The following is a 1,112,932-nucleotide window of genomic DNA, read 5'->3' on the forward strand; positions in this document are numbered from 1 at the left end:
GTATGGTTCCTGAAGAGGGGCAGCAGCCTTTTCAGTAGTTGCTGGGGCAACAGTCTGGACGATTGACTGATCTGGCCTTGTAACACTAACCAAAACGGCCTTGCTGTGCTGGTACTGCGAACGGCTGAAAGCAAGGGGAAACTACAGCCGTAATTTTTTCCCGAGGACATGCAGCTTTACTGTATGGATAAATGATGATGGCGTTCTCTTGGGTAAAATATTCCGGAGGTAAAATAGTCCCCCATTCGGATCTCCGGGCGGGGACTACTCAGGAGGACGTCGTTATCAGGAGAAAGAAAACTGGCGTTCTACGGATCGCAACGTGGAATGTCGGATTCCTTAATCAGGCAGGTAGGTTAGAAAATTTAAAAAGGGAAATGGATAGGTTAAAGTTGGATATAGTAGGAATTAGTGAAGTTCGGAGGCAGGAGGAACAAGACTTTTGGTCAGGTGAATACAGGGTTATAAATACAAAATCAAATAGGGGTAATGCAGGAGTAGGTTTAATAATGAATAAAACAATAGGAATGCGGGTAAGCTACTACAAACAGCACAGCGAACGCATTGTTGTGGCCAAAATAGACACGAAGCCCACGCCTACGACAGTAGTACAAGTCTATATGCCAACTAGCTCTGCAGATGATGAAGAAATTGAAGAAATGTATGATGAAATAAAAGAAATTATTCAGATAGTGAAGGGAGACGAAAATTTAATAGTCATGGGTGACTGGAATTCGGTAGTAGGAAAAGGGAGAGAAGGAAACGTAGTAGGTGAATATGGATTGGGGGTAAGAAATGAAAGAGGAAGCCGTCTGGTGGAATTTTGCACAGAGCACAACTTAATCATAGCTAACACTTGGTTCAAGAATCATAAAAGAAGGTTGTATACATGGAAGAAGCCTGGAGATACTAAAAGGTATCAGATAGATTATATAATGGTAAGACAGAGATTAAGGAACCAGGTTTTAAATTGTAAGACATTTCCAGGGACAGATGTGGACTCTGACCACAATCTATTGGTTATGAACTGTAGGTTAAAACTGAAGAAACCGCAAAAAGGTGGGAATTTAAGTAAATGGTGTAACTAACCTGTTACTACAGGTTATTCCTTATTATTGGGAATGGAAATACTTATTGCTTATGAAATTAACGTGAGAAGAGTAGGGTCGCCACCGACTCTAACCATACAACTAATCAAAGATTTGGTCGAGTCGGAAAATAAATTAATTTGATCACAGACCAAAAACTCACAAAAATGCATACGTTGTGATGTCGCTCATAGGGGATACGATGTAATTAATAGTGTTCCCCGTGCACTGTTCACGACAATCAAACATTTAAAATAAAATAGAAAATGCATGAGCACTGCATAAGATCAGCTCCCAGCAACATACCTGAAAATAAGACTTAATCTAAGGCATTTGTTATAAAATACAAGGGGAGACTAATCACTGGATCAGTGAATAAGGAAACGCATTGGATATGCTAACGGGAAAGCTACGAGGTGAATGGCTTAGGTGTAAAAACGTAATCTCGAAACACAAGAGAAAATTGTAGATAAAATCATTTATTCCTAAGATAAGGATGTGAGGCATGTACACGATTCCTGATAACACGTGGTTTGTGGAGACACAATTTCCAGGTATAGTGCCCAAATTGCAACAATATCACATCACACAATCATGTTAACATTATCTAAAACAAACATGCGATCGGACAGTTGGTGATGCCGGTAGCCCAACAACTATAATGTTCTGCCACGTGGTTGGCTCGCCACGGACGAAAGACACATAAAGCAAGGAAAATTTACGAGAAGGCAAAGCTCTAAATATTTAGAAAGGTGAAAGCTTATGCAGGCACAGCTGAAGGCAAACAGACATTCATACAGAAGCGACAGTCTAACTCACCTTTCTTCGACTGGAGCACAGCTGTGGACGCTTCCTGTACCGGCGGCAGACTACCTCCCGCTTCTCCAGCCTCTTCCACGCTCCGCGTGGCCCGGAAAACCCAAAGGTGCCATTTCCGCCTCCAACCTAACGCAGGTGGATTTCTCACAAGCAGCGAAAACCTTTTTGCCTACTTGACCACTACGCGAGTTGGCTATTCTGTACAACTGCTGCTGAATCTGTACGACTATCGCAGACTTTCTGCAGCAGACTACGCCACCGTCTAGCAACGTGACACACAACCACATTCATTCAATCACACCACTATGATAATTTTGAGAAAAGAGAAACAAGGAAGGAAAGAGAAATACTAGTGAAAATGGGCTACCGGATTAATGAAAGGTGGCTACAGGACCCTTTCAATGGGACCTGGATAAACTGACTAAACCAGAGGTTGTACAGAGTTTCAGGGAGAGCATACGGGAACAATTGACAAGAATGGGGGAAAGAAATACAGTAGAAGAAGAATGGGTAGCTTTGAGGAATGAAGTAGTGAAGGCAGCACAGGATCAAGTAAGTAAAAAGACAAGGGCTACTAGAAATCTTTGGGTGACAGAAGAAATATTGAATTTAATTGATGAAAGGAGAAAATATAAAAATGCAGTAAATGAGGCAGGTTTAAAGGAATACAAACGTCTCAAAAATGAGATCGACAGGAAGTACAAAATGGCTAAGCAGGCATGGCTAGAGGACAAATGTAAGGATGTAGAGGCTTATCTCACTAGGGGTAAGATAGATACTGCCATCAGGAAAATTAAAGAGACCTTTGTAGATAAGGGAACCACTTGTATGAACATCAAGAGCTCAGATGGGAACCCAGTTCTAACCAAAGAAAGGAAAGTAGAAAAGTGGAAGGAGTATATAGAGGGTCTATACAAGGGCGATGTACTTGAGGGCAATGTTATAGAAATGGAAGAGGATGTAGATGAAGATGAAATTGGAGATATGATACTGCGTGAAGAGTTTGATAGAGCACTGAAAGACCTGAGTCGAAACAAGGCCCCAGGAGTAGACAACATTCCATCAGAACTGCTGACAGCCTCGGGAGAGCCAGTCCTGACAAAACTCTACCATCTGGTGAGCAAAATGTATGAGACAGGGGAAATACCCTCAGACTTCAAGAAGAATATAATAATTCCAATCCCAAAGAAAGCAGGCGTTGGCAGATGTGAAAATTACCGAACTATCAGTTTAATAAGCCACGGCTGCAAAATACTAACGCGAATTCTTTACAGTCGAATGGAAAAACTGGTAGAAGCCGACCTTGGGGCAGATCAGTTTGGATTCCGTAGAAATATGGGAACACGTGAGGCAATACTGACCCTACGACTTATTTTAGAAGCTAGATTAAGAAAAGGCAAACCTACGTTTCTAGCATTTGTAGACTTAGAGAAAGCTTTTGACAATGTTAACTAGAATACTCTCTTTCAAATTCTGAAGGTGGCAGGGGTAAAATACAGGGAGCTAAAGGCTATTTACAATTTCTACAGAAACCAAATGGCAGTTATAAGAGTCGAGGGACATGAAGGGGAGTCAGTGGTTGGGAAGGGAGTGAGAAAGGGTTGTAGCCTCTCCCCGATGTTGTTCAATCTGTATATTGAGCAAGCAGTAAAGGAAACAAAAGAAAAATTCGGTGTAGGTATTAAAATCCATGGGGAAGAAATAAAAACTTTGAGGTTCGCCGATGACATTTTAATTCTGTCAGAGACAGCAAAGGACTTGGAAGAGCAGTTGAACGGAATGGACAGTGTCTTGAAAGGAGGATATAAGATGAACATCAACTAAAGCAAAACGAGGATAATGGAATGTAGTCGAATTAAGTCGGGTGATGCTGAGGGAATTAGATTAGGAAATGAGACACTTAAAGTAATAAAGGAGTTTTGCTATTTGGGGAGCAAAATAAGTGTTGATGGTCAAAGTGGAGAGGATATAAAATGTAGACTGGCAATGGCAAGGAAAGCGTTTCTGAAGAAGAGAAATTTGTTAACATCGAGTATAGATTTAAGTGTCAGGAAGTCGTTTCTGAAAGTATTTGTATGGAGTGTAGCCATGTATTGAAGTGAAACGTGGACGATAACTAGTTTGGACAAGAAGAGAATAGAAGCTTTCGAAATGTGGTGCTACAGAAGAATGCTGAAGATTAGATGGGTAGATCACATAACTATGAGGAGGTACTGAATAGGATTGGGGAGAAGATGAGTTTGTGGCACAACTTGACTAGAAGAAGGGATCGGTTGCTAGGACATGTTATGAGGCATCAAGCGATCAGCAATTTAGTATTGGAGGGCAGCGTGGAGGCTAAAAATCGTAGAGGGAAACCAAGAGATGAATACACTAAGCAGATTCAGAGGGATGTAGGCTGCAGTACGTACTGGGAGATGAAGAAGCTTGCACAGGATAGAGTACCGTGGAGAGCTGCATCAAACCAGTCTCAGGACTGAAGACCACAACAACAACAACATTAAACAGCGTTCGTCCGTCAACAGAATCGTAAGCTTTTTTTTTTTAAATCAATTATTATATTCTGTAAATTTTGATGTGTTATGTTTTTGTGAACCAATTTGCATAATTCTGCAATAATTCCATCTTTCCCAGATGCTCTATTGGTTTTTAATGATTTGATTAGTTTCACTACTTCTTCGTGTGAAAGTAGAAACGAATCAGGATTTTGTGCTGTTTTTGCTAATAGGAGTTGTTCAGATGGCTCTTCGCAGCTGAGATGTTAGTGAAATATTTAGCAAGAAAGTCACAATTATTTTTTATGATAGTTTCCACGGGTGAATCAGTTAGTTGGTAGCCAGGGCAATTTTCCCTGAAGATCTTGTAAAAAATTGCGAGTGTTGTATTTCGGTATGTTGATAATTTTTACTTTTGTATTTGCTATTACAACTGAATGAAACACAAATTTCGTGCCATACGCTTTGCCTTTATTTTTTGCAAGGCATCTTCAGTGGCCTAGAGTATGTACATATTTCTAGTATTTAGTTTACATTTTGGAACCATGTTTATATAGATTATAAACAGTTCCAGTGGTTGACTTTTCTGTGACGTAGTAATATCTTAAATTCTAGTTAAAGGTTCCGTGGATGATGTTCTACATATTGGGTTTTTGTTCCATTTTTGGCGCTGTTCTTCTTCTTATAATTGCCATCTGAGTTTCTGTTTTCCGGACTGCACAGCAGTAGGAATTGAACACTTGTTTTGAAGCTAAGTTTTGGTTTGTGTTGACGACTGTCGAATGTTATCGCCAGCTTTGGAGTGTAATTTTTGAAGTATCGGTGTTGTGTGTGTGTGAAATGGTATTTGTTTACGTATGCATTTTTATTTATTTAAATATAATTGTGTGTGTGTGTGTTTACCTTTTCGTAGGAAGGACCATATTAAGATCTGCCGCGGTGAAACAATTTCGGCCTTCCTCTGTCATTTTCCGTTTCGGTGACATTACAGTCACTGTGTGACTGAATAGACTGCTACAACCGGTTACTGATTATGTGTAAGACCAAAACCTCTTAGGGTCTTTAGTCAAATCGATTAAGAAAATTTTAGTCTCAAAGTTATTGAACACTCTCCTCATTTCTGTACAAAACGGTAAAGAGAGGGTAGCTACAGATATCTGTGGCAACTGTCCTTATAAGAAAGCTGGACAGGAGCAGAAATGATTAGCAAACAAGTTAAAACAACAAACATAAGATTTACTTGTAGTTCTCGAAGCACGCGAAGACTCATTACAAATAATGCAGCCAGCAATAGAGTCCAGCCCACAATATCGACAACCAGAAGTCTCCCTGAACTAAGCTCGAACGATAATGTCGTAGCGAAGAGGCTCCAAATGCAAGTGGGGCGTCTCGCTGCCACCAGCCGTCCTATACCACGGCGAGAGAGGGCGCCCGTAGTACAGAGCTGCTGAAGGCGTTGCTCAGTGGAGGTACACCGCTGGATCCGCCAAATTCCACGCAACCGCTATCGCCGCCTGGTGGAAATCGCTTAACGATTATGTGTCTGAATAATTTTCGTCTAATAATAGTTCACAGATTTCTTTTTCAGTGAGGCCCCGCTGCATTGTGGCAATAAAGTGCCTGAAACACCACAAAATAAATCGGTATTCACTGACTTCAAAAATCCCGTATCTGGAATCGCGGGTCAAATTGGACCCAGCGATTTCACTTACCGCCACTTCTAGTAAATTTCAAGCAGCGAGCTCCTGGCACCTGGTGCACCTCACAATGCCCTGAGATTACCCTGGCGTGCGAAACAGAAACTCCGCGCGTTTCCATTGTTAGACGGTTGTATTGTTGTCGGTGGCTCCAAAATGACCCACGATTCCGGTTAAGGGTTACCTACCACAGTGGATCTTTCCCATCCCTTAAGATCTAGCTCGGAACGTACTTGTCTAAGGGATATTGAACGATACCTTTGAATTTTTTCGATTCGTGCTCCACATCTTCATCGTCAGCACTCGATATTTGATGTTGACTATTCAGATACTCAGCAATTTGTATCCTGTCACGTTCGTGAACGTATGATCTTTCATTTTTGTAGCCTTTCATTGCTTTTTACCGAAGCGAACTTGTCGTCTTCTGCTAAAACTGACAATAGTAGATAAAGTATTTGCTTCGAAATAAATTGCAACTGTTTTCTTACTGATTCGTTGTGACATTGATAACTAAAATCTCGACCAACAACAGCGTGAAAAACTGGCTAAGGAAAGTACAGTGTTACTACAAAAAAGTTGGAATTCAGTTTGGAACAGTTACATCATCGAATTTAAGGACAAAATGAGGAGTTAATCATGTCAACTATACAAATTTACGGAAACTGCATTTACGTCTCTCTCTTAAGTACTTATTGTCAACGGCATTATGCACTTGAAATCTTCACTTCTAGTAACGAACAGGCTACATAAAGTCACATTGTTTGTCCGATTATACCAAAACAACTCGAAGAAAAAGACAACTTTCTCGAAAAACCACGGTTGCCTGTTTCTTAAATAATGCACTGGAACAGTATTCGAATAGATCGCCTGCTACACGTATCGGGTTTCGAAGACCACAGAGACTAACTCGAATAAGCCGCTTACGCAACTTCCGTGACACACAATTCACTCATCTTCCTCTCTCCTCTCCCACCAACCGTCAATCACTTCACGTTAGATATTACGGAACTGAAACATATGGCCCATTATATAATATTGTTGCCTGTTCTGATTTAAGAAATAAGTATAAGTGCATCCACTTTTCGTTGATGAAGCTGTCCTTGTAACCTCGCTTAAATTTATAGTCCCGATGGTAAATATCGTTTCAACGAAATGATATCTTAAAATTATCATTCACAGACATAGAGGCAATCCCCTGACCACAAAAATAGTAATTATACTTGTGGAAGTCTATGACGACAACTGCAAACCGTGTATATTACTGTTTAGCAAACGGAACCGCAAGAAATAATTACCTACATTCGCTGAACTCGGCGTCGTAATGAAGTTGCTGTTGGAGTATTTCAGATATCGTTCAGAGAAACGAATGTAGGTTATTTAAGTTTGATTGATGGAACAATTCGTGAAATGAATGTTTTATTACATGTATTAGTATTTTTTTTTTCAAGCGTTGATCACAACGGCACTTTCTCGAAGTAGCGCTACGCATTCCTCCTCGGAGGTAAGTACGAGGTATTGAATGTTCTTGGCAAGTGACAACGTTTTGCAAGTGCAGTCTCTCTCATTTACTACGTTTATGTGGGGCTCCTAAATCCGGTAGCCGTACACCGATTTCCCATGACAGCTTTTGGATTGTCGTGTAAACACTCCAAAGTCGGTTTTGGAAATCCAGTTATGGCGGCCAGATTTGCACTTCGAAACCCGATGTGCGCTCACATGTAAACTCTCAACTGTCTTTGAACCATTTTTACATTGTAATGTTCAGTCTTCTTTTACAAAATGTATGTTAATCTGAGCGGAGTGGCTTCCTGTATAGCGAAAGGAGGAAGAAATTTCAGACTAAGAAAGAAATTACCCACCTCCTAAATTTAATTAAAGAGAAACAGCCGTCGTACTCGCTAAATCGAAAAACAAGATAGCTGATTTTTAGGGTCTTTCCGTTCAGAACAGCTGACGATATGAAAACCGATATTTGCCCAGGCTAGCAAAAACTATCCAAGCTTTACACGTAAACTCGCCATTAAAATCAGTATCCGCCATTCGGTTTTCGTCTTCCGGAAGTTGTGTTTAAAAGTAGCAATTGGAAGACAGTGGAACAGTATTTTATGATGACTAACGTAAGATAGCAAGTGTACGATTGTTTTCTCTTCTCTTTTCTCGTTGAAATGGATACGCTGTTGACTGTTTGTGGGCCCGAATACAAAAGAGCATTATATTGATCCTGCGCATATCTGCTCCAAATTCTTTAGAATCAACTACAGCAGTGTACGTGTCGGAAATAACAGCTCGTTACGGCAGACATTAAACGCTATTCCCGTCCCGCACGTGTGGAACACGAATAGGCAGGGACGTTGCATATCTAGATGGAGGGCTAGCAGCCCGCACCACAATTTAAAAGAATGTCTGTAAAGAATGTCTGTGGTGCAGATCCTATTATAATCATAAAAATATAGACGTAATTATTTTGTAGAGAGAATTCGGTTGAATTTCTCGGTGAACAGCTGATGTGAATTAAGTCGGCATTCACCTCTCAAAGGCAGTGCTCCTACAACTCAATTTTCGAGTGGCACTAGAATTGGTCAGATCGCTAAGACACGAAAAAGAAAGGTTGACGGGATTTTGGTAGTTTGAAGTGACTATGATTTCACGGAAAGTCGGTTTCTGCTACACTTCATTTCATCTAAACGAGAATTATACAGGCTGTAAAGTCTATAAGTGCAGATATATTTATATGTGGTACCTCAATATGTGCACACAACGCTATATTAAAACTTCCTGGCAGATTAAAACTGTGTGCCGGACCGAGACTCGCAGGAAAGCTTCTGTAAAGTTTGGGAGGTAGGAGACGAGGTACTGGCAGAAGTAAAGCTGTGAGGACAGTGCTTGAGTCGTGCTTGGGTAGCTCAATGGTAGAGCACTTGCCTGCGAAAGGCAAAGGATCCGAGTTCGAGTTTCGGTCCGGCATGCAGTTCTAATGTACCAGGAAGTTTCATATCACCGTACACTCTGCTGCAGAGTGAAAATCTTATTCTGGGAACGCTATATTGATTGTTTTTTCCCTGCGTCGAACAGTCTTCCCACAAACACGTCACGAATTTTACGACCTGATGTTTTCTGCATGGTCGTAACTATACCGTTAAGAGCTCTTCGCCTGTCAGTATAGACTGCCCATTTTGCGTCCACGTGTCCACACCGCAACACTTGACCTGCTGCCCAGGGGAAAATAAATATTAATGGCTCTCATGTCTAGAGTTGTAAAACTACCGTAGACTATCATAAGTCAGTGTAGACTTCAGTAGCTTTCCTAGTAGTTTTGGTCAGTTAAACTCATAACTGCGTTACTTGTATGTTCGGTTTTTGCGTACCATTTCGATCGCTTTGCTTGCGTACGTGATCAGTCTCTTACTAGGTTCCGCTAGAAACGGGTAGTGGTGAACCATTTAGAAACTGAGTAAGAATGTATAAAATGGCTGTGTAGCTTACAGCGCATTTTTCTTCTACGTAATTATCTTCGAAACTGTCAGTGTTTAATTCTAGTTTTATTCGAAAATTATTGATTTGTAAAGTGAAACAAAGGAATGCTGTAGTAAAAGTAAAAAACACAGATTTATCATCTTGTGATCTTCAGTCCGAAGATTGATTTGAAGCACCTCTCCATGCTACTCTATCCAGTCAGAACAACTACTGCAACCTACATCCTTCTGAATCTGCTTATTATATTCATCTCTTGGTTTCCCTCTAAGATTTTTAACCCCTTCCCACTTTCCTCCAATGCTAAATTGGTGATCCCTTGATGGCTCAGCATGTGTCCTATCAACCGATCCCTTGCTATGGTCAAGTTGTGTCACAAATTTTTTGTCCCCTCAATTCTATTCAGTACCACCTCATTAGTTACGTGATCAACCCATCTTCAACATTCTTCTGTAGCACCACATGTCAAAAGTTTCTATTCCATTTTCGTCTAGCTGTTTATCGTCCGTCTTTCACTTCCATACATGGCTACACTCCATACAAATACCTTCAGTACGGATTTCCTAACACTTAAATCTATATTCGATGTTAACAAATGTCTCTTCTTCAGAAGTTCTTTTCTTGCCGTTGCTAGTCTCTCTTATATTCTCTTACTTTGGCCGTCATCGGTTATTCTGCTGCCCAAACAGCCAAACTCATCTACTACTTTAAGTGCCTCGTTTCCTAATCTAATTCCCTCAGCATCCCCTGTTTTAGTTTGACTACATTCCATTATCCTTGTTTTGATTTTGTTGTTGTGCACCTTATATTTTCCTTTCAAGACATAGTCCATTCTGTTCAACTGCTCTTCCAAGTCCTTTGCTGTTTCTAAGAGAATTACGAGGGCGGTTCAGAAAGTAACCTCCGATTGGTCACAGTGCGGGTTGTGGGGGGAGTAGCGACGCCATCTGTGCGTTCACGCACTCAACAGGTCAGTCGGCATCAAGCCGTGGTCGAGTGAACGTCGTACCTGCGCTAGTTTAGTTTTTGTGGCAGTTTGAAATGTGTGCTGCAATAGAAAACCCCACCAAATGTGAAGTGCGTGCTGGCATAAGGTTTTTTACAGCCAAAGGATATTCTGCAGCAGCTATTCATCGTGAGCTTTGTGCCGTGTACGGACCAAGAGTTATGAGTGAAGGAGTTGTCCGTGAATGGGTACGTTTATTTAAAAGTGGACGAGAAAACGTTCATGATGAAGAGAGGAGTGGTAGACCATCATTGGTGACTGACGAACTCGTTCAGACAGTTGATGCAAAAGTTCGTGAAAATCGACGTTTCTCAATGTCGGAGTTGTCTACTGGTTTTCCACAGATTTCTAAGACTCTCTTGTACGAGATAGTGACAGCAAGATTGGGTTACCGTAAGTTCTGTGCACGATGGGTGCCCAAAATTCTTACCGACCACCACAAAACTCAAAGAATGGCCTCTGCATTAGACTTTCTGTCACGTTATGAGGACGAAGGAGAACCATTGTTAAACAGAATCGTGACCGGTGACGAAACCTGGATTAAGTACGTGAACCCTGAGACAAAAGAACAATCAAAGATGTGGGCACATTCAAATTCGCCTACCAAACCAAGAAAAGCCTCGCAAGATTTTTCTGCCAGAAAACTGATGGCAACGGTGTTTTGGGATGCCAAAGGGGTGTTGTTGGTTGAATTCATGGAACGTGGTACGACCATTAATCAAGACGAGTACTGTGAAACAATAAAAAAGTTACGACGGGCTATACAGAACAAACGCCGTGGTATGCTGACTTCCAGTATCGTTTTTTTGCACGATAACGCCCGTCCTCACTCTGCTCGCAGAACAACGGCCCTTCTTGAGTCCTTCAAGTGGGACGTTATCATCCATCCACCTTACAGCCCAGACCTGGCGCCAAGTGATTATCACCTCTTCATGCATTTGAAGAAATGGCTCGGGTCACAGCGGTTTGATGACGACGAAGAGCTCAAAGATGCGGTCACAGGCTGGCTCCAGGCACAAGCGGGTGATTTTTATGCAGAAGGAATTTCAAAGCTTGTGAAGAGATACGATAAGTGCCTCAATCGCTATGGAGACTATGTAGAAAAATAGTGCAAAGATGTAGTTGTAAGATGTATATATTAAAATATTTTTATTTAACTTGGTGTATTTTTTTAAATCAACCGGAGGTTACTTTCTGAACGGCCCTCGTACAATGTCATCGGCAAACCTCAAAGTTTTAATTTGTTCTCCCTCGACTTTAATTCCTAATCCAAATTTTTCTTTGGTTTCTTTTTCTGCTTGTTCAATGCTTCCCTTTCATACCCCTCTACTCTTACAACTGCCGTCTGGTTTCTGTATAGGTTCTGAATAGCCCTCTGCTTCCTGGATTTTACCCCTATTACCCTCAGAATTTCAGAGAGAGTATTCCAATTAACATTGTCAAAAGCTTTCTGTAAGTCTACAAATGCTATAAACTACACTGCTGGCCACCGTAAATGCAACACCCTGAAGGAAGCATCCGAATCAAGTGAAATTTACACCATGGGTTTGCAGCGATGAGATATGCAACTGATTAGAATTTCAGCGCAGACGCACATCACGCGCGCCTGTGGCGCCACCTCATAGCGCCATTTAAGGCTTGGCGATTTCGACGAGTGTACGTTCGGCACGTGTGTTTACCTTGTGGTTGTTTCACAAGACGATCAGTTATGCCTCGTAGACAACAGCGAACATCTTTTGATCAAGTATCCGAGTTCGACAGAGGAAGGATAGTGGCTTACCGAGATTGTGAATTATCATACAGAGAAATCGCTAGTCGTGTTGGACGAAACCAAATAACTGTAATGCGGATATGTGACCGTTGGATGCAGGAGGGTACGACGGACCGACGTGGTCGATCGCATTCACCTCGGTGCACCCCTGCACGTGCTGATAGGCAAATTGTGCGCATGGCAGTGACGGATCGCTCAGTGACATCCGGAACCATAGCACAGCATATTGCGTCTGTAACGCATCATCCAGTGTCTGCGCGTACCATTCGACGCCGTTTACAGCAGAGTGGTCTGTCCGCAAGACGTCCATTGCTTCGTCTACCATTGACGCAGAACCACAGACGTCTCCGTCGCCAATGGTGTGATGACAGACGGATGTGCACGGCAGAATGGAATGACGTTGTCTTTACTGACGAGGCACGCTTCTGTCTGCAGCACCACGATGGTCGGATTCGAGTGTGGAGACACCGTGGAGAGAGGATGCTGGACAGCTGCATTATGCACCGCCACACTGGTCTTGCACCGGGTATTATGGTATGGGGCGGTATTGGATATTACTCTCGCACGCCTCTAGTACGCATTGCCGGTACTTTAAATAGCCGGCGCTACATATCCGAGGTGCTGGAGCCAGTTGTCCTTCCTTACCTTCAGGGCTCGGCCACAGCCATATTTCAACAGGATAATGCGCGACCACACGTGGCACGCATTGTCCAAAGGTTCTTCGTCAATAACCAGATTGAATTGCTTCCCTGGCCGGCTCGCTCTCCGGATCTTTCGCCGATAGAAAACATGTGGTCCACGGTTGCTCAACGAGTGACCCAGATTACATCCCCAGCTGCCACACCAGATGATCTTTGGCAACGTGTGGAAGCTGCTTGGGCTGCTGTACCCCAGGAACACATCCAACGTCTCTTTGACTCAATGCCGAGACGTGTGGCAGCGGTGATCTCCAACAATGGCGGCTACTCTGGCTACTGATTCTGGCAGGAACCACATGTCACAGACGTCTGTAAACGTAATCATTTGATACTTGGTCAACATGTTATCTACAAAATAAATCTTGTTGTGCTACCTCTTGTCTTTCTTGGTGTTGAATTTACGGTGGCCAGCAGTGTAGGTTTGTCTTTCCTTAACTTATCTTCTAAGATAAGTCGTAATGTCAGTATTGCCTTGCGTGTTCCTACATTTCTCCGGAATAGAAACTGATCCCTGAGGTCGGCTTCCTCAAGTTTTTCCATTCATCTGTGAAGAATTCGTGTTAGTATTTTGCAACCATGACTTATTAAACTAATAATTCGAGAATTTCACACCTGTCAGCAACTGCTTCCTTTGGAATTGGATTTACCACATTGTTCTTGAAGACTGAGGGTATTTCGCCTGTCTCATACATCTTGCACACCAGATGGAGCGTTTTGTCACGGCTGGCTCTCCCGAGGCAATCAATGGTTCTGACAGAATATCTTCTCGCCCCGGGGCCTTGTTTCGACTTATATCTTTCAGAGCTCTGTCAAATTCTTCTCGCAATATCACATCTCCCATCTCCTCTTCATGTACGTCCACTTCCCCTTCTATAATATTGCCTTCAAGAACACTTCCTCCATCTTTCAGCTTTACCTTCTTTGCTTAGGACATGTTTTCCATCTGAGTCATTGATATACATACAGCTGCTTCTCTTTTCCCCAAAGGCCTCTTTAATTTTCCCATAGGCAGTATCTATCTTTCCTCTTTTTGAATGTGCTTCTAAAGCCTTGCATTTGTCCCTAGTCATTCCTGCTTAGCCACTTTGCATTTCCTGTTAATCTCATTTTTTAAACGTTAGTATTCTCTTTCGCCTGCTTCATTTGCTGCATTTGTAAATTTTCTTTTTCATCAGTTAAATTCTATATCTGATGTGTTATCCAAGAATTTCTACTCAAAAAATGTTCAAATGTGTGTGAAATCTTATGGGACTTAACTGCTTAGGTCATCAGTCCCTAAGCTTACACACTACTTAACCTAAATTATCCTAAGGACAAACACACACACCCATGCCCGAGGGAGGACTCGAACCTCCGCCGGGACCAGCCGCACAGTCCATGATGCAGCTCCTTAGACCGCTCGGCTAATCCCGCGCGGCATTTCTACTAGGCCTTGTCTTTTTACCTATTTGATCTTCTGCTGCTTTCACTGTTTCAGCTCGTAAAGCTACCCATTCGTCTTCTACTGTACTCCTTTCCCTTGTTCTATTCAGCTGCTGCCTAATGCTCCTTCTGAAACTCTCAACAACCTATGATTCTTTCAACTTATCCAGGTTCCATCTCCTTAATTTCCTGCCTTTTTTCAATTTTTTCAGTTTTAATGTACAGCTCGTAACCAATAAATGGTGGTTAGAGTTCACATCTGCCCTTGGAATGTCTAACGATTTATAATATAGCTCTAGAAAACGCAGTTTCCTCCAAAAAAGGTAAAATAAAAAGGCGCAAGACACAAACATATCAAACAGCACTTCAGTACTTCGTCGATCTATGTAAGACATGCTTCTGTTATTCATGATCAAGTTTCGCATTGACCAGTAATAACAGGAAGTTCTTGCTTTCGATCACGAAGATGGAAGTTGTATTGAGTACAAAATAACAACAATAATTATGTATATTTTTTTATGTTTGTGCATGTAAATTGCACCTACATCAAAGATTTGTTTTGGTTAAATAAAAGAGCAGAAGTTACGCAATTTTTGTTATTTATGAAATGCAACTAATTATTTTTAAGGATATAAACAACTCACTGGACTAACACTGAACGACATGCAGTTTTTATTAAGTTAAAAAAAAAAAGAGAGAGATCGTCGGCTCCCAGTTTCTATCCCACACATTCAATGCTGCCAGTGCAATAAATACTACCGGTAATTGTACCATTTACTACGTCATTTATGTAGTGTACCAAAACTAAAATGGTTCAAATGGCTCTGAGCACTATGGCACTTAACATCTGTGGTCATCAGTCCTCTAGAACTTAGAACTACTTAAACCTAACTAACCTAAGGACATCACACACATCCATGCCCGAGGCAGGATTCGAACCTGCGACCGTAGCGGTCACGCGGTCCCAGACTGAAGTGCCTAGAGCGGCACGGCCACACCGGCCGGCGTACCAAAACTACTGAACCATTGTTTTGGTAGAGCGCAACTCTACACTTCCCACACATACTTGGAAGTTCAAAATGTTCAAATGTGTGTTAATTCCTAAGGGACCAAACTGCTTAGGTCATCGGTCCCTAGACTTACACACTACTTAAACTACCTTATGCTAAGAACAACACGCACACCCATGCCCGAGGGAGGACTCGAAGCTCCGGCGGGAGGGGCCGCGCAGTGCGTGACATGGCGCCTCAAACCCCACTGCCACTCCGCGCGGCATACTTGGAAGTACTAACCAAGCTAGAAACATAAGACTTGTAATAGATACAACTGTGAGTCTGCAAATGACTTAAATACTGATGTAATGTTGTTCAGTACACCGCCCTCTGTGACGAACAGAAATATGTGCTTTTATACCCATTTCATCCTGTATACGTACAGTACTGCCTGACAAAAACGCTGATAACCCAGTACGCATGGTCGGATGTCAAAGTAACTACTTACACACACACACACACACACACACACACACACACACACACACTATCCGTGAGTATGTAAATGATTGGAGTTACAATTCCGTGTGGCAGGCAAAACGGCCACCAAAGTGCCTTAGTGTTGTTCATGTTTAATGTGTGGCAGGGTGTATAATGGCGTGAACAGTATCAGATGCTGCATACTTGCGTGAGACAGCCTTATCAGGACGTAGCATAGTTTGAAAGGGGTCTCCATTTGCCCGGCTGGTTGATTCGTCCAATATGCAGACCTGTCGGGCATTTCCTCAAGGTTCCAGTCGACCACGCCTGACCACCACATGGTAGGATCGCCTTATTGTGTGCCATGCTCGTCGTAGCCCCTTCACGTCAGCGCCTGCCACCCGAGAACAAGTTATGGACTCCCTACAACATTGGTAGGAGACTGGCAGCAGCCGGATTAAGGAATTACCGTCCAATGCGTAGGCTTCCGTTAGCACCACAACACAAACGGCTGTGTTTGGAGTGATGCCGTGGCCGGGAAGTGTGAACTGCTAATGAATGGCGTCGCATTCTACACTCCTGGAAATGGAAAAAAGAACACACTGACACCGGTGTGTCAGACCCACCATACTTGCTCCGGACACTGCGAGAGGGCTGTACAAGCAATGATCACACGCACGGCACAGCGGACACACCAGGAACCGCGGTGTTGGCCGTCGAATGGCGCTAGCTGCGCAGCATTTGTGCACCGCCGCCGTCAGTGTCAGCCAGTTTGCCGTGGCATACGGAGCTCCATCGCAGTCTTTAACACTGGTAGCATGCCGCGACAGCGTGGACGTGAACCGTATGTGCAGTTGACGGACTTTGAGCGAGGGTGTATAGTGGGCATGCGGGAGGCCGGGTGGACGTACCGCCGAATTGCTCAACACGTGGGGCGTGAGGTCTCCACAGTACATCGATGTTGTCGCCAGTGGTCGGCGGAAGGTGCACGTGCCCGTCGACCTGGGACCGGACCGCAGCGACGCACGGATGCACGCCAAGACCGTAGGATCCTACGCAGTGCCGTAGGGGACCGCACCGCCACTTCCCAGCAAATTAGGGACACTGTTGCTCCTGGGGTATCGGCGAGGACCATTCGCAACCGTCTCCATGAAGCTGGGCTACGGTCCCGCACACCGTTAGGCCGTCTTCCGCTCACGCCCCAACATCGTGCAGCCCGCCTCCAGTGGTGTCGCGACAGGCGTGAATGGAGGGACGAATGGAGACGTGTCGTCTTCAGCGATGAGAGTCGCTTCTGCCTTGGTGCCAATGATGGTCGTATGCGTGTTTGGCGCCGTGCAGGTGAGCGCCACAATCAGGACTGCATACGACCGAGGCACACAGGGCCAACACCCGGCATCATGGTGTGGGGAGCGATCTCCTACACTGGCCGTACACCACTGGTGATCGTCGAGGGGACACTGAATAGTGCACGGTACATCCAAACCGTCATCGAACGCATCGTTCTACCATTCCTAGACCGGCAAGGGAACTTGCTGTTCCAACAGGACAATGCACGTCCGCATGTATCCCGTGCCACCCAACGTGCTCTAGAAGGTGTAAGTCAACTACCCTGGCCAGCAAGATCTCCGGATCTGTCCCCCATTGAGCATGTTTGGGACTGGATGAAGCGTCGTCTCACGCGGTCTGCACGTCCAGCACGGACGCTGGTCCAACTGCGGCGCCAGGTGGAAATGGCATGGCAAGCCGTTCCACAGGACTACATCCAGCATCTCTACGATCGTCTCCATGGGAGAATAGCAGCCTGCATTGCTGCGAAAGGTGGATATACACTGTACTAGTGCCGACATTGTGCATGCTCTGTTGCCTGTGTCTATGTGCCTGTGGTTCTGTCAGTGTGATCATGTGATGTATCTGACCCCAGGAATGTGTCAATAAAGTTTCCCCTTCCTGGGACAATGAATTCACGGTGTTCTTATTTCAATTTCCAGGAGTGTATTTACCGATGGATCACGTTCGTGCACTACTCACATGACTTTCGTCGGAGTGTATGGTGGCGATCTAGAAGAGTTACTATTCTTCTAGCCTTCTGGAGAGGCAGTGTGGCGTTACTCCAGGCCTCATGGTGTGGGGAACCAGCTGGTATCACTTCACGTCACGGCTGGCAGTGGTTGAGGGAACTCTCACAGCACAAAGCAACGGCACGGACTTCTTGCGTCCTCATATATTACGTCTCATGCGATAGTATCGTGGTGCCATTTTTCAGCAGGATAATGCTCGTCTACACACGGCACCTCTCGCTATGAACTGTCTTCGCGACGTTGAGGCACTCCCATGGCCAGCAAGGTCCCCCGGTTTGTCCCCAACGTAGTATGTGTGGGAGAAGCTTGAACGTCAACCTTGTTCCAGAGCCAGTATCCATGAAATCCAGGATTGCGGGGCAGATTGCCTTAAGGGAGTATACAATGGCCAAATTCAGCATATGCATCCAGGCCAGAGGGGGTGCCAAGACATACTGATCAGTGGGCTCATGCTGTCAAGTTCTGTGTAGATTTCACTAGATTTTATAATCATTGAAGTAACATCATGTATCCCGTCAACCCCTGAAGTTCCATTCCGTTCCTCCTCCTCTTCTGTGCGCTTCAATTTTTTTTTTTTTTTTTTTTTTTTTGTTAGGTGGAGGATATACATGGTGGACCATTTTAATCCATAATGAGGAATAACTGGGGATAGAGATGAGATACGGCAAAATGTTTTAATTAAAGGTTGTAGGTGACAAAGAGAGTCACACATTGCTACTAATGGCCGTGACTTTGAATGTGATTTTTCAAGGCGATTTAGGGGTTAAAGTGATTTTTTAGAATGGGATTCAAGATTTGAAAAGAGCGGCAAATATTATTTATAAAATGATACATCATTCGATGTCGCGGCTAGATCGCGAAATTCCTGTCGTAATTTACAAGATATTAATTATATTGTATCAAGTATTGTTAGTCACATTTCTCAAGCGGAATTTCGGTACTACATCTGAAAAGCAATTTTAGAAATCACATTTGTTGTAATCGGCTATACATTATCTTCAAAATTGTAAATGTGATTTCTTATGAAACAACCAATTTTAATTGTAGCTCAATTAATGTGACTTTGTTGAACAATACTTTCAAAGAACTTGTATTGTTAAGAAACTATACAAGCAGTGAGCCTTAAGAGCTCTGGTAGTAGCAGTAGGGGGCAGTAGAATGGCAGTTGTTTTCATTTAATTCGAGCACATAATCTGTAGAGTCAGTTTCTTTGAGCTGTGCATTGTATGAATGTTCTGGCACAATATGCAAACTATTAGTTGGTGTAAATTATTTAATATCATCGGCTTTTCACGTTGGCTCCTGGGATTTCTGCAGTGAAGCAATTAACATTATGCACCCCAATTAACATTGAACTGGTGGACAAAAGTCGTCGAAACCAACAAGTGCACATTCAAAGCATTTCATTGAACATAACACAGACTCGTAATCTACGAGTATGTTAATCGAACATTTTTAGCTATAACCTGAGAAAACGCGAGTTCCAACCTGAATTACTATTCAGACAGAATCTACTCTCACCTGAGAAGAGCTCGCGACCCCATTCGTCGATAGTTCAGTTACTACATTTTGGCACCACCGATGTGCGGGTATCAATGAACACTGGGTGTCTAATCGCGCACCGGCTGTCTCGACTTAGGTACTCTGTGGTCCACCTAAATCACTTGAGAATACCAAGATAGTTTCGTAAATAAGGTGATCCCCACTTGTCCGCCTGGCCTGCTGCTGCCTCCCTAATGGCCACCGTTGGCAACGTACCGGCCGTCGGTCAGAGAGATCGCCCACATTCAGTCGCCGTGCCACTGCGGTGCTTGAGACTGCGTGCTTTGCTGTCCTGTTAAATGTCGCCGCAGCTGCAGCCGCTGTTCGGTGTGGGTCCCTCGCAGCGGCCAAATGCTGCTGTAGTTTACCTTGACTGACCACCTCCTCGCCTTCGGGAAACATGTGAAACAATGCTGTGTGCAATACCAAACTCGTAGGCTACAACCGTCACACGTAGTCCTTCCAGTTTCCAGATGAGTTTTCCACGAGTGAATTCATCCAGATGTCGTCTCCGGGGAATATTGCAATGAAGATCACCAACAGTGCACTGTAACTGCTCACTGATTGACACACCCTGTCTTTTCCCGTTCCTTCAACTGCCTCGTGTTGGGGGGACGGCCCCATTTGGCGCTACAGTCGCGCTCACCTCACGCCACGCCATGTACAGCTTTTGGCATGATTCGTACGTCGATCAGTTGTAGAATTTTGGAACACGTGTTATGACTTTTCTGGAGACTAGAAATCTACTCTGTAGGAATCAGCATGGGTTTCGAAAAAAACGATCGTGTGAAACCCATCTCGCGCTATTCGTCCACGAGACTCAGAGGGCCATAGACATGGGTTCCCAAGTAGATGCCGTTTTTCTTGACTTCCGCAAGGCGTTCGATACAGTTCCCCACAGTCGTTTTATGAACAAAGTAAGAGCATATGGATTATCAGACCAATTGTGTGATTGGATTGAAGAGTTCCTAGATAACAGAACGCAGCATGTCATTCTGAATGGAGAAAAGTCTTCCGAAGTAAGAGTGATTCAGCTGTGCCGCAGGGGAGTGTCGTAGGACCGTTCCTATTCACAATATATATAAATGACCTTGTGGATAACATCGGAAATTCACTGAGGCTTTTTGCGGATAATGCTGTGGTATATCGAGAAGTTGTTACAATGGAAAATAATACTGAAATGCAGGAGGATCTGCAACGAATTGACGCATGGTGCAGGGAATGGCAATTGAATCTCAATGTAGACAAGTGTAATGTGCTGCGAATACATAGAAAGAAAGATCCCTTATCATTTAGCTACAATGTAGCAGGTCAGCAACTGGAAGCAGTTAATTCCATAAACTACCTGGGAGTAGGCATTAGGAGTGATTTAAAATGGAATAACCATACAAAATTAATCGTCGGTAAAGCAGATACCAGACTGAGATTCATTGGAACAATCCTAAGGAAATGCAGTCCGAAAACAAAGGAAGTAGGTTACAATACACTTGTTCGCCCACTGCTTGAATACTGCTGACCAGTGTGGGATCCGTACCAGATAGGGTTGATAGAGATACAGAAGATCCAACGGAGAGCAGCGCGCTTCGTTACAGGATCATTTAGTAATCGCGAAAGCGTTACGGAGATGGTAGATAAACTCCAGTGGAAGACTCTGCAGGAGAGACGCTCAGTAACTCGGTACGGGCTTCTGTTGAAGTTTCGAGAACATACCTTCACCGAGGAATGAAGCAGTATATTGCTCCCTCCTACGTATATCTCGCGAAGATACCATGAGGATAAAATCAGAGAGATTAGAGCCCACGCAGAGGCATACTGACAATCTTTCTTTCCACGAACCATACGATACTGGAAGAGAAGGGAGAACCGATAGAGGTACTCAAGGTACCCTCCGTCGCACACCGTCAGGTGGCTTGCGGAGTATGGTGTAGATGTAGATGTAGATGTAGATGATACGGTGACCTCTGGCAACGTATTTCTTTCATTCATTTCCACAGAACAGTCAATTATATTGTGTTTCTTCAGCTAACTCGTCCTTAATTTTGCAGAGCAGTGTGTATTATCTGTCTAGTATTAAATGTTTTGGAATAGCTTCTATGAAGTAACTTGTCGAATCTGTTCTCTTATGCCGAAGACTGTAGTCAAGGGAGCCCATGCGATAGCTTGTATGGGGGCCTATACCTGTGGGTATGGAGTGTTTTTAATGTTTGAGCAGACGAATGTTGACTCGTAAGTACTTGTAAAAAAAGTTCCAGATCCGGCCCTATTGAAAACCTGCATAATACCAACATTTAAATAATTTTCTTGAGAGAAACACCTGACTACGCTAAATTTTTTCATTTCTACGAGAGCAAGGGGAAGTGGTCCACGTGGTTTACCGAGTTCGGCTGCACTTGGAGTGAATGTTAAATTAATATCTTGCCTGGTCTTAAATTTTGCCAGATGGTTAAAATACACGTTACAAAAAACGCGCACAATTGGCCTCATCTGTGCTTGGTACTTCCACAACAAACATAAGAGAAAACAATTTAGCACTGAATTCTTTAAATACGAGAACTCAGTATTCAGATGAATAGCCTATGAAGAAACATACTTCTATGTGAGAAAAAGCACCCAAAGCTAAAACAGGAAAAACCTACCCTCAAAGAATAATTTGCTTGGAGAAAGAGGAACCACAGTATACTTGACACTTGAGTTTCAGAACTCAGACAGTATATATGAAACAAGCACCGATGTTCACTATAATTCCAGAGGGCATCAAAATTACTTTGCTCTAGCTAGATCGATGCAAGCTGTTTTTGCGTGTTATTCACTGAATAGTTTTGCTGAAAAGTTTTAGGGGTGGAAGAAGAACTAGCACAGCATGAAGGGCGTTTTGCAGCCGTGAAACACTGCAGCATTTATTTCCTCCATAACTGCTCTGTGGCATACACATCATCATTATTATTTTAAAAAAATGGTTTGAATCACATTTACGAAATTAATAAATCTTTTGGTTAAAAACAGACAGGACAAAGAATATCGACAGATTATTTTCCTGGGACGTTTGCAACAGCATATAGGACACTAATCTCACAGAAATAGCCACAATTGTTTATAACCTCGTTTATAATGCGCAGGTATAGCATTGGAAGAATTTACAAGTTAAAATTTACCCATGCAAATACTAACGAAATATGTTATATAAGCAGATATCTTACTGCTTTCATTAGGCATTTCTGCTTTATGGCATTATTATATTCTTTAATTTTCGTGAGCTACTGTGAGGGCCTACATAAACAAAACAACTTTGACTTATTTCTATACAACGTTGATTTTAGACAACAGAGTTATTCGACTGCACCCGTGCCTTTACTACCGACATGGCAGATTCAAGACCATTGTTTTTGCATTGTATGTTTGCTCTGCTGTTTCCCTCAAATAAACGTATTATAATAAGTGAATTAGTTAATGTAAATTTGTCCTTATTGCCCTTAAATAACATGACGTTATTTTTTGTTATCTATTGTTGGCGATACTTTCAATTTTCTATAAATATTTTTATTTCTTTAATAATGTACATTCATATTATATTAGTATCCAGAAGCAATATTTCTTATCACTGCTGAATTTCATCACAGTGTAACATGTGTTGGACTGTGACGATAATAACTTTGATGTAGCTTCCAGTCTGTGGAACTGGCGGCTGTTTAGGGGAGGGCCTGTTGAGTGGTACTTAAGTAAATAAATTAGTGAAATCAAAGTGAACTAGAAATTAGGATATAAATGAAAAACTTGGTTTAGTTTAGGGAGTTACATACTCGCAAACAGCGGGCCGAACAGCAGAACAGAAGAGACAATGACCCTGAAGTCAGCAAATTCCACATAAGCGGGCGCTGTCGATTCAGCCGTCAGGGCATCGCCCGACCGGCTCACGTGTTTCTCAGTTGTCGTATGTGAGCAAAGGCCCTCGCCTACATCCCAAGAGCCAATGACCGACGTTAAGAAGATTCTTCGAGAAGCTTTTCAACGTGACAGAAGAGGCAATGACCGGCTCACGTGTTTCTCAGTCGTCACATGTGATCAAAGGCCCTCACCTACATTCCAAGAGCCGACGACCGACGTTAAGAAGATTCTTCGAGAAGCTTTTCAACGTGACAGACGAGGCAGTGACCGTGAAGTCGTTCACCTCCAGTAAACTGAAGTGAATAAATACGCAAGACGCAGTGGGCCAGACAGATGAAGCCGGAGACGGAGTCGAAGACAGAGACAGACGAAGACGGAGACGAGGGCGGAGACGAAGACGAAGACGAGAGACGAAGGAAGAAAAGAAGAGTAGCAGTAGTTTTCAGTCAGTTTCGGTGCTGAAGACCGTCATGCAAGAAGAGTCTGCATCATGCACAGACGAACCAAGTCCGCCGCTGTAATGGAATAGCAAGCAGCCGCCGTAGCGCCAGAAGACAGAAGTTAAAAGGTATTTCAAGTCTGGTTTTTACATACCCGGGTGGCTCGTGAGGACGGGAAGGAGACGGCCTCACGTCAGTAGTCACCTGTGAGCTGGGATGAAGACCTGACAGCCGAAGACTGGCAAGCAGGAGTCCGTGGTTCGAGTCCGCCACACTGGCCTTCCCCCGCCGCGCCGCTCCACTGGTCGACGCACAACACACGCGGCCGCATAGAGAAGAGAAACACTGGGACGCCACTCCCAAGGTATCATCCGACGCACGACTTCGCTCGCAATAATTAAACCGGCCACCTCGCGCTGTGCGTCTCCCGTCAGCTGGGCGAGACAGCGACACGAGATACACACCGCTACGCGTAATCAGACGCCGCCGCCGCCGCCGCCGCCGCCGCTGCCGCAGCAGAAGACTTCACAAACGACACAGCTGCCGCTCTCCGAACCAGAACATCCCGTAAGATACAGTTGTACAAATCTTCAATAAAAGTTATTCTTATGTAAAAATGATGTTTCATTCGACCTCATACCCGAGCCAAGGAAGAACCCACCCTGCCCACATGTTGTTAAGAGAGAAAAGTTAATTTATTTAATATTTTCACCCTGACAGAATGCTTTAGAATGCTCATCCTGACAATTGACTTGCATCAAAAGAGAAAACCCAGTTACATTTAGTGACAGAAGTGTCACATTTAGTAACACAATTGTTACATTTGATGTCAGAAGCCGTTATAGTTATTACAGGCCTTACACTATGGATAGGCATGCAGGGGGGGGGGGGGGGGAATGGGCGGGACTTGTTCCGGGTGAAATCCTAGCGCTTAGGCCACGTGCCCTTGACTGCAGTTGGAGAGATTTCCGGACGGCGCGCGCTGAGGCTGCAGGCGCGACGGGTTGCAGGATGCATGCCGGGCCGCCGCGACAGTTGGCAGCAGTGGGCGAGATGTTCCAGGCGACGCCGAGATCAGCTGAAGGAAGGACGCAGCTGCGCGCGCAAGTGTGGCTCCGCCAGATTCGCGTGACAATAGCAGCACTGTGGATTCACCAAAGACAGTAGACGGCTGAAAACTGTTATGTGCTGAAAGATGCTATTACAGTCTTTCATTCGTAGATCACGTACCTTTCTCTAATAGACACGAGTATGAAATTAATTCCCTTGACATCAGTTGCAGAGTAAAGAAATTACCGTGTTGGTCCGAATATAAATGGCACCCTCCATTTTGATGGGCGGAGGGGGGGGGGGAGAGGGAGGGAGAGAGAGGCAGTGAGAGAGAGAGTGAGAGAAAGAGGGGGGGGGGGGAGAGAAAGAGAGAGAATCCACTCACGCAAATGGGCGTTCGTAGAAATTTATCCATGAGGGGGCAAAATACCAAAATTACGATTTGTTTATGTTGTTCGACAAGTCAGAGAAACTGCCGTGCCCCAGAACTAAATTTGTCAGGAAGTATAAGAAACTTACTGTATTCCAAAAGTTGTCTAGTTACCTCACAATTGATTTAAGGTAGATTACTTTGGTACCTTTATGGTAAGCATATTTCACCAGCAAATGCAAAGTACCGCTTTTATGTTACTAATATAAATATGGACCCAACCTTTTTGAATTGTTCTTGTTGTGGTCTTCAGTCCTGAGACTGGTTTGATGCAGCTCTCCACGCTACTCTATCCTGTGTAAGCTTCTTCATCTCCCACTACTTACTGCAACCTACATCCTTCTGAATCTGCTTAGTGTATTCATCTCTTTGTCTCCCTCTACGATTTTTACCCTCCACGCCGCCCTCCAGTGCTAAATTTGTGATCCCTTGATGCCTCAGAACATGTCCTACCAACCGGTCCCTTCTTCTTGTCAAGTTGTGCCACAAACTCTTCTTCTCCCCAATTCTATTCAATACCTCCTCATTAGTTATGTGATCTACCCATCTAATCTTCAGCATTGTTCTGTAGCACCACATGTTGAAAGGTTCTATTCTCTTCTTGTCCAAACTATTTATCGTCCATGTTTCACCTCCATACTTATCTACACTCCATACAAATACTTTCAGAAACGACTTCCTGACACTTAAATCTATACTCGATGTTAACAAATTTCTCTTCTTCAGAGACGCTTTCCTTGCCATTGCCAGTCTACAGTCTTTTTGAATTAACAATCTGAAATTACAGCTTTATATGATTAAAACCAGCGTATCCAACCATTTAGTTAATAGAAACTATTCACAATAGCTATTTTTATATGAAAGGATGGTCAGAAATAGCCTGAAAAGCTAGTAAGTGTGTTGCAGGGCAGGCTGTGCTGAGATATAATTGCTAAGAAAAAAGTCGATACGTTGCTCCGTTTCTGAGTTATATAATAGTTGAAATTAGCCAATGAGGTCGTTGCACGCGCAAATTGAAGCAATTACGCGCTCTAAAAATGCGGTAGAGCACAGGCATCTGTGAGCCCGTGAGTTACCACTTGTTCAAATGCTCATTATCAGTTAAAATGTGCCTGTTTCGGAAGTGATAAGTGTAAGTTAGGTGAGCAAAAGCTACGTTTCTTCGGCTTGAGGAAACCAAACTAAAACAGGTTTGACGATACTATCTCTGACAGGGGGCTTGAATTTACGCGCGCGGCGTCATGATTGGCTAACTTCAGAGCTAAAGAACTCGGAAACTGCGCAACATATCGAATTTTTTTTAATAATTATTTCTCAGCACAAGCTCTCTTGCAACATCCTTACAAGCTTTTCAGACTGTTTCTGACCACCCTAAATATGTACCAACAGCACTAGGTTGATTTAGAAAATTAAAAATTTGAAACAGAAAAATTGGTCGACTGATGAAATATCCACAAAAATGACACTGGTTAATACTCCTCAGACTGTAAAACAGGAAGCTTTAAATTACTTTGGTGCCATTTATAGCACTTTTTTCTTCCAACAAAACTTAACATTTTATCATTTCGATCGACAGATACATTATTTTGATGCCTTCTGTTTGTTAATGCTGACAGACAATAAAAACTTCGTCAAATAAGTTTTGAAAGTTAAATTTTTTGGGGTTGTTTCGCTGAAGTTTAACCCATTCGGAGAGATGGGTATGGCAATCCTTCCAATGCAGTCTTCAGATTTGCTGGTAAGACCGATCTTTAACAGCCTAGGCCCGAACGTAGATTGTCCTCACCCGTCCAGGTTGACATTTTATTATCAAGCCATGCCAGATGGATCGCAGAATTTTTAATAGAATGATTGCATCTTGTGCTGTGTTGCACCCCATACAGTTGGGAATTGTTTCAACTCCTAGAGACGTCACGCTTTGAGCCTTGAAGTTTCACAGATTTTTTTCCTCTATTCCACTGAATAAAAATGCATTTTTGATTGCTTCATTTCGGTCCATACATGAAGTACACATGAACGCAGCTACAGTACAGCACGGCGGTGTCCTCCACAGACTACTACGGTCAGTCTGCTTCGAATGTAATCTCAGTACACCTAGATGGTCTTCTTTGTCCGCAGAGAAATGGTAAACTACATTTTTGATTAAATTATACGGCAAGGGATGGGTAAATTGGACCATGTTTACTGAGTCATGGATGTTGAACTGTCCCTTTCTGTAACTTGATGAGGGGTGTACGAGGAATCGACTGATATGACACTGGGGACTCTGTTTCGGCAAATTTCTATAAAGGATTACGACCATCAAGACTGAAAAATAAAGTGAAAACGGCTGCCGTGACAAGAAAACGAATTACTCTAACGTAAACAGCCTGACAGCTACCTACACAAACCCATGTTGTGTAGTGCTTGCTAAAGCCACAGTGTTTTCCTTAGCATTCGGTTATGCTAAAAGTTGTAGCCAAATCAGAGACAATCGTTTATAGAAATGCGTCAAAATTATGCCATGAGTAAAGTCTGTACCACAGACAGGAGAAGGGGGCAAGTGCCCCCACTCCCTCCTCTTGCCCTCCCCTCCCCCGCCCCTCCGTCCCTCCCTTGCGGACACCTGTGCTCACACACAGACTTGTTGACGGCATTTATATCTTTCCAGATAGAGTGAATGCGTGATCCCCTTCTAAAAGCCTGTCGAAATAGTGTTATTTGGGGATGGTCTTAAATGGCTTGTTTAAGATGACATCAAGCACCTGCAGCTTAGAAATATCTCCAGGCGTAACGACTAGGCTGGCATAATTAGAGTTGCCATACATCCCGATATATTGGGGCCATCAACGTGCAGGACCTCCTTGTCCCGACATCCCGACAAGACCCAATTTTATCCGTATTTTCCAAACTACTGTTGTGACCATTGGTCAAGTACTGAAGTAACACCATCTGTTAACACAACATGCAAATGCAGCTTCAGTTAGTTTTATTTATGTCAAAAAGTTCATGTTGACAGGGACGTCTCTCAATGGCGTTGCATATTGAGTATCCTGTGTATCAGCGATGGGAGCACCATCTAGAACTAGCGCCGTCGTTCGAGAAAATACCAGGCTTCTCCAGTAGTGTGGGAATGGAGCTATTTAAGCACCACCACACTGAAGAATCGGGCAGCTCCCGTTTGAATAGCGATCTGATAAGACAGTTCTTTTCCTCTGTTATGCCAGTGCCACCTGGATATTCACCCCCCCCCCCCCAAACTCTATAAGTCCCTCTATATCCTCGAGCACCATGCACTCCGCCTCGCCTTCCGTATACGCCTCCCATCCCCCACGCGGATCCTCTACGACCTGATTCCTTTCCCCCATCTGCTTCTATTCCTCGAACAAATCTGCATACTCTACACCTCCCGCCGCCTTGATCCCCCTCACCCCCTGGTTTCTCCTCTCCTCGCCAACCCCCGCCCTCGGCCTCACCTTCACTGTTGTTTCGCCCCTACCCTCCATCTCTACACCCTTCATCTCCTATCCCAAGATGGCTTCTGTCAGCTCTCCCTACACGATGATGCCCTCTGTCCCTCCATTTATCCCTCCTATCAACTCTAATCCTCACTTCCCCCTCCCTTCCTCTGTCCTTTTCATGGGCTCCCTCTCCCTCCCCTTCCTTCCTGTTTTTTCCCTGCCTACCCTCTCTCTGCCACCCTTCTCTCCCCTGAGTCCTTTTGCATTTCCCTCCTCTGTCTTTCCCCATTCCCTCTCGCGTCTGCCCTCTCCCCCCCCCCCCCCCCACTATGAATCCTCTCTCTCCGTCGATTCCTCCCCTTTCGTTTTTCCTCTCCTCCCCCCTTTTCTTCCCCTCATCTGTCCAGGTCCCCCCCCCCTCCCCCATCTGCCCTTGGCTGTGGTGTGTCATCTTCGTGCCGACTTTTTAGTGCAGTGTTTCCAGTGATTGTTATGTTTGTGCGTCTTTTCCGAAGTGTTGCGAACGGACATCATACTGTCGCTGGGTGTGATTTCTATATATCTCTTGTGAACAGTAACCAGGCTGTCGCCGTGTTTTTTAATTGTCTGTCTACTATTTTATCTGTCTACTTCCTGTGTATTTTATTAGCATTGCCCACCCTTTGTTTTATGTTTTAACTTTCCACAATTTTGCGACCTTTCACAATTTAAGTCACCGTTTTATGGCCTTCTTTCATTGTTTCTTATCTTACGTTTTAAAAATTCTGTAGGCTGAAGAGCAGCGTACTAAGCTGCTACCAGCCCGCCCCCTTCGGGGGGAATCGAAATTCAATAAAGGAAAAAAAAGGGACAGTTCAATCGAAAGGTAATGCGAACGAGTGCAAGTCAGTAATGTTTGAAGTGTTTACTGCTGGTATATAAGGCGTGAAGTGTATAGTGACGTGTACTTCGATGACTAAAGTGTTATTGTCGACTGTTTCCGGTCTAATAAACTTATCGTAGCTTACGAAAATGCCTAAGGATGGAAAGAGAAACTGTCTCTTTTCGGATGATTGCACAGAAGATTGGTCTTCTGTCAAGAAAAGACGTATGGATCAGGAATCATTGTCTGAGATTTGCGGCTGTTTCATCTCAGTAACCCACGAAGGTAAGGTAGATATGAGGCATCATGTTTTTACGAAGAATCATACAAACAGATTCGCGGTAGCATCGACATCAAAGCCAAATTCTACATTCATGATTACAGAACATACCCAGGAAGTTGCTCGTTGTTGCTGCAGAACTAACTACAGCTTATAAAGTTGTCAAGCATCATCAGTCCTACAGTTCTCTCGACTATACTGTAAAACTGAATGCCGCAATATATCCTGACTCCAAAATCGCCGCAAAGCAGTCTACAGCCAGATCCAAAGCTACATCGATTGTCAAAAATATTCTCGCCCCACATGCCGTGTCAGAATGCGTAAAACAATTGCAAGAAGTTCCATTTTACGGTGTAGGCTCCGACGCAACGAACCACAAGGCTGAAAGGTTATTTCGTATAGTTGTTCAATGCTTTACTGAGACTGACGGAATCCAACAGAAGCTGTTGAAGTTTGCTTCAATGAGTAACAAAACATAGGAGACAGCTGCAAAGCTTTGTCTAGACAAGTGCAAATTCCATTAGATAAATTAATAGCTTTTTGTGGAGATAATACCAACACCAACTTCGGAGAGCTTCATCAACGCTGCCAGCGGAGTGTGTTTCAACAAATTAAAGCTGAACTAGGAAAAAAAGTAGAAGAAATTAGATGCCCTGCCCATATTCTCCACAATACTGTATCAAGCGCTACTGGAGTCTTAACTGTCCACATTGAAATAATCGTCATGAAAATATTTAATTACTTTTCAAAATACACGATAAGGACAGAGACGCTGAAAGAATTCTACTTGTACGTTGATGTCAATCATCTGACTCTTCTACCTCACTCAAAGACAAGATGGCTGTCGTTAATGCCCGTAGTTGAGAGAATTCTTAATCTTTGGATTCTATTAAACAATTTACTGACGGCGATCCCAGGCCAAGTACAATAATTTCAGATTTTTTCTGTAGTCCGATCAGTGAACTTTACTTCGTGTTTCTGCAGTCAAATTTGTCTCTGCTTGAAAAAAATATATAAAAAGCATGGAGAAGAATAAAGCCTCGATAACTGAAATAAGAAATATAACAATCGACACTCAAAAATGCCTGAATGAATGGAAGACTGCCAATTTCACTGGCATGCAAACCAAGATGAATTTGAACCAATTAAAGGATGAGAATCCTAACCAAGAAATAATTAATTTGATTTCGAGATTTCAGAAAGAGACAATGCCTTGCCATACTATAGTATTTGATTACTTAGATAAATGGGCTATTTCTATAAAATAATATTTTATTGGATGACGCTGTCTGAAAACTCGGATTGGGTGAAAACACTATTATGTACCTGACTAAAAATGGTGTGCAGGTTTCAGGCGACTATTGTTTTCAGGAATATATGTTTCTGATGAGCTTTCTACTAATTAAGCGTGACTCAGAAGAATGGAAGTCTAAACACTCTGTGGAAGAAAGGTAGATTTACTTTCTTAAGGAAACAGAAAATCCTGAACGCAAATCCAACTGCTAAAAATTAAGCGAGTATTTGTTTTCTATTCCCGCACACAACGCCACTGTGGAAAGATTATTTTCGCTAATCTCGAACCAGTGGACTGATGAAAGAAATCGACTGCTGCCAGGGACTGTGGAATCAATCTTACAGTAACAGGTTAACTACAAGCTGTCTTACATGGAGTTTTATGCATACGTGAAAGGGAAAAAAGACTTGCTGAAAAAGGTGAAATCTTCCGAAAAATATGGTGTACCAACTACTTCTTCCGGAACAAGTTCCATGTAATTGTGATCTAAATAAAAAGTAATTATATTAAATAAATTTTTTACTTCATTTCTACAATTCCATCTCAGAGTGTCCCGACAAGATCCCAGCTAGATATGGCTACTCTAGGTAGGTATAATGGAACAAAGGATACTTTAATATTGAATGCGATGGCTCAGTTTCCTCCCTAATGAAGTGCGTTATTATGTTGGGATCCCTGACCGGCTATCTTGGTGTAGGTAACCTGCGGTCCACCTAAATCACTTTGGGATACCGAGGTAGTTCCGTAAATAAGATGGTACCCAATTGTCCGTCTTGGCTAGTGCTCCCTCGCCAATGACCTTAAAGCCGAAGGGACGTTACCATTTTACAGAGCTTCCTCTCAACATATTCCTACGCAGTGCACTGCTTGGCTGTTCCAGCTGTGGTATGTTTACAATGTATATAATCTAATGACGGAATTAATTCTGCAGCGGTCTCGATTAATATTTCAAGACAGTACATCTGGCAGGTACATTTAAAAGATGTTTTCAAAACATTCTCAGCAGATGAACCTACGAGCCCACCCATACCACAAGTGCAAAAACTGTCGTAACTGATACACAGTCGGATAAAATGTCTCGGTTCTGGAGCCACGTCAGATGGAATAAAACTATCGAGCTTTCGACAGCCGTCGCTGCCATCATCGTGGAGACAAAAAGCGCAGTTTGCGGTTGTTAGAGAAACAACGCAACTGCCATTCTTACAGCTTTCGAAAGCTTGAGAATTTTACCTCAGTCGACGCATTTTGAAAACTGAAAACATTTTACGCAGTTATGCCACGCCACAAAATTCAGAAGGTGCATGATGTAAAACTGAACAGAAAGCAGAATGGTAGCTTTGGTGCGACTGTAATGTTTAGAATAGGAATTTATCGGAACTTTGTAGTGGCCTCGTCGCTTTCACAGAAACAATTGCAAGTAACAGAGACGCCGTAGAAGTGCACTGTGTAACGACTGAGACACAGAACATTTGTATTCTAATTTTATTCAGCGTGCTGTGGAATATTTCAGGGCCCCTGTTGTCCCGTAATAGTCTTTTGTTCTCCGTGGGATGGTCCCCCAGCTGTCTTTGTTTCCATTGTGTGGCCACGAATGTACCATACCAAAATTTCTCCTTTCGTTGGGCCTTGAAAAACGTGTGCCATTCATTTGAGATCTTTCTTATTCTGGGAAGGAAGCGTAAGTTAAGAAATTTTTATAATGTTTATGTTTTATTTATCTACCCATGCAGTAGTGTTATTGACGCGGGATTTATACATACATAAAGAGAGTAACTATATGACGAAACGTAATGGATTAAATAAAGAAGCAAAAGACACCAGAGTACATAAGATTGAAATTGCGTACCAGCTCTCCAAGGATATATACAATAAAATAATCCATCGCCATAAATGCAAAAATGACGCATTACACAACTAAAAGGTTTTCAAGCACTATTCACAGCAGAATCATTGCTTTGCTCGAAGTAGAAGAAATATTGGTTTGACGTACACTCCATTGCGCTCTATACGGTGTTGGATAGACCGTCCACCGGGTGCAAGTCTTTCGATTGGACGCCACTTCGGTGACTTGCACGTCGATGGGGATGAAATGATTATGATTAGGACAACAGAACACCCAGTCCCTCAGCGGAGAAAAACCTCCGACCCAGTCGGGAATCGAACCCGGGCCCTTAGGATAGACATTCTGTCGCGCTGACCACTCAGCTAGCGGGGGCGGACTATACGGTGGTTTGCGGGGTATTTATGTACAAGTCGATGTAAAAATACAGAAAATAGAGAAAAAGAGAGAAAAGTCCTTCGAGAAATTCTGGAGCCGAAAACACAATGCAGATGGGTAACATACAGTAAGAATCAGCTCATATGGCTCAAATGGCTCTAAGCACTATGGGACTTAACATCAGAGGTCATCAGTCCCCTAAACTTAGAACTACTTAAACCAAACTAACCTGAGGACATCACACACATCCATGCCAGAGGCAGGATTCGAACCTGCGACCGTAGCAGCGTGTCGGTCCCGGACTGAAGCGCCTAGAACTGCTCGGTCACAGCGGCCGGCTAAGAATCAGCAAAGATCTCCTATCACTCCAAAAACTTTCAGACACATTTCGAAAAACGAATACCACTTTCTTTGGCCGTATGAAAATGTGGAGCAAAACAGGTTAACTAAACAAATATTCCTCTGCTTTAACAACAAGAAAAACGAAAATAACTGAATTTGTGAAACTTACAAACAACCAAAAATGAAGAAAGACGAATAGCACTGGAAATCCGTGCAGTTCGCACATTTATTTACGTATGTAAACCGGCTTCCAAATTTTCCGTTGTGTGAGAGCACGTGAGTCATATAGATCCGATTGAAAATTCTAGATTCTAATATTACTTTAGTGTCTTGCATATTATGTTTCATTGGTTGTATCAATACTCGTGAGTACCCTGAAGCATTGTTTATTTTCGAACATTTGCGAATGTCGCGAAAATCTCGTACTATATCGTAAAATGTAAACGTAATTTGCGATTTCGTTCCATAATTTCAATGAATATTTAAGTGAAAAAACGGCATATTTTTGAAAATTATCGGTGCTTGCAAACGTATAGTTGTGAGAATGTTATTAAGTTGCAAATGTTGTCCGTAACTTATTCATCAACTGTAATTTACTATTACTGTAAATAACCAACATATTACATCTTTAAACGGGAGTGTAAATTATCTGCATTAATCGTACATTGACGCTGTTGTTGAATTAATTAGCGGCCATAACCGTGCAAATTAATGCAGATGAGTAGGGAAAACAAACCCGTAATATAGTAGTAGTATTCTGCTTGACACAGTCACATCGTTTAAATATCTGGGCGTAACCCTGCGAAGCGATATGAATTGGAACGAGCATGTGATGGTTGTGATACAGAAGGCGAATGGTCGACTCGGTTTATGGGGACAATTGTAGGAAAGTGTGGTCCATCTGTAGAGGAGGCGGCATATAGGGCGGTAGTGCGACTTATTCATGAGTACGGCTCAATTGTCTTGCCACATTTCAGGACGTTTCCTTATTACAGTAACATTGCTTAACAAAAGAAGAGTTGGGGTCCTCCACCGAAAAACTGCTAAAATTTGGTTTTACTGAACGTTTTTTTGGTAACTCTTTTAGAGTTCAGGGTAAAAAATGTACATTAATAAATAATAAGACGCCCATTTTGAGTTAAATGATATTTATTAGTTTAGATAGTAAGCTACACTACTGGACATTAATATTGCTACACCACGAAGATGACGTGCTACAGACGCGGAATTTAACCGACAGGAAGAAGATGCTGTGATATGCAAATGATTAGCTTTTCAGAGCATTCACACAAGGTTGAGGCTGGTAGCGCCACCTACAACGTGCTGACATGAGGAAAGTTTCCAACCGATTTCTCATACACAAACAGCAGTCGACCGGTGTTGCCTGGTGAAACGTTGTTGTGATGCCTCGTGTAAGGAGGACAAATGCGTACCATCACGTTTCCGACTTTGATAAAGGTCGGATTGTAGCCTATCGCGACTGCGGTTTATCGTATCGCGACATTGCTGCTCGCGTTAGTCGAGATCCAATGACTGTCAGCTGAATATGTAATCGGTGGGTTCAGGAGGGTAATACGGAACGCCGTGCTGGATCCCAATGCCTTCGTATCACTAGCAGTCGAGATGACAGGCATCTTATCCGCATGGCTGTAACGGATCGTGCAGCCACGTCTCGATCCCTGAGTCAACAGATGGGGACGTTTCCAAGACAACAACCATCTTCACGAACAGTTCGACGACGTTTGCAGCAGCACGGACTATCAGCTCGGAGACCGTGGCTACGGTTACCCTTGATGCTGCACCACAGACAGGAGTGCCTGCGATGGTGTACTCAACGACGAACCTGGGTGCACGAATGGAAAAACGTCATTTTATCGAATGAATCCAGGTTCTGTTTACAGCATCATGACGGTCGCATCCGTGTTTAGCGACATCGCGGTGAACGCACATTGGAAGCGTGTATTCGTCATCGTCATACTGACGTATCACCCGGCGTGATGGTATGGGGTGCTATTGGTTACACGTCTCGGTCACCTCTCGCTCGCATTGACAGCACTTTGAACAGTGGACGTTACATTTCAGATGTGTTACGACCCGTGGCTCTACCCTTCATTCGATCCCTGCGAAACCCTACATTTCAGCAGGATAATGAACGACCGCATGTCGCAGATCCTGTACGGGCCCTTCTGGATACAGAAAATGTTCGACTGCTGCCCTGGCCAGCACATTCTCCAGATCTCTCACCAATTGAAAACGTCTGGTCAATGGTGGCCGAGCAACTGGTTCGTCACAATACGCCAGTCACTACTCTTGATGAACTGTGGTATCGTGTTGTAGCTGCATGGGCAGCTGTACCTGTACACGCCATCCAAGCTCTGTTTGACTCAATGCCCAAGCGTATGAAGGCCGTTATTACGGCCAGAAGTGCTTGTTCTGGTACTGATTTCTCAGCATCTATGCACCCAAATTCCGTGTAAATGTAATCACATGTCAGTTCTAGTATAATATATTTGTCCAATGAATACCCGTTTATCATCTGCAGTTCTTCATGGTGTAGCAATTTTAATGGCCAGTAGTGTTTTTGCCGCTCTTATTCTTTTGTTAATATGTGTTTGAAATACATTGCAACCTATTTTGCTATATTATAAAAAAAATGATTGAATTTGTTGCCGTAATATATTCGCTGATTTCTGAAGCCATTTTATCCATTGTAATATGATACTCCATTTGGGGAGGGGACTATAGCCCCCATAGACCCTGATTTCTTTGACATTCCTGACATGAGCGTAGACGGTGGACGTAGGAGGGCGTTCGGAACGAGGGTCATGTTTATTCCGTCTGCCCATTTTTAAGCCGTGTGAACCATTAATAACACCGAATACGACTTAATTACTCATCACCGCAGGCTTCTTGCATCATTTGGTGTGTATCTGTAAAGGTTTACTTGAGTTTCACGCAAAATTTAATGCAAACTCGTTGCTCCTCTAACTCTGCCATCTCGAAATTCGCAGACTGTGAGATACAGCGTTCTATTCAATAAAGCACTGACAATAACTAACGCACATACAACAATGAAACTTCTGGCAGCTACACATTAAACACAGGCGTGTGCAGGGATGCCAGCCGCATTTTGCTCTAGCACACCATTGGCGCGAAATTACGAATGTTCCAGAATTTTCTGAATAGACTTCGTATACGAAGATCCCTCGAACAAAAAACTGTGCCCAAAGAATGGAAGAAAACACGTCATACACACCCATCCACAAGGAGGGCAGCAGAAGTGATTCACAAAGTACCGTCCTGTATCCTTGACATTCCTTTGTTATAGAATCTTAGAACATTTTCTTTACTCAGACATAATGAGGTATTTCGAACAGAACAACCTCCTCCGCGCCAACTTGCATGGATTCCAAGAACACCGACTTTACGAAACCGAATTCGAGTGTTTCTCTCATGACATCCTGAAACCTATAGATCAGTTCAGTCAGATAAATGCAGCGTACTTGACTTCCAAAAAGCATTTGACTTAGTACCAGACATACTCTTATTATTGGTAGGACACTCATATAGGATATCAAGCGAGATTTGTGACTACACTGAGGATTTCTTGGTGGATACGAAGCAGAAAGTTATCTTGGATGGAGAGCCATAGATAAATGTAGAAGTAACTAAAGGTGTACCCCATGGAAGAGTGAGTGTGTGTGCACGTGTGGGTGGGTGGGAGGGGGGGAGAAGGAGGGGGGGAGCTAGCATTTCATGTTGTATACTAATGACCTTGCAGACAATAACAACAGTAACCTTCGACTTTTCGCAGACGATGAAGTTATCTACAACGAAGTGCTGTCTGAGAAAAGCTGCACAAATATTTGGTCAGATCTTAATAAAAAAAATCAGAAGGGCGCAAAGATCGGCAGGTAACTTTAAATGTTCAAAATGTAAGAATTTGTAGGTATACGAAATGGAACGATGATGTAGCCTTAGTCGTAAGTTAAGCAGGTAGCAGACTTCAATTTATTGGTGGATTACTAGGGAAATGCAATAGGTCTACAAAGGAGATTACACACAAAACACTCGTGCGACCCATTCAAGAATATTGCTCAAGTATGTGGGACCCGTGCCAGATAGGACTAACAGGGGATAATGAAGAATACAAAGAAGGGCAGCACCAATGGTCACAGGGGTGTTTAACCCGTGGGAAAGTGTCACGAAGATGCTGAAAAAACTGAGTTGCCCAGACGATGATAGACACTAATTATTCCATGAAAACTTACTTACAAAGTTTGTAGAATCAACTTTAAGTGATGAATCTAGGAATCCACTACAGCCGACTACGCATTGCTCGCATAGGGATTGGTAAGACAAGATTGAGATCAATTACAGCGCGTACAGAGGCGTCTAAGAAACCATTCTTCACTCGTTCGATAAGTGAATGGAACGGGAAAAAGCCCTAATAACTGGTACATTTGGGCGTACCCTCCGCCATGCACTTCAAAGTGCTTTACAGAGTATAGATGTGTATGTAGGAATTGGAAAGTGTGAATAACTGTTGCCCGTGGTCCCTAGTTATTGAATGCAACACAGAAATTTTACATGATGATAAAATTTCGACTAGAAATTGCAACACAGTTACAGTTTAATTTCACCGCTCTCGTATCGTAATTTTAGTATGCCGTGATACCACAACCATACCATCCACTTGGACCAACTCAGATGCTGAAGACCGAAGTAACGTGAATAGGAGCGTTAAAACCTCGAAACGGGTCGTGTGATATTGATAAATTCATTTGCGACTGGTTACGTATCTCGATTTATCTTTGACTCTCTCGTATTACGCATTCACTGTCGGCCTAGCCTCAACATTTCTCTGCAAAATATTAGCATCCCGTAGCTCGTGAAGAACATAGTTCAACTATGTAAACCGTGGGATGGCGATATGCACATATACAGATAGGGGTAGTACACGTACCAAGGTATAAAAGGGTTTGCGCATTGGCGGAGAAGTCGTTTGTACAGGTGATTCATGTGAAAATGTTTCCAACGTGATTATGGACGCATGACGGGAAATAACAGACTTTAAACGTGGAATGGTAGCTAGAGCTAGACGCTTGGGATATTCCGTTTCGGAAATCGCTACGGAATTCAATATTCCTTGATCCAAAGTGTCAAGAGTGTGCCGAGAATACCAGATTTCAGGCATTACCTCTCTCCATGGACAATGCAGTGGCAGACAGCCTTCACTAAACGACCGAGAGCAGCGGCGTTTGCGCAGAATTGTCAGTGCTAACAGACAAGCAACATTTCCTGAAATAAGTGCAGAAACCAATCTGGGACGTATAACGAACGTATCCATCAGCACAGAGCGACGGAACTTGTTTTTAACGGGCTATGGAAGCAGACGACCGACGCGAGTGCCTTCGCTACCAGCACGACATCGCCCTCCAGCGCCTCTCCTGGACACGTTACCATACGAGGGCTATGCCGAAAGTTTTTAGCAGAATGTGTGAAAAAAAATTATCTGCAAAAAAACTATATAATAACAGATCAGGAATTCAGGAAGGCTGTGAAGGACACACGTGTATTCAGGGGATTCTTTGATGACACTGATCATTATTTAATCTGCAGTGAAATTGGGATTGTGAGGCCGAAAGTGCACGAGGTCAGGTCCATATGTAGGAGGGTAAGAGTGGAAAAACTTCAGGATAAGGAAATCAGGCACAAGTACATAACAGCGATCTCAGAAAGGTACCAGGTAGTTGAATGTAGTCAATTACAGTCATTGGAAAAGGAATGGACAAGGTACAGGGACACAGTACTAGAAGTGGCCAAAGAATGTCTTGGAACAGTAGTGTGTAAAAGTAGGATGAAGCAAACAGCTTGGTGGATTGATACAGTCAAGGCAGCCTGTAAAAGGAAAAAGAAGGCGTATCAAAAATGGCTACATACCAGAACCCAGGTAGACAGAGAAAGTTACGTTGAAGAAAGAAACAAAGCCAAACAGATAATTGCAGCATCCAAGAAGAAATCGTGGGAAGACTTTGGAAACAGGTTGGAGACTATGGGTCAAGCTGCTGGAAAACCATTCTGGAGTGTAATTAGCAGTCTTCGAAAGGGAGGTAAGAAGGAAATGACAAGTATTTTGGACAGGTCAGGAAAACTGCTGGTGAATCCTGTGGATGCCTTGGGCAGATGGAGGGAATATTTTGAAGAGTTGCTCAATGTAGGTGAAAATGCGATCAGTAATGTTTCAGATTTCGAGGTAGAATGGGATAGGAATGATGATGGAAATAGGATCACATTTGAGGAAGTGGAAAAAATGGTCAATAGATTGCAGTGCAATAAAGCGGCTGGTGTGGATGAAATTAAGTCGGAACTCATCAAATACAGTGGAATGTCAGGTCTTAAATGGCTACACAGGATAATTGAAATGGCCTGGGAGTTGGGACAGGTTATATCAGACTGGACAAAAGCAGTAATCACACCAATCTTTAAACATGGAAACAGAAAAGATTGTAACAACTACAGAGGTATCTCTTTAATCAGCGTTGTGGGTAAAATCTTCTCAGGTATTGTTGAAAGGAAAGTGTGAGTATTAGTTGAGGACCAATTGGATGAAAATCAGTGTGGGTTTAGGCCTCTTAGAGGTTGTCAGGACCAGATCTTTAGCTTACGGCATATAATGGAGAAGTGTTATGAGTGGAACAGGGAATTGTATCTATGCTTTATAGATCTAGAAAAGGCATATGACCGGGTTCCTAGGAGGAAGTTATTGTCTGTTCTACAAGATTATGGAATAGGAGGCAAACTTTTGCAAGCAATTAAAGGTCTTTACATGGATAGTCAGGCAGCAGTTAGAGTCGACGGTAAATTGAGTTCATGGTTCAGAGTAGTTTCAGGGGTAAGACAAGGCTGCAACCTGTCTCCACTGTTGTTCATATTATTTATGGATCATATGTTGAAAACAATAGACTGGCTGGGTGAGATTAAGATATGTGAACACAAAATAAGCAGTCTTGCATATGCGGATGACTTAGTTGTGATGGCAGATTCGATTGAAAGTTTGCCAAGTAATATTTCAGAGCTAGATCAGAAATGTAAGGACTAAGGTATGAAGATTAGCATCTCCAAAACGAAAGTAATGTCAGTGGGAAAGAAATATAAACGGATTGAGTGCCAAATAGGAGGAACAAAGTTAGAACAGGTGGACGGTTTCAAGTACTTAGGATGCATATTTTCACAGGATGGCAACATAGTGAAAGAACTGGAAGCGAGGTGTAGCAAAGCTAATGCAGTGAGCGCTCAGCTACGATCTACTCTCTTCTGCAAGAAGGAAGTCAGTACCAAGACTAAGTTATCTGTGCACCGTTCAATCTTTCGACCAACTTTGTTGTATGGGAGCGAAAGCTGGGTGGATTCAGGTTACCTTATCAACAAGGTTGAGGTTACGGATATGAAAGTAGCTAGGATGATTGCAGGTACTAGTAGATGGGAACAATGGCTGGAGGGTGTCAACAATGAGGAAATCAAAGAAAAACTGGGAATGAACTCTATAGATGTAGCAGTCAGGGCGAACAGGCTTAGATGGTGGGGTCATGTTACACGCATGGGAGAAGCAAGGTTACCCAAGAGACTCACGGATTCAGCAGTAGAGGGTAGGAGGAGTCGGGGCAGACCGAGGAGAAGGTACCTGGATTCGGTTAAGAATGATTTTGAAGTAATAGGTTTAACATCAGAAGAGGCACCCATGTTAGCACTGAATAGGGGATCATGGAGGAACTGTATAAGGGGGGCTATGCTCCAGACTGAACGCTGAAAGGCATAATCAGTCTTAAATGATGATGATGATGATGATGTTGCAAAAAAACGTTTACAACTTTTCAAAATACTCTCCATTAGTATACATATTTCCATTCTCTGAAACCACTTAGAAAATGTGTCAGTCCAAGCTTCTTTTGGGATTTTGAAAGGGTCCTGCAGCCACCTTTCATTAGTCCGGTAGCCCATTTTCACTAGCATTTCTCTTTCTTTTCCTTGTTTCTCTTTTCTCATATCTCTAATAGTGGTGTGATTGAATGAATGTGGTTGTGTCTCACGTTGCTAGACGGTGGCGTAGTCTGCTGCAGAAAGTCTGCGATAGTCGTACAGACTCAGAAGCAGTTGCACAGAATAGCCAACTCTCGTAGTGGTCTAGTAGGCAAAGAGGTTTTCGCTACTTGTGAGAAATCCACCTGCGTTAGGTTGGTGGCGGAAATGGCATCTTTGGGTTTTTCGGGCCACGCGGAGCGTGGAAGAGGCTGGAGAAGCGGGAGGCAGTCTGCCGCCGGTACAGGAAGCGTCCACAGCTGTGCTCCAGTCGAAGAAAGGTGAGTTAGACTGTCCGCGTGGCGCGTTGTTACTTGGCGAGGGGAGAGCTGTTAGCTTTTGGTCTCGCTTTTCAAATCTGGAAGATTGCTTTGCCTTGTCGCAGCAAGGAATGCAAAACTTTGGCGGATTTTCCTTTTAGTAAATTTCTATAGCAGACTTGGATCCACCGGAAGAGCGCCACACAAAGGTGTCGATAAGAAGTGAGCACTCGCTTCTGTATGAATATCTGTTTGCCTTCAGCTGTGCCTGCATAAGCTTTCACCTTTCTAAATATTTAGAGCTTTGCCTTCTCGTAAATTTTCCTTGCTTTATGTGTCTTTCGTCCGTGGGGAGCCAACCGCGTGGTAGAACATTATAGTTGTTGGGCTACCGGCGTCACCAACTGTCCGATTGCATGTTTGTTTTAGATAATGTTAACATAATTGTGTGATGTGATATTGTTGCAATTTGGGCACTATACCTGGAAATTGTGTCTCCATTAAACCACGTGTTATCAGGAATCGTGTACATGCCTCACATCCTTATCTTAGGAATAAATGATTTTATCTACAATTTTCTCTTGTGTTCCGAGATTACGTTTTTGCACCTAAGCCACTCACCTCGTAGCTTTCCCGTTAGCACATCCAATTTGTTTCCTTATGCACAGGTCCAGTGATTAGTCTCCCCTTGTATTTTATAACAAATGCTTTAGATTAAGTCTTATTTTCAGGTATGTTGCTGGGAGCTGATCTTATGCAGTGCTCATGCATTTTCTATTTTATTTTAAATGTTTGATTGTCGTGAACAGTGCACGGGCAATACTATTAATTACATCATATCCGCTATGAGTGACCTCACAACGTATGCATTTTTGTGAGTTTTTGGTCTGTGATCAAATTAATTTATTTTCCGACTCGACCAAATCTTCGATTAGTTGTATGGTTAGAGTCGGTGGCGACCCTAATCTTCTCAAGTTAACTTCACAAGCAATAAGTATTTACATTCCCAATAATAACGTAATAACCCGTAGTAACAGGTTAGTTACAATGTCACTCAGTGCACTCTCATATGCTGTAATGGCCTATTCATCTGATGAAAACCGCTGCCCTCGAATTTTTCCCTTAGTCTTAGGGAACAGAAAGAAGTCACAGGGGGCCAGGTTAGGTGAATAGGGGGGGGGGGATGGGGTAACACTCGCACTTTTTCCTTCTCCAGAAAGTCCATCGTTCCGGCAGCCCTGTGCGCAGATGCATTGTCGTGATGCAGCAGAAGGTGCCCACTCTTGGACTTTGGATGCTGTGACTTCCACGTGGCGATGACTTTTAGAAGGCAATCGTTCACGTACCATTCAACATTGACTGTACGCCGTGTGTCCAAGGTCACAGAGGTACCATGCCCTATCTTTGTGAAAAAAGTTGCCACCATCTTTTTTCGAGAGCTCCGACTTCGTCGAACTTTTGTGGGTGGTCCCTCCACTGGAAAGCACCGCACAGAAGACTGTCTCTTCGTTTCAGGGTCATAATGGTAGACCCACGTTTAATCACCTGTGACGATATTGTAGGTGCCTTGGGACTTCCCTCCATTGAATTTTTCGAGCATGAAACGACACCAGTCCACACTCGCCTCCTTTTGGCTTTCTGTCAGGGAATGTGGCACCAAACGGGCACATCTCTTAGTAAGGCTTAAGTGACTGTGAACGATGGTCTGTGCTGCTGTTGATCCAATATTTAGGGTCCCTTCAATGTCGCAGAATGTAAGATGTGGACCTTCTTTGATCATTTTCCTCACAGCATCAATGTTTTCAGGAGTCACAGCTGTTGCTGTCCGACCAGAACGAAGTTCATCTTCAATTGACTGCCGACCCCTCGAAAACTCGCGAAACCAATTTCCCACTGTGGCCCTAGAAGGGGAAGCTTCACCAAAAACACGCAGCAAAGAAGAATGGCATTCTTCGGCACTTAAACCCTTTTTATAATCGTAAAAAATCGTGGCGCGAAAATCGCGGCGCGACAGCTCCATCCTGCACCGTCTCTGACTCAGCACTGCCTGTGCTTTCTTACCGCGCCAGGGGCTGCGCGCGCACGTCCCAATGTCGAAAAACACCGCTCTTTCGAATGAAAACAACCCCATTGTCCTCCGCCCTACGGTTTACGGGCTGCTAAACCTTTCGGCATAGCCCTCGTATCAGTTGGTCCCTGGACAGCTGTGACCTGGTCAGATGAGCACATGTTTCAGTTGGTAAGAGTTGATGGTAGGTTTAGAGTGTGGCGCAAACTGCACGAAGCCATGGACGCGAGTTGTCGACAAGGCAGTGTGCGAGCTGGTGGTGGTCCCGTAATGGTGTGGGCTGTGTTTACTTGGAATGGAATGGGTCTCCTGCTCCAACTCAACTGATCATTGACAACATTTCGTGATCCACAGTGTCAAGAGCTTACCGAGAACATTTTTCGGCTGCTAGAGACGATTTGCGGGCATTCATGGACATCATATTTCCAGGCAGTGTTGGGGTTTTTATGGATGGCTGTGCGCCATGTCACCGGACCACAGTTGTTTGCAGACCGTTCTGGACAGTTCTAACAAATGATTTGGCCTCCCACATTGCCAGACATGAATGGCATCAAACATGTACGGGACATACTCGAGAGGTCGTTTCGGTCACAAAATCCTGCACCGGCAACACTTTCGCAATTATGGATGGCTCCTGTTTCTGCAGGGGACTTGCTACGGCTTGTTGAGTCCGTGCCACGTGGACCTGCTGCACTACGCCGGGCAAAGGAGTCCGACAGAATATTAGGAGGTATCCCAGTGTTGTTACGTCTGTGTCGCTGCAGCATATCGTATATGGAACACAAAACACAGTGTCATATACTGAATTAGCTTGGTGAGGAAACAGTACAGAAGGAATTTAAAAAAAATGTTATCTGTGCACTTAACGTCTGTCGGTGCTATACATGATCGTACACTATGACCGGAGCGAGTTCTACAAGTTAAAACCAAAAGAGCAAAACCAATCTTTAATAACAAACTTGCTGGAAGATTAAAACTGTTTGTCAGACCCGGACACAAACCCGCAACTTTACCCTTCAGTGGCTATTTTACTGTCGACTGAGCTATTCAGATACGCCACCTCCACAGCTTCACTTCTGTGAAGACTCTCTCCTACTTTCCGAAGTTCACACAAGTTCTGTCAGATTCCTTCCGGGACTCTCACTCTTGCAAGAAAGGTTATAGTCGAGAAATGGCTTAACCACTGCCTACGGGATGGTTTCCAAAATAAACCATTCACTCGGCAGTGAAGTGGATGCTGTTTTAAAACTTTCTGGGAGATTAAAACTGTGCACATTTTCCCTGTTTTGGTGTAGAGCATCCCTGTGCACATTACGTTTGATTATAAAGCTTATTAGTCAATGGTCAATAATTTTTTTTGGCTACATCACTTTCTACTCTTACATCATTTTCAGTCGTCCACAATGCTTCTGAGGCGATGGATGTGTAGAAGTGAACATTTCCTCAACCTTCCTACTAGAGATGGCCACGTCAGAACGGAGCAGAAGTGAGTATTTCCTAGTAGAGACAGCTGCATGAGAACAGAGTTAGAGTGAGCATTTCCTCAACGCTCCTACCACTAGGGATGCCTCCGCCTGAATGGAGTAGAAGTGAGCGTTTCCTTAAGGCTCGTCCAGAAGATGGTTGCATCGCAGTGCAGTAGAACTGAGCATTTCCTCAAGACTCCTACAAGAGATGCCTGTGTCACAACGGAGTAGGAATGAGCATCTCCCCAGGGCTCGTACTATAGATGAATGCCTCAGACTGGAGTAGAAGTAACCATTTCCTCAAGGCTCTCACCTGAGACAGATGTCCGTGTCAGAATGGAGTAGAAGTGAACATTTTCTCAAGGCCCCTACTAGAGATGGTTGCATAACAGATAGGTAGGAGTGACCATCTCCTCAATGTACCTACTAGAGATGGCTGCATCTGAAAGAAGTAGAAATGAAGGCTCCTACAAGAGGTGGGTGTGTCTGCAGCAGAACTGAGCATTTCCTCAGGGTTCCTACTTAGAGATGGCTGTGTCAGAACAGAGTAAGAGTGAGCATCTCCTCAAGGCTCCTAGCAGAGATATATGCATCAGAATGGAGTAGAAGTGAACATTCATCAAGGTTCCTACAAGAGATGGCTGTGTTACAACGCAGTAGAACTGAGCATTTCCTGTAGCGAGGTTCCTACTAGAGATGGATCTGTCAGAATGGAGTAGGAGTGAACATCTCCTATGGGTCACACTAGAGATGTCTGGATCAGAATGAAGTGAGCATTTCCTCACGTCTCATCCCAGAAATATATGTGTTGGAATGAACCATGGCCCTTGCCGTTGGTGGGGAGGCTTGCGTGCCTCAGCGATACATATGGCCGTACCGTAGGTGCAACCACAACGGAGGGGTATCTGTTGAGAGGCCAGACAAACATGTGGTTCCTGAAGAGGGGCAGCAGCCTTTTCAGTAGTTGCAGGGGCAACAGTCTGGATGATTGACTGATCTGGCCTTGTAACATTAACCAAAACGGCCTTGCTGTGCTGGTACTGCGAACGGCTGAAAGCAAGGGGAAACTACAGCCGTAATTTTTCCCGAGGACATGCAGCTTTACTGTATGATTAAATGATGATGGCGTCCTCTTGGGTAAAATATTCCGGAGGTAAAATAGTCCCCATTCGGATCTCCGGGCGGGGACTACTCAAGAGGACGTCGTTACCAGGAGAAAGAAAACTGGCATTCTACGGATCGGAGTGTGGAATGTCAGATCCCTTAATCGGGCAGGTAGGTTAGAAAATTTCAAAAGGGAAATGGATAGGTTAAACTTAGATATAGTGGGAATTAGTGAAGTTCGGTGGCAGGAGGAACAAGACTTTTGGTCAGGTGATTACAGGGTTATAAATACAAAATCAAATAGGGGTAATGCAGGAGTAGGTTTAATAATGAATAAAAAAATTGGAGTGCGGGTTAGCTACTACAAACAGCATAGTGAACGCATTATTGTGGCCAAGATAGACACAAAGCCCATGCCTACTACAGTAGTACAAGTTTATATGCCAACTAGCTCTGCAGATGATGAAGAAATTGATGAAATGTATGACGAGATAAAAGAAATTATTCAGATAGTGAAGGGAGACGAAAATTTAATAGTCATGGGTGACTGGAATTCGTCAGTAGGAAAAGGGAGAGAAGGAAACATAGTAGGTGAATATGGATTGGGGGGAAGAAATGAAAGAGGAAGCCGCCTTGTAGAATTTTGCACAGAGCATAACTTAATCATAGCTAACACTTGGTTCAAGAATCATAAAAGAAGGTTGTATACCTGGAAGAATCCTGGAGATACTAAAAGGTATCAGATAGATTATATAATGGTAAGACAGAGATTTAGGAACCAGGTTTTAAATTGTAAGACATTTCCAGGGGCAGATGTGGATTCTGACCACAATCTATTGGTTATGAACTGCAGATTGAAACTGAAGAAACTGCAAAAAGGTGGGAATTTAAGGAGATGGGACCTGGATAAACTGAAAGAACCAGAGGTTGTAGAGAGTTTCAGGGAGAGCATAAGGGAACAATTGACAGGAATGGGGGAAAGAAATACAGTAGAAGAAGAATGGGTAGCTCTGAGGGATGAAGTAGTGAAGGCAGCAGAGGATCAAGTAGGTAAAAAGACGAGGGCTAGTAGAAATCCTTGGGTAACAGAAGAAATACTGAATTTAATTGATGAAAGGAGAAAATATAAAAATGCAGTAAATGAAGCAGGCAAAAGGGAATACAAACGTCTCAAAAATGAGATCGACAGAAAGTGCAAAATGGCTAAGCAGGGATGGCTAGAGGACAAATGTAAGGAGGTAGAGGCTTATCTCACTAGGGGTAAGATAGATACTGCCTACAGGAAAATTAAAGAGACCTTTGGAGAGAAGAGAACCACTTGTATGAATATCAAGAGCTCAGATGGCAACCCAGCTCTAAGCAAAGAAGGGAAGGCAGAAAGGTGGAAGGAGTATATAGAGGGTTTATACAAGGGCGATGTACTTGAGGACAGTATTATGGAAATGGAAGAGGATGTAGATGAAGATGAAATGGGAGATAAGATACTGCGTGAAGAGTTTGACAGAGCACTGAAAGACCTGAGTCGAAACAAGGCCCCGGGAGTAGACAACATTCCATTAGAACTACTGATGGCCTTGGGAGAGCCAGTCGTGACAAAACTCTACCATCTGGTGAGCAAGATGTATGAGACAGGCGAAATACTCGCAGACTTCAAGAAGAATATAATAATTCCAATACCAAAGAAAGCAGGTGTTGACAGATGTTAAAATTACCGAACTATCAGTTTAATAAGTCACAGCTGCAAAATACTAATGCGAATTCTTTACAGACGAATGGAAAAACTGGTAGAAGCGGACCTCGGGGAAGATCAGTTTGGATTCCGTAGAAATGTTGGAACACGTGAGGCAATACTAACCTTACGACTTATCTTAGAAGAAAGATTAAGAAAAGGCAAACCTACGTTTCTAGCATTTGTAGACTTAGAGAAAGCTTTTGACAACGTTAACTGGAATACTCTCTTTCAAATTCTGAAGGTGGCAGGGGTAAAATACAGGGAGCGAAAGGCTATTTACAATTTGTACAGAAACCAGATGGCAGTTATAAGAGGGGCATGAAAGGGAAGCAGTGGTTGGGAAAGGAGTGAGACAGGGTTGTAGCCTCTCCCCGATGTTATTCAATCTGTATATTGAGCAAGCAGTAAAGGAAACAAAAGAAAAATTCGGAGTAGGTATTAAAATTCATGGAGAAGAAGTAAAAACTTTGAGGTTCGCCGATGACATTGTAATTCTGTCAGAGACAGCAAAGGACTTGGAAGAGCAGTTGAACGGAATGGACAGTGTCTTGAAAGGAGGATATAAGATGAACATCAACAAAATCAAAACGAGGATAATGGAATGTAGTCAAATTAAATCGGGTGATGCTGAGGGGATTAGATTAGGAAATGAGACACTTAAAGTAGTAAATCAGTTTTGCTATTTGGGGAGTAAAATAACTGATGATGGTCGAAGTAGAGAGGATATAAAATGTAGACTGGCAATGGCAAGGAAATCGTTTCTGAAGAAGAGAAATTTGTTAACATCGAGTATAGATTTAAGTGTCAGGAAGTCGTTTCTGAAAGTATTTGTATGGAGTGTAGCCATGTATGGAAGTGAAACATGGACGATAACCAGTTTGGACAAGAAGAGAATAGAAGCTTTCGAAATGTGGTGCTACAGAAGAATGCTGAAGATAAGGTGGGTAGATCACGTAACTAATGAGGAGGTATTGAATAGGATTTGGGAGAAGAGAAGTTTGTGGCACAACTTGACTAGAAGAAGGGATCGTTTGGTAGGACATGTTTTGAGGCATCAAGGGATCACAAATTTAGCATTGGAGGGCAGCGTGGAGGGTAAAAATCGTAGAGGGAGACCAAGAGATCAATACACTAAGCAGATTCAGAAGGATGTAGGTTGCAGTAGGTACTGGGGGATGAAGAAGCTTGCACAGGATAGAGTAGCATGGAGAGCTGCATCAAACCAGTCTCAGGACTGAAGACCACAACAACAACAACATGAATTACAAGTGAGGATCTCCTCAAAACTCGTATCAGAGATACTGCATCAGAGCTGAGTAAGAGTCAGCAGTTTCTCAAAGCTCCTACTAAAGATGGCTATGTCAGAATAGAGTACGACTGAGCATTCCCTCAAATTGAAGCTATGAATGTGGCGGGGGTAGGACGTACGACGAACGTATCGGCTAGGACAGTGCGGCGAAAATATCGTTACTGGGCTATGGCAGCAGACGACCGACGCAAATGCCTTTGCTAGCACGACATCGACGGCAGTGCTCTCCTGTGGTAGTGACCATGTTCGGGGTCAAATCGGGTGGACCCTAAACGTCTGGAAAACCGTGGGGTGATCAAATGAGTCCCAATTTCACTTGGTAAGAGCTCATGATAGGATTAGAATATGGCGCATACCCACGAAGCCATGGGCCCAAGTTATCAACAAGGCACTGCGCAAGCTGGTGGTGGCTCCATAAGGGTGTGGGCTGTGTTCGTTTGGAATGGAATGGAATGGGTCCTCTGGTCCAACTGAATCGATCATTGACTGGACATGGTTATGTTCGGCTACTCTGACATCATTTGCGGCCACTCATGGACTTCATGTTCCCAAACAACGATGGGATTTTTATGGATGAAAATGCGCCATGTCAAGACACAATTGTTCGTGACTGGTATGAAGATTTGGACTTGGAGCGAATGATTTGGCGACCTGGATCGGCATAATCGAGAAGTCAGTTCGTGCACGTAATCCTGCACCGGCAGCACTATCGCATTTATCGACGGCAATAGAGGCAGCATTGCTCAGTATTTGCGAAGGGGATTTCCAGCGACTTGTTGAGTCCATCCATGTCGAGTTGCTGCATTACCCGGGAGGTGTGAAACGATATTAGGAGGTATTCCATGACTTTTATCACCTCAGTATAATGCTTCCATGTCCTTCATGGCAATGATTCGTACCTTGTCAAAAGCCGAAAGATGGCGATAAGATGGACGTGGACGTCCTCTGGGCGCGCTGTGTTGAAAATAATTCGTATCTGGGTAATCTCACATTTGAAAAGAAAAATACACGTTTTCGGTATCCAACCTAATCCGTTGGCTCAAATTTCAAGTGTACGGCTGGAAAAAGGAGACTAAGAATCTCCAGTGCTGAATCCCTAACAATGTTCAGACGTTTTAAGCTTTGGAGTTGAAAGAAAGAATTTTAGTGTGACAGCCCCGATATGGTCTCATATTATTGTGTTGGTGCTGAAGTTAGTAGTGTTTTTGTTTTGCATGTTACAATTCCAGTTGCTGTGGTGCTTTTTAACGACTTCCACTTTTTATTCGTAGTTCACAGTCGTTATTTGAGTTTACGTACTGTCATTTTGTCATTTGGAGGTAGTGAGTGGAGCTGCGGACGCTAGAAAATGGGCTTCCAAATGGAGACATCGGAATATTTCCGACATTTTCTTCTGATTGAGTGAGTTCAATACAGGACTGACAGCAGCGTCGGCGGCCAGGAACATTTGCACCGTGTGTGGGGAAATTTCACAGGACGAATTACGGCAAGAAAATGATTTTCTCGTTTTAAGGAGGCTCGTTTTGACTTTACCTCTCGATATTTAGTGAGACCTTCGGGGTCTCATGAAGATCATCTAAACGCATTGATTCTCAATGACCCACGTCACTATGTGAGGGGCCGAGGCAAGCACTGTATTTAACACTAAATTCTTCTAGAATCTTCATATCTAAATGATGCTCTAACCCCCCCCCCCCTTTCTAACTCCGACTTTTGCTGTTGCACATGGATTAAGAAGAAACGCGAACTGACTGTAATCGACCCTGCAAGTGGAATAGAAAAGAGTTTGGCACCTGCAATAATTTAATTTGATAAAGGAAAGTTTCATTAACTTAGTGAGAAATGAAAGGGTTTCTCTACCGATCTACAGAATGAAAGTTCTGTCCAAAATAACAATTTGATTTATTATGACTAAACTCAAAATTATAAACAAAACACATGAAATATTTGTAATATGTCAAATTGGATACTCAAATAAATGCTGTGAAGGTGAAGTTGTCCGTAAACTAGCTTGTGACATTTATGACCAATTGGTATGTGGAGCCAATTCCTTGCAACTCAAATCTTAAGAGAAACACCCAGCCAACCCAACATTAATTGCAGCTACAGTAGTGAGAACTCAGACAATGAACACCCAAGACAGAACCACGTTAGAAAAGACGGGAAGAGCGCGCTCTGCAGAGCTCTGATTATCACATAGCCAGTGCTGCGGACATACATTATCAAACTGTCTTCTTAACTGCAAGGACACGATCTGATGTACCGGAGGCGATGGCTAGTTGCTTCGATGTCCCGTCGAGGTGATGATAATGTCGTGAGTATAGCCCGAAAGAAATTAACCTGGTCTGGTTATTCCAGATTGAAGACTTCCTAGCAATACAAATGCGCCTGTGAGGGAGACGAAGAAGGCTCGCCACACAATCATTGATGGTTCAGTGATTTATTTTAACAAGCGAAGTCACACAGTAGCTCCGATACAGTCAACTTTAGCCAAAACTGCTCAAGATGGACAACATAGGCCGCTTGTATGCAGAACGCTCAATTGCCAACTGTACTCGGAAAGTTACGTTGAAGTCGAAACTTCAGCAACTTTGTTAAACAGTTACCATTAAATGAAAGTATATTAGACAACCAACGGAAGGCAGGTTGTCCAGAGCAGTGAGAGCTCAGTCTTGTAACCTACTCCGACCAAAAGGCGACACTCCACCCACCAAGAGCACCCGTACAAGCTGAACACAGAACATTACTGCCCCCACCACAGTGGCCGTGGTTAAACGTGCCAATCAGCAACTCGAAAACCGTCGGAAAATTCCACTCTATTGCCGAATCACTACTATTCCACCAATACAGATACTTGGTGCCAATTTCTGCGCCAGTTTTGCTACGTCACGGAGCTATCCCCTGATCAAGCCAATCACAGTTATGATTTTGCAGAAAACTCGGTGGGAATTTGTCCGCCAAGACTGCCTGGGAACACAAGTCATCCCCACACCTCGCTCATAGCCCGTCAGAAAGCGTTTTCACTAAGTTTCTGCGAAGTAATGGAATCTCTAACCCGAGCTGCTCCTTCAGGCCCCGTGGGCGTGTCGCCCCCGCTCTTATGACAATGTCGGCGTCTGGACAGCATGCGCTCAGCTCCCTCACACCTGTCGGCATAACCCTTTCAAGATGAGCAGAACCTGCATGTCACCAGACCACACGGGTGACGAGAGATGCCGTGTGGGAAGCCGGCGTGTGAAGGAATAGCAACTTTTCACCGCATGCAATTAGAGAGGAAAATATTCATATCTTCTGAGTTCTCAATACTAGCCTTGTAATGACCATACTCGACTATACTTCCCCAAATCGAATTACTCAGAGTAAGATATAAATATGAGAGGGGCCAAGTCACTGTGTGCATCGTAATGGCATGCCACCTCTCAACTGTACTAGAGAACTGGCAAAAGTGTTAACTGTGATCATTCCACCTTCGTGCAACATATTCATGCAATGGGGAAGGTTTAAAAATCGGGTGTGTGGGTACTGCATGCTTTAAGCCAAAATCACAAAACCCAGCAGGTGCCCATATGTGCACATCCGCTTGCTCGTCAGCAATTTGCTCGTGAAAAACACCGACCTTTCCTATCCTGTATCGTTACTGGCGACGAGAAATGGTGTCTTTATGCTAACATAAGGAAAAGAAAGGGATGGCTGACCGCAAACAAAGCAGCAACTAGACCTGCGCGCATCCAAAAAAATAATGTTATGCATCTGATGGGACAGCGACGTGTTGGTGTACTACAAGTTGCTTTCCCGAGATGTATCAATCACTGCTGACATTTATTGTCAGCAACTGAGACGTCTTGCTGACGCAATCCAAGAACAACGATCACTAAGGCTGTGTGGAACGATGCTACTCCACAGTACACCCGCTCGCATTCTGCTAGAGTGAAAAAAAAACCTCAGTAGTTGGATTTGGAAGTTATTCCGCGCCCACCTTATTCATCTGATCTTGCGCCCTCAGGTTTTTCACCTTTGCCGCCCTCTGTCGAGCAACCTTCAAGAAACATCCCTTCCGGATGAGAATACGCTCCGAATATGGCTTGACGAGTTCTTCACCTCAAAACCACGTGATATCTACAGCCACTGGATCGAAAAGTGAAACCAGCGTTGACAGGCTGTTGCAAACAGTGAAGGAGATAATATTATTGATAACCGAAGTCTCTGTTGTGTCTATTTACTGTTGGAAAGACGCTACAAACGTATGCATCAACCCAGTACATGCCAGTTCCCACAAGCGAAGGAATCAATTAGAATCATTCTCGAGTTCTCAGAAAGATTCTACTCTGAAGCATTGTTTGGATGGGTCCATCGGTGTTACAACTGGAAATGTTACATCTTTTTAGCAAAATTTTCTGGTGATCCTCGCGAAGAGCGTATGTCTGAATGTGAAGCCGGCAACAAACGATTGTTAAAGTGTGATTCCAGTGTGACTGCAGATTGAAGCTGGTGTCCCACTCTGAAATCCCATCGTGTCAGGCGAGCAGGGAAACGCCTGCGCCAGCCACAGGGAACGCCAAGGTCACTTGCTATCTGGCTAGCGGCGCCTTTGAACTGCTTCTGCGTCGCTAGGGTTTAAAGTTTATAAACACGGCACCAACTCATTGTTCATCTGCTGCTGCATTTGTTTTGCTTTTCGCGTAACATCTGGTGGTCTGTGTGCTGCATCGCATATTAGCTCTTCGTCAACGGAGGCGCCCCCCCCCCTCCCCCCCCCTTCCCCCGAGAAAATTAGTCATACTGTGTAACAGTTTGCTACATCGTAGTCTAGCCGCCTACTGTCGGAAGCTCTTCGCGACGGTTTCGTACCTTCCGGTCATTTATCTAATGGAAAACAATACGTACATGCCAAAGAAAAAAATTAGGAAGTTACTAAATAAGGTTAGCTCTGATATGATGTGATTACAACATGTAGTGTCATCATCAGGACCTGTCAATATTTCTGATACAATACTGATAAAGCCGGCCGTGGTGGCCAAGTGGTTAAAGGCGCTACAGGCTGGAACCGCGCGGCCGCTACGGTCGCAGGTTCGAATCCTGCCTTGGGCATGGATGTGTGTGATGTCCTTAGGTTAGTTAGGTTTAAGTAGTTCTAAGTTCTAGGGGACTCATGACCTTAGAAGTTAAGCCCCATAGTGCTCAGAGCCATTTGAACCAATACTGATAAATATACTGTTGGAAAACAAATAGAAAACCTTGCATGACGATTTTGATACAATTATAGAACATGTCACCTGAGGGACAGTAGATGATGAGATAACGGTTTCAACGTCATCCGCCAGCAGATGGGACATGGCATAGCCACTAAAGGGCTATCTGTGTGCACCCTTTAAAAGGGAATGCTTGTGGCCATAAGGCTCAGTGTTACTCTCTCATTAATGAGAACTCAAGTGTCTCTGTGGAATGCGGGTTTGCGGACCTACAGATGTTATATTCTAGCTATAATGGATTCTGCTACTCCGTAGGGGGTCTGGCAGCGAAAAATCGAGAGACTTTATTAGCAACGAAATGTTTCACTCAGAAGTATCTTTCATGTACCCAGGGATTTCCTGTCCAAGTATCTTCATGAAGCTGCCTGTGACGACACAACACAAATGTTACACTAATTTTTTCACTAGTTTTATCAAAAATTAGTAAAGTAAGAATGTTGATTTTTTCTATAACTCGGGAATTTCATCTGAAATTGAAACCCAAGTATGTCATTCTAACGTGAAATACGTATTTTAAAAGACATTGTAACAATATCGCAATTTATGTAAATGATTGCTACAATGGGTCAACGTTGTTAGGGAAACAGTAAAAGTTCAGTGAAAGTAGGTATTTTTGCACCTGACAGAGAGTAAACTGTAGTGGTATCAGCGTATCTGGGCACTGCGTCTGTGACGTCGGTGAGTGCGTGTGAGAAGTTGATCCGTGTAAGGCCGAAACGCAATTTAAGAAACACAGTGAGAGAAACGCAAGTGGGCAGATGAATTAAGCACCAGATGACTTCAAGATCCCGCCTCATAATCGAGTGAGCTCGTAATAACTGGAGAGAATGGATCACTGTCACCAATGCCAGCAGCATCATCTCAACACAGTCGACAGTCTGTAATACTGTTCGCATTCAGATTGGCTTAGAACTTTTTTAAAGGCGTACGCAGTGACATTGCAGTGATCTTCTTTTGAATTTAAATAATAATGTTACTTGTGTAAAATTCTGCCTCGCTGGTCTTGTCATTAACCCCAGTCATTGTTACCTAGACTACAATGCTGTATCTTTTCTACTTTAATGCAACCGAGTGTCGTTAATTTGTGAAAGGAAGAAAAATCACTAAGCAGAACCTATGCCAATTTTGCTTCTGTTGAAAATGATGACACCACAGTGAATCAGTTAGTTGGTTCTCCTCAACAGCCAGGAACAGTACATATAATCAGACTTTGAATCAAAGTAAATAGTAAAGTTAAATAAAATAGTAATAGCAAGACTAAGATTAAAACTAAACCTGTAGTTTAATGAAATTTGCTTTTCAAGATTACTTTGTGAAAGTATTTCTGTTTGGATTGATATGCAAATATTTTCAGATTTCTCCTCCACATGAACTACTGTACCACCTTGACGTTGGTGGGGAGGTTTGTGTGCCTCAATGATCCACTTACCTATGCTGGCGGGAGCAACGCTTTCTTGCAGGGCCACCCATGCCAGACAGGTCAGTTAGTGAGATGTCAGACAAAGTGTGGCGGGTACCAGCTTCCGAGGCCTGAGGATATCTTCCATTTTCCTTTTCCACCTGTAATGGTCAAAGAGTGGTAAGGGATCTCAGAGTCTGTTCAAGCTACTCTGAGAAACATCCACTGAAATTTGATGAATGACTCAGACTTTGAAGAATTAAAGTCAGCTCTGCCAACAAATCTTATTCCCACGTCCAGGAAAACAAGAGTGACAGGATCTCTGCTCGTTGTGTAGACAACTGGAGAAGACGAAAGGCGAGTTTTCCGGCGATTTCAATAACCAGAACGTGTCGGCTAAGCGAGATAAACCCGAAAGAAAATCCTGGTCCTCCTAGAAAGGAGGTTAGCAGATGGCTGGTAACCAGCTGTCGGAAAACACTCACTACTGCTAGTGCCCCAAGGAGCCTCGGAAACAGGAGGGTTTCAAAGGTCGATGCCTAAGCTATGAAAAAGGACAAACGAAAGTGGGTCAACGGATGTATCAAAGTAGCAGCAGGGGATTTCAGAGGAATTACCCAAAAAGAGATAGAACTAGCAAATATACCAAGAGACGCGAATATCGATACTGTAGCAATCACAGAAACGAAAATATGCTATCGATTATATTATGTTCTACAGTGGAGTCGAACAAAATGAGAGAGCAACGAAGCTGTGGCATTACTCCTGCATAAAAGATGGGAAATGGATATCAAGGACTGTACGTACATGAGCGAAAGAACACTTACTGTCAGACTGAAATTGAGAAAAGGCAACACCACCATTATAAGCGTATATGCACCAGAGAAAGGAAAAAAAAAGGATGAGTCTAGAACGTTCTATGAAGAACTAAAAAAGTTTTGAGTAAATACAGTGCTAGTGATCAGGTTAATATAATGGGTGATTTTAATGCCACAATTGGAAATAACCCAGTAACGAATATTACAGGGTCTTTTAGAGAACCGATATGTAATGAAAATGGAAAAAAATACTAAGAGATTTTGCCACTTACAATAATCTAAAGATAATGAGATATAAATAAGTATACTTGGACCAGTAGAGTTCTTAGATCAATAATTGGCTAACGTTTAGTAAATGGTAAGCCAGTGGTTGAAGAAGGGATACAAGAGTTTATGGAGGACAATATATAGTATCAGCTCATTTTCTACTATTCTAGTGGTGCGGTTAGCAGAAAGCAAGAAAGCCGTATACAGGCACAAAGAAATGACATTCCTGAGACGAGTTAAAGATTGCACAATAGAAGACAGATTAAGGATTCAAGATATTAGAGAAGAACTAATTTTTTTTTTTTGTGCAAGCGATAAAATTGTAGAGTATAATACGACACAGAAGGCATATCTAGAAAGAATGGAGAGTGACACACTCCCCTCAAAGGCTGGAAAATGTAAGTGTCAAGGAAGAAGATAGAGAGGAAGACCCTGACAACGATGGATTCCGTAACAGGCCGTGTCGCCTAATACCTGAGGAGAAGAAGAAGAAGATGATGATGATTTTCAGATTCTGAAAGTTTTATTTGAGAAGTGAGGCCACCATAAGCAGTTTCCACCATTCTCTACAGATTTTGTTGTTTGACACGAGGTTTTGTTTTATGACCCGTTTGTAAATATTTCGCTTTTTACACATTTAAGTGCTATCTGGAACAATATATTGTTAATTCTTCAGTTACAGAACTTTATGTTGATTAAAATGCTATGTATTTTTAGAGCTATTTGTGTAACAGCTGAACAGTTAAGCCAAACTGCGTCGGTCGTGCTCCACCTTGAGACCTTGAAACAGAAGAAGGAATTTTTTTACCGTGGAATGTGTGGTGCTTGCCAATGAAGCGAGGTTCTTTTATGTCTTAGGACTTTTTGCTGTCTTAAAAATGGAAATTTGAGTTAGTTTTCAATAGGTTCCGTTTCAAAATGTGTTTAACTTCTAACTGATGAATGCTAATACTTGTGCTAGTTTTATTTCACTTACTGATTATTGGTGTGTAGTAGAGTAATAATATAAAAGACTGACGATTGGAACGCTTATAAATTTCAGTATAATAAATTTTGTTCATGGGTGCATGACCAGCACGGAGTCAGAAAATGTTGTTCTTGCGAAACACAATTCACTCTTTATTCTCACGTAGTAATGGGTGCTGCCGACGGGGGATCTCAAATTGATTCTATATTTCTTTACTTCCAGAAGGCCGTTGACACCACTCCTCACAAGAGACTTCCAATCGAATTACATGCCTATGAAGTATTGTTTCAATTGTGCGACTGGATTCGTGATTTCCTGTCAGAGACGTCACAGTACGTAGTAAACGAGGAAAATCATCGAGTAAAACAGAGATGCCCCAGAGTGGCTGGTGCTAATCTATATGTACGATTTAGGAGTCAATCTAAGCAGTCCCCGTCGATTGTTTGCAGATGATGGCTGTTGTTTATCGCCTGGTAAGATCAAAATCAATTGCTAAACGATTTAGGTAAGATATCTGTATGGTGCGAAAATTGGCAACTGGCCCTGAATAATGAAAAGTGTGAGGTGATGCACATGAGTACGAAGAGAAATCCGTTAAATTTTGGTTACACGATAAATCGCGCAAATTTAAATATAGAGGAATCACAATTGTGGACAAGTTAAATTGTAACTATCACACAGAGAATGTTGTAGGGAAGGCAAACCAAAGACTGAGTTTTATTGGTAGAACACTCAGAAGATGCAAGAAATCTACAGTACGCTTACCCGTCGCCTGCTAGAGTGCTGCTGTGCGGTGTGGGATCCTTACCAGACAGGACTGACGGAGGACACCGAAACAGTCCATAGAAGGGGAGATCGTTTGGTACTATCGCGAAACAGGGGACAGAGTGTCACAGATATGATAAGCGAACTGGGGTGGCAGTCATTAAAAGAAAGTCGTTTTCCGATACGGTGAGAACTTTTCACGAAATTTCAGTCATTAACTTTCTCCTCTCAATGTGAAAATATTTTGCTCTCACTAGTCTACATGTGGACAAGTGATAATCGTAATAAAATAAGAGAAATCAAAGCTCATACGCAAACATTTAAGTGTTCATTTTTCCGACGCTCTATTAAGAGAGAGGAACGGCAGAAAAATATTCTGAAGCTTGTTCGCAGAGTCCTCTGTCAGGTGTGAACTGCAGAGAAGTCATGTAGCTGTAGATGTTGTACCTTGGAACATTTTCTCACATTCGGAAAGAGTTTAATTTTTCTGATTTCAAAAGAAGATTGCAGCACATAAAAACTGAATGCCATGATTTTCAAATAGAATAAGAACATTTTTATTGTTGTCTGACACGTGTGCAGAGGTACAACACTCCCTCCTACTGTTGTGGTAAACAACTTGTTAATGGCGACCGTGTTCAGGAGTAACTTCATTGATTGCTGTAGGTTACTAAAATTTCGTTCTACCTTTTCGTTGTATGTGTTGTGTGTGATTTTCACTGCTTTATTAAGTTTATTCAGAATAAACGTAAATAGAGAGTGGAGTAAATTATCTGTAGAAATAATGTGTAGACTTTTCCCCATTAATCAGCTGTTTACCTCGGCAACGATTGCCGTAAGTTTTCTGATACGATTAGGCTCACGCTATCATGGACATATTCGCATAGCCGATTAGAGTGGAGGAAGGTTACTGGTGACGGAAAGAATTAAAGACTGTGGCAGTAAGACACCAAGAAAAGTTTACCAGGCGAGTAGCAGGCAATAGCGTAAGGCATTACAAACACACGGCGCAACCCGCCCTGGCACAAGGATCGGACAGCAGCGTTAGACTGAGTTTGATGCAGATGTGTGGAGTAAGCAGCTACCTTACTACGGAGACGCGCTCGTGCTTCCTGCAGCCAGTTCAGCGAGCTTGACAGGGGTCAAATTGTGGCCTTTTGAGAGGCGGGATGGTCGTTTTGGAGAAATGCCATACTTTGGACGTGCCACGTGATTTTTGCAGTGACTCTGGCATCCGTGGACATGTGAGCATTCCAAAACTCGTACACGAGGTTCTCGACGTCCACGCCGCACAGACGGCCGCCATGACTGTGGTATTGTAAGGGTAGCGGCGGCAGATCGTACAGTTTGCACAATGCAGATAAGATCAAATGTTGTGACCCCGCAAGTGGAACACGTACTGTGTGAACCGGTCACTAGCAGTGGAACTACAGGTACGCACACCTGTAGCCGTCCTCCACCCACGCCACAGCATCGACGTGCACGTCTCGACTGGTCCCGACAGAGACTCACTTGCTGGATTGAATGGAGCGCCGTCGTCTTCAGCTATGAAGAAAGATGTTCTACTGTGAAATGTCTTACTCGTCATATCCCCGGAACTTTGAGTCAACCGTCACGACTCTAACGTATTTGTGAATAAACGTCATATAAAGCGATAACTTGTATTGTTGTCACAGACCAGTTTATCAGCATCAGATACTGTATAATTATCACATTTCATGGATAAACGCAAGTTAATTTTGACGTAGCATACATTACAATTCTAGTTGAAATCAATGTTAGAATCAATGTTAAGATGCTAAAATTGTAGCTCACAGTGTCTATTTTTTTTTTCAAGTTGAGCGTTGAAATAATAATTTTAAAAAGACGTTCTTGATCACATACGGAAATTGAAGAACTGTAATGAAATACTCAGATACTCAGTTTGAGACTGAATCATTTTATCCATTATAAAGGAATTTTTTCTTGAAGGCCTGCAATTGTGAAAACACTGGTTTGTTTATAAATAACTTTTCTGCTACCATTCACGATTTTCTATTATTCATATTTTGCACGACGCGTTTCGGGAAATGATTCCCATTGTGAAATGTATATTTCTTTGTACTATGCCATTTTATGTAACGTTTTCAAGATGTGCTGCTTTGTTTTGCTGATTTTACTGCAGTATATAAAAAAGAAAAAATTATAGATATGAAACAACAAATTCTACAACAACAGCACGATGCTAGCTGAACAACTAAAAGGCAAACAGCTCCCCCGAGATGCTCAGTTCTTATCACGTAACATTACTAACCTCTACTCAAACATACCCATACAAGAAGCTGTAACAGTAATCCAAAAGAAACTTATGAAACGTATGAAACTTGCATACACAGAGATAATTGAAGTTATGGAACTCCTCCAGCTAACTCTAAGTTACAACTACTTTACCTTCAATGGCAACATTCATAAGCAATCAGATGGCCTAGCAATGGTATCGTGTATATCATGTTCCAGGTACCTTGACTGACAGATACATAAATTACTTGGAACAAAAGTTATTTAACAGCCAAGAACTCTGTCTAAAGAAAGTTGAATTTTATAGGAGATATGTAGATGACAATTTCTGTTAGTGAGACGTAACAGACATTGTGAATCGCTTGAATAATCTACAAGAGAAAATTTGCATTTACAGTGGAACATGAACAAAACAAAACTATCAATTACCTGGACCTAAATATTACAAGAAACAACAACACATGTACATTCAAAATTTACAGGAAAAATACAATGACCGACACCGCAATCCCTGCAACCTTATGTCACCTGGCCATCCATAAGGAGGCAGCATACAAATCAGAGCTACATCGGGCAATTAAAATACCTATGAATCAAGAAAACATGCAACAAGAAATAAATATAGTGAAACAGATTCAGTTGCTAATGATTATACTGCTTCCATGGTTGACACAGTCCTAAACAAAGTGAAGAAAGACGCAAACACAAAGTACACCAGAGAAGGAAAAGATAAAAACAAACTTATATCTAGCATCCTATACATTGGCAATATATCACAGAGGATCGCAAGTATTTTAAAAAATCACAGAGTAAAAGTTGGATTTTCTACATCAAATAAACTACAACAAGAAATAATACATAACATAAAGTGTAGTCAGACTCTGGCATATACAAAGTAAGAATCCATGCTCCATGCTCCATGCTCTATGTAGGACAAACGGGCCGAAATTTCAGTACCGGGTACACAGAGCACATTAAAGCCTACACACACATAACAGAAACACAACATCAGCAATAGCTGCACATATACATAGCACAAGACACCCACTTGGAAAAGTAGAGCAAAATGTCAAAGTACTCCACCGACTAAATAAAGGGCATAAAATGGATTTTTTAGAAGGACTGGAGGTACATACACGTTACAGAAAATATGAAGACAAAATGCGAAACGAAAAACTTGAAATTGAATCGGCGAACTTCTTCAGAAGCTTCGACAATATACTTAAATATACGCAGTAACACGTAGAAATAAGCATCATTTTAAAATAGATGTAAGCAAATTATAGTCCACCTCGTTAAGATAAATACCTTGTGTACAAAAGCATATCTGTGGAGGACCTAAAGCATCATCTCTGTCAAATACGTTTAAAAACATCTTTGAAACTGTTTGTTTATCTAAGTTATTCTCGATGTGTACTGTACACTGAAAGTTGTGAGTGATGTTTAACATGTGTGACACTCGGCACAAATGGACCAAAAGGAAATTTAAATACAAGTGCTTCCAAATTTCGCCACTAACTACATATAAAAATCGATAACTAACTAAAAATTGCGCGTTTTTTTATATATTGCAGTAAAATCAACAAAACAAAGCAGAACCTCGCACCTCGAAAACATTACATAAAAATGGCATAGTACACAGAAATACGTACTTGAAAATGGGATTCAGTTCCCGACAGGTTTCGTGTAAAATCTGAATACAAGAAAATCGTGACTGGTAGTAGAAAAGTTATTTATAAACAAATGTAGTTTTTCTTGCTTAATTTTATAGACAAAATACTATTTGTATGGAGACCTCCCGAAAACAAATTATATACATAAAATTAAGAAATAAATAAATCGTTTTCAGAATAAATAAAATCATGAGCCTCTAAAGGTACTCTTTTAACAAATCGGATTTCCGTCCCCTTTGAACAAGATCCTGGCTATGTCCTTGTGACCAGGCGAACCAGTCAGTTATTTCCTCGAGACGTTTGTGATGTAAACTGTAGTGCGGCATCCCTCACTACTTTGCTGAAATATGCCATTTGGTACCCTTATTATGAAAAGAATGACAGTTGGTTTATCATTCGGGTCACAACGGGCGAGCATTGAGTTTTTCTTCACCACTTACCAAAACAGACCTGCTATAGTGCCGTCATACCCAATAACTTTCCACGCGATGATTCCAGGAATGGGAAATGTACGGCGCTCAGTAGCATCTGTTACCTTTGACATTTCAGCAGGACGTTTACGGACATCGATCTGATCGCCCACGAACAGAGGCCAGACTCACCGCTGAACACTCGTGCAAAACTGTTCGTCTATGGTTAGGTAGGCGACACAGAGCAACTCGAGATCTCAACCAGCTATCAGTAATTTGTTCGCGACAGTTCGTGGTGACACTCTGCCTGTAACCTCTGTACGGATTTCAGCTGTCGTCATCCGTCCATCCGTCAGGAACCAATCAGACGAACTTATTTTCTTCTCGACTCCTTCTGGAAGGATGTGTCGCAACTCTTCTTGCGTCACTTTTGTTCCGAGTCCAACTCGTCACTACTCGTTCTGCATTCATTGCATCACAGCCAGCTGTCTCTATGATCTGTCGATATGATGCCTCAATATAAATCATGCCACTGATTATAAGTCCGATGGATGGCTACAGACTGGACTTGTGCGTCCTCTGGACATCACTGGCTCACACCAATTGTCACCTGTAGCAATGGCTTCTATTTTTTTTTCTAAAAATAAAAATGATTTTTAATCAAAATGTCAACCTGGAACGGAAATATTAGAGTATGAATTTGGACAAGGTGTTATTGATGTAACATTTTTCATTTCGTCACAAAGATTTTTCTTTCGAAAATTACCTTGAGCAAGGTTTTCGAGTTAGATTTCCGCCCGGCACAGAGTTACAGTCTGCCAGGAGGAGTCAGATAAGCACACATTGCTGCATAATAAAGATAGGTTGTACTTTGAGCATCTGCTTAGGCAGCCAACGTGAGAAGCAAGAGTACTAAACGCACTACGCTCAAACACGCCAAAAACTTTAAATCAATGAACGTAAAAATAAGGATAATAACTACAAGGCTGTTGTAGCGTTATTAATCACTATTATGAACGAAAAATTAAGAAAGGTACTGAAATCTTCCTGCTTAATAAAGATGACAAAAAAAGTAGAATGTACTTCAGCATCCAGCAGCAAACGTTCAGTTTTGGCTCAAATTTACGTTCACTGTAGGCCATGTGCTAAATGAGTTTGTGCTGAGGAAGACAGTGAGCCATTGGAAGAACGCACCATACTTAAGCAACAGTATTAGAAATTTGCTGTGAAAGCAGAAAGTGCTGTATAGCATATTCAAACAGAGCCAAATTATCACTGACAAACAAAACTCGAAAATCACCAAGATAAGCCTAGGGACATGTGAGCGAGAAGTAGGTATTGAATGAATTCGAAACGAATATATTAGATGCTGGCGTACAAATAACGCTAAAAAAAACTTTGAGTTTAAGTAAAATTAGTTAATGGATTTACGTCTTATGTGAAGACACTCATTCTGCGAGATGAAACCGTAACAAAATTTGATAAAATCGAGGCTAAAATGCTAAATTCCTTCTTCTGAAACAGTTTCATCGGAGAATATCACAACACAGTTTCTACATTCTATGATGCCACCACGAATTATTAGAGAATCTTGAACAGGCGACAAAATATAATTTTTCATTTTCTTACGCCTTAGCATGATATGGTGCCAGTTTTACAGGATATTTTACAGCGAACCACACTGATCAAAACTGTTGAAAAATCTCAAAACATACAAGGGTCCGACGAAAACATGGAAACACCACGAGAGATGCGTGATTGAACATAAATGTAGATGCTAGCCAAGCGAGCAGGTTGCGCTGTTGTATTTGACCGCAAACGGCAGCTGTACAATGTCCTCAATCCATAATCAAAGTAGCTGAAGTGGTTTGTGTTGCAAGAGGCACCATATTGAAGTTTTATACTAGATACAGGGAAAGAGGGAAAAACCATAATCCGCGCTAAGTCACATCGCAGATGGAAGTGTGTGTTGAGTGATCGTGACAGACGGTCGTTGAAGAGGATTGTGATGAAAAATAAAGGGTCGTCAGCTGCAAAAGTCACTGCAGAACTGAACGTTGCACTCGCGAATCCTGTCAGCAAGAAGAATCACGAAGGGAGCCCCATAAACTGGGAAATGCAGGGTCAGCTGGAATCCCAAAGCCACTCATGAGGGTGCAAATGCCAAGAACAGGAACTGCCAAGAATAGGAAAACGTGGTTCCTAAGCCATAAAACGTGGACTATGGGGGAGAGGCAGAAAGTCATTTGGTCAGATGAGTCTTGTTTCATACTGTTCCCGACCTCCAGCCGAGTTTACATCCCAAGGGTGAAAAATGGTGAGGCTCGGTGACGATTTGGGCAGCCATATCATGGTATTCCATCTGGGTCCGATGGGTGTTGTGCAAAGTCTCATTAATGGCAAGGATTATGTGTCCATTTTGGCTGATCAGCTCCATCCCGTGGTACAGCATCTGCTCTGCAATGGCAATTCAGTGTTCCAAGAGGACAGGTGTACTGTTCACACAGTTCAAATACTGCAGAACAGGTTTTGTAAGCAAGAGGATCGAATATTGCATCTCCCCTGACCACCACTGTCACCAGATTTCAGTCTTATTGAGCCTTTGTAGTCTGCTCTGGAGAGAAGAGTGTGTGATGACTATCCACTCCCATAATTGTTACCTGAACTTGCTGGTATTTTGCAGGAGGAATGGTGTAAGATGCCCTTGAAAATCGCGCAGGACCTGTATTTATCCGTTTGGAAGCCGTTCCGAATGCCAACGATTTTCCTATGTTATATCGGCTGATCAAAACATCAGTATAAATTTGAGAACTGAATAAATCACGGAATAATGTAGATAGAGAGGTACAAATTGACACACATGCTTGGAATGACATGGGGTTTTATTAGAACCAAAAAAATACCAAAGTTCAAAAAATGTCCGACAGATGGTGCTTCATCTGATCAGAATAGCAATAATTAGCATAACAAAGTAAGACAAAGCAAAGATGATGTTCTTTACACGAAATGATCAATATGTCCACCATCATTCCTAACTACGCGCGCAAGAGATCTTTCACGCGTCTAGCGATATGGGGTGGAGCGCCATCCTGAATAAACATCGTACGTTCCAGCAGGTGTTTATCAGCCAGGCTGGGGATGATGCGATTCTGTAACACATCGGCGTACCTCTCACCGTCACAGGTAGCAGTTACAAAACCAGAATCACGCATTTCCTCGAAGAAAAAAGGCCCGATAACGGTAGATGTGTGTAAATCAAACCCATACCGTGACTTTCTCGTCGTGCAATGGAGTTTCCATGACAGTTCTAGGATTTTCGGTAGCCCAAATTCTGCAGTTGTGGGCGTTGAAAGACCCTTGGAGCGTGAAATGAGCTTCGTCGGTCCACAACACGTTACTCAACCAATCGTCATCTTCCGCCATCTTTTGAAACGCCCACACTGCAAATGCCCTCCGCTTCACTGAATCGCCAGTTAACAGTTCATGATGCCGATGGATTTTGTACGAATAGCATCGGAGGGTACGCCTCACTGCCAACCAAACAGTAGTGTATGGAATGCCAGTGCGACGTGCGATTGCACGAGCGCTGACTTCCCCGTGCGTAGACGAACCCGCTACGGTCTCCATTTCTTCCTGAACTGTCTAAGCAGCATTACGCCTTGTGCTCGGTCGGCCACTACGAGGTCTATCGTCTAAACAACCCGTGGCTTCGAACTTCGAAATCATTCTCGCCACAGCTGCATTTGTCAACGGACCTTTACCCGTTCGAATCCCCTTTCTATGGCGATAGGATCGAAACGCTGAACTAGCACATTCCCCATTCTGATAATACAGCTTCACTAAAACCGCCTTTTCAGGTAACGTCAACATGCTGCGACTGCGGGCGCATCTGATTCTCTCTATCATTACAGCTCCTTTTATACACGACTTTCATGCGCAGTCACTGACGTTTTCCTGTCCAGCGCCATCTGTCGGACATGTTCTAATAAAGCCCCATGTCATTCCAAGCATGTGTGTCAATTTTTACCTCTCTATCTACATTATTCCGTGGTTTATTAAGTTTTCACATTTATACTGACTTTTTGATCACCCGGTATTAGATGTGATAAAGTATTGTGTTTGCGCTGTTGCCATATTTTTGTCCACCCACTCTCTGTCCAGAAACAAAACCTTGTTGTGATATTGCTCAAATTTTATTTGTGTCAAGAGAAGTCAGTATTAAGTTATAGAGCTCGTGCAAAACAAGGTGGCACCTGTGCAGAAGCGCATTCTCATACTGAGCGCTGGGCGAGTCCATCCCTACGTTCTGGAGGGGTGGCCGTCTCAGCTGACTGACGCCTGCCAACTGGCGCACTCCACAGCGTTCTCATTGCTCTCTCTTAACTAACTGGCACAGCGTCGCAGTCTTTGCGCATCATAGCTGCAGAGGAAGCTCTTCATATTCAGGTGTCTGTAATTATATGCAGCGTCATTAAATTTTTGTTGGACGAGGCAACCCAAGAAGCAAAAGTCTCCTTACAAACTGTGCTCGAGGGGGCCAGGAAACACTAACTATTCCAGTCACACAACAGAACATAGCTTAAGTACTTCCCAAGGTTTATTACTTCAAAGAGTCTCAGAAGAAGATGGAAAAAATTATTTTAGATAATATTCCCAAAAAGATTGTCAGTGGACTGACATAACTTCTGTGTGACACATATTCTTTACATTACTTTATCAGTATTGTAGTAGGCAATGCTGTTTGCTATGCTACATTTTTAACTTGTTTTTAGGGTTCCGTTGCCCAAACGGTAAAAACGGAAACTATATAGGATCGCTTTGTTGTCCGTCTATCTGTCTGTCTGTACGACAGTAAAAACTCCTTATCTCAGGAATTGGTAGGTGTATCAAGCTGCAATTTGTATCACATATTAAGGTCTATGATCCCTTGACGCTTTAAAAAATTAAAAGCTTCTAAGTCAGTGACATCAAAAGATACAGCTATTTATGTCATATATTTTGATTCTCACAAACTTCCCATTGACCTAGGATCATGAAATGTAGCAAGAAGCAAGGTTTCACAGTACAAACAAAGGAAAAAATCTGAAAAGAGTTGCCGGCCGCGGTGGCCGAGCGGTTCTAGGCGCTTCAGTCTGGAACCACGCGGCTGCTACGATCGCAGGTTCGAATCCTGCCTCGGGCATGGATGTGTGTGATGTCCTTAGGTTAGTTAGGTTTAAGTACTTCTAAGTCTAGGGGACTGATGACCTCAGATGTTATGTCCCATAGTGCTTAGAGCCATTTCAACAATTTTTTTTAAAAGAATTAATCTGTAATTATGTCACGATTTTTTTCTCGATAGTCTGTCTGTTCGCCTTTCTCGCAGGAATGGTTGAACGCATCAACGTCAAATTTATGTTACATACTAAGGTCTACGGTCCCTTGGCGGTGTAAGAAATTTAATCTTCTTTGTAAGTCAATGAAATCGAAAGATACAGATATTTATGTCACATATTCTGATACTCGAAAACTCACTCGTCAAAACCTAAACAGTACCTCCGATGACCTAAAATCATGAAATTTGGCAAGAAGCAAGATGTCACTGTACAAGAAACAGATTCAAATGGTTCAAATGGCTCTGAGCGCTATGCGACTTAACTCCTGAGGTCATCAGTCGCCTAGAACTTAGAACTAATTAAACCTAACTAACCTAAGGACATCACACACATCCATGCCCAAGGCAGGATTCGAACCTGCGACCGGAGCGGTCGCTCGGCTCCAGACTGTAGCGCCTAGAACCGCACGGCCACTCGGGCCGGCCAAGAAACAGAAAAAAATCCTAAAACTGTTAAATTGTAATTATATGACATGAAAAGAAATATTTTTTGATATTTGTTTGCCGACTCTTTTTCCATCCTTGTATTAAGACCGCTTTTTCCCAGGAATGGGTAGATGTATACATTGCCTGTATCGATATTAACAACAGGCAAAAATCGTCTAGATGCTCGATTGCTGAAGTGGATGACCTGTCTGTATACATAATTACGTTTGTACAGAATCCTCAGGGCACGAGTTCTACTCGTCTTTATACGGGTTTTTGTTTTTTGTTTTATGAGATTTCTTTCTGGCAGAGGGTGTCAGACTTGTTTCGCTTTGGTTGATCCTTTGTAAAGGCGACTGGCGTTTATTTGTTTTTTTTTTTTATTACTCCAGTGTTACGCTGCTTACTTCGAACGTGTATATTTGTCGAATTTCATGGTCATACTGACATACAACTTCTACTGCAGGCGATTTTCCGATTTTTCTGAATAAAATCGAAGACCAGTTTCATTCGATGATTAGAATAGTTAAAATCATTGCATTAAACTAACGTAACGAGAAAACCAAAAACTGAACTAGAAGTGATTTTTAATTGACATTTAAAAAGTTTGAATCCAGAAAATTACCTGCATAGTTGTAAGATGGCAAGAACTATGCCCCTTACATGAAGTCATTAAAGATACCGAATTCACGTTGAGCGAACAGTAGGGCTGAACAAAAATGACTGACAAGGCGCAATGCATCTTGTAGCGGGTATAGTATGGACATATGGGAATAATTAATGTTAGGTGATGGTTTTGAAGTAATTCACACGACATGAAAACTTTGTGGAAACGTGTCAATTTACTGGAGGCTAGTTTATCACAGGGAAGTATTCAGAGTTGACCGTGGCCGGGTGGCGGCTCACGGCTGGGGAGTGGCGAAGGGAAGCGATAATAGACAGCTTAGGGGGGCTCAGACTCTGAGAAAGCGGTAACGGGACGCGGCCTCCAGCTGACTTAAGATGAGTGACAGTCAGTGGGTGGTTGACCCCATGCTGGTGTACCGGGAAGCAGACAGAGAACTTGTACGCCTGTTAATAAATGTCTGTCGTCTCATTTTCAGTGAATCGTGTGAGAAAGCCGCGCAAAGCTATGGTGGAGCAGTCAACAGTGGCCGAAATATGCGTGTTTGTGACTATAGCAACTTCACGCTGAATTCACAGTCCGCAGAGTCTGAAGTAAATCAAGTTAAGAGCGACAGAATGAATACGCCGGCCTCCGGTGGGAACGTAGGACCAAGGAATTTGGAGTACTCTCCTGGGAGTCAGAATTCCGGAAAAATTAGTGTTTTGTGCAGATGCTAACCTTGATGGGTGGCCTGGGAGGAGCTAAATAGCAGAAGTTGAGAGGAAGGGAAATCTTGTGGGAATTTTTTCTCTTCCCAGAGCCGGCATTGGTCGGCACTGGGAAGCGATGCATAATTAACGCGACTTGCGCTGCAATTGGCTTAAGTGATTTTGCTGGAGGGGAAACCGACGCGAAGAGCGGACTGACAGAAGTCTCCGTAGGGGTCTTCCGTTCCCAGCTTGCCTAGAGTGCGGACGTGGCGTTCTTTACTCAGCTTGCCTGAGAGAGAGTGAGCATCTCTGCAGTTTAGGACTTAGCAAATGGAACGATTCAGCTTGGAGATAGAAAGTTTTCGTTCAGCTATGTACTGAACAAGATAGCTAGGAGTGAATAGACGGGCGCAGCCTTGCAGCACCACAAGGCTGGCCGACGTCCGCACAATGACGCCGCCCCGCCACACTGAATTCAGTGATATTGTACGCGTCTTGGCTTCAGTTAGGCCACTGATTAATTTGTTAGATCATATCGGCAAAGTTTCCACGAGGGTTTCATGGGCCGTGTATTATAGAATTCTTCTCGCACTTCGGATTATGCCTGGGTCAGTCGATAGGAGTTAATTTTGATTTATCGCGCTTTACTCCACGTAAACGCAATTTATTCCCACTGCCTGTTAGGAGAGTCATATAATGTGATGATTGAAGGTCGTGAGTAAAAATAATTTTGTGCTGCATCTGTTTTCAATCAAGTAGTTGAAATCCCGAGTCACTTTCTTAATTAATTTTATGTTCAACATTTCCATCTGGTGTTCAATAGCTGAATATAATATCAATGTGCACCACTTTTTAATAAAAGGGATCAATTCTGAATCAGTTAATGTCAACACTGCCACTGCAGTTCAGTCAGGAGTCACAGGGCCTTATTACTTTCTTTGCGTTAGCCGATATTGCGGCAGTTTTGTAGTCAATTAGCTCGGTGAACACACGCCAAAACCAGATAAGTGACTGGTGGGGTGTTACATAGTTGCGAGTACGTTGTGTTCTCTGTAGAGCAGCCTCTATGCTGATGATACAAAGTTTAGTGTGGAGAATCCTCCACAGAATCTTTTGTTTAAAGTCGTGAAGCTACACAGTCTGATGATACATAGTAGTTGTTGTGAGGTCAGTTGCTTGCCTTGTCTGATAGATTCGTGTAACACAAAAGCTATGTTTTCTGGTGGAAGCACGGAAGAAATATTGTTAGAATTTTCGCAATAAATCAACGTTAGTTTGCCAATATGTTAGGTCAGCGTGCGTTGCTATTTTTATCTTGTGAATATACGGATACCGAAAGTAGTAAAGAAGTTTTGCTCTTTGGGGAGCAAAATAACTGATGATGGTCGAAGTAGAGAGGATATAAAATGTAGACTGGCAATGGCAAGGAAAGCGTTTCTGAACAAGAGAAATTTGTTAACATCGAGTATAGATATAAGTGTCAGGAAGTCGTTTCTGGAAGTGTTTGTATGGAGTGTAGCCATGTGTGGACGTGAAACATGGACGATAAATAGTTTGGACAAGAAGAGAATATAAGCTTTCGAAATGTGGTGCTACAGAAGAATGCTGAGGATTAGATGGGTAGATCACATAACTAATGAGGAAGTACTGAATAGGATTGGGGAGAAGAGAAGTTTGTGGCACAACTTGACTAGAAGAAGGGATCGGTTGGTAGGACATGTTCTGAGGCATCAAGGGATCAGCAATTTAGTATTGGAGGGCAGCGTGGAGGGTAAAAATCGTAGAGGGAGACCAAGAGATGAATACACTAAGCAGATTCAGAAGGATGTAGGTTGCAGTAGGTACTGGGAGATGACAAAGCTTGCACAGGATAGAGTAGCATGGAGAGCTGCATCAAACCAGTCTCAGGACTGAAGACCACAACAACAACATTATTTCGACAGCTTTCACTCTTCAATTCTGGCGCTGGCTGCAGATCGACAAATGTATGGAAGCAGTACTTGGCTGTTGGAGTCATGGAGATCGACAGAAGCTTCTGGAGCACGAACGGTAATGAAAACCGAGCTCAGAACATAGCTATTGTGTAGTGTAAGTGTGTGATAGTGCAGTGAGAAGGTGTACTAAAATTTTAGATAATACAACAAGGTAAACACTTGAGGGCAAAACTTGAATGATACTAAAATGTAGACTTTCACGGCCGGAAATATCATGTCCATTATAATTACCTGGGCTGTTATGCCGTGGTCGGTTGATGAATTTTGTCTCAATTCCCAACGTTTCGTCTCCGACTGCGGGAGACATCTTCAAGGGGGTCCGTAGGTCGATGGAAGGCCAACACACCCACTGGCTCGCTACTGACTGCCGCTAAATTCCGTGTCCGCGCGCTCCCGCGCCGCGGTGTGACGTCACGTGTTTTGATAACGTCAGTGCAATTGGCCGCTGTCCGTCGATCGCCGTCGCCATCACCCAGTGGTGGACGGGTGGTACACATCTTAACACCGGCATCCATATACCGTTTAATTTCACGCCCTCCTCCTTTCGGTTGAAATTATTTGGGTGTTTAGCTATTTCGATTGCCTCCCTGTAGAGCCTTTCGTAGTGCTCTGAGCACTATGGGACTCAACTTCTGTGGTCATTAGTCCCCTAGAACTTAGAACTAGTTAAACCTAACTAACCTAAGGACATCACACACATCCATGCCCGAGGCAGGATTCGAACCTGCGACCGTAGCAGTCGCACGGTTCCGGACTGAGCGCCTTTCGTAGTATCCGCTTGTGGCCGCTAGTACTTGCGTCTCCTCGAAACGAATATTGTGGTTCCATGGCTGGAAAGCATGCTCCGCAACAGCTGACCGTTCCGTTTCTCCTCTTCTACAATTTCCCTTGTGCTCTTCCAAACGTTTAGAAACAGTTCTTTTAGTTGTACCCACATAAACATCACCACAGCTGCATGGGATCCTATACACTACAGCTTTTTCCAAAGGTTTGCTAGCGTCCTTGGCAGGCTTAAGGTAATCCTGTATCTTCCTGGTGGGCTTGTAAATTACGGTAATATTCCGCTTCGTCAAGATCCTCTCTCTTCTTTCCGTTACATTTTTAACAAACGTCAGGAAAACCTTAGATTTTGCAGTAGCCTGTACGTCAGTATGATTTCTGCGTGGCTGCCTCAACGCACGTTTTATTTCGGCGGACGAATATCCGTTCTTCATTAGTGCATTGTGGAGATGTTCCATCTCAGCGTCGAGCGCGGGTCCGGACTGAAGCGCCTAGAACCGCTCGGCCATAAGACCGGCTTTTTATTACACAGTACTGTGTTTAGTCTCAATGTAAACGAAGATAAAGATCCTGTATTTACGTCATATATCTAATTTGTATATTTGTTATTGAAATGGTGGTCCAGTTTTGTATTTTAAATAAGTTTGTGCATTTTGGTGAGGGAACACAAGATCTCGTTGGGGCAAGCGGACAGATGCTTATGCATTCTCGGTCGTGGAGTGGCTCTTTTGGGGGGAGCGAGGAAAGATTCAGGAGATAGTCGATCTTGGAGACACTTCCGTGACTATTACTATATCGCGTCTCAGAGAGTATTAGTAGAAAGTAATAAGTGCAGGTAAGTCACAAGCGGATCTGGCATTGTGCCATTCTCCTCCAAGGTTGCCTGATCCCGATATTGGTTCTTTTTTTTTTTTTTTGTTAGTATTTATGTAAGTCTCGGTTGTCAAATTTGATGCACGTAAGTCTCCAGATAAGATGCCGAGGGCCTGATAGAGCAGTAAATTGTTGGTTGTTGGGTGACAAGCGACCGCACAAATACTCTAATATTCACTGATGTTTAGTTAGTAGTGGGATTTCAACTCTGTGTGTTAGCGAGAATTTTAACAGTTCACGATCATCATAATATGTACACTGCAGAACTTCGTTACTTACTTCCTGTTCTGCGATTATTTGTGCCTAATTCAAGGTATGTAACTCCGTTGTTTTCACCAATCAGCGATGAGTCAATCATATCTGGGGTCTCTGGCACCATTCAGATTATGTATTCACGCAAGCCTAACTGCAATTGAAGGTTTTATTAATTTATTTCTTGTTAAAGTGAATTAGTGTACAACTGTCATTACTACATTTTCTTTCAATTGATTAACTGAATAAATTATCTGTTAGTTTAATGTAAGTCTTGCGGTGTCGTCTGCACCATTTATGTTACTATTATTATGTTTCATTGTCATTTGCTATTATTTAAAATTCGCTTAACTTGCCAGTACTTAAAGTATTAGACAGCAGGATCGCAAACTATAACTCTTTCTCCGGCTATATTAGCTACTGGGCATCAAATCGGATGTGTAGAGCTCGATCCTCTGACTGTACTGAGTCACTGTTTCAAATAGAGCTGTACATGGCCCATCCATGTCTATTGCTTAATCGCGTCCCAGAGAGTATTAGTAGAAAGAAATAAGTGCTGGTTAGCCACAAGCGTTGCGGATCTCGCATTGTGCCGTTAGACTCGAAGGTCGTCCCATCCCAATAACTTTTTTTTTCTTTACGTCAGTGTTTATGGAAGACTCCTTAGCTTCCGCTTTCAAAAACTTGGTGAAGTGTACGCCGCATAGCAACAGCACTAAATGTTCACAAAAGTACTGGACGAGTTTAATTACCGTTTGGATGTTTTTTGTGCGTCCGGTGGAGGTCATATTGAATATTTGCAAAAGATAAAGGAAAAAATTGATCCTAAACGTATCTCAAGGTTTAATGTGCACGCACATTAAATACTTTCCCTTGTAAAATCGGACGATTGTATTGAGAAAAAAAATAGTCCTTCCCGTAAATTAAAATTCGCTGCAAGTGCCTGTCTTCATTTATGTACTTACTTACCTACGCAGCGGTCACCGTCTTTGCAGACAATGCGCTGCGTCAAGACTCACTGTATTCTGTCCGTTGCTACTTGCACACTGTCTTCTCGTTGTAAACTGGGCACTGAAAATTTGCTTAGGAAGTCGGGTCTCTGGCTTGCAGATTACGTGACCTGCCCACTGGAATCGTCTGCTCTTTTCATGTTGTAAAAAGGTTGGGCTGGTTCACGATCTCATATATTTCATTATTATTTCTTGTTCTTCAGTCATCACCATCTCCCACTGGGCCCCCATTCTTCTCGTAGACTTTATTCCAAAAATTAAAAGCTTTTGTATCTTCCGTTTAATCGGTGTGCAGAGTTTTAAACCATAGAGGACATTGGGGCGTACAACGGCACTGTAGGTCTTCATTTTCGCAGAATGTGATACGACTTTAGACTTGAACGTATTTCTGAGGGTGTATAGACATCTGAAGCCTGCAGAAATTCCTCCATTGACAACACTGTGTACTCCGTTATAACAATTATATCATCTTCTCAGATACCTGAACCGATCAACGCACTTGAACACGTCATCATCAGTTGTGAAGTGCCGTTGTGCATCTTTAGTTTGCTTTCTTGCATATGTTCTGTTTTTTGTTTACCAATGAGTATTCCTCCTTTACTTGCTGCAGTGGCAACCCTTCTGTATATCACCCCGAGATTTTGTGCGCCCTCGCTCTCTAACAGTGAGAAAATACCCGAAACTTGTCTCGTTCCATACATCGCCTACCATACTATTAAACTTTTCTGTCTTGTGACTTTCTCGAGTGAGATTAAATAGTAAACATGACAGCACAGTTCTATGGGGAAAGGTTGTAAGTATGCCCCTCCCATTCGTACCATCGCCCTTGATTCACTCAGATATACTCTAATCATTTACAGTCACTGAAACGATTAGAATTTGCAAAAAAAAAAAAAAAAAAAAAAAAATGTAACCTTGTGAAACTGGATGAAATTTTTTGGAAACACCTGTACTGTAGTTGAACTACCATTAAACAGCATATTCATGAATCATCCCTTCTGGTTTTTATAGGTACCTAACATCCCTTACAGTGTTAACTACAAGCAGGTATTGATGTCACTGACTCCTGTTTCATACGACAGCCTGAGGCCAACCTCCATAAGAGGAAGGATATAAAAAATTTACACTGTTGGAAAGAAAATCACCGTTCAACTTGGCGTACCCAGATCTTAGTAGGAGCCTGATATCTTAGACTCCTGATCATCTGACTTCATTACCTGGTCACACTATTGATAAACGGCGTGACCAAAGACGCGCAATGGCAAACTGTAATTGTACGACAGAGAGTGAGAATAAATTCTGATATGTACAGACCAGGCATCCGGCTGTTGGGGAAAACAGTGAATGTTTTGTAGACTGACAAATAAACTGAGGCATCCAGAAGGGAAAAAGCAAATGAAATGAAACTTTATGGGTGGAGATGAAAAAAAAAATGGTTCAAATGGCTCTGAGCACTATGGGACTTAACTGCTGAGGTCATCAGTCCCCTAGAACTTAGAACTACTTAAACCTAATTAACCTAAGGACATCACAAACATCCATGCCCGAGGCAGGATTCGAACCTGCGACCGTAGCAGTCGCGCGGTTCCGGACTGCGCGCCTAGAACCGCTAGACCACCGCGGCCGGCGGAGATGAAATGTGATGTTATTTCAGTGATTTCAAAATCGAGTCAAATATACAAAGAACTTGGCAGCATGAGTCCACTTATTAGTATCATGTTGCATCGTCTCTGGCCCGGATGCAGGCACTGATTCGGCTGAGAAAAGTGTTGTAGAATCGTTGTAACATATCCTGAGGGAAGCTGATCCACATCCGTTGCAACTAGTCCTTGTTTTCCTGGCTACTGGCTCTGCAACAGAGTCGATGTCCAAGCTGATGACAAGCATGTTGCGTTGAGGACAGATATGAGGATCTTAGAGCTGCATCAAACCAGTCTCAGGACTGAAGACCACAACAACAACATGAGGATCTTATTGGCTATGGGAGTGACACGTCATCCCTCATAAAAACACATTACACATGTTGACAGGTGCTGTCCTTTTGAAAAATGGCACCACAATACTGTCGCACGAGAGGTAAGACATGAGGACACAGGACCCCTGTGACTTACTGTGGTGCCATCGAAGTCTCATCACTTTCAGCAGTGACCTTAAGTCATAGCAGATTGCGCCCTACACTGTGACGCCAGAATGAACAACGCTGTGCGTCTCCAAAACATTGGAAGAATGGGCTATCTCCCGAGGTCACTGCCATACTCCCTGACGATTTTCGTCTGGGATAGTGCGAACCGAGAGTCATTGCTGAACAAAATGCAGCGCCATTCTCCGGACGTCCGTGGCTGCCTGATCACGGCATCACTCGAAATGCAGCTGATTGAGTTGTGTTGTTAATGGCAGCCTATGCATGGTGTGGCGGAACCAGTTTATAGTATTAAGTGACTTTAATTACTTATAAATGATATTTCAGGTAGATCAAAAAAATATAAAACCAGTTGCCTATTGTCAGCGTAACAATTCGTTTGATTTCAAAAATGATTATCCCGGCTAATATTTGTCAATCTGCTAAAGAAATCTCCACTTGATGTTGTGTAGAAATGTTGTCTGCAAAGTCGTGTGAGTGGCACTAAACTGCATATAAATTATCAGATTTTACACAACTGTTACTTAAGATGGAAGCACTTTTCTCTAGCAAAGGAAACATTTAGTCACAAAATACTACCCGCGCACAACACTGACGTATGTCTCCTATTAAAATATTTCATGTAAATAGTCAGAAACAATTAGACTTCATACATCAACAAATAAGAAATTGATACTACGTAACGTGCTGTGAACACTATTTTCAAAGATTCAATCTATGTTGAATTCTGTCCTTTAAAGCAGATTCGGGACCACCGATGCACATTTATTTCCATTCATTTATTTCTAACACCATTTATGCTTGTTAAAATTCTCGATTCAAAACTGCCGCGGAGATATTTTTGCTAAGATGGCGGCAGACAGACAATAGTCAATTAGTCTATTGTTATTCTCGAGTTATGTTATCAATGTAATATATTTAGATAAAACTCTTTAAGCCTTTTATCTCTATTCTTTAGCATTTAAAATCATTTTCAATGATAAATACCGACAATTTTTTATACCAGCTACTAGTAAACGCCGCTGTAAGTTACTAACGCTAATGGCTCCGCTCCTAATTGCGGAGCTGAAAATTAATACTTAAAAACATGAATTAGATTCGATTACAATTGAAATAAATACAAATCCGCGTCTAGACAATAGCGACTCTATTTTTCAAATAATTAACAATATATAGTTACAGGTTTTCTCTTTACAGACCTCAAACGTGTCACGTCCGATCAGTTCATACGTTAGCACAGGAAGAACAACTGAACCACAATTATCACAGATAACAAAAACAGATTATAATTGTCGTTGTCTATGAATCTAGTTCTCTGATAATGGTTTTAATTCACACAGAAATTAAATTATTACAGAAATAATGAAATAATTATTGTCATTTTACACGATACAGTCTTTTTATACGTAGTATCGATAAAATACAGGGAGCGAGAGGCTATTTACAATATGTACAGAAAGCAGATGGCAGTTATAAGAGTCGAGGGGTATGAAAGGAAAGCAGTTGTTGGGAAGGGAGTGAGACAGGGTTGTAGCCTATCCCCGATGTTATTCAATCTGTATATTGAGCAGGCAATAAAGGAAATAAAAGATAAGTTCGGAGTAGGTATTAAAATCCATGGAGAAGAAATAAAAACTTGGAGGTTCGCCGATGACATTGTAATTCTGTCAGAGACAGTAAAGGACTTGGAAGAGCAGTTGAACGGAATGGACAGTGTCTTGAAAGAAGGGTATAAGATGACCATCAACAAAAGCAAAACGAGGATAATGGAATGTAGTCGAATTAAGTCTGATGATGCTGAGGGGATTAGATTAGGAAATGAGACACTTAAAGTAGTAAAAGAGTTGTGCTATTTGGGGAGCAAAATAACTGATGATGGTCGAAGTGGAGAGGATATAAAATGTAGACTGGCAATGGCAAGGAAAGCGTTTCTGAAGAAGAAAAATTTGTTCATATCGAGTATAGATTTAAATGTCAGGAAGTCGTTTCGGAAAGTATTTGTATGGAGTGTAGCCATGTATGGAAGTGAAACGTGGACGATAAATAGTTTAGACAAGAAGAGAATAAAAGCTTTCGAAATGTGGTGCTACAGACGAATGCTGAATATTAGATGGGTAGATCACATAACTAATGAGGAGGTATTGAATAGAATTGGGGAGAAGAGGAGCTTATGGCACAACTTGACTAGAAGAAGGGATCGGTTGGTAGGACATTTTCTGAGACATCGAGGGATCAGCAATTTAGTATTGGAGGTCAGCGTGGAGGGTAAAAATCGTAGAGGGAGATCAAGAGATAAATACACTAAGCAGATTCAGAAGGATATAGGTTGCAGTAGGTACTGGGAGATGAAGAAGCTTGCACAGGATAGAGTAGCATGGAGAGCTGCATCAAACCAGTCTCAGGACTGAAGACCACAACAACAACAACAACAACAATTGATAATATTGCTTGAAGTTTGTACACTTAGTTCACTTTAACATCTCGTGGCTAGAACAGATTGTCGTGGATATTACAATGGAATGGTAATTCTCTAGTCCAGCTGCTACTAGTCTCTGACAAATGGTCTGGAATGATGCTCAGTGTGCAGTACAATGATCCTCCCTTGTGGTGGTGAGACATGGTGGACCGGAACCTCGATGACGAGGACACCCGCCCTCACGACCCATGCAGTCCAGCATCAGGCCAACGTTACATCTGAATTCCCGACCAGAATGGATACTGCAAAATATGACCAACTCACCAAAAGGTGACCCACAATGAGGCCCCATTGAAAACCATTTCAGTTCGTGATAACACTGCCTCATCTAGCGCTGTTCACGCCACTTGTGTACCCAACGAGGCCTGGTAACAACAATAAACACGAACACTACTAAATCACTCTGGCAGGCGCCCTGCATGTCACGCAGAACTGAAACTCCAATCATTTACAAACTCGCTGATGGTGTGTACAGGTATGAAGTTACATTAACATTTTACCTCATCCTCTGGGTGTTTCACTTTTTTTTTTCTCTGGCAGTGCAGAAAAATTATCCCAGTAGGTGAAGTGAGAGCAAGTATTTTTCTCATTGCAGAACGATCAGGAGTTGTTGAACCATTACAGCCGTGGCCGGCAAATGTTCTGATGCGTTTCTGCGGTCGGCCAGGCCGCCTGTGGTTGCGCCACCTCCTTTGTTCTCACTGCTGGACCCGCCTGAGCTGACATATTTCCGCCTGGTCGGCTAGTGGTCAACCGCAGGCAGTCGCCAACCTCATTATCGTTCCACTGGCCTTGACACTCGCATGAAGAAGTTTGTGTCCGACAACTGACCCTCCCGTCTCCGTAGGCGAGGTCGCAAATGCACTCTTGCGTGGTGGAGTTAGACTCGTGGATAGCGAGTTCAAATCCTGGTGTGGTATTTGGCCGGCAAAGGAAGTACATAGCGCCAGACCAGGTGCCAAAGTCCTGGGTTAAATAAAAATCTCTCCATAGTGTCGCTACACTGCACATGGAATACAGAGGCCAAACAACAAAGGACGACACACAGCAACATACGCAACTCCATTAGCAATCCAGGCAAGTGGGGAGACCCAGACAGAACAGAGGACGCTATTTCAGAAATATTACAAGAAGAATATTCTCGAGAGAGGCCGTACAGAGCCACACCCAGATACCATAAACTGGGGTTACTTTTTATATTTGGCCGCTAAGCAAAGGATAGAGGCAGAGAGAAAAATTTCAAATACATATTGTTAAAGACTCGGACCGTGACATCACATCTGTTGCTGGAGTACCATTAAAAAGAGTTGACCAGTGTTACCTGCACTCAGGGCTACTTTGACCCATTCAAGTAATTTCTTCATGAAAAATGGTGATGTAAAGATGGGACAAAGTAAACGAATATCTCTAGAGGAGAAATTCAGGGGCGCAAAGGAACAAATAAAACACTAAATTTTGAAGACAACAACAGGGAATACTGAACTTAATTCAGAGAGTGACACCCGCAAATATACAAATGTAGTATGTTATACCATTACTAATTCATTTTCAAGTTACATGTTACACTGTGGTAACTATTTGCGAAGAGAATATATCATGTGTTATGGATACTGTACGGTACGAATACGAGCCTCATTATACAAATTACTGAAGCTCTGGTACTTGAAAACAACCACGTTTCGTTAGTCGTGTTGGACTGACAATTCTTATCAGATCCTCCCAAGGATAAAATAGTTTACCTGTTCTGACCATTTGCAGTAGGACTTCATCTTTCCCATACAGTTCACTTTAGCACCCTCAGTCCGAATTCAGGAGTATTCGGACATCATCTTGCGCATCAGAGAAACTTTCAAATTACCATCATATTCTACCATCACTTCTTATTTTGGGATTACTTTGGCCCTTGGCTTAAGCAATCCAAAATTGTGCAGAAATGTGTACAATTTTATAGAAGCGTGAAACATCCCCTTAGAAAAATTTATGAATTACTGTGCTGATAAAACTCTACGTTATTTGATTTTCAAACAGCTGAGCAAAACTGAACGTACTCAGACATTACTCTCTTTACTTATTTTGATCATCACTAAACTGACACACAATATTTTTAGCGCAACGCAATCTGACTTTCAAAAATCCCTACAAAAGAATGGCCCTGATTAACAATAACCTATACCTTTCATGAATCACTTACCTCACAAAAATCTTCGTTACTCGAACTACTGCAATACAGCGAGCGCCACTACTGCCAGCTAAATAAAAGATTCTAACTACTGAAGGCACTAACTACTGATAGGCATAGTTAGCAAATGAAAGATTTTGATAGAGAACAAACAATGTATTTACCTTAATAGTGTTCAAAAGTCATATATATATATATATATATATATATATTCATGATATCCAGTATTAAAAATTTACTCTTTCTAGCGGACACACGTCCAGATCGTCCGCTCTTAAAATTCTGCCATCGCTCTCCCCACATCCACCACTGCTGGTGCTCACCTCCAACTGCGCAACGCTATGCGCTGTTCATATCCAACTGCCCACCACTACAACAGCGAATATTTCAACAATGCCAACCAGCCACAGACTGCACACAGCACAGTCAGTGATTTTCATTACAGAGCGCTACGTGGTGTTACCAACATAAAAACCTAAACAGCCTCTCACAAGTGTTAAATATATTATGCAAATTATATTTCACACAAACGACAGTTTCTCATCTTGTTACCTAATACTGACGGAATGCAAAATTACACTCAGCGTATTTTCAGTCTACCTATTGTGGACCCTCCAGCCAGACGTTATTGGGGTGTAACAGCTGTTAAAACATTTACGATCAACACTGCGTCCAGTGCTGCCAACATATTATTACTTCATGGAACTCACAGCCCTCTAGATGATCGTAAATGCATAACTCGATGACTCCTCTCCGAATCCTGGCTTTTTGTCAAGTCTCACAAAGAACTGGCAGCAATAACTGCTATAATAATTGTTTTTAAATATATTTCGTAATAGTCTGTAAGCAGAGACTAGTTTTAGTTGCCTAAAGGTCACTTTAAGACTCAAACTAATTGAGGTCATTCACCATACTCTGTATGTAACTTCTAGAGAGAGACCAGCTCCTTTTCTGCAAGGGTCACTTAAAAAGTAACATTACAGTTCAGCTTAGTACCCCACCATCATCATCGTCCTCGTCATCACCACCTTCTTGGCTTTGTCTTCTCACTGCAACCATTTTGTTGCCTTCTGCTGAGCGTTTCAGTTCTGCGTACTGTTTGAATTTAAGTCCACCCGTCACAGAATCCAGACGATTTTTCCACAATCTGCCTCTTCCTTTCTTCCCTAAATACTTTATTTTTAACATGGTGCTCAAAAATGCGTTGTGACGTATTATGTGGCCAGTGAATTTCATTTTCCCCTTTTCTACGATAGTGATAAATTCGTATGTTTCGTCTGCTTCCTTGAAGGACCACTATCTGAACTTTTCCTCTCTCCACATTTTGTTCTGCATCCTATTCCACAACCACATTGCCATGCTTCCAAGATTTTTATCTGCTGTTTTATTAGGACTCATGTTTCACAGATATATAAAAAAGCACGCCAGATAAATGTTCTGATGAATTAGTTCCTGGTTTTATGCTTGTCAGAAGCTGTTTCTTGTTACTGTTACTCACGAGAGGGACACGGCAAACGCCATCACCCCATTTCGCAGGAACTTCACTTCGTGGGAAAGGGGTCAAAATAGGCCAACACATGTCCCGACTTATCCGTAGATACTCGACCGTTTCTGATAAAATGTACACTACTGGCCATTAAAATTGCTACACCACGAAGATGACGTGCTACAGACGCGAAATTAAACCGACAGGGAGAAGATGCTCTGATATGCAAATGATTAGCTTTTCAGAGCATTCACACAAGCTTGGCTGTGGTAGCACCACCTACAACGTGCTGACATGAGGAAAGTTTCCAACCGATTTCTCATACACAAACAGCAGTTGACCGGCGTTGCCTGGTGAAACGTTGTTGTGATGCCTCGTGTAAGGAGGACAAATGCGTACCATCACGGTTCCAACTTTGATAAAGGTCGGATTGTAGCCTATCGCGATTGCGGTTTATCGTATAGCGACATTGCTGCTCGCGTTGGTCGAGATCCAATGACTGTTAGCAGAATATGGAATCGGTGGGTTCAGGAGGGTAATACGGAACGCCGTGCTGGATCCCAACGGCCTCGTATCACTAGCAGTCGAGATGACAGGCATCTTATCCGCATGGCTGTAACGTATCGTGCAGCTGCGTCTCGATCCCTGAGTCAACAGATGGGGACGTTTGCAAGACAACAACCATCTGCACGAACAGTTCAACGTCGTTTACAGCAGCGTGGACTATCAGCTCGGAGACCACGGCTGCGGTTACCCTTGACGCTGCATCACAGACAGGAGAGCCTGCGATGGTATAGTCAACGACGAAACTGTGTGCACGAATGACAAAACGTCATTTTTTCGGATGATTCCAGGTTCTGTTTACAGCATCATGATGGTCGCATCCGTGTTTGGCGACATCGCGGTGAACGCACATCGGAAGCGTGTATTCGTCATCGCCATACTGGCGTATAACCTGGCGTAATGGTATGGGGTGTCATTGGTTACACGTCTCGGTCACCTCTTGTTCGCATTGATGGCACTTTGAACAGCGGACGTTACATTTCAGATGTGTTACGACCCGTGGCTCTACCCTTCATTCGATCCCTGCGACACCCTACATTTCAGCAGGATAATGCACCACCGCATGTTGCAGGTCCTGTACGAGCCTTTCTGGATACAGAAAATGTTCGATTGCTGCCCTGGCCAGCACATTCTCCAGATCTCTCACCAATTGAAAACGTCTGGTCAATGGTGGCCGAGCAACTGGCTCGTCACAATACGCCAGTCACTACTCTTGATAAACTGTGGTATCCGTTGAAGCTGCATGGGCAGCTGTACCTGTACACGCCATCCACGCTCTGTTTGACTCAATGCCCAGGCGTATGAAGGCCGTTATTACGGCCAGAGGTGGTTGTTCTGGGTACTGATTTCTCAGGATCTATGCAGCCAAATTGCGTGAAAATGTAATCACACGTCAGTTCTAGTGTAATATATATGTCCAATGAATACCTGTTTATCATCTGCATTTCTTCTTGGTGTAGCAATTTTAATGGCCAGTAGTTTAGGTGGGGCAAGTATTAATCTTGAGTATCAATAACCGCTTCAGCTGTATTTGGTCCTTTATTACTGTACCACAGTCGGTAGACCTTTTCCGCTCTAATGTATTAATTGTATGTCACCTGAAGGTGTGGCTTTTAGTGCCACGTAATCGGCAGTGGTACAATAATAAAGGACCAAATACCCAAGATCTGTGGTGGATTGACGACGGAGTACAACACCAGTACAGGCACAAGTGTTTCGGAAAATATCGTTCAATGGCCATTGTTGAACAAGGAGCTCCACATCATACCACCCCTACGAGTTCCTGTGCTGAATCAACAACATAGTCAGTTACGACTGCAGTGGGCAAAACATCCTTAAACGCCGTCACCCAGGCGAATGGCTGCACGAAGTATGTAGTGCATCACAGGTGCAGGCCGGTGAGGGCAGAATTATGCTATGGGGCACATTGAGTTGGACTTCCGTGGGACCTGTGGTGATGATCGAAGGCATCAAGTCAGCAGTGAACTAAGTGAACATTATTGCGGACCACCTGCGTCGTTTCATGCTTGAAGTCTCGCCCTACAGTGATGGCATCTTCCAGCAGGGTATCTGTCCGTGATGCAAGGTCAGAATCGCGCTACAGTGGTTTGGGGGCATAATAGTGCACTCACATTATGTCTTGGTCAGCAGATGTGCCTGATCTGTACACACTGGAATACACATTGGGCGCCAGCTGCGTGACCGTACATCACCATCCCGCAATTTGTGGGGATTGCTTGACCTCTGCGAGAGCATCTGACGAAGTAAGTGGAAAGACATTCTGTTTTAAACATTCGGAGATGACTGACGCGGTTGTAATTAATCGTTTGTTTGATTTCCTATTACGGTAATGCCACAATGAGGGCTGAGAATATAACACCACAGATCTAAATAATGGTGTTGTAACATGTGAATACTTTGAGTGATTAACATCGAATTTTGAATGGTTACAATACGATTAGGGAGTTCCTATTTTTTAGTGTTAACATACCAAATGCACTTTGTGCTCATATTTGTCTTTTCTTTTGAAAAGGTGGCATTGAATATTCTTCATTCATTTGCAAACAGATCCCACGAGACTGATACGATTACATGTGTGTGAATGGGCAACCCCTCATCTGCCATGGAACAGATAAGAACTATGTATGTTACGCCTGGCAGTGGTATTGATTACAGTAAATTAAAATGCTCGCATTGCGAAGAGTGTCCAAAACTACTGCCATGGAATGGTAAGCTCTCGATGAAGAGTTCATAGTCACCTACCGTCACGTCTTCTTTTTTTTCGGCCAACTAGGGACCATCTGCACACAGCTGCTTCCTTTTCCGAGTTTTAACTGCCTCCCAATGCTCTTGCATTCGCTTCTGGTGTTCTTCTTTGCTGTCTTCATTCCACGCCTTCTGAGCTGTGCACGCTTTCGATATCTAGTCGAAAGCACAGTGTATCCTCTCTCCCGGTCGCCAAGCAACGTCTTGCTCGGCGTGCCATGAGGCGGCGCGCGTGCCGTCTGGTACGTTCAGCTGATGCCTCTCTGGACTGGCTCGGCCTCAATGGTTGCTTACCACTACCGGGAGGAAGGCAGTCGAGCAGTTCCAACTGGTAAGCTATGTGGGATACGATGGCAAGAAGCAGCTGCTGGAATTGGATCGTATTCGGAATGGAAGTCTCAACTGCCAAATTTACTTGGAAAGAAAACATGGCGCTCGAATTACAAGATGACCTTGGATTGACCCTTCGGTTCCTTACCAATGGAGCAGATGGAGCATATGGACTTTTTTCGAAAGAATCTTATCCTCTCTTCGAGGGTGTTCGTACACTACTGTCCATTAAAATTGCTACACCACGAAGATGACGTGCTACAGACGCGAAATTTAACTCACAGGAAGAAGACGCTGTGATATGCAAATCATTATCTTTTCAGAGCATTAACACAAAGTTGGCGCCGTTGGTGACACCTACAACGTGCTGACATGAAGAAAGTTTCTAACCGATTTCTCATACATAAACAGCGGTTGACCGGCGTTGCCTGGTGAAACGTTGTTGTGATGCCTCGTGTAAGGAGGACAAATACGTACCATCACGTTTCCGACTTTGATAAAGATCGGATTGTAGCCTATCGCGATTGCGATTTATCGTATAGCGACATTGCTGCTCGCGTTGGTCGAGATCCAATGACTGTTAGCAGAATATGGAATCGGTGGGTTCAGGAGGGTAATACGGAACGCCGTGCTGGATCCCAACGGCCTCGTATCACTAGCAGTCGAGATGACAGGCATCTTATCCGCATGGCTGTAACGTATCGTGCAGCTGCGTCTCGATCCCTGAGTCAACAGATGGAGACGTTTGCAAGACAACAACCATCTGCACGAACAGTTCGTTTGCAGCAGCACGGACTATCAGCTCGGAGACCATGGCTGCGGTTACCCATGACACTGCATCACAGACAGGACCGCCTGCGATGGTGTACTCAACGACGAACCTGGGTGCACAAATGGCAAAACGTCATTTTTTCGGATGAATCCATGTTCCGTTTACAGCATCATGATGGTCGCATCCGTGTTTGGCGACATCGCGGTGAGCGCATATTGGAAGCGTGTATTCGTCATCGCCATACTGGCGTGATGGTATGGGGTGCCATTGGTTACACGTCTCGGTCACCTCTTGTTCGCATTGACGGCACTTTGAACAGTGGACGTTACATTTCAGATGTGTTACGACCCGTGGCTCTACCCTTCATTCGATCCCTCCGAAACCCTACATTTCACCAGGACAATTGAAAGGTGGCTACACTGAGCCACAGCGCCAGAGATCGCGCTAGAGAGTATTGTTCCGCCGCCTCCACTGGCAGTGATTATTGAGAACTCGTAGTGGGCAGTGCTTGGGGAGAGCTCGTGGTAGTCAGTGCTTGTTAAGAACTCGTAGCAGAGAGTGTTTGTTGAGATGTGCTAGTGGAGAGTGCTTGCTGAGATGTGATACTGAAAAGTTCTTGTTGAGATGTGGTAATAGCGAGTCGGTGTGGAGATATATTTTAATGATTAGAGTGATTTTGGTCAATATATGAAGGTAACGAAACTTGATTTATTTTTCATTATTTAATGTCGTAAATAATGCTTCATTACAGGTTCAGTCAACAAAGCATCTGGCTTGTGTTCTTGTATTAGAGTGTAATTCTGGTTTTCTTGAGTAATTATGGTATTTCTATTTTCTTTAATTAATTCAGTATAAATGATATTTAAAATTTCTTGTGTTGTTGAAGAAGAACCGTGCCAGATGCGTACGTTGAGTCATACTTCCACACACAGAACAGTTACACATGTGCTTTGGTTTCGTAGGTTTTATAGTTGCTGGGGACTTAATTAATTAATTGTGTTAATGAAAATTTCCATTTCATTCTTTGTTGTTGTTCTTTGCAGTCAGATAGCGTAATAATACTAGTCAGGGCCAACCGTTACGAGACTTTGTAATCGAACAGTCAGCTACTAAACCAAAAAATTAAAATTATTTTCATTTCATTTAATTAAGCCCCCATGCACAATGCACGACCGCAATTTGCAGGTCCTGTACGGGCCTTTCTGGATACAGAAAATGTTCGACTGCTGCCCTGGCCAGCACATTCTCCAGATCTCTCACCAATTGAAAACGTCTGGTCAATGGTGGCCGAGCAACTGGCTCGTCACAGTACGCCAGTCACTACTCTTGATGAACTGTGTTGAAGCTGCATGGGCAGCTGTACCTCTACACGCCATCCACGCTCTGTTTGACTCAATGCCCAGGCGTATGAAGTCCGTTATTACGGCCAGAGGTGGTTGTTCTGGGTACTGATTTCTCAGGATCTATGCACCCAAATTGTGTGAAAATGTAATCACACTTCAGTTCTAGTGTAATATATATGTCCAATGAATACCCGTTTATCATCTGCATTTCTTCTTGGTGTAGCAATTTTAATGGCCGGTAGTGTATGTGGGGTATTGAATAAGTAATGCAACACATTTTTTTCTAGGCCAATTTACGTTGAAAAAACGCGGAATTTGTTGTGGGACATCGTAGAATATTCCCTCTTCAGTTCCAATAGTTTGATGGAATTCCGATAGGCGGCGGCGCTATACTCAGCCTTCAAAATGGCGTCCCTAATGGAGGTGCGTTCCAAGCAGACAGCTGTTATTGAGTTTCTTTTGGCGGAAAACCAGAAGATCGCAGATACTTATAGGCGATTGCAGACTGTCTACGGAGAATGGCATGGACATCAGCACGGTGAGCCGTTGGGCGAGGCTTCTGTCATCATCGCAACAAGGTCGCGCAGAACTGTCCAATCTCCTGAGTGCCGGCCGGCCACACACAGTTGTGACTCCTGCAATATTGGAAAGCGAGGACACACTCATTCGAGGTGATCGACAGATCACATTGAAACATCTCGCTGCTCAGTTGGACGCCTCTGTTGGTAGTGCCTACTCACTCGTCCGCCAGCTGGGTACTCATAGGTGTGTGCCCGCTGTGTTCTTCACCGCATACCACAAAGGGCAAGGAAGGACCATCTGTGCGCAATTGCTTGCACATTATGGGATTGATCCTGAGGATTCTTTTCGAATATCGTCGCAGCCAATGAAACATAGGTTCATCACTTCGAACCGGAAATGAAACGGCAATCCGTGGAGTGACCTCACACCACCTCTCCTCCGAAGAAAAAGTTCAAAGGCGCGTTCTCAGTCGGTTAAGCCGTGGCGATCGTCTTGTGGGACTCTGCATGGGTTATTCTGTTTGATGTCCTCCCTCATGGTGCAACGCTCAACCATAAAATGTATCGTGCTTCCCTCAGGAAACTGAAGAAATGACTTCAGCCGTTCAGCGTGTTCGTAGCCACAAAAATGCAAACGAACTTCTCCTTCTCCATGACAATGCACGCAAGGCCTGCGCATCCGAGAAGAGCTCACAAAACTTCATTGCACTGTTCTTCCTCATCCACCCGTAGAGCGGATCTCGCACCTTCCGATTTCTATGTGCTTAGGCCCAATGAAGGATGCGATCCACTGGATGCAGTACGTGGATGACAGAGAGGATATTGATGCAGCAAGGCGTTGACTCCGACGGCCGTCGCGCTGAATGGAGATTAACGTATTTTACCCACAATAAGACGCGACGGACAGTAAGACTCACCTTAATTTTAAGCAGTTTTTTTAAATTAATTTTTTCCGTGTCTCAATTTTTCTTTCACAGAATTTTTCAAATGGCTACTAAACTGTTCTAGTATAGGAGACTCTTCTTCAATAAAGCACCTTTCCTTCTCTCCCACACTCTGTTAATCCATAATTTCGAACCAGCTCCGTCCATCCATCCCCTTGTCATCTACGTGAACAACAAGACATGGCGGTATTTCAGAAGGTTCTGGCATTGTTTTGCGCTAGAGAATGGTCACTGGATTAAGATTAGTACCGTCAGCACAACATTAAAGTGCAGTTTAGTGCCTTTCTTCACGTCCACTTGTTTTTATGGTTAAAGTTTTAGCACTTTTCATGGCAACAGTTCTGTTACTCGGCACATCAAATGTCAGAGCAGTTTCGTCCATATTCACTATTTGACGTAGTTCCACACTGGTTTTCCTTCGATAAAGCGATGGAAAGATAACATTTTCTCTTCATTCTCTTGTGGCATTTTCTGAGATATTTCCATTTTGGTTCGTATCCTAAGTCCATGAAGCTTCATAAACTCGTAGCCCCAACCAACCCCACCCTTAAAGTCTGTTAAGTTCCACTGTAGCGCTAGCTTACGAACGTGTATTTTAATCATTTTTTGTATTTATTCCACTGCCATTTTGATGGTGTCATTGAATTCTTTTCAATATTTCTAGTTTTGGCCATTTTTCATTCTGTCCTCTATTTCCAAATTTAGTTTTCCTCGCTTTTTTTCAATTCTTCTTTACTAGCTCGGTTTTCTTCTGTTGCTGGAGTGCCGACATGCCAACAGGCTCTGTTTCTATGTTCTTCTGCATATGCTGTTACTTTCAATTTATAGACCGCATCATATGAATACCTTTTATCTTTTTCCGTTACTAGCTACTAGCAAAAATATTGTACTGTTACCGATAGCACAAATCACTGTCAACTCAATTCCTTAACACCGTACACTACAGTGACGCATCATAGGGTAGACAGACGTTCAAGGTTTGTGATGCCGGGGCACTTTTTCACCTACCTCGCAATAATACAAAACGAGATGTCCTTCTTTGAAATTTTTCGATACCCTCCGTCAATTCTATCTTATGCGAATCCCAGACTGCACAGCAATACTCCAGAAGAGGGCGAAAAAGTCTAGTGTAAACAGTCTCTTTAGTACACCTTTAAATACATTTTCTAGGTGTTCTGCCAATAAATCGCAGTCTTTTGTTTGCTTTCCCCACAATATTATGTACGTGATCGTTGCAAGTTAAGTTATTCTTAACTGCAATCCATAAGTATTTACTTGAGTTTACGGCCTTTAGATTTGTGTGCTTCATCGTGTAACCGAAATTTCGCGATTCCTTTTAACACTCATGCGGACGACTTCACACTTTTCATTATTTAGAGCACGCTGTCACTTTTTACCCACACAGATTTCTTTTCTAAATCTTTTTGCAGTTCGTTTTGATCACGTGATGACTTTATAAGACTGTAAAAAATATCTAAGAGGGCTGTTCAGATTGTCTCCTACATCGTTTATGTAGATCAGGAACAACAGAGTAGATTAGATTAGATTAGATTAGATTAGATTAGATTAATACTAGTTCCATGGATCATGAATACGATATTTCGTAATGATGTGGAACGAGTCGAATTTTCCAATACATGACATAATTAGGTTAATTTAACAACATACTTAAGTTAATATAACAACTTTATTTTATTGTGTTTTTTGTTTTTATTTTTTATTTTTATTTTTTTAATTTTTTAAAATATTTTTTTTCTTAATTTATATCTAAAATTTCCTCTATGGAGTAGAAGGAGTTGTCATTCAGAAATTCTTTTAATTTCTTCTTAAATACTTGTTGGTTATCTGTCAGACTTTTGATACTATTTGGTAAGTGACCAAAGACTTTAGTGCCAGTATAATTCACCCCTTTCTGTGCCAAAGTTAGATTTAATCTTGAATAGTGAAGATCATCCTTTCTCCTAGTATTGTAGTTATGCACACTGCTATTACTTTTGAATTGGGTTTGGTTGTTAATAACAAATTTCATAAGAGAGTATATATACTGAGAAGCTACTGTGAATATCCCTAGATCCTTAAATAAATGTCTGCAGGATGATCTTGGGTGGACTCCAGCTATTATTCTGATTACACGCTTTTGTGCAATAAATACTTTATTTCTCAGTGATGAATTACCCCAAAATATGATGCCATATGAAAGCAATTAGTGAAAATAGGCGTAGTAAGCTAATTTACTAAGATGTTTATCACCAAAATTTGCAATGACCCTTATTGCATAAGTAGCTGAACTCAAACGTTTCAGCAGATCATCAATGTGTTTCTTCCAATTTAATCTCTCATCAATGGACACACCTAAAAATTTGCAACATTCAACCTTAGCTATATGCTTCTGATTAAGGTCTATATTTATTAATGGCATCATACCATTCACTGTACGGAACTGTATGTACTGTGTCTTATCAAAATTCAGTGAGAGTCCGTTTACAAGGAACCACATAGTAATTTTCTGAAAGACAGTATTGACAATTTCATCAGTTAACTAACTTTGCCTCTTCATGAATATAGAATGGCAAGTCATTAATATATAATAAGAACAACAAAGGACCCAAGACTGACCCTTGTGGAACCCCATTCTTGATAGTTCCCCAGTTTGAGGAATGTGCTGATCTTTGCATGTTACGAGAACTACTTATTTCAACTTTCTGCACTCTTCCAGTTAGGTATGAATTAAACCATTTGTGCACTGTCCCACTCATACCACAATACTTGAGCTTGTCTAGCAGAATTTCATGATTTACACAATCAAAAGCCTGTGAGAGATCACAAAAAATCCCAATGGGTGGTGTTCGGTTATTCAGATCATTCAAAATTTGACTGGTGAAAGCATATATGGCATTTTCTGTTGAAAAACCTTTCTGGAAACCAAACTGACATTTTGTTAGTACTTCATTTTTACAGATATGTGAAGCTACTCTTGAATACATTACTTTCTCAAAAATTTTGGATAAAGCTGTTAGGTATAACAATAGCATATTTCAGTCTATCAGGGAAAATGCCCTGTTCCAGAGAGCTATTACACAGGTGGCTGAGAATCTTACTTATCTGTTGAGAACAAGCTTTTAGTATTTTGCTGGAAATGCCATCAATTCCATGTGAGTTTTTGCTTTTAAGCAAGTTTATTATTTTCCTAATTTCAGAGGGAGAAGTGGGTGAGATTTCAATTGTATCAAATTGCATAGGTATGGCCTCTTCCATTAACAGCCTAGCATCTTCTAATGAACACCTGGATCCTACTATATCCACAACATTTAGAAAATGATTATTAAAAATATTTTCAACTTCTGACTTTTTGTTCGTAAAGTTTTCATTCAATTTGATGGTAATACTGTCTTCCTCTGTTCTTGGTTGACCTGTTTCTCTTTTAATAATATTCCAAATTGTTTTAATTTTATTATCAGAGTTGCTGATTTCAGACATGATACACATACTCCTGGATTTTTTAATAACTTTTCTTAATATAACACAGTAGTTTTTATAATTTTTGATAGTTTCTGGGTCACTACTCTTTCTTGCTGTCAGATACATTTCCCTTTTCCGGTTACAAGATATTTTTATACCCCTAGTAAGCCATGGTTTGTTACAAGGTTTCTTACGAGTATATTTAACTATTTTCTTGGGGAAGCAGTTTTCAAATGCATTTACAAAAATGTCATGAAATAAATTATATTTTAAATTGGCATCAGGTTCACGGTACACCTCATCCCAGTCTAACTGCTGTAGGCTTTCCCTGAAATTTGCAATTGTTAAATCGTTGACTGGACGTACTACTTTGGAGGACTGATTAGTATTGCTGAATGGAGCTATGTCATATATTGTAACTAGCTGTGCACCATGATCAGAAAGACCATTCTCAACAGGCTGAGCATTTATCTGGTTAAACTTATCTTGGTCTATAAAGAAGTTATCTATCAGTGAGCTGCTATCCTTTACCGCCCGAGTAGGAAAATCAATAACGGGTGTCAAATTGAAAGAACCGAGTAATACTTCAAGGTCATTTTTCCTATTACCCTCTTTCAGAGAATCTACATTGAAGTCCCCACAAATAATAATTTGCTTCCCCCTGTCTGACAGATAGCACAACAAGGAGTCCAAATTTTTCAGAAATAGATGAAGATTTCCTGATGGGGACCTATATACAGTTACAATTATAAATGTGCCTTTATTTAATTTAAGCTCACAGGCACATGCTTCTATATGTTTCTCTACACAAAACTTTTTTGTTTCTATACTTTTTGCACAATGATAACTTTTGACATATATGGCAACTCCTCCTTTCTCCATATTTTCTCTCATTACATGTGCAGAGAGCTTATATCCACTTACATTTACCTTATCCATATCAGTAACAATGTGATGCTCAGACAGGCATAGTATATCTATTTCATTCTCAGCTTCTAAATCTTCTAAACAAACCAGAAGCTCATCTACTTTATTCTTTAAACTCCCAATATTTTGATGAAATATACTTACATTATTTTTAATTATACTTTTATGAGAACCTTTCCTTATTCTAACATTTGCAGTACTCTCCTGTCTGAGTTTCTCATTGTGCTTAGGCCTAGTTCCTATACCAGTGGTCACACGGTGTTCAGAGAGGCAGATTATGTCAACTGGGTTGAGTGACTTTAATTCATCAATGCAATTACCTAGGACTGAGATACAACTTGGTGGAGATAAAATTTCTGGTGATTGGTGAAAATTTATAATTGATAGCTGTGATTGGTGATCCAATGTGCTAGAATTGTGCTGTTTAATTTCTTTCCTAAACTGAAGATTTGTTTCAATCCTGATCTCTCGTAGAACTTGACATCTTTCTGTCTTACCTATCCTAAAAAAGGTGCTGCTCCAACACCTGTAACCACTGGTATTTTACCATTCATGGCAGTGCCTCCCCCCCTTAAATTTCCTGCTATTACCCCAGCCAGTTTCCCCTTCCCTTTCCTGTTGAGATGTAGGCCGTGCCTGGTATAGTCCCACCTACTGAGATAATCAACAGGAACCACACCAATATGAGCCCCCGCACCCGACCCAAGCAGCCGTTCCAACTCCAAATTAACTCTCCCAACAGAAGAGTTCAAATGAGGCCGGTCATGGCGTCTCAGGACAGATACAAATTCAACATTGGTGTGTCTCGATGCCGACGCAATCTTTACCAGGTCACACTCTATACTGTACCCAGGATCTCTGTCGATGCTGTTCCCTGGCCCTCCCACAATAACCACGGTGTCTTCCCTGGTAAATCCTTTACAGAGTGAACCTAAATCCTCTGTCACCTGATCCAGACTAGCACTTGGTTTGAAAAAAATTTGTGACCTGGTATTCTGGTCCTAATTCCTCCTGCAGAAGTTGGCCTACACCTCTGGCATGAGAACTGCCTAACAACAAAACTTTCTTCCTTTTCGATGACTTTCCTACATCTTTTTCAATTTCCTATTGAAAGTTTGTTGTGTCCTGTCTACACCTACCTCTGCTTGAGGCTCATCAGTTTCTAACTGAAGCAACAGGTCAAACTTATTTTTGACATTCACCACAAAACTGTCAGACTTAGTTCTAGGCCTGTTCCTTCTGCTACCTGTTGCCACTTCCCACCTCTCTTTGCCCTTCTCCCTCCTTAACCTGTCCAGATCTTCCCTAGCCTGATCTAGCTCAGCCTGAAGGGCAGCAATTTTCCCCTCCTGTTCCACTATCTTCCTATCTCTGCTGCAAATCCTACATAACCACTGATGAGCCCGATCCACTTTCCCAACACCCACGCCACTGCAATCCCCCCAGTGAAAAAAACTACTACATCCATCACACCAAACCCCGGAACTAACAATTCTACGGCAAGTCAGGCACTTCTCACTCATGGCAAAAATAATACTTTAGCTAGAATAAATCAATTAAATTACCGAAAATCAAAAAAGGCGTTACAAGAATTAAGCCTATTCACAAATGTATATAAGCAAGTTTCTGATTTAAAATTCCGCTGTTTTTCTGAGATCTGTATTAAAACAATGAAGGTATACGCTATTTATTATATATTTCACTCGATTGAATGAAAAAAAGGACAATTAAACGAGGTACTTTAACTTTGATTCTCCAAAAACGTTACGAGAATTAGGCCTATAAACAAATGTATATAGGCAAGTTTCTGATATAAAGTTAGGCTGTTTTTCTGAAATCTGTATTAAAACAATGAAGTTATACGCTATTTACGGTAGTTTACTTATTTGTTACCGAGAAACTAGTTAAATTACCGTGAAACAATAAACAAACACGTTTACAAATTTTAAGCCGAAGCGCGACTTCGCGAAGTTACGATCTTTTCGTGTTTTCTGAAAAAATACGCAAAGAAAAGTCAAACCTTTAATGGCAAGACTAAACGATACACTAATGCACGTATTTAATTTGTTGTCGGCGTTAAACTAAATTATATTCCTGTCTAAATCACTTAACTTTCTGGAAATGGTTTCTGGCGTCACTTACTCGGCGGCCATCTTGGTACAAGAGTGCCGATGACACTTCCTTGGAAAACGCCAGATTTTACTCGATGACTTTCCGTCAATTGCTACGAACTGTGACCTTTCTGACAGTAACTCACGAATCCAGTCACACAACTGAGACGATACTCCATAGGCATTCAGTTAGAAGTCGCTTGTGAGGAGCGGTGTCAAATACCTTCTGGAAATCTTTTTAATGAGGAATCAATTTGAGATCCTCTATCGGCGGCACTCATTACTTGGTTAGAATAAAGAGCCAGTTGTGTTTCGCAAGAACGATATTTTCTAAATCAGTGTTGACCATTTGTCAATGAATCGTTTTCTTCGGGGGTAATTAATAACGTTCGAGCACAGTACATGTTCTAAAATCCTACTGCATATCGACGTTAGCCGGCCGTAGTGGCCGAGCGGTTCTAGGCGCTACAGTGTGGAACCGTCTCGGGCATGGATGTGTGTGATCCTTAGGTTAGTTAGGTTTAAGTAGTTCTAAGTTCTAGGGGACTGATGACCTCAGAAGTTGAGTCCAATAGTGCTCAGAGCCATTTAAACCATATCGACGTTAGAGATATGGGTCTGTAATTCAGATATTTACTCCTATTTCATTTCTTAGGTAGCTGTGTGACTTGTGCAACTTTCCTTTGTTTGGGTACGAATCTTTCTACGAGCGAGCGGTTGTGTATGATTGCATTATATGGAGCTATTGTTCAGCATACTATGAAAGGAACCCGATTGGCCTACAATATTGGACCGATGGCCATACCTTTCTTAAGTGTTTTAACCTGCTTCTCCGTACACCGAGGATATCTACGTCTTGGTTACTCATGTTGGCAGTTGTTCCTGACTGTAATTCTGGGATATTTACTTCGCCTTCTTTTGTGAAGGAGTGTCGTAAAACCGTCTCTGCTAACTCTGCTTTCAGTGGCAGTCATCAGTAACATCGTCATTGTTATCGCGCAGTGAAGGAATTGATTGCGTCTTGCCATTCGTATACTTTACATGTGACCAGAATCTCTTTGGATTTTATGCCAAATTTCGAGAGAGAATTTTATTGTGGAAACTATTAAAAGCATCTCGCATTGAAGTTCGCGCAAAATTTCGAGCTTCTGTAATACTTCGCCAGTCGTGGGGATTTTGAGTTCTTTTAAATTTGACATGATCATTTCACGACTGTCCACTGTTTGTCTGAGATACTCAATCACTAAGATTAATGTAGTTGATATGTTTGGACGTTTTCAGAAACCGGGTTGACATTTATCAGAGATGTTTTAAGGGTTATGGTAGTGTTTCAGCTGTTTGAGAATTTCTCAGGGTCTCTTGTTACTGAAGGTACTCGTAGTAAGCTGATTAGGCTGTAATCGCACAGTAATTTTGAGTTATAGATCGTGAGTGCTAGTCGAAATAAACTTTGTTTTAACTCAGTGGGATATTGTTGTTGTGGTCTTCAGTACGAAGACGGGTTTGATGCAGCTCTCCATAGCGGTCTATCCTGTGCAACTCTATTCATTTCTGCATAACTATTGCAACTTACATCTATTTGAACTTGCTTACTGTATGGAAACCTCGGTCGCGCTCCACAACTTTTACCGCCCACGTTCCCCTCCATTTTCAAATTGTCGATCCTTTGATGCCTCATGATGTGCCTTATCAGTTGATTACTTCTTTTAGCCAAGTTGCGCCATAAACTTCTTTTCTATTCTTTTCTACCCAATACAATTCAGTGACTATTTCACATGTTAAGCATGGTTTCTTAACTGTTACCTTCCTTAAAGTTATATTTGTCTGTCCAACTTCCGTCACTGCTCTTTTTAGAAATGTCCATTCCTCGTCAACTGAACTGCCTTCTTTGGTATTCATTACCGAAATGTGTACAGCCTAGAGAACATCAGACTTCTTTCCCCATTGCTTTTTCCGAACCATTCTCTTAAACTTCGGTCTACTCTTCATCATTAGTAAATAGTGACTCTACTGTTTATCTGCTCCTGGATACACCCTTACAATCCAATATCTGATTTCGGAATCACTATCTGACCGTCATGTAATCCAGCTGGAATCCTCCTGTGTCTAAGTATACTGTCTCCTCTGGTGACTTTTGAACAATGAATTCACTGTTATATAACCCTTTCAGACCTGAACTTTTTATGGAGGACGGATTATTTTTCTTTATATGGTAGTGCTCTTAGGTGATTTTTTAATGATTTTAGATCCAAGAATTATACAAAATATGCACCCGTTTTCTACTTTGTGCATTTGGCTTCATTTTATGGACTAAAGCAACTAATTACGAAATATCTTCCATTGTAATAAATAGTAAAAAATCATTCAATAATTACCATGCAAAATATCAACAGTATTCATTTATACAGTGGAACATAGCGAACCAACCACATCCATGTATACTGGTGGTCACGAGCTGCTGCGCGCTGCTACATTGACTTGCTGGTATTTTCGTAGTGATGCCCAATAGTTGGTAACACTTGCGAATGATAAAAAGGTTGAACATTCCTAAATGTGTACCTCAGGTTTCCATTGCAGAAAAATACTTCTGTTGCAGCTAAGACGCAGTAATTGTTAATGTACACAATTGTAGTCAGATGGTCTGAAAGGATAAAAGAAGGTGAAGCTTATTGAAGAACTCAATTAGTCCTTCTTCTCTCTCATTTAACCAAGCCCATATTCTCACACAACTCTGTCTTCTATTCCTTCCCCTACTTCGTATTTTTACTGTCTTCATAATGACGAAACAAGTGACGAAAATATGTGTGAAAAACAAGACTTTGTACATACATTACCGAAATAGAAAACCACAAGCTTTCTTTACGTTGTTTTCTGCTATCAGCGGAAAATTTTGTGTAGATGATGTTTCTCCAAATAGATATACTGCGAGCTCAAGTGATGATCTACCTACAAATACCTGTCAGTGCAGGAGTCTCTGAGGTCAGGATGATCAGCTGTGCTAGTTTTCTCTGTTGAGGATCCTTGGCACAAACAGCCCGATCGAGAAGGTCCCGCAGATTCTTGGCTGGGTTTTAGTTCAGGGAGTTTGGTGACTAGGGGAGTATGGAAAACTTGAGAGATTGCAGGGCACTCTCACTTCTGATTCGGTGTAGGGAATACGATCTACTGCGATTTGAATTCATACATTGTGATGAAATGGTGGGCAGCAGTTTATGGTCTTGTTTGCGTGCTCTAGGGAAAGAAATACGGTAAGCTTTACCTGCGTTCAAAGGAACAGGGTGCCGACTTAAACAACCGTAGTAAAAGCACGGCATTGGTGGGCCGACAAAGCGCGTTTTTTCTGGGGAACGATGAGGAGACATTTCCAGACGGCGGCGTGCAGCGGTTGCATTGTGCAAAACACATTAGCTTGGCGCCAGACTGGAGGCAGATGTCCAGGTATACGGCCTAGCGCCGAAAAGTCGCCGACAGCGCATTGTAGGCCGAGAATAAGGCAGAGGATGGGCCCTTGTTTGCGAGCAAGCCGCCAAAAGAAATGTAAACGTTCTGCAAATGTCCGTGGGACAGGGAATGTGGCATCCAGACGTCCAGACTCTGTTTCAAAAGATGTTTGTGAGAGCATGAAATTTTTACTAGTTTATGGCCGTTCTTTGCAAACTTTGAAATGGACGCAACAGTGGAGATAACAAGCTGCTTATGGAGGGCTGTGCTTTTTCCCTGTATTGTGTTAGCAAAAGACATGGCAAATGCGTGGGAAAGAGGCCGCGAAGCTGAATTTTTTTTCTGTTTTCTGCCAATTAACTTTAAAGTCTCTGATTGGCCGCCGCGCAGGATTAGCCGAGTGTTCTAGGTGCTGCAGTCATGGACTGTGTGGCTGGTCCCGAGGAGGTTCGAGTCCTCCTTCGGGCATGGGTGTGTGTGTTTGTCTTTAGGATAATTTAGGTTAAGTAGTGTGTAAGCTTAGGGACTGATGACCTTAGCAGTTAAGTCCCATAAGATTTCACACACGTTTGAACATTTTTTCAGATTGGCCAAATCGGTTTGCAGTGCAAAGACCATTCTCTGAGCTTAGAATGCCAGGTGCCAGCTTGTGATTGGCTTGTGTGAAAGTGGGAGAAGTCAAAAAAGAGAAACGTGCTTTTGGAACCGAGCTGAGGAGGAAGTGGTGAGAAAGGAAGAAAGAGCACTCTTGTACAAGTCTCTTGTACTGGCGCTTCACTAGTAAAGAAGTGCAGGTCTCTACCTAAACGGTGAGACTTGTGTCCTTTGCTAGGGTGCTACTTAGAGCCTGTGGCAGTCACCTTCTGAACCATCAGAGGGACTGCTCATATCATCACGGTCACAACTTGTACAATTGTCTTTTTTTTAGAGTCCATACTCAAAGATTCACATCTACTATCGTTGCACGGATTGCGCGCTAAAGAGTTTCTTGCTGTCCAGCAGCGCTTCACTTCACTTCAAGTACTTTTTGAATCACATTTACATTTACGGTATTTACATACATTATTGAGCTTCTCAGAATAAAATCAGGTACAAATTAGTTTAAAAAAAAGCATTGAGGCACACATAACACTACAGGTTGACAGTGTTAAATTTCTGGGATTACAATTCGATAATAAATTCAATTGGAAATGGCATACCACAGAATTGCTGAAGTGCCTACACAAGTCTGTATTTGCAGCGAGAATGATGTCAGATGTAGGAGACATAAATATAAAAAAAAACTTGCATACTTTGCTTACTTTCATTCTATTATGTCATACGGGATGGTATTTTGGGGTAACATATCAAACCGAGCAAAAGTTTTTAGCATGTAAAACCGTGCAATAAGAACATCATGTAGAAACCTGTTCAAGGAACTTTGTATACTAACCACTCCTTCTCAGTATATTTATCCCTTAATGAAATTTGTTGCAAGTAATATATCTCTATTTCCAACCAATAGCTCAATACATAATACCAGTGCTAGGAATAAGAACACTCTACATAAAGACCTGAAATCACTTACCTTGGTCCAAAAAGGGGTCCAATATCCAGGAACACACAATTTCGATAAATTGCCAGTAACCATTAAAAACTTGGTTTCAGATAAAGCACGGTTTAAGCAGAGTCTGAAAGACATTTTGATATGCAACTCCTTCTACTCTATAGATGAATATCTTAACAGGGACTGTTAGATTTCAGTTTTGACAGCACTTGGTCACAGCAGTCAAGATTAGGTATTTTGCGTTCGATAAATTTATTAAAATGCAAAACAGTGTTTCATTCTGATAGCGTATTACTTCTGTCAATATTAGCAGTTCCAGTTTACTGTAATGTATTCACCTATTTTGACAATCTCCTGACAAATGATCAGGGTAGTATTATGTTTTTTGTGTTGTACTTTCTGGCATGTTCCACATCCGTGAAAATCATCTCATTTTTTGGATCTATGGAACGAAAACTAATGTAACCCAGTTTGGCTCGCTACCAGTTTTAGATATCGTCATTTTGCCATGCACAGTGTTCTTTAACAATGGCAGGACGTTAGCAGTTTACAAACTTAACCGTTTCGGAGATGCTTCCACCGCTGGCTCCAAAACCAATGTTCATGCCTTTCGCACGCAACATAAATCTCTCCGTTTCCACATTATGACAACGACTGCATTATTTTCCGCATACCCCCGATACGCTTTATACAAGGTGTAAACGGTATAAGCTGCCAAAAATATCCAGTTAGTAGAACATTAGTGATTGATTATTTGGCAACATACCTGCCAATTTCCTACGATTGTCCCAGAAAAAAAAGGTTCATCTCGGGACAATGTTTTGGAAAAGTAGACAGTGGATAGCGCACACGGATCAAACGCGACTTGTGGAAACATTAGGCATAGTGGACTAGGGGGCAATCATTAAACAGGATCAGAACACTACAAGTTGCCTGATCCACCCCTCCCCCAGCAAAGATTCACTTCTGTAAGCAATCGGGTAGTGTTACACTACAGGCCATTAAAATTGCTACACCAAGAAGAAATGGCCGGCCGCGGTGGCGTAGCGGTTCTGGGCGCTTCAGTCTGGAACCGCGTGACTGCTACGGTCGCAGGTTCCAATCTTGCCTCGGGCATGGATGTGTGTAATGTCCTTAGGTTAGTTAGGTTTAAGTAGTTCTAAGTTCTAGGGGACTGATGACCTAAGCCACTTGAACCAAGAAGAAATGCAGATGATAAACGGGTGTTCATTGGACAATTATATTATACTAGAACTGACATGTGATTACATTTTCACGCAATTTGGGTGCATATATCCTGAGAAAAGAGTACCCAGAACAATCACCTCTGGCCGTAATAACGGCCTTCATACGCCTGGGCATTGAGTCAAACAGAGCATGGATGGCGTGTACAGGTACAGCAGCCCATGCGGCTTCAACACGATACCACAGTTCATCAACAGTAGTGACTGGCGTATTGTGACGAGCCAGTTGCTCAGCCATCATTGACCAGACGATGTTCGTGAGAGATCTGGAGAATGTGCTGGCCAGGGCAGCAGTAGAACATTTTCTGTATCCAGAAAGGTCCGTATAGGACCTGCAACATGTGGTCGTGCATTATCCTGCTGAAATGTAGGGTTTCGCAGGGATCGAATGAAGGGTAGAGCCACGGGTCGTAACACATCTGAAATGTAACGTCCACTGTTCAAAGTGCCGTCAATGCGAACAAGAGGTGACCGAGACGTGTAACCAATGGCACCCCATACCATCACGCCGGGTGCTACGCCAGTATGGCGATGACGAATACACGCTTCCAATGTGCGTTCACCGCGATGTCGCCAAACACGAATGCGACCATCATGATGCTGTAAACGGAACATAGATTCATCGGAAAAAAATAACTTTTGCCATTCGTGCACCCAGGTTCGTCGTTGAGTACACCATCGCAGGCGCTCCTGTCTGTGATGCAGCGTTAAGGGTAACCGCAGCCATGGTCTCCGAGCTGATAGTCCGTGCTGCTGCAAACGTCATCGAACTGTTCGTGCAGATGGTTGTTGTCTTGCAAACGTCCCCATCTGTTGACTCAGGGATCGAGACGTGGTTGCACGATCGGTTACAGCCATGCGGATAAGATGCCTGTCATCTGGACTGCACGGCGTTCCGTATTACCCTCCTGAACCCACCGATTACATATTCTGCTAACAGTCATTGGATCTCGACCAACGCGAGCAGCGATGTCGCTATACGATAAACCGCAATCGCGATTGGCTACAATCCGACCTTTATTAAAGTCGGAAACGTGATGGTACGCATTTCTCCTCCTTACACGAGGCATCACAACAACGTTTCACCAGGCAACGCCGGTCAACTGCTGTTTGTGTATGAGAAATCGGTTGGTAACTTTCCTCATGTCAGCACGTTGTACGTGTTGCCACCGGCGTCAACCTTGTGTGAATGCTCTGAAAAGCTAATCATTTGCATATCACAGCTTCTCCTTCCTGTCGGTTCAATTTCGCGTCTGTAGCACATCATCTTCGTGGTGTAGCAATTTTAATGGGCAGTAGTGTATTTATCGCTGCGCGTACTGACATCGCGAGCGGGGGTCAGAAACACGTAGGCAACAACGGCCTGCGTGACTGAGTCACTGTAATACGCCGGTCATCGGCAGTCGTCGAGTTATCTGTGAAGACGTTATTGCAACTCTGTTAAACGTTAGGATGGAAGGGAGATTTACTATCGCTGCACTACGCGATATTCATTCGGTTGATGGCGAGGCAAACAAAAGGTGCTGCGAGAGCAGCTGTACGAATTTATCGAGAACGCTTCCCACAACGAAGAATTCCTGCACTATCGACATTTGTCGCTGTTCACGAAAGGATTTTATCATCATAATTCTCTAATTTTACTCGATTATTTTGCAATTCGATCGTAACAAAGTACAGTAGTTATCTTTAACCTTTTACATTCAATTCCGTGTGCTAAACGTATTGTCTATTCTGATATGCTTCCGTTTCATTATTAAATAAAAAATGACAGAATACCGCTTACGAGAACGTATTTAATTTCCATAGATCGAGAGATACTGGCTCGTTACGACCCCGCGCTGAAGGCAGAGGCCCACAACGCGAAGAGCGTACATTGGAAGCTGAGGATCAAATTCTGGACGGCATCCACGAAGATCCTACTCAGAGCACTAGAAGCATCGCCCGCCTAGTGGGTGTATCGCATACTGTCGCTCATCCCACTTTGAAAGAGGAACGTCTGCGGCCTTACCACATTCGACGCGTACACGAGTTGGAAGAGCATGATTTCTCTCCGCGACGAGAATTCTCAGAGTGATTTTTGTTACAAAGTGTGCCGCATGATTTTGTAAACAAAATACTCGTCACAGACGACACGTGTTTCACTCGCGACGGAATAACTAATTTCCATAACATGCATACACTGAGTCCAAAAAGTATTCGTCTAGCTGCATATCTTTTAGAAAACAGAGTCTGTGTAACATGAAAAGAAATGTATACGAAACCTAAAGAGCCAGTCATGTAAGAAGTACCTCGGTAAGTCATTTTTGTTGAAAAGCAGGGAAAGAAATACATCCAAATCGACAGCAACGTTAACAAAATATAAAATGTAATACAAGAGCTAGTTCATAAAGTATTCGTCCACCATCTGAACATGCCGACATTCAGCGTGCAGTGATTAAACTATAACGCTGACCCACAGCACACACTAGAGTCAACCGTGCGCGCCTGTTGTGGTTCTGAACGCCGCCGATACAGTGCAATTAGCGCCATGGGCCATAAGGGTAGTGAGACGACGCTGATCGAAAGGAAACTTATTCTGCGCTTACATAATGAGTGCAAATCTTCTTACTAGATTGCTAAAGGAGTCGGCAGACCTGTATCGACGGCTCAGTCGATAATAGATCGATTTTGGGCAACAAAATCATTAAGAAACCACTCACGTACCGAACGCCCTCACACGTGAGATTTATCGTGAGGAAACCTAAAATCAGCGTTCCTAAGTTGGCTGGGGAGTTAGAGTCTAGCGGAAAGAAGATATGTGCCAACACAATCAGGAATACCTTCAAAACGTATGGATGTCAAGGGCGGGTAGCGCGCAAGAAATTTTGGAAGAGTGAACACAATCTAAAGAAACATTTTCATTTTGCGATGGAACATAGATTCAAAAAGGAAGACCTCTGGAATAGAGTAATACACTACTGGCCATTAAAATTGCTACACCACGAAGATGGCGTGCTACAGGCGCAAAATTTAGCCGACAGGAAGAAGATGCTCTGATATGCAAATGATTAGCTTTTCAGAGCATTCACACAAGGTTGGCGCCGGTGGCGACACCTACAACGTGCTGACATGAGGAAAGTTTCTAACCGATTTCTCATACACAAACAGCAGTTGACCGGCGTTGCCTGGTGAAACGTTGTTGTGATGCCTCGCGTAAGGAGGAGAAATGCGTACCATCACGTTTCCGACTTTGATAAAGGACGGACTGTAGCCAATCGCGATTGCGGTTTATCGTATCGCGACATTGCTGCTCGCGTTGGTCGAGATCCAATGACTGTTAGCACAATATGGAATCGGTGGGTTCAGGAAGGTAATACGGAACGCCGTGCTGGATCCCAACGGCCTCGATCACTAGCAGTCCAGATGACAGGCATCTTATCCGCATGGATGTAACGTATCGTGCAGCCACGTCTCGATCCCTGAGTCAACAGATGGGGACGTTTTCAAGACAACAACCATCTGCACGAGCAGTTCGACGACGTTTGCAGCAGCACGGACTATCAGCTCGGAGACCATGGCTGCGGTTACCCTTGACGCTGCATCACAGACAGGAGCGCGTGCGATGGTGTACTCAACGACGAACCTGGGTGCACGAATGGCAAAACGTTATTTTTTCGGATGAATCCAGGTTCCGTTTACAGCATCATGATGGTCGCATCCGTGTTTGGCGACATCGCGGTGAGCGCATATTGGAAGCGTGTATTCGTCATCGCCATACTGGCGTGATGGTATGGGGTGCCATTGGTTACACGTCTCGGTCACCTCTTGTTCGCATTGACGGCACTTTGAACAGTGGACGTTACATTTCAGTGCGAAACTCTACATTTCAGCAGGATAATGCACGACTGCATGTTGCAGGTCCTGTACGGGCCTTTCTGGATACAGAAAATGTTCGACTGCCGCCCTGGCCAGCACATTCTCCAGATCTCTCACCAATTGAAAACGTCTGGTCAATGGTGGCCGAGCAACTGGCTCGTCACAATACGCCAGTCACTACTCTTGATGAACTGTGGTATTATGTTGAAGCTGCATGGGCAGCTGTACCTGTACAGGCCATCCAAGCTCTGTTTGACTGAATGTCCAGGGCGTATGAAGGCCGTTATTAAGGCCAGACGTGGTTATTCTGGGTACTGATTTCTCAGGATCTATGCAGCCAAATTGCGTGAAAATGTAATCACATGTGAGTTCTAATATAATATGTTTGTCCAATGAATACCGGTTTATCATCTGCATTTCTTCTTACAAGGGAACCTCCCCATCGCACCCCCTCAGATTTAGTTATAAGTTGGCACAGTGGATAGGCCTTGAAAAACAGAACACAGATCAATAGAGAAAACAGGAAGAAGTTGTGTGGAACTATGAAAAAAATTAGCAAAATATACAAACTGAGTAGTTCATGCGCAATATAGGCAACAGCAAGGATAGATTGTGATCATGAGCGCCGTGGTCCCATGGTTAGCGTGAGCAGCTGCAGAACGAGAGGTCCTTAGTTCAAGTCTTCCCTCGAGTGAAAATTTTACTTTCTTTATTTTCGCAAAGTTATGATCTGTACGTTCGTTCATTGGCGCCTCTGTTCATTGTAATAAGTTTAGTGTCTGTGACCACACCGCAAAACCGTGCAATTAGTAGACGAAAGGACGTGCCTCTCCAATGGGAACCGAAAACATTTGATCGCAAGGTCATAGGTTAACTGATTCCTCCACAGGAAAACACGTCTGATATATTCTATACGACACTGGTGACGGCATGTGCGTCACGACAGGAATACGTTGTCGACCCACCTAACTTGTGCACTTGGCGAATGGTTAAAAAGATTCTTCTACCTTGCCCGAATTAGCTTTTCTTGTGGATGTGATAATCACTCCTAAAAAGTGATGAAAACGTAAGTTTGTCACATAAACTGCAACAAATGAATGCAACAGTTTCACAGTCGCACAGTTTTCCCTGTGCTCTGTCAAAACATATGTTTTTAACGTTTTCAAATTTTTCCTTGTGTAGAGCGTTAAATCCTGCATATGTCCAAGAAAATTGAACATGTCCTGGAACTTTGGAGAGAGAAGTTGATTATGTGTGAGTGCCTAAACTTTGATAATCGTCTGAAAATGGAAAATTAAACTTTTCACTCGAGGTGCGACTTGAACCAAGGACCTTTCATTCCGCAGTTGCTCACGCTAACCACGGGACCACGGCGCTCAAGAGCTCGAACTATCCTTGATGTTGCATATATTGCGCATGAACTACTCAGTTTGTATATTTTGCTTATTTTTTTCATAGTTCCACACAACTTCTTCCTATTTTCTCGATTGACCTGTGTTGGGTTTTTCAAGGCCTATCCACTGTGCCAACTTATAACTAAATCTGAGGGGGGTGCGATGGGGAGGTTCCCTTGTTAGTGTAGCAATTTTAATGGCCAGTAGTGTATTTTTTAGTGAGAGTAAATATAACGTATTCGGGTCGAATGGCAGGCGAATGGCGTGGCGTAAGAAGAATGCGGAGACGCCACGCAATCTTGTGCCAGCGGTTAAACACAGTGGTAGCTCTCTGATGGTGTGGGGCTGTATGAGTGCTGCAGGTGTTGCAAAATTACATTTCATAGAAGGTACAATGGATCACCATAGCCTCGAAAAATTAGCCCTGCAAGGAAATTACATTTTTCAACAAGATAACGACCCAAAGCATACGGCTCTAAATACAAGGCTGCAGCTCCTGTACAATACCCAAAACTAATTAACACCCCTCCTTAGAGCCCAGACATTGATCCTATTGAGCACCTTTGGAAAGTACTGGAAGATAGCATCAGAAGAAGACACATTTCTAACAAGAGAGACCTAAAAGAAGCACTTCAAGACAAATGGGACAAAATTCCAGCCTCTCTGAGGGCAAAATTGGTCAAGTCAATGCCCAGACGACTATAAGCAATAATAGCTGCAAAGGGAAACCCCTCTGAATATTAATTTTTGCAATTGAAATCATATTTTCAGATTGAAAATTTTAAAAAAATATGAGTGGACGAATACTTTTTGAAGTAGCCCTTGAATAAATTCTACATTTTGTCAAATTTGTTATCGTTATGGATGTATTTATTTCCTTGTCCATCAATAAAAATGACTTACCAAGGTTCGTTTCATATGACTGGATGTTCACATTTTATATTCCCTTCCTTTCACGTGACATATTTTTTTTTTAATTGCAACTAGACGAATACTTTTTTGACTCACTGTACGTGGAGTGTACACAATCCGCGCCACATTGGTAACAGATTACGAAGGTTTTTGGACAGACAATTTCAAGGACGACGGATGGGACGTTTTGATCCACGTCGATGGCCAGTACACTGTCCTGATTTAATTCCACTGGATTTTTACTTTTGGGGCCGTATGAAGGACTTATTTATGCTCAGCAAGTAAATAATGTGGACGAACTTACACAGAGGATTTTTCGATGCAGCCAATACCATAAACGCAAACGTGCTTGTATGTGAACGAGTGCGGCTCAGATGGATAGAGCGTCTACCATGTAAGCAGGAGATCCCAGGTTCGAGTCCCGGTCGGGGCACACATTTTCAGCTGTCCACATCGAGGTATAACAACAACACCTGTCGGCAGCTGAGGTTGTCAGTTAGACATCATTTATTTCGGGGAAAAGCTGCACGGTCATCAACAGTAACTGTTCTTTCGAGAACAAGTTACTGTCTTCGTATAAATTACGTGGTGATTGGTTGATTTTGTAGTAATGGAAACACATTTTATTTGATGTTAGCTTTTCTTAAGCCACGAACTTCGTTATGATAACGTTGTAAGAGAAAACGTCTGGTTGTAATTACTTCACTGTTTACGTAAAATGAGCCGGCCAGGGTGGCCGAACGGTTCTGGGCGCTACAGTCTGGAACCGCGCGACCGCTACGGTCGCAGTTTCGAATCCTGCCTCGGGCATGGGTGTGTGTGATGTCCTTAGGTTAGTTAGGTTTAAGTAGTTCTAAGTTCTAGGGGATTGATGACCTCAGAAGTTAAGCCCCATAGTGCTCAGAGCCATTTACGTAAAATGAATCACACGTTCTTAACAATCCAATGACTGCTTGTTTCGGCAATACCTAGCCACCGCGCCGCGATGTTGTACATGTCCATTGTTTACATTGCTCTGGTTCGCCCTACCTTTCTTTGACCGCCGCATCGATGTCGGTAGTATGTAAGCAATGTCGTATGCCGTCAGTTGACAATGTAAACAGAAATGCGTCTAGTATCAAACGTACAAATATCTTCCTTTAGCAATATAAAAATAAAGAACGTTGTACTAACAAGGGAACCTCCCCATCGCACCCCCCTCAGATTTAGTTATAAGTTGGGACAGTGGATAGGCCTTGATAAACTGAACACAGATCAATTGAGAAAACAGGAAGAAGTTGTGTGGAACTGTGAAAAAATAAGCAAAATATACAAACTGAGTAGTGCATGTCCCACATAGGCAACACAAGGAGAACGCGAGCTCAAGAGCGCCGTGGTCCCGTGGTAGCGTGAGCAGCCGCAGAAGGAGAGGTCCTTGGTTCAAGTCTTCCCACGAGTGAAAATTTTACTTTCTTTATTTTTGCATAGTTATTATCTGTCCGTTCGTTCATTGACGTCTCTGTTCACTGTAATAAGTTTAGTGTCTGTGCTTTGCGACCGCATCGCAAAACCGTGCGATTAGTAGACGAAAGGACGTGCCTCTCCAATCGGAACCGAAAACATTTGATCGCAAGTTCATAGGTCAACCGATTCCTCCACAGGAAAACACGTCTGATATATTCTATACGACACTGGTGACGGCATGTGCGTCACATGACAGGAATATGTTCAAATTCAAATGGCTCTGAGCACTATGGGACTCAACTGCTGTGGTCATAAGTCCCCTAGAACTTTGAACAACTTAAACCTAACTAACCTAAGGACATCACACACATCCATGCCCGAGGCAGGATTCGAACCGGCGACCGTAGCAGTCGCACGGTTCCGGACTGCGCGCCTAGAACCGCGAGACCACCGCGGCCGGCACAGGAATATGTTGTCGACCCACCTAACTTGCACACTTGGCGAATGGGTAAAAACATTCTTCTACCTTGCCCGATTTAGGTTTTCTTGTGGATGTGATAATCCCTCCCAAAAAAGTGATGAAAACATAAGAGTTTGTCACATAAACTGAAAATAAAAAATTAAATTTTTTATTCAATGGAAGATTTGAACCAAGGACCTTTCGTTCCGCAGCTGCTCACGTTACCACGAGACCACGGCGCTCCTGCGGTCCCCATGTTCATGAAATTGCCTATCTTCCCATGAACTACTCAGTTTGTACACTCCTGGAAATTGAAATAAGAACACCATGAATTCATTGTCCCAGGAAGGGGAAACTTTATTGACACATTCCTGGGGTCAGATACATCACATGATCACACTGACAGAACCACAGGCACATAGACACAGGCAACAGAGCATGCACAATGTCGGCACTAGTACAGTGTATATCCACCTTTCGCAGCAATGCAGGCTGCTATTCTCCCATGGAGACGATCGTAGAGATGCTGGATGTAGTCCTGTGGAACGGCTTGCCATGCCATTTCCACCTGGCGCCTCAGTTGGACCAGCGTTCGTGCTGGACGTGCAGACCGCGTGAGACGACGCTTCATCCAGTCCCAAACATGCTCAATGGGGGACAGATCCGGAGATCTTGCTGGCCAGGGTAGTTGACTTACACCTTCTAGAGCACGTTGGGTGGCACGGGATACATGCGGACGTGCATTGTCCTGTTGGAACAGCAAGTTCCCTTGCCGGTCTAGGAATGGTAGAACGATGGGTTCGATGACGGTTTGGATGTACCGTGCACTATTCAGTGTCCCCTCGACGATCACCAGTGGTGTACGGCCAGTGTAGGAGATCGCTCCCCACACCATGATGCCGGGTGTTGGCCCTGTGTGCCTCGGTCGTATGCAGTCCTGATTGTGGCGCTCACCTGCACGGCGCCAAACACGCATACGACCATCATTGGCACCAAGGCAGAAGCGACTCTCATCGCTGAAGACGACACGTCTCCATTCGTCCCTCCATTCACGCCTGTCGCGACACCACTGGAGGCGGGCTGCACGATGTTGGGGCGTTAGCAGAAGACGGCCTAACGGTGTGCGGGACCGTAGCCCAGCTTCATGGAGACGGTTGCGAATGGTCCTCGCCGATACCCCAGGAGCAACAGTGTCCCTAATTTGCTGGGAAGTGGCGGTGCGGTCCCCTACGGCACTGCGTAGGATCCTACGGTCTTGGCGTGCATCCGTGCGTCGCTGCGGTCCGGTCCCAGGTCGACGGGCACGTGCACCTTCCGCCGACCACTGGCGACAACATCGATGTACTGTGGAGACCTCACGCCCCACGTGTTGAGCAATTCGGCGGTACGTCCACCCGGCCTCCCGCATGCCCACTATACGCCCTCGCTCAAAGTCCGTCAACTGCACATACGGTTCACGTCCACGCTGTCGCGGCATGCTACCAGTGTTAAAGACTGCGATGGAGCTCCGTATGCCACGGCAAACTGGCTGACACTGACGGCGGCGGTGCACAAATGCTGCGCAGCTAGCGCCATTCGACGGCCAACACCGCGGTTCCTGGTGTGTCCGCTGTGCCGTGCGTGTGATCATTGCTTGTACAGCCCTCTCGCAGTGTCCGGAGCAAGTATGGTGGGTCTGACACACCGGTGTCAATGTGTTCTTTTTTCCATTTCCAGGAGTGTATATTTAGCTTATTTTTTCACAGTTCCACACAACTTCTTCCTGTTTTCTCAGTTGATCTGTGTTCAGTTTTTCAAGGCCTATCCACTGTGCCAACTTATAACTAAATGTGAGGGGGGTGCGATGGGGAGGTTCTCTTGTAAGGTATTTCATTAGCTTTTTTGTCAAGCACGCCGAGATGCACGGTCTTTATAATTTTAGCAGCTTATACCGTTTACACCCTGTATACCCTACACTGCTGGTGCTGTCACCTGCATACTTTGATTGGTTATTGCACGTTGACGTCGAACATGGGTGGTGGTCACATTACTGTGACTGGACTGTGAAGAACTTTCTCTTCACGAGCTGAACAGTTGCTGCTGCAGGGAAGTGTTTTATTTATTTGTAGCTTTTTATTGTTCGTTTCTTGTTCCTAAAAAAAATACGAATTTTACATGAAAAACTGAGTTGTTTTAGTGTAATCCTTTGTTATTATGATCAGCATATAAATTTGTAATTAAAGAACTGAAAGTAATACAATCGTCAAGAGACGACGAATACGGTGGAGTCTTGACTATCTTCCTCCAGACTATGCAGCCTTCCATACAACAGAACCTTTACAAAAATACAGTTCTATGAGTGCATAGCGAGCAGGTGTCTGCCTCTACCCCAATAAGCTGTCACCATCATCTTCTACAGTATCCAGCTGCACGTGCAAATTTCTGTTTCATCATGAAAAGTGCGGATTTTCTTGTTTATTATCCGCATAAATTCTTGTTTCGCGTAATTAAGTTAAACATTAGCACTTTTACCTTGAGATAGTGTGTCCGCAGTTCGTGATTTGGTGGTTAGCATTGGGATCCCGCGTTCGATTCCCGGCCACTCGGAGAGTGGGTGTTTGTGTTTTCCTCGTCATTTCATCTAAACATCATCGACGTGCAAGTCACCGAAGTGGGTAATTTGCTATACGACCAATTCATTTCACTTCTTAGAATGGTCTTATGAAGAGCCCAAAGAAAGGCAACTAATGTCTGCGGGTGAGTGGGAGAGGCGCCAAAATAATGCTGTATCGCTTGTTTGAAAATGTATTTCGAACCGACCCTGCGTGCAGTTTTGCAGTAGTCATCATAAACCCACCTTTTTCGTCCTCTAGTAACAAAATTGCACCGCGTCGTCGATAATTAGCGAAGCATCGTTGGATTAATAACACAGCAGTAACAAAAATGAAAATCGAGATAAGATAAAAAATATTTCACGCGAGTTCCGTGATCCATTCCCGATTCCGAAACACTGCGTTGCCATCTTACTCTGTCTCGTGCAGAAAGCAATAAAACTAAACAAGCTCGATTGAGTTGCAACCGTCAGAAGAGCGTGATTTTCTCACATGAGACTATATATCTCAATACGGCCAACAGTAGACCAAGGGGAATGATTTATCTGCAATGGATAAATGTTGAAAGTGAAAGTGATTAATTTTTCACAGAGTTTAAATTGTTGCTAATTACAGAAAAGTAATGATTGAAACAGCCAACCACTCTCAGTGTACCTTCCTGTTTGAGTGTTGCGGTTGAGTAGTAGATTTTGAGAGCTTAAGCAAGTTATCGATGACTGAGGATACATCTGTCGTTAATGGATGTTAGTTAACAGTTGAACTACACACTTATGATAAGAAAGTGGTTTTCATAAACAACAGGAGGTGCGTTAGAAGGATAACAGTTTAACTAAATTGAAGTTTCCTATTTTTTTTATTCTTGGTGTGCAGAATTCATAATTTATCTTTGTAGAAAATCACTTAATTGGGTTGACGTTATTATTACGACGATAAGCTGCACTTGTTTTCTTTATCAAGCAGTACCTGAAAGAATATTTCGAATGTGTGGTGTATTTGCCACCCCATACTTTCGCTCACTCATATATTAATTATATCGATGTACATACTGGGTGTTACACTTATCTGATGACCGCAACCGCAGGGTTGTGTTTGCCTTCTATGGCAAAGGCGCAGCCCGGTCGAATGGGTTAATGCCGTGTTAAGCGCCTTTTCTCCGAGTATCAGTCGAATAGCGAAACAAACATCACGAGTGTAACAGTGAAGTCCGAGAAAGCAACGGTGGCAAGACTGAGTTAAATTACTCCATTTCACAACGAAAGTATATTTACGATTCATGTGCGCATACTGAGTCCACTCCTATCGTCCGTAGATTGTTTGAACGAAAGTTTGCAGGTGTTCGAATTTCGAGTTGTCATAAAATTCATAAATTAGTGAATAAATTTTGTGAGACGTGAAGTGTTCGTGACAAGAGGCTTAAACGACGACCTACAGTACTCACAGAAGCTCATCTCGATGACATTCGTATACCGCCCAGAAAATTTCCCTAAAAAGTCTCTTAGACGTATTTCACAGAAAAACCTTTCTTGCACCTCTGTGCAAAGAACTGCTGAGTTACTTGGGCGAAGGCGCTATAAAGTAACAGTAACGCAAGAACTTAAACCTGGCGATCACGCATACAGGGTTAGCTCTTTCAAATGGTTTTTGAAACACGCGCGCGACGGTGAAATGGATCCTTAACTCATTCTTTTTTCAAGTAAGGCTTGGTTCCACTTACACGGGTGTGTTAATTCCCAAAACTGCCGACATTGGGGCGCCGACAGATCTGTTCTGCTTCATGACGAACCCCTTCGCGATGAGAGGATATAAAGATGTGGTGACAGAATAATAGGCCCAATTTTTTTAATAACACAGCGGACAGATACGTGCGAAATATTTTGCAACCGTTTCTTACTGAACTGAGTGAAAAAGAACGAAGCTTAGCGTTGATTTTTTTTCCCAAGCACGACTCGTCAAGGGCTTATGTGGTCAATGTTTCTTTGCACACCATTCACGATAAGTTCTACGACAGAGTCGCTACGAAAATATCTGGCCCGCTCGAAATTCCTATTGAACCCCGTGTGATTTCTGTTTGTGGGGAGCACTAAAGGAAAAAGTGTACAGAACACAACAGCACTCGTTTCAAAAACTCAAGGATAATATCCGCGAGGCAATGAATTCAGTTTCTCAAAGAGAATTACATCGTCTGATGCACAGTTTCTTGAGCAGATGGCAGAAATGCGAGGAAAAGAGTAGCAGACGGTTCCAGCATCTCCGTGCGTGACATGGACAAGAACAAAATACATTTGCACATTATACTTTAAATTTAGTACTGCGATAGTAGACGGGCGATACGGCATCTGGTACGCCGGGCAGTAGACCGCTCACTGCAGCCATTTTCTGCGCCGGGCGGCGGTCATCAGATAAATGGAACACCTTGTAGATTGGCTGTATGGTGCATCAGCTCCGAAGGACATATCATTTAAACACAAACAGACATAGCATTGTTTACCAGTGAATACATTATTAAGGTCGGCCGCTGTGGCCGAGCGGTTCTAGGCGCTTCAGTCCGGAACCGCGCTGCTGCTACGGTCACAGGTTCGAATCCTGCCTCGGGCGTGGATGTGTGTGATGTCCTCAGCTTAGTTAGGTTTAATTAGTTCTAAGTCTAGGGGACTGATGACCTCAGATGTTAAGTCCCATAGTGCTTAGAGCCATTTCAGCTACAGTTTTAATGCAAATTCACGGGAGGCTGTGAAAATAAAATCACAATTTCTGCAATGCAGTGCGAGTCACGCGGAATTTCACGAGTTAGGATGTTTTTTCTCGCGGACAGGTGGAGTAAAGGTTTAATCAAATACTGCAATTGGAATAAAACACTTAAAAGTTAAAATTGTGAAATTTTTCAGATGTTCATGTTTGGGGCGTAACTGATCAGTCGTTCACATCAGCTGTAGTTGCATATAAGAGCAATTCACATCGCCTATTGAATCAATAGGGCTACATTTAAAATCATTCACATAATCCTAAACATTAAATTTTACCCCCGGTTCAACCATAGCTGGTGTAAAAAGGGAACCATCGAGTGCACTGCCAATGAGTGCTCAGATCATTAAGCTGACACAGTATTTATGTTGTGGGATACCCGGTCTTATGCAGTGCCTCGTACTGTCGCAGTACGAAAAAAATGGTTCAAATGGCTCTGAGCACTATGGGACTTAACATCTCAGGTCATCAGTCCCCTAGAACTTAGAACTACTTAAACCTAACTAACCTAAGGACATCACACACATCCATGCCCGAGGCAGGATTCGAACCTGCGACCGTAGCGGTCGCGCGGTTCCAAACTGAAGCGTCTAGAACCGCTCGGCCACCACGGCCGGCCTCGCAGTACGAAACCAGCAACTAGTTCCTTTGTACTCAGTGAGAAAGAGCTGTGTCAAAATATTTGCCTTGGTCGACGTCAGATTTTCATATGAAATAAACACTATTTCGTTTTATTAGCGATTAGCTAATTTCACCAACATTATCAAGTGTTCTGATGGGGCAACACCAAAAAAATTTATGGATGGCTTCAAGAAACTCAGGAATTAATAAAAAATAGAAAAACAAATACACTAAGCGTCATATGTTTATCAGACACAGAAGTATGTCACAATGCTTTCAGTACGTACTTCATGTTCCGCACAGCGGCATGGAAAGAACACCTAAAGGTGCCCGTGTATCAACATATAACATAATTTGCACTAAAGAATAGAAAAAATAAAGTTCATCTGACACCATATTACCTTCAAATAAATAATTTCTGTGTGATGTAAGGAAGTGAGGAATATTTTTTATTAATACCGGTACTTGTTTCCATTGAATCTGCCCGTAACGTCCGTTATTGTTATTACCAGTAGGACACTAGACAATGCTCAAGGGGGCGAAATTGACTTCGTTCGATAAATTTGTAGTGGCTGACGAACCAGGCATAAAAAAAAAAGAAAATCTCACGGCGTGTTTACTGTACCTGTTGAAAGCAACAGCAACCTCTCCACATAACATTTGGTATTATCAGGTATTCATTCAGAACCAGCGGACAAAAGGCAAATACAGGGACAAATGAAAGTTTTTTTAAGGAAATTTTATTAAGACAAAATACAAGTCAAAATAAAGATCCTTTTAGATATAAGTATTGGTGGCTTTCAAGAGTATGATTACTCAATGTGACCCCCTTCAGCCGCAGTGACAGCCTCCAATCTTGTCCTGAAGCGATCGCATGCACTCTTTAAAGCGAGAATACGGTCGTGTCTAAAACACCGACTGGGGTACCAGCTGCCTCTTCTACCTTCCTCAGCCCCTTTAACAATTTTCCCGAAAATTCTGGCATGCGAACATGTTTGTGCTTTAAAAAAAAATGCAGCTCACCTCTCTCTCTCTCTCTGATCCTAGTTGTCACGGTCGTAACATTATTACTGTCTCCGATCCACTTCCACTTTTTCCTTCTCCTTATTCCTGTCCCACTGGCACTGTCTCCTTCATTCTTTTCCTAGCACTTTTCTGTCACTGTCAACTATATCTCACTGCCACTGTATCCCTCTCTTTCTGTCACATTGCCATTGCCTCCTTCGCACCTCCTACAGTATACCACCACAGCCACGGTCTACTACCTTCTAGTATTGATTACCTTTCTGTCTCTTTCCCTCCGCCACTGTTTCCTTCTCTCTCAGCATAAAAAGCGCGAATATGTTGTGAAAATTTTAATGGTGCTGAGGAAGGTAGATTGAGGTAGCTGGTAGCCCACCTTTCAGTCAGAGTCTTTTAAACAGGACCATATTCGTCTTCTTGTGCTCCGACAGGAGCACTTTTCCGCTGCTTCCCTTCTTTTCCCCGCCACAGCAGAGCACGTCACTCATGTGAAAAGAATTTTATGGGTCAGTAAAAGTTTTATAGTTTACTTTTGCGAAATTGAAATAACGCGTACTAATTTTACACCCTGATAGGATTTTAAGAGCACAAAAATTTTGCATTTGGTTCAGTACTGCAACATGGCGTCCCACAACCCTTCTGTTGATAACGGTGACATGTTACAGCATATTTCTCCACGCTGCGTCATGTTACGCCTCACACTGGATTTATGTGCGTATTTTACGTGTGCAAGAGTCAGCTGTCAGTATGGGGTGAAGTAACATCACAGAGACAAAACTCATGGTCGTAAGTAAGGAAAACATTGCAGGAGTCAACTTAACAATAAACCAAAGAACTGTAGGAAGGATAAAACAATATACATACCTAGGAACCATAATGAATGAAAATTGGGGTAACCCACAAGAAATCAAGATTCGCATCGAGAAAGCAAGAAATGTGTTACAGAAAATGAGTGCTGTCGTCAATAGCCATAACCTAACTCTAAGAACAAAAATCAGACTTTTGCACTGCTACATATATTCTGCCTTCCTATGTTGTGTAGAGACATGGACCTTAAATAAAAACACGGAGAAGAAGCTGGAGGCCTTTGAATGGTGGCTTTATAGGCGGATCCTGAGAATACCTTGGACCTAGAGAGTGACAAACGTAGAAGTTCTGAGAAGGATGAACACAACACCTAAATTAATCAAGATAGCGAAATGCCGAAAGTTGCATATCTAGGATATGTCATTCGTAACACAAATAGATACAATTTGCTATTAAAAAAAAAAATCATGGGCAAATCAACACCAAAAGAGATCCTGGAAGAAGACGAATGTCTAGGTTTGACGACCTTATGTGCTAGTTCAGTATGTCACCAACAGAACTATTTCGCGCTGCTAGCAACAGATGAAAAGCCATCATGATCGCCAACGTCCGACCCGGATAGGCACTGAAAGTCGAAGGAGGAGGAGGAGGGTTACTTTCAACTTCTGTACTCGGAAATGCTTAAAGACATCAAGAAAATTTTCACGGTTGTTCGAGATCGGGATCTGAGGAATATGTCGTACAATTTTGAGTCATTTGGAGTGCATAGCCGTCTTGGAACCCTTGACTCGGTTTCGGTAAGACAAAATTATAAAAAATATATTTTTGGGATTTTCTAAGGGACCGCCCATGAGTTAATGGTCGCTCCAAAGCACCTTAAGGGCCACTGTATACATCAAATGAACACAGAACCAAACGATTTGTTCCATTTGCCTAAGGAGGAGGAAGACACACTAACTAACACGATCCTTTTGTTGGGTAGACGAATGGTCCCGAGCCCAAGGGCTATCCAAAACTCTTGACCCTACCTTTACATCACCAATAGCACCCAAGGTATGAACCCAGGAAGAACCCCATTTTTATGTGTGGCATTTTGGAACGTATTGGGAAACCCATGTTGTCTCATACATACCGATTAATTTGTAACATTGTCGGCTAGGGTTCGTGCTTGAGATTTTCTCAGAATTGAACATCCATTTGAAGCCACGACACTAAGAGCGATCTTGCAGCGAGATGGATTAACGTTACCGCACAGAAACTTTTGCCTTGAGTTATTCTCACTGAACATAGAAATTCCTCTGAGGGTTTTAAAAAGGTAATATGCGCATTATTAAGTGGATATTAGATTTTTTTTGGGTAATGTATACTGCAACCTGAGTTTACAGACTGGCAGGTGCTGACTTCGTCGTGCTTAAAAGATGGTCGTACCACATCAGACGTTTGTCGTACTACTCCACAAGGGAGTGCTGTGTTCAAAAGGGGGGTCACATTTTCTTACTGTCTGCCCACCACTCACAAATACACTCCTGGAAATTGAAATAAGAACACCATGAATTCATTGTCCCAGGAAGGGGAAACTTTATTGACACATTCCTGGGGTCAGATACATCACATGATCACACTGACAGAACCACAGGCACATAGACACAGGCAACAGAGCATGCACAATGTCGGCACTAGTACAGTGTACATCCACCTTTCGCAGCAATGCAGGCTGCTATTCTCCCATGGAGACGATCGTAGACATGCTGGATGTAGTCCTGTGGAACGGCTTGCCATGCCATTTCCACCTGGCGCCTCAGTTGGACCAGCGTTCGTGCTGGACGTGCAGACCGCGTGAGACGACGCTTCATCCAGTCCCAAACATGCTCAATGGGGGACAGATCCGGAGATCTTGCTGGCCAGGGTAGTTGACTTACACCTTCTAGAGCACGTTGGGTGGCACGGGATACATGCGGACGTGCATTGTCCTGTTGGAACAGCAAGTTCCCTTGCCGGTCTAGGAATGGTAGAACGATGGGTTCGATGACGGTTTGGATGTACCGTGCACTATTCAGTGTCCCCTCGACGATCACCAGTGGTGTACGGCCAGTGTAGGAGATCGCTCCCCACACCATGATGCCGGGTGTTGGCCCTTTGTGCCTCGGTCTATGCAGTCCTGATTGTGGCGCTCACCTGCACGGCGCCAAACACGCATACGACCATCATTGGCACCAAGGCAGAAGCGACTCTCATCGCTGAAGACGACACGTCTTCATTCGTCCCTCCATTCACGCCTGTCGCGACACCACTGGAGGCGGGCTGCACGATGTTGGGGCGTGAGCGGAAGACGGCCTAACGGTGTGCGGGACCGTAGCCCAGCTTCATGGAGACGGTTGCGAATGGTCCTCGCCGATACCCCAGGAGCAACAGTGTCCCTAATTTGCTGGGAAGTGGCGGTGCGGTCCCCTACGGCACTGCGTAGGATCCTACGGTCTTGGCGTGCATCCGTGCGTCGCTGCGGTCCGGTCCCAGGTCGACGGGCACGTGCACCTTCCGCCGACCACTGGCGACAACATCGATGTACTGTGGAGACCTCACGCCCCACGTGTTGAGCAATTCGGCGGTACGTCCACCCGGCCTCCCGCATGCCCACTATACGCCCTCGCTCAAAGTCCGTCAACTGCACAAACGGTTCACGTCCACGCTGTCGCGGCATGCTACCAGTGTTAAGACTGCGATGGAGCTCCGTATGCCACGGCAAACTGGCTGACACTGACGGCGGCGGTGCACAAATGCTGCGCAGCTAGCGCCATTCGACGGCCAACACCGCGGTTCCTGGTGTGTCCGCTGTGCCGTGCGTGTGATCATTGCTTGTACAGCCCTCTCGCAGTGTCCGGAGCAAGTATGGCGGGTCTGACACACCGGTGTCAATGTGTTCTTTTTTCCATTTCCAGGAGTGTATTATTTGCCCTCATAATTTCCTTTACGGATGGCAGTAAAAAGCCGGCGAAACCAGGAGGTGGTCATTTTCCATCTGGAAATAACGTTGATAAAGACCCAAACATTGCTGCAATGGCATCCAGCTGGAGTGTAAACAAGTGTGTCATTGAAGCAAAATTTATCACTAGAAACAAACCAAATACAGACATGAACAAGCTGATAGACGAAAACTCTCCAGGAGACATAAATACGAAGTACCAGAAATGAACAACAAGCGGGGAGGCGGAAGATATTAAATTGTGGCCAAACAAAAAATGATCTTGTCAAAAGCATTACAGACAGCAAAAGGGCATGAGCAGTCATACATAGCTATACTACAAATGGAAAAGCTGATGAACAGCATGCTTCGAAGTCTACTCTGCAAAGTTTGGAAATATTAGTCCTAAAAACAGAAGTACAGACAACAGGTACTGGTGACTAAAAAGGAATGCAGCATGGTGACAAAATAGCCTGGTTTCACCTTAGCAGATTAAGAGGTGGCACTGCAGCTGAAACTAAGTAACTTCTTATGAAAAACTTTTCAAGATCACAGAAGTTTTGCAGTTGATGAACCGGAAACAAAGGGAGGACTGAATAATAGTTTCGAAATTAGTGCTGATTTTGAACTAAACGGGACACGCAATATGTGGCACAAGAATGTTGCGATAAAACATTTTTTATTCCAGAGGATGCCCAGTGCTCCAGTACAATAAACTATGAAGCCTGAGAATATTCAAGTATAAAAGGAAATGATAACAAAGAAGAGAATTCAGGATTAGTTATAGAAACGGCAAATGTGCAATGCTTCAGGACAAAACTTGATACATTTTCATTCTTCGTTGAGCAAGTGAGACCTGATGTACATGTAAACACTATCTAGTCCAACTAGAAACAGAAAACTACAGACGTATTGAATATCTGGATATGCCTGTGTATGCACATAATATGCTCAGAGTCAAGAAAATTGATTAAATAGCTTCTGGGTGCTTTGCAGCTGCCAGCAGCTAACTTAATCATTGTTTCTGTGTACTGTTCTGCAACTAATTAAAAACTGTGTGTATTCATCTAATGCACCTATGAGCAAAAATTGTGTTATGTGGAGACGTCAACGTTCGTATTGGAGAAGAGAAGAGCTTCTACGAACTTAGTAAGCAGCTATGGACTGTTTGTGGGAAATTACTGATCAACAAGATGAGATGTTTGTCTTGCATAACTGTCACAAACATAAATAGCTGGGACAACAAAGTAAGTGGGTTGACTCTGTGCTTGCAGATCACAGTACAGATCTTATAGCAAACCCAGTGAGTGCACTACAAATTCCCAGCTGGCAGTCAAAGAAACTGTGATTATTCTTTTTGGTGATTTCAATATTAATCTTCTAGCTGAAAGTCAACAAAAAAGGCAATTTTTGGACATATTAAAGAGTTTCAACATGTCACCACACATAAACAATTCAACTAGAATAACAAACACCTCCAATAGCCTCATAGATAACATTTTCTCAAATATGTCAGAAACTGACATAGAGGTAACAAACATAGATTTAGGATTGTCTGACCACAATGCTCCCACCATTGAAATCCCTTTAAGGTCAAAGGAAGATAAAGGTATAAATAATATTTACAAAAGAAACTTCTCTGTGGACAGCTGTAATCAGTTCATAAGTATCTTAGAAAATGAAAATTGGTTAGATGTTATGAAACAGTCAATTACAGATGAGGCATATAGTGTATTTGCATCGATTTATATGATGAACTTTGAGATGTGTTTTCCAAAGAAACTGACCAGAATCAAGTCTACTGGATACGTAAAATCAAGTTCTTGGATGACTCTTGGAATTAAGAAATCATGTGAAAACATGAAAAAACTGAATTCAGAGTTGAGGGAGTGTACAAATATTGATTTTATAGAATATGTAAAGAGGTATAGGAAAATATACCGCAGAGTAATTGCAAATGCAAAGCTATTAAGTAATAATATGGAAATAAAACAGTCCAGAAATAAAACTAAAATAGCATGGGAAATTGTGAGAAAAGAAACCGGGGTACCTACCAAAGACAAGGAAATTATTCTAAAAGATGAGGAGAATAAAATGGTAGATAAATATGCCATGCCTAATTATATAAATAATTACTTTTTAAATGTACCCCAGACATTAAGCAGGAATCTTGGGGAGCAGATTAAGATGGAAGCACCCAAGGCAGCCAGCAGTATGATGGCAGTTCCAACAAACGAAAAGGAAGTTTTAAAAGTGATTAAAAGTCTGAAGTCCAAGATGTCAGCTGGAGTAGATGAGGTGCCAATAATATTAGTAAAGAAAACAGCTAATCAGATAGCGAAACCATTGCCGCACATAGCAAACTTGTCAATGGCTGAGGGCGTGTTTCCACAAAAACTGAAAATTTCTAAAGTCATTCCCCTGTTAAAAAAGGGTGATAAACTTAAAATAGAAAACTACAGACCTGTCTCACTCCTCTCAACTTTCTCTAAAGTTTTAGAAATACTAATGAAATATAGAGTCACACATTATCTTAATATGCACAACCTGATAAACGGTAATCAGCATGGATTTCAAGCTGGGAGAAGTACCGAAACAGCTGTACTAGAATACACAAAAGAAATAATCACTAAATTGGAAGAGGGAAATAGTGTAGTTGGGATAAATCTAGATTTGTCAAAAGCCTTTGACACTGTTGACCACAGCATACTTTTGAAAAAGCTTGAAGCTATAGGTATCAGAGGACCGGTAAAAAAGTGGTTTGAGTCTTATCTGGAAAAGAGGATGCAGGTGGTTGAAATTACAGCACTAAATATTAATCAAAAAATTAAACTAAGATCAGATCCGAGGGAGGTCACAGTAGGAGTACCCCAAGGAAGTGTATTAGGCCCCTTGCTGTTCCTCATTTACATTAATGATATTCAGGTGTCAGAGAGAAAAGCTAGAATCATGTTATTTGCTGATGATACTAGTTTAATAGTTAGTGATACGAAGCAGTCATTGCACAGTACTGTGAACCATGTCCTACAAGATATACAAAAATGGTTTAGTGCTAACAAGCTAACACTGAATGCAAAAAAAACTAATTATGTGCAATATGGAAAAATAAGTGAACAGGACGACCTAAATCCCACCATGGAGGGCAAACAACTTGAAAGAGTACAGTGTGCAAAATTCCTGGGTATGCACATTGATGAGAAGATTAATTGGAAGGACCATGTGGTGAACTTAGCACTAAAACTAAATTCAGCATGTTTTGTGCTTAGAATAATTTCAAGCGTTTGTAGTAATGACTGTACCAGATTAGTATATTTTGGCTATTTTCAGTCCATTGCATCCTATGGGATAGTATTCTGGGGAAAAACAAATTGTCGTCTAAATGAGATTTTCAAATTACAAAAGCGTGCTATTCAGATAATGACCCACAGCCCACCTCAAACACATTTTTAAAGCATTGAAAATTTTAACAATTCCATCATTATACATTCTGAAATGCCTGTTGGTGATCAAAAGAAATCAGGACAAAATGAAAACCAATACAGACTTCCATAATTACGATACACGGCAATGTAAAGATCTCCACATACAAGCTGTAACAAGGACCCGAAGCCAGAAACATGTATGTAATCAAGGCATCAAACTTTTTAATGCACTACCAAAACATATCAAAGAGCTGGAAAATGAGGATAAATTTAAAACTGTTCTAAAGAACCACATGCTTGACAAATGCTATTACAGCATAAGCGAATATCTCTGCGCAACTGTATAAAATATATGTTTAAGTTAATGTGACAAATGAAATTACATCAGTGCATAATAAATTATGTTATAAAAACACTTATTAGTTGTATATTGTGTTAAACATAAGATAGATTAATATGAATTCAGCACAGATACAAATTTTGTAAAGATATTATATAGTTGTTAAAATGTACCCTGACAAATCCTATATTACAAATGTGATCATTGGGATGATAAATAAATAAATAAATAAATTGTGTGGTCGGAAACAGGGTTAATACAAAGAAAAGTTTAGATGTTTTCAATGATGCAGCATCTTCTATAAATTAACACCATATATTTGAAGAATTGCCATTAAATGAAGCATTCGGTTACATTTTCCAGACACTCAAAGTCCAATGTCATGAATAAAACTAAAACCCGACTGATATCCAACTGCCAAATCAAAATTCACACAGGAAACAGCCAAAGTATGGAGGTGGTATACTCCTAATGAAGCTAAAACAAAATGCATACAATAAAGTCTGAGCAGCTACAAATAATGGCATTAAGGATAGACTGGAAGTGTGTAACAGACCAAAAGGCTCTACAGAACAGAAGTGAAAAAACAAAGGAGAGCAGTGTTGGATTTGCTGATGAAGCTAGCAATTCTTGCAAGGCAGTGTGAAATCTGGTTAACAAACACAGGAAAAGGCTCGCTTCTTGCTCTAATTCTTGCAGACAAGTTGAGTATAATGAAAATAAAGCTAGTGGAATGCACAGTGGGTGAAAGATTTCGGTGAAATTTGGACATAAATGAAGTACAGTAATACTGTGGAGGAATGTGTATCGAAAAGTTATAAAAAAAATTGTACAAAACTACAAACCTTGAACGAGTACCAATATTTACAGCATGTCATTTACTGTGTTAAAAACTATAATCTGTGAAATTGCTCAACCTCTGACAGAAGTAATATGCCCGTGCTGAGGAATTTCCAGACTTTCTAAAAGTGGCATACACAGTGCCACTTTACAAAAAGCCACAAGCTACAGGCCCATCTGTATCTGTAATACCAGTTCTAGCTAATGCATTGGCATGTACAATGACATACCAACAATTAAGTTATTTTAAAGGAAATAAAGTGCTATGATGCAAAGCACAGCTTCCAGAAGGGCAAATCAACAACCACAGCAATACTTCATTTAATTATATGTATCTAAGGCAGGATTTGAAGACAAAGAGTTAGTTGCAATGGTACTTTGTGACCTTAGTAAGACATTTGATAGTGTCCCACATTAAGATCCTGCCAGCAAGCTAAAACCATAGGGTTTTGTGGGAGCTGTTCTGCAAACTCTCGAATCTAACTTGAGTAACAGATGACAGGTTGTAACAGTATAAGCAGCAGACTCAGGTGAAAAAAGTTACAACACATTGTGCCACTGGGATCCAAAATAGGGCCTCTGTCCTGATTTTCGTTAATGACATGAGATACATAGAGCACACCTTGCAATATGTAATCTTGTTCTCGAAAGCGAAGGGAGTCATTTAGGCTGTTCAACAATCTGAGGCTCTATTCAGTGAGGCCAAGGCATAGCTTATCATGAACAAGATGTAAATTAATGAAAACAAAATGCAGAGGATGACATGCAGCCTCAGTGATACTACAGCACTCCGTGAAACAGCAGCAGCTAAACTTCTGGGATGTTTGATTGATACCAAGTTAACCTGACAACAGCACGCTAAACATGTATGTACCAAATTTTCAGAGGACCTGTCTCTCTTGATGAAACTAAAAAGTGTAAAATCAGAACAGTATCTACTAACAGTATACTATGCAGTGTTCCACCGCTACATCAACTTGGGCTGTTGTTGTGGGGCTACTCTGTAGGATGCAAGAATATGCTTTTATTGCAAAAGAAAGCAATGAAGACCCTTTCCTCAAGGGGGGCAAACAATTGCCAGCCAATATTTTCCTATCTAATCAGTTCTGACTTAAAATGAGACTTCCAGAAAGAGAAGTTAAGTTCATCCACACAACACTCACAATAAAGAAAGGATAAGTTGTTAACAGATACATGAAACAGCTTCCCAATGGTGGCCCTAAAATTATTTAGTGCACTGCATCATGATATTCAGTCATAACCACTGGAACGATTAAGGGGTAAAATTGTGGTACTGAAGTATATTTGCTAATCACAGAACAATGTCTACCTGTGCTGTAACTGAGTGCCATGACAACAGCAGCAACTCTAAACACTGTAGGTTTTATAGCTGTAAACTATGTTGTAATTAAGTTCTTAATTTTAATGTGTTTTATAGCACTCGTTTTAGTATCATAGTTTATACTGCAATACTGTATTAATTATATTGTGGTCATATCTTGACAGCGTGTGTCCAGCCATAACTGGTGAACGACACAGAATTTATAATGAAGGTAGTAATATATACACAAAATGTTTCAATATAATAATAGCCTCACAACAACAACAACAACAACAACAACAACACACTTTACTACAATAATTTGTTTATGCTTTAGAGAAAGAACGGTTCGAAAGTAAAAGTTCAAAAATTTGAGAAGTAGGCCTATGTGTGTCATGCAGTTAGTCAAGTAAGTACAACAGTAACCAATTCCAAAACTTGACACCAATATAATTTACACACTATAAAATCAAAGTGCGCTCTCACCATTATCAGTCAAGTCACCAAACATTACAACAGTAAACACAGGTCTACATACTCTGGCTAAGTGAGCACATGTGCGAGATTTTGACAACCCTTATATAAGCAACTGTAGCTTCTAATTCCTAGAATCATTACCATTTGAGACTCAATTTTCATACTTTTTTAGTCTCTAAAGTTATGTGTAATATATGATTTTTTATTAAAATCCACATGGCTACATCAACAAACACTATAAACTGTTTGCAGCTGTAGCCTCTGGGTCAAAAATCAAACTGTCCGAACTACCTCAGAGGGTACCGGTAATTACAAAAACTCCTGTATTTGTACAAGGTGGGTAGGGATATGTGTAAGATCATGCCCACAGAGACTAAATCAGTGTTGCATACTGTTCTTGCTTCCAAGATTTGTCAAACAGTAGAGCAAGAGTTGACCAACTTACTACGTCCATCATAAGCAACAATATTTGAGCCCCACTACCTACCAATACAATCATCTCTTTCATGATCTTTAGATTGCATTTATTTTTCCAACTATATATAATTTTAGAATGCTTTCTTTCATGAATTCTGAACAATGGCAGAGAATGTTCAGGAACAGGTTGGTAATTCAGTAATGAAATTCCTGACCACTGTTCAACAATTTTTATTATTTTCCTTAATTACAGTAATTCTCCTACAAAAACAAAGTGCAGTTACAAATGTAATGGAATGAAACATTTACATAAAAACGATGTTATATTTCATATTGCAAAGGTGAAGTTCTATGGCAAGCATTTATCTCTAGTAAGATACACATGAAAATCTGCATGTTGCATACATGTAAATGAGAATATACGGAATCACATTTGACCATTATCTGAATACATAACGTAACTGTTTGGTAATACAATACAAAATTCATGAAATTAATCCTTCTACAGGGAAAATAGTATCAGTCTTAAGTTTAACACGCAACAGCATTACTTTTAAGGAAGCTGTTACTACAATCCTGATGCTTAAATTTCGTTTGTCTTTTACTTGGATGATGTATCCTCTGTTGCAGCTGCTCCCTCCTGCTCAACTTTTGAAGGTTCCGAAACTTGTTTTACCGCTGGTGCAGATGATCTAACTATTGGTACTATCCTCTCATTGGCGTCCGGCATGGGCAATGGCCTCTGGAAGGTAATGTTAATAATTAGTAAAAACTTCGAAGCAAATTATTAAACTTATAAGTCTAGAGCAGGGGTTCCCAACAGGTGGTCCACGAGCTATGCCAGACGTGTCCGCAAGATGCTATTAGAATAAAAACTTTATTTCGTAAGGTAACAGATTTTTTGTTTTGGCCGCTCAATATTTTTTCCAATAATGAATATGTCAATGTTTTTTCTAAGTACTAAAAATAGAAAACGTATAAAAAGACTCTTAATCTGGCTTTTTTCTTAGGTACTTTATACTATGATATGACAAGATACCAATCACACTCTATGAGGGGGTCCTCGAGAAAATTTTTTTGGGAACCCCTCTTCTAAAGTATTTGACAAGGAAACTGAACCTTTAATGAACGTTACTCACTTTCTTCGGTGCAACAATGCTAAGTACGCCGTCCGAAGACAATGTCGATGCTATTTTATCTGCATCGGCGTCTTCCGGTATTAAATAACGACGAGTGAAACTACGAGAAATGTATCCATGCTGGTCCTGTCTCTCCTCGTGTTTAGCTTCTACGACGACAAATTTGTCAACGACCTTTACAGTAACTTCATCTGGTTTGAATTGTTGCACATCGAGATTCACCTGCAAGCGTAAATTTTATGTTAATGTTACGAAAACACTTCAACTACCAAATAGACCGTTTAGCTAACTCCCAGTCTCAACAATGTTGACAATGCTTTGAACGAACTCCAATAAGAATTGTAACAATGCCTCTTTATATAGCGTTCATTCTTACCTTTAAGCCATCATCTCCGTAGTACTGGGCTGCGCCAAGGTCTTTCTGTGCAGCTTCCAACTGACTCAGAGCATCGAGGAGCAAGTTACGTGAATACCGAGGGCTAATCCTCGGGCTCGGATACTCTATTTCACCAAAAATCAGTGGCAGCAACGACATCTGCAATACCAAACCATATGATAAGTGCAAAGAGCACATAAAGATTTTTTCTTACTTCATCACTTTATAACTGACACACATTTGCCGCTACACAATGCTATTAACACTTTCCTCTACAACAAGCACGAATCTCACGCAAGCAGAAGCGAGTGGTCCAAACTCGATAAATTATTTTAATGTCAAAGCCCACATCCACGAGACAGTTGCTCACTTACCGTGTAGCACAAATAACGCAAGCGTTCCTTAAATCCACGTACCACTTCTCTATTGCAAGTACTCAGCGCAAGTGCCCAACTCCGCTCCTGTCACGTTTATATACTGAATGTTTCGCGCTATGGAATGATCTGGGACGTTCTCAGTCGACTACGTTGACATCGATTCTATACCGTAGAACTTCTCGAATTTTCAGGAGACAGGAGTGTTCAAAATATGCAGTACCTGCCATCTACTGGTTGAAGTTTGAACGAATACAAAATTCTAACTAAAATAATTGTTATGTCACAGAATAATAGCTGCACATTTTTGGTATTTGGTTGAGTAATCTATTTCGTTTTTAAAAATAAGTATTAAAATGAGCTTAGAAATGATACAATATATTGATTAATATAAGAAATTTTTATTATTTACAGCTTTAATCCCTTATTGACAATAGTTTAAGCAGTAATAGTCAGTGCAAAAGATTTAATTATTAACACAAAAACATTTTGATATACAGATTTTTGAGTAAAGAATTGTTGGAACAAGGTATCTGTGCCTCTTGAGTCTTGACATTGTTTGGAAGAATAAAGCGAAATACAACATCTTTCTATTAAAATCTTTGAGTTGTTATTGTTTTGTGTTGTGGTTTGCGTTTGAAAAAGTTGCAAGTGCTGCAGCTTCTTTCGTTCGATATTTTCACCGTACGAAAATATGACAGATCAGTTGAAATATGGAAATCTCAGGGAGCAGACAAAACAAATATAATCGCAGTTGGAAGCTTTACATATTATTCTCAGTCGTGTTTGATTTTTCTCACGTTATAGAAGTGGCGTGCTATATAATTGTAACTAAAGCCTCAGTTGTATTGTGAAACTGGAAGAATGGCAGACGAAAATTCTGGAGAGCGTGATTCAAAAGACGTGCAACTGACAGAACAGTATTCGCAAGACGAAGCCACGTTAAAGGAACATGGGATGAATGCAGCAAACGTACATTACGAAGGTGATGTGTGCGTTTACACAGACCCAGAATCTTCCTTTCAGTATGAATGGGATGGAATAAAAAACGAATGGGCCCCAAGAACAAAAAATGCAGAAGAAACGAAAGCTTCTAATGCTGACGCTGCTGAAAGTGCCACTGGCCCTACGACTTCTAAATGCGTCGCGCCGAACTCTTTAGTATCGCCTGAAGAATACCAGTTTGACGGAGAATCGTATATCTACAAGGATTCTCAATCAGGTTAGTCTATAATTTTCCTTTCAATTAATTTCACATTTTGTCTATATTTGAGTGTGTACTTTTGTATTGGAGAAAGTGGCAATATTTTGTTTGATTTTCGCCTTATGTTATTGCGTAGTGCGTGAATCAGACATCAATATGGGCGAAGGGAACCAAATGTCGCTCGCGTCCAGTATGGAGATGCCAAGTAGAGAACTGTGGTACTCAAACCATCGTTTTTTCATAAACGGTTTGCTCTTTTGTGTATTGTATCGTACAACACCTTGGTCTGTTGAATATGTAATTGTAAATAGGCTAGATCATTTATGGAAAACATACATTTGACCAGGAGTCAGTGAATATTTTTATTAAAAGTAAAAATGACTTTGTAAGTAGGGCTAAACATCTGTAGCTATATATTTACACACAATGTAATCATAGATACAGTTTTTAGTGGCTATAGAACTGAATCTAAAATAAAAAGCACTGAAAGTATATCCGCAAATTGATGGAACACCTTCAACTTCCTCAACTGTTCTTCACATTACTCTAATCACACAGCTGCCACTGGTGGCTTAATATTTACGTAACTACATTTTTCAAAGAATGAACTTATGTACATCTGTAAATACAGAACTCTGTTAACTGCATATTTCCATGCAGCTTTACAATGTGCTCTGCTGCTTCTTGAATCTAGATATTTTTTAAAAAAATTGTAGAAACAGTGGCTGATGAGGTATGTTTTAAAATTTATTTTGTATTGGTTGGAAGCCACAATTTACTACTTTATGTTAAATGGGAGCTTGTTGAATATATTCAACAAGCTCCCATTTAACATGAAGCAATAATGTACATAACTCTACCCTGAACCCTAGAGAAGACAACGAAATCTACTGGCAAATTATTTTTGTGTCTTGTGTTGTGATTGTGTTTATCGTAGTTCAGCTGAGGTGGATTTTTGCTCAACATAGTCTGCTTTATAAATAATTGTTTATGATTCCATTATACACCACTTTTCTTCTGTGATTGGTACCTAACTGGTCAATACATTCAATTGTTGATTTTTGTCCATCATGATCAGATAAACTATTGACTTTGGATTTTACAATTAACTTATTGAAGGTTGTTGAGTCTAGAAACAACATGCTAGTGGCTGTTGCTCTATTTCCTTCAATCTTCATATGGAATTTTTTCTGTGAAAGATAGTGCAATGGTGAGGTGAAAATGTGGTATTGGACCTCCCTTGAAATCTTGGTTGGAAGACAGACTGAGCACAGTCTGAGGTCTTTGTTAAGTTGAAAGGTGACAGTTTGATTATGAGTTGGAGAAGCCTACAAATGTGAAGAAGAAAATCTGTTGACTGGTAGTAAATCCTAATGTTTACTTTTGTGCCATATTGAAAAATAAAAGGGGGCTCCAGTATGTAACTTTTCCGGAAGCAGGACATCAACAGCTCTAGGTGCCATCGGCAAGTTCTATCGGCCAAAAAATCGGCATTAGTCTTCACAAATGACAAGTCTCCATGTAAGTCAGCACAACTGTTTCTAACTACATAATGTAGTTTAAGATACATCCTGCTCATGGCCTGAAACCTGTCGGTGAGTACAAGCTTATTTCCTGATTCAGTTCTGTGGCACAGCATTCAAAGAGCTGTTCAGCACAATATAATTAATTCAGAGTGCCAGGGACTTGATTCCATTTTTTGCATATGTAGATATTCCATTTTCTTATTGATGGTCTCTCAACACTATTAGTTGAATCTGTTAAATGTCAGTGATTTTCATAGACAAGTCTGTTCCATCTATCCTTCCTTTCATTTCCCTACGTATCTGAGAACTTCAACCTTTTTATTAGTCTAATGAGGTTTGTAATGGTTTAATGGAAGACATTAAAATCATTTTCTTTAACATCTATGGCTTTGTCCAAACTGCAGTATTTTGTTTTCCAACTGAAGCTCTATCTCTTCTGCAACTCTGTCATTCAGATGAACCTACCCTAAATAGGCCTAAGGAACACACTACAGAAGTGTCTGATTGCACCCATTTTCTTTGACTCATTATTTCATCAACACAGCGTACCACCTACTTCCAGCTATCCGATATAACAACCATAGTGTCACTACATACACATAAGACTAAAAATAAAAACGGCAAGACAGTATTTCATTTCAAGAGTACAATGAAACTAATGGGACAATTTTGGGAATTAGGGTGTTTAGAGGGGGGGGGAGGCAAACTAAATATACAACAGCACAAAAAATAGCACCACCCTAAAGCAAGTATAATTAATCAAATAAAACACCAAAAATTGTCAAAATATACGACATAATGCCACAAACATGAAAACCACAGGAACCGCACATTTCACTTTACCTACATAGCTCAAACAAAGCCCTCAGTACAAAAAAACCAACACACAAAACTCCAAAAAATGACAGTACTGCTTTCAGTTAATCTATGCAGCTCAAACATAGCCATTGAGAACTGAAACCAAACACAAGTTAAAAATCCAGGTAGTGCAAATTTCACATAATCACTTCTGCCTGCAATATTCATCCAAATGAGACTGCAAATTGGAAGAGTGCCTCTTCTCCTTCCTATCAGATTTAATGGCCCCTCGAAACGTCTCTGTTGTATTTGTGCAGCCTCAGTGTCATAATCTATAAACTCAGTATTATGACGTACTACTAAGTGCTCGAACCCCCCTTTTCCCCAAATCCCTATAAGAAGAAAACGTGTCAGACATTAGGTACTCTCTTCCTCAATATATTCTTCCATCAGTCCCACCATTTCCCACTTAGTCCGACTACGCAGTAACCAAAAACCACAATCTCTCTCTCTCTCTCTCTCTCTCTCTCTCTCTCTCTCTCTCTCTCTCTCTCACACACACACACACACACACACACACACACACACACACACACAAACAAACAAAACACCAACCTAAGAACCATCCTCTCCCATACTTCCTCTTCCCAGATTGACACTCATCAATCTCCACTATCACCCTCGCCCCCAAAAAATTTCCCCCAATACTTCACATACTCATGACATAAACTTCCCTACAAAAAGAAAACCAACCTACCACACTTCTCACACTCACTCGTGTCTCGTGCACGCAAAAATGTGAAGAGAACCGATAACAAAAATAGTACATCAATAAAACAATCTCCCTAATGGCCAACATAGATCTCTCGAAGCAGGTGGTGGAGGCACCACATGGATCAACAAATATTGTCACTGCAACAGCACCACATATAGAGATTCCTGGTAAGAGTGGTCATGATTCTAGTCACCTTCATAATCTCACCACAAACATGTCACCTCACATAGTTGGCAGTCAAGTCAAGCCAAACTGCTGCAAGAACCTAAGCATCATCACCATGTCAGCGCCTATTGCAACATGGAGCGAAAAACTATTGAATTTTTCTGCTCATCTATCACTAACAGAAAACACTACTACATTCAGCTCCCCCCCCCCCCCCCCACAAAAAAAAACCCACACCATGGATGCGTAATCCCCAAACCAGTCAATTAAAGTCTGCCTCTGTAGCGGTAGCATTTCTGCATACCATGCAGGGGGGCCTGGGTTCGATTCCTGGCAGGGGCCTGGGTATTGTGTGTCCTTCATCATCTCATCATTGACCCGCAAGTTGCTGAACTGGCGTCCACTAAAAAGGACTTGCAATACGGCGGCCGAACCCCCCCCCCTCCCCCCGCATGGGGCCTCACGGCCAACAATGCCATACGATCATTTCATTCATTTCTGTAAATTAAAGTTACTTAATGGCTAAAAGGCCATAGTTCCAACAACAACTTCCCACTGCTTACACAGAGTCAGATGACTGAATACCTTATGTAAAACAAACAATTCCAAACCTCAACATCCGCCATAAGAGCAGTTCACAAATTACCACAACATGGCATCTACAAATACTGACCATCTCAAAAATGCCATGCTATGATGACATCACACAATACAACATCAATATGGCATGGGTCAAAGCCGACAGATGGAGTCAGACACTCCCCGTGGCCCAATTCGCAGGGGTGGGGTGCTTCTGGCAATGGCATGTGGAAATAGTCTCTTACTAGAGGCATTCATATGCAGATTACGCTATGTAGGATGTGACCAGACAACAGGTAGTGCTTTAGTAATATCCATTTGGGAATGTATCTGTCCCATAAGCAGTTTTCCAAACTCTGCATTAACTTATTCCACAGAACACTTCATCCATGACGTATACCACTGAGCCATTGACTCAATCTTTGCATTCTCAGCAGTGTGCCTGATGTTATTCTCGGGTGTGTAATTAAGATTAGTGTTTAAAGTATTACCTCCACATCCTCCTATTGGATCATGATAATCTTTTTGATTATCATTCCCTGAAGAGCCTAAATCACAGATTACATCATTACACAAATCCACTAGAAATACTAGTAAATCTTTACTTCGTGAGAAATTCTTCTTCAAGCAGATTGCTGAAGCAGATCTTCCCCATTGTTTGTAGCAATTTGGTATCAGTATGGTCATTGTCTATTCAAAAAGCAATCAAATAGACAAGTGCCTCTTTATGATTATTAACTGCCTGGATTACCTTAAGTTGCAGTTCCACCCATCCGCTTTCATCTGTGATGTCGTTAAGATGGCAGACACTCCTGTTTGAAGCATATAAATATGGTGACGGTGATGCCACTCATTACATCTGAGAACAAACATAAATAACATGTGCAGTATTTAACTTCAGCAATGAAATGAAACTAATGGGCCACCTGTGGGAAGTAGGGAGTTTTGGGTGGGGCAAACTAAATATGCGACAATAAAAATAATGACATCATTCCAAAACAAATATAAACCAAAAAAATCAAGCACATGAAACCCTCAACATTCAGCACAACCAAAAAGTGCAAAAACAAAAACCATTTTTATTGTAAATTTCACTTGGCCTATACAGCTCAAATGAAGCCTTTTTATACCAGGAGCCCACACACAACTTGAAATTCTGGTATCACAAATTTCACGTGACCTATATAGGTGAAACAAAGCCCTTGATACTGCCGACATGCAACTTGAAAACCCAGTATTTGCAAATTTCACTTGACCTATTAAGCTCGAATGAAGCCCCAGATATCAGAAGTTCATCCAAAATTCAAAAGCCAAGTAGAACAAGTTGCACTTGAATGCAGCAAAAATGAAGCCCACTCAAATCATCTAATCCGTCACCCATATCTTCTTTTACCTTGTTTATCTAAAGAAGGGTCTAAAACAAACCAAAACTCACTTACATAACTGACTTCAAAAACTAACCAGTGATGGTACCTACTGACTACAGTTCAACACAATCACTGAAAATCTAACAATAAAAATGCCAGAATTCATGAAAACTTGTATTGCAACCAATTTTGATGCACACGGATGAGCCAAAACGTTATAACCACCTGCTTAATAGTTTGTTTTTTAATCTTTGCAATGAAATACATAACTGATTATGCATATCAGGGATCCAACAGTTTGTTTGTAGATTTTTGGAGGTATGTGGCTTTAGATGTCTGTGCACAGGTCATATAATTGATAAAAATAATGGGCCACTGATTTGCGTACAAGGTGATGGTGTCCAGTAGTAACCCAGATGGGTTCCATAGGATTTAGATCAGATGAATTTGGTCACCGAGACATTGTAAGTTCTTTATTATGCTCCTCAAGCCACTGTAGCATGGTTATGTCTCTGAGATATGGGCAGTGATACTGCTGAAAGATGGCATCGCCATAGTGGAAGACATCAAACATGAAGGGATGCAGTTGATTTGGAGCTATCAGCATGTCTTCAATTACTGTCACAAGTCCTACGCAATTTCAGGACAATGTCTTTTATAGCTGCTCTCACCAACCTGCGTCTGTGGCATGCTGCATATTTCGAGCCGCTGTTCACCTTGATGACAGTGTTTATGGAGATGACCATTTACCTAGTGTAGCAAAAATGTGATTCGCCTTAAGAGCTGACACGTTTCCATTGATCAATGGTTGAATCCTGTTGGTCCTGTGCCCACTGTGATCATAATTGACAACGATGTGGGTTCAACATGTTAACACATAATAGTAGTCTACTGCAGAGCCTCATGTTCAGCAATATACAATGAATGGTGTGCTCTGAAACACTTTACATGCACCACCATTGTGCTCTTTTGACAGAGGTGCAACAGATCACTGTCTGTCCTACTTCACAGAGCAGACAAGCCTCTGAACCCACATTCTGTAAAGAGTTGTGTATGTCCAACCATTTAGTGCCTAGTGGTATTTTCATTGTCCTTCTACCTCTTTCCACAGTTACTGACAACAATAGCACATGAACATTGGACCAGCTTCGCCATTTTCAAGGTACTCATGCGCAGGCTCTGTGTAATAATAATCTGCCCCTTGTGAAAGTTTGCTTGTTGCTGTACTCTTCAGTCCAAAGACTGGTTTGATGCATCTCTCCATGCTATTCTATCCTGTACAAGCCTCTTCATCTTCGAGTAACTATTGCAACCTATATCCTTCTGAATCAGCTTGTTTTATTCATCTCTTGGTCTCCATCTTTGATTTTTACCACCCAACTTCCCACCAATACTAAATTGGTGATCTCTTGATGCCTCAGAATGTGTCCTACCAACCGATCCCTTCGTCTAGTGAAGTTGTGCCACAAATTCCTCTTCTCTCCAAGTCTGTTCAGTACTTCGTCATTAGTTACATGATCGACCCATCTACTCTTTAGTATTCATCTTTAACACCACATTTCAAAAGCTTCTATTCTCTTCTTGTCTATTGTCCATGTTTCACTTCCATACATGGCTTCACTCCATACATATACTTTCAGAAAGGACTTCCTTACACTTAAATCTAAGCTCAATGTTAACTAATTTCTCTTCTTCAAAAACGTTTTTCTTGCCATCGTCAGTCTACAATTTATATCCTTTCCACTTTGACTACCATTAGTTATTTTGCTCCCTAAAAAGCAAAACTCATCTACTACTTTAATTGTCTCATTTCCCAACCTAATTCCCTCAGCATCACCTGATTTAATTCTACTACATTCCATTATTCTCGTTTTTCTTTTGTTAATATTCACCTTATATCCTCCTTTCAAGACATTGTTCATTCCATTCAGCTGTTGTTCCAAGTTCTTTGCTGCCTCTGCCAGCATTACAATATCATCGGCAAATCTCAAAGTTTTTATTTGTTCTCCCTGAACTTTAATTCCTACTCCAAATTTTTCTTTTGTTTTCTTTACTGTTTGCTCAATATACAGATTGAATAACACCAGGGATAGGCTACAACCCTGTCTAACTCCCTTCTCAACCACTGCTTCCCTTTCCTGCCCCTAGCTAACTGCCATCTGCTTTCCTTACAAATTGTAAAAAGCCTTTCATTCCCTGTATTTTTACCCCAACCACCTTTAGAATTTGAAAGAGCATATCCCAGTCAATATTTTAAAGGTTTTCTCAAAGTTTATAAATGCTATAAACATTGGTTTGCCTTTCGTTAAACTATTTTCTCCGGAATCCAAACTCATCTTCCCTGAGGTCGGCGTCTATCAGTCTTTCCAATTGTCCATAAAGAATTCGTGTTAGTATTTTACATCCGTGACTTATTAAACTGATAGTTAGGTAATTTTCACATCTGTCAGTACCTGCTTCCTTTGGAATTGGTATTACTATATTCTTCTTGAAGTCTGATGGTATTTCATCTGTCTCATACGTCTTGTTCACCAGGTGGAAAAGTTTTGTCGTGGCTGGCTCTCCCAAGGCTATCAGCAGCTCTAACGGAATGTTATCTATTCCCAGAGCCTTTTTTTTTGACTTATTATCGTATCTCCAATCTCCTCTTCATCTATGTCCTCTTCCATTTCTATAATATCGCCCTCATGTACATCTCCCTTGTATAGACCCTCTGTATACTCCTCCCACCTCTCTGCTTTCTCTTCATTGCTTAGGACTGGTTTTCCATCTGAAATCTTGATATTGATACAGGTGGTTCTCTTTTCTCCAATGGTCTCTTTCATTTTCCTGTAGGTGGCAGCTATTATACATCTAGTGATATATGCTTCTGTATCCCTTACATCCCCCCATGAACCATGGACCTTGCCGTTGATGGGGAGGCTTGCGTGCCTCAGCGATACAGATGGCCGTACCGTAGGTGCAACCACAACGGAGGGGTATCTGTTGAGAGGCCAGACAAACATGTGGTTCCTGAAGAGGGTCAGCAGCCTTTTCAGTAGTTGCAGGGGCAACAGTCTGGATGATTGACTGATCTGGCCTTGTAACATTAACCAAAATGGCCATGCTGTGCTGGTACTGCGAACAGCTGAAAGCAAGGGGAAACTACAGCCGTAATTTTTCCCGAGGACATGCAGCTTTACTGTATGGATAAATGATGATGGCTTCCTCTTGGGTAAAATATTCCGGAGGTAAAATAGTCCCCCATTCGGATCTCCGGGCGGGGACTACTCAAGAGGACGTTGTTATCAGGAGAAAGAAAACTGGCATTCTACGGATCGGAGCGTGGAATGTCAGATCCCTTAATCGGGCAGGTAGCTTAGAAAATTTAAAAAGGGAAATGGATAGGTTAAAGTTAGATATAGTGGGAATTAGTGAAGTTCGGTGGCAGGAGGAACAAGACTTTTGGTCAGGTGATTACAGGGTTATAAATACAAAATCAAATAGGGGTAATGCAGGAGTAGGTTTAATAATGAATAAACAAGTAGGAGTGCGGGTTAGCTACTACAAACAGCATAGTGAACGCATTATTGTGGCCAAGATAGACACAAAGCCCATGCCTACTACAGTAGTACAAGTTTATATGCCAACTAGCTCTGCAGATGATGAAGAAATTGATGAAATGTATGACGAGATAAAAGAAATTATTCAGGTAGTGAAGGGAGACGAAAATTTTATAGTCATCTGTGACTGGAATTCGTCAGTAGGAAAAGGGAGAGAAGGGAACATAGTAGGTGAATATGGATTGGGGGGAAGAAATGAAAGAGGAAGCCGCCTTCTACAATTTTGCACAGAGAATAACTTAATCATAGCTAACACTTGGTTCAAGAATCATAAAAGAAGGTTGTATACCTGGAAGAATCCTGGAGATACTAAAAGGTATCAGATAGATTATATAATGGTAAGACAGAGATTTAGGAACCAGGTTTTAAATTGTAAGACATTTCCAGGGGCAGATGTGGATTCTGACCACAATCTATTGGTTATGAACTGCAGATTGAAACTGAAGAAACTGCAAAAAGGTGGGAATTTGAGGAGATGGGACCTGGATAAACTGAAAGAACCAGATGTTGTAGAGAGTTTCAGGGAGAGCATAAGGGAACAATTGACAGGAATGGGGGAAAGAAATACAGTAGAAGAAGAATGGGTAGCTCTGAGGGATGAAGTAGTGAAGGCAGCAGAGGATCAAGTAGGTAAAAAGACGAGGGCTAATAGAAATCCTTGGGTAACAGAAGAAATATTGAATTTAATTGATGAAAGGAGAAAATATAAAAATGCAGTAAATGAAGCAGGCAAAAAGGAATACAAACGTCTCAAAAATGAGATCGACAGGAAGTGCAAAATGGCTAAGCAGGCATGGCTAGAGGACAAATGTAAGGATGTAGAGGCTTGTCTCACTAGGGGTAAGATAGATACTGCCTACAGGAAAATTAAAGAGACCTTTGGAGAGAAGAGAACCACTTGTATGAATATCAAGAGCTCAGATGGCAACCCAGTTCTAAGCAAAGAAGGGAAGGCAGAAAGGTGGAAGGAGTATATAGAGGGTCTATACAAGGGCGATGTACTTGAGGACAATATTATGGAAATGGAAGAGGATGTAAATGAAGATGAAATGGGAGATAAGATACTGCGTGAAGAGTTTGACAGAGCACTGAAAGACCTGAGTCGAAACAAGGCCCCGGGAGTAGACAACATTCCATTAGAACTACTGATGGCCTTGGGAGAGCCAGTCATGACAAACCTCTACCATCTGGTGAGCAAGATATGGAACAGGCGAAATACCCACAGACTTCAAGAAGAATATAATAATTCCAATCCCAAAGAAAGCAGGTGTTGACAGATGTGAAAATTACCGAACTATCAGTTTAATAAGTCACAGCTGCAAAATACTAATGCGAATTCTTTACAGACGAATGGAAAAACTGGTAGAAGCGGACCTCGGGGAAGATCAGTTTGGATTCCGTAGAAATGTTGGAACACGTGAGGCAATACTAACCTTACGACTTATCTTAGAAGAAAGATTAAGAAAAGGCAAACCTACGTTTCTAGCATTTGTAGACTTAGAGAAAGCTTTTGACAACGTTAACTGGAATATCCTCTTTCAAATTCTGAAGGTGGCAGAGGTAAAATACAGGGAGCGAAAGGCTATTTACAATTTGTACAGAAACCAGATGGCAGTTATAAGAGTCAAGGGGCATGAAAGGGAAGCAGTGGTTGGGAAAGGAGTGAGACAGGGTTGTAGCCTCTCCCCGATGTTATTCAATCTGTATATTGAGCAAGCAGTAAAGGAAACAAAAGAAAAATTCAGAGTAGGTATTAAAATTCATGGAGAAGAAGTAAAAACTTTGAGGTTTGCCGATGACATTGTAATTCTGTCAGAGACAGCAAAGGACTTGGAAGAGCAGTTGAACGGAATGGACAGTGTCTTGAAAGGAGGATATAAGATGAACATCAACAAAAGCAAAACGAGGATAATGGAATGTTGTCAAATTAAATCGGGTGATGCTGAGGGGATTAGATTAGGAAATGAGACACTTAAAGTAGTAAAGGAGTTTTGCTATTTAGGGAGCAAAATAACTGATGATGGTCAAAGTAGAGAGGATATAAAATGTAGACTGGCAATGGCAAGGAAATCGTTTCTGAAGAAGAGAAATTTGTTAACATCGAGTATAGATTTAAGTGTCAGGAAGTCGTTTCTGAAAGTATTTGTATGGAGTGTAGCCATGTATGGATGTGAAACATGGACGATAACCAGTTTGGACAAGAAGAGAATAGAAGCTTTCGAAATGTGGTGCTACAGAAGAATGCTGAAGATAAGGTGGGTAGATCACGTAACTAATGAGGAGGTATTGAATAGGATTGGGGAGAAGATAAGTTTGTGGCACAACTTGACTAAAAGAAGGGATCGGTTGGTAGGACATGTTTTGAGGCATCAAGGGATCACAAATTTAGCATTGGAGGGCAGCGTGGAGGGTAAAAATCGTAGAGGGAGACCAAGAGATCAATACACTAAGCAGATTCAGAAGGATGTAGGTTGCAGTAGGTACTGGGAGATGAAGAAGCTTGCACAGGATAGAGTAGCATGGAGAGCTGCATCAAACCAGTCTCAGGACTGAAGACCACAACAACAACATCCCTTACATTTGTCTTCTAGCCATTCCTGCTTAGCCATTTTGCACTTCCTGTTGATCTCATATTTGAGGTGTTTGTACTCCCTTTTGCCTGCTTCATTTAGTGCATTTTTATATTTGCTGCTTTCATCAGTTAAATTCATTATCTCTTGTGATACCCAAGGATTTCTACTAGCTCTCATCTTTTTACCTACTTGATGTTGTGCTACCTTCGGTATGTCATCTCTCAAAGCTACCCACTCTTCTTCTACTGTGTTCCTCTCCCCTGTTCTTGCCAATCAAGCTGTAATTTGGCAGTGCTTCATGTAAGGTCTATATGTACATCATGTGAAAATTTCATCAAAGTACGAGATTGTCGAGTGGGGACCCTTAGGCCACTTGACGTGAAATGACCAAATGTGAATAATCTTCCATTGTATGTCTAAGAAGCAGAAGTAGTTCTCTTTGGAATAGGCACTGGACTCCTATTCGGAAGGATGATGGCCCAAATCCCTGTTTGGTCATCCATATTTATAAGTCTCACATTTTGTTAATTAATTAAGGCAAATGCTGGGATGGTTTCTTTTGAATGGACACAGCTGCTTTCTTTCACCTTCCCTCCATATGCAAGGTTGTGCTCCATTTCTAAAGACTTCATTGTTGATGGACATTAAACATACTTCCTTGGGAAAGCTGAAATGTAGGCCCAACCACACGTAATGAAACAGCACTAATTTAGTTCGTTTTGTAGAGACCTGTCTTCATCATTAGAAGAACCTTTGCGTAGTTCTCAGAATAGTGTCATTGTTGTATAAAGGTAAAACTGCATATAGAAATCACATGTGTATTTACCTTTTTTACCTTTACATGACACTATTGTGTTGACATTGCATAGACGAAGATTTGTAAAAGCTTTCCCTGCTATGATGATTCTTGTGTGAAAATATTTTTATGGTGAAACATATACCTTCGAATTATTTTAAAATAGTGCTTTTACATTATATGTGGTTTGACCTATGTCATAGCTTTCCCATGTTGAATATAACCATGATCTCATGTCTAATCAGGGATAAATTCAAACTAAATAGTGAGATACTGCACAGACAATACCTGACTGTTTATCTATTCTCCCTTCTTAATGTTTTAAAAATCCTCCATGTCATCACCATAGACCAGTTGTGGAAGTCATGATGTGTAATAATGGTGAACTCTGTAACAAGTCATGTGAATCTTTGGATGGAATGAAAAAGTAGTCTCAGAAACAGGACCTTTTGCTGTATTGAAAAGAACGTTTAACACAGTTGCTCATCTTTTGTAATGTTCTTCTTTAAACTAAACACAGCTCTATTTCTCTGCCTGTCTGTTTTTCATGTGTGTGTTTGATGTATCTGATGTTGGAATACTTACTTTCATTCTGTTATCTCATATGGGATCATATTCTGGGGAAACTTGTCAAACCGAGCAAAAGTATTTGGAGTGCAAAAGCATGTAGTAAAACTCATTTGTGGTGTAAATTCAAGAACATCATCTAGATGTAGATACCTTTTCAAAGAACTGGGAATTTTAATAATTGCTTCTCAATATGTTTATTCCATAATGAAATTTATTGCAAATAATATGTCTCTATTTTCAACCAATAACTCAATACATAGTATCAACACTAGGAATAAGAACAATCTACATAAAGACCTAAAATTGCTTGCCTTGGTCCAGAAAGGGATCCAGTATCCGGAACACACGTTTTCAGTAAATTGCCAGTAATCATTAAAAACTTGGTTTCAGATAAAGCACAGTCTAAGCAGGTACACTGGTACTTATCATAAAGAAGTCTCTCTTCCCACCTGTACATTACTAACTACTATCTCTTTCCCACCCTCTCCAGATTGCTGCTTGCATCATACACAATAGTTGCATTCCGGTCTGAGATGCTGGAGTTGGCTGTCATGTGTGCATGAGGTGTGCTTGCTTGTGTGTGTGAATGGTGTGTGTTACTCTTTTTCTGATGAAGGCTGTAGCCGAAAGCTTTACGTAAGTGTCATTTAAATGTGCCTGTTGGCAACATAACATATCTTGTTTATGTCAACTAGAGTCTGTCTTTTCCTACATTGTTGATGTACCTAAATGGAATTTCTATTCTTTGACAGTTTAAACAGAGTTTGAAAGACTTTTCGGTAGGCATCTCCTTCTGCTCTATAGTTGAATATCTTAACAGGGACTCTTAGACTGGCTTAAATAAAAATGTCTTGTTAGATTTCAGTTTTGACAACACTTGGTTACAGCAGTCAGTAGTAGTTATTTTGTTTATGATAAATTTCCTAAAAATGCATAACTATATTTCAGTCTGACAGTGTATTAATTCTGTGAATATTAGCAGTACCTTGACAATCCCCTGACAAATGATCAGGGAAGTGAGTATTGTATTTGAATGTTCTATTTTTTTTAATTTTATTTATTTATTATTTTTTTTTTCACATGTTCCACGCCTGCAAGAATCCTTTCATTTTTGGTTCTATGGAACGAAGAATGATCCTAATCTAATCTAATCAATTCACAGAAGCTATTGTTTGATGTGCTGGTAATGCAGTGCCATAGTATTGAGTATATATGTTAATTCCTAGAAGTGATAATACTGAAATATTTCTTCACTACTTCGAACAACCAGTGTTCATAAGTTATGAAAAATTTTGTTGATATTTTCCAGGTGTGACGTACAAGTATGATACAGGTAAAAATTCATGGGTAATTAAGGCTGACACTGATTCAGTGGTTAAAGAAGCACCAGAAGATAAAGAGGAACATGAAACAGACTCAGAAACTGAAGAAGTCCAGCCAGTTAAACAAGACATGACAAAAGGAACTTATGGCTTTGAAGGTGACACCCATACCTACACAGATCCTACTGATGGATCAGTTTACATCTGGGACCGTGAAAAGAATGCATGGTTTCCAAAGGTTTGTTAACCAGTTGCACACACTTTTCACCCACCCACAGATATTATTTGTAGATTACAGTAAGTTTCAGTATAATTGAAATCTAGCCATATAGTGCTTATGTTAATTTCTTTAACATAATTTAGAGATCGAAAGTCACATTTTTATTTATTCATTTGTCCAGGAACCATTTCACAATGACATAGGATTTGTCATCATAATACAATGAAATTGAACATATCCAGTAGTCGTGCAAGGTTTTTCAGGAGGACTTCTATGAAGTTTGGAAGGTAGGGGCTGAGGTACTGGCAGAAGTAAATCTGTGAGGATGGGTCGTGTGTCATGCTTGGTTAGGTTAGTTGGTAGGGCACTTTCCCACAAAAGGCAAAGGTCCTGAGTTTGAGTCTTGGTCTGGCACTCAGATTTAATCTGCCAGGAAATTTCATATCATTGCACACTCCTCTGCAGAGTGAGAATTTCATTCTAGATCCAGTGTACATACATGTAGAATATATATAATATTATGAAAAGCAAAGTTGCTGCTCACCATATAGCGAAGATGCTGAGCCTCAGATAGGCATAACAAAAAGACTGTCACAAATAAAGCTTTTGTCATCAGTAGTCTCAGGCAGCTGAAACCACACTGACTGAATATATACATAAGTTTATGAGAATAGGACAGGTGGCTGCCCTTGGCCATGCTGGAGGAACCACCTTGACACTTGCCTGAAATGCTTTAGGAAAACCTAAATCAAGATGGCCGAACAGAGCAAAATCCATCGTTCCGAGTACGAAGCCTGTGTCTTAAGAACTGCACTGTGTCATTCGGTAGGTCCTTACTGTGCAGTGTTCTCTTTCCCAGTCCGCAGCTCGTGGTCTCGTGGCAGCGTCTCGCTTCCCTAGCACGGGGTCCCAGGTTTGATTCCAGGCTAGGTCAGGGATTTTCACCTGTCTCAAGATGACTGGGTGTTGTTGTGTCATCTTCATCATCATCATTCATCCCCATTACGGTCGGAGGAAGGCAATGGCAAACCATGACCGTTAGGATCTTGCCTAGTACAGCGGTGCGGGTCTCTCGCGTCATTCCCTACGCTCTGTCAAGGTGTCTGGAACTTCATCATCACCACCATCTCTTTACCAAACACAATTTGCACTAAATATCTTATAATAAAGCATAGTTTGCCGCACTGCACACACTATGGATGCTTGCTGGTGACTCCAGGACCATGAACTTGTACATCTCCATGTTCTCCCTTCAGTCATCTGCAAAACTGAGTCTGTATCTCCCCTGTTGTATGAGATGTTGAGCCCAGGATAATGACATTTGTACAAGAAAATAATTACTATAATGCAGATTGTAGAAGCATTACATTGTGATTATGTATTGTGATGTGACAGTGTTATTAACTTCTGCTTCAAGTCCTCTAAGTAAACTTTAAGTATGTGGTAGCCTATGCATTACTCATGAAGCATGTTTTAGCTGCTTTTTTATTTATTTATTTTCAAATAGAGGTATTTTAGTCATCTCTTTGGGCTATTTATTTTACAGTTTTATTCCTTGGCAGAAAATACTCTTTCAAGTTTTTTTGTTTGTCCTTCTTGGCTCTTGTTCCATGATTACGTATAGAACAGTTGATGAATTACTGAAAGTATACTCAGTTTTTAAATAGTTCTTTGCAATAAGCCCGACTGCTCCTTTTAGTTATTATTTTTATGACCCTTTTGTGCACTTTGAAAATTGTGCCGACATTTTGTGCCTTTGATCCTCAGAAAAAAATACAATGGCTGTGGCTTGAGTGTATGCAAGAACTGTATGTCATCACAAGAATTGGCTGTTACAAATCTTTTCTAGAACCCTAAGAGCATAACATGCTGATGACGTTCTTTTCGCCTGTATCTTTGTGTGTTCATTCTCAGTTAATTGACAATAAATGTTCATCCCTAAAACCTTTGTACTTGTTACTCGATCTGTACGTTTATTATCTTTGCTAAATGTGACAGAGTTGTTTTCCCTCTTCGTTCTGAAGTGCATGCTGTTTGTTTTCTTTGGGTTCGGTGTTAATCTATCATATCTACCCATTTATAAACATCCTTGAGGGTTTCATTTGCTTCTTTATTAGGATTTCTGGTGTTTTCCAGTGACTATGAAGTTGGTGTGATCACCAAAAAGAACTTTTATACTGTCTGGAAAGTCATTGATATATATCAAGAACAACAGTATTGAATACAGTACACTACCTACCTTTGTTAATATGTTTCTTGTCTGACAATTGTTTTACTAAAAATTTATCACTAGCAGATGTGTGGACTTTTTGCACTCTGTTTTCCAGGTAAAACTGTTTTTTTTTTTTCTTTCCCTCTTACTCTTAATGCCTCCCTTAATGTACTCGGTGAACCAGAACTCCACCAACAAAATGTAAGAGGTTGTCCAGGGATATTTCATGAGTGTTTTTTTATTTGGGGCCCATGGTTTCTAGTGGCTCATTACAGAGTTGTTGCATTTAGTTTGAGTTCTTACACTCATTTATTGTTATATCTGTAGTACAATGAAAATGTCCGCATGACAGTATAAATGGCAACGGTATGCACTACGTGTCTTGCCACTTCGCCATAAAGCTTGCATTGAGTACCACTCTCTCTTATGTCTCAAGTCTGTTCTTCTGGCAGTGTTTGTTGCATGTTAACAGTGAGACACATCATTGTGGATAGAAAGGCTTAAATATGAGGGCTGCAATGCACCTCGTTATGGGTTGACTGAATGCAGTAGCAGAATAGCACCAATGCTATGCTGAGCTGCTCCTGCCAATGTGATAACCATATCACCGTAGTTTTTCATCTCTGAGGTTTTGTGTTACTCTGTGGTGTCTTTTATATGTTTTTATGACTGCATATCACAGGCGTTTTCACTGCTGTGAACACTGTTTCACAAAAACAAAGGTAATTGGAGCAACAAACTGAATATTCAGAAAATACCCGTGAACAACCTCTGAAATTTTGTCAAAGGAATTTTCGTTCACATGGTATAAGAAACAATCATTGCAGTAAAAAATATTTGCTGGTAATTTTTCTCATTGATTATTCTCATTCATTATGCCACTTTCCTTTTATCCACACCACTAGCAAAATATCTAAAATGTAATGAGGGCGTTTCACTTGTACTATCTTCATGGTTTAGTGATAAGATTTGCTAATAACTGACACCGGTGTTCTGGATTATCATAAAGTCCTATGTCCATTCACCCTTATGAGAAGTGACACAGACATATAAGCTGTGGAAGTAGTATTAAAATGATAGACTCAAACATGACCTTTTGCTATATAACACTGAAACTCTTCTTTTCTATAATATCTTAGAGGAAGAGCCCACCATAAGTTATGGTGGAAGACCAAGGTATTTGTCTGTGAACAAATTAATGTTTCTTGTATTTTCCTGCCAGTGCTGCTGTTGCATTTTCCAATTGCTTATTGGTAGGTATTAAATTTCTTACAGCTTGCTTGAAGTTTTTCTTTTATCTTTATAGGTGGACGATGAATTTTTAGCTCGATATCAGCTAAGTTATGGCTTTACTGAAACTGCAAAACCTCCAGAAAAATCAGTAGACGAAGAAGAGAAAGAAAAAGAGGCTGCTGATAAAGCTAAGCAGGAGGCACTGAAAAGAAAGGCAGCTCCCCAGGAACCAAGTACGTTTATGAAAAATTCAGGTTTTTCATTGATGACATTTTCATGATTTGGACTCTTGACAGGGACAACCTTTGCTCTTTCCTCCACAGCCTCAACACCTGCTTCCAACCCACTTCATCTAGTCGTACTCAGTTCAACAAGCCACTTTCTTAAATATTGATCTTCACTTTTTAGATGACTCCATAAAAACATCTGTTCATATCAAGTGTACCAACCACCAACAGTACCTCCACTTTGACAGCTGTCACTGGTTCCATGTCAAAAAATATCTTCCTTACAGCCTTGCCACCCACGGGCACTATATCTGGAGTGGAAAGTAGGAGTCATCAAAATATGCCGATAACCTTACTGTAGCCTTTCTTGGCAGACAGTGTTCTATCCAGCTCATCCTATACAAACCTCACATTCCCTCCTCCTCTAAGACAGTTTGCCTTTCAACTGACCAGCACTCCTTAGATCACCTAGTACACCCTGGCCTTGAAAAGCTCAACCACGTGCTTCACCAGGTCTTTGACTACTTCTTCTTGTGACCTGATATGGGGGAATCCTACCAAAAATCGTACCCACTTTACCCAAAGTTGTGTTATGCCATGCACCAAACCTACAGAACATCCTTGTCCAACCCTATTTCATTCCTGCACTCCTTGGGTCATTTTCTTCTGGATGACCCAGGTGCAAGACCTGTCCCCTACATGCACCCACCATCTCCTACTGCAGTCCAGTCACAGACATTCCTACCCGATAAGTCAGGAGCACGTGTGAAGGAAGCCATGTTATATATCAGCTACAATGTAATTACTGTGCAGCTTTCTGTGTGGTCATGACAAGTAACCAACTCTCTACTCATATGAATGGCTGTCGCCAGACTGGGGCAAACTGCATACTTGACCATCTGGGTTGTGTATATGGTGCACATCACAACCAAATGACTTCAGCATGTGCTTCATTATGCGAGCCATTTGGATATTCTCTTCCAGCACTAATTTCCCTGAACTACACAGGTGGGAATTGTCTTTCCAGCATATCCTGCACTCTTGTAATCCCTGACTTAAGCCTCCACCTTTTGTCTTCTTGTGCAACTGCTGAGTGATCTGGTGAAAGATCTGCCTCAAACTATCCTCCTACCTGCTCTTCGCTTGGTGCATCCTTCCCTAATGCATCTCCATCTCTATCGGCCCACGCGACTGCCATCGATAATCAACAGTCAGCCTTGCCGTGGATGTGTCCGTGAGGCTGTTTGGTGTATGTGAATGTGTGTATTTCTACTAGAGAAAGAGCCAGAGTTCAGAAGCTGGTGTAAATACTGTTTTCACTTGTATGATTTTGTATGCCACACATCAGTCAGCTGCAGGTGAGTGGTTGCCTTTCCTTTATTTTATATATTATTCCATCCAGAATTTTCCATTGTTATCATGCCAGATTAAACTGAACACAGTTTCTTCACAATTGTTTGTTGGTGTATTTTTATATGCAAATGCTGAAAGTACGCCCACAGCCCTATTCTGCTGAACGTATTTGTATTTAAAAAGTGGCACCAATGAGCTTAACACACTGTATATTAGTATGTTTTTAATATTTTGAGAAAATCTGCTGCTTTTTCCTCATTTGTACTGATTAAATGCTGTTTATTTATTACTGTTTGCGTAATGCTAACATTGTGACCCTGATTGTTGTCAAAGATTTATCTACATGATATAAAAATAGCAATCTGTATGCAGTGAATAGTCTTACTCTTTAAGCTGCCAGTACGACTTTTCGTACCTGGGTGTAACAATTTGTAGGGATATGAAATGGAATGATCACATAGGCTGAGTTGTAAGTAAGGCAGGTGGTGTACTTTGGTTCTTTGGCAGGATACTGGAAAAATGCATTCCATCTACAAGGGAAACTACATACAGATCACTTATGTGTCTTATCTTAGGCCAAATAGGACTAACAGGGGATATTGAACATGTACAAAGAGAGCACCAGAAATGGACAAAGGTTTGTTTGACTGATGGGAGAGTGTCACAATTATATTAAAAAAGGGGGGGGGGAATTGGCAGATGCTTGACGATTGATGCAAATTGGTAGATGAAAGCCTACTTGCAAAATTTCAAGAACCGTCATTAAGTGAAAAATCTAGATATGTTCTTCAGGCTCGTACGAATCACTACCTGAGGGAATGATGGAAAGTACAGGCTGGAATATCAAAAATTATGAAAAGGATATATTGCTACTCACCATAAATATAACACATTGAATTACAGACAGGCACAACGAAAAGACTGTTACATGCAGATGCAGGTACACCTCAAGCACACATAACCACTATTGCCAGGGTGCATGTTTGGCAAGAGAGGCCAGTGTTAGCAGTCATGTGTGCATGAGGTGTGTGCTTCTGTGTGTAACAGATTTTTTTTTGTACCTGTCTGCAGCTAATCATGTCCTCTTTATGGTGAGTAGCAATCTATCTTTTTCAAAAAAATGGTTCAAATGGCTCTGAGCACTATGGGACTTAACATCTGTGGTCATCAGTCTCCTCGAACTTAGAACTACTTAAACCTAACTAACCTAAGGACATCACACACATCCATGCCCGAGGCAGGATTCGAACCTGCGACCGTAGCAGTCGCGCGGTTCCAGACTGAAGCACCTAGAACCGCACGGCCACACTGGCCAGCCTATCTTTTTCATAATTTTTTATATCCATTTGGGAAACGTGGAGAAAAAATAGACTACAGTAATTACACCACACATGGACAAGCAGTCATCGTTCCTGCTCCCCATACATGAACGGAACAGGAACAAACGCTAACATGTGGTACTATGCTACGTGGCCTCTGCCATGCACTTCACAGTGGTTGACAAAGTATGTATCAGAGTGTAGAGTAAAATTTTAATGATTTTTTTCTTTCTTTCTCCTCTCTCTCTCTTTTTAATTGCCGAGATTCTCTGTTTCTAGCTTTATTTCTGCTGATAGCTTATTAAACCTGGTTACCACAGAATATATTGTTTATAAAGTCATGCTAGGATTAAATTGTGTGTTATTACAGGATAGATAAAAAAATGCATTCAGCAGCAGTGGCGGGAGTAAACTCATATAAAAGATATTGAAAACAGCGAGCTTTCAGAGCCAGTGACTACTTATTGTGGCAGAAGGAGGGGAGGGAAGAGGGATGGAGGGAAAGGGACTGGGGAGGTTTAGGAAATTGAACTATTATGTGGTATTAAAAATACAGAGTGGTGGTGGCAAAAGAGTAATTAAAAACATTTTATTTTTAGGAATGCTTGACATACTGTCAAAAGAAGTAACTCACAACTAGTGCATTATATAATAATGTCTTTTATTATAATCAACTGTCACACTTTTTTCACAATGATGAGTAGGGACAGGAAAAAATTGTTTTATTTTATATCCTGTTTCAGTGTTATTTTTGGCAAAATTCATTTGTTTTCTATGTTCGCTGTTATTTTTTACCAGATGTGGTGTTCTAAGACAGATTCTGTGTTACCTTTTTTTGCTTAATTCAAATTTACAATTTTTGCTAAATTCACAGTATATTTCTGTAAAATTCGTTTTTTGTCAATTTCGGCATTTTCTTGACTTTTCAGTGTTCTTTACCAATTTCTGATTTTTGTGCCAGTTTCGATGTTTTTTGCCAAATTTGGAACATTTTTGTTGCTTTTGTCAATTTCATATTTGTCTCTTTTTGGTTTTATTTTTTGTCAAATTTGGAGCTATTTTTTTACCAAATTCTAATTATTTTGCTAAATTTGGAGCTTCTTGCCAAACTGGAGTTATTTTATGACGAATTAGGTTTTATTTTTTGCCAAATTTGGGGATGATTTGGTTTTTTTTTCCATATTTTGTGTGTTTCTACCAGTTTTTTTGGCTAATTTGCTGCTGTATTTGGATAAATAAATTTGGTGCAATTTTTTGCTAAATTTGCTGCTATTTTTACAAAATTTGCTGCTATTTTGCTAGATTCGGTGTTTTTTAAATTTTTATTTATTATTTTTTTTGCTTGTTTGTTGCATTCAGTGTTATTTTTTCCAAGTTCTGTGCTACTTTTTTTGGGAAATTCTGTTATCTTTTTGGCCAAAAGTGGTGCTACCTTTTTTTTGCCAAATTCAGGTTTTTTTAACGAAATTTGGTGGATATTTTGTTTCAGATTCGTTATTTTTTTCTCATATCAGTGTCTTTCTCTAGTTCCAGTGTATTTTTCGTTTTTCGCTGTTATTTTTTCCAATTCCAGTGCCTTTTTTTATGTTAATTTTGACAATGCTGCATAGTTATGTGGGAAAAGATCATTCATTTTAAGATTATACACGGACCTCAGACTTGAGAAAATAAGACATCAAAATGCAATTTCAACATTCAGTAATTAGTAGTTATGAAAACTTACATACTACCATTCTCTGATATATAACAGTTTTGAAATGAAAAAATTACAAATTTCTTGGGTTTTTTAAAAATTGCCGATTTCATGATATTTCTTAAAAACCAGTGATTTTGCAATATTTTGTTAAAAATTGCCAATATTGCATTATTTTTCACATAATCATTTTTGCGAAATTTTCCTGTCTGTAATGATGACTGGTTTTGTTCAGTTACAGAACATCTTCCCATATATTAAAAGTAAACAGGAGACATTCTAAATTTGATCATATGTAACTAATGCAATACAGTGCACACACATGTTAAAGAAAACTGTGTGTATGATACCAACAGTAGTTGCAAAGCACCAGTCAGTTTCATATATTGTACACAATGTCTGTAAGTTACTAAGATACACTAACTAAAATGAATGTACTTATAAAAGGACAGAGTTTTATTTTTTCTTAAATCTTATGTTTCACATTTTGTATAAGCACGTATTCTGTGTGTTCGTAAGCTGTACGTTTATTGCTGTGTGTTCTGTAAGTAATGATACGACAGAAACAGCCAGTCAGGTGTCGAGCAACAGATAGCAGTAGTTCAGCTTTCAAGCTCAAATTCTTTGTCAGAGGACATAAATAGAAAAGTGTATTGCTGTCATGTGTCACTAGAACAGTTGCATTCATCTTCTTCATAGTGGGCACCACAGCTGTAAATTTTTTAAATGAATGCAGCATTTTTTCCATTTAGGCTGGATTTATTTAGACCTTTTCTTCATTTAACAGCTAACTTCAGCTTTTGAAACTGTTATCAAATTTTTTTAACCAAAAGAAACAGAAGCAGATCAAGTGAATGTGCTGCAGTTTTCATACATATCGCACCTTGTTCTATCCAAAATGCTCGATAATGGCATAGAAAGATAGAAGTATTATTTCTCAGCTTTGACACAATTGATTAATTGTGTGCTCCTGGGTGTTCCACCAAGTTGTTGTTTCCATTTAATGCTTGACGGAACACCCAGAAAGACACCATTAAGTAACACTAGTTGTAGAATGAAGAAAAGAACTAAATATGTACAACCTAAATGGAAAAATGATGCTGTTGTGTGATTTAATTTCTGGTAAGCATCTTTTATGTTTGAAATCAGCTTTAGCATTCAACAGCAGTGTCTCTAACTTTGCATTGCATTAGCCAGACGTTGTAAATGGATATACAGCTACTGTTTTTGGTTTAAGGCACCATGCTAATGTGCTCATTTTGTGTGAGTAATTGTTGCCATTTACCCTTAACAAGAGAGGTCTTTTTGCATTCTGTTCTATATGTTGATAAAAGAAAGTTGTGGAAGACATAAACATTTTACTTTTTTTTACAGCTTGGTTTGAACTAGATGAGCAGCACAATACCAAAGTGTATGTGAGCAATCTTCCATTAGACATCACAGAGCAAGAATTTGTAGATGTAATGCAGAAATGTGGATTGGTGATGCGTGATGTTGACACTGGCAAGATGAAAGTGAAGCTGTATACTGATCCTGTTTCTGGCGAACTTAAAGGTGATGGCCTCTGCTCCTACATAAAGGTAAGAGCACAACAGTTATATTAGTTTGAATATCCTCTTTGTCTATTATAGCTACAGGAGTCATTGTGAGAGACTGTTTGTAGACATTATCTGCTCTGGCTTCACTATGAGAAGATTTAGTGTAGTATGATACTGAAATGCTTCCACAGGGTCCACCCCCTCCCTTCTCATCTTGTGGCTTCACATTCTGTGATTTTCATCTGGTTGCTGAATAATTTATCCATCCTTCAGTCATCTTTTCATTTTCTTTCTCTTGTGTTTACCTTTTTTGTGTAACCAAAAGGGTCACAGGATGTGTAAAATATCAAATCATTTCCCATACAAATCACCATTCGTGCACAGTAGCGAAGCATCCATTAAGGCTCTAAGGCTGAGCCTACCCAAAAAAAAAAAAAAAAGAAAAAGAAAAAAGTCCAAAATAATTCATCCAAATTGAATTTAATCCAATCTGATCATATACCCTTGTAAATGTTTTCAAATATTTTATGTTTGAACTTCGTATATGCAGATGCCAGTATACTGCACCATTCCTCTAGCTTTGCAACCAATAGTAGCTCGGAATTCTGTGCTTGTTATGAGCATGTGCAGTAAGCTCGTTTCTTTCATGTGGCAGACTGGAGCTTCTACAGTGTGGATACGGTTTTTAAAAACTGGTGTTTGATTTGTTTCTACTTATCATCAGCAGGTGAACACAGGCCAAAGTGTAAGGACAAGTCTTTCAGCAGTTCCCTAACAGATAACGCTACTTCGCATTGTCTTGCATGCTAGCAGCAAGCCGGGCAGAATGAGAAACCATTAACTATTGATTTAACCATTTATTTAAAACACAAAGAACAAGAAGACATTCATAATTTATACAAAATTAGTGTGACATAAAATAAATGTGAATGCATCATCGGATGTTGTAAGACGACAGTAAATAGCTTACCTATTTTCATTCTTATTCAGATTCAAATTTATTAGCATTACTTATTTTAAACATTGGTAACTCTGTAGTGCGTCTGTAGGTTTTCATATCAACCTTACTAAATGTGCTTACGGTGAAACCTTTTGTATGTTAAAATGTAGTAATCAGTAGTAGTGATTAACTGATTAGTGAAGTATATTTCGGTGTGCCCTGTCACGTGTGAGGAGCTATAATCAGTCTGACTTGACATTGCATTGTCGAAAGGAAATCTGTAAGTTGTCTAATATTGAAATCATTATGTTGTAAAGCATGGTATTTCTGACTACTTCAAACTCCCATGGACACGTTTATTTTATCACAACACCTACTGAATTTTTTAAACTGAAAACCTTGCATTCTTCTCTCATTTTTCTTTAGAAGATAAACTTAACATCTGAGGTCATCAGTCCCCGTTTATTTACAGCAGTGGGGATAAACTTGTAGAGCCTCAGAACCTCCTTAAATCCCTTATAAACAATGGATTAAAAAAAACATGTTCTCTGAATGTGTGAAATTACTGTTCTTAGTTCTTGTGATTCCAGGAACCACTGTGTTTTACAAAAGAAGTATGAGTACATTAAAACATGTTAAAGGCCACCTTCACAACACAATAACAAACAAGAGACTGTCAACCTTGGCTATTTTGGCTATAGAGAAGGGAACTGTGAAATCTGTAACCAACCGGCAGGATTTCATATCTCATGTCATTGATGTTTACTCTCAGAAATAGGACAGGAGAGATGAAACAATTTTATAAGAAGTGTAACGGTGCATTATTGTGTGTGACATTTCTATGAATGTGTAGCTGTTTACTATTTTTATGCCCTTATTTATAACCATTTCTGTAGTAGTTTCAATTTTTAGTAGCAATATGTAACTAAGTTACTTTTGCAGTGGTTCTGTTACACAAGATTTGTTTTCTTTTTTTGAAATTCATAATTCTCACTCTACCCTACAAAATATGGCACACTTCGCAACTGTTTGTGAATGTATGTCACATGACATACTTTAGTTGATGATTATGTTGATGGCTGTCACATATAATGTGCTACATAGACAGTATGTTCTTTCACTGACACATACACCTTGTGATCAAAAGTGATTTATTTCAGAGATAGTCCAAAGAACGGTCACGGTTCAGAACTCTAGTGTTTCCGGGCACTTGGAGACTGATCAGAAAATTTAATCTGCTTTATTTCACTTATAAAATGAGGTACTAACTTAGACACACCTTTAAGTGTTATTTGATCTATTCTGGATCTTGAACTTAGTGGCCATTAAGGATTGTTGGTGAAGAATGCAACCAACCAGAAATACTTTTAAAAAGTGGTGTGTTTAGTATGTGGTGTTTTTTATACCTCAACACTTAATGCACCATCCTGAAAGGGCATGAGGACCAGATCAGGAAGGAACACCAACAATTAGAATGGACGTAAGTGTATATACTTCACATCTTATCTAATGCAGGCACATTGACATGTTTTTGTTATCCACACAACATATAAAGAGGCAGTAAATACTTAAGTATTGTTGTGGAGTGCAGGAGCAGACAGCAGGATGGTGCTGGTGAATAGAGTACTGTAATTGAAAATGCCAGCCATCTGAAGGTGGGCACAACAGCTCGCAGCTGGTAATGGCATTAAAATAAAACTTTTTAAAACTATCTGTGGCTGGTTGTGTTCTTCACCAACACCTTTAAGTGGGTGGAATATGTAAAATCAAGTGTTGTAAGTAATGGAGACGTCTCTTGCAGCAACATTGACACCTGACTAAAAATGACTTACTAGTTCGTGGCACCCTCCATTGGTAATGATGGAGTTCAATGTGGTGTTGGCCCACCCTTAGCCTTGATGACAGCTTCCACTCTCCCAGGCATATGTTTAATCAGGTGCTGGAAGGTTTCTTAGGGAATAGCAACCCATTCTTCACGGAGTGCTGCACTGAGGAGAGGTATCAATGTCGGTCGGTGAGGCCTGGCATGAAGTAGGCATTCCAAAACATCCCAAAGGTGTTCTATAGGATTCAGGTCAGGACTCTGTGCAGGCCAGTCCATTACAGGGATCTTGTTGTCGTGTAACCACTCCACCACATTCCGTGCATTTTGAACCGGTGCTCAGTCATGTTGAAAGATGCAGTTGCCATCCCAGAATTATTCTTCAACAGTGGGAAGCAAGAAGCTGCTTAAAACATCGATGTACGCCTGTGCATGGTAGGGCCACACAGGACAACAAGGGGTGCAAGCCCCCTCCATGAAAAACATGACAACACCGTAACACCACCGCCTCTGAATTTTACTGTTGGCACTACACAATCTGACAGATGACATTCACCGGGCATTAGCCATATCTACACCCTGCTATCGGATCGCCACATTGTGAACCATGATTCATCACTCCACACAATGTTTTTACATTGTCCAATCGCCAATGTTTACGCTCCTTACACCAAGCAAGGCATCATTTGGTATTTACCGGTGTGATGTGTGGCTTATGAGCAGCCGCTCGACATTGAAATGCAAGTTTTCTCACCTCCCGCCTCACTGTCATAGTACTCTGTCAATCAAAAGATGAGGTCAGCCTGTACGCTTTTGTGCAGTACATGTCCCTTCACGTTTCCACTTCACTTCACTATAACATCAGAAGCAGTGGACCTAGGGATGTTTAGGACTGTGGAAATCTCGCATACAGATGTTTGACACAAGTGACACCCAATCAGCTGACCACGTTCGAAGTACATGAGTTCCGCGGAACACCCCATTCTGCTCTCTCACAATGTCTAATGACTACTACCTTGCAGTAGGTGGCAGCACAATGCACCTAATATGAAAAATGTATGTTTTTGGGGGTGTCCAGATACTTTTGATGACATAGTGTACCTTAATTAAAACTGGGAAATGGCTTCATTATTATTATTCAACTGAGGAGCTAAAGAATGATACTGTGATGAATATAGTGAAGCATACTCCTGAGGCCCACCCGTGTCCATTTCACAACAACTGTTGAGGCTTTACTGGTGGTGATTCTCAGCATATGTTTGATAGGTATCATGATATGCTACAGGGTAGCATTATATTGATTGGTGTGTGAACAATATGATTGAATGTGTGGGATCACAGGTGCTCATATTTCTTATAAAAGACACTTAACGAGCCTGGAAGTTAGACGAATGGCAAGTCTGACTGGTATACTAGAAGCACTGTAAGGCAAGCATATCCACCAGTACAGCATATTCACAAGCATTAGGAATAGCCCCAGTATGCACATTATCCCACTTGAGATAGTGCACCTGTTAGCAGGTCACTCTCCAAACCCAACATCTGCTTCGAATAGAATGTAGGAACACACAAATCTGTGAATGGGGAGAGGATGGTTCCACTGTCACGTTGCTCTCAGTTGTCCCCATTTTCAAGTCGAGAGGGAATGCAGGCAATTAAGATTGTGATCTGCAGATAGCTGTAAATGATCAAACTTATGAACTACAGTTAATAAGATTAAACATCGGATATCTGAAAAACAGATGTTCAACTTTCAAATTAAGTGGACACTTTGAATATCAAAATGATAACAACAGATCTGAAGAGCAAAGTAGAAGACCTACAAAAAATGTTTCCTCCATAATAGAGAATGATAGGCATGGATAAAATATAATTAAGAGAAAATGTGAAATAAATAAATAAATAAAAATCGCAATATCTCCTCACACCGATACATGTAAACTCGAGCATTGCTGAGGCATGTGCATACCCGTGGGGACGGTGTAAAATAGTGTAGCAACAATAGATTTAGGTGTAGTTGTAGTTGAAGCTAGTCAGAAAATCTCTAGATCATGTGAGACTGCTGCTAACAGACCTTGTAATATAAGCTGGAAGTTTAACATTCATTGCTATCAACATAATTTATAACTATATATATAAAAAATGGAAAGCAATATATGTTACCATGGGTACTGAAAATGTATGACTCATTTTTAATTTAAAGATAAAAGATGTAAAATTCATGACAATAATGTAGCTGTAGGATTCAAAACACTTTGCTTGTACGATTTCTTAGTGAATGTTGGTTGTAAGATTAGTATGCTAAGTTCCAGTCTCACAGTAAAAGTCAGTGTGCTGACTGCCTATGTGGATAAGTGTGAGACTACAATTAGGAATGACAAGGGCACAGTCCTCTGTGAGGCCTATGAATTTTTTTCCTGTCATTTATTGCCTCTTTCAATGGCAATGATTTGTATATGTGAAAAATATCAAGTTACACTGTAGTTTGGAGTCCACATTAAACTGTAGATCAGTTAGACGGTTGGAGGAAGCCAAAGGCATACCACTCCCAATAGAACCATGCCTAGTGAAGCACTAATATGTTCAGACTAACCTTTGGGTTAATGACACCTGTACCTTAGTAAAAGTAAGTTTCTAACTGGTAGCCAGTAGAATGACTTCCCAGTTATTGTAACATAACTGAATTAAACCTGAATATTGGTTCCTGCATACTACTGTGTTTTCCTCATATTGCTCCCGAGTCGTTCTAACATTAACTACCTGGTATGTACATACATTGTATGTAATAATGATTCTAGCACACCCCCTGTGGAAGATCCGATGTGCCTTCAGGTGTCATTATGTGACTAACATACTGAATCATGTTTGTAAGATGTCTTCACGACAATTACATTTTTTTTTTTTTTCTGTACTAGGTGAAGTGCAGAACTTTTCAGCTTTAAAGAAGTGAAAAAGACAAAGAATTAACATGGCACTGTTGCCTTGTGAATGGTGAGGTGTGTTGTTGGTTCCAGCACATTCATCACTTTTCAGCAGTTAAAAAAATGATTTCTGGTGTTCATGTGCTGCAAAATTTGTGCTAAGCATTTTTGGTATTGTGTCTGAACTATCTTGCAATATTCTTAAAAATAAAATGGCCACAGGTATTTTGTTTTTCTTTCTTGACAGTAATTTTATTACAACTATTTGCATTTTGCTGACTAGAGGATGCATCTTCATCTTGAAGTAGACAGTACTGATAAAAATCATATATCACTCCTACATCTAATGTTCTTGTATAGCAAGAACATCTTCATCTCTTTGTTTCTCAGTTTCTTTTCCAAGTAGCTGATTTGTAGTATGGTAACTCAATTTCTTGAAAAGTGTGATGCGTGCTGCGACTAATAGCACTGAACCTTTCGCTGACCATTTCTATTCATACGGCAAACTTACATAAGACTACAGTATGAGAGACATGTAATTTGGAATGGAGACAACTTATGTGTGAAAGATTGTGACTAATTCTCTCACTGCAGCAGTTATTCAGTATCAGCTCCTTTCCTAATTTTTCTTCATTTGTTGTTGACAAAGAGCTTGGTCGTACTTTTTGTTGGGTAACTTCCAGAAAACGTTGCAAAATTTGCTGTTTGCCTCAAGTTTATGCTACCAAAAGTCTTATTTGTGTGTATGGGTTCACATTGAGTATTAAGTCAAACTTGAATTACTTTTCATTATGCAAACTGGACCAGGAAAGTATTGTAGGCAATCTTGTTTGGTTTGAATAAAATGTTTTTTGGTTTTGCATCACATCATATTATGAAATTGAATCAATGTTTGGCATTCTGTCACAAGGACTGTTGTCAAAAAGTTAGCTGAGGCTTTGAGAACAATTCTTGCAACAGAAGCCAAAATATCAGTTAAATCTGATAATGTGAACACCAAAGAATTTTATTCTTACTTCATATAATATTGTTTGATACATGTGGTGCAAATAACTCATAAAAATCACTTTCATACATAATCCACTGTGTTTTCTATATCATTTTATATAATTTTTATTTCTGCAGAACATTTTGGCCACTACTGACGTGTCGGATCATTTAGTCCACAATCAAAGGTGAATCTGTGATAATGCAGCAAATCCATCACTGGACAAAAGATAAGATTAATTCTGCCATCTCTGATGTGGACTGCAAGGGGGATGTGAAGCTGCTCTGATTCGGGATGTTGCAGAGTCCCCAGTGTTGCTGTGGCTGTGTGGATATATGCATTTTTTTGACACAGTAAGATTCCTGATTAGTAGTCCTGTCACTCCTGTGAATTGCTGATTTCAGTTTCCCTTGCCACAGGATGAAAAGTTACACTGTATTTTATTTTTCTAACTTCCTTTAAACAATTCACATCTTTTTGGAAGAGTGAGTCAGCATCATGTGTAGGACTGCCATTTTGATTTTAGCTTTGGATGTTGCTAATTCAAGCTTTATGTCACGGTTCTCATTTGTAATGAGATTTTCTGTCTGGAGATGGGCGTAGTTGCTCATTTAACTGGGCTATAGTCAATTTCTTCTCCCATCTTTGCTCAATTCACTAATGACCTTACGGTTAATTTGATGTTAATCTGTAACCAACATTCACTTTGTTGAGAAATGTTTGGTGTGGAAACTCATGACACATGAGATCACCTTTCAGTACTTTTTCGAATATTTCTTTTTTTAGTCCTCCTGCTCTTGAATATTATTGTTGTTCATCATTCTATATGTGGACATTCTGCATAAATAAATTTTCTTCAAGATCTGCTTGTTATTGTCCTATATTTTCATAAGAGAACCCCAAGATTTACTGGTGGAATGAGGTTAAATACCACAGTATGCACACACAGTCTGTGCATTATGATTTACATTAGCTTCCTCCATACTGTACTATTCCGAGACCGTAATTCCTTTCTGCTTCAGTCTTGTGTGTGCTGAAAATATTATCAAGATATTTATACTTTCTGTAATAATGAGCATAAATCTGCTTTTTTTGTGAAATGGGAGACAGAGATAGCAATACACAACACTTGTAGGGAAAAACAAAAATTAACAGTAAGGATGAAAAATAACGTGAAGATTAATTATGCTAATGGAAAGTCCTTGATGAAATAGAAATGATGGAAGTCTGGTGTTACGACCTGGTGAGTCTGAAAGCCCGCCAGAACGTGTGGGCCTCGATCACAGCTGCTAGACAGCACTGCTAAAATCTGCGAGTGCTGCTGTTGCCCCTACAGCACTGGCTATGGAACCACGACTATCAGCACTCCGGCTGTCCTTTAAAGCTAGCAGCACAGCCGCTCTATCAGTTGTGATTTCACTGCATTCTTGTATTGATCCCACTACACATTGTTGTTTGGTTCTGGATTCACTATATGTTAGGTTTTCAACCATGGTTTACTTCCTGGACTTGTTATTCCACTGTGCCACATCTTTTGTTTGTCTTCCTTTCATTGTTGTCCATTTTTATACCCCCAGGCAACTCGCTGTTGATGCCATCAGTCAGTTGGCTAGTTTCTGTAGGTTCTCGAGTCATTCTAGTGATGTCTGCTTCCAGCCACTATAGAAAGGAATAAAGGTGACAACAACTCATTGCATAGCTGTGGCATTGACTTGTCAATAGACACATAAACAAGATGAACAATGTTATTAGACTTTCAAATCTAACAGTGAAATCACTCACGCACACACACACACACACACACACACACACACACACACACACACACCTGTTCAGCTATATTGTCCTGGTCAGCCACTTTTTACCAGCGCTGCAGTGTGACTAGCATGAGGAGTTGTACATAGGAACCTCAGAAAGTACGTTACACCATCGTTCCATTCTAAGACCATTGTGTAGCAAGAGTGGCATGTTTTCAGAAAAGAGTACATGTTCCGGGTTTCCTGCAGAAACAATTCTGTTTTGGTACGGATAAGAAACATATCACATTGTGGGAGTGGAATAGCGTAGCAACTGGAAACATACTCCAAAATTGAAATACATTGAACAGTACAATTCTTGTGGGCAAAACATTTGAATTACTCACAAATTCACCTTTTAGATTCTGTTAGTGCATGGACCAAATGCAATGCTGTGTGCAGCCATAATGCAATGGTACCAGCTACAGTATAACCCCGCTTTTACATTCCCGGAATTAACAAAAAAATGGCTCTGAGCACTATGGGACTCAACTGCTGAGGTCATAAGTCCCCTAGAACTTAGAACTACTTAAACCTAACTAACCTAAGGACAACACACACATCCATGCCCGAGGCAGGATTCGAACCTGCGACCGTAGCGGTCGCGCGGTTCCAGACTGTAGCGCCAGAACCGCTCGGCCACCAGCGGCCGGCCTGGAATTAACATTTTCCTGCTGTTTATGACAATTTTTATCATTCCCGTCAAATTTCCTATGTCCACAATGCTGATTTGCACCCAATTTTACATCAAAATATGTATAATTTTCCCGTGATTTAAGCATTACGAAAAAGTTATCCTGGAGAAAAATAATGCTGGCAGGGTGTTGACAGTCCAGTAGTGTTTACAAATATTACGTGGTTAACTTTCTTGACACCAGGGCACTCTACTCAATGGATTTGATCTGGTAAACATATGAAAGTTGGAACAATTTGTGCCTTATCTCCAGCTGTCGCCAAGCATTATTTGACTCATGCGAGTAACCAGGTTTGTTCAAATAAAGATTCTTGACCAATCACAACCATTTCCAAACTGTCTCTACTGCGCAAATGCAGTTATGTGATTGGTGTGATCATCGTGACACCTTTGTCGAACCATATTTAGCGTGTTTCAGCGTGATGTTACACAAAAAAACAATGTGAGTGATAGTTTGTGTGCGTGTGGTTTTCCACATAACTGAGAAGGACAGTACCTGATAACCTCAAAAAGACGCCTACAGTGCAAGAGACGCAGAATAACACATAATCAAACACCGCACAAAATACTTATGTGCATATTTGCACTTGGCAACGAGAAAAGATTCTCGAAACGCGTCATGCTAAGCTTGAAAAAATACGTAACTCGTGCAGTATTTCATTATTTAAATAATGAATGACAGCTTCAGGCTTTCAAAAACATCGACTATGACATAGGAAATTGAGTCAAATGCCCCTACTTCCCAGACAGTTATCAGTTCCAGTTACATCAGCAGTTCTTATTAGATAATAAACCTTTATTAGATAATAAAATAATCCCTGACAAGTCTTTTGATACCTGTTATGTGCATATGTCTCACATAAAATGCGAAAATGCAAAGGGGTATCTTATACGTAACTTTTACAGCTTAAACAGTGATTTCCCACATTGTACATTTCCCAATATTTGACACATTTTTCTTTCTTTCTTTCTTCTTTCTCCCCCCCGCCCCTCCCCCCTTTTTTTATTTGGAAGATAGTGTCATATGTCTATGTCACATTGAAGCATAGTGCAGCATTCAGTAAAAGTTAGTTGGCGTAGCATAATAATTCATAACTTACTTTTTGAAGTCCTGTCATATCTAATGGAATGTTCGAGGGGAGAAAAGAGATATGGGATGGAGGGTTGGAAGACAAGGAGAGGCAACAAGTTCACAGGATTGTCCGTAGTGTGTTCCTCATTTTTGGGCAAGATCATAAGCAGTCAAAGTCCTGGCAAAAGATATTGTTAGGCTGGTCCATTATGGGGTGATATTGGTTAATGAGGTTTGCAGCTCGTTTCTAGGAGTGTTTTGAGCATTAGTGAAGTATATTAATATCTACTTTCCTTATCTGTTGGAATCGAGAAGTTAAGTTCCTTGGACCATTTACCAACCTTTCTCATGGTTACATGTTCCACCCACCACCTCTTTGTTTTTATTGCAATCGTAGTTACGCCTTCCTCTCCATTGCATTCTGTGATCTATTTGTTAGTTTTCATGACTCTTGCAGTAATTCCCAAGATGCATCTCTCCATTACATTTTGGGCAGCCCTCAGTTTTTTATTGTTTCTCTGCTGTAAGTCAACACTGGTAATAAATACTGTGTATATACTTTTATTTTCAGTCATATTGGAAACTTAGTTTTGAAAACCATGTTTATTTTACCAGAAGCATTCTAGACCCTATCTACGTGTCTTTGTATTTATTTCGCATTCTTTCAGTAGTTGTGTTCAACTGCCCTAAATAAAAAAAAAAAAATCTTACAGTGGTTCGATAACTACATTGTTAATTTATAGTATTTTCTTTTTATGGTTTTCATTATAGAAGTTTTTATTCTTATTCTAGTTTATATACAGGCCTACATTCAAACTTGTACTATTAATTTCTTCCATTTCTTCATGGTGTTCATGTACACTAGAGGCAAGCAGAATCATGTTATCGACAACAATGGGGTTATTCAGATGTGATTCATTAATGTGTATTCCTTCTTTTTCTTAGTTTAAAGACTTCAAAAGTTCCTGTAAGACTGCTGAGAATAGTTCAATTAAGTGGGTTCCATCTGCGTGACTTCTCTTACAGTTTTGAATTTTTCGCAGTCTTGGAAGCAGTCTGATGACAGTAGTAGTATAGGCATTTGTATTTTTGAATTTACTAATACATTTTTCTTACATTCTGTTAGTGCAGATTCTGTGATTTTGTTGACACTGAACCAAAGAATTGATAAAGAAAGACTGTTAGCAGAGTGTGGTTGCCAGCAATAAACTTCAGTTTTAATTAATTTCTTCACTGACGAAAGAACAATATGTTAGACACATTTTAGAACAACGCATACATATGTGCTCAAGATACAGAACAAGCCAAAGATAATTCATGACCAAAGATGAATATGTAGCAAACAAATAATTAGGAGCATAATATAGAATTGCTGTTCTTTCACTCTGTCTCAACTCTGTGTATTGCTAGTCTACATGTACTTAACATTTTCCCAATCCTTGTGTCAGTGTTCTAATTTTTTATTTGCACAATGATTTTGTAAAAATGTCTGTTAATTTATTTCCTGTAACAATGTATATAACATCTATTTTCATTTTCAAACATCAAGCCTTTGATAAATGCATGCTACATGTGTTTTAGTCTTTTATATTCCCATTAACAAAGACAGGCAACACAAGAATGATTGTCTTTGTAAATTACAAGTTTCTCCCTTTTCAAAATTTTTAGGCCATGGAACAGCTTAAACCACAAATGTTCTATAGCACAAGTTTCAAGCGATAGAAGTTCTGCAGTATTGTAAATTTATTAATTTTCAAATAAGTTTTCTGGCTCAAAATTATTCCATCTTTCCTCTTATCTGTATTAATTCTCAAGAACTGTCACAAATCCCCAAATTTTTTTTCATTTTAAATTAATTTCATATAGCCAATTTCAATTCTACAATTTTCAGCTTATCATTTCCTGTTTCTGTAGATGAGAGCTACAGTACTTTGTTTTTAGTTCCTCAACTTACAGTGTTATGAACTGATGTTGAGATTCCATCTGAACTCATGACCCAGTCAGCATAAGCTACTACTGTTTCATTGTTTTCCCCATTTTTATAAATCATCCCAGAATGTATTGTGCCTGTTATGCAACACAGTATTCAGTTTAAAGCTTTCCCTTGTCATTGCTTTGGATCATTTTGATAATGGCTGAAATAATTAACAGCGTAGTGTAAACCAGTGTATGTTGTTTGAGTTACATAAAGCAAACACGCTATTAATTCTCAGTAAGGCACTTCTCATGCCGTCTCTTACCATCCTCAGTTTCTGTGTAATTTAGTTATATGGATGTCTTAACTAGTTGGCATTCATTTGTAGCAAACCCTCTCATCAGATTTTCCAAATAAGTTTTCTGGCTCACAATTATTCCATCCTCCCTGATTCATTAAATGCACCACATATCCAAACTCACAGAAGACTCTTGAGAGTCATAATTTACTGAATTTGCAGCTTTTATTACAGTCGGCTATTTTGTGTCCAAATAAAACACAGTTGTGACATTTAAAAAAACTATTTTTGTGCAGCTCAGCTGTACTTCTCAGTTTTGCTGATATTCACGAATTTCTTTTCCCGTTAAGGGAGAGAAGGAAACATAGTAGGTGAATATGGATTGGGGGGAAGAAATGAAAGAGGAAGCCGCCTTGTACAATTTTGCACAGAGCATGACTTAATCATAGCTAACACTTGGTTCAAGAATCATAAAAGAAGGTTGTATACCTGGAAGAATCCTGGAGATACTAAAAGGTATCAGATAGATTATATAATGGTAAGACAGAGATTTAGGAACCAGGTTTTAAATTGTAAGACATTTCCAGGGGCAGATGTGGATTCTGACCACAATCTATTGGTTATGAACTGCAGATTGAAACTGAAGAAACTGCAAAAAGGTGGGAATTTAAGGAGATGGGACCTGGATAAACTGAAAGAACCAGAGGTTGTAGAGAGTTTCAGGGAGAGCATAAGGGAACAATTGACAGGAATGGGGGAAAGAAATACAGTAGAAGAAGAATGGGTAGCTCTGAGGGATGAAGTAGTGAAGGCAGCAGAGGATCAAGTAGGTAAAAAGACGAGGGCTAATAGAAATCCTTGGGTAACAGAAGAAATATTGAATTTAATTGATGAAAGGAGAAAATATAAAAATGCAGTAAATGAAGCAAGCAAAAAGGAATACAAACGTCTCAAAAATGAGATCGACAGGAAGTGCAAAATGGCTAAGCAGGCATGGCTAGAGGACAAATGTAAGGATGTAGAGGCTTGTCTCACTTGGGGTAAGATAGATACTGCCTACGGGAAAATTAAAGAGACCTTTGGAGAGAAGAGAACCACTTGTATGAATATCAAGAGCTCAGATGGCAACCCAGTTCTAAGCAAAGAAGGGAAGGCAGAAAGGTGGAAGGAGTATATAGAAGGTTTATACAAGGGCGATGTACTTGAGGACAATATTATGGAAATGGAAGAGGATGTAGATGAAGATGAAATGGGAGATAAGATACTGCGTGAAGAGTTTGACAGAGCACTGAAAGACCTGAGTCGAAACAAGGCCCCGGGAGTAGACAACATTCCATTAGAACTACTGATGGCCTTGGGAGAGCCAGTCATGACAAAACTCTACCATCTGGTCAGCAAGATGTATGAGACAGGCGAAATACCCACAGACTTCAAGAAGAATATAATAATACCAATCCCAAAGAAAGCAGGTGTTGACAGATGTGAAAATTACCGAACTATCAGTTTAATAAGTCACAGCTGCAAAATACTAATGCGAATTCTTTACAGACGAATGGAAAAACTGGTAGAAGCGGACCTCGGGGAAGATTAGTTTGGATTCCGTAGAAATGTTGGAACACGTGAGGCAATACTAACCTTACGACTTATCTTAGAAGAAAGATTAAGAAAAGGCAAACCTACGTTTCTAGCATTTGTAGACTTAGAGAAAGCTTTTGACAACGTTAACTGGAATACTCTCTTTCAAATTCTGAAGGTGGCAGGGGTAAAATACAAGGAGCGAAAGGCTATTTACAATTTGTACAGAAACCAGATGGCAGTTATAAGAGTCGAGGGGCATGAAAGGGAAGCAGTGGTTGGGAAAGGAGTGAGACAGGGTTGTAGCCTCTCCCCGATGTTATTCAATCTGTATATTGAGCAAGCAGTAAAGGAAACAAAAGAAAAATTCAGAGTAGGTATTAAAATTCATGGAGAAGAAGTAAAAACTTTGAGGTTCGCTGATGACATTGTAATTCTGTCAGAGACAGCAAAGGACTTGGAAGAGCAGTTGAACGGAATGGACAGTGTCTTGAAAGGAGGATATAAGATGAACATCAACAAAAGCAAAACGAGGATAATGGAATGTAGTCAAATTAAATCGGGTGATGCTGAGGGGATTAGATTAGGAAATGAGACACTTAAAGTAGTAAAGGAGTTTTGCTATTTAGGGAGTAAAATAACTGATGATGGACGAAGTAGAGAGGATATAAAATGTAGACTGGCAATGGCAAGGAAATCGTTTCTGAAGAAGAGAAATTTGTTAACATCGAGTATAGATTTAAGGGTCAGGAAGTCGTTTCTGAAAGTATTTGTATGGAGTGTAGCCATGTATGGAAGTGAAACATGGACGATAACCAGTTTGGACAAGAAGAGAATAGAAGCTTTCGAAATGTGGTGCTACAGAAGAATGCTGAAGATAAGGTGGGTAGATCACGTAACTAATGAGGAGGTATTGAATAGGATTGGGGAGAAGATAAGTTTGTGGCACAACTTGACTAAAAGAAGGGATCGGTTGGTAGGACATGTTTTGAGGCATCAAGGGATCACAAATTTAGCATTGGAGGGCAGCGTGGAGGGTAAAAATCGTAGAGGGAGACCAAGAGATGAATACACTAAGCAGATTCAGAAGGATGTAGGTTGCAGCAGGTACTGGGAGATGAAGAAGCTTGCACATGATAGAGTAGCATGGAGAGCTGCATCAAACCAGTCTCAGGACTGAGGACCACAACAACAACAACATGAGTTCTCCCATGACTGAAACTTTTTGTGGATGTATGTGTTTGGTCCTGAGTCTACAGCAGGTTTCTTCTTAGAGTTTGCCTGCTTACTTTGATGATCCATGAGGCTGACCTTCAGATTTTCTGTTGATAATGTCTCAGTTGCTGTTACTGTGTTATCATATTCCTGTGGTATTGTTAATGAAGATTATATACAGCATCAGTTTCTTTAACTGCTAAGCCTGTTGACTGAAGATCGTACATCAAGTTGTCAAAATCTAAGGACTACTCACCCGTTCTCGTTTTTGTCATACTGAACTTCAATTGCACTAATTGTTTATGAGTAAATAACTGACTAGTGATACTTTTTCTTTCAACTACATTGCACAAGTTTTTCCACGTTAAAAATGCACTGCTGCTGTCTGTCATGTATTCCAGGTGGCTGTTTGCAATTTTTTCTAGTATTTTTGAATGCCTCTTTTTATCATGTTTCATGAGATTTTTTAGTTTCTTGCCTTCCTCAGTTCATTACGTTTCGATGTCACTGTCTGAAATCTTCACAAATCCTCTGTATTTTTCTGCAGTGAGATGCAACAGACTAGTTCATTGGGCTTACCTTGCATTCAAAATTCCCAGTTTCTGAAATTGTTTCCATAGAAAAGTGGAACTCATTATTTGCTTTCATGTTGTTCTTATATCTTGATGTTCCAAGATGATGAACCAGTAATACAAAAATGCTTGTGCAGTAGTTTTGTTTTAAACTTCGAATTATTGACTTTCTGTGTCTGGGCCAAGAATCTGATGAAGAAAAGCTGATAGCAGAGCTTGTAGCAAACAAGAAACTATACTCCTTGCTGAGTGAGCTAGTTCCTGTGCCTGATTAAAACCCAGTATTTGTTGTGTTAGATTGTTGATAATTTTGGTGGTTCGTTATGGAGAGGAGACAAATAATTACATATTTTTTGTCTTGTCTGACTCCTTTCTTACAAAATTAAATAATTATCACAGCATTCCAGTTTTGAAGAATTGCCTTTCTGTGGAGACGTTCCTTCTGCATTGTTTCTCCTCCAGTTTTTTAAATAATTTCTGTTGAAACCCCATCATTGAACATCACTGGTGTTATCCCTTTCTTCATGCCTTGAATGGCTTTTACTCATCACCTAGCATTGTTGTGGAACCTCATTATTTTAACTATTATCTACACATGTTTCTGATTCATATCTTCATGTACGCAAAAACTGAAATAACTCTGTAGAAGTGCTTGTACAATTTTCATTGTAAATTGTATTAATGTAGAACCTCTGTTATTTCCAGTGCCATCCCAAAAATGCCCACAGAAATATTGTTTTCATGTTTCTGTTACCAGATTTTGATTACTTACTTACTTTTTCGTGTCCGGAAACTACAATTTGTTTGCCCAATATTGGGCAATGTCCAATGCTTCTTCTTTAGCCAGCCATAGATCGTCGAGGGTGCATCTGTGCGGGCAGGCTGGGCATTGTAGGAGATGTTCCATGTCCTGTCGAGTGCCGCAGTCGCATTTGTCGTCATTTTCGTCCAACAAACCCCATTTGATCAGATTAGATTTCACAGGAGCCACCCCAGTTCTGATGCGGTTAAGCATTCCCCAGGTTTTCCAGTCACCAGAAACGCCGCTTGGTGGGTCCTCTCTTATTGGATAGTAGATGGGGGGTTCATCTAAGGCGCAACTTAGGAAACGGCGTCTGGATTTGAGTCTGCTGGGGCCACACTCTAGGCCAAATATTGAGTGACAAGCATCAAAGGTTTGTTTTAGCTTCTCGGTATGTTCATGGGCTTTCCTACGTGAGTCAGGGTTTGTGAAACCTGCGGCCCTCTAAAGATTTTCTATGGGGGTAGGTTTCATGCAGCCTGTCACTATCCTGCATGTTTCATTCAAGCTAATATCTACCTTTTTTGCGTGGGCGGATCTGCACCATACCGGGCAGGCATATTCGGCAGTTGAGAAGCACAAAGCTTGGGCTGAAGTTCTGACCACGGTAGGTTTGGCACCCCATTTGCTGTTGGACAGCTTTCTTATTAGGGAATTTCGTGCTTCTACTTTTTTGCGTGTTTTTTCGCAATGATATTTGTATGTCAATGTTCTGTCCAGCACGACGCCAAGGTAGGTGGGAGTATGTGTGTGTTCTAGTAATGTCCCATCCCAGGCAACATTGAGCCTGTACTTTGCCTGCCTCGAGTTCAGATGGAATGCACTCACTTGAGTTTTGGAGGGATTGGGTTTTAGAGAATTCTTTTTGTAGTAGGTTGACATTATAGAAAGGGCGGTTTCTAGTTTCTCCTCGATGGCTTCAAAACTGTTGCCTTGAACTGTTATTGCCAGGTCGTCTGCATATACAAAAGTTTTGGTTTTGTGTGGAGTTGGTTGGTCATTTGTATATATGTTGAATAGGATTGGTGCCAACACGCTCCCTTGGGCGAGCCCATTTTTCTGATTCCGCCATCGACTCTTTTTCCCCTCAAGCATTACGAAGAACTGTCTATTTTGGAGCAGGGATTCGATTATCATTAGGTGGTAGTCTTTCAGGGTCTCGTAGATTTTATGCAGTAGTGTCCGGTGATGTACTGTATCATAGGCGGAACTTAGTTCGACTAGTGCCAGCCCAGTGATTAGTTTATTCTCAAACCCGTCCTCGATATGTTCCGTTAATGCCAGAATTTGACTGGTACAGGACTTTCCAGGTCTAAAACCTGCTTGGTGTGGAATTAGCTTCGAGTCAACGATCTTCTCTATTCTGTTGAGGATCAATCTTTCATAGAGCTTAAACAAATGGCAGAGAAGGGTTATGGGTCGGTAGATCTTCGGAGACTCTGGGTCTTTCCCGTGTTTAAGGAGAGCCACCACTTTTGACTTCCTCCACAGTTTCGGGATTTGAGAGGTTTCACGGCACACGTTAAAAAGTCCAAGTACCCAGTCCCTGGCGCCAAGGCCGAAGTTTTTAATCTGTTCCACGCAAATATCATCAAACCCAGCGGCTTTCCATTCTTCATGGTATTTATGCCATTGTTCAACTCTCTCATGCTAAATAGTTTCTGGAAGTTGGTGTTTTCCGTTGGCAGTAGGCGTGTGATTTTAGTTTTCTGACGTTTGGAGTTGAACTTGCCGTTTAGAAGGAGTTGGTTGGCCACCTGGTTTGGAGTTACGTTGGCCGGGTCCTTGCTTAGCCTTGGGTCACCATCCAGTTTCTTAATCAGGTTCCAGGCTATTTTGCTACTGTGGGACATATCCATTCTTTCTAGGGTTGCTATCCACTTCTTCTCGCGTGCCTCGCTGAGGGCTGACATTAAAGCTGTGCCACAGGTGATTGTTTCATCGCTGAATGGGTCTTCCGCGAACAATACTTGATACTTCTCCAGGATGTCCTTTGAGGCATTTGAGAGCCCTTGGATATAGTGTTGTCTGCGACCCCTAGGAATATATTGTCTAGATACCTTTGGCAAAGTCTCAACAAAGGTAAGGTAATTATTTGGTGTTGGGGTCAGACTGGCTATAATTCCTCATCCAGCGCTTGGGAATATTCTGACCACCTAGCCTTTTTAAAGTTGAATCTCCTACGGAAAGGTATTTTGGTTGTTTTGATTGTTGAGTAGACTCGGATTCCAATAGGTCGATGTTGTGTCTTTGGGATTGCATCATATACTCTTTTGCAACAGGTGTCGTAGATGTTCCGGCTGACGAAGCAAATATCGGGATTGTAACCTCGCTTCCAAATTTTGCTGTTGAAGGAGCAGGGGAGCTTGGGGTCGTGGAGAAGTGAGAGGTTATTTGCCTCAGCCCATTGTTCTAGCAGCTGACCATTGGTGTCTGTCTCGTCGTAGCCCCAGGTGGTGCTGTGGCTGTTAAAGTCGCCCACAACGAGGTGTGTCCTTTGGTTGTTGAAGCTTTCTGGCGTTGAAGTGTGTAAGTTCTGGCCGGGGGGTTTATATACGGAGCATATTGTAAATGATCCACTCTCTGTCGCTAACACTTCAATGTTGTTGGTGGTTGTCTTACTCGTGGAAGAGAGCAGCATCTCGGGTCTAGTAAATATTGCGCTCCCATACCTTCTGTGAGGTGCTTCTACTGCCAAGCGCATTCCTTTGATATTGGGTCTGTTTGCTGTTTCATCTCTATGCGTTTCCTGCAGGCACAGTACGTCCCACTTTTCTGATCGGCATAGTTGCGATATTACATCCTCCTTATTCTTGGTGATTCCCTCGACGTTCAGGATGACGATCGTCAGGGTTGGCCCTGAAGAGGACCTGTTTTTGTTTTTGGCTTTTGATTGCATTGGTTTCCGGTGGTGGAAGGTTTGGCCATTGTCCCATTGGGCAACGTTTCCGGGGAGCGCCGGCATTTTACTTTCTTCTATGTAGCATGTAGATAAAATGCACACGTGGAGGCACCTTCCTTGCTTTTTGATTGTATGTTATTACATCCACTCCAAGACATTTATAAACATTTTTGTGTAATTCAGTTTATCCTATCATGTTCCTATTACCATTCATGTTAAAGTATATACCTAACTATATAGCTGCATTGTTCCATTTGATATTTTCATTTCTTTTGCTTTCTCTGTTCCTAGAAACTTCTTTTCTTGTTTGCAAAACTATCTCAGACGAATAATTTCACATTTTTGTCTTTGTCGATATAACATTCATTTTATAAGATGCTACATTTATTACTTAAATTAATCTGGTAAACCTTGTTTTTAAATAAAATCTCATAATGTACATTTCTGCTTTTAAATAAAATCTCATACTGTACATTTCTGTGTTCCTACCTGATGAGTGTTTCTTTTTAACTTCACATTTGTTGGTACTCTACATGTTATGAGTCTATGATCATTTGAAATTTTAAAGTTGTTTAGGGCCATCAAATCTTTGTTCAGTTTTGTTATTGTTTCAAAGAAAAACTCATTCAAGGAAACTAAAAAATTATGGGACAGAATTCTGTCTTATATTTTACAATTTCTTTATTGTTTGATAAAATATGGCCATTTCAATTTTAGTGCCATTTGATCCTCGTCAAGTCTATTTCCTAATTTTTTTTTTCTGGAATAATTTGTTGAGGATAAACATGTTGTACTCATTAAATTCTACTATTATATGACCTCTGTTCCTAAAGATTACACTGAAGAATTGTTCTCTAGTTTTTGTCCCTTATGGTGGGATTGTCTGTCATTTGTTAGTTTCTGTAACTCTTCATAGCAGTCCTCTGCTTCCTCATCAGAGTGTGAGCATACTTGTGCATTCTGTCTGAGACTCCTTCAGTACCTGTAATATCATTTTTAATTTTTTATTTTCAGTAAAGCCAGTTCTGTTCCTCTGTAGTGAATTAAAGTTTATGATTTTAATTCTGTTTCGTCTTAATTTATTACTGCACTTCTGATTACTGTAAAGTATCTCATTCTGTAAATTTTAAGTGCTCTACCAATTTCACTTGACTATTTTCTGATCCTAAAGTTCTCCAGTTCAATGTTTCAAAAATAGAGGAGGCAATTCGGAGGCCAAGATCAATGTTATTTTCTTCTTCTTTTGTTACGTTCGGTGCATGTGGAAAAGTAGCCGAGCATGCCCCACAATCTGAAGCCAATGCCTAAGTTCCCTCAGCCCCTTACTCCCCATATTCTGTCACGTCAGCCAGAATACAGACATTCAGGAACTCACACATGGTACTAGGACATCTGACATCCCTAACTTTGTACACTATCTTACCAGATCCGAAAGAATATGGTGAGAAACAAGTTCAGTGTACAACGCTGGCAGAGCACTGCTCACAGCCGAGGCCTGCATACTTCTGTACACTATTAACAGGGCCTTGCTTTGTGGTGGTACGCATGTACTACCATTGAATACTTTCTGCTTAGTGTATATCCACTTTCTGATATTATTTGGATTTATCATTCTCAGCTTTAATTGTTGACCACTCCTTTTCGCAGGTATGTCTCAATAGGATGTGAGGTTGTTGTAGTATACTTGTTCCAGTGGGTCTGCTCTTTCCATACTTTTGTTACAATTTTCATTATATTAGCAGTTGGATAGTAAGAAATATGTACTTAATCAAATTGGGGAGAAAAGAGATTAATTGCACAGCTTATCAAAAATTAAGGATAGGTTTTTAGAACACATCCAGATCCATCAAAGATTAGTTACATTTGTAACGAAGGGGGGTTGGAGGGGGGGGGGGGTGAGATGTATAAATTGTAGGTTGATGTGCAGGTCCCAACTGGTATAGAGCTGCAGTAGTAATGCAGAAATGAAGATACTTATACTGGATAGACCAGCACAGAGAGATGCATCAAACCAGTCTTTGGGCTAATGAGTATTACAACAACAAGAATGCCTTGCCTGCTTGTCCCTACTTTACCCAAGTAACTCTACTGGGGAAAGGGGACCTACAGTTTAATGTGGAATCCAAACAATTTGACATCTACATGAGAGTTCACATTGTTTAGGCGTGAAGGTGAGTTAAAGGCAGACAGAAATATTCTCTGGTCTAACTGAGATTCGATCCCATGACTGTTAAATTTCCAGGTACACACATTACCACTAGATCAGCCCCAACATTGATAGGATGGAAGATGCTTCAACAGTATATTATGGTAAATGCCTTCAGAGGGTCTGAAAGTGTAACTTCACAGTTGTGGGTTTATTTTTGAGCAACAGTAAGTATTTGAAGAGCAGGTCAAGTCGTCATCAATGAGCAACTGCTATCAGAGACAATTAATTGTTACTTTTTGCTCACAGCATAATGAAACTGCAAGAATGCGTTTCATCTGCATTGAGCCTTGCAATAAGTAATAGGAGGCAGAATGGCTAATCAAATGTTGACAGCTGTCAGTGTGAATGTAACCTTTATTTAAATGATAACCAGCTCTTCTAGATACTAGATATGTTATTACATTTAGGGTATTGTCAAGCAATCAACTATCCAGCTCTATACGCCGGTATGTGATACAGAAAAACTACCCTTTTAAAAAGAGTTAGCCTTCATTAGGTAGCTCCTGTGCCCACCAACTACCACAGTTTGCAACCCATTGGCCAGTGCCTGGAGGAATTTCACACAGGTGGTGTTGCCATGGTGGTCCCCTATTTTAAATGAGACAACCACAGCATCCATGAACCGAATTCAAGCCATAGTGCCTAACACACCCTGTGGCCTTGAAGCCTGTGAATCACAGTTGGCCAGACATACTCATTGTCAAGCTCAGGTGCAACTGTGCCATAGATAATGAATCTAGGTAATTCACTTCCCAGACCTAAAACAACACCATGGCTTCACATGTTCTAAGCCTGCTAAGCGCAAAGCCCATCTCCTGATACTCCCAGAGGTTCAGAAGTGGGATGAAGCTCTCCTCACCCTCCCGATTTCCCTCCCCTTGTGGCAATTGTCTGCCTCCAACCTGTCCAGCACAAAGAAGTGTCAGTCCCCCTGCATTTGTGAGATTTCGAACAAGGGACATAAGCAAAGCAATTGAGCGTCAGTCTGCTGCCTCAGGGCTTGTGGCCCAGAGCCATTTATTTGGTCATAAAGAGACAACCTTATTCATTATCCTGTCCTCCAATGTGAGATGTTACGTTGTTGGGAAGTGGTTATTGATGTAAATGAATATTTTGTTGAGTTTGACAAAACCTTTTTTTCTGGTGGGATGGAAAAAAAATTGAAATTCTCTGGACCAAATATGTAGCTATGGATATACTTCTCTTTCCATACTTCCATGTACACCCTCACACCATTCTTATGGAGACGGCATTCATATGCAATGTTAGGATAAAAAATGGTCAGCAACTTCTCATATGTTCACAACAATAGTATATTATATTTCATCTTCTTTTTGTTTCATTCATTTAATATCCCTATTGAGTAGTGTTTTTGAATACATTTCTTACCAGGCTTCTCCATGTTTCCCAAGAATTAGCACTCCCAGTGTGAAAAACAGGTTGTATTGTAGAAACACTGCATCTTCAGCTGTGCCACATTTAACTTGCTGACATACCACTTTCGTGTTCCCAACCTCTGATTCATCAACAGAAATGTGTCATTTAGCATGGATTTATTAACAACATTTAAATGAAGTCTAATACAGTAACTGTACCCATGGTTCCTCTTCACTGTAATTCTTTATGTAATGCACACATGATTTCTATAACAGGATCAAAGCAATGTATTCTTTTCTCATATGTATCCTCATTTAATAACTAAAATGTGTACAAATGAGACATTAAAATTTATTTGTAAAAAAACTTTGTGGTCCGATGTTACATATATTCTAATAATAAGTGCAGTGACACTTTAGGGATACATGTTTTTTATTCCTCTTTTTGTTTTTCTTGAAATGTTACTACATTAAATAAATTTTATAGAAAATACTATAGCAATGGCAGTGATTGTTAAGTAATACTGAATTAAAAACATTACTGTTCTGATATTTTATATTAACATTTAAGAATATTTTGTTCTTGACTGAAACACCACAAATGACTTACAGTCATAGCTGATGTTCCATAACTTAAAAATATTGTACCTTGTAGTACTGCTATTTACTTTGCCTTTGCAAATTGTCAGTGAATCACCATCATTCAAAGTAGCAAAATAGTAGTATTGTTGTTTTAACATGTGATTTATTTCAGTCTTATGTCTGTGATGAAACTGATGCTTATGCATATTTTAATGTGTTTTTTGTAATGAAATGTGACTGAATTATCTTCTTTCGGCACTATGTATTATATGGTTTCAATATTAATTTCATTGTCTTTGACTGGGCAGTGATTGTTTCATTAATACTGTTGACAGAGTGCTTTGCAAGCACTGAATGGATACGTGGTAAATTCAATAACAGTTAACAGTAATGACATTCTCTGTTGACATATTTATCTGTCACATTGTTATAATTCTACAAATAAAATAAATCTTGAAAATGTTAGATGTATTAAATTCGTACTTGTAAGCTGTACACACAAAGAGAGAGAGCGAGAGAGAGATTTAAAGAACAATATAAAATGCAAAATATATAACAGCTTCATATGAAAATATTTATCAGCCTCCTTTATTATGTGCTAGTTAAAAACACCGTTGCTGGAGTTCTGAGAGCAAATATGCTATTATAGAATGTTTGTAACCTTCTTAAAAGTGTATTAGCATTTTTATTTGCCATCTATATATTTAAAAGTGTGATTTCATATAATTTAACTGTGTATGTGTCATTTGTTCTTATCACTGTAGAGCAAAAGTGATTTTGTTACGAGCTTACTAGTATATGACTTAAGAAAAGTGGAGAAATTGATTACTTGGATTTCAAACTCCATTTAAATATTTTATTATACTGAATGTTGTTTATATATAATTGCTGAATGAGTATTGTTATTCCTTCGAATATTTAGTATTAATGTATCTCAAATATAATACTCTGCAAATGTGGATCATTATTTGTCTTGAAAAAGCATCTCATTTCTCGTGTCAGCACTTTTGCATTGGATGTTGAATTTTGAACATGGTAATTTTCTTCATATGAAATGTCATGATCCTCCTCCATTGTATTGACCACTACTAATTTTTAATATTTTACATGGCAATTAGCCAACAACAATACTAAGCTGAGATTCTTTCATGAAATTTCCAATCCCGGTCGATCTTTTCATGGCGTTAAAAACAGTTATCTTTATCATCCACTGAAACCAAATGAGATTGATAATTTTGTTAATCGAACTAGAAGTTCTCTCCTACAATATTTATTTGCTTGATAGGAACTTTGCACTGCATATTAGTGACGAGGATGAGAAGTTAGAGATTACACATCATTTTCAAAAAGGGTTGACTTTGATGTTAGACGCAAATGTCTTCTCGTGGGCTATTAAATATTTTTTGCAAGTCTGTACACAGTAAATGGCTTAAAATGCCAGTAATCTTACAGATAATTACGTTGTGGCTGTGGACATCTCAGCCGTATGACCCATCAAGCAAGTTTGCTTAATTCTCATTAGTTTGCACACTTGTTGTGTATCATTAAAAGTTTTCTCGTGCCTCAAGAAAGGGTAAGGCACATGAAATATAGTGGTGTATTGATGCCCCTCTTGACTAGCACGAGCCACTGACTAGAGTAGGTCACCACATAGCACAGTCTGTCAATGACACTGGAGCAGGTCGGCCATTTAGCGCACAGTAACTGGTGTCCACTGTCGAATTAACCAGTGGACTGTAGGTGCAATGACACATGCACACTGCTACCCTGTGCCATATAACTGTGGCAGCAGCACTGCCGCTCTTTAGGCAGTCCCAGCTACAGGTTGTTGTCGAGTAGTGGTCTCACAGGGACAGGGGAGAGGGTAGTGGCCGTCTTGCGCCTCCAGCTCTGCCTCCCCTGGTAGCGACCGCGGCCGCGCCCTTGGCCCCGCCCTTGCCCCCTGCCTCTTCCGCGACCTCTCCCTCTACCCCTCCCTCGTCCCCTGCCGAACGGTTTGTCGGTGTCAGGAACTACTGTTGCTATCGGCTGAGGTGGCTTGATTTTCTTCAACGGCGTCTCGCAAATGTAGTGCTTCCGTGCGTAGCAGTTGCGTGTGCCCCATTTGTAGAACATGGTGGGATCGAGAACTATGCAGTGCCATCGATGATTTTCTCCGGGGCGTCGTCTGGAGAAGCCGTGGTATACCACACGCTGCCCAGTTGCACCCCATATCCACATGCGTGACTCCCAGTCGTAAATACCTCCTATCCATCGTTCCAGGCGTGCTGCAACATTTACATACAATAATTTACTAAATACCAAATTTTTTCACTTCTCTTAATGTAAGAGAAATTGCAGCAGTACAGCTTGGGAAATGTTGTTCTGAAGACATCTAAGATTATGACTTAGTTCCTCGCGCACAATTTACAAACTAGAGAAACTGTAGTCTTACTAAATAATTATATCCTAATTTTCTTAGCTCATGTGCTTCTGTTTCTGCTGCAAAGATGAAACTATTTATTTGTGAGGCATATTATCCATTCAAATGGGGCTGGAATTTGTAGCTGATGAGGTTGCCAGATGTACTGACTTTATGAGGGACAAATTATTGTATTACTGGATTGCTTTCCTGAGTATGGAACCCTGTTTTGATAAAGAGTTTTTTATTTTTATATTATATCTGTGTCTTTAAATTAGTAAGTGTAATAGATGTTCATTCAGTTCCACAATAAAGACTATGCTGTCTTCTGGGCTATGTCTTCACTGTGGATGTGTTGATGGGGATTTAAAGAAGTAGGCAGCTCTGCTGATTTAAGCATTCACTGGAGCACTATATCTGACAATCAGATTCATTTTCTCATGTGAGGAGGCTGTGTATCTATATATGTCGGTAGTTTCATTTCTTCGGTACACTCTCGCTATCACTAAAATATTGTTGGAGCAGCCCACCATTTCACATGCTAAGGGTTGTTTAATGATTATTCACAATTAGCTACAGATATGTGCATGCAACATATTTTCATTTAACCCACAAACAACATGAAATATATGTACATATATTTTTTTTATTCTCAAGACAAGTTTTAACACTAACACAGATGTAGTAGAAACTGATGTTAATTACAACTGAAATGCTCTTGTAAACTGAAAGACTACTCCCTTTGCCAGTATATTTGCAGACTCCAAAGGAATGCTTTTTCACTAAAACAATTAATGAAGGGGGAGTCAATGTGAGTCTGTAATAGCAAGAGCTTTATGTGCAATGCATATGTATGCACACACTCATATATGAATAACCTGAAATGTAATGAATTATTAATTCCAAAAGAGAAAGAGTGTGAAGAAAATATTTCACACGATTTGATTGCCAAGTGTAATATTATAATAATATAACAAATACTTGTTTTTATATTTTCTTTGCATTTTGACTCTTTGTAATTAGTTATTTTGAAACATCAAATTTTCCTTCTGTATTTGGCCCTTCAGTGGCTCTGTGTTTATTATTAATCACATGTATTGTTCATTCTCTTCCTAATTTATTTTTAGTGATTTTGGAATATGCGGTACACATTATTCATGATTATTTCCAATCTTAAAATGTCAAATCCAAGAGTTGCTTATTTATTATCTGTGTTCTGTGTCAATGTTTTTCTGCGCTGACAGGCAGCCTCTGGTGAAGTAAATTAGTATGCCTATACAAAGCATCTGTGATGACAAGAATCTGCACACAAATCTCCCTTCGTGTCTTCATGCAGACAGCCAACATGGCTCATATCACGAATATAAAAGGGCCCTTTAACATATAATATTTTAGTGGTCCAGGTGCATTGTAATTATTGCCTTGTTTAGTTCGTACTCTGATTTATGTAATATTAAATTCAAATAATTTGCACTCTGACCTTGTTATAAATGTCTTCTGTCCCATCAGAATCACAGCTACCCACAAAAAGAGAGGTACCTTGCACCATTTGTCCTGCAATCACTAGTGCAATCATTCTGTGATTCAAAAGCAGATTGTTTAGCATATTGTGTCAAGTTTCATTAATGGTTCTTCTTCCTCATAACCTATCTTTGATTTCATCATCAGCTCTCCACCTGTATCTGTTACAAGCTAAACCCTTCATTTTGGCATACTTATTCACTCCAGCATTGTTTAAGACTTGCTTTAAAAATGCTATCTAGGTTCTTCATTGTGCTTCCTTTCCTTGTATTGCTCCTTCTGGAATGTTTTCATGGAACTGACGTGCTCGTGTCATCTTCATTTGCTTGTTTTCCTTCATACAATTTTCTCATCAACTCTTTGAAAAACTTTCCACTTGGTGATCCTGCTATCCATTTTATCCACTTTATTCTTATCTTCATGTTATTTTGAGGTTATTATAATTATTTTTCTTTAACTTTATACATTTTCAGAATTTGTCCCTGTTAATATTATTAGTGTCATTATTGCTGTTACAAAAATCATACACCTTTATTTTCCCCTTTTCTGTACACCTCATTTTCTTGCTTGTGTCCATTTTTCGTGTATTTCACTTTACATGTTGGTCGTATTGTTTTACAATCCTTGATGTATTTCACCTTATTGTGGTGTTGTCCGTATTTGAATTTTGTCCAGCACCCATCCCATATACATTCATTACTTCCCTGTACTTCTCTCTGACCTGATCTTACTAATATGTTTCTGCTTTGCTGCTTCATTAAATTTAAAATTTCTCCCTTCTCAGTCTGAAGAACTTAGCTCTCGTTGTTCATTATGATTATTGCTTTATGGTTGAAACTCATAATGTGCAGCAATCTTAATATTTCTTTACGTTCTGAATTCAAGTTAATAAGTTAAAATGTAAAAATATGTTCAACCTTTTTAAAATGTTGTTTGGCAGTTACATATTTACTTACCCAGTTCAGTCCTGTTGAGGTAGGCTCGCATGTTGCGATCTTCCCACTTTTTCTCCAAGCGAGCTAGTTGGCTTCCCATGTCCCGGCAGTTAAAATGGGCATCGTGCCAAGTTGCCATAAATCGACTCAAGTAGTAGCAACTGTTACCATTGCGGACAAACATATCTGGGCAGACGTAGCGTCTTTGGCGAGATCCTGTCACTGAGTTGACTGATCCTGCACAACAAATAAACAAAACTATAAGTAAAAGCATTAGAAGGCATGACATTTACTCATTAAATTGTTTTAGAAATATTTCTTCATTTGATTACTGGGGTTTGATTTAAAATCGGATCTGCTGTTCACCTCTCTTGAACTAATAAAGTCTGGTACTTGTACAGGACTGCTGTGTGGTCTAGATATGTATACATACACATTAACAGCAGGCCTATGCAGGTGTGATTAGAATAGGAATTGAACTTAGACAGGAATCACAAACAGTGACTAGTATTTACTAATGCATATGAAATGCTTGCTGATAGATGATGTAATAATTATGCACTAATTGGCAGCCAAGAACTGGAAATATTGATGACTTTCATCTTTCTTCTTTGCGGGTAAATGCATTGCTTGATTTGTGGCAGTATGCAGTGGTACTACATACTGATACCTATGATGAAAAAAGAGCAGAACTCCAGATTTTGAGATATGGTACAATAGAACTTTATTTTTCACCAGTACATATGTTGTGTTTGCACTTTTAAAATTCACAGAAAAGTGTTAAAATAACATTTTAAGAAGTCTAAATTTCAAAAACATCCCCCCATTTTTTTACAAATCAAGCTCTGGATAAATGAAATTACTTACTGTGTTAACATTTAGGAGACTGGCTATTCAGAAGAATATAGGGCCTTGGAAACCGGCTGTTTATGCCCGAATTTAAAGAGTTACTGACACATATTTAACTGATGTATCTTCGAGAGTAATATATATTAAAAAAAGACCATGCTTCAAGCTTTATTTTTCATATTTACTTTAGTTCTTTGATAGAGTACAAATTTTAAAATAATTATGATAGGAACCATAATTATCTATAAAAAAAAGGTGAGGTGAGTTATTGAACAATTTCTTCCTCTTAAGTTTCCATATCATGATGTATTTGTAGCAGAATTACAGCAAACTGCAAAACCTAATAAGTACACCCACGAAATTACGTCATTGCAATCTTATTGGCTCAGCCAATGATGACATCAGCTCTTATCTTCATTAATGTTTCTTTTGAAATAAATCTAGAAATTGACAACACAAGGCAGCACCAGTCAAGGGACAGGTAGCAAATGTCTGTAAATTGTTCTCATATGCAATGAGAATGATAAATGGCTCACACATGAAGAAAATTGTGGCTCCACCTATGCATCGAACACAGTCTCTATTATAACAAAGTTGTGGCGTGAGGTACACTACGTGATCAAAAGTATCCGGACACCCCCAAAAACATGTTTTTCATATTAGGTGCATTGTGCTGCCACCTACTGTCAGGTACTCCATATCAGTGACCTCAGTAGTCATTAGACATCGTGAGAGAGCAGAATGGGGCACTCCGCGGAACTCACGGATTTCGAATGTGGTCAGTGTCATACGTCTGTATGCGAGATTTCCACACTCCTAAACATCCCTAGGTCCAGTGTTTTCGATGTGATAGTGAAGTGGAAACGTGAAGGGAAAACGTGAATGGACACGTACAGCACAAAAGCGTACAGGCCGACCTCGTCTGTTGACTAACAGAGACCGCCTACAGTTGAAGAGGGTCGTAATGTGCAATAGGCAGACATCTATCCAGACCATCACACAGGAATTCCAAACTGCATCAGAATCCACTGCAAGTACTATGACAGTGAGGTGGGAGGTGAGAAAACTTGGATTTCATGGTCGAGCAGCTGCTCATAAGCCACACGTTGTGCCGGGAAATGCCAAATGACGCCTCGCTCGGTGTAAGGATGAACAGTGAAAAAAGATTGTGTGGAGTGTCGGATCACGGTACACAATGTGGTGATCCGATAGCAGGATGTGGGTATGGCGAATGCCCAGTGAACGTCATCTGCCAGCTTCTGTAGTGCCAACAGTAAAATTCAGAGGCGGTGGTGTCATGGTGTGGTCATGTTTTTCACAGAGGAGCTTGTACGCCTTGTTGTCCTGTGTGGCACTATCACAGCACAGGCCTACATTGATGTTTTAAGCACCTTCTTGCTTCCCACTGTTGAAGAGCAATTCGAGAATGTGATTGCATCTTTCAACGTGATTGATCACCTGTTCATAATGCACGGCCTGTGGCAGAGAGGTTAGACAACAACAACATCCCTGTAATGGACTGGCCTGCACAGAGTTCTGACCTGAATCCTACAGAACACCTTAGGGATGTTTTGGAATGCCGGCTTCGTGCTAGGCCTCACTGAGCGACATCAGTACCTCATCTCAGTGCATCACTCCGTGAATAATGGGCTGCCATTCCCCAAGAAACCCTCCAGTACCTGATGGAATGTATGCCTGCGAGAGTGAAAGCTGTCATTAAGACTAAGGGTGGGCCAACACCATATTGAATTCCAGCGTTACCGATGAAGGGCGTCACAAACTTGTAAGTCATTTTGAGACACATGTCCAGATACCTTTGATGAAATAGTGTATGCTCAGGCTTGCTCTACAAAGTTTTGAAGGAATGAGGCTGAGCCCCTTACTCGGATGCAGTCCCCATAACACAAAGTTGTGATGTGAGCTGTGCTCGGGTGTGGTTTACAAAGTGTTAAAGGACTGAGACATATTGCCTGAATACAGGTGACCGTTGCAGTGTCAGTAACAACTGCTTGTAATTTATTACTGTATTTGTAAGTGGTTCTCAAGACAATCACTATTTGTTTATTGTAAGTTGTGAGCTAAAATTGTGTGTCACGTTGGTATTCATACCCAAATACTTGCTTTACAAGGGCACTCTGCTAACAGTAGTAGATTCAATGCCTGACATATTGATTCAAGGCTTCATCTTACAGTAGTTTTCACCTCGTGCATTCCAAATCACACAGAGGCTTCCCCAGCATACTGTTAGCCTAGCACTCCGAATAGAATGAATAGAATTGGGATTGGCTTCTCTCTTCAACACCTGTTCCCACGACAGTGCTATCCCCCAATATGCAGCAATGACCGTGATTAATTTGGAGATTAGGACAGAGGAACTGACAGATTGAAGCATTCTAAGTAGGGCCATGCTGTGTTCTGAAAGACTCTTAAAGAGTCTTACTCCCAGAAATTAAAGATCTCACATACACACCTAATCTAGTGCTTGATCATCATCTGTGAAGAATCCTTACAGCATACATTCTGCTGCAGAGTACAAGATCCACTCTCCAGAATGACTTATCTTGTCACGTCCTTGTATATAGATGACAAGGAATCCTGTTTTCTCTTGCATGTGACATGAATATGTAAATACACTCCTGGAAATGGAAAAAAGAACACATTGACACCGGTGTGTCAGACCCACCATACTTGCTCCGGACACTGCGAGAGGGCTGTACAAGCAATGATCACACGCACGGCACAGCGGACACACCAGGAACCGCGGTGTTGGCCGTCGAATGGCGCTAGCTGCGCAGCATTTGTGCACTGCCGCCGTCAGTGTCAGCCAGTTTGCCGTGGCATACGGAGCTCCAGCGCAGTCTTTAACACTGGTAGCATGCCGCGACAGCGTGGATGTGAACCGTATGTGCAGTTGACGGACTTTGAGCGAGGGCGTATAGTGGGCATGCGGGAGGCCGGGTGGATGTACCGCCGAATTGCTCAACACGTGGGGCGTGAGGTCTCCACAGTACATCGATGTTGTCGCCAGTGGTCGGCGGAAGGTGCACGTGCCCGTCGACCTGGGACCGGACCGCAGCGACGCACGGATGCACGCCAAGACCGTAGGATCCTACGCAGTGCCGTAGGGGACCGCACCGCCACTTCCCAGCAAATTAGGGACACTGTTGCTCCTGGGATATCGGCGAGGACCATTCGCAACCGTCTCCATGAAGCTGGGCTACAGTCCCGCACACCGTTAGGCCGTCTTCCGCTCACGCCCCTACATCGTGCAGCCCGCCTCCAGTGGTGTCGCAACAAGCGTGAATGGAGGGATGAATGGAGACGTGTCGTCTTCAGCGATGAGAGTCGCTTCTGCCTTGGTGCCAATGATGGTCGTATGCGTGTTTGGCGCCGTGCAGGTGAGCGCCACAATCAGGACTGCATACGACCGAGGCACACAGGGCCAACACCCGGCATCATGGTGTGGGGAGCGATCTCCTACACTGGCCGTACACCACTGGTGATCGTCGAGGGGACACTGAATAGTGCACGGTACATCCAAACCGTCATCGAACCCATCGTTCTACCATTCCTAGATCGGCAAGGGAACTTGCTGTTCCAACAGGACAATGCACGTCCGCATGTATCCCGTGCCACCCAACGTGCTCTAGAAGGTGTAAGTCAACTACCCTGGCCAGCAAGATCTCCGGATCTTTCCCCCATTGAGCATGTTTGGGACTGGATGAAGCGCCGTCTCACGCGGTCTGCACATCCAGCACGAACACTGGTCCAACTGAGGCGCCAGGTGGAAATGGCATGGCAAGCCATTCCACAGGACTACATCCAGCATCTCTACGATCATCTCCATGGGAGAATAGCAGCCTGCATTGCTGCGAAAGGTGGATATACACTGTACTAGTGCCGACATTGTGCATGCTCTGTTGCCTGTGTCTATGTGCCTGTGGTTCTGTCAGTGTGATCATGTGATGTATCTGACCCCAGGAATGTGTCAATAAAGTTTCCCCTTCCTGGGACAATGAATTCACGGTGTTCTTATTTCAATTTCCAGGAGTGTATGTTTGGCACAAGGACAATGTCATCTTAACACAAATGAATTTACATTAATGCACTTCGTAGGGAGCTATTATGTGGTAATGTTACAAGGACTGAAATCACAATTGTAAATAAATATTTTATATAAATTTAATTACAGTCTCAATGGACTGTGTCATTTCTGAAATACTGCATGATTGTGTACACAAGTAAACAGAAAATAACCTTCATTTTTTGATTATACAGGGTGTACATAAAGTCCGCAGACACTTTCAATTAACCACGATGCCCGGCAGACATCAATACGGTAATCAAATTCTTGCCATCCCAGCGTGGCATCATTGACTGCGAAAGTTGCTTTCCGTATTCTCTCCCGGAGCTCTGCTACATCACGTGGTAGAGGCAGCACATACACCAGATCTTTAATGTGTCCCCACAGAAAAAAGTCACACAGAGTGAGATCTGGTGGTCAGGGAGACCATTTCGTGAAACATCTGTCCCCTTCTGTAGCCTTTTCTCGAACTTCAACACACAGAAAGCTTCCTCTGCACCTGAATTCGCCATGTCTGCGACTAGTGCTGACTATCGGCAAATTACCAATCTACGCTGTGGTGGTATATGTGAAAAAAAACTTTCAGGGTTTCTCTTCAAAATGACATATGTATGATATATGTACAATGTTTGGTTCTTGTGCAATAAATAATTGAAAGTGTTCCCAGACTTTATGTACACCCTGTACATTCATGCACCTAAAAGTGTTTGGAACCACTCTGAAAATGTGTTGGCCATAGAAATACCTCATTGAACAATAAGAGAAAATTATTTTTCATATTCATGAAACAGAGAGTGCTCACCCAGGTTGGACTGTACAAAAGTGATACTGATGCGCTCTCACTGCCCCCCCCCCCCCATCCACATACAGACAGTGTGCTACATTTTTAATTTCCTCAAGGATCCCTCAGCCCTCCCCCTCCAGTGAGAAACTGCTTTCCTACATTGATTTTCTACACAGACAGAACAAATTTTATAAGTGGATTTAGTATGAATTGTGTAAACTTGAAAAATATTCCTTTTATGAAATATGTTGATGAGAATAGTGCAAACCAAACTAACAGTAAAACAAAATCTTTCTTTGCAGCTTCTCTATGCCTATACCATTCGAAGAGGCCAATCTCATCAACCCTTTGTTACAGCATTACACCCAGACTAAATAGGTAGCAAAGACCACTTTACATTCGTTTTCTTCTGGATAAAAATCAATGCCAACGATTTTGTTATAAAATCTTTATCAAATATAAAGTCTTACCAGAGAAAAATGTCTGCAGAGAGATATGGCATATGTTTGAAATTTTGTAACTGATTATTTATTTCTGTCACAGTTGCAATTCAGTACAGCCTGTTGCAGGTTTTGCCCTTTATTGGTCATCTTCAGTTCTCCAAAACTTAAAACAAAAGTTAGAAATTCTTATAAAGGGGCTAGAAATCCTCCTATTCGATTAAATGTAATGCGTCAGCTTTGTCGCCATATACAGGCTGATACCGTGATGATGTTACAAACTTTCAGGGAAGATGGAGAAGGGTTAAATGTATTACTTTGAGGTAAGGGACCCTGGTTCGGAAATTAGTGAGTCAGAAGTTATAAACAATATTGTTCCAATATCTGTGACTGGATCTCCTCTGCATGCTCTTTGCTTTCCATGTTTTGGGAGGAGGTAGTATCGACCAAAAAGAAAAAAATTGTGCAGTAAACATCAGCTCTAAAGAACATACTGTACCTTAGGAGCTATGAGCACTTATTCATCTTTGCCGTTGTGAAGTGTACCTCCTGTACAAAACGGGTGCTCATAGTTTTACAGTAGGCATTTTAGAGCCCATATTTACCAGATAATGTTTGGCTTGTTTTGGGTCATATTACGAACTTCCAGAGTATGGAAAGCAAAGAGCTTGCAGTAGAAGAGGTCCACCGTCAGAGGTATCATAATTATTTTCACATGTAACTTTCAACTCAGCCGTTTCCGGGCCAGAATCCCTTACCTCAAATTGATACATTTACCCTTCTCTACCAACCCTGAAAGTTTCTATCATCATCGAGGACTCAACCTATGTATCTGCCTCAGCAGTGAAATACTGTGGGTGAAAATACGGGCATCAGACTAATAGGCGAGTGAAAGTTATCACTTGTATTGAACCGAAACTATGACTGACATAAATAATCAGTTACAAATATAAAATTCTCGCGAGTCTGCTGAAATGACACGAGATTTCGATAAGTCTTCCATCATCTCCGGCTGGTAACCAGAGATTTTTTTACCAGTTCATCTGGCGGAGAGACAATGGAATCAAAATCTGGTTGCGTTTATAAGACTGGTAATTAGAACTGGATACCTCAGTCGTAATACTCAATCTATTTCAAGTGTAGCGAAGGTAGCATAGAGGCAGGCGGGCTGTGTTCCATTGACGGGGCGAGATATTTTCAAGGCCTAGGTTTGGTGGCAGCTTAAGTGGTGCCTGTCATAACGTAGCTGGCGGACGATATTTTTAGGCGCGAGAGGTTTTTGGAGTTGCTTTCTCCCATGAGCTGCTTTCGTAATACAAGAGGCTTCCTTTTTAAACTCAGTACTGTTTTAAAAGAAAAACACAATACATTAAACAACTTTATGTTTACGCGAAAGCCAGGACATTAATGTACTTTTCAACACAATTTCCGTCTGTATAAAGGCGTTATCGCATCACATGACCAGCTTCTGAATCCATCCTCGTAGAGATCTGCCGCCTGACTTTTTGTCTGTCTTGTACTGACGTGTTGATATCGTCGTCATCCTTGTAGACCTGAGCGGCAATGTGGTTCTATTACGTTCAATGAGTATTATTGGAACGGGCATTATGGTGCAGTAAAACAATCCCTGTACTGATCTTACCACGCCTCTTGTTTTGGATAGCGCGGCGCAGTTTCATAAAGATCTCTCAATAATTGTCAGCATTGACTGTGCTACCGCGAGGCAAAAAATTGACAAGCAAAACACCTTGCCCATCCCAAAACACTGTACACATGGGTTTTTTTCGAGTTAAAGTTGTTTGCTGGAATTTCAGTTTCTTGGGGGATCAAAGGACAGTTTTTTTTTTTTTATTCCGGTGTTACGTGAGCAGCCCATATTGCGCACCAGTGGCAGTTTGTCGTAAAAACTTATTCACTTCGACTGAGTACCTCAGGAGAAAAAGGAAAGTTATTGCTCTGCTCAGACGATTGATTTTGTACAACTCAGCATTTTTGGAAACTCCCAACTTCAGATACTGTGAGCGTTATGTCGCAGTTTCATAAACAACACTTCTTGCATCGTGAGGAAAGGCATGAGATAATTATGAAATCGTGTAGCACCTGCCGTCTGTAATAATTTTTATCGCCTTTTCCTCAGTGTCATAAGTAATTACGGATGGCCGCCCACTTCGTTTCTCATAGTACACATTTGGTTGACCATCTTTAAATGCTCTACAGTGGTCATCAAAGTGCAGCCCGCAGACCGCATGTGGCCAGATTTTATCAGTCGAGCGGCCAGCGACTCTCAGCCGTGTTTTATAATAAAATGCGTCTAGCAACTAACAGCCGAATCCAAAAACGTCACCTAGCTTTAAGAATTTCTTAAGAGTATAGTTATCCTTTTCATTAACAAAGAAAAATACTCACAGAGAAGTAATATTTAAAGATGTGCTTAATTTTAATTGGCGTTGGTGAATTCAGGCATTAGCTAAGTAAAGTTGTCCACGGGGTTAGAAGTATAAGAAGGGGGTGGGGGGGGGGTGCTTTATTGTTTGTCTTCTAGTACTGACCAATCATGGGCGTGCGTGACACGTACTGAACTGCTACTGTGGTATACTTATTTTTTGCAAGGAATATGACATGCAAAACATTTTAAAATGAAATAACACAGTTTCAAAGACTATTTGTCTCATACAGATATGTTTTTATGTATGTACACTGAAGTGGCGAGTGAAAATTTGTACCAAGGTCGGGAATCGAACTGGGGCCTCCTGCTTACTGGGCAGGCGCGTTAGCCACAAAGCCACTTTCACACAGTGGTTTACACAGTTGCACGAATTACCTTGGCGCGCCTCCCTACTCAATTCACATTCTCACTGCTACCCCAGTCTACTTCTCATATTGCACTACGCATTTAAATTCAAATACAATTACTGTAGTTAATCCTCAAGGTCTGCTCCATTTAGCCTGAAGTGGTTTGAAGAGAGAAAACACAGTATTTTGATTAATGCGCACAGTCTTTTGTCTGTGACAGAGATTACAGACAAACGAAGCAAAACAAGGGCTTTTTTCCACAAGTTTTACACGAGGCCGTTGAGCCAGCTGAAGCTATGGACGCATTCCGTGTCAGTGCATACAACTGACTTCTTTTGTTTTAAAGAACACTGTTGTCAATGCAGGTGCATATCATCTCCAAATGTAGTATGAGCAAAGTGTCTCGTACTGATCCATCATAAATAGCTACATAAATAATTCTTATTCTGAAACAGAAGTATGAAAGAATGTCCCAGTGTTCGAAAGAGAAAAGACCATATACTATGACGTACTTAATTTTGGGGGACCAGCCATTTTTGTTAGTTCCAAAACAGAAAGACCCGTTGACGATGTTGCCATTTCTGCAGCAACAGCACAAAGAGTTTTACAGTAAACGTTGCAATATCTTATCCAAAGAATGAAGTTGTGTAATAAACAGGAGTCGATATTGACCTTTTTAAAATTTAGTTTTGTTATTCCTTTTTAACAAAGATTTAAAATATATGTGAAATGTTTTTTTTTAATATAGTTCAACTAGTTAAAATATAACTGCTTTCTGTTTGTACTTGTATTATCACAAATAAAACGTAGTGCCACTGTTTTAATGGCCCTTGGAACAAAGACTTTGTCATTGGCACGTAGAACCAGTCACTTTCCTGAACATTCTTAACAAATTATATCTTTTCTAATTTGTCCAACTATTTTTTGTCGTGATGAGGTGGACAGTATAATCCTGTAGTATCAGGATACCTTCTCAATTTTTTTATACAAATTAGTTATGCACAGGAAGAGAGATGTTGTTTTATTCTCGTGGCTTGCGAGATTCTACTTCCAGTCTTCAATTAATAATACGATCGGTACATACGCGGCCCGATGTACCGTCCCACAATGTCAGCAGCAGCTTTGAGCAGAAAAGTTGGACGACCGCTGCTCTACACCTTTTTCTAACCACTCCAGTGCTAATAGCGTTTGCCCCGTGCGCTTCACTAATCTGCCGAGAAATTTCGGCAGGTTTCAGGTCTCCTGCGTTTAAGAAACAAATAACGCCGCGGAGTTAGCTTCGGCATTTTTAGTCGTCTGAGCTATTTTAAAAACGTATAAATAAACTTTCATGCCAAGCACCCTTAATGGCGTTTGTGGATAGTCAAGAGTTGAAGGTAGTTTGCGATCATGCGCAGTATGGCGACTGCAAAGCTCCAACGGCCATGTTTCAAAACGGCATTTACTTAAAATCACGTCTCCAGTTTTTAAAATTGAAGTGATTGTAGGCATTGGTCGATACGTTTACTACGTTTACATGGGTTCACAAATCGTGAACCGATATCTCAATGCCGCTTCTGGTTGGTCATGAAAACATTCCAATATCTATTTTTGAAATACGCATTTGGCAGTTGGATTTCAGCCTTCACAATCAGTTTTCACGTCAGAGCAAACGACTAGAAAGGCGTGTACCGTGTAAACGCTTTTCCGTAGTTGGACCGTCTGTCGCGTGGAGCGCTGCAGTGGACGACTTTCTTGTTCGTGTTGCACGCTCCGTGTGAAACGGGCTTTGGAGTAACCGAGCTATGAAAACATGACTAATATTTATTGAATTAAATTTATTTTTTAACTTCCTATATTGTTTCCATAATGAAATTTTCACTCTGCAGCGGAGTGTGCGCTGGTATGAAGTTTGGAAGGTAGGAGACGAGGTACTGGCAGAAGTAAAGCTTAAGGATGGGTCGTGAGTAGTGCTTGGATAGCACAGTCAGTAGAGCACTTGCCCACAAAGGGCAAAGGTCCCGAATTCGAGTCTCGGTCGAGCACATAGTTCTAATCTGCCATGAAGTTTCCTACATTGTTTTCAACCGTGTCATTATAGCGCTATATACTGCGTTAATATTTTGTAATATTTCACCATAATGCTTGGCCAATATATGTCAACAGTACATGGAGCAATTGAAGTTGATATACTGTAGTTGCGGTATTTTATACATCGTACAATCATCGTGTTTGTCATCATGGGCAGAAATGTACGGAACTGGAGCAATTTGCTCGTGCGTCGTTCACTGAGCTATCGCCAAACCGGTTGCTTTAGCGTTGTCTTAAAGGGGAGAGGCATCTTATAATTTTTTTAAGCTTAACGCGGCCCCTAGCCAGTCAATAATATTGACGATATATTCCGGATGCGCAAAAATACTAACCGTCTAACAATAAGATTGAGAGGTCGCGCAGTAATATTGAGAACACCCAAACCTTTGGAAGCACATTACGCTTCATGGAAGTATTCTGCCGTCGGTGGGCAGTATTGTCAATATTCTTGAAGTCTGTCACGTGGTCCGCAGACCGAAGTGGTTAGGTTTTGTTGTTGTTTGGAAAACGATTTCAAAACAAGACCAAAGTACCAGAATGCCGCATCATTGCCGGCCTTGTGGAATGTTGGAGCAGATGAGTACAAAAATATAAGTTGTAAATGATGAAACGTATGATTAGTAGTTCAGAAAATATAGGGTTCGGCCAAGAAGGAAGATGTTTTTAAAAATGTACCGGCCGGAGTGGCCGAGGGGTTCTAGGCGCTACAGTCTGGAACCGCGCGACTGCTACGGTCGCAGGTTCGAATCCTGGCTCGAGCATGGATGTGTGTGATGTCCTTAGGTTAGTTAGGTTTAAGTAGTTCTAAGTTCTAGGGGACTGATGACCACAGAAGTTAAGTCCCATAGTGCTCAGAGCCATTTGAACCATTTTTTAAAAAATGTAATTAGTGCAAACTAATGAATAAAAGTATATCTAGATATTTATTTCTGTGTACATTACTTACGCGAATATAATTCTTCAGTGACGTATTATTGCAGGACAGGTTTCCACAACTGTATTTCATACACTATAAGGTGAAACTGCACTCGTAAATTTAAACTCCTCTTTGAAAGAATTGCCGATAGCAAGGTGTCGTAACGTAATAGATAAGCTCTGACTTGGTAGAACTGCATTTCTCATTGTATTATTTTGTTTTTTGATTATGGGGATTTGGGCGTCCACAAGCAATTGTCCTGGAGACGGGAGGGGGGTGGGGGCGGGGGGGGGGGGGGGGGCAAATGCCAGTATATGGGGAAAACTATACCCAGACATGTATTAAATATTTGACCACAACACACAAAAGTTATGTTAATCTTTTCTGTCTTTCAAACTCAATTCTGACGGTAAGTTTTCGTGAGTAACCTGTGATGCTCCTTGAACTAATTTTACATCCATCTATTTTTCTGCCTGCAACAAAATGGAGCAGTTTTCACAGCAGCAGGGTCTTTTTCCTCCAACGTTCCGAACCATAGTATTATTGATCAATATAATTGACAATTTTATTGAGCAGTATAGAGAGAACGTCAATAATATTACACAGTAAAGGGTGTACATAAAGTCCAGGAACACTTTCAATTATTTATTGCCCAAGAACCAGACATTGTACAGATATCATACATATGTCATTTTGAAGAGAAATCTTGAAAGTTTTTGTTTCGTGTATACCGCCACTGTGTAGTTTGGTAATTTGCCGATAGTCAGCGCTAATCGCAAACATGGCGGGTTCAGGTGCGGAGCGAGCTTTCCGTGTCTTGTTTCATGAAATGGCCTCCCCGATCACCATATCTCACTCCGTCAGACTTTTTTCTGTCGGGACACATTAAAGATCTGGTGTATGTACCGTTTCTACCACGTGATGTAGCAGAGCTCCGGGAGAGAATACGGGGAGCGCCTGCCACAGTCGACGATGCCATGCTGGGACGGATATGGCAAGAATTCGATTACGTCTTCCGGGTCACTCATGGTTCGCATATCGAATGTTTGGAGGAAAAAAAAAAAAAAACACTTTTCAGAGTTTCTCTTCAAAATACAGTATGTGTGACATCTGTACACTGTTTAGTTCTTGTGCAATAAATAACTGAAAGTGTTCCCAGACTTTATGTACACCGTGAATTTATTGACCGTTTAGGGGCCGCCTAAGACACACTGAGAGAGGGTCTTGACAACGCTAAAAGTCGTGACATCTCAGAAAAATAGAGACATCTGGCAACACAACTGAAGAGGTATTAACCCTATATTACTAAAACCTCGTAAAATTTACGCTTGCAGTTGGTACCAATTCGCAGTTCCTGCCAGTCTAGTACTGTCAGTAAAGGGTGTAAAACAGGACATTTTGTACTTACTTTGTATGTGACGCACCATTGTAGACTTTATAAACGATGTTTTAGTAACAATGTAACATTTTCCCCCTTAGTGTTACAGGGTTAAAGACGGTTGCTTGTGATGGCAGTATGGAGTTTCCAATAACTGGAAGCGACGGCGGAGGGCAAAGCCGGCGTCAAGGAAAGTCGCGAAGAGTGCGTGAAACTCGGAAGGAAGCGAGCTGCGGGAAGGAGGGAAGGCTTAGGACGAAAAGTCTTTGGTGTATGGCACCGCTGTCTGTAAGCCCGGCCCTGCCCTTACATTTAATTCTACTGCTATTAATACTGTAGCGTCGTAAATTCTACTGCGTGTGATTGTGCTGCCCAAATAGAATCTTTCGAACGTTTTAGGCGTTCTTTCCTTTCTCGGTGTCTTCAATTTGTTGAAATATTTAAATAGCCTGTATGTCATTGTACAAATTGTTCGTTACTAACTGCGACATTAAGCGCTTTGTTGCAGTCGACTCGTGAGGCATTTGTCCGAGTTATGACGTTCTTAACTTAGCCGGGAAGCTGCGCTCTGTCGATGCGTTCTGTGCTATAAATAAGAGGCGCCACCATTCTAAAGGTGTCAGAACGCTGCCAAGAGGTGCCAGGCTAGAAAGTGTTTGCTGTTGATTTATTCCTGTCCACGAACTGTTTGACCGTCTGTGGCCGAATTGTCTGGCCCGCGCCCCGTGCGATTAGTAGGAAGCAGGAAGTAAGGCGAATGCCGGCATTGTTTCATTGAAAGAGCGCGGCCGATTTCCTCCCCTAATGCGAGCTCGTGCTTTGTCTCTAATCAGCTTGTCATCGACGGGACGTTAAACCCTAATCTTACTTCCTCAGCAACAGAGTGAAGTGTTCTCCCTCATGCCATCAACGGCTCGTCTCGTTTAGTCTCAAGTGCGCTACTGGAATTGGATAGTGGTTGACATTTTAAATGAAATACCTTTCTGACGTCGTTAGCAAATGGTCATTTGAGTCAATAGATAATTTTGACGGTAGTTAGTAGTGGTGGGGGACAAGTCTGAGTAAGGGCCACTTTACGTTATCTATTTTTGTAAATTGGTCGCAGGCGGCAAATTAGTAAAGTAAAAATTATTATTTTCAGTTGTCGCAACTTCTCGCTACCAATTTCCCACCTCTCTGTTCAACGAGTCTCTTTTTCTGGAGGCTTCTAGCCGTCGGTGGCTCAAAGACACCTTCTTTCCACGTTCTTGTTTGGTGTCCCCTCTTCTTTCTCCCTTGTCGAGTCCATTTCCTAACTTTTTGGCCACCTGTCGTCATCCGTCATTTCTGGACGGCTGTAACCACAGCAGCTGTTTTGTTTCTGCTGCATCCATTATCGTATCGCTGGCTCCCATAATCTCTCTCATTGTATTGTTCAGCACATGGTGCATCCTCGAAATGCCACAGCTTCCTCTCCAGGAGTGCCAATAGAATCTCGCTCAACCTCATATTCAGCTCTCATGCCTGCCCCATGTGGAGCAGTACTCCAACAATAGATTACACACCTTTGTTTCGTCCTTTCTTTTGTTATATTGCTGTTCCGGAGAAACGAGCTGAGTTGCCTTATTGCTCTTTTCCCTTGGCATATTTTGTTACTTATGTCAACTGTGCTTCTGTTATTGGATGACAGCGAGACTCCCAAGAATCCTTTGCTCTTTTTCGGGTAAATGTCTCGGTCTCCGACATTTCTGTCTTGTACTGCTAAACTTTCAGTTTTCTGCGTATTAATTGTGAGACGCCAGTCTTCGAATTCTCCCTTCAGCTTTCGCAGCTTGTAACTCCAACTACAGTAACCTAATCGTCAGCAGATAGAAAGCTGTATGAAGTTTTAAGTTCTGTGGGATTTTCCATTCTGCAGCACATCTTTTTCCCCAGATCCGAGGGATTTCCCCTAACAAGTAGATTTTGAATGAGGTTGGCGCCAGTAGAGCACCCTTGTTTGTGTAGCTAAAACATGGGTGTTCGACATGCCCGTATTTCATAGCGCTGGTCCACAACGTACGAGTATGTGTGGAATGCTCTAGTTGGCTACTTGCAGATCCACATAGGCTTAATAAATCACGACACCCTAAGCCGTTTGTTTTTCCATGAGATTTCTTAAAGGAAATACCTCATCTAAGAATGAACATCCCGTATAAATACTGCCTGCTCTGTACACTAGGCAGTTTCGCTTTTGCCTTACTTCAACCTCTGAATCTGACTACCCTAGCCAGTTATAGGGAAACATACAGTTTATCGTCGACTCTTAAGCAGAGTGAATTGTGACATGTTTTCACATTGACAGATGATTTCCAGAGATGAGTGAAATGTTGCTGAACCGAGCTTGGACCAACTGGAGTGTGAACAGTGGACTTCGAGTTTAATGTAAAACTCAGCCAGCTAACCACTCTTATCTGCTGCATGGAATTGTGTTGTTACCATCTGACACAACTTGTAGATTCAAAGCACGAGGATTTTCACTCGTAGGTGGTGTTTGGAGGAGGAGACATGCCTTGGCTTCTGTGCAAGCTATAATCTTTTTCGTGTTTCTATTTGTTTGCGTGAAATATTTTCGGTGCCCCTGGTGGAAGCTGCCAGTTTGCAACTGGATAGTGTGCCAGCTTTTCTTTTCGCGTTTAGCTGCGTTGTTTGAAATGGAGCCGGGATCGCTGAACTCAGCTCGCGAGTCGTAAAAATGCTAGTCACCCAATACAACTTCTACTCGCTTGCGCGTGCAGCCGGCAAAATGACGTCTGAATAATTGAGGCTTCACAAAAATATGTGACTTTTGATTCAATAGTTCTTTCAAGCTGGATTCGATATTGATGGTTATGGCATTAATAACAGTAAAACCAGAAGTAGCCTACATACTTCAGTCCCTGGTAGGCCCTTCGCTATTTTCTTTTTCTTTAAATTGTATGCAAGATACACTTAATTGCCAGAAGATAGCGGTGAAACTATATGATGGAAGAAGCAAGAAAGGATTCAGTAAACACGGATCCGCAAACGATCCGTTTTCCGACATTTTTGCGAATGTGTGGTTACGAGAAGCCACTGACTCCAGTATGAAACAATGTAGTTAATACAAATATATCTGTAAAGAAAATTTTTCTATTAAGTCCCCCTATAACAGGGCTGAAATTTCATCCATAGCGTACATTAACAAGAAATAGGTTACTAAATCAGCATGTTATATGTTTCACTTTACTGTACACTCGTACCTGTTAACCCTTTGAGTACCAGTGATTTCTGCCTGAAATCACCATTTTATTAATTTTTTTTAAGTACATTGTCTTTCGCCTGAAAGCACCGATGCTATTGCAAGACGTAGACATCTAGTGGTGTACTGAGGTACTTCTACGAATGTAGCGCATTGTAGCAGTAACTTAGCTTTCAAAGCAACATGGATACAAGATTTATTAAATTAAAGGCCGATTTTTGCTTGTTATTTTGGACTATAGTTTGTTTTATGCATGACGAGTTCATGAAAGTTTCGAGATGTGGGATTGTGTCTAGGAGAAATGCGAATTTAGTTTCAAATAAGGTTGAAAGTTGTATGTCCTAGCGGTTCCCAAATGATGCTGCCTCCTTAAAACAACTGACTGACGTTCCATATGTAGTCCCTGCATTTGGAAACAATACTGTTCTCTTCAGTGATTTACGAAAAAAATAAGAAAACGTAAGTTCTAAACACTTCACTTTTGAGATGACCCCAAACAAATATTATACAGGGTGACTCAAAAGTCCTTTAACATTTGAAAATTCAATACCTCACAGAATAACATAGGTAGAAAGGTAAAAATTTACACACATGCTTGAAATGATAAAGAATTTTCCTGAAACCAAAAAAGTGCACAAAATGAGCAATAAATGGTGCTTGATATGATGCAGAAGCAGTAATTAGCACAATAATTGATTTTAGCAAAGATGTTCTTTGTAGCTAATGCTCAACAAGTCGGTCGTCATTCATCAATAATACCTGCAGTCAGTGGACAGCGTAGTGAGTGAATAGCGCTGTACAACATATCAGTAGGCATTGAGAGAAACCCCCGTCGACCGTCGGATGTTGTCTTTTGACATCCCTAATAAGGTCGGACGATCGCGGAAGACATGGGGCTTAAGGTAACGACAAAATCAATATTAGACGGATTGAGGTCTGGGCACCTGGGAAGCCAAGCATGACGGATGTGGTGGTTCAGCACACGATCTTCACCAAACCATGTGCGGAAGCGATCTGTCACACGTGTAGCAGTATGGGATGGAGCGCCTTCGTGCATAAAAGCCGTAACTTCCAGCATGTGTTTATCAGCCAGGCTAGGGATGATACGATTCTGGCCGAGCGGTTCTAGGCGCTTCGGTCCGGAACCGCGCTGCTGCTACGGTCGCAGGTTCGAATCCTGCCTCGGGCATGGATGTGTGTTATGTCCTTAGGTTAGTTAGGTTTAAGTAGTTCTAAGTTCTAGGGGACTGATGACCTCAGATGTTAAGTCCCATAGTGCTCAGAGCCATTTGAACCATTTTTTGATACGATTCTGTAACATATCGGCGTACCTTGCACCCATCACGCTAACAGTTTGAAAAGCTGCTCCCAGCTGTCCAGCGCCGTCTGCTAATCGGTTTTTGACCTCCTTTTTGGTTTCAATAAAACTCCATCCCATTTCAGGCATGTGTGTCAAATTTTACTTCTCTCCCTACATTATTCCGTGAGTTAGTACATTTTCAAATATTAACGGACTTTCAGGTCATACTGTATTTTCCAGTTTTCTTGATTTTATTATCTGGCAATACTTCGAGTACCTGTAAAAGTTAAAGTTTCAGGGTGACTCGGATCCCACATTAAACTGTGATTCACAATGTACCAGGCGGGTTTGCAAAGGTTTTGAGGTAGTAGAAAGTCAGGAACAAACCAGGTTCAATAAACTCATGCATAGAAAACCACTGTGCTGCTCAAATCGACCGCGGACTTGAGGATTGCTCCAGTTACTGTTGCAAGACATGGTACCATCTAGCTTTTTCTGTCTGAAAATGTTCGTAAGTTTCACTTTCCCATCGATGACGACACAGCTGAATAGTGACTGCATTTCATTTGTTTTTTGTTTCATTATCCATCATTAAATGTTAGTGCTGATAGTTTGATAATGCATTTCCGCAGGATAGAGGGCACTTTTGTTCCACACGAGTGCGGTGGTCTCCGTAAGTCACTTTACGCGAATGACGGGACCATTACTTCAACGTGAAACCATTCTCATTCCAGATGACCTAATGCTTCGCCCCAAGCATTTTTTAGACGGTTCTTCCAACAGTAACCGTTCTTCTCTCAAGTTCTATTATTGTACAAGATTAAAGCTCTAATGACTTTACGATGCTGGATGACGCATTTTGGCGGGCGAGAGCGCGCGCAGAGAAACAGTCAAGCTGAAGGCGTTTCGCAATAGCACCGAATGAAAAGAGTGATGCAGCGGATTAATTGCCCTCACCACGCCTCCGAGTTTTGAAGAATGGCCAGACGTCTATCATTTCAGGACCAGAAAGCCGGCGACCCCATTTTGAAGCGGCCTGTTCTTAATTTGTGCCCACAGTGAGCTCTTTCATCAGCAGACATAAACTTACTTGTCCCTGTATTTGTGTTACTGACCTCAGCAGCCGAACTGGGGATTGCGTGGGAGGGTACCGGCGCCGATGTGTGCGTCAGCCGTATCGTAAAAAATAGTGAGAGGTTATCGTGCCGCACACTCTGTGAGGATCTCATTTAAATAAGCGAAGTTCCCGACGTAGGCGTAAATGCACGCCGCTGTAGACGACCTAGCATCACCTTGTGGACTGGCTTCTAGTTCGTGTTGACTATCAAAACTGGAAAAGGCTCGCCCGGATTAAGTTGAAATGTGATATCAATCAAAGAACGTTTGCACAGAAAATGAACGGAGTGAATTGGGATAAAATGCAGCGTTATTACAGACGATTCAAGAGCTCGCACCAATTTACAGCAGCTGTCTTGCCAATTCTTCAAATATCGAATCTAGTCAAGTTCATCCCTCCAACATTTTAAATGTCAGTCTGTTAGAAGACGCTGTTGAATTGAAATCGTAGATATGCTAGTAAAGATGGCACGAACACTACACCTCTCACAGCGCACGCCTAAAAAAATACCGAATAGGGTATATCGAATGAGCGTTGGAGTCCATAGAGGGATTTCTGATCGTTGGCCGCCTCTCTCCCGTGGTCGATCCATTGGTTTCCCGGTGTTATGTTTAAGAACTCCCAAACATCGAAATGGAAGTTACTTGCTACCGGATGAAGTCCACTCCATCCGCGTTACGGTAGCATGAGCCAGTTTTGCAGCATATCCAGATACAGGTGTTCTGGTCAGTGAGGACACAGGAACCATAAACTTTAAAATGTGAGTTCGCAAAGAACGCATTAACTTCTGGTGAAATGTAAAGTTGGTGTGCGAGGGTGTAGGGAATGTATTACCTCAGATTAGCACATTGTGTCCGTTCACTGTACCATTTAATTTTTTTAAAAACACCTCGCTTCTTCATTAAAGACAAGAATCTCGTAAACAAACATCCTCTTATGAATGCTGTTCCTTTCACGTAATAAGCTAAAAGCAATACATTTTATTCTCAGGCGTCAAAGGTAGGTTGGTTGATTTGGGGAGTGTACCAAACAGCGACCTCATCGGTCCCATCAGATTAAGGGAGGATGGGGAAGGAAGTCGGTCGTGCTCTTTCACAGGAACCATCCCGGCATTTACGTGAAGCAATTTAGGGAAATCACGGGAAACCTAAATCAGGATCGCCGGACGCGGGTTTGAACCCTCGTCCTCCTGAAAGCGAGGCCAGTGTGCTGACCACTGCGCCACTTCGCTCCCTCAAAGCTTGTAACAGTTGCTAGAGAGCAGAGGTTTGTACCTCGGTAGTTATGTTCCAAGATCTGTCAAACAGCCGGCTATGGTATATTCACCTGTTCTGGCCGCTGACTTCGTGTCTTGATTTCCATTTCAGAAGCAAGCTGTCTCTGAAAACATTACATCTACCGCCGAGCTGGCATACATTTATCTTTGTGGAGCTTGGTTGTGAAGTATCGTTGCAATGAATGTTGCAAGAGATAGATGCTAATGAAATTTGAGTACGGAGTAAGATATCTCAGCACAGTTCGGCACCTCCCCAACTGTCTCTGCGCTTTGTTGGGAGCAAGCAAAAACTGCTACAACAAAGAAACGTTTTTACTTTTTTCGGTATGATTGCAATGTTCCGCTTATCTTGCCCAAAAATAGTTACACGTGAGAAACCGCTTCAACCATTTGTAATGATCGTGGAGGATAAGCAAAGAAAGAAGAATTTAGCAAATTCTTTTCCGAAGAGGAAACACGTTCGTTTCACGTGTGCTGCAATAGCATGGAGATATGCATATGTAAAATGTATGGTTGAATGTACATTAATTATTCTATATTTTAAAGTTACCTCCAGTTCCATCGAAGCCAGAAGCTTAGGTTTTAAAGAATGTGTGCGAGTGATTGTCAGTCCGTGTTTTATTCACACGACGTTTACAGGAAGGCCAATGAAGTTTGTGGTGAAATCACAAATTTTAGCGAGAAAACCGATTCATGCAATTTTCTTTAGCACGTTGTCGCGAGATATACACATTCTTTTTTCGAATGCCAAAGCCTTGAGATTGTTCAATGTTTCAGTTTCTCTCTCTCTCTCTCTCTCTCTCTCTCTCTGCAAACAAACCTTTGACCACTCACTCTTTCTTTCTGATATCGTGGATTTCTTTTTTACCGAACGGCACTTACCCATGTTTAATCGCAACAGCTGTGGAAAGTTTGAGGTAGCAACCAATACTGCCCACTATGTCATTATTCACAAAATCTTCGTTCTCAAACGTGGCTAGGTATTAGACTACGGAATATGTTGTGGTTGCCTGTTACTCTGGAAATGGAATGAGTAGTCGGGACACAAAGAACAAGAAACGACAAAGAGTTTGTGTTATATATTAAGGGCGCAAGTTTGTAGAACTCGAACCAGTTGAGAGAAGATGACTATAAAAAGAATACGAGGCACCCCAGAGTAGTTATCGTATGAGAAGCAAATTTATGTGACTGCTTTTTAATCTTCTACTAATTGGGTATGCTAGCTCTATAGCTTCCCGTCGTGACATATTAAGACTTTTATTTCTCTCGTCAAGTTTTATCTTTCCTTTAAGCTTACTTAGCTTGTTAGGTAAGTTATTTTTTATTGCAGTTCATCTAGATGGACGGTATGCAATCGGAAATGCCTTCTCGGTACTTTAACGGTTTTCCAATGTTTTCGTAGTTTTATAGGATTTTATTTTCCTTTCTCGCCGCGCCTCTGCCCTCCTGCATCCTTTCTACGCTATTCTCCAACTTCAGAGCAGGAAGTTTGGCCTTAAAAATTCCGTAGACAGCGACATTTTTCTACTTTCGAATGTACCAACAGTTTCCATTTACGAGGAGCCCATTTGGAATCCTCATTGAGACAGCCTCTTTTAAGTTTTTAATGGTTTTCCTAAATTCGAATGCGAAAAAACTTCTGTTAAAGTATTTGCTGCCACTTCTTTCCTCATCTTTCTTCGGATGACTTACTGCTCTGTCTCAGGATCACTTTCTATTTGATGGTATGCTGAGGGCTGGCAGCTATCCAGAGGCTGATCTCTTCTTTGCTACTGATATAATTCCTTCATTTGTATAACGAAAACTTCCTTTTTGTAGCTACACAAACATGCCAGGGAACACGCTTTCTCGATTCGTTGCTGAAAAGCAGGTTAGTATTCACGGCGTGTGTGATAATGTTGTGTTGACGGACGCTGTGCGTTATGACGTAACCGTGATCTGTACATCCGGTAACATAAGCGTTAGCTTTCCAGTTGCCAGCTGGAGGAAGATTTCGCTTGGAGTGCTGCCGTCATTTTCATTGCAGAGCTATCACGTCATCTGTAAATTAGTTTCGATAGGTGGAAGGATCATTTGTCATTATGTTTGAGAATGTTTCTGTTGGTAAGTCGTACATCAGACAACACACCTGTGAAGACACAAGGCAAATGGTCTACTAGCTACATATTTTAATGACTTTTCTGCGTTCATGCTGTGTTATTGGGTTGTTATACTGTTATTGTGGTCTTCAGTCTAAAGAATGGTTTGATTCAGTCTCAAATCCACATTATCCTGTGCGAGCCTCTTCGTCTTCGAATAACTTTTGCCTCGTACATCGATTTGAACCTGCTGACTGTGTACATATCTTGGTTTCCCTCAACAATGTTTACCCTCCACACTTCCCTCCAGTACTAAATTGATGATTCCTATGTCTCGGAATGTTCCCTATCAACCGATCCCTTTTTTTAACTAAGTTACTTTACAAATTTCTTGTATCCCCAATTCTGTTTGGTACTTGCTACACTCCAAGCACTTTCAGAAAAGATTTCCTAACATTTAAATTTATATTCTACGTTAGCAAAGTTCTCTTCCTGTGAAGCACTTTTCTTGCCATTGGCAGTCTACATTTAATATCCTCTCTATTTCAGGCATCATCATTTTATTCGCCAAATAACAAAACTCGTGTACTATTTTAGTGTTTCATTTCCTAATTTTATTACTTCAGTATCGCCTGATTTAATTCGGCTACATTCCATTACTTTTGTTGGTGTTCGTCTTTTATCCTCATTTCAAGACTGTCCATTCTGTTCAACTGGTTTTCTAAGTACTTTGCTGTCTCAAACCACAAATTTTTTATTTCTCCTCCCTGAACACAGATATTTTTCTCCAGGTTTAGTTTGGTTTCCTGTACCCCTTGGTCAGTATACAGAGTGAATAACTTCAAGCATAGGCTACAACCCTATCTCACTCCCTTGTTAATCACGCCAGTACAATAAAAAATGCGACTGCTACGGTCGCAGGTTCGAATCCTGCCTCGGGCATGGATGTGTGTGATGTCCTTAGGTTAGTTAGGTTTAAGTAGTTCTAAGTTCTAGGGGACTTATGACCACAGATGTTGCGTCCCATAGTGCTCAGAGCCATTTGAACCATTTTTGAACAATAAAAATGTCTCTTAAGTAGAAGCCTGTAGAATCGATGACAGGGAAATCTGAAGAGATGCCCAGCCGCTTAATTATAACGGTTTGTTCGTACACAATGGCACCATTCATTTACGAAACGTTAGAGTTTTGTCTTAAGTGTACCTGGAGAGTATAGACGCCTTTGATGACTGAGTCCTGTTTGTGATACTGATGCTGACGGGAGAGAAGGGAGAGGGAAACCCGGTGCCGACACACAACCTTCTCCTCTGGAACTGTTCCAAGGTGACAGCCGAGCTTAACGTCACCATCCCACGGACAGATCACCATCAACTATAGCACATGCCTTCACATCGTGATACACTGCGACGAGTCGTAGAATTTAAACCGAGACGTTGGCACAAAGTTTGGTGATTAGGAACTGTATACCTCCATCTCTCCTTCCCTCGCCGGCTCAGTACTGACGATGAAAATGTCTTTCTCCACCAGAATTCCGAGTAGCTACCTCCGAGCTGAATGCCGACGCCAAGCGTGCTTTAAAGACCTCACCTACGGAGCCTGGTAACATTTATCGATTTACAGGGATTGGACGGACTGATATGATTATGGGGCATCTTTGGCATCACCGATCGAGGTCACACTGTGGTTAAGGCAGTCTGCATCAGAATTTATACTCCCCAAGGCACGATAAGGGTTGTGGCGGAGGGTACTTCTGGTACCACTACTTTTTCCCCCTCTTTCCATTTCCCCTCGCGAATAGTGCTGGGGAAGAATGGTTGTCGGTATCTCCGTATAGTTGTAATTCGCCTAATTTTCTCGTCGTTGTTTTTCCGCAAGACGTGTGACGAAGGAAATAATAGACCGACTCTTCTTGAAACGAAAACTCTCGGGATTTCACCAGTAAATCTCTCTCTCCGTGATGCACAACGCCTCTTTTGCAGCGTCTGCCAGTGGCGTTTCTTTAGCATCTACGTAACGCTCTCACGTTTGCTACACGATCACGCGACGAAACGCGCCGCTCTTTGTTGGGTCTTCTCATCTGTTCAATTAATCCAACTTGTTTAGGCTCCCGACCATCCAGATGAAGGTTGACTTGGTTTCCCTAAACCGTTTAAGGTGACTAACGAGTTGGTTTCTTTGAAAAGGGCACGGCGGATTTTATTCGCCATCTTTGTCCAGTCCGAACTTGTGCTCCTCGGCTAATCACCTTGTCGTCGACGGGACATTAAAACGTAATCTCTCTTCTTCTTAGAATGTTCCAAATAAGCAGAGACCATCAGTTCTCATTGGTAGTCTTGTAAGGCCCGACCTGACGGAAAATGAACTCATCATAACTGCTGCAGCCAGCATCTCTGATAATGATAGTGTCTACTTGCTCGCAGAGTATTGGCGGCGCCACATACGTGCTGCAGGCAGCGAGCACACCGTAACAGGCTGGAGACATGGCCTCCTTCGTTACGTCACTCACGCCACGTGGTCTCCTGAGCGGGATGAGGTGTCTGCACAGCGACAAGACAGCGTCGTATTCGGTTTACATTTTTACAACATGGCTGCCAGCTAATCTCTTGTCGACGAATCACACTGTGAGTTTGGACTATACATGGTTTCGCCTCTGGCTGGGTTTTTCATAGCAGTACAATGGTCTTGGGCTTCATTCGCGACCTTGCAATATTTACAGTGTTTATTTTATGCTAATTTGCAGCCAAGCAGAAGTTTGTGTTGCGCCGAACTGTCAATCTGTACCGAACTTGTAACTAGTGTATTTGCTCAAATAAAAAGAACGGAAGCACTGTTAGAATGATCACCACGACTACCGACATACTAGCAGCTCAAATCACTTCCAAAGATGCTGTTGTACTAGATGGTAAAAAGGGACGTCAGTGTGCTATTGAATCCATACATAGTATAAAAATGCATGTGTGTATGTATGCTCCACATCTCCTCCTAAACCACTGGATCTGTTTCAACCAAACATAATACACGTATCACTTACTGTCTGGAAAGAACCACCTACCTCTCAAAGGGGTTTGGGGGCAAAGGTGAAGAAGCAGCATAGCTCGCGACGCGCAGATAGCCATACTATATTCACCGAATATATGAAAACGAGAGCCCGTATTGACTTCACATACAATTTCAGACCTTTACGAGACATTTCTTCAGTGAAAGCCCCCACAAAAGGAGAAAAAGTTATCTCGTACTCCATTTTCGCTGCTCAAGCTGTAAAACCGCATCAGGCATGACGTTTTAATTTATTACTCACTTACTACTAACTCTATTTTCTATGTATTTTGCAGACAGTACTCACATATACCACTGGGTGTATTTGCTAAAATATGTCATTGTACGACACATATTTAGGAGATGAGACGTCATAAACGTTAAGCTACTTGAAAACCAAACTGCAGGTCAAAATTCACTAGAGATACGTGTTACGTACGTGTACAGATATGAATGAAATAAGTGAAATATATGTGATATATGTGTGACACGTGCACACGAAGGCAAAGCTAAGGGTAAAAATCTTGTCCAAAACGCCTGGATCGATTTCAGCCAAACTTGGCATATATATTACTTACTGCCCGGAAAGACGTACTAGGGAATAAAACCAGCAAACTCCTATCGGGGAGGGAGTAACAAAGTGGAGAGAAAAAGGCAGAGATTGGCAGACAGAGAGGGACGAAGGAGGAAATGCATAGAGAAAGGAAAGAGGAGGAGGAGGAAATGAACACAGGCAGGGGGTAGGAGGAAATGAACTAATGGAAGATTGGAATGAATACATACCTGGATAACACATGGTGCTAGCTATACTTTCTTTAAGAAGCTCTATTATGAGGCTGTTTATACAAGGATATATTATTATGTCTAATCCGTGTAGATGTGAACATAAATCTTTCACTTTCCAGTAAACTGTGCTATATTCTGAAACTTCCTGGGGAAATTAAAATTGGGAAAAGGACTCTCGCCTTTCGTGGCCAGTGCTCTTACCGAGTGAGCAATTCAGGCACTATTCACAACCCGTCCTCGCCGCTTTAATTTCTGCCACTAGCTCACTCCTCTCTTCCCAGTTTGACAGAAGTTCTCCGACATAATCGAGCAGCAGGGTGAAAGGCTGATTCTGGAAACTATACCGTAGGCTATAACTAAGCCATGTCTGTGCAATATCCTTTCTTCCAAGAGCCCTGGATTCGACAGGTATGCAGAACTACTGTCAAGTCTGGAAAATATTTATCTATTTACTCAAGGTAGGAGCATACACATAGGATTCTATAAATTTCTAAGCTCTGGTAATGAAACAGAAGAAATTTACACATATAAACATACACAAAATTGAAATCAGTCTGTGCCCAGAAATGAGCATCTGCTACAGCATTTTCTTGTATTTTGAACAAGTCTTCCTCTGTCCATTAAATTTCGGGCATAAGCCGCGCAAATAAAATTTCTTCCACTGATATTTCGGCCGCGTATCGTCTGGCCATCTTCAGAGTAAGTCGCAAGACTGACGACTATGTGCCAAGTGCGGCCTTATATGCTCCTCGGCGATACATCAAGTCTTCCTCGTTGCCAGAATCATGGCAAGATGAACACTGACTCAGATGTTTCGTTGTCTGTACTTCTCCACATTATTACAGCGTTGGCTCTTGTGAGTATACCCATTTCATTAGGTTGTCCTTAGATTTGTCAGCGCCCGTTCTTAACCTGTTCAGTGATCTCCATGTGGGCCAGTCCTTGTTGTGTCCGCCTTGTAAGCATTCTGCTGGCCCTAACCGTACTTGGAGATGACTTTTTTGGTTGCCCACAGTTTTTCTCTGGCGTTCTTGGCTGACGTATTTAATGCAGATGTTGAGTGTAAAAAGCTCTCCCAAGACTTCAACTTTCGTCTTGGTGGAGTATGTCCATGCGGTGCCGGTAATTCATTTTCTTCGACTTTCTTCCTGTAAGCATTAGCCGCTATTTCCCAACGTATGTCAGGTGGAGCAATGCCTGTCATGGAGTACAATTTATTAACAGGAGTTCGTTTCAGAAATGCAGTAATTAGCCTTGTAGTTTCATGTCTGATTTCGAGTGTGCCGATTTATATCACACTGACGCAAAAGAAACTGCGAGGACGGTCCGTGAGCAGTGCCTGGTAGTTTAGACGGTAAAAGGGTTGCATGCGAAAGAGCGGTTCTGGATTCCAGCCCTGGTCCGGTACACATTTTTAATGCATTAATTCGTCATAATGACAGTCTGCTATTTTGTGTGGAGAGTGAGAGGGTTTTTTTTGTAGGAGGAGGAGGGGGGAGTAAATAGCCAAAAACTGTGTTTTACTTTTATTTTGCAGCCGTTGTTTCCGGTTGGCGTGCGTTTCCTCTGACTGTAGAGGTAGTATTTCACGGAGAGTCACTTAACTCAGCACGTGTGTGTAGAACCACAGCTCTGCTTTCAGCAGGCAACGCCCAGTTTCCTTCCCCGTCCTTGTCTAACAATGCCTGTGCCACATCTGTAATTGTCTGGTTGTCATCAGTTCGCTAACACTCTGAACATCTCTCCTTTGCAGTTCCCTCCAGGGTCAGAGGTCGGGATGAGGTACTGTAACTATGTCGAAAAGAATAGACTGGCAGAAGTGAGTGATGTCACGGAACGGTGACGCTCTAGGGACGAAGATTCATAACGTGAGGCTCCGTTCGGTCTGCCAGATTTACGATTCTCGATGTATCCCGTCGTTTCGCGAAGCTTCCTTCAGCCCCTTTTATACGATCGACTTTCTAGGCTGAGTTAACTACTCGAGACAAGTGAGTCTACTGCAGCGCCGTATCATTTTCGTTTCCAGGTCAGAGCCGAAATTGCGTATGTTGTGAGAATTGTCATCTGTGAAGTTTTGAACCTGAACGATGAAAGTGAGGGTATGAGGGACCATCTTGAAAAAATAGAAATAAAGTTACAAAATTTAGGAAGAATCAATGATAATAGAGTTTATTAATGAGCAAACAGAATTCATAGTGGAAGTTCTTGTCAAAGGTCGTGTGGTAAATTCTAGACACTTCAGAGAAGAGAAAGAGTGGGAAAAATGTCATCAAAACATTTCAGAACTCGCGAAATACTTGCAAACACATGAAACAGTTTCAAGAACGCAGTGACTAGCACGTTTTTGCTTTATCCTTTGTATCTCATTTCCCTACGAAGTGCGAAATAACATCGAAAATTATTTTTTAGTCAAAACAATTCTGGCATTTAAATGTTGAAATAATTTTCATTGAAACATTTCAACCTATTTGCGTTCTTGTTTGTACGTACTGTAGGCTCTTTGTATGTAAAAAGTAAATTCTGTTTTGCTTTCATATATTTCGTCTCTCTTTTAGAAGAACACTAGCAGGAAAAAATACGAGGACCTTGTTTAAATTTTTAGTGTGTTTAGAAAATAAAACAAACATAATAAAGATTGAGTAGACATGAAAGACAAAATACATTTCTATAACAGGAGGGAGCTCGGCCAGGAAAGGTGTTAGCACACGCTGCCATACAGCTCCAGACAATCTATAGTTCATTGACGTCAAAGACACACACGCATCGCGGTTGGCTACTGGTTTTCACGCAGGCACGAAAGGCGCACTCATTTAGAGCAGTCTGTTTTCACCAGAAAGCAGCTCTTATAAAACGCGTTTTAATAAGGATAGCGGCTGATTAACGGACTTGAGTAAGCGCTTCATTTTTAACGACCTCGTCATAGGCGGGATCTCGGACACGAGTGAAATGTTGAACGTACGGCGGAGACGTACTGACGACAAAGGCGACCGCCGTTGTGCTCTGGGAGACAGCTGCCCACGTTCCCGGTGCCCGGCGGCGGACAAGCTGTTTGTATGCAAACCGTGGGAGGCTGCTTTGTGGGCCGATCACGGATAACACACACACCACTGCTCCACTTCCTCCGCACATTCGGCGCTGATTCAGCCCGGCTGCTGCTGGCCAGTTTCCTTGTGCTGTCGCCAAAAGCAAAGAACACAACACGCGGATCAGAGATTTTTTACGTCCCCCATCCCCACGTAGACTTTATTCTCATCCTTCTTCTAAATCACCATTAGTCTCCGAGCGTCTTCGTATCTGGTAACATGTTGATGTTAAATTCCACCACTCAGATACACTTATACTATGTGATCAAAAGTATCCGGACACCTGGCCGAAAATGCCGTAAAATTCGTGGCGCCCTCCATCGCTAATGCTGGAATTCAATAAGGTCTTGGCCCAACCTTAGTCTTGATGACAGCTTTCACTCTCGTAGGCATACGTTCAATCTGGTGCTGGAAGGGTTTTTGGGGGGGTGGCAGCTCATTCTTCACGTAGTGCTGCACTGAGGAGAGGTGTTGGTGTCGGTCGCTGAGGCCTGGCACGAAGTCGGCGTTCCGAAACATCCCAAAGATGTTCTATAGGATTCAGGTCACGACTCTGTGCAGGCCAGTCCACTACAGGAATGTTATTGTCGTATAACCACTTCTTCATAGGCCTTGCATTATGAACAGGTGCTCGATCGTGATGAAAGATGCAATCGCCATCCCCGAATTGCTCTTCAACAGTGGGAACCAAGAATGTGCTTGAAATATCAATGTAGGCCTGTGCTGTGATAGTGCCACGCAAAACAAGGGGTACAAGCTCCCTCCATGAAAAACACGACCACACCATTGCCTCCAAATTTTACTGTTGGCACTACACAAGCTGTAGATGACGTTCACAGGGCATTCGCCATACCCACACCCTCCATCGAGTCGGCACATTGTGTACCGTGATTCGCCACTCCACGCAATCTTTTTCCACTGTTCAATCGTCCGATGTTTACGCTCCTTACACCAAACGATATGTCGTTTGGCATTTACCGGCGTGATATGTGGCTTACGAGCAGCCGCTCGACCATGAAATCCAAGTTTTCTCACCTCCCGCCTGTCATAGTACTTGTAGTGGATCCTGATCCAGTTTGGAATTCCTGTGTGATAGTCTGTATATATATATCTGCCTATTACACATTACGACACTCTTCAACTGTCGGCGGTCTCTGTCAATCAACAGACGAGGTCGACCTGTAGGCTTTTAAGCTGTGCATGTCCCTTCACGTTTCTACTTCACTATCACATCGGAAGCTGTGGACCTATGGATGTTTAGGAGTGTGGAAATCTCGCGTTCAGACGTATGACACAAGTGACACCCAATCACCTGACCACGTTCGAAGTCCATGAGTACCGCGGACCGCCCCATTCTGCTCTCTCAGGATGTCTAATGACTACTGAGGTCGCTGATATGGAGTACCTGACAGTAGGTGGCAGCAGACTACACCTAATATGAAAAAACCATATGTTTTTGGGGGTGTCCGGATACTTTTGATCACATAGTGTGTGTTGAGAAAAAACAGAATGCCGTGAACGGCTAGAGATAGGACGTTCATATGCACAGGACATGTACATTAGTATGTTCGACAGGCGTTATTAGCATTTCGGTTACTTCGGTTCAGCATGTATCCTGTAGCCTACTAGGCACAGTGCCCGCTATGGGCCCTGATTATTTGTTCCATGCGTGTTGGCACCGACGCTTGTAAGACGCGAATGGCGTCCTGTGGTATAACCATGATGCCGCATTCACCTGGTTCCAAAGTTCATCTGTACTTTTTGGCATTGGCAGTGCTGCACCCATCATTTCATGATATCCCACATGTTTTCGATTGACGACTTGTACGGTGATCTAGCGAGCGTGGGCAAAAGGCTGACATCCTGCGACATCAAGAAGACAGGTGTTCATGCAGCAACATGTGGTCGTGCATTGTCTTGCTGAAAAGTGGCATATGTGGTGTAGTGTAGAAAAGTTATGGCTACGGGTCGTAGGACGTCATTGTCGTAGGTCACATTGGTCACTGTACAAGCACCAACTGTGATTTGTGGTCGTACCCAATAGCACCCCACACCACAATGCCTCGAGTTGTCGCTATATGTCTTGTGCGAATGCAGTCGCTGTGTTGCCGCTCCCCATGTCTGCGGCAAACCAAAGTGCGGCCAACATTTTCAAACAAACAGAAAGTAGATTCATCCGAAAACACTGTTTGATGCCATTCCTGACCCCAGTGACGTCGTTTCATACACCATAGCCGTCTATCATGTTTCTGCACATTCGTCAAAGTCAGACGGAGAAGTGGATGACGCGCACGTATCCCATGCCGCAATAAACGGCGCCGGACTGTCACTCCCGATAGTGCACGATCGTTTTACACTGGTCCACCGTTTTGCCAAAGCAGAGGTGGATGCAGATCTGTCCTGAAATGCCATTCGGATGAGGTGTCGATCTTCTCGGGGGATGGTTGAATGGTGGGACCTGACCCATCTCGTCGTGTTGTACAACCTTCTGTGAACCATTCTTCACACACCTGTTGCACTGCTGAAACGCTTCGTCCCACATGAGTGGCAGTTTCACGGATGGATGTATCACATTGTCTCATGCCAATCATCGATTTGGCGGTAGGGTTCGCGCATACGTCCGCGAAGCATCCTGCACGTCTGCTCAAGTCATACTGATCCATTATCTTCGGTTTATAGCGACAGTGAGAGCCGCAGGGCCATTTTATCGGTAGGTGGTGTTGCGCCGCGATATTGAGGTTGAAGGTTGACCTTGAACCCGTGGGCCAACATGGTTCAAATGGTAGTCATTTCTGCAGAACATACTAATGTAAACATAGTAATGTACGTGTCCTGTGAATATGAACGTTCTGTCTCTAGTCGTTCAAAGTGTCCTGTTTTTTTTCTGAACATGGGTGTACTAGGAATTAAGAGTTCTAGTCCTCCACACTTCACTGTTTCAAAATTTCTTGCGGAGTTAGTCATTGGGTTCGAGCGCAGGGCTGCAACGGGCATACCCGAAAAGTTTCCACCCGAGATTCAGAATCTTATAGATAATAGATGAAAAGCACCAGTTTGCTTTTGTGCTTATAGATAGTACGGGCGACAGTTTGTGGAAGTATATTCTTGTGAACGGAACTTTTCACGTCGTCTTTTCATATGGCATAGTGATTGTCCAAACTGCCCTCCAAGTATTATTGTTTTTTCCGGCTCCCTTCAATAAAACGAGAACATAGTTTCGTGGTTTGGTTGCATGTGTTTGAACGTTCTCGCCTGTGGTTAATTTGAATGAGTGCTGCATTAATTACTCTTTAGCTTCACATTGACGTAAGAAATCTGTCTCATCATCAGTGACCCTGCAAGGAAAAGCTTCTCTTCAGTCGTTCGTTTCGCCAAAATATACAGGAGCAGATGTTATTCTTTGTGTTTTATGAGTGTGTTTCGACATTCGTGACGTTCATGCCGCACACAATTTTCGATAGTTCAGGTTCTTGGAAATAATTGCGCGCAGTGTTGGCAGAGGCAGCCGCAGAAATCTCGTAGCAGGTTGAAAACTGCAGAGCGACGATTTTTCAGCACAGCAGTATATTCTATCGGCCACTCATTCCCTCATAGCGCACATTTGTGTTGTCTTCCTAAGTGCACAACACAGTTCTCTCATTGCTGATGCCCACAGATTTCGCGCAGCTCACGTTGATTTACAGCCAATTGTGTTCCTTGGCGCAGGCCGTTATTCGGATGCAGCTGGATTATGTATTAACCTAACGAAAAGAAAAAAAAGAGAAGAAAGGGAAGGTTGTGGACGTTTCCGGAGAATTTGTACATCCTACTATGCAAGCGCAAGCTAATTATTAGTCTGTCATATTTTGTAGTCGATTAGCACTTGCCTTTGGTATGCCCTTGATAAGAAAAAATCATTCCTGGTGCATTGGCATACGGCTTGGTACATAATGCTTTTGCTTGGAGTCAAACTTCCTTCAATGGATCACTATGGTGCAGCCTAAGTTTTAGCATGGCTACCTTCGTTACGTTGACAATTTACCGAAACACACACAGCAGAGAAGATCGCTCTATATCTTTAAAATAATCGTAGAAGTAGCAAATGGTTCAAATGGCTCTGAGCACTATGGGACTCAACTGCTGTGGTCATAAGTCCCCTAGAACTTAGAACTACTTAAACCTAACTAACCTAAGGACATCACACACATCCATGCCGGAGGCAGGATTCGAATCTGCGACCGTAGCGGTCGCGCGGTTCCAGACTGTAGCGCCTAGAAACGCTCGGCCACTCCGGCCGGCGTAGAAGTAGCCACGATTCTCTGCGTCTCCGTCACGTTTATTATTTCCTGGTTGCATTTTTAGCGTGATGCAAGCTTCCTTTTGAACGCTTTCCGGATATGAAACACGTCTGGCGCGGAAATTCTCTGTTTGCAGATTGTTGTGCCACTAGACAGTGACCCTGCAGTGGGAACGGGTTGGTTCAAACGAAAATACACTGAAGCGCCAAAAAAACTGATACAGGCACGCGTATTCAAAAACAGAGATATGTAAACATGCAGAATAAGTGCTGTGGTCGGCAACGCCTATATTGGACAACAAGTGTCTGGCGCAGTTGTTAAATCGGTTACTGCTGCTACAATGGTAGGTTATCAAGATTTAAGTGAGTTTGAACGTGGTGTTATAGTCGGCGCACGAGCGATGGAACACAGCATCTCTGAGGTAGCGATGAAGTGAGGATTTTCCGTACGACCATTCCACGAGTGTACCATGAATATCAGAAATCCGGTAAAACATCAAATCTCCGACATCGCTGCTGCTGGAAAAAGGTCCTGCAAGAACGGGAGCAACGACGACTGAAGAGGATCGTTCAAAATGACACAAATTGCTGCATATTTCAATGCTGGGCCATATACGGGTGGCAGCGTGCGAACCATTCACCGAAACATCATCGATATGGGGTTTCAGAGCCGAAGGCCCACTCGTGTACCCGACTGCACGACACAAAGCTTTACGCCTCGCTTGGGCCCGTCAACACCGACGTTAGACTGTTGGTAACTGGGAACATTTGCCTGGTCGGACGAGTCTCGTTTCAAATTGTACCGAGCAGATGGACGTGTACGGGTATGGGGACAACCCCCGTATGGGGACAAGCTCACGAATCAATGGACCCTGCATGTCAGCAGGGGACTGTTTAAGCTGGTGGAGGCTCTGTAATGGTGCGGGACACGTGCAGTTGGAGTGATATGGAACGCCTGATACGTCGAGGTACGACTCTGACAGGGTGACGCAAACGTAAGCATCCTGTCTGATCAGCTGCATCCACTCATGTTCATTGGGAATTCCGACGGACTTGGGCAATTCCAGCAGGACAGTGCTACACCCCAGACGTCCAGAATTGCTAGAGATTGGCTCCAGGAACACTCTTCTGAGTTTAAACACTTCCACTGGCCACCAAACTCCCCAGATTGAGCATAATCTGGGATGCTTTGCAACGTGGTGTTCAGAAGAGATCTCCACTCCCTCGTACTCATACGGATTTATGGACGGCCCTGCAGGATTCATGGTGTCGATTCCCCCCCAGCTCTACATCAGGCATTAGTCGAATCCATACCACGCCCTGTTGCGGCACTTGTGCGTGTTCGCGGGGGGCCTACACGATATTAGGCAGTTGTACCAGTTTCTTTGGCTCTTCAGTGTATTGTGATCATCTTATTGGTCTTGATGGAATCATTATTTCGTAGTTCTCTGGATTCATTATGTACATAGTAATAGCAGCTGTTATCGACTGAAGTTGTCAGGCATTTGGTTGAATCGAATGGTAGGAAGTGAATTGTAAACTACCTTAGTACGACGCCACACCTTTCGCATTTGCATCTTCCGAAAGTAGAGGAGCAGCATGTTATGAGACGCTCTAGCCCTGTTGTCCATTAAGCAACGAAGCTGTGGTGAAACCTGTTTGAGGGTTACTGGGCGAGGTCAACGGAACAGGCGCGAATCTCGCGCATGACGTCACCTGCAGTGCTCTCGCCTGTGAGTAATAACTGCCGGGAAGCGGCAGGTGGTAGCAGGGAAGTATCCTCAGCCTTGACCGATCGCGCGCTGCGCTAATCGCCGCAAGGCAGCGAGACTGCAGTGCAGGCGGCAACACCGCTGTATTTCACAGTCACCCCGACCTGTTCACAGTCTGAGTGTCCCGCAGCCTAATGGAAATCATAGGAGTGGAGTACTACCTGTTCTATTTCCTGACCTCTCCTCAGCCGTGAATTCCGACCGAAAAAGCCGTCCCACTCTGACAGCAAATGTTTATTTTCATCACAGTTAATGGCGCAGTGCTGTAAGATACTGGATTCGCATTCTCGAAGAGGACGTTTCAGTTTCTTATCCAGATTTAAGATTTTCCGCAATAGGCTAAATCGAATGTCGGGATGCTTCCTTTGATAAGAATATGGTCATTTTTTTTCGTAATCTTTGGTTGTGTTCCGTCTCTAATGACCTTATCGTCGATGGGCCGTTAAACCCAAATCTTTCCTTCCTTCCTTTCTTGCTTGCAAAGCGGGCCCTGGACGGTCAGTATTATTATTCAGTAATATTGTTCGATATTATTGATGGTCTCACCTGACTGCTCAAATAAAAGTATATATAGTATCAATAGCAATAGTATCGTGCGGTATTTAGTCAGGTTCGAAATATTAGAAATCACGAGGGTGTTAGCTGTGATAATTCCTCTGATTTGTTGCAAGCAGAAGAAAAAAAAAGCGAATGAAAAATTGAGAGTGAAAAATTCTTGAATTTTGTTCTTAGGGAAGTACATTTTTTGAAACATATTCTCTTCCTACTGTAGAGTTGCTGCGCCCAGCATTTAGTTAACAACAGTTCATAAGTAGGCATGTGTGTGTTTTAGTTCTAGATGATTAACCAACCCGGCATTCACCTAAACGGGCGTGGGAAGGTACTTACGATCCAGCCGATCGACGTAATGAAGTCGGCGAGAGATGATTCCTGCCACCTGCAACGCTGTTGTTGCTAGCATTCAACTGCGAAGCTCAAGCGGTTGTGGTGAAAACAATAGTCATCTATAGAGCTGCGACAGCACGGAGACATTGCCATAGAGAACTAAACAAAGTCTCGTTGCATGATACAGGTACTTGCACGAAGCAAACTGCAACTGTCAGAGGTCCATCACTGCCTCTTTCTTTTTTACAAACAACGGTTTCGAGGCGCGTGGGCACATTTTCCAGTGGGCAACGCTCTGCACACTACGCTGTGCGAACCCACCCACTGTTTCCGTGCACAGCGAGAGGAAAAGCGAAACTCACTGTCTTTACAGTTTCTCTTCTGTGGCATTAAGTGATTTGGTTACGTTTATAACACTGGATCGACAGCAGATGTATAACATTCTATACTCGCACTTTCGAGGATAACCTAGCAAATAGCGAATCCGCTCCACACTGCATCGACTAGTGACCTGTACAGTATTAGATAAGCAAACGAGAGATTTTTTTCGCACATGATGCCGCCATCCAAGAAACCTGTCAGCAGTTAGAATCTGGAACACGAAACGGAAGAGGATCAAGTCGCCTTACTGAAACCCGTCTTTCGGCAGTAGACGCATCCGATCTTTCGGATCGCTTAATAGCAGCAAAGATTGACACGGCGAAGCCCCCCCCCCCCGCCCCCTTATGTGTGTGTGTGTGTGTGTGTGTGTGTGTGTGTAATGCGAGAGTCAGGTGAAGAAGTGTGAGGCATGCGTAAACACGTTTCTTTTGACACTGACGACCTGTTGAAACGCCCGCCCATACATTGGATATTTACGTATTCTGACACACGTTTCGTGGCAGTTGTCTTGCGAAGCCACACGCATAGTGGTTGGCCATCTGTTACATCTGGACCACAACTTGTAACACTTCTGAGGCACACGTCGCGTTCAATGAGGTGTTCCTTCGTTGAATTTTTTCTTGAGCTTTAAAAAAAAACATGTATTTAGAGCATTTATTTAAAATTAGTGGTGTTTAGTCTGCTACTGCGTATTACTTATACATTGCTTCCTAGTACCGGAACTTACGAGCGTACATACTGGAGATTTTAGACATTGCTCGAATTTAAGCTATGTCCTCCGTAAAACTAAACATCGGTATTCTTTCTCTGTTTAGTTTGATACCTGTACACCGTTTTTTAAACGTCCTTATTGTATATGCTATACAGAAGTTGAACAGGGATTATGATAAATTACATTCTCAGTAATTCCGTGGTTTCCTGATATTGCCTCTAAACATTTATATGATGTGACCTACTCTACAGGTTTATCAGTCATCTTGCAGTCAGTTACTATCAGTTTTTTGCCATAATTATAGTTATTATCTCGTATTTATCCACGTTTAAAAATAGTGCCATTCATTACACCAAGTAGAAAGTATGTGCAGTCCAAGTCTTTCTGAGCCGGCCGCGGTGGTCTCGCGGTTCTAGGCGCGCAGTCCGGAACCGTGCGACTGCTACGGTCGCAGGTTCGAATCCTGCCTCGGGCATGGATGTGTGTGATGTCCTTAGGTTAGTTAGGTTTAAGTAGTTCTAAGTTCTAGGGGACTAATGACCACAACAGTTGAGTCCCATAGTGCTCAGAGCCAATTTAAACAAGTCTTTCTGAATTTCCTTACGATCGGCCAAACACCGATACTTTGCTGTACACAGCAGCACCGTCAGGGAACAATCTGAGATTGCTGCTAAATTTCTCTGAGACATCTTGTACGTACACTGATGCTCAAAACCTAAGGACGAAAGTAACTGTCGCATGATACGTCACTGCCGACTAACATAGTTCGATGAACTTTGCCTCATATGTAGAAATAACTGCTACAGTGTAGTACAGAAAGTAATTGGAAATAATACACAATAAGACAAACAGAAATGACACTTTTATTGCAATGACTACAATTATACTGGAGTCACCGCGATTTATGATGGTCCCCTGGAGTTACAAAAGGCGGAGCATGGTTCTTAATAGCGTGTATGAGCATCACGGGCGGCAGTGCATGCGCTGCAATGTACCTCCCGTGCTAGCCAATAGCTGGATAAGTTCTTGGGGCAGGCCGTTCGAGTCCTCCACCAGCGTGGTTGACAACTGTGGACGTGCTGCTATGTCTCCCCGACGCATCCCACACGTGGACCTGAAGTCGGAACGGCAGGCCAGTCCAATCGCCGAATAATCCTCTCGTTCCAAGAGCCCCTCCACCTGCGCAGTTCGATGCGGTCGCGCATTGTCATCCATAAAAATGAAGTCAAGGCCGAAAGCATCCCTGAAGAGACGAACTTGGAGAAGGGATGCAGTGCCATAATAACGTCGTCGGACGGTGAGCGTACAATTTTCAAGATTTGGAGGTCAGTGCGCCAATGCAACATTATGCCCCCCTGCACCATAACACTGAACCACCAAAACGATCATGTTCGACTTTGTTCCTGGGTGCATTACGTGTTTCCATTTTTTGCCAGATGCAACACCTACAGCGCCTCTCGGTGTTGAAAAAACAAAAATAGCCCCCAAATTAGGTCCCATGTCTTTAAAATATCAATTCACAAAATGACCCAAGTCCCTCCACAAGTAGTAATACGAGAAAAAAAAACATGGGGAGGGGTAAAAACAGTAGAAAATATTAAAATATTACTTATTCCAATACGCAATAAAATCCATATTATAGTCATAGAACGTAGGTCTGGGACACCAAAGATAGTGTTTATTAAAGTATAAATAGCCATACGTTGTAATTACGATACTCCAGTCTCTAGTCTGTTCTAGTTCGGAAGTTATTTAGGACGTACAGCTTTAGAGAACAACAATTGGGACTTTATTAAACGGGTATCCAGAATAGATCGTGACGAGATTGTTTTTGAGGATTGTCAATTCAAGACTTTAATTTGGACATTTATCAGTTTAGATAAACGGGAAGGTGAATAGTAATCTCTTTGGCTTTAATGTCAATTCGTGTGAATATTTAAACGCTTTACTGAATTGAGAATTTTAACCGGATTCGGACTTTGAATTGTGATAGTGGGAAACTTTAACTTCACGCGACTAGTGATCATAGTTAATGACAGTTTGCGCATATTAAATAGAAATAGCTTATTTACCGAAAGTGACAGGATATTATCTAACATCTCTGATGCTAGCGGGAATCCTACTTAGGCATCTAATTAAATAACTTCTTTGAATGAGGTCGTATGAGTGAACCTATTTATTAATAATTCTTGTCAATAAACTGAAGTTGTTAATTTGAAACATAATACAAGTCATGAACATTAATTTAACTTAGATTAATAAACGTTAAGGTTACGTGATCTATGCCAAGAACAAACTAGCGATTCGTAACTAAAGCAATTGAACGAAAGGTTGAAGTATCGTCGTCTGTAAACATTGGTAGTAAAGCTACTAAAGATTTTTTCTCTCAGAGTTGGGAAGACTATACGTTTAGTGGCCCACGTTTAACATTGGGTTTTAAAAGTAATCAAACTGATACTTAGCCGGGACAATATTAAATAAAAGTAAAACCCTTCAATGACAGTCAATGTGTAAAAAATGAAATCGGACTTTCACCTATTAGACGAAAAAGCGAAAACAAAAAAGGGCTGCTACACATAATATAAAGGTACGTCGTCGAACGTAATCGTTTTCGTGGTCAGGATGTTATTGTGTGGCCAGGCATATGTTTCAGGGCCGTACTGACCTCCAGCTCTTTGAACACGGTACACTCAGCGTTCAACGTTATTGTGACACTTTATTCCTTCCGCGTCTGCATCTTTTCAGGTGTGCTTTCGGCCCTGACCTCATTTTTATGGATGACAATGCGCGATCGCACCGAACAGCGCCGGTGGAGTAGCTCTTGCAACCGGCTGTCCTTTCTCCCGACCTAAATCACATCGAGCGCATGTGGGGTGCGTTGGAGAAATGTATTGTGGCAAGTCCACTTGTACCAACGACGATCCAGGAATTGTGAACGCCCTGACACCAGAACTCCTTAGCAGCCCTGTGGCCGTGGTGATCACTCACGCGATTAAGAGCCATTCCCGCATTTTTTATATCCAAAGGACCATCATGAATCGCGAAGAATTTATTGTAATTATTGTCTTTGAATACAACTGTCATTTCCGCTCGTCTCATTGCGGATTTCTTTCAGTCACCTTCTCTGCTCTACCGTAGTGATTCTTTCTATGTATGGTCCAAGTTTCATCGAGCTATATCGCTTGGCAGTGACGCATCATGCGAAAGCTACTTTCGTCCTTCAGTTTTGCACACCAGTGTCTATTGACAACAGTGGGGGTTCTGTTAGACTTCTGCAGATACTGCGCGATGTTTCTCGTATCTGTTAAATATTTCCCGTTCAACTTATCGTAGTGAATTCCGTTAATCAAAACTTCATCGACCTAATCAGAAATTTGGAAAGGTACCCCGAATGATCCTATCGTGCTTATTAGCTGCCGATTCTATGCTATGTAGAGCGCCCAAGGAAAATCTAGAAAGGGAAGATGTACCAGTTCATCTGCTTTTACTATTCTGTATCGCCGTTACGAGGATCCGCGATGTGGTGCCGTTGGCGAGCGGAGCGGTTCGTGCGGTCTTGACCCGGCGTCTGTGTTGGGCGACGTGCAGGTATAGCGGGCAGGTATCTGGGTCGGACACGCCTGTCGTGTTGCACGCTTCGCTGACGTCCTGTCCCCAGAACAGGGCATATCCCTTCACCTCTGGACTTCGTTGCCCGTCACTTCGAGGTCAACTCCAGTTTAGGAATGATGTGTGCGTCCCGGCTGATATTCGGCACGGTGCTTGCATCACGGAAGTCGTGCAAATGTAAACTCCTGTAATGCTGCCATGCCATTGACGCGCAGACGAGGAAAAGAGTGACAGCACGGACAAGGAAAAAATTGATACGTAATTTGCGGCTACGACATCATGGGAAACTGTAGACGACAATGCGGCAGGGATCGTAGACGTGTGCGCGACTTCGCAGAAGAGACAGATAGGAGACAAAAATTTTTTGTTCCGATGGATTGTAACAGAGGCCAGAGAATAGTGTGTTATTTCGGTTGGTTCTGCTATAGACTTTTACGATTTCCCACCTCGGCCAGGCGCGATTTACTTGAGTTGTGACATAGTTGCAGCAAAATTCGCAGTGCTCCAGGGCAGGAATTTTATATTTATTGTTATTATGTACCATATGATTTTGTACTAAGTGATTAATTGCCATCTATGATGATCATCTTCAAGAACTGAGTACAAACAGTTTTTCATTCACATCGAGTCAACATATTTAAATATGGCACACTGTGAAACTAGTAGACTAAAAAAGCTTTGTCCTCAGGGCTTGAAGATGGTTATAATAGATCGAAATCAATTATCTGGTGTAAAATATTGTAGTCAGTAACTGGAATAAATAGACATATAAAAAGGCATGATTTAAGTCGATTCAGCACGAGCCGGTCAGCAATGATGCGAATTTGAAACAGCTTAGCCACTTGTTAATAACTGTTGAGAGTAATTTGGTCTCTCTACATACATACCTAACTTACATAATATTTCGATAAAAATCACCATTAGCGTCACTAACTAACACTGTTGTTTCTGTTCCTTATGGAAGAGAGGTTAAAACTTCAATGTACCGTCGAAAAGGCGTCCTATAAAATGCGATTTACCGTGTTAAGAAAAACCATTCCGGCATTCACTCCAAATTAAGCGGAAATCTAAATCAGGATAGCCAGATAGCCTTCTTAATTCAATGTAGTGTATTGGCAGTTGGACATCAGCAGTTGGACATCTTCGACCGGTTCCCAACAAGTCATTTATCTTTAGCTGATACCAAATCGCCTCTGATGAATTCACTGTCTGTCGAATGCCAGATTAGTAGAAAGGAAACAATACGGATAGTCTCTTTTATTTATGTGAGCAGAAACAAAAACCAGATTGGATTTCAGACATTAAAAAAGGCTTAAATACAGACAGAAGGGAGCAGCAGAAAGAAATGTTTCCCAGGCAGCTGCGAATCCAAGGAGGGCGAATAGTCTAATATGAAGTTCCAGTGCCAGATGTGGTTAGCTATCTCATACTGAGTAATTTTCTGTAACAGGGGTCAGTGTCGCACTGAGCTGGAAGCTTTTAGGCGTCCGAGGAACACCTGCTCCACGTAATAACCCCCGCCCATGATCCGTAGGCTATTATTTGTGACGAGTGTGAGTTTAGTTTGACGTGATCGGTGTTTTGCGTATCCATACTGGTTATAGTTGAACTTAGAATGTGCTCTCGAATTCTGCTCCAGATTGTGGTGAGTTATGTTGAGGGGTTAGGGATCCTGATAGTTTTTTGTTTCGGTGTGGGAGTCGTGTCACGGGCGGCCACACTCTCTGATCTGATCTCGGTTTAGTTTCGGGCGTGTCGGAATTTGTTGAGCAGGCGTAAGATCTATAGACTTGTTGGCCGTGTCGTGAAGTTTACGCAACGGGTGCGATTCCACCGTGAGTGCCTTGCGCCTGTCGTCGCGGGTCGTAGACTACCCGCACAGCATTCTAGCTAGCCGTCTGTGTGTTGGTAAAGCGGGCAGCCCGAGACGCCGTAATAGCCGGCCTGTCGGCGAGAGACGAAGCCGCAGGAAGAGCGAGGAATGCGGCCACGCGGACCTCCCACGTGGTCCCGTCGCCACACCCGCCTCTACAGCCGCCCAAAACAAATTTGGGGTAGTGCATTACCAGGCCGATTTCCCCAGAGGTTTCGCCAATAGATTGAAATAGCGTTCAGATCTTTAATCGCGAGCTGGCGAGAGTGTTCTGCTTAAGCAAGAGCTGTCCCAGTCCGAAAAGTATGCAGCATGGTGTTTGTTTACGTTACTGAGGTCGCTAAGTCACGTGTTGTCTTTGGCTCCAGTCTCGGAATCAGCCATTTGAATCTAGTGAGGAAAGAAGACTTTGGCATGTGACCCGGTGGATAGCAGATATTCTAGGATACAGGCTGTAATACGACAGCTCAGAATTTAAGACAACAGCTCCATAATCTCTTGCCCGCATCTCGTGGTCGTGCGGTAGCGTTCTCGCTTCCCACGCCCGGGTTCCCGGGTTCGATTCCCGGCGGGGTCAGGGATTTTCTCTGCCTCGTGATGGCTGGGTGTTGTGTGATGTCCTTAGGTTAGTTAGGTTTAAGTAGTTCTAAGTTCTAGGGGACTGATGACCATAGATGTTAAGTCCCATAGTGCTCAGAGCCATTTGAACCATCCATAATCTCTTAACCGAATGTTTGTGGCATGTACCACTGTTGGTAGTGTGTGCTACCATTTATACATTACGTGCTATCTTTTGCCACATCCTAGGTTAGGTACATGAACGAACTTGAAATCATAAGGATTACAGACCAGTATTAACTGAATGTGGAAGTAGAAGAGAAGATTCGAGTTAAACGCCGACTACAGTGTGATTAGAGGCGTAGCACAAGCTCAGATTTGAGTGGTTGGGGAAGGAAATTGGCCGCGTTATTCTCAAAGGAACCATTCCAGCTTTCACCTCCAGCGACATAGGGAAACCACGAAAACCTAAATACGGATTGACGGTGCAAATTATAACCCCTGTCCATCCCTGTCCAATTCAAATGGCTTTACCACTTCGCCACCTCACTCGCTAGCTGCCTTTTAGAATTAGACTGTGAAACGTCGAGATGCGTGTGTTCTCCAGAAATGTCGTTGCGTGCGGATCGTATATGAAGTCCAAAAAGCGAGACTCGTCCGAGAATGCCAGCAGCGGCGTTTGTTTATCTATAGTTGTGTGAGGATTTGTGATTTTTGGACAGTGGAAATCGACGCAATGACACACGTGCCCCCAGTCCAATGTAGACGGCGTAGAGTCGTCGAAGCAGGTAGATTCACATCGACTGCAGTGCTCCAGCGCCGAGCCAACACAGCGTATGAAGCCATACAGTTGGGACAACATGGTCGCCATTCATTACTGTTGAGATATTGCTTGGTCCAGTTACCGATCGTCTCTGCCTACTGCCCTTTCTGTCGACTGGATCTTTACGCGCATCATTGCCGTAGCAGCGTGCCCTGTATGAACAGTAATGTCACTGTATTACAAACCCATTTCATGGACACTAGCGAGTCGGATGTCCCGTGTTTTAGAGTTTCCATTAATGCTGCCAGATCTAATTTGCAGACAAACGGGACTTAGGAACTGGTGATTTAAAGAGTGTGAATTCCTAAGGGACAAAACTGCTGAGGTCATCGGTCCCTAGACTTACACACTACTTAAACTAACTTATGCTAAGAACAACACACACACCCATGCCCGAGGAAGGACTCGAACCTCCGGCGGGAGGGGCAGCGCAATCCGTGACATGGCGCCTCAAACCGCGTGGTTACTCCTCGCGGCTGATTTAAAGAATCAGTCGTACTGTGACCTATATGTCAGATCATAAAAAAGTCGTAAAATGTCAGTTATTTGATAAATATTTCTTTATAGTATATTATGAACAAAGGTACACTGCTGCAACTGTACTCAAAAGTACTGTTCTGATCTTCTGAAGTACCAACTTCAGGCTAACTAAATGTACGCCATATCTCTTCTGCCCCGACGGTATCGCTGGTGCACTCTTATACACTCCTACCAAATTTGGATTCATTCGCGTCATTTTTACTTTTTGTTGAGCTTTTCACAAACGATATTGTTCTGATTGAGCTCATTGGTGGTACTTCACAAGAGTATGTTCTCGCCACCTCACGATCTTCTCAAAATTTCATTCTCATTTACAACAGAACAAACAAATGTTTAATGTTAACGTTTCCATATCTGGAATATAATATGCACGCCAGTGACACAGTTATTAATGTGCTGGATTCACATTCGAGAAGAGGTGGATTTAATTTCATGTCCTGCCATCCAGATTTAGACAATCTAGTGTGTCTAAATCACTTCAGACAAATGCCTGGATGGAGAAATTCTTCATCCATCATTCTCGATGTTGCATTTTCAGGAACATTACGCTCATTAAGCTCCTTTTACGAACTTTTTTTTTCTCCAATTCTTATAGTTTTTACCACCTTATGCTCATAGGTCGACATCAGTGCACTGTGGCGTTTGATTACAAGGCAGGCGAACATGCTATTGTGTATACCCAGTGTCGTGAAGTCGTTATCCGGCCAGCGCAGACCTCGGTCTGTGACACAACAAAGAACTACGTAAATCATTCCGGCCTTGAACCGAAACCGTATTTGTCCCACATGACCGTAACAAGGTGTGGAGAATAGGCGCAAGGTTTGGAGAATATAAATTAGGAACGTGGACGGCGTCACGCCTCCGTATCGGAGCGTTACAATTGGGTCCTACAGACGATCATTAGAGGCATTGTATGTGAGCCGTTGTGCGTAGCGCGGCTACGGTTATTTAAGATCAGCACACTCCTAAAGGCGAACACGGAACAATGGCCTATTATTCCTTTAGCAGCAGATTGTTGCAATTATAAACAGTATGACGAACGCGCCATGTGCTACTTCTCGTAGTAGCGTGACGAACGTTTTCCTACACAAGTCATTACAGTCGCTGTGTTGTCGCCTACACGTCACGCGAAATTACGTTGCTGTACGACCACGAAACTCAATTGTTGAGACATATGTCTGATTCACTGCTCTGATCTGATTCTTGTGAAGATGGTATTCATAAGTGATACTTAAACAGAATGTAGAGACGTGCATTTTAGTAAACTGCTGAACATTTCTTTCGTGGTTCGGTACGTAAATGCTACATTGCTTATCGAGATGTTCACAGTTCGATGCCCTCTTAGTTATAAGACTTTTTCTGGTCGTTAAGATGATTTTCACGTATGTCGGTGGGTCGCCTATGAGAAACCTACTTCCATAGTGATTGAGATTACATGTAAAACTGCAAATACAACGGAAGAAAAACAACCATGAATATGCATTAGAAATCATACTGGTATTTTCATGCAGTAAATTGGTCAGTTTACTTCAGAAACGGCATTCGGTGAAGAGTCTTTTTATTTTGAATTAACGTCCCATCGTCAACTGACCTAGAGACGGAACACAAGCATGGACGGATTGGTAAGGGAAATACGCGGTGTCCTTTTCGAAGGGACCAAACTGACGTCTGCCTAAATCGATTTAGGGAAATCACGGAGAACCTAAAACTGGATGGCCAGACGGAGAATTGAACCGCCGTCATGCCGAATTCGAGTCCAAGTGTGCTAATCGCAACGCCACCGCGTTCGATAAAACTTTTTTGAAATTTTGCTTCCTTAGCACCGATTCTCTTAACTCACTGAGTCACCGGAGACCGGGGAAACTGCTTGATATGGATTTCACGGATGAGTCCTTTAGTAATCTGCGCCCATTTCATTAAATTATGTTGTTTACAAGGAAATATACTGCTCATTTAGTTTATTTTCCTGACAAATTGTATTCTATGAAGCTGATATGTTGGCAAGAGATACCAATCATCTTGCGCAGATGTGAATTTACAAGAAGGCACAGTATGCCGGTGGCATTGCATCTGCTGAATGCTGTTTCCACCTAGACGAATTACTCGTACCAGTAAAATTGCTACCTCAGTTTTCCCAAGCAGTCAAAAGATGCAGAAAAAGTAGCTCTATCTAATGCAGCGACATCGAATACGAAAGTCCTATTGAACTTTGAGAAAAGAATGGTTAAGCAGAGCGCTTAAATTTCTCATAACGGTTATCGAACTGCTAAAATAAAAGTTATACGTAACCACCTTGCGAAGTAGTTAAAACTAAAGACATTCGACTTATCGTTCCGTATGGAGGGAACTTCGATGAAATTCTTCGCGGTACTATAGACCCAAGGGATTCAACTAAATGGATGTGCGGACCTCCTAAATAAAGACGCAGTACTCAATGGGCACATATTTAAGAAGATTTCAATGTATTTAATCACATCGCTGAACTTTTAGTAAGTGGAGATAACTCGTGGGATGATAGTCTGAAGAAATACGACTACACAGAGACCACGAGTGCTATAATTTACAATCTCTTTTCCCAGAAGATGGCAGTTTACGCATTGGATGTACATAATACGTAACTGCCACCATGAAGATGCACTCCTATCACGACAACACGTCAAATCACCTCCACAGGACAGGCGCCAGAGATTCTGCAACTTGCAACTTGTTCATAAGACTCCAATCAGAAGATGATTTAGATCTCACATTATTTTAATGTGGGTGATATCGCAGTTAGCAAGTATCTTTGTGCAAAAAGTGTCTGTGTTCTTGCAGACAGGATGGAATTCAATGACTGCACTAAACAGTACACATACGGCAAATGGGGAAGAACTTTGAAGTCAGTTTCAGGGAGCACACATACTCTTCAAGCAAAACAGCGTTTGCGGCATATATGGCAACTTTGAAGCACTCAATCATGAACATCGAGCGAAGTTTGGATATCGCACACAACAACTCGAAACGGACGATACCTTAACATCTCGGAGCAATTTGAAATTCATACTCACAAAAAGCAAGATCCTAATCTAATTCTGAATGAATGAGGAGAACGAATTTAATCGTAACGCTTATTTCAACATTTATGACGACTTTACTGAGGTGGTGATTGTTGCATTTGGTGTGCAAGGTGATAGGTTAGAGGAACTACGCGGCAGGACAGGTGGAACATGTATACTGCAGCTGACATCTGTGGAGGGCCCTACTGCGTGGCTCTGTGTCCACGGCAGCAATCAGCAGACGATGGATCTGCTCGCGGCACACCACCTATACAGCGATCACGCCACGAGAAAGACAGGCCTACAGCAACGCCATCGATACGGACACCGTCCATATTTCAAATTACTAAATGATTTTAGACAAAACACAGAGTTTAACTGTGTATCTCCAAGAACAGTAATCCTACCATAGAAACAATTATGATTAATAATTCAAAGTAGGTGTATAACGACGCGCCCTGTTGACATTAGTCCTATGAAGTATATTAATAACATGGATTCTACCAAACGCCTAACTTATTATGTGACGTGGCATGTAAATTTTGCTGATAGCTGGGCGGGTTACTCCAGTAATCGATACAGTCAACTGTGCCATGCTACATGTTATGTTTGAATCTACAGCTATACTCTGCAAACCTCTGTGAGCTGCATGGCAGAGAGTACATCTCATTGTACCAGTTATTAGGGTTTCTTCCCGTTCTATTCACGTATGGAACTCGCGAGGAATGATTGTTTGAATGCATCTGTTCGCGCAATAATTATTCTAATCTTATCCTCACAGTCCCTGTGTGAGCGATACGTAGGTGGTTGTTGTATATTCCTAGAGTCGTCATTTAAAGCCGGTTCTTGAACCTTTGTTAATAGACTTTGTCGGGGTGGTTTACGTATAGCTTCAAGAGTCTTCCAGTTCAGTATCTGTGACACTCTCCCACGGACTAAACAAACCTGTGACCATTCGTGCTGCCCTTCTCTGAACACGATAAATATCCCCTGCTAGTTCTATCTGGTACGGTTCCCACACACTTGAGCAGCATTCTAGAACCAGTCGCGCGAGGGATTTATAAACAATCTCCCTTTTAGACTGATTGCACTTCCCCAGTTTTCTATCAATAAACCAGAGTCTACCACCTGCTTTACCCACGACTCTGCCTAAGTGATCATTCTATTTCATATGCCCACAAAGTGTTACACCCAGGTATTTGTATGAGTTAGCCGAATACGACTGTGACTCGTTGATATTATAGTCTAGAATACTACGTTTTTTCGTTTTGTGAAATGCACAATTTTACATTTCTGGCATGATGTGATAACATTTTCTATTGTCGTAGAATATTTGGTGATTAGTTGTTTTTTTTCTGTTGTCTAAAGATCTGAGGATGGTTAATGGCCGGCCGTGGTGGCCAAGCGGTTAAAGGCGCTACAGTCTGGAACCGCGCGACCGCTACGGTCGCAGGTTCGAATCCTGCCTCGGGCATGGATGTGTGTGATGTCCTTAGGTTAGTTAGGTTTAAGTAGTTCTTTAGTTCTAGGGGACTGATGACCTTAGAAGTTAAGTCCCATAGTGCTCAGAGCCATTTGAACCATTTTTGATGGTTAATGTTGAACCGAAACCGGTCATTTTAAAATATTGATACAGTCAAGAAACATAAAAAAAAATTTAAAGTAACTTTGTGCGAAATACTGATCAAGTACTTGTGCGGTCCGCGGTTCTCAACCATATTCAGTGATCATAGGTGCCTAGCAACAGCCAAATTCAAAAACGACAACTGTCGTTAGGAGCTTCTTAAGAGTGTAGTTTTCTTGCCGAGTAACAGAAAAAAAGTTACAGATACGGTAATTTTGTAACATGCGGAATTTTAACTGTCGTTAGTGAATTTGCCTTTGATCTTAGTAAAGTTGGCCGCTTGCCGTGGGGCAGAGGGACTAATAGCACGGGCACTGCAGTGTTAAAAGATGTGAGAGAGGAATGTTTTATTGCTTGTCTTCCAGAACTGGCAGCACAAGCGCGTGCGCGACTTGTACCCATTAGCTGCTACGGTATAAATTTTGACACCTAAGTAACATGGATTCATGAACGCGCATTTAGAGAACGTCACCCACATATGCGGTGCATATTTGTAACAAGGAATGTGAACTTAAATTACCGCTGTAGTAAAACAAAGCAATCAAACATTTGTGACCGTGTCTGAAACAGCATAGTGAATTTGAATACAATTTCTATTATTAATCAGTTAATCATCCGCTTCCGCAACCAACACGACACTTTGTCAAGCAGTTACAGTGTTACAGTTTTCAGGTCACGGAGGTTTCCAGCCGTCTGAAATAAAGGACAGTCGACGCAAAGTGTTCTGAATCGTGCTGAACTTTAACAGTCAGTACTTACTACAGCTAGTCTACTGGCGTCTCGTAAATTACTAATTTTTATAGGTTATCAGTAAATTAGAAGATCGTTACGTATGCGCCCGAGCTGCCGCTCCACAATGTCAATATCGGCTCGTGAGCAAAAAAGTCGGACGAGCAATGCTGAAGAGCTTGTGAGCTACTGTAATTCTCACGGTGCGTGGCTGTCAGGCAACAGCGTCATACCCTCAGTACCTTGTGAGCGCCATCGTATAGCCGGAAGATATTATAGCAGTTTACTTTCGGTACGAAGTTATCTACAATGTTTTTTTTACCATTCTGCCGTCAAAAATCTAAAAAAAAAGTATTTCCTTACGTGGGCGTAATTATTATTTTTGAAACGTCGGATGTTGGTCATAATTATGTAATAAGGTGCTGGCTGCATGGTATCTGAATCTAACGTCCGTAATAAAAGGAATTATAATCGTAGACAGCCGGCCGACGTGGCCGAGCTGTTCTAGGCGCTCAGTCCGGAACCGCGCTGCTGCTACGGTCGCAGGTTCGAATCCTGCCTCGGGCATGGATGTGTGTGATGTCTTTAGGTTAGTTAGGTTTAAGTAGTTCTAAGTCTAGGGGATTGATGATCTCAGATGTCCCATAGTGCTTAGAGCCATTTGAACCGTTTTTATAATCGTAGACAACGGATGTGAAGTGTTTATGTAGGAATATGTCAGACTTTGTGTTCCGCCTGGAACTCAGCTCTTGCGCATCTGGATGAGAAGCGAAATGACAGTAGTGATTCGTATGACATGTGTTGCGCAACCTCTTCAGTGTGGCGCTGCTCATACGAAAATTACTGTTCTGTTTGATAGGTGTGGTTTCACAAGTAAAATAGTAGCAACGACTTATCCTAAACCTGGTTAGAAATTTCTCCTGACAAAGCTGATGCTGGTCTCTTGTAACGCACGTCGATTGTTATTCAGAGATTTCATGTCCTGTGTTTAGCAGCCAGCCGGCCGTTGTAGCCGAGCGGTTCTGGGCGCTATAGTCTGGAACCGCGCGACCGCTACGGTCGCAGGTTCGAACCCTGCCTCGGGCATGGATGTGTGTGATGTCCTTAGGTTAATTAGGTTTAAGTAGTTCTAAGTTCTAGGGGACTGATGACCTTAGCAGTTAAGTCCCATAGTGCTCAGAGCCATTTGAACCATTTTAGCAGCCAAAGAAGATATTCATTCCTTGACGTATTAGGGTCAGCGTCCTTTCGAAGCAGGCGTTGCGTCCATTCACTGCAGACCGTGAGCGGAGGCGGCAGAAGTGGCACCTGTTGCCTGCCAGTCGTGCAACGCAGTGTCGAAAGACTCCAGCGAATGCCGACAGGTGGGGGCCAAGGTCTCGAGGCTACCCGCGTGCTGCAAGCGCTCCTTCGTACAAACGTGAAGCAGAGTGCGAATAGCCTCGGCTAACGCATTGTGAGTACACTCGCTGCTCTGCTCCAGTCTTCCGCTCGAGACGTTTAAGCCGTATTCGTACAGGGCGTGAACTCGAACGTCAACGTGCTACGTGATATAGTTCTGACGTCACAGCGAGCAAAACGCGTGTTACCGGGCGTTTCCGGACGAGGAGAACAATATACACTGAGGGAACAAGTCGTGAGGTAGCGATATGCACATAACACAGACGGCGGTGCGATCGCTTACCCAAGGTATAAAACGGCAGTGCATTGGCGGAGCAGTCATTTGTACTCACAAGGGAACCTCCCCATCGCACCCCCCTCAGATTTAGTTAAAGTTGGCGCAGTGGATAGGCCTTGAAAAACTGAACACAGATCAATCGAGAAAACGGGAAGAAGTTGTGTGCAACTATGAAAAAAATTAGCAGAATTTACAAACTGACTAGTCCATGCGCAAGATAGGCAACATCAAGGATAGTGTAAGCTCAGGAGCGCCGTGGTCCCGTGGTTAGCGTGAGCAGCTGCGGAACGAGAGGTCCTTGGTTCAAGTCTTCCCTCGAGTGAAAAGTTTACTTTCTTTATTTTCGCAAAGTCATGATCTGTCCGTTCGTTCATTGACGTCTCTGTTCACTGTAATAAGTTTAGTGTCTGTGTTTTGCGCCCGCACCGCAAAACAGTGCGATTAGTAGACGAAATGACGTGCCTCTCCAATGGGAACCGAAAACATTTGATCGCAAGGTCATACGTCAACCGATTCCTCCACAGGAAAACACGTCTGTATATTCTATACGTTCGATCCCTTAAGGAACTTTCCGATTCCTTACAGTTCGGAAAATATTCATTGACCTTGTTATTGAAGTCGCGAGCTATATTTGCTGGATTCATATTGCCCACGGAATACATCTCACGTATATAATGCACTCTCGTCCAAAGTAGCGAACAGTCAACTGCCAGCCAGGGAGCCCCGTTAGCAGGAATACTCTCTCTTCCGTGCGCTGTAGTCGACTGGCGTCGTGTGTTTCGATGTTTGTTTGGATGTAGCGTCCGCATACTACGGCGCAGTTACCTCGCATCGGACGGACGGACAGATAATAAAAAATGGTTCAAATGGCTCTGAGCACTATGGGACTCAACTGCTGAGGTCATTAGTCCCCTAGAACTTAGAACTACTTAAACCTAACTAACTTAAGGACATCACAAACATCCATGCCCGAGGCAGGAATCGAACCTGCGACCGTAGCGGTCTTGCGGTTCCAGACTGCAGCGCCTTTAACCGCACAGATAATAATTGTCTGAAAATAAAAAATTAAACTTTTCACTCGAGGGAAGACTTGAACCAAGGACCTCTCGTTCTGCAGCTGCTCACGCTAACCACGGCGCTCCTGAGCTTACACTATCCTTGATGTTGCCTATCTTGCGCAAGGACTACTCAGTTTGTATATTTTGCTTATTTTTTTCATAGTTCCACACAACTTCTTCCTGTTTTCTCGATTGTTCTGTGTTCAGTTTTTCAAGGCCTATCCACTGTGCCAACTTATAACTAAATCTGAGGGGGGTGCGATGGGGAGGTTCCCTTGTCAGGTGACTCATGTAAAAAATTTCCGATGTGTTTATCTACATCTACCTCTATATGTATATGGATAGTCCGCAAATCACACTTTAAATGCCTGGCAGAGGCACAGCGCAAATTAAGACTTTGAACGCGGAATGGTTGTTGGAGCTAGACGAATAGGCCATTCCATTTCGGAAATCGTTAGGGAATTCAGTATTCCGAGACTGACATTCTGATAGTGTGCTGAGAATACCATATTTCAGGCATTACTGTCACAATGGACAACCCAGGGGCCGACGGCCTTAACTTGACGACCGAGAGCTGCGGCGTTTGCGTAGTTGTCAGTGCTAACAGACAAGCAACACTGCGTGAAATAATCAATATGGGACGTAAGACGAACGTATCCGTTAGGCTAGTCCGGCGAAATTCGGCGTTAATGGGCTATGGCGTCGGAAGACCGACGCGAGTGCCTTTGCTAACAGCACGACATCGCCTGCAACGCCTTACCAGGGGTCGTGACCATATCGGTTGGACGCTAGACGACTGTAAAACCGTGGCCTGATCAGATAGATGACGATTTCAGTTGGCAAGCCGGCCGAAGTGGCCGTGCGGTTAAAGGCGCTGCAGTCTGGAACCGCAAGACCGCTACGGTCGCAGGTTCGAATCCTGCCTCGGGCATGGATGTTTGTGATGTCCTTAGGTTAGTTAGGTTTAACTAGTTCTAAGTTCTAGGGGACTAATGACCTCAGCAGTTGAGTCCCATAGTGCTCAGAGCCATTTTTTTCAGTTGGCAAGAGCTGATGGTATTGTTCGGGTGTGGCGCAGGCCCCACGAAGGCATGGACCCAGACTGTCAACGAGGCACTGTGCAAGCTGGTGGTGGCTCGATAATGGTGTGGCCTTTGTTTACATGCAGTGGACTGGGTCCTCTGGTCCAACTGAACCGATCATTCACTGGAAATGGCTGTGTTCGGATACTTGGAGACCACTTGCAGCCATTCATGGAGCTCAAGTTCCCAAACAACGATGGAATTTTTTATGGATGACAGTGCGTCATATCACAGGGCCACAGCTAGTCGCAACTGCTTTGAAGGACGTGCTAGAGAATTCTAGCGAATAATTCGGCCGCACAGGTCGCCCGATATGAATATCATCGAACATTTATGGGACATAATCGACAGGTCATTTGGTGCACAAAATCCAGCACCGGCAACACTTTCGCAATTATGGACGCCTATAGAGGCAGCATGGCTCAATATTTCTGCAGAGGACTTCCAACGACTTGTTGAGTCCTTGCCACGTCGGGTTTCTGCACTATGGCGGCTAAAACGACGTCCCGACACGATATTAGGAGGTGTCCCATGACTTTAGTCACCTCAGTGCAAAGCATGTCAGATATTCGGAACGCACAAGCGAACGTGCACCAACAAAATTCAAGTTCGCCACCCACGTCATGTTCCGGTCGCTTCTACTTGATTAATCATAGAACATCATCTCTGAATGTAATGGTAGACTCATTTTAACAATAGTGCCTTTACAACTTCAAATTAAGTCCCAAAATAAATTTTGTCGTGTGGAGGTTCAGTGTGGTGTCTTTAACAAACTGAAAAGCTAATTTACGCTTATTCGTTTCGATAACTCGTATATGGTTCGCGTGCGTCGACTGAAGCCGCCAGTTGTCGCTGCAGCGTAAGCTGGATCTTTTCTGAGCCTTGGGCAGGGAGTTACAAAATGTGCGTCTCGGCTCACAGGAGCTTCACTTTGATTTCGTAAAAATAATAATTTGGTTTATTAGCTGTCGGAGGTAACGAACAATGTGTGCGCTATTAGTGATATCCAGCGGGCCGGCGAGTACGTGTTATTACTATGACAGGGTGGTGGATGGTAGTATTGCCGAAGAAAATGCTGGATGATAAAGTGTGCCCATTCGTTACGTTTTCTCTGCCCTTCACACGGTTTTAGAAGACCGTGAGCTTAATTTGAGTGAAGAACTGAAGTCTGTTTGTGGACCATTTAACTGAAATCTGTGATTACTTCCTGCAGTATTTTCCAGAAGAAGTTGTTCAACAAAACTGGATGAAACGTCTTTCAGAACAGAACTTCCATCAGTACACCGCTTATGAACAAGAACAATTTATTGCTATTTCTCCAGACACCACACTGAAGTCGAAGGCCGACCACTGTGGCCGAGCGGTTCTAAGCGCTTCAGTCGGGAACCACGCGGCTGCTACGGTCGCAGGTTCGAATGCTGCCTCGGGCGTGGATGTGTGTGATGTCCTTAGGTTGGTTAGGTTTAAGTAGTTCTAAGTCTAGGGGACTGATGACCTCAGATGTTAAGTCCCACAGCGCTTGGAGTCATTTGAATTTGAAGTCAAAGTTCGTTTCCTCGTCACTGCTTGAGTTTCAGAGCTTTGTCAAGTAGGTAACAAGGCCCTACGAGTTTTGACAGTATTTGCAACATCCTATTTATGTGAGGTAGATTTTCCAGCTTTGGCAGTCATCAGCAAGAAATGTAGATCTCAAATGAATGTGGAAAAAAAGATGCAAGTCGCTGTTTCTTGTGCCAAGATTTGAAGAGCTGATGATTAAGAAGCAAGCTCATGCTTGCTATTGATTTCGTTGCAAGAATAAGGTGCAATAACAATAAAAGTTGAATAAATTGTGTTATGTCAGCAGTTAATAAAAGAAATTTTTGCTGTTATTCATTTTTAGGAAAGTTACGTTTATTTAACCTCATTTCGGATCGGATTTCATGTGAGAAATGAGCATCGAGTGTTTACGTTCAGGCAAGGGAGGCGTGCACCCAAAAACTTTGGAAACCACTGGTCTTGGGTGTGGTTACAATGTCACCGACAATGGTCACCCGAGATCGGCCGACACCTTGTTCACAGTGCATTCGAGTTTATTTCAGTTTTAGGTGAAATCAAGGAGATAGAATATATTATACCAATGAGGTTAGAATCTATATTAACATTCATGGTCGGCGGGGGAGATGCCACGACGCCCCTGTGATAACAGAGGAGCGGCGCATTGCGGTTGTTGCTATTAAATCTGAATGAGCGATATATGTCTGGGAAAGAATGCAGCGAGTACTGTACACTGTTTGAGCAGTTATTAGACTAACCAGACAAGTTTTACGAATATATAAGATGAAGAGAGAAACATTCTGATATATTCTCCGGTTGATTCGTGGTGGTAATGGAAAGCAAGATTACAAACACTCTGCGCAACTTCAAATAAATTTCAACAAAACAGATTTATGACAATTTTCTAAATAGAATCTTCGAATAAGGTACTTTGAACTCCTAAAGCACTGAAAAGTGGAAGCATATACAGAACGTTTACAGACCGCCTCCTGTAACAGAATCACCACCCTACTTTCGTAAAAACACGAGTAAGCATCAATAATAATTCGTAGACGGCTAATTCTCACCTAGCACAACCCGAAAAAGTCGAAGACAGCAATTTTAAGCATCATGGTTGACAAACGCTACCTTTCTTACTTAGCACTTTTTTTTGGAGGTTATAAGCAGGCGCAAAATTTCCGATACAGATTTTGCCTGTGTTGCAGAAGACATGCGGCGTCAAGTACGAGGTGCATTCAAATTCTAAGGCCTCCGATTTTTTTCCTCCGGACTGGAAAGAGATAGAAACATGCGCATTGTTTAAAAATGAGGCCGCGTTCATTGTCAATACGTCCCAGAGATGGCAGCACCATACGGCAGATGGAATTTTACCGCCAGCGGCGAGAATGAGAACTGTTTTAAATACTTAAAATGGCGACGTTTACCTTACTTGAACAGCGTGCAATCATTCGTTTTCTGAATTTGCATGGTGTGAAACCAATTGAAATTCATCGACAGTTGAAGGAGACATGTGGTGATGGAGTTAAGGATGTGTCAAAAGTGCGTTCGTGGGTGTGACAGTTTAATGAAGGCAGAACATCGTGTGACAACAAACCGAAACAACCTCGGGCTCGCACAAGCCAGTCTGACGACATGATCGAGAAAGTGGAGAGAATTGTTTTGGGGGAATCGCCGAATTACTGTTGAACAGATCGCCTCCAGAGTTGGCATTTCTGTGGGTTCGGTGCACACAATCCTGCATGACGACCTGAAAATGCGAAAAGTGTCATCCAGGTGAGTACCATGAATGCTGACAGACGACCACATGGCTGCCCGTGTGGCATGTTGCCAAGCAATCATGACGTGCAACGACAGCACGAATGGGACTTTCTTTTCGTCGGTTGTGACAATGGATGAGACGTGGATGCCATTTTTCAATCCAGAAACAAAGCGCCAGTCAGCTCAATGGAAGCACACAGATTCACCGCCACCAAAAAAAATTCGGGTAACTGCCAGTGCTGAAAAAATGATGGTGTCCATGTTCTGGGACAGCGAGGGCGCAATACTTACCCATTGCGTTCCAAAGGGCACTACGGTAACAGGTGCATCCTACGAAAATGTTTTGAAGAACAAATTCCTTCCTACACTGCAACAAAAACGTCCGGGAAGTGCTGCGCGTGTGCTGTTTCACCAAGACAACGCACCCGCACATCGAGCTAACGTTACGCAACAGTTTCTTCGTGATAACAACTTTGAAGTGATTCCTCATGCTCCCTACTCACCTGACCTGGCTCCTAGTGACTTTTGGCTTTTTCCAACAATGAAAGACACTCTCCGTGGCCGCACATTCACCAGCCGTGCTGCAATTGCCTCAGCGATTTTCCAGTGGTCAAAACAGACTCCTAAAGAAGCCTTCGCCACTGCCATGGAATCATGGCGTCAGCGTTGTGAAAAATGTGTACGTCTGCAGGGCGATTACGTCGAGAAGTAACGCCAGTTTCATCGATTGCGGGTGAGTAGTTAATTAGAAAAAAAATCGGAGGCCTGAGAACTTGAATGCACCTCGTATATTCATGAGGCTGTAATGGCTAGACAGCCATGGACCATGCATAATGTAATACAGGGTTACATTAAGTTACTTATTATTAAATTTGGAAGTTGTTCGAGACATGGTTTCCAGTAATTCAGACCATAGACTCCGAGACGTATCTTTATTATTGTACTGGCGCGAGCTCTGGCGTCACCATTGGGGTTTAGTGTTTAACGTCATTGCCTGGCGTGCTGCGGGTTGCCGGTTCAAACTGCACAACTAGCAATTATTTATTATTTCATACTTATCATTTCTGGAAGATTCTTGAGATATATCTTTGGAATGTTTGTTATCTGGAATATGCGATATTTGTATAGTAACTACATTCTCCGTCCAGGAGATTAGTTCTCTTCAGTTCTCAGAAGTTGGGAACAGTGTGAAACAAGACTTATCCGACAAAGTGATTCTTTCATTGTTCCATAGGGCAGGTTTTGTGGCTTCAGCACCATGTTTTTCTGTTTCGGACATTTGCGTCACTGATGTGTGTGTGGTTTTGGAATTACAAAAAGGAAAAAAAAGGCTCTGAGCGCTATGGGACTTAACATCTGAGGTCATCAGCCCCATAGACTTAGAACTACTTAAACCTAACTAACCTAAGGACAGCACACACGTCCATGCCCGAGGCAGGATTCGAACCTGCGACCGTAGCAGCAGCGCGGTTCCGGACTGAAGCGCCTAGAACCGCTCGGCCACAACTTGGAATTACAGTTAGCGCTACAGTTCCCAGCTAGTGGAGCTACCTCGGTGTTTTGGTGCAGACGGGGTTCACGAGTGCAACATTCAGTTCCGCAATGACTTTTGAAGTTCTCGTCACAGTCTTCAATCACTGTCTGTCACGATCAGTCAACGCACACTTTCGTCCGCGTTGTGACTCAGTGGCAAATCTTTTTCTGCTTTCCCTATTCCACAGTGCCTCTTGAAATACCAAACACTTGAACAACCTTGGTTACGGAAACATGCACCATACGAGCACCAACAATTTGCCCACGTTCGACTTCACTCAGCTCCGACATAACGCCTTCACAGCTACACAGAACGCTGTTCTGACCACGAATGACACTGGCAACGTATTGAGGACATTGCACATGTGCAGTTCGTGGTCAGATACAACACAAGTCTGCATGTTTGGCTGACGTCTGCATTTATGTTCAAGCATGCGTTTCTCGCGGTGTTTCCATATTTTTGTCCGACCCGAGCGTATCGTATAGAGTAAAGAGCGTATCTGGGTTGAATTGGGGATAAAAACTGAAGCCCATCAGACATCACCAAGAATGTTTCCATGTTTCCACACAGTTGTTTTTCTGGAACAGGCTCGACTGCCAATATAGTTCTCGAAGCTTGTCATGTAGAATACGCCACATCGCTGCCAACCTCTTATTGAAAGTGGCTTCCCAAGGCATCCTGTGTCGTAGTGTCTCCACTCTCCGTCCCTAATCTGAAAGACCACAGATTGTCGAAGAGGCCTTGTTTGTGGTGTTCATATTACTGCCTTATCGTCTGCTCGGCACGAAAGGTGTTGTCGCAATTTGCATGTGTCGCTTTGGCACGCCCGTAACGTGAGCTGTTGAGTAGGTGCAGCCGCGTCTGTTTAGCATAACGTGATCAGAAGGTCGCGTTTGTTGTTGTTAACTCAGACGCACTGAACGAGCGGTGACAGAGATAAATGTCGCGCTAAATGTCCTTTAAAAACCTGGCGTCTGTCGTGATTTGTCGCTGCCAGCTCATCACACCCTGTTTCAGCGTTTGCTGGGTGATGGAAACTGTATTTGATGACGGCAAGGTCTCTTAGGCAGAAGGGTTTGCACCACTGAAAGCGTAAGGCGTTTCAGTCTCCGGACACGGATTATGCTTTCCATATATGACACCTGTGGCGTATATTATTTCGTTTAAAAGAAAAATAATACAGCGCTCCTAGAAAAGGGAAGTTTTAATTAGAGACTCAACGCAAGCTCGGATAGGGAAGGAAATCGGTTGTATACTGACAGAGAAGGTGTCTCATGTTGTAAGCGATTTAGTGGACCCAAGGAAAACCTAAATCTAGATGGTCGTAAGAGATATGAACCGCCGCCCTCCCGAGTACTAATTTGCGTCTACATCCACACACTGCACACCACTGTGAAGTCCATGGCATGTTACTTGAGGAGTCTGCCAGTTATTAGGTCTTTTTTCCCGTTGCACTCACGTGTAGAACGTGGACGTTCGCCTGCTTGAACGCCTCTGCGCGCGCTGTAGTCTTATACTGGCCCTGCGATACCCACAGGTGTGATACGAAGGGTGTTGTAGCATATTCCTAGATTAGCTGCTTGATACCGACCTCGGAACTTTGTAACTAGGATTTCACAGTGCTTAATTTGGGTGTATCGCCAAGAACCTTATTAATTCAGGTTTTTTGACATCTCTCTGACACACTCCAGCGAGGCAAACAAAGCTGTCCTCTGTATTAGTTCAGTGTCCGCTGTCAGTCCTACTTGGTACGGGTCCCACACGCTCGAGCAAAATCCTAAGACTGGTTGCACGAGTGTTTCGTAACCAATCCCCTGTGTATACTGATTCCGTTTCCGTAGTATCCTACCAATAAAGCGCGGTAGCCACCTGGTTTACCTACGACTGAGCGTATCCCTACAAATTGTTACATCGGGGTATTTGCATGAGTCCACCAATTCTGATTGTTACGTCGTGCGATCGGGCGTCGGTAGGCTCAAAGGAACTGACCGACCGCCATGTCATGCTCTGCCGATACGCGTCACTCGATGTGGATAAGGAGGTGTCTTGTGATCAGCACACCGCTCTCCCGGCTGTCGCTACTCCTCAGCCAAGTAGCTTCTCAATTGGTCTCACAGGGACTGAGTACGCCCCGCTTGCCAGTAGCGCTCGGCAGACTTGGGCGGTCACCCATCCAAGTATTAGCCAAGCCCGACAGCGCTTCAGTGATCTGACGGGAAATGGTGTTACCACTCCGGCAGGGCCGTTGGTAATTCTAATTGTAACTAGCTGATTTTATAGTCGTAGGATACTACGTTTTTACGTCTTGTGAAGTGCAAAATATTACACTCCAGAGTATTTGAAGCAAGTTGTCAATCTTTTCACCACTTTGAAATCGTATCAAAATCTGACTGAATATTTGTGCAGCATTTATCAGACAATACTTCATTACAGATACTTTTGCAGACAGTCTGAGATTATTATTAATGTTGTTTGCAAGGATATTAATTTACAGCACGAACAGCAAGAGTCCCAACAAACTTTCCTGAGGCACACCTGAAGTTTCTTCTACAGCTGTCGAAAACCCTTCAGCCAGGATAACACGTTGCGTCCTGTCTACTAGCAAATCCTTAATTGAGTCACAAATCCTGTTTGGTACCCGTACGATCGTACTTTGGATAATGAGCGTATGTCTCTTACCACTGCGCCATCCCCCTCGATAGTGTTGCTAGTGATCACGATTTTATTTATTGTTCTAACAGAGCAGTGATTTCCTTTCAGCTACATACAACTAAACCGTTACGGTTACTGAAAACGTAAACAATAAGCAGTTGTTTCTTAGTGCTCCGCCCGCCTCCCTGCGGCTACGGATAGGTTCAAAATAGTTCAAATAGTTCTGAGCACTGTGGGACTTAACTTCTGAGGTCATCGGTCCCCTAGAAGTTAGAACTACTTAAACCTAACTAACCTAAGGACATCACACACACATCCATGCTGGATTGTAGCGCCTAGAACCGCTCGACCATACGGATAGGTGCTCGCACGCATTAACAGCGTGCAGTTTGGTGGAATACTATACTTTTTGGTACTGTAACAGCAAAAGAATTGCGAAGCACCTCAGTAAAATAAAATTATTTATTATTTAGTGAATAGTAGGGCTCTTTTTAACCGGTAGATGTAGAGTCCTACTAAGTAATTAATTGAAAAAGAATGTTCTCATAAGAATACAAATATAATGGCTCTGCGCCGGATAGGAATTCGAAGCCAGACTCTTGTCTTTCGCACGCGATGGAGCTAGCAGCTGAACTATACTGGCAAGACTCGCGATCTGTCTTTACAGTTGTGGCTATTGTAAGATCTCTGTGCCACCGTAACGGGAAGGAAGTTCTTTTTGTACCAACTGGCCTAGCACTCCATGGCAAACACGAGGAAAATCGCGTATGATAACAGCGTTCATATCGGAGTTTCCAACGATTATAAAAATAAATAAATTTCTAACTTTGACGTGCATGCAGGCATCCATTGTGTGAATGATAGTGTTCACCCTTATGTTCTAAATGCAAAGTTAGAAGAAGAAAGACCGGATGTAATCGGATGACCCGCGACATGCGTCAGTGAAGCAGTGTGTTGGACCGTCCCTTCGGGGCCAGATGCCGCATACGGCTCAGACAGAGAATTATGCGTGACGGTTGCGTAACAGGAGCGTGCGCCAGATAGCGCTCCCTTATCTGGCCGCCTCGCTGACCACTCAGCGATGTGCTGCCCACACCACACCACACTCCCTGCTACTCTCCGGGCACGTGCTCAACAGCTCCAACGACTTGCCTCTCTCAAAACTAGCAACTACCGCGTGTTACGCATTTTAGTTCTGAGCAGGTTATTCTACAGTTCTGAGCAGGTTATTCCAGAAAGAAGCAGCGTTCGAGTTTAACGCCTTCGACGACTGTGCCTTCTAATTTCCGGACCGAGTCTGTTTGCTCAGTTCAGGTGGCTGTTTTGTCCGTGAGAGGCAGTATACGGGGGAAGGGGGCGTTCTCCAGATGAGGTGATGAGCAGGTCTTTCCCTAAACCTCCTAAATGTGTTGTGTCTGGACCCCATATGGCAGGCGTAAAGTTCTGTGATTTCCCATGACGGCCGGTCTTCTCCGGCACCCGTCCAAGAAAAAGTTGTAAAAATCCAACCAGGAATCAGCACCTTACAAAGCTGTCAGCGGGAGAAGGAAACGATCAGTGAAAACGCCTACATTCTGCCCCTGATTCTAGTTGACTGAAAAGGTCTGAAAGTTAAAAGATTTCGGGGAGTGGTCTGGAGCTTGCGAAATCGAGGGATGTAGAAGTCGTATGTCGTCCGGGATAGAGGCGTAGGCAACAAGTTGTGATAGCGTGATCAGCCGCCTTATTTCCTGCGGTACAGGAAATTGAGAGTTTCCGGAATCAGGTTGAACTTTCTTGTGTTTCAGCAGAGTGTTGCCCTTTGCATGGTACGCAGGGTCCTTTCATCGCACCGCGGAAGGAGTAACTACTTGGACGGTAGTGTTTCAGTGAATGAGAAGGACTTGGCGAGGTTTAGTGGAAGCCAGTAGAGTATATTTGTTTCAGTGGACGTTTAAAAATGATATTTTCGTGTAACGCATTCCCTGTTGACTTTGAACTGTGCTCCTGTTTTGTTGACCTAGTGATTAGCGGTGGAAGTGGGTAGTACTTAGTAAAAGGCGGCGTATTGGACTGTTAACAGTGAACGTACGAGCAGTGCTCAGAAAGAAACGGAAGTTTTCCTGTAAAACATTCATTGCTTGAAAATATTCTTCTCGGGTATGCAGCCGGATCATGACGTCTTCAAGACACAATATTTCTGCGGTCCAACTGGCCGCCATCATCAGGTGAGAGCGCTGGTGCTCAATCTCGCCGGAACTGTTCCGGCGAGATTGTGCACCAGCGCTCTCACCTGATGATGGCGGCCAGTTGGACCGCAGAAATATTGTGTCTTGAAGACGTCATGATCCGGCTGCATACCCGAGAAGAATATTTTCAATTATTACGCCGGGAAAGCCTTCGTAGTCACATTCATTGCTTATTATACAACACTTTAAGTAGTGTCCCTCTCAAAATAGGCGCCTCTATAGGCAATACACCGCTCCAATCGTTTCTTCCACTTTCGGAAAAGCCTTCTGGGATGCCGCGCAGGTCTCATGTGCCATTGGGTCGTGTATATAAAACGTAGAATATACTTTATACTCGAAATTTCGGAGAACAGTCTCAGGTTCGCATCAATGAAGGGAGTCTGAGAATATACTTCATCCGAGAATGTTCTCAACGTGAGTAAAGGGGGGAGGGGGCGGGAAAATTGCTCAGAACAAAGAACATTCTCCGATTTCGTATGAATAAAACTACAGATGCTTCTCACAAGCAGAGAACATTCTCCGTTTTTTGAAATAGGCTCTTTAGCATACTTCGAGCTGAGTAAGTTCTTTTGAGGTTAAGTTTTACTGATTTTTTTTGTAGTAATTGCAGAATTTATGTTGCCAGTAAGGCAAAAAGAAAAAAAAAAACGTAGCCCGAAGAAATACTGAAGAGAAAAACTGTAGAAGTTGACATGAGTTTAACAATAGAAACATTATCTGTCTGGCGAATGTACTTCCAGGAAATCTTGAAAGAAGATAGGCCGACCTTTCAAATGGTGTGAAAATGAAATTAAAACATTTTTGTTGCTATTTATCAGACCCAAGTTTTCAGGCTGATGTACGAAAAAACTTTGGTATACACCAAACAGTTGTGTCTCTGACATATCCAGATGTTCGTCATCACTACTTCTCACAGTATAAACCTTGTATTTTGTTATGTTAGAGTTAAGTAGGCGGATCAGAAAAATTAATAATTGGTTTATTAGAAACCTAAGGATCTGTTTCTCGTAACGAACCGCACATGAGACCGCTTACGTTCTTGACACGCGAGCAGACCGTTGTGCGTTGCATTTAACCAAAATTATTACGTGTTAGAAAACTAACAGAGTTTCGGTTTGGAGTAAATGAAATTGTCATGTAATCTTAAGATTTAGTTCGCATAATAAAAAAGTATTCCACATGTTGAAAATTCAATAACATCGCAAGAAAATGTATTTTTGTAAACTGTCCGAAATCGTCTTAATAATTTTAATAATTTGTTTGCGCACATAGAAGTAAAATCGAAACGTAATGCGATTCTTCCAGAAAATATTGGTACCAGTTCAATATTTATACAGTGAATAGTTCGCCTGTTCGAGCGTGTTGAATGAAATACAGCATGACGAGTGCGTTCTGTGCCGGATGCGGCAGATGACACACACACACACACACACACACACACACACACACGAACATTTTCAAGGAGGAGGTAAGGTAGTCAGAAGGAACTTCCTCGTCAGAGAATATGCATCGAATTTTTTATTCATACGAAATTGAGAAGTGTCTCAGAGAATGTTCTTTTGCTCTGAGAATCTTCTCCGTAGAATGTTCTCTTTCTGATTCATACATCCTATTGTCCCGAATCTGAATGGTTTGGAAACGACGTCCTTTCAACGTGGTTTTAAGTCTGGGAAACAGGTAAAAGTCTGCAGGGGCTAGACGGTGGATGTGGCACAACAGGAATGTGATTTTTGCTGGATAGCTGCGGACAAGGAGTGACACGTGAGCCGGCGCATTGTCATGATGCAACAAGTCTGGTTTTTCCACAATTCAGGCATCTTTCTGCGTGCAGCATCCGTCACGCGTTCTAGATGACGTCAGCAACTACTCCAACAGTTAAACGACGATTTCTGCGAATCACGGCACAAACCCTCTCGACGTGGTCATCATCTGTGGATTTGGCAGGTTGTCCAGGCGTCGAGTCATCACCGAGCGACATTCTGCCCTGTTGTAAACGCTTAAAGCCAGTCATAGGACTGCGTGCGACCTACACAGTCCTCCCCGAATGCTTTGCTAACCAATTTTTGCCAGGTTTGTAGCAGAATTCTACACACACACACACACACACACACACACACACAGACAAACGCGCGCTCGCGCTCTCATCAGGCTCTTTCATTGTCTCTTTGACACTAATCTGACGAGCAGCAACGAATCTGCCGCTACGTGGGCTCTGAAGTCGCAGTGCGCTCCCACTGCCAGTTGCCGCGTTATTTCAAAAGCTCGTTGTTTTTTTTTTTTTTTTTTTTTTTTTTTTTTTTTTTTTTTTTTGGTGTTCGAGTCCAGTGGTCGGATGTCGGAAACTTTCCTGAAAATAGTTCAATAGCTGCAGGGTTTTAAATTTTTTATTTCGGAGTTGTGGCAAGTTTAACAATGTCTCACGGATCAAAAGGAGTCTGGCGATCCGTATCTAGAATGGTTGGTAGTGTAGCAGAGCAGGAAGTTAATCCAGGTCCGCGAATACACGTTTCCGATTAAACCTGCGGAGCGTAATTTGTCTCGCGCGTTGCATATCACCAGGAATGCGTGAATACGGGCCGCCGCCACCACGGTGTGATTTCGCACGAAGGCTCTGATGTACGGACGAGAAGAACGTTACACGACGAGTTCATTTAAAGCGGAGACCGAGTGCGGTTAAGGCGAAGATGGGGGAAAAAAATCACACGATTCCTTTTCGCGATAATTTGGAAATCCACGGAGAATATATAAGGGGGCGATCAAAAAGTTTCGTTCGAAGGCCGTACAGCCCAGAGTTGCTATGCCAATCAGGCAAAATCGCCGTCAGCATTGAGGCAATCATCTTACCGACGCACCATATTAAAGCTACCCGTTTCGTAATGCACCGTGTCCTGCTGCGTGAAGAAGTCCGTAACTCCCTCCTGCACATCCGACAGGAATCGCGACCTTTCAAGTCTTTTTGAAGGGACCGAAGGCGTGAGATCAGGACTACAGGGCGGGTGCTCGAGTGCCTTCCACTTGTCCGTAGAGGATGAGGCTGGCCTTCCATAACGACCGACGCCTTGTGTTGAACCGCGACGAGGACGGAACTTGGCGCAACATTCCACAACGGCGACTTTCGACAGACATGCTGCCCCCTACACATCATCATTCTCGGGTGGATGTCTATCAGTGTTTTTCTTTCGCCAGCCAAGAAAAGAATAACAGCACTTTGGTCCTGTTTGTCGGCACAGTTCACGTTTCCGCATTTACCGGACGCACGTCGGAAAGATGTGAATGCCACACCAGTACCTTGTCTGCATGTCGATGCGTGTATAACCGCATCAGAGTCGTGCTGCGTTGCATCTACGCTACTGCAAAGCCCTCATACGAAAACCTTTTGATCACTTCTTATTAGTGTAGATGATTAGACGTGTACTTGAAGCCGGATTGACCCAGTCCACTGCGTGAAGCACGGCACTACCTAGACCGCTGGTTATTCAAGAGGGAAGGTGTTGCGGAAGTTGTGCGTTCTCATTTAGATCACCTGGTATAAGTGTTGCGTTGTTCCTCAAGAAGCCGCTTATTTTCAATACAAGTGTTGCAGTGTGTATGTTAAAGAATTACTAGCACATGCGGTGATACATTTAATGTAATTCATCACTGCATTATTCATCTGTGGATGGAATTCGAGTCAAAAATTGCAGTTTAACGTAGGGATTACTTTTTCTAAATGTGCACCTTATAGACTTTTACAAGCAGTACACGAAGAGACCAATGTACAAATTAGATTAGCAAGAACAGTCTCAACCCATTTCGTACAAAAAGAGAAAAGAGTCAGCCGTTGAACAGACGACGGAGTGACGCACTGGTCGGCAATATTTAACAGTCGGATCTTTCGTAATTGTATAGTCGGAAATTTTTCGTTAGACGGACAAACAGTAGTTTTAGACAAACACTTAAAATGGAATTACTTCTTACTTTAAAAAAAAGTAGGAAGTGACGGAAGCAATCGCAAAGGATGTCTTGATGGCCGGCCGGTGTGGCCGAGCGGTTCTAGGCGCTTCAGTCTGGAACCGCGCGACTGCTACGGTCGCAGGTTCGAATCCTGCCTCGGGCATGGGTGTGTGTGATGTCCTTAGGCTAGTTAGGTTTAAGTAGTTCTAAGTTCTAGGGGACTAATGACCTCAAATGTTATGTCCCATAGTGCTCAGAGCCATTTGAACCGTTTTTGATGCCTTGATGTGTGTTAATAACTGGTAGCAATAAAATATACTGAGCAAGGAAAAGAGGATACACGGAGAATGAGGACTAAGTGAGAATGGGAGCAGCGTTTGTCACAGGGAACTCCCTGAAGTTACGCTTTCATACCAGAAGTTCGTTGCGGATAATTCCTCAAGGACGCATCTCCCTCTGACTTGTGAGGATGGCATCCAGTTGACGCACGCGCCTTGCTCGGCTTCGGCGTCTTTTTTTTTTTCCTCCAATCGTATTTCCTAACACACTTCGTCGGCACTATTGCTCTTTTATCCTTCTTGTCGCCGTAAATCGAATGGCGTTGACAGCAAGCCGTCGTACATTTCCGCTATCACTTTGCTAGCGCTGTGAGGGAAGTGTGATACGATCGCTTCCGTTCTCCAGGCACATAAACGATCTGTCGCATAGGGTCAGTAAGAATCTGACACCGTTTGCTACTGACGCTGTTGTATACGGGAAAGTGTCGTTGTTGAGTGTGCGCAGCAGGATGCAGGATGACTTGGACAGGATTACCGCTAGTGAGATGAATAGCAGCTTGCTTAAAATGTGGACGAATGTAAGGTAATGCAAATGACCAGTAGAAACATTACTGTAATGTTCGAATAGGCTGTTAATGATATGCTTCTCGACTCAGTCACAGCTGTTAAATACCTAGGCGTTACGTTGTGAAAGATGTGAAATATAACGTGCACTTAAGGTCGTTTGTAGTGAAAGGGATTGCGTAGCCCGGTTCAATGGAAAAGTATGGCGCAACTTTAAAGACTGCATTCAGAAAGTTTGCAAGACTTGTTCATTTGTGCAACTAGTGTTTGGGATCTCCATTACGTCATATTAAAAGAGAACGTCGAAGTAATTCAGAGGCTTGCACAGATTTGTCAAAGATCAAATGGCTCTGAGCACTATGGGACTCAACTGCTGTGGTCATTAGTCCCCTAGAACTTAGAACTACTTAAACCTAACTAACCTAAGGACATCACACACATCCATGCCCGAGGCAGGATTCGAACCTGCGACCGTAGCAGTCGCACGGTTCCTGTCTGTGCGCCTAGAACAGCGAGACCACCGCGGCCGGCTGTCAAAGATCGCTTGGACCGGCATGAAAGTGTGAGGGTATTTTTGCTCCGTCGTCACAATTACAAGAAAATGTGTGTATTTCTCTCTTCATGCGATTCGCTGTATTGAAGTAAAGCATCATCAGTGGTCTGTAATTAAAGATGTTTACAATTTGATTTCTACGTCGAAAGACAATTTTTTAGCAAATTGTTGGTTCCTTTCTTCTTTAGACTCAGATAATTGTGGTCTAATTGTACGCTGCGATGCAGAAAGTTTAACGCGCCGCAATTTCATACACCTCTGTTGACTGTTTATTTGTGTACTTCTAAGTTTGTATCGTGTTTTGTAGTGTTACCAAAGAAAAACTAGTGGCAACGTTGGCAACACTGTAAAACACGATACACGCTTAGAAGTTCACAAATAAACAGTCAACAGTGATGTACGGAAGTGTGCTGTGCTAAACGTCAAAAATCCATAGTTCTGCATAGCAGCGTAAAATTAGACCACAATTATCAGTGTCTAACGAAGAAACGTGCTAGCAGGAGAAAAATCGAGCAGAAATTACCGTGAATAAAAACCAACAATTTGTTAACGAACTGTTCTTGGATCTAGAAAACATATCGAATTACAGACCACTGATTATGCTTTACTTCAATAAAGCGAAGCGCATATGGTGAGAAGAACACACATTTTCTTGTAGTTGCAACAGCGGAATAAAAACACCGATCAGAAATTGTAAAGCAACTGCGGACAATATAGCCATACAAATGAATTTAATTTACAGCATGAAAGTGTTACGAAAATATTTCATGAAGCTATGTGGACATCCGTGGAAGGAAAGGAAAATAATTTTTCACAAAATGCTATTGAGGAGATTTAGGGAAACAGCTTACCGACATAATGCAGAGCTATTCTACGGCCTTCCGTCATTTATCTATCGTGAGGACGGAATAAATGGGATTTGGGGCTCCTGCGGAGGAACGGAGGCAATAATTTTTCCTTCGCTGTATGTGCGAATGGAACAGGGAAGGGAAGACATGCTGCAGCAAACGATCCCTGACGAGATAGGGTGTCGTGTGGACATTTGATCATAAATGCGCTCCAAACGCACTTGGAGATAAAAGACCTCTGACAGTATCGGTTTCAGTGACTGAAAGCACGCACGAGAACAAGTGGACATGTTCTGTCTGTACTTGTGTTTTAGCTCAACACTTAAGAGGACAGTGAGCTAAATCACCATCATTTAGTAGCCACATCATCATCTGTACCACCAAAGGCACTTCTTCCACCAACGGGAGCAGGGTCATCCGCAAGAAGGGCTGGTATTCCTCCCCTGTAAGGCGTGGTGGAAGGATGACTGGACCCACGATGCCGTTGCCGATAATCCCCGCCCACACATTTGTAGCAGAGCTGATGGTTCGCTGCCATCAGATCGTGGGGATTCTCTGTAGCCAACGGGTGGGTGTCGTGGAAATTGATAATATCGCTCATAAAGGTAGTTTCATCCGTGAATATGCTGGATGACAGAAATCCCAGTGTCAAATCAACGACAAAACTGTCAGATGAAACTATATCGCTCCAGAGAAGTTTTCAAGTCCCAAACATCTGTGATGTGTGTATGCAGACTGTCGTGACGAATAAAAATTTGTATCAAGGCCAGGATTTGATCCCAGGTCTCCTGCTCACTAAGCAGATGCGCTGGCCACAAGGCTCTCGTACTGTGTTGGAGAAGCATCTCAACATTGCATGAAACCCAGGCATAGGTGGTTTAACTAAATGAAACTGTATGGTTCCAGGGGTGAAACTGTCGCCGCGGAGGCAGTTCCGTAGGTGAAATGGCCTCAACGTGTTGTTAGCGATGCAGATAGTGGGCAGTTGTGGAGAATGTTCCGCGCGGTCGTCTGTTTTACCCCATGCTGACTGGCTCGTGCACGGTGCTCATACCGGGGTCATGTTCTACAGTGTTCTGCACCTCGGATCTGCTCCCTGAAGTGGGTGTACTTCCCTGGGAACACATTTCCGGCCACGTGGCTGTATGACTTTTTGTGCATATTATCGCCACATGGGCCCTTTCCTGCAGTTCGCGCACCGCTTTTAAGTAATAGACCGTTGAGCCAGCGTGGCGTGACATCTCCGCAGCTGAAACTGTCACCAGACGTATTCTAACCTATCTTTAGCAAATTATGCAACGAAAAATGATTACCATCCTCCCTTCCGCGTGAAAAGGCCATTAGTCTCGCATATTGTCGCGTAATTTCCGCGGGTAATGAGTGGTTTATTCGGCGTTAAGTGAGACGCTGTGCCGTCGCGGCCTACGAGTTAATTAATAGCGCAGCGTGGAGCTGGGGCGTCACGCCGCGTGAGTCACAGGACACGCACCGCCAACCACCCCTGTCCCGTGTACAAAACCAGCAGGCCGCGGGCACACCCAGCTGACAGCGCACGTGTCTCAATGTAGCCGTTTCCACGTCTGGTGCGCGGGCTAGGGGTGCAACAAAGAAACTCAAGGGGACGTTACGAGGGTGGTTTGATGAAAGCAAGAAAAAATATTTTTTTTTCGTAAACAGCTTACTGTACTTTTTCGACATAGTCCCCTTTGAGGGATATATACTTAGTTCAGCGGTCCTACAGCTTTTTCATCCCACCAGAAAAATAGGTTCCGCCAAACTCTGGACAGTACTCGTTGACTGCATGACTTACTCATTTGATGGAAATTTCTTCCCAGCAAGCCAAAGTTTCAAGTTAGGCAAATGGAAGAAGTCACTTGGGCCAAATCTGGTGAATAGGGCGGATGGGGAACCAATTCAAATCCCAGTTCATGCACTTTCGCCATTGTTATCGCTGATGTGTGGAATGGTTCATTATACTGGTGAAAGAGAACTTTTTTTGTGTGCCAACCTTGGTGTGTTTCAGCCAGCCTAAGTTTCAAACGATCCAGCAACTAGCATAATAGGGTCCAGTTACGGTTCTGCCTTTTAACAAGTCATCTATGAGGATTATTCCTTGGGAATCCCAAAAAACAGCAACCATCATCTTACCAGTTGACAAATTAATCTTTCCCGTCTTCGGTGCACTTTTCAGCAGCTTCTGTCCATTGTTTTGACTGTCGTTTTGACTCCGGTGTGTAATGATGGATCCAGGTTTCATCAGCAGTCACATATCGGCCCAAAAATTATCGCGGATTGCGGTTAAACATCTCCAGACACTGTGTTGAAATGTTGTGTCGGATGTGCTTTTGGTGGCTTGTGGGCAATCGCGGCACGCATCTCGCACACGGCTTCTTCATAGCCAATTCCCTGTGCAGGATACTACACACTCGGTCGTGTGAGATGACTACAATCTCAGCTCTTCTCGAATTTGTATTCGGCGGTCTTGCATTACAATATCACGAATTTTGTTAATGGTTCCCTAGTGTGGACCTCAGTTGGACGTCTACAGCGCGCTTTATCTTCGGTGCTTGTCTGGCCACATTTAAATTCATTAATCCATAAGTAAATTGTCTTAAATCATGTTGCAGATTTCGCGTCAACTTCATCCAACCGTGTTTCGATTGTTGCAGCATTTTAACTCTTCATATTAAAATGTTTAATACCATCACGAAACTGTTTTCTTCATTTTCAATCGGAGTCTACAAACTGACCAATTCAGACGGCAGTCAGCAATGAACTGTTCGCTGCACATTGTCGAAATTTCGTGTACAGTCCTCGGAATAATCGGGCTTAGCAACCATGAAAGCGCAAAAAATATGTTCCATGGAAATTCATCATTCGTGTCAAACTACCCTCGTAATATAGACAGCGTTTCCGACGACAGAGAGAAAAAAAGTCGTAGTGAGAAAACATGCAGTGCTAAAACTGGGTGAGAACAGCCATATTAAAACTGCCCTCCCGAATCAGCTCTAAAGGCTCCGTAGAGTTTTTAGGACCACCGTTTACTGTCCATGGCGAGGGGGAAGCAGGGAATCACAGTCACAATCAGTTCGTGAGCCACGCATTTGGTTTCTGATTTGGAGGCGAGAACAGTTTCCACTCGTCCAGATAGCCGCGCACCTTAGCACGCCGCTTCCGGGATTCAGGGAGGCGCGCCGGCCCCGAATTGATCCCACGCGGTGGAGTACCGACGAAGCTCGGTATGTCGGCCAGCCTGGATATGGGTTTTATGCGGTTTCCCACAGCCGATTAGGTGAACACTGTGTTGAGACGTACCCACGTCCTCAATTACACGATACGGGAACACTTAGGAAACGTTCGCACACTTTCTCGTGGAACAGCACTAGACGCAGTCAGTTGGGGTACACAAATTCCGGCACTGCGGTGAGGAAGGGGGGCAGAGTGGCGTCAGGTGGGGCTTTTTGCCACCCTCTACCACTAACGTAGCTAAATCCAAAAATTAACATGCCAACTACTTGAAAAAATATCAGATGTGTGTGAAATCCTATGGGACTTATCTGCTAAGGTCATCTGTCCCTAAGCGTACACACTACTTAACCTAAATTATCCTAAGGACAAAAACACACATCCATGCCCGAGAGAGGACTCCAACCTCCGCCGGGACCAGCCACACAGCCCATGACTGCAGCGCCCTAGACCGCTCGGCCAACTACTTGAAGATAGGCATAAACGCCAGGAAAAAGGAGGCGGGGCCATGTTCAAGTAGTCTCATATTCCGAATCCTCATTCAAACAGCATTTCACCACGATATGGTCTGCCTTTGTTGTTAAGAAAAACGGTGCAATGTTCCGTCGGACATTGACACAGACACAGAAATATTGTATTTGCACTGAAATATGGTATTTATCAGCCGATATCGGGCACCTACTTTCAGTGACGTAATGTGTGTACGAGTGCAGGTTGTGACGCAGGAACGAAGATCTATGGAAGTTTGGCTCTGGCCGCGAAACGTACACGGGTAGCCTAAGCGTAAATTCGGGTTCGACTACCGGTCCGGCACAAATTTTTCACTGTCGTCATTCCTTTATACAATTGATGGTTGTTCGTATTGGCAACTGCGAATACATTTCATGTTTTACAAAAATATCTCTTAACGTCGGGAACTCCGTGAGGCTTATCGCGGTAGATTCTGTTGCATGTAGGAAGGTTTCCAGAAGACGGAGAAATACCTGCAGAGGACCGTAGATTGGGGCAGGCACTGGCTCTTGAACCTGGACGTCAATAAATGTGCTAGCAGGTGAAAATTGTAATTATTGACACTGCTTTTGTTGTAAGCTATTGACATGTTCCACATCATAACGAATTGTAATGTGTATTGCGCATTAAACGAGCAATAAACTATCCAAACGAACATACTGTACATGGGTCCCATTGTGTATACGGTGAGCGTGACGCATAGCCATCGAAAGACAAAGTGCAGCACCAGGTAGCAAAATAAGCTAGCCATTATAGAACCCATATGAGGTTACATTAACAGCGGTCGTCGAGCGCAAAGAAGGGCGGAGCGAATGGACACACGCATGTTTGACTGGCGAAGGAAATGTGGACAAGCTGAACTGGTAGTCACCCGAAAAAAGACACAACTTATCGCGAGAACCTGCTTAGAAAACGTTAATAACCACCCTTCAGGGCAGAAGCTACAAATATACCCGCCATAGCAATAACAGCTTGCACAGAGGCTTCCAAACAGTCGTTTTCCTAAGTTCCATCACTGAATGGAACGGAAAGAAACTTTAATATATAATAATAATAATAATAATCATCATCATCATCATCAATCTGTCCTTCCACATGGTGAGCGATTTTCGTACATTACGTCGATCTGTTGCCTTATACTTCAGCAGTTCTGTCACTATCGTCGTCGTCCTTTTTCTTGTCTCTGTCCCGGACCGGAACTGTTATGAACGGATGCTGCATGGTAGTTTGAGGGGTGGCCAGATGCCCTTCTTGTCGCCATCCCGCTAACCCCCACCCCCATACAGAATGTGTGTACCCCATCTGTCAGCGTGTAGAGTTACTCATGTGAATATGAGCAAAAGTTTTCTAATTGTTTGTGAATCACGTAACTGAGGCGGGATTTCGGTACCAGCCCAGTATTCACCTACTCGAGTGTAGGAAACGGCCTAAAAACCACATCCAGACTGCTCAGCAAACCGACCATCTTCGTTAATCCGCCGTGGGATTTTGTCCGGGATCGGCGTAACCCCCCCCCCCCCTCCCCCCGCCCCGCCCTGGAATCGGTGCTTTGACTCGCACGGCTATCCGGACGGGTATTCTCATTTTAGTTTACTTTTTTATTTTTTATCTATATTAAAAAATTGTAGTTTCTTCCGTATGTCAATAATTCGTTTTCATGCAAGAGTGTCTAACCTACCATGTACCACAAAAAATATCTTTTCTGGAGTTTCTGATTTCTTCTAGTCTTATCTGCCTATTATCCGGCCTTGGCCGCCGTATGTTAACAAGCGGACTATTGTTACCCTAGATAACTTTATTTCTGTTTGTTAGCGTATGGTACGAATTCAATAAAAAAAAGTACGCTTTGTCCCGCAATTCACCGGATTTCGCAAAGTATAGATGTAAGTGTAGATGAAGTTAAGAAGATAACGAGCTCTTACGAGTTCGCGCAGCTGACGAAGGCGAGTAGAAGAATTTTCTAAATATTGTAGAACAAATGTACAGTACGTAAAGTGGGTCCGGTGAACATTATTATGCAGGGTTATTGGAGTGATTCCTTAGCTTCTCCGGGCGTATTTGTTGGAAGAGCAGTCCATGGGGTTACTTTTCTTCGGATGTTAGTGAAGTTCTCCTTAGAGTGCTGAATAAAAAGGTGCAACAATATTGATCAGTATTTAATCTGGTTCGAACTGTCGGACGATCAAGACGCTACTGTTGTTGTTAATACTGTGCTCGTACTTTGTTTCAAGCAGAAATAAGACAGTGGTTGCGACTGTTGCGAGGAGCATAAAAAATTTCACGCACGAAAATTTGTGATCAGTGTTGAAATCGAACTAAATAAATAATTATTAGAACTTTTGTGCCTCGACGGTAGTGGGACATTGATTTATTACTGTAAGTGGTTATCCTTCGAATAAAAAACGAAACAATGCAACGAGTGATGTAACTGCAGAAAGTCAGCACGTAGGTATTACGCTACGATACCTTGGTACGGGCAGTTCTTTGAAAGCTTTGAAGTTTACAAGTAAAATTTCAGTCAGAGTATTTTTATATGTACACACACACGGGAGAGGGATATATAAAAACTTAACATTTATTTGAATTACAAAGCGTGCCAATAAAACTCGAAATCATAATGCGAGTGACAACCCAGAAAAATCATTCTTAACTTTCCATTTCATCTGCACTAACCTCCTGTAACGCGGCAGCGATTAGTACATTTCGATGAACTTTAATGTGAACGATCCTCTTCCTTGTTTTGAATTCATTTTAGTAGATGAACATGATAAACATGACAGCGACACGCAAAGAAGGCCCGAGCCCGTACTTGAGCAAAGCACGTGAACGACTGGCAAAGCTGCCCTCAGACGGCAAAATAATCCACAGTTAGCGCGAATTATTTCAGAAGTATTTGGTCTGCTCATTATCCATACTACTAAACGGCTAAACAGGTGCACAGTCCCTGTTCCAGGCTGCTGAAGGGCTTCGAGGGGCAACAAAAATTTGATTTTCAATTTCACACGATTACTGAGCGAATTTAAAAATTTAAAATGCTACCGTAATCTACTCGTTAAGAGTTTGACGCAGGAAGACAAGCATTACGGTTAGAAACTTTGTGTCTGCCTTGAGGAAGCTGACTCGCGGCGCGCAAACTACCCAGACTATGTTCATGCAATGTTCGTGAAGGAGAGCACTTAGTGGCTTCCAAGAAACTTGAGACACAGTTTCAAACCCTTAAGAAACTTTTCCACGGTGACATCCTCATAAAATGATGAAAGTAAGAAAGTTTATCGCGTACTAAATTTTGGCTGTGCATGCAGTAAAACTGTCGCAACAGGCATGACGTTTTAATGTATTAGTTCTTTACTACTATATTCGCAGCACGTTTTGCGGGCAGTGTCCAAATAGAGCACTGAAGAGACCTGCGAAATTATGTCGTTGTACGTGACATAGTTTGGGAGATGAGTTTTTATACGTGGGAGTTAGATTCTTTAAAAAAATCGAAAGTGGGGCTTCACTGGTTTTTGCATGGCCTCTTAACCTAACCCACGCACGTGGAATATTATTGCAGATTCGGACATTCTGAGGAATAATAGCGACTGCCCTGGGGCCGCTTAAGGCGATTAACTTATGAGGAACTGACAGAGTGCTGGGTGCCGGTTACGCACAGTGTGTGAGGGGTAGTGGTGTTTACTATCTCGCGACGGGAAGTGTTTGCTACGGGCCGGGCCTTTGTTAGGGAGGCGCGACACGGGCGCCGTGGCTTGTGTGGTCGCGCTTGTCGGCGAGTCGGGCCGCGTGCCTGCGTGCGCGACAGACGAATGGAGTGGAGAGGAGAGGAGAGGAGAGAGGGAGGAGACGCGGAAGAGGCGGCCACAGCGCGCCACCTGCAGGGGGCGTCGCCCGGCGCGGCCCACGCCGCCGGCGCCTCCCTTGTTTTCCTCCTCCCCCACGAGCACCGCGCTGAAAGCTGCTGTACGAGCAGAACAACCGTTCCGCTATTGTCCGCAGCTCGTGGTCGTGCGGTAGCGTTCTCGCTTCCCACGCCCGGGTTCCCGGGTTCGATTCCCGGCGGGGTCAGGGATTTTCTCTGCCTCGTGATGACTGGGTGTTGTGTGATGTCCTTAGGTTAGTTAGATTTAAGTAGTTCTAAGTTCTAGGGGACTGATGACCTTATACAGTGGCGGTCGAAATAATAGAGCCACCTCTATTGACGAGATTAAGAACTAGGATATCTATTAGTTCGCGAAATCGCCACGAGTGCCGTGTTGTCAGTCCCTTGTAGACAACATCAGGGAAGACGTTGCTGCTATCTTTAGTCGTCCGAAAGGAAGCGTTTGAGCTAGACGTGTGAGAAGAGGCATAAAGGTAAGAATCTTATGGGTCAAAATAATAGAGCCGCTTTACACATGTGCCTTTAAATTGATTTTTATGCAGTTGTTTTGTATGTAAATTGACGTGTGGTTTTGTTTACATTCGTCTAGATGGGCAGAGCAAAGCATACCAGTGAAGATGAGCGTATAGTAATGTTCCGGATGTTCAAAAGTGGGATGTCCATGAATAAAATAGCCAATGTCTTGCACGTTTCGCGAAAACGAGTCCAGAACGCCATGAGACGGTCAAAACAAACAAAGCCGCAGGTGGAGAACAGGGGGCGACCTCGTGTAACTACTCCTCGCGTAGACAGACTCATCACTAGGGAAGTGAAGAAAGACCCATTTTTGTCAACACCACGACTGAAAGCCATTTTGTTTAGCGACGACCATGATGTTCAACCATCAACCTCAACGATTCAAAGACGACTGAGATCTGCAAAATTGAATGGGCGCATTGCAAGAAAGAAGCCACATGTTTCACAAGCTAATGTTCGGAAAAGGTTAGCCTTTGCCCGGAGAAATGAACAAAAACCTAATACTTGGTGGAGGAACATCCTTTGGTCCGATGAATCCAAGTTTAATAGGTTTGCCTCAGACGGAAAAGTCTATGTGCGCCGCCCACCAAACCAGGAATTTAATCCCAAGTACACTTTAAAAACTGTGAAATACGGTGGCGGAAGTGTTATGGTATGGGGATGTTTTTCGTGGTACGGCATTGGTCCAATACACCGTATCAACGGCATAATGAACGCAGAAATGTACAAAGACATCTTGGCAAATGTGATGCTGCCTTATGCTGAAGAGGAAATGCCGCTGAAATGGAAATTTCAGCACGATAACGATCCAAAGCATACTGCAAGGATCATAAGGCAGTTTGTTCAAGAGCACAATATCGAAGTATTAGAGTGGCCACCTCAGTCCCCTGACGCATCACCCATTGAGAACTTATGGGAGATCTTAGACAAGAGAATTGACCGCTCAAAAGCTACATCTTCAGAAAAACTGTGGGAAGAAATCCAGAGAGCCTGGTATGCGATCAGTAGTGACGAATGCAGGCGTTTAGTAGACTCTATGGGTAAGAGGTGCAGGGCAATCCTCAAAAATAAGGGTTACCCCACGAAGTACTAATGCAGTCCTATGCAAAAAAGACTGTTCCTGTACGTTTCATAAGACTGAGATCAAGTACAATATATTTGTTTCAATTGGCTCTATTTTTTTGACCCTGTGGTCTGGTATTCTTTTGAATATTATTGATTATTACTGATTATTTTGTGTTGTGTTATCTATATAACTGACTATAGTACAATGTGACTCGGTTGTAATGGTTTCCATCATAGTTCAAACATGTCTAGTAATAAATGTGCACTTTATTCCAAACCTTTGCCAGGTGGCTCTATTATTTTGACCGCCACTGTATGTAAAGTCCCATAGTGCTCAGAGCCATTTGAACCATTTTTTCGATCCGCTATTGGCTGTTCAATAAGGTTCAGAAGTCGGGTTAAAATTCTGGGTCAAAAAAATCGACGGTAGGATTCCCCGATTCCTCTTGAACTGAACAGTGTACCGGGAATAAATTGAAAGTTAACTGAATAAAAACGAACGTGTTGGCAAAAGCAGAAATATGAAGCGGCAGTGAAGTGAAAACTAGACAGAATGAAAGAAGAGTAAGTAAACAGTTTAGTATTTCAAAAGTTATCTCCACAACTTTTTATATATTTATCTCGCTGTAAGACAAGACTGTTTAGTGCCTTCATGGAGAAAAAAAGTTTGCGGTTGCCTACGGAACCATGACTGTACCCAGGAGTGCAACTCTGCGCCAGATGCAAATCGACGGCCACGAATGTCTTTCTTCAGGGCTCTAAAAATATGGGATTTGCAATGGGGGGGGGGGGGGGGGAGTGGCCGAGCGGTTCTAGGCGCTACAGTCAGGAACCGCGCGACCGCTACGGTCGCAGGTTCGAATCCTGCCTCGGGCGTGGATGTGTGTGCTGTCCTTAGTTTAGTTAGGTTTAAGTAGTTCTAAGTTCTAGGCGACTGATGACTTCAGAAGTTAAGTCCCATAGTGCTGAGAGCCATTTGAACCATTTTTGCATTGGGGGGGGGGGGGGGGGGGGAGGACATCGGAACTATATGGAGGGCTTCGCGGCGAAATTTCTGTGCCGAAGTAGAAACAACCTTGGCAAGATGTGGGCGGGCCCAGCTGCAGAAGTTTCGCTGCGAAACCCTTACACGACCCCCATACACTCTTGATCCCTCCCAAAGCGATTTCTATATTTTTGGGGCCCTGAAGAAAGACATTTGTGGCCATCGGTTTGCTTGGGACGAAGAGGTGCAACCCTCGGTACAATCATGATTCCGTAGGCAACCGCAAACATTTATCTCCATGAATGTACTGACCCTCTTGTCTCATATTGGCATAAATGTATTAACAGTTATGGTCATTACGCTTGAAATAAAAAACAGTGTACTTACTTTTTGCCCTCAGTCTCGTTTTCATTTGACTGGCCCTGTAATATAGGTGGAAACGTTAGCATTAGAATTGGGGATCTTGTAGTGGACAAAGTTATGGAATTCTGTTACTTTGGAAGCAAAACAACACGTGACGGATGAAGCAAGGACGACATAAGAAGACTAACACAGGCGGAGAGTATTCTTAGCCAAAAGTCTACTAATGTCAAAGGTAGACCTTAACTTGAGAAAAGAAATTTGTGAGCACAGCGTTCTGTGGTAGTCATACGTGTACTGTCACAAATCCGGAAAGGAAATAAATCAAAGCGTTTGAGGTGTGGTGCTACAGAAGAATCCTGAGCAGTAAGTGGACCGATAAATTTTTTTTAAAAAAAACGAGATTTTCTACAGAACTGACGAGGAAAGGAATATGTGGAACACACTAAAAATCAAGAAGTAGCAACAGAACGTTAACACTTCTCAAGACATCAGGGAGTAATGTCCATAGTACGGGAGGAATTAGAGAGCGCAGAAATTGTCGAAGACAGGCTGCAGTATGTCCAGCAAATAACTGAGAGCTTCGGCTGGGAGTTCTACTATAAGTTGAATAGCATGACGCAAGAGAAGAAATCGTGACGACCGACATCAAGCCAGGCAATCGACTGGAAAAAAAAAAGCCTACGGTATATTAAGGCCTGCCTCATACTGGCAAAACATAATCTTATTGATCAGTCGCGGAATGGGTGATTTGCTCGTGACGCTTAGACTGTTACCTCCTGATACAGGTATACTATCTGATCAGAAGTACTTGAACATCTCTTTGTAATGCGGAATTGACCCGTAGATGTGAAGAGACGGCAGACTCACCAGTATAAAAGGAGACGGAGAGTTTGTGTTAGTAGAGAAGCAGTAACAGCAGATTGGTCGGTCGGCAGACATAAGTGACTACCAGCGTGGACTAATCATTGGACATCACCCGAATAACAGATCCGTCGGGGAAATGTCAAGCCTTCTGAAGCTGCCCTAGTCGACAGTTGGTGATGTGACCGTGAAGTGGAAACGGAAAGAAACAACCACACCTAAACCAAGGTCAGGGGGGCAGGAGACGGTGCTTGTAAAAAAAAAAATTGTATGAAATCAGAGGAGCCGGCCGAAGTGGCCGTGCGGTTAAAGGCGCTGCAGTCTGGAACCGCAAGACCGCTACGGTCGCAGGTTCGAATCCTGCCTCGGGCATGGATGTTTGTGATGTCCTTAGGTTAGTTAGGTTTAACTAGTTCTAAGTTCTAGGGGTCTAATGACCTCAGCAGTTGCGTCCCATAGTGCTCAGAGCCATTTGAAATCAGAGGAAGCAATCACTCGTGAGTTCCAAAGAGCTACCAGCAGTCCAGGTAACACAGCGACTGTGCGTAGCGAGTTAAAAAGAACGGGGTACAGTGGTCGGGCAGGTCGTCATAAGCCATATATTTCTGTAGTGAATCGTAAACATCGCTTGAGGTGGTGCAAACAGCGACGCCACAGGAGAGTGGATGCAGAGTTAAAGTAGTCATAAAGACGATGGGTGGACACACCCCGTCTTAATTTGCACTATTGGGTGTGCGGAAGCTTTCGATAAGATTGTGTAAGTGATCAAGACCGGTATACACAATGGAATTAAACTCAGAGACGTGAAATCAGTGGAATAAATGCGGAAAAATGTGTGAATTTGCAGTGTGATCAAATGATACCAGTGAAAAACGTTATGTGACGCTGAACCTGCTATGTTATGAATATGCCACGACACGTTAAGATTACGCTGCAGGTTCAGCGTTGCTGAACACATTATCACTGATATTATTTCGTTTCATTGCATATTCCTGTGATAAATTCCCATTGATCCCATTCATTACATTTCTTTGAGTTAAAACTCAACTTATACATGGCAGGGTAAGCCACAGCTCTCAAGCAAAACTGTGTTGCTATTCCCACGTACCGCGTAATGCAAAAGGAGCGAAGCAAAATTAATGCACTAAGATTTCGTACTTTTCATTGCAGGATGAGTGCAATTCGAGAAAGCTTGATGACCAATAGCTGCATTCAGAAAAGACATTACAAGCGGACCCGAAAGGAAAGCAATTAGTGCTCGGTACTATTTACTTTGGTGCTTCAAGACAGTTGTTGTTGTTGTGGTCTTCAGTCCAGAGACTGGTTTGATGCAGCTCTCCGTGCTACTCTATCCTGTGCAAGCTTCTTCATCTCTCAGTACCTACGGCAACCTACATCCTTCTGAATCTGTTTAGTGTATTCATCTCTTGGTCTCCATCTACGATGTTTACCCTCCACGCTGCCCTCCAGTACTAAATTGGTGATCCCTTGATGCCTCAGAATATGTCCTACCAACCGATCGCTTCTTCTAGTCAAGTTGTGCCACAAATGTCTCTCCAATTCTATTCAATACCTCCTCATTAGTTACGTGATCTACCCATCTAATCTTCAGCATTCTTCTGTAGCACCACATTTCGAAAGCTTCTATTCTCATCTTGTCCAAACTATTTATCGTCCACGTTTCACTTCCATACATGGCTACACTCCATACAAATACTTTCAGAAACGACTTCCTGACGCTTAAATCTATACTCGATGTTAACAAATTTCTCTTCTTCAGAAAAGCTTTCCTTGCCATTGCCAGTCTAGATTTTATATCCTCTCTACTTCGACCATCATCAGTTATTTTGCTCCCCAAATAGCAAAACTCCTTTACTACTTGAAGTGTCTCATTTCCTAATCTAATACCCTCAGCATCACCCGACTTAATTCGACTACATTCCATTATCCTCGTTTTGCTTTTGTTGAGACTGATAAGCTGCATATTTAACACTGACAAAAACGGCTTTATTTGTAGCTTGTATGTTACGCCATTTGAGACGGAACTGACGAACCTCCGAACTGTGTCACGCTGATCGGGTTGGGCATCACAGATAAGAAACGTTCGCGTTGGCCCGCGTCCCCGCCGCCGTGTTGATCCAGACTGTTTGCTGAGTTGACACGGACGAGAGCGACGCAGGACGCGTCGAAGGACCACACTGTTCGCAGATTTCGCCCGCGGCCGCTTCTGAAACGAGGCCGCTTTCATCTGCCGGCGCAGCCACAGGCAGCAAGTGGCTCCACCGCGCCGGACAGCGGAGCATACCGGCTGACCGCCGCGACCTCGCCCGCAGCTTGTGCCTCGCGCTGAATGGCTGCTCACTCGAGAGCAACTCTCTTGGCACAAAGAATACAGGCGTCGGTACACCGACGTCATTTCAACTCGCGTTCTCCGAAAATACAGTGTGTGCCACTAGCTCTATGCCATGTGATAGCGTTGTATCACGACGAAAAAAGCAAGTACACTACATATCGTATGTACAGTCAGCACTTAAAACTTGATGTGATTCTCCATTGTGGCAGAGGGAGAACCTGGCTGTCCTTCATGCTGCCTAGTTCTGGTAAGGAATGTTTGAAGTAGTTCTCTCTGTCCATTTGCCAAATTTACGGTTAAGAAATTTCCGTTTGGCATTATTGTTAGTTCGTCGAAGACACACATTAATTAGCGAGCCACCTTTCTTGGGGTAATACGGGGGTAACAATATAGTTCGAAAATAACACTTTCGAAATTAGAAGCTGCGTTGTATCCATAACAGTTTCAGCTAATGTGACATGTCTTCGTTAATCACGCAATCGATTCTGTACAGCTATTCTTTTTCCGGAAAGAAAGCAGTACATCTTCTACTACTTTTGGGTCTTCTGTCACAATCGTATCGTAATGCGATCGTCGTAATTACTGGCATTATGCCAGTAGCAGAACTGCAGCGGTCGAAAGATAAGCTGACAAACTGTATTTGTGTTGGGTTCGCAGTCTCGTTGAATTTTCGAACGACATTTTCGCCATGGAGTGCAGTATTTATAATAATGTCCACAATCGGAATTTCGACTTAAAAAAATTCAAGTGGTTAAGATGCTGAAAGCACAGCAGTTGTCGACATTAATAAAATAAGCAAAAGGAATTTGAGATTTCGTGGCTAATGCCAGCATTCGCTAATATACTGTCGATACGTTTTCGATCATTACGGTGTTCGGCACTGACATGTGTATGAGTCACGAGTCCTCTTTCACGAGCTTTGCTGACAAGAGCCATTTAAGCTCACATTTTTTTATTTTTTATTTTACTGATGTTGACAAGAGCTATGTTTTCAGCATCTTAAGCACTTGAAAAGGGATTAAAGGTCGAAACTCAAGTTGTGGAAAAATAATACGTAGCGCAGTCCATGGCGAAAGTGTTGTCGTGCAAGTAAATGACGATGCTTATTCAGTCTTCACACATTTTTTCGGTCTAGATTTAATCAGATATGTCGATTAATGAAATTACTTCATTCGATTTACGAAGAAGAACTGGTATTTTCTTGAAACACGCATTTTTGTTAGAAACTGTGACATCTGTCAAGTCTTAGTACACGCCCATTGTGTTGAGGCAGTATCGCTTGTTAATATTATCCCCCAATTTCGTTTCTGTCCAGTACCTGAGTGTCATTAAACGTGCGGCAGTCCTCTGGCGGTTGTTTCGTGAAATTGCATGCGCTGAGAGAACCGACTACGGTCAAAAGAGGTGTTTACCTCCATGTGCACATGCCTTGTACAGAGTACAGGGCGCCTTGAAGACTGAAATATCGAAAAAATACTCTTGCGCAGATTATACTTACGGTTTCGTAAATTGTCACGTGTGAATTCCAGGACATTTCGTTAACGGATTGCAGGACGTTAACCAATTGTAGGACTGACCCTTTCTGTAAGTGAATGACGTATCTGGTACTTCATTTACGGCTGTCATCTGCTTGATACCGGCGTCGGTCCACGTCGTTTGATCTAGTGTCGTTAAGGCAATTGTGGAGGTGGTCGAGTAATTCAGTGAGGAACTGTGTGCCCTAATATATCTGAAGTTTGTAAATATGCAGTAAGTTACAATGGGACCAAACTGCTAAGGTCCTCGGTCCCTAGGTTTACACACTACTTAATCTAACTTAAACTAAGTTACGGTAAGGACAACACACGAACTCATGCCCGAGGGAGGAGTCGAGCCTTCGACGGGGGTTCTCTGAAGTTTGACGCAGCAGACTGAACACGTGTGATTCGGCTGCATTGTGGTTTGCATCAGACAGGCAACTGTGCTAATGCTATTTGATTTGGACGTCACTGTATTTAGAAAAGGGTTTACCTGTCGTAGAAGCAGGCCTAGTGTTGCTCCTTTAATAAACAGGAGTCACGGGTTGGAGGAGTGTTTACGCCTCGAGTGCGAGTTTAAATGTGCTTTTACTGTGTTAGTTCTCTAAATAAACAACACCATAATTCATAGCACACACTTACTCGAGTATCTTATTTAATGTTCTCCGTGGCTGCAATGTTTATGATGTCACACCAATCGCAATGAAACCGGCCTTCTGTCACAAAATGTGTAATACTGCTGGGTGCATTTCAAAACCCTTTGGGTTCCTCTTCAGATGCCATTTAATGTTCTTACATTAGTACTTCATCACAACTATATCTGCTACACAAACGTTCTCAAATTACTGCATTTTCTTCTACCTTCATAAAGCAATGTAAAATGTACTGTTAAAGTCTCTTGTGTAAAATTTAAATTAGACTCACCCCGAATACTTATAGCGACACTTTTATGTAAATACACTGATGTTAGACTTTCAAACATCACATGAAGGTGGAAGCACAGAGTTTGAAATGCATGGTAAAGTAATAAACATTTTGTCAGTGAAGGTGGATTCAGTTCAGTACTGCGATTTCGTACCCTCTTTTCTCGAAATACCTTTGAGTGTAATTCGTTAGAAGCGAGCTCCAAACGCTGGAGCTGACAGCGGGTAGTTTTCAGAATAAATCTCTCTGCGGCGGACTGTTCGCTGTTTTGAAGCTTCACGGCAGATAAAAAGTGTACCTCGGGCTGGGACTCAAACCCGGAACATTGGCTGCCAAGGGAGCTCCGTCGGTAAGGGCATTGCCCGCGGAAGGCAAGGTTCCTAATTCGGGTCCAAGGTCGGTACACGGTTTTAATCCGACAGGAAGTTTGAATGGACAATGAAAAGGTAATAAAGATAAACACGCCCGACAAGCACGTTGGGGGCGTGGGGAAGCCTTAACCTGAAGGAACACTGAAGCACACTTCTGTGTAAGAGAGAGGTGGCTGTGTTGTTAACGCTAGTCACGCAACTAGGCCTAACCCCCCTCCGATGATTTCCGGTTTAGGTGTCTCCATGTTCTCTGATATCACTTTGGCCGAGTCCCAGGATGGTGGCGAGAGAAGACTTCGACAGATGTACGATACGAGTTTGCAGTGCCTGTTGTGTTCAGAAGTACGAGCGTTCCTTCGGACATCCATACACGTCCGAAGGCATACACTGAAGCAACTACATCCGTTACGAAATACATGAAATGTATTCACAAATGCGAATATGGACAACTTTCAGTTGTATAATGGAATGACGACAATGAAAATTTGTGCCGGACTGGGACTCGAACGTGGATTTCCCGCTTATCGGGAGCGGTCGCCTTACTGGTAGGCGGTCAGACCGAAACTTCCGTATGTCGTCAGCCACGTGTCTACAGCCTGTACTCGTACATCCATGATGTATATTTCCGTATAAGCGAGACATTGTACTTGAAAGTCGCTTGCGCGGTGTCGACGGATAAAGGCAGTATTGCAGTGATTTCGTTCAGAAATACGATGCAACAGACACCTGGCAAGCGACTTTCAATTAAAATGTCTCCCGTGAACGGGGATGAATGGAGGTACAAATACAGGTTGTAGACACATGGTGGACTACACTTGGAAGTTTGTGTCTGGATGCGCTGGATAGCCTAATAGCAAGGAAATCCGGGTTCGAGTCCCGGCCGGACACAAATTTTCACTGTCATCATTCCTTTACACAGCTGAATGTTGTCCATGTTGACAACTGCGAATATACTTCATGTAGTGGACAGGTGTTTTCGCACCACCGCCCCCGCCCGTCCCCCTCCCTATCCTTACTCGAAGCCCAACTTCTCTATCGTCGGGTCATTAAACTGTGACGACAACAACAACAAAAACGAATACCATTCTGCGTACACTTGTAGAGATGCAGGATGGTTACTGAGGTGAGCTGCTGGTATTCTTTCACAAATAGCTACGCTTTTTTAAAAACATTTCGACGAAATCTTTGCGACACTGACGAAACAAGCTAGACACACCGCCCGCCTCCACGAGGCGGAGTCAAGCCGTGGGCGCTGGACGGACGTGCCCGTCAGACGATAGAGGAGCGCACACGTTGAGGACACGTGTCGGCGCGCACACACGCGCTGCCGTGTCGGTTACCTGCGGCGCGCGTGGCCAGCAGCAGCGCCGAGACGAACAGCGACGACGGCCACATGTTCGCGGCGAGGCGTCGGCGGCGACTGCGGCGGCGGCCGTGGCTGCGGCTTCTGCTACGTTACCGCCCCCTCTCCCCCCCCCCGCCTCTTGCTGTGTGTCTTGTGGTGGGGATGCGGGCGCGAGCTGGCCTGCCGCCAGCACTATTTACAGCACGAGCAAAACTGCAGGCACAGCCGCGCCACCACCGTGGGGTTCCGCCGCGAGCACCCGAGGCCTGTGCGAAAACGGGCCACGCGTTTCTCCGATAGGGATCTTACATTTTGTCCATTTCACTGGTTGTTGACCGTCGTAACTGTCGATTATACTATTTTAACTCCTTGATTACCAATTTCATTTCAAAAACATTAATGTGCGGTTATTTTAATTAATGTATTAATCAGAAGTAACAATATGAATAGTATACACTCAGTCGCAAAAGTATTCGGACAGCACGTAACGGCGCACAATTCTGCAGTTTGCCGCATGAACAAATACAGAAATTGCACTTTGTAATGTACACTCCTGGAAATGGAAAAAAGAACACATTGACACCGGTGTATTAGACCCACCATACTTGCTCCGGACACTGCGAGAGGGCTGTACAAGCAATGATCACACGCACGGCACAGCGGACACACCAGGACCCGCGGTGTTGGCCGTCGAATGGCGCTAGCTGCGCAGCATTTGTGCACCGCCGCCGTCAGTGTCAGCCAGTTTGCCGTGGCATACGGAGCTCCATCGCGGTCTTTAACACTGGTAGCATGCCGCGACAGCGTGGACGTGAACCGTATGTGCAGTTGACGGACTTTGAGCGAGGGCGTATAATGGGCATGCGGGAGGCCGGGTGGACGTACCGCCGAATTGCTCAACACGTGGGGCGTGAGGTCTCCACAGTACATCGATGTTGTCGCCAGTGGTCGGCGGAAGGTGCACGTGCCCGTCGACCTGGGACCGGACCGCAGCGACGCACGGATGCACGCCAAGACCGTAGGATCCTACGCAGTGCCGTAGGGGACCGCACCGCCACTTCCCAGCAAATTAGGGACACTGTTGCTCCTGGGGTATCAGCGAGGACCATTCGCAACCGTCTCCATGAAGCTGGGCTACGGTCCCGCACACCGTTAGGCCGTCTTCCGCTCACGCCCCAACATCGTGCAGCCCGCCTCCAGTGGTGTCGCGACAGGCGTGAATGGAGGGACGAATGGAGACGTGTCGTCTTCAGCGATGAGAGTCGCTTCTGCCTTGGTGCCAATGAAGGTCGTATGCGTGTTTGGCGCCGTGCAGGTGAGCGCCACAATCAGGACTGCATACGACCGAGGCACACAGGACCAGCACCCGGCATCATGGTGTGGGGAGCGATCTCCTACACTGGCCGTACACCACTGGTGATCGTCGAGGGGACACTGAATAGTGCACGGTACATCCAAACCGTCATCGAACCCATCGTTCTACCATTCCTAGACCGGCAAGGGAACTTGCTGTTCCAACAGGACAATGCACGTCCGCATGTATCCCGTGCCACCCAACGTGCTCTAGAAGGTGTAAGTCAACTACCCTGGCCAGCAAGATCTCCGGATCTGTCCCCCATTGAGCATGTTTGGGACTGGATGAAGCGTCGTCTCACGCGGTCTGCACGTCCAGCACGAACGCTGGTCCAACTGAGGCGCCAGGTGGAAATGGCATGGCAAGCCGTTCCACAGGACTACATCCAGCATCTCTACGATCGTCTCCATGGGAGAATAGCAGCCTGCATTGCTGCGAAAGGTGGATATACACTGTACTAGTGCCGACATTGTGCATGCTCTGTTGCCTGTGTCTATGTGCCTGTGGTTCTGTCAGTGTGATCATGTGATGTATCTGACCCCAGGAATGTGTCAATAAAGTTTCCCCTTCCTGGGACAATGAATTCACGGTGTTCTTATTTCAATTTCCAGGAGTGTATTTGGGACTCTGGGTACGATGTCGCAACGTGAAACACGCGTCAAATACGAAGAATTGTTGGACATGTGTCTGTTACGTAATATTTCCTGAAAACGGCATGGGAAGGTGCAACAAAAGTATTCGGACAAAGGCGGACAACGTGAGAGAATAGTTCATTCCGAGACGCACAGAGGGTTAAGCGACTGCAGTGTGTCCGACATTTCCGCGAGACGATAGCGACGATTAGTAAACACGTATCGCGAGCCTGTGCAGGTCGACGACGGGACGCAGAGGGAAGTGTTCTACATTCGAGCAAAGGCAACTTGTCGTTCATCATCACGCGAAGGGGAAAACCTGCAGGGAAATTGCCGCAAAAGTGAACATGAAGAAAAGTACAGTTCACGACATTAATAAACGGCTCGAGAAAGAAGACCGATTGGATTCCGTTGCAGTACAGGACGACCACGAACATTTTCACAGAGAAATGAACGTGCGAAAGGTACAACAGAATCCGAAAATATCTGCCACACGAATTGCAAGTGAGGTGGAGGGAGACCTTGGTATAAAAGTTCATCCCGAAACCGTGTGTCCGCAGCTCGTGGTCGTGCGGTAGCGTTCTCGCTTCCCACGCCCGGGTTCCCGGGTTCGATTCCCGGCGGGATCAGGGATTTTCTCTGCCTCGTGATGACTGGGTGTTGTGTGCTGTCCTTAGGTTAGTTAGGTTTAAGTAGTTCTAAGTTCTAGGGGACTAATGACTATAGATGTTAAGTCCCATAGTGTTCAGAGCCATTTGAACTATTTTGAACCCGAAACCGTGCGGAGAGTACGACGACGATCGTAGTGCCATGGTCGAGTGGCACGGCGAAAGCCATTCATAAATGCAGTGAACCAGAAGAAACGTATGCAGTTTGCGAGGGAATACGCCGAATACGATCAGGCTTGGTGGAATCGGGTGATATTTTGCGACGAATGTAAATTTACATTATGGCATAGCGATGGAAAGGCAAACGTGTGGCGAAAGACCAATGAAGAGCTGAATCCCAGGGACCTCAAACCAACAGTAAAGTTTGGAGGTGGGAGCATCATGGTGTGGGGATGCATGTCCGGCAATGGTGTGGGTGATTTAGTGTTCATTGATGATACGATGAACAAGGAAGCGTATTTGAATATACTGCGAGGACATTTGAAGCAGAGTGCACGACATCTAGGTATTGCGAACAACTTTCATTTTTATCAGGATAATGATCCCAAGCATACCGCGCATATTGTAGAAATGTGGTTGCTCTTCAATTGCCCGAAAGTATTGCACCCCCCCCCCCCCCCCAATCACCAGACCTTAACCCAATCGAACATTTGTGGGATAAATTGAAACGGACCCTCCGCACGGACAACATCTATATGAAGGAGACCTTGAAAGAGAAACTGCGCCAAGAATGGGCAAATACAGGCTCAGATTTCACGAAAAAACTCGTGGAAAGTGTGCTTAGTAGATCGGAGGAGGTATTGAAAATGAAAGATGGACCCACAAGGTATTGACATTTTCGTCGTACAACTTATGAACATTTATTGAACAGTGTCCGAATACTTTTGTAGCAGCAGGGTGTGCAGGATGTTTCATTTTTGTTGTTAATGTTTCTGTTATTTATGTTTTGGAAGCGAAATAATACAATAATTCTTTTGTAATTAATGTTGTTACGCATTTATATTGCTAATAAATATGTCTGGGTTTCATAGTCAGTGTTTCTCGAGTACTCATTGTGAAACTTCCCATTGTCCCAATACTTTTGCGACTGAGTGTATTTCTCGCTGTTTCGTGTTCTGAGTGGGTTGGAAAGGGGGGGGGGGGAGGAGATACAGGGTTATCCATAAGTATCTCCAGGCCTTCAAAAGACGGCGGCGTAAGAACTAAAAGACAAACTGAAAACAGATACACCTCAGGGGACAGAGCATACCTCCAAGTTTGTAACTCACTCTGCAGGTCCTCGATAGGGGCTTCGTTTGTGATGTGGCAAGCTTTAATTCGTGGGTGCGAGTCGTCGTCACTATGTGTCCGGGACGGCGCGAAGGCAGCACGCTTTGCGAATCGGGTAATTGGTTAACCTATCTGCAAGTGCGATTCAGTTCGATGTGTCAATAAGCAGAAAAGGGTTAACGGTGAAGCTGGAGGGCAATAACACCTACAGATGTAATCTGCTGACCGTTAGTAGACTTGTATCAGTGTCCTTGCTATAAGGACATTGATAAATAGCAATAACATGCTACAAATTCTAATTGCTGCTCTGATAACCTATCGTGGGAGACATACCTCCCGGTGGTAGTCAGAGGGTTAAGAAGTACACAACCAGCCGCATGTGTAGTTTTGTTCATGCTTGTAGACGTTTGAGGCTTTCACCCATCTTCACTTAGCGTAGTACGTGTACCAAATGGAGATTAAATATGTATTACGCCAATTGAAGATGGGCAAAAGCCCGAAACACGCATTGGCATGAATAGAACTACATAAAAAGTGCCTGGTTTCTGCATTTCTTAAAATAAGCGAGATGTTACGGATAGTGACATGGTTGTTGTTGTTGTTGTTTTTGTGGTCTTCAGTCCTGAGACTGGTTTGATGCAGCTCTCTATGCTACCCTATCCTGTGCAAGCTTCTTCATCTCCCAGTATATACTGCAACCTACGTCCTTCTGAATATGCTTAGTGTATTCATCTCTTGGTCTCCCTCTACGATTTTTACCCTCCACGCTGCCCTCCAATGCTAAATTTGTGATCCCTTGATGTCTCAGAACATGTCCTAGTAACCGGTCCCTTCTTTTTGTCAAGTTGTGCCACAAACTCCTCTTCTCCCCAATTCTATTCAATATTTCATCATTAGTTATGTGATCTACCCATCTAATCTTCAGCTTTCTTCTTTAGCATCACATTTCGAAAGCTTCTATTCTCTTCTTGTCCAAACTATTTATCGTCCATGTTTCACTTCCATACGTGGCTACACTCCATACAAATACTTTCAGTGACATGGTATAGAACGAAAACTATCGATACTTTACTCGTAAGTAGTATCGTAAGAAAAGTATCGAAAGAAAAGCATCGTTACCTTGGATAATGGTATCTAACGTTGATGAAAATTTTATCTCAAAACTACATTTTTGATTTAGTCGCTTCTTCCATCCAAGTTGTTATGCATTTATATTAAGAGAGATGTTAACGCTCTACTTATTCACTTGTGATCTTGTTAAATAGATACGCTGCCCGACAAGAAAAGTGAAGCACCCAGAAGGGGATTGAGAGGGAATGTGAAGTTATTTGAACGATTAGAAAATCGAATCAAATTTTCAAAGAACTTGGACAGTATAAGCCCACTCATCACTATGACGTTGCAAGGATGAGGAGATTAGTGTTTGACGTCCCGTCGACAAGAGGTCATTAGAGACCAAGCACAAGCTCGGATTAGGGAAGGGTGCGGAGGGAAGTCGGCACTGCTCTTTCACAGGAACCATCCGGCAATTTGCCTGAAGCAATTTAGGGAAATCACGGGAAAACCTAAACCAGGATGGCCGGACGCGGGTTTGAACCGTCGTTCTTCCGAATGCGAGTCCAGTGTGCTAACCACTGCGTCATCTCGCTCCGCATGTGTCGTTGCATCCTCTCTGTCCAGCGTGGATGAACTGATTCGGTTGGGAAGGATGTCGTAAAGTCTTTGTGTCCTCACCTGGGGCAAGCTGGTCCAAAACAGTCCTTGATGTCGTGGGTGCTGGCACTGGAATGGAGTTGACGTGCGACCTGTTCCCATACATGTTGCACCTGGAACAGATCTGGGATCTTTCTGGCCGGGGCAGTACCTCAGCATCACGCAGGTAGTTCATAGTGACACGTGTCGTGTGTGGGCGATCATCCTACTGTTGACAAATGGCACCACGATATTGCCGCATGAAGGGTAACTCAAGAGGACGCAGGATGTCCGCGCCATAGTTCCCTGTCACTACCGGTCGTCAGATGAAGTCATACCCGATGGCTCCCCACACCATTACGCCAGAAGTGACCCTGCTGTGCTTCTCCAAACGTTGGAAGACCGGAACCTCTTCCCAGGTCGTAGCCGTGCTCTCCGATGTTGCTCGTCCAGGGTAGCACAGAACCGCGGCACAATGCGACGCCATTCGTCAACAGTCCATACTTCCTGGTCACAGCGCTAATCCAGACGCAGTGTCATGGTGTCAACGACAGCCCACGCATGGGACGGTAATTCCCTATTCCGGCTGCTGCTGGTCTCCGACGAGAGAAACGGAATGACGCGGGATGTTTCCAGGAATCCATTACTTGTTCTGGGATGGCAGGGGCTCATGTGAATGGATTACGATGTGCTTTGCGCACAGTACGATGTTCCTCCCTTTTGGTGATCAGATGTGGCTGGCCGAAACCCTGACGACAAGTATGCCTGCCCCCACGTTCCCGTACACTCCAGCAGGGGACCACAGTCACATCCGAATGTTTCACAAATTTGGGTACTGGACGATTTGACCAGCTGGCCAATTGGAGACCCACAAGTAAGTCTAATGGTGAAAACAGGGGGATTCAAAGTGAGCGAACTGCGATCGAAACGTTACCAAGGTTGACGAAGGGCCTCGAATGTTTTCGTGCATTTTGTCGCTCTTCTTGAAAGGTTTGGAACTGAGTCATGCGGGCAGAGGTTTGGGTAAATAATCAAAATTTAGTAAATCATTCATACTCGTTTCTAGGGTCATTCGATACGATAGCTGCTTTAAAATATTGACATTAGCAAAAGTATCAGTTGAAAAGTATCGAATAAAATGGTATCAGTAATGAGGTTAATGCAATCGATACCAAGAATCATCGAAAATTTTTTCCGTTTCTCTAGTCAGAACAGAGAAACGCTATACGCATCCGCAAGTCGCCTAGATTCCACGTGTAATCAACACTTATTTGTCTTCCTTTCAGCAAAGTACTATTTCGTTCACAATGAATGAGGGTGTTTCCGTGCTCCGTCCATGTGTGTTTTGTTCTTCTCACGTTCCTCGAAACCCCATGTTTACGTTACTTTCATGATTGCCCTCGATCCTGTAAATTTGGCGATCCTAATTGTTTAGCTCTTTTTTCTGTTTCTTTTTTTAATTATTTTATTTTTCAAGACGTGTATGTTTAATGGGTCACCTTGTTTGGGTCCATTCTTTGTACATGCTGCATTAGTTGGATTCTTCACAAACACATTGTAACTAAGATTTTAGAGATTAGCCTGTAGATTTCCGCATTGGGTGTTGGAAGGTATAGTCCATGTTTGTTATTCGTCAAAAGATTTTTTTATGGTTTTCCGTAATTTTACTTCTAGTTGCTGTTTTAATGTTTTATGTTGAAAAGCAAGTCCCTCTGATGTGCACAACGCGTCGGCTTCGTTGTTATAACTTTCTTTAAAACTGAAACGCGTTTCTCTCTTCTGTAATGTGGATTTTATAGATATCTTTTCGTTACAGTTTTCAGTGCTCAGTCCAACCTGAGTATTTAAATACTTTCACACGAAATACTTTGCTATTGGAGATCCTTTTGTATGTCATTAGTTTTGGTTTTTCATACGAAATTTGTAGCCCGCATCTCGTGGTCATGCGGTAGCGTTCTCGCTTCCCACGCCCTTGTTCCCGGGTTCGATTCCCGGCGGGGTCAGGGATTTTCTCTGCCTCGTGGTGGCTGGGTGTTGTGTGCTGTCCTTAGGTTAGTTAGGTTTAAGTAGTTCTAAGTTCTAGGGGACTTATGACCACAGCAGTTGAGTCCCATAGTGCTCAGAGCCATTTGAACCATTTTTTTGAAATTTGTATTCTAATTTTACTGCTTATTCCTGCAACATTTCGAGTTGCTCTTGAGCATCAGTGATGTGTTTGCATAGTTAGTGCTATGTCATTTGCCAAAGCTAGACAGTCTAATACTACACCTTTTAGTTTAGGTTCTAGTTGGTGCGCTGATGCACCTGCTGTTCTCCGTGCCCTTACAGTTTTTTAAGGGTACAGTTCAATAGCAAAGGAGATACGCAATTCCTTGTACTCATGCTTCTGTGTTTAATTCTCTGCTTTTTCATTCCTTGTTAAATTCTCTTTTAAATTTTACTTCCGATTTTGTCTTCGTATTTCATCATTGATGTTTGCTGTATTTTGAAGTAATCCAGTTTCAGCTACCGGATGTTAAAACACTGTAAACAACTGTAATCAATCCATTACGCGAAGCTGTGTCTCTGGGCTTGCTCTCGGCCAGAATTTTCGTCGGCAGAAGTCGAATTTAAGTAGCTCTAAGTTCTAGGGGACTAATGACCACAGATGTTTGCTCAGAGCCATTTGATTTGATTTTCAAAATTGCTAAACGGGTCTAAAGCTTCCGTCCAGTGACTCGTTGATTAGTCTGGTGTGGCAGATGAAGGTAGCAAAACGAAAGTCGAAGTTTTAAATTCTGCGTTTAAGAAAGCGTTCACGCAAATCGTTCAAACATACCGTCGATTGATCGTCGCACAGAGTCCCATATGGATGACATAGTAATAAGGATCCCTGGCGTAGAAAAACAACTGCAAGAGTTGAAAACATAGGTCGCCAGGTCCGGATGAAATTGCAGGCCGGTTTTACAAAGAGTACTCTACGGCATTGGTCCATTACTTACCCTGCATTTATCGCAAATATTAGCGCCAAGTCCCATACGGAATAGATTACCAGATATGTAAGTGGCTCGAAGACTTTTAAATAATAGAACCCAGTATATTGTCCTCCAGGGGAGTGTTCATCAGAGACAACGGTGTCATCAGGAGTACCCCGGGGAAGTGTGATAAGACCGCTATTATTTTCTATATACATAAATGATCTGGCGGACAGGGTGGGCGGCCATCTGCGGTTGTTTGCTGATGCTGCTGCGTTGTACAGTAAGGTATAGAAGTTGAGTGAATTTAGGATACAAGATGACGTAGACAAAATACGAGGGTCGGAACTTTAATAGTGGTAACTATTTATTTACAGCTCGTACAAAATAGATACGTGTTTAAAAGTTTTACTGACCTTCAAAGTAGTCACCAGCATTGTGTATAATCCGTTTCCAGCGATGTGGAAGTCGTAGGATACTGTTAGCACTGCCAGCTGTGTTGTCAGTTCGAGGGGCGCTGTTTATTGCCCGACGAATTTGTAGCAGTTCTGAAGCGACCGCCGTGAAGTGTTTCCTTCAGTTTAGAAATCGAGTTGAACTCGCGAGGGCTTAAGTCAGGGCAGTGCAGTAGGTGGTATGGCACTTAGCAGCCCCATCAGTCAAACAAATCAGTTACAGCTTGCACTGTACGTACTTGAGCATTGTCCTGCAAAATGATGGTCTGGTCCTGCAGAAAGTATCATCACTTGTGTCTCTAAGCTGGTCGTAGGTTGTGTTCCAAAAATAAACAGCATAGAGACAGAAGTGATGACACTTTCTGCAGGACCTGACCATCGTTTTGCAGGACAATGCACAATGCTCAAGCACGTACAGTGCCAGCTGTTACTGATTTGTTTGACTGATGGGGCTGCTGAGTGCTATACCACCTACTGCACTCCCCTGACTTAAGCTCTCGTGAGTTCAACTCGATTTCTAAACTGAAGCAAACACTTCACGGAATTCGCTTCAGAACTGCTACAAATTCGTCGGGCAGTAGACCGCGTCGCTCGAACTGTGAACACAACTGTCACTGCTAAGAGTATCCTGCGACTTCCACATCGCTGTCAACGGGTTATACATAATGCTGTTGACTACTTTGAAGGTCAGTAAAACTTTGTAACACGTATCTATTTTGTACGAGCTGTAAATAAATAGCTGTCACTATTAAAGTTCCAACCCTCGTACTTCAGTTGCTATAACGAATTGCAGCTAGCTCTAAATGTAAGTTAATGCGGATGAGTAGGAAAAACAAACTCGTAATGTACGGATACAGTGTTAGTAGCCTCCTGCTTGACATAAGCACTTCGTTTAAATATCTGGGCGTAACGTTGCAAAGCAATATGAGATGGAACGAGCATGTGAGGATGGTGATAGGAAAGGAAGGAGAATGGTCGACTTTGATTTATTGGGAGAATTTTGGGAAAGTGTGGTCCATCTATAAAGAAGACCGCTGGTGGGACCTATTCTTTAGTACTGATGAAGTGTTTGGGATCCTCACTAAGTCGGATTAATGGAAGACGTCAAATTAGTTCATAGACGGGTTGCTAGATTTGTTACCTGTTGGTTCGAACAACACCGAAGTGTTACTGAGATGTTTCGGGAACTCAAATAGGAATCCCAGGAGGGAAGGCGACGGTCTTTTCGAGGAACACTGGTGGGAAAATTGAGAGAACCGTCATTTGAAGGTGACTGCAGAGCGGTCCTTCTACCGCCAACATACGTTTCACGTAAGGGTTACGAAGATAAGATACAAGGAATTAGGACTCATACAGAGGTACACAAACAGTCGTTGTTCCCTCGCTCTATCTGCGAGTGGTACAGGGTACCCTCCGCCACGCACCCTACGGTGGCTTGCGGAGTACGCGTTTAGATGTAGACGTAGAATTGGGTTGTAAATCGTTTCTTTAAATCACCAGTGACAAATGCGAGGATAGTTTCTTTGAAAACGATACGGTTGATTTCCTTCTCTTTGCTTTCTCAACCGAATCTTGTCTCTAATGAACTCTTCGTGGACGGGGCGTTGAACCCTAATCTTCCTTTGTACTGAATCCACTGACTCTTCCGTGTAATTCCTCTCTGTAACACTCAGTGCACGTATTTAATTTTCACCTGTCTCTCTTTGTGGCGCGGTCTAATAATTTTTGATTGCAGCTCCTTTATCAGTGATGCGGCACAAAAGGACCGTGATGGACGTTGCGCGTAGACCGGATCTCGATAAGTCGGCAGGCCACTTGGCTCATGTTTATGAAAGAGGAAGCAGCGAAGGCCGTAAAATTTATGCTCTTCCCGGTGGCGCAGCCACGGCTGGATTTACACGCTTGTAGAGCCAACTTCCGTGCCCGCTGCGCTCACGCAAGGCACCCCAGACTGTCCTAGCGGGCGAGGTGCGTGTCCTGGCCCCTTCTCGGTATTTACTTCAATCACGTGGCCGCGCTTAGCTGCACTTAATTTGAGCGCTTTGTACTCGTCTCTCCTCGCCGCTTTGTATTCCGGACAGCACATCACATGCTTTATTACTGGCCTGGCGCGCATGAATAGCTGAACGCATCTAGATGTATTATGAATAGCTGCGTCCGACGAGACTCGGGACGCAAAGTCAACTGCACTTTGACAGGAAATATGCGGTTTCTTTCTTATTCATTAATCTAGAAAGGAAATAATTATTACAGTAACTTACACTGAGCTGGCAAAGGTTATGGGATAGCAGTATGCACATATGCAGATGGCGGTAGTATCGCATACTCAAGGTATTAAAGGGCACTGCGCTGGTGGAACTGCATTTGTACTCAGGCGATTAGTGTGACAAGGTTTGTGGCATGATGATGGCCGCACGACGGAAATTAATAAACTTTGAATTCGGAATAATAGTTGGAGCTACACCCGGGGGACATTCCATTTCGGAAATTGTTAGGGAATTCAGTATTATGAGATCCACAGTGTCAAGAGTGTGCCGAGAATACCGCATTTCAGGGATGACCTCTCACAGTGGCAGACGCCCTTCACTGTACGACCTAGAGCAGTGGCTTTTACGTAGAGTTGTCAGTGCTAACAGACAAGCAGCACTGCGTGGAATAACCGCAGGAATCAATGTGGGACGTACGGCGAACGTATCCGTTAGGACAGAGCGGCGAAATTTGATGTTAATGTGCTATGGCAGCAGACGACCGACGCGAGTGCCTTTGCTAACAGCACGACATCGCCTGCAGCGCCTCTCCTGGGCTCCTGACCATATTGGTTGGATTCTTAGCGACTTGAAAACTGTGTGCCGTGGACAGATTTCAGTTGGTTAGAGCCGATGCTAGGGTTAGAGTGTGGCGCACACCGCATGAAGCTATGGATCCTCCTGTGGTCCAGCTGAACCGATCATTGACTGGAAACGGTTATATTCGGCTATTTGCAGACCATTTGCAGCCATTCATGGACTTCATGTTCCCAAACAACGATGGAATTGTCGCCGGACCACCATTGTTCGCGATTGGTTGGACAAGTGGAGCGAATGATGTAGCCACACAGATCGCCCGACGTGAATCCCATCGAACATGTACGGGGCGTAATCAAGAGGTCAGTTCGTGCACAAAATCCTTCAGCGCCAACAGTTTCGCCGTTATGGGCGGTTATACAGGCAGCATGGCTCAATGTTTCTGCAGGGGACTTCCAACGACGTGTTGAGTCTACGCCACGTTGAACTGCTGCACTTCACTGAGCAAAAGGAGGTCTGCCAAAGGAGGCATCTCATGAGGTTTGTGACCTCAGTGTCTTTGCTTCATCGTAAATATTTTAAGAATTGAATTAGATTTGATTGATGAAATGACTGCATAATGGATATGATATTAGTGACGATGTTTTCACATAACATACCAGGAAAGTCGCTAAGAAACGCTGAACCTGCGAAGGGATTCATGAACATTTGTGACGGCCTGGAAGTCGAAGCGGGATTTCCAGTTTTCCGCGCGCAGTCGCCTTAACAATAGGGTATCTGAATACGCAGCCCGCTCTGGAAATAGGTTTCGTTAGTGACGATATTTTCATTACAATGCAGCCTCTACATTTCGACAAGTTTTCGCTGGGATCATTTCACATCATTGCATTTTCATTGATGTCATCGCCACTGATTCCATTCATTTGTGTTTGGCGAATCTAATTAAACTGGAATGTATCCTTAAAGAATGGTAACCGCCTGTCCTCCATTGACTCCGTTCTCCCGGTGGAGCTGCACATGCACCCAGTGACAGAACCTCTGGTTTTAGTGCCCGCCAAGTCACAGGTGGAAACATCAGTGACGACGCAAGTTTGAATCTGGCTTGTGAGCGTGCTTAGAAAGCTTCAGTGGATAAGGCGACTGCTGGCGTCGACCGAGAAATCCGGGCTCGAGTCGACATAGTTTTCATTGATGATGAGGTCCCGTACTCCGAGGAGCGTAGGGGACGATGCGGGAGACCCGTTTCGCCGTACTAGGCAAGGTCCTAGCGGAGGTGGTTTGCCATTGCCTTCCTCAGACCGTAATGGGGATGAATGATGATGATGACGACTACGACGACGACACAACAACACTCAGTTACCTCGAGGCAGGGAAAATCCCAGACCCCGCCGGGAATCGAACCTGGGACCCCGTGCGCGGGAAGTGAGAACGCTACCACAAGACCACGAGTTGCGGACTATAGTTTTCATTAATCACGATATATCTTGTTATAAATAATTTGTACTGGTTAATTTTCATTTAGATACGGGGTGTTTCGTAGCAGCACTTTTAGTTTAACTCATTGTAACTGAATTGCAGATTCATAAAATTTACGTCGATTTGAAACAGGATTCTGGAATATAGTCTGTGTTCAAACATTGTAAAATACCTCGAAGAAAACGAATCTGTTGATACATAACCAGCATGGATTCATAACATAACGTTCTTGTGAAACACAACTGGCTCTTTTACACGAAGTTGTGAGTGCTATCGACAGAGGATATCAAGATTCCATATTTCCAGAATGTTTTTGACAGTATTCCTCTCAAGCAGCTATTAATCAAATTGGGTGTCTGTGGAGCCTCGTTCCAGTTGTGCGACAGAATTCGTGATTTCCTGACAGAAGGACAAGTTCGTAATAAATGACGGAAAGTCATTTAGTGAAATCAGAGTGATATATGAGTTTCTCGAAGGAGCTGTTATAAATTTTCTGCTGTTCTTAGTCTGTATAAATGATTAAGCATATTATATGAGCACCCGTCTTAGATTGCTTGTGTTGTGAATTGGCAGGAGCCAATTCACGGGGTTTGGAGGAAGCCGAAAGGCACGCGTTTAAGCTCACGCAGGCTGGCGTGAGGTCTGGAACAGGTAAAGTAATTATACTATCAAGAAAAGTACGTAGCTGCTGGAATACTTAACTTTAATCCATAATTGGTGAACATCGGTCTGACTGTACATGCATCACAATATAAATAGCAAATGATAATGGCACCTTGCTAGGTCGTAGCAAATGACGTAGCTGAAGGCTATGCTAACTATCGTCTCGGCTAATGAGAGCGTAATTTGTCAGTGAACCATCGCTAGCAAAGTCGGCTGTACAACTGGGACGAGTGCTAGGACGTCTCTCTAGACCTGCCGTGTGGCGGCGCTCGGTATGCAATCACTGACAGTGGCGACACGCGGGTCCGACGTATACTAACGGACCGCGGCCGATTTAAAGGCTACCACCTAGCAAGTGTGGTGTCTGGCGGTGACACCACAGCTTGCATTTACCGTCTAGATCCTTCTGCATCCATATCCAACCTGAGCTTGTGCTTCATCTTTACCATACATGCACTCCAAGAAAACTCTTGGCACAATGGATGGCTGAATCGATAGAAATTGAATGACAGTGACCACTGAGTTTTCCACCAACAGTAACGAACAAGTAATACTGTTTTCAAAGCACCTATATCTAGGGAAGAGAAGCGACTTGTAAACAGTCAGTTGATTGTTACGTATAATTGAATTTGAGAGTAGTTTATTTATCGATATGTTAGCTGAATAAACTCTGTGTGCTAATTGATGTTTGTAGTGATTAAAATGCATTCAGCACTGGTCAGTGTCATTTGATTTCTGTTTATTCTTGCACTAGCTGCTTCGACGAGCGTCTTCATGGAGTAGTCATATTGTAATGACCTCTTTGTTAATGGGACGCTAAGTGATAATTTCTTGAAATAGGAGACCCTTGTGAAGACGAAATTTATCAGAAAAAAAATTTGTAATATTAATACGTAATTAGATTTGATGCTCTTTCCGCAGATTGCGATTGAAGTAACTGATCCTCATGGGCAGAGTAAAGATAAAACTATTGGAACACCCTTTCATTTACAAAGTAATAAAATAATTGAAACTTTCTGGCAGATTAACATGTTCTACTTGCAAGGCATACAGGAGATCTTCTGTTGAATTTGAGAATATCAAAACTAATTGCAAAATCGTTTGGAGAAGATACATGCATGGCGCGAAAAGTGGGAGGTCCTTCATGTGAATGCTGTAAGAATCATTAAATTTCCGTTACACGACAAATCACACAAATTTAAAGGGTCTCGATTCAACTAACTACCTAGGAATTACATTTACAACAACTTAAATTATAACATCACGTAGAAAATGTTGTGCGTAGGCGAACTGAAGACAGTGTTTTATTGGCAGAACATGCAACTGGTCTGCTAAAGAGAATGCCTACGCTACATTTGTCCGTCGTCTCGAGGGTATTGCTGCGTATTATGGGATCCGAACCAAATAGTATTGACGTAGGACATAAAAAAGTTCAAGAAAGGGCAGATCGTTTTGTATTATCGTGAAATAGGGGACAGAATTTACAGATATGTGAAGTGAGTTCGGATGGGACTTATTGAAATAAAGGCGTCTTTCGTTCCGGCGAGATCTTTTTTTGTTGTCCCCCGCCTACGTGCTGAGAAATGATAATCGTAATAAAATAAGAAAAATCTGAGCTCGCACGGAAAGATTTAGATGTTCATTATTCCCACGTGATGTTCGATAGGGGAACGGCTGCTCAATAGTCAGAAAGTGGCTCTGTGAACCTCCTCACAAACATTTAAGTATGAATTGCAGAGTAGTCATGTAGATGTAAATACATTTTCTTTAGTGATAAGTAAAAATTCTAGAGTGAACACGTATTATCTCTCAAATTTTTTATGTTTCTTTTTTCGTTTCAGGTAAGTGACGAATAACAAACTGGTGGTAGTTCATCGGTGAGTACTTAACATGGTTTTTTATGTTAAACTGTGGACTGTTTTGTTATTTTAGTTTTCATACATTTGCCGAATGAATGTGTTTTCATTTCCTATTTACAGATCCAGCAACTTTAATTGCGGTTGTAGTACTACAACTTGTATTTGCTCGTAAAATCATCGAGGAACTTAATGCTTGGAGTGAAAACGCTGGAGTAACAAATTAAATAACATTTCCTTCTTAAGCTATAAACACGAAAAGAGTCGTATTAAAGTGACCATTTGAGCAAAGAACCATGCATGGTCCTTGATATTTCGGGTTGCCTCCCGTGCCTGAGCGATTGCTTCAACGATAGAAGTAGCTGCACCTTAGAAGTAACCAAAACAGAGGGGTATCTTTACAGATGCCAGACAAATCTGTAGTTGGCGAAGAGGGGGCAACAGCCTTTTCAGAAGTTGCAAGAGCAACGTATTGGATGATTGACTGATGTGGCCTTCTAACATAAACCAACAGCTGAAAGCAAGGGGAAACTACAGCAGTTTTTTCTCCGGGGACATGCAACTCTGCTGTGTGACTTGTTAAGTAGTCTCCGATTCGGATCTTCGAGCGGGGACTATTGAGGCGGAGAAAAATCTAAAAATGATAAATGGTTATGTTAAGGCTAGATGTAGTGGGAATTAGTGAGCTGCGGTAGCGGAAGAGTAGGACTTCTGGTCGGGATAGTACAGGGTTGTGAACACATAACCAAGTGGAGGTAATGCAGGCATAAGTCTCTTAATAGCCGAGAATGCTGGTAAGCCTACAATAAACAACATAGTGAGCACATTACCATAATCAAGACAGATACAAAACTAACATCCATCACAGTTGTAGAAGTTTATGTACTTGTTAGTTCCCCGATGAACACACGTCCCTGGGGCACACCCAAAGTTCCCTCGACATCTGTCGATGACTCTCCGTCCAAGATAACTCGCTGAGTCCCTCCTACCAAAAAATCCTTAGTCCAGTCAGAAATTTTGCTTGATGTCCCATACTATGGCACTTTTGATAACAAGCGTAGATGTCGTACGGAGTCAAATGCTTGGCGGAAACGAAGAAATACTGCATCTACCTGACTGCTATGGCTTTCAGTATGTCATGTGAGAAAAGGACGAGTTGCGTTTCACGTGTTGTGTGTTTTCGGAATCCATGCTGGTTGGCATGGCAAAGGTTATTTTGTTCAAGATACGTCATTACATTTGAGCTCAGAATACGTTATAAGATTTTGCACAAATAGCTGTCAAGGGAGGATACTGGGTGATAGTTTCGTGGATCACATCTGCTACCTCACTTACGGACTGGTGTGACCTGCACTTTCTTCCAACTTATGGACATGATTTTTTGTTGGAGGGTTCTACAGTAGTTTACAGTTAAAAGAGGAGCTAACTCCGCACTAAATTCAGTACAGATTCTGATAGGGACTCCATCCGGCCCTGCAGCTTAGCTTCCTTTTTTTCCCCTCTTAAAACTGTTTCTCAACACCACTGACACTAATCTCTATTTCACTTCTCTTTTCAGTGCTACAAGAATTAAATTGGGGCAATATTTCAGGGTTTTTCGTTGTAAAGGAAATTTGAAAACGGAGTTAAGCATTTCTGCTTATGCTTTGCTACCCTTAATTTCAGTTCCTGTCTCGTCCATGAGTGACTGTACACTAAATTCAGGACCACCAAGAGCCGTGACATACGACATAATTTCTTTGGGTTTTTGAAAGGTCTTTCGATAATTTTCTGCGACGGTAGTCAATGAAGGCTTCGCGCATTGCTTTCTTGACAGCTCAAAATAGCTATGAGCACTATGGCACTTAACATCTGAGGTCATGTCTCCTAGACGTAGAACTACTTAAACCTAACTAATCTAAGAACATCACACACATCCATGCCCGAGGCAGGATTCGAAGCTGCAACCGTAGCGGTCGCCAAGTTCCAAACTGAAGTGCCTAGAACCGCTCTGTCGCAGCAACCGTCCTTCTTGACAGCCATTCAGCATCTTTCTAAGTATGGCCCTATACGTCGGTTTTCACGTATTATGTAATAATCTCTCTCTAAAGAAGTTTCATTGCAGTGACAGTGTACCATGGAGTGTCCCTCCAGTCACGAACTGTTCTACTGGGTACGTTTCTATCCAGCGCATGCTCAGCCATTCTTCTAAACTTGTTCAAGTTCCGCACCGAGGTATGACACTACAGCTTGTTTAGTTTACTGAATATATAAATCTTACTGCCTGTGTTAGTTGCCCTTTGTGCTTTGGTAATGGTCACTGGTAACAGTTTTGACGTGGACTTCCTCAAGTGTGTTTGTTGGCTTTAGATCTAAAATATTTCCATCATGAATCGAGTTCCGAACCTTCTGTTGTAGTAAGTTTTCAGGGGAGGCGTTTAGTAATGTATCAGAGGATGTCTTTTCACACCACCACTAACGAAAGTATAATTCTCCAGTTGATAACTGGGTGAGGAAATCACCATATGATTGGGAACTTACGTACTGGTGAACTGAGGTTTTCTCTAAAGTTTTCAGTTACATTGGCAGATTATTCTCGTTGGCGATAGAAGGATCCAATTTTTATTTTATGACCACTCCTGATACCGAGCCTTGTCCAGACAATTTCCCACGCAGCTTCAATTTCTGTCTCGGTGGATTTGAGTTTCTTGTCTACTGCGACAAATACACCACTTCCATTTCTCATTTGACTATCCTTTCGATATGCACTTAAATTTTCCCCAAAAATCTCACTGGTATCAATTTCACGTGCCAACCAGCTTTCTTTAGCTAGTATAATGTGAGCTTCAGTTCCTTTCAGGAGCACTTCAAATTCTGGCTCTTTGTTGCGAATGCTTCGTCAGTTTACATTAGGATTTTAACACTGTCACCTGTTGGACGCATTTCTATCGATCTTACACTGATACTTCTGGGTTTCGTACAGCTATCGTTATCTTGATTGGATGGAGAGTCGCCTAATGTAAAAAGCCCTCGTCTGCACCCCTCACACACAGTCAGCTACCTGAGCAGCTGCCTCCCTTGTGTGGTGATCACCTGATCCATTTAGGGTGACTCTACAGTTCGTAACCCTATGGCTCAAATCCAGGAAGTCGCAGCCTAGCTTATCACAGGATGTCGAAGTCGCTGGTTCAAGCCTTCCACTCGACTCAGAATCAAAGGGTCACGATCAGTTCTGGGGACATTGCTGCAGTTTGTGAGTTTCCTTGAAACTCGATGCGCAAGACTGGTCTTCTCAATCTTCTCTGCCAATCAGTGGAGTGAGTGAAGTATGACTCAGAGCCCAGTCAATAGTCATTATTTTTTCTAACGTGCGCTAAAATCTGCAGTTGGGTGCACCCTGTTCCCTCAAAGGCTATCAGAACAGCCTGTTCAGCATGTTGAACGAGACCCCCAGGCATACACACTGAGTGCACCTGGTGCCTTTTCCTGTTAGTTGCTGCCTTTTCCCTACGTGATACCGTCGTTCGCCGCACGATTGAACTGCCGACGATTAATGAGTCCTGCCATTTTGTGTTTGCGTCCCCTTTATACGGGACTCACCACGTTTCCCAGCAGGTGAAATGAGTCTCACTTGGCTCAGTTTCGCTTTCAGTGGACAGCACCTCGAAATGAGTTATCCGTGGTCCCTGCCTCCCCTATACAGGACGCCTAGACCTACCATTGGCAGGTCATTCGCAGTCAAGTGGACGAGTGGCAACAGACCGTGTATTTCCTGTAGAAGAGACTGTATCCGCTGGAGAGAACTGTACTTACGGCTCTCGGTAGCCCTTCCAGCACAGCCATTTGCAGCAGCTTCCAATCGCTTGACAGTAGTCAGGGCGATTTCCAGATGCTTGCGAACAGCAACTATCTCATACCGTGCTTGAGAACAGCATTCACAGTGAGACTGTATTTATTCTGGCACAGTATTTTACAGAACAGTAAACTAACAGCTTTAAGCTAAGCTTGATGATTACCTTGTTTCATTTATGGTTCTAATAGGCTATAAATATTAGCAGTAGGCTTTTAAACTTGAAGTGATTGTTATCTGTTGCGACAACGGAAAAACTTGGTGCAAAACTTTCTGCTTCTTTGAAACGTTTTTCAGGCTGTGGTCGCTAACAAATACAACAGTTGCGTTAATTTGCGATAATTGCAAGCAGTGTAAGCTCATGTTAAACGAGAGAACTAATGTGACAAAATATGTTAATTATTTACGGTAACTGTAAATCACAAACGCCGATTGACTAAGAAATAGCTTATGCGCAACACACGCAACTTAAGATCGAAAATACACGTTCGCAAGAGTCAGAAAATTCTTAAGTATATACCTTTTTTCAGGTAAATGTCTAGTGAAATCAGGGAGTTAATGCTTTTCAATGAGAATACTGTGGCTAAAAGTTTCTAAAACGCACAAATTAAGGTTACAATTGACAGTATAATATGAGTTTTTCGCTGCGGTATCAAAGTTCGGAAAACACAATATACACGAACGCAGACACAGACAGTGAACGTTTATGCGAAAACGACACGAACAGTAGCATGTTTGAATATAGAATTCCGAATCGGACCTGTTAGGCGCACGTGGTCTCAAACAAAGGAAAATTCAGAAGTTGGATTCGGTGAGTAAATAGATGTGCGAATTGCACGATTTTTAGTTACGAATTTGTGACACCCTCTACAGTGGCATCCCAAAGATGAACACTGCTGCGTCAGTTTATCACAGTCATATTTTCGATAATTTAGAGCACCAACGAAGCATGCTACCCATTGGCGGCGGCTAACAAGTGCTGTGCAAGACCACAGCAATAACAAGTTTTGTTTGTTCCTATTCGTTCTTCTGTAAGAGCTATTTGACAGAAACATAGTTTTATAAAAGATTACACAGCGTTGCATTTAAAATCACGAACTCACTCCAGTAATAACAAGCCATGGATATACTTTGTGTGAAATACGATTCGTCGAAATACAGAAGTGATAACAAGATAAACTGTGGATGTACACAATTCATGGGAGAGATGAAAGTGAATGCTCAGTCCACATCTTTTACTTATAACTAGTAAAAATAAAGAGTAAGCTTAAAATTGCTGCTGTGAAATACTACATATCTAGATCCTAACAAATAATTGTTGAGTCTTGTACCATAGGAATCAAGGGAGAGGATGTTGTTTGCTAGCCGGTATCCTTTTTCTATAACAAAATTGCACCCACGTATTAACATGGTTCTTTATTTATATAAACAGGAAGCTACTTAACTTTAAAGAGTCCATGTGTTGTGGTACAAGCTCTTCACTAACAGTCCACGTTAGCCTCAGTGCTGGCGAAGTACAAGTCCTGCTAAGCGACGATTGACAGATGCCAAACTAGGATACCCAGCGAGGTGGCGCAGTGGTTAGCACACTGGACTCGCATTCGGGAGGACGACGGTTCAATCCCGTCTCCAGCCATCCTGATTTAGGTTTTCCGTGATTTCCCTAAATCGTTTCAGGCAAATGCCGGGATGGTTCCTTTGAAAGGGCACGACCGATTTCCTTCCCAATCCTTCCCTTGCGCTCCGTCTCTAATGACCTCGTTGTCGACGGGACGTTAAACACTAACCACCACCACCACCACCACCAAACTAGGATGTGAGTTCAGTGCGCCAGTGACTGAGCGACTGCGCCATTGTCTTGAGACTGGGACCTCCGGTCAGCGGCGGCTATCTAAATACTTGTGGTCCAGAGGGCGTTGGTGGCGTATTGCTTGCGAGGGTCTCTTTGACCTCTCTCCTGATAGGCGCGCTTGTTCCAGCGCCTACTATCGATCTTCTTGCTATATTTGCCGACCGGTGTGCTGCCGCCAGCTTATGCCAGCACAATGACGACAATAAAAAATCATCTTCTGTGAACCTAAATTGGTTGAAATTTGATAAAAACCAAAAAGATTAGATGGATGAGTAATAGTTTTTATTATCAACAACATGCACATCATCCAGCTATCATATGAAGTAGTCTGGTTGCAAATGTTAACAATATGTGTCAGCAAATACTTGACAGTCATGTTACCTCTGCCCAATATTTTCCTGTAGTACCCACTTAGAGATGAAGAATCTGAAAAGTGGCGTCTTTCGGTAAAGAATGGCCTCTCTACTGCTTTAGTTTATTAATGTGCTGACCCTGAGATAGTGAAATGCTTTCCTTGGTCACAGTTCGTGCTTCATTTCATCGGATCACTGGCTGCGTTTTCGTCTTTGTGACAAATTTTCCTGTCTTTTTTTTTTTTGCGGTAATTCACGTTTTCAAGTTACTTTTCACGCTTTTAAATACTGTCTGACACACACATACCTGACGACATAAATGTCACAGCATGTTTAAACGTTTCCAAGAACACTTGGAAAATGTTTAATGCTACAAATAGAAAATGGATACCAAATACGAAACTACTTGTACAGTTAGCTGGCTGACAACATTTTAAGACACGAGGAACACGTATGAGCATACATTACTAACGAAATTTTTGCTATATTAATGAAACATTTGTGGTTTTGAAAAAAGGCATTTAAGTTACAGGAACAGTACATGCATTAATACAGTATTTATACAAAAACAACAAAAATGTGCCACCAGAAATGAAGGTACCTATGACTGTACAACGTATTTTCACTCGAGTAGGCACAGGGATGAGAGCGAATACGTTCCATTATGTGATTAACGCATTAGGACGACAGCGTAGTGAGTAATTTGTGCATCTAATAGCTGGCTTCCGAGAACGTCGACCCGAAACATAAAAGTGGCCTTTTCTCTGTACAGCAATCATTCCAGCGTGATGTAAAACGATATTGTGTTCGTGAGGTATAAAACACTCGATGGGCGAACGTTACGAGCTGGGTGATTCATTGCACCACGAAGTGACACTAATAAGCGCACACTAGACTTTCCTGAGGATCATAAAGTAATAATCACAACCGCTGAGAACTGGTTGCAGACGTAATGATATGCACTGGAAGCCAGAACCGAATAAAACGTCAGCTTTGCAGTTTCTTTCCCGGTTACGTTTCCTGGGGAACATAGCTCTTCTACCCTTCCCTCCAGGCTAGGCAACTGAATTTTGAGTCGGAAGAAGGAAATTAGGGTTTAACGGTCCGTCGGCAACGAGGTCATTGGAGATCCAGCACAAGCTTTATGAAGACGAAGATGAAAGCACTCGGTTGTGTGCTTTTCATGCGAACCTGTCCGGCATTCGCCAAGATCGATTTAGGGAAAACGAAATTTGATTGATTGACTGTGGATTTGAAAACAGACACAAGAGTATTGTCAGGAGTGCTCCAGGGAAGTGAGACAGGAGCGGTCGTATTCTCTGTGTGATCTGACGGGCAGCGTGAGCAGCAATCTGAGGTTGTTTGCTGATGATGCTGTGGTGTACGGGGAGGTATCATAGTTGTGTGACTGTAAAATGACACAGGAAGACGTGGATAGAATTTCTATTTAGTGGGGTGAATGGCAGCTTCCTCTGAATGTAGAAAAATGTCAGTTAATGCAGATGGGCAGGAAAAGCAATCCTGTAATTTCCGAATACATTATTAGACTGTGCTGCGTGACGCAACCACATCGATAAAATATCTAGGCGCAACGTTGCGTAACATATTGAAAGGAACGAGCATGTATGGTCGGAAGGCGACTCGGAAGGTCGACTAGGTTTATTGGGAGAATTCTAGAAAAGTGATTGTGTATAGGATACTAGTGCGATTTATTCTTGAGTTCTGCTCGAGCGTTTCATATATATATATATATATATATATATATATATATATATATATATATATATATACGTAGATGAACCCTGCTGCTCTTGAATGCGACCACAGTGCTTTAAACAGTACGGCACGCACCCCTTTCGATTTAACGTGTTATTTTAAGCAATACTTTCATCGTTACAGTTAAATCATAAAATTTTCCGAATGTAATCATTCAAGCTAAACCGGCGTGTGAAATAACATGCACCGTTTCAGGAGTCCAAAGGAGCAGGGTTAGTTAAGTGGACTCGTATTCGGGAGGAGAACGCGGTTCAGATCCGCATCTGACCATCCTGGTTTGGGATTCCCGCTGTTTCTCTAATTCTATTAAGGTGACTGCAAGGATAGCCCATTTGTAAAGGACACGTCAGATTTCCTTCCCCTGCTTTGTATCTGTTCGTGTGGCCGTCACTAATGATTTCATCGTCGACGGGACGTTAAGTCCTAATCTTCCGTCCTTCGTTCCTTCTTTCCTTCCTTCGTTCCTTCTTTCCTTCCTTCGTCCACCCTGTTTTCTTTTGAAAGCGCTGCTAACATTGATTTTGGCAGAACTGGCTGTCTGCTTCCAGTCCAGACCGCGCGCAAGAAACCTTATGGGTAGCACCTGTGGAAACCCACTTATTGTTTGGGTGCTGGGAACAGTGTCTTCTTCGAAATGCTCGACTGTGGGCTTCATTGGTCGCAGTTGTTACGGGAATTACGGCAAGGGCTTACATTTTTTGCTGCATGGTATGTTTCCCTGAATTTCCTGCGCTTTACTGCGGGAAAGTTATACAGAATCCACTTAGTTATGCGTCTGCAGTAACAGATCTATAGTTCATGCCTTTTGAATGTATCTCTTTAGCAGTGGTCAAAACGCTGATTCAGATTTTGGAAGAGCGGAGCTCCCATTCCCTCTCTGGCCGTCCCGGCTTACGATTTTCGTCGTTTTCTTAGTCACATCCTGGGACGCTTCTTTCGATAAGATAGTGGCCCATCAGTTCCCACCCGTTCTGCAACTGCTCCCATTTTCCGTCTCGGGAGATCTCGTCCTCGACTATTTCTTGCAGAATTACTTAGTTAAGTCCAGCGCGCCCTACTTGTTAACCGACGGCCTCGAGGTGCAGTGCAGACCAGCGACTCGGCGCTAATCTCGCTCTCTCGCAGTGGAGTTGGGTTGCAGCAGGGCTTCCCGTGGCAGCTGCTGCTCTTGTGTTCCGTGCACCTCTCAACTGCGTGAGGCGTAGCAGCGCCTTCCAGGCGGGAAGGCCGTGCTTTCAGTATTGCTTACGCTAGAACTGATGGGCGTTTTCTTCGTTCCCCAGACACTCCAAGCTTGTTCTTTAGATTAAACTTCTTGGAAGATTAAAACTGTGTGCCAAGCGGGGGCGAAACCGGAACCTTGCATTCCCGGGCAGTGCTATTACCGACTAAACTATCCAGGCGCAACTTACGAACTGCCCTCACAGTTTTAATTCCGCCTGTGTCTCTCCTACATTCCAGACTTCCCAGGAGTTCTGCTAGATACCTTACGGGACTGACACATTTGAAAGAAAGAGAACTGCGGAGAAATGGCTTAGCCACATCCTAGGGGGATTGTTTCCAGAATGAGTCTTTCATTAAGCAGCTGGATGTATGCAAGGTTCTGGTTGTACTGTAGTTGATAAATGTGTAGTATTTATTTTTCTTTTTGTAATGAGATACATTTGATCCAAAGTATCTGGACACCCCTATGTAATGCGGATTTGACCACAAGATGTCAGGAGAGGCGGACCCGACAATGTAGAGGGGGGGGGGGGGGCGGGCGATTATTGCGTCGTCAGTAAAGAAGCAGGAACAGCAGGATGGGTTGGCCGGGAGAACTAAGTGACTTCGAACATGGGCTAGTCATTGGATGTCGACTGCTGGTGAGGTGATAGTGAAGTGGGAACGCGAAGGGACAACCACAACTAAACAAAGAACAGGCGGAACTCGTGGGACCACCTCGGCGACACCGGCCGTTGTGACCGAGCGGTTCTAGGCGCTTCAGTCTGGAACCGCGCTGCTGCTACGTTCGCAGGTTGGAATTCTGCCTCGGGCATGGATGTGTGTGATGTCCTTAGGTTAGTTAGAGGACTGTTGACCTCAGATGTTAAGTCCCATAGTCGGCTGACCGATTGTTCCATGTAAAAAGGGTCAATAATGCGTCTACTGCATACCGCTGCGCAAACAGTACTTATAGGAAAATGCAGTGATTACACAAAGTCACGAAAAGTTTTCAGCTATCCAGAAAAATATTTGCTTTATTATAATTCCAGTCTTGGATCACATTGTACGTTTGTAATCAAGTTATTAATTTCGATCAGTAACGACAATCTTCGTTCAAATGGTTCAAATGACTCTGAGCACTATGGGACTTAACATCTGTGGTCATCAGTCCCCTAGAACTTAGAACTACTTAAACGTAACTAACCTAAGGACAGCATACACATCCATGCCCGAGGCAGGATTAGAACCTGCGACCGTAGCGGTCACGCGGTTCCAGACTGAAGCGCCTAGAACCGCACGGCAACTCCGGCCGGCACGACCATCTTCATACCTGAGTAGAAACGTGCTGCGTTATACGTACCACACCAGTACATGTGATGATGCTGCCAAAATCATTAGCCGCTTCGGCTTCGTCAAAGAAATAAAGTGCTGGTACGTAAAGAGCACCATTGAAGCGTACATTGTGATCCAAGACTGGAATTATAATAAAGCAAACGGTGATTTCGTTTCACGCAAATGGGGATTTTCGGAATTCCAAAGTCGCTAGTTTTGTTTGTGCATGACTCCATTCAGGTGGAAGTGTGCTTCAGCTGTGAACTAGATGCAGATAACGTCAAATCCTTCATTATCAGTCATTTTGGGAAACTGGTTCGCAAAGTCAGCTCTCTGTCGCACAGCTCATATAGGTATGGCCTGGTGGCTTTGGATTTTTAACGGAAACATGTGTAGGCCCTTTGTCAGTATTTTCTACGTGCTGAAACCCTTCGAACCCGTCACTGCAGCAATTCTTCGGACGGAATTCGTTTGATTTTGCTGAGTAATTTCAGAAACCGTAGCGATATTTTCAGCCAGCATTCCCCGTTAGATCATCATCCAGTGTGCCTGTTTGTTGGAATGTAGCGAAGAGCTTGCGAATCGTTTTCGCATCGGGTACTTTCGGAACATTAGATCGTGTTTGAAAAGTGCACCTTGTTGCCGTAGGACCGTGTTCTAACCTTTGGTATTCCAGTAACAGAAAAGAACACGTTGTTCAGTGGAATACATCGTTTCATCCTCCTCCCACGTTTTAATGATGGAACTGATCCCTCTGAGATGCGGCGCTCTACAGCTCCATCTGTTAGTAGCTGTTCGAACTATTTGGGAACTCCTATATTACTTCTGTATAAAATTCTCCCAGCCCTCACGATAAACATACCGATTGTTGCACTCGTCTGTCAACCTTACTTTACGAGATATTTAATTTTGAAAAGCTGGGCACCCTGTACATTCGCTTCCTAGCGGGTATTTTCTCTCGCGAAGTTCCTGCGATCGCCGTCCTATCTTGAAGATGTGCGTCTTCCCTCGGCATGATTCGTCCTATGCAGATAAAACTACAATCCTACGCAATATCTGTGCCCGTACCTGCCGTACCTCATTTTATAGTTTTCATTCGCGAGTATCATTTGTGAGTAAGGTTAGAGGGACCCCCCCTTGGGCGAAACGATAAAATACCTGACGGCTTACCAGAGAGGACATTATCATCGTTGATAAAGAACGTCCGTCCTCAGAGACCAAAAACAGGAAAAGTCAACGTAATATTGGTAAACTGCAGGAGTATCCAGGGCAAGGTTCCTGAATTAGTATCTCTTATTGAAGGAAATAGTGCGCATATAGTATTAGGAACGGAAAGTTGGTTAAAACCGGAAGTGAACAGTAACGAAATCCTAGACACAGAATGGAATATATACCGCAAGGATAGGATAAACGCCAATGGTGGAGGAGTATTTATAGCAGTAAAGAATTCAATAATATCCAGTGAAGTTATTAGCGAATGCGAATGTGAAATAATCTGGGTTAAGTTAAGTATCAAAGGTGGGTCAGATATGATAGTCGGATGCTTCTATAGACCACCTGCATCAGCAACCGTAGTAGTTGAGCGCCTCAGAGAGAACCTGCAGAACGTCGTGAAGAAGTTTCGTGATCATACTATTGTAATAGGGGGAGACTTCAATCTACCAGGTATAGAATGGGATAGTCACACAATCAGAACTGGAGCCAGGGACAGAGACTCTTGTGACATTATCCTGACTGCCTTGTCCGAGAATTACTTCGAGCAGATAGTTAGAGAACCAACTCGTGAAGCTAACGTTTTAGACCTCATAGCAACAAATAGACCGGAACTTTTCGACTCCGTGAATGTAGAAGAGGGTATCAGTGATCATAAGTCAGTGGTTGCATCAATGACTACAAGTGTAATAAGAAATGCCAAGAAAGGAAGGAAAATATATTTGCTTAACAAGAGTGATAGGGCACAAATCGCAGAATATCTGAGTGACCACCATCAAACGTTCATTTCTGAGGAAGAGGATGTGGAACAAAAATGGAAAAAATTCAGAAACATCGTCCAGTACGCCTTAGATAAGTTCGTACCGACTAAGGTCCAAAGCGAGGGGAAAGATCCACCGTGGTATAACAATCATGTACGAAAGGTACTACGGAAACAAAGAAAGCTTCATCATAGGTTTAAGAGTAGTCGAATCATAGCTGATAAGGAAAAGCTGAACGAAGCGAAAAAGAGCGTAAAGAGAGCAATGAGAGAAGCATTCAACGAATTCGAGCATAAAACATTGGCAAACAATCTAAACAAGAACCCTAAAAAGTTTTGGTCATATGTAAAATCGGTAAGCGGATCTAAATCCCCTATTCAGTCACTCGTTGACCACGATGGCACCGAAACAGAGGACGACCGAAGAAAGGCAGAAATACTGAATTCAGTGTTCCGAAACTGTTTCACTGCGGAAAATCGTAACACGGTCCCTGACTTCAGCCGTCGCACGGACGCCAAAATGGAAAATATTGAAATAAACGATATCGGAATTGAAAAACAACTGCTATCACTTAGTAGCGGAAAAGCATCCGGACCAGACGAGATACCCTTAAGATTCTACAGTGATTATGCTAAAGAACTTGCCCCCTTTCTATCAGCAATTTATCGTAGATCGCTGGAAGAACGTAAAGTACCTAGCGACTGGAAGAAAGCGCAGGTCGTTCCCATTTTCAAGAGGGGTCATAAATCAGATGCGAATAATTATAGGCCTATTTCGCTTACGTCAATCTGTTGTAGAATAATGGAACATGTTTTGTGTTCTCGTATTATGACGTTCTTAGATAATACAAATCTCCTTCATCATAACCAACATGGATTCCGCAAACAGAGATCATGTGAAACTCAGCTCGCCCTATTTGCCCAAGAAATTCACAGTGCCGTAGACACTGGCGAGCAGATTGATGCCGTATTCCTGGACTTCAGGAAGGCATTTGATACGGTTCCGCACTTACGTTTAGTGAAAAAAATACGAGCTTACGGAATATCGGACCAGGTTTGTGATTGGATTCAGGATTTCCTAGAAGAAAGAACACAACATGTCATTCTTAACGGTTCAAAATCTGCAGATGTAGAGGTAATTTCGGGAGTACCGCAGGGAAGCGTGATAGGACCTTTATTGTTTACAATTTACATAAATGACTTAGTTGACAACATCGGTAGCTCCGTGAGGCTATTTGCAGATGACACGGTTGTCTACAAGAAAGTAGCAACATCAGAAGACTCGTACGTACTCCAGGAGGACCTGCAGAGGATTAATGCATGGTGCGACAGCTGGCAGCTTTCCCTAAACGTAGATAAATGTAATATAATGCGCATACATAGGGGCAGAAATCCATTCCAGTACGATTATGCCATAGGTGGTAAATCATTGGAAGCGGTAACGACCGTAAAATACTTAGGAGTTACTATCCGGAGCGATCTGAAGTGGAATGATCACATAAAACAAATAGTGGGAAAAGCAGGCGCCAGGTTGAGATTCATAGGAAGAATTCTAAGAAAATGTGACTCATCGACGAAAGAAGTAGCTTACAAAACACTTGTTCGTCCGATTCTTGAGTATTGCTCATCAGTATGGGACCCTTACCAGGTTGGATTAATAGAAGAGATAGACATGATCCAGCGAAAAGCAGCGCGATTCGTCATGGGGACATTTAGTCAGCGCGAGAGCGTTACGGAGATGCTGAACAAGCTCCAGTGGCGGACACTTCAAGAAAGGCGTTACGCAATACGGAGAGGTTTATTATCGAAATTACGAGAGAGCACATTCCGGGAAGAGATGGGCAACATATTACTACCGCCCACATATATCTCGCGTAGTGATCACAACGAAAAGATCCGAGAAATTAGAGCAAATACGGAGACTTACAAGCAGTCGTTCTTCCCACGCACAATTCGTGAATGGAACAGGGAAGGGGGGATCAGATAGTGGTACAATAAGTACCCTCCGCCACACACCGTAAGGTGGCTCGCGGAGTATAGATGTAGATGTAGATGTAGATGTAAGAAGACGTAGCGACACACGTCACTGCTCTGGAATGGTATGTATCACCAAACATTACGCCCTTCCATGTCCCATTCCTGTCGTTTTTATTTTGGGAACCAGGCCAACATTCCTCGTACAGGCGTATTTTTGACTTAATTTATGTTAGTCATCGGCTTCCTGGGAATGTGAGAGTGTAGTGAGGTATTCGTACTCTCACTTAAAAGAGAACAACCGTGGATAGTAAAGTGGTCCGCATCCGTAACTGAGCGGTCAGTTGGCTGATTGCCATGTGGGAGACCTGGGTTCGGTCCCCGGTACTGACAGGACTGACGGTGGTAGGACTCGATCGGTTGTCACTCAGACTGATTTTGCCGATTGAGGAGCCACTTGACAGACCAGTAAACCTATCCAAGGGATACACTTCGACTTTGGTCGGCTTTGAATATAAGAGACAGACTAATTACAAACAATGGGTGCGATGGCCATTGATGTAAATCAATGGGGAAAGTCGAAAATTTGTGCCGGACCGGGATTCGAAACCATGTCTCCTGCTTACTAGACAGTTGCTCTGACCACTGGGCCATCCGTACACAGTGGTCATTGCAACTGCGGACTACTGTAACGCGCCTCCCGTCAGACACCAACTCTCAACTCATCCACACACCACGTATGTAGTGTCTCTTGCCCATTATCCTCGCCGGCCGCGGTGGTCTCGCGGTTCTAGGCGCGCAGTCCGGAACCGTGCGATTGCTACGGTCGCAGGTTCGAATCCTACCTCGGGCATGGATGTGTGTGATGTCCTTAGGTTAGTTAGGTTTAAGTAGTTCTAAGTTCTAGGGGACTGATGACCACAGCAGTTGAGTCCCATAGTGCTCAGAGCCATTTGAACCATTGAACCCATTATCCTCATTACTCGCGGTATTTCGCAGATTCCCTTAAAAGTTCCAGCCTAGTCTGCATCCGCACTGGAAAGATCATTGGCCGAAAGAACAGATGCCACATTTACATAATAAAAGCTTTGAATATGTCGTAGTGTAGAGCAAAAGAAGAGACATATTGTTTTATACGTGCCTATGCGGTCGTTAAGGGAGTGAAACACCCCCTTGAAAAAAAAAAAATAGAGCTTAATATTTCTGAAACGTTAACAGATACAAAAAAAATCAAATAGAACTTCTATGGTTTCCAGTGTACGTTACAACGATGCACCCAGATCTGTCGGTTTTTTTTTTTTTAATTGCGAAAACCCTCCCCCCGCTGTTTTGTTTTTCATTGCGACATTTGAGTTATAGCAAAATGTATAGCATCATTAATACCGAATTCAGTCATAAATGATGAAGTAGTACACCAAAGAGTAACTCCTGTCGCGAAACTGCAGTTACCTGCAAAATTAAAGTCATTCAGTATTTTTTTCACCTGAACAATTTTTGCGCTTTCTCATTATCGTAGACATTACAACAATAACGTACAAACAATTTCAAATAGAACATAAAATGCTACAACTTGAATTTGAAAAGAAAGCACCAAATGTGAAAAGACCAGTACAACGCCGGCCGGGGTGGCCGAGCGGTTTTAGGCGTTACAGCTACGGTCGCAGGTTCGAATCCTGACTCGGGCATGGATGTGTGTGATGTCCTTAGGTTAGTTAGGTTTAAGTAGTTCTAAGTTCTAGGGGACTGATTACCTCAGAAGTTAACTCCCATAGTGCTCAGAGCCATTTGAACCAGTACAACACACGATATTTTATATTTCATATGGGAGAGATGTTAAACAACTCAATATGACAATTGGCATAGAAACGGGCATATATAGGGCACGCGTATAGCGATATAAAGATAGTTCTGGGTTATTTCTGACAAATGTGTCTTTGGAATAGCACTTAATCATATATGAAAGAATATGGAATTAACGATACTATACGTTTTGCGTTTAGTCAAATGTATAAATGAAAAGCAAAATAATGGGAAGGGCGGGGGGACTTTAAAAAAAATGACTTTTTCGACAAATCTGAGTGCGACGTTGTAACGTACGTTAAAAACCATAGAACTTTTATTTGAAGTTTTTTTGTATCTTTTACCGTTTCAACGGTATTTATTCAGAAATATTAAACTGAAATTTTTTGAAGGAGGTATTTCAGCTCCTTAAAGGTCGTATGGGTATGTATTAAAAAAAGGTGGCTCTTATTTTGCTCTACACTACATCATATTCAACGCCGACCAAAATCGACGTGTATCCGTTGTGAGTAGTAGCGGTTCCGGTCACCAAACCTGACAGCGGCTAGGAGAGCGGTGTGCTGACTCCACGACCCCCCTCCCCCTCCCGTACCGCATCCAAATGACACCGACAGAGGACGATACGGTGGTCGGTCGGTCCCAATTGGCCCGTGTGTAGCGAGAACGGTATAGCTTATTATTAATATTATTATCGTTGTTATATTAGTTCTGCTGTTCACGTGATAGCAAATTCCCGCTTCCGTCATTTCATCATTCTTAACCTTGCTGTTGTTATACATTATCTTATAATTAATGATCAGTTATATCTTTGAATGAAAGACGACTGTTCCAATACGTCACTTTCAAACGTCAAAATACTACACAAGACGGTGCGAGCTCGAGAGAAACAGTTAATAATTCCAGCAATTCAAATGGACATTCGACAGAAGATTACTCTGGCTGAAGGAGACACGATTGTAGTGCACAGCGACTAAGTGATTCCATCCAACAATTTCAATCCAACAAACTTCACTTAATATTTCAGCTACGAACACTGTAGTGCTATATTGCGGGCCCATCGAATCTCTATGCGCTCTGTTTGCCTTAATCACTGCGGTCATTGGGAGATGTTTATGAAGGGACGACACAAACTCAGAATTTTAATGGTGGCCTATCGCCTGTTGCACGAAGGCCTTGTCGTCTTTTTCAGTTTCTTCACCTAGTCATTCCGACGTAACAATGATGTGATACAGCGTGTAAAGCGTGTTGGTCTCCTCTAGGCCTTTTTTTGTCCTTATTGGTCAGTCTTGTTATATGGTACAAGCTGGTAAGGTCAGAAAGTGACCGTCATTGCACGTAGAAGCTACTACTTTCAGATTAATTGAATGATTACAGTCGATCTATGGCGACACCCAAGACATCTTAGAAATTTATACAGCGTTATTAACTGTGAAGAATGTGCTGGTTCTCTGAGGAGTGCCGCGTCACTGTTGTACGAGAAGATCGTGCATCATTAGGAGAAAGCGAGAGAGGGAGCGAGGAACGATTAATTGCAGTTGGTGCTCCGTCTGTCCAGTCATGACGAACCTTCTGTTACTCACCGAGACGAATTCAAGTCACTTTCATTCATGTCCGTACACGGAATTCTTTTTCTCGTGCTTTTTCCCAGTAGTAACTTGTACCTTTTAAAAGATTTCGTACTGTGTAAAAACTCTTCTACACGTTATAATTACCGTTATTCGATCTGCCACTGTGATGCGTATGTTAACGCATGAGAGTAATAGTGTGTCAAACACGTTTAGTTTTTAAAATTACGGATGCAATGCGGTTTTTTTCTGACTAAACTCTATTGCCATTCCTTCAACCATGTCAGATTTGTAGCGATGTTGGAGGTAGTAATTTTGACAGCTTGATGTAAGAAACATATTTTTATAACAAAAGGGTTTAACATTTGAAGAGTGGAAATGTGAAATTCTCTAAGTGCTATAGAGTTTGCACGTACGCTTCGTGTAATTGACTTCGACGCTATACTTTGTTTCAGCAGGATTTTGTACCTTTGAAAAGAAAGGCCTTAATACTGAAACATTTAATGATTAAAGAAATGTAATAATTGTGGTCAAGACAGAAGTTTTATTGTAAGTGCAGAATATGACCGCTATGTCTCACTAAGCTTTTATGCAGTATGTATTCAGTAGTTTTTGATCAGAAATGGCCGCGAATTCGGCTCACCATTAGTGCTCTCCCTAGCTCTCTACTCGTTGCTCACTTCTCCCACTGCCACACCACGCCGTAAGAGCGTGACGAGGGGGAAATTGCAAAAATGCCGCACTTAGATGGCAATGCAGCCGCACTGCATACGACTTCATTTCATATTTCTCAGCAACATAGATCGCAGACAAAACACACTTTCAGTATTATTCAGTTATTTTTGACGCTCGCCAGCATAGACCACCTGGACAGTTTGAGCGTAAATAATTAGCCTTCTAAACCGCAATTACATTGGAGATCAGTCAGTTGCATCGGCACATATACAGGGGAACTTTCAACTGAAATGATTAACGGTCTCGAAAACAGCTGTAAGAGTAACAGTGCTCTCAAAACGTTCGGAAAACTACCTTATAATACTTTCAAGGCCACAATGAATCCATATCTACATAGGTACTCCGTAATCCACCATATGGCGTAATCCACCCATACCACTACTAATTTGCTTTCCTACTCCATTCGGAAATTGAGCTAGGGAAAAACTACTGTCTACATGCCTCCTTATAAGCCCTAATTTCTCGCATATTATCTTCGTGGTCCTTACGCGCAGTGTTTGTTAGAGGCAATAGAATCGTTCTGCAATCTGCTTCAAAAGCCGGTCCTCTAAATTTTGTCAACAGTGTTCCTCGAATAACGCCAGTTTTCCTCCAGCGGTTCGCATTTGAGTTCCCGAGCACCTTCGTAGTACTTACGTGTTGTTCGAACCTACCAGTAACAAATCTAGCATCCTGCCCTCTGAATAGTTTCGGTGTCTTCCTCTAATCCGAGAATCCCAAATATTCGAGCAGTGTCTAAGAATAGGTCGCACTAGCGTCCTACATGCGATCTCCTTTTTAGGTGAACAACACTTCCTAGAATTCTCCCAGTGAATCGTAGTCGATCACTCAAATTTCGTACCGTATTCCTCACCTACTCGTTCCATTTCATATCGCTCTGCAGCGTTACGTCCAGATACTGAATCGACGTGAGTGTGTCAAGCAGGTTATGGGTTTGTTTTTCTTACTCATCCGCATTAACTTAGATTTTTCTGCACTTAGAGCTAGCTGCCATTCATCATACAAACTAGCAATTTTGTCTATCTTGTATCCTCCAACAGTCATTCGACTTCGGTACCTTACCGTAGATTTACATCTATATCTACATCCGTACTCCGCAAGCCACCTGACGGTGTGTGGCGGAGGGTACCCTGAGTACCTCTATCGGTTCTCCCTTCTATTCCAGTATCGTATTGTTCGTGGAAAGAAAGATTGTCGGTATGCCTCTGTGTGTGCTCTAATCTCTCTGATTTTATCCTCATGGTCTCTTCGCGAGGTATACGTAGGAGGGAGCACTATACTGCTTGACTCCTCGGTGAAGGTATGTTCTCGAAACTTCTACAAAAGCCCGTACCGAGCTACTGAGCATTTCTCTTGCAGTCTTCCACTGGCGTTTATCTATCATCTCCGCAACGCTTTCGCGATTACTAAATGATCCTGTAACGAAGCGCGCTGCTCTCCGTTGGATCTTCTCTATCCCTTCTATCAACCCTATCTGGTACGGATCCAACACCGGTAAGCAGTATTCAAGCAGTGGGCGAACAAGTGTAGTGTAACCTACTTTCTTTGTTTTCGGAATGTATTTCCTTAGGATTCTTCCAATGAATCTCAGTCTGGCATCTGCTTTACCGACGATTGATTTTATATGGTCATTCCATTTCAAAGCACTCCTAATGCCTACTCCCAGATAATTTATGGAATTGTTCCACTTGATGACCTGCTATATAGTAGCTAAATGATAAAGGATCTTTCTTTCTATGTATTCGCAGCACATTACACTTGTCTACATTGAGATTCAATTGCCATTCCCTGCACCATGCGTCAATTCGTTGCAGATCCTCCTGCATTTCAGTACAATTTTCCATTGTTACAACCTCTCGATATACTACAGCATCATCCGCAAAAAGCCTTAGTGAACTTCCGATGTTGTCCACAAGGTCATTTATATATATTGTGAATAGCAACGATCCTACGACACTCCCCTGAGGCACACCTGAAATCACTCTTACTTTTGAAGACCTGTCTCCATTGAGGATGACATGCTGCGTTCTCTTCTCTAGGAACTCTTCAATCCAATCACACAATTGGTCTGATAGTCCATATGCTCTTACTTTGTTCATTAAACGACTGTGGGGAACTGTATCAAACGCCTTGCGGAAGTCAAGAAACACGGCATCTACCTGGGAACCCGTGTCTATGGCCCTCTGAGTCTCGTGGACGAATAGCACGAGCTGGGTTTCACACGATCTTCTTTTTCGAAACCCATGCCGATTCTTACAGAGTAGATTTCTAGTCTCCAGAAAAGTCATTATACTCGAACATAAAGCACCTCAGCAAGCATTGTTCGAACTTCGCGTTTTCTTTAAATCCATTGTGCTTAGGGAAATGGAAGGCGCTTTTTTGCACATTTTGTCCCTTTCGCAATGCGATTTTCTTTTTGAATGAATACCCATCAAATTAGAAATAAGTTTTTTCTTACTTTGCCACGGTTTACTGTGGGCAGTGTGGAGTGAAGTCCACCGAAAATGCGAGGCCTGGAATCCATCCCTTGTGTTCTAATTTTCGTTCCTGCTCTCCTCCTTCCCCGTTTAATTCAAAAATAGCGGTATTTAAATCGACAGATCTTTCCAGGCGTGGCCCTTGACGTAACCAATAAAGTAACGACTCACCACGTCGCTCATGGTCGACTGCTGGTTGCCATTTGCTGGGAAGGCACAGTGCGTGTGATCTGCGACCTTCTCGCATAGTATGACGTTATGCGAATGGCACGGCAGCAAGAGATTCGTTCGACACCGGCCATAAGCCTACCCTGGTACTGTGAGAACGGTTCGACAAAAAACAGTCTGACGCGCAACGAAAGTTATCGCGTGAGAACTACTACAGATCGTTACCTCGTCGACAACTTTGCCGCACGGCTGGTACTGGTCTCGCGCCACGTGTTGCGTTGGTATAAGAACAGAGTATAATGAGAGCGTGTTTACAGAGGTGGGAGCTAATTGAATCAGTACGTGCCTCGGTGGGTACCGGTAACACGTGCATTGAAGGACTTGAATGCCACGAAATGGCGGACGAGAGGATCACGCGGGCGCTGAACCAAGGATGATGGGCTATTGGGCGGATGGGAGCCAGACAGGCAATCTGGCGCCGGAAGCTTAAATGAGGGCGGATCGGGCCTCCGCTGATTGTTTCCCATCCCAGCATCCGTCCGTCCCAGAGGATAGTAGCTCCTTCTCCGTGCCCAGCACCGAAAACTAGTTTCCGCCTCTGTTTGTGGCCTCCCTCTTCTCTTTGCTGGCACTCATTTCAGACTGTGGTTCGGTAATTCCGTGCGTATGTGTCTAATCACACGATCATTAAAATGCTCGCTAAAGCGATTGGGAAATGTTTACTGTATTTAGATATGGAACGAGGTGCAGTATTTCGTACAGAGAGTAAGCTATTGTGAGATCGACTAGTAGAAGGCTATTCCTTACCGGTAGTGAATCACGGGGAAAGCAGAAAACAGTTATTAAAAAAAAACCTCGTGTTCTGTCTTACGGCAGGTCTTGTCATGAGGGAAGCCTCGTCTGAGAGGTTCACCGCTTGAGCGTCTAGGGAAGTGATTCCAGTGGTGGTTTCCCGTTGCCTTCCACTGGTGATGATGAAATGATAATGAGGACAACACCCAGTCCCAGAGCGGAGAAAATCTCCTACCCAGCCGGGAATCGAACCCGAGCCCCTTGGCTTGACAGACCGCCGCGCTGACCACTCAGCTATCGGGGCGGACTAAACAGTTATTAGGGATGGAAAAATAGGTGAACATCTGGGAGGATAAACGAAGCATGACATTTGTTGGAAAACAACTTCGTTTAGCGTGTGAATATTCGTTTTGAAATCATTTGAGAATAAACAGAGACAGTTACCAATTTGTACTGGACCTTATTGCTGATCGTGGATACCAAGCACATAGCCAGCAAACGAAGTGTGCCAAATGAAATGTTTATGGTAGTGAACAGGATCATTTCGTGCACTACTTATCTCTGAACTTCTTTTTGCTCCTGTAGCTATAGTCTTCGGCTTTGGTGTTACAAAGACATGACTTCTGCTCGTACTCTTGAATTAGAACACTTACGTGGACTTTACACCACGTTGCCATGTTTTGGTTTCCTTTTTCGTAGAAATCGCTTCGCCGGCGCTACGTGGAAGCTGTGAAGGGCGCTGGTATAGATTGTGCTCCGTTTCCGCTCTGCTTGAAAGCAAAATGTGACGAAGGCTTCGGGTTGTATTGGCAGTATTTGTATATATTTGGTTGCGCTTTGACGCAGGGATATATTCTTGCTTTCACTTCCTCCCTGTAGCCTGCCACAGGGAAGTGTGTTGGCGCCACTTCTCTTCAACATCTACACCAATGATCAACCCCTCCCTGCAGGTACAAATAGCTGTATGTACGGAGAGGGCAGGGCAATTACAGCACTAGGGTGAACATACGAGCAGTTAAAACTAGATCTGTATTACAGAAATAACCAGTTGAAGCCAAATCCGACGAAAACACAAGGGTGTGTCTTCCACCTTCGGAGCAAGCAGACCGACAGGAAACTACAGATTGGCTAGGAAATGGTACTATTAGAACTCCCCTAACCCTAAATACCTGAGCGCAACAGTAGATAGGATCCTGACATACAGTCAACACTACCATAAGACCAAAATAAAAGTTAGCAGAAGAAATAATATTATTCGCAAGCTGATAAACTTAAGCCACAGCACCCACTTTGTCGGTGACTGTGCAGACCGGTTTGGTATAGATGAGCAGAAGGGACGTCTCGGGCCTAGTATCTCATTAACTGGAGAAGAACTGTCTCCAGTGACGAGTCCCATTTCGAACTGAGCCCGAGTGACTAGCGAAGACGTGTCTGGAGACACCTCAGACAGCAGTGAGATACCAACCTGACTTCGCCCACCATATGACCCGACAGCCAGGAGTGGTAGTCTGGGGTGCCGTTTCATTTCGTAGCAGGACCCCTTCAGTTGTCATCAACGGCAGCCTAGCAGCACAGCGGTACTTCGACGGTATTCTACGCCCCGTTTTGTTGTCCTTCACGGCAAGCGGTCCTGGGCTTACATTTCAGCAACATCGTACCCGTCCTCAAGCGGTGAGAGTGTCTACTGCTTGTCTTCGTGCTTGCCAAACCCTACCTTGGCCACCAGAGTCGCCGGATCTCTCGCCAGTTGGAACCTTTGTAGCATTATGGGCAGGGCCCTCCAACCCCCTCGAGATTTTGACAATCTAACTCACCAAGTGGACAAAATTTGGCGTGATATCCCTCAGGAGGACATACAACAACTCTTATCAGTTAGTGCCAAGCCGAATAGTTGCTTGCAGAAGGGTCAGAGGTGGACCAACACGTAGCCAGCTGCTGTGGCCGAGCGGTTCTAGGCGCTTCAGTCCGGAACCGCGCTGCTGCTACGGTCGCAGGTTCGAATCCAGCCTGGGGCATGGATGTGTGTGATGTTCTTAGGTTAGTTTGGTGTTCTAAGTCAAGGGGACTGATGACCTCAGATGTTAAGTCCCATAGTGCTTAGAACCATTTGAACCGTTTTGGACCAACACGTTATTGACTTGCTCAATTTGTAAAGCTCTCTCTCTTAAATAAATCGCTCTATTTTTATGAAAGTGTAATCATTTGTTTGTCTGTACATGTACATCACATATACAGATTTCCGTCCCATTCAGATAATTGCTTTGTGGCGCGTCCTTTCTTTGGGCGTGTATGTCATTATCCTTAAGAGAGGCGATCCACCTTACATAATTTGGATGAAGTAACTCGGGTTGTCTAATCGCGAGGTGCATAAAATATTTTCCGGACCAGTTTTATTTTGTTCGGCCTGTTATTTATGTTGCCACACACTTCCGGCAACTGTCCGGTGATACATACGAGCATTCCACGTGTCCATACAGCATCAGCACATAGCGACAGCCATAAATGATTTCTTTTTCGTGGACACCAGGTCTTCGACAACTTTCTATGATCCTCCAGAGCTGTGACATGTATTTTTGTTGACATTATCTTCACGAAACACATCGTACGCCAGGGCGCGAGTCTGTTTCAGATTATCGAATTATTATCGTATGGGTACCACCTAATAATCAACCGTCGTTCAGCTGCTCCATTATCAACCCACTCTTACAGCAGTTAAATGTAACTTTAATCGGACACAAAATTGTTGAGGCTTTCGTGGCCACTTGTTGACAAACTGCCTATTGGCTTCTGTCTCGGGTTCTTCGGCCGACGTTCATCTAATGATTTTTCTGACGTTTCGCCAGCACGAGTGGCTGGCATTGTCAAAGCTTCACCCTCCATTACAGTTCACCACCGGCAATGGAGGGTGAAGCTTTGACAATGCCAGCCACTCGTGCTGGCGAAACGTCAGAAAAATCATTAGATGAACGTCGGCCGAAGAACCCGAGACAGAAGCCAATAGGCAGTTTGTTTAATCGGACAGATGTGAAAATTACCACGTGATCAACAGCGGGGTTGGGTTGGGTTCTTTGGGGAAGGAGACCAGACAGCGAGGTCATCGGTCTCATCGGGAGGACGGGGAAGGAAGTCGGCCATGCCCTTTGAAAGGAACCATCCCGGCATTTGCCTGGAGCGATTTAGGGGAATCACGGAAAACCTAAATCAGGATGGCCGGACGCGGGATTGAACCGTCGTCCTCCCGAATGTGATTTTAGTGTGTAACCACTGCGCCATCTCGCTCGGTGCTCCACAGCGGTATAGCGTTTGGTGTCTCTTGTTTATCTTCTGCTATACCTGGCGATGCCTCAGGTGGACTATTTAGTGAACTATCTGACAAAGACTGAAATACCCCAATGATGCCTTTCGTTCTGAACCTGTTGCAGACACGAAAGTGACACAGATAAACTGATACCTGCCTTGATTCTCGTAAATAAGAGCCAGTAGTCCGTCTATAAGGGGCGTTCAGAAAGAAACGAGCTGGAGTCAGGGATGCGCAGACAGAGGGTAATATCGTGGCGTGTGTAACGCTCGTCGCTGGTGCGTACGCTTGCACTAGCAGCAGCATGTATCAATCGTCCAACACTGCCAGTCGCATTGCAAACAGTGACATGGAGGCGTCAACAGAAGAGCAAAGAGGTGTTGTTCGTTTTCTGACAGCGGAAGGAGTAGGAGGAACGGACATTCATCGGCGAATGTCAGAAGAGTACGGCGAACACTGCATGTTCATTGCAAGGGTCAAGGCGTGGCACAAGCGCTTCAGGGAAGGACGGGTGTCGTTAGCCGATGATGCACGGTCTGGAGCAGCACACTGCATTACCGATGACATCGTCCAGCTGGAGGATGCACTCATTACCCAGACCGCAGTGGTCGGACTGAGCGTCGGAAGTGTTAACACCATCATAAAGTAACTACTGCAGATGCGCAAAGTGTGTGCCCAATGGCTGCCCCGCAGTCTTCAACCATTCGGGGAAGCATGTCGAACGGCCCACTGCCTTGCTCATCTGCAGCGCTATGCTCGGGAAGGGAATGCGTTCCTGGCACGAGTCGTGGCTGGAGAAGAGTCATGGTGTCATCACTCCTGCAGAAATTCAAACGGGAAGTTCTCGGCCACCTTCCATACAGTTGGGACCTCTCTTCCTGTTATTACGCCATTTTTGGTCCCTTTAAAAAGGCTCTGAGAGGCAACGTCCAGCTGTACTTGCGGAACTGGTAAACATCGCAGCCCCGGGAATTTTACGGTACTGCCATTCACTGCCTTGTGTCACAGTGGGACAAGTGTCTCAACAGCCAGGGGTCAATACTTCTAACATACAGGTACTGGTTTCTGTAATTATGCCTCCGTTCGTTTCTTTTTGAGCGCCCTTTGTACTACACAGCGCAACAGAATTACATTTCACTTTTTCGAAAACCCGTAATTGTCTCCCATTGCGGCGCATAAATTTGAAATGTGGTCCAAAAGCGCCTGCAACCTTCCTCCGTAAGGGAGCAAAAGCGCGGCACCCTGCGACGCCACTTTCGGGCTCCAAGGTGTCCACACGTGTGTAAAAACGGCCACAGCTCACGTAGGATGTAAGGTGAGTTAATAATGTCGCATTGTCACTAAATTTCACCAAACTTTTGCCCATTGACGTCACGCACATGTCACACGAAGGGAAAGTCGACACATCAGCTCTTACCCGCGTTTCACTACTTCGTTTGACGCCTCTACGATTGAGGTCAGCCGGCCAGTGTGGCCGAGCGGTTCTAGGCGCTACAGTCTGGATCCGCGCGACCGCTACGGTCTCAGGTTCGAATCCTGCCTCGGGCATGGGTGTGTGTGATGTCCTTAGGATAGTTAGGTTTAAGTAGTTCTAAGTTCTAAGGGACTGATGACCTCAGATGTTAAGTCCCATAGTGCTCAGAGCCATTTTGATTGAGGTCAGAACCGCGATACTCAGTGCTGAAATCACTCTGTTTTCTTATGGGTGACCGAGGGAAATATTTCAGACACACCGCCGCTCAGAATCAATACTGGAGGGCTGTAGCCGATGGCATAAAGGGCGTCAGTAAGACCACTCCTCTCCCAATGACGTTGATTCCCATACATTTCGCAGTCGAAACGACAGTTCGTGTTGCGATGAGCGACAAGATGATCTTCTTGACAACCTTTAACACTGCTGACATCTCCGGGCGACTAGACCGTACGCTAAGTAAATCGTAGTCTATCAACGCCATTGACCGTGATCACAGCGCTTTGGAGCACAGTTTTTACTCTGATGCTGAGAGTGTAATCACTAAGAGACCATTCAGAGCCATTCGACGAAATCTGAACGTGATCTGAAGCATCATAGGGTGCTTATGCTTTTTCAGGCCTCCTTTCTCGCGCCCTTCTGTGGCGTTATCATGGAGGCACGCGCCATTATCATATGAGTGAATAAAATATCAAAGGTTCTCTGTAAGATCACGCTGTTCGACAACATCCTCGGTACCACCCGCCCACCTTTGTCGAGCACCTGTGCGGACAGAAACCACGACGAGATGCCTAGCGTGTGCACGCAGGCCACGCTGCCGCCCTTGCGCCTGCTGGTAGGCCATCAGGAATTGGGGGATTGTCGAAGGAGCTGATTCCCCCAAGCGCCTTGGACTTGGTCACAAGCTGTCTCTTCTGAGGCACATTTTTAAAGTGCTCAACAAAGGCGAGTGGATGAATTGAGGGTGTTGTCGAATGTGGGGGGTTTCTTAGAAGGACCCTTTTCCATTTTATTCGCCCATGTTTCATGTCATCCCCGCTGATTACGCCACAGGAGGGTTGAAAAAGAGTAACCACTTTTTTTCTGCTTCGGATCACGTTCAAATTTCGTCGAATGTATCTGAACGCTCCCTAGTGGTTCTGCCATATACACCAGGGCAAAAATTACACTCCAAAAGGGTGCGATCACGCCCAGTGTGGTTGCTAGCCCATGAAGTTCTTAGAGGAGGGTTGAATTATCCGTGGGGTGTCAACAGCGTCGAAGATGGTCGAGAACGTCCTCGTGTTGCTCATCACACTGCGAACTGTCGTTCTCGACCGCGTGTCGATTGTGAGAGGCGGTGAGTGTGAAATACTTCCCTCGGCCACTCGTAATAATAGCATCGCGGTTCTGACCTGCATCGGCGAGATGTCAAAAGAAGAGGTGAAATGTGGGTAAGAGGGAGTGTGGCGACATTCCCAAGGTGTGACACGTCCGCGGTGCCGTTGTGAAGAGTTATCGTGAAATTTTACGGGAGAGCGGCGAAATTTGGCATTAAAGCGCTGTGGCAGCAGACGACCGACGCGGATGCCTTTCCTAACAGACCATCGCCTGCGACGTCTCTCCTGGGCTCGTGACCATATTGGTTGGACTCTAGACGACAGGAAAACCGTGGCCTGGTCAGATGAGTCTCGGTTTCAGTTGGTAAGAGCTGATGGTAGGATTCGCGTGCGGCGCAGACCCCACGCAGCCCTGGACGCGAGTTGTCAATAAGGCACTTTGCAAGCTAGTGGTGGCTCCGTAACGGTATGGGCTGTGTTTACGTGCAATGGACTGGGTGCTCCGGTCCAGCTGAAGCGAACATTGACTCGGAATGGTTATGATCGGCCATGTGGTGACCATTTGCAGCCATTAATGGACTTCATGTTCCAAGACAACGACGAAATTTTTATGGATGACAATGCGCCTTGTCACCGGGCCACAATTGTTCGCGATTGCCTTGAAGAACATTCTGGACAATTAGAGCGAATGATTTAGCCATCCAGATCGCCCTACATGAATCCCATCGAACATTTATGAGACGTAATCGACAGGTCAGTTCGTCCACACAATCCACCATCGGCAACATTTTCGCAGTTATGGACGGCTGTAGAGACAGCATAGCTCAATAGTTTTGCAGCTGACTTCCAGCGGGTTGTTGAGTCCGGGGCACGTCCAGTTGCTGCACTCCACCGGGCGAAAGGAAGTCCGACAAGATATTAGGTGGTTTCCCGTGACTGTTGTCACCTCAGTTTCAGCAGCACATCTGCCTGCTCCATTACAACTAATCATAAACACCTCGCAATTGCTTGGTTGACTCTGTCTCGTAATTATGACTTACATTTGCCAGTTATATTTTTAATGTAGTTGTTCTTGTTAGTAATGTTACCCACAGGTTACAAATTTTAGACGTCTTTAATCTGAGTCGTTGGTCAGTACGTGGCAGTAACAGTATCAGTAACTTATCACTATTTCATGTAAGAAGTTAACGTAACGAAATGTCTTGGCGGCGTCAGCCATTGCAGTATTTTGGGAGAACGCCGTAACAGATGTTTTATTATGTCGACTGCAGTCCACCAAGTCCCAGTCACAGAGCAAAATAGAAGATTGGCTCTCGTCTCAGGCCCCGTTAATATACGGCAGCGGGTATTACTATTGCCTAACTGTGTTACTTGCCACGTCTACTAGTGCTGGCACTGATATATGTGCGTATGGCGACGGAAACGAGTGCTGAAATGTTCCCTCTAATAAAGTCACGGCCGATTCCTTGTTCCATCCTCTGCTGAGCTAGTGCTGCAGGGCCTCGAGCATTTGTCCGTTCGTCTTGATGTACGTGATAATGGGCTCATTTATTCCATTGTCGAGTGACAGGTAGAACAGGTCTCGCCAAGAGCCTCCAAGAGAAGCCTCACTCTGTTCGAATGAATCGTACTCTTTTTTTTCTCCCTGCTGTCTCACGAGAACACTGGGAATCACTTAAAAAGTGTTAATTAGCTCGCTGGACATACATCGCTGCACTCTGTAACGGGCTACATGCAGTAACAAACACAATCTGTACCACTGCAAAAAATCACGCACACCCGAATTCCCCCCCCCCCCCCCCCTCCAAAAAAAAAAGACAAGCAACGCGAGAGTTTGCTCAGTAGCGGGATTGAATAGAGGTCGTGAGCTTAATTACAATAGCTAGTTATGCACTGATTTTCTTATTGCAGGATAAAGATGTGACGATGAGTTTGCTAGTGGAAAAAAATCTGATCCGCTGAATACTGTATCCCCGACCTTTTCACTTTGCTTGATACCTATTTACACATCTAGCGAAACGAATAGTAATTACTTGGACTTCGCAGTATAGATCATTTCTGGAGGCATAACTTTGTTCTTCGTAGACTACACATGACATGTGTTTCGATAGCTGTTGATATTCCTCTTAACTCGTGCTTTAATAAACTTCGATACAGTATAGAACATGTCTTTGGTGATGGACACGAAGGGGAAAAAAAGCTCGCTGCAAATGCAACCAGTAAATTAGACGCTATCAGAAATGCCGTTCCTATGGAAGAGATGACTGAAACACTGAACTCCGTAGCATTTGTATTTAGGTTTATATCTAGTTAATGAAAGTGACGAAGGTAAACCACTAATATCAAGGCAGTCATTGAGTGAACTGTGTTGTTGTTGCTAGTGTTCACCTGAGGATATAATACAACAGGTCAGTCTAGCCCAGAGCGAGAATAAAACTGACGTCCTATCCACGATAACGTCCAAACTGAACCTGAAATTAGAACGTTGCCGAAGAAGACGAATGTTAAGCCACATTTTGCACTTGCGGAGAGGGGAAGTGCGAGGGGGAGTTGAAAGCGTTTCTTATAAAGAATATTGAAAACCAATGAGGCTGACAGGGGTGAAATTTAAGAATTACGAACCTCGTGGAATGTTCCTCAAATTTCGGGAATTTCGTCTATGTGATTAACAAATATTTAGGTTATTAGCCGAGGTCTGAAACTTAACGCCAATAGTCAAAGCTAAACCTCAAACCTCTACCGAGCGAGGTGGCGCAGTGGTTAGCACACTGGACTCGCATTCGGGAGGACGACGGTTCAATTTCGTCTCCGGCCATCCTGATTTGGTTTTCCGTGATTTCCCTAAATCGTTTCAGGCAAATGCCGGGATGGTTCCTTTGAAAGGGCACGGCCGATTTCCTTCCGAATCCTTCCCTAACCCGAGCTTGCGCTCCGTCTCTAATGACCTCGTTGTCGACGAGACGTTAAACACTAACCACCACCACCACCACCCAAACCTCTCACCACTCTGCCTCAATAACCTGTGTGACAGTTGGTGAGCCGTCCGTCGTTGTTCCACTCTGTGATCAAGAAGAGTAGTCAAGTAGTCGTTAAACTTTACATGTAAAATAAATCACCCACAAACAGGTCATTTAATTTGGATAGTGCAATACTTTACTAGACACGGCCATGTTGGAACGAAGGAAGAAAGATAGGATGAAACTTCGTCTCAGTGACGAGGTCATTAGAGACAGAACTCAACCTCAGGTTGGGAAAGGATGTGGAAGGAAGTGGGCCATATTATTTTCAAAGGACACATCAAGGCATTTGCATTAAATAGTATAGGGAAACTACGGAAAAACTAAATCCAAATGGTCGGATGGGAATTCGAACCTTCGCCCTCCCGAATGCCATCCTAAAGCCTTATCACGGCGACACCTTGCTAGGATGGTTCTCTTTGAGGTTGGACGTTGTATGTCCTTGATTTACTGTGATGTCAGATTGACTCACCAACAACTGAAGACGGATACGATACACGATGCTGCTTTACAAGTTTCGCTTGCTAGAGTTCTCCTATAGTTAAAAGCCACATTGAATGATTCAGAATTTGAACAGATATCGAAACTCCAAACTGTGGCTTTACAATGTGACGCATACCCGCACAGAATTAACCTTCAGATACGAGAGCTACTTTTATCCAATCTTTGATGGGTTGAGAAATTAAAACTACGGTGAAAATCCGATAAAGCTTTCCGCGGAAGTGTTGGCAGTGTCTCTAGTACGCCCGTAGATCGCGTCACCTCGCACTATGCAGTTCTGAGCGCACAGCGAGCACGTAAAGGCGCCTAGCAAGCAGTGTCTCCCGCCAAGTGTGAAGTGCATGTTGAGCCGTTCCGCCTGGTTTCTTGCAGCCCACATAACGTGTCTCGGTCAAACACTGTAGGTGGCACAACGGCGCTCCTACAGCGTTTGATCACCAGCCACACAGACCGGACTCTGTACCCTCTGACTTCCATCTCTTCACTCACTTGAACTACTAACTATGAGAACAGGATTTTGGTCCAGGCAACGAACTGCAGACCAGCGTAGGGAATTGGCTGAAAGCACAGGCGGCTGCCTTCTGTGGCGTGGGTATTGGAAATTTGGTAGCACACTACCACAGATGTCCTAGTCGGAGTGGCGACTGTGTAGAGAAGTGGTTGGAATGTTGCAGATAAAACCTTTTTGACAACCCTAGTCAGCAGCAGCAGCAGAAGAAGAAGCAGCTGTGTTTCCGAATTTAAGAACCTTCAACATCGCAGCGCGTCAGCAATCGTTGGTTAATATATTTAAAAAAAAACTAGAAACCCGCCTCGATTGCGAAAAAAGCACCTAGTGTTAACCTAGGTTTCGGCGTAGATAACTACACCTTATTCAGAACAATAAAACCCACAAGTGCCTAAGAAGACTTTTGCTTTGTCAATGATTAAAAGAACACCGTAGCTATACATTTATAGACGAAAAAAAAACACACAAACAGTACATATGTACAAAGTCTAAACCGTTACTTAATGGTGTAACCTCCACCTCACACCGGCCCGTGTTCGATTAACATAGGCCGATGTGAGGTGGAGGTTACACCATTAAGTTAAGTAACGGTTTAGACTTTGTACATACGTCCCGTTTTTTTGTATAGCTATGGTGTTCTTTTAATCATTGACAAAGGTCTTCTTAGGCACTTGTGGGTTTTATTGTTCTGAAGAAAGTGTAGTTATCTACGCCGAAACCTAGGTTAACACTAGGTGCTTTTTTCGCAATCGAGGCGGGTTTCTAGTTTTTTTAATATAAGCTTAATATAAGCATTTTGCGACGGATCGGAGGCTGAAGGGAAAGAGTAGTCCTCGTACAACGCCAAAATGTGGAAATTTCGCCTTTGCAACTTCTGCCTCGGCTGCTGCTCGGGCGTAACGCGGCAGGTTACCTGCAAACGCTCTCTCCCTCCAAGAAAGCGGTGACCGGTCCAAACGGTATGGCGCAGTGACTTCAAAGCGGCCGTTGCTTGTTTGCGCCGTGGCCGGCATTACTTTTCCGCTCGCTTTCAGAGGAGCCCCGTTCACCGCTACGACATTTTCTTTTGTGCTCGGCCATCTGGAGCGAGACGCCAGCTGGCCTGCATTTCTCACGCCGCCGCCCAACCTCGGTCGTCCAGGATGTGCCAACCGGGAAACTTGCTCCACGTTTACATGCGATGCAGGACGAAAACCGAATTTTGTAAACCGATTTCGCTGTCGTGTTTACGTGTTGGACGTGAACTGATTTTACTAGCCCGATCAAATACAGCGTGGCCAGAAACAGTCTGAAAAGCTTGTGAGGTTCTTGCAGGGTAGGTTGTGCTGTGAAATAATTGCCGAGCTAGTTTTCATTGAGGTGAGCAATTCCAAAGTGCCGACCAGATACAATTAGTGTCACTTACTCTCATAGCGTAGACGATAGCCCACGAGACTGCTCACCTTTTGGCTCGGGTTCCATCCTTACACTACCATCTCACCTCCAATTTTTGTATCGCTGTCTTGTTCGGTTTTAGGAGACCAAACGAACAACACGTTTGGCGAAACCGTGTCTGACGGGCCAACTGAATTCGCGCACGGAACGGCCTGATTTTATAACTTCAATGCTGAGTAATTCAGAAACGGATCAACGTATCTCATTTTTTTTCACAACCTGCTCTGCAACATCCTTACAAGCTTTTCAGACTGTTTCCAATCACCCTGTACAGTATTTGCGAGTGCAACATTTGACGTAAGCGAAGTTTACTTGTGGAATATATTGGGACATACGGGACGGTTACGAAGAAGAAACACTTGGGGTGGCTTTTAACGTAATTCAAATTTATTCTTCAAGACAAGTGGTAGCCATTAATCCATAATGACAGTCTGTCGGGAGAAATATTCCTATTCCACACGAGAAAATATTCACAAAAAAATAAAAAGTTGCAAATTTCGTTTACTCCGGCCATCACCATGTTAAAACGAAACGAATAGACAAAAGAACTACCATGCTTCTCTAGGAAACAAACAAAAGATTCGAATTTCAAATGCACTCGGGATGGGAGAACTACATGGTGAGATAATATGAGTTGTTAACTAGCCAAGAGAGTTCCATAGATAAGTTGCAAGAGAGCAGAATACACATTAACCACCTATAATTAAATCTCTTATTTATATTCTGTCAGCCTGATGATATCATTTGTCGTCTAGTAAAGTCTTCAGAAGATCAAAACCACTTGCAAAATGATTTAGGAAAGATATCTGGCAATAAGTGACAATTCAGACAATTCACCCTAAATGATGAAAAGTTTGTCATCCACGTGAGTATTAAAACGAGTCCGTTAAATTTCGGTTACGCGATAAATTACACAAATCTAAAAGGTTGTCAGTTCAGCTAAATACCTAGCCTATAACAATGACGAACAACTTAAATTGGAACGATCACATACTTAAGGTGGTGGGGAAGCGGAACTAAAGACTGCGTTCTATTCTTATAACACCTCCCACGCAACAAATGCACTTCAGGGACAACCAAAACTGCGCTTCTCTGTTACAGTAGTGTTGAGCGGTACGGGTTCCGTACCATATAGGATTAACGGAGGACGTCGAAAAAGTTCAGAATAGGGAGTTCGTTTTGTATAATCGCCAAATAGAGGAGAGAGTGACACGGGTATAATATGCGAGTTGGGGTGGCAATCAGCCGGCGCGACTCAAGCTGCTTTTGCGCTTTCGCGCCAAGCTGTCGAGCGTCGCCAGCCGCTCCCTTGTCTTCGGTAGCGGGCGGGGCGCGAGTTTCGGCGGGTGCAGTCGACCCTCGCGCCTTATGTGTTGCAGTCTTGCTGCGGGTGACAGCAGGGGAAGTGCTAGTAGCGTCCGCCATTTCGCACTTAGGATTATTTATTTATTGGGTGGGAAGGGGGAAACGACAATTTTGCTTTTCTCGATAGGCGAGAGAAGTGTCTCGTGTTCCCTATTGAAGTGGGTGGTCCCTACTTTACGCTAACAAGCGCACCCACGGCACGGTCGTTGACCAAAACCTGTATACAAGGTTTAGCATAAGTGGTAACGAAGAGTGACACCGATGAATGTACGTGACAATAAGAGCAAAAAGTTTCTATTTAACATGTGTCTGAAAACCCCGACGAATTTGGGAGATAATTGCGAATACGTTGTTACGACCCGCCACTGACTTCAGTATCAAATATTGCCCTAGCTTGTATGAAAGTATTTGAAATGAAATCTTTCCGGTTATATCCCCATCTAACTCGTCTCAAATTTCACCCAAGGCCTATGTTAACAAGAAATACAACACTACTTCAGCACCTTACATATTACAAGTTATTGTTGAATTTTCTTGACGTGCTACATACGACTTACCAAGTTAAATAATGCCCTACGTTTGGAACGTCATTATTAAGTGATTTTATTCTATTTCGGACCTACTTTTTTACGGTGGAAGGTGAAGCAATTTGTAAATTATAGAACTCAAAAGTTCCTTTATTAACGTATTGCCTGTTTGGATTTTTCATTATTGGGTAAACTAAAAAATAACAGAAATTTTATATTTGCGTTCTGTCCAGTCATTTATGTAGGTGGCACATTTTTATCGAAGATAGAATGCGACGGTCTTTAGTTTTCACAAAGAACTTTTTAAATATCTCAATAATTATCTTAAGTGAACATGAATTGTTTCTTCTTAGTATTTAGCTCTGGAATAAGATTCAGAAATTTATTTTTGTTGCAGAGGTATATATATTTAGTACTTATTTTAAGAGGAAAAACAAACCATTTCCCTCACACTAATTATAGATTTATTTTTAAAAGCCATACAGAGAGCCAAGGGACAGACATCTAACCCGCCCCAGTCTGTTGGCTGATGACGTTTGCCCGCGCCGCCTCTTGGTATTTCGTAAGATTCAACTTTTTCCGTGTGGTGTGACGTGGCCGAAGGACTCCGGAATTCCTGTTGGTGTAGCTGACAGCCTTGTCCGGATACTGAGCGCCTCTGGCGTTGAATTATTAGAGCGGGAAGCTCCGCGAGGAATGTGAAGCGCCCCAGTGACGTCCCACATTTCTTATGCGTCGCTTTTTACACCATGCAGAGCGTAAAAGAGAAGGAAGATAATGTGTAGGACAAGAGGCAACATGTTGTCTGCATCAATGTCACGTAAGAGAGAACTGGACAGGAAAAACCGACTTTCTGGAACGACGTTTTCCTCCATTCCACTGAAATAATTTAGGAAGCAATATGTTAAGCTCATTTTTCACCACTACAAAGACGTACTAAAATTGTTGCAATCTGAAATAGATCTGCAGATAGCCAGCGATGGGTCAACACCTTTTTTCCAATCAGTCTGCTCGATGTTGTTGTGCCTTCACTCCGAAGACTACTGTGACGCAGCTCACCACTCTAGCCTATCATGTGCGAGCATCTTAATGTCTGCATAATTACTGCAACCTAATTTGTTTGAACTTATGAATTGTACTCTAGTCTTCGCCTTCCTCTACAGTTTCTACCCCCACCCCCAACTCTCCTTCCATTACAAACTTAACGATTCCTTGATGTCTCGGGAAGTGTGTCCTCTCGCCCAAGCTTTTCCTTTAGCGAAGTTGTACCATACATTTATGCTGCGAATGAATGTAGTAACTGAATGCAACTAATAAACCCAAACATCCACAGTAGCAGAAAATTGTTTTGCATCCATAGATCTTTAAAGATAGCCCTTGCACGTTTGATAAAGGCGATGCTATATCAGAAATGTCGCAACACTGTGAGGTATACTGAAGCACCAAAGAAACTGGTCTAGGCACGCGCATTCAAATACAGAGATATATAAACAGGCAGAACACAGCGCTGCTGTCGGCAACGCCTATATAAGAGAACAAGTGTCTGGCGCAGTAGATAGATCGGTTATTGATCCTACAATGGCAGGTTATCAAGATTTAAGTGAGTTTGAAGGTGGTGTTATAGTTGACGCACGAGAGATGGAAAACAGCATCTCCGAGGTAGCGATGAAGTGAGGATTTTCGCATACGACCATTTCACGAGTGTACCCTGAGTATCAGGAATCCCGTAGTACATCATCTCTGACATCGCTGCAGCCGTAAAAAGACCCTTCAAGAACGGGACCAACGACTGAAGAGAAACGTTTAGCGTGGCAGAAGTGCAATCCTACCCCATGTTGATGCAGTTTTCAATGCCGGGCCATCAACAAGTGTCAGCGTACGAACCATTCAACGAAACGTCATAGATAAGGGCTTTCGGAGGCGAAGTCCCACTCGTGTACCCTTGATGACAGCACGACACAAAGCTTTACGGCTCGCGTGGGCCCGTTAACACTGACATTAGACTGCTGATGACTGGAAAAATGTACGGATGGACGTGTACGGGTATGGAGACAACCTCATGAATCCATGAACCCTGCACGTCAGCAGGGGACGGTTCAAGTTGGTGGAGGCTCTGTAATGCTGTGGGGCGTGTGCAGTTGGAGTGATGTGGGGCCCCTGATGCGGTAGATACGACTCTGACAGGTGACACGTACGTAAGCATCCTGTCTGATCTCCTGCATCCATTCGTGCCCATTGTGTATTCCGACAGACTTGGGCAATTCCAGCAGGACAATGCGATACTCCACACGTGCAGAATTGCTACAGAGTGGCACCAGGAACACACTTCCGAGTTGAAACACTTCCGCTGGCCATCAAACTCCCCAGGCGTGAGCATTATTGAGTATATCTGGGATGCCTTGCTACGTTTAGGCAGCTGTACCCGTTTCTTTGGCTCTTCAGTGTATAAAAGTAACATATATTGAAAATACGTTACTAATGATACTTAACTTTGGTAAAGTTTGATGCCTGGCACTTGATATCCTACAGATAATACGATGATATCTAAATAACTTTACTGTCTCATAGCAGTCCGTCATAATGTCGCTATAATGCATAGGACAGTACTAAGGAGACACTCTGTTAATGATCCTAGTTCTGTGAAAATTGTGACTGCTAAGTCGAAAGGTAGTCTTCAGAGCACTGTACTCCACAACAGGCTGCAGGCACTGAATTGAACTGTCTAACTAGTAGTTTGTTGGAGGTGTGTGAGAAAAGTAGTGAGGTTTTAATGATGTTTTAATTCTTTTTCAAACAACAGTATTGTCTCCTTCAAAGTTGGTCCTTCTGGCAGCTGCGCCGCGCGGGATTAGCCGAGCGGTCTATGGCGCTGCAGTCATGGACTGTGCGGCTGGTCCCGGCGGAGGTTCGAGTCCTACTTCGGGCATGGGTGTGTGTGTTTGTCCTTAGGATAATTTAGGTTAAGTAGTGTGTAAGCTTCGAGACTGATGACCTCAGCAGTTAAGCCCCATAAGATTTCACACACATTTGAACATTTTTTTGGCAGCTGCGCACAGGCGGGGTCGTTGTTCCTAGTTTTGGTAGCAGCGTTGAAAGGCGTCATCTGGTTGGGGCTTTAACATGTTGGTCACATTCTTTTGAATCTTTCCGTCATAAATTGACCTCCTTGTAAGACATTTTTCAGTTTCGGGAAAGGAAAAAGAAATCAGAAGGACACAGATCAGATGGGTAGGGGGGCTGTGGTACAACAGGAATGCCTTTTAAAGTCGAAAATTCCGTGACGAAAATGGCAGTGTGACATGCGGCGTTGTGGTGCAGAATCTAATTGTCTGTAATGACCGGTCCCACTTGATTCTCCCCTTTCCCGAACCTTTCAAGGACATCTTTGTAAAACACTCGGTTGGCAGTTTGCCCAGGAGGAACAAATTCTCTATGCGCGATATCCCTGCCGTCAAAAAAAGCAGATCAGCATTGTTTTGATCTTTGATTTGCTTATTCCAGCTTCTTTCGGTCGAGGAGATGTCTCAATGTGCCACTCTTCACTTTGCCACTTCGTCTCAGGGTCGCACTAAAAAATCCGGGATTGCTCACGTTTGATCTCACGACCAGACCATTCGTGGTTATCGACAATCCTCTCAAGGTCAACACATACATTTCTTCGATTGTTCTTCTCCTCAGTCGTGAGGTTTTTCGACATCATTTTGGCACAAGCTTCCGCATGTGCAAAACTTTGGCCAAAATTTGATCCTTATTGTTAAACGTCGGCTGATCCCACAAGAGCGCGCACACGTTTGACGTGGTTTTTGAAGTTGAAAGTCTCACCTTAAAAAATGATTTGTGCTAGCGGAAACTTGTGCTTTTGATATGTTCGCCATGGGCCTGTTTCTACTTTTCGAAGATCAAACTCACCAATTCCCGAAGTTTAACGCAAAAATTGACGGCGTAACGTTGCTCTAAATTCCGCTGTTCCATTTTCGTAACACACAACAAAAACACAACTTCACTGATGGCACTCTCAAAAAATCAGGTGATCGCTGTATGGAGCTGAAACTCGGACTGAGCATCTGGAAGGGATGAACACGCTGACCTACACAAGTAGAACGACATAGCGTTGCCAGAGCGCTCGCATTGTTCTAAGTCTAATTAATTTTCTCGCAAGCCTCGTAACTGTCTTGAGTGTCCACGGCGCATAGTGTTCTGCTGCTGTCGGCGGAAGGATATCCAGATCTGCCAGTACAAGGCGGAAGCCAGGTAGTCCGGAGTTGACAGCGCTCCGTATGGTGGATGTCCACGCTATCGGCGGTCGTATAGGACGCGATGGAGGAATTGCCGCGGATGAAGGAAGACATCACTTAGGTCTGGGTTTGTGAGAGCCATCTGGAGGCGGCTGCACTGAACTGAGAGACACCAGACAGTGGTTAGTGTGTGTGTGTGTGTGTGTGTGTGTGTGTGTGTGTGTGTGTGTGTGTGCCGGCCGGAGTGGCCGAGCGGTTCTAGGCGCTACAGTCTGGGACCGCGAGACCGCTACGGTCGCAGGTTCGAATCCTGCCTCGGGCATGGATGTGTGTGATGTCCTTAGGTTAGTTAGTTTTAAGTAGTTCTAAGTTCTAGGGGACTGATGACTCAGAAGTTGAGTCCCATAGTGCTCAGAGCCATTTGAACCATTTTATGTGTGTGTGTGTGTGTGTGTGTGTGTGTGTGTGTGGTGGCAACGACCTCTCGCGGTGTTCGTTGTGTTACCTCTTGCTTGGTACAATTTCTTTCTTCCTCAGTCCGTTTCAGTATTTCCCCATTAGTTATTCGATCTACCTATCTAATCATTTTCATTCTCCTGTAGTGCCGCATTTCAAAAGCTTCTATTCTCTTTTTCTTGTCTGAAATGTTTATTGTCCATGTTTCACTCTGTTTATAGTGTTTCATTTCCTAATCTAATCGTATCAGCATCACCTGTTTAAATTCGACTACGCCGGCCGAAGTGGCCGTGCGGTTAAAGGCGCTGCAGTCTTGAACCGCAAGACCGCTACGGTCGCAGGTTCGAATCCTGCCTCGGGCATGGATGTTTGTGATGTCCGTAGGTTAGTTAGGTTTAACTAGTTCTAAGTTCTAGGGGACTAATGACCTCAGAAGTTGAGTCCCATAGTGCTCAGAGCCATTTGAACCATTAAATTCCACTACATTCCGTTACCCTTGTTTTACTTTTGTTGTTGTTCATCTTATTACACTACTGGGCATTAAAATTGTTACACCAAGAAGAAATGCAGATCATAAACGGATATTCATTGGACAGATATATTATACTAGAACTGACATGTGATTACATTTTCACGCAATTTGGGTGCATAGATCCAGAGAAATTAGTACCCGCAACAACCACCTTTGGCCGTAATAATGGCCTTGATACGCCTGGGCATTGAGTCAAACAGAGCTCGGATGGCGTGTACAGGTACAGCTGCCCATGCAGCTTCAACACGATACCACAGTTCATCGAGAGTAGTGGCTGGCATTTTGTGACGAGCCAGTTGCTCGGCCACCATTGACCAGACGTTTTCAGTTGGTGAGAGATCTGGAGAATGTGCTGGCCAGGGCAGCAGTCGAACATTTTCTGTATCACGAAAGGCCCGTACAGGACCTGCAACATGCGGTCGTGCATTATCCTGCTGAAATGTAGGGTTTCGCAGGGATCGAATGAAGGGTAGAGCCACGGGTCGTAACACATCTGAAATGTAACGTCCACTGTCCAGAGTGGCGTCAATGCGAACAAGAGGTGACCGAGACGTGTAACCAATGGCACCCCATACCATCACGCCGGGTGATACGCCAGTATGGCGATGACGAATACACGCTTCCAATGTGCGTTCTCCGTGATGTCGCCAAACACGGATGCGACCATCATCATGCTGTAAACAGAACCTGGATTCATCCGAAAAAATGACGTTTTGCCATTCGTGCACCCAGGTTCGTCGTTGAGTACACCATCGCAGGCGCTCCTGTCTGTGATGCAGCATCAAGGGTAATCGCAGTCATGGTCTCCGAGCTTATAGTCCATGCTGCTGCAAACGTCATCGAACTGTTCGTGCAGATGGTTGTTGTCTTGCAAACGTCCCCATTTGTTGACTCAGGGATCGAGACGTGGCTGCACGATCCGTTACAGCCATGCGGATAAGATGCCTGTCATTTCGACTGCTAGTGATACGAGGCCGTTGGGATCCAGCACGGCGTTCCGTATTACCCTCCTGAACCTACCGATTCCATATTCTGCTTACTGTCATTGGATCTCGACCAACGCGAGCAGCAATGTCGCGATACGATAAACCGCAATCTCGAAGGCTACAATCCGACCTTTATCAAAGTCGGAAACGTGATGGTACGCATTTCTCCTCCTTACACGAGGCATCACAACAACGTTTCTGAAAAGCTAATCATTTGCATATTACAGCATCTTCAGCCTGTCGGTTAAATTTCGCGTCTGTAGCACATCTTCGTGGTGTAGGAATTTTAATGGCCAGTAGTGTAGCTCCTTCAAGACACTATCCTATGTGAAACTTTGTGGCAGATTAAAACTGTATGCCGCGACATCTGTCTTCCGCGGGCAAGTGCTCTATCGACTGAGCTACCCAAGCACGACTCGTGACCCGCCCTCAAAGTCTGTAATTCCGTCAGTACCTCGTCTCCTGCCTTCCAAACTTCACAGAAGCTCTTATGCGAACCTGTGGAGGCTATGAGGGCGGTCGTGAGTCGTTCTTGGGTAGCTCAATCGGTAGAGCACTTACCTGCGAAAGGCAAAGGTCCCGAGTTTGAGTCTCGGTCCTACACACAATTTTAATCTGCCAGAAAGTTTCATATCAGCGCACACTCCGCTGCAGAGCGAAAATCTCATTCTGGCCTATCGAGTCTGTTCAGTTTACCTTCAAAGTCCTTTGTCGTTTCCGACAGAAACACAGCTGTTGCCTGGGGTCGCTTAGTGTGTTCCGATCTTACCTCTTTTCTAATGATGCAAGGCGTCCAGTGCACGGATGTCCCAGAGAGGCGCTAAACGGCAGTGTGTTGAAAAGGGTGTAGTTCATGCTGGACGTGCCTGTTGAATGTTGTGGGGGTGTTTTTCGCGCCACGACTTGGCCCCACTCATTCGTGCTACAGTGATCTGTTGACCAGTCCGCTGCACGCGCATGGCATTGGAGCAGCGGCAGCCACGATACGGCGGCTACGACTGCCGGCAGAGCGGCCGCCCCCGCGCTTCGCGGCCTCGACCTTTGGTGCTGGCGCGCGGTCCGCTGACGCAGCGAGACGAGACGCTGACCCACTTCGCTGCACCCGCTGCCCTGTTTCTTGCACTGGCGGCGGCGGCGGCAGCAACAGACACATCTCAGTTCCTCCGAGGAAGCGCCGATGTCTGGCTGCATCGTTTACCCTGTCATTGCAGGTTGCTCGATTGAGAATGCCTTTTATATTGGATTGGTCCACAGACTCGTAGCGTTTTTCCATAACTTTCATAAATACAACAGATCCACATAACAAAGACTTGGCCACGACATCTTGGTAGATGATTGTTGCAGTGTCTGTGTGTTTATGGGTTGCATTTTTTCATATGACTTGTCAAGCCAATGGCAGCACGGCATCTCTTGCCGCAATTGTCACAAGTGTATCTGGCTGCTGAGGCAGGAGCAGTGGTAGCATTGCGAAGCTTTTTCTGCCTTAATCTGTCTAACAAGCCTTCATCATGCTTCGACATTCCAGATGATATATCATCACGCCACTCTGGTCTCATGCTAGCCCGTGCGTCCCATCTGTTTGTGTCGATTCCAAAGCTCTTCATATCTCGTTTACAGGAGTCCTTGAATCTCAGTGCAGGACGTCCTACAGGTCTTTTGGCTATAGAGATCTCTCCAAGCATCACCTCACGTGGTAATCTGTCAGGATCCGTACGGTGGACATGTCCCAGCCAGCGGAGTCGTCTCTGCTTCAAGATAGCTGAAATACTGTTGCAGTTAGTTTTAGATAGCACTGCTTCGTTGGTCACTCGGTCCTTCCACGTTACTCCGAGGACGGATCTCAGGCACCGCATGTGGAAAGCATTAAGGCGATGTTCTTGTTTGGCATAGGTAGTCCATGTTTCCGATGCATACAAAAGGATGCTGAGGAAGCAAGTTTGATATACAGGAATTTTGGTGGTCAAAGAGAGTTTGTTGTTTTACCAAACACGTGTAGAGAGTTTGCCAAAAGTTGTCGCAGCTCTTCCAACTTCGAGCATCTATTTCCTTGTCAACAGACATGTTTGATTTTATAGTAGATCCAAGATAGCAGAAGTTATGTACGACTTGCAGAGTAGTGACATCTAGTTTGATATTCGGATTTGTGTTAGCACCCTGAATCATAATTACGTCATCAGTAATAGTGGCTGTATCAAGAAGAATCATCCGATTTGGCACGTCTGTATTTCTCAAACTAATAAGCGCATGCGATGATTTTTTTTTCTTTATTATTATGAACGGGTAATCTCAAAAGTTTATTTTCTTCATAGTTATTCAATATGCCTCCCTTCAGATTCACGGCGTATGTCAATGTGGTATCAAATTGTTGCCACACTATAGCGAGCATGTCTTGAATTACAGCTTCCACAGCTGCTGTTATGCGACGTGTCACTGCTCTCACATTAACAGAGTCTTTTATAAACCCCCACAAGAAATAATCACATACAGTCAGGTCTGGTGACCTCGGAGTCCACTAATGTAAGGCTGAATCATTTAACCCAGTGCGACCGATCCATCTTTCAGTAATCCTTTGATTTAGAAATTCTCGCATTTCCAGATGCCAGTGGGGCGGTGCCCTATTCTGTTGGTAAATGAAGTCGTTCGACTCAGTCTCCCACTGTGGGAAAAGAAAATTCTCAAGCATATCGCGATATGTTCTTCCAGTAACAGTGTTCTCGGCTAAGAAAAATGGACCATACTGTGGTATGGATAGCTACGATGCCACGGCGTAAGTTGGCACTACTACGAGATACCGACGACAGCGCCCTCCAGCAGGCGCTGTTGAGATCTACGAGTCCGCTGCAGATTCAGCCCGTTTGATCAAGAGCAGATGGCCGGGACACTTCGCTTCAGTTTCGCACCTCAGGGCAAAGTTATGTATTACTCTTGTTGGTAAAGGTGGCCGCACGGGATTAGCCGAGCGGTCTAGGCGCTGCAGTCATGGACTGTGCGGCTGGTCCCGGCTGAGGTTCGAGTCCTCCCTCGGGCATGGGTGTGTGTGTGTGTTTGCCCTTAGGATAATTTAGGTTAAGTAGTGTGTAAGCTTAGGGACTGATGACTTTAGCAGTTAAGTCCCATAAGATTTCACACACACTAAGTACAGGTGATTTTAATTGACACTGCAGTAGCGAGAAAGTTTCACCTTTTCCTTCTGCTATCCACGCGCCACCTTCCGGGCGGGATACAAAACATACAGCTTTTCCCCTGAAACTGCACAAAACACATTTAATTATGGAGAGTCCCTCTGATGTTGCACAACTTCATGTGGTTGTTCCGTACCCCATATTCTCACATTATGGCGGTTCACCTTTCCATTTAAATGGAACGCTGCCTCGTCACTAAACACTAAGCGTCGAAGAAATCTGTCACTCTCCAACTTGCCAAGAACAAAATTACAGAACACCACACGTTGTTTGACACCTTCACGAAGAGCTTGCAGTAGCTGAATTTTGTATTGTTTCGTGTGTAAACGTCGACGCAGCACACGCCAAGCCGACATCGTGGGCATGTTGAGCAGTCGAGCTGCACGGCGAACGGTTATCTGCAGATTCCTTGTGAACTATGGCGGATGCGTTCGACGTCTGACACTCGTGGACTGCCCGGCGACTTGTCTTTACACAAACAACCTGTTTCTCGGATTTGTTTGTGCCGTAGGCCAGTGCTGTGTGCTGAAGGAGGATCCACCCATACCTCTTACGACAATCACGCTAAACAGTTATTACTGACGCGCACTGCGCAAAACGTAGAACACAAAACTCTTTCTGTTGTCCTGACACCATTTTTATTAGAAATGAAGTGGGCGCACACAGCTTTTACCTAGCGGGAACCACGTAAAACTCGAGAATTTGCTCTTTCCAACGGGTCGTTGTTCACGCACATATCTCAGATAACATAATAGTTCTGATTTTTTTTTTAATCGGATGATTCTTTTTGATACGCCCTGTACTGTCTTCACTATTTGCAACAGTCTGCCAACGCTGGGGTAACTTTCGATTCCGCGCCTGACGAAGTCACACGGTTTTGATGCGAAGAACCCGTCGAGCCATTTTCGAAGCGCGATTTCATCCGGAAAGGAGGTTCCTTGAAAGTTGTTCGACAGAGAGCGGACAAGGTGAAAATCCGCGGGTGCAAGATCGAGTGAATAAGTTGCTGTATACGGTATTGCAGTGCCTGTGCTATTCTGAATTGCGGTGCAAAGTGGCTTTGGAAATGCATGCATGTCTGAAGGAACTTCGTATCGTAATTCTGAATAACAGAGGCACAGCAATATCGTATTTATCCGCCGACACCGGACAAGCGTCTTTCAAGTAAAATGTCTCCCCTGTACGGGAATATGAATAATCTATGTACGAGTACAGGTTGCAGACACCTGGTTGACGACATCTGGAAGTTTGGATCTGGCCTTGAATCGTGCTCGGATGGCCAAGTGGTAAGGTGACCGCTCGCGATAAGAGGGAAATCCAGGTTCGAGTCCCGGTCCGGGAAAAATTTTTCATTGTCGTCATTTCACTATACATCTGTTGGTTGTCTATACTCGCAACTGCAAATACATTTACTGTACAACTGCTGTATAGTGTTTTTTGTCAATCTAGCAGAACGCTTATAGTGGAGTAGCATCACTTCACGCAGTCTTCCTGGTCGTTGTTGTTGGATAGCGTTTGCAAGACGTCTCAGTTGTTGAGAATAAGTGTCAGCAGTCATGGTTACACCTCGGGGAAGCAATTCGTAGTACACAACTCTGTTGCTATTGCACCAGATGCAGAACATTATCTTTTGTGGATGCGCGCAGGTGTTTGTACGGGGTGTTACAAGTTTGTTTGGCCCCAGCCATTCCATTCTTCTCCTTACGTTAGCATGGAGACACAGGTTCTCGTCACCAGTAACGGTACAGGATAGGATTGGTCGGTGTTGCTCACGAGCCAATTGATGGCGAGCAAGGAGAGATGCACATATGGCTACACGCACAATTTTGTGATTTTGGCTTAGAGCATGCAGTACCCATACACGCGATTTTTGGACCTTCCCCATTCCGTGCAAATGACGCACGGTGGTGGAATATCACGGTTCATAACATTTTCCAGTTTCCGAGTACATTGACATGGGTCATTGTGCATTAATCCGTTTAAACGATCTTCATCAAACGCGAAGTACTTACTCAAGGTGAACGTGGAGACTCACTAACGTCAAAATGATCCCCCTTAAAACGAGGAAACCATTTTCTCGCCGCGCTCTGTCCAATGGCATTTTTCCGACGCACGGCACAAATGTTTCAGGCTATCTCCGCTGCTGTCACCTGAACACAATCAGAAGAATATGTCGATATGTTCCGATATTCCCACTTGGGGAACTACATTAAAAAATGAAAATCGATAAATAAAACCCTTAGCAACCGAAATACCAACTTGCAAAACAAAAACGCTACGAATTTATTCTCCAACCTGGTACTAACACCCACTAAATAAGTCTTAAATAATAAAATATCGCTAGCTGGCTGAGTCATATTTAAGAAACAACGCAAAAAGCTGTGGTGAATAATTCAATCTACGTTGGAAGGAGAGAAAATTTTAATGGTTCAAAATGGTTCTGAGCACAATTGGACTTAACATCTTAGGTCATCAGTCCCCTAGAACTTAGAACAACTTAAACCTAACTAACCTAAGGACATCACACACATCCATGCCCGAGGCAGGATTCGAACCTGCGACCGTAGCAGTCGCGCGGAAAATTTTAATGACTGGGGAGAAATCAGAAAGAGAGCCGCGAGGTTCAATTTTAGGTAAACTCCTATTCTTCACATACTGTATGTGAATGACTTTCCATATAACATTCACCGTACAGATTTGATATTTTTTGCAGATGATACAGTTGTTATTATAAAACCCATTGGAGAAAGGGAGAATTATTCAATGGTTGTCTGATAATGGACTTTCCGTAAATTTTGAGAAAAGTTTGTTGCCACAAATAGTCATACGAACAATGAACAGTAGTCAGTAAAAAGTGTACTATACTCCAAATTTTTGGGAATACATGTTGACGGAAACTGTAATTAGAAGAAGTGTGTTACTGAATAATTAAGTGTGTTACTGAACAATTAAATTCAGCTTGTTTGCTCTCCGTATAATAACTAGTCTTGGAAACAAACCAATCAGCCTCCTGACATATTTTACATATTACCACTTAGTAATGTCTTACGTAATATTTTTCTGGGTAACACATCACTTAAAAAGAAAATATTGATTGAACAAAAGTGAGCAATAAGATATGTGTTCACCCGCGATTATCTCGTGTGCACCTATTTTAACTGCACCACCACAATACACATGTTCACTATGAAATTCGCTATAAGTAATCCAGCACAATTTGAGAACAATCCATACCTACAACACTAGAAGAAAAAAATGATCTTTGTTACCCATTTTTGAAATTCCCAGTGGTTCAGAAATTAGTTAAATATGCAGCAAGAAAATGTTTTGATCATTTTCCAATAATATATAATGTCTGAAAGGAAACAAAGTAAGTTTTAAATCTAATTGAAAATCATTTCTCTTGGACAACTCCTTGTATTCCATAGACGAATTTTTATGTGAAAAATGGTAGCCTGTAAATAAAAAAGCTAACCTAGGTTTTAAGTGTAGTTTCATGAGAAGTGGGTCACGTATACATATCCTGTAAACTTACTAGTTTCATATCATATCGATAAAACAATCGTTCAAATGATCTATGGACCTTGTAACTAACTAACTAACTAACTAACTAACTAACTGTAACACTACCTCATATTCTTTACACACATACAGATACTTGTTACTTAATTATCCTTGTGAATGAAACTTGCAAAGTAATTTTGTAAAAGAATATTTTGTATTAATTAATGGAAATTATTTATTATTTCTGTATGTCTTTTTTACCATTAATGCGATGCTGCTGGTCCATGTATAAAGTTTGTAGGCAGTAGAAGCAATGGAACATTGGGAAAGGAATAACAGAGGCATGCCCCTATGCTTTTAGTAGACGCAAATGCGCCAAAAGAGAAGGTGGAGAGCAGCAAGTGAGTGAGTGTGCACCAAACCAGTAGAATCGGCTGAAGAATCACACACGTGAAACCCGCACGAAGCCCGCTCGCATTTCGGGAACGCTTTTCGAAACATGAACCACTGTCATTCAAGATCGCTGTCTGCATCAAAAGTTGGGACGAGCAGATGCCATATTGGAACACAGTTGGCAACTCAGTTGCCGTATTTCGTTGTTTTTTATATTAAAAAATCGCACTACGAAAATGGAGGACATATTAAAAAAGTGCCATTTTTGGTACGATTTCTTACACTAAAATATTGGTAAATAGTATGTCAGTGAAGTACTGCCTTACCTCAAAGTACAAACGTACAGGATAGGGATGCAAACGTGTAGAGATCATTTTCTCAACCGATATCTGTGTGCGTTTTCATTGATTAGGTAGAAATATGTTCTTAGTTTTAAATTAACTTGGAAAATATGGACGCAGTCAAATTATAAATACAATTTTTGATGACGTGTGGTGTACACGCACCTTGGGTATTTGTTAGATTTGTAATTTCTCAATGTTGGGGTACTGTGTTCAGTACCGGCACGGATACAACATTTGAATTTCTCGCAAATGGTCAAAACTTACTTGTTCAAATATAATTATCAATAATATATTGTTAGGGAGTAAATAGAATAGTTTTGAAGATCTGTTTTCAGTATGTTACACGCATTTACATCCATTGACACCTGCACACTTGTTGGGAAAACTCTACGCGTTTCTTTGAGACTCGCTAATTAAGATACCGCAGCGATTTCAAACGCGTCCACGTCTTTGTTAGCATTGATGTCCCGTACGAGGTCCGCTTAAGCGTGCTCTGTGGTCTCCGGAGGGTATTGGGTGCCAAAGTCGTAGTGGAGATTCTATGCGGTTGGCTTCTCCCGTACGTGGATTATACACCAAATGAGTAACTATATGGTGCGAAAGACTGTCAAGGTTGCTTATTGTGTTTTTTGTGTTACTTTGTAAGAGTGTGGAAAGAGAGGAAGGCAGAGGTTGAAACTTGGTGCCGACTGCCCACTGACCATTAGAAGTCAACCAAAACCGTATATAACATGTTCGTCATCCATGACGGTGTAATTAGATATTTTATGTAACAGTTTTTGTTACATACATTTACAAGCAGTGCGTTTTCTGCGTTGATCGTTATCGGGTTATGCGTACCTCATATTTAAAACTGAGACAAAAAGAGTTATATGTGCTATGACGATAATTTGATTGAACGAACGTGTGTGATTTAGATTAATCCACATGGCGCTGTCAGTGCTTAGCAATGTGAATCAGAGTATTTAAGTATTACGTACCTTTTTAATCAGTTTAGTTGACGATTCCTGTGCGTTAAATTTTTTTTTTTTAAGTACGAAGTTTCATTCATGAATCTAGGTCTTTTTAGTTGTTAGTAAATCCTCCGAGTTGTACGCTCGTCATCCATGAAACTTTTATCATTCCTGATGTTTCGTTCATAGCTGCACCTCTTCAGAGGTGCTCCTGCTTCCTTTGAGTCGTGACAATTGACGGATCGGACGTCTAAGAGAGAGACAAATACCGTGTAAAAGATGCAAGATAGAATATGACACGTAATTAGCGGAGATCACCTTCGTCAAAAATAAAACTTAACTATTGAACTGTCGCCTGTAAAAGATTAAAAAACTTATATATCGATTCTGTAGAGCTACTGTCTGCATAGCATTAAATTTCATGGCTTCTTCTTTTCTGTTAAAACCGACCCCATATTTATGTAAGGGGCGATCAAAAGTTTCCGTTTGAGGTCGTTTTTGCAGCGTATATACAACATACAGAGACTCCGGTGTGGCATTCGTGTCTTTTCGACGTGCGTACTGTTAATACGGATATGTCAACCGTGGCGACGTTGTTACTAAATACTTCCAAACAGGAGCGACGTGCTGTTATCCTTTCTTGGTTGGCGAAGGACAAACACTGGTAGACATCAATCGGAGAAAAATACAAATTTACAGTAGGCACGCACATCATATATACAGGGTGTTACAAAAAGGTACGGCCAAACTTTCAGGGAACATTCCTCACACACAAAGAAAGAAAATATGTTATGTGGACATGTGTCCGGAAACGCTTACTTTCCATGTTAGAGCTCATTTTATTACTTCTGTTCAAATCACATTAATCATGGAATGGAAACACACAGAAACAGAACGTACCAGCGTGACTTCAAACACTTTGTTACAGGAAATGTTCAAAATGTCCTCCGTTAGCGAGGATACATGCATCCACCCTCCGTCGCATGGAATCCCTGATGCGCCGATGCAGCCCTGGAGAATGGCGTATTGTATCACAGGCGTCCACAATACGAGCACGTAGAGTCTCTACATTTGGTACCGGGGTTGCGTAGACAAGAGCTTTCAAATGCCCCCATAAATGAAAGTCAAGAAGATTGAGGTCAGGAGAGCGTGGAGGCCATGGAATTGGTCCGCCTCTACCAATCCATCGGTCACCGAATCTGTTGTTGAGAAGCGTACGAACACTTCTACTGAAATGTGCAGGAGCTCCATCGTGCATGAACCACATGTTGTGTCGTGCTTGTAAAGGCACATGTTCTAGCAGCACAGGTAGAGTATCCCGTATGAAATCATGGCGGTGAATCGAGGAAGTATAGTACATACTGACGAAAATAAAATTAGCTCTAACATGGAAATTAAGCGTTTCCGGACACATGTCCACGTAACATCTTTTCTTTATTTGTGTGTGAGGAATGTTTCCTGAAAGTTTGGCCGTACCTTTTTGTAACACCATATATATATAAATTGTATTTATGTTAAATGTACCCAATACGTTGCAACCTCCAAGGCGCACGGTGTGGCTTACAGGAGATCATTCTTCGTGCAGGAGCCGGCCGCTGTGGCCGAGCGGTTCTAGGCGCTTCAGTCGGGAACCGCGCTGCTGCTACGGTCGCAGGTTCGAATCCTGCCTCGGGCATGGATGTGTGTGATGTCCTTAGATTAGATAGGTTTAAGTAGTTCTAAGTTCTAGGGGACTTATGACCACAGACGTTGAGTCCCATAGTGCTCAGGGCCATTTGAACCATTTTGAGCCCCACTGTGTCCCCGCTAGTTACGAATTGAGTTGTTTCGAGTGGAGATATTCATTTCGGTGTTCTTGCAGTGGGTTTTGAATATCAAAGTTCTACAGGGAGTGACTCCCAAATATTTAGGGGCGTGATGATGCTGCAATTGGGTACCTGACCATTCAACATGTCGGTCACGTTTAGCTTCCCTGTTCCTTAGGTGAAAGGCACATACTTGGGCCTTCGAAGGAGAATGAAGAACGTGTATTGGGGCGGGATATCTACCGAAAACCGCCGTTGTGGAATGGTACGCCAACTCCCGTGGGCGGTTCGACACAGGACGCCGGTCAGCAGAAGTTAACGACAACTCAGTTGGGAAGCAATCGAGCACGCACCCTTCAATCCTGATCTCTCCGGATGCAGTTATCACGCTTTCGGCCTCTTAAAAAGAGGCATTGCAGAGTGGGCGTTTCCTGTCGGGGGAGCAGCATGCAGTTACGGACTTCTTCAAGCTGCAGGACACGGGTATCGTCTACCTCGTGCATCTGTGCAGGCGTACAGCAAGTTTGCCTGATTGGCATACCGAGTCTGGACTTAACGGCCTTCGAACGGAAACTTTTCGATCGCGCCATATACAGTACATCTACATCTACATTTATACTCCGCAAGCCACCCAACGGTGTGTGGCGGAGGGCACTTTACGTGCCACTGTCATTACCTCCCTTTTCTGTTCCAGTCGCGTATGGTTCGCGGGAAGAACGATTGTCTGCAAGCCTCCGTGCGCGCTCGAATCTCTCTAATTTTACATTCGTTATCTCCTCGGGAGGTATAAGTAGGGGGAAGCAATATATTCGATACCTCATCCAGAAACGCACCCTCTCGAAACCTGGACAGCAAGCTACACCGCGATGCAGAGCGAATCTATTGCAGAGTCTGCCACTTGAGTTTGCTAAACATCTCCGTAACGCTATCACGGTTGCCAAATAACCATGTGACGAAACGCGCCGCTCTTCTTTGGATCTTCTCTATCTCCTCCGTCAACCCGATCTGGTACGGATCCCACACTGTTGAGCAATACTCAAGTATAGGTCGAACGAGTGTTTTGTAAGTCACCTCCTTTGTTGATGGACTACATTTTCTAAGGACTCTCCCAATGAATCTCAACCTGGTACCCGCCTTACCAACAATTAATTTTATATGATCATTCCACTTCAAATCGTTCCGCACGCATACTCCCAGATATTTTACAGAAGTAACTGCTACCAGTGTTTGTTCCGCTATCATATAATCATACAATAAAGGATCCTACTGTCTATGTATTCGCAATACATTACATTTGTCTATGTTAAGGGTCAGTTGCCACTCCCTGCACCAAGTACCTATCCGCTGCAGATCTTCCTGCATTTCGCTACAATTTTCTAATGCTGCAACTTCTCTGTATACTACAGCATCATCCGCGAAAAGCCGCATGGAACTTCCGACACTATCTACTAGGTCATTTATATATATTGTGAAAAGCAATGGTCCCATAACACTCCCCCGTGGCACGCCAGAGGTTACTTTAACGTCTGTAGACGTCTCTCCATTGAGAACAACATGCTGTGTTCTGTTTGCTAAAAACTCTTCAATCCAGCAACACAGCTGGTCTGATATTCCGTATGCTCTTACTTTGTTTATCAGGCGACAGTGCGGAACTGTATCGAACGCCTTCCGGAAGTCAAGGAAAATAGCATCTACCTGGGAGCCGGTATCTAATAATTTCTGGGTCTCATAAACAAATAAAGCGAGTTGGGTCTCACACGATCGCTGTTTCCGGAATCCATGTTGATTCCTACAGAGTATATTCTGGGTTTCCAAAAACGACATGATACTCGAGCAAAAAACATGTTCTAAAATTCTACAACAGATCGACGCCAGAGATATAGGTCTATAGTTTTGCGCATCTGCTCGACGACCCTTCTTGAAGACTGGGACTACCTGTGCTCTTTTCCAATCATTTGGAACCTTCCGTTCCTCTAGAGACTTGCGGTACACGGCTGTTAGAAGGGGGGCAAGTTCTTTCGCGTACTCTGTGTAGAGTCGAATTGGTACCCGTCAGGTCCAGTGGACTTTCCTCTGTTGAGTGATTCCAGTTGCTTTTCTATTCCTTGGACACTTATTTCGATGTCAGCCATTTTTTCGTTTGTGCGAGGATTTAGAGAAGGAACTGCAGTGCGGTCTTCCTCTTTGAAACAGCTTTGGAAAAAGGTGTTTAGTATTGCAGCTTTACGTGTGTCATCCTCTGTTTCAATGCCGTCATCATCCCGGAGTGTCTGGATATGCAGTAATGGAAATAAGTATTTATACACTAGAGCGTGGAAAAGTAAACCGCCACAATACAAAACCAAAAACAGTAATTGGATATGCACTAGACATATTGGCCAGTCGCCAATGCAGCTATGCTGATATATAGAACGAGAATGAAGAAGCCTTTATAAAACAAAATACAAAAACGTCGGCCAAATTCTCTACTGTGCTGGGAATTAAGTATTCATACTCCAACAGAAAATGACATTTCTAACAAAGCCAGAACATGTTTAATACTTCGTATGCATACGCTTCCGTGGCATGGAATGGACCAATTTTCTTGTAGTTTCCGACGTGATACCTTCCCATTCTCGAAGGAGAGCCTCTTTGAAAGGGGCCTTACTACGGATGTCGTGTTTTCTCACTCGTGTTTCCAGCTCACTCCACAAGTGTTCGATGGGATTCAGGTCTGGACTCTGAGCTGGTGTTTTAAGAGTGTGTGGAGTGTTGTAGAGCAACCACATCCGGACAATTTGCGGCTTATGTTTGGGATCATTGTCCTGCTGGAAGTAATAATTTCTAGGAAGACCCAAAGCGTCAACACTCTGTAGTAAGTTCTGTTTGAGAATGTTCATATACCCAAATCTGTCCATGGTACCTTCCACAAACACTAATCTTCCGACACCGGAGGCTGACATGCTGCCCCATTCCATCACTCCACCACCTCCGTGCTTCACCGTGGGTTGAATGTTGTTTCGGTCGAGGTCTGTATTCGGTCTTCTCCAGACCAAGATCCTACCATCATCGTGCACGATATTAAATTTGCTTTCATCGCTAAACAATACAGTATCCCAGAAGTTTGCTGTCTTGGATACATGCTGTTTCGCGAATTCCATCCGCCACTTCTTGTTCTTTTTGATGATGTAGGGCTTTCGTCTCGGGAACCTGGCTCTGTAGCCCGAACGGTTAAGAATGGTACGAACTGCCCTTGGAGTGATGTCCTTTCGGAAGTGGTCATGCGGATATACATATTCGGATAGTGCCGACGCTGTCGTTTTCGGATTTTTCTTGATGATTCTTAGTAGCGTTGTGGTCTCTCTTGTTGTAAGCTTCTGTGAACTACCGTGTCGTTCTCTGTTTGTTACTACATGTCTGTCCTTATATCGCTTGATGATAGATTGCACAGTCGCTCGGCTTTGTTCTATGATGTTCGCAATTTCGGCATACGACTTGTGTTGAAGATATTGGGCGACAGCGATGTTTCGTTCCTCAAAGGTCGTTTCCTTCCCCTTGCGGCCCATTCTGCTGTTCCACGGTACCCACGTACGACGTGCTGTTGTTTCACGGCCGCCACACGACTACACAAGTGTGGCATGCACTCCGGGGCTGCGTCAGCCGTTTGTTTTGTTGAAAGTAGTCCGCTGTATGAGTACATTTTGCCCTGTCGTAGACCGTGCGGAGTATAACATATTTTATTTTCCCAGAATAGATTCATGATATACGGTAAGCTTCATTACCAAGAACATGGTTATCTGACCCTACGTCATCGTACTTATTCGTATCGGCGCTGTGGGTGATTTACTATCCCAACACGCCATCGTAGTTTGTCACCACCTACTGTATGAATACTTATTCCCATGACTGTATATTTCGATATCTTTTTCTTCAATAGTGTTTGAAACAGAAATGAATGTACTCAGATTACGTTCAGACCTTACATTTGAGCTGATTTTCTCATAAATCCGTTGGGAGAGAATGGGGGGTTGCAGGTAGGCTTAGTCCATCGTTCCGTGGAATCTGTAATATTTCTTTCGGCGTTTTAAGGTACGTGCTGTTGCAAATAATGGCGGCAAGCGTATGATGCTTCTTACTGCATATAAAGATCGGCTACAAGGAAAATAACTTGACTGACGTTATACGCGGAATTCTAGTGGGATTTGCCGGCACGTCTTCGTCACGAACTGTGCGACTGAATGAAGGGATAGTACACTCTTGGCGGATGACGCGAGAACGCTTCACGTACGCAAGTTGACTCACCCCGTCCTCTTGCGTGTTTGTTTGCCGCGCGTTGTGCCAAGATCCATTCAGTTCCGTAGTCATGGAACACTCGTAAGCCTCGTACGAGCGCGTTCTGCGAACTGTGCTGATACTGCACACCCTTCCCCTTACTCAGTGACGTTTGTCATTGGCCACGCGATTTTAACAGCTTCCGCGAATCCCTTCCCGTTTTTTTTTTACGACGCTGTCGAAGGACAGAGAGAGCTTAGCTACGTTCTCCAGTTCGGGTAGGTCCGAGGCGTCGCCGGAACGCCAGTGCTGCTTGAAATTCCTCCACGTGGTGCCTATTCTGCTTTCCCGTAACGCGGAATTTCATAAATTACGAAAGTCGTTATCTGCTGCGCGCCACCCGCTGCGGAGGCTTTACAACGGTTATCTTTTGTTTATACGCGTTAGCTTTTAACCCCGCTGGAACGTCAAGATGGAAGATACGAGATAGTGGACTGTCTCAGACAACGTCACACAAGTGTGTGTGTGTGTGTGTGAGTGTGTGTGTGTGTGTGTGTGTGCGTGTGTGTGTGTGTGTGTGTGAGAGAGAGAGAGAGAGAGAGAGAGAGAGAGAGCGCTCTCGCCACGTCTGTGTATGTGAATGAGTAGATTCACGCATTTCTCAAGCCATCGTAATAAATGCAAATTACCAGAAACGAGCGATCCGAGTGTAGACGGTGGCTGCAGTATAAAGTTTCAGTGCCTCTATAATTTTCGTGACAGGACATTAACATATATTAAAATAATGCCCGTCTAACCCTAACACATTGCTAAGTTATTGAAAGTCGACGGAATTTTACTTCACGGGAAAGTGCTTGGTAAACGTAGTAAGTGGTGCCAATGGAGCCACCTAATTGGCAGATGAGACAAGTTCGTGTCAGACACGTGAGTGAGGAGTTCAACGTTCCATCACTGAAACGTACGTTCCATTGGATTTCCATTGATTTAGAAAAGCATGGCACAGAGCTGTGTTAATCTTTATTATTTCTACCGTTTTCCGTAATGTACCACATTCTCGGTGTGAAAAAAATATTAATATTACTCACATGTCATTACAGTTACTGACATGGAAAACCACATTTTTAACTGTAAACTGTTCATAACTGTATCTTTAGCAAGATTGGTAAATGTTCTAACACAGAATAAGTGATAACCCTTTAAAGAGCAGTTGTGCATCTTTAGCAAGACAGTAAGTGTTCCAAAACAGAATAAGCTATGATCCATTAAACAACGGTTGATAAGTGATCGTGATGCACAATTATAAAGAGTGTATCCTTAAAAGCCGGCCGCGGTGGCCGAGCGGTTCAAGGCGCTTCAGTCCAGAACCGCGCGACTGCTACGGTCGCAGGTTCGAATCCTGCCTCGGGCATGGATGTGTGTGATGTCCTTAGGTTAGTTAGGTTTAAGTAGTTCTAAGTTACAGGGGACTGATGACCACAGATGTTAAGTCCCATAGTGCTCAGAGCGATTTGAATTATTTTTTATCCTTAAAATGTGGTTTTCCTTGTTAGTAATTGTAATGAAATGTGAGTCATTTTAGCCTGTTTCATACTGAGAAGATCGTATACTACAGAAACCGGTGGTGATAACAAAGAAACAACTCTGTGTTGTGCATGTTCTAAAGTATGTGATTGCTGCTGGAAGCCGCCTTGGAAAACAAAACAAAAAAGAAGAGATTTCGGTTAACTGCTGTGGAAATTATAGTAGTGAAACGGTAGCGTGTTTACTTGTTTCACTAATTCATTTGAGAATGAAGTATTGCGAGAGTATAATAATGTAGACGTTGGTAAATAATTGAAACAGAAAAATTACTTGCTGAGTTGTTATAGCATTAGCAAGTCTATCAGAGTTGCATATGAAATGTGAATAAGTTGCAGTGTTTAGCAGAAAGGTCTCACTTTCAAAAAATGTAACAATACTGAATGCGCCAGCACTAACATCTGTTATCATAGAAAGACATAGACATAGTGGAAATTAGGCATCTACGCATTGTATAGTATCACTATAATTTTCCAAAATGACATATGGGAAATAGTGCGAAATCATGAAATGTTACAAGAGGGTAGGATAAAGACAATTAGGAACAAACTTAGCTAAAAAGAGTTAATATTGAGTGAAAGCTGACAAAGGTTCTACATTTATGATGTGTTCTATATAAAACGTGCTTGTTACGGTTTTTCAACCCGATTTGAAAGTACCTGTAAGCTTTTACTTTAGTAATCAGGTAATGTAAAAGTTGATTTTTCTTTTAATGAATTTATTTACGTAGTAAGAAAAACAAAATAGATTATTAAAATGTAGGTACTTTCTTCAGGAGTATAATGTTTTTGCTGTTTTATTTTACTCTAGTCGTAATATACTAATCTCATTATGGAGAACCTCAGACTGTTTTGTAGGGTAAGTTGCGACAGGCCTCTCCATCTATCAACCAATTGCAGGGTAGAGGCATGAGGTTTATGAGTAAGCCCTGATAAATCCGCGGCTGTGTAAAGAAAAAAAACTTGTTGGTTTAAAAATTGTATTTAGTCAACATATTCCCCCTTGAGTTGTACACATTTATGGTATCTTTGTTCCTGCTTCTTTAACCTGTCTACAAAAAGTTTTCGATTATGCTGCAAACCGCTCTATCGTCGCTTTCCTGGCTTCCTCATACTTGCAGAAATCGTCTTCCCTCGTGATGTTTCTAGAGGTCTGGGCCCAAGTCATGTGTGTGGGTGTTTGAGGATTTCCCAGTGAAGATCTACTAGTTATCTCTCTGTGATTGCTGCCTTGTGAGGAGGGGTATAGTCTTGTCAAAATAAGATTCCCTTTCTCAGCTTTCCTCGACGTTTCTAGACCAGTCTGTCGAGAAGTTCAGTATAATATTTCGCCGTGACAGTTTTACCAAGTTATAAGTAGGATCCCATCTTTCACGACGAATTCTCTATTTTCTTGCGCCGTGTTCGCTTCAGACCTGCACAGAAAAATAAAAACCAGTGTTACTGCTGAGCAATTACTATATCATATAGTATGAAGAACAAGGTTTAATGCCAAAACATCGTAATTGGTCTACATCAGTTTTAACTAGGAAACACCGAGGACTTGTCTGCACCCCCTCCTCAGTAGTCTGCGATAAAATGTTTGTTTCTTCTTACTCACACATCTCCCTAGTCAGTTCAGACTTAAAAATCATTTGAAACTACTTCCCAACATAGTCACTACACAAACATAAACTGAGTGCCTATTAGGAAATTATGCATTTTGTGATTTTGGAGCGTAAGTGATAATTATTTGCTGCTTTGAGCCAAATCAGTAGCCACAATAAAGGAGCATTCTCGTAATATCCAACAGACGAATATTCACTTCTCGTGTTTTGATAGCGCGTAGCTGTTGGTTGCTTACCCTGTCGCTCTGACTTCCCACGTGTTGAATATTTGTAACACTTTTTGAAGAACTTTAAAAATATTAGTTTTTCCATATATTCTTGCCTGCCGCTGTTTTGTGCGGGTCGCATACCTTGTGACTACTCGCAATATGATCTCCAGCGTTCTTCTTCTTAGGACTAAGCAGTGCAAGGCATTTGTGATGACATTGCACAAAGAAACCAAGTCTTTTGCACTAAGGAAATGAACTATTTCAGCCAAAATATTCCGAAATGCTCGCAATTTATGCGCGAGTACGAGTTTCAATTTGTGTTTAGATGGAGGGAAACTGGGAAAGTTGACAGGACATGTAAAATGAACTCTTAAGTAACCTTCCTTTTTACATAAAAATTAAGATTTGCATTTGTTTGAAACTATTATTCATATGTGTAAATCAGTGGAGCAATATTCCAGACCGCTCACTGTGCGTCACATTTAAGTAAAAGCGAAACACTGATGGAGTAATGAATATCTCAGCACAAAAAAGCAATTTCTGTACAAATTAATATTATAGTTGCTTCGAAAAATAGTCGCTGTACCAAGCATTTTTCCCTGACTTCATTGCATGATGATCACATACTTCTGTTACCTGCCTCGAAGATCATTACAACAACGATTTTTCATCTTCAGTAATCGTATGACATCCCGAACCTCTTACTAAAGCAGGTTTGAAAGCGTGTAAGAAACAAATTTTCGTCCGCACCGTGTCACCTCTTGGCTCAGACTGAGCTAATGGGATGGAGGGTAGGATGACATGATGGGGACCTACCTCTGTTCCTCAGCTCAAATTGTGTTAGCTTTCAGTACGGCTATCATACTAGGCGTAAACTCCACCTGTGTTGCGATCTCCGCGTCGTGGTCAACAGGTCGTTGCGCCAGTAACAGCACAACTTGCACCCGCTACTGCAGTGAAACAATTCCAGTGTTTATTACCCGTGTCTCGACAGTCTGTGCTTGGCGCAGTGGCAGACAGGTAGTGTGCTCCGAATGTTTGCCGGGCGCCTTTTAACGAAGGTCCCAGCGAGATATCATCCGGCCGACGGTTTTCTTCTTCTTCTTCTTCTTCTTTCCCCGGCTCATATCGCTTAGCGTGCGTACACAGGCCAGGCCAGGCATCGCGTGAGGTCTGTCGTTGCGGCCCCTCTTGTGCTGTCCTCCCTCTCCCGTGGGGGACGGGGCGTGTTACATTACGAGGGTACCGCCTCACATGTGCCCGTCGCGTTCGTTTTGTTGCTGCGCCCGACGTTTCTTCTAAATTATCTCTAATCAGTGCTATTAACGCAGCCGTCCTGTCGCGCCACCAGAGTGAGCTTTTTTTTAAAGCCTGCCACCCGTGTGGCGCACAGCCAGTTGCAGCAATAAATCCCGCCTTATTTCCGACTCGATGTATTCTGTGTCTTTTTTTTAATGATATACGTTCCTACTTCTGCCGCAAATCTTTTATCTCAATTGTCTATGTTCTAGTAGCTGATAGCGTTTTGCTGCCCAATGTACTTTCACTAATACGGGGAGACTGACGCTTTTGTAGCTTCAGAGGTCTCGGAAAAATCCGACCGAGTGTCTTTAGTGACAGAAAATTGTAGTGTTCGGCTAAGTCCTGCCGAGTAAAGCAGCTCAGTGCTTGACATATTTTTCACGTATACGAGGAATGTACAACACACTCTTCAGACCGAAGTATTCTTTTCACCGTGCCTTTTCAGTATGTATTTTTTACGCCTGTTACTGATTTTTCGTGTATTTGTAGCGAAATAGGGCTGATGCATATCGTACTTACTCGTTACTGTGTTACAAGTGTTCTACGAGACTCGTATTACCGATACTATAGTCCCAAATATGTTTTATTACTTGCGTGATGTATTCGTTTTCGCTGTTGACAACACTCTTCTAGGCTAGTAGATTGTGTTGCATATGGCTGCCACAGAAATGCCTTTATTTTATACGCGCCAGAGTAAGAAGACTGTTTTCTGAATTTACGGGGGATGTGAACAAATGCTTCGCGAAAAGCTATTAATAGCATGCCTTTTTTTAAGATTTTAACAAAATAAAAGATTTTTAAAATATTTATTACGATTCCGGGTGTGTTATTAGCTATGATTTAAAATTAAAGTTACCACTGAAAAACCAAGTAATTCTCGTTTTTTAAAAATTTTATTAGCCTTCAAAATAAACAAGACTTTCTATCAAAGTACCAGGACTCTCGAAGTCTTGCGTCAGGGGAAGACTTTCTGAGCACCTGCGATAGAGGAATTTTACTGTGTATTCCTTACGTAAATTCAATCAGGCAGGCAGCTCATTAAGGTTACGACTGGCCTCTACAGCTGACACTGAACGATACAGTATCTGCCTGACCTGTAACCACTAACGACTCCACCAATAGAGCACCTTCAACCTCAGTGGTATATAAAAATTCGCAATAGAATTATGCGACTAAATTTTGTTAAGGATCGCGGCTTTTATCTTTTTTTTCCCGTAACACATCGCGCGTGTCGGTAAACATTATCTTCGAAATAACTGTAAAACCGAACAAGTATATGAGGTCAGTGTGCTCAAAGCAGTCACTTGATGAAAGTTTTTGAATATGTGAGCCAACTCGGCACTCGGTACCCATACAGCTCAGTATTCAATAATCCTCATCAAGCGATTGCTTTGAGCTTATTGAGCTCCTGTAATTCTTCGATTTGATAGTTATTCTGAGCCGGCCGCTGTGGCCGAGCGGTTCTAGGCGCTTCAGTCCGGAACCGCGCGATTGCTACGGTCGCAGGTTCGAATCGTGCCTCGGGCATGGATGTGTGTGATGTCCTTAGGTTAGTTACGTGTGAGTAGTTCTAATTTCTAGGTGACTGATGACCTCAGATGTTAAGTCCCATAGTGCTCAGAGCCATTTGAACCAAAGTTATTCTGAAGATAATGTTTATTGAAGCGTCACATGTCTAAAGAAAAAAAATCGGCGATCATTACTATCCAAAGTATCACTGAATCGTCAACGCTATGTATACAACCTAATCGTGATCCACAGTCGCCGCAATTCATACGAGGGCGTTTTGAAAAGTAACACCTCCGAATTTTTCATGTGAAAACTTGAAGCTTTTTAAATAAAATGAACTTAAACATTCTACGTCATTATTCTTCATGTTTACGTATTTATTTCGCAACGTAGCCACCCTGGCGAAGAACATATTTCTCCCAACGAGAGACCAGTTTGTTGAACCTTCACTGTAGAATGTTTGACTTCGTTGACGGAGCTACAATCTCACCCCTTCTTGCAAGGATTTATCATTATCAGAGTGGAGTCCTCTAATGTGGTCTTTAAGTTTTGGAAAAAACATGAAAATCGGATAGTGCTAAGTGGGGAGTGTGTGGAGGATGATCGATGACAATGAAGGCAAGGCGTCGGATTGTTGCAGATGTCGCAGCGCTCGTGTGTGGTCCCGCATTGTCATGCTGAAAGAAAGGGGGGCTCCATATGTGGAGAGACTCTTCGAATTAGAAACTCGATTACAGCACGCTGTTTGTCACGCCCCGATATAGTTACGTTACACGCTACAATTCGGAGCCCTCTAGTGCAGAGAGCTGCTGATACATTGCCGGAAAAAAAAGAAATTTGTACACCCTTTTAGGCGTCTCCAATTCCTTCTAGATTTATTATTGCAACAGTGCATACGGAGTACATCAAATGATTACTTTTACAGATCAATAGCACAAACGGTTCCGAGGTACAAGGCATCAGCCCATGCTCAAACACCCATACTAGTGCGTGGTGTAGCCACTACGGACAGTAATGCAGGTGCTGCCTGGCAGCCAGTCGATCGTACTGGTGACGGATACTGTCCTGGGATGCGTTATGCCACGCCTGATCGACCTATTCACGTAGTTCTGTAAAAGTTGTTGGCTGACGAGTCGCACGAGTCACTTCTCATCCCATCACATTCCGTACGTGCTCAACTGGAGACAAGTCTGGGAAAATTGCTGCGCGCCTCGCGAGCACGTTGGGTTTCACAGGTAGTGTTTGGGCGAACATTATCCTGTTGGAACTATACATCACCTTCCTCTTGCAAGAACGGTGAAAGAAATGGTCTAACAACATACTGCACACGCTAGTTAGCGACTCTTATAGAAACACCAAAGGCGATCGAGAGTTCTAGCTTATCATACCCTAGACCAGAGCATAAAGCCTGGGGTGCAGGCAGTGCGTCTTGGATGAATGCATTCTACAAGACAGCGCTCGCCAGATCTATGTCGTACACGAAAACGACCATTACTTACGTGCTGGAAGAATCTGCTTTATTGCTAAAGACCACGGCACAACGTTCTTCCAAGTGATCCTCTGATTACACCAGTCGAGCCCCCGAGTCGTGCACGTCGAAGCTGTCCAGAGGTGTGCGTTTCCGTAGTCCCACTGTTAATAACAGGTTCGCAACAGTTCGTGTTAACACGTCTTGTTTCTCAAGCCCTCTTATCTGTTCTGTGGTAGGTGTACGATCTACCACTGCTGCCCTTACAATACGACAGTCCTGGCGGGCGCCTGTGATGTGTGGACGTTCAGAACCTCGGCTATAGGTGTGAGATTGTTCACGTGACCACTGGCGCCAGGATCGGTGCACAACTGACGCTGCACGTGAAACTTGTGTGGCAATTCTTCGAAAGGACCATCCCGCCACTCGTAAGGCCACAATGTAACCGCTTTCAAACTCAAACTCGCTCAGTTGGCTGTAGGAAGCACGAGTGCGTCTCCGTGGCATGATTGCCTGCTTACTTCACACGTTTGCATCATACTGAATCTTCTTGCTGTGGGAGTTCCCTATTAAAGAGTAGACACAGATGGCGCTTAGTAGCCATGCCTCTACACTATCTGTTGTCGGACGGCGCTGTTATCATCAAAATGGTTCAAATGGCTCTGAGCACTATGGGACTTCTTCTGAGGTCATCAGTCCCCTAGAACTTAGAACTATTCAAACCTAACTAACCTAAGGACATCACACACATCCATGCCCGAGGCAGGATTCGAACCAGCGGTCGCGCGGTTCTAGACTGTAGCGCCTAGAACCGCTCAGCCACTCCGGCCGGCCACTTATCAGTACATCTACCATCCCCCAGGTGGCATATGCCGACGTTGGATCAAATCGACCTCGTCTTTCCAGGTGTACTAATTTTTTTTTTCCTGCAGTGTATGTCGACATGAAGAATAAGATGTAGACTGTTAGTAATCTTTGTTTTATTTAAAAAGCTATAACAATTTTCACATAAAAAATACGGAGGCGTTACTTTTCAGCGCGCATTCGCGTTTGGCACACCAAATGTGCGGTACCTCGACATCTTCCCAAGTGTCCCTTGCTATGGCAAATAATCCGAGCTATGTTAATATAAGTAATAACGGAACTTCCTAACCAGACATCGAGCTGCTCGTGCTGAGGAAGCTCAGTTTCGGAACGCCAGAAACCGCCTTCCTGTAAGCTGCATTCCAGTTATGGAGGTCGTCAGTGGCTGCGACGTGGAGAGCAGGGCGTGCCATTGGCGTCGTTACTTCCATTAGTCACGCTCATCTGGCGTTACGCAACTCATTTGGGCAGCTGCCTCTGTCCCTGATGCTCGTTGATTGCTTATAGAAATGTCGGATTGTCTCTGTTATGCGAGGTTAATACGTTTGACGGGCGCTGCATTGTCAAGTTCCATGGGAGCAGTGCCGCCCGCCTTCTGACTTGGCTGGGAGACAAAAACTCACTGCTGCGGTTGTTAAAATGTACTTAACACTACGACTCTAGCCTGGCTCGCCATTTGACGAGACGCGTAGCTGTGCTTTCACTAGAGGCCGCTAGCAGAAAAAGAAACTTCGAATAATTAATAAATACTAGGGGCATTCAGTAACTAATGCAACACTTTTTTTTTCTGAAAGCCGGTTGGTTTTAATCAGGATTCCAAAACGCCATACTATTCCCCGCCCTTTTGGCTAAAAAACTCTGGTTTTCAACATAATCTCCGTTCAGTGCGACTGCCTTACGCCACCTTACTGGGAGGGCTTTTATGTCCGCGTCGTACAACTCTACTGGTCTACGTCGGAACCAACGATTTGCTGCATCAATAACCTCTCCATCGCGCACGCACTGCTAACCGCGGATTGCATCGTTCATTGGGCCAAACAGAAGTCCGAAGGTGCGAGATCCAGCTTGTAGGGTGGATGACGAAGAATAGCCAAGTGAAGTTTTCTGAAGTCCTCTCAGGTGGGCAGACTTGTGTGAGACTTTTTTTTTTTTAAGCGACGAAAACGCTGAAGCAGTTTCTTCAATTTCCTCAGGTTAGCACAGTTGTGGGCGGCCGGCCAATACGCGGAAAATCGGACAGGTTTGCGCGATCTTCTCGGGATGATGACAAACATCTCGCCCAACGACTCAACGTGCTTTTTACCATTGCCAGCTCTCCGCAAGCGCCTATGAATATCTGCGAAGCGCCTGTATTTGCTATGCTCTGTATTTTCGCAAAAAAAAAAAAAACTCAGCGTCTGCTCTTTGCTTGAAACGCACCTTCGTTGCTGACGCCATTTTGAAGGCAACGTAGAGCGCCGCCACCTATCGGAACTTCATGAAATTAAAGGGAACGAAATGGAATGTTCCACGACAGATTCCACATTTTTTCAACCGAAATCGGCCGAGAAAAAAAATATGTTGCGTTATTTACTGAACGACCTTGCATCACTGCAGATTCCGGGCCCATCCGTAATGAGTGTCTCGCTCGTAAAGTTGTTAGCGGGTTATCAGTTTATTTCGAGGATCCTGAAACGTTAAACACAAAGTAACCCCCTTATTAAAAATACAGGATAGACCATAATGCTGACATACTTCGGAGCAGTATTGCCGAATCCGATTTCGAATACAGTCGTTTTGAGAAGATTTAATTATTTGCTCAAGATGGCGGCAACCGTTATATCTAAATAAAAATTCTAGCTGCTTTACGCCTTCCTCGAGGAGGTACAGTGCTGCAGAGTCAATGTGTTTTGACGATTGAAGTCAATGCAGGATGTGAAACGTCCATGGACAGAAGACGACGTCGGTTCCTGTCCCAGCAGATAGTCGTTGGTCACTGCCCTTCCTAGCAGTAGATAGTACCCCTATTTGTTGGTGTCATAAGCGCACCTGGGTGCGGTCACTCTGAGGTGTTGAAACATCAGAGCACTGCCGCTACGGCACAGTCAGATCAACGGTAGCAGCAAGACAACTCCAACTTGAATGCCCTATGCTCCTGCCACGGCACTTGCTGCCTTCAGTCAGATTACAGTTTGCCTGTTAGTAACCTTTAACAGAAGACATACCCCGATTAAAATTACTTGGTAGTAGACACTTTTACGCGTTGAAGCTGTTTTCCTCAAATTAGAACTCTCAGCGTCCCGCCCGAACCGTTCGCCGTTGCCATATTGCCACCGTTTGTCAGTTCACTTCCAGTTACCTTGTCTGGCCTTTTTTCCTTGATTTGTTTGGATCCTAAATAATCATACTGGCACTTTTATTTCGTTTTTCATCACAGATGATAACAACACCAAAAACAACTCACACACAAGACGATCCTAATGAAAGATACGCATTTCATACACAACACTAACCAAACGACGCTACTGGATACTTCCGCACAAGACGCGATATAGCGTCGTATATACAGTTATCATAATCACAGAGATCGGGTTATATAAGATAAGCTTCGCACGACATTGCGTGAAGCTGAATTTTTGAAAACCGTAATTCACAGTTGCGGCTGGATGACCGCAGTTATATTGTAGTGGCATACCATAGTGGTTAGGGTATAAATCTGACGTGCAGAAAGTTGCAGGTTCGAAACTCGTCAAATGTTCCAAAAATTTTTATCCGTAAATGTAATCGAAAGAGTTTGATTATTATTTGTATTCAGTTAATTGGGTAAATGTAATTTCTTATTTCTAACACAGTACTGCGTCATTTTCGCCATCGTCTTGACTTTTTATTTACTCATTTTGCTTCTTGTCAGTCTTTTTTCGTTTTGAACCTGCCTGTGTCGTCTGTAATCTGCAACAAAGTGCCAACGCGGACTGCTCATCGGTTGGTAACGCGGCAGCTCGTGTCACCAGTGAGAGGATGGTTTTTAGGTAACCAATGACAGCAAGAAATTAGTTTCCTTTCAGCTATAAAACTGAATTTTTTCTGCCTTGAGCTTGCTCTTAGAGGTTAGCTTTAATCGCCGTGAACAATGCGATTGTGATTTTAGTTCTGGCGGAGATTGTTGAGCGCAGTTTTCTCGGATACATTACGCATCACGAGGTTGTTGTTAAACTTAGAACATGAATTTAAATTCAGGGCCAGGAAAGGCGTCATCTGCCGCAATTCACTCATCGGCCAGTTAAAATTAGCGGTCGACAAGAGCATCTCGCAATTCTGTCATACCTCGCGACTGCCCCTTCCGATATTGCTCCGCGTCACACGTTAAGAGTGTGTGTGTGTGTGTGTGTGTGTGTGTGTGTGTGTTGTGATCTACGACCGAGCAGTAGCTGGCAGCTGATGTGGCAACACGCTAGCGACATGTGACAGTCGTCAGCTGTCAAGTAATTTTAATCAGGTTGTTGTTGTTGTTGTTGTTGTATCACTCTCATAGAGGCAGTACTGTTTTCACACGGCGTATTAGAAAACCACGTCTTCCGCCATTTTGTAAGCAATGCTGGCAGCCACCCCTGTTGGTCATCACAGACACTTCTTTCTCTCTCTAGAATATTTAGATTTCCCACAATCATTAAACTCTCCAGCACATTAACAATCCAAGTGGCTTTAAGGTTTTTGGTAATTATATGTGTTAATTCCAATATTCATTGTTTCCCTCGTGTGTAACTAGCATTAGAACGCCACTGTACGCTGCACTCGGCTATACAGGGTGCTCCTCCCAAAAAGACGTCAGGTGCATTTTCTATGATGTTTTCGTTTTTGCAATCCGTAGCTGGACTCACATCATCACGTCTTCCACGCGGCGACCAGTGTCGACAGAAATCGTCGGTATGTGTCCTATTGCAAACAACGGGCCCTTTCGATAGAAAGTTCCCAGATTAGTGTAGTGCGATATTTCTTTTATAGTTTTACATTAGCAGGGACAATAAAACACGAAGAATAAACAGCAATCCGGCAGCTATTCAGTGGCACTGCGTGCTTGGCTGTATAACAGTCAGCGCGTAACAGGGCAGTGCAGTCTCTGGAGTACAGGTTAGTCTGTGAGTTTTAATGCCCACTGTTAACGTACAGCGATAAAAGAAGTATCGCCGAACTGACCTTTCATTGGTGGCGGCAGGAATCCATGGAAGCGCCAAGGCCCAGGTTCAACATCACTTGCGGTTCACAACATCTAGATTTATTTTGTGAAAAAAATTTAAAATGTTCTGTTACAATGGAAGGAAGCGAAAAGCCAGTTAACAATAGCCAATAGCCATAGAGCGCCAGAAGGGCTTAAAAATTTGCTTTGAATTTTATCCCTAAAAAAAATAGATAAACATCAATAATCACGAGGCGCCAGAAGACTTAGAAATTGCCTTGAGATTGTTGAGTATTACAACAAGGTCAAGATGAATACAGAGCCGCAGAAGGCTTAGAAACGGGCCCTTTTTAAAAAATAAAAACACTTCAACAAGAATGGATCAAGATATTTTATAACTTTCTGAAAACAATTTAAGAGTAAATGCCCCACTTCAATACAACTAGGCATCGGCGGTAACTACCAGGAATACAACAAATGTAGAAACAGTGACAGCAAGCAGGCCAGTAGGGGTTTACACGTTTGGTAAATAGGCAACAATCCAAACTATGTAGGCCTATCTGTGGTGAACTAAACTTGAAATTTCTGATGGCTTGAAACCTTTCTATTTGCACAATTTTGAGGCTTGATTTCGGGAGGGGAAAGCAGGCAGTGGCAGATTTAACGGGGAACGGAAAACTAAGATTATCTCCGGGAAAGAATGTCGCAGTGAGCATAAGAACTTAAGTGACCGGCGACTCGCAACTGCAACTCTGTACGGAATAGCACTCCCAATGAGGCCCAAGCATCGTTCAAAACTGTAGCTGGAAACGTATGAAGAGAGAGCTCACCGTCAAGTTGGCCGGCTAGGGAGGCAAATCAGAGCAATTTGTTGGTCGGTTGGACAACCACGGGCTGGGTCAGCATGCAATATAGCTACCTAGCCCAGCCTGCAAAACTGACGACCTGATTTTAGTGTTAGATCGACTTAGACGGTGACCATGTAAAACACAAGAACAATTCACCACTTGAACATTCTGCAAATTTGTTCCCTGAGACGATTCACCAACCAACCGACCAACCAACGGTCGTTCCCGCTGTCATCAAAGGCAACGGAAAAGGTTGCAAGTGAATCGCCAAGTGACAGCTTGTTACCAAGAGGTCAGTTCGACGGACGGCAACACGCTTTCGATGGAAAACCAATAGCCATGAGCCGCTCGCGCGACGAGGCCTTTGCTCAATTCCCGCACAATCGGCCGACCGCTTCAGCTGGGAGCCCCAACTTCCTCCGAGCGCTGTCCAAACGAGACTCACACGCCGCGAGGATTCGGCTGACCGCCCGCTGCGCGGCGGCAGCGCTACCGGGCAACCGAAGGAGAAACCAAGCAGAGGAAATCGACTGGAAGAGAAATCGATACGAGTCGAGACGGCGATATCGCACTAGGCTCATTTGGTACCATTCTGTCGAATTGGCACGTAAAATTCCCGTTCAAAAAGTAATTTTCTTTGTAATGGGAAACAAACCGACGCTTTCCGTCGGCCCTGGGCGTGGCGTGCAAGACATAATGAGCATTGTTTGTCTGGGTTGACTCCAGCTACCCACTGCAAAAACTAGATTGTAAAAATCTACTGAAACACCAGCGAACATGTGCCTGGCGATTCTTAGGAGGGACACCCGGTATGTGGATTCTTGTAGTACATATCTCATTACTGAATTTTAATTCTTTTTTTACTTTACTATTTTCGTAGCTCTATTTTTAGAATCCTCGACAGGCAAGGGAGGAAAATTAAAGTTTGCCACGTCTACGAAGAGGTTATTAGAGACAGAGCAAGTGTTCCGGAAGTAAAAGATTAGAAAGTGAAAAAAGACCATTACCTTGCCAAAGGAATCATACTGACATTTGCCGTAATAGTGTTACAGAACCCACAACACGGAAATTCCTTGAAAAACATTTGTGGCAACGGATGTAATTAATAAAAGAACAAATTTTTGAAATTATTGGTTGTAGCTCCGCTGTAAGTTGCATTAAGATCTTTTTCATTTCTTGATGGTGACTAGTTTCGGGCACGTATTTCCGTTTTCAAACCACCCGTGTCGTAAGTGTGACAGTACACGCGTAAGCGTACAAAAATTGCCCCTGCAGTGACAATCAAAGCGCTATTATGGCCGACTCAACAACAGTAAACAGACCACGTAGAACAGACACTGGAGAACTCCAGTCAGGAGAATTACAGGCGATACGGGGGTTTCCCAATAGTCGTCGTCTCCAAGTACCATTCATAGCTGGAACGAGAACGGTATGAAGAGAGAGCGCTATCATAAAATACCGTCCGTCACTCGCTGTGAAGTGGCTTGTGTAGTATCGAACTTAGTCTTAGAAACTATGTACTCCATTATATCGCCTGCTTGGTCCTTCCTGTGACACGTTGTGGTGTGCGTACTGTAAGACCTTCGGTACACACACCATCAGATTATTTGACTTGTCGCTCTAACGAAATAGGCGAGTGTCAGCAATATGTCTCGTGGTCTTATCGTGGCGTGTTTATCTTCTGCCGTTAGGTCAGACGATAGAAATGCCACTTGCACGCTAAGAGTAGCAGATTGACGGTGACCAACTTTAAACAGAACTTGATTAATTTTCACACACATTTATTAAAATAATAAAAGTCATAGATATTAAGTAACTTGATTCTGGATGCTGTTTACAATTGACAATCTGAAGTTCCTTTGGTCTTGGTACGTTAATCTTATTCTCACATATCTCTGATACTTGACAAAGTGTCTATACATTTCTCTTCGTGGCTATGTACAGGAATACGATAATCTTATTAGGCGCAGACTGAAACTTGACTACAGACTAATGCAAACTGACTAATCGGAGGTCTGTACACTCGTTATAATACCTCGCGCGTTCAGGTATCACTGCGCGAGTGTGATCCGCGAGGAGAAAAGGTTCTACGTTAGCAGCAATCTCATTGGCTGCGTTACATATTAATACGCAGATCGGCGGAAGCAGAATTTGGTCCATCTCTAAGACAGCGCCATCTCGCAGAGTGGAGACGGACGAGCGCTGCGCCTGCGCTGTTGTGCTTAGCGGGGCGCGCTCTAGTGGGAAAGTTGTGTACGCGCTGACTACGCGGAACTATGTATACAACACACGTAAAGTTATCTTGCAAAGCATTGTTCCAAGTTGCTTCGCATATTCTCAAAATCTGACATTATCCATTCGTCTTTTCATTCTGAGAAATGCTTCTAAATGTGTGCATTCCACTTTATAAAATGGCAAACAGATAACCACCACCTCTGCGCTCGCAGCTATAGTTAACTGCCTGCAAGCGGGGTATTCATTGTATGCGCCGTATCGCTGGGGTGTCCAGCCAATCTCCTGCCAGCATCCAGTCCACTCCACCGACTGATCTCCATTAATGCCGCCGGTGGCATTAGCGGCCCTCGCGCAGATTGCGATCTCCCGTTAGCCTTGCTCCTGGCTAAATCACCGTCCTAATGGCAGAAAATCGGGCGAACGAATCTCCATTCATAATTCCAGCCGGCGGCAATGTTTCAGCGCTGAATCGGCGAATATAAAAAGACCCTGGCATGTGCGGTCCGTGTTTTCCATTGATCCCTCTCATGGTGGCAAGATATTACCTTTCATTAAATGTACCCCGTAACAGTACAGTAATCCATCATCTGCCAAGGACAAAGCAGGAGTTCGAAGACCCTCACGTTTTCTACGGAACACGTGTAACGTGAAGTGCAGTCGCCTTACTGAACAGCGAATCGTTTCGGACATTATTGACACGTTACGTTACGCAAGCTATGCGTGTTATATTGTCAGAGAGTCTTCATTTCATGCGATCACTATACAGTTAACAGTATATTCCGTAAGAAAAACTGCCTACTCGCATTTGTAGTTTGCTATGCACACGTAGAAATAGTGCAATGTAGCGTTGCTTGTTAGATCCTCCGTGTCTCAACTGCTGTCCGGCGCTGGTTCAGACTAAAATGGCATCACGCTGGTGTAGCGAGGTTCGAATCATAACATGTCGTGCGCTGGGTGTTAATGCGCGCACCTGAACATCAGTCTCATCGGTGTATCCTGAAGTAGTAAATTTATTACTTAACACAACAGAAGGAACCTCCATGCACATTTTCGTAACGTCGCCTGTCCATGTATCTGTGTTTTCTGTGGACAAAGTATGACCAAGTAGCTAGAAACCTAAAAACCGCAGTGGTTGAGAAACTGGACTCGCATTCAGAAGGACGGCGGTTCAGATTCCCGTCCAACATTTCATGTTTAGGTGTTTCGTGGTTTCCATATATCGCATAAGATGAGCGCTAGGGTGGTTCTTTCCCAATCCGAGTTTGTGTTCCGTCTATAATCTTTCTTGTGTGTATTTGGGTGGTGTCTGTTCTCTCGTACATCCGACAGGACAGTCACCATTCAAAATCTGTGAGAGAGCGACGGCTCTTTGAGATTTGTTTTAGTGCGGATGCACTAATATCTTCCGAACCCCTACGGGAATCAATAATTTGCGAGTAGCGGTTAATGGACGAGAGACGCTGCATTGCAGCGTGCGATAAATTCGAAATTTGAGTGGGTCCGGAACCGTGTCCGGATGGACAAAGCGGTTAAGGCAACCGCTCATCAGAACCGGCAAATCCGGGTTCGAGTGCTGATACAGCACAAATTTTCAGCTTTCGCCGTTGTATCACCTCAGTGCCCTTTACTTTCGCCGTTGTATTACCACAATGCCCTTTGCGGCTGGAAGTCACGAATTCCCACCCATCCCTTTCCTTTATTCCCATATTCTGTATTTCATATAAATATAATCACTCGTCTTGAAGAACATCAACAATTTTCAGCCAGGAGGCAACCTGTTTGGTTTCTTGCGGAGAGAGTGAAAGTTGGATGATCTTCGTTACGGATCGATTGTTGCACTTGGATATTTGATTCTAGGGTCTCTAGTAAAATTGGTCGGTAAAATCTCTGACGAAAAATGGAAATGAAAAGTCATCGCGCGCTGCTTCGACAGAGGACGGTCAAGGCAGTGTCTGAAAGTGTTGTGCCCTGCAAAAGTGGAAACCACGTATTAATCATGGTGTTACTAAGGTCATAACAACTGTATGTGACTCCCGGATTGAGTAGACTCGTATGTTGTCCGCAGCTCGTGGTCGTGCGGTAGCGTTCTCGCTTCCCGCGCCCGGGTTCCCGGGTTCGATTGCCGGCGGGGTCAGGGATTTTCTCTGCCTTATGATGACTGGGTGTTGTGTGATGTCCTTAGGTTAGGTAGGTTTAAGTAGTTCTAAGTTCTAGGGGCTGATGACCATAGATGTTAAGTCCCATAGTGCTCGGAGCCATTTGAACCAAGACTCGTATGTTGAACACCGTATTGGGTTGTATTAAAATCGTAGACATACCGGGACGACACCGACGACGACAATTCGTGCACTTAACTAAATTTCAGCGAGGTTATTTGTGTGCCTGAAAAATGTTGGAAAGTCCTTGTGAAGAACTGCTGTAATGCGGTCGGCTTGACCTGGAACTGTTGGTACTTGCAATCGAAATACGGAACACGTGTTCGTAGTTTCGTAATTTCGATTCCAGGCGACAACGTTAGTATAATCACCGGTGGGCCGTCTCAGTAGACCAGCAATAATTGCTAATCACAAGGCCAGCTCAGCATGAATTTGGTCTGACGCTGCCGAGCGTCAACTGGAACAATCAGCAACTGCTTGCTGGAAACTGGAAAATTGGCCTCTCAGTATATATATATATATTCTTTACTGTCGATTCTTGTTAACAATATCAGCTTATTCCCAAGAATTAGCAGCCTTGACTCAGTAAATACTAGGAAAAAATCCAATCTACATTTGGATCGTACTTCCTTGACTCTTGTGCAGAAAGGTGTGCAGTATACTGCTGCATCCATTTTCAATAAGCTACCAAAAGAATTAAAAAATCTTAGCAGTAATCCGCGCGCTTTCAAATCGAAACTGAAGAGTTTCCTCGTTGGTCACTCCTTCTATTCTATAGAGGAATTCTTTGAAAAATTAAGCTGATTCCTGTGTTATATTGTTGATTGTGTTTACATAAACTTATGGCTTGTCTTTTATTGGGTTCATAAACATTTTATTTTATCTGTTATTACTTGTATGTTGTAATTTCATGTACTGGCACGTTTCATGACCTTGGAGATTTACTCCTCAATTGCGCTCTACGGAACTAGACGTGACGGGTGGGGGGTGGGGGGAGGTACTGCCCAACAGACATTTGAACAACGACCAGCTCTCGTCAAAATGTGTACCGAAACAAACGGTCGGAAGAATGACAGACGCAAACTTGTATTTAGTGATAGAGCAGCTTCTTCCTTGGCGTCATCGGTCGTCGTTTGCTTGTGCAGTGTTAGCCAGAGGCGTGGCAGCAGTAGCAGTGTACCAGGTAGCAACATCCATGGACAGCTCGAATGAGTGGGAACACCAGTCTACAGTGACCATACTAGTATGGTGTTTGAGGGAAGATTAAACAATGTACGAGAGGCATTCCATTCTAGTTTACCCATGATTACCGGTGCGTCATTTGACTCGTCATAACAGTTGCAGGTATGTTATACTTTGGTCTAATCGTTGGTGGCAGGAGGGTCACTGTAAGTCTATTTTCCCAACTTCTGTCTTTACGTAAGCGAACAACATAGAATGTAGTCATCAGGGACAGCGCTAAACGATGTCGTTTCTGTGGAAGGCGGATGTAAACTCTGCGGATATTCCCAACGATTGGTGACAGTGTGTGGAGAGTGCGAACCGCCCCAAAAAGTGCTCTTACATGACAACGCTCGTCCTCATACGACTCGGTAAACTACCGCCATAGTGGCGTTGCAGGTACTAACACAACCACATATTCCCTTGACTAGTCCTCTTTAGGTCCTCCTCGAACCACTTTTTTCGAGTCTGTCGCATCCACCGCAGGTCAGCTGCTCGCCGCTCCTGGAAGTTCGTGAAATGATGCCTACGCAAAGGTTTCTTTATAGCCCCGAATAGGTGGCAGCAGTGGTTTTCCGACTCTTATGGAGACGATCGTTGCGTTGCAAGAGCATTTTTCGTCAGAGTGCACATTCATTACAATCTGCCACCAATAAAATGGCTCTGAGCACTATGGGACTTAACATCTGAAGTCATCAGTCCCCTAGACTTAGAACTACCTAAACCTAACTAACCTGAGGACATCACACACATCCATGCCCGAGGCAGGATTCGAACCTGCGACCGTAGCGGTCGCTCGGCTCCAGACTGAAGGGCCTATAACCGCTCTGTCACCACGGTCGGCTGCCACCAATATCCTCTGAATATCCGCAGTGTTTACACCCTCCTTCCACTGAAACCACGTCGCCCAGCAGTGTCTTTGACAATCACGCTCTACGCTAATGACAGCAGCTAGGAAAATGGGCTATACTATGCAGGCATTACATTTCTAGTGATTGTCCTGCCATCTTCGGTTAGACCAAAGTACTACATACTCGCAACTGTGATGATGAGTGATTGGCACACCATTAGTGACGGGAAAAAATGAAGTGTAAATCAATGTGGAAAGCCCCTCGTAACATACGTCCAAAACCACCACCCATCAAACTTTCATACCGTTCATACAACGTCAAGGAGATGTACCTTCAGAAACACCTCTGTGCACATATCTAGCGTTACCAAAAGCAGTGTCCGAGATGCTCAAAAGTCGTGACCAGTGTGATCAACAGGTAAGTTTCTTTTTGAGCAGATGTGGGACATGACAGATAGGACGGTACCTGGAGTGTTCCGCACATTTCTCGAGCTGTTGCGGAATCAAATGGACGTAACGTGAAACTTTATTCTCCATGGTGACTCCTTTGTGATGTTTTTAGTGCACAGTGCCGGTATGTATTATACCTGGAGGAGGACGTACCCGATACGGAAAGTTTCACCGCCTCTAGCCTTGATAATGCCCTCAATATATAGCTCAGATGACAGGAAGGAGAAGTCATTATTGCGGTACGCTGCCCCCACCACTGATTTCCGTTAATTTATCAGGAGCTTCCTGACACCATCTTTCTCCTTACATCTGAAATTCTTGGGGGATTTTTTTGCAAGTTTGAGCAACCACCCTGGTTAACTATGGCTTAACCAGTTGAACCCGTTTATTGATAATTAAAACCCGTAGAGCTACCGTATTGAGGGTCGTTGTTTGCTAAGTTCCACCCTCTGTTCAAAAAAGTTCCAGACATTTTCTGTGGCTTTAAGATTTGATGAATCTGCGGCCCAGTCGAAGTGCGGCAGGATACCTGAGTATTGGTCAAACCAGAAATGTAACTGTGCAGCCCTATGAAGCCGGCAGTTGTGGTGGAAGAGTGTTGACAGCTGACACATCATGAATTTATAGAATAAAAGGTAACACTTGTTGAAGTAAACATCCTAGTTGATGAAACTTCCTGGCAGATTAAAACTGTGTGCCGGACCGAGACTCGAACGCACTTCTGCCAGTACCTCGTCGACGGGGCGTGAGTCGTGCTTGGGTAGCTCAGTTGGTAGAGCACTTGCCCGCGAAAGGCAAATGTCCCGAGTTCGAGTTTCGGTCCGGCACACAGTTTTAATCTGCCAGGAAGTTTCATATCAGCGCACATTCCGCTGCAGAGTGAAAATCTCATTCTGGAAATCCTAGTTGATGTTCACGGCAACGTGGGTAAATGTGTCCAATTCGCAATGCTATTAACGCCTCGAAACATCACTTCTATTACCTCTAGCCGGAACTACACCATACACACACTACGAATTAAACGACTCCTTGAGCTGACGCTGCACTCGATACATTGCATCATTCGAAAAGAGGCAATATCGCGAATCATCGTACCACACTACACTCCTCTAGTCAACTGCTGTCCAGTTTCTGCGTTGTTAGATCCAATGCAGACGTGCAGCTTACATGCCACTGTGAGCCCGTGGCATCTTGCCAGGTATCCCACTCCAAATGTCCACCGCCTGCAGTTCCAATGGTTCAAATGGCTCTGAGCACTATGGGACTTAACTTCTAAGGTCATCAGTCCCCTAGAACTTAGAACTACTTAAACCTAACTAACCTAAGGACATCACGCACATCCATGCCCGAGGCAGGATTCGAACCTGCGACCGTAGCGGTCGCGCAGCTCCAGACTGTAGCGCCTAGAACCTCTCCGCCACTCCGGCCGGCCCTGCAGTTCTCTTCGCAGTGTTCTCTCGACACTGGTTGGGTGAAGCTGCATTCACTGACAACAGCGCTCGCTTCCTGTCTGCTCTGAAACCGACTGTCGCTACCGAGGCGGCGCACTCTTTACACTCATGAAACTTCAGTCATGGTGTGGTCACGGGCACGTCCAAACACGGTGGCTTCTTTTCAGCCATTTTGCCACGTCTGCAGGTCGACCCACCGGTGTACCCTTTTAAGGTGGTGACTATTGTTCTGCCCCGTAATCTTGTAAATATCTCTGGAAAGCCTCAAACAAATTCCAACGAATTTGGTACGTGTATGAAGTACTGTGAGGAAAGCATACTTTTGCAGTAACAAATCTGTACCACCCTTAGGGGCACGGAGCGAGTATGTAGGGGGTAAAATGTAAAAATAATCGAAAACTTACTAATATTAGTTTTGAGAATGAAAATGTGGTCGAAGTAGGCTATAATCTGTTTATTATCCGTGCAGTTGGCCAATTTCAAGTGTCCGTCATTTTCAGGCTCATACTTTAAACTTCACGGTTCATGATCGAAGGTTGAAATTGGCCGGTTGTACGGGAAGTAAACACATTACAGCCTGAAACTTACTGGCAGATTAAAACTGTGTGCCCGACCGAGACTCGAACTCGGGACCTTTGCCTTTCGCGCGCAAGTGCTCTACCATCTGAGCTACCGAAGCACGACTCACGCCCTGTCCTCACAGCTTTACTTCTGCCAGTACCTCGTCTCCTACCTTCTAAACTATACAGAAGCTCTCCTGGTAGAGCGGTTGCCCGCGAAAGGCAAAGGTCCCGAGTTCGAGTCTCGGTCCGGCACACAGTTTTAATCTGCCAGGAAGTTTCATATCAGCGCACACTCCGCTGCAGAGTGAAAATCTCATTCTGGAAACATCCCCCAGGCTGTGGCTAAGCCATGTCTCCGCAATATTCTTTCTCCTGCAAGTTTCGCAGGAGAGCTGTAAAGTTTGGAAGGTAGGAGACGAGATACTGGCAGAAGTAAAGCTGTGAGGAGCGGGCGTGAGTCGTGCTTCGGTAGCTCAGATGGTACAGCACTTGCCTGCGAAAGGCAAAGGTCCAGAGTTCGAGTCTCGGTCGGGCACACAGTTTTAATCTGCCAGGAAGTTTCATATCAGCGCACACTCCGCTGCAGAGTGAAAATCTCATTCTGGAAACATCCCCCAGGCTGTGGCTAAGCCATGTCTCCGCAATATTCTTTCTCCTGCAAGTTTCGCAGGAGAGCTGTAAAGTTTGGAAGGTAGGAGACGAGATACTGGCAGAAGTAAAGCTGTGAGGAGCGGGCGTGAGTCGTGCTTCGGTAGCTCAGATGGTACAGCACTTGCCTGCGAAAGGCAAAGGTCCAGAGTTCGAGTCTCGGTCGGGCACACAGTTTTAATCCGCCAGGAAGTTTCATATCAGCACACACTCCGCTGTAGAGTGAAAGTCTCATTCTGGAAACATTCCCCAGGCTGTGGCTAAGCCATGTCTCCACAATATCCTTTCTTTCAGGAGTGCTAGTTCTGCATGGTTTGCAGGAGAGCTTGTGTAAAGTTTGGAAGGTAGGAGACGAGATACTGGCAGAAGTAAAGCTGTGAAGACCGGGCGTGAGTCGCGCTTCGTGCTTCGGTAGCTCAGATGGTAGAGCACTTGCCCGCGAAAGGCAAGGATCTCGAGTTCGAGTCTCGGTCGGGCACACAGTTTTAATCTGCCAGGAAGTTTCATATCAGCGCACACTCCGCTGCAGAGTGAAAATCTCATTCTGGAAACATTACAACCTGCTTAGACCATGTTTTTATTCTAAGAACACATTGAGGCTAATATTAGTGTCGAAAGTATGGCATTCGGGTTTGCTAGGAAGATTGAGGTATTACTGATGACAACTGAAGCATAGCGCTACCCTCCCTGCAACGCCATGTAATCATCTACTATGTGAATAAAAAGCGATTAAAGTTACCCTTACTCCAGTGTGTTCATTCTCTGGTAATGTGTATTCCTCATCGGCCAATCTCTGCAGGGATAATAAAATACGTTTTTAGATAGAATCTCACTTTTTGAAGCAATGGATTTTTTAGTGTAAAATATTCTTGGCTACAAAAGACAGGGAAAGACATTTCTCCAATGAACAAAGTCTTCACGCGTAGTGCCCCGCCCCTGGGACCCGTGCTGCCGCGCTCTTTGTGTGGGAATGGACCAGGGGACGAGACGGCCATCTGTCGATCAGCCATCAAATTAGCATAATGAAAGAGGCGGCGACGCGTGGCCCGTTAGGCGTGAGTGAGCTGTCCTCAGACGCCGCCCACGTACTTGTGATGCGTCGCGTCGAGCCGGCGATCGCACGCTATGTAGTCGTCCGTCCTTTCCCCCTGCCGTCCCCTGGGTTTGGCCCTTCCCCCCCCCCCCCCTTAAAACCCGTGAACTCTTACCGTGCTTACCACTCTGGACTCGCATTCGGAAGGACGCCGTTTTACAGCGGCTTCCCTAGATCACTTAAGGGAGGGGGAGGGGAGACGAGACGACGTTCATGAAATCGACAGAAAATGTCAGTTTTCAATTTATTTTTTTAGTTATTAGTACAACTCATAAGACGGTAAATTCCTAAGGTTTCAATGGTGAAATTGCCTTCCAAGTGCCTGAAAAAAATTAAATGTATCACACGAATTTCCTGCAGTGCCCACTTTTTTAAGCAAAATTTCAATACTAGCTCAGTGAACAACTTTCAAGCAAACTTGCACGGGATACATGTAGAAGGCTGTGATGTATACTCTTTGGTTTTATAAATCATCGTGTCTCTATTCCGTATATTGTCAGTGATATGAAGGGCAAAAAGTTGGAAGGCTGTCGGATAGAACCTATCCACTGTAACTGCCATGGAAAGTGCAGTATGGGCTACGTATTTCCACGTGTTGTCAGCAGGTGAACGTCCCATTCATCGTCTGTGCCACATTAGCTGACATAAATATCTAGATGCCCAGAAGGACAACGGATAGGCTTCCAAATTGTATCCTGGGTGTTGTCAAGCCCACTTGCAGATTTCTGACCGATCCCGAACATCTAAACTATGTTTGTGGCAAAACCCAGAATCGAAATCAATCTCTAAATTCACTCATATGGAAACGGTGTCCTAAAAACACATTTTCATCTGCTATAGTTGTCAGAATTGCAACTTATGATGCAGTTCTTCTATTTAATGATGGAACGTAGGAAAGATGAAGGTGTTAAACGGAATATACTTCAAGGCAGATATTTTCACTCAAGACATATTCAGAAAAATAGATTTGCAGCACTTCTCTGCAGCTGAAAATTCAGTTGAAGACCTGGTAAAGTAAAGATGGTAAAAAACACGAAACCAGAAGAGAAGTCTTGAAGGCAAGGAGGACTGTAAGTACAAATCTGGGACCTTCTGAAGGGGTGACATAAGAAAAAAAAAGTTGGGTTTAACTTTGAACTGCATTTCCTGAAAATTATGTTTTTTAAAGTTTATGTACCTTTTTCTCAAAATCTATGAAGGCTATAATTATAAAATTTGGTACATTTGTTTCTATAAACCAAGTAAATATTGTCTCAGAAGTAATTTTTCAAATTCTGGCTGTAAGCTGAGATATGAGGCAAAGTGTTTGGAATTTTGCATGAATTTTATATTGTCTTTCAGAATTATAATTAAAAAATTATTAAAATTCTTCTATCGATATATTCACGAAACCTCATGAGAGGGGGTTACTATAAGCAAAGCGATTAAACAGAGAAAATCTCTTGAATAGTTTATGAGAAAAAGGTACATATACTATATTTGAAAATAAAGTTTTAAGTTCCATAAGATAAGCTAAATACATATAATCCAAGGAACTTAACGGCAAGTGTGTTGATGTCATGGTACAAAATTTCATTGCCGTATATACGTTCTAAATTGTGGAGTTGGTGCGTCTTTTAAATAGTGTGTGTTTTTCATGAACGTGTCCCCCCCCCCCCCTCCCCATTTCAAGGCAAATGCCGGGATAGTTACTTTCAAAGTAGCATGGCCGACTTCCTTCTCCAGTCCAAGCTTGTGCTGCGCCTCTGTTGACCTCGTCATCGACAGGACGCAATCTGTTAATATTCCTGTCTTTGCTTCCTTACTTGGTTCCGATGGGCAAATAGTAAGTTATGCTGCGACACACCCTATACAGGAAACACCGAAGTGCTCCTTTTACCTACAGTGCACGATTCGATGAAGGATAGTTTCTTGTACGAGGATGTAGTGCATAATTTACTTTTAATGTTGGTTTTTTCGATATTATATGAAAAGAAAAAACGAGAACTTCCTGTTCTGCACACACTGAGCCAATGAGGACCGACAGACCGCCGTGTCACCCTGTGCCAACAGCGTCATTATATACGGTCTGGAAGGCGTGGGGCCATCACACCGCTCTCCCTGCTGTTGTCGACTTTCTTGGCCTTGGAGCCGCAACTTCTCACTCAAGTAGCTCCTCACTTGACCTCAAGAGGCTGAGTCCACCCCGTTCTAGTATTCACACCGAAGAAAAAAATCCCTGGCAGTACCAGGACTCGAAGCCAGGACCTCCGCATGTCAGCCAGAAACGCTGACCACTGAGCTACGGATGGTGACTGAAGTTATATGAAGGTGCGCTTCAGTTTCCCCAGCAAGTAGTTTTGGATTTCACTACACATCAGAACAATTACCCTATGAGACCAGAATCCTCCCAACACACTACAATCTGTGACAGTTCAAGTTAAGCAACGGAGTAAGGCATTGTTTGCTACACCCTCTTGTCGTATAATTTGGTCTTAATTAAATTACATTCAGAGATGAGTGCTCCTATTACAGACGCCCGCATGTAAGAGGGTTTAAGGGGATACGGAATCACCTATCCCCGCAATGTTAATATATGCCTACTATAGGGAACATTTTCTCACAAACTACTGGAGACAGAGAGGTAAAAATTTTACTGTATGTGCATTCATATGTTACAACAATACTGAAACAACAGTTTATTGTCAAAGTATTTTCTTACAGAGATATTGTACATTTATTTTTAAGTAAATTTTTTCCATCGCTTTTTACTAGACTATCACCCCTAAGTCTTTTGTAAATCAAGTAATTAAAAAATCGTTGTTTCAGTATGTAATAGGGACCTATGTCACTACGTCATAAAAATTTCAGACTTCTAGGTTGACCAGTACCTGAGATAATGTTCCTAGATGAAGTAAAAAGTAAACTTACGGGAAACGGAGAAAGAAGATTAAAACATTCCTGATCCGTAGCTAATACCCCCTTCACAGTCTTCATAATCATCTTCAAGTCTTCTTTTGGCACCCCTCTGCACCTGTCTTGCTTTTTTCACTAATGTCTTGATTATATTATCAGCATGCCTTAGTCTGTGCTGATCTAAAAAGAACATAGCACGTACCGTACGGGAACCAACACACATACCCAACTTTTGAAGGACCTGGCATTTAGTTATATTTCCAAGATTGAAGGTTGCCACAGCATCATACACACCAAAATGTAGTGTATTAATTCCGACAAACACTGTTTTTGGGAGACGATGCCATATCACACTATTCAAGCACTCGTTGGGGTTCTGCGTTTTTCCGTGAAGACATTTCATCAGAAGACTTCTGTCAGCCAGATCTCTGAAAATGGGCTTTATTTCTGCCATGATGGCTGATGGTAGACTGTGGTGGTGAATGTATTTCTCTCCTGTTGTTAGTCGCCTATTGTATTTACACCAGCTGTTTTCACCTTTGGGGCACAAACCATGTTGTGGATGCTCATCCGTGGATGCGGTGTGGAAATATAAAGCCCATATAGCTCTCCTCATTTCTTCAAGATTGCCTGTATTTTGCCTGATTGCAAGGCCATAGCAGTTCTGAATGTGGTCTATTATGGAATCAGTCAATCTTCCTCTGCCATCCAAGGTTTTCCCATCATCTAGTTTTTTCCATTTCATAACTGATTTTAACCTTCTCAGCCTGGCACCCATTCTCTTCTGCACATGTCCTATACATTCAAGTTTGCTTATATTTACACTGTTCCCATATGGTTTGCTTTCCAAAACTTCTTTGAATGCTTTAGAGTCACCATCTCCCAGATATTTGACATAGCGAACATTATACCACTGTGAAGAGCGATGAAAAATTTTCTTCACCCCAGCAACCTCCATGCCACCACTACTACCATAATAATTAGCAATACAGTCATCACTGTGTTCATTTTTCAGCCTGCCTGTGCACCTACAGTATTTAGACATTATTGCAACATCAATAACCTTGCCAGTATCAACACTAGTTGCTGTTACAACACCATTGTTGGAGGTGTGGCCCCTTTTCTGCCACGTGCCATCAAACGCCACTGTGAGGTCACGACTGCCGTCATTTTCTTCCACTGCTTCTTCCACAGCAACCTGCATTGACTTCTGTGCTACATCTTCAACTGCAGATCCTAGTACATAATTGTAAGCTTCAAACTTTGAAGGTGCACTTGGAAGATTTAGAACACCACATAGCATATCACCAGCTGCTTTGCCCTTACCAATTGCTCGCAATCCATAAACTAACCTAATATTTACACTATAAAGTTCAGTTTTCTTGTATCCATTATTTACAGTTACTGAAACCGAACTTGGAAACTTACAGCTGTATTTACAAACACTGCATATTAAATTAAACTGGGCAGCCAGGCCAACATGGGATTCTACTTTCAGAGAAACGTTTCCATGACATTTTTTGCAGCACAAACTGTTTTCAAGAGCTTCACACAATATATTCGTATCAATGAGTTCAAAAACTTCATTCCCCCTATCAAGTAAATTATATTTCTCTTCCAAATCTCTTAGTTTTTTATGAGAAGCACTGTTTTCATTTGGTGTAAGTTCGTTCGGCAAATCAGTAATAAGTGGATTCACATTTTCCAACAGTGATGATGATGAACTGCTTTGCTTTGCTAATGAATCATTATTTCTTTTCTTTTGCCAGTTCACACGCTTTTTAAATACTTTTGCTTTAGCTCTAGGCATTTTCACTGCGAAAAATGAAGCACTAAATACGAAATAACTCAACAACAACTACTTTCTTATATCACACTGTTTACAAAACAGTCCCGCCACAAAGTCAAAGAGTAACTTGAGGAAACCAGAGAGAAACATTTTCGGGCAACTAGTGTATAAATAGTCGCTGGAAACCGGGATATTTGAATTCATGTCACTTTAAAGGTACTGCCAAGAAGTTCATGGTCAGCCACGAGAGACGTGTATAACTAAAGCGCAATACCCGATCTCACAAATATATAAAAATAAAATAGTTATAATTGTAGTAGAGCTATGTATGATACGTCATTTTAAAGAGGAAACATGGCAGAATATAATACGCCAATAAAAAAAATTCGATTTTTTAACCCAAAATCCGATTCCGTATCCCCTTAAGTGGGTGTTGTTTGCATGGGGCTATGAGTAACGGCAGACTGGGGCTTCCACGTGGTGTAACTAGCAATGTGGCCCGAAGCACAGCCGGAGAGTCATTTGCACAAAGTTACCACGTTCAAATGACATGAATGGCATGCCACTTTCCTACTTATCCGCCGTAAAAACAGGATAGACTAATATTGTCGTATGGCATTGTTGGCTTGGCGACCCCAACTGGGTTGTCAGTTGCTTTCCCTTCGTAACCTGTAAACAGTGTGTCTATAGTGTATCTGATCAGTTAAAACTTTCTTTCTGAGAGACCGTGCTAGATTTATAAAGCTATTCACTGGCGTGTGTAAGTGAAATGTAATGAATGCTCTGATCATACGCAGACTAATTTCGTCGCGCAGTATATTTTCTGGTTTAACGTGATTTGGAAAGAATTTGTGTGTGTCTGTGTGCGTACGCGTGTGACTTGTTGACCGAAGTTGGTGCACTTCGTTTTAAAAAATTCCTATAATAAAGCAGAAATTCAACCGGTAACATTATTATTGATGACGTGATAGTCAAGCAACTGGATTACCGAGTGTGTGTCAGGGTGTTTAGCACGGCGTCCTGCTTCGGGAACGTCGCCGACTGTGCAGCTATAGTGAGACTAGCCAGCATCCGTGCTTCTTGTTTCAGAGAGCCAACAGCGGTCCTGTAGTCATTCCAGCGGAGCGGAGCTCCCCAGAAAGGACATATTTGAATTTCAGTTTAGGACTTACATGATGTTAAGACAGATCCGGTGCCCTTTGATTATCTTCTAGACCGTACCTGGTCGCTTTCTTCGTGTAATTCTCACATTTAAGTATTAGTACACAGTTGTCGTCAGAATTAATCCTTGTCGTTGTTGTTGTTGTTGTTGTTTGTGTTGTTGTTGTCGTCTGCAGTGCAAAGACGGGATGTAGATCTCAACGCTAACCAGTAAAGTAGATAGAAGCTGCATCTTCTCTGGAAATGTAACGGCACGGTTGTTCTCAGTGCCAACATAGCCGGCCGGAGTGGCCGTGCGGTTCTAGGCGCTACAGTCTGGAACCGAGCGACCGCTACGGTCGCAGGTTCGAATCTTGCGTCGGGCATGAATGTGTATGATGTCCTTAGGTTAGTTAGGTTTAATTAGTTCTAAGTTCTAGCGGACTGATGACCACAGAAGTTAAGTCGCATAGTGCTCAGAGCCATTTGAACCAACATAGCAAGAATATGTTGGCTCATGTTACCAGGCCGGGTTATTCATTCATCTGCCCCTGCATTACAGCTGCTGCCGCTGAAACCATAATGCGCTTGCGCGTAGTGGCGAACTGATAACATCCCCCCCCCTTCCGTGCTTAACTAATTGCTAATTAGTTCTATCTTATTCGGACCCAGACAGAGTGGGTGTAAAGACTGGCATCGAATACAGACGTATCTCTCAATATTTGCTTATGACATCCTCGAAGAACAACAAACTACATAGACATGTACAGCACGAAAAGTAGCAGGTGTGGTTTTCCCATGATAGAGTGTCACGGAAGTGCTAAAGGAACTGAAGTGGTACTCACTTGGGTGGCAGACACAAACCATCCAGAGAAAACCTACGTACAAATTTCAAGAGATAGCTTTAAATTATGAATCTATGATTGTACTACAACCTCCTAAGTATCTCTCCCGTAGGAATCGCGAGGATAAGATTAGATTAATTACAACGTTCTCCGTACTCCACACGTGAACGTAGCAGGAAGAAGTCGTAATAACTGGTACCATGGAAAGTACCGTCCGCCATGAACTTCACAGTGATTTGTAGAGTATGTATGTAGATGTAAATGTAAGGTTAAATTCATTTGTCGATCGAAGTGTTTCCATACTTAATTCAACAATGCCTATGGATTTTCACTATATTACTGAAATTTCAAGTTCACCACTTCAAAACTAAATATGTAGTAGCTGTTGAATCGTACTCGTTCGTCAACTGATAACAGAGCGTGTCTCGCTACCCGCAGCTGTGTTCGCACTAGTGTGGCGTAAAGAGTCATTTCGGCGGAAATGACATCACAATACGGGTTTTTAAAGCAACGGATCACATGTGGAGTCCGTTACACAGAAATTTGCATACTCATTTGAAGACAACAATAGGGATGTACGGGGGGAGTAAAACAAACAAAAGGTAACGGAACAAAACAGTTGTTACGTGCGTGGAACAATGCATATTGTGGGCACAGTTCTGTTCCGCACCTTGTACGAAATACGTCAGCTCAGTGAAGCCTGAAGTGAGAGCTAAGAACTGAAAAACAAGACTTTCAGCCAGGAACATTTTTTTAAATCACTTGTAACAAATGGACGATTAACTACGGGACTGTGTAGATCCCCGTTTTCATAGCAAAGACTGCAGCACGGGTAGTGTGTTTATTTTCCTAAGAAGCACGGTAAACTGCTAAAACTGGAAGTCTCAACTGTTTACATCTAACGCGTCTGCTTTTCGGGGCTGATGTACGAATTTGCAGCCACCGAAATCGTGCTCGGCTGAGTTTAAAAAATAATTCTTGGAACTGTGACGTATCAGCAGGAGTGGGAGAGGAAAGTTTGATGGTTTGATAGTAAGGAGGCTCTCCTTTGTCACGGCTGGAGAGTGAGGCATTGTACAGACAGAGAGCATACTGGCGGCGCCACAAAGTACATTACTGTTTGTTAAAAGGAGGAGCCATGCGCACGCCCGAAGCAACAAACATACATTTGCATATATGGTGCCTGACGGCATCTCGATCTTTCAGTTCAGATGCACAGTGATGTCCTACCTCTCGCGGGGATACAGTAGGCTACGAGCGAACGGGAATAATGGACAGGGGACAGTACTCTGTAGTGTGCGACATGTGGAGATTCGACTCGGACGGGGGACGTGCTCGGATAGCCGAAGCGCTGAAGGCGACTGCTCGCGTAAAGCAGGAAATCAGGGTTCGAATTCTGGTCCGGCACAGGTTTGTATCTATCGCCTTTGAATTCTCTCAGTGCCCCATTGTACCAAAAGTCGGAAATATCCTTCGTCAAGTGAATACACAAAGGATTTGGAATGCAGAACTGTACGTTCACTTTGACCGTGAGAATTGAGTGTGAAGCCGCCAAGTGCTGCAATCAGAGCTCCTTGACATCTTGGCTTGGACTGAAAGAGGGCCTGAATTTGCTGCTGGTGAACACAATGCCATACGGTTTGTAGGCGCGTACACAAAACATCGGGAATGGTTGCAGGAGAGGACCAGAACGTTCAGACCAGAGGAGCAGTAGTAACCGTTGTACTTCGAAAAAGGCTTGCACGTTCCTCACATGTGGCGGGACGTTGTGCTGCTGAAATATGACATTTGGAGCTGCCTGCTGGAGGAGCATTACCTCGGGCTGATGTAGCGTTTGCTGTCACGTTGCCTTCAGCATGCAGAAGGAGAAATCGTGTTTTATAGCCAGTTATGGTCCAAACCACCACTTTTGGCGTGTATACGCTATGCCGTTCAACTGTGCAGTCTACGATGGCGTTCACAACGGACTAACACATAAGCGGCCATGTTGCTTGGACAAGGTCAGCAGACGGCTGTTGTGGTGCTCCACCATCGAGCCAAAACTGTGGACGCAGCTGTTCTGTCGGTCACTACCATGTGGGCAAGATGGCGGTCATCCCACGCTGTGATGACGTTGTCAGGTACAGTACGTGCTGGTCGCTGTGTACGACCGTCTCCTATTCGCTGGTTCCGCACAGCCATCACTGTGTAGCAGCCTGCCCTGTGCGAAACGCAATGTCACAATGCGAGAAACCGGTTTCCTGGAGAACAGTCATTCTGTCCCTTTGGAACTGACTAACATGCTGATACACTTTGAGGTCTACGTGGAATACGCTTGCACGTTTCCAATTCTTTCGCCAGCTCTGCGCCCACTGAGCATGTTATAAGACTGCCCTCTCCGAATACTGAAAAGAGGTCGCTGCTGGGCATTAAGTATGTCATCTCCATACAATCTTAATCACTTTTTAAGGTTCCACTGTTCCACATAGGCTCCGATATCGGAGTGATTCATACTGTTCGTTACGGATGTCGCAATTTTCACTGACAGTAGTGTGTTTTGCGTCGCTCTATGCAGACCGGATCAGGCTGCCGCCTGTGGATTCTGGCCACGACCACTAGTGATTGCACGATGTCGTGGGAGTTTCGAGGTGGACGAAAGGACAGTTTCAGTTTTTCTTTCACTTCTGTGCTTCAGTGCTATTCGGGAATGTAAGCGTCCATTCATACACCTCCTTAGTCTCGAGAGGTATATATATATATATATATATATATATATATATATATATATACCGGGTGATCAAAACGTCAGCATAAATTTGAAAAACTGAATAAATCACGGAATAATGTAGATAGATAGGTACAAATTGACACACATGCTTGGAATGACATGGGGTTTTATTAGAACCAAAAAAAATAGAAAAGTTCTAAAAAATGTCCGACAGATGGCGCTTCATCTGATCGGAATAGCAATAATTTGCATAACAAAGTAAGACAAAGCAAAGATGATGTTCTTTACAGGACATGCTCAATATGTCCACCATCATTCCTCAAGAATAGCTGTAGTCGAGGAATAATGTTGTGAACAGCACTGTAAAGCATGTCCGGAGTTATGGTGAGGTATTGGCGTCGGATATTGTCTTTCAGCATCCCTAGAGATGTCGGTCGATCACGATACACTTGCGACTTCAGCTAACCCCAAAGCCAATAATCGCACGGACTGAGGTCTGGGGACCTGGGAGGCCACACATGACGAAAGTGGCGGCTGAGCACACGATCACCACCAAGCGAAGCGCGCAAGAGATCTTTCACGCGTCTAGCAATATGGGGGTGGAGCGCCATCCTGAATAAACATCGTACGTTCCAGCAGGTGTTTATCAGCCAGGCTGGGGATGATGCGATTCTGTAACATATCGGCGTACCTCTCACCCGTCACGGTAGCAATTACAAAAACAGAATCACGCATTTCCTCGAAGAAAAAAGGACCGATAACGGTAGATGTGGTAAATCCAACTCATACCGTGACTTTCTCGTCGTGCAATGGAGTTTCCACTACAGTTCTAGGATCTTCGGTAGCCCAAATTCTGCAGTTGTGGGCGTTGACAGACCCTCGGAGCATGAAATGAGCTTCGTCGGTCCACAACACGTTACTCAACCAATCGTCATCTTCCACCATCTTTTGAAACGCCCACATCTCAAATGCCCTCCGCTTCACTAAATCGCCAGGTAACAGTTCATGATGCCGATGGATTTTGCACGGATAGCATCGGAGGGTACGCCAAGTGCCAACCAAACAGTAGTGTATGGAATGCCCGTGCGACTGCACGAGCGCTGACTTCTGTGCATAGACGAATCCGCTACAGTCTCCATTTCTTCCTGAACTGTCTCAGCAGCATTACGCCTTGTGCTCGGACGGCCAATACGTGGTGTATCGTCTAAACAACCCGTGGCTTCGAACTTCGAAATCATTCTCGCCGCAGCTGTATTTGTCAACGGGCCTTTACCCGTTCGAATCCCCTTCCTATGGCGATAGGATCGTAACGCTGAACTAACACATTCCCCATTCTGATAATACAGCTTCACTAAAAGCGCCTTTTCAGGTAAAGTCAACATGCTGCGACTGCTGGCGCATCTGATCCTCTCTCTCATTACAGCTCCTTTTATACACGATTGTCATGCGCAGTCACTGGCGTTTTGCTGTCCAGCGCCATCTGTCGGACATTTTGTGAACTTTTTTTTTTTGTTCTAATAAAATCCCATGTCATTCCAAGCATGTGTGTCAATTTTTACCTCTCTATCTACATTATTCCGTGGTTTATTAAGTTTTCAAATTTATACTGACTCTTTGATCACCCGGTATATAAGAGAGGATTTCGTATGCTAACACGCTGACTGACGGATATCGCGGTCTTGCTCTCCCGACCTTTCATTTACGCCCCAGAACTTGTATCCATAGCGCGGCCTTGGAGAGCATGAATTCGGCCAGGAATGCGGTCAACGAGATTCGGAGTGGAAAGTGTGCCGCTGCGGCCGGCCTGTGTTTATCCGATACAGTGCGGTCGCGGGTGTCCCAGCACCGGCACCAGCATTAGGCCGGCCGGAAACACCGCGGGAGTGCCGGTCGCTGACATAGTAGAGTGCTGCAACGCTCAGTGTTTGACCGGTCTCGGCTCGCCTGTTGACGGCGGACCGAGCCGCTCATGTCTGGCCCCACACGACTCGGCTCCGTCACGTACTCGCCCCATGCCTGTTTTCCGGATTCCGGACACGCGGATAACCGAGCATGACCGGTCACCGCTGACGTCTCACCTCGCCTCGTCCCGGCTCGCTGCACTGTACTGTACAAATCCAACGCCTCTCTCTCTCTCTCTCTCTCTCTCTCTCTCTCTCTCTCCCTCTCTCTCACACACACACACAAACAATATATTTATCTCTGTCTCTCTCTCTCTCTTTTAATACAAAAGTAACGTTTCCAAGAACGGGTGCGTAACACAGCTAAATTCATAGAGCACTTTCTTTTATAATATTTACTCCCGTCTTCCTAACGTCCGGCCATCCTGATTTAGGTTTTCCGTGATTTCCTTAAATCGCTCCAGGCAAATGCCGGGATGGTTCCTTTCAAAGGGCACGGCCGACTTCCTTCCCCGTCCGTCCCTAATCCGATGAGACCGATGACCTCGCTGTCTGGTCTCCTTCCCTAAAACAACCCACCAACCTAACGTCCGGGAATTTTGTTGTAAATAAAACATTGATCACAAGAGACCATTTTGTGTTAATGTAATGTGTTGTAAGCGTCATATAGTGCATCTGATTATGCGAATCAGTCAACGTATCAACTCTCGCAGCAAATGTTTTATTAATAACTTCCGCCAGCCATGTGGCCGAGCGGTTCTAGGCGCTACAGTCTGGAACCGTGCGACCGTTACGGTCGCAGGTTCGAATCCTGCCCCGGGCATGGATGTGTGTGATGTCCTTAGTTTAGTTAGGTTTAAGTAGTTCTAAGTTCTAGGGGACTGATGACCTTAGAAGTTAAGTCCCATAGTGGTTGGTTGGTTGGTTTGGGGAAGCAGACCAGACGGCGTGGTCATCGGTCTCATCGGATTAGGGAAGGAAGTCGGCCGTGCCCTTTCAGAGGAACCATCCCGGCATTTACCTGGAGTGATTTAGGGAAATCACGGAAAACCTAAATCTGGATGGCCGGACGCGGGATTGAACCGTCGTCCTCCCGAATGCGAGTCCAGTGTAAGTCCCATAGTGCTCAGAGCCATTTGAACCATTTAATAACTTCCGCAATAACAGAAGGCATTATGTTGTTTCGTATTGCATCAGCTTGTTCTTTGACATGTCTGCTTATAGTAGAGGGATGTGGCATGACATCTGCCACGTTAACTTCTCCATAATGGGCACCTAGATGTATTAATTCTTGGCCTAGTTCTCTGAAACCACCAAAAACAGCATTAAAAGGTCTCATATCTTTAGCACACATTGCAACACACTTTGCTGTAATACTATTTTTTATTATTGCCGGTATTCCTGAAGGAGCTGTACCTTTGTGAGGTTTCTTGCAACTGTGTTTCTTTAAATGAGTGGTTCCCGATTGGAAACACAATAATGTGGAGCAGTTTATGCACGATACGTACCCAGTAGACGCACTGTTTTCGTCTACAACCAACAAAAATATGCTCCATACTTGGCTTTTTAGACCTTCCCGTCTCTTCAATGTGTAAACATTGGTTTCAATCTTACGTCGTACTGCACTGGCTTCCCCGCACTGCATGATTACAGAGAGAGAGAGAGACACCACAAATGAGAAGCCCGTACTGGCTGCGGTCTCACACGGGTAATGACACGTGTAACGTGTTTGAAGTTACGTGCTACGTATTCGGTCACGGCTTCTATGCTCGCTCACTAGAACTAGTGCGGGCAGCCTATCCAGTTAGGGTGTGCTCGCCCCATCTCGTATTTTGTGCTCGCTTACTCGGTCATGCAGGACTCTATGACATACGCGATGGCGTCACGCCTGCTCGTGTTGGCACAGCAGGTTTCGTCCGCTCACTGTCGCTCTGGCGCTGCCAAGGTCGCTACGGGGAATAGTATCTGTGTCCTCCGGCTGCTGGCGTGTTTGGTTATTTCTTCGTTTGCTTATGCTAGACCGCGCAGGTCTTAGCGCTTAAGTCAACTAACGTATTGCGACATCACCCTTCCCGCCCCTCCCCATCTGCCCATCAGTGTTAAAACGGCCGCTACTCGCACTACAACCTTAGCGATAAATCTGCGACAGTCACGAATACGGGAAGGGTCACTATTTGCATGTGAAAACTAATCAGTATGATCTCACTGTTTTACGACGTGTCGCAGTCGCTGTCTTTTTCGTGTTGAAACACCTCAAAGCACTGTAATGCCTTGCTCTTCAGCTTCCTTGCGCAAATTGTGACCCATACCATATTTCAGATTTCAGCACTTGTGGGTTTGCTGCTAAAAGCTGATATTTTAAGGGAAAACTGCGCCAATATCGTTCAGATGGTTCAAATGGTTCTGAGCACTGTGAGACTTAACTGCTAAGGCCATCAGTCCCCTAGAACTTAGAACTACTTAAACCTAACTAACCTAAGGACATCACACACGTCCATGCCCGAGGCAAGATTCGAACCTGCGACCGTAGCGGTCGCGCGGTTCCAGACTGTAGCGCCTAGAACCGCTCGGCCACCCCGGCCGGCGCCAATATCGTATTTTGTGCTACGTGGAACAAAAATTTTCGCAAGGAATCCTAAGATACGCACTGGCTCAATGATACTCAGTTACATGGAACAGATGTTCAGTTAATCCATGAGATGGTCGTCATTTAATTCTGCTTCTGCTGTGCAGTCAGCGTGAGCTCTATTAATTAGCCAGTACGGTAGTTCAGCGTGTTCGGTCAGAAGGTTAGCTCCCCTCTGTAATAAAAAAAACTGAGTTAATCGATCAACAACGAACTTAAACGGATACGAAATCCGCCCCGAGCAGATGCAACGAACGAAAGCGAACAAAATGAGACTAAAAAAAAAGAAAAAAAGAAAAAAAAGAAAAAAAACTGACCCACTCACGTCACTAGGCTCAACGTCTGGTTGTAGAGACAACGTCACATATTTACGTTTAGTTCTTACCATAATGTAGTTTTATGCACTTTAATATGTAAGAGAAACAGTGTCACTAATTTATAAAACAAATGTGTGGACAGTAACACTTATTGTTCGAGTTGGAAACAACTAATTGCGTTCTAAAAGTGTTCGAAATATAGCATCTGGCAACGGTCAACTGCGCAGTGATCCTTATCGCTTACGATGAGTCACCGACAACCCCAGACCTGACTGTAGCACCGGCGCGCGTAGATAAACAAACACCGGAAATGGGACGGTCATACTAAGCCGGGAGTCGGACCACCCGAGGCCGGATTAGCGAGCTTCTAGTGTTTCAGATAAGGCCACACTGTGGGTTCGCTTTGTGTATGTATAAAAGTGTGTATGTGTCATGAAAAAGTATTGTACATAGATTACACCTGGTGTAATGGTGACTATCGCCAAAACCGAGTAAATCAACGCATTTATGGTATTCCGCGTTTGGATGTAGAAATCACTGACTGTGTAAGTTTCGACATACGCAGATCAGCCAGAACCTAATAGACGGTATGTTGACCTTTGGCACTGATAACAGCGGCCACGATCGTTACATGGAAGCAATGAGGCCTTGGTAGGTCGCTGAAGGGAGTTGGCGCCAAGTCTACACACGTAAGTTACGTAATTCCCGTAAATTCCGGGGGGGGGGGGGAGGGGGGGGAGGCGGCTCGCTGTGCGTACTGATGCCACGTCCAATCACATCCCACATGTTTTCGATCGGGTTCAGATCTGGTCAGCTGGGGAGCTGGCACATCAACTGGAACTCGCCACTGTGTTCCTAGAATCACTCCATTACTCTCCTGACCTTGTGACATGGGCATTGTCTTGAAATATCACTCCCGTCGGAAAACATGATCGTCATGAAGGAGTGTACGTGGTCTGGAACCAAAGTACGATACGCCTTTGACGTCATGGTGCCGTGCACGACCTGCATTGGACCCATGGATGGCGACATGAATGTTGCCCAGAGCATAATGGAGCCTCCCGCAGTACAGGTGGTAAGGAGCTGCGCCCCTGTCAAATGACGGATTCTTGCCCTCTCATCAACATGATGAATGTTTCGGGATACAACAGACCATGCAAGGTCTGCCACTGCGCCAACGTCCAGTGCCGATGATCTCGTGTCCATTTCACTCGCAGTTGCCGATGACGTGGTGTTAATTTTGGCACTTGCATGAGTCGTCGGCTGCCGACGCCCAACGTTAGGAGTGTTCGGTGCTCTGTATGTTGAGACACGCTTATACTCTTCCCATCGTTAGTCTGATGTTAGTTCCTGCACAGTAAGCCGCCTGCCCGGCCTACGATGTCCGACGTCGGTAATGAGGAGTGGCCGCCGAACCCCACGAAGCACGGATGTGGTTTCACCTCGGTTTTGCCACGAGCTGAAGGCACTCACCACAGCGCTCCTCGAACACTCCACAATTCGTGCAGCTTCCGAAATGCTCGTGCCGAGCGTCCGGACTATCGCAATCTGCCCTCGGTCAAACTCATATAGCGCGCCTTCCCTATTCCACACACGGACAGCCCACTCACTGATACTACTTGCACCGTGCGTATGACTGGCAGTCATTCCTCGCCAGGTCACGCTGCTATCACGTGGACCGGTTTGTATCAATAGTAGGTTGGTGGTCATAACCTTCTGGCTGAACGATGTACTCGCATGTCGTCACAAACGCTTCCATATTACTAGAGGGGCGAGGACATGGCGTCTCGGACGATAGACGGAGTGGGAAGGCAGACGAGTGTTCGTGCACTACAGGTTCAGTGTTCTCGTGAGCGGCGACCCTGTAGTAGGGCAGTGCTTTCGCGGTCGCTGGTCCCAGGGAGACGACCGGTCTTCTCAGAAGAGGAAACTTGCAGCAAGTGCGCACAGCCGGTTCCAAACAATGCCGCCTCACATGTCCCGCACCAGACGTACTGCCAGCGCGAGCGGTTGCTCCATGCCGCTTGCCTCCGCAGTGCTTCTGAAGCTATTCAGGACGACTTATGCTTTTATACAGGCTGCTCCAAAATTCCCCTTACAAGCTTCTAGGACTTTTAGACGGGATTGTGTAGATAATATTTTGAATACCGTTTCCGTGCCAAAACCATGTTACAACATGTTGGTAACGCGGCCGCTTTTAGAAGTAAGGTATTAGACGTGACTCAGTACATCACTTATTTTACAGTTCCATCGTTAATAACCAAAGAACTGCTACTCGTTTACGTGTCCTCTTCAACGTGATGCAGTACGGCCTCTTCCAATTCTGGTCTGCGGCGTCGCCTTGGACCACCACATTCACGCCTGCTGACTGTGAATTTACCTCTTTCTCGAAGTCGTTGAGTAATTGTGGCGAAAAGGCTATGCGGTGGAGGCGGACGTTGTGGACAACGATCTTAACGAAGGCGACTAGCAGCTCTTCTATTACCTTGAGCTTCGCCGTACAGAAAGATCATGTCGGTGTATACTGCAAACGTGTACTCGGCCATGGTGCTCTAAGGTCACAGACACGTGAATGAGGCTCGAATCTGGTCCGAGAGTTAGAATAGACGTCAAATGGCGTCAGTCGATCCGAGGTAAGCAACCACACCATGACTACCCTGTTGCAAACCTACCTAGCAAACATGTTTGACATGGGTTACAATTCAAAACATTGTTACTAGGTCTGTCTACAAGTCATAGAACTACGTAAGGGAATTTAGAGCATCTTGCATGCAGTGAAATTATTGGTATTACAGGTATATTAGAGATTTAACTCCATATCAGGCCGACCGCAACGGTCGCAGGTTCGAATCCTGCCTCGCGCATGGATGTGTGTGATGTCCTTAGGTTAGTTAGGTTTAAGTAGTTCTAAGTTCTAGGGGACTAATGACCTCAGAAGTTAAGTTCCATAGTGCTCAGAGCCATTTGAACCATATCAGGCGAATAAATATGGGGCGGAAATCGAATGCAGACTCGTTGGAGTGTCCATCCTACGCCTCATTTGAAATGACCTAGGAAAGGTATTAAAATCCGAAATTGAGATGGCAGGACGATAATATGAGCATGAAGTCTCCTGAAAACAAACGAAATGTTTTAACGATCACAGTACTCTTCTCTTCTCTGTAATATTGGTTTCGGCGCTGCCATTGAAACATTTGGAAGGAGATGCAACGGCGCGGTGTAAATGTTGTTAGTGCTACAGAAAACTGTCCAATCACCTTTCAGTGATATCTTCCTCAGCAGTTCGGTGCACACGCCTGAGCTCTTAGAAAATAAATAATGTTTTTCGGCTAGAGGAAGCTGTAGTGGAAACTAGCCGCACTGCACGCCTCTATAGGTAGCGTCAAAATGTTTTCTTAGTATCAGGTTAACTCTGCGATTAATTGAAAGGTAGTTTGTGAGTGAAACCTTGTATATATTTTCACTTGTTTGATACAGAAGCATTGCCAAACGCGTTATAATCTTAAGTTACAGAATCGATGTTCACACGCAATGTCAGTCACTCGTAATAGCCTGCTTACGGCAGGTAACCAGGTCTGTTACCTAAAAGATTACAAAACGAATTATCCGTGACCGAATGCTCGCTCAGATATTACACAAGTTGACCGCCACGAATGTTCATTTTGCGGTCACGACATGTATAACACGCCACGCTTGGTTAATTCAAAAGTCACCGTTTAGAAATAAAAATAGGAATTTGGCGCGTTCCTCTTTCTCACACGTTCACATTCACTTTGCGGCACTCCACGGTCAAGCTTTTCTTATTATTCCGCAAAATTATTACATATATTCAGAGCTCCGTTTACCTGCGCCCAAACATAATGATGGTTCAGTGCCGAACTTAACTTCAGACGTCACAAAGAAATTCTTTAGCCCACAAAACAAGCACGAACGTACGGTTCTCTGATTGACTGAAACACGTCACAATCAGTCCCATATTAGTATAAAACCGCGGAAACACGCGTCTTTTACATCTGAAAAACCACAACTTAATAGCCTTTATGAGCAATTCATTTAAAAAAATGTATAAAAGCCACAAATATCGAAATAACTCCGTCTTTAAATAACTGAATAATCGTAAAGTGTTCCTTGTTTTCCCAATTCCATAAACTGGCTGTTGCACGTTACAAATTTCCCCCGAGAGTATGATTCAGTCTCTCTGTACAGCCAGCTCTCACTGTAACGTATACTCAGTCAATGTACCTAACAACATCCATATCCAGTTAATGTACCTAACAATATCCATATATTATATTACTTCCCATTCGCTACATCATTCACACTAATAATTTAACTTATTAAATCAACAATAATTTATAGTAAACGTAAGATTCACGGAAAATACATTTTTGTTTCCAAAATATACTGGTTTAACTATGTGTGATTCAAGTCCGTAACACGTTTCTGCCACGGCGGAAACTACTTTTAACTGCTGCTGGATCGCACGTCTGTCATGCTAGAACCATGACTACTCTACGAAGCTGTTTGCTCGCTACCGTCCGACTTACATGAGCTCGATACAAAGCGATAAACCTCAGACACAGGCGTCACAAACACTGAGCAGGTTGTGGAACGAAATTGCTGAAACCTGAGCAACGTGCGAGGTGAATCGGTGATAAGGCAACTGAAGTCGCATTCCGGAGGACGGTGTGGCGATTCAAATCCGCGTTCTGCCATACAGATTTAAGGACAAACTTAGCTTGTGATCCCTCTCTAATGAACTTCATCGTCCAAGGTACGTTAGTCCCTAACTTCCTTCTTTGGAACTTGTGCCTGCCACATGTACGAGGTACACTGAGGTGACGAAAGTAATGGGATAGCAATGTGCACATATACAGATGGCGGTAGTGTCGTGTAGATGAGATATAAAAGGACAGTGCATTGGCGGAGCTGTCATTTGTTCTCAGGTAATTCATGCGAAAAGGTGTCCGACATTAGTACGGCCAGACGACGGGAATTAACAGACGTTGAACGCGGAATGGTGGTTGCAGCTAGACACATAGTATATTCCATTTTCAAAATCGTTAGGGAATTCCATATGCAGTGATCCACTTTGTCAAGACTGTGGCGTTACCTCTCACCTCACTTAACGATCGAGAGCAGCGGCGTTTTCGTAGAGTTGTCAGTGCTGACAGACAAGCAGCACTGCGAGTAATAACTGTAGAAATCAATGTGGGACGTACAACGAACGCTTCCATTAGGACAGTGCGGCCAAATTCGGCGTTAATGGGCCGTGGCAGCACGCGATTAACGCGAGTGCCTTTGCCAACAGCACGACATCGCCTACGGCGCCTCTCTGGGCTCGTGACCATATGAATTGGACCCTAGACGACTGGACAACCATGACCTGGTCAGATGAGCCCTTATTCAGTCAGTAAGAGCTGATGGTAGCATTGTGACGCAGACCCCAGGAAGCCATGGACCCAACTTGGGCACTGTGCAAAGTGATGGTGGCTCCTCAGTGGTGTTTACATAGAATGGACTGGGTCCTCTGGTCCAACTATGCCGAATTGACTGGAAATGATTGTGATCCGCTACTTGGAGACCATTTGCAGCCATTCATGTACTTCGTGTTCCTAAAGAACGATGCGCCATGTCACCAGACCAAAGTTATTCCCGACTGGTTTGAAAAACATTTTGGAAAATTCGAGCGAATGATTTGCCCACCCAGATTGCCCGACATGAATCCCATCGAACGTTTATGGGACATAATTGAGAGCTCAGTTCGTGCACAAAATCCTGCACCGGCAACACTTTCTTAATTATGGACGAAGATAGAGGCAACATGGCTCAATATTTTTGCAGGCGACTTCCAACGAGTTATTGAATCGATACCACGTCGAGTTGCTGGACTACGCTGAGCAAAATGAGTATTCCATGACTTTTTCGACGTCAGTGTTTTGCGTAAATATAAAGGCTTAGTGCAGTGAAGAAGTGCTTTGTCTTAATTGTTTGCCTTTTATGAAGATTTTGAAAAGTTGAACTGCAGAACTTTTCGCATTCGCAATACCATCTGACAGCATGCACCTTCACATATAACACCGGAATGTCAGTGTGTGGAGACTGAATACTGTTCGGTCAGTACTTAATGAAATAATATACTGGAGCCGTGGTTGCATTGGTAAATGTCAGACTACAAATTGGAAAGGGGTTCGACCTCCTGTAGGCCATGTCCTCTGAACTCCATATTCACATTATGTCGTTTGTATATTTTCAGCTTGCTGTTATAATCTCCGCACTAGTGTAAGCACAAACAGGAACCGCAAATCTACACTGGTTGTACGTTCGACCACATGATGCCTGTGACCGATCCTCAGAAGACATCTTTTGAAACATTTCGAAAATCAACTACGCTTCCCTCTTTCATATCGTTCTTCGTGCTTCTCCTCTGTCATTTGTGAAGGAAACCCGCTGTGAGTTGTACAAGTACTACACCAACACTGTAATATGCTAAAAACAGGAATTTTTTGCTATACTTCATATGTGTAACATCAGCGCGGAGATTTGATACTACTCGGAACGCACCGTGCCGGCATGCTCACGAAATCCCTCCCCCCCCCCTCTCTATCTCTCTCTCTCTCGAAATAGCATCACGCAGCAGCTAGGTATTGTTTCCGATACCACGTGCAGAAGGCGTATCATCTCGGCCAACGCTGGCTTGCTGCCAGACCGTGACTGTATGAATACAGTGGTAGGAGAAGCAACTTTTGTAGCCAAAGGCCTTAGGATTCTGCTGTGATGCTCTCGGCAGTACATGGGGCTCTCTAATTGACCCTAATATACCTTGCTACATTTCTGCTGCTACATTACTTCAGCTCTTTGTAGCCGTTGTGGACTGGTAAAGTCGCAACTGTGTAATTGCATGATATTGCCTCTAATACGGATGGTTCGAACGTTTGTATGGTTAAGTACTTCATAAGGTCAGTTGAAAGAGTTGGGTTTCTTAGGATCTTTGGTGGCGGGGGAGGGGGGGGGCTGATTCTGATTCGTGTAGGTCCCCCAACAATTATCTGGGTCATTTATCCTGTAAGAGACATAAAAAGTGTAAGGCATTACTAAAGTAATTAAAAACATTCGGCAAGAAAGGCATTAATATTGAGCTTCAGTTAATTATTAGCTGCAAGTACTGACAGAATTTGTGGGAATAGAGTATGTGTTAAAATGAAAAATACAACTTCTTCGTGTGTTCTGCGGCATCACAAACTAGAAATTTTTCAAATGGGAATCCTTGTCGTCGAAGTTTAAGAACGGTGGCGTCAATGTATCTTCATATTGTGTTTAGTGTCATTATTAGCTATGCAGCCCGTGAGGCATGAGTGTAAACTGAGCACACAGACTGTGCCGAAGAAACCTCTCGTATGTTGAGCAGAACTGGTCGTTTTTGAACACGGAACTGATGTCCGAAATTCATTGTTTGGGTCCTGTGAGGCGCTGATGTTCGTACATCCACCTTATACTGGCGGCTAATGGACTGCTAACTAATCAGGATTTCAGATACAATCCGAAGAGGCCACAGCTCTCAAACTTTAGATTTCTGAGCAGAGGATTTCTGAGTAGAGGATTTCTGAGTAGAGGATTTCTGAGCAGAGGTTTCGTCTTTAAAAATGACAATTTTGCGTCCTGAGCAACATATTAAGAGTTGTCGATTTTTTATACACCTTGTTTGTGGATATTCGGTTGCAAGTGCCTACGGTACTTCGAAAATGGCTCACGCACTCTTTGGTGCAAGTTGGTAAACATTGATTTCAGTTCATTGCGTAATTGTAATCTTCACTCTGACACAGTGTGTCATGGCATAGGCTTCTTTAAAGAGCTGGGATCTTCTCTTCACGCCGGCCGGAGTGGCCGAGCGGTTCTAGGCGCTACAGTCCGGAACCGCGCGACCGCTACGGTCGCAGGTTCGAATCTTGCCTCGGGTATCGATGTGTGTGATGTCCTTACGTTAGTTAGGTTTAAGTAGTTCTAAGTTCTAGGGGACTGATGACCTCAGAAGTTAAGTCCCATAATGCTCAGAGCCATTTGAACCATTTTTTCTTTTCTTCACCGCCCCACTACGAAATCGGTTCGTCGCTCTTCATGTGGTGCACTCTTGTTGTGAGAAGGGCGATTTCATCTTGGAGGCCTCCAGAAGACGTCTCTCAAACTTCACGCTCTTCATTGGGAATTGGTGGCCACTTTGTGAATGTTGCTTGTTCGCATTTGTATTTGGTGACAGACAGTTTGTCTGTAACGTCGCTGCACGCTAATGGTATTGTTAATCGAAATAATAGAAGCCTTAGCACTTCCATTGGTTTCAGGTATACGATAAAGATTAGATACGTTTCAGTCCTGTGTATTGCGAACGCAGAGCATACTGTGCAGCTGTGAAAGAGAGCGCAGGATCTTGTGTGTGTAACCTTGTAGCACAGGCACATAATTTCGAACGTACTGGTTTGTACAAAAGATTATTATAAACTGTGGCTTTCGTTTTGGCGTTTCTTGAAGAAAATAGTTCTGTCCAAAGCTCATCATTATCATCAGGCATTTTACATTCACTGGCACTTAAAGGTTATTGCAGTCTTCACTTATCTTCTTCTTCTTCAGGGATTAAGCTTTTAAGCCTTTTCTCTCTTCATAAATTCCTTCCATCTGTTCTTAGGTCTTCCGATATTTCTCCTACGGTATGGTTTGTAATCTAAGCTAATTTGGAAGGTCCCTTAGTGCCCATACTTTACACGTTTATATCTGTTGCAGCGACGCTTATTTTCACCTGCACTGCTTCCGCCTGTAGCTCTTGCCGTATTGTCATATTCCTGACACTTTGTGTTTTGGACTGATCTCTTGTTCTAAGAAATTTGAATTAGGCACTTTGTATTCGACTTCTTGTTTCAGCCAGGTTTCAGTGCCATGTAAAAAGGAATGGGGAGGCCCAAGTTTTTGTTATTTAACTTCTTCTGAGTAGTGTCACTTTCATATGCAAGCCTTTCCCTCCTACATACCTTCCAATGTAGTCAACCCACCTTTCATTAGGTGGTCACTTCGGTCTCCTGGAATCGAGTAAAGTACTTCCTTGGTCCATCTGTCTTCCTTCTGCCCTATTACATGTCTGCCCAGCTCCATTTCAGTTTCGTTTCATCTATTTCGTCTACTGATCATCATTGCTGGTTCGCTTAAGACTGTTAACTGTATAATACCTAGACTCATATGCACGACTCGACACCTGTTTGAGAAACGAAATATATACAGGGTGGTCCATTGATAGTGACCGGGCCAAATATCTCACGAAATAAGCATCAAAGGAAAAAACTACAAAGGTCGAAACTCGTCTAGCTTGAAGGGGGAAACCAGATGGCGCTATGGTTGGCTCGCTAGATGGCGCTGCCTTAAGTCAAACGGATATCAACTGCGTTTTTTTTTAAATAGGAACCACCATTTTTTATTACATATTCGTGGAGTACGTAAAGAAATATGAATGTTTTAGTTGGACCACTTTTTTCGCTTTGTGATAGATGGCGCTGTAATAGTCACAAACATATGGCTCAGAATTTTAGACGTACAGTTGGTAACAGGTAGGTTTTTTAAATTAAAGTACACACCTTAGGTACGTAGCCATACATCAACACGGTATCGACCTTTTCCGCAATTGGTAAACGGTCCATTTTAACACGGGTAACGTATCACGAAGCAAATACCGTCCGCACTGGCGGAATGTTACGTGATACCATGTACTTACACGTTTGTGACTATTACAGCGCCATCTATCACAAAGCGAAAAAAGTGCTCCAACTGAAACATTCATATTTATTTATGTACTACACGAGTATTTAATAAAAAATGGGGGTTCCTATTTAAAAAAAAAAAAACGCAGTTGATATCCGTTTGACCTATGCCAGCGCCATCTAGCGGGCCAACCATAGCGCCATCAGGTTTCCCCCTTCAAGCTAGACAAGTTTCGTTCTTTGTAGTTTTTTTTTGTTTGACGCTTATTTCGTGCGATATTTGGCCCTGTCACGATCAATGGACCACCCTGTATAACTAGGCAAAAGAAAGAGGAGACAGGAAGACTAATGTCGTAGGTTATAACGTGGCTGACACGAGAACCGGTGAAAAAACATGGTATGTCGCCATGGTCTCGTGATACGTCGTTGTCATCAGGTGCCGCCCGACGTATGTAGCAGTTCACAGGACAATTCCGCATCTCAGGAACCGCTCGGAGAAGACAACGAGGAACGGCGTCGGAACTCGGCAGAAGAAAGCGCCTACAACCCTAGGGAAACTTGGTGCAACATCGCTGGCAGGCTGTAGTTGCGGCCTAGAAAAGAACTCGGCAAGAGCAGTGCGTGTGGATTTGGCGCGCGTTGCCAGGTGCGTGGTGAGTGGGTCTGGCGGCGAGCCACGCCGGACGCCGCCGTCTGCTCGTCGCCCGGTGGACGCACGCTGACGCCAGCCCTCAAACTGTCGCCCGTCGAGCAACGCCCGCACGCCAGCCTATTACACCGGCTCCTACCGGATGTAGGCACAAAGTGTAACAACTGGTGATCCCCGGGAGACTTCACGCTAATACTAACGACGACTCTAGCCTCGATAATAGCCTGGAAGGCGATGAAGCCAGTCGTCCTGTTTCTTCTTCTGTGCCACGTCAAGCTGAAACTATTCATTGAACATTAACTGCTGGAGAGTTCTCAGATGTTGACTGCTGCATTTCAACCGATGTTTTAAATACTCGAGTGCATCTTCTGTGAGATTTAGATAAGGTGGCGTAGCAGGTCAGTCGAGGTGTGGCAGAGTGCCTGGGTGTTACTCAAATCAGAAACGTATGCGTGGACCCTACAAACATCACCTTGGAAATCAGGAGTGTCCACAGCATAATCGTTAAGAATATGTAGAAGAAATGGCAACATTTTGTTACCGACAGCGTTAAAATAAACACCCCATTTCATATTTACAGTAACTGAGTGACTGGGCTTTTAGTCATGGTACGAAAAACACATCCAGAGCATCACAAAGTACATCTAGCGTGCCTTGTAACCTCTACATGTTGTGTACGACTTTGTACACAACGATAACGGAAGGTGGGCTACAAAAGAGTGCAGCACCTGTTATAGGAAAGCTGCACGTGAGCAGAAATGATTAGCGAACAAGTTAGTCCTAGGAAACAGAAGGTTTACTTAACTTTTATTTCTCCAAGCGAACGAAGACATTCCAAGTATTGCAATAAGAAACAGAGTCGAGCTCATAAAATTGCAACAACGATGATGTTAGGAGCCGCCGTGTACGAGGTGCGGCAATAAAGTAATGAGACTGGTGTGGAAAAAAATGTTGCTTACCGTTTTAGTCAAGTTTAGTGTTGTCTCCTTCAAAGTAGTTCCCTTCTGATTGGACACACTTTTTCCAGCGCTTCTGCCACTGACGGTAACATTTCTGGAACTCGTCTTCTGTAATATCATCCAAGAGCCTCATCATAGCTTTTTGGACATCATGTGTTGTTTGAAAATGGTGTCCCTTGACCGCCGTTTTGACTCTTGGAAATAGAAAAAAGTCGCACGGAGCGATATTTGGTGAATAAGGTGGCTGTGGTAGTACTGTAATTTGTTTTGAGGTTAAAAATTCCTGCACTGACAGAGCAGTATGGGATGGCGCATTATCGTGATGCAGAATCCAATTATCAGCAATGTCGGCAAGGACACGAAGAACTCTTTTACGAAGTCTTTCTAAAATTTCTTTGTAATAATATTGGTTAACTGTTTGTCCAGGAGGCACCCACTCTTTATGAACAATTCCCTTGCAATCAAAGGAGCACACAAGCATGCATGGTCGTCAACTGCGGTCTTCATCTTCAACATTTGTTCCGCCTTCACTAAACATTTTATGCCAACGAAAACCGTGAGCTCTCGACAGAACCTGCTCTCTAAAAGCCTTCTGAAGCTTACTGTAAGTTGTCGTCGCGTTTTCACACAATTTAACGCTAAAAGAAATGGCATACCGTTGCGCAATATTATGCGGTTCCATTTCTGTGACGAGAAAGACAAACACGTGTTAACTTATTAAGGGCACAACTCACGACTGAGCAGTTGCATCGAAGTGCCGCTTGGACTAAAAGCAGCTTAAAGACCAAGGTCAAAGAGATTGTGCCTACGCAAGCCTGCAGGGTTGCCACATGTTGCTAAAAAAATCAGTCTCATTACTTTATTGTCGCACCTCGTAGACAGCGTTTACATGAATGAGTGTCATGTAGTGAAGTGGATCAGAGCGCGAGTGGGCTGCGTCACTGCCGCCGGCCGTCCTGCTCGTATATTGTGGCAGGAGAGCACGCTCGGTGCACAGAGCTGCTGGACGTGTGGCGCAGCGGGCGCGCGCCATTGGGTCCGCCAAATCCCACGAGACCGGGATCGCCGTCAGAAGGAATCTTGCGGTTCCGTTACTAGGACGCCCGTGTGGCGGTATCGATACGCGATACCACACTACACACTGCGAGTTAACCGTCTGCTTGGGAGGCCTCGCATCATTTAAAAAGAGACAAAATCGGATCTCGTCGGACTACTCTCAACGCCCCTAATCGACTATAGGCCGACTAAAATTGCTCGAAAGTTGACGACTGTCACTTGCCTCTACAGTGTCGCTGTATCGGCTGCCAGCTACCGCTCGATTAAAGATGACACACACACAAGCGTGGCGAGTGACTTCACAGATGCTGTTAATGTGTGACGCGGAGCTATGTTGGGAAGTGGCCGCCGTGAGGTATGTCGGAAATGTGAGATGCTCCGTCGACGGCTGATTTTGACTGAACAACGAGTGAACTGCGACAGACGACGCATTTTGCAACCCTGAATTTAAACCCATGTCCTAAGCTAACCACGACCCCGCGATTTCCGGTGTATCCGAGAAAACGGCGGTCAGCAATTCGTGGCAAAACTAAAATCACGATCGCTTTGTTCATTGCAGTTAAAGCTAACCTCTAGAGAAAAATTCAGATTTAGCTCTAAAACCAAACTGTAATTTCTGCATTTAATTGGTACCTGAAACTATCCTACTGGCTGTGCGAGCTGCCGCGTTACCAACCGATGAACAGTGCTCACTCATGAAGATGCCGTAGCAAAGAATTAGAAACAAAAAAATTACGTTTGAACCAAGTAAGTGAATAAAAATAATAACTCTTTTGATTAGACTTAGAAATAAAAATAGTCGCTAAATTTGACGGGATTCGAGCCTAAAACCTTCTACATGTCAGGTTAATACGCTAACGATTGCGCTGTTCCACGACATTGGATTACGTAGTAATATTTATGACTGCGGTTGCACACTCGCAACGATGAATCAAAAATTCTGCTTCACTCAGAGTCGTGCGAAGCTTGTCTAGAGGTAAGACGAACTCTGTGATTATGATAACTGTATATATGACCTTGAATCGCGTCTTAAACGGAAGTATCCTGTAATGTTTGGTTAGTGCTGTGTACGAAAAGTGTGTATTTCAGTAGCATCGCTTTGTGTGTGTGTGTGTGTGTGTGTGTGTGTGTGTGTGTGTGTGTGTGTGTGTGCGTGCGTGCGTGCGTGCGTGCGTGCGTGCGTGCGTCTTGTTAAGTGTGATTATCGTATATGATCAAATACGAAATAAAATTGCCAGACCCATGATTCGAGATCCAAACACCTCAACAAAAATTACCAGACAGACAGTTGAAAGCAAACTGACCAATTATTTGGCAGTTTGGCTACGGTGAACGGTTCGAGTGTGGCGTTGAACGCTCTGATTGGGGGAAACCAGTTCCAACGCATAAAGTGCCAGCTATCAAGTGATCTTAATAGGATTGCAAGTCCATTTTCTGTAGTTTGCAGCCATTGAAGACGTGCTACTTTTGTGACACTGTGAGCGATCGACATGAGGAACTCGAATAAAAATTTCCACTACAGGCTTATTACCTCCACAATATTCGCTTGGATATTAGTGGACGTGGAGTTGCATTTACTGACAGCAACAGTTCCATCGGATGTGAAAGCGATTGTCATTGCCTCCGGCCCCTGCCAGTTAGGGTCTTTTCACAGTCACTGTTCTCGTACCATGTTACAAGGCAGCGAGTAGTACACCATTCTTTTGTACACAATTTGGACAGTTCGCTTTCGTATGCCACAAATCAGGCAATTTTATTCACCATGTCGTCTCCGGTTCGTCCTGTGATGATTCCGTACAACCGACCGGCACATACACATCACATCAGTGCCATGACTTTCATCAGCGTTTCAGGATCATAAAACCGTCCCGTACCAGTGGGTAAGTGGGGTAAAAGTATGCGCGGGGTAAGAGTACACCCCACGTCTTCAGGTCCCTAAAGTAGAACTTGGAGCTCCATCGCAGTCTTTAACACTGGTAGCATGCCGCGACAGCGTGGACGTGAACCGTATGTGCAGTTGCGGGAGGCCGGGTGGACGTACCGCCGAATTGCTCAACACGTGGGGCGTGAGGTCTCCACAGTACATCGATGTTGTCGCCAGTGGTCGGCGGAAGGTGCACGTGCCCGTCGACCTGGGACCGGACCGCAGCGACGCACGGATGCACGCCAAGACCGTAGGATCCTACGCAGTGCCGTAGGGGACCGCACCGCCACTTCCCAGCAAATTAGGGACACTGTTGCTCCTGGGGTATCGGCGAGGACCATTCGCAACCGTCTCCATGAAGCTGGGCTACGGTCCCGCACACCGTTAGGCCGTCTTCCGCTCACGCCCCAACATCGTGCAGCCCGCCTCCAGTGGTGTCGCGACAGGCGTGAATGGAGGGACGAATGGAGACGTGTCGTCTTCAGCGATGAGAGTCGCTTCTGCCTTGGTGCCAATGATGGTCGTATGCGTGTTTGGCGCCGTGCAGGTGAGCGCCACAATCAGGACTGCATACGACCGAGGCACACAGGGCCAACACCCGGCATCATGGTGTGGGGAGCGATCTCCTACACTGGCCGTACACCACTGGTGATCGTCGAGGGGACACTGAATAGTGCACGGTACATCCAAACCGTCATCGAACCCATCGTTCTACCATTCCTAGACCGGCAAGGGAACTTGCTGTTCCAACAGGACAATGCACGTCCGCATGTATCCCGTGCCACCCAACGTGCTCTAGAAGGTGTAAGTCAACTACCCTGGCCAGCAAGATCTCCGGATCTGTCCCCCATTGAGCATGTTTGGGACTGGATGAAGCGTCGTCTCACGCGGTCTGCACGTCCAGCACGAACGCTGGTCCAACTGAGGCGCCAGGTGGAAATGGCATGGCAAGCCGTTCCACAGGACTACATCCAGCATCTCTACGATCGTCTCCATGGGAGAATAGCAGCCTGCATTGCTGCGAAAGGTGGATATACACTGTACTAGTGCCGACATTGTGCATGCTCTGTTGCCTGTGTCTATGTGCCTGTGGTTCTGTCAGTGTGATCATGTGATGTATCTGACCCCAGGAATGTGTCAATAAAGTTTCCCCTTCCTGGGACAATGAATTCACGGTGTTCTTATTTCAATTTCCAGGAGTGTATTTGCTAACTTCTATCCCATAACCTACACTTTGACGTATGTAGTCCTTTTATAAAGTATTCAAGTATTTTTGTTGTTGTTTACTCACCTTAGAAGCCTCATTATTCACAGTAGAAAAATTAATTTATCTTTTCTGTGACTTTTCTTCCGTTGGATAGTGGTGTTTTTTCAAACATACCTACCTCTCAAATGCATTTCGAATATAATCACGTCTCCCATAGCGGCATTTTTTTTTCAAGAATCAACCGAGAACATCAGCTCGACAGCCATTATTGAAAACGTGATCTCAATACGGCAAGCATACAAAGCTACCGGGTTTTCGTAGGCTGTCTTAAAACTGGCAAAGGTAGTGAGGAACTCGGTCGAGCCTCAAAAACTATCACTGGAGCAAGAACAAGCAATAATTAAATGGACACCCTAGCAGCAAACAGGCGTTGATGTACTTCGTTGAGGACTTGTTGAAAGTGTGTGCCCCGACTGGGACTCGAACCCGGGATCTCCTGCTTATATGGCAGACGCTCTATCCATCTGAGCCACCGAGGGCACAGAGGATAGAGCGCCTGCAGGGACTTATCCCTTGCACGCTCCCCGTGGGATCCACATTCCCAACATGTCCATACCACTACATTCGTAGTGCGCCTAATAGATGTTTGCCCATCATACTCATTACTCGTGGCAGATTAATCCACCAAGTCCCGTCTTTGGTCAACATTTAGACAGTCCGTCTTGGTAGCTGCGACGTCAGCACGGTGGATTTAAACCGAAGAGGCCCGGGTTCGATTCCCGCCCAGGTCGGAGATTTTCTCTGGTCGCCGCCGACTGCGTGTTATGTTGTCCTTACCTTGGTATCGTCATAATGACATTGCACTGTTGAGATGGCTGTATGGACACGTCCCGGACGCCAAGGGAACGAAAACAAAAAAACATGAAAGCAAATAGCACTGCACTAAAGTGACATGACAGTTCTGATTTGATGGCGCCGATAACCTTAGCACAGCAATGAGCACTGTGACAATTTCAAACATCCCAAGTTACTTTTCTGGCGAGATCTCGGTTGAAGTTGTGGCGTACCGTTACCCTGTGAGAGTGGGGAGTGGGGGGAGTAGTCATCCGATGCGGACAGTAATTTTACGTACTTATATCGATGTAAATAATAATAACAGCAGCAGCAGTTGTTGTGACATCGCTATCTGGACCATAAAATCCATCACTGTAAGCTAAGGCAGAGTAAACGTAAGCTAACAAAGAAATCGAATTACCAATACACAAAACGATCTCCCAAAATAAATAAGTACTGAAAGGTAGCTTATAGTTGCTGAAACGATGTTGGGTGGCCAGAAGAGGACAATGCGAGCCGGTGATAGCGTCTGGAGGCGAGCGGTAAGCCGAGAGCTGTGCTGCATAATGTTGCCTTGCCCAAACAATGTATTCGAGTCACGGTGCCCGGAAGTCGGCGGTATCTCGACAGCTCTTTGGACTGCGAGCGATCACGGCCGCTCTCCTTGCGGCAACTTTCGGACACGAGAGATGTGAGATAGCGACCGCGGCGGCGACGTTAAACGTCCCTAAACCGCGAGCCGTGTAGATGGGGCCGCAGATGCGGCGTGCAGCGGGCAGGTTCGGCGGCCCGGGGAGCGCCAGAGCCAGCTCGTGGCCGGGTTTACGAGCGCCGGCCGCTTTAACGAGCCGCGAGCGGCCGCCGTGAATTCCAGGCGGGCGCGAGCGAACCTGTGTCGCGCCTGCGCTTTCTCCGTCCGCTTCCGTCTCCTCTCACTGCCCGCCCAGCAAATTATATCCCAGCACTGCAACAAACATGGCCGAGGCAACTATCGCGTAATAGTCAGACAATACTGCCGCGAGGTAGCGCAGTGGCCGAGTAAGACCACAGGTATTATACACGGTGGTCCTAGATTATACCGGGTGATCAAAAAGTCAGTATAAATTTGAAAACTGAATAAATCACGGAATAATGTAGATAGAGAGGTACAAACTGACAAACATGCTTGGAATGACATGGGGTTTTATTAGAACCAAAAAAATACAAAAGTTCTAAAAAATATCCGACAGATGGCGTTTCATCTGATCAGAATAGCAATAATTTGCTTAACAAAGTAAGACAAAGCAAAGATGATGTTCTTTACAGGAAATGCTCAATATGTCCACCATCATTCCTCAGCAATAGCTGTAGTCGAGGAATAATGTTGTGAACAGCACTGTAAAGTATGTCCGGAGTTGTGGTGAGCCATTGCCGTCGGATGTTGTCTTTCAGCATCCCTAGAGATGTCGGTCGATCACGATACACTTGCGACTTCAGGTAACCGACAAACCAATAATCGCACGGACTGAGGTCTGAGGACCTGGGAGGCCAAGCATGACGAAAGTGGCGGCTGAGCACACGATCATCACTAAATGACGCGCGCAAGAGATCTTTCACGCGTCTAGCAATATGGGTGGTTCTAATAAAACCCTATGTCATTCCTAGCATGCGTGTAAATTTTTACCTCTCTATCTACATTATTCCTTGGTTTATTAAGTTTTCAAATTTATACTGACTTTTTGATCACCCTGTATGTCAAAAATGTAACGGAAGCTAGAGGGGACCGAAATAAGCAGATGCCATATAGGAAAGTGTGTGCGGTAATGCCGCCTTGAACCGGTAGAGTGCTGGTGACTGCGCCGTGTTAAAGCGCTTGGCTAGCTGGATTCATTTCTGCACGGATCTTGAGCAGCGTGCATCGTTTCACCAATGCGGAACTGGCCGACATGCACTGAATTAGGTGTTCAAAGGATGTGCAGGGAGCGATTCCCGGATAGGAATCAGCCGGATCGCCGAACATTCGAGTCTCCATCGGGAGTTTACGCACGATTGGATCGTTTTATGCTTCCAGGCGTGAAAATGGCACTGGGAGATACCGCAGAACTTCAGCAATGGAAGGAAGAATACTAAACACGGCAGAGGATCATCCTTCGACAAGTTCGAGAGCTGTAGGACGTGCGTTCCTTGTTGGCGTTCAAAGTCTACATCTACATCCATACTCCGCAAGCCACCTGATGGTGTGTGGCGGAGGGTACTTTCAGTACCTCTGTCGGTTCTCCCTTCTATTCCAGTCTCTTATTGTTCGTGGAAAGAAAGATTGTCGGTATGCCTCTGTGTGGGCTCTAATCTCTCTGATTTTATCCTCATGGTCTCTTCGCGAGATATACGTAGGGGGGAGCAATATACTGCCTGACTCCTCGGTGAAGGTATGTTCTCGAAACTTCAACAAAAGCCTGTACCGAGCTACTGAGCGTCTCTCCTGCAGAGTCTCCCACTGGAGTTTATCTATCATCTCCGTAACGCTTTCGCGATTACTAAATGATCCTGTAACGAAGTGCGCTGCTCTCCGTTGGATTTTCTCTATCTCTCCTATCAACCCTATCTGGTACGGATCCCACACTGGTGAGTAGTATTTAAGCAGTGGGCGAACAAGTGTACTGTAACCTAGTTCCTTTGTTTTCGGATTGAATTTCCTTAGAATTCTTTCAATGACTCTCATTCTGGCATCTGCTTTACCGACGATCAACTTTATATGATCATTCCATTTTAAATCACTCCTAATGCCTACTCCCAGATAATTTATGGAATTCTTCCACTTGCTGACCTGCTATATTGTAGCTAAATGATAAATGATCTTTCTTTCTATGTATTCGCAGCACATTACACTTGTCTACATTGAGATTCAATTGCCATTCCCTGCACCATGTGTCAATTCGTTGCAGATCCTCCTGCATTTCAGTACAATTTTCCGTTGTTACCACCTCTCGATATACCACACCATCATCCGCAAAAAGCCTCAGTGAACTTCCGATGTTATCCTCAAGGTCATTTATGTATATTGTGAATAGCAACGGTCCTACGACACTCCCATGCGGCACACCTGAAATCACTCTTACTTCGGAAGACTTCTCTCCATTGAGAATGACACGCTGCGTTCTGTTATGTAGGAACTGTTCAATCCAATCACACAATTGGTATGATAGTCCATCTGCTCTTACTTTGTTCATTAAACGACTGTGGGGAACTGTATCGAACGGCTTGCGGAAGTCAAGAAACACGGCATCTACCTGGGAACCCCTGTCTATGGCCCTCTGAGTCTCGTGGACGAATAGCGCGAGCCGGGTTTCACACGATCGTCTTTTTCGAAACCCATGCTGATTCCTTCAGAGTAGATTTCTAGTCTCCAGGAAAGTCATTATACTCGAACATAATACTTGTTCCAAAATTCTACAACTGATCGACGTCAGAGATATAGGTCTATAGTTTTGCACTTCTGTTCGACGTCCCTTCTTGAAAACGAGGATGACCTGTGCCCTTTTCCAATCCTTTGGAACGCTACGCTCTTCTAGAGACCTACGGTACACCGCTGCAAGAAGGGGAGCAAGTTCCCTCGCGTACTCTGTGTAAAATCGAACAGTGTTTTGCGGGTTTTACACGAAGTGGTAATGCATCCGTATCATGTACAGAGAGTGCAAGCAATGACCCCCAACGATTATCTTCACTTCTCAGCTTTGCTCATCGGTACAGGTACCTACAGCAGTGAAACCTTCCCTGCGGATGTTTTATTTACTGACGAGGTTACCTTGACGCGGTCGGATGTGTTGAACATTCATAATCCTCGCCTGTGGGCTCATGGTAACCCACACGGCACAAAAACACACTCGCACCATGAAAGGTTTTCCATTAATGTTTGGGCAGGCATTGCGCACAGCACCTTAGTGGGGCCGTACATTTTACCTAGCCGTTTAACCGGCTACACATACATCTTCGTACAGAAGGTCTTACCTGAACTTCTGGGCGTTGTTCCTCTAGCTGTCGGAAGACGAATGTGGTTCCAGCACAATGGACCCCGAGCTGACTTCAGCCGAAACGTCAGGAATCACCTGGACGCCGCCTTCGGCCAGCAGTGGATGGGACGGAGCGGTCCAGTTCCCTGGCCAGAACGTTCTCCCGATTTAACCTGCGTGGAGTTTATCTTGTGGGGTCATACGAAAAGCCTGGTGTACGAGAATCCCGTCACATCTGAAGAAGATGTAGTTGCCCGCGTGTCTGTAGCTGCTGGATGTGTGATCGACATGCCAAACGTCTTTTCTAATGAACGCCGATCCATGCGCCGTAGCTGTTAATCGTGTACCGCTGTGAGTGGTCGCTCTTTCGAGCACCACTTGTAAACTATTAAATTTCCGATGTCATTTGACTGTACATGCCCTTTAGTTTTCTGTGATTCATGCTGCTGTACATACTAGCGCCCTTATGTGTCAGGCCGGCCGCGGTGGCCGAGCGGCTCTAGGCGCTTCAGTCCGGAACCGCGAGACTGCTACGGTCGCAGGTTCGAATCCTGCCTCGGGCATGGATGTGTGTGATGTCCTTAGGTTAGTTAGGTTTAAGTAGTTCTACGTCTAGGGGACTGATGACCTCAGCTGTTAAGTCCCTTACTGCTCAGAGCCATTTGAACTATTTTGAACCTTATGTGTCACTACCCCACACACATTCCTATATGAATCTGCATGTTCAGGTCCCCTCTACATGCCTTTACTTTTTTGACATATAATTTAGGACCACCCTGTATATCCTGTCACCGTCCAGCCGCTCCCCGAACAACCATTAAATGGTGTTTCAGGCGTCACCACGCCAAAATGATGGGGCGTAAATGAGCGACGCTAATCACATGTTATTTATGTGTCCTCGACATTACTCAAGTCAGCGGGCCGAGCGGTTCTAGGCGCTACAGTCTGGAACCGCGCGACCGCTACGGTCGCAGGTTTGAATCCTGCCTCGGGCATTGATGTGCGTGATGTCCTTAGGTTAGTTAGATTTAAGTAGTTCTAAGTCTAGGGGACTGATGACCTCAGCTGTTAAGTCCCATAATGCTCAGAGCCATTTGAACCATCAAGTCAGCGAGCGCGTTGACGTATTCGGGCCATAAAAATTTAGTTTTCCACGATTTGCCTAAATCGCCTGGCAAATGCCGCAGTGGTTCCATCGAAAGGACACCCCGGTTCTCCTGAGCTTGCGCTCTGCTTCTAATGACCTCGTCGTCGAAAGAACGTTAAACTCCGATCTTCATCGGTATGATCCATTCAATCTTACAAGGATGTTTGGTAATGTGAAAAATAGCACGTGTGATTGTGGTTCGCGGTCCACGTTAAACTGTACGTTCGCCTTTATAACTGGCTGGATAAGTCACTTCAGAGATCAGAATAAGGCAGTGACATACCACCTCCAATCGGGCACTGCCTAGTAAAACACTGTGGTTTTCAAAAAAACCTTCCGGTTGATGACAGCTTTAAGACTTTTTACGCATATTTTACGTACATGCACGTCAAACCTTGGGGTTCGTTCTACAGTTACGTCTAGGGTTCAGTTTTCATTTACCTTTCACAAATGTTCATTGTGCGCTACACGGGACTCACGACAAACATCCAGACGATGTGTAACTTCTTGGCAGATCAAAACTGTGTGCCGGACGGAGATTTGAACTCGGGACCTTCGCCTTTCTCTGGCATGAGCTCTACCTACTGATCTACCCAAGCACGACTCGTGATCTCTCTTCACGCCTTTACTTCCTCCAACACGTCGTCTTCTATCTTCCGAACTTCGCAGAAGCGCTCCTGCGAAACTTGCAGGACTAGGACTGAAGTTTCGGATGTAAGAGATGAGGTACTGGCGGAAGTAAAAATGTGAGGACGGCTCGTGAGTCGTACTTCGGTAGTTCAGTCGTCATTGCTCTTGATGCGCTTTGTGTTCGTTATCACCTTCAGTACAACTTCTTATAGAAGTAATAAATTGACCTTTTGATCACTGAGACCCAGTTTCTTTATTTTCCTCTAATTGCTCTAAAGTAGAGAAGCGACTGTCTGTGAGGCCAATACCCAGTTTCTTCATCGTACCAAAAATAATTTGAGACTTTTCAAACATATATCGGTCTCAGATGAGCTGAAACTGAAGCGTAACGCCTTATAGTTTCCACATGCTGGCGCATAGAAGTAGTTCACTGAAAGAGGCAAGTAAACTCCGACATTTATGTATTTAGTCTCGCAGAGCATGTCTGTGAGATTTGCCGCTGCGGTTTTGTTGGGGCAGAAAAGGCATGGGGGGAAGAAGATTCACTAGGAATTTCTTCTTAGAATCCTGTTTGTAGCCACGTCTACCCGTTGGACCGGTCCTAGTAGCACCTAATGGAAACAGGGGAATTGTGCAACCTGCGTGGGTCAAAGCTCTGGTGATGCGAATGACGAAGGTCTCAAGTGTGGCGGTCACGGAAGGAGGCGCCGTACTTCGCTGAAACAAGACGCAAAAGCGAGAGTTTATGAAGCGAGGATTCATTCCTGTCTGAGCTGTCATCAACATGAGTCGTACGGCTGCTGGAGGAAATCGAATGTCTTGGCTGTAATTTATTTCCACTTTATTCCAACCGGTTTAGCGACCGGAAAGTCCTTTCTCCGACCGCCCTCGGCTTATTCTGCAGTATGATTGAACACTTATCTTGGGAACGCAATAAAACAGACTGGACCGTTTGGAAGATATCTTTCTCACTAATCAAATACCTGCTACCTTTCCTGTCAGATGCCCTACTGAAGATGTTCTCTTCATTGACTGCTTTCTCATAAAGTTCAGAACTGTCGCGTTCCTTTTCTTCTACCGCACTCAAATGTGTGGGAATCGTAATAGATAGTTCTGAATAATACAGGAAATAGCATGCATTGTTTCACATGTTTCTATATATGACACTTAAGTGAATGAAGACTGTTAAGTGTCCACGCAGTTGTACTGGCAAACAACAACGACTAACAACTGTAACCCCGTTTTCATTGTGTTGTCTTTCACAAGACTGAAGTTTCTGGGAACATCAGCTCAATTATTTGTGGTACAATGTCTTGACCAGCAACCAGTTTTTCCTTAGATTCAGTAGCCCTATAGAACGTTACAGTGTCTATAACGCTATAAAGAAAACTCTACAATAAAGAGCAACAACATTTTGTTATTTTTTGTGCTATTTATACTATTACTTTTTATTTTTCTGGACAAGGTCCTACGTTTATAACAGATGTTCAAAATGCTGTGATCTTAGCTTTTATAGTCACACCAAGTTGAGTTGTATAACCCGGTGGACTAACCCCGATGTTTTCGAACGACGTTACAGGTGCCAAGAGGTCGAACTAGGTTATCTTCTTCAGACTCGACACGTGCCTCGTACGTTACTTCTCACTTGAGTCCACAAGAAGAACTCAGGTGTGATCCGATCAGATGAACGAGGTGGACGCGAAAGAGGACCACCTCTTCCTATTGAGCCATCATGGAACGTCTGGATGCACTCGATGTGCAAAGTTAGCTAGGCCTCCGCCATGCACGAAGATTAAAGTTTCTGGGGTGCGTCATAGCGGAGTTTCTTGTCGCCACACGTCATGACATGAGCCCACATTTTGTACGTGTTTACTTACACTTTAGTGTTTGTCCCACATCGGCGCAAAGTCAAGTACCGTGTCGCCGTCGCCACCCCCCCCCCCCCCCCCCCCGGAAGGAAAGTGTACCCCACTTGTCTGCGTGTAGCGCCATTCGAGTGACAGTGAGCGGAAGTTTTTTTAAATGTTTGCGAATCATATAACTGAGGCGGGACTTGGGTACCTAGTGGGATGTAGTAAACCGCTTAAAAATGACGTGCATGCTGACCGACTCACCGCCCCCTCGCCGTTAAGACACCGGGCGGATTTGATCCGGGGCCGGCGCACCTAGCCGCCCCGAAAGCTGCGTTTTAAAGTGCACGGCTATCCGGGCGCGTTAACAACCATGTATGTAATAAATCAGTTTATTACATTGTACGAGCAACGATTCGTCGGTTCTAGTTTTCCAGTAGCAGGGTTATCTAGCCAAACGTTTGGCTCCGTAACGTTCGATTCTTTCGTTACTGGACTATGGTTCCCTTTGTCAGATTACCACATTCCTCACTCTGCATTATCTCTGGTGGGTTGTACTACCGTAACGGTAACACCTTATATATTACGAGAAGTTTGTCCACAGTGTCATTAAACATAATTAGCCGCCGCGTACTTGAGATGTAGTCTGCTTGTAATCACACCGAGCGAGGTGGCGCAGTAGTTAGCACACTAGACACGCATTTTGGGGGACGGCGTTTCAGATCCACATTTAAGTTTTCTGTGATTTCCCGAAATCTCTTAAGCTATATGCCGTGATGGCTCCTTTGAAAGGGCACGGGCGATTTGTTTTCCCATCATTCCACTACCCGAGCTTGTATTGCGTCTGTAATGACCTTGCTGTCGACAGGACATTAGACATTAATATTCATTCCTTCCCGCTTAGTCACAGCACGATATGCGTAAATCATATTTCAGTCGTTTTGCTCCAATCGTCTTTATTGGAGCGAGAGAGGAGAATATTGAAGAAGATATTGCCGCAGGTAAATAAAAAATGTTTTGTAGCTATAACATCGTGTAGAACACGATTTAATGTTGTATTAGACGGAAGAAACTCTGAAGCAGGTGACAGGGTAACGATTTCCTTTATTATTATTATTATTATTATTATTATTATTATCATTATTGTTGTTGTTATTGTTGGAACTTCCTGGCGGATTAAAACTATGTGTCGGACCGAGACTCGAACTCGGGACCTTTGCCTTCCGCGGGCAAGTGCTCTACCATCTGAGCTACCCAAGCACGACTCACGACCCGTCCTCACAGCTTCAATTCTGCCATTACCTCGTCTCCTACCTTCCAAACTTCAGAGAAGCTCTTCTGCGAAACTTGCAAAACTAGCACTCCTGTAAGAAAGGATATTGCGGAGACATGGCTTAGCCATAGCCTAGGGGATGTTTCCAGGATGAATTTTCACTCTGTAGCGGAGTGTGTGCTGATATTATTATTATTATTATCTTCATCCATGATTGGGCCTTACTGGACCACGCGATGTACAACAAAGGACATTTTCAGAGTTGTGTTGTAGCTTTTCTTTGTACCTACATTACTTTCATTCTCTTAGAAAGCGGATTCGCTCTCTCTCTCTCTCTCTCTCTCTCTCTCTCTCCACTGTCCAGGCAGTTCCACTCTTCTTGTTTTCTTGCCAGACCAATTATCCAGTAGTGAATTTTCTGTCTACATTATGTTCTGTCAGCTGTATCATGTTGGAAAGAACAGACACGACATATGTAAAACTAAGGCGGTGATGGCCAATGATCTCTTCAGTGCTGCTGCACACGAGGCTCGAACTCTTACGGGAATCGGCGAATTGCCACGAGTAATGAGGATAATGAAAAGGGGCACTACATTCGCAATGTGTGGATAAGTTGAGAATTTGTGCCTGGTCGGGGGCGTGCTGGGGTAGTCCGTATAGTTGCGACGACCACTGTGTCCGGATGGCTTAGTTGTCAGACCATCTGCCTAGTAAGTAGGAGACACTAGTTCAAATCACAGTAGGTACATACTAAGGTACCAACGAACAAAATATCTGAACCTATACCCTTAGTACTGTACTTTTTACGTAAACATTAACGAATGCTATTTGAAATATCGTGAATAAGTTTATAAAATTTGCAGTTACCGTTCTATTTACATCGAATGTAAGTATTAATGTATAAAATGACATTTACTTAAACAGTAGTTCTGTGTCTCTTAAGGCGCTGCAGTCATGGACTGTGTGGCTGGTGCCGGCGGAGGTTCGAGTCCTCTCTCGGGCATGGGTGTGTGTGTTTCTCCGTAAGATAATTTAAGATAAGTAGTGTGTAAGCTTAGGGACTGATGACCTTAGCAGTTAAGTCCCATAAGATTTCACACACATTTGAACAGTTCTGTGTCGGCCGCTGTGGCCGAGAGGTTCTAGGCGCTTCAGTCCGGAACCGCGCAGCTGCGACGGTCGCAGGTTCGAATCATGCCTCGGGCATGGATGTGTCTGATGTCCTTAGGTTAGTTAGGTTTAAGTAGTTCTAAGTCTAGGGGACTGATGACCTCAGATGTTAAATCCCATAGTGCTTAGAGCCATTTTGAACTAGTTTTGTCTGAAGTGGTTGATTTACAAATCAAAATATCGATACCGAGCGTTATCAGAGTGTTGATAATGTGCACTAGGCTTGTTGACCCTCCAAACACAGTATAAGCCGGCTTGCGGAATATCGATGCAGATATACATTGAAGCGCCAAAGAAACTGGTGTAGGCATACGTATTCAAATACAGAGACATGTAAGCAGGCAGAATACGGCGCTGCGGTTGCCAACGCGTATATAAGACAAAAAGTGTGTGGCGCAGTTGTTAGATCGGTTACCGCTGCTACAATTGCAGGTTATCAAGATTTAAGTGAGTTTGAATGTGACAGACAGCGCACGAGCGATGGGGCACAGCACTTCCGAGGTATCGTTGAAGTGGGGATATGCCGTACGACCGTTTCACGAATGTACCGTGAATATCAGGAAGTCCGTAAAACATCAAAATTCCGACAACGCTGCGGCCGGAAAAGGGTCCTGCAAGAACGGGACCAAAGATGACTGAAGAGAATCGTTCAGCGTGACAGAAGTGCAACCCTCCCACAAATTGCTACATTTTTGCCTGCTGGATCATCAACAAGTGTCAGCGTGCGAACCATCAACGGAACATCATCGATATGGCCTTTCGGAGCCGAAGGCCATCTCGTGTACTCTTGATGACTGCACTACAGAAAGCTTTACGCCTCGCCTGGACACGTCAACACCGACATTCGACTGTTGATGACTGGAAACATGTTGCCTGGTCAGACGATTTTCGTTTCAAATTGTATCGAGCGGATATACGTGTACCGGTATGGAGACAACCTCAGGAATACATGTACCCTGCATGTCAGCAGGGGACTGTTCAAGCTGGTGGAGGCCGTGTGGATCGCTTGCAGGTGGTGTGAGACCCCTGATACGTCTACATATGACTGTAACAAGTGACAAGTACGTAAGCATCCTGTCTGATCACGTGCATCCATTCATGTCCATTGTGTATTCCGACGGACTTGTGGGGTGTCGCACTGCCCTGTTGAAATTGCCCAAGTCCAGAATTGCTACAGAGTGGCTCCAGAAGCACTCTTCTGAGTTTAAACACTTTCGCTGCCCACCAAACTCACTAGACATGAACATTATTACGCACATCTGGGATGCCTTGCAACGTGCTGTTCAGAAGGGATTTCTATTCCCTCGTACTCTTACGGATTTGTGGACAGCCCTGCATGATTTATGATGTCAGTTCCCTCCAGCACTACTTCAGACATTAGTCGAGTCCGTGCCACGTCGTGTTGCGGCACTTCTGCGTGCTCTTGGGGGCGCTCCACGATATTAGGGAGGTGTACCAGTTTCTTTGGCTCTTCAGTGTAGATGCAGATGTGGCATTACATGTGCCACCTGTTGTATGTAACTGGAATCATACTAACCCCATATTCCTACTGCAAATCATTCTATGATTGCTATCAGTACCACATGAAACGTCGTTCGTGGGTTCAAATGGCTCTGAGTACTATGGGACTTAACATCTGAGGTCATCAGTCCCCTAGAACTTAGAACTACTTATACCTAACCAACCTAAGGACATCACACACATCCATGACCGAGGCAGGATTCGAACCTGCGACCGTAGCGGTCGCGCGGTTCCAGACTGTAGCGCCTAGAACCGCTCGGCCACAAACGTCGTTCATGACACAAAATATAAAATAACGGCAAAAATATCACAAATGTAACACCAGTTCGTCTGTAGACACCCCAGTAGTTCCTGATGCAGTGAGGTGACCCTTCCAGAGTCGGTATATCACACGTACAGTAACTACAGGAGTTCTCCGCCAATGCCTAGCTTGTCACTCCATTCCTCGTGGGGGTTTCGTATCTCAGGGCGAACGCTTCCGGCGCTGAACAGTGGAACGACTGCTGGACTGGACGAGGCGCGGAGAGAGAAACGGCACGCCAAGCGTGAGAAATGAGCCGGCAGCTGCTAACGACCCCCTTAAAGCTGTGTTTAGTGGCCGCGCGCTTTAGTAGCCGCCGACAGGCTAACGCCGCAGCCACGGACAGCCGATCGGCGTCACGTGTCTCGCGCGCGAGACCGACGCGCCAATAGCAGCCGTGTCATCGCCTCTCTCCCTAGCGGCCAGCTGCTAGCGGGTGGACCGCCGGGTCGCAGTTTGTCTCTAGAGGTCCGTGCTGGCGGCATTTTAAGACGGTCACTACTTGAATTTTTTTTGATTTGTTGGATTCCGAAAACGAAACCCTTTTCGGATCGCTTTGTTATCCGTCCTTTTTCTGTCCAATCATTAACAACCCTTTTTCTCAGGGGCGTGTAGAAGTTGTTGTTGTTGTTGTGGTCCTCAGTACAAAGACTGGTTTGCTACAGCTCTCGATGCTGTGCGAGACTCTTCATCTCGGAGTTATTACGGCAGCTTTTATCCATCTGTACCTGCCTGCTGTGTTCATGCCTCAACGATTTTTTATCCGCCACACTTCCCTCCAGTACTAAATTTGTGATCCATTGATGCCTCAGAACATGTCCTACCAACCGATCCCTTCTTCTAGTCAAGTTGTGCCACAAATTACTCGTCTCCCCAATTCTATTCAAGACCTCCTCATTAGTTATGTGGTCTACCCATGTAATCTTCATCATTCTTCTGTAGCACAACATTTCGAAAGCTTCTATTCTCTTCGTGCCGAAACTATTTATCGTCCACATTTCACTTCCATATATGGCTACACTCCACACAAATACTTTCAGAAACGACTTCCTGACAATTAAATCTATACTCGATGTTAACAAATTTCTCTTCTTCTGAAACGCTTTCCTTGCCATTGCCAGTCTACATTTTATATCTTCTCTACTTCGAACATCATCAGTTATTTTGCTCTCTAAATAGCAAAACTCATTTACTACTTTAAGTGTCTCACTTCCTAATCTCATTAACTTAGCATCACCTGATTTGATTCGACTACATTCCACATTATCCTTGTTTTGCTTTTGTTGATGTTCATCTTATATTCCCCTCTCAAGACGCTGGCCGGCCTGAGTGGCCGAGCGGCTGTAGGCGCTTCAGTCTGGAACCGCGCGACCGCTACGTCGCAGGTTCGAATCCTGCCTCGGGCATGGATGTGTGTGATGTCCTTAGGTTAGTTAGGTTTAAGTAGTTCTAAGCACTAGGGGACTGATGACCTCTGAAGTAAAGTCCCATAGTGCTCAGAGCCATTTGTTTTTTTGGAGCCCTCAGCGCTCGGGTTCTACTCGCACTTGGTCAGTTTTCTTTGTTTTGTTCACTAGATGTCATGGATGTTCTGATATCCCATTCACACTTTAAAGGGATTTTACCGCCAGGAAGGTGACGTAGTACTGGAAGCTTCACACTTCCGGCCATCGGGATTGGAGCCCATCGTGATTTTCCTAAAGTAGTTCAGCAAAGACCCTACGGGATTCCTTGCTGAAGTACTTTGAATAACGTTTTGTTGTTTCTTATTTAATATTCGACACTCATTTCTGTATTAAAATGTCGTGGGACTCCCGAATGAAATTTGTCATTAAAATACTGGGCGTATCGCAATTAATGGCAAGACATGCAGTTGAAAATATACCATACTATAAGCAAAAAAGTCTCTGTAAACACAGGTTCAAAAATACGTACCTTAAAAGCTATGAGCACTTCTTCATCTTCGATACTGTGAAACACATCTCTTCTACTGAACAAGCACTCGCAGCTCACAAAGTATGCGTTTTAGACCCATGTTTGCTGGATTTTTTTTTCTCTGTTTTGGTCCATACGACACCCTCCCAACATGTGGAAAGCAAAGAAGTTGTAGTAGAAGAGATTTGTTTCACAGTATCGAAGATGAAGAAGTGTTCATAGCTCTTACGGTATTAGTTTTAGAGCTCACCTTTTGCTTCTATATCTTGTACTTTCAACTGTATGTTTTTACGCCATTAATTATGATAAAACGTGTACATCTCTTTTCCAAACCAACAGTTCAATTCGTGAAATCAATATTAGAAATAAGACTTACTTTGGTCCAGAAAGGTGGTCATTACTCAGGAATAAACATTTCCAATAACTTCCCAGTAGCCATAAAAAGCTTAACTACTCATAAAAGTTTCATATGAGTTTCTCAGCAGAACCGACGGATGTTACTAATAGTATTAAATAATGGAAGTATTAGTACAACCTGACTTCCGTACAAATTCAGTACAGTAAAGCGATCATTGTAAATACATGTTGTAATAGAATTTTTTTATTTGATGATGCGTGGTTACATTAGCTTAATAATTACATGCACCTCAGTGTACTGAACATTTACATGTTTGTTACAAGTTGGAATATTATTATTTAAGTGAAAATGTGTTTAAGATATTTTTGACTTAGTCCACATTCATGAGGACCATTTCAATTAGGACCTTTGGTAAGTACATTAGCTTACTTATTTTTCTTGGTAAATATTTGTTCTGTATTCTTGTTTTCGAGACGTGTTCTACATCATAGAGGTTATCCTCACTCTGGATCTGTTGGCATTTGTTGTTGTTCATCTGTTCTCACTGTCCATTCCGTTCAGCTTCTCTTCCAAGTTCTTTGTTGTCGCTCACAAGTCAGCTGACGAAGTCAGTGGCAAATCTCAGAATTTTTATTTCTTCCTTTTGAACTCTAATTCCCTCTTCAAATTTCTCCTCAGTTTCCTTCACAGCTTGCTCAGTGTACTAATTGAATACAAGTGGATAGGCCACAATCCTATCTCACTCCGTTCTCAACCACTGCTATCCTTTCATACCCTTCGACTCTTATACACTGACGAGTCAAAACATTATGTCCAGTGCCCATCTCGAGGCTGAATGCCACCTGGTGCTGCTGCGGGCAAGTGACGCAGTAAGGAAAGAATGTAAGCGGAAGAGAGACGAATGGACAGTCGTTAAATCGAAGATACGGGCCGTAAATGCGGAAACCCACTGACGTAATGAAGCGCCAAAGAAACAGGTATAGGCATGGGTATTCAAATACAGAGACATGTAAACAGGCAGAATACGGCGCTGCGGTCGGCAACATCTATATAAGACAACAAGTGTGTGTAGCAGTTGTTTGATCGGTTACTGCTGCTACAATGGCAGGTTATCAAGATTTAAGTGAGTCTGAACGTGGTGTTACATTCGGCGCGTGAGCGATGGGACACAGCATCTTCCGAGGTAGCGATGAAGTGACGATTTTCCCGTACGACCATTTCATGAGTGTACTGTGAATATCAGGAATTGTGGATCTCTGTAATGGTGTGAGGCGTGTGCAGTTGAAGTGATATGAGACCCCTGATACGTCTAGATACCACTCTGACTGGTGGCAAGTACGTAACCATCCTGTCTGATGACCTGCATCCATTCATATCCATTGTGCATTCCAACGGACTTGGGCAATTCCAGCAGGACAATTCGACACCCCATACGTCAAGAATTGCTACAGAGTGGCCCCAGGAACACTCTTCTGGGTTCAGACACCTCCGCTGGCCACCAAACTCCCCAGACACGTACATTATTGCGCACATCAGGGACGCCTCGCAACGTGCTGTTCAGAAGAGATCTCCACTCCCTCGCATTCTTACGGATTTAAGGACAGCCCCGCAGGATTCATAGTGTCAGGTCCCTCCAGCACTAGTTCAGACATGTCACGTCGTGTTGCGGCGCAGCACTTCTGCGTGCTCGCAGGGGCCCTACACGATATTAGGCAGGTGTACCACTTTCTTTGGATCTTCAGTGTATAAGCGGTTTTGACAAAGGGCACGTTGTTCTGGTACTGCGGCTGGAAACAAGAATCTGAGAAAAGCCGAAGCGGGTCGCCTGTTGCCGTACTACTGTCGTGAGCACCTTAGAAAAGTGGTCGAAGGGATGGATAAATAACGAGTAGGCCATGTGATATTGGACGACCACGTTTCGTCACAAAACCTGTAAGCTAGAGGATTCCCCAGGGTAGGCAACGATGTGTGGGAGATCTGACGACAGAGTACAGTGCTGGTGCAGGCACAAGTGTTTCGCAGCACGCCGTTCAAAGCCCAGTGTTGAACATGGAGCTCCACATCACGTGACCCTACGTGTTGAGCCAACGACATCGTCAGCTATGGTTGCAGTGGGCGCAGCGTCTCTGAGTTCTCACCGTGGATCGACAGAAACGTATGCGGGCCGCTTAGGGCAGAATTATGTTGAGGGGTACAGCTTCCATGGGATCTGTGGTGTACAATCGTGTGGGGCATCAGACGTAATTTGTGACTGGATTAAAGACTTCTTGGTTGGCGGAATGCAGTATTGTTATCGTGGATGGGAAATCATCGACAGATGTAGAAGTAACTTCAGCCGTCCTCCAGGGAACTGTGTTGGGTCCGTTGCTGTTCCTGTTGTTTATTAATGACCTTGCAGACAATATTAATAGCAGCCTCAGACTTTTTGTAGGTGAAGCAGTTGTCTATAATGAAGTAGAGTCTGTACGAAGCGCCCAAATATTCAGTCAGGCCTACATAAGATTTCAAAGTTGTGCAAAGATTGGCAGCTTGCTTTAAATGCTCAAAAATGTAAAATTGTGCTCGTCCCATTCATTTGTGATACATGCTAAAATAAGTATCTTATGCATAAAATACCAGCGAGTCACATTTGGAATCATTTAACTCAAACAAATACCTGTATATCACACTTTGTACGGATATGAAAAGGAACGAGCACAGGGACTCAGTAGTGGATAAAGCAGGTAGCAGACTTCGGTTTATTGGTAGAATACTAGGGAAATGCCATCGGTCTGTAGAGGAGACTGGTTACAAACTACTCGTGCGACCCATCCTTGCTTAAGCGTTTGCAGCCCGTACGAAATAGGACTATCGCGGAATATTGAACGTATACACAGAAAGGCAGCACGAATGGTCACAGGTTTGTTTCACCTACGGAAGAGCGTCACAGAGATATTGAAAGGACAGAACTGGCAGTCTTTAAGGTAGACGTAAACTATGCCGAGAATTTCTTTTTACAAAGTTTTAAGAATCGGCCTTAAATAATGACTGTAGGGATATGTTATAGTTTCATACTTATCGCTCCCACAGGGATGGTAGGGATAAGATTAGGTTAATTAGAGCACGCACAGAGAAGTTTAAACATCATTGTTTCCGCGTACCTTACGTGAATGGAACGGGAAAAAGCCCTAATAACTGGTACAGAGGGACGTACCGTCTGCTATGCATTTCACAGTAGTTCGCTGAATATAGACGTAGACTAGCAGAAGTTTCTTTAAATCGCAATCATCGTTATCATCTTCATCGTTCCGGAAGTGTGTACGGGTAAATCAGCTTGTTCGTCGCTGGTAACAGCAGTCCTGAAATATAGTTTAAGAGTAATCGCGCTGCAAGTTACGACACGAGAGAAAAGTCACAGTCTGGAGCTGCCGTGGACACAGGTAAATCACGCGTACTCGTGCATTAGTCAGCGTTCCTGTTCTCGAAGGCCGAGCAGAGGAGGCAGCAGGACCAACCGTCGGAATGCCGCCCGCTGCCGGGCCGCGCCCTGCTACCCCATTGTCATTGAGTGATCTAATGGCCTCTAAATTGTCTGTTTACAGCCGGATCGCTTCATATTGTCTGGCGCCGAGTACAGCTCAGAGCGCGACGCCCCGCCATCTGGACTGCGCGTCATTTTCTCCGTTGATTGCCGTGCAGCTGGTCTGGAAACCTATCCCACTCGAGTGGCGTGTGCCGCGCGGGAAAGCGTGCCACAATTAATTCTTGTGAGCGCGCGCTTGCCTCACTCTGTAATACGCCGATGAGATCACAGAACGGGCCGAGCAATTACTCTGGCCCCACTAATCATGCCTTATTCATACGCGGCGAATAAACGTAATGCCTGCGTCGCGCGGCGATTAGATCGTCCGTGGCCGGCGCTCGTTTATTTGTTCTCGCTGCGGCGGTTAAGACGTATCTCTTAATGTAAGCTCGTTTGAATGCCCAGCCTCTTCAGACACGTAAGTTATGCTTTCCGGTGGAGGTAACGGGGAAATAAGACGCCAAAAGCAGCAAAACAAGTTCAAAAATGGTTCAAATGGCTCTGAGCACTATGCGACTTAACTTCTGAGGTCATCAGTCGCCTAGAACTTAGAACTAATTAAACCTAACTAACCTAAGGACATCACACACATCCATGCCCGAGGCAGGATTCGAACCTGCGACCGTAGCGGTCGCTCGACTCTAGACTGTAGCGCCTAGAACCGCACGGCCACTTCGGCCGGCAGCAAAACAGGTGTTATCTCTATGAAGCTGTGGAGGAAGCTTGGCCTAATCTTTTTGCGAGGACTTGCCGTCGAAAGTCAGCAAAAGGAGAACAAAATTAGTACATGTGTAAGTTTTCGTATAACGAAAACCATGATTCAGTTATTTCATACGAGGGCACTTCGAAAAGTAAGTTACACATTATGATAGCAGGCCAAGGAACTTTTATTGAATGCTCCGCTACGTTTGAATCGGTAGTTTGAAGAGTTCTTATTTTTAATTTTGTCTTAACAAAACAGTTATATGAGATTCTGCTTTACATTAACCTCCTACCTCAGTACCCTAGAAAGATGAAATGGATTGTCCTGAAGGACGCATCTCGATATTAAAAACAGAAGATATGATCCCTTCTTCAAACTAATTATGAATTTGGCATTCAAACATCTTGTTGCATCAGGAGTAGTTACATTTCCACAGAACGTTCGTAACATAACGTATACAGAAAATATCGTTACTTCTCACGCATTTTGAAAGCATTTTATGAAATTTACTGTGAAAATCATTACTGTCCACTTGCTCCGTCATCGGCAGTAGCTGTTATTGGTCACATCAACATCACCTCGTAAACCGGTCTGTACTCGTGGGGAATATACACTCCTGGAAATTGAAATAAGAACACCGTGAATTCATTGTCCCAGGAAGGGGAAACTTTATTGACACATTCCTGGGGTCAGATACATCACATGATCACACTGACAGAACCACAGGCACATAGACACAGGCAACAGAGCGCGCACAATGTCGGCACTAGTACAGTGTATATCCACCTTTCGCAGCAATGCAGGCTGCTATTCTCCCATGGAGACGATCGTAGAGATGCTGGATGTAGTCCTGTGGAACGGCTTGCCATGCCATTTCCACCTGGCGCCTCAGTTGGACCAGCGTTCGTGCTGGACGTGCAGACCGCGTGAGACGACGCTTCATCCAGTCCCAAACATGCTCAATGGGGGACAGATCCGGAGATCTTGCTGGCCAGGGTAGTTGACGTACACCTTCTAGAGCACGTTGGGTGGCACGGGATACATGCGGACGTGCATTTTCCTGATGGAACAGCAAGTTCCCTTGCCGGTCTAGGAATGGTAGAACGATGGGTTCGATGACGGTTTGGATGTACCGTGCACTATTCAGTGTCCCCTCGACGATCACCAGTGGTGTACGGCCAGTGTAGGAGATCGCTCCCCACACCATGATGCCGGGTGTTGGCCCTGTGTGCCTCGGTCGTATGCAGCCTGATTGTGGCGCTCACCTGCACGGCGCCAAACACGCATACGACCATCATTGGCACCAAGGCAGAAGCGACTCTCATCGCTGAAGACGACACGTCTCCATTCGTCCCTCCATTCACGCCTGTCGCGACACCACTGGAGGCGGGCTGCACGATGTTGGAGCGTGAGCGGAAGACGGCCTAACGGTGTGCGGGACCGTAGCCCAGCTTCATGGAGACGGTTGCGAATGGTCCTCGCCGATACCCCAGGAGCAACAGTGTCCCTAATTTGCTGGGAAGTGGCGGTGCGGTCCCCTACGGCACTGCGTAGGATCCTACGGTCTTGGCGTGCATCCGTGCGTCGCTGCGGTCCGGTCCCAGGTCGACGGGCACGTGCACCTTCCGCCGACCACTGGCGACAACATCGATGTACTGTGGAGACCTCACGCCCCACGTGTTGAGCAATTCGGCGGTACGTCCACCCGGCCTCCCGCATGCCCACTATACGCCCTCGCTCAAAGTCCGTCAACTGCACATACGGTTCACGTCCACGCTGTCGCGGCATGCTACCAGTGTTAAAGACTGCGCTGGAGCTCCGTATGCCACGGCAAACTGGCTGACACTGACGGCGGCGGTGCACAAATGCTGCGCAGCTAGCGCCATTCGACGGCCAACACCGCGGTTCGTGGTGTGTCCGCTGTGCCGTGCGTGTGATCATTGCTTGTACAGCCCTCTCGCAGTGTCCGGAGCAAATATGGTGGGTCTGACACACCGGTGTCAATGTGTTCTTTTTTCCATTTCCAGGAGTGTATGTAACTATCTTGCGTATCTCCTGAATCTTCTTGTCTTGTATTGGAATTTTCTCAGTGCTCGCCATTTTTGTTGGATTGTGGGGCACTCCTGCGTTGTTCTTTTGCAGCAGCTCGCATTCGGCACGACGACGGTTCAAACTTGTTTCCGGCCATTCTGATTTAGGTTTTCCGTGGTTTCCCTAAATTGCTTAAGGCAAATGCCAGGATGGTTCCTTTGACAAGGACACGGCCGATTTCCTTCCCCATCATTAGGTAATCCAAGCTTGTGCTCCGACTCTAATGACCACATTGTCGACGGCAAATTAAACACTAATCTCCTCCTCCTCCTCCTCCTGTTTTGGATCAAGTAAGCTTTTTGCCACACCTTCTTTGTACTCAGATAAGGTTAAATAACCTGTAGGTAAGAAATATTCTAACTGCTTATACATAGAAATCGAAAATGACCTCCTAGGAACTTTGTTAACTTTTTTAGAACTTAGGCCACCATTTCTTGAAATTCAGGGCACTTTGAGCAGGGCACTAATATCTACTCCTGCCTTCCTTGAAAATTGAATCAAATCAGTGTATTGCTGTGGTATTTTAATTCTATGTAGTTGTTTGATTTCCTTTTCGCAGTTCCAAAACTGAAGAAAGGCGTGCCCTAGCAAACGGAAGTACTAATATATCTTTGTAAAACGCCCAGTAGTAGCCAATGAAGGCAGAAAGCGCACTAAAGTGTTGTTGCGGTTTTGACCTCCGCAGGCATCACTGAAAAAGTGAAGTTCTTTAATCTCAGGATCCATATTGTTTATTTTCAACAACATGATGCTACATAGTTCGTCAGGAAACGCAGGCTAGAGGAATGTCTAAATTCAGACGTTAGACATTAAACACAAAACAATACTCTGATGCACTACAAACACAAAGTTTTAACTAAACAGCAGATACGACCGACCACCAGCGTCGAGGGTGACCAACTCGAAACTGGGATATTTTCGCTTCATAAAACTAGTGAGTATTTCCGAGTCCGATCGAGGCGGCATGTGACTGGTTTTCATGCCCTTTTTATAGCTCACGATGTGCATCTATACGCAAAATCGATTTTTTTGGCGCTTTTTCCCTGTTTATTACTACCTATTCATTTCAGAGAGACGTTAAAATTTAGTCACTAAATCTCTGTAAAACGAACGGCCGGGACGTTCTAACGGTTGTTCCAATCCCTCTACGACAGAACTCCGCTCGTATGGAAACCGCATGGCGCAAGATGTAGGCTTGCCGATCAGCGTCACCCACGTCTCTGCGGACTTGATCAAATTGTTGGCACCGTTTCATTACTGCATGGTGCGACATTGCATTTGATCCACACAAAGCCACAATTTCACGGTGAATGTATGTGCACTTCAGACGTTTTTCAAATGTGTGTGTGAAATCTTATGGGACTTAACTGCTAAGGTCATCAGTCCTTAAGCTTACACACTACTTAACCTAAATTATCCTAAGGACAAACACACACACACATGCCCGAGGGAGGACTCGAACCTCTGCGGGACCAGCCGCACAGTCCATGACTGCAGCGCCCTAGACCGCTGGGTTAATCCCGCGCGGCCAGACGTTTTTCCTACAAAAATAGTGCTTCTTCGTCTACTTCAACTGTGGATTATGTTTCCAGTTTCCGCGACATTTCACTCGCACCATACGATACAACTGTTATACGTACCGCAGCAGAAATGTCTTTTGACGGAAACCCGGAACGTGTTCTGTCTAACGACATTCCACCACTCTTGTCGCAATGGTCCTAGCGTGGGATGACGTGTGTGACTTACTTTCTGAAGTTCCTATGTCAATACGGCTATAAAATGATGGGACTAGGAACTCTCGCACGAATCTGCTTTATTTTTTCTTGCGTTGTTATCGCCAAGCAGGAAAATATCGTCAGCAATACTGTGCTGCAATACTTACGTCGAGACTAGAACGTACAACCCAAAGAGAGAAAATCGCCCCAGTCAGAAAACAGCCTACATTACTTGATGTGTTAAAACGTTCATTTCAATTTATTACAATTACACCCTCGTGTATTTGAAGTAGAGTAGAAAAGTCAAGTCTCAGCTGGCCAGTCGTTAGTTCGAATCCGGAAATTAGGGCTCGCGTTCATGAGTTGTATCTATTGACCGACTGGGACAGCATCCATTTCTTTTGGTCGTTGTGATGTGTTGTGGACTTGTGTCGTGTGGATGACTGCGATTAGTGGAGTGGTTGTCGGCATGGTCATATATGGGTGAGTCTGGTCAAGGAAAGAAGGGAACGAATGGAAAGCACCTGCACGGTGCCGGGGGGGCGGGGGCATCCACGCGACGGAAGGATCACTGTCAGCAGTGGCATGTGTGTTCATCCCCTCCGTTGGAGGTTTGAGCCCTCCTTCGGGCGTGAGTGTGTGTGTCTTGTTCTTAGCTTTAGTTAGCTTAAGTTGCATTAAGTAGTGTGTAAGCCTAGGGACCGAGCCGGCCGCTGGTGGCCGAGCGGTTCTGGCGCTACAGTCTGGAACCGCGCGACCGCTACGGTCGCAGGTTCGAATCCTGCCTCGGGCATGGATGTGTGTGTTGTCATTAGGTTAGTTAGGTTTAAGTAGTTCTAAGTTCTAGGGGACTTATGACCTCAGCAGTTGAGTCCCATAGTGCTCAGAGCCATTTGAACCATTTTGAACCTAGGGACCGATGACCTCAGCAGTTTGGTCCCATAGGGGGAAAAGAAAGAATAATTCATCCCGTGCGGCACTGTCGATTGGTTTAAGAATAAAATTAGCCCAGGGCATCGGGGAACATTTCGGTGCTGAGAAACTGTGCACCGCCACATCTCCGTCCCTTGCGTGCCAAATATTCATCTTCATAATTACTCTGCAAGTCACGCTTAAGTCCGTGGCAGAGGATTTATTAGAACTGCTTTCAGACATTTTCTCGACCGTTCCACACTCGAATAGAACGGTGGAAAAATGAACAGCTAAATAATGTTGATGGTGGGGAGGGGCGGTAGATGCACCAGATTGTAAACCTATGTTTCTTGTCAAATTACAAACCTCACAGTAGAGCCTCGTAAAATCATGACTTTTGACACTTAAAGTGTTGACTGCTGAACTGTGTTTTTGTTACTTGAAAGAAGCATCGGGCTACATTCCCTACCACCTGTTCTCACAAAAATAAAAATATTGCACTATAAGTGCACCCATCACATTCTGGTGCAACCCTAGATATCGTGAGGGGTGTCCAGCAGCGTTACTCAGACGTGGTAATCAGTGAGAAAGCGCTTGCTTAGGACCGTTAGCTTCAGGCCCTAGAACGACGGAAAAGCGACTTGCATCCCCCCCAGGAGGGAACGGGGGAGAAGTGCTTTCGCGGAACGCGCCTCTCGAGAAGAATTGATTGCTGGGAGCCGGCCGTTGTGGCCGAGCGGTTCTAGGCGCTTCAGTCCGGAACCGCGCTGCTGCTATGGTCGCAGGTTCGAATCCTGCCTCCGGCATGGATGTGTGTGATGTCCTTAGGTTAGTTAGGTTTAAGTAGTTCTAAGTCTAGGGGACTGATGACCTCAGATGTTAAGTCCCATAGTGCTCAGAGCCATTTGAACCATTTTTTTGATTGCTGGGAGAAGGAATACACACGAGGAAGGATAAATAGATAAGCTGTGAATTCCGGAAGGCTGTGGGCAGCTGGGAGTCGGCAGTCAGAGACTAATCTTGAGGAATAAGAGCAGGGGCTCACATCCTGTTGCTGATAATTAGAAGAGAGTTGCTCCGAGTTAGACGATTGTTAGCCCTCTTTCAGGAGAAGCCACTTGATTGAGCTAGGTCTCGGAATCGACGTATGAAACTGCTTGAAACTGGCATTGTCTGTACAGTACCCTGGCTTCTTCATTGCTGTCATCTTTTGGCCATCGTTGCTGTTGTTGTTGTGGACTGAAGTACTGAGACTGGTTTGATGCAGCTCTCCATGCTACTCTATCCTGTGCAAGCTTCTTCATCTCCCAGTACCTACTGCAACCTACATCCTTCCGAATCTGTGTAGTGTATTCATCTCTTGGTCTCCCTCTGCGATTTTTCCCCTCCACGCTGCCCTCCAATGCTAAATTTGTGATCGTCCGCAGCTCGTGGTCGTGCGGTAGCGTTCTCGCTTCCCACGCCCGGGTTCCCGGGTTCGATTCCCGGCGGGGTCAGGGATTTTCTCTGCCTCGTGTTGACTGGGTGCTGTGTGCTGTCCTTAGGTTAGTTAGATTTAAGTAGTTCTAAGTTCGAGGGGTCTGATGACCATAGATGTTAAGTCCCATAGTGCTCAGAGCCATTTTTTTAAATTTGTGATCCCTTGATGCCTGAGAATATGCCCTACCAACCTATCCCTTCTTGTAGTCAAGTTGTGCACAAATTTCTCTTCGCTCCTATTCTATTCAATACCTCCTCATTAGTTATGTGATCTAGCCATCTAATCTTCAGAATTCTTCTGTGGCACCACATTTCTAAAGCTTCTATTCTCTTCTTGTCTAAACTATTCATCGTCCATGTTTCACTTCCATACATGGCTACACTCCATACAAATACTTTCAGAAACGACTTCCTGACACTTAAATCTATACTCGATGTTAACAATTTTCTCTTCTTCAGAAATGCTTTCCGTGCCATTGCCAATCTACATTTTATATCCCCTCTACTTCGACCATCATCAGTTATTTTGCTCCCCAAACAGCAATACTCATTTACTAGTTTAAGCGTTTCATTTCCTAATCTAATTCCCGCAACATCACCCTGTTTAATTCGACTACATTCCATTATTCTCGTTTTGCTTTTGTTGATGTTCATCTTATATCCTCCTTTCAAGACACTGTCCAATCCGTTCACCTGCTCTTCCAGGTCCTTTGCTGTCTCTGACAGAATTACAATGTCATCGGCGAACCACAAATTTTTTATTTCTTCTCCATGGATTTTAATTCCTACTCCAAATTTTGCTTTTGTTTCCTTTACTGCTTGCTCAACATACAGATTGAATAACATCGGGGAGAGGCTACAACCCTGTCTCACTCCCTTCCTAACCAATGCTTCCCTTTCATGTCCCTCGACTCTTATAACTGCCATCTCGATTCTGTACAAATTGTAAATAGCTTTTCGCTCCCTGTATTTTACCCCTGCCACCTTCAGAATTTGAAAGAGAGTATTCCAGTCAACATTGTCAAAAGCTTTCTCTAAGTCTACAAATGCTAGAAACGTAGGTTTGCCTTTCCTTAATCTATCTTCTAAAATAAGTCGCAGGGTCAGCAGTGCCTCACGTGTTCCAACATTTCTACGGGATCCAAACTGATCTTCCCCGAGGTCGGCTTCTACCAGTTTTTACATTCGTAATGGAACATCAATTGGCAGCATCGATATGAGCCGAAGCTCCGTAACCGACTTACTACAGCCAACACTAGTATCATGGAAGGAGTCAGTGCTAATAAAATGGAGGCAACAATATGACACACCAAGTTCGCCAGGCTGGTCATGTGGTTCGTATATCAAATTCCCTTCTCTCAGAGCATATTATGTACGCTCAACACAAGGATAGGCAACAGGGAAGGACAACGTAAAATGTATTTGAAGCCTTGAACTGCTATATGCAGAACTACAAGTCGAAAATTGGGTCACCTGCAGCATCTGATCGACTAGCATGGCGTTGGCTTGTATTTGGGGCCCACGACACATCCAGCAGGAAGGTCGAAAATATTCTGTCTGACAGAAAAAGTGAAGCACCCAGAAGACGTGATCAGACATCAATGTAACTTCGTACATGTGCACGCTAGGTGGATGATTATAGTTGCAATTTTCTTTGACGGGTAGAACGAGCACTAGAGTACATTAGTGTTGTTCCTGTTCAGTGTTGTTACGAGACCTGGTGGGGTATTCAAGAAGCATGAACGCCAGATTTTGAGTGATCACTGTAAAGGAAACAGGTATGTCGCGTACACGCGTGAGACAGCGTTATCAGCGCCTGACAGTAGTTCGAAAGGGGCCTCATTGAGGTCTTCATTTGGTCGGCTGGTCTAATAGTACAATATCGATATTTGTGGGGTATTGGGATGTGACACTGTTTGAATCTTGGGTTGCACGGAGACACTTGGGTAGGCGTACTCGTAGTCAAGGTTCCAGCCCGTCACGTCTCACCACCTCCAGGGAGGATCACCATGCTGTTCACGGAGCACATCGTAACTGCTTCATATATGCGCCTGCCACCCGACAACAGCTAATGGACTCCCTGCAACATTTTGTGTCATCCAGTACCATTGGTATGCGACTACCTTCCCATGTTGCACTTCTTAAACGCCACGACACGTATAGCTGAGTTTGGAGAGGTGCCGTGACGGGGAAGCATGAGCTGCTGGTGAATGCTTCGATTTGTGTTCAGTGATTAATCGCGGTTCTGCACTGCTCCAGATAACCATCGTCAGTCAGTTTGGGGCGACCTGCGGGATGTCCGATTCTGCCAATGTTTTGGAGAGACGTAGCGATGTTACTCCTGAGGTCATGGTATGGGGAGACAACGAGTATAACTTCAAGCTACGACTGGTTGTGACTGAGCAAACTCTGACGGCACAGCAGCACGTCACGGACATTCTGTGACCTGATGTGCCACCTCTCATGCGACAGTATCGTGGTGCCATTTTTCAACAGAACGATGGTCGTCCACGCACGGCACTGTGAAATGTCTGCGTGATGTTCAAGTACTTCTGTGGCCAACAACATCCCCAGATCTGTCCCCAATGGAATACGTGTGGGACGAGCTTGCATGCCAACTCCGTCCCAGTGCTAATCTCCAGGTTATCAAGGACCAGTTACAACAGTTGCAGACCAACTTGTCTCAGGAGAGGATACAACGACGTCAGGGAGACCCTTCCCAACTGAATCAGAGCTTGCTTCAAGGGAACAGGGTGTGCAACGTAATACTGTTAAGTGGGCTCACACTGCCAAGTTCTTTGTAAATTCGAGTCGGTTTTATAATCACCAAAATAACATCACGTGCCGTCTAAACCGGCAAAGTTTAATTTCGTTTCCTGCTCCCCTTCACATCTTTTGCCAGGTATTGTATTAAGTTGATTAGCGGCAGGCAAGATGGGAATGAATGAGAACTCGAAGAAACAACCGTCAATATGCTGCAGTTTATGCATACAAATGGAAGTGTATGGTTCCAGAAACCATTTCAGTTCTCAAATATCTGTGATGTATGTATGATGACTGAATCGACGAATGAAAACTTTTATCAAGGCCAGGATTGAAACCCGGGTCTCCTGCTCAGTAAGGCAGATGCGCCGTCTGCTACGCCGCCCTGTCGCAGTGGCTTTACACAACGGCACGGACTACCCTAGCACGTCTCCCTCCTCAATGCAAAATCCTATTCACACCTCAGTCCACTTGATATTCCCCCTAAAATCGAACAACGTTGCAGAGGGTCTCCAAATGTATCGGAACAGTATCTCAGCATCGAACGAAATGGGGGATCCTACCTGAAACCCAGACGTAGATGCTTTAGTAAAATGAAACTATACTGCTGGCCACCGTAAATGCAACACCCTGAAGGAAGCATCCGAATCAAGTGAAATTTACACCATGGGTTTGCAGCGATGAGATATGCAACTGATTAGAATTTCAGCGCAGACGCACATCACGCGCGCCTGTGGCGCCACCTCATATCGCCATTTAAGGCTTGGCGATTTCGACGAGTGTACGTTCGGCACGTGTGTTTATCTTGTGGGTGTTTCACAAGACGATCAGTTATGCCTCGTAGACAACAGCGAACATCTTTTGATCAAGTATCCGAGTTCGACAGAGGAAGGATAGTGGCTTACCGAGATTGTGGATTATCATACAGAGAAATCGCTAGTCGTGTTGGACGAAACCAAACAACTGTAATGCGGATATGTGACCGGTGGATGCAGGAGGGTACGACGGACCGACGTGGTCGATCGCATTCACCTCGGTGCACCACTGCACGTGCTGATAGGCAAATTGTGCGCATGGCAGTGACGGATCGCTCAGTGACATCCCGAACCATAGCACAGCACATTGCATCTGTAACGCATCATCCAGTGTCTGCGCGTACCATTCGACGCCGTTTACAGCAGAGTGGTCTGTCCGCAAGACGTCCATTGCTTCGTCTACCATTGACGCAGAACCACAGACGTCCCCGTCGCCAATGGTGTGATGACAGACGGATGTGGACGGCAGAATGGAATGTCGTTGTCTTTACTGACGAGGCACGCTTCTGTCTGCAGCACCACGATGGTCGGATTCGAGTGTGGAGACACCGTGGAGAGAGGATGCTGGACAGCTGCATTATGCACCGCCACACTGGTCTTGCACCGGGTATTATGGTATGGGGCGCTATTGGATATTACTCTCGCACGCCTCTAGTACGCATTGCCGGTACTTTAAATAGCCGGCGCTACATATCCGAGGTGCTGGAGCCAGTTGTCCTTCCTTACCTTCAGGGCTCGGCCGCAGCCATATTTCAACAGGATAATGCGCGACCACACGTGGCACGCATTGTCCAAAGGTTCTTCGTCAATAACCAGATTGAATTGCTTCCCTGGCCGGCTCGCTCTCCGGATCTTTCGCCGATAGAAAACATGTGGTCCATGGTTGCTCAACGAGTGACCCAGATTACATCCCCAGCTGCCACACCAGATGATCTTCGGCAACGTGTGGAAGCTGCTTGGGCTGCTGTACCCCAGGAACACATCCAACGTCTCTTTGACTCAATGCCGAGACGTGTGGCAGCGGTGATCTCCAACAATGGCGGCTACTCTGGCTACTGATTCTGGCAGGAACCACATGTCACAGACGTCTGTAAACGTAATCATTTGATACTTGGTCAACATGTTATCTACAAAATAAATCTTGTTGTGCTACCTCTTGTCTTTCTTGGTGTTGCATTTACGGTGGCCAGCAGTGTATATGGCTCCAGACACCTCTTCAAGTCTCAGAAATCTGTGATGTACAAGAGTTGGCACTTAAGTAGTGGCAACTATTTATTCACAACCGATACAAAAGAGTTACGTGTTAGCATCTGTTACTGTCCTTCAAAGTAGTCACCAGCGTTGTGTAGAACCCGTTACCAGCTATGTGGAAGGCGTAGTATACCGTTAGCAGAGCCTGTTCTGTTGATGGAGTGGTCTACTGCCTGTCGAATCTCTGGAACAGTTCTGAAGCGAATGCCACGAAGTGGCTCCTTCATCTTCGGAATCAAATCTAAGTCACAAGGACTTAAGTCAGGGGAGTATGGTGGATGGTACAGTACTTCCCAGTCCCCTCGACCGAACAGAGCAGCCACAGCTTGCGTTGTATGCGCCCGCGCATTGTGGTGCAAAATGATACGTGGGTTGCGCAGAAAGTGTCGCCGCTCCTTTCGCAAAGCTGGTCGCAGGCGATGCTCCAAAAACGAACAGTAAGAAAGCCTCTCCTTCGCGCTCAAAGCGCTCCAAGTACGTCTGAGCAGCGTCGTAGCGCATCCATTTTTCCATTTCCGTCAGTTCATGCGGAACCCATCGTGATGCAATTTTTCGCATGCCCAGGCGTTCCTTCAGGATGCGAAGCACAGTCGTATGCGCTAATCCGGTTTCGTGGGCGAGCTCACGAATCGTTTGGCGTCGATCATTGTCCACTAACGCGGCAACAGCATGCACTTCTTCTTCAGGGACGCTAGGACGACCTTCCCGCTGCATGTCTGCCACAGTTTGCCGACCTTCGCTGAAGGCTTTTACCCAACGTACCACCGTTCTGTACGGCAATGCCGATTCTCCGCACGCCTCTTGAAGATCTTGACGACACTGTCGTGCTGTACGACCTCTGGCACATTCAATCTTGATCCAACTCCGTTGTTCCTGTTTCGAAGACATAGTCACACTGTTACGTTAGACCGCTCGCTCACGAGTGACTGTCTCCCTCGATTGTGCGCACGCCGGTGACGTGGGACGGGCGAGTCCATTTGCTCTGAGGTAAGGTAGGTATGTCAAAAATGTGTGCTATTAGCGACAATAGTAGATTCCATTGCATAGTGTCTCCACAGCACTGTTGCCACTATTTGAGTTCCAACCTACGTATGTATGCAGACTGTTCGAGTTCAGGGGGTATACCGAGCAGGCTGCGGGATGAATGGGAACGTGGATTGAGGTGGGAGACTCGAAAAAATCGGTGCAACCCTATAGCTTCATTTAATTAAAGCACCTATGTGTGGGTATGCGGCAGGATCAACCGTTTAGTTTCGTTCAGTGCTGAGGTGCTGTTCCAGTAGGGTTGGAGAACCTCCGTAATGCTGTTCGAATTTAGGGGTAACACCATGTGGGCTGAGGCGTGAATGGGAATTTGTAATGAGGAGGGAGGCGTGCTAGGGTAGTCCGTGCCGTTGTGCGAAGCCATTGTGCCAGGATGGCGTAGTGGTTAGCGCATTTGCGTAATCAACAGGAAACCTAGTTTCGAATCCAGGTATTGGCACAGATTTTCATTCATCGCTTCAGTCTGAATATGTATGTTTGTAAACATTGTGGCTGGCAGTTGGTTAGTATATCCATCATCAGGCCCCACAAATAATGCACTTCTGAAATTCCAAAATATGATATCATGCTTGTTAGCGATTGGTAGCCTGTGATGATGATAATGATGATGATGATGATGATGTGATGTTGTTGTCACGTCACTAAGAAAAGATGTCATCATGCGAGAAGGAAGAAAGCTTTCCCAATTAGGCAGTCCAAAAACTTCTCAGTTTCTCTATGTTCCGTGCTGATTTTGCACCTGCATCTTCAATTAATGAAAAGCCGCTCCAGTTGCTAATAAGAACTTTTATTAAGTCCACGACCGGTTTCAGCCTTTATGTCAGGCCATTTTCGGATCCAGTCGAAAATGGCCTGACATAAAAGCTGAAACCGGTCGTGGACTTGATAAAGTTCTTATTAGCAACTGCAGCAGATTTTCATTAATTAACAGTTCAGAAACCCCTTGCGGTTTACAGCCAACGTGGCTACCTTCTCTGCAGGTAATGAAAATCGCGTACAACAGCAAGATTCGAGCCGAGCAGTTCCGTGTATTTCACGAATAAAAGTCTATTTCCTTTATCTGTCTTAAAGTGACAGTAGTGCTACGTTCTTATAGTTTTGTGTTTATACATTTTTATTTTGGTTTCATTAATGGCAGTGGTAAATATGTGGCTGTGTTGTGGCTATTTTCATCTCAAGAACATTTTTTTTATATATGTTGCCATCACTTTAACCTATAGAAGTTACCAGACTTTTTGTCACAGCATACCACTTAATTTGGGCGAACCACTATAAATTGTTCACTTCGTAACGAATCCTGAGGTGGAGGAGGGACGGGAGGGGGCGTACTCATTGTAATACGCACATTCGGGTTCCAGGCGGCAGCTTTCTTCGTATCACGATGCCATTTAACGTAACGCCCAACAAAGCGACAATAATACTAAACCGTGCGTTGTGTAATCGTAATTCTTGTGGCTACCATTGAGGGGCCATCGTTGGTTACCCATTTTTTCTCGGCATAGTGTGTTGTTTTTTGGAGAAACGTTCTTTGGTTACTTCTCCAGCACAAACGCGAGAAAATGCGACACTGTTCTCTGGCGATGTTCTAATAATAGTGGAACCGAAACATCCCTAAGAAAATCCCGGCAGAGCGGTCGAAACGTCGATTATTTTAGAAGTAAATATGACGCGGTCTAACAACCCAGACGATTTTAACTTATCTTTTTTCTTTTGACCATACCTTTTTTTGCGCCTAGGTGCATCGTTAGAAGGCAGCGAGGATTTATTGTGCAAAATTGACTTTTTTTCCTACGATATAACAGAATATTCAAGAATTTTCTGATTTACGAAAATGTCTTCATTATGTAACTGGTCTTTACATCTTACTTACGTGGAGAATGGTATTTTTGTTTATATTACTACTTAAGGTTCTGTGTCATTAATATGTGACATACTGAACGCAAATTAAAGACAAGATGGTGGACACGTGTGTGTACGTCTTACGCCAGATCAGCAGTTATGTTATACCGAACAACATGAAATAGCATATTACAGGACAATGCTCAGTGGACTGAAGATATTCCGTTGGATGTTGAAGGTAACCTACTAGAAGTTAACACAATTAAAATGACATCGGAAAAATCTGACATCATCAGTAAGCTTTACAGCAGCATTAGAAACAAATACAGTTACAAAAGTAGCCCCGTATCTACAACAGGCAACACTGTAGGATAGTTACCCCCCCCCCCCCCCTCCACTCTGCTAAATATATTTGCATGTCCTATCAAACTGCAATCTTGTTCCATGATAAAACTTGATTAGTTTCACCACAAATAATAAAATGAAAAATAAAGTAATTCATAACTTAAATTTAGAAATTGAAGCACACAACAGATCTGGTATTTATAAAATGAATATATATGGGATACGTGTAGTGTCATAGTTAGCTTAGTGAGTCAATTTGTTGAAAGAAATAGAAATATACAACCACAGTCACGACAAACATGACTGCATCTTGAATGATCAACAAGAGTTAAAAAACCAAATATACCTAAAACATTTCAACCAAATTCTGGAATTGTCGTACTGATGGAATATGTATTGTATACTACCATAGTTAGCTTAGTTAGTTAATAAAAAAAAACAATCAGTCCTGCAAATAATACTTTTATTAACGATTGCCGCTATTTTACGAGTTATATGTATACCTTCCATCATGATTTAAGCCGTCAAGAATATTAGCGATAATGTACATCATAGTTGTAAAAGTGATTTTGCTCGTTGGTACAGCCAACCAATCAGTTGCAGACTTGACGTCAGACAAGTATGCATGTCCGTAGGATTAGGCACTGCGGCGACTACTGCTGCTGTGAAAGACATGAAATGTACCCGCAGTTGCAAACATGAACCACTTCCAGATCTTTTCGTGTCTGTGTCAATAACACATGTGTTCGCAATGTTGTCTATACCTTATGTTCAGCTTGTCACCTATTAATGATGCAGACCCCTGCAGTAAAGCGTAAAACGAAATCTTAGACTCGTATACAGTAATGCGTAAAACGAAATCTTTTTTTCGGGTAAGTGAAATATAAAGACCTTGTATATAATGGATGAGATTTTCTAAGCAAGAAAATCGTGAATGTGGTTGGCAAAAATGTGAAATTTGTAAGAGAAATCCTCGCTGCCGTCTGGTGATATTATTTACGGAGAAATGAATAATTAATTCAAAAAGTGTGGCTGGTTACAGTTTTTCCTTCCGTAATATTCATGAAAAATGCGCGGACTTCTCTAACCATCATGAATAAAATTATTTTTGCATATATTTACATGTGTCTATTCTGTGGGGTATGTCCGACGCAGCCATAGTGCTCAGAGCCATGTGAACTTTTTTTTTTTTTTCCTTCCGACGCGACAGACTCCTTGGTGGTACTGTGACCATAAAGAGACTATATTACGAGAAATCTGGACTTCAGCCACCTACAGGCATTTAAATAAATAAATAAATAATTGGTGAAGGCCGAAAGTTCGTGCCGGACCAGAACTCGAACCCAGATGCTCTAGAACTGTTGCCTTGAACCGCTTCGGCCATCCGGACACGCTTCCCGTTCAACCCAAATTCTCAGCCTGACACGCGCAAGTAGCGCTCCCATCAATTAGACCCACTGCTCGTATCATTCGCCAAGTCCCGCAGGTGCATCTGCATTGAAAGTATGAGCGAGGAGGGCTGTAGGTACTTTCAGTGCAGATGCATCCTATCTTCTAAAGAAGCGGAGCACCCAGGTGTTCGTGTTCCGAACCGGCACAAATGCTCAACGTGCACTACTGATTTATTTCAACGCCTGTAGGCGGCTGAGGTCCTGATTTGTCTTAAATTAATTATTGCGTAGTTTGGTATGACAACATGTATCAAACATGTCTTATTGTATATTTTTCAGAAATATGCGTCGTATGTTCTTGAACTTGAGTGTTACAGTAACTGGTCAACCAGTTTTCAGAAATTTCAGCGATTCCGTGTAATGGACTGACTGTTTCGGTGTGTCCCGCGTGAAACCATTACAGATTCGGAAAGAAAAAAAATAGGACACCTTAGCGGCGGCGACTGTGGGGGCGAATAAAAAGTTGAGACAAAGTGGTAACATAATGGTGCCTTGCCCCCTTCCGAAGCTGACGCTCGTATACGGTCGGCAGTGCGGCAGCTTTACGGCCGCAGTGAGTTAAGGCGCTGGCCTCGCAGCAGCAACGCTGATTGCGCTTTCCCAGAAGCGGGGGCGGCGGCGGCGGCGGTCGAGTCGCGGCTTCCCGACCTGCCGTACGCGGCGGCCGCGCGGCTTTTTTGGGCCCCCTAACGAACGGTGCGCCGATGCTATCGGCTATCCACGGGCCTGGAGGCGCGTTAACACGCGGCCATCACGTCCCGCCGCTTATCTCCCCGGGGCCCGTCCCACGGAGATCTCTATCGCGGCCGCGGGAGACAAGGCTCCTCACAGACGGCTTTATAGGCGGGGACGTGATGCGCACAATAGCAGCCCGTGGAGAATCCCCCTCTTCTTCGAAACATGACTCAGGTTACGAGGTCCGTTAAAGCGCTTTCAGGGCGGAAGTCGCGTGTACGATGTTCTTTTTCACGCTCATCTTCGCCTCTCCACATTAATATTTCCAGAGTTATGCTACTGCCTTCTGTAAATAAATAAAAGACCTGGATGCTTTGTGTGTGAGATGTTGTTTTTACGGCTTTCAGTCTGAAGACTGGTTTGATGAAGTTCTGTACGCTAGTCTACCATGTACAAGGCTCTTCATTTCTGCGCAGCCATTGCAACCTACATCAGCTTAAACCTGCCACAGCAGTCATGCCTCGACATCCCTCTACAATATTTACCCCTATACCGAACCATTAATTATGGCACTTCTTCAGATAACCAAACTTTCCAATACTACCTTCTTTTCAGTGATGTTTTATCTCAATTTCAAATGGTTCAAATGGCTCTGAGCACTATGGGACTTAGAACTAGTTAAACCTAACTAACCTAAGGACATCACACACATCCATGCCCGAGGCAGGATTCGAACCTGCGACCGTAGCGGTCGCGCGGCTCCAGATTGTAGTTCCTAGAACCACTCGGCCACTCCGGCCGCCTGTCTGAATTTCAGCTATAAAATTATGTCACTTCGTTTTCAGGATCTTTAGTTATACATTAGTGTTCCCGGTAAACCTAGCATCTTTCCAGATAATAATAATATACTGACGGAACAAAAGTCACGGCATAGTGATGTGCAGATATACAGAAGGCGGTTGTATCGCTTACACGAGGTATAAAAGGGCAGAGCATTGGCGGACTCTCACTTGTACTCGGGTGATCCGCGTGAAAAGGTAGACAACACGGTTATGGTCGCACGATGAGAATTAACATGCTTTGAACGCAGAATGGTAGTTGAGCTACACGCTTGGGACATTCCACTTCGGAAATCGTAAGGGAATACAGTATTACGAGATCAACAGTGTCAAGAGTGTTCCGAAATTACCTCATTTGGGGCATTACCTCTCACCACGGACAACGCAGTGGCCGACGGCCTTCGCTTAATGACCAAGATCAGCAGCGTTTGCGCAGAGTTGTCACTGATAACAGACAAGCAACACTGCATGAAATAAACGCATAAATCAATGTGGGACGTACGGTGAACGTATCCGTTAGGACAGTACGACGAAATTTGGCGTTAATGGGCGTCTTTGCTAACAGCACGATGTCGCCTGCAACGCATCTCCTGGGCTCGTGACCGTATCGGTTGGATCCCTGATGATTGGAAAATAAAAATGTTCAAATGTGTGTGAAATCTGATGGGACTTAACTGCTAAGGTCATCAGTCCCTAAGCTTACACACTACTTAACCTAAATTATCCTAAGGACAAACACACACGCCCATGCCCGAGGGAGGACTCGAACCTCCGCCGGCACCAGCCACACAGTCCATGACTGCAGCGACTCTGACTGCTCGGCTAATCCCGCGCGGCTGGAAAACCGTGGCGTGGTCAAATGAGTCCAGATTTCGGTTGGTAAGAGCTGATGGTAGGGTTCGAGTGTTTCACAAACCCGAACGAAGTCATGTACAAGGCACAGTGCAAACTGGAAATTTGTGGTCAGTTCCTATGGGGCCAAACTGCTGCGGTCATCGGTGCCCAGTCTTACACACTACATAATCTAACTTAAACTAACTTAAACCAACGACAACACACACACACACACACACACACACACACACACACACACACACACACCCAATGGAGGACTCGAACCTCGACGGGGGGAGCCGCGCAAACCGTTGCAGGGCGACTCAGACCGAGCCGCTACCCCGCGCGGCTCTTAATTATTTGAAACGAACTATGTTACTAATTGTATCCTGGCATTTTTTGTAAACTTCAGACTATGTAGTTTTGCTTAAATTATTCACTTTCGAAAAACAGGAAATGATTACATACAAAATTCCGCGCCGTAGGTCAGTCGACCTACAGTCGTTGCTGAGACATCTAACAGGTAACTCGTGCAAGAAGGGTAGTAGGCAGTGTGTACGTGAGAATCTTGCGTCTTGCGTTTATATGAGTGCTCTGTGAATTGTTATGATGAAAAAGCAGCAAGTATAAACACGCTTTCCTTAGATATAAGAGAATCTTCTTTGCGAAGTGCAGGTATGGTAACAAGAATCAGAAATCTGAAATAAGCCATTAAAAATTCTCATCGAAGAAAAGCTTCTTTCCTGTGACGTAGAAAAACCTGCTCCTCTCTTTTTCATCCCTTGATAACGAAGAAAAGAGCCTCGGATCTGGAAGGTTCATACTCAAACAGTAGCGTTCTTAGAATTTTATGTAACGTCCATCTATCCGATAGTGTTAGAAATGTTTTCTACTAGCAGTGTCCATTGCTAGGAGGGTTCATATTTTAGTTTCATATCTGCAAAAGTGTTCATATTGTTAAAAGATTTATAGAGAGGTGACATTACAATCCACACTTCCTTCCAAAACCCACTAATCCTAATGTTCCAGGGTTTGTTCTAGCCATCTTAAACCACCTTTTAGCCAACTTCAGACCTAAACTTTTTTCCGGGATTTGGTTCAGTACCACTTCGCTTAGAAGACGACTCATTTTATTTCTATGTTCTTCTGTAGCACCGCAACCAAGAATCTTCTGTTTTCTTCTTGTGTCTCCTGTTAATTGCCCACGTTTCACTTCAGTGCAATCTTTCACAAAAGTTTTTCTACCACTCAAATTTTCATTAGTACTCACACCCTATACGGAAAATAAGTGAACACCCAAACGCGCTGTGCTGAGTGCGGAACAGATGACACTACAGCAGTATTTCTTCGACAAGTTTTCTGAAGTTTTACGAAAGTGCAGGGGAAAAAATGCAAATTCAGAAAAAGTAGTTTTCCAAAAGCCGAAAAATCCAAGACAAAAGTAAAACCAATTTTTTTTCGATTTGAACCTCCGCTAACAACTAGGGAAAAAGCAGTGAGCTTCAGAACTGGTAAAACTAATGACCGCTGAATTTCTCAAACTGCAGGAGGTTTAAGTCTGAAACAGCAATAATAATTCATAGGTACAAACATTTTTTCTTAACTTCTACCGTGGTCACTTATCTCCCCAGACATCAAAACTCATCTCGTTTGCTAACGTAATTCTTTCAACATCAAATGACTTTGTTCATCTGATAACATCGTTTCAGGATGCTAGCATTTGTTTGACTGATCATCCAAGCCCTTTTCTGTCATGTTCGATTCCGTATGGAACGGATGTTCTCAGCAACTTTGTTTATTTAAAGTTGAGAAAATGTACAGCAATCAGTCCTAATAATCTCTTTGTTGCAGATATATATTTCGACAACTGTGTGGCTGTGATCCGAGCGGTAATGCAAGTCTAATCATCGTTATTGATTGTCTATACAAATAGCCCCTACTGGCCTTTACGGGTCAGTAGGGGCTATTTATATAGACGAGCACTAATAATGATACGACCTGCATCTTACCGCACTCATGATAGTCACACAGTTGAAATCTAGACACGCAGTAAACTGATTATTAGCGGATTATTGCTGTATATTTGCTCAACATCCTTTGTTGTCACTGACAGAGCTACAATGCGTAATTTCTATTCCTAATTACTCTTCGGTTAAAAAAAAATGTTCAAATGTGTGAGAATTCCTAAGGGACCAAACTGCTGAGGTCATCGGTCCCTAGACTTACACACTACGTAAACTAACTTATGCTAAGAACAACACACACGCCCATGCCCGAGGGAAGACTCGAACCTCCGGCGGGAGGGGCCGCGCAATCAGTGACGTGGCGCCTCTACCCGCACGGCCACTCCGCGCGGCCTCGGTTTTCTGTACTACTTACTCGAGGTATTAATAGAATGACGTGAGGGATAGGCTACAACCTTGTATCAGTGTCTTATCAACTACTGTTTTCGTTTCACGTTCTTCGATTCTTGTAACTCCGGTGTAGTTTCTGTACAAGCTGCAGCTGTCTTTTACTTCGTGTATTTTATCTCTATCACTTGTGTAGACTTCCAGCGATTGTACTCCAGTCAACATTATGAGAAACCTTTTATCTTAATCTACATGTGCTTTAAATGTAGGTTTACCTTTTCAGTTCATCCTGTAAGATGCGTCGTATGGACAATATTGCCATGCATGTTCCTACATTTCTCCCGAATCGAAACTCATCTTCTCTGTGGTCTAATTAAACTATTCTTTCGCCGGCCGAAGTGGCCGTGCGGTTAAAGGCGCTGCAGTCTGGAACCGCAAGACCGCTACGGTCGCAGGTTCGAATCCTGCCTCGGGCATGGATGTTTGTGATGTCCTTAGGTTAGTTAGGTTTAACTAGTTCTAAGTTCTAGGGGACTAATGACCTCAGCAGTTGAGTCCCATAGTGCTCAGAGCCATTTGAACCAAACTATTCTTTCCATTCATCTGTAAATAATTCAATAATGTTCACACTTGTCAACACTGTTTTCATTGGAATTGTGTTTATTATTTTCTTATTCAAAATTGAAGTTATGTCACCTTTTTCATATCTTGCACACCATGTGGACTAGTTTTCTCACGGTTACTTCTCCAAGAGCATCAATAATTCCGAGGGAATGTCGTTTTCTCTAGTGCCTCATCTTCATCTACTTCCTCTCTCCTTGCTATAATATTATCTTAAAGTTTATTTCCTTTTGTGTATCCCTTATAAATATTCCTTCATGTTTAAGAGATACTACAGAAGGTTTATGCATGAATATTGATAGATTCGTGAGATCCTATGAGAAGAGACATAAATATCAGAATCTATTAATTACAAGGATAATATAGTGGAATGCTGCCGTTACGGGAACTCACAGTACACCTGGCGACTGAAAATCTGCGTTTAGTTTTCCCTCTCTCAATCGACATCCAACACCAATATGGCGCCACTAGTAGACTCGACTCACGGCTCGTTCACCACAGACGGTGTTTCATACAGAGCGATGTAGCGTACTGGAAAGACACCAGAATAAACATTTATAATGTGATTAAAATAACTTGCGACTTTTGACAGTTGGGCACAGAACCAATGGAGGGGAGCGGAGCTGCCAGCGCTCCTTGACGACACACGAGTCGCTGATGCTCGGTAACACGTGTTATGTTTACTAACGTAATGATAACAGAGTGCCCTGTACCTATTTAACTTTTGCGACGAGGAAGGGTAGCTGGCTTACCATTGGCTTTAACGGGGCATCGTCGTCATCTCCACTCCTGCGATACAGACTTCAAAAGCAAGTATTTACGTCGTGCCATCTATACACCGCCCCTGAATCTGAACAGTAAGTCTCGTTAGACTTCCTGATTTTTCTGCATATGGGTATTTCATACACATTTTCTAGAAGATATTCTTGAAGGAAGGAAGATTAGAATTTAATGCCGGCCGGAGTGCCATGGGGTTCTAGGCGCTTCAGTTTGGAACCGCGTGACCGCTAAGGTCGCAGGTTCGAATCCTGCCTCGAGCATGGATGTGTGTGATGTCCTTACGTTAGTTAGGTTTAAGTAGTTCTAAGTTCTAGGGGACTGATGACCTCAGACGTTAAGTCCCATAGTGCTCAGAGCCATTTGAACCATTTTTGAATTTAATGTCCCGTCGACAACGACGTCATTACAGACGGAGCACAAACTAGGGGAAGGAAGGGGAACGAAGAAGGGCCGTGCTCTCTTTCAAACGATCTCCGGCATTTACCTTAAGCGATTTAAAGAAGTCACCGTAAACCTAAATCTGGATGGCCGGACGGCGATTTGAAACATTGTGTCCCTGAGTTCAGTCTGCTAACCACTGCGCCACCTGGCTCTATCGTCCTTGAACTCTGTAGGACTGTCTGCAGTGATACATAAAATATGTGCACACGCAACAGGTATATCTAAATACGTGTCCGCACGTTGAATCAGAGACTTGCGTGAAAATTATTGATGCCTTCAGACTAACCTTTAAGTACATGACAAGAAAACACCAACTACTGTTTGATTTCATCGAGATCAGAACCACCTGAGTGTCCTTCTTTGAAGCTACTCTCAGACCTTTCATTCAATGGTATTACGATCATTTATACTGTTTCCAAAGGCTGGTGAGAATACCTAACGATAACACATTCCCAAGCCTTGTTCCACCATCAGATTACCAACTGGTAATTTTATACGAATACATTGTTGTGTGTCCTGTGGCGATTAAAATTCACTTGTGTTGCAGTCAATTTGCGGCCAAACTTCACAGTGTTGGTTGCGGTGGCGTTGATACTACAGAGACTTTTTGATCGAGATAATGTGCGTAATTACCAACTGACGCCGCCACATAATTTGTCTTGTTGGTTTCACATTAGAATTCTTGCCTGACCGGGTGTTGACAGCCCGAAGGAGGCAACTGCGAGTGAGCTTGGTACACAGAGATTTACGGCGTGTAATCTCTGTTCACCGTAAGACCGACGCCAGAGAACTATAATTAAACGCCAGAACTACACAACGGATTACCTTGTCTGGGGGCCTGAGGTTGCAGATTACATCCTCTTCCCTCTGCAGCGCACGGAAACAAGCTGCCCGTATCTGTGATGAACACTTGTAAAAAAAATTTAAAAAATATCGTATATCGCAATAAGCTCAGTGCCTGTGTGGATCCTGACCACCCGCTCGTACTAAGAGATAGTGTTTTGGCCTTGTGCGATGGTAATTGTAGATTGGCCTGGCGGTTTTATCAGAAAGCAGTTCTGCCGATAATGTCAAGAAAAAGTGACAGTGAAATTGAAATCTTTCTACTCCCGGCAATATATTAGAGGGGTTACCGAGTGTGACAAAACTGGATTAGGATCGGGCTCGGACTTGGCTGTGCATCTAGCGCAATTGTTCTCCTAGAAAGCCTGAAAGTTCAAATGGTTCAAATGGCGCTGACAACTATGGGACTTAACATCTGAGGTCATCAGTCCCCTTGACTTAGAACTACTTAAACCTAAGTAACCTAAGGACATCACACACATCCATGCCCGAAGCAGGATTCGAAACTGCGACCGTAGCGGTCGCGCGGTTCCAGACTGAAGCGCCTAGAACCGCGCGGCCACACTGGCCGGCGAACCTGAAAGTTTCAGCATCATCTCCTCATGCACTTGATGTCTTAGGCAGGGGTCTGTTATAAAACCCGTCTTTTCCTTGGTCTTTCTTGACTCCTCCTCCTTGTAGGATTGTGTCTTATGACTTTGAGGGGCAATAATTTGTGCCGGCCGCAGTGAACGAGCGGTTCTAGGCGCTTCAGTCCGTAACCGCGCTGCTGCTACGGTCGCAGGTTCGAATCCTGCCTCGGGCATGGATGTGTGTGATGTCCTTAGGTTAGTTAGGTTTTAGTTCTAAGTTCTAGGGGACTGATGACCTCTGAATTTAAGTCCCATAGTGCTCAGAGCCATTTGAACCATTTGAACCTTCCCATTGTGTTGATGCGTTCATTTCCTTTTTGTTGCGTATTCGTGGACTTCATTTCCTCGATTTATTCCTAATGTCATCATTCATAATCTAGTACTTCCTTTTGTGTCATTTCTGCTGTCAGGACATTACTTTCTTGTTGTTTATATGTGATGCGTGACTTACATCTATACAGTAATGAAGATAGGCCATGTTATTATAAATCTTGAGTTGTCTTTTTTTTGTGAGGCCTATTTGATTATTCCTTATACATTTGTTTCATCCTCATTTCGCCGCTTCTGTTCCAGTCCTGTCTGCTGTGACTAACTGTCCATTCATGTATTCATTCTCCAAATGAAAGCTAGCTCTGTCACGGTGTTTGCGTGGAAAAATGCGGAATCCAATCCATCTTTGATGATACGCCAGCTTCACACTGTAATGTTCTGCAACCGCTACCCCCTTCCCCACTTCTATCCCTGTTATTAAATTCAAAATATTTTCTGGCTTCATTCACAAAATTGGAGTAGATGTCCTCTCTGGGCTGTGCCAGTTTTTAGTATTTTTCCGCTATTAACGTGGAACCACACAACTTCCTTTTCTCTTTAACTGTGCACATGCAGTTAATGTTTTCAGTGTGGCATAGGAAGTCAAAGATTCCAATGATTTAAAACTGCTGGAAAATAGGGGACGCTCCTCAGTGGGCATTTCTCCTACATGATAATCACTTCGATATTATATCGACAACGTCCAAGTGTGATTAGCCTATTTACCAAGTCTAGGTCTATTTACTAACAATTCCTTGTAGATTTCCATCCATGATGCCTATCGACAGTATACGAAGTACGCTAAGATTAATAGAAGACTACAAGTGTATTCTGGAGGAATAGATCAGAAGATTTTCCGAATTAAATTTCTTTATTTTATTCCATTCCATTGTAGCCTGAATATAAACATAGGCTGTATTGAGTCTTACAGAAATATTGCAATATATATCAATACTTAATTTAATCCAATACAGTACTGCGTCCCATCACCATAAATGTTTCTGCTGTTATTAATAATAATAGTTAAACAAACTGCTTCTATGATGAATAAAATTTACACCTACTATCAAAACTATACCTACTACTGATTTGACAATGTCAGTTTTTGTCTCTCACATTCCCATTGCATCGCTCCCCCGTCCATGGGAATGACCTGCCGGTTCCTTGTGCGCTTGGAGGGCGCTGTGGTTGCTATCTGCCTCTTTCATCGTTTATTGGCTCGCTGGTTGCAGGGAAGGATTCCCCCGTTCTAAGGGGGCATCGTTGTTACCGGTGACGCCGACATACCTCACTCCGGTTCTGGTTCGTCGGGTGACGAGACGCAGCCCACTGCCGCGTTTTTCTATGGTGTTGTTACGATGGCTGCGCATATCTAAATTAAAATGTGAGAAGACTCTTTTAGCCCGCAAAGTAAAATAATTAAAATCTGCTAATGTGAGACAGGTCGCTTAAATTAAAATTCGGAAATGCCCCATTATGTATAAAGGAGTGTCGCGGTTCTTTTATGTGAAGATAATTCTTTTCGAAATGTCGAAACGTTCACACTTACAGAACAGTTTTTATTGATATATAGTTTATAACTTACGTTACTCTGTTATGTTTATACACGTGAAGAGAGCTAAATTATTTACTCACTGCAGTATTCAAACAAAATTTCAACAAAAATTTCTGGTTTCGAACAACAAGATTCATCTTCAGACCATACAGAAAAAAACACACATCATTTTCGAAAGCACTGATAGAGACGCAGGTAAATTGGCAATGTTGGCTTATTAGCGATTTCATTAGTTATGTATTGCCAGTAAATAACAAATTTTGAAAAATAATAACAGAAATCTTTTTCTTTGAAAAACGAAATAGCTCAAAGGGTCAATCCGTTTCCAGCCAGCGAAACGATATTGTCAGCCTCATCACGGTAGAAATTGCATTACGCGTGACCTTATGTAGCCAAGAGATATGCATTCCCAATTTACGATCAGAATACTTAAATGTGCCGGTCAGATTTGATATTAACTCCAAAAACACTGAGGCAACATGTGGACGCCATGGCACATACGCATTCGTTGGGTTTTCATTCTCATTCATGCCCTTTTATTCCCTTGCGTCTGCGCTAGACCACGAGTAAAAGAAGTCTCATACGGACGTTCGTATAGTCACTGCTGTCCCGTTGTTCGTAGCCGTAATTTTTGAAGAGTGGGCGCAGAGCTCCATCCACAGGCGTTTCCATAGCGCTAATCCATTATTCATGACAACTATTAAATGCTCGTCTGATGAATTACCGTTTCAGACTAAAAGTAATTATTCGGGGAGGGATGGGGACAGTTGATAAATGAAAAGAAACATTCAGGGACTTGATTAAGACAGAATGATAAGAAGTCTTGAGAGGTTCTCAAGCAAGGTTATTAACATTCCACACCGAATGTAAAAGCACTTGAGGAGCTGACTCGAGTTCCCTAGCTTCAGTAGACGAAGCCATTTTCAAAATCATTCACCGACAGAAGACAGTGCTATTTCTGGCGGATAATAACGTTTGTCCAGGGATTGAGATTTGTTTCTGCGTAGGGTCGCACACGTATGATTACTCTGGTGGCCTTTCCCTGTCGGCTTGAAGAAGCTCGAGTTTATAGAGTGACAGCACGAGAAGAAACCGGAGTTGCAAGAAAAAGTATAACAAGCGTTTATTACCTGAAGAAATACAGCATCCAGCTACATTTTATAAATTTAATCCACGGCCCGGAGTTCGACCATCATTATCGTAGATAAGTTAGCGCTTCTAATTTTTTCACTGTCATTGATATGACGTAGGAGGATACAGTACAAGCAGCTGCTGTAAGGCGTATTCTGTGGAATGTAAACAGTAAGACGAATGGCCTCTTCCGGAACTGACATCTTCTTCACAAGGCGGTGGCCGCGCTTTGTAGTGTAATTCACAAAGTCAAGCGCGGTCACTAGATTACTGTACTTTGCTTTATTGGTTGGGAGAGGAGGGGGAAGTGTGAAAGAGACGCGATGCAATAAATCCTACAATTCGTTTCCTGTTTTTAAAGTGGAGAAGTGTTGCATTCCAACCTTGGACTGATTTAACCGTGGGATGTCGCAACCGGCACGCGCTCCTCATTGAGAGATGAGGCGATAAAAGTCGGCGACGAAGCGGAAGGCAACCGTGCCACGCGTCGGGGGCCGGCACTGCTTGAGAGAGACTCACGAGGGGGCCGTAGGAATTTCCCCTCACTCATTTGATTCCTATTGACAAGGTGAGTAGGACACGGGTAGCTCATCACAACATGTGTAAGTAGGGAGACGCAACTCTCAAAAGCTTTCGAGACAATTGACTTCGAAAATTTTAGGTGTGTATGGTCACTAACATGCAGCGAGTCCGCAGCTGAGAGAGTAAGTGGTTAGTTTCGTAAGCGCGAGGCCTTTGGATCGAACCTCGCTGCCGGTACTGCTTCTTTTTGTGAGTTACGTGCACCAATTTTGGTGCTACTCTTCGATCTGCCTAGAACACCACGAAATTGTGTGGCTGTCGAGAACAGTTTATGAATATTGTAAAAACAAACTTTATTTACAAACACGTTGAAAAAGAAAACCGTGGACATACAAAAATTCGCTGTTGCTTACATCTGCTGGAAGTTATGATTTATTGTTTAAATGGCTCTGAGCACTATCGGACTTAACATCTGAGGTCATCAGTCCCCTGGAACTTAGAACTACTTAAACCTAACTAACCTAAGGACATCACACACATCAATGCCTGAGGCAGGATTCGAACCTGCGACCGTAGCAGCAGCGCGGTTCCAGACTGAAGCGCCTAGAACCGCTCTGCTACTGTGGCCGGCGATTTATTGTTTTTCGTGTTTCTGTTATTAGTATCATTCGTGCAGTGCTGTACGGGTTACACATTACATTTGCCACAAATGGAGATACTGTAATATAAATAAAATGATTACACGGAATTGATTGAAAGTTCTCATGTATCCTCCTTGATTCTCCCCCTTCCCCCTCCTTAACAAAAAAAAAATATATATCCTTTTTCATGTTAAAGATTAGGAAAAAAGTAAATGAATAAAAGTTATAATTAGATAGTGATACTTTACACTGTCATAAATTTGTTATTAGAATTACGTAAGATTGAAAAATAAATTGCCAGCAGCGATATCCGACCCAGATACCTCGCACTTATGAAACTAAGTGCTTACTCGCTCGGCTACCGATCCCGTGAATATTAGCGGACATACAAAGCATACAGCATAAGCACACCTATAATTTTCAAACTCAGTGTTCTGAGAAACGGTTGAAAGTTGCGCCTTCCCGTTTACATAAATTGAACTCTTAGTCTTGCCCTACACATGCTGTCAATATGAATCAAACCTGTGAGGAGAAGTCCTAAAGGAAAGTGTCGTTCTGCTAAGGTCTAAATTTTGTACCTCCAGACTGGAAGTGGTTGCATGTGCAGTTTGTTTAACGAGGGAACCACTCATACATGTATCATGGCAAAGTTCCCAACGAAGCGCTCTGTCATTGTCTTCTTTTGACTTAATATTTCCAGCATGAAGTACTTCGTGACCCCTACATTTACCACACTGGACTCACGTTCGGAAGGAGGACCGTTCATATCCCCTCCCGGCCATCCAGATTTAGGTATTCTGTGATCTCCCCTGTGGCACGACATTTCCAGAGCATCGATCTTACGACGATCCACCTTCTTCATCGTCCAAGTTTCTTCTGCATAGGTCACCATAGGCAAGATAATAGTGCGGACGAGGGCGCGCTTCGTCTTTGCGGTGATGGAAGTGTCCTTCCACATGCGAGCAAGTTCTGCTGTGGAATTTCTCGCAACTGAAATGGCGCCTACGGATCTCAGGCTCGCACTCTCCAGAATCGGCGACAACAGAACCTAAATACTCGAAGCGACTGACGACCTCTTAGCCAGTAATTCTTGTCATGTCAGGTCGTCATTAGACTATATTCTCAGATTCCTTCGGCCAAACGTTGCATGATGGTTTCCAGTTGATTTTCGTCTGTTGCAATTATCAGAGTGTCATGTACATACCTGAGATAGTTAATTCTTCTGTCACCTACAACGATGGCGTCATACCAGTCAAGAACCTCGGTCATAGTACGCCCACTGCATGCGTTGAATAATAGTGGAGAGAGAACGCAACGCTGTCGCAAGCCGGTATGGGTAGAAGAGATTTCTGCGAAGGTGTTATTTCTTCGTACTGTCGCTGTGTTCGAAAAGTACAGTTGCCGAAATTCGGCTGCCGGATCAGATATACCAGATGTCTCGGCGTATCTCTCTCGATGAGAATACGAGGTGCGACAATAAAGTAATGAGACTGATTTTCTTTGCAAGATGTGGCAACCCTGTAGGCTTGCGTAGGCACAATATCTTTGACCTTGGTCTATAAGCTGCTTCTAGTCCAAGCGGCGCCACATCGATGCAACTGGTAAGTCGTGAGTTGTGCTGTAATAAGTTAACACGTGTTTGTGTCTTTCGTCACGGAAATGGAACCGCATAATACTGCGCAACGGGATGCCATTTCTGTTTGCGTTAAATTGGGTGAAACGCGACGACAACTTACGGTAAGCTTCAGAAGGCTTTTAGAGAGGAGGTTATGTCAAGAACTCAAGTTTTTCGTTGTCATAAAATGTTTAGTGAAGGCAGAACGAATGTTGAAGATGAAGATCGCAGTGGGACGAGCATCAACCTCACGAACGGATGTCAACTTGGCCACGGTGAGTGAAATCCCGGACAAACAGTTAACCAATGTTACTACAAAGAAATTTTTGAAAGAATTCGTAAAAGAGTTCTTCGTGTCCCTGCCAACATTGCTGATAATTGGATTCTGCATCACGATAATCCACCATCCCATACTGCTCTGTAAGTACAGCATTTTTTAACTTCAAAACAAATTTCAGTACTACCACAACCACCTTATTCACCAGATATCGCTCCGTGATACTTTTTTCTATTTCCAAGAGTCAAATCGGCGGTCGAGGGACACCATTTTCAAACAACACAAGATGACCTAAAAGCTGTGACGAGGCTCTTGGAGGGTATTACAGAAGATGAGTTCCAGAAATGTTACCATCAATTTGAGAAGCGCTGGAAAAAGTGTGTGCAATCAGAAGGGAACTACTTTGAAGGAAACAATGCTAAACTTGACTAAAACGGTAAGGAACATTTTTTTTCACATCAGTCTCATTACTTTATTGCCGCACCTCGTAGTCCCTAGCTTAGACCATTTCACCTTGTCGAAATCTTTTTTGTAATCCACGAAGCACGTGAACGTCCTGTCCTGATATGATGTACTTCTTCAGTCAAGAGAAAGAGTTTCACAAATTGAGAAAATCAGTAACACTTTGGCCCACCTGTGGCCCTTCTGGGCAGCTATTCAACTTGGCTATGATTGAGAGAATTGTTGGATGTCCTCCAGAGGGATATCGCTCCAAATCCTGTGCAGTTGGCGCGTTAGGTCGTCACGAGATGGTGGGATACTCGAAACGTTCTCAGTTGGGGAGAGACGCTGCGGCCTCGCTGGAAGGGTTTGCCAAGTACGAAGACAAGCAGTAGAAACAATCGCCGTACGCGGGTGGGCCTTATCTTTCTGAAGTGTGAGCCCGCGATGGCTTGCTATGAAGGGCAACGAAACGGGGCGAAGAATATCGTCGACGTAGGGCTTTGCTTGAGGGTACCGCGAATGGCAACCAGAGGCTCTTGCTACGAAAGGAAATACCACCACTGGCCATCACTAATGGTTGTCGGACTCCATGGGGCGTCTCCAGACACGTCTTCGGGATGTAATGTCATTGTCTTCAGTGATGAGTCTTGTTTTGAACTGAGCCCCCCTATGACCAGTAAAAACGTGTCTACAGAGCCCCGGACAGTAGTGGGATACCAACATGACTGTCGCCTGCCATACAGCCCTGCAACCAGGAATGATGGTCTGGGGTGCCATTTCTTTTCAAAGCGAGACCCCTCTGGTTGTCATCTGCGGCACTCTTATAGCAGAGCGGCACGTAGACGATATTCAAGACCGCGTTCTGTTGCCCTTCACGGGAAGCCGCCCTGGGCTTACATTTCAGCAAGATAATGAGCGCTTGCACACAGCAAGAAATTCTACTGCTTATATCCGTGCTTACTAAACCCTACCTTGGCCAGCAAGGTCGCCGAATCTCTTCCTATTCGAGAACGTTTGGAGCATTACGGGCGGAGCGCTCCAACCAGATCGGGTTTTTGACAGTCTAATGCGCCAGCTGGATAGAATTTGGTACGATATCCCTAAGGAGGCCATCCAGCAACTCTGTCAATCAAAGCCTAGTCGAATAACTGCCCGTAAGAGCCAGAGTTGTACCAACGCGTTCTTGATTTGCTCAATTTGTGAAGCTCTTTCTCTTGAAGAAATCATTAATTTTTTTCTGAACATCACGTCTACCGATTCCCGTCCCATTCGGGTAAATCTTTCTTGGTATGTCGTTTTTCTTTTTCTTTTTGTCTTAGAGTGTATATTCTCTTGCCGTCTATATGACCTGCCAGATGTTTGGTATGGCTCCATTGCCAAGAATAAACCCAGTTTATTCGTCTGATTTTTGCGGAAGTAAGAAGGTCTTCAGCCTTTCATTTGGTATAGTGATCATTGTTTGTACTGGCAAGGGAGATAAGAACTATCGTTCGATGGTATGGCCAGTTTCCAGACATACAGACCTTGTGACATAGCCTGTGTAGCATGTCCGCACCAAGGTTACCCATTTTAGGACTTTAGCAGTAATACCACTGGCATGAAGATATTGGAGTATCAGTTTGGTAGCCCTCAGTTAAGGTGCTCACGGTTTATCACTTAACATTTTCATACGACTGTATAAGATTTGTACAGAAGACCCTTCTTATTAATGTCTGAAACGTTTAAGCTACGTTACAAAAATATAGATGAGAACAGACATTCCGGTGTGGCAACGTTTCATCTGGCGTCAGCGCCTGTGAGAGCTGTGCGGGTATCGACACGTTGCCTCATCCGCCGGTCCTTCACGCGGTAAATATTTGCTCGTGTAATTCTCGGCTGCGTGGTGGGCCTGTTTGTCTGCATTTGGTAATCCAAACAACCAAACGCGGGTGGCCGATAGCCGTTCCGCACACCACTGAGCCGGTTGGAGACCTCAACAAGTTTCGTGCCTACTCTGCCGTAGCTTTTTTAAAAATTCAAATGGCTCTGAGCACTATGGAACTTAACTGCTGAGGTCATCAGTCCCCTAGAACTCAGAACCACTTAAACCTAACTAACCTAAGGACACCATACACATCCATGCCCGAGGCAGGATTCGAACCTGCGACCGTAGCGGTCGCGCGGTTCCAGACTGTAGCGCCTAGAACCGCTCGGCCACACCGGCCGGCAACTTCTTTTTTTTTATTTATATTTTTTATGTTTAACACTAAATACTGTTGAGTGTGATGTTAATGGCTATCAGCCAGAAAATACCTTCCTGTCTTTTTGTTCAGAAACAGTGTTTTGCTACTACCCAGCCACCTACAACTTAAAATGGAACTACCAAGAAACTCGTGACACAAGGCTACATTAGAACAATTTATTTACTGCCGATTTCGGTCGAAGACCATCGTCTGATACGAAAAATTAGCCACTACAGATCACCTGTCACTCGTGTGGAAACGTAAAATTACATTAACTGTCAAGCTTACGAATAATAGCAGGCAAGACAATGATACTTCAGCATCAACAGTTATCATCTCTCTCTCTCTCTCTCTCTCTCTCACACACACACACACACACACACACACACACACACAAATTGATCCAGCAACCACTGTGAATTAATACACAAAGGAATTACAGACACTGGCTGCGAGCAGGCTTTGATTGAAATTAGTGGTGAAAGTTGAAAAATTGTGGCGGACCGGGTTTTAAACTCCGGGCCTCCCGCTCACTAGGCAGATGCTCTGACCACCAAGCCATCCGGACACAATGGTCACTGCAACCATAGGGACTGCTGTATCAGACGAAGGTCTTAGACCGAAACCGGTAGTAAATAAATGGTTCTAATGCAGCCTTGTGACATGAGTTTCCGGAAAGATATATCCGCTGTTGATCACAGCATGAAGAAAGTATTTACATTGGAACTCCCACTTCGGCGCAACTGGATGTTTTTCACGTACACAAAGTGCTACCAATAATTAAAGTGTAGACGAATCTGCTCCCCCTTAGAAACCGCAAAGTTTATGGCTCATTGGCACTGATAACTCCATACCTGCTTCCGCATTTGCCCATTGTCGTGTTCTTATAGACGTGGTTATAGAGCATGCGAGCTGTTGACCATACGTCAACAGTGTTTAAGACATCGGAAGCCTGGCTTCGTGTCAGTACAATCCTCCCAGAATATCGATGAACTGTAGAGAAATCAAGAGCAGAAGCATTTTGTACTAAATCAGCGTGCATTATAATTTCGTACTCATGTGTGAAGCGTTACTAGTTTCATTTAATCTCTGCTTGGGATATTGGTACATTACATTGCGAAAAGGGGTTTTGTAATTAACACAAAGTATTAGATACACCTCGTTTAGCGTCCACTAGTTTGGAATTTTCACATCTGTGAAACTCACACGAATTAAAAGAAGTTTGCGATTCTCCCCGGTATTCTACTTTGTATTCGCCCGATGGCTACTGTTACAACGGTCTGATGTGGGGCCAGTTACTCGAGTTGGTTCCAGTATAGGTCTTTTATGATTTTCCTGCTAGCAGTGGGCGTCTGAAAGTTAATTTGTATGACTTAATGTGAGTGTACTCAGATTGTTAGAAGTGCATTGCGGATTAAATATGCATACTGCTCTGTGACTCCACGGTAAACTGCAAAACTACGGATCCAGATGTCTTCTGTTTGATCTCAAATGGTTCAAATGGCTCTGAGCACTATGGGACTTAACATCTGTGGTCATCAGTCCCCTAGAACTTAGAACCACTTAAACCTAACCAACCTAAGGACATCACACACATCCATGCCCGAGGCAGAATTCGAACCTGCGACCGTAGCGGTCACGCGGTCCCAGACTGAAGCGCCTAGAACCGCACGGCCACGCCGGCCGGCTGTTTGATCTCAGTTCAGTACTGCGATTGTTATATGTGATTCATCACTTCTTTGACGACTAGCAATGGCTATTAATGCGAGAAATCAGAAGTTGCATTTTGGTTCGGAATCGACGTTAAACTGTAGGTTCCTCTGTGTAAGTCAGTTAAAAGTTCGGAGGAAGGAAGCAACATACAAAATTCCAAGAGGACCATGCCCAGCAAAGAACTGTGGTCTTCAAGCCAACCTTCGGGTTTATACTAGTCTTACCTTTTTTATCGTTAGTAAATCTCATGCTCAGTGAGGAGATTCGCACTTCCGTTTTCGTTGCAGCCATACATATTGTAGTTTGTGCTGTGTGTTTCTTCTTATTAGTTAGTCTGCAAATATAATCTTGTTAACTACACCAAGCTGTTTCATGGAAACCTGCAGTGTTATTTTGTACCCAAGTTGCCGCATATGCAGTTATTCCGGCACTAACTTCTCTGAATGATGATCGACGACGGTGGTTCGCATGCAAGTTAACGATGCGTCTTCAGAGGCTATTAAACGGTCTTCTAACACGTCACTTCAGCATCTTGGTGCATCCGAGATGACGCTGCGCGGTCTCGCAATTATAAAAGCGGTAATGGGAAAGAAACTGTCATTATTTGCCCTTTCACTGTGGCAGGAACTCGTCGATTGCTATTAATATGGACACGAGAGGAAGGTAATGGATTGACGTCTTGAGCAAACACTGATGAGGGCAAAAAGGCCAAGTGAGCGCTCTTATTTATGTAAGGAAATCCGTTTCCTTCTTACTGCAGTCAGACTTCCTGCTTCTTGTCCAGTACCTTTCCTGAAATGGCTGGGCGAAAATTATGCAAGAAAACCGCATCCTCTTCTATCCCAGTAAATACTTATAACGTCTTGCTTCTTAGCTCGTCATTTGCCTGGGGACGTTGACACAGTGACAGTAACAATTGGGTGTGTACTCAGCGCAGAGTTTAAATCTGAAAGAAAGAGAAGGAAGTATTTGGTTAGCTATCATGGAAACACGCAGACAAACTACAAGGGGCAGTCAAATGAAAACGAGAAGGATGTAAAAAGCAAGTAAACTATCTATTATTTCAAAGGAATCACCGTAATTCTTAATACACTTATCGCACTGTGAGGCAAGACGCTCAGTGCCTTCATGGAAAAGTGTTTACGGTTGCCCACGGAACCATTACTGTACCAAGGCATGCAGCTGTTCCTTCAGGGCTATAAAAATACGGAAATCGCATGGGGAGAGGTCTCTCACCATACTGACAGAAGGGTACACAATTAACGTTCAGGGGAGGGGGAGGGGGGCACAGGAAGAACTTGCAGCCATCATACACCACTGACATTGGCAAATTCAGTTTAACATGCTGACTCCGTGAAGATACCGGATACAGACCAGGAAAAAGAAGTAGCTCGAGTAGCGTTCAGTAAGTAATGAAACACATTTTTTTTCTGAAAGCAGATTGGTTTTAGTCAGGATTCCAGTACACCGTATTGTTCCCCATTCTTTTGGGTACAAAAACGCAGTTTTCAAAAAAATCTACGTTCAATATGGCGGTCTTACGCCACCTTACTGGGGGGTGGGGCGGTGGGGAGGGGGGGACGCCCGCATGATAACACTCTACTAGTCGACGTCGGACCCAACGTCTTGCTGCATGAATAACTTCCCTATCATCCACGTACTATATATACATCGTATGCGTTCTACAAACTATTTACAATAAATTGACGCATTATAGAATAATTTGTCCTCTATAAAATTTACAATATTACAATGCTAATTTATAAAAGAAAATACGTGGAACACTATATACAGTATAATAAAATATTATGCAGTCTTTGCTTCATATCTCATTCTTCTAGAAGTCCTCGTATGCCCTCGCTGTTTCGCTGCACGCCATCAGGTCTTGGGCTGGGAACGCTCTTGGATGGTTTACTAGCGGACATTGAAGAAGGTGGTTCATGGTGTGGATGTTCCCACACGGACACAAAGCACCTTCACTAATTCCCCACTCCTGCAGATTTTTGTTACATCTGCCCATTCCTGAAAGGTGGCACTTCCTCAGAATCGTGAGTAGATTCTTGTTGTTCCTGCCACAGTCTTTTTCTAGAAGTTTTTGGTGGATCTGTGAGTGGTTCGGTTGAGTGGAGAAAACTACTTCTCGACTTAAGGCGTTTTGGTACCATTTGGTACCCATGGAGCGGATGACGTTGATCTTGAACCTGTTTTGTTCGTTCAGTTCTGCTCTGTATTGAACGTCGGACATTTGGCGGAGCAATTCCTGATAAGGAGTATAGGTCTTCTACTCTTGTGGGCTTAGGACATCCAGTAATATGTCTACACGTCTGGTTCAGGACAGTGTCCAGTTTGTGTGGCATGACCGCTCCCAGACAGGACTTGCAAACTCAGCAGTAGAGTAACAGAGTGCCATTGCGGTGGTGCGTAAAGCTTTTCGATTAGCTCCCATTTTTGATGTTATTAGCTTGCCAAGTAAGTTATTGAGTTCAAATGTGTGTGAAAGCTTATGGGACTTAACTGCTAAGGACATCAGTCCCTAAGCTTACACACTACTTAACCTAAATTATCCTAAGGACAAACACACACACCCATGCCCGAGGGAGGACTCGAACCTCCGCCGAGACCAGCCGCACAGTCCATGACTGCAGCTCCTAAGACCGCTCGGCTAACCCCGCGCGGCAGTAAGTTATTCCGTGATTGGACTTTTGCCCTGCTCTTCTCAATGTGCCGCTTGAATGACAGTGTCCTATCAGGAGTAACTCTCAAGTACACTGGAAAAGAGCAGTGTGTTAATCTTGTCATTCCACCAAACGTTCAGTTCACGCTTCGCCTCTCTGTTGTTAAGATGGAATAGTCAAGTCTGGGTCTTACTTGGATTGGGTTTCAGGTGATTTTTATTGTAATAGTTGGTGAGATATTCCCGGTTCTCAGCTATTATTTCCTCAATATCCTTGTAGTTTGATGGCTGGACTGCTATTGCCCTATCATCAGCATAAATGAAAGATCTTGACCAGGGACTGGTCACTTGTATAAATAGTGAGTAACATGGGGGCAATAAACATTGCCCTGGGGAAGCCCATTTTTTTATTTTAGTCGCCGTCTGCTCTTGTTACCCCGGAACTCAACAAAATATCTTCTGTTAAATATATCCACGTACTGCTTCCAGCGGAGTACATCCTTCACTGGGCCAAACAGAATCATGTAGGAAGGTGCGAAATCCGGGCTATAGGGTGGATGTGGAAGAAAAGTCCAATAGAGTTTTGTGAGCTCCTCTCGAGTGCGCAGAGTTGTGTGAGGCCTTGCGTTGTGATGAAGAAGGAGAAGTTCGTTCGCATTTTTGTGGCTGCGAACCACGCTATAGTCGATTCTTCAGCTTCCCAAGGGGAGCGCAATACACTTCTGAGTTGATCGTTGCACCATGACGGAGGGCAAAATAATCCCTTCAGAGTCCTAAAAGACCGTCTCCATGACTTTACTGGATGATGGTGCGGCGTTGAACTTTTTCTTCGGAGGAGAGCAGGTGTGGTGGCACTCCACAGATTGCCTTTTTGTTTCCGGTTCGAAGTTATGAACCCATGTTTCGATGCCTGTGACGATGATCGACAGCAAATTGTGACGATCAGCCCCGTAACGCGAAGCAATTTCGCACTGGTGGTCCTTCGTTGCTCTTTATGGTCTTCTGTTACATGGCGAGGAACCGAGTACCCCAACTTTGTCGACGAGTGTGTCAGCACTATCAACAGAGGCGTGTAGTTGTGCTGCGAGGTGTTTTGATTGTGATCTGTCGATCACCTCGAATGAGAGTGTCCGCACGTTCCGACATTGCAGGGACGACAGCGGTGTGCGGCTGGCCGGCACGCGGGAGGTCGGACAGGTTTGCGCGACCTTCTTGCGATGATGACAGACGCCTCACCGAGCTTTCGTTCAGAGTCAGGTCTCAGCAGACATTCTGCAAGTGCCCATGAATATCTGCGGTACTTCGACAGCTCACTTCTTGGAACACACCTCCGTTACAGACGCCATTTTGAAGCCTACGTATGTCGCTACCATCTGTCGTAACTTCATGAAGCTGTAGGGGCTGAAGCGGGAATATGCCACAATGTCCCACGGCAGATTACGTAGTTTTTCAACCGAAATTGGCGGAGAAAAAAATGCGTGGCATTACTTTTTGAACGCCCCTCGTAATACCTGAGTGTACCGTAACCTGTCACATAAATCTCATCTACCGTTCCTTCGCAACTGGCACCTGCTCGAAGTTCAAAAAATGGTTCAAATGGCTCTGAGCAGTGTGGGACTTAACATCTAAGGTCATCAGTCCCCTAGAACTTAGAACTACTTAAACCTAACTAACCTAAGGACATCACACGCATCCGTGCCCGAGGCAGGATTCTGACCTGCGACCGTAGCAGCAGCGCGGTTCCGGACTGAAGCGCCTAGAACCGCTCGGCCACAAGGGCCGACCTGCTCGAAGTCGTCCGACAGATTTGTCCCAGGGGCACCCGTCCGGGGTACGTTTGAGACGGCCGGTAGGGGACTCGGTACTGACTGTGAGGCGTGGGGAGCGCATTACGCAACGCAACGGCTCTGCGCGCCGCCACGCCAGCTGCCGCGTTCCGCCCATTCATAGAGCGCCTGCCCTGACCTTGCGGCCGCACCCGATGTGGGTCGCGGCGCCAGCGCCGCTCCGCGGACACCGCTCGAAGCGCGCCGGGTCGCCAACCGACACGGCCCACTGCGCTTCCTAGCGCTGAAGACGTTCTCTGCGACGAAACGTGGATATTACACTACTGGCCATTACAATTGCTACACCAAGAAGAAATGCAGATGATAAACGGGTATTCATTGGACAAATATATTATACTAGAACTGACATGTGATAACATTTTCACGCAGTTTGGGTGCATAGATCCTGGGAAATCAGTACCCAGAACAACCACCTCTGGCCGCAGTAACGGCCTTGATACGCCTGGGCATTGAGTCAAGCAGAGCTTGGGTGGCGTGTACAGGTACAGCTGCCCATGCAGCTTCAACACCATACCACAGTTCATCACGAGTAGTGACTGGCGTATTGTGACGAGCCAGTTGCTCGGCCACCATTGACCAGACGTTTTCAGTTGGTGAGATATCTGGAGAATGTGCTGGCCAGGGCAGCAGTCGAAGATTTTCTGTGTCCAGAAAGGTCCGTACAGGGCCTGCAACATGCGGTCGTGCATTATCCTGCTGAAATGTAGGGTTTCGCTGGGATCGAATGAAGGGCAGAGCCACGGGTCGTAACACATCTGAAATGTAAGGTCCACTGTTCATAGTGCCGTCAATGCGAACAAGAGTTGATCGAGACGTGTAACCAATGGTACCCCATACCATCACTCCTGGTGATACGCCAGTATGGCGATGACGAATACACGCTTCCAATGTGCGTTCACCGGGACGAGGCCAAACACGGATGCGACCATCGTGTTTCTGTAAACAGAACCTGGATTCATCCGAAAAAGTGACGTTTTGTCATTCGTGCACCCAGGTTCGTCTTTGAGTACAACATCGCAGGCGCTCCTGTCTGTGATGCAGCGTCAAGGGTAACCGCAGCCACGGTCTCCGAGCTGATAGTCCATGCTGCTGCAAACGTCGTCGAACTGTTCGTGCAGATGGTTGTTGTCTTGCAAACGTCCCCATCTGTTGACTCAGGGATCGAGACGTGGCTGCACGATCTGTTACAGCCATGCGGATAAGATGCCGTTGGGATCCAGCACGGCGTTCCGTATTACCCTCCTGAACCCACCGATTCCATATTCTGCTAACAGTCATTGGATCTCTACGAACGCGAGGAGCAATGTCGCGATACGATAAACCGCAATCTCGATAGGCTACAATCCGACCTTTATCAAAGTCGGAAACGTGATGGTACGCATTTCTCTTCACACGAGGCATCACAACAACGTTTCACCAGGCAACGCCGGTCAACTGCTGTTTGTGTATGAGAAATCGGTTGGAAACTTGTCTCATGTCAGCACGTTGTAGGTGTCGCCACCGTGGCCAACTTCGTGTGAATGCTCTGAAAAGCTAATAATTTGCATATCGCAGTATCTTCTTCCTGTCGGTTAAATTTCGCGTCTGTAGCACGTCATCTTCGTGGTGTAGCAATTTTAATGGCCAGTAGTATACTTATAGACGAACCTGGTTTAAAGTTATGCGGCGCTCGTAGCTCTTATACACAGTTCAGTCGCATTAATTTGACCACCGCCCATGTTCGACGTCGGCGTGCATCAACCACTCGCAGAGGGTACGTGGCAACACCATCAGTGGAGGGTATAGAAAGCGTGTCGGGGCGACGCGGAAAACAGTGCAGTCGTTGTCGTAATGGGGGAACACAGCAATTTATCAGAAGTCGAAAAGTGGCATGATCATTGGCTTTCGGGCCAAGGGTGGAAGCATTTCCGAAACGTCCAAGTTTGTGAAATATTGGGGTTCCGCCGTAGTTGAAGTATAACGAGTGGGGCAAAATGGAGAAAAAGCCAAACGGGCGCCGACTGTGGTGCACCACGGGCCATAGACGATAGGGGCAACGACGGCTACAGAGATGTGTACGGGCGAGTAGACGTGCAACTGACCGCCCAAATGTACCGAGGGGCTACTGAGCGTCTCTCCTGCAAAGTGTTCCACTGGAGTTTATCTATCATCTCCGTAACGCTTTCGCGATTACTAAATGGTTTATGCTTCCTTGGCGTGTTCGGCGTGAAACATATGAAATCATACACCCTCCAACAATCGTCGGAAGGGTCTAGGCCGGAGGAGGGAGCGTTATGGCCTGTGGAATGTTTCCGTGACATTCCCTGGGTGATCTCCTCTTTCTGGAAGGCACAGTGGATCAATAGAAGTACCCTTGGGGACCACGTCCACCCCTAAATAGAGTTTGTTTCTCCTCGTCATACTTGCGTCTAGCGGCAGGGCAGTACAGAGCGTCACACAGCTCGCAGTGTACGCGCGTGGTGTGAACAGCACCAGGATGAATTTACCGTGCTCCCCTGGCCGCCAAACTTCCAGGATTTAAACCTAGTGTGGTCTTGCGGTAGCGTTCTCGCTTCCCGAGCACGGGGTCCCGGGTTCGATTCCCGACGGGGTCAGGGATTTTTCCTGCCTCGAGATGACTGGGTGTTGTTGTGTCGTCTTCATCATCATAATTCACCCCCATCACGGTCGGAGGAAGGCAATGGCAAACCACCTCCACCAGCACATTGCCTAGTAGAGCGGTGCGGGTTTCCCGCATCGTTCTCCTACGCTCTGTAAAGAAGCATGGGACATCATTTCCATTCCCATAGAATCTTTGCGACCACATCGATTAGCGTGTTTTCGCCATGCGTCTTCAAGCGATAAAAGTAGCGCAGCTGACCACGGCACTAGAATTGGCATGGCTCCACGCCGTGTCGGTACCTTCCACAACCTCATTAACACTCTTCCTGCATGTCTCGCAGCGGTCTGCAAAAGGTGGTTATTCAAGCTTTTAACAGATGGTACATTAATGTGACTGGATAGTGTAAATTCAGCAATATGTATCATAGTCTTTTTAAATTTAATATTGTACATTCATACATACCGAAGTTAAGCGCTGTCGGGCTTGGCTAGCACTTGCTTGGGTGACCGTCCGGTCCGCCGAGCGCTGTTGGCAAGTGGGGTGCACTCAGACCTTGTGGGGCAAACTGAGGAGCTACTTGATCGAGAAGTAGCAGCTCCGGTCACGAAAACCGGCGGCGACTGCGAGAGCAGTGTGCTGACCACGTGCCCCTCCATATCCTCATCTAGTGACGCCTATCGGCGGAGGATGACGCGGCGGTCGATCGGTTCCGTTGAACCTTCCGAGGCCAGTTCGGACCAAGTTTAGTTTAGTTAAACACTCATTTGCCTTTTTACGAATAACGTCTCTCCGTAATACAACATGAAATAGTATTTTAGAACACTGCCTGCTTAGTCCGTGTAATCGCTGAACTTGGTCATGTTTCAGCATTCTCTTTTGTTTTCACTAAGCGGTGAGGGTAAGGCCACCACTGTTCCAGGCTTCTACCGCTGCTCAAATCTCCGGCAAGCGGAACTGACAGTTGCCCGCCGATGCGTGTGCTGAGTTGCACAAGCTGTCTGGAAATTTTCTATAAATTATTACAGATCACATTAAAAAATAAAATGCTTTGTGCTGTGACGTTATAAAGTTTAGGCCCTTTGGTAGAATAAAATTTTGCGAACACACCGTAGTTCTCTGCCACACAGTAAAGCTTTGCGATACATTAGTTGGGAAGGACCGACACATCGCCCTATGCAGTGGGAGCTGAAAACCTAAGACTGCGACATTCAGTAGCTGAGAATGGGCGCAGTGGTGTATCTGCAATGGTTAAACATTGAAGCATGCATGAAACTTGACAAAAATGCATTGAAACATGGAAGAAAACTTACTTTTAGGGCATAGTAGCAGAACTTAACCCTTTAATGCATAGTGTAGCTGATCAGCTACAGACTTCATTTCTTCGATGTATCCTATAGTGAGCAACATATTGTAACAAATTCGTTATATAGTTAAGTGTATGCACTCTACTGCAGCTGCTAATGTGCTAGTAGTTCTTCATAGCGATCGTAAATGGCAGGATGAACCGAACCAGTTCGACAATCAGTTGTGTGGATGTGCTGCCACACGTGTGTTTTGGCGGAAAGTAGAGACGTTTTTTTAGTGTTTGTGCACTGATTTGTGGGTTTGAAAATTACTTTTTTATTTTGAAAACGTAAGTAGATATGGTGTAGACAGTTAATTCGAGTGTCTTTACATTAGATATGAAATTAGGTCTGTTTTGTGTTTGTAGCGATTGTCAACAATAATGCTTTGTTAATTTAATATAAAATTAGGCATTATATACTAAACGTGATAATTTTTACAGCTTGAAATAAAAAAATCATGCTTTTAAGGGTTAAAATTTGTGAATGGATCGTAAAACAGTGTCTCAAACGCCACTAAGTGAGCCCGACTGTGATAAACCGTAATTTAAATCACTTCTGGTTGTCATACTGTTTCGCGTATTGGCGTAAGTAGTTTGTTGCGAGAGTATATCAGGAGGTGATTTTTAGGCGCGCTGTGTTAACAACGTGTCGTAAACAGTGTCTCTTGACAATTTTGTATGGCAAGTTTGCAATAATGCGCACCAGAACAGAGTCCAACAGAATCTTGTGCACCAGAACAGAGTCCAACAGAATCTATCTCTATATTATACACTCCTGGAAATTGAAATAAGAACACCGTGAATTCATTGTCCCAGGAAGGGGAAACTTTATTGACACATTCCTGGGGTCAGATACATCACATGATCACACTGACAGAACCACAGGCACATAGACACAGGCAACAGAGCATGCACAATGTCGGCACTAGTACAGTGTATATCCACCTTTCGCAGCAATGCAGGCTGCTATTCTCCCATGGAGACGATCGTACAGATACTGGATGTAGTCCTGTGGAACGGCTTGCCATGCCATTTCCACCTGGCGCCTCAGTTGGACCAGCGTTCGTGCTGGACGTGCAGACCGCGTGAGACGACGCTTCATCCAGTCCCAAACATGCTCAATGGGGGACAGATCCGGAGATCTTGCTGGCCAGGGTAGTTGACTTACACCTTCTAGAGCACGTTGGGTGGCACGGGATACATGCGGACGTGCATTGTCCTGTTGGAACAGCAAGTTCCCTTGCCGGTCTAGGAATGGTACAACGATGGGTTCGATGACGGTTTGGATGTACCGTGCACTATTCAGTGTCCCCTCGACGATCACCAGTGGTGCACGGCCAGCGTAGGAGATCGCTCCCCACACCATGATGCCGGGTGTTGGCCCTGTGTGCCTCGGTCGTATGCAGTCCTGATTGTGGCGCTCACCTGCACGGCGCCAAACACGCATACGACCATCATTGGCACCAAGGCAGAAGCGACTCTCATCGCTGAAGACGACACGTCTCCATTCGTCCCTCCATTCACGCCTGTCGCGACACCACTGGAGGCGGGCTGCACGATGTTGGGGCGTGAGCGGAAGACGGCCTAACGGTGTGCGGGACCGTAGCCCAGCTTCATGGAGACGGTTGCGAATGGTCCTCGCCGATACCCCAGGAGCAACAGTGTCCCTAATTTGCTGGGAAGTGGCGGTGCGGTCCCCTACGGCACTGCGTAGGATCCTACGGTCTTGGCGTGCATCCGTGCGTCGCTGCGGTCCGGTCCCAGGTCGACGGGCACGTGCACCTTCCGCCGACCACTGGCGACAACATCGATGTACTGTGGAGACCTCACGCCCTACGTGTTGAGCAATTCGGCAGTACGTCCACCCGGCCTCCCGCATGCCCACTATATGCCCTCGCTCAAAGTCCGTCAACTGCACATACGGTTCACGTCCACGCTGTCGCGGCATGCTACCAGTGTTAAAGACTGCGATGGAGCTCCGTATGCCACGGCAAACTGGCTGACACTGACGGCGGCGGTGCACAAATGCTGCGCAGCTAGCGCCATTCGACGGCCAACACCGCGGTTCCTGGTGTGTCCGCTGTGCCGTGCGTGTGATCATTGCGTGTACAGCCCTCTCGCAGTGTCCGGAGCAAGTATGGTGGGTCTGACACACCGGTGTCAATGTGTTCTTTTTTCCATTTCCAGGAGTGTATATTATAATAATGGATGTATTTATGTGTGTTCCACATCTCCTCCTAAACTACAGGATCGATTTCAAATAAACTTGGTACACACACCACATGTTATCTCGGAAGAAGTACTATGGCGATAAGAGCCACTTCCCATTGTCGTGGGTATGAAAACCGGGTGACATAGATGGACAGACAGAGGGAGGAGGAGATGCAGAGAGAAAAGATGTATTAGGAGATGGACAGAGAGAGGGGATTGGAGGGGGGGGGGGGGGCGAGGAGATGTACGTGCAATATGTGAGACATACGCGGGCGAAGCAGCTGTTAAAAGGTAGTACGGGAAAGAAATTCTTGTAATTAGGAATGTGCAAAATATAGTTTAATAAAGTAAAATTGTAGCGAGTGTATTCTTCAAGTGTTCGAGAATGCACACCATTTTATGTTAGTGAACTAGTAGTAACAACAAATGGATTAAAAAAGGGCTACATCATTGTACTATTTCCCTGGTTAAGCACCAGCGAGACTGAAGCATTTATCATCTCTCTTAAGGAGACGACAAATTCCCTCTGCATAAAATTCTGCCGTCTGCGATTGTAGCCATTCCGTGACAGCATCTTTGAGTTCTTTATAGGAGTCAAAGCGTTCACATCAAAACCACTTTTTCATGCGCACGAAGAAGTCACTATTCTATTCAGTAAGAATTCCTCCTTCCGCGTCATAACGAAAAAGAAAATTCAGAGTAGCAGTCATCAGCAGAGTTTTGTGGCTCTCAGAAAGGAGTTTTGGAATCCAACAAGTACAGAACTTGTGATACCCTAATTCGTTTGTCGGTGTCTCATGAAGACACTCGGAAAGTATTGCGGAAAGTTGTATGGGCGTTGAGATATCGTGAAACGTCGGTTGCTGTGTCTACTTCGCTACTTATTTTATCAGATTCCCATTTCTCATCGCGACGCTGAGTGCATTCCGTTGCAGACGGAAAAATCTGAGGTGGTCACGTGTAATGGAATCCGAGCCATCCGCGTTAGCAGCCAACAACTTCAACTGCTACCAGGGAGGCGGGCTTCTTGGGAATCATTCCTGCTGTAATCGTAAAAGTAACCGGTGTGTTCAGACGTAATTGTCTGCTTCATAGCCTCCAGGAGATGGAAACGGAGGCTCCTGAAAAGGAACAGTTAGGAGAAATACATCGTAAAGGCCATCTCGAATGAAAGGTGAGAAAGCCTGAGCTACGTGAATCATATAATAAATAACGTCGAGAGATAATTGCGTTTGACTAGCGGGTGCGTAAGGAACACTTTAGTAGTCGGTTGGAGAGCCCGCCAAGGCAAACAGCTTGCTCTGGTGTGTTCTCTGTTACTGTCCACAGCTCCTATTCACGTCAGACGATGTGGCACACACAGCTTTCTTTCTTTAAATCAGATGTACCTTCAAAATATTGTTCAGACTGGGAAGAAGCTCTGACTGCGGGGGTAGTGCGTAGTCTTTAAGTTCGGTACCACCTCTCAGGAATAATGGAGACGTTCTTTCATTCAAGCAACTAGCAATTGTACTCGTATATCAATTATTATTTTTCCATTCCATCCTTGCGGTTGATACAGCAAGAAGTGTAAGATTTGAGATAAAAATACAGTCTTGCTTTTATTTTCAAATTTCAGTGACACGTTTCGCCTGTGGTAGACCTCTTCATATTATTTACAGTGGAAAAAATTAAAAACATAGGTATAAGTAAGCATAGTGACCCCATCCTCTGCAAGGACGTTCTCTACGGGAATTTGGGGTTTTCAGCTTTGATATCCTAAACGCATTTTGCCGATGTATTCGAATCGCATAATCATTTTTATGGACGGCATGCGCCGTGGCCGGTATCTGTATGTTCCCCGTAGTGTACGTTCTTTCACAAGAAGGCATCAGGACGTTTCTGTAATTTTTTGCATTGTAATTAATCTGAAGGTGCCTACCGCTGGCGAAAAGCGTCATTGAAATATGAAAATAAAACCTTCCGCAACCAAGAATATACTTTTATCTCATTTTTTCCTGTCTTAAGCGTTTTGCAATTTCAAATACTGTTGTACGAAACGGGTTTCGCTTTGATTTACAAAGCATCATCAGTAGTGGACTGCGTTTTTGACTCATTTTTACTTGTTTTCAAGGCGGCATTGTTAACAGAGATTGTAGTCTAAGAAACTTAGTCACACTTTCCCCATCCTTCGGGGTTTTTCGGATTTTAGGAACCCACTTTTTTTTTTTTGTTGCACCTCCTTTTTCCACTTTACTTTTGTAAAACTAACACATACGATACGGTGTTTCAGTGCATGCGTTGTACAGAAGTACGATACTATCTTCCTACGGAACAAGCACTGCGTCCACTACAGCCGTTATGAAATACATTAAATGTATTCGCAGTTGCGAATGAGGATGACCATCAATTAAGTAATGAAATAAATAAAATGAAAATTTTTGCCGGACTGGGACTCGAACCCGGATGCATGCTTGCATGTTCGAAGGAATATCGCATCGTACTTGTGAACAACACAGGAACTGTTTGGGTCTGGCCGTGAAGCGTTGACTGATAGCCTAATGGTAAGGCGACAATTCGCGATAAGTGGGAAATCCGCGTTCGAGTCCCGGGCCGGCACAATTTTCCATTGTAGTCATTCCATTGTACAGCCCTTAGTTGTCCACATTCGCAACTACGAATAAATTCTATGTATTTAAACAAGTTGTTTTCATCTGTTTTGCTAAGTGATTAATGCAAAACAAGTGGAGCAAAATTTGTGTGAAGATGTCTTGTGTGAAGGAGACTTCCTGGCAGAATGAAACTGTGTGTCGGATCGGGTCTCAAATCTTGGACGTTTGCCTTTGGTGGGCAAGTGCTGTACCGACTGAGCTATCCAAGCACGCACAGCCAATCCTCACATGGGATGTTGACAGGCGTGAACCAGTGAGGACACCTCGTGAGTCGTGCTTGGATAGTTCAGTCGCTAAGGCACTAGACCTCGAAAGGAAAAAGGCCCAAGGTTTGAGACCCAATCCGACGCATAGTTGTAGATTGCCAGGAAATTTGGTATCAACTTACACTCCGCTGCGGAGTGAAAAATTCATTTTGGGAACTTTTGTGAAGTCTTACAAAAGTGAAGTACAAAAAATACAAATGCAGCAAAAGAAAAACCGCGTTTCTGAAAGTTGAAGCACGACAGTGTAACCAGGTTTTTTTTCCCGACTTCGAACTTTGCTAACGACGAGGAAAAAACTGGAAATGATGACTTGCAAATAAAATCGAAACGCGTCTAGTGTAACACACTCTCAAACTAGTTGGTGCAGAAGGCAGAAAAAAACAACAAATAATAATTGATACACAACAGGTAGTGCGCAAGACGGACATCCAAACAAACATATAGCGAAATATCCAATTAGGGACACTTGAAATTCCCCGAATTGATATTGCCTTCATATAGAGCTAAGAATACGTTGCTAAAAGTACGAGGTTATTCCAAATGTGATGTACACTTATGCAGTGTAATGCGGCCCTCCAGAGATGAACAGGGGTGTCAAACGTGGCGTAAAGGGGAGGTGGCTGTCGGTATTAGTGTATGGGGACGGGCTGCCAGCTATTAGTCAGCGCGGTTGTTGGCACCAAGGCCCTGGCTGGGCAACTTGTCAGAAGCGACGCTGCGCCGGCGACTCCCCGCGCTGGCTGTTTGGCAGACACGCTCCACCGCGTCCTTGTGAAATACTCAACTGGCGCTTCAGACACCATCCTCATCTCCTCCGCGTCCCACCCCACCTATCATCAGTCCATAATTTAAATTTCACATTACAAACGACTAAAAACAGGGTGTTTGCACCACCCACATATTACGAACGGCCCGAGGTGTGTGTGTGTGTGTGTGTGTGTGTGTGTGTGTGTGTGTGTGTGTGTGTGAGGGGGGGGGGGGCAGGCAGGGAATCAGAGAATGAGCTTAAAAAAAAAAACCTTTATTTGAATTAAAAACAAAACTGTAACGTAAAGAAAAAGCAATCTGTTCGAAGACGCACATCTGTGAAATCAAAAGGGTACTGGAAAGACGACGTAGATTTTGATCTCATGACAGTATATGCCACTTGGGGTGTAATAGATGTACTGGTAATGGTTTCAGCGTCGTCCACCAACAGGTAGCGTAGTGGCATTGTTACCAGAGCGCCACCTGTGTCTACCCTTTAATAGCGAAATCTCACAGCCAGAAGGCTCATTGTGGTGCAAACGTGAGAGGCAAACAAGCAACCATGCCACAGAAATGCACTTGTGCTTCCTAAAGCCAACTGAGCGAGTTTGAAAGGGGTCAAATAGGGCCTTCCAAGTGATAGGATGGTCCTTTCGGGGAACTGCCACACGAGTTGGACGTGCTGCTTCAGTTATGCAACAATGTTGGTATCACTGGTGACGTAAACATTCTCACGCCTGTAGACGAGGTTCTGGACTTCCACCCAGTACAGACGCCCACAAGGATCGTCTTATTGTAAGGGCAGTATTGCTAGATCGTACAGCTACCACAGCACAGATAAGAGGGCTTGTGAGCCCAGACATATCAACACGAACTGTTGCGAACTGGTTATTAGCAGTGGGACAAGGGGCACGGCCGGTCGCAGTGGCCGTGCGGTTCTGGGCGCTACAGTCTGGAACCGGGCGACCGCTACGGTCGCAGGTTCGAATCCTGCCTCGGGCATGGATGTGTGTGATGTCCCTAGGTTAGTTAGGTTTAATTAGTTCTAGGCGACCTTTGAAGTTAAGTCGCATAGTGCTCAGAGCCGTCTGAACCACCAAGGGGCACGGATAACTCTACCCCGTGTTCCACTCACGCCACAGCATGGACGTGCACGGCTCGACTGGTGAAGTCAGAGACTTGGAAAATGGAATGGCGCGCCATGGTCTTCAGTGATGAAAGCTGATTCTGCCTTCACGCGGACGACGTAGACCTGGTGAGCGCTGTCTCATACAGCGGATTCGTCCAAGACACACTGTCTCCACCGCAAGCTTTATGGTCTGGGGTGCGATGAGCTACAGCTCTCCTTCACGTGTATTGTTTTTGGAGGGGACGCTAAACAGCGCTCGGTACGTGAAGAATATTCTTAGATCTATTTTTTTGCCGTTGTTGTATCAGAAAGGTGATGAGTTGCCTCAACAGAATAATGATCGCTCACACACTCTCCGATCCATCACGCTATTACTGGTTCCCAGCTGATAATAAAACACTCTCCGCCTCCTTTCATACTGGCGGATCCGCCTCCCGTGGCATCCGGTGGTCACTGCCCCTTTATGTACGGATATCCCCGCATACCTCCGATCAGACAGTGTACAGTGTTGTGAAGTTTCATTCCCTGCGTTTCACGGCCAATAAAGACGTCCCACGCTTAAGCAACTGTGATACTATCGTTTACACCCACGTAGCCGAATGCCAACGCTGCGTGTTTCGTCGCAGACGCATGGTTCACGAGCGATTTAAAATGATACAGCAGAAAGAGTTAGCCCTGCGCCAACGGATGGCAGACACCTGTTTCAACACTCCTGTGGGGTAGGAAACCTGCTTGGATGGAGTGGAACAAAACTTGGCACAGACATTGGCGGTCCTCCAGGGCCGCCACTTTAACGTGGCATTTTATGTTTCTGTGGTGGCGCCAGCTGCATATCCAGGCTGCGAAAGATGCTGGAGCGGTGAGTAGGAGCTCGTGCGTATGTTTGCCTTGTGATGTCATCCCTCGCACCAATCCCGTTTCTAAGTTTATTGTAGCGATACAGATCTTTGAAACTTCATACCTACCTAACTGAGTACTAGACACAAATGGTTCAGCGCTTCTAAATGTAACATTATGACCAATTTACCTTGACGATACTCAGGTGACTATGGCAGACACTGTTCACAGCACCAGTGGTATAGAGAACAACTGCATCTACCTCGTACATGTGCTACAAATGGCAGTGACAAGAAATATAGATCATGAAATATAAGAAAATAAATTATTGTAGAGTAATGAAATTCGGGAAGACATTTGTGTAGGTAACATGTTCAAGTGATTAACTTTGCAAGATCACAGCGTAATGCAAGCACGAGACGAGGCATTGCAAATGTCAAATGCTGATACACTAATAACCAGTGTATGTGCCAGAATGTTGAGTGCAAGCATGCAAATGTGCTTGCATTGTGTTGGAGAGGTGCTGGATGACAGTTTGTGGGACGCGGTTCCATGCCTGTTGCACTTGGTCCGTCAGTACAGGAATGGTTCGCTTTGTTTGTGGATGATGCTGAAGTTGACGTCCGATGATATTGCATACGTGCTCGATTGGAAACAGATAGGGTGATCGAGCAAGCCAAGGCACAACATGTCGGCACTTTGTACAGCACGTTGGGTTACAACAGCGGTATGTGGGCGAGCGTTGTGGTATATTGGCAAACAGTACTTGGAATGCTATTCATGAAAGGCAGCACAACGGGTCGAATCGCCAGACTCACGTACCATTTTGTAATCAGGGTGCGTGGGATAACGAAGAGAGTGGTCCTGCTGTCATACGAAATCGCATGCCAGATCATAACTCGAGGTGTAGGTCCATTGTGTGTACCACGCAGACAGGCCGGTTGCAGGCCTTCAACTGGCTTCCTTCTAACAAACAGCCGTCACTGGCACCGAGGCAGAACAAGCTTTCATCAGAAAGCATATACACTTTACCTTCCCCCTCACTGTGATGGCATCTGCTGCAGATACTGTACGATGCGCCAGAGCCGTAGGCATACGATGGCCTTCCCTCTCGGTAGTGCCGCGTCGCCGTCCTCAGCCCGGTCTTCTTGCGACCGCACATTCTTGTGACCACCGCCGCCAGCAATCGTGTACCGTGGCTACACTCCTGCCAAGTCTTTCAGCAGTATCGCAGAAGCAACATCCAGCTTCTCGTAGCCCTGTTACACGACCTCGTTCGTACTCAATCAGCTGTTGGCACTGGTGTCTTGGTCGCTTTAAAGACACCCCTGACCAACATCAACTCACCGCAACCAATCTCAAAGGTACCTAGCGGTCCTAACCGTTACAGCGTGTATTTAAAGCAAACCTGATTTGCATCCTCAGAGTGGCACTACTAGCGCCACTCTCACGCGACTGGAGCCAAATTTGAATGGACGTCATCTTTCAGATTCTAACAACCCTACCACAACAAAGGTCAGAAATTAATTATGATTGTAGTGTTGCTCACCCTGCTAAATATTGCATTTTCGGGCAACAACAAAGTTATATTATGTGGCAGGTGTCATTAGAACACAGTTAATGAAGTCATTTCGTGAAATAATGGCTAAACTAGGCACTCATCTTTTCCTGTTTCCCACGCTGGTCTCGTTGTGAACTATGGCTCAATCGTCGAAAATCTAGGTAGTGATGATTCCAAGCTCGGATGCAAAGAGGCCTAGGTGTTATTCTGCGATAATTCAAAAGTTTTATAGATCTGTTTCATAAACCATTCTTGAAGATTAAACTTTTGCAAGTTAGGACAATGGTGATGTAAAAAAGTAATCAGCACTCCGAATTTAAGTTACACTTCTTTTTTATTACTTTTGTTGCAGTATCACGTAACTCGTTCCAAAACATCACTTCACAATTTAAAACATACTTGAAAATATCTTCATCACTGTTAAAGTTCACATTTCATAAACACACTACAATTTGCGTCCTTTTAACATGACGACCAAAGCTTGACTGTCTAATAACCGCTTACGCGTCCAAACATCAGAGTTCCAAAGTACGTCAATGATCATAGTAACTAAAGAAAGAATACGCATAAGAATAATATCAGTGCAATATATCCATATCGATGTATCGAAGTACCTCCACATTAATGAAATCAAATCTGAATGTTGTCACAGAAATATGTTAACTATTTTACAGAAACGCAGTAGAATATTGCTGGTATCGAGAGGTTTAGGTGAGGTGCCGTAATGGTTACGTAATTCAAGTACCATTACAAGATGTAGAAACACACCTAACAACTTTCATTTATGTCGCACAATTCGTTCTTGGTGTAGCTTTTTTTTTTTCGACAATGTGTATCCCGTTTGCTGGGCGTTACTTTCATCGACAACGTGCTTTGGTCACCAAATGAAAAAGCCACATCCACCGAACTCTGAACTCATTATTTGTGACAAATAACAGTTTCCTACCGGACGAGGCCTCGTCCCTGGACATTCGCCTTTCGCAGAGAGTATTCTTGCGATTGATCCATCTGAGCGAAGTGAGGCTTCCAGTCGATTTTTGAGGCGCGCTCGGGTGTGACTGTCGGGAGGGAACTTTCTGCGTGTCCTATTTCGTTGAGCACATAGCTCTAACTTATCACTTATGGTGGACGTACGATGTGCTGATTTGCAGAGTAAATGTTGCTTCACACTTTCAGCTGTCTGCTCCACACGATGCGACACCTAACTCATGATTCAAGACAAATGTCAAAATTAATCTTATGATGAAATGTGCACGTAAATATGTTGTCTGAGATCTCTATGCACTCTTCTACCTATTCGCATGTTAATTTATTGCATCTGATATATATGGGGAAAAGAAGTGGGCTAAATGACATATTATTTATTTTAGTAATATACTCATCCGTCGAAAAGTTGCTCATTTTCCTAGGTAGTGTGACTTGCATTAGCTGCAGACAACACCACACGTTGTTTCATTTATTTACTTTCTGTCTTGTTAGCGGCTAATTGCGAGTTTTCACATTTCCTTTAGAAATGACATAGTTACAACAGAAAGTGACAATGAAAAAGACTTCACACTGTGCCACCAAACAATATAAAAAAATCACACCACGATACGCTGGAAATGAAGCGCGAGCGCTACTACAAACAAAATCTATTCGCGTTTATTTTCAGGGAATAAAAAGAACCACAAACTGCTTGCAGAGATATGTAAACTCTTTGTTTCTGTGGAATGCAGATTACGAACTAACTCTTGGCGCGTTTTTTACTATTATTAATAAGGTATGTATGAGCGGTAGAATATTCTGGAAACCACCATCGCCACGTTAATTAACATCTTCGATAATGATTGAAGCAGAATTAACATATGTTTTTCATAAGAGCAAAAATTAGATAAAATTGTGTGTTTGAATGAATGAAAAAATTTAAGAGCCAAAGTAGTTATAAAAGAAATGTGAAATAACCCTGCATCAAAATACGAAGTTTCCAGAATATGGCACTTGTAAAAGTTTGTTTACATTTTTAATACTCTCATTTTATATCAGATGAAATTGTTCGTGAAGTTAATTACTTTCACATGATAGTAAGATGCCTAGTTACCTAATGAACAATAAATTGCACTCTGGTAGAACTTAAAAACCCTTTGAAGATTTTATAAATACACGTGATATTTAACTTCCTGGCAGATTAAAACTGTGTGCCGGACCGAGAGTCGAGCGACGAGGTACTGGCAGACGTGAAGCTGTTAGGACGGGACGTGAGTCGTGCTTGGGTAGCTCAGTTCGTAGAGCACTTGCCCGCGAAAGGCAAAGGTCCCGAGTTCGAGTATGGGTCCGGCACACAGTTTTAATCTGTGAGGAAGTTTCATATCAGCGTACACTCCGCTGCAGAGTGAAAATCTCATTCTGAACACGTGATATTTGTTATTACTTGAGTAACCTCACTGGAAGCAAATTATATTATTTACAGATGCTTGGTCTTAAGGGAAATCGTTAGGGTGACTACCTCTATGAGGTTTCACGTTTGCAAGTTGTAATATGCAAATATGTTGTTCTCATTCATAAAAAATAACGCAAGTATAAGAACTGAAAATACTCCCCGGTACCGCGAACTTCCATAAAAATCGTGTATCGTGTATTTTAAGACTAAGGTGGTATCCAACGCTTCACAAGTGAAAGTGGTACGACGGAACGATTCATTTTGTCTAATTAGCCTAAATCTTGATTTGTTGCAATTCGCACTCGGGAGTACGGCGTTTCAAATCCCACTCCGGCAATTTATATCTAAGTTTTCCTCGGTTCCCTAAATCGCTTAAGACAGACCCTGGAATGGCATCCGTGATTAGGACACTTTTAATTTCCTTCTCCAATCCATCTCTGACGATCTCGTCGTCGACTCGTTGTTAAATAGAATTTCTCTGTTCGTGATGCTCTTAGTGAAATACGAATGTTGAGGGTGATAAATAAAGTTACTAAATGTAAAACCTAACCTCGCGCTGTACTGGATGTTGCCCTTTTGGAAGTGACAGTTTTCGCCTGTAGTGACATACAAGGACCGACAAAAATCGCAACACCAAGAAGGAGTTGTGCGACGTAGACGAAAGTTCTAGGCGTGTTTCTACATCTGAAAGATGACGTCTATTCAAATATCGCGCCAATCGCATTAGCGTGGTGCCAGTAGCGCCACTGTCAGGATGCAAATCAGGTTTGCTTTAAATACACACTGTAACGATCGTGAGCGTTAGTTACCTTTTGAGTTTGGACGTGGTGAGTTGATGTTAGTTAAGAATAGCTTTAAGGCGACAAAGAAGCCATTATCAACATATCACTGAGCTTAAGCAAGGTCGTGTAATAGGCTCCTTGAAGTGGATGTTCCTTCTGCGATATCGCAGAAAGATTTGGCAGGAATGTAGTCACTCTATATGGCAGCGGTAGTCACAAGAACGTACGGTCGCAAGAAGACTGTGCTCCGGACGGCCACGTGGCACTACGGAGAGGGAATACCATAGTAAGTCTATGGATCTGCTGCAACGTACTGCATCTGCAGCAGAAATTTGAGCAGCAGTTGGCACCACAGTGACACATCGAAAGGATGGAAGTCTGTTATTTGAAAACGAGCTCTCAGCCAGACGCCCTGTAGCGTGCTGTTCCGCTGACCTCAAACCATCGCCATCTCCGACATCAGTGGTGTCAAGCGAAAGCTCACTGGAGGGCAGGGTGGAGGTCTGTTGTGTTTTCTGATGAAGCTGGTTCTGCATTTGGACATACACTGGAGTTATGGTCTGGGGGGGGGGGGGGGGGGACTATTTCTTACGACAGTAGGAGTACTCTTGTGGCTGTCCCACGACCCTGACTGCCAATTTTATGTCAGTCTGGTGATTCGACCTGTTGTGCTGCCATTCATGAACAGTATTCTAGAAGGTGTTTTCCAACAGGATAACGCTCGCCCATGCACCCCTGTTATAACCCAACAAGCTCTGCTGAGTGACGACATGTTGCCTTGGCCTCGAGCACACATGAGGCAGTATCCGACAACTCGCGTCATCCGCAAACAGCATTAACCGTCCTTGTACTGACCGACAAAGGGCAATGAGCATGGAACGCCATCCCACAAACTGACATCCGGCACCTCTCCAACGTAATGCATGCACGTTTTGTTGGTTGGTTGGTTGATCTGGGGGGAGGACAAACAGCGAGGTCATCGGTCCCATCGGGTTAGGGAAGGATGGGGAAGGAAGTCGGCCGTGCCATTTCAAAGAAATCCATCCCGGCATTTGCCTAGTGCGATTTAGGGAAATCACGGAAAACCTAAATCACGACGGCCGACCGCGGGTTTCAACCGTCCTCGTCCCGAATGCGAGACCAGTGTGCTAACCACCGCGCCACCTCGCTCGGTATGCGCATTTGCATGTCTTCATTCAACTTTTTTGGCGCTTACACCGGTTAGTAATGTATCAGCATGCTTTAACTTGTGGTCTTGCAATATTAATCACTTAAATATGTTACCTATACAAATGTATTCCCGTAATTTCGTTGCTCTACATTAATTATTTTTTGGTGTTAGGAATTTTTCTATCGGAGTGTACCATCTTCCCATTCTAGTTACCAGTGAACGCAAAGTTTGAGGCAGTATCCGAACAAATGTGTTACTCGCTGGTTTTTCACTATGCCTTCCCTGACCTAAACATCGAATTTAATTTCAGAAAAGAATCTTAAGTGGATATGGAGTCCTGACTTCGGACACTTTGGGTCTCTGTTGTCAGACCATCTGGCAAAACAGTACGACGTAAAAGAGTAAAGCAAATGTGCTGATCATTCAGCCATTGAGGTATGAGGTGCATTCTGTTTCATGTCTCAAGTCCCCTTCACATCTTCTTTAACTATCAGAAAAAAAATACTGAAACACTACCGTAGAAACTGTGTTATGTGGGTGTGCCACTTGGAGAAGGATTTCTACATGACTGCTTCGTTTGCTAAAGGCCAGTTTGCTGTAGCTGGATATCAAAAAGATATTGAATATGGAAGGATGAAAGTTGTAGAGGAACATTTAAAGTGGGGTCTGGAAATAAACATGGGAAAAAGCAAAATATTTGGTATTTGGGGAACTGGTTTCTAACAGGCACAGAAAAACTAAAAATAGTCAGGAATTCAGATGCCTTGACGTCATTATAACTTCAGAGGAGTCATATAAAGAAGAGGTCTTCAATAAGACAAAATTAGAATGAGAGAAAATAAGAGAATTGAATTGAAAAATAATATTTTTTTGTGATGGCATACGGGAGAAGCAATTACCACAACATGGTCACAAGAGGAGATTGCCGGAGAAGAGGATGCCACAAATATCATGGAAATGGATCTGTGCTAAGAGAGAGAAAGCAGGTAGATCAAGAAAAAGGTGGATAAAGCGAATGAAACTTAACAAGGCGGGGGGGGGGGGGGAGGGGGCAACGATACCTCCCAGCATCGTTTTTTCTCCTCGTCGCCTTAAGACGGTGGGGGTTGGGAAGAGAAAGATCTTCAGAAACCGACCTATCGTCTCACCCCGTCAACCAGAGAGACGTATCAACTGGAAGAAACTGGAAAATGTAATGAGTATCGACTAGTAGACACACATACGCACACACAGAGAGCCGCGTCGCACGCACAGTACCATACACTACACACATTTTTGCCTGGGACAATGGACAATATTTTCCCACAAATAAATTAAAAAAGTCCAGTCCCTAGTACTTACCACGTTTTCGGAAGGTTTCCCTTGGCTACCAGGCGATTGGCGACACTAGAAATCCCCCTCCCAGCTATTTCCAGATGGAAAACCCTCACACTCACACCGTCTGTGCGATTTCTCGCTTAAAAGATGAAAATTCTGTTACAGCCCACCTCTCTAATAGTATGGAATGAAAACGTAAAAAAAATAGCACCTTTATCCATAGCTATTTGTCGTCAAATTTTGTCATTCATGAGGCTGACATGAGTTGTCTCTCTTCCACGCTCCACAGCTCAGATTCTGGGTACCTCTTGAAAGTTCAGATGACCTCTGACGCTTTAAAAAAGTTTCCTCATAGACAAATAGCAGACGCAGTTCGCAAAAGCTCGCGTATAAAGTGCACGATAGAAACGGGAGCATGACGTAAAACTCTGAGGGAATGCGGTTCGCTAAAAGCCGGAGATGGATCAGTGCCATAAAAAGCGGCGATATCTGCCCGGATTCGTGGAGTCTCTGTACTAGCAGACAAGGACGGACTCTCAGAGGGGAGAAACGCCGTCGCCGTGTGCCGGCAGGCACTAAAACGTCACCCGCGCACATCGGGCCACCGACGTCACGCGTTATACGACCCGCCATGACGGATGTGTCGCGCACGTGTTGCCGCTGGCCGGCGCCCACGCGCCACATTTACGTTCCGGAAGAGCGGATTTAGACGCTCCGTACCTTGACACCAATTCCAGGAAAATTCCTGTGCTCGTTAGCAGACATGACAGCACGCATTGATCTATTCCGGATTCTCTAAAAGTTGTTCATCAGCTGCTACGGAAATATCTTGGTGCCACCGGTGTGCAGCGAACTGATACCCATTCATATAATTGATTCACCTCGATGGGCAATGAACCCAGCACGTTCAGTGCGGATGCACATTATCGTCCGACCTCCTGTGGAGTCTCAAAGTAGTGAGCTTGGAGGACATGGGCGGCGACTGCAGATTGGTGGCGCTGGGTGGGCTTGTCAGTCGGCCGATGGCGTTCCGAGGTAGTCCGCGCACTTGCCATAAACACTGTGTCCGGATGGCGCAGTGGTTAACACTGCTGCCAGGAGGTACCGGGTTCGAATCCCAGTCCGGCACGCATTTTCACTCGTCGCTGCTGATGCCGCACAAAGTCCTGATACAGCTGACATCATCACTCCCTTTCCTTTCTCTTCCCCCCCCCCCCCCCCTTTCTTCAACTAACGGAATATCCTCCAGTACAACTATCGTGACCTTGCGAGAAATTGAAACACCAATTCTCCCTTACTCCTACAGCGTCATACAGCTGCGTCAGAAATAAAACTGTCTTGTATCATACATTTTGTATTAAATTAGGTGAGGCTACCGACAACCTGGAGGATGATTTCAACACCGCAACACTTTACCTGGGATGGTCCTATCGGAGGTGGTACATGCAAGCCTTTCAGCGACTTTTAAGCTGAGTTACCCAGCCAGTTTTACGTGAGCCCCGAAGCGAAAAATTCTAGGATCGAAAGAAAAACGAAATCTTTACCTTTGAATTTGTAGTCTTACTCTCTTAGCCAGCAAAGTGAGGAACTTCATTGTAAATAAGAAAATAAAAAAAAATATATTTCAGATATTGAAGAAACCTCAGACTCAGAACTTTTAAAAATAAACAAATTCTGCCGAAATCATTCAACTCTGTGCTCACATTCTTATGAAGAGGTAGAATACATTTTGAAAGTATAGGCAAATTTTTTTTGAACCTCGCCCAGATGTCAGCAGAACGTGGTGACACAGGAGGGAGTGGCCCGTACACACCTTCGCAGCCGTTGTTCACCCCTGTGATCTAGGCCCATGGTGCACCACAGGTGACTCGCTGCCGGTTTTGGATAGCACCGCCGCGCGGGATTAGCCGAGCGGTCGACGCCGGCACGGTAGCTCAGCGTGTTCGGTCAGAGGGTAATGTGCCCTCTGTAATTAAAAAAAACTGAGTTAACAGATCAACAAAGAACTTAAATGGATGTCTTACGATGTCCGCCCCGAGCAGATGCAACGAACTAGAGCAAACAAAAACAAAAACAAAAAAAAGCGGTCTAAGGCGCTGCTGTCATGGACTGTGCGGCTGGTCCCGGCGGAGGTTCGAGTCCTCCCTCGGGCATGGGTGTGTGGTTTGTCCTTACGATACTTTAGGTTTAGTAGTGTGTAAGCTTAGGCACTGATGACCTTAGCAGTTAAGTCCCATAAGATTTCACACACATTTGAACATTTTTTTTGGATAGCACCATTTTGCAAGCACGCGAACACTTTACATACCTAGCCGTTTCGGAAATGTTTCCAACCTTGGCCCGAAAGCCATTAATGTTGACCTTTCGGAAGCCAGGCAGATCGCTCCGTTTCCACTTTAAAACGAGGACTGTGTCTTGTTCCGCGTCCCCCCGCCTTGCTTTATATGCCTTCCAGTGCTCCCACCTGCCGTCGGTGAGTGGTTACTGCACGCTGACGTCGAAAATAGGCGGTGGTCACATAATGTGACTGGACCGTGCATTATTTTAAAATCAAGTATTGCCGAAGTGTTGCCTTCGCTTAAGATTCTGGGAGTATTTTTGCTGATTATTATAATCTGTATGCAGTTATTTTAATAGAAGGGAGATGATGCGGTATATGTCTTTTGCGTAGGGAAGTAACCGTATTAGCCCTCATTTACTTGAAACATGTTTCGAGCGGACATTTCCTGCTATGTATGTGAAGAACAGTTGTATTACTGCCGCAGGGAATTAAAGTCGCTGTTATTGCAGTATGGTATCCGATAGTGCTAAATGCTCGATGATGAGTAAATTGTATTCGAAACTTATTACAAAAGCATGAAATACATAATTAGTGCTTTTGACCGTGACGTGTACGAGGGAAAACCATAACAGACGCAGAACACTTTTATAAACGATAACACTCGGTAGAGCCGTATCTCTAATAGTTTTTCACCTCGCCAAACTCTTTGACATATTACCATCGAATGAAGTCACACTCTCACAGAACTCTCTGTTCTGTATTTTAAAATGTGACAAGCAGATGATGTTCTTAGCGTTACTTTTACCATTCTGTCTAATTCTCTGCCTCCAGTATGTGATAACGGTGCACATCGCCAACGAATTTACTAATTTAAAATCAGTGACGTTTGCAAAGAACATTTCATAATTTCCTGTATTATGACAATGGTAAATGAGGTGTATAAACTCAGTTTTGTAACTAGAAAAATTGTTCGTTTTTTATTGTAACTGCCTAATAAAACTAAACGACTTATCTCCGTTTTAGGTGTGTGATGAACGACTTTATCTCCTTGCTCATTTTTAAATGTTTCGTACCAGCGATAGGTAGATAAGCTAGTTAATTAAAGGCATATTGCAAAAGCCACGATGTCTTTGAAAGTAATATGTGGACGATTTGCCAACCAATCAAATAAATACTGTATAAATATGTCTTTGGACAAATGGTGTTTTCAGGACGTTGTTCTTGTTGTTGCAGGTAAGGCGATTTTGCGTTGGGCTTCTCACCACCGATCGCGGGTGTGGTAAGTTATGGTGAATTATTTTGTAGATCTGGTTAGCGAAAGATTGTACGGCTTTCGTAGCCTTTGATCGGAATTCTTACAGTGTCGACGAGCTAATTCTTTGTCCACTTTGTATCGCCTGGCATCGCAAGTCGCCGGAATAGACGACGTCGGTTGGTCGTTCTTTTCCGAAGCTTCCCCCTTTGTTCTTATATCTAGGGGCTGTCTTGATTTTCTCGTTCTTCAGCACAAAAGAAATTCTAGACATCGTAAATATTACTTGACCGAGAGAACTTTCTAAGCAAAACAATACCATTCAAGATTTATTTTACTGCAGCGCGCAGAAGAATATTTATTCTGTGGAGAGGAGTTATTTCAGTGGCCGCTGTAGGGCGTTGACTCTTACACATATTTCCTGCAAATATATTTTTACAAGACCTCAGTTTATCTCTGGTGCAGTTTCCGCCGCCTCCTATACCTGCACGCCTTGACCACTGCTGACTGTACTGACCTCAGAGGCTGTCGCGCTCCACGGAGGGTAAGGCGATATCCTAAACCTGTACCTGTCACTCCACCTGTCTTCTTCGGAAGCCCTTTAGAAAACTGGTCGGTGTAGGAGAGCCGTGTTCTTTTTGTCCCACACGTCCTTCGACCGTCATGTCCATCCAACACTGTCACTGGGCCATGGAAAAATCACAAACTGCGAAAAATTAAAAAAAAAAAAAAGGAGGTAGTGGCTTTGTGAGACGAAACACCAACCCATGCAACATTACCGCGTGGCCCGCGCGACATTATCACATGGCCCATGCAACATTATCGCTTGTCTGTAGGAGAACCACAAACAATGAAAAATTTAAAAAAAATGTTTTTTGTTGTTGTTATGATCCATCAAGGCGTCTCCGACTCCTGATGCTATGATGAACGATGTCGCGTCGCCGCCGTCGTCGTCGTCCCCTCTGCACTCATGGACGTGGTTTTTGTTCTCAGTTCTTCCACGGTCATGCCAGTGATTTCTTTGATGTCCCTTATCCATCCTCTCCCTGGTTTTCCTATACTGTTCTGACCTTCCATTCTTCGGAGAATTACAGCTTATTCTAGTGAGTCATCTCATGTACAAGTAAGCTGACCCAAAGTTGTTGTAAGGGAATGCATATAGACGGAGTCTTTCACAACATCCCCCTCTCCCACAAAAAAAGTAAATACTGTGAGAGGATGCGATCTCGAAATTTGATAAAGAGAAACAGAATCTCACAGTTATCAAATATTTACGCCTGGACATTTGAATAGATTGCAGCAACTCTTTTACTTGACGCTGTAACTGGTTTGGAGTATAGTTAGCTTATGTGTGGCAAGTATATTTCTTGATATGAGACGAGAGATACGGAAAAGCCCATGGAAATTCTAGGATGCTCTGCAGCTGAGAAGCTTGCAGTAAAAAAAGTTGTAAATCGATGTAGTAGTATGTTCCTTTTTATCCGACGCGCTGATTTGAACGGTACATCGGGCGTAATGTTTTTAGGTCAGCGACGGCCGTGAAATCTCACGTTCCGTTTGGAGGAGCCGTGTTTTGCGGGGTCACTGTACCACTAAGGAAATTGTTTGGCGCCGGTTTTAATGTTCATGACGCTTGCAAGGGGAGCTATGAGCGGGAGCAGTCTGCTATTAAAAAAAAGACCTCCTCACACCGTCGTGACCACTTTCAAAACACTGAATGTTTGTCGGCTAGACTATATGCCTATCCAGATAACGAGCACATTTGGGACTCGCTGCTCGTCACGAAGACGGCTTGATTAGTCGTAGTAGTATTGTGAAAGAAGACTGGAATTGTGAAAAGCTTATGGGGAAAAAAAGGCTCTAGTTAGTATACATCAGCGTTACAGTTTGCATTAGACTTTGTGAGCCAAGTGGAAAATTTAGAGTCAAGCAAAGGGATTCCATGTCACCGAAACTAATGTCAACGACCTTTAGAGGACAAGCTGAAGGCAGGGATGAAAATCGGTTATAATAAGACTAAAATAATGTAAAAATGAACTACATCGACTTGATTGCTTTGCAATTCACAAATGTTAAAATGTGTGTGAATTCATAAGGGACCAAACTGCTGAGGTCATCGGTCCCTAGACTTACACACTACTTAAACTAACTTTGCTAAGAACGACACACACACACCCATGCCCGAGGAAGGACTCGAACCTCTGGCGGGAGGGGCAGCGCAATCTGTGACATGGCGCCTCAAACCGCGCGCCCACTCCGCGCGGCTCAATTCACGCTTCAAGTATTTGACAGAAGGTTCGTAGAATCAGTTTCAGACTATTTCTCGCCTATTCCGCCATCGAATAACACTTGGAAGAAATGAACACGTAACACAGAGCATTAGACGTGGAGGAGACATTATCCAGCAGTCCGTCAGATGGATGAGAATGATAATATACCGGGCGGTTATAATTAAAGTGCAGTTAATCACGGACGTCCAATTTGGGCCGTAATTATCGTTTGGCAGCGAAACTTGGTAGATATGCTAATGCGTTACTGTGGAACCGCTTTACGCTGAAAGAAAAAACATTAGTTCCAGTTGTGACTACCAGGTCCAAAGCTGGCACTGTATACTGTTTGTATGACGGTATGGCATCCGCGATGTCATTTGACAGTCTATAACGTGGGAGAACAGTATGGAAATCGAGAAGAGAGATCGTGCCCTGTTAGTGAAACTGTATTACATGAACAGCACCGATTACAGTGCTGTGTGGAGATAGCATCGCCATATGAAAGTTCTGAGGAGAGGCCCAATGTTATTACATGGTTTAAAGAAGAAGATGATAATGAAATTCGAAAACACGGGTGAGCGTGGTGTGTCACCTGGAAGAGGAAGGCGTCCTATCCCGGTGGAAGGTGTTGACGAGGTTGCTGTCGCTGTAAATGACAATGCAGCACGTGACCCGGGTAGTCCTATTGTTCGTGCAGTGTCACGACAAGTGTCCATCCCATGGTCAACAGTATGCGAAGTTTTGCGGTCTATTTTTACACTGGTACCCGTACAAGATATAGTCGGTGTAGCAACAGAAACCTCATGATCCACAGCAACGTTCTGAATTAGCCTTTCGGTTTCTGGCCCGGATCAAAGTTGATGACATGTGTCCGGGCCATAGTCCACGGAGTGACGAGACACATTCTGCACCACTGGGCCTGCTTAATGCGACCGTCCACAAACGTGCTGTCTCCGGAGGTCTTCCAGAAGCAAGACCTGCAAGATCACCTGATCTGAGTGTGTGTGACTTTTGGCTCGGGGTATATCCAAAAGAACGCATTTACTGGCGGCACGTTCGGTCTCTACGTGATCTGAACGCCGATATACGGGAACACATTGCACAGATTCCACTTGAACTCCTGCGAGCAACTGTTGATTAGGCCTTTTCACGGGTGCAGCATCTGGTCGACGTCTCCGTTGCTCATATTGAACAAATTGTGTAAGCGGCGGTTAATAATGAAATCAACATTATGCCTTTCTCACGTCTTTGACATTTTCTGCCCATGTGCCTTTCCTAATCTGTTACATATGGAAACATTTTAATACGCGTTTCTTGCATTCAGAGCGCCTGATTTGCACCTGGTGGTCAAAATTTGAACTAATTTTTCTGCAGTGTAAATCGGTTCCACATTGACGCATAGGAATATCTACCAAGTTTCGCTACCATACGGTAATTAGAGCCCACACTGAACTTCTGTGAATAGCTGCACTTTAATTACTACGTGCTGTGTTGAGGAAAAAATATAATAAGCAGGAAAATCATAAAAAGTCGCCTGCTTCCGGGGAATCACATGATACATCAAACTGCGAGTCTGTTTCTCCACTTTTCTATTTTACCAATTTCTGGCTACAGGCAAGCTGTAACAACATTGTCTCATTTACAAGATATTATAATTTTCAATGAAAAGGCTGTCTTTTTAATTGATCAGTAGCTACTTATGTCATGACACAATCACTCTTCTTCATGGTATAGTTCCGACGTATAATGTGCCAAAGAAAATCATTCTATCATTGTGATGAAGAGAGATCGCGATTTGCTAGCGATGAAATAGGTGTTTACATGCGGAAACAAGCCGGCCGAAGTGGCCGTGCGGTTAAAGGCGCTGCAGTCTGGAACCGCAAGACCGCTACGGTCGCAGGTTCGAATCCTGCCTCGGGCATGGATGTTTGTGATGTCCTTAGGTTAGTTAGGTTTAACTAGTTCTAAGTTCTAGGGACTAATGACCTCAGCAGTTGAGTCCCATAGTGCTCAGAGCCATTTGAACCATTTGAACATGCGGAAACAAAATGTTTCAAGATGCGGACTGCACAATGTCTTTTGAACTGTGTTTGCACTGACTCGATAGGGCCACGGATCCTATTGTTTGTTCGTTAACAGAGGTTCCCATATCCAGATCACCGTAAAAATAATAACCCAATACCGCTTTTGATGGCTCATATAACCACTCCAATGTAGATTCTGATCATGTGAGTTTGGCTTCCGTTTGTCTGCTACCGCAGTCAGTAATCTCTCTAGATAAACGTTCTACTACATTTTAACCGGTGTGGCACTGACTAGGTTGTTATTCGTTTCCGTTATTAAGCTGAAGTAATCGCATTATACACTGAAGAGTCAAAGAAACTGGTACACCCGTTTGATAACATGTAGGGCCCCGGCGAGCACGCAGAACTGACGGAACACGACGCGGCATGGACTTGACTAATGTCTGAAGTAGGGCTGTAGGGAACTGAAACCATGAATCCTGCAGGGCTGTCCATAAATCCGTAAGAAAACGAGGGGGTGGAGATCTCTTCTGAACAGCACGTTGCAAGGCATCCCAGGTATGCTCAATAATGTTCATGTCTGGGGAGACTGGTCGCCAGCGAAAGTGTTTAAACTCAGAAGAGTTTTTCTGGAGCCACTCTGCAGCAATTCTGGACGTGTGCGGTGTCGCATTGTCCTGTTGGAATTGCCCAAGTCCGTCGGAATGCACAATTGATATGAATGGATGCATGTGATCAGTTAGGATGCTTACGTACGTGTCACCTATCAGAGTCGTATCTAGACGTATGAGGGTCCCATATCACTCCAACTGCAGACGCCCCACACCATTACAGAGATTCCACAAGCTTGAACAGTTCTCTGCTGACATGCAGGGTCCATGGATTCATGAGGTTGTCTCCATACCTGTACACGTCCATCCGCTAGATACAATTTGAAACGAGACCAGGCTATATGTTTCCAGTCATTAACAGTCCAACGTCGGTGTTGATGGGTCCAGGCGAGGCGTCAAGCTTTGTGTCGTGCAGACATCAGTGGTACACAAGTGGGCCTTCGGCTCCGAAAGCTCGTGCGCCGACGACAACACCAAGCTCAAACTCACTTAAATTTTGATAATCTGCCATTTTAGCAGTAGTAACTGATCTAACAGCTGCGCCAGACACCTGTTATCCTACATAGGCGTTGCCGACCGCAGCGCCATATTCTGCCTATTTACATATTTCTGTATTTGAATAAGCATGCCTATACTAGTTTTTTTGACGCTTCAGTGTATTTGTATTAGATGTAAAGAGACACATAAATGCAAGAGCATTAGCTAAATTATCAAAATCTGACTGTTATCAATAGTGTATTCTTCAGGACTGGCTAATTTGGTAAGCTGATTCGTATGTTTTAGATGCGAAATCTCTTTTACACAGTCGGTATCTTGCATCAAGACGTTCACTAGTTCTGTGCGCAGCAGTAGGAATGAGTCTTTCACTGACATGGAAGTTTTCTAACCATGTCGAGTCATAAAAACGTTGGAATACAGTTTAACGTTCCACGAAAGATTACATGGCGCTTGGTGGTTGGCATGGATGTCATTTTGTGTGAAGTACATCATTGCATTTGAGCGCGGAATATGTTCTGGGATTTTACTACCAGGGGCGCTCAGTAAGTAATGCAACACTTTTTTTTTCTGAAAGCGAGTTGGTTTTATTCAGGATTCCAGTACAACATATTATTCCGGACTCTTTTGGCTGAACAATCTATTTTTTTTTAACATAATCACCGTACAGTGTGACGGCCGTATGGCATCTTAGTGGGAGCGCCTGTACGCTCGCCTGCTAACACTACTGGTCGAAGCCAATGTCGTGCTGCATCAGTAACGTCCCCATCATCAAATTACTGCTTTTCGTGTAGTGCCTCTTTCTTTGAGCCATAGTTGCAGATGGAAGTCAGAAGGTGCGGGATCCGTGCTGTGGGGTGGATGAGGAAGAACAGTCCAATGAAGTTTTGTGAGCTCCTCTCGGGTGCGCAAACTTGTGTAAGGCCATGCGGTGTCGTGGAGCAGGAGAAATCCGTTTGCATTTTTGTGGCGACGAATACGCTGAACACGTGTCTACATTTTCATGAGGGTAGCCAATACACTTCAGACTTGATCGTTGCACCAAGAGGGTATCAAACTGGATAACCCCTTCAGAGTCGTAGAAGACTTTACCGGCTAAAGATGCGGTTTTGAACTTTCTTACTTCAGAGGAGAGGTGGTGTGGTGCCACTGCATGGATTGCCGCTCTGTTTCCCGTTCGAAGGGATGAACCCGTGTCTCATCGTCTTTTGCGATGTTCGGTAAAAATTGTCGCGATTAGCCTCGTAAGACGCAAGCAACTCTGCATAAATAGCTCTTCGTTGCTCTTTATGGTCTTCTGTTATACGGTGAAGAATCCAGCGGGCACGCACCTTTGAGCACCCCAACTGGTAGACGAATGTGTCAGCGTTACCAGCAGAGACGTCCAGTCGTGCACCGACGTGTCTGATTATGATCTGTCGATCACCTCGAATGAGAGTGTCCGCACGTTCCAACACTGCAAGAGTCTCAGTTGCGTGCGGCCGGCGGCGCGCGGGAGATCGGCAAAGTTTGCGCGATCTTGTTGCGATGGTGACAGACGTGTTTCCCAACGACTCGTCGTGCTTTTGTTCACTACTAGGTCTCCGTAGGCATTCTGCAAGCACCTATGAGTATCCGCGCCGAAAGAAACTGTGTGACAGCTCTCTGCTTGGAACGCGCCTCCGTTACGGATGCCATTTTGAAGGCTATGTAAAGCGATTAGCCTATTAGATTTCATGAAACTATAGGGCTGAAGTGGGAATCTTTCAGAATGCATTTTCTCAACCGAAAGTTGAGAGTTGCATTACTTATTGAATGCCCCTCGTTCATTCCCGTCAACGCCCCCCTGATGAGTACTACCTTTGTGTCGGAACGGTGGGCCTGCGGTGTTTGGAGACGGGGCTGGAGCTAGAGATCGCAGGATGCGCGATATTTGGCGTACACAGAGCGGCGTGACCGATATAGCCGCGGCTAGCCGGGCCGGACGCTGGCCAGAGGCGTGACTCACCAGCGAGCGGCCTGCCTGCCTGTGGACTGGGCAGACGCCGGCACTCGCCCCTGCCGCCTTCCCGCCGGCCACTCTCATAACCCAGTTCCTCGTCAATACGGCTACACGGCATCCGCAGCAGGTTGCTTGTTCGCAGTGGTTTTGGTCTCTGCATGACGTATGGCCGCCCGTCACGGCTTCACACCATTATGGGAGCTTTTCTTCGGTTACACGTGATATCCTCTAGTCACTGTACGAGGCTAGTCATGAAGATTAGATTAGATTAGTACTTGTTCCATAGATCATGAATACGACACTTCGTAATGATGTGGAACGTGTCAGGTTAATAAAAGGTGTCTAAACATGATATTACATTAGACAAAATATTACTTGACACTATATATATATATTCGGTGGACGTTGGGAAATTACCCACTTACTATATCCAAAAATTCATCTAATGAGTAGAAGGAGTTGCCATTAAGAAACTCTTTTAATTTCCTTTTAAATGCTGTATGGCTATCTGTCAGACTTTTGATGCTATTAGGTAAGTGACCAAAGACTTTTGTGGCAGCATAATTTACCCCCTTCAGAGCCAAAGTTAGATTTAACCTTGAGCAGTGAAGATTATCCTTTCTCCTAGTGTTGTAGCCATGTACACTGCTATTACTTTTGAATTCGTTCGGATTGTTAATAACAAATTTCACAAGAGAATATATATATTGTGAGGCTACATTGAAGATTTCTAGCTCTTTAAATAAGTGTCTGCAGGATGATCTTGGATGAGCTCCAGCAATTATTCTGATTACACGCTTTTGTGCAATGAACACTCTTTTACTCAATGATGAGTTACCCCAGAATATGATGCCATACGAAAGCAGAGAATGAAAATAGGCGCGGTAAGCTAATTTACTCAGATGTGTATCGCCAAAATTTGCAATCCTAATAGCATAAATAGCTGAACTCAAACGTTTCAGCAGATACTCAGTGTGTTTCTTTCCAGTTCAACCCCTCATCAATGCATACACCTAGAAATTTCGAATATTCTACCTTAGCTACCGATTTCTGATCCATGTCTATATTTATTAATGGGGTCATTCCATTTACTGTGGGGAGCTGTATATACTGTGTTTTGTCAAAGTTTGATCAGAGCCCATTTGCAGAGAACCACTTAATGATTTTCTGAAAAACATCGTTTACAATTTCACCAGTTAATTCTTGTCTGTCGGGTGTGATAGCTATACTTATATCATCGGCAGAAAGTACCAGCTTTGCATCTTCGTAAATACAGAATGGCAAGTCATTAATATATATTAAGAACAGTAGAGGACCCAAGACCGAACCTTGCGGCACCCCATTCTTGATTGTTCCCCAGTTTGAGAAATCACCAGTTTTTTGCTAATCATCACATAAAAAATGATTTCGCACTGCACGAGGGTGGTTCGATAAGTCTAGTAAATTTCCATGAAAGAATGGAACATTTTTGTTTTGCCTTCATGGTTGTTCAACTTGTGGATCGTGTAAAGAAGTTCAACAGCGTACAGTTCATTGTTGACAGCCGTCTATATTGGTCATTTTATCGACTGCGATTGAAAATAAAGCTGAGTTTCGTGCTCTTATTAAACATTTTCATTTGAAGAGTTGAACTGCCGCACAAATCAAAAGAGAATTGGATGAAGTTCACACGAACTCTGCACCATCATTGAAGACCGTTTACTTCTGAATTAATGAGTATAAACGTGGCTCGGACAAGCACCGAAGAAGAAGGCCGCGCCGACCGTCCTATTGAGGTCACCACTAAGGAAACCATTCACAAAATCCATGATATGGAGAGACTGCTGAGATTGTAAGCATCTCAACTGTGCGTGTGCGTAATTTTCAGGACAGACGATTGGTTACGAAGAAGCTGTGTGCGAGGTGGGTGCCACGATTGCTCACAGACTACCAGAAGCGCATCCAGCACAACATTTCAACAGAATGTCTGCCGATGTTTGATCGCAATACGCGAAGCTTTTTGCGCCGATATGCGACTGTTGATGAAACCTGGCTCCATCATACACACCAGAGTCAAAACGGCAGTCAAAACAATGGACAAAAGCTGGTGAAACCGAAGAAGACAAAGACTATTTGGTCAGCTGGTTAGGTGACGGTCACTCTTATTTGGGATTTGCAAGGAATAATCCTCATACATTACTTGGAAAAAAGGAGAACCATAACTAGACCCTATTATGCCTCATTGTTAAATCGTTTGAAACTCGCCTTAGCTGAAAAAAGACCCAGGTTGGCACGCAAAACGGGCCCTCTCACCAGGATAACGCGCCATCCTACACATCAGGGACAAAAATGGCTAAAGTGCATGAATTGGACTTTGAATTGCTTCCTCTTCCACTCCATTCACCATAGTTAGCCCCAAGTAAGGATGGTGGTTATACCTGAAACAACCGGTTTTCGGTTATGTCGATTATTTTCAACGCCAGTTTAAACTGAGTGTTAAAACCGGTTTCTGAAATAACCGAAGTGGAGGGGAACTGGGAAGTAGTGTTTGACAAGTTGGGATTTTGGGTTGGAAGGAAAGCATGCTCGGATAGCCAAAACCATTAAGGCGACCGGTTGCGTGAAGTGGAATGTCCGGTTTCGAGTCCCGCTCTGGCACAAATTTTCTCTTATCGCCAATAAATTATTTCAGTGTCATCCCGCTGAAGTCAGTATTTCTCCTTCATCGTCTATTCATTAGAAGCAAACACGACTCGCGGATGAGGCCTTAGGCTGCTCCAAGTGGCCGACTCCTGCCTACAAGGCAGCACGAGGAGCGATCTATGGTTGTAGGACATATGATTAACATGTCGCCAATCCCTCCAGCCGTTATTACCAGTAGATGAATCCTTGTGATGCCGCTGCACCGAAGGCAGCGACGCAGACCATTCGGCTACGGAGGCGGTCTACTGCATTTACTCAATGTGATAATGAAAACCTTATGACTAACCCACGTACGGTGATTGACGCAAAGTGGCCCTTACTGTGTGTTGCTAGCAGGAGCTCTGTCCTATTCCATTCGCGTTTGTTGGCTGTCTGTATGCGTCCATACATGCACTTTTTTCAGTTTTAAATCCTCTATCTTTTGACAGGTTTGGCACTGTCATCCATCTTTTCCTGTCTTGTGCTAAGTTTTTATCCCTACATAACCACTGCATCCGGTATTCTCTGTGATCTGTTTTGCCTCTTGTTAATCTTGTCCAACCCTACCATTTTCCATCTCTGCTGCTCCTTCCAGCGCTGTGTTAACTATACCTAGAGAAAATTCGAGAAATTAGATCTAACACAGAGGCTTTGTGACAATCATTATTCCCACGCGTCGTTCGCAAGTGGAACAGGGAAGGGGAGAATCAGTTAGTTGTACCAGAAGTACCCTCCACCACACGGTTAGGCGGCATGCGGAGTGTGATTTAGATGTAGGTCACAAAGTTATTCCGGCTTTCCTGACCACTTGTTGACATACTGCCTGTTGCCTTCTGCCTTGCGTTCTTCGGCTGACGTTCGTTTGACAATGCTTCTGGCGCTTCGCCAGCACGCGTGGGTGGCACGTCAAAGCTTCACCATCTTTTGCTGTTGCGGACAGATTATCTGTACCCGTCTCGGCAACTTCTGGGGGCTTTTTTTGTCGTTACGGCTGCGAATTTCTTCTTGATCCCTTCATCCGTTGTTCTTAGCAACAATGGAATCGAGACTCCGTTTACCTTGAAGCTTTCCTTCTCCTTGCCTTGTTTGTGGGTATGTGTGGCTTCCCTGAACAAGCGGGCGTGGTAGCCCTTATCTGCAGCGAGAATATCCCTGTCGGGGAATAATACTGTATGGTCGGTCTCACACAGCGCGTGTTCCGCCACGCCCTATTTCACCACACGTCCCAGCCGGCAGTTCCGTTTATATTTGGTGATCCTTGTGGTGATTGACCGTCCAGTCATTCCCACACAGACTTTTCCACATATACTAGATGTGCGGTATATTCCCAGCACTGCGAGTGGGTCCCTTTTGTCCTATACTGATTTATAAACAGGCTTTCAGGCTTTACGCGACGTTTGCGCAATATGCGACCGTTTCTGTCCGTTATCCCGGGGATTTATGGCAGAAATTCCGTACCCGACTGACATTTCTTTTTCCGACGTGTCACGTCGGGGCGAGCGTTAGATTTCGTGAAACTTCTTATGCTACTGCAGGGCCGGCCGGAGTGGCCGTGCGGTTCTAGGCGCTACAGTCTGGAACCGAGCGACCGCTACGGTCGCAGGTTCGAATCCTGCCTCGGGCATGGATGTGTGTGATGTCCTTAGGTTTGTTAGGTTTAATTAGTTCTAAGTTCTAGGCGACTGATGACCTCAGAAGTTAAGTCGCATAGTGCTCAGAGCCATTTTGAGCTGCTGCTGGAGTACCCATTACCCTTACGAGCGCTTTCCAGGTTTTACATCTCGCGTCCGAAGTGCTGCGGCTCAGGTATTCATCTTGTGCCCGTTGCGATTGTATTATACATTGCTCTTTTTTCTGAAGTGCATGATTATTTGATAGTTTGTGTAGATATCGATCTGTGTGTGTCGATTTCCGATTCACTCTGTGTCTCAGGTTCTCACCATTCCTCGTAAGTAGTATATCTGTATTTCCTCGCCTATTCCTTGTACGCATACCACCTCCAACAGGACCGTATCTATTAAAGCACTGTGATGTTCAAAACAATCTACGATAGAATAAGTTTCACTTCCTTATAGAATTATTTAACACGGCAGTGTACATAACTCAATTATTGCCTAAAATATCACAATTTGGTACGATTGCTTTGATTCATATTCAGAAGTTGGTGATATATGAAACTGCATCTTCGTTTTTGATTTTCTACTAAGAGGTGGCATAGATGTCTGTATGAGGCTGTATCGTTTGGCGCACCCAAGGATTTCACGTCCGTTGGTTGCTCGTTTCCTAACGGCACCACTTCCTGCAGTAATTTCATGGTCTTAAACTGTATCCGAGGGCAGCCGAAGAAAGCATAGTCGCAGTACGCAGATTGGTACGATGCAAGTGCTGGAGGAATCTCTCGTGATTAAATGGAAGGCATGATTTTGTCACTTTGAAGTTTGTACTGAAATTACTTCTTTCTAAACGAGAATGCTTCAGCAGTTTAGGGATGACAGCTGCTTGATCTCGTGCCTTATTTTCGTGCAACAGGTGTAGCTCGTCATCGTACTCATTAGTAATTTGGCTCCTGCTGAAACAGAAAGGCGTACGATGGTAGTTTGTCGCATTTCATTGGTGCGGATTACGCTGCTTCCTGAGCCGAAGCATCGCCATGTTCATAAGTACTGTGTTATGAAATTTTCGCGGCGCAGCGAATTTAATGTTTCCGCGGGATGTAGTTTGTCCGTCAGTGGGCTAGAGAGTGCCCGTGATTCCTACTAGGGAAGCGGAAACAAACGCAACGCTCGTAGCGAAAGACGAAGTGGGGCGACGGCTGAACCTGCCAAAGAAACACCAGTGTTTGGGAAACACTTCACTTCACGGACGTGGCACGCGTGTGTAACGGCTTAGAGCTGCAGCTTGTTTGTTTTGCTTATCGCCGGAACAGTTACACAGAGTAGGACGGCGAAAAGTCTAGCCCGTAACGAAGTGCCACGATTTAATCGAGGACCGCCAGCAACGACTGTACTTATTACTTAAAACTAACTTTACAGAACGCTGAAGTAATTGACGCGACTGCCCCACTTGTTGCCATGCTACAACAAAGACAGGTGTGTGTGTGTGTGTGTGTGTGTGTGTGTGTGTGTGTGTGTGTGTGTATGTGTTTGTATGTTTGTGCGTGTCGGTCGGGAGGGCGGGGGAAGGGGTGTTAGATTAGATTAGATTAGATTCAGTTTTCGGTCCATAGACCCAAAAAATGATATGATTCTGGTGGGTATAGGCGAGGCGAGGAATAAGTCGGGCCTACAATGTTTTGATGCTCAGTAAATACAGAACTATACACGTATACGCATGGACTCTCTTTTCATTTACCAGTACTTTGTGAAAAAATGACGAAGTGTAATCATATTTCTGGGTTGGAGGCTCCTGTTGATGTATTCTCCGTTTTTATGAATTTAGGTTTTTAAGCTCTGATTTCTGCAAAACACAATGTATTTCTTTTGTATATGTAGCCCAACACATTTTGACTTCTGTATGTCGTCTTCTGTAGGTCTCGATGTATTTCTGTAAACATATCATACAAAGTTAATGGCTGTTCTTCTATAAAGTACGCAATTTTATGTTGTTTTCATTGGTCCTTCGAAGCCACCTTAATGGTGAAAGCGGGTTTCTACAGATCGGCGTGCTTTCATGCCTTCTTATGGTTGGACTGCGTGCCATGCACAAATTAGTCGGAAGAATTTACTTACCGAGTTATTAATGTCGAAATACTTTTCCGGGAATACTACCGGTATTGGTTATGTTCTGTACGTACGTTTCCTGACCTGTTCTGGATCTTTGGTGCTTAGTTACTACCAAATAAAAAATCTTACTAATCGGAATCATTACACTCATTTTATATCTCGTACAGGTGATGATTGTTGTTGTTGTTGTTGTTGTTGTTGTGGTTTTCAGCCCGAAGACTAGTTTGATGCACCTCCCCACGCTACTTTATCTCTTGCAAACCTCTTCATATCCGAATAACTACTGGAATCTACATCAATTTGAACCTGCTTACTATATTCGTCTCTTGGTCTCCTCTACAATTTTTACCCCCAAACTTCCCTCCAATACTGAACTGATGATTCCATGATGTGTCAGAACATGTCCTACCAACCGTTACCTTGTTTTAAACAAGTTATGCCACAAATTTCTTTTCTTCCCAATTCCTCATACGCGATACACCCATTGTGCTGCTACCGCTCAGGTCCGTACACCGTCTTAAGTATACTTACGGTGTACTCAACGAATGTGACGAAAAGAGTGTAAGATTTTACCACTTAACTTTACTGATATTTACGCTCGGGTCAATAGCTTGAATAGAGCACTTATTTGGCGGAGCGGACACAAGAAAAAATCTTGATAATATGTGGGACCTGAACCTATACTTCCGCAAAATAATTCTCTGAACTCTGATTATTCAACAGCGCGCGACTCACCGCCTTGTTAATATAGGATTGCGTGAGGCACTTTTAGCATTTGTTAAAACTGAGGTCTACGTAGAGCGTTCATACTGACAAAAGAATAATAAAAACATAATCTCAGGGTGCTGCAGTATATCTTTACTGTAGCGAAATTTAATTAAAAGAAACCGTGTACTGAAAGAAAGTATTTCCCTTTTTCTTAACGTAATAATCTACGTCTTGCCGAGAAGCGGCCAATATCTGAACTTAATGGAATGTTCTTAGTTTTTACTTTCACACAACATAAAATAGTATATTCACTTTCTTTTCCTTAATAATTATGGTGTAAGTTTTTTAAAGCGTCCGTTGATGACGGAACGCAATGAAATTTATCCTACGCAAAATGTCTGCCAAGAATGGTCGATTGGTCGACCGTTCTTGTCGTTTATCCAGCGTGGTAAAAACCTTACAAATAATATTTTTATTTCTGCATGAAGGTCACTCGGCATATGAAGGAAAAATTACATAATCGGCATAAATTAGATTATTTAAAATTTACAACTTACAATGCCTAATGGCCGCCGCAGCGTGGGTTAGCTTTGAGACTAGAACAGAGAGTTAGTAATAACGCTGTTCTTTTTAGTTTCTTTGGTCAGCGAGTAAAAGAATAATCTCTTGTCATAGTGATACTATGTAGTTATCTTCTAGAGTCTGTTTGTACCATTATTAATTCATTTTGTTATAAATTACCATTATGAGAGCTAATTAAAAAAAATGGCTCTGAGCACTATGGGACTTAACTTCTGTGGTCATCAGTCCCCTAGAAATTAGAACTACTTAAACCTAACTAACCTAAGGACATCACACACATCCATGCCCGAGGCAGGATTCGAACCTGCGACCGTAGCGGTCACGCGGTTCCAGACTGTAGCGCCAAGAACCGCACGGCCACACCGGCCGGCTGAGAGCTAATTGCACGCACATTTTCAGAGTTTTTTTATTATTTTCATTTTACTTTGTTTTGTGTCTGACTTTTCGTCACACGTTTTAATACTTTGTACAGTATATCGGTACATCATGTAACTAATCTTCGGCGTTCTTCTATAACACTACGTGTAAAAAGGTTCTGTTATCGTCTTGTCTGGACTTCTTATCTTCCACTTCCTTACAAGGCTAGACACCGAACAAATATCTTGAGAAAACACCTCCTAACAATTAAATTTATGGCCGCGCGGGATTAGCCGAGCGGTCTGAGGTGCTGCAGTCATGGACTGTGCGGCTGGTCCCGGCGGAGGTTCGAGTCCTCCCTCGGGCATGGGTGTGTGTGTTTGTCCTTACGATAATTTAGGTTAAGTAGTGTGTAAGCCTTGGGACTGATGACCTTAGCAGTTAAGTCCCATGAGACTTCACACACATTCGAACATTTTTTTGAACAATTAAATTTACATTCGATGGTAACAAATTTCTCTTCGACAGAAACGCTTTTCTTGCTATTGACAGTCTGTATTTTATGTCTTCTCTACTCTGGCCGTCATCACTTACTTTGCTGCCCACACAGCTAGGCTCATCTACTGCCTTTATCGTGTCGTATCCTCCTTTTGAGACACTGTCTGTTCCGTCCATCTGCTCTTCCAAGTCTTTTGCTGCCTCTAGCAGAATTACAATGTGATCGGCAAACGTTAAAGTTTTTATGTCTTCTCTCTGAACTTGAATTTTTGCTTGGTTGCCTTTACTACTTGCTCAGTATGAAGACAGAACATCATATATGGACTACAAGACTGTCTCACTCCCTTCTCAACCGCTGCTTCTCGTTCAAGACCTTAAACTGTTAAATTTTCATTATTATCAATCTTATGTAACACAGCCCTTGCGGTCCATTCTGTTCAGTTTGACGCTAAAGTTGTGTGTATTCTGGAAATCTTGCCGCCCTCCGCTTTTAAGGAGAGTAGAGTTGCGGTGTACCAAAACTACGCCGGCCGGAGTGGCCGAGCGGTTAAAGGCGCTACAGTCTGGAACCGCACGACCACTACGGTCGCAGGTTCGAATCCTGCCTCAGGCATGGGTGTGTGTGATGTCCTTAGGTTAGTTAGGTTTAAGTAGTTCTAGGGGACTTGTGACCTAAGATGTTGAGTCCCATAGTGCTCAGAGCCATTTGAACCATTTTCAAATGGCTCTGGAAAAAAAAAATGGCTCTGAGCACTATGGGACTTAACATCTGTGGTCATCAGTCCCCTAGAACTTAGAACTACACTCCTGGAAATTGAAATAAGAACACCGTGAATTCATTGTCCCAGGAAGGGGAAACTTTATTGACACATTCCTGGGGTCAGATACATCACATGATCACACTGACAGAACCACAGGCACATAGACACAGGCAACAGAGCATGCACAATGTCGGCACTAGTACAGTGTATATCCACCTTTCGCAGCAATGCAGGCTGCTATTCTCCCATGGAGACGATGGTAGAGATGCTGGATGTAGTCCTGTGGAACGGCTTGCCATGCCATTTCCACCTGGCGCCTCAGTTGGACCAGCGTTCGTGCTGGACGTGCAGACCGCGTGAGACGACGCTTCATCCAGTCCCAAACATGCTCAATGGGGGACAGATCCGGAGATCTTGCTGGCCAGGGTAGTTGACTTACACCTTCTAGAGCACGTTGGGTGGCACGGGATACATGCGGACGTGCATTGTCCTGTTGGAACAGCAAGTTCCCTTGCCGGTCTAGGAATGGTAGAACGATGGGTTCGATGACGGTTTGGATGTACCGTGCACTATTCAGTGTCCCCTCGACGATCACCAGTGGTGTACGGCCAGTGTAGGAGATCGCTCCCCACACCATGATGGCGGGTGTTGGCCCTGTGTGCCTCGGTCGTATGCAGTCCTGATTGTGGCGCTCACCTGCACGGCGCCAAACACGCATACGACCATCATTGGCACCAAGGCAGAAGCGACTCTCATCGCTGAAGACGACACGTCACCATGCGTCCCTCCATTCACGCCTGTCGCGACACCACTGGAGGCGGGCTGCACGATGTTGGGGCGTGAGCGGAAGACGGCCTAACGGTGTGCGGGACCGTAGCCCAGCTTCATGGAGACGGTTGCGAATGGTCCTCGCCGATACCCCAGGAGCAACAGTGTCCCTAATTTGCTGGGAAGTGGCGGTGCGGTCCCCTACGGCACTGCGTAGGATCCTACGGTCTTGGCGTGCATCCGTGCGTCGCTGCGGTCCGGTCCCAGGTCGACGGGCAGGTGCACCTTCCGCCGACCACTGGCGACAACATCGATGTACTGTGGAGACCTCACGCCCCACGTGTTGAGCAATTCGGCGGTACGTCCACCCGGCCTCCCGCATGCCCACTATACGCTCTCGCTCAAAGTCCGTCAACTGCACATACGGTTCACGTCCACGCTGTCGCGGCATGCCACCAGTGTTAAAGACTGCGATGGAGCTCCGTATGCCACGGCAAACTGGCTGACACTGACGGCGGCGGTGCACAAATGCTGCGCAGCTAGCGCCATTCGACGGCCAACACCGCGGTTCCTGGTGTGTCCGCTGTGCCGTGCGTGTGATCATTGCTTGTACAGCCCTCTCGCAGTGTCTGGAGCAAGTATGGTGGGTCTGGCACACCGGTGTCAATGTGTTCTTTTTTCCATTTCCAGGAGTGTACTTAAACCTAACTAACCTAAGGATATCACACACATCCATGCCCGAGGCAGGATTCGAACCTGCGACCGTAGCAGTCCCGCGGTTCCGGACTTAGCGCCTAGAACCGCTAGACCACCGAGGCCGGCAAATGGCTCTGAGCACTATGGGACTTAACTTCTGAGGTCATCAGTCCCCTACAACTTAGAACTACTTAAACCTAACTAGCCTAAGGACATCACATACACCCATGCCCGAGGCAGGATTCGAACCTGCAACCGTAGCGGTCGCGCGGTTCCAGACTGTAGCCCCTAAGCCGGCCGCGGTGGTCTCGCGGTTCTAGGCGCGCAGTCCGGAACCGTGCGACTGCTACGGTTGCAGGTTCGAATCCTGCCTCGGACATGGATGTGTGTGATGTCCTTAGGTTAGTTAGGTTTAAGTAGTTCTAAGTTCTAGGGGATTTCACAGCAGTTGAGTCCCATAGTGCTCAGAGCCATTTGAACCATTTTTGTAGCCCCTAGAACCGCTCGGCCACTCCGGCCGGCATCATGATCAAAGGCAAAAGTATTCTGTTACTATTGATAAGAGCGAAAGTGTTTATGAATAACAGAAATACATTTTATAGAAGCTCGACGAAGTACTGAAGCGATGTTTGATATATGCTGGTTTTGCAGTTATTTTTATTTTACCTTTTTGTTGAGGAAATAGCGTTTTCTAGCGCTATGTGATAAATTTTTATTGTTTTCTTTATTTTTATTACAGCATCTCCCCCTGTCTCACATTACAAATCAACAATTATCGAATAAAGCGAAACTTAAACATTGACAATTTTAATTTTTCTATACATACTGCTATATTGAAGTAACAGACTAGAGGATAGCTATATAGAGCAAACATGTTCTGTAAGTTACACAGCCCTTTCTATACCCTCACTCAGTTTCTAGATGGTTCACCGTTTCTGGTTTCTAGGCGAACCAAGTGATCGAAATGAGGTAACGCCCGGTAGGTATGCAACACACATAACGTACAGGTAGCGCGGTTACTGGGAAAACTACCGTAGTCAACGTTTTCTTACGATAGTCAGCACCAGCCTGCGGTAGTTTTAGTAGGGTAGAGGAGAGGCGTTCGCCTAGTGGCTAGAACAGCAGAGCCCTCCGGCTGCGGCGCTTCCTTCCGCATGTGCTCGTTGCTGGCGCGCCGCCCCTCTCTCTGGGGAATGCGGGCGGCGGCCGTGCCAGCGGCTTCCGGCCAGACAGGGGCAACGGCCTTTTATACACCCAGCTGCACCGGCGCAGGTGGCGCCCGGCTTGACTGACCTACGCCGCCACGCGCTCCGCCCTGGCAGACTCCGCTGACCCAGCCCCGTTCTACACGAGCAATTTTCTGGTCTGACGACGAGAACACGGCCGATTTCCCAGAAAATTGGCTCAGTGGAAGAGGACTGAAAAAAAGCGAACACGTGTCTCGGCTTATCCGTAGATACTCCATAGTTTCTGAGAATACGACCGTCAAAATTTTCGCTTCAAGCTCAGGCCAACTATTGCCACAGCGGCTAGCGTCGCAGCCTCTCACTTTTGCGTCCCGTGTTCGAAACACGATGAAGGTCACTACGTCAGTGTTTCTTATCAAGTTAGCACTTACAACGGCGTCATTTTAATTGTAAAATTATAACTGTGTTTCACAGCAAGTGTCAGACATTTGTTACACAATACATGTTTACGATATTTTAATCTTTATAATTCTCATATTCTTATATTTCATTGTTATCTCACTTCTTAATTCTTATATTTTATTCTTATGATTATTCTTCAGGAAGATTTGGTGCATTCCCTTGGATGATGCCGGTCATAAGAACATTCCAAACATAGAAATTCGTAAAAATACGAGCATCGCGCTAAGACAGTTGTGCCACAGCGACATTTCTTCGTATGATTCTCACTCGGACAATAAACGTCGTTAACATTGCTGAAGATTTCAAGCGTTGGCAATAATTTCGTGGCAAACCACGCATAACGAATCAGTTTTCCGAAAACTGGTGCTATCAGTTGATTATGAATCAAAATACACCACAGGAATGCACCGAAAACAATTTCAAATAATTTTTTCCTTTCACTTACTGTCTCTTTTTTTTTCTTTTTAATTCATTCATGGTAAAATTAGTAGACGAATAAGGATAACGTTATTGCAGTAAACATTGAAAGACATTCGTATAGTAATCTTCTTTTGACAACGGTTGATCAGTCAAAAACGAGAATAAAAAAAATAATAATCTGGTTTCGAACACGGGGCGCAAAAGTGTGAAGCCGGGACGCTAGCCACTGTGCTACTGCTACCTACTAGCAAAAAGGCACATACACAATGTAATCAAAACTATCCGGACACTTGGCTGAAAATGACTTACAACTTCGTGACGCCCTCCATCGGTAATGCTAGAATTCAGCGTGGTGTTGGCTCACCGTGATTTGGGACCGTTACATTATCAAGTCTTCAGTAAACCGAAGGAATCCCCTCGCTGAACGAGATTTGAAGGTGATGATTCTCTCGTGACAGCTGATAAACAGTGCCTCAAACTTTCTGATCCTGACTTGTACAGTGACGGTATACACGCCTGAGTTTCGCGGTTGCGCAACGCACCTGAAAGGGGCAGAATGTGTAGGGAAATGACATTTTGTCTCCCAAGAATGTATCAGCAGACTGTAAAAATATGAGAGTATGGAAAATAAATTAAAAGAAGACATTGTGGATTTCTTTTGTAGTGGCCCTCGTGCAAATTTATCTGTTCCCGCTGCGTTCGCTGATGTTAATAGTAATGCGATTTGGTTCTTCTTAATTCGTATTGTGTTGTTTGCTTTGTTTGCATGGAGTATTGAGAAGGTTGTATGAGGACTTGATGATTTTTCCTATAAGTATTCTCTCACATGAGAGAGCAAAATTCTCAGAACAAAAAATGTTTAGTTTTTATAGTGCCTGGACAAAGAAGAAGCCTACACTGTGCATAAACACTCCGTCTTCAGGCCACGAGTGTCCTACCGGGACCATCCGACCGCCGTGTCATCCTCCGTGGACGATGAGGTTGGGAGGGGCGTGGGGTCAGCACACCGCTCTCCCGGCCGTTATGATGGTATTCTTGACCGAAGCTGCTACTATTCGGTCGAGTAGCTTCTCAGTTGGCATCACGAGGCTGAGTGCACCTAGAGAAATGGCAACAGCGCATGGCAGCCTGGATGGTCATCCATCCAAGTGCCGACCACGCCCGACAGCGCTTAACTTCAGTGATCTCAAGGGAACCGGTGTATCCACTGCGGCAAGGCCGTTGCCTACACTGTGCATAAATAAAATGCAAATATTTTGAACATGGCTGCACTGCAATAACGTTACAGGGTTACAGAACAGCAGGTATGAAAGACAGCCAACCAGTTGCAATAAACGGTGGTTTTCAAATCACCTTTACCATGGTTTCGACGGATTTAAACCCGTCTTCTGCAGGAGATCAAACAAATTTCAGATTAGCAACGGTGTGAATGTCTATATGTAAAAAGAATAAGGTTCAAAATGGCTCTGAGCACTATGGGACTTAACTGCTGAGGCCATTAGTCCCCTAGAACTTAGAACTACTTAAACCTAATTAACCTGAGGACATCACACACATCCATGCCCGAGGCAGGATTCGAACCTGCGACCGTAGAGGTCGCGCGGTTCCAGAAAAAAAGAATAAGGCCCCTAGAATCAAGGCCTTGTCACATCAGTAAAACCAATCACTTAAAATAACAGAGTATGTTAGCAGCTACGTGTCGTGTGTCGGAATATAACTACTAACATGGTCTTTTATTTCAAGTGATTGGTTTTACTATGTGACAAGTCCCTGATGCTAGGGGCGCCGTAATTTTTACATATAGACATGCAGACCGTCGCCGATAGATGTTATGTGGAGACAGCTTTTACTGAATGAATTACTGATGTAAAATATGTTTCCGTCGAAACCCTGGTACAGTTTATTTGAAAACCACCATTTATGGCAACTGGTTGGCTGTCTTTTATACCTGCTAAAATGCAAATAGATAATAAAAAAATAATAACTGTTTCAACAGTGAAAACATTGATGAGAGAAGTAGTGTCGACTGTTATTTATTACTTAACAAGAAAACAAGATAAAGAATAAGATAGAAACCCGCTATGTACTGGCTTCTAAATATTGTTTGACTAGTTCTTTATGTATACATTTTGTCGAGCATTCTTGAAACACTGGGTGATGGTTTGCATTGCGTTGGCTGTTGATGGAGAGGGGCTTCGTATTAAAATGTGAAGGTAGAGGACGTCAGATGTTTTGATTCTTTTTTCCCTTATTTCATTATTAGCAGTTACCTAATTTCGACGCCGTAGGAATCGTCAAGATACTCCAAAAATTGTTACACTTACAACATATCATGTTCCACACAACGTTGTAGAAGAAAACAACATGTGTTGGCTGCTGCGTAATGATAGCAGGCACGGGCGCAACTGTCGCAGCTCTGCAGTCGATATGTAAAATAAAGAAGTGCAACCCATTGCGGCTTTTCCCCTGTAATGCGGCAGCGCAGTTGTAGAACTGGAAACGCACAGTGGCAGCCATCGTATTACCTGACTGCTTTGTATCTTTTTCTGGAACCGGTATCTCCAGAAAGTGAAAGACGTCTTACATGGATGCAGTTGTTTCAAGCTTCATCCTCCGCCTTTTTGTCGATTTCTGCACCTCTCCCGCTTGCTGCAAAGCCTGGAGCTTTTTTTTCATCTTGTTTTAGTAGGTGCTAAATCAAGCTTGCTTCGAACGCTGAACTTGTATGGAAATTTATTGACGGTAGTTTTAGAGTTCCGGAAAATAAATTTCGATTTTTTTATTACTGCTTGCCGTGGAAATGTGTTCTTCAAGTTCTCTTTGCTCGAAACACGTTTTTTTACCTCCTTGAGTATTCACACACATACATTGCGTTATAAGCAGACTTTTCCGACACGTAACAGATATTTGATTTATGTTTTCGGAATTAAAAGTAGAGACTCGCCTTTTTACGATGCAGCATCTTTAAAGTAACACATGTGCTACTTTGTTATTTATTTGTCTTTAAATAAAGCTGCGTGTTACTTAAGCGGTATTAACTGCGAACTGAAGCTTATCCGTTCGTGATCTGTCAATGTGTGTTATTAATTGCTGTAAATAAGTCACCCGTCGTTAGTTAAAATGGACAGTTAGAACCATCTGTCATAGGAAGAGTTACGAACCACTATTTAAATGGAGCGTAGCACCAGGAATAACACATTAAAGGAAATCAGTAAATCCTCTATATCACGACAAAAAAACAATCTGGTCTTATTCTTTAAAAAATTGCATTAAATCCTTTTCTCTGTTCCTGTACCAAGAGAGTATTTCTCCGGCAGGTAGAAGCTGTTTTGCTTTCAGATTTGACCCAAGTAATTCGTTGGCATGTTTTATCATTTTCAAGCCACAAGTTAAATAATTTGTTCGTTTTGACTTAATGATTCTGTTGCAGAACCTTCTTCCGGCTTGTAATCATACTTTTCCCGGCTGCTCTCCTGTTGCAAATCTTCAAGAATGGTAGCTGGAATTGGAGCAGGGAAAGAGATTCATTACGCGTACTGGTCATAAGGCCGTAGAAAGAATATTTTATATCCTCTTACTTTTACATTAACCATGTGAAAATTACAATCGTATGATTTTGCAACTCATTCCAAACAGTAGGATTTGCAAAGGGCATTAATTTTCTCTTCCCACTTTTCCACAGTCTGAGTCCTTCAACACATGTACGGCATACCTTGTGCGGAGTCCAACTTTTGTCTTGATCACCAAGCCTTGTACCAAAGTAGGTGTAGTAGACATTCTTCATGAAAGTATTAATGTCCTGTCTTTACTTAGCAGTCACGTAGCTACCACAAACATACAGAATACATGTATGCGTGGCGTCTGTTCGTTTGGACACGTCCGAAAGAACACACACATTTTCTGCGTTTGATCCCGCAGTCGGACATAGAATATGTTCAAAAAGGAGAAATTCCGATATCTACCGCATTCGGGCAGTGAAAGAAGTCATCGGCGACAAGTGAAAATTTGTGCCAAGGCCGGGATTCGGGGCCTCCTGCATACTAGAAAGATGCGTTAACCATCTATGATACCTTGGCACAATGGTTAGACGCAACTGCACGGACTACCCAAGCACGCTTCCGCCCTCAATCCACATTACCATTTGGCGCACACTACCAGAGTAGCTTTCCCTAGCCGTTTTTTCTCGTTTTTGCTCGTCGCATCACTCGAAGTCTCGCACGAGGTCGAGTGTAGAGTGTCCTGCGTTGAATAACCACACTTGCCTTCACGGGGCATATGCATCTGTATGAGTGGTGTCTGATCTTTCGGACATGTTCGATCATTGACTGGAAATGATTATCTTCGGCTACTTGGAGACTGCGTGCGGCCATTCAAGCACTTCATGTTCCCAAACAACGAAGCACCATGTCAGGAGACCACAATTGTTCGCGATTGGTGTGAAGAACATTCTGGACAATTCGAACGAATGATTTGTCCACCCAGATCGCCCGACATGAATCAGTTGAACATTTGTTGGATATTATCGAGAGACCAGTTCGTGCACAAAATCCTACATCGGCTACACTTCCGCAATTATCGACGGTTATAGAGGGAGCATGGCTCAATATTTCTGCAGGGTGCTTTCAACCTCTCGTTGGTTCCATGTCATGTCGAATTACTGCACTACGCCGGGCAGAAGGAGGTCCGACACGATATTAGGAGGTATCGCATGATTTTTGTCACCCTAGTGTATTTTGTAAGTTACAGAGGCATACACTTTATCTGAAACTCCCCGTATATTTAGAGACATCGAAGTAGATACACTGAAGAACCGAAGAAACTGGTACACCTGCCTAATATCGTGAAGGGCCCCCGCGAGCACGGAGAAGTGCCGGAACACGACGTGGTACCGATTCGACTAATATCTGTAGTAGTACTGGAGGGAACTGACACCATGTATCCTGCAGGGCTGTACGAGAGGATGGAGCAGATCTCTTCTGAACAGCACGTTGCGAAGCATCCCAGATATGCTCAATAATGTTCATGTGTGGGGAGTGTAGCGGCCACCGGAAGAGTTTAAACTCAGAAGTGTGGTCCTGGAGACACTATGTAGCAATGCTGGACGTGTGGAGTGTCGCATTGTCCTGCTGGAATTGCTCAAGTCCGTCGAAATGCACAATGAGGAGTGGATGCAGGTGATCAGACAGGATGCTTACGTGCGTGTCACCTGTCAGAGTCGTATCTACCGCATCAGGGGCCCCACATCACTCCAACTGCACACGCCCCACACCATTACAGAGCCTCCACCAGCTCGAACAGTCTCCTGTTGAGATTCAGGGTCAACGGATTCATAAGGTTGTCTCCATAGTCGTACACGTTCATCCGCTTCATATAATTTGAAACGAGACTTGTCCGACCATGCAACATGTTTCCAGTCATCAACAGTCCATTGTCGGGGTTGACTGGACCAGCCGAAGTGTAAAGCTTTGTGCCGTGCAGTCATCAATGTTACACGAGTGGGCCTTCGGCTCCGAAAGACCATATCGATGATGTTTCGTTGAATGGTTCGGACGCTGACACTTGTTGATGGTCCATCATTGAAATCTGCAGCAATTTGCGGAAGGGTTGCACTTCTGTGACGTTGAACGATTCTCTTCAGTCGTCGTTGGTCCCGTTCTTGCAGGATCTTTTTCCGGTCGCAGCGATGTCTGAGATTTGATGTATTACCGGATTCGTGATATTCACTGTACACTCGTGAAATGGTCGTACGGAAAATCCCCACTTCATCGCTACCTCGCAGATGCTGTGTCGCATCGCTCGTGCGCCGTCAATAACACCACGTTCAAACTCACTTAAATCTTGATAACCTGCCGTTGTAGCAGCAGTAACCGATCTAACAACTGCATTTTTTCCCTTTATTGTCATTTTACACCTTACACAAGGTGGGCTAGGAGCGGCAATTTTACGCCGCTCTTCAGCCACGGGCAGTACAAAGAGAGAAAAACAATGAAGATACAGAAGTAACATAACATAACGGTGGACAAAAAAAATGGACACAGTAATTAAAAAAACACACGCGAAGAAAACAAAAGACTGTCAGCACTGTGCACGAACACTGATGATTGAGATGACACACGTGAACGATGGAGCATGTGCGGCGAAACACACTGAAGCACAAACACGACGGCACACACACAAAACTGATGGCGGGATCTCTGGCGCGCTAATGTTCACGTGACGTGTGCGAGTCCGGGGACCTGCCAAAAGGGAAAAAAAGGTGGGGGAGAAGGGAGAGTGGAGATGCCAGGGGGCAGAGGAGATGGGGGAGGAAAGAAGGTATGGGGGGTAGGGGAAGTCTGGGGGGGGGAGGAGGGGGGAGGAAAGGAGGAGGGATAAAGGGTGCCCTGAGGAAAAAGCACAGGAAGTGTAAGAGGAGGATCAAAAGTTGATAGGAGGGGTAGATGGAGGAGATGAGGGCATCATCAGGGAGGGGGAGCTGGTGGAAGCCACCTTGGTAAGGAGAGTGGAGAGATGGAGAGCAGGTGGGACGTGGGATACAGGCGCGGCAGTGGACGTGGGTGGAAGAGGATGGGAGAGACAAGCGGGTGAGGGGAATCTAGTTTACGGAAGGTGTAGAGGATCCGTATCCGTTCGAGGAAAAAGGAGGAGGTGTGGGAACGTAAAAGGTCATACAGGATCCGCGTGGGGGAGGGGAGACGGATGCGATATGCGAGGTGGAGAGCATGGCGTTCTAGGATTTGAAGGGATTTGTAAAACGTAGGAGGGGCAGGGTGGGCATAGCAGAGGATAGGGCGGATGAGGGACTTATATGTGTGGAGGACGGTGGAGGGGTCCAGACCCCATGTGCGGCCAGAGAGGAGCTTGAGGAGACGGAGTCGGGAGCGTGCCTTGGCTTGGATTGTCTGGAGATGGGGGGTCCAGGAGAGGCGACGGTCAAGGGTGACGCCAAGGTACTTAAGGGTGGGGGTGAGGGCGTTAGGACGGCCATAAATGGTGACACAGAAGTCGAGGAGACGGTAAGAAGGTGTGGTTTTGCCTACAATGATCGCCTGGGTCTTAGAAGGATTGACCTGGAGCAACCACTGGTTGCACCAAGCGGTGAACCAGTCAAGATGGGATTGGAGAAGGTGTTGTGAGCGCTACAGGGTGGGGGCGAGGGCAAGAAAGGCGGTGTCATCGGAGTAAACAACTGCGCTAGACACTTGTTGTCTTACATAGACGTTGCCGACCGCAGCGCTGTATTCTGCGTTTACATATCTCTGTATTTGAATACGCATGCCTATACCAGTTTCTCTGACGCTTCAGTGTAGAACGTAGAAGATAGATATAAGAAGAAGAAGATTTAGAGGGAAACCATTTTAGCTTTTGCTATTTATGTCATGGTTTCTGGCACTGTTTACATTTATTTTACGATCAGTCAAGTCTCTTGATATTTTACTAACGCTTGGGGACCCATAATGTAGTAACCGTTTCGTAGAAAAGTAATGAAGAACAGACAATCTTGCGGCACATGAGGACTGGCTTTGTTGCCGCCTGGGGCGCTAGTGCGTCCCCGGCTGTCAGACGACGGCGACGCTGACAGCGGTGAGCGGGGCCACCTCGGCAGCAGCACTGCGCGTCCGTCAGCCGCTCGCCGCTCCCAGAATACGCTCTCCGTCGCGCCGCCGCCGCCGCCGCCGCCGCCGGCTATTAGCGTCGTGGCCCACCGCGAGGCTGCCGCCGTATTTCAGCCGCGCCGGCGCCCGCGTGACCCGCGAATCGGCGACGGCTCCATCGCTGACGTATATTTAGCTGCGATCAAAGGCGGCGTTCGGCGCGCGGAAAGCGGCCCTCTGTCCGACCGTGCGCTAACGTCGTTTTCCGGCTAAAAGCCGGAATAACATCTGCCGCCAGTCATCGGGCGCGCTGCGGGTGTTCCGCAAAGCGCAGCTTATGAGCGGGATTTCCCACACACGGAGCCCAAGTATTTCCGTGGACCGCGCTGATCGTCAGGGATCTCTCGGTGATGAGAGCGACTCGTGTGCCCCGTTGGGTGTGGGTGAGTCGGGAACCAGTGATACTTAAAGCCTACAAAAATGTTGGAAAAAGCGTTCCCATAGGCGGGCGTGGATTTTCACTCGGGTCATTTTTACGTTCGCTTGCCGCGTGTCGCGATTTGGTGAGGGAGAACTTGCTCGATATGTAGACGCCTTTAGCAGAGCTTGGATACATTGACTTGTTGGAAGTATTGTTGGCGAAAAGTAATTGAAGCCAGTAAATTGCTTCTAGATTCGAATATACGCTGCCTCATAAGGAAAGTGAAGCACCCAGAAATTACAGATCAATATCCTCAACATCGGTTTGCTGCAGTATCCTTGAACATAATCTCAGTTTGAATATAATGAATTTCCTTGAGAGGGAGAAGCTTCTCTCCACAAATCAGCATTGTTTTAGAAAACATCGCTCGTGGGAAACTCAGCTTGCCCTTTTCTCACATGACATCCTGTGAGCCGTGGATGAAGGGTAACAGCCAGTTTCCATATTTCTAGATTTCCGGAAAGCATTTGACACGGTGCCTCATTGCAGGCTGTTAACGAAGGTACGAGCAAATCGAATAAGTTTTTCTGGCGTAACCACAAGTGCCGGAACGAAAACGAAGAACGCAAGAGAAGAGAAGAGAAGGCGGTGAGACGACGTCGGCCAGTGCTGCGCTGAGTAGGACCGCACCGCGACAGGAGCGGCCTCTACAAGAAGAGAAGATAAGCGCCGCTCCTGCCAGCCTCTGCCGGACAGTATTCGCACAGTGCTCATGTCGTTTCTGGAAACCCAGAATCTACTCTGTAGGAATCAACATGGATTCCGGAAACAGCGATCGTGTGAGACCCAACTCGCTTTATTTGTTCATGAGACCCAGGAAATATTAGATACAGGCTCCCAGGTAGATGCCATTTTCCTTGACTTCCGGAGGGCGTTCGATACAGTTCCGCACTGTCGCCTGATAAACAAAGTAAGAGCCTACGGAATATCAGACCAGCTGTGTGTCTGGATTGAAGAGTTTTTAGCAAACAGAACACAGCATGTTGTTATCAATGGAGAGACGTCTACAGAAGTTAAAGTAACCTCTGGCGTGCCACAGGGGAGTGTTAAGGGACCATTGCTTTACTCAATATATATATTAATAACTTAGTAGATAGTGTCGGAAGTTCCATGCCGCTTTTTGCGGATGACGCTGTAGTATACAGAGAAGTTGCAGCATTAGAAAATTGCGGCGAAATGTAGGAAGATCTGCAGCGGATAGGCACTTGATGCAGGGAGTGGCAACTGACCCTTAACATAGACAAATGTAATGTATTGCGAATACATAGAAAGAAGGATCCTTTATTGTATGATTATATGATAGTGGAACAAACACTGGTAGCAGTTACTTCTGTAAAATATCTGGGAGTATGCGTACGGAACGATTTGAAGTGGAATGATCATATAAAATTAATTGTTGGTAAGGCGGGTACCAGGTTGAGATTCATTGGGAGAGTCCTTAGGAAATGTAGTCCATCAACAAAGGAGATGGCTTACAAAACATTCGTTCGACCTATACTTGAGTATTGCTCATCAGTGTGGGATCCGTACCAGGTCGGGTTGACAGAGGAGATAGAGAAGATCCGAAGAACAGCGGCGCGTTTCGTCACACGGTTATTTGGTAACCGTGATAGCGTTACGGAGATGTTTAATAAACTCAAGTGGCAGACTCCGCAAGAGAGGCGCTCTGCATCGCGGTGTAGCTTGCTCGCCAGGTTTCGAGAGGGTGCGTTTCTGGATGAGGTATCGAATATATTGCTTCCCCCTACTTATACCTCCCGAGGAGATAACGAATGTAAAATTAGAGAGATTCGAGCGCGCACGGAGGCTCTCCGGCAGTTGTTCTTCCCGCGAACTATACGCGACTGGAACAGGAAAGGGAGGTAATGACAGTGGTACGTAAAGTGCCCTCCGCCACACACCGTTGGGTGGCTTGCGGAGTATAAATGAAGATGTAGATGTGCGAAAGAGATATTTCACACCTGTACCAAGGTGGGCTGGAGAACCATCCTGCATAAAAGCCGTGCCTTCCAGCAGGTGTTTATCAGCCAGGCTAGGAATGATACGAGACCTTAACATGGCGTAGCTCGCACCTGCGGCGTCTCTGACGTGTTGCTGTTCAGTGCTATCTGTTTGCCAGGTTTTTCACTCCTTTCTGGTTTCAAGAGAAGCCCATGTCATTTCAGGCTTGTGTGTCAAGTTTTAGTTCTCTACCTACATTATTCCGTGAATTAGTGCATTTTCAAATGTTAACGGACGTTTGGGTCAGCCTGTACGTTAACGGTTTTTATTGTCTTGCTCATTTTCGTTCTTATTCAACGATGCGGTAGTGGCGTACATGAAGAATAATTTAAACCGGAACATGAATCAGCTACGATTTATATCTCATTTAAGATTTGTATTTTCTGAAATGTTTATTTGCCCGTAGCTAGCTTCCGAGCCTCAGATGGTGAGATTAAAGGTAAACTGTCCTTAACCCGAAGGTTCCTTGAAAACCGCGGTGCTTTCCTGGTAGTACTAGAAGAAAGGACGACCAATTTTAACATCCCGTTGGCGACAAGGTCATTAGAGGCGGAGCACTAGCTCGGATTGGGCCAGGATGGGGAACGAAATTGGTCCGTAGGTCCCATCTCGGCAATCGTTTTAAGTAAACATGGCAAGGGTTGCAAAAGGGCAAGAAACGTCCAGTAATCACTCGAACGACAATATGCGAGGGGCCTCCTTAGTGGACGAATTGTGGTAGTGAATTTCCGTCTGCCAAGCCTACAAATAGGTGTACGTGGTTCTCCCATCTAAATCAGTGCTGGCCATTCTCCTAGATATTTTACGGCTATGACAGTTTCCATTGATTGATTACCATTGGTTTAATCAAGCAGTAAATTGTCTTGTGCAGAGTGAAAGAATCACTTTGGAAGTAATGAGCTTCTACCTATTTATGGTCAATACGCCACAAGTTTACTTTTGTGTCAGCTGCCATTCCCTACAACAAGAGTCATTCCTCCTTCACTCTAGTTGCATTAAAACACAGAAACATCGTCCTCTAACAATTTGGAATTTTCGACATTGGCCACCAGGTCATTGATATGCATCGTGAGTAGTAGAGGTTCGTATTTGAGTAGGTGGCAGACTATAGGTACAAATATTTGGGCTTCAATCATCGATCCTAGTTTTTTCTGTAATGTGTGGTTTCTTTCACCTCTGGCAACGCGTGAAAAAGAAGGAAGGAATATTAGAATCGTACCGTCGACATCGAGGTTATTATAGACGGTGCACAAGATAGGATTGTTTCAAGGATGGGAAAGAAAATCGGCCGTTCCCTTTCAAAGGAACCATCACGGCATTTGCCTGGGCCGGTGTAGGAAAATCACGGGAAACTGAAATCAGGATGACCGGACTCGGGTTTGAACCATCGTCCTCCCGGGTTTGAGTCTAGTGTATTAACCATTGCGCCACCTCGCTCGGTACGCATGCGATTGAGAGTCAGTTTTAAACTGTAAGACGCCCTATAACTGAATGAGTAAGTCAGATCAGTGATCGGAGGAAATCGAGGACAAGGGCAGTTCCAATAGGCCCATGGCTGGTAAACTCCGCGCTGTTGAAACAAACTTCCGAGATGGAGACAACTTTACCTCATAACACTTGGTTGGGCCTGAAACCTATCTCATCCATATGAAGAATGAAGTTTTGGAGTATTTTGGATATAACAGTTCAAAAATTAAATAAAAAACAAATGAGAAAAAAGAAACATCGAAGGAAAAAGAAGTCTGTGATGGCTGAGACAGTCATAATATAAATTAGTAAGCGTTTGGTTTGCTCATAGGGCAACCGATGTTACTGAGATAGTGACTTGAATTCCTCCTTGCTCGTCGCTTTTTTATCATTAAGTTTCTACTTATTTTATCTCAATCACTACAAATGAACAAAGTGGCAACAGCGAGAACAGGGTTGTTTCTTTCTTGCGGTATGTCTGAGACGAGGAATGGGCTTCAGATTTCTCATATCCGGAAGAGTTGTAAATCTGTCTTCTGACTTCAAGGAAGAAATAATGGGTGACCGTGACATTTTGCGCGCTTTTCATGGAAGTAATGTGGACAATTGGCTCCTGCTGACGCAGCAATCAGAAAGTAGTTCACTGTTAATGAGAAGGTGCTTTCAGTAAGTGATACAATTGGCCTGTGGCAAGTGGTTCAATCGACGCTACACATTACCAACCCTGCGAACACAGCTCGTGATTTCAAAATCAATCGTGGCCCTGACGATAAAATAGCGACGCCGTTGAAGTTGATACGTTGAAGTTGATAGAACAGCGCAAGTGATTGGCAGGAGGTACAAGTATCTGCCTTTTACGCTGAAAAACGCCGAAAATTATTGTTGAGTCAGTGCCGTTTCTGCAGCCATTCACTGCTCTTCCTAAAAAGGCATTGTGATGTAACACTCAGTAATATGAGAGACTGTTAATGAGCGATATGTCGGTGCGATCGAAGAACTATTGTACAGGAAAGTTATGCGGCATTTGCACGGGGGCTACACATCAGTCCATCAAAACATCAGACAGGGATGTATCGTCTAATGCAACGGAATGAAGTGGCGCTCCTGTAAGGCACTGCAGTCGTACTCAGGATGGCGGTTCATACCCTCCACCGCTCGGGCTTCCACATTTAGCTTTCCCGTGATTTTTCCTAAATCGCTTAAGGCAGATACCGAGATGGTTCTTTCGAAAAAGGCAGGACCGATTTCCTTCCCATAACTTTCTCAGTCTGTATTTGCGCTCCATCTCGAATGACTTCGTTGTCCATGAAACGTGAAACTTTAAACTGCCTTCTTTTCTTCTACGTTTGGTGAAAAGCGGTGTGCAATTTGCTCACTAAAATCTTTAGAGGTACCTGAATAACTTGGAATCCCTCCAATTCCGCACTTACGTAGTGACGATCCAAAGGTTCTACCTCACTCCTGCGACGCATAGAGTTAGTAAGCTATTACCAAAATTATAGGGTGCTTGTGCGTGATGTCGCATATGTGTCTGAGATGGTACGCACATGAACACGGCCATATGTAGGAGATAACGTGTGTGGGGAAAAAACGTAATAGTTGATAGAAAAAGTACCCTGGTGACTGACGTAACGAATGTTATGTGCAACTCGCGATATTTCTTGCTAGGTGTAAGCAATGTTATAATTTGGTCTGTCAATGAGTTAGCGATATCGTCGGCTCTTTTGGTGTCTCCTTGACAGAATCCCTCGCGCTAAATCATTCCTGTAACACGCCAGAGTCAGCATTAGGGTGGATAATTTGATAAAAAATCTTTCTATTCTTATATTAGATATGTGGAGACTGTGATGTATCAGGTTTACTCGACGTGATTAAGTAATGAAGTGCTTTCAGATGTTCAGCCAATTTGTTGATTCCATTTTCTGCACGCTAATTCGATGACCGACTTAGTCGTCGTCTCCTCGACGAGTTCGCATAGGCAAGAAGGGAAGCATGGCTGGGTCAGAGGATATGTAGAAAAGCTGCGCATGCTATCCCCACATCTCGAGCCATCAACCTCTATCTCAAAGAAATTCCGTACTGAAGCCTCTGGTCCGTAGAGCTTGAACACTGTCAGGCAAAACGTATTTTACATCATATTTTGATATCCTGGCTTTTTTTCTACGTACTCGCCGTTCAAATTTAAACATTTTTCGCAGTGCTCCACAAACTTTCCTGTAACTTCTGCATATTCAGTTACCGCCAAGTTATCGAACTCACTCATGTGCTCTTTCAGTTCGTTGTCATATCCATAGTGCTTTCCGGCCAAAAAAAAAATCCTTCAGTTTGAGAAAAAGAGGGTAATCACGTGGGGCCAAGTCCAGGTATAAGGTGGATGTTCAGAAACTTACCACTTAAACTGCCGAAGCTGATCGTTCGTCAACCAAGCAGAATGCGGGCGAGCGTTTTCGCGAAGAAGCGCAACTGACAACGATCCACACCATTAGTTTCGAACGGCGCGGCGTAGTCTGTGAACGGCCTGACAGTAGTTCCTGCTTTTACGGTCCCTCCTCTGCCCATAAAGTCGATGAGTAGGACGCCCTTTCTGTTCCAAAAGACTGTGGCCATAATTGTTTTGGTGCTCACAATTTCTCTGGCTTTTCGTGGTCTTGTTGAGGATCGTGGATGATGCCATTCAGTCGACTGGCACCTTGTTTGTAGACTTTTACGCGAAACCCAAACGCGGTCATCAATAACAATGTGCTTCAAAAACTCTTCGCCGTCCTTACCGTACCAAGTGAGAAAAGTCAGTGCAGCTCTTTTTTTTCTGTGAAAAGTGGAGGGAGCCCATTCGACACACAGTATTATGTAGCCCAAATCACCACTAACAATTTGGTAAAGAACTGATCGTGAAATTTCAGGAAAGCACATGCTGCTCAGTCCTTCGACAATGAAATGTCTGTCCTGTTGAAATTTTTCCTGAGTCGTTGATTTGAGTTCGTCAGTCAAAACTGAAGGTGATCCTGATCGTTCTTCACGTCACCCTGATCGTTCTTCATCATGAATATTCGTTCGTTCGCTGTTAAATACGGCCGGCCGGAGTGGCCGAGCGGTTCTAGGCGCTACAGTCTGGAACCGCGCAACCGCTACGGTCGCAGGCTCGAAGGCTGCCTCGGGCATGGATGTGTGTGTTGTCCTTAGGTTAGTTAGGTTTAAGTAGTTCTAAGTTCTAGGACACTGCTGACCTCAGAAGTTAAGTCCCATAGTGCTCAGAGCCATTTGAACCATTTGTTCAATGTGGAGCACTTATTTTCTAACTCAAGCTTCGTGTTATATGTCCATAAATTGCGATAGAGCGGAAATTTTTGCTGTCAGAGAAAACATTGTACTGAGAACCTCACACTTGACGGCATCTTTAATTTTGTCACACGTTTTATAATCACACAAATAAAGAGTAAACGACCATTCGTGATCGCTTTAGCCGTCATACTGTCGCCGACAATTAAGGTCTATTACACGCCGGCACGTCAGGTCAAAACGTTCCTTACATGACTGGTACAATGACAAGAATTGCTTTGTCCTGAAAACAGTTTCTATATCGACGCCAGAGAGGCTGCGAATTCCGCATTCGCTTCTTTCTCTTCCCGAAACTGCGACAGTACTTTTTATGGAACACTCCCCATCTTCTCTCTCTCTCTCTCTCTCTCTCTCTCACACACACACACACACACACAAAGCCTTTTTTTTATTCCCAAATTTGTGTGCTAAACAGCCTGTTCGCTCCATTTAACTCTTGCACTAAATCCTCCTCACTTTGAGTTATTGTATATATCGTTCTAGGGATAAAAAAACAAGTTGCCTGACGACGCCAACTCTGCAAACCGCACACTCGTGCTCAGCCGCGAGCCTCGCAGCGGGAAGTAAACAAAAACAACGGAGGTTAGCGGGGTTGCGACCCTGGACGGCCCGGGCCAGTGGTCCGGTTCTTTTTCTGGGAAGGCGGCTGCTTGAGGCGTTAGTCATGTCCGAGATGCAATTAACTCGGGGGAGGGCCGGTCAGCGCTTCTCGTTTGACGGAGCGTGGCGTGACGCAATGCGGCCGCCTCGCCTCGTCTCGTCTCGTGCTGTCACGTCGGCGGCGCGCGCCGCTCGCTACACGACTGACTGCCTGCCTGCTGCCTGCCTGTCACGGACGACTGGCGTCCCGACGCCGGCGCCGGCGCCAGCGTGGCGGCGGCCGGTCGCCGTCCCTCTGAAGTGCGGTGCGTCCCACGGCAATTGCCGACGTGAGCTCACAGCCCGCTGACAGCCGTTTGTTGCCGCCCAAAAAGTGCGCTTCTTCCTTCGCGAATTCCCACGTTACCCCAGTTTGGAAGAAGGTACGTCCCTGCCAGCTCAGACTTTTGACGAACAGTTCTTGGTAATGTGCACTGTATAGTCGCATTCTTCTCTCAGCTGTACGCAAGACATATCAGATAGCCCAAATGACCTCAGAGTTCAACAGGAATGTAATAGTTCCCATTCCAAAGAAGGCAGGTGCTGACAGGTGTTAATATTACCGAAATATCGGCTTAATAAGTCGTGGTCGCAAAAATATTGACACGAACTGTTTACAAAATAATGGAAAAACTTGTAGAAGCCTATCTCGGGGAAGATCAGTTTCGGTTCAGGAGAAATATAAACGCGCGCGAGCCATACCTTACAAGGAAAAACTTCCTGGCAGATTAAAACTGTGTGTCGGACTGAGACTCGAACTCGGCACGTTTTGCCTTTCGCGGGCAAGTGCTCTACCATCTGAGCTACCCAAGCACGACTCACGCCCCGTCCTCGCAGCTTTACTTCTGCCAGTATCTCGTCTCCTACCTTCGAGACCCGGTCCGGCACACAGTTTTAATCTGCCAGGAAGTTTCGTATCAGCGCACACTCCGCTGCAGAGTGAAAATCTCATTCTGGAAACATCCCCTAGGCTGCGGCTAAGCCATGTTCAAATGGTTCTGAGCATTATGGGACTCAACTTCTGAGGTCATCAGTCCCCTAGAACTTAGAACGACTTAAACCTAACTAACCTAAGGACATCACACACATCCATGCCCGAGGCAGGATTCGAACCTGCGACCGTAGCGGTCTCGCGGTTCCAGACTGTAGCGCCTAGAACCACTCGGCCATCCCGGCCGGCGGCTAAGCCATGTCTCCGCTATATCCTTTCTTTCAGGAGTGCTAGTTCTGCAAGGTTCGCAGGAGAGCTTCTGTAAAGTTTGGAAGGTAGGAGACGAGATACCGGCAGAAGTAAAGCTGTGAGGACGGGGCATGAGTCGTGCTTCGGTAGCTCAGATGGTAGAGCACTTGCGCGCGAAAGGCAAAAGGTCCCGAGTTCGAACCTCGGTCCGGCACACAGTTTTAATCTGCCAGGAAGTCTCAAGGAAAATTCAATTTATACCATTGATATATTCAGAAAAAGTTTTTGACATCATTGACTGAACCATACCTTACAAGGAAAACCCAATTTATACCATTTGTAGATTCAAAATACCTTTTGACATCATTGCCTGGAATACACTCTTTAAAGCTCTAAAGATATCAGGTGTAAAGTACAGGGAGCAAAAACTTATCTACAACTTGTACATAAACCAGATGACAGTTATAAGGTTGTTTGGTTGGTTGATTGATTTGGGAGAAGGGATCAAACAGCGACATCATCGGTCCCATCGCATTAGGGAAGGATGGGGAAGGGAGTCGGCCGTGCCCTTTCAAAGGAATCATCCCGGCATTTACCTGAAGCGATTTAGGGAAATCAGGGTAAACCTGAATCATAATAGCCGGGCCGGCCGTTGTGGCCGAGCGGTCCTAGGCGCTTCAGTCCATAACCGCGATGCTCCCAAGGTCGCAGGTTCGAATCCTGCCTCGGGCATGGATGTGTGTGATGTCCTTAGGTTAGTTAGGTTTAAGTAGTTCTAAGTCTAGGGGACTGATGACGTCAGATGTAAAGTCCCATAGTGCTTAGAGCCATTTGAACCAGGATAGCCGGACGGGGGTGTGAATCGTCGTCCTCCCGAATGCGAGTCCAGTGTGCTAACCACTGCGCCACCTCGATCATTCAGTTATAAGACTCGAACGACATGAAACGGAAAAAGTAGTTGAGAAGGTAGTGAGACAGCGTTGTAGCCTGTCGTCCTTGTGTTGTTTAGACTATGCGTTGAACGAAGTGTGAAGGAAACCAACGAAAGCCGGCCGGGGTGGCCGAGCGGTTGTAGGCGCTGCAGTCTGGAACCGCGCGACCGCTACGGTCGCAGGTTCGAATCCTGCCTCGGGCATGGGTGTGTGTGATGTCCTTAGGTTAGTTAGGTTTAAGTAGTGCTAAGTCATAGGGGACTGATGACCTCAGAAGTTAAGTCCCATAGTGCTCAGAGCCATTTGAACCATTTCTGAAACCAACGAGAAATTTGGTAAAGTAATTAAAGTTCAGGGAGAAGAAATAAGAACTTTGACTTTTGCCAGTACACTGTAACTCTGTAGGAGACGGCAACGGACATAGACTGAAGTGGCAAAATTCATGGGACAGCGATATTGAAAAAAATGGTTCAAATGGCTCTGAGCACTATGGGACTTAACATCTGAGGTCATCAGTCCCCTAGAACTTAGAACTACTTAAACCTAACTAACCTAAGGACATCACACACATCCATGCCCGAGGCAGGATTCGAACCTGCGACCGTAGCGGTCGCGCGGTTCCAGACTGAAGCGCCTAGAACCGCTCGGCCACTCCGGCCGGCAGCGATATGGACATGGGCAGATAACGGTAGTATCGCGTATGCAAGCTATAAAACAACAGTGCACTGGGGGAGATGTCATTTGTACTCTGGTGATTTATGTGAAAACTTTTCCGGAGTGATTATTGCCGCACGAAGGGAATTACCAGACTTTGAACGGAATGGTAGTTGGAGCTAGGCGAATAGGACATTCAGTTTCGGAAATCGTGAGAGAATTCAATATTCCGAGTTCCACAGAGTCAAGAGTTTGTCGAGAATACCAAACAGGTATTGCCTATTACCACGGACAACGCAGTGGCCGACAGCCTTCACTTAACGACCGAGGGCCGCGGCGTTTGCGTAGATGTGTCAGTGCTAACAAACAAGCAACACTGCGTGAAATTAACGCATAAATCAATGTGGGATGTACGACGAACGTATCCATTATGACAGTGCGGTGATTTTTCAGTACTGCTCGAGTTTATGGCATCTCCATAAAGTCGAATTAAAGGAAGACGTGAAAGCACTTCAGATACGTCCTAGATAGGTTTGTCACCGGTAGCTTCGATAAACACGTAAGTATTGTGAAGATACTCCGTGAACTCTAATGGAAATCTGGAACTATCGCGAAACACTGTTGATGAAGTTTAGAGAACTGGCGTTTGCGACAGACCGCAGAACGATACTACTGCCACCAGCGTACATCTCCGTGAGAACTACGAAGATAAGATAAGGGAAGTCAGGGTTAGTACGCAAGCATATAGACATTCGTTTTCCCGCGATCCATTTGCGACTGAAACAGGACAGGGAATGACTACCAGTGGTGCAAGGTACCCTCCGCCATGCTACAGGCTCCTGCCGTCCTGGCTGCCAGCAGTACCAGTACGACGGCCCGGACACTACCGCGACCGGCTGAACAAATTCGCGTCGATTTTCTGGCCCGATTCGATGTGGGCTGCCTATTATCAAAAAGCTGTGTAAGCGACGTATAGTCTGTCATACATCCCCCCCACCCCACCCCACCTTTCTCTCATAACGCCAAGGAGTGGTATTTAGGGCCAACAAAATATAAGAAATTGACGTCGTTGGTCTTATGACACCGTCAGAGACGCAGCTAACTTATTGCACGCACTGAGTAAGGGCGCTGCAACACGGCCAAAACGTCGCTTACTTCCGTACTTTAGCATTTTAAGTATTTTACGAAATGAAGCGACGGTAGATCCAGAAGGAGTGTAATGAGAAAGGACTGACTAGAACATTCGAGAGGGTATCAAAAAGTTTTGAGACTACCTCTGTAACATGCCCACAGATGCAGCTTGTGCCTGAGAATCTTATTTTATCGTCAGAGAACAATCCACAACATTGCTGCCATTGTCGGTGTGCATTTATTTATTTAGTTACATTCATTTGAACGATTCTTTTATCGAAATGACGTAGAATGAGTCAGTTTACAGAATGCATATACATTATTGATATTAACACTAATGAAAACGTTGTCATTTTATTCCCACTCAGCAACTACTCTAAAAAAAAAAGTTTTCTTTACCAGCTGCCAGTTTTTAAGCAGAAATTCGTCAGAGGAATTGTCAAGGAGAAATGATTTTAATTTACATTTAAAACTTGCTTCACTACAGGTGTTATTAGACAAATGATCAAATATTTTTATTGTTGCATATTGAACTCCTGTCTCAGCCACTGACAGCTTTGACAGTGGGTAATGAAGGTCATTTTTCCCACTAGTGTTGTAGGTAAGTACATCACTGTTCTTCTCAAATTGTGATGGGACGAATGTCGTTAGCGAAAATATTCACTGTGACGGCACGGTTAAAATGCCTAGTTAAGCGAAGAGTCACCTACATGACGTCCATGGGTCAACACATATTATTCTTAGTGTTTGCTTTTGTGCAATCAGTAATTTCTAAAAGATGAGTTATTCCATAGCACATTATTGAGTGGAAATATGCAAAATACGTCAGGACGTTGATTCGTTTGTTTTTAACACTAGCAGTTATACGAAGAGCAAAAATAGCTGAACTTGATTAGTGTCTTTTTTGAAAATTTAGGGAGAATCCATTTTCAGTGAACCACTAATTTAATTCTTTGGAAAATATGATTTACTAACTCTTCTGTGGTTTCCTCTGTTAAAGGATTTATTGTAACACTTGGTATCGTCTGCCAAAAGCACCAGTTTTGCTTGTTGAATGTTATGTGGAAGGTCATTCACATGTACAGGGAATAAGAGCGGACCCGAAATTGAACCCCAGTCACTAAAATTTTCTACCTCTCCGACGCTGAATTATTCAGCGCAATTTTTTGCATTGTATTTGTCAGGTATGATTCAAACCAGATGTGTGGAAAGTTCTATTAATTCCATAACACTTCAGTTTTTCTTAGAGAGTATGATGATCTACACAATCGAAGGCCTTGGAAAGATCACAAAAAATACCAACCGGCGGTGTGTTATTATTTAAGGCCTGTACTGTTTGATGAGTGAATGTGTAAATAGCATTCTCAGCTGTGATGTGCTACGTAAATTGTTTCCACTTAAGCTTGCGACTACTTTGGAATAGATTTTTTTTTTAATTTTGAAAAAAAGATGTCGGTAAGGAAACTGGATTGTTAATGTTTGTCTGTCTTGTCTGCTTTCGTATGAAGTTGTTTAATAATTGCATATTTTAACCTGTCTGGAAAAATTCCCTGTGCCAGTGATGCATTGCATATATCACTAAGGACATTACTTACTAAGTTGGAAAAAAGTTTCAGAATTCGGTTTGGAGGTCCACTAACCCCCACAAGAGATTTTGTTTGTTAGAATTTTTTTAATTGTATTAATTTCAGTGAAGGATGCTGGTGCTATTTCTTGTTGCTTAAAATTTTGTGGAATGGCATTTTTAATGTATTCTCTTGCTTCGTCGACTGAACAATTTAATCCTATATTTCCTGCTACGTTTAGTAAGTTGTAACGAACAGTGCGAACATTCCTTGCACGTGATTTCAACGTGGTAATTGCGACCACAGGCTGCTGGCCCAGCAGCAGAAGGAACGCCGTGGCAAAGTCTTCCATTACCTCCATCAGCGTGCCGTGGATGACCCGTCCTTCATGCCGAGGGTCATTGCAGGTGACGAAACGTCGAAGGTAGCCCTTTTGCCACCACAGTGGAGGTCAAGTAAGAACTGCGGAAAGTGCTTGACACGCTTCGAAAAGAAGACTTTTAGGACACATTTCAGCTGTGCCAGAAACGACGGGAGAGTTGCTTTGCTGTGCAGGGTGACTATTTTGAAGGCGGTAGTGTGTATATGTAGATGCGTGAAGTACTTTCTTGTAAACAGAGCTAGTCCCGAAACTTTTGGATATTCTCTCGTATAAGAAGGTAGGAATTAGGTTACGTTAAACTAGCATGTTGTAGACTGTTGTCCTACTGTTGCGTGGAGTGCATCTGCCTGCCCTTCGGTACTGGAATCCCGAGTCGCAGGTCACGGACCCGCGCGGGTAAACGTTGGGTGCGCCCCCTCTACCCCCTGCTGTCATTCTGTTGACTCGGCTGGTTACAGCTGTCACAACGTCACTTCCCGTCACTCAACCCGGAGTGCAGCAGCGCACGTGCGTCGTGCTCGATATCTCGCACGCCGACTGTTGCCGGTCTTCTCTCACCGTCCGATTCGTCGTACCATACACTGTCTGGCATTGCTGTTTTCAGTTTCACTGGGGCAGTTTGTATTATTGACTACGTAGGCATAAAACACATCATCGGAAGAGAGTATTGTGTACTACCGTTAGTGATTTCGGGGTCTCGCAGAGGTTTTTTGTGAATAATACATTCTAGCTTGCTTAGTATACCCTGTGATTCAAAAAGAAAGAACAGATTTTAGCTGTTTATTACAGACAAATTATGAAAGATAGAAACACATTGTGCGTGTCACTAGAAAGGTGTAGTCCAAAGTTTTGACACAGCCGCTCTGTTGGTAAATGTAGCGACATGGCAACTACACCACAGGAGAAATCACTTTGCGTGTTGGAGTTTGCACGAAGTGAATTCGTGTCGAGCGTATCAGGATGCCTTCACACGGAGTCCTCGGAAGTCCACAAAATGGGCAGGCCAGGAACTTCAACCACATGTGATAACGGTGTGGCGTGTTCTGAAACGACACCTGCATATGAAGCCTTACAATTTGAAGTTACAGCAGTAGTTGCGTCCCGACGACCATAACAGAAGGTACAAATTGTGCATTTCAGTTCTCCTGTGTATGGCAGAGGACAGTTTTCCAAGCGTCTCATTTTTTCAGGTGAATCGGCATTTCATCTCCCGGGCAAAGTAAACCGTCATAATGTAAGAATTTGGAGGTCACAAATTTTGGCGCCGTCGTCGAACATGAAAGACATCCACCGAAAACTGTTCACAAAGTTTATGGACCTTTTTGGGGGAGGAAACTGTGACAGGAACGCCATACCATGAACATACAGCTAAATCGGGTATTTCCGTAACTTCACTATTCCAACGATTTCATTTTTATGCATGACGGCGCCCCACCTAACTTTCACTTTGAGATGCGGTGTTATCTTAACACCTTCTCACAACATTGGATTGGATGAGGTAAACAACTAGATCTTCTCCATTGCTTTTGGACTACCAGGCACAAGACCTCACACCTTGCGATTGTTATGTGTGGGGTTACACAAAAGACAGCCTTCGTCCCGTTTGTGCAGCTGCTCTTCCAAGAGCTGAGAAATCGGATTGTTGAAGCTATGGATTCAATAAACAGGGACCTGTTGATTCGTGAGCGGACTGAAATGGCTACCATTTCCATGTTTTTCGACGAACTCATTATTTTCATGTTGAGTGTATGGAATAGTGTCTGCGTGAACTTAAAACTTAGAACCTTCCCTTTATCCAGTGACATGCGCAATGTCTTTCTACCTTTCGTAGTCTACCTCCAACAAACAACTGAAATCTGTTCTTTCTTTTTAAATCACCCTGTATATCTTTATTTATTTATCACGTCCGTTCCGCTACTTCCATTATAAGATGAAAACTTAGATGTGTCAACTGTTGGACAGTTGAGGCATAGGTTTTATTGATAGTGCCACTGAGCCTTGTTTTGCAAGTTCTAATGTCTGATCTGATGTTGGCAACAGCTGAAACGACGTGATAAATGAAGAAATATAGTAAGCGATCCAAACCGTTCTATTCAGAGGATATTCGCAGTGATCGTGGACTCGTGCAGAAAATTTACTTCCTTGATTAATAAAGGCTCGATGAGATTTTAATCGACGGACCGTGGACAAGCGCTCTAGCTGTCGGCTTTGATAGCGTTTTTCAAATTCTGCCATCTGCTGCGTATTTCAATAGCGATTTGGAAAATAAGGTGTAATGTGGTGGCTAACTGGGCAAGCGTTGCAGAACAAATTCAAGCGTCCGGGCTTCATTCCTCTGTCTGTCTTAGGATTTTTTTCTGTAATTTATCGCTTCTTTTCATCTTTGTAAACGATTTGATAATGTGAAAATTGTCAGGTTACTGCGTGGTCCACATTACACCGAGGATTCTCCTGTATCTGGTTGCGTAAGTCGTTTCATAGGTCTCAGGAAAGCAGGGGCATATCACCTCTAACAGGACAATGTTTAATAAAGCTCTGCTGTGTTCAGACCGGCTTCCAGTTCAGGACAGGTTTACTTTACTTCAGTTAACACCATTTCTTGAATGTACGTGTAGCTGAGTGTTCAGCGTGTCTGACTGACCTGCGGGGGAATTGGGTTCAACGCCCAATACTGCTAGGTGTGTTTCCTTCATCGGAGGAATAGAACGGGCTGCATCTTGGCTCTGGGTGCTAACCGAGGAGTTACGCGGCTGAGAAGTAGCGTCTCCAAGGCGAACAATGGTCTGGAGAGCGGCGTGCTGATCCCATGCCCTTCCATACTGCATCCGAATGACGTCATATGGTAGAGAATGACATGGCGAGTGGTCGGAATCGTGCGGCCCTCTGACCGTGCTCATGAAGTACTTTTTTAAAAAATATAAATAAATACTTCATTTTCTTTTAAGATACTTTGTAGATTTCTCCACGTTCAATGTTGTCAATATTTATGACCGAGAGCAGTAACAACTAGTGACTCTTACAGTGATGAGGCTTTTGAAACCAACACACACACAGAAATTGTATTCACTTGCGGGCATAGCCCAGCCCGATATCAGAGACGCGAAGTGACCGCTAATGTAGAGGCGCAAAAAATTTGTAACATCTTAGCCCATCCCCTCAGAAACATCAGCCACCATCAGCTCACCTGACGTCCAGGAAGAGTTTCTTACTGTCTTCTACTCCACTTCAGTCCGACCCAAGAAAAGCCAGGATTGAACTATATAACAGAGGTATTCTGATCATCCGGAACGTATCAAAATTGAAGAAGAATTTCCACCTGATCACGAAGAGGGACAGTGTACGAGGACGTCCTTAAACAGTCTGCGCACAGGCGTTTCAGGATCCAAGAACAGCATCTAGAAATGGAGCATCGTGCAAGATAGAGACCTACTGCGAATGTGGGGAGGAACAAACTTCTAGTCATCTCATGAACTGCCACCTTTGTCTGGATTCTTGCTCAGGGTTGGAAATGGCACTGGCTCAACGCAGTACCATCAGAGTAGCCAAATAATGGTCACAACTTGTATAAATATTCTATATAGCCTAAGTATTTCATTCGTCCTCATTTATGTTCTGTTTAGTACCTACAGCCTTCTGTTTCAATTTCTGTGTTTACGAATTGTCTTTTGATTAATTTGCCCATGTATATTTCTATGTATTTAATATCTGTTTTGTGTGGTACTTGTGAGATGAATAGAGAAGACTCTTCTTTATCCCTATCCATACATTCATATGCCCGTATCTCTTGGTTAGCTATTTATACGTGTCTAGAAGTTATCATATATAGCATATCATACATATATATTACAAGTGTTACAGAGAATATGTGCATATCTATATTCCATGTGCTGCCCAGAATTCCGCTGCACAGACTGCCTTATCATTGGCGATAATCAGATCGTCCATGGACACAGGTTCTTGCAATTGAGTAGGTGCTGATGGTCTTGGGGTTCACCTAACTCACATAGTTCGTCCCCTGAGATGTATCCCCATTTCTTCATGTTCTCCTTGCACCGAGATACTCCAGTTCTCAGTCTGGCGAGTACCTTGCATGTCGTGTATGGGAAATGATGACCTGTAGCAAGTTCTTCCGTGGGGTTGTCCCAATATTTCTCTGATGATGAGCTACGCCAGAGATGTATCCTATGGTCTGCAGGTGATGTCTGGATTCGTTGCGTTGTCCGGAGAAAACTTTTTCTCGACTTGAGTCTTGGTGTTTGATGTTCGCATCCAAACAGGGGGTATCCCTGATCCGTCTCCTGCTTCTTTCTTCCCACTTCAGCTGCTGTTCTCCTTCGGATGTCTGGGGGTGCTACGCCCATGAGGTGGTAGATTTTGTCAACAGGGGTTGCCCGCAAGCAGCCGGTTACAATTCATCCTGTTTCATTTGGGGCAATATTTACCTGTTTGGAATGGCTGGAGTTCTGCCATACAGGTGCTGCATGTTCAGCAGCGGAGAATCACAAAGCGAGGGCAGATTTGCGGAGAACCTCTGGGTGTGCTCTCCAGTTGTTGCCGGTCAGTTTCCTAATAATGTTGTTCCTCTCACTGACTTTCATTTTTGTATCTGTACAGTGGTCCTTGAAGGTGAGGGACCGGTCCAACTTCACTCCGAGGGACTTTGGGGTGTCACAGTGGGACAGCTGTTGACCTCTCCAGGTTATTCTCAGTTTCCTCCGTGCCTCTCTGTTCCGTAAGTGGAATGCACACACTTGTGTTGTGGAGGGGTTTGGCTTCAGGTAGTTGCTATCGTAGGAGTGATCTACAGATTTATAGATTTTCGCCTGCTCTGTTTATCTCCATCTCATCCCTCATTCACAGAGCGAGAATTTGTCTTTAATTGGGTTGTGTTCAACTCGTATCTGAACCAAAACTACTGATTTGACTTTTTTGGAACGTTCTTGTCTTGGATTGTGAATCTATGGCTAATGAGCTGTTTCAGACTTGTTGTTACATGTATGTCTATTCGCACATCTCGAGCTACCAGCGAAGGGCTCAACTAAATCTCTTTGCAGGAATTGCCGTACCTTGCAATACCAGTGGCATCTCCCTGTTCAAATAAATACTGACTAAGGCTATTCGAGGATTGCCTTCCTTAAAAATAAAAATTTGGCCACGACGGAAGAGTTTGCTTTGCGCGCTGCACACTGTGTTTTTACTGACAGTCTGCCAGCAGCGAGTTCTGCAGTCGTATCGTCCTCGAAGGTCGACGGCCTGGTCTTTTGAGGCGCACTTGTGGTCAAGGGATCAGGTTGTCTAAAGAGCTGTGCCGCCAGGAACCTGCTCGTATTTCAAGACTTCAGTAGTGAAGTTCCTTGCCCGCCTCACCGTTTGAATGGGTAAGGAATTCTGGAAGTATTTCTTCGCAGTACTTCTAGCCATAAATGGGCTGCTGTTGCAATCTTCGTTCTGAAGACTGCTCTGCTGCATCTCTCCACATTAACTTGTTACGTTCAGGTCTTTTCACATCTGTCTGATTATTGCACCCTACATCTATTTGATAGATTTAAGTGTCAGGAAGTCGCTTCTGAAAGTATTTGTATGGAGTGTAGCCATGTATGGAAGGGAAACGTGGACGATAAATAGTTTGGACAAGAAGAGAATAGAAGCTTTCGAAATGTGGTGCCACAGAAGAATGTTGAAGATTAGGTGGGTAGATCACATAACTAATCAGGAGGTATTGAATAGGATTGGGGAGAAGAGAAGTTTGTGGCACAACTTGACTAGAAGAAGGGATCGGTTGGTAGGACATGTCCTGAGGCATCAAGGGATCACAAATTTAGCACTGGAGGGCAGCTTGGAGGGTAAAAATCGTAGAGGGAGACCAAGAGATGAATACACTAAGCAGATTCAGAAGGATGTAGGTTGCAGTAGGTACTGGGAGATGAAGGAGCTTGCACAGGATAGAGTAGCATGGAGAGCTGCATCAAACCAGTCTCAGGACTGAAGACCACAACAACAACATCCATTTGAGCCTTACTCTCTCTCTCTCTCTCTCTCTCTCTCTCTCTCTCCCTCTCCCTCTCCCTCTCCCTCTCCCCCTCCCCCCCCTTCAATTTAACCGTCTTACCCCAGTGACACGCAACCGTCTCTTTTCCCCTCATTATCAAGTTAACGTTTCCATTATGTCTCAGGACGTGTCCTGCCCTCATCTCTCTTATTTTGGTCAAGTTGTACAATACATCTCTATTGTCCTCAGCTAGATTCAGTACCTCTTAATAAGTTACTGATCTTGAGCGTTCTTCTACACCCACATCTACATTTATACTCCGCAAGCCACCCAACGGTGTGTAGCGGAGGGCACTTTACGTGCCACTGTCATTACCTCCTTTTCCGGTTCCAGTCGCGTATGGTTCGCGGGAAGAACGACTGCCGGAAAGCCTCCGTGCGCACTCGGATCTCTCTAATTTTACATTCGTGATCGCCTCGGGTGGTATAAGTAGGGGGAAGCAATAAACCCTGTGACGAAACGCGACGCTCTTCTTTGGATCTTCTCTATCTCCTCCGTCAACCCAACTTGGTACGGATCCCACACTGATGAGCAATACTCAAGTACAGGTCGAACGAGTGTTTTGTAAGCCACCTCCTTTGTTGATGGACTACATTTTCTAAGGACTCTCGCAATGAATCTCTACCTGGTACGTCCGCAGCTCGTGGTCGTGCGGTAGCGTTCTCGCTTCCCACGCCCGGGTTCCTGGGTTCGATTCCCGGCGGGGTCAGGGATTTTCTCTGCCTCGTGATGACTGGGTGTTGTGTGATGTCCTTAGGTTAGTTAGGTTTAAGTAGTTCTAAGTTCTAGGCGACTGATGACCATAGATGTTAAGTCCCATAGTGCTCAGAAAAAAAATGGCTCTGAGCACTATGGGACTCAACTGCTGAGGTCATAAGTCCCCTAGAACTTAGAACTACTTAAACCTAACTAACCTAAGGACAACACACACATCCATGCCCGAGGCAGGATTCGAACCTGCGACCGTAGCGGTCGCGCGGTTCCAGACTGTAGCGCCAGAACCGCTCGGCCACCAGCGGCCGGCATAGTGCTCAGAGCCATTTTTTTTCTACCTGGTACCCGCCTTACCAACAATTAATTTTATACGATCATTCCACTTCAAATCGTTCCGTACGCATACTCCCAGATATTTTACAGAAGTAACTGCTACCTGTGTTTTTTCCGATATCATATAATCATACAATAAAGGATCCTTCTTTCTATGTATTCGCAATACGTTACATTTGTCTATGTTAAGGGTCAGTTGCCACTCCCTGCACCAAGTGCCTATCCGCTGCAGATCGTCCTGCATTTCGCTACAATTTTCTAATGCTTCAACTTCTCTGTATACTATAGCATCATCCGCGAAAAGCCGCATCTATATCATCACATTTCAAAAGCTTCTATTCTCTTCCTGTCTGTACTTCTAATTGTCCACGTTTTACTTCCTTATAAGGCTCAATTCCAGAAAAAACTGTCTGATATATAATTTTATGTACATGTTTATATATTTCTCTTTTTCAGCAAAACTCTTCATACTATTCTCAGTCTATATTTTAATACCTCTTTGTTTCTGCTAAAAACTAAAACTAAACTCCACCCGAACATGCCATAAAGGCCCATGGGCACCGACCGGCCGCCGTGACTTCCTCAGCGCACAGGCGTCACTGGATGCGGATATGGAGGGGCATGTGGTCAGCACACCGCTCTCCCGGCCGTACGTCAGTTTACGAGAACGTTGTTTCTGCTGCCGCCAGTATTTTGCTTCCCAAATAGTGAAAGTCTTGTGTTACTTTCAGTGTATCGTTTCTTAATGTACAGGACGGTTATAATCAAACTTTCGCTACTTGAGAGGGCTCCCATGAAAAACGAGTGATCGTAGGACAATGAAACTTGTGGAAACATTTGTAAGGACATGCGGAAGAGAAGGTACGAATAAACCATTGAAAGAAACACATTTTTACTTCCACATACGAGGGCTCGAGTAAGGAAACTTTAATTATAACCAGTCTGTAACTCAATGATTGCCATCTCGCGTAATATGACTAAAATCCTTTCCGTCGTTATAATTTTATTTATGTTCATCTTTTAACCTTTTTTCGAGACAATGTTTATTCCGTCCACCTGATCTTCCAAGTCCGTAGCCATCTCTGACAGAATTAATATATCACCGCACAAATCTTACAGTTTTATATATTTTCCATGAACTTTTCATTCCTTTTGACTGCTTGAAAATACTTCGTACATAAGAAGTCACTCATACAACCTGGTGATCTATCGAAATCTGATGGCACCATGCTGTGATTCCCTTTCGACGCTGCCAGATCTTATAACACCTCTTTTGGGATAAAGCGTCACTATAGCAGAAGTTATCGGCCCCAGCCGCAGTGATACTAGAAATATTGAAGAGGAAAATAACTTTTTCAAGAGAAACAGAGGATGTGGTTGTATGTTCGTGATCAGATTATACGCCAGTGTCTTGAGTTAAATTTCTGACCTGAATGCAGTGTCTCGTGGAATTATGGGGTGCGGATGGGATGCTGATCCGCCCACGAGCTAGAGACGGTAAATCCCGCTATTCGAGAGGATTAGACTGTGGAGCAGTATCAGGTGTCACCTTGTCAGCTTTCCTGTCGTTCCATCTACGTCCATACAAGATAAGCACGACATTACACTGCTAAGCAGGTCATTCGGGTCCGCCACGTATTACAGACACGAGCTTGAAACCTCAGAACAGAGCAGAGGAACGCGGTAGCAGTTTTATCTTTTCCCGACACACAATTCTGGGTTACCACATTGTGCTCGTGCTTACTAATGAGCACGGCTTTAGAATTTTACAGAAGTTTGCTTACGTATTATTAAGTGCTTACTTGGTTATAAAAGAGGCTTCTGGAAAAGTAAATCTTCATGATGTTATACAACCTTCTGTTTTATGCTAGAATCACAAGGAAAATACAAAGACGCGAAAGATTAATGGGAATATAGAGACAGGCAATTACTGTTCCTTCTTTTGTCCGCGAATTGATCCAGAAGTTGATCACGAAATTTTTATTAAGGACTTGGACGGGTACGATATGAGCCAAAAATTGTCTTCGAGACTAAAAGTGATACAGTCGCTGCATAAGTTTCATAGGGACGGAAAACATACGTGAGCATGCTGACCCATGATAGCTCAACTGCCGGCCGTTGTGGCCAAGCGGTTCTAGGCGCTTCAGTCCGGAACCGCGCGCCTGCTACAGTCGTAGGTTCGAATCCTGCCTCGGACATGGATGTGTGTGATGTCCTTAGGTTAGTTAGTTTAAGTAGTTCTAGGTCTCGGGAAATGATGACCACAGAAGTCCCATAGTGCTTAGAGCCATTTGAACCACTTTGATAGTTCAACTGCCGGCCGCAGCTCACGGACCGAACGAGGTTGGTGCAGTGGCTCCCTTACTGGACTGTCTTTCTGAGGGAGTAGCGTTCAAAACCAGTCTGGCCAACCTAATTTCGGATTTCCGTGGTTTCTCTAAATCAATTGAGCTATAAGCCGCTATAGTTCCTCTGAAAAGGACTTGGCCGATTTCCTTCACCATTTTCTCCCTATCCGAGCTTATCCTCTGTCCACAACTATCTGGTCCACGACCAGACATTAAAATAGATCTTCCTTTCTTTGTTACTCATCTCACGGAGATTGGTCAAAGCAAGGACACACATCTCAGACACGACTTATGAAGGCACTGGTCTCACTTTCGGGAAGACCGGAGCTCGGATTCCCTATCGGACTTCCAGGTTTAGGTTTCTGACGGTTTCCTTAAAACGATTATGGCCATTGCTTGTAATGATCCCGTGGAAAATTTCACGTCTTATTTCGTGTCCATCCTTGCCCAATCGAAGTTTGCGCTCAGTCTTTAATTACTTTATCGTCGACGGAACGTTCATACTTCCTTTTGGATGGGCCCATTGCCTTGCTGAGTGTACAGTTACGCACTGAGTTCCAAGGGACGAACAAACTGGTGGATACGACATGCAAACGTAACCGTATGACGCCCGTATGCTAGGGATGTTGACAAACGTACTGTGGGCCTCATTTCGACCATGTCAACATTCCTGCTAGGTAGTGATCCAGAAAACAGCTGAAATGAGATAAACGGATTTGCTGATTCGCTCTGTACAAGGAGCAGTGGAGGCGGCTGTATGTCTCGCTGTTGACAGTAAGCTGAGCCGAAATCCAAGCCGTGCCGTCGCTCTCGCAGTTTGACGAAACTGAAATTGGACAGTTCTCAGCAGCACATGGAGAGCGAGGAGGCGTCTGGACTACTTCCAAAGAGACGGCCTTTCTTCATATTCGCTTTCATACTTGCCCTCTTGCGAGCCCTAAATTTTAATGTCACGTACCGCAGTGGAAACACTTAGCCACATTAGACGCCTTGCTTGTATGACAGAATGCCGTCATCAGTAGAAGAATGGGACGGGTGACAACAAACACAAATCGTGCATTAACCCCGCGACATTTAAGACTGCCGCCCTGCTAACATCTGCCCACAAAAGCTCAGAGCGGCATCGCGCCATGTGTGCCAGCACAGGCAGCCGACGCGGTAGGCTGATGCGATGGGATCCAGATGAACTGGCGTACCACCAAGCACAGATTTCCCCAAGAGGAGAAACGCTGTTCTAGTTCCAGTTTACATATTCCCCACACTGGAGGCATTGGCTTAAGAGAGATCCTCGGATCAGAGTATCAAGAGGATATCGCTTATAAGACGTTATTTCTTTCAAGTTAATGCACAAAACGCATCCTAAAATGAAACTTGTTCCGTATTGACCACAATGTGGGTGCCCCGTATGGAACGACAATGGAGATGCATCTCACTATGCAAACTAACACAGAAATCTGGAATTTCTGACACGCTGACATTTACCCGAACGTAACACAGCACCTGTTGCTTAAAACAAAGCCATGTCGTAATAAACAGTTGTCAACTGGTCATGCTAGATAGGTATTCTATGGTCAGAAAAAAAATATTTGTGTCTGTCAAGGAAGAGTTATTTCATACAGTTATAGTGACACATGCTTTTCCCTTTTAATCAAGAAGTATAGGAAGAAATCATGATCAGGTAATCTTGTAACTATTAGATGCTTTGACGTTTATTTCCTGAATAACTACGCTTTGGCTTATATTTCCTGAATAACGAAAATAAAAAAAAAAGTTTGATTGTGTTACGCGAAGCTGAGTATTAATCAGTTACCTGTGTCCAGTTCCAAAGAAGTATTTCAATAAATGCCAAATTCTTTTACCGGCTGAGAGGTGTGTCATAATCACATTTTTACGTGCTGTACACACTGCGCCATTCCTATCTGCCTTTCTCTCGTAGCTAATGAATGGACAGTGCGTGGAGAAACCAACAGACGGTAACTGTACGGGAACTAGTGCAATGAAAGTAACAGCTGTTATTGAGCAGCCGGCGATGTGGCCGAGCGGTTCTAGGCGCTTCAGTTTGGAACCGCGCGACCGCTACGGTCGCAGGTTCGAATCCTGCCTCCGGCATGGATGTGTGTGATGTCCTTAGGTTAGTTAGGTTTAAGTAGTTCTAAGTTCTATGGGACTGATGACTTCAGATGTTAAGTCCCATAGTGCTCAGAGCCATTTGAACCATTTTGTTATTGAGCTTTGTAACGAATACAGACAAGGAAGAGTGAACACAAAAGACCAATAGACTTTATTCGGCGATAAACAATGTAGCAAACACATTCAGACGACAGAATGATCCAAAAGGCGGATAGTAATCGTATACGGATTATTCTGCTGTTCATGAACTGGGAATCAATGAACACGTCGAAATACATCCACTTACTTACGAATGCACTTGTTCATTTTAGGGCAATAAGGATTATTTAGGAGGCAGGAACTCGTAAGGTAGATAAACCGGGAAGAGCTTTTTGCATCCGTCACGGAACATAGAAATAACGGAGAGAACCACCAGCAAAGCGTAACTGCGGGCGTGAAATAAAATGTAACAGTGTGAAATACGAAGGGAGACAAACGGTGATGTGTAAAGGATACTTATTAGTTTATTGCAGTGGCAAACCTTGGTGTTGGTCGTAACGCTGATGTTTAAGTGCTTCTGAAATCGGAAACATTCTTCATCTGGCTTAGTTGTTTCGCACACTGATGGTAAATATGGTCCTGTGTGGGAGAAACTGGATTTAGAGTGTAACTTTGTTTCCATAACAACATAATGATGCGAAGCACACGTTGAAGGAAACTGCAATGTCGATGTCGTTGAAAGCCATTTAAGACGTGCCCGCAATTTGCTGCTTTTAATGCGGACACAATTTCCAGAATATATTAGGACTTCGCGTCAGGCATCACAACGTTTGAGATCAACTGAAGAACACATTTCAGAAAGAAGCAGATAAGACTGAGACATAAACTCATAGAACCAATAATAAAGGTGCCTACGTGTCGTGACAGTATGTATGTGGAAATGTGTCTGCTGGTTTCATATTTGGACGACGCTGAAATAGCTTTACGTTTGTTACTAATGTTTGCGCTTATATTTTGTGCAGTACAAATGCATGATTATTTATTATTGTACTTTATTATAATTGTTGTTGTAATTGTGTTTGCTGAACTAAGAAATTATCATCAGACAATCTGAACGAATCAATTCGCCATTTATACGAAGTACGTCCACAAAGTAAATTCCGTTTGGTTATATAAAACCAACGTGTACAGATACAGAAAAAGTATTTATTGTGCAAAAATCTTACAACTGTTAAACTACTTTCCCACATAGCTTCCTAAATTTTGTAAGGCCCTTGTCATAGCGTGGCACAAGTTTTTCTATGCCTTCTTTATAGAAGGTTGCCGCCTGTCTATTCAACCATGTGGTAACATGTTTTTTCAGCTCACCATCATCGTTGAAGTGTTGACCACAATGGACAGATTTTAGGTGTAAGAAGAGATGAAAGTCGCTAAGACTTGTTGTGCTTAATCTTCTCTTCAATTATGTGAACCAGTTCATCAGTAACCACAGACCGGCGTGCACTTCGTTCTTCATCGTGCACTTGATCACGTCCTTCGTTGAACAGTCTGACCCATCTTCTAACCATTGACTCACTCATAGCATTTTGTCCGTAAACCTCGCAATTGGCCTGTGAATTTCCTTTGGTTTAACGTCCTTTGCATTTAGAAAACGAATCACAGATATGATTTCACACACGGCAGCATTTTCAATTACGGCTGACATAATAAAGAAGCACTACAAAGCACACGTCGGCAGCAGCGATCTGAAAATGGCGTACATATCTTCTCCTTGAGTCAGAGTAACTGCCGCGCATGCTCGGAACTGCGATCGTACCGCTGCCGCGGATAGAAATACAAACGGAACTTACTTTGTGGACGACCCTCGTATTTATCGTAGCACAGTAATTCGTCTTCATGCAACCTTAGGAACAAAAATTTCCGTTCCCAAAACAATCTTTTTTTGTGAACGTACACGTTTCATTCACATTTGCCCAATACGTTGGCGCTAGAAAGAGTCAGACTCATAAACCTCAGCCGCTTGAATATTTCTTGGAAGTGTACGAATACTGTTTCATTAACGTTATATACATATACAAGGTTATTCGTAAGTACGTCCATTGTTTCAGAGGCCGACTTCGCGAAAACCATAGTACATACAGGAAAATGACACCTATTAGTGGATAGAGCATTTCTCCAAGATTCGGGTCGTAAAACGCGCTATTAGCGTAATCGTACTAGAGGACACGTATGTTAAAACATGTAGACAAATCATCCGCTCCGTATTGTCGCATCGAATTAGTTCGCACCTGCAGATAGGCAACCCAATGAACAGTTTTCCGAGGCACCTGTTGTAATTGCGCCTTTCCGTGTAGATGGAGCTACTTCGGTGAATTGCAAACAAGATATGGACGTTTACCATGTCAGAAAAGGCTCCCATATTGAATAGCTGGAGTTAAAAACTTGAAGGGATGCTCTGTCCACTGGTATTTGTTTATTTTCTGCATGGTTTTTAGTTTGTATACAGTCATCTTCCGAAACCGCGGACGTACTTACGGATGACTCTGTACATTGGCTGGTATTTGCTCTTTAAGGTGTTACAACAATAGTTGGGGACTATGTGGTCGATATTTGCGTGCAGTTCAGTTTACAGTCTGTTGTTATGTGGCGACGGAAGTAGCTTTGCCGACGATAGTCTTCGGCCTAATATGAGTACATTTACAGAAGTAACATCACAGTGTTAACCTTTTCCAGGGATCTCTAAGACTGAAAAAGACTTTTCAAAAAGCCGTAATTGCTTCACTATGACGATGAATAAAAAAAGGCGCAAATTAATGATGCAGCCTTTTGCGGACGTGTCTTGTCAAAAACATTGTTTGCATAATTCGAAACGTTTATGGAATATATGGGTGTCTACAACACTTTAATGTGTGTTACTTTTGTAACTTTATGTACTGCACTTAAAGCATGGAATATTAGTCTCTAAAACTGTACTCGTGTTTTTCGTTATCCCAGTGATTTCCAGATAAACTTGAAAGTCTAAACATCTAAATGTAATGTCTCTTTTGTATGCAATGTGGTAATATCATACAGATACTTAGTGTTTTAAATGTGTAAAGATCGATCCGTACGGGACGTCAAAACATTACACAACACTCTTCAGTTGTGGCATTTACGTAGGCCGTAAACAGAACGAAATATTAACATGAGGCATTATGGAGAAGAAAGTTTTAGCGTTGACAGGTGTAGTGGACAGTGGTTAACTATCGCTCACTCATGGTAATTGTTGTGCATTTTGTTCTTTTGTGACTTCTTAATCTCTATTATTGTGTTTGATTTGTTTTCCGTACACACGACGAAAATTGCTTGGGAATTGGGTTACCTTTCCAAGTATGTTCTTCCACAAAGAGATCAAATATTTCGAAGTGAAAAATGATGAAAGCCTTACAATACGTGGACGGAGGAGAAGGCTACACTGCGCATAAAGAAGAACGTAGGTAGAAGAAACAATTTTCATTGATAAACATTTTTTTAACAGCGAAAACTTGAGCTTTTGTGAAGGAGAAAATTATAGCTTTTTTCGTTGTTTGCTACTCAGAAAGAAAAGAAAACAATCGATAAAGTGAAAAAGGCGCTTTCTATTGTTTGCTAAATATGGCTCGTTGTATTTGAGTGCATGTATTTCTTGAGCGAATAAATGTCGATGTTTCTGAAATGTTTGGACTACACTTTTCCTGTTCTTTTACATCTCAGCAGTGTGGAAAGTTTATCACACCACATTTCTCCATATTAGTAAAACGTATTTTGGCATTAATGAACTGTACTGTCATTGTTAGTTTATTTAGTAATGCCCGTTACAATTCGTCCAAATCATCTGTGTAGTGGTATATTTCCGACCTCTTTACAAGACGGACGGTATGTCATACCCTCACTTGCACTGATCAGTGCAGAGTTAAGAGACTTGCCGTTATGTCGACTTCGTTTAGTCTGTAGTGTGAACGCAACGCGTTTTGAGGGTGACGTTGCCTTGTCGACATTCTTAAAGTTCCTCGGTTAGGCTCTGGAAGGAGTTATTTATTTATTTCGAGTCAAAAACATTACAACAATATTTACAATATATACAATATAACAAATCAGGTCAAATCATAAAAGAACAAACTAAACGGTATTAGCCCAAAATTGTGCAACGGCAGCAGCATTGTCTGAAACATCAACAAGCTCTTGTGTGGAACATGATACAGGACATCTAGGACAGTTAATTAAATGTTTGGTTGTCTGTTCTTCTCCGCAGTCACACAAGGTGGAAGATTCCTTCATGAAGCCCCATTTAAACAGGTTGTCCTTAGTTCGTCCGACGCCACTCCTGAGCCGATTTAGAGACTTCCACACTGTCCAGACTTGATTTCCACCAGGAGGAAGGGTCTCAGAAGGAGTCATCCAATCATTGCTGTCAGATTTTGCTGTCCACTGAGATAGTCTGGCTGCTCCAGTCCGACCGGTGAGGGGTGTAGTAGTTCTCATAAAGCTCCTCCTAGATTTCAGTCTACTAATTGGTGGCTGGTATCCATGTAGCAGGTGATCGGTGTTATGATCTGCTTTATGTCTCTCAAGTTTGGCTGCGACTTCACGCCTTATGTCTGGAGGAGCGATACCTGCTAGTTTATGGAGTTTATCAATAGGTGTAGCTTTGAGGCATCCCGTTACTGTCCTGCAGGTTTCGTTCAGTGCCACATCAACCTGCTTTGCATGAGATGACTTGTACCATACAGGACATGCGTATTCAGCTGCGGAATAGCACAAGGCCAAGGCTGATGTTCTTAGTAGTTTGGGATCTGCACCCCAAACGCTGCCAGTGAGCTTCCGCAGGATGTTGTTACGAGCAGCAACTTTCTGCTTAGTGTTAGTGCAGTGTTTTCTGTAGGTCAACGTTCGATCTAAGGTGACACCCAGATATTTGGGGTAGAAACAATGTTCAAGCTCTTGATCTTCCCAACACACTGTAAGTTTTCTGTAGGCCTCTCGATTGCGTAGGTGGAAAGCACAAACTTGAGTTTTAGTAGGGTTCGGTCTTAAGTTATTGACTCTGTAGTACTCAGATAGGTCCTTGAGAGCAACAGTAAGCTGGTTTTCTACTGTGTCAAAATCTCTGGCTTGTGTGACTAAGGCAAGATCATCTGCATAGATGAAACTCTTTGTAAGAGAAGGTTGAGGCTGGTCATTTGTAAATATGTTGAACAATATGGGGGAAAGGACACTACCCTGAGGCAAGCCATTCCTTTGACTTCTCCATCTACTCCTTCTTCCTTGGAACTCCACATAGAATCGCCGGTTTTCCAAAAGTGTCTGCACAGTTCTGGTGAAATTAATGTCTCTAGTGATGTAGTAGACTTTGTGCAATAATTGTCGATGTTGAATGGTGTCATATGCTGCTGTGAGATCCACGAAGACAGCCCCGGAAATGTATCCTTTTTCATATCCCTCTTCAATATGTTCAGTCAGATTAAGGACTTGTGCTGTACAATTCTTTCCAGGTCGGAAACCTGCTTGTTGAGGTATGAGTTGTTTTTCAACAATGGGAGTGAGTCTATTTAGTAACATTCTTTCATAGATTTTATACAAATGGCAAAGGAGCGAAATCGGTCGGTAGTTCTTGGGATCAGCTGCACCCTTTCCAGGTTTTAGTAAGGGAATAACTTTAGTTTTCCTCCAGATGGCAGGGATCTGTTTCCGCTTCAGGCAACCATTATAGAATTGTAGAAGCCATCTTTCCGTGATGGGACCAAAATGTTTAATTTGCTCAATCATTAGGTCGTCTAGACCAGGCGCTTTACCATTTTTGCATTTCTGAATTGCGGTTCTAAGTTCTTGTAAGGTGAAGTCATTGGATAGGTGGTTGTTTTCACGTTCAGGTTCTCTTTTGAGTTTTGTTCTATCTTTAGAACAATTGACCCTGCCATTCTGAATTAGATGATGAGCAATTTGATCTGGTGCAATGTTTGCATGACCATGGTTGTGGACAGGGTCGTTGTTCAGGCGTCGCAGCAACTGCCAGGCTTTCTGACTGCTTTTAGACATATCAAGGTTCTCGAGTAACTCTATCCATCGTTCTTTTTTGGATTTGGCTAAGGCTGAGGATAAATTTTGGCCAGCAGTTAAAGTTTCAATGCTGTAAGGATTATCATTGAAAAGTTGGATATAGTTATGTAGATGCTTCACGGATTCTTCTGTCAAGCCAGGTATGTAGTTAACTCCACAGCCTCTGGGAGTTGAGAGTCTTGAGCATCTTTTCACGGCTTCTACAAACTCATCATAGTTGGAAACTGAGGGTTCTATGCGTGAAACTTCTGAGTCAAGGAGATCAGCAAACTTCTGCCAGTCTGCTTTCTTGAAATTGTATCGCCTTCGGAATGATGTGATTCTAGGAGTAATGGCTGCAAACATTTGGCAGCCTATGGGGCGGTGTTGAGTATTTGGTATCGGATTTAGAACAGTTTTTCTGCATTGGTGAGCTATGTTCTCGCTAACAAAAATTAAGTCGGGGTTATACCCACGTTTCCAACGCCCACTGTTAAAAGATGGTGGGAGTTTATTATCATGGACAAGATTAAGATGGTTGGTTTCAGCCCAAGTCAAAACTGCTTCACCATTACTGTCGTCCTCAACATAACCCCAAACACTGCTATGACTATTGAAATCTCCAACAATAAAGTGAGCTTGTTGATTGGAGTAGTTGTCTGTAGGTGAAAATTGGAAATCTGTTCCTGGGGGTTTGTAAATTGACGACACAATACAACCATTCAGTTCTACAGACAGTATTTCAATATTGTTGAATTCTGTAAGTGAGGTAGAGAGAACAGCTATATCGTTCCTCACAAAGATAGCACTGCCATATTGTCTATGGGGTCGCTCAACTGCCAGTTTCATCCCAAGGATTTTTGGTCTTCTCATGGTGTCATCTCGATGGGTTTCTTGTATACATAAAATATCACACCTAGGTTCCTTGGCAATATGTTGCAGGAGTTCTTCTTTGGCAACAGACAATCCTTCTATGTTAATTGATACAATCACAAGGTGAGGTCTTGATAAAGACCTTTGGTTTCCATTCATAGTGAAACCTATAATGCAATGCTTTTGGAATGCTGACGTTCAGTTCAGTACTGGAGAATCTAGTCCAGTACCTATGCAGGGGCACCACGTGCAGGAGTCAGCTTCACCCCCTCTGGAAGGAGTAACCTCGCAGGAGACGTGAATGCTGTGGTTCTGCATAAACCGCGTTTTCCGCGGAGGGAACATTACGACCGTCTGTCACGGACAGTCTCGGCGATTCGCAGCGGCTGATGCGGTCGCTTTTTACGCCTTTCCCCCTCAGTATGCGGCCAGGGCCGCAGCAGAGCGCCGCCGTGAAATTAGGTGGCGAGTTTCTTGCGTGTCTGCGGAATTAGAGGGGTGCCGTCCGCCACAGCGAAATTCTGCTTCTGCTGTCGACAGATACTGCCCTGCCCGACGTGAACTAAGAAGGGCACAGGCCGTAGAAGAACGTGCCACTACGTAGAGCGTTGGACACTCAGCAACAAGTGACTTTATCCTGCTATTATGTTGGAATTTAGGGCACAGACAAACCGTTCATTTCAGTATGAGCCCAACTGTTGAAATCGAGCTCAGACTGGAAAAGAAATTTCTAAAAATGTAAGTACTGGACAGAGTAGTAGACTAACAAATCTGTGTTCAGCTGAATACAGTTTTTAGTATTAATATTGTTATGAAACTGTTTTCTTTTGTTCACGTGATTCATTGGTAGTATGATATGAGGACAGCGATGAGGACATGTATGTTTCAGTTTGGGCGCAAATAAGACACTGTTATCGTTTTCATACAAGAAGTTCGTATTATTGTCTTAATTCATGGCCACAGTTTACTGCGCGCACGTTTTACAGATCTTCCTGTTTCTTGTGCGCCTAGTATTTTCAGGTTTTCGGATTGTTGTTAATGATCATTGATTCCCCCCAGACATGACATAGTTTCTTCCTTTATGAGTGATTTTTCAAGTTGTTCTAAGAACACGCCTTGTCTGTTTGTGTTCCAACTGCGATCTATTGACGCCCAAAGACATACTTAGCGTATGCAGAAACGTCAAGAATGTTGTAAAAAAACTGTCATTGGTCATAGACTTTTTTTCGTTTACGGATGTAAGTACGTTACGCGTTTGTTGACTGAACGTTTAACAGTCCCTGAAGTTGTGATGTAATCATTAGATTGTTTCAGCGTTTCATTTCTTGATTTGGCCATCGTGGTGCTTCTTAGTCGTAAGTACGACATTTTTGTTTTTCTTTGAGATGTAAATTATCGTTATACTCATTCGTAGAGTCACAAAATATGAACTTTCCTCTTCACTGTTTATCGTGTAAGCTCTGTCCTCTTTTAATTATTGTTCCTGGTAGTATCACTTTAAGCACCTGCTGTCACAAATTGTAAGAAGGAGAAAACTTGTCCAAGTTAAACTATGCTCTTGTGCCATTCGTTTCTGATGTACGCTATTTCGACCATATCACTCCTGCCTAAGAACAATTGTCATAGCTACGTGCCGACAAGCGTAGAGATCATCATACCCTGTGTCTGCTATATCGTCTTCTCAGTCATTGCACTCCTTCCTATTTAGCTTCAACCCTTACAATAGTATCTGAACAACACAGCAGAAATACTCGTTGTCAACAAAGTAAAATCCTCTCTGGACCATTACACAACACTGCCAAGTCCTCTAAATCATTTATCTGTATCAGTAACCTGACTTTGGCACAGTCTTCCTCAAACTTTTAGAGAAATTCAAATCCTTTCAACCTGCAAAAGACAGCTAATGGCGCACCTTCTACCACAATATCTATCTCTTCTGCAGCTCACTCTCGCCAACCCTCCCTCCTCCCCTCATCACTTCCCTTCTCTATGGGGTTCTCTGTTAAAATTCTCTTCTTTCCTGGCACCCACTGTCACTTTCATTCCATTCTTGTCTTCTTTCATCATCACTTCTGCTTCTTCTAATACCAAACAAAACTTAGAAAATGCAAAACCAATCCATGTCATTGTTAATGCCTCCATTATTTTTTTAAAAAAATTGGTTTGGCCTACTAGGAACCACATGAAATAACTTATGTATTCTTCCTTTTCTCCTTTCTTTCTTTCTTTCTTTCTTTCTTTCTTTCTTTCCAGTAATTTTCATTCTTGCCCTATATTTTTCTCTTCTTTCTTCTGTCCATATTGCACCTGTCTTTTTCTTTGTTTCCTTCTGGAAGACTTTGAAACATTTTACTTTTGCTCAGAACCTTTCTCTTTCTCTTATTTTTCTTTATTATTCCCATTTCCCTCAGGTCTGCTTTAATTTCTTTTATCCACGTCATTGATTTTTAGGGTTTCTGTCAAAGTAGTTAAAAATTCTTCTTGTTGTCCTGTTTTCATCTAGCCCTTTTGGGTGTCCATAGAATGCAACTCTTCTCTTCGTCATCGTCTCTGATATTCGCTCTATTTTTTCATAAACTTCATTATTTCTTCTTAATTTCCATTTCCCATTCTTATATTTTGGTCCCTAGATTTTTCCCTATTATTTTCCTTTCCTTCTTTTTTATTCCACCTGATTGGTTGTGCTTAACGAAAGGCATTCTGATGCATAAAGACATCCTGGTGTAATTACACTATCGTGGTGCCGAAGTTTTGCGTTTATGGAAATATATTTCGTGTTGTACAGGCGTTTTGTTAGTTGAAAAGCCACCTGCATTTTTCTTGCCCTTGCTAGGTTAGATTCTTTGTCTAAAGCATTTGGTTGCATTATTTCAGATAAATATTTAAATTTTTTTAGCCTTTCTTATTCTGCCATTATAAGTTTCCATAAATTTCGGTGCCTCCTCCACATCTGTCATGTACACTGTATTATTATTATTTTTTTTTCAGAAGATAAGTGTAGGCTTGCTTTTTGAAACTGTCTCTTGTAGGAGATTTCTCTGCGTTGTTGCATCTACTCCAGATTCAGCAAAGATGGCAAGAGCATCTGCAAAATCAATTTTTCTAAAACGGACAGACCATCAAAACTCAGATTATCCCCTTTTCTCCCGTTTGTCATTCTACTAATGCCTTATTCTGTCCTTTTCTTCCATTCCCTGATTACCTTTTCTAGCAAACAGTTGAACAGCAGTGAGGACAATCCATCTCCTCGTCTTAATGTTATTATTATTATTATTATTATTGCCAGCCATTAACAATGCAAATTATTTTATTGAGTTCGTTATGTAATAACCAACCAGTTTGATTTTTAATTCCTTTATTATTTAACATAATTATTAGTGTTACTTTTATTATTATTATTGTTATTATTATTATTATTGTTGTTGTTATTATTATTATTGCCAATTATTATTTTTATTAATAATGCAAACTATTATTATCGTGATTGTTATGTGATATTTTTCTTTATGAGTTGTTACTGGTCTCATGTAAGAGAGGACATTATGGCCCTTATCTGGTCAGGCGAAATAAGCAACAAATAAAATAAAAATAAATAATTCTTCTATTCTATGGGAATAATTCGTGAATGAAGAGTTCGTGTATTGTCTATAGAACGGTAGCCGAAGGAGTTACCAGAATCCTTACTTTCAGAACCATTACGCATGCGATCTACACATTCAGTAATTGGTAATGGTATACTGGAGGAATCGTTACTAAAATGTAAATAATAAATGGTTAATCCCGAGCCCCTAAGGCAACATTAGTCTTTTCACTACATGCTCATGAGCTTGTGTAGCGGACGAATACTAATGCAGAATGTAAAGAGCAGCATCACGCCTTGGTAGCACAAGTGCAAGAGAAATTAGGGCGCACGAGCACCGTTGCAGTAATTTTTGTGCGGTGTTTCACACAGGACGCACTTCGGAGGAAGCGGGATCTCACATCCTGCAATAAATATAGAATTTAAATAAAAGTAAGAACGTTGGTACTAACAAGATTCGAACCTTAGACTCTTCGATCATTAGACTTGTACGCTACTGGTCACTGACTTTCAAAATCTATAAGTATGAAGAAAATTGAAGTGGGCTGGTCCTTGAGGTCCCCTTGTGAGATAAAAGCTTGTATTTACGCTCATTTGCGTAAACTCTGCAAAACTTACTGTCTGAGCAAAGCGCAAACGCATACAGAGTGCATAACAAATCCGAAAATAACGGAAATACAGTTCAGTCCTTTTCACTAGTCTTGAAAACAATGTTCCGACACCGAAAAGCACTGTGAACATACAGTAGGATTCTCAAGAGATCCACAGACGAAACTAACGAGTTAGTCACGTGCGATTTCACGTATGGCCTCTCTGTATATCGGTTTCATATCCTGCCTGCGGCCAAGTAAAGACTGGCGATAGGGAGAGCATCGGGCCCCAAGAAAAAAAAATAATAAATCTTTAATTTGACGATTCATGAAAACTGTGGTCTCCGTACGACGCGATAATGATTGGGAAAGAGAGATGTCTTGGTATAAGGTATAGAAAGCTTGCGAAATGAAAATTTAAGATGAAGTAATCTCGTAGCTGCGTGACACATCACACCACCGTACAGCTGATCTAGCGACTGAAAGGTGCATTAGAGTTGATTACTGTTCTGCAAGTTTCTCATGGAGAAAAGACGTGTTCTCGAGGAAGTGTAAAGAGCTGTATGCGTAAACAGCGACGGCGCATAGGCAGTGACTGGCGTGTATCTAGCAGCCGCTGCAGGAGAGAGAACACGTCTTGTGCTCGTAGGCGCAGATGGGAAGGTAATAGTTTCAGGGAGGGAGCCGATGCGGGCCACGTTGTATCAGATAATCGGTGGACCGCTTTTAATCAAACAGGGTTAACGGTATAATGTAATGGCGCGGCTACCACGATTACGACCGCGGCGACACGCCCGGCTGTCGATACGTATCTAAACTACGGCACAACCGGTCCGGCCCGGGGATGGCCCAGCCGCCAGCTACTACCCACCAGCCCGGTGGCCCTCTTGCCGGCGGCGGGCAACTTCTCGCCGCGGAGGTCTGCGCCCGCCGGCCGCTGCAGCGCTTTGTTATTCCACGGGATTAAGTCGCTTGTCACGGCTGTCACGCTGTAATTACTTCCGAGAAACATCTCCTAAATCAGAATTCGTGGAGCGACGCGATATTTCTCTCGGTAATAGTGTTCTAAGCCGCCTTTCCTATTAACGAGCCTTCGGCTTTTAAACCGCGTAGAAATGTTATTTAGATTCCTTAACAGAATCACTTTATTTTCGGTTGAAGATGGACCACGCCTGCGTTCCCATGAAACTTTAATTTTGCAGCAGCGTGACTACCGTTTCGATATTACGCTTATGTGGCGTGGAACATATTGCTCAAAAAATGGCTCTGAGCACTATGGGACTCAACTGCTGTGGTCATAAGTCCCCTAGAACTTAGAACTACTTAAACCTAACTAACCTAAGGACAGCACACAACACCCAGCCATCACGAGGCAGAGAAAATCCCTGACCCCGCCGGGAATCGAACCCGGGAACCCGGGCGTGGGAAGCGAGAACACTACCGCACGACCACGAGATGCGGGCGGAACATATTGCTTATCAGACAAGAGTCTGGTAAAATTACTTTACAGCTGACACTTCACGCGTTGAAGCTGGTTTTCCTCAATCAGAGTGCTCAACGCCACGCCCAGGTTGTTCGCCTTCGCCGGACTGTCACAGCAATTATTCAGTTCACTTTCAATTTCCTGCCGGCATTCTTCTGTGATGTGTTTGGATCCCGAATCATGGGTCTGGCACTTCTATTTCTTATTTGATCGTATATGATAAGCACACTACAACCAATACACAACCAATACCAAAAAATGGCTCTGAGCACTATGGGACTCAACTGCTGTGGTTATTAGTCCCCTAGAACTTAGAACTACTTAAACCTAACTAACTTAAGGGCATCACACACATCCATGCCCGAGGCAGGATTCGAACCTGCGACCGTAGCAGTCACACGGTTCCCGACTGCGCGCCTAGAACCGCGAGACCACCGCGGCCGGCACACAACCAATACCATTCTAATGAAAAATACACGTTTCATATAAACCAAACCCAACTGGATACTTCCACACAAGACGCGATTCGGCTTCACATATGCGGTTACAAATATCACAGAGATCGGCTCACACACCCGCCAGGGTAGCCGAGAGCGCTAACGCGCTGCTTCCTGGATTAGGGTAGGCGCGCCGGCCCTGGATCGAATCCGCCCGAGGATTAACGACGAGGGCGGGTGTGCCGGCCATCCTGGATGTGGTTTTTAGGCGGTTTTCCACATCCTGCTAGTTGAATACCGGGCTGGTCCCCACGTTCCGCCTCAGTTACACGGCTCGCAGACATCTGAAAACATTCGCACTCTTCCATGGTTTACACTAGACGCAGACAATTGAGGTACACTAATTCCGTCCTGGGGGGTACGGTGTGGCGACAGGAAGCGCATCCGGCCATCCCTTCAATTAACATGCCACATCCGTTTAACAATGACTCACCCTACATAACTGCGGTACAAGGCTCAAGAAAGAAAGAGAGCCGGCCGCGGTGGTCTCGCGGTTCTAGGCGCGCAGTCCGGAATCGCGCGACTGCTACGGTCGCAGGTTCGAATCCTGCCTCGGGCATGGATGTGTGTGATGTCCTTAGGTTAGTTAGGTTTAACTAGTTCTAAGTTCTAGGGGACTGATGACCTAAGATGTTAAGTCCCATAGTGCTCAGAACCATTTGAACCATTTGAAAAGAAAGAGAGAGAGAGAGAGAGAGAGAGAGAGAGAGGGATTGGGTTACACTAGATAAGCTTCGCTTGACATGGTGTGAAACCGAATTTTTGAAAGCTGCAATTCAGCAGTGCAACAGGGTGATCACAGTCAAAAATATAAATAGTTGTTTCAATGATATATTTTAGCGCGGTGGTTAGCGTATTAACCTGCCATTTTGAAGGTTATACGTTTGAATCTCGTCAGCTGTAGTGAATTTTTCTCTCTCAATCTAATCGAAAGAGTCTGTTTATGCAATTAATTGGTTTAAATGTTATTTCATCATCGTACTCATTTTTTATTTGGTTTTATTTTTCCACCTATAATTCTTTTTTCATCTGCAATCTGTCTATAATCTTAACCAAGTGCCATCGAGGATTGCTCATCAATTGTGTAACGTGGCAGCTCGTATAACAGGATAGTTTCAGGTAACCAATGATAGCAAGAAATTACAGTTTCCTTTTAGCGCTGAAACTAAACTTTTTCTTTCTTGAGTTTGCTCGTAGAGGTTAGCTCTAATAGCCGTGAACAAAGCTATCGTGATTTTACGCTGAAGGGCCAAAAAATGAACAGGTACCGTGCCTAATATCGTGTAGGCTCACCGCGAACACGCAGAAGTGCCGCAACACGACGTGGCATGGACTCGACTAATGTCTGAAGTAGTGCTGGAGGGAATTGACACCATGAATCCTGCAGGGCTGTCCGTAAATCCGCAAGAATGCGAGTGGGTGGAGATCTCTTCTGAACAGCACGTTGCACGGCATATGCTCAGTAATGTTCATGTCTGGGGAATTTGGTGGCCAGCGGAAGTGTTTAAATTCAGAAGAGTGTTCCTGGAGCAACTCTGTAGCAATTCTGGACGTGTGGGGTGTCGCATTGTCCTCCTGGAATTGCTCAAGTCCATCGGAATGCACAATGGACATGAATGGCTACAGGTGACCAGACAGAATGCTTACGTACGTGTCACCGGTCAGAGTCGTATCTAGACGCATCAGGGGTCCCATATCACTTCAACTGTACAAGCCCCACACCGTTACAGAGCCTCCAATAGCTTGAACAGTCCCCTGCTGACATGCAGGGTCCATGGATTCATGAGGTTGTCTCCATACCCACACACGTCCATCCGCTCGATAAAATTTGAAACGAGACTCGTTCGATCAGGGAACATGTTTCCAGTCATCACCAGTTCAATTTCGATTACGCGGTAAGTCACACAAACCTGAAGGCTGTAAATTCTACTAAATTCTTAGGGATTACAATTACAAATAACCTAAATTGGAACTATCACATAGATAACGTTGTGGGTAGAGCCAACCATAGACTGCGATTCATTTGCAGAACACTTAGAAGGTGCAACAGGTCTACTAAAGAGACTGCTTACACCACGCTCGTCTGCCCTATTCTGGAGTATTGCTGTGCGGTGTGGGATCCGCATCAGGTGGGACTGACGGATGACATCGGAAAAGTTCAAAGACGGGCAGCTCGTTTTGTATTATCGCGAAATAGGGGAGATAGCGCCACAGACATGATACGTGAACTGGAGTGGCAGTCATTAAAACAAAGGCGTTTTCCGTTGCGACGGGATCTTCTCATGAAATTTCAATCACCAGTTTTCTCCTCCGATTGCGAAACTATTCTGTTGGCGCCCATCTACACAGGGAGAAATGATCATCACGATAACATAAGATTAATCAGGGCTCGCACAGAAAAATTTAAGTCGTCGTTTTTCCCGCGCGCCGTTCGAGAGTGGAACGATAGAGAGACAGCTTCAAGGTGGTTCATTGAACCCTCTGCCAGGCACTTTTTGTGAATAGCAGAGTAATCACGTAGATGGAGATGTAGATGTTGGGGTACACGTATTCCATTCTGGGGTGACGACAGGAAAGGCATCTGGCCATCGCTTAAACTAACCATGCCAAATCCATTAACAACCGCGCCGAAAAGGGACAAACGCAGAAGAAGAAGAAGAAGAAGAAGAGGAAGAATAGTGTTCCAGGAGGAATGGTTAATATTCACGGGTATGAGAGGGACGATCATTCGAAGGAAAAAAGTCTAGCAAACGTGGGCTCTAAAATGCATATTTTTAGAGCTATGTGTGCGCTTGTGTGTCTTCATTACTGCCAAACACATCTTTTCTACTGAATAAGCCCTCGTAGCTTTTAAGATAAGCATTTCAGAGCCCATAATTACGAGACTTTTTTGCTTCGAATGATCATTCGTGTCATATTTCGGAATACCGACCATTCCTCCTGGGACATCCGGTAGACGCAGCGCTTGTTTTTCAACCATTCCGAAGCGATGCGTGACAGACGCTCGAATCCATCCCAGTATGTAGATGCACCGTCGGCTCTGTTACCACTGTAGAGGACGTTGTGAGAGAATCGGAAGTCTTCGTCCACTGCTGTGTGAACAACAGTCTCCGTCTGCAGTTTCCTCCCGTGCTCGTTTGTTGCGAGGGACACTTGACTGGCCCTTGGGCGCGTTGCCACATCTGATGTGCACCTTCACTGACCAGCACTTCAGCGGCGCTACAGTTGCGGTAGTAAGGGGAGAGTCTGTCGAATCAGATGTTTATGTGTCTTCAAAGGTTTTTAGCAATGTTCTCCAGTTTATGACAACTTGACTCGTGACACAGAATTTCCTTACATGTAGCGCTCGATGTGTAGTCATCTGCTGTACAACACTAGCCACGTTCATTTACTGAGGGCAGTGTGCTCTGGAGCGCCTTCTCTGCAAGGACATTCGTTTGTTTCTTTCCTTCTGATTCGATAGAAGTACGTGGCATATGAACTGTGGTCACTCTAGTGATGGGAAGAAGTTTTGGGTTCGCTTTCCTGCTCAGACGTCTTGCCAGGGAAGGATATCCCAGTTTCTTCATGTTCCCGGTCTGTGACCTGCACTCCAATGAGATTGTGAATTTGATACTAGTCATTCTTCCACAACCAGTATTGGATATTTGTAGGACAAGTGGACATGTTGCAAGTATCACTTGAAGTTCCTTCACACATATGGTACTGGAAGCTCCTGACAACCTGAAGAATACTCCTCGTTGTAATCTGTTTATTGTTGTGCAGCTCTTACCCGTAGTAGTCTAAGAGCCCTGATCCTATCACAATCACCCACAATAACAGATGAAATTAGTCGCGTGATACTGTTGTATCCTTTACGTTGTCAGTTTATAATTTCGTGTCGCCAAGTGAGACCACGTGTACATTGCCAGTAATACATAATGTAATGACCAAACAGGCACTGGGGAGGAAGCACACGGCGGTTTATAGGTTTGGAACGAGGGAGATAGCAATTACTAGATCAGAGAACAGTCATAGGAATCCTACAGTTTTTTATAGGCCTGTACATGGTAAGTAATTTCGGCGACAACCTTTACAGCCAGGTGTATCTAGCTAGCATGCTATTATCAGTCGTACGCGGATGGCTAACTTAATGATGACCACATTCTCAGTAACCAGTAACCTGTAGGAAAAAGATTCTCGTAATTGCTGTCAATAGTTGCTGCCTAATGAAGGCATCGAGTCATCTTTTCTTTTTCTCTTTTCAGGTGAGTGCTTCAGTAAACTCGTTGATGGCTGCAGCGCGACAGGTAACGTCAGCACGACGCTAACTGAAATGCTTATTGCGTGAAATCGACACACTTAAAATGACGAAACTGTTATTAGTGTTTCTTCGTATTACTTATTATGGTATGAATATCGACAATTACCACAGATGAAATTCCAGTGACGGAGTGTTACGTGATGTTTTTAAGTTTCGTCACACTCCAGTACAGATCAAACTGAACATTCATTTGCCAACAGTGTTTTCCGTATGGGACAAAATGTTTATATTTTCTTCAGAGATGTCTCCTTCGGCCACTCCAGGTTTATTATGTAAGTTACAAGCAACTTTATCTCGCAGATCATTTTCCTTTTTTCAGTGTATTTGGTGTGGATCTTGTAATGTGAAAAGTGTGAGGAGGCCAAAGTACGAGTGTAGTTAATGTTGAATTACATAAAGTACCCATATTATAGATGCAGTTGCAGAGAAATACTGCTCCACCGACAGACCTGCTTGACAATAGTAGGAAAAATACTTCGAGAAGATACAAGTAACTGAGCGTGCTGTGTTGTTAGAACCTGAGCTCTGCACAGACTCTTTTAAGCTGTCCTGCTTGTGTCACTCACTCAGCTTTTGACGTCGTAATTAGTTTAGCACGTGCAGCCCCCAGCTGGAACACACATCTTTCATGTGTCTTGAAGATTGACGCTTGACGTTACAGAAAAAGATGCCATATTGCGGAGGTTAGTAGAGATCATATATCAACATGTCACGTGTCACAGAATACGAATTGTGTGACAAAGCCGGCCGCCGTTGCCGAGCGGTTCTAGGCCCCTGAGTCCGGAACCGCGTTGCTGCTACGGTCGCAGGTTCGAATCCTGCCTCGGGCATGGATGTGTGTGATGTCCTTAGGTTAGTTACGTTTAAGTAGTTCTAATTCTAGGGGACTGATGACCTCAGATGTTAAGTCCCAAAGTGCTCAGCCATTTGAACCATTTTTGTGTGACAAAAGTAATGACACAGATTTTTTATCTACCAAAGGTTTTTTTTTTTTTTTTTCAAACAGCAATGTTGACCCTTCAAAGTAGTTCCCTTCGGCTAGTGCACACCGGTGGAGTCGTTGTTCCCAGTCTTGGCAGCAGCGCTGAAAGGCTTCAACTGGTGGGCCCTTTAACAAGTCGCTCACATTCTTTTGAATGTTTTCCAGAGTCCTAAAATGACGTTTTTTAAGACTTTTTCAATTTCGGGAGAAGAAAAAAGTCAGAAGGACTCAGATCAGGTGAATACGGGGTCTGTGGAACAACGGGAACGCCTTTTGAGGTCAAAAATTCCGTGTGACATGCGGCGTTGTCATGATGCAGCACCCATTTCTCTGCAATGTCCGGTCTCACTCGATTCACCCTTTTGCTGAGTCTTTCAAGGACGTCTTTGTAATACACTTGGTTGACAGTTTGTCCTGGAGGAACAAATTCTTTATGCACTTTACCACTATAGTGAGAAAAGCAAGTCAGCATTGTTTTAATCTTTGCTGTGCTCATTCGAGCTTTTTTCGGTCGAGGAGATGTCTCGGTGTGCCACTCCTCACTTTGCCGCTTTGTCTCAGGATCGTACTCAGAAATACATGACTTTATCACATGTTTTTTTAATACAACCACATCACATGTAATAGAAGAAGAATCACACGCAGCCGGCCGAAGTGGCCGTGCGGTTAAAGGCGCTGCAGTCTGGAACCGCAGGACCGCTACGGTCGCAGGTTCGAATCCTGCCTCGGGCATGGATGTTTGTGATGTCCTTAGGTTAGTTAGGTTTAACTAGTTCTAAGTTCTAGGGGACTAATGACCTCAGCAGTTGAGTCCCATAGTGCTCAGAGCCAATCACACGCAACGGAAGGTCATGGCGGTGAAAGCGACTGGTCACATAGTTTGAAATACTTTTACAAAAGTATGACAACTTCAATAAACGCAAAAAAAATCTACCATTTAAAGTTCGTGAGTTTAATTTCTATTTCATAATGTTTTCTTTCCTTACGATAACTGTACTTAATTGCTGCAGTTAGAATCTTTATTAACCATGTTAAAGCGTAAGACGATTTCAGTTTCGTTTACGAACAATATTTAAAGCGATTTTTACTTTCGTTTGTGACTTCTGCTTTCGCGGAAGCATGATGATGCACTGCAGGGCGTGGACGTGCCCCCCACGGTTCCGAACCTAGCATCCGCCTTGTTGGGACCGGGCTCGCTTCCTCCACTCCCCGCTACAGTCTCTAATCTCTGCTGTCGTATAGTTAATACACGGTAATAAAGATGGTGTTCTTTCTGCTTCCCTTTGTATTGACATTGCAGTACCATTTTATTAACTTGTACTTTATATCGACTTTTTTTCCTGGTTTCACCGTGATCAGTTAAACGTTAAATCGAACACGTATTATCGAGAGTCGGCCGTATCTGTATGTTTCTCTTCTCCGCAACAAGTATCAGTGTAGGTAAGCGTGTATAGTTGAGGCTGCAGCAACAGCTACACACATCGGCAGGGAAAACTGACTTGCGGAAGGAGCGTGACAGGAGTGGACTTGGGAATTGTCGCGTACGACGACTGGGGGATTCCCCCCGGAGTTGTCGGGCGATGTTTACGTTCGGTGCCGCTGTGCGCCGCTGCCGTCGCTGGCGGGCGTCCAGGCCTTTGTGGCGCCCTCGCGGCCCGCATTCCGGCGCCTCTGGCCGTGTTGTTCCTCCCTGCTTTCCGGCTCGTTTCTTCCCTTCTCCCGGCCGGAATTCTGTTGAAAATGTCGTCTGTCTGCCGCTCCAGTACTCCGGCACGTGCTACGGTGCAGGCGTTTTCCTCTTCTTTTCAACTGTCTCTCTCGCTGCCGTACACAACAATGACCGCAGGAAATACCTCTTGCCTATTCTGTCCCCGTACTAGTGCAGCGATGCATCTTTTCAGTACGTGACAACTGTCCGAGTAACTCCTCTATACTCCTATACTCTTCCGTCATAAACAAATTAAAATTATGGGAAGAGGAATGACATCGAGGATAGGATGTAAGTGCTACTCTGAGATGAAGATATTGGCACAGAAGAGAATCTCGTGGCGGCCGGATCATACCAATCAAATGATTGATTTTAAAAAATTTCTAAATTTCTCAAACAACCAAGTTCAGCAGACTTTGGTCTGTGCATTATTACTGGTTTTGAAAACAATATAATGAACGTAATTTGCATGTTTCTACTTACTAATATCTTATAGTATTATTTTCTGCAGTAAATCGTCAATTATTATTGAATGCACGGCAGTCAGAATAATGAATGTAAAACTGCAGTCGTCTTATAGAGGCCTTTTCAAGGAGTTAGGGATTTCAGCTTTACCTTGCAATAATAATAATAATAATAATAATTATTATTATTATTATTATTATTATTATTATTATTATAATTATTATACGGTGTTCCAAAAGGAATTCCGAGATTTTGAACAATTGCTACAGAAAAACTTTTGAAGGTAATAAAACGATTTAAATGTCAAATTGTAGAGGAAAAATAGTTTTTTTCCCTAACCTAATATGTTTCTATGTGAGCTCCATTTGTTGCTCTGCAGACATAAAAAATATATTAGATTTCACACAATGTGTTTTGTAGCTTCTCTTGTGTTACAGTCGTAATGGCTATCGAAATTCGCTCCCATAGATACCCGAAATTTCGAACTTTTTCTTCATATTCAGTGTTCTTTTCGTAGCCCCAGAAAAAGAAGTCCAAAGCGGTGAGTTCAGCTGGAGGCCAGGGGAGTAGGCGTAATCCTGACTGTCCAACCAGTTGGTTACAGCTGTCCAGTGTGCTGCGCACTTCGCGATGCTAATGAGGCAGGGCGCCATCTTGCGTGAAAATCACACGTTGAGCAGTTTGTTGTTAAATTTCTGTTATTTGAGGAAACACGAACAGTTGAAGCTCTTCCAAATAAATTATGCCTATCACTGTGCTTTCGGCGAAAACTGAAGGGCCTTTAAAACATGGTCGTAATGTAACCCACAGCACACGTTCACTTTCGGCTAATCACGGATATGTTTGGGCACAACGTCAGATTTTTCTGAATCCCATATCCGTCACCAGTGACGATTAACACAACCATTTGTATGGAATGTTGCTTCGTCTGAAAACACCGCCTGTTTAAAAAAAAAAAAATTGGATTGTCATCAATTTCATTTGGCTCTAAACTGGCGATGTTTGTCTAATCTGAATTTTGTGAGCATATCATGCAGTCGCATCCTCTTTTCATGACACTGAAGACTGTTGTCTTAGGCATCTTTAACTGAAGACGTCGTAGAGCAAGAGAATTTTTTCGAGCTTCTCATACGAGATTGCCGGGTTTCTTCAACTGTGTATTCACTTTTTGTGGGACAGATTGGTCATCGGGTGAATTTTATCATGGATAAGTTTTCCGAAAGCGAGGCTGCACCATAAGAATTGATTTAAACTCAGCGTACCAAAGAACGCATTGTGCATTCTGATGCACCGTCAACATCGTACTGGCACGTGAGTCAAAGCCGCGGCACTCCACCGCCTAATTCTGCACATGTCAGGGTCAACTTTTGGCCCCATACGCCACGGTAACCAAAACTTAGTTTTTTTATCTTCAGTTGAACAGGTTTTCACTAGTGCCTGTTCAAAATCCCAGCAACTTTTTGGAACACTATTTTATTATAATCTACGGCAATTAATTCCTCATACATTATCGTAGTTATGCTGTCTTCCCTGTCCTGTCGCAGTCCAAACTGAAGTTCCGTCTGCAGTAACATGCTTGTGGAAAGGGCATGAAACTCTGACATTGTTTTGCATTATATCATGTTTCATGTGTCGAGACGGAAGACCACTCACTGTAACGTAATTTTAAAAAAAAAACACAAAGCAACATGTTTACAGAATTTAGTGTTTGTGATGTGTCTGGTAACACTCCGACACCGCTCGTGAAAGCATGTGTCAATGACAGAAGAAGCTAAGCAAAAATATTTACTCTTTTTCTCGCACATAAAAAAATTGTGATGAAATTGAAGTAGGAGCCCCACTCTGAAAGTCATGGGAAACATCTTGTTATGAGTATAAATTTTCATTTTTATGTAAACCATGTATCATCCTAGCCTACAGGTTCAAATGGCTCTGAGCACTATGGGACTTAACTTCTGAGGTAATCAGTCCCCTAGAACTTACAACTACTTAAACCTAACTAACCTAATCACATCACACACATCCATGCCCGAGGCAGGATTCGAACCTGCGACCGTAGCGGTCGTGCGGTTCCAGACTGTAGCGCCTAGAACCGCTCGACCACCCTGGCCGGCTAACCTACAGGCTTTTCTCTCCCATTTCAGTATAGCTTCCATTTCTGTGCGCACATTCCTCTCGCCGCCCTGTAAGTGCGAATGTTCCCTTACGGTGGAGGTTCATTCCAGCTGCCCAGGATGGTAATGTAGCACTTAGTGGATGCGCTGTTTTGGCTTATGGCTTCTCAGCGGTTCTTTCGCTGAACGGAAAAGATAGCAACGATAGAATGACAAGCCGCGATTGTAGGGAAGGAGTGGGAGACTTCCCCATCCAAAAGCCCTGATTTTGTCCACAGTGAAACGACATGTGTGATACACACATTATCGTGCTGTAGGATGATCTTGTTCGTTTGGCGATCGTCGCGCACTGCACGAAGTGTGTGGATGTGTCGACGTCATTTGTGATCTGTCAGTGTTCAAAGTGCAACTCTCTGCATGACGCTATTCCAGCAGATCGGACTGACTGTCATTGCCTTTTTTTATGGTGACTCCAAATGGTGTCGAGATGTGTCCTATCAACTGACCCGTCCTTTTAGTAAAGTTTTACCACGGGTTTATTTAACCCTCAATTCGATACAATACTCCTCATCTACCCATCTGATCTTCAGAATATTTCTGGAACAGCACTTATAAAAAGCTTCTGTTCTCTTCCTGTCTGAACTGCTTGTCGTCCATGATTCACGTCCGTACAAGGCTACACTTTTGACGAATACCATGAGAAAAGAAACATTTAAATTTATATTCTGTCTTAAGAAATTTCATTTTTTCATAAACGCTTTCTTGCTATTGCCATTCTCTGCGTTGGCCGTTGTCACTTACTAAGTCACTTTATTTGCTGCCCAAATAACGGAACTCGTCTGTTATTTCTAGTCTTTCGTTTCACAGTTCTGTCCACGTTGTGTGATTTAATTCGATTACATTCTGTTACCCTCGTTTTACTTTTGTTGATGGTCGTCTGTTAGCCCCTTTTCAAGACACTATCCATGTCGTTCAACTGCTATTCCAAATTCTCTAACAGAATTACATTGTCATCAGCTAACCTCAAAGTTTTTGTTAATTCTACTTGAATGTGAATTCCCTTTTGAAATTTCTCCTTGATTTATTTACTGCTTGCTCAATGTACAGACGATTCACATCGAGGAGAGGCTACAACATTGTTTCACTCTATTCTCAACCAATGTTTCCCATTCATGTCCTTCGACTCTTATAACTGCAGCCTCGTTTCTTTGAAAGCAGTATACAATCTTCCGTTGCCTGTATTTATCCTTGTTATCTCCAGAATTTCAAGAAGTGTATTCTAGTCAACGAAGGTTTCTGTAAGTCTTCAAGTGCTGTAAACAGGTTTGCGTTACCTTAATCTGTCCCCAAAGGGAAGTCGTAGAGCCAATATTGGTTGACGTGTTTTTACATTTCTCCAGAATCGAAACTGATCTGTCCCGAGATGGGCTTCTAAGAGTGTCTCCGTATATGTGTGTCAGTATTTTTGCAGCCATGACTTACGAAACTGATAAACTAAGTGTGTAAGTAACTCCGCAATCAGGTTCTGAAGACCACGCGGTAGTCGACAGACCATCGTGTCATCCTCACAGCCGGCCGCTGTGGTCGATCGGTTCTAGGCGCTTCAATCCGGAACCGCGCTGCTGCTGCGGTCGCAGGTTCGAATCCTGCCTCGAGCATGGATGTATGTGATGTCCTTAGGTTAGTTAGGTTTAAGTAGTTCTAAGTTCTAGGGGACTGATGACCTCATTAGTTAAGTCCCTTAGTGCTCAGAGCCATTTGAACCACTTTTTGACCTCAGATGTTAAGTCCCATAGTGCTTAGAGCCATTTTGGACCATCCTCAGCAGGCATCATCGGATGCGGTATGGAGAAGCACTGGGCAGCAAACCGCTCTCCAGCCGTTGTCCACGTTTCGACCTTGGAGCAGCTACCACTCGATCACTTAGCTCCTCAGTTGGCATCACGAGGACAGTTAGGTTATATTCTCACCTCTCTGCTCATGCTTCCATTGGAAGTGGAATTAATGCTTTTTTGTTAAAGTCTGAGGCTATTTCGCATATCTCATACATCTTGCACACCACGAGGAATAGTTTTGCCAGCCCAATAAATCTGCCGAGTGTCTGCTACTCCAGGGGCCTGTTTAGACTTACGTCTTTCAGTGCTCTGTCCAATTATTCTCGCGGAATCGTATCTCCCATCTGATCTTCATTTAAGCCTTCAGGTTCATTGCCCTTCTGTAAATCCGTACGAACCGGCATCGGAAGGCCCACTGGTACCAACCAACCGCCGTGTGCCGTCCTCAGACGATAAGTGTCACTGCATGCGGGTATGGAAGGGCATGTGGTCAGCACATCACTCCCCTGGCCGTTATGAGTTTTCGTGACCGGAGCGGCTACTTCTCAATCAAGTATGTCCTTAATGAGATTTTTCACTCTGCAGCAGAGTGTGCGCTGAGATAAAACTTCCTGGCAGATAAAAACTGTGTGCCCGACCGAGACTCGAACTCGGGATCTTTGCCTTTCGCTGGCAAGTGCTCTACCATCTGAGCTACCGAAGCACGACTCACGCCCGGTCCTCACAGCTTTACTTCTGCCAGTATCTCGTCTCCTACCTTCCAAACTTTACAGAAGCTCTCCTGCGAACCTTGCAGAACTAGCACTCCTGAAAGAAAGGGTACTGCGGAGACATGGCTTAGCCACAGCCTGGGGGATGTTTCCAGAATGAGATTCTCACTCTTCAGCGGAGCGTGCGCTGAGATGAAACTTCCTGGCAGATTAAAACTGTGTGCCCGGCCGAGACTCGAAATCGGGACCTTTGCCTTTCGCGGGCAAGTGCTGTACCATCTGAGGTACCGAAGCACGACGTACGCCCGGTTCTCACAGCTTTACTTCTGCCAAGGTTCGCAGGAGAGCTTCCGTAAAGTTTGGAAGGTAGGAAGCGAGATACTGGCAGAAGTAAAGCTGTGAGGACCGGGCGTGAGTCGTGCTTCGGTAGCTCAGATGGTAGAGCACTTGCCCGCGAAAGGCAAAGGTCCCGAGTTCGAGTCTCGGTCGGGCACACAGTTTTAATCTGCCAGGAAGTTTCAAGTATCTCCTTAGTTGGTCTCTCAATGGCTGAGTGCACCCCGCTAGCGAAAAGCGCTCGACAGGCCCAGACGGTCACCCATCCAAGTGTTAGCCGAGCCCGACAGCGCTGAACTTCAGTAGTATTCCGTCCGCCTTTCTACAAGTCTTTGCATTTTTGTGTAAATAATTTGTGTCAGTAGCTTGGCTTTCAGAATGACCCTCGTATTGTAAAGTTATGTAGCAGCTTGCACTGTCGTTAATCAGAGAGCGCTGCGAGTTGTTTACATTCTAATTGTGAAGACTTAATTAATTAGCGAGTTATCTGAGTCAGATACGCCGGCAACGAACCTAGTCGTCGATAGCTGACCGGCAGAGGGCTGTTACGTCACAGCCTTGTCTCTGACTGCCGTGTGGGGACATCCGACGGGCATAATGGAGTGCTCCGCAGCCCAGCCTTGGCATTATTGGCGGGAGGCTTTTAAAAGCGTGCCGGCTGCTCAGATCGCGTCGGAAGCAAGTTGCTGTAGCTGCCAGATGGTCGCGTCGGGGCCCGTCTGACGCACCGCCGGTTTTTATCCTGCGCTCAAAATACGATGGCGTAATCCTGCACTCAGGGCGAGTAGAGTGGCGTAATGACGCTGCTTCCGTATTGAAGCTGAGGGCGTCGGGTCGCTCAGTGAAACTAATGCCCGCCGTAAAACTCTACGACGGCAACGGAGACGCGATACGGGCACAAGCAGTTGGCAACAGGCGCGCGCGACTGCCGTCATGTTTGGCAACACGTTTCTTAGATTCAAACATGGCTGCGAGTCACGAAGTCCTCAGTAAATAATTTCGAGTCTCTCACTTTGGTAAGAGTTTGGAAACCCATTGTGACGTCCAGAACAGTGTAGAAAGAAGAAAGTTGTAAGCCTGTGTTCTCTCATGACCTCACGACTCGGAGTAGATCAATACTGATTATATAACCCTCTTCCCTGCATCTTCCTACGACTACTGAAGTCAGGACCGCTAGTGAATACGCACGTCACGTATGCCAAACAATCTTTGCTTTCAGAATGAGATTTTCACTCTGCAGCGGAGTGTGCACTGATATGAAACTTCCTGGCAGATTAAAACTGTGTGCCGGGCCGAGACTCGAACTCGGAACCTCGGTAGAGGTCCACTCGGGACCACTCGGTAGAGCACTTGCCCGCGAAAGGCAAAGATCCCGAGTTCGAGTCTCGCCCCGGCACACAGTTTTAATCTGCCAGGAATTTAAAGTCTTTGCTTTGGCTCAAGTGGAGACCACAACCTGTAAACGTCTCCTATGTGTAACCGTTGGAGATCCTTGGTGCTGGTGGCCATTCCTCCAAAAGCCTGCTCTACAACCATCTCCTCTACATCTGCGTCTGTCAGGCCTTCCTCTTACGGTGTGTGGCAGAGGGTAATTTTTGTGCCATGATCACTCCCAACCTTTCTTTCTGTTCCAGTCGCGAATGGTTCGCAGGAAGAACGATTGCCATTAAGCCTCCACGTAGGTTCGAATCTCATGGTCTGTAGCGAGATATACGTAAGAGGAAGCGATGCATTGATTGACTCTTCTAGGATCGTAGGCTTTCAGAATTTCAACAGTAAACCACACTGTCACGCAGAACGCCTCTCTCGCAGCGTATGGTACTGGAGTTGGTTGGTCATCTCCCTGACGACGTCGTGATTCATTCGGTAAATGAACCTGTAACGAAACGCACTGCTTTTCTTTGGACGTTCTCTATTTCCTCTGTCAATCCTATCTGGTACTGATCCCACACTGACGAGTAATATTCGATCATCATCAATTATCTTGCTCCCCAAATAGCGAAACTCATCTACTGCTTTAAGTGTCTCATTTCCTAGTCTAATCCCATCAGCATCACCTGATTTAATTGGACTACATTCCATTATCCTCGTTGTGCTTTTGTTGATGTTCATTTTATATAGCCCCTTCAAGACAATATCCATTCCGTTCAACCGCTCTTCCAGGTCCTTTGCTGCCTCTGACAGTATTACAATGTCATCGGCAAACCTCAGAATTTTCCTTTCGTCTCCATGAATTTTAATTCCTACTCCAAATTTTTCTTTTTTTCCTTTACTGCCTGCTCAATATACAGATTAAATAACATCAGGAATAGGCTACAACCCTGTCTCATGCCATTCTCGGCCGCTGCTTCCCGTTCATGCCACTCAACTCTAAATAACTGCATTCTGGTTTCTGTACAAATGGGGTAAATAGCCTTTCGCTCCCTGTATTTTACCATGCCATCTTCAGAATTTGAAAGAGTTTTCCAGTAAACATTGTCAAAAGCTTTCTTCAAGTCTACAAATGCTAGAAACGTAAGTTTGCCTTTTCTTAATCTATCTTCTAAGATAAGTATTGCCGCACGTGTTCCAACATTTCTACTGAATCCAAACTGATCTTTCCCGAGGTCGGTTTCTACCAGGTTTTCCATTCGTTTGTTATGAATTCGTGTTAGTATTTTGCAACCATGAGTTATTGAACTGATAGTTCAGTAAATTTCATACCTGTCAACACCTGCTTTCTTTGGGTTTGGAATTATTATATTCTTCTTGTAGTCTGAAGGTGTTTCGCCTGTCTCATACACCTTGGTCGCCAGATGGTCGAGTTTTGGCATGGCTGGCTCTCCCAAGGCTATCAGTAGTTCTAATGGAATGTTGTCTACTCCCGGAGCCTTGTTCGACTTAGGTCTTTCAGTGCTCTGTCAAATTCTTCACGCAGTATCGTATCTCCCATCTCATCTTCAGCTACGTCCTCTTCTATTTCAATATATTGCCCTCAAGTGCATAGCCCTTGTATAGACCCTCTATATACTCCTTCCACCTTTCTGCTTTGCCTTCTTTGCTTAGGATTGATTTTCCACCTGAGCTCTTGATATTCATACAGGTGATTGTCTTTTCTCCTATAGGCAGTATCTATCTCACCCCAAGTGGTATATGCTTCTACATCTTTACTTTTGTCCTCTAGCCATCCCTGCTTAGCCGTTTTGCACTTCCTATCGATCACATTTTTGAGACGTTCATATTTCATTTTCGCCTGCTTGATGTATTGCCTTTTTATATTTTCTCCTTCCATCAATTAAAATCAATTATAATTTTATAAAGAATCATACTATCAATTTTCACAATGATCAGTTCTATACTTTATGAGTTAGACTGTACGCAAATGTGAAAAAAAGTTGTGTCGAGATAAACTCGTTTGAAAAATAAATTCTCGGAAACTAGAAATTCAGGGAAGTTAACAATAATGTAAAATGCTTACCGATTAATCTGCGACCTTAGCACCATATAGTAATCCTTCTTCTTCCTCATAGGCTTAGTTTTGCGCTTGTACCAGTGCGTTCCGAGATTTCCGACCTTCCTTCGATTCCAATGAACTACGTCGATTCTGCCGGCTCACGCATGGTCCATCCATTTCTTTGGCGTAATTAAAGCTTTGCGTGCCCACTACTATTCCTGCCTCGTTCATGACCATCAGAAGGGTAAGAATTTCCTTCATTAACTAAGCCCGCCGCTAAATAAGATGCCAATTCAACGACTTTTAGTCCGGAGTGCAAGTGTAATGGAATTAAAACTCTCATTCACATATCTCCAGCAATACATCCCTTGATAAATCTTCATGTGTTGGAAGAATTTGGCCGGCCGCGGTGGCCGAGCGGTTCTAGGCGCCGTAGTCCGGAACCGCGCGACTGTTACGGTCGCAGGTTCGAATCCTGCCTTGGGCTTGGATGTGTGTGATGTCTTTAGGTTAGTTAGGTTTAAGTAGTTCTAAGTTCTAGGGGGACTGATGACCTCAGATGTTAAGTCTCATAGACCTCTGATGTTAAGTCTCATAGACCTCAGATGTTAAGTCCCATAGTGCTCAGAGCCATATGAACCATTTGGAAGAATTTCCTTCTGTACGTCGGGATGCAATGGAGCAAGATGTGGTTCATGTTCCATTCCAAGGGCTGTTCGTTTCTGCCACTCGCACCATCTGTCTTCTCCCTTTGGGCAATACACGTGTCGAGGATTTTCATCCGTAGAAGTCATATGATAGTATCTGCGTTCAGCCGGCCGAAGTGGCCGTGCGGTTAAAGGCGCTGCAGTCTGGAACCGCAAGACCGCTACGGTCGCAGGTTCGAATCCTGCCTCGGGCATGGATGTTTGTGATGTCCTTAGGTTAGTTAGGTTTAACTAGTTCTAAGTTCTAGGGGACTAATGACCTCAGCAGTTGAGTCCCATAGTGCTCAGAGCCATCTGCGTTCAAGCCTGTACCCGATGTGCACTCGGTTCTATGCTCATAAAATCTAAACGAATGCGAATTTCACTTTGAAATTTTGACAGAGTATTCATGGATAGTTAAGCTAACGAATTAAAAAATCAGATTTTTCGAACCTCCCAATGTGGTTTCGCCCTTCAACACTTTAGTGACCAAATTATTTCCAGAAGTTGTAGACTTTTTATGAGCACTTTATTGGGCTAAGAAACCATTCATAAAATCATAGTTCAAATCTTGAAAGTGAGAGTTTAGCCTACGAGTATAAAAAAAATTTGTGTGAACTATTGTTCCCACCGAACTCTGGAGTAACTTCACTTGCTAATTTTAAAAAAAAATGTATATCCTTTATTTTTAGTACAAAAAGCATGTTAAATATTACATTTATATTTGTATTTGTTCGTATTGTCCTTTGAGTTCACTAAGGTGATGTACTATGCAACTTGTAGAAGCATGGCGCTACACACAGAGGTACACGACAGTTGTACACATTATTTTTGTTATCTTTTCTTTGTTCTTGGTGCTACATTGGCGGCATCTTCTATCTGTTTTACCTTTTGTAGGCAAATGAGTTCCAACTTTCTCCAGATGAACTTCATCTGGTACTCCAGGCTCTTTTTGGTGTTTGAAATTGAACGGGCCTTCCTCTTCGCTTATCTTCTACATCTTCTGGTAAAGCGTACAAAATTCTGAAAACCTCATCTGGCGTCAGTCCACACAATCCAAACAATAAGAAACAAACAATAACTACGTTGCCTATTGCACAGCCATATGCATTGCACTTCACACAAGTTCAGTGGGAAAAATAGTTCCCACTAACTTACCTTGTATTATTTACATAATTTTCAGTCAAATCAAGTAAATATACACGAATACTATCTCTCTCGTAAATATAAAAGTAGATAAATACAACACAAGTCATTTTACACGCAAAAGGGAAGCACACTGTACAAAAAACGCTGTAGCGGTCGAAACAGTGGCTCGTTTTCACACGGAAACTGCGCTTCTGCATTGATTGACTAACAAGGTAGTTTCGCACACCCGTTGACAATCTACATGTATTTAGCGTACTCTAATAGAGATGACAGCACAAGTTAGAAGTGGGAAAACGGGTTACCACTGAACATACAGCGAAAACAAATAAGTGGGAACTACAGTTCCCACTTGTCACTAAAGGGTTAAATGGGGAGGGACACGCCAAATGGGATGGCGCTTTTCAGTGTAGGCTTCTTTTCCAGGTAGTGTAGACGTAGTAGCGTACGAGGAGGAAAAAACGACACCGCCTTGTGCAAGCCCCGGCTGAGGTGAAGCTCCCCAGAGCGCAGCCGCTGCACCAGCGTGTACTGTTTGTTGTTTGTTGCGTCTGTCGGCGGCTGCGCCCCGCCAGCAGTTTGTGTCACGTGACGTGTCAGGTGGCGACGTATCTGCGGGACGCGCGGCGGGCTTGTCAGCTTCACAGGCGCAGCTTTCCTCTCCCTCGCGTTATCCCGCGCTCACAGATCCTCTCACGTTCACGATATTGGCAACATTTAACACTTTCACTTTGTGGCCAGAATACCTGTCTTGCCGCCACAGTGTTCAGTTAACCCGCGTGTGCTCCACTTGTTTGTGCTTTGTCTTTCTGTGTCTTGTCATACTTCAGCAGTTACCGTTTCGTGTTTGCAGAGGCGGAAGTTCCAGCGCGGCGTTTTCCATCGAGTGGCAGCCACAAAGTTTTAACTATCAACTTCAAACAATTAAGTTACGTAATCAATTATTATACGTTTGTAGGTACACAACTGCTACCCCGATCAACATAGGAATCCCCACGATGTAGTACGATAGGACACCGCCAGAGGAGCGAGAACAAAAGGGCGCAGCATATTTCCACGTCGTCAATGAGCTGCGCTATTTTGATTTCGCTCCTCTATGGGCAACCTACTTCAGTTTATTTTTTCTAGGTGGTATTTAAAACTTCATTACTACCACTCGTAAATGAACGTTCTGAACCGTCTACAATCTACATCTACACCGACATCAGCATCTAGATTTGCACTCCACAATTCATGGTGTGGCGTTTGGCGGAGTTCACGGTGTGGGGTTTGGCAGAGGAGCACAGTATTATTTTCCCCATTTTCTATTCCATCCGCGGTGGATCAGCGGAAAGAAAGACGTCGACACATTTCTAAAATGGGGCTTAACTGCAACTTGGGACTTCTGCTAAGGTCATCAGTTCCTAAGCTTACACACTGCTTAACCTAAATTATCCTAAGGACAAACACACACACCCCTGCCCGAGGGAGGACTCGAACCTCCGCCGGGACCAGCCACACAGTCCATGACTGCAGCTCCTAAGACCGCTCGGCTAATCCCGCGCGGCCGACACCTTTCTGTGTGAGCGCGAATTTGTTTTGTTTTTTCTTCTTAGTCATAACGCGAAATATAAATTATTGGAAGTAATATGTCAAATTTTTTATTGTTTTAGCCTACAGCCGCAATTTTCATTTTGACAAATGATAAACGGTTTCGATACCTATCCGTAATTTTTCGGACTATAAGACACACATTTTTCCTTCGAAAAATTGTCCGCAAGATTCAGATGAGTCTTATACTCGAAATTAATGTAAAAATGTGTGTTTGATTTACAATTCCCGCCAGTCTTAAAAATGGCGGTATATTCGATGCCGCGGGAGACCTATGTCTATGTGGCAACAGTGGATTCAGTTGGCAGCAGCAGTGCACCGATGCAGGGAATTACAGGCTTGAAAACATTATCTACCTCTACCCGCGCCATCACAAACGCTGAGCTCTCTCTAGCCTATGATGCATCCTTGCGGCCTCCGGTGCCAGTGAACTTGCGTTGAAAGTGATTTGTGTTATCGGTAACACTACAATATTTCTGTTTGTAGCTAGTTTCGTAATGGAACAAAATTAAAAGGTTTACATATGATGCGGGCTAAAAAATTGCGTTGAAAGTGATTTGTGTTACCGGTAACACTACAATATTTTTGTTTGTAGCTAGTTTCGTAATGGAACAAAAATAAAAGGTCTACATATGATGCGGGCTATAAATTGTAAGTAATAGCGCGTGCAGAAGAACATGGAAACAGAACATCTGAGCGTCGTTTCGGCCCTCCACCAACAGAAAAACCATTCGTGACTGGCGGGCTAGTAAAGAAGAACTGAAAAAAAAAGAGGAAGACTAAATTTGCAGACAGAGGACTGATTACAAAATGGCCAAAACTAGAAGATGACGATTTTCACGGATTTTAAATGTCGGTTCGGTTTTATAAACTAAGAATTTTTCTTAGTCTGGCTTTGCAGTCTAATGATAAAAATGGTAAAAATGTTATTTAAAAAATGGTTAAAAATTAAGGTGCGTCTTATGTCTGTAAAATACGGTCCATTATCAAGCCATCCTACAATCAGAAACTGGACAGAACACAATTTAAATTCCATTTAAGAAAGATTCGTAAAATAATTTTCTATTTGAAGATTTTCGAGCGTCTTTAATTCGCTAATGATAAGGCTGCATACGTGTCCTGGGCTCGATTCAGAGCAGAGGCAAATTTTTAAACAAAGGTGCATGTTGTACGAGCATTTCCCTGAAGTGTAAAATGCATAGAGGTGAAAAAAATGGTGGCATTCCTAGACGTATCACTGGTTAGGATCTCATTTGGACCATTATTTTTTCCTTCAGTTGGTATACCTATGTCATTTAAATATAAGATTCATCGAATATATGCAGGTGACAGACGTCTATGATCTTTTTATGAAAATGCACTTTTTCTTATTTCTAGTTACCCATAGCACTCAAACTTTCACTTTTCGTTGCGAATATAAATTCTTAATTTCCAGTTGTTTATAAAAGACTGTGAATAAAAATTGTTTAAATGAAAAAATACCAATTCAATTTCTGAAGAAAAAATGAAAACTCAAAAACACTCTACTTGAACTGTGTGCTTTGTTTTATGCCACAGTTGCGGTCTCACATGAGCCATAGTGATAAAGCGTCGTAAAAAAAAAAACACGGAAAAAAATAACTTTAAGGGGATCGAGCGCACCATACAAATGCTGCAATTCTAATGCCTTACCTCTCAACTCACGTGCAACTTTCATCAAAACGACAATTAGATATGTTAATTAGCATATATTTGATGAATTATACGTTTAAATGACGTAGGTATTCTAGCTGAACGAAAAAGAAACAAGAAAATAATGACCGGAACGAGAAACGAACCAGTGATACGTTATAAACGCTACCAATTTTGTTTCATCTTTATGTATTTTATGCTTAAGGGAAAACTTGCATCTTTGTTTATACACTTGCCTGTGAAGAGACTCAAGAAACCAGGCAACCCGTGCAGCAGTTAGTTTTAGTGTATTAAAGACGCTCGGAAGTCTTCAAAGACGATTTTCACGAGAATTTTAGAGATTTGCGTGGAACTGCTTTGGGTGATTGGTATTTGAGTTCTGAATCTCACATGCCATAAATATAAAAATTTGCAAAAATCCGATTGCCGTGTGGCCCGCTTATAAAGCATAAATAAACCGAGAAAGGGAAGAACGAAAAATGAGAGCTCACGTGCAAGTAGGAAAATTCTCGGAAGCGGTGTGTTTCTAGATTTGACCATTGACTCTGAGGCCAAGGCTCGTGCAGGGAGCATTTGGCACAGGCAGGCGCTACACGGGTGAGGAATAGCGATGAGCCGGTGGTCATCACAGAGGTCCATCTGGGAATGCAGGAGGGAGGTCGGGCCACCTACTACGGAGGGAAGCACGCTCGCCAAGAACCACAGAGACTATTCCAGCAAGTGCTGCAAACGGCGGGCCCACAGGACGATCAGTAAGCGAGTCCATGAGTGTTTTCATCTTTAGGCTCCCGCGCCCCAATCCGTAAAAACGGAACCTTTATAGAATCGCTTTATTCTCTCTCTCTCTCTCTCTCTCTCTCTCTCTCTCTCTCCCTCCCTCCCTCCCTCCCTCCCTCCCTCCCTCCCTCCCTCCCTCTCTCCTGTGAAGACCTGTGAAGAAACCTTTTTCTCCGGAAAAAAATCATTTCACATAGTAAAGTCTACGGTCCCCTGGCGGTGTAAAACATTGAAGCTTTTAAGTCAGTGGTTCCCAACCTTTCTTAGGCCAGTCAGACATTTGCTAGTACCTCCCCCCCCTCCCCCCCCCCCGCACTTTTTTTGTTAATATGCTGAAAGATGAATGACATTTAGTTTGTGTGTGTGTGTTTTAGAATGAATGACGAAGGAATTAGTGGTGCATCGCAAGCGCTACCCATAACTCGTTCTCAAATAAGAAAGCTACCTATCCACAGTGACGGGAGACACTTGTTACAAAACATCCTTCCCCTGCATTACTTCTCTCCATTACTGCACGTGCTTGACCTGCAGATTGCAACCACATTTAAAATCAACCAAGTCAAAATGTGCGCACTATACTGACTGTTCGTAAATCGCTTGATTGCTGCAGTTCTTGCTTCTGAACTGCGGGAAATTATAAGACTTCATGCTGTTGACGCTTTGTGTATGACCACCGCCACTAATAGTAATAATAATAATAATAATACTGTGTACAAAACTATAGTAGCCCTTATGTAGTTAGTGCTGTGTCGTGCTGTCAATTAATTCATTTGTCTGTTTCATAGGACGAGAAGCACGCTGAAAGAACGATATGGCTTTTTCGTTCTACAGGGTGGTCAGAAACTGTCTGAAAAGGCTGTAAAGGTGTTGCATGGCAGGTTGTGCCGAGAAATAGTTTTTAAGAAAAATATTCGGTACGTTGCGCCGCTTACGGGTTAACTAACACTGAAGTTAGCCAATGAGGCCGTTGCAGCCGCCAGAGATAGTGTTCATCATTTGGTGTCCTAAAACCGGACAAGAGCGCGATACAAAAATGAGACGTGGCTCGGTAGTAAGGATCGAATCCGAGCCAAAGCCTGAGCAGTCTCGCGCTACCATCTATGCTATAACAACAACTTGACAATAATTGTATCCGGCGGGCCTCTTGATTTCGCGCGCAACTGCATGATTGGCTAACTTCAACGCAAATTAACTCGGAAAAGGCGCAACGTAGCGGTTTTGTTCTGAACATTATTTCCCATAACAACCTACCCTGAAACACGCTTACAACTATTCTGACTGTTTCTGAACACGCTATATAACGTCCTGGATAGAGACGTAGCTACACTGCAGCGAACCAGAATGTTTTCTGATGAATAAGTCCTTGTTTTTCACTACTTCATTTTCGGATTACCTGTATTTGAGGAAGAGGAGCTCCCGCAGTCCTGTTTTCCACCGCTCTCTTTGATGTCTGTGTGTAACGATATGTATCTCCACCGGCACTGCCCCCTTTCATTCCGGAGCAATTGCTCATTAGTCGCTGGATCCCTTGTCTGCGTAACAACTGTTATTACGGCACGCCTCGCGTACTCTGTAATTGCGCCTGTAGGCTCTGGCATCCGTGCTAATTATATATTTCTTGCGTGATAGGTGACGCGGCAGCAAAGTGATGAGCTCAGATTGGGATCGCCTCTTAGATTTTGGGACCCCCCTTCCTCGCAACAACTCGGTGCCGGTATTCAAGACGAGATTCCACAGATGTAATTCCCTCAGCAGGGCTGCTGGTGACGCAGCTCAGAAATTTGATGAAAGGCTGTATCACGGTTTCCCCCCACATGACGCATGACGTGAAACTGTAGACTTATCACTACCCAGATACTGCACCAGTTTCTTCTGACCGTTGTCTGTGACTAACATATGGCAGTCGTCCTTGTGGGGGTATTCTCCCTTACTTCTGCAAGGGATTCCACCATTGCCTCAGTTATCGGGACGTTCCGGTAAATAAAGCAGAAACGAAACACCATCGTTATGGTCTAGATGTCAGCTGATGATGTGTGTCGCGGTTTGTGTTGAGACGAAATAACTTCTTTGCAAGAATGCATAAACAAAAGAGCATTGTACGATGGGGATAAACAGAACAAGTTCGCGCTTTCATGGACAGACTGACCATATGTTCTGGGAGGTGGACGCCCAAGTACTCACCCGACTATCGGATGATTTAGACAAATGCCGGGATGATTACTATTATAAAGTCACATTCTTTTTAACCTGGACCTGTAAGCATGTAAATCCGTGTACGAATCAATTATGTTATTTATTTTTAATCCGTAATACAGTGGCAATATTTTCGCCAGATTGTTGTTAGGGATATGATGTAGAATTCATTACGTGTTCTATTGCGGCATACAAGGTATTTCCAAGTAGGTGTGGAACCTGTTAGCACATGTCATAGTCTAAAATTACGTTCATGGTCGTACACAGGACCATCAAATGGAATTCTTCCTGTGTCCTCAACCGCTACGCTGTAAAAGATAAAAAATTTAAAAAAATCATCGTATCTGAAGTTATGAAAATATTAAAAGAACAGGATAATGTAAGTATCTAGGAGAAGTCATCGTGCCTAATGTACAGGAAAAAGAAACAATCGCAGTAAGATTACGAAAGATCGAGAACATTTCCCCTACAAAAGAGGTTCGTAATGCAAAACTTATTCTGTAGAAATGCGAAATCCATATTAGAAGACTATAAATTGGTGGAAATGCGTACATGCATCAAAAACATTAATTTTAGGGCCAGTAATAGAAAATTGAGAAATCAGAAAAAAATCAAAGAAAAAAATGTGAAAAAGATACTAAGAATAGAACAACAGTAGAAAAGTGTAAATTAAGATGTACCACAGAAGTATACAATCGTATAGAAAGAATTACAGCCGAAATTAGGAAAAGAAGACAAATATGTTGTGTGGGCACATCCTAAGAATGAGTCCCATCTGAATTGTACAACATTTCGAAAAAGTAAAAGGCAAATCTCACTAGCTTAGCAAAGTCCACGAAGACCTAGAAGCAATTGGCGTAAATAAGCAATAAACCGAAAACGTAATGAGATATAGAAACAGAATTATTAAATGAGAAGATCTCAAGACACTCCAGTTGCAAGAAGACAGTGAAGGAAATAGAGTGAAGAAGAGAGGAAATAAAAACAGTGAAGAGATGGATTATCGGAGAAAGTATGAAAGTAGCTTCGTGGCTTAAACATGCTCCTTAGCTGTCGTGTAGTGAAAGAAGAAAAAGCAGATGAAGAAAAAGAAGTAGTTTAAATTTGCCGGTGTTGTGGGGAATTTCGAAATTTATAGAATAACACTTGCTCAGTTTGTCACATTTACTAGGGTTGAATGAAAAGTGGTGCCTCCACCTTCGTTAATTGGGTTGGATGGGAATATTTTAATAAATCAAACGCAGAAATAATTCTTAGAATGTGATCTTTAATTACAATATTCACTTTTCCACACAATAATCAGTCAATTTGATACATTTTTGCCAACGATGAACAAGTTTTCTGAAGCCGTCACAGAAGAAGTCGATACTCTGTTTGCGCAACCACAGTCTCGCAGTACTCTCAGCGTCTTCATCAGAAGCATAATGATGTCCTCGCAGATCGTCTTTCATTATCGGGAACAGATGGAAGTCAGACGGTGCTAAATCTGGAGTGTATGGAGGATGCCGTACGGTGGCGAGATTCAGTCTCTGAAGTTCTGCTATTGTGGCCCGTGAAGTGTTCACAGGTCTTCCGATAGCCAAGCAAAGCAATAATGTGACCCACACGTTCTTGTGAAATGCCAATTGTGCTTGCAATTTCTCTGTGAGTGATACGACGATCGTCCTGAATCAATCAGTCAACATTTTGCTTGTGAAACTCGGTGGTTGCCTTCACAGGACGTCCAACTCTTTGTTTGTCACGCAGGTCAAATGTTCCCGCCTCAACATCTTTAAACTTACTCGCCCAACGACACACAGTACTCACATCAACACCATCACCGTAAACTGCTTTCATTCTCTGATGAATCTCCTTAAGGTGACACCTTCTGCTGTCAAGAATTCAATGACTGCACGTTGCTAAAAACGCATTGACCGACCGTCTGCGCAGGTTTCCATACTTTACACTGTAAAAACACAACCGTTCAATGCTAAGGCTTCTCGCCAACTGGAGCTGTAGAGAAGAGGCTACGGAACGAGCCAATACCTGCCGCATAGCAATGCTGCCAATTGTTGAACAGTTACGAAGGTGGACGCATTACTTTTCAGTCAACACTCGTCTTTATCAGTATTTCACGGCACGTCACATTGCGACCACCATCAGGTGCCTAACTGCCAGTTATACTTCAGTTTTTAATTACAGTTCCTATGAAATGCGAAACGAATTTTCGCTAGATGTGCCAACGAGGTTACGTTCCGAAATACTGTTAATCCTGTCAAGAACAATTAATTTATGCTGTTGTGCACAATTACGTGTGTGTTGTGTTCAGATCGAAGACTGGATTGACGCAGCTCTCCAAGTTTGTCTGTCCCGTGCAAGCCTCTTCATCTCTGCATAACTATTGGAGACAACTTCCATTTGAACCAGCTTATCGTACTGAAGCCTTCGTCTCCCACCAAAATCATTGCCCCCACATTTCTTTCCATCCTACCAAATTGACGATGCCTTGATGCCTCAGGATTTGTGCTGTAAATTGATCCCTTTTTTGTCCGCCCCCGGTAGCTGAGTGGTCAGCGCGACAGAATGTCAACCCTAAGGGCCCGGATTCGATTCCCGGCTGGGTCGGAGATTTTCTCTGCTCAGGGACTGGGTGATGTGTTGTCCTAATCATAATCATTTCATCCCCATCGACGCGCAAGTCGCCGAAGAGGTGTCAAATCGAGAGACTTGCACCCGGCGAACGGTCTACCCGACGGGAGGCCCTAGTCACACGATTTCCCTTCTTTTATTCAATTTCTCCTCTATTCGATTCAGTACCTTCTCATAAATTATTCGTTTTATCCATCTAATCTTCGACATCCTTCTGCAGCGCTGCATTTCAAAAGCTTCTACCCTGCTAGTGTCTGAACTGCTTATTATCCACATGTCCCTTCAGTACAAGGGTACACTATCTACCCGTAGCTTCAGAAAAGACTTCCTAACATGTAATTTAAATCGATATCGACAAATTTCTCTTCTTCAGAAGAGCTTTTCTTGCTAAAGGCATTCTATATTTTGTATCCTCTCTGCTTCGGTCATTGTTAGTTATTTTGCTGTGCAACTAGCAAAACACAACGACTTCTTTTAATATCCCATTTCCAAATCTGATTCCTTAGAGTCGCCTGACGTAATTCGTCTGCATTCCAATACACTAGTTTTACTTCTGTTGTTCTTCGTCTTATAATCTCTTATAAGGACACTGCTCGGTGTATGGGAGGCAGCCCGCCGGGGCGTGGCCGCCGAGGTGTCTCCCGCGCCACGGCGGCGCCGCCGGGGCTGCTGCCCGAAATTTACGCCGACAGCCTCCGTCGCTGCGAGTCTGGGCGCCGGGCCCACCGAACAAAAGGGTTCACGGCCGTAAATTACGCCGGTATCGAGGTCCGCCGCGTAAATCATACGCCAATGAGTATCAAGCCGGCGCGCCCTGTACTCGGCTGCACGTTCATTGCTTCGGGAGGGGCAGACGTCGTCTGCTGCGACTCACCGGCTCACGTCTGTGAAGTGCCGCACTGTTTGAATGCCGCGTATCTGATCTTGCCGCGTTAATTTGCAATAATTTCCTCGTAACTCACCGCTCTTCGCTGGCGATCGTAGTGGAGAATTGCGGCTGTAGCTACCTTGGTCTTTGTGCGCCGCTTGAACCTCCTCCTCTTTGGTTAAGGGTACTAATTTACGTTGTGCGCATTTGGTTGCAATGATTTATTTGTAAGGCGACATAAATGTTCTGTAATAGCGATCAAGGAAAAAATAAATGCCGAGTGATTCATAGGCTGGTGCGTGCCTTTCCATTTGAAGCCTCACAGGTGACTTGCTTATTTATTCGTCCCGCTTCTCAACTGCACCCAGTTCCAGACCTTTCCAACGCAGAAAAACTCACTTGATCACTAGGAATCGACTGCGAGACCTCTGGAACAGTTCCCGGCAACGCCAGCGAACATATCACTCAGGCTGCCTCCGAGTATCGTCATCTTATTTGCAGAAGTTAATAGCGATTGATGATCTCGGCCGATTTATTCAAAATGGTTCAAATCGCTCTGAGCACTATGCGACTTAACTTCTGAGGTCATCAGTCGCCTAGAACTTAGAACTAATTAAATCTAACTAACCTAAGGACATCACACACATCCATGCCCGAGGCAGGATTCGAACCTGCGACCGTAGCGATCGCTCGGCTCCAGACTAGCGCCCAGAACCGCACGGCCACTCCGGCCGGCCCGATTTATTCGCCTGTATCTGTACTCCGCAAGTGGCGTAGGCTACTTCGTGTGCACCACAGTTACTTCCCTCCTTCCGTGTTCCTGTAGCTAAGCTCCCTCGGAATTGTAGCAGTAACCGACATAGTGGAACACGAAGCCTTTCTTATATCGTCTGCCACGAGAGTTCGATGAGGATCTCCGTGACACTGTCTGGCTTACTATACGAACCCGTCAAGAAACGCATTTGGATTTCCTCTACTTCCTCCATCAACCCTGTCTGGTACGGATCCCAGACTGACTAACGGTACTGAATTATCGATCGAACGACGGTTTTGTGAGTTGCCTCTTTCGTTGACAGACCACACTTCCTTAGGGTTTTACCAGTGAATCTTAGTCTGGGAGTCCGTCCCCTAAGCTGAGTGGTCAGCGTGTCTGATTCCCATGCAGCGGGCGAGATTCGCGGCCGGGTCGCAGATTTTTTCCGCTCGCTGACTGGCTGTTGTGTTGTCATCACCATTTCATCACTATCGACGCGCAAGTCGCCCAATGTGGCATCAACTGAAAACACCAGCAGCTGAGCTTTCCAACGTCCCTATTTGGGGATTTGGGCCATCAGTGCCATATGATCATTTCATTGCTTTCAGCCTGGCATCTGCTGTTCCTATGACTAGTTCCAAGTGTTCGTTCCACTTTAAATTGCCTTATGCCTAATTCATGAATGTGATTCCTCCAAGTGATAGTTCGGTAATTGTGTAATGATTTGCGCGCCAAGTTGACCATACCTGCCGGCCGGAGTGGCCGTGCGGTTCTAGGCGCTAAATTCTGGAACCGCGAGACCGCTACGGTCGCAGGTTCGAATCCTGCCTCGGGAATGGATGTGTGTGATGTCCTTTGGGCCACGGGGTGGGAAATACAACTAAATTACAAAAGAACCGATTGGGAACGCCTAGCGAGGGAGTGTGACATTCCTCCATTACCGGAAGACGACATGCACTTAGACATGGACGTGGATCAGAGGGCAGAGGAACTGGTGAACGCAGTGACAAGAGCGGTGAGGGCAGCCGTACCTACTAGGAGGAGGGCCATGGTGGCCTCCCCGTCACCATGGTCTGCCGAATTAAGCGAACTGCGTCAGTCTGTCAGAAGGCTAAGGAGGCACTATCAGCGCAGTGTCGTCTGGCAGGAACGACAAAGGTGGCAGCTGCTGTATAGGGAGGAAAAGCGAAAATTCCAAAATGAACTGCGGGAAGTCAGAATGAGAAGCTGGGAAAACTTTGTGCTCAGCCAGCTAGTCACGGATCCATGGGGGCTCCCATACAAGCTAGTCAGAGAAAAAATCCGCTCTCCTCTGGAATTATCTACAGTCAGGTACGGGGATAGGATGACGGAGTCCTGGCAGGAGACTGCGGGGGTCCTCCTCCACTCCCTGCTGCCTGACGACAATGCGGATGGGGAAACAGAGAGGCAGCAGCAACTCAGAGATCAAGACCGAGAAATATACACCAATGAGACGGCTGTCTACCCCTTCTCAGAAGAGGAGGTAGCGACCCACATAAGATCTCTGCAAAGAGGAAAAGCACCTGGGCCAGACGGCATTGTGGCTGAGGTGGTGCAGTTTCTGGCGCCCCAGCTGACTGCACCACTAACACATCTATACAATGAATGCCTCAGACAGCGTAAGTTCCCTAAGATATGGAAAATGGCGCAGGTAGTCATCATAAAGAAAGGACCAGATAAGGATCCCGCAGAAGCGAAATCCTACAGGCCGATTTGCCTACTGGATATATTTGGTAAAATATTGGAAAAACTGCTGGCTGACAGACTGACAGCACACCGGGTGTTGTGCGGGATGAGTGACAGGCAGTTCGGGTTCAGGCCGGGGCGGTCGGCATCTGATGCAATCGCCCTGGCGGCCGAGGTCTGTGGCTCGACCCCGCACAAATACGTGGTTGGCATCATGGTTGACATCAGTGGCGCCTTCGACAACCTGTGGTGGCCTTCGCTCTTCTCCTGCCTGCGGGAGAAAGAGTGTCCAGGGCCGCTATATGGTTGCCTGAGGAGCTATTGTGAAGATCGGGAGGTCTGGTTATCATCCTCTAGCGAAAGAGTTGGCAAGACAATCACTAAAGGATGTACTCAAGGCTCCGTCTTAGGACCCCTCTTCTGGGACATCCATATGGAGCCTTTGTTAGATAGCTTACAACAGAGTGAAGAGGTGCTAGAGGTGATAGCTTACGCAGATGACCTCCTCCTGTTGGTCGGCGGCCGCAGCCGTGAAGACATTGAACCAAAGATAGCGACAACAATAGACAAACTCCAACGATGGTGCCACGCGACTAAAATGAAGACATCGCCCAGCAAATCGACTTACCTACTGCTAAAAGGACATCTTATTAGGAATCCGACTGTTAGAATAGACGGTTCACCAGTTCTTAGACGACGCGAGACACGCTACCTAGGAGTCATCATTGATGAGAAGTGGAGTTTTGGTAAGCACATTGATACCGTCACCCAGAGAGCCATTCAGATACTAAACAATCTCATCTCAATAGGTCATAAAAGATTCCATCTTCCTCCACACTTAATCAGACTATACCATAACAGCATTCTAACTTCAGTCGTGGGTTACGGCTCGGGAGTCTGGGCGCACAGGCTCACGAGGGTAGTGCCCGCCATGGCAGTGAGAAGGGTCCAGAGAAGCATGCTACTAAGAGCTGTGGGTGCTTACAGAACATCTCCAGGGGGGGGGCCCTATTAGTCATAATGGGGCTCTGCCCTCTGGACATTAAAATAAGGGAACAGGCGGCCTGGTATTGGGCCAAAAGGGATAATTACGAAAAGATGATAGACATTATGGGTATCAGAGTGGGGGACAAAAGAGAAATAAGGAAAAGAGGGGAGGAACTCTGGCAGGAGACCTGGGCTGTAGACGAGGCTGGACGACGAACCTTCCAGTTTCTGCCTGACGTGAGGGAACGCTTGGGTATGAAATACTTCGAGCCCACACGAGGTCTGATTCACTTTCTCACTGGCCATGGACCCTACCCGACATACCTATGTCGATTTGGGAGAAGGGCGACACCAGCGTGTGACTGTGGCGATCCAGAGGGTACACCCGAACATGTTGTTTATGAATGCCCTCTCTTCAATGATGTCGCAAACACACTACGAGACAGACTTCCTAACCATGACACGTATCAACTGCTTAGACGTGAGGAAACCTTTCAGACTCTAAACACCTTGGCAAACGAGGTATCTCGAAAAGTTTTAACTGAATATTTAAGAGAGATACAGTAAGAACAAGGATAGTAACTATTACCGATCGTGACCAAGAGCCCTAGTCCCATACCGCCTGTGCGTGGACTGGCCGACTTATTCCAAGTTGGAATCCGCCGCGTTCAGGACTAGGGGGAGTAGGGACCAACCACCGATTATGACACACCGAATATGACGTAGAATAAGTTAGTTGTAGGACTTAGTTATAGGAAATTAGATTAGGTACTGCAGCGAATTGTAACGTCGAGGCCTGCCCAGTGCCAGGGGCATGTTCTTCGGGGTTAGCTCGAAGAACAAGGCACATTAAGTAGGTTTATATTCTTACTGGTACGCATGTGACGCTGCAGAAAATACATAAGTTCAATTAGTTATAGGAATTAGATATAAATAGTAGATATAAACATTAAATGCCCATTGTTGTTAGTGTAACTGTAGCTCACTATTAAATAAAGATAGCTGCACAACTCAATATAAATGTATTAATGTTAGGACCCACTAATGAGCTTAAGGAAGTGGGTCAACTTGTATAATTAAAATGGTTGTCAATAAAGAATTTTTTTTTAAAAAAAAAAGTTCTAGGGGACTGATGACCTCAGTAGTTAAGTCCCAAAGTGCTTTGAACCATTTTTTTGACCATACCTCCAAAACTACCCACCGCCAACCGCTGGCTTTTGGGTCTGGCGATACCCATGGTTTCAGCGTTGAGCACTATAGTGGTCGCGCGGTGGCTGCCTAGACATAATTGATCGATGTGGTCGCCATCGAATCATGGTAGTCACCAATCGCATCCCCTAGCTTTTACACTTTTTTTTTTTTTCAAACGAAAAATCTAGATTGATCTATAATGTTTTCGAATTACTATCAATATGACGAAAGAAATTTTGGATTGTAATGGACTGCAACGAAAACAAAATCGTCTTAACCAGTTAGTTGATAAACGTTGAGGAAGATCTCATAGCGAATAATGTGTGCTTTTACAGAGGATCTCAAACGAAGAACAGTTTTGTGAGCGAACAAATTAGTCTTTGCTGGGTCGCATCGACAGTGGCATACCCAAGACGTAAGTCCTCTCTCGCTACATTTTCCATTTTTTGTGTAACGTTGCAAACGAGGAAATGTCACGTGATCCATTTGATGATCCAGTGTACAGCCATGAACTCTGTCTCTGGCAAATATTTTGGGAGATACGGATTCCATTTTAGATTAGAATATGCCTAAGGCGCTACAAAGGCTCTATACCGAAATCGATCTTTGAATATATTGGACTTTATACGGGGGGCGTTCAATAAGTAATGCTAACACTTTTTTTTTAAAGCTGGTTGGCTTTCTTCAGGATCCAACACACCATATAACTCCCCACTCTTTTGACTACGAAACCCAGTTTCTCAATAAAGCGAAGAACCTGGCTTCCCGTGTGGTACCACTCTACTGGCCGACGTCGGAACCAACGTGTTGCTGCATCAGTAACCTCTTCATCATCCACGTACTGATCCCCGCGGAGTGTATCCTTCATTGCGCCAAACAGATGGAAGTCGCAAGGTGCGACATCCGGACTGTAGGGCGTATGAGGGAGAACAGTCCAATGAAGTTGTTGTGAGCTCCTCTCGGATGCGCAGACTTGTGAGAGGCCTTGCATTGTCATGGAGAAGTTCGTTTGCATTTTTGTGTCGACGAACACGCTGAAGTCGTTCCTTCTATTTCCTGAGGGTAGCACAGTACACTTCAGAATTGATCGTCGCACCACGAGGGAGGACATCAAACAGTATAACTGCATCAGAGTCCCAGAAGACCGTCGCCATGACTTTACGGGCAGAGGGTGCTGCTTAACTTGTTCTTCGAGGAGAGGTGGTATGGCGCCACTCCACGGATTGCCGTTTTATTTCCGGTTCGAAGTGACGAATCTATGTTTCATCGCCTGTGACGCTTCTCGACAAAAAATTGTCACCATCAGCGTAGTAAAGCGCAAGCAATTCAACACAGATGGTCCCTCATTGCTCTTTAAGGCCTTCTGCTAGGCGGCGACGGACCGAGCGGGCACACGCCTCTGAGTACCCCAGCTGGTGGAGAAGTGTGTCAGCACTACCACCACAGGCGTCCGATTGAGCAGCGGGGTGTTTGTGATCTGTCGATTACCACCTGCAAACTATCTCGCCTTATTAATTTAAAAAGGAAGATTTATGACACATGCATCATCCCAGCAGTAACACACGGGCTCGAAACTTATACGACAAGCAGTGCATGTCGACCCCGAGTATGTAAAGAGCAATACTTGGAGTGAGTCTGAGAGACAGGATCAAGAATTAACAGATAACAAAAAGAGCAGGATAGCGACACTGTAGTGGTATTGCGCAGGCCACGTTGCGAGGAACAACTTCAAACGCACCAAAACGCTGATGCAGTGCCGTCCGAGGGAATCAAAGGGAACTGTCGGACGTCCACTAGCGAGATGACAACCGACAACAAGCAGGAGAAAAACTGGATCCAGACCGCCCAGCAGAGATCGACATGGAAATCTTTGGAACAAGTCTATGTCCAGGAGTGGATCTCTAGAGGCTGAAGAAAAAGGAGAAGAAGTAGTATCTTACCGATGAACTAAACTCTTCCACCTGCTTTAGCGTATGTGATCATTTCATTTCATAACCCTACAAATTGTTACTGCCAAATATTTGTTTGAGTTAACTGATTCCAGTTATGGCTCATTGATATTTTAGTCATATGATACTTATTTGTGCTCTATGCAGTTTTCAGTTTAACCTTTTTTATCAGTTAAACTGCCAAACTTTGCAGTAGTTTCAAATCTTTTCAAGATTTCATTGAATGTTTATGCAACTTTTTAGCTTTCATATCTCAATCGGTAAAAACGGAACCCTTATAGGATCATTTTGTTGTCCGTCTGTCTGTATGTCCGACTGTTAAAAAACATTTTACTCAGGAAGGGGTAAACGTATCAAGTTGAAATTTATGTCAACTACTGTAGTCTTTGTTCTGCTGGCGGAGTAAAACATTGAAGATTCAAAGTGAATGCAGCCAAAGATACGTTCATTTACGTCACATATTTTGATAATCGCGCCGGCCGGAGTGGCCGAGCGGTTCTAGACGCTACAGTCTGGAACCGCGCGACCGCTACGGTCGCAGGTTCGAATCCTGCCTCAGGCATGGATGTGTGTGATGTCCTTAGGTTAGTTAGGTTTAAGTAGTTCTAAGTTCTAGGGGACTGATGACCTCAGGAGTTAAGGCCCATAGTGCTCAGAGCCATTTGAACCATTTTTTGATAATCGCAAACTCACTAATAAATATCTATAGGTTACTTCCCGTTGACCTACAATCATGAAATTTGGCAAGAGGCAAGGTTTCACAGATCAACTAAAGGAAATTATATCATGACTGAAGACAACAACAACAATTATATCACTCGAAATATGTGTTTTTGTCATTTGCTACATGACGTCAAACGTGAAATTAAAACTATCGGTAGTTATGCATGCAGGCTGACGGGGTCGCAGTGGTGAAGTCAGACATAAAGCAAGGGACGATTTTATTGCTCATAAGTTTCGTTTCGGAATTTATCCATCATCAGATATCCAGGAGCGATTATTGCACGTAGACGAGCCTGCGAATGCTTGTTTCACATACAACTTCAAACGCCGTATCTACGTATAGTAATCGCTCCTTGGATATCTGGTCATGGATAAATTCCAAAACGTGTCATATGAGCAATAAAGTCAGTCTTGCCTGGTGTTTGACTTTTGCCATTGTGACCCAGGCAACCTGAATGGAGAACTACTGATTTATTTATTTACATAGTTTACGCCCACATTGGAGCACTAAAATCAAACATAATACAATAGAGTCTACAATGATTAAGTTTAGGTCTTAGCAGTCAGCAATTCCTTCGTTTCCCAAAACTTCTTCATTCGCTGTGATCTGGCTGCTCGTTCTTCTGCAGATGTGATATACTTCTTCCGTTCTGATGGTTTGGATGTCAGCCGTGTGTATTTGTTCTTCAGAAGCAGTTTCTCTTCTCTGTGTTGAATTTGGTGTGTGGTGATGTTCATTTAATCCAGATCACTTTGCACTTCTTTAAACCAGAATGTTTTGGTTTTACTCTTCCAGAAGTAGTCAAAAAGTTGCTTGAGGATTGTAGTATTTGAAGGCGAGATATGTGGCCGAAAAATGCAATCCTTATCCGCATTGTATCAATAACGGATTCACTTTCTTTATACACTACTGAAGTGGGTAAAAGTCTCCACTGCCCATTAACTTGATGTTTCTTACTGATAATCGTTCGGAGTGTTCTTCTATCAACTTTCTGCAATTTGTCAGTTGTTGCTTGAGTATTTGGCCTGAATAGTGTTTCACTTGCATATGTTGCCTCTGGTTTAACGACGGAGGAGTAATGTCGAAATTTAGCATTTATTGAGAGAGATCGTTTTTTGTAGGTCGGCCACGTGGTTCTCTGCGCTCGCTGAAGTTTTAATGCTCTACGATCTGTTGATGCTCTTTCATTAACATTCCAAGTAATAATCTCACCAAAATATTTAAACTTTTCTACTACTTTAATTTTTTTATCATTATGCAGTACGATACGGGATGTGTCAACCGGGAAGCTGGGCATCATTTCTGTTTTCTCAAACTAAATTTGCAATCCGACCTTTGCCGCTAATCGTTCTTGTTGTTCTATCTGAACCTTTGCTTCATCAGTATTGTTTGCTAACAGCGCCAAATCATCTGCAAATGCAAGGCAGTTGACTCGAATCTTTCTTCCAGTGTTAACAGATGGTGGGCATATCTTGTTCCATTCACGCATGATTTTCTCCAGCACACAATTGAGCAATAATGGAGACAATCCATCGCCTTGTCGAAGGCCGGTATGAATTTCAAAAGGTTCAGAGAATTCATTTCTGAACCTTACTCTAGCTTTAGTTTTTAGAAGGGTGACTGCAACGAGGTTGACAAGTTTCTGATGTAAACCAAATTCTTTAAGAATTGACAGTAGAGATTCACGATGGACACTATCGTAGGCTTTTTTAAAATCGACAAACGTGATCACTAGTTTCTTGTCCCTGACTCTTTGATGTTTCATTATCCATTTGAGACTAATAATTTGATCAGGACAGCTTCGTTCTGGACGAAAGCCTCCTTGATATTCGCCTAGTTCACCATCAAGCTGTTCATGAATTCTGAAATACAGAACCTTGGAAAATTTTTTATAAGTAATACCTAGCAGGGATATACCCCTATAATTATTTGGATCCAATCTGTCTCCTTTTTTGTGTGGTGGATGGATTATTGCAACATTCCATTCCTCTGGTAACTTGTCAGTATTCGAAATGTCAGTAAGATGTTTGTGTAAGTTCAGAATGATTTGTACATTTGCATATTTCCAAAGTTCTGCCACTAGTTGGTTCTCACCTGCTGCTTTATAATTCCGAAATGAGTTAATGGCTGCTTGTACTTCATCTAGATGTGGTGGTATAACTCTTTATAAATTCGTTTTGTTTCTTGGATTACTACTGATTACTATTAATAGTGGTCGCCTGCCTCCTGTATGTCTTTATTTGACATTTATATTATTGAAATCGAACATTCTCGAAAATCCCCCTGCCAGGAAGTTTCATTCTCGAAAATGTTGGAATCCTTGGGACTGATATCTTGCTAGTGTCAGTGTCGATAACGGGAAAGAATCTCGACATTCTCGATTGGCACAAATGACTCTGAGCACTATAGTACTTAACATCTGAGGTCACCAGTCCCCTAGAACGTAGAATTACTTAAACCTAACTAACCTAAGGACATCACACACATCCATGCCCGAGGCAGGATTCGAACCTGCGACCGTAGCGGTCGCGCGGTTCCAGGCTGTAGCGCCTAGAAACGCTCGGCCACGACATTCTCGATTCACAGAATGCATCATTAAGTTTGGACGGAAGCCTCAGTGCGTGAGTCCTACTCGCACGTGGCCAGTTTTGTCAGACAGTGCCTCATTATAGACAACCGCCTGCGAAAAGTGTGACGTTAATATTGTCAGTCAGGTCTTTAGTATTCAGCAGGAGCAGCAAGGGTCCCACCACAGTACTCTGGGTTACTTTACATCTCTTCATGACTCCTATGAGAGCGTAGATGAAGATGAAATGGGAGATACGATACTGCGTGAAGAGTTCGACAGAGCACTGAAAGACCTAAGTCGAAACAAGGCCCCGGGAGTAGACAACATTCCATTAGAACTGCTGATAGCCTTAGGAGAGCCAGTCCTGACAAAACTCTAGCATCTGGTGAGCAAGATGTATAAGACAGACGAAATTCCTTCAGACTTCAAGAAGAATATAATAATTCCAATCCCAAAGAAAGCATGTGTTGACAGATGTGAAAATTACCGAACTATCAGTTTAATAAGTCACAGCTGCAAAATATTAACGCGAATTCTTTACAGACGAATGGAAAAACTGGCAGAAGCCGACCTCGGGGAAGATCAGTTTGGATTCCGTAGAAATGTTGGAACACGTGAGGCAATTCTAACCTTACGACTTATCTTAGAAGAAAGATTAAGAAAAGGCAAACCTAGGTTTCTAGCATTTGTAGACTTAGAGAAAGCTAAAACAATGTTGACTGGAATACTCTTTCAAATTCTGAAGGTGGCAGGGGTAAAATACAGGGAGCGAAAGGCTATTTACAATTTGTACAGAAAGCAGATGGCAGTTATAAGAGTCGAGAGACATGAAAGGGAAGCAGTGGTTGGGAAGGGTGTGAGACAGGGTTGTAGCCTCTTCCCGATGCTATTCAATCTGTATATTGGGCAAGCAGTAAAGGAAACAAAAGAAAAGTTAGGAGTAGGTATTAAAAACCATGGAGAAGAAATAAAAACTTTGAGGTTCGCCGATGACATTGTAATTCTGTCAGAGACAGCAAAGGACTTGGGAGAGCAGTTGAACGGAAGGGACAGTGTCTTGAAAGGAGGGTATAAGATGAACATCAACAAAAGCAAAACGAGGATAATGGAATGTAGTCGAATTAAGTCGGGGGATGTTGAGAGATTTAGATTAGGAAATGAGACGCTTAAAGTAGTAAAGGAGTTTTGCTATTTGGGGAGCAAAATAACTGATGATGGTCGAAGTAGAGAGGATATAAAATGTAGACTGGCAATGGCAAGGAAAGCGTTTCTGAAGAAGAGAAATTTGTTAACATCGAGTATAGATTTAAGTGTCAGGAAGTCGTTTCTGAAAGTATTTGTATGGAGTGTAGCCATGTATGGAAGGGAAACGTGGACGATAAATAGTTTGGACAAGAAGAGAATAGAAGCTTTCGAAATGTGGTGCTACAGAAGAATGCTGAAGATTAGATGGGTAGATCACATAACTAATGAGGCAGTATTGAATAGGATTGGGGAGAAGAGAAGTTTGTGGCACAACTTGACTAGAAGAAGGGATCGGTTGGTAGGACATGTTCTGAGGCATCAAGGGATCACCAATTTAGTATTGGAGGGCAGCGTGGAGGGTAAAAATCGTAGAGGGAGACCAAGAGATGAATACACTAAGCAGATTCAGAAGGATGTAGGCTGCAGTAGGTACTGGGAGATGAAGAAGCTTGCACAGGATAGAGTAGCATGGAGAGCTGCATCAAACCAGTCTCAGGACTGAAGACCACAACAACAAAGAACAATGGAGCAGAATTACACATTCATTCATTTTGCGGTATGCGTCGTAACTGTGAGGCTGCACGCGTATTTTAACGGCAGCATCCCGTGTAGAGAGAAGGCAAGGTCGCATGCCGGCGGTGTCTCGTGTGGTAGGACTTTGGCCCCCGTGGGCCGCCTGCGTTATCAGGACAGGCGACACGCAGCACACGGCCGGCAACGCGACACGCACGGACAGCCCGCCCTCCGGCGTCACGCACCGCTGCCGCTTCCTACGGCTCAGCACTCACTCGTACACATGCAGCGCTCGTCCGCTCCGACGGGCAGCGGGGCCAGGGCCATACAGATGGCGCTCTCACCGACCACGTCCTACTCGCAGGCCGCGCCACGCAAGCTCGCGCGCAACGTAACTGAGCACGAGCCGCTGTAACAAGTGTGTCGTGACAAATGGAATCGTTTGATGTCAGCACAACAGACCAAAGATCCCCAGTCTTAAATCCAAGTAGTTTCTCGTATTCAACGCGTTTTTGTTCGGAAAAGATTTGTAAATACACTGTCTCGTAAAAGGTCTGCGGACACCCATATATGTAATGCAGAATGTGCTACCATTGTTGCGTAAGTCCGTAGCTTTCAAAAGTGCGTAGAGTTTTTAATCATAGAATGAAGGCTTTCACGACCGGATGGTACTGTTGTTGGTAATTCTTCCGGGTTATATGGCCGTAGTCTATGGAATTCTTCTATTCCTAACGTTTCGTCCAATACTACGTTGGATATCCTCAGAGGTATGGCTGGTCCTGCTGAGTCCTGCCGACTGACGAGTCGGACGTCGGAGAGCGGCCTAAATACCGAGGAAAGTGGGCGTGGTCTAGCTTGCACATAGTAGGAGAGAGAAAACTAGTCAAAGATAAAATGTAACTATCGATGATAGTCCGTCATAGATAAAAATTACTTATCGATTCTGTAACGCCACTGTCCATAACCTCACTTAATTTAAAGGCCTCTTCTTTTCTATTAAAATTATCTTACATTTTATCTTTGATTACTTTTCTCTCTGCTACTATGTGCAAGCTAGACCACGCCCACTTTCCTCGGTATTTAGGCCGCTCTCCGACGCCCGACTCGTCAGTCGGCAGGACTCAGCAGTATCAGCCATACCTCTGAGGATGTCCAGCGTAGTATTGGACGAAACGTTAGGAATAGAAGAATTCCATGGACCACGGCCATATAGCCCTGAAGAATTATCAACAACAGCGTAGAGTTGTTGTTTTGCATGTCGGTATTCCGGCTGCTATGGGTTTATTTATCCGTTGTCTTTTTTATTTGTAGTTGACTGTTGCTGTTTGAGTTTGCAATTGTCATTTGGAGATAGTGAGTGGAGCTGTGGACGCTACACAATGGAATGTCAAAGGTAGAAATCGGAACGCTTCCGACATATTCTTCTGTTTGAGTTCAGTAGAGGGGCGACAGCAGCAGAGGCAGCTAGAGACTGCGCCGTGGGATAATGCCATTGGAGAGAGCACGATCAGAAAATGATGTTCTCATTTTAAGGAGGGTCGTTTTGACATTAGTGACTCTTCACGTACAGGAAGACCGAAGACCTTCGGCGTCTGATGAAGACCGTTTAAGCGTATAATCAGGTCAATGTACTCGAGAAGTGGCAGATGTGATAAACTGTGATCATTCCACGACTTTTACGGACAATGAGGAAGGTTAAAAAAATCGGGTGTGTGTGGGTAGCGCATGCTCTAAGCCAAACTCACAAAAATCAGCCGAAAAATCAGCCGGTGTCCATATGTGCATGTCTCCTTGCTCGTCATCAGTTGCTCAGTCAATAACATTGTCCATTCTTATCCTGTTTCGTTACGGGTGACGAGAAATGGTGTATTTATGCTAACATAAGGAAAAGAAAGGAATGGTTGAACCCAAACAAAGCAGCAACTAGCCGTACAAAGACCTTCACGCATCCAGAGAAGATAATGTTCCGCATCTGGTGGAACAGCGATGGCATGGTGTACTACGAAATGCTTCCCCGAGGTGCAACCATCACTTCTGACATTTGTTGTCAACAACTGAGACGTCTTGTAGGCGCAGTCCGAGAAAAACGACCAGGAAGACTGCTACTGCACTATAAAGCCCGCCCGCATTCTGCTAGACTGACAAAAAACACGGTACAGAAGTTACGTTGGGAAGTCATTCCACACTCGCCTTATTCATCTGATATTGCGCCTTCAGTTTTCACCTTTTCCGCTCTCTATGCAACAGCCGTCAAGGAACTTCCTTACCGGATGTAAAAGCGCTCCGAACATGGCTCGACGAGTTCTTCACCTCAAAACCGCGTGATTTGTAGAGTTGCATAACTGAAAAGTTACCCCAGCTTTGGCAGACTGATGTAAATAGTAAAGGAGAATATATTATTGGAGACTAAAGTCTCTGTTATCTGTTCCTGTTGTTTGTATTTGTAAAACTTATGAAAAAAAACGCTACGAACCTATGCACGAATCCAATAGCTGACACGAGAGGCAGACCCGCCAGTGGGGAGTATCGTGTTGTCAGCAGAGAATCGCCGGCAGGTGTGGCCGAGCGGTTCTAGACGCTTCAGTTTGGACCCGTGCTGCTGCTACGGTCGCAGGTTCTAATCCTTCCTCGGGCATGGATGTGTGTGATGTCCTTAGGTTAGTCAGGTTTAGGGGACTGATGACCTCAGATGTTAAGTCCCATAGTGCTCAGAGCCATTTGAACCATCAGCAGAGAAGCAGTGACAGCAGAATGTGCCAGTCAGGAGAACTCAGTGATTTCGAATGTTGACTAGTCACTGGCTGTCGCCTAAATAGCAAATACATCCGGGACATTTCAACCTTTCTGAAGCTGACCTATTCGACTCTTGGTGACGTGGTGTTATTTACCCACGAGTTGCTTTCATCTGGCGTCACGCACCCCTCTTGGCATGCATTATATCAAACACTGACTGATTTGTCAAACGCGGGGAAGGAAACTGGCTGCGACTTATGAGGAGAAGCGATTCATTCAACACAGAAAGCTTTAATCTGGCTCACCGGACATGAGTTTAAAAACAGCTTACGAGGTGCCGGGGCTAACAGTGTATTTAACACTAAATTCTTCTAGATTCTTCATATGGAAATGATGCTCTAAGACCCCCCTTTTTTAACTCCGACTTTTGCTGTTGCACATGGATTAAGAAGAAACGCGAACTGACTCTAATCGACCCTGAAGTGGAGTAGAAAAGAGTTTGGCACCTGCAATAATTTAATTTGATAGAAATTAATTTGATAAAGTAAAGATTTATTAACGTAGTGAGAAATGAAATGGTTGCTCTACCGATCAACAGAATGAAAGTTCTGTCCAAAATAACAATTTGATTTATTATGACTAAACTCAAAACAATAAACAAAACACGTGAAACATTTACAATACGTCAAATTGGATACTCAAATAAATGCTGTGAAGGTGAAGTTGTCCATAAATTAGCTTTTGACATTTATGACCAAGTGATATGTGGAGCCAATCCTTGCAACTCAAATCTTAAGAGAAACACCCATCCAACCCAACATTAATTGCTGCTACATTAATGAGAACTCAGACAATGTGAACACCCAAGACAGAACCACGTTAGGAAAAGACGGGAACAGGCGCGCTTGCTGAGCTCTGATTATCACATAGCAAAATTCCATAATCTGCCGGTGTTGCGGACATACATTACCAAGCTATCTTCTTAACTGCAAGGACACGATCTGGCGTACCGGAGGTGATGGCTGGTTGCTTCGACGTCCCATCGTGGTGATGATAATGTCGCGAGTACAGCCCGAAACAAATTATCCTGGTCTGGTTCCAGACTAAAGACGTCCTAGCAATACAAATGTGATTCTGAGGGAGACGAAGAAGGCTCGCCACGCTATCACTGACGGTAGAATGATTGATTTTAACAAGCGATGTCACGCAGTAACTCCGATACAGTCAACTTTAGTCAAACCTGCTCAAGACGGACAACATAGGCCGCCTGTACATAGAACGCTCAATTGCCAACTGTACTCGGGAAGTTACGTTGAAGTCGAAACTTCAGCAATTTCGTCAAAGAGTTACAATTAAATGAAAGTATATTACACAGCCGACGGAAGGCACATTGTCCAGAGCAGCGAGAGCTCAGTCTTGTAACCTACTTCGTCCGAAAGGCGAGACTCCACTCTACCAAGAGCACCCGTACAAGTCGAACACAGAACATTACCGCCCCCATCACAGTGTCCGTGGTTAAACGTGCCAATCAGCAACTCGAAAACCGGTGGAAAATTCCATTCTATTGCCGAAGCACTACTATTCCACCAATGGAGATACTTGGCGCCAATTTCTGCGCCGATTTTGCTACGTCACGAAGCTATCCCCTGTTCAAGCCAATCACAGTTATGATTTTGCAGAAAACGCGGGAATTTGCCCGCCAAGACTGCCTGGGAACACAAGTCATTCCCACGCCTCGCTCGTAGCCCGTCAGAAAGCGTTTTCACTAAGTTTCTGCGAAGTAACGGAGTCTCTTAACCCCAGCCGCTCCTTCAGGCACCTGTGGGCGTGTCGCCCCCGCTCTTATGACAATGTCGGCGTCTGGACAGCATCCGCTCGGCTCCCTCACACCCGTCGGCATAACCCTTTCAAGATCAGCAGAACCCGCATGTCACCGGACCAGCCGGGTGACGAGAGACGCTGCGTGGGAAGACTGCGTGTGAAGGAATAGCAACTTTTCACCGCATGCAATTAGAGAGGAAAATATTCATATCTTCTGAGTTCTCAATACTAGCCTTGTAATGACCATACCCGGCTGTACTTCCCAAATCGAATTACTCAGTGTAAGATACAAATATGAGAGGGGGCTAGTCACTGCGTGCATTGTAAAGGCGTGCCACCTCTCAAACTTACAGTTAACAAAAACTACATTACCTAATTCACAAATATCGCGTAAAACTGGCTAGGAGAACTGATTCGTAAAGGTCACAATTGCACAGCTGAATATCGTGTGTTCTTAACCAGGGGATGAAATTGTTAGATTTTAATGGAACTGTTTTGCCTCAGCCGCCATTTATATGAGAACTGTCTTATTATTTATTTGGGATGTTACAAGAGTTCTGTCTCATTAAGAAACATTGTGGGTTGAACAATTTCACAGCTTTTTCGTCGATAAGCGAATGATGGATTACGTATGTCCTGTAGTGGAGTGTTAAAAATGTGGCAAGAGGTCGTAGATAATAGCGGCCGACATATAATCGCTGGCGCAGTGGTTAGCACACTGGACTCGCATTCGGGAGGACGACGGTTCAATCCCGTCTCCGGCCATCCTGATTTAGGTTTTCCGTGATTTCCCTAAATCGTTTCAGGCAAATGCCGGGATGGTTCCTTTGAAAGGGCACGGCCGATTTCCTTCCCAATCCTTCCCTAACCCGAGCTTGCGCTCCGTCTCTAATGACCTCGTTGTCGACGGGACGTTAAACACTACCCACCACCACCACCCACCATATAATCGCCTGGAAGCTATCTTCTGCTGTTAATAAATTGTATTTCATTGAAAACTAAAAAAGAAGGAACTGTTATTTATCGAAGGGCAGTGTGATTATGTGGAAAGAAATTAGATTTATAGAGCAGGATTTTTGTCATATTCTGTTGATACTGAAATCGCCGGAACAGGTCTAGTGAATCACGTCTGTATGGCTTGGCGACCGCCTATGCGTGATTTCTTATAGCCTTCCTGTTCTGGCACCGCAGGCGCAGTGGAGATCTTCAGCATGCATTTGGAGTTAAGTGAATATCTGTTGAAATATCGTTCACGTTTCATCGAGCACAAACGTGGCTCCCATAATAGGCCGTTGTAGCTACTGAAATGTGTAGATGACGATGTGGCTAAGCTTCGCTAGTTCTTTGTTGGGGAATAGTATGATTGCTTCCGAAGTGAGAGGCATTGAGGTGTACGGACTGACATAGTGTACGTTGTTTACGGAGGACGTTGGCCGCTCTCTGTGATCTTTCACTGTTACAGGACAGGCTCGTGCCCTCGCTTTATTGGCGACGAACGCTTTGCTTGACGGTAGCATTTGTTACACGAAGTGCTTAGCATACATGCTTACCTCACTTACGCACTTTGTTTAGTGTGTATCGCAGGCCTGAAAACCTAAAGAAATATAGTTTCACTCGTCAAAGTTGATATGCATTCCGTCATAGGTTTATCAATTACGCAATTGAGACGGATTACTTCCAGATACCATTCGAACCATTTTCTCTTATCTAGCATACAATGCTGCTATACACCACGATTTTGATACTTTCATTGGCACGTTAAACTGCATGAATTAAAACCGAAAAAGAACGAAGAAAAAGCCTTCGGCTTCGAAAGGCCTCATCAGACGCTTCTCAACTTAAATAAATACAAGTGGCCCATTGGCAGGCAACTGTACGCCGTATCCAAGAGTGTTACGAGGGACCGAAGGAAGAATCGCTTAGCATAAAGGGTTTAGTGACTTAATACTACAGCAGAGAGCAGAATGTGAGAACCGTGAAGTGAGACCGAAATGCGAATCGTGATTTTCTATGACTGAGACTGCTGTTTAGTGTGAATATGCTCAGAGCACGAGATACACGAGGTAGAAGGAGATACAGGACCGTCTGCAGGATGAACCCAAACTTCACCGGCAAAATTTCGGAGTTTGTTCAGGGAAATTTTGTAAGAATTTTTGGTACAAGGAATCCTTGGCCTCCGGTGCCTCGTTATAGAGTAATACTGTGTAACTATTACTTATTTGTTTCGTTTGTTATTCCAGTTAGTTTTGTTTCCGTTTAAATACCTTCGCAACATTGAAAAAGCCTGCAATATGCATTCACCTGTGACGTCACAGCAGAAGATACAGCGTGATGCAGCAACCCTCAGAGGCAAAAGTACTGTTAATTGGTTGCCGTTGCTGCGGGAAAAGCTCAGAATAGCGGTGTCGTTCCAAGTTTCCATCGTATACAGTGAACCCACACACAAGGTTGGTATCGTCCAGGTCTACGATACTATCGGAAAAGCAAACCCGAGACAGAACCGAACAGCACTGGATGCAAAGCCTGAGGGCGAAGAGTCAAGTGGGCGTTACTGTTGTCAGCAGCGAGTACCACCACTGAATGGGACAAGGCTGTTTCCAAACAAGGCACACAGCACATAAGTTCGCCATTTGCGCTATTGCATAGATATATTCAGTGCAAAACAGATACAAAGATAAGATAAATAGGAGTAAGAAGTCAAACGAAATGTAAATACTCCGTAACAAGCCACAGGAGGCAATGGGTGCCTTATACAGAAATACTCCATGTCTCTGAACAACCTCCGAAACTTTGTTGCTGGAGTTAGAATTGTAGATCTGTGTAGTATTAGGGGGGGGGGGAGAGAGAGAGAGAGAGAGAGAGAGAGAGAGAGAGAGAGAGAGAGAGAGAGAGAGATGCAGTGGGCGAGACGAATCCACCTACAAGAAAGAAGACAGTGGCGCAGTCAACAAATCTTACCCAAGAAACGGAGTAGCGGCAAGGCAGGCAGGCGAACGAGCCGTAAACAACGAGGCACTCAGACTTCCCGTAGGACGTCACCCAAACGTCTCTGAAGGAGCGACGACAGTAATTACCGATGGACCCAGATGCGTAGCTATTCTTGATATCCAATCTAGCTCTTGTTGTGGCGCGCCCTTCTGCCATGCTTCTAATCACCGTCTCTTTCATTGTGAGTTACGTTATCGGCACGTTTGAAAAAGTTTTTCGAGCGAAATGCCGTAGGTGTGAAGTGGTCCGGCATTTGGAAGGAGCGGTGTTCAGTTTCCTGCCAAGTCCAACTGTCTCATTTGTTTGTCACATCTACTAGATTCCGTCCCATTCGGATAATTCCTTCGTGGTGCGTCTTGTTTTGTGTCTGTGAGTGTATTTTGTTGTCTCCCACTTGTTGACTCCCACCTGCACAATGTCAGTCGTAATATAATAAGAGAAATTAGAGCTCGCACGGTTAGGTGTAAATTCATTTTTCCCACATCCTAACGAGAGTGGAACGGTAGGGAAATTGTAAGCGTAACCTGGAAATCAGCACAACACCATGAGGAAGGCCGAAAGCAACGCGACCAAAACGTTGGAGAATTTCACATATTGACAGTGCGGTCACATATCCCGAAGAATTTTATTGACGGTAGCGAAATTGTGTGAAAGTGGTTCTAAGCACCTTTTACCAAACGCTTAAATGTGAACTGAAGAGCATCATGTAGAGGTGGATGTACAAGGTGGGCAAATAAAACAGTCCGGAAAAATATTTACAGTAACGCTAATGCGCGCACCAGACATCGTGAACCAAACACCAGTCATGATTACGCTACTTCAAACTACTTACGGAGATTTTTTTGATGCGTAATTTTGCGTGTTCTATGAGTTAGGTGAACCATGCCTCAGCTGATGGAATGAAAAACTGAAGATCCAGAAGTCCTGATTCCACTTCAGTCAGAAACCACTGCCAGAACTCACGACGCCAAAATTCGTCTTGACGCTTTAACCCGTGCACACATTAAATTTCTAAAGATACAGATCTATGTCCTTTTTTTTTTTTTTTGATAATCTTTCGACGTGACGAGCTCCTTAATTTACACACGCACAGATAAACGGCGTTGAGATGTTGTAGGGCTTTTTACCAGGCTTTTTTCACTCGAGCAATGTTTTCTGGTGTTCGAACTCTTTTTCAGATATTTACCATTTTATTCGCTACAGGGCCCGTTTCACGCCAGTTTGCCGCTAAGTTTTGCATTACAGACTTTTTGGAGGTTTTGCCAAAACACCTACAGTCTTGCGCAAGGAGTTAGTCCACCTGTGCTTCCCATAACACTCGACAGTGAGCACCTGCTTTTTTAACGTGAGCACACTTTGTCTTGCATTCAACTGGTCACAAAACACACCTGCTCCTCTGACTCATTGAAAGTAGTGGCATACTGAAGTGTTCGAGGCAGAGGATACGGGCGATGTGCATGCGCATGTTTGTGACACTACGGTTTGGTGAATTCAGATCGCGGTTTCCAGTATTTTCCGTGATGGGCAATTATCTTTTTCATTAACAAGATTCAGTTTCTCGTCGGCCTTATAAATATTTTCTGGGTCAGTTTTATTTCACCTGTCGTGCGGAAGCTGTCGGAGGGCTCGCCGTAACACCTATTCTATACGAGTATTGAATGGATAGGGAAAGGTGATATCTTTCTTATCGCTTCATTACGCGGTCTGACATCTGTTATAATCGCAATTTCTGTGCGAGATGTACTGTATGATGTGGCACCGAAATTATCTCAATTTTTGTAGTTCTCTACAATCACGCAGTAAGTTTTCGCGAGACCAACGACGCCTTGCTTCTAGAGTTCTGTGCACATCTTTGTTACAAGTCAGGATCATAACAACACGTCTCCGAATTCGCTCGATGTGTGCTGCCATACTTACTAGACAAGGACACGAAACTCTGGAACGTTACTCTAGAATACGACGTGCTAGCGTCCTATATACGATCGCCTTTACAGATCCGCTCCAGCTCGCGTAATCCTTCGCCAGAAATGTAATTGTTCCATTCGTCTCCTTCACTGTTAACTTTACGTGTTCATCTACTTTCATATCGTAACATAATATTTCACGGACTCCAGAAGCTTTCCACTACTCTTGTAATCGAGTACTCTATGAGTTCTTCATCGTTGCTGATTTAATTAGAACGAATATTTTCCTTTGCAAATCTAAATTTCTGGTTAAAAAGACGTGGTTGAAGAAAACATCTACAAGGAACTGTATAGCGATGACTGTGAACTGAGATTTAAAGTGGATATACTGAACGAAATGTGTTTGGTAGAACCAGAGAGCGAAGATGGGCAATCTAGGAACCCGTTGTCACGAAGACACAGGCACTGAAATACATTGATCTCCGATTAGTGAGTGCAGGAGAAAATTTGACTATACCAATACTTTAAGTTTCTGGAAAATTTTCTTATTTTCCGTTGCCAAGAAAAAAAGTGAATGAGAAACAAACAGAAAAAGCTGAACAAATATTTCTCGAAAGTGAACTTAAGCAGATGGTACGTAACACTGTGTGTTTTAAGTGGAATTTTCTAAATACGTTTCCGGCGAGTAACGTGTGACTAATACGGTGGATTTCAAATTTGACATATAGAATATCTTGCGATAGTAGTTTCCGGTAAAAACGTGTGTGCTTTGAATTAATCATGTTCTTCGGCTATACGTGTAGCGTTGGGACCGCATTAGAACGGGTAATCAGGAGTTCGCCGTGCTTCGGTTTCTTGTCGATCTCATTGGCTTTTCAAGAGGTTCTGTAGTGATTATCTTAGAATAAGGAAGGGAAAAAGAATGTAGCACCTACTGTTGCTTCAAACGTCAAATTCATTCTGAAGTTATTTTAATATTTATGTTTATACAACCTCTGTCAAGTGAGATAGCGAAATAGTTCTTTACTGCACAGTTGTCATGCTGCGATTTTTGCAGCTTTAGATCCTCAGAAGAGGAGGACTCTGGGCAAACTCTGACGAGTGACGTCATCCGCTGGCCAGGAATAGAATTCGCCGCGAGTGTATCATTGACACGCATTTTTGTAGAGCAAACGCAGTCGATCAAAGGACGAGATTTTAAGACCGTGGTCAGCTACTTTGAGATACGAAATATCCTTGTAGCAGTTAGTCTGCCAGAACAGCCATCTGAATTTTTTCCGAGAAAACAGAAGGAAAAAGAAGGAACATCGCAAGTTTTATTCGTGACACCCTTTCAGGCCTTCTAAAATTAGAGCGACTACGTGACAACAGGCATATTCAGCTACGTCACAATTTTATAAAATTTTGCGAAAGGATCAGATATCATCAGAAGGGCGTATAGAGTGTCTGTTGTGGAGATTGGTTTCTGGAGACGTGGAGCTATATCCTGCTAGTAGATAACACTATTTGTATTTTGTGCACTAGACTAAAACAACGGTTGTTAACGAATGAAATCCTCACTCTGCGGTGGAGTGTTCTCTGAAATGAAATTTACACACAGATTAAATCATAGCATCGGACTCGGATTCGAACCGCGCATTTTACAAAAGTGGGAGAAAGGTAGGCGAGTACATAAAGCCCTAAGACTTATTGAGATGGCTTTGTTGGTTAGAGCGTTGCCCCTCGAACTTTCAGAGTTTAGTACAATTGTAGAAAAACGCGGGTTTGGTTGGTTGGTTGTTTGATTTGAGGGGAAGGGACCAAACGACGAGGTCAGGGAGGGGAATGAAGTCGGCCATGCCCTTTTCAAAGGAACCGTCGCGGCATTGACGTGAAGCGGTTTAGGGAAATAATGGAAAACCTAAATCAGGATGGCCGGACGAGGGTTTGAACCGTGGCCCTCCCGAGTGCAGTCCAGTGTGCTAACCACTGCACCACCTGACTCGGTAAGCGTGGGTTTACTTGTGAATAAATATACTTTCTATCAGTAGTGTTACAGATTTAAAATTTGACGTGCGTTTACAACTTTATTCACAAGTAAAGGCTTAAATGTTTTCGTTTGTGCTGTTACTTCAGTTCATATGACACGTCTGAAAAATTTACAATTTGTAACAAGTGTGATCGAGCCTTAATGAGTGTTACCAGAAGCAGCTGGTAGGAAGCACTTTAATCCGCGTGGAAAAGAAACTCCTGGTAGACACGGATCAACATCGTTTCGTCCGAGCAGTACATGAACAATAAACATGCCAAGCGTTACCGGACTCAGAGCACCAAAACCATTCTGAAGCTCATTTGACTTTCCACGCAGGTCGCAAAATTCTTTGTTTCTTTTTCTCTGTTTTCTCTTCTAAACTTTTATTGTTTCAAAGTCATCTTGCCTTGTTTAGAACTCCTTAAAATGCTTCGGTGTCATTCCACAGTCTAATGCAAAAAAGAAGTTGTATCATAATGGAGCTCATTCGTTCTCCTGATAATCGGATATCTGTTTCTCGAAGAAACGAAATATTTCTCGTGGATGAGCTGTGTTCACCAGCGTCGACAATGGACCTTTTGAGACTGAATGATCTGGCAGAGGAAGTGGATACATGTGTGTGGTATTCCTTAATGTTCATCTTACCCATATCATCGCGTCGTAATAAGAGAACTGTAATGAAACTGGAATCACTTACCTAAGTATTAACATATTTGCAGTACGAGTATAGGACAGTGTTCTTCGGAGGCATAATACCCCGAAAGTTTCTGTATAAATAGAGATACAGTGTGATTTAATTAACATTCAATCTGTGAGAACATCGTAAATGATGACGAAAATGACCATATTTCAGTTTCCATTCCTGAATTGTACGTAAATGTTCACATACGCCTCTCATTTTTCTTGAGTTCGCCCTAGACCCTAATACAGAAAAATAATGCCCGATAATGCAAAGATAAAAATGAATTGACAGGAGATAGTGAAATGCAATTTGCTCGACAGGAGCGAGTATCGATAGAAATTCTGCCATGAATCGCGTAATCTGCTACACAGGATGGGTGGACGTCGCAGGATCCTGCGGGAAACACCAGAGAACAGCTCACTTCAGTCGCGTGGAAGAAATTGAAGCGATGGAAGCCGAAGTTGGGAAGATGTTTTGTGGCGTTTTCAAGAACCGTAAATCTACGTAAAAGGCTTTTATACTGGTTCGAGTTTGAAATTTACTGTCTGACATAACATCCACGCGGTATTAAGTGGTTGCTTTCAGTGAAGAGGATGGAATCTTCGTGCGTGACGGGGAGTTTCTTGTACGACTGCTTGTCATTCCCTGTGCTGCTCCACTCGAAAATGGGGCCAGGGAGAAACAGCTGTCTATATGCGTCCTTACAAGCCCTGGTTTCGGCCGGCCGGGGTGGCCGAGCGGTTCTAGGCGCTACAGTTTGGGATCACGCGACCGCTAAGGTCGCAGGTTCGAATCCTGCCTGGGGCATGGATGTGTGTGATGTCCGTAGGTTAGTTAGGTTTAAGTAGTTCTAAGTTCTAGGGGACTGATGACGTCAGAAGTTAAGTCCCATAGTGCTCAGAGCCATTTGAACCATTTTTTTTTTTTTTTTTGTTAAGTCCCATACTGTTTAGAGCCATTTGAACCAATAGAAGGTCTGCATGCAATGATAACAAATCATCCCGGAACACCATACAGAGCTGCATCGCATCCACGTCACAACAGGTGTTCAAAGTGACCTCGTTGCATGTGATAGGGATAGTAGCGGTTGTCATGCAGGATACACATAATGGTACTGTGGCTTACACCCTGTTGGCGGGCCACTTGAATGGAGCTTGTGGTAGGATTTGTCTCAATATCCTGTAGAACCCAGTCCTAATCTGGTGTACGCACAGTCCGTCGCCCCCTGCCCGTTCGTGTGTGTGAAAGGATCCATGCTCACACAAACTCCCAAAAATTGCTTGAAATGTTGTGTGATGTGGTTGGCGACTGTGGGGGACTTGTTTTGGTACAACTGTGTTGCCTCTCGGCAGTTTTCATGTTCCTGGCTGTACACGAACACCATCCCGGCTTGTTCCCGAGATGAATACCGAACCATCCTGCTGCTTACAGTAGGCTGCGTCAACCACACAGCCTGCAACACACAAGGAACACATGACACGTGATCAGAGGAACTGTCATTTGTCAGCGCCATCTCCCGTGGCAACGATGTCTTTCCGGTCATATGTTCATACGACCTGTTTCCCTCCATTTCCTGTCAGGAATTCGCCCCTGCAGTTTTGTCGGTTTTGTTAATGTTTACTCTGTACAGATGAACTACTCTTTGCTAAAATTTCTATCTGTTACAGCCGACCTTACTTGCTCGTTCAGCCGCGCGGAGTGGTCGCCCTGTTTCAGGCGGATTGCGCGGCCCCTCCCGCCGGATGTTCGAGTCCTCCCTCGGGCATGGGTACGTGTGTTGGTTCAAATGGTTCTGAGCACTGTGGGACTTAACATCTGAGGTCATCAGTCCCCTAGAACTTAGAACTACTTAAACCTAACTAACCTAACGACATGACACACATACATGCCCGAGGGAGGATTCGAACCTGCGACTGTAGCAGTCGCGCGGTTCCGGACTGGAGCGCCTAGAACCGCTTGACCACACCGGCCGGCTGCGTGTGTTGTTCTTAGCATAAGTTAGTTTAAGTAGTGTGTAATGACCTCAGCAGTTCGGTCCCTTAGGAATTCATACACACTCACACTCACACACACACACACACACACACACACACACACACACTTGATCATTCCATTACATGCCGCTTTCTAAAGTTGCGCCTGGATATCTAATCGACGTGACATTTTCGAGCAGCACACCACTAACTACAGTATTCGAACCTTAAATAGTTGTTTTTTCCTTCTCATCTACTTTCACTTACGTTTTGCCACGATTTAGAGCAAGCACCGTACCGCCCGCCGGCTGCTGCCCCATTTGACGGCTTCGAGCGCGCTGCAGAGGACGTCGCTCTAGACAGCCACTACACGGGACGGCACACCGGCTGAATCAGCGACGCATCGGGCGCGTGTTTTTACGGCGGCGCGGCTACTGTTTACGGAGCGACCCGGAAATTTGGGCCCCCTGTTTGTTTTGCCGTGTTTTTAAAGGCGGCGCCCGCCTTTTAATGACGCAGCAGAAGCGGCAGCGGGCGAGAAGACCGGGGCACGCGATACGTCGGGCATCGCGTGTCGCTCTCCCCCCCCCAGGCTGCACTGTACGTTTCCGCCTCCCGGCCCGCTGTGCGCCCACACTCCCACTAATGCGGGCTGCGACGCTTTGATTCTGAGTGACGGACGTCCCCCACCCACTGTCTCCTTTCTGGAGTGCTTTCAAAGTATACACACAGAAGCACTTTCAGAATACGCCTGCGACGTCTCCTGTAGATCGTGGCCTAAGATAAATATGGACCTAAGGCACGTCAGTGTGACGTCAGCAATGTAGTGTTACTGCTGCCGGCCGGCACAAACGCTTTAATCCTGGGACCCGTATTACACTGTCGTCTCACTTCTTTCACCAAACTACTTCACTGAAACTATTACACTATCGTAAAATTTTTGATCTTAGTCGTTTGGGAATGGAAGCCAAACTGTTAATCGCCCGTACAACAGCATAATTATGTTGGCGACGAGCGTATTGCTTGAAAAGAAAGAGAAATGGAAACGATTGTAGGTGAAACCGTGGATAACGAGATGGAAAACTAGAAGTGCCCACCAGAATTTGCTTCTTGAGCTACGTTGCCAGGATATAAAGAACAACGAAAATTATTTGAGAATGGGCGAACAAACATTTCAATTCGCACAAAATTGTTAATGCTTTCGTGGCCACTTGCTGACAAGCTGCCTTTTTACTGCTCTGTCGGGTTGCGCGGCCGACGTTTGTTTGATGATTTTTCTGACGTTTCGCCAGCACGAGCGGCTGGCATTGTTAAAACTTCAGCGCCCGTTTGCTGGTGGTGGACTGGAGTCGAGTTCGCTGCCGCAGATCATATGCACCTGGCGCGCCAACGTCCAGGGACTTTTCCGTGGTCGTTACCGCTGCGTTTCTGCCCTTGCTACCTGCAGCGGTCGTTCGCTGCAGCACGGGAATCCTAGATCCGTTCATCTTGAGGTTTTATTCTTTCTTGTTGAAGCTATTGCATCTTTGTGTATTTCTATACATTCTCTGAACAATCGGGTGTGATAGCTCATCTCCACAGTAGTAACTTTCGTGTCAGCTAACATTTTTTTTAAAACAAAAGGTTCAAATGTGTGTGAAATCTTATGGGAGTTAACTGCTGAGGTCATCAGTCCCTAAGCTTACACACTACTGAACCTAAATTATCCAAAGGACAAACACACACACCAATGCCCGAGGGAGGACTCGAACCTCCGCCGGGATCAGCCGCACAGTCCATGGCTGCAGCGCCTGAGACCGCTCGGCTAATCCCGCGCGGCAGCTAATTTCACTATGTGGTCGATCTCACACAGCGCTTGCTCCGCCACGGCCGATTTCTCCCCCTGCCCCTGTCTGCAATACCACTTATGTTCTCTGTTCTGTTCGTCCAGTCATTCCAACATAAACGTTTCGTCTTTTTAGGATTCATAAACAATCCTCAATTTGTTATTACGGAACTAAATAAAAAAAAGTGTGTGCGGAGAACGCAAAATTTCAGGCATTACCTCTCACCGCGCACAAGCAGTGGCTGACAGCCTTCACTTAACGACCAAGAGCAGCGGCGTTTGCAACACAGCAGAAATCAATGTGGGACAAACGACAAACGAATTACAGTTGATAAGAACTAATGGTGGGGCTCGAGTGTGGTGCAGATCTCGCGAAGCCATGGACGCAAGTTGTCAGCAAGACACTGTACAAGCTGGCGGTGGCTCCACAATTATGTGAGCTGTGAACTGTGCTTACGTGGAATGGCCTGTGTCCTCTGGTTGGAGACCATTTGCAGCCATTCATGGGTATCAGGCTTCCCAACAACAACGAAATTTTTATGGATGACAGTGCGCCATGTCACTGGGCCACAATTGTTCGCGATTGGTTCGAAGAACATTCTGGACAGTTCGAGCGAATGATTTGGCCACCCGATTCGCTCGATAAGAATCTCATCGAACATTTGTGGGACGTAATCGAGAGGTCAGATCGTGCACAAAATCCAGCACCGACAACGTTTTCGCAATTATGGACGGCTGTACAGAGGCAGCATGGTCAGTATTTCTACAGGTAACTTCCAATGACTTGTTAGTTTCATGTAACGTCAAGTTGTACTACGCCGGGCAAAAGAAGGTCCGGAACGATAGTAGGAGGTACCCCATGACTTCTGCCACCTCAGCGGAATCCGCCATTTCGTCGTGAAGAGTTAAATGAAAAGAACTTTCTGACGGGAAGCCATCAAAACCCATTGTTTTTACAGTCACAAGCTTTCCAAAGAATGAAATGTTATGTAGCCGGAAATCTGAGAAAAAACCGGAGATCTTTTCATCCGCGAATTTTTTTAGAATTCGGGAAATTTTTTATTGTTGTTTTCAGATAAATTTTCCTGATTTTGATTGGTAAGAGTTGATACTCTGACAAAGAATTTTACTTTAGCCCGCTAATGCAGGATAATACTGCAGCAGTAAAACATAAACGAAAGAATAACTCCGAAATAAAACTTCAGTTGCAAAGAAAATGTGCCATTTACAACAACAAAACACAGTGCGCACACAAGAGTCTGCTGACAACAAAATGTGTCCAAGACTATGCAATACTTCGTAACAACAAACTGCTTGCGATGTGTCTTTATCGTGGGCGTTGTTTGGATGTCCATGATGTCACATCCGTTTACATTTCTAACTGGTCGCGGTAAAATTGCGAATGGTGATTTGAGAAACGCTGCTTTGGAAGTAAATTTCCTTTTACGCAAGATGAAGTATGTTAAGTGCCACAGTGATTAATGAAAATCTTAAACCACTAGAGCGTTAGACCCCCGTTCAAATAACACTGAGGACAAGCCACTAAGAAAAATTTGGGGCTCAGGAGTCCAGGCGTTTAATTAAAATTTTACTGTCGCCTGTGTGTTTGATATACCTTAAAGGGTAACACCCGCTAAGAAAGACCAAGTTTCAAGTTAGTTTTTCATATTTAGTTTAGTCCTTTCATAGATTGCAAATTATACAGTAACGGTGGCAAAAAGAATAATTATCCCTCCAAAAAAAAGTGAGAAGTTAGTTCTTGAGCAATTTCACACGTAATTGGCTTTTCTATGGGAAAATCGAAGTGATCGACGGAACATGTATTCAGCCAGGTAACCCACGAAATGCTTGTTGCACAGCAGTGAAATTTATAATCGTGCTTTGAGCGGTGTAAGGCTCTCCAGTCATGGACTGTGCGGCTGGTCCCGGCGGAGGTTCGAGTCCTCCCACGGGCATGGGTGTGTGTGTGTTTGTCCTTAGGATAACTTAGGTTAAGTAGTGTGTAAGTCTAGGGACCGATTACCTAAGCAGTTAAGTCCCATAAGATACCACACACATTTGAACTTTTATTTTATAATCGTGCTTTCGTGCTTGTCAGAAATATTCAGCTGCCGCAGTTTTAAGCTGTGCGCTTAGGTTCCTGTGTGACCATACCCTCGGGGGAAAAAAATGGCGACCGATATTACATTTGAAGGCCAGTTTCTTGTAGCTATATTGTGTGTTTAATAATTATCATGAACTTTTTCTGTTTGTGTGTTCGCGCTACTTAACAATGGAAATGAAATGAGCGCATGGCATTGTTGGCCAGGAGGCCCCATCTGGGGAAGTTCGGCCGTAAAGTGCAAGGTGCCGGTGATGAGGATGAAATAATGAAGAAGGTAACACAACACGCAGTCCACGAGCGGAGAACATCTCCAACCCGGCCGCGAATCGAACCCGAGCCCGCTGCATGGGAGGCAAGCACATTATCGCCAAGCTAAGCAGGCGAACTACTTACTTAACAATGATGTTGCTATATTGGGTGACTACATCACGTGTCCTAAGCCCTGAATATCTGATGTCACTGGCTGCCGAGTTTTGCAGCTCCGAGGGAAAGTACAGGGTGATTCAAAAAGAATACCACAACTTTAAAAATGTGTATTTAATGAAAGAAACATAATATAACCTTCTGTTATACATCATTACAAAGAGTATTTAAAAAGGTTTTTTTTTCACTCAAAAACAAGTTCAGAGATGTTCAATATGGCCCCCTCCAGACACTCGAGCAATATCAACCCGATACTCCAACTCGTTCCACACTCTCTGTAGCATATCAGGCGTAACAGTTTGGATAGCTGCTGTTATTTCTCGTTTCAAATCATCAATGGTGGCTGGGAGAGGTGGCCGAAACACCATATCCTTAACATACCCCCATAAGAAAAAATCGCAGGGGGTAAGATCAGGGCTTCTTGGAGGCCAGTGATGAAGTGCTCTGTCACGGGCTGCCTGGCGGCCGATCCATCGCCTCGGGTAGTCGACGTTCAGGTAGTTACGGACAGATAAGTGCCAATGTGGTGGCGCTCCATCCTGCTGAAATATGAATTGTTGTGCTTCTTGTTCGAGCTGAGGGAACAGCCAACAAATGCTTGCTGGATGCGTGCTACATTTTCATCACTCATTCTCGGCCGTCCAGAACTTTTCCCTTTGCACAAACACCCATCCTCTGTAAACTGTTTATACCAACGTTTAATACACCACCTATCAGGAGGTTTAACACCATACTTCGTTCGAAATGCACGCTGAACAACTGTCGTCGATTCACTTCTGCCGTACTCAATAACACAAAAAGCTTTCTGTTGAGCGGTCGCCATCTTAGCATCAACTGACGCTGACGCCTAGTCAACAGCGCCTCAAGCGAACAAATGTACAACTAAATGAAACTTTATAGCTCCCTTAATTCGCCGACAGATAGTGCTTAGCTCTGCCTTTTGTCGTTGCAGAGTTTTAAATTCCTAAAGTTGTGGTATTCTTTTTGAATCACCCTGTATATTGTCATTTAACACGGAAAAATATGCTTTCACTAGGGATGTAGTAGATTTTCACACGGGAAAATGTTAGTTTCACCCGAGAAAAGAGTATTTTTAATAGAGAAATCTGGAAAAACCTGGGATTTTTTTTCCTCGTCCGGGTATACACCCTGACGTTATATCAGGACCGACGTTTATTAGTGCTCAGTTTTCATCCGAGACAAATTATAATAGTTTCTCTCAAATTTACGAGATTTACTGCAATACGTGTTCGGTAGAAGTGTACCATAAATTTCTCTGTACTTAAGGAAACACTGAATGGTGTGAGAACCGGCAGGCGAGAGGACCCCCGAAGAGCAGCTCGCTGAAAAGGAGCAGTGAGAGCGTCTCGGGCGTAAAGCTGTCGCGCGGGGAGAACGGCCAGGTCACGCCGACACTTCCCCCTGGACCATCAACTCTGGTTTTTTCTGCCGCTGACGCCCGGGACCTGACGGATCGTCCTCGATCTCAGAGACGCGCTGTGGCGCTGCGCGCGTGACCGCGGGATTAATAAAAGGCCCGTCTCAGTCCACGATATTATAATGCCTGTTGGCGTTCACAACTCACTGCCTCCTCCAGAAAATGGATTAACAGTCGGCTGCGTCACACAGCTCTGACATACAGTTCAACTGCTGAATGCGTGGCTCTTCCCCGTTGATATTCCGATTCTCATCGTAATCCACTTCTTTTGGTGTCACAACGCCTTTCTTCCCATCACGACGTACAATTCGTTACATACTCTGTAACCTCGTTCCCTCCCCGACCTCTACATTTTTCTTCAATTGGAACAGCTTTCTTTGCGTCGATCAGACATGAGTGAGGGATGGTGAACCCTTCATACGAAACCTGACTGTGTTACCTAAAACTAAAACGCGTCCTTTTTTATGAATATTAAAGTGCTTCAACCTTTCAAGTGAAAAGGTTGCTTTGAAAGGACAACAGTTCATACCATTTATTTCGTTCATTGAGTTAGTAACATACTTTCTAACAGTGGTTATAACCAACCATGCTCATATTGGATGTTAAATTTAGTTCCTCTTTCACACTGAGATTTGCTGTTGCTGCGTTGCTCTTCCAAATTAGACTGTCAGCTACAATACAGTACTTTATGGAGCCTTAACAATAGTTCAAATAATAATATAGCCAGCTACTGATGTGTGTAGTTACATACACCCTCCGCGAATAAACTCTCCGTTGTCCTACAATTCGAGGAAACATTTCATTCATCTTTTATCAACATCTGCAAACTGTTGATATATGCCGCGCGGTCTAAGGCGCTGCAGTCATGGACTGTGCGGCTGGTCCCGGCGGAGGTTCGAGTCCTCCCTTGGGCATGGGTGTGTGTGATGTCCTTAGGTTAATTAGGTTTAAGTAGTTCTAAGTCTAGGGGACTGTGGACCTCAGATGTTAAGTCCCATAGTGGTTAGAGCCATTTCAACCATATTGTAGATAGTCAAGATACGAAATATGAGGATCTTTCGACAACACTCTTAGAGAACTTGTAACACCCTCTTTTTTTGTTTAACTAGTCTCTAGACTACCGGACGAATTAGAGAAGAGAATTAGTGGTTATACGCAGATAAGTAAGCGAATGTTGTATTATACTGTGATCCTAAAACAAATCTACTCATTGCTTCCAAAGATTATAGGTAGCTATACTTAACGATTTTCTTGAAATGTTAAAAATCACTCTCAGGTTACTCTCAAGGCAAGAACTATCCCGTAAGCAGTCTCCTGTGGAAGTTCACAGCTCTCACCCCGTCTAGCCACAACGTAAAAGTTAACTGTAGGCTTATCTGACTGTTTGATCCACAATATAACTTCCTCCCAGATCCGATAGTATCAGCTGTCACTTCGGTATAGTTGAAATACACACTTGGCAGTTCTTGGCGGCAACACACGCAGTATTCAAGATCTTGCAATAGATTTGACAAAACTTGTTCCACATTTATGGCTTCATTTCCTCCGTTCACTGAACTACTCAGAATCTTAATCATACGTATGATTCTTCACATTAGTATTAACCGATCAACACTAGGACCGTAATCATTGGTCGCTCGACCCAGACTGCTCGTGCTTCTCACGCAGCTGTCTGGCTCAGTGTGATGTAAGGGGGCAGAGGGGATTCTCCCGTCAGTTGGCGCGAACCGTTATGTTCTGGAAGCTTCTAGAAGGCCAGCGATATGATATCCACCGGAATCGATTATTTGGTAAGGGTATTGGCGACAGTTCTCTCGACATGTAGTTTAGAGAGATATCACTGTCACTATACACTGATCAGCCAGAACCTTATGACCACCGACGTACTGTGGATTTAAACGCGTCCAGGCGAAAGCAGCGTCAGATGGCGAGGAGTGACTGCTAGTCAGACACACGCACGGTGCATGTAATACGAGGGCTATCCACAAAGTACATTACGTTTTGTAATTAAAAATAAATAAAGAATTGGAATTTTTTTATTATTTACAGATGAAAGCCACACTTAAATACTACTTTTCTACATAGTTGCCATTTAAATTAAGGCACTTATCGTAGCGATGGACGAGCTTGGAAATTCCTTCGTCGTAAAATTCGGCCGCCTGCGCCTTTAACCACGTGGTTACCTCTTCTTGAAGCTCTGCGTCATCAAAACGCTGCATAGCCAACCACTTCTTTATTGCTGGGAATAAGTGGAAGTCGCTCGGTGCCAGGTCGGCACTGTACGGCGGATGAGGAAACAACTCCCACTTAAAAGATTCGAGAACTTCACGAGTGGCATTTGCCGTCCGGGCCCGGGCGTTGTCGTGAATCACCAAAATCTTTGAGCCCAACTTTCCCCTGAGCTTGTTTTGTATTGCTCTTCTGAGGTTGTGCAGAGTTTGGCAATACCTTTGAGAGTTTATTGTAGTGCCTCTTTCCAGGAAATCCACAAAAATCACACCTTTTGTGTCCCAAAAAAGGTAACCACGTGGTTGAAGGCGCAGGCGGCCGAATTTTACGACGAAGGAATTTCCAAGCTCGTCCATCGCTACGATAAGTGCCTTAATTTAAATAGCAACTATGTAGAAAAGTAATATTTAAGTGTGGCTTTCATCTGTAAATAATAAAAAAATTCCAATTCTTTATTTATTTTTAATTCCAAAACGTAATGTACTTTGTGGATAGCCCTCGTAATATCAGTGAGCGCGCTGTCCGTGTGTAGAATGGGGAAGGCGTGCTATCTATCTGAGTGTAACCGAGAGCAAGCTGTGGTAGCCTGGTGGCTCGGCAAGAGCATTTCGGAAACTGCAAGACTTGTCGAGTGTTCGAGGAGTGCTGTGGTGTCTCCAACACGTGGCGAAACCACATCCCAACGTCGTGGGGTTGGACGGCCACCCCTCATTACAGATATCGGACATCGTATATTGGGCAGACTGGTAAAACAAGACAGGCGGCGAACTGTGGCGGAACTAACATCGGAGTTCAATGCTGGGCAGAGTACAAGTGAGTCTGAAGACACAATGCCACCAAGCACATGTAACGGTGTGCCTGTACTGCGGGTCGGAGACAAGCTGGCGGCGGCTCCATTATGCTCTGGGGAACATTCACGTTGGCACCTTTGAGTCCAGTGGAGCTCGTGCAAGGCACAGTGAACGGCCAAGGAGTGTCGCACACAGGCTGCATTCCACGTTCACCCCTTCGTCATGAACGTTCCGACGGCAGTGGCATTTTTCAACAAGATAAGGCGCCATGTCACAAGGCCAGTGGCGCCCACCCCCCCACACCCACCCCTCCAACTCGCTATTTCTGAAACCGATCAAACACATCTGGGATGTGACTGAACATGGCGTCAGAGCTCGTCGCCCCCCTGGCCGGAATTATCGGGAATTGCGTGACTTGCGTGTGCAGATTCGGTGCGAGCTCCCTCCAGCGACCTGCCAAGGCTTCATCGCTTCCGTTCCACGACACGTCACGGCTGTTACCCGTGCCGAATGTGGACATACCGGCTATCAGTGTGATGCCGTTACTGCTTCCACTGTCAGTTGCTTTCGTGACGAAGGCAATGATTGTTACTGTCGAAAGCTCGAACTTGCGTAGAGAATTACAGGGACAAGCGCTTGAGGGAGCAGTTACTGTATGGAAGCTGACTACGTTTCTGAGTTCAGAGCTGGCAGTAAGGGGAGCGGCGGCAACTGGCCGCGCACCGCGCAACACGCAGGCCGAGCGCTGAGCCGACGCCAGTGGCTGAAAGCGTCCATTCACGGGCAGCACTTGCGACCCGGAGACCGCCGGCAGCGCTGCGTGCCGGTCTACCGCAGGCACAGCCACGGCCGGCCGACAGAGGCGCCCCTGTGTGTGTGGAGCAGGAGGAAGCTGCACGCCTTAAGGCCGCTGTTGTTTACACTGCTAGCCACCGCTGCCGCCCGCCCGCCTACAACCGCCGCTTGTGTCTGGCCGGTTGCTGGTTCTTAGCTCCCCTGCACTCATTTAAAACGGCGGCGTAAAATAATGGCAACACATGCGTGTAATATTTAAGCTTGTACCCTGTGCTGTAGGACAGTTACAGTAAATCGATCCTGCTGCCGCGTATACAAACGACGCCTCGCCTAAGAGCTACCCAAAACACCTGACCCTGCCTTCTATCACCAATAGAACTCGAGGTATGTGGCCCGGAAAAATCCCGTTTTTCTGCACTGCGTTTGGAAGATACTGCCGCATGCGAACCTGTGATCAACATTAGCGACTAACTAAACTGTAGGGATAAATAATTTTCTTTGAAGACCTTTATATTCTTTAAATGGCCAAAGACAAATGATATTTAATGTCAATAAGGGTTTTATTAAACCACGAACTAACGAGTTAATGCGACAATTAGTAATGCTTGTTTCGAATACACTTATTTATAGAATAACGAAGTAATCATATTAACACCAAAAAGCACAAAAAATAAAGAAACGCAAGACAAATTTCGAAGAAACGGTGAGTTCTTCTCGCGAACCTAAAGTGAAAGTGATCTGAAGATAACAGTAGCTGAGGCAGCATATGCATTTAATACAGTAAATCATCAGAGTTTGAACTCGATGGATAGTTCCAACCAGTTGGTTGGAAAGGCTTTCGATAGATCCAAAATTACTGGAAACTTTTCTTCTGCTAGAACGAAATGTGAAGCAACGGTCAGAAATATGTTAGCCCCTGAGTGCCTAGATTAGTTAGAAGTTACATTTGAAGGAGTTAATTATCTTAGTGTTACTACCGATGCAAGCAACCATGGAAATATTAAACTTCTTCCTGATGATGTTCATTTCTTTTCTCTAGCCTTGGGGGACATGCAAGCTAAACTTATTGGGACGCAAAATTTTCCAAACGAAATTTCAGACACAGTAGTCAATTATATACTGGAAGTGCTTCTGAAAAACACAAAATTGATGTCAATTTTGGCGAACTAGAACGATCGGGTTCCAACAGTGTGTACAGTAAACTGAAGAAAGAGTGGGGGGGGGGGGGGGACGACATCATAGGAAGTGGCTGTTCATACCATATTATATACATATTGCTGGATCAGGTATTCTGAAGATGGATGCAGAAGTTATTCTGCTGAAGTTATTCTCTCATTTTTCAGTTTGTACTGTGAAAGAACAAAACTTGGTTGAATTACGTAATTTTGTAGGGATTGAAAATAAGGTAATACTTTCTCATAGTAAGACAAAGTGGCTATCAGTTATGCGTTCAATTAAAAGAATTTTTAAAATGTGTGAGGCTGTTAAATTTTACTTCACGCCTGAAAATAATTTCCCATTTACAATTAGGCTTTCCTTGGAAAATCCTCTGGCTGAAGGATACATATGGTTCTCCACAGTGTCTCCACAAACAAATATTGCACATTGAAAGTGAAAAGTCTGATACTGTGCGAAGTCTGCAGGAGAGGGCTAAAAATACTTCGTTCCCCTAAAAGTAAAAGATGTGCTCTCTAAATATGGCGGTAACCAGCTTGTAATGTGTTCAGAAAAGATATGAATGGATTTTTACTCTGCAGTGATTGCATTAGCTAATGGATGAGACAGTACGATGAATTAACTATGTTCGGTTGTTGTGGCAAACGCTGTACTTATTTGAGAATTAGAAATGGATGACAGTGAATTGTCTGATGAAGTGACACCTGAGTTTCTCCTGGCGTATACAACTTTCAAATAACTTCCGGGAATTCAGCCAGGTAACACTTTCAGCGACCGCCGATATTTCGGCGGGAGACCACCCCGCCATTTTCAAGGCAGACTGCAACGGACAGGCGACGTGGGTGTTCTCCCGCCGAAATATCGGCGGTCGCTGAAAGTGTTACCTGGCTGAATTCCCGGAAGTTATTTGAAAGTTGTTTGATGAAGTAAATCGCCTAAAATAAGTGAAAATCTTAAGTCGGAAGCCTGATCAACATTTTTAGAGAAAACTGTATCTGATGGGTGGTGTGATTTCGTGAACAGTCGTTCAGGAGATGAATATCTTGAAAATTGTGGAATACTTTTTTTGCGTTCCCTGCCCACAGTGATATTTTCCATATTAAACACACATTGGACTGATGGAAGAAGTATACTTTCTGTATAATGTGTAAAAGATTTGTTGAGCATCGGTTATAACAGTTTAAGTAAAATCCCCCTCCCCCCCCCCCCCCGGTTTTTTCATTTGGAAATATGGCAACCCTACCCTATGTCCTCATAAACTGAAGAGCCAAGAAACTGGTACACCTGCCTAATATAGTGTAGGGCCCCTGCGAGCACGCAAAAGTGCCGCAACACGACGTGGCGTGAACTCGACTAATGTCTGAAGTACCGCTGGAGGGAGTTGACACCATTAATGCTGCAGGGCTGTCCATAAATCCGTAACAGTACAAGGGGGTGGAGATCTCTTCTGAACAGCACGTTGCAAGGCTTCCCAGATAAATTCAATAATGTATATGTCTGGGGAGTTTGATGGGCAGCGGAAGTGTTTAAACTCGAAAGAGCCACTCTGTAGCAATTTTAGACGTGTGGGGTATCGCATTGTCCTGCTGAAATTTCCAAAGTCCGTCGGAATGCACAATGGAAACGAATGGATGCAGATGATCAGACAGGATGCTTACATACGTGTCACCTGTCAGAGTTGTATCTTGACGTATCAGCGGTCCCATATCACTCCAACTGCACACGTCCCACACCATTACAGAGCATCCAATAGCTTGAACAGTCCCCTGTTGTCATGAAGGATCCATGGATTCATGAGGTTGTCTTCATACACGTAGACGACCATCCGCTCGATACAATTTGAAACGATACTTGTCCGACCAGGCAACATGTTTCCAGTCATCAACAGTCCAATGTCGGTGTTGACGGGCCCAGGCGAGGCGTGAAGCTTTGTGTCGTGCAGTCATCAACGGTACACGAGTGGGCCCTCGGTTCCGAAAGCCCATATCGATGATGTTTCGCTGATGTTTCACACGCTGACACTTGTTGATGGTCCAGAATTGAAATCTGCAGCAATTTTCGGAAGAGTTGCACTTCTGTTACATTGAACGATTCTCGCGATGTCGGAGATTTGGTGTGTTACCGGATTCCTGATATTCGCAATACACTCTGGGAATGGTCTTACGGGAAAATCCCCACTTCATCTCTACCTCAGAGGTGCTGTGTCCCATCGCTTGTGCGCCGTCAATAACACCACGCTCAACCTGCCAGCAGTAACCGATCTAACAACTGCGAGAAACACTTGTGTTATGTAGGTGTTGCCGACCGCAGCGCCGTATTCTGCCTGTTTACAGATCTCTGTATTTGAATACGCATGCCTGTACTAGTTTCTTTGGCGCTTCAGTTTTTTGTTTACTGGTACTTGTATTACTGTCCATGTTTAACACCCCTTGTAGTTGTCTCATCAAATACTGTTCGTAATTTACTTTGCTCATTTATTTAATGAAAACTGGTACACAGTCACTGCTTTGATTAAAATCTTAAAATGCAGTACCACCACACGCTCAAACTGTAGGTTCTCTCAAACACCTCCATTTTCCTGCATTTATTAATTTCTGTTTATCTTATTGATATTGCTTAAGTTCCTTATGTATTCTGTATTTACATTGATAACTGTCTCGTCTTTTAATTGGTTGTGTATCGCTCTCCATGTTTCATACCTCTTGATGCAGCCTTGTCTAGTACTAATTTTATCTTATTTCATTAGTTTTGTTTATTAATAGAAACTGTTATGTAGGCATGCTATTCCTATTTTGTGCTAAAGGTTTTCCTGTCTACTCCATTGTTATTGATGTACTGTTCAGTTTTTACTTTTTCATTGCAAAGATGTTACTGTATGTTTCTACTTCAGTCTAGTGGTGTTACTTCTCTTCCAATTTTGTCTGCTAACATTTAACTTCTTTGGTGATAATACTCAGTAAATTTTTGAAGATGGCCTTGTAAGCCGAAAACCGGTTTAACAATAAAAGTAATATTGTGGAACAAAAGCAAACTGGTGCTTTTCATTTATGGTAATACTAAAATTGTGGCCAACAATAGTATAATGCACAATGTTCGAAAGGCTCCCCAACGTTTACCAACGGTTGTTCATATAATCCTATTTCTGTGCAATTAAATGGGAGGTTAAGTAATAGTTCCACTATGGAGTACCCAGAAAATTAAAGAATTACCAGTATCAAAATATCACGTCTGCTTGAGGCCCTTATTACGACGTGTGCTCTACCCACTCGTTTTATGGATGGTAATTTTAATTTTTTATCGACGGACACTTTTGACAACTGGACGAGACCGGACGTCCTATTGACGACAACATAATAGCAGGACGGTATATGTGTTACTTTGTAGGCAGCTATGTAGTACTTTGTAGGCCGCAGACACTGCACCTGGCGTTGTCACAAAGACGGCACAGAAGCGGGCTGAGTGACATGTTTACAAATCTGATCGGCAAACATCCTGTTGTGTACCCGCTGAGAGCTACACTCCACGCACCTGGTATGCTGCGTACCCTGTCGTAGCCTTGACCGCTTTCTTCGGTCAGAGGGGCCAAAGCGGCCCGTGGCATCTGGGGAACGTATACGACGAAAGGCCACGAGAGGCCACATTATTTGGCCAGCGTTCAAGGTGGGCCTCACTACGATATGCCTACTATATTTTAGCTGCTGCTTATAAACATAAAACATAAGTAATAATCACTGTGCACTTGACATACTTCGCATATCCTTTCTACTCCTAGATTCGAGGCGCATTTGTAAGATAAGTACCATTTTAAAATGAAATAATAAAACAAAAACGATATTTCAATTACTTTATTTTTACAGCATATCCAGGACATTAATTTACTTTCAAACATAATTTACACGTGTATTAAGGCACCGTATGGTGTGACCAGCTTCTGAAATCCACCCTCACAGAAATTAGCTGCATGAGTTTTTAACCAGTCCTTTACTGACGTTTTGACATTGTCATGTTCTTCGTAACGCTAACAACATGTGTCTGTAAGTGCAAAAACAAATGATGTTCACTTGGTGCTGGACCAGGAATATGACACACATGAAGATGGGCATCGTCGTCCACTTAGCATCCACGCGTCTCTCTCTCTCTCTCTCTCTCTCTCTCTCTCTCCCTCCCTCCCTCCCTCCCTCCCTCCCCCTTCCTCCCTCCTCTCCCTCTTTTTTTGTGCATGGCGCAGTACCTTTATGACCTCACAGTAACTCCGCTACGCCGAGGAAGAAAGTCGCCGGCCGAAGTGGCCGTGCGGTTAAAGGCGCTGCAGTCTGGAACCGCAAGACCGCTACGGTCGCAGGTTCGAATCCTGCCTCGGGCATGGATGTTTGTGATGTCCTTAGGTTAGTTAGGTTTAACTAGTTCTAAGTTCTAGGGGACTAATGACCTCAGCAGTTGAGTCCCATAGTGCTCAGAGCCATTTGAACCATTTTTGAAGAAAGTCGACATGCAAAGCAGCCTGCCCAACCCCAAACACAGTGCACGTGGTTTTTCGGGCTGACATTGTCTGCCGGAGCTTCAGTTTCTCGGGGGATGGTGAATGCCTCCGTTCCGAAGACTGTTATTTTTTTCCGGTGTAACGTGAGCGAACCATGTTTCGTCACCAGTGACAGTTTGGCTTAAAAACTTATTTCCTTCTGCTCAGTACCCGTGGAGAGGAGTCACTGCACTGGGTAAATGACTGGTTTTGTGCATCTTTACTGTACGAGGTCCAGATTTCGTCTGATTTGTTCTGTGACGTTTTCTTCTTTCCCCTCTTCTTCTCCGCACTCGAGTTTCTTAATTTTCTCTTCTAAGTGGCACTCCGGTCGACTTAATTAATGTTCTCTACGGCACCGCGAACAGTGCGAGAGGAACGTTGGAACGAGTTTCTTTACGAAAAGCCGCAGCTGCTTCCTATCTCGATCCATCATACCTGACGTGAAATGATGCGTATCTAATGAAGTCAGTGTCGTCGAGGCGTTAAACATTAATTCTGTGCCGCGGTCGGAACTCGTTTCCCATGTTGTCGACGCACGTTCGTCTGTTCGCCCCGCTTTTGTCTCTTCCAGGATGAGCAGCAGGCTACGGCGTTGGGCGGCCCAGCTCTTTGAGCGGTATCGACGGCGACCGAAAACCTCCGGATCCCATAACTCACGTCCGTTCACAGCGAGCGGCTCTTTGATGGCGCGCCGCGGGTCATACCCGCAGCTGCGACCACCAATTTGACCGCGAGCCATTTGTCTCCATAAAGGTCGCCCCTTAAACCAGTCCTCTGACGCTGTCTGACGGTGCGCACAACGGCACCGTACCTGGCACAACGCTGTAACAGCTCGCTCATTTTCGGCGGTCACCCATCAGGTACTTTATCGTTTGCCTGCAGCTCCGAAATTGTTTACGTTCTGAAGCCAACACTTTTTCGTAGTTTGCCGCCATCTGTATCGGCAATACCTGTTCGCCAGGACATCCAACTGAATACCCGCCTGAAAAACCGCATGCTTCTTGGATTCGGATCGAATCAGCCCGACCAGTACTAATAGTTTTTAGGCGGTTTCCCACATCCAGCCAGGTGAATACCGGGCCAGTACCCACGTCTCGCCTCAGTTACACAATTCACAAACAATTCGAGAACTGTTCTCCCAATTTCACATGGGTTAACGCTAGATGCAAACAGTGGGCACACAGATTCTGTCCGAGGGAAATAATGGGGGCGACAGATAGGGAATCCGGGCACCATCTACTACTAACCTTGTCAAATCCAGATTTAACATGCTGACACTGTGTACGTACGGGATAGGATCAGGCAAAAGGAGAGGACAGCCAGCTGGACCGACGAATTTGCGCCTAGAAAAGAAGTAAGACTTCTGGAAGTAATAGAGTGACCTACATTTTTTATATACTTTCCATCCTCTAGGTGGAGCGGGTCGGTCGAGTAATGAGCGACTGTAGAGTGAGGGACTCCTCAGCCACATGCGGGGTCAGCTGGTGGTGGGGCGGGAGGGGGGGGGGGGTTCCCAGTTGGAAATAGTTGCAGGGAAATTTCCAGTCCCGGCGTTTGCCTTACAGTTAGTGGAATGCTGCCGCACACCTTGCTTGCAACTGGAAGATGCGAACTATTTTGTGGCGGCCTTCGTAGCGACAACACTTCGCTGTAGAAACGGCCTACGAAGTCACCGCCACACTTTTAATAGCGGGCCGACCGGTCCGCTGGAACAGTGAACAGAAAGATGAAAACCCAAACACTCGGATTAAATGAAAGTCGGTACTTATCTTTATTAACGACGATACAGAACACAGTGGTGAACATGGTCTACAGAAAACTGTCTAGTTCGAGTCGGAGCGGCTAGGTCAGCGTCGGCTGACGACAAACAACAACTCTGCTGCGATGAACACACAACTGACTAGCAACTACACAATTCGGTGGCGAGTATACAACTGAGCGGCGAATCCAGAACTGTCCTAGCGCTCGCGACTCCAGCGCTTAAGAAGCCAGAAGCCAGCGGTGGCGCGCGCAGACTTGCGACGATTTCCTGTATCGCTGGCGCTGCTTATGCGGACGGCGTCCGGACTTTGTGCTGCCAACCTTTTTGGCAGCGGGCTCGGTTGGCATTACTGGCTAGGATATAACAAACTATTTTTATTCTGTGAAGTTTAAGTCGCTAACAATTAATATGAAAGCCTATCATATATGCAAGTGTATTTGTTTATGAGTATGTAAAAAACATGGTTCAAATGGCTCTGAGCACTATGGGACTTAACATTGGAGGGCGTCAGTCCCCTAGAATTTAGAACTACTTAAACCTAACTAACCTAAGGACATCACACACATCCATGCCCGAGTAAGGATTCGAACCTGTGACCGTAGCAGTCGCGTGGTTCCGGACTGAGGCGCCTAGAGCCGCTCGGGCACCGCGGCCGGCTATGTGTATGTAAATTCGGTGACTTGCACAACGTGTGCAGTGTGCCTACTCCCCTGCCGATCGCAGGTACTAGTGTAATTATGTGCACAACATGTTTTATTTAAGCATTAAAATAACTGCGAGTATTGTGGATAAATACTGGAAACGTTGTGTTGTGGGCATGCAGTCAGTCAACGAAAGTGATTCATTATAAATCACTCGTACTATCCAACGTAGAATATTACTCAAGTGTGAACTAACAAGGGTGCTGAAAGTGTACAGAGAAGAAAACCACGAATTCGTACAGAGGTGTTTCTTGCGAAGTTTCAAGAACCAGCTGTAATCGATGACTCTAGGAGTATACAGGGTGTTTATAAATAAGTTACACAAAAGTAACCTGTAATTGCTAAAAAGTAAATAACTTACAGAAGCGTTTGATACAGCACTGAATGCAGTATATATTCCAGTTTCATTTACGAAGTTCAGTGTAGCTAGCTCCTGAACTTCTTAATTGATGCGTCAGTGTGACCTGGCCTCCTATGTGATACACAACAGTTTCAGCGAAACGATTGTACCAGTTAATAACAGTTTGTCCTTGAGGCGGTGGCTTGTGATGTTTAGTCCTGAATTGTCCCTGAACTGTAGTAGCAGATTTGGATTTATGAAACCATAAACAACACTGCCCACGCTCTGCTTGATGACCGTAGGTATAACTCATTCGCGCATGCCACGTAACGGGAACGTCGGGAACTAACAGTGTCAGGCGGGAATAAAACTTGAAGATATATTGCCTTCAGTGCTGTATCAAAACGTTTCTGCAAGTTGTTTACCTTTCTCACAATTAAATATCTATAAACACCCTGTACTACGACTCCCTAAGTATCGCTCCCATTGGATCGTGAGGATAAGATTAGATTAATCACAATGCGCACAGAGGCATTGAAACATTTTTCTCGCGCTCCTTACGTGAATGGAACAGACACTAATACATTATTTTGTAGATACACAAAAGAGATTACTTACAAATGGCTCGTACGAGCCATCCTAGAATATTATCACGGGATGTGCCGTCTGCATACTCTTCACAGTTGTTTGTAGAGTATGGATGTAGATGCAGGTGATGTCCACTGTTTCGGAACTACACTCATGAAAATTATGTAAATTTCAAGCGCATACAATTTTCCAACGTCTTGTAGCCATACACTTTCAATCCATTTCGTCTGCTAACATTAATTTGAACCAAAAAATTTTAAAAAAATTTCGCTTACAATGACACTGTATTTCAACAAATTTTCATTTACATCTACATGTAGACTCCGCAGCCTCTATACTAGATTTCTCATAGGATTCGTAATGTAACTGTATTTCCCCACCCACACCCCCTCCCACCCCCCACCTCTTCATACTCCATTCAAGAACGGTGTAGTCGTTGTTTTTGTTTTCGCTGTTGTTTTTGGTGTTGTGGTCCTCCGTCTGAACGCTCGTTTTATGCAATATTTCACTCTTGTTTATCCTGTGGAAGGTCTTCTCATCTCTGCATAACTACTCCAACCTCCGTACATTTGAGCCAACGTGGTGTAGTCTAGCCTTGGTCTCCCTGTGCAGTCTTCTCCCTCACCCATCTCCACAACTTTCTCCATTAGGAAATTAATTGTTCCTTGATGCTACAGAGTGTGTTTTGTCAGCCTATCCCTTCTCGTACTCAAGTTGTGTCATAAAGCTCTTTCCTCCTCATTACTTACTCAATCTGCCCATCCAATATTCAACATTCTTCTTTCAGCACCATGTTTCGAAATCTTGTATTCCCTTCTTGACATTCTACTTTTTGTTATCCACTTTTCGCTTCCATGTAAGCTTTAACTGCAGACGTATACTTTAGGAAATGTCTTCCTTCTGCGAGTGATGCTCTTCCGTTAATCCAACTTGATAAGGATTCCAGACCGCGGAACAGTACTCAAGAGTTACTAAAACGAGGAGGTTGTAAGCCACCGTTTTCATGCGTGAATTACATTTTTTTCCGATTCTTCCAATATATTTCAGTCTGACACGAAACAAATCAGACAGTCGCTTCTGGAGATAGAATGCAGATATTCGTAACCTGTCAAGAAGTAAGTAAGTTTATAATGACTTGTCGCCTGTTGACTGTGAAACAGAACGTAATTATGTAGGAAATCCTCTCCTCCCATTCATAGTTCTTCATACTAGGCGTGTAACTGCCGGAAAGTCCCTTGTAATTTCTGTAATGGCGAAAGAAGCTTTTCTGTTTCGTAGCATTGTTGCCACCCCCAACCCCCCCCCCCTCCTCCCTCTTACCATGGAATGGTGTACAGCTGCGCGCTGACCTGCTCGTTCAGCAACACACACAGCGTCTGAGGTTTAGAGGAAGAGTTCACGGTGGATTAACAACCGTTCGTCTGGTACACCAGACCTAGAAAACTGGTCGTAGGTCGTAAGTCAATGTGACAGTGTGGTGATGGGAAGGCTACAAAAATAAAATTATACTATGTATGTGGTGTCTTTTCTTGCGGACATGTCCGACAGAACAGACATCATTTAGATCCAGCAGCCACTGTGAATTAAAACAGGAAGGAATTACAGACAATGGATGCGAGTGGGCATTGATTACTGCCATCCGGACACAGTGGTCATCGCAACTGCACGGACTACCTTACCACGCCTTCCGTCAGACCCAAATTCTCAGCTTATCCACACAAGTTGAGAATTTGGGTCTGACGAGCATCTACCAAGTAAGCAGGAGAGCCGACTTCGAACCCTGATTCGGGACAAATTTTCAACTGTCCCCATTAATTTAAATCAATGCCCACTCGCAGCCAATGTCTGTAATTCCCTTGTGTCTTAAAAGATACTAAATTTCAGATGAGAGCAAGGCTATTAAAGCAAAAAAGGAAAGTATGAAAGACAAAGCTACGTATGTCTCCCCCGCATTACACATCTTTCACTGCTGTACTTTTTTTGTCGCACACTATGTTGGCTTTCGGTCTGCAGCCAAGTTGTATTGCGGCCGGAAAAAAAAAACTCTTTCTTTTAACAGTTGAGGTAACGTCACTTTCTGCGAGTGGAAAATAACGAAAACAAAATTTATTACCGTTCCGGTTAGTCTGCTGTTTTTTCTTCCTTTCCTTTCCTGGAATGTTTTCGTTGAAATATGAGTGCTAAATGATTTTTAGGACTCATTTCATGAAGATTGTAAGCATTTCGTGAAGATTGTGCCGGTTTCCAAGGGCTTGGGGCAGCAGCTCACTATTGCTGACCAGCTGGTTGTTCCTAGAAACATCCCCCAGGCTGTGGCTAAGCCATGTCTCCGCAATATCCTTACTTCCAGGAGTGCTAGTTCTGCAAGGTTCGCAGGAGAGCTTCTGTTAAGTTTGGAAGGTAGGAGACGAAGCAGTGGCGGAATTAAAGCTGTGAGGACGGGGTGTGAGTCGTGCTTGGGTAGCTCAGTTGGTAGAGCGCTTGCCCGGGAAAGGCAAACGTCCCGAGTTCCGAGTCTCGGTCCGGCACACAGTTTTAATCTGCCAGGAAGTTTCAGATGGTTTTTGTTACCGCTTCCAGCCGTGGGAGTGGGAAGAGCCGAGTCCCGTATGAAAGTTTGCTTGTACAGTAACGTGAGGCACATGATGTTAAGCGGGAAGAAAGCATTGTTTGTTACGTGATTTATTGTCAGCCGGAAACGTTCTCTAACGCTACCTTATGACGAGTCTCTTTTGTCCTCGCTGTACTTGCAAACACCGAACGAGGTGGCGCAGCGGGAAGCCAATGGACTCCCATTCTGGAAGGACGGGGGTTCAATACCCCTTACGGCCATGCTGACTTAAGAGTGTCTGTGATTTACGCAAATCGGATAAAGAAAATTCTGCGATGGTTCCGTCAAAACATACATCCTTCCAGTGTTTCGGTATCGTGCACAGTAATGATCGGCAGCTGCTGTAAAATTATCTCATTCCTTAACCAACAACTGGAGATGAACCGGAGTAAATAGAAATGCGTAGCCCGTTAATAAAAGGACTTCTTGATTGAAGGCGTCTTTTATTTCTTAGTGAAGTGCTTCCGTTGCACGTCCAGTGAAGATAAGAGTACAGTGCCGTACTGGAGAAGTGAATCGCGGCTGAGCGCTCTTGATCGAGTTTAGGGTAACAGTGCAGCCCGTTACAGACGGCGATAAACTGAAGGTTAAGCTCCTTTGGCGCCATATTAGTAAGCAGACATCTCCGCCTGTTTTTAAAGGACAACCGGGTTACACGCTTGCTTCACGGGACAAACGACACCCGTGCGTTCACGGACTGTTGGCATTGTTGATACAAACATTGTACACATGTCTCACTGTGTACGTACGCTTTTCAAACAAGTGGATGGTATAGAGTACTTGATTGATGTTTTGGAACTGTAGCTGGTGTGTGCGTGGATGACCAGGCCTGATAATTCTGAAGTACGCTAACTAAAAAAAGAACGACGCACCAAAAGGTATTATCCGAGTGGGTCGGAAATCTATAGATGGGATGTACATGTACAGACAGGAAAAATGATTACAAATTCAGAAACGTCTTCGCTGCCTTGTCTTCTTTTTGGTTCCTCGTTTGATCCATCCCCCTCCCCTCACCCTTTCCAGTCCTCTCCTACACACACACACACACACACACACACACACACACACACACACACACACACGATATTGCCTGTAGAGTGGGCGAGCTTCCGCGATTACTTGCCGCCGCCAGCACGCCCTGTGGAGAAAGCTGCACCGTCCGGCACGACATAAATATACATTCCGGAGTTACGAGGGCGGCTGACGTAACCACTGGCTACTAGGCCAGTGGCGACAAGGCGAGGCGAACCCACACGTGTCCGACCTTCAGCTGGGTTATGATGTTAAACTGTTTGTCATCAGCAGTTCAGCTAATATGCTGCAATCACCAGCCTTCTGCTGCTGTATCTGTACTTTTGAAAGCCTTCGTATGTCAGTTACAGTCCTGGAACTAAACATACAGTTAAAGGTTCTGCATGTCTGTGATCCCTACTGGAGAAAGGGTAATTATCTGTCGGGGCCTAATGGACTTCAAATGTTTCAAATAGCTCTGAGCACTAAGGGACTTATCATCTTAGGTCATCAGTCCCCTAGAACTTAGAACTACTTAAACCTAACTAATAAGGACATAACACACATCCATGCCCGAGGCAGGATTCGAACCTGCGACCGTAGCAGTCTACATCTAAATCTACATTTATACTCCGCGAGCTACCCAACGGTGTGTGGCGGAGGGCACTTTACGTGCCACTGTCATTACCTCCCTTTCCTGTTCCAGTCGCGTATGGTTCGCGGGAAGAACGACTGCCGGAAAGCCTCCGAGCGCCCTCGAATCTCTCTAATTTTACATTCGTGATCTCCTCGGGAGGTATAAGTAGGGGAAAGCAAGATATTCGATACCTCATCCAGAAACGCACCCTCTCGAAACCTGGGCAGCAAGCTACACCGGTTCCGGACTGAAGCGCGTAGAACCGCTCGGTCACCGCGGCCGACTGAGGGACTTCATCTTTCCACTTGCGGTACAATTCATAAGCCACCACATCAGCGCCAAATCACACCTGTATGTCACTTTAGATAGTATTCGTGATATCCCCCCAAAGTCTTTGTAATAGTGTATTTTGGAAACCTATCGAAAAATAAATTTCCGCATCAGCTCTCTGATATATTTAGACTCATCTAATGAGACAAAAAAGTAATTTTCAAACTGAAAAGAGTGAAAAGCAAATCATATTATGAAGCAGACAATTCTCGGGGCGAAAAAACCCGAGGAAGTAGAGAAAAGAACTGTGACTGGAGTGTCTGAAACGCGGCCTGTGAAACGAGTATCGTGGTCTAAAGGATACGTTATTTGATTATACCATTAATCGCTGTGTTCAGGAATCAACGAATATCTTGGGAGATCCATGTCGAGAGATTTAAGATGAAAAATCCTATCAGTTTATTTGTGGGGAAAGCAGATGTCAGATCCAAATTCTTTGTAAATGTATCAAAGCTGTCTTATTCACCTATGCTAACGATTACTTACGAAAACTCTCATCCTGTCAATTTTTGAGCATTACTCTGCGTACTGGGACTTTAACCAGACTGGATTAACGGAAGAAGGACGGAAGGAGGATTAGGGTTTAACGCCCCGGCAACGTCGAAGCAATTGGAGATGGATCTCAGAGGGGGGGGGGGGGGAGGGGTAAGGAGCAGATAATTAATCAGGACTTTTAGAAACGTGCCACTGATGTTGTCGCCTTAAGCAATTTGGAGTAAATGGCAAACCAAAATCTGGTTGGTTGGACGGAGACGTTCCTGATTGAGTATTCACGCCAGAGGGAGGGAGACACAGATAGAGAGGTGATGTCCGATTTGGCATAGGTTTAGATAGTCAGGCAGAGAACGCCATCAAAAATGCTCCACAAATTCCAGTGGGGTATGAAGAAAACGTTTTGCATCACGAGAAGGCTTGCTCTCGAAATTACGAAACTAAAGTCCGAAATCGAGCTACGTTAATGTGCAAGGTGTTTCAGTGAGCTTGACCCAATTTCGCAAGACTATCTCTTCTACAACAGTGCTTCCCACCTGGGCTAATTACCTCCTGAGGGATAAAATGTGATTTTCTGAATGGTAAAAAACAGAAGGATTCAATTGTATTTCAGTCACGAAAGTAAATTATTTGTAAAAGATCATTATCACGACAATTTCATAAGACTGTAATATCCATTACGTAAGTTACCAATAATCACATTTTTTTTAAAACACTACCCGTAGCACATGGCAATGTGATGGGAGATTACAGCTTGTGGGACGAATGTATGAACATCTTCCTCACATATTCCACTCACTACACGCATACTTTTTACTTTGTACCATGCATCTATGACAGTTGAACTGAGACATACACAGTTTGTGAACAGAGGACAGAATTCTTAAAAAGGTATTAAAGAAAACATCTTACGCTAGCACAGCTCGGAAGGCCGAGATGTTACAACTTATAGAATGCTCCCCAACCTTGCGTATTTATAACTTCCGCCGCGTTTATCTTATGCTTTCTTAAGTATGTGACCAGGGCATGTGTACTGTGGACACAGGGTTAGTCAGCCAGTTAGCGTTACCCGGGAGACACCACGAGGCGATTGGCTGCTTGTCTTCAGTATTCGCCAACAGAATTATAACTAAAACATCAGTTAACAATCACATCATTAATAAACATTAAACCATCAAACGTAAGTCGGCCGGCTTCTTCTTCAGTTCCCAAGGAAAATCACTCCTGATTTTTCATTTCTCTGCTTGCACCTCAGCAGAATCTCCACAAGGCGGTAGACGAAAGGTGTCATTAGTTAGATGTAGCTATCATTGTTACCGTTAGTGCTCGTATTTTCACATACCCGCTATCCACACGATAGCGGTGCTCCGATATACTGTCTCTTGCAGCGCTATCGGCAGCCCCTTACACACTTCTTTTATGGTTCTGTGGTGGTGCTTCCCGCGAAGGCGTGGTACTTCCGCTCCGGCGACTGGGCGGTGCTAGCCGCTGTGTCTCCCTCTAGCGGCCGCTGCTGAACTCTTCAGGCCAACTTCTGTGGCTGAACCGATTGCCTCCTTTTGTGGTATCGATGGGCAATGACATCCCCTATAAACATGATGAAGCGGGAATGTGAAACATGTACGCGAGTAATCAGTAAATAAAAGTCAATGAAACTGAGTGGACGAGCAGAACGACGTATTTCTCGTCGTGAGTAAATGACTGTCCGCAGTTCACGAGTTTCGACAGCGAGAGTCGAGGGGCGATTGTCGTATTAGTGGATAAGGTGATAAGCCGGCTCGGTCGGCAGTCCACATGGCAACAAACGAGGTGGAACACGGCGGACGCAGTTCACATGCGACCGAGGCATACACATCACATACACTGGTCAGCCAGAACATTATGACCGATGACCTATGTTTTGGTTGGCAGGAGAGCCAACACCGGGTTACTAGAGGAGGCCGAAAGGCACGCGTTTTAGCTCACGCAGGCTGGCGTGAGGTCTGGAACAGGACAAGGAAATTAGAATTTAGAAAAACGGACGTAGCTGGTGGAATACTTAACTTTAATCCATTAATGAAGAACGTCGGTCATGACGGTACATGAATCAATATCAATAGTAACTGATAATGGCGCCTTGCTAGGTCGTAGCAAATGACGTAGCCGAAGGCTATGTTAAACTATCGTCTCGGCAAATGAGAGAGTAGTTTGTCAGTGAACCATCGCTAGCAAAGTCGGTTGTACAACTGGGGCGAGTGCCAGGAAGTCTCTCTACACCTGCCGTGTGGCGGCGCTCGGTCTGCAATCACTGATAGTGGCGACACGCGGGTCTGACGTATACTACCGGACCGCGGCCGATTTAAAGGCTACCACCTAGCAAGTGTGGTGTCTGGCTGTGACACCACAACCTACTATCGACATAAACCCGTTCAGGCGATAGCAGCGTCACCTGGCGAGGAATGACTCTCGCACGGTGCGTGTAACATCAATGTCCTTGCTGTCCGTGTGCAGAATGGGGAAGGCGCGCGATCTATCTGAGTTTGGCCCAGAGGCTCGGCCCGGGCATTTCGGAAATTGAACGACTTGTTTGAGGAGTGATTTGGTGTCTTCAGTACGTGGCGAAACCGAGGAGGAACCACGTCCACAGGTCGTGGGGTTGGGCGGTCACCCCTCATTACAGATTCTGACGCCGTAGGCTAGGCAGACTGGAAAAACAGGAGAGGCGCCGAACTGTGGCGGAACTAAGACCAGACTGTAATTCTGGGCAGAGCACACGTGTGTCTGAACACACAGTGCACCGAACACTCCTAACGCTGGGCCTGTACTGCGGGACGGAGACAAGCTGGCGGGGACTCCATTATGCTCTGGGGAACGTTCACATCGGCATCTGTGGATCCGGTGAAGCTCGTGTAAGGCACCAAGACGGCCATGGAGCAGCGTATACTGGTTGCAGACAAACCCTTCTTGACGATCATGTTTTCCGACGGCAGTGGCATTTCTCAATAAGATAATGCGCCATGTCACAAGGCCGCGAGTGTGATGGAGTGGGTCGAGGAACACAGTGACGAGTTCCAATTGATGTGCTGGTGCTCCAACTCACCAGATCTGAATCCGATCAAACACCTGGGCCGGACGGCATTGTGGCGGAGGTAGTGCAGTTTCTGGCGCCTCAGTTAACTGCGCCACTAACACATCTTTTCAACGAATGTCTCCGACAGAGGAAATTTCCGAAGAGATGGAAAATGGCAAACGTAATTATTATAAAGAAAGGAATGGACAAGGACCCAGCAGAAGTAAAATCTTACAGGCCGATTTGCTTGTTGGACATATTCGGCAAAATATTGGAGAAACTGCTGGCTGACAGATTGGCGGCACACCGAGTGTTGTGCGGGGTGAGCGACAGGCAATTCGGGTTCAGGCCGGGGCGGTCAGCATCTGATGCAATCGCCCTGGCGGCCGAGGTCTGCAGCTCGACCCAGCACAAATACGTGGTTGGCATCATGGTTGATATCAGTGGCGCCTTCGACAACCTTTGGTGGCCTTCGCTCTTCTCCTGCTTGCGGGAGAAAGAGTGTCCAGGGCCGCTATATGGTTGCCTGAGGAGCTATTGTAACGATCGGGAGGTCTGGTTATCATCATCTAGCGAAAGAATCGGGAAGATAATTACCAAAGGATGTCCCCAAGGTTCCGTCTTAGGACCCCTTTTCTGGGACATACATATGGAGCCTTTATTAGATAGATTACAACAAAGCGATGAGGTGCTAGAGGTGATAGCCTACGCGGATGACCTCCTCCTGTTGGTTGGCGGCCGTAGCCGCGAAGACATTGAACCAAAAATAGTGACAGCATTAGACAAACTCCAGCAGTGGTGCCAAGCGACAAAAATGACGATATCACCCAGTAAATCCACCTACTTACTACTGAAAGGAAATCTTATTAGGAACCCGACTGTTAGAATAGACGGATCACCAGTTCTCCGACGACGAGAGACACGTTATCTGGGAGTTATCATTGATGAGAGGTGGAGCTTCGGGAAGCACATTGAAACTGTCACCCAGAGAGCCCTTCAGATTTTAAATAACCTAATTTCCATAGGCCACAAAAGATTTCACCTTCCTCCACACCTAATTAGACTTTACCACAACAGTATTTTAACCTCAGTTGTGGGCTACGGCTCGGGAGTCTGGGCGCACAGGCTCACGAGGGTTGTGCCCACCATGGCAGTGAGAAGGGTCCAGAGAAGTATGATATTAAGATCCGTAGGTGCCTATAGAACATCTCCAGGGGGAGCCCTATTAATCATAATGGGGCTCTGCCCTCTGGACATAAAGATTAGAGAACAGGCGGGTTGGTATTGGGCCAAGAAGGGAAATTATGAGAAAATTGCTGACATCATGGGTATTAGACTGAGGGATAAAAGAGAGATAAGGATAAGAGGGGAAGAGCTCTGGCAGGAGATTTGGGAGGCAGAAGAGACTGGACGAAGAATCTTCCAGTTCCTACCCAGTGTGAGGGAACGCCTTGAACTGAAGTACTTTGAGCCAACGCGAGGGTTGATCCACTTTCTCACTGGCCATGGACCCTACCCAACATATTTATGTCGATTTGGGAAAAGGGCAACACCAGCGTGTGACTGTGGCGATCCGGAGGGCACGCCTGAGCACGTAGTTTACGAATGTCCCCTCTTCAATGATATCGCCAACGGACTACGAGACAGACTACCCAACTGCGACACATACCAACTACTTAGACGAGAAGAAACTTTTCAGACATTGAACACTCTGGCAAACGAGGTATCTCGAAAAGTACTAATCGACTATTTAGGAGAGATACAGTAAAAAATGAGCGACAATAACCACCAATTGAGTCTAAGAGCCCTATTCCCATACCGCCTGCGTGAGGACTGGCCGACTACCTCTAAGTTGGGAACCGCCACGTGCAGGAATAGGAGGAGTGGGGAACAACTACCGATTGCGACACACACACCGGACATGACGTAGGATAGGTTAGTTTGTAGGACTTAGTTATAGGAAACTAAGTTAGGGACTGCAGCGAATTAACATCGAGGCCCGCCCAGTGCCAGGGGCATGCTCTTCGGGGTTAGCTCGAAGAGCAGGGCAAGTAAAAGTAGGTTTATATCTTCACTGGCACATATGTGACGCTGCAGTATACATATGTAAATTAGATTAGTAATAGGAATTAGGCATAAATAATATAAGTAGATATTAGAAGCCCATTGTTACTAATGTTAACTGTAGCTCACTCACTAATAACTATATTAATGCTGCAAAAATTTTTAATATATAAATGTATCACTGTTAGGACCCACTAATGTATTAAGGTAGTGGGTTAAATTTGTATAATTATAATGGTTTGATAATAAAGAATTAAAAAAAAAACATCTGGGATGTGATTTAACGTGACATCAGAGCTCATCGCCCCCATCCCTAGAATTTACGGAAATTAAGTGACTTGTGTGTGCAGGTTCGGTGCCAACACCCTCCAACGACCTGCCAAGGCCTCATTGCGTCCATTCCACGCGGCTGTTATCCGTGCCTAAGGTGGACATACCGGCTTTTAGGTTGCTGGTCATAATGTTCTGGCTCGTCATTGTATACTTGAACATCTCATGAAAATGGCGTATAGGATGTCTTATAGGTAGTTGCCGCTGTATACCATAAATTGCTTCATTGTTCAAACAAATTTCGGGCTTGTAGCCGGTCGTCGTTCAATACTTCGCTCGATATTTCAACTGGGCACCTGCCAGCCATCTTCAGGTGAGCCGTCGCAGACTGGCGAAAACGTCCTCCTTTCCGCAATATATAGTATACTGTAACTATTCTGCGCATGCGTCGAAAACTTGATAGATGAACCACACTGCCCGCCGGCAGCGCCCTCGCTGGTGGAATAGTGGGACTCAACTACAGCCGCCTTTTGCAGCCGAACAAGTCCGCTATTGCTGAACATTGTATTTCTACTGGACATTCAATGGAGTATGAGAAAACAATGATTTTGTCCACAGCAACGTCTTTCTGGGACTCCATTATTAAAGAATCCGTAGAAATACGACTGGCGGAAAATGTCTTAAACCGTGACAGTGGCTACCAGCTGGACAGTGCATGGAATCCCATCATCTCCACGATTTGCTCAAATCGAAGACGACAGACTGCGTCGACGGCCGTGGCAAACAGCAACGCAGAAGGCGACTGAGTTCCGCTATTCCACCAGCGAGGGCGCTGCCGGCGGGCAGTGTGGTTCATTTATCAAGTTTTCGACGCATGAGCAGAATAGTTACACTACACTATATATTGCGGAACGGAGGACGTTTTCGCCAGTCTGCGACGGCTCACCGAAGATGACTGGCAGGTGCCCTGTTGAAATATCGTGCGAAGTATTGAACGACGACCGGTTGCAAGCCCGAAATTTGTTTGAACAGTCAGTTCGCCGGGAAAATTTTAAAATTCACAATTGCTTCATTATTCACTTCGCAACAACGTGCAAAGGAAATGTAGCAAGTGTCTACCATTCACCTGGATAGTTAGCTTTCTTTTCTGAGAACGAGTAGTGAGTAGCACTTGCGATACACTGAGAAACGCTTCATCGTTCTATAAGGGAGGCGGTTAGAAATAAGCTGTAGAAATTGTCTCACTGACTCGTTAGTTCGTCGGCTAATAAAACAACTACGTAAACTAGACATGATTTATCTTTCGTCGTTATAAAAATGAAAATGTTCAAAGAAAATTATTTTTCGTTCGGACGTTTATTTAGGCACTAATGTTGGTCAGGAGGAGGGGGCCGGGTAGTAACTAATATGTGACTGTACTCTGAAAAGTACAGAGTGAAGGCAGAAACTTAGGGTGGATTTTGACTTACGCGTCCCTAAAAGTTTACCGTGGCGGCAGTTTTAAGTTAGTGGCTCGCGTGGTTGCCTAGCAGAGGTCTTGAAGCTAAAGTTTTCCGGGAACAAAAACGTGCAGTAAGAGTTATACGTGGTGTGAACTCAAGAACATCCTGCAGAAGCCTGTTTAGGGACCTAGGGATACTATCTACTGCTTCCCAATACATTTATTCCTTAATAAAATTTGTCATTAAAAATATATCACTTTTTCAAACCAACAGCTCAATTCATGGAATCAATGCTAGAAATAAGAATAATGTTCACAAGGATTTAAAGTCACTTAGTCTTGTACAAAAAGGTGTGCATTATTCAGGAACAAACATTTTCAATAACTTGCCAGCAGCCATAAAAAGCTTAACAACCAATGAAATTCAGTTTAAGAGAAGCCTAAAGGATTTATTGGTGGGCAACTCCTTCTACTCCATTGATGAATTTCTCAGTAAAAAAAATGGTTCAAATGGTTCTGAGCACTATGCGACTTAACTTCTGAGGTCATCTGTCGCCTAGAACTTAGAACTAATTAAACCTTTCTAATCTAAGGACATCACACACATCCATGCCCGAGGCAGGATTCGAACGTGCGACCATAGCGGTCGCTCGGCTCCAGACTGTAGCGCCTAGAACCGCAAGGCCACTCCGGCCGGCTTTCTCAGTAAAACCAAGTAATGTAACTTCTGCACAATTTCAGTGCAGTAATGTGTTCATTATATATATATATATATATATATATATATATATATATATATATATATATATATATTAACTTCTGCACCATTTCTGTGCAGTAACGTGTTCATTGTATTATAGTAGTTGTATTACACGTTTATTACGTTATAAATAAATAAAAAACTTTTTTATTTTAAATTCAGTGCATTAGTATTTGTAAAATGACTCTTTCATATAGTGTTCATTAAAAAATGACGATCATTCCACTTGGGACCTGTGGAATGGCACATTAGCGTATTTGTTTTAGTTGTAAATGTTTGTCATGTATTGTTGTTTTTCTGTCATGTTCTACATCCTGGAGGACCTCCTCACTATGGATCAATTGGAAGGAAAGTAAATCTAATCTAATCTAATCTTCATAGTGCACCTAGCTTGCTTGCACGATCGTTCACTTACCTGTTTCACAGTTGCGAGAACGCACCGAAAATGTTGTTTTTCGAAAGGACGGAGCACCATCACACTGATACATCTATGCAAGAGGATTTATCAGCAGTGAGGTGCCTCATTTATGGATCGGGCGTAAAAAGAGTACGGAGCTCGCGTTGTGCCACTGGCCTCCAAGGTTGTCTGATCCCAGGCTATGTGATTTTTGTTTGTATGCTTACGAAGGGCTCCGTCTGTGTGCTTCCCCTTCTAATAAGTCTGGGTGAAAAGCGTCGCCGTACATTTTCAGGAGCACGGCGCGACAAAGAGGCGCAGATGGGCGTTTGAAATGCCAGCGCACCGCGCCGGACCGCACCTCGGCAGCCAGAAATGCGGCTCAGTCGTTGGCCCTGCTTAGCAGGCAGCCGACCGGAAGCCACAGGCTGCATGCCGAGCGGGCGGTGCTCGCTAATGAGCCGCTCCTGTGCTGGCGGAGTCTTCGGCGCCCGTGCCACAGCTCGCGTTTCGGAGGGGCAGGGGCTGGGTTCAGTACCCCGTCCAGCAGTGCAGACTTACGGTGGGCGGTCATACAGTGTTAAGGGTCACCTCGAAATAATCGAGCTGCGACCGTCAAATGCGGCGGTGGCGTCAGTCTACTAATCTCACTTCAGTGTGGCACATTTTTCAACGCTGGATGACTTGATGACGAACTTCTGTATCTTCATCTACACGATTTCTCAGCAATTCACAGTTAAGTGTGTGGCAGAGGGTTCATCGAAAACCACTTTCCCTCTATTTCTCTACCGTTCCACTCTCGAACAACTTGCGGTCAAAACGAACACTTAAATGTTCTACATCTACATACATACTCCGCAAGCCACCTGACGGTGTGTGGCGGAGGGTACCCTGAGTACCTCTATCGGTTCTCCCTTCTATTCCAGTCTCGTATTGTTCGTGGAAAGAAGGATTGTCGGTATGCCTCTGTGTGGGCTCTAATCTCTCTGATTTTATCCTCATGGTCTCTTCGCGAGATATACGTAGGAGGGAGCAATATACTGCTTGACTCCTCGGTGAAGGTATGTTCTCGAAACACCTTTGTTTTAGTGGCTGTCGCCCCAATTTGCGTATCATATCCGTGGCACTGTATCACATTTTGCGTGGTAATACAAAAAGGGCAGCCCATTTTTAAACTATTTGGATGTCCTCCGTCAATCCTGTCTCGTGAGTATCCAATACTGCACAGTAGTACTCTAGCAGAAGACTAGCAAGCGTAGTGTAGACAGTCTGTTTAGTAGCCCTGCTGCGTCTTATATTTATTTAATCGTATGGTGATTTTATACAATATACAGTTGATACAAGGCAAGTCATTTTATACAGTATACATATGATATAAGACAAGTTTAAACCTTTAAGTCCGTGTTTTTCAACCAATTAATTAAGCTGGGTGTGAGAATTAACAAGTCGTCGGTAATTCCAGGGTATGAATGAAGTGGACAGCGTTGGACTAAATGTTCAATTGTCTGCTCTTCTTGACTACATTCACACATTGGTGAACTGATCCAGTCCCATTTGTGCCTGGAGTAGCTACAACAACCATGTCCAGTCCTTAACCTGTTGAGGCGGCACCAGAGGTTCCTCGGTAGGTCAAAGCCATCCACAATGTGGAATAGCCACTTATGTGAAGTCAAACCTAAACGGAGTGCGTCTTGTAACTGTTCTGACAATAAGTCGCAGTCTTTGGTTTGCCTTCCCCACAACATTCTCTAGGTCATCGTTCCAATTTAGGTTGTAATTGTAATTCGTTGCTATTTAGTTGAATTGATAGTCTTCAAATTCGTGTGATTTATTATGTAAGTGAAATTTAATGGCTTCCTTTTGGTACTCATGAAGATGACCTCACACATTTCATTACTTAGGGTCAGTTGCCACTTTTCGCATCATGCGGATATGCTGTGTAAATCATTTAGCAGTTAGTTTGATGTTCTGATGACTTAACTGGACTGTAAATAACAGTATCATCTGCAAATAGTCTAAAAGGGTTGCTCAGATTGTCTCCTAAATCGTATACGTAGATTAGGAATTTCCTCGGGGAACGCCAAGTATCAGTTCTGTTTTGCTCGATGACTTTGTCAGTTACCACCAACTGAGACCTGTCTGACAGGAAATCACAAATCCTGTCGCATGATACGCCATAGGCACGGAATTTGATTAGAATCCGCTTGTTTGGAACTGTATCAAAAGCCTTTTGGAGCACTAGAAATATGGAAACGATTTCAGATCCCCTATCGATGGCACTCATTATTTCGTGAGAATGAGGACGTACTTCGTTTTCACAACAACAATATTTTTTTTCTGAAATATATCAAATGAATTCGCAATTGCGAATATGAACAACCATCAGCTGTATAATGGAATGACGACAGTGAAAATTTGTTTCGGACCGGGACTCGAACCCGAATTTCCCGGTTATCTCGAGCGGTCGACTTACCAGTAGGCTATCCGAGCACGACTCACGGCCAAACCCAAACTTCCATATGTCGTCAGCTACGATGGAATAACACATGCACTGCAGTATCGTAATACTTCCTGAGTTCGTGCTGACTGTGTCAACAGATCATTTTCCTCGGTTGTGTAGGTCTTCATTTTGGTTATTCAGGAAACGTTCTAATCTAATCTCGTCGTCATTTTGTAAATGCCCGCCTCGCAATTGTTTCTTCATTCGAGGAAAGAGGAAGAGCCACTGGGTAGCATGTCAGCAGAATATGGGATGAGGGGAGGGGAGGGAGAGTAAATTTGACGGCCCGGAGTAGCAGCATCTGTGACAGAGCCCTGTGCACAGCGAGCTGGGGTATTGCCGTGCAGCAGAAATGCCCCTTCAGACAGATTTTCGTAACGCTTCGTCTCGATGGACTCCATTAACATCGTCAGAAGATTTCGGTAGCATTCGCCTGTGGCGGTTTTCCCTCTTAGGAGCATAATCTGTTAATTCCACATCATGGCAGTCCCAAGAAACCCTCAGCTATACCTTGCCCTAGGATGGTTGTGTCCTCACCTTTTTCGGTGGTGGTGAATCCACACGTTTCCACTGCTCGCATTGTTCCTTTGTCTCGGGGTCGTGCTGATAGATCCCGGACTCATCGATGATGATGATGATCATCATCATGATCATGATGAGGCGTTTACAGAAGTCTTCTGGAATAGCCTGACACAGTTGCAACGTTACCACTGCTGTCTCGGGTCGGCGGGCTATTTGAATGACAGTGAGCAATCGCGACCCACCGAGAGGCGACCTTTCCTTGTTCGAAATATCGTGCAAGAGGTTGAAAAATGATCCATGAAAGATTCTCACTTTTTCCACTGTTGCTTAGATCGCGTATCGGCAGTCTTTGGTGACAATCAGGCCTGATTAACGTACACTAACTTAAGCTCGCTCGCCGCCTCGTCAGGTGACAACAGCGCTCCTAGCGCACAAAGTCACAACTATAGCGTTCGCGACGTTAACGTTTATGAGGTAACGCAACAGCATGAATGGCACCCGTTTCCCGACAGAGCACGCCAAAAAATAACGCTTAAAAACACTCGCTTTTCGATTACGTTCACCGCATCTTCGGCTGTTTACATGTATTTACTCGTCGTGAAGCGAGGTTTTACAGAACCTGTATTAAAAACTTCCGTAGCAAAACTCTGCAACGCCATTAGTATACGAACAATGTTCACAACACGTAAACAAATGTAAACATCTGTAGATGGTATACCAGGCATCTTGAAATGTTATTATAGAAAAACAAACGCATGAACCGACAACAGATAATTAGTTTGTTCACCAAGTTATGGCCCCTGCTGGCGTTGATCAAATCGGCACGTTTTGCGAGTAGTCGGTAATTGTCGTGCCATTGTCGCCTACTACTAAATTTTTCAATCTATCATCGTATAGCACAGACGTATGTGAGCTCTCACCATTGATACAGAGGCGAAAATACTTCTCCGCGCATACCTTCGCGGTAGGGAGCTGTTTCCTCGCTCTTCGCACGCACTGAGCACACGGGCCATAACTTCGTGCTCAGACTGCAGACGTGTTTCCCTTCGTTGTTCAAATCCAGCGGCCGCGAAATGGCACTGTACATGCACGAAGTAAGCAAAACTTTCATTTTTTTGCGCCGTGAGCTGCAAACCCGAGGCGAGCAAGCGTCGGTGGAAACAACCGAAAATGATTCCCGGGCAGAGTACAGTGCGAACGCCTCGCACCCTCTTCCTCGGATGGCGCCCGCGGCAGGCCAGTCACGGGCCAGATGCCGTCTGCGGGCCGCCCGTTGCCCACCCGTGGCTTAGATTGTGATGACGCCATTCATCTAACACCGGCGCCTCCACTTCTCTTGAGATTCCAGGTTCTTCACAGATGATCTGCCACTTCCTTCTTCGTCATTCAGACGTATGTGACCACACAGGAAGTATCTGCTGCACCTAACCACTGCTTCACGTGATGGCGGACACACCCGACAGCTCAGCACGTATTGTTGCAACGTTGCTCCCTTTCCAATACAGAAAGCGAATTTCAGCACTATACTCACTGGGCTGAACCATTTTCTTTTGGCTTTCGAAGGGACGTGCCAGGGTACTGTAGCGCGCGGTTTTCGATGTGTACCGTGACTGTAGATATGTACCTTGTGGTGTCACCGCCAGACACCACACTTGCTAGGTGGTGGCCTTTAAATCGGCCGCTGTGCGTTAGTATACGTCGGACCCGCGTGTCGCCACTATCAGTGATTGCAGACCGATCGCCGCCACACGGCAGGCCTAGTCTAGAGAGCCTCCCTAGCACTCGCCCCAGTTGTACAGCCGACTTTGCTAGCGATGGTTCACTGTATACAGACGCTCTCATTTGCAGAGACGACAGTTTAGCATAGCCTTCAGCTACGTCATTTGCTACGACCTAGCAAGGCACCATATTCTTCAAGAATGTATTCTGAACAGATAATATTTCATGTACCGTCAAGCGCGACTTTAATCAATAATGGATTAAAGTTAAGTATCAAACTAATTACGTCCGCTTTCTGAATTCTCATTCCTTGTCATGTTCCAGACCTCACGTCAGTATAGTTCTTCCCTCCTCACGCCAGCCTGCGTGAGCTAAAACGCGTGCATTTCGGCCTCCACTCGTAACACGGTGTTGGCTCTTCTGCTAACGCAAAATACCTGATAACAAACAGGAAGTGAATTATTCAACTTTACTTTTTTGAAGTAACATTTAAAATTTTATAACTATGGACAGTGTCATGAAAGGAGGGTTTAAGATGAACATCAACAAAAGCAAAACAAGGATAATGGAATGTAGTCGAATTAAGTCGGGTGATGCTGAGGGAATTAGATTAGGAAATGAGACACTTAAAGTAGTAAAGGAGTTTTGCTATTTGGGGAGCAAAATAACTGATGATGGTCGAAGTAGAGAGGATATAAAATGTAGACTGGCAATGGCAAGGAAAGCGTTCCTGAAGAAGAGAAATTTGTTAACATCGAGTATGGATTTAAGTGTCAGGAAGTCGTTTCTGAAAGTATTTGTATGGAGCGTAGCCATGTATGGAAGTGAAACATGGACGATAAATTGTTTGGACAAGAAGAGAATAGAAGCTTTCGAAATGTGGTGCTACAGAAGAATGCTGAAGATTAGATGGGTAGATCATATAACTAATGAGGAGGCATTGAATAGAATTTGGGAGAAGAGAAGTTTGTGGCACAACTTGACTAGAAGAAGGGTTCGTTTGGTAGGACATGTTCTGAGGCATCAAGGGATCACCAATTTAGTATTGGTGGGCAGCGTGGAGGGTAAAAATCGTAGAGGGAGACCAAGAGATGAATACACTAAACAGATTCAGAAGGATGTAGGTTGCAGTAGGTACTGGGAGATGAAGAAGCTTGCACAGGATAGAGTAGCATGAAGGGCTGCTTCAAACCAGTCTCAGGACTGAAGACCACAACAACAACAACTGCCTCTCTTAGGTGTTCCGTTATTTTCCTGTTGTAGCAAATAATGAGAGTTAACGGCGCCGGCCAGGGTGGCCGAACGGTTCTAGGCGCTACAGTCTGGATCTGCGCGACCGCTACGGTCGCAGGTTCGAATCCTGCCTCGGGCATGGATGTGTGTGATGTCCTTAGGTTAGTTAGGTTTAAGTAGTTCTCAGTTCTAGGGGACTGATGACCTCAGATGTTAAGTCCGATAGTGCTCAGAGCCATTTGAACCAGTTAACTGCATCCTATTAAAGTTATTCGCTGTTTATTGGCATTTTCCCCATTGAGAGGACGCCGAGTGTAACGTTTAATGGAGGGTTACACTTGTTCAGAATATTCTCCGCCGCGTTAAATACACATCCGTGCACAGTGATTGAAAGCGTAACGGATATGCGGGTTGTTGGAGATGCCAAGTGTAATAATTAAGGCATCGAGTTTTCATACCAATTACAGCTTCATGGTAAACGAATATTGTAACCCTCGTATACTATACAGTGGGTTTCTAAATGTAAAACTTCCTATTAAGAAGATACGCCAGTCGTAGACGTCCCCGCGACTGCTTTCTTCTACGCCGCCCGCGGGCACTAACGTGCATGCAGATAAACAGTTCATAACGTTGTGACAAATCAGGAACATCTCAGTGCTACTAGAAAATAAAATTACGAAATATTGAGATGCCACTTTTTTTCTTTTTGTTGATAGAATCACAAAATCAAGAAAACTGTTTCGAGAACTACTCACCTATTAAAACTCGTAACCGAAATTTATGGATACTAATCATTTCCAGGGCACCGTAAAAAGCCACAGTAAAATGTTCCACACGACCCTAGAATTCACAAGAGATCGCACAAATACATTTCTCGACGGAATTTTAACAGATCGACCTGTATTTGTGCGAAATCGCGCGTCACACAATAAATCACTTGTTGCCTCCCCAGAAACTGATCTTAGACTGATTAGATCAACACAGGCTCGCACAAGTACGCCATCGGAGGCAACTAAATGAACTATTCCGCCTTTACTTGAGACCACATTTTATACACGGATTCTTGGATTACCTCCTCGGAAACCGATTGTAGAGCTGTATTAAGAGCTTCTGATTGGTTCTTAGTGCCTCCCAATGACCATCAAAAGTAACTGAACATTGCAGTAAATCTGTGAATGCGAATTGAGAGTTCTAGAAAATATTGTTAACTAGTTCTCAGTTCAAGTAACGTGAGCAACACGGTTGGAGTTACACATTGCCATTTAAACATTAAATGTAAATTATCAAAAATACGCTTCTGCGCGCCCTGCTTCCTAAGTGAATCACTGTCGATGCTCTGTGCTCCGACACGATATAGTTTCCACTCATTCCACCGTTTTCACGCCCTAAAACGATCTGGCGAGTGGCAGAACAGGTACGCCGAATAATCCTATCTTTTTGTCAGCTGCCAGCAACGAAAATATTTGTACACTGTACGTTAAAACTTAAGGACAAAATGTAGGCAGAGATGCACAAACGCCACACCATATCGCTTAAGACAAATGTGGGGCGGTTCCCTTGAAAAGGACTTGGCTGATTTCTTTCCCCATCCTTCTCCAGTGCGTACTTTCTCGGTCTCTAATGACATGATCATAGACGCGATGTAAAACACTATGATTCCTTCCTTTTTTACGCACCTGCCACAGACGAAACACGTTGTACTCTGCGGCTACATGAAAACTGCTCATATGTCTTTCTTGCCTCGAATGTGTTATGACGTCCTAATAGTCCTTTTCTTGTCGGTTTCAGGTAAGAGGGAGCGTTCTGTTTCAGTCCTTAGTGGTAAGTCCAGAACGAAGTCTAATGTTTTCCGTTGCACGACACCATTCCAGTGGACTAGTGGACTGTACAACTGCCTTGTGGTTTTATATGCATTTTAATTTGCATAAAATACACACACACACACACACACACACACACACACACACTCTCCCTCTCTCTCTCTCTCTCTCTCACTCACTCACACTCACACGGTATTAAAGAGAATTTTATGCCGTGCCAGGTTGTCGTGATGTAAAACGCAGCTGTCTTCTCTTCCTCGTTTCCCTCGTCTTTGTATACTATCACTGTAGTGCTTCCTGGTTACATTCTGTCCAAGGCTCGCAAGCTATCAGGTATTTTTATTTTGCTGGTAAAACATGATTCGGCAAAAATTATATTTGTATTTAATCAAAAACATGAAACCCTCACACTTAAAAACAACACATTGTCGGTGATGCTCTTCTCCGCAATCATTTTATCGTGTTCGAGTTCTGTTTGTGAGGGCAAAAAAATCATTTCGAAATAGTCCACATAAACCTTCGTTGGAAGAAAGAGCCTTGTTGCACACGGATGGAACGAACGAGATGATGAAAACTCGTAGATCACACTCCACGTCACCAGATGACACCAGTGAGGCAAGCTTCACGCTGTGGCGAGTGCCTGACATCATCGACGATGGGGCCTTGTACCTGTGGTTACCAGGCTGTATCGGAGCGATCCAGGCTGCCTGTTGCCGTTGTGTCGCTGCTAGCATCATGTCCACGTCTAATTTCTTTCGAAGATGAGTCAGCGAGCAAACTGAATAGCTACGTGCTTTCCACTGTACTCGTATTGTAGATTTCGGAGAGGCGAAAACAGTCATTCCGCCTCATCTTGCGCCATATAGGATTTTCGTATTTTAATTTAGCAGAAGGTGGGAAAAAACGTACTCAGATAAGACACGCAAGATACCAAGGTCCACTTTGAATCCACCAGAAGGGGGAGCCGACGAAGTCTCCAATGTGGGCAAACAGCCCAGTTAGTACATTGGCTGACATTCAGCCAGCAGTGACATCCTCCCTACTGAATGTAGCGCTGTTAGTACAGGAGTTGGACAAATATATGCAAACACCGCGAGAAATGCGTGCTTGAACATAAATGCAGGCGCCAGTCATGCCTGCACGTTGCGCTGTTGTATTTGACCACGAACGGCGCCTTTGCAACATTCTCGACACGTCGCAAGTGTCACCCGCGCTCAGAACAGTGTTCTGTGTAGTTGTGAGCGCATTTTGACGGAGGTAAGTGGATTCGAACGTGGACATATTGTTTGTACTAGTATAGTTGTTGCCTCCGTAATCAAGATAGTCGAAGTGTTTATTGTTTCAAGACACATTTGTACCACATACATACGGGAAAATATCATCCGCTAAGTCGCCACACGGATGGAAGTGTGCGTTGAGTGATCGTGACAGACGGTCATTGGAAAGAGTTGTGGCGAAAAATAAGGAGACGCAGGCTTCAAAAGTTATTGCAGAACCCAACATCGCACTCTCGAACACTCACCACCAAAACAACACAAAGGGAGCCGCATAAGAAGGTAACTGTAGTCGGGCTGCAATTACAAAACCATTCATCAATGATGCAAATGCCCATAACAGGAAAACGTGATACCGAAGCCTTCAAACCTGGATTATGGAGCAATGGAAGAAAGGCATTTGGTGCGATGAGTCTTGCTTTCACACTGTTTCCAACTTGCGAGCGAGTTTACGTCCCAAGAGTGAAACATGGTGGGAGTTCGGTGATGGTTTGGACAGCCATATAGTTGTGTTCCATGGGCACCATTATTACTGTGCAAAGTCGCATTGCTGCCAAGGATTATGTGACCATTTTGGCTGATCGGGTCCATCCCGTGGTACAGTGTTTGTTCGCCAATGGTGCTGCCGCATTCCGACATGTCGGGGGCGCTGTTCAAACAGCTCGCATCGTCCTCGACTGGTTTTGTGACCACAAGGATGAGTTGTCCCATGGCCCCTGGCCACCAGACCTCAATATTATGGAGCCTTTGAGTCTACTTTGGAGGGAAGGGTGCATTATCGTTATTCGCCTCCAGCATCAGTACCTGAACGGGCCACTATCTTGCAGGAAGAATGGTTAAGGTTCCGTTGACAACCATACAGGACCTCTGTTTATCCATACCGAGAGACTGGAAGCTGTTTTGAATGGCAACGGTTTTCCTACACCGTATTGGGCGTGGTAATATGTTGCGTTTTAGATGTTGCCATAGTTTTCAGGACCCCTATAGATGGCGTGCTTTGACGAGCTAGTTGTGTGTGTTCCCGTGGTTGTTAAACGATGTACTGAGGGCTAAGTATAAAACTGTAACAATCTGTTGTTTCTGCAGTATCGTAGTAGTCCATCCACAGTTCTAGGGGTGTATTGTTTTCGGTGCAGGGTGGACTATTCTCGTTCGCCGTGTGAGTAGTTGCTCCAAATGGTACTACAGGTCGTAATTAATTATTTTTTTTACTGTATATGAATCTCTAGCGTTAAGCAAGCGTCTCCACTGGTGAGATTAACACCTGTTAGTAAGAAGGAAAGAAGATTGGGATTTAACGCCTCATTGACAATAATATCATTAGAGACAGAGCACGAGCTTTGATTAGAATCAGACTGCGAAAGAAATTGGCACTTGCCGTAAGCGATTTATAGACACACTGGAAAAACTGAATATAGATGGTCGGACAGCATTGGAACCACCCTCCTCCTGAATGCGAGTCGAGTCTGCTGACGACTGCGCCAGCTCGCTCGCTAGTACCTGTTTTGCCGCCATTGACGCGTTCCTGAGCTTGACTCTTTAGTGGGACGAAGATTCCAGCATCCATAAAGAAGCCGAGCCCAGTTGTTGGTGTACAAGACGGGAAATGGCAAAAAGACGAACGCAGAGGCAGCCGCCGCAGAATACGTCAGGAATAGCAATGAGAGCAGATAGCTGCGCAAATGAAGGTCCACCTTATTTCGAAGACGTCTCTCCGTGGGGAGGTATTTGAGACGTGACGTCGGTCGCGATCCGAGAACACAATTACGCGCTTCCGATACTCCGAAGACTCTCGCGATGAATAAACCAACGATGGCCGTCGGCCGCTCTGGATGCAAATGGCGCATTTTGCATAATCTGATACGGCGGCAGTATGGAGGGCGGTAAGGCATGGCGGGAGCCGAACCAGAGCGATCCATACCTGGGGGCCAGAGGAGTGCAGTGGGGACCAGCTCTGGCGGCGTTCCTCTCCTGTGGTATTCGCCGCGATGCAGTTCTCCGGAGACAAACAGTGCTGAACTCGATCCAAGTTCGTCGGACAGAAATAATTTCATTCCGTCGTCCTGCTGTACACACGTTGTTGGCCATTAAAACAGCAAGTAGTATTTTCCTTATTGTGTTTGCGCAGTATGATTTAATTTTTAGGCGTTTTGGTGTTAGACAGGGTGCAAAAGTAGTACACACAGCTGCCATCTGTGGCAACGACAATGCTTGTAGCCGTGCCATAATCGGTTTGGACTAAACGTGGAGGACCGAGACTGGTACGCTATTCCATGCTGCTCCAACTGTATGCCACAGTTAGATGGTAAATAGAAATGAGCGTTTGGTGACAATCTGAGCAGTTCTCTTAGGTTGTTCGCAGATGATGCTGTAATTTACCGTCTAATAAGCTCATCTGAAGACCAGTATCAGTTGCAAAGCGATTTAGAAAAGATTGCTGTATGGTGTGGCAGGTGGCAGTTGACGCTAAATAACGAAAAGTGTGAGGTGATCCACATGAGTTCCAAAAGAAATCCGTTGGAATTCTATTACTCGATAAGTAGTACAATTCTCAAGGCTGTCAATTCAACTAAATACCTGGGTGTTAAAATTACGAACAACTTCAGTTGGAAAGACCACGTAGATAATATTGTGGGGAAGGTGAGCCAAAGGTTGCGTTTCATTGGCAGGACACTTAGGAGATGCAACAAGTCTACTAAAGAGACAGCTTACACTACACTCGTTCGTCCTCTGTTGGAATATTGCTGCGCGTTGTGGGATCCTTACCAGGTGGGTTTGACGGAGGTCATCGAAAGGGTGCAAAAAAGGGCAGCTCGTTTTGTATTATCACGTAATAGGGGAGGGAGTGTGGCAGATATGATACGCGAGTTGGGATGGAAGTCATTAAAGCAAAGACGTTTTTCGTCGCGGCGAGATCTATTTACGAAATTTCAGTCACCAACTTTCTCTTCCGAATGCGAAAATATTTTGTTGAGCCCAACCTACATAGGTAGGATTGATCATCAAAATAAAATAAGAGAAATCAGAGCTCGAACAGAAAGGTTTAGGTGTTCGTTTTTCCCGCGCGGTGTTCGGGAGTGGAATGGTAGAGGAGGAGGAAATTAGTGTTTAACGTCCCGTCGACAACGAGGTCATTAGAGACGGAGCACAAGCTCGGATTAGGGAAGGATGGGGAAGGAAATCGGCCGTGCCCTTTCAAAGGAACCATCCCGGCATTTGCCTGAAGTGATGTAGGGAAATCACGGAAAATCTAAATCAGGATGGGCGGACGTGGGATTGAACCGTCGTCCTCCCGAATGCGAGTCCAGTGTGCTAACCACTGCGCCACCTCGCTCGGTGGGAATGGTAGAGAGATAGTATGATTGTGGTTCGATGAACCCTCTGCTAAGCACTTAAATGTGAATTGCAGGGTAATCATGTAGATGTAGATGTAGATTGGCCGGGAGCCCCTTACAGGGCAGGTCCGGTCGTCTTGGTGCAGGTCTTATTACATTCGACGCCACATTGGGCGACCTGTGCGCCGGATGGTGGTGAAATGATGAAGAAGACAACACAACACCCAGTCCCTGGGCGGAGAAAATCCCCGACCCAGACGGGGATCGAACCCTGGCCCGTAGGACGGTAATATGTCACGCTGACCGCTCAGCTATCGGGGCGTACTCAGTTTGATGTTAGTGGCTGGCAACTGATGCCAGACGATCAGATATTTTCAAATGGTGAGACATCTGGAGAACGCACACCCTGTTTGTTGACTACTTGCGGTCATGCAAATATCTTGTTGAAATATGACATCACGGAGACCTCGAGGATGGAAGACAGCACAGTCCTTAACGCGTCATGAATGTAACAGCTGCTGTCGAAATTATCGGTTGTGCGCACCAGAGATGACCGTGCTGTGTACCCAGTGGCATTCCGTGGCACTCAAAACGATCATGCCAGGTTCTTATGACAGTGGCGAATGTAGTCCGACAGTATCCTTTCTCTTTGCTGCACACGGATGCGTCCACCGTGGTGTGGTACGCAGAACCGGTACTCATCTGAAAAGACGACATTGGGCCGCTGCACTGTGTGAAGTGTTGTTGGGACGACCAATGTCGGGCGCATCTATCTGTGCAGCCGTGTCGAGGAAAGCCGAAACAATGGTCGCGATGCTGACAAGTCTTTGGAGCGCCAGACGTCGTCGCACTGTCCGCGTGCATACTTGTCTTGTTCCAAAGAAGTTCATTTCCCAGTTCAAGCTACGTGACATGGCTATCCGATCGTGCAAGGCCGAGCGAATATTTGTCTGTCCTCTCGGGCGCTAGATGCGTGGGGTGGTTGAGATCCCATATAATCACGGAGTACACTTCATGCCAATTTGACGTTTGTTGCATGCCGCCTTTGTGATGTTGCAGAATTAAAGGCCAGTAGTGTACCACCTGTCTTCACATAATCTGCTAGGAATATACTAGACATTAATGCCTAACAGCTCCCACCACAACACAACACAACACAAGCCAGATTACGCGTTGTCGAACGCGGTCACAAATATATTCATTGGGTTTAAAATATTGAGACTATGGTGTCAGTGTTACAGAATGCTCTTCAAACCAAACACGCGCAGTTGAAAAAGAAATAACGTAGCCGTGGCTCTAAACAAAATTAGTAAGAGATAAGATTCATAGAGGCACTATTGATATCTACACCGCACGTGAATTTCAGATTTTCGATTTGATTTGTATACGATGTAGAGACTTTGAAGCGATATTCTATCACCTCGCAAAGCGGAGCTCTGTGGAGGCTGCCTGCAGACATTACTTGTAGCAACTTTGGCCCGTAACCCTTTGAGTCCCAACAACTTAAAAAAATAATTAAAACATTTTTCACAAAACTGACCTTTATCATCGCAGCAAGCTGGCAAAAAGTAAACAAGAAATTCCTTTAAGGAGGTGGCCTCACCTTGGAACATAATTTTAAAATTTTTCTCGAAATTAACGTTTATTATCACAGTAAGCAACGATTTCAAGAAGAAATTGACAATTATTTTAAAGTTGTGGTTTCACTTCGGAACCACTGAGACATACAATTTTCAACCATTCATCATTTCATCAGATATATTCGAAAGCAATTTCCCATTTTTCCTAGACACAATCCCACATCGCGAAACTTCCATGAATCCATGCTGCCTAAAACGAATTATAGTCATAAATAACAAGCAAAAATGGGCGTAAAATTTAATAAATTAATGTCTAAAATTTAATAGATTTATAACAAAAGTACAAATTACACTCGGTGGCTGATGTGAGCGACTGTAAATGGGAAATGGCTTTACGGTCGCTCCCATCAACGGCCGCACCGAGTGTCAACGTAATTTGTGCGCACGGTACTGCTCTGGTGGTTTAATTTCGAAACCACTCACAACAGCAATAGTACAAACTCAGGTTTACAATATCTTTGGATACACTTCACAATGTCGTACAATAACGTAGCAGAATCTCCGCGCCGACAGTTGCTTTGATCGCTGTTAAGTGACTGCTACAGTGCACTATAGTAATAATAGTACGTCAGTCCACTACTGTAGTTCTGTCTCTGTCCCGCCATAGCATCGATGATTTCATGCGAAAGGCACTGGTATTTAAAAATAAATTATAAAACTGTGCTTTCAGACAGAAAAATCAGACTATAGGGGCTGCAGTCAATGCAGTGCCTCTCACAAATCACACACCGTCATTCGCTGAAGTGGCTTGCCTCTGAATCCAGCACATAGTTTCTGCAATTTTTGTTTCCGCATGCCTTAAGACTCAGTCCCCTTGGGAAGTAGTAACAAAGATAGTCAACGTACCCTTGTAATAGCGTCCTTGGGTGAACCTTCTCCATCTTATTTTGAATGAAGGTGACTAAACACTACACGTGCTCTCGCGATTAGGTTTTAGAATCGTGGTTTACTTTGTCCACTGATGGGTCCTTGCATCTCAAGCGCTAATCGTTGGTGATTAAAATGTGTGCCTGGACCTTTGCACCACATATCTCTCTTACAGCTAATGCTGCATATTTATGGTTGTAGATAAGATATTTATTGGTGCTACTGATGCAGTTAATTAATTACCAATATTTATTGTCTGTCAAGGAGCGCAAAAATGTACCTTAGGATAAATGAGGCGACAAACGAGAATTATGCCCACTCGCTTCTCATTTCCGTTGTTAATTGATTGATATTACTGAGGAAGCGCAATGTGTGAATATGTGTACGTATTCTCATTTGTTTATGAGTGTATAACTCATGATTATGTTTAATTCAGAAATGTCGGCTTTATAGTATTATGTCTCAAAAACCGTGGCGGTAGGACTGAGCTTTTTGCATGTGGTAACTTCGAGGTTTTTGTTTATCTATTTATTATTTTTTGACTTCTTTAATAATTTCTTCTGATTTCCTTCGCAAGGGGATGGATAAAAGTGCTGTGGTCAGTTACATTCAACAACAGTACTCAATATGTAGCCTTCTTACTAGCCGTTACTTGTTTCATGGTTCCAAATGACGTGGATGTGGTTGTAAGTTGCTACACGTTTTCTAGTTTTGCCCAGATATTTGAGACTTGCGATCACTGTGTTAAGCAGTGAGACGCATTATAACCATAATAAATCCGTTCTGACATGCAGCTCACCCTGTTATTGTTTACTCACAACCTTGATTTGATTTGATTTGATTAATGGAGGGAGATAAAAACAACAGTGGTCTTATTCCACTGTTGTCCGCACCGAAACTGAGTTTATTGTGCAGTATAGCTGCCTATGATTCTAGTAAGGCGAACCGGCAACTTAAAAAAGTATGAGGAGACCCTTTGCTAGTTCCTTGTTACACGCGATTTCTTCATGATGAACCCAAATATTCTGTGTCTTTTACCTTCCCAGAGCTTCGCATTGAAAGATTAGGTGTGATGCGGTTTCCTCCCCCTCGCCACATAGTCGTCACATACGGGTTCTTCCCCTTCACCCATCTTGTGTATCTGTCTCTTAAAGTTCCCATGGCAAGTCATGAGTCCTACCACGAGTTTAATCTGTGTCCTCTTCAAGTTCAGCATTGCATGACTTTTCTTGAAACATGGCTTAGGCGTCACTAGTTTGCCTGTTTTTGTTTCTGTACCGAGTCCAATATTGTACATCTGCTGCCTCCTGCTCTAGCTACGTAGTTTTGATTTTACCATCGCCTAGGACAGGTTACAGCCCAATAAACGGAATCGTCACGCCTGTCCTGGCCGACTGACAACCTTAGTGAATCAAAGGATCTTGCTTTATCACTTTGCAAAGCCAGTGCTGGCGGTTTTTTGTCTCCGAGCAACACAAAAGAGTATCACTACATACGAATGGCCCACTAATCGATAAGAAGAATTCATGTATGAATCTGGACAGTATGATACACCAAAGCTGGATCCCAACGTGTAAATCCAGCGATCGAATTTCAACGCAAAGAGAACTCTGTTGTATCATGATAACCTCAGTCTCAAATATAGGAACAAATTACTAAAAATCTTGTAGTTAGTCAAAAATGTTGTATGACGCAGGAACTTTAATATTAAAATCTGCTTGTATTTAACGACATGTATATCTATGCTCCCGAAGCAACCTTACGGTGTGTGGCGGAGGGTACTTTGGTACCAGTGTCACTCGCCCGCTTTTCTGTTCCGGTCGTGAATGGCTTGCCGGAAGAACAGTTGCCGGTAAGCCTCCGTGTGGGCTCGAATATCTCTGAATTTATCTTCAATGTGATTTCGCGAGGAATGTGTAGGAGGAAGGCATGTATTTGTTGACTTTCAAGGATCGTACGCTTTCGGAATTTTAACAGTAGACCACATCGTGATGCAAAAGGACTCTCTTGCGCCCTTATGCCAAAGGAGTTGGCTGAGCACCACGGTGACGCTTTCGCGCTTACTCAGTGAACCTGCAACGAGACGCGCTGCTCTTCTTCGTATCTTCTTCTGTTTTCTCTGTCAATCCTATCTGGTATGGATCCCATACTGACGAACAATATTCTAGTATTGTCGGACGGGGGTTTTAATAAGCTACGTCCTGTGTGGATGGATTACCCTTTCTGAGGTTTCTTCCAACGAATCTCAGTCTGGCATTTGCAGTTACCTTTATGTGGTGGTTCCTCTTTAAATCGCTCCGTACACGTATTCCTAGATATTTTATGGAAGTAACTGCTTCCAGTAATTGTTCTGCAATTTTATAATCATACAATAAAAGATCTTTCTGCCTATGTATTCGCAGGACGTTCCATTTGTTTATGTTTAGGATCAGTTGCCAATCATTGCACCAAGCGTCGATTCTTGCAGGTCTTCCTGCATTTGGGTACAGTTTTCAAGCGTTGCAACTTCCCTAAGCACATCCGCATCATCCACGAAAAGCCTCATGGCACTTCGGACGTTATCCACTAGGTCATTTATATACGCTGTGAAAAATAATGATCCTAAAACACTCCGTAGGTGTACGCAAGAAGTTACTTTTATGTCTGCAGACTGCCGGCCGCAGTGGCCGTGCGGTTCTAGACGCTGCAGTCCGGAACCGCGGGACTGCTACGGTCGCAGGTTCGAATCCTGCCTCGGGCGTGGATGTGTGTGATGTCCTTAGGTTAGTTAGGTTTAAGTAGTTCTAAGTTCTAGGGGACTGATGACCTAAGATGTTAAGTCCCATAGTGCTCAGAGCCATTTGAACCATTTTTGTCTGCAGACTCCTCTCCGTCGAGAAAGACGTGCTGTGTTATGTTTGCCAGAAACTCCTCAGTTTCATCACACATTCTTATTTTGTTTATTAGAAGTCAGGGTGGAACTGTATGGAACGCCTTTCGGACATCAAAGAACACAGTGTTAACCTGGGTGTCGGTATCTACTGCTTTCTGGGTCTCGTGGGCGACATAGGGCCTCTTGCAAGTGGTCCCTCGGGAAAAGAATGGACAGGGAGTCGTATTGATGGGCCGGCCGGAGTGGCCTAGCGGTTCTAGGCGCTTCAATCTGGAACCGCCACACCACTACGGTCGCAGGTTCGAATCCTGCCTCGGGCATGGATGTGTGTGATGTCCTTAGGTTAGTTAGGTTTAAGTAGTTCTAAGTTCTAGGGGACTGATGACCTCAGATGTTAAGTCCCATAGTGCTCAGAGCCATTTGAACCATTTCGTATTGATGGGCTTTTCTCGCCGCAGCGAGCTCTATCATAGAGACCACAATATTCGGCGGTCAGGTAGGGCTCATATACAACTGGAAACGATAAATGTTGCCAAGAAACCCAACGCACACTACAGTAAAAATCTTTCTTTCTTTTTACTTTCGTGGAAATTTCAATTCACTGAACGACAGCTCGCTGTTTTTTTTTTTTTCTTGTTACTTTATTTTCTCGTATTCAGGGAATCCACGGTCGCTCGTAGAGCATGATGTCATTCTGTCATTGCGTCCTTTATACGGTAACCTGGCGACGTTCTGTGCTGGAGCGGTGAGCTGGAAGGAAAACCGATCATAGTTCGACGGAAGGCGCAGAGGCGTTGTGCAAGCTGTTTACCAGACTGCTTGTGATTCATTTCTTCCCTGCCGCTCGTACTGTAAGCCGTGACGTCAGATTTCAAGGTTAACCGATTTGCGTGTAGAGCGTGCGAGATCGTGGAAATTAATTTTGATGAAGGCGATAGCCGATAAATTACAGTATGAAACTTCGGAGCCGCCGTCTCGGTTTTAAAACGTTGTGTCCGTGCCGTAATCTCCACATCTACAAGCTTGGAGTTGATCGAGTACACTCACAAATCGCAGGGCGCTAGAATTCGGGTCACATTTGTCAGATGCTTCGAAAATCAGCCTTGAACGTCCCTGAAAACCTGTTCGGCGTCCTTACCCGTGACCTGAGTAAGCGAGCTAACGTAGTGGTTAATACACTGGACTCCTATTGTAATAGAAAGGAATTCGTATTTGTTTCCGGAACATCTTGATTTCGGCTTATTGTTTTTTCATCACATTACTTCAGGCAAATGCCGCGAGTGTTCAGGGCTCTATAAACTCATTCTCCGCTTTCAGGGTTGCGTGCCACAGTCTGTAAAAACGGAACCCTTGTAGGATCGCTTTGTTGTATGTATGTCCATAGGCTAAAAACCCTTTTTCTCGCGAACAGGTAGACGACTTCAGAAATATGTCATACGGTCAATGGTCTCTTGGAATTGTAAAAATTTGAAGCTTCTAAGTGAATTCAGCCAAAAGATACGGCCATTTATGTTTCATATTTTGATACTAGAAAACTGTCTCCAAAACCTATATGGTACTTTCCGTTGACCAGAATCATGAAATTTGCAAAGACGCACAGTTTCACACTATAAGAAAAGAAAAAAAATGTCAGTTTATAATAGCATACGAAAATAATGTTTTTTATTATTTTTTATCAATCTGTCTGGTTGTCCGTCTGTTAAGACTTGTTCACTGGAGCGGGTCGGCGTATCAAGTTCAAATTTATGGCACACACTAAGGTCTGTGGTCCCTTGGGGTTATAAAAATTTAATTTTTTAATTCAAGGCAATCAAAAGACTCGGCCATTTATGTCACTTATTTTGATACTCGCAAACTAACTCATCAAAACCGTTTAGTAGAATCGTGAAATTTGGCAAGAAGCAGGGTTTCACAGTACAAGTAAAGCAAAAAATATCTGAAAACTGTTGAATTGTAATTGTATCACGTAAAAAATATCTTATTGCCATTAGAAAGTACATTGCGTTCATCATCCCTCAAACTCATAAGAAACGAACATTACTGTATACAAAAAAGTTGTAGTTATGTTTTAGTAAGGAAGTAAAAAGTATTTTATAAATCTTCTATATCTACATACATAAACTGATGTCACCTGCTTGCTTCTTTTTGTATGTCCGGGCCAGTCTGAGCACTACTGTAGAGATTTTGATACGGTCTTGGAATTCCCGGGACCGATATCTTGCCAGTATGTACACTCCTGGAAATTGAAATAAGAACACCGTGAATTCATTGTCCCAGGAAGGGGAAACTTTATTGACACATTCCTGGGGTCAGATACATCACATGATCACACTGACAGAACCACAGGCACATAGACACAGGCAACAGAGCATGCACAATGTCGGCACTAGTACAGTGTATATCCACCTTTCGCAGCAATGCAGGCTGCTATTCTCCCATGGAGACGATCGTAGAGATGCTGGATGTAGTCCTGTGGAACGGCTTGCCATGCCATTTCCACCTGGCGCCTCAGTTGGACCAGCGTTCGTGCTGGACGTGCAGACCGCGTGAGACGACGCTTCATCCAGTCCCAAACATGCTCAATGGGGGACAGATCCGGAGATCTTACTGGCCAGGGTAGTTGACTTACACCTTCTAGAGCACGTTGGGTGGCACGGGATACATGCGGACGTGCATTGTCCTGTTGGAACAGCAAGTTCCCTTGCCGGTCTAGGAATGGTAGAACGATGGGTTCGATGACGGTTTGGATGTACCGTGCACTATTCAGTGTCCCCTCGACGATCACCAGTGGTGTACGGCCAGTGTAGGAGATGGCTCCCCACACCATGATGCCGGGTGTTGGCCCTGTGTGCCTCGGTCGTATGCAGTCCTGATTGTGGCGCTCACCTGCACGGCGCCAAACACGCATACGACCATCATTGGCACCAAGGCAGAAGCGACTCTCATCGCTGAAGACGACACGTCTCCATTCGTCCCTCCATTCACGCCTGTCGCGACACCACTGGAGGCGGGCTGCACGATGTTGGGGCGTGAGCGGAAGACGGCCTAACGGTGTGCGGGACCGTAGCCCAGCTTCATGGAGACGGTTGCGAATGGTCCTCGCCGATACCCAAGGAGCAACAGTGTCCCTAATTTGCTGGGAAGTGGCGGTGCGGTCCCCTACGGCACTGCGTAGGATCCTACGGTCTTGGCGTGCATCCGTGCGTCGCTGCGGTCCGGTCCCAGGTCGACGGGCACGTGCACCTTCCGCCGACCACTGGCGACAACATCGATGTACTGTGGAGACCTCACGCCCCACGTGTTGAGCAATTCGGCGGTACGTCCACCCGGCCTCCCGCATGCCCACTATACGCCCTCGCTCAAAGTCCGTCAACTGCACATACGGTTCACGTCCACGCTGTCGCGGCATGCTACCAGTGTTAAAGACTGCGATGGAGCTCCGTATGCCACGGCAAACTGGCTGACACTGACGGCGGCGGTGCACAAATGCTGCGCAGCTAGCGCCATTCGACGGTCAACACCGCGGTTCCTGGTGTGTCCGCTGTGCCGTGCGTGTGATCATTGCTTGTACAGCCCTCTCGCAGTGTCCGGAGCAAGTATGGTGGGTCTGACACACCGGTGTCAATGCGTTATTTTTTCCATTTCCAGGAGTGTATATGGAGGACAGACAGAAATCGTCGAGATCCTTGGCTCCCAGGATGGATGGCCCAATTTTTTCATTACGTGTTTACTATCTGTAATTGCAGCATTGTTTCTCATAATCAACATTTTAAGCAGTCGTGGGTTTTTAGGCCTTTTTGATAAAAAGACCTAACTGATTTACTGAGCGTGGCTCTTTGGGGGTAATAAAAGAAAAAAAAGTGAGAGAGATCAGCGTTGGCGGTGCACTTACACAATGAAAGAACTGTCTAGATTGCGCTGTATTTATCCACATAATTTTGGCATTTTTACATAGTAAAGTTCTTGTGTATGTTAAGATTCAGTACAAAGGCCCGCCTGGATAGCCGTGCGTGTTGAAGCGGCTGTTCCGAGTCGATGGAGGTGCACTGGTGCCCAGTTGAATCGCCCGACGATTAACGACGAGGGTCGATGTGCCGCCTAGCATGTATGTGGTTTTTAGGTAGTTTTCCAGATCTCACTAGGCGAATACCGGACTGGCACTCAGTTGTCGCCTCAGCTACACAATTCGTAAACATTTAGAAAACTTCTGCTCGCCTTCACATAAGTAACACTGCACGCAGGCAGTTGGGATACACACATTCCGTGCAGCGGGTAAGGGGTTGGTGACAGGAAAGACACCCGACCACCCTTTAAACTAACCACGCCACATCCGTTAAATACCATGCGCCGACGCGGGACAAAGTCACGAGAAAAAATAAGTTACGATTCAGGACAAAATTGGATGATGTATTGTGTATTGATTATTTCTTTCTCCTTGAATCTGATGGTTGTAGTCTGCGGAAGCTTGTAGTTCATAGTTGGTGAGGATAAATGAAGTTCTTTCATTTTATGTGCCCTTTGGATGCTATGTGAACGGATTTATCCGGACAGTTGTAGGAGAACCTACAGTTGAACGACGAGCGAGTCGGCTCATTGGTTAAGGCATTCGACTCGCATTTGGAAGGAGAGAGTTTCATATCCCCCTCTCTCATACACACATACATCCAGTTATAGGTTTTCCGTAGTTTCCATAAGCCGCTTAAGTGGAATTCCAGTAAGGTTCCTTTCAGAAGGACATGGCTGATTACTTCAGTCTCTAATGACCCTGCCGTCGGCAGGGCGTTAGTTTCTTTCGCAGTCCGTGCCTTGGTACAGCTTCTCTTTTTTCACATACATAAAGCATTGGCATATCGGTTTTTAAAAGCAGTATAGAGAATTTAAAAGAATATTAAAAACCTTCGATCCGCCCCATTTTCGCACGGGTAGGATGCTTTTTCTGGCGTGGTGATCGTTTTGTTTAAGAGTCAGTCCGTAGCGTTACGGTTAAAATTCGGAGAAAAATGGTAGGTAACTTCATGTTAACTTCTAGTATAACTTAAGCGATTTAAGCAGCGCACACCAGGAAAGTTTTTACGAGGCACGACTTAATCGGCAAACATCACCATAGTTCAGCCATTAGCGAGAATAAATTACATTCAAAAACGTTAAAACCTTCATTATGAATCAGTATATCTGTTAGTGAAAACCGTATCAAAATCCCAACAGCAGTTCCTGAGATTAGGCTTCATATATAGACAGGAAATAGTGGCGAAGGACTTTAATTTATAGTAAGTATGTAGATATGTAGTAACGTAAAGTTCACGGGCGACATAGCACCCGCGGTTTGAAGTAAGCGAGCTTTTGGGGCTTGTCGAATACAGTGGAGATTTACTTAGCGCTGGCTTTCAGTTAATGATAAACGAAATTGACACGAAAGTGATGTAGAGTGGGGGAAAGGTGAATCGCGAATTGATGAACATCGAAGCTGAAAGAAAGGTTTGATAAAAGAGATGAAAAAATTTCCTATATCGGAATCAATACTACACAGTATGGCTGCAGTATGGGGCGTTTCGTAATCAGATTGATGGATACGAACAAATCCAAATAATTCTACTGGCGTCAATTTTTCGCATGAAATTGAAGTAGCCGTTACTGAACGCGTACAATTCGCTCTCGTCCTTGTATAAAAATGAAATATAGACCGGTAGGAAACCAGAAAAGAAGATGGAAGCATTTTAAATGTGGTGACACGGAAGGATGTTAGTAGTTAAGGGCACAGACGAAGAACAAAATGAAGTTATACTAGAAAAATAACAGGTGAGGGAATACTTCTGTGGTTAACTTACACCAGAAGAAGAGACTTGTTTACTGGAAGAAGAGGCTTGTTTACTGTGCCAAGGCACCCAGAAGTAGTTAATTCGGCATAGGAAGGAATGGGAAAGGATTGGGGCAAGAGACAAAGGTAGAATATGTAAAGAGATTATCGAGAGTTTTGTACGTAGTAGATGTTACAACACTAGGAAACTTGGGAGGACATGAACACAGTCGGTAAGAAACTGTACGTCTTCAGAGTTTCCAAAATATTGGTAGCATTTCGAAATATTACAGTCTGTCTTCGCCACGGCAGTGTACACCAAGCAGTAGCATGTTGACGTAGGAGAACTGCATCGGAGAGAGTGAGGCGAGGTACATGTGTCTGGCTTTACGAAATGCGTTGCTGTGACAGCTGGGCTAAACGTAGCTTTACGACAAGATTCAGCTGTCAGTGCGGTCGTCGCTGCGAGTCAGAGCGCCCTGAGGGACGGCAGCAGCTGGCCCTCGGCGCCTGGCCAACCAGCAGCCACGTGTCCACTGGTCCATACTGAGGTCGACCAATGAAGCGAGGAACATCCGACACACGGCCAGACGCCGATCAGGCGCGAGGCAACTGAACCGAGGAGTTACCGGTGAGACCATTCCCTGTGTCGAAACTTGGACCAATGCAAACTACTTTCATCCAGGGTCGTTCTAAGGTTCTACACGTGATATAATGTACGTTTGGAATAATGAGTAGTAAATGGAGATTCCTGCAAAAAAGTATTGAAAACGATAAGCCTGATATTGGAACACGTGAGGCAATACTGACCTTACGACTTATCTTAGAAGAAAGTTTAAGGAAAGGCAAACCTACGTTTCTAGCACTTGTAGACTTAGAGAAAGCTTTTGACAATGGTGACTGGAATACTCTCTTTCAAATTCTAAAGGTGGCAGGGGTAAAATACAGGGAGCGAAAGGCTACTTACAATTTGTACAGAAACCAGATGACAATTATAAGAGTCGAGGGGCATGAAAGGGAAGCAGTGGTTGGGAAGGGAGTGAGACAGGGTCGTAGCCTCTCCCCGATGTTATTCAATCTATATATTGAGCAAGCAGTAAAGGAAACAAAGGAAAAATTCGGAGTAGGTATTAAAATCCATGGAGAAAAAATAAAAACTTTGAGGTTCGCCGATGACATTGTAATTCTATCAGAGACAGCAAAGGACTTGGAAGAGCAGTTGAACGGAGGGGACAGTGTCTTGAAAGGAGGGTATAAGATGAACATCAACAAAAGCAAAACGAGGATAATGGAATGTAGTCGAATTAAGTCGGGTGATGTTGAGGGAATTAGATTAGGAAATGAGACACTTAAAGTAGTAAAGGAGTTTTGCTATTTGGGGAGAAAAATAACTGATGATGGTCGAAGTAGAGAGGATATGAAATGTAGACTGGCAATGGCAAGGAAAGCGTTTCTGAAGAAGAGAAATTTGTTAACATCGAGTATAGATTTAAGTGTCAGGAAGTCGTTTCTGGAAGTATTTGTATGGAGTGTAACCATGTATGGAAGTGGAACATGGACGATAAATAGTTTGGACAAGAAGAGAATAGAAGCTTTCCAAATGTGGTGCTACAGAAGAATGCTGAAGATTAGATGGGTAGATCACATAACTAATCATGAAGTATTGAATAGAATTGGGGAGAAGAGGAGTTTGTGGCACAAGTTGACAAAAAGAAGGGACCGGTTAGTAGGACATGTTCTGAGGCATCAAGGGATCACAAATTTAGCATTGGAGGGCAGCGTGGAGGGTAAAAATCGTAGAGGGAGGCCAAGAGATGAATACACTGAGCAGATTCAGAAGGACGAAGGTTGCAGTATGTACTGGGAGAAGAAGCAGCTTGCACAGGATAGGGTAGCATGGAGAGCTGCATCAAACCAGTCTCAGGACTGAAGACCACAACAACAAGCCTGATGATGATGATGATGACATTATGCTCGAATGTGTATATGCTTCTTACACAACTGTATAATTGAAATAGCGGGGGAAGAATCAGCAGTTGCATTCACTTGCCAGCTAACACAATCGACAAAGAGATACGCTTCTGTCGGCGAGAACCGTTGTGTCAGTGCAGTTCATTCCATCCGAAATAAATTTATGACGCTGTTTTGCTTAGAGGGAGTGTACGAGTGAATGCGGCGAGAGTATTGTAGAGGATACCATTTTCATTGGCCGAACGTATGGTTGAAGGTGTTCTTCTCAGTTTTGACTTTAAACATAATTTCTAGAATTTGTTAAGGAGTGTTATTGAATGGAGTGCTTGCAGTCGGCCTTTGATGCACAAAAGCAGCAGAGAATTCAGTAGAAACCTATCACAATATTTGCTTTTTCCCAGATATGTACTGTTTCTGTCATCATGCCTCACTAGGATGATTTGCAGGACGTTGGCAAGACTGGATTGCGGAGCGTCTTTAGCTTCTTCCAATTCTATTTTTAAACAGAGTTTCTAGAACTTTTTAAAAAAAATAGTGTTATTGAATATACACTGTATGTCACGTGTCACACATTCAGTTAATCTGGACCTAGTGTATTATGTTTTTTTCTACATTGTCGTTAGCGTTTCCACTTTTCTTCTACACTTATGTCCTCCGCAATTTTCAGCCATAGTTTCCTCTGCGAGTGACGGTGGTGATATCTCTTGCCTTGCATATTCCGCAGTGACCTATTCTCATTCGTAAGACTTAACAAGCTTCTCTAAGTCCTTAGTTGGTAATTAAGTGCGAAACTCACCTATACGCAAGCAACAGCAGCGAATACGTCCGACCAGCCCTTTTTACCAGCAATTCGTCCGTCAACCGACCGTGTACGGCCATACGCGGCCGACTTGGTAGTGTGCAGTGGACCCTTGCCAATACCGCAAAATGTCGTGGGATTAGTCGACTGCGGTGCGGTCGTGTACGGCCGTCCGCCGGCAGCTGTGGCCGAGCGGTTCTAGGTACTTCAGTCCGGAACCGCGCGACTGCTACGGTCGCAGGTTCGAATCCTGCCTCGGGCATGGATGTGTGTGATGTCCTTAGGTTAGTTAGGTTTAAGTTGTTCTATGTTCTAGGGGACTGATGACCTCAGATGTTAAGTCCCAGAGTGCTCAGAGCCATTTGAACCACGTAACTCAAGAAGATTAAAGGCAAGGTCAGGCTCTTCGTCAGACTGTCTTTCGCTGCCAAAAACTTTATCACATCTTTACCAGTTCGTCATCGTTAAGCGGCAATTCTACCTTATCTGCCTGAATCCAAGCATTGACGTTCTACGATGAGGAATATACTGCTACTCAAGAGTTCAAATATTTTTCTTATTGATGATATACTAAAGTAGTATTCTTGACGTGATACATTATATCTGTTGTATTTATTTCAGATTCTGATGATGGCTTATCCAATGCGCTGGATAGCTAATCCAGTTTGTGTTGTTTAGCGCTTGTGTAAGTGCATGCTATCACCGATAACGTGATTCAGCAAATTGCAGAAACCAATTCCTCTTTTAGTTTGTGCTCCAAATTTGACTGCATGCTACCTATTTCTCTACCTAAGTTTGGAAAACAGTACGAGTACGTACGAAAAAATTGTGAACAGAGTTTAATAAGTTTCATCTGGTTTATACAAAAACAATTATTCCAAAGAGCTGAGCATATCACAAAACGCCGCAACAACAGCATCATATCGAAGTGAAATTGTAAGATAAAGTATGGTTTCCCTTGTTTAAAATCTTTGTTACTTCCTCATCGTCTGTTATGAGGCTGCAGTTATCAGTCCCTCCCACCGAGTGAGGCAGTGGTGCTGTCGGTAAGTGGTTGTAATCTTCGTCCGTCCGTCAGGGTAAGAGGTTCATCGTGGTGTGCCTACATCACTTGGTCAAAATACCTGGACGGTTCCTTTAACTAGGTCACGGCCGATTTCTTTGCGCAACTGATCTATGGGTTATTTTCTTCGTCACCGTCAGTGTTGATAGGACGGGAAAAGCTTATATTCCTTCTTAGAGTAAACCTTTTACTCTGCTGCAGTGTGTGGTCTGTTATAAAACATCAATACGGTTTAAAACACCGTGCCAGGCTGAAACTAGAATCCACAACCTGTTATTATGCAGGCACAAGTTGTTAAGCTTCCTTCTGCGATTACCAGAAAGGCATGCAGACGACCAGGAAACAAGGAGAGAGAGAGAGAGAGAGGTTCTGCCATAACTGAAGTTGAGCTCGGGTCGTGGCTGGTGCCTAGATAGCTCAGCTAGTAAGAGCACTGCCTGCCGGAGGCAGAGTTCTCACTTCGAGCGCCGATCGTGCATACAATTTCAATCTCAGATTCGTCTCTATCGTTCCATTCTTCCTGTCTGTGTGAGTGATCTCTCGTTATATCTTTCATGATCACCAAACTCGAAACCGCACTCCTTAACAGAGCAATAATGATGAGATCTTGATGGCATTTTAAAAAAAGTTATTGAAACAAGACAACCGTCTCGTAGTCTTTTAAACTAAGACCACGCCTCGAGAGAAGCAACGCAGTTCTTACGGTGCTTAATTTGACGCCAGTAATCACGACGAATTAATAAAGTAAGAAGGGGCAGTAAGTAGATCCAGGAAATAAAACTGAGCACACTGCAAAAGAATTTCAGAACGGTAAACCTATTTCCCGTTTCTTCGTGTCGTCTAACACTCTTGTAAATAGGACTCCATATTGCCACTAGTAAAATTAAGAAATATGTGTAGGAGAGCGCTGTTCGCTATAAAGACGTTCACTGACAGAGAACTCGCTTACAGCACCTTTGTAATTTTTATTGGCGACGATGATAACTTTTATTTGAAAGCTGTTGATTGCACACTCGCTGATCATTTTTTTTTATGTTGTGCACCGCGCAACGTACACGAAGAGAACCGCCTCTCACTTGTGTAGCAACGGATTGGCCTGGATCCAGCGAGATTGCTTTACGTGGCACGAGTGCTCTTACGACGAGCATCTTAGAGTGCCTGTTATCATGAAAGAGGGCCAGACGTCCATTGATTTCGCAGCGGTAAGGCGCACTCGGCCTGGTACTTTGCTTCCGCTGACGGTTCAAGGTTTTGGCCGTGCAGCCTTCATAACCACAGTTACTGCGCCGGGAAACATCAAAACATATAACGAAATATCAGACACTCAGGTGATCTGAAGTTACTGTTTATAGAAGACGTACTGTCCTGCGAAGGTATTGGAGCCGATTTACAGATTTCAGCTTCCGACTGTCCGAAAATTTTTGAAGGAGTGACAAGAAAAAGATGTTGAACGTTTGTATGTGTCAAGTATTGAAAATGTCTCTCGGATATTACAGCATACGTTAATTATGAATGACATAAGCCTCGTCAGAGATGTTACTTGTTGTTATGATAGTTCTCGCACAGTATCTGATCTCAATTTATCTGGACAGCTTTTGTAATGTCGAACTGATCACTAGATGTCACGAGGAGAAACGCGCCAGATTAAAAGGAGGCGGAGGGAGTACCGTGTTGTCAGTAGAGAAGCAGGAACAGCAGAGTGGTTGGGTCAGGAGAGCTCAGTGGCCAGTCATTGCACGTCACCCGAGTAACAGATCCATAAGGCACGCTTCAGACGTTCTGTAGCTGGTGCAAACGCCGGCTGTTGATGATTTGATAGTGAAGTGGAAACGCGAAGGGACAACCAGAGGTAAACAAAGACCAGGCGGACTTTATGTGCTGACGGACAGGGACCGTCGAGCATTGCGGAGGTTCATTGTAAGAAATGGCAGGGAGTTCCAGAGTGCTACCGGCAGTGCAGCTAGCACACTGATTATGCGTAGTGGGTTAAAAAGAGTCTCGTACAGTGGTCCAGTAGCTCCTCAAAATTCACACATTTCTATTGTAAGCGACACTTGAGGTGGTGAAAGAGTGATGCCGCTAGACAATAGATAACTGGAACGAGTGATTCGGAATGATGAATTAAGCTACACCCTACGGCAGTACGATGGAGGGGTTCGGGTTTGCGAATGCCTGAAGAACTTTGCCTGGCATCATATGCAGTAGAAACGAGCCATCCAAAACCACTACCTTCTCTGGTTTCGATTCTTGGGAAGAATGGGCTGCCATCCTCCGACATTGTCATGTTATTGAAAGTGTCCCCAGCAGAGTCATGAAGACTATTGGTGGACACACCCCATATTAATATCCAGTATTAGGTGTCCAGATATTTTTGATCGGATAATGTGTGTGTAACCTGTAGACCCTTGTAATGAAGCCTCGCTCTCTGATGTATTAAAGTGACCTGACGAGTTGGTAGAAAAATATATACGAGGGCAGTTCAATAAGTAATGCAACTCATTTTTTTTTCTCGGCCAATTTTGGTTGAAAAAACCGGAAATTTCTTGTGGAATATTTTCAAACATTCCCGCTTCGTCTCGTATAGTTTCATTGACTTCCGACAGGTGGCAGCGCTGTACGGAGCTTTTAAAATGGCGTCTGTAACGGATGTGCGTTGCAAACAACGGGCAGTGATCGAGTTTCTTTTGGCGGAAAACCAGGGCATCTCAGATATTCATAGGCGCTTGCAGAATGTCTACGGTGATCTGGCAGTGGACAAAAGCACGGTGAGTCGTTGGGCAAAGCGTGTGTCATCATCGCCGCAAGGTCAAGCAAGACTGTCTGATCTCCCGCGTGCGGGCCGGCCGTGCACAGCTGTGACTCCTGCAATGGCGGAGCCGGCCGCGGTGGTCTCGCGGTTCTAGGCGCGCAGTCCGGAACCGTGCGACTGCTATGGTCGCAGGTTCGAATCCTGCCTCGGGCATGGATGTGTGTGATGTCCTTAGGTTAGTTAGGTTTAAGTAGTTCTCAGTTCTAGGGAACTAATGACCACAGCAGTTGAGTCCCATAGTGCTCAGAGCCTTTTTTTCTTTTTTTTTTTTTTTGCAATGGCAGAGCGTGCGAACACACTCGTTCGAGATGATCGACGGATCACCATCAAACAATTCAGTGCTCAACTTGACATCTCTGTTGGTAGTGCTGTCACAATTGTTCACCAGTTGCGATATTCAAAGGTTTGTTCCCGCTGGGTTCCTCGTTGTCTAACCGAACACCATAAAGAGCAAAGGAGAACCATCTGTGCGGAATTGTTTGCTCGTCGTGTGGCTGAGGGTGACAATTTCTTGCCAAAGATTGTTACAGGCGATGAAACATGGATTCATCACTTCGAACCTGAAACAAAACGGCAATCAATGGAGTGGCGCCACACCCACTCCCCTACCAAGAAAAAGTTTAAAGCCATACCCTCAGCCGGTAAAGTCATGGTTACAGTCTTCTGGGACGCTGAAGGGGTTATTCTGTTCGATGTCCTTCCCCGTGGTCAAACGATCAACTCTGAAGTGTATTGTGCTACTCTTCAGAAATTGAAGAAACGACTTCAGCGTGTTCGTAGGCACAAAAATCAGAACGAACTTCTCCTTCTTCATGACAACGCAAGACCTCACACAAGTCTTCGCACCCGAGAGGAGCTCACAAAACTTCAGTGGACTGTTCTTCCTCATGCACCCTACAGCCCCGATCTCGCACCGTCGGATTTCCATATGTTTGGCCCAATGAAGGACGCAATCCGTGGGACGCACTACGCGGATGATGAAGAAGTTATTGATGCAGTACGACGTTGGCTCCGACAACGACCAGTGGAATGGTACCGCGCAGGCATACAGGCCCTCATTTCAAGGTGGCATAAGGCCGTAGCATTGAATGGAGATTACGTTGAAAAATAGTGTTGTGTAGCTAAAAGATTGGGGAATAACCTGGTGTATTTCAATGCTGAATAAAAGAACCCCTGTTTCAGAAAAAAAATGTGTTGCATTACTTATTGAACTGCCCTCGTAGTTATCATAAATCGAACAAATTTGCTGTTGTATATTACCTAACTCGCCCGCTTTGCCAAGGACGCTAGTCCTTGCTACTCTCTAAGCCATGTGGCGCTTTGCTAAGACAGTGGACTCGCATTTGGGAGGACGGCGATCAAAAGCCCCGTACAGCTATCCAAATTTATGTTTTCGGTTCTTTCCTTAAATCATTTGAGAGAAAGGCTGGCATGGTTCCTTCCGAAAAGACGGCCACTTTCGTTCCCCACCCCTACCCATTCCGAGCTTATGCTCTTTCCCCTCTCCGTCGGTATATTAAATCCTGATCATCCTCCTTTCTTCCATATTAATAGTTGGTTCGACCAGGCTGTGGCCGGTATCGGTCTTGAAGATGGGAAATATTTTCGTCTGTATTTCGACGATAACAGAAGTGGTGCTTGGAGCACTAGACAAATCATCATTGTCGTGGGTTGAATCTTAAACTTATCCGCAGTTTCTCATGGCATGTATGCACGAGACAATTTTTATCGTGATCCGTCCGTTACTAAATTTTGCAATCCCCAAGGTGTTATCCGAGAGGAATGGCCCACGTACCAATACTGTGTTTCACGCTGCCATATCCTTTAATTTGCATGAACAGCCATAGCAATAAAAATACGTTACTATATCACACAACCACGCTTCAGAGTGCGAGCAGCCTTTATCTTGCTGAAATATAAGCCCAGGATGACTTGCCATGAAGGGTAACAAAACGGAGCGTAGAATATCGCCGACGAACCGGTGTGCTGCTTGGCTGTCGCGGATGACAACCAAACGGGTCCTTCTGCGAAATGAAATGGCATCCCAGACCATTACTCCTGCTTGTCGGCTGTCTGGGGCGACTCCACACACGCCATCGCTGGTCACCGGGGCTCAGATCGAAGCGGGACCGGTCACTGAAGCCAGTTGTACTCCAGTCAGTGGGATTACAGGCCGAATGTCTCGACACCCCAGCAAACAGTCTTTTGGGTGTACAGAGTTCAGTGGTAGTAGGCGCAAGGGGCGCCGTGACCCCCCCCTCCCCCCCCCCCGCCCCCCACCCCATCCTGTGAGCCCCCTGCCTTCCTGTGAGCCGCCTGTTAATGGTCCATGTGGTCACTGAAGAACCAGTTGCATGTCGAATCGATGATGATGATGAATCTGGGGCTATGGATGCCTCTCTGACATTCTGTCGTCTCTCTAGATCAAATGGTTCAAATGGCTCTGAGCACTATGGGACTCAACTGCCAGCACATCACACACACCCATGCCCGAGGCAGGATTCGAACCTGCGACCGTAGCAGCAGCGCGGCTCCGGACTGGAGCGCCTAGAACCGCACGGCCACCGCGGTCGGCCTCTCTAGGTCGACCGCTTCCTCCTTACGAGGTGTTCGGCCATGGTTCACCCATTCCTGTCATGATCATCGAGTATTGGCACCGCTCCTATTATGTCGAGCTGTTCGGCGATTACTCCAGCCAGCTTCTTTGAGTCCAATTACATGTCCCCGCTCAAATGCTGACATCTGCGTATATTGTTCACGTGCCTGTCTGCGAGGTATAGTTTTATCCAACTGTGTACACGGAATGAAATTCGCAAAAATATTATGCCCTGGTATCTACATGTCCCCTGTTTACTATCCTTGCCAGCTGTGCCGTGAAATTTCGCTCGACGTCATACATTCATCGATTGGCCGCCATAGTTTACAATTCTGCATTTTCAGTCGATAACTGTAATTAATAGTCCGCCCCTGGTAGCTGAGTGGTCAGCGCAACGGAATGTTATTTCTAACGGCCCGGGTTCGATTCCCCGCTGAGTCGGAGATTTTCTCCGCTCAGGGACTGGATGTTGTGTCGTCCTTATCATTTCATCCCCATCGACACGCAAGTCGCCGAAGTGGTGTCAACTCGAAGACTTGCACCAGGCGAACTGTCTACCCGACGGGAGGCCCTAGCCACACGGCATTTACATTTACTGTATGAATATAAATTTATATACATTTTTGCATCTCTCCTTCGTGGTGTGACTTTTTTAGCTGGAGAAAAATCCTATAAATCGTAAAAGCTGTTCGCATAGTTAGGATTCGAATTAATCGCTAGACGATTAAATTTGAATTGTCATTTCTCATTTTTTGCTTACAAGGGGAGGCCGCCAATTGTGAAATTCAGATTCGATTCATACTGCGCATAATAAAAGCTCATGGCCAGAGGTGTAATGTGGCAAAGCACCAAGATGCACTTCTCAGCCCTTGTCGAGAAAATCGACAGTTAAAACTACATCTACATCTACATCTATACTCCGCGAGCCACCTTACGGTGTGTGGCGGAGGGTACTTATTGTACCACTATCTGATCCCCCCTTCCCTGTTCCATTCACGAATTGTGCGTGGGAAGAACGACTGCTTGTAAGTCTCCGTATTTGCTCTAATTTCTCGGATCTTTTCGTTGTGATCATTACGCGAGATATATGTGGGCGGTAGTAATATGTTGCCCATCTCTTCCCGGAATGTGCTCTCTCGTAATTTCGATAATAAACCTCTCCGTATTGCGTAACGCCTTTCTTGAAGTGTCCGCCATTGGAGCTTGTTCAGCATCTCCGTAACGCTCTCGCGCTGACTAAATGTCCCCATGACGAATCGCGCTGCTTTTCGCTGGATCATGTCTATCTCTTCTATTAATCCAACCTGGTAAGGGTCCCATACTGATGAGCAATACTCAAGAATCGGACGAACAAGCGTTTTGTAAGCTACTTCTTTCGTCGATGAGTCACATTTTCTTAGAATTCTTCCTATGAATCTCAACCTGGCGCCTGCTTTTCCCACTATTTGTTTTATGTGATCATTCCACTTCAGATCGCTCCGGATAGTAACTCCTAAGTATTTTACGGTCGTTACCGCTTCCAATGATTTACCACCTATGGCATAATCGTACTGGAATGGATTTCTGCCCCTATGTATGCGCATTATATTACATTTATCTACGTTTAGGGAAAGCTGCCAGCTGTCGCACCATTCATTAATCCTCTGCAGGTCTTCCTGGAGTACGTACGAGTCTTCTGATGTTGCTACTTTCTTGTAGACAACCGTGTCATCTGCAAATAGCCTCACGGAGCTACCGATGTTGTCAACTAAGTCATTTATGTATATTGTAAACAATAAAGGTCCTATCACGCTTCCTTGCGGTACTCCCGAAATTACCTCTACATCTGCAGATTTTGAACCGTTAAGAATGACATGTTGTGTTCTTTCTTCTAGGAAATCCTGAATCCAATCACAAACCTGGTCCGATATTCCGTAAGCTCGTATTTTTTTCACTAAACGTAAGTGCGGAACCGTATCAAATGCCTTCCTGAAGTCCAGGAATACGGCATCAATCTGCTCGCCAGTGTCTACGGCACTGTGAATTTCTTGGACAAATAGGGCGAGCTGAGTTTCACATGATCTCTGTTTGCGGAATCCATGTTGGTTATGATGAAGGAGATTTGTATTATCTAAGAACGTCATAATACGAGAACATAAAACATGTTCCATTATTCTACAACAGATTGACGTAAGCGAAATAGGCCTATAATTATTCGCATCTGATTTATGACCCTTCTTGAAAATGGGAACGACCTGCGCTTTCTTCCAGTCGCTAGGTACTTTACGTTCTTCCAGAGATCTACGATAAATTGCTGATAGAAAGGGGGCAAGTTCTTTAGCATAATCACTGTAGAATCTTACGGGTATCTCGTCTGGTCCGGATGCTTTTCCGCTACTAAGTGATAGCAGTTGTTTTTCAATTCCGATATCGTTTATTTCAATATTTTCCATTTTGGCGTCCGTGCGACGGCTGAAGTCAGGGACCGTGTTACGATTTTCCGCAGTGAAACAGTTTCGGAACACTGAATTCAGTATTTCTGCCTTTCTTCGGTCGTCCTCTGTTTCGGTGCCATCGTGGTCAACGAGTGACTGAATAGGGGATTTAGATCCGCTTACCGATTTTACATATGACCAAAACTTTTTAGGGTTCTTGTTTAGATTGTTTGCCAATGTTTTATGTTCGAATTCGTTGAATGCTTCTCTCATTGCTCTCTTTACGCTCTTTTTCGCTTCGTTCAGCTTTTCCTTATCAGCTATGATTCGACTACTCTTAAACCTATGATGAAGCTTTCTTTGTTTCCGTAGTACCTTTCGTACATGATTGTTATACCACGGTGGATCTTTCCCCTCGCTTTGGACCTTAGTCGGTACGAACTTATCTAAGGCGTACTGGACGATGTTTCTGAATTTTTTCCATTTTTGTTCCACATCCTCTTCCTCAGAAATGAACGTTTGATGGTGGTCACTCAGATATTCTGCGATTTGTGCCCTATCACTCTTGTTAAGCAAATATATTTTCCTTCCTTTCTTGGCATTTCTTATTACACTTGTAGTCATTGATGCAACCACTGACTTATGATCACTGATACCCTCTTCTACATTCACGGAGTCGAAAAGTTCCGGTCTATTTGTTGCTATGAGGTCTAAAACGTTAGCTTCACGAGTTGGTTCTCTAACTATCTGCTCGAAGTAATTCTCGGACAAGGCAGTCAGGATAATGTCACAAGAGTCTCTGTCCCTGGCTCCAGTTCTGATTGTGTGACTATCCCATTCTATACCTGGTAGATTGAAGTCTCCCCCTATTACAATAGTATGATCACGAAACTTCTTCACGACGTTCTGCAGGTTCTCTCTGAGGCGCTCAACTACTACGGTTGCTGATGCAGGTGGTCTATAGAAGCATCCGACTATCATATCTGACCCACCTTTGATACTTAACTTAACCCAGATTATTTCACATTCGCATTCGCTAATAACTTCACTGGATATTATTGAATTCTTTACTGCTATAAATACTCCTCCACCATTGGCGTTTATCCTATCCTTGCGGTAGATATTCCATTCTGTGTCTAGGATTTCGTTACTGTTCACTTCCGGTTTTAACCAACTTTCCGTTCCTAATACTATATGCGCACTATTTCCTTCAATAAGAGATACTAATTCAGGAACCTTGCCCTGGATACTCCTGCAGTTTACCAATATTACGTTGACTTTTCCTGTTTTTGGTCTCTGAGGACGGACGTTCTTTATCAACGATGATGATGTCCTCTCTGGTAAGCCGTCAGGTATTTTATCGTTTCGCCCAAGGGGGGGTCCCTCTAACCTAAAAAACCCCCGTGTGCACGCCACACGTACTCTGCTACCCTAGTAGCTGCTTCCGGTGTGTAGTGCACGCCTGACCTGTCTAGGGGGGCCCTACAGTTCTCCACCCAATAACGGAGGTCGATGAATTTGCAACCATTATAGTCGCAGAGTCGTCTGAGCCTCTGGTTTAGACCCTCCACACGGCTCCAAACCAGAGGACCGCGATCGACTCTGGGCACTATGCTGCAGATATTAAGCTCAGCTTGCACTCCGCGTGCGATGCTGGTTGTCTTCACCAAATCAGCCAGCCGCCGGAAGGAACCAAGGATGGCCTCAGAACCCAAGCGGCAGGCGTCATTCGTTCCGACATGTGCTACTATCTGCAGCCGGTCACACCCAGTGCGTTCAATAGCTGCCGGAAGGGCCTCCTCCACATTACGGACGAGACCCCCCGGCAAGCACACCGAGTGCACACTGGCATTCTTCCCCGACCTACCCGCTATTTTCCTGAGGGGCTCCATAACCCGCCTAACGTTGGAGCTCCCTATAACTAATAGGCCCGCCCTCTGTGACTGTCGGGACCTTGCCGGAGAATCGGCCACTGGCCCAACAGGCGAGGCATCCTGTGGTGGCTCGGAAACGATGTCATCACCACTAGGAAGTACCCCGTACCTGTTGGAAAGGGGTAAGGCAGCTGCCACGCGGCCAGATCCCACCTTCGCCTTTCGGCCAGGCACGCGCGAGCCCACCACTGTCCGCCATTCACCCTGGAGTGATGGCTGACCGGTAAGATGCTCACTGCCGGAAGACGCAGCGACATCAGGGGTTCCATGCGATTCCAAGGCCACCGAAGTAGGCATAGGTCTCACCACAGTTGCCCCAACGCCACTACGAGCCGACGCCTGCGCCTCGAGCTCGATGAGCCTAACAGACAAAGCCTCCACCTGCCCCCGAAGAGTGGCCAATTCTCCTTGCGTCCGCTCACAACAACCACAGTCCCTACACATGACTATGTTTACCCTACAAGCGAACGGTGTACTCGCCTTATTAGCAGCAGGAAATCGAAGTGCTCTCTCACTGACGGTCTAACCGACACTGAGCTGTTCTAACCAAACAAACAAAAGCCTGTACGATACGAGGGTCGATAGCAACGGCGATACTGTACACTACACTGTTATTAAAATAAAAGGTTGTGTCTAGTAGGCACTCAAACACGCAAGAAATTACAAAAATAAAATAGTAACTACCCAGATAACTGAAATAAGTTGTACCTGTTTGAAGCTCGTAAAAATGTGTAACAAGCGAACGGTGTACTCGCCTTATTAGCAGCAGGAAATCGAAGTACTCTCTCACTGACGGTCTAACCGACACTGCCGTGAAATACTCTCTACGATTAATAATTTTCTAAAGCGTCGTGGCGCAGCGGTAAGCGCTCGGGTTCGTAATCCGAAGGTCGCCGGATCGAATCTCGCGCCATGCAACATTTTTTTATTATTAGTTTATTGTAATTCATATATATATATATAAACTATTAATGAATTGCTTATGCATGTTGGTGAAGGCGGATGGCTCTCCAATTGTACCGCCTTCATTTTTCCGTTTGTTTAACAGGGTGTACCAAAGCTCTCACGTCCGCACTGATTTTCGACGATGTTATAAGTCGCGCTAGGGACCGCATCTACCTTCTCTCGAAGTTAGCAGGCAACTACGCTGTTATGCGGCGGCTCGTTTCGGCCCATTCAACATCTGTCCTTCAAGTGTAACGAGCGAGTAACGGAATGTATATTTCATACCTGCCACAGCGAATTTGTGTTCGTGGGGTCTCTATTCTAATTCGAACGTTTGACTTACGCTATACGTATTCGTTTCGGAATATCGTTTCTACGTCTTCCGTTAACTATACGTGGTTAACATTATGAAGACAATTAATAACATTTGTGAAATACAACTTTGTTTGCGGAAAACATAATGATGTTCGAAGTCGCCAGTTTTTCCACGGCAAACGACTTTCAACAACTTATTGTATGCATAATTGTTGCAACTGATTGCCGGGAATTTTATATATATATATATATATATATATATATATATATATATATATATATGTGTGTGTGTGTGTGTGTGTGTGTGTGTGTGTGTGTGTGTGTGTTTATATACACACATTTAAATTACAAAAAACAAATACTAAAAAAAAGGGTTGAAAATGTTGCATGGCGTGAGATTCGATCCGGCGACCTTCGGATTACGAACCCGAGCGCTTACCGCTGCGCCACGACGCTGTAGAAAATTATTAATCGTAGAGAGTATTTCACAACAACGGTTTATTTTAACTGTCGTTTTTCTCGACAACGGCTGAGAAGTGCATCTTGGTGCTTTGCCACATTACACCTCTGGCCATGAGCTTTTATTATGCGCAGTATGAATTGAATCTGAATTTCACAATTGGCGGCCTCCCCTTGTTAGTCATTACTCGTGTTGGATGATCAGTTTTTCCAGTGTTTCTCCTAAATCGTCCTTGAAGAGTGCCAGAATTTCCTTCCCTCTCATTGTGCGACTGCGCTATTACACCGTCTCTAATGACCTGACCGTTGACTCAACGTGAAATTCCATGCCGCCTTCCTGTTGGAAAGAAGCGTATTATCTCGTCGGTAGCATTACTGGGAAACGGGAAGTCACTTTGTAGCATAGAGCTGCAATGAGCACTGCTGTCAGTTTTTATGTGACGCTTCGTTGCCAGCAGGAGTTGTTGATATGTTGATAACGGGATCGCGGAAGCCGATGCGTTGGCGGATAGAAAGATAACCGATGATGAGCGAGGTATTCATGACTCAGCCGGCACCACGAGTGGTTTCATTCAGCGAGCTGCCGGCTGTCGCGACAGAGGAGAGATGTACTCTCCGCTTCGCCACACTTTTTATTTTAGGAATGAGGCTGTTTCTTGTGGCGGCTGCAATCTTCCGCCCGACGCCTCTAATAGCCCCTTGATCTTTGTCCCCATCTAAACTTTTTGCTTAATCGCGACGTACCAGCAATCACGCGAGTGGGTTCGGTTGCGATAGGATCTTGTGCGGACCCGTTACATTTGCCAGAGACAGCTTCCGCGCAGTTTGTTCTTATAGCGCCTTCGTCACAGCTTGTCAGCGATGAGAACCGTAGACCCGAAGACGTTAACGTGAGGTTATAGGACGCGTTCAGTTAAACCAATTTAGCGGCCTGGATACACGTAAGTCCAGTTTCAACTCCATTCCGTTAAATCAGTTCACACATGCAAATCTCTTTTGGAGCCCTATGATTTATTAAATTACTGAGCCTTAGCTTTCAAAATATATTTAACAGTGAAGGTAATCTTCATAACAGATTATTTCTACCCGCCCCCCCCCCCCCACCCTCCCTCACCCCCTCTCTCTCGTGTTCATCGAAGCTCTAACCGGCGAACTGGCTTTTTGTTCGATGTTTATAGAGACATCTGGACACATGTTATTCCATTCCTTGTCCTTTTCAAGTGGTATTCATAGAATTTTTTTGTACCATTACTGTAGATCATTAAGTTTCGGGGCATTGTTATGTGCTTCCAGCGAATGCACACTCAACTGTCATATTGCTTAAACATTCGTGCGCATTTTATTTTTCTACAGTTGATACAGTAGTTTTAGTCTTCACGATGTCTACAAATATTATGCATGCCTTGGTAATATTTTCTCCGGTAGCACCGTTGTTTATTGCAGTGTCTTGCACATGCCAAAAAGAAATACATGTCTACTTAAATGGTAAGACTTAACCGATTATATTGAAAACTAGCTTTTCAGCTAAAAGTTGTCAGCATAGTAGGACTACCTACTTCCACACATGAAGTCGTCTTGTTTTAATCCACAGAACTACTAGCCACTCAGTTATGTTTCATTCGCGTATGGAACGAGGGGCTCTGTATGCGCCCTACATTCGTTTATTGTAGTCACATGGTGCCCGACTCCTTACTAGCGATATGCAGTTGAGGCTGTGGAACTGCTGCACACTCGCGAATGCGGTCTCACAGCTTCATACGAAGCTGATACGTGAGAATAGTATTGCCTTTCTTTCAGTGATCCTCATTTCAGTTCTCATGTCCCCCTTTTGGTGTCCACTACACTGATCCGTTACAATCGAAACATCGTGTCTCTGAATGTACACGTCTTCCGTTAGATCGACTTAATAAGGGCTCTAAACTTTGAAGCAGTACTGTGTTTTGCATCACGCTAAAGTCTAATATGCAATTTCCGTAACATGTTCGCTGCAGTTTCCTGGTATCCTTGCAACAAACTGAAATCTTCCTTTCGTCATCTCTGTTTATAATTCTATATATCCGTTACATTTCTTACGGCTTTGTAGTGTTACATTCATGTGTATATTGTGTCACGTTTCAGAAGTTTGCCGCAAAATGCTGTCATACCCTCGAATTGGACGCTTGATTTTCCGCATTCTCTTTGCATTTAGACACATTTAACGAGACCTGACTTTTGGGTGTGCCTAAGGAAAACATTTTCTGAGTCTTCTTCTATTATCGTACACTTACGCAGTGATGTAACTTGTAAGCTTAGCGAAAAATTTGAAAATGCTGCTGACTGTGCCGCTAATACCACATCACTGCCACTGTTTATTACGTTTTGTTGCTATGTTTTAATGCACGATATAGGAAGGTATCGTTACCGGAGGCTAGCGAGTAGGTAGATCAAAAGTCAGACTCATCGAATGAGCGCCCAATGATCACACACTGTGAAAACGGCCGCCCGAACAAGAGCCGTATTGTACTGGAGCGGAGAGAGCATCCACGTACAACGCTGGGTGCCAAGTAGCCAATCTGTTATTACAATATTTATATTTTCTGTTTCAATGTTAATATACAGCTCCAACCGTGCCGATGACGTTACTGGCACTGAGAACTTGTTAATAATAATTTCAGTATTATTCAATTCGTCAGAAAATGCTTATTACAGATTTTACTTACAGTCGGTGCTTATTGATGGAAAGGATGGACCAGTCACACATGCGCCCTGAAAGGACAGGCGCCAGACTGTTGAGACAGCTACCACTCCTCTGTGACCGGTTTCCGAGGAATCTGTGTATAAAATCTGATCTCATGTAAATTCGGAACAATTTGCTGGAAAATAGCCCCGAATGACGTACTTGTTTGATGTTATCCTTAATCCAAGGCAGTCTACGATCGGTTTTGTAGGTGGCAACATGCGAACTATTGTGTGAAGTGCAACTCCGCATAAAGACATAATTAACTGTTAAAGTTGCCTCGGAAAACATATTTCTGAGATGTCATGTCGATTCTAAGATCGTGTGAAGCATTTTTATGACCTTTGCGGTGCTCGGGAACTAAGAATTATGATCGGGAATCTTGTTATGAATACTGACGATGAACTGGCTCCAGAAGTCGTTTTACTAATTTGCGATTAATGAAATAAAAGAAAATTAGTTGGCATCCTTATTGTGTTTAGCATCTAAACATACCCACTTTCACATTATTATGTACTGTTTATGGCAGAAGCGTAGGCTTCTATTAGTTTTGTATGATTGCTATAATTACGCATTGCATCTAGAGTACATAGTGTCATCAAGGGCGCCAACTGAGAAGTCTTAAATGGTGTCGGCAAAACGGGAAAGGAAGGAAAGTCTTCACAACAGCGTATGATAAAACAAGATTTTGTTCAACTGCCTTCGGGTGCTCAACTGCAATTGTATCTGGACATTTTTGACGCTCTGTATGCCATTTAAATATACCATGTTGAGTCGGCGTGCGTCGGCTAACTTACAATTTGGCAAGACTGTGAAGATCATTTGTCTTGTGGAATTTACGAGCTCATTTGAGGCCCGGTGGTGGTCTGTCGGCAATCGACTCGCTATTTTCTTCCAGTCACGCGCAGCTACTCGGTGCGAGGAGCATCCTAATGGGCGCCACACGCGTGACAAATTTATTGCCCCCTTGCACCATCAGCGGCGCAGCGTCACCCGCGGGATGACGACGCCTCAGCCCAGTTCGCTCTCCGGTCCTCGGTTGCCAGGGAGGAGACCCGAGTGCCGGGAAGGCTACCGTCATCTCCCTTTTATACCTGTCTCCACGTCATCTCCTGGTGATTGTCGTCTTTCTTTATAGGCCGCGAAGAGCTGTCTGCACTTCGCAAGATGGCATCTTAACGTTCCACTCAAGACCATAGTCAACACACATCTTATGTAATTTCGTTCTTGCTCTCCGCAACATCTAGGTGATACCTTTGCTACATTTATTGGTTCGAGGGGCGTTTAATAAGTAATGCCACAGTTTTTTTCTAGGCCAGTTTAGGTTTAAGAAAAGCGGAATTTGCGGTCGGATGTCGTGGATTATTCCGGCTTCAGCCCCCTATACCGTCATGAAGTTCCGATAGATGGCGGCGCTGTATGTAGCCTTCAGAATGACGTCTGTAACGGAGCTGCAATTCAAGTCGAGACTGTCATTAAGTTTGTTGTGGCGGAAAAACAGAGCATCGCAGAAATTCATAGGCGCTTGCAGAACGTCTCCGGAGACCTGTCAGTGAACAAAAGCACAGTGAGTCGTTGGGCGAGGCGTCTGTCATCATCGCACCAAGGTCGCGAAAACCTGTCCGATCTCGCGCGTGTCGGCCGACCACACACAGCTGTGACTCTTGTAGTTCTGGACCGTGTTGATACTCTCATTCGTGGTGATCGCCGGACCACAAAGAAACACCTCTCTGCTCAACAACACGTCTCTGTTGGTAGTGCTGACACACTCGTCCACCAGTTGGGGTACTCATGTTTGTGTGGCCGCTGGGTTCCTGGCCGCTTTACAGAAGACCATAAACAGGTTCCATCCGTTGGACCCAGCGAAGGATTCAACCCACGGTAAGCAGTATGACAATGTTCGAAAGTTATTGGTATACCAAGACGTTGGTTCCGACGTCGACTACCGGCCGGTGTGACCGAGCGGTTCTAGGTGCTTCAGTCTGGAACCGCGCGACCGCTACGGTCGCAGGTTTGAATCCTGCCTCGGGAAGGGATGTGTGTGATGTCCTTAGGTTAGTTACGTTTAAGTAGCTCCAAGTTCTAGGGGACTGATGACCTCAGCTGTTAAGTCCCATAGTGCTCAGAGCCATTTGAATTTTCTACGTCGACTAGTAGAGTGGTAATATGCGGACATACAGGCCGTCTCAGTAAGGTGGCATAAGGCCGTCTTATCGAACGCAGATTATGTTGAAAAATAGACTTTTATACCCAAAGGGTGGGAAATAATATGGTGTATTGGAATCGTAAATAAAACCAACCTAAAACTTCCTGGAAGATTGAAACTGTGTGCCGGACCGAGGCACGAACTCGAGCCCTTTGCCTTTCGCGGGCAAGTGCTGTACCAACTGCCGGCCGTTGTGGCCGAGCGGTTCTAGGCGCTTCAGTCTGGAACCGCGCTGCTGCTACAGTCGCAGGTTCGAATCCTGCCTCGGGCATAAATGTGTGTGATGTCCTTAGGTTAGTTAGATTTAAGTGGTTCTATGTCTAGGGGACTGATGACCTCAGATGTTAAGTCCCATAGTACTGAGAGCCATTTGAACCATTTTGCTCTACCAACTGTGCTACCCATGCACGACTCACGCCCCGTCCTCACAGCTCTAATCCTTTCTTCCAGGAGTGCTAATTCTCAAGTTTCGCAGGAGAGCTTCTGTGAAGTTTGGAAGGTAGGAGACGAGGTACTGGCGGAAATGGAGCTGTGAGGACGGGGCGTGAGTCGTGCTTGGCTAGCTCAGTTGGTAGAGCACTTGCCGGCGAAAGGCAAAGATCCCGAGTTCGAGTCTCGGTCCGGCACACAGTTTTAATGTGCCAGGAAGTTTCATATCAGCGCACACTCCGCTGCAGAGTGAAAATTTCATTCTGGAAAACCAACATATGTTCAGAAAAAAATTTGTTGCTTTACTTATTGAATGCCCCGTCGTATTTATCAACCGGTGTGTTCCCGACACGCTGCAGCATCGTAAACATAACTTGATGCATAGGCCGTATAATTGACTATCATTACAATGGCTTGCACGACGATGGAAATATCTTTGATGCTTTATTTGGCCTCACACTGTCTCGGAAAGTATATTCTGTCTCCGATTAACACATTGAAGTGAAATTCATAAACACTGCTGTGTCATCTGAGGCTGTTATCAGTTCTAAAGAAATGAACATACTCAGCTGAAAGCACGCACGAAATTGTTGGTACTATAAACGAGTACTGTCCAAAAATCGGAGCTCGCATCTCGTGGTCGTGCGGTAGCGTTCTCGCTTCCCACGCCCGGGTTCCCGGGTTCGATTCCCGGCGGGGTCAGGGATTTTCTCTGCCTCGTGATGGCTGGGTGTTGTGTGCTGTCCTTAGGTTAGTTAGGTTTACGTAGTTCTAAGTTCTAGGGGACTTATGACCACAGCAGTTGAGTCCCATAGTGCTCAGAGCCATTTGAACCATTTTTTTCCAAAAATCGGAAAAGAAGAGGATCATAGTTTTTGAGATGTTGTGTTACGGGTGGGCGCTGAATATTACATGAGTTGATAAGAAAACATGTCTGATTCTATAGAGTGGTCAATCTAGATGACTACCTTGCCGAGGACGCGAGTTCGTTTCCCCGATATTGCCAAGGATTTTTCCTTGATGGTAGGACCAGAGGGGGTCACTCATCCTTGTGATTCCCATAGAGGAAGTGCTTGAATGGAAAGTAGTGGTTCCAAGTTCTGGAAGGTCGGCAAAACGGCCGGGAGTGCGGTGTTCTGATCACATGCCCATCCATACCGCATCTAGTGACGCCTCAGTGCAGAGGATGATGCAGCGGTCGGTTCGACACTCCTTGGGCCTGCAGGGCATGGATGAGGAGCTCAATAAGAGGGCCTGAAAAATATGCGAACACTTTTACAGACGATAGCTTCTGTCTCTCCGTTTGTCGTAAGTGTTTCTGGGAACTGGACATTTTCGAGGGTACTCATAAAGTTTAATTGTTAACACAAAAAATAATCAAGCTGCTACCATCATATTTGGTGATGGCATTATTCCTTCTGTGTTTTCTCTCCTCAGTGTGACGCATTTCTCCCAACGATGGGTGTGCTGGCGGACGATTTGGTTGTAGAAATGTGCATTTTGGCTGTTCAGGAGACGTTCGTCCTCTAAAATCATCCTGTCATCACCCTGGAAATGTCTAACACGCGATGGTTTCTTTATTCGAGGAAAGCCACGTCAGGTGAATTCGTGAGAGGAGGAAAAATTTTGTAGTCCAAAGAAGCAGCGTGTGTAACTGTGTCCTGTACTCACTGAGCTGGGACGTTTCTCGTGGAGCAAAAACAGCCTCTTGGGACAACTTCTCGTTATGCTTCGTCATCACACACTCGTTACCTAGTCAGAAGCTTCTTCTTTCCCAATGACGGTAGTGTCTTCGCCTCCTTCGGCGCTGCTGAATCCACTGGTTTCCACTGTTTGCTTTAGTCCTTCGTCTTGCGGTCACAGTGACGCCAACACTCGTCCGTGGCGATCAGGCGGATCAGTAAGTCATCTGGATGGGCTTGGCACAGTTGCAACGTTCCTGCTACTGTCTGGGTTGGCGGGCTTTTTGGATGGGCACGTGCAGTCGCGGAACTATGCGGGCGGCGACCTACGTCGTGTTCGAAATAACGCGCAAGATGCTGAAAAGTGATCCAAGACTGATATTTACTTCTTACACTATAGCTTCGATTGTGATTTGTTCGTCTTCTGATTTCAGGGTCTTCTCTTGCAGTTGGATGTTCTTCATAGGGATACTGTCTGCCGCAATAATCTCCGTCACTCTGACTTATTTCGCCCACTGGAATCGCAATCGCCACCTAAAGACTGCGTAATATGATGGTGGATTGTCGCCGCACGTTTCCACCAACTCAGCGTGGACTGTTGCGACACTGCTCCCCTTCAAAGACAGAAAACGAAATACTGCACGAAACTCCAGTTTATCAGTGGGATACGCCATTATTGCCAGAACAGTTAGAAGGTACAGCAAGTCTACTATTTAGATTGCCTACAGTAGGTTTGCCCGTCCTCTTCTGGCGCATTGCTGCACAGTACGGAATCCGTACCTAATAGGATTGACGGAGGACATCAAAAATTTCTGAGGACGGCAGCCCGTTTTATTTTATCGCGAAAGAGGGGAGAGAGTGTCACGGGATATTATACGCGAGTCGGGTTGCCAGTCATTACAATAAAGGCGTGTTTCACTGGGACGAGATCTTTTCACGAAACTTCAATCACCAACTTTTTCCTCCGAATGCGAAAATTTTGACGCCCACCTACATAGCGAGAAACGATCATCGTAATAAAATTAGAGAAACAAGACATCGCGCGGAAAAAATTACATGTTCGTTTTTGCCGCATGCTATTGCAGGCTGGAAGGGTAGAGAAATAGTTGGAAAGTGGTTCGATGAACCCTGTGCCAAACACGAAAGAGTGAATGAAGGAATAGTCTTTTTGATGTGGATGAACCATTTGAGTCCGCAGCTCGTGGTCGTGCGGTAGCGTTCTCGCTTCCCGCACCCGGGTTGCCGGGTTCGATTCCCGGCGGGGTCAGGGATTTTCTCTGCCTCGTGATGACAGGGTGTCCTTAGGTTAGTTAGGTTTAAGTAGTTCTAAGTTCTAGGGGACTGATGACCATAGATGCTAAGTCCCATAGTGCTCAGAGCCATTTGAACCATTTTTGAGCCATTTGAGCTCACCGCACAGATGCAGAAGCGATCGCTCTCGAACCGTCCGGTCCTAGGGCAACGTCCTGGGAACCAGCGCTGTGGGTGGCCGGAAGTGGTGACCTGCAGATATCAGATGTCGACCCCGCCTCGTAGCCTACGCCCTTGGCGCCTGTGCAGCGCGCTTTCTGCAGCAAAGATCGCACTTCCGCTTTGTTTGCTCGCGCAGCAGTTTGCTCGTTTCCCACGCTTTCCAGCTCCAATATAACGACCACTTCCGGCGTAAATATAAAGGCTTTGTAGTGCGAGAGTGGCTGCTCCAAACTCCGCACCAAAAGCTGAGGAAATTTATTTTATACAGCTTTTTCTTGCTTTAAGTCCAGCCAATGATGACAGATTGTGGTCTGACTATCGATGTCGGTCCGTATGACCATCTTCAGATCAGTGCGAAAAAGGAAGACGAAAGACAACTGCTGGACATAACGCGTCTTGTAAACAAGCAATTCTTGGGGCTGTAATAACTTTAGAATGACCTATGTTATGAGTTATATCCTCAAGTGATTCCTTAAAATACTCCACTTGGGAATGTGCCGTAAAGGTCAGGAGAGTATTGGATTCAGGATTGCTATCGGGACTCTGGAGACGTTACTCAGTCTTCAGGTATTGATTCAGTGATTTCGTGATGCTTACGTCGATGTATATGCTTATTTCGTTGATTGTGAAAAAAGCTTTAAACACTGTTAAGTATGACAAAGTGCTGCATATCTTATGTGAACTGGGGCTGGATACTTGTAACATCTGATTGATGGAAAATCTGCACTGGAACCAAAGTGCTAGTTTACGTGTCGGCGGTTAGCTGTGAGAAGAAGTGTCGATTACGAAGGAGTTCGCCAGGGCTACATTCTCTCCCCACTACTTTTCAACATTTATTCTGCAAAGATTTTCCGATATGCTCTTCATGGTTAATATAAATGAGCGGTGGTTAATGGTGATGTCCGATATGGTGATATCTTACTTGCAGCCAGGCTGGAAGATCTGCAAGAACTATTAAACACTGTTACTGAAGTGAGCAACACCATGGGGTTACGTTTAAACGTTAAGAATACAAGACAGATGGTCGGCAGCAGCAGCCGAGATGAAATTCAGGGCACCCCTGCAGTGGGTAATGATACGATCGAACGCTAAATATTTGGATTGTCAAATCAACGATAACTGGGAGTGCTCTCAAGAAATTCGCAGCAAAATTGAACAAGCCAGACGTTTTTTTCCCAAAAATTAAAAATTTCTGACTAGGCACGACGTAAGTATTAAGCTTCGCAGACGACTATTTCGATTCTTCATGTTGAGCATCCTTCTCTATGGAGAGGAGTCATGGACACATAAGGCGTTATTCGGTAAGAAACTGGAGGCATTTGAAGTGCAAGCGTATCAAAGTATTTTAAGCATACCATGGACAGATAAAGTCAAAAATGTCGCAGTACTGCGGCGCATGAAGAAAGATTTAGAAATTCTTAATGCCATCAGTAGAAGAAAACTCAAATACTTTGCTCATATAATCCGCAACGACAAATACAACCCATTGCAACTAATACTGTAAGGAAATATTGGTGACATACTTGGCCCAGGATGTAGAAGATTATCCTGACTGAAGAACTAAAGCCAGATGTTTGGAGTGAAAACACAATCGCCGTTCATAAAAGACGTGGACAAACAACAGATCATGCTAGAGATCGCCAATGTTCTTAGAGGAAGAGGCATTTAAAAAAGAAGAAGAAACAATAGTTAGAAATAGTGGAATAGTCCTAACTTGTTGCTGTTGTTCTAACCACTTCATAGCCGTCTGAAGGCAGTGAAAGTCTTCCGCACTGGCAGGCCCTTAATAGCTCGGCCGCTGACTCTAGACTCTTCTTCCTAATCACAGTTGAAGGTTCAGATGTCAACACAGAACAGCAGCAGTGATGGGAGGGTGGGAGAAACCGCCCAACTGAGTAGTTCAGCACCAGCAGAACTATTACATGGCACGTGCGCAAATTTGAATTTTCCGAGTTGATCTCATTATCTAAACGAGGTTCTATTTGCTTTGTAGAATTTTATTTAGTCCACTACTGGCTGCTTCCTTTCTGTTAACCCGTGAAAAAAAAATAAAAAAAGGAATGCTGTACAGGAGCATAGTCCAGATGATGAAATTCGCAATGTGGTGGATACCCAATGATACAGTGAAAAATATTTCTCACGATATCATTGGGCACGTAATATTTTAAATCCAGCAGAATGGTATTTTTTCTCATGTGGACCTTTCTTCTCTACAAAATATTATTTTTCAAAACCACTTGAAAATCGCTTAATACGAACCACGAAGTCAGCAGTGGACAAAAAAGATCAATAGAACAGCTGGAGCAGTCTTATATTAATTAAACAAAACAGATGCGGAGCACATGGACAAAAAAATAAACCGAGGTTTCGTTTCGTCGGTATTCGAATAATCAGTACTTTAGAAGTGTTTCATTTCTTCGTGATCACTGATCCTGTACAGGAGTTAATTCGCCTCGTCACGTGTGGCAGATGCCCCGCGGACTCTTGTTAGTTGTGCGGCCGTGTCGTGTTCCCGCTGCACCGCTCGGCTGTGCCAGCCCTCAGCTGTCGGCCATTAACCAGCCTGCTACTGCAGACACAACAGCGCCGCACCTGCCGCTCTTCGTTACGTGGGATTTGTTTACGGCGCACGTCACCGCCTTTTGCGTAATTGCTGTCGCCCGGTCCAGACAAATGTACGGGCTCGCCGCCAATACACAGCGCGGCAGCAAGGTCATTGCCTCCTCCACTGTCCGTGCTGCAAACGCTGACCCATAGACTGTCGTTCACTGGGAGCGAAAATGGTGGTTACCCACGGGACCAGTTATGTTAATAGTGCGTGCTACGAAATACACTTACTCGATTCCAGGGACGGTTTTAGGTCGTGCGGGGCCGTTAGTAGTCTTGAACTGCGGGGATCACTTTCAGAAATCAAATGTGTGAATGGCATATTTGATTGGCAGTACCCATTCGGGTAGTCCAACGCCTTGACGCCTTGCGCGTCGATGATGATGATGATGATGATGATGAAAATGATAATGATGATCATGAAATGATGATAGAGCAACATACAGACCCCGTCCCTAGTGGAGAACATCTTCGACCCGCTTGGGAATCGAATCCGGGGACCCGTGATCGAGATACAGCAACGCCAACCGCAAGACCACCTGCTGACAGTTTCACACTGAGATGACAAAAGTCAGAAAATACCTCCTAATATTGTGTCGGGCCTCCTTTTGCTTAGTGTAGTGCAGCAACTCACCGTGGCATGGACTACACAAGTCGTTGGCAGTCCCCTACAGAAATATTGAGCCACGCTGCCTCTGTAGCCGCCCATAATTGCGAAATTGTGTGCAGGATTTTGTGCACGAGCCGACCTCTCGATTATGTCCCATAAATGTTTGATGGGATTCATGTCAGGCGATGCGGATGGCCAAATCGTTCGCTCGAACTGTCCACAAAGCTCTCGATACCAATCGCGAACAATTGTGGCCCGTTGACATGGCGCACTGACATTCGTAAAAATTCCATCGATTTTTGGGAACATGTAATCCACGAATGGCTGCAAATAGTATCTAAGTAGCCGAACATAACCATTTCCCGTCAATTATCCGTTCAGTTAGACCAGAGAATCCAGTCCATTCCGTGTAAACACAGCCCACGCCAGTATGCAGGCACTACTGGCTTGCACAATAGCTCCATGGCTTCGTGGGGTCTGCTCTACTCTCGAACCCCACCATCAGCTCTTATCAGCTGAATTCGATACACATCTGAACAGGATACGGTTTTCCAGTCGTCTAGGGTCCAACCGATATGGTCACGAGCCAAGGAAAGGCGTCGTAAGCCATGTCGTGCTGTTCGCCAATGCACTTGCGTCGGTCGCCTGCTGCCATAGCCCATTAACGCCTCACTGTCCTAACGGATACGTTCGTAGTACGTCTTATATTGACTACAGCGCTTATTTCACACAGTGTTGCTTGTCTGTTAGCACTGACACTACGCAAACGCCGCTGCCCTATGTCGTTAAGTGAAGGCCCTCGGCCAATGCGTTGTACGTGGTGAGAGGTAATGCCTGAGATTTGTCGCACCATGCGTGATGGGAATATATAAATCAGTATCCTCGTACATCCTCTGTACATCGGCCATCATCACTTTTTTTCTGTTCAAATAGCAAAACTGATCTACTACTGTTAATGCCTCATTTCGTAATCTAATTCCCTGAGCAGTACCTAATTTAATTCGACCACATTTCATTACCCTTTTACTATTGTTGATAGCCATCTTATACCCTCTGTTCAAGACATTGTCTACTCCTTTCAACTGCTCATCCAAATCATTACAATCTCATTGACAAACCTCAGAGTTGTACCTCTTTTCCATGAAATTTAATTACTTTTGCAAATTTCTTTTGGTTTCCTTTATTGCTTGCTCGATTGAATAACATCTAAGATAGGCATCCTTTCTCATACACTCCTCATACGCTCGTTCTTTTTTAATGTTATTCCCTTCTTATAACAGGAGACGGGTTTCTGTACTACTACTAGTAGATAACGTTTCGCTTCCTGTGTTTTATCTCTGACACCTTCAGACTTTCGAACACGCCTGTCAAAATCTTTGTCTAAATCTCCAAGTAAAACAATTGTAGGTCTGCCTTTCTTTAACAATCTTCTCACGCATGCCGTAGGTCAGGACTGCTTCGCGTGTTTCTACATTTTATCAGAACCAAAACTGATGTTCTCCGAGATCGGCTTCTACCGGTTTTTGTATTCGTCTGTGTATAATTTGTGTCAGTGTTTTGCAAGAATGACTTATTACACGATAGTAAAACATGTCCTATAATTTTTGAACGTATTATTTTACTCCCAACTGAAATGTGGAGGTAATGTCTGACGAAGAGACTTTCACTTAATTAACAGAAGTAGGAGAGACAGTGAAGGACTTAATTAATTTAGGCTCTAAGAAACCCTGTACACTTTTATTTTTGAACCGTTATTTAACGAACATAGTAGACGTTATTGAAGACACTAAAGCTGTCCGTTCCAGTCGACTTTAATTAGCTCCGTTCACATAGAAAGGATACGTCGCTGTTCAGACAAATACTTAGTTAAATGTCGCCCCTCGTTTAGCGCCCCTTCCCGACAAGAGAGTCGTTACCCGCTGAGGAGACAACGCAGTTACCTGGCAAGACCGTCAGATCGTGGAGACAGGTGCTGTCTGGATTCGATCCCAGGGTCGTTCCCAAGAGTTTCTGACGGTCAGCCTGAGTGTGTTTTACAGGTGATTACATGGCCGAGCGGTTGTAGGCGCTACAGTCTGGAACCGCGCGACCGCTACGACCGCAGGTTCGAATCCTGCCTCGGGCATGGATATGTGTGATGTCCTTAGGTTAATTAGGTTTAAATAGTTCTAAGTTCTAGGGGACTGATGACCTCACAAGTCAAGTCCCATAGTGCTCAGAGCCATTTTTTTGAACAGGTGATTACTCGCACCGACTGAAGTCTGGTGCATTTGATCTGCGTCTCCGCCTAGGTTGCGCCGTATGTAATCAGGAAGAATGCGAGGAAGCATATCCACTTTAGAACACAGAAGTCGCAGGCTGATTTCAGTCCATATATCCACCTGTAGGTTTAACCATTTGTCAAGCTATTTAACTCTTTCGATACCACTGGGACATTTGTGTCCCACGGTAGGTTATCAGAGTAACAGTGAGAATTTATGATATTGCTATGATACCGCTGTTAAAGGGAAGCCTGCTGATGTTTTGCTGTATTCTTGTAAGTACAGATTGCGCCTGTAGATTGTGCTGTCTTACAGTTTCATTGTTTATGCTCTGTCCCATATTGTCGCATCGAATTAGTTCGCGCCTACATGTAGGCAACCCAATGAACAGATTTGCAAAGCGGGTTGCTGTCGTGCATTCTCAGACAGTTCGTGTCAGTGAATTGAACGCGCGTATTGATTTTTGCTGGTTTACGAACGGTGGCTGTACTGAGCCCCTGTGTCCGCCTCCGTAGCGTAACGGTAGCATTATCGCCTACCACGCAGGGGGCCCGGATTCCATTCCCGGCAGGGGACTGGGTGTTGTGTGTCCTTCATCATCATTGACGCGCAAGTCGCCGATGTGGCGTCAACTAAAAGAACTTGCAATACGGCGGCCGAAGTTCCCTGAATGGGGCGTCCCGGCCAACAGTGCCATACGATCATTTCATTTTCACTGAGCACCTGTAATTTACAAACTTGGAGACTTGCTCTATCCACCGATGTGCGTCTGTTTTCTACATGTGGTATAGTTTTCATACAGTCAACTTCTTAGATCCTGGAAGTATCTGTGAATAACGCTGCAAGTCCCAGTTCTCATATAGTTACTTCTCACTCTGACATTAATTAAAATAAACATACATCAGTATCACTCATTCCGGAAAAAATTGGTAGTGAAAGGGCTGAACAATACACGCATGGGACGTTGATGTAAAAAAAAGGAGGAGATGTTTATTTATTTATTTGAATCAACATATCTGTAGTTTGACATTTATAAGAATTTAGTTGTTTCCCTCACGCAAAATCACATTGTTGGCAATCTCCCATAATCCTGCCTGAAATTTACGTGTAAAATTTTAAAACCATTGGCGTTGAACGAGCTCTCACGTCATTTGACATTAAGTGGAAAATTGTGACGACAGTAATTACTTTCCTTGGCGACGAGGCCTTACCTCATTATTCCTTGAAGTGAAATCAGGAGCCAGCCAAAAAGATCTTAATGTGTCAGCCACTTTTGATAAGTACGGCCAGGAAGGGAAAATTACGATGTTTGCCACATTCGGGCAATGAAAGAATTCGTTGGCGACAAATGAAAGTTTGTATTAAGACCGGGATTCGAACTCGAGTCCCCTGCTTAGTAGCCAGATGCGTTAACCATTTACGCCACGTTGGCACTGTGGGTAGACACACGTGCACGGACTACCCGAGCACGCCTCCCCTCTCTATTTGCCGCACACAACCAAAGTAGCGTTCCCTAGCCATTTTTCCTCTCTTTGCTCGTCGCATCACGCGAAGTCCCGCACGAGGCCGGGCAAAGAGTGCTCTACCCTGAGTGACCTTATTAGCCATCACGGCGGGTATATATTTGTATGAGTGGTGTCTGATCTGTAGGAAAGGCCCGAAAGAATACACACCACTCATACAGAGACGTTTCGTAAGTGTTCTTCTTTTCATAAAAAAATATACAGACAGTTTGCATCGACCCATAGTGTTAAATTGATAACTATACATGAAGCCCATTAGTAATGCGCAAATAATCATAAAAAAGTTTTTTTATTTTCAGAGTATAACTCCTAACTGTTAGTTTCACTCCGAAAAAACGAGAAATTGTGGTTGCAGGTCCACTGACAGGTCATAGCACATAGCCCGGAACCCGTGGCATCTGCTACGTATGGTGTATGTGCAAACAGCCTCTGTATATTTCACGATTGCCACCGCGTTTGTAAATAAAATTTTTCTTTAGATCAATTTACTTTCGTACTTGTACTGAACTTGTATGTAGTAACTGAATATTTTGTTGAAAACTGATGTAGCTAGACAAGTTTAGAAATGAATTCAATTGGAAAAGAACTTAGTTATTTATGTAAGGCTTACTCATACAAGTTAGAATTACAATTGCAATGGAAACGCGGTTGAAAGCAGTACTTTATGTGATACTCGCTTAAGCAAAGCTCAAATGGTAATGTAATATTGTATGTTGGACTTATATATGTCAGTTATGAAAGTTTAGGAAAATGCGTTTTTACGTAGTTGAACCGAAGAAAATGTGAGCTTGGCGATCAGGGCAGCAGTTTGCCGTATAATGAGTCGGTGAAAAAAGATGAAGTCATTCAGGGAAAATATAAAATAGGACACTGCGACTGTTTACATTTTGTGTTGTCTCCACAATCTGCGGTGGAATAAAGCAGTAAGGAAGAAAGGCCGCTTGGGCGTACTGCACCTCGAGTTGTTCAAAATGCAAATTTATCCTTATCCTTCCAGGTACAGTACCATATATACGTTACTTATTCGAACTGTAGTTCACGTTTTCTAAAAGAGAGAGAGTAGCGAAATTGCAGCAACTTTGCACTGGCTTGTGTATGAAAAGAGATTACATTCGAGATGTTAGTACTGTCACAGTTTTGATCTGCACATTAAACGGTTTGCCTACGCACGACTGGTAGTAGTCTGAGGCGCTGCGAAGATGGCGGTGACATCCACACGATATAATAAACTGACTACCGATATAAAATCGTCAGTATCTCTGACATCATACCTTTTTAAAACTGAGGTAGAGTATAATTCGTCGCCTTGGCCTGAAGACACTTGATTTCGGAGGCCTACAGCTAACTTTTTAAAGTCAGATTTCTGCCCCCTTATCTCACCTCACTGTATTTAGGTCATCAACTTCTTGGATTTGGCGAGTCAACAAGCGACTACTGTTTTGGTTATCACGTACCATCATTTTTCAACGTCTCCAGTTCGTCATTTTTGACAGTTGTTTCTGCTTTATTGGTGTACTCCCCTTGACCTTTTTTGACTCAGATTAGGCCATTTGTTTGCACTCGATCGACCTTTCAGGATTGCTGGAAAACACAATCAGTGACAGCATAAAAATTCCATTAAAAATCAGCACTTTGGTTTTGTTAGAAGCGGATATAACAGGGATTCAGGAATCCGTTTAAGTCGGTACCCCAGGTTGTGCTCACGATCCCGCTCTAAACCGCTCTTCTACGTCATCACACTCAGTTCTTGTCTTTTTTTATTTATTTATTTTGTTTCTTACATTGAATTTCAGCTGTCTCATTCTCGAGCTCATAATTATCAAGCAGCAGAAAACCATAACTATAAGCCGGTTGTAAGTGATCGTCAACTACATTTGATCCTGTGTTCACTGCCACACGTACAGCGAGGTGACAAAAATCCTGGGATAACTCCTAATATCGTGACTGGCTTCTTTTTGCCCGCTTAGTGCATCATTCGACATGGCAAGGACTTAACAAGTCGTTTGAACTCCCCTGCAGAAATATTGAGCCGTTGTGCGCATGTAGCCGTCCATAATTGCGAAAGTGTTACCAGTGGTGGATTTTGTTGACGAACTAGTCAGTTCGGCAACACTTTATGTTCCATAAATATTGGATGGGTTTCATATCGGGCGATGTGGATGGTCAGATCATTCGCTCGAACTGTCCTGAATGTTCTTCAAACCAGTCACGAACAACTGTGGCTCAGTGACAGTGCGCATTTACATCCATAAAAATTCAGTCTTTGTTTGGGAACATGAAGTCCATGAATGGCCACAAATGGTCTCCAAGTAGCCGAAGGTAACCGTTTCCAGTCACTAATCACTTCAGTTGGACCAGAGGACCTACTCCATTCAATGTGAACACAGCTCACACCATTATGGAGCCACCACCAGCTTGCAAAGTGCCTTGTTGAAAACTTCGGGCGCCGATATCCCCGGCGTTGAATGCTGGTAAGTTCCAACAGCTTGGGTCCATGGCTTCGTGGGGTCTGCGGCGCACTCGAACCCTACCATAAGCTCGTACCACACGGTTTTCCTGTCGTCTAGGGTCTAACCATTACGGACACGAGCCCAGGAGACTCGCTCCAGGCGATGTCGTGCTGTTAGCAAAGGCACTCGCGTCGGTCGTCTGCTGCCATAGCCCACTAACGCCAAATTTTGCCGCAGTTGCCTGACGGACACGTTCGCCGCACGTCCTATATTCATTTCTGTGGTTATTTCACGCAGCGTTCTTTGTCTGTTAGCACTGACAACTCTGTGGAAACGCCACTGCTTTATGCCGTTAAGTGAAGGCTGTCATCTACATATATACTCCGCTAGCCACCAAGCGGTGTGTGGCGGAGGGCACAATTCGCGCCAAAGTCATATTTCCCTCCTCTGTTCCACTCGCGGATCGCGCGAGGGAAAAACGACTGTCTGAACGCCTCAGTACGAGCTCTTATTTCCGTTATCTTTGAATGATGATCATTACGCGATTTGAAATTGGTGGTAATAATTTATGCTCTACATCCTCGGTGAAGATTGGATTTCGGAATTTAGTGAGCAGCCCTTCTATTTAGCGCGTCGTCTATCTGCAAGTGTGCCCCACTTCAAACTTTCTATGAGATTTGTAAAACGCTCTTGCGATGGCTAAATGTACCAGTCACGAATCTTGCCGCTCTTCTTTGGACCTTCTCAATCTCTTGAATCAGACCCAACAGGTAAGGGTCCCCTACAGACGAACAATACTCCAAGACTGGACGAACTAACGTATTGTAAGCTATTTCCTTTGTTGAAGGACTGCATCGCTTCAGGATTCTACCAATAAACCGCAATCTAGACTTCGCCTTAGCCGTTACTTGTGTAATCTGACCATTCCATTTGAGATCATTTCGAATAGTCACACCCAGATACTTGACTGATGTTACCGCTTCCAGAGACTGATCATTTATTTTGTACTCATACATTAATGGGGATTTTCCCTTGTTATACGCATTAGGTTACACTTACTAGTATTGAGAGATAACTGCCATTCATTACGCCACTCATTTATTTTCTGCAAATCCTCATTGATTTGTACACAACTTTCGTGTGATACTAATTTTCTGTAGACTACAGCATCAACGGCAAACAGTCTAAGGCCGCTGTCAATACCATCAACCAGATCGTTTATGTAAATCGTAAAAAGCAGAGGACCTATTACTCTGCCCTGGCGCACACCTAAAGTTACTCTTGTTTCTGTTGAAGTTACCCCGTTCAGGACGCTACTGCGTTGTCCGTGGTGAGAGATGATGCCTGAAATTTGGTATTCTAGGCATACTCATGACACTGTGGACCAAGGAAGATTGAATTTTGTAACGATTTTGAAGGTAAATTGAATTTTCTAACGATTTTGAAATGGAGTCTCCCATACGTCTAGTTCCCAGTGGTAGCCATTGGGCATTGAAAGTCTGTTAATTAGCGTCGTGCGGCCATAATCGGTCGGAACCCTTTCCACATTAATTACCTGAGCGCAGTGCCCTTTTACAGTTTGTGTACGCGATGCTACCGTTTCCTGAGTACATCCCACCACTTTGTCAGCTCAGTGCTGTAACACATGTCGATAGAACATGAATAGGCGCACGCACAGATAACGATGTTTATGATCAGAAAATACTGCGACGGGGAATCCATTTTCAGAATATGATTTGTGTTGTAACATTTCCTTTATGACGTTTGGGAGAAATATTGCGTCATTTGCATTCGTGCAACAGTTTGAAACTACACGCCCAATGTACACTCCTGGAAATTGAAATAAGAACACCGTGAATTCATTGTCCCAGGAAGGGGAAACTTTATTGACACATTCCTGGGGTCAGATACATCACATGATCACACTGACAGAACCACAGGCACATAGACACAGGCAACAGAGCATGCACAATGTCGGCACTAGTACAGTGTATATCCACCTTTCGCAGCAATGCAGGCTGCTATTCTCCCATGGAGACGATCGTAGAGATGCTGGATGTAGTCCTGTGGAACGGCTTGCCATGCCATTTCCACCTGGCGCCTCAGTTGGACCAGCGTTCGTGCTGGACGTGCAGACCGCGTGAGACGACGCTTCATCCAGTCCCAAACATGCTCAATGGGGGACAGATCCGGAGATCTTGCTGGCCAGGGTAGTTGACTTACACCTTCTAGAGCACGTTGGGTGGCACGGGATACATGCGGACGTGCATTGTCCTGTTGGAACAGCAAGTTCCCTTGCCGGTCTAGGAATGGTAGAACGATGGGTTCGATGACGGTTTGGATGTACCGTGCACTATTCAGTGTCCCCTCGACGATCACCAGTGGTGTACGGCCAGTGTAGGAGATCGCTCCCCACACCATGATGCCGAGTGTTGGCCCTGTGTGCCTCGGTCGTATGCAGTCCTGATTGTGGCGCTCACCTGCACGGCGCCAAACACGCATACGACCATCATTGGCACCAAGGCAGAAGCGACTCTCATCGCTGAAGACGACACGTCTCCATTCGTCCCTCCATTCACGCCTGTCGCGACACCACTGGAGGCGGGCTGCACGATGTTGGGGCGTGAGCGGAAGACGGCCTAACGGTGTGCGGGACCGTAGCCCAGCTTCATGGAGACGGTTGCGAATGGTCCTCGCCGATACCCCAGGAGCAACAGTGTCCCTAATTTGCTGGGAAGTGGCGGTGCGGTCCCCTACGGCACTGCGTAGGATCCTACGGTCTTGGCGTGCATCCGTGCGTCGCTGCGGTCCGGTCCCAGGTCGACGGGCACGTGCACGTGCACCTTCCGCCGACCACTGGCGACAATATCGATGTACTGTGGAGACCTCACGCCCCACGTGTTGAGCAATTCAGCGGTACGTCCACCCGGCCTCCCGCATGCCCACTATACGCCCTCGCTCAAAGTTCGTCAACTGCACATACGGTTCACGTCCACGCTGTCGCGGCATGCTACCAGTGTTAAAGACTGCGATGGAGCTCCGTATGCCACGGCAAACTGGCTGACACTGACGGCGGCGGTGCACAAATGCTGCGCAGCTAGCGCCATTCGACGGCCAACACCGCGGTTCCTGGTGTGTCCGCTGTGCCGTGCGTGTGATCATTGCTTGTACAGCCCTCTCGCAGTGTCCGGAGCAAGTATGGTGGGTCTGACACACCGGTGTCATTGTGTTCTTTTTTCCATTTCCAGGAGTGTATAAACAGTAATGCGTTGCTTCCTTCACGTGGAAGTTAAATCCTCATTTAGTGGATAGAAACTCCCCTATGAACATTTACCGAATTCTCTTTATGTGATAAACTTGCAGTAAAGCTTCATAACGTAGACTGGATAGTGTCTGATGAGTAACTCAGCAGGGGGTACGCAAATAGTTTTAGGTAAACGTGAATTAGTAGAGAGAAGCTGTGTCTTCTTACGAAGTTAATTGAACATCGGCCACCACAATTAAGTTGGAACGTGAAGTTGTTCGTATTTGTTTACGATAAAATCACACAATTCTTTTTTTTTGCTTTAAATGTCGTAAACGTCCTGTGAATTGGGCAATGAATACAAGTGTTACGAGCGACTAAAAACCGAAAGAAGTTTAAAAGGATGGAGCAGGTTGAAATAGGCATGTTCCTAGATGGTTCCCCTGGAAAGTGCACGATCGATTTCCTTCCCCATCCAACCTTGTGGTCCGTCTCTAATGACCTCGTCGTTGACGCGACCTTGATATGTAATATTCCTCCCTTCTTTAGCAAGTAGAATAATGCCGGGAGCAGTTGGAAATGTAGTTACGTGCCAGTAGGTGTATTAAATGAAAATGTACACGTTCGTCCACACGTAAGCCTTCTTCAAATCCTCCTTGAACTAAAGTATTAGTAGCAGACGGCCGTAACTGAACCGAGATGAAACGAAGCAGGTACTTTTAAGAGCGTTTTCTAATGTTAAGTGGCGTAATGGACCTGAAGGAACCAGGTCATTATTTATAAAACAGTAACATCAGTAGACGGTTTACTTTATGAGCTAAAATTCAACGACTGGTTGAATCAATGATCGGTGGTTCGTATTTCAGAGTGGCGGGTTGCTGTCACTTTAGTCGCAGTCAGATCCTTTGTTCTGCAAAATTCCGGCAATACTCGTTCACGGCCTTAGCGGCTCCACTCGCTCAGCCATTCAATTGATTTCATCCATGTCCGTCATGCGGCGTCTCTTAGAGACGAAGAGGAGTTGAAATTCGCACGCCAAATTGAATATTCATTCGCTCAGAACATCTCTTCCCCCCCAGACTACGCTGAGCAGAAAGAAAATTTCTCTGTTCTGTCAACCACAACAGTTTCCTTTCGGAGCATTTTTATTAAAACTTTCTAGCTGAGTACCCGGCATAGCCCGGCTGTGTATTTGTTACGATCTTCTATGAGTCCATCTCCTTCTTTCTTCTCTCTCTGTCCATCTGCTCCTTCACCCCATCTCTGTCTATCTTTTTCACCTCCTCTTTTGTTCACCTCCTCTACACCCCACTCGCTGTTCTGGCAACAGGCCGCATGAGCAACGCCTCTGGAAGTTGGTTTCGGCAGCGGTCCGCATAGGGCACGTGTGACAGTCGGCAGCTGGGTAGCAGTGGACGTCCGCGTATCGATGCGTCCCACTCGACCAGCAGAGAGCCAAGTCACGGCCCTGTCGATGAGCAGAATGTAGAATCTGGCCCGAGCTGGAGGTTGCTTCACAACGCTGAGTGCATAGAGATGATGTGTCGAGTAATCCAAAAGGCATCAGTAATTTTCTGGCGCAATTAAAACTTTGTTTTGATAATGATCTGTAGGTAATCAGTAGTTGCAACAGAATATTATAAATATTGTCCGCAGCTCGTGGTCTTGCGGTAGCGTTCTCGCTTCCTGCGCACGGGGTCCCGGGTTCGATTCCCGGCGGGGTCAGAGATTTTCTCTACCTCGTGATGACTGGGTGTTGTGTGTTCATCATCATCATTTCATCATCATTGACGTGCAAGTCGCCGAAGTGGCGTCAACTAAAAAGGACTTGCGATATGGCGGCCGAACTTCCCCGCAAGGGGCCTCCCGGCCAACAATGCCATACGATCATTTCATTTCATTAGAAATATTGATCTACATCTACCAACATACCCTGAAAATCCCCGTAAAATGTACGACAAAGAGTACTTCGCATACGGAGCGCGGGAAGAACACTTAAGTTCCTGAATGAAACATCCTAGGAGATTAAAACTGTGTGCCGGGCCGAGACTCGAACTAGCGTCCTTCGCCTTTCACAGGCATGTGATTACCACCTCGGCTATCCAAGCAAGACTCGCGACCCGTCCTCACAGCTTTACTTCCGCCAGTACCTCGTTTCCTACCTACCAAACTTCACGTGACCCAATTGAAATTGAGACATTAGCCGTGATCGAATCGGGCATTGAAGTAAATGCAGCAGCAATAAGTGAAAAGTTGTTTCCAGCTTCACGCGCGCTATCGCTTTAATCGCTTCGGCTATCGGGGCACGCTTCCCATCCAACCCAAATTCCCACACACTAATTACGTAGCGCTTCCCGTCCTGTACCCTGGTTGGCTCCCGGAAGAGGTCGGACGAAGAGTGCATCCGCACTGACTGATCATTAATTGCCGTCAAGGCGCATATACTTACATGTGTGGTGTCTATTCTTTCGGATATGTTATGGAAACAGTTGAAAAGTCGGGACTGTATGGAGGATGATCGATGACTGTGAACCCAGTGCGTCGGATTGTTGCAGATGCAGCGCTCGTGTGTGGCCTGGCATTGCCTTGCTGGAGGAGAGGTGCTCCATGTGTGGACAAACTCTTTGAATTCAAAACTCGGTTACAGCATGCTGTTTCTCACGCACTGACAGATTTAGGCTAGCGGCCGCGCGGTCTTAGGCGCCTTGACACAGTCCGCGCGGCTGCCCCAGTCGGAGTTTCGAGTCCTCCCTCGGGCATGGGTGTGTGTGCTGTCCTTAGAGTAAGTTAGTTTAAGTTATATTAAGTAGTCTGTAAGTCTAGCGACCGATGACCTCAGCAGTTTGGCCCCAAGGAAACTTACCACAAATTTCCAAATTTAGACAATGCAATGTTACACGCTACGATCTGGAGCCCTGTAGTGGCAGAGGGCTGCAAATTTGTAAACATGAAGAATAAATATGTAGAATGTTGATAACGCTTGTTTTATTTAAAGAACTTTATAAGAGTTTTCACAAAAGTTCGGAGATTCTACATATTGCAGCCCGTTGTCCTGCATCCACCAGGAGATCCGATTTTCGGCGTTTGCGAGCACATTTCACCTGAAGACTTCACTCTCACTGTGCGAAAAACAAAACTTTGCGTATTTTGTGTGTTTACTGTTTTTAGTGTTGTTAACAGGCACTGTGTGTTTTCGGTCGTCTTTTGATTGCCTTGCAATAACAGTATGGCTTTTCATATTCATTTGTTGTGTGTGTGTGTGTGTGTGTGTGTGTGTGTGTGTGTGTGAGAGAGAGAGAGAGAGAGAGAGAGAGAGAAAGAGAGAGAGAGAGAGATGATGCTGTGGCAAAAGGAGGAAAATGTGGTGCGAATCGCAGTTTTAACGCACTGTCAGTGGTGAGAACATTGAATAGGTTATTTTAATGTGGTTACGCCATGCGTCTCGGTTTGTTATTGTTTCTGAGGCTGACGTGATCAGAGAGTACTTACTTATATTCAACTGCTTTTTATTACTGTCTTGTTGATTGGAAGGGCACTTTTCACGTGAAAATTTTCTTGTAATGTTGAGAGCTTTCTGTGGCCATTGTTCATTGCAATAAATTTCATATCTTTTGCGTGTTAGATGGTTTAGGCCCGTGCTTTTTTAGGTGTTCACCGAAGGTTGAATGGTTGTTGTCACACTTCCTCGCCGGCCGGAGTGGCCGAGCGGTTCTAGGCGCTTCAGTCTGGAACCGCGCGACCGCTACGGTCGCAGGTTCGAATCCTGCCTCGGGCATGGATGTGTGTGATGTCCTTAGGTTAGTTAGGTTTAAGTAGTTCCTAAGTTCTAGGGGACTGATGACCACAGATGTTAAGTCCCATAGTGCTCAGAGCCATTTGAACCATTTTTTTGGAACTTGTTGTGTAAATAAAGTATTTTACCAGCAGCTCAAAGCGGTAATATAACATTTTTCAAATATACGTGGTGATATTAATAAATTGCAGTGGCGGATTCCGGACTAGAAATGGAGGAAAAATGGTCCTATGAACATGTGGCCGGAAACGGACGGTGTGCGTGCAACAACAAATCGTTTCGGCACACAGTATGAGCTGCAGCGCATTCATCTCAACAGATGTTAAAAGTGGCCTCCATGGTATTGCAGGTGATAGGGAATGTAGCGGTTGTCATGAAGGATGTAGATCATCGTACTTTGGCTTATCTCGTCTTGGCGGCCACTTAACTGGAGCTCGTAGTACAGTTCATTTCAACATCCGGTAGAACACGGTCCTCCAAATCTGGCTTACGCACAGCACGCCGATTCGCTGCACGTCTGTCTGAAAGAACCCAGGATCACACAAACGCCCAAAACAGGCTTGAAGTGTTGTGTGACGTGGGGGTACTTGTTATGGCATAGCTGTGCTGCCTCTCGACAGTTTCCATCTGCTTGGCCGTACACAAACACCATCTCGGCTTGTTCCCGACGCGAATACCGGACCATTCTGCTGCTTATAGTACGCTGCGTCAATGACAGCCTACAACACACAAGGAAACACACGGCACGTGGTCTGAGGAACTGTCATTCGGCAGCGCCATTTACTGTGGCATTTCGAGGCACGTGTCCGTAGGACATTTTCTCCTTAATTTCCAGTCAGGAATCCCCCCTGCAATTTGTCGGTTTTATTAATGTTCAGCCTTTGTAAGAACCGTGGGGCACCAGCTCTTGAAAAATGTTGTTATATACATTGCTTTTGGTTATGAGCTGCATTGTGTCTTGTAATTCTTTTTCATAGTTTTCACTGCTAATAGTTATGACGTCATATGGCGGAAAGGACGGGTGCAAGTCTACATTTACATCTACATCCATACTCCGCAAGCCACCTGACGGTGTGTGGCGGAGGGTACCTTGAGTACCTCTATCGGTTCTCTCTTCTATTCCAGTCTCGTATTGTTCGTGGAAAGAAGGATTGTCGGTATGCCTCTGTGTGGGCTCTAATCTCTCTGATTTTATCCACATGGTCTCTTCGCGAGATATACGTAGGAGGGAGCAATATACTACTTGACTCCTCGGTGAAGGTATGTTCTCGAAACTTCAACAAAAGCCCGTACCGAGCTCTGCTGAGCGTCTCTCCTGCAGAGTCTTCCACTGGAGTTTATCTATCATCTCCGTGACGCTTTCGCGATTACTAAACGATCCTGTAACGAAGCGCGCTGCTCTCTGCTGGATCTTCTCTATCTCTTCTATTAACCCTATCTGGTACGCATCCCACACTGCTGAGCAGTATTCAAGCAGTGGGCGAACAAGTGTACTGCAACCTACTTCCTTTGTTTTCGGATTGCATTTCCTTAGGATTCTTCCAATGAATTTCAGTCTGGCATCTGCTTTACCGACGATCAACTTTATATGATCATTCCATTTTAAATCACTCCTAATGCCTACTCCGAGATAATTAATGGAATTAACTGCTTCCAGTTGCTGACCTGCTATATTGTAGCTAAATAATAAAGGACCTTTCTTTCTATGTATTCGCAGCACATTACACTTGTCTACATTGAGATTCAATTGCCATTCCCTGCACCATACGTCAATTCGTTGCAGATCCTCCTGCATTTCAGTACAATTTTCCATTGTTACAACCTCTCGATATACTACAGCATCATCCGCAAAAAGCCTCAGTGAACTTCGAATGTTATCCACTAGGTCATTTATGTATATTGTGAATAGGAACGGTCCTACGACGCTCCCCTCCGGCACACCTGAAATCACTCTTACTTCGGAAGACTTCTCTCCATTGAGAATGACATGCTGCGTTCTGTTATCTAGGAACTCTTCAATCCAATCACACAATTGGTCTGATAGGCCCATATGCTCTTACTTTGTTCATTATACGACTGTGGGGAACTGTATCGAACGCCTTGCGGAAGTCAATAAACACGGCATCTACCTGGGAACCCGTGTCTATGGCCCTCTGAGTCTCGTGAACGAATAGCACGAGCTGGGTTCCACACGATAGTCTTTTTCGAAACCCATGCTGATTCCTCCAGAGTAGATTTCTAGTCTCTAGAAAAGTCATTATACTCGAACATAATACGTGTTCCAAAATTCTACAACTGATCGACGTTAGAGATATAGGTCTATAGTTCTGCACATCTCTTCGACGTCCCTTCTTGAAAACGGGGACGACCCGTGCCCCTTTCCAATCCCTTGGAACGCTACGCTCTTCTAGAGACCTACGGTACACCGCTGCAAGAAAGGGGGCAAGTTCCTTCGCGTACTCTGTGTAAAATCGAACTGGTATCCCATCAGGTCCAGCGGCCTTTCCTCTTTTGAGCGATTTTAATTGTTTCTCTATCCCTTAGTTTCTGTATCTTTCAGTTGGACGACACTTCGGCGACTTGCGTATGCCTGACCAAACGGGACCTAGTATTTCCAGGCGGTCACCTGTCCTAGTAGTAGCCGGGCCCGAAGTTGCTAAACTTCGGCGATCGAGTGAGAACCGGTGTATCCAACGTAACAATTTTCTGTGAGACGTGAACTGTTAAATGTACTGAAACGTTGAAATTCCGGCAGTAGCTGAACGTCTTAAACTGGAACTTTATACTTGGCCGGTTTCATTGCATTGCCAGACGACGACAAGTGTTGTGGGTGACGCTTCAGAGATGCGGCAGTCGGCAGGACACACAACAAGGGCGCATTCCGCAGAGCGCCGCTCCCTGCTGTGTGGGCGCCAGCGTGCTCTGGCGCGGCGCCCAGCTTCGGAAGCCTTTGACTCGGCGCCGACCGCGTGAGTTTGCGAGGGCCCGTCCTTAATTACGGCTGGTTGGCGGCACCCCGCCGGCAGTCACCTGTCCGCAGATCGTGTTCACGTAGAGGCGCGAGGCTAGGAGGGACACACGCAGGGCTGGCGTGTTCAAAAGAATGGTTCAAATGGCTCTGAGCTCTGTGGGACTCAACTGCAGTGGTCATCAGTCCCCTAGACTAAGAACTACTTAAACCTAACTAACCTAAGGACAGCACACACATCCATGCCCGAGGCAGGATTCGAACCTGCGACCGTAAAGATTGACGTGTAAAAGTACAGGATGGCGCAGTTAGAACTAGCCCGCCTCCCCTCTGAATGCGAATGCAATCTCTCGACTTCTGAAATAGAGTAAACAGCCACAACAGTTGACAATTTTATGCAGTAATCGATTGTTAGCACTCTTCTATCAGCATTTCAGTTTATTTCATCAGTGAAGTTGGACGTGTCTCTTTGCGATCTGCAAAATGACTCTTTCGATAGAAGAAAGAATTGAAATTGTAGAAGCACGTGTGAAAACGGGTTCGATTAAGGAAACTCCCGAAATGTTCGGTGTCAAGTATTCGGATAGAGGACTACCAGCAAAGACAGCAATACAGAGTCTACCGGGTGATCAAAAAGTCAGTATAAATTTGAAAACTGAACAAATCACGGAATAATGTAGATTGAGAGGTACAAATTGACACACATGCTTGGAATGACATGGGGTTTTATTAGAACCAAAAAATAAAAAATTTCAAAAAATGTCCGACTGATGACGCAGCATCTGGTCAGAATAGCAGTAATTAGCATATCAAAGTAAGACAAAGCAAAGATGACATTCTTCACAGGAAATGCTCAATATGTCCAAAATCATTCCTCAACAATAGCTGTAGAAGAGGAATAATGTTGTGAACAGCACTGTAAAGCATGTCCGGAGTTATGGTGAGGCATTGGCGTCGGATGTTGTCTTTCAGCATCCCTAGAGATGTCGGTCGATCACGATACACTTGCGACTTCAGGTAACCCCAAATCCAATAATCGCACGGACTGAGGTCTGGGGACCTGGGAGGCCAAGCACGACGAAAGTGGCGGCTGAGCATACGATCATCACCAAACGACGCGCGCAAGAGATCCTTCACGCGCCATCTGTCGGACATTTTGTGAACTTTGTTTTTTGGGGGGGTTCTAATAAAACCCCATGTCATTCCAAGCATGTATGTCAATTTTTACCTCTCTATCTACATTATTCAGTCGTTTATTAAATTTTCAAATTTATACTGACTTTTTGATCACCCTGTATATAAAAACTGGCGCACCTACGGATCTGTGCAAAATATAAAACGACAACGAATGCCGTCAGTTCGCACACCAGAAGTTATTGTAGACGTTCGTCGAAGAATTATTCAGAGCAGAAAGAAGTCTACACGTAAATGGACCCAAGAGGCGCATGTAAGTAGGACGAGTTGCCAGCGGTTAGTGAAAAGTCTTCACTTGAAGCCATATCTTGTGACAGTTACGAGAGGATGGCAGTCAGAAACGTGTAGATTACTGCACGTGGCTTTTTTGTAACATCATCGATGGTTTGTGTGCGGCTGTTACGAGAGGAAGGTAGTCAGAAACTTGTAGATTAATGCACGTGTACTTTGTATAACATCAGCGATGGTTTGTTAGACCCTTTTCATTAGATCATGGGTGACGAAGCGTGGCTTTCCAGTCATCTGAATTCACAGAACGCAAGGTACTGGGCAACGGAGAACCCTAACATTGTGTGTCAGCAAACATTCCGTGCAGAAAAAATCGGCATGTTGTGCGGTGTGACAGGAACGCGCATCATAGGACCTATATTTTTTGACACCACTCTCAACACGGTTGCATATATGAAAATTTTTGATGCATGTTGTGCTCAGCTCGCTGAATACGAAACACAATACTGTGTCTTCCAGCAAGAAGGGGCAACATGACACACGTCTAAGATGTCCCTACAACGAGTCCATGATGTCTTCACTGAGGAACGAACTGTCAGCAAACATTTATGGCCACCACGATCGCCGGATCTAACAACATTCGATTTTTTTCCTTTGGGAACACTTGAAAGGCAAGGTCTATGAAACAAATCCACACAGTACAGGAACTGAAAGACATCAACCGTCATTTATACCCGAACTTTACGCCGAGTGTATGTGAACATGCTTAGACGTGCGCAGCTGTGTACTGATGTTGCTGGGGTTCACTTTCGACATCTTCTATAAATGTATTTTTCATTCAAAATAAATGGTAGGTCCATTTCACCTCGTCTTTTCAGCACTTTCATTGCATTTCCCTTATACTTACACGGGCTACTTTTATCTGCACCGCCGGCCGCGGTGGTCTAGCGGTTCTAGGCGCTCAGTCAGGAACCGTGCGACTGCTACGGTCGCAGGTTCGAATCCTGCCTCGGGCATGGATGTGTGTGATGTCCTTAGGTTAGTTAGGTTTAAGTAGTTCTAAGTTCTAGGGGACTTATGACCACAGATGTTGAGTCCCATAGTGCTCAGAGCCATTTGAACCAAGCCCTTTATCTGCACCTCCCACTATCTTCGGGTGTATCCCAAGGAAGTGTATAAGGGACGACACAGCCTATAAAATATTTACAGACGACTCTCCATAACTGTAAGTTGAATGGTAATAACAAAAAGGTCCGAATAATTTAAGTTCGAGCTAACGAAAGTTTGAATGGTCAAGGTGGAATCAGGAAAAAGTCGAAACATACTCAAAAATAAAATAAAATAAACGCACCACAAAGGAGTTACGCAAATTGGTCACAAATTGATATTTGCACATGTATCGACGGAAATTGCAGAATTATAAACTTTGGCGTTCGATGGATGAATGTGTGGCGCTGCAGCGCGATTTCACCGTGCAGCTGCCAGAGGTAGCAAACAGGGACATGTCGATAACAGGGCATAAAGTCTTCGCGAATTTGATTCCGTGTACTCAGTTGTGCAGTAACTATGCCTCGCAGGCAGGCGTATGAATAACGTGCGCAGATTTCAGTATTTGAGAGACGGCGTGTAGTTGGACTCAGAGAAGCCGATGGGAGTAATCGGCAAATCGCTCTACATTTGAATTGGAACGATGCCACTATTCGACGATGTTGGCAGGAATGGTGAGCCATGGCTGAAGACGGCGTCAAGAAGGAAGCGGTCGACCTAGAGAGACGACAGAACTTGAGGACCGAGCATTTGTCAGAGAGGCACTCCGAACCACTGATTCATCGTTATCATCGATCCGGCGTGCAGCCGGTGCTTCGACAACCACAGGTGCCATTAATAAGCGGCTCACAGAAAGGGCGCCGAGCTCACGACGCCCCGTGCGCCGACAAGGCAGTTTGCAGTGGTGTCGGTCACATTCAGCCTTGAGTCTCATTGACTGGAGTAGAATTGTCTTCAGTAATGAGCCCCGCTTCCAGCTGAGCCCCGATGGCCATCGAATACATGTCTGGAGACGCTCTGGACAGAGATGCGATATGAAGCTGACTGTCGCCCGTCGTACGGACCGACAACCAGGAGTGATGGTCTGGTGCGCCATTTCATTTCATAGCAGGACCCCTTTGGTCCTCATCCGCGGCTCCGTTAAAGCTCAGCGGCAAGTCGACGATATTCTACGCCCCGTTTTCTGCCCCCCCCCCCATGACAAGGCATCGTGGGCTTACATTTCAGCAAGTTAGTGCCCGACCACACACGGCGAGAATTTCTACTGATTGTCTTTGTGCTTGTCAAACCCCATCTTGGCCGGATGTCTCTCCAAATGAGAACATTTGGAGAATTATGGGCAGGGCCTTCTGACTACCTCGTGATTTTGAAGTTCTAAAGCGCTAATTGGAAACTATTTGCCACGATATCTGTGAGGAGGACACCCAACAACTCTGTCAATCAATGCCGTGTTGAATAACTGCTTGCATAAGGGTGAACCAACACGTTATTGACTTGCTCTGCTTATTACGCCTAAAAAAACGCTAACTCCGGCAACATATGAACACATTTCACAGCATTGTGTACTGCATACAGTACAGAAACAGTTGGAAGACGATGACTGATTGGATTAGGATGGCAGTGCACATTGTCGGAAAGCAGCATCTGTGAGGCAATGGTTTGTTCTTGAAATGGACTGGCCTGCCAAGAGTCCCAATCTGAACCTAATGGAACGCTTCAGGAAGGAGATAGAACGTCGACTTCTCTCCAGACCGTAGCGTCTGACTACCTTCTCTGGTTTCGGCTCTTGAGGAAGTGTGTCCTGCCATTCCTCCACAGACATTCAGACAACTCGTTCAAAAAGTCCCAAGCAGAGTTGAAAACGTCATGTTGACGAGGGGTGGACATGCCCCATATTAATGTCCGCTAGTAGGTGTCCGGATACTTTTGATCAGATAGTGTATTTGCCGCCATTAGGCTTCAGCGTCTCCCCCCCCCCCTCTCTGTCTTCCTGTCCCTGTCCCTCTACCTCCTTCCGTCCCTCCCTCTCCATATCCCTCCCTCTCTCTCTCTCTCTCTCTCTCTCTCTCAACTAATCAACACACGAAAGTGATCGTTACACGCTCCCATCACAGCCACTTGTACCGGAGAGACACCTCCAAGTTTCCGCCGGACATGACTGCGATGCAGCTGAGTGCTACACGATGTGTTGTGAGGGCCTGGAACGGTGGCCAACCTCTGGGAGCGTGCCCAGGAGGCGGGTCGTAGTCGAGGCATCACTCCAAAGAGCCCTCCAGTTGGCGTATTTTCTGCACGCCGAAGTATGAGCAGCACATGTTCACTATAGCTGTTGCCACTCCTAGGTCAGTCCTCCCTGTTTCTGCGACGTCCTTCATCGTAGTCCAGCAGAAGAGTCCTCCTTTTATACACTGACGGAAAAAAATGCAACACCAAAACATAAATCTGGAGTAACGAAATTTGGAGAATACATTTGCGTAGGTAACCTGTTTAAGTGATTAACATTGCAGGATTACAAGTTAATGTGGGCACGAGTTAGCCATTGCAAATGAGAAATGTTGGTATACTAATAACCGGCGTACCCCCAGAATGTTGAATGCAAGCATGCAAACCTGCGTGCATTGTGCTATGCAAGTTCAAATGGTTCAAATGGCTCTGAGCACTATGCGACTTAACATCTATGGTCATCAGTCCCCTATAACTTAGAATTACTTAAACCTAACTAACCTAAGGACAGCACACAACACCCAGTCATCACGAGGCAGAGAAAATCCCTGACCCCGCTATGCAAGTGCTAGATGCAGTTTGTGGTGTGGAGTTCCATGCTTGTTACACTTGTTGGTTCAGTACAGGACAGTTAATGCTGTTTGTGAATGACGCTGGAGTTGTCGTCCGATGATGTCCCACAAGTTCTCGATTGGAGACAGATCTGGTGAATCGAGCAGGCCAAGGCAAATTTCGACACTCTGTAGAGCATGTTTGATTACAACAGCGACATATCGGCGTATCCAGATGGGAAACACTCCCTGGAATGCTGTTCATGGTCATGGTTTGGGGTCAGTGGAAAGCACGCTACAGGATGTCTGCCTAGGAGCTGTCATTGAAGTAACCGATTTGCAACTGTTCGGCGTGTCACTGTGGTGCCAGTTGCTGCTCAAATTGCTGCAGCAGATGCAGTCAGACCCATACGCCGAACACGAATGGTTCAAAAAATGGTTCAGATGGCTCTGAGACTACTTCCCCGCTGTTGTCATTCATCTGGTCGTTCCAGTCAGTTTTGCTGAGATGCAGGGGTCCGCCGATATTTGCACTGCTTGTGTTTCCTTAGTCTGCCGTAGGTGGTTAAGTGTCCATATTGAAGGGTGTCTTTGGGCCATGATGCTTCAAAATGGTTCAAATGGCTCTGAGCACTATGGGACTTAACTTCTATGGTCATCAGTCCCCTAGAACTTAGAACTACCTAAACCTAACTAACCTAAGGACATCACACAACACCCAGCCATCACGAGGCAGAGAAAATCCCTGACCCCGCCGGGAATCGAACCCGGGAACCCGGGCGTGGGAAGCGAGAACGCTACCGCACGACCACGAGATGCGGGCCATGATGCTTCCACTCATGGTTGTGATGTCAGGCAGTCTGAAGACACTACGCTTATTTCCACTTGGCCAGACGGATGGCCGCTCAGGAAAGCCAGCCAAGAATTCTGTGTGAGTCTTCTGCATACACATACAGGTACGTACTGCGCAGGCCACCGTACGGTGCGTGGCGGAGTGCGCCTCGTACAACGACTAGTCATTGCCTTTCCTGTTCCCCTCGCAACCAGTGCGAGGTAAAAACGACTGTCTATATAACTTCCTCCAGTGATTCCATTTGAGTTCTTAAAGCATCTCCGTAATAGGCCTTCTTGCCTCATGATCGAACTTATCGGAACAAATCTAACAGCCCACTTCTGAATCGCTTCTATACTTCATTTTATTCTCTCCGTTGTTACAGACATCTTAATTTTGAGGTGAAGGTAATTAAGTAAGAATTACAGACAGCGCACTTATGTTCCAGATGAATCTTATTTCTTGCTAATATGAGTTTATTTGACTTTTAGTAAACTAATGTATACCAAAATGAATGGAAAAGAGTAAAAGATGTATTCATAAAATAACGAAAAGACCGGTGAAAAGACTTTATGTAAATTTTAGATTGCTGTTTTTTCTTGCTTCTTTAACAGATGTAACTCAAATACGACGTAGCATTGCACTGCGGAAAACATTTCCAGCATTGCGCAAGGTAGAAAGTTATTCTTTCAGTGTCTCAATAACATGCATCTGACGGAATACGTACGTGATCAGTGACCCGGGGTGCCGGGACGCCTATCGGCGCGTATCACGGCTCGTTACGGAAATTTGTCAAAATACGTATAATAAATTGCAAGGACGGCATATAAAGACCGCAACTAAGATATTTCCGTAGAAAAGAATACGGCCAATATAAAAACATGCCCGCGTCCCGAGGCCTCATTAAACATTATCTCGGTCACACCAGCGTCGAGATGTTTACGAGTGTTGCCCTCTCGGTCAGGCGGCACTAATAATAAAATAAGGCAGCGCGCCTCTCCTTCTGCTGACCAGCTCACACACACACACACACACACACACACACACACACACACACACGCTTGTCACTGTGTCTTCACAGTCGCCCGGCTGAGGCAGCCACCATCTTTCACGGCCAGAGGTGCAGGCGACGACGCCAGAAGCGTTTCGCGCTAAGTGATCTGTCTGTGATCTTTCACCAGCAGTTCACAGACACTCGCTTATGGAACGGTCAAGGCGTCGTTCATGAAAGGCGCACCACTAGATAGCTACGACGTAAACGTTGATCCAATCATGCCAGACTCTAGCTTAACCTTTAACTGTTAATATTGGGCCCGACAGATTCCCAGCACATTTAGTTTAGAGTTGGCAACACTGCCTGCCGTCTAGCAATCCCCTCTCATATCTGTTTATTTCCGGTCACCAGTTTTTCATTCTTGTGCTGCTTATTGTTATTAGCGTTTGACAGTTACTTAGTGGCTGGGAAATTCCTGGATCCCCACAATAACACTTAAGTTACGAGGGTAAGTCAATTATTATCCGCAAAGTAGTTACAAAATTTTATTGTAATCAAATAGGAGACTTACAAGAACAACATTTTTCGACATAGTCTCCTTGCGTTTTATTGCACTTGGTCCATCGTTGTACAAGCTTCCTGATGCCCTCATAAAAGAAGGTTCTCTGTTGAGCTGCGAGCCAGGAATGCACCGCTTCTTTCACTGCTTCTTCCGAGGCAAATCGACGGCCCCTTAATGCCTGTTTGAGTGGACCAAACAGGTGTTAGAAGGGGCAAGATCGGGACAATATGGAGGATGATCCAGTACTTCAAATTTGAGTTTCTGGAGCGTTTCAGCAGTGTGGGCAGCAGTATGCGGACGGACATTGTCGTGCAACAACACAACACCTTCTAACAGCAGTCCTCGGCGTTTAATAGGCATCTCACTGTAACGTACACTGTTTATTGTTGTGCCCCTTTCCCCATAATGTTCCAGTACTGGACCCTGTGCGTCCCAAAAAACCGTAAGCATCAGTTTTCCTGCGGACGGTTGGGTCTTGAAATTTTTCTTGCACGGCGAATTTGGATGTTTCCAGTCCATACTCTGCCGTTTACTCTCCGTCTCGTAATGATGCATCCATGTTTCGTCACCAGTAATTATCCTGTCTAAGAAGTTGTCCCCTTCGTTACCATAGCGATCCAAATGTTTTTTTGCAGATGTCCAAACGCGTTTGTTTATGCAACTGTGAGTTGTTTTGGGACCCATCTTGCACAAACTTTATGAAACCCAAGTCTGTTGTGGATGATTTCGTAGGCAGAACCTTGACTAATTTGCTGACGATGTGCCACTTCGTCAATAGAGAATCTTTTCACGTGAATGCTCAATGGTTTCTTCATTTGTAGCGGTAAACGGTCGTCCGGCTCCTTCATCGTGCGTAACACATGTGCGACCATTCGGAATTTTTCAATCCATTCGTAGACACTCCGTTGTCGCAAAACACTGCTCCCGTACTGTACCGAAAGTCTTCGATGAATTTCGGCCCCTGATCAACACCGACTCAAAGGAAGGCCTCGGCGCTTGTTCGTGAGGTCACGTCAGCTAGGCACGGCGAACGCCATGTCTGTTGCAGGCATACTCATAATGGTGGTGTCTCCCTCTCTGACACAGGAAAAGGTGAAACTATTGGCGGTAGTTGACCAACACACATTGTTCTGAGAGATTTCTGCATTCAATTAATTGTGCAATTCATTACACTTTTTAACAAATAGTGTACTCCTGAACTTCAATTTCCACCTGTTTTAAGGATTGACATACAAAAACAACTTCATGGTCCAGCAGCAACAGAATTCGTGCTTCTTTACCTTATTTGTAAATCTGAGGAAGTTGCGTTTGTACTGGGTTGCTTTTACAAGAAACTGTGAACATATTGGTGCTCTTCTTTAGGTATCTTGGTTGACTGTGGGGTGAGGAGCACTGAATGTTAATGAAATATCTTGCGATTGTACACGTTGGGGGAGGGGGTGGGGGACAGAAGAAGAGACAAAAGAGAGATACTTGTTTTATCAAATAAAAATTTTTTATCTTATAAAGTTTATCATTTTAGTTGCAAGAGGGGAATGTTTATCTCTTTCTAATGTGCATGTTTAAAAAAGTTTAAGCTCAGCAGTATTTTCGATGTATGAAGCTATTTTGTTTCCTGTTTAGAATTCCTTTCGTTGAAAACGACTGTAATCTAATGACTGGCAACAGTTGGACATTTACACATGTAAATTAGTTCACATTTCCAGTGACGATGTCAAACGAAACTAAATAAAAGAAACGAGTTAATTGTAAGGGGGTTGGGGTAAGTTTCGATAACAAAATCGATCAAGTAAATACAGTTACTTGAATGTAAAATTTCCGAAGCTTGCAATGGGGCAAAGCATCTTCTCATAGTGATCTACGTTTGTTTCGACAGGATTCAATAATACAGAACTATGATTTTCATTTGTAGCTTTACGATAGTAAGAAAATCTTTCATCTAAATAAAACTGCAGAATCCAAAACAGTACCAAACATTTTGTCCAAAAGTAAGAGATTTATAGTGATAAGCACGCCCAGGCGTTTCTGCCTGCAACAGACCTGGCGTTCGCCGTGCCTAGCTGACGTGACGTCACCAACAAGCGCCGAGGCCTTCCTTTGAGTCGGTGTTGCCCTGATACGCCTTCCGACGACAAAAAACGGATCACTGAACGTTGCTCTTCTTTGGTGCAAATAGATATCGGAGCAGCCATGATTAGCAGCACGGAAGTGATAAGAAAACTAAGCTAGTAGATTGAAAATTGCAAAGATATAGCAACAAATAAACAAAGCATATACGTCATCAACGTTAAACGACAGTACTACCAAAATAAACAAAAATATTTTTCAATTAATAGTAAGACGTACATGTGGAGTTTACCTGTATATAATAAGTAACATCATATTTTCTTTATAATGGTATGTTTCTCACCTCTATTAACTTTGATTTTATGTATTTTTTTTCCTAAATACGCCAATGTGGCTGTAGAAATCTATCTGGAATTGCCAGATAACATAAAAACTGTGCATCGGGGTCGAAGTTTGATGTGCACTAAGATACGTGGGACTGTAAAACATATTTAAAAATAAAACAGTTTTAACGATAAATTAATACACTTCAGAGAGGCTACTCTGTCTTGCTGTCAGAGTTACAACTTCGGTGAGATTTTGCGGTTATTAACGGTAATTAACGTCATTATTTAGTTACTTTTTATCGTAATTACAGCCTCTAGCGATAGCAGTAGCCGAAGCATGGCATGAATTAATCTAATTACTAAAAAAAAATAACAAAACGATGTAGACAGTATTATTCGCATTATTTCCGAATACCTGTAATTTGGCCCTAACGATTGAAGCACTTTACTCGAGATGGTTGTTCTGTAAACTGTTTGTTTTCACAGATTCAGTTTGGAATCCACATGATCAAATGACTAACTCTTTCAATGTCTGGCATACGACGGGTGCTGTGCATCTTATCAAAGGGTAGCTGCATTAAGCAACTTTTGGGTCTAGTTTAGCAGGGGATACAACCACCACCACCTAAAGAGAAGGCCGCGGCGCGCTCTTGTGACGTCACACAAAGCGGGCCAGGGTTGGCTTGGCGCTGCGCTTAAAGAATCGAGACGCACGGCCTGCAAATCTTTGTCAGTTTTACAGAACCTATTCCGTAAAAAATAATTAATTTCTGAAATACTTTTAGCTTTATATGGCAGCTTCATGATGAAGTGCCAATCATTTCGATAATGGTCATAACTATTGTGGTATTTCACAGGTGAGTATCAAATTTGAGAAGGTTGCCATCAAAAATAGGGGTTGCTATGAATTTGTGTTTGATGCATATTACACAATCTATTGCTGAGTATGAAATACAGATGAGGTTTTGAAATTTTCGTAAAACTTTGGATCAATATCTGCTTCCAATCTCGAAAAAATTGAGCATCTGCAGCAACTTCACTTCCGATCGCAACGCGCGGGAATGAAATATTCATAACGCCTGTCATATCTCGTAAACCGCTGGAGATAACGAAACGAGATCTTGGCAAATGATACCACGCAAAGAGGAGAGTACTTTGCCGAATGGTTAAAATAAGTAACTTTATCGATCGCGATATAACAGAAACTATAGTTTATAATTCTTTTTTACCGGTAATGTAATTACATAAGACTTATCAATAGCCAGTGAAAACGTACGAGTGCGGGATTTAAATAATATTGCGATATACATGATAAAACAAGGTACATTTGTGAAAAATGCACTGTGATAAAGTACATTCTTTCTGGACCAGGCAACTATTATTTACACTCACTTGAAAAATTCTGCAATAATACAGTGTATAATATTAAATTCCTCTGCCTTCAGTATCCTAAATAAATATTGTGTAAATGTTTATAGAGCTTCCTCAGGAAAGCTGAGTACATTCCCCAAGCAAACAATCACTTTTAACTCACCTCACAAAAACAATTATGCGTTGTTATTGTAATGTAAATTTTCTTTCCTGTAAAAATATGGCAGATTTTGAGCATAAGTCAACAGTGAAAATCTACAAACCTTCAGCAGACATTTTCAGCAGTTGGAATGAGACAATGTGTCAAGCTAAAAACGTCAATAATAAATTTAACCTATTTCTAGATTAATTTGTTCCATTGTTTGACACATCGAAAAATAACACAGTATGCTTCATACAGAGAGATCGCTTTTTAAACATGAAAACAGCAGTTTCAACATTCGTTAGCACTCAAGCTAACTAATGCGAGAGTGAAAAACAACACCCACTCACAAATAGAGAATAAAACGTGTCGGTAATGCGTAACAAAATACGAACTGCAGAGAAATTTAAACACGAATAAAAAGTAACACGCGCCACAAATTTATATTTCGTTTTCAAAATCAAAATAAAGCCACTTGATAACGAATAGTAGGCCTATTTACTGCGAACTTTTGCTCACAATTTTAGTCAAATGTATCCAAAATGCAAGATATTCCACCAGAAAAAAATAATAATTGTACTATGTATATAGTTTTTACATACCTTCGTGTGCTCAGTGGGTTGGAAATTGTCCCGATGAATCGCTGAAAGACATTTCCAATGCAGATTCGCATCTTTCGGAAAGGAAAACAACATTACTTTCGGTCGAGTTCCGTAATTCCCACGACACATGGGAACACAACACTCGTAAACCATGTTCACAGTAGCTTCACTACACGTAAACGCTGTAATCACTAGTTTTAAGCACAAATATAGCACTCGATCCAACAAACGTGTAGATAAACAAACGCTTCGAAACACAACATGGTGGCCCGCTTGGAGTGACGTCACGACCCGCTATGAATTTCGCGCCGCGGCCTTGTCTCTAGGTGATACAACCCGTCGACTTTGACCAATGACGTCATAGATTAGTCATAGTAATGTCTTCACTTCGAGGCATAGATAATAAAACTGTTCTGTGCTCCGGATAAGCGCTATCATTGTACATTAAAATAATTATTGAGGTAATTTGGAGTATTAGTTTGTTATTGTAGAACAATATTTAGTGTCTTATTTTCATTATAGGAATGGATTTGTCTGTTTGTGGGTATGTAAGTTTCGTTACTGTCTGTCTACGCGAGCTTCGGTTATTCCTCGATATTTCCGTGTGGTAAGTTCACTTTTCCATTTGCTTCTGTCACTGTATTTCACTATTTTGACATATTTCACTGTTTTATTCCACCAATATGTGTATTTTCGTGTTGTGAAGTACGTAATAGAAATTTCTCAGCTGTCGATCTTCTTTCGTTTCCCAGCACTAGTATCAGTGACACATTTTCGAATGTGTACTTGCTATATTACAGGCGAAACCCCCGACACAACTAAAATTTGTATCCCGTCCTTCACTTCGCCTTTACACTGACACTATATATGTCAATTGGCGAGCAAGATAACAAATGTAACGAATGGGATACTATTAGCGTCCATGGAAACAAGAAAACTGTACCCCATAGTGAAGTACGGGATACAAATTGTACATGTGTCGTCTTCTTGTCGTTCAGTTGAGGTACAGGTTGCAAATGTAACGTACGTCTATTTCCACCTTTTCGTTGCCAGTGTACATATGTAGAGGTCAACGGAAGTCTGGTATACATATATTACATACGTAGGTCCTTCTGTCATCAGTAGTACTGATATGAACGTAACAAAAGACTGTTAATAATAGCGGAGACGAAATAAACACATCTACAATTTGTATCCCGTTTTCCACTTAGGGTTTGATACATCGTTCAAGTGAAGAACAGGACAGAAATGCCAGTGAAAACGAAGAAATCGACGTACGCTGAACTTGTATCCCGTACTGCACTTAAGCAATACAGTTCGAAAGAGTTTCGAGATACAACTGACACATATGTAACGTGATGTATTCTTTGGTAGTAATATATTTCATTCATTCCTTTCCATTGTATTTTGCGGAGAAATACTAAGATACAAACACGAGATATCGTTAACGTGAAAATACTACTGGCCCTTATATATGTGAAGTACAGTTTTTCTCTCTTTCATTCCTTTGTTTCTGAACATTCTTCTCAGCTCTTTCATCTTTGTAATACATGCTCTCTGGCCAATTCTGACGTCATTGGTCAAAGCCGACGGGTTGTATAAGGCCGCGGCGCGCTCTTGTGACGTCACGCAAAGCGGGCCAGGGTTGGCTTGGCGCTGCGCTTAAAGAATCGAGACGCACGGCCTGCAAATCTTTGTCAAACGGTTTTACAGAACCTATTCCGTAAAAAATAATTTCTGAAATACTTTTAGCTTTATATGGCAGCTTCATGATGAAGTGCCAATCATTTCGATAATGGTCATGACTATTGTGGTATTTCACAGATGAGTATCAAATTTGAGAACGTTGCCATCAAAAATAGGGGTCGCTATGAATTTGTGTTTGATGCATATTACACATTCTATTGCTGAGTATGAAATACAGATGAGGTTTTGAAATTTTCGTAAAACTTTGGATCAATATCTGCTTCCAATCTCGAAAAAATTGAGCGTCTGCAGCAACTTCACTTCCGATCGCAACGCGCGGGAATGAAATATTCATAACGCCTGTCATATCTCGTAAACCGCTGGAGATAACGAAACGAGATCTTGGCAAATGATACCACGCAAAGAGGAGAGTACTTTGCCGAATGGTTAAAATAAGTAACTTTATCAATCGCGATATAGCAGAAACTATAGTTCATAATTCTTTTTTACCGGTAATGTAATTACATAAGACTTATCAATAGCCAGTGAAAACGTACGAGTGCGTGATGTAAATAATATTGCGATATACATGATAAAACAAGGTACATTTGTGAAAAATGCACTGTAATAAAGTACATTCTTTCAGGACCAGACAACTATTATTTACACTCACTTGAAAAATTCTGCAATAATACAGTGTATAATATTAAATTCCTCTGCCTTCAGTATCCTAAATAAATATTGTGTAACTGTTTATAGAGCTCCCTCAGGAAAGCTGAGTACATTCCCCAAGCAAACAATCACTTTTAACTCACCTCACAAAAACAATTATGCGTTGTTATTGTAATGTAAATTTTCTTTCCTGTAAAAATATGGCAGATTTTGAGCATAAGTCAACAGTGAAAATCTACAAACCTTCAGCAGACATTTGCAGCAGTTGGAATGAGACAATGTGTCAAGCTAAAAACGTCAATAATAAATTTAACCTATTTCTAGATTAATTTGTTCCATTGTTTGACACATCGAAAAATAACACAGATATGCTTCATACAGAGAGATCGCTTTTTAAACATGAAAACAGCAGTTTCAACATTCGTTAGCACTCATGCTAACTAATGCGAGAGTGAAAAACAACACCCCCTCACAAATAGAGAATAAAACGTATCGGTAATGCGTAACAAAATACGAACTGCAGAGAAATTTAAACACGAATAAAAAGTAACACGAGCCACAAATTTATATTTCGTTTTCAAAATCAAAATAAAGCCACTTGATAACGAATACTAGGCCTATTTACTGCGAACTTTTGCTCACAATTTTAGTCAAATGTATCCAAAATGCAAGATATTCCACCAGAAAAAAATAATAATTGTACTAGGTATATAGTTTTTACATACCTTCGTGTGCTCAGTGGGTTGGAAATTGTCCCGATGAATCGCTGAAAGACATTTCCAACGCAAATTCGCATCTTTCGGAAAGGAAAAGAACATTACTTTCGGTCGAGTTCCGTAATTCCCACGACACCTTGGCACACAACACTTGTAAACCATGTTCACAGTAGCTTCACTACACGTAAACACTGTAATCGCTAGTTTCAAGCACGAATATAGCACTCGATCCAACAAACGTGTAGATAAACGCTTCGAAACACAACATGGTGGCCCGCTTGGAGTGACGTCACGACCTGCTATGAATTTCGCGCCGCGGCCTTGTCTCTAGGTGGTGGTGGTTGTATCCCCTGCTTCACTAGACCCCAACTTTTACAGTTGATCGGCGGTTGACGCCTGGAAGTTATGCTGCACTCTTCGCGCTGCATCGACATTGTCTGTGGGGAGATCGCTGCTGCAACTGTATGTTTTCTCCATTTTTTCTCGCCCACGTTATCCAACATCAGGAACACGCCATTCAGCGACATTTGTGTGTTTTCTCCGCTCTTTCTCGTCCTTGTTGTCCGTCACCAGTCAGACGCCATTCAGCAGAGGAATCTACCGAGACTTCTGCTCATAGAGTCAGAGAGTTGGACAAAAAGTAAGTTCATAAGACACAGAGCTTGGCTTTGTTCTATGTAGCAGACGCTCATTGCCGCTGCCTTCTGTAAATACTGTTGCTTGCAACTCTTTCGTGTCGATGGCAAACCTTATAACGCTAAGTCGATGCATTTATGCAAATATGGGAAATTTTGTTACTGAACAGTAAATATCATTATTGTTTGATCCATTTAGCTGAGTTGAAAACAGCATAACCGTCTTCTGACTTCACAGTTCTGGCTACAGACCGCATTTCGTGTATATATATATATATATATATATATATATATATATATATATATATATATATATATATATATATATATATATATATTCGGTATCGTGCAAACTTCACGAAATTGCGTTACACTGGGCTGACGAAAGTCATGGTATAACGATATGGACATGTACAGTTGGCAGTGGTATCGCGTACACAAGGTATAAAAGGGCAGCTCATTGGCGGAGCTGTCATTTGAACTCAGGTGGTTCATTTGAAAAGGTTTTCGACGTTATTACGGTCGCACGACGGGAATTAACAGACTTTGAATGCGGAATGGTAGTTGGAGCTAGACGCGTGAGACCTTCCATTTCGGAAATCGTTAGGGAATTCAGTATTCTGATATCCACAGTATCAAGAGTGCGCCGGGAACATCAAATTTCAGGCATTACGTTTCACGTTTCACCACGGGCAACGCGGTGGCTGGCGGCCGTCACTTAATGACCGAGAGCAGCGGCGTTTGCGTAGAGTTGTCAGTGCTAACAGCAAACAACACTGTGAAATAACAACAGAAATCAATATGAGATATACGGCAAAAATCCGTTCGGACAGTGCGGCGAAAATTTGGCGTCAACGAGCTGTGGCAGCAGACGACCGACTCGAGTGCCTTTGCTAACAGCTCGACATCGCCTGCAGTGCCTCTCCTGGCTCGTGACCATATCGGCTGGACTCGAAAACCGTGGTCTATTCAGATGTGTGTCGAGGGCAGTTGGTAAGAGATGATGGTAGGGTTCGAGTGTGGTGCAGACCCCACGAAGGCCTAGAGCTATTGTGCAAGCTGGTGGTGGCGCCATAATGGCGTGCGCTGTGTTTACATGGCATGGATTTGGTCTTCTGGTTCAACTGAACCGACCTTTGAATGGAAATGGCTGCTTGGAGACCATTTGCAGGCATTCGTGGACTTCATGTTCCAAACAACGATGGAATTCTTATGGATGACAATGCGCCATGTCACCGAGTCACAGTTGTTCGCGGTTTGTTTGAAGAATGTTATGGACAGTTGGAGTCAATGATTTGGCCACCTAGATCGCCCGACGTGAATCCCATCGAACATTTATGGGACATAATCGAGAGGTCAGTTCGTGCACAAAATTCACCACCGGCAACAATTTGGCAATTATGGACGGCTATAAAGGCAACATGGCTCAATATATCTCCAGATGACTTCGAACGAGTTGTTGAGTCCGTAACTACACTGGGCAGAAGCAGGTCCGACACGATATTAGGATCTTAATTTTTTCGTAAATACTTAATGTAGTATGTGTGCTTTTTGCAACTTTGTTGTCTTATTTGTGCATGATGACGCGTTTATTTTGGCACCTTTTAAAACCAAATTCCATGGCGAGAGCAACTTTCTCAGTTTCCATGATTGTTTTTCAGTCCAGTGCTGCGTGACAAAAGCTGTGTAGTTTTCGCACAGTTGCCATTTCTTTGTATTGTTCTCAATATCGTAGAAATTACTGCCTACTAATACATTTATCCGTATCATCAACAGGATATTTATTGTGTGCTCTTCGCTTGTTCGTTGGGGTGAGTACACTGGTGTGCAGAACTTAAGGACGAAAGTAAATTACGCTTGATGTGTCACTACCAAGCAACATACCTCGATGAAACTTGGACCATACATAGAAAGAACTATTACAGCAGGTAACTGAAACAAATACCCAGTGAGATAGACAGAAATGACACTTTTATAGGCATGCTTGATGGGATTTAAGTGAGGCGGGGGGGCCTACACGTCTATTCGGCAACTGCCCTCTCGTTCCAACAACTCCTCCACCTCGCAGTTGTTTGATGCGGGACATGGTTGTTAACAGGATGTGTGGCCACCGTGGACAGCAATGCAAGGCCACAAGGCTGGTAAGAAGATCAGTGGTAGGGCGTTCCAGTCATACACCAGCACAATTGACAACTGCTGGATGGTCATCAGTGGGTGTGGACGTGCTGCCATATATCTCCCCAACGCATCCCACACGTGGTCGATGGGGGACGAGCAGGCCAGTCCATTCGCCAAATATTCTCTTGTTCCACCTGCACTGTTCGACGCAGTTGCACATTGTCATCCATAAAAATGAAGTCAGGGCTGGATGCACTCCTGAAAAGACGCACAAGGGGAAGGACTACATTGTCAGAATAATACTGACCAGTGAGTTTACCATGTTCAAGTAAACCCATGCAACATTATGCCTTCGCATACCATAGCACCTGGACCACCATAATGATCATGTTCGACAATTTTCCAGGTGCATTACACATTTCCACCATTCGTCATTGGAGGATATGTTCAGAATCTCTGCTCAGACACAACCTGCTGTCATCTGAGAAGAGCATGCGACCCCACTCCTCATTGTCCAGTCTCTATGCTCTTGACATCATCACAAACAGTTCCACCAAAGTGCAGTCATCAACACAATGCACCATACTGGTCTCTGGCCAAAGAGACTACCCGCAGTCGCCATGCCATTGTCGAGGTTGAGATTGTGGACATTGCAGTCCCATTAAATGTGGTTGCGATTACACCCATTGATGTCGGTCCCTGCTTCCCTATTTCACAGTGTAGCAGTCATCTGACTGTGATTGACCATCTCCTCTCCTTTGGGTAGCAGTGCCCGTGCTTCAGAACACTCACCGTGCACGTGAAACGATGCTCTGAGCAATACCAAACTCCTGGCTTACACTTGTCGCACTTCGTCCGGTTTCCGAATGATTCTTGGCTGTGTGAAGTCGTCCAGATGTTGTCTCCAGGCCACGTTGTAATGAATAACACGACCACAGAGCTCGCTGATTGACACACACTATTTTATCCTGTTCCTGCAGCTGGCTTGTGTTGTGGGGCCACCACTGTTTGGCACTATAGTCGTGCTGATTTCACACTGTGTAATGTCCAGCTTTCCATGGACTACTAGCAAGCTGCCACAGTCACATTCATTTTCACCAAATAGTTAATACGTTATGTTACTGTATCTATCTCGTCCTGAAGTTTTGCTGAGCACTGTACATAGACACACAATTTGATGAGAAGCTGCTTGTGAGGAATGTGTGGGGCGGCGGGTGGAATTATTTGTTTATATAAAATGTTGTTTAAATGCAGAGTGTAATGTAGAAATTATGCATTTCCCGGCCGATGCACCATATGTGGGGCGGCGGGTGGAATTAATTATTATATAAATGTTCCTATTATTTATGCTGTCTTTTGCCGTTCTCAACACTGGCTCTCTAACTACAATATTGGCAACCAGAAAGTGATTAGCAAAACGTGAAGCCTGTAATTAGAATTCCTATTGCCCACTTCATCTGAGAAATACACTTATAGCTACAGCTTATAGCTCTGAGGAATTAGGAGATTGTCTGGGATTCATAATCAAAAACGATCCTGTAAAAACGTTCGCTATATTCTGAAAGTCACAGATAAAAAAAAAAAGGAATCCACACAATCCAACTACCAGAGCAGTTCAGAGTCTAATGCGCTGATGCAACTATAGCTGTCCAAATTAAATGTTTAAGTGAATGCTCGCCATAATTTGATGATAATGTTCATCAAACGCCACGCTAAATAATGGTAGAATGTCTGTCCCGCGACGGCACGTGAAAATACGACATACGCAAACTGAAGATAGATCATTAAAGTCATCCCAGAATTAACACTTCACTCGAAAACGATTTCATGGTTACGCGTATCCCGAGTAACTTATTACGGCATCCGAGGCTGTTTATAGCAATGATACCGATGGTGCACTAATCAGCGTCTGGAGAGAACTGGGGCCTTACTGCACTGCACTGCACTGTAAGTCTCTGGTTTCATCTACCAGGAGGGGGACAGGCTAAGCAGCGAAGCTGCTGTTCCTGTGTGGACCTCAAGAACTATTGATTGGCCTCACGGTTAGGATTGGCCTATGTGAGCGGCCGCGCGGGGGCGGACGCTGCGTCAAAAGCGTCATAGGGGCTGCGGGATAAACTACTCCCGCAGCAGATCAGGCCAACGCGTGGTCGGCCTGCGGTGGACTTGGTGTCCCAGTCCGCGTATAAGACGACTGCCAGAGTGTTCTGCAGAAGCGTAGAACACCCTGGCGGACTGCCTGATGCGATCCCGCAGCAACGGGACGCCAGCTTCCTCATGAAGCAGCCGCCTGGAGTAACGAGGCGGCTTGTGGAGTGCGAGTCGCAGTGCCCGATTCTGGACACGCTGGAGCATCGCAACGTGCGACGGAGCGGCATTGCCCCACACGACGGCGGCGTACTCGAGTACCGGCCGGACGAGGGCCAAGTACACGGTCAGGCCGTGCCGAGGGGGGAGGGTGGATGTGGGGTTCAGCAGCGGGTAGAGCGCCCGGAGACGCCCAATTGCCCGCCCCCTGATGTCACGGATGTGCGGCAGCCGGGTGAGATACCTGTCCAGCGTCACACCGAGGTATTGGCCGGCTGGTGACCACGGGATGGGGCCTCCCGAGATCGAGACAGGTGGCAGGGCAGGGGGCAGCCGTCTCCGAGTGAAGACGACCGCCTGGCTCTTGGCGGGGTTAAATTTGAGACGCCACTTGGTGGACCACGCCCCCAGGACGTCGCACGCAAGTTGGAGTCGGCGGCACATCGCGACCACGTTCAGGCTGCGGGTGAACAACGCAGTGTCGTCGGCATAAAGAGCCAACTCCACGCGCGCCACCCGCGGTGCGTCAGCGGTGTACAGCAGGGGGGCAAGAACCGAGCCCTGCGGTACCCCCGCACGAATCGGCCGGTCGGTGGAGGTGCCGCCGGCGGCCCGGACGTGGAAGGTGCGGCCCGCGAGGTAGGACCGCAGCAGAAGGGCGTGGGACGTCGGGACCCCATGTACAAGGAGCTTGTACACGAGGCCCTCGTGCCACACGTAGTCGAACGCCTTGGAGACGTCTAGGAGTACCGCCGAACTGGGGCCTTACTTCCTCGCGCAGCGTTCTTATATATAAAGCCGCGGTGCGGACGGCTAAGGGAACGCCTGATCAAAATTGCTCTCCCGACTAGCCGCTGGGCTAGTAATGCACCACATTAAGTTATTGAATAAATCATCGCTTCCTTTGCTGATGGCCGATGAAGCTCACAATTTAAATGTGCAATCAGCACACAGGTAAGTAATCATAATAAAAGTCTGACGTGGCTAAGTCAAATATTTTGGGCGAGAGAATTAATTTAATTACACTACACGCAGTAGACGAGCTCTGAACTTGCCCTTTGGAGATACGCTATCGCTATAGTTTTATAGTTATTCAATTGAAACTTCTCACATCTTTATGATTATAGCGGATCTCCCTTCTACTTAAATTTAAACATCCTAGCCTTATTTATTCGCCTACTTAATCTATCTTGCTTCCTTAATTTTCAAGACAAAAATCAGAAAATTATGAATTTCAACTAAAATTTTAATTTGTGATATCCAGAATACTGTTTCTACTAAATTATTATGAAAAAGGAATCTAAATATAAATGTTTAAGTCTCTAGCTCTTTTCTGTTGCGCCAATGATTTTTACAGAAAAACGTCCAAATTTCGAAAATAGTTAAAGTTATTGAACTGATATTCAACACAGATTGATTTAGTATTACTCCTGACATGCTAGAACCGTTTCAGGTTATTTACTTGAATTTTAAAGTATTGCGCAACATTTATGACGTCAGAGCTAGTTACAGCGGACTAGGCTGGCACACAATGGAAAGACTGATGAGAATTTTATACGGCGTGAGTAGGCTGCTTCCCTACAAATGGTGAAGCCTCCTGGAAATCTAGAAATAGGGATCAACTTGCTACCACGTGTTGATAGCAGCAATCATTGTTTCATATGAATAAAGATCCAGTTGTGTTTCACGAAAACAATATTTTTGGTTATGTGATAATAGATCATTTTCTTCTAGGTATTCCATAGTGTTCAAACACAGTATATGTTCCAGAATATTTTTAATTGAATCTTTGCCTTGACGATAAGCTGTGCTTAGCAGTAATGGATCTGAAGGTGATTTGTATCACAGGGCAAAATTGGTTATGCTAATAAAACATACCAAGTGATATGGATGATGTCTTACTTCATTATAAATACACTTGATCAAGATTCCATGAAATATCACGCCTTCAGTTATGAAAATTTAGATTGATGTAAGTATTGTTCAGCTCAAATGAACATGATTAATGATCTTGAAAATACTTGTATTAATAAATAGTAAACTTCAGGCATTTTCATGAATGTGACTCATGGTCGTCTCAGAATGGTGTAAATGTGGCCTGCAGTATAACTTCAGGCATTGGGTAGATGTGGATATTTATAAGGAAAATAGTAATGAGTATTGGTCAGTCTCTGGACTTGCATCTCACAGATCATACAGCAGTTATGTGGTGTGTGGTGTTGCAGGTAGAGTCCGTGGACTTGGCGCTGCAACTGCTGGATGGCTACGAGCTGCGCGGACACCGCTTGAGTGTGGAGCGTGCCCAGTTCCAGATGAAGGGCACCTACGACCCCAGCCGCAAGCCCAAGCGTCGCCGTAAGAAGGACAAGGAGAAGATCAAGAAGATGCAGGAGAAGTGAGTATTGTCCCGGAACCACATACTGGCAGATGAAACACTGCCACAATTCGTGACATCTGGCTTTTTTCTCTGTGTCGCAAAAGATTTTCAGTTTTATTACGGAGGTTTTCTAGGTATAATTGTTAGAAGGTTTTAGGGTATCTAAACAGAGTAAAAATAGTGTTATTCTACACAATACTCAGATTAGTGACCTAATGGTTTTCACCATACAAGGGTTTTATACAAGCAGTGACCTTGGATGTGCTCACTGCCTGTATAATGATTGCGAGTGGCTCGACCATACTCTGCAGTTGTGGCATTAAACTTCTGAGAAATCGTGTGGTTTCATAAAAAGAAAGGAACTGTAATTAAAGATGTCACCATTATCTGATATATAAAATAGTCAACCAATCACCTATAGTTGGCTGGTGTGTGGCACTTAGAAACACACAACAGAAAACAGTATTCACACATGGTTTTGAGCTCTTGGTCTTTCACTAGCAGAAGACACACATTCGCACACTACCACCGCTGTGGCACGACACACTGGTCAGTATAGGTGTTTAGTTGCCTTTCTTTTATTTTATATGTATTATTCCATCCAGGAATTTCCATCATTATCTGATCTTAGAAGTAAATCGCGAATGTGTGACTTGTAATTTTTTCCTTGGAAATCAATCCTCTTGAGGTGAACAGTGCTACAAAACTGTAAGAGTTACTACAGCCAGTAGCTTTATCAATGTGCGTAGATTTTCAGCCATGAGGAGCATTACACAAGTTTCTCCTTCTTGATTTGCATGAAGAGACATTGGTTCACTTTGACCTTAGTGAGGCAGGAACTTGTAGTGTCCATGATTTAGTGCTACGTGTAAGATCAGGAGTGTTTACAGGCACTACTTACAACTCTTCGAACATGTTCTGAATATTCATTTTCATGCTGTTAGTCTACCAATTGAATTCTACAGCTAAAACAGTTTTACTATACAAATTTCACTTTAAGTTACAGTTTTAGTCTGTGGGTGTAGAGAAGCATTTGCTGCTCTCATATACGAGGGCCGTTCAGAAAGTAACCTCCGGTTGATTTAAAAAAATACACCAAGTTAAATAAAAATATTTTAATATATACATCTTACAACTACATCTTTGCACTATTTTTCTACATAGTCCCCATAGCGATTGAGGCACTTATCGTATCTCTTCACAAGCTTTGAAATTCCTTCTGCATAAAAATCACCCGCTTGTGCCTGGAGCCAGCCTGTGACCGCATCTTTGAGCTCTTCGTCGTCATCAAACCGCTGTGACCCGAGCCATTTCTTCAAATGCATGAAGAGGTGATAATCACTTGGCGCCAGGTCTGGGCTGTAAGGTGGATGGTTGATAACGTCTCACTTGAAGGACTCAAGAAGGGCCGTTGTTCTGCGAGCAGAGTGAGGACGGGCGTTATCGTGCAAAAAAACGATACCGGAAGTCAGCATACCACGGCGTTTGTTCTGTATAGCCCGTCGTAACTTTTTTATTGTTTCACAGTACACGTCTTGATTAATGGTCGTACCACGTTCCATGAATTCAACCAACAACACCCCTTTGGCATCCCAAAACACCGTTGCCATCAGTTTTCTGGCAGAAAAATCTTGCGAGGCTTTTCTTGGTTTGGTAGGCGAATTTGAATGTGCCCACATCTTTGATTGTTCTTTTGTCTCAGGGTTCACGTACTTAATCCAGGTTTCGTCACCGCTCACGATTCTGTTTAACAATGGTTCTCCTTCGTCCTCATAACGTGACAGAAAGTCTAATGCAGAGGCCATTCTTTGAGTTTTGTGGTGGTCGGTAAGAATTTTGGGCACCCATCGTGCACAGAACTTACGGTAACCCAATCTTGCTGTCACTATCTCGTACAAGAGAGTCTTAGAAATCTGTGGAAAACCAGTAGACAACTCCGACATTGAGAAATGTCGATTTTCACGAACTTTTGCATCAACTGTCTGAACGAGTTCGTCAGTCACCAATGATGGTCTACCACTCCTCTCTTCATCATGAACGTTTTCTCGTTCACTTTTAAATAAACGTACCCATTCATGGACAACTCCTTCATTCATAACTCTTGGTCCGTACACGGCACAAAGCTCACGATGAATAGCTGCTGCAGAATATCCTTTGGCTGTAAAAAACCTTATGACAGCACGCACTTCACATTTGGCGGGGTTTTCTATTGCAGCACACATTTCAAACTGCCACAAAAACTAAACTAGCGCAGGTACGACGTTCACTCGACCACGGCTTGATGCCGACTGACCTGTTGAGTGCGTGAACGCACAGATGGCGTCGCTACTCCCCCCACAACCCGCACTGTGACCAATCGGAGGTTACTTTCTGAACCGCCCTCGTACATACAAGCTTTTACTTTTCTTGTTATTGTGGTAGTTTGAAATCGAATGACACTCTTTTTCAGCAGCTTCCTGTTCTGAGTTTATAACAGATTTTAACCTACAAGTTAAATTTCCTCATTTTTAAATTTGTGCGATTTGTTTTATCAACTTCTTTCTCATTGGCACACAGTATCTTCTTTCTTCGAGCCTCCTGCAGATTGTGATGTGTAGCATAAAGAAGTTTTCTCTGAAATATAAAACATACTGGAAAAGTGAATACTCCATATGAAGAGACATTTTTCTGATTCCTTTTACAAATGAAAATGTAATTTTAAAAACTAGTGTTAAAGAACCAGATTTTTAAAATGTTTCTTTTGTGCTAAAATGTTGCAGTAATGTGAAATTTAACTGATATAAAAATTTGCAATCTAGTCTTCATTTGTAGTTTTATGGCAAAAACTTTTTTCCATTTTTTTTCCCCCACATAGATTGTTTGCGTGGCAACCAGACAAGCTGAGAGGGGAGAGAGCCAAAAATGAAAGGGTTGTCATAATCAAGAACTTGTTTGAACCACAGATTTTTGATAAGGAAGTATCACTGTTGTTGGAGTACCAGCAAGAACTACGAGAAGAGTGTCAGAAGTGTGGTGATGTGCGTCGTGTTGTCATTTATGATGTGAGTATTCACAGTTCTGCTCATGTACATACATTAAAGAGTACAAGCAATACCATTGTGGTAAGGGAACCTTATATTACTCATGTGATGAATCCATAATTCAATAAATTCACTTTCTGTGAATCAGTTCATGAGTGTGTGCACTATTTTATTTAAACTCTACATATAAATGTATCTTCATTGACAAAAAAGCTAAACATAGAGCATCCAGCAAAATACTTGCTCAAAATATTTGTTCCCTGCATTGAATCACTAAAATGAGGTATAACAGGTTCCTTCAGTGCATGGAACGTAGTCAGCAATGTTTTGTGTTGTATCCACACTAAATTCTGTAGCAGAGTCTGCATTTCTTTTTAAGAAAATTGTAGTTAGTTTTTTCCTTCAAATAATTATCCATATGAAATATCTGTTGTGGAATCCACATTTATGTGGCAGATGTGGAATGAGAAACATTGTAAAATATCAATGCCTCTTTATGTTACAGATATGTTGTAGACATGACCACTTTAGGCATGTGGTTTTCAGATAATTGTTTGCATCTCTGGTAGTTTTCACACTGCATATTGTATCAACTTAATTAGTTTTTTATTTAATTAACTTTTTTTTCTTTTTATTGTTTACTATGTATATTGAAAGTTGTATCTGTTTTCACAGTTTTTAAAATACACATGCTCTTGCAATCACAGATTTTTTGTAGCTTCCACTCCTGTTTCAGAGACATCCAGAAGGAGTTGCACAAGTAACTTTTAGGGAACCAGAAGAAGCAGATGCCTGTATTCAGTTACTGAATGGCCGATGGTATAACCAGAGGAAAATAACAGCTGAAACATGGGATGGGAAGACAAAGTACAAGTAAGTACACCAAGAGGTTTGCCTACTAACAGTACCTTTTAGCTTGAAGAGAGTAACAACTTTATTTTCAATTTTGATTCTATAAGCAAGAGAGTGATTCTCACAAAGAGCTATTTGAATATGGCAATTATGAATGGTGGTGTCCTGTGATCTATGAACCAGTTCATCAATCCAGTTGTAGAATCAGAACAGGATGTGACTTGTTATTTATGCCAATATATACAAATGACGTGTGCAAACACTAAGAGAAACTTTTCCACGTCTTGCCCCATCACAACATAATCTTTGGTTGAAGCATTGTCAGCTGTCAAAAATCTTCAAAAGTTTCTTGCTGCTTTAGATCAGAGTGAGTGTGACATTATTTAAAGACTACCCTCCCTTTCCATCTTCTGGCAAAGTACTCATATTTTGCAGTCCATCTCATTATATAGGTATTGGTGGCTTGGGTATTTAACTCCCACAATGGCCACTTCACAACAGTTTAACAACAGCCCAGTTGATTATGTAGCTGGCAACTCACATCTGGCACGCACCATTGCCGTATGCAACCAAGACTGCATACCCCATACCTCGATTAACAGTATTTGTTGACACTCGTATCTAAATATCCTACTTACTAATAATGTCCTAGAAACCATTATCTGAGTAGATGACAGATTTCTTTTCAAAATCAAACAAGATTTTTCACTTAAGCTGCATTGGACCATTTCAATTTAATTTTCCTGCCCAAGTCTTATGTTATGTATTCTATATGTATGTTTCATGCAACATAGGGAGACATACTGTACTGCTACATTTTTCTGATGTAAGATTTTCCATTGATATGCCACAAAAACCTTCATAGAATACAGAAGTTTGATGATAATTGTATCCATAGCCTTTGTGAAATTATTAAATGAAATCATTTCCTCTTTTGGCTGTTAAAACATTATTTATTCCAATTGCAATTTTGTCATGTTTTCATTTTCAAGCATTGTGGGATGTTGTAACCCACTCAATAATACAAAGCTGTGCCATTCTGTGTAAGAGCATTTGCATGAGGTGTTGTAAATTTATCAGCTGTTCCATATAACACATATGTTGTAGAGCTGGTGGAATAATGATGTAAACATTGAAATTTAAATTTCGTGTAGTACGCGTGGTAACTAGCTGCTTTTGTGATCCAGTTACCTCTCCTATGAACAAAATTTAAACTTCAGTGTTTACAGAGCTGGTGAAATAATAATGTAATGTATATGTAAATGGAACAGCTGATAAATTTACAACACTTCATGCAGTTGTTCTTACACAGCATGGCACAGCTTTATATTATTGAGTGGGTTGCAACATCCCACAGTGCAGAAATTTCTGTTGCAATAAATAATGTTTTAACAGCCAAAGCAGAAATGATTTCATTTAAAAACTTCATAGAATAGCTATTCTTCCAGGTATTTATAGAAGTACCTGAGTACCTACTGAATACAATCAATATTGCAGATTGCTGCTATCAGTCAAGGTGTAGTCACGTAGTAGGCAGGAAAAGAACGCACCCCCCCCCCCCCCCCCCAAAATTGGAATCTAAATCTAATGGGGAAAAGCGATCCACATCAATTAAATTACAGTTCATGTACCACAGTTATAATGACTGCATGATGTCTGTGCTTTCAACTATTTGTGTTTAATAGAACTTTTTTTTATTCCTTAGCATCTCCCCCAACTGCTATAATTTCTTACAAAAGATTTTCTTTCCCCTTTCTTTGGTTTCTCAAATTTCATTCTGCAGAAGACTCATCGTTAGTAGACTTCAAGAAGTTGTTCATTTGTTTATTGAACTTATTTAATACCTAAATCCCTCTAAAATTTAAAAGTACTTCCAAGGTAGTTAAATAAGTCAGTAGGTCAATTCATTAAGAAAGTGCGAGTTAAATGCAGTAGGCTACTTAACTTCAATTAACCTCAAGCAGCTAGTGGATCCTTAAGTAGAAGAAAAAAATCAAAATAGGTCTAGGAAAGGAAAAGTAATTGACAAATGTATCCAGAGAGACTAACTACTATAGACACTATAGGAGGTGAAAATAATAATGAAATGTAAGTTACTTTGTGCTCAGCCTCCATTTAAGAAACCAAATATGTTGCACTTAGATGTTGTCTCCATTTCAGCATCTAATTATCAGTTCTCACTAGTTTCAAAAATTATGTCAACTTTACATTTAAGGAATGAATTCCGTGCATAGTGTATGTACGAGGTTTGGTCAAAAAGTAACAGGAATTTTTATTTTTCTAAGTTATCTTTATTTATCAACTTTGTCCCCTTCAGGATAATCCCCCTCAGATATAATACACTTGTGCCATCACTTTTTCCAATCTGGGAAGCACTTCTAGATCTGACTATGTTATGGTGTTCAGCACTGTCACCAATTCTGTTTTTGTCTCATCAGTGGTGACAAAACTTCATGGTTCTCTTCAGCCTCGGGAATAGAAAGAAGTCACAGGGGGCTATGCCTGGCAAATATGGTAGCTGAGGTAACATAACGGTTTTGTTTTTTGCCAAAAAATCACAAACATGCACTGAGGTGTGGGCAGGAACGTTATTGTGGTGCAATTTCCACAAGTGGTATTCCCACAGTTCCAGTGGTTTTCTTCAGATTGCTTCATACAAGCAGCACGTATCTTCTAGGTAGTCTATCTTATTGAGCATGTGACCATCAGGCAGTAACTCATGATGCACTATCCTATTGTAATCAAAGATAACAGTGAGAAGAACCTTCACATAGGATTGAACTTGTCAATTTTTTTTTTTTTTTTCCAGTCTTGGCTTCTCTGACAGTTTCTTTTGGAACAATTGGGCCTTGGTTTTAACATCATACTTGTGTACACGTATTTTGTCACTTGTTATAACCTTCTTTAGATGTTCTGAACTTCATTCAGCAATTCCTGAGTGACATCTAAGCGACATTGTTTTTGGTCAAAATTCAACAATTTAGGAACACACTTTGCTGCTACCTGTTTCATGCCAACATCATCAGCAACCTCTCTGATGGTGATCTGGTAATTTTTCTGAACCATTTTATTTATTTTTTTTTTTAGTTATTACACATTGTCATCAGTAACTGATATACTAGGGCATCCAGGGCAGTTGTTGTCTTCAAAGACTTCTCGATCATTTATTTTTAATTTTTTTTTTATGTTTATATCACTGGTAAACTCTTGTCTTACTCATAGTAGATTCACCAGAAGTGATAGTCAACATTTTGAAGCAAAATTTAATGCAAATTCTTTGATCCCTCTTTTTCAAAAGTAAAAATTCGCTGACCACACAAAAACATGTATAACCATTTTGACTATCAGCAGTAAACTAAATATTCAAAACATCTGAAAATGCAAACATACATCAGGAACATGTGTACCAATAAGATAAAAAGAAAATAATTTCAAAGCTTGGCATATAAAGACCACGACTTTAATTTCCATTGCTTTTTGATCACACTTCATACCTGTATCAGTAGATACTGTAAACTAACATATGTACTGTGTATTACAGAATTGTGGAAACAGAGGAAGAAGTGCAAAAAAGGTTGAAGAAATGGGAACAGTTCCTGGAGAGTGAGGAAGGTAAGAAGGCCTCAGGTTCAGTCACAGACACAAGCTCTGACAATGAAAGTACTGCTGCCAGTAAAGGAAATGGCACTGATGATAAGGTGACATGCCAAGAGGAGAAAAACAATGAAACAAAAAACCAAGAAAGCACTGGAGATAGGCGCACTCAGGAGAAAAGTGACCTCAATGACAGTTGTGGTGAAAGTGATGCTGATACTGAGGGTGAAGATGGTGATGAAAGTGAAAGTGTAAAGAAAGCAGATGGCCGTAGCCATTGATGATGTAATAATGTTGGCTTCGGCTGGTTGCATGGTAGTGTAAAGGTTGTTCTGTCAAAAGTAAGTTATATAGTTTGTTATGTAAAGATCAGTATCCATATGTTAAGGGCACAATGAAATGTGCTTCATGTTGTCAATTGTGAACTATGTAATTATGTGATCTTACTGTACAAAACTACCATGTTCAATAAAGTACAAGATTACTAAAGAAAGAACCCTTGTCTGTCTTTTAATATTCCTTGTTTTTGTTGTCAAGGGGGGTATGGTACATCGTCATTACTGAACTTTTATTATGGATACTTTTGAATAAAGAATAAGAAAACAAGAATTTTTGTCTCAAAATAATTTCAGGAAGGCCCATTTCAAATTCTATACACATAGTCCAAAAGTCTGCCAATTCTTGAAGATGTGTTTGTAAGTGGTTCCCATCCTTTGAGACAGTTACCCCTGAGTGTAATCAGCTGTCAGTAACGCCCACGCCCCTCCCCTGCCGCAACCACCACCACCGAACCCCACCATCTTCAACATTAGTGCCTAACTACACTTTAAAAATGAAAATAATTTTCTGTGAACTCTTTCATTTTTAAATGAAGAAAATTAAATGATATTTAGTTTTTGAAGATGTTTTAAGATACTTTATTAACTGTTACTGCTTATTTCTAATTTCATTTTTAAAAGAACAATGAAGCAATTCTCAGTGCTTTACAAGTGCTAGCTACAACTCCACAGGAAAGAAAGCTAACTATGCAGATTGAGAGCAGCTACAGAGTACACGAAACATGATTCCTCTGCACCACGCCGTTCCTATTTGTATTTTTATCACCCACACCCTGCACCCCCACTTAAAATCAATCAAGTTACAATTTGTGCGCAATACTCAGGCCTATTGTGTGTAAATCATTTGCTTGCTGGACTCCTTACTTCTCAACTGGCAGAAGTAATAATAATAACAATAATACAGTGTAAGCTGTACACCAGTGTAGTACCCATTACATAGTTACCGTTGTGTTGTGCTGTCAGTTTGTTTATTGTTGCAAAGTGAATGCGGAAGCAATTTCTGGTGTATTGTGGTAACTACTCACACCTCAAAGAGGGCATTTTTATGAGATTTTTAAGTATATGTGACGTGTGTCTCAATTTTACTGTCATAGGTGCTTGGTGCAGAGGGTATGCATAGGGAGTGGACTATGTGAAGATGATGATGTTTGATCACATTTGTTTCATAAACTGAAACCCCACCACACTGCTAGTATTTAAAAAATGAATTTATTGGTGACTTTTGTAATCAGTATTACAAAACAGTGCTAATAGTAACAATATTATGAAAAGGAAAGTTGCTACTCACCATACAGCAGAGATGCTGAGTTGCAGATAGTCACAACAAAAAGATTGTCACAAATAAAGCTTTCGGTCAGTAAGGCCTTCACACACACACACACACACACACACACACACACACACACACACACACACACACACACACACACACACAAATTTAGTTTAACGATGGAAATACAATGGAAACGTTTTGTTTTTACACCTCAGAAAATTACATCTTACCCCTCACGGGGTGATTGCCGCCAAATTGGAAACCACCATGTTAGAACCTATCGTTGACAATTAATATAAGGTGTGGATATTAAGGTTGCTGGGTAGGGTAGGGTATTAGTAAGACATTCCACAGCAGTACAAAGAAGGTGCTGTATTATATTTCCCACAGACAAATCAACCTTAGTCCTCTTAGCTTACACAGCAATTTTCTACAACGTTCTTTAGTGACCTTTTTTTGTAAGTAAAAAGCACAGTCCACCTCAAATTGAATGACCAAAAGCAACATGTATTTTCATTTCCAAGTAGTGCATAATGCACAAAGAGCGTCTATGAATTTATATGAGTGAAATTCTAAACTGTTGTGTTCAACACAACGTATATAAAGGGAACACAGTGCACCTGCATTAAGAAACTTCAGTGGGAGGTGCCAAGTGTCTGTGACTCTCTTCCTCTACAGAAACTTATGAGGAGTAGGATGGGCTACAAATATATTCCATGTTGCCTGTTAGCTTGGCTCGTTAAGGATAACGAATGTTCATCAATTGTTCTTACAGTTCTGGAAGTAACTTCCTTCATAGATAATTTACACTTTCTCAGATTTCTTCTAATGTAACTCAGTTTGGGACCTGTCTCCCTAACAACTAGATTCATGCTGTCACCCCAACTTAATTACATATTTTATGAGTCACTAGCACAATACCACATGTTGTTGTATTTATAAGCTATTACCTTAATTTTATTTAACTATGACCACATGCTTACCATTTACTGACAAGTTCTCTTAACAGAAAAGAATATTTCTGAGCTGAAACTGATTTTAATGAAAAGTAATGAAAGTCATTTCCTTCTTTTAGTATTGTAGTTATTGACATCATTACTTCTTATGAACTCTATTGAATTAGTTACAACAAATTTCAGGCGATGTATATGCACTGTGAGGATGCAATTAAAATTCCTGATTCCTTAAGCAGTTGTCTTTTAGACAATTATGGATGGACACCATGTGTTATCATTAAAGCAAACTTTTGTCTAATGAAAACGTTCATCCTGAGAGATGAATTAAACCACTATGTAAATACCATATCACAGTAGTGAATGAAAATAAGCCACGTTTGTTAACAGTCAAAGTTACAAGGAGACAGAATGACCTACCATTATTTAACTTTATGAAGTGCCATTCCTGGTACAGCTAATAGAAGTATTCAAAATTGGAAAATAATAATTGTTGCTTTGGAACTCATGTTTCTTCTTCAGGGAGGAAAGACTGGGTGAGAGTAAGTCAATAAAACACTAGGTTGAAAGGTTCAAATGGCTCTGAGCACTATGGGACTCAACTGCTGTGGTTATCAGTCCCCTAGAACTTAGAACTACTTAAACCTAACTAACCTAAGGACATCACACACATCCATGCCCGAGGCAGGATTCGAACCTGCGACCGTAGCAGTCCCACGGTTCCGGACTGCGCGCCTAGAACCGCGAGACCACCGCGGTCGGCTAGGTTGAAAGGGATTCACAGTTTGTGAGGACCCCACATCCTAATACGTCATAGTTATTTATTATATTTTGGAACTCCTTTTTCGCTCACAACACTGCATATTGAGTCATCAGGTATCAGCGGTCTTGCGGCAGCAACTGGTTATAAACTGTATCCACCAACAAACATAATCCTTACCTGTGATCTTTCCGATCTCCTTCTTGGTGTGATTGATTAATGGTGTGCTTCCCAATGGTGTCCAAGTTATTGTTTCCACTATATGAAATGGAAACAACAACTCGACAGAACATCCGGAAGCACGCCACTAATAATCTTTGCCTGCTGATGGTGTTTGCACTGCATGTGTTCTGGGAATGATATATGAATAACAAACAGTTGGTTGGTAGCACTCATAAGGTTCAGACAAGTCAAAAAGTGACCCCTGGGCTAATGGGAGCAAAACTGCATCTTTCAAGATAATGTTTGTTTTAATCATTCACATACTATTTACAGTATATGTAAACATTCAGTAAGAAGCAATTCATTAGGTCTTTTGTAACTAACATTGTAGTGTTATACTAATAATACATGAAGTTTTTCCAATCGTACCCATGCTATTTGGTGTGTGTTAATGTTATTGGCTGCTCAGCTGATCAGGTGCAGATCAATGGGCAGAGCTCTCTCAATATAACCCTATGGTAACCAGTAGCTGCTGACAAGTTCTTCTTGCACTTACAATGGCTCCATACTTCATCTCCACGCATCATCAATGGGATATACATGACATTTTTATTTATCTTCTAACTATGTTGCTTATCTATCATTTATAATGAATAACTGCATTATTTCTGGCTTACATGACTGTAACCTGTTGCCACACCACAAAAATAATCACTATTTGCAATCTGAACTGACTATTTTTGTTGCATTGGGATACAAGATTGCTGATGATCCAATTATGATTTCAATAATTCATTAGGTGTTGAAACATACAGCATTTTTTTAATCCAAATGCAATTTCAAAATTTTGTAGAAAGGAAAATTGTAACAATAAAAAATACATTTTTCAATCTAAGTATTTCATATGAGTCACAACTTTCATTATCCGTAACAAAACCCACTTCTTTATGATCTCTTACTTGTCATTGGACTAAGTTAATACACTGCATCAATTAATGATGTCTGACTGGAAAAGAATAACTGTGAAACAGAGATGTAGAGAAGAGGAAGGGTAATGTAACATCGTCACTAATGTGGAGTGGGGTGTTACAAGTTGTGATACTAATCTTTAGATTAGTTTCCTTCCAAAATCTGTATCCTCTGAAGTTCAGAAGTGTGCATGCAGCAGGCCTTCACATCTAATAATCAACAGACATAAATTTGAACAAATTGAACAGTTCAACTTTCTGGAACCAATGATAGATGAACAAAACCAGAGACAAGTAGAAGTGAAAATGAGACTTCAAAATGCATACAAAAGCTTCTAGGCTCTAAACTACTGACCAGTAAAACCAGAAATGAAGCTATGTAACCTCATCTTCATACCAGTCCTAACCTCTGGAGCACAAACACAGAGTTTGATTAAAAGGGAAGAACAATTACAAATATTAGACAATGAAGCTTGTAGGAAAATCTTTGGTCTGTACTACGATAATGAATCGCAAGAAAGAGAAGACACAAAGCCACATGCTATCACTATAAGCAACAATAATAAGTTTCAGAAGACTTCGATGGGCAGGCCAATTTGGGGGAATGAAAAAAGAACAAGTGGTTTCAAGAATATTCATGTAGAAGTCATTTGGTAAGAGACCAAGGGGGGAGACCCTGGTGTACATGAGTAAACGAAATTAAAACACGAATTTGTTCACGTGCCATCCTCCGCAGCAAGCACAGAAATAGTTGTTTTATTTACATAAAACAGACATGAAAAATTGTTTTGTAATGTATAAATAACACATATCAAAACAAAATTGTATCATTCTAGCTCCCATTGATGATGCCTTAAAGTGAAAGAGGCAAAATGCATCTAGGAGAAATAAAACACAGTGCAGCAAGACAGGGTGGTTTTTATTTACAAAAAATATGGAAATTAAAACAATGTGCAACAGTATGGGCATGAATAATTGGCAAGAAGTAGCAAAGGAGGCATTTAGAGGCAACATGTGGGATCAGCACGGGAGCTTTGAGTCCCTTACAAGGCATGAACGAGGAGGTGGTGGTGGTGGTGGTGGTGGTGGTGGTGGTGGTGGTTTGCATAAAACCTGTCAATAACACTTTTAAACACATTATTTACAATTTAATCTGTTACTGTTTGCCTACTGGGATTACTTCCAATGGCAGCCACTAAACCTGACTCCTCCAATTGATTCATTACTAAACTCCAGTAGTATAGTCAAACAGTATAGGATTTTTGCATATGTTGAATTACATTAATTTTATGAATTCAGCTTTCAATATTTGCAGCTGGTGCTGATTATATGGAAGTCTTCCTGCATTTTTAGTTCTCTACCAATGCCACCTCTGTTCATGGATGCTGTTCTACTATAAACAGAATGACCAAAATTACCCAAACCATTAAGTCATTTAATAAAAAATATCAATACTAATGGTCTTATCATACTTTCATGGGTACATGCAATGCTGCTTCCTATTCTGACAATATCTCTCTATTGAAGATGGCAGTTATTTGGTTTGTTTTGTCGGGGCATTTCGTCACTTACTTTGAGCTCTCGTGCATTTTATTTTGATAATGCCAACCACATGTGATATTCTCAAGAGACTTTTCCACCAACATATCTGCATGATGTGTGTGTGTGTTTGTGTGTGTGTGTGTGTGTGTGTGTGTGTGTGAGAGAGAGAGAGAGAGAGAGAGAGAGAGAGAGAGAGAGAGAGAGAGAGAGGGGGGGGGGATTATTCATTGTCTTTCCTTCAATGTATATTTTATTTCTGATGAATGCTACTGTAAAAACTTAAATCTGTTCTTGCTTCTCTCACTGCTGTAATAACACAGAGAGTATTTGTTCAGTAAGTTGAAAACAATACCCTCACCACTGTCCCTGGTAATAATTTTGAAATATTATTGATGAAATTGTTTGCCCAAACAACATTGTAACCAACATTATTGTCAGAAGCGAGAGAGTTGGAATAGCATTGTTTCTGGCACCCTGCATCTGCTGGTTAAATTTTTTCTGCCTTGTGTTATTTTTAGTACAGTTGTCAACCCCACAGAATTCCTCATTGCGGGAAACAACATTGTGAGTGAAGTCATCATGAGTGACACACTGAATGTTGTGGTAGAGAGCAAAGCCAAAAGCAGCTGAATACAGAAAGGAAACAAAGTTAACATTTGTGAGTGGAAGGACAGTAATAGCTAGGCACTGAGGGACCATGGACGCCCTTATATCGGGTGATCAAAAAGTCAGTATAAATTTGAAAACTGAATAAATCACGGAATAATGTAGATAGAGAGGTACAAATTGACACACATGCTTGGAATGACATGGGGTTTTATTAGAACCAAAAAAATACAAAAGTTTAAAAAATGTCTGACAGATGGCGCTTCATCTGACCAGAATAGCAATAATTAGCATAACAAAGTAAGACAAAGCAAAGATGATGTTCTTTACAGGAAATGCTCAATATGTCCACCATCATTCCTCAACAATAGCTGTAGTCGAGGAATAATGTTGTGAACAGCACTATAAAGCATGTCTGGAGTTATGGTGAGGCATTGGCGTCGGATGTTGTCTTTCAGCATCCCTAGAGATGTCGGTCGATCGCGATACACTTGCGACTTCAGGCAACCCCAAAGCCAATAATCGCACGGACTGAGGTCTGGGGACCTGGGAGGCCAAGCATGACGAAAGTGGCGGCTGAGCACACGATCACCACCAAATGATGCGTGCAAGAGATCTTTCACGCGTCTAGCAATATGGGGTGGTTCTAATAAAACCCTATGTCATTCCAAGCACGTGTGTCAATTTTTACCTCTCTATCTACATCTTTCCGTGGTTTATTAAGTTTTCAAATTTATGCTGACTTTTTGATCACCAGGTATATTGAGGACAAGTAATCACATTCCTGGAAAATTGCCATCTGATGGAGTGAGTGAAACAACATTGTAACTGCTTCTCTTAATGAAAAAATGTTTCTCATAATTGACATAGCTAAAAAGTTGTGTACGTTCAATATTTACAGAGTTCTATATAATAGTGTAACAGTCGAAACTGGAATGTTTAAATTCCTATTTCTCGTATGATTTTCAGTCAAACGTAAGCCTAAATAACGCAGGTTTTGTTAGCCATATTCAAAATATTAAAGATGGAATTTAGTTCTTATGTAGAAAAGAAAATGCCACTGGCAGTTTTCATGTCAAGATTTATTGGCAAATGATAAGGCACGGCTCTTTTGGAGATTTTACTCACTCGATTACAAGAAGCAGGCACAGTTTTTGGCTTTACAGAACAATGAGATAGCTGATGGGAAGAGATGAACACCAGGGGAGAGAGAGAGAGAGAGAGAGAGAGAGAGAGAGAGAGAGAGAGAGAGACATCATCATCATTGTTTACTTATATATCACTTACCTTTAGAAATCAGTCAAGTACACATTTGTCAAGAGACACTATGTAATGTTTTGTGTATTACACCTTGCAAAGTGCAAATTTTGATCAACAAATTAAAGAGCAGTTCATTCCTCAGAGACAAAAGACTAAAGCATTCCAAAATGTGTCTCCTCAGTATCGAAGATCGTGACAGACATTGTGAAGAAACACAAGAATCGTTTCCAAAGCAAAAAGTCACCTCCAGGCATAAAAGTGTTAAGTTACTATTTAAGTTCAGATCTAAGTGTGCACAAAATGCATGTCCTTTCCCAGGGAATGCAGCCTGGAGTAACTGCTTCTTTGTGCTTTTGGCATGGAAACATTGCCAGAAGAGGCACAGCAACAATGTCTCCATGCTTTCTGAAGTACATTCTTACCCGTTTCACTCCACTCAATGACGTTGCATTGGGCAGAATAACTGACAGAGGGATTCCTTTTTTCTAGAATCTGATTTTCCAATAATTATTTCATATCTGTAGACCAGAAATTCATTACTGCCACGTGATAGGGACATTGCTCCTATAGAGACTAACATATGATAGTTTCATGTATACAGTATTACTCAGATGAGTGGATCCAGTCTTTGCCCACACCACACACTAAGGACAATGAATGAATTGTCTGCAAGAAAGAGCCAGAAAATTTCAAGGATCTCAGCGCAGGAGACCTAGAGTTGAGTAGAGGCTCATTCAAAGTAACTCTGTTCCATACTTCTGGTTACATATTTTATCTGATGACGCTACTACACTAACAAGGGAACCTCCCCATCGCACCCCCCTCAGATTTAGTTATAAATTGACACAGTGGATAGGCCTTGAAAAACTGAACACAGATCAATCGAGAAAACAGGAAGAAGTTGTGTGGAACTATGAAAAAATAAGCAAATTATACAAACTGAGTAGTCCAAGTGTAAGATATGCAACATCAAGGACTGTGTAAGCTGAGGAGCGCCGTGGTCCCGTGGTTAGAGTGAGTAACTGCGGAACGAGAGGTCCTTGGTTCGAGTCCTCCCTCGAGTAAAAATTTTACTTACTTTATTTTCGCAAAGTTACGATCTGACCGTTCATTCATTGACGTCTCTGTTCACTGTAATAAGTTTAGTGTCTGTGTTTTGCGACCGCACCGCAAAACCATGCGATTAGTAGACGAAAGGACGTGCCTCTCCAATAGGAACCAAAAACATTTGATCGCAAATTCATAGGTCAACCGATTCCTCCACAGGAAAACACGTCTGAAATATTCTATACGACACTGGTGATGGCATGTGCTTCACATTACAGGAATATGTTGTCGACCCACCTAACTTGCACACTTGGCGAACGGGTAAAAAGTTTCTTCTACCTTGCCCGATTTAGGTTTTCTTGTGGATGTGATAATCACTCCCAAAAAAGTGATGAAAACATAAGAGTTTGTCACATAAACGGCAACAAATGAATGCAAGTTTCACAGTCGCACAGTTTTCCCTGTGCTCTGTCAAAACATATGTTTTTAACGTTTTCAAGTTTTTCCATGTGTAGACCGTCAAATCCTGCATGTGTCCAAGCAAATCTGAACATGTCCTGGAATTTTGCAGAGCGAAGTTGATCATGTCTGAGTGCATGAACTTTGATAATTGTCTGAAAATAAAAAATTAAAACTTTTCACTCGAGGGAGGATTGAACCAGGGACCTTCCGTTCCGTAGCTGCTCGCGGTAACCACGGGACCACGGTGCTCATCAGTGTACATGTTCCTTGATGTGGCTTATCTTGGACACGGACTACTCAGTTTGTATATTTTGCTTATTTTTTCCATAGTTCCATACAACTTCTTCCTGTTTTCTCGATTGATCTGTGTTCAGTTTTTCATGGCCTATCCCTGTGCCAAATTATAACTAAATCTGAGGGGGGTGCGATAGGGAGGTTCCCTTGTAAGGAGAAGAAAAAGTTAATGTCCTTCAACTGTGGTCGTTGTCAAAGTGTTATAAAGAAACTGAGAGGTATTGCAAAAAGCAAAAAGAAATCTGCTGATAGCTAACATTTCAGTTTTCCTTATCTTATATGATGAACTTTTGTCAATCAAAATTGCCAAGAGGAAAGACTTACTTGATGTGTGTCAATGTACCCCAGTTGAAAAATGGGATTTCTATCAGCACTACCAAGTGAATATCGAATTTGCGCATTTGTTTGGCAAGAGCCATTGACCGAAGACTGAAAATGTAATGGTGAATGTACATGTTTAGTGTAACTGAAACAGGAATAGTTAAGATTTTTCAGTATCTTCCTCTGCTGCTGCTGTTGCTTGTGAAGATTTTTACTGCAATAAACACTGTTTTGATCCGTGTTGTTTTAATTTCTCAAAATAAGCTTTCTATTTCTGCAACAACATAGAAAAACAGTATGTTTCAGCAGTACAGAGTTGTAAGTGCACAGATACATGCTGTCCGGGTCCATTACCTGCGGTTCTGGATGACTTTTCCCAACTTTACCCATTTTCCTAGACTTCTCCAGTCCTTTTTCTTCACCCCTCTTCCTTCTCCTTCAATCCTTCTGCCCAAAGAAGGAGCCGCTGGCTCTGAAGGCTTGCCTAATTGTAACCTCCTTTTATTTGTGTGTTCTGCTGCCACTTGGTAAGACCATTAACGCTTACGAATGGTGTCTGTTATGAAAGTTTTTGACAGTATGCTCCTGATGATGATTGCAGTTCTCTGAAATCTCCCACAAGCATCTGGTTTTGGACCCAAAACAATAGCCAAAGTTCTGATTGTGGATTGTGTTGGAGTTCTTTTGGCTGTGGTGAAACTGAACAATGCCAGTGGATTAAATGCTGTATACACTCCATACTGACATCAGAAACACTGTGTTCCAGCATACATAACAGTATCATAGGGAAATGAGCTCCTTCACAATAACAGAGGGAAGTGAGCTCCTGAAAAAATGCTTACTTTTTAAAAGTATGGTTCAGTGTTGCGCAGGACACCTGTCAATCTTCTGAAGCAACAGTCTGCATACAGGTTTTCATTCACATACAACAAGGTGTTTTGTTTGGACACCAGATACGTTACTCCTCATTTTGCACACTCATACAGCGTTTGTTAAACGCAAGATGCCATTGCTTTACTAATCTTTTGCTTAATGCTGGAGACTAATGAAAGTCTCAGTTCAGAGAATTTTCACTATGTTGTGCTCTTTTACACTGAGAAGCCAAATCACTGAGTGTAGTACATGTTATATATACAGGGTGTTTCAAAAATGACCGGTATATTTGAAACGGCAATAAAAACTAAACGAGCAGCGATAGAAATACACCGTTTGTTGCAATATGCTTGGGACAACAGTACATTTTCAGGCGGACAAACTTTCGAAATTACAGTAGTTACAATTTTCAACAACAGATGGCGCTGCAAGTGATGTGAAAGATATAGAAGACAACGCAGTCTGTGGGTGCGCCATTCTGTACGTCGTCTTTCTGCTGTAAGCGTGTGCTGTTCACAACGTGCAAGTGTGCTGTAGACAACATGGTTTATTCCTTAGAACAGAGGATTTTTCTCGTGTTGGAATTCCACCGCCTAGAACACAGTGTTGTTGCAACAAGACGAAGTTTTCAACGGAGGTTTAATGTAACCAAAGGACCGAAAAGCGATACAATAAAGGATCTGTTTGAAAAATTTCAACGGACTGGGAACGTGACGGATGAACGTGCTGGAAAGGTAGGGCGACCGCGTACGGCAACCACAGAGGGCAACGCGCAGCTAGTGCAGCAAGTGATCCAACAGCGGCCTCGGGTTTCCGTTCGCCGTGTTGCAGCTGCGGTCCAAATGACGCCAACGTCCACGTATCGTCTCATGCGCCAGAGTTTACACCTCTATCCATACAAAATTCAAACGCGGCAACCCCTCAGCGCCGCTACCATTGCTGCACGAGAGACATTCGCTAACGATATAGTGCACAGGATTGATGACGGCGATATGCATGTGGGCAGCATTGGGTTTACTGACGAAGCTTATTTTTACCTGGACGGCTTCGTCAATAAACAGAACTGGCGCATATGGGGAACCGAAAAGCCCCATGTTGCAGTCCCATCGTCCCTGCATCCTCAAAAAGTACTGGTCTGGGCCGCCATTTCTTCCAAAGGAATCATTGGCCAATTTCTCAGATCCGAAACGATTACTGCATCACGCTATCTGGACATTCTTCGTGAATTTGTGGCGGTACAAACTGCCTTCGACGACACTGCGAACACCTCGTGGTTTATGCAAGATGGTGCCCGGCCACATCGCACGGCCGACGTCTTTAATTTCCTGAATGAATATTTCGATGATCGTGTGATTGCTTTGGGCTATCCGAAACATACAGGAGGCGGCGTGGATTGGCCTCCCTATTCACCAGACATAAACCCCTGTGACTTCTTTCTGTGGCGACACTTGAAAGACCAGGTGTACCGCCAGAATCCAGAAACAATTGAACAGCTGAAGCAGTACATCTTATCTGCATGTGAAGCCATTCTGCCAGACACGTTGTCAAAGGTTTCGGGTAATTTCATTCAGAGACTACGCCATATTATTGCTACGCATGGTGGATATGTGGAAAATATCGTACTATAGAGTTTCCCAGACATCAGCGCCATCTGTTGTTGAAAATTGTAACTACTGTAATTTCGAAAGTTTGTTTGCCTGAAGATGTACTGTTGTCCCAAGCATATTGCAACAAACGGTGTATTTCTATCGCTGCTCGTTTAGTTCTTATTGCCGTTTCAAATATACCGGTCATTTTTGAAACACCTATATATATATATATATATATATATATATATGATGATGTGACTTACCAAATGAAAGTGCTGGCAGGTCGACAGACACACAAACACAAACATACACACAAAATTCAAGCTTTCGCAACAAACTGTTGCCTCATCAGGAAAGAGGGAAGGAGAGGGAAAGACGAAAGGATGTGGGTTTTAAGGGAGAGGGTAAGGAGTCATTCCAATCCCGGGGTGCGGAAAGACTTACCTTAGGGGGAAAAAAGGACGGGTATACACTCGCACACACACACACATATCCATCCACACATATACAGACACAAGCAGACATATTTAAAGACAAAGAGTTTGGGCAGAGATGTCAGTCGAGGCAGAAGTGCAGAGGCAAAGATGTTGTTGAATGACAGGTGAGGTATGAGTGGCGGCAACTTGAAATTAGCGGAGATTGAGGCCTGGTGGATAACGGGAAGAGAGGATATATTGAAGAGCAAGTTCCCATCTCCGGAGTACGGATAGGTTGGTGTTAGTGGGAAGTATCCAGATAACCCGGACGGTGTAACACTGTGCCAAGATGTGCTGGCCGTGCACCAAGGCATGTTTAGCCACAGGGTGATCCTCATTACCAACAAACACTGTCTGCCTGTGTCCATTCATGCGAATGGACAGTTTGTTGCTGGTCATTCCCACATAGAATGCGTCACAGTGTAGGCAGGTCAGTTGGTAGATCACGTGGGTGCTTTCACACGTGGCTCTGCCTTTGATCGTGTACACCTTCCGGGTTACAGGACTGGAGTAGGTGGTGGTGGGAAGGTGCATGGGACAGGTTTTACACCGGGGGCGGTTACAAGGTTAGGAGCCAGAGGGTAGGGAAGGTGGTTTGGGGATTTCATAGGGATGAACTAAGAGGTTACGAAGGTTAGGTGGACGGCGGAAAGACACTCTTGGTGGAGTGGGGAGGATTTCATGAAGGATGGATCTCATTTCAGGGCAGGATTTGAGGAAGTCTTATCCCTGCTGGAGAGCCACATTCAGAATCTGATCCAGTCCCGGAAAGTATCCTGTCACAAGTGGGGCACTTTTGTGGTTCTTCTGTGGGAGGTTCTGGGTTTGAGAGGATGAGGAAGTGGCTCTGGTTATTTGCTTCTGTACCAGGTCGGGAGGGTAGTTGCGGGATGTGAAAGCTGTTGTCAGGTTGTTGGTGTAATGCTTCAGGGATTCCGGACTGGAGCAGATTCGTTTGCCACGAAGACCTAGGCTGTAGGGAAGGGACCGTTTGATGTGGAATGGGTGGCAGCTGTCGTAATGGAGGTACTGTTGCTTGTTGGTGGGTTTGATGTGGACGGACGTGTGAAGCTGGCCATTGGAAAGGTGGAGGTCAACATCAAGGAAAGTGGCATGGGATTTGGAGTAGGACCAGGTGAATCTGATGGAACCAAAGGAGTTGAGGTTGGAGAGGAAATTCTGGAGTTCTTCTTCACTGTGAGTCCAGATCATGAAGATGTCATCAATAAATCTGTACCAAACTTTGGGTTGGCAGGCCTGGGTAACCAAGAAGGCTTCCTCTAAGTGACCCATGAATAGGTTGGCGTACGAAGGGGCCATCCTGGTACCCATGGCTGTTCCCTTCAATTGTTGGTATGTCTGGTCTTCAAAAGTGAAGAAGTTGTGGGTCAGGATGAAGCTGGCTAAGGTAATGAGGAAAGAGGTTTTAGGTAGGGTGGCAGGTGATCGGCGTGAAAGGAAGTGCTCCATCGCAGCGAGGCCCTGGACGTGCGGGATATTTGTGTATAAGGAAGTGGCATCAATGGTTACAAGGATGGTTTCTGGGGGTAACGGATTGGGTAAGGATTCCAGGCGTTCGAGAAAGTGGTTGGTGTCTTTGATGAAGGATGGGAGACTGCATGTAATGGGTTGAAGGTGTTGATCTACGTAGGCAGAGATACGTTCTGTGGGGGCTTGGTAACCAGCTACAATGGGGCGGCCGGGATGATTGGGTTTGTGAATTTTAGGAAGAAGGTAGAAGGTAGGGGTGCAGGGTGTCGGTGGGGTCAGGAGGTTGATGGAGTCAGGTGAAAGGTTTTGTAGGGGGCCTAAGGTTCTGAGGATTCCCTGAAGCTCCGCCTGGACATCAGGAATGGGATTACCTTGGCAAACTTTGTATGTGGTGTTGTCTGAAAGCTGACGCAGTCCCTCAGCCACATACTCCCGACGATCAAGTACCACAGTCGTGGAACCCTTGTCCGCCGGAAGAATGACGACGGACCGGTCAGCCTTCAGATCACGGATAGCCTGGGCTTCAGCAGTGGTGATGTTAGGAGTGGGATTAAGGTTTTTTAAGAAGGATTGAGAGGCAAGGCTGGAAGTCAGAAATTCCTGGAAGGTTTGGAGAGGGTGATTTTGAGGAAGAGGAGGTGGGTCCCGCTGTGACGGAGGACGGAACTGTTCCAGGCAGGGTTCAATTTGGATAATGTCTTGGTGAGTTGGATCATTAGGAGTAGGATTAGGATCATTTTTCTTCGTGGCAAAGTGATACTTCCAGCAGAGAGTACGAGTGTAGGACAGTAAATCTTTGACGAGGGCTGTTTGGTTGAATCTGGGAGTGGGGCTGAAGGTGAGGCTTTTGGATAGGACAGAGGTTTCGGATTGGGAAAGAGGTTTGGAGGAAAGGTTAACTACTGAATTAGGGTGTTGTGGTTCCAGATTGAGTTGATTGGAATTTTGAAGTTTTGGAGGGAGTGGAGCTGGAAGTGGGAGATTGAGTAGATGGGAGAGACTGGGTTTGTGTGCAATGAGAGGAGGTTGAGGTTTGCTGGAAAGGTTGTGAAGGGTGAGTGAGTTGCCTTTCCAGAGGTGGGAAACCAGGAGATTGGATAGTTTTTAGAGGTGGAGGGTGGCATGCTGTTCTAATTTGCAGTTGGCCTGTAGGAGGATGCTCTGAACAGCCGGTGTGGATGTGGGAGAGGAAAGATTGAGGACTTTTATTAAGGATAGGAGTTGACCCATTCCACATCAAACGGTCCCTTCCCTACAGCCTAGGTCTTCGTGGCAAACGAATCTGCTCCAGTCCGGAATCCCTGAAGCATTACACCAACAACCTGACAACAGCTTTCGCATCCCGCAACTACCCTCCCGACCTGGTACAGAAGCAAATAACCAGAGCCACTTCCTCATCCTCTCAAACCCAGAACCTCCCACAGAAGAACCACAAAAGTGCCCCACTTGTGACAGGATACATTCCGGGACTGGATCAGATTCTGAATGTGGCTCTCCAGCAGGGATACGACTTCCTCAAATCCTGCCCTGAAATGAGATCCAGCCTTCATGAAATCCTCCCCACTCCACCAAGAGTGTCTTTCCGCCGTCCACCTAACCTTCGTAACCTCTTAGTTCATCCCTATGAAATCCCCAAACCACCTTCCCTACCCTCTGGCTCCTACCCTTGTAACCGCCCCCGGTGTAAAACCTGTCCCATGCACCCTCCCACCACCACCTACTCCAGTCCTGTAACCCGGAAGGTGTACACGATCAAAGGCAGAGCCACGTGTGAAAGCACCCACGTGATCTACCAACTGACCTGCCTACACTGTGACGCATTCTATGTGGGAATGACCAGCAACAAACTGTCCATTCGCATGAATGGACACAGGCAGACAGTGTTTGTTGGTAATGAGGATCACCCTGTGGCTAAACATGCCTTGGTGCACGGCCAGCACATCTTGGCACAGTGTTACACTGTCCGGGTTATCTGGATACTTCCCACTAACACCAACCTATACGAACTCCGGAGATGGGAACTTGCTCTTCAATATATCCTCTCTTCCCATTATCCACCAGGCCTCAATCTCCGCTAATTTCAAGTTGCCGCCACTCATACCTCACCTGTCATTCAACATCATCTTTGCCTCTGCACTTCCGCCTCGACTGACATCTCTGCCCAAACTCTTTGTCTTTAAATATGTCTGCTTGTGTCTGTATATGTGTGGATGGATATGTGTGTGTGTGTGCGCGAGTGTATACCCGTCCTTTTTTCCCCCCTAAGGTAAGTCTTTTCGCTCCCGGGATTGGAATGACTCCTTACCCTCTCCCTTAAAACCCACATCCTTTCGTCTTTCCCTCTCCTTCCCTCTTTCCTGATGAGGCAACAGTTCGTTGTGAAAGCTTGAATTTTGTGTGTATGTTTGTGTTTGTGTGTCTGTCGACCTGCCAGCACTTTCATTTGGTAAGTCACATCATCTTTGTTTTTAGATATATTTTTCCTACGTGGAATGTTTCCCTCTATTATAACCATATATATATATATAAATAACCCTAGATCAGCAAAAGAAAGTTTAGCTATTAACACATGTGGTTGCTGTACATGGAATAAGCTAGCTATTGCAGGCTGTCATATTTTCTAATTAATCAAGCCTTAACTTTCGAGATGTATCTTGTGTAAAGCAATTTAGAAAGCTAAGATTATGAAAGCAATCAATACTGATGTGTTTCTTACACTGAATTATATGCCTCATACTTTCAAGATGTACAAAAGAGCTCTTCGTTGAATATACTGACATCCAATACTTAGTGAGAATCACTTTTGTTTCCATTCTTTATGATGTATTTTATTCTCACACAATGTAATGCCATTTCTGCACATTACTAGAATCTTTGACCTTTCTGTAGAATCTGAAGCACTTCTAAGTAAACTGCTTGCTCAAATCCCATCCCAAAGGTCACTTTACCTCTCTTCTTGCATCAACCTTAAAATTATTTTGGCTCTCTTGAGCATTTTGTGCCTCACTGGGGGGGGAAAAAAAAAAAAAAAAAAAAAAAAAAAAAAAAAAAAAAAAAAAAAAAACATATCTTTCATTTACAGTTTTATGTTCTTTTTTGTATCCACTGCATTAATTACCATTTTCCTAAAAAGAACCTTGTTTCTAAATGTTGAGACATCTTGAAACACCAGTTTTCACAAATTTCTACATCAATTTTCTATACCAGTTCATTGCTGAATACAAATAGTCACCCACTTCTATCACTATTTTAAACATTGCCTTATGACTCTTAAACAAGTGTCATCACTGATACCCAACACCTTTGCTCACTCAATGAATTCAGTCTGCATACAGCACAAATTTTGTGATGAATGGCAACAACTTTGAGACTGCAACCAAAACCAGTCCATAGAGCAGATTTCACATTTGGCAGTATTTTTAATTGTAACATTACTTTTGAATCACTACAGTAGCCAATGAAAAGCAATTCGACTTTCTCACTACTGATATTGCAGTTCTAAGCACACTGACCTACTCTATGAGTCACTGTTACAACTTTTGAATCCCCCCCCTACTGAATTGCATCCCATGCTACATCGAATAAAGGTTACATTCTGGATAGTCTTTGTACGTTGGCTGTGTAAGTTTCTGCACAAGGAAATACAAAATGTGTTCAAATGGAAGGAAGGTTGGTTGGTTAGACTTTCAGGTCACATCAACATCCAAGTTGGAATTCAACAAGAATCTGTGACTGGATAAGGAATACAGATGGAACTCGCCATCACTTTAATACAGAAACTATTCTGATAATCCATTAGAGTGGTTTAGAAAAAAACACGCAAAACCTATAACAGCATCACATGACAGGTATTTGAATTCCAGTCTTTCTCTATTAGAGATCAAAGCCTTAGCCACTGTGATCTCATTTAGTCCAGATGTGTTATCAACCGATGAACCTGGAAAACAAACAGAATCTGCTGTGCACGAAGTCTTACAAGAAAGTGGGCAATGGTCAGCAATATAATATAGAACTAAAGTAGTTATGGATTTTTGTGCCACACACCAGGTGAAACACTATGTTCCTAGCATTGTAATAATAAAATAATTGGATAGATTTTTTTAATCTACTCACTGAGTGGTGGCAGGGGAAGACACATATAAAGGTTAAGGGCATGAGCAAGTTTTAGGAGACAGTGGCTCCTCCTCCTGGTGGAAGGGTTGAAAGGGAATGAAGAGGGATGAAGGAAAAGGACCGGTGAGGTTCAAGAAATGGGGACAGTTCGGAAGAGTCACTGAGAACCCCAGGTCAGGGAAGGGATGAGAAGGAAAGATTGATTCTTGGGGACTGCACTTGACATTTGAAAACCTGAGAGCTTAAAGGTGGAAGACAGGGTAAGAATCAAAACAGAAGTTATTGACAAAACATCTTGCAACAGTTAATAAGAGTAGAAAGCTAAGAGTATTATGTGTGGTATTTATCCCACAGTGAGACAAGATGGTCAATGCCTACATGGAAAAATGTGTGCGGTTGCCTACAGTAGCACGACAGAACCCAGGTGTGCAGCTAATCGTCTGAAGCAAACTGATGGCCAAGAATGGCTTTCTTCATGGCTCCAAAAATATGCAAATCATAAAAAATAGGTAAATCATATAGGAAGAGATTGGGACTGTATGAAGGGTGTAAGGGCTTCCAAGTGAAACTCCCACAGTGTACTCTAAACAACCTTGGCAAAATGTGGGCCTGCATTACATTGCAGAAGTTTTAGTGGGAAGCCATTACATATCATCCATACAGTCCCAATTTCTCCCCATATGATTGACATATTTTTGGAGCCCTGAAGAAAGCCATTTGTGGCTGTTGATTTGCTTCGGATGAAGAGGTACTTGCCTGGGTACAACCATAGTTCTATAAGCGCCCACAAACGTTTTCCATGAGACCGTCTTATCTCACAGAGGGGTAGAGGTATTAACAGTTATGATAATTACTTCTAAAATAATAAACAGTTTACTTACTTTTTTCCCCATATGTGTTGTTTTCATATCTCTCTCTCTCTCTCTCTCTCTCTCTCTCTCTCTCTCTCTCTCTCTCCTCCCCCCCCCCCCCCAATATATAAGTGCTTGTTCCTACTAGAAAATACTGCCTATTACACAATGCAGTAATTAAAATTTGAGTCAGTCAGTTGGTATATTGGACGAAGCATTCTTTTACTGCATGATACTGTTGGGTTATTTAGAGTCCATATTCTACACTGATCAAAGTCAACAGATTAACAAAAATATTTATTTACTTTTGCCAGAGAAACTGTTCACATAGTTGCACAGCCTCATAATGGAAGAAGTGTATATAAGGCTCAAATATGATTCATTACAAAATATACGCAATTTTTCTTCAAGAAAACTACTGTAATACGATCTACAGATCCTCATGATATAAACTCTACTATTTTGATTTCTTTTATTTATCTTCTTGTGATCTGTTAAATCCATTACAGTAGTCAGATAACAATGGATTTCTGAGGTATTACACATCTTGCAATTCACAAACTGCGAAGTTCTCACAACTGACACTAAGTCTCAAAACAAAGTGTTCTCCATTAAATACTAGTAAGGAACTTACTTGATGTCTTTCATGAAACAGTTGAAAACTAAAACTGAAAATATTTGAGAATGTCTTTCAGTGGGAGTCTTCAATCATTCTCAAAATTTTCACTAAGGAAGCAACAGAACCATGGTGATGATGGAAATTAAGTTCAATCTAACATGTAGCTGCTTTCAATTTTAAACTTAAAATTCAGAAATTGTTACAAAAAGATGCAGTTAAAGGCTTTGGGTGTCACAGGAATTTAAACCCCTCCTTTCCCTTATCACCCCCCCCCCCCCCTTTCTTTCTCAGAGTTAACTTAATGCCGTTAGCTTCCCATTTTGAAACATGTGAACAAGTGATATGTAACAAGTTGATAAAGCCTGAAATATGCCTACAAACGAGCATCTGTTTTGTGATTTTCACGGAACCACTCAACAGTCTGCTGAATAGCATCAGAAAATGGAGTAAATTTGAAATCAGGTAGGAAGCTGCGAAGTTTTGCATTGCTGGCTGTCTTCTTGTGTTGACCATCTGCCTGACTGGTGTCATAGACCAGGCGACCGCGGAAGTCCCAAGCTTTGGCTATGGTTTCTGCAGCTTTACTTATTGTTACTTCATCTTCCTCATCAACTGAAACATTAAAGGACTTCCTTTTACAAACAATTATTAATAATTTTTCAAATACACAATACTGCACATATGAATTTTACAGCTAAGATCTGCCATAACCCACACATTTATACAATGTAACATAGAATGGGAGAATAACAAGGTGGGCTGTCAGCTACTTAATTAAGAAATGATTTATTATTTCCCCAGGAGGAACACATCCAGCAACTTTTAATTACTAACAATTTTATTTTAACTTTCAAATACAAATTCAACAAGTAATCTGTAGAATCACATTCTTATTTCAGTCGGCAAGCTACACTACAGCCAGGTGGCTGCAGATCTCCATAACTAACTATAGGGAATTCTCTACAATCTTTTAAAATATGGCTTTTAACTGAACACATCTTGTGTGATGGGAATTCACTGTTGAATATTTTCTAAACCTTCACAGAATATCTTCTCTGTTTTCCTGAATAATTATTTAAATTTTGCATTAAAATAACCACTAGAAACAAGATGGTGCCTCCTGCTGAAATTTAATGGGAGTTTCCTACCAACAGTCACACAAACTATATAGGTGGCTGCCCAAGGTTTAAAATTGTTTTCATGATTTGTCCATGTTTGTTGGTGTACTGCGCTCAAAGTAAACGGTGCAACAGGGAGTAACATGAAAAATTAACTGTGAACAAATCACATACTCCATGGTTCCTATATAAACTGAACAAAAATATGCAATGATTCACAACATTAGCATCAATGAACACCATTAATATTCCACACATGTGAACATATCTGGGCACAGTAATTTGTTCAGTTTCACCCCCTCCTCCTCCTCCTCCTCCTCAAACCCTCCAAAAAATGCGTACATAAATGATATAGTATATGTGCAAATTTTCCTTTGTGCCAAGCAATGGTGGCATAAAGTGGTGATCAAATCAGAGTAGGTCTTTGAAGTTGAAGGGTCACAGAATTTAACAACAAATTCCCAGACTAGAAATTCACGTTCATAAACAAGCAAGCTTGTATACACTTAAAAATTGCAGAGTGTACAACTGCCTGCACTTCAATTCACTATCTCACTAATCTGATTCACAAGTAGATTCCCGAGTGACATGTTCGTACTTCACTCACCCATTTGCCACTGTCCAAATAAGTTTCCCTAATTGTATGTTCATATGTTCATGATCACAACAACTACATAACATGTGGAACCAAAGTGAATCAATAAAAGGGACAGAATGAGGAAAGCAATGTACTATGATAAAGCAACAGCTGAAGCACTTAAAGGCCTTAGGAAATTAAGCAATACTGGAGACTGATCAATCTTATCAATAGGATATACGACAAGGGCATTTTGCCAGATTTAGTGAAGTGCTGGAAAAGGAATGTGACATGCTATTGGATGTTCGAGGATGACACGACAAAGAATATTAGAAGTTAACTGATAGATGTACATCTGTTAAACTGGCAAAGGAACTGTAGATTGGAGACAAGAAGTTAAGTGAAAATAGGCAATGAGAACCCATACGAGGCAGGTAATCGAATGTGTGTTGGACAAGGGTATTATTCATCAACAATGCTTTTCAATATTTATGCTGAGAAACTAACAAACAAAGCATTAGAGAAAGCAATAGACATAATAGTGGGATGAGTATGCATAAATTCAATGAAAAGTATGAAAATAATCAACAGATAGCACTCACATCACAGGAAATCTGAATCTTGATGGATGAAGAGGGAATTTACTCCCCATACTGGATACAAGCCCAGGGCCTTGCCTGGTTCACAGTTAGCATAATTACTGTTTGGTTTACTTCACTTACCATTACATCACTCAAATCCTACACATATACAACCCCATTCTAAAATAAAAAAGCTAATCAATAACAAAATCAAGGAAAGCAAATTTAGCCAATAGCAGCAGGAACCAGGGTGGGGGATGCTAATTAATAATGCCAGGTGGAAAAAATCTTATAAGCTTATTAACAAAACGCAAAAACCCCAATAGCAGCTGTTACTTGTAGCTACGAAAATTAGTTACCAGATAAGATTATGGGATCCACATTGTTGTACTCTCGTAGTACCCACAAGAAAAGTCTTGCAAGATCCAATGAGAAGATGAACTGACGCAGCGGTTTTCCAGTGCCTAGCACAGTGAATGTTGCATTTTCCGAATTATCTGAAAAAATAAATGTCACTGTTCAGTTAATACATTTAGTGAGGATATAATATTGTTTAATATAAACACTGTAGCTGAAAATAACCTAAGGCTGAAATTTCACTATAGTGTACACTAAAATTAGCAGTTGCAGACTATGTTGAGTCATTAAAAATGATATTTTAGCAATAAATAACATAGAACATCACTCAGTTTTTTTAATTGTAATTATATTTCCATATTTTGTGTTTGAACGAACCAGTGTTTTCTCTGAATTTTGCTAAATGATGTCATCATGTGGGTAAAATGTTTTTCACGATAATTGCACTCCAGAGAACATATTTTTCTGTGAACAATAGTTTTCTCAACTACTTTTAACTGTAGTACAACAAAATTACTTTTAACCAAGACAATGCAGTCAAGAGCAATGTCTTTTCATCATTATTTCCTGCAATGCAAAGACTGATAACAGTAGTAATAAATGGGGAAGACAGCTGAACTATTCAAACTGAGGTCTGAGGCAGACTATTTCTACTGCTTAAAAAAAAAAACACCACAATCATAATATTACAATGAATACCTTGCGCAGAGACCACTTACCATGTGTACAGCTGATAAAGATAGCCAATTATTGGTAACTTTGTAGTCTGTCACCAATTTTCACAGATGTTTGGTTCCATACTGCATGTAGTGCAACTATCAGCTGCTGAATGGTGTTTGGTGGAGGATTCAAATTATGCATGAAAAACCTTTGGGTGTTGTCTTCCAACAATTCTAACATTTATCTAATGTGGTACAAAGTTTTCAGCAATATTCCAGTTGTTGTGGGAGAGAAAATCACTAAGTATGTGAGTAACGGGCTGAAAATTTCTCAGCAATTACTATAAGCCAAAACTCTTCTCTCCAGTTGTTAACACTAGTTCAGTTTATAGTATTTGTAACTTCATTCATGGGTAGGTTACAACTAATTCACGTCTGCCTGTGACTAAACCAGAATAGTTTTTGCTGCATGAGTGCATAGGACAGGTCTAACTCCCTGGTCTTCCACAGGGTTATACATATGACAAGGGGCCGGGGCAGATGTGATATATAAAGATGGACTAGAGTATTTCGCAAATTGAATGAGTGGTGGAATATCACTTTGGAGAGTTGGGAAGGATTGTGGGTAGAAAGTTTTCGATTTCTGGGAACAGTGACAGGCAGTTGAAGCCCTCGCGAAGGATGCAGTTTAATTGTTCCAGTCCAGAGTGACACTGGGTAATGAGTGGGGGTACTCCTTTGCAGTTGGTCTGTGAGAATGAATATGGGAAAGGATATCTGTTTTTTAGGACAGAGTCTGTCTGTGAAGACTTTTGACCTCCAGCACATTGGGCAAAGGATAATTCATCCTGTAACTGCGCCAACCACAAGTCATGTGGCCTTGCTGTTTGGGAGATACGTTCTCATGTGGAAGGGATGGTAGCTATCAGAATGGGAGGCACAGTCTGACAATTAGTGGGCTTGATATGACAGATATTTTTATGGAGGCAACAGAGAGGTGAAGGTCAAAATCCAAGGAGGTGGCATAGTGAGCTGAGGAGGACCAGGTGCAATGGATAGCAGAGAAGGTAGGATTGGAGGGTTTAAGAAACAAAACTACAAGATTCTTGGTCTTCCATTCTGAAAGTGTCAAATCAATACTTTTTTTTCAAAAAAGGAATACAACTACAATTAATGTGTTTCTCTGGGGTGGAAAAAGTAAAACGGAAGTAGTAGTTGTTGTTGTTGTTGTTGTTGTTATCTTCAGTCCTGAGACTGGTTTGATGCAGCTCTCCATGCTACTCTATCCTGTGCAAGCTTCTTCATCTCCCAGTACCTACTGCAGACTACATCCTTCTGAATCTGCTTAGTGTATTCATCTCTTGGTCTCCCTCTACGATTTTTACCCTCCATGCTGCCCTCCAGTACTAAATTGATGATCCCCTTATGCCTCAGAACATTTCCTACCAACCAGTCCCTTCTTCTAGTCAAGCTGTGCCACAAACTCATCTTCTCCTCAATTCTATTCAATACCTCCTCATTAGTTACGTGATCTACCCATCTAATCTTCAGCATTCTTCTGTAGCACCACATTTCAAAGGCTTCTGTTCTCTTCTTGTCTAAACTATTTATCATCCATGTTTCACTACCATACATGGCTGCACTCCATACAAATACTTTCAGAAACGACTTCCTGACACTTACATCAATACTCGATGTTAAATTTCTCTTCTTCAGAAACACTTTCCTTGCCATTGCCAGTCTACATTTTATACCCTCTCTACTTCGACCATCATCAGTTATTTTGCTCCCCAAATAGCAAAACTCCTTTACTACTTTAAGTGTCTCATTTCCTAATCTAATTCCCTCGGCATCACCCGACTTAATTCAACTACATTCCATTATCATCGTTTTGCTTTTGTTGATGTTCATCTTATACCCTCCTTTCAAGACACTGTCCATTCCATTCAACTGCTCTTCCAAGTCCTTTGCTGTCTCTGACAGAATTACAATGTCATTGGCGAACCTCAAAGTTTTTATTTCTTCTCCATGGATCTTAATACCTACTCCGAACTTTTCTTTTGTTTCCTTTACTGCTTGCTCAATATACAGATTGAATAGCATCGGGGAGAGGCTACAACCCTGTCTCACTCCCTTCCCAACCACTGCTTCCCTTTCATGCCCCTCGACTCTTATAACTGCCATCTGCTTTCTGTACAAATTGTAAACAGCTTTGTGCTCCCTGTATTTTACCCCTGCCACCTTCAGAATTTGAAAGAGAGTATTCCAGTCAACATTGCCAAAAGCTTTCTCCAAGTCTACAAATGCTAGAAACGTAGGTTTGCCTTTCCTTAATCTTTCTTCTAAGATAAGTCGTAGGGTCAGTATTGCCTCACGTGTTCCAACATTTCTACGGAATCCAAACTGATCTTCCTCGAGGTCGGCTTCTACCAGTTTTTCCATTCGTCTGTAAAGAATTCACGTTAGGATTTTGCAGCTGTGACTTATTAAACTGATAATTCGGTAATTTTCACATCTGTCAACACCTGCTTTCTTTGGTATTGGAATTATTATATTCTTCTTGAAGTCTGAGGGAATTTCGCCTGTCTCATACATCTTGCTCACCAGATGGTAGAGTTTTGTCATGACTGGCTCTCCCAAGGCTGTCAGTAGTTCTAATGGAAGTATAAACCAGCAATAAAGGAAACGCATGTACTGTAAGATGGGAGCAGTATACCGGCTGAAAATGTCAAATGCCAGGGCATGTCAGGTGGCAAGAGGCACACTTTTTAATTTTGAGTAGCAGGCTCCTGATCATTATAAAATATTGGTGACAGAGTCAGATCAATAAATTGGTGGGAAGAAACACACCCTGATTAAAATGGTGAGGGACATAGAAGGGTAGATGAATTAAAAGGTGGGCTTATGGCAACCCACTAGCAAGGGACAGTCAGAGGTCCTCTGGGGCTGAACCTACAATGGAAGGTGACTTGCCACCTCTGCCCAGACACTGACAATACTATATTGTCTGATCTTAAAATAAGATTATAAAGGCTGTGCTGTTGGATAAGGTGTAAAATTAGGCTCACTGCTTTGATGTCATCTGCAGAAATTGATGATAATGAGTACAGGGGCTGGACAAAAATTTGGAAACACCACGAGAAATGTAGGCTTCAACATAAATGCAGATGCTAGCCAAGCCTGCAGGTTGCATGAGTGTATTTGATCACAAATGACACCTGTGCAATGTCATCAATATGTTGCAAGTGTTAGAATCAGAACAGTCTTCAATGTAATTGTGAGTACATTTTTTTTTTGAAGACATTGCTAGTTGGTAATTGTGAGAATACTTTTCCCATAGATGACACAAATCAGTTATTTTCCACACAGTCTTACCATCCAACGATTGACCACAATCCCCACAGAGTGGGTCATTCATACAGCATGATGATGTATGCATTGAATACATCACATAGGGGGTGATGCATATGGTTTTACATCACACTGATACCAATTATCTTTATTTCCTTGGAAGCATGTTGTCTTTACAATGTAATGCATTTTACATAGGTATATAGAGGATGTCACAGTCACATTGGATCTCTCAATGAATGTTACCTTCAAAACATATTGCTATTGTACAGTCACCTTTCTTGAGTGTTCTTGAGGTCCAGTTAACCTGTCCCACATCTATGCATGAACTGCTTCTTACTATGGACTTCATTTTCTTGCAGTCTGGTGCTGTAAGAATGACCTAACTCTTCCGAGCTACTAAATGAATTCAACTCTTCCATAAAAACTCTACTGTGTTTTAACTCTTCATCTCAGTAATTGACAATCCAAAATCAAATAGCTCATAAATATGTGATCTTAGGCTTTCCTGGCGAATTAACTGTTTGTACTGTCTCGGGTCTCCAGCCAGGTGCAGTCGTTTTCAAACCACGATATTTCGACAGTGTTCCTTGCCGTCATCTTCAGGTCATCACCTGATGACGGCAAGGAACACTGTCGAAATATCGTGGTTTGAAAACGACTGCACCCGGTTGGAGACCCAAGACAGTACAAACAGCTCATAAAAAGCTTTACAAATCAACTTCAACATAACATATACAATGTCTGACTGAAGTTTTACATCAATGTTAGAAGTACGTGATACAGAAATTAATTTGTTTGGGTTCCCTGGTGACAATGTCAGCAGAACTCTTGCTCCTATGAATTCGTGACATCACCAAGTCATGGCACCAAAGCATAAATGAGCCAGTACGCCAAGTGAAACCTTCTACCTCACATCACAGCTTACCATTGCACGTGTGCTATTGGCACAAAACGCACATCAGAGCACACATAATAGATGCTTTTCATTTACAAACTATTTAATTAGTTATCAAATGACATGAACATCTGTAGCTGTCCTGAACGCTAACAGTGGAACAAAGTACTCGTAAGAACACCATGTTACACTATATCATCCAGTGCCAGAATGAATACAACATTGTCTGTTCCGTTAATCTTCAGACCTCATTGTATATGGTGGGAGACTACTTCCTCTAAGTTAGTCCATAATTCTTCATCTGTTTGTAGTTTGAAGGCCCTTGCATTATGCTGAGCCTCTTACATGGTGAAATTTTGACTGGTATATGACCAAGTTTGTTATAGAGGATGTTACAACATTCTGCTTTAATATTCTCCTTACAATCTCATACGGCTTTTAGAGAGGACTGAGTAGATAATATTTTGAATTGGAACTCATGTCAAGAAACGTACCATTTCTGGGTTACAACCATCTGAAAACATGTTGGTAACACTGCCACTTTTACAAATAATTTATTACGTGTGACCCAGTGAACCACTTGTTTTACAATTCCACTGATCATGTACCATTGATGGGGTCTCTTTAATATGATTCAGTACAGCATCTTCCAGTTTGGGTGGGCAGCGTATCCTTGGAGCAACACAGTCACACCTGCCAACAGTGAAGGTACCGCTTGCTCGAAGCCATTGCTTAATTGTGGTGAAAAGGGTATATGATGGAATCAGATGTTGTGGACAACAATCTTCATAAAGATGACAAGCAGCTCTTCCATTATAGAAGGATCATGTCTGTGTATTCAAAAAAACTGCACTCAACCATGTTGCTTTAACACTCAAAGGCACATGAATGAGACTTAACCAGGTCAGACAGGTAGGGCAGATGTCAAATGACATCAGTTATCCGATGTAAGCACCTCTCACCCCCACCATGCTACCCTTTGGGGAACCTACCTAGGAAAACATGTTTTCAAATGGCTGTAGCAAGAAATGGTACGTCTTCCGACACAAGTTCCAGTTCAAAATATTGTTTACTCTGTCCACATTACAAGTCGTAGAAGCTCTGTAAGGGGAATTTTAGAGCACCCTGTATATGAGAAGGTTCCACAATTGGGTGCACTATGACATTTGGATTAATATCAATCTGATTCTCATTTTATTTATTGACACTAATTCATCATACTTAACATCAAGTTTTTATATTTAAGAACGATTTAAAATCTGTTATGGAACAGTCCATGTGTTGGTGAGAATAATTTTTTCTTAGCTTCTTCAATCTGTTTTCCTACCAGACAATAGTCAACACGGGAAATGTCTTACGATTGTACCTCTCAGCATTGTAACTATTTGAGCTTTCAAGAAAGACTGTGAGGAGGGGATATGACCATCAGCTTGGGACAGTTAAGATCTGTTCATTGTCTGCCTTGGTGCCACACACTCTGACCTGGGGCTCTTTGCACACCACAGCAATGGATACCAGGCATGGGTAACCACTGCCAGGTGTTTCCATCTCCCAAACATGATGACCATATACTCTTAAGCATACACGGAAAGTTTACAACACGGGCACCACCAGTGTGATACCTTTGCAGTCAGAGGAATACATCTGTGCAGGTACTTGACTCCCACCCTCGCATGATGTGCTGGCTACCATGTTGGATTTTGGGCACTTTGTGTATATCATACACACATACACCAGGGGAGTAAAGTAGAACTGCACATTTTGCATGCCACACTGGGCACCCTTTCATACATAGCCTGCACTATTGAGAATATTTTGAAAAGTGGACGTTCAATCCCACCAATGGGGACAGTGCACGATTAGCTGACTAGAGAGGTAAGATATACACTAAGGGAGTGAAAGGGTGACCTCCTGGGTAAGCTCAGTCAATGTCAAAGGAGCCACTACAGTTCAAGAGTTACATAGGAAGGACAGTCGTAGAATGCGAAGGGGGGAACTTCATTGGGGGGTAAGAAGAAATGCTGTAACAGCTTGTGGGCCACATGCTTGTTGTGTACTTGCTCACAAAAGAGTTATGAGCCACCCCAGGAGAGGAGAGGAGCTGAGAAATAATTACACAGTGTTTTGGTCCAGGGTTCAGATCATCAATGAACCTGAGCCAGACAAGGTGAAAGGATCTCATAACTAACAAGAGTTCCTCTACATGACCCACATTCAAGTTGCGGTGTGCATTCCCATGATCATGCTGTGAATTTTATCCCCCCCCCCCCCCCCCCCCCCCTCATAAGAGGGAACCACCTGGTAGCTTCTACCAATCGCAATACCCTTCCGAGATAAATATTGCAAGAATATTTTTGTGCCTGCTACTCTTGATACTATTGTCTCTACTCACTATGGAAATGATGCAGTGAAGCATGTAATAAACATTAGTCACTTCTTTACTATTCTCCAAGTGAGTCTAAAAAAACAGCTTCATTTACTTTTCTTATTAACAAAAGATTTCTACATTTTTGGATGCTCTTTCACCTTTGGCCAACACACTATTTTGAAGAGTTTATTCATGAGATAGATTTATGGTTTGTCTAGTTACATACAAATGCTTTAGCTCCTTTTGATTATGCTTCAACATTTCTGAACATTATTTTGGAATACTCTTTCTAGAACTATTTTGATATCAAGTACACAAATGTTGCACAATTTGTTCACTCACCTTTTTCATGTGCACACATTCTGTCACAATGTCATATATTACTTTATCCAGCAATAAACTGTATTGTATTGATGCAGAGCATCCATGAAGTTCCTGCAAACCAGCCTGTGTCTGTATGAAGTTCACTTTTCTAAATAAAATGATTTACCATTGCAATACGAGGGCTATCCACAAAGTACATTACGTTTTGGAATTAAAAATAAATAAAGTATTGGAAATTTTTTTTATTATACACAGATGAAAGCCATACTTAAATACTACTTTTCTACATAGTTGCCATTTAAATTAATGCACTTATCGTAGCGATGGACGAGCTTGGAAATTCCTTCGTTGTAAAATTCGGCCGCCTGCGCCTTCAACCACGTGGTTACCTTTTCTTGAAGCTGTGCGTCGTCATCAAAACGCTGCATAGCCAACCACTCCTTCATTGCTGGGAATAAGTGGAAGTCGCTCGGTGCCAGGTCGGGACTGTACGGCGGATGAGGAAACAACTCCCACTTAAAAGATTTGAGAACTTCATGAGTGGCATTTGCCGTGTGGGCGCGGGCGTTGTCATGAATCAGCAAGATCTTTGAGCCCAACTTTCCTCTGCGCTTGTTTTGTATTGCTCTTCTGAGGTTGTGCAGAGTTTAGCAATACCTTTGAGGGTTTATTGTAGTACCTCTTTCCAGGAAATCCACAAAAATCACACCTTTTCTGTCCCAAAAGGCAGTCGCCATCACCTTCCTTGCCGACATTGTCTGCATGCATTTCTTGGGTTTTTGGGGGGAATTGGTGTGCTCCCGCTGCATTGACTGCAATTTTGTTTTGCAGTTCACATGCTTAACCCATGTTTCGTCACCAGTAACGATGCGATCGAGTAATGAGTCGCCATCTTTCTCGTAAGCGTCGAAAAATGTTAACGCTGCAGCCATTCGCTGATTTTTGTGAATCTCTGTCAAGATTTTTTGTATCCATCTTGCACAAAACTTGTGGTAACCAAGCTTTTCGGTAATGATTTCGTGCAACAAACTTCGTGAAATTTGTGGAAAACTCATAGAGAGTTCCGTTATTGTGAAATTACAGTTTTCACGGACCGCGGCATCGACTTTTTCGATAAGTTCGGCAGTCACTATGCTGACTCTTCCACTTTGCTCTTTGTCGTGAACGTTAGTTCGGCCATTTTTAAATTTTATGACACACTGACGCATTCCACCTTCAGTGATTATGTTGTCCCCATACACTTCACAAAGCTGCCGATAGATTTCTATCGGTGTACAGTTTTTTGCAGTCAGAAACCTTATTACAGCACGCACTTCACACTTCGTGGCATTTTCAATTAACGCTGACATTTCAGACTGTCACAGTAACTCAATGGAGTACAGCACAAACCTCTCACTAGCACGGCAGAATGCCGACTGTGCGGCGGAATGCCACCACACCAAGACGGCCGCGCTAGCCCCGCCCCTAACGGACACAAACGAAAACGTAATGTACTTTGTGGATAGCCCTCGTATATTCCATCCATTTCTCCAAGGCATTTGACACCAAACACTTACAATAGTTACCAGCAAATAAAAGTATGTTGGACTTGCGTGTGAACAAACCAAGCAAACCAGTAGTTAGTACATACAAATTTAGTAGGCTTTCAATCCACCCTTCTTATAGGAGCAGCCAAATGTTATAGAAAGAAGGGTGTGCAATTCATTGTGTATCAGTCTTAGGCTCAATATGGCTACGTTCCAATTGAGAAGTATCTTAACAATTATAAATTACTGATGAAATACTTCAAAACTGTCAAATCGGAAACATCTGCTCAATTTTTTCACTGGATGGCAACATAACAATAATTTCACTGTCAACATTCTGCCAGAACTTTCCACAGGATGATTTTATTGAGCATAATTTAAACACACCTTTCTGTATTTGGTCATGCATCTTGCGAACGAGAGCAGGAATAACATGGCTAGACTCAAGGCTGAAGTTGTCGTGAGGTCCAAACACATTGCACGGTATTACAGAAGTAAAGCAGCAGCCGTGTTGCTCGTGGTATGCTCTATTGTAGATATCAATCAGTCTTTTTGCATAACTATATCCAAAATTGGAAGGATGTGGTGGCCCATTGTGGACCTGCAAGAAAATAAGTCCACTTTCACAACCATGATGGTGACAGAATGCACAAAAACTTCAGGAAAACAATTTTTTACTAAATGTAGACTCATCAGGTGTTATTTTCTATGCAATGACAAATGTATAAAAATGCCATTAATATCTATCAAATGTTTTAAGTAAAACAATGTGTATTATTAAATGGGATGTCTTTAAGCTATTCGTTTTCCACTGGTTTCAGACAACTTTCACGCACTATGTTATTTTACAGCAAATTATGTACATACACTGACACCATCACTAACAAATTACAGACTCATCACAGATGTTCAGAATTCATGACATAACAAAATAAATTGTCTATAAAGAAAATTAAGTATCTGCAGAAGTGTATGACCAACTGACACTTAGTGCATGTTGTACTGAAGCTAACTGTTATCAGTCTGCCAGCAGTTCAAATGAAATGTAAGTAGTGGAAAATTACACTTATCAGTTTCCTGTTACTACATAAGATTTTTCATGGATGTGGAAAATAGTGTTTCACAAGAATCTTACTGCAGCAAAGCAAGTATCTACTCTTTTCTTTTTACCCACAGTAATTTCAGTTGGAACTATGACATCAAACTGTCACCTGTAGTTTTATACAAAAACTACGTCATGCCATTCTAATCAACTGAAACAGATCATTTAATACTCCAAACTGGCATTACTACTAAACAAACTGTACAACTGGGGTTGGGTTGGGGTTGTTTGGGGAAGGAGACCAGACAGCGAGGTCATCGGTCTCATCGGATTAGGGAAGGACAGGGAAGGAAGTCGGCGGTGCCCTTTGAAAGGAACCATTCCGGCATTTGCCTGGAGCGATTTAGGGAAATCACAAACTGTACAACTGGATCTGCACCTCATTCTTCTACAAGTTGCAGGTCTCTCAGATAAAAAGATGGGGGGGGGGGGGGGGGGAGGACGGAGGAGGGAGGGATTAATTCTACATGACACCCATAAGGAAAATGCAATACGTTTGCCAAAGGAATAGGGTGAATTTATGATTATATGAGATTCAAGTAACTCAAGACTCTCCAATAATTCATAACACTAGAGGATATGCATAGCATAAGGGTCTATTTATTAGTTATGCAAACCAGCAGAAAATCGTGCAGCAATATGGAGCTGAACACAACACACAGCAGACCAAAGATCGAAATCTATATATAAGCCTGTGAATTATTTCAATTTGGGAATATGAACAGCTATTCAGTTTATAACATACCACCTGATGTAAATCTGTTCAGTAGGCCTCAAAATACTTAATAATTTCGAGTGTGGAAATGTTTATAGAGAATTTCTACATACACTTAAAAAACTGAGTGCATGTTGGCTGTCAAATTGGTGCTATTCTTTAGCTATTTTGAGCTCACCAGACAAAGTATAAATAATTTAGGAGTGGAGAAGACCACTCACCGAAAAGCAGAAGAGTTGTGAGTCATCGACAGACCCACAAAAGCTGACAACCCCCCCCCCAACCCCTCCCCCACCTCCCTCCCTCTCTACCCACCCCGCCCAACACAAAACTCACCCCACCAAACCCACCTGCCAAAATGCAGAATTGGGACTTTACACCCAGCCAGTGTTGTATAGGGGCACGTGCACGTGTGTGCATGTCCTATATCTCAGAAAAGGATTACCCAAAAACTGGAAAGTTTTCTTTCTGCATACAAATTTTTTGACTTACTTGGCTTGTAAGATTTGGATAAAATTCAAAGGTTTCAATGATACTCTCCATCATTATCGTCATTATCATCAGGGACTAACTGTCACAAATTGGTGAGATTCCCTCTTTTATAACCACAGAATGGCATTCAATTGGCTGGATTACGTCTTGACTGCGTGTACCAATGTGGTGACCTCAACACCCATATGTTTTCTGAGTTGGTTGGGGAAAGCTATGCATGTTGAGATACAGATCTGTGTGTGTAAGTTTTCTGTACACAGAATGTCTGAGTCATCCATCCAATTTCGCATAGGCACAGAATCAGATCAGTCTTCTGGTCACTAAGAAAAATTAAAGAAATTCTGCAATTGGTTAAAGATAATATTGGCCTGAGAGTGCACTTAGCAATGCATGGAAATGTGCACTTGACAAGGAAAAAACATAGAGGAATACTTCCCGCAGTTCACTGCCTAATGTCATGGATGGCACTGCAAGCAGCACTAAATAAAAAGCGCAAGCAAAATCCATGGACATAGAGGGTGCCACATCTGTATGAGCCACCGTGACGTAATCCAGTCAATCAGATGCCATTTTGTGGGTATAAAAGAGAGAATCTTGTCAGTTTGCAACAGTCAGTTTTAGTCCCTAATGTAGATGGAGGATATCATTGAAAGCTCAGACTTTTATCTGAATTTGATGCAGCATATGAAGCGAGAAATTTTTACGTAAAGACTCTGTCGTGAAAAACTTGGTAACAATGTAAGTTTTCTTTCTTTTTGTGTTTTCCTGTTGATGACTCAATGCTTCTGCTTTCCAGTGGGTGGTCTCCTTTTTCCTTGAGTATTTACATTCTACCACAAGTTTCGTACAAATTATATCACCACACAAAATATTACTTATCTCCTTAAAGAAACACATTGGTCACTTTGGAGCACTGTACATTGCTTAGAAATGATACAAAGTGGTCAAGTGACTCTCCACCTGTCATGGTAGTGAAGTGTTGTTTACGTGCCAGCCACTATGGAATCGGTGCAATAAGATGGGTCAACCCAAAATGATGACAGAATGGCGCAAAGGAGCTACTGTGTTTGGATGACCACAAAGTGAATGATGTTTCCCAATTTGTTGGTGTATCAATGTCTCCTGTCCAGTGTGTCTACAAACAATTGTATACCACTTGCAGCCATGTACAAATAATGATCATAAAATGCCCACACCACATTATTGGCAATTTGTTTTAAACCCAACAGTAACAACTGCCATCAGTGAACACAGCTGCATCTTTACAATTTTATGAGCAAACCACATGACGAGAACTGCACACAATGGACATACAGTGGCAGGTGGGTATATTTATTCATAGTGGCAGATAGAAAGGTAGCAAATTTTCAATGGATTAAACACAGAAATTGGACAGTAGCTGATTGGAGGCATGTACAGTGCTTCAGCAAGTTATCATTTTGCCCTTTTCAAATGATGCAAGTCTTTGAGTGCAATGAGTCTCTTATTTCAACATTCTCAGTGACCAAGTGTTGCCCATTCTTCTACAACTTAATGGTGCATATGCTTTAGATGCTCTTCCAAGATGATGAGAAGTGTTCACAGGGCTGCACACATGCATCCTGGTTTGAAGAACACTTAGATATCCTATACTGCATCTCGGCTGGCCCGCTAAAACCATATCCTATCAAAAATGTTTAGGGCTAACAGGAGCAGCCAGTGAAATATATCAATCATCATGTATACAATGTGGTAGCTCTATGGGAACCTTAACACCAATGAGTGGCTTCAGCTGTGTATCCACTTGATAACTGAATCCTTCTATTGTCCACCAGGCTCACCTCCTGATGTAACCAAAAAATTTGGAAAAACCTGAGTTCGCTTGTACATAAGTTCCCAAATCATACTGTAATCATCAGTGGGGACTTTAATCCTCCAACTATCAATTGGGAAAATTACAGTGGTGGGCATGATAAGGTATCTTGTGAAACATTACTAAATGCCTTCTCTGAAAACTACTTAGAACAGACAGTTCAGAACTCCACTCATGAGGGAACTATATTACATCTAATGGCAACAAACAGTCAGTGATCATGATGCGGTTGTGGCAACAATGATTACCAAAGTACAAATTGCAACCAGAACAAGGACAAAGATGTATAAGTTCAGTAACAGTGCACAGAAAGTTCTGATTGAGAATTACGAATTATTTAGGAATAAGTGAGACGACTCACTGAAAGGCAGGAGCACTGCATTGTCAATAGGTACACAAACAAAACGTGCAGAACTTTGCTCGCTTTTGGAATGAACTTTCTTTTTCAAGCTTGTAGGAGAAAAATGCAAGCGCACACACACACACACACACACACACACACACACACACACACACACACACACCTCCCTACATTGAGCTCAGTTGACTGCCAGCTGTTTCTTGACCCACGGTGAATGTACTGGGGTGAGGTGGTGGTACAGGGTAGGGTGAGGGATACAGAGAGGCGGGAGGCAGGGAGAAGGTTCGGGAAAGTGTGTAACAGGTTGTGGAAGAGTGGGGTGCCGTCTGTGGGCTAGCTAGGGGCACCGGTGGCAGACAGCCCCCCCCCCCCCCCCCTCCGGAATGGGTAATTTTTTTGTCTGTTGTGTTACTGAAACAACATCTGCACAGAAAGCCCTGCATTTACTTTACTCTCTTTTGGTGCTTGACAGATCATGGTTACAAAGAGGAAAAAATCCTCCTTAGCATTCGGCACCAAATAAGTCGTCCACTGATGGCATAAGACACCAAGTACAGGTTAGAGACTAAATACAAATTATTGCAGAATGTGAAAATGGTTTGCCTTTTTTGTGCTTGTTTTGCATTTATTTAGTGTTGCTCTTTATAATTTTCCTTGTATCTTAATACTTGGAATTTGTGACAGAGCTTCATTTGTATATTTAATAAAATTCAAGATAACTTACCATTCTTTCATCTATAGGATATGTTGTTTTGTCCGGAAAAATGCATGTCGAGAGACATGAAACTACTTTCACAACACCAGTTTCAAAACTAGTCTGCAACACATTGTCATTAATATGAATATTTTTCCTCTGAAAAAGGAACATACATCACAGCTTGAGCAACACTGTATCACTTTGCTACATTAGATCTACTACATAATTTTTCCTCAGTACATACCAAGAAGTCCAAATTGTGGGACATATTGTGGAATAAGCCACCCACCATGGCAGCAAGATGGATAACATGTGTTGGACGGTATTTCTCAAAAATGGCTTTGGTTTGTACCTTATCACTGGAAAAAAAAAAAAAAAAAAAAAAAAAAAAAAAAAAAAAAAAAACAATTAACATCTTTGCACAGGACTGTTTTAGAATAAGAATGTAACTCCTCATTTCATGTATGTAAACTCCTACACTAACCACATAGCAAATGTGGAAACATCAAAGACATATCACAGATCATAGGTACTGAAAAAAGTGAGCTATGTTTGCGAGATATTCTTGGAGAAGGAGCAACAGTCTCTCACAAAAAAACGGTCACATTTATGAAACTTTTATTAAATGGACTTTCAAGTTCAGAACTGTCTCTGTTACTTGAAAGCAGTTTTAGAACAGTCTGCAAATAAATTTCAGAACAACACACAGTCCACTGCGGAATGATAAATTAATTCTAGAAATAATATCCTAATCCAGTAACATATGCAGGAGAGTTTTTGTGATATTTGGAAAGTAATTAAAAGGTACTAGGCAGAACTGAAGCAGTTAGGGTACATTACAAATCATGCCCAGACAGATCAGTACCTAACAACACTGTCTCTGAAAGACAAGATTCTACGCATGAGGCCAAGTCTCTCTTTTTCACAGGAAACAAAGAACCAGTTCAGCTGTCCATACATTGTCACCAACATTAGTGGCAAAAAACCCAGAATACCACAGTAGGCAGCAGAGCCAGGAGGGGGGGGGGGGAATTCCACCTTAATGTTCATTACCATCTGTAAGTTTCCATAACCCAACTTACGGTGGTTCACTGCGCAAGATAAAGCTATGGATTAATCTGATGTCACTGATGTGGAGGTGACACAGGATTGTAAATTCCTGTCTTGAAGGATGTGTTACAAGCTGTAGTCTCCTAGATAGTGCACGCATTTATGGGGGGGGGGGGGGGGGGGCAGTATGCTACCAGATGATGATCTACCTCCGAGTGAGTAGTGGCCTTACCTGCACCTTCAAATCTGCATCAGATTTCCAAAGCAGATGTTGGGCTAGTAACCACAGCTCTAGTTAGTGAGCCAGTTCATTCACCAGGATACCCACATGACTTGGAAGCAAGAGAAAACAGTGGAGCAGGCAGGATGACTAAGATCAGACAGAAGATCACAAATACGTGACGTCATATGTCACAAGGTGCATTCCAACTGGGAAATCCACAGAGGGTGAGCATTAGGGGTCAACACCCCCTGCATGAAAAAAAGAACTGGATAAGCCGGATGATTAGGAAATTGTCATATGGCGATTACATAAGGGAGCAAGAGTTGGTGACACTGGAATGGAAGAAGTAAGAGGCCACTTCAGTGAGGAGACTCTACAGAACTAGTGTAGAAAGTGCCAGTGGCCAGTTTTACTCCATGATGGTATCCTAGGTCCAATAACTTCAAAGTTGAAGGTGCCACTGTACTAACAAACATGGCAACTTAGCCCAATGAGGAAGCAGTTAATTCCATAAATTATCTGGGAGTACGCATTAGGAGTGATTTAAAATGGAATGACCATATAAAGTTGATCGTCGGTAAAGCAGATGCCAGACTGAGATTCATTGGAAGAATCCTAAGGAAATGCAATCCGAAAACAAAGGAAGTAGGTTACAGTACGCTTGTTCGCCCACTGCTTGAATACTGCTCAGCAGTGTGGGATCCGTACCACATAGGGTTGATAGAAGAGATAGAGAAGATCCAACGGAGAGCAGCGCGCTTCGTTACAGGATCATTTAGTAATCGCGAAAGTGTTACGGAGATGACAGATAAACTCCAGTGGAAGACTCTGCAGAAGAGACGCTCAGTAGCTCGGTATGGGCTTCTGTTAAAGTTTCGAGAACATACCTTCACCGAAAAGTCAAGTAGTATATTGCTCCCTCCTACGTATATATCTCGCGAAGAGACCATGAGGATAAAATCAGAGAGATTAGAGCCCACACAGATGCATACCGACAATCCTTCTTTCCACGAACAATACGAGACTGGAATAGAAGGGAGAACCGATAGAGGTACTCAGGGTACCCTCCGCCACACACCGTCAGGTGGCTTGCGGAGTATGGATGTAGCTGTAGATGTAGATGAGATCAGGTCCCGGTAAATAAGGAATATAGTGTAAAGTGCAACTTGACAGGTATGAGTGAGGAAGCAGATATCTTTAATCTTTTGTATAAAGTCAGACTTAACCCCGTGCCATACTGTGACAAGCCTGACGAGTGATAAGTTTGGACCAAATGTAAACATCACGAGTCTAACTCTTGAGAAAAACATTTGTCTGTTACAGTCAAGAGTCAGTTCTTACCATTATGTCGTGAGATTGGTCACAATTTGTTAAGTTTATGTTACAAAGCGAGCATGCTAGAGGTTTGTACTTTCATTTTTGAAGAAAAAAGTAATAAATCCTAACATAATGTTAAGAGAGGGGTGCTTATGTGGATGTAGCGATGAAGAATCCAGTGATAGACACGCAATTGTACAAAATAGAAGAAGTAATAGTAATAGAAAGACAACGAGAGTGAAGAAGAAAATTCAATACCTGAACCACTTCTATCAAGAATTTGGCATGATGCAAAAAGCACACCAATCATTTGGATATATACTGAGACTCGTGGCATAAAAGCATCTTATTTGAATCATTTTAAGTGAACACACAGGATTATTAGAACTATTTTCTATTATGTTTTATGACATATTTTGGAAAATACTTGTTACAGAAACAGATCTCTTCACATGTCAGAAAAAAAATAATAAAAACAGAAAGCTGATAATACTTCATATCCTTACTTTCGATGAATGAAAGGCCACTATGAACTATGCATTTTGATGCTTCAAATCAGAATACCAAACATCCCAGATCAATAGTAAAAACGCCAAAATTTAAAATGTAGTGCCTTTTAAAGGGTTTCAACAAATTTTGAGATCTTACAATTTTGCAGTAATAAAACTGCTGACAGTTCTGACTGGCTTTGAAAGATACGACCCATCATCAACTATTGGAGGGAGGAATTTAAAGACATTTACACATCAGATGAAAATGTCAATATAGACAAATCCTAAATGAATTATAAAGAAGCATAAACAATTTAATCCATTGAAAAGAATGAGATTTTAATTAAAAATTTACAAACTACACGAAACAAGTACTGGTTTTTGTTATGGTTTCCAAATATATGCAGACAAGGAGAAAACTGATTGGAATAATTGTGAATCAGAAAATGTCGTGGACTTGTTTCTTGACAACTGGTACTACCACTCCAACCTCTTTTTAAAATTGCACCAGGAAAACACAAATGTTAACAGAATAGTATGCAGCATCAGGCAAATATGCCAAAAAATATTTTAAAAAAAGCAAACTTCAAAGGAAGGAAAATGTTAATGTGAAAGTTGTAATAATTTGTTGGCTCTGATATGGACAAACAAGTGTGACACATATACAATATCATGTTAACATGGAAGTGTAGAGATGGTTGAACACACAGACGTAGTTAAAAAAAAAAAATGAAGCCCAAATGCATCCTTGAATACATTAAGGGAACGGGTGGAATCGATTGTCAAGATTACATGTTGGCCTGTTTCCCACTCATGAGAAAGAACCTCAAATGATACCAAAAACTTATTTTCATATGTCGGACATTGCTCTGTTCAGTACATACATTATCTATGAAATAATAAATATAGCAGAAGTAATTTTTAAAAAATGTCCAACTACCAGACTATGGAAAGAGCACCAAACCTTCGCTAGGTGAAACAACTCTTCGACTCCAAGAGCAATATTGGGCCCATTTTCCAATACATATTGATCTGATGCCTAATAAACACCCAAGAAGGGTGTTCAGAGTTTACATAAAACACGAAGTATGAAGTGAAATGACGTGGGAAAGCACGGAACGGAGTGGAGAGTGGCTTTACTTCTACAACACTGCTTTCAACACAACTGTACCAGGCAGGACAAATAATTTTTTGAGTTGTAGGTATTTTCCTATTAAAAATTCATTCAAGTGTACCATTTCTTTTTGTAATTGTCTTTTTTGTTGACAAAATCTACATTTAGACACCATTATCATTATACTCTTTCTGAAGAAGTCACACCTGACGACAGCCGAGAAGATTATAATTTCTGTTAAGTTGGTGCATACGCTTGTAGCATTTTTGTTTTGTTTGTTAGTATTCTGGCTGCTTCAGGTTTATTTAGCAATTGTCTTTTTTTATTTGTAGTTCATTGTTGCTATTCCAGTTTACACATTGTCATTTTGTCATTTGGAGATAGTGAGTGGAGCTGTGGATGCTAGAAAATGGAGTGCCAAGAGGAGAAATTGGAACAACACTGACATATTCTTCTGTCCAAGTTCAATAGAAGCGTGACATATGCACTGTGTATGGGAATAAAGCCATTTGGCAGAGCATGGCAAGAAAATGGTTTTCTCTCCACTTTCAGGAATATCTTCAGGGACTGATGAAGATTATTTAAAGTCATTAATCCACAATGATCTACATCAGTGTACTCGAGAACTGGCAAATGTGATGAATCGTGATCATTCTACCATCATGCTGGTGACGAGAAATGGTGTCTTTATGCTAACTTAAGGAAAAGAAAGGAATGGTGAACATCAAACAAAGCAGTAACTCTTCACACAAAGACCTTCCCGCATCCATGAAAGATAATGTGCATCTGGCAGAACAGCATCGGTGTGATAGACTACAAATTGCTTCCCTGAGGTGTAACCATCACTCCTGACATTTATTATCAATAACTGAGGTGCCTTACTGATGCAGTCCACAAACAATGACCAGGAAGAAAGTGATGCTTCTCCATGATAGCACCCACCCAAATTCAGCTAGATTGTCAAAAAACACTATACAAGAGTTGGGTTGGAAAGTCATTCCACACCCACCTTTTTCACATGATCTTGTTCCCTCACATTTCACCTTTTCCACTGTCTATCAAACAACCTTCAAGGAACTTCCTTTCTGAATGAAAATGCGCTCTGAAAATGGCTCGATGAGCTCTGTGGCTCAAAACTAAGCGATTTCTCCAGTTATGAAATTGAAAAATTACCCCAGCATTGGGAGACTGTTGTAAATAGTGAAGGAGAATACATTATTGATGACTAAAGTCTCTGTTATGTGTATCTGTTGTATTTATTAAATTATGGAAAAATGTTATGAACTTATGCACCAACCAAATTTGACATATATATTAAAAAATAGTTTCTGCATGTTGGTTTGTATTGGGATTGTCTTGAGCATCATGCTGAGAGGTTCAGCACGTGTTGTCTCCAACCACTTGGACACAGTTCGTCTAACTAAATGGTACGGCTAGGGGTTAAGCTGATGAATATGAGGCAGTCAGATCAGCTTTTTATAAAAGGACTGGTCCCAAAACTTGTGACTACACAACAATGTCCAAGCATTTGGGTCACTGCAAGGCACTTTGATAGTCCCAAATAACTGCTGCAACGTCTTTGTTCCACCCTTGTACCAGCTGGTGGTGAAGGGGCCCCCAAAGGAAAGGAGGTAGTAAACAGCATGGGCGATGTGTCAGATACTTTATCGGCAAGCTCACTGATAGAGTCTGATGGAGATGGGACGAAGGCGTCGGCAGAGGTACACATCTCACAGTTGGCTACTCTGAAAGCCCACTGGGACAACTGGTTGTGTGTTGACAAGGAAATGACAGTACCATCTACAGGAATGTTCTGACAAGTTATAGGTGGCCGCCATGACGAAGTGTGGTGGGATACTGTATGGGGTTAGTTTTAGCTTCACAACAACATTCCAGCTCATTCTGAACAGGACACTCCACACATGCTGCTCCCTTGGGCTCCAAAATTTTGCCTCAGAACCCTGTATTCCCCTGATTTGGCACCCAGTGAAATCTTCCTCTTTCCCTGGATGAAGAAATCCCATGCTGCAGCCATTTCCAGAATTACAATGAGACGATATTCAAGGTGAAATATTTTATGAAAAGGCAAAATGGGTCTCTTACAACAAAGATCTCTGCCAAGTCATCCATTGTTGGGAAAAATGTGTCACACTGAAGTGAATATGTCTAGAGAAGCAACACTATTACAAAGTTTAACGATCACAGCTTGATCTTCCTGAGGTGATAATTAAAACTTTGTTACTGCATATCATTTGCAGACGACCTTCAGGCAGCTCACTTCTGTAGTCTCATATGATTAAAAGGAATATAGAGAACCAAAAAATGAAAAGGCAATGTGCAATTAAAATTCCAAATTGTGATTTGTAAATACACCGCAATTATGAAGTCACTCTGAAATAAAAGTTGCTGTCTGAAACAGTGGCCCAAAAATCTTGATACAATGTGAGTTCATAAAATGTGAAACTGTTGGCAATATTTGTTGTTAAATGTATATGAAATTTTGAATACATGAAAATATAGAACAGAACAAAAGAATAACAGCTGTGGAATTAGTTAATGAATAGCTTAATTTCTGTATGAATTATGATATATATGTCTGCTTGTGTCTGTATGTGTGGATGGATATGTGTGTGTGTGTGTGCGCGCGAGTGTATACCTGTCCTTTTTTCCCCCTAAGGTAAGTCTTTCCGCTCCTGGGATTGGAATGACTCCTTACCCTCTCCCTTAAAACCCACATCCTTTCGTCTTTCCCTCTCCTTCCCTCTTTCCTGATGAGGCAACAGTTTGTTGCGAAAGCTTGAATTTTGTGTGTATATTTGCGTTTGTTTGTGTGTCTATCGACCTGCCAGCGCTTTTGTTTGGTAAGTCTCATCATCTTTCTTATGATGTGACTTACTGAACGAAAGTGCTGGCAGGTCGATAGACACACAAACAAACACAAACACACACACAAAATTCAAGCTTTCGCAACAAACTGTTGCCTCATCAGGAAAGAGGGGAGGGAAAGACGAAAGGATGTGGGTTTTAAGGGAGAGGGTAAGGAGTCATTCCAATCCCAGGAGCGGAAAGACTTACCTTAGGGGGAAAAAAGGACGGGTATACACTCGCACACACACACATATCCATCCACACATATTCAGACACAAGCAGACATATTTAAAGACAAAGAGTTTGGGCAGAGATGTCAGTCGAGACGGAAGTGCAGAGGCAAAGATGTTGTTGAATGACAGGTGAGGTATGAGTGGCGGCAACTTGAAATTAGCGGAGATTGAGGCCTGGTGGATAACGGGAAGAGAGGATATATTGAAGAGCAAGTTCCCATCTCCGGAGTTCGGATAGGTTGGTGTTAGTGGGAAGTATCCAGATAACCCGGACGGTGTAACACTGTGCCAAGATGTGCTGGCCGTGCACCAAGGCATGTTTAGCCACAGGGTGATCCTCATTACCAACAAACACTGTCTGCCTGTGTCCATTCATGCAAATGGACGGTTTGTTGCTGGTCATTCCCACATAGAATGCGTCACAGTGTAGGCAGGTCAGTTGGTAGATCATGTGGGTGCTTTCACACGTGGCTCTGCCTTTGATTGTGTACACCTTCCGGGTTACAGGACTGGAGTAGGTGGTGGTGGGAGGGTGCATGGGACAGGTTTTACACTGGGGGCGGTTACAAGGGTAGGAGCCAGAGGGTAGGGAAGGTGGTTTGGGGATTTCATAGGGATGAACTAGGAGGTTACGAAGGATAGGTGGACGGCGGAAAGACACTCTTGGTGGAGTGGGGAGGATTTCATGAAGGATGGATCTCATTTCAGGGCAGGATTTGAGGAAGTCGTATCCCTGCTGGAGAGCCACATTCAGAGTCTGATCCAGTCCCGGAAAGTATCCTGTCACAAGTGGGGCACTTTTGTGGTCCTTCTGTGGGAGGTTCTGGGTTTGAGAGGATGAGGAAGTGGCTCTGGTTATTTGCTTTTGTACCAGGTCGGGAGGGTAGTTGCGGGATGTGAAAGCTGTTGTCAGGTTGTTGGTGTAATGCTTCAGGGATTCCGGACTGGAGCAGATTCATTTGCCACGAAGACCTAGGCTGTAGGGAAGGGACCGTTTGATGTGGAATGGGTGGCAGCTGTCGTAATGGAGGTACTGTTGCTTGTTGGTGGGTTTGATGTGGACGGATGTGTGAAGCTGGCCATTGGACAGGTGGAGGTCAACATCCAGGAAAGTGGCATGGGATTTGGAGTAGGACCAGGTGAATCTGATGGAACCAAAGGAGTTGAGGTTGGAGAGGAAATTCTGGAGTTGTTCTTCACTGTGAGTCCAGATCATGAAGATGTCATCAATAAACCTGTACCAAACTTTGGGTTGGCAGGCCTGGGTAACCAAGAAGGCTTCCTCTAAGCGACCCATGAATAGGTTGGCGTACGAAGGGGCCATCCTGGTACCCATGGCTGTTCCCTTCAATTGTTGGTATGTCTGGTCTTCAAAAGTGAAGAAGTTGTGGGTCAGGATGAAGCTGGCTAAGGTAATGAGGAAAGAGGTTTTAGGTAGGGTGGCAGGTGATCGGCGTGAAAGGAAGTGCTCCATCGCGGCGAGGCCCTGGACGTGCGGGATATTTGTGTATAAGGAAGTGGCATCAATGGTTACAAGGATGGTTTCTGGGGGTAACGGATTGGGTAAGGATTCCAGGCATTCGAGAAAGTGGTTGGTGTCTTTGATGAAGGATGGGAGACTGCATGTAATGGGTTGAAGGTGTTGATCTACGTAGGCAGAGATACGCTCTGTGGGGGCTTGGTAACCAGCTACAATGGGGCGGCCGGGATGATTGGGTTTGTGAATTTTAGGAAGAAGGTAGAAGGTAGGGGTGTGGGGTGTCGGTGGGGTCAGGAGGTTGATGGAGTCAGGTGAAAGGTTTTGTAGGGGGCCTAAGGTTCTGAGGATTCCTTGAAGCTCCGCCTGGACATCAGGAATGGGATTACTTTGGCAAACTTTGTATGTGGTGTTGTCTGAAAGCTGACGCAGTCCCTCAGCCACATACTCCCGACGATCAAGTACCACGGTCGTGGAACCCTTGTCCGCCGGAAGAATGACGATGGACCAGTCAGCCTTCAGATCACGGATAGCATGGGCTTCAGCAGTGGTGATGTTAGGAGTAGGATTAAGGTTTTTTAAGAAGGATTGAGAGGCAAGGCTGGAAGTCAGAAATTCCTGGAAGGTTTGGAGAGGGTGAATTTGAGGAAGAGGAGGTGGGTCCCGCTGTGACGGAGGACGGAACTGTTCCAGGCAGGGAGACAGTGTTTGTTGGTAATGAGGATCACCCTGTGGCTAAACATGCCTTGGTGCACGGCCAGCACATCTTGGCACAGTGTTACACCGTCCGGGTTATCTGGATACTTCCCACTAACACCAACCTATCCGAACTCCGGAGATGGGAACTTGCTCTTCAATATATCCTCTCTTCCCGTTATCCACCAGGCCTCAATCTCCGCTAATTTCAAGTTGCTGCCACTCATACCTCACCTGTCATTCAACAACATCTTTGCCTCTGCACTTCCGCCTCGACTGACATCTCTGCCCAAACTCTTTGTCTTTAAATATGTCTGCTTGTGTCTCTATATGTGTGGATGGATATGTGTGTGTGTGTGAGTGTATACCCGTCCTTTTTTCCCCCGAAGGTAAGTCTTTCCGCTCCCGGGATTGGAATGACTCCTTACCCTCTACCTTAAAACCCACATCCTTTCATCTTTCCCTCTCCTTCCCTCTTTCCTGATGAGGCAACAGTTTGTTGCGAAAGCTTGAATTTTGTGTGTATGTTTGTGTTTGTTTGTGTGTCTATCGACGTGCCAGCGCATATATATATATATATATATATATATATATATATATATATATATATATATATATATATATATATATATATATATATATATATATATATATGTGACTTACCATACGAAAGTGTTGGCAGGTCGATAGACACACAAACAAACACAAACATACACACGAAATTCTAGCTTTCGCAACCAACAGATGCTTCGTCAGGAAAGAGGGGCGGGGGGGGGGGCTAAAATATGGAACACAAACAACACAACACATTACATTGTCTACTACAGTGCAGGAAAACTGTTGGCATTCGAAACAGCTTCCAGATATCTCAGAATGAATAAATATAGGTCCTGTATTTTTTTCTAGGGAATTTTGCACCATTCTTCCTGAAAAATAGTGACAAGTTTAGGTAATGCTGGTGGAGGTGGGTAGCAATCATGAACGCTTTTTTTCTAAAGTAGACCACAAATGGATCTGGAATTTGTGGTGGGCAGGGGAGACATGATGATTCATCCTCATGCTCACAGAACGAGTTCTGGACAATGAGAGCTTGTGAACAGGGGGCCTGCCAGCCCGCAACACAGCATCACCATTGAGGAACAAACATTGTACCATGGAATGGACCTGCCAGTAATGTGAACTTGCAGAGTAACCTTGGGGCCCCTGGAACACCATGATATGGCTACCCAAATCATCACCGAACCCCTGTCATGTTTCACTCCTGGAACGTAAACTCTCCCTGAAGTTGGAAACAGTGTGAAAAAAAGTGTCTTCCAACCAAATAACATTTTTACATTGTGCCGTAGGCCAGGTTTTATGGTTTCAGCACCACATTTCTCTACTACGAGCACCTGCATCACCGACACATGGTTTTGGAATTCCAGCTCGTCCTGCAATTCGCTGCTTATGGAGCACCATTCATGATGTTTTGGTGCTGACAGCGTTCACGACTCAGACATTCAGTTCTGCAGTGACTTTTGCAGTTGTTGCCTTCTTATTTTTTGTCGCAATTCTTTACAATGACCACCCATCATAATTACCCAACACACACATTCATCCACATTGTGAGTTAATAGATTATGTGTATCCTCTTTCCCTGTGTGTGGTATAGATCTTCAATACAGTGTTTTTGAAAAACCAAACACTTCAGCACCCTTGGTTATGGAAGCTGCCACCATATGACGACCAACAATTTGCCAATGTTCGAATTCACTCAGCTCTCACATAATGCACTCAAACAATGGAAAATCCAGGATTGTTGTATAATGCTCTCAGCTACACAGAACACTGTTCTGAGCACGACATCCTTGCAATGTGTCGAGCACTCAGCACACGCACCCTTCACGGTGAAATACAACAGTGCAACCTGGAGGCACAGATAGCATCTGAATTCATGTTTGAGCATGCATTTATTGCAATGTTTCCATATTTTTACCCAACCCCAGCACCATTGGGTAAATAAGAAAATTTAACACCAGACTAGTGTTCAGTTGCTACAATCTGAAGTACCCTCTGCAATGCCTTTCACAGTGTATAATTGTTTAGGCTTCCACGGCCAGAGTCAGTCGACATAAAAGTTTTCTGGGTATGGTACCACGTCATAATGCATAAAACTACTGCTGCTGGAGAAAAACCAACGTTTTGGCCACGGTTGCAGCGGCCTTCTTCTGGGTCTAATGGTGCGTTCTAGCTATGCAGCACCCTTTATATTTTGTTGCTACTGTTCACTGCGCATGCCATTACGTCATAATTTTAAAAAGGTAGTTAGTTTCATTGGTCACTAAGGAAGAAGGAGAAGGAACTTTATTTTAATAGGTTATTGCGGTGGAGGGAGAATGTAACCTCTGTTGTCTATTGGCTTTTGATTTATGTGCCACGATTGGTGGTCACTGTTGAATGAGAAGTCGGCTGCTATTTACCAACTGGTGGACATCAGACGCACAGCGGCAGTTACTCACCAGTAGTGCTCGTGTCTCATGTTTACAGTGTGGTCTGTTGAGCTCTGATTGCTAGCAGCCAAGATAGGGCAAGCCTGAGTCCATCCTCCCTGTTCATGTTATTGGGGTGTTTAAATATTTTGATGGCCTCTCTGATTTTGCGTTTCGTCATAACCGGCTGCTTGGCCAACAAACAGGCTTCGCTAAATTTTCTTTCTTTTCCGCAGTCTTGCTGATATTCTGCCACTGCAGATTTATTGTGTTGCCCTAGACGAATATAGTGCTCGTGTTCCCAAATGCGCATTGCTATTGGCCTACCAGTCTCGCCGATGTATGCCTCTCAAAATCAGAGATGCCATTGAAATACTTAAACACCCTAATAACATGAACACGGAGGATGGACTCAGGCTTGCCCCGTCTTGGCTGCCAGCAATCAGAGCCCAACAGACTGCACTGTAAACACTATGCACGAGCACTACCGGCGAGTAACTGCCACTGCACGGCCAATGTCCAGCAGTTGGTAAACAGCAGTCGACTTCTCATTAGATGGTGACCACCAATCATGGCACATAACACAAGGGCCAATAGACAACAGAGGTTACGTTCTCCCTCCACTGCAAAAACCTATTAAAATAAAGTTCTCTCTTCTTCTTCCCTAATGACCAATGAAACTAACTACCTTTCTAAAATTATGACGTAATGACATGCGCAGTGAACAGTAACAACAAAATATAAAGGACACTGCATAGCTAGAACGCACCATTAAACCCAGAAGAAGGCTGCTGCAATCGTGGCCGAAACATTGGTTTTTTTTTATAGCAGCAGTAGTTTTTACATTATGATGCGGTACTATACCCAGAAAACTTTTATGTCAGCCTTTCACAGTCGTTTGCATGTGATGTGGCCTAATACACAATGACATATTTACATCTATATACCTACTCTGCGAACCAGTGTGAAGTGGATGGCAGATGGAAATTACAATCATATGACATGTTAAAGTTTTTTTCTGTTTCAATCATGTATGGATCAAAGGAAGAGTGGTTGCTTAAATGCTTCTGCACATGCTGTAATTAGTCTAACCTTAACATTGCAGTCTCTATGGAAGTAGGGGTTGTAGTATATTCCTGGACTGCACACTTAAAGTTGGTTCTTGAAACTTTGTAAGCAGGCTTTCATGTCTGTCTGTCTGCAAATTAAGGTTTTTCTTCACATTTCTCTGATGCTTTCCCATGAGTCAAACAAACCTGTGACCATGTGCCACTCTTCTTAGTATATATTCAACACCCCGTTTGTCTCAACATGACATGGATCCTAGACAATTATGCAATATTAAAAATGGGATGCACAAGTAATTTGCAAGCAATTTTCTTACTAGACTGACAGCGTTTCCAAATATTCTGCCAATGAAGTGATCCAGTCACCTGCCTAAGTGTTCATTTCATTTCACATCCCCACGAATTGTTACATACAGGTATGTGTATGAGGTGACTGCTAACTGTGGATCACTGCTATTGTAGTTACAGGGTACTACTTTAATTTCTCGTTTTTTTGTGAAGTGCATAATTTTACATTTCTGTATGTTTAAAGGACACTGTCAATCTTTGCACCAATTATTAAGAGCTAACTGAATATTTGTGCAGGCATTTGTCAGACATTACTTCATTATAAAGAACTCCTCATTTGCAAAAAATGTTACCATTAATATTGTCCGTCCCAGTCATTAAAATACAACATGAACAGCAAGAGCCCCAATACAGTTTTCTGAGGGCACACATGAAGTTACTTCTATTTCTGTCAGTAACATGACATACAAAATAATGTAATGCATCCCCCACATTCAGAAACCCAATATACCATATAATTATACTTTTGTTAATAAAGTAAAACAAAGCATAGGGCTACAGGTAGAGGGGTGCTGAATGAAACACGTCTGGCTGTCAGAGTAATACATGAAGCCTTCAATGACTACCGTTGCAGGATATTGTCAAATGATCTTTCACAAAACTCAAAGAAATTCTACATGAAGATGGCATCTGTTCTTTCGGACATGTCCAAAAGAACAGATGCCATTGGTGACCATGCAGCTCTCTAGAATGAAATTACAATTAAACCAATACCATTAGCTGCTGACAGGCATTGATATACATCAACCGGGACAGTTGAAAATGTGTGCCCCGACTGGGACTTGAACCCAGGATCTCCTGCTTGCATGGCAGACGCTCCATCCATCTGAGCCACCGAGGGCACAGAGGATAGTGCGACTGCAGGGATTTATTGCTGGCACGTTCTCTGTGAGACCCACATTCTCAACTTATAGTCCACACACTACATTCGTACTGCCCCTGCCATTATACACATTACTAGTGGCAGACAATCCACCGAGTCCTGTAAGAGTTCAGGCAAATCGTGTGCATCCGCACTGAGGAAGGTCATCAGCTGGTTAGCCTTAAACAATATGAAGATGGCATCTGTTCTTTCGGAACAGATGCCATTGGTGACCGTGGCTCACATGGCTAGAGTGTGTGCCATGTAAGCAGGAGATCCTGGGTTCAAGTCCCGGTTGGGGCACACATTTTCAACTGTCCCGGTTGATGTGTATCAACACCTTCAGCAGCTAATGGTATTGATTTAATTGTAATTTCATTCTACAGAGCTGCACAGTCACCAATGGCATCTGTTCTTTTGGACATGTCTGAAAGAACAGGTGCCATCTTCATATTGTTTAAGGCTAACCGGCTGATGACCTTCTTCAGTGCGGATGCACACAATTTGCCTGAACTCTTAAGGGACTCGGTGGATTGTCTGCCACTAGTAATGTGTATAATGGCAGGGGCAGTACGAATGTAGTGTGTGGACTATTAAGTTGAGAATGTGAGTCTCACGGGGTGCGTGCCAGTGATAAATCCCTGCAGTCCCACTATCCTCTGTGCCCTCGGTGGCTCAGATGGCTAGAGCGTCTGCCACGTAAGCAGGAGATCCCGGGTTCGAGCCCCAGTCGGGGCACACATTTTCAACTGTCCCCGTTGATGTATATCAATGCCCATCAGCAGCTAATGGTATTGATTTAATTGTAATTTCAAAGAAATTCTGGTAGTATGTAAAGGCTGTTGTTGGCACCAAAATTAGTGTCCAGCCGCTAATGAATGAGACAGGAACTGAAACTGGGGCTAGTAAAGTAAAAGCTAAAATGCTTAACTATATTTGCAAATATTCCTTTACATAGGAAAACACAGTTAAATTGCCCCAATTTTGTCCCCGTACCACTGAAAAGCTGAATGAAATAAGTATTAGTGGTGTTGAGAAAAAGCTGAAATTGTTAAAACTGAACAAAGCTCCAGGGCCCAAAAGAATCAATGTCAGATTCTATACTGAATTTGTGGCCAAGTTTGCCCCTCTTCTAACTGTCAGCTTTCGTAGAACTCTTCCACAGTTCTTGGAAAAAAGCACAGGTCACACCCATCTACAAGAAGTGTAGTAGAAGTGATCCACAAACCTACTGTTCAATATCCTTGACACTGATTTGTTGTAGAATCTTAGGACATATTTCGACCTTAAACATAACAATGTATTTTGAACAGAGTGACCTCCTCCATGCCAACCAGCACGTATTCCGAAAACATCGATCATGTGAAATTCAACTCACACTTTTCTCATATGACATACTTAAAGCTTTGGATCAAGGTAGTCAGGTAGATGCAGTATTTCTCGATTTCTGAAAAGCATTTGACTCAATACCACACCTACAGTTATTGTCAAAAGTACGATAATCGTATCAAGTGAAATTTGTCACTGGATTGAAAACTTTTTGGTAGGGAGGATGTAGCATGTTATCTCGGATGGACAGTCATTTTCAGATGTAGCAGTAACTTTGGGTATACACCAGAGAAGTGTGTTGGGACCTTAGCTGTTCTTGTTGCTTATTAATGACCATGTGGACAATATTAATAGCAACCCAGACCTTTTGCAGATGATGCAGTTATCTGTAATGAAGTACTGTCCGAAAGAAGCTGCATGAATAGTCAGATCTTGATAACATTTCAAAGTAGTACAGAGATCGGTAACTTGCTTTGAATGTTCAGAAATGTACAACTGTGCAGTTCATAAGATGAAAAAACCGAGTATCCTATGACTATAATGTCAATGAGTCACAGCTGGAATTTGCCAACTCATATAAATACCTGGTTGTAACACTGTGAATATGAAATGGAATAATCACACAGGCTCTGTTGTGGGTTAAGCATGTGGTAGACTTAGGGTTACTGGTACAATACTGGGGAAGTGCAATCAGTTTACAAAGGAGATTGCTTACAACTCACTTGTGCAACCCATTCTTGAATATTGCTCAAGAGTGTGGGACCCATACCAAAAAGGACTAACAGGGGATATTGAACATATACAGAGAAGGGCAGCTTGAATGGTCACAGGTTTGTTTGACCTCAAGATAAGCATAAACTATGCCAAGAACATCTACTAACAAAGTTTCAAGCACCAGCTTCTAATGATTACTCTAGGAGTATACTACAACGCCCTACATATCGCTCACATAGGTATCTTGAGAGCAAGATTAGAATAATTACAGCATGCAGAGAGGCATTCAAACTATCATTCTTCCCTTGCTCCATACGTGAATGAAACAGGACGAAACCCTAATATCTGTTACAATAGGATGCCATGCACTTCACAGTGGTTTGCAGAGTATGGATGCAGATGTAGATATTCGGCCAATGAAGTGATGTCAGTCACCTGCCTAAGTGACCATTTTATTTCACATCCCTACCAATTGCTGCATATAGTTTTATGTATAAGGTGACTGATTAGTGTCAATCATTGATATTGTAGTCATAGGGTAGTTTTTTTTTTATTTGTGAAGTACAGAATTTTACATTTGTGTGTGTTTAAAGCAAGCTGCCAATCTTTACATCAATAATCAAGATATGACTGAATATTTGTGCAGCTTTTGTCAGACAGTACTTCATTACAGGTAACTCCTCACCTGCAAAAACCATGTCATTAATATTGTCTGCCAGATCATTAAAATATAACACGAACAGCAGGGGTCCCATACAGTTCCCTGGGGGATACACGTGAAGTTACTTCTATTTCTGTCAATGACTCGAAGCACAAGGTAACATGCTGCGTTCTCCATATCAAGGAAGCCAATACCTCACATATTTGTACTTTTGTTAATGGTTGGTGGTGTGGTATAACAGGAAACCACATTGTGTGTGTGTGTGTGTGTGTGTGTGTGTGTGTGTGTGTGTGTGTGTGTGTGTGGGCGCGCGCGCGCTGAACTTTCATTCATAAGTAGGTGAATGGTTGTTATCAATTATAATTCATAACAACTACTCTTGAATTCCCAACACATTAAGTTAAAAATACTGTTTGTCCAGCTCATGCTTACACACCTACTAAGGACATTCTGCTCCTCTTTGGTAGCCAATATTGCTAATATTTTTGAGTGTAGATTTCCTTGGATATTGTCATCTTCAATAAATCCTATTCTGGTACAAACAAATTACCATATTTTGCAGACCATGGTTTCATTCACTGCTGCAGACGGCTTTCATCAACACAGTGCATTCACTTCATCTTGATGAAGGTCACTTGCAACAGTGGCTGAAATGTTGGTCTATAAATCAACATGGCAACACAGTTGCATAGCTGTAATACTATTACTATTCATGTTTATTTGCTGTAATAATGAAGATGGGATTAAGAGAAAAAAAAGAAAACTTAAAACTGAGGGCATGCATAGACCAATCAATATCCTCAAACTCAGCCTTATGTAAGGGACAGTCAAATGAAAATGAGATGACGGAAGAAAGTGGGTAAACTGTTTATTATTTCAAGAGCAATTGCCGTAACTTAATACAGTTATCCTCCTGTGAGACAAGATGATCAGAGCCTTCATGGGAGAAAAGGCTAAGAGATACGTACATAGAACATGGAATAAGCGGAGCCTATACCAAGCTGGAGTCCTACATCAGCTGCTAATGCAGGTAAACAACTACGATATAAAAATGCTGACTTTCCAGGAAATTAAGTGAAAGGGAAGTAACATAATGGATTGGGAAGTTTCACTATTTTCTATAGTGGCAGGAGGAGAAATATCTTTGTAACAGGATTTTGTGGTCTCTAAAGAACTGAAACATGCAGTGATGCGCTTAAAACAAATCAATGAATGGATGTCCATGTTAAGATTAAGGGGGAAGTTTTTCAACACAACAATTATAAATGTACATGCACCCACACAGCAGGCAGGTGAACAACGGAAGTACGAGTTTTATAGCAAGGTAGAGCAGTTGTGTGATCAGGCTCCCAAAAGTGATATTCAGATATTAATAGGTGACATGAATGCAAAACTAAGAGAAGAGGAGGCCTATACGTCAACTATAGGGAGACATAGCCTCCATGAAACATCAAATGACAATGGATTTAGGGTTGTAGATTTTGCTATAAGCAAAAACCTTACCATCAGCAGTACATATTTCCCACACAAGAAATATACAAAGAAAAATGGATGTCACTAGATGGACAAACTAGAAATCAGACAGGCAATCTCCTGATTGATCGCAGATACAAATCAGACATAACAGATGTTAGGAGCCAACGTGGAGCTGTCTGCAGTTCAGACCATCATCTAGTGAGAATTAAGTATAGACAAAGGATCTCACTATCGAGTAAACAAAAAGGCCACAAACAAAAGAGTTTTGACATTAAGAAATTGAAGTTAGAAGAAATATGGAGAGCGTATCAGATGAAGAAGGGATTAAGAACAATACCGAGACACATCAAATGAACATATAGAAATAATGTGAAAACAATGTAAGACTACAATCCTCGAGGCAGCTGGAGAGGTTTTGAGACATGTATGGGCTCAAAGGAAGGCAAATTGGTTTGATGAAGAATGTATGAGCATGTAGGAGCATAACATAGCACGAATGAAATTATTTCAGACAAGAACTAGAGCAAATCTGAATGAATATAATGAGAAGGGCCGTGTAGCTAAGAGGGTTTGCAGACAGAAGAAAATAGCATTAGAAAAGAAAAAAAATGGAAGAAATTGAACCGCAAGGAGAAGAGAAGAGTATATGTGAAATGTACCACAAGATTAAAGAAAGAAAGGTTGGGTTTCAAGCCAGAGCAAATATATGTAGGAGGAAAGAATGGGATTTGATAAGGGAGAGTAATAAAATATTTGACAGAGGGTCAGATTACTTCCAAGAGTTTGTGAACTCAGAAGCGGTAGGATTAGAACAAAAAGAACTGGTGGAAATAGCTTATAATGGACCAGATGTCTTAACACCAGAACCCACACTGGAAGAAGTGGTACAGGCTATTAAGACCTTAAATAACAACAACGCACCTGGAGAATATCAGATCCAGGCGGAACTTCTCAGATATGGTGGGGAAACACTGTGGGAGCTGCTAAATACTACATATAAAGTGTACTCCAAGATCCTAACTAGGATGCTTACTCCCTATGTGGAAGAGAGAATTGGAGACTATCAGAGTGGCTTCAGAAGAAATACGTCAACAACTGACCAAATATTCACTTTGTGCACACTATTTGAAAAATGTTATGAACATCAGATAAACTTACACCACTTTATATCAGTTTCAAACACATCTATGACAGCATCTCAAAAGTGGCATTGCGGAATGTAATAGAAGAGCCTGGAATACTTAAGAAGCTCATTAAACTTACTATGATGACCCTCTGTAAAGTAAAAATACATGGTGAAATCTCCAGAGAAGTGGAGTGAAGAAGGGACTGAGAGAAGATGACAATATCTTCTCACTGCTATTCAACATCTGCATAGAAAAAGTAATATGTCAGATAGAGTTAAATACAGAAGGAACCGATTTTAATCATTCACTGCAGTACCTGGCCTATGCAATGTGGAATTACTTGCACGAAACACTGCTGTGCTGGCCAATGCCTATCAACAACTGTAGAGAGAAAAGGGAACTTGGCCTGGTAGTCAATGTCGAAAAGATCAAATATGTGGCAATGACCAACCAAAAAAACCTAGCAAATCTCAGGATAGGTGATATGGAGTTTGAAAGAGTGAGAGACTTCAAGTACCTTGGATCGAATATCACAGAGACAAATGACATCAGCAGCGAGGTGAAAGTTAGAAAAGCAGCAGGCAACAGATGCTACTTTGCCGCATTATCCGTGCTCAGGCACTCGCGTCCGCCACAAAAATCTAAAACCCTCATTTAAAAATAATAAGATGTGGATCATGACTGGAAACAATGAAAGGATTCTTAGCATTTGGGAGAGAAAGGTTCTGCATAAAATATATGGCCCAATATACGATCAAAAAGGTTGGTGCATCCAGAATGCAGAACTAGAATAACTTTTTGAAGAACCTGACATTGTCACTGCCATTAAAATAAGAAGACTCTCATGGGAAGGGCATGTGGTCAGAATGGAGGAAAGCAGGGCATGTATGAATGAAGATTTTTGATGGCAAGGCTGGAGGCAGATGACAGAAGGGACATCCCAGAAAGAGATGGGAGTCCGGAATTGAAGAAGACATGAAAAAGCTGGGTGTTAGAGAATGGAAACAGCAAGCCACGGACTGGATAGAACGGCAGGATATTGTGATGCAGGCCAACGCCCTTCAAGGGCTGTAGAGCCGAAAAGTAAGTAAGTAAGTAAGTGAGTGAGTGGTTGTTATTGATTTTAATTTGTAACAACTACTCTTGAATTCCCACCACATTAAGTTAAAAATACTGTTTGTCTACTAAGGACATTCTGCTCCTCTTTGGTAACCAATATATTTTGCAGACCAAGGTTTCATTCACTGCTGTAGATGGCTTTTATCAAGGTGGTGCATTCACCTCACCATGATGAAGATCACTTGCAAAAATGGCCGAAACATTCGTCTATAAATCAACATGGTCACACAATGGCGTATTCACATGATTATTGCTGTTAATACGTATTTGCTGTAACAATGAAGGTGGGATACAGAGGAAAAAGAAAATTTAAAACTGAGGGCATGTAAAGACCAAAAAATATCCTCAAACTCTGCTTTATATATGGGACAGTCCAATGAAAGTGAGACAATGGAAAAAAGTGAGTAAACTGTTTGTTTTTGTTGTTGTTGTGGTCTTCAGTCAAAAGAGTGCAGCTCTCCATGCTACTCTATCCTGTGCAAGCCTCTTCATCTCCAAGTACCTACTACAACCTACATCCTTCTGAATCTGCTTAGCGTATTCATCTCTTGGTCTCCCTCTACAATTTTTACCCTCCGCACTTCTCTCCAGTACTAAATTGGTGTTCCCTCGATGCTTTAGAACTTGTCCTACCAACCAATTCCTTCTTCTAGTCATGTTTCGCCACAAATTCCTCTTCTCCCCATTTCTATTCAGTACCGCCTAATCTCCAGCATTCTTCTGTAGCACCACATTTCGAAAGCATCTATTCTCTTGTCTAAACTGTTTACTGTCCATGTTTCAATCCATACAAGGCTACACTTCAAACAAATACTTTGAGAAAAAACTTCCTGACACTTAAATCTATACTTGATGTTAACAAATTTATCTTCTTCAGAAATGTTATCTCCCCAATGCCAACCTACATTTTATATCCTCTCTACATCGACAATCTTCAGTTATTTTGCTCCCCAAATAGCAAAACTCATCTACTACTTTAAGTGTCTCATTTCCTAAACTAATTCCGTCAGCATTTGACTAAATTCCATTATCGTTATTTTGCTTTTGTTGATGTTCATCTTATATCTTCCTTTCAAGACACTGTCTGTTCTGTTCAACTGTTCTTCCATGTCCTTTGCTGCCTCTGACAGAATTTCAATGTCACCGGCAAACCATAAGGTTCTTATTTCTTCTCCCTGGATTTTAATTCCTACTCCAAATTTTTCTTTGGTTTCCTTTACTGCTTGTTCACTGCCTTCGTGGGAAAATGTTCACGATTGCCTATGGACCACGATTGTAGCCAGGTGTGCACATCTTTGTCCAAAGCAAATTGACAGCCATGATTGTCTTTCTTCAGCGCTCCAAATATATGAAAATCTCATGAGGAGAGATCAGCTCACAGGTTGCCGAGATTGTTTCGCTTACACTGCAGAAGTTTCACTGGGAAGCCCATACACATCCTCCATACATACAGTCCTGATCTCTCCCCACATCATTTCAACATTTTTAGACCCCTTAAAAAAGACATTCGTGGCCGTCAATTTGCTTCTGACTGAGGGGTGTATGCCTGGGTACAACCATGGTTCTGTAGGCAACTGCAAACATATTTCCAGAAAGGCAGTGAACATTTTATCTCACTGTGGATAAATGTACTGACAGGGAAATACGGAAGCGTCCGATCCCGCCCGTCTGCTTTGACCCATGACGTCACAAATATGGCGGAAACAAAAGCAAACACACACACTTTCCACAAGAAGCCTAATGACACTAAAGGGACAAGCGCGGGAAATGGGGTGTTTTGGGTGGGGGGCAAACTAAATATAAACAAATTTAGACGCCTTGCGTAGCTACAACGTGTAAGTGAAGACAGCCATGCATGAATACCCACCCACCTCCCCATGGGTTGTAACCCCTGCAACCCATAGAAGATAAAGATGCTTCAGTAGCTGATTAGTCTTTTTTGTCTTTTTAACAAAAAATCTCACGGGATAGAACGAACAGATCAGAAAGATAAATATAATAAGCTAAAACAGAAATTGGAGGAAACAGATAATTAAAATAAGTAATAAGTGTTTTTAAATTAAAAAAAAAATCTCACGAGATAGAACGAACAGATCAGAAAAGTAAATAAAATAAGATAAAACAGAACTGGAGACAGCCACACTCAAACCAAACTCCGCGCCGTCATGACATCACACACGATAACACCCTTACGTCACGGGTCAAAGCCGACGGGTGGGATCGGACGCTTCTGTCGACCCACTGACAGTTAGCAACAATATGGAAAGGACAGAATGCTGATTATCGCATACAGGGGTGTCTAGTGATGCACAGGCACAATGAAAAAGAATGCTGGAAATATTCAACATTCAGACCAAGTTCTTGAAGAGATGTAGAGAACACACACATTTTCACACCAGCATAACAAACATGGCCTCATCTCTGGGCACTAAGGCCTGACTGCATCTGGGTCTGGGGTGACCAGCAATCTAGCTGGGATGCGTAGTGAAATGAAATACGTGTGTAGCATATTCGACCACCTGGTGCACGTTGTTTTATCTGATGCTACTTTGACTACCCGCATGTTGACAATGATGAAATGGTGAACAGGACAACACGACGCCCAGTCCCCGAGTGAACAAAATCTTTCCCCCAGTCAGGAATCGAATTCGGGCACCTCACACGGTGTTCGACGGTCCTGACAGCTTAGCTACAGAAGCATACGAGAAGGTAATGAGCGTGCAGAAGAGGTGTGGGGTTGGGAGGCTTAGGATAGCATGTTAAAGATATAAGTACTGCCTGTGTGAGAGTGGAGGAACATGTTGGGTACAGGTTAGGACTGCTACACGCAGTGTCAGGAGGCTGTGGTGGTGAGGAGGAAGGTGGGATGGAAAGTAGAGAGAAGAAGAGAAGGAGAAAGATCTTTGCAAGTGTGTTGGCAGGATAGAAGGTGTGTGTATAAAACTGGAATGGGGGCAAAGAAGGGGATGGGCATGTGGGGGGCCAGGACTAGTGAAGGCTGATTACAGTGAGGTTAGAGGTAAACACGGCCTGACAGAATCCTTGTCAAATTCATTTTCAGTTTTGCAGCAGTTAGACACTCTTAAGAATAATACACTATACATAATAATTAAAAAAACAAAGAGAAAAACTGTGTCCTGTGGGTGGAAAGATAAACTGATTGCTACTCACCATATAAAAGAGATGTTGATTCGCAGACAGGCATACCAAAAAGACAGCTCAACATGTGACCTCTCAGCTGAAAGGCCTTCTTCTAAAGTAGACAAAACACACAAACATATTCATGCAAGCACAACACACACACACACACACACACACACACACACACACACACACACACACACACACACACACACACACACACACACACACGACCACTGTCTCTGGCCGCAGATGCCAGACTGACACAGTGGTCATGGGTGTGCGAGTAGTGCATTTTTGTGTGTGTGTGTGTGTGTGTGTTTTGTCTGCTTTAGAAAAAGGTGTTTGGACCAAAAGCTCAGATGTTTAGCAAGTCTTTTTTGTGGGCCTGTCTGAGACACAAACTCATCTTTATATGGTGAGTAGCAATCTGTCCTTTTCATGATACTGTCATCATTTCAACCTGGATTTTCCAAGAAATTTTGTATCATATTCTGGGCTCAAACATCACAATGAATCTTGAGAAGAATGACCTCCTCCATGCCTACTGGCACAGAATCCAAAACCAGTGCTAATGTGAAACTCAACTCATGCATTTCTCACACGATATCTTGAAAGTCATGGCTTGAGGCAGTAAGATAGATGTATTTGTTGACTCACAAAAAGTAAGTGACTCAGCAGTACATAAACATTTATTAATGAAAGTGTGATCACAAGAGGGCATAAAGTGAAATTTGTGATTGGATTGAGGATATCTTTGTAGGAAAGATGCAGCATACGATGCAAAGTGGTGAGTCATTGACAGGTGTATAAGTAACATAAGCCATGCCCCAGGAAAAGTGTGACTGGATCCTTGCTGATCACTTTCTTTCTTAATTACTAGGCAGGCAATGCCAGGTGCAAAGATAGGCAATTTGTTTAGATGGTCAAAAATGTAAAATTGTACACTTCACCAAATGAAAAAAAGTATCATTTGACTACAGGATAGCAACAAGTCACAGTTAGAATTTTAACTCAAACAAATACATGAATGAACCATTTTGTTATGATATGAAATGGAATTATCTCAGATTTGATAATGTCTGTAGAACAAAGGTCTGCAAAGCACTAGAAAAGAAGGGAGTGAAAAAGAGAAAACAAGCATAGTGGAGTATACGTACTTTGAAGTCCTAAGCAGGAAGTTAAATGACAGATTGTTTCCAGGAAACAAGAGGTGTGAAACAGGGCAGTCCTTTTCATTGTGGCCTTGGATGAGATAAGGACTAAAGTGGCAGAAAAAACTGGAGAAGACATGATAGAAAAAATGGTGTTCACAGATGACTTGATCTGAGTAAACAGGGAGGAGGAGATTCAGGAACAGGTTGATGCTTGGAAAGAAACTGTGAGACAGTATAAAACATAATTTAACATAAAAAGTGAGATCCTGGTTACATCTGGAAAGAAAGATAGACTAACTAGTGGAATAAGGATTGGAGGTGAAAAACTGAATAAATGAGAAAGATCAGTGAATGTGGAAAACAGGCAGAAGCATTCTCATGATGTGTTAGGAGCCTGGTTTGGAACGAAGGCATTCCACAAAAAAGCAAAGAAGTGATATATAGAAATTACTGCATCCCAGTACTGGTATATGCATATGAAACATGGATAATCAAGGAAAGAGATGTAAGCAGCGTACAGGCATGCGGAATGAAGTTCGTCAGAAGCAGGATATGAATAACAAGGAGAGAAGATGAGACATGAAAGAGTAAGGGAAATAGTGAAAGAGGAATCCTTGCAAAGCAGGATAGAAACATCAAGGCTAAGATGGTATGGGCACTTAAAGAGAATGGAAAACGAGAGGATTCCCAAGAAGATACATGAAATGGAGATGCAAAGGAAATGACCAAGAGGAAAACCAAGGCTGAAAGGTGTGGAGGAATGTGGTAAAAAAGGAGACGGGGACTGGGCCAGAATGAACACAATGATGGTGGGAAAACAGGACTAAACGGCAAGGCTTATGTTCCCAACATACCAAGCCTGAGGCTGGAAACTACTGAAGATAACAGGACTAATAGTGTATATATGCATCTATATATAAAGAAAGGCACAATGAATAGTCACACCTATGTTCGACACATGGAAGAATATTACAGAAATGTTGAAAAAACTGAACTGATAGACACTTGAAGATAGACAAAGGAAGGAACAGTGAAGACAAACTAAGACTAATGACAGTGTGATGTATTTATAATGTTATTCTTCCCATTCTCCAAATGCAAATCGAATGGGACAAAGCAGTATCAAGCGGTACAAAGAGAAATACTTTCTGCTAAGTCCTTCACGGAGGTTTGCGGAGCATGTATGCAGATGCAGAACTTTGGCAGGAACTGTAGTATTAACTCTTGAGTACCACTGAAGCATCTATTTTACAGCCATAACAAGATTGTTTCCCAATCATGTCCCTAAAAACGTTATTGCACTCCCAGTGGTGTTCACTCTATACTAGCAGAAAGGTTCTGCGATTTAAAACATTAAAATTGTGCACTTCACAAAAGAGACTACTTTTGGATTCCTATGTCTAGTTTCAAACCATCTAATTGTAAGTGTGACAATACAAGCAAAAGCCTATGTACAACAACTGTCACTGCAGTGATGATCAAGTGACTAGTGACTACAGCCAACTCAACAACAGTAAGTAAACCACACAGGACAGAGACAGGAGAACTCCAATGTCTGTTCTTTGTGGTCTGTTTACTGTTGTTGAGTAGGGCAAAGTGACACTTTGATCTTTATTGCAGGGGCTTTTTCTTTTTACATAGACTTCCACCTGTAGTGTCACAACACAGATCATTTTAAAATGGACATATGTGTCAAACTAGTTACCATCAAGAAATAAAAAAATACCTATTAATCTTCCTACTGTGACTTATGATGGAGCTACTACCATTTATTTCAATCTTTTTGTTTGTTTTACAATTATTGTCGTTTAATGAAATACTGACAGTCCATTCAGTCTTGACTAGTCAACGATGTGACATTGATAATGACTAGTTATGAAGATCTATGGAACGAAAGAAATTTCAAGCTCTGCAGCTTAGAGGAAAACTTACACGTTTTCAAGGAAATACCATACATTATATGGATTAGAATAATATTTTAACAGCATTATGGCAACATCTGGTTCTCTATGTGTAAACATCTGTTGTGTTGAAACTTCCTGGCAGATTAAAACTGTGTGCCCGACCGAGACTCGAACTCGGGACCTTTGCCTTTCGCGGGCAAGTGCTCTACCAACTGAGCTACCAAAGCACGACTCACGCCCGGCCCTCACAGCTCTACTTCTGCCAGTATCTCGTCTCCTACCTTCCAAACTTTACAGAAGCTCTCCTGCGAACCATGCAGAACTAGCACTCCTGAAAGAAAGGATATTGCGGAGACATGGCTTAGCCACAGCCTGGGGGATGTTTCCAGAATGAGATTTTCACTCTGCAGCGGAGTGTGCGCTGATATGAAACTTCCTGGCAGATTAAAACTGTGTGCCCGACCGAGACTCGAACTCGGGACCTTTGCCTTTCGCGGGCAAGTGCTCTACCATGGTAGAGCACTTGCCCGCGAAAGGCAAAGGTCCCGAGTTCGAGTCTCGGTCGGGCACACAGTTTTAATCTGCCAGGAAGTTTCATATCAGCGCACACTCCGCTGCAGAGTGAAAATCTCATTCTGGAATCTGTTGTGTTGTTGTTGTTGTTGTGGTCTTCAGTCCTGAGACTGGTTTGATGCAGCTCTCCATGCTACTCTATCCTGTGCAAGCTTCTTCATCTCCCAGTACCTACTGCAACCTACATCCTTCTGAATCTGCTTAGTGTATTCATCTCTTGGTCTCCCTCTACGATTTTTACCCTCCACGCTGCCCTCCAATGCTAAATTTGTGATCCCTTGATGCCTCAAAACATGTCCTACCAACCGATCCCTTCTTCTAGTCAAGTTGTGCCACAAACTTCTCTTCTCCCCAATCCTATTCAATACCTCCTCATTAGTTACGTGATCTACCCACCTTATCTTCAGCATTCTTCTGTAGCACCACATTTTGAAAGCTTCTATTCTCTTCTTGTCCAAACTAGTTATTGTCCATGTTTCACTTCCATACATGGCTACACTCCATACAAATACTTTCAGAAACGACTTCCTGACACTTAAATCTATACTCGACGTTAACAAATTTCTCTTCTTCAGAAACGATTTCCTTGCCATTGCCAGTCTACATTTTATATCCTCTCTACTTCGACCATCATCAGTTATTTTACTCCCTAAATAGCAAAACTCCTTTACTACTTTAAGTGTCTCATTTCCTAATTTAATTCCCTCAGTGTAACATCTGTTACACTGTCATAATTAGCACTTCCACAGAATTTGTTATTTATCTTCTGGAAATGTCTATGATATTTCACAGCATAGTTGTTCGGACCTGGCTTTCTCTAAATATGTATATTTATTACAAGCCTAAGACAAGTTATATAAGTATGTGGTTGGTTAATAAACGAACATTAATTTCGCACATATCTTCGAACGAAAACCACATCTTTTGATTAGATTAGATTAGATTAATACTAGTCCCATGGATCATGAATACGATATTTCGTAATGATGTGGAACGAGTCGAATTTTCCAATACATGACATACTTAGGTTAATTTAACAACATACTTAAGTTAATATAACAACTTTATTTTATTGTGTTTTTTTGTTTTTCTTTATTTTTTATTTTTTTAAATATTTTTTTTGTTTTTTTTTTTCTTAATTTATATCTAAAAATTCCTCTATGGAGTAGAAGGAGTTGTCATTCAGAAATTCTTTTAATTTCTTCTTAAATACTTGTTGGTTATCTGTCAGACTTTTGATACTATTTGGTAAGTGACCAAAGACTTTAGTGCCAGTATAATTCACCCCTTTCTGTGCCAAAGTTAGATTTAATCTTGAATAGTGAAGATCATCCTTTCTCCTAGTATTGTAGTTATGCACACTGTTATTACTTTTGAATTGGGTTTTGGTTGTTAATAACAAATTTCATAAGAGAGTATATATACTGAGAAGCTACTGTGTATATCCCTAGATCCTTAAATAAATGTCTGCAGGATGATCTTGGGTGGACTCCAGCTATTATTCTGATTACACGCTTTTGTGCAATAAATACTTTATTCCTCAGTGATGAATTACCCCAAAATATGATGCCATATGAAAGCAATGAGTGAAAATAGGCGTAGTAAGCTAATTTACTAAGATGTTTATCACCAAAATTTGCAATGACCCTTATTGCATAAGTAGCTGAACTCAAACGTTTCAGCAGATCATCAATGTGTTTCTTCCAATTTAATCTCTCATCAATGGACACACCTAAAAATTTGCAATATTCTACCTTAGCTATATGCTTCTGATTAAGGTCTATATTTATTAATGGCGTCATACCATTCACTGTACAGAACTGTATGTACTGTGTCTTATCAAAATTCAGTGAGAGTCCGTTTACAAGGAACCACTTAGTAATTTTCTGAAAGACAGTATTGACAATTTCATCAGTTAATTCTTGTTTGTCAGGTGTGATTACGATACTTGTATCATCAGCAAAGAGAACTAACTTTGCCTCTTCATGAATATAGAATGGCAAGTCATTAATATATAATAAGAACAACAAAGGACCCAAGACTGACCCTTGTGGAACCCCATTCTTGATAGTTCCCCAGTTTGAGAAATGTGCTGATCTTTGCATGTTACGAGAACTACTTATTTCAACTTTCTGCACTCTTCCAGTTAGGTACGAATTAAACCATTTGTGCACTGTCCCACTCATGCCACAATACTTGAGCTTGTCTAGCAGAATTTCATGATTTACACAATCAAAAGCCTTTGAGAGATCACAAAAAATCCCAATGGGTGGTGTTCGGTTATTCAGATCATTCAAAATTTGACTGGTGAAAGCATATATGGCATTTTCTGTTGAAAAACCTTTCTGGAAACCAAACTGACATTTTGTTAGTACTTCATTTTTACAGATATGTGAAGCTACTCTTGAATACATTACTTTCTCAAAAATTTTGGATAAAGCTGTTAGAAGGGAGATTGGACGGTAATTGTTGACATCAGATCTATCCCCCTTTTTATGCAAAGGTATAACAATAGCATATTTCAGTCTATCAGGGAAAATGCCCTGTTCCAGAGAGCTATTACACAGGTGGCTGAGAATCTTACTTATCTGTTGAGAACAATCTTTTAGTATTTTGCTGGAAATGCCATCAATTCCATGTGAGTTTTTGCTTTTAAGCAAGTTTATTACTTTCCTAATTTCAGAGGGAGAAGTGGGTGAGATTTCAATTGTATCAAATTGCATAGGTATGGCCTCTTCCATTAACAGCCTAGCATCTTCTAATGAACACCTGGATCCTACTATATCCACAACATTTAGAAAATGATTATTAAAAATATTTTCAACTTCTGACTTTTTGTTCGTAAAGTTTTCATTCAATTTGATGGTAATACTGCCTTCCTCTGCTCTTGGTTGACCTGTTTCTCTTTTAATAATATTCCAAATTGTTTTAATTTTATTATCAGAGTTGCTGATTTCAGACATGATACACATACTCCTGGATTTTTTAATAACTTTTCTTAATATAACACAGTAGTTTTTATAATTTTTGATAGTTTCTGGGTCACTACTCTTTCTTGCTGTCAGATACATTTCCCTTTTCCGGTTACAAGATATTTTTATACCCTTAGTAAGCCATGGTTTGTTACAAGGTTTCTTACGAGTATATTTAACTATTTTCTTGGGGAAGCAGTTTTCAAATGCATTTACAAAAATGTCATGAAATTATATTTTAAATTGGCATCAGGTTCACAGTACACCTCATCCCAGTCTAACTGCTGTAGGTTTTCCCTGAAATTTGCAATTGTTAAATCGTTGACTGGACGTACTACTTTGGAGGACTGTTTAGTATTGCTGAATGGAGCTATGTCATATATTGTAACTAGCTGTGCACCATGATCAGAAAGACCATTCTCAACAGGCTGAGCATTTATCTGGTTAAACTTATCTTGGTCTATAAAGAAGTTATCTATCAGTGAGCTGCTATCCTTTACCACCCGAGTAGGAAAATCGATAACGGGTGTCAAATTGAAAGAACCAAGTAATACTTCAAGGTCATTTTTCCTATTACCCTCTTTCAGAGAATCTACATTGAAGTCCCCACAAATAATAATTTGCTTCCCCCTGTCTGACAGATAGCACAACAAGGAGTCCAAATTTTTCAGAAATAGATGAAAATTTCCTGATGGGGACCTATATACAATTACAATTATAAATGTGCCCTTATTTAATTTAAGCTCACAGGCACATGCTTCTATATGTTTCTCTACACAAAACTTTTTTGTTTCTATACTTTTTGCACAATGATAACTTTTGACATATATGGCAACTCCTCCTTTCTCCATATTTTCTCTCATTACATGTGCAGAGAGCTTATATCCACTTACATTTACCTTATCCATATCAGTAACAATGTGATGCTCAGACAGGCATAGTATATCTATTTCATTCTCAGCTTCTACATCTTCTAAACAAACCAGAAGCTCATCTACTTTATTCTTTAAACTCCAAATATTTTGATGAAATATACTTACATTATTTTTAATTATACTTTTATGAGAACCTTTCCTTATTCTAACATTTGCAGTACTCTCCTGTCCGAGTTTCTCATTGTGCTTAGGCCTAGTTCCTATACCAGTGGTCACACAGTGTTCAGAGAGGCAGATTATGTCAACTGGGTTGGGTGACTTTAATTCATCAATGCAATTACCTAGGACTGAGATACAACTTGGTGGAGATAAAATTTCTGGTGATTGGTGAAAATTTATAATTGATAGCTGTGATTGGTGATCCAATGTGCTAGAATTGTGCTGTTTAATTTCTTTCCTAAACTGAAGATTTGTTTCAATCCTGACCTCTCGTAGAACTTGACATCTTTCTGTCTTACCTATCCTAAAAAAGGTGCTGCTCCAACACCTGTAACCACTGGTATTTTACCATTCATGGCAGTGCCTCCCCCCCCTTAAATTTCCTGCTATTACCCCAGCCAGTTTCCCCCTTCCCTTTCCTGTTGAGTGAGGACCACGTACGCCTGCTCCTATTCATATTTGAATATGCGAACCTAGAAGAAGAAAATTTGAAGGACAAGAGGATTTATTAGTACTAAAAGTTTTACCTCAAATCCCCGTCCTTTGAGCCTAGAAATATCCACTGTTCGTCTGTTCTTTCATCTTCAGCCACGACTGTCTGTATGGCCTTACCCACAAGGCCGGTACCACCTGTCACTAAAATAACTTTTTTGTCTCCTGACATACTTCTTCCTCGCTATCTGGAAAATTAAAGATTCTCGTATACGTTCCTGACCATCTATGTATAAGTTTTCTGCGTGAACGTGAATACGTCGGCTATGCGTGTACTTACGTGTAAAGATAAGGAACACTTGCAAATAATCTTACATGTAAACAGCAGTGTTTATTATGCTTGTGATCAATTAAGGATTGTCAACACTTCTCAGCAAACATAAGAGTTTACAGATAGTGAGCTTTATGCACCAATAATAAATTTTACACTGACTTCTGCTAGAAAAACCACAAACAGTTCTCCCAAACATCAAACAACTAAATTGCAGACTGCAGACGACGTGGGTAGCACTGTGATCTGTGACGCTACCGTACAACTGGTAACAACATAAAAGAAAACTTTGAAGTCAAATTAAAAACAAAATTATGCATCCTGTTAAGTCGACCTCACAGTTATTAAACAGTTTTCTTTCAGAATCGTCAATTCGATTTGCAAATTTAATTCATGAAATAACAAATAAAAAATAATGGGATGCACAAAAACAAGTAATTTAGAGTCAACAGCGGTCTGTTATGGTAGCGAGTTAGTTGCTATCTCTGGAAAGCCCGCCAAATATGATTAGCTAATTAGATTTTCTGAGAGAACAAGTAGAACAGTCCCTCACTTTGTGTGCCCACATCATTTTCAGCTCAATATGCATATTTACATGGAATCATAAGGGGACAAGTAAATGGTAAGTATTAGACAGCTTCCATAGGTTAGAAATTTGCATAGCTACGCTGTTATATCAGAAGTGTGTAATGTGTTTCCGATTCGTTAGCCTTACGTTAGTGGAGGAGTTATAAATTGTTAAACAGTAATAATTTTTTGTATATTTATTTGTACTGTTCGCTAAGGCTTTTGATTCTATTGTGACTTATTTTATTCACAAAACTCTAGAGCAGACTACTTAGATTGTAGCTTGGAAACGTAGTCTGAAGGAAATACGTGTATTACTTTTTACATTATCTAAAATTAACAGACTTTGAACGCGGAATGGCAGCTGCAGTTAGACGCATGGGATATTCTTCTTCTTCTTTGGCACTACAGCACTTTGTGGGCCTTGGCCTCCTCAACGATCTTCCTCCATATCTCTCTGTTCTCAGCTTTTTTCTTCCATCCACGGATCCCCATCTTGGCAAGGTCAGCCAGCACATTGTCCATCCATCTAGCTCTTGGTCTGCCCTTCCTTCTGGTGGAATACAGTCTTGCATTCATTATTCGTTTGGACACCCTGTCTTCCGTCATCCTCTCCATATGTCCTAACCAAAGTATTCTTTGAGATCTGATAAATTTCACTATATATTTCCCTTGTATAAGTTCTTGTATTTCATGGTTGTATCTCACTCTCAAACCTTCTGCCTCTCTCACAAGCCCATAGATTTTTCGTAAGATACAGCCCACCAAGGGCTGTAGTGCCGAAGAAGAAGAAGAATATCCCATGCGTCTAACTGCAGCTGCCATTCCGCGTTCAAAGTCTGTTAATTTTAGATAATGTAAAAAGTAATACACGTATTTCCTTCAGACTACGTTTCCAAGCTACAATCTAAGATACCCTTAGGCTGTCATTGTCTGCTTCTGTCGTTGTCCACGTTTGTGATCCATATGTGGCAACGTGCCGCGCAAGTTAATAGTATACTCTCAATTTATTTGTTCTTGTAATCAGCCATTTTGGAAATCATTGGCGACTTCAGTGTTATGAGATCCACACTGACATGAATGTGTCAAGAATACCACTTTTCAGGCATAACCTCTCACCACGGACAACTCAGTAGCCCTCGGCCTTCGCAGTGCTGCCCAGAGCAGCGGAGTTATCGTAGAGCTGTCAGTGCTAACAGACAAGCAACACTGCGTGAAATAGCCGCAGAAATCAATGTGGGGCGTATGACGAACGCATCCGTTAGAGCATGTGGCGAAATCTGGCGTTAGTGAGTGTATGATAGAGCAACAGACGACCAACATGAGTACCTTCGCTAACAGCACGACGGAGGAGGAGAGTGTTTAACGTCCCATCGACAGCGAGGTCATTAGAGACGGAGCGCAAGCTCGGGTGAGGGAAGGGTGGGGAAGGAAATCGGCCGTGCCCTTCCAAAGGAACCATCCCGGCATTTGCCTGAAGCGATTTAGGGAAATCAGAAAACCTAAATCAGGATGGCCGGAGACGGGATTGAACCGTCGTCCTCCCGAATGCGAGTCCAGTGTGCTAAACACTGCACCACCTCACTCGGTTAACAGCACGACGTCGCTGCAATGCCTCTCCTGGGATCATGACCATAATTTGGACCATAGACTACTGGAAAAGATAAGAGCTGATGGTAGGGTTCGTGCGTAACACAAACCCCATAAAGCCATGGATCCGAGTTTTCAACAAGGCACTGCGCAAGCTGGCGATGGTTCCATAATGGTGTGGGCTGTGTTTACATGGAATGTACTGGGTACTCCTGTCCAACTGAACCAATCATTGACTGGGAATTGTTATGCTAAGCTACTTGGAGACCATTTGCAGCTATCATGGACTTCATGCTCCCAAAAAACATATGATGTCACTTGCCCACAATGGTACACGATTGGTTTGAAGAGCATTCTGGACAATTTGGGCGAATGATTCGGCCACTCAGATCACCCGACATGAATCCCACCGAGCACTTAATGGAACATAATCAGGGGCCAATCCGTACACAACATCCTGCACCAGCAACACTTCCACAGTTATGGATGGCTATAGGGACAGCATGAATCATTATTTCTTCGGGGGCTTCCAATGACTTGTTGAGCTCATGCCACGGTGAATTGTGCAGTATGCCGGGCAAAAGGGGGCCGTTTAGTAGGTATCGCATAACTTTTATCACCTCATGTACTGTACAAGAACCATAGAATCATTATCTTCCGCCGCCAGTTACTACTCATTTCACTGATGGTACATTGAAACAACCATTGATGGCTGCCTACCCCTGCATAAAACCTCATTTTACTTATTTTTACTGTTGTAATGTATGCTAGCACTTTCCACCCTAAACACTGTTATGTAAATGGGAAGTTGAAGAATCACACCAAACAGGCGAGGCCAAGCCGGGAAGACGACAAGACACTAAGTGTAATGCTGAATTGGCATCTTCTAATAGACCAGTAGCGTGTGTCATCTGGATTCTGGATGAACAGATATTTGTGCGCCAATTGACCAAATGATAGTATGCGGTCTTTTTTAGTCATTATTATTATTTTGTCTTAAAAGTTATTCTCTGTAGATTTTCCCCACTTACATAGTATAACACTTTGTCATTACTAACACATTTGTAATTATATTGAAATATTAATTGCTTTGTTCACGCTACTTCATGTGCAATATTCGATCTGTTCTTTTATACAGATAACAGACTAAAGGAAAACAGCAAATAAATAATTAAAACACATCTTGGCGCAAAAGTTTGAAGTTCTGTGTTGTCAGCTTGTTACTCAGCTAGCTTGTCCAACTTGAGTGGGCAAGCGATTGCATTGACCCTGAACATATAATCTGATACCACACTGTCTGTCCCACGTATAAGTCTAATGTCTGTAGAATAGCGACCAATGATGTCCATATGGCGAAACCTCCATGGAGGGAGGTCCTGTGCTGGGCTTCGGATTGCGTCGGCAAGTGGCTTATGATCCATAGAAATCGTGACACCATGTCCCTCATTGTTGTTGTGGAAGTATCTCAGTGCCTCATATGCCACAAGTAACTCTCTGTCAAACGATGACCACTTACACTGAGAGGATGCAAGTTCCTCCAAGAAGAATCTAAGGAGTTGCCGAAGTGTTGTTGAAACACTCCGCCAATCGATGTGTTGCTCACATCAACTGTGATGGAAATGCTTGCATCTGGTATTGAGTGTGCAAGGGTGATGGCATTTGTTAGTACAATTTTGAGATTGTCAAACGCTGAAGCATTTCCTCTGACCATGACATCTTCCATAGGGTGTGGTTGCCTGCCACAACTTGGATGAGGAGTATAGGAATGGTGGGGTATATGATAGGTGTTTACGGTAAAAACTGACCGTGTTGATAAAATGGCGCAACTCGCGATAGCTGACGGGTAGTGGAAAGCCCTTAATGAGCTCGATATGGTCAGAGGTTGGAGAAATTTCATCGGGCGTTACAGGGTGAGCAAGGAAAGTAACACTTGTGCTGCAAAACTGAGATTTGTCATTGTTTATTTCAATGCTGTTGGCAGATAGGGCAGCTCGTACCTAATTGACGTGTTGTTTATGCTCCTCGTCTGAGAGGGGAAATATTAAGATGTCGTCAACATAGTTGTAACAACGTGAGAGACCCAACAAGAAGGAATCAATGAAGTGTTGCCCAGTTTTAGCCAAGTTCTTGAAACCAAATGGAATATAACAGAGTTCAAAGAACCCGAATGGAGTAATGATTGTTGTTTTGGGAACATCGTTGTTAAACCTGGATGCCTCCCAACAATCAAGTACACTAAACACTTGCGCCCCATTGAGGAGTAGCGTGAAATCCTGAATATGAGGGCTAGGGAAAGTGTCAATGATAATGCATGCGTTCATCTGGCTGCAGCCTGCACAAACAGAATGAAAAGTCTTTCTTAGGCACATGGTAAATAGAACAAGACTAGTTACTGTCTGGTGGCTGGACAATCCCAGCAGATAGCAGTTTGTTAACAACAAAATTCATATGGCGAAACTTGTAGGTAGTAAGGCAACAAGCCTTACAATGTACTCTAGGACCGTCCATTGTGTTTATCCTATAGCAGGCACCGTTAGTGACTACTCCTACCTGTACTTCCATCACACCATGGGAGTAATACTAGTGTCTTCAATGTGGGCCACTGAGTCATTGGCCAGGGGAGTGGGAGGGGAAATGTCACTAACCTTCATGTCTGGTGGCTGAGGTTCCGTTGGCTGCACGTCGGTAGCAGTTAGCATGGCGCTGCCATACATGAAGAGTGAACCAATGAGGTTATGTAGTGTGTGGCATATAAATGCCAGATTTTCCATCAAGGTGCTGACCATCTGTGTGAGCTAAAGTGCGCGTCATTTATGACGGCGGCCGAGTTTAGGTTCCTTCTGCGCATCTGACGTCACAAAACAGTCAGTCAATGAACAGAGAACGACGTTGCCAGAGCTCGACTGCAGTGCAGAGCACAGACGAGTGTCTTCAGTTTTAGAAACGTTCAGTCATAAATAAAGTAATTGAACGAAAGCAGTGTCTTGATAGCAGACTTTCTTTTATAGAAAGTTTGGAAAAAGCATTCTTTATACCAATTGCTTCATATTCTATTAATTAATTAAACCAAACAAGCAATAAGCCTCCTAATTCAGGTGATAGCAAGGAAAGGTATTTGTATCATTCTCACTAACCGCTTTTTCGCAATAAAGAACAGCGGTAATTGTTTATTTCCTATTGTACTTCGATGAAACCGGAGTAATTCAGTCATACCAACAGTGTTAGTCAGTATTTTGCGTGAGATGTATTGACTTACAAGCTGCAATAGCATAATGAGTAAAGTGTCTGACTGATAAGCAGAAGGTTCTGAGTTCAAACATTGTTCAGTGCTTAATATTTTCTTTATTAAAAAACAATATCAAAGTGTATTACTTCATGAGTTTTATTCGTTTGAATGTAATTTTTTGAAATTTCTAGTGGCAACTAAAATCGACCATACGAAAAGTATACGCTATGGACTTTTACCTCTGCAAACACTTCAAAATTTCGTGCAGTGGTTTACTACATCTAATGCTGCACAGTAACTGCGTTGAACTTCGAAACAAAATTAAGGGGGGGAAGGTATCAGTCAAGAAGATGCGTAAAAATAAAATTTTTGGGCCAAATAGTTTTTGTGAAATCGAATGATAAAGTATGTCAAAGCAGTCGAAACACCATGTGTCTGCACAGGCGAGCAGTGCAATGATGACAAAATCGCGCACATCGCGGAATGCGGGGAGCACGTCTCTGCAGCACCGAAAGGGTTAATGCAGCCCTGGTGGCTTTATTTCATAAACTGCGCGCTCCCCCCTAAACGTAAGTTTGCTAACTGTATACTACGGCGCTGCTTCTCTTGGCGCGTACAACTGGCAACGCAGCAATCTCCCGCGTCTGGGCGGGCATGCGTAAACCGCCAAGATAAAAGAATTGAACTATAGTCGTAGTGAGCTCACATGTCGTTGACCTCGGATTGCTTGGGGAGGGGGGGGGGCACTCGACAAGTAGGAAAGCCAAGCAGTGATTTAAAGAGGAGCACATGAAAAATGTGGACAAGAATGTGTCACAAGGTGAAGGAACAGCATTTGTGGGTTGGCCGAAGGAGCCAAGTATATGGGACCCGGTACCGTGGAGTAGTAGGGTAGTGGTTTGTAGATCCAGCATCAGACCAAAGTTTTTGGAAGTTGATGTCTATGAACGGTTCTTTGGCTATATAGAATGTTCACTGAAACACTTTATCAGTTGTAAAGTCAACACGAAGGTCAGTAGTGCTATGCATGTTGTCGAGGAACATACTGGCGGCACATAATGACGGTTAACCAGACAGAGGTTGTGTGTATGTGAGATTGGGTGGAATAACACTTGCATCTGGTCCGCTGGGTGCGGAGCATGGGGTGGGGTCGCAGTGTTGTCCTTCTCACCCCTCCTAGCGGCTGTGGTGTGATGGGTGAGTGTACATGTGAAGTTGGTGGCGGTCTGGGTTCTGGTGGTGGTAGTTCGAACTGGTGGCTGCCAGGTGACAGCGCGCTGTCTTGTTGTGCAGATAACCTTGCGTCACCACTGTCACCAGAGAGCAGAGGAGAAGGGCGCGCACTGTTAACAACCTCACTCCCCACCCCCGAAACGACAGCCATTAGAGGCTGCCTGTGTCTTATAATTCTGAGGGTCTTGTCAGAAAAATGGGGCTTCATTTCAACAGGCTAAGATCCATGTGATAAGAGCTGGAGCTGTAGTTCATGGGGGAGCTTAGCCAACCAGAAAGTTGAAAGTTCAATGTTTGGCATATATTCAGTATCATTGAGAGCACAGAGATGACACCTGAGATGAGAGGGTGTCCTGGATCCCACATGCTGATTGTGGGTGATGTGGTTGAGGGCTTCATCTGGGGGTCGCAACAGGCGCTCTATGGTGGTTGATTTTGACATTTCGTACTTGTGACACTCTGCTGGCGATAGTATCAGATCACTGATTAGGTCTACACAGTTGTGCAGGTGCCTGATCAGACAAATATATCGAGTGTCATCAACCAGGATACTCTGCAAATTAAGAAGCTTGTCGACTAAAAAGAATCAACTCTTGGGGTTGTCCTTTCGTAACTGTAGAAGCTTAGGGAAGCTACCTGCTTGTATTTTGCTGAATGTTGATAGGGTGTACGATTGGTCTCAGTGAGAAGCATGGTGAAGTTGACGGGTGCTGTTGTGAAGAAACTGCGACTGTAGGCTCTAGATCTTGATCGAAGGGGCCATGCGGAGCTGTAGTACTGCCCATGTTCTGGATGCCTTGTGCAAGGTAATGGCTACACGTAATTCACTGTGCTACAGGTGCTGGAGCGATATTTGCTGGTGCAGACCAAACGATCGATGTCGTCTGTTTGCAAAATGGAGCATGTTCGAAAGGCTAGGCAATCTCAGATATACACTGGGTATTGTTCACTCAAGTGGCAGTCATATGTTGATACTGCAGCACATGTGGTATTGCTTGTATAGTCACTTAACCACAGCTAGCAGTAACATTTGACTTTGATGCAAGGAAACTGAATGATACTGGAGCTACCAGTCGGCGTGACCACGTGTTTGTCGTGATGCTGGCATACATGTTTCCCGCCATGGTGGCGCCGCATAGCTTATATGTGTCGTAAGAAGTCCATGTAGAATAGAAAGTACAGCATAATACGTGTCTGCCAGCTCTACCAATGATCGCACTGTGACTTTGCAGTTGTATCCAGGCATGGAACTCGGGAACATGTGTGCTGAATCACTCCGCTGATCGTGATCCATTCTCTGTTAACATGAACCATCACAGAAGCAGAATCAGAATGAATAATGTGAGATGAATAACTTGGCAATTCGTCTTGTCTTCAACCATATGGGTGTTAACATTTCTTTTTGTGATATCAATATAAACATAAGAGCAATTACCGCCTGGGACACACTAATAAATCGGCTATAGCGGAACATGTTTACCAAGATGATGATCATGAAATAAAGTTCAGTGCAACGAGCGTTACATCGAAAATAAAGCATTATCATGTGAATGTCTGTAAAGAGGCTATTAAGATTTGTTAACACTGTAATAGGTATACTTGGAAGGAGAGACAGCATTGGTCGTATATTTTTGTTTATTATCGCAAAATCGATTTTCGGTCACTTAGTGACCATCTTCAGTGCTGTAATATATAACTTAAATTAGTAAGCACTGGTGTCAATAAGCTTGAGTCTATGTGATCGCCGTAAGCTTATTGACACCAGTGCTTACTAATTTAAGTTATATATTACAGCACTGAAGATGGTCACTAAGTGACCGAAAATCGATTTTGCGATAATAAACAAAAATATACGACCAATGCTGTCTCTCCTTCCAAGTATACCCATTATCTGGTCGTAGTGCACAGGACACCATGGAGTCGCCAATCAATAACATTGTAATAATTTTAGCAGAAAAGAGACAGGTGTTAAATTAGATAAAATTTGGATGATAACGTTAAAAATAAGAATGACGATCGATTACTTTCAATCGAGAATGTTGGCATTACTAAAGATAATCTCATAGCTGATTTCACGTGATGGACTGCGGTCCATCTACACTGCCCATATATTCTGCAATCCCTCGAGTTCTGGTAGGCAGCTTTACCTCTGAATACATCTCCCGCAGTTGGAGGGGAAATGTTAGGAGAAAGTTTTACACATTGACCATGGCCTATTATCACGGAACTTTAAGTGAAGGAAACAGAATGTTCTGCATGTAAGGAAGACACACACATGTCTAGTACCATGTCCAGAACCTTCTTCTTGCATTGAATTCTTACTCTCCTTTAAACTTTCATAAAACTTTCCAGCTCTGTGTTGATGACCTTATTTTATATCTGAAGTTTGCTTCTCTTGGAGCTGTTGTTCTCTCACTTTATCTCCACCTTCAGCAGCTTATAGGTGGAGCACACATCTCTCATCTGTTCTTGGTGAACTAAATAAAGACTTAAAAATATTTCATAATTATGAGAGAAAAATACATATTTCACTCACTTATAAGAACCATCCTTATTTTCGATCTTCCTTAAACAGAACTCTCACAGCCAGTTTCATAAAATTTGTGCACTTTTGTCTTCATTTATACTTCAAAGTCTGTGGCTAACTAAATAACGTAACAGCCCATATTCTGGAACCTACTGTTATGCAATTACTAATATTTTCTTCAATTTATTACATAGTTTTTCTAGTAGAATGTCGTCCTTTTGCACTTTCTTTGGAGCAAGACCAACCAAGATGTAGTTGTCAGTCTTAAGTACTTTCAACCAAACAGTGCACTTGTGTTGTTTTGCAGTTCAGGGCATCAGTCGCTGGCATTACTTCATTGCTCCAGCATTTTTTGATAAACTGCCCTCAGAAAAATGGCGAATTCTTTGACCTACTTTATAAATAACAGCGAAGGTGCAGCACTAGGGATAGAGCTACATTTACTTCACTGAGCGATTTTGATGGATTATGTATTCTCTTATGAATTATATATGTCATTACACTGTTTGCATGTTGATTGAAAGAGTGGGGCATCATGCGATCCTTCCCAATGAAATGATATCTGCAATAATCAAATGGGTAGGCATCTTAACAAGTTCCAAAACCAGAAAGTAATTCTCATTTTATTGGTGATTGTTGCCACAACATGCATGAATTCTTTAGGAAAAAGTTAGGTAGATATGAAACTTCCTGGCAGATTAAAACTGTGTGCCCGACCAAGACTCGAACTCGGGACCTTTGCCTTTCGCGGGCAAGTGCTCTACCAACTGAGTTACCGAAGCACGACTCACGCCCCGTACTCACAGCTTTACTTCTGCCAGTACCGGGCGTGAGTCATGCTTCGGTAGCTCAGTTGGTAGAGCACTTGCCCGCGAAAGGCAAAGGTCCCGAGTTCAAGTCTCGGTCGGGCACACAGTTTTAATCTGCCAGGAAGTTTCATATCAGCGCACACTCCGCTGCAGAGTGAAAATATCATTCTTAGGTAGCTATGTAAGAAAGTTAGGTAGATATTTAAGAATTTACTTACAGGCATGCTGCATATTTTGTAAGTATCTTTTTGACAACAGTATTTTTTACTGACAGAGTGTATAGTGTATGCTATGTATCAAATTTCTATATATGCTAAGTTCATTGAAGCTGTAATCTGAAACTCTGTAATTGCATTACAAATTTAATACTTGTCAACTGCTTCCACATGTTCTCTACGTAAACAAGAATATAGTGTCAGATACATTGCATCTGGTATGAGGAAACTACAATCCTTCTCCTTAGTTTGCATGCCCTATAACGTCATCACTTATGTTTTTGACTATCGTAATTGATGTAAAACTCCTCAACTGCTTACACATATTGCCTTGCAAATTATATAGCCTTAATATTACATTCTCATACCAAAACAATTGTCTTGCCCTGTATCTTACTACACACATCTCTAAAAATTATAAAAGAGCACCTACAAAACATGTGATTTTTGCATTAAATTTGTGGACTGATAACATACATTGAAATGGGAAGAGAAGAGTTGTATATTACTTCCCAAATTTTGTTTACATAATAGATTATTACATCAATAAGACAGAGGCTAAAGGCTGGTTCACACAATCGAATGGGATGACAAGCGATGTTGCTGTCAAATTACTTCAGTTAGCCCACTGCTGAATGCTGAAAGTGGAGTTATGAGTGTGCTCACACTAGGCAGAAAGTCAACACAGCATCACTTTCGGTAGTCCATTACTAAACGATCGAACTGATATTATGAAAGACTATCTGTGATATAATAAACTGGAACATAATATCAGAATTGAATAAAAAACAACGATAAAGTTTATTAATTACCAAAGGAAACTTCATACCGATTATCCTTGATGAAGTTCATATGGTAAACTGCTGATTAATGAAGAAAAAGTCACACAACCAATTCAAATTATTGAGCGTTATTTGTTAGTGAAAATATATGCAATGTATATAATGCAACATGTCGATCTTTCATGCCTTATCTATCGTGATCTTTTTTCCTTTCCAAATACCAAATATCATCAAAACACTGTATTTTTCGTTATTAAAAATGTTATGTAATGGAAATTGCTTCATCAATGTATGTTCTTATTTATGTGCACTTCAGAGTTCTTCTCTGACAATGTATTGTAAAGCCAAAATCATTTTTTGCTTTCATATACTTGGCCTCTCTTGTGGAAGAACACTCACAGACAAAAAATTCAAGCTGTGATGGAACAGATGTAATGTGTCACAAAAGCAAAACAATAAAATAAGAAGGCGCGAAAGCAGGAAAATCACTATTATAACATGACTGAAAGCGGCGAAAATAAGTTATCTTTCGATGTCAGCAAACGACAACATCTTCTTATCTTCCTCAAGACCCTCCACCACACCCTTCCACCAACGAAAATGTCCAAACTTTCTTGCCAATAAACCTTTATGTTGACATGTAGTTGTTGTGGAATTGTTTGTCATTTTGTTCTGTCAAGTGTGAATCGACCTTAAAGGTCAACAATGAATTTCAAATGGCACAGTTAACGAAGGCTGTCAATGAAAGGGAAGAGATGGGATGGAACAGAATATCAACGACAAGTTTTCTATGGAAGAAAGTTATGACATTGGATTTTTGGTGTGTGTGTGTTTGTGGGAGGAGGGGAGCGGGGGAGGGAGGGGGACGTTGTTGTCGCCTCCTAACAATAGAAGCTAATCATTTTTCGCTCCATTCACCCAGCTTATAGTAGTGGTATTTGTGTTCGTTATGGTTTAGATTGTTCTTCATGAGTGTTCTTCCACAAGAGAGGCTGGATATCTGAAACTGAAAAGTTATTTAGCTTTTGCACTATCCAGATGGATAATAAGCCTACAGAGTATATAAATAAGAACATACTTTGATGAAAAATTTGCATTAATTAAACTTTAGAACATTTAAAAAGTCAGGTAATTGTGTAATTAGTTAAGTATTCCATATATCATATTCATTATAAACGTTATGGTTTGGAACATGTCAACAAAACGAACACAGAACATATGTCATCATTTTTTCATTTTCCATCGTTCCTTAGTTGCTTCAAAATTCATGGAGGTGTATTCCATCTATGCAACTAAATGAAAGGCAATTTGTTCTTTGTCACTCACGTTTTGCTTCTTTTATTTATGAAGCATCTTCAGTGGCCTGTAATAAATGTTTCTTTTTATACATATAAGAAACATATTATGTACTATCACAATATGTTACTATGTTAAATTTTGTCATGTTTTCCTCTTGTTCTCCAGATTAGTTACAACTTTTGCAGCATTAATTCCGTGATGTTAAGTAATCGTTTGGTGTTACTTACAATTTCCAGGGTTGTTAGTCCACATGTGTGTCCCTGGAGATGTATTCTTTCGGTCCCCATGCTCCAGCTGGCCGATTTCCGGCATTTTTTACTCACATTTATTATGATATATCGCTTACACTTTTCATTTTGTGATCAATATGTGTGTGTTTTCAGAATGTAGTGTTGCCAGCTGAGAAATTAATAAAGACAAATGTGTGTTTGCTCAGGACCGAGTATATTTCTTGGGTTAACTTGTGTCCAAAGACGATATTTCTCCTACGATCACAAGGTGGAAGACATTTTGCATATGCTCCTTCCTACTATACATAAAGACATGCAGGTGCATCAGAATGGTTAATTATTATTGGCGACACCTGCCAAGGCTTGTGGGAATTACAGAACCTATCAACGACTTGATGAAAGACAAACACACCTCCAGCGAGAGGGAAGTTCCGTGGACGAGTGAAGCCAGGGAGGCCCTCGAAATCTTGAAGTTGACCTTAGCAAATGCAGATAATTGGTTCAGCCAATCTCCAGCGCTCAGGTGGCACTTTTTGTCGATGCTAGCCAGTCTGCTGTAGATACAGCTCTTCAGCAATGGACTTGGAGAGCTTGGCAGCCTCTAGCCTTCTTTCAAAATGTCTGTCCCCACAGCATAGGAACTGGAGCGCATTTAAGAGGGAGCTGCTTGCTGTATATCTCTCTGTTAAATATTTTCAACAATACTTGGAGGCATGGAGTTCAAAATCTACATGGACCTCAAACACTTAATTTCACGTTTTCAACAGGTTTTTGAATTAAATTCCCAATTCCATTACATGGAATTTATTGCCGAATATTCTACTGACATCGACTATATTGTCGAGGACAAGGGGTTATTTTTAGGAGATACGGTGCGAAATTACGATTTAGTGTGTTTGAGTGCGCAATGCGCCAGCCTCACGGCAGACGGCAGACGAAGGCTGGCCGGCGCGTTACGCAGGTGACACAGTTTTGCAACGAACGTCGGTATGTGTGTACGTGCGCGGCAGCCAGCAACAGCCAGAACGCAGCATTAGCAGAATTATGCAGGCACGGGCCGCGTGTGCTGCGGTTGCGTTAGCCAACTCGTCGACAACATTCTAACAAACATGGCGCCGTGTAACCGGCGGATTCAGCAGCGGTCTGCACTATTTAAGGGCATCAGAGGTGGGCGTCGGCATCGGTTCGACCGATTGGGCGTTCGGTCGCTGTTACGTCGTCATCAGTGACGCTGTCCCCAAGGACCAGCCGGTGGAGGGCGTTGCTCTCTGCTGCACCGGCGACTCCCGGCGTCATCATGAGCCGCAGTGTCTCGAGGAGGCGAGCTGGGCTGGGCCTTGTGCTGCTAACCTCCTACCGCCTGCACAGCCACTGACCGAGCATGGCGTTGCGTTCTCCGGGCTTTGCGCATCAGCACGTCTCCACCATGACGCGAATGGCGGGGCTGAGCTACCGGAAAATGTATTGGAAGAACCAACAATAAAGAGGAATATTGCTAAAAACAGCCACCTTCTTCTACCCAGCCACGCCCTACAACCCCGACCACGCCACCCGCTCCGGTCGTCCTATTACAAGTAGTGTCAGTCGGGCAACCTGCACATCACACACTCCTGTTACAATTGGTGACAGTGGTGGTCTTCTCCCTGGATTTGGAGGAAATTGTGGCTGGTAATCGACGGGGATATGTGGCACCTTAGAAGGGCAACAATGGATCAGCAACTCCTGCAACATGGCAAATAAGTGTCAATATTTCGTTTGGTAGTTTGTAAGAACCTGTAGCATAGTCCGTCTTCCCTTCCTGTTCTTCTTTCTGGGCTTACTGTAGTCTTGATTCGGTAGCTGATAGTGATGGAGCAGTCTGTGTCAGCTGAGGTGGCTATTCAGCAGCTACTTGAGCGAGTGTCGGAAATAAGAGATAGAGCTTGCTCTGTCTAAAGAAGCGAGCAAGGAATGGTTTCCTGTTAATGCAGTAATTCTTGACACTAACGCTGTGTCTTTGGTCACCCCTTTCTCGGGAAAAGCTGGGGAGGTTGTTACGATTTTTTTGAGAACCTTAACACGGCCACTAAATTGGAAATTGGGGTGCAGAAACACTTTTGCATGTGGCTAAGTTGAAAGTATTTGAAGTATTCAAAAATGGGTTGCTGGAAAGGTATCGGAGGAACATACGTCTAGATATTTATGGGAACAATTGAATAGAACGTATCAAAGGAATGGGGAATCAATATAAGCTTTTGTAGATCGAGTTCGAAAAATTAATGTTAATACCTATGAGGTAACGGATTCCGTTAAGGTTAACGAAGCCATTCTGCAGGAAGCTGAGCAGAGGGCACTAGACGCATTTTTGCAGGGAATACAACCCGAAAGCTCTTGCAAGATTAGGATGGAATTCCCTAAGACTCTCAATGAGCAGTCGGAATCGCTATGGCATTAGAGGAAGTTGAAGCAGTAACAAAGACGCGGGGCAGGAAAGCAGTGTTTAATGCAGAAATAAAATGTTTCAGATGTGGTTGGATAGGACACATTAGACGTGGTTGCATGGAAGTGCAGTGCAGGAAATGCAGACGTTGCGGTCATCAGAAGTGTAATTGCAATGGGTCGTGGCAGAAACATGACAGGAAACCACAAGGTGGGCCTCACCCTCCTCAGTTAAACGGGGCAGGGGGTGGTGTGTCCACTGTGCAACACCCCCTGTAAGGATTAATGCTAGTGCAGAATCAGTGGCAGACTTTTTTCTGACCGGCTTGGTGAGGGGCAGACCGTGCAAATTTTTATTGGATACCGGGTCTCAGGTATCCGTGGTGAATAGAAATGTACTCAGTAAGTAGCATTAAAACCACCACACTGGGCGTTAAGTGGCGTGGGTGGGGGACAGGTGAAGTCAGTCGGATCAGTGGTGTTAAACTTCCGAGTGGAAATGAGGAACTTCCAGGTGAAAGCAGAAGTTCTTCCAGTTGTTGGCAGCAGCTATGATGTCATACTCGGATTGGATTTCCTAGTTGTGCATCACGCAAAAGTTAACCTGGAATGGCGTACAGTAGAACTGGACAGAATACAATTTCACCTAGGTTCTGCGGCCGAAAAACCATTACTGTCGCAAGGAACCGCCCAGACGTTGGGTGGGCCACCTAAACTGCGTACAAGGTCTCTTAGGCTTAACTCATGGGATACTATACCGAAGGGTACAGGGAAAATAATCTGGTCATATGTTGGAGCTAGCGTGCCGGTAAATTCGTTGTGTGTCGTTGAACCTTTGTCTGAGAATGAGCTGCTGGATAAAATGAAGTGTTTTACGCGCCGTAGTGTGTCCTAAGTGCGGGAGATAGAAGGAAAAAAGTTTGTGCCTGTCAGTACTGATAACTTTGGCCTTGAAGAGTTGCAGTTAGCACGGGGTACCGTAATAGCGAATCTGGAGATAATAGGGGAAGATGAACTGGATAAGGATTTCGCAGCAGATGCAGCAGATTACACAATGCTGGGAGAGTCTGTCAGCTGGTCCGCACTGAGGGGTAAAGTAGCACATTTAGAAGGGCAAGACAGAGAAGTCATGGAGAACCTTTTGACGGAATATAAAGCGTTATTTAATTCTCATGGTCCACTGCAAGCCACACCGTTAGTTCAGCATTACATCCCCACTGGGAATGAAGCACCGGTGTATAAACGTCCATATCGTGTTCCAAAAAGTTTACAACCTGTCATGGAAGAATTTATTAATCAACAGCTTAGGGATGGGATAATAGAAACCAATAGTCCCTGGTCCGTTCCTGTCGTAATAGTGGGTAAAAAATCACCTGATGGTGGCAAGGCATATCGTTTTTGTTGTGATTATCGTTTCCTGAATCAAAAAACTGTATCAGATGCATACCCAATGCCTAATATCACTGAAACTCTGGATAATTAGGGTCAGTGTCAGTACTTCACGACCTTGGATCTTCGAAGCGGGTACCACCAGTTGGAGGTCGCCCCGGAAGACCGACCGAAGACAGTGTTTTCAACACCTACAGGTCATTTTCAGTATCGGCGAATGCCTTTTGGACTCAAAAATGTTCCGGCAACCTTCCAACGGTTACTAGATAGCGTGTTACGAGGGCTGAAACCTAATCAGTGTATGGTTTATTTGGACGACATAATTATTTTCTCAAAGGACGTGCAAGAACATGTGCACCGTTTGCGCGAAGTTTTCGATCATCTGAAAGCAGCACGGTTAACTCTTCGTATGGAAAAATGTTATGTTTTGTTGCAAGAAGTCTGTTATTTAGGTCATATTATAGGACAGAAGGGTGTCCGCATGGATCCAAAACTTGTAGAGGTGGTAATGAATTTAGGTCTCGCCAATTTTTACAGGAGGTATATTCCAAAATTTGCAGAAATTGCAAGGCCCCTCACGCAGTTGTTGAAGAAGGGAGCAAAATTTCACTAGTCAACAGAATGCGAAAAGGCTTTTCAAAACGTAAAAAAATTTGTTAACATCTACTCCGGTTTTGGCTTTTCCAGATTTTAGTAAACAGTTTATATTATCTTGAGACTCTAGCAATTTTGCTTTGGGTATTGTATTATCTCAGGAAATAGATGGGCAGGAACATCTGATAGCATATGCTTCCAGACAGCTAAACAATGCAGAAAAAAATTACTCAGCAACCGAAAAGGAGTTATTGGCATTAATTTTTGGAATAACCCATTTCCAGTGTTATTTGTATGGACGACGTTTCGAGGTGATTACTGACCATGCAGCACTTAAGTGGTTGTTAGGACTTAAAGATCCAACAAGTAGATTAACTAAGTGGGCTTTGCGACTTAGTGAGTACGATTTTGAAGTGATTCATCCACCGGGTAAATTGCACGGAAATGTGGATGGTCTGAGTCGTAAAGTATGCGCCATGGAATGCACAGGAATAAATGAGAACGAACGGGCGGCGGCACAAACCACTGACACAGATTGTCAACGATTTACCTCACAGCGACAGTTCGTTGTGGAAGATGGGATATTGTACCGTAAAACTAGGAATGGTCCATGCATAGTCGTACCAGAAAAATTGTGAAGCGAAATTTTAAGGCAAGCACATGATTGAATGTGTTCTGGTCATACGGGTTGAAGAGCAACAGAAAGGAGGGTAGCACAGAGTTATTGGTGGTCAACTCGTAGGCAAGATGTCGATCAGTACATAAAGAATTGCATTCCGTGTGCTCATTGGACAGAATTGAGTCATCAGAAAATTGTATTGCAATGACTATCGGAAACAGATAGTCCTTTTAAATTACTTGGCTTAGACGTCTTGGGACCGTTTGTGCAAACACCAGCAGGTAATCGCTATGTTTTAACAAGAGTAGATCAGTTTTTGTGCTTTGTGTCTATGACAGCTATTCTGGACCAGTGAGCCGAAACAGTTGCTCACACCATGGTACATCAATGGATATTGAAATTCGGAACACCTGAAACAATAATTACAGATCAAGGGAGAAATTTTATGTCCGATTTAATGAAAGAGTTATGCAAGTTGTTGCATGCAAAGAAATTGAGAACGAGCGCGTTACACCCACAGGCTAATGGTCGGACTGAGATAGTTCATCATACAATAGCTAAGATGTTAAGTTATTATGTAAATTCGCAACACAAGAATTGGCGTTTGTAACCATGGCATATAACTCAAAAGTGCATGAAAGTACAGGATTGTCTGTGTATGAAGTACTGTTCGGTCGAAAGATGCCATCTCCGTTTGAATTGCTCAAGACCCCACCAGGAACCGATATTTTGGCTCTTAAGGATTTATCCACAAAGTTGAAAACAATCTGGCGGCAGGTGAAAAAATGAACACTAAAGCTTTAGAGAGACAGGACAAAGTTCACAATAGAAAGGTGGCTTTATCCAAATATCACGTAGGACAATGGGTATGTGCCAAAAGGCAAAACGAAAAAATTTGTATCCCGTTATCAAGGTCCTTTCCAGGTGATCGAGATGACATCGCCGGTGAATGTAAAATTACAGCTTCCAACTCGCCCTACTATTGTGCATGTGAGCCGAATTAGGCCTTTCAAGGTGAATTTTGAGGAACTTCCTTCGCCGGCCGCGGTGGTCTAGCGGTTCTGGCGCTGCAGTCCGGAACCGCGGGACTGCTACGGTCGCAGGTTCGAATCCTGCCTCGGGCATGGGTGTGTGTGATGTCCTTAGGTTAGTTAGGTTTAAGTAGTTCTAAGTTCTAGGGGACTTATGACCTAAGATGTTGAGTCCCATAGTGCTCAGAGCCATTTGAACCATTTGAACTTCCTTCATTGTCTGCAGTAACTTCTAGTGGAGAGAAAGATGAATCTAAGAAAAAGAATAAGAAAGGAGTAGATAAACAAGAGAACCAAGTTAATTGTGGAAGCGATTAGACATGCTATTATGCTCATAGGCCACGAGTAAAAAGGAAGAGCTAATGTGAGTTGTTTTTCTTTTGTTTCTCAGGAGGCGTGACATTCTGGTAAGACCAGCAGTTCCAGCGTCATGGGTTGCGCTGAAGAGGGAAGAGGGAAGGTGTGCACTATCTCTCAGCATAGTTATTCTATTTTGCTGTTGCAACTTAGCTGAAGCCTTGAAGGTACGTCCTATATCAAGTGGTGTTTTGTTCTCGCGACAAGCGGACGTAATTATGTCTGGACATCAATGGACCTTAAGGGTGGACTGTAATATTTGGGCAGTTGAAGACGAAATCTGTAAATTAGAGGATACGCTTAATGAACTTCATTCCATGGTGGCTAATCAGTCAAGGTTTAATGACACAGAGGGGGAATATCAGCTACTACGATCAGCTTTTGCACGCTTACAAGCTCAGTTGTGGCAAACTGCAGGGTTAATCTAGCACGTCTGTAGCAAAAGAGGATGGTTAGAAGCAGGTGCCCGTAACCTAAAAACTGTTTTTGGGACCGCTGACGCAGAAGATATTAAAAGTCTTAATGAAACGCTACGGCAGGTACAGGATACTGTGAATAGCAACCAGGGAATGCTAGATCTTCACACAACCCAATTAGAGAGTTTGGAGAAAGATGTAGTTAATAATACGCGCCAATTGTGAGCTTTGGCCGCGACCTTGATGTCCCACGTTAAGGCCACAGCCGACACAACCAATCACGACTTGTGTATAATCAAGTACCGGTTGGATAACATCAATTCACAGCTGATAATCGCTAAGCTGCTCCGTTTTCTTGCTGATAGTATTACGGAGGCATGCATAGAAGCCACGGAACTACAGGAGGCTTTGTTGCACGCAATGTGTGGGCACCTAACCCCGGTACTGTTACCTTTGGAACAACTTCGGGAAGGATTACGGAAAGTTCAATCAGAATTGCGCGCATCCCTGGAGCTACTGACGACATTAACGGACGAACACATATCTCTGTACTACAAAATGGCCACTGTTACCAGTACACGGAGGGGTACCCTGCTGAGAATTCATATCATAATACCATTAACATATGAGGATTGTAAATTTGAATGTTACGCCTTGCATACATATCCACTGAAGTGGGTAATTTGGCAGAAATTCGTACAATTAACCGTACGGGAAATACTGTTAGTGGCATGTAACAGACCAACTCATGCGTTCCTCACTGCAAAAGACTTGCTGCGTTGTTGAACAGGTCCAGTTACCATCTGCCCCGCGAAATTGTTACACACTGTTCCCAAATCTTGTGAGTATTCTCTATTCCGCTCTCAAGAAACAGTCGCAGAGTGTCCTAAGGAAATTATAGCAGGCATGGTGCAATTCTTTCAGCAAGTGGGTCCACATTGGGTATTTTCAGTAATGGAAAACACAGTCGTTATTTGCGTTTGTTACGAGCAGGGTAAGCAAGGGAGTACGCAAAGAATAGAATTGCAGGGGCAGGGACTGTTAATTAACGGCACGCAGTATGACATTTCAGGGCCAACTTTCCATTTACCAACCGTGATTACTGGAGCTACAATCGTGAACATAGCACGCACATTGATCTATGTACCCCACCAACTGGTGCAATTCTTCACGAAAGAAAACCTCACTCTTTTGAATAGCACATTAGACCCGACTTTGCTCGCCTCTTTGGACCGTATGCTAGCAGCTCAGGATGGACGTATAACTGTGGAACATCTTTTTCAATGAGTGCATGAGTACCGTAATGAGCATAAGCAACACTTACTAGTTATGGGAATATCAACCACCGCCACCTGTATTTTTATCTTTGTCGTAGGATTAGTGTACTATCGGCTCAAGAGGAAGGTAGCCCAAATCCCGCCCCTTCCAACCTTTAACCTAAGGGTCCAGACAAAATCACTGAACAGTTGTGAGGCACTGCAACAGAACAATGAGTAATGAGTATGAACAAAGTTTAGACTCAGGATAGAAGTGAATGAACACAGTGTAAATAGTGAATCAATCGCATTTTGTGGTGTTTGTGAAGTGAACTGTAGTTGTTTTGACTTTTCGGTTGAATTCGGGGACGAATTCTTTTCGTACGAGGGAGGAATTGTAGAGGACAAGGTGTTATTTGTAGCAAATATGGTGCGAAATTGTGACTTTGTGTGTTTCAGTGCGCGATGCGCCAGCGTCATGGCGGACAGCGGACGAAGGCTTGCCAGCGCGCTGTGCAAGTGACACAGTTTTGCAACGAGCGTCGGTATGTGTGTACGTGCGTGGCAGCCATCAACAGCCAGAACGCGGCATTAGCAGAATTATGCAGGCATGGGCCGCGTTTGCTGCGGTTGCGTTAGCCAACTCGTCGACAACATTCTAACAAACATGGCGCCGTGTAACCGGCGGATTCAGCAGAGGTCTGCACTATTTAAGGGCATCAGAGGTGGGCGTCGGCATCGGTTCGACCGATTGGGCGTTCGGTCGCTGTTACGTCGTCGTCATCAGTGACGCTGACCCCGAGAACCAGCCGGCGGAGGGTGTTGCTCTCTGCTGCACCGGCGACTCCCGGCGTCGTCATGGGGCGCAGCATCTGTAGGAGGCGAGCTAGGCCGGGCCTCATACTGCTAACCTCCTACTGCCTGCGCAGCTGCTGACCGAGCACGGCGTGGCGTTCCCCGGGCTGTGCGCATCAGCACGTCTCCACCATGACACGAGCGGTGGGGCTGAGCTACCGGAAAATGTATTGGAAGAACCAACAATAGAGAGGAATATTGCTAAAAACAGCCACCTTCTTCGACCCAGCCACGTCCTACAACCCGGACCATATCACCCACTCCGGTCGTCCTATTACAATATCTCGGGGTGTGACAATGTTGGCATGTACTGTCTCTCACGCATTTGTGCAGCTTGTATCGATTGGGCAGCAGTCGCAACAGACCAAGAATCAGACGCATTTTTGCAATAATACCACCTCTGTTCTGAAACTACGAGTTTGAAACTTGACTATATGCCATTGTAGAGTTCTCAGAGCCACTTATTGTGCTACACATCTCACAAGATGTTACAACCTTTTATTCTATTTCATTGGCGACAGGCCATTTTTAGTGTTTTACATGCCTTGTCACGCCCTGGCATTAGTGCTTCGACCAAATTAGTGCCCTCCAAAGTGGCCAGGAATACAGATGGACTGTCAGTGTTAGGCACAATATTGCATTCCACATCAAAAAAATAAAGTTAGCCATCACACTACTTCTCTCATGGACTCTTTCCCCTGCACCTCCAAGTCCATTTGCTCACATTCACATTGATACTGTAGGAAACCTTCTGTGTTTAGAGCGGTTCTGTTATGTGATCGCATTAATTGACAGACTTTGGAGACGACCCAAGGCTTTCCTAGTATTCAACATTTCTGCTTGCCCCATTGCCAGAGCTATCTTATCCACATTGCTCGCCCAGTATTCCAACAGCATTTACTTCTGAACGAGGGTGTCAATTTGATTCTCAGTAATTTCATGAATTAGTATGCCTAACAGGTTGCAAGCATCTTCAAGCCACAAGTTACCATACCTGCAGTAATGGGATGGTAGAGCTTATGCGTCATACCCTTAAGGGTGTACTGGCCTGTCACAATGGAGCATGGAAGCACCCTGCCAATGGTTTTTTACGAGATAATGCAGCTAATTAAAGAAGGACACCAGATGATCTGCAACATGGATTAGTCTACAGTGAGGGCGTAAAGGTCCTGGGAGAAATTTTCGCTTCTCTCCCTCTGCATGATTGGAGAATGGATGAATATGACAAACAACAAGCTTTCATGCCCATGCTGCACCCTCCTGCTTTGCGACATGGATCTTGACCATTCTTTTTTTCCCAAAGATCTTTCAGCTGTCGAAAGGTGTGGATCAGGGATGATACCATCACATTACAATTGGGCTCCCTTTATTCCACAGCATTCACTGTGATCTCTCACAACCACAAGATCTTTGTCATGGAAAAAATGTTAGTCTCAGCTGACCTTCCGAAGCTGGAGTTTACCAAGATGCAGCAGCCATCTTGACTCATGGAATCTCCACCCAACCCACCTCAGCCACCCATGGGCAGTTCTGCCACCACCCCCTGCACCCCAGACCTGTTCTGGCATTTATGTAAAGAGTGTTTACCCTGATGATGAGTTGGCTCTGGGCTTCCATGCCTCTCAAACTTGTGTCTGTACAGCATATGGGTGGGTGGGTGGGGGGGGGGGGTTCTAATGTAACGTGTGCAATGAGAGCAGTGATCACCAACCGAGATAGGTCGAATTAGCAATGAGTGTATATTAAATGTGTCTTGTATTGTTTAATTGATTTTCATTGCTTTGTTTCTATTTGTTTTGTGATGTGGTGTCAGCCTGCTTACGTGGGTGGTAACGTACCCGCCGACTATGCAAGCTGGCCCAGGTTAGATTCCCGGCCGGGTTGGAGATTTTCTCCACTTGGGGACTGGGTGTTGTGTTGTCCTCATCATCATTTAATCCTCATCACCGGCGCGCAAGTCGGCCAGTGTGCCGTCGAATGAAATAAGACTTGCACTTGGCGGCTGAATTTCCCCAAATAGAGGCCTCCCGGCCAATGATGCCATACTCTCATTTCCATTTTTTTGTGATGCGCTCTGTATACGAGCTCCTCTTCTATGAAACTAGACTGAGCTGTGTAAAATACAGTTGATTTATTACAACTCGTCACCCCACAGTCTAAATATGTGAAACCTCATGTTAAATGGTACATGTTTCCAGGCCCCACAGAATCAAACTAGCCTTCATAATCGTCAATAAAATATAAAAGCTGTCCATAAGCAGTAGTAGGGATGTATTAAAACTGTTGTGGTACTGTCACATCAGGGTGAATTCACACTCGGTCATGTCATGCCATGTCAATTCCAGTCACATGATCTCAATTCGCGTGGCTCTCCTCATTTGTATTCTCCCGGGAATTGCGATCTTTTCAAGATGATTCTCAACTGTTTTTGTACAGGAAGTGCACATACATAATGCAGTAGGTCGTATATGTGAATGCTGGAGTCCACATTTGTAAAAAAATTGTCATTTATCGGACTCATATGGTTTGCAGCTTGCAAAGAAAGCTTGTATATTAGAGGAGAAATAGAGTGTGGGTCCAAAAATGGTATTAGTATGGGGTACTACTGACAGCCTTGGGAGAGCCAGCCCTGACAAAACTCTACTATCTGGTGAGCAAGATGTATGATATCGGCGAAATACCCTCAGACTTCAAGAACCATATAATACTTCCAATCCCAAAGAAAGCAGGTGTTGACAGATGTGAAAATTACCGAACTATCAGTTTAATAAGTCACTGCTACAAAATACTAAAGCGAATTCTTTACAGATGAATGGAAAAACTGGTAGAAGCTGACCTCGGGGAAGATCACTTTGGATTCCATAGAAATGTTGGAACACGTGAGGCAATACTAACCTTACGACTTATCTTAGAAGATAGATTAAGGAAAGGCAAACCTATGTTTCTAGCATTTGTAGACTTAGAGAAAGCTTTTGACAATGTTGACTGAAATACTCTCTTTCAAATTCTGAAGATGGTAGCGGTAAAATACAGGGAGGAAAAGGCTATTTACAATTTGTACAGAAACCAGATAGCAGTTACAAGAGTCGAGAGGCATGAAAGGGGAGCACTGGTTGGGAAGGGAGTGAGACAGGGTTGTATGCTATCCCCGATGTTATTCAGTCTGAATATTGAGCAAGCAGTAAAGGAAACAAAAGAAAAATTCGGGGTAGGAATTAAAATCCATAGAGAAGAAATAAAAACTTTGTAATTCTGTCAGAGACAGCAAAGGACCTGGAAGAGCAGTTGAATGGGATGGACAGTGTCTTGAAAGGAGGATATAAGATGAACATCAACAAAAGCAAGACAAGGATAATGGAATGTAGTCGAATTAAATCGGGTGATGCTGCGGGGATTAGATTAGGAAATGAGATGCTTAAAGTAGTAAATGCGTTTTGCTATTTGGGGAGCAAAATAACTGATGATGGTCGAAGTAGAGAGGATATACAGTGTCACGAGTTGCCATCAGATCACATGAAAAATTGGTTTGCTTAAGGTTTAGATTAGTTGCCAGCACAGTGTAAATTTTTCCTTCAAGATTTATATGTGTTCTTTACATTTTCTATTTAGCTTTCAATAGTTTAAGTGCATTATTTATACTGGGATTAGCTAGTGAAACGACATAAATATTGACCCCTGATGCTTGCAAAACTGTTTCACACACAGAGCACGTCCAAATGCTCAGGCTTTAGATATTTTTAGTCTATGCTGTAAACGCCTGGTTGAGTCGTGGAGTATGCATATCTGTGGCGTGAGCATTCGGATGCACAGAACGAGAATTCTGCCTGCAGCATTTCCTGCAGCTCAAGTCACGTGATTTTGGGATGTCGTTTTTCAGCCCATATTACGTGTACCGTAATTTGAGTGTTATTACTTCGCTGCTACAGATAGATCACATTCAGAACTGCTGTGAACATTTGTACTAGTGTTCTACAGATCTTAACAGCTTGATAGCAGGAACTGAAGTTGGCTTAAGGATGTGAAGAGCAATGGCAGTGTGCTTTTTCGACACAGTATCATTGCTCAGATTCGACTTTGTTCATGGCTTTTCGGGAAAAGGATAAGAAGTGACAACCAACAATCTTATTTTGCGATTTCTATTGCACTTATTCATATTGTCGATCTCTATTATATTTATTTACGTTACAATGACACTGTGGATGGCGCTGAAGGGTAACAAAAAAATATCGCATTTGAAAATAAACTGTCACAGTAAATAAGGTAAGTGATTTGCACCACCTACTTGTCCATAATTATTTCACTTATTTTTATTTACCTTCCTGATTTTTGTAGACAAGTAAAATATCTACAACATTTTTTCGCCATCTCATCAGTAAAGTAAACCATACACTACATACAAAAAATAGAACATACAAGATCAATTCTCGAGTAATAAAAGAAGTGGTAGTCAACAATTTTTTAGGTTTGGTATTGCACTGATTCATACTGTAGAATCTGTTCTTGTTAATTAAGTTATAATGACACTGTATAGGAAACTGTCTCATGCAGAAATACTCAGATACACACAAGGATTTGAGAACCTCCATAAATTGGAGGAAATTAATCTGAATGTTATGCATAACTTTTATCTGCATATGAATTTATCACCAACATGTAGACACTGACTGGCAATTTACCCAAACACAAAATGTGTGTCAGGGCGCTGGCGACCTCGACATTGATCGCCCATAAGCCCCAACACACACACACACACACACACACACACACACCAAACACAAGTTGCAGATTTATTTAGCTCGTGTCTTACTAACATATGGCCATAAAATCACAGAGATTACCACTATGATATAAGACTTTATAATACTGTGTCTCGATATTTTTCAATATATAAAGTTCTTCATACCAACGTGACATTTACAATTATACATTTGTTGTGCATACCTATAAAAATTAAGTGGTCCTCCTTCCACATACCTCTCTTTATTTCCGTAGTAATGACAATACTGTATGAGAGCTGTTACTGAAATTTAAACATGCAGAAACGTTTATCAAAGAAGGTGAATACCTGCAGTATTCAAGCTTAACCATTACCACAAGTCATAGACACGCAAGGTCGTCTCAATATCACGTGACTAGCCTGTTTTGATGTTGAAAACATTTGCAGTAAACTACGCTCACTGCAGAATTGTACATACTCTATGATCTGCGTTTACGTTTTGGACTGGAAACTGAGACCACATGAGCAGCTGCTATGCACATGCCTGGCTGTAAAGACAGATGAACAGCTGACACGGAATTCTATGCTCAAGCGTAATTTGACTGTGTATATGTAGCTATAAAATTCGTGTACTTTTTCTCATTTTGATCCCACTGTTACCTATCTGCACTGAACAAATTAGTGACTATATTAAAGTTGTTAAAAGTAAAAATGTGGTACTAATTAAATTTCAGTTGTGCTTGAGAACTTTTGCCTGGCTGAAAAAAAAGCCTGTGATGCTATTTTTGTAATACAAGTGCATAGCCCTGTTGTATAAGTAGATCCAAGATGAAACAGTAGTCAACATTTGTTGTAACATATGTGGTCAAGTTAATTACAATTCTGCATTAAATATTGAGAAATGCATTGTGATATTGAAGGTTCTCTTGTAAAGAAACAGAGCAAACATTAGGGAACTGAGGAAACGTAAGCTGACCGTGGTGGCCAAGTGGTTCTATTTGCTTCAGTCTGGAACCACACGACTTCTACAGTCGCAGGTTCGAATCCTGCCTCGGGTGTGGATGTGTGTGATGTCCTTAGGTTAGTTAGGTTTAAGTTGTTCTAAGTACTAGGGGACTGATGACCTCAGATGTTAAGTCCCATAGTGCTCAGAGCCATTTGAGGAAAGGTTATAGGTTGTATTGGAGTGGAAATGAAAAAGGAAGACAAAATGAAGTATGATCTTTGTGAAGGATGGTTTAAAAGAAGAGGTTATTGATGATCAGAATAATGACAGAGGGAGGAGTATGGAGGTGGTTTAAGTGTATGCTCAACAAGTAGGCTTACATCTCAAGACAAGGAGGACTGTGAGGAAGAACTACAAAAGCAGTTGAACCGACAAGTAATAATAATCATGGGCGACCAGAATGGACACATAGGGAGTGTAAGACAAGGGTATGAAAATGTACTGGGAGCAGAAGGATGGGAAAGTAGAAATGAAGATGAAAAGAGATTGCTGGAATTCTATAACAGAAATGGCTTAGTGATAGGAAACTCATAGATGCAGAAGAAAGAGAGCCACAAAATAATGTGGTATGGCAAGGATCATGTGCAGAAATCTGTGGCCGATTACATGGACTATGATTTGGAAATGAAGAGGACCGTAACAGGTATATAGATACTACAATCGGAGGAATTGCATGGTGACCACTGGCTACTGGTGATGAGAATGAGAATCATGAAGAGTGGAAGAAGACAGAGAACCAGGGAAGGAGAATTGTAGTAAGGAAACTAAAGGAAAAGCAAAAGGAAGAATACCAAGTGTTTAGAAGGGAGATGTTTAGTGAAGTATGAACGAAAAACAGGAGATGAGGAATGGGAACAGTTTAAAGGTGCTATGGTAGAAGCTGCAGTAGCTGCACGCTGACAGACAAGTGTTAGAACTGTGGAAGGAGACACCATGGTGGATTGAAAACGTCAAGGAGGTGGTGGGAAAGAAGAACGAGGCCTTCAGACTGAGGGTCCAAGAAAGGACCGTGTGAAGAGAGGAGTATAAGAAAATGAAGAAAGAGGTAAATAAAACAATGGCAGAGGAAAGAAGAAAGTGGATGGAAGAATGGACAAAGATGATAAAGGAAGATGGCAAAAGAAGTATGAAAATACTATATTGAATGTTCAGAATTAAGAGAGGATGCAACGATGATAGGTAAAAATGGGAACGAGATTAGTAATAAAGAGACACTGAAGATATTATGGAAGGAGTACTGAAAAACTGAAACTGTAGTTATCCGGCAAAAAAGTAAGAGTACGGTGCATAGCAACAAAATTAGCGTTAAATGCAGTAGGTCTCACAGAGAGCAGTAAGGTATGCACTACACTTACACTGTTGCTAGATTGCTCCCAGTTTCAGTTTCGATAGAATTGTCCATTGGGGAGGAATTTAAACAACTGCTGTGGGAGGGTGTGTTGGCATTAAGAAATGAAATGGGGTTACTTGATTGTGCCACAAAATTTTAGACCAAAATGCAGCTCCCACTGAGATGAGAGGAGGCAACGGAAAAAATAAGTTCTAAGTTCTCTTATAAGGTCACTACTCAAGAGGAACCAACACCCAAAGGGTCTATTTAAGTAGGAAACCGAGCCTAACGAAGTGAAGAGAACCCTGAAAACTTTGTCAGATACGTTTACTATAGAAGCATGTTTTCTAAGATTTCAGTATTTGCTTTGGTGCCCTATATGTTGATACCTGATTGACAAGTTCATTGCTGGAAAATCATACTGAAGCGGAAAAACGAAGCGCCGAAAAGGAGAGCCTGCAAACCCAGCCCAAAGTCCACAAAATAAGAGCTGATGTGTTCTACACAAAGCTGCAAGAAAATAACTAGGGTAATATAGCTCTCAGCTACGATTGTCAAAGGAATCTAGTACTACAAAAGGCCCCAGACCAAGAGGTCTATTATTCCTGTCAAATGCAACTTTACAACTTTACAGTGTGCAATGGCTCCTTGGAGTCCCCCCAGAACACCGACACAGTGTTTTCCTATGTTTGGCTGGAACATCAATATGCTAAAGGAACAAACCAAATAGCGTAGATGTTCCACCACAGACTAACTCACCAAAACTTCGAAGGAACGGAAGAAATTCGGTTGTTTTCCGACGGGTGTGGGGGGTCAGAAGAAAGTCAAGATGATGATCAGCATACTATGTCACTGCTTTCTTCTCGAAGCTGCCACAATGTAGAAGAAATAGTGCGCCAGTCACTCATCCCACATGACAGGGTTTTTGGTAACGTCGAAAGACCAATTTCACAAGCTGAGCGTCATTGAAAAGCCATCTGCATACATGCATTCGGAGCATTGCGAAATTTGCAATGACACTACGTCTAGGACAAAATGAATGTCATGTTCAAGATTGGGAAGAATACACGGAAGGCTCGAAAGTTACTGGTACCTGGCATTTCGTGGTTAAAGAAGCCAAAAATATCGTGTTTACGGAAAGCAAAAACAAGAAGGTCTCTCTAGTTCGTGGAAAGCCCGCCTACTGTTTTGAAGCTTGAGAGGGAAGATCGTCTTGAAGATGAGGAAAAAATTTCAGTACAATAAATGACCCAACACCAATCACAGCAGATGTGGTATTTTCAGAAGCCAAAGTCGGAGCCGTCAGAAAGCTTTTAGAGCTCCACTTTGGTGATGACTGGGCGGCCAACGGCAAACTCAAATTCTACACCGAGTAGTTTGACGAGCAGCAAGAAACTCCCAGAGTCGCTCCTGCCGCTGTGAACCTTCTGAACAAGGAAGAAGCCAGAAGCGATTTTCAGTTGTTGGACAGTGTTGAGGTCGATGTCACTTCAAAGCAATTTTCAGATAATTACATTTTCTAGAATTTTTTGTCACTATTTTGACTAAGATGCAACTTCCCATCAATTTTTTTCATTTCCTAAAATTTTGTCGATGTTTTACTAAAATGCAATTTGGAGGCTGCGTTATTTTCTACAATATCTTGTGCTGTCGAGAACACAATGGCGTATTTAAAGAAAGGAATCTAGTGTTGAACATTCTTTTCTTGTTCTCTTTTGATGTTAAATATGTCCGGTTTTCCTGGTAAAATAATGTCACTTTCGTATTTTTATATGCCGATTTTGTAGAATTGTCAGGCTACTCATTGAAAAAAACTGTATTCTGTATATATTTGCAATAATTAAATTCCGTCCTTTCGTCGTTCCTAACATATCACCCAGTAGCAGGTTTTGCAACTGAATGTTTGTTTCGTAATTGGATCGACACCTTTGCAAAACCCGCTAACTGCATAAATCGGATGCAAAAACCGCTAAGTCAATAATTTGCTTAAGATTTTAACATATAAAACATATTTGCAAATTTTAGCCGTTAACACAGAGTAATTAATTATTTTTTTACTTTTGTTTAAAAACAGAAATGAAGTCTTTAACTTAAACAGTTTGGATGGGACGAGTTTTTCGCGATTATCTCAGTTTCGGTTATCATGTAGTTACTACTTTTGTATCTCGGCTACACAATTAATTACTTTCCACTGACCTGCAGCCAGCGCCAGAGTATCACAAAAAACAACGCATTTTGAAATAAAAACTGTTATAGTAAATATGGTAAGCGATTTGCACCACTTCCTTGTCCATTTCATTTCAGTTTTTCTACATTTACGTTTCTGCTTTTTGAACACAAGTAACATATCGATAACATTTTTCGCCATCTCATCAGATAAGTAAACCATATACTACACAAAAAAAATGAAAAGTACACGATCAATTCTCGAGTAATAAAAGAAATAACAGTCAACAATTGAGCTGCTCGGGGGAACACAATGGTAAGCGCCATCACCGTGTATTTTGCGGTAGATGGCTAATGACACCACCTGTGAGATGCACAATGCAGTAAACTTACTAGTAGTTCCAAATTCACTCAACAGACGTCAGGGAGGAGCTTAATCATAAGCGCCACTGTCTGTTGCGGAAACATAATGGTAAGTGATAGAGAGAATGGCGACAAGTAAAAACATCTCCGGGATTATGGCAACAATGATTGTGGCAGAAGACGTGGAATATACTTCCAATGATACTAATATCTTCGAGAGGGATCCAGAATACATTCCTAACGATTCAGATGACTCAGAGGTATGTTATTTTGTAAATATACTGTCTTTAGTACGTTTCACGAACTTCATGGTAGGTGCATGTACATACCACTATGTTCCTGAAGTACAATTGAAAATTACATTCGCCGACAAGTTCAAGATGCATACAGTTCAGATCAGTGGTGCGAGATCATCAAGAAGTCGGCTAAGAAGACTCCATTGCTTGTATATAATATGAAAAGAAAGGATTTCTATCAAATACGACACTCTAAAGAAGCGTTTGTCTTCAGAAAGAAGACAGTTGATGGTCGAGATGTCAACCTAAGGAAAGTATGTAGGTGGAAGGTGACCTCCGAATATCCATCATCTTTATTCGTCAGCGAGACATTTTGTCATGACATTTGGCATGAAATAAACTTCAGGAAACCTGGAAGGCAAGGATCACTTCCTATGCTTCGACTTAAATACAATGGGCCAAGGCTTATTGAAAAGAAGAAAGTTGCTGACGTCCTGTCGCTCCTAAATTACATACCTCCTGTCCACAATAGATTTTTCCTCTCACTAGAGCCAACAGTTTTAGATGAAAAAAACATTAGTAATGCGAGTGATGATTGATTTTGCAGTTTCAGTAAAGTGTTGAAGACTTACTGTAAAATTTAATATGTAATGTTCTATCACTATGTGTTGTTAATAGTGTATGGTAATGTAAGAATTTTTGTATATTTCATTTGTTTTAGTTAGTTCTGAGTTTCATTTATGACTGTATAGTAGAAGATAGATGTTAGAATCACTACAGAATAAAAGGACTGTTCAAAAAAAATTATTCAGATTTGCAGATCAATTGAAACTTTAGATGCACTGTATCTCGAAACTGTGATTTTGGTGCTTACCATTTTGTTCTCCCAAGCAGCTCAATTTTTTTTAGGTTTTCTGTTGCATTGATTGATATAGTCGAATCCGTTCTCATTAATTACGTTACAATTACACTGTATAGGAAATTGTCTCATGCAGAAATACTCAGATAGAAAACAAGGGTCTGAGGACCTGCATAAACTGGAGGAAGTTAATCAGAATATCATACATAACTCTTATCTGCATATGAGCACAGCACCAATACATAGACACTGACTGGCAGTTTACTCAAACACACTTGCAAATTTATCTAGCCCTTGTCACTTTAACATATGGCCATAAATACACAGAAATTATTTTGTAATATAAGAATTGAAAACATATATTTTTCAACATATAAAGTGCCCCATATCAATATGACATTTACAATCGAAGAGGAAAGCAGCAGTTCCATCCCATCTCAATGATTTTTTTGCTGTAGGGCTTCAGGTAAACTACAGTCGTTCCTACATATTAATGGGCAGTCTCTTAAGAACAAACTTAATGACCTTCAGTGTTGTCTGGGAAACAAACTGCACTGTGATTTCAATAAATGAACACTGGCTTAGCTATGAGGAAATAAAATTAAGTGTACCATTTGGATATAAATTGGCAACCAGCTACTGTAGAACAAGTGTTAAACATGGTGGTGTATCTGTATATATTAAAAATAGTGTGAACGTAATCTGTGAAGGTATAAGTGGACTGTGCATAGACACAAAATTTGGAGCTGCAGCCATAATATTGGCAAAACAGGAAATTATAATAACTTCAGTTGAGTAAATGACAAACTCACAAGACAGGAAGCATGTCTAGATAACATAATTTGTAATTTTCATCTAAATAAAACTGAATTCAACACAATCAAGCTAGGAATTTCAGATCACGAGGGACTATGCCTCAGACAAACACCTAACAGTAAAGCAACTCAAGCTCCCACAGACCATACAAAAATTATAAGACCAATTAACGAATCAAAGCTAAACAAGTTGATAAGTAAACAGAATTTAATAAAATGGGATAAAATAATAACCACTGCAGGTGCAAATGAATCTACCAACAAATTCCTAGAACAGTTAACTGAAAATTTTGAAGCATGTTATCCTAAATGCTGCAATAAAATATCAAAGCAAAATCGTTACACCAAACAACAAAACCTAAAAAGCTGGTACACCACACATCCAAGTAGAATAAGAGTCATAATGCTACTCTGTCATGATAGGTCCAAGCACAATAATGCTGACAAGGAAATGTATATGGAAGTGAAAAAGATTTACAGATCAAGGCAGCTAAGTGCAAAGCAAATGATACATATAAACTGAACTCAGTGAATAAATGCAAAGCTGCATGGGAAATTATTAAAACAGAAACCAACTATGATGATAAAGTATACCAGACACAAATTCCACCTGATACTCTAAATGCACATTTTGTCAGTCCTCAATCAGATAACAGCATAATGGGGAATGTGAGTCAGGCAGAGGCACTGCTGCCAGAAATGAACAGTAAGCAGACAGACAGCTTTCACTGGACTTGTGTAACTGACAAGATGGTCAATGAATCAATAGCTAAGCTCAGTAATTCTTGAGAAGAGGATTACTATGGTCTCTCAAATCATGTTATTAAATATATCAGAAACCAAACTGTAACACCACTGACTGAAATAATCAACAAAATTTTAAATGAAGGTAAATATCCAGAACGTTTAAAAATATCTATAGTCATCCAGTACATAAGAACAGAGATATAGCATCTCCAGATAATTATCGACCAATATCACTTATACCCATAATATCAAAAATAATAGAATACTGCATGCATACACAGATGAGTCAATATTTTGAATATAATGATACACTCACCTCCTCACAGTATGGTTTCAGATCCAGCCTTTCTACAGTAAAAGCAGTTGAGTGTATGGTAGCAGCCCGCATCTTGTGGTCGTGCGGTATCGTTCTCGCTTCCCACACCCGGGTTCGATTCCCGGCGGGGTCAGGGATTTTCTCTGCCTCGTGATGGCTGGGTGTTGTGTGCTGTTAGGTTAGTTAGGTTTAAGTAGTTCTAAATTCTAGGGGACTTATGACCACAGCAGTTGAGTCCCATAGTGCTCAGAGCCATTTTGTATGGTAGCAAAAATATACAATTGTTTTGAAAATAAAGATATTGTCTGTGCAACACTGTTGGACCTCAGGAAACTTTTTGATATGGTCTCCCACAATATTCTCATAAAAAGACCCTACCACTATGGAGTGAGAGAGAATGCTCCATGCCTAATGCAGTCATACTTGGACAATAGAAAACAGTTAGTTAAGGTAAATAATCAGATGTCAGAATGTCTCCCAGTTGTAAGGGGCGTACCTCAAGGATCTATTCTTGGACCTTTCCTTTTTATTATTAATATAAATGACTTACCTGCAGTTGTATCATGTGATGCAGTGCTATATGCTGATGATACAACACTCATCACATGTGATACCAATTTTGAAAATGTGCAACACAGCACGGCAGTGGCAAAGGAGACGTGCACCACTTCGTTTGAGACAAATGTACTGCAGAAGAATTGTAGTAAAACTGAAGTTATGGTATTCAATCTGAATGCTCCCAGTCATGATGACAAAACAGTAAAATTATTAGGATTTCATATAGATCAAAAGTTCAAATGGGATACCCACATAGGGAAGATATGTGGCAAATTGGCACATGTCATATATTTGCTGTATAAGCTGAGGAGCAGTGTCAGTAAAGAACTTCTGCTATATGAATATTTTGCATTCTTCCATTCACACCTGAGTTATGTAATACTATTATGGGACAATTCCGTAGACTCTAAATGAATGTTTAAATGGTAAAAGAAAGCCATGTGGTGCATAGCAGGACTTACTTCATATGAATCAAGTCGAGATTATTTAAGAAACTAATTATAATGACAGTGCCTAGCCTGTATATTTATAACTGCTTTCTCTTTGTTAAAGAGAATCTGAGTAAATTTGATTTAAGGAGAACAGTTCATGACTATAACATACGAAGTGGACATACAATTAATATGCCATATGCTAGGCTTGCAAAGACACACAACAATTACAAATATCTTGGTCCTGTCTGCTTCAAATAATTACCTAAAAATCCCTACACAGTGCAGGTAAATAAATTTAAAACTAGTCTTTTGAGGTGGATGAAAAGTAATGTAATTTACTCTGTTCAAGAGTTCCTTGAGTATGTGACAAATGACCCACATTACTTATGAGAATGAACTATAAATTAATTGCAAACTGAGCATGTGCCACACTGTCCCACTATTTTATTGCTGTTTCTGTACTTATTGTTACTTGTTTGTTTGATTATTTATTTGTCATTCACTGAACAACATAGATCATTATCTTGTAATTGATCTGTTAGGAAACTTCTTGTTGTTACTGATATTTTCACAAATATATATTGTGTCCATCTCGGAGTATTATATTGTAGTTAATAACATTTGTCATGACGAAGTTTATATTATTATTGTTGTGTTAACACTGACGATACCAATTGCATGTCAATTCGCTCAACAGTGGAATAAAACATTTGCATTTTTATTTGGAATAACCTCCTTGGTCTACGGGTGTGAGACACTCCATAGTTGTAGCACAGTAAACATAACAGTCAGACACTGACTGCTGTAAAAGTTGTTACGGTTTGACAGCTGGAGCGACACTAGCGCTCCAAGTGTCGAGAAATGAGAACTTCAGATACGCCGTAAGTATAATGTTTGTTTTGCATCCCTTTCCTACATGATTTACGAAATATTTTAATTATTTTTTTGCCTCCAAGAGTTTCTGCAATATCATAACACATAGATATTCCTAAAAAGATTTTAAAATACGCTCATGTAGGAATAAAAATCATGAATCCAGCGGCAAGTTAGAACACATTCGTGAAGAAACACTTCTGACATTAGATAGAAATGCAGTTTACAATGTTGATATCAACGGAATATAAACACGTAGATTCACATGTAAGAAACACAGAAATGTACCTCTGCATGCAAAAGGGATCGACGCCCCATTTGTCGTTCTGTAGGCCTACCATGTTCTAGTCAATGTCGCCTGTTTGCCACAAGCACAACCTTCATCTTTATATTATTCCAAGTGGGACAAGCAACTGCCAAATAGTGGGAGAAATACACTGCGAATGTAAACCCTAAGTCCTCAAAGCCAATAACACTGTCAGAAGTGCTGTCATATGTTAAATGTGCCATTAAAGACCTTTCATCCAGTGACATATGCACTCGTTTAACAGTATCGGAGAAATGCTGTATCTTCTGCTTTAAAAGTTGGAACATATTGTCACTTATCCCATATTTTATTTGTTTGCCTTCCACATACCTCTGTAATGTACACTCTGATGGAAATATAAAACATTCTGACAAAACCTGTATGCCTAAGAGCTATAATATAATAACTCTAGCGTAAACAGCTTATTTTCGTCTTTCTATCTCGCAGATGACATTGCTAATCTGGCTTAACAACAAGTCAAGGAAATCTTTTTTAAAAAATATCGGTATCCTTTAGTTTTCAAAATGTGTTTGTCCTTCCTCACTTGATCCTTCTGATGCAGTTTCTGTTACTGTCTGTACTTTAATTATAGACTCTTTCCTTGTCCTGTAACAGTTTTGCACGAAGTCTAGCGATCTGCTCATTCTGATACTCCACACGCTTTTTCTAGACACGAATAACTGCACTTAATTTTACCACTTCATCGTCAAGGCAGGTCGGTGTTGACGATACAGATGAATCTGACACTGATATATGAAGAGTTGAAATGGCTGCTTCTGTGTCATAGGAATGTTTTACAGCTTTAGACGGATTGTCGAACATTTGTGGCAGTTTCCTCTTCATGGTTAGTTGAGGTGGCTTATTTGGAATGTGTCCAATGTGGTTAACTGCATTCCACACGAAATTTATTATTGTCTGCATTCATAAACTGGTTTTGTTCCACTAGTAGCGGACAAAACATTATTATGAAGGTAAGCAGGGTCTTTTTTCATAAGATCTTCTCGTCTGCTATTCAGTAGCCATTTTTTGCTGCTAAAACGAAACATTCATCATCAACATACATGTAGTTTGCAAGCGAATCCTGACGATAAAGTTTATAACATGATGATATATACCTCTCAGGATCCTTAGGAAACCTAAAAAAGGCAGATGTGGTATCTCCTTATTGTTGCTGCAATTCAATGCTACGCTACGATCCCATTTATAAAAACCGTCGTACAAACCAGACAAAATAATCAACTACTATTCGCTTTAACGATTAACGATCACGCGGAACCCAACATTTTAATTTACTGGCCGCTTGGAGCGTTGCTGGCGCAGTAAGCAATAAAACCTAGTCGAAGTGTCGCGACTGTATGTTAGATACACAGTCTAACCAAGCCCCTACCACGCCGTAGCGGAGAAGCGAGGCAACTGTCCCCCAATTGAAGCAGCTTACCACCGCCATTTGCAGGGATGAATCCTAGTACTGGGGTTGTGATTTGAAGTATATGGGACGCAACAAGAGCAAATTGAAGCACAAATTAAACACATGTTTGTTTAAAAAAATACTGAGTATTCGAGTCTATTTTAAAAGTATACTTAAATGAATCAGGTTTCCCATTTTCCGAAATACGTCTGCATAGAGACGCGAAATTTAAGAACGTAAGGCTCTTTCCAGACAAGGTGGAGCGAGTTTACATCGAGTTATTTGCATTTGATAATTACATGAAACTTTTAAAGTAGCAGACAGTACGATTATATTTGCCCCTAACTCCTTTGCCATTGCAATATTAGTGGAAAGTCCATCACAAGTAACAGCTAACACACTGACATTTACGTCATACAACATTGTAATGGCCATCTCCAATAACATGTCACTGTGAGTAGCGTTAATAAGCGAGATTACTTTATCGTTTACTAAGTTTTTAGCTTTTAGTTCTTCTAAAATATTTGCTAATTTGCAAATCTTCTGTGTCTGTCTTTTGCACTTTTTGTTCACTGTATTTAACTTAGTCTTATATTGCCCAATTTTTCCTTTCCTCAATTTTTTCGAACTTTTCCTTCAGCTTACTTGGACTTGATGGAAATGAATAATTATGGTCTCCAGTGTAACCAGAAACGTGCACGTCCACACACACGTTTTCGGCTGTCTGAACATTTCTTGGCTTTGACTTTGGACGTGTCCTTGCCTTGGTAACCTGGAAAAGGAATTTTTCAAAATTATACACACTGACAGTTTTCCACACTATTTAACCTAGGCCCATATTGCACGATTTCCAGGACACTATATCTTTTTCAAATGAGTTGCAAATCCAAATACTGTTGGCATAGCATCGTCTTTCAGTTGACGTCTATTTACATAATTTTCCATGTAACAATTCTCTTCAAAATGAAGAGAGCACAGCAAATGATTTGCTGTCTGTTGGAAGTTGTCTCTCTGAATAGCAGCTACCCATTTCCGATTTATAAAATCATTTGTAAGGGGAAACCTAAACAAAAACAAACGCTCATGAGGTATTATTTCTCCATGAAAATACTATATACAAGTAATAGAAAGTAACAAACAACCAGAAATGACTGACCTGTGAAATGTAATATTGTTTCCGTCTTTGTCTTTGCTTCCGTTCTTACTGTTACAATTAAAAGCAGCACACGAACGAACCATGTTTACGCACTGTTTCCCTACAAATGGCGGCTTGTATCACTTTCAATGTAGGGACGCGAAACTAGCGCCAATGCGCGGTCTGGTTTTTACTTACAAGGGAACCTCCCCATCGCACCCCCCTCAGATTTAGTTATAAGTTGGCACAGTGGATAGGCCTTGATAAACAGAACACAGATCAATTGAGAAAACAGGAAGAAGTTGTGTGGAACTGTGAAAAAATAAGCAAAATATACAAACTGAGTAGTCCATGGGCCACATAGGCAACATCATGGACAATTTCAGTTCAGGAACGCCGTGGTCCCGTGGTAGCGTGAGCAGCTGCAGAAGGAGAGGTCCTTGGTTCAAGACTTCCCTTGAGTGAAAATTTTACTTTCTTTATTTTTGCATAGTTATTATCTGTCCGTTCGTTCATTGACGTCTCTGTTCACTGTAATAAGTTTAGTGTCTGTGTTTTGCGAACGCATCGCAAAACCGTGCGATTAGTAGACGAAAGGACGTGCTTCTCCAATGGGAACCGAAAACATTTGATCGCAAGGTCATAGGTCAACCGATTCCTCCACAGGAAAACACATCTGATATATTCTATACGACACTGGTGACGGCATGTGCGTCACATGACAGGAATATGTTGTCGACCCACCTAACTTGTACACTTGGCGAATGGGTAAAAAGATTCTTCTACCTTGCCCTATTTAGGTTTTCTTGTGGATGTGATAATCACTCCCAAAAAAGTGATGAAAACATAAGAGTTTGTCACATAAACTGAAAATAAAAAAATTAAACTTTTCACTCGATGGAAGATTTGAACCAAGGACCTTTCGTTCCGCAGCTGCTCACGTTACCACGAGACCACTGCGCTCCTGCGTTCCCAAAGTCCATGATGTTGCCTATCTTCCTATGAACTACTCAGTTTGTATATTTTTCTTATTTTTTTCACAGTTCCACACAACTTCTTCTTGTTTTCTCAATCGATCTGTATTCAGTTTTTCAAGGCCTATCTACTGTGCCAACTTATAACTAAATCTGAGGGGGGGTGCGATGCGGAGGTTCCCTTGTAAGTAAAAACTAGACCGCCATTGGCGCTAGTGTCGCGTCCGCACATTGAAAGTGATACAAGCCGCCATTTGTAGGGAAACAGTGCGTAAACATGGTTCGTTCGTGTGCTGCTTTTAATTGTAACAGTAAGAACGGAAGTGGGACAAGCAACTGCCAAATAGTGGGAGAAATACGGTGAAAACATTACACTGAGCTGATTACATTACATTTCACGCAAAACCAAATATTTGAATAATTTTCAAATACTCTGTCAGTGAACAAGGTGCTAACAAAATAATGTCATCACACGAAGGAAGCAAGGAAAACTAAGTGACTAACAACAGAATTGAATAAAATACATACAAAACATTACGCTTTTGTAAGACACGAATAACTGCATTTACTCTAACCACTTCATCGTCAAAGCAGGTCTGTGTTGGCGATTCACACGAATCTGGCATTGATACACAGAGAGTGTAACTGGCTGCTTCTGTGTCATAGGACTGTTTTACAACTTTAGATGGATTGTCGAATCTTTGTGGCAGTTTCCTCTTCATCGTCAGTTGATGTGGCTTATTTGGGATGTCAAACTGTTTGGGTACTGCATTCCACACGAGTTTATTATTGTCTGCTTTCATGAACTGGTTTTATCGAAATGTAGCGAACGAAAACTAATATTATTATACAGGTAAACTGGGTCTTTCTTCATAAGGTCTTCTCGTCTGCTATTAACTAGCCATTTTCTGCTCCTAAGACGAAACATTAATCATTAATACACATGTTGTTTGCAAGAGAATCCTGACGATACAGTTTAGTAACATGATGGTATATACCTCTCAGGATCCTTAGGAACTCTTTAAAAAAGACAGTTGTGTTGTCTTCTTCCTGTTGCTGCAATTTATTGCGCTACAAACGCTCCCACTTGTAAAAACCATTGTAGAAATCAAAATAAACAACCACTACTCGCTTTCACGATCGCGCCGAACTCGCAGTTTAAGTTACTGGTCGCTTGGGGCACTGCTGACGCGGTAGGCAACAAAATCGAGGCGAAGTGTCGCGACTGGTATATTAGACTGTGGTTAGATATATCAACAGGGAAATACAATCTGTGCGTATCGATTGTGGACTGTTGGCTAACCTGATGTAACTGGAGCAGAAGTGGCGCAGTGTAGTTGTGGTATTTGTATTTGCAGAGAGGTGCTGTGGAGTTGAAAATGTACTCTAAATTGCTATAGATGATTCTTCGTACTGCTGTGTGAAAGTGATGGACATAAAGTTTTAACAAAAATCGTGGTAACAATTGCGTTCCCGAAATAACGTGTTGTGTATGCGTAATGAGATTTTATTTTTAAAGTGTTTGGGCAATTTTTTGGTTTCTTTTGCAGATTTGAATTGAAATGCGCATAGTCAAGAGATAATAACTATGTTGCCTGTTATTTTTGCTTTCCTGCGCACATATGCACCTTACATCACCCTTCCTGTAGCTGCCGTTGTCGGCGTAATAGGTTACAAAATCGAAGGCTATGTATCGGATAAGTATACACCGTATCAGGGAAGTATCGAAGAAAGAAGAGAAGAAAGACTGTTGGATGAAAAACTAAGCAAAGATGTAACGAAAGTTGATAGTCTGAAAGAGAAGAAATTTGTGCCACGAACCGTGTTTGAAAAAAATGTATCGCCTTCGCTATTGAATGAATCTAAACAATAGTTTCTGCAATAAAAACATGAATGTCTAGACCTTTCGGCTTTTTCTTGAAATTTTAGTTGACTTTTAACACCAGGGAAGTTTAGTGAAGAGTTTCGTTTAGATGTATACAAATTTTTACGGTCGACAGAAAAACTGGTTGTCGTGGTTCTGCACTATACTGTACTAATTAAAGTAAAAAGGTCGTGACAAGTAACAGCTGAAGTACTTATACCAAAGGGTCAGCACGCCAGATTTTACCAGTTTTACGTACAGATTTATTAATATCGAACATGGCAGCTAGTTTTTTCTTGGACTGAAATAAAGTATCCTAGTTTTGGTAAAACTGAGGGTGTAAAACTGAAGGTGTAGAGCGCGCTAGTTTAATTTCACGATTCAGTTATGTGGAGAGAATGAGCATTACCCCAAGGGAGAGGTTATTGCAGTGCATATCAGTACAGAGTGCCAAATTAAAGTTTACAGAAAATTTCGGCTGCATTAGCCGTAGGTGTTATATTTTGTAATGGAGTTTCCACTGTAAATATTGATTATAATTGTGTGAAAATGAAGTTGATAACTGAGGCGTAAGTTTCTGTTTTATACATGATATTGAGAAACTGACTATTATTTCATTTTATGTGGCTCTGGTCTCCCATTTTTTTCTTTTAGACACCCGAAATGTTTTTATTTTCCCATTTTGGTTAAGAATTACATTTCTATGCTTAATGTATCAGTGACTGATAAAGTTTTTCTTATCAGATGCTGTTAGTGATGGTTCTGTTGGAGACAGTCAGTACACGAATCTAAGATTCATCATTCACAGATTCTGACAAACTGCGTTATTCAAAATATGCTTAAAAATGGATTCTCTGGCCTATGCATATTGATCACATTGGTTAAACCTCAACTTTGTTGTCAAGGTGATCTCAACTAAACTTTTGATAAATGCCTATATCATTATTTGGTGACATGAATGCTAAATTGATGACTATCGTAGGTGTCTTACCTTACAGAAAATAAATAAAAAATATTATTACATTAGAATGAGAAACCATTGAGTTCAAGCCTTTCCTTTTCAAGTGGAATGGCACACGAACCTTAGGTGTGGGTGCGTTGTATCTGAAAATGGAAGGAGAAAAATTCAGGATATGTGTTATCTCCCTTCTTGACATTTTTTTAAATTATTTATTTATTTTTTCTCCAATGTGATATTTCTCTGTCCAAATAGGTTGTGGTTATCTGCATATTTGAGAGTTTTTATCAGTGACAAATATCCAGTAGTATTTCATTTATTTATAATTGAAGAGATTGTCCCTAGCATTTTTTAAATATCTCTGTTCTTGTTATTGATAAATTTTCAAAAGGCGTCACTAAAACTTTGACCAAGCATCTGCTCACTCTCAGGTGAATGTTGGTGAAGTCTCATAGCAGGGTACTGTGGTAGAAAGAAAGGTGTAGGTTCCAAGTAATGATATCTAGCACTGTTACACTCATACTGTGTGCACTGTTGAAAAGTTTTGAAAAACAAGCCACAATACGGGCAAAACATGAGAGAATTTGTGGTATTTGATGTTTTTCTAAAGTTTTTGGCAAACTTTTAAGTCAGTATGGTTGCAAATTGAAATATATTATTAAGTAGGCTAAACAATATGGGCATATTTCGTCATGAGCTTTTGGCATAAAACAACTTGATCTTTGTGATGTAAGAACTACACATCACCAAGATTGTAGATTGATTATAGAGGGGACATTGAAAAATGTACAATAAAGTATTCTGTGAAGAATTTCTTGTGCAGATGAACTTTATTCAAAGGCTGACAGATAGTAATAACTTAATTACAGACCCAGCAATAGTATACACTTAATCAGCTTCTTAGTGAAGTGAAAAATATTGAATGTGGATAAGATTCCTGATACAGAAATCGAAGAAAGATTAGGGTTTAACATCCCATTGTTGATGAGAATATTACAGAAAAGCATGTCCTATCAAAGGAACCATCCTGGCCTTTGCCTTAAGCAATGTAGGGAGATCACAAAGGGTCGACAGAAGCGTCCGATCCCACGTGTTGGCTTTGACCCGTGACATAAGGGTGTTGTCGTGTGTGACGTCATGACGGCACGGAGTTTGGTTTGAGTGTGGCTGTCTCCAGTTCTGTTTTATCTTATTTTATTTAATTTTCTGATCTGTTCATTCTCTCGTGAGATTTTTTTTTAAATTTAAAAACACTTATTACTTATTTTAATTATGTTTCCTCCAATTTCTGTTTTAGTTTATTATATTTATCTTTCTGATCCGTTTGTTCTATCCCGTGAGATTTTTTTTAAAAAAAGACAAAAAAGACTAATCAGCTACTGAAGCATCTTTATCTTCTATGGGTTGCAGGGGTTACGACCCCTGGGGAGGTGGGTGGGTATTCATGCATGGCTGTCTTCGCTTACAAGTTGTAGCTACGTAAGGCGTCTAAATTTGTTTATATTTAGTTTGCCCGCCACCCGAAACACCCCATTTCCCGCGCTTGTCCCGTTAGTGTCATTAGGCTTCTTGTGGAAAGTGTGTGTGTTTGTTTTTGTTTCCGCCATATTTGTGACGTCATGGGTCAAAGCAGACGGGCGGGATCGGACACTTCTGTAATTCCATCACAAATAACCTAAATGTGTATTGCCCAGTGGGGAGTTGAACTGCAGAACTTCAGAATATGAGTGTGGTGTCTTATCACTGCACCACCTCACTTGGTCACCAGGAACAGAATGAGTAAAGAGAATAACTTGCTAGATAGTGTTGTTACGTAAGTACATCTATGTGCTGCATTGTAAGCAGACCAACAGGTAACATCTCCACTATATGATTAGTGACTGTCATTGTGTGCCATAATTCAAACAAGTGCAAGTGCCATTAAGGGGTGATATTTTGCCATTCAAGCACTCCGCTGTTACTGTTTAAAAAGCATTTAAGCCCAAATTCAGGTGTCAAGCATAATTAACTTTTTTATAACAATTACCAGATTTAGGAAAAGAAACTGTTTGTAGTGAATACTGCATCTTCTAATTTAGGTATCATGAATCTGTCAATGAATTTAGATAATCAAATGATTTGTAGGAGTGGATAATAAATTTTTAATCTGCTTTCACATTTATAGTCTCAAATTACTTCTGTACATTACAAGGGAGCTTGTTGGCGACTTTTCACCCCAAAGTAGAGAACCCCTCTCTCAACCATGTACAAAGAGGCAAGGGCTTTGCAGATAGTTTCGTGAAATATTGTTGAAAAAAATTACAGTTCATATGACATTGATTTTAATTATTGACAACAAAAGTTTAAAAAGCCCTCTAGAACATCTGTGGTTATCTACTATGCAAAGTAATCTTACCACTTAAGTTTGCAAATTGAATACTAATTTTTTTTTACAGTTGTTACTCCTAATGGTAAGACCATAGGGGTGAGAGTGTAAAGTAAGCTAATTGCTTGGTCTTCAAATCAATGCATTGATTTATACTTCCAATTGAAAATCCTGTAAATTGAGCATCTAGATTTGTTTATTACTCCATTGTAGCATATTATTGAGTCTAACCTAAAAATCTTTGAAGAGAATTTCTCTTACAAGGGAAAATCCCCATCACAACACAACCCTCGCCCCCACATGGGTTTAGCGATAAGGGCGCACTGGGACAGTTCGCCAAAAACTCAATAATGGTCAAGCATGAAAACAGGAAGAAGGTATACTGAACTGTGTGGTAAAAAAGCAGATTAGAAACAGTAAACAGTCCAAGGACAAGAAGTGCAATATAGAGCAGCCTGAAACAGCAGCGGCATTGTGGTGAAGTAGTCACGATGTTGGACTTCCAAGTGGAGGAGCCATGTTCAAATTTTCTTCATGCCAATATTTCTTATTTACTTTTGCTGCATTCAAATTTGAGTATGTGTTGTGGTGTACCATCCATTTGCTACAGTGAGGTGTAAGGAAGGAACCTATAATGACAGTTGATTCTGCACAACTACTCTACTAGCAGCCAAAAGGAAATGGCTTTAGACTGGGAACCGCAAATGTTTGATGACGAGTCAACCAAATACTCTACCAAAAAACATGTCTGATTTGTCACACATGGCATTAGTAACATTACGTATGTAATATGATAGGAATTTCTTACCAATGAACCTAATTTGTATGCTTGGTGAGTGAGTGAGTGAGAGAGATATGCCTCCTTGCCCAACTTAGGTGTTTGTGTGAATGTGATCACTCTCAAGGAAATGATGAAAACTGAACAGTTTGTCACAAAAGCTGCAACAAATGAACGCAATAGTTTCACACTTACAGAGTCTCTGTGCTGTCAAAACACACATTTTTGAAGTTGTTTCGTTTCTTAGATTCTTAGGTATTCTTGTGGATAATGAACTGAAATGGAAAAAACATATTAATAATGTCTGTAAGAAACTGAGCTCTGTCATATTCTTAATGATGCAGCTATCACAGTATTCAGACGAGAACCTTCTGTGTACAGTGTATCATGGACTTTTCGAACCATACTTACAGTATGGAGTGACTGTGTGGGGAAACTCAAACAAACAAGAGACAAAACGAGTGTTCACATTACAAAAAAAAAAAAAAAAAAAGCAATTAGGTCCATTTTAAGAAGAAAGACCTCGGAAACATGCAGAAACTTTTTCAAGAATTTAGGTATCTTAACTTTTTCATCGTTGTATGTATACAAAACAATACTGTACATCACAAAAGGTAGTGTACACACCCACATTACAAGAAAGAATGAAGTACGGAGCATACTCCACCAACTGGCAATGCTAGAAAAAGGACCTCAGTACTCTGGTATCGGACTACTAAGAAGTCTGCCCAAAAACCTGCAAGATAGTGTACTTCACAATGACTTTCCAAAGAAATTTAAAGAGTATCTCACTGAAAGAGTTTTACAGTGTTGCAGAATACTTATGCCATTAAATTTGTATATATTGTTACTCATTATCAGTGATGTAAAAATGTAAGGTAAAGGTGTAGAAAAATAAGTGATAAAGAATGTTAATACTTTGACATGTTCTATATTATACGTACATTTACTGTACACAATGTGATCTTACCGGATCAAATAAAATTCAATTCAGTTTTGGAAGTTTGGCTCTTGAATTCCTTTTTGTTATACAGTTCACACCTGTTTCTTTGTTGTTTTCATATCTGTGAGACGTGTGTGGTGTCTCACTATTCAGCACATTTACTTGCAACAGTAACTTATACTTACCATATGACTTGTATTCTACAGCCAGTGTACAGTGTGACAATTGCCAAGACTACAGAAAGAGGACAAATATTTCAATGGCTGGATGGACAGTTCATAATGTTGGGGGGGGGGGGGGGATGAATAACATGAGGGAGTTCAGAACATGGCTCGTCCAGTTCACAGTACAACACTGTGACCAGTTAATGACGACGCTGCGGCTGTTCATCTGCTCTCAATATTGTATTGCACTTGTTAAATTTGGACTGTTTTTCTTTTCCGCAGTGCAGTACACCTTCCTGTTTATGATGCGCTATCCACTGGGCCATCTTACCACTAAATCAGGGGGGGGGGGGGAATTTCCTATTAGTAATGGCCAGTACTGCCAACTTCTGGTACCAGAAGAGCCCTAGAAATTGCGTAATACAAATATTTTTGGAAACAATGTTTTGTTGTGCTCCATTATGTATCTTCAATCACAGTTGTGTCTGTATTTGGTGCCTTTATTAGTGGTGTTCATTTCATTTGCATACATTGGTGTGTGAATACTTCTATAAATTCATTATAAGGTAATTGATACAGGTTGGGAAGGAGAGTGGACCGTGTACTGAAAGTTTCAGCAGTCAAAATTTGTTGGTTTCACAATTCTGAATGTGTTTTATTCCTGTTCCTAGTTTATCATTGTGGTTCAAAAATGGTTCAAATGGTTCTGAGCACTATGGGACTCAACTGCGGAGGTCATTAGTCCCCTAGAACTTAGAACTAGTTAAACCTAACTAACCTAAGGACATCACAAACATCCATGCCCTAGGCAGGATTCGAACCTGCGACCGTAGCGGTCTTGCGGTTCCAGACTGCAGCGCCTTTAACCACACGGCCACTTCGGCCGACTATCATTGTGGTGCTATTTTTGTTTTGAAGGTAAGAATCCAACCATAGACGAGAAATGCCATCAGTGCTACAGCATTTTTGTTTCCCCAAGTACAGTTTTCTAATGAACACAGGTCAAATGCTCGCCAAGGCTACAGAATATATCAAACTGGTTTTTGTCACTTAGTTCCACTTATTCTGTGAGAAATGAATCTGTATTCCATTGTAGATAACTATCGCAAAAGTTTCTTATAAGACAGGGAGGAGTGAAATGGGTTTGTACAAGGGTCGGCCAGAAAAATAGAAACTGTTTAGTTATATAAAATGGAAACCATATTTATTGCAAATAGATAATTCTGTTACATACATAAAGCTTCCTTGACTTCTCCTAATAATCACCTCCAATATATAAAAAAATATGGTATTCAGAATTCCCATTATACTCTCCTGTTGCCAGTTCATTAAGCTAGGTGACGACTTCAAATGAAGGTCACTCAGTTACATCATTAACAAACTGCAGCCTATGCCTGATATCCTGAGGTTTTGATTCTTGCTCCAGTTGGATTTTGTAAGGTGCAGTTTAAGATCTAATAAAAATTAAGTTGGTTGCTTGGCAATTTTTAAATATTTTAATTTTTTTTATATGTTGTTGTTGTTGTTGTTGTCTTCAGTCCTGAGACTGGTTTGATGCAGCTCTCCATGCTACTCTATCCCGTGCAAGCTTCTTCATCTCCCAGTACCTACCGCAACCTACATCCTTCTGAATCTGCTTAGTGTATTCATCTCTTGGTCTCCCTCTACGATTTTTACCCTCCACACTGCCCTCCAATACTAAATTGGTGATCCCTTGATGCCTCAGAACATGTCCTACCAACCGATCCCTTCTTCTAGTCAAGTTGTGCCACAAACTTCTCTTCTCACCAATCCTATTCAATACTTCCTCATTAGTTATGTGATCTACCCATCTAATCTTTAGCATTCTTCTTTTTTATATGTGATTACCCTAAACTGAGAAGTTTAGAATAGTTTTTAAAAAAAAATTACCTTTCACCTTTACTGAATAGCGGCCATTTTCGTTTGTAAGCGCGCGAAGATTAAAGACGTTAGCAAAAATATGAATATCTCTGCACTTGGTTATGTTACAACATTGCAGTTGACACGATTGTTTTTAGAAAAGTGTCCACTATGACATTACCTACTACATGAAATACCCTAAATTCAAAAATAACCAGTCAAAATAACCTCCAAAGTTTGGTATCCAAATTTTAAAAAATCCACTTTTTAGACCCAAAAATAACAAACAAGAAGTGATTTATGAGAGTCTATTTTTTTCCTATAGTTAGATATCATACACTAATAGCCTCATATAGGGCAAGAACACTTAAAAATGTTTCCTTAATTTTTTATAAATTTTTGAAAATTTTCATTTTTTGTAAAGTTTGGGGTTAGTTTTCTCAGGTGGGACTGAATATAAAAATATGATTTTTGCACAGTTTGTACACCTATATGATAGCAACGTACTGTAAAAATTTCAACATTGGTATCTGACTGTGAACAAAGATATGAATTTTTGAAAATGAGATAATTCACATTACTCTACAACTGATCTTATGGCTGTTGCCTATTCATGTGTGATATTGGCGGGATATAATCAATTATTATTGAAGTAAAGTACTGAATTATATACAAGAAGTGGAAAAATCACTGAAATTAACATTTATGTTATTTTGACATACTTAAAATAAATATTTTCAATTAACATCCTTCAAGATGTGACTGTTCCTAAACCTGGTGGTGAATGTTTAGAACACTTATTTCTTCAAACAGTTTCTGTGGTATAGAATAATACCTCTCAGTTGCTGTGGTAAGTTCAAGCAATGAAAGTTTCCTTAAAACATTTTTCATTGGTGTCCAAACTTTGTCACTAGTAGATTTCTTGGGCCAGCAGGGTGGTAAAAATGCACAAAAACATCATTGTTTTCCAAACTTATTCTTTCAACCTCTGCAAGCCACCACTGTCCATCATACACACATGCCACTATGTCATTCAACGTTAAAGACAGAAATGTAATTTTACTGACAATGATCGTCATAAATTTCGGTTTCTGACGATACATATCATCGAACTAAGTTTTCTGCAATGTCAAGGAATTTGTGGAAATGCCTTGTTCCTTGTATTGCTACACATTTTTTCAAATCTGGTTTGAAGTGTTGTTTTCATACGCAGAACCACTTCTTTCTTGATCAGAAAATAGGTAATGCCTTTAATATTATCCTTGCAAAAGACATAAATGTCCTGTACTGTGAGAATTTGGTCTGTGATTGGTCTTTGTAGGCTGGCTTTACTTACTTCACATTTTGTTGTACCTCTACTCCATCACATGCATTTTTTTACCATGGCAAGATGCAAAAAAGTGCCATTCAACCTCCAACCCAAAGTCTACTTTTTGGTTACACAGATTTGAAAAATTCTTTTTGTTCTTATACTGACTAAAACTTCCGTCTGAAAAGTATATCAGCTTCTCAACCTTGGGAAAATTTTCTTTTATGTAATTTATTACATACTTTTGAAACACATGTACAGCCAAAGTGTTATGCTTCAATTAGTCACTTAGAATGTAAATTGAAGCACTGCAAACTTCATCTTTCTCATTTTTAAAGTAGAGAATGAGTGGATGCACTGTTGCCTGGTCATTGACCCAGTGGTACCCTTGTATTGCATCCTGAATCACAAATGTAAAATTTTCTGCAAAATCAGCTAGCAATATGCATTCAGTTTCATGAAGTTCTGCTTTTTTGTCCTTCAAAAACTTACTTATTCCCTCATCATATTCGTGAAACAATACAATAATGGTTTCCTTACCAGGGCATTTATTACACAAACTCATCATGCAGTGTCACAGACCATTAAATCTAGTAACTCTCTGTAGTTAAGATCACCGAGTTTTGCACCCGCAATCATCAGTTTGACATTTTGATGATATAAACAAAAGGAGTGTGTCCCTGAGGATCCAGCAAAAATACACCACTTAGGGTGGAGGTCACAAAATTCTGAGCTTCCAATTTTGCATTCAGATGAGAATTTTTGAAAGCTACATCAAGTTAATTTAAATTTGACAGCACTATTCATTTCTGCTTTGTTACTTTAACTCCATTTATAACAACTCTTTTGCTACCTTTGCAACCTGGGCACATTCTACTGGTTTTCATCATCTTAAAAAAACTGCTGGATCTTTTTAATTGTTTCTTCACCTATACCTACTCCTTTCTTCTTTCCGAAAACTGGAAGAATGCCTTGCTCTTTCACTAATTTTCGGGTTAGTTTAACCAAATGATGAGAAAAGTTGAATTCATGAACTATTTTTTCTCTTTTAACTTTTTCCTCTTTAGATGTCACTGAACATTTAATTTTTAATTTCTCTATTAAGCTCAGATTATGCTGGTGGCAGGTTTTCTTCTTCTTTAGAAATAATGTTGGTACCTGTATTATTACAGCATGATTCCAAGTCTTTTCTAATTTTGTCTGAAATTTGTTGTACCTTATTTTCAATAGCTGCTTTTCTTTTTCTGCTATTTAATTTTATTATTTTCGAAGCAGGAGGTACGTCTGAATTAGAACAGGCAAAATCCAATATGCTAACAGCTTCCTCATTAGGAATATAAATGTAATTAACAAGATTACATGATTCTGGTTCTGGATTCACAACAAATATTTTTGAGTCACAATTTGGGCCCAGGGAATTTCCAGGAATTACATTGTGTTTCACTTGGGAAGCTGTTTCACTCTCACATAACAAGGACAAATGTTCCAAGTTTTATTTCCCTCAAACCATTAGTAATAGGCTTTTTATGAACTTTAAGTGGATCACAGCACTTTCTTCCAAAAATGTGGCTGTACTTCAGAATACATTTCTTCTCATGATACTCACACACTGATGTTACAGAAGAACTTACTCGAAATTTAAACAAAGTTTGTCTAACTTCAAAGTCATAATGCCACACCCAGCAATAATGTACTTCTACAATGCCACACCAAGCAATAATGTACTTTTTTATTGACAATAAACCTAAATGTAAATGGGCATTTTTATTACCATAACTCCTATTGTTTAATATTGCATTATTAAAAGTAAATAAACTAAATGAATATTGGGTGATAGTGTTAACTAAATATATGCCATAATCAAATTTTATTACAATGAAACAATAAACCATTTAAATAGGCTACCGCCATAAGATCAGTTCTAGAGTAATGTGAATTATTTCTTCATTTTCAAAAATTCGTATCTTTGTTCACAGTCAGATATCAATGTTGAAATTTTTACAGTACGTTGCTATCATATAGGTGTACAAACTGTGCAAAAATCATATTTTTATATTCAATCCCACCTGAGATAACTAACCCCAAACTTTACAAAAAATGAAAATTTTCAAATTTCAAAAATTCATAAAAAATTAAGGAAACATTTGTAAGTGTTCTTGCCCTATATGAGACTATTAGTGTACAATATCTAACTATAAGAAAAAATAGACACTCATAAATAACCCCTTGTTTGTTATTTTTGCACCTAAAAAGTGGATTTTTGAAAATTTGGATACCAAACTTTGGAGGTCATTTTGACTAGTTATTTTTGAATTTAGGGTATTTTGTGTAATAGACAATGTTGTAGAGGACACTTTTCTAAAAACAATCATGTCAATTGCAATGTTGTAATTTAACCAAGTGCAGAGATATTCAAATTTTCGCTAATCGTCTCCAGACTAAACACTCGTCGCGCGCCTACAAATAAAAATGGCCACCATCCAGTAAAGTTGCAAGATAAATTATTAAAAAAAACTGTTTTGAATTTCTCAAATGTAGGGCAATCACATATAAAAAAAATTAAAATATTTAAAAATTGTCAAGCAACCATCGCTGGACCACTTCATATGGATTGACCCAGGCACATTTAAAGCATGCTTATGAATGGAGAGGTTAGTATTGTCACGAACAGACCAATTTACACTCTCCAAAAGATCTTGGTTGCCTGGATTTTGGTTTGACCCGTGCTGAACTGGTTTCTTCAGAGATTTTAATCCATTTCTGGATAAGAGGAACACTTTGAGCATCATTTACTTGTGTGCAATCCATGATAACTGGAAAATTTCCTCCATGCTGCAGTTGCCAAAACACTGTTTGTAAAATTCTCCCACACAGAATGTGCAGTCCACTCTCAAGATGTGCTTCATATCGACTGAATTCCTAAAGGCCAAGCAAGCTCCTCCAATTTCTTGCACATGCACAGTGAGCTCTTCAGATATAAACTTTCTTTTGAGATTCATGTATAACTAGATGGTCTTTACTTTCTGGATGACCCTTGCTAGATGAAACATGATCTTATCAAGTGTTGGTCTGCCAGAAATCCTGATATAACCAAGTGGATTACGACAACATAATATTTTATTGTAATCTTGCAAATTGTTCTTCCAAACTAACAGTTGTCAATGTGTGCTGTAGTAAATTTAATGCAAGTGTATTTGATTATTTAGTGCAAGACTCCATACGTGTTTATTTCTCCCATAGCTATTGTAGTTGGAATCACAAGTGATGGCAGTCAAGTGGCTCATTCTGCACAACTGGCATCATGTATTCTCAGACAGCTAATGAGTGTTCAGTACTGTTCTGAGTGGTATGCTGTGAACATCGTTGCAAGTCGAGCATTAAACCATGATACTATCAAATTATTCAATTTATTGTAGTCCTGGATGATGGCGGAAAGTGGCAAATACTACATAAGCAAGTGAGAGAGAGAATTTGCAGCATCCACACTTTCTTCAGCACAAAGCCCCTCTATGCCCATATTGCAACATGGCAATCTCTGTCCATGCCTTTGCGGACCACCATTGTTCGTGAATTAGACTGTAGTTGTGTGTGTGTGTGTGTGTGTGTGTGTGTGTGTGTGTGTGTGTGACCCTTTGCTGTTTTATTCATGCACATGTCATTGTTACATTGCCCTCTTGATTACACCACAGGAGGGTAAAAAAACTGGTGGGCTGAAAATGCAAACACCCTTTGCCACGTTGAATAATGTTCAGATTTTGTCCAATGGCTTTGAATGTTGCCTAGTGGTTCAGCCCTGTATACTAGAGAACAAGTTGTGGTAACACTACCCCGAGATGTGTCAAAAGAAAGGGTGTGATGACCTTCCCATTGTATGACATGTCGGTGGTGGTGTTGGGGAGAATTGTGGTAAAATCTGGTGCCAGTGTGATATCATTAACCCATCTTATGTCTCACATGAACTAAGTTCTGACCCTTTTTTTTCCACGGGTCGAGACCTTGCTGTTTGAAGCATCGCCGAGCCCAAGAGTGATACACTTTTGCACCATTACAGAGGAAACAATTCTGGGGTTTTGAAGAGGCGATACTTTTTTTTGCGCAGTGTATTTATCAGCAGCATTTTTTATCTCTGGGTGTTTGCAGTAAAGATATCTCCTCCAGTACACTTCATACTCACCACGAGAATATGACAAGCCTTCTAATTTAGTGTTTGATATAATGGGTTTTGTGTTTTCAGCTGCTTTGGCTATTATGTGCTGGTGGAACTCAAATTTGGTGCTGGGGCAGACAAATATGAAAACTACTGCACCAAGATAATGCTTCTGCTTGATTTTTTTTCCTGGCTACATGTTTAAGCACTGAAAATTTTTCATTTATTCGTTAATATTTTTGCTGCCACAGCTTGAAGTAGATTTCATGTTCATTTGTATGCAGAGTATTGCTTATAAACGTGTCAGTTGTTGCTGGTTTCTGTGCTGGCAAGTGTCCAGATTCAAATCTAAGTCATCTCAAATGCTCCTTGCTATTGTGTTAAAGTCTCGTAAGTCTCTTGTCATTGAAGTGTATAATGATTGGAACATATTGCATCCTAGTTGGTTATGGTCTCTTGATGTCTCAGAATGTGTTCTGTCAACCAGTCCCTTCTTCAAGCCAGATTGTGCTGCAAATTTCTTTCCTCCCCAGTTCTATTCAATACCACCTCATTAATTACATGACCTCATCTAATCTTTAGCATTCTTCTGTAGCACCATATTTTAAAAGCATTTATTCTCTTCTTGTCTAATCTGTTTATCATTCACATTTCCCTTCTAAACATGGCTACATTCCATACAAATACTTTCAAAAAGGACTTCCTAAAACTATATTCGCTGTTAACAAATTTCTTTCTTCAGAAAGACTTTTCTTGCCATTGCCAGTCTGCATTTTATATACTCTACTTCAACCATCAGTTATTTTGCTTCCCAAATAGCACAACTCATCTATCACTTTTAAGTGCCTTGTTTCCTAATTTAATTTGTCAACATCACCTGATTTAACTCGAGTACATTCCATTATCCTTGTCTTGCTTTTGTGGATGTTCAGCTTATATACTCCTTTCAAGACAGTGTATATTCCAATCAATTGCTCTCCCAATCCTTTGCTGTCTGACAGAATTTCAATGTCATCAGCAAACCTTAAGGTTTTTATTTCTTCTCACTGAACTTAAATTCCTACTCCAGTTTTTTCTTTGGTTTCCTTTACAGCTTGCTCAATATACAGACTGAATAACGTTGGCAACAGGCTACAACCCTGTCTCACTCCCTTCTCAGCTGCAAGTACAGGGTGGAGCAGAGGAAACGCATGTTTTTCACTATTGAATGACTGGGACACGGTTTGATAAAATAATAAAAACAAACATTAAGTGATAGATTTTTTAATGCCGTTTTGAAATATACATACTTTAATTGGGTTCGAAAAATAATGTCTTGGGGATGACGCCCTTTTTGCTGGTTACAAATTTGGATCCTCTCCCGAAAGTTACGCATGGCTCTCTCCAACATTTCATTCAGCTCGGCTTCAATTTCCTGACGAATGGAATTCTTCAGGTCATGATTGTGCGAGGCTTGTTCACGTAGACTTTTGATTTTAAATATCCCCACAAAAAGAAGTTGCATATCGACAAATTGGGTGAGCGAGGAGGCCAGTAAACATCACCATATCTCGAAATAACATGTTCTGGGAGCATTTGTCGAGCCACTTCCATGGATATTCTCGCCGTATGAGCTGTGGCACCGTCCTGCTGAAACCATATTTCTCTCTTGTTCACTTGACGCCTTTCAAGTTCTGGATGAAGAAAGTTGTTTAACATTTTAACATAGCATGCTGATGTCACGGTAACTGCAGTTCCTTCCTCTTCAAAACAATAGGGTCCAACAATCCCCATCTTTGAAATGCAGCACCACACTTACTTTTAAATTGTGGAGAGGTCTTTGGTGTAATTCATGTGGGTTCTCAGACTACCAATTCTGACAATTTTGAACACTGACATAACCATCTACATGAAAATGTGCTTCATCACTCATGTAGACTGTAGCATCTGCATCTTCCGTAAAAATTTCGTCCATTATGCAACAAAAGTCTCTGCGCTGCGCAAAATCCCCTTCACTAAGCTGCTGGACGATCATTATCTTGTACAGGTGAAGCTTGAGATCATCATGTCAGATGCGGTGAAGCGAACGACATAACGTTCCCAGCGCTACAGCCTGTTGTCTAGCAAATCATTTCAGACTAGCAAGAACTGCGGTTCTCACTCAGTCTACCTTTTTGCGGAACTGAATGGGGAAGACCAGGTGGTTTCTTCTTCATCACAGATCCAGTACTTCTAAATGCTGCAACCCATTGGAGTACAGTATTTCGATCAGGCACTGCACCTCGACGTCCAACTCTAAAATTTTGATGGAAAAGACGTTGCACTGTGCCTACGGAATCATTGTTTCTAAAGTACTGTTCGACAACGAACACACGATGCTCTATACTCCAACACTCCATAGCGACTGAAACTGCATTGTATGGGCAGTCTGCCAACATTCATTCAAGGTCGATACCCCCCTCGTACTAGCGGTTCAAAAATCATGTGTTTCCTCTGCTCCATTTACAGTTATCCCCACATCTTAGCCAATTTTGACGTTGCAGCAGCAGCAGCAGCAGCAGCAGCAGCATTGCTCTTCCTGAGAGAAACAGTGTACAGAAGGATGTTGACTTAAAAGTAGAGCATATTAAAAATTTTTTTGCTATTTTGCTAGAAATCAAAAGTCCTTTACTGCAAGGATGAGAACTTGTCATCTTGGCATAATAAATAGTTAGGAATGTGACAAATAAGGACTCATTTTTGCATCTAATATTTCACAATATTTTATAATGATTGCGCATGTACACGTAAAATGGATTACCACAAACCTGAGAAAATACAGAGGTCGAAATGTCAGGACAGTCTTATAAGAATCAGTTCATATAAACAGGACACAAAGTGAATATAAACACAGTATAAACATGTAAAATTTGTCTTTTGCAATGTCTTACATTTTTAAAATGTGATTCCATACCCAATTCACCTATGTCCTATACTTTTTAACACATTACAGCGGTCTGAGAAGTACTGCAGATGCAGCTCATTTCTTGCCTTTCAACTATTCTTCCTGCTATACTTTGATTCTTTTGTTTAAGTTTCTTTACAGTCTTATGCAGTGCTGAACTGGTACACCATTGTGTGTGAGTATCTGCGTCCAGGATTCAGTATGCTATTTGGAAAGTTTTTCTGTAATAAAATCAAAATAAACATTCAATACATTCCACACAAGAATTAGTTTTTTTCTGTACAAGTTTTACAGACTATAGAGAAATAACAAATTAACTTACAGAATAAGCAGGAAGAAATCACAACTGGAACTGGCAATTTTAAAGCGGCATATGGAACCTTAAGATTTTCTACAATACAGTTTTGAAACATTCTCTGCAGCATGGTAATAAAATTACTTATCATTACTCACATGGTTCACAGCATCTGGATAATTCTGTGTCTCAAGGCAGAGTGCACCATACTTGTTGTACTGTGCACCACCTTTTCCAATTACTACTGTATTTGGATCAGTTGTTCCTTCTTCTGGAAGCCCACCTGCTGTGTAAAACTGCACTCCAGGCTGATCAGAATGGACTTCCAAAACACGGCCAGAATCTGGATGCACAACCCTGCACAAGAAAATTTTGGAAATGGAATGAGTTAATTAAAGAGTTCAGAGAGTGACTGCTTTCAGCCACAGCTATGAAGAAAGGGACAACACTAATGGTCTGAAAATTCCATTTTTGTTCGTAGTATTCTGATCACTGACTTTCTTGTCTTATCAGGCATGTGGTGCAATGGTCATACATTTGCTTGTGGGCTGGCCTCTTAATATCATAAATCACATTTTCCAGCAGCATTTCAGTTCTAGGAATAGCCTTTAAATGGCATGCATCTTACAATTTCATAAAGCTGTAGAGTTACTTTAATTTTTATCACTGTGAAACTTTTTATGTACAGAGAAACTGACTCAGCAGATACAAACCCACATTTAGTTGTTTACTCACAATATTTTCACACCATCAGTCCTCAGACAAATCTGTTTAACTGCATAATGGACCTGTTCCATTCTACTAGATATTTTATTTTTGTATGCCTGCTTTACTCTGATGTATGTACATATATCTACTGTATTTTGCCTATATTTAGTGATGCTAAAAGTGAAGTTCACCCATATTTGTCAATTATTCAGGCAGCCAATATAAACTATGGATCATTTTTTGGTTTATATACTTCATTTTAGCCACTTAGTCCATGATAGTTGACAAGCAGATATGTATGGTCATATGGATTGCATAAAATTTTGTGGTTCAAATGGCTCTGAGCACTATGGGACTCAACATCTTAGGTCATAAGTCCCCTATAAAATTTTGTAGGTGATAATTTTTCGCATTAGGGGAAACATTATAAACTGTTATATGATATTAAAAAAGTCTGGCTAAATTAAATCTGCATGCCCTTCTGAATACTGCTAGAATAACAATGCATTAGAAAGTGAAAGAAGCCATTATAATATAAACAGTGTGCTGCAGTTTCCTTGTGCATTGTGTACCATTACCTTGCAACAAATGTCATCCCGCAAACACTGGCCTGGTTGACACACAGATTGTTGTCATACCCGCCAGAAACTTGAGGAAGAACATCTCCCACACGACGTGGTATTCTTAAGTCCAGAAGAGTGCCACCAACGTTCACAATCTCACCTGCATGAACAATATGAAAAATATAGGAAATACGTTGTAAAAGAACAAATATAATAAGAATTTTAAAACCTCTTTCGGAAGCGCATAGCATATTTGCCAGGCTGATTCACAAAGAGGAATTTCATTTTCATTAAACGAAAAGCCAAATTAGGAGAGATAAGAATTGTTAAGAAAACATACCTGTTGGAATCAGGTCAGAATCAACTGGAGTGTACTTGTTTGCATTAATGGAAACAATGTGCTCATTTATCCCACTTACACCGGCAGACTGAAATAAAAAATTTTCTTTTAAAATCATGTTAACATTATACTGCATTATAATATTAAACATTTCCCAATTTTTCAAATCTCAGCCAACAAAAGTAGTAAAAATGACAGCACTTTGCACGTAAAAGATAAAACTGTCTTCAGCGTCAAAAATGGTTTGATGTCTAGGGTGTTTTATTAGAACTGGTTGTATTGGGAGTAGTACGCGCCTACTTTGACCTGACTTACCCTGTAAGTTATAGAGGAACCTAAGGCTTGTTGTTGACTCCGAACCACATTACAGCTGCCATAGGTGAAAGGTAAGTGGCAAAAAACAATCCAAGGACTGACTGAGGGCTAACTCCAGACATTTTAATTTGTTATTCAGATACTTACCCACTTAGGACTAACTGAAAATTAAAAGTCATAAGGCCCTCCTACTGAAAGTTGTGACTTCCGGTACACTTTTGAACTTCAGAGACATACACACTATAGCATCAACTACAGTCTATTTTAACAAACTGAACAATATATGACTATTACACGTTGTCCACTGCCATTCTCTCTGTGGTATTTATTTTCCATAAACCATGGAGGCAAAATGTTAAAACCTTGACTATGGATAAGCACTGCCAGAATAAAGGTTGACTTCTCCTCATGCTCACCTTCCTAACAAGGTATTGAGATGAACAAGTTGTACATATGTTCACCAAATGTGGACATCAAAGGGAGGGTATTGTGGGTGTCAGGAGTTGGAATAGTGACATAGGACCAACAACATTTCATAAGTCTGGTTGGTTGTCAGCAAGTACATAAGGAAATGACAGGGTCAGTTCTCAAGATATTGTGTACAACATTGAAACAATAATGCCGATGAACACCTGGCATTACACCATTAACTAGAGAAGCGTTCACACTTATTGCCAAAGTTTCAAGCACTCCTAAAAACAGTGGAACTCACGATACTAGGTACGGAGAGCTGGCTACAACCTGAAAGTCACAGCAGGGAGATTTTTATAGCAGACCACATCTTTATATTGAAAGGATGAAGGCTAATGGTAAGTCGACAGTCTGTACTCATTGCAGTAAACCAGATCCACTGAGATTGAATCACAGCTGCATGTGAGACTGTGTGGACAAGACTTGGTACCAAAAGTGGGCATAAAATTGCAACTGGATCTCACTATCCACTACCAGACTCACCCCCAGATGTAACTGAAAACTTAAACTCTCAAGTATATATGTACCCCAATCATTCTGGAGGACACCTAATCAACCAACACTCACTTGGAACAATTACAGTATTGTAACAGATGGGCATGACAAGACACCTTGCAAAACAATATAAAATGGTTTATATGGAAACTACTTGGTAAACCCACTGTTCAAGGAAATATATTAGAGCTAATAGCAACAACTATACCAGCTCTTTTTGAGGTTGTCCACACTGAAGCTTTTATAACTGATCATGTGACAGTGGTAGCGACAGTGATTACCAAAGTACAAAGGAAGCATTTGTATGTTCCATACTCACTCCCAGCGGTAGCACTGTTTTTAGTGCAAATGAAAGAGGCAGTAGTTTCATACCTGAAGGACATGTAAGAGCACTTTAAATGTTTTGCTGTGGGCATTAGCATTTAGAGGAATTGTGTCTCTGGTTTAAAAGAATAATGGAACAAGCAGTTGATAGGTAGGTTTCTAATACAACAGTTCATGACAGGAGGAATATACTCTCAGTAAAGAAACAGACTACAGCACAGAAGGTGAAATGAAGCATAGGGCTATAGATAGATATATGCCAAATGAAACGTATTTTGCTGCCAAAATGGCAATGGGTGCAGCTTTCAATGAATACTGAATCAGAATCATATCTAAAGACCATATTTCGGTCATATATTAAAGCAGTCAGTGGCAATGAAGTTGCATGTTCAGACACTCGAGGATGACAGGAAATGAAATTTAGGGTAACAAAGCAAAATCATATATATGAAATTCCATTTTTAAATGCCCCTTTATGAAGGAAGAGCCATGAGCACACCACAGTTTACATCTTGCACTGCTACAAAGGGGAATGACTTAGCTATTAGTGTTAGTGACATTGAGAAACAGCTGAATTTATTAAAACTGAACAAGGTCTCTGGCCTTAAGGAGCATCAGACTCAATCTGAAATTTGCAACCAAGTTAGACACTATCTTGACCATAATGCACGGAAGCTCATGTGCCTGGCGGTTGGAAGAAAGCACAGGTCACACTTTTCTTCAAGACAGGTAGCTGAATTTTTAAACAAAACTACTACTCAATATTACTGACATCCTTTCATTGAAGAACCTTACATCATATTCTGAGATCTAACATAAAGAGGTTTCTTGACTGGAATGAACTCCACATCGACTGGCCGGGACAGGGAACACAATGGTCATGTGAAAACCAGTGTCTACTTTTCTTGCTTGACATCCTGAAAATCATGGATCAACACAATCAGATCAATGATGCACTACTACTTAACTTCCAAAAAGCATTTGACTCAATGGTATCACATCAACACTTACAAATGTGGTCTCTGATGCAGAGTGGTCAGTGTGTCTGACAGCCAATGCTAGGTACAAATTCCCAGTACTGCCAGTTTTCTTTTTCCTTTTTCGCCCCACTGGTGGGAGGACTTAAACGGGATGCACTTAGCCCCCCGAGACCATCAGAAAAACTAGTTGTGTCAGGGGTAGTGGCTCCATCATCAAGAAAGCCAATAATGACTGACCCCATATGTCTCCATCCTGCATCTGAATGGTGCCATACGGCAAAGGACGACATGGCAGGCAGTCGGCATCGTGCAATTCTCTAGCCCTAATCACAGAACTACCTTCTATAATCACATAGGCTAACAACTGAAATTGGGAGTAACTGGTAGGGACAACATAGCATGTTATTTTGGATGGAGAGTCACTGACAGATGTACACATCCTTTCTGCACATGTACACAGTTTTGAACAATTCCAACAGGTGGCAGAGCTGTAGCCATCAAAATAGTATCTACATGAGACACTGTTTACAAGCAACACGCTGCAATTGAATTCTTGGTTGCAGGAAAAGGAATCATGATGAACATCTGTAAATGTTTTTGTGTGGCAGTTGGTAGGAGTAAAGATGATGGGTAAAGAAAGTTAAAGTGCTAAGAAATGTCACAATGACCTGTCACAGCCCATTCCCGACATGGTGAATTGTCATTATTGATGCAGACTGCTGCATCACATGATGACAATAGGCTCTACATCTATCGATGTGCATCAGAAAAGCATGTGCAATGATCAAGACTTGGAAATTCCTGGACGGAGCAATGCGTAAAATAAGGAAAAGGCAATTACTCACCTATAGTGTACCAACACATGGAGCACAGAGACACATAACAGGAAACAGCATTCACACTGGCTTTTGAGTTCTTGCTCTTTTTCTAGCAAAAGTACACACATGCACACAAACAACCACACAGACATCCAACTGTGCATGCCCATGATGAAGATGGGGATGGAGTAAGGAAGGATGCAAAGAGAGGGTAGTGGAAAAAGAGGCATGTCTTTGGACAGCTGGAGCCCATGTCCACACAAGAAGATGAAAGGAGTACAGAGGGTAGAGCACAAAAACATATAGGGAGAGGGGGATAGGAAGAAGGGAAAGAAAAGGGAGAGAAAGGTTGAAATGAACAGGGGGAAAGAGGCACACACACGGACTGGGGGGGGGGGGGGGGGAAGAATGGTGGGAGAAGGGAGTACCAACATCTGAACAGGGTGAGGTGAGACTGGCATGGAGAGAAGAGAGAAGGGAAAAGGCAAGTAAAGTGAGGCAGTGGAACAGTTTAACAGAGGTCTAGGCCAGGGGTATTGTGAGAACACAGGAACTGCAGGAGAGAGAATTCCAATTTGCACTGTTCAGTGAAACATTTGCTGGAAGGGCGTATCCAAATGTCCAGCATAGTGAATTAGCTGTTGAAGTCATTTGTGTTGTGGTGTGCAGCATGTTCGGCAACTGGACGGTCAAATTCACAGTTTGTCGACTACAAGGTCATTAGAGACAGAGCACAAGCTCGGATTAGGAAAGGATGGAGAAGGAAAGTTGCCGTGCCCTTTCAAAGGAAGCATCTTGGCATTTGCCTTATGTGATATAGGTAAATCATAGAAAACAGAAATCAGAATAGCCCGATGTGGGTTTGAACCATCATCCTTCCAAATGTGAGTCCAGTGTTTGTTTTGTTTTAGGGTGCAAGAACAACTAGAGTCATACACGCCCAAGTCAAAACTGTAGAAGAAGACAAACAGGAGTTGAAAACGACTACATGTCAGTCCCAACCGATGGGAGAGAAGACAGCTAAAAACAGGGATGTAGAGAAAGATCTATAAAATACGCCATAGAAAAACAGAGGTCCAGCACTAAAAATTAAATGGCCTTCATCATATTGCTACGACAGATAACAAGTAAAATGTGCTCGACAGCCTGTGTCATTCGCTAACACGGCCGAGAACTAGGCTGCAAACGCAAACAGGAATGCAAGTGCTTAAAAAAAGGACATTTCATCAGGAAATGGCGGACCGTCAAAAGTTGAGTGCAACGTGTACAAAGTGGTGGGGGAGTACCACTTAACAAATGACAATGGCTAAAAAGACAGTGCTCAATACGCAACCAAGTTAAAATGATCTCACTGCGAAAGAGCCGAGAGGAGGTCATCGAACCTGCTGGGAGAGTCTTAATAACCCAGAGCTTGTTCCCATGAAGAGGACCAGTGGTGGTGCCTAAGTGACACCACCTGCTGACAGACGGCAACACAGATCATAGGAGGGATGTAAGAACTAGCAGGCCTCGGCAACAGTGTCAGTGGTTTCATTTCCTGTCAGACCGACGTGACCTGCGACGCCCAAATGAACATCACAGTGGCTCCACCAAGAGTGAGCAAGTGACAGCTTTCCTGGACCTGTTGCACTAAGGTATGGACGGTGTACAACACACAGGGGCTTTGAAGGGCACTGAGAGAGCCTGAGCAGATTACGCAATTGAAAAGCCTGTGTCGTCGGATGTACTGCGTGGCCTGATACATGGCGAAGAGCTCTGCTGTAAATACTGAGCAGTTTTGGAAGCTGATACCAAAAAATGTCGGCTCCAATGACAAAGGCACATCTGACACCAGGGTCAGTCCAACAGCCATCAGTGTACACAAAAATTCAATCGCGAAGTTCCATGCAAAGGTCATGAAACTGAAGGTGATAGAGCGAGGCTGGAGTAGTGACCTTAGGAAGCGAATGAAGGGCAAGGTGAACACGGGCCGCCACACGAAGCCCAGGTGGTGAAGAGTTTACACCCACCAGGAAAGTTGCAGGCAACATGAAGTTAAGCTGCCAGGGCAAGAGCTGAAAGCCAACTTCAGGAGGTAACACCCATACTGGCAATCAAACGAGTCTTCGAAGGAGGCATAGGATGGGTGGCCACGCATGGCAGACAAAGAGCATGGATATTTGCCGACAAGAAAGTCACAGCGGTAGGACAGTGGTAGTTCGGCAGCTTCTGCATACACACAATCAACAGGGCTGGTGTGAAAGATGCCAGTGGCCAAACGGATGCCATGATGGTGGTTAGTATTGACACAGCATAAGAGGGATGGACATGCAGATGCACAAACAAAATACCCGTAGTCTAATTGCGAATGGACAAGGGACCAGTACAAACTGAGGAGGGTCGTTCGATCTGCTCCCCACGAAGTAGCACTGCGGACATTTAGGACACTGAGGGTCCACGTACAGTGGGCTGCCACGAAAGAGGTTGGGAGGACCAAGAAGTTTCCTATCGAGTAAGAGCCCCAGGAATTTCAGGTGTTGGAGATAGCAATAGGGTCCATGATGACATTGTCTGCTACTGTCAGGATGGAAATTGGGGAATGGATCTTGGTCCCAGAGAGCTGTCGGGGGTTGGCCTACATGACGGAAGAGGGAGTGCAACTGTTAAAAGAACTGGTGAATGAAATCCAACTAGCTTTTTTGTTATACCGAAGAATGCAACAACACTGTGCATACAACCAAGGGACTGGGACGTAGTGTGGTAAAGCGGAAGTGCGAGGAATGGAAAGCTGTGCAGTGGTAAGGATAAAGTGTGTAAGATATTCTACTTGGTCATCACAACTGGGGAAATGTTGTTTGTTGAGGGTCACCAGAGAGGAGTAAAGCCTCTAGTCGGCCTTAAGAAGATGCTACTTGGATGTGCACATAGGAGGCGAAGGAGTCAGCAAATGGATAGCACAATGGAAATGGTCGCTCAAGTATGTGTCAGAGAGAACGGACCACTTGAGACGATGGGCAAGCTGGGCAATGCAGAAGGATAGGTCCAAATGGGAAAAGGTATGCGTGGAGCCTGAAAGTAACGTGGTTGCTCCCGTCTTATGGCAGATGAGGTTAAGTTGATTGAGAAGGTCAGCCAAAAGGGCACCTCTTGGACAGATTCTGGCAGAACCCCGAAGGGGATGGTGTGCATTAAAGTCAATGAGCAGCAGAAAGGGGTGAGGTAGCTGCCTAATAAGCTGGAGGAAGTCTGCCCTGGTGACATCGTATGACAGAGGGATGTAAACGGTACAAAGAGAAAAAGTCAGGTGTGGAAAAAAAAGGCGAACTGCAGATGGTAGAATGCAGGGTTTCCGACTAGCCAACACCTTGCGAGTGACCAGGTAAGGCACTTTTTCCTTCACTCACATTTCCCGGACAGCACGGTCATTGAGATACGCAGGACAATCACAGGAGGCGGCAGCGGCAGCATGGTTGCCATTGCAGTTGATGCACTGGAGAGAAGGAACCAGACAATCGCCCTCGTGAGCACCCCTACCACAGGTTACATATTTGGCTGGCTGTCAACAGGACTCTTTAGTGTGGTTGTAAGGATGAAAATGGTAGCAGCACATCGGGTTTGGAATACACAGTCTGACTGTGATAACTTCATAACCTGCTTTGACCTTTGCCAGATGAACCACTCTATCAAAAGTGAGAAAGAGAGTGCATGTGGGCACTAAGGAGGCATCTACTTTTTCACCACCCAATGGACTGCTATGACACTCTGATCACAGAGGTACATTTGGATTTCTGCCTCAGTTAGACCATCGAGCAACCTAGTGTAAATAACACCACGGGAAGAATTCAGCATTTGATGGGCTTCTACACGAACAAAATAGCTGTGGAGGAGCAAAGCTGCAAGTAGTAGTTGTGCTTGAGAGTCAGAAGTAGTCTCCAAAAGCAACATCCCAGTGCGCAAACAAGAGTAGGATTTCACAGGGCCAGCAACTGCATCAACACTTTTCTGAATAATAAATGGATTTACTGTAGCAAAGGACTGACAGTCTTCAGTACATGAAACCACGAGGAATTGTGGCACAGCTGGGAGGGTCTTTCAATCGTTAGCCTCATTCTGTTTACGTTTCATAGCCATTGATTGTGAAGATGATTGGCACATTGCAAGAAAATCCCCCGATTGCCAGCATCTCTGATGGCGCACTCCTTCCAACTGGAGGCCCACTTCAGAAAGTGGTGCATCCACCTAAGGTGATTGTTCACACCTTCTGAACACCTGACAGAGGGACCAACTGACAATCAAGGCTTTGCCTGTACCAGGCTTTGCCTGTACCAGGGGCTATGTACGAAACCTACCTGTCATTCCGGGGCTCGGAATTATGCATTACCAAGCCACCTGTTACACGTCAGACACATGGGAAGGCCTTCAGGAGCACGCAGGGAGGAAGAAGAAAAAGAGAAACCTCAAAAGCCAAAATGGAAGAATGATAGGAGGAGGTGAGTGAAGAAAGAGAAAAGGAATAAAAAACAGTGGAGAGTATTTTGATATTGACTACCGAAAATGCAGAATACATTTCCAAAAACAGCCCAGACATGTTCCCCAAGGAAGGAGAAAAAGAACAGCAAGAGTATAAACATGCAGCACGGAAGGGAAAATATGCTTTAAAGGCTTGGGCCCCTTGGTAGCCAAGCATGAACCCGCCAAAGGAGGGTGAGCCCCCAGCGGGGGGCAGGGGGCGGGGGTGAGTCCAGTGTGTTAACCACAGAGAAGCCCCACTCGGTGGTATAACAAGTAACCAACTGTCTACTCACATGAATGCTGTTTGTCACAATTTGGCGGTGACCAAGCTTCATCATTCAGTTGCTGAACGTGCTGCACAACATGCCTAAACATCTGCCAATCTGTTCCCACTGCCTCACCTTACCTATTCCCTTCTGTCTTCTGTCCACAACACTGCCTCCCCTCCATCTCATGCACTGGCTTCTTCCAACACTCTTCCCTCCCCATCCCCTTTTGTCTTGTGTGGACAGGCACGCATCTGCCAAAAGACACGCTTCTATCCCAGTACCCCACCTTTGCATCCTTCCCTACCTCCTCCCTTACTCCATCTGCTAAGGCACCTGCTTTCAATAATTGATTATCAGTCTTGCTGTAGCCACGGAGTGCAACATTTGGGTGTGTGTGTTAATGTGTATATTTTTGCTAGAAAAAAAGCAAGGATTCGAAAGATAGCGTGAATGCTGTTTCCTGTTACATGTGTCTGTGCTCCATGTATCAGTCTTCTATACATAAGTGGTTGCCTTTCCCCTATTTTACAGACAGACTCTTGGATATTCAAAGGTGTGCTGAAGGTGAGTTCCACGAGTGTTCATAATAGACTACAAGAATAGAACCCATTTCATCTGAATCACTGGAGAACTTTGAGACAAACTGAGAGGCCTTTCCATCGGTAATCCTTACTGGTGACAAGAACTGGGTGCATCATGTTCAGTTGGAAACAAAAATGCAGTCACTGGAGTGGCAATACCCTCAATCAACAAAAATGAAGAAATTCAAAGCAACTACCACTACTGGCAAAGTCACTTTGACAGTCTTTTCAGAGAGCAATGGTGCCGTTCAAGTGGGAGTGTCGCTGAAAGGGCCAACTATTAATTCAGAACAAATGTGAAGACTCAAACTCAAGAACCATTTTTGAAGTGTCCTATCTGACAAGAATCCAAAAGAAATCTTGTTCCAACATGGTAATGCATGCCCACACTCACACATCTCAGAACTCGAGAACACATCTTCAAACTGGGTTGAACATCATTGCCTGAACCACCTTACAGTGCAGGCCTGGCTCCTCAGATTTCCATCTGCTAAGGACACACAAGGATTATTTATGCGGGACACACTTTGAGATGACGAAAGAATAATTCACAATGTGAAAACATGCCTACAAGCACAAGACTAGAACTTTTACCAATAGGAAATATATGCTCTTACACAACACTGGTGTAAGAACATAGAAAGTGAAACTACATAAAAAATAGTAGATCTACAAAGTTTGATTAATTTTTCCATCAAATTCTCACATTTAAAAATATACATGTTCTGAGGGGAGGGGGGGGGGCATTACTTATTTAACAACCCTCGTAGAAGCAACTTCTGGTGTGACCCAGCCCACAAAAATGTGTTGGGATCCTTTCTGTTTATGTTGTAAATTATTTTGTAATGATCTGGCACACAATATTAATAGTAATGTCAGGCTTTTCACAGAAATATTTGGAAATATAAAACTGTATGTTTCACAAACTACAGAAACTTTCATTGAGTTCCAATTTTCCAATTGGAATCAATAAACCTTCACAATTAGCCAAGTATAAAGATTTGTGAGGATACGAAATAGAGTGATCACACAAGCTTAGCTTTAGATAAAGCAGGTGGCAGACTTCATTTTACTGGTAGCATACTGGGGAAGTGCAGTATATCTACATAGGAAACTGTTTACAAAACTTTCCTTTGACCCATCCTAGCATATTGTTCAACTGTGTGGGACTAACAGTAGTTGTTCAACAGTTTGTCTGATCCATGGGAGATCATTACAGAAAAGCTGGAAAGCTATAATTGGCAGAGGCACTTTAAGATAGATGTCAGCTACCTCATGAAGAGTGCTTACAAAGTTTTGGTACCCATTATTAAGTGTGGAATCTAGAAATATACTACTGCCCACAATGGAAAGCAATGCTTTGCTTTCACAACGACCACAAAAGCACATTAGACTAATTATAAAATGCACAGAGCATGGCTCAATATGTGATCGAAATAATAAGAAACCTTCACTGTGGTACAGTGGGAAGTACAACCATACACTTCACAATGGTTTGCAGAATATGGGTGTAGATGCAGGCTGAAATTAATATGTTCATTTAGCTAATACTGTATAGTTCATATAATAAAATGGCATAATTTTTTTGGGTCTGTCCATAATGTTTCATCATCATCATCATCTAAGACTGATTATGCCTTTCAGCGTTCAGTCTGGAGCATAGCCCCCTTATAAAATTCCTCCATGATCCCCTATTCAGTGCTAACATTGGTGCCTCTTCTGATGTTAAACCTATTACTTCAAAATCATTCTTAACCGAATCCAGGTACCTTCTCCTTGGTCTGCCCCGACTCCTCCTACCCTCTACTGCTGAACCCATGAGTCTCTTGGGTAACCTTGCTTCTCCCAAGCGTGTAATATGACCCCACCATCTAAGCCTGTTCGCCCTGACTGCTACATCTATAGAGTTCATTCCCAGTTTTTCTTTGATTTCCTCATTGTGGACACCCTCCTGCCATTGTTCCCATCTACTAGTACCTGCAATCATCCTAGCTACTTTCATATCCGTAACCTCAACCTTGTTGATAAGGTAACCTGAATCCACCCAGCTTTCGCTCCCATACAACAAATTTGGTCAAAAGATTGAACGGTGCACAGATAACTTAGTGTTGGTACTGACGTCCTTCTTGCAGAAGAGAGTAGATCATAGCTGAGTGCCCACTGCATTAGCTTTGCTACACCTCGCTTCCAGTTCTTTCACTATGTTGCCATCCTGTGAGAATATGCGTCCTAAGTACTTGAAACCGTCCACCTGTTCTAACTTTGTTCCTTCTATTTGGCACTCAATCCATTTATATTTCTTTCCCACTGACATTACTTTCTTTTTGGAGGTGCTAATCTTCATACCATAGTCCTTACATTTCTGATCTAGCTCTGAAATATTACTTTGAAAACTTTCAATCGAATCTGCCATCACAACTAAGTCATCCGCATATGCAAGACTGCTTATTTTGTGTTCACGTATCTTGATCTCACCCAGCCAGTCTATTGTTTCCAACATATGATCCATAAATAATATGAACAACAGTGGAGACAGGTTGCAGCCTTGTCTTACCCCTGAAGCTACTCTGAACCATGAACTCAATTTACCGTCAACTCTAACTGCTGCCTGACTATCCATGTAAAGACCTTTAATTGCTTGCAAAAGTTTGCCTCCTATTCCATAATCTTGTAGAACAGACAATAACATCCTCCTAGGAACCCGGTCATATGCCTTTTCTAGATCTATAAAGCATAGATACAATTCCCTGCTCCACTCATAACACTTCTCCATTATTTGCCGTAAGCTAAAGATCTGGTCCTGACAACCTCTAAGAGGCCTAAACCCACACTGATTTTCATCCAATTTGTCCTCAACTAATACTCACACTTTCCTTTCAACAATACCTAAGGAGATTTTACCCACAACGCTGATTAAAGAGATACCTCTGTAGTCGTTACAATCTTTTCTGTTTCCATGTTTAAAGATTGGTGTGATTACTGCTTTTGTCCAGTCTGATGGAACCTGTCCCGACTCCCAGGCCATTTCAATTATCCTGTGTAGCCATTAAAGACCTGACATTCCACTGTATTTGATGAGTTCCGACTTAATTTCATCCTCCCCAGCTGCTTTATTGCACTGCAATCTGTTGACCATTTTCTCCACTTTCTCAAATGTGATCCTATTTCCATCATCATTCCTATCCCACTCTACCTCGAAATCTGAAACACTGCTGATCGTATTTTCACCTACATTGAGCAACTCTTCAAAATATTCCCTCCATCTGCCCAAGGCATCCACAGGATTCACCAGCAGTTTTCCTGACCTGTCCAAAATACTTGTCATTTCCTTCTTACCTCCCTTTCGAAGACTGCTAATTACACTCCAAAATGGTTTTCCAGCAGCTTGACCCATAGTCTCCAACCTGTTTCCAAAGTCTTCCCAAGATTTCTTCTTGGATGCTGCAATTATCTGTTTGGCTTTGTTTCTTTCTTCAACATAACTTTCTCTGTCTACCTGAGTTCTAGTATGTAGCCATTTCTGATACGCCTTCTTCTTCCTTTTACAGGCTGCCTTGACTGTGTCATTCCACCATGCTGTTTGTTTCATCCTACTTTTACACACTACTGTTCCAAGACATTCTTTAGCTACTTCTAGTACTGTGTCCCTGCACCTTGTCCATTCCTTTTCCAATGACTATAATTGACTACATTCAACTAACTGGTACCTTTCTGAGATCGCTGTTATGTACTTGTGCCTGATTTCCTTATCCTGAAGTTTCTCCACTCTTATCCTCCTACATATGGACCTGACCTACTGCACTTTCGGCCTCACAATCCCAATTTCACTGCAGATTAAATAATGATCAGTGTCATCAAAGAATCCCCTGAATACATGTGTGTCCCTAACAGCCTTCCTGAATTCATGATCTGTTATTATATAGTCAATGACAGATCTGGTTCCCCTGCCTTCCATAGTATACCGGTGAATGTTCTTATGTTTAAAAAAGGAGTTTGTGATTACTAAGCCCATACTGGCACAGAAATCCAAGAGTTGTTTCCCGTTCCTGTTGGCCTCCATATCCTCTCCAAATTTACCCATAACCTTTTCATACCCTTCTGTTCAATTTCCAATCCTGGCATTAAAATCACCCATGAGTAGAACACTGTCCTTGTCCTTTACTCTAACAACTACATCACTGAGTGCCTCATAAAAACTATCCATCTTATCTTGATCCGTCCCTTCACAATGCGAATATACTGACACAATCCTAATTTTCTTGCTAGACACTGTCAAATCTCTCCACATCAGTCATTTGTTTACATACCTTACTGCAACTACACTGGGTTCCATTTCTTTCCTGATGTAAAGCCCTACACCCTATTGTGCTATTCCTGCTTTGACTCCTGACAGGTAGGCCTTGTATTCTCCAACTTCCTGTTCTTTCTCACCTCTTACCCGAATGTCACTAACAGCTAAAATGTCCTGCCCCATCTTACTTGCAGCCTCTGCCAGCTCTACCTTCTTCCCAGAGTAGCCCCCATTGATATTAATGGCTCCCCATCTCGTTACCATTTTTTTGCCAAGTCATATCTTAGGAGTCCCTGGTTTGTCAGTTAGAGGTGGGACTCCGTCACCTCCAAAGGTCCGAGGCATTTTGCTCTGATTGTTGCCAGCATCATATTTAAAGTACCAGGGAAGCAGGTTGCTAGCCTTATTTGCCCCGAGTCCCATTGGGTTTTACCCCTAATGGTTGAGAGACTAACCGGTGGATTTGGTAGTCTTTGCCGTATGAGCACAAACGTGACCACGACTCAGAATATGTCCGTGATGCCCAGCCTTATTCCAAAGTAGCTGGTATCCCGACTGTCGGGACCACTTACTTGGCCACTCATACGTTGCCCGTGGTTCATGAACTATGACATGACTACAGGAACCCACACCATGAACCATAGTGTTTGACACTGGAAATTGCTTAAAAAAGAGAGAGAGAGAGAGAGAGAGAGAGAGAGAGAGAGAGAGAGAGAGGAGACTTTAAGAATTATGGTTTTGTGAACATTTATATTCTCATTATATTTGACAAAAAATTTTTATTTACTTATGATTGCATTTGAATTAGTGGTACAAAAACAATGTATGGTCTTTAAAAAAAAATGACTTTCAGCATTTTGCACTGAGACAAATTTGTTACAGGATAATATTCTGAAGAAATTCTTTTATTAAAGATAGGTTTCATGACAAAAATGATGGAAGGAAGGACAGCTGTAGTATACTGTATTAACAACTATGCCACCTCGGTCAGTTTAATTGCACAAAAGTATTCTGGGATAATAATGTGGTATTCGGGGAGAATAATATGTGGTGCTTTTTCCACCATGATCCAGTCTGTACCTCTTCAAAAGAGTCCAACCTTTGTCCAAAGTGCTGCAATACTAATACCTCATACCAGCCTTCACTGATGGATCGAGGCTAGTTTTCCACTTGTTCTGAATTTAAGATCTCTCCTTAGATATACAACTTTTACCCACTTAAAAAGACATTTATAAGTTGTTTAAAAAAAATCATGGTTGCTCGCAACTCTGTTAATTTATTATACAACAAGTTCCAGTCATAAGCAAAACATCTTAAGGTGTATTGTGAAGTCTATCAGTTGTGACAGCCCATAACTAGTATTAACCTTCAAGTCACAAACAAACATCTTCATTCAGCTATGAATGAGGATCAGGTGAAGTAAATCAGCAGCAATGCACTTGGGAGTATAGATAGCAGCAGCTCATGGGAAGCAAGATGTAGTGGGGGGACAGCACGATAAGTCGAATTTTGTTGTTGAAATTCAGAAGGAGGAGAACATGGAAGACTTGGTGTTTACACTTGAAAGAATGAAGAGCTGTGTGTTCAGGATATGAGATTATAAAGTTTATTTTTACCTTTCTTTCTGGACAGCAAGTGGCTGTATAGTGCAATCGTTGGGATTTAGATTATTTCCGAAGTGGCTGTATAGCGCAATTGTTGGGATTTACTGTAGATTATTTCAGAAGTCCAGTTCACATCATGACTTATTTTGCATGTTGGGCCACAAGGAACAGTAACATTTTTATGTGGAAATATGTTGATGTACTTTGTAGACTCAAGTGTTTTGATTATTCATTAATAAACTGCAGGCACACTTTGGGTTAGCTACTGTGGATTTGGCTGCCAGCAAACATTGCCGAGAGAACCTCTGCTGCTGCAACAGAGTTGTGTTTTAGTGAATAAACTATTGAATTTGAAAGTAACTTCTTGTGTCACATAGCTCATTTGATAAAATCAGCTCCAGATACATTTATTTATTTGAACTGCAGCTTACAAATCTGAAAAATCTTTAATAGCAAGTATTAAAAGAAAAAAAAAATAGGAACTGTTTTGCACCAGCATGCAATAGCTCTCTAGGCAACTACTGATGGGTCAAAATCGTTCCAAGTAAATCCAATTATGCATTTACATTCCTCTTCCAAGATACATTTATTAAAATAGGGTGGTGGCTGTAAACTTGCCTTACAAATCACACAGAATTACCCTCTTTCTTCATGTATCTGAAGTTTATTGGAAACAAAAGGAATGACACATTTACATTAAGTTGCATTGTAGCAGTACAATCTGTCACATATGCAGATTCAAACATCAACACAGAGCAACAGTTGGCAGGGACAGGACAACTGATAAACTGGCCAGACCACACCAGTGGACCTTCTCAATGGCATATATACAAATTTAAATTTTCTGATTCTATGTGGCCAAGGAAGCTGGTTTTTCAGGTTGGATAAAGGTCACCTTCAATATGAGCATGCATAGCAAAGCACTACAAGTCAAACTAATCACAGGATTGGTGACTGCTTTACTTTACGCTACAGAAAATTGAAGCTTCCAGAGAAAGCACATTCAGAGATTATTATTATTATTTCTTTCTTTTCTTTGGTCAAAAATGGAAAGTGACGCGGACCTTGATCAAGTGTGACTTCCTTTTAACTGTACGGTATATGTTATATTGCATTTAGGAACTTTTGGGTAATTGAACATGTATCAATAATTACGGATTTCTGTAGTTGTATATATAAGTTTGGATGTAGCTGTATTGCATTGATGTACTGGTGGATATTGAGTGGTATGACTCCTGTAGATGATAGTATAATTGGTATAATGTCAACTTTATCCTGATGCCACATGTCTTTGACTTCCTCAGCCAGTTGGATGTATTTTTCAATTTTTTCTCCTGTTTTCTTTTGTATATTTGTTGTATTAGGTATGGACATTTCGATTAGTTGTGTTAATTTCTTCTTTTTATTGGTGAGTATGATGTCAGGTTTGTTATGTGGTGTTGTTTTATCTGTTATAATGGTTCTGTTCCAGTATAATTTGTATTCATCATTCTCCAGTACATTTTGTGGTGCATACTTGTATGTGGGAACATGTTGTTTTATAAGTTTATGTTGTAAGGCAAGCTGTTGATGTATTATTTTTGCTACATTGTCCTGTCTTCTGGGGTATTATGTATTTGCTAGTATTGTACACCCGCTTGTGATGTGATCTACTGTTTCTATTTGTTGTTTGCAAAGTCTGCATTTATCTGTTGTGGTATTGGGATCATTAATAATATGCTCACTGTAATATCTGGTGTTTATTGTTTGATCCTGTATTGCAATCATGAATCCTTCCGTCTCACTGTATATATTGCCTTTTCTTAGCCATGTGTTGGATGCGTCTTGATCGATGTGTGGCTGTGTTAGATGACACGGATGCTTGCCATGTAGTGTTTTCTTTTTCCAATTTACTTTCTTCGTATCTGTTGATGTTATGTGATCTAAAGGGTTGTAGAAGTGGTTATGAAATTGCAGTGGTGTAGCCCATGTATTTATATGAGTGATTGCTTTGTGTATTTTGCTAGTTTCTGCTCGTTCTAGAAAGAATTTTCTTAAATTGTCCACCTGTCCATAATGTAGGTTTTTTATGTCGATAAATCCCCTTCCTTTCTGCTTAATGTGAATCTTTCAGTTGCTGAATGTATGTGATGTATTCTATATTTGTGGCATTGTGATTGTGTAAGTGTATTGGGTGCTTCTAGGTCTGTGTTACTCCATTTCACTACTCCAAATGAGTAGGTCAATAATGGTATAGCATAAGTATTTATAGCTTTTGCTTGTTTCTTGCTGTCAATTCTGTTTTCAGTATTTTTGTTAGTCTTTGTCTATGTTTTTCTTTTAGTTCTTCTTTAATATTTGTATTATCTATTCCTATTTTTTGTCTGTATCCTAGATATTTATAGGCATCCATTTTTTCCATCGCTTCTATGCAGTCGCTGTGGTTATCCAATATGTAATCTTCTTGTTTAGTGTGTTTTCCCTTGACTATGCTATTTTTCTTACATTTGTCTGTTCCAAAAGCCATATTTATATCATTGCTGAATACTTCTGTTATCTTTAGTAATTGGTTGAGTTGTTTCTGCCAGTAGTTTTAGATCATCCATGTATAGCAAATGTGTGATTTTGTGTGGGTATGTTCCAGTAATATTATAGCCATAATTTGTATTATTTAGCATGTTGGATAGTGGGTTCAGAGCAAGGCAGAACCAGAAAGGACTTTATGAGTTTCCTTGGTATATTCCACGCTTAATCTGTATTGGCTGTGATGTGATATTATCTGAATTTGTTTGGATATTAAGTGTGGTTTTCCAATTTTTCATTACTATGTTTAGGAACTGTATTAATTTAGGATCTACTTTATATATTTCCAGTATCTGTAGTAACCATGAGTGGGGTACACTATCAAAAGCTTTTTGGCAGTCAATGTATGCGTGGTGCAGCGACCTTTCTTTAGGTTTAGCTTGATATGTCACCTCTGTATCTATTATCAGTTGCTCTTTACATCCTTGTGCTCCTTTGCAGCAGCCTTTTTGTTCTTCATTTATAATTTTGTTCTGTGTTGTATGTGTCATTAATTTCTGGGTAATGACTGAAGTTAATATTTTGTAGATTGTTGGTAGGCATGTTATGGGGCGATATTTTGCTGGGTTTGCTGTGTCTGCTTGATCTTTAGGTTTCAGATAAGTTATTCCTTGTGTAAGTGTGTCAAGGACTGTGTATGGGTCTGCAATGTAATTGTTAAATAATTTAGTTAGATGTGAATGTGTTGAGGTGAACTACTTTAGCCAGAAATTTGCTATTTTATCATGTCCAGGGGCTTTCCAATTGTGCGCAGAATTAATTGCTCGGGTGACTTCATGTTGCAAAATTATGACTTCAGGCATTTGTGGTATCATCTTGTATGAGTCTGTTTCTGCTTGTATCCACCATGCATGTCTTATGTTGTACCAGGTTTGACCATATGTTGCTCCAGAAGTGTTCCATGTCTTATGTTTGGTGGATTGTCTATTTTAATGTGTGTGTTATCTATTGTCTGGTAAAATTTCTTTTGGTTTGTGTTGAATGTTTGGTTTTGTTTCCTTCTATTTTCATTTTTTTTGTATCTTCTAAGTCGTTTGGCCAATGCTTGTAATTTCTGCTTCTTTTCATCTATTTGCTCTATTGCTTCTTGTTGTGAGATTTTACCTAACCTTTTTCGTTTTTTGTCTGATATTTCATTTCTTATCAATTGTGTTAGCTGTCCAATGTCTTTTCTCAGTTTTTCTATTCTGATCTGTAGCCTGTGTTGCCATGCTGGTTTTGTGGGTTTCTTCTGTGTTGGTTGGTTCTGATGTCTGCCTAGTGTGAATATTTAGTGTAGTGAGAGCTCCTACATAAACCAGTAGTTGTAACTCTTCCATAGTTGTATTTTCATTTATTTTGTTGTGTATGATTGTGTTGATAGTTTTTATTGTTGTTTCGACTTGTGGGTTATTTGGCGGTCTATACAAGAATGGTCTAATGTCTGTATTTGTGTCTTTGTATTCTATATATGTCAACTGAAATTTTTCTTCTATATCTAACAAGTGTGTCACTTCGTGTTCTATTTGTGTTTGTTCTGGTGGCTGTCTTAAGATTTAGTTTTCCTCTGATTGTTTAATTGACGCGTGTTGTTCTTTGTTTGTTTGCTCTGGGATGTTTGAGCCCATTACTGCATTTTCTTCTTCTTCTGATTGCACATTATTTTGTTCCAGTATTTGTTGCTTGATGTTTTCTAATTCTGACTGGGGTATCCTGCTATTTTTGATTATTACACGAATCTGATCAGCTAGTCGTCGTTCTGTTAAAAATTTTAATTCTGGGTATCTGGTAATAAATATTGTGTATACTTGTGATCTGTATCCAGTTGTGTTTGTTCCTAAGTTTGTTGCTTCGTAATAACAGAACAAGAGGTGTCGGTTAACTTCATCTGACCATCTCATTCTCTGTCTTTGTTTTCCTTCTAGAGTGGTTGCAGGAAGCATATCCTGCAAAACACCTCTATTTGGATTTAAATCATTTGCCGTGTGACTAGCAGTGTCATTACCATTGTGGACGGGCATAGGGTCCAAGCATCGTCCCCGACCATGACAGAGCTTGTCCGAGGCTTCATTAGTTCTGTCCTGAACCAACTAATCACACTAAAAGGGGGGTTAGCCCTATTAGTGGTTTGTTCTTTTCGTCGCCTTTTACGACTGGCAGAACATACCGGAGGCCTATTCTTTTCCCGGGCCTCCATTATTATTATTATTATTTCTTTACTTTCTCAGACGTTAAGTCTGGTTGAGAATGGAAAGTGACGCGGACCTTGATCAGGCGTCACTTCCTATTAACTGTACGGTATGTGTTATATTGCATTTAGGAACTTTCGGGTAATTGAACATGTATCAATAATTACGGATTTCTGTAGTTGTATATATGTGTTTGGATGTAGCTGTATTGCATTGATGTACTGGTGGATATTGTGTGGTATGACTCCTGTAGTTGATACTATAATTGGTATGATGTCAACTTTATCCTGATGCCACATGTCTTTGACTTCCTCAGCCAGTTGGATGTATTTTTCAATTTTTTCTCCTGTTTTCTTTTGTATATTTGTTGTATTGGGTATGGATATTTCGATTAGTTGTGTTAATTTCTTCTTTTTATTGGTGAGTATGATGTCAGGTTTGTTATGTGGCGTTGTTTTATCTGTTATAATGGTTCTGTTCCAGTATAATTTGTATTCATCATTCTCCAGTACATTTTGTGGTGCATACTTGTATGTAGGAACTCGTTGTTTTAAAAGTTTATGTTGTAAGGCAAGCTGTTGATGTATTATTTTTGCGACATTGTCATGTCTTCTGGGGTATTCTGTATTTGCTAGTATTGTACATCCGCTTGTGATGTGATCTACTGTTTCTATTTGTTGTTTACAAAGTCTGCATTTATCTGTTGTGGTATTGGGATCTTTAATAATATGCTTGCTGTAATACCTGGTGTTTATTGTTTGATCCTGTATTGCAATCATGAATCCTTCTGTCTCACTGTATATATTGCCTTTTCTTAGCCATGTGTTGGATGCGTCTTGATCGATGTGTGGCTGTGTTAGATGATACGGGTGCTTGCCATGAAGTGTTTTCTTTTTCCAATTTACTTTCTTTGTATCTGTTGATGTTATGTGGTCTAAAGGGTTGTAGAGGTGGTTATGAAATTGTAGTGGTGTAGCCGATGTATTTATATGAGTGATTGCTTTGTGTATTTTGCTAGTTTCTGCTCGTTCTATAAAGAATTTTCTTAAATTGTCTACCTGTCCATAATGTAGGTTTTTTATATCGATAAATCCCCTTCCTCCTTCCTTTCTGCTTAATGTGAATCTTTCTGTTGCTGAATGTATGTGATGTATTCTATATTTATGGCATTGTGATCGTGTAAGTGTACTGAGTGCTTCTAGGTCTGTGTTACTCCATTTCACTACTCCAAATGAGTGGGTCAATATTGGTATGGCATAAGTATTTATAGCTTTGGTCTTGTTTCTTGCTGTCAATTCTGTTTTCAGTATTTTTGTTAGTCGTTGTCTATATTTTTCTTTTAGTTCTTCTTTAATATTTGTATTATCTATTCCTATTTTTTGTCTGTATCCTAGATATTTATAGGCATCCATTTTTTCCATCGCTTCTATGCAGTCGCTGTGGTTATCCAATATGTAATCTTCTTGTTTAGTGTGTTTTCCCTTGACTATGCTATTTTTCTTACATTTGTCTGTTCCAAAAGCCATACTTATATCATTGCTGAATACTTCTGTTATCTTTAGTAATTGGTTGAGTTGTTGATTTGTTGCTGCCAGTAGTTTTAGATCATCCATGTATAGCAAATGTGTGATTTTGTGTGGGTATGTTCCAGTAATATTGTATCCATAATTTGTATTATTTAGCATGTTGGATAGTGGGTTCAGAGCAAGGCAGAACCAGAAAGGACTTAATGAGTCTCCTTGGTATATTCCACGCTTAATCTGTATTGGCTGTGATGTGATATTATTTGAATTTGTTTGGATATTAAGTGTGGTTTCCCAATTTTTCATTACTATGTTTAGGAACTGTATCGATTTAGGATCTACTTTGTATATTTCCAATATTTGTAGTAACCATGAGTGGGGTACACTATCAAAAGCTTTTTGGTAATCAATGTATGCGTAGTGTAGCGACCTTTGTTTAGTTTTAGCTTGATATGTCACCTCTGCATCTATTATCAGTTGCTCTTTACATCCTCGTGCTCCTTTGCAACAGCCTTTTTGTTCTTCATTTATAATTTTGTTCTCTGTTGTATGTGTCATTAATTTCTGTTTAATGATTGAAGTTAATATTTTGTATATTGTTGGTAGGCATGTTATGGGGTGATATTTAGCTGGGTTTGCTGTGTCTGCTTGATCTTTAGGTTTCAGGTAAGTTATTCCATGTGTAAGTGTATTAGGGAATGTGTATGGGTCTGCAATGTAACTGTTAAATAATTTAGTTAGATGTGAATGTGTTGAGGTGAACTTCTTTAACCAGAAATTTGCTATTTTATCATTTCCAGCGGCTTTCCAATTGTGAGTAGAATTAATTGCTTGGGTGACTTCATGTTGCAAAATTATGACTTCAGGCATTTGTGGTATCATCTTGTACGTGTCTGTTTCTGCTTGTATTCACCGTGCATGCCTGTTATGTTGTACCGGGTTTGACCATATGTTATTATTATTATTATTATTATTATTATTATTATTATTCTGAAAATGTTCATAGGGAGCATTTGCATGTATTCAGTACCGAATCACACAGCTGTTGCTGGTATGACCACACAGTGCCTGGGGGTAACGGCAATCCAACAAAATTCCCCCTTCTGTGCTGTGATATTTAACAGCCAATCTCTAACATTATGATCTGGGTATGATACATTTTTCCTATTGAAACTACTGATGTTAACACCCAGATAATATACTGGTATCAAATAGTGTATTATACTGAATATTATTTTATTCATGGATACAATTTTCAGCAATTGTAGTATTATCTTTTCAGAACAAATTTCAGTCATCAGTTGCAAATAAATTTTTGTCTTTATCAGTTTCAACAAATTAATTTGTCATACTTAGAAGCTTAGTGTAGCAGACAGCCAAGATGTTCCTCGCTGCAAGCACGTCAGATTCAGAGATCTGATTCAGTTACAGTAAATTGTCAAACAATGTTTAAAATAATCACATACAACATGTAAATTTCTGAATGTACACATGGCATTACCCTTCTTTGAAGAAGATACTGACTGACTGCTAAACTACGCTTCTGAAGATGACAATTTGTCAAAACTGGAAAGATAGCAACAATTTATTTGCAACTGATGATACTGAAAAAAATTATACTGAATAGCTTGTAATCTGATTGTTGTCTATGTAGCATACAAAGAGTAATTACAGCAAACAGTTTGTACGGTATCATTGTAGTTCAGGAAATTAATCACAGAAAACGATTTGACATTGAAACTACAAATTTAAAACACTCACGGGAGATGGACTTTCATCACATTGTAATGGTGATACGGATTACAATTTTAGGGGATTGCCTGTGATCTCTTGAAAATAGTCTAGACTTAGTGGATTTCCTATTGTCCTACCTTCAGCTCTTGGAAACAGAGAAGCACCATATACGAATGTAACTGTGAATGTTATCCCCAACCAAAACACCTAACTGCAGACTTGGGGGGGGGGGGGGGGGAAACCAGTATTTTTACCTGTCAGACACAGTCCTAGTAATCACTAAATATTCACTTGAGTTGTGAGAGAGGAGTTTTTATTTCAGAAGTGGTGAGGACCTCTTACACACCAACAGCAGTTATGACCCACACTGACAACCATATGCTTCAGCGAACTTAAGGTAAGTAGTCCTAAAGTCCCACAGGCTGCTTATGGACAAGCATGTAGCCTTCAATATTTAATTTCCTGAGCACCCTGCTCATAACAAGAAGCATTTTTAATAGTTTTTATATACATTTTCTGCAAATTAATGCCAAAAACAAATTACATTGCACTGGCATTCCCAATGATAGTCACTGAAATATGCACTGGGTTTATGGTGTTTGATGACTGACAAATAGCCAATACTGCCACGTGTTATGAATATTGATTGTGGGCTACCTATGTGTAAAGTAATTTTTATGAGTAAAAACAATGTAATACCTTAAACAGACATCCTAAAAGAAAGAAAACAATACAGGGATTTTATCATAAAATAGCTGGAGAAACCTATACACAATGAAAAGGATTTATGCTACATGGCATGCAATGAGAAGGTTAAGTTTGTACTCACATGTCCGGCAAGATTGAAGTAAGAATGGTTGATGATGTTAACAGGTGTCGGCTTTGTTGATGTAGCTTTAACCTCAATTACTAATACATTGTCTTGGGTCAGATGGTAAGTGACTTGTGCCAGCAGTTCTCCAGGGTAGCCTTCTTCCCCATCTTTGCTTAAATAACTCATTGTCACCTTCTTGCCATGTACATGAGATTCCCAAAGGACCTGCAAACAGTATAATGATATCTTCTTGTTAATACAATATACAAATTAAGTTCTACGAATTGCTTGTCTTTTGTTACTCTCATTTCATATCTCTGAAGGTTCTTCTGCTTGATAGAAACTATGGATGACAGAATAAATTAAAAACATTTATTTACAAATATAAAATCAAGTATCTCACAAGATAAACTACAGTCCATTCACTTGGTCCAGTCACAAACAACAAACATATGACAAAAGTATTACACAAAGGCAGTTGTTAAATACATGCTGTACAAAAATGTGTAACAAATTTGATTGTTACTGCACTGTAGCATCTATTTACCTAGTTTGTAACCATGTTATGCCAGTTCTCTGTTTATCATTCTTCTTCTATGGACTTTATGAAAGTTATATTTCAGCTGTATGACCAGCCAGGTCTGTGTTTTCAATAGCTGATTGATACGCCACACATTGACAGCACAGAAACTTAGATACCTTTCGAACTGCTGCTATTGTACCTGGTCTAAGTACACATACAAACATATCCACAGCAAATCCAACTTCAAAGTGTCATTATTGTAGAAACTCTGTGGTAGTCTGTTCTTGCTGTTGTCATTCATAAAAAATGTCATACACATGAAAGTGAAGGCACAATGTTGGCTTCTATATTCTGGGGACACTGACAAGGGCAGGCCACGACATTGGGATCACGGATTTACTTCAAACTTTGTACACCTTTAGTAGGCCATTAAAACAACATGATATGCAAGTAGTAAGGTGGACTACTATGGCAATTCCAAAAAAATCTTAAGAGAAGTTTTATGGGTCTATCATGTAACTGATGTATCTGTGCACGGACGCCATCATGGTGATCAAGTGTTAGTGTTCGAGCTTCGCAAGACACATATGTAAGAGATGATGGTTCGACTTTCGCTCAGATCCTAATTTTAGAGTGCAAGTGTAAGTTCCATGATATTAAAAAAAAGTTGTACCTACACTTTTCATTCTTGCTACATTAGCAATGTCTCACCATTGCAGAGGACAACTACCGAATGGGACCTGTCTCTGTGTCTACAACTCTAAGTGTTGAAGTGCAAAGTAGTTCCGGGTACCTTACCAGATTGCATGTATAAGGGATTTCACAAATCACGAAAGGCATACGTTTTCAGGAAAACTGTGTGTTTCTTCATTTACTTGTCGATAGTTATAATTTTGTTTGTTCCAATAATTAAATTTATTAAAATTATTAAGTAGTCAAATATCATTAAATTCACTAAAACGTCATGCAGATACACGTTTTTTTAATTACATTCCCTCTCAAATGTCAAATTAAATAATATGATCAGTGATGAAAAAAATATACATTATAAGTTAAGTGTGGGTGGGAGTCGAACCATCGCTTTACACATGTCTATCTTGCTATGCTCAAAAGCTAACCACTTGACCATCATGAACTCTAACGTCTGGCACGTATATACAGATACATCAGTTTCATAATAGACATGTAAAACTTCTGTAACAATTTTCTTGGAACTTTTAGAATAGTGCACCTTACTACTTGCACGTTACATTGTTTTAATGGCCGACTAAAAGTGTACGAAGTCTGAAGTAAATCTGTGAACCCATCATAAACCATGACATACAAATGTCATTCAGAAACAATGGTCACCCGAGTTAAGTGAGCTTGTTTTAGTAAGATGGAAAGCAAGAAATTTCCTAAAACAATCACGTTACTTGAATAATTATTTATTTATCATCACCAGCCTTCTGGGAGGTTTGGTGTAGCCTGCCACAACTTCCTCTCCTGTCCCGACCTTTTCATCTCACAGTAGCACTTGTGCCTACTGTCCACAATTGTTTGTTGGATGTATTCCAATCTCTGTCTTCCCCTACAGTTCCCTGTAGTAGCATGCAAGTCATGATATCCTGACACATGTCCTATCATTTATCTTTCATTGGTAAACCCTCAATCCATATTTTGTATTCATTGAACTGTACATTCCATTCAACAGCAAACAGTTTGTCTTAATCCCATAAATATTCACATCTTGCAATTTCACAAAAATGATCGCTGGTACCAGGAATAGACATTAATGGCCATACAAACTAAACAACACATTGTAAAACCCTGTGGGGTCTGGTTTGATTACAAGGTTGCATCAACATTCTCAACACAGCACATTTTCGTTCAGAGGTATCTCACACTGCGCTGATTTGGTGAGAAAGGAATTAACTTATTTCACGCTCTTTCATTCTTATTGTCTGTAATTTTTGTCAGAAACAACACAGCTAAACTAAATAAAAGAATACAGTCAGCAAAAAAAAAAAGAGCAATTGAAATACCTTGTAAAGCAGATAACATTTATTCCTTAATGGTATTTATTGTTAATAGTAAATATTAGGTTAGATTTATTTTTGTATTAAAAAGTGAAATTTGTATATCATACATTGACTCAGCATGTATAATGTTATTCCTCTTCACTTTCACTGAAAATAGCAATAATGTCATTATCAAATCCTATCGCTGATATCCTTTCACTGTGTAACAAAAATGCAGATATTGTACAAGAACTTTCAATGAGATTGTTATTACACTGAGTAGTTAATTCCATGTTAATGCAACTTTTCTTTGCTGTACACTTGATAATTACATAGGCCAACAATTAAAATAATTTAATGAAAATGGCTTATTCTGATGGTTTTTAGTGTGCAAATTTCTAATATGATAAAAAAGCCATATCAGTCTCATTACAACTCAATGTTACAGAAATGCATTTGTTGTGATTTTAATTAGATATAATATCCCATACATTATTTCAATTAATATACAAATAGTAGGGCAAGGGACCAACATTAGTCCACAATAAACTGTGTCGACAAGGAAACCTTTGCAGTCTGGAAAAAATAACTTTTGTACACGATTCCTCAGAGACCCAAAAAAATTTCTGTTCCCATTAAATTAGGCCTATTGAAACTGTCTGTACAAGATTTGCCCAAATATGGAGAATGTTTCCGAAACAGTATCTTCTTTGTTTATAAGAAGTGTAACTGAAGGAAGTTGTGTTTGTTGGACTTGAGGTTTAGAAAGATGTTTTCATTCCAGCTTTGAACCAAAGATTACTGAGTAATAAGGAGGCTGGTGCTAAATACTTAGACAACAAAAGGGACCCTGATTATACTTCTGTTTTAGTCAACTTGCTGGAAAAATTAAAAAATCAAACCTCTCCCAGCTGTAACAATTGGTCTCTTAAGTTTTGTGATATGTAACAACTTTTTTTTAGTCTTAACACGCATTTATGATAACTGCAAAGAAGCTGATAAAAAGGATGAGTTACAAAAACTCATCCCGACCCACCTACGTTATTTCCTGACAATATTAAATATACCCACACCAGTTTAACTCAATCCAGATTTGAATATGAGTAACATAGTTTGGCATGTCTGCCTAATGAAAGTAAAATTTATTTTAATTATTAAGTGGGAGGGTCAACAAGTGAAGCTACAAACATTACAAAGTTAGGTACTTTGATGAGACTCGAGATTCACCTTGATTTCTGTTCCTGAAAACTTGGGTGATGTTAGTGATAATGTGGGTTCTTCCATCAAGATATCAAAATCATAGAAAGACAGACAGGAATACCAATGTGATGAGATAGTAATATTGGACACTTCACCAACACATAAAACGCTCAATTCATCAGAGAAAAAGATATATTAGATGCTTTATGGAGAAAAGAGAGAGGAAACATAAGGCAATGGACACAGAATTCCAGTGTAAGGAGGAGGTATTATGTTTATACTTCAATTTTCATCCCAATTACATTCATTTTGCTATTTTTTGTTTGTTTGTGATGAAGCCACTTTGTGAAAAAACTGAAGCAAGATACAAATTCAGTGTCCCAATATCATGAGCTTAAGCTGTTACCTAACAAACAGTATTAAAAAGTTTGTCAGTCTGTGTTACTTGGCAAATAGCTATAATTTTCAACAATAGCGTTATTTTCTTCATTATGGAAACAATGTAAAAATTCTGAATCAGTGAATGATACATAAGATTCATTTTTAATACAAAAGTAAATTTAATCTAATATTTACCATTAACAATAAAGACCACAAACATTATCTGCTTTACACAGTATTTCTACTGTTTAGTTCTGCTGACTGAATACTTTATTTAGTTTAGCTGCACATTGTTTCTGACAAAAATTACAAAAGAAAATAAGAAATGAAAAAGTGTGAAATAAATCAATTCTTTTCTCACCAAACCAGCACAGTGTGGGATACCTCTGAACAAAAATGTGCTTTGTTGAGAATGTTGACGGAACCTTGTAATGAAGCTAGACCCCAAAGGGTTTTACAGTGTTTCATTTAGTTTGTATTGCCATTAATGTCTATTTGTGGTACCAGCAGATCATTTTTGTTTGTTTGAAATTGCAAGATATGAATATTTATGGGATTAAGACAAACTGACTTATGACCAAGTCACAGACATTTTCCAATGTAATGGTAGCCTGTGTCTCATATAGTCAAGTGTCAGTAACCATTTCACTATGAACTTCAGTCTGCATTGGGAGGTTTCCTGTGGGGGAACAACGTAATCAGTCAGTACTCTCAGCCAGAAAATCAATATTAAACTCACCAAAAGTTATAAATCTCTAGGTAAGTTTACTATTTACTACTGAACTGAGGAGCCTTCCAGATTTCTCCACGCCTTCCGATCTTTAGCATTTCACAACTAAATTATTGCTGTTTGTTTTTTTATGTTGTCAATCCATCTTCTCTTGGGTTGGCCTCTTGGTCTTTATAACACAGAACCTCTACAGTACATCTGCCACCATTGTATTGCTATCACACTCAGCCTAGTTTGATTTTAAGTTTCACTAATGCATCCTCAACTCCTATCTTTTCTGTTCTCTGTTTATATTTCTGTTCCTGTTTGTTTTGTCCAACATGCATCTTCCAATTTCTCATAGGGCAACCATCAATCTTTGCATAGTTTGTGCCTTTAATTCCCACATTTCACTTTCCTCAAAGTTGGTACTGGCAGTATACACTGTTATAGACACTCTGTTTAAGACACCTTCGGAATTTACTTTTGAATATAGCATTCAGTTTCCTAAATGAACTCCACACCATTATCACCTTCCTGTTTATTTCTCTGGCACCCACTCTCTTGTTACTTTTGGTTATTCTGTAACGCAACTTCAATTAATTCTCTAACTTCAATGTTAATATCTACTGTCAGATCTGTATATTTTTCTTATATCCACTCTGTTATTACCTATGGAATAATATTTTGGGGAGTCAACAGTAAAAATATTCAAATAGTTTTAAAATTACAGAAAAGAGCAATTCGTATAATAACCAAGAGTGGCAATAGGGCTCACTGCCTTGAACGTTTCCAAAAGCTGAAAATCCTAACTGTCACCAGTGAATACATTTTTCAAAGTATTATGTATGTAAAAAAAAATATTGACTGCTATATGAAAAATTCTTTAGTACACAGCTATGAAACTATAAACCAATACAATCTGCATCTAGAGAGGAAAAATAAAGTTAAAACTCAACAGAGCTTGTTGTTCAATGCCGTTAAATTATACAATAAATTACCCCAAAAAATTAAAGATATTGACACAATTGGACAGTTCAAAATAAAACTAAAATTTTTTTATTAAATAAAAGTTATTACGCAGTAACAGACTATCTGAATTAAAACATGTAGTGTAATTAAAGTAGGCTGCATTGTAATACATGAGGAAATAATTATAATATGAAATCCAAAATTGTACAGTACTATAAGAAAATTACAAACTACATAAGGATATAAAACTAATTTAAGATACCTCAAAAATGTGTGTAAATACTGTATTGTATATGATGTTGCTGACGAAATCCACACAATGTAAATTGTTACATGGATTAATAAAGAAATCAATCAATCAATCAATCAATCAAAACTGACTGTATATTATTTTCGATAATATTGAAATTAATCTTCAGCCTACTGTCATGGTTACTCTGTTCAGTTCCTCTGTTCTTTGTTGAAGCTGTTCTGAATCCAAAGCAAACAAAACAATGTCATCTGTATGCCAAAAGTGGGGCAGATAAGATCTGTTTGTGTGTATTCCTTCTTCAGCACAGTTTGATGAACTAAAGACCTTTTTCCAGATTGCAGAAAATAGTTTGGTGAAATGGAGTCACTTTGCCTGGAACGGCTTTCCAATTTATAGGCTTTTCATTCTCGTGGGAAGTTGTAACCTTGCTGTGTATATTCTTCAACAAATCTATGTATGTACAGTCTGTTACTTTTTTCTGAAGTGATGCTAGCACAGAGAGAACTATGGACAACTTAAAGGCCTTTTCATAGGCTATAAACCTCCATACAACACTGAATCTGATGTTTGTGGCTTCTTTCTACAACTCTGTTGACAACTTTTAGTTGATCCAGTGTTATATCCGTTTGTAAGCTAGCTTGTTATTTTCCCTGGGTGTTTTTTCCATAGACACTTATATAGACACTTATTAAAGATTTTTGTAAAAATCTTTTATAGCACTGATGCAAGACCACTCACTAAACAGTATGAGCACTGAGATGTCAACAGGCACAAGAAACAAATGAAAACTAGTAAGCTTTCAGACAAATTCTTTACTTCAAAGAACTTGTTCAAAAGCTGCTACATTCTTATTCTATTTAGAGTGCCCATTGATGACTCAATGCTTTTATTATTTGGTGGGTGGTCTCCTTTACATTTTACCAGAACTTTCCTTACCATACAGATAAAAGTAATGGATCTGTAGTAGTTCTTCACATCTTTCTTGCTCCCTTTCGTGTGAATTGCAATTATAGCATTGCTCCAACTATATGGTATTGTCCACCAACACAAACAAGGGTAAGTGCCACTCCCCCTTGTTGTTGGTTGTTTGGGGGAAGAGACCTAACAGCGAGGTTATCGGTCTCATAGGGTTAGGGAAGGATGGGGAAGGAAGTCGGCCGTGCCCTTTCAAAGGAACCATCCCGGCATTTGCCTGGAGCGATTTAGGGAAATCACGGAAAACCTAAATCAGGATGGTCGGACGCGGGATTGAACCGTCGTCCTTCCGAATGCGAGTCCAGTCTGCTAACCACTGCGCCACCTCGCTCGGTGCCACTCCCCCTCTTCGTCTAGAGCTTGGGCTATGCTACACATCATGTGTAACCATATAGAGATTTCACAGGAGGGTGAGGCAGCACTATCACACTGTAGCCAATCTCTGTAATCGCACTGACTGCTTGCTGAAATTTTCATAGTCCTTTCAGGTAGCCTGTAAACTGTCAGCACTGCCAGCCTGCATGCTTCCAGATCTACTATAGTGGCATGGCATTCAATTGCTTTTTCAACACAATGGTCACTAATCTTAAGGGCTGGAATTTAATACTAATTGTATAATGCATATACAGCCATTTTCCTTCCTATTATCGATTCCCCAACAGTATACTATGAGCTCGTATCCATCTAGATGTATCTGTACAATTTCAATAATACAGAAGTAAAGTTCAGATAGGACACCTGCCATTATACCATTTACCGTTCCATATTCCTGTATTAATATTATAAGATGTTAATCTTTTCTATTTCTACTGACAGGAGATGTGTTCTTTCAGATCCAAAATTTAGTTCCAGTTACAGTATTTTGTTTCACTAGTAGCTTTGAGCTATAAATACTGTGCATACAGCTCTTCTTTTCAGAGAATTTATTCAACAAAACAACTACTGTAACATTCAAAATGACTGGGATAGTAGCGATACTGATTTGATCAAAATGAATCCCACTGATTATTCGTCACGAACGTAGCCTCTCACTGGAGGTGTTCACATGCAGTGTTATAACACTGAGTAAGGGTCATAACCATGTACAAACATTGTCTCTGCAGCACGACTCGTCAAGCTCTGCATTAAAATGTTCAACAAGTCACTTTGCCCCATGGTTTGTTGTACGAGTCAAAGAAAGAAAGAAAGAAAGAATCTTCACATTAGGGTGAGGAGCATTCACAGTGAAGTTTCTGGTGTCGTCCTCAATTACATAATTGAGGCAGAGGGTAAAAATGTGCTGCATATATTTCAATTGTTATGACATGATCCTCTTTAACAATACTATTTTTATAGCGCTTAAATGACAATTGACGTCAATTAAAAATACTAGAGTTGTGTACTAGTTATGATATTCTCCTCGTATGTCTGCTACTCATCATCAATAAGATCCTCTTGGTCTTCTGGAAACTTTTCTGTCTAGCCTTTGCTTGCGCCTTATGCCCTGTACTGCTGGATTGCTTCCCATTCTTATATTGATCCTTTGACAATCTTGTTGCTAAGGGCCGCCAGGAGGAATTCTAACTAAAGATTTAAAAAAAAAAAAGCTGAGATGATGGAAAGAGCTGAGACGATGGAGGTACACACATCTTCAAATCCAACTTTCAAACCTTCCAATACATCGAAATCAATACGTACACATTGACTGTACTTACTTTGTCAAATCCAACGAGACCGCCATGCAAGCTGTTCTTTCCATTTTCATTTTTATTCAGCACATACGTCTGGTTTCCAATCTGAAATGTACCGTTTGCAATTCTATTGGCAACACGACCGACTGTGGCACCAAAATAAGGATTCTGCGACTGTCTATAGCCTGCAAAAGTTATAGATTATTATGACATCGTAAAAATTTACTTTGTCTATTTGCATAATAAAGTAATCAACATACCGTCTAAATTGTCAAAACCTAACACTACATCCTCGACATTTCCAGTCTTGTCGGGAACTTTAAGAGATGTAATAGTAGCACCATATGTGATTATTTGAACAGACATGCCATTACTGTTAGTTAAGGTAAATCTTCTCACTCTTTCTGACGTATCTGTCGCTGTATCCTCATACGTTCCAAAATCATCTTCCACTAATTGTACGCCGTCGTCTGCAGTTTCCGTCATATTTGCATAAATACAGTCCCCTACGGCGTTCTTTACGTGGTAGCGCGAATTGTGTTGATGGTTTACTGGAAAGCGGCCTAAAGCACTATCTACACAACACAAAAAAATGAACACCGATAAGTACAGAACGATAGTGGCATGTCCAAAGCAGCCACGCTTTTGATTTTGTTTACGTCCGACAGCCGTCATTCTTTTGTTGATACACGCTCTTGCCAACGTGACTATTCCTGACCTCTGCCACAAACAAATTGAACTAAATTCGTAAAAAACCAAAACTTCCCTGGCTGCGTTGTCTGGAATTCAATGTTGACGTGAGAAAATAGGTACTGAGAAAATAAGTTTTGTAAGGCCAATCTTATCACAGAACGTTCCCAACCAACCGACAGCTGTGAATACGACACTGTAAGGTCGCCAGTAGAAGCTATGCGGCTTTTATACCCATACCGCCCATACGTAACAACAGGTGTGCGACAGAGCGTGCAGACAGTTGTGTGGGTGGCGCCTATTCATAAAGTTGCACTGTACAAACAACAAGATCCTCGTTAGCTTGAAATTTCTTGGCAAACATATGAGCAAATAACAAGATGTAACGGTTACGTCATAGCTATGCTTCTGGCTGGTAGTAAAATTAAATCAGGTAATGAAGTTCATTTCGACATAATTTAGCCAAAAAATACAATAGAAAGATTTTATTTAAAGTCACATATCGTATTCATGAAATATAGGCACAAGGCACGCGAAGAGCTGTTGCCAGCTCACGATTTCCGAGTAGCATCTTTGAAATACTCCCCGTGTACGAACGCAACATTACCTTCTCTTCTAAGTACCTCAAGTGTGAGAATTATGTTGCACAAAACGCATTAAATCGCGAGACAATGTTATACAAGTTTCGTTAAAGGTAAAATAAGTTTACTACGTGAATGTTTCCAGGACGAGAATTTACTGACGAAGACACCATGTGTTGTGCATAGTGCCGCAGCGGGAACTCCACTTGAAGGTCGGCTTTGCTTCTCGTAGCACTGCTCGAACTTCGAAGACTGTTCCATACTGGCAGGCCATGTACTACTACCTCTTTACAGATTTCAAGAAGTCTTATACTAGGTGACAGAAGACAGAAATGGTCATTGTAATTTTTCGAAGTTTCAGTTAGTCCCGGCAAGCAACTGGAAGTATAGAGCGTTTGAAAAAGTTAATGTAAAGGTTCTTAACACCGAAAATGCTGCATCTGAGCTTGGGAACCATGTATCTAATTTGATTTGATTTATAAAAATGTTTTTGGCTGGGAGTGCGGTTAACTGCTTTGTTTCGTAGTGTGGTAGCCTGGTCAAGAACTGACCACGGAAGACGGCGTGTAAGTAGCAGCAAAAAGAATTTACAGAATTCTCTTCTGGATAAGAGAATAAAGTATAATATGTGTTTTCCTTAACCATAATAAGTAAAAGGAATAATCTGAAATTGTTGTGAAAAACTTCACACACACGAAGTTGTTCCCTGAACGGCAAACAACAAATCTGATATTTAATAATAATAATAATGGGAATAGAAGTAGTCCTTTAGGAAGGACAGCAAGAAAATCAAAACTCTCACTCTGCCCCGACACTTCGGACTGCACTTCGGTAGTGATGAAGTGATGCAAGCAAAGGTGTGGTTTGCTTCTTCGTCAACAATAGGCTAACGTTCTACAGTGGCGATATCAACGAATTGGTCTCTCGTTGGGAGAAATGTGTTCGTCGCCAGGGTGACTATGCTGGTTGGTTGGTTGGTTGTTTGGGGAAGGAGACCAGACAGCGTGGTCATCGGTCTCATCGGATTAGGGAAGGATGGGGAAGGAAGTCGGCCGTGCCCTTTTAGAGGAGCCATCCCAGCATTTGCCTGGAGTGATTTAGGGAAATCACGGAAAACCTAAATCAGGATGGCCGGACCCGGGATTGAACCGTCGTCCTCCCGAATGGTGACTATGCTGAGAAATAAATTTGTAGACATGAAGAATAAAGATGTAGAATGTTAATAACGTTTATTTTATTTAAAATCTTTACGTGTTTTCACATAAGAAATTCGGAGGCATTACCACGCATTCTTATACTGCGAAATTTTTAGTTAGACGCCCACACTGCCGGGCTTTTACCATTGTGATGCAGTTCAACACGCCACAAACGGCGAAAATTCCAGACTCGAGGTGAGATGGCGTGAGGTATTTCGTCTACATCATGCGCACAAACGCGGCGCAGGACTGCGCAGAGTGGAACAGTGTTCGTATGTGCGCAGCAAGGTTCCAGTGCGCGCGGCAGTACAAACGGAAGCCTCAGCTCTGAAAATTGCGAGTGTTGTTTTCATAGTTGTTCATCATCATCTCAAGGGGGAAAACGTACAAAATGGCAGTGGGCGAAACCAATGCTGAGATGCCGAAAGATTATGGCAGAAATAATCTTTCAAGTGATTTATGTATCGGTAGGATATCAGTGCTCTGTCAAACTCTTCACGCAGTATCTTATCTCCCATTTCATCTTCATCTACATCCTCTTCCATTTCTATAATACTGTCCTCGAGTGCATCGCCCTTGTATAAACCCTCTATATACTCCTTCCACCTTTCTGCCTTCCCTTCTTTGCTTAGAACTGGGTTGCCATCTGAGCTCTTGATATTCATACAAGACAGACGTTTGACAGAGCACTGAAAGACCTGAGTCGAAACAAGGCCCCGGGAGTAGACAACATTCCATTAGAACTACTGATGGCCTTAGAAGAGCCAGTCATGACAAAACTCGTTCCACATCAATACGATCTATCGTGCAAAATGATCCACGGAACATGTTACTAGCTAACCAAATACAGAATATGGAATAAGAGTAAACCGAAGAAAGACGAAAGTAATAAGGACTGGCAGAAACGGGATTAGTGAGAAATTTAACATAAAAATTGGTGGCCATGAAGTAGACGAAGTGAAGGAATTCTGTTGCCTTGGATGCAAAATAACACATCGCATATGAAGCAAGGAAGACGTCAAAGGCAGACTAGCAAAGGCAAAGAAAGCATTCCTGGCGAAAACATACTAGGATGAAATATAGGCCTTAGTCTGAGGAAGAAGTACCTGAGGATGGACTACAGCAGAACAACATTGCACGGATGTGAATCTTAGACTGTGAGAAAACCGGAAAAGAAGAGAATCGAACCTTTTGAGACGTAAAGCTACAGAAGAATACTGATAAGCAATGAGGAAGTTCCCTGCAGAATCTGCGTGGTGAGGAACGTGTAGAAGGGGCTGGATGATAGGACATGTGTTGAGACATCCGGCATCAAAATGGAAAATCTGAGCACTTTAATCGCATCACATTTTGTCTGTAGTCTTAGTACACTTGATCCGTATGATTGAACCCATAGGCGTCATCAAGCGAGGTTGCTGTGAGAAGGTGGGGGGGGGGGGGGGGGGGGCAAGAGAGGGCACCTCCCACTCCTGCACTCCTGGAATCTGCATTACAGAGTTTTTATTCATTACAGAATTCTTATAAACAATGGACAATCACCAATTCTCTGGGATATATTTTTTGTGCCGCCTATAAAATTTAGTTCTTTTCGGATAACACGTCTCGGTACTGACCAGCTTATTTATATGAAAAAAACCGAACGAGTGCGAACAGGACTTGCCCTCTGAAGATTCCGTACAGACGTAATTATGCATGTAGACAGTTCATTTATAGGTTTTGATGAGTGAGGTTAGGAGTATCAAAATATGTGACAGAAGTGGCCATTTCTTTTGATTGAATTGTCTTACGAGCTTAAATTTTTTACAACGCCAGGGGATTGTAGATCTTAGTATTTGACTCAAATTCCTACTTGAAACCTCCAGATGATCCTGAGAAAAAAGGTCTTAACAGACGGACAGATTGACAACAAGCGTCAATTTTTTATGTAGTATAATTAGACCTTACCATTTGACATATATTTCCACTTTATACTTCTGACCGTTCCTGAGAAAAAGGGGTTTTAATAGACGAAGAGAGAGAGGGGCGAACATCGGAACGATCTTATAATAACAGTTCCGTTTTTGCCAACTGAGATAGGGGACCCTAGAATCGCAATTTTTCTGTCTTGTCACCCCTCCCTGGATAAATTACGTGGACGACTATGATTGAACAAGTAATAAAGAAACAAGCCAATAATTACAGAAAGAGCCGGCCGCGCTGGTCTCGCGGTTCTAGGCGCGCAGTCCGGAACCGCGCGACTGCTACGGTCGCAGGTTCGAATCCTGCCTCGGGCATGGATGTGTGTGATGTCCTTAGGTTAGTTAGGTTTAACTAGTTCTAAGTTATAGGGGACTGATGACCTAAGATGTTAAGTCCCATAGTGCTCAGAGCCAATTACAGAAAGAGAGAATGGCACTTCAAATGGTTCAAATGGCTCTGAGCACTATGCGACTCAACTTCTGAGGTCATCAGTCTCCTAGAACTTAGAACTAATTAAACCTAACTAACCTAAGGACATCACATACATCCATGCCTGAGGCAGGATTCGAACCTGCGACCGTAGCGGTCACGCGGTTCCAGACTGAAGCGCCTTTAACCGCACGGCCACACCGGCCGGCGAGAATGGCACTAGCACTGCGTTGTTTGGATACGTTTAAATGTTTGACGTATCTCTTCAGAGCATACAAGCAAAAATCTGTAGATTTTAATGGTATACACATTCTGTTTTTTGTCCTGTTTCTGAAGGTATTTCAGGAATGGTGTGAACTGTAATTTAACACAATTTTAATTACCTTTTAATATAATTGTTGCAAAAATATCGTGGACACAGTCGTGACGATTTTAGCGTTCCTAACTTGTGAATTCTTTTATTCAGTTCTATGTTCATGTAACTAGGTCTTAGTGAGGCTAAATCGAGTTGTTACTCGGGAGGCAAAATAAATAAATAAATAAACCCCCAGTGATTGTTGCTGAAGTGTGTGGTGGACTCTTTAACGATGAATCGGAAAAAATGTTCTTTATTTCAAATTCCCTTTATTACTAGTACAACTTCGGTTGTAAAATTATTAACAAATTCCTATGAAGAGGCACATTGCTGATAAGGAAGTACCTGATGTCCTCCTCGAAGGGACGACTGGGCTACCTAAGGTATCGGGTATAGAGGTGAAGGGGTCAGTGGTGGTCCACAATTGTATTGAACAGGAGTGTACTCAGGAGTGCGATCTGATTCCAGTGGTAACTCATTTTGAGGCAGAATATAAATCCTTTCAGTACACAACCGTATCGTTCTGGCTCGGTAGCGAGAAACCTGATCCAAATACAGAGCGCAGAAACGAACTGTCTCCTATGATGTATCAACACTGCGCGGAATTGGTTCATTGTTGTTCGACGATTTGCCATCCGCACTACGGGTGGGAAAAACCGACCGGTTAAAGCCGATACCGGTATTTTAGTTCTGAATATCGGGTAATTTTCGGTATTTGTTTGGTCTCGATTATAACAGGCGTTTCTTATTGTTTACTAAAAACTGGGTAAAAAATCGAAATATTAATTAGCCAAAGCAGCAGTGCTTACATTTTTAGTCTTTAAGTGAACCTTTTTTAAAGTAACGAGTAATTTTTATTTATGAAATTTCAGTTATTATAGAAAATGGGGAAAGCAATCTGTGCTATTTTAATAACAACGGCGACAGAAACGATTAACACACACATGCCATAAGTCGGACATTAGTTGTATTCTACGAAGTGCGGTATAAATGAAGCACGACGCTCCATTTACGAGGGTATTTGAAAAGTTCTCGAAACGAAATAGAAAAAAAGTAATTACTTCACTGAAACGTTTTTTTTTTAATTTTTCATTGTAGTTTCCTTGTAGATTAACACACTCAGTCCAAGGATTTTCCAGTGCCTTGATCCCACCTCGAAAATGATTTTCCTCCAGACCTGCAAAATAGTTGTCAACTCCGGCTATCAGTTCTTGGTTTGAAGTGAATCTTCGTCCACCAAGAAAAATTTTCAGTTTTGGGATGAGATAGAAGTCTGACGGAGCCATATCAGGTGAATAAGGCGGGTGTTGCACCAATTCATACCTTAGTTCGTGTAATTTTGTCATGGCGACGGCGCATGTGTGCGGACGCGCGTCAAGAGTCGCGGCATCCATCATGCAGATAATTTTTTCACTTCTAATTCTTCAGTTTAAATGTAATATACCCTTTCATAAGACATCTGGCAAGCGTGAGCAATTTCACGCACTTGCTATCGGCTTTCCTCCACGACCATTTTGTGCACTTTTGCAATGATTTCTAGAGTAGTGACACATCTTGGCCGACCATAGCGCGGATCATCATCTAAGCTCTCCCTACCAAATTTAAATTCATTTGTCCACTCGAATAAGAAAGAGCAGAGTCCCCCATTGTGTTGTGGAAATCGGCATGAATGTCATTTGCTTTCATACCTTGCTTTACGAAGTACTTAATCATTGCTCGAATCTCGTTTTTTTCCGTCTTCGCAAATCACTAAGCGGGAACAGCCACAAACCACGCCACCGCTACAGCTCTCTTCCAAGAGCACTGACGCGGCACGTGTTTACAGGTAACAGTCCAATGAATATCACGTGAGCAACTCGTTGCTCTAGCGCTGACCTCTCGTGGTGATTCCGAGAACTTTTCAAACCACCCTGGCACCCTCGTACTATAAAGGATTTACAAAGGGAGGAGCCACAACAAACTTACATCATATAAGGAGAAAACTTAAAACTTCACAGTTCATTCATAACTTACAACAAAAATAGAAAGTACCTGATATGTTCGCTGTGTCTGGGTAATATGCCTTCATCTGCTTGTAGTCCTAGAAAACGGACAAATTAACACGAAAAACAGAATTCTTCAACCTCAGTTACTACCCTTTCGCACTGACTATTCGTAATGACCAAGTAGATGATCTCCGACTACTACAGGATCTTTCAGTAGAGTTTCAAAAACTTAGAAACAGTTAAATGAAAAATCATGTGGCGAGGGCCTCCCGTCGGGTAAACCAGTCGCCTGGTGCAAATCTTTTTAGTTGACGCCACTTCGGCGGGTTGCGTGTCAGTGCGAATGATATGATGATGAAGGCAACACAACACTCAGTCCCCGAGAGGGGAAAATCTCCGACCCAGTCGAGAATTGAACCCAGGCCCCTCGCATGACATTCTGCCACGCTGACCACTTTTTTTCCCATTTTGTTCGTTGTATTTGGTCTTAGCGTACGTCAGATGACACCCGCTGAATTTCGTTGTTGATCCCTTCACTCAGCTTTTTTTTTAATCATCTTGTGGTCTGTTATCGACGCGGATTAATGTCATCAGTCCTTCGAAAAAACGCTCATTTAGGGAGGACGCTGCCGGATAGGTAACATGATTTTTGTAGTCCTCGTCATCTTCATCAGTTTGTTAGTCACTAATGTCTTCAGTGTCTCTTCTCGCACATCAGCTTTTTTTTATTTATTTATTTATTTATTTTTTTTAGCTAGCTCTCTGATCGAACACGCTGAGCTACCGTGCTGGCAACCACTTAGCCCTGGAGGCGGACATTAGAAACAATAGGAGAATACTGGTAATATGCCTTTATCTGCTTGTAGTCCTAGAAAACGGACAAATTAACACGAACGAATTAACACCTTATCGCTTTTCGAGAAAAACAGCGAACGGTAAATATGTTAAGTTTTCTTTTTTTTATTTGCCTATTTAATTTAATTATTTTGATTTTGTGTGTCTTGAAACTGAGGGAGTCGAAAGTTTTCAATCTTTGTTCGATTTATACTTTTATTATAGGAAATTATAGGAGTAAAAAACCGAAAATCGGTTATTTCAAAAACCGGTTCAGCGGTTTTAGCACTCAGGTTAAACTGGCGTTGAAAAAAACCTATGTAACCGAAAACCGGTTCCACTTAAAACTTCCAGATGTTCGATGCATAAAACTTATGCCTAACATTTCGCCTCCGACAGCGGGAGACATCTTCAGAGGTAAAGCGGCAGTTAGGGGAAAGTTTAGTGCATCGACCACGGCGTATCAGCCCGGCAGTTTTAAGTGAAGTCAGTACCGCTCGTGAAAGCCAACACTGTATGAACGACAACAGGTTCTTTCAGCGATAACAGCCATCCCCAGCCCACACCGGACGCGCCGTGATGCGCCGAAACTCTTTTGTCTTATGTCTGTTATCGACGCGGATTAATGTCATCAGTCCTTCGAAAAAACGCTCATTTAGGGAGGACGCTGCCGGATAGGTAACATGATTTTTGTAGTCCTCGTCATCTTCATCAGTTTGTTAGTCACTAATGTCTTCAGTGTCTCTTCTCGCACATAGAATACCTATTATCGTTCCATAATTACAATACCAGATCGGATACGTCCAATATCTTGTCTGTATCTATAAATATCACTAAATCTTTCTCCATCTACCTCTCTATTTTAGACACACGACTCTGGAAAGAACTATCCATTAACCTGTCTATTATTAGATATCACTGTGCATTCGGCAGGAGATTAAAGCTTTTGCCGGCCGGAGTGGCCGAGCGGTTCTAGGCGCTACAGTCTGGAACCGCGCGACCGCTACGGTCGCAGGTTCGAATCCTGCCTCGGGCATGGATGTCTGTGATGTCCTTAGATTAGTTAGGTTTCTGTAGTTCTAAGTTCTAGGGGACTGATGACCTCAGAAGTTAAGTCCCATAGTGCTCAGACCCATTTTGAGCCATTAAAGCTTTTCTTGCCATCATCGGTGTAGCTTCCCTCTCTGGATATCCCAGCTGCTTTCCTTCTGTCTAACAACGGATCAGTGTTTCCGTCACATTATCAACACATCCTGGGCTTACCCATCCATGTGTCGCTACCTATGTCTGTATTTTTTCATTAACTTCTTCTAATTTTACCCTATTATTTCTTGCTCTTTACCGCATCAGTCGGTTTCCTCTCCAGATTTAAGTTCCTTCTGTATTGCTGCCACGGAGTTGTGTTGGTCAGTACGCCAGTTTGACAGGAACATTACGTTGTGAGAAAGTGGCTTAACACAAAGTTATTATTATTGACGTTGCCGTAATACTATGACCATTATTATTATTACTATTATGTATATCACTAAATTTTTAATCTGAGGCACGCATGTTGCCTACCTAACGGCTTCCAGAGCAAAAAAAAAAAAATATTATAATTTTCAGTATTTCGTGCAGTTACTGGTCAAATTAAAAAAATGTAAATTCTGTTATAATCTACTCAAAAGAGCTATAATCTTACATTAAGGATTAACATAATGACTCAAATATTGCAGATAGAAACTGGGTATATCTCTTGAAGCAACCTAACTCAAGGCGCGCAAATTATTCAATATGTATTCAATAAGAGCATTAACGAGCGATAGCCAACAAATTTTCCACGTAATTTCAAACCTTTACGAAACATTTTCCTGCTGCTCCCCCTCCCACAAAATGATGAAACGAAAAAACTTTATCGCTTCTACATTTTGTGCAGTCACCACATATACTACTGAATGTACCTCGAAAATTATATCACCGTACGACAGACACCTCGGCGGATATGACGTTTTATAGGTGGGAGTTAGATTGCTTAAAGAATCGGGGTGCGGGGTTACTGGTTATTTTTGTATCTTGCCTGGATTGGCGGTGCGTGGGTCTGCTCCTGTGAACTGCTTCTGTAAGATAGGCCGAGAGTGAAGGAAGCGAGTAGGGGCAGGAGAGGTGAAGCACTTCGGTACTGCAGGTAACTTTAACACTTTTAATAGAGACAAAAACACAAGTAAATATCAAATGCATACATAACTTTGGCTAGGATGAGCACGTAGGTGTGAAGCCGTAGTCCATGTCTAATCCTGTTAAGTTAGGATGACTGTTCTGTATGTAACGCCGGAAATGCATATCCTTCTATTTCCATGTACTGTACTATAGATTTTTCCTTGTTTTGTTACCTCAAGATATGACATTTCTGTGTCTTTATGTATTGTAATTGTTTTACTATATATATATATATATATATATATATATATATATATATATATATATATATATATATGCATTTATTTCGATGTATAATTGGTTTGTTTTGTAAATATTATTTGTATTTTTACGCTGGGCCTGGCCCAGGGAAAACTATGCTACCGAACGAATACATCGATAGGTCGTGTGGAGAACGAAAGTGTTTAGGATCTTTGGTAGTGTTAACTCTGTCGCGTGGAGCGCGGGCAGAGGGAGTCTGGCTGGGGTAGTGCAGTGGAGTAGGTGTGTTGTGTGACGCTCCCGCGAGTTGCCGCGCTTTCAGGGTTTGGCAGCATGTAATTGCGCTCGACTTGCTATGATAGTTTCTGAGACGGTGTCGCGGACGGGAAGCATTAGCTGGCGCACATCAAGAGCCCGTTTCGCCTGGTGACCGTGTCGAGAAGGAGGCGCGCCAACAACCAGCTTCTGCAACAGCGACGGCCGACAATGAGTGACTGTCGCCACCTCCTCGATCGACGGCTTCAAACCTTCAATCAACCAACAAGGAAGACTGGAAGCACGTAAAGTTTTAGAACTGTATGGCAGACCTCAGCTTTTAAAACTGTTCAAATCACAAAATTACAGCAACGTAGCATGAACCTTTGTTGCTCATTGTCCCAATTGCATTACCAAGCAGGGTCCCTTCCTTTTCCGGAATGAACCCGAGTGTCGTTGAAATTCAAACGCCAGCATTAAAGCAATATTATTCTATTTCACTGCTTTAATTTCAAAGTTCAGTTAAAGTATTCATAGCTGGCTACAATATTTAGATTACACAAGCACAAATTATGAGTAAGAGTTTTGTTACCGTATTTTAGCTTACCTGTGACTACAGCTCAGCTTGGTACGTACTAAATTTTACTATTGTTAGTTGTTCAGAATCATTTAATTCAGGTTCAAAGATAAATCTCTTATTTCTAAATTGCGTAGATTCAAGTAGCTTTTGAAATGATTGTTGAGGTAATCCGAGACTAACCGTATTTTACTGAATTTCGATGTGCTTCAGAAAGAAAGCTCACTATTAACTTCAGTCACTAAATTAACTTTCAATTTTCCGGTGTTATTAATTCTTTTGCTAAATTAAGTCAGAGTGTAGCGAAATTTATTACTTCCGACAAACTTTCAGTTTTCACACTACATGTGTCAACCTTCAGTTGCCACGCTTCTAGTGCTAATTACACTCCTGGAAATTGAAATAAGAACACCGTGAATTCATTGTCCCAGGAAGGGGAAACTTTATTGACACATTCCTGGGGTCAGATACATCACATGATCACACTGACAGAACCACAGACACAGGCAACAGAGCATGCACAATGTCGGCACTAGTACAGTGTATATCCACCTTTCGCAGCAATGCAGGCTGCTATTCTCCCATGGAGACGATCATAGAGATGCTGGATGTAGTCCTGTGGAACGGGTTGCCATGCCATTTCCACCTGGCGCCTCAGTTGGACCAGCGTTCGTGCTGGACGTGCAGACCGCGTGAGACGACGCTTCACCCAGTCCCAAACATGCTCAATGGGGGACAGATCCGGAGATCTTGCTGGCCAGGGTAGTTGACTTACACCTTCTAGAGCACGTTGGGTGGCACGGAATACATGCGGACGTGCATTGTCCTGTTGGAACAGCAAGTTCCCTTGCCGGTCTAGGAATGGTAGAACGATGGGTTCGATGACGGTTTGGATGTACCGTGCACTATTCAGTGTCCCCTCGACGATCACCAGTGGTGTACGGCCAGTGTAGGAGATCGCTCCCCACACCATGATGCCGGGTGTTGGCCCTGTGTGCCTCGGTCGTATGCAGTCCTAATTGTGGCGCTCACCTGCACGGCGCCAAACACGCATACGACCATCATTGGCACCAAGGCAGAAGCGACTCTCATCGCTGAAGACGACACGTCTCCATTCGTCCCTCCATTCACACCTGTCGCGACACCACTGGAGGCGGGCTGCACGATGTTGGGGCGTGAGCGGAAGACGGCCTAACGGTGTGCGGGACCGTAGCCCAGCTTCATGGAGACGGTTGCGAATGGTCCTCGCCGATACCCCAGGAGCAACAGTGTCCCTAATTTGCTGGGAAGTGGCGGTGCGGTCCCCTACGGCACTGCGTAGGATCCTACGGTCTTGGCGTGCATCCGTGCGTCGCTGCGGTCCGGTCCCAGGTCGACGGGCACGTGCACCTTCCGCCGACCACTGGCGACAACATCGATGTACTGTGGAGACCTCACGCCCCACGTGTTGAGCAATTCGGCGGTACGTCCACCCGGCCTCCCGCATGTCCACTATACGCCCTCGCTCAAAGTCCGTCAACTGCACATACGGTTCACGTCCACGCTGTCGCGGCATGCTACCAGTGTTAAAGACTGCGATGGAGCTCCGTATGCCACAGCAAACTGGCTGACACTGACGGCGGCGGTGAACAAATGCTGCGCAGCTAGCGCCATTCGACGGCCAACACCGCGGTTCCTGGTGTGTCCGCTGTGCCGTGCGTGTGATCATTGCTTGTACAGCCCTCTCGCAGTGTCCGGAGCAAGTATGGTGGGTTTGACACACCGGTGTCAATGTGTTCTTTTTTCCATTTCCAGGAGTGTATATGTGTAATAACCTTTCTTTTTCAGTTACTATAGAAATTGTCCTTAGGACTGGCGACCGTAATTTCCCAAAATCTCTAGCAAGCTAGCCCACTCGATAGTAGAAGCGATATTTCCAGGCAGTCTGCTCTTGATGAAATGGGCAGAAATCCAGACGGCACTCGATGAGCTCCACAGTATCGCCCAGAGGACGCTGTGGTCGGCGTAGTTAGTCTTTTCTCGTAGTGCCAACTTACGAGAGCGTGCGCCTACGTTGTGGCATCCTAACAATCGACGCTACAGTTATAATTATGTGCAGCTGCTTTACAGTGCTCATTTCGTGAAACCTTGGGAGCGCTATGTCTTATCTCAACAATATCTAAAAATGAGCACTGGAAAGTAACACGTATGACGAAGACTATGTTTGTAGTAGAGTCATAGCAATCCTAAGGAGCTACAAGCAGACTGTGTCGGTTTAGCTTTGTATATTTTCGTATCTCAGTCAAAATGGAAATGGAGAAATATTTCCACGCAGAAGTTGGCAATGTTAAGCTCAATCCGCAGGACCTCTGGCGAGACAAGTGGTCATGGATATATCACGTCCAAGTGGCAATTGAAACAATTCACATTCGGGAAGACGGTGGTTGAAATTCCCCTCCAGCCATCAAGATTGAGTTTTTCCGTTGTTTCCGTAAATCAGTTAACTTGAATACCGGGATGGTTCCTTTCAAAAGGACATGGCCGATTTCCCACCCATTTTTTCCCATTATGAGCTTGTGTTTCGTCTCCAGTCTTTATCACAACGGCATATTATTCAAAGATACAGCTGCTGAAAGGTTCCAAGAAAACTTGAGTTTGATTTCAAACACGTACCCGACTCATATGATCATAGATGGTGGTGACTTTAATTTACCCTCGATATGTTGGCGAAAATACATGTTTAATTCCGGAAGTATGCATAAAATATCATCCGAAATAGTGCTAAACGCATTCTCTGAAAATTATTTCGAGCAGTTAGTTCATGAGCCCAAGCGAATAGTAAACGATTGTGAAAACACACTTGACCTCTTAGCAACAAATAATCCTGAGTTAATAACGAGCATGAAAACGGAAACGGATACAGGGATTAGTGAACACTGGGTTGTCTTAGCGAGATTGGATGTTGTAACCCCCAAATCCTCCAAAAATAAACGAAAAATATACATATTTAAAAACACATAAAAACTCACTTGACGCCTTCCTGAGAGACAATCTCCACTCCTTCCAAATTACCAATGTAAATGTAGATCAGATGTGGCTTCAATTCAAAAATATAGTATCGACAGCAGTTGAGGCATTTATACCAAATAAATTAACAAACGATGTAGCCAATCCCCCTTGGTATACAATGAAGCAATGAAAAAAGCGTGCCAAATTTAAACGACGCAAAATCTCCAAGATTGGCGATCTTTTACAGAAGCTGGAAATTTCCACAACGAAACTTTGTCTCGCAACTTGGAAGAAAATTCATAGAGATTCTTATTGTACGTCAAGTATGCTAGGAGGAAGACACAATGCCTTCTCTGCGCGATAGCAATGGAAATACTGTGGACGACAGTGCTGCCAAAATAGAGTTACTAAACACAGTCTTCCGAAATTCCTTCACCAAAGAAGACGAAGTAAATATCCAAGAATTCGAATCAAGAACAGCTGTCAACATGAGTAGCTTAGAAGCAGATATCCTGAGAGTAGTGAAGCAACTTAAATCACTTACTAAAAGCATGTTTTCTGGTCCAGACTGTGTACCAATTATGTTCCCTTCAGAGTATGCTGATGCAATAGATCCATACATAACAATCATATACAACCCTCGTTCGACGAAAGATCTGTACCCAAAGACTGGAAAGTTGCACAAGTCACACCAATATCCAAGAAAGGCAGTACGAGTAGTCCTCTACTTTACAGGCCCTTATCATTAACGTCGATATGCAGCAGGATTTTGGAAGATGTATTGTGTTCGAACATTATGAATTACCTCGAAGAGAGCGGTCTATTGACACACAGTCAAAACGCATTTGGAAAACATCGCTCTTGTGAAACAAAACTAGCTCTTTACTCACACGAAGTGCTGAGTGCTTTTGACAAAGGATTTCAAATTGTTTCTGTATTTCTAGATTTCCAGAAGGCTTTCCACACTGTACCACACAAGCGGCTTGCAGTGAAACTGCGTGCTTATGGAATATCGTTTCTGTTACACTATGTGATCAAAAGTATCCGGACACTTGGATGAAAATGAGTTACAAGTTCGTGGAGCCCTCCATCGGTAATGCTGGAATTCAGTATGGTGTTGGCCCACCCTTAGCCTTGATGACAGCTCCCACTCTCGCAGGCATACGGTCAATCAGGTGCTGGAAGGTTTCTTGGGGAATGGCAGCCCATTCTTCACGGAGTGCTGCACTGAAGAGAAGTATCGATATCGGTCGGTGAGGCCTGACACGAAGTTGGCGTTACAAAACATGGCAAAGGTGTTTTGTAAGATTCAGGTCAGGACTCTGTGCAAGCCATTCCATTAAAGGGATGTTATTGTCGTGTAATCACTCCGCCACAGGCCGTGCACTATGAACAGGTGCCCGATCGTGTTGAAAGATGCAATCACCATCCCCGAATTGCTCTTCAACAGTGGGAAGCAAGAAGGTGCTTAAAACATCAATGTAGGTGTGTGCTGTGATAGTGCCACGCAAAACAAAGAGGTGCAAGGCCCCTCCATGAAAAACACGACCACACCATAACACCATCGCCGCCGAATTTTACTGTTGGCACTACACACGCTGGCAGAGACGTCCATCGGGCATTCGCCATACCCACACCCTGCCATCGGATCGCCACATTGTGTACCGTGATTCGTCACTCCAAACAACGTTTTTCCACTGTTCAGTCGTCCAATGTTTACGCTCCTTACACCAAGCGAGGCGTCGGTTGGGATTTGCCGCCTTGATTTGTGGCTTATGAGCAGCCGCTCGACCATGAAATCCAAGTTTTCTCACCTCCCGCATAACTGTCACAGTATTGTATTGTGTGGAACTGGGAACCTAGAAACGGTGGAGAGGCTTCGTCCGCGCCGTAGCCCGCAGTGTTACACAACCCCACAACAGACTACAGCAGTCCACTCACCCCACCGCCTCTACACACCGAACCCAGGGTTATTAACTGTCATAGTAGTTGCAGTGGATCCTGATGCAGTTTGGAATTCCTGTGTGATGGTGTGGGTAGATGGCTGCCTATTACACATTACAACCCTCTTCAACTGTCGGCGGTCTCTGTCAGTCAACAGACGAGGTCGGCCTGTACGCTTTTGTGCTGTGTGTGTCCCTTCACGTTTCCACTTCACTATCACATCGGCAACAGCGGACCTAGGGGTGTGGAAATCTCGCATACAGACGTATGACACAAATGACGCCCAATTACCTGACCACGTTCTAAGTCCGTGAGTTGCGAGGAGCGCCCCATTCTGCTCTCTCAAGATGCCTAATGACTACTGAGGTCGCTGATATGGAGTACCTGGCAGAAGGTGGCAGCACAGCGCACCTAATATGAAAACCGTGTATTTTGGGGGCTGTCACATCACGTAATGTATGTGGATGGATTCGTGATTTCTTGTCAGAGAGATCACAGATCGCACTAACTGATGGAAAGTCATCGAGTAAAACAGAAGTTCAAAAATGGTTCTGAGCACTATGGGACTTAACATCTGAGGTCAACAGTCCCCTAGAACTTAGAACTATTTATACCTAACTAACCTAAGGACATCACACACATCCATGCCCGCGGCAGGATTCGAACCTGCGACCGCAGCAGTCGCGCGGTTCCGGACTGAAGCGCCTAGAACCACTCGGCCACCGTGGCCAGCAAAACAGAAGTGATTTCTGATGTGCCACAAGGTAGTGGTACAGGCTCTTTGCTGTTCCTTGTCTGTATAAACGATTTAGGAGACAATCAGAACAGCCGTCTTAGGTTGCTTGCAGATGAGGCTGTCGTTTATCGTTAAATAAAGTCATCAGAAGATCAAAACAAATCACAAAGCGATTTAGAAAAGATATCTGTATTGTGCGAAAATTGGCAACTGTCCCCAAATAATAAAAACTGGGTCATCCACATGAGTGCTAAAAGGAATCCGTTAAACTTCGGTTACACGATAAATCATTCAAAGCTAAACGCAGTAAATTCAACCAAATACCTAGGAATTACAATTACGGACAATTTAAATTGGAAAGAACACATAGAAAATGTTGTGGAAAGCAAACCAAAGACTGCGTTTTATTGGCAGAACATTTACAAAATGTAACAGATCTACTAAAGAGACTGCCTACACAACGCTTTTCCGTCCTCTTTCGGAGTACTGCTGCACGGTCTGGGATCCTTAACAGAAAGGATTAACGGACTACATCGAAAAAGTTCAAAGAAGAGCAGCACGTTTTGTATTATCGCGAAATAGGGGAGGAGTGATGCAGGATATCCTTAACATCGGTTTGTTGCAGGATTCTCGAACATATTCTCAGTTCGAATATAATGAATTTCATTGAGACAGAGAAGTTGCTGTCCATGCATCAGCACGGCTGTAGAAAGCATCGCTCCTGCGAAACGCAACTCGCCCTTTTCTCACATGATATCTTGAGAACCATGGATGAAGGGTATCATATTCCTTGACTTCCGGAAAGCGTTTGACTCGGCGCCCCACTGCAGACTCCTATCTAAGGTACGAGCATATGGGATTCGTTCCCAAGTACGTGAGTGGCTCGAAGACTTCTTAAGTAATAGCAATGTGCGGCTGTTTGCTGATGATACTGTGGTGTACGGGAAGGTGTCGTCGTTGAGTGACTGTAGGAGGATACAAGATGATTTGGACAGGATTTGTGATTGGTGTAAGAAATGGCAGCTAACTCCAAATATAGATAAATGTAAATTAATGCAGATGAATAGGAAAAAGAATCTTGTAATGTTCGAATACTCCATTAGTACTGTAGCGTTTGACACAGTCACGTCGATTAAATATTTGGGCGTAACATTGCAGAGCGATATGAGGTGGGACAAGCATGTAATGGCAGTTGTGGGGAAGGCGGATAGTCGTCTTCGGTTCATTGGTAGAATTTTGGGAAGATGTGGTTCATCTGTAAAGGAGATCGCTTATAAAACACTAATACGACCTATTCTTGAGTACTGCTCGAGCGTTTGGGATCCCTATCAGGTCGGATTGAGGGAGGACATAGAAGTAATTCAGAGGCGGGCTGCTAGATTTGTTACTGGTAGGTTTGATCATCACGCGAGTGTTACGGAAATGTTTCAGGAGCTCGGGTGGGAGTCTCTAGAGGAAAGGAGGCGTTCTTTTCGTGAATCGCTACTGAGGAAATTTAGAGAACCAACATTTGAGGCTGACTGAAGTACAATTTTACTGCCGCTAACTTATATTTCGCGGTAAGACCACAAAGATAAGATAAGATAAGAGAGATTAGGGGTCATACAGAGGCATATAGGCAGTCATTTTTCCCTCGTTCTGTTTGGGAGTGGAACAGGGAGATAAGATGCTAGTTGTGGTACGAGGTACCCTCCGCCACTCACCGTATGGTGGATTGCGGAGTATCTATGTAGATGTAGATGTAGATGGATGTCGTTAAAACAAAGGCATTTTTCGTTGCGGCGAAATTTTCTCACGAAATTTCAACCACCAACTTTCTCCTCCGAATGCGAAAATCTTTTGTTGACGCCGACCTACATAGGGGTAAAAGATCATGGTAATAAAATAAGGGAAATCGGGGCTCACAAGGAAAGACATAGGTGTTCGTTTTCTCCGCACGCTGTTCGAGCTTGGACTAACTGAGAATTATTGTGAAGATGGTTCGATGAACCCTTTGCCAGACACTTAAGTGTGGTTTGCAGAGGAGCCATGTAGATGTTGAGTATGGGATCGTCAACCTCATGAACACGTTCGTTTATGGTCAGCGGTCAGAAGATGTCGTGGCGACAATGACGGCTTCGTTTTTTACCCGCATATTTTTCTTTTCTTGGACGTTCAGATAAAACCCGAGTCCACTTATCCTCACAAGATTCGCAGCTTTCGCAACTTTAAGAAAATAATTGTATGATTTACACATTTTCTATTATAGTGATTTTATATATGAGACATAAAAAAAGCATTTCATTACTTACTTACTTACTTTAATGCTTCGAAGGTATGTACTTTGAGTGATAAAATCGAGCGAAGTGGCACTGTGGGTAAGACACGAATAGCATTCGGCAGGAACGAGATTTCAAATCTTCGTCCGGACGTTCTGGTTTTCTGTAATACACACACACAATATACCTGTATATCCTAGGTGATCATTAATAAAACCGACAAACTGCAGGGACGGATTCCTGACTAGAAATGGAGGAAAAAGGTCCTCTGAACATGTGTCCGGAAATGCGTCGTTGCCACGGTAGATGGCGCTGACGAGGGAAAGTTCCTCTGACCACGTACCGCGTGTTCCTCTGTGTGTTGCCAACTGTGTGACTGACGAAGTGTTCCTGTAAGCAACAGAGTGGTCCCGTATCCACCGATATTCATGTCGGGAACAAGCCGAGATGGTGTTTGTGTACTGCCAAGCAGACGGAAACGTCGAGAGACAGCACGGCTGTACCAAAACAAGTACCCTCACAGACACCAATCATATCACACAGCATTTCAGGCCTTTTTTGGGCGTTTATATGATCATGGGGTCTTTCGGACAGAGGAACGTGCATGGAGATTGCGGACTGTATCTACACCAGATTTGGAGGGATATTGAGACGAACCCTTTTACAAGCTCCAGATAAGCGTTCTGCCAATATGGTGTAAGCCAAATTACGATTATATGTATCCTGCATGACAACCGCTACTATCCCTGTCACCTGCTACGAGTGCAAGGATTAACGGTAGCTGATTTCCCTCTATGGGAAGGATTTTATCGATGGTTTTTGCACCAGTCGATCACAGTTATGGGATTTCTGTCATCAGTCCTCTTTACGAACGAATGATTCTGCTACTTACAGTACGCTGTGCCGATCACACAAGTAACACCGGCACAATTAGCCAGCGCCATCTACCGTGACAACGACGCATTTCCGGACACACGTTCGTAGGACCTTTCTCCCTCCATTTGCAATGAGGAATACTCCCTGCAGTTTGTCCGTTTCATTAATGTTCACACTAAGTATATTAGGATGAGTCAGCTGCCTCTACCGGTGCAGATTTTATGCAATCCGCAAAATTAAATCTGACTGACAAAAACCACGTGTGAGATTTTCATTTTCTGTCGCTCACTATGCGTAAACTATTAGTCCTGCAGAAAAAAATGAACAGGACCTTTTCGTAGGAAGTGTAATGTAGTTAAATTTTTTACAGTATACGTTTTCTCTAGGGGCCGTAGTTTTCGAGTTATTCAAGAAAACGTACAGTAAGTAGGCTGTTTAGGTTTTTGTGGCGTTACCAGCATAAAAACCTAAACAGCCCACTTACAGTACAAAAACGATCTTCAAACGCACCTCCACTCCAACACTCAGCCGCCAGCGGTCAGGATTTCTAGTATGTTGCTCACGACACTCCTTCCTACCGCTTTATAAAAATTTCCGACTGCAAGAATTATTTCGCGCATTCCACCTTTTTTGGTCTTCATTGATTGGGTTTATTACGCCACTGGCTTACTCCAGCACTTACAGATCGTGACATTGACGCTTTTGTAAAATTTACCTAACAATTTTGTGAATTTTTACAGCATAAGATCAACAATTACGTCTTCGTATTCGTCAGACCTCCTAACTACGAAACTACTGTGCTGGTAAAGGTTACGTTTGGATCGAATTGTCAACGTAATTAGTTTTAGCGTAATGTTTACAAAATGCATTTTTCTTCACGACCCTCATAGGCACGCTTAAATTAATAATGTTAACGAAATAGCCAAGTATATTGGTGGCGCATCGCCCAGTCGATAGACTCTAAAACAGTCGAATATCGGGCACAATTCGTGTAGTCAGGAATTTTTGTACAGTGGTACTAGGCAGTGTCACGAACAACATACGTACTGGAAATCCTGACTGGTGAGGGACGAGTGTAGGGGTGGAGGTGCGCTCGAATCTCACTTTTGTACGTTTTCCTTGAATAACTCGAAAGCCGTGGCCTGCTAGTGAAACGTCCCCTTAGAAAAATTATACATGACTGTGCTTAAACTGACACACAGTATTTTTAGCGCAACGCAATCTGACTTTAAAAAATCCCTACAAAAGAATGGCCCTGACTAACATTAACCTATACCTTTCACAAATCACTTACCTCACCAAAAATCTTCGTTACTCGAACTACTGCAATACAGCGAGCGCCACTACTGCCAGCTAAATAAAAGATTCAAACTACTGAAGGCACTAACTACTGATAGGCATAGTTAGCAAATGAAAGATTTTGATAGAGAACAAACAATGTATTTACCTCAATAGTGTTCAAAAATGATAATATATATACAGCAGTTCATGACATCCATTCTTACAAATGTACTGTTTCTGATGGACACACGTCCAGATCATCCGCTCTCAAAAATGCGCCATCTCACTTCCCCACATCCACCACTGCTGGCGGCTCACCTCCAAATGCGCAACGCTACGCGCTGTTAACATCCAGCTGCCCAACACTACAATGGCGAGTATTACAACAACGCCAACCAGCCACTGACATACAGAGCGCTACGTGCCGTTACCAATATAAAAACCTAAACAGCCTACTTACATAGCCCCCATGTTCCCCACAAAAAATTTTACAAATTGTTTTGGGCACTGGCCAATACATATATGAAAGAAAATTTCATAATTACAATAACAAAGAAATCATATGAACACACTGTTGGTCAAAATCTAAAATTTTCTCACAGTCCATAAAGACAGTCCTGATCATTCATCATAGTAAAATTGCAGTGTTTTTTTTTCTCAAAGTCTGAGCAGTAAAAGAGAATGCACACGGAAGTAATGGAATTCCATGCAGGCTTGAAGAAGTAGTATTGTCCTTCCAACAGAAGGACAGTGCTGACTCTTGACATGCAGGCAGGTAATGGGCCACAACAGAGCAAACCCACCGCAGAGTCAGCCAAAGTTTTGAAGAATATTGGTAGGTAGGTCAACACAGAGCAGACCCACTGTAGTCCTAGTAGAGATGATGGTATTGGTGGGCTGCCAGAGGTGCAGACCCACTGCAGTCCTTGTAGAAATAATGGTATTGGTGGGCCACCAGAGATGCAGACCCACTGTAGTCCTTGTAGAGACGGCCAGCAGCCATCTGTTGCGACTGTGCAGGTGCACAATCACCATCGAAGAGTCTTGCGGACAATATAGCAAGTCCATAAACCACCACTTGTGCACTAAAAAAAATTTTTTTTGAAATGTCCTTAGAACCAGCAATGCTGTTATCCAGTCCCTTGCTGAATTATCAACACACGTGCAAGCACTAACAGTCCCAATTTCTCACATACTGTGCATATATCATGACCAACAGAAACGTGTGCACTGAAATGATAGAACTGGTAACAATTACAATTTGATAATATAAAAATACAATAACAAAGGTACAAAATACATCATTAAAGAACATAACAATACAGATAACATTTTTAGTAACACAGGCTTTACAAAAGAATAGAAATAAACATATACATCAGTGTTACAGGAATTATGACATAAGTAAATAAACTCCTGGAAATTGAAATAAGAACACCGTGAATTCATTGTCCCAGGAAGGGGAAACTTTATTGACACATTCCTGGGGTCAGATACATCACATGATCACACTGACAGAACCACAGGCACATAGACACAGGCAACAGAGCATGCACAATGTCGGCACTAGTACAGTGTATATCCACCTTTCGCAGCAATGCAGGCTGCTATTCTCCCATGGAGACGATCGTAGAGATGCTGGATGTAGTCCTGTGGAACGGCTTGCCATGCCATTTCCACCTGGCGCCTCAGTTGGACCAGCGTTCGTGCTGGCCAAACACGCATACGACCATCATTGGCACCAAGGCAGAAGCGACTCTCATCGCTGAAGACGACACGTCTCCATTCGTCCCTCCATTCACGACTGTCGCGACACCACTGGAGGCGGGCTGCACGAAGTTGGGGCGTGAGCGGAAGACGGCCTAACGGTGTGCGGGACCGTAGCCCAGCTTCATGGAGACGGTTGCGAATGGTCCTCGCCGATACCCCAGGAGCAACAGTGTCCCTAATTTGCTGGGAAGTGGCGGTGCGGTCCCCTACGGCACTGCGTAGGATCCTACGGTCTTGGCGTGCATCCGTGCGTCGCTGCGGTCCGGTCCCAGGTCGCCGGGCACGTGCACCTTCCGCCGACCACTGGCGACAACATCGATGTACTGTGGAGACCTCGCGCCCCACGTGTTGAGCAATTCGGCGGTACGTCCACCCGGCCTCCCGCATGCCCACTATACGCCCTCGCTCAAAGTCCGTCAACTGCACATACGGTTCACGTCCACGCTGTCGCGGCATGCTACCAGTGTTAAAGACTGCGATGGAGCTCCGTATGCCACGGCAAACTGGCTGACACTGACGGCGGCGGTGCACAAATGCTGCGCAGCTAGCGCCATTCGACGGCCAACACCGCGGTTCCTGGTGTGTCCGCTGTGCCGTGCGTGTGATCATTGCTTGTACAGCCCTCTCGCAGTGTCCGGAGCAAGTATGGTGGGTCTGACACACTGGTGTCAATGTGTTCTTTTTTCCATTTCCAGGAGTGTATATAAAATAATGAGAATAGTTTTCGAAACCTTAATTTCACACTTGAGCATTGAAACAGAACAGAATTAATAATGTCTAAACATCTTTACAAAGTAAATAACATATTATTAGAAAAATGCTACAACATAACTCTTAGCCGGCCGGAGTGGCCGTGGGGTTCTAGGCGCTACAGTCCGGAGCCACGTGACCGCTACGGTCACAGGTTCGAATCCTGCCTCGGGCTTGGATGTGTGTGATGTCCTTAGGTTAGTTAGGTTTAAGTAGTTCTAAGTTCTAGGGGACTGATGACCATAGCAGTTAAGTCCCATAGTGCTCAGAGCCATTTGAACCATTTTTGAACATAACTCTTATTGGCTAAACACATAAAGACAGGAAAAACACAAATACACAAGGGTACACAAACACATAGAGGGATGACACAAAAGGAAAGGACAGGGTTTGTTTTACTGCAGTATTTTGCATGGAGATCTCCCTTCGTCCATCATTATTCCCAAAAAGTCCTATCTAAGCCTGCTTTCTGTATTCTGTTCACATCCTCTTTCAAAAATAGTTTTTCTCCACTGTACACTACTTTTTTTTTGGCCAAACCATTTTCTTATAGCTTCTCAATGCATTTCTTCCAATTCATCATAGTTAGTTTCTTATATAGTCTACCCCCTCTTAAGCTAACTTAAATCTACTGAGCTAAGATATATATACCAAGGGACGAGGCAATGCAGCAGCACATAACAAATTAACACAAACAGCAATGACAAAAATTCAAATTGGCAAAGCAAGCAGCAGTAAAATAAATTAGCAGAGCAATTGCAATATTACAACTAACATAAGACAATGTGCAGCAAACAATAAAAATAAATCACTAGTAAAACTGGCTTAACAGAGTAATACAAAGTCAAATTCAGTAACACTATGCCTGGCAACCAGCAGCAGCAAATGAAATAACTTATACCTAAACATGACAAAGCTCAAGCAGATAAAATATTACAGTAAAAATGGCCATGTTTAATACCTATGTCACATCTTAACACTAGAATGATGCATCATGATAACTTACTCTAGCAGACAAGTTACCAAATCGTTAAAAAATTATTTTTGCAATTCCTGTGAATGGAAATGTCTATTTGTGCTCTCTTTTCTAAGAAAGTACATCATAAAATTGTTCTTTACTGGGTCTGTAGACAGAAAATAGTGATATTAGTACATCTATTAAATTTTATTTTAACTAATGCTGCAGAGCAGCTAGAAAGTAGATATTAAACAAAATGAGCAATCTCTCAACTAGAAAGACAATGGATGTAAAATGTTTCTCATCATTTCATTAGGCATTTCAGTAAATGTCATAAATTAAGAGCTCCATAGTGTAATCATATGTTTTCAAGTTCGAGCATGTCGTATTTGCGATGCTTTCTACAAAGGAATGTCAATAGCGAGGATAATGGCCTCTTTTTTTTCTCCACCTGTGCCTCTGAAAGGCATAAACTAATGGCTTTTTTTCCAGGCGACTGTCGCGCAGCTAGGTGCCCACGATGCATTACATGAAGGTGGTCACTTAACTTCCTTACCGAAATATTTACGACGCCAGTTTGCACTACAGTGACAGTCTCATATAAAAATTTCACAGGTCGAGAATTTGCGTTGCTAATCTGTAGAAGCAAAATCCTATAAATATAACAGTGTCCAAAAAAATTTCGTCAGCATTGTGGTATATTACGCATATACACACATTTCATAACTCTTAAAGTACAATTCTTGGTTTCCAACATCCTTTTTCACAAGTCAGAGTCCCTAACCACTACTCATTAATCCTTACCTTATTACACATATACATATTCGTCGACACTTCTTCAGTATTTCATCATAATAAATACATATCATAACAAACATTCCTCAACAGCATAATACACATCCTCGTCGTAATAATAACATCATAACACCTCAGTCAAATCTCAAAAACGTCGTAGCTTTCTGCACTAATTTCAAAACCTAAAAAAAATTCTCTGCTCATTTCAGTAGTGTCATCTACCTGAAACGTACTTTAAAAATCATGTTCCCATACCAAATACATCATTCAAAGCTCTCATAGTATCACAATGGTTCTGAAAAAATATGAAGAGTTCACAAAGTAAATACAAAATACAGTTTCATAAGTGTGAAGTTATCCATCTGTGTAATTGCGTAAACATCTGTCACTGACGTAGTAAAAAAAATGTTTGTCTCTCTCAGTTAAATGAACAGATAGCTGCGCAATTATGTGTTAGAGAAATATGGTACCGATGTGTAAAGTTGTATAAGCAAATACCATATTAGCTAGGGCTCCTTGTGCTTGCCACACACATGATACACAAAGTGAGCGTGTACCTCCCTGAGGATTAATGTAATTATACCCTCAGGTGTTACAGATTACAGCTATGGAATGAAATGTATCACGGAAAACCTTTGTATCATTGTACTTCAAATATCTTTTAAAATAAATGTTTTAAGTACAAAATTAACCACTCAAATACGTGTACTGTAGCGCTAAACTGTGCGTCTTGTTGTAAGATAATCTCTGTGGAAGTGTCGTAGTTATCGTCCTCCAAAAGCTAAGTTCTGCAGAAGTCAATGTACTTACCTCATGATAAACAAAAGTGAAATGCTTTGCGTATAGATATCTTAGTTATTACGCTTATTGCCGTGATGAAGAAAGCACTGTGCTGTAACGAATTGTTGAGCTACGGAAAAGGCTGTCTCATTGTAGCTATACCACAAAAGTTACTACTAAAACATGTTTTACTTTCCAGAATAATTCAGAAAAACTGTGCAGATATAAAACAGAAACACCGCAAAAGCAACATTGTAAATTGTCACTCATTAGTAGCGTCGTGATAAAATCGTGTAGCTGTCACATGAACTAACCACTGTGTCATCTGGTATCTCACAGAAACTACTTTAAATCCAGAATGTATTTTCAAGTAAACGAAAATGTTGCATTAAAATCTCATTAGCAGTACTGGTAAATGTTCTAAGTATGTGAGCCTTATAGTCGTTATGTAATCATGCAACTAACAAGCAAGAATGTACAAATAACAACACTCTGTCATCTGTTCACTATAACAATGCATTCGTAATTTCTGTTGAAATAAATTCTCTTGGTTCTTGACTGGATATTTAACTTCAAACATTGTTGCATGTTAACAGATTCTACATCTACATCTACATTTATACTCCGCAAGCCACCCAACGGTGTGTGGCGGAGGGCACTTTACGTGCCACTGTCATTACCTCCCTTTCCTGTTCCAGTCGCGTATGGTTCGCGGGAAGAACGACTGTCTGAAAGCCTCCGTGCGCGCTCTAATCTCTCTAATTTTACATTCGTGATCCCCTCGGGAGGTATAAGTAGGGGGAAGCAATATATTCGATACCTCATCCAGAAACGCACCCTCTCGAAACCTGGCGAGCAAGCTACACCGCGATGCAAGTCTGACAAAGCATACTAGTAATGTAAAGTGAAACGTTATATGGCAAAGACAAAGTTAAAAAGCAGATTATCTTTCAATAAACGGTTTTACATGTGAAATGTGGTGTAAACATTTACTCTTCCTAGTACGCAGAGTTTCAACTTCAACGCAATTATCATGTGGTATACGTCGGATTCTGTAAGGTCCATTGTAAACTAGAAAGAATTTGTGACTCAAGTGTTTCTTCTTATGTGACAATGAATGAGCTTTAATGAGAACTTTCTGACCAATATATAATTTCTTTGCATTTGCTTTACCGTGTAGTTTTCTCCTTTTGTCTGCTGCAGATTTTATATTTTTAATAGCCAAATCAATTATGTCTTTGTGTCGAAGTTTACGTGTATTCGGGAAAGGTACAAGCTCTCTGATTCTGTTCGGTGGTTCTTCATTCTTCAGTACAAGAGTAGGTAGTAAAGCAGTGCAGTCGTGAGGCATTTCATTCAGCACGTTTTGAAATAAGTGTAAATATCTGTCCCAATGCTCATGCTTTCTGTAACAATAAAGTCTGCAAAGCTTATCGATTTCTTTCATAATCCGTTCGGAGGAGTTGCAATGTGGTGAGTACATGAAATAAAAACAGGTTTGATTTTATGATTCCGAAGCATGCGTGACCTAACTGCAGATCTGAATTGCGGTCCGTTATCTGAAATGACCTTAGCAACGTGGCCAACTTCACGTAAGAAATTTTTAACAAAGGCGTTAGATACAGACCGCCCAGTGGTTTTACGTAACGGAGTGAAGGAAACAAATTTTGAAGTAAGTTCAACAGTGACTAGAACGTACGAAAATCCATTCGATGTTCTGACAAGGGGTCCCAAGAGATCAACAGCAGCAAATTCTTTTAATTTAGAAGGAATGATAGGAAACAACGGAGCACGATGTGAGATAGTAGATGGTTTCGCCTTTTGACAAAGTTTACAAATAGACAAGACTCTTCGAATTCTCTTTTCCATATTGTTAAAATAACAAGTCGTCCGAAAAATATGATAAGATTTTCGTGGGCCAAAATGTGCATAGCTGAAATGAATGTACCAACTGAGCTTATTAACAAAATCTTCAGGAATGCAAAGTACCCATAGCTTGTCATCAACAGTGCAGCGTTTGAAGAGTATGTTGTTTCTAACCAGATAATAATTCCGAATCTGAGTGTGCGTCTTTTCATGCCATTTACTTTTGATGTCTTTCCAAATCGGATCTTTATCTTGCTCATGAGCAATGTCCTTTAAAGATGTGGTGATGAAGTTTTCAAAGGCGACTTTCTGAATGTAAAGAATACTGAAATTTTTCTCGAGATTGCCTTCTGTGTTACTTTTCTCAAGTCCAGCCGGTGCGCGTGACAGTGCGTCCGCAACAATGTTCTCCCTGCCGGGAATGTACACTATTGTGAAGTGGAATTCTTGCAGAAACAATGCCCAACGTTTTAACCTGTCATGATTTAATTTTGAAGACATAAGAAATTGTAATGCACGATGATCACTGTATACTTTTACGTGCTTACCAGAAAGAAAGAAACGGAATTTGTTAAATGCCCAAACGATAGCTAAAGCTTCTAATTCAGTAACGGAATAATTTTTTTCAGATTTTGTTAGCACTCGGCTAGCAAAATCAATGGTTTTCTGAACAGTAGTGTCATTTTCTGTGGCTTCTTGAAATAAATGGGCACCAAGACCGACTTTAGAAGAATCTGTGCTAAGGCAGAAATCTTGTGACAGATCTGGATGAGCTAGTATTGGCGCGTTAAGTAGCGATTCTTTCAAAGAATTGAATTCCAACTGTGCTTGTTCGTCCCAGTTCCAAATAGTATTTTTTCCAGTGAGAGAACAAAGTTTTGGTGTAACTAGAATTTGCATATTCAGAAAACGACGGTAAAAATTTACGAGACCTAGAAAACTGCGGACTTGTTTTTTGTGGATGGAACTGTAATGGCTCTGATTGCTTCTAACTTTTCAGGATCCGGCTGAATGCCTTCAGAAGAAATAATATGTCCCAAAAACTTCACCTTTGTCCTACCGAATTCAGACTTTTCCAAGTTAACTGTAATTCCAGATTCTGCAAAAATATGTAACACGCTGTTGAGGATGCGATTGTGTTGTTCCCATGAGGCTTCTGCTATCAGAATATCGTCCACATATAAGGTGATGTGACGTTTTAAGAACTCGGGTAATATGGAATTTAGCCCGCGAATGAATGCTGCCGAAGAAATGTTCAAACCAAAAGGAAGTTTCCGAAACTGATAACAAACGCCGAAACAAAGGAAAGCTGTTTATTTTCTACATTCTGGATGAAGTTCGATCTGATAAAAGTGCCGAAACAAAGGAAAGCTGTGTATTTTCTACATTCTGGATGAAGTTCGATCTGATAAAAGGTGGATCTGAGATCAATAGAAGACAACACTTTTACACCATTAAAATTTTGAAGAAGTTCTTCTAACGTTTGCGGTCTGTCTGTTTCAGGAATGATGATAGTATTGATTTGTCTTGAATCTAAGACAAGCCTGATCGATCCATTTTTCTTCTCAACAACATGTAATGGATTGTTGTATGAGCTTACTGCAGGCTCAATAATGCCCTCGTCAAGCATATATTGTACTTCTGTTCTAACACGGTCCCTATAATGCGCCGGAATTACGTATGGTCTAACACAAAATTTAGTATGCTCACGAACACAAAATTGGTATTGAAATCCCTTGATTGTTCCTGTTTTGTGAGTAAAAGCTGTGGAATGTGCTTGTAAAATCTCAAAAAGTTCTTGCCTATCAGTGTCATTACAATTCTCAATTGTTTGAATTTTATTCTGAATTAACTTATTACTATCAAATGCGCCGTCGATATCATCCCTGTCAGTACTTGCAGAGTGATTGTTAGTGTCAAGTTCCGTCGAAAATTCCGAACTGTTGTCTAACAGGAGGTAAAGCCGATTAATTTCTTCGTCATGGTTTGAGAGCCAATCTTCAAATTTCAAAGCTATTGACTTACCTTCTTTCACTAAACTTATTTCATCATCGTGAAAGTTTAAGATTGCTTTGTATTCATTCAAAAAGTCTACTCCCAATATAATTTCCGTCGACAATAATGGAACAATAAGAAAGTTCATAGAGAAGCTGTGGCTTTCACAAAAGAATTCTAAGTTGGTTTGTTGGCGTACATCTACACTTTTTCCAACGATTGCACCTTGTAATTTAATCTTACGTAACGGAAGTGTGGGGCAATCGTTCGATTTGTTGCATTTGCTAAAGGCTGTATCACTAATAACTGAAATGGGTCTGCCAGAGTCAAGTACTGCCGTAAATTTTACGTCATTTACTGTAATGTTAATCACAGGATATGCAATGTTGTTATGTTTTACGTCGTGTTCCTGCAGTAAGATGTCCCTATTGTCTTCCATTTTTACGTAATTACTAGCTACGGCAGCTGCGTCGTCAGTTTCAGAAGTACGTTTTGTGGCTGCCAGCGGTATGAGTCATTGCCTATTGTCTCTATGTTGGCTAGCGTGGTTATTGAGATTTGGAGACCTAACTTCTACAAATTCACCTTATCGAGAGGGCCCCGCCCTGTTTGAATCCCGCCAGTTCTGATGCAATTCAGGTCTGTCGTCATGTCGGTAGATTCCATAGTTTCTTTCGTGTCGGTCACATGGTGGAGAATTTCTCCCTGAATCGTAACTGCGCGCTGAACTGTTGCGTCTAAAGTTATTCTGTCTCCCTCGATAATAATTATTTTGGTTCCCATGTTGTCTGTTTCTCTGATTGTCTCTGTGATCACTACCGCGGAGAGGCGATCTTTCCCTGTAATTATTACTACTCTGCCAACGGTTGTCATATGGGTGGTGTCTGTTTTGGTCATGATTTGTGTTGTGAGAATAGCCTTGTCGTGTCCAGTTATTATTTCTTTCAATGCGGAATTGTGACGGATGTGACCTGTAATTGTTGTGTTCCTGTTTCCGCGTTCCGCGATTGTCAGTGTCAATTTCCAATTCTTGTAACAGTCCCTGAAAAGCTTCAATGTCATCTTTGCAACGTCCTGTCAAAACAATATGTCGTAAATGTTCAGGTAGTTTGATTAAGCAAATGCGGATGAGTTCTGAGGGGCTGTATGGGTTTGACAGGTACTGATTCTTGTGCAACATGTCCTCAAAATATTTCACAAGACTGGAAAATTCAGATTGTTCGAAATGTTTCATCATTATGATGCTATGTTTTACTCGGTCTTGTGTAGCTTGAGACCAATATGCTGAGAGGAAGGCATGATAAAATTCCCCTTCACTGTGGCAATCGTGAATGACCGATCGCATTCTTACAGCTGGTTCATTCTCTAAATAGCCACACATAAATTCTAATCTGTGCTCTAATGACCAGTTGGGAGGAAAACAATGAGAGAATTGATGGAGCCACGCTTGTGGATGAACGTCGTTGCCAGAATTCTTAAATGTTTTGAATTTACGTGTAGTAATGAACAGCTTATAGTCAAAATCATCGTGTCGGCGAGTAGCATATCGGTCATTGTTACGTCGTGTCGGCGGTTCCATCTCAAAATTCGGTGCACCTTGCCAGAAATGCCCTGTGTTATTATTTTGTGGCTTTTCCGTATTTCTAAGTCCCTCTTCCCGTGTTGGAGCGTGAGTGTCCTCTGAAATATGTAATTTTTTTATTACTTGTGACAACTGATCTTGTACTTCCCGGATTTCTCTTTTGTGTTGCGTATTAATTTGATTCTGATTTTGTTTGAATTTCTTAATTTGTTCATACTCTTCTGTGTCAGTGATGGCTACAGGTCTTGTGTCATTCAGATCATCATCTACCTTTGCAGATAAGTTAGTGAACTGATCCGAAAGTTCGGCTACTTTCTCCGATAGTGTACTTATTTCCTCAGTGTGTTTTTCTGAACCAAGTTTCAGAGTGTCCATTTGTGTTGAAATCGTATCTACTGTGTCCTTTAAGTTTTCCTGAGTTTTTGCAAGTAGCGTAACCGAATCGGTAGATGCAACTGAGTCAATTTTAGCCCACAAGGTCTCATGATTTTCATGAACAATGGTTTGCAGTTCATTTATGGCTGCTTCGTGATTCTGTAATGCATTTTCATGCCGCGAAAAAATAGGTTGAAAATGCTCACAAATTTGTGTTTTTACGTCATTGCAGACTTTTTGACATTTCGATTGAATGTTATGTAATTCAGTAGTTAAATCTTCACGTGTTTGTTCAAGTGTGGTGTCTAACTTTTGAAGCTTTTGCTGTGTTTGTCTCTGATTTTGTTCCATTGTGTCTAACTGTTGCTGTGTTTGTCTCTGGTGTTGTTCCATTGTGTCTAACTTTTGAAGATTTTGTTCCATTGTGTCTAACTTTTGAAGATTTTGTTCCATTGTGTCTAACTTTTGAAGCCTTTGTTCCATTTGTTGCATTAATTGTAATAACAATGCACTGGTGTCTGAAACATGTCCCTCAGTGCTATTCGTCAATGCATTTGAACCGGCAATATTCGCATTTTGAAAAGCAGGAAATGTGTCTTGACTTATTTGAGAAAACGGCGAGGACGCAAAACCTGAATCTGCAGTATTTGCAGGATTGTGTCCTGTCATTTCGGATTCCTGAGGCAAGCTGTTGCCGACCGATCGATCGATAATGCTTCCCTGTTCACTAATTGTTTCACTGCCTACACCATTATTTGCAGCCCGCTCCATTTCCCTATGCACAATTACCAAATTACTACTTTGAACATTAGTTAATTCATTACACGGTGGCGCTAACACACTGCTTTCGTCTTCACTGTCATTTCTCAGTTTACTTTGGAGCCTAGTATTACGTTTTTCACACGCCATTATTGTCATAATATTTCACACGACAACACAGAAAAGCACAATTTGAATAGCAAAATAAGAAAACACATTAACATAGCATTGAAAATAATATCTCGTTAATTGCAAGCGCAGCTGCGAAATACTTGGTGCAAATCTACATGCGTGCCACAACTGTTTTACTGTACAAGAATGAAAAACTACAACTACAAAGGAAATTCTCTCTACAATTACGCGCTAGCAATAAACAAAGACTGCACTAATTGCACAAACTACAAGGAAAGAATCAGAAGATTCCAGTGAGGTATCCTCGGCTAAGGGTCGACATATGAAACGTCCCCTTAGAAAAATTATACATGACTGTGCTTAAACTGACACACAGTATTTTTAGCGCAACGCAATCTGACTTTCAAAAATCCCTACAGAAGAATGGCCCTGACTAACATTAACCTATACCTTTCATGAATCACTTACCTCGCAAAAATCTTCGTTACTCGAACAACTGCAATACAGCGAACGCCAATACTGCCAGCTAAATAAAGGCTTCAAACTACTGAAGGCACTAACTACTGATAGGAATAGTTAGCAAATGAAAGATTTTGATAGAGAAAATGTACTGTTTCTGATGGACACACGTCCAGATCGTCCGCTCTCAAAAATGCGCCATCTCACTTCCCCACATCCACCACTGCTGGCGGCTCACCTCCAACTGCCAAACACTACAATGGCAAGTATTACAACAACGCCAACCAGCCACTGACTGCACACAGCACAGCCAGTGATTTTCATACAGAGCGCTACGTGGCGTTACCAATATAAAAGCCTAAACAGCCTACTTACACTAGGTAAACGTATCACAGTGCAAAATTTAACTACAGAAATGCGTTACTGTAGAGGCAAATGTCACACAGCTGGGGCCCCTGCGTTTGCTACACGCATTGTGCACAAATGAGTGTGCATCCGACTGAGGGACTTTTATTTTAATTTCCTACAAAAAATACTGTTCATTTATTTGTAGGACTAATAGCGAACGAGAAAATATGGAAATCTCGCGCACGGGATTTGAAAGCCAGATATAACATTGCGAGTTACATGAAACGACATCGTTAGGAGCAGCTGAATCGCTCCTGATTGCCTGATTTGTGACGGTACGCACCGCTACCTCTGACGAACAAAATCAGAACAGCAGATTTTGAGATGTGGTACGATAGAACCTTTGTTGCTGTTGAAGCGATGTAAAACGATGCCTAACTTCACGTGTTGTATGTACACTTTTGAACGGCTTAGAAAAGCCTTAAAAATAACGTTTTAAGAAGTCCAAATTTCAGGAGCACCCCCCAGAAGGTCACAGTATCGGAACATCTTTTTTCACAAATCAAGCACTGTCTGCAGGGTGAACATTAATAAAGCAGACAAGCAGAAGGGACGGATTCCTGGCTGCGTATGGAGAAAAGAAGCTGCTACGAACATGTGTCCGGAAATGCATCGTTGCCACGGTAGATGGCGCTGATGAATGAAAGTTGTGCCGTGTGCTCCTCGTGTGTTGCGAGCTGTGTGGCTAACAGCACAATGGGCGGTATTCATGTCGGGAACAAGCCGAGATGGTGTTTGTGTACGGCCAAGCAAATCAAAACGGTCGAGAGGCAGCACGGCTACACGAAACGATATCCCACAACATTGCAAGCCCTTTTTGGACGTTTGTGTGATCATGGGTTCTTTCACACAGACCAACGTGCAGGGAGACGGCGGACTGTGCGTACACAAGATTTGGAGGACCGGACTCTACCTTTCGACCTTTTCCGTCAGCTTGGGCGTACACAAACACCATCTCGACTTGTTCCCGACTTGAATACCGGACCATTCTGCTGCTTACAGTACGCTGTGTCAATCACACAGCCTGCAAAACACGAGGAACACATTTCATAGGACATTTTTTCCTCCATTTCCAGCCAGTAATCCGTCCCTGCTATTTGTGGGTTTTGTTGATGTTCACCCTGCATAATGCAGTTGATCTAAGAAGTTCAGATGGCTCTGAGCGCTATGGGACTTAACAGCGGAGGTCATCAGTCCCCTAGAACTTAGAACTACTGGAACCTAACTAACCGAAGGACATCACACACATCTATGCCAGAGACAGGATTCGAACCTGCGACTGTAGCGATGGCGCGGTTCCAGACTGAAGCGCCTAGAACCGCTCGGCCACTCCGGCCGGCGATCTGAGAAGTATGACAGTAACAAACTCTCAAGACTTTACAACATCACGATTTACACAACTTAGCTCTGCGATTGTGAACTATGCGGACTATGGCCGCATGGGCGAGTTATCATGGGGAACGCAGTTTATTTCAGTCGTTTCCGCCTACTTTCGGGTAGCCTGTCTTTAGAACTATGCCTTTTCTTTCCTAGTGGAGGGTCTTTTACTTAAGGCTTGCCTTAGCCAAATTTTTGTGGTTTACGCATTCACCGGTTCTACCTGTGGACAGACGAACCGTGTCGGATTTGTTGTCGACTACAGGTATTATCAACCCGAGAACGTGTGCCTTTAACTGGCAACTGTTTTACCCGTCAGGCCGCAAGCCGATCCGCGTAACTGAGGGCTTGGGCCTCATCCAGGCAACTGGAAGGTATCCTGCGTTAATCGCAGTTTGTAATTTCTAGAACTCCTCGCTGTTTTCAGGAAATTTACATTTCACGCTACTTTGTATTCCGAAACTTAGCTGTGAAATTTGGAAATTAATAAATATAAGAATATAAACGATAAAAAAAAGTTCAAATGTGTGTGAAATCTTATGGGACTTAACTGCTAAGGCCATCAGTACCTAAGCTTAGACACTACTTAACCTAAATTACCCTAAGGACAAACACACACATCCATGCCCGAGGGAGGACTCGAACCTCCGCCGGGATCCGCCGCACAGTCCATGACTGCAGCGCCCTAGACCGCTCGGCTAATCCCGTGCGGCTTATAAACGATCCTACAAAAATATTTTCCTTATGGAGAGGCGATAATGACCTCTTCTCCCTCCCTCCAATGTTGCCCCTTTCCCTCCCCCTGGGTCCTCAACTGATGTGGTGAGAATTTGCTGAAGGCAAAAGAGTTTCTTTTTGGCAGGAAGAAGCCATCCAGTGCAAGTAAGGTGTGAGTGCCAACATCCCCTGAAAAATGTATTTAACTCAAAGCAAAATATTAGCTCTCCCGAGTCCATGTGTATTTCATACCCTTGTATTGTATGTTAACCGGGGACCTAGAAACGATGGAGAGGCTCCGTCCCCGCCTCAGCTGCAGTGGTAAACAACCCCACGACTACTACCGCAGCCCGCTTCATTCCTCCGCCACCCCACACCGAACCCCCCCAGGGAACGTCTCACACCAGACGAGAGTGACCCCTACGTTTGCGTGGTAGAGTAATGGTGGTGTACACGTACGTGGAGAACTTGTTTGCGCAGCGATCGCCGACATAGTGTAGCTGAGGTGGAATAAGGGGAACCAGCCCGCATTCGGCGAGGCAGATGGATAACCGCCTAAAAACCATCTACTGACTGACCAGCTCACCAGACCTCGACACAAGTCCTCCGGGCGGATTCGTGCCGGGGACCAGGCGCTCCTTCCCGCTCCGGTAGACCGCTCACCTAACCGGGCGGGCTTTCATACCCTTACTCATGTTAAGATCAGCAAGAATGAGTGTGGAATAAGATTTCAGATCCACTGTTACAGAACAAGCAACAGGAGCTCTTATTATTTCCTAAGAAAAATACAAAAAACTTTTTCCAGTTCATAGCGGGTTTGGTACAGAAACTTGTATGTATGACATGAAGAAACAAGCAGTCTTAGTTGCGGTGTTAAAATTTCTTTATTACAGTATTTCCCAGTGACACGTTTGACCTCTATTTAGGCATCTTCAAATTGGCTGATATTTGGTAGTGATGGGTACATGTGATACCGCGTCTAACACATCCCAGTGGGTAAATGCCCCTTACGAAAGCTTCAAAAACACTGCATGGTGTCCTCATTACGGTGTAGTCCGAAGCAAACCAAACAGGATCAGGCCTACAGCAAAGCTTTACATTATAAACATACCGGAGGTGTATTGCATGTCCTGGTTTCTCTGTATCAGTCTGTAGCCATGCATTTACGCGCAGCCAGAATATGCACCATTTATTTCTCTGTATCAATCTGTACCTGTGCAACCAGAATATGCACTACACCTCCGGCGTGTTTATGACGTAAAGCTTTACTGTATGCCTAATTCCGTTTGGTTTGCGTTGGAATGCGCCGCATGCCGTAATAAGGAAACCGCGCGGTGTTTTTAAAGCTTTGACAAGGGGCATTTACCTGACAGGACAGTTTATGCGCGTTATCCCATGTACCCATCACTACCAAATACCAGCCAATCGGAAGATTCCTAAATAGAGGTCAAACGCGTTACTGGGAAATAGTAAAGAAATTTTAATACTGCAACTAAAACTGCTTGTTTCTTCTAAAAGTATAATAGCCCTTTCGTCACAGAGGAAAACCTTTTATTAACAGATTCCTAAGTAGCGTTAGGCAGTTTAAAGTTAACAAGTGCACAAAGGCAATAGGACCCTAGCTGAAAGAAAAATGCTTTCTATATTCTGATGAATTTCTAAATAATAATACAAGTGATCTATTAATTACAATTTCATTCTAATCAGATAGATTCTGTCCATTAATCTTAAAGAGTGCGTGCATAGCAGTTATGAACAGTGTAACAAAATTTTGCCTATGTATCACATGTTTAATTGAGAAGTGTTTTTCTCTGTAGCAATCTGTAGCTATGTAGTTATGTACTGACCAATACAAACAGTACAGAGTGTCTGGGATAGAGGTATACACAAACAAATGCTTATAACGAAACAACTCGATATTTTATGTTGTTGGGTAAATACGCAGTCGACAGACGAACTCTTCAAGAATTGATCCTCACCATTTCATGAAAACCATTTCATGGAACGTGGCTCATCCCACAAGTAAATCCATTTATCAGAGGGACAACACGGAAAGTTTGATTTAAAGTGCTGAAAAACATCCTAAAACGCATGTGAATGAAGAAACCGTGGAATGTGTGCACGACGCATTCGCTAGAAGCTCACGTAAATCCATTAGACAAGCTAGTAGGAAACAAACCGTCCCCCCTTCGACGGTGAACAACATTGTGCACAAACGTCTCCGGTTGCGTGCTTACAAACTCCAACTTTTGCATGTATTAAGCCTGAGGATTACCGCAGACGATCTGATTTTGCCGTTGAAATGCTACATCGTATAGAAGAAAACGACGACTACCTCAATGCAGTGCTGTTCAGTGATGAATCTACCTTCTACGTCTGTGACAAAGTTAACCGATATAACTGTTGAATGTGGGGATGTGAGACTCCAGGAGAAAGAAATTAGGATTGTGTATTAATACCTTCAGCTGCTGACGGGCGTTGATATATATCAACGGGGACAGGTGAAAATGTGGGCCACGACCGGGACTCGAACCCGGGATCTCCTGCTTATATGGCAGATGCTCTATCCATCTGAGCCACCGAGGGCACAGAGGACAGTGCGACTGCAGGGACTATCTCGCGCACGCCTCCCGCGAGACCCACATTCTCACCTTATATGTCCACACACTACATTCGTTGTGTCCCTACCCAACACACACATTACTCGTCGAGAACATTCCTACCAAGTCCCGTAAGAGTTCGGGTAATATATGTGCATCCGCACAGAAGAGGAAGGTCATGGCCGGTATTGCCAGAACTATATACTTATACAGGGTGTTTCAAAAATGACCGGTATATTTGAAACGGCAATAAAAACTAAACGAGCAGCGATAGAAATACACCGTTTGTTGCAATATGCTTGGGACAACAGTACATTTTCAGGCGGACAAACTTTCGAAATTACAGTAGTTACAATTTTCAACAACAGATGGCGCTGCAAGTGATGTGACAGATATAGACGACAACGCAGTCTGTGGGTGCGCCATTCTGTACGTCGTCTTTCTGCTGTAAGCGTGTGCTGTTCACAACGTGCAAGTGTGCTGTGGACAACATGGTTTATTCCTTAGAACAGAGGATTTTTCTGGTGTTGGAATTCCACCGCCTAGAACACAGTGTTGTTGCAACAAGACGAAGTTTTCAACGGAGGTTTAATGTAACCAAAGGACCGAAAAGCGATACAATAAAGGATCTGTTTGAAAAATTTCAACGGACTGGGAACGTGACGGATGAACGTGCTGGAAAGGTAGGGCGACCGCGTACGGCAACCACAGAGGGCAATGCGCAGCTAGTGCAGCAGGTGATCCAACAGCGGCCTCGGGTTTCCGTTTGCCGTGTTGCAGCTGCGGTCCAAATAACGCCAACGTCCACGTATCGTCTCATGCGCCAGAGTTTACACCTCTATCCATACAAAATTCAAACGCGGCAACCCCTCAGCGCCGCTACCATTGCTGCACGAGAGACATTCGCTAACGATATAGTGCACAGGATTGATGACGGCGATATGCATGTGGGCAGCATTTGGTTTACTGACGAAGCTTATTTTTACATGGACGGCTTCGTCAATAAACAGAACTGGCGCATATGGGGAACCGAAAAGCTCCATGTTGCAGTCCCATCGTCCCTGCATCCTCAAAAAGTACTGGTCTGGGCCGCCATTTCTTCCAAAGGAATCATTGGCCCATTTTTCAGATCCGAAACGTTTACTGCATCACGCTATCTGGACATTCTTCGTGAATTTGTGGCGGTACAAATTGCCTTAGACGACACTGCGAACACCTCGTGGTTTATGCAAGACGGTGCCCGGCCACATCGCACGGCCGACGTCTTTAATTTCCTGAATGAATATTTCGATGATCGTGTGATTGCTTTGGGCTATCCGAAACATACAGGAGGCAGCGTGGATTGGCCTCCCTATTCGCCAGACATGAACCCCTGTGACTTCTTTCTGTGGGGACACTTGAAAGACCAGGTGTACCGACAGAATCCATAAACAATTGAACAGCTGAAGCAGTACATCTCATCTGCACGTGAAGCCATTCCGCCAGACACGTTGTCAAAGGTTTCGGGTAATTTCATTCAGAGACTACGCCATATTATTGCTACGCATGGTGGATATGTGGAAAATATCGTACTATAGAGTTTCCCAGACCGCAGCGCCATCTGTTGTTGACAATTGTTAACTACTGTAATTTCGAAAGTTTGTCTGCCTGAAAATGTACTGTTGTCCCAAGCATATTGCAACAAACGGTGTATTTCTATCGCTGCTCGTTTAGTTTGTATTGCCGTTTGAAATATACCGGTCATTTTTGAAACACCCTGTAAGTATATCCAGGAGAAAAGGACACATGAAACTTTAATGTGTGGCTGGTATTACATAAACACTGTGTGATTGTTCCATTTTTGTGGTGTCTACAGAGACAGGGCACACCCATCTCGACATGTTGGCAAACTACGCATGCCTGAGTTGCCTCCCGACGTCATTTGCCGGCAGGATGATGCCCCACTCCACTATCTCATTTCTTAATGAGACTTTACCCGTGCGTTGGATCGGTCCCTTTGATAGCCTCCTCGGTATCGCGACCTGACTCCACTGGGTTTCATTGCATGGGGGTTTATCAAGGATATTGTTTACAGAACATAAGTTTGAGATCTGCTAGATTTAAGACAACAAATCTACGCCGCAGTAGAGGCCGTAACACCTGTCATGCTTGTGAACATATGGCGAAAAGTGGAATATCGTTACGATATCTGCCGAGCCACAAACGGTGCCCACATTGAAGTGTACCAACATCTATAAAAATGTTTGAGCTCCTGTGTACAATGATGGACAAATAAAGTTATAAACCTTAATTGGTACTGAAATATAAGCAAATGTTTCTGTATACGTATAGTCAGGACACCCTGTATTTAAACAGATACATCATAGTACATAAAAGTAACTTGCGACGATATCCCATGCAACTTGAAAGCTGTCTACACGCTAATACAAAAACAGCTTTTCTGAAGGAAGCTCCTTACATTTAGAAGAGTGTTTGCTGTGATGATTAGTAGCTTGTAGCAAATAGGACACAAACTAACAGAATGATGAACTAAAAGATCGCCATTGATACTGACGTATTCGGCTGCAATATATGCAGAGTGTAGAGCATGCAGTTAGAAAATTTTGTATTGTCCACGGTTATGCTTGCTGATACTCGTATATCGAACGGCAAAACTTGAAAGGCGCCTAAGATATCCAGTTTCCCGCAATCTCGCGAATCAGTCTGCTATCACCGATAAAAGATCCTCATTCAAGGTCAATTGTCACCTACATAATTCGCGAATATCTGATTAGATGACTGCTTTCATTTTATCTTCAGCTGAGGTTCATATAACCCTCTCAGATGTTGTTTTGAGTTTGTCAATACCGATACAGTCGTACACACTGCATTTGATCACTCGACAGCAATGGTGTTAGCGACCTTAGCACTGTGGTGCATTGGCTGCTGGCAGGTGGTATCTCCTCTCTACCTGTCTGGTAGGTTCTAGCTTCCAGCGGCGCCTGCATGATGAACATGAATGTGGGCCTGAAGACTACCTACTGCTGGCTCCCATGCTGTAATTCAGTGCTGCAGCACTCTGTGATGTGGTGTTGTCAAAAAACAGTCTGTTTCTCCTTCAGTAGATTGTAGGCGGCGAGCAGTATGAAGTTCGTCAGGTGAAGTACATCAGCAATTTCATAGACTGTGCTGCAGAATCTGCGACATAGATTCACTACAGTACCGTAATCAAAAAACTGAGTGCTATTACTGTGAATGATATCGATCTCAATAATCAACTGATGAGAGCAGAAAAACTGGAGTGCTTAAAGGCTAGAAGCTATGATGTGATGCTTGGTTCATAACGAACACATGCGTCCTCCTTATTCTACCATATTCACATATTCAGTTGACAGGCCGTTAACTGCTGTATATGATCCTTGCGACATGTTCTTATGTAAGAGATAGAGTTTCTTGCACCATGTCTTATGAGCTAATGAATACGCTTGTCTCTTTTTCCCTTAGTTTTCGGTTGCAGTCTTCTTTCTTCTGAATGCGTATTTCTCACTTGGCAGATGGTGTCGTAATGTGCCAATGGCCTGACTACCGCCACATCTCACTTCTGTCAGATTTATCCAAAATTCTTGAAAAAGTAATTTATTAAAGAGTAGCATCACATATCTGTAAAAATGAAGTACTAACAAAATGTCAGTTTCGTTTCCAGAAAGGCTTTTCAACAGAAAATGAAATATATGCTTTCACTGATCAAATATTAAATGCATTGAATAACCGAACATCACCCACTGGGATAATGTGTCATCTCTCAAAGGCTTCTGATTGTGCGAATCATGACATTCTTCTAGATAAGCTTTAGTATTGTGGTACAGGGGGGACAGTCCACAAATGGTTTAACTGATATTTAACTGAAGGAATACTGAAGGTTAAAATTTAACAGTGCAGATAGTGTGCGAAAATCAGCAGATTCCTCCAACTGTGAAGGTATCAAGAATGGGGTCCACAGGGTTCAGTCTTGGATCCACTCTATATTTTTGAAGATGTAAAGCTAGTTCTTTTTGCTGGTGATACAAGTATAGTAATCACACCCAACAAACAAGAATCAGCTGAGAGAATTGTAAATAATATCTTTCAGAAACTTATTAGGTGGTTCTCTGCAAATGAATTCTCATTAAATTTTGAGAAAACACAGTATATACAATTGTGTACAGTAAATAGCATACACCGTTGATAATTATAGACTGTGAACAGAAGTCTGTTGCTAAGGCAGAATATTTAAAATTTCTAGGTGTGTGCATTGACGAGAAATTGAACTGGAAGAAACACATCGATGATCTGCTGAAATGGTTAGGTTCAGCTATTTATGCTATTAGGGTGATTGCAAATTTTGGTGATAAAAATGTCAGTAAATTAGCCAACTATGCCCATTTTCATTCACTGCTTTCCTATGACATCGTATTTTGGGGTAATTCGTCATTAAGAGAATAAATATTCATTGCACAAAAGCGTGTAATCAGAATAATAGCTGGAGCCCGGCCAAGATCACCTTGCAGACATTTGTTTAAGGAACTGGGGATATTCACAGTACCTTCACAATACATATATTCACTTATGAAATTTGTTATTAATAACCCATCCCATTTCAGAAATAACAGCGAAGTACATAGCCACGACACTAGAAGGAAGGATGATCTTCACTATTCTGGGTTAAATTTGACTTTGACTAAGGGAGGGGTGAATTATGCTGCCACAAAAATCTTTGGTCATTTGTCAAATAGTATGAAAAGTCTGACAGATAGCCAACCAACATTTAAAAACATATTAAAAGAATTTCTGAATGACAACTCCTACCCAATAGATGAATTTTCAGATATGGAGTAGTAACTGTAAAAAAAAGGAAACGAAATAATTATTTTGTGTATGAGAACTTATGCTAAAGTGACATGTTCCTCATCGTTACTAAATGTCGTACTCGTGATCTACGGAAAAAGTATTAATGTATGTATGTGTATATGTCCTGCTTTAGCCTCTGTCTCTGGCTTAACTTGAGTTTTCCTGTGGCAACGTGAATGAGATTTAATAAAAATTTCTGCTCTCCTACACCTTACTACTCTGTGTCTGACTGTCTTCCGCTGGCGAACACATTGTTGGAGGGTGGCATGTTCAAGGCAGGTCTGGGCACTTCCCAGTCTCTCTCTTGCTGTTCACCAGTTCCTGTGAGCCAGATGATCACCGCCCAGTTCGGGCATACGCCTTTGGGCGTGCTGGGTACCATGGTTCAAAGACTGTCCTTCCCGGTGTGGTGTGACATAACCATGAGGCAGGCAGACTGTCAGGAGCTGCACTTGTCATACACTGATGGCAGCACGCAGTAGCGTCAGCCCCCGGTGGTTTTGCCGACACCAGCTTCCGTTGCCACTAAAGTGTGCTGTCTCCAAGACAAGGATGTCGCTCTAACTGTTCGCCGTGCGGTTGAAGTCACCACCACATCAGCAATCCACATCCAGACGACGAAGCCGCGCCTTTTCCTGACCCACAGGTGACCAATTCATCCTCCACTGTCAGGGTCGACTCTCACCCTTAACAGATTTTATTTTAATGTCATAAGATAAAGCGTGATAGATACATCAGTCCAAATCGCGCATTTCGAGCCATCCATTATCCAGTGACGTCTCTCTTCACACCACCACAAGTGTCACTTACCACTAACTACAGAAACGTGTGGCTTGTAATGAGCTGCTCGGCCAGTGTAAACCATCGTTTTTACTTTCCTACACGTAGTCATTGTGCTGGTTGGACTGCTGGTGGCAGCGTGTAATTCACGAGTGATTCCTTCCGCTGATTTCAGGCGATTTTTTTTGAACCATTCTCCGCAGTGCTCGATGGTCTCTGTCCATCAGCACCTGAGGCTCTGCTTGGTGTTGGTTTTGCTGCGGATGTTGCTCCGGGCTTCCACTTACATAATCACCTCAGCAACAGTCCACTTGGGCAGCTTTACAAGGGTTGAAATGTACCTGATGGTTCTGTTACTCAGGTGACATCCAATGACTAGTCCATCTTCCAAATCAGTGAACTCTTCTGACCGACCCATTGTGGACAACACAGTACTGTCCACCTCCATTAATACTGGCGGGTTCACCTCTGGTGAGGTCTGGTGGTCAATTCCACATTGCATGCGGGTGTCTAGGTATTTTTCATCACATGCCGAATGTGTCAGGCAGGTCTTGCAGCAGAGGGATGTCATTATGAGCACCTGCAGTAACTATAATGTTCTTAATATAGATGACCTGGAAAAAGCATTCCAGAATGTAAAATGGTGCAAGATGTTCAACATTCTGAGAAAAACAAGGGTAAGCTATAGGGTAACATACATTTTGTATAAGAAGCAAGAGGGAACAATAAGAGTGGAAGAAAAAAAGCGAAGCGCTTGGATTAAAAAGGGTGTAAGACAGAAATGTAGTCTTCCCCCCCCCCCTCCTTCCCCTACTGTTGAATCTATACACCGAAGAAACAATGACGCAATAAAAGAAAGAGTCATGAATGGAATTAAAATTCAAGATGAAAGAATATCAACGACAAGATTCTCTGATGACATTGCGGTCCTCAGTAAAAGTGAAGAAGAAGTACAGGATCTGCTGAATGGAATATGCAGTCTGATGAGTAGAGAACATGGACTGAGAGTAAATTAAAGAAAGTAATAAGAAATACATGTAACAGAAATGAGAACAGGGAGGAACTTAACATAAAGATTAGTGATCACGAAGTAGTTGAAGTTAAGTAATTCTGTTACCTTAGGCAGCAAAATACCTCATGACTTTCGCAGCAGGGAGGACATAAAAAGCAGACTGACACTGCCAAAAAGGGCATTCCTAGCCAAGAGAGATCTACTAGTATCAATCTTTGGCCTTAATTTGAGGAAGAAATTTCTGAGAAAGTACGTTTCTATTGTTTGGTGATTGGTTGGTTGTTTGATTCGGGGGAGGGGACCAAACAGCGAGGTCATCCGTCCCATCGGATTAGGGAAGAATGGGGAAGGAAGTCGGCCATGCCATTTCAAAGGATCCATCCCGACATTTGCCTGAAGAGATTTAGGGAAATTACGAAAAACCTAAATCAGGGTGGCCGGTTGCGGGTTTGTCCGCTATCCCCCGAATGCGATCCCAGTGTGCTAACCACTGCGACACCTCGCTCGGTGTACATTTGGAGCCAAGCATTGTATGGTAGTGAAACATGGCCTGTGGGAAAATAAGAAAAGAAGGGAATCGAAGCATTTGAGATGTGGTGTTACAGAATAATGTTGAAAATTAGGTGGACTGATAAGGTAAGGAACGAAGGATTCTCTGGAGAATCGGCGAGGAAAGGAATATGTGAAAAATATTGACAATAAGAAGGGACATGACGGTAGGGTACCCGTTAAAAGACCATGCAATAACTTCCGTGGTACTAGAGGCAGCTGTAGATGATAAAAACTGTAGAGGAAAACAGAGACTGGAACACACCCAGCAAACAATTGAGGACGTATGCTTCAAGTGCTACCATGAGATGAAGAGTTGGCACAGGAGAGGAATTTGTGCCGGGCCACATCAAGCCAGTCAGAAGCCTGATGACTCAAAAACAATGAAAGTCACATTGCATCCCAGTTTATCAGTTGATGCTCACAGGTCAGTTGAGACGCGCTGGATCGTTTTGGCGGCAGCTGTCGAGGGAACTGTAACAGCCGTGTACATCCCGAGCCAACTGCGAGCAGGCTCTTGCCTCGTATATGGATCTCTCAACGAAAATGCCGCACATGTAACCCAGCTAATGGAAAGAGTAACTCGGAGACCGAGCAACATATGTCAGCACGACTATGAAGGAGCTCCGGGTCACGTATTTTGGGAGTGCAACAGACAGCAGTGATAGACGATGATAGAAATTTCAGTCCGAATCAAGCAGTATCTACAGCAAAGGGAGAAGAAAGGGTGCGCCACAAATTTAATGAAATAACAAATATTTGAATACGTGGTGTCTGTTTTTTCGAGCATGTCCGAAAGATGAGACACCATGCAGAATCTGCAGCTGTGATACTTACCGTGTGAAATGAAGTTGGATGGGGGGGGGGGGGGAGGAAAGGAAAGGCATCAGGACTTTATGTGGAATAAGCGGCGACGAGTGAAAATGTGTGCCGGACAGGGATTCGAACCTGGGATCTCCTGCAGAAGGTTCCGCATGAAGTCTCGATGCACCTGACATCAATCATTCTCTCTCTCTTTCCTTTCTCCCCTCCACCTTCAATTTACGTGACAAATAATTTTTCCTTCATGGAATTAGGAACCTACCAAGAGAAGAGATAGAGAAGCCACAGCAGAAACCGAAATTGCAACCTTGCAGTAGTTAATAACAACAGCAGCAACAAAAGAAAAGGAAGCTGACACAGTAGATCAGACAGGTAAGAGATTGACATGAGAAATGGTTCAAATGGCTCTGAGCACTATGGGACTCAACTGCTGTGGTCATTAGTCCCCTAGAACTTAGAACTACTTAAACCTAACTAACCTAAGGACATCACACACACGCATGCCCGAGGCAGGATTCGAACCTACGACCGTAGCAGCAGCGCGGCTCCGGACTGGAGCGCCTAGAACCGCACGGCCACCGCGGCCGGCTTGACATGAGAACCATAGGCCACCGACGCAAAGAGGACGCTTCGTGAGAACATCTAGAGACAGCGCACCTGTGACTGGCTACAGAAGGATCCTCATAATTGGACTTCATGAAGCTGCTGTTCCAGGTACCCTGACAGACCATGGCATGCTTGACCAAGCAGACACGCATTCAAGGGTCGGTTTGTTACTGCGTCTGTCCACCCACCCTCTCCCCGACTCATCCAGGTATAACTTACCGTCACGCCCACTTTTAATGTAGCTTAAAAATACTAGAATTTCGTTTTACAGAACCTTACTTTTCGTGCTACTTTATTCTCCGCAAAGTAGCTGTGAAATCTGGAAACAGATACATGTAAAAATGTAGTCATTTTGTACAGTGATATTTACAAGCCACTTAACAAGATGGTTCAAGTGGCTCTGAGCACTATGTGACTTAACTTCTGAGGTCATCAGTCCCCTAGAACTTAGAACTACTTAAACCTAACTAACCTAAGGACATCACACACATCCATACCCGAGGCAGGATTCTAACCTGCAACCGTAGCAGTCACGCGGTTCCGGACTGAAGCGCCTAGAACCGCTTGGCCACCGCGGCCGACACTTAACAAGAGATATACAGACAGCGCAGTAGGACTAGCTTCCGCCTCAACTGTCTGCAAATACAATGAAAATCTTATGTCGTAATACAGACAATGATTTATAAAGTTTTACACACACACACACACACAAAACACACACATACCACACCACTTCACTCATGTAATCTCACTCATGCACAACTACTACTTTTTACCAAGGTCACTACAACAGTTTTCTGTGTGCTCGACTGACTGAAACAATCTGAACGGTGGAGCAGCAGCAGAAAAATTCTCCGTGTCAAAGACACAGTAGAAAACATGACCGCCCCTGATATATGAGTGGTCAGCGCGAGGGAATGTCATACCTAACGGCCCGGGTCTGAGATTTTCTCCGCTCAGGGACTGGGTGTTGTGTTGTCCTTATCATCATCATTTCATCCCCATCGACAGGCAAGTCGCCGAAGTGGCGTCAGCTCGGAAGACTTGCACCAGGCGAACGGTCTACCCGACGAGAGGCCCTCGCCACATGGCATTTTATTTTAGTAGAAAACATCACATGTATTCTTAAAGAGAGCGGCAGACCTGTGTGAATATGAATACTTTATTTATTCCTCAATGCTATAAATCTATTGTACATCAGCATTTTTTCAACTCGTTCTTAAATGATCCAATGTTTTTAACATTCTTTATGTAGGCACTGCTTTTAAAGATTGTTACACGATTATATATCATATTTTTCTAATATATACCCTTGATATGTACTTGTCTATGAAATTCATCCCTGATTCTATATTTATAACTGGAAACTTGCCTGTTTAATACTGAAAACTGCCTAACATAAGTCTTTGAGATAGAATCCACGAAGCGGCAGATTTTAAATTGTTTAAAAATGTTCCCGCCCCATATTATCATTATTTTTTTATTACAGAATTCTGCCAATTTTAGACCGGCTTAGAACCTAAGACAGAGGTACAATCTTTTTCTTTTTTATCTCTCCAGAAATTCTTCATGCGCTTGTTGGTGGCTTGCCTCTGTTCATTTGACATCACCTTCCTAGGTTGTGAGTTTCGTTGTTGGACACGAAATGTTGCAGTACTGATCAGTAGCTTGAAACTTTTGTTGTTGTGTATGGTTTTTGTCTGCGCCGCTAAGTTTTCTCAAGTCTTTTCTTGTCTCTTCCAGCCATCCCGTGGTGCTTTTTAATTTGGAAATGAAGTTAAAAATTTTATTCGTTAGCCTATTCTCATTCATTCTGTACATATAACCGTAAATTTTTAATCTCTTCATTCTTATTGTTTCTATGTTGTTGTTGTTGTGGTCTTCAGTCCAGAGACTGGTTTGATCCAGCTCTCCATGCTGCTCTATCCTGTGAAAGCTTCTTCATCTCCCAGTACCTACTGCAACCTACATCCTTCTGAATCTGCTTAGTGTATTCATCTCTTGTTCTCCCTCTACGATTTTTACCCTCCACGCTGCCCTACAATACTAAATTGGTGATCCCTTGATGCCTCAGAACATGTCCTACCAACCGACCCCTTCTTCTAGTCAAGTTGTGCCACAAACTTCTCTTCTCACCAATCCTATTCAATACTTCCTCATTAGTTATGTGATCTACCCATCTAATCTTTAGCATTCTTCTGTAGCATCACATTTCGAAATCTTCTATTCTCTTCTTGTCCAAACTATTTATCGTCCACGTTTCACTTCCATACATGGCCAGACTCCATACAAATACTTTCAGAAATGACTTCCTGACACTTAAATCTATACTCGATGTTAACAAATTTCTCTTCTTCAGAAACGCTTTCCTTCCATTGCCAGTCAATATTTCATATTTTGGTGTCACCGCCAGACACCACATTTGCTAGGTGGTAGCCTTTAAATCGGCCGCGGTCCGTTAGTATACGTCGGACCCGCGTATCGCCACTATCAGAGATTGCAGACCGAGCGCCGCCACACGGCAGGTCTAGAGAGACTTCCTAGCACTCGCCCCAGTTGTACAGCCGACTTTGCTAGCGATGGTTCACTGACAAAATACGCTCTCATTTGCCGAGACGATAGTTAGCATAGCCTTCAGCTACGTCATTTGCTACAACCCAGCAAGGCGCCATTATCAGTTGCTATTGATATTGTAAAGAATGTACAGACAAGAGCTACGTTCAACATTAATGGATTAAAGTTAAGTATTCCACCAGCTACATCCTTTTTTTTTCTAGTCTAACTTCCTTGTCCTGTTCCAGACCTCACGCCAGCCTGCGTGAGCTAAAACGCGTGCCTTTCGGCTTCCTTTCAATATAGTGGGTTGGTCTCCTGCCAATCCACAACATTTTGGCGACGAGGCCAAACCGCATTCGTAACTATACTGCCCTGATTTACTTATGTAATGGCTTCGCCATCATCTCCAGATATACTGTCCGAATTTTATCGCTTGCAGAATCAGCAGACGCAGGCCTTATTGGATGCCCTTGGACAGCTCGTCCAAGGTCAACGTGCAATGCAAAACGATGCGGCAGCCGCCGCTCCACCGCTACCGCCGCCACAACACGCTGTTGCACCACCTTTTCGTCCTTTTGATGCTGCACTGGAAAGCTGGACGGAGTGGTCACGCCAATTTGGATTCCATCTCGCCGCCTACAGAATTCAAGGTAATGAGCGGCAGCCTTTTCTCCTTTCCTCCGTAGGTGTCCAAATGTACCGTGTGATAGTGAAATTATTTCCCCGACGCGACGTAGCAACTCTGTCGTACGACGAAATTTTGTCTGCATTAGATGCATATTTCAAAGAATCAGTCAATGTAGTTGCCAAACGGTATACCTTCTTTCGTACAAAACGTACGGCCGGTCAAACTAATTGGGAGTGGGTTGCAACCTTGCAAGGCCTTACTAGGGATTGTGCTTTTGAGTGTCAATGTGGACTCCCTTATTCAGATACTATGGTCCATGATGCAATTGCACAGAACGTTTCTGATGTTCGTATATGGGAACAGATTTTGAAACTAGTCAGTCCCCCCCCTTCAACAAGCGATGGACATACTGGATGGGCAGGACACACTTGACTTTGCTCAGGAATCATTTGAAACTTCACCAGCCATGTGTCACGTTAACCGGCCCACCGGGCGAGCTGTACGGAGCGGTAAACAGCACTCGCTCCCGTCCGCGCAGCTGCCAACAGGATCTCAGCCACGTGTGCCGCGCTGGCAAGCAAATGCAGTGCTAAAATCATGCCCGCGATGTGCTACTAGACATTTGCGTGAGAATTGCCCGTCATGCCAGGCTATTTGCTTTCTCTGTAATAAAAAAGGACATGTTCAGAGTGTTTGCCAGAAAAAGCTCAGATCGGACACTCACAAACATTCCAGGCCCTTTGCTTCGCGCTGGAATGGGAATCGAACCAAGGATACTCAGGCTCGTGAACCTTCGCCCATGGAAATTCATGTAGCTCATTCCACTCCGCCCAGTGCCACTCTCTCTAACAGTGACTGTGTTCGTCCCACAAATAGTGTGCGTCAACATCACCGGACATCCCGTCAAGTCGCAAGTGATTCTGTACCAGTGTCAGTTCATGTTGCACGAGACAGTCGCTCTTGTCGTCAGCAGGACAATAAACTTTTTGTAGATTTGGACATTAACGGCAAAGTGATACCATTCCAGCTCGATACCGGAGCTGCAGTTTCACTGATCAATCAAGACACGTACAAACAGCTGGGCCCACCTCCGTTGCGTGCCGTAAATGTTAAGCTAACTGCATATTCAGGTCACGGGGTCCCTGTGTTAGGACAGTGCAGCCTTCTTGCAACATACAAAGGACTAACAAAACTTGTGTCATTTTACGTCCTTCGTTCTTCTTCTGCAGTGAACTTCTTTGGTTTCGATTTATTTTAGTTGTTTAACTTGCCTGTAGTCAATCGGGTCCTATCAGTGAACCAGACTGTGCCTTCAGACAGTGTTTCTCGTCTATGTGAAGAGTTGGCAGACATTTTTGCACCGGGCCTTGGTTGCGCTAAGAACTATAAAGCACATTTGGAACTGAAAGTAAACGCGCAACCGAAATTTTTCAGAGCGTGCAATGTTCCCCACGCATTGCATGGCTCAAATGGCTCTGAGCACTATGGCACTCAACTGCTGTGGTCATTAGTCCCCTAGAACTTAGAACTACTTAAACCTAACTAACCTAAGGACATCACACACATCCATGCCCGAGGCAGGATTCGAACCTGCGACCGTAGCAGTCGCACGGTTCCGGACTGCGCGCCTAGAACCGCGAGACCACCGCTCGCATTGCATGATGAGGTCGCAAAAACATTACACGATTTGGAATCACAAGGTGTAATTGAACGTGTGCAGGCTTCTCTCTGGGCATCACCCTTAGTAATTTTGCCAAAACCTTCTGGAAAATTGAGACTTTGTGTGGACTTCAAGGCAACAGTGAATCCACAACTAATGACTGCAACTTTTCCTTTACCCCGCCCGGAAGATCTTTTTGACAAACTGTGCCCGGGTAAATATTTTTCGAAGTTGGACCTAGCAGATGCGTACTTGCAAATACCGGTGGACGAAGAATCCCAGCGCGTTTTGGTGGTTAACACGCATCTTGGTTTGTATCGATTCAAACGACTGCCATTCGGGTGTGCATCCGCCCCTGCATTGTTTCAGCAATATCTGCAAACTGTTTGTGCGTCGGTCGCTACTGCAGCAAATTATCTGGACGATATTGTGATCTCCGGAAAGACGGAAGAAGAACATTTAGCCAATCTCAGAACATAATTTCAGGTCTTGCAACAAAATGGTCTTCGCTTGCGGGAGGACAAATGTGTGTTTTTTGCTCGTGACTTACCCTACCTGGGACATGTACTCAATGCCCAAGGCATACATCCCAGTCCCGAGCACCTCCGTGCCATACAAGACTTGCCTTCGCCGCAGAATTTGAAGCAGCTACAGAGTGTGCTGGAAAAAATTAATTATTATAACAAATATGTGCCGCACGCCTCTTCCATTTCAGCTCCGCTTCATCGCTTACGCTGTAAAGGTGTTCCGTTCGTCTGGACGACGGAATGCGAACGCGCCTTTCGCCAGTTGAAATCGGCATTGCTTTCCAATACTTGCCTTACGCCATTCGATCCCCAGAAGCCCCTTTTGTTGATGGTGGCTGCATCAGATTTCGGGATCGGTGCTGTGCTTGCGCACAAAGATGGATCGCACGATCGCCCTATTGCCTTTGTGTCCAAATTGCTCTCGTCTGCGCAAAGAAATTATTCACAGATCGAGAAAGAAGCTTTGGCTCTCGTATTTGGTGTTACTAAGTTTCATGATTTCTTGTATGGTCGTCACTTTACCATCATCACAGACCACAAACCTTTGACATCGCTTTTTCATCCGAACGAGCCTGTACCTCCACGTACAGCGCAGAAATTCATTCGCTGGTCTATTTTCCTCTCGCAGTACCGCTACGTTATCTTGTATCGGTCCACTGCTAAGCACGGAAACGCCGATGCATTGTCCCGTTTGCCTGTTGCTGAAGATAGAGCATTCGATTCCTCCGAACTTGCTTGCATGTTCATTGCTTCGGAAACTGATGACGTGGTCGAATCGTTTCCGATTGATTTTCCTCGTGTAGCTACAGCCACAGCTGCTGACCCTGTCCTTGCTACCGTTCTGCGTTTCGTTGCTACACAATGGCCCTTGTCAAAGTCACGGATCGGGGATCCGTTGGTTCTCCGATTTTTTGCTCACAAGGAGAGACTTTTTTTACAACGTGGTGTTTTGCTGTTGCGTTCTGATAATGCTCAGTCCAGGGTCGTGGTCCCACGTTATTTACAGTCCTCTGTCTTACAGCTTCTCCACCAAGGACATTGGGGTATAGTGAGAACGAAACAACTTGCTCGTCAGCACTGTACATGGTTCGGAATCGATGCTGCGATTACGAATATGTGCTCTTCTTGCATGGGGTGTGCCGAACAACAATCCGCACCGCCGCGGAAATTCTTTGCATGGCCAACAGCCACTTTCCCTTGGCAACGCTTGCACATCGATTTTGCTGGTCCATTCTGGAATGCTCGATGGTTGGTTGCGGTCGATTCATTCAGTAATTTTCCTTTTGTTGTCCGGATGTCTTCCACGACGTCATCTGCCACCATCCACGCGTTATCTGCTATCTTTTGCATTGAAGGTCTCCCACAGACTATTGTTTCCGACAATGGCCCACAATTCATGTCCGCAGAATTTCAGTCATTCTGCAAGGCCAATGGTATTCAACATCTGACGTCTGCGCCGTTTTCGCCACACTCAAACGGTGCCGCTGAACGATTGGTCAGGACTTTCAAGTCACAGATGTTGAAGTTGAAAGAGTCGCATTCTCGGGAGGACGCGTTGTTGCTCTTTTTGTCCTCGTATCGCTCTCAGCCCCGAGATGGTCGCTGGCCGGCTGAGTTACTTCACGGTCGTCCTCATCGAACCTTGATGTCTTTGCTACATCTGCCGCATCAGGTTCCTATGCAGCGGCAGACACCCGCTTTTGTTCCAGGCGACGTTGTCTCCTATCGTAACTATAGAGGTTCACGGCGTTGGCTCGAAGGGCGCATTCTTCGCTGCCTCGGCCGCGCTATGTATCTGGTTTTGGGGGCCTCTGGTGAGGTGCGCCGGCATCTCAATCAGCTGCGCCTCTGTCGTCGCACGGGATCTGCCGCTCGCCGTCTGCTTTCAGCGACGGTGCCGTCCGGTCAGCTCCCTGTGGACCCATCTACTGGCTCGCCTCAGCTCCAGGTGTTACCGACGCTGCCTTCCATTTTGCCCCATGGCGACGCGCCGCCGCCGCCGCCTGTTCTCCCGCCGGCGACGCCCGCAGTGGACGCGTCGCTGCAACCGCCGGGCGCCTCCCCACCTCGTCGCCGCCGATCGCTTCCCGTGACCAGTTGTCCTCCGACATGGCCTTCTTGCCCGCTCCGGACCATATGGCGTCTTCGCCCGTCGGTTGCCCCGGCCCGATGGAGGTCGACCCTTCGGCCCCTGCTGTCTCTCTGCGGGCGCATACACCGCATGTTGGCGTGCACCCTGGAGCAGGTTTTCAGGCGTTTCCTAGCTCCCCTCGGACCGAATGGCAGGGTGCGGGTGGCACAGCTTCGCCTGTTGTTAGGCTCCCCACCTCGTCGCATACGTCAACATGGGGTCCTCCCCACGGCGGGCGGAAGCCTTATAACACCACCGTACGCCGATTTGCGGGGGAGGAATGTGGTGTCACCGCCAGACACCACACTTGCTAGGTGGTAGCCTTTAAATCGGCCGCGGTCCGTTAGTATATGTCGGACCCGCGTGTCGCCACTATCAGAGATTGCAGACCGAGCGCCGCCACACGGCAGGTCTAGAGAGACTTCCTAGCACTCGCCCCAGTTGTACAGCCGACTTTGCTAGCGATGGTTCACTGACAAATTACGCTCTCATTTGCCGAGACGATAGTTAGCATAGCCTTCAGCTACGTCATTTGCTACAACCAAGCAAGGCGCCATTATCAGTTGCTATTGATATTGTAAAGAATGTACAGACAAGAGCTACGTTCAACATTAATGGATTAAAGTTCCACCATCTACATCCTTTTTTTCGGGTCTAACTTCCTTGTCCTGTTCCAGACCTCACGCCAGCCTGCGTGAGCTAAAACGCGTGCCTTTCGGCTTCCTTTCAATTTAGTGGGATGGTCTCCTACCAATCCACAACACATATCCTCTCTACTTCGACCATCATCAGTTATTTTGCTCCCCATATAGCAAAACTCATCTACTACTTTCTTAATCTAATTCCTTCAGCATCACCCGACTTAATTCGACTACATTCCATTATCCTCGTGTTGCTTTTGTTGATGTTCATCTTATATCCTCCTTTCAAGACACTGTCCATTCCGTTCAACTGCTCTTCCAGGTCCTTTACTGTCTGTGATAGAATTACAATGTCATCGGGAACCTCAAAGTTTTTATATCTTCTCCATGGAGTTTAATACCTACGCCGAATTTTTCTTTTGTTTCCTTTACTGCTTGCTCAATGTACAGATTGAATAACATCAGGGAGAGGCTACAACCCTGTCTCACTCCCTTCCCAACCACTGCTTCCCTTTCGTGCCCATCGACCCTTATAACTGCCATCTCGTTTCTGTCCCCCCCATGAACCATGGACCTTGCCGTTGGTGGGGAGGCTTGCGTGCCTCAGCGATACAGATGGCCGTACCGTAGGTGCAACCACAACGGAGGGGTATCTGTTGAGAGGCCAGACAAACATGTGGTTCCTGAAGAAGGGCAGCAGCCTTTTCCGTAGTTGCAGGGGCAACAGTCTGGATGATTGACTGATCTGGCCTTGTAACATTAACCAAAACGGCCTTGCTGTGCTGGTACTGCGAACGGCTGAAAGCAAGGGGAAACTACAGCCGTAATTTTTCCCGAGGACATGCAGCTTTACTGTATGATTAAATGATGATGGCGTCCTCTTGGGTAAAATATTCCGGAGGTAAAATAGTCCCCCAATCGGATCTCCGGGCGGGGACTACTCAAGAGGACGTCGTTATCAGGAGAAAGAAAACTGGCGTTCTACGGATCGGAGCGTGGAATGTCAGATCCCTTAATCGGGCAGGTAGATTAGAAAATCTAAAAAGGGAAATGGATAGGTTAAAGTTAGATATAGTGGGAATTAGTGAAGTTCGGTGGCAGGAGGAACAAGACTTTTGGTCAGGTGATTACAGGGTTATAAATACAAAATCAAATAGGGGTAATGCAGGAGTAGGTTTAATAATGAATAAAAAAAATAGGAGTGCGGGTTAGCTACTACAAACAGCATAGTGAACGCATTATTGTGGCCAAGATAGACATAAAGCCCATGCCTACTACAGTAGTACAAGTTTATATGCCAACTAGCTCTGCAGATGATGAAGAAATTGATGAAATGTATGACGAGATAAAAGAAATTATTCAGGTAGTGAAGGGAGACGAAAATTTAATAATCATGGGTGACTGGAATTCGTCAGTAGGAAAAGGGAGAGAAGGAAACATAGTAGGTGAATATGGATTGGGGGGAAGAAATGAAAGAGGAAGCCGCCTTGTAGAATTCTGCACAGAGCATAACTTAATCATAGCTAACACTTGGTTCAAGAATCATAAAAGAAGGTTGTATACCTGGAAGAATCCTGGAGATACTAAAAGGTATCAGATAGATTATATAATGGTAAGACAGAGATTTAGGAACCAGGTTTTAAATTGTAAGACATTTCCAGGGGCAGATGTTGATTCTGACCACAATCTATTGGTTATGAACTGCAGATTGAAACTGAAGAAACTGCAAAAAGGTGAGAATTTAAGGAGATGGGACCTGGATAAACTGAAAGAACCAGAAGTTGTAGAGAGTTTCAGGGAGAGCGTAAGGGAACAATTGACAGGAATGGGGGAAAGAAATACAGTAGAAGAAGAATGGGTAGCTCTGAGGGATGAAGTAGTGAAGGCAGCAGAGGATCAAGTAGGTAAAAAGACGAGGGCTAATAGAAATCCTTGGGTAACAGAAGAAATATTGAATTTAATTGATGAAAGGAGAAAATATAAAAATGCAGTAAATGAAGCAGGCAAAAAGGAATACAAACGTCTCAAAAATGAGATCGACAGGAAGTGCAAAATGGCTAAGCAGGGATGGCTAGAGGACAAATGTAAGGATGTAGAGGCCTGTCTCACTAGGGGAAGATAGATACTGCCTACAGGAAAATTAAAGAGACCTTTGGAGAGAAGAGAACCACTTGTATGAATATCAAGAGCTCAGATGGCAACCCAGTTCTAAGCAAAGAAGGGAAGGCAGAAAGATGGAAGGAGTATATAGAGGGTTTATACAAGGGCGATGTACTTGAGGACAATATTATGGAAATGGAAGAGGATGTAGATGAAGACGAAATGGGAGATAAGATACTGCGTGAAGAGTTTGACACAGCACTGAAAGACCTGAGTCGAAACAAGGCCCCGGGAGTACACAAAATTCCATTAGAACTACTGATGGCCTTGGGAGAGCCAGTCATGACAAAACTCTACCATCTGGTGAGCAGCCGGCCGAAGTGGCCGTGCGGTTAAAGGCGCTGCAGTCTGGAACCGCAAGACCGCTACGGTCGCAGGTTCGAATCCTGCCTCGGGCATGGATGTTTGTGATGTCCTTAGGTTAGTTAGGTTTAACTAGTTCTAAGTTCTAGGGGACTAATGACCTCAGAAGTTGAGTCCCATAGTGCTCAGAGCCATTTTCTGGTGAGCAAGATGTATGTGACAGGCGTAATATCCTCAGACTTCAAGAAGAATATAATAATTCCAATCCCAAAGAAAGCAGGTGTTGACAGATGTGAAAATTACCGAACTATCAGTTTAATAAGTCACAGTTGCAAAATACTAACGCGAATTCTTTACAGACGAATGGAAAAACTGGTAGAAGCGGACCTCGGGGAAGATCAGTTTGGATTTCGTGGAAATGTAGGAACACGTGAGGCAATACTAACCTTACGACTTATCTTAGAAGCTAGATCACGAAAAGGCAAACCTACGTTTCTAGCATTTGTAGACTTAGAGAAAGCTTTTGATAATGTTAACTGGAATACTCTCTTTCAAATTCTGAAGGTGGCAGGGGTAAAATACAGGGAGCGGAAGGCTATTTACAATTTGTACAGAAACCAGATGGCAGTTATAAGAGTCGAGGGGCATGAAAGGGAAGCAGTGGTTGGGAAAGGAGTGAGACAGGGTTGTAGCCTCTCCCCGATGTTATTCAATCTGTATATTGAGCAAGCAGTAAAGGAAGCAAAAGAAAATTCGGAGTAGGTATTAAAATTCATGGAGAAGAAGTAAAAACTTTGAGGTTTGCCGAAGACATTGTAATTCTATCAGAGACAGCAATGGACTTGGAAGAGCAGTTGAACGGAATGGACAGTGTCTTGAAAGGAGGATATAAGATGAACATCAACAAAAGCAAAACGAGGATAATGGAATGTAGTCAAATTAAATCTGGTGTGCTGAGGGAATTAGATTAGGAAATGAGGCACTTAAAGTAGTAAAGGAATTTTGCTATTTAGGGAGTAAAATAACTGATGATGGTCGAAGTAGAGATGATATAAAATGTAGACTGGCAATGGCAAGGAAATCGTTTCTGAAGAAGAGAAATTTGTTAACATCGAGTATAGATTTAAGTGTCAGGAAGTCGTTTCTGAAAGTATTTGTATGGAGTGTAGCCATGTATGGAAGTGAAACATGGACGATAACTAGTTTGGACAAGAAGAGAATAGAAGCTTTCGAAATGTGGTGCTACAGAAGAATGCTGAAGATAAGGTGGGTAGATCACGTAACTAATGAGGAGGTACTGAATAGGATTGGGGAGAAGAGAAGTTTGTGGCACAACTTGACTAGAAGAAGGGATCGGTTGGTAGAACATGTCCTGAGGCATCAAGGGATCACAAATTTAGCATTGGAGGGCAGCGTGGAGGGTAAAAATCGTAGAGGGAGACCAAGAGATGAATACACTAAGCAGATTCAGAAGGATGTAGGTTGCAGTAGGTACTGGGAGATGAAGAAGCTTGCACAGGATAGAGTAGCATGGAGAGCTGCATCAAACCAGTCTCAGGACTGAAGACCACAACAATAACAACTGGTTTCTGTACAAATTGTAAATAGCCTTTCGCTCCCTGTATTTTACCCCCGCCACCTTCAGAATTTGAAAGAGAGTATTCCAGTCAACATTGTCAAAAGGTTTATGTTTCTATACACATCTTTATTTCTCCTCTTCCTCCAGTTGTTATCTTTGTTCTTTTGTGGCCCTAAATTTTTTGAGTATTTTCCTTTCTTTCTTTTCCAGTTTTTCTTGTTCACCTCACAGGCCATATTTATTATTATTATTATTCGTATTGAATTATAAATGATTGCTTTGTCCAATTTTTGCATTTCCTCAGAACATCACATCGTACCGTAACTGGCTGTGCACGTCTGCTTAGTCAGCATATGGTACTTTTCCATCAATGCTAAACAAATACATTTTTTTCTCTTATGGTAAATACAAGTGTCCCTCTCGGGAAAGAAACAAAATTTTTACAATTAGGCGCCTGAATATTCTTTAGGGACTCCCAGACAAGACTCTCTCTTTTCTCTTTATAGTTTTATATAGGCCTACTCTTACGCGATTTGTAAGCATGATGTCGCCCTTGAGTCGTACGTCGTCACTGCCATCTTGGCACATTATACAGAGGAATCCAAAAAATGTATCCACTGTTTAAAAGTACATAACTTGCAAACTAATTGACGGAGTTGTCTCGTTTTTGGTGAAAGTGTAGCTTAAATTCCAACTTAAAGATATCACTGTAGGTGTTCGAAATGGTCACCATTAACATCCACACACAAACGATGCCGCCGAACTGCAGTACGAACTACTGACTGCAACGTGTTCAGTTGGATATTTGCACATGAGTGAACGATGGATTCTCGAAGTTCATCCAATGTGCGTGGCTTTTGTCGATAAACAACGTCCTTAAGTGTTCCCCACTGGTAAAAGTCCAGAGAAGTTAGGTCTGGGGAACGTGGTGGATACTCCACAGCACCTCTACGGCCTATCCATCTTCCTGGTAGATTTTCGTCGAGATACGCCCTAACGCGATTTTGGTAGTGGGCTGGGGTACCATCTTGTTGAAAGTAAACTCTTCCGTCTCCATACAAGTCTCGGATGGCAGGTAAAATGGATGTCTGAAGCTTCTGAAGGTACACCTCATCGGTAACTGTGCCGTCAAAGAAGAATGGCCCAATCAAGCCCCGGTAAGACAACCCACACCACACATTTACTCCTGGCAAATTCAAGGCTTTGTCCACATGGACGTTCGGATTTTCGGCGGCCCAGTAGATGCAATTTTGGCGATTTACTGTACCACTGAGTTTGAACTGTGCCTCATCAGACCACACAATCATCTCTGCAAACTCTTCATCGTTGCGCACCATGTTAGTAAACCACTCGCAGTACTCCATTCTACGATCTGGGTCGTCCTCGTTCATTGCGTCTAGCAATCGTGGGATGTAGCACGTCTACTTTGCTGTCTTCAAAATTCGCCGAACACTTGAGCGACTCACTCCAGTTTCACGGGCACACTGTCTCACAGCCTTCTGTGGTGAGCGAGTGAATTGTTGTAACACACGACGGGAGTTAATTGGACTTGTTATTGTTACAGGTCGTTAAGATCGTTGTTTGTGTACAGCCTTCGGCTTCAAATTTGTCTCCAATGCGACGAATCGTTAAACGTGTCGGTGGCTCTGTTTGATACTCATTTTGCCATTGCCGTTGAGCCTCATTAATGTTTTCGTACTTAACATACCACTTCAAAACTGACTTCCTTTCATCGAATGTAAGCCTTGCGCCAGCCATGTTTACTCGAGTAACTAGGTGCAACTAAGAACAAAACACTGACTATCTGGCGACTGTCATCTGACAAAACAAAACAACGCAATACGACGCTTGTGTGGCGATTGTCAGAACTACAAACTGTTACACTACCAAAGATGAGACAACTCCGTCAATTAGTTTGCCAGTTATGGACTTTTAAACAGTGGATACGTTTTTTAGACCCCTCTGTATATACGCTGATAGGTGAAGATGAGGTGTAGTACTCTTCCCAAATGAGAGATCAAGTTTTATCCCGGCATCAGGAGTTCGCCTCAGGTGAATTTATCCCACGTCAAGTATATTCCATGGCGAGGCGAAAGGAAAAGGAAGCAGCCGTGCATTTCTTCTCACGCCTTCTGACGTGCTGCCAGTAATTACGGTATATGGCGATTATGCGCGGGACCGGCCAAGGTTAACAGGTGGAAACACTTCACAATGTTATCGCAATACCTGACTTACGTCATGTATACAACAGACCTTGCTCTCGTATCACATTGTCTAAAAGTTCGTCTTCGAACGCGTTGTTTTTTATGCCCCTGTGTTAAGGATTAGTGGATTTTTAAGGTGGGAGTCCCCATACAGGGGATGTAAACGGTAAATGTTTACAATGTACCACAGTGGTGTAGGGAAAGCCGAGGCGAACAGTTTGATATAAGACACTTGCGATTTATCAAGCCGACAAACAACCTCAAACTGGCCCTCGAAAGCCACCTAAACCACAGTGCATGAGCACCTCGTGAGATTCTGAATTTCCTCTCGCCCTCTTATGCCAAAAGTTCATTCGTGCACTTACAAATAATAACACGGACGTTTGTTAAACGACACCTCACAATTTTTTCAGTTTTAACAGCGCAAAATTAACAGCCACATTTTTTTTTGACCTTCTTCTACGAAACGGCTGTGCTTGTAGGGGTTAAGTTTAGATGTAATTGGAAACGTAATTAGCTTTTCCATAACGTGTTCAAAAGTCCTTTCCTTTCATTACCCTCATAGGAGAGGTTAAACTTACTAACGTTAATGAAAGCTGGCGGCATAAGAGGGCGAGAGGATAACTGAAGATTGGAAACAGGAAACGATGGAAGTGCCAATATTGGATATATTCGTTTTTTTTTTTCAGTAAATCGTTCATGTACCACGACTAATGAGGCAGGTTTGAAATACGACAGAATATCCTTGTACTTCAAGATACCTCCACTAGATTTAGAAACGTCGTTCCTTTGTTAGCGACATGAGGATCGCCGAATGACACTAGCGTATCTCACCGCGATGGTAAACTTGTTAGAACCTGTTTCTCGCTTGCTTTCCTACAAACAAAAAGCAATAGTACGCTTTACTTCATTTCAGTTTAGTGTTTTATGATGGAAAGGAAAAGCAATATTAGAAACATAAAGAGGAATACTGAGCTAAGAATCCAAGGAAAGGCGTATGTAACGGCAGAGGGACACCTGTTGCTCAGAAAGAACCACCACAATGTGATGTTAAGTTCAAATCGTTAGAATTTAACTGCGTATTGAGCAGCATAATGAAATAAAACAAAATACGTGTATTTTTAGGGTTCAAACTGCATGAGCTTCCCATATTAGAAACTATTCCTCATCTTTAGTTGGCCAACAAATCAAGTGCTGAAAAAAAAGAGCCTATTAGCCAGAGTCAAATTTCATGAGTTAAATAGAGGGAGTTTTATTTCTCGTTGTGTAGGTGATCTCAATGCTACGTTCTTCGTTATTTCTCAGAAATACGTGAGGTGACGCTGTGCACATTCAGAGATTACTTGGAAGTGAAATACAGCACTTAGATCTTTACTTAAACTTTCATTTGTATGCTTTTTTCTAAAAATTCTAAACTTATTACACTTTTGCGACACTTTTTCTGTCAGACGTTACAAACGGTGTGACACTATTAGTATTTGCAATCCTTCGAATAAAGTGATTTGTAATGTGAATCTCTCATGTTTTTTCGTGTTTTCTTGCATTGTGACATTTCGCGCTATCGTCGTTTCCCATTTCCGGTCTACAATTATTAAGAATTTCGCTGCAGCTTAGGTGGCTTTTGTAGGCCAGTCTAAGGCTGTTTCCCGGTTTGGTAGACGGCAAGTGTCTTATACGAGGTGTGGCTATAAAATAACGGGACTACTACTGCAAAACCTTTTATTTAAAAAACATACATACTTACTCAGTATCTCCCCTCCTCAGTCCTTGCAATGCTCCATCCGAATTTAACATCGATGGTAACAGTGCTGGAAAGCTTTCTCTGTGAGCTCCTTGTTGACGCGTGCCGCTTTTTCTTACACTGCTTCGGCGGACTGAAATCTTGTTCCTTTTAATGCAGATGTCACCTTGGGGAATAGATAAAAGTCACATGGTGCTAGGTCAGGCGAATAAGGTGGATGGTCTAACACTGGTTACTGTACTGTACTTCCCTAGAAACCTCTCAACATACAATGCGGTATGTCTTGATCAGAGCGCATGACTTATTCTTCTACAATTCGGGTAATTTTTTCTTGTTTTCTCACGGACTTGAACGAGAACCTCAAGGTACACTACTGGCCATTAAAATTGCTACACCAAGAAGAAATGCAGATGAGAAACGGGTATTCATTGGACAAATATACTACAACTCACATGTGATTACATATTCACGCAATTTTGGTGCACAGATCCTGAAAAATCAGTACCCAGAACAACCACCTCTGGCCCTAATAACGGCCTTGATACGCCTGAGCATTGAGTCAAACAGAGTTTGGATGGCGTGTACAGGTACAGCTGCCCATGCAGCTTCAACACGATACCACAGTTCATCAAGAGTAGTGACTGGCGTATTGTGACGAGCCAGTTGCTCGGCCATTGACCAGACGTTTTCAATTGGTGGGAGATCTGGAGAACGTGCTGGCCAGGGCAGCAGTCGAACATGTTCTGTATCCAGAAAGGCCAGTACAGAACCTGCAACATGCGGTCGTGCATTATCCTGCTGAAATGTAGGATTTCGCAGGGATCGAATGAAGGGTAGAGCCACGGGTCGTAACACATCTGAAATGTAACGTCCAATGTTCAAAGTACAGTCAATATGAACAAGAGGTGACCGAGAAGTGTAACCAATGGCACCCCATACCATCACGCCGAGTGATACGCCAGTATGGCGATGATTGAATACACGCTTCCAATGTGCGTCCACCGCGATGTTGCCAAACACGGATGCGACCATCATGATGCTGTAAACAGAACCTGGATTCATCCGAAAAAATGACGTTTTGCCATTCGCGCACCCAGGTTCGTCGTCGAGTACACCATCGCAGGCGCTCCTGTCTGTGATGCAGCGTCAAGGGTAACCGCAGCCATGGTCTCCGAGCTGATAGTCCATGCTGCTGCAAACTTCGTCGAACTGTTCGTGCAGATGGTTGTTGTCTTGCAAACGTCCCCATCTGTTGCCTCAGGGATCGAGACGTGGCTGTACGATCCGTTACAGCCATGCGGATAAGATGCCTGTCATCTCGACTGCTAGTGATACGAGGCCGTTCGGATCCAGCATGGCGTTGCGTATTACTCTCCTGAGCCCACCGATTCGATATTCTGCTAACAGTCATTGGATATCGACCAACGCGAGCAGCAATGTCGCGATACGACAAACCGCAATCGCAATAGGTTACAATCCGACCTTCATAAAAGTCGGAAACGTGATGGTACGCATTTCTCCTCCTTACACGAGGCATCACAACAACGTTTCACCAGACAACGCCGGTCAACTGCTGTTTGTGTATGAGAAATCGGTTGGAAACTTTCCTCATGTCAGCACGTTGTAGGTGTCGCCACAGGCGCCAACCTTGTGGAATGCTCTGAAAAGCTAATGATTTGTATATCACAGCATCTTCTTCCTGTCGGTTAAATTTCGCGTTGTAGCGGGACTTTGAATTTCGCCGCGCTACACTCGTTCCCTCAGATAAAAAATATCTCGTCGCATCGGTATGAGCGCTCGACGGCAGAGAAACTACTAAAATTGTTAACTTTTTTTGTTTTTTTTTATTCCGTTTCAATTGTCTCTTGATAGCGGTAGCTTAAGGCAGGCGTGATCGGATGCTGACGTAAAAACTTAATGTCTAATCTTGATCTGATTGTAATGTGTAGACATTGTGGAAGTTATTAAGAAATTCGGTGGATGGAAGTAGCAAAGTGAATTAAATTGCATACAGTATCAAGATGATTTTAATTGGTATAAATTAGTGATCCCTGGACTATTGCAAGATTTCGGAGCAGATTTTTTCACGCTGAAATGAAGGAGATTTTTGAAGACGTGGACGCCGCCCGAAAGAAGATAAGTTAATCTGGTAAAGGATGATCTCTCGTCTACGCCACTTCCCCCTGTCAGTTACATTCTGTTATTCTCTGTTTCTTTTCAATAACTTTTGTAGTGAAAATTGGTTTAACTTTTGCTCAAAAACGCCACAAGGACCACCCCAACAATAGCTTTTCCGAATAACGAAGTCCGATAGCTTTTCTGTTATTAATACAAAGTCCGATTTGCTTTTCATTCTTTCCCTTTTTCACGGTCTCTCTTCTCCCATTTTTTTTTTATTAACCACTACAACTGGCTCCCGCGACTGGACGCAATTTTCGGATGTGTCGTTTTTGAGCAAATTTGAAACTTTAATTTGTATTTTTCCCAACAGAGAATAAAATCCTGAAGTTTAAAGGGTAACGAAAACACCAACTTTATTGTACCTAAGCAAATGATACCACAATATTGTAAAGAATTTTTGTAACTAATTCAATCTGTTTTTCTTTTCATGGCATATATTGATGCAAAACTGTTATTTTGAGACCTTTTGGTGATTATCCGATGGAGATGTATTAAGAAAATCCATATTTTGACGAATACGATTTACGCAGAAGTGATTGACCAGCCGCTGCAGGACAGAAAATTTAATGGTGAGTCACACAATTATGTTTCATTCAAGCATTCAATAGCCAACTGCAGAATCCATTTTTCCCTTTCCACACATCCTGTAGTTTTCTTCTAGATTTTTCCAAAATTATCCATCTCTATTGTAGTTTGTGGTAATTATAGTATTGTTGTAGCTGCATATGAAGATCGTGAATTTGACCGCCAAACAGTCATTTGTTACGAAAAATTTTGTCCGCCCTGCTGCATCTTTCTCAACCATTGTTTGCAACAGAGCAATCATTTACATTGACGAGAAAATATTTCATCCTAAATTTGAGTCAAATCTTTATTAATCAGACTTATATTATTCCCTTTTTGACTTACTATCATACATCCTATTACAATGGAACGCGGTAAGGTAGAGATAGTTTCGGCAGATGAGTTAAGTGAAGTAGATTCATCTTTCAACCAACAAGAAAGTCCGCGTTTCCCTCCATGGACGAGTTCACAGATCAATGCAATGATTTTGCCTCAAACTCGCAACATTTGTGATAATACACAGATGGCGACTTTAAATGACGAAATGTGGAATGGACGCGAGACTAGACCGTCAGCGCCATTGTTAACATCAATGTCAGAACCGAATATGAGACAAATTCAGCAATGTGACACAAATCGGACACAGGAAACTGACAAACTGGACCGACTATTAGAGTTATTTGCAGGCATGAAACGAGACGTTAGTCAGAAAATTGACATATTAAACCATACTATGACCGAAAATTTTGAACGAACGACAAAACAGATGACAGAATTAAATAACACCACTCAACAGCTCAGCCAGCGATTTGAGACATTGTCCGATCGAGTCACTAAACAGGAAGAAACTTTGGTTACATTCACACACGAAACAAAACACAATATCACCCGATGTGAGAATCAGTTAACTCAAATAGTTAATGTGCAGCAGGAAGTGAACACTCGTGTGGAAGAGTTAGCTCAGGCCCACACTTCAGCTAGCTCCACCCAAGAAAAGCTGACTGAAGAAGTGGGAAATATTACCCAACAACTCACAATGGTAGTTCTTGAACAAACCCACCTCAAAGAAAAGATAGAAAAATTAGAAGAACGAGCGGACCTCGCGTCACTAAACAACGACACCAACATGGCCGAGAGAATTGTACATGAATGTAAATTTTGTGACGACTATCTGGACAAAAAACTTTAAACAATTACACAGGACATACTTTCAAAAACAAAGACACATGTTAAAGACGAGACAAAACACATAGAAGACGAAGTGACAAAATTACGAGACAATGTTGTGCCGTGTTTGGTGATTGGTGCAAACGCATCGTCAGGGAACGGCAAAACAGCTAAAACCATGGCTAATGACACAGACAGAACACCTATTGTGGAATCACCTATTTCTAATCAAAATTACAATGTGCCGCCTTCTTTTCCACCAAACGAGCAATATTACGATACGACACCTAGAGTAGCAAGTGACACAAACTACGTCAATACAGTTATGCCAACCGGCATGACCGATGACACGTTTGTAAGACATGGGTATTTCCAGACATTTTTCAGTGAGGACAAGCACAAAGTCCACCCTATTGTGTTTATTAGATCATTTGACGGTGTTTTTCCACGTAGTTGGTCAGAAGTCGATAAAATCAGATACGTCACCAATCTCATGAGAGGACGAGCAGCTAAGTGGGGTGCCGCTATGAAGCGGCGGTGCCTTACGTTTGAACAGTTCGAACAAGCCTTCTTGGACGAATTCTGGTCCGAGAATGAGCAACAGAGTCTAAGGAGAGAAGTGTGCAACCCCGAGACCTATGACCCTAAAAAAGAGACATTAAGACAATACTTTGAGAGGTACCTAGACAAGACACTGTACTGGTCCAAACCAGCCGACTTGCCAGCGATAATTGACACTTTAAAGAGCCACTTACCCTTCCATACCGAGACAGATTAATAGGAGTACCGGAGAATGACGTTAAGACTTTCTTAAACTTCTTAGATCAAATAGACGTAGTTTACAGAGGCGACTCATGCCATTCAAATTTTACTCATATTACTAACCAAAATCAGCACCCACCCCAAAGGAACCGTAGTGACGGTGGTTGGTGGAACCATCCGTCCGCGCCGCGACTCAATACGATGCCTGCGCGCGAAACATATTCAGATGGAAACGTGTATGACAGTAGGAACAATCGCAGAAATTCGTGGAATAATAATAATAACAATAATTATCACCCATATCAAAATGGTAACTACAAGCAAAATGAAAATTACAGACAGTACAACAACAACAACAACAACAACAACAATAGGAGACGTGAGAATAACCGGTACAACCCGGGCTACTTTGACAGGAACATGACATATAACAGACATAATTACCACCAAAACAATAGCAATCCCAACAATCACCGACAGAATATGTGGAACACACAAAATTCACGCATGACAAATCATAACCTCCCACGGAATCCGCCGCCGTTCCCCAGTACAGTTATGCACTCCCCGCCACGAAGTAGCAATAACAATTGCGGTGCGCCATCAGCTGACTCGTGGGCGCCAACCGGCCGGAATGTAAACGTAGTGGAGCTGGTCAATGAACCCGGCCAAACACAGCAGACGACGGAAAACAGTCGACGACCGAGCTAAGCGCTCGTGCTTCGGTCGTGAGGTGTTGTAAGAGCGCAACGGCTGAGACGGTTTGTTTCCTCAGGTACGACGACAAAATGACAGCAGAACAGGAATTAATAAACCTATCAGGTTGATGACCTTCTTCTGTTGCGTTCACATCCCAAGTCTACAAAGTTAAAACAACTGAATAGAAAATGGCAGCTATTATATTCAGGTCCTTTCAGAATAGCAAGCATACCTCACCCAGGTTGTTACTCCCTAGAATACCCGTTATCTCACAAGCCGAGGAGGCTGCATCCCCACAGACATTTGAAACCCTTTGTGCACTAAAACAACATAATATAATGACAACTAATTTGAACATGAGCTAGTTGCTGTGAAAACGAGATCGTAAATATTTGTATTGAATACACGAACATTAAGTTATTCAGCCTAAGAACACAAACATTCATTTATGGAAATTATATACTGCAGTTACACTTGTATACATAATTATGAAGAGAATGTAAACCCAGGTGAGAAAAGATATTCATGTAGGAATGAGATCTACACAGGTTACATTTGTTGTTAATTGTAAATTATAAGGTGAATCAACAACTAGTTAGTTATTTCAAGGCACTATAATGAGAGGAAATAATAGCTATTGAGATCGGTAATGACATAGGTATGTAGCAGAATGAATGAGGATGTAAGAATGAATGAGTTAATATTTAAGTTAATATAAGAAGGTAAGTTACTGTGAAGTAGTTGATGGAGACAAGAGATTATTTGAGGAATATGATATTGGAGTTTTAAGAGAATGGAAGTGCCAAATGGGCCCACGTATGTGATATATTAATGTTTGGTGAGGAATATGTTTAATGTATAAGAATATATATATTATGATGAATATGTGAGTAAGGAATGAGTGAGAATGTTTTGGTAATATTGTGCTACATAGAGAAGTGAGTAAACAGTCTACATCTTTAAGATTACATAAGAATTTCAGTTTGAAAGAAAACATTTGTGATGAGTTAGAACACGTGAGTACAAGGCGTTAAAGGTGAATCTATTTACAGTGCCCTCGAAAATGAACGAATGCAAGAAAAGCAGAGTGAACATAATGGTGATTACAGCTGTGGAAATAACTATAATAAGAATGTAGCTTGGAAACACATTAGCTTTAATTTATTGCAGAAGTGTAACTTGGTAACCTTTCGTTAAGTTTTGTTAAGCCATTGTGTGGAAGAAAACATTTTTAGTTCGTGTTCAGACAGGAGAATGATATTTTAAGGAACTTAAGTTGAAAGAAATATAGTTTTTACACAGCCCTCATGTGAATACATTTGTATAATTTTTTTTTTTTTACGAAAGTGAAATTAGTGCCATGTTAGCCTTTATTATACTTACACACCACAGAAAACCATGAGGAAACAAAACATAGGAGAGTTATTAAGGCCGTTTTGCGATTCGTACAACACCTCCACCTTTTCAGGCAATGCAAGGTAAGTGAAAAGGAGCAGTGGCCACCCGTGCAACCAACGTCGAGCAACGGACACTGAGAAAGAGACATTTTACTGTCAATTATAAGACTATGTTCTTTATTTATGTTTTATAGAAAGAAGTTATATATATATATATATATATATATATATATATATATATATATATATATATATATACAACATACATAATGTTTAACCTTCATTAAAGTAGAAGAAAGTTCATAGTTGAACTCTTGAGAGGAAATTTGATCTACATCTACATCTACATCTATACTCCGCGAGCCACCTTACGGTGTGTGGCGGAGGGTACTTATTGTACCACTATCTGATCCCCCCTTCCCTGTTCCATTCACGAATTGTGCGTGGGAAGAACGACTGCTTGTAAGTCTCCGTATTTGCTCTAATTTCTCGGATCTTTTCGTTGTGATCATTACGCGAGATATATGTGGGCGGTAGTAATATGTTGCCCATCTCTTCCCGGAATGTGCTCTCTCGTAATTTCGATAATAAACCTCTCCGTATTGCGTAACGTCTTTCTTGAAGTGTCCGCCACTGGAGCTTGTTCAGCATCTCCGTAACGCTCTCGCGCTGACTAAATGTCCCCATGACGAATCGCGCTGCTTTTCGCTGGATCATGTCTATCTCTTCTATTAATCCAACCTGGTAAGGGTCCCATACTGATGAGCAATACTCAAGAATCGGACGAACAAGCGTTTTGTAAGCTACTTCTTTCGTCGATGAGTCACATTTTCTTAGAATTCTTCCTATGAATCTCAACCTGGCGCCTGCTTTTCCCACTATTTGTTTTATGTCATCATTCCACTTCAGATCGCTCCGGATAGTAACTCCTAAGTATTTCACGGTCGTTACCGCTTCCAATGATTTACCACCTATGGCATAATCGTACTGGAATGGATTTCTGCCCCTATGTATGCGCATTATATTACATTTATCTACGTTTAGGGAAAGCTGCCAGCTGTCGCACCATTCATTAATCCTCTGCAGGTCTTCCTGGAGTACGTACGAGTCTTCTGATGTTGCTACTTTCTTGTAGACAACCGTGTCATCTGCAAATAGCCTCACGGAGCTACCGATGTTGTCAACTAAGTCATTTATGTATATTGTAAACAATAAAGGTCCTATCACGCTTCCTTGCGGTACTCCCGAAATTACCTCTACATCTGCAGATTTTGAACCGTTAAGAATGACATGTTGTGTTCTTTCTTCTAGGAAATCCTGAATCCAATCACAAACCTGGTCCGATATTCCGTAAGCTCGTATTTTTTTCACTAAACGTAAGTGCGGAACCGTATCAAATGCCTTCCTGAAGTCCAGGAATACGGCATCAATCTGCTCGCCAGTGTCTACGGCACTGTGAATTTCTTGGGCAAATAGGGCGAGCTGAGTTTCACATGATCTCTGTTTGCGGAATCCATGTTGGTTATGATGAAGGAGATTTGTATTATCTAAGAACGTCATAATACGAGAACACAAAACATGTTCCATTATTCTACAACAGATTGACGTAAGCGAAATAGGCCTATAATTATTCACATCTGATTTATGACCCTTCTTGAAAATGGGAACGACCTGCGCTTTCTTCCAGTCGCTAGGTACTTTACGTTCTTCCAGAGATCTACGATAAATTGCTGATAGAAAGGGGGCAAGTTCTTTAGCATAATCACTGTAGAATCTTAAGGGTATCTCGTCTGCTCCGGATGCTTTTCCGCTACTAAGTGATAGCAGTTGTTTTTCAATTCCGATATCGTTTATTTCAATATTTTCCATTTTGGCGTCCGTGCGACGGCTGAAGTCAGGGACCGTGTTACGATTTTCCGCAGTGAAACAGTTTCGGAACACTGTGTGGTGTCACCGCTAGACACCACACTTGCTAGGTGGTAACTTAAATCGGCCGCGGTCCTGTAGTACATGTCGGACCCGCGTGTCGCCACTGTGTAATCGCAAACCTAGAGCCACCACATGGCAGGTCACAAGACACGGACTTGACCTCGCCCCAGTTGTACGGACGACATAGCTTGCGACAAGACGTATCACGTCTTCCTCTCATTTGCCGAGAGACAGATTAAATAGCCTTCAGCTAGTCCATCGCTACTACCTAGCAAGGCGCCATGTGTATCATTGCTAATTGCTTACTACTATGCAAGAGATGTATTTCAACAAGAACAAGACTACATTAAAGTTAAGTATATTAAAATCTCTCTTCTTTTCTTTATAGTTTTCATCCAGTCTCCTGTTTCAGAAGTTACGCCCGTCTGCGTTAGTTTCGTGTGCACCTAGCCACTCATTGTGTCGAGACCTTAGGGAATCGACACAACACACTGAATTCAGTATTTCTGCCTTTCTTCGGTCGTCCTCTGTTTCGGTGCCATCGTGGTCAACGAGTGACTGAATAGGGGATTTAGATCCGCTTACCGATTTTACATATGACCAAAACTTTTTAGGGTTCTTGTTTAGATTGTTTGCCAATGTTTTATGTTCGAATTCGTTGAATGCTTCTCTCATTGCTCTCTTTACGCTCTTTTTCGCTTCGTTCAGCTTTTCCTTATCAGCTATGATTCGACTACTCTTAAACCTATGATGAAGCTTTCTTTGTTTCCGTAGTACCTTTCGTACATGATTGTTATACCACGGTGGATCTTTCCCCTCGCTTTGGACCTTAGTCGGTACGAACTTATCTAAGGCGTACTGGACGTCATTATATAATACACATTATGAGAGAGACAATCTCTGAGATACATTTTCCATTTGTATAGACGGTATCCACAAGTGGAGATATTGAGGAAGTACTGAGCAGAGCCGGCCGCGGTGGTCTAGCGGTTCTAGGCGCTCAGTCAGGAAGCGCGCGACTGCTACGGTCGCAGGTTCGAATCCTGCCTCGGGCATGGATGTGTGTGATGTCCTTAGGTTAGTTAGGTTTAAGTAGTTCTAAGTTCTAGGGGACTTATGACCACAGATGTTGAGTCCCATGGTGCTCAGAGCCATTTGAACCATTTTTTACTGAGCAGATATGCGATTCACTCATGCAAGGATTTGTTAAGGTATAATACACTAAGTCATATTAACAGTCAGAACACAAACAGAGAATCTGTCATGATGTTACACTACACAGACTTGACGTAAGGACACTTACATTTACCCATGATTTGGTAAATTGTAAGCACCTCCTTTCACACACCCCTTGAAGGTGATGCAAACGTTATAATGTATTATGTTCTCTTTTTTTATGTAGTAGCTGTAGGATTTGGTAGTTTTTAGGTAGTGAATAGTTTCTTCCAGTCTATCTTTCTTTCTTTCTACATTATCCTACCACCTCCTGCAGCTGGGTATTGTTTGTTTATGGAATGTAAGAATATAATGTGTGACAGTAAACTTTCAGGTATGAATATTAATGACATTACAAGCCTGGTTAACCACTAGCCAGCCAAGATATGGAATCAAAAGAAATAAAGAAATAATAAATGAAGGAAAGCCCGTGCTTTAAATATTAAGTCTTATATCCCATGGCACACCCAAACCTGAATAAAAAAATTAATACCCCAGTAAAAGAAAGCCAATGGGACTTAGTATAATTTTTTTTAGTATAGATATTTCACATGCATATTCTTGTAAATTTATATGTATTTGTATATGTATAAAAACTTTGCATATCGTCAACATATTTTGAAATGTTACCACGAAATGTAAGCTTTCATAATTAACGATGTAAACATGCTTGGACAAAGTGAACTGTTAAAATGTAAATATGGCAAAAAAGTGTTGCAAACTGTGTTAAACTGTGAACGTTATAAACGACGAATTTTGTGTTATTTGTGAAACTTATGGTGCATAAACCAAATAACTGTTTGTAAATCGATATAAACTGCAATTTACTTCGACGATAATGAGGATTTTCATACTGCAATTGAACGTTTGTTGGCGAGTGTAAACAACGTGATGATACACCTACCTTTGCGAACATCGACGCCGTTGTTCCTGGCTGGCCTTCAGATGCTTTGGAGACAATAAACTCAGCACCTGTCGTAGGCGATGTGGAGGCTAAAAACTGCATCGACCATATATGCCCCGGGAACAATAGTCATGAAAACGCACAAGGACCTGGAGTGTTGTGTCGTAACAGAAGATATAGACATTGCTTCAGATCACGCACACGCTCAATCTTATGGTGTCACCGACTTAACACGCCATTTATGCTGGAATAAAAACTTGTAATGAACGCTATGTGAAAGTGGATACTGTTCAAGACTGTCATAACACAGCGATTTTGAAACTGCCGCATGCGAAATTCAGTGATGCTACTGCGCGTGCGCAAAGACTACGTGCTGCCAGAGATGCATTGGGAAACCGACGCTGGGAGCACACAACATTAACTGCGCTGGCGAGCAGCTTTTTCAAACAAACTGCATGTAAATATATATATTAATTGTGTACAAAGGATCCAAACTGTAGTAATTATATTTAGTTTATAGGTTTAGAAAGTAAGTGTTGGGAAAGATTATCCCCTATGGATGCACGTGGCCTTTCCAATGAAAATATGCATATATCGACTTTTAGGTTTACTAGCCTGCCACGCTAAATGTTTTAGCGTGACAGTCGAGGGGGCGATGTAGCGGGACTTTGAATTTCGCCGCGCGACACTCGTTCCCTCAGATAAAAAATATCTCGTCACATCGGTATGAGCGCTCGACGGCAGAGAAACTACTAAAATTGTTAACTTTTTTTGTTTTTTTTATTCCGTTTCAATTGTCTCTTGATAGCGGTAGCTTAAGGCAGGCGTGATCGGATGCTGACGTAAAAACTTAATGGCTAATCTTGATCTGATTGTAATGTGTAGACATTGTGGAAGTTATTAAGAAATTCGGTGGATGGAAGTAGCAAAGTGAATTAAATTGCATACAGTATCAAGATGATTTTAATTGGTATAAATTAGTGATCCCTGGACTATTGCAAGATTTCGGAGCAGATTTTTTCACGCTGAAATGAAGGAGATTTTTGAAGACGTGGACGCCGCCCGAAAGAAGATAAGTTAATCTGGTAAAGGATGATCTCTCGTCTACGCCACTTCCCCCTGTCAGTTACATTCTGTTATTCTCTGTTTCTTTTCAATAACTTTTGTAGTGAAAATTGGTTTAACTTTTGCTCAAAAACGCCACAAGGACCACCCCAACAATAGCTTTTCCGAATAACGAAGTCCGATAGCTTTTCTGTTATTAATACAAAGTCCGATTTGCTTTTCATTCTTTCCCTTTTTCACGGTCTCTCTTCTCCCATTTTTTTTATTAACCACTACAGCGTCTTTAGCACATCATCTTCGTGTTGTAGCAATTTTAATGGCCAGTAGCGTAGTAATGTTGATTAACAGTTTGACCTCCAGGAAGCCAGTGAAGTACACAATTCCATGAATAACGAAAAGAGCAATCATCATCGCTTTGAATCTTGAGTTGCCCATTCGAGTTTGTTTCGCTCTCGGTGAAGCTGGAGCCTCCCAGTGCACGGATTAGCACTTAGTTTTTGGATCATAAGTAAAAAACGAAGATTCGTCACATGTCATCACGCTTTCCAAGAAATTAGGATCATTCTCAGTGGTTTCCAGAATGAGATTTTCACTCTGCAGCGGAGTGTGCGCTGATATGAAACTTCCTGGCAGATTAAAACTGTGTGCCCGACCGAGACTCGAACTCGGGACCTTTGCCTTTCGCGGGCAAGCGCTCTAGGAGAGCTTCTGTAAAGTTTGGAAGGTAGGAGACGAGATACTGGCAGAAGTAAAGCTGTGAGACAGGGCGTGAGTCGTGCTTCGGTAGCTCAGATGGTAGAGCGCTTGCCCGCGAAAGGCAAAGGTCCCGAGTTCGAGTCTCGGTCGGGCACACAGTTTTAATCTGCCAGGAAGTTTCATTCTCAGTGGTATTCTAAATGTCAGTACAAACATTTTCACGAGCTTCTTTTTGTTCGATCGTGAGATTTTTGCGGCACCAGTTTCGCACACACTATTCTCATGTTAAATTGGCTAGGTAAAATTTGCCTTACGCATTCTTTGTAAATTCCTACAGCTGCAGCAACCAATCGAATACTCAACCGACCGTCAGATCGAATCAGATTACGCACTTTCCCTAGATTTTCATCCTCTTTCGGTGTTAAGGGCGTCCCAGGCGTGACTCATCTTCAGCGGCGTCTTCTCGGCCATTTTGGAAACGCTTGAACCACTCAAAAACTCGCGTATATGATAAACAGTCTTCGCATTGCATTTCTTTTAGTAAACGGTAGGTTTCAGTAGCAGTTTTTCTAAGTTTTATGTGAAACGTAACGACAATTTGTTGCTGTGTTATTACACTTACCATTTGTCTGGCAAAGTAAAATAACTGCTCTACACAAACGAAGGGAGCGGCCACACTCGTTTGTGTACAGACACGCAGCATTCAACCGAGAAGGCTTCACGCTTCAGTGCTATTGGCTTTTCATCTTTGACGCATGCGTACGTATTCTGTGTCATCATTAGTCCCATTATCCCGTTATTGTTCGTCTCGACTGCACCTGCACTACTATGGTACGTTGTTTACATTTGTCGTTTACACCAGGCGTAGTCAACCTATTGTTATCTAACGTCCACTTTTCTATCTCTAGTAGTAATAAAAATTTTCTAACCGCCCACCAGTTCCACAGTAATGGTGATTTATAAAGTAGGGAAGAAACTTTAAGTTATAAAATTTATGAAGCAAAGTTGCAGCAAGTTAAAGCATACAGTAATAATAATTATTATTATTATTATTGTTATTTGCTAAATGCTTTATGTCAACATTTTATGACAACCTAATGAAAATATCGTTAACCGCCTCCGGCCACCGCCCGCCATGGAAGCCAGAATGCCCATTAATGGGTGGTAGGAACCTCGTTGACTACCATGTTTTGCACTCTGTATAAAATGAATAGTGTCTGAAGTTGGTACGGTATCTCCACTGATAAGTCAAAACATTATGACTGCCCGCTTAAAGCTTGTCTGTCCGTCTTTGGAACGAAATACATAACTGATTCTGCGTAACAGGGACCTGGCAGTTTGTTGGTGGGTTTGTGGCAGTATGTCTAAGCACAGGTCATGTAATTTGCGTAAATAACGGTGCACTGATTAGCGTACGCGGCAGTGGCGCCCGACAGCGACCCAGATGGGTTCCAAAGGATTTACATCAGGCGAATTTGGCCCCCGAGACATCAACGTGAGTTCACTATAATTCTCCTCAAACCACTGTAGAACGGTTCTGGCTCCGAGACACGGACAATTATACTGCTGAGAGACGACATCACCTTCGGGGCAGCCGGCCGAAGTGGCCGTGCGGTTAAAGGCGCTGCAGTCTGGAACCGCAAGACCGCTACGGTCGCAGGTTCGAATCCTGCCTCGGGCATGGATGTTTGTGATGTTCTTAGGTTAGTTAGGTTTAACTAGTTCTAAGTTCTAGGGGACTAATGACCTCAGCAGTTGAGTCCCATAGTGCTCAGAGCCACCTTCGGGGAAGACATCAAGCATGAAGGCATGCAGGGGGTTCGTAGCTGTCAGCGTGTCTTCGATTACTACCGCAGGTCCCATGCAAGCGCAGGAGAATGTCTCCCATAACACAATACTGCTCTCACCAGCCTGCGTCCGTGGCGCGCCACGCCTTTCGAGCCTCCGTTCACCTCGATGACGGCGTCTGTGGAGACGATCATCGACCTAGTGTAGCAAAAGTATGATCCATCCGAAGAGCCGACACGTTTCCATTGATGGGCGATCGAATTCCGATGGTCTCGTGCCCACCGTCGTAACTGACGATGACGTGTCACCATGTGATTACGTAGGGGTAGTCTGCTGCGGAGCTCCATCTTCAACAATGTACGATGAACGGGATGATCCGAAACACGTGTGCGTGCACCATCGTTATACTCTTTCCACAGATACGCGACTGATCACCATCTATCGTACTTTATAGAGCAGACACGCATCCGAATTCCACGTTCTGTGAAGAGTCGTGGACGTCCAGTCATTTAGCGCCTAGTGGTAGTTTCACTGTCCGTCTACCCATTCCTTAGATGCCCCCGATAGCAGCACGTGAATATTTGCCGTTTTCGAGATACTCGTTCACAGGCTCTGCGTAATAAAAATCTGCCTTTTGTCAAAGTCACTTTTTGTTGTGGTCTTCAGTCCTGAGACTGGTTTGATGCAGCTCTCTGTGCTACTCTATCCTGTGCAAGCTTCTTCATCTCCGAATAACTACTTCAACCAACATGCTTCTGAATCTGCTTAGTGTTCAAATGGTTCAAATGGCTCTGAGCACCATGGGACTCAACATCTTAGGTTATAAGTCCCCTAGAACTTAGAACTACTTAAACCTAACTAACCTACGGACATCACACACACCCATGCCCGAGGCAGGATTCGAACCTGCGACCGTAGCAGTCCCGCGGTTCCGGACTGCAGCGCCAGAATCGCACGGCCACCGCGGCCGGCTCTGCTTAGTGTTTTCATCTCTTGGTCTGCCTCTACGATTTCCGCCCTCCACGCTTCCCTCCAATACTAAATTGGTGATCCCTTGTGCTCATTCAGAACGTGTCCACCAACCAATTCAAATCGCTTATCTCAATGGATTTCCCCATTCGCAGCCCATCCGTGACTGCTCCGCTTACATATGTTGTTACCACGTCACGTGTCCGAAATGCCACCAGGCGACATCCAACGGCGCGGTGGCCGGAGGTCACAATGTTTTGGCTATCAGTGTATACAGGGTGGCGCAGATGGATCGGGTGGTTTTGAAGTGGACTGTACGTCTGGAGGGGGGGAGCCAGGTGTTCGGCGACTTCGTCCTGTGGTGGGGGGGGGACGAGAAGTTTCAGTTGCAGGCTGGCAGTCAGTCGCGATGGCTACGTGGTCCGTTGAGCATCGTGTTTTCGCAGTGGAAGAGTTCATACGCAATAACGAGTCAATTGTTGCTGTGACGCGTGCCTTTCGCCGGCGTTTCAACATCCCACCTCGCGGTAGTGTTCCTAAGCGAGATACGATATTGAGTTGGGTGCATAATTTCCGCACTACTGGTTCATGTGCTCCAAAATGGACGCCTAGACCGCCAACAATAACAACGCCTGAGAACGTGGAGCGTGTGAGACGCGATGTCACTGCGAGCCCACGTCGATCAACGAGACGTCGTGCTCAAGCTCTTGGAATGTCACGTCGGAGCCTTCAAAGGATTCTTAACGAAGAACTGAAATTCCACCCCTATAAAATCCTGTTGGTACAGAAGATTCTCCCAACAGACCATCTTCAAAGGCTTCAGTTTAGCCAACAGATGTTGGAGTTATTGGAAGATGTAAACCTGATTATCATGATGTCTGACGAGGCTCACTTTCACATTAACGGATACGTAAACAAGCAAAATTGCCGTTACTGGGCCGACACTAACCCAAGAGATCTACACCAACGGCCTCTCCATAGTGACAAAGTGACGGTTTGGTGTGGGGTTTCTAAGGTAGGGATAATTGGTCCTCACTTTTTTGAAAATGAAAGGGAGCAGGCGGTTACTGTTAATTCGCAGCGTTATGTGAACATGATTGAAGATTTTCTTCTCCCACAACTTGAAGAGAACAATTACGACATGGGCAATATGTGGTTCCAACAAGACGGGGCAACTGCACATACCGCTAGGATATCAATGCAAGCTGTACGCGCTCTGTTCCCTGGCCGTTTGATTTCCCGTAATGGAGATGTCCATTGGCCCCCTAGCTCGCCGGACCTCACGGTATGTGACTTTTTCTTATGGGGCTATTTAAAAGCAAGGGTCTACATGAACAAACCCCGGACCATTCAGGAGTTGAAGGCAGCAATTCACACCGAAATCACATCAATTCCTGGTGATGTGCTTGAGCGGGCAATGCGGAACGTTAAGGACCGACTCCAAGAACGCGTCGCTCGAGAAGGAGGGCATTTGATGGATGTAATTTTTAAAAACTAACATTACTATTTTTTTGTTAATAAACTTCCATTGTAACTACACGTTTTGCACTTTATTTCAATCCAATACCTTTACAATTGACAGTTTGACAAGTATTTTAAAACCACCCGATCCATCTGCGCCACCCTGTATTACTAACGTAAGCAACTATTCCAGAATCCAGAACTAATTGCTGGTTGCCTATCTTAAGACTTACAGGGGTAACAAAAATCTGGTTTTCAATATTTCACGTTATTATTTACTGAATTTAAAACTTCAAAATGTTGTCATAATTTACTCATTAAGAGATATAATATTATGTCAAAATTTTAACACAATAAGGCAAGTACTGCAGTTGTGTGTGTTCGTCCTGAGGCAGCGTAGCCCGCATCTCGTGGTCGTGCGGTAGCGTTCTCGCTTTACACGCCCGGGTTCCCGGGTTCGATTCCCGGCGGGGTCAGGGATTTTTCTCTGCCTCGTGATGGCTGGGTGTTGTGTGCTGTCCTTAGGTTAGTTAGGTTTAAGTAGTTCTAAGTTCTAGGGGACTGATGACCATAGCTGTTAAGTCCCATAGTGCTCAGAGCCATTTGAACCATTTGAGGCAGCGTAACTGGCGGAGCGCAAATCCCAGGACTTTATTCACCCCCCATGAACCATGGACCTTGCCGTTGGTGGGGAGGCTTGCGTGCCTCAGCGATACAGATGGCCGTACCGTAGGTGCAACCACAACGGAGGGGTATCTGTTGAGAGGCCAGACAAACATGTGGTTCCTGAAGAGGGGCAGCAGCCTTTTCAGTAGTTGCAGGGGCAACAGTCTGGATGATTGACTGATCTGGCCTTGTAACATTAACCAAAACGGCCTTGCTGTGCTGGTACTGCGAACGGCTGAAAGCAAGGGGAAACTACAGCCGTAATTTTTCCCGAGGGCATGCAGCTTTACTGTATGATTAAATGATGATGGCGTCCTCTTGGGTAAAATATTCCGGAGGTAAAATAGTCCCCCATTCGGATCTCCGGGCGGGGACTACTCAAGAGGACGTCGTTATCAGGAGAAAGAAAACTGGCATTCTACGGATCGGAGCGTGGAATGTCAGATCCCTTAATCGGGCAGGTAGGTTAGAAAATTTAAAAAGGGAAATGGATAGGTTAAAGTTAGATATAGTGGGAATTAGTGAAGTTCGGTGGCAGGAGGAAGAAGACTTTTGGTCAGGTGATTACAGGGTTATAAATACAAAATCAAATAGGGGTAATGCAGGAGTAGGTTTAATATTGAATAAAAAAATAGGAGTGCGGGTTAGCTACTACAAACAGCATAGTGAACGCATTATTGTGGCCAAGATAGACACAAAGCCCATGCCTACTACAGTAGTACAAGTTTATATGCCAACTAGCTCTGCAGATGATGAAGAAATTGATGAAATGTATGACGAGATAAAAGAAATTATTCAGGTAGTGAAGGGAGACGAAAATTTAATAGTCATGGGTGACTGTAATTCGTCAGTAGGAAAAGGGAGAGAAGGAAACATAGTAGGTGAATATGGATTGGGGGGAAGAAATGAAAGAGGAAGCCGCCTTGTAGAATTTTGCACAGAGCATAACTTAATCATATCTAACACTTGGTTCAAGAATCATAAAAGAAGGTTGTATACCTGGAAGAATCCTGGAGATACTAAAAGGTATCAGATAGATTATATAATGGTAAGACAGAGATTTAGGAACCAGGTTTTAAATTGTAAGACATTTCCAGGGGCAGATGTGGATTCTGACCACAATCTATTGGTTATGAACTGCAGATTGAAACTGAAGAAACTGCAAAAAGGTGGGAATTTAAGGAGATGGGACCTGGATAAACTGAAAGAACCAGATGTTGTAGAGAGTTTCAGGGAGAGCATAAGGGAACAATTGACAGGAATGGGGGAAAGAAATACAGTAGAAGAAGAATGGATAGCTCTGAGGGATGAAGTAGTGAAGGCAGCAGAGGATCAAGTAGGTAAAAAGACGAGGGCTAATAGAAATCCTTGGGTAACAGAAGAAATATAGAATTTAATTGATGAAAGGAGAAAATATAAAAATGCAGTAAATGAAGCAGGCAAAAAGGAATACAAACGTCTCAAAAATGAGATCGACAGGAAGTGCAAAATGGCTAAGCAGGGATGGCTAGAGGACAAATGTAAGGATGTAGAGGCTTGTCTCACTAGGGGTAAGATAGATACTGCCTACAGGAAAATTAAAGAGACCTTTGGAGAGAAGAGAACCACTTGTATGAATATCAAGAGCTCAGATGGCAACCCAGTTCTAAGCAAAGAAGGGAAGGCAGAAAGATAGGAGTATATAGAGGGTTTATACAAGGGCGATGTACTTGAGGACAATATTATGGAAATGGAAGAGGATGTAGATGAAGATGAAATGGGAGATAATATACTACGTGAAGAGTTTGACAGAGCACTGAAAGACCTGAGTCGAAACAAGGCCCCGGGAGTACACAAAATTCCATTAGAACTACTGATGGCCTTGGGAGAGCCAGTCATGACAAAACTCTACCATCTGGTGAGCAAGATGTATGAGACAGGCGAAATACCCACAGACTTCAAGAAGAATATAATAATTCCAATCCCAAAGAAAGCAGGTGTTGACAGATGTGAAAATTACCGAACTATCAGTTTAATAAGTCACGGCTGCAAAATACTAACGCGAATTATTTACAGACGAATGGAAAAACTGGTAGAAGCGGACCTCGGGGAAGATCAGTTTGGATTCCGTAGAAATGTTGGAACACGTGAGGCAATACTAACCTTACGACTTATCTTAGAAGAAAGATTAAGAAAAGGCAAACCTACGTTTCTAGCATTTGTAGACTTAGAGAAAGCTTTTGACAATGTTAACTGGAATACTCTCTTTCAAATTCTGAAGGTGGCAGGGGTAAAATACAGGGAGCGAAAGGCTATTTTCAATTTGTACAGAAACCAGATGGCAGTTATAAGAGTCGAGGGGCATGAAAGGGAAGCAGTGGTTGGGAAAGGAGTGAGACAGGGTTGTAGCCTCTCCCCGATGTTATTCAATCTGTATATTGAGCAAGCAGTAAAGGAAACAAAAGAAAAATTCGGAGTAGGTATTAAAATTCATGGATAAGAAGTAAAAACTTTGAGGTTCGCCGATGACATTGTAATTCTGTCAGAGACAGCAAAGGACTTGGAAGAGCAGTTGAACGGAATGGACAGTGTCTTGAAAGGAGGATATAAGATGAACATCAACAAAAGCAAAACGAGGATAATGGAATGTAGTCGAATTAAGTCGAGTGATGCTGCGGGAATTAGATTAGGAAATGAGACAGTTAAAGTAGTAAAGGAGTTTTGCTATTTGGGGAGCAAAATAACTGATGATGGTCGAAGTAGAGAGGATATAAAATGTAGACTGGCAATGGCAAGGAAAGTGTTTCTGAAGAAGAAAAATTTGTTAACATCCAGTATTGATTTAGGTGTCAGGAAGTCGTTTCTGAAAGTATTTGTATGGTGTGTAGCCATGTATAGAAGTGAAACATGGACGATAAATAGTTTAGACAAGAAGAGAATAGAAGCTTTTGAAATGTGGTGCTACAGAAGAATGCTGTAGATTAGATGGGTTGATCACATAACTAATGAGGATGTATTGGGGAGAAGAGTTTGTGGCACAACTTGACTAGAAGAAGGGATCGGTTGGTAGGACATGTTTTGAGGCATCAAGGGATCACAAATTTAGCATTGGAGGGCAGGGTGGAGGGTAAAAATCGTAGAGGGAGACCAAGAGATCAATATACTAAGCAGATTCAGAAGGATGTAGGTTGCAGTAGGTACTGGGAGATGAAGAAGCTTGCACAGGATAAATTAAGAAGGAAAGAAGTTTATCGCTTACTATATTTTCACTCTTCATGCAGCATCCGGCATAACGTTTTAATTTATTTCTTCTTCACTACCGATTTTATTCGCAACACAGTTTATAGACACTATCCACATATACCACTGAATGTACTTGCAAAATTATGTAATTGTACGACACATAATTCGGAAGACATGACGTCATATACATCCAGATGCGTGAAAAACTAGGGTCTGCTAAAAATGACATAACTTCAACATCAGGCATGAAGTTTTACTTTATTACTTCTTTACTACTAACTCTATTCGCAACACATTTTATAGACGGTATCTACATATATCACTAAATGTACCTGCTAAACTATATCGTTGTACGACACATAGTTGCCGGCCGGGGTGGCCGAGCAGTCCTAGGCGCTACAGTCTGGAACCGCGCGACCGCTACGGTCGCAGATTCGAATCCTGACTCGGGCATGGATATGTGTGATGCCCTTAGGTTAGTTAGGTTTAAGTAGTTCTAAGTTCTAGGGAACTTATGACCTCAGAAGTTAAGTCCCGTAGTGCTCAGAGCCATTTGAACACGTAGTTCATGAGATATCCAGTGTTTCATAATGAGCGCACTCAGCGACTTCCATCAAACTTAAAGCATAATTTCAAACCTCTTCTTAACTTTTTCTCGCTTACATGCTTAACATCAAATATCGAGGGGGGGGGGGGGGCTACCGGTTGTAAATTAAGTCACTCGCCTATTACCTAGGAGTTCATGCAAACACCTCATTACTGACATACCTGTGGTTCCTGGGGAAATGAGTACTGTATAAGTCAGCAAATGGCTATAATCGTGTCAAGTGCACCACTGCGCGCAGAAACTAAACAGCTTCATACTAAGATAGCTATGCCGTATAGTACGTGTGGTAATTCAGTTGCAACATTTGTGTGAAGGAAATTACGTAACTCGTTCCCCTAAGCCCACAACCGGCATTCGGGTAAAACGATACTAATCGACTTGCCACCCATTAGCCTACCATTTCTCCGAAGTTTCCACCTATTCTATGGCAAGGGGAAAAAATGTTGATTGTTTGGACGCGAGTGATTGTCTATTGTTAGGACCACCTGGGCTACACGCACGTGCAAGGCACATGGAAGATAAACGCTATCGACGTTAGCAGACGTCATATGCATAGTCCAGGGAGTATGATAGGACTTTCCTTTTAAATGGAAAAAAAGTCCGAACTGTCCAACACACTGGTGCAGGAGTGTATTCTAACGGCGTATCTGGACATTGCAAAGAAAGTGAATTAGTATGCTGAAAATGCCAAAGCTGGTTGTGATAATGTGAAATGTGAACTGGATTCTACAAATTCCCTAATCTTTTCCTTGTTCTCGTCTGTGGTTTAATGCTACTGCCTTTGACTCATTGCTCTCTACGACTCATATTCCTCCTAAGAAATAAAACTCTTACGAAACATTCCGTCAGTATAGTGGTTTTAAACTTAATCCGCCTCTGTCAATACGTCAGTGGTACACACAAAAGAGGGCCATAAGTCATTAACATTTTGGATAAAGTGGTAGAATACATCTGTATAGCCGGCGACTTACAGCAGTCGACTGTTGGGTGTGAGCGTGTTGCAGTTACGGAAGCTTAGCCGGCCTCTGTGGCCGAACGGTTCTAGGCGCTTCAGTTGGGAACCGCGCTGCTGCTACGGTCGCCGGTTCGAATCCTGCCGCGGGCATGGATGTGTGTGATGTCCTTAGGTTAGTTAGGTTTAAGTAGTTCTATGTCTAGGTAACTACTGACCTCAGATGTCAGCTACGTCTAAAATTACAGATGTAGCTCAGACACGATTAAATAAATAAATAAATAAAAACCTCAGATGTTAAGTCCCATAGTGCTTAGAGCCATTTTGAACATCTGTATATATTTGCACAATTAGAGTAGTTAGCTGCTTCATAGTTGATTTTACTATTCCGGAATCTTCGCTCATTCTGTCAAAAACGAAAGCTGCTGCTTATTTTATTTATTGATATCCTACATTTCCCAAACTTTCTTTTTCGTTTTCCACTAATGCAGCATTTTTTGATATATATCCGTTTACCCTGGCACCCCAGATATAATACTCTTTAATTCTCCACATCATGTTAAATATGGCCTGTTGGAATATTTTAAACATGGAGAACTTACAACTTACCCACGACTAGGGCTGCCAGATTAAATTGAGGAAATTACCGAACATTGCCTGGCGAAACGATTAGCTCATGTGAGAGCTAGGGTGAACACAATAAAACACTTAAGCATGCTGGTTTGGTAAGGAATGTGCTGATACTCTGGAACGGAGACATGAATACAGGAGGGAATAGCTGCAGGAGACAGATTTGGTGCAGGGTAAAGCACAATTTGACGAGGTTCGAAGAAATATCCGAGCATCTCTTGAGAAGAACAAAGCGAAAGTATGTTAACCACATCCTCGTTCGGGCGGAAACAGACTTTAGACGGAACAACACCAGGGAAACGTTCCATACTAAACGTTTTACTAAAGGGTACCAGGTCGGACAGAAGTTTGTCAGAGATTCAGAAAGTGAAATCCTGACCAAGGATAGTAAAATCACTGAAAGGTGGGAGGAGTAGTTCAACCAGCTTCTCGTCTGTGACGAACCCAAATGGATTGAGAAGAATGAGAGCCCAGGTGAAGATGGGATGCAGGCTGACGTGATCCATAATGGGAAACGGCTATGATCTGTCTTACCCATAAGAAGGGTGACAACTTAAATTGTGACGACTGCCGAGGAATTGCCCTGCTTCATGTGTGCTACAAGATCGTGTTTAGCTGCCTCGTACATAGAACTCAATCCTTGGGGGAAACAGTTATTGGTGAATATCAGGGAGATCTTCGTTCTCCGACAACTCACTGAAAAACTGAGAGAACCCGGTAAAGAACTACACATGTTGCTTGTAGATTTCTAGAAGGCTTATGATTTCATACACCGGAAGGGCCTGTTCAGTTGTCTAAAAGAGTTCGGGATGCCACAAAAGTTCACCAACCTGGTAAAGATCTCCCCGAGTGAAATACGTGGTAAGCTGAAGATGCAAAACCGACTAACAGGCGACTTTGAAATTGTGACGGATCTCAGGCAAAGGGATGGTTTATCTCTACCCAGTTCAGTTTTGTTCTTGGGAAGATCCTACATGAGACTTTTAAACAGAACTTTGAATGGATCCAAGTTGAAGGGAGAAACCTAGCGTGTCTAGCCTACGCAGATGATACCTGTTTAATCAGCAGCTCTGAAGAGGAATTTAAACCAATGAGCAGGGCATTATAGATGGCTACCAGCAAATCTGGGCTACTCGTATATGAAGCCAAGACTGATTACCTCGTTATCACTCATCGACAAGCCCAAGATTCTGGACAAGCTTCACTCACTGCGGCTGGGAGACCGGTCCTACAATAGAGTCTGCAAATTTAGATATCTGGGAGCACATTTCACGGAGAACTAGTCATACAAAGTAGGATCAACGCCAGGATACAGTCAGGAAAAGCCCCTTCTACAACCTAACAATACTGCTTCAGTCCAGCTGAAACAGTTCAAGATCGGTTATATAAAACCCCGATCCAAACTGTGACACTGAGGTGATACGCTACCTGATATTGTGTCGGACCTCCTTTTTCCCGGCTTAGTGCAGCAACTCGACATGATACGGACTCAACAAGTCGTTGGGAGTTCCCTGCAGAAATACTGAGCATACTGCCTCTATAGTCGTCCGTAATTGTTGAAACCTTCCCGTCTCCTCTATATCTCCTTTGTTGTTACGCAACGTTCCCTTTTACTATAACTTATGAAACCTTCCCTTAGGATTTCTATCTCTTGCTTAATAATAACAAATGAAATCTTCCCTTTGAAATTTATTCTCTTTCTCAATCTTCGCATACAAATTTAAATGCTGCTTATTAAAAGTGATTTGCTGATTATTTCGACGAAACATAGAATGTGTCGTCGTCGTAGCCCTCAGTCGTTACCTGCAATAACCCAAAACTGTTCCTTACCTTTTTTACGGTTACTGGATCTCCATCTGACTGCTACATCAAACTGCTACATGAATATACTTACTCTGTTTTACTATACTATATTAGCTGCTGGTGAGCTGTCATAATAAGTGGCTGTATTTATTACCAAAGCTGACGTTATTCGCCGGCCGCGGTGGTCTAGCGGTTCTAGGCGCTCAGTCTGGAACCGCGCGACTGCTACGGTCGCAGGTTCGAATCCTGCCTCGGTCATGGATGTGTGTGATGTCCTTAGGTTAGTTAGGTTTAAATAGTTCTACGTTCTAGGGGACTGATGACCACAGATGTTAAGTCCCATAGTGCTCAGAGCCATTTTTTTACGTTATTCTTTAATAGCAAAGATGACGTTATTCTTTAATTAATTTGACTGAAGTTGCGTAATTCATAGTTAAACTTTTTCTTGACAACAATAAAATTTTGCGAAGTTTTACGTTGATGGTTTTTGGGATGGATTATAATCAGTAATGCAAGATTGCTGGCAAAAATTAATTATATTGTGAAAACGTTTCTTCAAATATTTACTGCTGGTAATGAAATGATTTTACAAACGTTCAAATGGGACTTACTTTTTACAATAATCTTACAACTAGCATTGCGGAAACATACCTTCAGTAGTCTTGAGTTTCGCAAAGACAATAATTCAGTAATATTAGTTCCTCTTGTGATAATAGTTAGCTGATGTCTCTGTACATCCGTTTATAATCTCTTGTAAATCATTGCTGGTGGCTGGCAGGCACACTGCTCCTCTCAACCTCTCGCTTCAGACCTGCTACAAACTCGCTTCACATCTCGCTTACCAATGACTTCCTACGAACGCTAAAGTGCGGTCTCTCCTGCCAACAATGCTTTCTGGTGCAGACAATCCCTGCTACCATTACAAAATGTATCAATGCGCGGTCTTTCCCGCTCTTTTCTTAAAATGTATCCATACGCAGTCTCTCCCGCCCTTTGGCCAGTATTACATTATCAAATTTCTTTGTCCAATATCTTTGTCCAATATCTTTGTCAAAGATATTTGATAGTGTAATAGGGACTTTGTCAAATGTCGTCCAATATTTGATCAAATCTAAGGCCTCGCTGTATATTTGAGCAAAGAAACCGCTTGTCTTCTGTTCACTGCAATGTGACATGTTACCACATGGAGCGCTAGCATCGCTGCGGCGTTCTGTCGCCTGTAGTGTTTTTATAACCATTGCCGGTAAATACAATTGGTGTGTGCCGACAACTACAAAATTAATAAAGATGTCTGAAGCTGATGCGCTTTACAACGTGAGGCACCCTGAATACAAAAATAGATTAAGAAGATTGGAGACCTGACCTTACCTGACCTAACCTAACCTAACCTAACCTGTAGCAAGGAATCGGAGTGTTACAGTGAGCCTGTCTTCTGAAGATGTAGCAGTTCTTAAGTGAATATTGTGCTTTGTGATATGAGGATACATTTCATTGAGCACATACAGAAATGTATGCTCATCCATTCTTAAGTAATTGATGTACGACTTGACGTCTTCCACTGTTAGCTCACGTAACAAGTTTTCTTGAATGCTTTTATCGTGTCGTCGTAAAACCCACGGCTTCACCCAGATTAGATTAGTTTTTCGTTCCATAGATCCGTGCTGAGGAGATCCTCGTGGATGTGGAACATAACGATTTTTTTAAGCTGAAATAACAATACTAATAGAATGAATAAATACAATACACCATTTGTTTCTATTAAAACTTTCGCCAATGGAGTAGAAGGAGTTGGCCAGTAGTATGTTTTTCAGGCTCCTTTTAAACTGATCTTTATTTCTAACTAAATTTTTTATGTTTCCTGGCAAATTATTGAAGATGAGTGTTCCTGAGTAGTGGACCCCTTTTTGAACTATATTAAGTGCTTTTAAGTCCTTGTGCAGATCATTTTTGTTCCTGGTATTGTATGTATGAACTGAGTTGTTTGTTGGAAAAAGAGATATATTATTTACGACAAATTTCATTAAGAAGTAAATATACTGAGAGTCAGTAGTTAGTATATCCAGTTCTTTGAAGAGGTTTCTGTAGGACGTCCGTGAATTTACTCCACAAATAATACGTATTACTCGCTTTTGGACTCTTGAAAACTTTTGTTTGACTTCAAGATTTACCCCAAAATACTATCCCATATGACATTATGGAATGAAAGTAGGCAAAGTATGCAAGCTTTTTCATTTTTATGTTGCCTATGTCTGCTAACACTCGAATTGCAAATACAGATTTGTTAAGGCGTTTCTGCAGTTCTGTGGTGTGCTCCTCCCAACTGAATTTATTATCAAGTTGTAATCCCAGGACTTTTAAGACTGTCAACATCATATGTATGGTTCCATTTTTCCCCCACTTCTTTTCCGCATGTGCACACAATGCAATTGGGGTATGTACAACTGCTGCAGTTAATAACAAGTTGTTGTCAGCCATCTTGAACTTTGACGAAAAATTTGATGACAGTGTAATACCCCTTCTAGCGCTACGTCAAAGATCTTTGTCAAATATATTGGACGGAATATTGGATCACATCTTTGATCAAATCTTTGACAAAGAAATTTGATAGTGTAATACCGGCCTTTTCAAAATTATTTCAATGTGCGGTCTCTCTAGCCAACAGTACTTTGGTGCAGACATTCCCTGCTACCACAACTATTTCCAACATGACAAATATTAATTATTCCTACTTAATCCTATTAATAAAATATAAACATCATTCATAAATTGTGGTTTGACAATAGACAATAGAAATATACACGTCTTACATTGTGAAACTATTGTGTGTGTGTGTGGTTTGAGGTTTTCGGGCGCTAAACAGCGTGGTCATCAGCGCCCAGTGAAACTATTGCCGGTGCAGGAATGAACTGACCTCTCGATTATGACCCATAAATGTTCGATGAGATACATATCGTGCAATGTGGGTGACGAAATCATTCGCTCGAATTGTCCAGAATGCTCTTCCAACCTATCGCAAACAGTTGTAGCCCAGTGACATGACACATGTCATCCACACAAATTCTGTCGTTGTTTGGGAACATGAAGTCCCTGAATGGCTTCAGATGGTGTCCAAGTAGCCGAATGTAACCATTTCCAGTTAATGATCGGTTCAGTTGGATCAGGGAACCCACTCCGATCCATGGAAACACTGTCCACTGGATTATGGAGCCACCAACAGTTCGCACAGGGCCTTGTTGATATTTTGGGTCTACGGTTTCGTGGGGTCTGCGTCACCGTCAATTCCCACCAACTGAAATCGGGACTCGTCTGACACGGCCACGGTTTTGCAGTCCAACCGATACGGTCACGAGCCCAGGAAATGCGCAACAGGCGATGTAGTGCTGTTAGCAGAGGCATCTGAGCCATTCGTCCGCTGCTATAGCCTCTTGACGCCAAATTTCTCCGCACTGTCCGAACGGATACACTATGCGTACCTCCATATTAATTTCTGTCATTATTTCTCACGGTGTTGCTTGTGTGTCAGCACTGACAACTCTACACAAACGTCGCCATTCTCGATCGTTAAGTGAAGGCAGTCTGCGACTGCGTTGTCTGTGGTGAGAGGTGATGCCTAAAATTTGGTACTCTCGCCGTACTCTTGACACTATAGATCGCAGACTTTTGAATTCCGTAATGATTTCTGAAATGGAATGTCCCATCCTTTAGCTCGAACTACCACCCCGCTGTTAATACCCGTCGCGCTGCCTTAATCACGTCGGAAATCTTTTCACATGAAACGTATAGTACGAATGACTGTTCCGCTACGCACTGCCTTTTTGTACCTTGTGTACGTAATACTGCCGCCCCCTGTATATGTGCATATCGCTATTCCATGATTTTTGTAACCTCAGAGCATGCCAGTTCGTGCTAGTCGGTCTACATAGACCAAACCTGCAGAAATTTCAAAACGGGGTACTCCTAACACCTCAGAGCCCTAAGAAGTGATAATACACACTCCACTTTTGTAGCCCATCTAATACAAGAAAACCACTACCCAAAAAACATGGAGACTGATCTCAAGGTTTTCAGAGAAAGCAACAGTCTCTATCAAAAACTCACAATAGAGGAGAATCACCACATACAAAAAGCAATAATACAGGGAAACACAGTCCTGAATGAGAATACAACACTGTGCAAAAAAACACTGTTTGGAACACTCAATGAACTATACAATGGTAACTCCCCACAAAAAACATAACATCAAAAAACTTCTGTTTTCTTGGTTCCCTCCCCACCCCTCTTTCCATCTCTCTCTCTCTCTCTCTCTCTCTCTTTCTCTATCTATCTATCACTTCACTCTCTCTATCTTACACACACACACACACACACACACACACACACATTCAAAATCAACGATGAACAAGTGAGTAACGACAATAACATGACATCTCTCACTGAGTGTGTTGTCAGAAGTGTCTGCTCAGACCACATTTCGCCACATTTTGTGAAAGTGTATGTGAATTGAAGTAGTGAGCGGAAATTTGTGAAAAACTCAGTGAAAGCAATGCACTAAATAGCAGCCAATTGAGACACCAACCAGGGACACGAAACAGGACGGAAAATGTAAGTACAGAAACGTACATAACCTCTACCCTCGAAACAGCTCTCCACAAATACGCAATAATTTTCTTCATGGCTAGTTTGCAGATGACATGCTGTCAAAAAAAAAAAAACAATAAAAACGAGCACTAAAAGCGATGCATAATAATACAGTTCAGTTAGAGATGTAATTTTAAGGTGAGTGCCTAAACAAAACGAAGCAAATTGCAAATATTGTATTTCTTAGGACTACAGCAGCTAAATTATTACAAATGTGATATTACACTTTACAGAAATAAAAATTTGACCCACAGAAGATACACATTGGTGTCGAAAGATATCTGGATAAGTAGAAAAATAAACTAATTATGTTTGCATAAGGCTGATTCCAAAACAACCCAGTTTTTAAATCGCAAACACGGAAGAACGAAGAGAGGAGCTTCAAACCTGAGTAAATTGAGTATCTCAGAGCATATGGCTGTGAACTGAGGAGTATTCGAAAGCAGGAATTTCATAAACTTCTCGTATTGGAGAGAAAAGTGCTGTGGAAGATCTTTATTCCGGCGTTGGGCGCAAACACCGCTGCATGGAGGATCAGACACAACCATCAGCTAGACCAACTGTACCGAGATGCCAGTACAGGAGGAATCATAAGATGCAAGTGACTACATTGGGCTGGACATGTGGCTCGGATTGAAGACGACAGGTGACCACGGAAGCTCTTGGATTTCATCCCCACACGTAGGAGACTCCCGGGAAGGCCAAAGAAGAGGTGGAGGGATGGCCTCCACGAAGACCTCCAACAGCCAGCGACAGGTGTAAACTGAAGGCGGATGGCAGCGATGGATGAAAGACAGTGGGAGAGGAAACTTGTAGCAGTGCGCCGTCCGTGGGGCCTGATCGAGTAAAAGTAAAAGTGAAGTAATGACACACACTTCAAATTACAACGAAAGCATAATTCAGCTTTCATCGTAACGACACTCAATTTTTTTCCAGTATCAGACCATAAATGATTCATGTGACCGAAAACACGTTCCACAGTCCTCGTTCAAAAAGTTTTTCACGAAAAGCGGTCTGTGGACGTAGAAACTTGACTTTGTACTCGTTCCAAATGCAGCACGCACCAGCTGGCAACGGCGCACCAAATGTTTATTGACTTGATTTTGCAAATCAGTAAATAAATTAGTGATATGAATGGACATGAATAGTATTCCAAACCGAATCATTCATACTTCTGTACCAAACACTGTGATAAATCTTTTGAATTTCTTACTTTTATATTTTCGTTTTCTTTAAAGGAAAAGAGAAAAGGTGAAGCGGTAGCCCTGCGTAGAACCTGTGCCTACCGTCATGTGTTTCTGATTTTCAGATGTTAAAAAACACAATTTGTTTTCCGGTTCCTCAGTACGAGGCGGGTCTCGCGCTCTGCTAGTGAAGGAAGGAAGACCCAAGTATCGTGGCACGTAATCAAGTCAGCCATTTTAGGCGATGTGGATAAGTGAAGAGTGTATTTTCTATGTGCATCGAGCAGAAGAATATAGTATTATTTTATTAACTGAAAGTTTGTCTGAGTTATTAGTTCAAGTAGTACTGTAACAAGAAGAACTGAAGCCCAACTGTGTACTTCGGAAAATTACGAAGATCCAATTGTAAAAGTAGCGACGAACACGGTCAAGATTTTGTACGTGGATACGGCGATCGGACGTAGCAGTATTAATTGGTAAGCAAAAATATACAGAGGGAAAAAGAGTATTTTGTGCGTGCTGAACTAATATGAACTAATAAGAATTAATTTGCAAGCATAGCCCAGCTTATTGTGCTTGAACGAGTGGCGAAAAATTAATCTCATTAATTTCAATATATCTGAAAAGCTGCACACTTTGTTTTTTATTATTCTATTATTTTTTATCATATTATAACACCGAACAAGGGCAGAAATAGCGAACAGTTCAGTAATCAAATTTCATTTACAATTGCAACTTTACCAATCACCAACAAATTTGTTAACCTCATGATGAACCTCGGCCATATGTTCATAATTCCCGGACTGTGAATAATTTAAGGTTTAGCGAAGGCTACAGAAACACGTTGTCATGTGTCCTCTCGACTCTTCTACGTACGATGGAGGTTGTTCAAAATGGCTCTGAGCACTATGGGACTTAACATCTGAGGTCATCAGTCCCGTAGAACTTAGAACTACTTAAACCTAAGGACATCACACACATCCATGGCAGGATTCGAACCTGCGACCGTAGCAGTCGCGCGGTTCCGGACTGAAGCACCTAGAACCGCTCGGCTAGTTGAGGTTGTCTTAAGGCCTGCGTTTACTAGCAAGTAAAACTTATGCAGGTCGCTCGCAGAAACAACTTCTGCTTGTTCGTTGACGTGAGAAAAGTGCCAACAAGTTGACTTCCGAAGTTTCAGCAACTTGCAGAAGTAGCTTCCGCAGGTTGGTGGAAACTGTTTTTGCGTCTGACTGCGAGCACTTGCCAAACATGCCAGTAGCTGGAAGATTTTCTGAAACTTGTAGAAGTTTTGTGTGTTAGGGCACCAGGGTGAAAATGTCAGCGTCGCAAAGGAGAATGTTGCTAAGACAGACGGAGCGAAACAAAAAAATGGTTCAAATGGCTCTGAGCACTATGTGACTTAACTTCTGAGGTCATCAGTGCCCTAGAACTTAGAACTACTTAAACCTAACTAACCTAAGGACATCACACACATCCATGCCCGAGGCAGGAGTCGAACCTGCGACCGTAGTTGTCGCGCGGTTCCAGACTGAAGCGCCTAGAACCGCTCGGCCACACCGGCCGGCGGAGCGAAACAAATGTACCATTGGAACTCCTAAACATATAAAGGACGACCAAAAAGTTTCCGTTCGAAAGATACGCTAATCCCTTGCCTATATGTCGGTGCTTACACACAAGTATCGGAGTAACGCTGGATCACAATACGCTGCGCTCTCAAACGGAAACATTTTGATCGCCCCTTACACACATCGACAGTAAAAAAAAAAAAAATATAAAAATAAAAAATAAAAAAATCCTACATCTGAAAGATGATCTCTATTCAGATTTCACGCCAGTCGTATAAGAGGGTCGCTAGTAGAGCCACAATGAGGATGCAAATGAGATTTGCTTTAAATACAAGCTGTAATGGTCCTGAGCTTTAGTTACCTTTGAGATTGGACGCAGTGAGTTGTGCTAGCCTAGAACGCCTTTAAGGCAACAAAGACACCATTATCAACACCTTACTGAGTTTGAACGAGGTCGTGTAATAGGGCTACAAGAAGCTGGATGTTCCTTCTGCGATACTGCAGCAAGACTCGGCAGGAATGTAGCCACTGTACATTGTGTTTGGCGCGTGGCTCTGGCGCCTCGTACTGCATGTGCAGCAGCAATTTGAGCTGCAATTGAAACCACATTGACACAACCAACTGTAACAAATCGGTTAATTCAATGACAACTTCGAGCCAGACGCCCTGTAGCGTGCATTCCACTCACTCCAAACGTCTGCCATTTGCGACTTCGTTGGTGTCAAGCGATAGCTCATTGGAGGGCACAGTGGAGGTCTGTTGGGTTTTCTGACGAAAGCTGGCTCTGTCTCAGAGCCAGTGATGGCCCTCCGTTGGTTACAAGGAGCCCTGCACGCAACCTGCACGCTAGACACACTGGACCTAAGCCTGAAGTTACGGTCTGGGGGGCGATTTCGTAGAACAGCAGGAGCAGTCTCGTGGTTATCCCACTCAACCTGACTGCTAATTTATACGCCAGTCTGTTGATCCAACCTGTTCTGCTGTCATTCATGAAGAGCATTCCAGGGGGTGTTTTCCAACAGGATAACGCTCGCCCACATACCCTTGTTGTAACCCAGTATGCTCTACAGAGTGTCGACGTGTTGCCTTGATCACCAGATCTGTCTCGAAACGAACACATATGGGACGCCATCGGACAACTTCAGCGTCATCCACAATCAGCATTACCCTAGCGTCCTTGTGTTGACCAACCAAGTGCAACAGGCGTGGAATTCCATGCCACAAATTGACATCCGCCACCTGTACAACAGAATGCATGCGCATCTCCACGCTTGCATTTAGCATTCTGGCGCTACACCAGTTATTAATCTACCAGCATTTCACATTTGCGATGGATTATCTCACGCTTACAGTAGTCTGTGATCTTGCGATGTTAATCACTTAAATACGTTACCTAGACAAATGCATTCCCGAAATTGGATTACTCTACCTTATTAATTTTGTGGTGCTGCGCTTTTTTCCATCAGTGTATATAATTGGCCGCCGCCAGCCAAGGAAATGCGAAAAGAATAAATACCGATTACTTTGATTTCCCAGAAGGTGAAGTAGAACATGGCAGTACAAAAAACATTTAAATTTTCGCTGATTGTTTAACGTAAGCGCAAACGTAAATGCATTACATTTGTGATAAAACTAATAAATACTGTGTGCAAAAACCGAAGAGTTACTACAGAAAGATCTCTTTGTGATATAATTTGCCGCATTTTTGTTCAAATGGTTCAAATGGCTCTGAGCACTATGGGACTTAACATGTGAGGTCATCAGTCAACTAGAACTTAGAACTACTTAAACCTAACTAACCTAAGGACATCACACACATGCATGCCCGAGGCAGGATTCGAACCTGCGACCGTAGCAGCAGCGCGGCTCCGGGCTGAAGCGCCTAGAACCGCTCGACCACAACGGCTGGTGCATTTTTGTATCCTGGTTTCGAATATTTTATTGGACAATAGGCAAAAGATGTTCGAAACTCGCATACGACGTCTTCAGAAAGTTTTTAATCTGAGTGAAGTCCTTTGATTTTAGTTCATTTCGCCGGCCGCTGTGGCCGAGCGGTCCTAGGCGCTTCAGTTCGGAACCGCGCTGCTGCTACGGCTACAGGTTCGAGTTCTGCCTCGGGCATGGATGTGTGTGATGTCCTTAGGTTAGTTAGGTTTACGTAGTTCTAAGTTTAGGGGACTGATGACCTCAGATGTTAAGTCCCATAGTGCTTAGAGCCATTTGAGCCATTTTAGTTCATTGAGCAGTGTTTCTTGATAACTTAAAATATCTACGCCTCTGTATCCATCTATTCATACAAACATTTTTTCTTAATTTTTTTATTGTTTTTCGTCGCAATTTTTCGTCAATAATAATAATAATGCAGCGGTTGCGTCTGCCCTTTTTTTTTTTTTAACCACTGCAGTGTAAAGATTTGCTTGCGTATCTGACTGTACGGCTCTTGTGGAAACGTGTAATTTCTTGCAGCAAATTCCTGAAGTTAATTTTCCCCTGCGACTTCCAGAAGTCGTGTGACTAGGGACTCCCGCCGGGTGGACCGTTCGCTGGGTGCAAGTCTTTCGATTTGACGCCACTTCGGCGACTTGCGCGTCGACGGGGATGAAATGATGATGATTAGGACAATACAACACCCAGTCCCTGAGCGGAGAAAATTTCCGACCCAGTTGACAGTCTGTCGCGCTGACCACTCAGCTACCGGGGGCGGACACTTGCAGAAGTAAACTTGCGCAAGTGTTAGTTCTGGTGTAAACATCTCAGTATGTGCTTGCAGAAGTTACCTGCTAGTGGACATACGTCTTTACGGTGCTGTAAGACGAGACCCCAGGGTAAATGAAATGCATACAGAGGAAGACAGGAACGAAGAACGTTTACGGCCCCGTCGGCGATGAGGTTTTTGCAAACGGGCCACTATATCAGACAGGAGAACGACAGGGAGCAAACCGGGCCATGGGCTCGCTGAGGGAACTGTCCCGGCATTTGCTTCGAGTGAGCCGCCAGGAACCTTCGTGCGGATGGCCACACGGGAATGTGTTCGGCCAGACCCCCGAGTGAGAGCCCCAAGTACGCGCCACCTCATTCGGTCGCCCACTTCAAACTGCGGTCTTCCGTTCTCAGAAGCAAATTATTCCACACGAGCTCTTGTTTCCTTGTGAAGCAAAAGGGAACCAGCACGTCCACTTTCGCAGTTAGTCGGGGATTTACCTGAGGCACAGTTAACTTCCTGCTACGCTGATTTCCTCGTGACCTTATCGCCAGAAGAAAGCTATAACGCGGAGAACTGTAAGTTTTGCACCGTATGACGGAGATATGCAAAGGCGTTCAGTTCTTAGTCAAAAAAAAAAAAAAAAAACAGAGTCTAGTACGTCAAATGTAAATTGCCGTACACGCCTTTAACCGTAGACAGAAAGGCTGGAGGAGTTTGAGAGACACCACAGAAATGGCAGCGCACTAAACTAGTTGTTTAGATTTCTGCCACATAGCATTTTCAGTGTTATATCAGGCTATAATCTTTAAATACACGTACAGGTATTGGACACAAATATGAAACACCACGAGAAATGCGTGCTTGAATTAGCAGTGATGGAAGTTGGTTGTAAGCAGTCACCAGTGATGGAGGTTAGAGGTTTGAAGTGTTAGCGAAAGCGGACGAACTGGACGTGTCCGACTTGGAGATTGAATATTATTCATGATTATATAATTTTTGGAACTGGATGTCACGGACCATTATACATTTGTTTTGAACTGGATGTCATATTATTAAGGTAAAAATACATTGTTTGCTTTGCAACAAAATCTTTCCTTTGCTAACCATATGCCTATTAGTAGGAACCTACAGTAGTTACAATATTTTATTTAGCTGACTGTATTGGCGCTTGCTGTATTGCAGTAGTTCCGGTAACGAAGATTTTTGTGAGGTAAGTGACTTACGTAATGTACAGGTTATTGTCAGGATTTCTTCTTAGTCAGGGGCATTCTTTTGAGTTAATTTGAGAGCAGTCAGATCGCGTTACCGTTGAATATTGTGAGTAATTAATGAATAGGAAAAGTTTGAGTTCTGTTTGTCAGAGCAAATTCAGTAGGTCAGTGTTGTAAAGATAAAGACTAGCAAAGTGACACTTGCATTCAGTTTCACTCAGCAGTTTCAGAATCAAATAAATTAAGAAGTTTCACCTTCTCAGTGATTTCAGCTTAAGTAAAAACATTAGTAAGAAGTTTCAAATGTTGCCGGTGCAGAATTTTGTGTACGAACTGACCTCTTGTTTATGTTCTATAAATGTTCGATGAGATTGATGTTGGGCGATATGGATGCCCAGATCATTCGCTCAAATTGTCCAGAATGTTCTTCAAACCATGTGCGAACATTTGTGGCCCGATGACATGCCACATAGTCATTCATAAAAATCTCACCCTTGTTTGGCAACATTAAATCCGTGAATGGCTGGCTGCAAATGGTCTGCATGTAGCCGAACATAACCATTTCCAGTAAACGATCGGTTCAGCTGAACCAGAGGACCCAATCCATTGCGTATAAACACAGCCCACGCCATTATGGAGCCACCAACAGCATAGGGTGTTGTTGACAATTTGGGTCAGTGGCTTCATGGAGCTACGACACGCTCGAACTCTACCATTAGCTCTTCCCAAATGAAATCGGGACTCATCTAACCAGGTTACGATTTTCGAGTCGTCTAGGCTCCAACCAATATGATCATGAGCCCAGGAGAGGCGCTGTCGTGCTCTTACCAAAGGCTATAACTTCCGTCGTCTGCTGCCATAGCCTATTAACGCCAAATTTCGCCGCACTATCCCAACAGATACGTTCGTTTTACGTCCCACATTGATTTCTACAGGTATTTGACGCAGTGTTGCTTGTCTGTTAGCACTGACAACTCTACGCAAACGTCCCCGCTCTCGGTCCTTAAGTGAAGGCCATCGGCCACTGCGTTGTCCGTGGTGAGGTAAAGCCCGAAATTTGGTATTTTCGGCACACTCTTGACACTGTACATCTCGGAATATTGAACTGCCTAACGATTTCCGAAATGGAATGTCCCATGTCGATTCGGGTACAAACTCTGTCAGTTCCCATCGTGCTGCAATTATCACCTGAGTACAAACGACAGGTGCGCCAATGCACTACTCTTTTATACCTTCTGTACGCGATACTACGAGGTGCATCCAAGTTCTAAGGCCTCCGATCTTTTTTCTAATTAACTACTCACCCGAAATCGATGAAACTGGCGTTACTTCTCGACGTAATTGCCCTGCAGACGTACACATTTTCCACAACGCTGACGCCATGATTCCATGGCAGCGGCGAAGGCTTCTTAAGGAGTCTGTTTTGACCACTGGAAAATCGCTCAGGCAATAGCAGCACGGCTGGTGAATGTGCGGCCACGGAGAGTGTCTTTCATTGTTGGAAAAAGCCAAAAGTCACTAGGAGCCAGGTCAGGTAAGTAGGGAGCATGAGGAATCACTTCAAAGTTGCGTAACGTTAGCTCGATGTGCGGGTGCGTTGTCTTCGTGAAACAGCACACGCGCAGCCCTTCCCGGACGTTTTTGTTGCAGTGCAGGAAGGAATTTGTTCTCCAAAACATTTTCGTAGGATGCACCTGTTACCGTAATGCCCTTTGGAACGCAATGGGTAAGGATTACGCCCTCGCTGTCCCAGAACATGGACACCATCATTTTTTCAGCACTGGCGGTTACCCGAAATTTTTTTGGTGGCGGTGAATCTGTGTGCTTCCATTGAGCTGACTGGCGCTTTGTTTCTGGATTGAAAAATGGCATCCACGTCTCATCCATTGTCACAACCGACGAAAAGAAAGTCCCATTCGTGCTGTCGTTGCGCGTCAACATTGCTTGGCAACATGCCACACGGGTAGCCCTGTGGTCGTCCGTCAGCATTCGTGGCACCCACCTGGATGACACTTTTCGCATTTTCAGGTCGTCATGCAGGATTGAGTGCACAGAATCCACAAAAATGCCAACTCTGGAGGCGATCTATTCAACAGTCATTCAGCGATCCCCCAAAACAATTTTCTACACTTTCTCGATCATGTCGTCAGACCGGCTTGTGCGAGCCCGAGGTTGTTTCGGTTTGTTGTCACACGATGTTCTGCCTTCATTAAACTGTCGCACCCACGAACGCACTTTCGACACATCCATAACTCCATCACCACATATCTCCTTCAACTGTCGATGAATTTCAACTGGTTTCACACCACGCAAATTCAGAAAACGAATGATTGCACGCTGTTCAAGTAAGGAAATCGTCGCCACTTTAAGTATTTAAAACAGTTCTCATTCTCGCCGCTGGCGGTAAAATTCCATCTGCCGTACGGTGCTGCCATCTCTGGGATGTATTGACAATGAACGCGGCCTCATTTTAAAACAATGCACATGTTTCTATCTCTTTCCAGTCCGGAGAAAAAAAATCGGAGGTCTTAGAACTTGAATGCTCCTCGTACTGTCTGCATATGTGCCTAACGCTTTCTCACGACTTCGGTCATCTCAGTGTAAATGTAGATGCTAGCCAAGCACGCAGGTGGCGCTGTTGTGGTTGAGCAGGTACAGCACTGTGCAATGAAATCAATATGTTCCAAGCGTCAGTCGAGGTCAGAGAGTGTTCTGCGTAGTTGCGTTTATTATGCCGGAGCTGAGTGAATCCTAAAGTGGGAAAATTGTTGGTGCTAGTATGGTGAGTGATTTTGATACCAACGTAGCCGAGGTGTTTGATGTTTCTACAGGCAATGTATCGAAGGTTTACACCGGAAACAGGGAGAGCCGGAAAACATCGTCCACTAAGTCACAACGCTGGCGATAGTGTGTGTTGAATGATCGTGACAGACGGCCATTGAAGACGATTTTGACGAAAAATAAGAAGACGACAGCTGTAAAAGTCACTGCAGAAGTGAATGTCGCACTCGCTAACACTGTCAGCATCAAAACGACGCGAAGAAAGCTTCGTAAGCTGGGAATTATGGAGCGAGTTGAAATTCCACAAGCACTCATCAGTGATGCAAATCCCCGTAACAGGGAAACGTGGTTCTCAACCAATAAAAATGGACTTTGGAGCTATGAAACAATGTCATATGGTCGGATGGGTCTTGTTTCACACTGAGTTTAGGTCTGCCGCAGGCTGTCCCAAGCCTAAGACGTAGACTGTTTGTTGGCAAGAGTGAAACATTGCGGGGATCCGCTGATGATTTGGGAGCCATGTAGTGGTATTCCATGGGCCCCATGATTACTCCGCATAGTCGCATTACTGCCAATTATTATGTGACCATTTTGGCTGATCAAGTCCATCCCACGGCACAATGTTTGTTCCTGTATTCAAAGACGACAGTGTCCATTCACACTACTCCCATCGCTCTGAACTCGTTTTATGCACACGAGGGTGAATCGTCACATCTCTCTAGCCACTACAGTCATCAGACCTCAGTATTATTAGGGCTTTGTGGTCTACTTTGGAGAGAAGCATGCATGATCGCGACCCACCTCCGTCATCGTTACCTTAACTTGCCACTGTTTTCCAGGGAGAAATGTATAAGTCAGATATCTTTGATAACCATAGAGGACGTGCCTCTATCCATTACGGGATGACTGGAAGATGTTTTAAATGCCAACGGTTTTCCTACACCCTTTCAGGCATGATAATGTGTTGTATTTTCGGTGTTTCCATATTTTTGTAGACTCCCTTTACTTTTCTAGGACGGAAGACATTATTCAGTGCAAGGATGAAGCGATCAGAATTTACCGAGGACCAATCCAGTTGGAGAATACTTCTGGGAAAGGAACAACCGTCGTCTGCTTAGGGTCCATCTTCATGATTCGCCTCAAACCAATACAGAGAAGAAATAGGAAACCTAATGAACACTATGTGAAAAAAGTATCCGGACACCTGGCTGAAAATGACTTACAAGTTCGTGGCGCCCTCCATCGGTAATGCTGGAATTCAATATGGTGTTGGCCCACCCTTAGCCTCGACGACAGCTTCCACTCCCGCAGGCATACGTTCAATCAGGTGTTGGAAGGTTTCTGGGGGAATGGCAGCCCATTCTTCACGGAGTGCTGCACTGAGGAGAGGTATCGATGTCGGTCGGTGAGGCCTAGCACGAAGTCGGCGTTCCGAAACATCCCAAAGGTGTTCTATAGGATTCAGGTCAGGACTCTGTGCAGGACAGTCCATTACAAGGATGTTATTGTCGTGCAACCACTCCGCCACAGACCGTGCATTATGAACAGGTGCTCGATCGTGCTGAAAGATGCAGTCGCCATCCCCAAATTGCTCTTCAACAGTGGGAAGCAAGAGCGTGCTTAAAACATTAATGTACGCCTGTGCTGTGATAGTGCCAAGCAAAACAACAAGGCGCGCAAGCCCCCTCCATGAAAAACACGACCATACCGTAACACCACCGCCTCCGAAGTTTACTGTTGGCACTACACACGCTGACAGATGACGTTCACCGGTCATTCGCCATACCTACACCCTGATATCGGATCGCTACATTGTGTGCCGTGATTCGTCACTCCACACAACGTTTTTCCACTGTTCAATCGTCCAATGTTTACGCTCCTTACACCAAGCGAGGCGTCGTTTGGCATTTACTGGCGTGATGTATGGCTTATGAGCAGCCTCTCGACCATGAAATCCAAATTTTCTCACCTCCCGCCTAATTGTCATAGTAACTGCAGTGGATCCTGATGGAGTTTGAAATTCCTGTGTGATGGTCTGGGTAGATGTCTGCCTATTACACATTACGACCCTCTTCACGTGTCGGTGGTATCTGTCTGTCAACAGACGAGGTCGGCCTGTACGCTTTTATGCTGTACGTGCCCCTTCACGTTTCCACTCATTATCACATCGGGAACAGGGGACCTAGGGATGTTTAGGAGTGTGTAAATCTCGCGTACAGACGTATGACACAAGTGACACCCAATCACCTGACCACGTTCGAAGTCCGTGGCTTCCTTGGAGCGCCCCATTCTGCTCTCTCACGATGTCTAATGACTACTGAGGTCTCTGATACGGAGTACCTGGCAGTAGGTGGCAGCAGAATGCACCTAATAAGAAAACATGTTTTTTACAGTGTTTGCGATACTGGACTCTTCCCTGGGTAGGTTGACTTGTTGAGAGTATGCGTATTTCTGGAGAGTTGGACGTGAACGATATAGGGGATCGCGGGTGATCGGCTGTCGTGAACTGAAGGAAGATTACGGTCTGACGTTCCGTCGACGAGAGATCATTAGAGACGGAGCGCAAACTAAGATTGCGGAAGGAAACGGGGTACACCGCTGTTTTCAAAGAAACCACTCCGGATTCGCCTTAAGCGATTCATGGAAACCATGGAGTCCTTATTGTGGATGGCCGGGCGGAGATTTGCATCGCCTTCCTCTCGCAGTGACGTGTAAACAAAAACAAAAAAACAAAAAAAAATGATTCAAATGGCTCTGAGCACTATGGGACTTAACATCTGTGGTCATCAGTCCCCTAGAACTTAGAACTACTTAAACCTAACTAACCTAAGGACATCACACACATCCATGCCGGAGGCAGGATTCGAACCTTCGACCGTAGCAGTCGCGCGGTTCCGGACTGAGCGCCTAGAACCGCGAGACCACCGCGGCCGGCATAAACAAAAAGGCTGTAACTCCACATAGGACGTCCGGCCATAAGTACTTAGGTCTACCCGTGTGAAACCGGAGCGAGCCACTAGTTACAATATAGAATAGCAAACTGGCGAACACCACATTCTAGTAAAGTTGCTCATATTTTTCTCTTGATTTACATTTAAGTCTTATGATTATTTACATATTCATTAACTCCGATGAACACAGCATAGAAATATATAGCCGGCCGCGGTGGTCTCGCGGTTCTAGGCGCGCAGTCCGGAACCGTGCGACTGCTACGGTCGCAGGTTCGAATCCTGCCTCGGGCATGGATGTGTGTGATGTCGTTAGGTTAGTTAGGTTTAAGTAGTTCTAAGTTCTAGGGGACTAATGACCACAGAAGTTGAGTCCCATAGTGCTCAGAGCCATTTGAACCATAGAAATACATAAACATACGACGTATACAGAATATTGAGGTGATAGTAATACATACATACAGGTAATACAAACATTTCTTATTATCTACACATATACTCCTATACACTGTCGCGCGGAGTGGCCTTGCGGTTTGAGGCACAATGTCACGGATTGCGCGGTCCCTCCCGCCGGAGGTTCGAGTCCTCCCTCGGGCATGGGTGTGTGTATTGTTCTTAGCACAAGTTAGTTTAAGTAGTGTGTAAGTCTAGGGACCGATGACCTCCGCAGTTTGGTCCCTTAGAAATTCACACACATTTGAACATCCTCTACACTACAAAATTACTTTTCCGTCAAATAATTAAAATGGTTCAAATGTCTCTGAACACTATGGGACTTAAAATCTGAGGTCATCAGTCCCCTAGAACTTAGAACTACTTAAACCTAACTAACCTAAGGACATCACACACATCCATGCCCGAGGCAGGATTCGAACCTGCGACCGCAGCAGTCGCGTGATTCCGGACTGAAGCGCCTAGAACCGCTCGGCCACCGTGGCCGGCGTCAGATAATCCCTAAGAAGTTTCTGCGATGTCTTTTCGCTCATACTGTCCTGTAGACTCACAGTGAGACGCTTTCTCAGTTTTATACCTGAGTATCCAAGACTTTTTTTCAACTGATCTTACAATTAGTCTGTGTGATATACTCTCTAGCTGGCCTTTATTTCTTGTGTCGTATTAATGAACATCTGTACGTTTTCCCAGTAATGTCGCGCCTTTGTTTAGTGGAATTATGGTTCTGTTTAAGTACACACATGGAAATGTCATTATTTTATGGAAGGCGATTCTGTATGAATCAGTTTGGTTTTTATTTAAAACAGCCCGACGCATATTTATTTTTTTGTTTCAGATCGTGTTTCGACACGTTTGATACTGCGCTCCATCTTGTCCTATCTCGTGCAAATGCTTCCCTCCCCATGTAAAGATAAATACTCAATATTCACTATATCTTTTTTGCAAATTTTAGTCTTTTAGTTCCCCTGTTTCCCTCTACAACACTTTCCAGCAGCAAGGTTAACTGTGTGCCACAGCAAATGCCCCGATCAACCTGTTCTTTCTTATGGTAAGGGTATTTTGTAGACTTTTTTCCCTCACCTATTGATTTAGTACTTATTCATTTTGTACCTTATGTGTCTATGCCATTTTTAACATTCTGCAGTATGCCGCATTTTAAATATTTTCAGTGTTTTCGCCTCCGAAATTGTTATGGTTAATGTTTCATTACCTTACAGCGCTGCACCGCAGATGTACGCTTTTAGGAACTTCTTTCTCGTGTCATATCAGCATCTGATACCAGCACAACTATTTTAGTGAAGTACGCTTTCTTCGCCTGTGCCACTTTCCTCTGAGATCTTCCTTGCTTCTTCCATTCTCTGCAACCTTGCTTCCTGCATGGCATAATTTATAACACACCTTTTATTAAATGTAAATTAATGAGTGTTACCTCTTTTCCAGGGTTAAGTGAACGTGACTGAGGGCCTAGACGGTTATAGCACTCAGACCATTAACTTCAGTTCCAAACTTACATTATATTAAAAAGAGCGAATAAAGTTGTAAACGGGATTCGTACCTACGTTCATTGAGCGCTTTAATAATATGAAACTGGATACACAAGAACGGTTGCCACACTGAATCGGAAAAATAATTTCAAAGTAGTTGCCAATAATCTTTTTTTCTCTTTTTACGTTCATATCTCAGAAGTGAGACGAGAACGTGTTAGCGACATCAGTCACAATGTATAATGTCCCTACTGCTAGGCGTGGACAAAGTTGTTGTGACCTGACGAAATTACAATCGTCCGGCCCCAACAGTATGTTCATCGAGATCTCTGTGAGATGGCTCATATTTAGCTAGAACAGGTGAAATATTAGTTCACTTTATTACATAACTAAACAAAAGATTTACTTGACTTCGACACACTTCTTTGCCACAGTACTGCTGGATAATTGACAGCTGCCACTGACTAGTAAAGCATCGCTTGAAGCATACAACCACAGACTGTTCCCTCGAAGTACAACCTTCAACACCGACACAACTGCGTGTTCCACTGAGATTTCGACTGACAGTGTCCTACTAGGTGGTGTTGACTGCTGAAGCTGAGGTCACAAACTGGAGCTGAGCTCTCGCATGCTCGACACTATATTGACCTCAGTGTGAGGGCGCTGCTGTGCTGAGACGGGAGCCGTGGTCTTAAGGAGCGCCTCCCATACGTCATTGCGGATTGCAGCGAGCTCTTGCTAATGTATGTAGCAGCGATTCGCGTTGCCGACTCTGGTGTGGTACCACGATCTCTGGACCATAACACAAAGGTAACAGAACTTTCCACACTGTAACGTTTACTAACTGACCATTTTAATAAGCATAAGATCTCTTTAATGAAAATTAATCAATCACTGATAAAAAAATCTAGAGTATCAGAGCCCTAGGATTGTGTTATCATTCAACAACACTTGAAGTAACACTTTTCACGCACAGAAACGCCTAGCACACAGGTTAAATTTTCTTACATTTAAGCAAAAACCACTTCATAGCAGTTTGAAATTGTTTGCTACAGCAGTTTCATATTTAGATCACTTTGAGAACTTAGTGAACCACAGAACCTTTTAAATTATTTTAATAATTTGACCCATATATTTAAACAATTTAATTATTAATGTCAGCGAAAAGCCAAATAATTAATTTCATATTTATGGATTCTCAGAAAATTTCGGATCATAACTAGGTCCATAATACAGGCTGCGTGACGCACTTTAGTGGTGTTCTCGTTACACATGAACAATGGATTTTGCAAGTGTATTGACGCAATGCAATGAAATGACTGATTCACGCACGGATACAAGCCTAAGTAATCTGTACATTCCCTGGAGGTGACGAAGTGATGGCCTGCTGTGACCACGGTGCTGGAAAATATTACACAATCGTGGCCCGTCATACGAATTACTTTATTATATTTCTGCTTTCCACTATCAGACTTATTAGAGCATTCCAAATTGCACTGAGGTGACAAAAGTCACGGGACAGCGATATTTTCCCGCGCCCGGGTTCCCCGGGTTCGATTCCCGGCGGGGTCAGGAATTTTCTCTGCCTCGTGATGACTGGATGTTCGTTAGGGAATAGTGTCAAGAGTGTGTTGCCAATACCAAATTTCAGGCATTACGTCTCACCACGGACAATGCACTGAGCAACGGCTTTTTCACTTAAGGACCAACAGTAGCGGCGTTTGAGTAGAGTTGTCGGTGCTAACAGACCAGCAGCACATTGTGAAATAACCGCAGAAATCAATGTGGAACGTACGCCGAACGTATTCGTTAGGAGAGTGAGGCGAAATTTGGCGTTAATGGGCTATGGAAGCAGACGACCGACGCGAGTGCCTTTGCTAACAGTACATCACCTGCAGTGCCTCTGCGGGCCTCGTGACCAGAGGACTGGAAAACCCTAGAGAACTGGAAAAGCGTGACGTGGTCAAAAGAGTCTCCATTTCAGTTGGTAAGAGCTGATGGTAGGGTTTGAGTGACGCGCAGACCCCATGAAGACTTGGACATCACCTGCAGTGCCTCTTATGGGCTCGTGACCAAAGGACTGGAAAACCCTAGAGAACTGGAAAACAGTGACGTGGTCAAATGAGTCTCGATTTCATTTGGTTTAACCTGGTGGCAGGGTTTGAGTATAGCGCAGATCCCATGAAGTCTTGGACATCACCTGCAGTGCCTCTTCTGGGCTCATGACCAGGGGACTGGGAAACCCTAGAGAACTAGAAAACAGTGACGTGGCCAAATGAGTCTCAATTTCAGTTGGTAAGACCTGATGGTAGGGTTTGAGTGTAGCGCAGACCCCGCGAAGACTTGGACATCACCTGCAGTGCCTCTTCTGGGCTCGTGACCAGAGGACTGGAAAATCCTAGAGAAGTGAAAAACCGTGACGTGGTCAAATGAGTCTCGATTACACTTGGTAAGAGCTGATCGTAGGGTTTGAGTGTAGCGCAGACCCCACGAAGGCTTGGATCCAAGTGGTCAACAAGGCATTGTGCAAGCTAGTAGTCGCTCCATAATGATGTGGATTGTTACACGGACTAGACTGGCGCCTCTGGTGCAACTAAATCGATCGTTGACTGGAAATGGTGATGTTTGGCTACTTGTAGACCTTTTGCATCCATTCATGGACATCATTTCTGTGGATGATTGTGCGCCATGTTCTGGGCCATAATTGTTCGGGACTGGTTTCAAGGACATTCTGTACAATTCGACCGAATGATTTGGCCAGCCAGATCGCCCAACATGATCCCATCGAATATTTATGGGACATATCTGAGATGTCAGATCATGCACAAAATCATGCACTGGCTACAATTTAGCACTTATGGAGGGTTACAAAGGCAGCGTCACCCAATATTTTTGCAGGGGACTTCCAACAGGTTTGTTATAGAGTGCCTATATGAGGCTGATTAAAAATCAAAGATATTGAATTAGAGGCGGAGACAAGAGTTACAGAATAGGACAAAGAATGCTACATTTGGAAGGAGAAGAGGAAAGGGCTTTAAGAGAGATGATGAACCATATAACAAGTGGAACTGACGAATTACCAGCAGATTTGCTTAAGAGCCATGGAAGTAGTGGTCTCTGTGTAATAAGATGTTTGATAAAGGTGAGTGACCAGATGAGTTTCTCTCAGCAGTAATGATATCGATTCAGAGGAAAAACAAAGCCAATAAATGTGTGGATCTTACAACCACAAATTTGATTTCTCACGTAGCAAAATTTCTACTACAGACGATAAATAGAAGACTCAGGTAAGACAGGTAAAAAGTATTGCAGAGGAACATTTGGATTTAGAAGCGCGAAAGGCACAAGAGACGCAATTGTACTTTTGAGAATTATAGGTGAGGGATACGTTTAAAGAGGAAGAGAAGTTTATGGTGTTTTCATTGATTTGAACAAAGCCTTTGGTTCAGAACAGTAGAATGAATTAATGGGCATTCTAAGCAATAATGGAGTTGTCTGGAGGGATAGATAGCTTATTAAGAATCAGTACCTACAACAGAAAATAATAGTACAGACTGGAAATGAGATGACCAAGAAAAGCACAATTGGAAGGGGAGTAAGACAAGGCTACTGTCTACCTCAATAATGTTTGACATATATCTGGAGCGTATTATTCAGAAATGTGTGGAACGAGAAAGAGTAGAGTGGGTTGATGCTAGGAGGAAAGAATGCACTCGATGTGCGATGATACGGTTTTATTGGCGGAGAGCGAAAGAACTACGACTGGAATGTAAAAGAATTAAATAAAACCTATGAGGAATTAGGAATGAGAATGAATAAAAAAAGACAACATTTAAGGTGATAAGTGCAAGAAAAGTAAGATCAACTATAAAGTTAGAAGAGGAAGATATAGAAGAAGCTAGTGCTTTCGGATATCTGAGAAGCATTATTATGGAAGACGTGAGATAAATAAGGAGGTAAAAACGCGTACAGCAATTGTCAAGGAGGCACTTAATAAGGAGAGGAGGCTTCTGTGTAGGCGCATGGTGGGGACCTGAGGAAGAGACTGACGAAATGGTTCATGTGGAACGTGGCGTGGGTAATGAGGAAAGAGGAAGCAAGAAGAACAGAATTATTGAGTTGTGGATTTGGAGAAGGATCGAAGGGATAAAATAGGTAGACAATGTGAGAAATGAGGAGTGTTGAGAGGAGTTGGGGGAAAAAGAGAAATTTTAAAGGTAATCAGGAAGAGGAAACATAATTGGCTTGGACACTGGTTGATAGGAGATAGTTTACTGATGGGTGCTATGGAAGGAAAGGTGAATGAAAGAATAAGAAGGGGACGAAGAGATACCAGATGGTGGATAGTACAAGGATAGAAAACAATTATGAGAAAATGAAACTGGTAGGAAATGACAGGATTGCATGCTGTGAAGATCTGCCCTAGGCCAGATCATTGATGATGATGATTATGATTGGTACCAAAAACCAGATGGGAGGTTTGGTACCACTACGGCACAGTGTCTCCCATTCATTTTTCAAGAACCTAATTCTATTCCTTGTGGTATGTAGCTGATCGTCAGGTGGCACTTTATCGTATTTCACTTCACTCGTTTACAAAACTCCCTTGGCAATAGTACCTACTTCTTCATTTCCCTTTATTCCACTGTGCGCCTTCATCCATAACGTAACAGTAGTCTTATTTAGCCGGGAAAGCTTTTGAATTACTTCTGTAATGTGATATATAATTGTTATTGTTGTTAACATCGTAGTATTATAACTAGGGCCCGGATTTTAATTACCTAAAAACAGTGAAATATGCAAACATTTATGACCTAAAACTTACATAAACATGACCTTAAAAAATAAAATATGACTTAATAGAAGTTTATTTAAAGCATTCTTGTATGTTTATTTAATTTTTTATTCACCATAAAGTAATACAAAATTCACTTCTCAAAATGTTGTAAGTATAGTTCTTTCTTTCTGTAGGGTTTGTGGCTAATGTGCACCTATTTTTTGAATGTCTGAATGTTTTATTTTCTAAACACAAAGTACAGTGAAAAGATCATCTATCGAAACAGTAAAGCAATGTTTTTATTTCTACATAGTATTTAAAGCGTTTCACCTTATTTAATACCGTATGTCAATCTTCAAAAAAAATGGTTCAAATGGCTCTGAGCACTATGGGACTCAACTGCTGAGGTCATTAGTCCCCTAGAACTTAGAACTAGTTAAACCTAACTAACCTAAGGACATCACAAACATCCATGCCCGAGGCAGGATTCGAACCTGCGACCGTAGCGGTCTCGCGGTTCCAGACTGCAGCGCCTTTAACCGCACGGCCACTTCGGCCGGCGGGTCAATCTTCAGTATCTGCAAAGTTGCGCTGGAACACAAGGTGCATTTTCAGGTTTTCCATTGTCAAAGATCTACGGTTGTCGCTGAGGATAGTTTTGTACCTGTAAAAGCTCATCTACACTTCACAAGCCGTCACTGCAGCGTATTTGAAAGCAGCCAGGTCACTGGAGTTCAGCTTTGTTTCAGGGCACCATCATCTCACACAAATCCTTGCAGAATGATTGCACGGTTGACGAGTGACCTGTCTGTTCAAATAACAGCGATTGCCTGCTGTTATTTTCAGCGCTTCGTTTCACACATTACTGTTTTAGCGGTATTACAGTGTTGTTGCACATTAAAGCGCTTTTCTGCACTAGCTTTAACTTCACACAGTTTATTCTCGAACATATCCTCGCAACTTCACGCTATCGGTGCACTTTGCTTTGCCTTAGGCATGTTGAACAAGGCAAAGGCTGTATTCAAACTGGTTACTGGGAACACCTGTGCGACTGCGATGATTATTACGGCAGAAGCCACCTTTGTTGGCTCTGAGAGCGTACTGTCGACTCTGCACAACAATGCTTTATGTTCGCGAAACGACTGTTGTGGTACACCGATTTTCTGCTACAGTCCTGAGAAATAAAGCTGTGTACTAATTTATCTGTTTCCCTTTCATAATAGCACGATAAATATTGTCTCGTGAGCAACACATTCATTTTCTTATTCGTGTGTCCCATAAGATACGAGACAACCGGTATATGCATTTTTGGCAAAAGTTGACGGAAATATGACCTATTATATTAAAAGTTAGCCGCAATATGACCTATTACTGATATTTGTTGAAATATGAGTTTATATGCACAATCAAAATACATTTTTAGATACTAAAATGCCTAGATTTGTGTATATATTGTTCTGAAATTCACCCTATAGTTCAGAAAAAAGTATGACTTGTCATTAAAATCCGGGCCCTAATTATAACAGCACCAATGCTGAGCGTAAATCTGATAAAATAATGACCGTTTCTTCTTGCAGTTCTTATGCGTGTTTAAATCCTCCAAAATCACTGTAAGTTCTGCAGTAAGTGTGGGCGCTACTTCAGGGAGCTTGAAATTTCCCCCGCGACTAGTCCTGCAATCTATGCATGCATTCCCGCTCAGTCTTTTTATTTAGATCCATCTGTGTAAATCTGTCTTGAGGATGGCCGTGCTTCTAAACGGTCAACTAAAATTTTCTCATTCACTGTGCCTTGAATGAATGGAAGGTGCGTCTTGATGTCTAGCTTCATTTAGGTTTTGCTTAGTACTGTAACCAGGCGAGTGGATGCTAGGCAGACCAAGGAAATTCTTTGTTCCAATCTAAGATACAAGTGATGACCATAATGCATGGAAATGTCTTAAACAATCAGTGGACCTCAAATGGCTGGTGATGAATGATGATGAAGAGGCTCTGTGCCAACAATGGGGTTTTTACTCTCACTTCTCTCCCATCACCTAGGAATCATTGTCACCATCACAAAGCATATTATCTAAATGGTTCAAATGGCTCTGAGCACTATGGGACTTAACATCTGAGGTCATCAGTCCCCTAGAACTTAGAACTACTTAAACCTAACTAACCTAAGAACATCACACACATCCATGCCCGAGGCAGGATTCGAACCTGCGACCGTAGCAGTCGCGCGGTTCCGGACTGAAGCGCCTAGAACCGCTCGGCCACCGCGGCCGGCGCAGATTATCTAAGACACAACATCTATCCTGATGGTTGGAAACTGAAAACTCGGTAACTAGCAGCAAGAGTGATGCACTCTCGGTTCAAAAGAGAATGGTCAAATGACGACAGGCAAAAATTAGTAGAGATTCGTGCGTCTGTAAAAAGATCGATGTGCGAAGCATACAACTACTACCACCGTCATACCTTAGCGACCGATCTAGCGGACAACCCGAGAAAATAGGTCCTTCGTAAAATTACTAAGCGTGTCGAAGGCATTTAACCAGTTACTCGTTGACAGCTAGCAAAACGACAGATGAAATTTTAAATTTCGCGTTTAGGAAATGGCTCAAGCAGGAGCATCGTGCAAACACACCGTCGTTTGACTATCGCACTGCCTTATGACGACATTATAATAGGCATCCCTGGCGTACGGAGGCAACTGAGGGAGTTGAAAATAAATAAGTCGCCAGGTCCGGATGGAATCCCATTTCGGTTATACAAAGATTACTCTAGAGTCTGACCCTGTTACTTAGCTTGCATTTATAGCGAATCCCTCCCCCAGCGGAAAGTCTCAAGCGACTGGAAAAAAACGCAGATGATTCTTCTGTATAAGAAAGGTAAAAGAACTGACGCGCAAAATTCTTGAACATATTCTCGATTCGAATATAATGAAGTTCACTGAGAGGAAAAAGCTTCTCTGCACGAATGAGCACGGTTTTAGAAAGCATCGCTTCTGCGGAACTCAGCTTGTTCGTTTTTCACATGCTAGCCTGTGAACTACAGCTGAATGGCAACAGGCAGATTACGTATTACTAGATTTCCGAAAAGCGTTTGACATGGTGGCTCACTGTAGGCTGTTAACAAAGGAACGAGTATGCTGAACTAGGTTCCCGGATATTTGAGTGGCTCTAAGACTTCTTACGTAATGGGACCCAGCATGTTGTCCTCGACGGCGAGTATTTTTCAGAGACAGGGGTATCGGCAGGTGTGTCCCAGGACCGTTATTATTCTGTATGTACGTAAGTGATCTGAAGGATAGGCTGAACAGCAATCTGCGGCTGTTTGCTGCTGTGGTGTACGGGAATGTGTCGTCTTTGAGTGACTGTAGGAGGATGCAAGATGACTTAGACAAAATTCCTGGTTGGTGTGATGAATGGCAGCTAGCTCTAAATGTAGAGGAATGTCAGTTAACGCAGGTGAGTAGAGAAAACAATCCCGTAATCTTCGAATACAGCGTTAGTACTGTGCTGCTTGACACAGCCACGTCGACTAAATGTATAGGCTTAATATCCATCATTTTGATTTGCAGCTCCTTGTATTGGCCGCGTTTGCAGTTAAAATTGTTGGATGTGAGGTCCGCCAGTTATGCAAAACACCGTTTTTCTCAGTACCCAAACATATTTCGGCACCACTGTGCCATCATCAGTTGGTTTCCGTTTTTATTTATTCGTTACATTTGGTGTGCATGAATTTTCTGGATCACTTGTGTGTGAAAACATGAAGAGCTACCTGTAGTAATTAACACACAAATGATCCAGAAAATTCATGCACACCAAACGTAAAGAATAAATAAAAATGAAAACCCACTGATGATGGCACAGTGGTGCCGAAACATGTTTGGGTACTGAGAAAAACGGTGTTTTGCATAACTGTTGGAACTCACATCCAACAATATAGGCTTAACGTTGCAAAGCCGATGAAAAGGAACGAGCTTGTTAGTGTTGTAGCGTGGAAAGTAAATGGTCGACTTCGATTTATAGGAAGAGTTTTAGGAAAGAGTGGTTCATCTGTAAAGGAGAACGCATATAGGACGTTAGTGCCCGAGCTTTTGACCCCACAGGAGTGGATTAAAGGAAGACATCGAATAAATTCAAGGGCAGAGTGCTAGATTTGTTACTGGCAGTTTCGATCATCACGGAGATGCCTCGGGAACTCAAATGGGAATCCATGGAGGGAAGTTAACGTTCTTTTCGAGTAACGGTACTGAGAAAATTTAGAGAACCGGCAACTAAAGCTGACTGCAGAACCATCCTAACGGATATGGTTAGGAGTGGTACAGCGTAATCTCCACCACGCATCGTACGATGGCTTTCGGGCCATGTTGATGTGGATGTAGACACAGAGCAGCAACATACCCAGACTTCTCTTGTCTGGGATATAAGTAGCTATCAAGGTAGACTGTAGTCTGTGAGTTCTTTAGTTCCAGAAGGAGCTTAGTTATGCAAAAAAATACAAAGAGAGAAACTAGCTTTCTCGCCTCTGGTTTATTAAGGAAAGCAGCTGAAACTAACCCTTTGATGAAAAGAATGACAGTGCTGGAAAAACTCTTGTGTTATTTGATTTTCAACTAGCTGAGCAAAACTGAACGTACTCAGACAGTTCTCTCTTTACTTATTCTGGTCATCACTGAACTGACACAACAGCCCAACACTACTGGCTGCTCACATCCATGATCCAACTGACCGACAATGCACAGGCGAATATTCCAACAATGAGTCCAACCAGCCACAGACTGCACACAGCGCAGTCAGCGATTTTCATACAGAACACTACGTGGCGTTACCAGCATAAAAACCTAAACAGCCTACTTACACAGCGATGTTTTTATACGTGCTTTGCTGTCAATAAATTTTCGTGGTAAGGCTGTGTAGCGTGAAACCAGAGTGATCCATGCTGACTGCTGGTCAGCGAGACACTTAGCGCTGTTTAGAGCCGGCCAAGGTAATCTTGCGGTCTAGATTCGTGCCTCAAGGTCCGCTGTGCAATAAGTGAGTTGTAGCGCGGAAAGGCTTTTGCTGGCAGCGCTGTTGCACAACGACACCTGCTCGTCATTCCCCAACAACTCGCGTCATACTACAATGACAGCGAGCTCCATTGTAAACGGAGAGGCGGGCTAAAACACAACCGTCGCCACCTTCTTGTGATTTGTGGTAGTTTCTCTGCTTTCACTCTGCTCTAACCGCTTCGCTATTTGCAGTTCTCCCCCTGCGTATTTGCCTATATCTTCTGTGGCGTAGTTTGTCCAGTATTCTCTTCGTTCACATTCTCAGTCTCTGTTCATCTGTTCTGCTTCTTCTTTCTTCACACGCCAAGATTATCGCCCACGGACCTTTCATTTCTCGGTTCATTTATTTGTAGGCAGCCTTTTAGGAATTCGGCTTCTCAAGCTTACGATTGTCTCACAGTACTAAATCTACACATCCATTTTCTTCACAACACTTCGAAGGGCATGACATAGCGCACTTCCCTTTATACAACATACAGGGGTTGGACGAAAATATAGAAAGACCGTTACAAATGCGTCCTTGAACATGAATGTAGTTGCTAGCCACGCCTGCAGGCTGCGGTGTTGTATTTGACCACTAGGCACCTGTGCCATGCGCTCGATGCATTGCAAGTATCTGTCGTGGTAAGAGCAGTGTTACGTCTAGTCTGAGTGCACTATGTCGGCGCTAAGTGAGTTGGGACGTGGCCAAATTATTGGTGTTCGTATGGTAGTTCTTCTGTAACCAAGATAGCCGAAGAGGTTGGTGTTTCAAGAGGCAGCAATCGAAGATTTATACCAAATACAGGGAAAGCGGAAAAACATCTCCTGCTAAGTTACACAACGCAGACGAAAGCGTGTGACGAACGGTCAAATGCAACAGCGCTTGTCTAGCACCTGAATTTATATTTCAGCATGCATTTTACCGGGTGTTTCCATATTTTTGTCCGGCTCCTGTATATAGGCCCCCCTTTTCCTGACGGTAGGACAGTGTTCTGTCGCGCTGTTATCTTGTTACTATGTGATTTCCATACCTGTTACGTCGGTCGCGCGGGATTAGCCGAGCGGTCTCAGGCGCTGCAGTCATGGACTGTGCGGCTGATCCCGGCAGAGGTTCGAGTCCTCCCTCGGGCATGGGTGTGTGTGTTTGTCCTTAGCATCATTTAGGTTGCGTAGTGTGTAAGCTTAGGGACTGATGACCTTAGCAGTTATATCCCATAAGATTTCACACACATTTGAATTTTGTTACGTCGTTAAAGTGCTCTTCAGAAGGTCTTTCTAGCGCGACAGCAGCAAGTTTCACCATTCATATTACACACTTCTAGAAGTTGTAGAGATCAAGTTTTACATAGCAATCCATTTCCGGAAACGTCATCAGACGACGCTACAGACGGTCAGAGTTATAGGCGCCGCGGCCTGTAAATGTATGTACATACAGCGTGATTTCGTGACGACGTTACAGACTTTCAAGGCTGATAGTGACTGATAAATGTATCAATTTCAGGTAATGGTCCATGTACGGGAAACGAACGGGTCGAAGTTATAAGCGAAAACCGTGCTGATACCTCTGACAGTGGAACACACGTACTAGTGCTGTTGTTGCTAAGATTGTAGTGTAGGCAACTTCCAGAGGAGGTAGTATGGACCAAAACAAGAAAAAAAAGTCTAGTAAACACGGGCGCCAAAATGCACATCTTAAGAGCTATGAGTACTTGTACAATAGAGGAGACTTGTTTCACACTAGCGAAGATAAACGAGTACTCATGGCTCCAAAAGTATGCATTTTAGATCGCATGTTTAGTAGACTTTTTTTCTACCACTTCTGAAACTTGTGCACGCTACATTCTCAGCAACAACAGTACCGGTACATGTAGTCCATTCTCAGACGTATCAGAATCATTTTCGTTTCTAACTTTCGATTTGTTCGTCTCCAAGCCAGGGACCCTAACCTCAAATTTATACATGTATTTGTCTCCATCATCCTTGAAAGTTTGTCACATCGTCACGAAATCACCCTGTACATACACACACCGAAATAAGTTTTGCATCACCTCGGTTCCGAGAGTTCCGGAACCTCTACAGAAAATTGGAATACAGGTCAACATAAACATCATTTCCGCCCTTTTTTTTGCTCATGAAAACCACACATTGCACATTGTACCACCATAAAGCGAGACCTTCAGAGGTGGTGGTCCAGACTGCTGTACACACCAGTACTCTAGCACCCAGTAGCACGTCATCTTGCATTGATGCATGCCTGTACTCGTCGTGGCATACTATTCACAAGTTCATCAAGGCACTTTTGGCCTAGATTGTTCCACTCCTCAATGGCGATTCGGCGTTGATCCTTCAGATTGGTTCGTAGGTCACGTCGTCCATAAATAGCCCTTTTCAATCTATCCCAGGCATTTTCGTTAGCGTACGTCCGGAGAACATGCTGACCACTCTAATCGAGCGATGTCGTTATCCTGAAGGAAGTCATTGAGAATATGTACACGATGGGGGGGGGTGGGTGGGTGGGGGGGTGGGTGGGTGGGGGGGGGGCGGGGGGCGAATTGTCGTCCATGAAGACGAATGCCTCGCCAATATGCTGCCAATATGGCTGCACTATCGGTCGGAGGATGGCATTCACGTATGGTAGACGCGTTACGGCGCCTTCCATGACCATCAGCGGCATACGTCGGCCCCACATAATGCCACCTATAAAGGCACATTTGCATGCCGAGCGTGAGTTTCCGCGGAAACGCGAAATATTAATTAAATAAATAATCAGTGACTAATAAATAAAGCCTATGGCACACAACTGCAGCGCTGTGTCGCTGATAAAGACAAAAGAATAATTACGTTACTCTTATGTTTGATTAAGAGAGGAGAGAGCTCAGGTAGAAGTGGTGCGAGAAGCACGTATTTTATTTTTTGTCTGGCACACCGCCATATTTTCATGTTATAGAAGAATACTGCGAGTTGCAACCACACTAGGCACTCGATTCTGTAATGAATTTATATTTATAAAAGTAAGTAGGATTATGAACTGTAGGCTATTTCTTTGAATATATCTGATTTAACTAACTGTGTAACTTTTTATGTTAGTAGACAATCACCTCTGTACGACGTATTGGCATGGCTGGCAAATCATTGTAATATTGAGATTAGATCATGAGTCCGTACCTACCGCAGCAGTCTTTGGAAACGATTTAATTACGAAGTCCGATTATTTCAGTTTTATTTCACGGTCAACTACGAGTTACATTGCCTTTTCCAAATAGCCATTGTCAAGCGTCTGATACCGAATAATTAAACGTCCACGTTCCAGATAAGCAAATACCAATTACAACCAATCATCATACATACAGAATAATTAATCATTAATATTTTATTCCATTTTATTTTTATTTATTTTATATTGGCGACTGCGTGTCGGACTTGTTATTTTGTCATTTGTTACATTGTTCTTTTTGTTTCATGTCAAAAATCAACTTTCTGGACCTGGACGTGAATGTATGAGAGATAATGAAAATCTGAAGATATTTTCCAATTCTAAAGTTTTGCCGGAAGACGCAATGAAGCTTCCAGCAAAATAAGGTAAGACGCAGCATCTTTGCATTAGCAGGCTTGACCAGACGTATAATTCAGTGTATTAGCTTTTCAGTAAATTCTGTAGTGTTTCTTTCGCGCATAACAGTTTTCAGTAACAAATTTCATTCTTAGCACTTTTTCCTAAACAATAACGTATCCAACAATACCAATACACGAGTGTACAATATGGCCGACTTCTGTACGATATGATGTAACATGGCCAGCAGCCATTACCAATAATCTCAAATTCAGTTTATATTTTTAAATTAACGGGACAGCCATTGTTGCTACGAGCGGTTCATGCTCAACTGCATTTCATTTTAAAATCAGTGTCAAATATTTTCTTGAAACATAAATCACGTGTGGCATGGTAATGACTAGAAATCAATACGCAAAAATGGAACAGCAAAGACGTACAAATGTTAGAAAATGACTTTACGACAGCAACCGGTAGTGACGATTTATCAAACAGTGACGCAAGCGTTGACGGAAATTTTGACAATAGGCCGTCCACCACAAAAATTTCAAAGTCTCAGTCAGAGCCCATGTTAATGCATGACGTCACGTCTAATGACGCGGCGGGGGCACAGACGTTGCAAACGGTAAACATTGCCGACATGTTACAAATGATAATGAAACAGAACGCCGAAAACATGGCAACCTTACAGACACAAAATGACGAAATTAAATCTGACCTCATAGCACTCAAGACGAGTAATGACACTTTATGTAAACGTGTGGAACTTATAGACGCCACACTGACCAAACAGATGACTGAACTCAGTACTAAATTTTCCCAGCTTAATACGACACAAGAAAAGACTACAACTGACGTAGCACTTTTACAGACACAAGTAAAAAATCTTAATGTCACGTGTGAAGTTCTTACTGAACAAATTCAAACATATCCTTCAGTACACGACAACCTTGAAAAACGAATTACTGACGTACAGAATAAATTTGACAATGTTCAACAACACCTGACTGACATCTTACAATCTGATGCTACAGCTCATTTTCAAAACATTAATAAAGAATTTCATGATTGGGTAGTGATCAAAGACAAACATTTTGATAGATGCCTACGTGAAAATTTACCAACAATTGTGCACGACTCCGTAGCGCAATACATTACTAATAACAAACAGCTGATCAGTGACGCAGTACAATCCGTCACTGGACCAATGACACAATTCACCGATCGACCACAGTCTGAATGTAACGAAAATATCAGTCAAAATGTACAGTTCAGGAACCAATATACATTCGAGTATGACACACACATACCGCACACGACAAACACACAAGAACAAAACACACCACGACTACAACACATACCACGATGTACAAACACAAATACAAGCTATTATCATGGTAAACCACAGCAACATTATTGTAATTACTCGCAAGCTGAACATTGCAGTAATTACAGTGGAACAAATCCATATCACAATGCAAAGGAAGAAGAAAGCTTAATGAAACACAGGCAATTTCAGATTTTTATCCCAGAAAAACGAACCATTCATCCGGTGATTTTTCTTAAATCTTTTAGTAACGCATTTCCACGCACTTGGAGTGACCGGAAAAAGATTTCATATATTGTCGGTTACATCCAAGGCGATGCAGCTGTCTGGGCACACAGTCAAGCTGACGTATGTACCACGTACAGTGAGTTTGAGCGTGCTTTTCTGAACAAATTCTGGTCGCAATCCGTCCAGGAGCGACTCAGAAGACAAATTCTAGAACCTGAAACTTTTAACAGTAAAAATGGCAACTTACGCCGATATTTTGAAAAATACTTGAACATGGGACACTTTTTAGACGAACCAGTCGCAACACGCGATATACTCCGTGCGTTGAAGGCCAAATTGCCTTTCAACATTAAAGAAAAACTCCTACATATCCCGGATGACGATTCAGATTATTTTTTAACAGCTTTAGATTCGGTTGACATGTTACTAGAAGATCAGCGCTTCGCGCGGCAAAACAGCAGCAGGCTTGCCAACTCAATTCTGGCGCGCCCACAGTTGGATACGCGGTACAACAAAAACAGCAAACTCACATGCCGTCTCAATACGGAAATCAAAATCAACACGCGTATTCCAATACAAACAATAGTTACAACAGTAATAACACTTCATGCGGCAATCCATACAAAAGGCACCGCGGTAATAACTACAACGGTAACAACGGATACATAGGCAACAACAAAAACACAATCAGAAACAGAAATTATAATAACTACGAGCCAAGACAGCGTCAAGGCTGGACTCGTAACGATCAGTACTTTCATTCAAACACTGCTTTACCACAGCAGCCACCAGGACAAAATTGGAGCATACCTTATGACCGACAGGTAAGTTATAATGCGCAACAGCAACAACAACCGCAAAAGTTTGGAGATCACAATAGGCAATATCCGAATGTGAATATAATAGAAATGACACCTGACACACAACCTCAATCTGTGTCAGTACCTAGTACAAATGCTAATCCAACAAACTAGAAACAGTCACTTCTATGCCCCAGGTCGTGGCTGAGGAATTCTTGGGGGGCGACTTCAATGTTAATCAGTTATTTGGCATCACAGTTGAACATCAGAATAATGATATGCCGAATAATTCTAAACAAAAATTACCTGTTTTATTTATAAGATACAACCACAATAACAATATATCAGATGAACTTTTACAAGACAGTACACAATGTCGTTCAAACACAAATGAAATTGTTTTAGCATCTACCACTGGTGTAGTAGGTGGGATTCCAACTACTATTATTCTAGATACAGGTGCAGCTGTGAGCGTTTTGTCTTTTAATTTCTATAAAAAGATGTGTGAATTGGAACCTGTGCCTGAGTTTCCTGCCCAAAACTGTAAAATAACTACTGCACTAGGTAATAAGTCATGTAGGGTTACGAAGCAAGTTTTTGTAAACATTAAAATAGGTAATGGAACCGTACAATGGCCATTCCTGGTTGTACAAAACCTTGTGACAAATTGCATATTAGGAATAGATATTATGATCGAGAAGGACTGCATTATAGACTTCTCCAAAGGTAAATGTATTTTAAATGATAGAGGCAGTGTAATTATTATTGATTTGGACAGGAGAACTCTAAAGCATGACAAACACTGTACAGGGTACAAGGTTCAGTTAGTACTTGACAATGACATTCAAGACACGCACACACACTCATTTGACACAGAGCTAATGGACTTGAAAACATTGCTTGATCATAAGATAAATGAAGCTACAGCTCTCAGTGCACATGAACGTATAAAACTACAGGAAGTGTTATCCAAATATTTACAAGTTTTTGCCAAACGAATAGGTGTTATCAACACGTATGCGTACAAGATTGAAGTTAAGCCTCACAAGATCTTCTACCACAAGACATATAACGTACCGTTATCTCAACGACCTGCTGTGTGGCAAGAATTAAAACAAATGTTAGACTGGAAGGTCATTGAACCATCCACCTCACCTTACTGTAGTCCTCTACTTGTTGTCAAAAAATCAAATGGAAGCATTAGGTTAGTGTTAGACGCACGAGCAATTAATGAAATAATTTTACCAGTTCACACAAAACCCGAAAATTTAGAAGAGCAATTACAGAAATTTCTAGATGCAAAGTATTTTTCCACAATAGATCTCGCGAATTCATTTTGGCAGGTGAGTATCACTCCTGATTCTCGGAAATATACTGCATTTATGTTCGGGGGGCGAACCTATCAGTTTTGTGTTCTACCTTTCGAACTGAATGTCAGTTCTGGGGTATTCATTACAGCCCTGGATACCGTGCTTGGCGATGATTTAGTTGAGACAGTCACACACTATGTTGATGATATACTGATAGCTACACAGTCTTGGAATGAACACGTTGACACACTTCAAAGAATTTTAGAAAAATTTGCACAAGCTGGAGTCACAGCCAATCTTAGAAAATCAAAGTTTGGTTGCAGTGAGATAAAATATTTAGGACATATCATTAATTCACAGGGCATACGTCCTGATCCCAGTAAATTAGATGCTATCAGAAACTTTCCTAGTCCTCGAACTAAAAAGCAGTTAAAATCATTCCTTGGGCTATGTTCATTTTTTAGACGTTTTTTGCCACAACCACTTTTGAACAGTAAACATCTGCTAAATCTACTCAGAAAGAATCAAGTTTGGATCTGGTCGGAACAGTGCCAGAATGACTTTAATACAATTAAACATGCTTTAGTGAATGCAACCTTACTGAGCCATCCAGATTTCAATTTAGATTTTTGTATGACTTGTGACGCTTCACGTACTGGTTTGAGATGTTGCTTATTTCAAGTTGTAAAGAATAAACATAAGGAACAGATAAGAATTATTGGGTTTGCGAGTCGTACTCTATCTGAATGTGAGCGTACATACTCCACTACTGAGTTAGAAACACTTTCCATAGTATGGGCATTCAAGAAATTCAATTATTATTTATTTGGAAAACATACAGTAATTTACACCGACCACCAGGCCCTGACATTTTTGTTAACTTGTAAACTTGTACATCCTAGACTATCACGATGGGCAGTTACACTTCAGAACTACTCTTTTGAAATTAAGTACATAAAAGGTAAGGACAACACCATTGCCGACGCTTTGTCTAGACTTCCACAAGGTATGAATGAAACCAACAGTGACTTAGAAAATATAAATGACTACAGGATTCTCTTAATGCAAGACAAGCAGTATCACCAATATTATATTGATATGTGCAGAAACATGGCTAAATTACAAAAATCTGATCCTCACTGGTATAAGATAATAACATTACTGGTAGAAAAACACAATCATCCTTTGACTAAGTATTACAAGTTACACAATGATGTGTTATTTTATCACCGACATCCAAATGCTACTAACTGGTGTGTATGCATTCCCAAAGAGTCTGAACGTAATCTAATTTGGCACACACACTTAGTTTGGGGTCATTATGGGACGAAGAAGTGTTTAGCAAAGCTCAGCACATACTGTTATTTTAGCAATATGAGAAGAAAAATTTACAGGGAACTGAAAACATGTGTCATATGTCAAAAATCAAAACCTCAGAATTTATCCACAAAGACAGATTTACATTCTATTTTACCCAGTAAACCCCTGGAAATTCTGTGTAATGACATCAGTGGACCGCATCCAGCAAGCTCTGGAGGCGTCAAATATATCTTGGCCTTTTACGATATATTTTCTAAACATGTAAAACTTTATGCTTTAAAATCCGCCACTGCAAGTGCTATAATACGAAGATTCTCAAGTGATTACCTGACGCACGTGGGAAAACCAAAAGCAATTCTGTCAGATAATGCAGCATACTACTCTGGGTACAAATGGAGAAATTTCTTGAAGGACAATAACATTAAAAGTATATCTATTTCAAAGTTTAGTCCACAATGTAACGCGACTGAGAGACTTTTCCGAGAATTAAACCGATTCATGAGGACCTATATTTCATCAAAACATACTAATTGGGTGTCCTACCTAAGTCTTTTCGAAGACGTACACAATAACTTAAATATTTACGATACAAATTACACACCTAACGAGATCATGTTCAATTGCAAACAGAACGATCAGTGGATAGAACCATTACCTAAGTTGTCAGACAAGGAAATCACACCTGAACAGAAAATAAAAGAAGTTTTGACTACGCTGACACATCACGCACAGATACGAAACAAACATCACAGAAACATAATAAAAAGAAAACAAAAATTCGAGGTAGGAATGCTTGTACTACTTCGTACTCATCATAAATCTGTAGCACTCAAACGACGCAACGCTAAGTGGCGTCTGCTATATGAAGGACCTTATATAATTGATAACATACCGCATCCTGGTGCGTATTTGTTACAACATCGTAGAACTAACAAAATTATTGGGCTATACGCACACCGAGATCTTAGAGCATTTCATGCGGAATAATGTCAAAGTCACATCCATCAAAACATTGCTAAGCAACTCCAAAAAACTCTGTTGCTACAACACAGATAGTAAGTAGTATAGAAATTTTCATTTCAGCGGTTCCAGTGACGCAGCTGAAGGCAGAAGAACTCTTCTTTCAGCGCGCGCCACCACCTGGAAGACGGAATATTAAAATAAAATTTATGTTTACGTAGCAGTGAATGATATATTAATTTTTTCACGGAACATTTGTGACTGTGGGTATCACTGACTTGGTGTGACACCTGACGAACCGACAGACGTGATCTGTGAAGCGAACTTTTACTTTGAGAAATAGATTAGACGCACATCTCTCAACACGAAAAGCATCTATCAGTAGTCAAGGCCACACAGACACTATACACACACGCACAAAACGCGAGGAATCGAACATTTTCTCTCTTACTATTTTGAATATTTATTGAGTAGTGAAAATGCCTGGTCTTGCCTACTGATGTAATGAATGTTGTGTCTAACCTATCTTAATTTCAGATGACATCACAAAATAAACATCGATAAAATCCCAGCAAAACCCTTAAAGAGGACGTAATTATCTGCAATTCATGTAATCAAATGTGACACAATGTAATAACCCATAACTATGTAATAATGATGTAAACATGTTTATGTGCAACTGTATTATGTTTATGCTAAGAAAATATGTGACGTGTGTATGTATGATTACTTATATTTTTTTTCTTCTCTTTCAATGATGTATAATGTAACTGTTACTATGTAAAAGAAATTTGAACAAAACAAGTGCCAAAAGGACATTGCATAGTGAACCATTGTTCACGTACATTAATGAACATTACTAACTCTGCAACTACGCAGAAACCTATGTGAAAGAAACTGTTAATGACATTCATTATGCATCGTACCTATGTAAACGCGATGAACCATTTCTTTGATTAATAACTACGAACATTTAGGTGAGCTATATTCAGCAAAAAACTGAAAATGTGAAGTGCATAATACGTGCATCGTCTAGTGACAATACTACAGTACCTAACTTCAAGATGTTAACTGGATTAAACGGACACAAAGTGCCTGTCCAGAAAACAACACGACGGGTGGAAGAATTTTGGTTGGAACTTCAGGGAATGAAATGTTCTCGAAATGTGACGGACACTCTTACCTGGACTGTCCAAGGATCGACGCCAGCTATGTACCGTCCGAGGTTCTGCAACCAAGCTGCCACGGAATGTAAAAAAACGGACTGCACGTGGACCAATTACTAACGGGTCACGTCAGATCTGTAATAAACAATGTTTTTTAGTCACAACGAACTGCATCACAACGACTATAATGGAAATGGAAATGGACACGCTTATGTTTTAATCACGTTGTTATACAACGATGATACTAACCTGTGAAAAAATTATTGCGCAGCAGATGAATATGAACTGTAATAACGACACGATGTGAATAGGTCGACGCACCTGAAACATACGGACATTTTTCTTTGAAGTATTTCAAAACAATACTATGTAACTAAGAACATTCAACAATCTGAGTTGTATTGTGATATAACAAATATTGTAAATTTAAAACTAAGTTACCTGTTATAGAATGTAGTCTTCATATGTAATCTTGGTTGAATATTTTCTTTGTGCAACGACTAAGATACGCGCGCACACGAACAATATGAACTGCATTACTGTACCGCGTGATCTAACTGTATGATATAACGGCACTGCCGGAGTCACACAGACGCTTCTGCGCATGCGCGCACTCTATCTGCCAACATAAGAACTTTTACGGCGCACCCGCGTCATTCAATTTTGTATATAATGTGTATAATGTGTGTAATGTTAGTCATGTGAATAGTTGTAGATAACTTAGATTTTCTTGTGCCTTTAGGTGAATTGCTCGCCTGCAGGTGTGTCCTTTCGCCTCGCAATTCAGGGGGCAATATAAAGGCACATTTGCATGCCGAGCGTGAGTTTCCGCGGAAACGCGAAATATTAATTAAATAAATAATCAGTGACTAATAAATAAAGCCTATGGCACACAACTGCAGCGCTGTGTCGCTGATAAAGACAAAAGAATAATTACGTTACTCTTATGTTTGATTAAGAGAGGAGAGAGCTCAGGTAGAAGTGGTGCGAGAAGCACGTATTTTATTTTTTGTCTGGCACACCGCCATATTTTCATGTTATAGAAGAATACTGCGAGTTGCAACCACACTAGGCACTCGATTTTGTAATGAATTTATATTTATAAAAGTAAGTAGGATTATGAACTGTAGGCTATTTCATTGAATATATCTGATTTAACTAACTGTGTAACTTTTTATGTTAGTAGACAATCACCTCTGTACGACGTATTGGCATGGCTGGCAAATCATTGTAATACTGAGATTAGATCATGAGTCCGTACCTACCGCAGCAGTCTTTGGAAACGATTTAATTACGAAGTCCGATTATTTCAGTTTTATTTCACGGTCAACTACGAGTTACATTGCCTTTTCCAAATAGCCATTGTCAAGCGTCTGATACCGAATAATTAAACGTCCACGTTCCAGATAAGCAAATACCAATTACAACCAATCATCATACATACAGAATAATTAATCATTAATATTTTATTCCATTTTATTTTTATTTATTTTATACACCCCAAAACAGCAGGGAACCTCCACCTTGCTGCACTCGCTGGACAGTGTGTCTAAGGCGTTCAGTCTGACCGGCTTGCCTCCAAACACGTCTCCGACGATTATCTGGTTGAAGGCATATGCGACACTCATCGGTGAAGAGAACATAATGCCAGTCTTGAACGGTCCATTCGGCATGTTGTTGAGTCTATCTGTACAGTGCTGCATGGTGTCCTGGTTGCAAAGATGGACCTCGCCATGGATGTTGGGAGTGAAGTTGCTCATCATGCAGCCTATTGCGCACAGTTTGAGTCGTAACACGACGTCCTATGGCTGCACGAAAAGCATTATTCAATACGTTGGCGTTGCTGGGTTCCTCTGAGCCACAATCCATTGGTAGCGGTCATCCACTGCAGCAGTAGCCCCTGGGCGGCCTGAACGAGGCATGTCATCCACAGTTCGTGTCTCTCCGTATCTCCTCCGTCCAGGGAACATCGCTTTGGTTCACTCCGAGACGCCTGGACACTTACTTTGTTGAGAGCCCTTCCTGGCATAAAGTAACAATGCGGACGCGATCGAACCGCGGTATTGACCGTCCAGGCATGAACTACAGACAACAAGAGCCGTGTACCTCCTTCGTAGTGGAATGACTGGAACTGATCGGCTGTCGGACCCCCTCCGTCAAACAGGAGCTGCTCATGCATGATTGTTTACATCTTTGGGAAGGGTTTAATGATATCTCTGAACATTCAAAGGAACTGTGTCTGCGATACAATATCCACAGTCAAACGTCTGTCTTCAGCGATTCTGGGAACCGAGGTGATGCAAAACTTTTTTGATGTGTGTACAAACATTTACAAGCGCCAGCGCCTATAGCTCTGACGCTCTTCAGCACCGTTGGTTGACGTTTCCGGACATTAATTCCTGTGTAAAACTTCATCTACTAAGTCCCCTCTACAACTTCTAGATGTGTATAACATGAACTGTGAAATGTCCTGTATACTGCCTGACAAATAAAGAAAACGATACGAAATTAAACTTCATGTGTTGAGTGGCTAGGTGATATAATTTCAGTGATAACAAAATCTAGTGCAATTTACAAAGAACTTCTCAGTATGGGACCGCCTATCAGTATGATGCTGCAGCCACAACTTGGGTACATGTGTTTCGACTGGGAAGGGTGTCGTAAAGCAGCTGAACCGTCTCCTGACGCAAGCTGACCAACACCTGTTGTGACTGGTCCTCTGTACCCCGGACACTGGCAGTGGGTTGGAGTTGACATCCGAGCTGGTCCCAGACATATTCTATTGGGGACAGATAAGGGGGTCTTGCTGGCTATGGGAGTACCTCAGTATCACGCAGTCAGTTCACAGAGACGGGGGCCTTGAGTGCACCAGCATTGTCCTGTTGAAAAATAGCACCACCATATTGTCACATGAGAGTTAACGAATGAGGCGTGTCGGCCGAAGTGTGTAACGCCGGAAATGCATATCCTCCTATTTCCATCTATTGCACTGCAATTTTTTTTCCTTATTTTGTTACCTGAAGATATAACATTTCTGTGTCTTTGTATATTGTATTTGTTTTACTATTTGTATATATATGCATTTATATCGATGTATAATTGGTTTGTTTTGTGAATATTGTTTGTATTTTTACGCTCGGTCTGGCCTACGGAAAACTATACTATCGAACGAATACATCGATAGGTCGTGTGGAGAACGAAAGTGTTTAGGATCTTTGGTAGTGTTAACTACAGGCGTCTAAAGCTAGCGAAATGAGGGATGCTCAACTACCGGACCTACCGATAGATGGCTCTAGCGCGTGCCGGCAAGAGATTATATCATTGAGTGTCCGCCATATCTGAATTTGGCAAAAAACGAAGTGTCAAAACACGGATGAAAATGTTTTTCGTTCTGCGCCCTCATAAGTATTTTATATTGGATGTTCTAGATATCTACACATCAACATAATGAAGTGTTTCTAATCTAGTGAGAAAAAACAGTGACAGTTCTACTATGAAATTCCTAAATTCAAGTGTGTGTTTTGAAAGTTTGACAAGCTGACCTATAAATTGTTTACTATTTTATGAGTGCTTTACTTATTTGCCCGTTTTAAAACACTATTTAAGATTCAATGGAGGTCAACAAATTACCTTACTTGCCGAAGCTTTTAACTACTGGTATAATTCGGAAAATCAAGTGTGGACAACAGTGAAGACGTCTCTTGAAAAAAAATTGACATCGTTTGCTTAGGGGTATCTTTACTGACAACAGAAATTACAACTGAACTATTAAAGTATTACTTACGTATAAACGGAAAAAATCGTTATTTTTTCTTTATCTGAAAGCTGGTAGAGCCATCTATCGGTAGGTCCGGTAGTTGAGCATCCCTCATTTCGCTAGCTTGAGACGCCTGTGTGTTAACTCTGTCGCGTGGAGCGCGGGCAGAGAGGGTCTGGCTGGGGTAGTGCAGTGGAGCAGGTGTGTTGTGTGACGCTCCCGGCGAGTTGCCGCGCTTTCGGGGTTTGGCAGCATGTAATTGCGCTCGACTTGCTATGATAGTTTCTGACACGGTGTCGCGGACAGGAAGCATTAGCTGGCGCACATCGAGAGCCCGTTTCGCCTGGTGACCGTGTCGAGAAGGAGGCGCGCCAACAACCAGCTTCTGCAACAGCGACGGCCGACAATGAGTGACTGTCGCCACCTCCTCGATCGACGGCTTCAAACCTTCAATCAACCAACAAGGAAGACTGGAAGCACGTAAAGTTTTAGAACTGTATGGCAGACCTCAGCTTTTAAAACTGTTCAAATCACAAAATTACAGCAACGTAGCATGAACCTTTGTTGCTCATTGTCCCAATTGCATTACCAAGCAGGGACCCTTCCTTTTCCGTAATGAACCCGAGTGTCGTTGAAATTCAAACGCCAGCATTAAAGCAATATAATTCTATTTCACTCCTTTAATTTCAAAGTTCAGTTAAAGTATTCATAGCTGGCTACAATATTTAGATTACACAAGCACAAATTATGAGTGCGAGTTTTGTTACCATATTTTAGCTTACCTGTGGCTACAGCTCAGCTTGGTGCGTACTAAATTTTACTATTGTTAATTGTTCAGAATCATTTAATTCAAGTTCAAAGTTAAATCTCTTATTTCTAAATTGCGTAGATTCAAGTAGCTTTTGAAATGATTGTTGAGGTAGTCCAAGACTAACCGTATTTTACTGAATTTCGATGTGCTTCAGAAAGAAAGCTCACTATTAACTTCAGTCACTAAATTAACTTTCGATTTTCTGGTTTTATTAATTCTTTTGCTAAATTAAGTCAGAGTGTAGCGAAATTTATTACTTCTGACAAACTTTCAGTTTTCACACTACACGTGTCAACCTTCAGTTGCCACGCTTCTAGTGCTAATTATATGTGTAATAACCTTTCTTTTTCAGTTACTATAGAAATTGTCCTTAGGACTGGCGACCGTAATTCCCCCCAAATCTCAAATATCTAATTACCGCTAGTTAATTGTTAACGTAACAGCCGCACATTTACTTTCTTTATTAACTTTACCCCTTTTCAAAATTAATTTCCACCAGTTTCATTTGCATTTTTCCTTTCATTTAGATGTAACCCTTTCCTCCCTCTTTACCGACAAATTAACTTCGGTGACGATTGCTTTTCCCCAAATTTCCATTAGGTACACGCGGTTTAATTTTTCACTGTCATTAAGGTCGATAAGTGAGGGGGAGGTTACAAGTGGCCGAGCGGTTCTAGGCGCTTCAGTCTCGAACCGCGCCACCGCTACGGGTCGCAGGTTCGAATCCTGCCTCGGGCAGGATGTCCTTCGGTTAGTTAGGTTTGAGTAGTTCTAAGTTCTAGGGGACTGATGACCTCAGATGTTAAGTCTCATAGTGCTCAGAGCCATTTGAACCAATTTTGAATGAGACGTATGATGTCTGTGACATTCCATTGTACCGTCAGAGTTCCCTCTATCACTACCACGTCTGACACGAAATCATACTCGATGGCTTCCAACATCATGACACCAGGAGTAAAACCGCCGTGTGACTCCAAAACAGTGGAAGAATGGATCTCTCCCCGCGTCGCCACCATACTCACCGACGACGGTCAGCCAAGTAGCGCAGAACTGTGGTTCATCGCTGGACACTGTGCGACGTCATTCATCAGCAATCCATGATTCCACGACACCACTCCAGATCCAGGCCTTTGTCGCGTGCTGTTAGCAGCAGCCTATCTGTGAGACGGTTATACCCTAGTCTGGCTGTTGCTGGTCTCCGACAAACAGTGCAGGATGACAGAGAATCTTGCAGGCAGTCCATTACTTGTTCTCGGATGGAAGGTGAGATGTGAAGGTTTTACAATGTGCTCGGTGGTCAGAGTTCGTCGACCGGATCCTTGCCGACGAGTATGCCTGCTCTAGTCTCCCCGTGTACTCCAACATCGGATCACTGTCACATCAGAATGCCCCACGAATCTGGATATTGCACAATTCGAGCAGCTGGCGAAATGGAGACCCACGATGACGCTCATTTTAAACTTTGTCGGGTGCTGACTGTGCAGTCCTAAAGCATCAGGGACGGCATCAGGGAGGCGCTTACCTGTGCGCCAGTGGAAAGAGCGGGCAGTGCCACACTTCCAGGAAGACAGAGTTCACGACCCCCGTCAACACTAATTTAACCAGCCGCTCATCGCTGGTCGGGGCAGTTGAGTCGCATATTTCCAGGGCATCAGTACTGAGTAATAGGAAGACGATACTTATCATGCATTCTGCGAGTAGTAATAGTGTGTAAAAGTACAAATACACTCATGCTCATAAATTAAGGATAATGCTTAAACATGGTGAAAGAACGCTCTGGTGGGCGGTTTGCGGGTTTAAATCACCTCGGCGTATGACCATGCGGTGCATTTGACATGCGGTCGTCGCACGGTGGCGCTGACAGCAGTCCACATATGCAGAGGTGTGTTGGTGCATGTCAGAGTACGGTGCAGCGAGTAAGTGTGCAGACGTTTTCAAACGTGCTAATGGTGACTGTGTGATGCAAATGGCACAAAGAACCCATATTGATGACATTATGAGGGGTAGAATACTAGGGCGACTGGAGGCTGGTCAAACACAGCAGGTCGTAGCGCAGGCCCTCCGTGTGCCCCAAAGTGTGATCTCGAGATTATGGCAACGATTCCAGCAGACAGGAAACGTCTCCAGGCGCTACAGTACGGGACGTCCACAGTGTACAACACCACAAGAAGACTGATATCTCACCATGAGTGCCCGCAGTCGGCCACGGAGTACTGCAGGTAGCCTTGCTCGGGAACTTACTGCAGCCACTGGAACAGTTGTCTCCAGACACACAGTCTACAGACGACTGAACAGGCATGGTTTATTCGCTCGGAGACCTGCAAAGTGCATTCTACTGACCCCTGGTCACAGGAGAGCCCGTAAAGCCTGGTGTCAAGAACATAGTACATGGTCATTGGAACAGTGGTCTCAGGTTATGTTCACGGACTGGTCCAGGTATAGTCTGAACAGCGATTCTCGCCGGGTTTTCATCTGGTGTGAACCAGGAACCAGATACCAGCTCCTTAATGTCCTTGAAAGGGACCTGTATGGAGGTCGTGGTTTGATGGTGTGGGGTTGGATTATGATTGGTGAGCGTACACACCTGCATGTCTTTGACAGAGGAACTGTAATAGGTCAGGTGTATCGGGACGTCATTTTGTACCAGTATGTCCGCCCATTCAGGAGTGCAGTGGGTCCCACCTTCTTCCTGATGGATGATAATGCACGGCCCCAACGAGCTGCCATCGTGGAGGAGTACCTTGAAACAAGATATCAGGGGAATGGAGTGGCCTGCCTGTTCTCCAGACCTAAACCCCAATGAGCACGTTTGGGATGCTCTCGGTCGACGTATCGCTGCACGTCTTCAAATCCCTACGATACTTCAGGAGCTCCGACAGGCACTGGTACAAGAACGGGAGGCTATACTCCTACAGGTGCTCGATCACCCGATCCAGAGTATGCCAACCCGTTGTGCGGCCTGTGTACGTGTGCTTGGTGGTCATATCCCATATTGATGTCGGGGTACATGCGCAGGAAACAGTGGGGTTTGTAGCACATGTGTTTCGGGACGGTTTTCTCAACTTATCACCAATACCGTGTACTTACAGATCTGTGTCGTGTGTGTTCCCTATGTGCTTATGCTATTAGCTCCAGTTTTGTGTAGTGGCATGTTGTGTGGCACCACATTCTGCAATTATCCTTAATTTATGACCATGAGTATAGTTGTATGTTGGAGGCAGAGGAAGCACATCAAACCACCTCATAACGAGAAGTTAAGTTTCTTTCATTTTTAGAAATAAAGTGTTGTGTACAGATAATTTTGCATTTCTGCCACCGGTTATCGCAACTTCTCCCCTTCCTTGTTTGTTTCTGTGCTGACTCCCACAGTAGCTGACACAGTGAAAACTGAACATCTGACACTGTTCACACCCCTTATATATTGTACCAGGCCTGGTAACGACACTGAACACTAACATCACTAATCCACTCTGGTGGCTGTTCTACCTCTCCAGAGAACTGCAACTCTATAATCATTTACATAATCGCTCACTGTGCGTACGTGAACGAATTTACGTTGACTTTCGACCAAGTCTCCTTGGTGCACCACTTTTTTTTCAGGCAGTGTAGGTCCATTGGAAAGAATAAAGTCGTTGTCATAATTTGGTAACTATAAACCAGGTGATCAAAAAGTCAGTATAAATTTGAAAACTTAATAAACCACGGAAAGATGTAGATAGGGAGGTAAAAATTAACACACATGCTCGGAATGACACGGGGTTTTATTAGAACCACCCCATATTGCTAGACGCGTGAAAGATCTCTTGCGCGCGCCGTTTGGTGATGATCGTGTGCTCAGCCGCCACTTTCGTCATGCTTGGCCTCCCAAGTCCCCAGACCTCTGTCCGTGCGATTATTGGCTTTGGGGTTACCTGAAGTCGCAAGTGTATCGTGATCGACCGACATCTCTAGGGATGCTGAAAGACAACATCCCACGCCAATGCCTCACCATAACTCCAGACATGTTTTACAGTGCTGTTCACAACATTATTCCTCGACTACAGCTATTGTTAAGGAATGATGGTGGAAATATTGAGTATTTCCTGTAAAGAACATCATCTTTGCTTTGTCTTACTTTGTTATGCTAATTATTGCTATTCTGATCAGATAAAGCGCCATCTGTCGGACATTTTTGAACGTTTGTATTTTTTGTTTGGTTCTAATAAAACCCCATGTCATACCAAGCATGTGTGTCAACTTGTGCCTCTCTATCTACATTATTCCGTGATTTATTCAGTTTTCAAATTTATACTGACTTTTTGATCACCCGGTACTTATATTTACTCATTCTAGATGTATTTGTGTTTGCCTATCTTAGCTGCTTCGCCCTGCATACAAAGTTATTGGTCAATTTCTTGAACTTTCATCTTGGTTAAATATGAGTTCTACTGATCGACGCAGAAATTTGTCTGCACAGTTGTATATTCTCTGTCTGAAATGGCTGTGCCGAAACATGTAATAAATAAAAAATTTTTGAGCGATCTAGGCAGAGAAACATACCGGAAATGAATAATTATGTCAGTGAAGGAAAAGTGTGGATTTAAACTCAGTGACTTGACACTATGTCAGATCAGGTAAGATAAATAAATAAAATATTAACATAGTGCCAAGGCGACCATTGAACTGAATGTTTGCCACCCAACGTACCGATCATCAATTGCGCTTTATGATCTCCACCTCTGGGCCACTTCGCAAAGATCTGGGATTTAATGAATGACCTTTAAACCAGAGTTTAATCAGGAATTATACTTTCCCATCACTCGTCTTGCTCGTCAAACACTGAGATCGAATGTTTTTCTAAGATCAGGTTACGAAGCGGACCTTTTGTCACATAGCTCGCTGACCTCTTTTTGTCGGTTCTTCTTCCTGTTTCCTTTGCCCTTTTAATTTAATACTAACTTTTTAAAATTTTCGAGAGGAATATATGAAAATTCTTTGTTGCTGCATTGCACAGTGAATTCGCTATAACATGTTTAAACAGGTTAAAATATCATACGAAATAATGAAGGGAGGCCAAATTTTTTCATGCAACTCACCTGTTATTTAATTTTTCCAGTTATCTTACAGAATATTTGCAAATTAATATGCGGCTACCCAGGCGCGCGTGTCTTCGTTTACGAATGGGTTCCAACCGATCTTAATACAAAAAACTTTCATCTGTCTTCTCCTTCGTTTTCAATGACAAGTGAAGCCTTATCAGTGGCAAAGATAAAGGTGCTCAAGTGAGCTGCTAATCGATGGCAAAAACACGCAAAAATAAACAGCACAATCGCTATTGGGAATCGCGTAACTAAACGGATTAATGTAGATTACAGCCACGTGAAGAAAAATATCTCAGGCCCACCGAGCTGATTTCCGCACCGCTATCATACACTAGCGACCTCTTCCAAGAAGCGGGGGCATCTTGGAATTACCACATTGCAAAGTGTGAATTTACTAGTTTCCTCGTATGAGGTAACTCTATTCTTCTTACTACTGTCTTCCAGTGCTACCTTTAACCCGTCTTCCGGCAGTGAAGCTATTTTCTGAGGTTGTTTAATTTAGAGTTATGTTGGAAAAACGGAAAGAACGCCCCGTAGCTGTTTGCCACTCTGATCACAGTGGCTTGAAGAAGTGCAACGAAATATGGAACTGTACATAATTTCTTCTGTTTCAATGAACAGCCGACAATAGGAGATAAGTGTATCAGAATACATATATTACAGAGAATCGGCTGAACTTATTCATGTTTCATACTTCCTGGAATTTGTTTTTCTTCGTTATGCCTAAATGAGGAGTGCGGTTGAACTTATTTTGCTGACGAGTTTGCTTTCTTTTTCTTTCAAAATATCTCCGTCCTCTCGCTGATGTTCCTTTTCTACATCTACATCTATATCCACACTCTGCAAATCACTGTGAAGTGCATGGCAGAGGATACTTCGTGTCGTACAAATTATTTGGGGCTTTTTCTCGTTCCAGTCACTTATGGAGAGCATTATGAATGATTGATTAAATGCCCCTCCGCTCTGCAAACGGTCAAACAAACCTGTAACCATTCCAGATCCCCTTCTTTGTATAGGCCTACGTTCAATATCCGCAGTTAGTCCTATCTGATACAGGTCCCATACATTTGAGCTATATTCTAAGGTGTTTCGGACGAACGCTTTGTAGGCAATATCCATTCTAGACAGACTTTAGCCTAGTATTCTACTAATGGACAGAAGTCTGCCACTTGATTTCGCTTTTCTGTCTAATTTCTGTCGATCCTTGTCCTCGGCGTCCCTGAAAATTGATGAAAATCCATGACAAGTGTTCTGAAGGCACATGTATCCTATATCATGTCAACTGTGATGTCAGTTTCATGAATATCTCCGCCAGTTAGACTTATAAGTCTTTCATACACCCTGCCGTGATTCGTTCTAAGAATATGATCGTTAAATTTGAACTGCCTCTTCTTCAAAGTTTCAGAAATTCTATTAGTATGCTTGTACATTTTCGGAGATATTCTTTTCATCCAGATTCCATCTACACACACTGTGCCAAAAAAGTTTCCTTAGAAATATTCTTTCCTGTTTTTCTGTCTAATGAGTTTGTGATCTGTCTGACATTATCAAGGTTTCAGATTGATGTACGTCCACATACATACAGTGCATGGCGGAGCGAACCTTGCACCACTACTTGTTGTTCCAATCGCAAATGGAACAAGCGAAACAACGACTATCTTTATGCTTCTGTAAGAGTCCAAATATCTCTTGTCTTCGTGGTCTTAATGGGAAATGTACGTTGACGGCAGTAGAATCGTTCTGCAGTCATCCGCAAATGCGGTTCTACATCTCCATCTATATGGATCTCAGCAAATCATATTTAAGTGCCTGGCAGACGGTTCATCGGAACCACCTTCACAATTCTCTATTATTCCAATCTCGTATAGCGCGCGGAAAGAATGAACACCTATATCTTTCCGTACGAGCTCTGATTTCCCTTATTTTATCGTGGTGATCGTTCCTCCCTATGTAGGTCGGTGTCAACAAAATATTTTCGCATTCGGAGGAGAACGTTGGTGATTGGAATTTCGTGTGAGAAGATTCTGTCGCAACGAAAAACGCCTTTCTTTTAATGATGTCCAGCCGGCCGGGGTGGCCGAGCGGTTCTAGGCGCTACAGTCTGGAACCACGCGACCGCTACGGTCGCAGGTTCGAATCCTGCCTCGGGCATGGATGTGTGTGATGTCTTTAGGTTAGTTAGGTTTAAGTAGTTCTAAGTTCTAGGGGACTGATGACCTTAGAAGTTAAGTCCCATAGTGCTCAGAGCCATTTAATGATGTCCAGCCCAAATCCTGTATCATTTCTGTGACACTCTCTCCCACATTTCGCGATAATACAAAACGTGCTGCCTTTCTTTGAACTTTTTCGATGTACTCCGTCGGTCCTATCTGGTAAGGAACCCACACCGCACAGCAGTATTCTAAAAGAGGACGAACAAGCGTAGGGTAGGCAGTCTCCTTAGTAGACCTGTTACATTTTCTAAGTGTCCTGCCAACAAAACGCAGTCTTTGGTTAGTCTTCCCCACAACATTTTCTATGTGCCCCTTCCAATTTAAGTTGTTCGTAATTGTAATACCTAGGTATTTAGTTGAATTTACGGCTTTTAGATTAGACTGATTTATCGTGTAACCGAAGTTTAACGCGTTCCTTTTAGCACTCGTGTGGATGACCTCACACTTTTCGTTATTTACGGTCAACTGCCACTTTTCGCAGTTTGTTTTGGTCTTCTGCTGACTTTATTTGTCGATAAACGACAGCGTCATCTGCAAACAACCGAAGACGGCTGCTCAGATTGTCTCCAAAATTGTTTATATAGATAAGGAACAGCAAAGGGCCTATAACACTACCTTGGGGAACGCCAGAAATCACTTTTGTTTTACTCGATGACTTTCCTTCAATTATTACCAACTGTGATCTCTCTGACAGGAAATCGCAAATCCAGTCACATTACTGAGACGATATCCCTTAAGCACGCAATTTCACTACGAGCCGCTTGTGTAGAAGAGTGTCAAAGGCCTTCCGGAAATCCAGAAATACGGAATCGATCTGGAATCCCTCGTCAATAGCACTCAACACTTCATGTGAATAAAGAGTTAGTTGTGTTTCACCGGAACGATGTTTTCTAAACCCATGTTGACTGTGTGTCAATAGACCGTTGTCTTTGAGGTAATTCATTATGTTCGAACACAATATATTCTCTAAATTTTCTCATTAGTTTTTCGCAAAAAGTACGTCTTCTTCCCTCTAGGTATTTCCATTCAAATTCACGGAGCATTTCTATAACACCTGCATGTTGATGGAACCTGGCAGTAACAAATATGGCACCACGTCTCAAAGTTACTTCGAAGAATTCCTTTAACCCGTCCTGCGGGGGGTTCCCAAACACTCGAGCGCTGGTGTTCTATCGTTACCTCCTTTATAGATGAGCTACAATTTCCTAGTATTATCCCAACGAACCAAATTCGACCATCTGCCATCCCTACTACCGGCTTTAACGTGATCGTTCCATATCACGTCGCTTTGCAGCACTACGCCTAAATATTTAATCGACTACACTGTGGCAAGCAGTACACTTATAATACTCTTCCACACAGCTGCACAATTTTCCGTTCATCTGCAATGTTTATGTAGGTATGACATGCGAGAAAGCAGATAATCTAAGGATAGAAGGGTATAATCAAGGGAACAATGTCATTGACACAAGTGTGTCGTACAACGTCAGCGTTCGTTTTCATTCGTCGAAAGCGTGTCTTACTGAGAACTCTAGCAAGTGTTCAGCTGGCAGCACAGTAACGCAAACACAACACAGCGTCACTCCACAGCTGTGTCTTTTTCTCACGAATGTCTGATTAGTCACATTTGAGGATTTGTTTTCAGTTTTCTGTTTTCAGTGTCAGTCAGGCTCGGAATGCAAGGAAATGCCAGCCAACTGATTATCTGTAACGATAAGAATTTGCTACATACCATTTTGTGTGCCACGGTGCTCTTCAGCCTTGACAGACGTAACATGTGCTTAGTTCGAATTGAGCATGTCAGCACGCGGCGCAAGGGAGTGTTAACAGCTGACAAGATGGGCACGTACAGATAACCGTGCCCTATCTGGTGCGCAGTATCCCATGTCACTTTTCAAATTCATTGTGGCAGACTTTGTGATACAGAAATTCTGTCCCAAATTTAGGTTTTCAATGATTCCCCTAAATGTACCGAGAAAAAAGCTGGGATGTTTTCTTTGAAAGACCTGGAAGATTTGCCCACTACTAGCTACTCTAACCTCTGGTGGAAAGAGAAAATGTAAGTGGACTGGCCGGTTCATGATCGATGCCTTTTCGTTTATATACAGGGTGGCGCACGAAATATGTTACCGATTGTTTCTTTCACAATTTACGACACACATTAGATATCCCGCTGGACAGCAGTACCAGCAGAGCTTGGAAAAACAAATGAGCTACGAAATGACGTGTAATTCACGATACTGCCGCTAGGAGACTAGTAAGCAGCAATGGCTGACAATGGAAGACTGACGACGCAGCAACGATCGGCAATTGTGTTACTTTTTCATGAAATGAAAAGCCTTGTTGTGACCCAGAGGCGTTTTCGACAACAGTTTAACACACGATGGGTCCCTTGCAAGAAGACCATACACAGGTTGTACGATAAATTTGTACAGGAAGGAACATTATTGGAAGCGAATCGACCTCGGCCTAAGCCTGTTTGTTCGCCAGAGAATATTGAAGCGGTACGAGTTGCTGTACAGGGAAGTCCAGGGAAATCGTGTAGAAAGGCAGCAGTGCAACTAGGAATATCCAGACGCTCCGTTCAACGCATTCTTAAAAGTGACCTCCATATGTACCTATACAAGAAGACCTGTGCACAGAAGCTCACTGAAGAACACAAGCAGCAGAGACTACTGTTTGCTCAGTGGGCGGAGGATAGGGAAGAAACTCTCAACAACGTTTGGTTTTCAGACGAGGCGCATTTTCATTTAGACGGTGTGGTTAACAAACAAAATGTACGCTTTTGGGTGACTGAAAACCCACAAGTGCTTCATGAACAACGACATTATGCTCCGAGGATTACAGCGTGGGCAGCAATTTCCAGTCACGGACTTATTGGACCCTTTTTCTTTGAAGAAACTGTGAACAGAGAGCGTTATTTGAGCATGCTTCGCAATAGCTTCATTCCACAGCTTCTTGCTACTGCCTTGTGCTTCAACACGTAGTGGTTCATGCATGATGGAGTAAGGCCACATACTGCAAACACTGTGTTGGAGTTTTTACACGAACATTTCGACATGCGTATCATTCCACTCAGGTTTCCAGGTCGCTTTAATGACGGACAAAATCCCCCCCACCCCCCCCACCCAATAGTCCAGACCTCAATCCATGTGACTTTTTTCTTTGGGGCTACCTAAAGGAAAAAAATTTCCCGAAACGTCCAAGTGATTTAATGGAGCTCAGAAGACCTATTCTTCAAGCTTGCAGTGAAATTACGGAAGACATGTGCCGTAGGGTAATCACTAACTTCAGTGTTCGTTTGAAGGAAGTTAGGAAACGAAATGGTGGACATATTGAGCGTGTGCTGAGCTAGAACAAATCTCCATGGACGGCTCTTCATTGTAGTATATGTTCCTTTCAGATTGTATGGCGAAAAAAGTTTATATTCAAAAACAAAATGGTAACGCATTTCGTGCGCCACCCTGTACACTGCAAAGCACAATCTTGCCAATGGCTCACCGTTACACAGAGTGCAGTGCTGTAATGGTAGCCCGTGCATACCTCTTACGACTTCTGCCCCAAAATTTACCTTTCCACAAAGAAACACCCTTCAGAAACCTACTGAAATCTACACGCAAGAAGAATGCCAACTAGAGATGGCCCCTCCCAGTAAGTAACGGTGCGCTCACATCAGCAGTGATACTCAATGCAAATATTAATAATAATAATAATAATAACAAACTCATCCAAAATAATGCGGCAAAGGCTTCACACTATTGAAATCAAACATTAACTACAGGGTAACGAAAATCTTTATTACGCCAAAACTCAGAATGCACTACACAAACAACACAGACAGAAGTACGAGGGTCACTCTAAAAGAAATGCATGCTATTTTTGTAAAATTACAGTTTTCATTCTGCATGTATGAAACTTTTCAGTGTGTAGTTACATCCTTCCGGCTTGTTTTCAAACTTAGTTCAACCTGTTCCAAAAAAAAAGTTCAACTGTATGTGAAATCTTATGGGACTTAACTGCTAAAGTCATCAGTTCCTAAGCTTACACACCACTTAACCTAAATTATCCTAAGGGCAAACACACACACCCATGCCCGAGGGAGGACTCGAACCTCCGCCGGGATCAGCCACACAGCCCATGACTGCAGCGCCCTAGACCGCTCGGCTAATCCCGCGCGGCAACCTGTTCCCATGAGTGGCGCCGTTACAGCATGTCTTCAAGATGGCTGCTACACTTGACGTTCATCAGAAGCAACGTGCTGTCATAGAATTCCCTTGCTGTGAAAACGAGACAGTGGGAAACATCCACAAGAGGTTGAAAAAAGGTGTATGGAGATGCTGCTGTCGATCGCAGTACAGTTAGTCGGTGGGCAAGCAGGTTATGTGATGAAAGCGGGCACGGCAATATTGAGGATTGTCCTCGCAGCGGCGCGCCTCGTACTGCAGACCACTCCAATGCGCAGAGAGTTAACGAATTGGTGACTGCTGACAGACGAGTCACAGTGAAAGAATTGTCATGCTACGTTGGGATAGGGGAAGGAAGTGTTCGCAGAATACTGAAAGTGTTGGCGTTAAAAAAGGTTTGTGCCAGGTGGGTTCCCAGGATGTTGACAGTGGCTCACAAAGAAACAAGAAAAACGGTATACGACGAACTTTTGGAACAGTACAAGAATGGTGGAGATGAATCTCTTGGAAGAATTGTGACAGGTGATGAAACATGGCTGCATCATTTTTCACCAGAGACGAAGAGGCAATCAATGGAGTGGCATCATGCAAATTCACCCAAGAAAAAAATAATTCAAAACCACACCTTCTGCTGGAAAAGTTATGGCTACGGCGTTTTTCGATTCCGAAGGACTCTTGCTTGTGGACATCATGCCAAGTGGAACCACCATAAATTCTGATGCACATGTGACGACACTGAAGAAACTTCCAGCTCGACTGAGTCGTGTTCGACCACATCGGCAAAAGCAGGATGTTTTGCTGTTGCACGACAATGCACGGCCACATGGCAGTCAAAAAACCATGGAAGCGATCACAAAACTCGGATGGACAACACTGAAACACCCACTTTACAGTCCTCATCTGGCTCCATGTGACTATCATCTCTTTGGGAAACTGAAAGACTCTCTTCGTGGAACAAGGTTTGAAGATGATGACTCCCTTGTGCACGCTGCCAAACAGTAGCTCCAACAGGTTGGTCCAGAATTTTACCGTGCGGGTATACAGGCGCTGCTTCCAATATGGCGTAAGGCAGTTGAGAGGGATGGGAATTATGTGTAGAAATGAAAATATTGTTCCTAACGGATGTATCTACACACTGTAAAACTTTCAAACATGTAGAATAAAAGATTGATTGAAAAAAAAATAGTATGCATTTCTTTTGGAGTGACCCTCGTAAAATGGGTGCGAATAAACTCTGCACATAAGAAACATCAGTAACAATCGTTGGCAAAAGATATGATAGGAATAGAAATGAATCCCCTTACTTCACATGGACAGAAACTTTGGATAACACAGTCTGGCTGTAAACAGCATTCAGAAATTAACTATGATTGTGAACCGGCAAAACTGGTGGAAATAAGCTCACCACGGACAGTGAAGTGACACTCAACTTTCCCTAACTGCAAAGATGCAGATATTCTTGCCAAAAGACACAGCCGTCTGCTGCAAATGGTGCTGCGGCGAATGCCTACTGCGTATCTGTATCCACAGTGTTGGGCGGCTACCCTCCCGCGCCGCGACCGTGTCTCCATCTGCAGTCCTTGGCGCTCTGCACTCGCCTTGCACCTGACCACACCAAACGCTCCTTCGCCACGCGTCCCCATCAGCATCAAGCCAAAAAGGTCTTTCAGCAAAACAGAGTGACTCCGTGATTTTCAGCACCAGCTGAATCGTCTTACACATGGATTGAGGTCTGCACTATTGGGGGGGCCAATTTTGGCCGTCATTGAAGCGACCTGGAAACCAGAGTGAAATGATCCGCATGTCGAAATGCTCGTGTAAAAACTACAACACAGTGTTTGCACTATGTGGCCTTGCTCCATCTTGCATGAACCACGGCGTGTTGAAGGGCAGGGCAGTAGCAAGAAGCTGTGGAATGAAGCTATTGCGAAGCATGCTCAAATAACGCTCGCTGTTCACAGTTTCTTCAAAGAAAAAGGGTCCAATAAGTCCGTGACTGGAAATTGCTGCCGACACTGTAATCCTCGGAGCATAATGTTGTCGTTCATGAAGCACTTGTGGGTTTTCAGTCACCCAAAAGCGCACATTTTGTTTGTTAACCACACCGTCTAAATGAAAATGCGCCTCGTCTGAAAACCAAACGTTGTTGAGAGTTTCTTCCCTATTCTCCGCCCACTGAGCAAACAGTAGTCTCTGCTGCTTGTGTTCTTCAGTGAGCTTCTGTGCACAGGTCTTATTGTATAGGTACATATGGAGGTCACTTTTACGAATGCGTTGAACGTACATTCTCTCCATCGTTTATGGAACAGAGACTCGGTCAATCGGAGTTTTTCCGTAAAAACGAGGCACCTCTTTGATTACTTCTGACCTCATCAACTGCACAGCCAGTCAAACTGGGTTGGGTTGTTTGGGGGAGAAGACCAGACAGCGAGGTCATCGGTCTTATCGGATTAGGGAAGGACTGGGAAGGAAGTCGGCCGTGCCCTTTCAAAGGAACCATCCCGGCATTTGCCTGGATCGGATTAGGGAAGGACGGGGAAGGAAGTCGGCCGTGCCCTTTCAAAGGAACCATCCCGGCATTTGCCTGGATCGATGTAGGGAAATCGTGGAAAACCTAAATCAGGATGGCCTAACGCGGGATTGAACCGTCGTCCTCCTGAATGCGAGTCCAGTGTGCCAGCCACTGCACCACCTCGCTCGGTTCAGTCAAACTGAGTTTCACCGTTTGCAGAGGGAAACGTAACTTGCTGGTATGCGTGGGGTAAAAAAAAAATGGCGCCTCACTTGGAGCCGGTGTTGCGCCCACGACGACGTGGCGTCCGGTGGGGGTGACCGGCACCATTTTCTCCCCCTTCAACGCCCTCAGCCTACTGTGTGGTCTCCCCTCCGGCACGACCTATTCTCCAAAAAGCCGCGTGTCCCTCTGCATTTCGTGACGTTCCGCTGCCCGTTAGCGAACTTACAGCCAGCCTTGACTCACAGCAGACAGAAATTATTCCCGGCTAGAAAATTAACTCATGCAGATACGCTGCTTAACGTACACAAACCACAGTTACAATGCACCGTTATTACCCTTCCGTGAGGACATATTGACTCAATAATAATTGCATTAAAATAGCGCAAATAAAGTCTGAGAACAGAAATGGAGGCTGTCGGAAAGAACAGTTGCTCTTCGCTACGTTTAAACTGTCGCATGGGCAGTGTGCCCGTAACTGATTAATAGTATGGCCCATACGAGCAACAATTTTCAAAACATGTGTACCAACTGATAAAATAGAACTGTGCAACTTAAACGAAATATTTACTCTCCTTAATCAAAACATACCCTTCAGGGAAATATTCACCCATTCACAGTCACACTTCCGAGCTGGCTGCAGTCAGAGGACAGGCCTAGATCTTGCTCATAAATACTGGACCACCTGGTCTACGCAGCATCTCAGTCTTCCTCATAGATAAAAATATGGACTTTTACAGCCATCAGACAACTCATTCACACCGTTACGTAGGTCAGTTTACGACAGCTATTGATCCTCAAGAGTTTTCATCTCCCTGCATACAAACCGAGTTGCAAAGAACGTACAAGAAACTGAATAACCAGGCATTCTACGACCATTACAAAAGGCAGCAACAAACAAACATACTACCTTACATACATACACCCTGTCAGCACAAAATATATGATAAAAACTGTATGTAGGTGTATAACTTAATTAACAACATATTCAGGGCATTTTTTTTTTTTTTGCACACAACAGTGTGTATAATGCAAAATGATGGTGATATCTAACTCCAGGTTAACCTGACTTGAAACGCATAAAATAGTATTTTTATGTAAGACAAAAACGGTAATCATTGACATTTGGCATAAAGTATAGCATTTCTGGACTTCAGTTTTCAAATACCTGATCGTCACTTGTACTGGGTGACGTCAAACAAATCGACTACGAAAAACAAGTGATTCTTAATGAGGAATAACAGATGAAAGTAACAAAAAAACCGTTTTCTCAGATTAATTAGTTGAACAAGTGATGAGTGGACAGATAGAATCTGTTCGTGGGAGCTGGAATTATTGCATAAATATCATATAAAATATACTTTTTATCAATACACAAATGGATGTAAATAATCATAAACCTCAGGATAGAGCATAAGTAAATGTGAAGATAGCATCAACTTAGGAAAATAGAAATACGTAATGAAAAATAGAAACGCTAAAAATGAGATAAATTCATTTATAAAGACAACCAAGGTTTATTATTATCATTATTTTGAATCACGTAACAAAAGCATTTTAGAATAAATCGTTTCTTGGCGGTGATTTCTTTAAAATTGAATATGTTTCGATTACACTCATACATAGAGCAATACTTTTATTGATTCACACGCACAAGAACACAGAACTGGGCGCAACTTGCAGTGCAGATGTGAGCGAGGTAATTCGATGCTGGTGGGAAGAGTGTCTGGGCCGAGGCGTCTCGCAGAAGCGAAGACGCTGCGGGCAGTTGCGACATCCTCCTGGACCGTCAGCAAGTCAGACCATTAGGTCAGTAAAAATCTCGTTGCCGTCTCTTAATTGCACTTAATTGCAGTTATTGTGGCAGGGGTAGGGTTGGCCTCGCAAGACATCTGCGGATCTCTATGTTTCCATCTGGTTATTTGTTGAAATAGATCGATGTGGATTTTCTTGCTCATTGTAGAGCTGAATGTTTGGTAAAAAAACAAAAAAAAGCAAAAAAACGGAGTGTCTCATTGCTATCCAGTGGTCATACAGAGGTATTATTTTCAGAATGAGTCCGTTTGTACGGATGATCAGAAAGAATGTCCTCTGTGAGGAACAAGCTGGTATGGCAGGAAAATTGGAAATCGTACAGGACTGCAAGTGTGCACAGTGTGTTTAAACGAATTTCAAACTCGGAAATCCAGAAGGTTAGATAGTAGATAGAGAGAGTCCACCCTCCCCCCCCCCCCCCTCTAATGTGGCTATGAGACAATCCCCTGCACCACTGAATAAGAGCTGCTAACAAGGCAGGAAGAATTAATGTGTAAAGTGGTGGGGAACGGAAATACTAAGGAATTAAGAAACACGCTTCAAGTTCTCTGACGCTATGGATACTGTGATAATGACTAGCTCTTTAGGCAGTTCAGTTGAAGATGAATGAACACCTCTAAAATGGACGATCATAGAAGTTGGAAAGAAAAAAGTAAGTACAAGGAAGAACTGCGGAGAAACCATGAATAACAGAAGAAATACTCCAGTTGATGGTGTTAGAACAGCAACCAGCCACAAATTTACTTTGAGTTCCTTTATTCAAAGGAAACCGTTACCGGTTTCGAATCGTTGCGATTCATCATCAGACGGTTTACACGCTTTTTTTTTTAAAGAAAGCGTGTAAACCGTCTGATGATGAATCGCAACGATTCGAAACCGGTAACGGTTTCCTTTGAATAAAGGAACTCAAAGTAAATTTGTGGCTGGTTGCTGTCCTAACACCATCAACATTTGTCTTCAAAAACAGCCACGGTCTCCAACATGTCATCATATGACAAAATTGCAATACTCCAGTTGATCGACGACACCGTGCGGCGGTCAACTACACCGCATGGACATACCCCGAGGTGATTTAAACCTGCAAAACCGACCACCAGAGCGTTGTTTCATCATGTATCAGCATTATCCTTAATTTATGAGGATGAGTGTATTTACCTCTGGAACATTTTGCAAATAATTTTGGAAGCTTCTTTGTATTAGTTATATTTATCCTGTAGATAAGAATAAATATTTCTCGTCTTTTGCAACTGACTTTTTATTACTGTTTTACCACACATGTCTCATCTTGTGGCCAACTGTGGTCTCACGCGGAAAGAATAGGGTCCCAGACGTAGCTCAGAGGGAATGCGACTCGTGGTGGAAAAGCAGTGCTGTCGACTGCAGCGCTACTGACAGCGATACTCCAGCCACTGGCGGCACGGCTGGCGACTCTCGTGGCGCGTCCAGCGCCATAGCGTTCCCTGGCGGCTGCACGAGGCTCCTTTGACAGTAAACTGGCCTGTTGTTGTTATTTTGGAACATTACATCTACATCTACATCTACATCCATACCCCGCAAGCCACCCGACGGTGTGTGGTGGAGGGTACCCCGAGTACCTCTATCGGTTTTCCCTTCTATTCCAGTCTCGTGTTGTTCGTGGAAAGAAGGAGTGTCGGTATGCTTCTGTGTGGGCTCTAATCTCTCTGATTTTATCCTCATGGTCTCTTCGAGAGATATACGTAGGAGGGAGCAATATACTGCGTGACTCCTCGGTGTAGCTATGTTCTCGAAACTTCAACAAAAGCCCGTACCGAGCTACTGAGCGTCTCTCCTGCAGCGTCTTCCACTGGAGTTTATCTATCATCTCCGTAACGCTTTCGCTCTTACTAAATGATCCTGTAACGAAGTGCGCTGCTCTCCGTTGGATCTTCTCTATCTCTTCTATTAACCCTATCTGGTACGCATCCCACACTGCTGAGCAGTATTCAAGCAGTGGGCGAACAAGCGTACTGCAGCCTACTTCCTTTGTTTTCGGATTGCATTTCCTTAGGATTCTTCCAATGAACCTCAGTCTGGCATCTGCTTTACCGACGATCAACTTAATATGATCATTCCATTTTAAATCACTCCTAATGCGTACTCCCAGATAATTTATGGAATTAACTGCTTCCAGTTGCTGATCTGCTATATTGTAGCTAAATGATAAGGAATCTTTCTTTCTATGTATTCGCAGCACATTACACTTGTCTACATTGAGATTCAATTGCCATTCCCTGCACCATGCGTCAATTCGCTGCAGATCCTCCTGCATTTCAGAACAATTTTCCATTGTTACAACCTCTCGATATACCACAGCATCATCCGCAAAAAGCCTCAGTGAACTTCCGATGTCATCCACAAGGTCATTTATGTATATTGTGAACAGCAACGGTCCTACGACACTCCCCTGCGGCACACCTGAAATCACTCTTACTTCGGAAGACTTCTCTCCATTGAGAATGACATGCTGCGTTCTGTTATCTAGGAACCATACATGAGGTGCACGTGCGAGCCAATATTTGGGTTTCCAGGGAATATACTGGCTCGAGCGGGAGAAGTTTGCAGTAGTGCTGTGTGGAAACCCGCCAGGCATGGGTGTGTGGCGGGTATCTGTAGTGGCAGGTGAACAGCTAGGATATAGCATTTCATCTAATTACACTCTTAGAAGAACAAGGAGAAAAGAAACTAAGCCTCACGAAGGAATTATCCAAATGGGACGGAAATCAGTAGATGTGATGTACATTTACAAACAAACAGATGAACACATTTCAGAAAAATTTGATTCCCAGGTAGACGCCGTGTTTCTTGACTTCCGCAAGGCGTTCGATACCGTTCCCCACAGTCGTTTAATGAACAAAGTAAGAGCATATGGACTATCAGACCAATTGTGTGACTGGACTGAAGAGTTCCTAGATAACAGAACTCAGCATGTCATTCTCAATGGAGAGAAGTCTTCAAAAGTAAGAGTGATTTCAGGTGTGCCGCAGGGGAGTGTCGTAGCACCGTTGCTATTCACAATATACATAAATGACCTTGTGGATGACATCGGAAGTTCACTGAGGCTTTTTGCGGATGATGCTGTGGTATATCGAGAGGTTGTAACAATGGAAAATTGTACTGAAATGCAGGAGGATCTGCAGCGATTTGACTCATGGTGCAGGGAATATCAATTGAATCTCAATGTAGACAAGTGTAATGTACTGCGAATACATAGAAAGAAAGATCCCTTATCATTTAGCTACAATATAGCAGGTCAGCAACTGGAAGCAGTTAATTCCATAAATTATCTGGGAGTACGCATTAGGAGTGATTTAAAATGGAATGATCATATAAAGTCGATCGTCGGTAAAGCAGATGCCAGACTGAGATTCATTGGAAGAATCCTAAGGAAATGCAATCCGAAAATAAAGGAAGTAGGTTACAGTACGCTTTTTCTCCCACTGCTTGAATACTGCTCAGCAGTGTGGGATCCGTACCAGATAGGGTTGTTAGAAGAGATAGAGAAGATCCAACGGAGAGCAGCGCGCTTCGTTACAGGATCATTCAGTAATCGCGAAAGCGTTACGGAGATGATAGATAAACTCCAGTGGAAGACTCTGCAGGAGAGACGCTCAGTAGCTCGGTACGGGCTTTTGTTGAAGTTTCGATAACATACCTACACCGAGGGGTCAAGCAGTATATTGCTCCCTCCCACGTATATCTCGCGAAGAGACCATGAGGATAAAATCAGAGAGATTAGAGCCCACACAGGCATACTGACAATCCTTCTTTCCACGAACAATACGAGACTGCAATAGAAGGAAGAACCGATAGAGGTACTCAAGGTACCCTCCGCCACACACCGTCAGGTGGCTTGCGGAGTATGCTTGTAGATGTAGATGCAAATGTAGAATTGGTGGAAAATAGCTAAAATACAAGCATTCTCCAGGAAACAGTTGTTAATAGCAAAAATATTGATAGGAGACAACTCTGTCGAACAGACTAATGATTTTAAATATCTTGGTTATAACTAATGTGTAAACCATTCCAGTTTCATCGATTTGAAAGTTAAATTGTTTTATGTTTCAACGATTTGAAAGTTAAATTGTTTTATGTTTCATCGATTTGAAAGTTAAAATGTTTTATGTAAGTCAGTGTTCTAGCAGTAGTGGACACCGGAAGATCCTGATGAAGATCCCGCCAGAGGGGTCGAAACGTCGATTACTATAGAGGAAATACGACGCGGACTAACAACCCAGAAGATTTTAACTTTAAATTTTTTTGTAGTTTAAGCGCCACAATTATAAGAAACTTAGGTGGAACTGCAATTTCAATCCACTGATAAAATGCTATAGAACAATGGCAATTCCTGCAATCTTTATGGAACAGTGTGTTGGAACACAACAGCAAAACAAAAACAAATAATCAGGGTAGCAGAAATAAGGTTTAGGATACACAGTTGCTGACTGCAAATCGGCCGTTGTGACCGAGCGGTTCTAAGTGCTTCAGTCCGGAACCACGCGGTTGCTAAGGTCACAGGTTCGAATCCTGCCTCGGGCATGGATGTGTGTGATGTCCTTCGGTTAAGTTAGGTTTAAGTAGTTCTAAGTCTAGGGGACTGATGACCTTAGATGTTAAGTCCCATCATAGTGCTTAGAGCCATTTGAACTTTTTTTTTTTTTTTCTGACCGCATTAGTAGTGAAGATGTAAGACTCAGATTGTGTGTAAAGAGCGTACTGGAACAAACTGAAACATGCTAGATAAAATGGGTAAACCTTGTTAAAACTATGGCTCGTAATAGATATAAAAATAACGAATAATTACAAAGCCAAAGGGATAACTTAATAGGAGGAGACTACATGAAACATGGGAACACCAGTTTTGAGATTGTTGAAGACAGAAGTCAAGAGTGACCCTTTATGTAACTGATGATGATGATGATTCCTGGAATATCCACTTATTCACCAGATTTGGATCCTCTGACTTCCCGTTATTACCACTACGAAAGAAATTTGAAGTTGGGTGATATGAGTCTGATAAAGACTCCAGTTACATCGACTCAAAATTAAATTGTTCCGTAATTAAAGCGCGACAAAAGAAAGTTAGATGGGTCAATTCCTGACCTTCCAGATACCAACCTCGCGGATGGAACCTACGCGCTTGAGGTACGTTGGAGACAGTGTACTGAATTAAAAGGAGACTCCATGAAAAGGAAAGTATTCGTACGTTTTGGTCTAATAGGCAGTCTTTCAGCGTTTCACGTCATCCTCGTATAGTTAATAATGTGTCAGTTGTCTCGTTTCTATTCCACATCTAAATTTCAAACCACTCTATTACAAAACTGTCATCATCAACATAAAGGGTCAGTTTTGACTTCGGCCTTCAACGATCTCAAAACTTGTCTTTCCATTTACACTACCTGAACAAAAGTATCAGGACGTCTATTAGTGAACATTAATAAGTGATGTGTCGACCCTTCATGTTTAATGACGGCTTGATCTCTGTTGGGGACTTTTTCAATGAAATTTCTGCACGTCTGTGAAGGAATGGCAGCACATCCTCTCTCAAGAGCCGAAACCAGGGGAGGTAACGATATTGGAAGTTGGTGTCTGGAGCGAAGTTGACGTTCTAGCTCATCTCAAAAGTGTTTCATTGCGTTCACGTCGGCGCTCTGGACAGACCAGTTCATTTCAGGAACGTTATTGTCCACAGACCGTTGCATCACAGATACTGCCGTATGACAGGGTGCATTGTCATCGTCTCCGAACTGTTCCTTTACAGTATGCAACAAACAATGTTGTAAAATGTGTGCATATCCTTCCGTATTTAGCGTTTTCTTAAGCGCAGTAAGGGTACCACAACCTAATCACTTAAAAATCTCCCTATACCATAACACCGCCTCCTCTGTACTTTACTTTTGGCACTACGCATGACGGCAGGTAACGTTCTCAAAGCCCGCATCTCGTGGTCGTGCGGTAGCGTTCTCGCTTCCCACGCCCGGGTTCCCGGGTTCGATTCCCGGCGGGGTCAGGGATTTTCTCTGCCTCGTGATGGCTGGGTGTTGTGTGATGTCCTTAGGTTAGTTAGGTTTAAGTAGTTCTAAGTTCTAGGGGACTGATGACCATAGATGTTAAGTCCCATAGTGCTCAGAGCCATTTGAACCATTTGAACGTTCTCAAAGCATCCGCCAAACCCGACCACACCCTCCCACCGGACTGCCACAGAGTGTAGCGTAATCCATCACTCCAGATCACTCTTTTCCAGTCATCCACTGTCCAGTGGCGTCTCTCCTTGCACCACCTCCAGCGCCGTTTAGCTCTGAGTACAAAGATGTAGCTTATGAGGAATAGCTCGACCACAATTCCCCATTCTTTTTAACTCGCTACGCAGTCACTGCGCTAGCTGGACCGCTGGTAGGACTTCAAACTCGCGAGTGGTTTTTTTCCTCTAATTTCATGCGATTTGTCACCTCCATATTACGCAATGTTTGACGGTCCTTTTCCGTCAGCACGTGAAGTCTGCCTGGTCTTGCTTTTCTTGCGGCTGTTCCTTCGCGTTTCCACTTCACACTCACATCACTAACAGTTAACTTGGACAGCTGTAGAAGAGCTGAAATGTCCCTGATGCATTCGTTACTCAGCTGACATCCAATGACTAGCCCACGTCCGATGTTACTGAGTTTTCCTGACCGACCCATTCCGTTAGATTAGATTAACGCTTGTTCCATAGATCATGAATACGATACTTCGTAATGATGTGGAACGTGTCAGGTTAATAAAAGATGTCTGTACAAGATATTTCATTACACAAAATATTCCATGACACTAATGTTTAAGTTGTTGTTGTTTTTTCCCCTTAATTTATATCTAAAAATTCAGCCAATGAGTAGAAGGAGTTGTCATCTAGAAATTCTTTTAATTTATTTTTAAATGTTAGTTGGCTACCTGTCAGGCTTTTGATGCTGTTTGGTAGTTGACCAAAGACTTCTCTGGCAGCATAATTTACCCCTTTCTGTGCCAAAGTCAGATTTAAACCTGCATAGTGAAGATCATCCTTTCTCCTGGTGTTATAGCTATGCACACTGCTATTACTTTTGAACTGGGTTGGATTATTAACAACAAATTTCATAAGTGAATATATATACAGTGAGGTTACTGTGAGAATCCCTAGATCCTTAAATAGATGTCTGCAGGATGACTGTGGATGGGCTCCAGCAATTATTCTGATTACACGTTTTTGAGCAATGAATACTTTTCTACTCAACGATGAATTACCTCAGAATATGATGCCATACGAAAGCAGTGAATGAAAGTAGGCATAGTAAGCTAATTTACTGAGATTCTTATCACCAAAATTTGCAATAACCGTAATAGCATACGTAGCTGAACTCAGACGTTTCAGCAGACCATCAATGTGTTGCTTCCAGTTTAACCTCTCATCAATGGACACACCTAAAAATTTTGAAAATTCTGCCTTAGCTACAGACTTCTGTTCAAAGTCTATATTTATTACTGGAGTTGTGCCATTTACTGTACGGAACTGTATATACTGTGTTTTATCAAAATTTAAAGAGAGTCAGTTTGTTGAGAACCACTTAATAATTTTGTGAAAAAAATCATTTACAATTACATCACTTAGTTCTTGGTGTTTGGATGTTATTACTATACTTGTATCATCAGCAAAAAGAACTAACTTTGCATCTTCATCAATGTGGAATGGTAAGTCATTAATAAGAACAGTAAAGGACCTAAGACCGAACCCTATGGGACCCCGTACTTGATAGCCCCCCAGTTTGAGGAATCAGCTGTTGTTTTGACATTACATGAACCACTTATTTCAACTTTCTGCATTCTTCCAGTTAAGTATGAATTAAACCATTTGTGCGCTGCCCCTCAAACCATAATGATTTAGCTTATCTAAAAGAATTCCAAGATTTACACAATCAAAGGCCTTTGAGAGATCACAAAAAATACCAATGGGTAATGTCCGGTTATTCAGAGCATTTAATATTTGATCAGTGAAAGCGTATATAGCATTTTCTGTTGAAAAGCCTTTCTGAAAACCAAACTGACATTTTGTTAGTACTTTATTTTTACAAATACGGGAGGCTACTCTTGAATACATCACTTTTTCAAAAATTTTTGATAGAGCTGTCAGAAGAGAGATTGGGCGGTAGTTGTTGACATCCGACGTATCCCCCTTTTTATGCAATGGTTTTACAATGGCATATTTCAGTCTATCGGGGAAAACACCCTGCTCCATAGAGCTATTACATACATGGCTGAGAATCCTACTTATCTGTGGGGAACAAGCTTTAAGTACCTTGCTGGAAATGCCATCGATTCCGTAAGAGCTTTTACTTTTCAGTGAGTTTATTATTTTACTGATTTCAGAGGGAGAGGTTGGTGGAATTACAGTTGTTTCAAACTGCACAGGTATGGCCTCTTCTATTAGTAGCCTTGCTTCTCCTAGTGAAGATCTAGATCCTATTTTCTCCACAACATTTAAAAAATGATTATTGAAAATATTTTCAATTTCTGATTGTTTGTTTGTACACTTGTCATTCCGTTTTATGGCACTAAAGTCTTCCTGTGCTCTTGGTTGCCCTGTTTCCCTTTCAATAATATTCCAACGCTTCTCTATTGAAAACACTTATTATTTACAAGAGGTGGAGCCCCTCCACGCCCACACCGGCATGATGGCCAACTCAAAAGGGCCATTGCCATCTCTGCATAAGGGTTACTTTTCACTAAAGTGAGGTGTCGCATGATGTGGGTACTGCGATGTTTGCGAACGTCTGATTAAGGTTAACCATTGATACGCGCTCATCTGGAGATTGGCCATCCCAGGTAGCTGAGTGGTCAGGGTGACAGAATGTCACTCCTATGGTCCCGGGTTCGATTCCCGGCTGGATCGGAAATTTTCTCCGCTCACGGACTGGGTGTTTTGTCGTCCTAATCATCATCATTTCATCCCCATCGACGCGCAAGACGCAGAAGGGGCGTCAAATCGAAAGACTTGCACCCGGCGAACGGTCTACCCGACGGGAGGCCCTAGTCACACGGCATCTGGAGATAGAATGGGTCGAAAGTCGAACGATGGGTAGCGGTTTGAAGGGCAGAGGAAAAAAAGTGCCAGAGCGAAGGGAAAAAAAAACCTCTGCGATAGTTTGGTCGGGTAGTAAGAGCAGTAGCGGATGTCTTGCTGCCTGCGACAAGTCATGCAAGGGTAGGCTGTGTTAGTAGTGGGTATCATGCATTTCGATACCTTTGACGTTGTGCGGCGCTGTTACTCGGCGGCTGCCGCTGGGTGCCGGTGTTGATCTCTCGGCCAGTGTCAGCAAACCTGTAACAGTTAGGTTCATCATTGTTTGGGTCCGATAGGTCATATATCAGATGCACAGCGTAGGGTGCTGTTGGCGAGCTCGTCGGTTTCCTGTTGGTCGGCTTTAATAGCAGCTGGTATATCCAGTCAACGTTGCTGATATGCAGGGGCTTGCCGACGTTTGTCGCTTGTTGGTGTATGTTAGCTTGCCATAGGTGGTTATGCCCTAGCTTTTAGTGTCTTTGCCCGCTTATGCTTCCACCTATGGTTGTGATCATAGTTTCCTAGAGTAAGAATGAAAGGGTTGTTCGAGTGTCTCGAGTTCCTGTGTAATCGTGTGGCGTGTTTTTTGAATACTCCCTTGAGGGTTTCAAGCCGGTATTCATTGTGAAGATCCATGGTGCGTGTGTAGCGTGGAGCGTTGCTAATGATGCGTAGCACTTTGTTCTGTATAATTTGCAAGCGGCGTAGGCGTGTAGGAGCTGCATATCCCCAGACGGGAGCTCGTACGTCATCAGAGGTCTAATCAGTGTCGCGTATATGGACCTCGACACCCTCCAATTCAGTGTGCTTTCCCCGTTGAGCATTGGGTAGAGTAGTCCCCCCATGTAAATTTCCGGTCCAGCCAGACACCGAGATATCTGACTTTCTCTCGGAAACGTATTGAGCGTGTATGTAGTGTTATCTGTCCACTGCGTTGATGTTTGCGCAGTAGTTTCGATCTGCGTGTGAACAGAACTGCTTCGGACTTGTCGACGTTTACTTTAATACGCCATCGTTCCAACCAAGGCTCGGCCGTTCTGAGTGCCGCCTGTATTCGTGAATTAATGTTCGATGGTTTCCAATCTTGCGCAAGGGTGGCAGTGTCACCCCCATAGATGGCTAACGTCCTGTTTTGTGTTGCTGCATGTTAATGTACATGTTGAACAAGATGGACCCTAAAATGTTTCTCTGGGGTACTTCAGCGTGGATACCGTGTTGTGTCGATTATTTGCCCAGCACGTCAGTGTGAAACATCTGTTCGTGAGATATGAGTTTATGAGACGAACTAGTCCGTCCGAAAAACCAGCTTCGCTTAGTTTGCGTATAAGGCCGTTGTGCCAAAGACGGTCGAATGCTTTTTCGATGTCCAGGAACACGGCCCGTATGGCTTTGTTCATGTTGTAGCCGTGTGTTAAATGTTCGACTACGCGGAGGAGTTGTTGTGTTGTTGAGTGGTGATTCCTAAAGCCGAAATGCTCCAGTTGTAAGTAGGCTGTTTAGGTTTTTATATTGGTAACGCCACGTAGCGCTCTGTATGAAAATCACTGGCTGTGCTGTGTGCAGTCTGTGGCTGGTTGGCATTGTTGGAACATTCGCTATTGTAGTGTTGGGCAGTTGGATGTGAACAGCGCGTAGCGTTGCGAAGTTGGAGGTGAGCCGCCAGCAGTGGTGGATGTGGGGAGAAAGATGGCAGAGTTTTGAGAGTGTATGATCTGGACGTGTGTCCATCAGAGACAGTAAATTTGTAAGACTGGATGTCATGAACTGATATACGTGTCATGACTTTTGAACACTATTAAGGTAAATACATTGTTTGTTCTCTATCAAAATCTTTCATTTGCTAACTGTGCCTATCAGTAGTTAGTGCCTTCAGTAGTTTGAAGCCTTTATTTAGCTGGCAGTATTGGCGTTCGCTGTATTGCAGTAGTTCGAGTAACGAAGATTTTTGTGAGGTAAGTGATTCATGAAAGGTATAGGTTATTGTTAGTCAGGGCCATTCTTTTGTATTGATTTTTGAAAGTCAGACTGCGTTGCGCTAAAAATATTGTGTGTCAGTTTAGTGTTGATCAGAATAAGTAGAGAGAGTAATGTCTGAGTACGTTCAGTTTTGCTCAGCTGTTTGAAAATCAAATAACGTAAGATGTTTATCAGCACAGTAATTCATAAATTTTTCTAAGGGGACGTTTCACAGTCTTAGGGTGTCATTGGCGATGCAGTGCCTAGTGATGCGTTTTAATATTACCTTCTCAACAATCTTGCTGAGCGAGTACAGCAGACTGATGGGTCGGTAATTTTGTGGGAGGGAGTGGTCTTTCCCTGGCATCCTGAACCTAAGGATCTTGGCCACCTTCCAAAAGTCAGGGAAGTGTTGGTGTTTTAGGACGGCATCATCTGGTGGCCGATTCCTCGTTGCATAGGGGTGTCCTCATACATTTGATCAGATAGTGTATGTGTCAAAAGGCAGCCTACGACATATTATCATACAACGGGATGCATAAACCTTCATATTACATAAAACATGCACTACGAGCTGTCTGAAGGCGAATTCATAGTTTGAAACTACTAATGACAAAATTTTATCAAGTAAAATGTAAAAGACAAATTGCACTCGATTATTCCACATTCTGCATAAGCAAGGAATTACATGCTGCATGGCCGAGGGAGGTGGCGCAGTGGCTAGCACACTGGACTCGCATTCGGGAGGACGGCGGTTCAAACCCGCGTCCGGCCATCCTGATTTAGCTTTTCCGTAATTTCCCTAAATCGCTTCAGGCAAATGCTGGGATGGTTCCTTCGACAGGGCACAGCCGACTGCCTTCTCCATCCTTCCCTCATCCGATGGGACCGACGACTTCACTGTTTGGCCCCTTCCCCCAAATCAATCAACATGCTGCATGTCAAAATCGGAGTATCGTCACGTTAGTTTTGTGACAAAATTTTTTCATCGCTGGTCCTAGATATTGATAGGATAGGATATTCGCAAATTTTATCTAGCCATCGTATTCGAAGGAAGGCCCTAAATGAACTTGCATTTAAAGAACGTCGCTACATAGCCAGTAGCACGTTGTTTTCCTCGTATTTTTCCGAAGGAACTTTTTCTCGGAATCTTCCCAGTCAGCTGCCGCCAAAGGCACTATTTCGCGTTTCGTGCCTTGTTCATTTCTGTCCCTACACAACTTAGGCCTGTGGACTGCTGTACAATACTGTCGGTTACGTAAATGGTTCCCACTTGCGGCAAACACTGCGTTATCAACACCTCTTACGTCAATCACGCTACGTATGTTGACAAGCCCACTTACTGAAGGCACGCTATTTTATTAAGCAGCCTGAAAGGAAGACACGGGAGTGACACACCAGCTGCTGTCACAGTTGCACCATCATGACAGGCACTTCTAAGACATCGGGTTAAGACGAGCCCCAGCAGCAACAAAAGGAAAGAAAAAATGGTTCAAATGGCTCTGAGCACTATGGGACTCAACTGCTGAGGTCATTAGTCCCCTAGAACTTAGAACTAGTTAAACCTAACTAACCTAAGGACATCACAAACATCCATGCCCGAGGCAGGATTCGAACCTGCGACCGTAGCGGTCTTGCGGTTCCAGACTGCAGCGCCTTTAACCGCACGGCCACTTCGGCCGGCCAAAAGGAAAGAAAGATTAGGGTACCACACTGTTAGATAAGGGGCGCAAACTAGACTGGGGCTAGATAGGAAGGGCGAGCGGCCGTGCTGTTGCAAAGGGACCATCCCAGCATTCACGTAAAGTGATTTAGGAGAATCGCGAGAAACCCAGATGTGTCATCGCGAATTGGAGCCCAGTGTCCTACCAATGGTCCACCTCGCTCGGTCCCAGATGCAGCATGCAACATACCAGGTGATCAAAGAGTCAGTATAAATTTGAAAACTTAATAAACCACGGAAAAATGTAGATAGAGAGGTAAAAATTGACACACATGCTTGGAATGAACAAAAAAACAAAGTTCATAAAATGTCCGACAGATGGCGCTGGACAGCAAAACGTCAGTGACTGCGCATGACAATCGTGTATAAAAGGAGCTGTAATGAGAGAGAGAATCACATACGCCAGCAGTCGCAGCATGTTGACGTTACCTGAAAAGGCGCTTTTAGTGAAGCTGTATTATCAGAATGGGGAATGTGCTAGTTCAGCGTTACGATCCTATCGCCATAGGAAGGGGATTCGAACGGGTAAAGGTCCGTTGACTAATGCAGCTGTAGCGAGAATGATTTCGAAGTTCGAAGCCACGGGTTTTGGCCGACCGAGCACAAGGCGTAATGCTGCTGAGACAGTTCAGGAAGAAATGGAGACTGTAGCGGGTTCGTCTATGCACAGAAGTCAGCGCTCGTGCAGTCGCACGTCGCACCGGCATTCCATACACTACTGTTTGGTTGGCACTGAGGCGTACCCTCCGATGCTATCCGTACAAAATCCATCGCCATCATGAACTGTTACCTGGCGATTTAGTGAAGATGGCGAAAGATGACGATTGGCTGAGTGTGTTGTGGACCGATGAAGCTCATTTCACCCTCCGAAGGTCTGTCAACGCCCACAACTGCAGAATTTGCGCTACCGAAAATCCTAGAACTGTCGTGGAAACTCCGTTGCACGACGAGAAAGTCACGGTATGGGTTGGATTTACAACATCTACCTTAATCGGGCCTTTTTTCTTCGAGGAAATGCGTGATTCTGGTTTTGTAACTGCTACCGCGACGGGTGAGAGGTACGCCGATATGTTACAGAATCGCATAACCCCCAGCCTGGCTGATAAACACCTGCTGGAACGTACGACGTTTATGCAGGATGGCGTTCCACCCCATATTGCTAGACGCGTGAAAGATCTCTTGCGCGCGTCGTTTGGTGATGATCGTGTGCTCAGCCGCCACTTTCGTCATGCTTGGCCTCTCAGGTCCCCAGACCTCAGTCCGTGCGATTATTGGCTTTGGGGTTACCTGAAGTCGCAAGTGTATCGTGATCGACCGACATCTCTAGGGATGCTGAAAGACAACATCCCACGCCAATGCCTCACCATAACTCCGTACATGCTGTACAGTGCTGTTCACAACATTATTCCTCGACTACAGCTATTGTTGAGGAACGATGGTGGACATATTGAGCATTTTCTGCTTTGTCTTATTTTGTTATCCTAATTATTGCTATTCTGATCAGATGAAGCGCCATCAGTCGGACGTTTTTTGAACTTTTGTATTTTTTTTTTTTTTGGGTTCTAATAAAACCCCTTGTTATTCCAAGCATGTGTGTCAATTTGTACCTCTCTATCTGCATTGTTCTGTGATTTATTAAGTTTTCAAATTTATACTGACTTTTTGATCACCCGGTACATTGACGGTAAAAAAAAAAAAAATCGCAGCACCAAGAAGGAGTTGTGCGGCATAAACGAAAGTTGGTGGGCGTTTTTCTACATCTGAAAGATGAAGTCTGTTCAAATTTCGCGCCAGTCACACGGGAGTCGTGCTCGTAGAGGCCACTATGAGGACGCAAATGAAGTTTGCTTTAAATAAATGCTGTAACGGTCGCGAGCGTTAGTTACCTTTGAGATTCGTCGTGGTGAGTTGATATTAATCAGGAATGTCTTTAAGGCGACAAAGAGACCATCATCAGCACCTCACTGAGTTTGAACGAGGTTGTGTAATAGGGCTACGAGGAGCCGGATATTCCTTGTGCGATACTGCAGAAAGACTAGGCAGGAATGTAGCCACTGTACACGACTGCTGGCGGTGGTGGTCACGAAAACGTACGATCTCAAGAAGACCGGGCTCCGGACGGCAACTTGGGTATACCAAGAGGGAGCACCAAAGTGTTCGGCGTATGACTCTGGCGCATCGTGCTGCACGTGCAGTAGCAGTTGGCACCACAGTGATACAACGAATACTTACAAATCGGTTACTTCAAGGACAGCTTTGATCCAGACGCCCTGTAGTGTGCGTTTCACTGACCAGCAACAACCACCACTTCCAACTTCAGTGGTGTCAAGCGAGAGCTCATTTGAGGTGGAGGTGCGTTATGTTTTCTGATGAAAGCTGGAACACTCTCGTCGTTATTCCACGCACCCTGACTCTGACTGCAAAAATGTACGTCAGTCTGGTGATTCGACCCGCTGCGCCCCCATTTATAATCAGCATTCCAGGGAGTGTTTTCCACCAGGATAACGCTTTTCCATATACCGATGTTGTAACCCAACATGCTCTGCAGAGTGTCGACATGTTTGCCGGCCGCGATGACCGAGCAGTTCTAGGCACTTCAGTCCGGAACCGCGGTGCTGCCACGGTCGCAGGTTCGAATCCTGCCTCGGGCATGGATGTGTGTGATGTCCTTAGGTTAGTTAGGTTTAAGTAGTTCTAAGTCTAGGGGACTGATGACTTCAGATGTTAAGTCCCGTAGTGCTCCGAGTCATTTGAACCATTTGTCGACATGTTTCCGTCCATGTACTGAAAGACCAGGTGCGACAGACATGAACTCCATCCCACAACCTGAGATCCGGCACCTGTACAACACAATGCACGCACGTTTACATGCTTGCGATAAACAAAAATGGTTCTGAGCACTATGGGACTTAACATCTGTGGTCATCAGTCCCCTAGAACTTAGAACTACTTAAGCCTAACTAACCTAAGGACATCACACACATCCATGCCCGAGGCAGGATTCGAACCTGCGACCTTAGTGGTCACGCGGTTCCAGACTGCAGCGCCTAGAACTGCTTGGCCACACCGGCCGGCAAATAGGGTTTCGCAGGATAATTTGCGTCTGTCTTTCAAACTCTGGGCAGCGGCCTTGCCGCAGTGGATACACCGGTTGCTGTCAGATCAACGAAGTTAAGCGCTGTTGGGCGTGGCCGGCACTGGGATGGGTGACCGTCCGGGCCGCCATGCGCTGTTGCCATTTTTCGGGATGCACTCAGCCTCGTGATGTCAATTGAGGAGCTCCTCGACCGAATAGTAGCGGCTCCAGTCACAGAAAACCATCATAACGACCGGGAGAGCGGTGTGCTGAGTACATGCCCCTCCTATCCGCATCCTCAGCTGAGCATGATACGGCGGTCGGATGGTCCCGATGGGCCACTTGTGGCCTGAAGACGGAGTGCTTTTTTTTTTCAGAGTCTGCCAGTTCAGGCTGTCTATGTGACACTAAGCTTATAACCGAAAGAAAATAGCCTCGGTGCCTGAAACCGGGCACGGTCTTCGAAAATAAAATTGCAACTAGTGCTGTTATTTGATTTGCAGTTATATTTCATACACAGACCCTAACCTGTTCAACACGCTGGGAAAAATAATCTCATTATATACGGTCCAGTCCCATTACTGTGACCACCGCCTATGTTCGATGCCAGTGTGCAATAACTGATCACACAGACAGCAGGGCAGGTGGCAGCACTAACAGTGGAGGGTAAGTAAAGCGTGTTGTGGGTACGCGGGAAACAATGCAGTCATTGTCGTTGTGTGGAGCGATTTATCTGACGACCAAAAGGGCATGATCATTGGATCTCGGGCCAACAGTGTAAACATTTCCGAAATGGCTAAGTTTGTAAACTGTTCAGATACCGTCGTTGTTAAAAGTATACTGTGCATGGCAAAATGACGCTATCCAAAACAAGCACCAAGGCAACTGTGGTGCACCATGAAACATAGATGAGAAGTGTGAATGATAGGTGCGGACCGCCTTCCAAGCCCTTTATCCTACCCTTCAATGGTCCCAACGTACCCTTCAAACCTACCTTGACCAATTCACCACTTGGTGCAACCAGTGGTTCCTCCGTATCAACCCCTCCAAGACCCAGGCAATCATCATAGGCCGCACCACACGCTCCTTCCATCTCCGTGATTTCTACCTCACCATTTATGGCCGTCCTATCCACCTCACTCCTACCCTCAAATACCTTGGCCTCACCCTCGACCGCCACCTCACCTGGACTCCCCATCTCCTTACCATCCAACACGAAGCTCACAACACACTCCGCCTCCTGAAACTCCTGTCCGGCCAGACATGGGGTCTGCATTCTTCCACCATCCTTCACACCTACAAATTTTTGATCTGCCCCATCCTCTGTTATGCCAGTGTTGCTTGGATTTTCACCCCTCCCAGGTTCTATAAATCCCTCCAAATCCTCGAACACCATGCGGTCTGCCTCGCCTTCTGCATCCGCCTTCCGTCCCCCATGGGCATCCTCTACGACCTCATCCCCTTCCTCCACCTTCTCCTCTTCCTTGAACACATCCGCACACCATATATTGTCCGCCGCCTTGATCCCCCTCACCCCCTGGTGTCTCCCATCCTCTCCACCCACAGTCTGTTGCCGTAAATTTACCGTTGTGTCCCGCCCTCTCTCCATCTCCACACCCTCTGCCTCCTTCCCCAACGCAACTTCCACCATCTACCCCTCCTGGATGATGAGCTTCGCCCTGACATCTAACCTTCCTACCAATTCTAACCCCATCTTCCTCCTGCCTCCTCCTCAGGACTCCTTCTCCTCCCCCTCCCTTCTCCTGAGCGGCTTTCCCCTCCTACTCTCCCTGCCTCTCTTGTGCTCCCCTTCAGTGTCTCTGCACTCCCTCCTGCCTTGTCTTCCGTCTTCATCTCTTGCTCCACCAGTCTCCTGCCTCTTGGTGTACCCGCTGATGCCCCTACTCTCTTCATCCCGCCGCTTCCCCTGCTGCCCCTTGCTCTCCCCTCCTTTTCCATCCTCTCTGGCCTCTCCCTCGGCAGGTCCCACCCGGCAGTTTTATTCTTCATCGTGTGTGCTCCAAATGGGTTTAAAGTGTGTTGTTCTGGAGTGTTTTTAATACTGTGGCCGACTTTTAACCTGTGCGTGTGACCTGAGTGTCTTCTTTGTGTTTTAAGAATCGCCAACTGTGTTTTTAACTTTATGTCGACTTTTTTAATTGTCCCCCCATGAACGTCTCCATGTCAGTGTATTTTTACCTCCATTATCTGCCCTTACTCTGTTTTATGTCCTCCTTTTTTATCGCCTTATATGTAACATTTTGTTCTTGTATTAGTTGTCATGTCACTCAGCTGAAGAGCGGTGGATTGTGCCACTGAGAGCCCTCCCCTGCCCATATGGGGCAGGGGAATGAAATCACAATAAAGAAAAAAAAAAGTGCAGAGTTGTGCGTGGGCGAACAGACATGCAACTGTTGAGCAACTGACCGCCCAGACGAACCGAGGTTCCACCAATAGTGTCTCTGCCGGCCGGTGTGGCCGAGCGGTTCTAGACGCTTCAGTCTGGAACTGCGCCACCGCTACGGTCGTAAGTTCGAATCCTGCCTCGGGCATGGATGTGTGTGATGTCCTTAGGTTAGTTATGTTTAAGTAGTTCTAAGTTCTAGGGGACTGATGACCTCAGATGTTAAGTCCCATAGTGCTCAGAGCCATTTGAACCATTTGAACAGAGTCTCCTCAATGACTGCTCAGTCAGTGTTGCTGCATAGGGGTCTCTGAAGCAGATCTATGGTTCATGCACCAATGCTGACTGCAGTTCACTGGCGACGAATGATCGATTTTGGGCACTAATATCGTAACTGGAAGTCCACTGAGTGGTGATAAGTGGCACCACGTTTTTATGCTCCATGTGACAGATGGCCGCTGGTGTGTAGAGCGTGAAAGGTCCGGAAGCAAACACACTGCAACAACCATCGAAAGGGCACAGGACTGCATAATGTTGTTGTGGCATTCCCTGGATAATGTCGTCACTCTGGAAGGCCCAATGAATGAACACAAGTATGCATCTATCCTTGCTTTCCCTCGGCACGATGGCATCTAATAGCAGGGCAGTGCAACGCGTCACACAGCTGGCAGCACCAGGGTGAGTATACCGTACTTCCCTGGCCACCAAACTCCCCGTATTTAAACGCAATCCAGAATCTGTAGGACCTCCTCAATCGGACTGCTCGCTCCATGAATCCTCAACCGAGAAACCTAGCGCATCTGACCACGGTACTGGAGTCGACACTGCTCCACAAGCCCTCCATAACTTCCTGCATGTCTCGCAGTGGCCCACACTGCAAAAAAGTGGTTTACTCAGGCTTTGGACTGATGCTCACATTAATGTGACTAGACAGTGTATTTGAGCTCAAAAATGGTTCAAATGGCTCTGGGCACTATGGGACTTAACATCTGAGGTCATCAGTCCCCATAGACTTAGAACTACTTAAACCTAACTATACTAAGGACATCACACACATCCATGCCCGAGGCAGGATTCGAACCTGCGACCGTAGCAGCAGCGCGGTTCCGGACTGAAGCGCCTAGAACCGCTCGGCTATTTAAGCTAAGAACATCTGCGACGGATGGATGTCAATGAGATGGGACGGTAGTTTTGAGAAACAATTTCGTTGCCCTTCTTGTAGATAGATGTGATTTGCGCGTTTTCCCAATAATTGGGTAGAATTTTTTTGTCAAAAGATCGTACGACGTTTTATGGTTAGAATAGATAGAACTAGAGACTAAGGCAATACCTCTTAAGGTGATTTTGTTGCAGAGGTCTAAGATTACCGTTAAAATTGCGTGAGCGTAAGTTCCAGGAAGTCAGGCAGCTTATTACTTCCTCTCACCTTCTGGCGAAATGACCACAGTAGAAAATCAGAGACATTACAGCTCAGGCGGAAAGTAATTGGCAGTCGTTCTCCCGAAACACCATGTGCGAACGAACAGAAAAAAATTGAAACGAATATGATACCATAAGTGCACTTTGCTAGACACCAGAAGGTGGCTAGTGGAGTGCAGATGTAGATGTAGCTGTAGATTTGAATAATGAAGCATAAAATCAGAGAGCAGGAGCTACAACTCCAGTAATATGTAGGTAAATTGTGTGGCGCAAGCCTGCGACCAGGCTATCTGTTTAACTGTAGGTACAGTACAGACTTTCTTCGCTGCGGCGCTAGAAGGGGGCGGGTGCACCGGAAATAGCAGGTCGTACGTAATTACTAAGTACAATGGCATCTCTACTAAACGGTACATTACGCAATCCTGATACGCACACAGCTCGCACGAGATATGGCCAACTATTTCTCTTGGCAACTGTCGTATGACGGCTCGACTCATTTCCCTGACTTGAGAGCATAACCGAAGACACAAAGAAACTAGATAAGCTCACCATTATTTACAGCTGACGCTCAAAATAATGTCCCTCTGCGGCAAAACCAGCCTGGCGCCTCCTGCGCACGTTGTCAAACACTGTAAGGAGTGTGTCGGAACTCTCCATTACATTGAGACCAATATAGTCAACGCTATTCTTTGCGTTGTATAAGCACTCAGATATCAATAATAACAATCTGAGAGCGTAACATGGGAGCGCATTGTTGTGAGTCGAGGTCTGTCTGCGAGAGTGGAAGGAGCAGTGTCGGTCGAGAGCTCGGAGACAGAAGACGTGTCCCGCTGCCCTCACGTCCGTGATGACAGATCTTACCACACTCAAGGTCTGATTTCATTTATATAGCCAGGAGAGATTTAGATGGCTTAACTACACTTGAAGATGGAATTCAAAGTAAAGTTCACAAGCTTAGCGCAAAAGCAATTGCAGGGATAGGCTCGTGATTGTTAGTCCGAGTTTGCAATAATGCCATGTTTTGCTTGTCAGTAAAAGAAGCCTCCAAGTAATAATAATTATTCTCCACATCTAATTAACACATATGCTTCCTTAGCCTCCAAATAATAATAATAATTATTCTCCACGTCTAATTAACACATATGCTGTGGTAATTAAATGTTAATGTTACTTTGAAATCGAAATAATTTGTTAATGTGGCACTCAGTCATTATTGATATCTATGTCACTGTAATTGTCATTGTCTATTATTGGTTATGGGTTATGATGATTCTGAAGTTTTAGATAGACTTAATTTGTGCAATCCCTCCTCACAAGTCATTTAGTAGTTAACAGGACCCACACAAGCTCCTTTTTATTAAATTCATTTTAGTAACAATAAGCTTTAGCCGCTGCTGCTGCGTATTGCTGTAAACGACATGGAAAAAGGCAATCATCTAAAGAGATGAGTGCAAAACTTAGGGCCAAAACAGAGACACTGACACACCACAACATATCATGTACTCTAATCCAGCAAATTCCGTTGCAGAAGTCAGATTCTGTACCACTTGTAAATTCTTGTTCAAATGTGCAGTCAGATAGCTTATCCAAATGTTAAAGTTTTTCATGTAACCGTCTGTTGAGGGCTTAAACGACAGTGAAACTGACACTCCTACAACACGCGCAGTTTTATGCAGGTTAAATTTCGATTACTGATAGCTCAGATTGCTTATCGAGCCCATTTTTACAGACGAACATACGCATATATTTGTTGTAGCCACGTTACATATTTGTTGTAGTTACGTTACAACACTCGCAGAATTTTGGCTGCCGAAATTCTTGAAGTCACTGGTCGAATACTGTCGCCTAACTCTTCGGGTATATGGCGGTTGTTGGAATTCGCTTTTAGCATCCTCAAAGATAAAAATCACGTGGTTTTAGGTTCGGGGAACCAGGAGACAAGACAACAACCGTATCTTCGAAAACATCTCGTAATATTGTCGCAGACGCGTTGGCGGCGTATCTTCTTGCATTGTCCTGCATGAAATAACCGTGCATAATGGTTCAAATGGCTCTGAGCACTATGGGACTCAACTGCTGCGGTTATCAGTCCCCTAGAACTTAGAACTACTTAAACCTAACTAACCTAAGGACATCACACACATCCATGCCCGAGGCAGGATTCGAACCTGCGGCCGTAGCAGTCGCACGGTTCCGGACTGCGCGCCTAGAACCGCGAGACCACCGCGGCCGGCTAACCGTGCATATTTTCGTTCACTGTTCTTTGAAAAAGAGTCTGCAGTATACTGCTCACTTACCTACACTATCTGATGAAATGACTGCAGACACCTCTATATCAAGCGGGATTGGCTACTGGACATCGCGAGAGATGGTCCCGCCAGTGTAAAAGGAGGTGTGGAGTATTGTGTTGTCAGAAGTGAAGCAGAAACAGCAGAATGGTCAGCAGAGCTCACAGACTTCGGTCGTGCCCCAATTATTGGATGTCACTTGAGGGTCATTTCAACTGTTTTACAGCTGCCCAAGTCGACCACTGGTGATCAGGTGGGCCTCATAACTAACAAACAAGGACCGTCGAGCATTGCAGGGAGAAGTAAACAAACGTAGCATTAATTCAGCGAAAGGAATCACTGCCGAGTTCAAAGTGCCACCAGCAGTGCAGCTGGTACAACCACTGACAGTAAAGTTCGGTGAATGAAGTCAGAACGGTCGATCAGGCAACACTGGCGACTCACAACGCTGCACCTGCGTAGCGGCCGGTGTTGACAACATGCCCCCAAACTAGTTCAGTTGAGGATCGTGTGTGTTCTGTGTTAGACCTGCTGGACGAAGTGCTTGTTTAGTACGTTGGTTCTGAACTGAGAACAGGAAAATGAACGAGCAAACGATCAATTTAAAGTTTTATTTTAAGCTTGGAAAAGCACCGAAAGAAACGAACGCAATGCTGGTACGTGTTTATGAGGATCAAGCACTGTCCATGGAGTGAGTGTACGAGCGGTTCGCCCGTTTTCGAGGAGGCCGAGAAAGTGTTTTCTGACAGTCCCCGTAACGGACGACCGGCGACTGCTGTCAGTGACGAAAACATTGAAAAGGTGAGGACATTAGTTACGAACGACCGTTGATTAACAGTGTGCATGATAGTGGATGAAGCCGGCCTGTGTGGCCGTGCGGTTCTAGGCGCTTCAGTCTGGAACCGCGTGACCGCTACGGTTGCAGGTTCGAATCCTGCGTCGGGCATGGATGTGTGTGATGTCCTTAGGTTAGTTAGGTTTAAGTAATTCTAAGTTCTAGGGGACTGATGACCACAGATGTTAAGTCCCAGGCCGGCCGAAGTGGCCGTGCGGTTAAAGGCGCTGCAGTCTGGAACCGCAAGACCGCTACGGTCGCAGGTTCGAATCCTGCCTCGGGCATGGCTGTTTGTGATGTCCTTAGGTTAGTTAGGTTTAACTAGTTCTAAGTTCTAGGGGACTAATAACCTCAGCAGTTGAGTCCCATAGTGCTCAGAGCCATTTGAACCATTTTGTTAAGTCCCATAGTGCTCAGAGCCATTTGAACCATTTGATAGTGGATGAACTGCAGATGAACTGTGAATCCGTGCAACAAATCCTTACTGAGGAGTTAGGGAAGAGGAAATTTCTTGTAGTCTTGGGGCACATTAATTGACTGACGATCAGAAGCAGGCACATTTATAGGCTTCACAGGATTTTGTCGAAATGGTGGACACGACACCCAATTTCTTGAACCGTATTATCAGTGAGGATGAAACCTGGTGTCTCTGGTACGACCCTGAAACGAAACGGCAAAGCCAGGAATGGTGTTCTCCAATACCACCTCCTCGGAAAAAGGTCAGAGCCGAAAAATAACGCATCAAAACGATGCTCATCACCTTTTTCGATATTCAAAGCATTATCCACAAGGACTGAGGGAACGACGCTGAACGCTGCACAGTATGTTGAAATTTTGACCCGTTTCGTGCAACGTCTACGCATGGTACGACTCCAGTATGCACAACAAGGTTACTGGTTTTTTGTTCACGACAGTGCTCGTCCAAACACAGCCAATATCGTCAAACAGTCCCTGGCAATAAATGGAGTGGTGTAACTTGAACATCCACCATAATCGCCGGATCTCAATCCTGCAGACTTCTTCCAATTCCATCAACTCAAGCTCGATTTGAAAGGAAAGAGATTTGATGATATTCCTGACGTCCAACGAAACGTGATGCGGCTTTTGAACACCATCCCAAAGGAAGACTCCCTGCAAAGTTTCCAGGACATGTATCGCAGAGCTCAGTGGTGCATAATTATGGAAGGTGACTATTTCGAAGGACAGTAAGGTAACTGTGGTTCATAGTTCATCTACGTTAATGTTACAGGACTATTCACTGAACTTTATTGTCAGAGGTTGTACAATGACTGTGCATAGGGAGTTAAATAGAATGGGATACAATAGCCGAGCGACTCCTCGTAGACGATATACTTATGTAGGCAACGCTAGGCGATGCTTGAAGAGTTGCAAACAGCGACGCCACTGGGCTAAGGGTGATGGGGAACGAGTGATTTGGTGTGATGAATCACTCTACACTGCCTGGCAAGCTGGTGGCAGGGTGTGGGTTTAGTGGACACCTGGAGGGCGTTTGGGTGTGGTCCCCTTGTTGCACAACGATCTGAACACATTTTACACTATTGTTTACTGCGTAGACCAAGGGAACAGCTCGGAATCGATGACAGTATCAGCATGGCAATGCGCCCTGTTATATAGCAGCATCTGTGAGGTAATGAATTGGACTGCCAAGAGTCCCAACCTGAACCAAATGGGACATCTTCGGGATGAGTCAGAACGTCGACTTTGTTCCAGACCCCCGCTTCCAAAAACACTACCTTCTCTGGTTTGAAGAAGAATGGGCTGCCATTCCCCCACAGACGTCCATAAACCTCACTGAATGTGTCGTTCAAAATAGCTCTGAGCGCTATGGGACTTAACTTCTGAGGTCATCAGTCCCCTAGAACTTAGAACTAATTAAACCTAACTAACCTAAGGACATCACACACATCCATGCCCGAGGCAGGATTCGAACCTGCGACCGTAGCGGTCGCGCGGTTCCAGACTGTAGCGCCTAGAACTGCTCGGCCACTTCGGCCGGCGAATGTGTCGTCAGTAGAATTCAGGCCGTCATAATGATGAAAGGGGAACACACCCCATATTTATGTCCACTAACAGTCGAACCGATCCTTTTATTTGGATACTGTATTAGAAGTTACTCATGATCGCAACCATTAATTATAATTAACAAAGTTTTTACAGAACTTCGTAGTGCAGGGAGCTCATCTCCCCTAGCATGATTTAGTCGGTCATTACGCTGACGATTTATGTTATTAAATGTAAATGCGAGAGACTTCTCAATTTTGATCTTTCATTAATTTTAAAGTTAAAATTAATTTCAGTTACCAAAATTCACAGCACTGAATGAGTTCAGTATGTTTCATTTTGGCCACCTAACGGCAGATGAGATTCTCTCCAGTTTTGCCTTGAACAAGAAAGATTGAAAATACTTTTATCCAGTAGGCTCCGCAATATCTCAGTTAATCTTTATGTAGTTTTGTACATAAATAACCAGTAACCCCTCGAACCCATATTAATAATTACAGTTTGCGTAAGAATAGGCATATTTTCTTTTCTAAATAGCAGCGCGATGCGTCGCGCATTGTGTTTAAAAAATATTATATCGTACGTACTTCGGGGCAGCCGATGTCCGTACGAGTGTTATCGCGGTATAAGTTAATTAAAAGTCTCATGCTAGTCCACAATATTTAAAGCCATCCCATACAAAACCATAAAATATAATTATAAAAATAAAAATATATAATTATCACATGATAAGAGGTCACGCACACACACACACTTATACCGCGATAGCCGCTCCTAACTCGTCTTATTTATTCTCGGTTAAAAACTTGGTTTTGTAGACTTTTGCGTGGTTGACATGGGTCCAGTCTCTGAAATTTAGAAACAGAAGTACAACTTCAGACAGGCAAGATCGCTATTGTACAGCATTTATTGTGATGACCCGTTTCAGCAAACTACGTTCCCATAATCAGATCTGTAAAACATTGATCAATACAGTCAAGCGCACTGGGATCAGATGTAATTGGACGTAATACAGTTTTACATAAATGTGGATTATTCCTTGGAATACAACGTATATTCTGCGGTGAATTTCACTGAATCTTGATCAAATGCATATTACACTATGTCATATCATAGAGCGATACTTCATGAACAGAAGAACCATAGTATATCCATATAGTATGTCAGCGAGTCAAGTGCAAAATAATTATTACATAAAACAACGTATATGTTGCACTGATTATACAAGCTGATGTCTATCCATTAGCAGAATGAAGACAGATTCTCAAGTAAACATTGTAGACGTTACAACCAGGCTATAGTTACAAAGAAAAATATGAAGTTTCAGGATTACGCTATTTATTCCTGTCGTCTTGTCATCCGTATCTTTCACACCACGACCTCAAGCACCATACTAGCATCTGAACATCGAGCTACATGTCGATAGCGTAAATATTGTGGTTCGCATAAAGCCAGCTGAGTGATTTCATTTTACGGTTGCTGTATCTGTAATGAAGTCTTTGTGGTAGTAATGTTCCCTTTGTGGTTCCTACGAGGGTCATTCAATAAGTAATGCCCATATTTTTTTAAAAAAGCCGTTCATATACTTAGATGCTTCACATTTGATGTTTGTTTTGAGAGCCTGTGAAGTTTTGAACCGTTATGGCAGATAGCAGGGCCGTAGTACAGCGTCAAAATGGCGTCTACTTACGATCCACGTTACAAGCAGAATGCTGTTATTGAATTCTTGTGTGCAGAAGAAACCGTGGTGAACATCCATAGCCGGCCGAAGTGGCCGTGCGGTTAAAGGCGCTGCAGTCTGGAACCGCAAGACCGCTACGGTCGCAGGTTCGAATCCTGCCTCTGGCATGGATGTGTGTGATGTCCTTAGGTTAGTTAGGTTTAACTAGTTCTAAGTTCTAGGGGACTAATGACCTCAGCAGTTGAGTCCCATAGTGCTCAGAGCCATTTGAACCATTTGAACATCCATAAACGTTTGTGTGCAGTGTATGGCGATGCTGCAGTCAATAGGAGTACAATTGGACGACGGGTAAAGAAAGTTACACACTCAGGAGATGCAGAAACAGAGCTCCATGATCATCCATGCTAGGGACGTCCTGTCGAACCACTGCTCCAGACATGATGAATCATGCGGATGCCATTATTCGTGACGACCGGTGTATCACAAGTCGGACAAGAATCCACCAGAAATCGTACTCCAACACGATAATGCACGCCCACACAAGAGTCTGAGAACCCGGAAACACATCGCTAAACTGGGTTGGACACCATTGCCTCATCCTCCCTACAGTCTAGATCTGGCACCCTTGCACTTCCACCTCTTTGGGCCGCATAAAGATTCTGTACGGGGAACACACTTTGAAGACGACGATAGTGTCAGTCATGCAGTGAGAACATGGCTACGCCTACAGGACAAGAGCTTTTACCAGCAGGGAATATATGCTCTTCCACAACGTCGGCTTACAGCCATAGAACGTGATGGACATCGTAGAAAAATAGGACATGGACAAGAATGTTGATGTACATTGTCACCAAATTCTGACTCTTAACAATAAATATGTTCTGAGAAAAAAATGCTTGCTTAACTACACCGAGTTACTGAACAATACTGTATGGTTCTCGAGGCTTTATCCTGCCTGCACATCACAACATGTATATTTTTATTGTATTTGTTTTTATAGAACGAACATGCGTAAGATTGGCCTCTCTTCTTGTGTATTAAACTGTACTCAAGGTACAGTGCTTCCTGTTATGTTTTTAAGATGGTTTTACGTTTCATATAAATTAATTTAAAATTATTATAATAAAATAAGTGTAACATAACCGGATGTGGATTATTTATTGTATGCCTGCACTGTAACAATCCTGGGTCGTTGGTTCGTCTATATACTTTACATGACACGACATATTTTTGTTTGTAACTGCTATGCTTCGTTCGTTGTAAGAATAAACCTGATGTAAACAAATACAACATGATGATTGATCAGCAGCCATAGCTCTCGTACTTTAGGGTTGTTTCGCTCTTAGAAGTAGGTCCAACTTACGTGTTAGATATCTTATTACTATATCACTGTAAAAGAACCTTTGAAACATTCTGATATATTAACAGCCATCAACGTTTTTTCTTAATCATACCTTAGCTACGTAATTTTTATTTAAAAAATCGTGTACAGTCACAGTCTCTGTAAACGCCACTTGTGCTGATTAACTCGCTGTTCATACGTAACGTGAAAATGCATGACACTGCTTCCTGCTTCGTAGTGAAACAATCGCACGGAACACCTTTAATGGCGAGAAACAAGTTGTTGTTAATGTTTTTCATAAGATTACAGAGAAAAATCAGCTTTGATGTTTTTCGAGAAACACTATGTAACAAATACTAGGGAGAATCCACTATGGAATGTTGCATATGGTGTATGATAAGTAGCAACTTTCCTTTTCATAATATTGTTAAATACTAGGGAGCGTATTTCAGTTATATGTGTGGCCAAAACGGTACATCGGAGAATAATCGTGAATAGTGGCGGGCGGCGGTTCGAAACCCGTTATGCTCCATAATTACTTTTGTTCTGTTTGAATACTTAAATCATTCAGATATGGAATTCATCAAATATACGTTAATTAACTCATACTTAACCATCATTTTTCAAGAAAATGCACGTCTTCTAGCTTCTAATTACATATCACACACAAAATTTTGGTTTTCATTGCAAACATACATTCTTAATTATCGACATTTTATAAAAGATTGTTGAAGTTAAGAAACCATTACACAATTAAATTTTTTGGAGAAAAATTAAAAATCAAATACTCTTTATTTGTATATGCCCATTGTTTTGTAGGACAGATGTGGTTTCACACGAACTAGAGTGATAAGCGTCGTAGAAACATGGAAAAGAATAATTTTCGCGCCTTCGAGAACACTGTACAAATGCTGAATTTTTAGTTGTCACCGTAACACTGTAATCTGAACCCAACAGAACCGATCTGGAGCCAAGTTAAGGGATTTGTCGCGAGAAATAAGACATTTAAACTGCTAAACGTACTGGAACTAATGCACGAAGCTTTGTTACACGTCACTGCCGAACGATAGCGAAATGCAGAACAGCATGTCATAAGAGGAGGAGGGAATGTGGATTTTTGTGGCTTGGGATTCTTTTGCTGATCGCCTCGTTATCAACGTAGCAGTACTAAAATGTATCGTATTCCCCGGAGTTCGACATGGAAGGAGTTCGGATATTACTAGACGACTGACTGTAACACCTTCAGTGGCTTCAATATTTAACTACATGGGAAATCAGCAGTGCGCTTGTACACCACACTTAGCTCATGTAGAAAAATTACCCTTGTTAAATTCAGGAATTTTCATCACTCTTGTTTTTAATTACTGTACTATGTTAGCTAAGATCGAGAGCATCGTATGTTTTTCGTTCGATCACCCAACAAGCATATCGCCATAGTTTTGCCATATATTATTTCCTTCTGCTTAAAAATTAATTGATATTCAAAGCTATATTGTTTGTCTGCTCATCTCTTTACTGCAACTGTTCGCATCACTGCACATTAGTGGGATCACTTGCCTGGCCTGTGCTGTCCAAGTATCACAGCATCAAACGTATCCTCATTGTCGTACTTGATTGTACTTTAGACAGCTTGTCTTCCACTCCACGTGAAACGAAATCCAACGAGGTTCCATTAAACGTAGAAGAATGCATAGTGTAATATTTACATGAGGATTATTCTTATGATGCACGGAGTTTACAACTGTGCCACCTGGTGGCCGGTTGTAACGCCTATGATGTTTACTTGAGAATCCGTCTTCATTCTGCTAATATACGAATATAAGCTTGTATAATCAGTGCAATATGTACGTTGTTTTATGTAATAGTTATTTTTGCTTGACTTGCTGATATACTATGGTTCTTATGTTCATAAAGTATCGTTCTGTGATATAACACTGTGTAATATGCATTTGATGAAGATTCATTGAAATGCACTGCAGAAGGTATGTTATGTTCCGTTATTATGTATGTTATGTTCCATGTTTATGTAAAATTGCATTACACGTCTTTACTCATGATCCCAGGGTGCTTGAATATGTTGATCTATGCTTTACAGATCTGATAATGGAAACGTAGTTTGCTGAAATGGACCATCACAATAAATGCTATACAATAACGATCTTTGCTGCTTGAAGTTGTACTCCTGTTTCTACATTAATTTAGATCGCCCCCTAACTTGATGATGTCAATCACATATATTCTCAGAAATTATTTAACTAACTTATCTACCGTAGAAGCACAGGGAAATTTTCGAATGAAGGTAAGAGTCTAACAGTACGACTTCGTTCTTGCATACTGTAGTTCAACACAAGATGCCTAAGAGGATCCTTCCGAGTGCAAAGCTGGGACAATGGTTGCGTCTTACGTATATTCAGTTCAGTGTAATCGTTTTATGATCACATTGTTCTACTTACTGTTACAATTACAATTTATATTACACAGCGTGCATTACGTAACAAGACTGAAGCAGCAATAAATAAAAAAATTACCACTATTCAAGAAAAGTACATGAGATTAAATATTTTTACTCAATTCGGGGAATATACGCACTTGTGGCCAGTTAAAACAGTATGCCAGAACAGGAATCGAACCCGGCCAATGATGTTGCATGGCTGCATTTAAAACTGTTGGGCGCTGAACTGCGAGGTCGGCAGCACCCGTTTCCCGAATGGTGCTGCTGCTGTATGAGTAGTCACTCTTGTTAAAACGAAAAGCGAAGGCCATGTAACTAAAGCCACAGTCATGAAAAATTTCACGCACATTCTCCAGTATGTCTGTTCATATCGTTGTCATACATTAATAGTGTTAATAAAACAGCGGAGGTCGTAAATATGACTGACTGATCACGGAACTAATAGAATAAACCAGCCGCGCAAAAACACATTAAAATTTGCGTGCAATTAAATTGGGGAGGAGTCCCGACGCACACAAAGTGTTAACAGTTTTCTTGCTGTTGTCTCGTCATCGCCTACAATTGAAGGTAAATTCTCCAGTAGACCAAACGCTTACCTCCTATCAGCATACAAAACCAATGACGTTAAAATATGATGCACTGTGGGAGTGAGGCCACAAACACTGCATTCCGAAAATCTTCATGTAGTGACGGGAAAACCGACCGGTTGAAATCGTTAACGTTATTTTAGTTCTGGATAACCGGTATTTTGCCGCGCTGGATTAGCCGAGCGGTCTGGGCGTTACAGCCATGGCCTGTGCGGCTGGTTCCGTCGGAGGTTCGAGTCCTCCCTCGGGCATGGGTGTGTGTGTTTGCCCTTAGGATAATTTAGGTTAAGTAGTGTGTAAGCTTAGGGACTGATGACCTTAGCAGTTAAGTCCCATAAGATTTCACACACATGTGAACATTTTTAACCGGTATTTTAAGGTATTTGTTTCGTCTCGATTATAACAGGTGTTTCTATTCTTTTTTTACCAGTAACCGGGTAAAAAATCTTAATGTTAATTAGCCATAGCGGCAGTTGTAAAATTTTTGATCTTTGGATTCACTTTTTTTAAAAAAAAGGGTAATTTTTATTCGTAAAATTTGCATAGCTTTGAAATGCTGCGTTATTATGGTCTGTGTGGTGGTTTCTCGTTGTTATCGTCGGACATTAATCGTATTACAGAATGACAACATTCCTGGTCTGGAAGCATTTTACTTAGCGCAGTATTAATAAAGTACAATGCCCCATTTGCTTTAAAGATTAAGAACGGGTAGAAGCAACAAACTTGCGACATCATATAAGAAGATAACTTGAAACTTAACAATTAATTCATAGTTTACAATAAAAATGGAAAGTAGCTCATCTGTTGCTCATATCTACATAATATGCCTGTACCTGGTTGTAGCTTTTGAAAACGGACAAATTGACATGAAAAACAAAGTACCTCAACCTCGGTTTTCACCCTACAGCACTGACTATTTGTACTGTCCAATTAGTGGTATAATCTTCTATTGCAACAAGATTTTACAGCAAAGTATTAAAAAGTTAGAATCAATAGGAGAACACAGGTGATTCTTAGCAGTATTCGACCACTTACCATGTTTCGAGAGAAGGAGCGAACAGTGGACGGACTGTTTCCTTTTATTTTCCTGTTTAATTTAATATTTTCATTCTACTTGTCTTGAAACTGAGGGAATCAAAATTTTGTTAGTCTTTTTTCGATTTCTACGTATACTGCAGTAGAGAATAGGAATAAAAAACCGAAAATTGGTTATTTCAGAATTCTGTTATTTTGAGCGAATTTAACACACAGATTAAACTGGCGTTGAAAAACCAATATAACCGAAAACGAGTTGTTTCAGGGATAACCACCATCCCCATCATCATACCCCAAGAGATAAGCATGTGTAACTCTGAAGTGTCCAATACAAAGGCTGGTGAGGATCACTTCGTCACTGCTTTGAGTTCGCAAGGAAGTGCGCCATGATCGAATAATTGGAGGTGTGCACGTTTTGCTAGCTCGGAAAGGGGAAAACGGCTGACTGAAAAACACACGTCTCAAACTCATTTCGTAACACAGTGTTTTAAATTGCAGCAAATGTTTAAAAAGGCGAATACTCCAACAAAGAGCAAAAACCGTTCCTTCTACTTTAGTTGCACCAAAAATACACGGCGTCATTGCAAAATAAGGGGCTGCATTACTGATAGGAAGTGTATCACATACTCGAGCGCTGTTTTCATTTTTATCATAGATGTGATGCAAAGGCCGGCACCAGAATTTCACGGTAAGGTTGTGCGACCGCCGCTTCCTTCCTTTGGAAATATCCTGGAGCGCTGCGACAAGACGACCGATAACGGCATTGCTCAAGATCATCCATGAACGGTCCCTTCTTACTCCACACACCTGTTTGCGCATCGCCAGCTCCTTAATTGGTATGTTGTTCATCAGAGGCGAAGTATCTTGCGAGAATAGGGACACTCCTCGACAGACGGATTTCTTCTCCTAGAAACAAGTGCTGCGCCACACAACCGCCAAAATCAGTTGGTGACATGTAATCTCCCAGAGCAGCAGAAATCAGAGTTCAGTAAATCAGTAAGATGAATTCTCCAACCACGCTGGTGCGAGCTCTCTCTTCGGTAACCATGGTACCGGTAACTGCCAGCCCACAAATAATCATTGTGATAGTCTCCGCTGGGGAACCATAATTCAACCAGTGTTCTGCACCTATTTATTTTGAGAGGAATAAAAATGATTCTAATGGCTTGGACATGTAATTTCAGCAGAAGGCATTGCGCCTGACCCGGAAAAACTTCAAGCTTTACGTGACATTACTGTACCTACGACGAAGAAACAACTACGCAGCTTTTTGGGTTTAATTAACTTTTTTCGTAAATTTATTCATTACTCTGCTTTAGACACCCCTAGACTATGTCAATTGACGGGTAAAAACACTATTTGGTCCTGGGATAGCCAAGCGCAGTCTGAATTTGTCAATCTGAAACAAGCTTTGTTGAATGCACCACTTTTATCACATCCAGATCTTACTAGAAATTTTTCCATTGCCACCGACAGTTCTAACACCGCTTTAGGCGTACACATTTTTCAGGAAATTGAAGAAGACGGTACTACAGTAATTAAAAACATCGCCTTTGCGAGTCGCATTCTGTCATCTGCTGAACGCAATTATTCTGTCACAGAACTTGAAACATTATGTGTTGTATGGGCATTTACGAGATTTAGGCATTTTCTTTATGGAAGACACACTGCCGTTTACACAGATCATAGAGCTATACAGTTTTTACTTTCCCCAAAATTTACACACGACAGGTTAAGCAGATGGAAACTTTATTCACAGGAATTTAATTTTACAATTGTTCATATTCCCGGTACGCAAAATATTGTAGCAGACGCACTATCCCGTTCTCTCAGCAACAATCAGCAAGACATTGCAACCAACTTCTGCAGAGCAAATTTCAGCGGCATGTACAGGGTGTTTCAAAAATGACCGGTATATTTGAAACGGCAATAAAAACTAAACGAACAGCGATAGAAATACACCGTTTGTTGCAATATGCTTGGGACAACAGTACATTTTCAGGCAGACAAACTTTCGAAATTACAGTAGTTACAATTTTCAACAACAGATGGCGCTGCGGTCTGGGAAACTCTATAGTACGATATTTTCCACATATCCACCATGCATAGCAATAATATGGCGTAGTCTCTGAATGAAATTGCCCGAAACCTTTGACAACGTGTCTGGCGGAATGTCTTCACATGTAGATGAGATGTACTGCTTCAGCTGTTCAATTGTTTCTGGATTCTGGCGGTACACCTGGTCTTTCAAGTGTCCCCACAGAAAGAAGTCACAGGGGTTCATGTCTGGCGAATAGGGAGGCCAATCCACGCCGCCTCCTGTATGTTTCGGATAGCCCAAAGCAATCACACGATCATCGAAATATTCATTCAGGAAATTAAAGACGTCGGCCGTGCGATGTGGCCGGGCACCACCTTGCATAAACCACGAGGTGTTCGCAGTGTCGTCTAAGGCAGTTTGTACCGCCACAAATTCACGAAGAATGTCCAGATAGCGTGATGCAGTAATCGTTTCGGATCTGAAAAATGGGCCAACGATTCCTTTGGAAGAAATGGCGGCCCAGACCAGTACTTTTTGAGGATGCAGGGACGATGGGACTGCAACATGGGGCTTTTCGGTTCCCCATATGCGCCAGTTCTGTTTATTGACGAAGCCGTCCAGGTAAAAATAAACTTCGTCAGTAAACCAAATGCTGCCCACATGCATATCGCCGTCATCAATCCTGTGCACTATATCGTTAGCGAATGTCTCTCGTGCAGCAATGGTAGCGGCGCTGAGGGGTTGCCGCGTTTGAATTTTGTATGGATAGAGGTGTAAACTCTGGCGCATGAGACGATACGTGGACGTTGGCGTCATTTGGACCGCAGCTGCAACACGGCGAACGGAAATCCGAGGCCGCTGTTGGATCACCTGCTGCACTAGCTGCGCATTGCCCTCTGTGGTTGCCGTACGCGGTCGCCCTACCTTTCCAGCACGTTCATCCGTCACGTTCCCAGTCCGTTGAAATTTTTCAAACAGATCCTTTATTGTATCGCTTTTCGGTCCTTTGGTTACATTAAACCTCCGTTGAAAACTTCGTCTTGTTGCAACAACACTGTGTTCTAGGCGGTGGAATTCCAACACCAGAAAAATCCTCTGTTCTAAGGAATAAACCATGTTGTCTACAGCACACCTGCACGTTGTGAACAGCACACGCCTACAGGAGAAAGACGACGTACAGAATGGCGCACCCACAGACTGCGTTGTCTTCTATATCTTTCACATCACTTGCAGCGCCATCTGTTGTTGATTGTAACTACTGTAATTTCGAAAGTTTGTCCGCCTGAAAATGTACTGTTGTCCCAAGCATATTGCAACAAACGGTGTATTTCTATCGCTGCTCGTTTAGTTTTTATTGCCGTTTCAAATATACCGGTCATTTTTGAAACACCCTGTATATTCAACAAGTTGCATTTGAAAATTTCATTTCGTCATCATTACGAGACATAGCACAAGAGCAGAGTAAAGACAACGTATGGAAAGAAATTAAACACCTTTGGCAAGATAGGGATAATGTTACCATCAGAAACCATTACACTGTACGCAATAATATTCTGTTTCGCCGCTCTCACCCTGACAGCAACAATTGGTTACTATGCATTCCTGACGAGCTTGTTAACAAATTAATTTGGTATACTCATTTAAGTTACGCACATTATGGCGTCAGAAAATGTTTTCTTCTACTGAGACAGAACTGTTATTTTGCCAACATGGAGAAACGTATTCGACGAGTTTTAGCGTCATGTAAAATATGCCAGAAAGCTAAGTCAGACACGACTTCACATATTCCTCCGTTACATCCTATTGTACCTGTTAAATTGAGACACATGGCCGCTGTAGACATTTTTGGTCCGATTCCCAGATCTAATAGAGGTTTTTGCTACATCTTTGTCGCTGTTGAACTCACTTCAAAATTTGTTACCTTCACTCCGTTATGCAAAGCTACTGCTAAATCTGTTTCGAAAGCATTTGTAAAATATTTTCTATTTCATGTAGGACATGTATTGAAAGTAATTTCCTACAATGGACCACAGTTGCGATCTGCTGAATGGACACGTATGTTACGAACAAGAAACATTTCTCCGATCTATATATCCAAGTATCACGCTTCTTCGAACCCTTGTGAACGACTAATGAAAAAAATTGGTAAACTATGTAGAATATACTGCCATAAAAAACATATTGATTGGGATACACACATACTGTCATTCCAGGATGTAATTAACTCACACAAAATGAATCTACTAGGCTATCTCCGACTGTTATACTGAAAAACGTGGAACCACCTAACAAAATTAAAGAATTAGTATCCTTTTCTACATCTCGTCGACTGCGACACCATGAAATAATTAACATTGCGCTGAACAACATCAAACGTGCCGCAGAGCGCCGGAGAAGACAGCAAAAACAGGTTTGTACACGCCGTGACTTTCACATTGGACAGAAGATATTAGTACGCACACACTATTTATCTAACAGAGGAAAGAGTAGATGCAGTAAATTTGAGCTTCTATATGCAGGTCCATACAGAATTCGCAGCGTTCCTCACCCCAATGTAGTGCACGTCGAAACTCTGAGAACCAGAAAAAGTAAAGGCAATCACCATGTCTCCAATATTAAAGCCTTTATTGAATGAACATACTTTATGATTTGTCGCACTGTAATGCCATTTGCAAATATTTATATGAACACTTACTGACGATTATCGTATTTTTTCCTGGCAAGTGCCCGGCAAGGTAAGGTTAGCAGGTCGCTTTTCTTGTCGTTACACATCAGACCGTGCACATTTTTCCAGATAAACTTACATATTTTATGACCACTTATGCAATTCTATCTATGTGACTACTTACTGATGATTATCGTATTTTTTCTTGGCAAGTGCCCGGCAAGATAAGGTTAGCAGGTCGCTTTTCTTGTCGTTATATATCATACTGTGCACATTTTCCATTTTTCGTGTATGTATGATTGTTTTCCTGTTTTGTTTGCATGCACTACGAAATCTTTAAGATATAACGAACACCAGTTGACTTTAACATTTTTCCTTATTATATCTCAATATCTTGACTATTCTACACTTTCGGCTACTGCAGTATGAGACTGTGTGTACATTTTTGCACCTGAACACTCTCTATGTTTTTGACATAATACGTTTTCTGTCATGCTATGCTGTATGCTTAATTATATCACCAGAAACCAGTTTTTATTTAATGGGTATATGATTTAAATGCAAGATATTAATCCTTATTCATCATTTTCAGAAAGCAATAACGTGTAAAAGAAATAAATTAAACAAACCACAGTGGATTACTATGAAATGGGAATTTGACCTTCGGAATGAACGAAAGAAAATGGAATACCTTGTGATGAAGAGTAAATGGATCAGAATTAACAAGCATTAACAAGAATATATTATACACATCGTATGATAGCAGTCTTAACTAATTATTTTTCTTTCAGAATACGAGGCGATCGATGCAGGCTATCAGACAGAACTACACATCTTAGTTTTAGTGATGAAATATGCTAGAAATAAGAAACTCCATACTATGAATAGTTGTATGAAGTAAATGGTAATATGAATAATGAATAATGAAGTGTCTTTTTTGCAGATGATAATGAATGATGATGAATAGTTATATGAAGAATATGCTAATATGAATAATGAAGTATTTCTTTGCAGGTGATGATAGTAATGAAGTTATGGTAATGTGAATAATGAAGTTTTTCTTTGCAGATGAGGATAATGATGAAGTTTATATATTTACTGTTAGTTAAGAAATGCTATGTAGTTATTTAAGTATTTGTTGCAGTTCGTTTTGACAGTATGTCTTATGTCGCATGGTATAATGACTGAATGTTTTGGAAAGGACAGCTAGAGTACATACATATTGAGTACACGTTTCATTACCTGTTAATTCGAAGTTCACTACTTTTCAGCATAATATGCGTTTCTTCTCTCAGCTGAATAATCCATTTTGTATTTTTTCCAGGAGAAGCTATTCATGAAATTAATGTGCTATAAGCAGTTAGTTATTAAACCTGTTCTAGTACTTGCATTTTTTTTACCCATTTGTGTGTGTCATTCATGAATGTGATCACATATACTCTACTTGTTTCATAACCTTGCTACAGCTGACTCATGACGAATGACTTTATTAATCGTTATTTGCAGCAATAAGTCAAAAGCAAATATTTTCATGCCCCAGCAATTAATTATCGATCCCTACGCAATGCATTGCTAGAACAAAAACATAGACCTTGAATAATAGTTACAGTGTATTACATTTTAAATATGTCTTATGTCACCTGAATGATGAGCTCTGAGTAATACTGAATGATGTTTTCTAACCACAGACTTTGAGTAATAGTTACAGTGTGTTACATTTTAAATATGTCTTATGTCACTTGAATGATGAGTTCTGAGTAATACTGAATGATGCTTTGTAATAATGCATAAATGCTATGCCAATAATTTCTGTAAATAATATTTTTGTTATACTCTATAAATGCTATGCCAATAATTAACTCTCATTTTGAATGATGACTTCTGAATAATACTGAATAATGTTTTATAAAACTATATGAATACTTTGTAACTGGCCAATGAATGCCACTGTTTCTTACATTTTAAATTTGTCTTATGTCACTTACATGATATCACATATGAATACCAGTAGCTTGATGCTACACTCATTAACTCTTGTTTTGGATGATGACTTCTGAATAATGCATAAAATGGTTTGTAACTGGCCAATGAGTGTCAATGATTACTATAATTAGATGAATTATGTAAATACTATGCCATTAATTAACTCCTGTTTTGAATGATGACTTCTGAATAATGCATGAAAATGGTTTGTAACTGGCCAATGAGTGCCAATATTTAGTGTAATCAGATGACTTATGAATAATGTTCTGTAATACTCCATACATAGTACAGAAATGTTTAGTAACTAGGCAATGAGTGCCAAAATTACTCAAATCGGTTGATAGACTAGTGTAATTCTCTATGATGACTAGCATAAGACTTAATGTCCTTCACCTTCTGACCTAATTACCAGAAATTACTGCAATATCCGTTTGTCCTGTCCATCCTCATGATCGTGGAGCACTATATTTGGTTTTTGCACTAATTCTACGTTGGTGTACCTTACAAGAATGTGGTGTTGACACATCATGCTGTCCACCACCTTGAACGATGGAGATGTTATTATGGTCCCACTGTTTGGTGTACCTAATGTACTACCAAAGTGATAACATTGAATATTAATACGACATTTCAGTGTCTTGGCTACACTGATTAATACTTCAGGGAAGAGAACTTCAGATTGTCTCACTTTGTGTTGTGCTTCTGTAGAAAGATATGGACTTTCAGTGCAGCTATGTGCAACCTCTGTGCTACAACCATGATGCAATCCTTCCCTTTCCTATCCTAGTTCTTATAAAATGGTAATATATATATATATATATATATATATATATATATATATATATATATATATATATATATATATATATACAGTGCGTGTGCACTTTATGTCATTTGTTAATGTGTTTTGTACTCATTGCGTATACATTTTGTCATTGCTTGATATGTTCTGTACTCAGTGCATGTGCACTCTATTTCATTTCATGTTCTGCACTTATGTATATATGTATATACTCTGTGACTGTAAACTTAGTTAATTAAGTAGATTTTAGAAAAAATTTGTTGCTCATGGCAAGTCCAATTGACTCACCATCGCTGCCAGATTTTTGCCCCCCCCAGTGGAGGGTTATGTAAGAGGTCCGAGCAGATGTAATTTCGATGTATTGCTCATGCGCTGCCTGCGATATGCAAGGTCTCTGACCAGAGAGCAGTGTTGACTGCAGTAGGAACTGTGTAGCTGTAGCAGTAAGTTGTTGCTAGTCTGGAGTCTGCTCTGGTCTGGTCTGGTGTATCGTGTTGACTGGCCCGGTCGCGGTGCAGCGATGCCGGAGCCTGAGTATTATTGTATAAGGTAAAAAGCAGCCTCGCGCATATGTATTAATGTTATCTCAAGTCGTATGTAAATGTTCTAAAACTCTCGTAATAATAATCTTCCTCATAAAAAGTAACTTTTAACAACCATTCATTTCAATTTAAAGAATTTACTAATTTTTCCCATCCATGATCATCCCGATTATTGCAATAGAAAAATCAGTTGCTTTCTTTCATAAATGACAGATAGGTCGGCCAGCATCGCACAGAGCTGTGCCGGAAAAATTTATTGTAAGAGCAGATATATCCGGCGACTTCATTGAGGTAAGAATTTTTCCTTTTTTTATTCAGAATGATCTTTCAGGGCCATGACGTAGCACTGCTGTCGTCCAAAATTTACCAGGTTAAATTCACAGTGAATTATTGAAAAATCATAAATGAGCGACAATTTAATTGAGAGGTTAGTTACATTGTATTGTTACCAGATTACTGAATTTTTATTTTATTATTGGGACGTTACATTGAATGTGAACGACATAATTATAATTTTTAGTGTTGAGAGGTTTAGGAATTTTTCTGTTTTGAGGTTACGCTAAATGTGAATGAATTTTGAGCTTAGATTAAATGAGAAAGAATTTTTGTGGGGACATTAAATGAGAATGAATTTTGTGGGGAGGTTACACTGTGAAAGAATTTTGTCTTGAGGTTACACTAAATTAGAATCATACTCATATTATTTATTTTATTACAGCGGGATGAAAGCAGAGCTCACCACCTGCAGCATCGTCGACAGACTGACTCCGTACCTTTGGTACAGAGCCGAGTGGAGGGTCTGAATTAGAGGCTGAGACGGTTCTGCGACCGTGTGGGCTGCAGATTCCTCGACTTGCGCCATAGGGTGGTGGGGTTTCAGGTTCCGCTGGATAGGTCAGGAGTCCACCACACACAGCAGGCGGCTACACGGGTAGCAGGGGTTGTGTGGCGTGGACTGGGCGCTTTTTTAGGTTAGATGGCCTCGGGCAAGTACAGAAAGGGCAACAGCCTCAAAGGGTGCGGGGCAAAGTCAGGACATGCGGGGACCAAGCAGCAATCGGTACTGTAACTGTAAACTGGCGAAGCTGCGTTGGTAAAGTACTGGAACATCATTCGCTGATAGAAAGCACCGTAGCTGAAATCATTATAGGTATGGAAAGCTGGCTGAAGCCAGAAATAAATTCTGCCGAAATTCTTACAGAGGCACATACGGTGTTTAGAAAGGATAGATTGCATGCAACCAGTGGTGGCGTGTTTGTCGCTGATAGTAGTCGTTTATCCTGTAGTGAAATAGAAGTGGATAGTTCCTGTGGATTATTATGGATGGAGGTTATACTCAACAACCGAGCTAGGTTAAGAATTGGCTCCTTTTACCGACCTCCCGACTCAACAGCATTAGTGGCAGAACAACTGAGAGAAAATCTGGAATACATTTCACATAAATTTCCTCAGCATGTTATAGTCTTAGGTGGAGATTTTAATTTATCAGATATAGACTGGGACACTCAGATGTTTAGGACGGGTGGTAGAGACAGAGCATCGAGTGACATTATACTGAGTGTACTATCCGAAAATTACCTCGAGCAATTAAACAGAGAACCGACTCGTGGAGATAACATCTTGGATCTACTGATAACAAACAGACCCGAACTTTTCGACTCTGTAAGCGCAGAACAGGGAATCAGTGATCATAAGGCCGTTGCAGCATCCCAAAATATGGAAGTAAATAGGAATATAAAAAAAGGGAGGAAGGTTTATCTGTTTAGCAAGAGTAATAGGAGGCAGATTTCAGACTACCTAACAGCTCAAAATGAAAATTTCTGTTCCGACACTGACAATGTTGAGTATTTATGGAAAAAGTTCAAGGCAATCGTAAAATGAGTTTTAGACAGGTACGTGCCGAGTAAAACTGTGAGGGACAGGAAAAACCCACCGTGGTTCAACAACAAAGTTAGGAAACTACTGCGACAGCAAAGAGAGCCTCAATGCAAATTTAAACGCAGCCAAAACCTCTCAGACAAACAGAAGCTAAACGATGTCAAAGTTAGCGTAAGGAGGGATATGCGTGAAGCGTTCAGTGAATTCGAAAGTAAAATTCTATGTATCGACTTCACAGAAAATCCTAGGAAGTTCTGGTCTTACGTTAAATCAGTAAGTGGATCGAAACAGCATATCCAGACACTCTGGGATGATAATGGCATTGAAACAGAGGATGACACGCGTAAAGCTGACATATTAAACACCTTTTTTCCAAAGCTGTTTCACAGAGGAAGACCGCACTGCAGTTCCTTCTCTAAATCCTCGCACAAACGAAAAAATGGCTGACATCGAAATAAGTGTCCAAGGAATAGAAAAGCAACTGGAATCACTCAACAGAGGAAAGTCCACTGGACCTGACGGGATACCAATTCGATTCTACACAGAGTACGCGAAAGAACTTGCCCCCCTTCTGACAGCCGTGTATCGAAAGTCTCTAGAGGAACGGAAGGTACCAAATGATTGGAAAAGAGCACAGATAGTTCCAGTTTTCAAGAAGGGTCATCGAGCAGATGAGCAAAACTATAGGCCTATATTTCTGAGATCCATCTGTTGGAGAATTTTAGAACATGTTTTTTGCTCGCGTATCATGTCGTTTCTGGAAACCCAGAATCTACTCTGTAGGAATCAACATGGATTCCGGAAACAGCTATCGTGTGAGACCAAACTCGCTTTATTTGTTTATGAGACCCAGAAAATATTAGATAATATTAGATACAGGCTCCCAAGTAGATTCCATTTTCCTTGACTTCCGGAAGGCTTTCGATACAGTTCCGCACTATCGCCTGATAAACAAAGTAAGAGCCTACGGAATATCAGACCAGCTGTGTGGCTGGATTGAAGAATTTTTAGCAAACAGAACACAGCATGTTGTTCTCAATGGAGAGACGTCTACAGACGTTAAAGTAACCTCTGGCGTGCCACAGGGGAGTGCTATGGACCATTGCTTTTCACAATATATATATAAATGACCTAGTAGATAATGTCGGAAGTTCCATGCGGCTTTTCGCGGATGACGCTGTAGTATACAGAGAAGTTGCAGCATTAGAAAATTGTAGCGAAATGCAGGGAGATCTGCAGCGGATAGGCACTTGGTGCAGGGAGTGGCAACTGACCCTTAACATAGACAAATGTAACGTATTGCGAATACATAGAAAGAAGGATCCTTTATTGTATGATTATATGATAGCGGAACAAACACTGGTAGCAGTTACTTCTGTAAAATATCTGGGAGCATGCGTACGGAACAATTTGACGTGGAATGATCATATAACATTAATTGTTGCTAAGGCGGGTGCCAGGTTGAGATTCATTGGGAGAGTCCTTAGAAAATGTAGTCCATCAACAAAGGAGGTCGCTTACAAAACACTCGTTCGACCGATACTTGAGTATTGCTCATCAGTGTGGAATCCGTACCAGGTGGGGTTGACAGAGGAGATGGAGAAGATCCAAAGAAGAGCGGCGCGTTTCGTCACAGGGTTATTTGGTAAGCGTGATAGCGTTACGGAGATGTTTAGCAAACTCAAGTGGCAGACTCTGCAAGAGAGGCGCTCTGCATAGCAGTGTTGTTTGCTGTCCAGGTTTCGAGAGGGTGCGTTTCTGGATGAGGTATCGAATATATTGCTTCCCCCTACTTGTACCTCCCGAGGAGATCACGAATGTAAAATCAGAGAGATTCGAGCGCGCACGGAGGCTTTCCGGCAGTCGTTCTTCCCGCGAACCATATGCGACTGGAACAGGAAAGGGAGGTAATGACAGTGACACGTAAAGTGCCCTCCGCCACACACCGTTGGGTAGCTTGCGGAGTATAAATGTAGATGTAGATGTAGATGTAAGTCTACAAATGCTAGAAACGTAGGTTTGCCTTTCTTAATCCATTTTCTAAGATAAGTCGTAGGGTCAGTATTGCCTCATGTGTTCCAACATTTCTACGGAATCCAAACTGATCTTCCCCGAGGTTGACTTCTACCAGTTTTTCCATTTGTCTGTAAAGAATTCGTGTTAGTATTTTGCAGCCGTGGCTTATTAAACTGATAGTTCGGTAATTTTCACATCTGTCAACACCTGCTTTCTTTGGGATTTGAATTATTATATTCTTCTTGAAGTCTGAGGGAATTTGGCCTGTCTCATACATCTTGCTCACTAGATGGTAGAGTTTTGTTAGGCCTGGCTCTCCCAAGGCTGTCAGTAGTTCTAATGGAATGTTGTCTACTCCAAGGGGCTTGTAGGTTAGTGACAGGAAAGTCGCTGAACTGGCGCCCGATTGCAAGACTTACTACAGGCCGTTGAGCCACACGAAATTATTATTGTTATAGCGGTATCGAGAAATATTGTTGTGTCTCTGGGAACAAAAATCTTATTTGTGCGAACAGGAATTAAGATTTTCTATCCTGGGTGTTGCATCAAGCTTATACATTGTATTACAATTCATATCTGTTTAAGGTTTATTTCAGGTACCAGTTACTATAAGGCTGGCGATGGCCTGCTCCTTACTTGCGCTTGTTTTGATTTCTTTATTGTGTATCGTCAAATGGGGTGAAGATGATCAAGTTTAGCCCTTAAACTTGGATCTTTCTGAAACCTATAATATTAATATATTGGTTTTTCTTTCAAAGCATGGGTATTGGGCTGAAGTAACAAAAATTTTGGCCTTTATTACCTTTTGTTTTAACAAATTGGAAAATTAAAAAAAAGAGCTGTGTCGGTCAAATTCCCCCTGCCTGCGGATGAATATGAAGAATTACCAGTTATGTGATAACTGTAGATTGTTTATGACTCTGATATAAATTGTTCTGAAACGTAATCGGTAACAGAAAAATAAACATGGCATAATAATTAAATTTTATTACTAATTTCAGAGTAGCATACAAAGAAAGTTTAAGTGCAAAACGATGTGATCACAAATTTGCTTTACGAAATTCCGAAGAAACACGCACAAAAAACAAATCCACTGTGCATTGAACTCCGACATGCCAGCTTCCAGTTATTGGGTTTGGCAAATTTTTAACAACATCTGCGACCTTGGACTTATCTAGCATCAATTACAGCCCACACAAAATGAGACACATCCTAGGAAACAATGTTAACATCTAACTGTCCTTGGCATTTCGTAAGAACTTTCGAACGTAAATATGATAGTCAAAATAAAAGAATTTCCATCACCAAGGTGTGGTTAAATAAAATAAAATGTTTTTTTAACTGTTCGGTCAACTTCACCCCAACAGTCAACTTCACCCACTTTTATAATAATTTTATTTTGATCTCAAAGATTGTATTTTCGGGATCTGACTTGCAACAATGAATTTGTCCTTGCACACCTACACTGTCGTAGACAGTTCGTGCTGCATCCTCTGTGTCACATTCATTCTGCGTTCATAAGGGCACAATCTTGACACAGTCACGAATGTTCCTTCATAACACAACCACTCAATATAAGTCAACCCCAGGCTTCTCGAGTGGCCAGATTCACCCCAGTTCTAAAAAGAATTTATGAAGTTTTGTTTATGTGTCTATAAATAGGAAAGTATAATAGATCAGCTTTTGTCATTGCTCTAATTGTCGTCATGACGACACAATGCTCGACTTACGTAAGACCTAGACACATGATTTGTTTTACATCAGTCACACGAATAAAAGTTTTAGCTGATTAAAATTGTTTAAAAAATCAGTCATGAAAACGATTCCTATTCAGATAGATCTCCAGAATAGTATAATTTAGTCATTGCCGTATATTAAAAACTTTCGATTGGTAAATGTAATAATTAAAATAAAAGAATTTTCACCACCAACGAGTAACTTCTTAATATGAAATGTTTTTTAACTTTTCGGTCAACTTCTTCCCATCTGACGGTACATATGACTCAGAGCGCAGTGTGATTCCGACAAAACTCACAATATCTGAGGACATTGTGCTATACGCGTACAGCTGCCAGCTCATTAGCATACTTTGCTTGTGTAATAAGAACTCTTGCGCAACGCGAACAACACCCCAGTGCTAAAGCCTTCACATTGCTCTAGCAAACACTCAAACAGTAAACATGTATAACAGTAAGACGCACAGCACCGTCATTTTTATGAGTACAATAATTGCTACAACTCTGTGAGGTAAATCCGGACTACTTTGGGCACTGTTCGACGAGCAGTTTTAAAAGCGTCGCTACCAGACCGTTGTTTCATCTGTGGTGACTGGACAAGGTGGCGCAATGCTGAAGATGCTGGACGCACGAATGGGGTTCAGATCTACACCTGGAAAACCAGATTTCGATTTCCCATTACTTTCCTTCGTGCCTGGGTGGTGTCTTCAATAACTCTGCGGTCGATTTCTCTGCCGAACTTGTCCCACTGATCTGTGTGTAAACGAGGCGCACCGAACGAAGTGGCGTTTTGGAAAGAAACTGGACTCGAATTCGGGAGGGCGACAGTTCAAAACCCCGTTGACCACCAATACTCATGTTTTACGCGCTGTCCCTAAATCGCGTATGGATGGCTCCTTTGAAAACAGTATAGCCATCTCTTCCATATCCTTCTCAAACTCAGATGTTAAGTCCCATGGTGCTTAGATCCATTTGAACCATCCTTCCCAAACTTGAGCATGTGCTCCGTCAGTAACGCCCTAGTCGTCGACGGGACGTGAAACCATAATCTGCCTTCCTTGCGCTAACCCTTCCTTACTTACTTTTATTGAAGTCCCAGATGCATAAGACCAACGGATAAAATATTCGTCACCGTTCCTTGTCCCGATCGCATGTATTGAAAAACATCGACGCAACGAATCTTTCTGTCGCTATACATTACTGCATCCAAATGTGCTAAAGACATCAGTTGTCCCTTACGTGTAGTTTGTTACAGAACACCTTCCGAAGAGTCATTCAAGCCTCAGATACGCATACAAAAATTGTCAAATATCCGAACACGCAATTTGATACTAATTACTATTTGAATTACACAGCAATTAATAAGGAAATTTTGATCAGAAGCCAAACAGAAAGCTCGTGGCTACATGAGATTCAAGTATACTTAGTATCCAGACTCTGTAATTGGTAGGAATATTTTTTGTTAACACAGAAGCCACTAATTAGCTAACTCTTTAATGACTACTAATGTTCACTATAATTAATTTTTACCTCATATTCTGTCAGCAAACTTTTATTTCATAAAAGTTTCCAGTATAATAGCTCAGCAATGCAAAACGCTTGCAACATAGTTCGCAATTAAAGAGAAATTATGCAGTCCATAATTACAAATGTAAACACGTATGATTTTCAACCCCAGCAATCATTTTGAACTATGTGGCTACTATTAAATGAAAGAATATTTAATTTGTAACTCCAGTTTATGTTAGGAAAACGATGCAACTTATATTTTGCATATAAATTAATCAAATGTAATACACATTGTCATTTGCCGTGCATTATCTTGTTTCATGCTTCTAAAATGTTTCTTTCACAAATTACCTATACATAATCATCAGGGAATAATGTACTTCAATTGCGCTGTCCACAGTTTATCAAATGGCTCTTGTAAGCATCTGAGGTCATCAGTCCCCTGGACGTAGAACTACTTAAATCTAACTAAGCTAAGGACATCACACACATCCGTGCCCAAGGCAGCATTCGAACCTGCGACCGCAGCAGTAGCACGGTTCCAGACTGAAGCTCCTAGAACCTCTCGGTCACATAGGCCGGCGTACAGTCTATCTCTGAGTATTAATTTTCCATTGTAATTTGATAAATTTGAATCTTAAACAATACTAATGATTGTTACTAAGATTACTAAAAGTATAAATAGACGTGCAGAAGCACAGTCAACACGCAGATTTCAGAGGGTCAAAATGTAATCTTCATTACTGTATATCACTTGTGGGCAGTAATAAAGGAATTCGTTGCGACTGTACTTTCACTGATGACTTCCACGTTGTGGCAAGATTGCTACAATTTCTTATAACAACATATTACGGGCAACAGGACATAAGCAGCAAAGCAGATACGCAGATCCAAAAGCTGAGTATTAAATTCTACCGCCGAATTTACAGCACCTCTTGAACTTTATTGACGTTTTCATTCTTATCAGCTCCAGTCTAAATTTTCGGTTCAAGAACATCGTGTTCTATACCTGATGGAGGAACCGTTTTTTATTATTCATTTTTGGTGAGACTACTCGTTAACATTTCAAAGTGAACAGCTTCATTTAGCAGTTTTGAATAATTATATTTACTCTCATTTCCAGCGGTAATTTTACAAGTTGCACATCGAGGGCGACGTTGGACAAAGTGCTAGAGTTAATCCTTTCAGTCTGTAATTCGTGTTTCGCTGATTGTCGAGAAGAGGCCTGGTTCGTACAAGGTATACAACTTTGCTTCCGCCGTTTGCCGATAGGTGGCGACAACGGTAAGTAGCAGTCGAAAGAACCAGATCGCAGACGTCAGGCAGTTAGCTTGGACCACGGTCGACATAACCCCATTCAAACATTAGTCGATTTGTGTCTGCATCATAAAGTTGTTCTTGATTGAAAATGTCAGTTTACGAGCCTAACTCTCTTCATTTGCGGGAGGTGTTACTGTTTTGTTTCAGTATGAAGGAAACATCGAATGCTCTCAAGTACGTATGGTAAGGACGCTATTAGTGAAAGAACGTGTTGTGAGTGGTTTCAACGCTTCAACAACGATGATTTTAACGCCGTAGACCGGCATAGTGGTGGAAGAGAGAATGTTTTGGAAGATGCAGAATTGGAGACATTGCTGAGTGGAGACTCGCGTCAAACTCAAGAAGAATTGGCACGATTAGTGGGGGGTGACACAGCAAGCCATTTCAAAACGTTTCAAGGCTATGGGCATGATTCAGAAAGAAGGAACGTGGGTCCCGTGTGAGCTGAAACCAAGAGACGTTGAACGGCGTTTATGTGTTTGTGAACATTTGCTTCAGAGGAAAAAACGAAAAGGATGTCTGCATCGCATTGTGGCCGGGGACGAAAAATGGGTTCATTATGGTAAATCTAAACGCAAAAAGTCATGGGGATATCCCGGCCATGCTTCCACATCGACGGCCAAACCGAATATTCACGGCTCCAAGATCATGCTCTGCATTTTGTGGGACTCGCTCGGCGTCGTGTACTATGAGGTTTCAAAACCAAGTGAAACAATCACAGGTGCTCGTTATCGAACGCAATTAACGCGTTTGAGCAGAGCATTAAAAGACAAGTGGCCGCAATACAGCACGATAACACTCGACCCCATGTTGCAGAAGAGGTCAAAACGTATTTGGAAACGTTAAAATGGAAGTCCTTCCCCACCCGCCGTATTCTCCAGACATTGCTCCCTCTGATTATCACTTGTTTAGATCAATGGCGCATGGCCTGGGTGACCAACACGTCCGATCTCATGAAGAAGTCACAGATTTGATCGATTCGTGGATCACTTCAAAAAATGAACAATTTTTTCGACGCGGGAATCGTACATTGCCCGAAAGAGGGGAGAAAGTAGTGGCCAGCGATGGAAAATACTTTGAATGATACACGTGTAACCAATTTGTTTCATCAAATCCGCAAATGTTGGGGAAGAAACAGCGGAAGCAAAGTTATACACCTTGTAATGTCTTCTAAAATTGTCTTGGTGTGCCCATTGGAGTTTTTCTCCGTAGGTCGCGGTTCCAAACTTTACTGTTTCTAACAGTGAAATTCAGTGTGGCTTTTGGGATTACTAGTACGGTCACAACAATAACGTTACAAGTCTTTACTTTAAGAAAATAATCATTTGTCCAAGTGAGATAAGAAAACATACCTGGTGATATAACACAGTCAATCCCAAGTGACAACTAGTTTTAATTCATAAAATAATCTGTGTAATGATCACGAGGTATATCATATTACCTCGAACAACCAGATATATTAAACAGGAATTCACCATCTTAATGTATCCCTAGATAAAATTATCATTTTTATCGCGTCCAGTTACCTGAAAATAGTCCGTTTGAACATGAGTGATTAATGTTCGCTCCACCGATGCTGACTGATAACTGATACCAGACTATTACAAGGCTGTCACTGTTTCCCGCCTGCCAGCACAGGGGGAACTTTCGTGATAGCTCGCCCATCTCCACCGATATTCGTCATAGTGATCTGATTCATTTATTATCTTTATGAAGATAATTTTTAATAAATAAAACTGCATTACAAAGTGTCAGCATGGGTAAAGATTTCTGCATTGTTCTTCTTGACAAGAAGAAGGGACCGGTTGGTAGGACACGTTCTGAGGCATCAAGGGATCACAAATTTAGCATTGGAGGGCAGCGTGGAGGGTAAAAATCGTAGAGGGAGACCAAGAGATGAATACACTAAGCAGATTCAGAAGGATGTAGGTTGCAGTAAGTACTGGGAGATGAAGAAGCATGCACAGGATAGAGTAGCGTGGAGAGCTGCATCAAACCAGTCTCAGGACTGAAGACCACAACAACATAAGGCCTGTGTCTACTAGCAAGTAACCTCCGCAAAAAACTTCTGCAAGTATTTGCTGAGATGTTTATATTAAAACAAAAACTTGCACAAGTTGGTTCCTGCAATTTTCTTGGGCTTGCAGAAGTGTTTCCACTAGAATCGTATCGTGAGATAGGCAAGAGAAAGAATTTTACGGTGTCATGTCGTGACTGAAAACAGAACAGCCGCGACAGTTGTTGCAATATTGTTATTGAATAGAAACCATTAATAAAAACGAAGTTAAGAAGACAAGAAACGTTAAGAAGAAAAGAAATTGATGCGGAGATACTTATTTACGTTATCAAGAAACACTACTGAATGAAATAAAATCAGAGGACTTCGCTCGGATTAACACATGTCTGACAGTGTCGTATGCTGGTTCCGAAAATCTGTCGTCTATTCTACAACCAAATGTTCGAAAACAGGATACAAAAATGCAGCAAGCTATGTCACCAAGGGATGGCCTTCTAATAACCCTTCGATTTCTTGCGAACAGTATTTTTTAATACAAATGTAATACACTTACGTTTATGCTACCACTAAAAAAAAATCAGCTAGCATTTAAAGTAGGCCGGCCGAAGTGGCCGTGCGGTTAAAGGCGCTGCAGTCTGGAACCGCAGGACCGCTACGGTCGCAGGTTCGAATCCTGCCTCGGGCATGGATGTTTGTGATGTCCTTAGGTTAGTTAGGTTTAACTAGTTCTAAGTTCTAGGGGACTAATGACCTCAGCAGTTGAGTCCCATAGTGCTCAGAGCCATTTAAAGTAGTCTGTACTGCCATTCTACTTTCCCTTCTGATAAAACAGAGAAATCGGTAAATTCATTTCGCACTTCCTTGCCTGCAGTGTTTAGGGGTTGCAATGGCATGTTTGTTTCGACCCATTTGTCTTTGCACCATTCTTCTTTCCGACACTGACATCCTCGTACCGATAATGAACACACAGAACTTCTGGAAGATATAGAAAAACTTACATCAACTGGCAAGTTCGGTAAGTAGCTGCAGCAAGATGCAAGAAACTGTTTTCATTAACTTGAGAAAGCCACTCCTGGACGTTGGCGTAACATGGAGAAGACGACTTGCTGTCAAAGAATTTGCAGAAGTAGCTTCTGCAAGCGACTTGCCCAAGTTTACTTGTTAGTGGACACATCACACTCCTTTACATTAATTTTTAGTAACTCTAACATCAAGTATTGTTGGTGGATGTCATACTTCTTGGCGCCAGTTTGATAAGGGGTTTCTCTGATCTGTCCTCATCCAACGACAGAGCAACCTGGCGCCAGAGCTTCTCCACACTCCAGGCACACGTGGGGTTGCCGTACCTTGCTGGGACCTCGTCGGAACACTCTAAGATGGGGGTGTATAAGTGAATTAAAAAAAATTATTAAATACAATTACTTTTTATTTAGAACGCAATTACATGGAACTTGTTGCGGCAGAAATAGTTGGTACACCATATTTTTCGGAAGATTTCACAGTTTTCAGCAAGTCTTTCTTCGCTTTCATAAAACTCCATGCAAATCAGCTTGTGGTTAAGCTGGCACTGTAACATTGTTACCATGGTTCCTGGCAGCAGACGAGTTTCATCAGTCCACTGGGCCATCAACGAAAATACTCTTTCAACAGAGGCGTTGTGTATGGGAATAGAAAATAAATATTCGCACAATTTTAGCAGTTGGCATTTGCGTACAGGATTTTCGTTTTCCTTAAGAAAGTAAATCCTCCTTTCTTCCACGGAGTATTTAGACTTACTTTCTTCCTAGCCACGCTTAATTCCTAAAAAGATCTTCAGATACATATATTCCTGAAAGCAAATGTCATCTGAAATCTTCACACGCCTTTTAGTCACGTGTGTTGTCAATCATCACCCAATCTGGAATTTCAGATAACGTCATCCACTCAAATACGTGATATTTGTTAAAAGAAATAGCCCATTTCCCTAAGTAATCAAATGCTATGACGTGGGAAAATCATTGTCTCTTCCTCATATTTCGGAATCAAATTAATTATTTCTTGGCTATGGTTCTCATTCTTTAATATGTTCAAATTCATATCAGTTTTCATGGCAATAAAATTGGCAGTCTTCCTTTCATTCACACATCTTTGAGTGCCGATTAATGTCTTCCTTATTTTAATTATCGAGACTTTATTCTTCTTCCCACTTTTTATATTTTTTTCAAACAGAGCCAAGTTTGACTGCAGAAACATGAAGTAAATTTCACTAATCGCACTACTGAAAAAATCAGAAATTATATTTGGTGACCCGTATTCGGCCTAAAAATACAGGGTGTCCGAAAAGTCTTTACCTGATTACATAAATTGATAACTCAGGCTAGAAGTAAGATACAAATATGAAACTGGTGTCTAATGGTTTACAAACTATCAAAGTTTTTCTTCACACATCAGTAAACTTCCGCATGAGCACCCTTGGTAGCACGTAGCACATCTAGGCGATATTCAATTTCCGTCCACACATTAGCCAACATCACTGGAGGGATCGATTCAACGACTGTGGTTATCCGTTGCCACAGCGTTTCAAGATCCGGTACACGTGTTCGGTAGACCTCGTCCTTGACATAACCCCATAAAAAGAAGTGTAAAGGGGTTATGTCAGGAGAGCGTGGAGGCCAAACCGTTGGCCCATAACGACCAATCCATCGCCCAGGAAAGCTCATGTCGAGATAAGCACGGACGTCCAAACCCCAATGAGGCGGTGCACCGTCTTGCTGAAACAAGACATCGGGGTGATACTGAAGCAGCTGAGGAACAGCATTCAGTTGCAACATGTCCAAATACACTGCAGATGTCATGGTAGCCTCAGCGAAGAAGAATGGCCCCATGATTCGATCGTGCAATAGCGCGCACCAAACATTCACTTTTGGACTGCCTCTGGTGCACTCCATGACCTCGCCAGGGGGTTGTGAACCCCAAATGCGCACATTATGGCGATTCACTACTCCACTGACAAAAAAGATCGCTTCGTCGGAAAAGGCAATCGTCTGAGATAACCATCACCGTCCTCAATACGTGATAGCATTTCGACCGCAAAGTCATATCGACGTGTATTGTCATTGGGCAACAACGCCTGAACGATTTGCACTCTGTATGCACGAAACAATAAACGTTTGTGTAAAATGTCATGGAGAGAGCTTTTTGGCATCTGTAATTCACGTGAGGCCCTGCGCACCGATTTCTTCGGACTTCGCAGAAAAGACTGCCTTACAGCTTCCACCCTGTCTGCTGAGGTTCTTGGTCGACCAGACCTCGGAAGGTCAGCAACCGATCCTGTGTTCTTGAACTTCTCATACCAGGCTTTAATGCTCTTGACATCAGGTGGATTCCTTCCACATGTTGTTTGGAAATGTCTCTGCACTGTGGTTGATGATCGTGTCACATGGTACCACAGGACACACTGTGCCTCCTCCTGATTGGTTAACATGGCTTCTTGGGCACTGCACCTCATACACTACTTACGTACTGCGAACCTAAAACAGAAAAAAAGCTTTGATAGTTGTAAACAATTCGACACAAGTTTCATATTTGTATCTTACTTCTAGCCTGAGTTATCAAATTATGTAATCAGGGAAAGTCTTTTCGGACACCCTGTATTGTTTTAATGGAATCTAAAGCTTAAGAATTCTTTCAACTGCGGGCATTAACGATAGCCATCTTGTTTTTAAGTGAGACAGAAGAGTCTGATGATTGACATCACGAATAAGCGGAAATCTTTCAGCTTCTCTGTCTTTACCGTGTATTGTGGAGAATGTGGGCAGGGCGTCCAATTCCTTCTACTTTTTTTCCTAGTTCGTCTTTAATTTGGTGAAACACATTCCGCTGGCCGCGTCGATGAACCTTGGTATTGGTATTGTCTCCACAAAAAGCGATTAATTTGCTAATGGAATTTGCAGCTGTCTTAAAGTTCGTAGACAGAAATGTGCAATTATCTCCTGTTTTTCGTTAGTCAGCGAATCAAACCTCAGCAGCGTCTGTTGGATTCCTTCAGGTGCACTGAAGTATTCAACAACTAATCTTCCCGGCCTTGTGATTCGAGGCGTCAGTGCCTGTGCCGAGAAATGAAACTTCTAGCAATTGTTTTATGTATTCGGACACGGAGTGTGGCGCGAGAATATTTTTAACAATCTCTGTAGCTTTGGTGCTGGCTGTGGATTGCTTCGCGGCGACTTTGGAGTCAGGAAAAATTGCAGCGGAATTCAATTTTGCGGTGCAGTCAAGAGAACTGTAGGATGACGGATGCCTGACAACTTTGTAAGCTGTTGTTAGTTCTGCAGCAGCAACGAACAATTCTTCCTGGATATCTTCTTTAGCTATGAATGTAGAAATAGGCTTCGATGTCGAATCTCAGGGTGACAATTACTGTACTATGTTGTTGTTGTTGTTGTTGTTGTTGTTGTTGTGGTCTTCAGTCCTGAGACTGGTTTGATACAGCTCTCCATGCTACTCTATCATGTGCAAGCTTCTTCATCTCCCAGTACCTACTGCAACCTACATCCTTCTGAATCTGCTTAGTGTATTCATCTCTTGGTCTCCCTCTACGATTTTTACCCTCCACGCTGCCCTCCAATGCTAAATTTGTGATCCCTTGATGCCTCAAAACATGTCCTACCAACCGATCCCTTCTTCTAGTCAAGTTGTGCCACAAACTTCTCTTCTCCCCAATCCTATTCAATACCTCCTCATTAGTTACGTGATCTACCCACCTTATCTTCAGCATTCTTCTGTAGCACCACTGTACTATATGAAGAAAAAAACCTAAATTAGTTACAAAGTACGACGTGCACACACTTTATTTAACATGTAAACGCCACTACAGACATTTGGATTTAGGTTATGGGCTGTTCGATATGTCGCCGACATTGCCGATGATGTGGCGCAGACGAATAGTGAAATTCTGAATGACCTGCTAAAGTGTCCGAACATGAATGGCTGTTTTTAGCTCAGCAATGGTTTTGGGGTTTTTGCTGTACACATTGTCTTTGATACAGCCCCACGAAAAGAAATCGCTTGTTTTGAGATTCGGAGAATATGGCGGCCAATCGAGGCCCATGACAGTTGCCTCTGGATACCCCAGAGCCAGAATGTGGTCCCCAAAGAGCTCCTCCAGGACATCACCTCCCTGCTTCGATGGGATCGAGCTCCGTCTTGCATGAACCACATCTTGTCGAAATCAAGGCCACTTTAGATAATGGGGATGAAATCATCTACCAAAACCTTCACGTAGCGTTCGGTAGTCACCGTGTCACCAAGGCATATCGCACCGACCATCCTGTGACTGGACATTCCACACCACAGAGTTACCCGGCAAATGCGGATTCTCAGTCCCCCAAATACGCCAGTTTTGCTTATTCACGAACCCATCCCAATGAAAGTGGTCTAAACCAAACCATGCGCATACTAATTCCCATCATGCCCCTAGGCCAACCGTGCACTTTGAACGTCCTAACGCAAACCGTTCAGAAGTTATGACGATTTTATTTCATACAGTTCAATTCATGTCACCCTGTATTTGAATGATTCTTCGTAGAAATGTGATGCCTCACACCTGCCTTACCTCCGTGAATTACTGAGATCAAACTGCTACCTCACACAGCGCTTCCTGATCTGTACATCCTTTCTTGGCAAAAGACCAGTCTTTTGTGTAATCATCCCAAAACGCAACATTTTCTCTTTCCATCGTGATGCATTTTTGTAAGCTATGATAAGTTTTTAGACGGTAAACAGTCGACAGTAACACTTTAGTTAATTAAGTAACGTCACTAACACTTCACGTCCCATGTACCCGCAGTACACACTTCAAACATTACTAACGTGCACTTGTTGTTCGTATTACGTTTAGAAGGAATCGTCTCATCAGATCGCTATTCAAATGGGAACTACCCGATTCTACTCCGTGGCACTACTTCAATAGTTCCATCCCCATACTACTGGAGAAAACTGGTATTTTCTCGGTTGACGGCGCACTTTGTGATATAAATAAAACTGAGACTGCATTTACATATTGCGCTAACAGGTGGCGTTAGTTCAGTTCTTCAGCCAAGCTCGAAGCAGTATTTTTGCAAAATCAGGACAAAATTGGGTCTAGTGGGGATGTCGGGACAAGAAGGTCCATAACGGGGACTTTCTGATATATCGGGACAGATGGCAATCCGTCGTTTGTAGAGTCGGTAATACAAGTCAGCTCCTCCAAGTGACATTAATTAATTTAACCATTGTCAAATTCACTAAAATACCAGAGGATGTTAGTGGTAGATTTTATATCTTGTTTGTTTCACTATAAGTACTGAAGAAACATAATGCAACGTTTCTTACCACAAATTGCAGTGCAGAGCTGTTTGGAGTGACAAGAGAACTGAGGTGTGGCAGCTTCTAGAATGCTCTAATGGAGGGTACATCTGCCAAGATGAAGGCACTACACAGAAAATGTGAGGAACACCCCTCTTGAAAAACAGATTTGACCAAAACAGCAGTCCAGGACTGTACAACGTTTACACGAGAAATGGTGCACCATTTGCAGCCACGTAAAACGTCATAAGAACGGTAGTCGTAAAAAGAGCCTAACCAACAAGGACGGAAGACGAGTATCATGCCTTGTCAATGGCAATCTCTTTCAAATACGACAGGAATTACTGCAAACAGTGAGCGAAGGTCCTTCTGAACCAGGTTCCAAGCGACCGTTACAAAGAGAATACAGGCATTGAAGATCTGGAGTCGTGTGCCTTTCAAAAGGCCGTTGTTCACTATACGTCATCAGTGGGCCACATAACACAGAAACCGTGCGGTCTGAGGCGTCTTGCCAGGATTCGCGCGGCCACCCCCGTCGGAGGTTCGAGTCCTCCCTCGGGCATGGGTGTTTGTGTTGTCCTCCAACTAAGTTATTTTAAGTTAGATTAAGTAGTGTGTAAGCCTAGGGACCGATGACCGTAGCAGTTTGGTCTTACCACCACCATCACCAACTCTGACAGTAGTTGACTGGAAGGCGTGTAGTGCGGTGCCACAAGTTGCGATATGGATCTCTTCAAATGACGCAAGGCGTCGAGTCTAGTAATGGCCAAATGACGGTGTTTGAGCCGCAGTGAGTGGAGGGTGCAGTTCGGACTGGAAGTGGTTTTGAGATGCTTTGATTGTGTCTTCCGTACCGTGATCTGGGTCCAAGGACGCCCATACGATAGCTTGTAGTTTGCTGGCGAGGGGGGGGGGGGGGGGGGGGGGGGGGGCAAGGGCATGGGACTGCTAGCCCTTCGGATATGGACGTATACCTCAGGGGGCAGGGTATTTTGGAAGACGAATGGCGACTTGTAAGTAGGCATAAAAAGTTCCGGTTTCGAGCCTGTTAAAAACCTGCTTAATACCGACATTTACATCATTTTCTTGAAAGAAAAACATCTGACTTCAGTATATTTTTTCCTTTCCCTGTGAGCTAGAGAGCTAGGTTGGGGGGATACGCCCTGCCCTCCCCCCTCCCAACTGCTCCCAGACGTGGGCACCACCACTTGGTCCACTCTTCAAAATCACCATGAACATGAACAAGGATGTCTGTTTTAAAATTCTTGGTGACCAAGTGTAGCCCTGTCCTCTATATCTCAGTGGTGAATAAGCTGTGGATACTCCTATCTTCCAAGATGACTATAAATGTGTTCAGTGGGTGCTTGCATAGTTTCGTGGTTTGATGAACACTCGGGCACACGAATGCTCATCGACTGGCCAGCTAAATCACGCGATCTTAATCCCATAGAAATGTCGGAACTACTTGTAACATCAGGTGTTTGGTATCCCCACCAGACTCGCTTACATTAGACAAGGAGTTGTTTGCGATCGAGAATTGGAGAGATCCTCGACTCCATCTTATGTGGGGTGAATGTCCCATACACTGGGACTCCAAACTCAGGCACATGCTAGCAAGGACACAGATCTTGTTTAGTTGCCCACGCTAGCTTTGCATAAATATTAAATTCTTCATGCTGTCGCACTCCTACAGTTTCCGTGTTTGTCCCTGACCATGCCTTCAGACACTCTGCTAGCCGGATAGGTTGACAAATGGTGTTCTTCGTGGGTGGCACGCACGGTGGCACTCCGTCCTGCTCCTGAGTGTTTTTCGTGGATGCTACCATCTCGCTGCATGAGATATACAAGTCGAAACGTAGCAATCAACATCCAAACAATTTAATAGCTCTGTGGGATCTAATCATCAGTTTGGGTCTTCAACTAGACTTGGCATAGAGGGAATCGGGGAAGATGATAATCTGGGTATGATGCCGTATTGCTCGAGTTACTTCACTTCAATGAAGCTCGCATGTTAGTGGTGCTTACTTGGGTGTAGACTGTCTGAATGCTGGTGGTGGAAGAATATTTCATCACTATTATTTGGCCAACAAGGGCAGCAGAGGTGGTGGCGTATATTTCGTCATCATTAGACATTGTGGCTATATCTTAGGTTAAATTCCAAACCTGCACCTTATCATGGAATGTTGATGGCCATCTGTCTGTCGCATTTTCCGCTGGTGCTGGGTTCACCCACTCCCATCACATCTTCCATATCAACACAAAGCACTACACTGTATGAGCACTCATCAGAGGCACCCACACAACACACATACACAAGTGACAGTTCATTACAGGGGGGAGAAAACCACCTCCGCTAGGACCTTGTTCAGAACAGTAATGCGGGATTCCCTCATCTGCCCCAAATGCTGATACCCTGAGTATTAGTTTGAACTGGCTTATTGTCTAAATGGGATCACGTTGCAACTACAAATCATCCATTATTGTTTCTGATTCTCCTAATATTGTCTCATCTTCCCTAGATGTCACTTTTTTCTTCTTTCCATATTGTTGCTGTTATAGTTTTAGTCTGAAGATTGGTTTTATGCAGCTCTCCGCACTACATCCATTTGGGTCTGCTTACTCGACCCATGTTACGTCTCCCCCCCCCCCCCCCAAACACACACATAAACACTTCCCTCTATTATCATACTGACAGTTCTTTGATCCTTCAGGCTATTCCTTGGCATAGCCAGATTTAATCCAAATACATTACATTACCCTTGCTTGTCCTTTTGTCTTTTCAAAATAGTGCCCAATCCGTTCAACTGCTCTTTCAAGTCCTTTGCCAACTCAGAGAATTACGGTGTCATCGGCAAAAGTCAGAGTTTTTATTTCCTCTCCCTGAAATGCAATTGCTTTTTCCAGTTTCTGTTGGTTTCCTTTATTGCCTGCTGAATAAATTCGGGGATAGGCTACAACCCTGCCTCGCTTCCTTCTCAATCACTGTCAACCAGATCACCAGAATCTGAAAGTGTGTAGTCCAATCAACATTGTCAAAAGCTTACTCTAAATCTACAAATGCTACAAATGTAGATCTGCCTTTCCTTAAAGGTATCTTCTCTGAAGTCATGTAGTTATTACTGCCTTGCATGCCCCTACTGCTTCTTGGTTTCTCTACCTCCATCTACATGTACATCTATACTCTGACAACCACGGGAAGAATGACTGTTTAAATGTCTCTGTGCATGCTGCAATTAATATTATCGTGTCCTCACAACCCCTATGGGAACGATATGTCGGGGGTTGTAGGATAGTCCTAGAGTCGCCATCTAAAGACGATTTGTAGAACTTTGGAAGTAGGCTTTCTCGGGATAGTTTATGTCTGTGTTCAAGTGTGTGCCAGTTCAGCTTCTTCAACATCTGTGTGAAACTTTCCCAAGGGCCAAGCAAACCTGTGACAATTCGTGTTGCCCTTCTCCATCTACATTCCATATACTCTGTTAGTTCAATTTTGTGCCTCGGAATTGCTCCGTCATAAGATCGCTATTATTATTGCTATCCATTGCAGCTATCTGTTAACTTGCCAATCTGAAGTTTTATGTTTTTAATACACTACTGGCCATTAAAATTGCTACACCACGAAGATGACGTGCTGCAGACGCGAAATTTAACCGACAGGAACAAGATGCTGTGATATGCAAATGATTATCTTTTCAGAGCATTCACACAAGGTTGGCGCCGGTGGCGACACTTACAACGTGCTGACATGAGGAAAGTTTCCAAACGATTTCTCATACACAAACAGCAGTTGACCGGCGTTGCCTGGTGAAACGTTGTTGTGATGACTCGTGTAAGGAGCAGAAATGCGTACCATCACGTTTCCGACTTTGATAAAGGTCGGATTGTAGCCTATCGAGATTGCGGTTTATCGTATCGCGACATTGCTGCTCGCGTTGGTCGAGATCAAATGAATGTTAGCAGAATATGGAATCGGTGGATTCAGGAGGGTAATACGGAACGCCGTGTTGGATCCCAACGGCCTCGTATCACTAGCAGTCGAGATGACAGGCATCTTATCCGCATGGCTGTACCGGATCGTGCAGCCACGTCTCGATCCCTGAGTCAACAGATGGGGACGTTTGCAAGACAACAACCATCTGCTCGAACAGCTCGACGACGTTTGCAGCAGCACGGACTATCAGCTCGGAGACCACGGCTGTGGTTACCCTTGACGCTGCATCACAGACAGGAGCGCCTGCGATGGTGTACTCAACGACGAAGCTGGGTGCACGAATGGCAAAACGTCATTTTTTCGGATGAATCCAGGTTCTGTTTACAGCATCATGATGGTCGCATCCGTGTTTGGCGACATCGAGGTGAACGCACATTGGAAGCGCGTATTCGTCATCGCCATACCGGCGTATCACGCGGCGTGATGATTTGGGGTGCCGTTGGTTACACGTCTCGGTCACCTCTTGTTCGCACTGACGGCACTTTGAACAGTGGACGTTACATTTCAGATGTGTTACGACCCGTGGTTCTACCCTTCATTCGATCCTTGCGAAACCCGACATTTCAGCAGGATAATGCAGGACCGGCTTTCTGGATACAGAAAATGTTCGACTGCTGCCCTGGCCAGCACATTCTCCAGATCTCTCACCAATTGAAAACGTCTGGTCAATGGTGGCCGAGCAACTGGCTCGTCACAATACGCCAGTCACTACTCTTGATGAACTGTGGTATCGTGTTGAAGCTGCATGGGCAGCTGTACCAGTACACGCCATCCAAGCTCTGTTTGACTGAATGTCCAGGCGTATCAAGGCCGTTATTACAGCCAGAGGTGGTTGTTCTGGGTACTGATTTCTCAGGATCTATGCACCCAAATTGTGTGAAAATGTAATCACATGTCATTTCTAGTATAATACATCTGTCCAATGAATACCCGTTTATCATCTGCATTTCTTCTTGGTGTAGCAATTTTAATGGCCAGTAGTGTAGTAAAGGATTTAATAGTAAAATATTTTCCATAATTTTTTGCAGCAACTAAATGCGAAGTATCAATATTGTTCTTATACGCTCTTTGACGAGAAAATTGTAATAGCATGTAGGATTCAGCGCAGAGTAGGCCTGCAATGGACGTGAGTGGACGTTTATTTTTCTGAATACTCGCTACAGTGTGTGAGTGCCCGCTGGCCCTGTGTTCACTGCTGGTATCCTCGTCTGTACGGCCGTCGCATACGCCCGTCGTGTGGTGTGATGGGCGCTGCGTGCTCCATGTCCTGTCGCCGGACGTGTGGCGAAGTGTTAAGGTCACGAGGCCTTTTTCACCACTGTTTATTTTGCTCGGCCCGGTGGTTATGTGTTGATTTAATGGTCAGTTAATTGACGCAGACTCAGAAACGGACGCACCCTGTTGCCAAGCATCCGCTCTCGAGTACGTTCCGCACCGGCGTGATGGCTCAGCTAACAGTCTGGAATTTTTTTGGAACGGGCGAGCTGGGAACCTTCTGGCGGCGGTGATTTACTTCTCGTGGGTCCCTGTCTCTCAGTATCCAAAGATTCCTTCGGAACAAAATCTCTTCGGTTTTCTAGCGTAAATGTACAGTCGTGGACAAAACGAGCGATACCCCTCGCCTTTTCGTTATGCTGATCCGCACAGCTTTAAAGTCTGTTACACAGCGTAACAGGCAAGACGACGAAGTGCTACCAACATACTATGCACAGGAGTGAAATTGACAAACTATCCGAATTTTCTCAGACTGTTTTCAATCATGTGTATGACTATATTAATGCTGATTAGTGTGTTAAACACAACACGTAAATATAAGATATAAATAAAAGAAAGAAGAAACACTAATTAGTATGAACTGTACTAATAAAAATAAATTTCAGCTTATCGAGATAACATAACTGTTTTAGTAAGACAAAGTACCCCAGATCGTTACGAATTAGCAAAACGGGTTTTAAGGGCTGGCTAGACAGACTGACAGTCAAGAAAGTGAGGCTAGTAGGGTTCCATTTTTACCGATTTAGGTGACGAAATCCTAACAACGAAAATAGCTACGACAGTTACTGAAGATGAGGGCCGCATAAACACCCCCCCCCCCCATTACTCTTTATTGGAAATGTTCTAGTTGTAGTCGATACAGCAGCATATTACTCGTAGCTATGCTTTCGATACAAATCACGTTTAAAGGAATGCAAATAAAATCCATTTGCCTATACACGTGGTAATTCAGATCCCACTATAAATGCCACCGCGTTTTAGAAATGCGAGCATTCCCATTGCCAGGTAGCTTAAGAAACACTTCGGCTAATGAACGTTTTCTGGCTGTGGCGAGTCTAATGGAGAATTCGAAACATTGTAGAACACGTTTGGCAGCTATGTAGCCGTTTATTTCCTGAGGTGGTGCAGAATTATCCTACTAAATTTAGTCGCTAATAACAGTATTTTGTTATTTCGATAAACATCCCGAATGATTGTCATATAAGCGGTGACATAAAGGTAGAAAATTCTTGTTTTTGAGGCCAGAAAGCTCTGTGCAACGAAAACTGCAGATCACTTTGCCATTTTCATTGCGAAATTGCCGGCTTATTCAAGTCTTGGGGTAGTAATAGAGGGCTGTTTGCCTGGGTTGTCTCCTACCGCAGTGAAAGGTGTTTGCTACTGCAAGGGAGGTCTGGTTTGTTTTCGGTTCTAATCTCGATGGAGGCAGATAGACTGGCAGTAAAGCAATTTTAAGAAATTCTCGCGCCCCCAATACGTTTTATTGCTACCTTTATTCTACACCGGCGTCCTGTGGATGTAAATATGAAGATCTTGTAGAATTTCATACTTCTTACTGATTACTTTTTCCGCTTCTGTCAATAACTGAATTGACTTACGTGTGGCACTGAATGATTTTTGACTGAATTTCGTTACGAATCTTCGTGCATTGCTAAATTTGCACATCTTCATGGTAGGTCAGCAGCGGTAATCCAGTATGACTGGTCTGAACGTTGACACAAACCGTTTCGCAGCCGAATACGCATAATATGTTGCTAATCTTGGGTACTTTGTCTTACTAAAACAATTATGTTGTCTCGATAAACTGAAACTCATTTTTATTAGTACAGTTCATACTAACTAGCGTTTCTTCTTTCATTTACATCTTATACTTACGTGTTGTGTTTAACACACTAATCAGCATACTCATACACATGATTGAAAACAGTCTGACAAAGTTGGATAGTCTGTCAATTTCACGCCTGTGCATCATATGTTGGTAGCACTTCGTCGCCTTGGCTGTTATGCTGTGTAGCAGACTTTAAAGCTCTGCGGATTACCATAACGAAAAGGCGAGGGGTCTCGCTCGTTTTGTCCACGACTGTACATACATTGAAATTTATCTCAGGTGTATAAATAAACACGCACTTTCGACAGCGACACAACTTAGCCTAAAATTTGTTGTCTCTTTTCGTACCAAACATTTCACACGTACACAGCGTACCGTAAATTAAAATCGAAAACTAGTTCGGGTGGAAGTACACGACAAGAGAAGCAAAATTTTTCCCGTAATCGTGGATTCGAAAACGAGCCATTTACGAGATAACTGCTTTTGACTTCGGGGTGAGATGTTGCCCTATTTAGTACAAATACATTCCAAAACTGTTAAAATGTGTGTGAAATCTTATGGGACTTAACTGCTAAAGTCGTCAGTCCCTAAGCTAACACACTACTTAACCAAAATTATCCTAAGGAAAAACACACACACCCATGCCCGAGGGAGGACTTGAACCTCCACTGGGACCAGCCGTGACTGCAGCGCCTTAGACCAAATACATTCCATATACTGTGCGGCTGGTCCCGGCGGAGGTTCGAGTCCTCCCTCGGGCATGGGTGTGTGTGTGTGTTTGTCCTTAGGATAATTTAGGTTAAGTAGTGTGTAAGCTTAGGGCTGGCTCTAAGCACTACGGGACTTAACATCTGAGGTCATCAGTCGCTTAGATTTAGAACTACTTAAACCTAACTAACCTAAGGACATCACACACGTCCATGCCCGAGGCAGGATTCGAACCTGCGACCGTAGCAGCAGCGCGGTTCCAGACTGAAGCGCCTAGAACCGCTCCTCCACAGCGGCCGGCTGTAAGCATAGGGAGTGATGACCTTAGCAGTTAAATCCCATAAGATTTCACACACATTTTGAACAACATTCCATATATAAACATTTTGATTCAGTCCCCATCTAATTAGGCATAAATTTCAGTATGGGCTGACTCAACAAGAAGACGAAGGTACTTCGGCACGTCACCAGTTACGAATTGGTGTCGTGCCTTTGACGCGCCTTTTGAAGGCTTTCCATGAGTCATCCTCGCATCTGGAAGCAATACTACACTCGTCTCTGTAGTGAGTTACGAATTCTTTCAAACACACTCAGCCAAACCGTAAAGTTTGACAAGGAAGTACAATGCGCTGCTGACATTCTTCAGTCGAATCAGTGCGAATGCTGTACACTTCGTTTTACAGGTGACCCCATAGAAAAATCCAGTGGACTGAGATCAGCTGATCTTGCCGGCTTGGTCGACAAACCCTTGTCAGATGTCTGCATCACCAGCAAAATGTGACCGTGCCATATAATACACCACTGGCCCTTAAAATTGCTACACCACGAAGATGACGTGCTACAGACGCGAAATTTAACCGACAGGAAGAAGATGCTGTGATATGCAAATGAATAGCATTTCAGAGCATTCACACAAGGTTGGTGCCGGTGGCGACACCTACAACGTGCTGACATGAGGAAAGTTTCCAACGGATTTCTCATACACAAACAGCAGTTGACCGGTGTTGCCTGGTGAAACGTTGTTGTGATGCCTCGTGTAAGGAGCAGAAATGCGAACCATCACGTTTCCGTCTTTGATAAATGTCTTGTAGCCAATCGCGATTGTGGTTTATAGTCTCGCGACATTGCTGCTCGCGTTGGTCGAGATCCAATGACTGTTAGCAGAATATGGAATCGGTGGGTTCAGAAGGGTGATACGGAACGCCGTGCTGGATCCCAACGGCCTCGTATCACTAGCAGTCGAGATGACAGGCATCTTATCCGCATGGCTGTAACGGTTCGTGCAGCCACGTCTCGATCCCTGAGTCAACAACTGCGGACGTTTGCAAGACAAAAACCATCTGCACGAACAGTTCGACGACGTTTGCAGCAGCACGGACTATCAGCTCGGAGACCATGGCAGCGGTTACCCTTGACGCTGCATCACAGACAGGAGCGCGTGCGATGGTGTACTTGACGACGAACCTGGCTGCACGAATGGCAAAACGTCATTTTTTCGGATGAATTCAGGTTCTGTTTACAGCATCATGATGGTCGCATCCGTGTTTGGCGACATTGCGGTGAACGCACATTGGAAGCGTGTATTCGTCATCGCCATACTGGCGTATCACCCAGTGTGCTGGTATGGGGTGCCATTGGTTACACGTCTAAGTCACCTCTTGTTCGCATTGACGGCACTTTGAACAGTGGACGTTACATTTCAGATGTGTTACGACCCGTGGCTCTACCCTTCATTCGATCCCTGCGAAACCCTACATTTCTGCAGGATAATGTACGACCACATGTTGCAGGTCCTGTACGAGCCTTTCTGGATACAGAAAATGTTCGACTGCTGCCCCGGCCAGCACATTCTCCAGATCTCTCACCAATTGAAAACGTCTGATCAATGGTGGCTGAGCAACTGGCTCGTCACAATACGCCAGTCACTACTCTTGATGAACTGTGGTATTGTGTTGAAGCTGCATGGGGAGCTGTACCTGTACACGTCATCCAAGCGCTGTTAGACTCAATGACCAGGCGTGTCAAGGCCGTTTTTACGGCCAGAGGTGGTTGTTCTGGGTACTGATATCTCACGGTCTATGCACCCAAATTGCGTGAAAATGTAATCACATGTCAGTTCTAATATAATATTTTTGTCCAATGAATACCCGTTTATCATCTGCATTTCTTCTTGGTGTAGCAATTTTAATGGCCAGTAGTGTACATGTACGAAGAGGTTCGATAAGTAATGCAACACTTCTTTTCTGAAATCAGGTTGGGTTTATTCAATAATCCGATGCATCATATTATTTCCCACTCTTTTGGCTACAAAACCCTATTTTTCAACATAGTCTCCGTTCAACGCGATGGCCTTATGCCACCTTATTGCTAGGACTTGTAGGCATGGTATCACTCTACTGGTCGATGTCGGAGCCAATGTCTTCCTGCATCAGTAACCTCCACAGCATCCGCATGCTGCTTCCCGCAGAGTGCACCCTTCATTGGGCCAAACAGAAGGAAGTCGGAAGGTGCGAGACCTGGGCTATAGGGTGGATGAGGGAGAGCAGTCCTATGAAGTTTTGTGAGTCCCTCACGGGGGCGCAGACTTGTGCAAGGCCTTGCATTGTCGTGGAGAAAGAGAGGGTTGTTCGCATTTTGTGGTGACGAACACGCTGACTTTTGTCCGCAGCTCGTGGTCGTGCGGTAGCGTTCTCGCTTCCCACGCCCGGGTTCCCGGGTTCGATTCCCGGCGGGGTCAGGGATTTTCTCTGCCTCGTGATGACTGGGTGTTGTGTGATGTCCTTACCTTAGTTAGGTTTAAGTAGTTCTAAGTTCTAGGGGACTGATGACCATAGCTGTTAAGTCCTATAGTGCTGAGAGCCATTTGAACACGCTGAAGTCGTTTCTTCAATTTCTTAAGGGTAGCACAATACACTTCAGAAATGCTCGTTGCACCTTGAAGGAAGATGTCAGAAAAAAAAACAACCCCTTCAGAGTCCCAGAAGACTGTCACTATGAATTTACCTCACAACTTTTTCTTCGGAGGAGAGGCGATGTGGTGCCTCTCCACAGATTGCCGTTTGTTTCCAGTTCGAAGTGATGAACCCATGTTTCATCGCCTGTGACGATGTTCGCCAAAGATTCTCACCATCAGCCTTGTAATGCACAACAAATTCTGCAAAGATCGGCTTTCGTTGCTCTTTGTGGTCTTTTGGTAGGCAGTGAAGAACCCAGTGGGAACACACCTTTGAGTACCCGAATTGGGTGGCCGGATGTGTCGACACTACCGACAGAGATGTCCAGTTGTGCAGTCAGGTGTTTGGTTGTGATCCGTCGATCACCTCAAATGAATTTCATTCCAGGAGTCACGGCTGTGTGCAGCCGGCCAGCACACAGGAGATGGGACAGGTTTGGGCGACCTCGTTGCGATGATGACAGACTCACCGTGCATTTGATCACTGCCAGGTCTCCGTAGACATTCTGCAAGCGCCTATAAATATCTACGATCCTGTGGTTTTCCGCCAAAAGAAACGCCATGACAGCTCTCTGCTTGGAACGCACCTTTGTTACAGACGCCATTTTGAAGGCTATGTATAGAGCTGCCACATATCGGAACTTCAGGAAACCATGGAGGCTGAAGTAAGAATGTTCCACAATGTACCACAGCAAATTCCGCGTTTTTTCTTTCAGTCAAAACTGGCCGTGTATTGCGTTGCATACAACATTCAACGCTCCTTGTACCATATCCCGCAATGTTATGCAGAGGATTATTTGGAAGCAATCCCGGTAGATCTCGCCACAGACGCCGAAGGTATCTTCGTCCATCAAGTTTCCTTGGTAGAATACCGAATGCTCATAGTACCCTTAACCACGCGTTCAACGAGAAAAGTTACTGGCGCGATGACCATGAACAGCGTGCGGATTACGTCAAATTTAAGCCTAATGCGATGTGGAATTAACCGAAAAGTTTACTCTTTAATTACCTTTGTACTAACTAGTATCGTATTTCGTACTGAAGTAAGAAGCGGCTAATCACACATTTGCAATTATTTCGCAAACGGCTCTTTTGTAGAACCTCTTCATTACAGTGACTTCGGAGGCTCAGCGAGGCTTTTCCCAGATGATGCTGCAGTACATAGAGAAGTCGCAAGCCTAGAAAATTGTACAGAAATGCAGCAAGGCCTGCGGAGGATAGACGCGTGGTGCAGGGAGTGGCAGCTGACCCTTACCGTAAACAAACGTAACATAGTACGAACCATAGACAGAAAGACCCTTACTGAATGACTACACTATTGCAGAACAGCCGCTGGACGCAGTTACTTCCATAAGATACACTATGTGAACAAAAAGTATCAGGACACACCCAAAAACATACGTTTTTCATATTGGGAGCACTGTGCTGTCACCTACTGCCAGGTACTCCACATCAGCGACCTCAGTAGTCATTAGACACCGTGAGAGAGCAGAATGGGGCGCTCTGAGGATTTCACGGTCTTCGAATGTGGTCAGGTGATTGGGTGTCACTTGTGTTATACGTCTGTACGCGAGATTACCACACTCATAAACATCCCTAGGTCCACTGTACCCGATGTGATCATGAGTGGAAACGTGAAGGGACACGTACAGCATAAAAGCGTACAGGCCGACCTCGTCTGTTGACTGACAGATACCACCGACACGTGAAGAGGGTCGTAATGTGTAATAGGCAGACATCTACCCTGATCATCACACAGGAATTCCAAACTTCATCAGGATCCACTGCAGTTACTATGACAATTAGGCGGGAGGTGAAAAAATTTGGATTTCATGGTCGAGAGGCTGCTCATAAGCCATACATCACGCCAGCAAACGCCAAACGACGCCTCGCTTGGTGTAAAGAGCATAAACCTTGGACGATTGAACAGTGGAAAACCGTTGTGTGGAGTGACGAATCACGGTACACAATGTGGTGATCCGATGGCAGGGTGTGGGTATGGCGAATGCCGGGTGAACGTCGTCTGCCAGCATGTGTAGTGCCAACAGTAAAATTCGGAGGCGGTGGTGTTATGGTGTGGACATGTTTTTCATGGAGGGGGCTTGCACTCCTTGTTGTTTCACGTGGCACTATCACAGCACAGGCCTACATTGATGTTTTAAACACCTTCTTGTTTCCCACTGTTGTAGAGCAATTCGGGGATAGCGATTGCATCTTTCAACACGATCGAGCACCTGTTCATAATGCACGGCGTGTGGCGGAGTGATTACATGACAATAACATCCCTGTAATGGACTGGCCTGCACAGAGTCCTGACCTGAATCTTATGGAACACCTTTGGGATGTTTTGGAACGCCGACTTCGTGCTAGGCCTCACTGACCGACATCGATATCTCTCCTCAGTGCAGCACTCCGCGAAGAATGGGCTGCCATTCCCCAAGAAACCTTCCAGCACCTGATTGACCGTATGCCTGCGAGAGTGGAAGCTGTCATCGAGGCTAAGGGTGGGCCAACACCATACTGAATTCCAGCATTACCCATGGAGGTCGCCATGAACTTGTAAGTCATTTTCAGCCAGGTGTCCGGATACTTTTGATCACATAGTGTATCTAGGAATATGCATATGGAGCGATTTGAAGTGGAGCAATGACACAAAATTAATTGCGGGTAAGGCAGATACCAGAGTGAGATTCATTGGAAAGCTCCCCAGGAAATGTAATCCATCAATAAAGCAAGTAGCTTGCAAAACACTCCTTCGACCAATGCTCGTCAGTCTGGGATCCATTCCTGACAGGATTGATGGAAGAAATAGAGTAATTCCAAAGAAGAGCAGCACCTTACGTTACAGGTCATTTGATAAGCGCGAAAGTCTCACGCAGATGCTTAGTCAACTTAAGTGGCACACGCTGCAAGTGAGGCGTTCTGCATCGCGGTGTGGTTTACTGTTAAAGTTCCGAGAGCGTTCGTTCCCAGAAAAGTCAACCAATATATTGCTTCCTCCTACGTATATCTCGCGAAAAAACCGTGAAAATAAACTTCCTCCACACACCATAAATTGGCTTGCAGATTAAAGATGTAGATGTAAATGTATTCTTGCTTCTACTGAGCGGGGTGGTGCAGTGGTTAGCACACTGGACTCGCATTCGGAAGGCAACAGTTCAAGCCCGCGTCCGGCCATCTTGATTTAGGTTTTCCGTGATTTCTCTAAATCGTTTCAAGTATATGCCAGGATGGTTCCTGTGAAAGGGCGCGACCGATTTCCTTCCGCATCCATCCCTAATCCGAACTCGTGCTTAGCCTCTAATGGCCTCGTTGTCGATGGCACGTTAAACTCCCCTCCTTCTCCCATTATTGCGTCTATTATCGTATACTTTCGTCCATGTCAGTTTTTGCTATTGATTATGGTACACTCTCAATTTACTCAATCAGACTTCCATATAAATGTAATGTTCTCAAGTTTGGTTTCCTGATTAGAAATTGTGCCATGCATTTCTAACATTTACTGGCAGTCGGTACCATCTACCTCCGTAGCTGAGTTCTCAGCCGTGCAGCGGGCCCGCGTTCGATTCCCGGCCAGGTCGGAGGTTTTCTCCGCTTGGGGACTTAGTGTTGTGTTGTTCTCATCATCAATTCATCACTATCGACACGCAAGTCGCCCAATGTGGTATCAACTGAAAAGACTTGCAACTCGGAGACTGAACTGTCCCATATGGGGATTCCTGGCCATCAATGACGCAGTACTTGGTTTTATACCGTTTTTAAAAACATTTTTTTAAAAATAATTAATTTCAAAATACATCTCGATTCATACTCCTAGTTCCCCACATAAGACAATATTTTAATTAATGTGAATGGAAAAATCAAGTGGAGGAGGATATGCAACGAAGAAATTTGAAAGGAGGGTAATGTAAGGATCAGGAGGCTTGGATTCAATGTTACGTGAAACGGCGTCAAACAACTCGCATAATATATATTCACCGTCTGGTCAAATTAATGTGACCACCGCCTATGTTCGACGTCAACGAGCAATAACCATTCACAGACGGCATGTGGCAGCATTGGCAGTGGAGGGTATATAAGGTGTGTCGAAGGGTCGTGAAAAACAGTACAGTCATTGCCGTAATGCAGAAACAAAGATTTATGTTCGCGTGCCACCGTGGCTAAGTATACCGTGCACGGTAAAATGGCGCTATCTGCGGCCGGCTCCAAGGCAACTGCGGCGCACCGTGGGCCAGAGATGCCAGGGGTGAATGATGGCTGCGGAGATGTGTATGGGCAAATGGCCGTGCAACTATTGTGCAACGGACTGCCCAGACGAACCAAGGGACTTCCAACAGTCTCCCCAATGACCGTTCAGCAAACGTTGCTGCATATGGGTCTCCATAGCGGGCGCCTAGTTAATGTAATGCACCCATGCTGACTGCTGTTCATGAACGACAAAGGCTAGAATTTATACAGTACCGCTACGGGACGTCCGCTAAGAGGCGACAGGTGGCCTTTTTCTGACGAATCACGTTTTATGGTCCGAGAGACAGAGGGCCATTGCCACATACAGCGCGAAACATCTGGAAGAAAACACTCTGCAACAATGGTTGAGAGGGTTCAGGCCGGAGAAGGAAGCATTATGATTTGGGGAATGTTTTCGTGGCATTGCCCAGACGATCTCGTCATTCTGGATCAACACAAGTATGCATCTGTTGTCGGGGACCATGTCCACACCTATATGCAATTTGTTTTACCTCGGCACGAGGGCAGCTACTAACAGGACAACGCAGCGTATCACAAAGCTTGCAGTGTACGTGCGTGGTTCGAAGAGCAACAGGATGAGTATACCGTAGACCCCTGACCAATAACCTTTCCAGATTTAAGGGGAATTGGAATGCCCTATCCCAACAATGTTAAATTTAGTGACTTGGCTTCCCTGTATTTCAGGAACCACTGTAGCCATTGACATGAAACTTTTACAGGACATTAAACTGTATGTTCTGAGTCTAATGAACGACAATAACTGCATTTCCGCTACTGCTTTCGGAAATACAATTTTTTAATTGCATGGTTAAAATTTTGTGTACTTTTTTGTGCATTATCCCAAACAATTTTAATTATAGATAACATTATGTTCTTCTTTTAGTCCCGTAGACTCAGGATATGTAAGTTATTACTCCCTGAAAATTTGAATATTCTACTTGAAGTGGTGTCCAGTAGACTCAGGATATGTAAGTTGTTACTCCCTGAAAATTTGAATACTCTACTTGAAATGGTGTCTGAGATGTAGGGAAAAATGCAACAGAAAATGTAAATTTTCAGGAACAGTTTCTAGAGTTTCAGAAGACTGTAACTCACATAATATATGCTTAATTTTTTATTTTTAGTAGCTCAGAAGCACCCTGCACTGTACTGTATATCATCCTCTTGATCTTTTTCCAAGTTTTTTTCTTCTTTTCTTCTTTCTGGACTCCTTAGTGGTCAACTGTGCTGCATACTCTGCTTTATCAATGTGAACCTTGTCCACTCATTCAAATTTCTCTGATGCAGTTTGCTGTTCTCTGATGCAGTTTGCTCCAGGATTAATTTCCATATGCTTTAGCACTTTCACCCTACCAATGTTGCTATCATTAAAAGCAATAACTGCACCACTGACCCCACACTTTAGTGTCTTCATTCCAGCAAAAACATTTTTTGGTACGCGAGTCCATATAAGATTATTGAACGACTCATTGGGATTTTGAGTCTGTCCATGCAGACACTTCTTCAGTAATTCAGGATTTGCCAGGTCTCTGTAAATAGGTTTTATGATATCCATGACTACTGCTGGGATGGAATGTTTATGACTGTGTTAACTGTTTGAGTACTGGGCATTGCGGTAACTGCACCAAGAATCAGGTAAATGCACATCCAGAATTTAAAAGGATGCATAGTGAACTATACTACATTGTAGGATTTTCACATAATCTACCTGCAGAGAGAGAGAGAAAAAAGAATTTACTAGCAATCCTCTAATGATACAGTAGAGCACCTTCTGAGCAGTCAAGGATAATAAAGAACTCGGAATGCTACCTGACAATCAAGCCTCACCTGAAATTCTTTGTTAACCAATATAAATCTTTTTCTCAAAGAAGGATACTGTGAAAAAGGCAATATGAAAAATGATATTGGTTGTAGTCAGAAACTGGTCCAAGATGCCACGAGTTAAATTAACAATACAGAGAGAAAATGACAGCCACAGTAACACTGATGAATTACTGCAAAGGTCTCATGTAGCCAGGTCCCTGTTGTCGCCCGATGTGACGGGTGGAAATTGGAACATGAAGTTAGCTCCCAACTATATGGTCGTGTTGTACACTAGTGTGTAGTCCCTTTTGAGTTAAATCCTTTTGGTTGCACCTTTTTCTGAGCATGGAGCAAGTTTTTTAGGACATGAGTTTATGTTGATAATGCATTAATAACTACTACCATCTGATATGATCACTGTATATATCGAATATATGTCCTGATTGTCATGCAAAGTGTTAAGAGAAAACGGTATGACAAGAAGGCAAATAACACAATCTTAAAAGCCATTTATCCAGCGTTCATTAAACCTACAGATAAAAAAACTATTTCCCTGTCAATCATGGTCCAGTCTGGCAGAAAGCTCTCACAATCCTAGTGCATATAAATTGGTGTATCCCAAGCCCCAAAACCCTTCTGGGTTGAGAAGTATAGTAAACTTGAGACCATATTTACATGAAACACATCACTAATCCAACAACATATATACTGGCAAAGCAAGTGGCTGCTGAAGCAATTGTCAGGAGAAAACAAACTGGGCTACCAGTAGCATCCAATGTAAATGAGTGTATTATTACAAGAGAGAGAGTTTTAGCCCATTGTACAATATAAGAGGAGGAGGAAATTAAGTGTTTAATGTCTTGTCAACAATGAGGTCATTAGAGACGGAGCACAAGCCTGAATTAGGGAAGGATGGAGAAGGAGAGAAGCATTTGCCTTAAGCCATTTAGGGAAATTATGGAAAACCCAAATCAGGATGGCCAAACGTGGGTTTGAACCGTCGTCCTCCAGAATGCGAGTCCAGTGTGCTAACCACTGCGCTACGCTTGGTACATTATAAGAAATGAGCTATCGTGAGCACCAGTAGAAATAAAATGATAAACTGTGTTTTTAAGGCTTTTTCAGTACAAAGAGTAACAACTTAGATTTCCCAGTAGTTGGCCACTTGGGAATAATTTAAGAGCTTTAATTGAAGATATCAGTATTACGGAAGCAACAAATAATTACCTTGTAAAGCTACTTTTGGCGAGAGATTATTAAATTTACTACTGTGTCAAAAAGTAAAGCCTATGGTGCTCAACCTGTGAATGGGCTTCTAACCTGATTGCAGGTGGAGTGCAGCCTTTTGTTCATCATAGCTATATCCCCGGTATTCAGTTTGAGAGGAGGCTGACAGGTTGTAGTAACATCCTGGAGGCACTGGAATGAGGACAGATCCCCACCTCTGCCCCAGGACTGAACCTAGGACCTCCACAGCAGGAGTCTACTGCCCTAACCACTTGACCACCATGACTGCTACTACCATGTTAGAGGATTGTATTTATTAAGTACAACCATAAGAGTGGAACTAAAATTTCAAGCATGTGTAATATGGTAGTAGCTATACAAGGATGTCAGTAAAAATTAATAAATTCATGAAAGTTATGTTGATTTTTGTACAGTGCACCTAAACCAAAATCAGACAAAAGGAAAACTGTTTTTCTTAAAAAGCTTTGCATTCTAAGAATACAAAATGAATCAAATATTACTAAAAAAGTAACTCATAAAGTCTCCACATCATCTGTGATTTGCCATCCTTCCTTCCATTTCCTAGAAATTTCTGTTAAAATCAGGAATACTTAGCACAAATCTGAATCCCAGATGTTTATAGAGAAATATTATCTTGTCAAGTAAATCAAGAGGAAAAAGTTAAGAGACTGTTGCCTGTAATTCCTGCCAGCAGCTTGTAGACAAAATGTGGCACTAGCAATGGGAAGCATAGCCCTGCCTATCTGTTTTTGCTCAGTTATTGTCCTTACGGTCTGGCATCCACATCCTCTCTCCCCCTGCCCTCCACTTATAAAAGTTGGGGGCCACCTGCTGTCAGGCCATTATCCTCAAACTCCCCTGTGCAATACTGACACCACTTCCACTATCGATGGAGAGCTACTGTCATTTGTGATGAAATCCTACAGAGTTGGGACTATATTTTCATTGTATTCCTTTTCAACGCATAATCAAAAAAGTATTTAAATTTTCTTTATTCTACAATGCAACAGCAAGTAGTATAATAGCGGGTTCTTTAGTATAAGATAAAAATATCAGGAACCAACATTTAGAGCTACTGCACTTTAAACTTCTGAAGATACTGTTTTTAAAATGTTCATTAGTTTTGAAAATTGATAACACTGAAGAAACTAAGGGGATGTAACATGGCTACGTAAATAGTACCCACATTCTTCAAAGAAGTGATCTGTGTAGCTGATAACTCTCACTATGTTTCAGTTTAATACTGAATGCCAGTTATTGAATGATAATATAAGTCAGCTCCTCCAACCGACATTAATTAATTTAACCATTGTCAAATTCACACCAGAGGATGATGGTGGTAGATTTTATATGTTGTTTGTTTCACTATAAGTACTGAAGAAACATATGCAACGTTTCTTACCACAAATTGCAGTGCAGAGCTGTTTGGAGTGACAAGAGAACTGAGGTGTGGCAGCTTCTAGAATGCTCTAATGGAGGGTACATCTGCCAAGATGAAGGCACTACATAGAAAATGTGAGGAACACCCCTCTTGAAAAACAGATTTGACCAAAACAGCTGTCCAGGGGTGGTTCAAATGGCTCTGAGCACTATGGGACTTAACATCTGTGGTCATCAGTCCCCTAGAACTTAGAACTACTTAAACCTAACTAACCTAAGGACATCACACACATCGATGCCCGAGGCAGGATTCGAACCTGCGACCGCAGCAGTTGCAACGGCTCCGGACTGAGCGCCTAGAACCGCTAGACCACCGCGGCCGGCAGTCCAGGGGTGGATAAGAAAATAGTGGGTTCCTGCAAAATGTATCTTAAAAGCTTGTTTTCACAAGAGCCTTGGCTATCAATTTTGCTCTCCACAGAATCAACAGGCAGCCACGTAATGTTCATAAGAAAAATTACATTGTTAAAGGACAAGATGATCTTGCAGTAGGAGTGCCCCTGTGGCCTCCTGACTTCTTGTTGGGCAGTGACTTTATAGTGCTATTCATCATTCCACTAGCTTCCTGTGGAAGTATCGGCATCATCTGTCCAGATACAGTAAGCACCTCTGGAGCACGGTGCAAACATTCTTAGTTTCAATGTCATCTCTGCTATGCACTTGTGTAACCCACAGTGACACAATATTTGCATCTAGTAACTCATGACAGCTGAAAAAGATCCCGAGACCAACTAGCTATGATCAGTTAATCCTATGCTTGTAAATTATAATTGAGAAACTGCATTTATCTAAGTCCCATGTGGTGACAGCAGCAGCGTCAACACAAAATCAGGTATATTTTACCACGAGTGGTTAGTCTGACGGTGCAAACCTAATTCTTGTACATTTTGTGGCTATAAGGATGATGTGTAGGGGTGTGTAAGAAAGAAGACAGCATTCTGACATCACTGTTGATTATGATAACTACCTTGTAATGATGCCAGCCACAATGTAGGAGAATTATTGTCAATACATTAATAGTAATAAAACAAGAAATAAATAAGCTCTGCTATAATTGTCAAAGTAATTTCAAGGGTAAACATCACCATCCCTTTCAAACAAATGCATTTATTTTGAATATATTATGCTCGAAGGAAACCTACTTCAAGGTTTTATGTGCATTGACAGTAGAACAGATAAGTAAACAGGAGCAACAGCCAATTGATCTTAGGTAACCTATAAATCAAGGTAATTGCTCCTGTACATATGAGGTGGTGGTGATGATTGATGTGTTGGGCTTAACAGCACAGTTCATCAGCATCCTTATGATGTGTCACCATGCCATTCTTGCAGAGAGGGGGAGGGGGAAAGGCTGTCCTCCAAAATCCACCCATCAATTATTACGCACTGTTGTCATGATACACTAAACTATGACACTGAAAATTGATTAATAAAAATGCTCAATTGCCTGGAAAAGCAATCTATTCCAAGGACAATGATCTTCCCTCTTCAGCACTTTAGGGACGAGACCTGACAGTTCACAAAATTTCAAAACCCATTACACTGGTGTTGGCATTGATGAAGATTGTAGTCAGATCTTCAGCCAAACTGAGGATTACCCTTATATCAGTAAATAAAATACATGCAGCCAAAACATGCCAAACTGAAAGTGGCACACCACAAACTTCACAGAGTGGAGGAAACCTTGTGTTACTGAGCAATGTCATATCTACAGTCTGGCGAGCAGCACTTTTTCCACTAGTGTGGTTGACACAAAGTCTGCCATGCCTGCGTGATCGACTTGAGTGACCGCACTTTGTTGTGTGCTGCTTCCAACCATTTGG

The 1,112,932-nt window shown here is 43.1% G+C and overlaps 5 protein-coding genes, 3 non-coding genes and 1 pseudogene across 10 annotated transcripts; 2 read left to right on the top strand and 7 right to left on the bottom strand.

Moving 5' to 3' along the window:
- Nucleotides 1–129,256: 129,256 nt before the first annotated feature.
- On the bottom strand, nucleotides 129,257–131,086 carry LOC126203231 (protein lethal(2)essential for life-like). The gene is made up of 4 exons (XM_049937476.1): nucleotides 130,931–131,086; nucleotides 130,557–130,715; nucleotides 130,181–130,402; nucleotides 129,257–129,783 (listed from the first exon to the last, which is right to left on the bottom strand). The coding sequence occupies exons 2-4, from the start codon at nucleotides 130,713–130,715 to the stop codon at nucleotides 129,643–129,645; spliced, it is 522 nt and encodes a 173-aa protein (XP_049793433.1). The 5' UTR covers nucleotides 130,931–131,086; the 3' UTR covers nucleotides 129,257–129,642.
- Nucleotides 131,087–131,536: 450 nt separating this feature from the next.
- Nucleotides 131,537–726,986, top strand: LOC126203114 (HIV Tat-specific factor 1 homolog). The gene is made up of 8 exons (XM_049937357.1): nucleotides 131,537–132,152; nucleotides 146,195–146,445; nucleotides 149,946–150,105; nucleotides 155,839–156,044; nucleotides 718,890–719,059; nucleotides 721,896–722,082; nucleotides 722,798–722,934; nucleotides 726,455–726,986. Exons 1-8 carry the CDS (start codon nucleotides 131,795–131,797, stop codon nucleotides 726,786–726,788), a joined length of 1,803 nt encoding a protein of 600 aa, XP_049793314.1. The 5' UTR covers nucleotides 131,537–131,794; the 3' UTR covers nucleotides 726,789–726,986.
- On the bottom strand, nucleotides 179,542–272,289 carry LOC126203115 (lithostathine-1-like). Its single transcript, XM_049937358.1, has 3 exons — nucleotides 272,214–272,289; nucleotides 184,560–184,775; nucleotides 179,542–181,948 (listed from the first exon to the last, which is right to left on the bottom strand). The coding sequence occupies exons 1-3, from the start codon at nucleotides 272,266–272,268 to the stop codon at nucleotides 181,500–181,502; spliced, it is 720 nt and encodes a 239-aa protein (XP_049793315.1). The 5' UTR covers nucleotides 272,269–272,289; the 3' UTR covers nucleotides 179,542–181,499.
- On the bottom strand, nucleotides 398,354–398,428 carry Trnai-uau (transfer RNA isoleucine (anticodon UAU)). The gene has a single exon. It is a non-coding gene; the product is annotated as a tRNA-Ile (tRNA).
- LOC126204786 (5S ribosomal RNA) lies at nucleotides 499,712–499,829 on the bottom strand (annotated as a pseudogene).
- A 19,215-nt stretch (nucleotides 726,987–746,201) lies between the features above and the next one.
- On the bottom strand, nucleotides 746,202–796,004 carry LOC126203089 (GDP-L-fucose synthase). 3 transcript variants are annotated; one of them, XM_049937332.1, is made up of 7 exons: nucleotides 795,772–796,004; nucleotides 795,492–795,644; nucleotides 763,728–763,842; nucleotides 763,511–763,639; nucleotides 758,652–758,865; nucleotides 749,141–749,278; nucleotides 746,202–747,117 (listed from the first exon to the last, which is right to left on the bottom strand). In XM_049937332.1, the coding sequence occupies exons 2-7, from the start codon at nucleotides 795,626–795,628 to the stop codon at nucleotides 746,879–746,881; spliced, it is 972 nt and encodes a 323-aa protein (XP_049793289.1). In that variant the 5' UTR covers nucleotides 795,629–795,644; nucleotides 795,772–796,004; the 3' UTR covers nucleotides 746,202–746,878. The 3 variants fall into 3 exon arrangements, with proteins under 3 accessions (XP_049793289.1, XP_049793288.1, XP_049793287.1); XM_049937331.1 differs by having other exon boundaries at nucleotides 795,492–795,640; nucleotides 795,737–796,004; XM_049937330.1 differs by having other exon boundaries at nucleotides 795,737–796,003.
- Trnaa-ugc (transfer RNA alanine (anticodon UGC)) lies at nucleotides 777,603–777,677 on the bottom strand. Its single transcript has one exon. It is a non-coding gene; the product is annotated as a tRNA-Ala (tRNA).
- Nucleotides 778,361–778,435, top strand: Trnat-cgu (transfer RNA threonine (anticodon CGU)). Its single transcript has one exon. It is a non-coding gene; the product is annotated as a tRNA-Thr (tRNA).
- Nucleotides 796,005–852,518: 56,514 nt separating the features above from the next.
- LOC126203113 (galactose mutarotase-like) lies at nucleotides 852,519–887,655 on the bottom strand. The gene is made up of 7 exons (XM_049937356.1): nucleotides 887,006–887,655; nucleotides 886,770–886,930; nucleotides 878,078–878,287; nucleotides 854,623–854,710; nucleotides 854,298–854,442; nucleotides 853,170–853,368; nucleotides 852,519–852,937 (listed from the first exon to the last, which is right to left on the bottom strand). The coding sequence occupies exons 1-7, from the start codon at nucleotides 887,418–887,420 to the stop codon at nucleotides 852,860–852,862; spliced, it is 1,296 nt and encodes a 431-aa protein (XP_049793313.1). The 5' UTR covers nucleotides 887,421–887,655; the 3' UTR covers nucleotides 852,519–852,859.
- Nucleotides 887,656–1,112,932: the final 225,277 nt, after the last annotated feature.

The sequence above is a fragment of the Schistocerca nitens genome, chromosome 9 (genome assembly GCF_023898315.1).
Source record: "Schistocerca nitens isolate TAMUIC-IGC-003100 chromosome 9, iqSchNite1.1, whole genome shotgun sequence".
Classification (NCBI taxonomy): Eukaryota; Metazoa; Arthropoda; class Insecta; order Orthoptera; family Acrididae; genus Schistocerca; species Schistocerca nitens.

Bases quoted from the DNA above. Each gene is read 5' to 3' on its own strand.
- LOC126203231 (XM_049937476.1), bottom strand. From the start codon at position 130,715: ATGTCGTTGCTGCCACTGATTTTTGGTGAAATAGAGTATCCGAGCCCG. The intron at 130,403-130,556 runs GTAAGAATGAAC...TTACGCTTGCAG, and splicing joins ACGGAGATGATGGCTTAAAG to GTGAATCTCGATGTGCAACA. The intron at 129,784-130,180 runs GTGAGTAACGTT...ATTACCTTCCAG, and splicing joins GCATTGTTGCACCGAAGAAA to AGGCCATTGCCCATGCCGGA.
- LOC126203114 (XM_049937357.1), top strand. From the start codon at position 131,795: ATGGCAGACGAAAATTCTGGAGAGCGTGATTCAAAAGACGTGCAACTG. The intron at 146,446-149,945 runs GTTTGTTAACCA...TTATCTTTATAG, and splicing joins AGAATGCATGGTTTCCAAAG to GTGGACGATGAATTTTTAGC. The intron at 156,045-718,889 runs GTAAGAGCACAA...GTGGTGTTGCAG, and splicing joins GCCTCTGCTCCTACATAAAG to GTAGAGTCCGTGGACTTGGC.
- LOC126203115 (XM_049937358.1), bottom strand. From the start codon at position 272,268: ATGTGGCCGTCGTCGCTGTTCGTCTCGGCGCTGCTGCTGGCCACGCGC. The intron at 184,776-272,213 runs GTAACCGACACG...TTTGTTGTGCAG, and splicing joins GCTGGCCACGCGCGCCGCAG to GATCAGTCAACTCAGTGACA. The intron at 181,949-184,559 runs GTAAGTAAATAT...TAAATGTTGCAG, and splicing joins CCTCAACAGGACTGAACTGG to CACGCCTGGAACGATGGATA.
- LOC126203089 (XM_049937332.1), bottom strand. From the start codon at position 795,628: ATGTCAGGAGACAAAAAAGTTATTTTAGTGACAGGTGGTACCGGCCTT. The intron at 763,843-795,491 runs GTAAAACTTTTA...TTTTTTTTCCAG, and splicing joins TCAAAGGACGGGGATTTGAG to TGATAAGGTACAAACCAAAG. The intron at 763,640-763,727 runs GTATGTACTGAG...TTCCTTTTTCAG, and splicing joins CCCACAATTTGGACTTCTTG to AGGAAAAATATTCATATTAA.
- LOC126203113 (XM_049937356.1), bottom strand. From the start codon at position 887,420: ATGACGGCTGTCGGACGTAAACAAAATCAAAAGCGTGGCTGCTTTGGA. The intron at 886,931-887,005 runs GTATGTTGATTA...TAACTTTTGCAG, and splicing joins AGGTTTTGACAATTTAGACG to GCTATAGACAGTCGCAGAAT. The intron at 878,288-886,769 runs GTAAGTACAGTC...TACTGTTTGCAG, and splicing joins GTCTCGTTGGATTTGACAAA to GTCCTTTGGGAATCTCATGT.